This window comes from Lepisosteus platostomus, chromosome 21 (genome assembly GCF_059453375.1).
Source record: "Lepisosteus platostomus isolate fLepPlt1 chromosome 21, fLepPlt1.hap1, whole genome shotgun sequence".
NCBI lineage: Eukaryota > Metazoa > Chordata > Actinopteri > Semionotiformes > Lepisosteidae > Lepisosteus > Lepisosteus platostomus.
Genome location: NC_142631.1, coordinates 12,899,986 through 14,053,418, shown reverse-complemented (window position 1 = coordinate 14,053,418; position 1,153,433 = coordinate 12,899,986). Strand labels below are relative to the sequence as shown.

General features: G+C 37.2%; 3 protein-coding genes and 1 long non-coding RNA gene across 5 annotated transcripts; 2 read left to right on the top strand and 2 right to left on the bottom strand.

Annotated features, from left to right (window-relative positions):
* The first annotated feature begins 183,139 nt into the window (after nt 1–183,139).
* LOC148644055 (pappalysin-1-like) lies at nt 183,140–395,249 on the top strand. Its single transcript, XM_088614558.1, has 22 exons — nt 183,140–184,326; nt 201,109–202,177; nt 219,473–219,618; nt 220,138–220,431; nt 223,025–223,217; nt 223,948–224,069; nt 237,544–238,042; nt 258,846–258,974; nt 259,234–259,325; nt 277,000–277,196; nt 304,688–304,801; nt 305,769–305,904; nt 306,157–306,370; nt 318,059–318,227; nt 333,420–333,603; nt 334,645–334,852; nt 338,774–338,942; nt 341,153–341,300; nt 342,433–342,542; nt 348,768–348,839; nt 350,541–350,639; nt 386,279–395,249. The coding sequence occupies exons 1-22, from the start codon at nt 183,933–183,935 to the stop codon at nt 386,381–386,383; spliced, it is 4,863 nt and encodes a 1,620-aa protein (XP_088470684.1). The 5' UTR covers nt 183,140–183,932; the 3' UTR covers nt 386,384–395,249.
* LOC148644054 (uncharacterized) lies at nt 380,999–412,406 on the bottom strand. Its single transcript, XR_015928786.1, has 3 exons — nt 412,184–412,406; nt 387,181–387,318; nt 380,999–381,317 (listed from the first exon to the last, which is right to left on the bottom strand). It is a non-coding gene; the product is annotated as an uncharacterized LOC148644054 (long non-coding RNA).
* Nucleotides 412,407–417,971: 5,565 nt separating this feature from the next.
* astn2 (astrotactin 2) lies at nt 417,972–1,067,102 on the bottom strand. Of its 2 annotated transcripts, XM_088614565.1 has the most exons (23): nt 1,066,658–1,067,102; nt 963,112–963,299; nt 911,823–912,201; nt 849,991–850,140; nt 812,923–813,027; nt 790,503–790,649; nt 781,351–781,518; nt 737,071–737,155; nt 734,926–735,000; nt 728,674–728,811; nt 681,482–681,632; nt 649,725–649,891; nt 646,332–646,520; nt 605,366–605,490; nt 604,090–604,194; nt 600,773–600,952; nt 577,686–577,951; nt 562,319–562,452; nt 560,455–560,603; nt 497,678–497,819; nt 455,510–455,610; nt 452,888–453,071; nt 417,972–418,807 (listed from the first exon to the last, which is right to left on the bottom strand). In XM_088614565.1, the coding sequence occupies exons 1-23, from the start codon at nt 1,067,085–1,067,087 to the stop codon at nt 418,570–418,572; spliced, it is 3,996 nt and encodes a 1,331-aa protein (XP_088470691.1). In that variant the 5' UTR covers nt 1,067,088–1,067,102; the 3' UTR covers nt 417,972–418,569. The 2 variants fall into 2 exon arrangements, with proteins under 2 accessions (XP_088470691.1, XP_088470692.1); XM_088614566.1 differs by lacking the exon at nt 849,991–850,140.
* trim32 (tripartite motif containing 32) lies at nt 589,538–595,742 on the top strand. The gene is made up of 2 exons (XM_088614567.1): nt 589,538–590,060; nt 591,596–595,742. Exons 1-2 carry the CDS (start codon nt 589,958–589,960, stop codon nt 593,554–593,556), a joined length of 2,064 nt encoding a protein of 687 aa, XP_088470693.1. The 5' UTR covers nt 589,538–589,957; the 3' UTR covers nt 593,557–595,742.
* Nucleotides 1,067,103–1,153,433: the final 86,331 nt, after the last annotated feature.

Below are 1,153,433 nucleotides of genomic sequence, written 5' to 3'. Positions count from 1 at the left end.
TTTCCCTTAGAGTTCACCATTGGGTAACTTGTTTTTGAAGCAAGTTGTTTTAGAGATTTTGTTACCTGAGAGGAGAGGTTATAAGCTAAGGGTTATAAAGCTTTCTTTATGAGCAAGGGTGTTTGAACTGTATCAGAATATGTGAAATCTAGGAAACGTGTGGAAAAGGTAGATAATTGCAGGATCTGGTTAAATGAACTGAAAGTGAACCTCTATGTTACAATTGCTTTGCAGGCCTTTCCTATTTTGCTGGACCCAGCCTGTGTGGATTTCTTTTTGTCATCATTTTTCAGAAAAAAAAATGTATTTGACAAAATAAGCCCTAAAACGTTAGTAAAATTGGATTTTCGCTACACATTTTTTTAGCATAACCACTTCCACATGTGTAATCTACAGTTTGACCTTTCACATTTTAGAGCAGTGAAAAACCTGAAAACGAGCAAGTCTGCTGCTTCTGAAACACACGAACATCACGTTCTTAAGTCTGAAAGTATTTTCTTATTTGACAATTCTGTTAGGTCACCCTGTGTGGCAAGACTGTTTTGATTTTCAATTATTGCTGTGTTCTGCCACAATAATCTTGCTAACTTTTTTTAAAATTATTTTCTACCTCACATTAGACAGCAAGTCCTTAAGGACCCTGGTAAACTCTTTTCACATTGGTGTGATTCTCATTCTACCTGGATTGGACCCTACCCGGGTTATGACCTGCTATCATGTGGTTTGGCTAAGCACTTTCAGGCTGTGATTTGAAAAAACAGGGTTGACCTAGGGTCACAGAGGCAGAAACAGAACAAAGATGCAAGACGCCAAAAAGAGGACTTTATCTGCTTATTTTTTCAGGCAGTCTCTGTGGTGATCTGACATCCTGTGAAATCTTACTTTGTCTGATCTCACCCACATATTTTGGATGGCTGTTTACTGGCGCCTTAATTCCAGTTTTTCTGTACAAAATCATTGGCTATCAAGAGCAGATATTAATGACTTAATTTTAGATAATTCCTCTAGCTATATGGCTCATCTTACCTTTTTTGGTTTAGACAGTAACGTAGCAGGAAGGCACGGTGCATAGTGGTTAGCATTCCTGTCTCACAGCACTTCAATTCCAGTCCTGCGGTGCTATCTGTGTGGAGTCTGGATATTCTGGATATAATGTAGACATTTTGGCTAAATAATGAACACTTAAGGTTTTATAAAATGTTTCCTACTTCCTCCATTATAAAGCATTTTTTTCTGTTCTCTACCTGCTCTGCTGTCTAGTTGGCTGCTGGAGCATAACAGCTGCTGAGTGTCACCCAGGTAGGTGCTACACTTCAGCTGCAGATCAGTTGGTTCCCCCGCCCATATACAAGAGCTTTGGGATTAAAATGTAAAACCGGTTAATTAAAATGTTGGTTGGTTCCATCCCTGAATTTCCAGCTTCGGGTAGCTTCCTTCATGGGGTCAAGCAGGAGATAGTCCAACAGTGCAAGGTTTGCACTGTGAGATGGGAGTTAACAGTTCAGAAGGAAGTTCCTCAGTAATCTGCACTGTAAACCCTTGTAAGCATTTGGTGGTATTCACAGCCAAAGCTGTGGATATGTAAGGGGCTTATGTAAAAAAAGCCATATACACTGTGAAGTTGAAGTGTATATGATGAATAATTGACTTATTGACCTATCCTTGTGTCGGTTTCTGGTTTAGTAGTCACTTGGTTAGCCTGCAGTTATCACAGTTAACACACTGTCAAATGCAACTATAATATGGGGTAGTATGTACTGTACATGTGTTAACCATTTCCAACAAGCTGTAAAAATGAGACCATTCTTTGAAAATTCACACAAACAGGATCCATACAAATGTAATGAGAAACTGCTTAATTCACTGCCTGCAAATGTATCAAAGCAAAGATTTTCCATGTGCAAGAGCAACACCCAGATCTAATTTATGACCTTGCTTCTGAACCAGCCAGGAAAGGCATGAGGAAAGTTAGTGTGCCACAAGTGCTATGTGTGTTGTATACCCCCCTGCACGAATCAATTTCCACTGACACTCTCCAGCCAAGCCCTACATTAAAGCACAGGTAGAGAAACTGCACTTCATGGCATTCTAATTCCTAATTCGCCTTGACGTCGAATCAATCATTCAAAAGAGCTGATGGACAGAACATAACTGTGACCCAGGTGTTACTAATTCGCGGTTGTTACGCACAGGAATGCTGCAGAAAGTCCCTGCTGTCTTAACCAAACTTTGCAATGTTATGTTTCATTTTCAAGTTCCCAAGGCTTCACAGAAGGGAATGCTATTCATGTGACATACTGGGGTTACAGCTGGTAATTGCCGTCAGCTAAACTAAACAACAGAAACGGACTTGGAGTCACCAGCAGGTTGAGAACAACAATCATGATTCTAAGGGGAAAGTCAAATTTCACATGTTGCAGAACTTGAACTTGGGAGAAAGTTGTTTCCTTTTTTATGCTCATTTTAAACACTATTCAGCTCGTACTTGTAGCTCTCTCTCCCAAGTGGAGGTTTGAGAGTAGCGTACATAGAGGTTGTTTTGTCATCCTAAATCAATCTTTGTGGTTCGTAGGACCTTCTCATACTGCCAGGAGTTTTACGATGTTTATCCATCCTTGTGTTTTTGTAGGTCTTCTTTAAACTGCCCGGTGTAGCACCCCTCACCTCCAGTGTTAGATTTGAGCCAGTTTAACGTTTGATCCACATGTGAGGGAAAATACATCTAAGTATCTTGGGACCTCATAAGCCAAGTCAATTAATCTTTTCTGCCAGCAGCCCCTGTTTTATTTCCTGCTACCTACCACCAGTAATGTTGTCAGGCCTCAGACAGGAGTGGGCCATTGGTGGCTTCATTGTGTCCAATTGAACACCACTGAGTTTTTCTCTAAAGCTACAGGCCTCTTTCTCTTTGAAAACGTCTGGAAGCATCTTTCACCAAAAGGCACTAGTTCATTAATTCATATAACACATTTTCAATGAATATGTTCACTTGTATTCCTGGAGTGCCAAGTTATAATAATATTAGATTACAAATAAGACATGGCCTTTTGAGCATTGTTTTGTGGTAACTGGTACTGTAGTTTATTGATCTGCATTGATCTCCATGATGGCTTTTTCAAGTTTTCCAGAGATCCATCTTCAGAAGCTTGCTCCAGATACTAAGCATTCTTCATGTAAAAAAAAAAAAGATTCCTGTTCTCATTCCCACTGTACATTTAGCTGTTAAAAATAAAACAAGCCACGTAGCTGACCTTGTGAATACCTTTCAGGATTTTGTATACTTGTATGAAGAGGGATAAGTGGCACAGACTGGACGCTGCCCCAGTTAATCAAAGCCCGTCTTTTATATTTGTATCCAGAGAGAAAAAGAACTGTGATTCCCAGGAATCCACTGTAAACGTAAACATCATTGACGAATATTATTAAGACTATGGAGGACTGACTCATGACACAGAGATTGTACAGTGCGTGCCATGGCTGAGCTCTCAGACAAAGCCCAGCGCCTATAAATAGGTGCTTTAATAGTGCTATAGTAATGCCATTGATCACCATATCATCATACCTGGAATATTCCTTTACTGAAAGAGTATGTCAGTTGATTGCTTTTTGCAGCACTTTTAGGATTCCATGAATTCTTTCCATTTTTAGCCCAATTTGAGTCATGGCTATACGGATTTGCTTCAGCTGTCCACCCAAGGATCATCAGGCAGCTATTGGCAGAGACAAAGTGTGGTCAACCCTGTATCAGGACAGGCAGAATCCAGCAGACTTTACTGGTCATCTGGAAGTTACAAATTTCTAATTACAGTACCAGCAAAGGAAAATGAGTTACCAATCAATCTATCAAATATACTGTAGTAGTAACTACTTTTCTAATATGAAATTGAACAAATTGTGTGATCAGAATGCAATTGTTTTTTCAAAGTACATTTATTAAGGGGATGTAATAAAAGCATGTTTTTAGCTCTCTAGGACATAGTTACACCTTTCTAAGACTAAGCTGGTAATTTAGTTTCACAAAAGCTCGTTTGGGAGCTGATGTTTGTATGTCATACCCAAAAGACTGCCACTTAGGGTGGATTCCTATCAACTTGGATTACTGATTAACCCACTGTTCCATCATCAGTTACTGCTAATAATTGGATATTAGCCCAACACACACATGCAAAAATGGGTATACAAATCTTACAGGTGTACCACAATCCTAAGGTTTACACCTCTTAGAAATGTAAACACCAACTGAAAATCACCTTCCTTGTGTATTTTCATCTAATTACTTTTTTCCTAATGTTTGCATTAGATTTATTTAGGTGCACAATTATTGTATCTTAACAAGACTCATACAGTAGTCTGTTGATTGGCCTCTTTGCGGAATAATAGTGGTTCTTATGATTAATAAATATATCATATTTAATATGCATTTAAATGGAAACTGCAACACTTTTTATGTTTTGGGGTTAAAAAGAATTAGCATTGACAAGTGCATTTCAAACTATAATACAGGTAAAATGTACAGATTACCCTGTAAACCTATAATTTACATCACAAAATCAATTAAATTTCCAGATGTGCGCAGTACCATATTGCTGTCATTGTCAATGATTCAAGACAATTGCATGGAATAAACCTATTACTTGTTCCTTTGCAGCCTAGGCATGCTGACGCAGCTACACACCTGAATTATTTCATATTTCTGCTTTTTGTGGGACTAGGAAACTTGTAGATGGAGCAAAGTACTGGTAAATCTTAGAGGAAAACCTGCTTCAGCCCTGAAACTGGGTCATAACTTCACCTTTCAGCAAGACAATGACCCCGAGCACAAGGTCAAAGCTATACAAGAGCAACTCAGGCATGAGAATGGTAACGTACTTGACTGACACAAAATCCTGACTTGAATGTTATTGAGAATCTGTAGAAGAATGTGAGATCTGCTGTCCATATGTGACTCCCAAGCAACCTGAGAGAGCTTGAGCAAATGTCCCAAGAAGAACGAGCAAAAATTGCACCAAGCTGATGTGCAAAGTTGTTAGAGCCTTACCAAAAAATATTGGGGCTATAATTGCTTCAAAGGTGCTTCCATCAAGTATTGACACCATGGGTCAGGATACTCTTGCGACCAACATTTCAGTATTTTCACTTTAGTTTTTACTGATACTGTATGTAGCTTATCTTACACTTAAAAGTCTTGCATTTGAGCTTTCACTTCCAAGTGATTTTCCTTTAAGCCATTCTCTGGATTGACAGTTTTGGATTGAACACCGATTTTCTGTTGTGCACTTTGTTTTTCTGCCATCTGCAGAGTCCTTTTTATTTTAACCTGTTTTTTTTATCATCAGGCAATTGCAATTCAACTGACCTCAAAAGAAGAACCAAAATGCATCAGGAATTAAAAAAATGAAAAGTAATACAAAATGTGGTCGTTCCTTTTTAGTTGAAAGCTATATGGTACTCTGGCTCCTCTAACAAAGGGCTCTGCTCAAAGGGCTGATTGGACATTTCTATTTTGAGATTACAGGTTCAGATCTTGGCTATATATTTTGATCCTGAGTTGTGTCTGGGTGAGTTTGAAAGTTTTTCTCACTTTGCTTTATAGCAATGACTTCACTTGACTTGTATATTCCTTGTGTATACTTTGAGGTATCACCTCTCTTTGAAGTTCACTGAGGTCTGCTCTTGCAACCACGCTAGCCATAGTTATGGGCAACCAGACTTGACCAACATTTTTTTGCCCCTGCTGGGATATTAGTTGCTTATGTTGCTCCATTGCCACAACAAGGAGGATGCAAACTTGAAGTCTGTGTATCTCAGAACACTTACATAGAAAGAGAAATGAATGATGGTACAGTACATACAGTATCAGTTTTGGAAAGAAAAAAAATACAAAGACTTACAGATTTGCAAGAAATGGGAATGGTGTAACCAAAGATTTTTTCCAGAGATGTTTAGCAGAATGTTTGACTCTGACCTGTTCTGACTTTAAGAAGTTGACAGAAGCGAAAAAGCCTTTGTCTCCTACCTTTCTTCCTCATGACCTTTTTCAGTTTATCATGAATCTGCTTAGCTATCAATGAGAGTCTTTTCATTGATTTTGTTTCATCATAAAAGATAAAAAAATACAACGCATGTTGGAAGGGGTCTTCCAGTATGAAAGTAGCATATGGCACAGACTAAAGAGAATGTCAGTAAGTACTAATTTGTGAGGACTGGAAAAGCACAGTTTGTGCCAAAAGGGCTTTGCAGGGCTAAGAGACTGCAATGCTACAAATAGGGAGTTGTCTATTCTCATTGACGTTCATCAGAAACCTCAGGGGTAAATGCATACTGTAGCTGAAACAAGAGAAACTCAAAGGACTTTAATTCCACATTCATCATTTCTTAACAGTTTAATCCTACAATGCTAATCAGGAACAGTGAGTTAGAAATGTGCACTGACTGACTGGATTCATCAAGTATATCTGTTGCCATAATCACTCAACTGTCTGTTACTTTGAGTTGGAAAAAATGTTTTTATTAGGCAAGAATCTGGACAGAACGCTCTCAAAATAATAGTTTAAGAGAAAATGTTCAGTTCACAAATTAGTGAATTTCGGAAGACCTAACAAGCTTATTTGCCAATTCTAACTTTTTCAAGTTTTGAAAGGTCTGTGTATTTTCATTTTTGGTGCTCCCAGAGATTGCAGAATAAACTCTAGCAACTGACCTTTGAATTGTACACTCCCTAGCCCTTTACAGATCAGCAATATTAAGAGCCCCCACTTACATGTTGAGACTCTGAGAGCTGCAGGAACAGTTTTAATGGGATGTTACATGTATTCCCTACAACATGTGCATGCTACAGTAATCTTGTTCTTCTAGTATGATAGCTAATATTTGAGGTCGTGATGCAGATAATTGTGCACAGAATTGAACTGCTTGTTCCACTGTTTTTCAAAAGTATTGACATTTTAGGATTGTTCTGGCCAAGGAAAGAACAATCTTAATTTCAACCACACTTCATCTGTCACTGAAAAAGTGTATTTGTTTGAATGATAAACCGTACGAATCCATCCTGCTCAAACGTAATTGAGTACGGTGACACAATGAGGGGATGAATTTGTGTCCGGGTTTATTCAGATCCTGTGAATTTTAGCACCCTGCTTCCTTGAGTAAATAACTGGAATCTTCAGCACTCCAATCAAAAACCTCCAATCAGGGATCAAAATCTTCCCCTCCAAAACAACAGGTCATGTTTCCAAAAAGTCTATAGTTGTTTCAAAAACACATTCCTCCCTCTTCTTTTGGTAGATTAAAATTCACCTCTCAGGTTCTGTCAGGTGGACTTTTACTCATTGTTTCAGCTCACATAAACAACTTGAGCTTGGATTCATTAAGGATTTGTGATCTTGTAGTTTTCAGACACTTTTCATCCCCATTTTCCTTAGCTGTCTGCTAGGAATCTACAATATCTGCCCTCTACTATGCTTTCTCCCACATTGCCACAACATTCTTAATAATCTACTGTATTCATTTATTATTAAAAGTCTGAATGTGACAAAAATGAGAAATACCTTGATTATTTTATTTACTTCTTGTATTTAGCTTTTTACTCAGAAATAATTAGTTTCATTCTGTAAGCATTTCTGTGAGACAAAATGACTAGGATAGAGCTATCCCAGTAATAAAAATGATTACACTTAATTACACATAATCACAATTCCATGCAGATTCTGTTTAGTGCTTTGCATAATTAGTTTACCAATTCTATTGATGTCCTGTTTTGTTGAATTACAAACAATATGTACTGTATATACATTTTTTATGAGAAATATTTTTCAAATCTAAGTTTAAATGTTTTGCCTGACCTAAATAGTGTTTGGGTCCACTTCTTAACGACTTCTTAATTTTCAAATGGATAAACTTTTTAACACCCTTCTCTTGATCTGTGCCTTTCAATAAATTTGTCCCTGAGTAGGTTTGAAAGCTCCTTGGTCTTCACTGTTGATTCTTTCCTTGAAATTCACTCCCAGACTGAGGGACCTTACATTGTACAGTATGTATTCTGAAATCATGCAAATCACTATTATAGCACACAGATCCCATTCATCTAATTGTGTAACTTGTCAAATTTAATTTATACTTCTCAACCAATCTAGTTTGTAAGAGAGAAGGAGGTGAATACTTCCGCAACTGACGTGTTTCAGTGGAGTTTTTACCGATGTTTATTTTGTTTTCATCCATATAAGAATTTGACTTGAACATTCAAGTTTTGATTAAAAATGTTAACATTTTGATTAAAAAAGTTAAAAATGAACTCATCTGTGGGGTTCCTGTAAGGCTTCAATAGGTGGCAGCCATGTTTGCTCTTCTGTGGGCCAAGAGTAGGCCCTGAGCCAAAATGGCTGCTGACAGTCCAGTAATTGAGCCCAGGTGTGGGTAATGGAAATCAAGGTTCACCTGAAGGATATAAACCCTCTAAAGCAAAGCATGGAGAGAGTGGGAAGAACACACAGAGCTAGAGTCTTAAGTTTGACATGAAACGTATACTGTACGGACCACATTAGAATTGTGTTGTGGTCTGTGGGGAGGACAGGACATAGCCTGCCACATAGTAAGCAGGGTAAACTGACCTACAGTACAGGCAGGTCTCCAAACAAAGATAGGATTTGTTTTTCTTTTGTTTTGAGTTTGAACTGAGCAACTTTATGGAATAAAAAAGGATGTAAGACTCTGAAGCAGGGCTCTTGTTGTGGAAAAGAGCCTGGTTTTGTACAGCCACAAGACGACCATCTGACAGCCTGCTCCAACAATTTGAGGTCAGCCAAATGGTTAACTTCCCAAGTGGAGATATACTTTTAAGCATAATGATTTCATTATCAGTGGTTGTAATGGAATTTATAATTTGAGGTTTTTAAGATTTAAACCTAGACAAACTTTTAGACCTAGAGAAAGGGAACCTTTTATATTCCTTCCTGGAACTTGTGCTGTATCCACCCAGGGGTATTTTCTCGAGTGTATTTTCACAACAATCTGGACTGCCATGAGCAGATGCAGGCAAGCCCAGGCCTCTGGAACATCTCTGCTGTTTGTCAGAGTGTTCTGAGTTCTATTGAAACTGAAGGCTTTGTTATAAAATGGCAGTAGGCAGTAAAGTGCAAGTTCTCTCCTGCGAGAGAGCCGTACATGGTTAAACACATTAAAACAGGGATCAGAGAAGGTAATAGTGAATGGTAAGGAGAAGGCCAAAATGTTGAGCAAAACTGGCAGGGCCAGGGGTGTTCCCAGTAATGATTTATTAAAAATCACACAGACTTCAGAGGCGGCTACCTCTGCTGTGTCGCCATGGTGATTCTGGGTAAGCAGTTCTAAGCAGTTGTGGGTGGTAAACACAAATTATGAAACACAGCTCTACCACAATAAAAGCACACATCCAAGAAGTCTCTTCAGACTAATTGGTCATTAAAGTTTTACAGCAGCAGTTGTAAATCTATTTGTACAGCTAAGAGGAAGGCTTACACACCTTATATATCATTCCTCTTTATGAAGACTCAACAGGTTTGTCCTGACCTGCCCTCTGGGACAAGCCGTCCTTTAGATTATATCCTTACTCTCACCTTCTCTAACCCCTGAACTGTAAATCTCATCTATCCCAGACAGTCTTTTTTATGTGTTATGAAAGACCCAAGCAGAAACTTAATTTTTAATTATTTCTTTTAAAATCATCGTTTTAGAAAAACACTTGCCAGTTGATGTTTTTAAAGACAATAAAGACTGGTAAAAAGCATATATAAAACAGCATTGTTGTTTCAATGTTCATTCTTTGGTAAAGAAAATGTTTTATGTATTTTATATTAGTATTAGACTTTAATATTGTAATATTGTTTTCTTTTTACTGACAAAGACTTGTCATCTGTAGTCCTATGGATTTTGAAATGGTAGCAGAACCTTTTTATGTACAGAATTCATGGTTCCTTCAGTTATGGGAAGTCACCCAGGTCCTGAGGCAGCAAAGCATCCCCACACCATCATACTACCACCACCATGTTTGACTGTTGGTCTGATGTTCTTACTATGGAATGCTGTGTTTGCTTTACGCCAGACATAATGGGACCTATGTCGTCCAAAAAGTTCCACTTTTGACTCATCTGTCCATAGAACATCCTCCCTAATGGCTTGGGGATCATCCAGGCGCTTCTTGGCAAATGAGAGACCAGCATTTATGTTCTTCTTGGTTAGCAGTGGTTTCCGTCTTGCTACTCTCCCATGAAGCCCATTTTTGCCCAGTCTCTTTCTGATTGTGGAGTCATGAACACTGACCTTAGCTGAGGCAAGAGAAGTCTGCAGTTCTCTGGATGTTTTTTTTTATCCCTTGTGACTTCCTGAATGATTTTACTGCTGCGGCCTTGGAGAACTTTTGGCAGGTCGGCCGCTCCTGGGAAGATTCACTACGGTTCCAAGTCTTGTCCATTTGGAGATTATGGATCTCACTGTGGTTTGGTGGAGACCCAGAGCCTTACAAATGGCTTTGTAACCCTTTCCAGACTGACAGATATCAACAGCTTTTCTCTTCAGGACTTTCCTTTGATCGTGGCATAATGCGCTTGTTGAATCTTTATGCTGGCAACTTGACTCTGACGGAAAGGGACAGAATAAGTTAGGTTTATATTGAGCAGGGCTGGCTGTCACGGTAAAAGTATTCATGTGAGGTTGTCTAATGGAGTCTTAGCTCTGTCAAAGGTCTCCTTTCCAATTTAATTAACATAATAAAAACTATTTTAACATAATAATGTTATAGGCTTTGTGTTTTGTCAAAAAAAAAATTCAATGCGAGACAGTTGATGAAAATTAATCTGTTCCTCTTCAGAATTTACAAGCAACAAAATTGTGCTGAAAACTTCTCTAAGGCTACTATTAGCTACATATATTTGCGTCTCTGAACATAAAATATATACTGTTTACAGTCATGTGTATCTCTTATTGAGTGAAATCTCATCACTGGTTTACAAATTCACCATGTTCTGCTGTTTTGTATGAGAGCATTGTATTATTTCTGGTGGATTTGATTGTTTTTTCTTTTGTATTGTATGTGTATGTGTATGTGTATTGTATTGGTACATAAAAATATTACATGGCAGTTAAAATATCACCTATCAGTAGCACCTATAAAAAAAAGATAAAATGAGCAAAAGTAAGTATAGACCAATAAGTCTTGCTTTTGTTATGCCTATTGTTATGGAAACAATTGGAATTGAACTCGAGGATCTATGGCATTCTATGGCAGTAGGATTCTAGGAGGTATGGGTTTTGATAAGATAGGTGTTGCTTGACAGCATTCTTTGAACAAGCATAGCACATGGTATAGTCCTTTTAAAGTTTCAGAAAGGTTTCTCTTTAAAAATTTAATTTTTAAATTACAAGCATTTGGCATTCAAAGTAGTACAAGTTTTTTGATTGAGAACTGCTCAACTTGCAGGAAACCTAGAGTAAGGGTAAATGGAAAGTAATTAGGAGTTCCACAAGGACCTGTATTAGGACCACTTCTCTTGTTAATTTGTATCGGAGATGTACTGTAGATTTTGGTATCATTATGTAAACTAGTCAGTTTGTGATGCAAGAACTGGAGAGTTATCAAACTGTACTGTCGATGCTGCAAAGGAAATATAATAAGACATAACACAAATCAGAACAAACATGAGACAGATTAGCTTAAATGTACAGTAGATAGGTACAAATTGCATGTAAAAACATAGGAAACACCAAAGAGGCTGTATATGAAAAAGGTGTTTATGTTGACATATCATTTTCATCATGTAGACAATTTTAGAATAATGATTCAGAGTTTTATCAGGGAATGATGTATTTAAATTGTATAATGCATTCAGAACACCTTATTTAGAATATATTGTTCTATTTGAGTCACCGCCTTACAAAACATATATTGCAGCTCTAGAATCTGTTTAGAGATGAGTGATCACATATATTACTGGGCTTGAAGGAATTAAATTTTCCTTCAAATGAAATAGCTGCCAGGATTGAGGGGAGTCAATTCTGACCGAATTCACCAAAGAGCGAAATGACTCTGTTGTTTGTAACCTTTCTTCTGTTCTTGTAAACGTTTCCTCTAGTGAATTAGATATGACAATTTCAATGAATAATACTTCAGAAGTGTCTCCAACTTGATATTTTTACCAATATTGAATGACTAGGTGGAACATTTGCCAGAATTTTTTACAATACTGAATATGTTGTCTTTGGCAGTCTGAACCTAGGAAATTATTTTAACAAATCAGCCTGCCATTACCAACTGATTAAGTCATAATTTTGCGCATTATGAAATTAATAAAATGCAATACTATTTAATGCTTTTTACATAATTAGGAAGAGGAAAATGTTTAAATCTTTAAAGGCACAGCAATATATATCAGAAGACCATAACCTAATATGACTTCTCAAGCCAAATGTAGCTCTTCTGTAGCTGTATGATTTCATTCTAAATTCTCAGTATAGAATTAGAAAGCGAGTGGTTATTGTAATTGAATTATATACTTCCAAGAGTTGCATTTTAATAAAAAGGTCTTACTGGTGTCCACAAATGTTTTTGGGAATCGTTAAAGAGAGCTTCATAAGGTTTTCATTTTGTATATTTGGAACATCTGGTAACATTTCAGATTAGGGGCTGCAAATGGCTTTTAGAAATGCTTTATAAATGAAATCTATTTATTATAAATTATAATATATAATGAAATAATGACATGTTATTAATTTGAGTGACATTAATGAGATAACCAACCTCAACTGTAGATTAACTGAGATATAAAGTAACAAATCTGCTCAGAACCTGAACAATGCACCTGACCATAACCCTAGGGTCAGAGTGTACATTGTCTTGTAATTATTTATAGCAGAGTGTTAATAGGTTATTTATAGACTGTTTATCAGATCTAGCGTGGACATTTCTGCTCTTTTGAGTACAAAAACAACAGTTAATCTATTTCACAATTGTTTGATAAATATTGGCCCTAGTACTGATAGGATTTAATTTGCTAACTATCCAATAATTGTGAATTTCATCTTACCTGGTTCTGTTTTGCATAATTATAGAAATGTCAGCTCACTGCCCATGTCTTCTTTAATATTTCCTTTCAAAGAGTGGACATTCCCAAAGACGGGAAATCTGTGACTATGTTTTCCCTTTAAATAGAGGAAAATACAGTTAGATCTTACTTGTCACAGGTCTACTGTATATGCATTGTATCCTGTCTGCCCAGGGTTTTAACAAGAATTAGGAAGCAACCGTTTAATCTTTTTTAAGAACAGCAGCATGTTATTAGATACGCAGTCAGATTTTCATTTAGAGCAGAGTTGCATCAGTACAAAACACTAATCATTAACATTTTAATGATATTAGACCCGTCATTGACAAGAAATAAATATGCTTTGATCTGTAAAATTGATCAGTGTCATGTGACACCATTCAATACTATAAATAGGCTGTGTTACAGAGGGACTCTCTTGCATGATTTTTAATTATATTTGAAATAAAATGTCTAGTGTGTGAAAGTGGCAACGTCTTTTTCTTGACCCTCCTTACTGTAAATAAGGGGTCTCACATGTATCTATAGTAGGTCCAACGTAGGTATCTATCAATGTACTGTAAATATTGTCTTATGCAACTGTTGTGCTCATAAATATGGTTTATACAGTATTCTGTAAGTCCCTCTTTATTTATCTTCCTTGTCTAATTTACAGTTGAGTGTTGAGATAAGCAAGCCTTTTTTGATTTAAAATTCTTTGATAATTGTAACTAAATTGATGGTTTTAAATTGTAAAAGGTTCAGTGATACAGTATGTGTTTTGGGGAAATTGGTATCCTACAACTTCACAAATTAACATTTGGAACAAGTTACAGGACATGCAATAAGTACCTTAGGATTGTGTTTGGTAACGCCTTAACATTTACCTCACATTAAGAATTTGCAAAACAACATGAAATATAGTTTAGGTATTTTTAGCTCAATGAGGCCTGTTTCACATATCCTACAGGTACAGAACACTTTAGTTCTGACACTTGCCCTTCTTATCTTTGATTATGGGGGATATATTTATAGAATGGCCTCAAACTGCGCTCTGGAGTAAACTGTTGTTTCATACAGTACGTCTGAGCAATAACAGGTTTGTAACAGGTGCTGCTTAAAATATACACTGCCGAGACCTTTTCTTATTGTTTGACTTCATTTTAACACAATTTTCACAAATTAGGTACTGTATATCTCATTGGTACTTAATCATGGACAGGTCTCTGCTTGGATCAAGGCTCATATCTCATATTATCTCTTATAAACTTTATGCTGTATATAACCACGTCTCAAGTTTACGTGTAACATATGTAGACTCGCTGGACCTAAGATTTCTTCAGTCTTTTACTTTTTTCAGTTTGAAGCAACTAATGACAAGAATATGCAACAGCACAAATTTAGGTTCTCTACTGAAAATGTGTGGTCTTAGAAGCAGGATAGCCTCCTTTTTTATGTTGTATTTTAGACCTTGTCAAGACTTTTGATCAGGTCATTATTGAAAATGATAATTTGTTTCCCACTTATATTGTGGGGTAAATTATGTGTAAAATAAAGGTTGAAAACTAGATCTTATTAGCATTTTTCACTTTTTATGCGGAAACAATTATTTGGTCATCTACTAAAAGCTTAACTATGTTTTAAGTTAATTGTGATAGAGTTGTGTTTTTCAAAATCACAATGGTCCTTTATCTTTGTGGATGTGCAAGGATGTTAATGACAAAGAACTTTTGACAATTTGTAAATAGGTTTTAAATGGTAAAAATATAATGGATTAGTATTCATTTTGACCAATTACATATCCTTTTTAAATACTGTATGTATGGAATTTTTCATGGTAATCATCGATAATCGTAGACAGTCTAGGGCCCATAACAAAACTAATGTAATCCATTGGTTAGAAAGAAGAAGCATCTAACAAACCAAAAAGTTATACAGTGCATAGCTTAACTTCCTTACATAGTAGTCTTGTGCATTAGTTTCATACGAATCCTGTTAGCATTTTAGACAATATAGAAAGAGCTCCTAGGAGCAGTGCATAAAATCTGGAACTTTCTGTACAGTTTGTTCAGACCTGAGTGAATATTTTAAAGTCTGCGACCATCAGGAGGATGATGTAAGCTGCACCCCTACAGGCACTACAAGAGCCAGAGTGTCTCAGTGAATTTCTTCATGTTATTTCCTTCCACAAAGGGGGTTAGTGAAAGCTGACTCTCCAAGCCGCCTTTATCATCATCCCAGTGCAATAACAGCCAAATAAACCAAAAGGTCTTCATTCTGAGGAGATATTGGATTAGGCTTCTCGGGGGGTATATCAGCCAACATATGCACACTGTCTCCTCAGAGGTATAAAAAAAGGCCTGAAGGCTCTCTGAATATTACTGCAAACAAGTGTTTTTAAAAATATTTATCAGTTTTTAAATTAGAGCACAATATTGGTGGCCTACATCTAAGTACCTCGTTTCAACCAGCAAAATATTTCATTTTCTGGACATTTATATTTTTGGCTGACACCATCCTCAGGCTGATCTGTTTGGACATGGGCCTGTATCATTTGAAAAAAAATTGGTGTGTGCTTGGAGTCACGTCCCTGTTAAATATTTTAAGAACCAAACAATTTCATATTTCTTTCATTACTGTGGAGGGTGCCTACAGGCTGCAAATTGATTTAGAGGTGCCTACATCTTTAAAATATGCTGCGTTTTTAATTAGGATGAGAGACAACAAATTAAAATCTACTGTACATGATCACTGCTGATGTGGTTGTACGACATGATTAAAGATTCTCCAAAAAAATCTGCAGCATTTTCTTTTAAATGTTGAGAGAATTAGAAATTACTCTATAACAGGCATAGAGGCCTTTGTTTTTTGGAATTGGTGAAAAACTGTGCCCACGTAATAATATCTGTATTTCTAATAGTTTTGATAGGGAAGCTCTAGAGCTGGTTCCCTAAAGTTGCAATCTTGTTCTTATTTTCCCTTTGGCAGGGAAACATTTCCTCGGCCTCAAAGAAACCACCCAAAGAGGCCAAAAGTAGATGTTCAAATTCTCAGGGCAAGTCATATCATACTGTATGGTAAGGATTTATTTAGCAGCTCTCCCAGTATGTTGTGACTAGATAGACAGAACTTCTGCTGGTGCACCTTTCCTCGCAGGTCAGACATTTCTGATAAACAACCAATTTAAGCCCCAATTTGAACCCTAAGATGGCAGATGCTTCTTGTTTGGGATTTAGTCAATTTAGACATTATTAAGAGGGTGCTAACAAAAACATCCTTTGAAGCACCGCAGAGTGAAGGCTGGCTTTCTTTCTCTGAATGTAGTCCTGCACATCGGATAAATAGAATTTCTATATTATATCGAGTTTAGAAAAATATTTAGATGAGCAAACTGTTAAGGAGTGAAACCCAAAACAGGTTTCTCTGGGAACAAGTAGAAAAAAAACACTGCTGTAGATAACATCAGAGTATGTAACCATTTAGAAATAGGCATTTGTTTAAAAATAGTTTTGTTACAACATGCTTATGTGTGAATTTAAATATTATGGAAAATAAGTACATGTATTGTGTGTATAATGACAGTCTCTTACGCAGATTTACTGAAAATAAGATACCGATCTTGAAATTCAGAGCCCGTTAATTGGCTTCCTGTACTACAGGAGCTGGGTCTCTGTTTCTGTGTAAGCCTCTCCAGATCTCCCTGTAAAACAACTGCGTAATTTGTAAAATCCAACCATGCGCTGTTCTGGTTTGTTACTGTTTTTTTATTCTTCTTTTTTTGGCGGATGCCTTAAAGGTGATTTACTGGTGTTAGAGTAAGAAAATTACAATGTATTGCAAATCCACTAATGCAATTACAGTATAATAATGTTGCTCAGCAGTATGTCACTGTTAACCAGATGCTGTGAGCTGCTACATTTAACTAAGGATTTAACTAAGGATTGCGGTTTGCATGTGATCTCATGATCAAGGACGTTTCTTTATTGTCCGACTTTGATGAACACAGTTCCCCTTATAAACCTCACTGAGAGAAGACTCTGTCTGCTGTAGCAGTTGTAGAAATGTGGAAATCCATCTTATACTTTCTGTCAGCAAATTACATATGTGGCGAATGAAGCAAAAATTCTAATGAATATCTGTTAAGCATTACTCCAGTGAGCTTCTGTGTTTTGTAAGGGAAGGAAAGGATGTTGTTTATATTGAATAGTTTATCTAATTTCTGGAGGACAGATCTAACAAAGATCTTAACTAATGAGAGGACAAGAAAATGAAATGAACTGTAGAGAAAGAGCACCATGCTATACAGTACATGTTAAGTGAAGGCACCAGAAAAAGCCTGAAAGTAGATATGAGTAGGCCAATTATAGGAGCCTTTGAACTATAGCAAATGTTACATTTATAAAATGCATTTATTTGTAACCTGTAACTTAGTAGCTGTGTGTCAAGAGAGTGTTAATAACCTGGTAGATTCCCTTCTTGTTATAAATTGCAAGTTAGCCTCAATTAAGCAGATGTCTGATTATTTGTAATGTCTCACATTTGTGTGTAATCCATTTAAAGTATAACGTCATTTACATCCACTAACATAAAGTGTTACCTTTTACTTTTAATTTATCGTACTTGCCTTTGGAAATTATTTAGGCCTCAACCTTTACATACATTATTTTTCTACTGTGGCACATGACAGATTCACACATGTTCAGTGTAGCTTTGGTGAAGAAGCTGAATTAATGAGCAATATATTTGTTGTATAAAATAATTTGTTATTAAAACAAATACTGTATTTAGTCCGTTTTGTAAGTGTAAAAATGAGGTCTTTTCAAAGGCATTTTAAAATTTTGTTTAAATAGTGAGACAGGAGCAACTGATCGCATTGTAAATTCCGCTGTGGTTAAGTCAGGAAGTGGCTGCTCTTCACTGTTTAAAGATGTAAATACTCTTAAACACCCTGGTGAAAGAAAAACTGTCACTTTTTTGGTGTTTTCCCAGAGAAAGTCTATGACTCACACAAAGCTAAATACAGCAGCTTGCTTTGGGGATTTAAGTGATAGATTGAATCTTTGACTGCCATCGCCTGAAATAAGTATAGTAGTACTTTCTTAGAAACCCTATCATGGAAAATTACAGGAATTGCATATTCTTCCATTACTTCAAATATTGAACTGTAATTTCTTTACGGTAAGAAGGCATTTTTCATGGTGTTTTTTGTCATCAATCGAGTTTGTTCCATGTGTTGACTTTCAAACAATTCACATACAGAACGAGATCCACTTCATGTCAAAATGTACGTATAGTGCAATAGGGGAGTAACGCAAACAGCTTTTAAAGTGAAAGTTAATTGCAGTTAATGTGTTATAAAAACCACTGTAAATCTCTTAAATAGGTAATTTGCAATTAGAGTCTTCGGTGTATGTATGTCTTGCAGTGGGTTGGCATCCCATTATCAATGGTTGTACCCATTACTGTATTGCTTTCCTACACACCTTAACCCTGTATTGGCCTATGCCATGATTGAAAGTGGATAAATGGATGAATGGAATTCATTGGCATCATTTAAAAACGAATGGCAAAAATAGCATTAGGCAACCATGCACAAAAAGATTGAAGACTATGTTTGACAGTTGTCATCAAAGAGGCGTTTTGCGTGTTAAACTGAAACTTCAAACACATAGTCGGGGTCAACATGATATGTCAGTAACATGTGACACGATGAATGCTTGGTACCTGTTTTGGACTCATTGAAAATCCTGTAATCAGTGGGATTCCCACATTAACACAGCGCTTGCCACTTTAGACTCACCCCATTTCTGTCAGTCCGGAGAAGCTTCCTCCACTCCTAAGTTTCTTCTTTGCATCAGTGCTTCATTGCCAGAAACAGAGGTCAGCAAGTAGGCACGCACATTAAAGTGCAGCCTTCTGAACTTTCAGCAACACCGCATAACCTTTAACTTGCTTATTAAGATCCTTTCTAGATACAGGGAGCACAACGGATCTTTGAAAAGCCTACTATTTTTTTGAAATACTAGACACCTGCTTCATGAGTAACCCAGTGTTCTGCCCATGGGCAAGGGCCACTTCAAGCGTTACTATGGTCCTGCTTTACTTTGTTTCCATTTGTTTAAGTTACCCAATAGCCTTGAGTCAGATTCAAACATAACACATTTGCATGGCAAATAAAGTGGAAAAATAAGGCCTGCCTTTCACTGGATAAACCTGGATCTGCCCCTACGTGCTCGGAAGGACAGGTGGTCCTTTCTGCTTACGGCTCTTTTGAAACCAAACCCTATTTCACTGGATTTCTGCCACAGCGTATTGTATAGTGCGCCCAAAGCTATACTTTTCAGTGTGAATGAACAATGGGAGTCAGGTATGAAAATCGCAAGCTTGTCGTTTAGTTACGAACTTTTTCGGGGGCAGTGATTCATGAATTCTCTGAGTTCGGGTCTCCTGGATCCCAGTAGCAAGTCTCCGTATGTTAAAGAAGGTAAAAAGTGAGAATCCTTAAACTGTGTGAGGAAATGTGATATATATGTATAAAAGCTTAAAAGGTTTTTCAATGCTGATTTGAACGGAGTACATTTCCTTGGCATTTAATCTATCAACTTTACCCGATGAACTCCGTATTGAAACTGCTTTTTTGAAGATATTTGTGTTAGCTGAAAAGAGGTGTGAGGTACCTGATAAGTTATTGTTTTCCCAAAATATAAGGAACACAGGCCTCAGATTTCCATGCTTTCATAATGCAAAATCTTTATTTAGTCAATTTAAATGGTTATATACAGTATGGTATTATTTGGCCAACATTATAAGAAGCAATGCCTTGCAGCTTTTGGTACCTTGGTTAAATTTTGGAATTTCCTATGTAAAGTTGGCATATTCTCCCTGTATTCATGTGGATTTTTTCTTTTTCCTGTGTGTCCTGGTTTTCTCCCATCTTCCAACAGCATTCGGGTTAATCAGGGTCCCTAAATTGTCCCTGTGTAAATGTGCTTGTGTGTGCTTCCTGTGAAGGGACTGCTGTTGCAGTCAAAAGGGACACGTGGCTTGTTGATAATGGATTGTTCTGTTTATTCACAATGATTTGGTAATGAACCTCTTCCATAACAATATATATTCCCTCACCACAAAAAATACCTAAAAAACATGGTGCCAGGTCTGAATCAGGTACTGTAAGTCTGTGTGAGCACAGCTGTTTTTTCAAAGTTAATACCAGAGCTGTCAGCTCCATTTATTGATAATGGAACTCACACCCTTCGTATCAGCGTGTCACTGTTTTACATTTTAAGGGTTTCCCTAACAGAAGATTAAAACTAAATTGGCAACAATAGTAAGGTGTGCTTCTGAAAAGGTCTTGAAATGTGTCAATAAGCCAGTTTAAACAGATGTTTGGGCTTAAGGTGAGTAGATTGGGTTTATAGTCTGCAGAACTCAGACATTTTCCCAAAATGAATCTCAATTATAAGTTTTAATGTATTTTTTTTCAAGGCTCATACCATGTGTTTCCTATAAAGCGTAATATGTTCCACTGAAATAAATCACCTTGTGAAAGGGTAGGATGTGTTCAAATAAATTGAGGGTAACATTCCGCATTCTGAGAAATGACCAGTTTGTAGATTTAACTCTGCTGTAATTGCAGACGTTTGCTGTATGAAGGAACAGCTTTGGGCATGATTGTTTGGTAGATGACCTTTGAGGAAAAAACTGAGTGATTGAAGCTGGGATGCTGTTCAAGGTGGTTTTTTTTCCACGACAAGGCCTTACTGTAACAGTTGTAGAATTTGCAGTCTAGATGTTTAATCGTTTATTAAAGTCCGCTCTTCTGCCAGTGATAACAATTGTCAGTGAGGGACGTAAGTATTATTCTGACAATGGCATTTTCCAGAAACATTTCAATTTGGATTTGTAAAAGTGCTTGTTCTGTACAGGTACATCTCTTTATTTTTAGCAGGTGAAAAATAGTCATTAACATACTACTGTATATTTTCTTGACACTTTAAAGGTCTTCGTCCTGAACTTTTACTCATATTTTTCTATTATGCTCTTGCAGTCAGATAATTCAGTAATTTGATTGCCATTTCTGTTTATTTTCTACCTATCCGATTCTGTACATATCCCTGCTAAGCCTTTTGGAGGGCTTTGTACACCTTCAGAGTCAATTCACTTGAAAGGACAGATCTTGTTCCAGTGCAGAGAGTTTATAAAATTTGTGCATGAAGACAGACAGACTTTCACGGAACCAAACAGCCATTCTTTATTTCAATTTGGACAATACATTTTACGTTTTCTTAATTCTCTTCTTAGGACAAATGAGAAGCTGGGGTTTTTACTGCTATGAGATTTTCTTCGCAATAGCATTTTGTTTCTTTTGGCTGATACATACAGTACCGTACGTAAAAAAAAAAAATGTCACCATTCTGACTTCCATAGTTAATGTTTCCAAAGAAATATTCACAGCTTCCTGTGCTCACAAGGGATCACTGTTATAAACTTTACTATAAAAATTCGGAATAGTTACAGGTCTGTAAAAGGATTTTAATTCTTAAATAAACATAAAAATTTAGCAAGTGAGTGATGTGATGAGCTCACTGCCTCACAGTTCAGGTGTCCACCTTTTATTTTAGTCTTGGGCATCTATCTGTGGGGAGTTTGCATAATTTAGAGAGAATTTATGTCTTACTTCAGTGGAGTTAGATATGAATGGTTAATATTGTAATAAATATTTTTAAAAATGAAAATGCCAAATGTTATATGTACTGTATACTCACCCATTTGGAAATGTCCATTATTAAGCATCTCAGTTTTATCACCATCAGCCTCGTACTAATGTAGAGGGGATGAGGACTGGTGTGCTCACCTCTTCATCATGCACTTGGAAGGGCCATCTGCCATCTTTCATGATTCCGGCTCCACAGTGCTGCCATCAAGTGGTGACAGGATGTCACTACAATTGCATGCCCCCCACCTCTGGGATGGGAGGTGCAAGCCATTTCTGTACCAGCGTAGCAGCCTGATAGCAGAAACAGCTTGACAGAGAATGTGGGATAGGCTTCATACGTACATAAATATTTCTGTACACTCTTTATATTTTTACTTCAGTTTTATTTTCATTTTTGTGTGAGTGTAAGAAAACAGGCATACCAGACAGAAGACTACTCTTAGACCCTGTGTTATTGGTAAATTATTTAACATAACACACATCTGATTTAAGCTTTGCCATCTTTTCTGTTTGTGTTGTTTATCTTGGGGTATTCTTTTGTGTTGATGAACTGGGGTGAGAATGACAGGAATGTGGATTCCAGACTGACCAGTCAGTTGGCAATCTGACCACACAACTACACACAGGGAGCCAGTTGGTGGTCTTCATTTTGAGAAGCCAAATGTTAATGAATAGAAAAGACTCAAAGATGTAGCTAAATGATAGAGTGATTTGTCTTTATCATATTACAAAAGAAAGAGGGTACAAGTCCAAGGATTTCAGTAAACACTATTGAACTGAGTGCGTCCAAGGATCTAAAACACATTTGGTAAATTTTTTAAGGAAACAGTAAAGACTTTCATTGTGTAACATTTTAACGTACCCCAGATTCTAAAAGGTGAGCACTCCTATGAAATCAAAGTGGTGGACATTTCAAGCTTGTTGCCTTACTTTGAGTTACTGCTGTATGAGCCAGTTCTTATTGCTGATAACTGCAGCTTTTACACCCTACTCACACTTGCAGGCTGACCTTGTCTTGATGGCTTATTTTAGGTTGATTTTTCAAATCTTCTTCACGTTGTGTTTTCACTGAGCTGGCTCTTCGTGAATGTGGGTTGGATCTAACTGTGAAGCCAATTATATTAAAATGCCTTGCTGGGTGAATCCATATCGATTTATAACTTTTCCTTGAATGTCCTAATGGTAACATAGCTGAAAATACAATGACAATTAAATAAGGGTTCTGTTTTTTTCATATCCTCGATGAGTGATTGTCTCACTGCCATGGGGTAACTGCTTTTAGACGCATGTCTTGTTTGTAAGATGTCCATTACAGTTTACAGAGTTTGGTTAGAATGGTGGAATATCACCCATGTTCAAGCCTTGGGGTAACTTAATACTGGTTAGTTGTAAATATAGAGCCACAAAGATTTGCAGTGTCTTAGATTTTATTCCAGAAATCCATTATGAAAAAGGAAAAGAGACCGTCTGCCACCTTAGGTCAGTCATTGAAATTCAAGTGAATTTGCTGCATTAACCACTAGCTTCTTCATTGTTATTTCTACAGTATTTCCTATTTCCTTTTAATTTAGCTTCATCACATCAATGCAGATTACTTAGTCCTTTGCATTATCCATCCATCCATTTTGTAACCTCATCATCCAACTCAGGGTCCCCGGGGAGCCAAAGTCCACTCACACCAGGGCCAGTTTTCCTGGGGGGGGTGGGAGGGAACCGGAGTACCTGGAGGAAACCCTTGTGAACATGGGGTGAACATACAGTACAAACTCCATACAGATAACACCCGAGGTCTGGAATTGAACCCAGGGCATCAGTGCTGCGAAGAAGCAGTGCTGACCACTGCACCAGGAACTTGTACCAGGAATGGATTTGAGCTTGAAAATTACAAAAGGGATCAAGAGTGTCTGAAACAATGAGCGCAGCCATGGTGCAGAAGATGATTCCTTAGGACCTTTTGAGGAATCTCAGGAAGTGTTCTATGTAGACAAGCCAGAGGGCCAGAATGGCATTCTTTTTTTCATGTTTAAATTACAATTTTAAATGATAAACGTTTTTCTATATTTAATTTAATGTATTTGCCATGGTAGAGACAGGAATGCGCATACATTTAAAAAAAAAATTAAGGCGGTTCTCTCAATTTGTTCTTTCGCAAAAGCAAACAAAGCGTAACAAAACAAAAACAAGATTTAAAAATTATTTTGTTTACTCCCCTCACTTTACTTTTGGAAGCTTCTGGAGTCAAATATATTCCCTTTTTACTTGTGTTTTTATTTGAATGCCAGCCGTTTACTCTAATATGAAAATAAGTCATTCTGATGGGAGTTCATTTCTCACCAGTGCAGCAAATTAACGTCTATTTTGTTTTCAATGGTTTCCTTTGCCTCAGTGGTATGTAGGCTTGGGAAGCAATCAAGCTGTTTTTTCTATAAAATGCATTTTTACAACATTCCACAAATCCCAAGTCCTAACAACAATAATCATGTTTCATAAGTCCTTCAAAGATTGGCCCCATAGCATGAGTTGCAGCAATTTATCTTTCCAAAAGTCATGACTACCGAAAGGCTTCATCCCCATTCATCTTCCTTATTTATTCTGTATGTTGCATATATATTGTAATGTGACTCTTGGGATTTGTAAAGTTCTGCTTTCTTATGTTTTTTTAGTCTGGGCTCCTGTGGGATATATAGTGACAAGATTTTTCAAGAAGGCAGGTGGCGGGGACCAATGGAGAGGTGACAGATTACTTCTGAGACTTCCAAAACGTGGGCAAAGTGTCATTTTTTGACAAGACAACATTTTTGGTGAATGAATTTGAGAAGTGTGTTTCACTTCTTTGGCCTTGTTTCAGTTGTGTTGTCATTACTAGTTGTAATGAATGTCGTGTATTGAGAAACCTTAAGCCTTAAAGTCTAACTAAAAGTTAGTTAGTCTAACTAAAAGTTAGACTTTTTAATTCTGCTATATTTTTCTACTATACAACAGACTGTAGTACTATTAACACATGTTTACTACAGTATGTCTGATGTTATGTAACATTTGTGTTAGGAGCATGCTAATTCTAAAGATCTGACCTAGGCTCGAAGAAATGCCTTATTGTCTCTTAACCTGAAGGACTAGTCTGGAAAAATCCTGTAACCTGAAACCAGAAATACTAGTACAAGTGCTAATTTTGCTAAATCTTCTTATTTCCCATAGTGCTTGTTATGCATACTTTAATTCCTTGTTAAATCAGAGAACTAATGCTGAAATAATATAAATTAGGGATAATCACAAGTAATGTTTTAGAAATTTTCCAGCAAAACAATTGCTAAATTAGTTATGGTAATAAATAAAACCTAACATTGGAGTGAAACTTAAGTCCTGTTCTGTCAGTGGGGTTGACAGAGAAATTCATTCTGTGCAATGTCAAAAACATCACTTCAAACTCAATATTTATCTCTAATCCCTGATTTGGTTTGTTACTATTGTTGCAAATATGGGTTACAAAAATAAAGAATATCACAGAATGACAGGGCGGATAAATCAAATAAAATAATCATAACTGCCAACTTGTACAGAGCTTTCCAAGAATACGCCCAACTGGTTAGAAGAAGTAGAGGCACCTGAGTTCGTTTTTTTTTCTGTCACAGCTTTGGAGAAGAGAGTAATAATTCAGGCGCTCTGAGTTCAACAAATATTTATTAACAATAAAGTACACACACTAAACTACACACAACATAAACATGCAACACACAAGTTACACTATGTTTTTAACTAAGGCAACTTTTATACAAGAAATGAAGACTTCCAACAACAACAGAATGGTGAGCTTTCCGAATGGATGGTCAGGATAAGGAGTTCTCGCCTTCTTCCTTTTGGCCTCTTGTCCTTTTTCTGTCTGTTTCTGCCTGTACTTGCGTGTTCGATGCTGTGTACCTAGACTGTTGATGACAGTATTAATCATTTACCAAGAACTTAGGTAAACAATTTCTTTTCATCACAGAATCTGGCACCCCTATATCTCAGCAAACATCTTCTTGCTCTGAAGCCAGGTGTTAACCATTGTATCTACATTCCTAGTCACAATAGTTGTAACTAATAAAATGCATCGCACAATGGCAAAGTTGCAACAATAGAGGCACAGAATGTTGAAATATTTTGTCCTCAAAAAAAAAAACAGCATATCGCCCGGTTCATTAAGGTGATTCATTTTGTGAAATGTATTTACTGCAACAAAGCATCTTTCTTGTGAAAACTGGTAACAAATGAAGGCGTTCAAGCATGACGTTACACACATTCCATGAGAAAAGTCAACTCAGTTTTATTCAGTGCAACATGAATTTAAGAAGATGTATCCAGCCACCATCAATTAATAACAAGAACATATCTGTCTGTCACATATTTATGCTATATTTACCTGATAATGATATTATACAAAAGATTTAGGTGTCCACCAATATGGAATATCCCGGCAAATTTTTGTGATAAAGGCAAAACAGAAACAACATTGTGCACTTGAAGGTATTACAATACAAATAATAGTGCCAATGATGAGGCACAGACAAGACACTAGATGAATTGTTCAAGCCTATGTTTTGGATAGGGAGAGATTTGGTCAAAGGTCTTTCAAAATTTTCATAAATGGCCATCCGGGCCCGTGTTAATTTGCCAAATTTATTTCAATGTGAATGTGTAAGGGGAGACGTGTTACAGTGAGAGATCACTTTTGTTTCTTCTTAGTGTCTCAATCATTAAGGGCACTTGCTTTAAAAAGCCAAACTGGGCACAAATTTATGGATTCAATTATCTCAGAAAAAAAGAAAGCAAAGATGGAAAGCAAAAAGCTGTCCTAAATACTGGTAGCAGATAAAAAATAGAGTCCTGACTAGGACATGTGCCTAAGAAAGGATAAGGCAGACACTCTGCTGCCTGCATGGTGTGCCAAGATTTTCATTCAATTGAAAAATAGCTTGTAATACCACTCTCTAACTGAATGAAAATCACCTTGAATTAAGCCCAGTAGTAACCTGAAGAGACAGGCTCGGATAGTAAATTGTATCAGTTGTTTCAGTCTATCAAAACAGTTTTTTTTTCCACAAAACAATCGTTTTTCCTTCAAATTGTTTTTCGGTTTCCTTTGTAGCAATACTTAATGGTTGCATTAAAGAAGGGGTTTATAGTAGTGTATTTGTGTTACAGCCTTTGGTAGTATTTTCAGCTAACCTTTTACGTACAGTATAATTCTCTGCTGAAGTTTATCTGTAGGCTATTAATCTTACTTTCAGCAAAGGCCACTGATTGGATAAGGGGAAGGATCAGTTTAGTTCACGTTTCACATTTGTTTTATGTTCATTGATGAAACCGTTGAGCGTAACAATGGCAATAACCCAGAGCCAGTCAGGTTTTCTTCTTAAGATAATAAAGCTTAATTAAAAATGTTTATTTTTCCAATGCTTTTTACTCTAATTCTTGCTCACTTAAATGCGATCTATTTAGGATCTTGCATAATGACAGCTTGGTACTTAGGTTGTGGATATGATTTTCAAAACCGCTGTGTGTTAAATGATCATTTCACATAATTCAGTTATGAATGAGAGTTTCAGGAAAGGGTGAATGTGAGCTGGGTAAAGAACAACATCATAAGCAGGATATATGCTCATAATGTCTATTGAGACACATTTTTAGCTCTAATTTAACACATGGACCTTGCATAAATAAACTACACACACATCTATCTGTATGTGTCTGTTTAATCTTGAAATTCTTCTTGCACTGCCCCAGTGAGGAGGCACAGGAAGAAATACAGTCGGGCCCCCTTGGCAGGTTTAATTATATTCTGAATGTTGAATATCTGCCAGAGCGGAAGGGGTAACTCATCAATGTGTCTGGCCAGCATGGTGAGTCATGACCATTTTCCCCATTAATAAAAACACAAATGAAGAAACAACCCTGATTCCCATTGGACTGGGATCATTCGGGAAAGTAAAGAGGAATTAGTAGGGGAAAAGCATATTCTGGCAATCAAAAAACAAGGGGAAACCACTTCCACCACTGGGAACTAATTGCCAAGAAAGCTGAAGAAGAAATCATCTCGGATAAACACACCACTGTCTTTATCGTTTACTGAATGGTGTGAATTAAACCAAAAATGATTTTATATCATACAGTGTGAGCTATACCTGTGTCTCCTTCTCTGGTTTTCTTTTTATTCACAGAGCCCTCGATGCCAGCTCTAAATTTCCAAAACAAGAGATACAGTAGGAGACTTTCAGTGAAAGCACTTCAAATGTGAGAATAGTAACAATGTCGAATGAATCCATCTTTAGAATTCCATTACCCAACAGATGAGCAGTTTGTCTTTTTTCTTTCCAGCTGGCCCTTCTTACATTCTGGATGGGTGTGTCCGTAAGCACACTGAATCTTTTAACAAATGCAAGCGTATTCAGAAAGAGATCAGCCTAATTCCTATTATTGTAACTGAGTCATGAATTCGTCTACAGTTCTTTGCTCAGACTTTAAGTACCCACATTTGAAAATATTTAAACTTTAAGAAAGTGAATTTTACTGCTTTGTTTTTTTAAAGAGACATACTGCAGTTCATGATTATTATTTTTTTCTTGTGCTTTATGTTTGAAGTAAAAAGGATGGTATGCTCCCATTATTTATCCCATTACCTGAAGGTTAACACCTGAAGAAGGCTCCGCGGCCGAAACTTTGTTTTCTTTCTTCTCTTTTCGGCATGGAATAAACCTATTACTTGTTCCTTTGCATTTCTAATTAAGGCCCTCTATTTTGCACAACTTAGTTTTATTACTGGTATTTCACTCCTGCAGCTCCAAAATGCTGCTATAACAGGGACTCTCTATCTGGGTCCTGCTAGTTTTTGTTCCATCAGAGCACTCGATTAAGTAAAGCAACCCTGAATAGACTTAAAAATAGATTAGATTTGAACTTTTTAATTGCTTTCAGTTCTAAACATGAAGACGATTCCTTTCCATTATTCCATTTCTTAACTGAAAACGCCCAGCCTTTAAGTAGAAAACAAAACTTTTCTACTCAAACGTATTTCAAGGTTCCAACTGACCTTAATTATTGGTTCATTGAAGGATTCATTTGATTAAAGACCTCTGCTGCAACGAAAACTAATAGGTAAGTGTGTTTGTGTGTAGGTAACTAAACTTGCAGGAAAGGCCCCTGGAAAGTCTTGATTGTCATTAAGTGTATATTTGTCTGAGGTTCATTGATGCAAACTGAGTAACAATTGCAATAACTCCAAGCCAGACAGAGTTTCTTAAGAAAGCTTCAGGTCAGAATGGTGACAAAGTTAACATTGCTACTTCCCAGCACTGAGGCCTGGGTTTAATTCCAGGCCTGGGGTGTTATCTGCATGGTGTTTGTATGTTCTCCCTGTCTTCACATTGATTTCCTCTGGTTGCTCTGGTTTCCTCCCACAGACCAAAGACATACTAGTAGATGAATTGGCTTCTGGTAAAATTGACCCTGGTGTGAGTGTGTGTGTCTGCCCTGCAATGGATTGACATCCCACCCAGGGTGTACCCTGCCTTGTACCCGTTGCTTGCTGGGATAGGCTCCGACTCCCCCATGCCCCTGAATTGAAAGAAGCGGTTGGCAGCTGGATGTACAAAGCTGAATTAATTTTTTTTAATTTCGAAACCTTTTTTTAACTGTAATTCTTGCTCACTTAAAAGCTATTGATTTAGGCTCTTGCATAGTGACAGTTTGGCACTGATGTAGTAGGCCTGAGTTTTGAAACTGTGCTGTGTTTCCAATGGTCATTTAAAGTTATTACATTTTTAATCATTACAAAAATTAGAGTTATTTTTGTAGAATAATTAATTAATAATAATAATAATAATTGCTTACACTTATATAGCGCTTTTCTGGACACTCCACTCAAAGCGCTTTACAGGTAATGGGGTCTCCCCTCCACCACCACCAATGTGCAGCATCCACCTGGATGATGCGACGGCAGCCATAGTGCGCCAGAGCACTCACCACACATCAGATATCAGTGGGGAGGAGAGCAGAGAGTAATGAAGCCAATTCATAGATTAGACAGAAAGGGATGCCTGTGAAGACCAGGATTAACCACTGTTGTAAAGGAGTGAGGTGGCGGCTTTATAGGTAGAGTACTGCCTTCTTGTTCAATGTAGTTGTCTGTTTGGACGATAACTAAAAACTTGAGTAAAAATTGTTTTCCTAGATGTTATGGGCAATGACTACTATGTGACTACATCGCAAGTTAAATGTGCAACTTTTGACAAAAACACTTGGCAAATGTCATTGAACAGTATGTCTTGACCAACTAAGTGACAGTATCAGTGACAAATCCAGCCACACTCTTAAAAATCCATCTCAAATGTATTCAAGCATTTCACTGGGTCTTGTGCCACTGATGAAAAAATTGAAGGCTGACAAACCTTCTGCTAATACAACTGTCAGAGGTGCCTGATAGTTTAATTATGCAACTAATGCATAATTAGGTCCCATAGTGATCATGTATATCTGTAGATCTATCACAAACTACAGATACACAGATGTTTCAAGGGTATATTTGTTTTTTTGGGACAAATATTCCTTTTACTGCTCACTTGCTCTTGGGGCCTCCTCCCATCTATATTTTGTTGTTTAGAAATGTACATAGCTTGCAGTTATATTTTTGTTTGACAAGACAATGTAGGCACATACAGATATTTCTGTTAAGTTGTATGTAACAATACAGTATATGGTGTTCAAATCTTTCCTTACCCATGCACTTGTTTCCAGTGGATTCTTCTTATCGATGCCATACATTTAGTTGTCATTTCATTGTATATGTTTTTGTAGTGTTATACAGGTATGTTGTGCTAAATTAGGTGTGTTCATCAATATCCAGTACACCAGTACACCAAAAAGACGTGTAATGTCAATGTGTTCCTATAGATGGAGCTCTGCGTAACATATAATGGTGTTTGAGTTTTATGGTCAATAAGAAAATTGAGCTAAGCGCTTGTTGACATGATTGATGACTCGCTTGTACAAAAATAATTTGGGGGACGAAATGGAAACAGTTGGAGTGACCTTTCTTTCTGCTTTAATTTGGAAAGGGAGCCTATCTTGGTTTTCTCAAAAACACCCACAGACAGTTATTTTAAGTATCTTCAATAGTATTTTCTACAGCCCCCCCCCCCCCCCCCCCCCACTGTATTCAGGAAAGTGAAAGCCCAGAAGGAGTAAAATTAAGTTTTCTGGAACAGAAAAAGAGATTATTTTCAATTTAATTACTTTTTATATCAAACATTGTCTTTGTTTATTGTGGCCAGTACCTTGTGTTTGCTGTGGAAAGTTTCTGGGTTATCAAGCTTTCACAGCACAGCCCTTTTGTTTTTACCTGGAGCAAAAATGCATTAATATGAAATTGTGTCGATGCTGAGATTATTTTGGACACCTCGCTTTTGAAATGCCAGCTTAGAAAAGCTTTCCTGTAACCTTAACTGAACCTAGAGGACTCAGGCAAAGCATTTTTATGAACCACGTGGATATTTGCTTAAAGCTGTATAACCAGAACTGATACTTTAATACAATATTCTTATAGTTTAAATGATCTTGATCATTATATTCAGAAATGTAAATTTCCTGATGTGCGTGGTTGCAAAGAAACTTTCTGTTTCACTGCCTGGAGATGGGATTTTCTTGCACCTCCATTATTTGACCAGACACAGGAAGAGCTGAATCCTAAGATCAGAGACAATGTGTTTCTTGTCTCATGCATAATCAGAATTGACAAAAAAGAAGTAGCAGATATCATCCCGAAGTGTTGATTGATTAAGAAAGTCACAAAGAACATCTGAAGATCTACAGGCCTCTCTGACTGTGGCTTATATCAATGTCCATGCCTCATCCGTCAGGAAAAGACAGAATGGGAAGAATTAAAAGGAAGGGTAGTTGGGAAGAAACTTTTATTTTCCCAAAACAACGCCATCCATCTCAGGTCTGTCAAAAAGCACCTGAATGATCCACAAAACTACTAGAAGAATGGTTTCTAGACAGACGTCAAAAGTTGAACTTTTTGGCCATAATGAGAAACATGCTGTTAGTTCAAAGAAACCCTCACATGTCACCAACTTCCAGCAGTTCTGTAAGGAAGAATGGGGCAATACTCCTAAAAGAATTTTAGGAATTATGTATTGCAGTTTTAGTTTCAGTCATCTCTGCTGCAACATAACAAAGATGTCTGGCTTTCGAATAACGTCTAGCGTGCTTTCTCCTTAATTATGCTTAGAATGTGCTGCCAAGATGTGTGGGATCTTAGCAGGAGATCTGAAGAACTTTACTACTGTTCTGGTGATATTTCATTTCTTGCAAAAAAGTCAGTCTCTTCTGTTTTTATGTTTGTGTGTTAATACTGTATGACCATCCATCTGGCTCTTTAAAAGTGATTCTCAGTTAAAAAGTTAGAAGTGAACAAATGTTTACATACTATTTTACTGATAATTGTTTTTTTTAGGTTTGGATGAAATTCCGTTGATTCCTCTTCCCCGTACTCTGTTTTTGTTTATGCCTATACTAAATTATAATTCTACATTGAAAATAGATGGCATCGCTAGAAATAAAAGGAAATGGTCTTTACACAAGGATGTGTATAGTATTTTCAGATTGCTTTCTTTTCTTTCTGGAGGTTTTTGTCTCGTGGTGAAGATTATGAATTTTATTGCATCTGAACTAGAATGTGCTCCCTTTTTTCTACTGCTATCGGGCATAAATTATTTTCTACAATAGATCATAATCGTGATGTGCCACCATATGTTTTAAGTGTACATCTTATATTTCTTTTCAAAAAGATCAAAAGATGGTTCTAAGGATATACTGTACAAGTCGGGTTTTTATATTTGGCCATTATTCATAATAAACATGCCTGCATAAATATTATGTGCATGCTCAGGATGTAGAATAAGACCAGCGTAATATATCTTGTAAAGATACAGAATGTAGTTGAAAAACATAAATCACATTTCTAGTGAGAAGGTGTATCATAATCTCCTTCCTGAAGAATCTGGGATATGTTTTAAACCAGGGTTATGTTGCACTGTGGTTAGCACAGAGAATATTAGAATCTAGGGTCTAAGGTGCCTTCTTTTGCCTTCTAACAAGATTGCCATTGATTTTACTGAGCAGTACACTGTCCATCGTTCACCACTACCATACACACTTCCATCCTTTTATCATTAAATGATAGATCTCTGCCCTGCTGTGACTCTGTGATTTATGACATTCATTCATATTCAGATTTATTTATAGAGAACCAAAACCGCATTCAGTAAACAGTCTACATGTGCAGTTCTTTACCGAACATAAACATGCTTGGAACCATATTGTCCTTGCCAGGCTGGTACTGGGCATATGAGCATAAAGTGGGTAGCCCTAAGGTCATTTACAGAGATGTAACCAAAGAAAAAACTAAACATGCTTAATTATTTTATGTCTTGTGTACTGTAGTACACTTTTCTTTGTTCCTTGCTACAGATGGATTTTTATTGACTAAACCAAATGAAGTCACCATACAATAATTATACCTCAAGTTTACAGACCTTTAAGGGTTTTTTAAGCAGAATCATGTTGTATGGTTTCCTTTCCTTGATTTCTGATCTCAGTGTAGCTTCTTTTTAATGTATATCTCTCTGATAGTCTTGTCTATCTGATGGCATACACTATCCCTATCCTGAGAAATAAAAAAGACATCTTTAAACTCCACCACAAGGAACTTGTATGCAGTGCAGCACTTTCAGAATGCCTTCGAATTTAAGGTGAGCATTTATATGTTGTATTTTTCAATGTGAAAAATGCAGTGCATTGCTAGGACTCCACATCCAACCTGTATACTGTTTTAGAATTAAATGCGGTTGTTGTAAAGTTTGCACCTCTAATGTGATGTAGCTTTAGTGTAACTCCCCTGCTTCTTGTGGTTCTTAAGTAGATGCTGGGCAGAGGCAGCAATTTAAAAAGCTTCCAAAATATATTATGTGATCATTTTCTTGTGTTGTTCCACTTGGGGTGTGCCAGGATCAAACAATAACATTATTCTTTCATTGTGGCTCAGTTAGTGCAGGTAAACTGAGCATGCGCTTGTACTGGCTGAAGGTATACCCTGGTGTGAAATTAATGTCAGCTCAAATGCCTGTAAATGCCTGGATAACACTGCGATTTCCCCTTTGTCAGGCAAAAGATCCAGAACACATAACTATTTTGTTACACAATTCGTTTTTTTTTTCCTCTGGCATCCTGTTATCAAAATACAGGCTACACAGCCTAAGCTGCTTTCCTCTTATGAAGAAATGAAGATATAAATGTAATAAAGAAATGGCATGTTATTAGAAAAGACACAGCAGGCTGTTTGTGTTTCTAACCCACATGGTTCCAAACCACATTTTGTTTTCTAAATGCTGCATGCTTTTTCTCATTTTAATATGCGGTAATTCAGATGACAACTTTAATTAATTCATCAGGCTGCAGTGGATTGCAGTACACATTTTGCAGTACTGTACAGACCTTTTTTCATATTTTAAAATTCAAAACGTTATTGAAACGTTATTTGCTGATGTCTTGCTGATGCTAAAATGCATTGGGCTTTTGCATTGGAAGGTTCTAAAGGTTCATTTATTGTCTTGAAAGTAAACTGCCATTATAGGTAATGGCTATATAAACTGATAATAATATCACCCATGCGCAGAATATTCATGAAAGGCTCCCCAGTGACATGCCCAGTAAAAGCTGTTTCTCAGAATGCAGATCGAGCCCTGTGGTCCTGGTGTGACCATGCCTGGGATTGTCTAAGTGGCTGTCCAATACTGGCAAACCAACTCCAAGGTTTGGTGGGCAGGTCAAGTCCGCCAAGGCTGCCTCAGCTTTCAGAGCAGCTGAGACTCCTGGGATTAAACAAACGTCTGCAGTCTTGTCAGTGAGAGACTCTTTTCCTAACTTCTTCAAATCTGCAGTGCTACTGACAGGTGAATGTGTCAGGAGAATGTGGCTAACCACATGGGGACTAGACATTATACATTGACTGGACATGCCCAAAACTTTTTTTATGTTTCTTTAGCTCTCTGGGTATACATGTATTTGGCAGTTGTCTTTGTAGCCAAAATTGTAGCCAAGGGACTGTTAAAGGCCTGGTTTGAGGTGACACCCCTGGGAGTAACACATTGGTGATAGTGCCCTGAGTGAAGAAGAATCTCCATACTACTGCAACTCCAGGCTGTTAATAAAGGCTGACAATGAGACCAGGCCATTATCCAAGCTGAGCTCCATTCTTCTGTTCTGGCTTCAGCATTAGGGAACATCTGTTCTTTAAGCTTTTAAGCCCTCCTCCAGCTGTTTCCACCTTTGTGGAAGCTTAGCAATTTTGTTGGAATTACACATAGGCCTACTTGTATCTCGGTGCTTTTTGATTTCCTTTTACTTTATGAGTGAAGCTGAAATGAAACTCTTCATCAAGAACCTCCTCAGCCCTTATCCTCAAGATGTCCCCCAGACGTTTTGTCCTGAAAAATCAAGGGTTAATGTAATGAAGAGAGAATCCTTCATTACATTATACATGGAAAGGCCAAGGGCGCTGTTGATCACAAATCCCTGTTATTATGTGCAGTTAAGTGGTTATGTTACACTTGAACTTGGTCACTGAAACTGAGGCCCAAATCTGGAAGTGGTCTTAAAAAGTGTTTTCCTAAATAAAACATACCACAGATGCTAAATAAACCATTTTCTGTTCCTTTTATTGTTTTAGTGTTAATGGTTAGTTCTTCTACACAACTGTTAGTTAGGTTTTGAGAGGCTGTACTGCGTACAAGAGGCTTCGGAGTAAAACTGTATGCCAACAGCACACTGAAAGTGTTCAAAAAGAAACAAACACATAAGATAATCAACCATGGAGTTATAAATGATACATTTTATAATTGTTTCAGACAGCTTCAACTTCACATAGTGTATTATTATAAATAATGTTATTAATGATACTAAACTTGATTTTAAAAGGCACCTTTAAAAGTGGCTTTTCAAAGCTCTTTAAAGAATAACAACAATAAAAATTAGAGGAGACAGTAGATGGGGTTACAGAATATGGTAGGAACAAAGGGGTAAATAACAGAACCAGTTAAGTAAAGGTCCTTCTAAAGAAGAAGATTTGGAGTCTGCAATATGTACAGTATAGATCTGAATGTTATTTGGTGTCACAACACTGTCATCAACATTTCAACCACATTCAGTCATTTTTTGGATGTGGAACTGAATTGCGTTTTAATGTGCGTTGGTTTAAAACACAGTGTCTTCAGTTCACAGATGCCATATACACAAATGACATTTGACTAGTTCCATATTTTCCCGTTTGGCAGCTAGCCTGTCTCATTAGAGAATCTGACAAAGCAACACTAACAGCAGTAAGGCTCAGCTACCTCCAAGGAGCTGTCCTTAAAATAATATGCATAATATTTCATATTTTCATAGTGGTACTACGAGTTAATCATTGGGTGTCCATACTAACTGTTCTTAGAAAAACAGTATTACTCACCAAATTGTCACATCAAATATTGTTTCACTGAATGAATACCATAAGATGGTATTGCTGATGTAAGAGTGCATCCAAAAATTGCAATGTGGAATAGATCTTTATACATTTTTTATAATAAAAATATTATAAACGTAATATAAATTATATCTAAATTAATGTTTGTGTCATTAAAAGCCTGTCAAAATAAGTAGTGGTCACAGTTCATCTTTGAAATGGCATTAATGTATTTAATGTAATATTATTAATCGATACAGTATTTGACAATATCTTCTAGGTGTGAGTACTTTTTCTGTAAATCTGTAGATGCAGTAGCTATAGATTTTTTGTCAGTTAATTGCAGTTGAATAAACAGCATAATGTGTTCAGTTCCGGTTCTGTTCATTGACTAAATTGAGACTGTTCTTCACAGTGTTGCTTCTGCTTGTTGGAGGGATTAAAAAAGAGCACTGCTCCCTTTAGATGCTGGGGTGTTTGAATGCAAGACCAATGTAATCCTTCCATGAAGAGCTGTGCTGTTTGTCAACCTGCATAACTCCCCACACATTCTAAAGATCATATTGCTAACATCAGTTTAAATCTGTTCTCGAACAGTCTTGTCTTCAGCATTTGCTACTTCCAAGGATCTTGTTTGTGATTCCTTTTTGGCTACACCAGATGCTGCCTGAAGAATGTGCTGATTAAAATAGTGACATCTCTTTTCTCTGGCGTTTGAATGACTGTGACAGAAATTAGCATTGTGCTCAGTGTGTGAAACTGCTCTGAAGGGATGGATATGCAATGTTACTGTCTAGGGGGGCATTAGTAGACTTGGGACCGTAGCCAAAGTTCTTCAAGCAACTGTGTTTTGTTTATTGTGTAACGAAATGCGATTTGAATTAGTTGACTGTGCTGAGGTATTAAGGAAGACTCTTAACACTGTGTGTAATCTTGAATGTAGGGCAAATGTATTACCCATTCATGCTTAAAGGCAGAAATCCTTAAATATTGCATCTTTTGGATTGCATTTTTAATGACAAATATAGATTGTTTGTACTCTACCATTTCCGTGTCTTCCGATCTGTCTCCAAGGAATTTCCCTTGATGAAAGGGAAACTTGACTAGTAAAAGAAAGTAGCCAAACAGAGATATGTAGCGTATTGTTGAATATTCAGATGTGTCCAGTGTATGTATTTTTTGGTCGGAATTCCCATCTCAGCTGTGAAGCATAGAACTACAGGAAGTGTTCATGCTACTTCTTACAAAAACTGCTGACAGCTGACAGCTAAGCTGGCAAAGGACAGTTACACTTTGTAATTTGCCCCTTATGGGTCCAAGGGTGGGAAAGTGAGGGCTTTCCTCTTGAAACACTGCTCTGATGCACTGTAGACCTAAGGAAAGGTGGAAGAGTGGATGTCAGGATCTCCAGCTCTTCAAGCACTGAGCAGGTATTTTACTCATGACTAACTGAAACTGTGTTCATAGGACACAGGTAGAATGTTTTCTTCTAGCCATTCTTCATTCCTAGCATAGGTTTAGCATTTTACAGAGAAGAGAGATGGCTTTTGCTTGCTCTTAGGTGCCTGAGGCAAGCCCTGGGTGTTCACTGTTGCACAGGAAGTTGAGGGTAGCCCTGTGGACTAAGCCCACCCAAGCCTAGTGGTGCTCAAGCGGTTGCTCAGGGAGTTCCTGTCACAGCTGGCTAACTGGTCTAGGTTTCAGCCAGTGATGTCTACTCTACAGGACTCAGTCTGCACTCTGAGTGTCTTGTTGATTAAGTCTCGGGACTCTATTAAGAACAATTATACATGACTTGTTCATTCAGTGAAATTTCATCCTTCATCTTAGAGTGTCTACTATTTTAGCCTTTCTTTCCCTGGAAGCTGCAAGTAAGCATGGGTTTCACAGTTTCATCTCTGCAGACTGAGTCCACTTTTGTTTCATGTTGCGGAGTAGTAATCCGAATAATGTAACAAAGATGTTCAGTTAATCAGTTAAGACTTCTGCTTTTGAACTTCATTATCTAATATAGCCTAATAACCAGTGCTGCAGGGAGTATCATATATTACAGATACATAAAAGCTAAAATTAATCTGTTAAAGCAACTTATTGTAATGACCTCATATTAGTTCAGTCTCCAGCTTTACATTTGTTTCTTCAAAGAAAACATAGTTTAGATATTACCAGTTGTCTCTTTTTAATAGACAGCTGACTATTTGATCATTTGCTATTGCTCAGGACAGCTGATAAGTTTGGAAGAGAGTGAATGAACTGTTGTAGGAGACCAGGTCCACATGACCCCCTCATTAAGTCAGCTATAGCCACCTGCCTAGAAGCAATGATTAGCAGATACCTTGTTTTTAACTATGAGTGTGCCTTATGTTTGGCAAGCTGCAAATATTAGCTTGCATTATGCCTAGTTTATTTTTGTGCAATTTCTAAATGAATGTGGAAGAAGTACGGTTTTTAAGCTGTACAAATGCAGATCAATTCATACTTGAAATACTATTGTGGTCTACTTATTGCCGAAACTATATGTAAACAATTTAGTTTTCAGTTCATTTTAAAATCTTAATTTAAAGGAGAACATACAGTGTTGTACGCACTTAAAGTAATTATCCTTTTTCTCAAATACTGTTACCCTTGGAGCTTCAAAAACTGAAGTATGTGTATATGAATCTAGTCAAATAGTTTAAAAATAAAACTGGCTACTGTGTGTGACATGGTGGTACAAGGGATCAAGATGCCAGCTTCTGCTAATCTGTCTTAGGCAGTTGCCCTACCTGCTGTCATCACATGAGTCAGATGAGCAATAGTGATTGGTCAGGTGATATTGACCAGAAAGCACATAATATCCTGGGAACTACACTCTATCCCAAGCTCGCACAGGGAGAGAAGTCTCAGGGAGTTTACTGCAAAGGAGGCTGAGTGCAATGAGCTAAAGTGAACTAGCAAGCTAGCGAAAGGAAAGAATGTTTGTTATGGAAGTGGACGTAGATTGCGATTTGGAATTGCTTATTAGATTTGTTTTTTCATTTGCCTGGAAGTGAGCATGTTAGCAGCCCAGTTCTAGGACAGAGATGTCAGGTAACAAGAGTCTAGATATCATGCCACCACGGTTATTATTTTCAGTTTTAAATCTGCCCAATTTGGAATTGCAAGCAATCTCCTCAGCTTAATATTACAACCCTTGTGCTGTACAGGGACAGAATCTGATTTTGTTTCTAATATAATTAGCAAAATAGGCCAGCATGCAGTTGAAATTTAAAAACAAAATCTACAAAAGAAATTCACACAACCTTAGATCAAGACTGGGCAAACATCTGACAGATAATATTCAATATAGACTAGTGGGGGTAGTAAGTAGTGCAGTGGTTAACATTGCTGCCTCATAGCACTGGTGCTCTGGATATGTTCTCCCTGTTTTTGCTTCGATTTTCTCCAGGTTCTCCAGTTTCCTCCCACAGACTGAAAACATACTGGTAGGTTAATTGGCTTCTGAGAACACTGGCCCTGTTTTGAATGTGTGCATCCTGTGTGAGCCCTTTGATTGACTGGTGTCCATTCCAGGGTGTATCCTGCTCCCATCACAACCCTGTATTGGAAATGAAGTGAAATGAGAAAAAAGAAGGACAATATACAGTAAATGGGAGAGCTTGAAGAGGCCACTTGGTAGAAAGATTGGCATTTATATAGTCACCTCATTTTCATTTTCCTGTCACTGTGAGGAAGCAACACAAAAGGCAAACCAAATATTAGGATATATAGTTTAAAGTACAGAATTCAAATTAAGTGATGGCATGTTAAAGTTATACAATAAACTGGTAAGACCACATTCTGAATGTTGTATCTTGGTGATCTAGTATGTCCACAAAATAGATATTGATGCTCTGGAATTCTTTCAGAAAAGAGCATCAGGATTGGTTTCCTGGCTGAAGAGAATGCCCTATGTTAACTGGAAGCATTGAACCTTTTTGATTCTGACCAGAGATGACTAAAAAAGATTCAGAATCTTCAAAGGCAGAAAATCAACCCACTGGATGTCTTCATATCAATAAGGAAACACAAACCAGACCCAAGTGCAAGCTGTGGGGAAATGCATTTAAAATTGAGAACACAGAATGATGTGGGAGTTAGGAACAAGCTGTCCAGCCATGATGATGAAGTTGATACCCTGGTTTCTTTCAAGCAGTATCAGTTATCCACTAAAAAACCCAATGAGCTTGAAAGACTGAGTAACCCCCTCTTTTTGTAACCATTTTATATTCTTAAAGATTTCCTATGCTTTAGGATTTTGGAATCATGAAGTTTGGGACTACCTGTATCACACCCTTTGTCGAAGATTAGTGCACAAGGAACATGGGAATATTCATCTTTCAAAAACTTTGTGATGCATTTCTGCTTTGCTGAACTGTAAACAAAGCCATTTTGTTCAGGTACCAAAGCATATCCTTTTTTCAGTAATTAATGTAAACATGTAGCTGATTAGAGTAGTGCCTTAATTGTCCTTAACCAGGCACAATTGAAAAACCACTAGAGATCTTAAAATCCCTCTAGACATGTTATGAATATATGTCAAATGTTATCATGATTTATCCAATACATGGTGGTTCAATACTATGTTAGGTTTACAGTTCAGCTGAAGGTACCACATTGACAGAATTTTCTGCTGGAATTTGTTAGAAATGTGTTTGAAATGTAATTTAAGTGCATGGCAGATGCTCAGTTTGCACATCGGCGACAGATGATGAAATGCTATAATATACAGAATACAGTTCTATAGGTACCATTTGAAATGTTAATGGTATCCCGGACGAACCCTAAACGTTTGGCCAGCAGCGATATCACTCTGCAGCTCACAACTGGCAGCCCCACTGAAGCCAAGCAGGTGTGAGCCTGGTCAGTACCTGGATGGGAGACCTCCTGGGAAAAACTAAAATTGCTGCTGGAAGAGGTGTTAGTGGGGCCAGCAGGGGGCACTAATGCCCCAGTATAGTGATGGGGACACTATACTGTAAACAGGCGCCGTCCTTCATATGAGACGTAAAACCGAGGTCTGGACTCTCTGTGGTCATTAAAAATCCCAGGGCATTTCACAAAAAGAGTAGGGGTTTAACCCCGGCGTGCTGACCAAATTTCCCATTGGCCCTTACCAGTCCTGGCCTCCTAACAGTCCCTGTCTGTGAATTGGCTTCATCGCTCTGCTCTCCTCTTCACTGATAGCTGATGTGTGGTGAGTGTTCTGGCGCACTATTGCTGTCGTTGCATCATCCAGGTGGGGCTGCACATTGGTGGTGGTGGAAGGGAGTCCCCATTACCTGTAAAGCACTTTGAGTGTAGTGTCCAGAAAAGCACTATCTAAGTGTAAGCAATTATTATTATCATTATTATTATTAATAATAATTATTATTAATCCACTTTCAGGATGATGATTTTACTTATTTTTTTACTTCAAGATCATAGATAAATTGACTTCAAGATCATAGATATAGAGCATCTGTGATCTTAGAGCTTCCAGGGGCTCAGATGGGCACTCAGCCTCAGACAGGCAGATAATGTAAAGGTGATGTCTTACATAATGAAATCCTTGATTCATAACAGCAGTTTTCTGTGAAATTCACACTACACGCAACCAATTGTCATTTATCATATAATAATAATAAACCTTATTTTATATAGTGCCTTTAAAGGTGGCTTCTCAAAGTGCTTTACAGAATGACAACAATACTTAAAAAGAATACACAAGACAAACCACAATTACAATATACAGAGGAGACCGTGGATGGTGGTACTAAGAAAAGCAGAGGGGTGAAGAATGAAACCAGTTGAGTAAAGGTTCATCTAACGAAGAGGGTTTTGAGTCTGGATTTGAAGGAGTTTAGAGAAAGTGACTCTCTGATATCCTTGGGCAGAGAGTTCCAGAGCTTGGGGGCATAATAGGAGAAGGCCCTGTCACCTAGACCAAAATACATCTTAAATGCATTCAGCGTAATGGAAGGAATAGAGTAATAAAAGAAAATCACCAGTCAAATTATTATCTAAAAAATAATCAGGATTGTATTGAGAACAACAGACAGTGATATAATACTAAACATGAATGAAAGAATGATAAAATTGCGTGCAAGTTTAATAACTAGAAATTAGTTCTATTTCATTGAAGAACATAATCAGGAAAGATCCTCTAAATCTAAGTCACCTGTTACTTTTTTCTCTGAGACCAATACATATTCAAATGAAACAATACTAACTGGTAATTCCTTCTGACTTTATTGCACAACCAATAAGGCTGTCCAAGAAATCCTAAATGCTGACCAACAATGCACGAACAACTCAACAATCCAGGAAGGCAACATTCTTGTTTCCTAAGGCTTACTTTGGATGCTCAATCTTAATGCAAACTGACGTTTACAACATGTCAGTCATATACCAAATTGTCTAACACTAAATTCCTGGACTTCCATTACATCCTTTTCTGCTCTCTTAAAGTTGCTTTTTAAGTAAATATTAGGGCTCTGCTGCCATTGTTGTTCATTTTTATATATTTGGAAACAACAAAAAAAGTCCTAAACAAATGCAGCATTTGTTTTTTGTAAGTGTTTTTTTATAGTAATATCAGCCATTCTTTTTCTCTTAAATGTATTTATTTATTTTTTTCAAGTGGGGCCCCTGCTTCTCTGTTAGGCCCCCTGGGTATGGGGCTAGACAAACAAGCCTTCTGGCATGCACCCTGACAGCAGACAGATTAAAGACAGGGCTTCTTTCAATATGAATGCAAGCAAAATCTCTCCCCACTGCCTTTCGCTGTGCCTCTTGATCTGGGTTTGATGTGGATAGAAGTTCAGCTCAGGACACTCTGTCTGGCACACACTTTGCAATCTGTAAACGTGAAACCTATAGCTAGAGTGAGGATACTGAGTTTCCCAGTGTACTGCATTTATTTTTTCTGCTTTTCGAATTTTTTTGGCAGTGAGTGGGAAGTAAATGCACTAGGAGGTGAACAGCACATGTGTAAAACCTTAAAATCAGAGTTTATAGTTCATAGAATACTGGCAGTTACTCCTTGCAGTCATTTTGTGTAATTCCCTATGCTGGCTGTTTCCCGCTTGTAGTTTGGAGTTGAAAATTTTACTGTCTGAATAATGAATTTCTCATATGTAAATAAAGTAAAAACTATGTCTGTTTAAAAGTAGCTCAGGTTAGTCTCCGTGAAAAGTAGGCTTCAGATTTTGCCAACAGAGGTGAATTTTCATTCTTTGCTGTAAAGGTATATGTTAAAACAGACTATTTTAAAAGTGAGATTGTTCTCCCAAAATGGGAGGATTTTTAGAAACAACGTCTACACAACTTATTAGAATTACAATTTCCAGAACACCCTAAAAACTAAAACCTTTTTTATAGAAATTTGGATAAAAGTTGGGTGGATTGAAAAGTCAGGTGTTCTGTTTCAGTTGGTTTGGGTTTTTAAAGACAATATCAAGGTGAAAATCGTCTTAACGTTTTACAAGGTGCTCAACTATGATTCCCTGGTCACAGGTCTTAAAATTGTTCATAACGAGATGTTGAAAAAATGTTATTAAGTTGTTTTTGAAGGTGAGGGAGAAAAAAAGCTGAAGGTTTGGGGAAGAAAAACAGTCTCTTCTGGTAATTGAACCAACATTCTAGAAAAAACTCAGGCAGAAAGCAGCTCAGGCCATGAAAAATCTCTAAGTCCTACTATACATCTACATTAATATAATTTAACATTTCAAAATGTATTTCAACCAATGAACAGTTTTTGTAGCATGCATATATTTCAGCAGACAAACACAGTAATGTAGGGAAAGTTATCTTCATGGTTTATATGGACACAACATTAAACATCACAAATAGTAATACAGGTATAATGTGCAGTAAAATGTGTTTTTCATAGATTGCTTTTACTGTTCTTTTTCTCAAAACTTTTGTCCTACATGAAAATCAGTTCTTCTACAGTACTGGTCATGGTACTCTACATATGACTACTCGTAAAAAAACTGAACCCTACAGTTCATAACAAAAGTGCTTTAAAATCATTAATAAATTCTTATATACTGTGTTTTGGTGACACCGCAGTAAGGAAAAGCTCTTGTAAATGAGGTACACTGTATGCTAATCAAATCTGTACTTCTCAGATGTGTTTTCAAACAGCACTGCAGGACACGGTCTAATAAATTAAATGCCATAGCCCACTCGATACAGACTGTAGTGCTGTGTCTTCACTGGGAAGTGAAGTCACCTTGTAGAGGCACTTTAAACCACATGTCCCATTACATCACCTAAACAAATCCCTACAGATGACATCAGTCTCGTGTTATTTAGCTTAAGGATTGGTGTGGCAGACTTCCTTTCACATTGTACTAAATAACTTGTTGCAATTATAAAGAAATATGATCTGTGGTTACTTTATACAGTACCAGTATAAGATTTTAACATATACCAATGAGATTATTTCCTAGATTTTTTTTTAACTCATTACGTACAATTAGTCAATACAGTTTAGGTTCTGCTTGCCACTTTTTACACAACACAAAATCCAGAATCATGGAATGGAAATCAAGAGTTGTAGGTGAATGGAATGAACTGCAAAAATCATGTTGAGTGTGGTAGGTGACTAGGGGTATTTAACAAATGCCTTGATGAAAGCTCTTAGATCAGTGAGCAAGCTACTGATTTAGGAGAGTAGGTGATGCCACCAGCATCTTCTCATCTGTGGCTTTCTTATGCTCCTCAAGCATCACATAAATCAAGGTTTTTATTTTTTTTTATTTTGAGTGATTGATGCAGTCACTGTGCAACCTAATGCAATGTTAGTTCTGTGTTCTGTCTGTCATTCATATCCACTGCACTTGGATTCTGGTACCAAATATTGCTATAGTATTCGCTAATTGGCTCAAATGGACCTATAGAAATGTGTTCTGCTGGAAGAGCTTTAATATTTAATGCAATTTTTGTACTGGATTACAAAACGGTTCAGAGTAGGACTAATTACAAGACCAACACATACAGTACATTACACTGTAGGCGCTGTGTTTTAATATGATTTGGAATTGTTCAGATATCCACAACCTCTGGACTTGTCTGTACAATGGGGAAACTAATTGGTATACATTTCAGACCAGACCCTTGCCTGTGCTTGATGAATGATGATAATTCAATTGATTTTAGCAGTGTAGCAGTGAAAAAAAACCAATAACAATTCTATAACAATGTGAGAGACTGATAAACTTACAATGAATGTATACCTCAGGTTATTACTGCTAGAGGGGATTCCACACCGTACGGAATCATGAAGTGCACTAAGTTTTTTTAAAAAAGGCTTCTAAATGCTGGCTGATTTTTTTGTGTAATAATGACAGAGTTAAATTTGTGTGTGTTACAGTATTTGTCACATAAGGTTAGGTTGGTCTACTGTTAGAACTTGTGAGGATTAAGAGAAGGTCAGATATGTCTTAATATATAAAACCATAAAATCTTAAGAAGGTGTACTTTATTTTTCATATCACTGTAGATTATTACAGGCTCCCACAACCTCTATGAAGAAGCGTTTCCTGGTCTCAGATTTTAAGTGCGCTTTTTTCCAGTTGTGTCCGCAGTTCATATTGCTATGTCTGCCTCCACAGTGTGGTACATTACTACAGTAATTAGATTCTCCTTCATTTGAACTAAATGACCCTTCCCTAGATCTTTCTTCACAAGCTTCAGCTATTTGCTTGAGTAGACAATCTGGAATAACCAAATAGCATCCAAGCAGAAAGTGTCTGAGATTTAAATAGGACACAATTTGCAAAGTGGAAAGATAACTTAGGAGAATCATAGAAAACAGAACAGTGCATTATGTCTGTTAACGTTTTAAAGATAAGTGTTTTTTTCTTGTGGGTTTCTGTTCATGTATCATTTACAATTAGGGAGGTGGATTACTTTTCTGAAATGTTGTTTGTACTTGAAAAGTCTACACTCTTTGCCATGCAAATGCAACATTAATAGAACTTCAGTGATCTCCTGCTTGAATCCACTTTTAATGAGATAAACCCTTGAATTGTCTTAAGCATTTCTGCAGACTAATGTAAGAATCCTTATTTGCAATTTAAACATTTTTTATCTAAATCACTAGGGGGTTGTTTTTTTTTCCTTTTCAAAAAATGTATGGCAAGCTTATATAGTCCAAAATATTCAAACAAATAAAAGCTGAAACCTCGTTTGGTGTTAGGTAACATGTACCAGCTGAATTCATTTTATTTTTGCAAACAAGTATACAGAATGGTCAGTACCTCTTATAATTTACACTTGCACCATTTAGAGCATCCTCACCGGGTTTACAGTGTGGTACGGCAACACCCCTTCTCAAGAGAGAAAGGCACTGCAGAGAATGCTGAATGTGGCCCAGAAGAATCACTGGCCGTGGTCTCAAAGAGATTAAACAGCTCTATGAGGACCACTGCCGTGGAAGAATTCTGTCCATCACAGAGGACAGTCACCACCCCGGGCATGAGCTCTTCACCCCACTGCCCTCAGGCAAGAGATACAAGAGTTTACGGACACTCACCACTAGATTCTTCAATAGCTTCTGCCCACAAGCAGTGCGATTGGGGAACACATTTGGCCATGCCCCTCGGACCACACCTACACCACCTACCTCATTATAATTTCTTATTTATTGTGCGTCTGCAGTCATTATTTACATTCAGACTGTTTACTTGTTGAATTGTACATTGTCTACTGTTTGTACATTATCTTGATGCACTGACTGCACTTCGTGTTTTTACACTTTTTTAACAATTGAGAGACTTTCTGTAAGTAAGAATTCCATTGTACCAGTACATGTACCGGTTACATATGGCAATAAAGTTCAAGGTCACATGTGGAAATGGTAAAAACAAATCTCTTAAGCCACTTTTCTGTTGGTTAAAACCTCATTATACTGTACATTTTATACTATTATGATTTCAAATCAGGCTTAATTGTAATTTGGTAAAAAGAAGCACAGAAGAGCAGATTAGGTGATAACTTCATATTAAACGTAATTTGGAACATAACGTTAAGTGCTGACAAGTATTCTTAACAAAGCTATTTCTTTAGCACTCGATTCCACTAGTTACAGTACTTAGCAGTTATGATGTTTTTGGTGGAAGTCAGACTGTGAAATGAAGTTTTTTTATGAACGTTTGGGAGAAATGACCAAATTCCCCTTCACCTCTGCTGCTCTAACTTGTAAATTCCCAGGATATCCTGAATTACTCTCTCTAATCACTCTCATGTTTTGTTTTCTTTTGTACTGGCTAAGTACTAACTAAACATTTTCTGGCCATTGCTTTATTTCCTATATTTTTTTTTACTATGGATCTTCAGTTTTGCAGCTCCGACACTGAGAGTTTCCTTGGAATCACATATCTAAAGACTGATGAATGACGATATTAACATAAGGATCTAAATGTCATATATTTTTAGAGTACTATTACCGTAGTCCTCTTTCTTTGTAAACATCTGCGGTATCATGCGGTACGTGCAACATGGTTTACCGCAGCATCCCTCGCGCCTTTTGATTGGCTGGATCTGTACCTGAATTTTCAAATAAGAATAACTCCTTTTCTGATTGGGTGTTGTCATTCCCTGTGTAATTGAGAGTGCAGAGTTTAAAATGTGAGTGTTGTGTTGGGGTGTGAAGGTCTCTCATCCTAAACCAGTGAAATTGTTTTCTGCTCTTTTATTTTAAACAATGAGCATTTACACCCGAAGGGTCAAAATAAAAAAAAACCTAACCAGGTCTGGGAAATGTCTTTGAAATGCAAACTGAACCATGTGCCCCTTCAATAAAAATCTCTACTCGCAAACAGTGGTAACCAACTTCCCGTAAAAAATATTGCACTTTGGAAACACCTTCATAAAAGGGGCTTACTTTTAGTGTGGCTGTCAATTGCTTTGTTTTTCAACTGAGCTTTACTCCTATGATGTTATTAACGCAGCGCACAGTGAATCCAACAAGGGAGAACAAAAGTCTTTTGTTGCTGCAGCCGATTAATGGCACCAGCCCCAATTTAAAAAACAGCACTTCTTTATACTTTAGAACATCTCTTTTCATCAAATCGTACACTTCAGGACAATGCTAGACATTGTGTAAAATACTGACATGTTTGTGCCACACACAATAGGTTCCCTGAAACGTTTGGTTGCACTTGATTTATAAATACTAAGGTTTAAGTATTCAATGAACAAATAAAGACTTCTTAGGAAACATTCTCAGGGTAAAAGGCTGGCAGCTTTACTTTAATATGAATATCACAGTAAATGTATCAATTAATTTATCTTTTGATTTTAAACATTGCTGGTGCTTTCTTCATTAGAACAGCCTAGGTTATGGACTAACCTAGCTTAGTCTGTAATTGTTTTGATTTAAAGAAAGACGCTATAAAATGCAACACTGAAAGTGTATTTTTATGTGATGCTACTTATTTCAAATCAGAATCCCGTGTTAACAATTTCTTCTCGATTACAGTGTCAGAGAAAAACATTTGGAAAATGACAGTGCTAGAGTGCTATTATTCCTAGAAATGAACAATGTGAGAGCTTTCATGTTTTAATATAGTTTCTTAATTTTCTGGGAATAGTTGGGAAATGTCGAGCAATATGATCGTTCTGGTTACATGCTTCAACATGGATGAAAATGTTACAGCACTGATTGGTGCTGTACTTACATGTACATCTATTCACTCCTCCAGTATGTGAAAGCCAATTGTTCCTGGTAATGGCTATTATTCAAAATTTAATCATATGAAATTAAACTATGATTAAATTAAAGAGTCTGTGAAAGACATCTGTGGGGAGTGCCATCTCAGCTCTGTCTGGGATAGGGAGCGTATTCAAATTAAAGAAGAGTATTGCATAATCCTTTAAACAACCTTAAATTTGAAAGAATTGCAATTAAAGAATGAAAGTTTTTGTATTTTTTTTCTATAGGCTTTCTTTTTAAAATATTGATTGTGGTGCTCCTTTGCTTTTCATGTCAGATAGTCATAGTCAGCAGATACAGTATATACAGAATTCTAAACTGTACCACTGATTTAAGCTTTCTTTTTTAGAAGGCAGTGTCTAGCAGCAACGCGCAAATAAAATACACTTGCTTTCAGAGTCTCTTCTGATTGGCTGATTCCAGTATCCATCCACACAATTGATAGGAAACCACTTACTCCTGGTACAGTGAGTTCTGTACAAGAGCCTAGCTTGGCAGAAACAGGGCGCAATGTGAAACTACGTCTTGGACAGGACAGGATGTTCTTTTCAGAGAGGGCACACACAATTTAGAGGTTCCAATTAACAAGTGCAGCATTTCCTTAGAAAGTGGGAACTAAAGCAGATTTGTGGAGAGCATGCAAACTCCACACAGCAGGCCGGAATCACACCCAGGGCGCAAGAGTTGCGAGGCAGCAAAGCTAAATGTCTCCTCTCCTTGCCATCCCCAAAGGCAGTACGTTTCCTGGAAATAATACTCGAAGCAGAAACCAGATGTATTTGGGGAAGCATGTTTCTTTGTTTCTGGAGACTGAAACAACAAGAGTAAACAAGGTAGAGGGTCTTGAAACATGTTTTCATGTTTTGGCTGGGCTTAATTTAATATAGAAAGTGATTTTTGCAGAGCTGTCTGATTTGAAAGGCTTTTAAAAATTAAGAACCTAGTCTCTTGTTTCCTGGGAGTGTGTTTGAGGTCTCTATCTTCATGGCTTTTGAAGTTCTGCTCAGTCATCTTGTTCACAGATGAAATCTCATTTGACTAGTACATGGTATATACGTACAGTATATTATGGAGATGGCAAACTACAAACCACTGACAAATCCTGTTAACTTTACCATTCATGAAAGCCTACCTTTTGGCCTTTTGTTTTATATAAAGATTGTGTGTTGTATGTTAGCATTTGATATTATTAGTTGAGAAATTGCATAAATTAATAACATTCCCACAGGTGTTTTAATTGTAAGTGGCTTACTATCATGTTTTCCAAAGATTCAAAGTGCAGTATTAAAAATGAAGTATTAATTATACTGTATTTTTTAGGCTACAAGCACACTGTGTAGATGTGTCCATTATATTTTCCTTGTTAGATGTTTATAGATTTGCAAAACTACAAAAATATTGGCTCCAAGTGGTCTCACTTCATCCACGTTTGTCTGCTCTTTACCAAAAAGGATTTTTTTGCAAGTCCTGCACAACACTTAAGACATGGAAAGCTCCTTGGCAGGAATATTTCAAGTATTTTTATAGGAATCTCGTTTGTGTAAAAAAGGTCTCCGCACTGAAATCTAAGCCTTGCAAGTTCGTGCTGTGAACCCATTCGCACATCAGTGGAGTGCCTTTTTATAATAGGCATTAATGTGAAAACCAGATGAGGTGAAATCAAAAGTTTTAAAAAAAATGTACTATAAAAAAGGTCTTTCCAGCTCTTGACCAACCTGGCCAAGAGTTGCAGGAGAAGGAGAGAGGTGTTTCTGGGGGAGGCCTTCACAGCTGGAGCTGACTGAAATAAAATTTTATTGTAGTATACAAGTGACAAACAACAGAGCATGGTTTCTGTCTAAGCTTTACAAATATGTATGCAGTGTGTCAGGAAGACGTATATACAAAAAACACAGAGATGACCTAACCGCAGAATAGGTAAACTTTTAAGCATTTACACGACTTAAGTGTGATTTATTACTGTGCATGGCTTTTCACAAAGTGACCAATGCATTTGTGTTTCTTGTTAGTACACCTCAGTAAAAGCTTTTCTTTTGCTTGCTTTTTAGTCCAAGAGCATCTTTACAGATATCAGATACATGGTCCTTTGAGCTGTAAAAAGTGTGTCATTTTGATGCGCTGCTTGGTGTTTTTGTGCTGGTGCCCATAGTTCGCAGTGAAAAGGTTGATTGAAATATTGGTGGCTAAAAATAAGTCTGGCTCAAGCCTACTGAGCTAAACAACAGAAAATTCCACTAAATGTCTAATTTTACTGTCTCTTGGGGTGGGAATGTTGAGCAGTTGCCGCGTTGTAGTACAGTAGTTGCGTTGTGTTTAGACGTCAAGCAGCATCGTTTTCATTATTTAAAATATCCTAGGTAGCTTTCAAGCCATGTTTCTTTCTTGATTTGTGCTCCTTAAACACTAAAGAACACTGTCAATCACTATGAAATTCAAATTCACCTCAGACACTGACTCTTTTTCTTGACTGTTTCAGACCGTTATCCTGAATAACAATAAGCAATGCACTATTTAATTGGGAGTGGTCATAAAGAATGATGTATAGAAGCAGATTTTAGAAACAACTCTTTGGCATGTGTACTGTATTTACAAATGAATTTTGAGGTAAATATTTGGGCAACACACAGTATGAAAGTAGCAATAAGACATATAGTAAACAAGGCACAAAAGTCATGTATTCTCACCCACAAACTATTTCTTTAAGACCACTTTCAATACGGTATGGTAAAACTGGAAAGCTGTCAGAAGAGAGGCACAATTTAATTGAATCTGTCTGAAAATCTTGTCCGCAGCTGAAATGCTAAAATAGGATATTTTCTAGAATATTAAGGAAAAAAGAAACCAGGGCCGGATAGGGGCAAATATGCTGGCATTTCACATAAATCACTGAATGTTTATTCATCTGTCTGTTGAAAATCTTGATGCTGTAAGGCCACAATCCCAAAAGGATACTTAAGTGAAACCATAGCTCTAAAACTGTCCCTTTTTCCAAGAGGTGCCCCACGATTTTAAGGCTTCTTTCCAGAATCCCAGTGGGAGGTCCTGTGGAATCCCAGTTTTAATATTCCTTTAGAGTTTAACCAATGGAATCAAAATTGTATATAAGGGCTGGTAACATATGCATAGGAATATGAGTCCATTTTACATGCCTGAACCTTATGGAGTAATATTGGAATAAATCTTAATAAAACACAGATGCTGCTGCCTTCCTTCAACAATCTTTCCCCTTTTAGGGGTTACATTCATTAATTCCCAAAGCCCTTTGAAAGCACACATAGACATACACTGGGTAGAAGGAAATATTTAAAAGATCAAGTGAAAACAATATCTAATAAATCTAAGAATAAATGATTATGTTTGGCAGGTAGACTACTGAGCAGCTGCATCTTTCTGTAAAACAAATTTTGTCATTTAAGATTCTCATTTCATCTGTTTTATGGATCTGCAATCCTCTTATTATTTTTCCATATTGCTTTTTTTCAGGACATTCTTGCTTTTCATGTATTTCTACTATTTCACACAGGAAGTTGATCTTGCTGTGCTCTGTGCCAACATATTTTTACAGACAGTAAAAGCTGACTGATAACCAGAAAAACAAGTCATATTACTGTAGGTTCATGATTGGCTTAGATTAATACAGAAAATGACAAAATAATGGTATTCCATCAATTAGTCAATCTCAATTTAGTCAGATAGTAGTATTAAGACAGGCCTGAAACAGTGAGGGTGCTCTTTGAGAAAATGTAGTGTTTGTGTGTTTTTGAAAATGGGTGTCCAGTCTATTCTAGGAGCAGTTGTCTCTCAGCCCTGCCTTTTTAACCATGAATACCATTAACAAGACAAGCAGCTTTCTGATAGTGGATGCCTGGATGGTCAAGTTATTGATAAAAAATCCCTACAACAAATTATTATTATGTTGCAGTTATATTCAGACAGAAACTCAAAACATTGTTTGATAGGACACATGCAATACACGTAATAGACGTCAATTGAAAGAAAAAAAAGTCCAGTGGACTTTTTCATAATCAACGTTTAACTGCAGGCTCCAAGTACTGTACCTTACAGGGGAGTAAGCCCCAAGTGAAGAAACTTCGACAATATTGTAGGCTCACACAGAGTGTTAACTTTTGTTAGACAAGTTAATCTTTTGATGCACCTTTATTCTTCTTAAAACTAAATTTTAAAATGCTGCCGTGCATACTGTACACATATTGAGCTATAACCTGCATTGAAAAACAAATTGTCAAGAAAGAATTGACGTCTCTGGGTCTTCACACCTAAACATCTAGCTCTTCTACAGCTGATTCATTGAATCTCTTCTACTTCTTCCTACTTTTCAGTATGGAAGTAACCTCTACTGGGTCTCTGTGCTGTTGAAAAGTCAAGATTTCAGTCGGCTTGTTCAGGTTCAGATGATGGAGATCCTTGTCTCAACCACACTGCGCAGGGAATGAGCTGCTGCCCTCAGACACCGGATAGATTGGGAGAACACAGTTGGTGTAGTGATAAATTAAAAATCAAGAAGAGGCTTCCAATGGTTAGTCTACCTCTGGCTACTGGTGATAGAGGACAGTTGCTCTTTCATGCAGTCTCACTAGAGGGGGAAAACTAAAGTGAGTGACCAACCATAGCCTGTGAAGTTTGGAGCTTTCAGAAATGTTGTTGTGTTTGAAGATTCTCAGTGAGAAACTACATTTTGAAAAGTAATTTTGGGGTTTGGAGAGAGAATGAGTTTTAAAAAGAGGATTTTGAAGGAAACCTTAGTCATGGAGAGAGCCTATAATTGTCAGGTCAAAAAGTAACCTATCTGCCTAATGTGTAAAGAAAGTAAATCGAAGACGTACGGGTAATAGCTTAAAAGATCACTTGCTACGACAGCCCCACTCCCACTTGTGTCACAATGTCTTCTTCATCTTTATCTCAGAATTCAATATCTAAGATCCTCACATGACCTGGTTACATGATATAACTGCAAATACAAAACCTGGTTAGGACGTGAAGGCTTATTATGATATAATAATAACCTCCATTTTTCTACATCAATATGCTCTAGAGAGAACAAACCTTCAGTTAAATGGTAGCTCCCCCACCACCTCAAAAACATTATGGCTCATATTTAACAAGCAGAAAATTGTTATGTTTTTATGTAACTTCATGTATGTGATAACAACTGGGTATGTGTATTACCATAATGTGCAAGAAATAAGACGCACCAAATATTTAATTTTGTAGTCAGTTCAGCAATCATTTCCATTAAGACTGCAGTATGGGACAAAAAATAAATTCAGTCCTGCATCAACCCTAGAAAATGCAGCTCTTGGCAAAATATACTCACTTCATGACCTTTCTGATTGCATTTTAGAAGTGTATGTCCTAGTAAAAAGAAATATTTAAAAGGTTGATAAATAGGATGACTGAATATTTCCCAAGAACAACGTGAAACAATGCAAATCTAGAGATCTGTCCAGATCCATATAATTATGGGGGGATCCCAAATTAAAGAGCACAGCTTGTCAGGCAGTGTTCTTTAACTATATCATTATACTACATTCCCATTTCACCAAATTAATTTGTTTATGAATTCTGCTCAGCCACTATAACTCCAGTACAGTTAATTAAGTCCTACGCCTGGGGAAAGGAGGAGAGCAATTACTATCACCTGTAAAACAAAATTGCGACCAAAACCAGTTGATGAAAGACACAACAAGAGCAACAGGTTGCTGGCTTGGATGTTCCCAGTCAGGCAGACCCAGTCAGGTCCAAGGCCCCCATTGAAAATCCAGGACAGGGTCAATAATAAGCAACCAACTATAGAGGACACCAGAATGTACAGACACTGTGGAGCACAGACAAGGTGCAACTGCATATGTACAAAGTGGAGCATTACAAGCATAATATTCTGGGACATAAACTGGACATTGAGAACTGAATTACATGAGCATAGTCCAAAGTCCATAGTCCCCTCTTAGTCTTCTTTGTCTAAGACAAAGGTTCAGTTCTTTTAGCATGTCAGTATAAAATTCCTTTAAGCCCAAGATCTGTATTTCTTAAATAAAATTGTCCTTCTTTAAGTGCACTAAACTGCACCATTTCATTTTTAAATGAAATGTAAAGGAAAGACGGACTTATTCTAAATGGTTTGGGATTTACAGTAGATACATATTACACTCATGTAATGTGGACGTTTGCTTTAAATTAAGTAAATGAAGCACAATTGCTGCTGTCCGTGGTTCTGAAATTAAATGAGTGAAAGTATGTAAATGATGTCTTTGACAATGTGTTTGCTTACCTCATTAACTCTCATATGAACATGTCTTGGTAATTTATTTTTCTATTAGTGCATAAAGTTGCTTCATCTGCTTTGTGCTCTGTTCTCATTATTGTTGCTTGACCAACATATTTTTGTGGCTTATTTACTGCTATTGAGGGAGACAGCAAGAATGGCACCACAGTGTGAGCTGCAGATACTACTGATTTAAACTGTGTAGTTGAATCTTAGCAGGACTGTACTATTGCCTATATAATATATAGCGTGTGGGGTGTTTAGTGCTGTCTGAGGGCGCTAAAAACAGTGTGTCTGTTTCTGAAGATCTTCGTAGGAAATGTATCTTTTTTGTGAGTCAGTTTAAATCTAAAATAGAACAATTTCCCTCTGTCCCCTGAAATCAGTGATGACCTCCTATGTTTCCACCTAAGAACCCCAAAAAATTAAGTCAGATCGTACTACAGAAGTACTGTAGTGAGCAATAAGGATTTGACTGTGTCGGCAGCACATCTTGCCTCTAACGCATTGACCTCTGGCACAATGGATTCCATTAGTAGAGAGCTCCATATAAATAATATCAAGATAAGACAGGATGCAGAGAGGACAGGTGGGAGGACGATGGAGGCTCTCAGTGCCAACATCTTTCTAACCAAGGTGTTAGAAGCCAACTAGGAATCTAGAATACAGTAAGTCTTGATTTTCACTGTGCTATTTTTTTTCTTGAATATAACTAAGCTCTATATGTGTTACAGTAACAAAGGGTTATTGGACAGCACTCCGAAGTGAAGTTCACAGGTCAAGCCTTGGACAATGAATCCTCTGTAATGATCAAGAATAACATTAAGATTGACATTATGATCATTACTCATTTCAGCCAATACCCTGGCTCGATGGACAGACTTCTGTCCTAAATGGCCTCCACTTAGTGTGTCCTTTCTAATGTTCTTTTCTAATGGATGGACCACAAAACATTACGGTACACGTTGGAGAGGACTTCTACTGTATAGCAGAACTGCATATCTACTTTGATGTAGCAGCAAATTGTGGTAGGACAAATGTATCATTTTCTCCACCAACTAAACTGACAGGAAACTCTTGTTCTTTGTTTTCTGTCAAGGTTCGGCTTGGATTGGCATCTTCCTGTCTCTCAGACAGTCGCCAGTGTTATGACCCAAACACTTACTGGGTCTGTGTTGCCCTCCTTTTACACTGCTCCCTCTGGAGTTAGTTTTACTCCCTAACTTTGGAGTACAGTATATGTACAGTCTTTAGGGTCAGCTCTACATTATCTATTTTTAATTCCAGTATTAAATAATGTTTGTCTTCTAATGTCTTCTGTCTTCTGTCTGATATCTTTTTGTCTTCAGTATTTTACATTTCTTTTTAATTGGTCTGTACAAGTACATTGAGCCCCTTACTCTATGTACAGTATAGGGCACAATAAACTTTTTATCTGACCTTTGTAGTAGTTATGGAGTTAGCTTAACAGCACATTCAGAGGGCAGGGCATTCCACATAGTGTCCCCTGTCACCACTGGTTTAGATTCTCTTTAGTCCAAAGTGGTGATTCCCACCTTCATCAGCAAGAAGCAACTAAGGAATGAGGACACAGCATGCCAAACAGATTATGAAAAATCAGGAGATAAGGAACAGGACAATCAAGCATGAAATAATGTACATATTTAAAGAGTGGGTTAAGAATTTGCTTGTAGGCATGCACTATCTTTTTATAATGACATTTCCCTGACCTTGGCTGACAGTGACAAGAACTCCAGCACAAGAACCGTGTACACTGAAACAGTTGTATAACAAGTATCTGTTTAACAGAAGTTGTATAACATCTATAACAACTGTTTTGATGGATGTCCAATCGTAAAAGAAGTTGATGGGTTACCAAGTTTTTTGCAGGACACTCCTCATGATTTGTGCTGAAATCTTTGTCTGTTGGTATTACACCTGAGGGTAAGAGTGTTCTTAAGTCAGGGGGGAAGTGGACAGCAGCTCCAGAACCTTTTAGGCCACTCAGCAATGCAGCTGGTATATAGAAAACTAATGTAGTGAAACAAAATACAAAAAACATTAAACAGATCCTAGATATTAAACATGCTGCAGAGGTTTATAAGACAAGAATAACAGAGGAGAAGAGCCTGACCATAGATGAACACAGCCTGTCCTTTTTCTGGGATATTGCTTGGACAGTGTAATAGAACGAAAAGGCAAGAGGTCACATCGGCTAAGTATGTAACTGTATATTTACTTACAGATACATAACTGGTACAAATTAGATTGATCTGGCTTGAGTCTGATATTCTCTTAAGGAGGGCTTAAAGATTGATGGGTTGGCGTAGGCAATAAGAGTGTGCTTAGGATAACGGCAGGTATGTGATCATTTTAAGAAACAAAAAAGGAATCAGTTCAGGCAGTATCTTGTTTTAAATCACAACATCAGGATTGTAAAGTAAAAAAAATGCGTGGATCCAACACACGCTTCCAAGCCTCATGAATGTGTGGTGGCATTCTGTCTTCCTGATTTGGAGCATTGATCAAGGTGACCTTCAGACCTTTTGTCCGTGTCCGTGACACGCAGTGTTATCTCCGAGGGTTAGCTCTGTGGTTAGCACGTTTGGCATTTGCTGAAAACACATGTATCTCTCTGTTTTGTGTCATGTGAATGGGGAGGCCCCCTTTGCTGTGTGGTGCCCCTGCACTCCTTCTGCTTGAGTGTGCACAGATGGAGAATAGCCAGGTTTTCCCCTGTGAAAATCTGGCAGCCCAGGCAAGCGTGTGACCTTGAATGCCATCACTGTCTAATCCTCATTATGCAGTCTCTGCGTGAACACATGCATTAATACCCCTTTAAGAGCTTTAATAAGGCTAATTTAGCATAGATCCTGTTAAAAGTCATATGTTTAACATTTTTCAGGGATATTTTGCAGTATTGTATGCGGCTGGCTTTTTAAAAAAAGGGTTAATATTTCACTTTTTTTCTCTTTACACAGGGGGCTTGATAGCATTTCTCATCTGCATTAAATTATCTAAGTTTTAGTTAAATATTTCTTCTCGTAGAAGTTATTTTAATGAGTTACTGCTAATATTAATTAGAAAAATGCAATAATTGGGTAACTAGCTACAGATGCTTTGATTTATACTTGTACAGTGTCTTAAAGTGGGTAGGATTTAAAAAAATAAAGTTCATCTCCTGCTACCCAAAGACGTGCACACAAACACACACACACACAACCCAACACTCATTTTTCCAGAAGGCTTTTCAATACTGTCTTTGATGTAATGATCTGGAGAAGCCTACTTTTTCAGACCTTTTCTGGCAGTGATTTCAGACATGTTCAGACATGCTGAGACATGTTTAGAAGATTAGCTCTATTAAAGTAGTCAAAGCTGTTAGCTTTTTAGCTCTTAGTTGCTGCTTCACGGTGCAACCATTTTATAAGAAGCAGAGGGCAGTGTGGCTGTAAAAATGTTTTACTACAGATGTCAAAATTTTTCAGAGACAGCTGCCCTGTTATTTTTATTATGATAATGACTATGACCGTTATAATAATCAGTGATAATGATTATAGTTCAGCAAACTAGAACTGTGTGCTAAAAAAGATACAGACTCCAATAAAGTGTCTTTGTGAACACTGTAAATGTGGTGAGTTTACACAAACTGTGCTTTAAAAGAAAACGGTCTCTTTTGCAGAAAATGACAACAACTATAATGTCAAGGTTAAGTTATTGACTGCAAATACCTATGACAGTACATCAGTTAAAAGTAGTGCAGCACCATAGCAAAGTTATACTTTTAATCAGGTGTGAAAAAGAAACAAATGCAAAGATATACAAACTATTTTCAAATATAGAAACCAGGTTTAAGACAAATGCATAGTGATTTTAACTTGTGGATTATATTCAAATTAGATAAACCTATGTTTAATGATGTTATCATAATGGTAAGTGGCTGTATTAACTTGACACTCTTTATGGCTGTGAAGTGGATTATATACTGATTTTATTGTTTGTATTATGTCAGTCTTGAAAGGCCCTTTGTATCTACCTCAAAACCAAAAATCTCTGAACCTCCCAAAAGACCAATGACAAATAGAAATCCTGAAACTCGCTGCTGCATCTGAGTTATCAATGGGAACATCTTTTTTTTACTTTCTGAGCTCTTCGACTATAATAGTAACTGTACTACTGGTTCAAGTGAAATTGAGTGATGTTAAACTGCTCAGAATCGTGCACACACAAGCCTACACCTTTAAATAAGGAATGGAGACAATCATATTCCCCACTCCCCTGTGGTGAGTTGACTAACAGAGACATCTCAAAGTATGCAATTCTGTTTAGAAACCATAAATCAAATCATGGGTACATTTGACCATATTGGTTATTAATACCTTAAGATTTGATTATGATCTTTTTTTAAAGAAATGTAAACAATTAACCTTCCAAGGAACACATGTAGAATTTCTCATAGGTTAGAAATAATGTAAACTGCTAATAACTGCAAATAAGTGGTCTTACAAATCTCTCTTATACAGTAGGCAGCACAGTGACAAGGACTCAGCTGCCCATCTGGATCTTCCCAGTGGATGTCAGGAACCTTTTTAAGAGTAGTGCATTGTCAACAGCAGCAGCAAAAAGAACAGAAACAAGGTGGGTGTGTTGTGTTATCCCTTCGTATGATCATGTGTGTATAGTGCTGTCAGAAGGCATTAAGGAAAAGGCATCCCTGCTATATGTAATTGTTAATTTCATCATGAATAATTATTGTAGACATATTAAAATAAACAGTTAAAGCACCCCATATCTGGTTAACCCCTCAACAGGAGCCAAGTCACTTCTGTATCCCAGATTTTTAAGATGGTGGTTTTATATACAGTGACATTCAAGAAACCACTGAAATCCTTTAACCTCAAATCCTTCCAATTAATCAAAATGACCAAGTTGTTGAGATGGATTTTAGAATACCAAGCTCTTTAAAATAAATTAAGTTGAAAAGTCAGTGTTTGGAAATCTGAAAATCTATTTCCACTGTATAACACTCCCTGGGGAATTTCTCGGACACACAATTTTCCACAGAAGTCCATGTCTCCCATGGAATCTATTAAATATGTGAGGAAAAATTATTTTAAGGCCAGAACAACAACATGTGAGTTATATAAGAAATTAGTAATATATAGTATCTAACTGATCTTGCAGGAGACAATCCATGTCCTTGGAATTCCTCTGTGAGTGATGTAATCTGATTCATGTCATATAAGTTTACATAAAATTAAAGTAAGAACATAAGAAAGCTTGCAAATGAGAGGAGGATTTTTGGCACATCTAGATCATTCTAGTAATTAATTGGTTCTTAGAAATTAATTGGTCTTTCAGGCACTTCTTGACGGAAGCCCTTTTCTAGACTCTCAGCAGGACCAATAAAATACAAATCCAAAATGTTACAGGCTGGCAAATAATAAAATGGTTTTTAAAACAGCTCTGTATATTTGAGAAGGGCAAAAGATTGACTGCCCATATATTTGCAAATGCCAAGTGCCGCACGTCCTTTTATTTATCTTCCTGTCCTGGAAGTGAGCATTCCATGTTAGTGAATGCACCCCTAACGGAGCCAGTAATTACTGCTTTGGACTATGATTAGAGCATCATTTTTTCATTCCGCAGTGACTCTCTGTTGCTAGTCTGGTTAAGCAAAAGAGAGAACGGGTTTGGCCTGGAAGCCAGATGCTAACAGATTTTGAGTCTCCGATGAGCAGCACAAAGGCCCGCTTGGCTCGCTAGCGTAGTGAGGGTTAACGTCTTTCCTGTTTTATCTGTCACCCCTTGTTTATTTTGACTTGGGCTAGTCAGGAGCAGCTTGGGCAGTGCAGCGCAGAGATGTGTGGGATTTCTTCTGGGCCACAAACGGGGAGATTCTTTGAAAGAAGTGGGCCTCACGCTCAGCATGTTGAGCGTACAGGTTGGCCAAAAATTTAAGTAGCATATGGTACAGCCGGAAAAAAAAAAACAGCAGTGAGTAAGTTTAGACAGATGTGGTACAGAGGGAGGTGGGAGTCTTTCCCCTCGGTGAGGCTACTTCCCAGGAAAGGCCAATCAGATATCCTGGCCCCTTCTCCGTACCTCAGTCACCAATCTGCGCCCCTCCGGCACTTCTGGCCCCAACTGTACAAAATCACAAGGCTCCTAGGTTACAGACACGTCTTTCTGTTACTTCAAAGCGCACCCTCTTCTTTAAAAAAAAAGGAGAAGTAAAAGGTGTATATATAGAACTGCTATTGCTGTTAAGGCTGACCATTTGGTCATGTAGATTTTTGATTTAATGATGAGTATGGTTGCAGTGTACTTGCACAGGGTTTAAAACAGCTACAGTAGACGTTATTTATGTGGCCTACCAAATGGGACCATATGCTGAGGAAATTTATTAAATTTACGTATTGATATCTGAAGCCACAACGCATATTCAAAATCAAAACCTTTTGCAAGTCTGTAAGAAGATGAAAAAAAGAGAGACATAAAAAATATGGATGGATGCAGAGGACAGAATTGAGAGGGGCTTCACTTCAGCCACCTACTTGAAGAGGAAAGAGGCCTCTTGTAGAGAAATGTGGAGAGAATTCCAGACAGAGTGCCATTCGGGTTTGTTCACAATTTTTCTGGGAAATAAAAATTAATCTTCTGTCTCTTATCAAAATATGTAGAGGGAATACAAATGCTGAGACGCCAGAAATGAATTCTCTTTTCTTTCCCTTTTCCCCCCTAATTTATTATGAAGTCATGATAAAGTCAATTGGTAATAAAACCTAGCAGGTGTAGGAAAGAGTTGACAAGCTCTCATTTTAAATGTAAATGAGGAATCAATACAATATTTCTTATATTACATCATTTGATGTGAGTCTGAATGGTCTGATATGGTCTGAAAAGCAGACACAGTAGTATATGAAAATGTTCTGTACAGATATGACAAGCATCACAAGAAAAAGACAGTCTCTACTCCTAGCCAGTTTTAGAAAGCTTAGTACCTCTTAATACTTCTTAATAATAATTACCGTGGAATTATATTTGATTTAGAGAATCAAATCTAAAAGTAAGTAATGATAGCAAAAACTCATTACTAAATAATTTCCTGGTTAGCTCCATATTTTAACATGTTTTCTTAAGATACACTGTGATTTTATTAATACCATTTCTTAAGTATCACAATTAACAACATCATAACATCATAAGGAGGATGAATGAGATGTTGGCTCTAGATGGGAGGATAAAAAAGCCACAGTCTGGGTAAAAGGCTGAATACACTGTCAATCCCAGCACAGTCCAGAAAATTACATAACCGTGTAAGCACAGGACACAAAACTGTCTCTTCAGCTCTACAGTTATGTCTAAAAGTATAAGGAGTTTCAGAAAGACTGTTAGGATTAAGGTTTAGATGTTTGCAATCAATAAACTGCAGTATATAATGAAAACAGAAGCATGATAGTGTAATTGTTATAGTAGACAAAGGGAATAGCTATATAAATAAGAATCAAAATGCATACCCTGCTGCAATCAGTGAGTCTAAACCCCAATATACACATCACGTGTTTTGTTGCTGTATAATTTCACATAATCTACAAGCTGGAAGAAATAAAATGAGCTAACAAGTGCATTCTGATGACCTCTGAAAAATGACATGTCTGAATACTTGTTTGACATCAGCCAGGCACTAACACTTACATTTTAGGGGTTGCAAATACCATTTATTAATATTTCAGAAATGAAATGTATTACTCCACCATTAAAAGACATATGAAAATGTGTAACTTGACATAAATATTATAATAACCAACCCCTGCTTTAGATTAATTACATATGTATAACACCATAGTTTACACACACCCCTAACCCTGACCCTATGATTAGCTTGATCCATATATAATAATTTTTAGAAGTATTATAACTGATTTATTATCCACTAATTGTAATTTTGCAAAACTAAACTGATTTGTGACCACACTGTACATATTTCACCTCCTAGGAACTTGATGTTGAATCTGCTCTGTTTATATAAAGCACGATACATTGTCTGGACTTAGTCAGTCGGTTCTTTTTCTCTTTTTCCCCTTTGGGGAGGAGTTTTCAAAGTGTCAAATGTACTGCTCAGTGCTGAAAAAGCACCTGTCTAGAGACATTTAGGCATCTCAATATTTAGATCTTGGTTGATATAAGCGTCATATAGGAGTGATTATAAATATAATGGAATAAACCTTTTGTGTTTTTACATTTTTAAACAGTGCTGAGCTAAAGTGTGGCTGAGCTAAATGTTTGCTAAGTGTATAATGTGTATAATTTTTGTTGGACTACAGTGGGGGCAAATTTCAATCAACTTAATTGACATGGCAATAAAGTATTGAATCTTGAATCTAATTTAATGGCTTGAGTTTTCTGTGAGGAAATCTCACAGAGATTCTACTCTGGATCAGCAATTTGTCGTCCGTTATTGGAACAAAAGGACTGATCAGTGCATATAGAAACTGGATAGGTCTGTACTGACATTGACTCATAGCAGGTATCAGTCTGCTAAGGGTCATATCAACCAGTTCTAATAACATAAATGTCAGTAACAAAGGAACATACTGTATGTTCCTGTTCTTTCTGATTGAGATCTGATTCTGATGATTTTGAAAACCAATACTCATTTTTTTGGCTCATACTCTTATCCATATAGTTGTACTGTTGCACCGGTTTGTATACATTTTTTACATCAGGGCATTATAGTGGATCAAAATGAACAAATTACCTTGCTCAAGGGTACTTCTGCACTATCACACCCAGGATCTGAACCCCTAACCTTCCAGTACAGAGCCCTAACCACTCCTTCACACAGCTGACACATTTTTCACATGGCTGTAAAGAATATACAGTACAGTGGAGACTGCTGTAATGGAAGCAATCAGTCGTAAATGATCCAGTGTTTCCTTGATTAATAGAGGCAATGAGTCACTAACAAGTAATTAATGTGATTCTAGCTTTAAGCTTACTATCCCTGGAGCAAAAAAAAAAAGTTTGGGAGAGGAGACATTTGACCCATTTACAGTACCTTGTTATTATGGAAAAATGATTTGACTAAAATTTTGAAGAATTACAATCTCATTACACAGAGAACATGAGACTCCCAAAAGTCAAAAGGGGTAAACCAGTCAAATGCTCATAATTGCTATTTGCTAGAACAGGTACGTGCCAAAGGTTACCTCAGATTGCAGACAGAAAAGCTGTGTTCATGGTACTAGGTTCAAATTGAGCGAGGTTCAGGGGAGCTAGTGGACATTGACATCAGGGTCCGGGAAGAGACTAGAAAGAAATCTCCATGACACCTGATTTTACTTTTGAACTTAAAGAGGGTGATTTTGTATTTCAGCTCAATGAATAAAACACCCCATGTGTGCTTTGGAATTCCAAAACTAGTGGACTTTTTCTACTATGGAGAAAAGAGTGAAAAGTGGGCCAAACACACTTTTTTTTTAAATTGGCCATTAATACTCCTTTATACTTGTTGTGATTTGGAAGAGCCATTTTCAGTCACCTGGAAATCAGTCATTTTCTTTAGTGCCACGATTCTTCATGCGCTTAAGCCTCACAGCTTATACAACAGCTCCAGCAGCAAATCGGAGTGATGCAGCTCTCTCACTGACCCTGGGCAGTCAAGAGTTTGCTGCTGTGTGACAGGCTGAGGATACCCTAGTCGACTCTAGTTAACCCATCCTCTCTGGCTCTTGGCCAGAGAACAGTATGCTACAGCTTGGGGAGTCCTGGGCCCAGTTTGCTGTGTGCATTCAAACAATTACTCTGTCGCAGTTACCCTGTAAATACTCATTAGTGATGCGTATGGATAAAATAATCACATTGCCACTGAACTAATTCCGCCCTTAGGGATTAGTACAATAGTACAATACATCACTGATATTAGAGATGTTATTCAGAAAAACATTGGTGGTGCGAAGGATCTGTGGCTGGAAGGTTGCCGGTTCGAATCCCGCGGCCAGCAGAGATATCCTACTCTGTTGGGCCCCTGAGCAAGGCCCTTAACCCCAAATAATGAAACAAAACAAATGAAAATAGCAGCCAAAATGTTTTAATGTAGAATTTACTTTCTAGCTGACCCCAGGACAATCTGGGACTAAGGCTGTGAAAAAGAAGAAGAAGTAGAATTTACTTACTAAATTATAACAGGTCACTTGCCTTATACCATACCAAACATCATTTGAACACAAACATAATGGTAATACTTTATTTTAAACCTTATACTGAACTTTCTATATCCTTGGTTAATAGTACCACATTTGTTAAACAAAATATAAATACTGAAGCATTGTGCAAACATATATACAGTAACAAAGAATGCATTTTCTCGTAGACCTCGAAAAGAACACTTGACAATATACCAAACCTGTAGTTCTTGCTCAATCCAAGTAAAATGACTAATTTTTGTACAATGTAGACTGGAAAGCCTGAAAAACCTACATTTTGCATTTTATGCATTTCTTATCTTTGTGGGTAATGATATTCCAAGACAAATTACTTTGTTACACAGCACTACGTAGAAAAATCTAACCCTGAAATTATAATGCAGATGAGTATGGAAATGTATTGATCACCTGTCTTTATGTAAAAAAGAAAGATTTCCGTACCCCAGTGCTTCCACTAGGTGGCGGCCATACCCTTAATTTGGCTTCCTTTTTGGGTCTCAGTAAATGTTTCATTTCGTAATCTATCGATAAACTGTGTTATGTAACTTCTGGTAACTTCTTGCAGCAACTGATGTTCTGTAGATGGCAAAAAAACAGGAAAAAAAGCTAGATCTCTTACTTTGTGGTGTCTTGCAGCAACACATTAGAGATGCAAAGATAAGCATATTTATTGACTCAGGATGTTCTGCCAAGGAAGAAATATGATCTCATAGTAATGACCTTTCATACATTTAACGTTTAATAATAGCTCCAGACATTAATGGCTACCTACCATATCTGAATTATTTACATACACACTGTATGGATATGTTTGCGGATAGGCTGGAAAGCTGTGGAGTACATTTGCTGGTTTTTAAAAAGAAATGCTGTGAGCATTGTTGTGTTTCTCATACTGTAGCGCAAAGTGTAACAATCAGATTTCTTTATATCAAATGACATCCTCATTAGTTCATTTCCAGTATCACAGGAACATGGAAGTCTATTGTAACAGCAAATCAAGATATGACATTCTTAAACTCCATTCAACGTCTCTTGAATTTGACTACTAGAAAATGGGACAAAATTAATTTAATACATGGGCTTGATAGAATAAAATAGATATATTATTTTGACTCATGCATTTCTCTCTGTTGTGTAATCATATATTGTACTGGGAAAGCAAAAGTATGTTTAAGATGTGTGGTTCTGGACTCTGAATTATGCAAGGCAGCAGGGCACTTACAGTACACATTGTATGGATGTTATCCATAATGTTCTGTAGATATCACTGAATTGCAATAGATAAAGCAGGAAGTGGGTTTACTGGCATAGTTGGTAGGGCTTAAGTGTACCTCCATGCGTCCAATGGAACTCATGCCCTGTCATAGAAGAGCAGTGATGCCCCAACTCTCTTTCCATTTTTCCAGTATACTATCAAAGCAAACTGGCTCATTATCTCTCATCAGTGCCAGATTTCCCATTAGGCACTGCAGGCACAGTACCTAGGGCCTACAAAATTTTTAGGGCCTACGAAGGAGGGAAACACTAGTGACTAACGAAAAACGAGCTGAAGCAACATGCTTGTGATCGACTCTTGGTGCTCCAATATTATCTAGGGGCTGTTCTAGAAACAAGAAGTATGGAAGTAATGGTCACTCAATTTGCTCCATCAATAACGTGGTTTAGCATTAGAATAGTTTAAGGTGCATCTTGTCAATTGACGTAATTCAGTTGACATTTACCCCTCTTTTTGCGCATTTCGGAGTGAAAGTGCCCAGGGCCTACGAACACCAAAATCTGGCCCTGGTTCCCATAACTAAACAGCCTTCCAGAGAGCTCTCCGAGGCTGCAAGTGGGCATTAGTCACCCAGAAGAATCTGTATGTTTTGGACAGAAGTTCCAGCTCCTTTGTTCCAGAATTACAGTCCTCAACCTGATATAAAGATGCCACAGATAAACAGTGCCACACCCACACATACCCAGTGTTTGGAAACTGGAAACACCCTGATTCATCAGGAAAAATGCGTGTTCTGAAAGACTGGTGGATATGGTAGAACATGTGTTGCTCATTGTAGTCACTAGCTGTCATTGCAGTTGGGTTACAGGAGGTGTGATGTTTTCTTGCCTCTGTTTCACTGTAACCCGTACAGGGGAAAAGATGGGTCTGATGACTGGAGGGTCTTGTGAACATGTTTACCCACAATCTGAGTCACTGTCATGATTGGCCTTTGGCTTTTCTTGATGGTTGAGCTTTCCAGCTGTGTATACATTAGTCAGTCTTCTTTCATTGTCATTGTCCATTCTTCTTAATGACGCTTCTTTACCCAACCTTACCTGTTTTTACAGCTAACAATCACATGGTTATCATTTACCTGGAATGGATAGGATTATTTAGGGAGTTTGCTATACAGTATGTGTTATTAATCCATACTGTATATGGGTCACATAATTCAATGGACCAATTTGGAAAACACTATGCACAATAAACACAATAAGGTTTCATGGATCTGTTCTGCAGACAACAAAGCAAAACTAAATAAACATTGTCTTGTTGTCTTGATAAAATATGACATAATGAAATAATTCATAGAACATTTCTGTAGTAAACAGGAAGATTGTCTATAACACATGACTATTATAACAGAAAAATTGGATAAACTAATATATAAAGTTTGTTCTGAAAATATTTGACAGGTAAAACTGGTCTTTGTTAGACACCTAGCTTATGAGTGAGATCTGTAATTGCAACAGTCTTATGCTGCTTTTTGAAAAAATATGTTTTTGCATCTCCAGCCCTACTCCTGGAGAACACTGGTCCAGTAGGTTTAATAGGTAATCACCAATTTCTAAAGACTTAATTGTGTTCAGCTGCAGGTGATTAGTTAAATTATGTAATTTAGAAATTGTTTGGAAGCAAATGTCAGCTATTAAGGACCACTGTTCCCTTAATTGAGCACATTACATGCATGATTGATCTTTAACATACAAGATTCTCCAACTTTATAAACAGGTGATTCAGGGTGACCAAGAAGACACCTTGGACTGGGGCGGTCCAGGACCAGGGTTGGATCAGAGAGATTCCCACAGACGTTTTTAGAAAAGGTAGAGACTGAGTATTAAAAGTGTCACGGAGCTTGTAAATAAAGCAACGCCCCATTTTCATTTGAGAGGTCTTCCTGTGTCTGCAGGAAGATGGCGTCTAAAGAGCTGAGCCAGCTGTTACCCTGGCACCCCAAATTTGTAGAAATGCCTGGGCACTTGGCAAAATGCCCAGCTGCTCCAAGCAGATGCCAAAGTAGGTTCAAATTTGAAGTAATTGTGCATCTGCCCAGCCACTTAATCAGCTGCCCACAGCCATGTTTGTATTCAGTCTTTACTCTGAAAGACATAGGGCTCCAAATGAGCAAATCATCAGAAATATGCATACCCCTGATGTAACAAGAACACAAGACATTGAATAAGAGATTGGTTATGTCCCATGGTGTTATTTGTGGCATAGAAAAGTGAAGCTAAGACATTCATGGCTTCTTTGAAATAAGGAAGGGAATTGTTGTGCATCTTGCGATCCAGGAGCCCTTGTTAAGATAAAGGTAATCATGAATGCCAAAACCTCCCAAGACATTTTCACCAGTGACCTGAATGCTTATTTTCCCCCTGCCAAGAAGCTGAAGCTTGGCCAAAAATGGACATCCAGCATGGCATGTCTAACAATCCAAAATATACATTGAAATAAAGAAAGAAATTGATTGCACAATGGATGCACACAAAACAAATGTTCTTGACTGGTCAACTCAATCTCTACACCTCTATCCAATCGAGACTGGATTGTGATTCTAACCCAAGATGACAGTTCATTCTGGTGGAATGGTCATAAATACCCCATCAGAAGTCTTTGTAATCTGTGCCAGAGGGGTCTGAAGATCCCTTAGTTCTCTGAAGCTAAACATTTCTAACAGATAATGACTTTGCATTGTGTAATTGCAGAGTCCAATTTAGATGCTATTTTTGGATGGTCCTGTGTGTCTCCTGATACACTATCCAGTACTCAACATTTTCTTCTAAATACAAATGAAAAATTCCTTTATAATTGGTAGAGTTAATAAACCTAGAGGATAGTGCTGAGATACAGGAGAGAAGCAGGTGATACTCCTGACGTGCGAATTGCGAATCTCACTTTTTGACGTGTTAAAATCAATCGAAAATGCATGTTTAAAAGCATAGCATCAGACTTTGGCCATTAGTTAGATTTGCTTCCTTCCTCTGCCACAATGTGAATATTTTTTTTTTATTGTTGTGCATTTAGTATACTTTATATTAGTTTATTTCATAACAGCAAAACTTATTACTAATGAGAGAAGGCCATTTGGCTCATATATCTTGTAAGGTTTTTCCATAGCTAATTAGTCCAAACATCTCATCCAGTCATTTCTTGAAAATAGCCAGGGTTGTGGCTTTGATAGTATGCCTGGGTAGTTTGTTCCACATTTCCACATTGTTTAAAATGTTTCTCCTCGTCTCATTTCAATACAGGGAATCACATCTTACACACGTCCTGTGGTTTGTATTCCACTGTTAATTATGAAGAAGTCTATTGGGTTGACTTTGTCAATGCTTTGAGGTTTTTGAATGCTTGAATCAGGTCCCCTGATAATTTCCTCTTTTGAACACTGAAAAAATTCAGTTCTTTCAGCCTGTCAGTGAAGGACATTCCTCAAGCCCAGGAATATATCTGGTTGCCCTTCTCTGGATGGAATCCAGAGCAGCCATATCTTTTTAGTAATGTGGTGACCAAAATCGTGCACTATATTGTAAATGAGGTCTCACTTGTATTATAATACATCCCTTTATGGTAATCTTACAACTTTAGCCATATTGTTAAACTATGCCTGCTTTTCATTGCATCTACACATTGGGATTCTTCAAGTCAGGTCCTGAGTTGAATCATAAATTTGAAATATTTTGGCATGCAATACTCTGCGCTTATCTACCAGTTGTTTACAAAGTCTTGAATAATGCCTAAATCTTTTTACATTTGCTTTGCCCACTTCTATGTTGGTAAAATTTACAGTACTCAACTAGTTTGCCTGCACAGCAAACCCCATTTTAAAATTTACCCCTTATCTGTCCTCTATTTTATATCTAATAACCACGTGCAATTTGTAAAATTAACACCTCTTGATAAACTTATCAAATGCCTCTGAAATCTAATATGCTGTATCATAAGTACTGTTTGTATCCAATACTGCTGTTTCTTCAAAGAACTCAGCAAGTTAAACAAAACCTTTTCTTAATTCATATCGAGTATCCCGTAGAATTCTGCTACCCTACAGATGATGCTCTACTTTACTTCTGATTATTTTTCCATAACTTTACATAAAATAGAAAAGTCTTATTGTTCAGTAATTTTCACCCTATTTATGGATGAGTTCTGTGTTAGCAATTTCCCAATCAATAGATATCATGTCTCTCTTAAGTGACTGCTGTAAGTTTTGTTTAACGGCCTTGACAAGCATCTCTTTAACAGTACATTTAACAGTATATTATTGGGCCCTGGAGGTTTGTTTTTCTTAAGTGACTTTAGTACTGGATAACTTTTGTTTCTTCTTTGTTAATATTATTTAAAGAACTTCAGCCTTGCTCAGTCTAGTTCTTACTTGGCAAACACCAGAGGGAAATATTAATTTAATATATGAGCTATTTCTCCTTTCATCATCTAAAAGCTTGGCATCTTTATCTCTTAGACACTTTACTTAATCTTTCACTGTTCCTTTACATTTATAATATAGAAAACGTGTACATTTTAGCCTCCATTTATGAATGTTTGCAAATTATTGTATTACTTTTCTTTAAATGGGCTCTCTTCTTTTTTCATGAAATGTTTTCTTTAATAAAATGAGTTCTGTAATGCTTTCTTTTGCTCTGTATTTTGCTTAATTGATTTATTAAACCATTTGTTTAATAGTTTATTAAAAACAGCCATTGATCTGAAGTACAGTAATATGCAATTATACTGTACATTAGTATCATTTGTTTCACTTTAATTAACAGAACTTAAAATAATACCAAGGACGGTTTACAATTAAATTGCTTATTAAATTACTACAAAAAAATAAATAAAACATCATTCTACAGAACAAAAGACTGCTTAAACAATCACAAATACAGAAGCCTACAAGTTAGCCCTGTACTAGAAATGAGTACTGTACTAGAAATGCAGTAGCCAAAAGCCAAAAGCATAAGGAATACAAAAATGCACTACAGGAGACTGCAACACCCAAAATAAACAAAATAAGCGTGGAGTATGATTCTTATTTTTAACTAAAAAGTGGTAAGCAGAAGATGGATGTGGATTAACAACTCACAGCAACTCGGATATGCTGGTTTAATGTCAAATGTGGTATTGATCTATCCTAACAGTTAAATTATTTTTCTCAAATGTTTGTGTTAAAATGGCTGTGCTCAGTGGGTGGGGAGGACAAAGTCTTAAGACTGCCTTCCTTATATACAGTAGTCCAGAGCTAGGTCTCCATTTGTGGGTCAAACACTAAAGAAACAATTAGCGATTCCTAATTGGACTCTCTAACTAGTTGGTATAAAATGAAAAATACAAATGGTCTGGAAAATGTATGGAGATTTCTTTTAGCCAATATGTCATGCCTCATATTTTTAAGACAGTCATTGTGCTGTGATGAAACAGCTTGTTTCAGGGGGTTCTAGAGATGAAGCTAGAAGTGTGTCCATATCCCTGGGATTTGAGAGAACAAGGAGTATTAACAAATGAGAAATATTAATGACAGATACCCTTGTCAGGCCTGCTCCAACAACCAGCCAGCACAAGGGAGTTCCCCTGTATGGAGACTTTTCTGGGGGAAACGAGGGAGGGAGGGTGTAAACATTGTTTTTTAGGATATCTCCTGGCAGGAGCTGATGCCAGACTCTCACCACTAGAGTCGGTGCCTTTATTTCCTCACAGAAGCTGTCCTTGCACCGGCTTGTACAGATCACAAACTAGACAGTTACTCCAGTCCCAAATCTGAGTTCTTCATGAACCCCGGGCTGGGCATGTGACCTCCACAATATCAACACGACACAAATTGAGATAACAGACTGGGTTTCATTCCAGCTGAGCTCTTTGGTGATTGCAATAGATGTTCACTTAATTCAGCTACTTTAACTAAATCAGGTGATGATTTCAAGAAAATGTTAAAAGAGTTTTCCGTAATCCCAATTTCTGCTACACTGTGGCTCAGAAACATATAGATATATTCAGCCATTGAAATGGAATAAAGAGGTCAGGCAGCCCTACGTAAACCTGGTTAGAAAGGTCTCTTGGACAAATTAGCTGATATCACTATTAGCTTTAACGAGACACATCCATTAGTAAAACACATAGCCTCCTCAGCCCCCAGAGACCAGTAATAAAAAGTATCTGATTGATATTTAGACACCTCTTTATTATTGCAGGAACAACAATACTCATTTATACCCTTAGCCAAGCTTATTAGTGATTCTGCAGGGTTAGCTTTTACAATATTGTAGGCCGAGGAAAAATAATTGCTACCTACAATATACTTACAGTAAATGAGGAAGACTGAAATGAGGTGAGATTTTAAGAAACTCTGCAGATGTAAGGTTACAGTAGACAAAATGAATTATAAAAAGGACCAATCGAAAGAAGGTTAGAAAAGAAAAAAAAAGGTATCACAGAGTGGTTAAGTGTAAGGTGTTCAGGGGGACTTATTTGTAAAATAAAAAAAAAACACTTTACAGCAATTCACATGTGTGTTAAACACATACAGTATCATACTGTTGCAATCTGTCTTTGGTATGAGCATGATACCAAAGTACTGGGCATGATTTTCTGCACTTCTATATTTTAATAAAATAATAGCATTCAGTCCAACACATAGTCCTGGTTGGTTTAACCACACTGGCTCCCTTCAACAAATATTTTAGTGTGGTTTTAACATCATATGATCAGTTGGAAGTGTGAGCACTTATATTTGTACAGTAAATTAAAAGTAAGAAATGGAAAGATAAATGAAGCCTGGTGTCCAGCAATTAATTTGAAATTAGTTCTGACTTGAGTAGATGTTTAACATTCAAGTGCCAAGATATGACAAAAAAGTTGGATATGTTAACTTGCATAGCAAAACACTTTGATTCTTGTAATATTTAACCAGTATTAATGAAGACTGCCTTCGTCGTTTGGACAATTTTGGTGCATAGATTCTTTACAATTTTTGGGTGATATGCTATTAAACCACTATTACATAGCTTTGTGGTGGTGCATTTATACCTATTGGTAATATATAAAAATAAACAATGATTAAAAATAATAAACCATTTTAATGCACAGCCTGATAAAACCATGATTTGTTTATGACTTAAATTTCTTAAAAACTTGAAATTGTATCATCATACCATTGAACTCGGTTATCTAATTGTAGATATTTAAAATTTAGAGACTGATTGGAACCAGTGAATCACAGGTTTGGTGCTGGAATTTAAAATAAAGTTCCTTTACAATAAAAACAACCCCAGTTCAAACCATTAAAACCAAGGTGACTCAATGTCAGAAACCTGGATGGTTGTTTTCTAGATCTGACTCCAAATCACATTGCCAGCTGAGTTGATTCCCAAAGAGAAAGTCACTGAAATTTCCCCAGGCCTATTAAAAGATGTTCTTCTGCATTGCCCTAACCTCACTATTTTTTGTGCACCTCTTCTAGGTGTCTGTGCCACAGTACAATCAAATTCAGATACAGCAGCGTGCTGAAGGACTCCCCTTTGCAAAGGCTGCATTGCAAACAATTGCCCAAATACCTGATCCGAACGTTTTCAAAGTATCACACAATGCGCGGTGACAAAGTGCAGCTGTAACACTGGTGAAACTGACCAGTGTTTAAATGTATGATTCATGGTGCATAGGGACTTCTCAATCATTATTCCTTTCCTTGTACAGAACATCTTTATTTTTCAACACGCCGTTGTCAATTTCACTTACTTTCCTTGGTTTTGAGATGAGTACGTAGCCTGAGTTCCGTAAGAACGGAGTGAAACCACAGAAGTGAAAACAAAAAACATTTCGTGTTAGAAGGATTTGGAGGATAGAATTTGTACATTTTTTTGGTAAATTGCTGACTGTCTTTAGTTCATATTCTATCCTTTATTCTGAACAGCTTGCACTCTCTTTCAGAGCTTTCAATAAACTACTTCCCCTCAAATAAGCTTAACACTATAAAAAGTGACTCACTCTAAAAACAAAAAAAGGGAAAAAAGCTTCATTTAGGAGCAAACTGTGATTGGGACTCATTAAACTGTACTGTCTTTGGAGACGTTTATCCCATGAGTGGTTTCTGATCGTTTGCTTCTGTCTGCCCTTTCTTATAATCTGTTGTTGTATTGTTTCTGTCTTGGAAGCTGAGGTCTTGATTAATTACCTTTAGTTTTCTTTTGTGCACAATTATTTTTTTCAGCTTTGCTCTCCAATAGCATTATGTATTTACAAGTTCAGGAATTACAACTGTTCACCATCCTGTATTTCATTAGAGTTGCTACTTCTTTCCAGAATCCCACAGGAGCATTATGAAAATTATCTGGGGGCCATTGGACGTCATTTGAACCCTTGATTATGGCCAACAAAAGTGGAAAGTTTACTGAAGTAGCAGAAACATCTGATAGTACTGATTCAATATTTCTTTCTGATGCATAAACTATTAAAACCAGGCACATGAATCATAATATAGTCCTTTTTACTTTCTTTTTTATGTGCTGTAGAATCACCTCTTTTCTTTTCTTCAGAGTATGTGCCATTCTTTCCTAGTGCTGTCTAACGTCATTTTGTTTGATGATTCTGGAAAACAGAAGGGATTTGGTTTTTTAATAATATGTGAATTGTTTTTAGATCCTTAGCTTGTTCCAATGTGAAATTAAAATAGTACATTTTTTATGTTCTGATTTGGCTTTCTCTGGGCAGTATGGTACATTTCCAGGTTAAAGTACAAGTGTGGAGAACTTTACATTTTTTACGTTTTTTAAAGAGCAATTTCAAACACATGCTCATTCTGCACTGTTTTAAAGCTGTTTGGAATGAGAGTAGCTTACTGTAACAAACATAATGGATTGCATGATATAGACTTTTTTAAATGACAGAACATCCTTGTTAAATAACCTGTATAGATTAGCCCCAGCACTGCATGTCAAGTGAAGACAGTTTACAATAGATATACAGTACAGTCTTGCAAAGTGTCAATAGGCTTAGCCCATTAATACACCTCCTCCTTTTTGGATTCAGACACTTTCTCCCAAAACAAACTGAAATATTTATAAGCTGGATTCTTAGTCCAATACATTATGTAAGTTGAGCACTTTGTAGGATTTTGTTTCCTGAATTTTTTCTCTTCGTGCGTCATAGACCATGGATAAGTTAAGGCTAAGAAAGGTTTGTATTATCATATAGAGATATAAAATGTCTGAATATTAAATGCATTAGTCACAGATCAGTTGAGCCCTGTTGTATACCTACAGAAGGTCTTGCATACAACTACGCATTCTGGCAGGAAATTCAGTGGGATTTCTACACAGTCCTGAAGGTTTTTAATCTTTGTTCTTGTTCAGACCTTGATCAAGTACTTGTTTCATGGTTAAACCATGCCAAAGACTGCAGTGAGAACGTCTAGAAAAGACTATTATCCCTTCTCATAATAGCTAAGCATTGCTTAGGTAGGAAAGCAGAAACATCTTAAAGATTGCGTTGGTATTAAGCGTGTCCCAGTGGTTACTAGTTGGTGGAGCCTTATTGTGCCTGGAGTTGAGTCCACTAGTGCATCCTTGACTTTTGTTATGCCAGCGGCCCCTGGGAGTAACTGCGTGCCTGTGTGCTTGAAGTGTCATCTTGGAGACACCTTGCGCCTCATGGTGGTGTTAACTGCACTGTAAGACACTGTGGCACAGGCAGCCTGTCAGATGGTTTGTGGATGTAGACTGTTTGTTTGTGGAAAGTGTTGAAAGTCTTCATTGTTCCACTGTGGGTACAGGGGCTCAAAATAATGTGATGATTCATCAACAATTGCAGATTACAGATTGGAAGGGATATAAAACAATTGGCGATTCAAAATGTTGGAAAGCAAAAACACATTGAAAGGATATTTGGGTTTGTTTAGCTTTTTTTGTAAAATAAACCGCAATCACGGTGCTGTGTGTGTATCTGTACAGTAAATATATAATTTGGGACAAATGCTGCTTTGGAGAGTAGCTGTCATAGTCTGTTGTTTTGGTCAATATCAAGAGAAAAAGAAAAATAAATAATTAGGACAAGTAACAAACTGAAAGAAGAAGCCCTCCAGCCTACAACAGGAAAAATAAGACTAGGAAAAGGATCACCTGCACATGGATTAGGAACTTCTGAAATATGAGCAGGAGATTCTTATTTTAATAAACAGTGAAACAACTGTTTATTAGTTTCATAAATAAGTATAAATATGGGGTTAATAAAGTTCTGGCTTACTTTACATCTGGCTTTAGCCATTTTTCTTGCCTCTGCCAGTTATTTGACTAATGTCTTGTACCTAAATTGGCTTTTGCAAAAAATTGGCTTTTTAAAATTAAGGACCCCGACTAGCTCTGTTGGTAGAGCATGAGACTCATAATCTCAGGGTAGTGGGTTCGTGTCTCATGTCGGGCGCCAGGTCCTCCATGTTGGAGGCTGGGCACAAGGCTAAGAACCCTGTCCTGGAAAAAACGAATGTTATGGAAACGGCAACAGGATGATACTCCCCCTACATGCCGGAAGGCAAAATGGGCAAACAATCCACATCCATCGTTTTAAAATTTAGCATCCCCAGAATCAAGTGCTTGCATCCTCCACCACATGTACCCTAGGCAAGTGAATATACAGTGCTTTGCAAAAGTATTCTGACTTCTGAATAGTTTTCTATTGCATTAAGAACTTTTAGTCATGACACTTTAAGTGTTCTTACAGATTTCTAATCAGCTTAGGTCTTTTTTGTGTAAAGCACTAGAAAGACAACTGAAAGGAGCCTCTCTGATAAGCAGCGTATCTCAACTCTGTAACACAGACCATGGCATTGTAAAATGAAACCATTCTCAAAGTTCCCTATTGATGGCTTCTTTCAGACTGGTACCATTGATCAGAGGTCATGACACTGAAATGATGACCAGTCAATGAACAATAGCCGTGTATTTTTAGGAAACCATAGTTCAGAAGACTGCTAACTTACTTGGAGACCTGTCTTCAGTAACAGCCAGGTGAAGCTCCTCTTCTCCTACTGTACCCTGGCTAACCCCTGGCTCACAGCCAGCCATCTGAAGGAGATTGGACCACTGCACCAAACCCAGTGTCTTCACAGGGAAGTTCAGATTTCTTGAAGAAATATTTGGCCAAATGTTCTTCAGGGATAAAGGTTCTGTATTCACATTTTAATTGTTGAACTAATATTCCAGACATCTTTGATAAAGTTTAATTCACAATATTAAATTAACATTTGCTTATTTTTGTGAAAGTGAATGAAATTAAGTATTTTAGCAGCCATGAAAGCATTCTTGCATTTTACTGTTCCAATTTCAAATTGTTTCAGTAAATTAAAAACCCTCACACAACTGCATACCCAACCTACTCCTCACATTCATAGCAAAAAACAAGAAAGAAGTAAATAGATAATATGAAATTAAAATGAAAAAGTAATGACTGTATAAGTATTCAAACCCTTTACTGTTTCAAACCTAAATTGCTCAAAATTACCTCAGCAAGACAAGCAATGAGATGAGTGGCCTCCATCTGTGTGCAATAACAATGGCACTGATAATAACACAATAAATACACCTGTGTCTATAAGATCCCTCAGTCAGGTAATGAACCTCAAGCAAGAATTCAACCTTGAACACCAAGAAGCTTTCAAAACAGCTCAGAGGACTCTCCTGAAATCGAGAGTACCTTAAGAATATGTGAAGACCTTTGAGTGACCCACTCAATGATTCTAGTCCTGACTCGATTCCTATTGAGTATCTGTGGAAAGATTTGAAAACTGCTTTTAATAATCGATCCCCAAGCAGCTTGAGAGAACTGGAGCAATTCCGCCAATAAGAATGGGCAAAAATTGCAAGTTATTAGGCAGAGATGGTAGAGACTAACTGAAAAAGAATTGTGGTTGCGATCGCTGCCAAAGGTGCTTGCACCAGAAATGTGATTTTACAGAATCTGAATACTTATGCAGTGAACATATTTCAGTTTTGTCACTTTAGTTTATGCTGACAAGAAAAACAGGAAAGAAGTAAATAGATAATATGAAATTAAAATGAAAAAGTAATGACTATATAAGCATTCAAACCCTTTGCTGTTGCAAACCTAAATTGCACACATTTGCCACAGCCAAACAATTAGATGAGTGTCTGTAATGAGTTATTTACTGTAACTTATATCACCCTTAGATGTCTTAAGTTTCATCTTTCAGGTCTTGACTAAAATATTTTGTTTAAAAAGTGTGTCTGCATCATTTTGAAATTTCACAAAATGGAATTCCATAACAAAGGTCTGAATACTTGTGCAAGTGGTACTGTGCTACTTTACATTTTTTTTCTGGTTTGGAAATATACTCTCTATATTTTACTGTAAGTAATGGAGCATGTGTTTTCTTTAATCTAACAGCCCGCTCCAACCTGTTGAAAACACCAGAAAGTATTCTTTATATTCTTTTCAAAAGTTGAATACATGTCATTTGCAACAGGACAAAAAGAGGAGATCCCACAGAATTAGCAAGAAACCCAACTCGCGTTTGATTAACAGTTTAGTTTAAGGCTAATTTAACTAGGTGCACAGACTGTACTGTGCGTGTTAATCTTCAGCCTTTCAAAGTTAAAAAATGGACTTACTGTAATTGTAGAATAAACTAAATACAGTCCTCTAATTGATCATGATTAATTTGGCCCTGTGTTTATAATGAATGGCCCTTTGACATACGTGTTTGTTTTTGGAATATAGTATAATTTTAATGGAACTGATTTTTTTCCACATAGATGAAACTGGCATGTCAAAAGGTCTAAGGGTTTTCCTTACACAGCAGTGCTAAAACATGGGTCGCACAGTGGCCCAGAGATTAGCATTGCTGACTCACACTGCTGGGGCTCTGGATTTAATTGCCAGAAGGCTATCTGCGTGGAGTTTGGATGTTCTCCCTTGATCTCCTGGGTTCCCTCTGGGTCTTCCCATCCCGTCCCATGGTCCAAAGGTTAAATGGCTTTGTGTCCCATGGTCCAAAGGTTAAATGGCTTTGTGTCCCGCAATGGATTGGCGCCCTGTCTTAGGTGTGTCTTGCCTTGTGCCTGCTGTTTGCCAGAATAAGCTCTGGGTCCCCTGTGACCCTGTATTGGATAAAGTGCTTAGAAAAAGGGTGGATGGATGGAAGGAACAGGGTTGAAAGCTATTCTGAATGTTAAATTGCAGAAATCAAGACTAAAACTTTTTACTAAAACCTGAAACTGAACTCTTTCTTAACTTTAACATGATCATTGTAGATGGGAATGCGCTGTTACTTTACTCACCAACCTAACACTGTTCTCCTCTTTAACATTGGTATCTCAATAATGCATTGTAAAAATCTCTGTCTTTTAGCTGCAGCGCAGGTACAGCCAAGTTAGAAATTGTTGTATTACCACATGCAGCGAGAACCCCTCACAAATGGTGGGGGTTTGGCTAGTGGGACCACCCTCTGCTTCTCCCCCTTGTTCACGCTAATTTAATTTGGGGCCCCTTCTCCGAATATTCTGCCAGGTGGGCTAAATTGTGTTTAAGCTTTGTGAGTGAATAACAGTTCACAGGGGAGTGAACTGGTACCACTGTGCTTATTTTTGCTTATAACATGAGCCAGATTTCTACGCAGGTTCTAAAGGCAAGGTGACTTTAACAGAACCACCATTATGTCCCTGGAAAAGCAGACTGTGGGCCATGTTTGTGAGGCACAGGGGGAGGAATGTCCCGTTGACATCCACCCACTGCCACTGAACCCTGCTTTTTTGCAGGGTCTTTTGGAAATGTATTTCTTGTCTTCTCAATTCTAAAAATTCAAAAGTTGGTTTCGTATTTGCTTACCCTATTCTGTTGTACAACCTACCCCTCTCCTGGCATTTTGGAATTTGTTTTGAAGTTACTGTCCAAACAGGTAACCTAATAAATAAAGGTTAATAAATAAAGGGACATTTGTTCCCTTTCTTTCAGAAAGGGAAGTCTTGCCATACAGACTCCAGAGTGGAAAAAAAAAAAATTCTCTTCCCCTGAAAAATTACATAGTCAGAACACTTCTACGTGGCTACACAACATAGCATTGCCACAACACAACAATGTAGTAAAGTTTCACGCTGGCTGAAGCCTTGGTTCCCTCATTTTTTCCTAATTTTACAAGGATTCATTGCTCTCCACAAGAATAGTTTCTGGGTGGGAGGTACGTGGAATTTTTTAACAAGAAAAAAAATTATTTACAAGTTCCCATGTTTTTTAAACTTTTGTGTCTCTCAAGGATTTTATTTCTCTCTTGGAAATACTGTAAGTGAAAATATTGTGTAACTAGGGGCAGCCAGAGGAACACAGTTTAAAGTCAAAGACAATAAAGACGATGTGTCACTAACAAAGAGACAGTATGAAACTCAAAATCATACAGTACAGGAATGGAAATTTCTTACACAGATGATTGAAGGGAATTGCATTTGTTTGATTATGCACTGAGAGGTATACAGTACTTGGTGGAAGATTACATTTGGAACTTTGTTACAAATACGTGAAATCCTGAAGGTTATTAACAAAATCAAGCAATGGAACAAACTACCCTGCCACTGCTGAGGACAATTACCCGTGGTCCTTCTAGAAATGGCTGGTTAAGATCCCTTAGTCAGTAAACTACTAGAAACCAAATGAAAGGTGAGATCGAATACCATCCTTTCATTTGTAATTTTAACTTTGTTTATAAATCATGACCATCCATCTATTTTCTAACTGCTTCTTCCAATTCAGGCACGGTGGAGCAGATCCTAGCCCCACAAGCCAGGAATAGTAAAGCAGCATACACCATTGACAGGATGCCAGTCCATCTCAGGGCACACAAATATAGACCGCACAAGCTCACACCTAGGTTCCCACACCTAACCTACCGTTATGTCTTTGGAAAGTGACAACAAACCGGAGCACATGAATGCCACATGAGGAGAACATACAAACTCCACACAGACAGCACCCCACGTCCAGAATTGAACCTAGGGCCCCAGCACTGTGAGGCAGCAATACCAACCCCTGGGCCACTGTGTCACCTGATTCACGATCATTGTGGCCTAATTCGATTACTTTATTGGCCATATACAATTTCTTGTATTAGGAATTTGTCTTTTCACATACCCCAGCTTGCTCTCCAAGAGACACACGGACAGGGAGAGAAGCTTGGGGTCAGAGCGCAGGGTCAGCAATTTCTACAGCACCCCTGGAGCAGCTGGGGTTAAGGGCCTTGCTCAGGGGCCCAACGGAGTAGGATTCCTCTTCCGGCCACGGGATACGACCCAGCAACCTTCCAGCCACAGGCACAGATTCTTAGCCACAGAGCCACTGCACCACCCCATTCATTGTAATGAATTCTAGTGAAACACTTTCCTGCGCTCTACTTTTAATAAATTCGTCTAGTGCACAAACATGGTGGTTTTTCAGTCCTGACATGGAGCTGAATTTCTCTGGACACTTCTGCCATCTAATCAGCAAAGTTCTGAATGAAAGCATTTTGGTACGGTACATAAAATTTATCAGTGGTGATACCATAAGACAGAAGCTTTGTGCTTTCCCTTTTCGACTTAATTTTGTGCTATGAAAGCCACATTAAAACAAAATTACTATTGTAAGGAATTCCACTCATTCACGTTGCAGTGCAATAAAATTAAATTCATATGTTTTGGTTTAGAATCGTAGAGTGATCTTTGTGCTAAGCATTCCATTGTGTTTTACATCGAAAGCAACTGAAAATCTTGCAACCACCATTTTGACCATTTTAACGGTTTTTTCATTCCAAAACAGTTTTAAAAATATGTGACTGAGATACTGTTCAGAATATTAACTTGAAAGTAATGAAAGCAAAGCGTAAGAGAGAAATAGGAGCTCAGGTTTTTTCTGTGTATAGTTTATCTGCTCCTACTTGACAAATGTTCCTATGATACTGAACTGTAGGTCAGCTACGTACAGGAGATACAGTATGTAAGCAAACTGGATGTATGGAACTATGGAAGAAGCAAGGTTGACTTGATAAATATTCATTGACATACCTTAACAGTTGTTTATAGTCTCAAATTTAGTAATGTTATTTAATGGAGTTGTTGTGCTTAAGAGTTGATATAATGGGAATAAACAGTGAGGAAATAAAAAGATTGACAAATTATGTGTAGTAGATTTGGGCCTGTTTTATTCTTGACAGTACCTGTTGTGAATCATGTTCTAACCTTTACCTATATGTATATTGATTCTTTTAAGATTTTCTGCTATCTCATTTTCGGTATCTTATTGTTATCATTTAGGAACAAAGAAATGTTTTCTTTGCTAGATGTGTTGATTGGTGTGTTCTTTCACTAACACACCAGAATAAGTCATTCCTACTGCTGAATATGCCTTATTATCATATTAAGAATATAATATTATTAAGAATATTAATAAAAATAACCAGACCAATACATTATCAGGGTTGTGTATCATCTGGTTATGTTACAACCACTTCTAGCAGTGCAAAAAAAACCCAGTTGAAGCCATTGTTTTTGGATCCAAATGGCATGTTATTGTATTTTTACTATATGAGCAAGGAGGATTTGGGGATGTTAGCCCACTACGATTTGCACATATTTTGCAGTTGTTAAAGGTCAGTGATTTGATAGGAGTGTACTGTACCAAAAAAAGACATCTCTCAGCAAAGTGTTTACTCTCTGTGTCTATCTTGTCAGATGTACACTTGAAAGGATGTTATTAGAGGGAGCGCTGTCATCTCTTACCGATAACATCCCATGCTTGTGGTTATTCACCCAGAAAAATAAATTTGCAACAGTTTAAACTGGTAATTTAGGTGGTTGCATGTTTCTTTAATGAACTGCCAAGTAGCAATTGTGAAGAACTACAGATTAAAAAAAGAAGAAAATTATCCTAATTATCATTCTGAAAAAATGGTCCAAAAAACAGTCCTTTGTGTCAGCATTATATTTCTGTACCTTAACCAGCAGTTTCATCAATCAAGCAATTTTTATTTTATAGATGGCTCTTTCATGGTGAGCAGCGCCTAACAGTGCTTTCAAGTGCATCATGTTGCAATCCAAAGAGTGGACTGAAGAAGCAGGTATGTGCTCTATTTATGTGCTGGCTGCTGGCATTCGCATGTTCTGAGAAAGAAGCTGTTGCACTCTCCCAACTTCCTCAGTTACTATACACGTATGAACAATTCAGACTTCAAGACATTTTCACAGCCCATTTTATTTGCTTGCTGTGACATCTCATAATACGGTGTACTTTGTATAATATTGTGATCTTCTTGTCACAACACTTTTAATGTTTGACAAGAAAATCACAACACATTAGCTCCAGGTAGAAACATCAATTAATGTAAAGAAAGGGATTCCCCTACATTTCATTGTAAGATCTTTCAAATGGCAGCCAGTCATGGACTGTGTGTCCCTGCATTTATTTTCTAGCAACTCCTGGATTACCACTCTCAGCAAACATCATGTCACAGTCATGTCATGTCAAAAAAGTCCAAATGGCAGATACCACTATCACGTGCAAGAGTATGGCAGTGCAGTGAAAGAGAGAACACATTAAAAGTAAAATCCTCTTGTTGTTGGTCCAGGTGTGACATTAAGTGTGAAAAAACCCTTATTCTTTTTTGCTTTTGAGATGGAACATCGTTCTTGTTTTATAAGTGGAGAAAATGATGCATCGCAGCAAATCTGGTGCAAAAAAAAAACCTAAGATTGTCAGCTGGGAGACTCTGAAGGCTTTTTGCTAGTTTCAGAACCGTTGTGGTATTTTTTTCTTTTGTAGAAACTGGTTCTTGCTTCAGCCTGAAGTAAACAGCATGATAAACAAGGGCCAAAACCCTAAAAAATCTCTGTCTTCCTTGTGTGGTCTGTTTTAAAATAAAACTGTCTGGTGGATATTTATGGAATGTTGCTGACTTTAGAACAACCAACAAAAAAACATAATTTTGCTGATTATTTTCTGGGACTGCTTGAAAAGTGGCCATCCTAAAACCTTCAAGATATTAGTGTATTTCTGCTTTAGGAAAGGGCAGCGTAGTTTGAATGTGTTATACAATAACAGGTGAGTAACAGTTTTGGTGACTGAAGAGTGTTTATATTATATTCTAGTAAAACAGGAGACTTATGACAATTTGAGTATATTAAAGAAACACCTTTAAGATGTTTGTTAAAAAAAAAGATCTTTGAATACTTTGTACCATAACTTTTTATCTTCAGAACAATTTCTTATATTTATCATAAATACTGTATAAAGGAAGTTGTGTGTTTCTTGTCCTCGCATAGATGATGTTTCTAGCCTTCTCCATTAAGGTGGACAATGCTACAACTAATAGTTTTCCAAATATTAGACAAAACATTTTTTTTTATTCCACTAAGCACTTGGATTTCTACCTACTGCAATTGGATGCCCTCTTAGAATATCTTGATGTACTGTTTGTGGAGGAGTCAAAATTTGCCTATTAAAAAAATATTGGTGCTTCTGAAGTTAAGAGCTAAATTAAGAGAAATTACAAATCAATGTTTTAACTACTGAGCTGCTGTATACTCTATACAGTGCTGTGCCCAGTGAAATCCAAGATAATATAAAATATGTGTTTTGATAGAGGGGCATGGCAATTTTTTACTCTTAAATTAACTGCTTTAGCTAGTGATAAATAATCTGCATAAACTGAAACAGCAATCCTCTGCTCAAAACCATCAAAATAGCTTCCAAATCTTGCTCCATGGAAATTCATACACTTGTACTTTGTCTTATGTATGTAGCTGAACCCTTACATGCACTTAGAACTAGTTTGCCTACCTTTTATAATTTATAATTTATAATTAAATCTCATGTATAAAATCTTTAAGAGATTATCAAGATGCCCTGAAAGCTGAAAACTAGGTTTGGGTCATGTACAGTAGATTTGGATTTGGGAAGATATGCTTTGAGGCAAAAATGTAGTGCTATTATGCAATAGATTTAATCAGTCTAATGACATACGATGCTCACCACACCTGTTATGAGCTTGTCCACTAATCCTAGTGCAACAATGTGAAAGATGAAAGCCCTCATCTTGTCGGTCTCAAACACACTTATTGCAAGTGATAACAAACGAAATGGTTAACATTACTCCAAATGTGATGCTTAAATCCCTGTTCATATTTAATGCACTGTCATGTTAGTGGTACAGTACATGTATGTCATATTACAGTACATACTGTACTCTGTCACCTGTCGTTGTGTAGCTGTTTGGGAAGTGGGGTGGGCAAAAATGAAGTACATTTCAATTTAGGCTACATTGTTTCTGTTCACTTTAGAATTGCTATCTCACTGCAGTGCTATAATCAAAACTAAGGTATTCATGTGATTTTATTCAGCTCTTAATGTTAAAGCCAACAGGTCTGTTATTAGGGAGATATTTATTGTTTTTAAGACATTTGTAGGAGATCGAGTGTTGTTTATCTTAACATTTAATCAAAATTGAATGTACAAAGTTAACTAAGATGCAATATCATCTCCCAGCATTCATTAACAGTTTTCTTTGAGACTGACATGGTTTATTTTTCCCATAGTGTAACAAACTGTTAGATTAAAGATAAAAAACTAAATTCATGAAAGGGATGTTTTTGTTACTCCTTAAAGGAAATAATGGAAACACCAAGTTTTCAAGACCATGTAATTCATCTCACCTTAAAACCTGGGCTAAAAAAATGATGATATATATACATAAATTTCATATCAGAAAAATCAGACTTCTTCAATCTAAACAAACACTGAAAGACTGGAAGGCAACAGCATTTTTTTCATTAAGTGAATTAAGTTGTTTTACTTCTGTATTCATGGCATGTACTGTTATTTTTCTGTTGAGATTTTATTATTTTCCTACTGTACATAGCGTGCAAGTTCCTATTCTCCTTTTGGCACCAGGTGAGAGACATACATGCTCTTTCAGGGAGGTGTCAGAATTCATGTAAGCACATAGGTGTCATGACTATTCATCAAGACTATTTTAATTTAAATTTGGCTGAATATTTAACATTCCCTGGATACGGGGACACATCATTTAGTTTATTTTGAGCATCAAGGAATATCATATGTAACAGCAGATGCACTGTCATTTAATTAAAAAAGACACAACGTAGTTTTATCAACAGGCAGTCTGCATCTAGTAGCATGTGTGAACACCTTTGGCAGCAATGCAAACTGTTCATCTGTAAGTTATGCTTTGCGCCAGGTTGCAGATGCTGTACTGAGGGATGGTGTCCCATTACTCTCAGACAGCCTGTTGAATCGTGTGCCTTTTGATCATCCCACTTCACCAACAAATGATTAAACGATCTCAGATCTAAAGAGTAAGGGATCCATAGTAAAACTCACATTTTCATCTCACAGAATAGTGGTTATTCTATGGACTAAACAGTAAACTCTCTGCTTACCTCTGGCTTTTCCTGTTTACAACTGTTTTTTTGCAATATATGCCAGGGACTTGTGCAATATATTTACAGTGCCTTGCGAAAGTATTCGGCCCCCTTGAACTTTTCAACCTTTTGCCACATTTCAGGCTTCAAACATAAAGATATAAATTTTTTATTTTATATGAAGAATCACCAACAAGTGGGACACAATTGTGAAGTGGAACGAAATCTATTGGATTTTTGAAACTTTTTTAACTAATAAAAAAATGAAAAGTGGGGCGTGCAAAATTATTCGGCCCCTTTACTTTCAGTGCAGCAAACTCACTCCAGAAGTTCAGCGAGGATCTCTGAATGATCCAATGTTGTCCTAAATGACTGATGGTGATAAATAGAATCCACCTGTGTGTAATCAAGTCTCTGTATAAATGCACCTGCTCTGTGATAGTCTCAAGGTTCTGTTGAAAGCACAGAGAGCATCATGAAGACCAAGGAACACACCAGGCAGGTCCGTAATACTGTTGTGGAGAAGTTTAAAGCCGGATTTGGATACAAAAAGATTTCCCAAGCTTCAAACATCCCAAGGAGCACTGTGCAAGCGATCATCTTGAAATGGAAGGAGTATCAGACCACTGCAAATCTACCAAGACCTGGCCGTCCCTCTAAACTTTCAGCTCAGACAAGGAGAAGACTGATCAGAGATGCAGCCAAGAGGCCCATGATCACTCTGGATGAACTGCAGAGAACTACAGCTGAGGTGGGAGAGTCTGTCCATAGGACAACAATCAGTCTTACACTGCACAAATCTGGCCTTTATGGAAGAGTGGCAAGAAGAAAGCCATTTCTCAAAGATATCCATAAAAAGTCTCGTCTAAAGTTTGCCACAAGCCACCTGGGAGACACCCCAAACATGTGGAAGAAGGTGCTCTGGTCAGATGAAACCAAAATCGAACTTTTTGGCCACAATGCAAAACGATATGTTTGGCGTAAAAGCAACACAGCTCATCACCCTCAACACACCATCCCCACTGTCAAACATGGTGGTGGCAGCATCATGGTTTGGGCCTGCTTTTCTTCAGCAGGGACAGGGAAGATGGTTAAAATTGAGGGGAAGATGGATGCAGCCAAATACAGGACCATTCTGGATGAAAACCTGTTGGAGTCTGCAAAAGACCTGAAACTGGGACGGAGATTTATCTTCCAACAAGACAATGATCCCAAACATACAGCAAAATCTACAAAGGAATGGTTCACAAATAAACGTATCCAGGTGTTTGAATGGCCAAGTCAAAGTCCAGACCTGAATCCAATCGAGAATCTGTGGAAAGAGCTGAAAACTGCTGTTCACAAACGCTCTCCATCCAACCTCACTGAGCTCGAGCTGTTTTGCAAGGAAGAATGGGCAAGAATTTCAGTCTCTCGATGTGCAAAACTGATAGAGACATACCCCAAGCGACTTGCAGCTGTAATCGCAGCAAAAGGTGGCTCTACAAAGTATTAACGCAAGGGGGCCGAATAATTTTGCACGCCCCACTTTTCATTTTTTTATTAGTTAAAAAAGTTTCAAAAATCCAATAGATTTCGTTCCACTTCACAATTGTGTCCCACTTGTTGGTGATTCTTCACATAAAATAAAAAATTTATATCTTTATGTTTGAAGCCTGAAATGTGGCAAAAGGTTGAAAAGTTCAAGGGGGCCGAATGCTTTCGCAAGGCACTGTATATTTATAATGTGCAATATGACTTTTTGTGTACTGTTCTGGTTTGTTCTTTGTATATTTTGTACTGTGAGGAACTCTTTTTAGTGCACTTCTCACTGACTGTACTGATTGTATTGTACTGTATGTATTGTATTGTTGTATTATTGTATCATTTTGTTACACTGTGCTGTGTTGACAGTGCTAAGCTGCTGTTTCACTGCAATTTCCCTCACGGGAGCAATAAAGTATCTATCTGTTACAAAAATATTATGAACTTTAATGGAACTGAGGTCCCAGGTCTGAATCAAGTAGTGCTCTGCAATCATATTGTCATCTAACATTAGTTATTTTTTGTAGTGACAGGACATTCACACCCAGATCATCACACCTGGATTTTCTCATCAGCTAATCTGTTGTACACACGAATTAGCATGAGGTTCTGTGCATTGAGTCACACTTGCTGATGTTCATCAGTGTCCTATCTGCACTCTCAGAAATGAGGTAAATGAGTATTTATGTGCCACTCAAGGTCACTTGTGTTGATTGCGGTTTGTCGTTAGGGATTAATGAATCAGTATGATATCATATACTGTATACTGTATATATAATCAATATCCTAAAAACATTTTCTATAATAATATAATAATAATAATAATAATAATAATAATAATAATAATAATAATAATGCCTATTATTGTTATGCATGGTAAATAATCAGTAATAAAAATTCTTCATTGCGTAGAGAGATAGAAAGCAACAATGCAGATTTAATATAAAGGACACATTTTTGTATTTGGGTTGCATTTGATTTATTGTGCGGCTTCTTGATATCAAATTTAAAAAGAACTGCAGTTTACTTTTATAGAGTGCAAGTAAGCAAGTCCAAAAAGAAACCTAAACTGTGGCATAACTACATGCCCAGCAGTTGCAATGCCTGAGCTTTACTTGCAATGTGATATTTTAGAAAATGGCACACAAAGCATTAGCATATAATTTTAAAAATAGTTTGTGATCCACTTGACCTTTGCAAGCCTCTAAATGTTTTGTCAGCCTGCTTAAATGTAATATGCCTAATGTGATAACCTTAGTTCCAAGTGGTTTCAGTTTCCTTGCCAGCCTTAAAAAAAATTTAAATGGAAACAATTCATTTTTAAAAAGCTGCACCTCATTGTAAGGGCGGCAGAAACTATTTCCAGGAAAAATTCTGCATTGCGTACGGGGATGTTCCTGCATTGGCAAGCGTGTAGTGGCTGACAGAGTCCTGTGCATGCAACAGTAAAGCTAGTGGCAAGGAGAACGTCACAAAAGCGCTGAAAAATCAGTTTATCTCTTCATCTGACCTTTACAGAAAGCAAGTCGAGCGCTCTTAGAGAAATAAAAATGGGTGTCTTTCAACTGCCAAGTAACATTTGTTGTTACTGTTTGCAAAGCTGAGGGCATTGATTAAGAATCAGGGCACATGTTGGGAATTACTGTTAGGTCAAAGCAGACCTCAAGGGCGAGACAGCAGACATTGGAATACAGGACAGAGGGGTCAGGCCTGCAATGCAAGTGTAATACAATAAACTTTATTATTGTACAGTATTACCCTGGAGGAGGGGGAAGCTCTCAGTCGTTGACTCCCAGAGGTTTCCTGACAGTTTAATGAGGTTTTCCCTCCCCCCTGTGCTGTGCAGCTTATTCTACGTGTGGTACTCTCTTGGTTGACATCCTACCCCCAGAGGGAGCTCCAATTCATTCCTGTTCCTAGTTTCGTGTGATTATTCATGTCCTTCCGGTGTGTCTGGTTTCCGTTTCCTATTTAGTCCCTGTGTCTCCAGTGTTGCAGGCTCAGCATTAGGGTACGGATGTCATGAGGCCCCTCTAGCACCAGGTCACCCCACATTTGTGTCCTGAGGGCATAGGCCTCATCCCCGACATCGCCTGACCCCTGATCCCGGAGCAAACCTCTGTGTTTGTCCCGTTTTTGCCACTATGTATAGGGTCTCTTCTGCTCTTTTGTTCATTCCATGGCTGGCCTTTCTGGCATCCGTGACAGAAATATGATGGAAAGGTTAAGGGTAACTATGGTGACAGGAACACGTGCTAGGAAAACCTGGGTTCTGGAGAAAAAAAAACAACACTCTAGACATTCAGCTGCAAAGATCAGAGACATGACATCCAAACGAATAAATCTGAATCTGTGAGCAAGAGTGCAGGGAATTTGTAAGATTGTCAAGTTATATGAAGGCAGACAGACATGGAGATTTGAAAGAGCAGATAGGAAATAGTGGAGTCATGCTGGGACCGAGAGGGCTATGATTGTGCACTTGGTGGACTTTGGAGATGACAACAAGCAACAAAGGAACAGGAGCTGATTTAAAGCAGATGCAACGAAAACCTGATTGAGCCAAGTGTTTGAGCCAAAAGCATTTTGATTTTGATCCTTCTCTTTGAAACCTTGATTGTGTCTCATGTACATGACATAAAATCTATAAACTATTATACATCATAATATTTTTCTAAAAACAGAATTTGAATGGAGAGCAGCCTGCGGCTTAGAAATATTTGTAATACATAGTTTACAATACTTTTTAGGCATTTCATTACCCATGGATGAAGTATGTTTATATCACCTATTTACTTCAGTATAAAAACCATTATGACATTTTTGGAGAAGTTAAAAAAATCATGAACAATTTTCAGCACTCACTTAACCAGTGTCCCGATCACATTGGTTAAGTGTAGAACTACTGTATGTAATGTTTTTAGATGTACTTCCTCACCGTCTTTAGCCTATTTATGATACCATGCAGTTTTAAATTCTCCTTTACACTGTTCCATTGAATCACCTATCTCTGTTTATACAAAGCCAATTAAATAAAAGACAATAATATAAGTCAACAAAAACTGTTACCTAACCCATTGCTTTTCATCTTTTAGAAAATGCACACATTAAAAACAGGAATTTAAAGGTTGCTCTCTCCATCAAAGATATTTCCCGTTTGAATGTGTTCAGAATTATTGACTACATTACCATACAAACCACATCCTGTAATGTTTCTGTGCAGTGTCTGCCCTGGGAAGCATTGCAGGAATAGGTTTTCTAAACACATACAGTACATTCACATTTTTTATATGCCAGTTTTACATACTATCAAAATGTACGTTATCATTGATAATACAGTGCAATGTGCTTTTTTTCCCCCCAAGTATTCTTTGTCATATATTGATGGTGAAAGCTGCAAGATCTCCTGGAAATTTTAATGAAATACAATTAAAGAGAAAACATTGATTTTTATTCAAGTGCATTAGGCGACTTCAGAGTAAATTTGATGGAGGATGTGGTATGCTGGCATTTTGCTTTAAACTTTTATAATCGATTTATTACCCGTTTTCAGAAATGGCAGCTGAAGATTCTGTATGCACTCAAATTAGGCAGTGTTGCGATGACAGATAGCCGGTCCACATCCTCATTCAATTATCATATTAACCAAAATCAAAGAAATTTCAATTTCACTTGTAATTCTCTGAAGTAGAAGATAAAGGTTCAATATGAAACAGTACCAGATATTTAAACTCAATGATGATTTCCTGAAATACACTCATTTTTGTATTTGTGGGCGGCTATTGTAAATGTGTGCAGTGATTTTTGTGTATCGGGAGTTTATATTTTACGTCAAGAGCACTATGATAGTTCTGTGCAAAAAGCTAAGTAGATATTCTGTAAAACATCTTGTAAAATGGTCCATGTTTTATTGTAGGCACTGTACAGTATTTGATAATCTCTCATCTTGTTTTCGTTCCACTTAATGTTGAAAAGCTGAGGCTTGTGTTTCATCTGGGACAAATCTTAATTTCTGAAGGTACCAGATTCTGAAGGTGTCTTCCTGAGTTTACAGTAAATGCTAGTTTATATTTTCAGGTATTTTTTAATTAAGATTTTCGTGGGCTCCCTAGTCGCTGAATAAATAAACATACTAATTGCAACAATCTTTAATTACAGTTAGCATCTGATAATTCAGTTTAGATGGTATTGTAAAGGTGGAGCAGAATAGTGCCAATATTTTATAAAAGGTATTGAATATGTCAGCAAAGATAGAAAATGTTGGCTGAATGTCAAACTTAATTGTTTTGAGATATGTATTGTATTTATAATGTCAGAATTGTATTGATTTAACGGGAAAGGACATATTTACTAAATTTATTTTGTGTCGTATGCCAAGTTATCTTTCAGTTATAATAAAAGGATAATCAATTACTTATCATTCCCAAAACACCTGAAGCATTGATCCTGTTCTGTGGTTTTAATGGCTCCAATTAATGTCAAAGCTGAAATGCTCCTACAGCCAGAGTAGTTGCAATTGGTAGCCTTCAACAAGGCCAGGCAAACATCCCTACTGCTGACTTTTGATGCTTTCAGCTTGCTATTTTTTATTAACATGTAATAATTTCATTAATTTGGTTTCTGGCATGAACTGAAATGGTCAGAAGAGCGGTGAATAAATAAATTTTTGATTCTGGTATTTAATCCAATTCAATCCAGGGTAGAGCTTCAAGATCAACAATCATACACAGACCTTGGAAAACAAGTGGAAATAATGTATAAGATAGCATTCCATACAGAAAAAAAGCAGACATTTCTTTACACAGAGTCAAGAGACAATGTCTGGAAAGAGTTCACCAGCCACTCTGTTGAGATCTAAGTCTATATGCTTCTAATATTACATCCATCTGTTTTCTAACTGCTTCTTCAAACTCAGGGTCACAGGGAAGCTGGAGCCTATCCCAACAAGAAGCAGGCACACGGCAGGGTACACTCTGGATGGGACACTAATCCATTGCATAGAACACACAAACACAGACACAGACACGCAGACACTCCCACCAGGGCCAATTAACCTGCCAGTATGTCTTTGGAAACTGCAGCACCCAGAGGAAACCCATGCAAACACAGGGAGAACATACAAACTCTGTGCAGTTAGCACCCCAGGGATTGAACTAAATGCATCAGTGCTGTGAGGCAGCAGTGCCATTACTTTATCATTATAGTACTTTAATCATTTAGCGTCATTTCTTGAGAACTGGATTGAATGCATTCTTAGATCATTAAGTTATTAGGAATTGAAGTCTGGGGCTATGAAGCTATTTTGTTTTCCTATTGTTGTTTTTTTTGTAAGATGGATACATCTATAAACTAAAGAGGAAGAAAATGAGAGGTGGCAGGACAAAATTAAAAACTACTCAAATGAACTTGCACATGCTATGCCTAAATAAATTTTGCTTACCTTATCAGATGATGTTCATTCAGAAATGACAGTTTGCATGTGTTAAAGTATTTCCAGAAACTTAGCACTGTTCACAACAGTTCAGCAACAACATTAGGGTTGTATTGAATTTTTGTTGAGGGCCCACATTTTTCACATTCATTCATCCGTTCTACTGACCACTCACTAGGGGTGTACTTCACTGGGATTCTTCTATGTATTCCAATTTTTGGAAAGTTCTCTGTATTGTTATTTCAATATGGGATTGGATATTCATTTATACCATGAGGTACAGTAGTTAAGATGACTAAATGACAATTTCCTTTCTTACATTGTGATTCCCAGACTTGCCAAGCTTCCCCAGTTGAACCCTTTGATGCAACAAATCAAAGGTCATATCTGTTTCGGGCTAATCGTAAGACCAATTTGTTCAGCAAGAGTGAAGGAATTTCCTTTCCTTCGTTTATCCATTAAGATCAACTACATGAACTTTTTGTAATTCTGCCCCACACCTCTGAAGCTGCAACATTCATTCTGGCCTCCTGAGCTGACAAACTCGTAAACTGGCAGCCAGAAGCGATCAGCTGGATGTAATGTTTTTCTTTAAACCTAAAAGGTGAAACTGCCAGTTCAAATGGCTGTAGTAATAGGAGCACCTCAGACAATTCAGATCCTCAATGGTAATGACTAAAATACCGGCTTCAGTTTGTCACCCGTACTGTAGGTTGACAAAACAACCACCTCTGGTCTCAAATGAGCTACAAGGCGATACACTACATCCTGAACTAGATTGTGAAGATTTTCTGCAGGTAGCAGTTAATAATAATAATAATCCTTACACTCATATTGCACTTCTCTGGACACTCTACTCAAACGTCTTTACAGACAATGGGGACTACCCTCCAACACCATCAATGTGTAGCTCTACCTGGAAGATATGACAGCAGCCAAAGTGCGCCAGCATGCTCACCACACCTCAGCTCTCAGTGGGGAAGAGAATAGAGTAATGAAGCCACATCATAAATGGGGATTAGTAGTAGGCCATGACTGGTAAAGTCCAGGGAGAAATTTGGCCAGCTCACCAGGGTAAACACCCCTACACTTTTCGGGAAACACCCAGGGATTTTTAATGACCACAGACAGTCAGGACCTAAGTTTTATATCTAATCAGAAGGATGGCACCTTTTTACAATATAGTTTCCCCATGGTCATACTAGAGTATTAGGACACACACAGACTGCAGGGCCCCCTACTGACCACATTGGGGCATCTTCCAGAAGCAACCTTAGTTTTCCTGGGGGAGTCACACCTGTTCAGCTTCAGTGGGTTGCCAGTTGTGAGTTGCAGGATAATACAGCTACTTTTGTTTCTGCATTAAAATTTCTAGCTCATTTCTAAACCAGTGCTTCTCCTTGCACCACCCTGTGTAGCCTGCTAAAGTCACGCTCACCAGATTAGATTCGATACTAGAATGATTTACTCATTCCCACCGCCTTGTCTCTAACTTTCAATAAAAGCTTTGCTTTTCAAATGTTCACCACATTGTGAATGTACTTTTGAACTCAACACAATACATTTTGGGAGTTTGAAAGTGGGTATGGTGATTGGCAGTGCATCACTATGATCAGAGAAGGCTGGTACACATTCACATTTCCCTCTTTTATGTTTTAAAGTTGGACACTGTATACGGATGATTGATACTCTATATCATTCACAGAGAAATTTGTAGCCCTAATCAAGTTTGGCTGGCTATGTTAGGCTGATGTTTGTTTGTGTGGTATATAATGCAGATCTGTATATCCAACAACAGCTTTGCTTCCTCTCAGAAAGCTTCTTGTGCAGCCTAAATCAATTATGAGAAACCCCTTCTCTTTTACAGCAAGGAAAATAAGCATCAGTTACTGGAGTTATTAATTTATTACTGGAAGCCCCAGTTATCATCTCTGTATTAGATAAGAAGCCTTCCTCAATAATGCAGTGCTCAACATAAAAAATGATTTTAAAGAACGTATATTTTCTCGTATTAAGCTTTTTCTGCAATGATTTGTTTTACAGCATTTGTTAAATATTGATAATGGGCTTTTCGTTATACTGTAACAGTGCTTACATTAAAATTTGCTTTATCATTTAACCTTACAAGTACAGTGAAAAATAGTATTATGGTACTGAAAGATAATTTATCATTTTCGACTGATAGTACTTCAAGAACAATCATAGCACTTACAGTATATCTTAGGTACTGTCACATGTTTAGCAAACTATCACACGTATTCTCCTTTTGGTATACACCATGCATAAAATAAAACTGTAGGAAGTTTCCAAATGGTAAAGATATTGATGCATTTCTTTGAAAGAGCTCCCTGTGCATTTCCCTGAATCATTGACACTGTTAGATGGGATTGATACTGGCAGTGCCAACTGAGGAACTACCGGTCAAATAAGCTTCAGTGGTGCCAGTAGCATGAGTCATACACTGAATGATCTGAGTAGCTTAAGGGCATATCAAGCCTGATGTTGAGAACAGACTTGTCTTCCCTGACTGCCAAATCAGTTTAGTCAGGAGGAAAGGCCATCGTGGTTGCATGTTACAAAAAGGCACACTACCCATAGTTACTACTTCTACACTTTTCAAGCAGAGATTCTCCATAAATGATAATTTCTTTCTCAGGAACCCTCACCTCATTGAATTCCACAGTGAAAATTACCTAAACAAATTTAAATAAGCCATCACATTTGCTGTAACCTTAAACAAGATTGAATATCCTGCCATCTTATGGAAACAAGGCTTCGAATGCAATTCCATGACGGTCTCTTAGGAAACAGTATCCAACAAGTCACCAGCATGCCATCAAGCTTCTTCTGGACTAGAGAGCAGTCTCTCATTACTCTCAACAGACTTTTTCCTGAGGCCCACTCACAGGATGACCAGTGGCAAGGAAGTCTGTACCAGTTTACCTTCAGAACCATATTAGTTGAAAGGTCACCTGGCAAGTTACAATGGTAGCAGCTTGAAAAATCTGCCTGGTACCTCGGGGGCAACCTCTAGGCCCTGGGAGACAATGGACCTCAAAGCCTTGTCTCAGAAGATGCAGACCCAATTCTCTCTCCAATTGATAACACATATCGTCAATGCATCATTAAGGCCTGGAATTTATCTCTCATCCCACACATTTACAGTTATTATCCCTTTGTTATAAAAGCTTTCTCATTAACGGTTGGTCAGTATCTTACCATTTTTGTCATAGATTCTAGAATAAGCTGTTTCTGCTCAGTTAAAAGCTCACTTAAAAGTAAGACGTATAAACCATTTCAATCTAGGTCCAAATAGATGCATAGCAGAGGCATCATTCTTTTTAGGCTGATGACTGCTAAGCCTGATTTTTATCCTTTTATCCTTTATTGTCTTCTTCCCCTCCCACATACAGTAGGTTAGAGTAGGTTGTTAGTATTATTGGAAGGGCTTTGTTGTGATTTAAATCTAATCTATCTGATAGAAAATAATTTGTTTAAATAGGGCATAGTTTCTAATCTTCATAGTGGCTCTAAGAACTTTAATATGGACCTAGCAAAGTCCATATGCTCAACAACTTGAAGTAATAGGTACATTTACCATGGCTGTCCGGTACAGTACTCATTTGCTGATCTCCTCTGTTTTGCTTTGCCTACCTTTTCCCCACCCTATATTTAAACTGGGCTCTTAGTATTGTTTTATGAACAAAGTACTTGCACAGAGGTGTTCTGAGGCATATACTGACTGTTAACACCCTGGCATGTGGATTGATTCCGACCATCTCAGTGAAACAGTGAAGCTGTAAAAACAGCAAGTTGCTCCAAACATTGCAAAATAAACACCATGTGTTGTCATCTGTATCTGCAGCTGCTTTATTATTTGAGAAATCCAAATGTCCCTGTTACTTATTGTGACATAAGAACTTTTTTTAACACCCGGTCCCTAAATTGGAAGACTGAAACATTAAGGTATTTCAGCATTGAAAGCTGTGTTGAATGTAACAATGTCACATATGTAAAGAAACTCCATTCTGATGGTCACAGTGGTAGTTTGGCTACATTCTATAGGAAGGACTTACTTATTAAGGATCTATCTGTTTATTCTGTCACCTCTTTTGAATATCTTATTCATAAATTCTGGCCCCACTGCATTGCTGATTTTACTAGGCTAAAGGCCTCCTATGTCCTGCCATGTGTTTTTATCTGCATATGATTATTAATCTATTTCATACTGCTTAGAACTTACTCAACTGGTAAGTTTTACAACCCACATTTGCTGTGAGACCCTTGATTTGGTCTGTGTTTCTGGCCAGATGATAATGATATTCAGGAAATTTAACTATATATTTTTTATCTTAAAGCTGTGTTATTTGATGTTTGTATCCTAAAAGTAAGATGCATTACTTTTACACTAGATATTTGAAATCTGTGAACTCCTCTGATTTTTCTAATGCTATTCTTAGTTCTCCCCTTGTTCAGGATTGGACATATTCAACTGGCCAGCAGTTTGAAGACTGTGTTGATTAGTACTCGGGGTAAATGAGCTCCCCTTAAGACATGCTTGCTTTCCTTTAAGCTCTACTCATTGACTTCACAGCATCTGGATTGCTTGAGTAAAAAACAGGCTTTGAGATTCACATGCAGGGATATAATGAACATCTCATGCTTCTGCCAGATCTTCTTATATCTCAGATCTAATCAGCTCTGGGCTACAAAACCATAAAGTGCTTTTTCTGTTACTAACAATCTCATGATTATGATTATGATTAATCTACTTTGTACTGCTTTCAGCTTCCTCAACTGATAAGTTTTCCAACCCACATTTGCTGTGATTTGGTCTTTAACTTTTATAGACTGTTCATTTTCCACCCTGATCTTTGTTTTTTGCATTTCTTTCAGTTCACGATTGATGTTATAACTCTACATTTATCTGAAGAAAGATTTAACCTTGTCCCTGATTCTAATAATTATTTCTTAGCAACTTGTCGGGTGTTGGAATCAGACATTCTTCTGTCTTCCATAGAGATGGAAGATTATATGTGACTATGGAAGGTGGAGACTGAAGAACATTCAAGTAATTTTTTTGCTAGAGAAACATAAACTAGATGTAATCATTTCTATAAGAGCACATTCTACAAATGAATTCAACCAAGTGTGATTTAATGGTGTCTTAGTCTTCAACCAACTAAGGAAAATAGATTTTTTGGCTGCAGTTAGACCCACAAACATAAATATTGTGCCTGAAGATTGATAGTTACTTGGAAATTGTCAGACTTCAACATTGTTTTAGAACATTTCCAAAAATGTATTGTTTTTGATCGACTGTCTTTAAAAATAGTCAAAATAAAGTAGTAGTGTCTTGCCTTCTCAAACCCAAACAAGAAGGTTTACAGATTTCAGCTGCACTTCTATACTTTTATCATCTTCTTTCATCAGCTGTTTTCATCAAAAATGTGATTCTTTTTTTTTTATTTGGTCAATAGCTGTCAACATGTTTCTTAAAAAATATTTTCCCGTGATTGGAAAGTCATGCACAAATCTGTGTTTGTTCTCAGTACGTGGTGGAGCCTGGGTCTTTCAACAAATGGTTACTGGATTCATTTCAAAGCATTATGTTCTGCAGCAAAATGTGTTCCATATTTTCTGAAAATGGACATGCATAATTTAAAAAAATAAAAATAGACAAAAGGAGTGAGAAAACTGTTGAGTTGTGAGGATCTTGAGCTGCTCATAAGGGACAGTGTTACCGCCTGTGGACTGCCAGGAGGCTCAGTGGTAGCTCTCTTACAGTTTCTCCATCATGACCTGAGCTCCCCTTCCCTTTGGTCCTGGGCCCCTCTCACACGAAACTCCTGGCTCGAGCCAGACTGCATTGTGGTTTTGTGTTGACTAATGTCCAGTGCGGCGTTGTACTAGAGCTCACCAAATTCATGAACTTTACATTTCAAAGATCAAAATTAAAATACTCCGAAGACTTTTGTACGTATTCATTAACTTCAAAGCCACCACCGATATTATTTGCAACAAAAATACTATTTGGAAAAAGAACTAAAATAATTGCATTAGGCCAGGAACAAAAATTAAATTGTATTACTTTTCTCATTGGGTACAAATGTCTCCTCACATTGCTCCATTTCAGTAATCCTACTGGTGTGATTACTGTGTTTCTAAAAGGGAAACTGTTTATTTGAATTGAGTGCAATTCTAGAGGTCCCATATGGAACTGGTATATCCTTCATTTTCATGTGGTCTGTTTGATTTGAGAACTGTGGGGCTGTCTATAGGTGAGGGCGTATTTTGGGGTATTTGCAGTTTTCTATAGGTATAGTTTCAAGGCCAGGGGAACACTAATTTTGTATAAATTGGCCAAAAGCCATGAAGCTGTCTTCTTGAAGTAGCAGAAACAGCCAAACTCTGTCCTACACCTAAAAGGACTGCTTGTTCATTACCTTTGCGCATGGATCCTATAAATATAAACCACTTTAGCTCTAGAAGAATCCCTTTGAGTCTCATACACCTAACATTAAAAATACCATTCAGCCCAGTCTCAAAGTCCTTGGCCCAGTTTCCATTCAAAATAAAGGATTCAGCCTCTTAAAAAAACAAGTCGGGGAAAAACACAAAGCCTTGTTTCCCAGTTCCATGTTTCTGTTCTGTTTGTTTGACCCATAGGAATGTCTCCAGAGTAACAACCTTTACTTAAAGGGTTTCCACAGACTAAAAAGGTACCTTAACCATTTCTGACACTGGCATGGAAAATGCCTATGGCCTATAAGAAAAGGCCTTGCAAATGAACAAGTCCTGAGTCATATTTTTTTTCCAATTTTACAAATACAGCCTTTTGCTATAAACACACATTTCTAATGGTAAAAGGGGTTGTGTTTTCCATGTTTCTATGGTCGTCTGGGGCCCAAATTTAAGTTTTGTTAAACATTAACAGTTTGAATTTTACTAAGAAATGAAACATTAACAGTTTTTAATGCTACCTTAAAATAAGTAATACAAGCTTTGCAGCGAAGCAGATGCCCAGTAAATGTGCACTCCTGGGGTTTTCCACAAAAAATATATTGAGCTATTCGCTGAACCTTTAACTTGCTATGAAAAAACAGGTAAAATGTATGTGGACATATTTTTAAATTTGTGTTATATGAGGAAAGTAAGTCTGGTTAGATATGAAAATACAAAATGTTTTTATTTCCCTTTCAGTCCTGTCAATATGTTATGACATTTGCTTAAATATAATTCATATGAATTACTGTAGTCTCATACGTTATATCTCTGTCTCTAGTTATGTAACCTGCTTTTGATTGCAAAGGATTATTCAATTTCCAAAAATCAAATTGAAATTACATCACCAAGATAATACAAATTCACTTTTTAAGCTTCTCTATTGGTCATGAAAACACATAGAATGCCACAAATGAGAGGACAATATTTGATCCTTCATGCTTATTTGGTTGCAAGTGCTTGGTTCTGACTCCACCCTTCTTCTTTAATTAGTCATGATATCTCATTGCAATTTTTGTTGAAATGGTATCCCATGAAGGCCAGATGCAAAGAAAGCTGCAAACGTAGTAACTATTTTAAACAAATGAGGGCTATGATGATCATCTAGAATTGCCTTTCAAGCAGAGTGGAGTCTTTACATTTTCGTGAAGTGGGGTACCCAAGCTTTCGCACAACAATAGGGTAAGCAGCCCCAAGGTGGTGGAGTGTCATGTCAAGACCATTTGGTTAGTTTCAACTGGTTCCAGGAAACTGCTGTGCCAGATCTCTATTCTGGAAGGACGTAGAGCTGTTTAGACATGCTGAAGGTTCCTGTCCCATACATGCAATGGTACAGTATATGCCCTGGTGGAGCACAGCAAGCGTAGCTTATAAAGCATGGTTGTCAATAGGGTGGGGATCATGGCCACAGATTTGAGCTTAACACTTTGTAACACTTTAAGAAGAGAAAGGCCTCTATTCTCTCAGGTTCTTCAAGTCCTGGTCAACTTCATCATATGAGAAGTGGCCATAAATAATTTCTCCTTCATGAGCTACGTAAACTTTACCTGTTTTAAAGAAACCTTCCTAATTTTAAAAATATGAAAGCAAAAGACTTCCCCCCACCTCAGATCCCACCACCAGAGTGGCCAAGGACCAGCGAGCCATTTAGATAGTTAAGGAGCTTAATATCTCATTAGTGAATGGGGACCATTACTGTCCCTGTGCACTTGGAAAATAGTTGGGGGTTTAAGGAAAAGCCTGAATGGTGAGATGCAAATCTTGTAGGTATGACCTTCAATCAGGAAGAGGAGGTTGCAACAGTAATGTTCTGTACTGGGATCATAAAAGTACACATCCTTCAAATCTGTAAATGCAAATCAATCCCTGCCTTGGTTTGTCTAGAGCAGCGGGTGCATCATCAGCATGTAGAACTTCAATATATTCAGAGAGGCAGTGAGCCATCTTGGTGACTAGTAAATAAATGAAATAGAAATGCCCTGCCATTTTTAAAAGATCAGTTGGGCGGAATACTGTACACTACAGCAAAAACTTGGGTGTCTGGTGGTTGATAACAATCAGGAGCATGTAACAACAAAGTGAGAAATGATAGGTTGAGCAGCCCTTGGGATTCTGCTCTGGAGAAGGAAGTGGTTTAACAGAGACAGAGAATAGAGGATGTAAATCCCTTTAGGGGATAACTTGATAACTTGCAGCCTTGGACTAAAGCTGCTTCGGATGCAGAAAATCTACATCTGCTTCTTACACTATAACGAAAATCTCTGCCCTGTGGTGTTACAGTCCTTGGTTGGAGTGTTTTTTTTTTCTAATTGCTTTCTCCTCTTTTCCCAGGTGTTGCCAATTAATTAATTAAGTAGAAGAAGTGGGAGCATTTAAAAGGGCAAGACGAGACTGCAAACAGGGGGAGGGGGCGGCTGAGAGATCAGATACGTGAGGGGAATGGAGATAATTGAGCGGTGTGTGGCTTTTGGGATGGGGAAAGACATGTTGTATGTATTTTTGTTTTGGTTTGGTTAGTCAGTTAGTTTTCCCAGGAGAATCCGATCTTTTGGGTGTTCTTTTTATGTTGCGGCTTTTGGTCAAAACCTAGATATATTATTTTAAGGTCGTAACAGTGGGATGCAACAGGTTCAAAAAGCTGGGTTCTCCCAGGAACTCTCAACCTTAAGGAAGACAGGGTGGCAGGTGAGACTGCAAGGGTTTATTTGTATCCATTCTTACTGTTAAGAAGTATTCCATATAGACTTGACATTGCTATATTAAACAGCTTGCCTTGATGACCAGGAGACCCTATTAGTAGTTAAGTCAACTTAAGTTTCTTGGCAAAGCGAATCTGTGACAATTGTTCCTGGGCAATAATACCGCAAAACTTTCAACTATCTGACCTTGAAAGCATTTCACGGCTTTCCTTTAATCCATTCTGGCTTTTACACCATCAGCTTTATAGCAGCTTTGAAAAAATATGCAAATACTTTACGTCAAAATGAAATAATTGCATCATTGAAGTCATCAGAGCTGTATAAAGTTTCTTTGAGCTCTCAGTAATCTGCTGGGAGCTGGATCTAAACATCCCTATCGAGGCAGAGGACGGGAAAAAACCTTGTCATGTCTTGTGTGGGCTGTGGAAAGGGATGTGTTAAATCAGAGAAAAGAAATAAGCAAATGCAAAACACAAGATCACCTGTATTCCTGGAAAAAAGCAAAAGAGAGAGAGGGGGTGCGGAAGGGAATCTTATCAATGATTTGGAGCCATTTAACTCTTTTTTAGTTGGAGTTCAGATACTCTGACCTTTGAAAGGTTTTATTCTCATACTGTTTATCCCTGTCTGGTTTTGCAATTCTATCTGTTGTCTGTTTTTTATAACTGAAGTCTGTCTCCAGTCTAAGCAGTCTATGATCAAAAATGCTGATTCACTTGAAGGTCAGATATATCATTTCACATTTGGTGTTTTCCAGCTTGATGGACATTTGATTTTATTTGATTAGAATCCAAGGAGGCTGATGTACATTAGCAAATTAAAGTTTGATTGGCCACCAAGATGACATTGCATAATACTGGCAACTGTATACCGTGGCTTTTACTTGGAGGGGAGTGGAATTTCTTGTGTTATCCAAGCAGCATTCTCTCACCTACACCACCTGAAGAGCTTTGTTTTTTAGTTTTGTTATGTACTTCACCTTTGCAACATTATCACAAAGCATACTTAACATTTGTTCATCCAAATGTCAGCTTGTTAAAGCTAAACGTTAATAATGCCCCATGTGTAAATAGTTCACTGGTATATGTGTCCTATCTCTGTTGTTAAAATGTCTGAATGCTATATACTGTACACTCTCCTTTGTTTTAGATTTAGTGTGTAGCAGGCTGTCTTAAGAAAAGGCTACAACCTTCCACTAGAGGCCTCTATATAGCCTCTAATTATCTGTAAATAGCCACACTAGGGGTGAAAGAAAGGCAGGTTTCTAAAATAAATGGAAGCATTGAAGTGGGATGCAAATTTTTAGAACGTTAAATCAGTGTTAAAGCAAAACTACTTTTGGGTTAGACAAAGTCCTCAACCAGTGGTTGTACCCTGTGTTTGCCTACGGATGTAAAACTGGGCCTCAAGAATGATTAAAAAACTAAAAGCAATATAAATTAACATTGGTAAAAAGTGGCTGGATATGCTGAACAGTAAAAAAAAATCTAGATCAAGAAGATTGTGCCTTGGATCCCAAGGGATGAGAGAAGATCAATTGGAAGACCTCATGCATAATGGGGAGATGAAATTAAAATGTTGTTAGCAGTTAAGATGGGATAGCCTTGTGTTTAAGCAACACTGTCTTTAGTCTTGAAATGACACCAGTTCTTCACTGTCTTAATCATCGATCACCTTGTAAGCTTGAATCATTTTAACACCTTCTTCATCTGTTGATGATTAAACATCTACAGTATGTCTAATGTCCTGGTTTGGAGCCTGGGAAACTGATGTTGTGTACCACAACTTAAGACAGAGCAAATCTTAGTCCTGGTCTTCCTGACACTAGTGCCTCTGGGTTTTCATTTATTGGACCTTTCAGACAGTTGGGTAAGCTTCAGCTCTTAAGCCATAAGAATTTTTAACTTAGCTATTGAAATGCATAATTCAGTTGAGATCTGTATGCGTTTTAATTTAAATCTTGTATTAACTAGATAAATAAATTGAGACCAAATACCATGTAAAGTGATAACCTGGAGAGTGAACCTATTTATAGAGCACAATTGCTAGCACAATCTGAGCCATAACCTTGCACAAGGGTAAAATAGCAGTGTCACACACATGATTTGAAACCATGACCCTCTGTAGTCCAAGGCCCTGAATACTAATCTGTACTGCTGCCTGTTTGTGGTTCTGTTGGGACCTAATTTAACATTTTCAGCTAATTTAAATAAATATTTGCTCATTTATGTTTTCAATTCAATAACTGTGAACTCAGTTGTACAAGAACAGGAGACACTTAAGTCATATAGTATACTGTGGATTTGAAACTTTACAGCAATAATATTAATAGTTAATTAACTTGACATGTTCAGGCTAAACTAGCTGTTATGCACTTTAAACCTTTTTTAAACGTCTCTTTGCATTTGTCTGTTTACAATGATTAATTTTCCTCTTAGCTCTTCTACATAAGTACTTACCTGAAAGGGAAGTTTTGGTGAGAAACTGGGGCAGTGTTCATTTCTGGTACCTCTTGAAATTGTCACTGGTCTGAACTGGAAAAATAAAAACGATGCACGTTTTTAGATGTATTTGACAGCTATCACTTGTAGTTCTTTTTTCTTCCTTTATTGTATCATTGTCTCTTAAGTGACAGAAGGCTCTGCTATTAAAACAGTTTGGCAGCAGACTCTGTACTTTCTAAATATAAGACTTGTTGGCACCAGGCAACTTTTCAGAACTTGTTTCTTTTACTTATCACTCGCCTTAAAATAAGGGGACATAGTACTTTGTTCGTAATTATCTGTTGGCAGAGATTCTGGAGGTGATGTCAGCCGCCACAACAACTTTGAGAAACTGTGTGTGAGGTACACAGAATGCATCATAGTAATATATCAAGCCTTTGCAAGGCTATTATAGAAATTATAGGTTCTGTTTTAAAAACTAACAAATAAATTATTTACTAATTGAATTAGAAACCTTCTTAGTTAAATTACACCTCTTTTTTGTGGAAGTAGTTTCTCTTGTTTATTAATGGTACAGGTAACAGGGAGGTTAGGTGCAATATTAGAGACCATCAATCTTCAAGACCTCTTTGGACATTATACTTTATTTGGGAGAGCAATGGAAACTAAATTGCCCATGCCGTTGAAAATGGTCAAGTGAAATAAGCGATCACTTGCCCATACAAGCTTTTGATAAGGACAGTGGGTTGAGTGCAGCTCTCCTTGCCATTGTAGAGTTCATCCCCAGTGGAGCATGGGCTCCACGTATGCACCCCACCACACTCTAGACAGTGGATACCTCCACCATGCCAAAAAAATGGGTCTTTTACTGGGGCAAAGCTTTATACCATATACAGTAGATTTCAGAGGGGGGTGAAGTCACTTCTATAGCTGGCTTAGTGCATTAACCCTTTTATTAAAGCATTAGTAATATTGTTTTTGTTTTTTATGCATGCACTTTATTTTATGGGCAGTAGAAATGTGCATATTTCTAGAGCATTTTTAAAATATATCTTATCTAAATTGAACAATTAAAAATGTAATGTTTCCAAAGACTTCTGTTGATTATGAATCGTTCCCAGTTGTTGTCTTACATTGTGATTCTGCATTATTCATTTACAGTGAACTGAATTGAATATTATAGAAAGATGGTCTTCTATCTCTAAGTGAAGATTGGGCTTCTGTTTCATAGTAAAGTTGAAAAGGATATCCCACATATAGTGTGAGGTCACTGTGACAGTTTAATAAGTGAGAAGCCCAGAAACAATATACTAGATTTTCAATAACAAGAACCAGAGACGGACTTTAAAAGCTAAGTTCTATGAGCAAGCAGTGTTTGACTTGTGAAGTTAAATAATATCTGGTTATTCAAGCATGTCTACATTGAGTTTAAAATACCGAGCCAGAAGTATTAGTAGTAAAAGTAATCAAAGAATAAATAGACGTCTTTTATGTAGTGCAGGAAAATAAAAAGGATTGCTGTTAATGCTGGTCTTCATCCAGTTATGTAGTCCTGTTGGGTTCCTTGTACCATGTGTATATTTACTTAATAAAATAAACATTCTGCTGTCGTAATTATTTTGGCACATTTTATGTCAGATTTGGTATGCCATTAAAGGTGTTTGAAGAGCACATAAAAACAGTTTCAGATGAGTGTTTGTTTGGCGATTTTAGTCTTGGTGTGTTTGGAAATGAATGCACATGAAACCTGTGGGGTTTACCCAGCTTAACCCTGGCAGCCCTCCAGATGATGTCATTTCAAGGATGTTGTGGATTAAAGGTGATCAATTTTTAATGATTTGGTAGAAACTGGATTTTCTGTCTCATTGGGTTTAAATAAGTTATAGCAACTGGTGTTCTGAATTTAATTATTTTTTTCTAAAGCCATATTTTCTCAATAATACAAAAACTGGAAATTGTGTTAAAAAAACAAACAGTTGGCAAACTGTAAGTGCTCTCCAAAAACATTGCCTGGGCAATCTCAGGGGTTAACTGTAGCCAGGATTACCCTACTGATGAAGCACAATTGACGTGGTGTCACTCGTGTTAGTGTCACGAACACGGACTGAAATCCGTGTCAGATCTTGTAGAAGACCCTATGCGATGCGGTAAGAGCTGGAGAAAACAGGAACCTGTCTTGGGAGCACAGGACAGAATTCAAGTCCATTGCAAGGTGTGTGGACAAATGCAGAGGAGCTACAGACATACAGACACCAATTAATCTAATCTGGATGTTTGCGGGAGGTGAGAGGAAATCAGAATTTCTTTGCTTTATTTTAAAAACATTTAAAATAACTTCACTGTTAGGAGTGGAATTATCCCATTGTCTACTGCCTCAACTCTTTACTGGATCACATTTGAAGCTTTTCATTTACTTGAATGATATTAATGACACCTTCAACCCGATAGACTTCTTGAAGATCAACCGTGTAATGATGAAAGTAGGGTCTTTTTTTAAAGCCACCTATTTGAGTGTAAATGAGACATACCTGTCTAAACTGATTAGTTGGGATCCAATTGAGATTCCACAGAGGGAAAAGAGCAAATATGATTCATTTTATGGGTAATCGGCCACACCCCAGGATCAGTAATGTCTTTGTGACAATAAATTAAAGTTCTTAAAAATTAAAAATCCCTCAGATTTGAATGTATAGACTCTAGATAGCACGGGTGAAGTCTTAGACAGGTTTGTAGTCTCTGCTTTAAAAAAGTTTATAACTAGTGAATGATAATTAGTGAAAGAAATGTACAGAGGGATTTTGCAGCTCAGTCACTTGGGTAGAACATTCAAGAAGTTACTTTATAAGGCTGAGTTATGCCTGACCAGGTTGTCTCTGTATAAACGGGACAAGATTGTGATTATTATAATAGAGAGGCATAGAGTAATTAAGAGGAATTTTCCCATTTCTGACTTCCATAGATTGACTGAAGATGGAAAAACATGATCTAAAAACGTGGAAAGAGAATTAAAGTGCCCGTGCCGCTGAAAGTCTCTGTGGGATGGACAGCAGACTATTCAGGCTGCTCCAAAAGGGAACTACTTGTTCATCGTGGAGCCTGGAGGGATCCAGTCCACAGCACACAAAGACTCCCCACTCAAGTACCCACATTTTAGGCTGACATACCTAATATTCCAAAGGACAGACAGTACCAGCACATACCAAAGAATATACTGTAAGTGGACAATAAGAGAGAGAACATTTAACAGAAACAGGAAGATATGTCTTCAAAAAAAGGGGACTTGAGAGTCTGGCGCAAACTACCCATTCTGTTCTTGAAACTGGTATTTCAGGAAACATTTGGGCAAGAATCAACCGTGTACTAATATTTAAATAAGCTAAAATGGCCTCTATTCTTTGTAACCTTTTACTATGATCTGAATTACATGTTTAGCTTTTTGTCTTTCCAGTTGCAGAGAAAATGTATTTATTTACTGTTAGAAGAAGAAAGCCGGTAAGAACCCATCCTTTACCTGAGACCTGAGGCAATTAGTATCCTGCTACACAGCTTGCTAGCTCTCAGTGGGTATCTAATTTTCATTCTCTTCAAATTCAAGTGGTTAAGAAGAAATATATGTCTAGTTACAGATTACTTGCCAGAACAGATATTTGTCATTGAGAAAAATAGAAAAAAAATAAAGGAGGCCACCAGCGGTTTTGTTGCTGTGCAAGCCGGCTCATCAATTGTTAGTCCTTGGAAATGTCAGGCAATGACAAGCCAGTCAGCTGAAAAGGAGGTGTTTTCTGTTTGTCTCTCCTGTTGTCAGTCAGATGCTCTGATGAAAAGGCAGCTTGATTGATCAGGTAGGAATTATTGATCCGGACTGCTGCTGCAGTGCGATCTCTTATCCTTGATAGACATACACCTCTTAATAATGCCACATAGACCTTTCAGACTGGGGGATGTGATCTGTAGGAAACACTTGGGAGTTAATATGACAGCTTTAGGCTCAAGTCCTGTCTTTCAAAGACTTACTCTACATTAGGTCCTGACCACTGTAGCAAACTCCCAAGCACTGCCAGTCTCATGCTGTACTCATTATCATTCCAGATTATAGCAATGTGCAATAGATTGACTTTTCTGCAAAATCTACACTTCCTAGGATGGTGCTATGCAGAAACCTTGATCTTCAGTGGTCATAAGCTGGCATATCATTTTTTAAGTTAATTGAAGCTTCATGAGAGTGCACTTTTATCTCTGAAATTAAAGTAGTAAAAGAGTTGCACTAAGGAAATTAAGAAAACCATTCTATACTAGTGGTTTAGAGTCATCAGGACTTTGGTTAACACAAAAACACCTATATTCTTGTTAGTTACAAGGTTGTTTATTAAAACTGCTTTCCTGGTCAAGGAGTATTAAGTAAGGCAAACTTAATGACAGACATACTGTAGCCTGAAATGGCTGTAATCCATCTGTTTTCATAGCTGGACTGATTGTTATCAAATTGCTGGTTCAAGGGCCACCAGTGAAAGATTGTGAAAGTGCAGTTGGTATGGTGTTAGAGGGATCGTTTTATTTATTTTCTGAGCTGTTTGAAGCAATCTCTGTGTTTTTGTCTGAATATTTAAAGAGCAGTTTAGGTCCATGGCGCAATTGTGTGGGAAATACATAGACTTCATTAGAGGATGGCCAGATTGTGGCCTGAATAGTGCTAATATAATAATAATAATAATAATAATAAACTTTATTTTATATAGAGCCTTTAAAGGTGGCTTCTCAAAGCGCTTTACAGGATGACAATAACAATAAATAAGAAGACTTCAACAATAAATAGGAAGATTTCACAAGATAAGACACAAATTACAATTACAACAATAACAATAGAGGAGACCGTGGAAGGTGGTACTAAGAAGAGCAGAGGGGTGAAGAATGGAACCAGTTAAGTAAAGGCTTTTCTGAAGAAGGTTTTGAGTCTGGATTTGAAGGAGTTAGAAGGTGACTCTCGGATATCCTTGGGCAAAGAGTTCCAGAGCTTGGGGGCATAGCAGGAGAAGGCCCTGTCGCCCATACATTGTAGATGGGCTTGGGGGACAGTAAGGAGGGCAGAATTTGAAGAGCAGAGGTTGCGAGGTGGGGAGTAGGGCGATAAAAGTTCAGACAGGTATTGAGTTGCCAAGCCATGTAAAGCCTTATAGGTGAGCATGAGGTGAGCTATGGTGGATGCTGCACATTGGTGGTGGTGGAGGGGATCCCCATTACCTGTAAAGTGCTTTGAGTGGAGTGTCCAGAAAAGCGCTATATAAGTGTAAGAAATTATTATTATTATTATTATTATTATTATTATTATTATTATTATTATTATTATTATTATTATTATTATTATTATAACAAGTCAGAAACATTAGGTAAAGTGTTTTACTTTATGGCATCATTTAAAATTAAATTTACAGTACAAATTTAAACCTGAGAAAGTGGTAATGTATAACCAGTTGGTAAACACTCAAATGTCATGTATTTTAGATGGTGATATATTAGGATTAGAAAACATTTTACTTTTTTCTAATTAAATTCAGCCTTTATATCCATATATAAAATTAAAGCTTGTTAATTTTGCAACTGTCACATACAGCTGTTTCACTCTTCATATTTTTTCATGGTTTAAACTGAAGAAAAGTTAATGGTGTCATGCCCTGAAGAGTGGGTCAATAATGCCAACAATATATTTAATGTCGTTAAGCTTAATTTATTCTAATATCAATATTTCTTCCAGAGTAAGAAGCTGACTTCTCTTTGAGGCAAAGAATGTCTGCCAAAACATTGGATGCTATGAGTTATGTCTCAGTAAGATTGCTTAGTGATTAAGAATTTAGATTTCAGTGGCTCAACCTATACAGGTCTAACCAACAACCGGGAAACACAATAATCATAAATATTTCAAATATTAATCAAACAAACAATTAATCATAAATCAACCCTCCTTTACAATTGCTTCTGTTATCCTGATTGCATCCTCCAAAAAGTATCGTAATTGCACTAATCATCAGAATCTTTAAGGTTATCAAATATGTTCCAGAGGTTATACTTAAGAAACTGAAACTTAAGGTCTACTAATGAAGCTTAAACATAAAGGTGAAGCTATTGCTTATTCCTCTGGTTGATGCTGTACAGAAGTGCTATACATGAAAATCAATGGTTTCTTACCATACTGTATTTGCCATCTAAAAATCTTTTCTTACAGCTAAAAGAAGCGATTGTTGTAAACAATCTTAGTTGCTGTAATGACATCTAATGTTGATGGAATTTCAAGTGGTATTTGTAAATACTCTAAAAATAAAATAATACAGCATTAATATATTTTTTCTAAATGTGATTATAGCTAACCTCTACTGTATAAATTACATGTTAATAACAAAACTCTTATCTCCAATCTTGACCACCTACCAACAGTACCTTAGATTAGTCTTTTTAATATCTGTTTATCATTAACATCATGACAATAGTTTATTTATAAGTAGTTTTAATTGAGACCTGAAGTACAGTATGACTGATATATGATACTTCTTAAACAGATTTTATAAATTTCAATTGTTGATTATAAACATCTATATTGGAAAGTGTACCCTCTGACATAAATTGCATGCCCTTTTCTTATGATGTTCCAATCTGAACTTTACCTGAAAAGCATGTCTGACTAATTGCATTAATTTAGAGGAACCCAGAACTTTAGAAGTAATTATCAGTTATTATTTATAAATTTAGCAGTTGTATTTAGTGTGGCAGTTGACACAGCTCAACCATTTTGAATAGCATTTAAAAACACGATGATTAAGCACAATTCTAAATTGTAGAAATTACTAAGCAAAGGGATCAGCGCTTTTTGGAAATTATTTTTCTTCGCAGATTCTTAGAATTGAAAGTCAGTGTAATTCTTAATTAGATTTGCCCTTCAGATGACCTGAGTGAAATCTGGCACTTTGGGATTTTAAAAGGAGTTTCTCAGCAGATAGATATTCATATCAAAGTTTACAACATGACTCAGTTGCTCTTACGTTTACAATGTGGATGGCTATAACTGTTCATATTGGAGGAAATTTCCACTGCACAATTCCTCTCTATTATGATGGATATCTATCAAGTGTTCCTGTTATTTGATAACAGGATGATAACCTTGCTTCAGATCCATGTTGTCTCTGCATTATTTTTTCTGATTTAGAAATGGTCTCCATCCCCCAGTGGTAATCTTTCTTGTCTGCCACCCTAATGATGAAAGATCACAGAGAAAGGGTGGTTTCGGCAGTCAGAGGAACCTGTTTCCTTCTGGGAGGATGTGAAATAACAGCTCTTATAACACGACCGCCTTTTTGAAGCCCCAGTATAAGTACATACCAAAATAAAGATAAGATCCCATATTTGGAATGGATAATGATTTCTGTCTGGTGCTCTGACTTTTCCCCAGTTAATTTGTGACATGTGGCGTTATATATAATAAGCAGACATTTATAAAGTTATTATAGTTTAAGCTTTTAAAATAATAATTTCCTATTGATCGCGTAGAGTGTGGATACATGGCATTCAGTGTATTTGGTTACAAGTAGTACTTAGCCATGGAATTAATTAAAGCTTATCTAGCATATTCTACAGGTACAGGCTGTATGCCACCTTGGTTGAATTAGCCATTACCTCCTGAGAAATTCTTTGACTGCTATAGGCGCCAGTTTTCTTCTCAAAGTCACGGGTTTGACTGATGTAAAATCATTTTTAAAGGTCTGGTTCCAGGCTTGGCAACCCACCACCCGCTGCTCCAAAACTGAAAACAGACACTTTATTTCGCCTTCCAAAATATAGCAATAATTGCGTGTCATGCACAAACCTGCTATGATAAACACACAATTATATTTTCTACCATACTATGCACATATATATACAGTACTCAATAACTGCAGTTCGGCTAATAGCAGCTAATTGTTTGACCATGCTTTTGATTGTATTCATACTATAGTACTCCCTGTAGAGAGAAAAATAATTCCATTTTGAAACCTGGAAGAATGCTGGAGCTGGTGAAGTCTACATAATGTAGGTGGAGAGGTTAAACATGCATCCTACCTTTAGCAGGTACAGTATAAGCGTCTATCAAGAAATAAAGACATGGGTGAATTGTTCATTACTGTCCCGCAGAGGATAGCTCTGTTTAATTGGAAGATGCACTTACAGTAATAGCTGGGGTGGAAGTGAACTTTAAAGTTGTTAATTCAAGCCAAGTAGGCATAACACAGATCTGTCATAACAGGGTTTGACTTGACTGATATAGTCATGGTTCAGCAAATGACTGTCCGACCTGTGGTTGCTTTCCTATGGCAAGAAATATTCTGGGCCACAAAAAAAAACAACTTCTGGGATAGTTTGCAATTTAGCTCTCCAAGATATTAAAAGAAATATAAGCCTTACCAGCACAGTAATACATTGTTTTGATAATTTGTTTTCACAGTTCAACATATTTCACACCAAAATATTCAAACCATATGAAAGGATGGGAATAAAATTACTTTTACTGACAGGTTAATCAAAGCAGTTTCTAGGAGCACCAAAACTACAGAACCATTTGGCAATTAGTAAATAATAAAAATGTACTCTAATTATTGCAGGAAAGAGAATCCAACTTTTGCTTCTGTAAGATGACCTTGTATTTTTGCAGAAGAAGGCCTAGAAGTAGGACATTGTGAAAAACTGTGCACGATTTTGTATGACTTAAAGCACCTGTTATTCACTATTGAAGTGGTATAACACAAAAGAGGCAAGTAGTAAAGATTACCTCCCTGAAATGTCAAATTTTGCATTTTATCAACAATTCCCGTACCACCCCAGACCTTTGGCTGGAGGGTAAGCTGACAAAACCATTTGAAAAGTCAAACAGTATGACCTTGAGTGCTCCCTCAGTATTTTGTGAGCTCATTCTGCCCTCTCACCTGGTGGATGGTGGTGTCCCTGCTGCTTTTGAACAAAACAGAAGTGTTAGAAATTTGAAAAGTGAGCTGTTATCTTTTCCAAACTGGGTCAGTGGTTTTAGTTCAAAAACATCACGTTGACCTAAACACAGCTCCCATTGTGGAAAAAAATGGTTATTGTATGAAACATGACATCTGCTTAGTGGTATAGCATATTATTGTTACAGGGAATACTCATACTATTCCTATATACTGTAGGTAATATTAAAGCCATTGAGAATTGTGAACTATTTAACCCATAGGGGCCAGTCAACGGGGTCAAACCTACTGTAGATGTTTCACACAAGCCACTTTTCGAGTGGTTCTATTATGTCTAATAGATGTTCTATGCATATACCCACCATTTGGACAATTTGTCACGTGGGCTGAACTTGAACATGGGTTGGTGTAAGAGGTCAGTTGAAATTGGATTAAGACCAGAACACTGGAGTAGATGCTCCCCAACCGCATACGCTCAGTGCCATCCCTTGAGGTGACATGAGCTGCAGTCTGAGAAAGATGCCCAAAGAAGGGAATGAAATAGCAAGCTACGAGTGCGGAGGCCCAGCTTGGTAAATCTGTCCTCTCTTTCCTCTGCCAGAATTGAAGGTGAAAGATACTGTAAGAACTTGCTTCCTACAGAGTGAAAGTCCAGGAATTTGAGTCCTTTGAAGACTTTATTTAAGTAAATGTAGGGACGAGGGTTGTAGTGGGTTTTTTTTATATTGGAGGAATTATTATTATTTACAAATACCTAATTTGGAAATAGTACTTTGTGCGGTTGTTAGTTTTTATTTAAGTGTTGTATGTAGTGCTTTGCCTTTTTGTGCCTTCTCATTCCAATGTCATCACACTATGCCAGGGGAAAAGAAAGCATGCGATATGCTTGGGCGGTTCTTATTCCTGAGTGCAGGGGGCATTTAATTTGGTATTTTAATATGTGATTGGGATTATATTTTATTTTTACATCAATACCACAAGCCCTGTACAATAAAAACAGAAACTGAGTATCATGTAATGAGCACTTCTGTTTCAGATGAAGATGGTAACATAGCTCTTTTATCCCACAAAACCTACTGTCTCCAAAACACTGCAGGAAACTATAAAGTCAATATAAATAACAGTCTGGAATGATGCATTCTTTTTTCCTGTTTCTCTCTTTGGCCTGAAGCTGATTTTCTGTGTTAGTGGTCAGTCACTGTTTTGTAACATAAAATTGCTCATCTTAAGAAGGTTCATTCCTCAATAACTTTAAGGTTAACTTTTTTAATTCAGACCAAACTCCAGGTGTTTTGCCTTCCCCAGCTCAGGCCAGAACAGTCTCTATACTCATATTCAATTGGTAGGTCGATGGTACCAGCTTTTCTAAGAAGATTGAATTAAACCACATGATTCGTGATGTTTTGCTTTCCTTCACCACTACAAAGACCTTAAATGGTGTCATCAGGGCTGAATTCTTGGTTTGGTTAGCGCCCCCTGTTGCTTGGGAACACTGACTTCAAATGAGAAAGATTCCCCAGTCAAATACTCTATTAAAAGGAAAAATGGTGGCAATTGGCAGGGTTTAAAGATAATCATAAGGCAGGTGTCATGATCGTAATCCCTCCTCTTAAGGGCGCTCCAGCTCTTTCACATTTTGCTAATTACGTGCACCTGCTCCCAATCCTTCCCTTCCTTATTTAAGTCTGGTGCTTCCGCTACTCTGGGCTCTGGATTGGAAGAAAGACACCCAAAGGCCTGCCTACCATCAAGTCGCTCTACGTCCGCAGCTTGAGGGCATAGGTCTCCTATCGGCGCCCTGACCCAGCTGAGTCCGGGGCTCAGAGCGCCTGGCCTAGTCATCCCGTTTTTATTCCCTGCTCCTGCACCGGATCCCATTCCGGTTTTTAACCTCATCTTGTTTGTCTCGTTTGGATCACCCGGATTTGGACTTTTGGACTTCGCCCCGGATTTCCCCCCTGGACTACTTGGACTAGTTCGCCTTGGTCACGCCCCCTGAGCACCAGATCACCATCGCCACACACCCCTGTCTGTCAACCTGCCCTGCTCCTCGTCATCTCCTCCCCGTCGTCCTTTTCCACTTACATCTGGATTATACTGTCTGCATAGGGTCCAGAACTATGCTTCACTTGAGCCTGGACCGGCTCCCATTACAGTCAGTTCATTAGTCCTAGAGGACAGTACATATGAAGCCATATGTTCAAGAACAGATCAGACATTTTCCTTGTTCAGCTTCTGACAGTGGGGATTGCTGTCTGAACAAAACAAATTCCCTGGTGTGTTTAATTGCAATATTTTTTGTAGAATATTTTTAGGAGGACTGAAGAAAGACCTCTGGGACCAAACAACAACAGCACTTGTTCTGCTCTGCCTTGACATTTTGTTCTTGTCATTTCATCGAACAGTTTAGCAGAGCCTCCTCTCATTAAAAGCGAAGGACTGAAATATTCATTGGTCTGATTCTTTTTTTTTACTGGACCTGAAAAATACTTTGTAGAACTGAGGTACGAGAAACATCAGGTAATGCATCTAAGAAAACAAAACAACTTTTCAGGGAATATCAAGCACTTACAACTCAAAAACTACAGCAAGTGCATGTTTTTGTTAGGTCAATTGCTGAATAAAAACCTTCTGAATGAATGATGCAGAGGCGATGTACGCTAAATGACAACCCTGTCTCCATCTCAGAATTCCCAACCTCATTGGGATGATTACATCCCTTTGCCTTACGCCTTACATGTATGGAAATGTGAAATGGGTTATTTCTCTGATGGAGAAGTGAAAAAAAACATGAAAGAAAAGGAATAAAAGTTTCAAAAGCAGCCCAAGCTTTCCACCATCTGAGTTGCAACCCTAATTCCTATGTTGTTCTATACGCATCCATTAATCATAAAGGTAAACCAGCCGTGTACTGCTGGAAAATCAAACAAGATTACTAGCTCAGTAAAGGGCAAGCCCCAAGGGCAGCTGGTATATGGCAAGAAGAGACCCACCCTCCCTCCTTCAAGCTGTTCCATGCCAGATGACATAATGGCAGGCACTGCGTCAGGGGTGGAATCAGGAAAGCGTAAAAAATACAATCCACAGTCCAGCATCATTTTATGGATGGGTACGTCTGGCTGGCCAGTGTCTACAACTCAAACACGTTACACTTTTACCTTCCGTCAAGCACACACAAATGCATTTGTAGTCAAATAGCAAGTGTGAAGGGGCAACTAGTGTTCCTTACTGTCAGAAGGCCACAACGCAGTGCAGGAGCAACAGCCTGCACTGAGATTTATTGTTCGCTCTGATTTCTTTTAGGCACTTCCAAGATATTTCTACCTGTTGTAACACATATTTTGTGCTTTGTAAATATTCCCATAGGTAATTGGTTTCAGACTTATTAAAAGTTTCCGTTTTCTTTTTATCACTTTCCAAATGCCCTGTCTTCTCTGTCACAGGCATTCTGATTGTCTGTTATTGTTTTTCCGAAGGTTGTCTGGTAATCTTCACTTCATAATGTAGTTTACATTGCCTATGAACATCTTCCTTTAGCAAATGTTTTTAGAACTGTGTTTTATGTTTCATTCGTTATCAGAAAGCCACTCAGTCCTGGTGAAGGAAGAAACTGGAGTATTTAAAGAAAAGTACAAAAATATATTGCATGGCTTGTTCACACTGTCAACTTGTGGCAAGTTTATTCTGCCATCTGTATGGTTTGCATTTGGAGACCCCAGATTCCAACTGTCTCAACCCACACTCCCCACACAAGCAGTGGACAAGTCTTTAGAATAAAAGTCCTTCTCTTCAGTTTGGGCAGTTTGAACACTGTTTAGAGGCCTGGGCAATTACATCATTTTAGTGCTTGGACCATTTACATAGAGGAAGCAAACTATAGCTCGAGTGTTGATCAATTTCTTGAGCGGTTCTTCCTGGTAGGCCAGCTTCATGCAAACCTAACGATGCTTTTAGGGATTGACTAGAGGTACTTCTAAAACACTGGCGTTACCAAACAGGTGCAGTAGTTTACTGAAAGTACAACTAGCCTGTCTTGTTAAAATAGTGTAGTGAGCAGAAAGGTGTGCTCTTTTTGTTTTGTCTGGAAATGCTAGACTGTAATACTGAACATATTTTAAATATTTTAATGAACTAATAACATCTACCATATTTTGGTAATGTTACATTGGCAATTCTGTTTGGAGTCTTCCAAAAGTGTGTGTTCATTTAACTTAAATTAATTCAGTGTTGATAATGTCTGTTCAGAAAAAACACAGTTGAGTTTCAAGAGCAATCATCATAATTGTTTCATAGAGTAAAAATAAACACACTGATGTCTTGTAAATTATACATCTGAGAAGGCTGCCAGTTTTAGAAGTCTCAATGTTTGAAACACAGAGTGCTGTCAGAACTGGAGGTGAAGAAATGCACCATTGAGATGTCTTTTACTGAATTTTCACTAGAGAGTTTGATATTAAGGAGTGTTAAGCAGAAGAAGGCTTACAACTGAGATTACAATTTAGTAATCTTAGTATGGTTAAAATCAGCATAAACGATTCTGATATAGACATAGGCATTTCATGACATATCATTAAAAAATAAATTTTGTTAATGCCAGGATCACTTTTCTTAAACCAAAATGACTCTAGATGAAGCTTTAACACAGAATACGGCAAGGGCCATGCATAGATTCTCCTTCATAATAAGCTCACAATAAATCCTCTTTAAGTATGATTAGTACATGGCATTTTTGGAATGACACATTGGAACTCCATTCATGTAGGTCTTCATACTTCAAAGCACCAGGGAATGCTTTTGCAAAAATATCCTGCATAGGGTATTTCCATCTTTGTAGAAATTTAAAATACGTTGTCAGAATTGAGTTTTCATATATGGCGTGTTCTAACACAGCAACACACCCACACAGGCATTTATATTCAGCTATAATCTAAACAGAACCAAGTACAGCATATCTTCAGTTTATTGATTATGAAAAGCTTCCAGTGAATTGCATGCAAAGAGTAAGCAAAAGGGCATCTACTACAGAACACAAATTTAAATGAATATTTATTATCTAAAATAGTTTTTTACTTCATCCCCTGAGGAGTATTAAACCATTTTAGAAATGAGCTTAAGAGCCGACAACATTTATTATTAGTAGTAGTATTGGCAACAACAATATCTCTTTTCAGTCTTTTCATGTTTTTCAGCCAAATTCTTTCCATATTTTCTTTGCTTTATTTTTTCAGCTTTTGTAACACCTGAAGAGCTCACATCACCTTTTGGTGAGCTGATGTTAAAGCAAGGAGAATGTTCAATGATAAAAACCAATATATATGCGAAATCTCAAGGGAAGGGACATGTTTTGTAGTAAACTTACTTAGTACAACAAAATACAAGTAAAAGTACACATTTTGTTATTGTGAAAATTAACCAAATCTAAACAACATTTTTTCATGGGTTGCTGAATTATAGCAGATCAGAGATTTAAGTTGCGTTATTATAACTGTACCATTTTTAATTATTTTTGGTTGCTAATGCTAAAAAATTCCCAAACATTAGTTGTGCTGAATTGACATTTATACAAAGACTCCCTTATAAATAGACCTATTTTGTTTTAAAATAAATACATACAGTAAATGCAAGACTATAAAAAATGTCTGTGTAATGTTAAAATGTGTATTATATGTAATACACATTTGTAATAGTACAAATAATATTATATAATCTACTTAACATAGTGTTAATGAATATATGATTACACTATTATAATATTATGGGATGTAGGGCTGATTTGAAGTACATTTACAGTAAATCTGATCCACTATAGTAGACGAGTCTGACACTCATGATGTGTCTAATGTATATATTGGGTCTGAATAGACTTCACCTCATTATTGCAGCATGAACAGAAAAAAAATCTTAATTCCCAAATATATAAATGAAGTAAACCAATAAAGCAAATTCAAATCCACTTGCAAACAAACTCAAGTTTCAAATCAAACTACAGTTGAATAGTGTAAACAGCTAATATACTGATACATAGTTAAGTAAAATTAACCAAACCACAAAATTGGAGTGTCCTTTCTATTCTTGCTTTGTTATTTTTAGGTCAAATAACAGCTTTTTGTAATCCGAACCAAATGACTCCTTTCTTCATGTACATACAGTATGAGAGTATGTGAGTATTTGCAGAGTATAACCATCCTTTGAATTTCTGCAGACTGTTCAGTCTCTGATTTGGTCTTCATGTTAAAATCATGAGGGTCAGGTGTATATTACAGTATATAGTCCAGTAATACATACAGTATAATATCACAACCAATAATCTATCTAAGTTTTAAAATAGATATTGCTTCATTAAATTGTGCAAAGCTGCAGACCTTGAGAACTACAGTTATCGATAGGTCATAATTAAGATGTGTAATCTAGTATACTTTTCTAGATGTCTTCCTTTTTGATAAATGGCTTATTTTTGCAAGATCAAGAGTTGAGTAAATGTTATTTTTGTATATTTTTTTATTATTTTATTTTTTTATTTTTAAATGATGAAGTCCAGTCTTTAACTTGGAATAGCCTACTGGCATGTGGGTTCAGGATGTAGAGGAGGTGAAGAAAGGTCGTTATTGTGATGTTTTTTACTGAATTTTCTCTAGAGAACTTGATATTAAGGAGTGTTAGGCAGAATAAAAATTACAACTGACATTGCAATTGAGTAAACTCAGTAAATGCTCATAAAGGGGTGGAGCAAGAAAGGGCAGTGACTTTAAACTGACTACTACTATTATACAGTAGTAGTACTATTATTACTACTACTATTACAACAATTATTATTATTGTTGTTGTGTAAATAACATCTTTGCCTCCAGGGGTATTATTTTCACAAACCAAGCCGTGTGATTTGTAAATGTAAATACTTAAATCCAGGCTTAAGTCTAATGATCAGTTTTCAGTTTTTCAGTTTTTACATCATCTCAATTGTTATTTCGTATGCCACTAAGTTTCATTCTTTGTGAATTTGCGGACATTATTTAGACTTTCTTGACCTGCAGCTTCGTCTGGGTCCTGTTTGCTGTCGAGAGAACACAGGACGTCTGCTTAAAAATACACTTTCTCTGAATTCATTAGGTCTCCCCTCCTCCTTCATCTTTTTTCACAGATGACAGCTTGCTACAAGAAAACAACAATTTCTCACTAAAATGAGAGTCAACCTGACCTGTGTCACCAATCGATCGGGAATTATTGATTCAGTATGTCTGAGGAAATCATTTGATTCATTAAAAGCTTTTGTTGCTTAGGCAACAGTGGACAATTGAAGTGGTAACCTGAGAGCTGTGTGGCAGTATTCTCTTTCTATTCTTCCTTTTGGGTGTCTGATGGTCAATTATGTCTGTGTGAGGCAGACAGCACAGCATTTCAATTTGATCTAGTTTTGATAAAGTCTTAAATAAAGTGAATTCTGCATTACTGTTGGTTTCAAAGACTTCAGGTGTGTCCCATAACAGGTCTGATTGTATGTTGATTTGCTTTATTTTATTTTGTTAATTGATACCTACCTCTGTCCTGTACTGTACAGCACAGAAGTCTTATTACACCAGATCATTCTTATTTTGCATCTTACTATGTCTTTAATACTTGCATTGTAAGCTGCTGGTCATTGGTTTAAATATTCATCAGGAATTTCTGCAGCTTTTGAAATCTCCCTAGCATTTTTCCAATTCCTAGTTTCCTACTACAAGAGTGATCAAAGATAAACCAAACCAAAGACAGACCAATCCGGCACTATGGACTAGGAGCACTAGAAACTGTGCCTGCATTTTTGTAGCTCTGATTAGACCAATCAATTAGATCTATTTCTGCTGCTATAAAAGACCAGTTTTATAATCAAAATCTAGCAACGGTGCCAAGAGAGAACAGGGAATAACCCTATTTAGAAAAATAGAAAAAGAAGAAGAGACCTATTTCCAACGCTTCCCAGCATTGCTAAAACATGTGGAAAGACACACTCACAGTGCCCCCTGGACAGAGAAGACATACAGTAGGGTGGCTAGAAACTACCTTCATAAGTATCATGCAATGAGGTCAAATGCACTCTATGAAAAACATGTTAGTGGGCAATTCAGCTATTCAATTCAGTTACTAGTATGTAGGGAGCAGAATTCATATGATTCCAAATATTAACCAAGGAAGTAGTACCATGTGCAACATTCAAGTTCCTATTTCAAATAGACTGTTTGGTTTGAATGAGTTCTGTATTGAAAGAACTAGAGGGATCCATTCCTTTGTTTTGCCCCTATTGTCAAAATGGTTATACATTGGAATTGTAAACAACATCATCCCCTTTTTTCTAGGGGATACTATAGACAAACGTTAGAGAAAGAAACGGTAAGCAAAAAAGAAAGAGAAGCCAGGAAGCCTGTAATGTGATTGCAAGTTCTAGAACAAATAAGGAAACTCTTCGTTAAAATGTATTGCTAGAATGTGAACCAATTTGTTTTCTTCAGTGTGAAAAAGAAAAGGGATTGTAAGGAGTATAAAAAAGAGTTCTTCTAAGAAGTTTATTACTATGGAAAATAAGAAAAGGGGAGTGTCATGTCCTCTGTGATTGTAAAAATCTTTCAACTGAACACCAAATTTTGCATAATTGTGAGGTCAAAATGCAGTCTACAATGTTTTAAGAGAGAAGCCCACAGTAAATTAAATCTTGATGGCTATATGGAAAGACGAGACAAGATCTTGTTCAAGCGGATCCCAAAATATAGGCAGTCAGGAGTAAATCAAACTGATGTTGTCTACAAAATTAAGGATTTAAAAAAAATAATAAAATTTAAAGTTGGGTAAAGTTAAACACAGTTATTTAATACAGCAGAATACAGAATACTGGTGCTTGGAAAAGCTGTGTCCTATCTCCATGGCTCTTTTCCCTTTTCACAAACAACCTCACATCTCGGGATGACTCTTTCAAGATTTTCAAATGTGCAGATGAGACTACCATTGTTTCCCACTACCGTACAAACTCTGAATTTGCGTTGAACTCTGAATTCCATTGTATAATTTATGCTGCTACATGGAAAGTTGTTTACATATGTATGTGACGGTGTTTGTCTGTCTTCTTTCCTATTTAAATTTGTACTTTATATGTTGTATGTAGGTCTCATCTGTCTTCTTGCTGTACCGATAGCTGTGTGAATCTGTGGGTTTGTAATAGACCAAGGATAAGAGTCGTGGATGGTAACAGATAAACTTATGTCTAGAAACAGAAAAGTAGTGTAAGATATGTTAACTGTATATTTGAGGGACGGGTGAGAGTTAGTGGATTGATGCGGGAAGTGCTCTAACTGGTCATTAGAGCATGTAGCAGCACCGACGCAGTCATCGATGTATCGCTTGTAGAGGTCAGGGACAAAGCCAGTATAGGAAGCAAAGAAGCATTGTTCTACCCAGCCAACAAAAATATTGGCATAGCTAGATCCCATCCTGGTGCCCATGGCGACTCCACTAACCTGCTGATAAAAAAGGTTATTAATTGAGTGTGAGAACCAATTCCGCAAGACGCACTAGAGTGTGGGTGGGTGGATCAAGCACTGTGTGTTTGTCTAGCATGATTGAGGACTGTAAGACCGTCATTGTGGGGAATGATGGTGTAGAGAGACATGATATCTATGGTAAAAATGTAGCATTTTAGACACTGAAATTGGAAACCATTGAAAAATTGGAGGGTATGGTTAGTATCCTTGATATATGAAGGAACCATTTCAACCAGAGGTCTCATAAGGCTGTCGAGAAAAGCAGAGATGAGTGTGGTTGGACAGTTGCGTGCTGAGACAGTGGGGCGTCCAGGGGTGTTCGGTTTGTGGGTTTTGGGAAGGAGAAAGAATTGGGATACCTGGGGATGTTTGACGATGAGTCGGTTCGCCTCCTGGGGGAGCTCCTAGTTGCTGATAAGAAGAGAGATAGTGGATACCACTTCCTTCTGGTAGTCAGTAGTAGGGTCCTGTTGGAGAGGACAGTAGGCAGAAGTATCGGTTAATTCTCTGGAGGCTTCCTTGATGTACAGGTCTTTTTGCCACACCGCATCAGCTCCTCCTTTGTCTGCTGGTTTGATGACAGTATCATCCCTGTTGCGGAGTGATTGGAGTGCCTGAGTTTCTCCTTGGGTGAGGTTAGACCTCTGTTTCCTGGGTATGGAAAGGGTACTGGAAACTTGAATGTTGCATTGGTTTATAAAGTAATCAACTAGTGGAAAATAGCCAGCAGGGGGAGTCCAAGAGCTCTGTTTAGGATTGATATTGTTAATCATCAGCAAATTTATATACATATGGTGTATGATATTTAACTGTATTCATGATTCCAAACATACAGAATATAATCCAGAATCGATCATAAGTATTACCAAACATGGCAATCAAACACATTCTTGGCATCTGATAAAAGAGTGCCATTTAATTACTATGGTTTCTGTGGATCTAATGTAGAAGAGATGACAAACCAGGATACAAGATTTCATTTACTAAAGCCTTTTTGTATGTGGTGAGCTACTTCGTACGTGTATTCATTCATAGAACTTTAGCCAACAGATTGGCGCCCAAGCAAAGCAGTGAAACTAACTTGCACAAAGAGCGAAATTGTGTTTAATAATAGAGATCTTAAAGCAGTGTTAACATTCGTCCAAGCCTCTTAATGGGCATGCATAAAATGTTAAGCAAATGAGAGCCTAATTGGTGCCAAAATAAAGTGAATAAAATTCTGGAAGGGTGCCAACAATGCTGGGAGTTTTACCCTTTGTCATGTCCTGCAACGCCTCCTTTAGCTCAAACAAGGATAGAGATGTCTCCAGCACAGCTCCATCTGGAGGAAGAAAGACCAAATAAATAGTTTGTGGAAACCTCCTGCGTGTTCCCAGATCAAATCAAATGGCTGAACTGTATAATCTAGAGTAACAAAGGGGAAATGAGGAGTTTGTGAGTGCAGGTTCTAACAGGAATAGTCTATGTGTCAATCTAACGGCAGGGACATCTGCAAAATGATCATTGCTGTGGAGTGTTAAACTAATAAATTGCAGGAGCAATCTGGGAGCTCACCACCTCCATGCTAGTTTCACAAGCTGCACTTGCTTTTAATTTAAGTTCTCCAGCAAATCAGCAAATGTGGCGGGTGCAGAAAAAAATAATTATTTCATTTTCTTAACAAACAGGAGAGTCTAACTTAATCCACATTCCTGACATCTCAGAAGCATGAGGGGTATACTGTACTGTAACATAAAACATAAAAAAGGAAGAGCTGACGAGAGCATCTTATCTCCAGGCCACTGTTCTGGCACCTGATTCCTTTTTTTTATTTTGAACAAATTTTAATTAGCATGGACGAGACACACTACTGCACCTTGTCCACAGAAAACACACACTAAGCTCTTTTTTGGGTGTAGAAAAATTATACGAATTGGATGACATTAAAAAAAAGACTTTATTACTTGAATATGAACAATTTACAGTGTTAAACTGCTCTAAGTGAACATACTGTAGGTACCCTTATGCCAAAATGAAATCTTATATAAATTGTCCAAATAAATCTACTTGACATATCAAGACATGTTTTCTTTACCTTTATAACTACACTTATATTTCTGATTAAACTTCTTGAAAATAATCATCTTATTTGATCTTGGAATAATTAGTAGAACCTCGCCACAATTTGCAAAGACCTGACAAATGCCCTTGAGCTTCTTAGTTTTTTTTTATGTCTTAAATGTCAGATTCTAGAGACAAAGGTGTATTGCTGGAAAATCATAAAGACGTCTAATTAGATTTTCTTGGTTGTCAGGCTGGAAAATATACGGCATGCTGCCAATCTTGAAAAGTACATTAAGTTCTTTTTGTAAAAAAACACATTGGGGCACTAAGGGGAAAACACACATGCTTGTCAGATTGTAGGTTTGCTGATCTGGGGTGTTATCATGTGGTATGTTTACTTGATTATATTGTTTACAATATTGCAGAATATTAAAAAGACACAACTGTGGTGTTGATCTGTTTATTTTCTTTTTAATTGTTTTATTAATGCATCATATGGGCAAAGATTTACAAATGCCACACAAGTTTTTTGATCCCCTTTCATTGTGATCAGCTTGATTTGAAGTTGTAACTGCACTACTGAGCCCAGTATACAATAGCAACCAGTGAGAGTTCTGGCATTGATTCTAGTGAGTTTTCCCTCTCAGGTTGACTCTCAGCAATGCCGAGCAATGCTGAGGCAAGACAGCATTCAAGGCTGGGGTCAGCTCTGGGGAATCAGGCTGATGCAAGGTGCAATCTTGACTCACCTCAGCCAATTCTCAGTGTTTGGAATATGGGTTTTTAGGACATCCACCCAGTTTTCAGCTCACGCATTCATCATTCACCCAGACTTCAAGACACGCCTGTGATTTATGATTCAAAAAGAACAATGCTTACTGATTGCTGCCGTACCAAGAAAATGGTGAACATATGATGTAAATTAACCTGGTTGTAGTGGAGGCAGTTGCTGTGCAAAATAAAGGTGTTTTCTGTGGTAAAGAAGCATATCAGAGTGTAAAAACCCTTATAATGCAGGACTGCTGGTATAAAAATCTGGAATGAAAGCATAGATTTTCTAAGCTTTAGTTTTGCTACATAGGTCGGATTTCGGCCATTGGGTTCCAAGAACAATAATCTGTATGAAATATCACTTTTCTCCCCTTTTTGTGCGTGTAATTTGATTTATGTGCCCCTCACTCCCACAATTAATGTTTACAAAGGGTATTTCCAAAATGATGACAGAGGATCATTTCTGTGCTCTCCCCCACCTTCAGTGTACTGTATGGGAATCCTCATTTAACACAACAATGATCTTGATTTAAAACTGAATGTCTCCTCCTGACATTCAGGAGTTCTTCCAGCTTCCCTGCATGAATCGGAATTAACCTTTTAATTTGATCCCTTAAAGATTATTTCAGAAGAACTGGCCTGGCTCAAAGGAAGAGGAATGGAGGAAACTCTACAATATAGACATTCTAATATAGAATATGTTGTGGTGTTGACTAACACTGTGTTCTTTTATTCAATATAAATAATATTACTGTGTGCTTTTGTTCATTTTTATTAACAAAGCTGCAGTACAAAATGTGATATTCAATGTGGGCAAAGCTGTCCTCTATGTATACTGTATACTGACTGTCTCCTCCTCTGGTTTCCTGTAAAATGCAAATAATGTTTGTCTCTTTGAAACATTTGTTGGGATTCACATGTATTCTTTAGATTTTTCTCTTTATCCTTTGAAACAAAGAAATTATCTCAGGAAGTAATAATTAGTAGAATTGTTGCCGATTATAAACATCTGCTTTCGAATAGTGCATTATTTACATTGCTAAATATAATCGGATAAGCATTGGTAAAGGATAGTGGGTTAAAGACATGAGCAGTAACATGAATAGATAGAATATAAATCACTTATATTTACTCTTCCGTTCCTTAAAAATGAGTGCTTTCTACGTTTGCAGCTTTGAAAGATAGTTAGCGTCCCATTTCTGTGCTAGGCAAATGAAAATCCTCTGATTTTCCAGGTGTCATTACCTTGCTTTCTTGGGAGTTTGCTTTTAAAAATTCATACGATGACATTAAAAAATCCTGACCTCAGTAACACTTAAGAAGCTGCTGATCCGCACAATGTTAAATTGGGAAAAAGAGCTGACAACAGAGGTAGTGACAAGTACTTATTAAGTGTGTCAGCCCACACGAAGACACAGCCCACCACCCAAGAGAGACCGCTGCATAAAAGATGGGAGAGTTCTTGCATAAAAGATCGTTATAAAAAAAACTACAAAGCTGTTAGGAAATAATATGTATGGAGAAATTATTGTTTCACCTTAAATTGTTAAGGTGAGTCTGCTGCAGCTACGTAGTGTTGTGCAGCATAGACGTCACATGACAAAGATATTTGAGAGAGGTCAGGACTCTTATTTTTGCATTGTTCATTTTTCTTTAACCTATTTTCTGTCTCTTTGATTTGCTGATCTTTCTGTTTGTCTTTCTACCAGCGTGGAGCAATGAATAGGACTGTAGATTCTTCATTGGAGGGTTTAGGGTTCAGATTCCTGATGGGGACATTGTTATCATGCCCTTGAGCAAGGTACTTCATGCAGATTGCACCAGTACAATGACCTACTGTATAATTTAGCCACCAGGATGCTGTTGTAAATGTGAATTTGTATCCATCTTACTTCTCTATTATTAGTTCATTTTAGCTTTGTGTTCAAATTGAACTCCTATTGACTGAGGGGAGTCCAGTAAAAATGTCTAGTTAATGCATAGTATTTTTTTATACTGAAAGGCTTTCAAGTGATAGTAAGCCATGCTACAGACCTTGCTGGTTTAGTTGCTAAAAAGATTATAATTCAGTTATCACAATGTGCCATTTTCTGCAAATGTCCAGGTAATTCATTTCAACAACATGGCTGGGTATCTTTTTCCACACATCCCAACTGTTTTCAGTCCAAAATGCTTATCCACTGACTTCTCACATCTGTTCTGAGGCCTTTCTTTTGCTATTAGACTGTGTACTCCTTTCAGGTGAAATGATCAATATCTTTGTTCCATATTTTGATGGATGTATCCTGCTGCCTCATAATTTAATGTTCAAGTCAGAATACTTAAATCCTACACTTTTTTTCAGTTTACAGTACAGTATATAATTAATATACTGTATATTATTATATTTAGCAGAAAGTAAGTGCAGGAGAGTTTCACATAGTCCCTCATCTCGACACTGTCTTTCTTGAAGGCCAGTTAAAGCAAACATTGCTTTCCTGAGGTAGTCGCCTGCCTTTTTCACGCTGACACACCCCATGTGATTTGGATGAGCCAACTCTGAAATGTTCAACCTCCATTTTAATAAGTAGATTCTCTTTTGCATCCTTAAAGTAAGTTGCCTCATTCTGAGTAAAAACAGCATGCAAAAGTTTTCTCCCGTATGAAACGGTCTCAATTTCATGCATGATCATCAAAGTGTTTCCATAGATGAGCACAGTTAATGATACATTTACATAAGCAAATACATGACATTGATTTTTTTTAGGACCATGGCTTCACCAGTTTCAGCCCTGGTTATCGGGACAAGCCATTCACTGAAAAATGCACAAACCAGAAATCATTGAGAGCATAAAGCATTGAGAGCTCCTGCAGGTGTTTTGCACGCATGGCCACTTTAAACGTTAAAAAAGAGAAAAAAAATAGTGTTGCAGTATTGCGAGACACGTTGAAAGAGAAAGTGTACCTTTCCCGCTGTTAACCTAGCAGATTGTAAATTGCTACCAGATTTCTTTTAAATGATGTGACTATTTGCACTCCTCAGCTAGAAGAAACAATGCTTTTTTTTTCTCCTTCGATTTGGGTCAAATAAGGCTGAACCGTGTGCTGAGGTGGGTCACTGACAACCCAGGTCAATTCTATTCTGGCTGCATTCACACTACAGAAAATTCAGGCCCAGGAGGCTGCTACTTGGCTTTGATTGCCAGTGTGAAAGGTACAGTATATTACATTCTCTTGAGCCTGGGTGGAGACCGCCAAATTCAACTCATTTGTAATGATAATGTAGACCTTAAACTAGGATCTGAAACCTTGAGTGACTTCACAATGGTTTCCATTGTAATGCTTTATAGATCATAAGTGGCTTAATCAAAACAAGGAGACAACTGTTCTTTATCTTAACCTGAATGAAAGTAGTACTTCTTTTGTTGAAATATTTCAAAGTGAAATTGTATTTCCTGTGAAACTGAGTAGTTATACCTTTCTGAGTTGAAATACTGTACATACAGTATAGCTAATCACAACAAGTAAATGATCAATGTTGAAATATAATTCCAATTGCATTAATTGGCTCCATTAAGCACAAGAAAGTTTCTAATGAGCATACAAATGAAACAATTCCTTTAGAAAGTTCCTTGTGCAACAGTGTTGAACAAATGAATACATTCCCATCATTTAAGAAAGTTTAGCACTGCTCAGTCTGTGTTGTAATTGTAACTGCATTTTAAAATTAGTACCACACTGTATGAAATGGTCACATCGGGATTGGTGAGCTTTGAAGATATTTAATCTACACCATCAGTAAGTAGTGATGTAGTCCAACTTCATAACAGCCAACTAATTTTTACTTTGTTGATTTATGCTTTATATTTAAAATTGTTTCTTGTTGTTTGAGAGTCAACCACAACAGTTCTTTTGTAAGTTGGCATCAGTGTCTCCACATTAATGACATTGCAATGAGTCATAATTTCTTAAAATAAATTACACACACAGGAGCAAATCAAATAATACTACTTGGTTTAAAAATAATTATTCTTTGAGTTTATATTATATTTTTATTGAGAGTGACCAAAAGCACATTTTACACTGAGAATTCTAATACAATGTTCAGTAGTTGGTTCCAGTTCTTATTTGTTTCATTTTTAATGGCTATCAGTCATACTTAGATAGGAGTGGACCTACTTCATCGAAAACTGAAATCCATCACCCAGCTACTGTATGTACCGGTCTCCCAGTACTAAACAGAAACAGTTCTGCTTGTTTCTGAGACCTGGCAAAAACAGGCTACAAAGTGCTTTGGCTACATAGAAAAAAAAAATGAATTCGAACTTCTCCATTTTATTTTTAAAAAATCACAGATATTTTTACAGCCCAATTTGTTTCAGACCTAATTGCGGTTTTACTTTATACATTTTGAAGCAGTTTAATTTAGATGTAATCAACACAGCATCTTATAATAAAGCAGCACTTATTACAAGAAGTATTTCTTATTTTTTAAAAATAACCTACAGTATAATTGAACTACAACAATAAACATTATTAGTATTAGCAAAGTTCACCATGTACTGTAGCAGATAGGAGCTTTAAATATACTGAGTGTATGCTATTCCAGCTATTGAGAATAACGTTCTGATTAACATGCATTTTAAATAGGGATTGTTTACATGGAAAACAATATTAAAACATTATTATAATAAATCATGCTAGTTTGTCTGTTTTATTATAGGTATTCTCAGTTTAAGTTTTGGATTTGTATCTGTATTTTTATTGATTTATTTACTGTTTTAACATCAGTTACCCAATGAGTAAAAAAAATCTAAAAGTTTAATTGCTAGAGGTAAGGTGTTTAGCAAAGCTGTGATCCTATGCTACAAAACAGACTGCATAAAAATTCAGTGGGTAAGACTACATGCAGAGCTCAGTACCACTGAGCAGGTGACAAAAGTGACATCACCCTTTGAAACCTAGCCAATGTACAGTAGAATTCTGCAGAGCTAGAAGGACATTACCCAAAAGTAGGGCAGAGCTAAGTGCATTATGCATCTTTATGCCATAGAAGTGACTTGTGTTTGAAAGGCACTGTCTATGAAAATATTGATTGATTGTCTTTTAACTGACCCAGACGCTCAGTCAGAACAGGTAAGTTACAGGAACTAAATGCATGAAAGCTGCAGCTTTGAACAATGGGACAATTCTACTAGTTCTTCTAAATTTGTGCTTACTGTTAAATAATACACATTTGCTAACACAGTGGGGTGTTCCAGCCTCAAGCATCTATCCACAGTTCTTTTAAAGAGATTGCTGTGTATTTAACCACAATAAAAACTTGTCCAGATGTCCTTATCTGAACCCCTATCTATTTTATCTTTGTCTATTGTTTGAGTTAAAAAAAAAGTTGAAATGCAATATCGGGGCTTTCCACAATGGCCTTTGTATTTTACAAGAACAACTTCTTAACACATGCTTAATAGTTTTGCTAATTGATAGTTGTTTTGACTAAAGATCTCTTTTGTACAGTTCTTCTTTTGTTTTTATACTGATTTAGCAAAGGATGAAAAATGCAACCAAAATGTTTAGAGAAATAACAACACTCAAATAGAGTTGTATCTTGTGTAGCTGAAAATCTTTTATTTCAACCCAAATATATGTCTTAAGTTTATTTTTTTAGGAACTTGCACACAGATTCCCTTTTCCACATGTGTGCTGTTCTGTTGATAGTTCATCTCATCCCTACTAAACATACTGTACCCCAGGACTAAAAATCGCAAAGATATTATATACTCAGTGCCCTCCATTTATTTATACCCTGATGAGATGGGAACATGGATTGGATAACATGTTTTGCTTAAAACAATTCTAAAAATGTTATGCTGTAATGATAATAGCATTGCACAAAGCAATATTAATAGCAATACAAAACAAAGATATTATAATATCGTCATAATTAATCAGTTGAATAACACAAAACAACAGTCAGACATTCACTCCTTAAAATACATCTCAACAAAAACAAATCAATAACATTCTGTTCTTTGGAAGTGGAATGGAACTACATAGACACCTGCCAATGTTCCATGTCTCTCTGGGGTGAATCACATTGAAATATATAAGGAGGCAACAAATTGAAAATCACAAAAAAGGCAACTAGAAGTTGTCAGGGTACATCTGAATTTATAATTGGAGCCCTGATTATTGATCATAAGAAATCTGAAGTTTTTCAAGCTCATATTAAGAAAACATACACACTGTGACCAGTGGTCTATTATATTTTGAATTCCAGTGGGGGATTCAGTCACGCTATTGATCAGTGTGTTTTGCCTCAGCCTCTGCCTTCTGCCTGGAGGGCTTTGCTGAGGGCAGCTATGTCAATGTTTTGTTTCAAGAGCTCGCAAGATACAATAGCTTTTCTGTGGCGGGGTCTTTTGCTGTATGGCTCTTCCATTAGGGTACAGTATCTATTCCAGGGTGCAAGGTTAATTTTTATTTTCTTCATCTTCTGAATGTAGGTGGGGAGCCCTGCTGGATGAGGTTATCCAGCCAGGAGTTTAGAGACAGGGCTATGTTTGGGACACCTTTCCCAGTCTTTTCCCCAAAACTAGGGGTTAGCAGAGGGTTTCCTAAAAGAGGACTGCTAAGTCATGTTTGTACAGTAGCTACAAAAACAAAAACCTCTCCCATCCTGTTTCTGGGTTATTAACAACCTTCTTGCAAGCAGCACCTGTGTGCAGGCTTGTGGCTAAGGAATTTCAGTGGCACTTCGCCTGTCCCTGTCACCACTAACCTATCTCCACAGGGGTTTGCAGGGAGATTGGCTTGTGGAACAAAAAGTCAGCATGAGGGTAAATTACCTGTAGGGCACTAGTGCAATATAGATCATTTAAACTAGAGGGTTTTGGTTATTGTTTCCATAACTGTGCGTGTAATGGAAATAAGACATATTGCTCTGTTATTACTTGATACATTATCAGTTTTCCAATCAATTTGCATTACTCATGTCTTGAAGAACGACTGGAAGAGTTGTGTTAATGAATAGCATCAGGCCCTGGAGATACAGTATACAGTACTTATTTTAATCTTTAATGTCAAGTACTTCTAGTGTGAGTAACACTTCTGTCTCTTCTATGTTAAAATGATTTAATATGGAACTCTCTTTTCTTAGGCTGTGACATATGGTGCACCTGACTGAAATGGTCATACAACACACCAGCCATGTCGATTGCAGTGTCAAATTTTCCTGTGATATTGCGAAATTATTTCCTGAGATGTTTTATGCCAACCGGTCTTGATTCTTCTGCTGTTGTAGTACGTAAAATCAGTTTAATTTATTTTAGTCTCCACAGCAATATATTTTTTCTATCTTTTTCTTGGACTTTCCAATATACTTTTTCTGCCACGGCTTCCAATTTCGTTATAAGGTGTTAGGTTTAAAATATTCTGCCGTGGTTAGCATTGCTGTCTCCTGGGGCTTGGGCCCTGGGTTGCTTTCTGCATCGAGTTTGTATTTAGGATTTCAGCAAGTGCTCTGGTGTCCTCCAGCTGTACAAGGACATGCTAGTGGGTTAATTGGAAAATTGGCCCTGGTGTGAGTGTGTGCATGTTATTGTTTGTCCGTGTTTGCCCTGTGATGTACAGGTGTTCAGTCCAAGGTGTATCCCATGTTGCTCCTGTTTCTTGCTGGGATAGGCTCTGGCTACACCTGTGACTGTGTATTGGATAAAGTGGTTAGAAAATGGATGGGTTGATGTCTTGTTCTAGCATGTTTTGCTTTCTTTCTGCTTATGGTTTTATTCATTGATGTATGAAGCCATTTTGGGCCACTCTCTAGCTTTTGGATGAAGCTATCCCATGTTTCAAACAGAATGGCTTTAAACTGTGGACCCCAATTAATACTGTCCCATTCTTCTTCTTGTAAGTGCTCATTCCTTGATTTTCTGCTTTCCATTTAAAGCATTTACTTTGGACTGTATCCATTCAGTCCTGACTCCCATAAAGTGCGTGGTTTAGGACCCTGTGTGGACGGTATAATCCGGAAGAGACTGGAGAAGGACAACAGGGAAAACACAGCTGGAACAGGACGGGATGACAGACAGGAGGGTGGTGACGGCAGTGATCTGGTGCTCAGGGGGCATGGCAAAGGCGAACTAGTCCAAGGGTAGTCCAATTGGGGAAAAAACAGGGTGCAGTCCAAAATCCAATACCGGGAGATCCAAAGCCAAAGACGAACACAGGGAACAGGAAACCAGGAACACAGAAGATAAAACCATAATGGAGCCAGGCGCTCCGAGGCCCCAGACTCAGTTGGTCAGGACGCATGTCTGAAGCCTATGCCGTCTTCCAGGAAAGACCCGCTGGTAGGCGGGCTCCTGGGCGTCCATATCCCAATGCTGAGCGCTGAGCTTCGGAGGCACGGGATTTTAAATAATAAAAGGAAATTAAGGAAACTAAAATACAAAATGGTCAGAGCGCCGTCTAGAGGAGGGATGATGATCGTGGCAGTATTTGTACACTCACTAAATATACTTAAATGCATAACACATAATCACAGTTTCTAAAAATAAACTTTATATAGTGCCTTTCATGCCAAAAGCAGGTCAAAGAGATTATTGGAAATACAGTGAGGAATAAAAAATAAACATCAAAAAGGGGATAAATAACATTTAACTATTTTGTTTGTTTAAAACTTAAAAAAAGAATAAAAACAACATTAGCGTTAAAAGACAATTTTCAGATTACTTCGAAAAATAGCATAAGCAAGAGAAGTCTTGATGTAGAAGCAGTGAACCATCTCTAATATCACATGGCAGCATATTCCACTGGTTCCACTGCATTATAACAAAACACAGCCTCTCTTGTTTTGTACTTCATTCTTTGCATACAGATTAGACCACTTTGAGCTGACCTTAGTGAGTGGACAGGCTAATCTAAAATCTCAGTGAAATTATCATGGGGCTTTCCAGTCTGCTCTTCATATGTCAGTAATAGAATTTTAGAATCGGTCCTATAATTGCTGGAAGCCAGTGCATTGATGCCGACACAGGAGTGATAAGTGAGCTTTTCTTTGTTTTTGTACACAGCTGCATTCTGCACAGCCTGTAGACCTGGCAGAGCAAGACATGCAATAACAGAAAACAGAGCATTACAACAGAATTGGTGTGATCTAATGCCGAAATTGATTTTCGTAGTGTTTCTCAGATAATAAAAGGGTACATTAGTAATTTGTTTAACGTTAGATTCAAAACCTAAGGTTAAATACATGACTGTTGAATGCAAAGTTGATGTAGTTGCTAAATGGTTACTTCACCTTTTGTTATCCTTAATCTATAATGATTGTCTGGAAAGACTAGGTCAAGAAAGGCATCCTATAGTAAATGATGTGACAAACCAGGTAAGAAAACAGTCATATGCATTAATTCCTTTCCACACTGTAGAGCACCGAGAAAAAGCCCTGGTTTACTGTTCTTAGGAATCATGGAGAATGCCATGTCTTGGACATTTATCAGAACTTCAGACAGGATGGGTCTCTCTGATTGAAGGCACCATTCTCTAATAATATGCTAGAGCAGTCTGTACTATGCTGAAAAGAGAAGAAAAGAAACAACGTTTCAGCTATGGAGCCTTCTTCTGGGCTCCACAGCTGGAACGTTGTGTATCTTTTCTTCTCCTTTCAGCATGGAATTAACCTTTACTTGTTCCTTTGCAGCCTACACATGCTGACGCAGCTACCTACTTGAACTACTTCAGTCTATACTATACTGTATGTGTGTGTACTGTACTAATACATGTGCATATAGGTATTAAACAGACGTTACAAGCTGAATTTGTTTTTAATAACATAGGAAAAACAAATTGGTCTCTGATAACTCCTTGGCAAGATTTAATAGATGAAAATCCTTTCAGGAGTACTTGAACTCTTTCAGAAAATCCTATTTAAGATTTACCATTTGGATTTCAGGACTTGCCTGTATTAAAAAACTGTCTAGTCATTTACATTTACAGATGTAAATCATGGGCAAAACATGCAGATTCCCTCCTTCATTGATGGTTATCATTGAGAAGCTGAATACAGTAAACATTGAAAGGAATTTCCCTTTTCTTTTGAAATGAAACTGTACATGTTTTGGGTTAATTGATGCTTGGAGCCAGGAAGATTATACTTTGGATCTCTGCTTTAAAGCTTTTACTCCAGGCTTTTGGAAAAAAAATGGAAGCATTGCTGTCAAAGAAGTATAGTTTATTCATTGTCATGAAGGAAATTGAGAGACACTAGTGATGTGCAGAAGAATTTGAAGGTGGGAATTTAACTACTTTTTTTGTCTCCAGATGAGTCAAGAAATTACTAACCTTTTGTCAGAATATGCAGATCAGACTTTGATTTGACTTGCATCCCTCAAATATGCTGGCACCCCATCTTGATCTCTGTGTTTAGCAGTGAACACCTGAGGGCAAGCTGTACATTTACAGATCTGCCAAATTATATGATCTTGATTTTTTTAAAATCTTTTAAAATGCTTTTGAATCACCATTCCTTGAAGTTAAAGCCCCCCAAATGCCTTTAATATTATCAAAATATTATAAATCACACATTACAAGTATAAAAATAAAAACAGTATATAAAACAACAAAAAGACATAACTACATTCAGTAAGACCTCTAGAATTGCAAAATCAGAGGACCTGCATGGAACAGAACATAAATTTCTTCATAATCTGTTGTTGATTGGTCTATTTCACCTCATACTTGACATTTCTGCTCTGCCTCTTTATAATTGGAAAGCTTTCTTAATCAGTATTTGTGAAGCTAATGCAGACATTACTATCACATGACTGGGAACAATAAAATGCCCTTATGCTGAGATTGACAATTATTTGAAAAAGACAAGCTTTTAGAATGTAGTTATCAAGTCTTTATCATATGCAAGGCGTAAAGTGAAAGAAAATATTCCTTCAAGGTAAAGCTTAAGTGAATTCATTTCTTATAAAAGTGATAACCCTACCTCATTAATAAATTTCCTTGGACTGCCATAAGAATAATATAAAAATACACTCTACAGTAAACATTTTTTGGGCTGAGTTAGCATTCAAAGGACATTTTAAATAAATTCATCAATATATCATGCAGTTTATGTATTGTGAGATTATATTCTGCTGGTATTGCAGTTGCATTCTAGTATTTGATTTCACAGAGAAGATTAAATGCAGGCTCTACAGAGGAGTGCAGGACTTTACAATATGCTTAACAGTTTAACTCCTTCATGTTGTCACAGGAAAAACATGTGGTCTGTAAACTGCCAAAGAATCTCTATGTAATGGATTGGGCTGTTGTACATGATTAGAGCCCATCTTGATCTCTCCCCTGATTGGACCAATTGGTCAGGAAAAACCAAAGGAGATGGCTCTCCATTGGTTAGGTTGAGGAAAAAAGCAAGTGTCGTTGATGGCTCATGTCATGTTTCACTCTCTTATCATGAGAATTTACTGTAAAAGTGTTTTGCTGTATGAGTCAGCAGGAGAGTTTTTGTCATTGTATCTTAAGACAACAAATCCTCCTTGCTGTCTGCATTTTCACTTTTGCAATAGATGCTCTGAACTGAGCAGTAATGCTCAAATAAAATGATAACATTACTTCTAAGAAAACAGTTAATTGCCTAGCACTTTCTTCCATTTCAGTCTGGCAATTGCCAGCTCCACTGCTCTGTCAAAAATTGTTTTATTCTAATAAATCAGGGGAGAAAAAGCAGTCACTGAGCAAAAACAGTCATGTCTTGTTGGATCTGGTAGTTTTCCCCAAGGTTAAAATCAGAGTATGAAGTGAATTCCCAGCCAATCTACTGAAGAACCAGAAAGACTTTTGGAAATTATAACCTTTATTGGATTAAGGAAGTTCCACCTTAACCATCAGTAATTCATATAATTGTTGCTGCTTCACAGCTTCAGAGACAACAAATAATTAAGGGAGCTCTGGACTTCCTCTCTTCTTCAGGCTTGACAAGGTGGACAATACCACTCCAGCATGAAGTTCCTTGTGTACAGTGTAATCAAAAGCTTACAGGAAGGTAGGTTATCATGAATGTTTTTGATGATAGTTACATGGCAGAACCTTGCTTAATGACTGCAATTGCTAAAATCATAAAATAACACTGAGACATACCACATATACTGTATGACTTAATGGACCATGCAATCAATGGAACAGCCTTTACTGTTTTGTTAGTAAGCCTAAAAAACATTACATTATGTATTTGTTGTGGGAACAATTAGGGTAAATACCAGATATCAGTATCATGAACAAACAAAACAGCAGTTTCAATTTTGTTTTACTTTGTGTGGTTTAATATGACACCTCAGTTGTGGTGTCATTAGAACAGTAGTAAATGGTACAGTAACTGCAAATGATCTTATTCTTGATCCCCCTTGTTATGCAGGATTAATAAAAGGATCCATTTGGCTCTCAGATTCACTATATTGCAGGTATATTTACACCCAAACTAAAGAGTTTCCAGTGAATCAATCCCTTGAATAATAATTTGATTTGGAAAACAAAAATTATCAACAATTATCAATACTTAAAAACCAAAGATACCAAGAATGGCTATATTATAGATTGCCTAAAACAAACTATCTGTTTCAGAAACCAATAATTTTTCTGTGTGTCCAGTTTACTTGGGGATGACTGTGAGTTCTTCCATGGGCAGCACAGCAATGTCAGAGCTTTCTCCACAACAGAGCATTGTACAAGTGTGAAAAGCTGGTTGTTGGCCACAAGCGTCACAAAGATGAGACCTTTTCCTGATTCATAGCACTCAACAGCTGCTGTGGTTATAGATTGCCTTCCATATCTCTGAACATCTCCAGTCTCTGGGAAAACATTCCAACATTCCCAAAATCTTGAGATTGTGTCTTGGTGGATAGTAGACTCTCTCTTCATGAGGTTGTGGCAAATCATTGATATTTAGGAAGTTGCGGCCATACTTTAAATATCGCCATCCCTTTTTTAGAACTTAAGTTAATGCATGGCAGGCCTTTTATACTACTCGCAAGGAGGAACTGGTGTTTTCTAAACTTTGAAAAGGTAAACATAGTGTTCTTTGCTGTGACTGCATTTATGTTTTAATATTGTCTTCATGTTAGTTTATTCTAACTCAGACCACCCTCATTTCCTGAAAGAGATATCCAAATTTAACTAGTAGTTTTCCACCACAGTGCAGTGTGTTTTCAAGCACATTAAGAAAATTGAACAGATAAAACAATTAAATTTTATGATGGTCTACACCCTGTTATTGCTTCCTGTGATCATTTTAGAATATTACCTCACCTTGCTGATTCAGCTGGTCTTTGTGCTTTTTCAGGGTGTTTTTTCCTTGTTCTTTTTAGATCAGATATTTCTGAATCTAAAGTTACAAGGTCCAACCTATACATGCTCAGAAAGCGGAGCAAAAGTTGCACTTTTAACTTTAAAAGGTTTTTTTCCTCAAAGTGCAGATTAGAGAAATACAAAGTTCAGTCTCTACAGATGATGGTAAACTGGTGATAATACTCCATATGTAGCTAATGTAATCCATGTAATTCTCGTATATAGTCTTGTGTTAGGGGGATTGGCTTGGAAAAACTGTTGAGACTATTGATGCTGCAGAGAAGTATTTCAAAGTTTAAATTAGTACATTTTCTTTAACCCACATGAGGGGAAATAAAAGATTTCATTTACTTCATAAACACTCATGACGTCATCTTTTTCCTGTTTGCAAGAATAGGATCTTTTTTGTTTATTTGATTTTAAACAAGCTTCTGAGCTTGTTACTGATAACATCAAATCCCTCCTGTGGTAATGGAATATCCTGTAAGGAAAGCCTGAGTGAAAGGCACTTGGCAAAGAGAAAAACTGAAGAAAAAAAACTGCTAAGAAATTATGGTGGGGCTATTATACATCACACACAGCACACGTTATGTGGCATTTGTAGAAAGTGCGTACTTGATTACAATTCAGCCTTTGTGATTTTTCAAAGATCTGTGAATACTCAATGTGTGCATGTCATGTCTAAGGGTCTATCACTGAGATATGTGTTTGCTGATAGAAATCCCTCACTTTGTGTTACTTTTGAGATGTTGTACAATGAAAAAGAGTTGGTTTTACTGTGAGCTGTCACAATCATAGTGATTTTTAATTCCAATAGTAATAACTGTTTTATGTGCTATTTTTTTCATAATTGTCATTGATCCTTCACCGTTTTATTGTTTGCCCCAGATGTTAATTTACAGAAGCAGTTTGTAAGGTATTGTAGCAGGTGACCATGGTCTTATTACTATGCTTATACTTTGCTTTTTCTTCTTTGTGCTATGGTCTCCAACAGTATGTATTGCATATGTGTCCAAGCACCTCTATGCTGTATTTTTTGTTTATTGAGCTTTAACACACTTTTAATTACTTTCTATGCAACACTTGAGATTACTTTCCTTCCAGAAATAACGAAGTCAGCATTCTCTCAGCAGTATATTTTAAAAAATGAAATTGTGCTCCCTTACTGTTTTACTGTACATAGAGGGAAAGGAAGTAATGGAAAGATTTGGAAAAAATAAGTTGTAGAATCTTTAGCACTGGGCTAATCATGTTAACTATGCTATTAACAGTTACTCAACAACTGTCTCCTTCCAGTCTGTAAGCTAACAGGCTAATAGAGTTGTAAGTTACAGTACTAGATTAGAATAATAGATCCCTTTGTATATACTGAAGACCTTAGGTTTGTGCTGGATGCAACAAGTTAGACCACAAAATGAATTTTGAGAAAGTAAAGAAGTATTTTACAAAAGAAGTGGAACTACTGGCACTCCCAAATCCAACATCTTCAGATTATCCTCCCCCCCCCCCCCCCAGAAAAAAAAAAAACAAATGTTCCTAATGATCACCTTCCAAGTTCAACAACAAATGCATTCAACCAATGCAAAACTTGGCTTTCACTCTGAGTTACTGGCTTCAGCACTTGGAGAGTATTTTGTGCCACAGCACTGTATTTATAATGTGACGTCCAAAAAAAACTTTGTATCTCAGATTTCTTTTTTTATTCAAAATCTAGCTTCTCTTTGCACTGCAGAACGAATACCACGTCGTGTAAAATTATTTTCCTCTTACAAGGGCTCACCATCACAGATGTCTTAATATCTTCCACGTTTTGTTTTTTTTCCCTTGACAGTAATATTCAACACAAATAGGATCGTATGCAGCTGGAGAGAGTGCTCTCAATTGTGATTAGTTTTCAACTAAGCCAAACAATATCAACTGACACTGGCAAAATTTAAAAAAGCCAAGCTTCTTCAGTACAGCATGCGTAAGGAATGTACTTCATGTCACTTGTGTAAAATGCTCCCAATCACATACTGTATAGTGGAACTGCTGTGTTTTTAAATCATACATTTTTACATATTTATATGATACCCTAATTAATAATGATCTGTTATTGTCATGTAGGGAAATATTGCTTCTTGAAAAGGTATTTCTTTCTTTTTGCTCTCTCTGGTTGTTCCAAGAGATGGCAGTAAGTAGCTGTACTATCAACCCAAACCTACAGTGCACATCCAGGTAATGAAATATCAAGTGGATCCCCAACTCAGTGCCAAGGTTTTTAAAAAGGAAGAGGTGTCTCATAACAGTTTATCAGTCACAGAGATCAGGAATCTGTAAAACAATAGTCACAAACTAGAATAAATCTTAAGTGTATCTGAGTTTGTTAGAAGTATTTTCTGTGAAAATGTATAGAGGTCATGGAATTGGATTGCTAGTATTACAAATCTTTCACATTTTTTGCTCAAAGCATTTCTTCTCAAACCTGATCTCTCACCAAGAACACGTTTCACAGAAGAACAGCTGACATCACAGCGTGGTTCACAGCAGAGGTCATGCTTGCCATCACCAAAAGACAACTTCAGAGCGACAAGAGCCATGAAAATTCATAAGCTGTTAGTGATAACGGGAAGTAACGTAACAGTGATTTGCCACTGTTTTCTATAACAAACAGCCACTGCCATTTGTATGAATCGTATGAGGTTTGTTGCTCATACTGTACTGTATGTCTACTGTACAGTATATCCTAGTCTATTTACCCTGAGTAAAAGAAAGCAGATTTGTGCATGAGACAAATTAGTTTTTTCACATTATATGGAATTTTGTGTCCTATTTTTTAGGTCCTGCTAGTTTTTAAAATTAATTAATTAATATACTTTCCTAATTTTGTTCTTTTTTTACTTCTAAAAGGAATTCTTTGGTAAGCTATTGTATGTACAGTAAATGTTTGAGTATTGTAGCTTACTGAAGAAGTGAAAAAAATACAAATTAGATTTTGTTTTCTCCCTTTGTCACATGAGCAATCTGTGGAACAGGTAGAGGTTAAAGGGCTACACAGAAGAATAGCTAAGATGGAAAAGGTTTAGCCTTATTCCCAGCACAGAATGTATTCTTTTAGCCTTGTGTTTTGCTGATCTCAGGTCTGAGGCATTTTACTGCATCAGCACAAGATATCACTGCAGTGCCTTCCCTTTCAAGTTGAATGCCACAAAGTAACTGCAGTCTTGTCAAGCTGAGAAGGGATTCAATCTTCTGTGAATCATTTTTAGGTTCAGATGACACTTTGATTGAAGTACCCCTGTCTTGAAAAATCCAGATGTTGAAACAGCTGAGGGCTGTTATGTGTCCTCTTGCTGAGCTATCGATGGTTTCTTCATCTCACGTGCTGTGGATGCATGTGTGGTCGGAACAGAGCCCACAAGAGACTGTTCCATATGATCCAACTCTCTCGTCTCTTTCTTGACCTTCCCCTTCGGGGTACACCAGCCAGTCCCCCTGAGGAGTGTGTTTTCCTAATTGAATTTATCGGACTTAACCTGGGCAATAAATCCAAAGAGAACAAAAGCTCAGCTGACTGCTGATATATAGACGGGCCCTCGTGTTTTTAATGTCAAATAAACCCAGAAGACAATTTGATCTTCCGTGAGCAATCTTTGAGTTTGCAATTCTGTTTGACTAATGTGTTTCTCAGTGCTAAAAATCCAGATGTGCGAACTGCTACTGGATTCCCTCTGCCTGGCCTCTGTAGTGAGTTTCTGAAGACAAGTCCTTACATGGTGACGCCACGTGGCACAACTCACTACAATCTTTGCTAGCATAGTCATCCAAATACGTTCATTCTGCCTTTGATGTAGGTAAATGTAATGACTTCCAGGGAAGCTTGTTAATATGCTCACTACTTTACGTTTGAACATATAGAGAAAACCAATTTTCCGTCTAATTTAATTGTGATACCATTGATAATATATGGGAGCCATAGAAGGAGTCATTTTCTTGTATTTATAAATGTAAATGTATGAGTAATTCGAAATGAACGTGCATGCAACTGAAATGACTTATAACTTTGTCTTTAATGAAGATGGGGCCATTTGGGAAATTAATGACATACTCCGAACCACACTGATGTTATTATATTATTAGAATAAATGAGTATTATTGTAAGTACTTATTATAAGCACTGTATCCATAGGGGTCATTTTCAAAAGTACACAAGGTACACTAGTTGTCCAGACACAATTTATAATAGTGCAATGCCACACATGTACTGGACTCAATAACTTTGGAAAGAGTCTTAGAGGCCTTAAATCAGGAAAACTGATTATTGAAACTCTATTGCTGAATTAAGTCAAAGATGGTACCCAAATTAGTTCACAGACAGGTAGGGAGGCAGGAAAGCACTGGTAGGTATAATAAGGAATCTGTAGAAACAGGGTTATGCCCTCTGATGTCTTTCTAGATAAAGAGTCCCTGAATGGTCATAGTAGTATCATAGTTGGACAAAGGAAACAATGGAACAATTAGATCCACACTTCTCTGACACTGTCCTGGAAGCTTTCAGACAGTCTTCTTCCTATTTCATCAGTGTGACTGGTGGGGCGTATTTTGAAAGAAATACATTGCATTTCTATTAAAAAAATGAAGCGCCCCACCCCTTCGTTTTGGTGAAACAGAAACTTTCTGCAGGGCACTTTTTTTGTAACGACACTATGTATTTCTGGCTGGAAGTAACCAGCTATTTCATTTCCCCCGGAACTTGTTGCCCACGTTTAAATTTTTAGCCCTCTTCTCACCTTCCTCCTCTAGAATTTCACATTATTTCGTCTTCCACACCATTTTGCCTCATCCTTCTGCCCTCTTCTTCTGACGGTGAGTTTGTTTTTTATCTTGAAGGGTGTAACTGATATCTCAGTTAGGTGCTCCATTGCATACAGTACTAACACCTAACACTATGCCCTTTGAAGTATTTTCATGAATTCATTTAACTTCTGCCTGAACTGAACGCTCTTTTGGATGGTTAGTGTCACTGCTACAAAGGAACAAGTTAAGGTTTATTCCATGCTGAAAAGAGAAGAAAAGAAACACAGCGTTTCTTCTCTTTTTTTTAACTGGTGTTACTGCTGTTCCTCTTCCATCTTCTCTGTCTCTCTGGGATGTTGGGTATCCACTGATGTTGTTTTTGTCTCCACATCTCACCATGTTTCAGTTACTCCAATTAGATTATAATTGCATGCTAATGCAGTAGATTCTAAGTCTTGCATTTTGTTCTTAATACTCCCAGCATTAAGGTACTGTACAGTATATACATTTAATTACGTACTCCTTCTGTGCTCCGTTTTTTCTCTTCTTCTTCATTTTCCTTGCAGACCTTACTGTATATGAATGAATATAATGTAAATACATTGAAACTCTCTCCTTCACAATGTTTTTTGAAAACATAAATGTGTAACATAAGCTACCAGAAAATAATATACTCTTATGTGTATGTTCTCTCTATGATACATAACGTGCCCTGCTAAAGTTTGGGACAGTGAAGTCTAAACTGGGATTTTCACTATGAACTCTAAAAATAATAATTTCTCAGGAAAAAGTAACATGACAATTTAGAACAACTCCTACAATATGTATTTTATTTTAAAAAGTTAATTATATTTCACTTTGTTGTGTCAAGTTAACAAATTAATAGTGTTGAAGGAGCAAATGTATTGGTATAACTAACAGCTCCGATTCATTCATAAAAAGATTTGTATACATTCCATCAACCTGCCTTACTTCAATGTTTGGAGTCTGTGATTGGAGTCAAAATGAAAACCACAGAACTTTTTTTAAAAGAAAAGCAGACAATTATGTAGCTAAATGAATAACTCTATCAGGACTGTAGCACACAAATTGGGCATACTGAAGTTATCAATTTGGAATATAGAAAAATGAAACAAAAGGTATAATTACCAATCAACCAGGAATAGGTTGACCGAGGAAAACATTTGCGTTGAATGACAACAATATTATCAGAGCTGTCAAGAAAAATACAAAAACAACTGTCATTTGCAAACAATTGTGCAAGGTATAAAAGTCCACAATTTGTAAAAAACTTGAGACATCAGAAATACAGAAGCTGTGTTGCAGGTCTCATCAGCACCAAGAGTAGGAAAGCTAGCTTAGAATTCACTTGAAACTGCAACCTTTACCAGGGTTTTGGAAATATTGAAGTATGGAGAAAGAAAGGCACTACAGATGCTCTAAAGTATGCCACCTCATCTCTGAAACATGGTGGAGGTAATGTCATAGGCTGGGTATATAACTACTAATGGAAGCAGCAAAATGAATTCTGAGGTTTTCAGAAACATATTGCCTGCTTATGCAGAAGAAGCTGCTTTCCTACGTATTGGATGGTGCTACACCACCTAAAGCTTGACAGTGAACCCCAGCATGACCAATGGAAACACGTGTTTGGAGTTCATGAAGAGAGAAAAAAGTGGAAAAAATGAAGTTAAATTCAATTGCGTATGTACATTACGTGTTGAAGAGTAAAGTCAGAACATCCCAAGAAAAGGCGGGAACTCAAATTGGTTCCAGCAAATTCTTGGCAAAGCATCTCAATTGATTCTGATGAGTTCAGTGGGTCACAGACGTGATGCAGTTATTGCCTCACAGGGACATACTGTGCAACCCAATACAGTCTTTAACATTCTGGAGATGACTTAAAAATGTCTCAGTGTTTATGGTCACTTGAAATTAGTGTTGAACACATAGTATGCTTTTTGTCCTAAAATATTCACACGTAAGCAAGGGATTACCCCCAGAAAAAGGTATATTTTGTTGTACTTATCATTCATATTAATCTCATGATCACAAATTCACATTGACTTTGCATTGTATGCAGTCCCACATTTGTCTGAAACTTACAAACTATTTTTCAATAGCTACACTGCTAGGTATGACAGAAGGCTAAATGTGGAGTAGTCCTGCCAGCTGCCTCATTTGCAAAATCTTTGGAACAGTGGTAACTGAATATTCTGCATCAACTGTACAATGTAAAAGAAAGATCAATATTGATTTTACATTAGTGAGAAAGGGTGAACTTGCAGTTTTGGATGGACTTTAGGTATTTTGCAGTGGTATGTCTCTTCAAATATTTGAAGATTTCACTAAGTAATCATAAACTTCTATTGTAAGTATTCAGAGGATGAGAGGAGCCAAGTCATGATCCTGTGGAGGCTGTTCATTATCAATTTTGTTGAGTTTCTCCAGGGAGTAGCCAGCTTTAGGAAACAGGAGATTGTTGGTAAAAAAACAACAACAATGTTCTCTCGTTCTGTAAGGCTTTTATCACGTTTGCAAATTTCATACAGTGAAATATCATCAAAAGTGAGCTTTTACATCCATTCATATTTTGTCTAAATAAGTAAAGGTTCAAGGAAAAAGGTGAGCGTTATCTCACAGAGCACCTACATTTGTATAGATATCTTTCCCCAGATCTGTGTATAAGCCACATTCAGGCATGAGTCATGTTTTTTGCTGCAAAAAAGTATTACATATCATGGTAAAAAAACTGCACAGAATAGTGATGAAGAAAACTATAGAGAATGGTGAACTTAATCACCACTGCTCCTATGATATTGGCTTCCCAGAATTACATTACATACTAACTTGGTAGTTAAAGGACATGATGTGGCAGAAACTCAGATTAGTTGGTCTCACACCTTGGTTCTTTAAAGAGTCTAGTCTCTCAGATTTTATAGTTCTTTTCAATAAGTGGTTAAGGACATTATCGGGGACCTTAGAGCACAAGTGGTGGATGAACATCCTGTGGGTTGTTGTGGAAGAAGTGTGCCAAAGGATCCAATTTCTATTTGATGTCTGGGCAGAATTGGCAGACCCTGTCTGCACTTCCTTATTTTCCCCATGTACTGTACGTTCAGGGTTAGTCACTGTGATCTGAGATATAAAGACACAACTGGAGATTCCAGGGTGGATGGGTAAATAATACCTTAATAATTGGCGATTCTGAAATTATATGAAAAGCTCTTATGGCAATTTCTCATGACTAGAAAGCAAACGTGCCTAAGGAGGCTGCTAATTTTGCTTTGCATAGTTCAGCTAAGGAAGACTGCTTGGTACAGTACTATATAATCACATTTTAAACAATGTGATGGGCCTGATATACATGTTGTAAAATACACTGTTCTGGGTGTTGGTATTTCTTAACCCTGCAGTCTTATTGAATTTTTCTGATATTAGTTCTAGTGATAATAGTACAAGTAGACACAAAGGAAAGGACATTCTCATATAGATTGTTTGACCACTAATAGCTAATCGATTCCAAGATCTCTCTCCGTTATTTCTTGAATTAATCCAGGATGTCAGCCTTAGCAACGTGGTTGTGTTGCTTGTTCCATACTTCCAAAATTGTTTGTATTGTTTAGACCCCATTCTCTGTTTTAATTACACTTGTATCTTCTGGCTTATGCTTCACAGTTGACTCTGAAAAAGTCCCATTTGCTTAATTTTGTTGACGCCTTTGAAGGTCTTGAATACTTGAATCAGGTCCCCTCTTAGTCTTCTCTGTTCAAAACTAAAAAGGTTAATTTAATCTGTAAGTGAAAGGCAGTCCTTTGAGCCCAGGAATGTGTCTGGTTGCTCCCGCCTGGACTGATTCCAGTGCAGCAATATCTTTTTTTGTAACTTGATGACCAAAATTGTACACAATATTCTAAATGAGGTAACATATTTAATATGCATGCAATTGTAACATAACATCATAAACTCCACACTTCTACTTATTTACTCTGTCATTCTGTTGCCTCTTTATGGCATCCTGACGGTGTCTAGAAGATTTAACTGATGATATTAATGAGAAAATTAATATTCATATTCCATAATTCAGAGTTGTTCTTCTCTTTGTATTCGAGTGAATGTTTCTGTCAGTGGAGTTCTGGACAGGGGCCTCCTGTTGGAACTGTTGGCTCAGTCTGTTTATTATTGAAATGAGCAAAAGAATTGAGTTGTTAATAAACCCTTCTATTATTTGTTGAATAGAACATGTTTAATTTGCACATTCATGTCAGCTCACACAATTACGTGTGATGTTGAAGATTTGTATGTGTTGGACTAGGTGTTTACCATAGACTTGCTGACAACTAGTTACGTTAGCTAGCTTTATAAGCCTTCCGCTTAACTTGGCCAGGGTCAGATCTGCCTTAGCTCACCACTGAATTCAACCCGCCAGGCTCATTTAGTTCCAGTTTGTTTCCTGTCTTACAGTACCAGACAAGTCAGCAACTTTGGCACAAAATGGTGCCGTTACATAAAGAAGAACGCGTTCAAGATCCTGTCAGGCATTGTGCCTGATTATTTGAAAGGTGTAGTTATCTCTCACCTTTCATGAACAAAAACAAAACAACTTTGAAAGTTTTGTTTCAGTGCAAAGTTTCAAAATAGAAGCCATTGAATCCACGAATTATATTTATGGTAAAAAAAAACACTACGCTTATTTTATGTCCTCTTTGTCTTCTGTAGGTTAAGGGTGTCATTGTTATAATATTTTTTAGAAAGTTAGGAATTTTGCTATGGAGAAAAAAGCTTTGAAAACCTACTTGTATGTCTTCAAACGTAGAATCTTATAATACAGTAAACTCAATATTGGGCAGAAAAGTTGTTAAACAGTTGAACAGCATAGGGAAATATAGAAGCCATAGATTTAAATGTTTTTTATAGTGACATTGGAACCCACAAGGCTAAAGTAGTTGAAGATAAATGCATTGATATGTAGCTTAACCGAGACAAATTACCACTCAAACAACTGTGTTATCTGCACTAAAACATCCTATGGCAGGAATCAGGGGAGGGTCCGTTAATCTTAAAAGGTTTATTATACACCTCTCTATTAAAAAGTGAACCTTACTCCCCACAGTGCAACAGAACAACTAAGAGTCATGTCCATCCCTGTTTTTATTGAACTTGTGTAAAACTACATACACCAAAATTAAAATATTGATTCTTAATTGGGCTTATCATACGGCATGTTCTTTGGTGCTGTAGTGAAATAAAAGATGAACACATTATAATACATTATCTGCAGAGTAGATATAGTGTCAAAAGCATATGATATTGATGATAAGTGTGTAATAAAATTACCCAAAGTCTGATAGAAAATGTCTAAATATTACATTATTTAGGAGCAGAATCCTTTGACTACTTTTGATTGACCTTGCTTTGATTTCTGGAGGTTAAGACCGGGCTGAATGGCTTACATAATATTAACAGCTCTGCTGGCCTGCGATATCTCAATAACAAGCTTCCCTATAGTGGCAGAGTCTGCAACATCGCTCAAACCAGTTGTGAGGGCCTTGACGCCTACAATCAGATGGGATCCTTGCTTTATGTTTTGCTGATCTCTAGGGTTCAGAAAGACCATAACGGAGTTTACACACCTGTTAAAAAGGCTAACAGCTTTTACTGGGCTCAAGGGAAGACACTCAAAGAATTGGAGCCTTTAAATGCTGAGTAACATCTTTCAGAAAGCTTTAGTGGATTTCCTCCCTCACACTGAGCAAGCAACCAGGTTTTGTATCTAAATCTTCACTTCCCTTCCCCCACCCCTCCTCCATGCCACACACTTTATTAAACTAAAAAGTAAAACTCGTTATGACCTATAAAACACCTTTTAAATCAATTGGAAGGAACGGGATGCTGACCCTCCACTTTACCACACAAGTAAATCAAGTAAATTAGGTCGTAAGTTTTAAACCAAATGGGATTATTTGATTTGGCTCTCTGTCACACAGAGACTTAGGTGGCAGGGACTTGAAAGGCAAAGGTTCCCTGACACAAGAGAATGAATGAGAGTGACAGCCAGACACTTTCTCCCAGTAGGCCTCTTCTGTTTTCCTGCAAATCACTTTTTAGGTGTATAACAGCTGACAGGTTGAATGTGTGTACAAAATGCAGGCTGATACTTTAAGGGCATCGTTTCAAATTTCTGTTTTCATGGTTGGAAAGACAATACTTTAGTTTTGTTTGGTTTCTTATAGCCTATTGGGTATCGATTGTCATATGATAGTTTCATTATAGATTTAAGATTACTGTGCTGAGGCACTCTGTACTGTACAAGAGTGAACACTTTCAGTTGACACCAATGGCTTGATGAGATCTTTTTGCTAGTATAAATAGCTGGAGCCTATTTAATCTTACAGATAAAATCCTGTTAACTATACATCTTTATTAGGTGCCCTTGTACAAATCGCAGACACTGAAATAATCACAACAACAAAAAATACAACTCATGTAGACGAAATGCTTCTAGAATTGATCCACAGCGTGGTGGTGCAAGCCACTGATGGTCTGCACATTCTGTACTCCCTTTCTTTCCAACAAATTGATGAGGAAAACATTCAAACATTTGCAATAGAAAGATGCCTGTCAAAACGTTTGGCCACTCCAGGCACTGTTTTTGAGCTCTATGTAGTTCTTTATTGCTATGTTTGTGTTTAAGAATAAAATAAAACAAGTGCAGGAAATAGCTTAATCAAACAATATGAGAAAACGGATGGAAGGCAACCAAGACTTGGCCATTCTTATAGTATGACAGGGTGTCACGCGTTTGAGAAGGTGCTGAATCTACTACATAAAATTATTGAGAGAAAAACTTGGGGTTAATACATCTTAAATACCAGCTTCCTAAAGGGAAAAAGGAAAATGGGGTAACCTTGACATTAATACATTATATTTAAGCATTCCCCAAAACAATACGAAGGCTAAAAAATATTGCTGATGTCTCACTTTCTTAGAATTTGTTCATGCAATCCATATTGCTTGTGTACTTCATCTGTATTTTTTTTTCCTTTATCATGTACAAATTTGAAAATTTTGCAACAAAAAAGGCTACCTTTCCCTGAGGGAGAATTTGTGTCATGATATGTCACCACAGTGTTGTGTAGAGTTACAGTTAGGTAAGAATGACACGACACACAGTCGATGCAAGTTTCTGGAAACAATGAAACTGAGATGTAGGTAAGATGAATAATTGTCTTGTGTGGGTTGGTAGCCATTAGAATTAAATGAAGGCTTGGCAGTATACACTGTGGTCCTCAAAGTCAAATGCTGATCGGTTTTGCACTAAAGCACTGTCATGATACAGTAAGAGAGAGTTTGCTTTAAAGGAATAGTAAAGCTTTTAAACTCATGCTAATTATCAATATTTACTCAATCACAGTGTTTGCAGTCACTCATATTAAATATTTTAGCCCTCAAATGTGCAGATTGTACTCATCTTTGAATTCAAAATTTCAAAGAAACACAAACACTCCTCTTCTTTTTAAGTGAGATACTGTTGAAGCCAATCGTGGCTGATAACTAAGGCAGTGCATTTTTTACAATCTGTTTTTTTTTATCCTATAATTCAATCCACTGCCCTCGAGGCACTAAGACAGCTTGAATCATGTCACTTAATGGGTAATCATTAAACCTTTAATTGTTCTGGTTAAATCACTTCCCTTTACTGCACTGTATTTAATTAGCAGATTAAGATTTCTGTAGTTATCTATGGATATGTATTCACCCTTTACTTTCTTGTGAATTCCTGCAATTAAACAGTAGAACATTTTAATGGGTATTTTGTGTGTTTCTGTTTAACAGAATTATTATTATTTTAAAATATTTCTATTAATGAATTGTTACTGAAACAATTTGTAAATAACTGTAGTCAAATATACAGTATATAAACAATTATATTGTTATGGTAGAGAAGACCTTTAATAATAAAATCACTATCATCAACATGGATGTCATCATCAATTTCAATACCAGGGTAAGTTTCTGGCACTGATCCCTGAACATAATATTTCATAATAAACTGCAATCAGGGCATCTAATAGATTATTTGACACATTATGTGATTTCTTAGATTTAATTATGAACTCCATTGAGAGCACATAAGTGTTACATACAGTATGTTTGCATAGACATCTTCTTACATGTAAGATAAAGTCACTTTATTGACCATACACAATTTCTTGTATTAGAAACTTGCCTTTTCACATTGCCCAACTTGCTCTCCATGAGAGACACAGACAGGGAGAGAAGCTTGGGGTCAGAGCGCAAGGTCGGCCATTTATACAGCACCCCTGGAGCCGGTGGGGTTAAGGGCCTTGCTTAGGGGCCCAGCGAAGTAGGATTCCTCTGCCGGCTGCAGGATATTAACTGGCAACCTTCCAGCCACAGGTGCAGATCCTTAGTCACAGAGCCACCGCTCCGCCCCTCCGCCCCATCATATTGTAGTATCATATGTAGTATTGACATTTAGTTTAACCATGTTCTGTCTGTGTTTGACAAATTCTGTCAAAATGTGTCCATTTGTAGAACTTAACTTTAACTTTGACAAATTTGTTAGCAAGTGATATGTTCAAAAGAAGGGAACAAATCGGTTGACTAAAATTTATTAATATATATTTTGTCAACGATTTCATGGAAAGTTTTACTACAACAGTTATCATCCTCTCTTCCAATCTCATTATATCTCAGAAACAAGACAAGGCTGGATTTGTCAGCGTTGGCATGTGAGAAAGGAAACCATGTTGCTGCTGTCAGTAGTGTTAGTGGACCAGTAGGTGGCAGTCTTATCTTGGACCAGATTTTTGAAAACTGTTGCCCAAGTATGGAGTAGGAGGTGCTGTCCTTTCATTTGGATAAGATGTTAAACAGAGCTCCTGCTTGATCATTAATGATCCATTGGCACTGTTTGTAAGAGTAGGGTTGTTAATCCTAGTGTCCTGGCTTGATTCAACTCTGTTCCTGTACTATGTGTTCCCCCTTAATTTCATCTAATTATTATTGTTTTCATTAAAACTGCTGCTATGCTGCCAGGTGGAAACCGCACTTGTTTCTACAAGAGACTCAGCGGGGGATAAAGTCAATCTCCTATGTGTGAATTATTCTAGAGTAAAAAAAAACTTTATCAATCTAACTAATTATTACTGTTGCTGTTTATCGTGATATCCATTAGGACTTGGTATGCATTTATTAATTCTGCAATTTATTATAGGCCTGTTGGGTGTAAGGCTTTCAATCCACTGGATCAGACCCACTACCCCATTACTCACACTAGGGGACCCTATTGTTCACAGTGGACAGGAGACTGTCAGTCACCTGCAGTTTTGTGACCTTAGGGTAGTGTATGACCCCCTTTCAGCCCCCCAAATGCTGTCAGCACAACAGAGATAAAATGATGTTAACTTTACTGCATCAGAAGGGGTAAGTACTGTACATACAGTAAAAAAAAACATAAACTAGAAAGGAATGATTACACACAAAAAAAGATGTGAATGATGTCCATTTTGGGAACTATGCCTTCATTCTTCTTCTCCTCAGGCAAACAGTAGCCCCCTTATCCAGGTTCCTGTCAGGACCCTGGAACTATTGGGGAAACAAGCAACTCGGGGGGGATCCTACATCCAATCCAGACAATTCACCATCAACAGAAACAAAAAAAAGAACAATTTCAGATTCTGCTTAAAGTCTCTGTACTTGAATTGTCTGAGAGTACACCAAATGCTTTTACAGCTATTACAGTCCTCACCCTGTATAAGCCAATAATCAGCAGCTTCTCTCATTCTTCCTGTGCCAAGGACTGCTGTCCAGCACTCCTTCAGTCTCTCCCACACTCTAAACCCAGACACTCATCTGTATGCAGGGGGAAGCCAGAGCTCACCCCCTGCCAGACATCTTCTCATGGTGTTCTGGGTTTCGGCTTTCAAGGGCTGGATTTAGCCTCCCTCTGTCAGTCAGCTCTACTCCGGTCGCCCGGCTCCAAACCCAGCGCTCCGCTCCAGACGCCGACACAGGCTGACCACTCTCGCTGGCTCCGGAAGGCTCCACACAGTAGGGGGGCTCCCAACTGCTCCTTCCTTACTCTTGGCTCTCTGGAGGGCTACAGCAGACTATCTCTCCCTCTCACGGAAGCCTAAAAAACCTCTCAGTGCGGAAACTGTATGCCGTATGTATTCCAAGTCCACACATGCAGTTAGTTAACTTTCTCCGCAGCTTATTCCATCCCTGGACAGGCCATTGCCCCATGACCACACAAATTGCCCCATGACCAAACTGTGGTTAGCCAGAATTAAAAGCATCATATGTTTCAAATAGCTGTGAAATGGGCAATTTTCTTTTTTATTTGTGAAGTTAGAATCTCTTGTTTTTTTTTATTATGCTGTATAGTCGTCCAGTTTGGAATAGCCAGTTGTACCTTGGAACAGAGTGACTACCTCTGCATCCCAATGGGGAGAATGAGGAAATTCAGACAGGATAGCTATTCGTTTTCTGGCACTTAGTGTTGTACAGGTGGTTTAATGATCGGAGGACTGGCACATCTATCACTGAAATCATACAAGCCCGCAGGTACAGAAGAGGTCATAGGAGTCACTGTGTGACCAGAAGTTAAGAGAGTTATACTCCCCCTTGATGGCACTGTGCAGTTTGTACATGGCTGTTTGGAGAATCATGGTCAAATCCAGATAGTGGCATGATCCGTGCTTGACCTCTAGATGTCTGCACCGTGAGTACCACTGTTGGTTGAGCCACTGCAGAGCCCTTCATTAGGGAAAGAGTATTTTCTAATAAGACAGTTCAATAGGTTGACCAGATGATTATTTTTTGGATGAGTGAAACCTGAATGCCTACAAAGACCTCTAGAAGATTAATTGCAATGTTTAAAAAACAGGGAATGAAAATGCACAACCCTACCAATAACATAATACAGTTTGCTTGGTACATTTTCATCAGCACAGTTGATGTCTTAAAACATGCTTTTGGTGATTATTCATCTATTGGAATATTTTGTCATATTTATACTCTTTTCATTAAATTTTATAAGTACAGAAGTAATCCTGTACAATTAAAAAGACTTCTGTAGACTTCATTACCATATGGACATGAGGTCCAAGCTGTGAGTGATCTGTTCTAGTGGTGGGAGTTTTGCTGTTATGCATGCTCCTCGTTCTGTTGATAGTGCTGTTGTTTGTGTTAGAATTGTTAAAGACCCTGTGTGAAAATAAAGTAGTGGTCCCTCTACCTTTACGTGGGGTTCTGTAGAGTTGGGGGGGACTAGAAACCCAATGTTGACCCTCGGTGGAAACAGTGGTAAATTATTCCTCCGGGTATAAGTGCCACTGGGTAATCTAGAAAATAACTCCTGATTTTTGCATTAATTCATAATTATGCTGAAATTTGTAATGCTAGTGTAAACACTTCTTAACTGCTGCATTGTTATCAGGATACAGGAAGGATGATGAAGACCTTTTTCCTGGATGCCAGAAAGGCACAGCCAGGGACAGAACTGCATAAGAAGTAGTGATCAGTCCTGTGCCTGGGTGTGAGAGTGTGGTGAGATGTGGGAATTGGTGAGCAGAAGGCACCTTGAGGAGGAAGAGTCAGGACCAAAGAGCAGGGTAACAGTGGCAGTGGTATGTGGGACTTTATATGCCAGGAGCCAGAGCAGAGATATTTCATTTTTTGTATAGTATGTGATGTCACAGCACATGGAAATCCAGCTGATCTTTGACCAGATGGAAGATGCTGATGTCCTAGTTGCATTCTCTTCATTTCTACTGCTCCCGGTTAATTGTGAAGGCAGGGGTTTCCCTAGTGACGGCAGTGAGAAAGGTCATGATGACCATCTGGGTCAATGAGGCTGTAAATGGGCTAAGAAAGAAAAGAGTTGGCATGGAAAGCTCTGTTTCAGTCTAGTCTTCAAACCACTTCAGGCTTCAGACAACAAATGTTAAGCTGGTACAAATACCAATACAATCTGTGGAAGAAGACTTGTCAGTGTGCTGTCCAGAGGGGGATGTGATTCCAGACTGGAGTATTCTGTATCGCTTTTTTAAGAGATGGTAGTTAGCCAGGAAGCTCCAGATGTACAGTATAACTGGCAGCAGGTGTGTCTCATGAACAGCAAGACAGGAAGGTGGTCTGATCATTCCCCAGTGGCTGTGGTGTAGTGTACAGCCTGGGCAGTTGTCACAGTCATCATCCCTCCTCTAGAGGGCGTTCCTGGACGGCTTCCTGGTTTCCCCTTTCAGCTACATCAACATATTTGCCATATTTTGACTTATTTGCCTGCGCCCCATCCCCCAAGCACCGGAACACTGCAGCCACGCCTCCCTGTCAGTCATCCCGTCCTGATCCTGTCGTCTTTCTCTGTTGCCCTTCTCCAGTCTCTTCCAGATTTTACCATCTGCTTAGGGTCCTAAATACGCACTACACGGGATTCTGGACCGGCTCCCGTGACAGCAGTGACTGCTCCTGGAGCATGGCCTCTGGGCATTGAAGGACATCAGATGTCATATTGGGCATCGTGATTTTCTTCTCCCAAAATTGTTTTCAACTTTCAGGTCCAAGTTAAGAAAGCATAACTAAATAAAAATCCCTTTTTTAACAATGGAATGCTGTTTGTATGATTTGATTTGATACCAAAATAATGAAATTCATGCTGTTCAATTAATAAAAATATAATTTAGTTTACAAAATGTTTTGTAAGTGCCATAATTCAGTGCCGAATTCAGATTTGGTTTGAACAATCTACAGTGAAATTTTGAATATTGTTGACAGATCCTCATATAACCCGATGAAAGTTTAAACGATGAAAAGCTTACTTTGGTATTCTTCCTGTGGGTTTCTTAGTGTTTACAGTATTTTGAGTAGGGCATGATATTAGCTCCTGCCAGCAGTGACTTTCCAATTTCATCTTTTTTCTGGATGTCACTATTCCTCAGTTTCATTGCAGACTGACTCCTGAGCTAAACTGTGCACAAATAGTAAAGAACACTTTGGGAATCAAATTAAACACTGTTGCTTGTTTAAATACACACATTTGCGGAACTCTAATTCTCTTTTTGTATGCCATCAAAATGTTTTCGTTTTTGTAATTAGCACACAATTTAAGAAATAGGTAAGCTGGTGTGTGAAGTTTTCTCATTGTCGTTGGTTCTGACAGGCTGAAAATAATCTGAAAGAAGGAACAATCTCAACTGCAACAATTAACACATTTTCCAAATTCCAGTTTTATGTGATGTGTGTCAGATTCAAAGATATCAAAGGAAAAATCCATAAATAACACTACTGCGAGGATAGCTTAAACACACATCAATCGCAGACGGGCAGAAGCATAGATCTCTAATTTGGGATTTTTGAAACGTCTTATTGACTTATTGTTTCTGACTTTTCGGCCAGGATGTATAATTGTTTGACTGATTGATTGATTGATTGACTGACCGACTGATTGAATGAGAAAAATATTGCTTTTTACATATACAGTTTAATTGACATAACAGAATCTGAAATTCCCCTGTGAAAATTAATCTAATTCCTAGTTGATGAGGACTGAAAACTCCATACACCTTACTTATACAGTACATGTATATACTGTTAGTGTGGGTCTACATTTGGATTAAAAATTGTGGAAATGTGAGCCTCTGAAATGGCTCATCTGGGAAAGGTGCTCACTGAGTGTAGCTGGAATGTAGCTGGCCATGTCACTAACTGAGTGTGACTTGGATTTCCCAAGAGCACAACTGGCTGAGGACTTTCAAGGATAGGCCAGCCAAACTCTCTTGGCAACACAATGATCCCTGCAGCCTCCCAGGAACTAGCAGGTTAGGGGGCCAGCCTCTCCTGCAGTCAATCCTGAATCTGTGGTACTTGGTTGATTTGTGACAAGACAAGTGTTGTGAAGATGGGCCTATAAGAGGAGTTTTTACTACACTTCCTCTCTCCGATGTGGGCGGCAGTGGTTAACATTGCTGCCACACAGTGTTGTGGCCTTGGGTTTCTAGGCTTAACTCTGGACCAGGAGTGCTGTCTGCATGGAGTTTATATGTTGTCCCTGTTAATGTGAGTTTGCACAGGGTGCTCCAGTATCTTTCCACGGTTCTAAGACACGCTGTGAGATTAATTGGCTTCTGAGAAAACTGGCCCTGGTGTGAGTGTGTGAGTTTGTCTGTATGTTCCCAGTAAAGGACCGGCATCCCATCCAACGTATATCCCTTTTTTCTTCTGTTGCTTGCCAGGATCAGCTCCGGCTTCTCCCCAACCCTGAATTGGATGAAGTGGTTAGAAAATGGATCTACTATTATTTGGGTGGTCTCATACTGCAAATGTTTCTTTAATAAAATGTGAAATAAGTAAATTCACAGTAGATAAATCCCATAGATTACTTATAAAACTTCACAGAAATATGGCTTTCTTAATTATATTAATGCTAAGCTCTATACAATTAACTAATTAAGTCTGAGTAGCTCAGACATACCTACTATAAAAATTAGAGCCACTTGCAGCATTTTTAAAATGACTTTAAACAAACCTTTTCACTATTTTTGAATTGTTTTTGTTGCTTCTACAGTATTTGCTTACGGTTGCATTTTCTTTTCTGTGAATGTGACTAGTTTATTAACTGTACTGGAATCTGTGCCATCAATATAAATTGGTAAGAGCAGTGGTTCTAGTTAGATCCCTGTGGTACTCCACTTATTATACCACTACAGTTTGAGCTTTTACACCTTATATTGTATGTATAACGGAAGCCTGTCCAGGCTCCCGTGAAGCGTAGTTTAGGACCCTGTGCAGACGGTATAATCCGGAAGTAAGTGGAGAAGGACAACAGGGAAAACACGATGAGGATCAGGACGGGATGACAGACAGGGGGGCGTGATCCGGTGCTCAGAGGGCATGGTGCAGGCAAACAAGTCCAAAGAGTCCAAGGGGGAAATCCAGGGCACAGTCCAGGGTCCAGATACTGGGAGACCCATCCGAGGCAGACAAAGTTAACAGGGAACAGGGAGTTAAAAACAAGATAACGAGGCCAAGCGCTCCGAGCCCTGGTCTCAGATGGTCAGGACGCCGTGGCGAAGCCTATGCTGTCGGGTCTCTCCTGGACTCGCTGGTAGGCGGGCTTCCGGGCGTCCATCTTCCAATGCTGAGCCAGGCATAGCGGGAGCACCCAGCTTAAATAACAACAGGCAAAACCGGGGTCAGGTGCAATAAACTAAAATACAAAAGGGTTGGAGTGCCCTTAGGAGAAGGGATGACGATCGTGACAGTGTGCTGCTTCCCATCAATTATCCAGTTCTTAATCCATTTACATGGATTAGCCTTGAATTAATGGGTAATGTGAAACATTATGTAATGCCTTCTGAAAATGGTTAGCACTTTATTTAGTATATATCATCGTGTATTCTGCACCTTGAAATCCTGCCAGGTGTATGTAACACTTAATACTTAATATGTTAAATATTTTAAATGTTGCATATGTTTATTTTCTCTCTTTGTGATCAAAATGGGTCCACACTATAGTCTTAGTTTCTTTTCGTGACAGTAAAGGCAGTTTTTATGTGTACACCAGTTAAAGTTCCAGCTAAAACTGCAGATGAGATCCACTTCATAGTTTTGTGACGCCACATCATATATCAGGACTATATTTCAAAAGGTCTGCTTCCAGTGCACTGTTGAGCGCATTAACAATCTCCATATGGACATACCTATTGACTAGACTAAGGCCAGCACGTGGCAGGATAAATAGGCTATACCAGTGCAGGCAATGAACTGCCATCTTCCACAGCTCAGAGATTTATTTCCATTTGATGATGTGCAAATCACTCCTAAGCAGAGAGACATTCTTACTTCTGGGAGTTTTAATAGATAGTAAAACTAAGACAAAATCTTTATATATATGAATGGAAAGCTTCCAATTCAATGCTTGTATTCTTAAATACTGTATAGTCAAGTAAGCTTACTTGGCAACTTGTTGATGTAGCTGAAAGTGAGACCCTTGAAAAAGAATCCCCCAACCATTTTACTTGGAAAGAGGCATCTGCAAAATCTATAATGCTTAGTTTTGCTGTGGAACATGGCCTTGAGATGGTATCTTTCCATTGTAGTGGCACTATAGCTGTGGCTGTACAGTATATGCTACTTGTTTTGGCTATTGAGGGTTATGTCCATATTGAAAAGGAAAACATCTGTCAATATTCATGTGCTGATTTTTCATTTAATTAGAGATTCCACAACATGGTGTTATCTGTGTTAGATTTACAACACAGCTCTGCATTAAGTTTTCTTTTGATGAAAAAATACACCTTGGATGTAAGCATGACTATGCTGCAGCACTAACAAATGGTTAACAGTTTTCCACAAAAAAGAGAAAATGTTCAGAACCAGTTAGAGCCAATTTCATTTGAAAAATTTCAAACCACAGTTTTTCCAACAATGGTGACAGGCCTTCTGGTTGGAATCCAGGCTTTTCCCTGTCCTACAGGGTCTGACAACTAACAAATGCTGCAGCTTGCTGGACCAGTGTGTCAGCAGCTATCACTGATGAAGAAAGCTGTAATAAAGGCTTCCTAACCCTTGAAGGTGATTCAAAGACAGTTAGTCTTTGAATCAGTAAGACACAGCTGTCACATATAGTAGAAATATCCAAGTAAAACAAGTTTGAGTCAATGCAGGTGAGCTGATGAACTGTTGTGAAACAGGCGAGCAGATTTGTTTTTTTGTTCATCTACAGTAGTTTGAAGGATATCATACAGCTATATCTATTACTGCCAGTGTCGAAAGAACATCTTGTTTTCTGAATCTGCTCAACAAGCTTATGAATATTTCTATGAAAGTTGGAATCACTTTGGGGAGAGCACTCTGTTCTTGCATGCTGCATATATTTGGGAACTGGCAGCTGATTCCAAAGCTATTACTCCAGTGACAGCAAGACTAGCTGCATATTTTAACTTTTCTTATGAAGGAATTTCTTAACTTTTCATTTGCTGGAATTTCTACTTATTTAACTGTGCCATTCTTTGGGCTTTTCAAAAAGTAGTTGAAAACAATATACACAACATAACTAGTAACTGTGATCAGAGAGGATAATCCATTCCCAGCAAATAGCGTGGTCAACACTTCTATACAAATTTCAGATTTTTAGTAGAAATCAGTTTCTTGAGACCTGTAATTCTCCAGCCATTCACTCTGGCAATAATTATGGATAATCCCAAAAAGTTTTCCCAAGGAATTTCTTTGCTCACAGAACTTTGTTGGCCATGTTAACAATTCCTTTGATAGACAAATCATTACAAACAAGCATATCCAGTATTTTCAGTGAAATTTCTTCAAATAAAGGGTCAAAACAGCATACATGTATAAATGCCATTGCCACTGTCAAGGTATAATGTAAAGGGCTTGGTTAAAACCAGCATAGCTATTGCATTGATGCACTGTGGTATGAGTGTCTTGTTATAGCTGTGGCTTCATAATGACTAAAACATTAAACACTTGAATCAGGGCTATATGTTGTTATGGTGGTTAGTACTGCTGTCTCACAGCAGTGCACTAAAACATTGTACAAACATTTATTTGCACAAACTCTTGAAGTTTTGAAGAGCAACGTGACTAAAGCCTGTGTTCGATATAAAGATTGGAACCAGTTGTTTAGAGATTGGCTGTTCTCTCTTTGTTCACAGATGTTTTCTCTGTTTTCCATTTCTTTTCTACCTCCTAAAGACATGCTTGTTATGTTATTTGATATTTCTAAATTGTGCCTGTGTGTGTCCTGTGATAGACGTAGGCTTTTGCCATGACTCTTAGCAGGATTAAGCAATTTTCCAATCATAGGTGGCAGGATGGGCTTGTACAATCATGGAACATCCTTATAAAATGTGGACCTGTCTGGACTGTGGCTGCTAAAGACAGTATGTGCTGAACTAGAACCACAGTAAAAAGAGTTTCTGCTTCAGTTATCTTCTGAGAAAAATAATTTGTTGCATTCCAAAATTTTATTTCGGCAGCAATTTATCCTCAATCAGCAGTTCTTTGATTGTGTCCAATACCCTTGTTCCTTATGGATATAATCTGTACAACAACCTGCACAAAACATTCCTGTCACGATTGTAGTCCCTCCTCCTTAAGGGCACTCCGGCTCTTTCACTTCGGACCTGATTTTGTGCACCTGCCCCTTATTCCAGCCTCCTTCCTGCCCCCTTTAAAAGCCAGACACCCACTCAGTTTGGGGCTCTGCACTGATTCCCATATCGTGCGAGCCCGGGACCTGTAATCACCTGGCTCCGTTATGTTTTTAAGTTTCTGTTCCTGTTTCCCCTGCCGGTTCCGACCCAGTTCCTCTTTTTAACCTGTCTGTTCTCGGATGGACCGCCCAGTTTTGGACTTTGCCTGTTATTTGGATTCCCCGTCTGGATTACCTCTGGATTGTTTGCCCTGGACTCACCCCCCTGGACACCTGCGCACTTTGGACACGCCCCCCCCGTATTCTTTCCCGATACCTGCATGACTTTTTCCTAGTGTTTCCTCACTCCACCCTGGATTGTGTCATCCGCATAGGGTCTGGAAAGAACTGTTCCGTTACAATTCCCTTATATGAGCATTTGACTTTTCTAGTTGCATATTTTGTATAGCACATTTGGTCAAAGTTGTTTGTCTATTTTTAAAATGTAAACAGAAAACATATATAACAAAACAAAAAAGATATATTTTAGAATTCTCTCTTTCGATTCATTGGCTACCTTTCTGTAAGAGAATGCAAAGAGCTTTTTCAGAGTTGTTTGTCAACTGAACGCAAAATGTGACTGGATATAGTGAAAGTAATTTATTTGTATCACAAAAGCATTTGAGTATGATTGATGTGACTCCCCTCACAACAACAATTGAACAAAGTATTTCAGAGTTTAACAAAATAAAACAACTCTCTAGTATCCAGCCAGCGGTTCCCTAGAGTTTAAACTAACCCTATTAACTTTAATACACTACTTTAGTCTGGGTTAAACCCAAAGAATTCCCAGAAATGCACTTAAGACTTCATTTAAAAAAAACAAACAATTGTTGTGAAAGAACATTGAAATATAAAAAATAAAGAATTTTCACTTCAAAATCTCTCTCTCCTGCTTAATCCCCTTTCATAATTGTGCGCATTGAACCAATTTTCTGTATTCCTGTTACTATGTACAGATTGCTGAAGCTCAATGCTTTATATCCTAAAGCAATATCTAATGAGTCCAGAGAAATGTGAATTTTATAGTAGTTTCTACATGTGTTTCATGTCTTTTGCCACCTAACCTATTTTGTTAAATCTCATGTTTTAGTGCATAGTTCAGGGTGAACATGCAAATGTGTTTATCCATAATTAATCCATAATGAAACAGTGTTTCAGTGAAATGTTTGTAGTAACGTTTGTGGTGGTATGCACTTTTGGTAACACTCTGGACATTCAGAGCCATGGTGTGTGTTGAGAACTTCAGAAAAAAGACAGGAGTGATGTGGAGATCATCACAAAACCACTTTTGTGAGACATACTGTACATTTATTGCACAAACTCTTGAAGTTTTGAAGAGCTGTGTGAATAAAGTGATTCAAAGCAAAAACATATGGACATTTGAATGGTAACAGAAGAGATTCAGCCTATCCAATCTGTTTGGTAATTAGTAGCTTATTGATCCAAGGATCCAACCATTTCTTGAAAGAAGCCAGGGTATCCCTGCTCAGCCTGAGCCACATAGCTGGGTAGCTTTGCTTAAATGGTCCCTTTTGTTGCTGGTTTTAAAGACACTTCCACATAGTGGAAGACACGTGACCTACTGTATGCTTAAAAATTGGTAAGGAGAGTGGCCAAGAAGAGAAAACATTTTCAACTGAAGCCAACCTATTCTATAGTGCCTTTACTATGGCTGTATTTTAGAAAAGCATCTTTAGCTCAGGAACATTAAAGCTTCAAAAGATGCTGAGCCAATTAGCTTCAAGGAAGACACACAAAAAGACACACAGACTCAAGCAGACTTGATGAATGCTCTACTTAAGCAGGAAAAGCTGTGTTTCGTAACATTTTATGCTTTTTGTCAAAGATCCTTAATTTCGTGGCTGGCATATTCTCATTGGAAACTAAAGTGCAAGCAGATGAGCCAGACAAAATATATATGGGCATTGTGCTTGTGCTGCTCTATTAATTAAAGGCTTAACCATCTGTACTCAATGGTAGTGAAACTCTGATTGTCTCAGGGGAAACACTAGCTACTTAATTTCTACTAACCTTTATATGAGTGTAATGAAGTGTTTAGGGTTTAATATTGTAGCTTTGCTTTTATTGACTTAAGTAACAGTTCCTTCAAATGAGGCACTGGCAATATATATACATATATTAATCTGAATGGTTACACCCTCTTTGGAGACAGATAAATGTAAGTTTAAAAAGACTCATCTTCACGTTAGAGTCTGCAAATGCTCTGTGTTCTGGCGTGTTTGAGATAAAAGTAATCTGCAGTGTTGCACTTAGTAAATAGAGGAACTCGGTGTTAACAGTTCATCCATACAATTTGATGAATGTATTTTCCTAATGAGCAAAAAGTCTGGCATAGTGGACAGGTATGAGTCAGGCCCATTGAGTACATGTGTAATTGTCATAAATCTTTGTACTCCAAGTGCTGACATATGAGTATCATTAAATAATGGGTTCCTTTTGCTATAAAGCATCAGGAATCATTGGCGTCATTAGGATTTCCTGACATGGGGCACAGCACTCAACATTCTTCCATATGCCAAGATTTTCATTTACACATATCACATACTGCAGCACAGTGATTACAATTGCTAGAATGAGGTAAAGCAGAAAACATATACCCCTCTCTTCAGACAAAGATCTTAATCAGCTTCACGGTTGCCATGATAAACCTGTGAACGTTTTATTACAGGTTTGTGGCAGCACCTTACTGACTGGGAATGCAGGCATCTTAAAATTTGCTGGACCATGCCATTCATTATATGGTCCTTAAGGTGGTAAAGAAATGAATGGAGGAAACAGCCCTGGTTCGATTCAAGTGTTCTGCATTGGTGGGTGGATCATATCAAATAGAGAGGAAATCTGTGCCCTAGTTGTGCTTTGAGCCTTTGTGCACAAAAGTCAATAATCTGAAACTGCGCTTGTCACAGCTATTCATTTGTCTGCGTCCAGCAGTGAAATTCTGTTGGTCTAAAACATTTTCCTGTAGATTTAGATGCCGAGTTTAAAACGATTACTCATGAAATAGGTCATTTATAACACGGCCCATAAATGCGGATCATGCTTTCTTCTAAAACACTCCATTATTCATAAAGGCTTATGAAAAACAGATATATACAAAGAGATGTATTGTATTAAAAAAGAACGGCGTTGCAGTGTCATGTGGATTTGGAGAAAAAGTCAGGGACAGCTCCTGCTAATGTATGGAAATAATCTTTACTGTGCCACCTCTCACTAATATCACTCTTCTAGTGCCAAGTGTCAGGTGTTTGTAAATAAATGAAAAATCTTTATATTTATCTTCCCTCTGTATTTTTTGCCTGATGAAGTATATTGTCATATTGTGGAAATACAGTATACTGTATTTTCTTTTTCCTTTCTGTTATACTTCCTCTTTGATTTTGAGTATTATTTGTTTAATACTTATTGTCATTGTCTCCACTGGGTTGGATTTCTCAATTGGTTATTTCTAGACAACTTTCTAAAGTCTTACAGTATATGAATCTCACAAAGGGTCCTGTCTCTTAGTTTGGTTGCTATACAGTATGTCAATACTTTTATTGCTGTTTGATTTCAGCTGTGAATCGTGTGGATTGGACTATCCAGTTTATAAAGGTTCTTCATCACATGAAGATCCAAGCATTTGCTCCTGTTGAAAAATTAATAATAATAATAATAATAATAATAATAATAACGTTGTTTTCTTTATTAGCCCTATACAATTTCTTGCATTAGGAATTCATCTTTTCGCATACCCCAGCTTTTTCTCCAAGGAGACACAGACACACAGACAGGGAGAGAAGCTTGGGGTCAGAGCACAGGGTCTGCCATTGTACGGCGCCCCTGGAGCAGTTGGGGTTAAGGGCCTTGCTCAGGGGCCCAACGGAGTAGGATTCCTCTGCCGGCCGTGGGATTTGAACCGGCAACCTTCCAGTCACAGACGCAGATCCTTAGCCACAGAGCCACTGATTTGAAGCCATTGTGTATGCCTGGAGCTCTGTGGCTTTCTCTGCTGCTAGTTTTCTTAAAACACATTCACCATGCAGTGTAGTGTTTAATTATTCTCCTTGATGAAGATTCAAGCAATTTCTCAACTTACCTCATTTGGAAATTTCAAAGCCAATACGTGATACTGGCCTCCCTTTAGGTTTAGATAGGAGGACTGTGGTGAGGAGAAAGTCCTAATTTAGCAATGCTGAGTGGGTCAAAGTAAACTAATTTGGGTGAGGATATGCCTTATTCAATCATTTTGTGTCAACTATATATTTATATACAGTATATACTATATATCTGCATTTTACAGCGAAAGAACCATCCATCACACTTAGACATACAGTAGCTGGATAAAAACCATAAGAGGATGAATTCTAAAACACTTGATTCCACTTCACATTCTGAGAGGATTATTGATAGCTCAAAATTACTATTACAGTTTGTTGTACAATTCTGTATCTGATACCTTTGTCGCAGAATCACAACTTTGTGTCTAATCGGGTCTGAGTCAACCGCAGGTGCTTCTTGTCAATAATTTCCTGGAGTGCTTTTTTTTTTGTTTGTTAGTAGCTTTAAGGTATACAGTCATTACCTTTGCATAAGACAACAGTTTTTCTAACTTTTATCACTTTTTGTCATTCGTTTTCAGGAGGTAACAAGGATTAACAAGGAGGTGACGTCTTCTGAAATAATCTACAGGGATGCAGTATATAACAACTTCTCATGAAATCAAACAAGATAATTGGTTAGCACTGAAAAACGAATGACTAGTAGTAAATTAAATCCTGCATTTTTTTCCCTCTTGATTCCTGTAAGCAATATCAGAACGCTTATTTTATACGCTGTTTATTCCAGTGGAGCCAGCCTCTGCCTCTTCACAGGGTGCAGATTGGAGTATAAACAAAGAGCCATTAACAGGTCCACTTTATGGTGGTCTGCGTGACCACAAGCAGCTTTATGTCTGAGATAGTCCACAGCTCCACAACAGTGTTGATTCCAGTGTTGAATCTGTAATCTGTCATCTGCCAAATACTATGAGAATTGTAGATCAACTACTTAGGTGTATATCAGAAATGAGGTACATTCTGGGCCATTGTAACCCTGATACTGTAGATTGATTGATTTGTTTGAAGATTTATGAGATAATATATTGCTGGTTTCCTCCCTTTCTGTAGATCTGGCATGACCTTCCTGGTGACTTACCTAATGCAGGTGGTATCACTAGATCAGAGCGATAAATTCTTTGGCTTGCTCCCTAAGCCACATGGTACTGATAAAATGCAGTTAAATTGCATACATCTGAGACGGCACCTCTATCTGTTTAATACCAGCAACTATTTTTGCAGAACTTTTGAAAGCAGACACACCTACTTTCTGTATGGGATTTAAGAAATCTAGAATTTAAGAAAAGGTGCATATGAGTGGAGACTATATGGGCCATCCAGCCCATTTAATTGTTTAAAGCTTAATCTAGCTGCTTCTTAAAGGAACCCAGAGTTTGGGCTTCAAACACTTGGATGGGGTGGTTGTTTGAGTGACCAGCAACATTTTATAACATTTTATAATGTTATATAGATTGTATAATGTTTATAATGTATAATGTCCTATCTCTGTTCTAACTAAAATTCCCTTTTAGTTTTCTAATTGTAATCCCATATCACTGTTTTGATGCTGAGTCTATTGAAGTCCCCAGGGATGACCCTAAATATGCTTTAGGCTTCTGAATACAGTATGTGAATATCATCTCAACCTCTTTTGTTCTAGGCTGAATAGATGTAGTTCCTTTTCCCCATACAGTATGTATACTGCATGACAATACCTGATACCAAAAGTTATTCTTAGTGCTCTGAACTCTTTCTAAGGCTGTAATATCCTCTTCTGTTATGATTACCAACACTGGGCACCCATATGATATGTACAGTGTATGGTCCTACTTATTGTGTGGATCACTTTGCTCTTGTCAACGTGAATCTTCATTTACCACTTGTCAATGATTTTGTCTTTGTCCTTTTGTAATTCCTTCGCTGCTGTTTCTGCCTCTGACACTCCTTGTTCTCATAACATCCAGAAATTTAACTATTTTTGCTAACAATGCCAGAAACTTAATTGTTTGAATTAAATGGAATGTTAGGCCCTATCACACAATCTGTAGAGTGGTCTCTTCTTTCTTCTTTCTTTATTGATTATGCATTAAATCATTAAGGCCATCATTTCCAGGGACTTATTAGTTTTATGAAAAAATCATGTTGAACCCCTTTTAATATAGTCTTCTTCTACTATCTCTGTATCCATTCACTTCTGATTCCCTCTTAGTCTGCTCTTCTAAACATATAAATCTTACTTTTTAACACAACTTAAACAAATATTGATATTATGGTCACTATTGTGGTTCTACTGTATAATAGCTATCCTTTTTATTTGTCCTGGGGTTTAGAAAAGACTAGATTCATTCAAGAATGTCCCCTAGTTGTTGCTTTTACAAACTGGAAAACAATTAATCACTATTTTAACCATATCAATATCAGCCTGTGTATTTCCCATTGCAATATCACAGTTTATGTGTGAGAAGTTGAAATCCCCCATTAAAACAATGTTACCTTTACTAATACCTTCTTGATCTCTTTATATAGAGAGCTGTTATGCCCTGTTGATAGATACTGGGAGGTGCAATGCAGTAATTCTGTGTTGAAATCCTTGTCTGCTTCTATGTGTCTGAAAGGGCCTCAAATACCCCATAAGCTTAAATTCGTCTTTGATGGAGTTTTTGGGGTGCAGTAATTTAGGGCGGGATTAGTTCACTTTGTCTTCTGCATGTCTGCTAGCATAGATGCCAACTCTTAGTTTGCCGATTGAAGACTCCATGTTTTATAGGGTAAGACTTCAAAGATGAGGTGACTGGCTAACAGTGTCATCCTAAAAACTGTATTCCATTGGTGGAGCACATTTCCATAGCTGTCTATGGAAACTAAACTTGTAAGTGGAATTACATGTAAATATAAATAACTTTTTTCATAGTTGTTCAACAAAACGTGTATTTTAAGCCTAAATGTAGTCATTTAATGGTATATTGAACACACCATTTTAGCACACATAATTGTTAAGACACACATAATTATCCTTTCTGAAAACCTTATATAAAAAATAAATAAAGTGCCTCTCACAAAAACTGTAACTGTCCTTTACGTGAAGAAAACAAAATTAAAATGTGATATTTTACAAATATGGTGTGCTGTCCTCTTCAGAAATGCTGCTCACACGCATATTTGTGTATTTATTTTTCTGTCTGTGTTTTTAAAGTATTTGAATAATGCAAAATTCTGGAGAGATACAAACCAGTACATTAAGGCAATTGTCAGTTTTGATTAGATTAACACTAGGAGTGGGTTGTGAGAGATCCCTTCATCTTGTCTCCAGTGATTTGCAAAGTTTAATTTCTTTAATGTGCTTCCTGTCCTGCATTCAGCAATGGGCTTCCTATTGGAAGTGCTGAATAAGTTTGTGACTCATACTGTAGGCAGGAGGTAAAAAATCAGCTTTCGATATTGTGCTGTTAAAAAGTGCGTGGGATCCGGTCTATCTTTCAGATCAATCTTTTCAGGATCTGTGCTGACGGAAATAACATGCACTTCGTTAGATCATCCTATATCTGCAACACTAAGCATTTGATGGATGGAAACCTTTATTAACTTTCAATAAAAATGCTAAATTTCTGAAGTCAAAATAACTGTACATGAAGTATATCTTAGATCTATCTCTGTCTTGATTCTTGATTATGGTCAAAATTTGATCTGTTCTAGACAGTACTATTATTGTAGTTGTTACTTTTAATAAATAAAACTAGAAATATGTATTTCTGTATTAACGTATGGAGTTAATGCAGTATTACATATACTATATAATAATTTAATGGTATTCAATCTCTTGTTGTATTCAGTTTACATGCATGTATATACAGTATCATTGCTTTTCAGCAAATGAACACCGAAACGGACAAAGTTAAACATGTCAGAATTAAGAGTGTATACATGTTTTATCAGAAAATTATTTATAACACAACCTGGAGTGTATCCCAAAGGCACAGGATGCAAGACAGGGCTTTCTCACACACACTCACAGGGGCAATTCAGAGTCAACAGTCTTTCTTTTCTTTACCTTTCAGCACAGAATGACCCTTTCCTGCCTACTGGAACGGCTAATCTAGGGAATTATGTCTTTGGAAATTGGGAGAAAGAGCCTAAGGCAGCAATGGGGAGAAAATACAGACTCCATTGGACTTGTATTTCCGGGTTATTTTTACACACAAGGCCGTAGGGCCTGTAGAAATTTGTGTAAAATTGCATTGGACCTGTTTCAGCTGTCTAATTATGTCAGTACATGTCATCATTCAGTTCACGTTGTGGCAAGTCTATGGTAGAGAATAGTGATCACATAAGGAAGGGGGAGCTTTTTGCACCATACATTGGTGGTCTGCATCGGGACTACAGTATATGCAAATGAAAACAAAAGCTGTCTTGTGAGCCCCAGCATGAAAAGGTTCTTCTCTGGACTACAAGTTGACTTACTGTACTGTATATACAATATGTACCACACATGGTTGGTTCACATCTGAAGTGTGTCCTCAACCAGTTAAATCTGGGGTTCCCTAGGAAGCATTGCACAACTGGACAAATCCCACAGCAATCGTGCTGCCCATTGAATTCTCAGCTCGATATGTAACAATGACCTTAGCATTTTCTAGATGCCTGTGTGCTGTGTGTTAGAGCTGCATCACTCCACACTTGATGTTAACTCAGCTGCAGGCACTGTTAGAGCCCTGATAGAAAAAATAGTTGTTCATCACTTTCTGGAGAAGGGATTAACGCCTAGCACTATTGAAAGTAGGAAGAAAACAAGAAGTGAAATCTCTGAAAAATTCACTTCCAATACAGTACTATCTAGGAGCCAATATAATTCTGTTACAACAACAAAAAATCCTTAAAACAAAACTGTCTTTGAAGGTTGTGCTGACCATCAGGGAGAAATGTTTCTCTAAACTGAACAGTGCAATTAGTAATGCAGGCATATTTGTTTATGCTTCTAATGTGAAGTTCCACCTGGACACATTTAAATTGATTTTTTTTTAATTATTACTTAAAAACTTAGTACTTAGTTTATCTTTATTAGTGACACTTATAGGTCCTTGTGACCCTGCTGAGAATGATTTTCACTGATCTTTAGAGACAGACCATAGACAATGTCATGACATTGTAGGAGGCCAACATGACGTTTAATCCAGGTACTGTATATCTGCAAATTGGGTATTTCCAGGAATGAAAGTAACCTTCTCTTTTGTAATGAATCCAGACAGTTCAAAAGCAAATGTCAAATGTCAAAAGCAAAAGTTGATAAATTGTGTTCATTCTGAAGGATTTCATTTCAGTTGCTAATGAAGCAAAATCACATAACCATCTACAAAATCCCATTTGCAACAAAGGAAATGCACAGTGTAGATGCATTTCAGACGAGACAAAAACAGCAAGTATGTGGTTTTTTTTTACTACCCTTTGGATAAAAGAGAGTGATTAAACCAACAACTCTCTTGCAGAGGTTTTGTACAAGTAATCTAGCTTTATTGGGTAAAGAAATGGGCGCATCACCCACTTGCTGATTAAAAGATGTGTCTTTTTAAGTGCTTGCCAAAGTGGATGGTGTCAGACCTAGTCCTGCCAGCTTGCTCTCCAGCCTCCTGAACACGTCATTGTTCAGTCCCTGAAATATGAATTAGCTGAAGTCTTCATAACCAAATCAACATCATTTATTTCTGCCCCCCCCAAATAAATGCATCAGTGTTCTGGGGTAGTGACTCATATGAAGAAGCTAAGGTCACCAAATTAGTTTAATGCTTTAATTAATTTTTATTTTTTTGGCCATTGTTGATGAAAAAGATTGCAGTGATTCAGCTCAGGGGGGGTCATTTTGGAAAGTTAAAACGATGTTTAAAATAAAGTTATATGCATAGAAAAATGTACCCTTTAAAAACTGTGGCTTCAAGTAAAGCTACATTATAATATTATTAGAAAATACAGTTATTTTTTCTTTTTCTGTGCTTGTTAGTGAAGGACTGTGGAATGTTCCTCTTTTCTTGTATCACTTCAAACAGTTCATCCATGTCGTCTGGCTTTTCACATTAAACCTGGAATTCTTCTCCCAGATTTCCAACTCTTTAGACATCCTTTCTCCTCTTCCATAACTTCCTTTTGTCCTCCTTGCCCACCCCTTTATCTCTTATTCCTGCTCTTCATCTTCATTCGCCCCCATGCCTGAAGAAGGCCTCCCAGCAGAAATGTTTCATTTTATTTTCAAGAAATTCTACTTTTCAGTGCTGAATTAACCCCGGCTTATTCCTTTGTAGACTGCACTATATCACAGGGCTCTCTCTGGGCCCAGTTTTGGGTTGATGTCAAATTGAGCCAGTCCACAATCAAAAAGGATGACATAAAAAGGTCCTAATTTCTTTCTGCGACAGCAGGCTTGGGTACACAAGAAAACACAATACACTAGTTCCCTACAAAAAGTGTTTATTTTTCTTAAATATATCTTTCCTTAAAAATGATACTATCGTTGTATCATCCCCGGCATCCTGGCCACATTTCCCAATGGCCCTTACCAATCATGGCCTCCTAATAGTCCCCATCTATGAATTGGCTTTGTTACTCTGCTCTCCTCCCCACTGCTATCTGATGTGTGGTGAGTGTTCTGGCGCAATATGGCTGCCGTCGCATCATCCAGGTGGATGCTGCACATGGGTGGTGGTGGAGGGGAGTCCCCATTACCTGTAAAGCGCTTTGAGTGGAGTGTCCAGAAAAGCGCTATATAAGTGTAAGCAATTATTATTATTACTAATTATTATTAATTATTGTAAGTTTTGGGTAATTTGGACTGGTGTTACTATAGGGATGGGGAGACCAGCTCCCCTCCAGTCCAGAAGAGGGCACTGTAGAAACAGGCTGACAGCCATCCGGTGGCTGTTTCCCAGGGTGTAAACTTGGCCCTGATGCTGAATGTGGTTTTGACTGTTAAACCAGGTTTGTGAAACTAATGAGTAGCTGCAGCTACCAAACAATTTGTTATTCACCTACCTATCTAATTTCCATCTTCCCTAACATGATACTCCCAGCCTACTGCCATGATGTATGCTATAAACAAAAAGGTAAGTACTAATTCAGTTAGTTTTTTTTCCCTTTGTTTTATGGGCCTGCCACACACTGCAGGCTGTGGAATGGGCCCCATCACACACATTAATGCAAAAATGCACTGATCACTTTTCTTATCATCCGTGCAATCACGTAAGGGCTAGATGTCCATATCATTACTCTATGAAGGTCATGGCATTTCTACCTCAGCCTCCGACTTTCAGTACATTGACTGTTCCTGTTATGCTGAAAGATGTTTCTCTTCTCTACAAGATGTGCTCCTGAGGAATAGGCATGGTAAATCAGGTACCTTCAATTTTATGCAAATCCTTGACACCCTTGGCTGAGATACAGCTCCGCACTTGTATTGATCCACCACTGTGCTTTACTGTAGCTGTCATACCTTGATTGTTATACTGCTCTCCAGTCAGCCTCAAACAAACTACCATTGATAAATGTCAAACAGCTCAGACTTGAACTTGTCTGAACAGAACATTTTCTTCCAGGTTGATAACCTAAGTGTTTCTTACAGTATCTGTTGCCCCTTTCAGTCTTTGCTTTGTAGCCCGTTCTCAACAAACATTTCTGAGCAGCTACTCAGCCTTGAGATGATTTTTTCCTCGAATGTGTATCTTACTGATCTTGAAGAAACATTAGCAACTGTCCTCTGAGGAGTTTTACATCACTTTTGGATTTTGTTTGGATTTTCTTTCTCAACCAGTTCCCCTGTTGGCAGTACCAGTTCCTTCAGGGTCTCGTATGTGTCACTGGGTGAGACGTGACTTAAGGCTGCAATCTGTCAATAATAACCTTCGTCTTTAGCAAAATCTTTGACTTTAGTTTTATTCATTAACATTATATAACATTATTTGATTTCTCTTTGTCACATGTGAGTTTCCATCCAGAAGTCAACATGTTAACTACACACTTTAAACTACCAAATTACTGTACATCACTTCATGTAGTTATATAGGCCTTGTGGTCATTTGGCATAGTTCAATTGTAAAGCAAACAGTCCCACTGTTACATGATACCATAATTCTGCTAAATACATTATTGTACTACAAATATTCTATCAATTCTGTCTGCTTTATATTATATAGTACCTTTACCCTCTGTTAAATATTTTTGATACTGTAGAGAAGGAGTAAATACACAATAGAGCATGGGCATTTTTGTGATCAGGTTTTGACCACACACGTATTGTATGAGAAACCAATACTAAGTATTACGGCACACTTGGTAGCTTAATTATTCAGCTGCTCGCTACAGATATCAATTCTACTTGAGTTAAATTCTGACAGTTTTCTCAATTCCATGGTGCACCAACAACTGTTTTCAGATAAACAGAGGTACAAAACTGATTTGTACAACTACAACTAGATGGGCAGCATGTCCTCTCATTTCTAACTGTTCTTAAGGCTTGAGGGTTCTTTTCAATACACCATCCCAAACATGACAAATTTATACCTTCTTAATTGTATTAAAATTTGCTTGCCTGTATCTTTTATGTATGTGCTTATAATTAAAATAGCTGGCTTGTGTCTGTGGCATTAGTATGTAAAACATTGGCAAATATGGATACAGGTCTTCCACTTACACTAAGGTTTTAATAAACATGCCTTTTTGAATTAACAAAACATTTTCTTTATTTATTAGTGGAACAAATATGACCGATTAAGACAAAATGCATCGATGGATTCTGGACATTTGTCTCTCGGAATAAATCAAAACTCTTCCACATAAGTAGATATCATATGATATGGGATTAGGAGGATAAGCCCATGCAGGAGAGATCATCCCAATCTTTCCAAGCCCTGCCTCTGTGCTCTGATTTTCTGGTTGCCAATCCCTCTAGATTGTCCCGGACACTGCAGATATTAAAGTTTAATCTTCCATCTCCTCTCATGAGCATCTCAGCAGAAAAAAAATCTGTGGGAACAGCAAAAATTTAAAATTAATGTGGCAACTCTTACTAGATTTTTCCCTACTTGCATTGAACATAGAATAGTTAACAGTAACAATGTGTATTGAATTCTGCAATTAATATATTCTCATTTACAGAATATTTGTTTCATTATAATGTTTATGTAGCTGAACATGTGCACAGACCCTCAGCCTGCCGCCTTAGTCTACCTGTGACTGGGTGAACTGAGAAAAGTGCTTTATCATTGGAAGCAGAGTGGATAAAGGGTTAGAAAAGTGTTAAATTAGTTGTTTGTAAAAGGGAATTTAACTGGTGTACTACTCAAAGTACTAAAAACAATTGTTTTTCATTCTTAAAGTCTAGCAGTGAGAAGACCCCCCACCCCTTTTGCTAGGTCCATTTGTCGTTTAACTTTAAAGTCTGAATATGTTCTTATTAATATAGAAAACGTTTGGACGTGTCAATCAAGCCACTCCATTGAAACAGGACAGAATAGCAGTTGACATGTTATACCCATAACAGTCCTGGCTGTGTGATGAAAAATGTTGAAAGATTTACAGTTTAAAAGATTGACTGATTTAAAATGTACTGTAAAGTGTGTCTAGATCTGATACAGCTGAACAGCTAGTTTATCAAAGCTTAGGCCCCCATGTACTTCGTGAATTAGTTTCACATGGGTTAAATAAACAAACTGTATTACTGAGGAACTCACCTGGCTTGAGTTTATTTATACATTCATTTCAGAGACATACTAACACAGAAAAATATTTCTGTCAAACTGGAACTAACTACACTGTATTCTCCTCTTCTATTTATTTGTCTAATTATTGTAATTATCAATCTACCAGAGAAATCATGGGACTCTTTATGCTTGATTATACAGTAATTCTACTCTAGGTTGGTTTTACCATCAGGTTCATCAGTGGTATAAAGGACATCATTTTCCTTCACAATTAGATGATATTTTGTAACTAGCCCATTGTTGATAAGCTGAATAATTAATTATGCTTTCAGTTCCACTTCAATGCAGGGGCTTGTTTCATATCCTTGAGGACTTTGAGTGTAAACGGGGTGGTCAGGCTCTTTGAATTTGAGTAGGAATTTAACAGTATTTAGTGTAAAATAAAAATTGGTGGAAAGTATTCAGAATTAATGTAATGGTGGCAGTCAGCCCACAAAGAGGGACACCACTAGAATCCCCATGTTGAAGAACCACTGTAGCCCCATCAGGCACCTGTCATATTAATACAATAGGCTCCTTTATTTTTCTTGGCGGTATTTTGTGTAAGCGTAAATGGTCATTCTGAGGATGTAGGCAGGTCTGATGAGGAATCGAACCCTGCTTGCTGGCTTCCAGCGCAAGAGCATCATCATCAAGAGGTCTGGACCCTTTCAGCAATGAGGTAATTTACCTGCCTTAGAAAACTGGTGTTCTATTCCCTGTTAGCCCTGCTTATTACTATATTTAAGGTTTTATTGTAATATTGCCTTTAGTGTTGTGAGCAAGGAGCACTATTAATTTAAATATTGGTGCTCAGAGTTTCGTACGTATGTTCCATGCACAGCTGGAAAGTGGCAGGTGTCTCCATGTTGCAGAGGGGGAGGTACTGTTTATTAGTAGTTAAATCTTGTCAAGACCAGTACCACAGGTAACAGTGTGGTCTAGAGCTAAGGGTGAAAACCTCTTGTGATTGTGATAGAGGGTGATTCAGCTAGAACTGGGCACCTTTATTGCAGCTGGGGAAAAAAGACATGGCAAGGCAGTACATAGAGATCAGGATAGTCATCTGTCTGCACTGTGTATGTCTGGCAAGCTACCAGGTGGACTTTTTTTTTCCAGTGAGCTCTTCATGAGTAAAACCATACATCCTTTAGTGCGGCATCAGTCAATGCATGGATTACCAGGGAACACACTGCCTGATTTCTGCCAAAGCAACCTTGCCAAGTGAAGTTATGGAAGCAGAAGGATAGTTAGCGTGTTTAATAGTAAGGGTTGGGACCTTGAATGTCATAACAGTAATGGCGAAGAAGCTGATCTGTGTCAAGACTGGCACCTGACTTTTCAAAGGGGATTGTATTCACTGGTGAGCCAGTAGATGGATGCTATATCTTTCTGTGATCTATGCCACATAGAAAGGAGACGTAGATGAGGCCACAGATCAATCTTATCAAACAGAAATAAGTAGAAACCATTAGTTCATGGAGGATAAGACCATGTCCAAGTGTTGAAGAGCTCAGAACTACTCTGATAAGCAAAAACGGGCCAATAAAAACAGCCAGAGCGGGAAAAGCTCCAGTCAAGTTTCACCGACTGTGTTGAATCTTTGCCTCCTGCCTGTGCCGAAAAGACTCCGGCGTGGAAAAGCCTCGGCTCTTTTGAGTAGTCTGCTGCTCTTCCATCAGCTGACCTTCTGTATGTAGTAGCCAGTGTGGAAATCCATGTTGCCTTCAATTGTGACCCTCCAACTGATCCCGGTGAGATATCTGAGGTACAGAAGGCACCAGGGTCTGTAATCTCACTGCAGAAATACAGAGTATAACAAATGGCAGCCGTGATGATCTAGCCCCTTTCCTGGGTGTGCTCTGAGCAGCGGTTTCTACTGTATTAACCACTCAGAAGCCCCCCTCAATGCATTTTAATTGAGTTTTTAAAAAAGACATAAATTAATATTTGATTTCCCAGAGGCATATGCACTATCTATAATGCTAGTCTGAGGTAACTTGTATCAGTCTCCTTTCCCCACTTCTGCTCAATTTGACCATTCTCAGGAATCATGGAATAGACCATATTAGTCCATTCCCACTCTTTTGGATTGAACAGGTCACTTGTTTTATGAGCTCTAATATTTTGCTAGGGCAGTGTACAATATATTATGGTATATAGCCCACAGCTGTCATTTTATTTTCCCAAGCATTGCTGTCAGATTATTGCTTGCTCTTCATATGTTTCCTCGACTGCTCTGAGAAAAATAAACCCTTTCGGTGCACTAAGAATAAGAATTACAAGGAGGAAGCATTGTCAGTACTTTTCCCAAATACAGTCAATCTACATCCTGTGTGAAAGACAGTAATGCTGAGTATGTTTGCTTTTGGCAGTGCTGGAAATGCCTGGGAAATGTTCTGCACTCAGTATATTTACAAATGTACCTTCTGTGAAAACAAGTTGAATGATGTTGATCTTCAGACTTTTTTTTTCCAGTCTTTGTTGCTTTTGCCACATCAACACCCAAACACGCAGATAGGCTTTACTTTGTGATTTTTGAGAAAGATAAATGTGTTAAGAGCTTGTGCAACAGGTAGCATGTGCTAAATCTTTTATTATAACAAAGTAACAATAAAAGCATTCCAGAATGTTACCTTTGAGAGTTTTTTTTCTCTTAATCAGTCTATTTCAGAGTTCCCCAAAAATGTATAGTGTTTTGCAGATATCTAGAAGGAAATTAGCACATTATTTAACATCTACATTTGTATGCCGGTAATAATCAATATGCAACTTCTATTTGAATACACTAAAGATTTAGTCTGGAAAAATCAGCCGGTAACTGTCTTAAAATCAAAGAAACTACGCTACTAAGAAAAAAGTGTGCTTTGAGTGTGTTATGATGTTAGTTTTAAATTCCCTTTCTATGTATGAAGTATTTACTGGGGGTAGATGATGTAAACTGTTCCAATGTAAAGTTTTCAGATGGTAATCAGTATATAAAAATATATGGTTTATTCAATGGTGAAAAGAGAAGAAAGAAAACACAACGTTTTGGCCGTGGAGCCTTCTTCAGGTGTGTCTATGTATTCAGGTGTGTATATGTATATTTGTATGGGAAGCATTATCAGCCTGACCTAAATATCTGATGGCTAAGCAGTGGAAAACATTAATATAGTACTGACATGTAATTCTTCTTATTATTATATACAATGTTGCTTTGAATGTGTAGGTCAATGAGATTCCCTGATGAGCTACTAGGAACCTAACAAACTAGTTGGGGTGAATGGCCTCCTCTAATTTGTAGCCTTTTTTTATATTTACATACATTAGAAATCGTCACAACCACACTAATCACAACCGACCTACAGTAAGTACTGTACAACACTGAATATTACCTTGAAATCGAACTTTAAACAGTATCCCAAGAAATCGGTCAAAGGCAAATGAAAAGCCAGAAAAATAAGCCAGCTTTTTTTTTTTTAGTAGCTAGAAAATATAACAAGAAAAACACAACACCCTACATAAGCTGCTCTAAAAAAAGAGCATGGAGTTTTCAACACCATTCAGAACAACACCTCGATTCTCCCATCTTTAAAGGTTCATGTGCTGCATTTTCCATATTGGCTTCTGTGACATCTGTGCACATTTTTTGCACGTCTGCTACTTTAGCATAATTATGCTTATTTTAGCCACTGCTAACTTCAGACATCTGTGAAGAGTTTCCAGCGTATCACCTTGAGTGACAAGGTTCGAACATGTTAGAATCCCCTTCTGCACTACACACATTTGTAAATGTGTCTTTTTTTTGCTCTTTCTGTCCCTGTTGATTTGTGCATTGGTAATGTTTAGTTTCCGTAGCCTTCCATATAACATTGATAAAGAACATTGATCGAGTATAAACACCATATGTTTTAGACTGTAGATAGTGTGTTAAAATTGTATTCTTCATTGACCAAGTGATAAAAGTGTCATATTGGGAAGTCTAACACAACAACACAAAAGTAAGCTTTTTTTCCTGGCCAAAATGTCATAATTTTGCTTTATTTGGCAGTTGCTACTCATGGATGTCTGCAGACGTATTGTTGAAACTGTTATGGTGGTCTGTTACCTGTATCACTTGTATTCATTCAGAGGCTACAGGGGAGATCAGAGAGCAGATGGCATTGTGGAGTTCCCTACAAGTTAATATTTATTACTACAAGTACTGCTACTACTGTTGCTACACACACTGTTGCTAGAAACACAATGACTAATGCTACTGTCACTAATGCTAAAGCTACAAAGAGCGGTACTATGAAGACTGCAGTTGATCCTGGTACTCCTGCTGCTGCTAGTATTGTCACTGCCACAACTACAACTACGTCTTTTACTACTGAGCATGCTGCTGACACCTGTGCTGCCTCTTCCAAGGCTGAAACAACAGCTACTGCTGTATGTCCTGTACTCCGCGTTACTGCTGCTTTATATCTCTTGCTTCATTCCACAGTATACAGTGTATTGCATTTGATTGTTGGGTTTTGGTTTTTAAAGGAAAGTGAAATGTCAGTAAAATGTTGCCATTGTAAAATGAATTCCGTATACAGAAGCAGTGTCGGTAAGATGCCTGCAATAAGGCCGTTGTAATCTTGGAGCCTAACTTAACTATATGTTATTGCAAGGAACACACGTTCAGCCTCAGGTGGGAGGGAAAACTGCATTTGCAATGAATTTTGGAGATGAATGAATTCATGCACACACGAATGCTACCAAACCAGGTTGCTGCTGTAACTGGTGTAGGTGGACCAGTAGATGGTGCTCTTCCCAGTTCTGACATTTCCAAACCAATATCCCAGTGTGATTATACAGTATATGTCTGTATATATGGTGATATAACACACTTTGACTTTGAGAGGTGCTGTCCTTCAAATAAGATGTCACGAAATATCCTAAATCAAGGCCAGTTTGAGTATTAGACCTGCTGTCCTGGCCAATATCCCCTCAGGGTTTTACACAATCCAGTCTTCCTAAAGCTATTGCTTAGTTCAATTTGTGCGGATAGTTCTCGCTGATCTGCCTGATTCCTTGTGTATTGTAGGAGGGCTGCTGGTGTATAATAGCTACCATATATTTTCAAGGAAGTGGCCCACCTACCTACAGTATATGTTTTTGATACTTAAGCATCCGTTTTATAAATGTAAGATAATACTATTATGTAAGATAATATTATTACCTCACTAATAAATAGGAACTTAGATCTTTACCTACACTCTGTCTAAATATGTGTGCGCCTGTGTGCATGTAACGCCTACTGTATGTAGCAGTTTAGATGTTTGAGGTGTTTATTATTAGTCATTTTTGTTTTTCAAGTTCCAGACCTGTGAAAAAACATAATCAACGTTGTTAAAATAAAGCAGAAATGCAGCGTTATAACATTTACCTGCAGCGATCATCAAGTTTGACACGTTTTTTTTTCCTTTTCCTCAAAAACACATCAGTATCGCAACATCAACGTTACTAGCACGTTGTTGATGAAAGTAATACAGTAGAGAGAACGAGTTAATAATACTAATGTGTTGGTTATTTGGATGTTGACATTATTCTTTTGAATACGTAGAATATTTAAGATGTTAAAAATAGCGTTGTGGCTGTCTTTGTCATTTCCAAAGTTTAGAAGTCTATTTCACGTACCCCTTGAATTTGCATGACATAACTTAAAAAGAGTTTATCCCAAAACTACAATGAGAGAAAGAGCATTCAAGTTTATACTGGCAAGCACATACAGAAAACAAGTTTTCGGTACTGTACAAATGCTTTTGGTAGATCAATTTTGTAATACCTGGCAACCCGGTCCAACGTGAGCTTTGGTCTGGGTGTCTGTGAAACTGTTCGCTTTGTAACCGCTAGAGGGCTCTTCGCGGCTCTTCAGAAAATAACCAAAAACACCGTCCCGACTCAGAAACGTACAGAGAAAGAAAACAGCCGTCAGGGTTACCTGTGATTTCCCATTCAGCCAAGAAACCCAAACGGTCTAAACTTCAAAATGCCTTGCTAGAATCTACAAAGACATCCAAAAGCAATCTGCTTCAAAAGCTGGCGCCCTACAGAGCTCTCGAAGTGTTTTCTGTTTGAGGTAGTTTAATGAAGATTGTCGATGCTGAAACTGCTCTTGCATTACTGCAAGATAATTTTGTGCATTTCAACTTTTAATCTCAGAATCAACTTTAGGAAATACATCCCGGCTTGTAAAATGTGGCTCATCTGGGTTTTTTTTTCAGTGATCTTTTTTTTTTAAATGTATTTTAATGTTTTACGATGTGGAAGAGAAAAAAGCTCTGACAAATGTAAAGAGTGTTCTAGGTGCTGCAAGTAAATCTATAAGGGTTTTGAAAAAAAAACTGGAAAGGAAATTATTCTGAGCTCTCTCCAAACTGATTGATTACTTTCTTAGTCATCCCTCTAGTTTAATGGGATCCATTCAATTGAGAAGGTGGAGCACTTGCATGAATTAACATATTCCTTTTCCCCCTCAATCTGTGTTCAAGTGTCTTACTTTTTGCTTAAAGAAGGGGCAAGGAGAGGGGGTCGTGGCTTACATTATAAAGGAAAAAATAACAGCATCGCCTTCTTGGTTTGTGTAGAATCAGTGTCTTGACAAGCTGTTATAAAATCTGAAGGAAGACCGGTGAAGACCTCAAGAAGCTTTTTGTTTTGGAAATCAGATTTTGAAGAGACTTATTTATTTATTTCCCTTTTTTTTTTCTTCTTGAAAATGAAACTTTGGACTTTTCTCCTCTTGCTTTCCTGGCTTTTGATTTTCATCCTTTTTTCAGGATCCGAGTGCGGGACAGTTCCGAGAAAGGGAAGGTCTAAAAGAGACTTGGTGCGCTTAAGGGAAGCTAGCAGTACTTTCCCAGGGGCATGTGCCACCCGCTTGCCTCGGGGCAAGCGGTCCGTGCCCGGGATGGATCGGCGATCGCCTCGCCAGCACCGTCGCTCCTCCCAGGCGGAGGACAGCTCTCCTGGACGGGGAAAGGCTGTTTATTTTACCGGGAGAGGAGATCAGCTGCGACTAAAGCCGGGTGTGGAGGTGCCCAGAGGAAATTTTACCCTAGAAATGTGGATCAAACCAGAGGGAGGTCAGCGATCCCCTACTGTAATTGCAGGTATGTGCTGTTCGAGTGCCGTGAAAAGCACCATTTAAAAAAAAATGTGATTTATTCCCGTTTTTATGAGTGAATGAATGGGTTTAACCCCAAAGTGCCAGCGAGGTTGTAATCCTTAAAGTAGTTTCGGCAAATGAAGTCTTGTTTGAACTTTTGTTTTCATTTTTTACATTTACATTCAAGGCAGCAAACTATTAAATGATATCCTAGTTTCCGTTAAGTTCCCGTGTTTTTGCAGTCACTCTAATAGAGTGGTGCGGTATTAATTGAAAACATGCCATGTTGTCAACTTAAAACAATATTGTAGTAGTGGCGGTTTTTAAGGTGAAGGCTGCATTTGCGAAACCGTCTTTTGACATCGTTAAGACAGATGTTGCCAAAACAAAATACTTTGCATTAGGAAGAACATGTCTGCAGTTAGTTAGAAGTTAGAGAACTTCCTAAAATAATAGTAATTTTATCTGGCAGGTACATGCTTAAGAATTACGTCAAGGTCTTTTCAACACATCGAATTTGTATATTATGATAATGGATGAGCTTTATGAAATAAAATAAAAAACATGGGGTTTATATTGTTGGTCAAATTATATAACCAATTATCGTGACCGGTGACTAGTGACTGCTGCTGTTGGTACGCTGTAGTATTTCGAAACATTACAGTACCTCATATTTTCTATGTCTATAGTACCTGTAGGACCAGTCTCTTGATTCGGTGGTCCGTTAAATTAAGAGGATACGCATTTATCCATTTGTCTTTCATTCTGCACATAATCATTTGAGTAAATGTGTTTGTCATGAAGCATCTTTGAACGGCTGATAGACTGTTAATACCAAAAAGCTTGGGGACCACAAATTGTCCAAGTCTTTTGGAAACAATGGCGATACGCTTGTTAGGAGCAGAGTGCAAAGTGATGCTTTCGTCAAGAGTGAAGGCAAATCTTTACCCTGGATGGGATGATCTCTAAAACAAAAGGCACAGATTTAAGTTATCGACTTTCCTGTTTCACAGCTGCATCTCTGGAAACGTTAAGAGCTGTTCAGAATGCGTTTAGACAAGAAAAGAGGATTGACACCCCGTGTTGTTGTTGTGGGACTATTGTTGAAACCCGTGCTTTTTACCTGTGGCGTTATTCGTCTGCTGGATGATTCATTGCTTTTCTGAACATATTAAGGTGAGCTGCAAGTATTGCTGTTGACTACGCGACGAAATATTCCATGGAGACATGCCATATAACCTACAGTACATCTATATTCGCATCCATTAAAACCATCATCTTTGTTGTGGTTTGTGAGGCAGCCTACAGTTGCAAGTCTATGTTGCAATGTGTAGATGTAGTCAATATAAAATCACGTATTTGTGTGGAGGGTATAGAATGCTCTGTGCTGATGTGCCAAGGTAAGCGAGTCTTCTGGATACTCTAAGCGGAGGCGCTGGTTCAGTGACTTTGCCCTGCTCGCCTTAACTCCGAGCGAGTGTTTTGCTCGCTGAGGCATTGCAAAGTCTTAACGCGACGGCACCGCCTCCGAATTAAAAGCTGTAACTGCTACAGATCCCCCGCAAACAACTTGACAGCGTAGTATTTAAAGGGACTGGAGCTAAACCCTAGTTGTTTTCCAAAGGGATCTCTCATTACGGTGCGATTGAATGGGTGGGCTGCCACGAATTCCGCCGCTCCTCTAATTGATTTCAGATTACGAGAGCATCTCAGTGCGTTTTTTTTTTTTAAAGAACTGTTAGGGAAGGAAGTTTGGTGTTGTGCACCACCGCGAAGATGTGCCGGTTATCTCTACTTTTACGTGCATTGTTACAATATAATCACATAATTGTGAATTGTTTAATTTGAATGAACACACCAGTAATTGGCTTCTCCAAAACAATTTGCACGTTTATACACGTTTCTTTTAATACATCCAGTGGAAACGACTTTATTTATAAGGAGGTGTTTTACCCGTTTTAGAAAGCTGTTTAAAATGCGCAAAGTAATGATTTCTCCAGTTCATGGGTTCGGTTACTTAAGCGAGCGTTCTTCAAAATAATTTAAAGTGGTCTACAATTTTGCGAGCGCTCTTTTACTGTCTGTGGCTACGGTTCCGCGTAGCGTTGAAGTGGTGGAAACGGACAGGGCGTCTTTAAGAGAAGTTATATGAATGATCAGTAAGTGGGGCTTGGAGTAAAAGGGCGTGTCGTTTTGGTTTTTAAAGAGTGAAAGTTATTTGGTTTTCCCTTTTGATCCCTCCGGCTGCCAACAGAGAGCGTAATGCTCATTTAGCAGACACTGCATGTTGTAGACTCCGCATTTAGGGATCCTCTCAGAACTCTGACTGTCCAAAAGAGTTGAAAATCCTCTGTAGTCGTGCGTCACATCTCCAGCTCGTATGACAACCCAAATCTCGGGCGGTCGAGAAAATAAAAATAATACATTTAATTTGTTTTTACCGTGTGGTGTTTTAGACAGTTCTGGATTTTTTGTAAACATTTTGGTTGTTGATGGGGAATATCTAAAAACAACAACAACAACACGCAGTTGTAAGAATCCACGTTTAATGAAATGTGGTCTTTTTACTCGTTGTGAAGCAAAATGAATGGAACAGATGACAAATGCTTAGCAGGATATTTTATAGAAGTCAACTTCCGCGAACGTGTTTTTGTTATTTTGGGGGAACCCAAAGGGTAATATTTGTGGAAGAGGCTGCGGAGGTTCGCAGAGGCTGGACGGTATTTACTGGATTGCTGGCAGATGTGGTTACATCATCCTTAAATGTTATTTCTAACAGCCTGACAAGATCGGCTCCCGACACGCTGTTTGTCACCTTTATACCCTTTTCAACGTAAAATAAACATAACGTTCATTTTGTTTAGCTTTATCTGCTTGTAAAAGCGAAGGCAATGTGCTGGAAGATGGGCAATGCACCAGTGTACTGTATGTAATTTTGTCATTTGAAAGACGCGATATTTTTTTTAGTTGTTTTGAGTATGTAGTGCTCCATTAGAAGTGCGATGCTGAGTAAAGATAAACGATCAAGATTTTTACTTTTGGTCAGGGAGTGTAATTTCCCCACATCCCCGATTATCGTGCGGATGTTTTCAGCTGTTAGAGAGCGGGTTTGTTATTACGTAGAGAAATTATTGGGATTCTTTGCCAACAGTAACAGGGTTTTCTCAGGTCAAACGCTCCGTCGCACTAAATTTGTAAAAAAAAAAATGCTAGAAGTATCTTTATTAAAACGGCATCTTTTACTAATTGTGCGTAGGCAACGACTTTCGTCACCGTGAGGGAATAACTTTGAGTTTGTTGTGACAGTCTGGCGTGCTCATCTGTTGTTGTAAGGCTTATTGTCTTCTATTTGACAGCTGCCCTACCCACTACATCGCAGAAAGGGCAGTGCGTGTACAATTCCTTGAACAAATCAGTTTTACGAAATCGGTAGCTACAGTACATATCAGTACATCTTAACGCTGACCTGTCTTTGTTTTCAAATGTTATCAGAAGTGTAAGTCTCAAAGGTGAGGCTGCAGCATCCTGAAAGCATTACAGTCTATAGCTGAAAGCACTGTGCAGCCGTTGCACACAGCAAAACCACATAATATAAAGCAATATCCTTGTACACATATGGATTACTTTAGTGGAATTCCTCAAAATGTCAAAGGTTATTGGGTTGAGAAGGGCTCCCCAAGTCACACTGAACTGAAAATAATATTTTGCCTTTTGCAAAAATGAAAACAAAGCCTAAAAGATGAGGATTAGCTTCTGATGGAGCTTGGCCCGATGACTTCACCTAATTGTTACTCCATATGTCATAGATACTGTATAGATACTACTTCTAAGGTTTCTTCTATTTTTTTCCACATACCCAGCCTCTTGGGCCTAGACCTTTAGCGTATGAAAAGGGGGTAACAGTGCAATTATATTGTATGAGCATTATTACTGTGCAAAAGTGATTAAATGGAAATGGACAATGGTGAAGTGAGGTCCTGTTGACTCTTACACATGTGGTCTTAGTTCAGAATACAAAGGTATTGTCCCCTGTTCCTTGGATACATTTCAGTACAAGTCACAGAGTTCGTAAGTGAATGGAAACAGCTGTCAGTCTGTGAGCTGCCTCTCTCGTTGGAAGTGGAGCCACAGAGGCAGTCTGGTCACTCTTTAGTTAACTGACACAGGTAATTACAGTATAAATGTTAACACCTTTACTAATGGCATTAAATCTTACTGCTTAAAAATGCTAGTGAACATAAAACACGCCTATAAAAAAACATACCTAGAAGGAACATTTGACAACATCCTTTCATTGCAAGGCAAAACATGTTTTCTGGGCCTAAACTGTCTGGCACACCTCATCTTGGTTATGTGGAAATAACTTTCTGCACTGCAAGGTAGTAAACAGGTAAGTAGTCACTGCGTATTTCCATCTGTTTTGCTGTCATATTTTACTCTGAGACATTCACAACATACACCATGTCACACAAAACGCATTTTTCTGAGATATGCAGTCGTTCATAAAGAAAAGCACAGGTTGAAAAATCATTTTGATTAGTATGAGATTTTCTGTTTCGTTTCTCTTGTTCTTTTTAAAATCTCCTGCTCTGGAAATCTGGGAGTGAGCAATGTGAACACTTTAATCCAAAGTGCGCTCTTCCCAGACCAATGTGATAGTTTGCATATTGCTTAAAACATACTGTACATAACATTGGCAGAGGAGTAATGTAGTTCCCAGGTGTCTGACAGGAGAGGGTCAGTGCTACCCCTTAAGCTGAGGATACCTTCTCCAGTTCAGGTCTGTTCAACCCTGCAGTGATCACTGTCAGAATATTACGCAAACCAGGCTAAGACCAGCAACATTTAGACAGTTCTGGAGGATGAAGACAAATTCATTCAATGTAATGATTAAATGTTCAATTTAATCCTATCTATTTCAACCACCCGATGGCACTTTATTTTGTCACCACAAGCTTCTGCTCTTACAGCCTCTTTCATTTGAGTCCAAAAGACTGAACAAAAACTGTCATTTTGTTTGTAGAAGAGCATTATCAAACTAATGTAACGTCTCTGCTTTCTTCCCTGTAGAATGAATGTGGTTGCAAGTCATTATGAAACACGTAGGTTTTCTCCACTGTATCCACCTGCACTCCTGTGCAGTTTTTATTAGCAGTCAGAATTCCTCTCCCCTCTCCAAAATCACTTATAGCCCCAGGATCCTCTGTACATAAGCTTTCCCTGTTTCCCTGTAATTGACTAAGCATTTTTTCAGGCCTTTTACTGTGCTGAGGAGGGATAAGCCTGTACACAATGTTCTAGTTAACAATGGAATTTATTAAGATTTATTGGTAGTAATTCCTCTTATGTTAACCTTGCACATGTTCTTCCCTTTTGGGGGGGGGAGGGGGGGGGGATCTGATATAGAGGCATTCAGTCATAATCCCACAGGTTCACAGCACTGGTTCTTTAGTCAAGTACATACACCAAACTTCTGAACCTACTGTATGGTTCCTCTTGCACAGAAGAGGAATAGGGTTATAGCAGCCCATCATGAGTTGACTAAAACTACAGTAACTCATCTCTTAAGGATCCAAACCCAGCTCTTCTTTCCTGTTTGTGTGCTATCAATCGAGGACTCGGTGAATTCTGTTTCAGATGAAACCACTTCTCTTACAACACCTGATTGTAATACAAAAGCCAGAAAGGTAGATGTAATCTCTCTGTACCCAGGTCTCATTTTTGCAATATTTTCATTTGCAAGCTCTGTATCTAGTTTTCTGTCTGAGGCATGTGTTTGTTCCACAGACATTTTTCTTCACTGTTGTTTTAAGCAAGAAAGCTACAGTAATAAAAAAAAACAGCCGCAGGATTTAAATGTGAAAGTAGTAATTGTAAATTATGCTCTCAGCTCTCCAGGGTTGGAAATCATTTTTCTTAATAGACCACACGATGATTAACTGGGGATAACTGCAAACTACTGTATTATTTACAGTTGACCAAACTCACAATACTTTGATAAAGTTCTTTATAGTTCAGTTTATTATTTGTCAGTGGTTTCACATATTCAAATTTTAATTGTCCAATCATGATTTAGATAAACCAATCCAAAACCATTGCTAACTGAGATCTGCAAAACTGCTTCTGTGTGTTAACTTAAATATATTTCATTAAACGCCTCATGTTGTTCCCCCATATATCCTTTTTTTTTAACTTGCTGCTGAATGCTGGCTACTGTATCTATGATGTTTATACAATCCTAAAAGTCACTCTGGGCTTGTGAATTAAATTGTATACGATTTTCTTGGTTCATATTGTGCTGAGATAATGTAATCGGTAACCAGGCGAGAGTAAGATGAAAAACAAAAAGAGAAGAATAGGTTCATGTCTAGTGAAGGAGTTGCTTTTCCTGACTGTGCTTTGACGTTTGTAATCGTTTGTTTGACATTTGACGTTTATAATTATATAAGGAATCATTTTTGAAATGGCTGTTAAAAATAAATCCTAGCTAAACTGAGTAAATTTTCCATAGCATAGGTTTTTATATTGTAGGTGTAAAAAAAGTTTTCTAATATTGATTAAAAATCTGTAGTTTTTTAGACTACTTTTTAAATATGAAAACCTCTTTAAAGTAAGAAATTACTTTTATGCCTCTATCCCTGTAGATATTGAGGTATAGATGATCCTGTTGCTGCTAGATGATGGAGTCATAGATATTAAAAGAAAATGACAATGACTGTATTATTGCTGCATGGTGCCGCTGTACTCTGCCCTCTAGAGCTTACTTTTGTGATGGGTTTGCTGTCAGACAGCACAGCATCTCTGGTAAGGTGGGATTTTACAACTTTGCACTGTGGGTCTGAAACCTAATCCCTGTTGTGGATGAAGAAGACAAAAAGTTGGGAACTCCTGTAATCTTTGCAGGCCTAATCTAGCATAATATTTATCGGTTTGCAATTCACCACTCGGCGGTCCCATTCGAGGATATTGCGAATTGTAATTTGCGTGACTATATGGCACAATTTGTTTTTATAGAAACTGGCAAGGTTTCTGCAGCCTGGTATGGTCTGCCGATCTCCGAGGAGCGGTTGCTAGTATCTCTCTCGTATCTGGTTAGTCTGCTGTGTTTGTGCAGAATCCTCACCCAAACTCTGGTACCAAATGTACGATGCACCTTATTGTACTGTTAGAACTAAACTAACCAATTTCACCCCAGAGAGCGCTCAGGGGTTGAAAAGGGCTGAAAAATTGGAAGTTTAAGTGTATCATCTTTTGAACTTACAGTGTATTTTTCTCCTCAGTCTCAGAATGCACTGCCCTTCTGATAAAATGGGGAAAAAAACAGTCCCCGATGGTTTCAATGTGCAATCACCCCTTCTTTTTCTACCTCTCAAAGGCTAGGAATTAATGTGATGCAAGACACCAGTAATCCTTTTGTTATACCTCTTAAGAAATGAAAATGAGAAAACAAGTTCCATTCATTTGTTCCTTCTTTTGTTTATCTGTTCATTAGGACTTGTATTAAACTGACAGCTTGTTCTAATATTCCAGCGTTTACAGCAGTAAATTGTTTAACACCTGGAAAACACGTGGCCAAAAGAATTTCATTGAGCTGCCGACAGTTTGGATTTCTCAGGTTACAGAAGCCATAGTGAAAGATGCACATATTCTAGTAGTATCAAAGTGTATTCAGTTCCAACAGGTATACACTAGATAATTTCACAGAAGAACTGGAGGCAGAATCCGTACGTTTAGCTATGATGAAATTCAGGACCTTGAACAGCGCTAAGGGAATGAATTTATGACCCTGAGTCGAAACAGAAAGATGCAAAATCATTGTTTGAAAGAGACCAAAATTCAGGAAGGGCTTTGAGCTTTTATACTGAGCTTTTCCCATCTGAGCAAGGCAGCAGTGAAAGAATATTTGTATGTGATTGTGCAAAACCCCCCCATCTTTTACTACTTTTTAATTCCCCTCCTTTTACTTTTCCCTCCTGGAAGCCAGCCTACTTGACCAGCTAATGAACTGGCTTTAATTTCTACACTAAAGCAACATTATTTTGCATAGCTGCATTGAAGGAATCTCTTGTCATAGCTAATAAAATTTACTTAACCTAAATCTGTCAACCTTGATTACTTCTGCCTGGCAGATTAAAGCATCCTATATGCTTCTTTTAAATATTTGACCCTTTGAACACTTTTTTTTTCTTTCCAGTGATACTGAACTAATGCAGAAGTCTCAAATGAAAAGGCAGATTGGCCTGTTGTCTCCCATTTGGATGCTTATGTTCACGCATTTGCTTTCTGACCTAAATTCAGATATTGTATGTGGAAAGACTCTTATTTCAATTCTCCACACTGTGGATCCAGTAGATCCACTGTGTGTGTGTGTGTGTGTGTGTGTGTGTGTGTGTGTGTGTGTTTTTTCTTTCTGGTTACACTGACAACTGAGAATGTATTTGATACTGATGTATTGTAAAAGCTATAGTAACCTGAAGATCTTTGACCTTAAAACAAAAAAAAAAACAGAGGCAGATTTCCTTTCTATGTGCTGCTGTTAGTTCTGGCACTCAGCTGTTCATGTCTTCGGGAAGCATGACTCCAAGATGTTTTACATTAGAACAAGCTGGAAGCTGTAGTGGTTAACATGGAAGGAATTTAAGCTTCATCTATATATTTTATACAAAGTGTCTTCCTAATCCCATACCTGTGAGTTCTAGGGAGTTTCTCATAACTTCAAAGAAAGAGCACTGCTGGATTTGATCAGTAGGTTAGCTGAACTACATCAAGTGGGTTGTTTGAAGCTGTTTCCCTATATCTGTGTCGGACTGCGTTACTAAAAGTGATTTTCAAGTGAATGGTCCCAAACAAAACAGTCTTTAACATAAGCAATCTGCAACTTTCAAATGAGCCACACATAGAGACAGATATATACAAATAACTATGTTCCAGTAGAAGAAATTCTCAGTTCTTATTAAAAATCACACCAACAACAATTTTTTTACTTTGCACATTTGGTATTGTATCTTTATTGATTATCTTTTAATCTCAGCTCAGCTACTATGTATATTGGGTATTAGAAGCTATATGGCTCAATTAAATAAATGACTTTAAAATCACATAATGTGCCAAAATTCGAAGTCTAGACTGTCACAAAGTGTTTTGAAATAGGTTGACTCTGAATTCTTAATTACTCAAAAGACATTTTTCTTAACAGCAGGATGTTTGTGTCCAAGTACTAAATTAACTTTGTTGATGTGATTTCACAACTCCTGAAGATGTATCCCTTATGTGGAAAAAGAAAATCTGCTCATTTCTGTTCTGCACATGTTAATAAACAGGTTTTTTTCCCTGTAACAATGTTTAGATGTTTTCAGCGGTGATAAAATTCAGTTGCAAATTATGAGTCTGATTTGGCCACCTTGAGTAAACTGTTTCAATAATGACGATAGTTCACTCGTGCTTTTACAGGAGGCTGAAATAGGTTTTCTGCTTTTCAAAAGCAGCCTCTTTATGCTGTTGTGCCATGTCACACTGATTTCCACACTAAATGATGGTCTTTTCTGCCTTCACAAACCTTGCAATAGAGTGGGCTTATAGCACAGTTCAAGCGTTTTCTTTTCTGCTTCTAGCATTGTCAACGTAGGGTTCCCCCATCATAAACCCACTTCTCACGTCTGTGTGAAAAAGGATTCCTCACACAGCTGATGTTGTGTGTACTTGCGGTCACTCTTAGTGCTGTTTGCCAATTTTCTGGGGAATCCCATCTTGTTTAAAAGAGAGAAGCTACTGGTAACACTAGCCTGACAACTTAGAATCACTGGCAAAATAAACTATCCTTTGCTTTTAGTGCTTTCGCTTTTATTGTGTTATTTGCAGTCAATTATAGAGACGGTTATGTTATTACTAAGAGAAGCCTAAAGAAATAAACCTAAAAACAAATGAGTGAATATAAGCCAATTTCATATATGCTCAAACTTTAGCAAGTGTGTTTGTAGTTAGGTACTGTATAATCTTTACTGCAGAAGGAAGAAGTTTTATGGAAGAAGTAGGGGTGTAACCCCGGCGTCCTGGCCAAATTTCCCATTGGCCTTTACCAATCATGGCCTCCTAATAATCCCCCTCTATGAATTGGCTTCATTACTCTGCTCTCCTCCCCACTGATAGCTGATGTGTGGTGAGCGTTCTGGCGCACTATGGCTGCCGTCGCATCGCCCAGGTGGATGCTGCACATTGGTGGTGGTGGAGGGGATCCCCATTACCTGTAAAGCGCTTTGAGTGGAGTGTCCAGAAAAGCGCTATATAAGCGTAAGCAATTATTATTATTATTATTATTATTATTATTATTATTATTGTTATTATTATTATATTTGCCAAGGTATCTAGTACAATACCTTGGATTTGTACATTTCTAAAGCACTTTTCAATACTTAAGGCTCTGCCAGGACATTTGGAAGACAACATTGTCACTGACTGACTGGAAAAGAGCTGTGTTCATACCGATCCTGAAGAAAGGTGATCCGACTAACTATGGAAATTATCACACAATCGCTTTGATCTCAGATGCTGGCAAGGCTCTACTCAAGATCAAGGTGCAGTGGAGAACACAACCGTACTTGGAACCAGAATTGCCTGAAGTGCAAGCAGGATTCAGAAAAGGGTGAAGAATGAGAGATATCATTGCGGATGGGAGATGGATCCTTGATAAGACAAAAGAATATCAAAAGGATATCTACTGTACATGCGTTTCATTGACTACAGCAAGGCCTTTGACTGCGTAAATCATGAAGAACTCTGGGCTACATTAAGAAGCATGGGTATACCAGAACACCTGATAGTTCTCATACACAATGAGAACATTTATAGGAGGGAATACACTTCATCCAATAATACAGTGCAGCACTCACACAGGTGATGCATTTATGTGCCAGAGGCCACAGGAGGATAGGTGATAAATTACTTTACTTCTTGAATTAAGAAGGAAATTTAGAGAGGGCAGATTATTGGAACCCAAAGTGAAATTTAACAAGGACGCTAAATGATTACCTACATTTCCATTGGGTTTTTAATGACTAAGTAGGCAGGCCCTCAATTCAACATCTAATCTGAAGGATGGCAGATGTTATAGCAATGTACAGACTGGGACATTGTTTTTTTTTAATTGGTGGTCCAGGGGGTGGGTACCATGGTGGCCCAGTGATAGAAATGCTGCCTTGCAGCATTGCAGCCCTGGCCTGAATTCTCGGGGAGCTGTCTGCATGGACACATTTAATATTGTTGTACCAGTTCTCACGCTTGTGTGGGTTTGGCCTGGGCGCTCCAGTTTCCTTTCACAGACCGAAGCCATACTGGTAGGTTAATTGGCTACTTGGAAAATTGGCCATATCCCCATTGTTGCTTGCCAGATTAGCCTCCAGCTCCCCTGCGACCCTGTATTGGATAAAGCAGTTAGAAATGCCATGAGCACCACCTACTGGTCCACTAGCACCACTACAGAAACCTGTGTTTTCTTCGAGGTTTCCCCTCCCAGTACTGATCTTACCCAGCCTTACCAACTTTTAACTAACCTTTATAATAGTGTTCTGAAGTGCTTAGAGATGCTGCTTTTACAGGTGCTACTGTATATAAAATACAGTGTATTATTATTATTTATTGTTATAACTGGGCTCTCTGTGTCAGAAGATATCACTTTACATTATCAAAGATGGTAGATATTATTGAAATATACTTCCCTTAGCTGATTTCCTCATTTAAAACATGTTATTCCATTCAGAAACTTCATTTGCTTGCTCCTTTATGATTATCGGTGTTTTTGAATGACATTGCCATTATTTTCTGCATATTTTCTCTATTTCATTATGCATCAGTCACACTCTGCTCTAAGATAACCTATCTGGGTTGTTCTCAGATCAGGTTCTTGTCTATGTTGTATTTGTTGTCCTTGTTGGGGAGAAGAGGTTTACTGCAGAATTCGTAGTTTCATAGGAATGTGACAGGGTAGACAATGTAAAAGTTGCTGCTGTGGCTTTTTTCTAATGACACAGAGTCAAATCTGTGACAAGAACATGTAAAAAAGACGGATCCGGATAAATGCATGCTGGTGCAAGGAATCTTATTTTTGAACCGTAATAGTAATGTAATCATTCTTAACAGTGTTTATGCAAAGCACCTAAGCTATTTTTGTCATTCTTCACTTCGAGGCTTATTTAGTCTAGGGTGATTAAATGTGTTACATTTCTTGAGCTGGGCAGAATGATGACAGGTGTTTACACGATGGGTTGTAAGGCATTTCAGTGTACCTCCCACTTGAGCAGACTGTTTGCCAAACAAATACGTTTTTCCATCAAACAAAAGGGAACCAGAATGGAAGGGAAACGGTCTCTGTTTGCAACTCTGGCTTCATGTTTTCAGGAGTGAACTGCAGCTGATCGGAACCCAGCAATACTTGTCTTGTGGGAATAAAAAAGCTCTCTAGAAAGAGATGTGTTAGAAGAATTTCATTTTGTCGGTGGTATCCATTGCAAGCATCGTAATAATTTTATTGAGATTTTATGTAGTTTTATGTTAATTACAGCTGACGTAGATCACTGGGCATCATAATACAGGAGTATAATATAATTATATGTACATTGTTATGTGAAGCAGCCTGGAGCAGGTTCTATATGGAGCTTGCATATTTACTTGTGCCCTAATAGTTATTTGCCAGATATTGACGTTTCCGCATATTGCAAAGGAGCTTTGGTAGCTCAGACGGCAAGGGCATAGAGCTCCTGACTGGAAGGTCCCGGGTTCGATCCCAGGTAGGGGCAAACGATGGAGCTCTAATTCTTTCCAGATGGCTCCCATGTCCATTCAGCCTGCTTTCCAAATGAGTACCGGGGGTTAATCCTTCTGGGGGGTAATAGGCCGGCCAGAGCATGATGCTGACCACATCACCTCCACCTCCAGTGTCGGATGGTCCCTCACCAAGCCCTTACCCCCCATTCCCCCATGGGGACCTATGTACATACCCATAGTGCAAAACCACGCTGTCTAGGTTAGTTGCCATCTTTAAATTTCTCCTGCATGTGTGTTCTGCCTGGGTCTATCCTGCCTTCTGCTTTTTGCTTGCCAAAAAGGCTAACAGTGACTGTATCTGGCCAACAATGACTGTATCCGATTAAGTGGTTATAGAAAATGGATGAATGGATTGTGCGAAGAGTAAAACGATTGATGTAATTGGAAGACTAGGTGTTTGATACGATTCAGTTGTGAATCAAATTGGGATATTGCTATTGTCCTTATAAGTGGGCAAACTGAGTAAGGGCTGTGCATGCTCTTCTCCAACATGCTCATCTTCTCTCTAGTCACAACCTTACGTGCTGCAAACTGCTACAGGAGTGCGTGGAATGGGTCAATTGGCATTGAACTGATGGGTAATGCCATCATCTAACACAACCAACCCAAGTCTAGAGTTTACTGGTCTAAATCCAGACTATGCTGCTGCTGACTTTAGTTAGGTTCTAACCTAAGACAATTCCCAATTTCATGAGCACTGGTCTCCTCAGTGGGTTGAGGTCAGCTGGAGAAGCACCTGATGGATCATCTTGGGACAGCTGATTGTGCTGTGTGCACACCATAGAATGTGGGGGTTAGAGAAGCAAGTTTTTGTGATGTAGGCGCATTTTAATATTACCTTCCAGGAGAGTGCTGGAATTAATGCCATGAACTGGAAGGAATAGCATGTGGTGTTTCTCACAGTGATGGCTATAGAACAGAAAGAAATGTGTGTTGTTTTAGATTCTTTGATTGCAGATTTAACTGATGGCTTGACCCCTCCGTTGTCAGCTGTACCGTTGTTTGTCCGCACTGCTGACGCTGCTGCTCTGTGCTTGAGCAGCGTGCTTGACTCTACTTTAGTCGTTCTAAACCACACAGCTGCATAAATGGTTACCAGCATTGCAGTGGTAAAAAAAAATGTTGCAGAATAGTTTCTAAAGTGCTAAACAGAACTTTAAAACTGTTTCGTATCTGTTTACTTTAAACGTTTTCGTTGTTTTAGAATTGCCGATAAGTTTTGCTGTAGTCATCTGATTGGGAAGAGCCAACTGTGTTTTTCCCATCTCAGCTAGCGGCTATGAAACCTGCGTCCTCACACAGGGGTACATGAGAAAGTATAGGCAGATGTCTTTAACCCTCTCACCTTTAAGCCACTCATTCGTTTGCACTTAACAGGCATTGCAGCTCCATGCCAGAGGTCAGCATTGAAAGAGAAGCATATTAAGGAGCACTGAAGGGTAACAAAGCCTAGGAAGCTGCAGGGGTTGCCATGTCACTGATAGCCAAGAGATCCCTTTGTACACTGCTCCCCCCCTACACTCAGTAACGCTCAGCCAGTTATATGCCGTGAGCTGGGGAATCCCAGTCACAGTCAGCTAATAACATGACACAGGCTCATGATCATGGAGTTCATGATTTGTGCATTGTATGAGTGATAGAAAGCAATGTATAAAAAGAGCAATGAAAAATGCTGGCAAGAGCACAAGGGGTAAAATATCATTCAAAAACAGGCTCAATTTAAAGTGGGGGCAGTTCTGTCACTATTGAGCAAGTCTGATTGTTCACAGCATTTTGGGTGCAAACGCAGCACTTCGGAAAGGAGTAGCAGCCTGCGTCTATCCCTTGATGAGACCAACTGTAACTACACACACCCCTTTCCCCCCTGGACACCTGCCCTTTACCAGCTATAAATCACTCTACTATCTCACTTCATGGAAACCTCTGAATGCATTCTCTATTTGCGTGCTCCTCCATAGGCTGATGGAGTTCAGCCCACTGCAGGCCAGCCACTCAGTCCACACGGCCTTTTGAAAGCTGCTCAATGCTTTTAAAGATAACACAGTGCAGCACTCGTTTTTTTTAAGTGTTTACTATACACATTTGTGTATTATATAAGAGTGTGTGGTTCAGCTCTTGGATGTTTTATTTTGTTTCCTTGGTCATGCTGAGGGCGGTAGAATGTAGAAGGCTCTCACTCTTTCTCTGTGTCCAGTTATTACCCAGAAAGATCCCTTCAGAAGTAAAAACACATTACCTTCCTGATCTTAACATATGCTTTCCAAGCGAAACAGGAAAAGGGGATTTCGGAGCCCCTAGCAAAATAAGTTTTGCAGAAAAGTACCATTTCTGATTTTTAAGTTCCCCACTGGTGAGGTGCATTTCAAGAAAATAGACTGAATGTTCATGTAACCTTTGGTCTGTTGGTACAAGACCACACTGTTAGAGGTTGATTGTTAGCAGATGCCTCACTGTAGCTCTCTGAAGGCAGAGAGAAGATCCCTGTTAGTGAATGTGCTGAAGAAGAGGCCTCACATTTAACATAACTACGTCAAGGGCAGATTTGACCATTTTGTTTGCATGAGATCAAAAATGTTTCCATCCTGATAGCTTTCTATCCACATGTGAAATGAAGTGCCTGCTGTTATTGGTTGTACACTTGATGTACTTTTAAATTATTTTTTAGACTGGAAAGTCTTTGCACCAATGGTGTGAAGCTACAATCTGTGTTATTATAACTGATTACATTTATGTCAGAATCCTCCCTAAAGGGTCCAACAGCTTTGATGATGTTGTTAAGCATCTATTTAGAGTTCAATGCACAGTGAAATAAATATAAGGTGAATAATTTGTCACGATATGACTATGAAGTACGTACTGTATAACACTCTACTTCTGGGGGAGATATTTTTGGTATATTTTGGAGAAACAGAGGTGCACATATAATACAAATATTGTATATGCAATATATATTAATGAAAGCCTAAACAACATAAACATTTTAGATTATATGTCATAAAAAGGGTTTTGTTGTCTCCATAAAAAGACATTGCATGAACTATTGCTAAAGTTATGATGTGATTTTTATAGTTACTCAAATTCATTTGTCTTTTGTTGTTATTCTTTGATTATGTTTGATGCTGAACCCATCAGTTAGTGAGAAGGTTTATAGGTAAAATCAATCCATTGTTAAAGAACGTCACACATTATGTGTAGCTGTTACAATCAGACACTGTGTACTACAGCAAAACTTGTAGTATGCGCCATCACATTATCAGAAAAAACATGATTTGTGTGGGCAATTATTGTATTTACCCGCTATATGTAAAGAATGTCTAAAATAGTTAATTAAAAAAAAGTTTGTTCTGCACAACATGTTACTTCTTTTTAAAGTCTGAGTTTAACATCCAGACCTTAATGAAAGGCAAACATGATAGAGTGGTCCAGTACTGTGGTGATACTATTGCAAAAATCATCACCATATTATCCAAAAGATGTTGGAATCTTCCTGAAGACAGGAAAACAAAAAACTAAGAATCAAATCTGTGCAAGAGTGTCACTGCAGTCTCATAGAAGCATTTTCAGACTTTATTATTTTAAAAATATAAATGATATTAACACGACTGCTTTAGTAAAAAAAATTGGAAAAGAAGCAGGTCATATCTGGCTAGAAAGTGAGTTACTATAATCTTTAAATGAAGCACAAACACAAGAAAAGAAAATCGGAGACTTAAATGCTCAGCTCAATTACCCTCCCCATGAGCTTTTCCAACGTAGTTCTCTAAGCCAGCAAGGATAATAACTTCTGAATTGATCCTTACAGGGGAATAGCAGTTTCAGATACAATCATGAACCCTGGATGAAGTGAAGCCCAGTGCCGAGAAATTACTAAGGGACTAGACTTGCTTGATAGCAGTTAAGCTGACAAAATCGTCAAAAATGCAATTTTCCTGTCTTGTTCACTAACACTTGTGTTTTATTTTGGATGCAGGTCTATACGACAAATGCTTCTATGCCTCCAGTGACCGAGGATGGCTCCTTGGAATAAAAGCCATCAGAGAGCAGGGGAACAGAGATCCACGTTTCTTCTTTTCTATGAAGACAGATCGAGCCCACAAGGTGACTTCCATAACCTCTAACCAGAGATACATGCCAAACCAGTGGACTCACGTTGCAGTGACTTTCAATGGCCTGTACATGAAGCTCTTTGTCAATGGGGCCCAAGTGGCTGTGAGTCGTGAGCAGTCTGGGGAAATCTTCAGCCCCCTGACAAAGAAGTGCAAAGTGCTCATGATCGGGGGCAATGCCTTAAACCATAACTATCGGGGCTACGTGGAGCACTTCATCTTGTGGAAGAGGGCTCGCACCCAGCAGGAGATTATGCATGACATGAAGAGTCATAGCCGAGAGCAACTGGATGACCTGTCACACCTGGTTATTCACGAAAACTTTGAGAACGCATCGAGGAAGTGGCTGACTGTCAAGGATGGCTCTTTCCCACAGGCAGAAGTGAGCCGAGTCAGCGGAGGAATGCTGGACACTGTCCTCGAGCCCCCTGTCTGTGGCCAGACCGTCTGCGACAATGTGGATGTCATCACCAGCTACAACAAATACTGGACCTTCCGGAAGAGGAAGGTAGTCCGTTACCGTGTGGTGAACGTCTATGATGATGAACACAGAAAGCCCACTGTCAGTGAAGAGCAGATCCGTCTGCAGCACCGGCGCCTGAATGACGCCTTCAACGTGTACAATATCAGCTGGGAGCTCTCCGTCCTCAATGTCAGGAACTCCTCCCTGAGGCATCGCCTCATTTTGGCCAACTGCGACATCAGCAAAGTTGGCGATGAGGAATGTGACCCAGAATGCGACCATACCCTGACTGGGCTTGATGCTGGTGATTGCAAAAAGCAGAAGACCCATTGTCCAGAGCATAGGCAGGGAAATGGGGTTTGCAATCCAGAGTGCAACGTGGACAGTCATAACTACGACAATGGAGATTGCTGCAACCCCAACATCACGGACGTCACCAAGACATGCTTTGATCCTACATCACCACTCAGGTAAATTGTCAAAGATTTAGTTGTTTGTATTGATTGTGTTGACTTTTGTTGATGTCTGTATTTGTCTGGTTACAGACCAGACCCAGACTTTTTGTATGTGGAATATGGCATTGGTGTAGCAAGACGAGAAACTAGAAATAATTATTGTAACAGTAGAGCTGAAACAATTGATTATTCTTATATTTACAAGTTTAAAAGCCCTGAAACTAAGCAGAGCAGATTAAGTGAATTACAGAGGATTACCCTAACAGGGATTTACTAAAGAGTATGCACTAGTTTCAGAATGTGGTGGATGGCTCTCTGAACCAGGGGCACCATTAAAGGCTGACAATGACAATTGCTTGACTTTAATTGTACAATTGTAATTGAATGGAATGTGGTTTGTAAGGGGTTGGTGTATGTAAGGTGTTTTTTAGGTTCAATAAATGCTGGTAGACTATAGAAGTGTTGGAAATATTAAGGTCTGTAAGGCAGAGTCAAGCAGACCAAACGCGTGCTGATAGTGGTAACCCTACAAATTACAAAGTTTGTGGTGAATTTATACAAAGTACTGTCAAGGTACTGTATGAGGGAAGCGTGGAACAGTGGGTAGGTCTCTGGTCTAACTGGAAGGATGTGGGTTTAAGTCTCTGCTGCAGATTTGCTGTTCTACTGTACACTGAATAAGATTCTTCACCTCAATTGCTCCTGTCCACCCTACTGTATAAATGGGAACCAGTATTGCTTAGGGTAATTCCTGCAATGGACTGGCATTCCATCCAATGTTTTTCCTGGACATCATCTCTGTCATCTACTTGACCGGCCAGAAAACCAGGATAAGATTTTTTTCTTCATCTTTGTGCATCACCCCGAATGTTAAAACATCTCATGCCTGAAAAAAAGGGAAAGGGAAACCAGGATTATATGGTATTCTGCAAAAAAAATCCCATTAAACTATCTTATGGAATACCACCTGATAAACTGTGTAAAAAAATAGAATAATTTCTGGCAACACCCATATGTCTCCAGGATTTGATTGCAACCGGTACTTCTACAAGAAATTACTGTTGCAGTTTTCTTTGGGATGTAACTCTTAGACTTTCCTGTTGGTTCATTTAGTTATTGCTTATTCTGTTATTGATTTTGTTTGCATGACATACTGATCATTGAAAAATCACCTAGCACTCAGCAGCTCCAAACTTTTTTTCTCTACACAAACATTTCTTGGCACAATATCCTGTGCATGATGCTCTAGTATGTTTGCCCATTGATAAAGATCAAGGTTTGACTTGATTTTCTGATTGATTAATACACCTGACTAATCATTAAATTGGACTGGTTAGATAGTCCAACAGGGACTGGTGGCTGTTTTGAAAACAATAAGCTTTCTATACCTCAACATGTTAGTTTTATCAAATAATTTCTGACAGAACATTAAACTTTATAGGAATGGAACCAAGAATTGCATGGTTACAACTGAGCAGAAAGAGCTAGAAGAATCACATTGATGCCTTCCTTAAAGACTGATAAATAGCTTCAGATTTCTTATCAATATCCATCCTGCTACTTCAAAAAACTAAAAATGTCTTTTATTTTGGCCCAAGTGTAGTCATTCATAATTCAAGATAAAAGCATCCTAATGTCCTTTGAATGATGTAAGAAATACAGTATCAGCCAGTATTTTAAAATTTATTTTGTATTTCTATAAATATGTTAAATTGCTCTTTTCTACAGTATATTTAAAAGTTGATTTCCACTTTCTGACTCTGTCTACAAAGTTCAGTTTAGATTTACTCAAGTGCAAAAGAAGAAAAACAGTTTAGAATCAGGATATCAGAACATTAACATAGAATTGTAGAATTGTAAAAAGTGTGGTATTATTTTTAACTGATGATATTCCAAAATGCATTTTATTTAGTGCTATTTGTGAAGATTAAGGACTATATTGTCTGTAAAATCCTGTTTTACAAGCTAAGCAAGTCTATACTTCTTGATTTTAAGCCTATAATAGATCCAGTTATCTGGCACTGACCGAGAGTTGAGTTCCACCTCTGAGCCTGTGTGATTTCTTGTTTGATGCCTTTGGATTGCATCCTTTGGATGAAGGCTTCACTCTGGCAATCGTACAAGCGTATTCAAAACCCACAGCGCCAAAGCAGAAACAAACTACTCTCTTGGTAGCTGAAAGGGGGGAAAAAGAGAGATCTTTCCCTGCAAATTTCTTAAATATTTTTTCCTTTTTTAGATTTATTTCGTGCTTATAAAAGTGGATTGATAGAAAGTGAGTGAGAATGGAAACCTGGAGCCCCCAGACAGCTGAGGAAGGCAATTAAAGTTCAGCACAGGGTTTGCAATGTGATGGCTTAGTGTGAGCACATTGTAAAGTGCTTTGACAAAGGGAGCTATCCAAAAAATATTCTGGGGGAGTAAAATGTGCCATGCACTTTTCTGCTTCTGTCCTGTGTCTTTTCTGCATACTCATCTCTTTAAAAATTGAAAAAGAATGTCTTGTATCATTGGCAAACATGGAGCAAGCAGCTGGAAATAAAGGAATCCTTTCTGCAGAAATGTAGGGAAGGACTGTTTTTTTTATCTTTACTATGTACGAATGACCATAAAATGAGAAGACACTAAACTTGATTAAACAGGATTCCAGTCTGGGGGATGGGCACGTGTCTATCCAGGAACAATGCATCACACCATCAAAGTTTGAGTGTAGAATTTTGTTTGTGTGCTCTAGTGACCCAACTTTCATTACAGTAGGTTTCGATGTATTGCCCATAAGAAAATGAACAAACACACCTAGTGTAGGTTAATAACAACAGCCAGAAGAGATCTATTCAAACGAATGAATGAATAAAAAGATACAATTAATTGGTTCACAAATGCTATGTACACCTTTTCAATCATCTTTTGTTAACAATCACAGTTTGTTTTTCAGTATTTAGATTAAATCAGTTCCTGTCGGTTTTCTGTGTGTTTACAATTCCCTCTCATGACGCAACATGAAAAGTCCAGCTAGGGAAATAGATCATGCTATATCCAGGTCCTCAAAGAAAACTGCTTAACACTTCTTTCAGGAATTTTTAATTCCACGTTAAAAAGGGAACCTGTAATAGGTCATAAAAGATAATTATTCTAGCATTGTTCAAAAGCACCAGAACTCTGTGATGGTAATATTGCAATGATAATGCATAGAAGTAAGGAGACCCACCAAGGTTCTGTTGGAAAATTAAAAAAAAAAAAAACTATTGAGATTTGATTTGAGGTGAATTTGTTTTTTATGCTGTTACTTTGGTCAAAATGGCCGTACAAGTGATGTTTTACATTTCTCTTCACCACAGACTTGCTCTCTGTTTTCTGGTCTCCTATTAGACTGTCAGTCAAGTCTGGCTTGACTGACAGTGATGTGTTGACTTAATATGCCCTACATTAGACATTTCCAGCCTTTGCCCTTGGTGTCTGCTGAAATCTAACAAGCTTTCTATAACTGGACAAATGTATTTCTTCTACATACCCTCAGGCTGTTAATGATCTGAAATGAAGCCACTTCACTATATCTGAAAGTGGCTGTAGTCTCATGTTCTAAAGAAGTGTTGCCTATTCCTGTCTTTTGCAAGAGGAACCCACTGAATGAAGGTTAACAATTGTACTTTAGAATTAAGTAACAGAGGATAGCACAAACAAGCTCAGTAGAGTTTATATCCACTTATCCAGGCCTGGCAGAAGTGTGATACTCTGTTCAGTACAATTTGAACACTAGATTGGCACATTTTCTGCAGCACAAGTTCAATAAAAAAAAGAGAAAATGTATTTATGAAAGATGCATTTGTAGAGGCTAGAGGGTCAACACATCACATGGTCATGTATTGTATGGAAATTTTTGTGAGCGTGTGTGGTCTGTCCTTGACTGACCCATGCAGTAGCATTCAGTTAACCTCCTTGCTGGGACTGTGTTGAGATTGTACAGCAGGAATGGACTGCACCTGCCCTGACTGGGATTGTGGTCTCATCCACAAAATGTGTGAGTGGATTTGAGGTCATGCGGAAGGTTAGCAAATTGTGAACTACTAATTTCTGTATTACATCATTGATAGCTTTGCAAAGAAACTGGTCCTTTCCAGCATTGGACATCTGTTTATACTTACCCACAGTGCAAGTCTTGACATATTCTACAGCCACAGTAAGTAATTGTATTCAAGTAGTTTGTGTCTAAAAAACAAAAAATATGAATAATGTAGCAACACTATGATCATTCAGTTAAACTGACATTGAGCTCTTAGCTGTTGAAAGTCTGTAATGATGATCACTGCCGAGATGTTTGCTAGCTGTAAAATATGCCTTTGCAGCCTCCAGCCCTGTATGTAAGTAAGCAGTGTATAACTGCAGGTGCTTTGGAAGGGTAGGCTAAGGGGAGACCGAAGGAGAGGATATCCATAATTAAATGAAAGACAGATCTTTAAATTGCTGAGTTTTGTTCTCCAATACATGCTGTGCTTCATGTAAAATGATACTGACAAGCGCATGAGAGGAGACTTCATTATTTTGCAGAGATTCTCTAGCTATTCAAGGAAATATAGTAGATTGATGGATAATAACTTCTCTGGGTGGTGCTTTGGGATATGTTATTGCTTCTGTTGTCTTACTGTTGTATTTGGAAACATGGTGACCAGACTCTTACTGTGCATGTTAGCGTTGCTGTTTTTGACAATACTGTGAAATTACTTCCGATGGATTTGTGTAATCAGGTGAACCTTCATGAAAGGTTTCCCGTTTCAGCAAAAACAAGGAGGAAACAATTCTTCTTTAGAAAAGCAAAGTGCAGCAACATAGTGCCCCCTGCAGGGCTGTAGCAAGAATGTACCCATATGATACCAGAAAACCAATAGAGGAATGTGAGCCTTCTAATAGGATAGGAACAGCAGTAACAGCTTTTCTTATGATGGGTTTATATGTTATCGTGATTTGCTACTTATTTCTCTACTGACAACTTGTATGCATTTCTGTTAAAATGTCATATAGCTGCTTGTGTCGTTCTTAGTATTTCGAAGAATAATATTTTCCTTTCTGCACAAATGTGAAATTTGAAATGTGTGTGATTAGTAAATGTAGATGCAAAAGAAATCTGTTCTTAAATTATTATTGGCAGCAGATATAAATCTTTTACTGTACAGTAATGCTATCTGCAGTTAGCTCAAATACAATAATCATAATAATAATGCAGATTGAAATTATTGGAAGAATTCCACGCTTGGTCATGGAGTAAGTACACTATAATCAAGGTAATTATTCTTCTGGGTTTTAACATTAATGGCACACAGGGGAAGACTATTCATAAAAATTTCCCCTTAAAAAAAGTCTAGCAACTGAAAATGAAATATTTAAGCTTGCTTTTTAGAGTTTGCTACACTTCAGGTTTAGTGAAGAGCATACAAAAAGGAGACCGGTTATCGTTAGGCCTGTTGACAATGTGCACCTGAGAATGTCTTATAGTCCTGCTGGGACACTTTCTGACATTTGGTCTAGGGTCTGTGGTAGAAAAAATAATACAGAAGATTTAGTGTTAGGATGATTTTTTGGGGGCACACTGCAACCAAAAACACCATTTTACACGTGACCCAAGTAAACTGAAACCCAGGCAATTACATTTCATGATTTGGGGTCATGGGGGAGCGAGCCAGAGCCCATTCCGGAAAGCACAGGAGTAAGGCAAGGTACACACTGGATGGGATGCCAGTCCATCGCAGGGCAGACAAATACAGACACAAATATGCACAGATGCACTCACACCAGAGCTGATTTTCCGAGAAGCCAATTAACCTACCAGTATGTTTCTGGACTGTGGGGAAACTGAAACATCTGGAGGAAAAGCAGATATACACGAGAAACGCATACAAACTCCATGCAGGTAGCACCTCCATTCTACATTTTGGAATTGAATTGAATTGAATAGGGTCCCGGCACTGCAAGGCAGCAGTGCTAACCACTGAAACACTGTGCCATGGCAGGGGAGTACATAAGGCAAATGGCAACTCTCACTTTCCTACAGTAAGTGTATTGATCCAAATGGGTCCAAGTTTTTTTTAAGCATCCCACAGGATTAACAAGCAAGGTATAGACAGCCAACTACGTAATACAGCACCTACAAAAATGGGCAGTTTCCAAAAGGTCATGACTTCGGCCTCTGATTGCTCTCAGTCTGGCAAGAGAAAGTCATAAATGTCTTCCTCTCCCATCTACTTAACACTGATTACAAGTATTCACAGTTGTCATTTGGGAGCCATTGTTACTGCTGTCTGTCATTCTGAGTTTCAGCTCCAGGCTATTTCTAATTGCAGACCTGGCATGGTAGATTACATTTGGAAATTAATTATTGGCACTGGTGTGAGGCTATATATTTAAACTTCAAACCTGACAGATGAGGAATGGGTTTATGTGAGTGTGTGAATGAATGACTGAGCGAACCAATATATGTGTCAGTTCTGAAGATCAGCTCTCCAGCTGTATGATTACTTGCATTTGATTATGGTACGTCTGGAGTGCATTGCCGGAGGCTGCATAACAAACATTATTTTACATTCCTTGTTGATTGCGGAATCCTGCACAAACAAAAAGCTACAGCATTGAGAACAATGACTTTATAAGAAAGGGGAGTTTATTTTGTTAGCCCAGAGCCTGTTACCACTTAGCAAGCTAAAGTATCTGTCAGGCTTGGAGCTTTGGTTATATTCAAATAGTCTCTAATCTCTATCAGTGGTTTGGATTTAATGCTAAGAACTTGTGTACATGCACGTTTGTTTTGCGCACATTCTCTTGGTCCTGCTTTAGTTTGAATGCTTTGCTGTTCGCCAGTAGGTTTTTGCTGTGAGCATCTCTCCTGAAACATTTAGAATTAAATGAGTTGTCTTGGTTTGAATATAACACAATATATGTTTTATTCTTATTTAAGGAATGTCAGGATTTATTGTATTCAGGTATACAGTAAAAATGTTCAGTATTCCTATATTTAAAAACACCTGATGCAATTTTGATCTCAAACCATTTGATAAAGTTAAATTTTTGTATAAGTAACATGGATACAATCTAGTCTGTGTATGCATTGTTAATAATTCCTGTCTGAATACCAGGAGACTGATTTCATGAGTTCATTGTTCTGGTTAAGGAATATATTGGAATTTTTTTTATTATTGAAAGATACAGATGAAAGACTTTCAGTTTCAAATACCGCATCATCAAAAACTGATGTTGATTATGAATCTGCGGTAACTACTGGCTTACAACTGGTCCCTTAGAGTGAAAAAAAAAATCTAAAATTGGGACTCTTTAATTTTTCTGTTGCTATAAACAAATAACTTTCCAAATGTGGTAAGATTCTGTTCATAAGACTCCAAAGCTTGCAATAAGTCTATTGCAATATATATATATATTATTTTCTATGTTCCATGCTGTGCATTTAATCTTCTTTTCCTGTATTCTTATTCCACCAGGACATGTCAATATATCTTCTGCACAAAATCCCATGCAAGCTCTTCCTCTTTCCTTACTAGTGTTTTCATAAAGGGCTCTTCAGTTGGGTACTTTACAGCCCATAGCCTGCTTCTAAGACTCTGACCTCGTAAACTTGACGATGTTAATGGATTTACCTAATGGAGGATTTCAGTACAAACCTGCTTTTAGCACCTCTCTTTCAACAGTTCGACAGCCTTGTAAAAACACCTGCTACCTGTGGCTCCACATGCTCGTGCTTTAAAAATATCACATGATAACAAGAAAAGGCCTAAAGGTCAAGCCAAAGAAATCTACCTACCAAAATGTACTTTTTCCCAAACTCTTGCAACTCTTTTATGTAGTTACTGTGATAAAAAGGAATTATGACCTTGCAACACTATGTGAATGGTTTACTTGCATTTGTTAACTGCAATTTATCACCACCTTACTTTGTCAATTGTTTTCAAACTTTGTCCCTCAAGCAGAAAATAGTCAGTTTCATGCTGTGCTTTCCCATCTTTAATAGCTAAATTCAGAAAGATTTGCAGTTAATAAAAAGCCTTTAATTTAAATTTATTTAATCACCAATGACTCTGATACAAAACTAAAACCAGCCAAAGTTCAGACATTGAAATCCAGTATTGGCCGATGATTCTGCAGTAATGTGCCTTGATATAAATGGATATTCAGATAATTTTCAGACATATGAGAAAATGGGACTAGGCTTAGCATTCAGAATACCACCATTCTCCATCACCAAGTTCCGAATGCACACACCCCAGTGCCCTCAGTTTAGATTCCTAAAGACTGTTTGAAGAATAGAGAGCACTTCCCGTACTTTGGGTGTAGTCTTTCAAAAAAGTTTGATATAAAAAACAATCCAGCATTACCTTAAATCTGCAAGTGCAGCCTTATGGACACTTGAGTAAGCAGGTGTTTGAGGTTCGCAGCATTAAAACTGAAATCAGACTGATGGTTTACAGTGCTGTCTTCATTAACAGCACACTTAAAAGGATTATAGACTCATTGCCAATGCTGTGTGCAGAGATTTAAACATATCAAGTGGGTGAACAAAGACACCAACAGTATTTTTCTCTTACAAGTAGGTACCACAAGTATTGAAGCTATCATCTACCATGAGTGTGTTGGTTTGATCATGTTATCTGAATGCTTGACTCCAATCTCCCAGAAAAGGTCTTCTTCTCCTAGCAAGGTCAAGGGAATTGAACCAGAGGCCTTTCAATGACATGGTAAAAACAAACATGAAGAAATTCAACATTGATGTCAGCTCCCGGCAGATTGTAGCCCTTGGAGATGGAGGAGGAAGAAAGAGCCCAGCTCGTATAGGTCCAAAGATGTAACTCTGAGTCAGCAAAGAAGGAGCATTAAAGAGGGCTCACCATGACCAGATTGCTCAGTTCATACACAGATATTGAGGAGGCAACACCTCTTCAACCTGCCAGAGAGTTGGCCTTATCACTCACCTCCAGGTTAATGGGAGCCAGCTCTCAATCATTCAATCATGAAGGACAGCAAACAAAATCACTTGGAGTGCAGAAAGTGAAGTTATAACAACACATCAAAGCCTGTTACAGTAGGAACGGATTGAAATTCCAAACCATAATTCCAAACCAGGCATTGCTGTGCCATCTTGCCTTTATCATAGAAGTATCATGTTCTGGCTCTGGCGGTTTTCAGAAAATGTTAGAAATGTAATTCAAAGGTGATCAGGCCAACAGCTCACTGGATGATCGTAGCTTGTCTGATTTATTCAAAATGTTCCTCTGCTTTTTTTTTTAGATTAAACAGACTTCAACCAATTTTCCAGAGAAAATTATACCCTTATACCTCTTTGATCTTTTCCATGATTTCCACCTTTACACTTATTTGATTATTTTGGTAAAAATAAGAGGAAATTGTACTCTGCAGCAACATTCTTTGAAAAGTCCCTTGTAAGTGATTTAATGCAAAATCTATATTTTTCTTTCTACATTACTTTAAACTGTTGTGGGCAGTTGTTAGGTCTCTGGACTCTTAACTGGCAGATTAAGAGTGGGTTCAAGTTCCTGCTATAGTTCTATGGTGTTGTTGTGCCTTTGATAAGGTACTGTACAATTGTTCCAGTCCATGCAGAAAAGCCTAGAAATTGGAATAATCTCTGCCATTAATTAAATTTGATACCTAGATTCACAGGTTAAGATGCTTTTTTGTTTTGCTTCACCATTACATCTGTTAAATATGTCAATCCTGTAAAGTCAGGCTCCTGCACTCTCTCTGCACTGAGCCTGTCAGAGGGGGATAATTTGTAAGCAAAGGCAAAAGCTACAAAGTACAATATGGGTACACTTCACTGAGCAGACTCACCAGTGGAAATGTTTAGGGGGGGATTTATAGTTAATCATGGCATGAGAGAAAGGCAGGACAAGATATTTGTAATCCTCTGGGAGCGTATCTCTATTATTCTGAGAGAGAGGGAATTAGGAAAAAAGGGTAAATCAAATTTGACAGTAACCTCTTTTTCTCAATCACTAGAGTACTATCAGGGCAATAGCTACAACTTTTTCCAGGGGCTCGTTCAGAGAAGAGACGCAGTAGTGGGATTCCAGCGAATAATGGCTAGAGAATAACAGTTCTCACAGAGACGGTGACAGAATCAGAGAATAACCACTGTGGCCACAGCATTACAGGGGTCTCTCTTAATGAAAGAGCATAGCCGTGCCAACATGCTGCACAGCGCTTCCCACACAGCAGTGCAGTGTACTAATATGCACTAAATATAAATGCATCAACAGGCCAATTAGACCACTCCGTGCTCACCCACATGAAACAAATTGCCAGTGATGTGTGCATTTATGATGATTAAATGAAGTTCTTGGTGCTCGTGGAAATAGTAGAACTGTTATGAATTGAGACATTACAGAGGCTCCTGAGTGGTTCTCCTCGTAAAAGCTTCTATGTGGACTATGGGATTGCAGGTTCTAGTATAGGTCTTGAGACCTCTCAGGGAATAGTGTGGCTGTGCCGTGGTTTCACTGCCTGCAAGCAAGACGAGCTCAGTGAGAACTGCTACCAGTCTAAACTGCTGTTTGCGCTCTTCCACTGTCAAGGAAACGCGTGTCTTGCCGAAGCATGTTGTCATTGTCTTGAGAGAGGGAGTTTGGCTTGGCAAGTTATTCACAATTCAAAATTGATTAGTATAAAAGAGGAAAAACAAAACAAAAACTTGCAACTCAAGATCTAACAAAAATAATGATACATAAAGCAAAACATATTTACTGCATTTTTTTTACAATAGGCACTCAACAGTTTAAGGATTAGCAACATAAGTAATCAGTCCTTAATGTCATTTTGTTATCTGGATAACTACACACAAAAATATTGATGCAAAACATATAATATATAACGTCGTCTGTTTTCATTCTAGATTTGTGTCCACAGTTGACGTCTGGTCTGTTTTTGCAACTGAGCCACTGGATCAGGCTTAATTGAACTCAGATTAGGTGGCTTTGACCTACAGTTATGCTGCTTCTTATTAAACCAGATCCTGTTTGAAAACAGCAGCTTTCTGCCTGGTCCATAGCTGACTTATTCATCTTTCCATTAAACCCTCTGACCCTTTTTCCCCTTTTGCACTGCCAAATATTTTCATAGGAAATAATGAAATTCCTGAAATTATTAGGAGGGGAACCTTTTATCATCTGTTCTTCATAGGCTTGGCTTCAGACTGAGCTTCACAGTTTCCATAGGATGACCTCCTCTGTGTCTCAATAATACCTCCCTCGTTTAATGAGCTCTTGCTTGAAACGTTCTAGTGAAAATGCCATCATTGTCTTAATACCATCACAAAGATCCCACAGCTTAAAGCGGTTTCAATCTTTTTAACAAAACATTTCACAGAGCTCTCAGTCTCTAGCACAGTGGGTTTCGGGATGGGTATGGTCTCAAAGTTCTTGGCCAAGATCAATATCAGACTGGATTTTTTTTTTCTCGGTTGTAAATGTAGGGGTCCTAGTGATACTATCCCAGTAGATGTATCTGTTTCCTTTTATAGCAATGTCATTGTCAATATTGAACTAAAGGAGAAAATAATATTTAAAACAGTTTTGGATCAAATGTGTGGATAAAACAAAATGATCCCTCGTTATATGTCTGACCAAGATACTTTTCTTCACACTAACGTCATCAAGATATTGTTATGCGACCTATAAATTCCTTGCATTTGAATACATTTTTTTTTGGCTCGGTGGCTTTTGTCTAGAAAGAGTCCTCTTTCTTGCACTCGTTGTAGCTGGTGGGGAACATGAGCAGTGATGACTCTCATCAGATTTTACCTTTACATCCTTGCAAAGATGAGCTCTAAGCATAGTTCAAGCCCTGAAGGCCAGCGGCGCTGTAGCATTAACAGTCAAGTATTTGTTTAAAATGTCACTTATTATGTTAAAATTATTTGGCGCACTATGGCGGCCGTCGCATCTTCCAGGTGGATGCTGCACATTGGTGGTGGAGGGGATCCCCATTACCTGTAAAGCGCTTTGAGTTGAGTTTCCAGAAAAGCGCTGTATTAGTGTAAAAAATATTATTATTTGGAATATCAAGATATATGTGAGTGATAGGTTAGAGTTAAAATTGCTTAATGTTTGTGTATACAGTATGTAGAGTACTATCCTTGGATAGCTACAATTGAAGTCTAACGTATGCCCCCACCCCAATCAGTTCCATTCATTTTTATGGGGAAACTCCCCCACTTGAAGTCACAAAGTTAATGGTCTTACAGTCCCCAGTACCTTACTGTATATTTAAGTTGTTCTTATCGAGGAAAAGTCTCCTATATACAGTATGGCTTTTCATCATACAGTAAGTCTCAACCTTCTGGTTCCTAACCCTGATATATGATATACAGTATAGTGTATATATATAGAGAGAGAGAAATGACCATCTGTACTGGCTTACTAATTGATACAACTGTACATAAGCAGTCAAAGCACATTGGACATGAAATGTGAAATAACGTATTCTGGGTCATTTGTTTGCATAAGACCATCTTTCTACTCTCCATAGCACATATTTGCTATCACTTTGTTACAGAATGTCTTGCTGCTGTTTCTGTGAATCATGCAGTCTAATAGTCCTCAGTTCAGCTGAACTGTACAGTACTTAATTGAACCTTTTATTGAACTACGCATTTAATTAGAACTATTTTATTGATATATTTAAACAATAAAAATGTCAGTTCTCCATATTATTGCGAGACCTTTTAGGTTTATTACTAGCCTTTACAAGGGACTCTAGAACTTTTAAATTTTAGGCATCTGAAAATTATGACAAATATCTAATTAGGTAGGCAATTAGTTCAATTAAGGTTTAAGTAAATAACAGTAAATAAATCAACTGGAATGAAAACCATCAGATTAGGTCTCAAAGCCCAAAGCTAGCAAACCCTGGTTTAGAGAAGTTCTAAAAGAGAAACATTATTTAATGTAAAGGAACAAGTAAAAGGTTTATTCCATGCTGAAAAAAAGAAGAAGAAAGAAAACACAAAAGAGCAGTAGGAAATACTGGTAATCCCATGCCATTTACTTTAGGTACTATAGCAGTGCTGGTGTGTTTGGATTCCACACTCTGGACAGCTGCCTGGCCAACAGATGTTTTTTTCAAAGGAAAAGAAGGGGGGGATGGTGGTGTGTCTTTATTTTTTGTTTGAGCAACTTTTAAGAGGAGAAGGGGTTAAAAACGGGGGGGGGAGGGCTGTGAAGGGAAGCTAATTGGGTTGAAGTTGTCCTCCCAGGGGTTCTGAGCACAAGAGGCATGAACAAAAAGCTATTGTAATGAGACAACATCTAAATAAGTAACCTTAAAGCTTGCCATCCATAAATCTCAAAAGGAGCACCTTTAAGTTTTATGGAGTGTTTTAGGAGCATGCAGTCACTAGGAACAATGGGATTTAATATTAATTAACTTTTACTTATAGAGCACAGAGGGTGGTGGAATTAAAGAGATGTCTGATTCTGGCTTTTGCACATATAAAGTCAAAGCTAGACTACAGACTATCTAAAGACGTATCATCATACAGTTCCTCCCATACCCTAGTGTTGTGCAATAGCAAGAGGTAATTATTAATTTCAAGGTTGTACAGTGTTAATTACATTCTCAAACAGCTCTCCAATGCAAAGATTAAAGTAACATTTTAACTCTCAGTTCATGTTCTTTGTCTATTACCTCTTAAGGGCTAAACCCCTAATTTGATATTTTTGTAGAAAAACTCCTGCCTTTGCCCTATTATGATAAACATATCTCTACAACAATATCTAAACGCAACAGGCTGTGTTTGCAACTCATGTTAATATTTGTACAATAAACACTTGAGGTACTGCAAGTCAGCCTATCTTCTTGTGAAGAATTGCACTTCTACTGCACTTTATAGTCTTCTGAGGAGGTGACCACAGACCTTTGGCCTGGAGTGCAGGCAGCACAAATTAAAGCCTCAAACCTGAATTCTAGGAAGCTCAGCACTTCCATGACGTTTCCATTTTATTCTTTTGGTGAGGATTGAATCCTGTTTAATACATTCCCATGTAATCACCCTAAGTGTCTTCTGTACATTTATTATTACTTTATCTGTGGATGATTCAGATAGCACCACTGTTGTGTCCCTTTCCTCCAGTGGGAACTTGAGAGTGGCTTGAATGCTGTATTAATGGGAAAAACCAGGTCAGAACAAGCCATCCATTAAATATTACACATTTTAAGAACATGGGTTCTTAATGCACTATCCACAGAGAACTCACTGGAAGTCCAGCTTTTGATCAATAATTGAATAATAAATTTCTGCTGTTTCAAGAAAAGCAATGTAAAGATAGTATACAACTTACCAACCCAGGAGTCCTTTTAATATGCATCTTCTGCTGATTTGAACAATGGTCGCACAATACCAGCATTGAATTCTGGATGCGGATGTTATGGTGTCGATTGTGAAGCTGGTTTTCAAGCAAGATCTTAATACCTGGCATGTACCATACAAGTGTGGTCTTGTGGTTTCAGTGTGGCACCTGAGAAATAAATATAAGCATATGAGTTTCATCTTTGCCAGGAGAGGTATAGAATAAGACTACAGGTTACAAATCTAAGAAGGATGTTTTTACCATCTTCTTAATGTGATTGCTAGTAGGATATTGATCCAAGGACCTGTTTCTTGAAGGTACCAAGAGATTCCTCTCCATAAATCTGGAGAAAAAACTGAGTAAATTCTTTAATTACAACCCTTGGTGTAAACAAGTACTGTACCTCCTCTTTATTCTACAGCAGACATACTGTATGTACTTTATTAGTCTTACAACTCTGTGGTCTACTTACAGTATTGTTTCATGGAAAAGAATGGCATAAAAGCATTTTCCTATAGCAGGACAGTTCAGACGGTTTTGGTGTAATGATACTGTAAGTAGACAAATGTTTTGAAGTTATTTATATTAAAAAGCCAATATCATAAGGGTATCTTTTTCTCTTCTTTTGCTATTTGTTACCCTTTTTATATTTATACTTTATGCTGTTCTGCTAAAGAGTAAAGCAGTCAACCTCGGAGCTGGCACTGTAAAAAATGAAGAAAAAACAATTTATAACTATAAATCATACATAATTTCCAACAGTCATATCTGTAGCACCGTCTGATTTTATAAAAGGAGAGATGCACCTGCTGTTGTTACAAATTCATAATAAAATAGCTCAGGATGACTCAAGAGCCCTTGATCTGAACTATGCAACTGCCTTAGTATGAGTTTCGTAACACAAACAGATGTTTTGATCCATTTTAAAGATAGTAAATTATGAAATAGGGCATTAAAATGCACATTCATTTTGTCCAAAGATTTTGTCTCTACTTCAGTCGTACCAAAACGGAAAGCTCTGATTTAGGAATGTTACAGTGAAATTTGGTTTTTTGGCGGAAAGAGTATTCTTTAACAGTAGTTATATTTTCTGGACGGCAAAATGCTTCAGACGAGCATTTTCAGAGCAGCATGTGGCCAAGGAGAAAGATTTCTTCTGAACTACTGTATGATGAATGTTCTGTGAAGGTAAAAGGGTAGTCCTTAGACAATGTCTGGGTTATGTGGCATACCAAAGACAAAATTGTTTAATATGGAACTGAATCTTTGAATTGGAATAATTAGCATACTAGAAGGCAGCAGTTTGAAGGTACTGTACTTGATGACACACAACATTCCTAGCCAGATAAGGGCAATGACCTTCCACAAACAAGTCTTTACTTCAGAAGGCAACTCAAATTTCATCTGCAGTAAGTCTTCCTGTATAACTGTGACCTTAGCACTGGTGCAGGACCATGCTTACTCTGTTCTCCTCGGTCACGGGCCATTACGTCAGCACTGTTTCACAAAGGATGAGTGACAATTTCACAGCTGTAGCGTGTAAACAAGAGGGAAAAGAAGTCGCAGAGAAAGGTGACAGATTTTGATTAAGATCAAGTTATTCATTCCAAAATGCTTTCCCTGAAAGTGAAACAGACTGCAATAAAGTGTGAATGAAACTTTATGAACTGGTTGGTAAAAAGGAAGATTACCCTGTGTCTGGAAAATGCTCACGCATCTCTTCCAGCCTCTCTTAGAAAGAACGTTTTTATTTAATTATTTAATTTGAAAGAAACCTGTGTGAATTTGACGTTTGAAGTGAAAGGCACATAATTCATTTTTTTTTCTACCGATATATAAATTTGATCTTAATTTTAATATGAAGATGGCAATCAAGCTGGCGACAATATAAACGTGGAAAGCAATTGCAATAACTGTCTGTCACTACTTTCTAGGGAGTAAAAAAGTGGAGAAAATTGTGCCCTGGAGCAATATGCTTTGAACGTTGTCTTCTGCGTGTTTCTGATTATGAGATGATGATGCCATTCATCTTCCTATTATATTCAGTATGCCGTCATGCTAGTTTCCATTTTGTTCTTAATAAACTGCAGTTGTAGCTCTATATTGCGAGCAGTGTTACACCAGCAGTATCTCTCAGTCATAAAATTGGTGCAGCAAAAACGTAAACTCTAGGTGAGTGTGGGGAAAAAAAACGTGAATTACAACCAGTGAAATGAATCTACCATGATTGTTTACTACTGCAATGCAGAGACTGATAAAAGCAATTTTGTTGATTGCGATTAAATCCTGCCTACAGATCCACTTTAAACAGTAAGCTGCATGCCATTAGTATGATAGCTCTTGTAGCTCATTGTAAAAAAGGAGGCAATGTTTGGATTTTCCTTACACCAGTCCTATAAATTAAGAGTTGTTGATCGTAACGTAAATTCAAGAACTTAATTTGGGCCTCATAATGCCAACATTCATATAGTACCAACTTTCTGTGCCTTTAGGACTTTGGGAGAGGAGTTGTGAAACAGTTTCCATATGCTCTACAGAATTTGCCCTGTCCAGAATTTTATGGGTGACTTTCCAGTCAGGGTAAATAGCGTGAGGCCATGTGCCCCACTGCCCTGTGGCTGTTGTAAAACACACTGCCAATGTGGTCAGGCTCCTTGCTGGAGACTGAACATTTGCATCTAATTCATTATGAAAATGTTTCACTTTCATGTGTAGAGGTTTAATTGAGTAGTTTAGCATGTGGACAGAATGTGCCAAGACTACTGATTTCCTCCCTGGGGATATGTAAACTCTGCATTAGAAGGGGGAGAGAGGGAAACTGTTTTTTTGTCTATTGCAAATATAGCACTGGGCAGGAACCATTTACATTGTATAATGACACAGTTGCCCTAGACTGACCCATTATGGTATGTGCATGCTGCCCATGTAATGGATTTTGTCTCTACTCTAGGGCCTACTTGGATGTGAAGGAGCTAAAAGAAATATTAAATCTGGATGGCTCCACCCATCTGAATATCTTCTTTGCCAACTCCTCTGATGAAGATCTGGCTGGAGTTGCCACTTGGCCTTGGGATAAAGAGGCGTTAACACATTTAGGTAACAAATTCGGAGCATTTGTTTTGTTGTTCGTTTTTTTTTTTGGTTTGCATGCTGAACAATTGTAGTATACCCCTCCACATCCTCCAAATGTCAGAAGCTAAATACTGAAATATAAATTGACCACAACTTGAAACATTTTTGTGGATAATAGTATCTGTTTATTTTAGAACTATGCTGCTCTGAAAAGCACTGTCAACTTTGTTTTGGGAATAACAAGTATTTTGAGCTATAATTGTGCGTGATATGTTCACACTGGATGGCCTGCTACCAAAGTATTGATTGCACCTTTAAAAGGGTTTAAGATTCCTATGCAAAAATGCCAGGTGTATGTTCATTTCATTGTTATTCTGATTGTTTGATGAATTACTTCAGAGGGTGTGACCTTGTACTTTTACCCTGTGACTACCCATCACTAGAGTGATGTTGATGCTGGTTTTCTTATTGAGCTTTTTGTGATTGGTTGATACATGTTTTGGATGAGAAGGTAAATGTGTTCTCTATGCACTGTCATTGTAGGGGGAATTGTGCTGAATCCTTCATTCTATGGTACTTTTGGCCACACCAACACTATGATCCATGAGATTGGACACAGCCTGGGACTTTACCATGTTTTCCGGGGCATTTCTGAGATCGAGTCCTGCAACGACCCCTGCCTGGAGGTGGAACCGTCCTTAGAGATGGGGGACCTCTGTGCCGATACCAACCCCACCCCCAAATACAAGCACTGCCATGACCCCGAGCCAGGCAACGAAACCTGTGGCTCCAAACACTTCACAAACACCCCCTTCAACAACTACATGAGCTACGCTGGTGAGTGAAGACCGCTCTGAATCTCAGTCTAATCCTTGTGTGTGATCCGAGCCACTTGAGGATTGAACAATTAGTCATGTTAGCCATGTCAACGGGTTTCCCTGGTTTAATCTCCCAGAAGAGACAGGAGAGAGTGAAAGCTTTTCAGAGAAACTGACACGTTTTGAAATCCTTAACTCTAATAAATCTTATTCCGGACACAAAAGCAAAATATACTTTGAAAACACAAAAATATTTCACTGAACAGTATGTATCCTGAATAAAGTACTGTACGTCATAAATAATAATCCTTACGGTTTGTTTTTTAGTCAGTGTTGAATTTATAACAGCCAGTTTTTCTTTCTTTATAAAGGAGTTAGTGTAAGCAGGCAGTTGACAGCCCCAGTTAAGGGGCTCTCCTGCTTGTTCACACAGATAAATGCATTTTGTCTGAGCATCTTCAGAAATGCTTTTTTTAAACGTGGTCCAATTCAGACAGTGTTATGTCATTTGAAAGGAAAAGCATATTGTTCCTGGGACTTCCCCCTTGTAGGGTGAACCACTGTGAATAAGTAACTCACATTTTCGAAAGATCCCCCTCAAGAGCATCCCATTCTCTTCAACACTCTCTCACACACGCAAGCAATTTTATTTTCACCTCCCTTTTCATAAATACACTTTTCAAACATGATGGGGCTTTAATTATGCCATAACAGTGCTGTGTTTTAGGTAAAATGTGAAACAGAACAGTGTATAAAAAGGAAGATAAAAAGAAAGATTTACAGTAAGACCACCATGATCTTGGGTGAGTTATCTGTTTTATTGGAATTCCATGAATAGCAAGGGGGTGTTTGGCACTACTTCTTACAGTATAGAGAATAGCTGAGGCTGAGGGTGGCATTTGGTACTTCTAGATTGTTTTTAATGTCAATGCAAATGAACATTGAACATAAGTACTGTGTTTCAGTATACTTTATTCTTCTCAGTTCGGGATACCCAGTGCAAAAGCCCTCTGCTGCCATTGGCACAGGAAGATCGAAGATGAGTTAATAACCTTTTGGGTGGTTCAGTGGTGACCACTCTCGTTTCTGGAGGGTCTTATTTCTGCAGCTTCTATAGGAATTCTGATTCATCTACTGCCACAGTCCTGGTGCATAACATTTTGACTAATTACGCCCAACTAGTGAATTCATTTATTTGGTTAGGGTTGGTATAACACTACCTTTGAGGCTCTTCAGGGCAGACATGGATTAGATGCTTCATCAGGTCCTGCTTCCATCTGGTGAAAACTTGAGACAGACAATGCAAGTGATCACAGGCAAAGAAAAACCTGGTGGGGCAAGCAGACCGGCTGTCTGTAGCTTCAGAAGATACATGTCCAATAAGCATCCCTGTGGCTCACGAGGAGAATCATTTGCAGTTGAGGAAATTTCTAAGGCCAGCAGCCACTGTCTTTAAATCCATATCCAAGACTGATATCAAGGTGTAGGCCCTGCCTTGAAGTAAAAAAAAAGTCTAAGACATAAGCTGTAAACCACTCCAACAAAAAGTGTACTATATTAATTTTAGATCTGTCTCAAACTGAAGTTATACTATAGTACATTTTGCATAATAAATTCTAGGTTTTGCATTCTGTGGACAATTTGTAATTACAAATGAAAGGCAAGTAAGGCAATTGTGAAACTTTTGTTTTGCAGCTCAAGTCTCACCTCAGACCCAGTACTAAGAAAGCAATTCTAAAACTCCTAAAAGAATCCTTTACATTACAGTACCTTTTAAAACTGCAGAGGCATAAGCCTTTTGATAAGACTTTGCAGTGCGAGAATTAATTGTCCAAGCATGCACATTGAAAGTTAAACTCATGGCTCAGACAGAGGTACATAATATTACGCAAATATTAATACTCACCTGAAATGTCCCTGTTCCGTCTTTGGGCCCTTCATGGAAAAATAGTAGCAGTGGTGTGTGAAGGAGATGACATTGTCATGGGAAAGGAGTTTGTTGTTACTTGTTATTGCTGTTCTCATGTGATTTCGTAAGAATCTGATCTTCCAAGAACCCAAGGTGAAGCACTGGCTGAATGTCACCTCTGTACATATCGGCTTGGTTCAGCAGAAAAGCTCCAGCTCTGTGCTCCAGACTACACTTGGTGATACAAGTTATTTAGGAGTCGAGTTGGAGTGTAGCAGTTTGTGCTGAAACCCTAATTACTTCTAGCACTATATCAAGGAAATCAGACACCGGTGATCAATTCTGATTCCTTGCATACTGTATGCTAAGCCTCAAACTCTTTTTATCCTATTTCTTACATTAATCCTGTGTAATAAATTTTGTTGCAGAGCTGCATGTTTTATTAAGTGCCATCAATAACAAGGGCTTTCCTGTCATATTTCGCATATTATAAGTGATTCTGACACCTGTGAAAGTTATTTACCATAGATTGTCTGCCTCATTGAATAACATATCCAACCCCTACCTTGCCTAATTATCAAGTAGGAGGGTGTGGCGTGCGTTGAGGTCAACAGAGGTACAACATGACCTGCCCTATCTTTCACGCATCATCTTTCTCACTGTCTTGTTGATGTTTCTTCTCTTGTTTTTCTTCACCCCCAAGATGATGACTGTACTGATTCCTTCACGCTCAATCAAGTTGCAAGAATGCACTGCTACTTGGATCTTATCTACCAGTCCTGGCAGCCAGACAGCAAGCCTGCTCCTGTCCCTCTGGCGCCCCAAGTGGTAGACCAGACAGCTGATGCCCTCACACTCGAATGGTTCTCTCCCGTCAACGGGCACTTTTACGACAGGTGAAAATTTAGAAGCTTAGGCCCTTTGAGAATCCTGAAGAATTTCCAGTTTTCACTAACAGGTCCCTTTGTTTTTCCTGTTTCGTAAATATTTTTTTAAGGAGCACAGGTGTGCATTTTGGGATGGGCAATGGAATATGAGATATGATTAACATTTTTTTTTAAAATATACTGTACTGTGTCTTGTAAAAAAAAAAAGAAGCACTTGTTCTAATCCTTAGCTACATAATTAAAATAAAGGTACTTTTTTTTATCCTCCCTCCCACCAAAAACATGTACATTTGAAATACAGGGTCTGTTTCTTGTCAGGAACAGCATATGTCCGGAGCTGACATAATCAGCAATGCTGGCTGAAACGTGTCAGTCGACAATGACCAAATAAAGAGGGTTATTCACTGATTTCTGCAGTGATTTCATCCTCGTTCCCATTCTTTGTATTAATAGTTATGCTGTCATAAACTCCCCTGCAGAAAGGGAGTTGGTGATAGACACGGACTCAGATAACCAGCCTTATTCTTTAGGAATATATGGGAGAAGTACTATAATAGAAACCATGATATTAATATCCCCAATACCCTTATTTGGAAACAAATCCTTGCCCATTTTCCCAGATTAATGGGATATGAATTTCCCTGTGCCAAACAGTTAATGGAAGCCCCCTGTTATATGAAAACATGTATTTATGACAGGAATATAAGTTGGTAACGGTCTGATCTGTTGGTTCTACTAGAGAAGGGGGATCGGTGTGTGATAAGTGCCAGGAAGGTGGGGTTCTGATCCAGTATGCATCAAACGCCTCCTCTCCTCGCCCCTGTGCCCCTTCTGGACACTGGAGCCCCCGTGAGGCTGAAGGTAAGAGAAGCAGCTATAAGTGATGCTCATGCCCGTCGGTTATGCCTTTCTGTGTTCATTTATGATGCCTTCATCTTTTGGAGGTATTTTTATTTTGTTTCCCTGTGAGATTGTGCTGTTGTCTTTAAAAAATGTTGGGGTTTTTTCGACGGACACGTCAGGAAATGAAGTTTATCAGTGCTAATGAAGGGTGGCACTGTGGTGCGTTGATTAGCACTGCTGCCTTACAGTTCTGCGACCGCGGGTTCAATTCCTTGGGCACTGTATGTGGACACTATTCTTCCTGTGTTCTTCTGTGGGTTTGCTCCCACTTTCAGACAACATACTAGAGGGGTTAATTGGCTTCTGGGAAAATCAAGCCTGGTTTGAATGTGTTTGTGTCTGGATGTGTCCTGCAATGAACTGGCATGCCACCCAGGGTGTATCCTGTCTTGTGCCCGTTGCTTGCTGGAGTGGGCATCGGTTTCCGCGGGACCCTAAATTAGAAGAAGTGGTTCGAAAATGGACGGATGTCGTAATGAAAAAGAAAATCACATTCATTTAACGGGGCGTTACAGACTTTTTGGTGTGTGGTTTTTGTATTGTTTCTGTTCAACAGACAGCGAGGATAGGAAAGAATTGTCTCCACATCAATTTATTACAATTGAATGACAAAATATAAACAAACTTAGCTTGTTGCTGTTTAATTATGTGCCGCAGAAGTAATGGCTCCACACTTGCAGCACAAACATTTACATTATGATTAAATTTCACAAAGTTTACTCCTCTGTTAAAAGGGACATGTTTACAAAGCCAAATTAGATTCATTCCTAAAATAGGATGTATTTAATGCCTATTCCATTTTGGCACGCAGACTCGCCAATGTACAACAAACACCAGGCAGGAGATGGAAGGATTTGTTAGATAAAGAGTCCAGATTACTGTGGTGTGCTGTATTTTGGGACAACTGCAGACACCGGATTAATAACAGATTATTAATTATTTATTAATTATTATTAATTGCCTCTTTCTAATAATGCATTAGGACCTCTCAATACTGCCCATAGGAGCCTATTCTGTGTGTGTAAGACTATGTGTCCACCATTATTTCTGCTCTTTGCATCCTTCTTATGTGCATACTTTTCTTGCATACTGTTTTCTGAAGGGTTACACTCAGAACAGTTCTTGATCTTCTTGTGACTTGAATCACTTCTTGTGACTGTGACTTACTTGGCAAAGCAGAATAGTCCCAGACCAGTTTCTTTGGCAGAATGATCACAGTCCAGTCTTCCCATCACACTCTGGATTTGAAAGACCAAGTCCAGGTCCCAGCATGGGAAGTCTCATGTATAAAGCCTTGGTGTCAGTGTCTACCTGCTGCCAAACCAATGGAAGAGACCAAAAAAGAGAAGGCCTGGATATAGAGAGCCCAACTACCTGCCTGAGAAGAACGGGCCACGTTTTAGAACTCAAAAGTGGAGAATTTTAGTCATCGGACTGCTGTAAAGCTTGACCTCTCCTGGGTTTATTTTTAAGGAATAAGCATTAATGGCCCCATAAAGGTCCATAGGGCTTTGTACATATGCATTTAAAAAACCATCAAAACTTTTCTCATAATCAGTCTGACTCAGTTTTTCCCTTCAGTGTCGGCATCACTCTCTCTTTGAACCCTGCAACTTTCCTCTCAATATTTCATTCCCAGCCCTCTTGACTGTTCTCGTCTTCACAATACTGGAGAACATGGGGTCCCCTTTGGACTCCTTACCATAAAAGTACAATGAAGGAAACCTGCCTGAGATGCCAAGCTTGGCTGAGAGATGCACAGTGACCACATTGCATTTCCAGGACTGGCACAATCCTCTGAACAGCATCTGATCAGACATACAGAGATATGCAAAAATGTAAAGCAACACAGTGACAAATATGTTACACATAATAATCTTAGCCCCCTGTTTGTACTGTATTTCACTATTGGGGTTTTGTTACTAATATGCAATTAGTCTACAGCAGAGGCTGACTATTATGGTGATTATGTCATCCTTTTAGTACTTTATTAATCCATTTGACTTGACAAATTGTTATGAGAAGCACTTGCAGCCCCTAAGATCACTGTAAAGGAACACCAAGTAGAAATCTGATAAACCATTCCGGTATGCTTCCACACTTTACGGTACACTACAGTTCAGCTCTGTCCTGCAAGTATGTCAAGAAGTAACACAGATCAAGAAGTTATCATCTGACATTGTGTACTAACAAGAGTTAAAATCTGTTAATTAATTGTGTAATGAAGGAAAGTGAGAGCATGCTGGATAGAACATTTCACCTAATGGTATCCGCAACAAGAAAACTCTCTGTGTGAGAGTAGAAGAGCTAGTGATACATGCCTGGGCTTGTCACGCCTGTCTTGTAAGCTGATGCTGTTTTTCACCGCCCGGAATTCCCCATTATCAATTGGCCTCTTGTACTCTTCATTACTGGGCACAAATTCACAGCGGAGGCCTCTGCCTGCTTGACATACTTATTTCAGCTTATCAGTTTTGTGAGCTACTGTTGGCTGTCCCCATATTTTTCCATCTGGCTCCAGTCTCCAGTTTGTTCTGGAGGTAAAAGTATATGATAATCAGAAACAATTTAGGAATCTCCTTTCTGCGTTCTTGGAGGTTTTTTCTTAAATCTCCTTTCTAGCTAACCCTGTATAGTATGTTTAAACACCAATACCAATATACCAATTGAATTCACTTCTACAGAATTTACCATTTTTAGAGCATATTTTATTTTGCTGTTTTAGCTAAATGTCTTTTTGCCAGGTGAGATTTGGAACACCTTTATGAGATGTAAACTGTCAAGCATTTTAGCCTTTGAAAAAAGAAGTAAGAACACCTTGTATGTGTTATATATTAGGCACACGAGCCATACTCCCAAGATGTGACACCGTCCACCATGTTTCTAGTACCCAGAACAAGGGAAATGTATAGATTTCTTAATTGGATATGATTTGTTTGTCTGAGCAGTTTAGACGGAACCTAACCAGCTGAGCAAGAGTGTAGCCCATGGTGAGCGCGTGTCAAATTGAATTTTTTGCCTGCAATGTTTTGTTCTTTTCTCTTTGTACTTTTGGAGTACAAAAAATTAAGGTACATTTTCGTTACATTTAAGGACACAAAATGCTGATATTTCTATTTTAAAACTTCATATGAGTGCAAGGAGGTTTATCTGTAAGAACAGAGCAACACATTCTGTTTTATTTCCACACATGAACATTTTTTTTTACAGTTGTTAAAAACAAATTATGAACAGTGTATTTTAACTTGAAAACATTGTATTTTACATCTGGGAAACGAGTTTCCATTTTATTTAGACGAATGAAAATTATTGTTGTATTAATTAGCTATTGTATAGCAAAGCACGGCAAAATGTGTTGTGTATTTTCTCAGGGAGTTGACAAGGATGAAAACAATATACACACTACAGTTCATATCAGATGTGCAAACCAAAAAAAAAACACAAAACAATCCGTGACTTCTTTTTCAAGTTCTGGGACAAACATTAGGATATCATCTAGATTACTAATACCTCACAATGTCTTACCATTAATATCAAATACCACTTAAACACCAGCTAGATTATAATCAGTATTTCATTTATGCTTTGTGATGGGTTCTTATACATAAAAAAAATAATTTTGATTCTGCTTTTAAAGATGCAGATGTGTGCTCTTTTCAAGACAAGTGTAAATTCAAGAGTTTGCTTCATGTAAAGTCGCAGAAAAGTCAAAAACCTAATTGAATACCAGAATCTGTACTTGCAGCTGATGGTTGACAGTTGTGATCAGTATTCATGGGATGCATTACAACAGGTCCCACTGCATCGGTGCCTGTATTAACAATACATGGGCTATCAACAGGTGGTGAAGGAATTTCCTTAACATGTTTTTCAAATTTAAGCAGTGTTGGCCTGACTGGCAAAACCATACATTTGCGATGCACGTGGTTCTAAAGTCATATGCTTTTGCCTTTTACCTTAACAGTTTTCATCCTCGCTTACAATTCTATTAATTTAACCTGTCTGTTAAAATGTATCAGACTGCCCATAACTTTGAAGAAGTCAGTACTTCATATAAGATGAAAGGAACTTTGTTGGTATTCCAGCAGGTATGGATCCAAACCTAATGCCCGACATCTTTGTGATGTTAATAAAAGTTACCATTATTTCCTTCAGGAAGACAAAGGAAGCTGCTGGTCATGTGAAGGGTGCAGACAGGCTTTAAGGAGAATTGTCAATGCCATATATAATACAGTTAAGAGAAGCCAGGCTTCCCATTGAAAAAGAATTTTAATTAAAAACCAAACAAAAAAAACATGAATGCAAGTCCAGAAAACTGCCTTACTTCCATTTTCCTAGTGCTGTGTGGGAAATAATATTTAACCCAACTCAAAAAAATGTTTGTTCATTGTTGCTCCACTTAAATTAAATTAAATTGCTGGTGAGTCGATCTTTCTAAGAATGGTACAAGACTACAGTCATTATGCAGCATAAGAGCTATTATGGATTTTAAGATTAGGGACTACTGTATGAACAGCAATTCTGAGGATTGCAAATCACCTGTTTCTAATAATCTATATTTAGGAAAGTAACCATTTATAAATTCGACCTCAATGACACAACTCTTGACTCTGATGTTTATCACTATAAGCCAAGGAAGGGGACCAGCACAACTCATTTTGAATACAACCGTAGAGCAGATCCACATTACTAGAATATTAGTGTCTCAGGTATTGACTGAGAAGAAGAGAAAGACATTCTGGAGGAGAAGGGACAGGTTTCTCTGCTCAGTCAGAATGCAGCATGTTTCCTGTAAAGGCAAACACTTCAAACAAAAACAAAACCAACGGTCATTTCTTCTTTCTGTAATTAAATTGCATTATTGTCATAGTTTCCAAAATTCCTGAAGCACTCTAAAGGGCATGACAAGCATGAAAGGCATACTGTAGCGAGACCAATACAAACCAGCAGCTTAGGAAATAGACATCAAAAAGCTAGGAATGTAATGTGTCAGAATGAGATCCTATGTTTTTAATTTTGTTGCTTTATATTCAACCCTTCAGTGATTTCGTAGACCTGTTTATTGTTGTGGTCACAGATTTTTACAGTTAAGTACAGTCTTAACCTAACCAAGCTGGTGAATACGTTCTCAAAATTTTCTTCTTAAAAAAAAAAAGATTTGTGTCTTTTATGCTGTAAGGCGAGCAATGTTACCACATACAGTTTTCTTCCTGAGGCCAATAAAAGACAATAACCAGAAAACAACTGGTTGGTAAAGACCTACTGAGGAAATTGTAAAAGATAACGTGTGTTGAAACAACATGTTAGATTCTTATTTTTTTCTATTTCATTAGAAAACAAATGAAAACAGTTGGGTATCATCATTTGTTAATCAGGTTGGCTCGTACTGTGCACACTTTTCTTTGAAAGTTGTGGTTGTCACACCATTTACCTTATTACCCGCTGCAAATCCAACTGTGGCCTACAATTGGTCTAATATCGACTGAAAAAATGGTGGGTCTAACATTGATACCACTGAAAACTCAGAAATGGCCAGCACGTTTAAAGGGTTTTTCTGTTGTACAGATGGCAAAGGATGCTACAGTATGGACACTCCAATTTGGGTATTGAGCAGTGGTAATTTTACATACATACATGGCTTCTTTACTGGCTGGGTGGCTTTCTAGCCCAAGTTAAATTTGATTCTCTGGTAGGTTGTTCTGAAAAAGTAGCTTCTTGCTTAACAGAGCATTTGTATATGAATAAAAAAAAAATCCATGTGTTTGTGAATTTTTCAGAGATCCTAATTCCAAACCTAGTTAGCAGGGCTGATTACAATGACCCCTTGGCTTGTTTTGAGTAGCTACTCTGAAAACTTGTCAGCATTTTGACTTTCTCTCTGTGATCTCCTGTGAGGTCTCCTGCAATGAGCAATGTTTGGGGCTTTGTCTGCAGAGCTCATTTTTGCATTGTGCTGTAATACACAAGTACTCCAAATCAATCAGTATTCCTGGAAATGCTTTTGTATGGCATATTAGGAAACAGTGGGATCAAAATGGATACACTATATAACTACGTTTTTTGAAAAGCGGTTTTTGGAATGTTTGTATCTCAATAATAGAAAGTGGGATTATGAAGATGCATTCACAGATGATGCTATAACATAAAAACCTTCTGAGGATTTAACTACATCTATAGTGTTTAGATTTAATATCAATATGCTGTTTGTGGTTACTTGTATATATAGTAAGTACTTCCATATTGGAACATCTTGTTGGTGTAGTTTCTGTCCTGGTTTCCATTGTGTTAAGCACACATAGAGAATACAAGGCAACCCCCTGGATGGGGTGAAGCAGTCTTCTTAAAGTCTTCAGTGAGAACTTGAACCCATAGCCAGTCTTGTGTGCAGAGACTTACCTGCTATGGTACACTGCGCCCTTGTTTAGTATTTCCTGTTACTGTAATTATGACAGTGAAATTAATTTAGCTCTATTCAAAACACAGAAATCAAATTTAGCAGCCCTTATTAGCACTCAGGATCAGGTAATAGCAACTTAGACCAGGGATACAGGTCTGAAGACAGTATATCATACTGTACAAGGATACCTTTCAGGTTTATGGTGTCTTTAAAAGCAAGGAGTTCCTGTGAAGTTTGTGAATAAATCTTCATTACCTGTCAACATTTCACAATTTTTAGAGCCATCTAATTGTCAGAGTTCCTCTTTGTTTAAAGTCAGTTATTTCTTACAATATACAATTTTATACAATGTTACAATATTTGTATTACATTGTATGGATATGTATGTGTTTGTTGAGTGTGTTAATGCTTGTGTGGCAGATGTTTTTAAGAACCTTTAAACCCAGTCATTAATTTCCAGCTCTGTCTATATATATATACAGTATAAATATGCACACATGCAGATGAATGCATGTATGTAAAGAAAAAAAAAGTTTAAAAGATTTAAATTGGGTTTGCTGCTCAGTAGTCGTTCTCTTTTAAATCATGGGAGCAAATTGCAGAGTATAATATTACAGGAATTCCTTCAGATCTTCTGAATTATGTCCAAACAATGTACAGTACATGCATACTGTTCACAAGACTGGGAATATTAGTTTGGGAAAGCCTGAGATCTTGTTGCAGAGCCAGAAAGGTCAAAAAGCAGACTCAAAATAAAAAGCAGTGGAATATTTTGGAAGAAAATATGCAGAAACCCCAAGTGAGATGATGGGGGAATGGAGCAATGCTGTCAGTGTCACACGATTCCTCTTGGTGATATAATTAATATATGTTCCTATATTGTAGCATTTACTAAAATCCTTGAACCTGTGCTGAGAACCTATCACTGCGTGATAACAGCACAAATCACACTGAAGTATCAAATTAAACTTCTCAGCTATTGCAGTTGGAAAGAAATGCAATATATAATAGGAGTAGGTTTCAAATGAGGAGCTTTGCCTTTTATAGTCACTATATGCTTTATGCAAGTTTTATCTTATTATGCTGATGGAAGGAATATGAAATCCCCTATTGCTTGAACAGTAAAGGCACGACTGAAAACTTTTACTGTTTTGTAATTAAGTCAAGTCGTTTGTTAAAATTTTGCTTTTTTTAATTTTCATCAACTCGCGACCTCTGGTCTGGTTTTTCAACTAATATCGCCTTCAACCCTGGTTTCCCATCTCTGCAGAGTGACCCACATCTATTTCAGTCCTGAAAAATGCAGAGAATTACCTGGGGACCAAAGAAAGTGAACTGTGGACAAACCCATTCACTTTTCTTGTTTTATATTTGTCAAAAAACAGAATGGAAAAAAAACAATTCTGGATTCCATCAAAGGACCCTGGTTTCTGTAGTTTGGGGTATGTGGGCATTTACTGTATTTGTGAATGAGGATGGAGGGTGCAATGCACCGTTCGTCTTGGTTTATATTTGCATGCCGGAGCTGTATAGTTTGTAAGTATTGTATATCTGGTTTAATCTCTCCTCTGGCTAGCTTATGATGACCCAGGCTCAGCAAAAGACTGCTTCTGGGCCTCCCAGAGAGAGCCCTGTGTGGTACACATGCTATTGCAACAGGGATAGCAGTGGTGTAAGCCTGGCTCTGCTCATCTCTCCTCTTGGATCCTACACAGAGTGTTTGCGTAGGAGTGAGGGGCCTCCTAATGGGATAGAAAGCAGCAGAGATTAAACAGTGATAGTATAGCACTCGGAACGCAGCAAAAAGAAAACGGGTGACCTCTTCAGCATTCACGGCGTCTCATTATTTGAGGAGGCCACGTAACTGCTGAAAAACAGAGCGTTCGCTTTTAGTTTTACACAGTCCAATGGCGAGCAAGGGAGCAAAGGAGCAGCACAGCGCAAGAAGACAAGGTTATCCCAGGGAAATAGGGCAAAGTTGGGTAGAGTAACTCGCTTTCAGTGCAGTCAATGTTCAGGAGTGTATAATGAAAGGTAAACTATGCCAGGCTGAGAGAGTGATCTTAAGCAAATGTTTACAACTGAATGCCTCCCCTTCAAATCTCCCCCCCACCCCCCACACCCCCCTCCCCACACACACCCACAGACACACGCACACACTTGGCACAGCTAGCTGTTGTGTTTTTACTCAACAGTCATTTTTACATGCAGGCAAGTGGTTTTTGTTTGGTCACATTTTTCGGTGTTTAACACTGTTGTTATTTTTGCCTGCTCTATGAATGAGTGCGAGTGCGTGTGCGTGTGTGTGGGTTTGTGTGTGTGTTGCACGCATTGTGGCACAAGTCAGCACTTTCCAGTAAGTGGACTGCATGCCTGGACATATTCCCTCCTGTTTTGGTTGACTTAGAGAGACTAGAATAGAGCCCTCTAAGAGTAAAAAAAAACCCAGAATGGCATTATCCCTGCATAGCTCTTTGTGGTAAAGACATACTTAGTTAATTTTAAATATTCAGATGAGTCCAATTAACTTGATTCTCATCTCTAGTGTTTTCATAGAGAGAGGACTTTCCTAGAGAGGCCGGTATCTCTATAGGGATTATCTAATAGACAGAAATGGCAATATTTCGTTTTCTTCTTAAAATGTAAATTACCAGGTTCATAAACTCCCCCTAAAGACTATGAAGCAACAAAAATTGAATGCACAAAAGGACGGTACTGTTTATCAAAGGCAAACTGTTTTTTTAATGAAATGTTCCAATGAAGCTTCGTTTATTTATTAGTTTTGCCACTAACTAGCATAGACATTCTATAAAACTATAAGGCAAACTGGTTCCCCTGTTGCTAGATTACTTTTGTAAAATGAAGAATACAGTAGGTATATATTACATACTGTACTCCCCAGTATTTTGGTCTGTAAAGTCCGTGCACTACTTAGGTAATAAAGTAAGTGCCTGTCTTTTTATAAAGTTTGTTTATTCCTCAACCATTATGTTTTCCTTAGGGTGGCAGTCATTCCCTTTACCCACCACAACAACAGTGCTTTTAATACTCAACTTCTGTTTATTCACTGTGCGGCTGGGTTGTTTCTAACCATTAAAACGAATGCCCAGATGGAGCCTTGTCATAACCAAAGATGACATTCGCAAAAAGTGAGATCTTGCTCTGCGAGCTAAAATTTCAGTGCATTAGCAAAAGTAACTTATTTTAAACTGAATATTTTTGCATGCTACTTGCTACAGCAATTTCTTTTCTGGCTTTGGATTGGGAAATCCATCAATAAAAGGGGTTTTAAATAAACACCCTACTTATGTGTTCTGTATGTTATCACGAAGATTATAAATTAGATTATGGTAAAATTACATTCATGTTGGACATGGCTGGTACACATTCATGCTTACATATTCATTATTTAGTGCCAAACCACCACTGGGTTAGACTGCATTTGCCAAAATCAAGTGTTTTTTTTTCTGAAGGATTTGTGAATACAACCTTTATTTTCATTTGTTACTACACCATTTGGCAGGAGCTTAAGAAAAAAAGATGAACGACAACAACATACCGTTCTTGTGTCCAATTACTAATGTTACAAAACATTACTAGAGAACAAAAATACACTGATGGATAGAACAACAAAAGACAAACACAATGAAAAATCTGAAGACAAAAAAGGTGTCAAGCAGCCGAGAGTATCATTTACAGTACATGGTTACGTATCCCTGGCCACACACGTATGGTAATAAATGTGCTGAGATAATGTGAGCTGGAAACTTAATTCAGTGCTCAATTGATTAAACATTGAATTTTTGTGAGCAGCCCAGAAATGAGGTTAGCAAATGTGTTTTGTGGTTGCCAGTTTGGAATTGTACAAAAGAAAATCGCAAGAACACAGTGTCAACCAGACTCTGGCACCTCTGAGCACTTGATGAATGTTAAGTACGTCACCGTGAATAATGTGGGTTTCTGCCGACCCAAATATGGCAGGACTGTACTGTTTGGGGTCTAATTGCCCCTCTGACTTGAAAGCCTTGTGCAGGGGCCTCCCGGGAACTTTAAAATATGCGCCACTATGCTCTGGCTTTTAACATGTGAGCGGCTCTTTAGATCTCCTGCACTCCGACAACGGAGCCCTCTATGAGGGCTCATTCACTGAGGGAACCACATGCATGAAAAATGTATGCTTTTCCTTGTGGAACAAGGATGACATTTATTAAAGCTTCAAAAAGAGCAATTGCAGCAGTTTCCCCTGGCGTACATCACGATTGGAAAGGATCTCCATCTCTCTGGGCCTCTTAGGTCTCCCTGGTAGCCCCCCTGCTCCCCTCTGCCCCCCACCTCCTCCTCTCCCCTCACCCTCCCCTCCCCAATCACACGCACACTGACCTACCAGGAACTTTAGAAAGAATGGCTTGGGATCTGGCCAAAAATAAGAAAATGACCACATCATTTTTTGGAAATGACATTGATTGTGCTTTTAAATGACCTTTTTTTATTAATGTTTCTTCTATTGCAAATAAACCCTGGGCGTCAAAGAGTTCTTACATTCATGTCTCCATCCCAGGACGTGTAGTTCTGCAGGCCTTCATATTATTGCTTATTTGGCTGAAACTTTTATTCAAAGTGACTTACATTTGTACCCAATTATGCAGCTGGGTATTTTACTAGAGTAACCTGAGGAAACTGGACTTCAGGGGTATAACACACAGTATTGAACCCCCAACCCTCCCTTTTAAAGCCCTAACCAATTCTGACCACTGCTACCTTTAGCGAATCTTATGACTTAAGTCTTGCTCAAAATATGTTTTTTTTTCTGGAGGTTGTTTTGTGATTGCTGTCACTGTTTTGTTTTTTATACGCATGATGAAATGTTTTTTCAGTTAACTAATTGGACAACTTCACAGAGCTATTGCTATAATGTAATCTGAAATAGCACCCCTCCTGTTGAATGCTGGGCCTCTTTCGAAAAGGAGTGCCCAGCTAGCTGTGGTTTTGCTTCCATTCAGACCTAACCAAAAGCAACAAACTCATTTCATCTTGTGGCTTCACCAGGGAACAAGTACATTGCTGAATTTACTTTGCCTGTGGTGCCATCTCACTTAAAAATCCCACTGAAATTCAGCAGTTTTGTAATTCATCTCACCTGCCTTAATTTTTGAGATACAGTACAATACAAATACAGTGTACTCTTATGTAGTATTTGTCACACCTTGGCATGCTTTTGCTAAAATTAATTCAAGGTGTATTCGGAAGCAAAATCCAGTTACACTTCATTACAAATGGAACATCTAAAACATACATTTTCCATTGCCTATAAAACAATCTAGTGTTCTGAAGTTTCTGATGTTAGTTGGGACAGTTTCAAAAATTGGAAGACTAGAAGCTGAAAGGCCTGTGAAAAACTAGATTTCTTGCCAGATTTATGGGGTTCCTGGGTCCTACTGTACTTTCTCAGATCTCACTGAACAATCTGGTACATATACAATATAACAAGCAGATAGATGGGTCCTGACCCATGAAGGCCTTTATATGTTATACTGTAGCTCAGGGTTTAGCAACTTTAGGCCTGGACTGGAAACAGCATAACGCTAATTGGATTGAGATATGACATGTTCAGACTAATAAGTGGAAAGCTGCTGTCAGCATCAGTTGATCTAGGTCAGGAGTTGAGCTAGGAAGGTAAACTCTGCTCCCGAGCACTGTGTTTGTTTCTAGTTATAATTCCATCTCAGACGTTGATGACTTCATTCAATCAATTCAGGGGATAGGAAGTCAGATCAGCTGTGTTTTCCAGGTTTTAATCAGATGCTAATTGAAAGGCGTCTCTAAAAACTGCAGAAAGCTGGCACTTTAGATTCCTTGATAATGCACAAGCAACCGATGCACAAACCTTAGTACTGGAGTGATGGTGATGTCTTTGCAACTTGGCGGCAGCATTTTGAAAAGGCTGGATCTTGTTTGTCATTTTAGTTCAAAAACAATAATAACAAAAGTTCAAATTAAATTTTACCATATAGTTGTTGGATATAGTGATATATAGATATGGATATATATAGATATCTAGTTATGGATATACAGTTGTGTGCTACAGATACTACTTATAGATTTACAGTATGTCTAACTTACAAGCTATAGAAAGGGCAAGCTTCTTTCAGAAATGAAGACACCTAAGACAGCAGCTAGGCGATGAAAACACTGCATGGACAGAACGGGATTTTGAAATCATTTGTAGGGAACTCTCCGAAATTTTGCTGTCGAAATACAAAAGCCAAAAATGCATCCTTAAGTCAAGGAAGCCTTTTTTTAACTCCTTTTTGGTTCATCCCCATACTGCAGGATGTTTATTTTGCTTCAGTGTTCTGGTGCGTTTTTTTGCTTTGGCATACTGCATTTTTTCAGCTACATGTGTTTACCTTTATTATATAAACTAGGATACAGTTTGTTTTTAAACTGGTGTCTACTGCCAATGTCGGAAAGAAGAGGAACCTGAATCAGAGGTGCTCAGGACATGTAAAAGCCATCCAGTTGTCTGATGATGTTTCTCATATTCAGGTGGGGGGAAACAGTCCTCCTCCTTCATTAAACAGACAGGTTTCATTTTGATCAGACAGCAGAGTATTTCTCATCTTCATGGGAAACCTGTATGTTTTTCTTAATCGTCCTCCACTGGCCCCTGTTGTGCTTCTGTGCCCTTGCCTGTAGGAAGTGCTGAGACATGCCGTTACGCTTTGCTCCTTATGGGATGAAGTAGCTGCAGTGCGCAGTATCAGGCTCACACCTTTCTGAACCACCCCGGTATATAATCATATATCCATTTTGTGTAATTGGCTGAACTTTCATTCTCAGCGGTAATTGATGTTTTCTTAATACCCGTACTTGTATTCCGTGCTTCCTTTTGTTTTCCTGTGGTCTCTTACGTGCAGAAACCTGCATTATATGGAGTTTTTTTGTTATCAGATGGCATTCCAGGGGCATTGTTTCAATGCTGTTTCCAGAGAACCCTTCACTGTTTGACATTGGGGTCCCCTGTGTTTCCCTTAGGCCCCCCGGATGTAGAGCAGGCTTGCGAGCCGAGCGTCCGGACCTGGAGCCCCAACTCAGGGATGGAGTCCAGCAGCGTTGGGCCTCCCTGCCCCCTTCAGGGCTGCATGCTCCAGCTGGAGTTCCTCTACCCACTGGTGCCCGACTCTATCACCTTCTGGGTGACCTTCTTCTCCTTTGAGGAGACAGCCCCGCCCGCCATCCACAACATCGTGCTCCTGACGACAAGCGGCAACAACATGTCCCTGGGGCCCAGCAGCGCCTTCTGCGACATCCCCCTGACCATCAAGCTCAACATCCAGGAGGAGGTGTACGGCGTGCAGGTCTTCACCTCCGAGCAGCACCTGGAGATCGATGCCACCCTGCTCACATCCAAGCCCGAGAGCCCTCCCTGCGGGCAGTGCCGGCCGCTGAGATACAAGCTGCTGCGCGAGCCCCCGTTCTCTCACGCATCGCAAGGAGTGATCGTCTCGGACCCCAGCCGGAGATATGTGGACCGGTGAGTACCGCCCACACTCTGGCACACAGCCTCCGAATAGCTGGGGTTCGTTAATTACTGTATGTTGTGCTTGTTCTGAGCGTCTTCGATTAGCAGGAAGGGGGGGAAACGAAACTCATAAAGAAATGTTTAAACTGCAAGCAGAGCCTCTTACGTTAATATGCTGAAAGATTTGTGAGAATACAAACATTTTTCTTTTCTACTTTGGGTGAAACCCCGTTGCAGCAGGAGAATTCTCAGTGCGGCCATTCTTTTTCTCCCTCATTCTTTACTTTTGTCATCGTCTCTATCAACTCTGAAGATCTAAACATCACTCTTGCCCTCTCCTGAGCAGGAAGCAGTTAATACTGCCAGGGAGCGACACACACACAAACAATCAGTATAGTATTGTTTTAATTATACTGCATACTCTCAAGCTTGGATGTGACAAGAAACAGTTGCTGGTAACAATGTGGAGTTATATTCCTGAGAGACCACATTAATCTAAGCAAAATGTTCACCAACAAGTGGTTTGCAGTTATCATATTTTCAGCCCTGTGTATTATTTGAGGTAAAAAAAATAGCAACAAATGAGTTACAGATTTTGTGTTTTCATAATACATTTAGTGAAATGTTCACATTCCTTTTAAATAAGGTACTGCGTTAGTCCTTATCGTGTTGTAATTTCAGACGTAAACCCCCTCAAAAACAGTTTAGTTAAAAAAAACCTCTTTTTTAAAATACACATTTTTTCCATATTGAATAAACTGGCACGTGTACAAGTTCTGAACTGGGTCATACTGGAAATATACCCCCCCCCCCCCGCCCCCCAACTCCTTCAACTGCGGCAGAAAATCTTATTTTTCTTTCAGGAAGAGTTCTGTTTCTCCAATAAACTTTTTAATCTCAGTGGCATGGATCCAAGGAAAATAAATTTAAGGATGCCACAGCAGCAGACTGATCGAACTGATATGACTGTCACTTTAGGAGGCTGTAAAATGGGAGGCTGCCAATGAGCCAGTAAGATTTTTTAAAGCTACTGTACTAATCTTTTATATGTAATCTTTTTTATTTAATTTAGAAGGCTACTTCTCTTTTATTTGATATGAACTGGTAGGAATTCGCTTTGTAACAAAGGACTGCAAAAGGAATCTGATATCTGAATTTGGGTGTAATCACAACTCTTGCAACTTAAAAATCATGCGTTATTCGACCAAATTGTGTCCAACTGGGTATCGTGACTCGACAGATCATGAGAGAAAGTTAAATTAGTTAATTTCAGTCATGAGTAATGTCAAAGTAATGATTCTTTTTTAATGTATATTTCTTGTGTGGAACAATGTATCACAGAGGATATTTTTTTCTTGAGTCACTCTTAGGATCTACATACTGTATAGATAGCTGGTGGATGTCAGACAGAGGAATTAAATAAACTGTGAAGTGTGGTAATTGACACATATAAAAAGAAACATGACCAATGACTTGTATATATATACACCTATATATATAAAACTGGAGGTTCCACCACAGTACAAAAACAACATCTGCACCTCTGAAAAAAATTGGCATCAAAAGAAATAAACAATGAGTAGAGGACTAAATTTCACCGCTGTTGGTTTAAATTTTTTTTAGAAAGCACCTGTTAATATGGCAATCTTTGCAAACTGAGCTCAAGACACACAGTCACACGCACTAAGACCGTGTGTGGAAAAATTAACAGGCTTCAGATTCCTCTCCGAATTTCAGCTGCACGTGGATGTGCTTTTGTTTTCTGAGGCTGAAATGCTAGTTAAACTTTAAAAGAGAAAAGCCACAATAATTATTACAGTTTTCCGACAAGCTGTTTAAGATGTTTCTTATTACTTTTGGAACCTTCAGCCTATTAGGAGCATGGTTGTGGCCCCAAGATCAAACATTAAAAGTGTTTATAAAAAACATTGCTCATTTTGGGATTTTTGCAGATTAGTATCCTTCCTTAATATACATTCTGTGAGTGTGGTCATGATGCAAAAAATATGCAATAACCAGTTATCAAGCCTGTGCTAAATGTCCAGTAGAGTAGGTTTACTCTATTGAATGGCCCAGTATTTGCTTTAATGGACTTCACTAATCTTTAAATCTCAGTTTGAGCTTTGAATAGGCATGGCTTTATCCATCTGGGTGAAGAATCCTTTAGAGATAGTATGCCACATGTGCCATAGGTAGTCAATTTGGACAAATTGATTACTAGTTGAGATGGTCAGCATCAGGCTGTTAAAACTTGTAACCTTATTTATAGTATTCAGGAGACTGGGCTCAATCTTTAATATGTTCAGTATTTTAGCTCTGTTCACATTATTTGCAGAAAGCGAGATGACATAGATATGTTTTATGCCCTTCTCCTGATCAGTGCTTTTCAGTTACTTTATCCCTGACTTGCTTTGGAAGCTCTTTAGTCTACATGGATGAGCCTCTGCAAGAAATTCACTGCCTGACCGAGAAACCTCACAGAGACAGGTATTTTAATTCAGAAATAAAGGAAAACACTAGTATTGCATACAGACAGAAGCCACTCAAATAATGTTGTGGCTTGGTAAGGTAATTTTGTATACCTACAGTATTTTAATTTAGGTTTGCCATGGCAAAAATGTTTGAATACATACTTTATACAATCAGGAGTTTTCTTTCATATTGTCTACTTCCTTCTTTATTTATTTTACTTTGAACAAATATTAATTGCTACTTCAAAATGGCATGACTGCAAGATTTAAAGCAAAAAATTTGAAAACTGTGCAAGTTCTGAATACTTTTACTTTTGCAAAGCACTATATATAGGCTAAATATCTGCCATCAGAGACAAAATGAGTTTTGGAGAAAGATATAAATTCTGGAAAAACTGACATATACCATCAAAACAGATTTCATTTTTTTCCTACAGCAGAAAATGAGTGTCCTGTGCTTATTCTATAACGTCAGGAGTTATTTTAAAACCAGAGCTTTGTTCTTAAGGTTGAGAATATAAATTGCCTTTTTTGATTTTCTCATCACCTAATGAACCAGTTAATTTGATTTTACCAATCCAATATTTAAAGATAGATTCTCAGCCTTGAGTGGAATGCTTACATTTGTTTATGAAAACAGCCACACAGCAGTGATGAATGATGTGCCAGTCAAGCAATTATTGAGAAACAACAGGATCATTTAGAGCGAAAGAGAAAGGGATTGAGTGATTGCAGTGAACACAAACTATAAACTACACCTGAGCAATACTCCTGAGGATGAATGCTCGTAATGTGATACATTGCCAAATCCCAGAAAATATGATGCCGATTTTTGATTTTGCCGATTTTGGAATGTGCCCCGAATGTGTCTGATGCAAACTTTCTCCTGTAGCTTGTTCATTCATTTTTAAGCTTCTGCTATTTTCCCTTTGAGAAGTCTAGCCAACAATTTTAAATATATGGTACTCTATAGACTAATGACAGTGCTGGCTTTGCCAGCAGTTAAAATAAAGAATCTTCATTGCTTTGTTACTTTTGAACGCAAGGCAGATTGAAGGAGCTCCAACACCACATTAATATGAACCTGCCCGGCTCCTCACAGCTGTTTTCAATACAGCTGGAGAGCTGAACAGCAGCAGTCTCTGTGTCATGAAGGACCCGCACGTCTCTTTCAATTAGCAGTCAGTATGATTTTTACTGGGAACGTTACTGTTAAGAGGTGCCAGGGTAGCCAATGTACTGTATAAAAGTCTGCATGTAGCAGGCTGGTAGTGTAAACCAGTGAGGATTATGAATTGTGCCACAGGTGCATAACACAGATAGAGAAGACCTCCAGTATTGTTCAGGTTACTGCCTTCATACATATTTAGATAGTTTCTTCATTTTCATCTTTAAAAATGTTACATTTCTGTGAATTTGTTTTTCGAAAGTAATGATACTTTGCATAAATCAACCTTTTTCCAGTTGAACAAGCTGACATTTAACTCTACGATACAGTGCTCACAAAGGTATAGCACCTTCAGGTATATCATATTAAAACCTTGGAACAAAAAGAACAACAAAAAAAAAACTATCACCTGGCTCACATCCTTGTTGGTGGCACAGATTGGCAAACCACCGGGATCTCTGACAAAAATGATTTGATTATAATACAATCAACGTAAACGAGAACCGCTAGACTGTTCAGCTAACAACAGCTAAAAGTAAAATTCAGGCATGGTAAAGTACATGTCATTATTGCCAAAACGGCAGAAAACTATGACCTCTAATTATGGTGGAGTGTACACTGTTACTTCCCTGGCAATGGACTGCAGAAATGACTGCACATATTGACAATGGTCACCTTTACTTCCAGTCACAGGCTATGCTGTTTTATACTTACAGCATCATCGCCTGTTGACCTGCATGAAAGCCAGTATTGTACTGTTTGATTCTTCCATCTTTCTAAAACATCTCCCCAAAATGGCTTGAAGTGACGACACAGCACCTCTTGTTTCCCATAAAGATCTACCTGGACACCTACCACACACAGGCTGCCATCCTTTAAAAGGCACTTTAATGCTGATGTGAAACAACCACCACGTTTTGGGGTGAGAGAGTGTTTGTGCAGAGTCCCCACGGTGTGCCAGGGAAGCCCATCAACAACTGTTTAGAATTATTTTTTTTATTTTAGAATTATGCAGTAGTTGTTTTTGTTTTTTTCTCTGTGGGTGAAGTAGTCTTACATTCCAAAAAAAAAACGTTTTATAAGATGACTTGTTGGCCATATACAATTTCTTGTATTAGGAATTTGGCTTTTCGCATACACCAGCTTGCTCTCCATGAGACACACAAACAGGGAGAGAAGCTTGGGGTCAGAGCGCCGGGTCAGCTATTATTACAGCACTCCTGGAGCTGTTGGGGTTAGGGTTAGGATATAATATATAGGATTGGATATAATTAGGTTAAGGGCCTTGCTCAGGGGCCCGACGGAGTAGGATTCCTCTACCGGCCGCGAGATACGACCCAGCAACCTTCCAGCCACAGGCGCAGATCCTGAGCCACAGAGCCCCCGCTCCACCCCTTCAAGTGTTTCTTTTGAAAGAACAAATGCCTCCCTGAAGCCATGGGTTTAACAAACAGAATTACCTAATTCATTTTTAGTTGATAAGGCTAGTTTGGGGTTTAAAAGCATCATGAGAATATTTCTAATTTTGACCCTGGCAATGCAGTGCAGACTGAAAGATTGCTTTGATTTGTTTTTAATTTGTTAAAGCATGAAAGTGAATGAGCAGACAAAATCAGGGCTTGACCTCAAAATGTCTTACAGGACTTAATGTACTTCCATTACTTATTCCTGGCTAGCCTTGCCTTTAGAATCCCAACAATGTGGAAATAAATAACGTTATAATTTCTAAAGCATAATCATTAGGCAGTAGTTCTTTTTTTGTGGTAGAGTCTTTTTGACTCTGCATTTTGGTGGGGTTTTATTTTCTTCATGAGCAGGGGATTACTGTATGTTTACTTCTGCATTTTTCTGAAAAGGAATACCTTCACCCCAGGTGAGAACAAACCAGAAACAGTTCAAGTAGGTAGCTGCATCATCATGTGTAGGCTGAGTGAAGGTTTTTGCCGTGCTGAAAAATAAAAAAGAAACAACGTTTCAGCATGGAATAAACCTTTACTTCTTCCTTGACAAACCAGAAACGTATAGCTAATGAAGCATGTTCTGTCAGAATTTGTGTTGTCTTTGCTTTTCAATTACCGGGTCTAACTTTGCTTCACCAGGCTGCTTCTAAAGTCTGTGATGGTTTTATGTATCATTTCATATGAATGCTTGTAAGAGCTCTGAGGAGATTTAATGAAATTTTATAACCCACGAAGAGACTGAAAAAAGGGTTAAATTTATCCATTTAAAAGTTGGCTAATGTAAAAAAGACTCTTTAAATAAAACTTCTCAGAAGAGCAGGAAGCCCGGGCACCTGACCTCTCCCTGTTGGAGATGGAGTCGGAGGCCCTTGAGTTGGGTTAATTAAAAATGTGCGTGAAAGCTGAACACTACCTTGCTGACCACAGCCTTAATTAAACAAGAACAGATTTACCTTTCCTGGAAACAGAAGCAGCAAGGGTCCTCCAGACATGCTGTAGTCTCCTGTTTAAACATGTGATTATCTGCCATGCCATTTATACATTGGTATAATCTTATAAAATCTAGAACGTTCATTACTGGAAAACATAAACAGACAAATTCAATCTCAGATTGTGTTTCCAAAGGTCTGCAACATTTCCATCATCAGCTGAGCCCCCAATGTGACGGTCGTAGATTTCCTTGCAGTTTCTTTCTTATGTATTAACTTTAAACAGAAACAGACCACTTGTCATTGATTCTCGCAAAAAGAGAGCATAGATCACTTTCACAAGTTTCTTATAAGATTGCTGCACAGATTTTTACTACAAGAGGAATATTCCCTTCCAGTAATACTTGAAGAAGGTCTTGCATTATTTCTACTGTCTTATTGACTTATTGTCTTCTGTATTTCACCAATTATATCTATATCATTAATTTCATTGTTGAATATTTTTCTTAATCTGCTGTCTGATTGCACCAAGCTACAGTTTATGACCAACGTGACTCTCAGACCAGTGAAGACTTCCACATCCACTGCCTTGTAACAGTTGTGGAGAGTCACTGTCAGGTCTGGCTGCCTCCAGCATGCATCCCGGCTAGTACGAAGATGCCATTTACAGATAGTTATCACTTTGGAATTTGCATTTGATCTAGTAATAGGTAACATCTGTCATCAACTGTAAGTTACTTACAATTGACAGTAAAGGGTCCCAGCCGTGACTTCTTCTTGTGTCTGATACAGTAAAGGAAGACACTCTTTCAAGCCGCAGCACATTATTTTAAGTTTACCCTGTCAATCTGCCTTGCCAAGTTCAAACTCCCCCAAGTCTGAATTCCACCATCATCTTGGAGACAGAAGTTATCCAGAAGGTCCATTCACTGCCCCTTTCATATGGCTTCTGCTCAAAATACTCCGAATAACATTATCAGGTTCTCACACAAGTTTGCTATGCAAATAAATCATAAATGTTTATTTTTACAAGACTTCGATTTTGGAAAATCATTTAAAAACATACAGTAATTCTCAAATTGCAACATTGGATGATGTAGATTAGAATCACAGATCAGATGTTGATATAGGTATGTAGCAACCAAATCAAGTCTGTAGATGATACCAACATTGGACAACTAACAAATTCTGTAGAAGGTGCAAAAGCAATTTAAAAGCATCAAGGCAGGCCTGGGCAAACACCTCATAGATTACACTTAATGTAGGCAATGAAGGGTCTTACATGTATAACACACCGACAAAATGGGAAGCACTGAGTTTGAAGAGGCTATGAGAAAGACTTACTGTGGTGTTTTATTGACTATAGTAAATTTTTTATTGATATAGTAAAATGAATACAATTTAACTTAAGGGATGTAATGTTAAAACTGTGACATGTGCTAGTCATCATCATTTAGAATATTATGTACAATTTTGGTCACATTTGGTCCCAAAAAGATATTGCTGCTCTGGAATAAGTTCAGAGAAGAGTAACCAAAGACATTCTTGGACTCAATGGAGTGCCAAAAAGCAACAGGCTAAAATAAATGAACCTTTTTAGTAGTGGACAGAAAAACTATGAGGAGACCTGCTTAAAGTAGGACTGTAAGAACACCATTTAATCAGATTTAATGGTGGTCCCTCAGTCACAGATGTGACATCCATATTGGTGTTGTCTGCTAGATGGTGACTATTTTCTTTACTTTTTTATGTATTTTTATGTCTTTTCCACTTCATGCTTCATCCTTTTCCATGCCACAGCTTAAAACTAGTTTCAAGGCATTTCTATATTTTCACAGCGACTTTCCCATTTTAAACACTTATATTCCTTATCACTTTCACTGTCTTTTGAACAAAAAAAAATGGAAACAGTCCAAAAGTGTTCTGCATATGACCACAGAACCTCTCCTGGTGTTAGTTTAGTTCTTGCCAATTCTACATAAACACTTTTGTCTTCAAACCCTGTCATTTTGACAAACTGCTGTCCTTCATCCTCTCATGTTTTGTCTCCTCCCTGAGCCTCTGGAGACAGAACTGCCCATAGGTGGTTTGGCAAAGTTAGCAATAACAGCTTTACTCTGTCCTACTCTGCAAACTGATAGACAACCCTAGTCTGTTACACCTTATTTAAATGCTCAACATAGATTCTTCTTTTTATAATCTACTTTCTAGCTTTAATTTTGTCTCTATATCTACCAGTAGTAGTTGCATCTACAGAGGTCACCATCAGTTGCAACATTTCTTGGAGATCAGTCTAATCTGCGTGTATTTAAACTGCTGATCAGCATAGCTACATTCTTAACCATCAAACACCATCACAGTCTCAAATCAAATCTGTATCTGTATTTGAGGTAGAGGGAATCATTGAGCTTCAACCAGCTACCATGACTACCTAAATTTCCTTAGTTCACTTTCACATTTCTGTTGCTCATATTCATGTTAACAAGCTACATTCTGTTAGTGCCATGCAGGTGTTGGCCTATAAACTTTGCATGTCTTTCCGCAAATATAATTTCTTAATAATAACAACAAATAAATAATTTATTTCACTTCTCTGGACATGCTAGTCAAAGCTCTGTACAGGTAATGGCGACTCCCCTTCACCAATGTGTAGCTCCCACCTTGATGATGCAACAGCAGCCTAAGTTCGCCAGTATACTCACCACACACCAGCTATCAGTGGGGAGGATAAACAGAGTTATGAAGCCAATGCATAGATTGGGACTATTTGGAGGCTATAATTGGTAATGGCCAGGGGGGATTTAGCTAGGACCAGAGGTAACACCCCTACTCTTTTCGAGAAATGGTCTGGGATTTTTAATTACCATGGAGAGTCAAGACCTTGGTTTTACATCTCATCCGAAGGACAACACCTTTTTTTTTAAAGTAAAGAGTCCCCAACCCCAACCTAAAATGGGGCATTAAGACCCACTTAGACAGCAGAGTGAACTGCTGGTCACACTAACACCTCTTCCAGCAGCAACCTTAGCTTTCTCAGGAGGTCTCCCATCCAGGTACTGGCCAGGCTCACACCTGCTGAGCTTAGCTTCAACATTAGCTTCTTCATTTTCTCTCTTTCATTTCTCAGGTGGACAGTATGGCTGATTAATTGTTTTACCGTTCTGGATTTGTCCTCTATTCCTTGGTTAATTGATAGTTATATCATGATTGTCTTATATTGAAGTAAGATTCCCATTTTAAAGCTTTTATTCTTTTAACCTTTTGACGTTCTGTTTCATGCGTGTTTACTTTAGTATCAGCACAGTCATAAGGCAATACATCTGATACTTATTATAAAACCAGTCAAAGAAATACATTCTTCCATTATCCTATTTTGTTTAGTTAAGGATTTACTTTTTCACCTGCTGTAACAGGACCAAATAGATCCAAACATTTAAAATTTTCCTGTTCTGTTTGTGTCAGATTTGCCATACTTGCTTTGTGTATATATCCCTGTGGGAGTTCATTCAATAATCCTTCATTTTCTTATTGGCACTGGTTCAGTCTTTGTGTACTTAAGGAAAATATGTATTACATTTGGTTGCTTCTGTACATGACTAGAATGGGAAATACTTCCACAAAATAATGATAAATGTTTGATGATTTGATGGAAAAAAAATTGATGTCTTCTTGAAATAGTGAGATAGTACTTAGTATGTCTAACTGAATTCTTCACACACTGGTTTGCAGAGCTCAGTAGGACAAACCTGGCTCTGCGTGCACTCTGTTCCCAATGAGTAGCATGAAAAACAGCGACAGTGTATTAACTTTAAACACAGGTTTCAGAAATGAGGAAATGCATAATCTGATCTCCATTGCAAAAACAGGAGCTTAAGTGTGTGATGGATGGCCTGTATGCTCTCTTGTCAAAAGAGATGAAGTGCTTCAGAACACTTTGCAGAGCTAGGTCATGTGGTTGGAATGACTGTTCTGAAGATGTGAAGAAGGCATAAAGAGAACACGGATTGTAGGATATCTGCAACAAATCATTGCCACTCCATTTGGTACAGTTGGCTTAATAGGACAAAATGACTTGGCTCAGTTTGAGAGCAGACAGAAGTGAGCTGTATATGATGTAGGTCTGACTGTTATAACATTAGTGTTCAGCTATTGTCAATCATCAATTTATCAAACCCAAGAACAGTTGCTGGTCTTTTTCTCTACACACATACCTTAGATTTCCATAACTGGTTGTATACATTTTCTCATACAGTATCAATACACATTTTATATATATATATTAATATTTAGTATCTTGTGGCATGTACATCCTGTTCTTTGTAGGATTCACATATATCTCTTAGTCCATCATTACATGCACAAAATAATCATGTTTTGAATACTGACCAACTTATATTCATAAACTTTTATTTGTACAATGTTTTGTACCATTAAACAGCATATGGTATCATCTGAAATCGACTTTGGAATATATACATAAATGCACAGAATGTAACAGAGCTTCCAGTTCTGATGGAAGGGAGAGGGGTATATTTTCTTAAGACTTGTCTGGTATCTGGTATATCTGGTATCTATGAAAGTGCTTCTTGAGTTACAGTGATTAATGGTGTCATGACATTTTTCAATCTGATAAGCACCTTCTTTCCTGAGAATCCCACATATTTGGTCAGGAAGTACTTTAAGGCTCCATAGGGAATGCATTGAAATTAAAACACACAATTTTCTACCTTGCTCTTTAGACTTTTTTCATTTGTGTACTAATTGTCTGTTTCAAAACACCTGTATCAAGGCCCATTGACAATTGGCAAAATAAATATCAGCACAGCTGTTACAGCCTTCAAGAACAGCTTTTGGAAGAGCTCACAAAGTACTGAAGCAAGCTGAAGTGAACACTTTCACATCTAATTGGGCACTGAGTGGGTACACCGTATAAAATCCCATCTGACATCATCCCATGCTGTGTTAGTGGTTGGAGGCGAAAAGCTAAGACCAACTAAAATTGTTTCCATCTTAGAAAAAGGACATGAAGTTCCAATGGGAAATGTTTTGGTTGGGTTAAAAAAAATCCGTTTTGTTTAAAAGCAAAATCAGTGACATGCAGCGCTCACTTTGAAAGTACAGGCTGCCACAGAATATCTCTTTATACAGTATATAGATGCACACAAAGCTATTGGTACTTTTAACTGTTGCAGCTAGGGGACGTAAACAGAGAGATTTTCTCTATTTTTTTTTCATCTGGAATGCCTCATTTACTAAAATATTGATGGATTTTGTGAAAACCTTGTTTTCACTGTCTTATTTTAAGATCCGTATACATGTGATTGTTGGAGATGTATTGATCTATGAATTAAATTAATAGTGATCTTTGACCAATGTAGACTTCAGCCTCGCACTCCAACTACTGTATATGGGTGTCTAGATCCACCACCACAAAAAAAAATGGTATAGAATAAAATTCTAGATTCTATTCTTTAAAGGAGTACCACAAGAGTCTGTTTTAGTGCCACTACTATTCAAGGTTAATTATCAATTATACAGATTCTTACACGTACACTCAATAAACTAGTGACATAAGCATTTGATCTCAAAAGAGGAGGATTAGCACACATTGGTTTAAAAATCCAAAGAGACTTAGCACAAATTCAACACTGGGCAAGAATTGCATAGTATTGCATACATGTCATAAAAATCTGCACTGTACCTATAAGTTGGCAAAACACTGAGCTTGAAGAAATCATTATAAACAGCACAGAAGCTATTAGAAAGGCAAACAATGTTAGCAGATATAATTGAACATAATTTGAATCTATAGCAAGATATATTTTCTTAAAATTGAGCTATCCACTAGTGGAGCACTAAGCCTGTTACAAAAGCTGCCATCACCCCCTTCAAACCTTGAAACCTGTACTGTGTAGAACCCAATGTCTTCTTCTGAATCAATCAACTAAGAGGAAATGCATTAAAAACTGCAAACAGGGGGCACTTTATTAGCGAAAGGGTCTGGATTAAGCTGCCCAATCATGTTGTTGAAGCTAATGGAATCCCTGGATCAGTTAGCTAATACCTATACTTGTTAATATCAGCCTATTAAGTACAAGAGGCTAATTGCCTCTCATTTCTGACTCTTGTTCTTAAATATGGAACATAGACAGAATTTCGAATTCTCTCTGTGCTATATTTGAGGAGATGTTAAATGTGTTTTCTAATTAGAACTATTGCCTATGCTCTCGTCAAGATAAGTGACCTGAGTCTAAATGCGTTCTGTTTTTTGTTATTTAACAGATATAATTTATTTCATTTTGTGTGTTATTCACATCAAAAATAAATATACATTTCATTTACTTTTCTTACAGCTATGGAATACCGAGATACTGTAGCTGTAAGATCTACACCTTATAATTTAGAAGAGCAGTCATTCCCCTCTTAACCTTCAATACTTTTTGTTTTGTTACAAGGAATTGACAGGTAGTATTGATGGACATCTCTACATTGCGAGAGCCGTTGCCTTTGTATCTAATGCTGACCATTTTACTGTAGAATAACTTTTTTTGTAGGTTGTCTTTTTTTCTATATTACTATATGGAAGTAGCCAACTTAAGGCTCCCAATGCACTCTAATAATATGGACATTCATGACAGATCCGATCTTGTATAGGAACCACTAAATAATTGTGCGTTACAGAGTCCTGTTAAAATCAACTTGATGTCTATGCAAAGGTTGCACTGTTATCCAGCTGAAACACGACAAGGTGTTCATCCATCTGATTTCATGGATGGTTCAGGTTCATCCCTGACCCCGAATTCAGGGTTGCAGGGTAGATGGAGCCTATGCTAGCAAGCAGTGGACACATGGCAGGTCTATCACAGGGCACCCCAGGTCTGGAATTGAACCCAGGGCCCCAGAGTATTTAAACGTTTCACTAAGACATTTTCACTATAATAATAAAACAGTACAAACAACACCGTGTTGAATTCAGATGTGGATCTGTTAATGCATTTTCTGCAACAGCTTAATTGATATGAAACGTTAGGAAAACCAGGCACTTACTTTTCCTTCCTGTTCAAACAAGACATCTCAATCTGCTCTTAAAGATTCCTGGTTTACCCACATGAGGAATATTTACATACTACCAGTAATGCAATCTAGGACTCTGTTTTTATTAAACGCGTATTACAGAGCCAAACTTGCCAGCCCAGGGTACATGTCAGAGGTTTAGGAGCTAACAACGTGTGGCAGCACTTCTGAATTGAGCAACCCATCCCCTGAAAAAGTGTCAAAATGCCAGATGAAAAAGCTGCATAAACGATTTGGAAGGTTTGTGTAAGAGTGTCTTGTTTCAAGAATCAGTTATCTTGAGTAGCTCACTGCGACCACAGGACTGTGCTCCACGTGTCACAGTCAATCAGTGTTACATCTGCTTAGTTATTCCTTCTGTTCTACACCATGATTATGAGCAATGCGACTGTTTACTTTTTTCATATTTTTCCTTTTGGTGAGATGAAGTGTCCCTTGGTATGTTCTGTTGGAGGCAGAGATGTTATTTAGCTACACCTACCAGTTAATTATTCCATATAATTCCCTGGTTTTGGAGAGATCAAGCTCAATTAGTTTAAGAGCAAATGTCTTTGTTTCTGCCTGCTATGGTGTACTTTACCGCACAGAGACAAATGCCATTTCTGGAGAAGGATTGTGCAGGGTTGCTGTTAAGTGCCAAACCCACAAATGTCTCACGTGACAATATGAGCCCAACTTGCTCACCTTGTAGCTCAACAAAGGAAGATGTTAGATGATCTGCAGTATTACAAGCGTTGTTGTATTTAATCATCATTTAATCTATAGATTGTTCTGAATGAAACATAACCAAGTCCCTTTACAATTTTCTCCACTTCAGAAATTCAGAATTGCTTACTGTACTTAATGCTTCAGCCTGTATTTTCTCGTGCTTCCTGGCAAAATAATACATTGAAATTATCTTAATGTATGATCTTAGAAAACAGGACGAAAATAGTTGTTTTTTTTTTAAGTTAGGATGAGAGAGTATAATGCATACAGTATTTGCAGGTACGGGATCATTTTTTCCTCCTTTTTATGTTTATATTACAGTAATACATGCTTTGGAAATGTCAAAAAAGAAAAAACCACAAAGGATAATAGACTGAGGATATAGAAGTAGGTGACATTTTCAAGTAATTTCTATACAGGTGCATAGTTCACATGGCCAAATCAAAACAGTCTTGACTTGGAAATGTCACCTGCCAGCTATCTTGTTTTAAGTTCTTTGTAAAGATAAAAAGAAATCGGGAAAAATGGCTTATATGGGAGCAGATAAGTCTGAAGATCAAGATCATTGAGTATTGAGACGTCATACTGTAGATAGTTTAGATACTTGTGAGCACCCGACAACAAAGAAACTGATGGGTGATAGGATGGATAGCTGCTCTGTCTGTCTGGATAGCTGCTCTGAGACCGAATATTTTAATTAGTCTTTTAATCGGATAAAAATATTTTTACATTTGGTCAGAAGACTGGAGTTTTCCAAGCATCAGCGTGCCTGTAGACCCATACAGAAGAACTACTGCAGGAGGCTAGGGTTTCTGCTGTGCATGTAGAAATGGTTTTGCAACCAGAAAAGCAGTAAAACCCAACTGTGTGGCCCTTTGTGGTTGAAAAATATTCCAGTGGTTTCAAATGAGATCATTCTGGGACAAGGTTGTAAGCCCAGTCCACGCACTTGCATGAGGACTGCAATATGCGTGATTTTACCCCCTTTGTTGTGGAGGTCAATAAAACACCAAGAATGGCACCCTTAAAAGAACCCATGGAATAAAAAAAACAAGTCTAAAATAAATGAACAAACAAAATCCCATATTTGAGGAAGAGTTACAAAGCCTTCAGTTTTATAAATCCCTAAAATAAAATGGATATCGCTCTGTTTTATGTTGTCTTTTGAGATGTTTTAGTCACAATTCAGCCAAAAGATAGTGATCTGTGGGGAAAATACATTTTTTTAAAAACCCCAAGTAAAATAAGGCATTTATATATAATATATCTGGTACGATTCTTGCTATGACACGCCTATCTCCTCATCATACAATGCACAAAAATTAGCCAAAGGCCTATTATCTGTGTCAGACTAAACAGCCTTTTATTAATGCTAACTAAAGGATTAAGCCATATTAATTTATCAAAAGTCACTACCCCTGAGGTAGTCCCATCTGTTTTCAATCATATGATTCCCTGTTGGAGAGAGAAACAAACGTATTTGGTTTGGCTGATGCGTTTTTGATATATAATGAATAATAGGAAACATTCTGTTGTCACTCTGCTCTTTCTTGTGCTTTTATATGTATTTGTGTGTTGGACTAGAACCACGGTAGTTCATTGGGTAACAGTTTTGTGAAATCCAACATTTCAGGTTTAACGTGTTTTCAAGGGAAGTGTGAGAGATAACAGAAAAATATTTAAGGACAGTTCTAATTTAATCACTTTGAGAAAAATACACCCAGCATCTCTGTGTATTTTGTATTTTGCTCCCATGTGCATGAAATAAAAACGTTTTAACTTCTGAGATGGACTCCTTGTTAGTTGACAAAAGTCCTGGAGTGATTTACAGTATAGTGCTGACACATACTGTAGTGCACAACTTAATAATTTCTGACACATTTCAAGTGCTGGGATAATTATGGGCAAAAATAAAATGATCCACTTAAATTGGTCAAGGAAAGTTCAGTTAACCACCATTTCTTCAGTTTAGGGTCAGTTTCTTCAGTTTATTTCTTTGAATATATCACACAGATATGTAAAATGAAAATGTCTGTGCTGATGGATGCTACAGTTCCAGTCTGAGGGGCTGGTACTGTGGGAGGTGGACAAATAGAGATGAGCTGTTTGAAAGAGGATCTGCAGGCATTTGCAAAGAACATTCTTCAACCACTTGCTAACAGTCGTAGTAGAAATCCACTCATGTCCTGCATATCTGTAGCATACCAGTGAGTGCTGCAAATAACTGGAACAGGACCATAGAATGGAATTCATACAGTGAATGTGATGCCAAGTTATTGGTCTGAAGCTCAATAACCTTTTTTCATTACTGTATTCTAGGACATTTCCTCACCCAGGCGCCAGTTATCTGTACAGCTTTCTGGTGAAACTTAAGCTTGTATGATAAAAAATGGAGATCGAGTTTAAACATGACTATGACATCCCTTTGTGCCATCAATTACATGCAATATCAAATAGATGAGATGCAAGGATTTCCATCTCTTTCCTTCATGTGTCACAGAAAGACTCTGCCAAGGATGTGTCCCTTACCTTGATCTTGCCTTAGTTCCTGAGAAGTTAAGTGTCCTTTGACGAGTCTCTATCTACTGCTCAGGGAGCGAATTTTGTAATTCAGACTTCTTTGCATCTCGTAGTCAGTTCTGAGGGATAGCCCATTTCCTTTTATTGTTTTGGTGGTATTTACTCTCTATTTGATAGGTTTTAACAGTTGCTGTTAAAGAAGCCGCAACACGGTTTTACTGGTTGGATCAAAAAGCGTTTGAAATTGAGGAGAGGCTGTTAAACCGCGGTTGTGCGAGTCCTGTCAAGTTAAGATGCTTAGCAGTTGCTGGGGTGGCACAGCTACTTACTGTAAGTCAGTTGGAACCAATCTGTGAATGAGATGTATATTATTCAGATAATGTAGCTGGCCTGCTCATGTGCTACTGACAGAAAAGGTTTACAGATGAGACGCAAATTGTGATTTTAATGGTGCCTTCGCAGTCTTTACCTAGAGTAAGACAGTCCTGTTTTTGGTATCTTTTCATTTTCTTTTTTTAATCTAGTTTGGCATCTTATAGTGCGCAAGCACAAATACTTTAGCAAAACTAAATAAAATGAACTCCGCGTAAAAAAGCTCTATCCTAAGAGAATGCTGTTGTATTTAATTTATTTACTCAGTCATTCATCCAAATCCAGTGTTTTATAAATCCAAGTATGTTTTGGCATAACCTTTTGGCCAGCCATTCTATATGTAATCATCATGTCATATCAAAAACGCGTTTGAAATATGCAGCACTTATAGGCCTCGAGTGTACAGTAAGATAGATTCAAAACGCGGTGTTCAAGAAAGAAACAGATTTGGAACATGCAGAGGAACACTATTTTCATCAAATCATTGTTGAGTAAAATGTAAAATAGCATTAAAAGTGTCATATAAAGGTGCTATCATGAGGTAGAGATGTGTACTTACCACAGTGCTGTATTGTAGGAGTCTTTCATGGCTAAATAAGTCATTTCATTTTTGTTTAAACCAATGTTACTATATATTTTTTCAAAAACGGAAATGCTACAGTGACAGCATTGTTCTGTTCGCTGCATTAATTACAACACAACAAGAACAGGAAAAGTATTAATGATAATAGTGTCATATTCTCCTTTTATGTTTCCCTATAATGTTGCCCATTATTAACATCTGACATCTTTTCATCTCTCTTTCTCTGCTATTCTCGCCTATGATGATACCATTGAAGATTTCCATCCCATGAGCTGCTTTTCCAAGTCTAGCTTTTTTTATATACAGCAAAGCAAAAAATCTCTTCGCAGGATGATGTTTGATTGAAACCAGGAGTTCCTGTGCCTCTGACTGTCATCGAGTTCACATACTGTCTGGGTCATACAGTCTCGTTATAATTCTCAATCGTACACTCAGGGTTTTTTGTTCATTCTGGTCACTCTTTTTTGCACTTTCCCAGATCATCCATGGCAAAAATAGTTTTTATTTGATTAAACAGCATCAAATCGTTTAATGGTGTCCTAGTCCTTGCACCAATGTAACTTGGTTTCTTTTTTCATACTGAAAAGGAAATCTAGTCCTAAGGTGGACTCCATTTATGGGAATTAGTCTGCTTAACATATCAGATATAAAGGTAATGGGCAAGCTATACAGATTGTGCAGATTATTTTACTTCCTAAGGGAAAGAGTGGTTCCTGACTTTTGGGTCCATCAGTCGATCGCAAGCTGTTCCCCTCCTATCAGGCCTAAAACATAAAAGATCTATATTCTGAACAGTTAAGTGCTTAAATCCCAGTCAGTTCCTGTGGGGATTTTAGCACATGTTGGTAGTCCTTGGTGGTAGAGTTTCCTGAGGCATTATACTGTATGAAGTGAGAAAGAGAGAAAAAAGAAAGACATTTTCATTTGGAGAGCTTCCCAGTTTGAGATATTCCTGTAGGTCTGTTATTGGTCTTGATTAGGGGACCTGAATGGATATCTACATGGAATTTTGCTCCGGTGAGGAAGAGTCCTAATAGTGGATCTGAGCCATGTACACCATTTAAAAGTTTAGCAAGTTTCTACAGTATGACAGACATGGCTATATAGCATTATACAACACTGGCTCAATTATATTCAAGGCAATTTGCTAAGTCAAAATGAATACTTTTTGGTACTTTTTCTTGAAATCATCATAAAATTATTTTGTGAAACCAATATTAGTTCAAAATGCCTTGTCCTGTGTTACGCTAATCAGTCATCTCCAGTGTTTCATAAGCTTATTTTTTTAACAATCAACTGTAAACTGACATCCTTCCAATATGGTTTTTCCAGGTAAAAAAATTGATTGGTTTGGCAGTTTTTGAAAACTGTAAAGGGTACCGTAGTCTCTTTTTCAGAATTTATGGGAAAAAGAAATAATTATTTCTACCTTAGGAAGCAAAGGCATGCAATACTTCCCTAGTTTTAATACTCAAACCCCCTTTTCATAGTCAGATGGTAAAAATACACTTTCCAGTTGTAAATCTTAAAACACGTTTTCAAGGCCTGGCTTAATGTTTTGTGTTTTTATTGGAACAGTGCAACAACTGTGTTTTTAAATGTGTGCCTGGACAAACAGAAACAAATTGATGTACTTTAAAACGTGGTGTTTAGCATTCATTTTGGGGACTAATTTTATTTATGTTGCCACTTATTAAATGTTATTGCTTCCTTGTGCAAGATCCAGAAACAAGTAATAAGTTACTGGTGGATGTTGCACCTCACTATAACTCTATGAACCCAGAGTATTCATGCAGCCTTCTCCTGGAGGAAAAAGGTCTTGCAGAAGCAGGTTTTTGCGAATGGTGTCACAAAAGGTTCCCATTCGTTGTTCAGACAGAAAAGGTTTTAAGGCCCACAATAATCAACAAGATTATATAGACAGATAACGTAATTAAGAAAAAGACCTAGGAACAATTTGACAAAACTGTAGCCATGAGTGGAAAGAGCTTGGAGGTCTCCAGCTGAGATGAAATATATAACTTTAAGACAATCTGTGCACCATTTCTGACTCCTCCAATTTAGGTTTGCTTCAGATTCTCTGTTAACTGGTCAGAAGGATCAACCTTGATGCGAATTTCTTTCAGATGATAAATAAAAGAAAAGATACGAATTTAAACCCATTTCCTCCTACAGTGAATTACAGTTCTCCTTTGTAACCAAGGCTGGTTGCCAGACCCTATTCTTTCTTTTGTGTGTGATTGAATCAGTTATGATTATGTTCACTCACGTTCAAAACAGTTAAAGACACTCAGCACTGGACAGATGTTCCTCACCTGTGAACGTAGGAGATCACGAAGAGTTTTCCCTTCATGAACAGTGCAGAGTTGAAGTAAACTGGTCTCTCCTTATCTGATCTTTACAAATAACCTGCATTTAGGTGACTATTAATCCAGTCATTTGTTTTAGATTAATTTGCTTTTCTTATAAAAGGCAGCTGGGAGGAGGGTAGAAGTGTTCCTGAAGGAATTAAAGATTTTGTAGAGTACAATTAGTAACAGCCGGAACTAATAACAGACTTCTTCCTAGAAAGCACGGTTTTAGGCTACAACATTCCACAGCTCAACACAGCCTCTGGCCTCTCATCCAGACTTGCACTCTGCTGTTGTGTGCTCTGACACTCATCCCTGTTGTGTTGTTATCCTATTGGAAGACTCAGACACAGCTGAAACAACTGAACTCTGTCTTTGAAAACACAGGATGGGGCTTATGAACCTGCTGTTGTTCTCTGATGTGGGCACCAGGCCAGTGTTGTTGGTACTCGGGGGGGGCAGCAGCAGTCTAGTCTTTCTGTTCTCTTCATTGGCCTGGCACTTCTTTCTGTGAGACACATGGGATTCACTGATGTATAAACTTCATGTGGAAGTAATTATTTTGACATCTCTCTTAGTCATTAGCAGTTTGTTTTCTTTTTATATTATTTTTGTATCAGCTTGTATTATTGCCTGCATCTCCACAATGAAGACAGGGATGTGAGAGGAGTGTACCCACATAAAAATAAAACTGTCTATGTTGTTATTAATTAATGTTTGTGATAAGAAAATCTTCCATCTTCGATCCAATCTTCCATATTCTGCAGAAGATCTCAATTAGAGGACTGCAGTGTGAATTTCTGTTAATGTGCACCAAAATCAACTAACTCAGCGTCCAAAGGCAATATAGACTCCACAGTTGGCGGTGATACAACTGTGATGATAATATGGTGAAGATTGCATGGATAACATTCTCACTATTCCTTTAGTTTAACAGGGTCCACAATGCAAAGTGGAAAACATTAGCTTTAATGGCCATGGCTTGAGTATTCCCTGGCTGTGTCTGATCTTTAAAAAGAAAGGACCAAAAACGTCCAGCAACAGCAACAGTTACCAAAAACACACACATGGAGGAATTCTTGACGAACATGTGGAAAGCATTTCAATTAGAAATAGTGGTATGATTGCACATCAGAACTATGTATAAATGCTCTAATTGTGTGGACACTTGTGTTTCAGGGATGTGGAGTCTGGATCAGTGTACACGTATCAAGTGCTGTCTGTTTCGAGGACAGCGGAGAGCAAGCCCTCCCCAGCACTCACCCATCAGCTGGGTTCAGCCTACTGTGGAGACGGGCACATCCAGAGGTAAATTGACAGCACTGCCATGCTTCAGTTTCATATTCATTTGGAAGGCGTTGCGTCTTCAAAAGCGTCACAAAACGTTATAGCTTTTCATGGGGATAGTTTCAGGAAATAAACCAGGGAAGTAATTGCTGGGGCTTGAAACTAAGCTTTTGTCCCATAAAATAGACGTTTGGTAGATAGAATAGATAGAATATTTCGTTTTCCTTAGTAATTTTATAGGATATGCAGTGCAGGCTAATTGTTCTTCATTGTATTTCAGGCACATGGGCGAAGAGTGTGACGACACGAACTCTGTAAATGGGGATGGCTGCAACAGCAAGTGTAAAAAGGAGCTCTTTTTCAACTGTGTCGGTATGTCACTCCCTACTGCTCTTAAGTTTTAGTGTGGATTTAGATGCGTACGGCTGTGACTATTTCACTACAGTAGATCGGAAAGGAGAACGATCTATAGAGGCTTCCGATTCGGCTTCACATATATTCATAGTACGCCACCATGCACAACTGCTTTACCCTTACCAATGTGGCTTAGCCATTCTGTGACCAATGAAATGTGTATACTTTTCATCTTAGGTATATGAATATTAATGTAGCTCAGGTGGGTAGCTGCGTCAGCATGCGTAGGCTGCAAAGGAGCAAGTAATAGGTTTATTCCATGCTGAAAAAAAGAAGAAAGAATATACAACATTTCGGCCATGGAGCCTTCTTCAGGTGTGCCTTCTTCACACACCTGAAGAAGGCTCCACGGCCAAAACGTTATGTTTTCTTTATTCTTTTTTTCAGCATGGAATAAACCTATTACTTGTTCCTATGAATATTAATTACCTCTTGTTAATTTATCCGAGAATTCATAATGGTTTTAAAACACACCAGTGATTCTGGCAAGATCCGTATGAAATGGATACCAGCCATGAAACTGCAGCTATACCATGCTGATGAGCTCTAATAAGGGCAGAACAGCCATCCATCCAGTCCAGTGTTCCGCTTTGACTTATGTAGAATAAGAAGTCTCTGTAGAAGGTTGTGTTTGTGCAAACGTTAGAGCCAATTAATTTTCCTCTTTCTCATGATTCAGAAAAACGCCTGCTCTTAAAACACACCGTAACCCTGAATTACATTTCATGTCACATAGAAGCCAGATTCAGAAAAGACAGTATTTTAATATTCTGACTGTGCCCAGCACAATTTTGTTAAAAATGTTCTGGCTAAAATTATGCTTTAAAGTAATTTCCTATATTAGAAAGGTATATAGAAAGAGGCTGGTGGGGTGATCCAGCCTAGAGCTTAAGTGAAACATACTTGCTTGATTCTCAGAGGTAAAATGCAAGTGCCCTTGAATAAATGATTAGTTTAGGGTCTAAAGTAAAATGTTTGGAACAAAAGGAGAAGTCCCTGAGGGTCAGGCTTTGGAAACATTATTTGGCTTTTTTGTGTGAGCAGAGGAGAAGCCTCAGGTATTGGCAGGAGCTTCTGTGAATGTAGACTGCATCATACTGACAGCCATGATATTCTTTCTAATATCCGTTGTGGTGTTTTGATAACATTGTTAATAGGTGAGACAGATTCCTGTAGCTCCCCTTAAAGTTATAGCCAAAGACAGTGCAATCATGGTTCATCAGATTCACACTATTTCAGTTATATGCTATTGCTAGCTTGTTGGGCAGCTATCCTGCACTTCCACCCCTGTGCTTCAGGATATTGCTGGACATGGGGGTTGAAGAAAGAGCTTTTGGTCCCCGTGAGTATAATTAATTCCAGGAATTTGATATATGAAAGTGATCTAAACTTTTTTTACTTAGATTATTTTAAGTATGGGATTCCACTTGGTTTTCATCATTATTGTTAATAATGTACAGTACATAGAAGTGTTATTGTTAGAAGAGCCACCCCTTTCAGGTTACTAGTTAACTTTGAAATGCATTCCCTAAGTGGTGGTGGGGTAGAATTGGGGTTACTGGGCCAAGACTGTGTCAACTTTCCATAAACAGCAATTCCTGTGATATCTTCTAACCAGTGACATCAATCAAAGACCTGTCACTTTTCCTATCAGGCTCAGGGGTCGGGTGTCAGAAAAGCATGTTTTCAAATTTCATTGTGTCTTGAGCACGTGCAGGAGTCGATGCCAGAACTGTGTATAATGTATATATATAGTTTTTACATAAATTATAAAAAATATGAGTGCCACCTCTGTTTCTCCACAGTCAAACAACAAAGCCACATATTATACAGTACCAAAAGCAAAATGTACCTATTTTAATTTGACTAGTTCCTAATCAATGTAGCTAATATTTTGACAATAAAAAGTAATTGTAACATTTAAATATTTTTTTAAGAATGAAAGGAACTGTGTAGTCCTATTTGAGGACAGAATCACACTTTAATATTTTGTGAAAACTAGATGATTTGAGTTGCTCAAAGAATCGGAAAGCAACTAGAAACCATATCATTGTTTTATGAGGTTTCTATCACATTACTATTGATTTTTTTTCTTTATCAGAGGTATCAGTGTAATTGTTTACCATTTAGTAATTTCGGTTGCTTGTAAGACTTAGAACAATAAAAAAACTGGATTTTTTTTAGGAAAGAAACCAGCTTCTTTTTCCTTCAATAGTTCAGTTGAGAATATTAGCATAGTTCTCCATTTTCCTGTTAGCTTCATTATTTAAATCATTTTTTATTTTCTTCAAGAACAGCAATGTAGAACAAGGAGCAGGACCAGAAAATAGGAGATGTAAGAATCTTAGCCTTTGAAGCTAAGTTCATGAATGAATATTCTAATAGCTGAATGCTTGTTTTCTTCCGACCTCAGACACCTGTGGAAACCTCCAGTCTTTTGATGATTTGTCATCAAAGTCCCATATGGCTCTAATTGGCAGCAATTTCATTGAGCAAATCAGAACACATTCTATAAAGGAACTTATAACTGAATGATTTCGGCCTTGAGAGAAGCAAAGAACGCTGAATAAATTAAATGCTTATATTCTGTCTCCCCTTTGAAAACATCTTCAATGAGGATTCTCAGGTCACTCCTTTTCTTAGGAAATCTTAAATCCTAGAGTTCTTTGCAGGCCGATTTCTCTGGCCTCCAACTACAGAAAGGAGGGGTGACGAGGGGTCACACTCGTCTGGCAGAACCGACACTGCTGCCGGAATGCAGACTGCAGTTTGGCTTGGACTAATTTCACTCAGTGCTGTGGTCACCTGCCCCAGAACACAGAGCGACTCATTATCCTAAACTTGAGCTACTTAAAGGGATTCCAAATTCATCTTAATGCAGTTCTTAAACACTTCAAACAAGAGTGCTGTACGTTTTTCACTTGTCAGAAAATATATGCGCAGAAATTCAGAACACTCATTGATTTGATGCATGTGGCTAAAAAAACAAAGCATTTCAATTTTAAAACGTCGTATTAGCTGGATTATGTGTGTTCGCATTATGCACGATGGTCATGCACTTGCTCTGTTTTAGCAAGGAAGCTAGTACATGAGTGAAGAACGACTAGGAAGCCCTCAAGTTTAAACTGTGTACAGTTATTCTATGGTGAAAACTACACCATGAATTTCTCTGTTCATGGTGCACTTCTACTGCAGAAAGTAAGGACGGTTTGTGAACTTTACTCTCCAGATGACCTGTTGTATGTGGTGAGATCACTATGACATAAACCAAGGGGAAGAAACATACAGCACCTTATCTCATCACTTTTCTTGAGGGAGATATGGATGGGATGGGATGGGGAATCTTTATTGAGCACTTTCTAAAACTGTCAAGCAGTAAACACAGAATCTCAGATTGTTCTGTTTTTTGTGTTAGAAATAACTGTATATTATTTTACATATTTTGGATAATATATACAATAATTTATAACATGTTTAATATTTTATATTGTTACATTTTACCTTTATATTTACGTTTTACTTTCAAATACTTGTTGATACTTGTTTCAGTCCAAAAATAGTAGTTAAAAGAACAATTCTTTCAACATTTACGTTGTGTAGAATAGATCTTCTACTTTTCTAGTAGAATATGAGGGGAGTTCTTAAATATTTTCTACTTTAAAAAAACACTGAAAACATAAAATGACAAAAGATCAGATTTTCATGGATTGAGTGCCTTCTTCAAAATTCACTTGGATTAACACTGAAAAAAACCCATCTGGTATTTAAACATGAGCAAAAATCAGGAAAGCCTATACTCATTACTTTTAAGCTTATCTCATTCAGCCCTGTGTTCTTCTGTTTAGTCATGCAGTACACTGTCTTAAGCTAATGCACATTGTCAAAAAAGCAGAAATAATTATGTTCCAAGAATGTTATAGTGTTCATTGTTTTTACTGGCACCCTAACATTTTAAGTTGTTGCATGCAATAACAATCTTTAGGCACTGTTGAAAGTTTTTCATTTTTTAAAATTCTGATGAAAAGCTGTCCTGACTTTTTCCTGTTATTTTCTTATAACTCGTATTTATCATTAGCATTGATTTAGTTTCCCTGGCATGTACGGGTATGAGCATCTTTTTTTTTTTTGTAGTAACCACACTTCAAAAATCAGAAGCTTACGAAAATCCCAAACTTGTTTGGAAACATCTTGAAAAATTTAGCGGATAATGAAGAAATGTGCTTTCCAATCTTTTTTTTTCCTCCCATTGTGAAGAAAAACATTTTATTGTTGTGGCTTTTTCGAAAGCTGTCATGGGTCTTGGGCAGCAGGAGGTTTCGTGCATTAATCGGCTACGTTGTATATTCCATAAGACACAGTGGAAAGGGAATGGTGAGTGATATAGTATATGAAAATGTGTCAAGCTCCTAGACAGTACGATACAAGAGACATTGTGTCCTAACTAGAGGGCGATGGAGAGACTAGGTCCTGTTCTGCCAATTTCAGCTTTAGTAGGCCACTGGTGATCAGATCCGAAAGAGATTTTTTTTATCCTGGCTGCTCCCCTGCAAGAGGACCCAGCATGTTCACCCATTAAAATTAATTCCAGATCCCTGCAGAGCCCCTCATTAAATAACATAGAAGCTAGACTGTAGTAAAAGCACTGTAAAAAGCGATGTCATTCACCACATAGCACAGTTTTGCTTTTAGATATTGAGCAAAGCAAACTGCTGCCCTCTTTTATTTAAGAGATCTCGAATTTCCACAGTTATGGAAATCTTGCAAAGAATTGTGCTTATCGCTTTTGAAGTTGTTCACATTTGCTCAAAGCCCAAATTTGATTAAATAAATGTTTCTTTTTGAGGCACAGAAAAAAGAATGAAATAGAAGAAATTAAATTAAACTAAAATGATTTTGCCAGTGCAAACATTTCCAGTAATTCATTCATATAAGCTCCTGACAGATTATATCAGAGCAGGCCTGTTTACTCTACCTTGTCTATCTGGTACCTGACTTAGTCTCCTACAGTTAGCTGTGTGCTATTTCATTGACATGACATTGACACGTTCAGTGCTTGCACTGTATATCTGAATCTCGGCAGAAAACCATAATCAAATGCAGGATTTTTAACAGGTGATTGCTGAATAGTTTGAAGTTCTGTTTTATTTAATTAGGACTTCTCTCTCTCACTGTTTAGATGTTTTGCCCTCTTGGAGCATTTCCTTGCAGTTATAGTTAAGTAAAATTGTGAACACTAAAACTTTAAAAACTGAACTTTGAAAACTAGGGAAGTATGGAACAAAAAAAAAGTTGAAAGCTTTGCTACCATAGGCTAGATGTATGTTTTTTAAATAAGTGCATGTCTGGCCCTGCACTGCATAAACAGTAGTATACTGTAACTGCACAGACAACAGAACTGGCTGCACAAGGATTGTATGAATAAAATCATATGGAAGAGAACACTACTGTTTATTTTCTGTTCTACAGAATGCAGTGGACACTTGATAAGTTTGAGAATGGTCATAATTTTTATTTTAAATGTCAAGTAAATATGAGATAGACAGACCTCAAAGATATAGAGCATCACATTTAATTTCTTCCAACCTAAAATGTCTTGCATGGGGATTCAGCTTAACATATTTCCACCTTGTCATCAGAATCATTCACGTCACCCTGTGAAATCAAGCGAGGCGAAAGCTCTACCTGTTCTGAATAAACATAAAAGATTATCTCATAGATTCTGTGGCGGTTTATTAACGTTCTTCTGCTGTGCTTTTTTACTCCTCAGTAGGGATCTTAGAGAACACGTCTCTGAATATAGATGCATTCTTTTTGTATAATCTGTATAACGCAATGATAGGTCAAGTTTTTCTTTCACAAAGCTGACTTCTCACAAAAGGATTCTACCATCCCGTCTCAGACTTCATGATTTAGAAGGAATGTGACAGCAAAACCATCATTTAAAATTCATGTCCTCTAGTCCGGGCTAGGTTCGTATGCATATGGCCTACTACAATCCTACTGTGAACATAATTGCCCAAGTGCTGGGGTCAGGTGGCTTGGAATAAGGGTAGTTATCTTTGGTATACTGCACAGCCGCAGACCTTGTGACTTGTCGGGCACCTGCACCAATGGAGGCCTCTGTGCAGGTCTCAGAACCTGCCCTGTCCATTCCCGTGTGTCAAAGTGGAACAGAGCCCACCTTTCTTGCACACTCCCCTACTGTCAGAAGAAAGGCAAAGCATCTCCTGTTCAGTCTTGACAGAATTTGTCTGGAGCTAAAGCTCTTTCACAAGCAGGGTTGATAAGACGTGTGAATTTTCACATCGCCTTGTGTCTGTTTGAGCTGCTAGCTCTCTGTAGACCTGCTGACAATTTGACTAAATGATATTACACATCTGAAGCCTTTCACCCTATTTTAAGATCCTTTGCAAAACTGGTACATCCTTTAAATTCTGCATTTATGTAATTTGAATTTAACTATTTAAGCTGGCTGAGAACCTATTCAAGTTCACAATGACCTACAGTAGAGCAGAAATGTACTGTATTACAGCACAGAAAGAAAACCTTTTATAATTTATATTACTTAGAAGTACGTGATAGTATTAACTTAATCAAGAATCAAGCAGAAATGATTTTAACATAGTACACCCTCAGATACAAAGATGGATAGTTTCATCTTAATCTGCAGATGATTCATTTTATTCATTCATTATTCAAAAAGTCATTAGCAGCAAATTCAAATGACTTGCAGCCAAAAACAGTAGGTGCTCCTGGAAGGTTCAATTTGCTAAAAATACTGAAATTATAAAATGGCACAGAAAACTGCAATAAATTACAAGAATACAAAGGTGTTTTTCCAAGTAAATTAACTTAATCAGTGGAGCATTTGTCTTATATGCAGAGAAGGCTAATCAATCACCAAAGAAAGATCACACTGATGAGTGCCACAGGGATCATCAGTGATAAATCTTATGGCAGAATGATAGAAGACACCAAGCTGTGGTAAATTTCAGTGGCCACTCTGTAAGAAACGTACAGTAACCATGAAAATATCTGGCCCAGTAGCTAACTGATCAAGTTATTTCATAAAAGAAGGTAGGGTATCACTTTAAAACAAGTGACCCAACCATGTTGTAGAGAGTCCTATCCTTAGATTTAAAAAAAAAGTTTTCACTTTTGTCTTTTGTTTCCCTGTTGGTTCTCAATAGGTCACGTGGGTGACATAGATAAGCAATGTCTTATTTTATACCATATACCTTAAATGGATAATATTCCAATCAAGGTCTGGTCTGAGCAGTGGATTGTACCAGTTTTAACTGGTCTTAATTTAAACAATTTAAACTATATACTAATATTCCATTTGTCATTTCATTATTAGTTAATAGCCTGTGTACTGTATTTAATCTTATTTAACAGATGTAATGAATGCTACTTCCAGATCCACAAACTGTAGCCCCGAACCAGTGTATCATCCAATTTAAGAGTGTGTATTTCAGTGATCTGTCACCAATTGCTTGCAGAACCCCTCCGGGCTCCTAAAAATATACCGATGGTCCCCTTTCGGAGAAGTCTGCTCAATCCCAGAAGTCCTTCACAGAGATTAGTCCCTAAAAGATCCAGTTCCTCTTCTGACATGTTAGAACTCAGTCCTCTATTGCACAGACAGAAATTCGTGACCAACTCTCAAACTCTCCATTTCTCTTCCTTGCCATTATAAACTCAGTCATTCCCTGGCACTCAACCATGCTCTCCCACCCATAGCCAGTCTTCCCTTGACTGACAGAGCCTGTCCAATCCCTACTCTGGGACCCCTGGCACATTCAGTCAGGCTCACCCTTCCATGGCAAGTCTCCCCTGCACTGGAAGATTCCTCATCTCTTCCAAGACCTACTGGCACACTTTACCTTCTGGTGTATCCAGTTTCTAACTATAAACTCTAACCTCCTACACTATAAAGACTATAGAGAATACAAACTAATCCAGGAATACAGTATACACTAGAGAAACTGAACTTTACTAAATCCCATGCCTAACAAAGTCCTTACAAGTCTTTATCTCTTTCCAATTTACCAAACCTGTACTGGACATAAGGCTGCTGGCTAGATGTTAAAGCATAGGAATTAAACACTCCTGCCTTACTTAAAATCTCTACGATTCAGAAATCATGCATTCAACCTGAACTACAGGAGCTTAGATCCAGCCCCCCTGCCCTTTCTGCCTGACTGCTGCTGCTCCAGAGGAATGTCCAATTCAGCACAGGGCCAATCAGCTGAACCCATTTCTGCCTGTGGAATTCCATTCCAGAGAAGTCCAATCAGTCAATCAAGGCAGGTGTGTCCATTTACTGCAGAGACGGAAGAGGCTTTAACAAAGTCTCAGTATGTTCCATCACAATTGGCACTTTGGACCTACAGGCCTTGAAGATTTGTTTATCTTTTTCAAATCGAATGCTGTTTAATATAGAAATTTGTCTTTTCTCACCTCAAGGTATGTAGTCAATATTTTCTGTAGTAAATACCAGGGTAACAAATTGACTTAATTTTGCTTTGCCTTTCACATGTTAATATTTCCCATTGTGAACTTTCTCTTGCAGGTGTAATACTGAAATAATTTTATATATAATACTGAATGTTTGTTGCAATATTTAATTTAATTTAATTTAAGTGTTTTATTTGTCCTTGTTAATCATTTTACTGTGTTAAGTTATGTTATAATTATAAATTCTTCTATATGGCATAACCCAGCATAGAGAATACAGACATTTAAAATTGTCTGGATCACCTTACCTCATAATTAGCTCAAGCAGTTTTTGCAAATAAATAGATGTTCCAACTTTGTATTAAGTACAAAAAACATGATTGTTACTAATGGAGCAGTTCAAGTAATGTTTTATTAAATAACTTACATTTTATTTTATCTGAGGCTCAAAACAGACAAAATGCACAGAAGATCTGTTTAATTTTGGAAAAAAAAATAAACTACAGATTGGTCATTACCAGTTAAGTATCCAGTAAGTGTAATCAGTACAGAGATGGCCTGTTGCTTGAACAATAGTATTAAATTAAGTGGAGAAAACATGGAAATAAAAATATTAGGGCCAAGAATGGAATCTTGTGGAACTTTCTTGTGGAATCTTTCATAGCTGTCTAAGAAAGGAGTTTTTTTTTAGTCATACCTGTAAGTATCAAAAACCATTGATAAATATTTAGATAGCTGCACAAAAGGAATGCTGCTGAGGGATGTTAAAAATCCTTAAATAGTATTAGAGTCTTTTAAGGCTGCTGTGATGCATCCAAGAACAAATGCCAAACAAACAAAATATAATTATCTAGAAAAAAGCATAAATGGTAGTTAACATTTCTTTTCATGATCTTAGAAAGGCAGGACAAAACGGATATAGGTGTATAGCACATACAGTAGATAGGATCTGACTGATCACCCCATTTGAAAACAGGAAGAGCAAAGGCAGACTTGCAGTCTGCTGGTATTTCAGCTGTTTTAAAAGAGATGAAATAAGTCCTGCAGGTCAACTGAGCAGATATTGAATGAGCAGTGCATTTTTCATAAAATGGATCAGTTTCATTCCGACCATCAGATTAATATTATTATTGTCAATATTGCAAATAGTCCTTTGGTCAGATTGTACTTTGATTTAATAATGGGCTGTATAGCAAAAAAAAGAAACAGTTAATTTATTTTGAATTCCTTCCCTAAAACAGATTGCCAAGAGTTTTCACTGCTATGCAACTCCAAATTGTCTGTCATCTGCTTTTTCTTTGCTGACAAGGGACAATGTTGTGGATGATGACATACAGTAGGCTGTTTATTTATACACATCTGATTATAAAATTGTTATGCCATTTTTTTTCTTATACAAGCCTCACATACTACGTGGAAGGCATTTATAGAGGTAGTAGCTACAGTAAATAGAAATTTAATTGATGTTATGTTGAGTATGAAGTTAGAAGGCGTTCTTTGGTCCTTGAGTGTTACTTTCTATCCCATTCTACACAGAACTGTTCATCACCGTCAATAAATCCAATTAATGTGGTTCATCTTCAGCAATATACTGAAAGCACTGTCCTTTTTTTTTAAGAATTCTAAAACGAAGCTTGAAACCATCTGATTGCCCGTGCAAATGCCTGATTTACAGTACATCAAGAGCTGTGGGTATCTGGAATGATAGCGAGGTGGCCCAGTTGATCTCCTTTCTGTCGGTCTTCTTTAATTCTTATGTTCTAAGCTTTACAAAAGACAGAATCAAATCGAGAGAGTTTGCCCGTGGGACAATCCTGCTGTCTTGTTAAATAAAACCAGACAAGAGCTTGGAAGACGCTAGGAAAGGGGAAGACAAGAAGAGCAGTTGAAATGCAGCAGAAATGCCACCATGAGAGCCTGCAGACATTGTAAAACATAATGGAGGCCATTTATGAAGCCACCAGAATATCATAGCATAGCTGCTACCTCTTTTAAGTACTCAGGGCAGTGCTTTATTGCATAGCTTCAGGAAATATTGTGGTTCCAAAAATAATGGTTAAACAAAACTAGGAGAATTCCGTGCCTGCTCCACCCCCTTTTTCCAGTTTTCCTTATGCCTGTTCCCTGTGTAGTGATCTGCTCTGGCTATAAATATGCTGAAGTAGCTTTAATGTTCATGGGAGTGAAATCATTAACAAAAACACAGTGCTAGCCAGTGGAACTACAAGAATGTCAACATCTAGGCGTAAAACAAATACAATACACAGAAATGGAAATTAAGAAGTGGATGTGCCTGTTGCACACTCTTGATCGGGAATGCAAGCCACGTGCTCTTTTGGAAGATTAATTAGTTATCAATTTTTTTAATCTTTGTTCACATTATTGTAGTGAAATCATGCTAGAGGAAGCCTCACTCAGAGTGATGTGATGTAGGCCTATGTTTATCTCTGAAGAGGTGTCACTCTTGAAGAAGGCTCCAACTGAAATGTTGTTGAGAGTGATATTAACCTCTGCAGGTTGCTTTTTTTTGTTAGTTCTGCCAGAATTGAGGTCATTCCATCAGCTTCTTCATCTGTGGTATTTTTATTTTGTTCCTATAAAGGAGAGGGAGGAGAAAATTAGCTGAAGAAGATGAAAATAAATGTAAAATTAGATACTTGCACGCTAATGGGGATGATGTCTTTAGGAAAGATCAAATGGGAGAGCAGAAATGATTCACGATCCAACTTGCACAGCAAAGTTAATTTTAGGCCGTTTTTCAAATTATGTAAAAAAAAGAGAGTACCGTGTCTAAAAAAAGGTTGCAGTATAATTTTGTCTTGCACAGAATCCTGTGAGAAATGAATTACTGTATTGTTCATTGTTGAAGGCTGCTGTAATTAATGTCTTTACATGAGACTTGCTCATCATGACATATCATTTACATCATCTGCCTAGATCTCACATCTCTACTTTGCTACCAGTGTGATTCTTTCAAGTGTTTGTTTACTGCAAGCAATGTTCCCTAGAGATCTGCTTGACAGACACATTGGCCAATTTAGGCAGTACGCTTACTAAGGAGCTAATTACACATTACCTATATACCTCTGCTAATCCATCAGTTTTAGCAAATTGCTGTACAGAAGACACAGAAAAGGTTATTAAGTTGAAATGCACCTTACAGATTTTCACATGCCAGTGTTTGGTATTTTTAAACTTTAGACCAGAAATACTGTCTTCCTAATTCTTTTGCCATGTTTCTGACTAAAATAATTCTTAACACATTAAGAATCTGATGTGGCGCACCTTTGTAACTATAAGATAAATATCCAGATGGCTTCACTTCTGATTGACAGGTGTTTAATAGGAAATTTTAATCCTGTTTGGCCTTTGACACAGCACGACATAAGATTTCTTAAAATCTTCAAATTGGAAATTATGAATCCTCATTAGAGGTGTGTGCCATATGTAATAGAACTAAAACAGAAGTGTGTTTAGATCTGAGACCTGGAGGGAATTTGTTACACCAAGCAGGTGTTGTGTCTTGAACAAGCTACAGTACTTGCCATGATCTTGATACCCAGAAGGGACTGGATGAGATCTTCCATTTACCTAACCTTAGCTACTAGAAACCAAATAAGCTAGATGGGCAAAATGACCTCATTTTTACTCTCAGATAGGTGAGCCATGTCTTAACCTGATCAAAAAGGTTATGATGTGTTTTTTTTTCCACACTTGCATTGAAACATTTCTTGTGTATTAAAAAGTCTACCATATACTAATTCAGTTTACTGTTATGATACTTAATAATAACATTGCCTGTGGTCTTAAAGGAGTTGTACCAAAGTACAATGAACAACAACAGTATCTTGCTTAGAGTAATCACTTGGTTGAAAGGAAAGTCAACGGATTTCCCAGACAGAAGTATTTTAGAGTCTTCGAAAGTTATTGGTGGGAAATACACAATTGTGACATTAATTTAAAATTATTTGTACAACATTATACACACCTCAGAGGGCAAAAGTGTGTATATACAGGTATACAAATTTCAGTCTAAGGAACTGTCTTTGTGTGGTCATTAGTTGAATTTCTGGCTTTCTGTTGAGTGATTTTTGTCCCAAAGAATCACAAAGTGCTTTACATATAGGAGAAACCCACTCTTCATCCACCACTGAAGCATAGCACACACCTGTGTGACAGCAGGTATTATGCTTGTGTAGAGCAGCTACTCATTCATATAATTTACAGAAGTGAGAAAGTACTTCACTAAAGTGAATTAAGAGGGGACATCGGGGAGGCCAGATGATGTAAGTCCATAGTGGAAATTAGCAAGGGCACTGGGGTTACAACCCCTGATCTTCCAAACTTTGCTGTGGAATCTTTAATAACCACGTAGACAAGACCTTGGTTTCACATTTCATTCAATGTCACTAATCACTATTTTGTTACCAATGATGCCAGTCACTATTTTGGTGTTTTGGCTTCTGAGATTGTGGACCAAAAGGAAGAGTGCTACAGTTCCTGCAGTCTACGAATACCACTTAGCACAGCAACCTTGTTTTGCTTGGGGATCTCCCATCCCAAGTTGAGGTCCAACCTTGTTTAGCTTCTGAGACCTGACCAGATCAGGCTACATAATGGTAGTGTTATTGCCAGTATGATTTGTAAACAAAAACTCAGTAAATGAATACTTTTTCATTTTTCATTGGGTAAACTGAGCTCATATACAATAAAAACCTGTCAGTCTGATAGTAATTTTACAGCTTCCACTATGTTATTGTCTGATTTGTCCATTTTCATTAACTATTGAAGACTGAGAAAAGGTCTTAAATATTGCAAAATGTACATTAGATTTGTATATTGTAATTTAAAATATACATTATTTTCTTTTAGTGGAATTTGTAAACATGCGGTCAGATTATCTTCCAAAATATGATTGTATTGTATTGGATCCTCCAAAAGTGTACATATGAGTCGTAGTATTTTGTAGTGCTACAATTCTTTCCCAATTGTAGAAAACAGGACCAATGTTTTTGAAGGGCTGGGTCTGCTATGGGAGTCAAGAACAACAATAACAGGATTTGTTTCTGAGTGTGAGCTATTTCCAGTCCCACATGTCTTCTACTTGGATGCATCAGTGAGTTCTAAATGACTGAAAGGCTGAGCTATGTTTAGTGTTTTTCAGTCTTATTGCCTGTTGGGGCTGGCAGTGCTGTCACATGCTTGGCCCAGAGGGATGTGTCTTTTCCTCAGTCACTTAATGTACCAGCAATTGAAGCAAAAAGGAGATGCAGCTCTTCACGTGTTTCAACACACTCTGCCTCTCTGCTCCTCCACTGTGCTCTCCTACTCGGAGCTGGGGGAGCTGACTGTGACAGTTACGTTATCCGTGTGCAGTATTTGTAAAATAAATTCCCCGCTTGCTTTATCGTCTTTGCACACAAGCGATTAATTTAGCGGTGTGAGAACAAATTGGAACAGATGCAGCTGTGATGACACTGGGATCTTCGAAATAACACCTGGTGCAGGTGATGATGGCTGACGGCATTTTCTTAATTTGATCTAGACTTGCCTGTGACAAATGAGTTAAGCCTCTGGCCTCAGGAAGGCAGGTTTTAGAATTTGAAAGTGGAGAAGTACTTCCTAAAGCACAGAAAGGCCATCCTTTTCAGCTGGGAGCTGTTTTCTATCAGTCCTTTCGGGAAGACACCTTCAGATCTGATTTCTTATCTAATGACTAAACCGGTCCCACTTCCTAAAGTCTCACCAGACCAGAATTCAACATGATAGGATTTAGTTTGTGTGTTCCATCGCTATTTAGAATTGCTAGTTCTTCTGTACTTCTCAGTAACCCACACCAGGCTTCTTATCAGCTTAAAGAAACAAATCCCCTGTGAATTTTGCCCCCTTTTGTCACATTGACTTAATACATAAACACTAACAAGGAGGTGAATCTTGAAGAGATTACTTCATAAATTAATAGAAAATAGTCAAATATCGAATCTCCAAGCTGCTGTGCAAACATTGAAGGATTAATCGTTGGTAATAGTTTGGTTAACTCCATGTACTGGGCCAGCTGTTGATTCTGATTGTCATAACCTGTGTTCTCCACCCTCAACGTGAAAACAATACCAAAATATCTCAACACGAGACACAACAGCTGCTTGCAAGCAGCTTCTTTGGTAGTCATCTAGACACAAACTGTTTTTGCTGGGTTCATATTGACATTGGATGAATACCTAAGCAAACACGCACGGACACAAATAGAGCCCGCTTTTTGGCTTTTCTTTTTGTTTGCTATCTTGAGTTTTTTTTTTTTGCAAGACACGCAATTTAATAATGAAGTGTCAATCACCACGAGGTGTTTAAAAACAGGAAGGCAGGAGGAGAGCGACTCATCAGCATTCCAGGCTCAGAAAGAGCCTCGTTCTTCCTTTGATTTAAACCAGATTGTCGGGCTCGGAGGATGCACCCTGTTTTTACACCAGTGGGTAGGTATCAGTGCATTACACAGGGGGAAAAGACTGCCGTCTCTGATAAGTTGACATCCTGCTAACATGTTTCCTGCATGTCCTCTGGAGTTCATGGGTTCTTTTGCTTTTGGGGGAGATGCGTCCACTTTCTCAGCAGGTGACGGCATTGTTAGATTAAAAAAAAACACACTGCTGCCTGGCAGCTTCTTCCTTGGAAGCTGACTGACTGTCAATGTGTGTATATATAGCTGACACCTCGGGATCCAGGAGCTCGGCAGTAGGAAAAAATAAAGCTGTTCTTGCTTCGCACTGTGCTTCTGGAATGGCATTGTTTTGCTTTACTGTTCTCTACCGTGCGATTGCAAAGTCATGCACTTTCGTTTCTTATTTTTTCAAGAAAAAGAATCAAAACACTTCATTATCATACAGTAGGTGATTTACAGAATTCCATTTCAAGCGTTTTTCGCTTTTCATTTCTTCGTGGACAAATCTCTTTGGCTTCAAATGACTTAGTGGAATGATGGAAAGTTTACCCACATCCATTTAGGTCTCTAGCCTTTGTAGAAGCAGATACGTTCTGTCATCATAAAGAATGAGTTGTTGAATAGATACAGCTCTAGAATACCTGTTTATATAAATGACAAAAACAATTTGTGTGCTGTTTAAAATCAATTTTAACAAGACTCATTTCCTGAATTCCCTTTTTGCTGACAGTTTTGTTTCTTTTTAGGGGTCAGTGTTTTTCATAGGCACAGAAGGGATATTTGGTCACCTGTCATTTGTTGGGTGGTATTTGCAGAATAAAAAATGAAAAGGAGAATTGCAAACCAAATTAATTTGTTGATGGACAATACATGTCTGGATTTTTTTTTATCCCCCATGTTGTTGTTTTTTTTTTGCCTGTTTATCATGCTGCTTGGCAACTCTTTAGATAAGCACATCACCGGAAACAGGGTTTATCGATATATTTTTTTTTTCTTTGCTGTATGTCAAAAATAGCCCTTTTCTTCATACATACAATCCTAAAGTGAAGGAAGCTAATTGAACCCACCGTTCTCAAAAGTAGCATTGTCAAGGAATGTTTCTGCTTTGACCTGGTTGAACTTTCTTTGGCATTTAAAATAGCTGCAGCTCCACTGCTTCTCCCTTCTCTTCACATACATTCCCTCCCCAAATTAACATTTACTTATGTACTTTTAGCATTGTATATCGGTGTTGTAAGCTCAAACCTGCAGTTTGTATTTCCAGTTGTTTTTTTACCTGCGTGCTAATTGTATCAAATCCTATCATTCATTTATGCATCAATAGACACAAGTGTCTTGCATAAACAATCCATATCCTGATTTAACCCTTTAAATTGATACTGTGGACTATGATATTTACTGTATTTGGTGCAAATGTTATTGTAAAGCTTTGAAGTAAATAATAACTTTAGCTCTGTAGATCTCCCAATATAGTAAGCTGGTTCAGCAAAACACTGTATTGTAAAAAAAAAAAAGGATGTGAATGGTTAGGACCATTAAACAACAGATGTTACAGATAAAATCTTTAAAGGCTTTAACATTGTGTTGAAAGGCTGCGCCCTCTGGAATAGCGTATGCTGAAGCTAGTGCCTGCCACTGAATACTGACTGCAAATTGATAATACAGACATTTACACACAAAGGAGACAGACTTTTTATTCAATGCTGGAACAGCCACTCGAAGACCATCAATGAAGTTTGATATGTTTTAGGAAAGCGGGGCAAAACACCATGCAGTGTGTCTAGAACAATTTCGGCTTTTGCTCTTTGTCATGTAACCCATATTTGGCTCAAAAATGCTTTTTTTTGTCATTTATTTCTGGTCCTGGTAAGAGTGAAAATAACTATGGGCAATTCATTTCAGGATTGTTCGAAGTATAGTTTATGCCGAGTGCATGTTTTTTCTTCTTTGAGAAAAGATACAATGAACTGTAATCACATTTTTAATGGGTTTTATTTATTTCAGCTTTTTATTCCTCCTTCAAACTGCTTTCTTGAAAGATTCCTATCCTCAGATCTCTATTTACAGTACTTTATCTTTACTACAACTAAAATCTTGAATGGCAGTTTTATATTGTAATTACAGTTATTCACATCAAACAGTTTTTCTGAATTAACCTTAAATTGTATGTCCGGCATGGCTGATAAAAGGGTTTGATCCCTGACAGAATTTCTTATACAATTTATCTCATGGATTCTGTAAATGAAGGCTTCAGAATTACCTGGAAGTTAGTTACCTGTTTGTAATGAAATATTTTGAGTAGATCCTGTTTACTGTAGTCCAGCAGAGACTGATGTTTCCGTCTTTAAGTTCCAGCTGCTCTGACACAGAACACGAAGAGGTGTTTCACTCAGAATAGGCTTCTACTGTAGCTGTTACCAGTGTAGAAATTATCGTTCATGTGTCCGCAGCCTAAGTTAGTGTTTGCAATGAGTCTAAGCTCCTGCCTAGCTTCCTCTGTACGTCTGCTCCCTAGGTCAGAGGTACCCAAATTACTGCACTTCTGACTAATCGTGCTTTGTCACAGCTTCATAACTCATGGAGTTTTTTTTATAGTGTCTATGATTTCAAATTGGACAAATGAAAAAGTCATCTCTTGGTTTTGTCAGAAGGTAGTGCTTACTGCCACATGTGTGCCTTGTGTAACTCACTCCCAGCAAGGTCTGAAAGTGTTGTTTTTCTCTTGTTTCCCCACAGACGAGCCCAGCCTGTGCTATTACTATGATGGAGATGGGGTCTGCGAGGACTTTGAGAGAGAAAAAAGCGTGCAGGATTGTGGGCTCTACACTCCCAGCGGATTCCTGGATCAGTGGGCCACAGCTGTGGAAGTCTCCCATGAGGAAACCATGCATTGCCCAGCAGATGTAGTTGTGGGCTACCCAGCGGCAACCAAAGTAAGATCCAGAGTGCATGTTTTTTTTATCTTGGCCTCAGTAATTTCTTCTGCTATTTTCCTATTTATTATATATCTTAGGTAGTTGTCAGGTCCATACTTTCTCATGTGCTTTTCAAGCCCATTGTTTATCATTTGCACTGTGACCTCTGTGTGTCCAATTTGTGTGAAAACGATAACATTCTGCCATGTCTCCAAAAGTATCAAAGAGCTAATGAGTGCAGATGAGTTCTTTATTAGCCTTACTTAGGAAAAGTTGGGTACCAGCTCAGCACATTGTTTAATGCTTTGTGAATGTGACTCAAACCAAGACCATAAAATTTGTTAAGATATGTTTCTCTCTGGGGTCTGTCTGTCTGGCTTGGGAAGCATGCAGCATGGACATCTGTGGTTTACATAATAGCACATTCTTGTTTTGTCATATTGGACATCACTTCTGAATATTGGATCCTCAGTTCTGCTGACTTTAGTCCTGACTTGATCCTGCAATTCTCTGAGCACTGTAATTTCTCTTTCAAAGAAATGTGGAATTGCAATAAATAATAAGAGAACGCATAAAAACCTCTATGTGCAGGTGCATAATTCAAAACGTATAAAATTATTTCCTTTTCACAGCTTGATTTCCAAGCAACATGCAATAACGCTAGCAATCTGGACACATTTGGATTAAATATTTAAATCACTCTCATCTTTTCTCGTTAAATTCCACAGTTTTAGAATATAACCAAGGCGGTAAATATGCTGGAGACTAATGTGTCTACATGTTACAACTATACAATTTAATATTTATACAGAAGAAATCAAATCATTTTTCACTGTTGCAGTCACATCAAATGATCAAAGTCACAATGCTTCATATAGTAACTTAAAAAAGTCAAAAAGCCTATGTTGAATATGTAGGCAATATTTAGAGGTATGATTAAAGAAAATGTAAGATATCTGTGCCAAATGTATACACTATGCCACCTATTCATTTCACCTTACGTATACTTTGCAATTTGATTTTTTTATTATTTCATAGTTTTTCTAACCCCGCTGTCTCCAGGCGCCTTATGGATTCTATTCCTGAAAGCCACTTGGGCACTTAAATTGAGTACATCACTGAATTAATCATGCACTACCAGCTTCTATGGCATTACAACAGCTGCTTGGTTTAAAATGCAAAACTTGGTAGGCTATAGTAAAAAAAAAAACAGAACATTTGATGTATGTGATTAGATTTCTTTACCAGGAGGAGTGAAGTTTCTTTGCTATAGCTGAAGAACGAAATGTACGGCCGAAATGTATCAAAATAGGATTTGTCTTCCTTTTAATTTAATATTTTTAAATCAAATACCATCAGAAGTATCCAACTAATTTGGTTAAAAATACTGATAATGGCTGCTGATAGATTTAGTTCTGTCAAATACAACACAATTGTGCATGTGTTTCTGCGGGCTGACTCTTATTCTGTTCACCTAACGCACATAAACAACAGGGCACTAAAATCTCAATATGTTTAGACAAGAGGAGTAAAACAAAAGATAAAAAGTGATAGTCGGCGATGAATTTAAAAAAAAATCTGAAAAGTTCTGTGCGTGTTTACAAAACGGGAAATACCACATGGGCAGGGGGATCAAGGCCTGAAAGGAATTATTTGTTGCGTTTTTTTTGTAAGTACAGTTCTTTACATGTGGACCAGATGTCGACAAGAGAAACATGCTCAGTATTTAGTCGCCTGACACAGGATGACCTTGTGTTGATTATGAGGCAGTGAAAGCAGTGTCAAAGACCGTAGCGGTATTGCAGGTGACAGCCAGGCCTCCAGTCTGTGATAGGCAGCACTTCTACAAAGCTATGAAATATGTAGGAGAAATGTTTTCCCCACTTGCAGTGACGAGACCTGTAAGCCATAGCAGGCTTATCTGTAGGGAAAGGCTTTTTTACAGTATTAAGAAGGATAATGTAGAGGCAGATGTTTCTTCTGTTCTTGATGTTGTTCACAAAGGCTGTCTGAAAGAGTAGAAGAACCAGGTATTCAACAGTCTGACTGGCACAGACTGACCATAGAACAGATTAGTAGGTTTAACCATTAGCCTTCTTTTTAACTTACTTTAACTTAGTCCCATTTGAAATAGTAACATAGATGGTCATTTCTGTAAGAGCTCAGCATTAAAACTTTACTCATGAATTAAGATGGGTTGCAAATTGAAATGATATACTGTAGCCACTAAGAAATGGCAAAATATTAAAATATAGGCCTTCATTACACATTTAAACATCTAAAGTGGACTACGAGTTCAAAGAAGTACCCATAATGCTCTCTGTTGGAAAATATATGTTAAGGACTGAAAATTAAATGTAGTGCACTGTGGCATTTAATTAAACTTTTAAAAATGTGAGTTTCAGTGCATTATGATTTGGATTTTAAACACAAGTTATTTTGTTTCACATTATGTTTGTATAAATAACAACATATTTTAGCAGTTCACTTCTCATACAATTACAAAATACTGCTACATTTTACTCATGAAGAAGTCTCTTTCCACATTTTACTGTGGTCCTTTATTAATGTTACAAGCAACAGCTTCACACAGAGTACAGACCTGAAAATAGCAACGACTGACGCAAGGTATCAATGGGAATTTTTAAATTGTAAGAGCAACTGACCATGCAGATAATACCAATATACAGAATATATAAGGTCAACTGTAACTAGAATTGCGTTTTTTGTTTCTTATTATTAACCCTGAAGCTTGAGTTTGTGTTTGATTAAATGAAGAGTTTGTTAATAGTTGTTTTTTTTCCCTAATGTGGTGCTTACAAAATGCAAAAAACAAGCACCTAGCTGGAGATGTGTTTTGTCAAAAAGCATCTCCAGTTTGATATATTGATAATAATATGTTAAGGTGTTTTATAAAACATCAGCAGTGTTTAATAAAAATGCAATAAATAAAGAGGTAAGGTTTTATTTAGGTTATTTTAATATGTGAGAGCTCAAATGATTGTGGCAACTTCAATTGAGATGAGCTGAGACCTCAGGTTTTGGTTTGGGCAATGTGAAAGGAGGAGTGAATGAGTGGTCTTTCTATAATGGCATGTCCCAGAACTTTCAGTCTATTAATAGCTATTTCATTGGTTTTAATTACATAACCAGAAAACATGAACATGAACCTTCTACCTTTCTTTCACCCCATTTTCTGCAAATATTTCAGCTCCAGTTCCAGTTAATGGGAAGCAGGTGGTATTCATGCCTGTGACAACATCCTTGATGGTTTGTGATTGATGGCCACTGTGCATTCCCGACATTGAACTGCCAGGTTACTTCACCTGGCCGGATTTAGAGAATGGTGATCTGGCAGGACTTGGAGAAAGAGTGACATTGTGCTGTCATTTCCCTCTGCAAATGGAAAATGTGGGGCTTTGTTAGGCTGTCACGTTACATAGGCATGCATCTGGTGAGGATGACTGCATGGAAAAAATCAGATAATTATAGAAAATACATGGAATAGCTGAAACAGGGGAGACTGACCAGGCAGTTCGTTGTGCCTCAGCTTATACAGAGTTCTGTGTAAATGTTATCATGTCGTGCCCCAGGGTGAAAGGTTTCTGTTACATGATACAGCCTTGTCGTAAATCTAGCACCATAAACAGCCAGACTCAATTATCATGACTGGGCATTTTATTCAGACCGACTTAGTTCTCTGATGTAGAGATTTACTGCTCTCTAGGAGTGGACGAGGGGTGCTTTTCAACCAGAGACATTTGAGGACAAGATATCAAAACATGTCAGGGGGCTTATTGGAAAGCCGGAGCTCTTTTCGAAACCGCTACAGTTGGTATTTTGTGAGTGAGTGGCTGGGGGGCAAATCTTGAACTACTACCAAATGACATGAGACGTGTGATGATATTTCTCAAGATCAATGAGCAATTGTGCCTTCTGCCTCTTGATTTGCTTCCCACCTCCTTCAGGTTTTTCAGATTGGGCAACCTGCGTGTATTCTGTCAATCAAACGGGACGTGTTTCAGTTTGGGAATGTGGTAGTCGGCTAGCTGGCTTCAAAAACACTACTTCTGTTCCTTTGATGTTCTTTCACTTTGTATGTTATTGGTAGCTGTGACAGCACCGGATGTTAAAGCCACAGGGATGTTAGTAGCTCAGTATCCCAATAAATTGCGTTCAGGAGCTCAGGGAGAATATTGTGAGAGCTTCTGCCGACATCTGTTTTTAATGATAAACTGGGGTGTGGATATGATTTTTCATTTTCGTGCTTGTGAGAAAACGGTCGCAGACGCCTCATGTCCTGCATTGGGTCTGTGATGTAGGAATTATGCGTGTTCTGTGGATAGATATATTGTATCCAGTTTTTAAGGGGTTTCTTCTGCTGTGGACTGAAGTCTGTCTTCTCTTTCTCCCATTTACCAAAATCCATTATATTTGAAATGAAAGGATTGTTTTGGATTTCTCAAAAGAATATTTTGGCTTACCAAAGGCAGTGTCACAGAGAAATCGGTTTATGAGAATACATTGGTCCTTGGCAAATTATTTTAAGCAGGTGATTCATAAAGCCTCCTTTCAAAGAATAAGTGTAAATGCTAACAGGCTTTTTTTCGTTTGAGAAATGTCTTATTTACTGTTGCTAAACGCTTTTAAGTTTAAATGTTTAACATTGAACAGAATCATACCACAGTGATCATAGTACAGTAATAATTAATTTTTATTATAGGCAATACAGTTACAGTAGATGTACAGTACAGTAATTGTAGCACAGTGAACTGGAAAACATTTAACATTTTGGATTGTGACTTTTTCTGTTGATGAAGAATTCCCTTTTCTTAACAAGCATTGAGGAGACAAACAGAACAGTAACTATCTCTATGGACTACATCCTGTCTTGTTTATTGTCTGATTTAAATGTGAGAGTGATGTTAGTTTGAAAGTAAATTCCACTTTCGTTGGCAGTCCAGATATCTTCTTGAAGTCGCATCTCTTTTAAATGCATTGCTTTTTCTTACCCTACCGTGAGCATCTCTGTCTTTAGCTGCATTTTCCTGTAACTAACCCCTCACGTTTTTAAAGCAGGCATTCCTGCGCTGGCCTTTAAGTCACTCATATCCAGGCCACCGCCAGTTCCTCTGTTTTCTGCAACAGCACAGTCCACTGAGGAGGCATTTCGTTCTGGTGTTTGTGATCTCCTTTATAAGTGCTGCCTTGAGTGCCTGCCTGCATTCTTTTTCTGTCTCCTTCGATTTTCATTATGCTTCCTCTGGCTGTGGAGTCTTGGGCAACATAGGCAGTGGAATGTGCAGTTTCTCAGCTGCATCTATTCAACTGGTCTTGGAGAGATTCAAGAAAGCTGCATTTCTGCAGGGAGTATCTTGTTTTTAACCATCATGTTTACTTTCACATGAATAGGATAATGTTTTTCCAATATGCAGATTATACTGTACATACTAGGAGCCAAATAAGATGAGGTACATGCATGAGCAGACCCATAACAGCTTCATTGGCTTACTTTGTGACATTGAACTTATTTGAATATCACTGTATACAGTAGTGAGGGTAAGCCAAATGTTTTAAGAAGGGTATTTAAACCAAGGTATGGGAATGGTTTTATCCCAGTACTTTTGTTTACTATGCGAGCTCAAAAATGCACTGGTTTGTTCTTATATCAGTGATTCTAATAGCAAAGACAGTACTTCATTTCAATACATTTATTTTCTCAGTAAGGCTTCCTTATTCCTTATTTTAGATTGACTCAGTTGTACCAAAATGACTTCACTTTACATTTCTCACGCTGAGAAGAAAATTTACCGACATAAAGCTATCCCAGTGTTTACTTTCCAAAGAACATTTTTTTAATGGTAGCCTGCTTTAAAAATTCTGATTTGTAGGGATGGGGAAAAAAAGAACCATGTATATTTACAAAATAGTGTCATTAAATTTAGTTGCATTTTTTATGGGTTATTCAGTATTTCTCCTGTAATTTACTGCATTTGAAAATAATACTGCTAATTAATTTGCAGTACCATAAAATATTGCTCTTTAAAATACACCATTCCAAGCAATATGTACTATGATGAGTAATTTATTCATTTTTAAATATAACAGGATTAACACAAAGTTCATGTCAGGAGAGCATTTTGCCATGGTGGCCTGGCACTAAACATTGTAATTGTTTATGTGCCTGTAATAAATCTGAATGATCTGAATTAAAAATATTAGATGGCACCCTTTTCTGTGTATATTAATAAATCATTGTATTTACATTAACTGCTTTGAGTGAAATTCAAAGTTTTCAAATTTGCAGAGGTTATTCCTGGGTCAAAATGTTTTCAACGGTATAGAGCTCCTTCTAAGAATCCCATGCTAAGACCATTTTACACTTGCAGTATGAACCTTGGAAGTGGTGCCTCAGAGGTTAAAAATCACAGTATTTCAAGAACAAGTCTTTTACTGTACCCAAACGATTTAAATGTATTGCATGTTATCTCTGATGCATCTTTTTTTTTAATGTTACCTAAGTTTTGAATTAAATTGTTATTCTTGATCACTTTCAATAGCAAGGGCATTGACAGGACAACTGGCAATTTAACAAGTGCTGATTTAAGCTGCTACTGGGCACTCGGTCTCCTTGGCTGAAATAGCTGTGAAGCGGTTAAGAGGAGAGGGCAGTGTTTCTTCCTAGCTGAGGTAATGAAGTGGCCATGCAGGTGTGTACTGTATGCGATAGCCACCCTGCGATAGCCACACTCTGACATAACTTTATTGCCTCTGCAAACACTCACAGCTGTAAATCTGTGCAAACATTTCAGCCCTTTATTTTTACTCTGATGTTCAAGGTTAAAGCGGTTTCAAGGCTACATTCTCAAAGCACTCATTTGTGAGTGTCCATCTTGCACAAGCTGCTTTTTTCTCTTTCTACCGAGATGGGAGGAGAGGAGGCTTAAAAACATAATCTGCGTATAATATTTCTTGACGTGATTCCTTGTGAATCCCTTTTTGATTAAAACTTTCTGGTCTTTTCTAAACTTGTTTTTACTCAATGTCACCTAGAAGTTGTCTTTTTGTCAATTTCAGAATTTCACCAGGCCTGTGTGGTGTAGTTTAATGTTGTGACAACCCAAAGCCCATTACAAGCCCTCACGTTTCAAAGAATCCCCCAGAAGTAATGTTTCTACCCTTGTTTACTTATGGTAATGCTGGCCTTTCCTTTAATGGATCCCTGAAAGGCGGGCTTGTTCCAGTGTTTCTGTGACTGCTGAAAGACGGGGGGGCCCCATCTACGTGCGGCGCGTGCTTGAATAGCTGGGACAAGTCCTTCCATCTTGGTCAAGCTGTGCTTCAGACCCTGACACACCCAGGGCTTTTGGGTGTTGAGCGGCCGTGGATATCGATCCTGTAGTGACAGGTCCCTGAGAAATTAAACTTAAACTTCACTCGGTGGAGGTGGCTTCCCAGAATTCTCTCACCCTTTCAGTTAGAAGATGGGTGGAATCTCTATAAGTGAAGATTATTCTTCTCCAAAACATACCAAACTGCAATCTGTCAACATGCAAGTAGTCCTATGGCTCTGTCTCTCCCTGGTCAAAGTATTGTAGTTTTTATGTTTCAGTGTTTTGCGTTCCTTTTCAGCCCTGTACCAGGATATTGTGATATATTTGCCAGGAATGTTAGTCTTTATATTTGACTAAATTATTAAGAGGGACAAACATTGTGTAGCTGTAGTATCACTGTAGTTTCTCTACTGTACATATTTGAAATAACAGACCAGTTAAGTGTAATGGACATGTTCTTGGTTAGATATATACATTGTTTACTCCATATTTATATGTTTGTTTTGTTTGTTTCTTGCATACAGCATTCATACATTCATCTCAGCAAGATCTTTCTCAGGACTTATCCTACTGCATTACCTGAGCTCTAAAATAGTTCACCTACTTTAAGCAAAGCACATGCCTAGTGTGTATTATAATTAATCACAGTAGGAGTTTAGGAGACTGGAAATTTTCTGTGCTGAAATTATATCATCACTGTAGGGTAATTAATATCCTTCTTTTGGTTCTACAATGTGTTTTCCATATGTGTTCCATGAAATATTCACCATGCCTGCTACCATTATAGACAAATTATGTATTAAAGTCTGTATCTTTGTGGTTTGTATTTTCTGAAGCCTGGCACATTCCACATTAACAATTCATTTTGCCAACATATGTATTTCAGGAACTTGAAATATTTTGTTTCTGTTGACTGTCCAAACAAAAGCGCAGCACAAAAATGAAGCTCTCACAAGGAAGTTCTGGTCCACTGGCAGTAGCTGGACAGTCCATTTTCTGTATGGCATGTCCCAGATAAATCATTTGCGAATGTTACGCTTCTAATAATGTTTGTGAGTAAAATTTAAATGTCAAAAATTCCATTTAAAAATTAAATTCTGCTGTTGTGTGGTGGTGCAGTGGTTAGCATTGTTGCCTCGTAGAGCTTGGGCCCTGTGTTCAATGGGATGTTCTCCCACAGTCCTAAAACATACTGGTAGGGTAATTGGCTTCTAGGAAAATGGCCCTTGTGTGGGTGTGTGTGTGTGTCTGTCTGCTCTGCAGTGGACTGGCGTCCTGTCCAGGGTGTAACCCGCCTTGCACCCATTGCTTGCCAGGATAGTCTCTGGCTCTCCCACAACCCTGAATTGGATGAAGCGGTTAGAGAATGTGTGGATAAGTAGTTCAAGTAGGGAGCTGTGTCCGCATGCGTAGGCTGCAAAAGGAACAATTAAAAGGTTTATTTCATGCTGAAAAGAGGAGAAAAGAAACACAACGTTTTGGCTGTGGAGCCTTCTTTGCATGTGGAGACCCTAAGAAGGCTCTGCAGCTGAAACGTTGTTTCTTTTCTTCTCTTTTCAGCGTGGAATAAACCTTTACTTGTTCCTTTGCAGCCTCCGCATGCTGATACAGCTACAAACCTGAACTACTTTTATCATTTGTCAATCACCCACTTTGACTTAACTGTATTATTGTAATTAAATAATGGAATAAAAAAAAATAAATGTTATTTTTGTATGATTCAGGGAACTAAGTAGCTCAGTCTGGAAAGGAAAGTAGTTTTCATCGGCTGAATAACTGAGCAGGACTGTACAAATACTGTACCTGGGCCTACTGACTGAAGCTCAAAATACATTTAATCCTCCCGGTTTTCTGCAGCTTGTACACTGTGTTGTCTAAATCACTCTTAAGCTTTTTCATACCACATCCTACATGAAAACTGAAAAACCTACATTTAAACCTGTATTGTAGCCCATATTATTTTGCATTCAGAGCTGCACAATCCTTACTCCTTCAATGAGCTTCTCTGCCTGTTGTGCTGTAGGAATATTATAAAGTCTTTGCAAGGCTCTTAAAATGTTGTGACCTCAGTCGCCCCTATGCAAAACCGAATTCCCTCACTTTCTCTTTGCCATGCTTGCTATGTGTGTGACACTTTGTTTTGAATGTGGTATACCACTGCATATGCTTTATAAAAGGATAGCTAGTTATTATCACAGACAACATCTCCCCTTCTCTACATTCTCAACATTTTTCTGCTGCCTCTCAAACCAGATTTAATTGTACAGCATGCCATGTCTTCTCTTCTGTTATTGTCAGTAAATCAATTATAACAGGTTGTTCTCTGGTCATTGGAATAATATAGTCATGTGATACAAATAGCGCTTCATGGGTCCTGTGGTCACAGAGATTACTGCCTTTTCTGAACCTACTGCTAAAGAAAAGTATAATGTACAGTTGCCCTGCCAAGCCCTTAATCGGGTAAAAATTATGTAACGCATCATGCAAGCCTTGTACTCAAGAAGAAAAATATACATACAAGCACTGTATGTAACAGCTGATGTGTCTGTGGTCACCTTTTTGTAAACCAAGTAGCAATTACCCAACCCAGAAAGACACTCCATTCATCTACCCTTTCGGATTTGCAGGATTGTTGCGTGATTTGGGGCTAATTTTGGTCATTTACCAATCCCCACATAGGCTGAGATGGGCTAAGTATATGTAAAACAATTACACACACTATTTTGCTCTGTAATTGTGATATAAACATTTTGTGGTTGGAATATGGTATTTGACAGAGAACTTGAAGGGTAATCAGAGGGTTTTTTGAAGACCAGTTTAAAAAAAAAAACTGGTTAGCAGCATTGCGTATTTTTAAAAGGCTTGAAAAATTATATCTTTATAGCAGTTTTAGCTGTCAATTGCCTTTCCATTAATTTTTCTTCAAAGGCCTTTTTCTCTGAAGTGCATTGATTTAGAGGGCTAAAAGAAAGCATTAAGACAGGATAAGTTATGTGGATGATTTTGGCAGTTCAGCCCCAACAAATCAATCTTTCTGCATTTTAATGTACTAATTGGCTGTACAGCCGTTCCAGAAGGGCATACTTGTGCTGTTTTTATTAAAAACACACAGTTTCTTAACTTCGGCAGAAGGAAATTGTACTCTTTAGTTTAAATACAGATAGAATATTGATATAATTAATGACTAAACACAGGGATACCAGACAGCACTGTCAGTGGAGCTCCTAAGTAGTTCAGATTGGTTCTGTTACTCTCAATGATTGTAAATCTGTGTGTTTGCAAAGGTTTTGGTAAAAGATACCCTACATATCAGTCGGTGGAATTGTGCATTTGTATTAAAGGCTTACATGGTAGGAAGCACTTCAGATAACAAATGTTCAGTGTCTATTGAAATTCTATAATCTGTAAAGAGAACACATTTAAGTAGAAAGGACCCAGTCCTGTTTCTGTAAAGTTGAGTCTCATCTGATTATACACTTTACAACAACAAAACAAAGACTATATATTACCTGAAACTACACATACAGTATATAATTAACATTATATATACAGTGGAACGTATTTGTGTATAACGTCATTATAATGAAGAGGATATTAAACTTTATGAAACAGGATGTAAATCACACACTTTTTCAAGGACTAAATTATAGTTCAGTAGGTGTTGATTTATTGCTTTTAATTTCAGGTTAAGAAACAGTGTAGGAGGTGGTTCTGAGATCACATTTTTACAATTTCAGTTTTAAAAACCACACTTTCAGGATATTAACTAAGATGTGAATGGTTTTCCAATTTAAAAATAACTTTTGAAGAAGGAGAGGAAGACTAAATGTGACTCAGTGGCATTACAGGAAGACTAAGAGCTAATGTACACAGGGTCAGTTATGTGAACAGGATTCCCAAATTGACTTTGATGTGCTAGTGGCAGTGGACAGGCTAAAAGCCCCGTACAAACTAACTGAGTAGGTAAAGAAAGAAAAATATTTCTAAGCTGAAGGTAAACATACTTAGAAAAAGAAGCATTAAAATGTAGTAATGAATGAGTCGCAAATGGCACATTCCTTTTCATTCTTTGAAGTATAAATAAAGTAATTCAGCTGCAATAATTAATTTAAAAGGCTTGATATCAAGATTACATACTGCATAGTTTGGTTGTAGATTACAGTAGTTGTGTCATCTAGGGACTTTAAGTCACCACTACAACAGCTGAATATATATGTCATGGTAGTAATCGCAGACAGAGCAGATAACCATGTAAGCACCTCCTTACAAATTGCAAATAATTATTAGCACATGATGCCTGCTGCAGCTTTAAATAAAAAGGATATGCAGACACTTTATTTGGAAGTCCATTGCAAACTAAATTATCCTAAAGAGTGTCATTTCAGAGATTTTGGCCATTGAAGGAGTTACTGGCAGGCAAAGTGCATTGCAAAATAAGTTATGCTGGTGAAAACATGGAAACAATCACCAACTCTTTTGTCACCAGTCCCAGTAGCAATGGGTCTCACAAACAAAGACCGATACAGTAACCATTTTTTAAAGTCCAAAAAAAAGTTTTTTTTTTTTTTAGCATTATTCAATAAAAGTTTTGTCCTCGTTGACCTACCAGTCTATGACGTTACTCCTAAGGAACATTGAAGTGGAAGAATTACATTAAATAAAGTTTTGCTGTGATTGTTTCTGATTTGTGTACCTTTGCTGTTGTGGGGAAACAGCTGGTTGTGGGTCAGGTGCCTTGTTAAGATATTAATAACAGGTGCCACATGCAACTGGCAGGGAACTTTTTCTCTTCGACTTTTTTGGAAAACATGAAGAACCCCCAAAAAAGAAAAAAAAAACAACAACTCCGGGCATTTGCCAATGTAAAAATATTTTTAGTTTCGTTGAACAATTTTAAGAAATGTGATTTTTTTTTTCTTGAGACGTGCATTGTTTGTTTAAGAGGATTTGAAGTTTTGTATCAATCGGTTACTTTAACGGACTCTTGTCGTGACGTTCATACGGGATAGAGTAACCCCTTCCTGCTTTTATTCCTATCACAAGAAAGAAAAAAAGCCACAGTACCTGGTCTGACCTGCAGATTTTCTCAAATTGGCAGATCTCAGGAAGGTACTACTAAAGACAATGTTTGTACTAGATTACAAAGGTTAAGTGGGATCTGTGCAAAACCTTAGCATCACATTCTCAGGGAGCTCAGTTTGGAGGCTGTCTCTTCCTCCTCCCTACCTTACAGAAAGACCAGAGTTACATAACAGAAGCTCTGGCTGCAAGGTGTGACAAACAATTTCAACCATCTAAAGGCTTAGAAAGGTGCTACCAGATGTGTCAGGCTGCAGCACTTGGGCCAGGGAGCCTAGTGACGCGTGAGGAGTGAAATTTGGCTTCACAAATATGCCACAAATGTCTTACAGATGGTAAGGCTTCTAGCTAAATGGATTTCTCATTTATTTTAACTTTTAAAAAGTACAAACAGCTGTTTGTTTAATGTATTAAAGAACATAAATAAACAAATATTTAAACTGTTGCCAATTAAAAACGTTTTCCAGAGCAATGTTGATCTCTCAGTTCTACCCGCTAGCACTGTAGTATTAACTGGCAGAAATAAGCTTGCTTGCTCCTAACGTTTGGCTTTTCTGTATCCACAGGACATACTGTACAAAGTCAAACAGGCTAGTAATGGAAGGGAATGTCCTCAGATCACAATATAGTTTTAAATAGTCATAATCTGTCTTCTCCAGCTAGGCACTCTACCATCAAATATTTAGAATTGGCATTGTTTTTTTTTTTCTGGAGTGTTATTAGAACCTCATCAGTACCCATATTCATGAAGAGAACGGAACTAAAAAGACACGGTTTTTCTTCAGTGATCGCAATCCGTCTGATTTCTTAAAGTTTTTAAAGTATTATCAGAATGATAGAAACAAACCCAAATGTCTGGGTTGAAGTGATAAGGGGGGGTGGTTTATTCTGCAAGTCAGGAGCTGTGGAAGCATTATGGAGAAGAAAAGCTTTGGAAATACTTGCTTCCAAGAAACTTTTACTGTAGTTTCTGACCTGACTTCAATCTGGCTTGGTCTTCATCTGAAGCAGAAAATGCTGTGGTAAAGCAGATTAACAAGTGAGGCAATTATTATTATTTAATGATTTAGAAAGATAATTATAGGAGCCTTGTTACGTAGGTTGGCTCATTTGTAGCATTTCAATGGAACCAATAGCCTGATTGTGCATTTTGAACCAGCATTAAACATTTCTCAGTCATGTGCCAAATGAAGGCTTCTCACGGATTCTGGAGCATGAGACACAGAGCCTGAAGGCGGCTGATTTTGAAAAGATCTGCTTTGTGCGTTGCTCTCCATGATGCGCCAATTCAGTCGCCAAGCAAGGCAATGCGGGAGGCCAGAAGCCACAGTCCTATTAGCTGTGTTCTCCGGCACAACAAGTCGATTGGCATTTTACTGTGTTTACTTTTATCTTAAGTGGCACTTACAAACAAACGTGTGTTTGCAGAGCGGCTTGCCAGTGTTCTAGATGAATGTAATTACCAGATGGTCTGAATTACATCTCAATAGTAAATTGCAGGCTCCCCGATTACAGTGTTTTAGTAGTGAGTGCTTCAGGTAATTTGCTTGTAATTAACTTAAAAACATTTTTGAATTCAGCAGCGAATGAGGTACGGAGGGTTTTTGAACATGAGAAACTGGTATTCTTTCATGCTCCCAGATGAACCTTAAGTGAAAAATTGCTCCAGTGGTATTACACAATAGGAAGTTTGCAATCTTCTAGGCTAGTATTTTTACTGTATGTTTCTACTAAGGCAGTAAACCACCTCTTCAGACTAAAAAAAGTCATCAAATGTTTTTTCTTTCTGTAACGTACTCCTTCAGTCTCCAACATTAAATTTTGCTCTTCCCACCTTTTCCGAAGCTTCATTGTCACCTCTCCAGCACTGTTTCCACTCTCTTTAAGCTTTATAAAAAAACTGTTGACAAGCAACAATTAACTGGATTCCAAATTATTTTTAATATAATTTGCATGTTGTACAGATTCACAATGTCTTGGTCTTTCTCCGTCTTAAAATAGTTTTCCAAAATCTCAATAAAGTGTCGATTTTCATGACCTCAGTACTATTGTAACTGATTGAACAGGTCCAATGGAGTGCCGATTTATTAAATCTAATGCTTATGTGTTTAGATTTGTGTGTCTTTTTAAATATTTCTGTTATCAGTATGTCATCTGTGATGAAAGCTGAAGGAATCAAAGATTTTGGGGGTTTCAAATAATAAAAAAAATAAGAACAAATAAAAGAAATCAGTGGTAGTAATAATTTTTAGACCATGGCATGCTTAAAAAGTTCAGTGCAATCCATCTGTTAGGGCAACAGACCACAATTTTCATATAATATCATAATATGCTCTATGGTGAAGAGCCCCCAGCATTTTTTTCATAACCATTAATTGTATTAATTCTGCCTCCTTTTTGGAGTGCCAATAATGGGGGCACCCTTACAAAATGGAGTGCCTATAAAAGTAGATCATTAAAAGAGAATACATTATAGACGAGGTCATATCGCACGCCAAGCTGTATCTATAAATCCTGAGTCGGCTTCGAATCGCAACACACCACACATTCACACTAAGAATGCTCTTTTTCACAATCATCCAAAACAGCAGGATAGGAGTCCTTCCGAAACACTTCATCATTTATAATGTGTTGTTTAAACAGGATGTGCTGCTGAGCTTTATCCTGCCCTGGCTTTTAAACCAATTCCTCTCTGATGACAACTGCGTTTTATTCTGTTCTGTCTGAATCAAAAAGAAAATCTAAGCGCAAGTGTTTGCACTTACCTTGTTTAGCCCATTCAAAGGTAACAATCCAGTAGATAATCTTTTGCCACACTTCCTTTAATCCGGCCTGCTCCCTCTGTTAGACCACATAATCCATGCTTTAGGATAACATGCCTGAAGAAGGTCCTTAGAGTGATACTGTGTTTCATTAGAAAGCTACACATTAGCTTCATTCCTAATGCAACACAGCACTGACTCTGAAGCCTGACAGGGTCTGCAGAGCTTTGTTACATGAAGCAAAGAGCTGGAATCTCTCTCTTAGATGTACTTCATTGATTTACAGATGAGCCAATGAAGGTTTTATTGGTCACTAAATGAGATTTTCTGGGTTTCTGTTCTTTTTACAAACACTTTCACACTTAATTGTGCGAACGTTTACCGTATTAATTGCAGCCAAGCATTGTCCAAAACCCGTTTCTTAAGATTTCAGACCATTTTTCTTTCACTTTTGAGTTTTTGCAGATTGTGAGGTGAAAAAATAATTTAGTGTTATGCTAGCATGGGGTTACTGTTAACGTCTAAGATGTAGAGATTAGACTTATTTTGCTTTTCTTCATATTTTATGAAGCGGGTACTGTTGTACACCTTTGTGGTAGGAAAGTCTTTATTTAGACTGACCTGGGGCCTAATGATTGTCATCTGAACAGTCATTTTGTGGAATTTGCATTCTGTGTTAAGATTTAAATATATTTGTGCCTGGTATGTCGCAACATTTACGGTAACATAGGAGGCTGCTCATGTCTGGGTTTAAGGTACAGTATAAAGGCATTCAGAAATGCCAGTGTTTGAAAATTGAGAGAATGCGTGTACATTGGTGTCTCTACTCAGTTCTGAGGAGGGCCTTTTTGTAATTATCTTCTTTCAGAAGAACACTGTATTCTGCTGTGATTTCTTCATGTCTACAAAGTTTTTAGAATTTGTAGCTCACTGAATTCGATTTTCTGCTCGTCTGTTTGTTTTTATCAGCATTTAAAACTATGCAAATATTTCCTTCAAGCAGCATAGTTCTTCTGAGGCTAAAATATCCTTTTCATGATATGGTGAATAAATAGTAATAAATACACTATATTTAATCCTAAATTGCTGTATTAGTGCATTGTAAAGCCTTCATTTTATTTTTTTTTGCTGTAAAACTAAAACTTCTGTTACCCAGGCCCCTCTCATGTGTAGATTCCTGTAGTTCAGTATTACTCATACAATATACTGTATACAGTACTGTACATCCTGCTTTTTATTTCAGTCTGCTTGCCCTAGAAGGGGTTGAGGCAATGTTGCACTTTATTATGGCAATTTAATATTCAAGAATCTGCCCAAAACATTATTTTATTTTTTTTGTAATACATTTGTTGCTGTTTTATGTGTTTACCCCTCCTGCTGTTTTGTAGCATCTGTGAATTTCATTCGTTTCACAGTCAGAATCTACTTTAAATTATTGGTACTGTATACAGTAGATCAGTTAGAGGAATGGACCTAAAACAGATCCCTGTGGTACCTCATTGTTTATAAATTCCTGATTAGAGGCTACTCTGCCTTAAATAACTTCCAGGTTTTAATCAGTTTATGATCCATATACTGTACATTACCTTGGAGTCCAGTGATTTTTATTTTTAAAATTAACCTTTTATGTGATCTTATCAAAAGCTTTCTGAAATTGAAAGGTGGCATATACTGTATATATTGTATTCTAATGTCACCAGCTATACTTTTTGCTCATTTAATGAAGTTAAACACTTCACCTTTATTAATGTGTTGGCTGTCCCTTGTTTTGCAAGTCTTTTTCTTATTTAACTTTATAGTATAACATACCAGAATCAGAAGTAGGACTGTTTGGTCTGTAGTTTCCTGGTCCAGTTTTGTGGTTTGTTTTGGTGGTAATTAAATCAATTACATTTCTCCAATCTTCTGGAATAGTACAGGACAAATATCATCAGGCCCTGACAATTATTAATTTTATGCTAACCTGCCTGCCACGGGCTAATTCCAGGTTTTAAAATGAACAACAATAAAATAAATTCCATGGATTAATCATATGTTTTAAGAATACAAATACACATAGAAAAATGGATCTCCCAGAAAAAAACATGGCTCATTTTAAAACTCTTTGAGCTTTAAAAAAAAATTGTAGTCATAAACCACTCCTAGACAGGTGTTTGAAAATATTATTTGCAAGAAATTAAAATAATGCTTAACATATGCAGTGATGAATTAGAAGCCATGGCAACCAACATGTCTGCCACATGTCTGTACAGCATTTACAGAATTTTCCAATCTGTAGTTTCATACAGTATTTTCTAAGCATCATATAATACTTATTTCAGAGTTGTTTAGCTCCAATCATGTAGATATTTTAATGTTATTTCTGTGTTTTTGATTTCTTATTTAATTTATACGGAGGAGTACATTGTATATAATGTATAGAGTTCTAAGAAAACTAGCAATTTCATGAGGCAAAATCAGTCCGGGATGCCCCTGATCAATTAATGAATGATAGAAATTGAATCAGATGCCTAAGAGACCATGATATCATCAATCATCATTACAGGACATAAAATGAAGAGACCAAAAATAGAACCATGAGGAACTTTCCCTAGTTATCAGTAGCTGGCATGGCCTGCAGAAATAATTATACAAAGGCATGGCTTCGGCTGTATATATTAGGTTTATACAGCTCTGCACAAGGCAAGGACATCATCTATCAAACCATCCCTGGTTATTTTAGTAGGTTAAGAAAGGAAAAAACAAATGCAATATTTTGCCCAGGTTAAGGGAATCTGAAGAGCAATTAATAATAAATAAGGAAAAAGTCATTATGTGACTTGTTATTGAACAACTATGGTGACCTTCATTCACCAACTCGGACCATGACTAAATATGATTGCAGCTGCTTGGCGCAAAATATGAACATACTGTATAAAGAGATCTAATACTGTGAAGTTAGCTGCAAACCATGGCTTTCTTGCCAGAAAAAGAAAACAGCTGGTAAGAAACATGTTGAACTCAAGTGAGCCAAAATGCAAATCTCAAAGGCAGCAGGATCTTTAAGATTTGTTCCAGTTTCCAAGTGCTGCAACCTAATTGACAAATTATCACCTTAATTGGAAATGTGATATGTTTTAAGGTCTTTGTTGAAATATGTAGTTGATTCAAGAAGCAATTCTCCTGAAGCTCTCCTCAATGAAATCTGAAGGATTTTAATTTTGTCCAATGAAATAATTAGACCAATTAATTTACGAAATGTGCAACAAGCCTCAGAAGAAATTGCACTTTATTTTATTTTACATTAAATGGAATTCAAAACAGACTGCAGTCACTTTAGAGACCGAAAGCTCCTCCCTCTGATTCTCAAAGTTGCAGTCCAAGGGCGGTTTTCCATTGAGAAATTAAAACAAATTTAAAATAAAGATTTCTACTGCTGATAATGTACAGTATTTGTGCCTGAAGTAGACTTTCCTAGGGATCACTTTAAAACATAGCATTACCTTCCCATTAAAAATGGGAAAACTGCCTCGAGAAGAAAAAGCAAATTACTTTACAAGTAAAATACTCCGATTTGGAGAACATATCAAAGCACATCGCAAGGCATCTACAAGGTTGTGATTTACAACATCATTCCTGCCGTCTTCCATGTCAATGCATGTTTTGATGACAGGTTGTGGTTCTTAAAGATTTATTTAGCATGATTTGTTTTACTGGCTTACTTTTGTGTTAAACCTAGCAAGACATTCAGTTGTGGTTATGTTTGAATGTTATTTTAACACTCATTCAATGTGTTATCCATCATGATTGAACAGTGTCTAGGGATGAAGGCATTGCTTCAGCCCTGCGTGAGATGATGAGAATGCTCAAGGCTGCCAGGTTCATTTTTTGATCGCTGATTTTTCACAAATGCTGTATTCCTGGAACCCTTTGTCCTTAATTTTGTATTCCTTTATTTTAGTGGTTAGGTCAATTGAGAAAATAATTCTAATTTACAGTGATGACCTGGAGACCCATACAGTATAAAGCAGGGCAGCAATCTGATTTAAAGGTATTTTCTCAGTACTACAAAAGCAGATTCCCACCTGGGGTTTTACACCAGGTCTCTAACTATTACTACACACTGCAGCCTTTTTTTTTAATTTTCAGCGGCCTACAATCACTTAGAGCAACATGTGATACAATATGTTTAAAGTATGTTGATTTCAAATTGCAGAAGCTTCCAAAAAAAGTTGATTCGCTTCTTAAAACAAGTATAAAACATACAGTAGCACATTTATGTGTCAGTGTATCATTCATTGAAATGTTGTTATTGATTCACAGATATTCTTTTGCATTTCCTAAATTGATTTGTATCAAAATGCCACTGTTTCAATACTCCTTTCATGCCTAATATCAGTGGACATGAACAGAAGTTTGAGATATGATCAAATTCCAGTCTTGCCCACTGCACTCTCCTGTATACCCTCCTGTTATAAATATATTTTTCTTTATGAGAACCTCCACATATTTCTCACACTCCTAACCAACTGTCTTTGGAGTTCTGTGAGCTTCATCCCTGTGAACAGGCTGCTACTCCCTCAGCCAGTTGAGCTGCAATGAACAAACTTCAAATACAGTACTTCTTTTTTGCCGTCTTGCATATGGAGGCATTAAGACTCCATACAGTCTTTACATCACATTTATTAAGATTTAATCAAACTACCGAGTATGCTTTGGTACATGCAGGACAAAACAGAACCTCACACAAACTACTGAACTGAAACACTGAACAAGATATCTGTGTCTCTAGCTACAGATCTACCAAGTATCCACACATAAATGAGGAGAGAGTGTTGGTTTTTACATAAATTTGTGAATTGGTGTAATTGCTTTTATTCTTATGAATTTTGCTTGTCTTTTTATTTTTATTGTCTAAAAAGTGTACTGTTAAAGATTGTGTGTGTGTGAGTAATTTAAGAAAGGAGGTTAAAATGACAAAATCAAATCAATATTGTATCAGGCCCTGACACCACTTTGGTATGCAAGGAAATTATAAATGTTATCAATTTCACACCCCTTCTTGTTGGGGAAACATTAAATATCACATAGGACATGTTTTATTCTCCAGCCCAGCTTGGTAATACATTCACATACCAGGTGACAAGAAACATAACCAAAACAAGAAGATAACCAGTTATGTACAACAATACATACAATGTTCCTTACTGTCTACATACATAGATAATAGAACTTTCCCTATAACAGAAGCACATATACAGTGAAGAGAAAAGGGGAACTTGTATCTTATTCTATTAAAAAAATTGTATTCCGGGCTAAATTACTCCCTAAACCAGATGCTTGTTTTGTGATGAATGATGTTGTTCAAAAGTCTTAGTTGCTTCAGGGATCTGATAAAAAAAAAAACCTTTCAAACAACTTCCATTGTTTTAATTTACAGAATAGGCTTTTGTGGAGTGAAATGGAAATATCGTGCGTGAGTCGTCCCAGCATGTAGAAGTACATTATCTCTCCGTTTCTATTAATCTTCCTACCTGGACAGGGCAGGTTACCATGCTCTAAAATCACAAGTTAATTCCTGGATCTAAACTATGCTCTTGGGGATACTAAGTAAGCAGCTCGGGCAAATGTTAAGTCTGCTACACAGAAAGAAGTGTCTTTTGTTCAGTCTCCTTGTCTGAAGAATAAACATTCTTCTTTAATTTTGAGGAGACCATCCTCCCCTGCTGGGTGAGTAGAGTATTATGCTAATATCATTAGTTATTTTCCCCCATTTTTGTTTTTCCTGAACATTTGCATTTTGATGGGTTACAAAGGGACCCCTGCTTTTCAGAAGGCTTGGCTCCTGTGAAGTAGACAGCCTGTCCACCTGTGGTGAGGAGACGCATGGAGCTGATTTTGCTGCTACTTGTGATGCTGCTGATCTGTTCCACTGCTTGTTAGGTTGCGCCAGTGGTTAGTACAGTAGCTCTGCAATGGCAAATCTATGTGCTTGGAGAGCGTCTCTGGTCTGGTTCTGAGTTAACAGTAGCTTATGGTTGCATTCCTAAACTGGTTTTGATCTGAGTGTGTTCCTGTGTGAGTTGTGTGGTGTGCTAAAGGACAGTATGTGTGCTTAGTTGTTATCCTTCCCTGAGTCTTCTGCTAGAAATGAGCCTTTTGCTTGAAGAAACAAAATAACCAGACGTCTGTTTGCATAAGGCACATTTTGATACAGTACCTGCACTGTAATTCCTTATATAGCTCAATCTGTCCTTATTAGTAAACAACATGAAACTGACAGTCACAGCTAGTACCATGCTGCCTGTAGTGTAAGATCAAAATAATATTTAGATTGGAATATGCATTACTTCTTTGATACAAACCAATGACAGCATGTAGCATGCATTCTCTTTTATTTCTGATCCAACTGGGCTCTGAAAAGGAATAGATTAAATGGTTTCAGTGTGTGTCTGTGTCAGCAGGTGTGAATGTGTGCATCTTATTAATTGTCATTAATTCTTAATTAAATACTTTTCAATGAGAGTTTTTTACAGAATATCTCACCGTGCTGGCACCAAGTTATCGCACATTTTATAGCTTTAAATTCTTGTTATTCAACGGTATTGGTGGTAGCCCTGACACATCTTTGGGAACGGCTCAAGAAAAGGGTAGGACATTGAAAACTGCTTGAAAGCATTTAAGTGGATGAAATGGAACTTTAGAACTTAGATCCATCTGCTTTTATCCGTCTGTCTTCGATGGCAAACAAAAACACTAAAAAAGCTTGAGCCTATGGATTATTTAACTACTGGAATTTCATGAATACAAAGTATATTTTAGAAGTTAAAATTAAACATTTCTTATCTGACCAATTTTATATTTCTCTCTTGCCTCCATCCCTTGTTTAAATATACCACTTGCAGCTTCTAGTAATGGGCAATTTCCATTACTGTTTGCTTCCCAGCTTTTCCGTGTGTTTGAACAACAAATTTACACTCATCCGAGATAACCGAAGAGTAAACTTAATTAAAGGGGACATCTGGTGAAAACAAAATATTAAATGCAAATAATCCTAAACTCCAGTTCAGACATATTAGCTCACTGTACAATACCTACTATATATAAGATCACTTTATTAGCCATATACAATTTCTTGCATTAGGAATTCGTCTTTTCGCATACCCCAGCTTGCTCTCCATGAGGCACAGACACACACACAGAGAGAGAAGCTTAGGGTCAGAGCGCAGGGTCAGCCATTGTACAGCGCCCCTGGAACAGTTGGGGTTAAAGGCCTTGCTCAGGGATCCAACAGAGTAGGATTCCTCTGCCGGCCACGGGATTTGAACCGGCAACCTTCCGGCCACAGGCACAGATCCTTAGCCACAGTGCCACCACTCTGCCCATGTTCAATTATGTCATAAAATCCCACTCAAAATGTCTTCTCAGAGTAGTCTCCTAAGCCAGTAAGGATGCTTTTATCTTTGACTGCAATACAGTATAGCTATACTGACTAATCTCACACATTCCAAATGCAGAGACTGAGAACCCACTTAAAGTTTAATGTGGAAACACCAGCCATGGGCTATGAAGTGCCGAGGGCAGAAGTTAAGTTAAGATTTGTAAATATTCGTTAATTCTTCATCGTCGGATGTTTACTACTGTATATAGCACAGAGAAAAACTCAGTGGAACTTTAGTATAATTATGGGAATTATAATGTCTTACCATGATTCCCTTGTTTAATTGAAACCTCCTTTCTTAAATAACCATCAAAGTTTACCAATTAAGTGTTTATTAAGACACAGTGGTTTATGAAGTAGAAAATTAATAATGAAGAATCAATCTATGTAAAATAATAAGTAACCTCCTAGTTACTTAGCACAATTACATGGATAATTAGAATCAGGTGGTGAAATTATTGGATAATAAGTAAACAAGGACAGAGTTTGGCAACCCTATCCTTAATTATGGGGAGAAACTTTCTGGGTTTGGTATTAACCACAGAGATGGAAACAAATATTCAAGAACTCAGTGACAGTTCCCAGGACTGGTCATCCTGATGAGACCTCTCCAAGAGCAAACTGAAATACCCTCCTGGAAGTCAAGAAACCCAGAGTCACATTAAGGATCTGTAGGCCACTCTTGCTGCAGCTAATATCATAGTTTTCATGCACCAGTCAGGAAAAGACTAAGAGGTAATGTTTTTCATGGGAGGATAACAAGGAAGAAACCATTACTCTCTGCATTGCTGCCTGTCTCACGTTTATCAAAGAACATGTGGGCAATCAACAAGACAACTGCAAGAATTGTCTTTGGGCACATGAGTCAACGTTTTTGGTTACAATGAGAAATATGTTGTGTGGTGAAAGCCAAACACTGCTACTGATAAACTGAAGAACAACATCCCAAATGCTAAGTATCTTGGTGGGAGTATTGTGTTTTGAGAATGGTATGGTGTCTTGGACTGTACAGTAGATGGCTTACCATCATTGACAGAATCACAAACGTGATGTTGTATCAGAAAATTCTTCCAATTCTGTTCTGGACATCAATTTGTCAGTTGAAGTTGAGAAAGTGGATAATGCAGCAAGACAACAATCCTAAACATGCAACAGATTTATAAAAGAATGTCTGTAGAACCAAAAAAAGCAAGCTGTTCATACTCTACAAGGAACCCATTCAAATGTCACCAACATGAAGTCGTTCTATATGGAATAATAGGCCAATGCAAGAGACAGTAACGGGAAACGTCTAGTTGAAGTCATTGCTGCTCAAGGAGCTATGAACTGTTACTAAATCTAAGGGTTCAAATATTTATTCACTTGAGGGTATTTACTGTTGGATCCGTTTATTAATTAACTAATGTATGTGTATATTATGTTACTGTATTACATGTTTAATCAGGTTACCTTCGTGTTTTATTAAGACATTTCTGAAGATCTAAATGCATTTGAGTTTTTTTTATATATATATAAGACCCTAGGAGGAAATATGGACCAAACATGTTCTGATGTAGACTCAAATTCAACCACAAGTCAACTTTTCCACACATCAGAATGCAAGCAGCAGAAATCTGTTTTTTTTGTGTGTGAAGGTTTTTAGTATCTTGGAGAACCCCTCAGTGCTTTGGACATTATACAATTGTTTAGTATTATTTGTACATTATATACAGTGTACAAGTGGAAAGTTTTGTTACTGTACTTAGTATCTTAAGACTAATATTTTAAAATATGGGTATCGGTAAAGAAATATAAACCTTGTAGAGTACTCAGTGGGTTGTCAACTTCAACATGTGTGCAAACCTAGTAAGTGTTGATATTTTGCCTGGTATGCCTGATTCAAACACGGAGAGGACTACGAGGATTGGCAGTGTAGCACTACTGAGATGTTTTGAAGTACACAGTGAATATACAATGACCTAATATGTTCTGAACTGCAGTTTGAGATAGTTTGTTTGATTTTTGTTTTTTGCCGGATTTCCCGTTCAATTTTCTTCTTTCTTCTCGTGCCACAGACTCAAGTCAGCTAAAGGCAATTATAAACCCAAATGCATAAGTGCTATTTCACAATCACTCAGTGAGTTTCTTTGTTTTGATTGAACTTTCTTTTGAGGTAAGGATTAAAATGTGCTTTTAACAAAACACAAAATAAGAAATAAATTGATGGAATCGGGGGTCCCTAATGAGCTTACATCTGTTTGCTGCGGGTAAATGGCTTGATTCACAGACTTCTTGGACAAGATCAAAAAGTGGTCCCAAACTTCTTACTTCCAGTCTTTCACTGCATAAATGGACAATCTCTCACCATGTGCAACATATCAACACACAATTCTGTTTTCCCTAGCAACCCCGTGCTGGAATTACATAACACAGGGAATTACCATATGGCTTTACTTTAGGAGGATTGAAGAAAACAGTTGGATTTTCTATATGGAAGTGTAAAAATACTCTTTCCATGAACTGTTCATAAAAATAAACTGCCAAATGAAGAATGAACTATTTTCATGACATAAATAGTTTCAGATTCACTTACAATCTTTTAACATGTCCTTTTTAGACACTAGAAAAGTAGAATTTGTGATTGTTTTCTTGTACAGTTCAGTTTTCCATGAAAAGATCAATGTCCATTGCTAGATAAGAATACAATTATAGCAAGTGAGTACAGAACCACCAGACAAAGGGAATAATCTTGTGGTCTGGCTAAGATTTGTTAATGACAGAGCTCCCTGATCCATGCAGACTGAAGTTTGTCTTGGTGGTTTAGTAGACTTGAAAATGGGGCTATTAGCAACATGACCTTGTGAGGTTCATGAGCCAGGTGAAAGGTCAGCATTCACCAGGTTGCTGTGCTTCATATCAGTGCTCTCCAGCTGATGGGGGTTGGTAAAGCTGTCATTGTAGGAAGCCTCTGAGGGGATTCTACATGTTGTTGTCATAGAGTGAACATGAAGAAATGTCATCAGTTAAAGATTCTAGCAGCACAGCTGATTTAAGATTATTTCTGTCATCCCGAATAAACTCAACAAGATCAACCCAGTGGCTTATGTTCAGTCTAGAAACCATAATCAGAAACAATTGTGTATTTTATTATGAAACAACACAATTATGGACTGGAAAGTTTTAAAAAAAAAAGTGAATTTCTACAGAAAACAAAGTGAACCATGTTTCCATTTCTGGAGAAATGGTCAAATGAAAACCTTGGATTATCTTAGTTATAGGTACGCAAACCTCAAAAGTGGAATAATTTTGGAAAATGATGCTTGTGATTATAAAATAAATATACGTTTTGAGGGCATCCAAGCAAGTCTCAAGAGACTTATTGTTTCAGTGTGAATATTGTTCAAGTAAACGTACAAGAAGCTAGAATGATACCTACTGTACCAGTTTCAAGATCAAACAATTTTTGAACATTTTTTTTAATTGAGTGACATGGGCTTAACAACAAAGAAAAAGAAAAGACAGTTTGGCTCACTCAGCTATTCCATTGATATTATTATTTGAGCAAACAATAATAGCAGGTGTAGGTGTGTAAAGTATAAAACCTAACACCTTTTCAGATGCGCATTCTTCCAGATTTTAATTCATTCTTTGTAGTGGTGAATAAGAAATATTTTTAAAATGTTTTCAAACATGCAGGTTAGGCCACCGGATCAGGAATGCAGAACATCTTTTCTGTTCTAGTAAACGTGTCTAGTATGAAGCTCCCATTTTTTCCCAGTCTTTGAATAATTTCAAAACTGTTGACAAACAGAATTCTTTACAATTAGAATCCGCTTCTGATCAATACCCGAAAACCTATGAATTGGAAATGGAAAAACAGATCCTAGATATTGAACTTACAAAGTCATAGCATACAGATTTGTGTTTCATTCAAAGACGGGATGTTTTCACTCCCTGTTTTCTAGAAAAGAGCTACAATCTTGAGCTCACAACTGCAGAGAATCCAAACAGCCTTCTTCCATTTACATCTTCTTAAAGCAAAAGCCAAGTGTTTTGCGCACATCAATCAGCTGAGCTTCCCTCATTTCTGCTGAACCTGAAAGTGCACATGCTTTGGGCGATAGCCTCCTACAAATTCCTTGCTTTCTGCGGCTGTTTGGTGATGTTTGAGGTGCTATCCTTGGGGAGAGACGTGAAAACCTCAGTCTGCCATCTGCTGCACAGATGTGGATCACTGCAGTACACTTGTCACACAGGAGGGCACCATCCCCATCACATTCCCACAATACACAGCAAGCTCCCAGCCCCTAGCACCTCAGCCTGGCAACAGGCCTACTGCAGACATACCCCCCGCGAGTCAAACACAACCCCGTCTCAATCAATCAATCAAAGTTTATTTATCAAATGCACAACAATACAGCGTGCAGCAGTAGTTGCTGGTAATGAAATGTCTTTTCTGCGAGCTCACTGAGAGGGGGCAAAAATCACAAAATGAAAGTTACAAAATAGTTACATAATACTTAATAGTGCAATAGAAATGTGAATAAAATAAACTCAGACAGAGATTAAGATAAATAGAGATGCGATGTGTCCAGGGTGTGTGCAATATATTCCGTCCAAGTAGTGCAGTATGCGGAATACAATGAAAACTGTATGTCCATGTACCCATTACGGGTGATTTGCTGAAGGAACTGCAGCTTGGCTATTTAGCAGTCTTAATGCCTGGAGTTAGAAGCTGTTCTGTAATCTGTTAGTCTTTGAATGAATGCTTCGATACCATTTACCGGACGGTAGGAGAGAAAACAGCTTGTGACTGGGGTCCGTGTGAAAGGGCTTGGACTTCTAGCTGAGAAATGTTCAGGTCTTATCGTGGTCATGGTGCCATATTTTCAGGCCATCCATGTAATGCCCTTGTGCTTTGGGTTGTCTTTCCAGACTTGTCAGTCAAAGGTGTTTGACCTGTCGGATGGAGTTTCCCAATATGCTTGGTTTCCTTGCCGGGAAGCACAGCACCAACAGCCTTCCTGGAATCCACAGTTTTGGCTCAAGGTAAGAGCGTCCACAGAGTGACCAGTATCCACACGGGTTAACATCTCTAACCCTAACTCCAAACTACTTGGTGTAAGTTATCCACATAATACGACTTGCAAACTCTGTAAGGGCTTTTTAAGTGGCTCAACCAATAAACGAGGATGTTGAGCATTATGGTCATGCCACTAGCCAGCATGTGACAGATCATAATTGAAAGAGCACAGTCAATGTAGGGCTTTGACTCGTCGGAGTAGTATTGTTTCAGCTTTCTGGCAACATACCAATAAATTCATCAATCAATCAGCCAACCAATCTTCTGTATATAAATAACTATCCGCCTAAGATGGGCAACTTTTTAGTAATAACGGTAAAAAAAAACCCAACAGAATGTATTTTTAAAATCGACCAATGACTAATTTTTCAATGGTCTATGAGAAGAAACATGTTATCTCAGACTAAAGAAATATGTTTAAAATTGAAAGGTACAGGGGAAAGGAAAAGAATCTCATCTTCCACTTAGTAACGGTAGATTTTTCAAGGGTTTAAGTGAGATCTGATGCCTTAAAATCAACTTAAAGGGATATTGTCCCCATGACAACCTGTGATACCAAGTTACTGCTGGTGGTTGGCTATTCTCAGATATCCATAACTTACAAATTTTCTGAAAGCGTGGGCCATGGATTTGCAGTGATTTTTCAAGATCTTCCAAGTTTTCTGAGCTTTTGAGGGTAAATCAGTGAAAATATATAGTAACAATAATAATTTTCATTAAAAAAATAAAGCAGATGACCCTGTATATTGTCCTTGTGATGTGAAACTGCCTGCCTCTTGCCTTTGTAGAACATGCCACTAGAAGTACAGACAGACATACAACCTGTTTTTTTTCTTTTCCTTTTAAGATGTAGCCCTGAAGGTGGTATCCTGTAGAAACCACCTGCTTTAGGCCGACGTCCCTGATTTTGTTTCATTATGCTCTTTCACATAGGCGTACTTTTCTCACCCAATGGTAGCTGCTGCTGTTATAATTCACTTGGCTGCGGATGGCACGGACTATGTTGAGCAAAACCAAGTCAATATTACTGTGCTTCTGGTGGACACTAAAGAAGACAGGCATCACCTAGGTAAGTTTTTATCTTCAGTTCTATCATTTAATGCATGCTGATTAAGTGCTTAGAAAAAAATCATGTCAGCCAATTTGTAAACACAGAGAAAATCTCTGTTAAAATAGTTAAAACGAACCAAATTTTTACATACCTCTTGACCGGAAACTTTAATTCTAGTTTTTCACGTTCCCTCAAGGGCTGATGAACCAGAAAGCTACAAATTTTAAAATGTAACCTGCACATACTCGGTGCGTCTGTGTTCCTCAACAGGGGATTGGAGACTGAGCTGCAGAAACAACCCCCTTGTTATCCCTGTCACCCACGACCTCAGTCTGCCCTTTTACCACACGAAAGCCATATTGGTGAAGTTCCGGTCCATCTACGTGGCTATATCTGGGGTGGGCCTCCGTTCCTTCCAGTACTTCGACCCCATCACCATCAGTGGCTGTCAGAGCGATGAGATCTACAACCCTATGGGACAAAGGTGAGTTTTGGGAGAACAGCCTTCCTGTCTGGGGTCTTGCCTTTGTCTGAATAACCTCCCTGAGGTCCCTCGATGTCATTTCATCTGCCCTGAGGTTCATGCCATGATCCCATCCTTCTTTCACCAAAAATGCATTACCAGACTGTAAAGACGAATGACACGTTGGCCGTGGTACGTTTTCTGCATTCTCGGTTTTCTCAGGCTTAGTCCGTGTATTTTCTTTGCATTGCTGTTGTGTCCGTGGATTTTATATCACACCTCACCACGCTTCTCTGTGCTTCACTGTGTTTTTCCCATGATTTCACTGTGGCAGCATAGAATTAGCAAGTACTTTTGGAGGGTTCATGTGTCTCCCCCGATGGAACCAGCAAACAGCTGTATGACATGATGTGGTACAGTATGTGTCCTGAACTTCTTAAACTCCCAGCTCTTGATGATTTTAGTTTGCACAAGGTGTTAAGGGAGCCTTCTGTGATCATCTTGCTTGGATTGACATCTGGCCTCTCGAGGCCCTTATTGTGGCCTTCTCTTAGGTTTTTTTAAACTCTGGGGAAAAATAAGTGCATATATTTCAAAGCAGGTATTCTTCCAGCATTTATACAGTCCTTTTGGACAGCTACAGTAGAGAGAATAAGCAGACACCTGGTTATATATTATCAGTCCCGTTAATGACTATTAGTTGCATCTAGGGGGATCTATCTAAGTTTAAAATATCAATCCAGTACAAGAACATTTTTTTACTTTTTGCATTGTGGGTGGACAATATGGGGCCACCCCACACAGAAAGGGTCAATGAAGCTATTGTACAGATTTGGTGTGAAAAGATTACTTATAGTCTGGAAGGTAAAATCAATCAATTTAAACAAGTATGGGGCCCTCTAGACACCTATCTTAATGGGACCAAAATTAGAAAAGGCACAGAGGGCGTATAAAGTATAAAGGAAAAATAAGAGGAAAGAAAAATGTATTAATTAAAAAATAAAGATGGCCTCCAAAGTTGGGTGATGGAGGGGAGAAAAGATAGGAAAGCAGGTATTGATGAAGAGAAAGTGAGGTCAGGGAATGACGGGCTCAACAGTGCAGTACAGTATCCACAAAAGCGGTAGAACTGTATACCGTGTCCGAGTTCCCTTTGAAGCTATCCTGCTTCAAACAAATCAGTCTGATTCATGTCTTGTAAGAGCTTCTTGCCCCAGGCAGAGCGCAGTAGTATTCAAGAAATAATATTAATAATAATGATAATTGAAGTGTCATTACTCTAAATAGTTTTCTGCAAATACCGTATTTGGCACTGAGGAGTATTTAGTATCGGGTTTCGGATTAAAGCCTGGAGAAGGAAGCCAAGCCAAATCCCTGTTTCAGCACTGGACGGAACAGCATCAGAGGGGAGCCAAACTGCTTTCAAGGGATCTCTGGTATTTCACAATGACCAACTGTTGTTTTTTTTTCTTTATTCATTTTTTTTTCTTTTTAGCTTTTTTTGAACCATTTGTTTCCAGTTCTGTTCATTTTCCACTTGCCTTCAGAGTTGCATTTCATACATATTGTTTTTCTGGTAGCACAGACTTAGAATTATGATATGTACTGTACAGTATGCAGATTATGATAAACACAGAGAGGGAAAGACAGCAATATACTCCGACTGACACAGTCGAGTACTCACATTTGTTAAACAATGCATGCTGTATAAATCGGTCAATTGCTAACCATGGTTTAGAACATGGAAGAATAATTAAAGGAAGAATTTAGTGTAAAGTGAATGAGAGTTTTTTACTTGCAGTTTTTAGCATTACTGTATGTCTTAATTAGGAAGGAACTAACTAGCTCTGAATTTCTTATTTGAGGAATAAGCAAAGATCATTCAATATGCCATTTGATTCCGTTAAGATGCTTTTGCACATAAATAAGCAATAGATTTTGAAACACTCCGTAAACTTACATTTTAGATTGCAACAATTTATTTGTCATGTATTGTAGGGCATCATTAAGAAGTAGTAAAAGCAAAGTCAGTTTTGTCATCCTCCAGCTATACATGAAAAAGAATGCCTTAAGATTGAACTAATGCAATAACTGACCATTCAATTCACCTACTAAAATTAAAGTTGAAAATGTCTCATTTTTAATTTCTTATAGTGGAAGTATTTTCCTTCTAAACAATCTGTATATCTCTCATGTATTCCAACAGCAAATTCAAGTAACCAAAAGAGATCCAAAATCCTCACACTATGGTTTGTCCCTGGACAGTTTAGCAACATTAAAAGTATTTCTGAGCGCTACGGAGAAAGTGGAACAGAGGCAAAAAAAAAAACATTTTGGAAACCGTCAGTTTATTGTTCCTTCTCTGCTGTGCTTTTGTGACATTTGTAAATGGTCTTTCTTGTATTTTCCTGTGCAGTGGCAGCGCTCCATAACAAAACTGCCATTTTCAAACCCTGAACTTTTTTTTTTTCTTCAAAAATGGATCTGAATTTCGGCAGAAGTTCCCGATTTTTGAAGCCGTGCGTGATCTGGCATTCTCCGAGCAGGCAGGCCAGACTTTCACCTGAGATTCTTTGCTGACGAGCACAGTAGGGGTTTATGCTGTTTCCTTCATGCCCTTTTTTTTGCCTCCTGCTCCCACATCTTCTGGAAGAGGCCCCACAGCCAGGCTTGTGAATAGAAAATCAGCTGCAGGCCTGACAAATGTGTGTGCCAATAATCTGTCTCCTGTAATTCTTCTCCGCAGCTCAGCAAAACACCAAGTCCCTGATCCCCAAAGTTGTTAACAACGTAGCTATTAACATAATCCAGTTTCATGTTCCACTTTTGGTAATAGTTTTTTTTTCTTTCCTTGTAGAGGAGGATATTTGGGTGCATTACGGTATTTTTTGGTGCACATATGGAACACATTTAATGCTCTTTGGTCCGGTTTCTGCTGTTCAGATCCCAGATCTGCTTCCAGACCTGTCCATCTGTGTAGGGTCATGACTGAGTAAGGGAATGGTCCATGCTGGACATCTCAGTAATGCAGGGGGGGCAGAGCTTATCTTAGTGATGGAAACTAGGAAAGATACAGTATGTCACTGCACTACCTACTGTAAGTATCTTTGCGAGTTGTATAGAAGAAGCCCAGTAGTGTCAGTTAGGCAATCATTTCAAAATGATTACGTCTTGTGCCTTGGGATTTAGAGATTGTAAAGCATCTCCTGCTGTGGTAATTTTGATTATTATGAAGATTTTCTAGTGAATTATGAAAGCTTAGTTCATTCATATTCAGTTTCAGTTTTTAAATGCATATTTAATTGCAAGAAATAAGTGTTGCTTAAAACTAATGAGAGAATTCCCTTGCCTTTTGCAAATACTAGGCAATGTTAGCACCTTATATCACCTATGATGATTAATATGAAGGAGAACATTCACATCCAAAACATGTTCTGTTAACTGTCATCCTGAAATCTCAATGTAGATCTGTATCGTGCAAAAATATTAAATTTCAAAGGTAGAAAAGCCTCCATGTTTGAAAAGAAACCCTGCCATAACATGGTGGCAGCAAGATAGTTGTGTAATATTTAGTAACATCCCTCTAGAGCTCCTAACAATCAGATAATGGGCGGCTGTCATTTCAATGCATCTCATTATGCTACCCTCAGATAACGTCAAAATCAAAATGTGCATGGAGCTCTGTTTCTGCAAGATCTTTTGCACTCTTCTCCCTGTTGGTAAAAGGGATCAGTCAGAAGAAAAGGGATTTGAAGATTTCTGTGAGCAGAAATGTAATCGGGATATCTTGGAGGCAGGACTACCATAATATAAAGGCAGACATAAAGTAGAATTGTGTTCTGGCTGATTGATAGAGTGCAGGCTTGTATTAAGGTGAGACGTTGTTGGATTAATATTAAAGGAAAAATGATAAACCCATATAGACAACACTTTTTTGTACAAAGTGATAACCTTCTGTAACACAAACCAAACTAATGACATGCAAATTAGAGTTCTGTTGTAAGATAACGCAGGACATCACTAATTACTCATTATCACAATTCATTTCATGTTGAAATGATCATGTGATTAATAAAACTATTTTACATTTACAGATTTTTCTCAGTCTGTACCATTAACTACTGTAGTTTTAAATGGGAGCCAAGTGTTTTTGAACAGAGAAAATATGAAAAGATGGAGGTACAATGGTCAAATGTGAATAAAATACAATGTTGGGGAACGTGTTTTTCCAGAGGAACAAATGTATGACATGGCAGGCTTGTACTCTTACTGGAATAAGTATTTCACCAATATCATAACCTTCTAGAGGTTTATATTATTTTAATGTGGTAGACATTTAAAGGGCAGTACAGAAGGGTGAAATCAGCACTGTGTAGTATCAAGATTATGGACTAGCAAAGTCAATGCATGGAATTGCACAGTAACTCTTTAGATTTACTACGGTGATATTTCTAGAAAAAAGCAGTTACGACCATCTTTCCATTATCCTCTGTCTACGAACTTATTAGCAAATAGCGTTCTGGAAATCATAATCTTTAAGCATTGTCATTGTCACTATCTTCGTCATAATGGCAATAAAATTCTTTACATGAACACTGATTTGCATAATAACTAGGTGCAAGACTTGCACCAAGAAGATAATGCAGTGAAGCAGAAGATGCCTCAATAAATGGTAAATAACATAACAGGATGTGGCAGTGTTAACAACTGCATGTGTTGGGGAGAGAATATATTAATCGTGAAACTAAAAATAGCCTTAGACGGAAAGTTTTATCAAGTTCAAAACAACACTTGGGTCCACAAATCTTGTTTGTGTACTATGAAGGACTCATGAAATGTCTGTGAAATTAGTGCATGTAATTGAAATTTAACCATTCAATCTTCAGGTGTTTCTATTATCAGTTTGTAAAATTGTAAGTTTGCAAGAAGGGTCTCTTGTGGTTTCCATTGTTTGAAGAGAAAAGTCTTAAAATCTTCTCCAGACTGAATATTATGAGCTGCAGAGTTGTACAATATACAATTTAGAAGTACTTGCCTCACATTAATTCTCTCATACATTATTCTAATTGTAATCTCACTTTTTAATATATAATTATATTATAATTATAATATTATAATTATAGCATGGAAGTGAAACTTAGTCAGACTGTTGTAAAATATAGGCCCTGGGCTCTTTAGCTTTCCAAGACCATAAAAACGATTCACTCACTGTTAGTAATGTAAAGCTTGGCGAGACTACACCACACATTGTAGTCTGCAATTCAATATTACAGTTCCTTTCATTCATAAAATATCCACATATTGCTTCAATCTGAATAGCCTTATGTTTACTTGGCTTTTTTCCTTGATGATTCAATGGTTTAAATTGTTGTTGTTCAACTCCATCTGGCCTGGAAGACGTTAATTATTTTCAACAGTTTATGCACAAACACTACAAAAGGCAAAGTACAAATTAAAATGTGAAAATCCAAAATTTCAGGACCGCACACTGCATTTTATTAAGTAGCATGAGCTGATGAGAGACATCAACTTTACTTAAAGGTTGATTAAGGAAAATCACAGGAAGAGCTATACTAGGTATAGTCTGCTAGGTAGGGGGAATAATCAGTGGTAGGAACATCTTGTAACAGCAATGCAGTTAATGATCAAGATTAACTCTGCCTTTTACGGATAAACATTCATTGGTTTGACTGGACTAAGATCCAGTTCTTGTTTGTTTTTAGTTGCCATTGCTTTGGTGAAAGTCTTGGAATACTGAAACTGATCTAAGCTTTTAAAAACAAACAAAGGGGCTGGAAGATGGAGTGTAAGTGTTCAGGCAAAGCCCTGGACAGAATGAAACTAGGGACTCTCTTTGGTTCACACATCAAAGGGTCTAAGCTAAATGCATAATTCATATTAAACAACTGAAAGCAACAAAACATTACACATCTGAACTCTGACGAATACTGAAGAAATGTCGACTGGTTGAATATCACCTTGGCAAATGCATCAGACATTATTTTGCTGTTGATAGTACTGAATTATCAGTGAGGAATCTTGGTGTCAGTATTGACCTAAGCCTGTCTAAGTCATCTTTGCACTATTATAAAGGTTATAATTTTTTCATCTTTGTAATATTGAATATACTTCTACATGTCATTCCCAGTTAATAAACGATTTTGTCTCTTCCAGGCTTGATTTATGTAATGCAGTGCTCACTGAAGAATCAAACATTTCTTAACATGTCGCAGAATGTTCAAAACTCAGATGCTCACAATGTATCTAAATCTAAAATGCTCATTTCACCTGTTTTGTATCCTTGCACTGAAATGCACTGGATTTTAAAATAATGAAATGTTAACTCAATATACTATTAGTCCTCTTTGGACTCTGGACTTCTTTCACTACTTCAGCAATTCTGCAAAGACCGGGAGACCATGCTTTCTTTTCTGTTGGTCTATGTCTGTAGAAATTTATCTTCCAGTAATCTCAAATCTTACAAGTCAGTCAACATTTTCATATCCAATCTTAAAACTTACTTTTATACTGACATACCGTTTTAAATTATGCAAACCTATTTCTTTTGTTTGTTTTATTATACAGTGATGTACCATGAAAAGCACTAGATACAATTGTTATTATACTATTAGAAACACTTATAGAACTATGCACAGCAACTAAGAGAGTAACATCTAAGAACAGAGAATAATGCATGCTTCAAAATATTTGAAATACTACAAATGTGAAGACAAAATCTTGTGCCTACTGCACTATAAAGGTTTCTGACTATCTGGCTTTTATAAAGGAATGAAGCACCTCCCAGCCCCATTACTGCAGGGAGAGCAAGGCATTCAGCCACATTCTCATGTCTGGTCAATCATTCAGTCAAACCATAACTACTTTCGAGGGATCTTTCAATGTGTGGCTCAGACATGTGAAATTTCCAAGCTGTGGTGCAGTCTGGTCTGAACATTTTATACAATTTGTAGAGACTCTGGAAGTTGTTTCTAGAGGATAAAATACTTGTATTCCTCCTTGTGCCACACAAAATAAAACATCTATGATGAGACCGTGAGTAACCAAACTCTTCAGAAGATGGATTGTCATGGTACACCATCTCACCTTTAAAATAAAATTGCTTATAGTACTGTACTGTATATCTGTTAGCTTCTTTTACATTCCATACCTCTTTCACAAGGAATGTGTATTAGATCAGTGGACTAATTAACTGAGATGGATCTTAATATGTTAGACCCTATCTTTACTAGACAGAAGAAAGCCCACATGTTCTTTTGAGGTCCCACGTATTTAGGCAGTGAAAGCAGGGGACTGCAGACTGTAATGACTCACTAGTATGTTGACCCTTTATTATAAGGTAGGAATAGAAGCTTATTCTTTAGATTGGTCCTGACACATTCATGCTGTTTGATATCGGTGCTAAACTACGATGTACTGTACAATGCCTCCTGACCCAGATATATGCTGATAAAAACATCTTAAAGCAGTATAAAACTATTTTTGCTGACAGTGTGATAACTGAGGGCAGCACAGCTATGACATTGCAGCAGTCCAAAGATGATTTTCATTTAAAATTCCCTTCTATTGTGTGATTTTAATTTCTTGCCTCCCTTTGGCCAGCTGTTCCTCCTCACCTTGGTCCAGAAACATCCCCCAGCCTCTTTCCCATTTGTCTTTTCACATCCTGAAACCCTTTGTGTAAATATTATTTCTTGTAGCTTTTGCTCGTTTCTTTCAAGACTTCAGAAACTTCAGTTGTTTATTACATTTTGTCTAAACAGATTGAAACATTCACAGAATTTGACAAGCAAACAGATTTCATTTTTTAAACTAGTATTATCCATCTCATTTTGGAGCTGAGTGACCTCGTGGTATTTCCTAGAAATACTGCTAAATCTCTGTTACCTGGAGCTTTAAAACGTCCAACCCGTCATCTGTTTCTTGTCTTGAAACACAGTTATAATGTTTAAACCCTGTTTTGTGCCTGGAACTACACTAAATTCTCCTAATATGTGAAAGCTAAGTTGTTCAACGCTGTACTGAGGACAGTGGGAAAACAAATGACTAATAACCTTCTGCAGCTAGTATTCAACAGAAAAAAACACAAGGCATTTTATCAAGTTTCTTAAATGCATGATAAGTATAATTGTATGTAATATTACATACATACTCTCATTGAGAGCAACACGGGTTAATAGATATATCCAAATAAGATGTTTGCTGTAAACCAGAAGCAGTGCTTTTATTAATTTTTTACCCTGTTATACAGTGGGGCATGTTTCCTGGAGTGAGCAATTTTGCTCAAGGGTACAACAACAATGCCCTACCCCACTTGGAAGTTGAAGCCATAACCTTCCAGCCCCAAGCACTGACCACTCCTCCCATAGTAGTGGATAAGATTGCGTCTTTTGCTGTAATATTTCCCCCTCAGTGTAAACACTTCAGGACAGTATTAGCTCCTAGTATGTTTTGTTTTGATTAATGCTGTAGCTGTCTAAAACACTTATCAAAAAAGAACAAAACATTTAGTCCGTCTTGGTCTTTCATTAGAGGTTTAAGTATTCTCCTTCATCACCTAGTTTAATCTGTAGACATTTTATTGAAACTGATAAAGGAGTGGGGACCACCATATGACCAACTTGTAATCCAGACTTGGCCTGTGTATGGCTACGCAGTGAAAAGATCTGTCATCTTGTACACACACACAAACCAGCCTTAGTTTCTTAGTTTTCCCTTGCCCTGCCCAATACAACTTTATTAAAAAACGTATCTGTACAATAGCCATTGAACAATATTTATGTTGGCAACACAAGAGAAAGAAAAAGAACGAAAATAGCACAGAAAAGCCTTTCTTGGAACTGAATGAAGTCAGGCGGTCACTATTTTATACCAGCTATTTTGGTTCCCAGAAACATTTTATCCAGAGATTAATGTAAATTGTATAGTACTTAACTATAATATACAGTATTATTACATACATATTTATATACCAGTTGCTTCCAGAGTTCGCAGCCATAAATAAGGCTAAGACACATGAAACCTTTTAATCCCAATTTCAAGGTAAGAGCAGGTGAGAGGTGTAACACAGCAACAAGCCTTTGGAGTCTCTTGTCAACAGCTCTCAGAACTGAGTACTTATCCACAATTATTTCATGCTGCTTTTTTTTACCCATGTCTCTGTCACACATCATACCGTTTTGTCTCTAACAATTGTATCCTTCTGCTTTTCATGTACAGTATATGTCCAAACAAAGCAGGACTACCCTTTCCATATGCTATTCTTGGTATACTGTATGTGTAAAGATATAGCAGATCTGGGAAAATCTGGTCCTGCAGTGCTATTGCATCTGCAGGTTTTCAGTCCAACTCGCCTCTTAATTACTCAAATCAGGTTATTATTGGCTTAATGAAACACATTCAAGCAATTATCTCACAATTTGTCAGATGCTCCTGTTTTTGTCAGTTTGTTCATATACAGTATGTTATACTGTATGTATTTACTAAAAACAGTACACTATATGACAAATGTGTTTAACAAGTAACATTATCTACAGTGTGAAGATTGAAGGTAATGGTGTTAAGTTTGAAGATATTAACAGGTATGGATAGGACAGTTTGATTATAGCATGAAAAACAGATGTGTAAAATGAAAAGGAGAGCTGAAATGGAATGAAATGCATTACAGAAATTAAAAGAGAGGAATTAAATTCCTGAAAGGAAAACTACCACTATGTGGTAAGAAGGTGTTCAGCCAAAGCATGTTTCCTGTGCTCACATGCAGATGTGAAAACTGGACTCCGATTGCAACAGTGGTTCAAGAGCTACAAGTGACACAAATAAGCATGGAATACCAAATGCTAGAATAGCACTTCCTAAATAGAAATAGGCAAGATTTTCTGATTTAAAGGACACAGATCTTGACACATTAAAAAAACAAACAGATCAGCGATTCATCGATTATACACATTCTGAACTACATACAAAGAGAAAAGATTAGACTAGAGATAGCTACAGTTTAGAGCACATTGTATTCATTTTATAATAATTATATCTGTCTCAAAAATCAGTCCCCTCTCAGTGTCTAAATCACAAAAAATGCCATCCATTAGGGCCAAATGCAGGGGTGCTTATCCAGACTGACTGTGTGTGTAGAAACATTTTGGTCTTGGAATTAACTGAAAAAAAAAGATCAATAGGCAACAAGATTCCACTTTCTCAAATAGAATTTCAGGTCCTCCGTACCTGATTGTTAAATACGGTGTAGCATTGAGCAGGTATACATAAATTTGTCTATAAAGAGTAGGAGAGATCATTAGAAATAGCGCTAGCTACTGTAAGTTAGCCAGCATTGTACAGCATGATTATTGTCGTAAGCAATACAGTATGTGATTCATTCATCTCTGCGTCTGCTGAAGGCAACTTTAGTGGCTTAGGAGTCTTCACTTAGTAGTTGCAATATGAAGTTGCATAATTAGTACTAGTGACATTATTAAGATGTTTTGGACAAATTATCATTATATTTTATGTTAATATGCTGAACTGCAATTTGGTATTAACTACAGTTTAATCATTTTTGTTTCAAACCAGCTTTTCCCTTTACATTCCCATGCTGGAACACTTAAATATAAAGGCTTACTAATTGAAAAGTAGACATTAAATAAACAGGCCATAGCTTGCGGCAGTAATCTATTAGATTTGTTATGCCCAAGTTCCCAGGTGTTATGTTTGATGTTGAGAGGAATTGATCAATGAACTGACCTTTTCCTGGAAGAGGAATGCTGTCATAGGCAAATTTGGTAGTCACAGTAGTCATGACTCAAATAACACACTTGTGTCACTGTAGGACTTTGCGAAAACAGCATGAATTCCAGTGGATTCTGACAGGTACATTATTTCTTCTTGCGGGGAAGGCGTTCCAATCCTAAATCCTGTGAACACAAAGTCTGCTGGTTTTCATACCATCTGGACTTTCAGATGATCCCTTGAGCCCCTAAATGAACTAATAAAGTGAATGATTACATCTTTTTGTTCTCGAGTTTTTGCAACTGGCAGCTGTCTAGTTACACGTTTGCATCGGTAAATCTAAAACGTGTCCCAGACGCCGAGATGAAAACAGTTGAAAAAATGTACTTTTAAAACATTGTGAGTTAAATCTGGGTTTCAATTAAATAATCAAGACCTCAGCTGGAGCAGAAACTGGGATCAAGAAGTTCTGGATTTTGATGCCCTGAACTTAAAGCTTGGATTGGGCAACAAGACAAGACAGTTTAATATTCAACCATCAATACAGTACAGTATATGCAACAGTCTTAATAATTCTAAAATGACCAATTATGTAATATTATCACTGAAAGCATTTTAGACACTATATTGATATAAACCTGCTGACGGAATTAGTGAAATGTTGACTGTTGAATTTTAAGAAATGGTTTATTTCTAGTATAGTGAACTCAATGAGCTACTGTAGATACAACTGTGAAGACAGAGGAAGCATGCAAGATAATTTCCCTAATCTCAGCACACCCCTTTTCTCCTTTTTTTCTTCAGAAATAATTGCAGTTACTCTTAGAAATGTCCAATTTTAATGCCACCTAATAGTGTCCTATATTTTTCAACCACTTAGATACTTTTTTTTGTCTAAAAAATGCCTCTTTTCAACCACTTAGATACTTTTTTTTTGTCTAAAAAATGCCTCTTTTTTTTTTCCAGTTGTGTTCATTATGTCTGTGAAGCCTTTGACTGCCAAGAACCCCTTATCAGAAATGCAGAGCTCAACTGCAGCAGCCCAAGTTACATCAATGGAGCCCGCTGCACAGTGACCTGTAACCGTGGATACGTGCTGCAGATCCACAGAGATGATGACATCATAAAGACCCAGGTATGACTGCTTCTTCTCCTCCATTTTCTACTCCCTTCCCTTGAGGGTCTGGCAAAACAACAGCTATGCGATTTTATTAGCTTTTAATGGGCACAGAGTTACAGTATCCTTTTTCACTTGAAGATTGCTTGAAGACTACAAACGCAACATCCTTACTATACATGACTGATTCAACTTTATTTTTTTCATTTGGACTCAATTCATTTCAACCTCTCTTTCACCCACCCAATGTCTAGTTTGAACTAGTGAATTCTTAATCGGTTTGGCTCATTGCCACAACCTTCATAAAGGACAGATAAAGTCAAAAAGTGTATTGTCAGGTTAAACACTTGGTCTCTGCACTTTGAGCCCCTCCAAAAAAAGAGATACATTTGTCACAAATAAATTCAGCTGTGCTCGGGCCCCGCCGGACTAGAGAATCAGCCCAAAAGGTACCCCCAAATGGAGCTCTTCCATAGGGTGTCAGAACGGAAGCTCTTGGGATATGGCTTCACTTGTCGAATCTCGTACGAATGGACCCGCCCTGCCTTCAAAATCAGAAGCCTTTATTGTTGAACAGCCCGGGAGCCCCAGATTTTCTCGCATGACCAGGCCAAAACAAAAAAACAGGCAAACTGCTACCACAGGCACACCCTTCATACAGACACAGCCAGGCTCCTTCACTTCTATGCTCTGCACAAAACATACCCCACTCTTCCAGATCCTCAAACGCACATAAAAGGTAACACCATATGAGCACCCCCTACTCTTGAATGCTCATACTCACACTTGCATAACAAACACGCTAACAGAAAGGCCTAAGAAGGCAGCAGTTAAGTTTTATTGCACTCACGGGCTGTGTTAACCAAGCTGTGAGGGAATAAATTAATGTTATACAATAATTGGGGGTGATCTGAGGTATTGGCTTGGGTTTGTGCTTGTTTAATGTCTCTTTTGCTTACTGGTTTCCTAGTGTGTACAGAAGTCTCATGGGAATGACTGTAGCCCACACATTTGTGTTTGTCATTAATAGAGCACCACCTAAGTCACTTTTACACAGTGGTTGCTGTGGAAAATATGGCAGCAGTTAATGACCTTTTACAACACAAATAAACTGAGCCCTGTGTGAAATAACAGTTGATCCTGTGCAGGGCAGAATTAAGAAAAGCTTCTGCATCTCATCCTACAGTACCAGGCTTTCTTTTTCATAAAATTCTTATGGTTTATGCTTTGTTGAGCACTTTTCACAGTGAATAACATCATCAGGTTAACACCAGAGTCAACTTTTCAGTTATGAACCCCATTAGAGACAGCCACAAAAGGCAGATAAAGTTCTTGGGGGGGGAGGAAGAAAAATGCAGTGCCCCAGGGAGGTTATCCAAGGTCAGCAACTACCAAGTATGTTAAAAAATAACCATTAATTATACATAAATGAAAAGCACGGATCTGTATGTTTTTAAGGCTCATTTCAGCTGAAAAATTGGAGTCCTTTTAATGTGTAAAGAAAGCATCAGCGTCAGGAGGGATGTAATTTTTTAAGGGCTATTTGACATCTAAACATTTTTCCACCCTTGTGCTGCCTGCCTCTCTCCTGGGGCCCAATTTGTGGTTGAGATACGGATCAGAAACGTACATGTCTCCTGTCATTTACCGAACCACAGACTGTGCACATTGACAGACATTGGCATGGACAAATAACCGAACCCTCAATGGCCTGAAAGATGCCTATACCTTTCTTATAGATGTGCCATTAACTCGGGGCATGTCCATTCCCATGTGCCATTGCATGGCTTCAATAAAATAAGCACAGATGTCATTTTTCTTGTGGTGGTGCTGCTTTGAACTCGGCGAAGGCCACATAAAAATGACTTTGAAACAATGCCCTCAGGTGCACATGATGGAACCCATCAAAATTCAGACTAAACATTTTTTTTTTCAGTTCTGATGCACATAAATGCTTTCATACATTGATATGCTGATTAAGTTGTCATGTACTCAATATAACTGATGGTTCTTGTCTCTTCTAATGAGGATAACATGCTTGTATGGAAAAGAAATGATGTTAAATTTAATATTGCGTGGTCTTTTGGCTGTCTCGACAGAAGCTTATTCATCTTACTATCAAGTCGTCATAAATGTAATCCATTCAATGCTTAAAGAGCAGGCAAATTTTATGTACAGGACATGTTTTTGCAGTTTCACATCAAGAATAACATGCGCTTGGAAAGCCGTGTCATTTCTGCTTGTCACAGAAGCGGTCGAAAACAATTCCCGTTTAACCTGGGAATGCTTACTGTTGTACCTCATGTATATGAAAGACAGAACATGGTGTTCCTTTAGATTTTTTTTCCAAATAGCGGAGTGACAATATTCTACTGTTGTTAAAGCCAATGCTACTTTGCACGGGACAATATTATTGTATATACAGTATAATGCAGTATATAAATATAGTTGAGGGCATTGTTCACAAATTAACTATTGCATTTAAACGTAATGATTTTCTCTTACAAACGCAATACTATCTCGTATAAACGAGATATGTTTGTTTGTTTTTTCCCAGTGGCATAAATAAGCTTCCATATGTCTTATTGTATCACACAGTGGGATATTTTATTTCTAGGGAAGGGCTTAATAACATATCGAACGCAAAAAGTTTACAAGCGAGAGGAGCCGATTGAACCCATGTTGCCCATTTGGCAGTTAGTAATGACCTGATTCAAGGATCTCATCCAGCTGTTTTTTTAAAAGAAACTAGGATATCGACTCCAATGGCTCCCACAACACTTTGTGTAAAGACGTTCTTCGTGTTCTTGGTGAAATTACACTTCTTGTGGTAACTTCAATCTCGCCTATTTTGTTTCCAATACTCCTAGAATTTAGATGCAAGCACTCAGTTACCCGGCATAGGACGGACAGACAAATGGCACATCTAAACAACGTTAGCCAGGAGAGATATTTCCGTGTCAGTCTAAAAAATAAGAAATATAAAATACGATCTATTTTAAAGTAACTTCCCATATACAATATATATATATACTTTATATACAGTATGTGTGTGTGCTAGATAAAGATCTTGTTTTTTGTATCACAGCATTATAAATTCTTGAAGTTAGAAACCAATATATTATTGAATGCAGTTCTAAAACAAAAAATACAATAATTAATTAAATTATTTATATATAGAGATAATGAATTACCATTAATTTATAATTAATCATAAAATATTGAATTAGAGAACACCCAGTAAGAAATTACGATTATTACCCCCAAATAGTTTTGATTTGAGCACTGTCATTATAAAAAAGTGTTTTATGAATGGCTTTGCTTACATTTCATAAAAACCTGTAGACTGTGGACACAGCGTAATGCTGTAAAAACAAATACCAGCCACTGTGCAACTATACAGTATGTACATTTAGTATTGATGGGCACAGGTAATATATACTCTTATTTTACGCAGTTTTTTTGCAGATTTGTCTCTTGCGTGTCTTACATGTAACTTCTAGTGCTAGCCACTTCTGAAAAAGCATCCATAAAAACAGAATAACTATTTATCTCGAGGGAGGGACAAAAAACTGTTTTCTGAAGCAAGCACAAAGGATTTTCTGTTTTTGTTTTGTGTTAGCCAATGTTTTAAAATGTGGATTCCTTCAGGAGCTGTAAATCTCTCACCTACTGCTGATAGAGCGACAAGCTGAGAAAGCCCTGACAATGGCAGGCAATGCTCTCTGTATCTCCTTGGCTGATCTGGGCTCATGTAGCTTGTAAGAGCTTTGGAGTTTGGGTCAGTTAGATGGGGACGGTGAGGGAGATCTACTTCTCCACATCCCAGCCAGTGAGAGTTCAGGAACCCAGTCAGGAAACCTAGAATGGTCGACCAATGCTCAGTCTCCCTCTAATAAAAAGAGAAACTTTGACATGGAGAACATCAAAATGGCCCCAAATGAGAAGCCATTCAACTCATTGAGCTAATTTGGTTCTATTTTTTTTTTACAGTATAATAGCTAATAGTGGCTGTTCTGGCAAAGCCCCAAAGTATGACATCCTCTTGTAACCCCTCCTGGAAAGGGGAAATTTACATCCTATAATCACTTGGATTACCATGACGACCGACCTAGGAGGGGAGGGCATCAGCAGAATCTGCGCATCATCAATTATAATTAATGTACCACACACCAGGTGCCTGCAGGGGGACAACCAGTGGGCCTGGGATTCCCTGTAGTTTATTTACTCCAACTGTTCCTCTCATCCTTTCCAGTTGGCCATCTGTTATTACACTGTATTGTTAACCGCCATTCTGCGGCAAAGTGTTGTAAAAGGTGCTGTACTAGACTGGGTGATTTGGTGATTCAGTGATGGAGTGATTAATTTGATTGATTGATCAGTTAATGAAACTCAACATGTATGTTGTAAGGAGGGGCAAGAAAGCTGGAGCACCTCGCGAAAGCCCATGTGAATATGGGGGAAACATGCAAACTCCACCCAGGCCGGTTACCACAACCTGAAGTTAATCCTAGGTGCTGCGAGGCACTAGCCTTCTGCACTATGCAGCCTTGCTGCACCTAAAGGGGCCTCCACGACAACACTTACTATGGGGCCTGGCTCCAGTTTGGCAAAAACTAATTGTTTTTCATGACTGTACCCTGAGTTGTGCTTGATCATTGAGATGCAGTAGGAGTAGAAACTCATCTCTTAAATCTGCTTTTAGCTCCATATTGCTTTCAATTCCATATTACATGAGAGAGCTCTACTAAGATGGGTCAGTATATCTGTTTGATCATTTGATCAGAGTGTATTCTTGGTTCAAGCAGGGGTGGTAAGGAATTCGTCAGTGCCTATTCCTGTACAGAAAATTCTATATATATATACACTGTATATCGGGGAACATCCAGTATACGGTCTTTAATAGAGACTTGCATTTTTCAAGTTGATATACACAGGTAACCAAAGTGTAGTTGACAGAGTTTTTAAATAGCAGTTGATAACAATGAACTAAACATCATAATGGTTAATTTTTCTTTGAAATTACTTACGAAGTGAATATTTTTAGGTCTAGACAAGCATGGTTATAGTACTGTCCCAAACTTTATTTTAAAGTTTTTATTAGGATGAACACATTCAGGGCAAAGGGTTAAACCTGCCTCTCTGCTGTAATGTACTGTAGAACAAAGCTGCTGTCCAACATAAACTTCATTCAGCATTGTCTTCCCAAACACTGGGCCAAAGAAAAAATGTTCTAGATAAGTGTCTCGCTTCTTTATAATCCTCTGTTTCCTTTGCATTATCATGTCTGTGTGGATTCTAGGACTCTGGCTGGCTGGCTGGGGTTTGTTTTTGCCAAGGTGTTATTGAAAACAGTCCATGTCCCGAAGTCACTGCGAGGTAGAATATGGTTCGTACAGGGGGTGAGGAAGAGAATTGTACAAAGGCATCTGTGTTCAATTAGAGGCACAGTAGCCACTGCTAGTTAAAAATGCTGTTGAAGTGGAATGGGCAGCTGTAAATTTTTAAAAGAAAGAAACTCCTTGCACGCAGTGTCTCCCCCAGTAAGAAGGCTGTCCCCTAGCAAAACGAGCAGTTAAAGGCTGCCTCTTCTGCAAAAAAAGGGAGGAGCACAACATCAAAAGCGTTCAGTCCTGGGATGGGAAACCTCTAAAGAAAACCAGGTTGCTGTCGTAAGAGGTGTTGGGTGAGTCAGTAGGTTCAACTTTTCCCTCAGTCAGAATTTCCAGACACCAATGTGCCTCAATATGGTGACCTGGCTAAATGCTTCCACAATCTTGTCTCCCTAAAGTTCCCCCTTACTTCAGTAAGTGAAGAAATTTGTCAGTTCTCTCCCTGATCTGCTGTGTAATGTCTGCTGGAACATAACGGCATCTTAAATAATTAATTAAATTATTATGTATTAATTACTAATGATTATGAATTAAAGCTCAATTGTTAAACCAACAACATTTATGCTTTGCCTACTGTTGTTGTTATCCAAGCATAGTTAATGGCTTGTGTCTTAAATTAATCTTTTTTTAACCTATACACACAATACAAAGTTTAGGTGACACAAGCTTGGGCTGAAGATGACAAAAGCAGTTGTTAATCGACATAAGAACATGCCTTTACTGCCTTCTTACTGAAATGTAAACTTCCCTATTCCTGTTTGGTCAGCGCTTACTGTGTGTTAACATGGGGGCTGTTTACTGCAGTGCTAAGTTCACCTTGTGCTCTTTTTCTAGAACTGCTCAGTGAGTGAATACAAACTCTGGTAAAAAAAAACAAAAAACTCTAACTTCAAAATATTATGCGAGTGAGAGAGATAGGTGTGAGAGTGGGTGGGGAGGAAGGAGGAAAGATGGAGAAATGAATATATCTGTCTTACATTTTGCATCAAGTTAATCTAATAACAAGAAATGTATTTCTTTAAAAGGAAGACCATCAAAAAGTCTATTAATGTTTTATAGGACACAATAAAAAGATACAAATGTACTGGCATTCTCATTGTAGTCAATATTTTTCTAATTATTGCATTTTAACAATGATTAGAAAAAATATGATTGCAAAACTACAGATCATCCATTGTATAGGCATGGAGATGGCATTATTATGAAACACATTACATTATAGAGACAAAAAAGGAGATCAACCTTGAAGTTATTTTGTTATCAAAAGCAAGTTGGAATTCACAAAGAACTGGTTGTTTCAATCTTATTTCAATCATGATTTACATGATTGTTTTCTATGTATAAAATAAGTTGGAGCCTGTATACAGAGCAAATTCTTAATCACAGTGGAACCTCCTGGGTGTTATCTAATATCTGTCAAAGATAAAAGTTTGCACAAGGTCACTGCTCACTTGTGAGGTAATGCGATAATCTGTGAGACTCAAAAGCGCTGTAGTGCCATTAACAAGTGGGGAAACCGTTAGAGAGGAATGAAATGAAGCCATTGACATTAATTCATTTATTCAAAGCTGCAGAAGAATGTCAAATTATGGAGAAATAATGGAGCAGTAATAACGTTGGGGTACCTATAAGCCCCCTAGCAACACAGAGCCAATGCTTTTATAGGCAAGGTGGTTTTCATGTGGGGGTGGGGCGGCCACTGGGGTATTAGCAACTGCTGGGAGGTGGGGGTGTCTGTTGGGAGAAAATCTATTGGCAGAGTGCGGTGTGAACCCTCCTAGACATGTTAATAAAACGTAATGTAATACACTAATTAAAGCCTGCATGTGGTAATGTTAAAAGTTGAGAATTACACTTCTGCCTGCTGAACAGGAAACATAATAAATTAGCCCTGTTGTCACTATCAGATCTTCTAATCTCTCATTCCCACATCTTTATTTCTCCCCTGGAAATGCAATTACAGTATTCTGAAAATATATTTAGGATGCGTTGAATAGTAGCTATTTTTTCAGTTTTTCAGTTTTCTTCAAGGGATTTTCAACCAACCCCCCCCCCCCCCTTATTAAAGAATATTTCTTATCTTTTTTATTCTCTGTAACTGTTAACACTTTTGAATTATAAGCTGCTTGACAAAAGTCTTGCATTTCAAGAAGGGTGACTTGCTTGTCCAATCTGTAGGCTATGAGCTGCTCCTATAGAACATTTGTTTTCTTGACAAAAGCCATCAAACATGGAATAGAAAGGTGGATAAGATTGGTTTGTTTTTTTAGATTCTATGCCAACACACGTCTTTCATCATCAGATCATCAGATAATCAGTACATTTCTCTTTAGAATTTCTAATCCTGGCATCCTAACATTATTTAGTGCTAATATATTAAAGGGTATCATTAACACTGCTGTCAGACATTTGAGGTTAATGATGTTTTCATCCCCGACTAAAAGATTCAATGAGTGATACAGACCTAGTACAGTATGTCATTAATTTTAGAACATGAGCTTCCTGGCTCTGTACAACAGGTATTTGTATCAACAGTGATTTATCTGAGAGCTTCGCCATATACTTATTGTTGTTCTTTAACCACAATGCACATTGTTTGGCAGTCCTTTCAAAACACTTGTGGCCATTTCTTGGGCAGCCTTATAGGTGGATTCAGAGGTGAGGTCATTCATTGCTTTTGGGTGCTGTTATTGAAAACACTCCATCTAATTCTTAGAAGGGATTCCTCATGAGTAGAATTTTGTTGTATGTATATCCAGTACATATATTTTCAGCTGACCTGCTAAAGTTAAAAAAATACATTCCTTGGTAATTCACTATTTAAAGCTTTTCCTTTGACTTCACTTCAATATGTGCAGTGGAAGGCTGTATTAAAAAGGCAAAAGCAGGTTTGTATCAAAGTCTTCTATTTCAGACACAACTGGCGTGTTATGCTGAGTAACATCTTACATTTTTGAGGGTAGGATTTTGAGAGCAATTTTTCATGAATATCTGTGATGTCATTACTTGAGAATCTATGCTATCACTGTCAGTGTTAAATGTGCTTTCCTATGTTATATCTCAAAAACACTATATCAGTGAAACCCTCCTTCCAAGCAAACACATCTACCCCCTGCTATTTGGATTCTTACTGTAACAATATATCAAGGGGGTGACAGACATAGATCTGCAGAAGCTATTAAAATTTCTTTGTCTCTCTCTTGTATTTCTGTTTTTCGTGTAGAACGGTAGGAATAAGGCAGAAAGTCATCAAGCTGCTTTTGAAATAGTCTGAGCATAGAGTGGCTGAAGGAATCCCATGTGATTCTGCCAGTGACAAACAAAATGCTTCCCATAGGTGCACAGCTCGCACAGTTCAGTAATAATTGCCTCAGCACTGAAGGTTCATCTCTACCTGATGGAGCTGGGCTGGTGTCCTTGTGGGAGCAGGGGACTGAGATTGATGTTTGTTTCAGCATTATTTATTATCCTGTGTGGTATTCTCCACAACACCAAAGGCGGGCAGACAAATTCCACTAACAGAGATGCTCAAAACCAGCTGGGCAGCGCCCTCTGTTTGTAGGCCAGTGACTTTCAAGCTTTGCTTGCTGTTGATAAATTACATTTCAACATGTAACACCCTTATTTAGGATAAGCCAACTGGTTTCTTGGCAGTAGGGAGACTGTAAATTGTAACTGGATCTGATTATGGCTACAGGATTTGAAATCTGTGTTTGTTATTATTACAAATAAATCTGAAGGTTCCCAGAAATACAGAACTCAGCAGCAAAGGGTTAAAATGTGTACTTATTTAAAGGAATGACATTCCTCTTTTTCACTAATTGGTGAATATACACTCACCTGTGTCTTTTGAGTTGGTACCCCCTAACAATTGAATCACAAAAGCTATTTCTTTTTAAAACCTAAAAACAGCAATGGAAATTTGACAAATTGGGTAATAAAAAGTAAAGTTTTCAGAATGTTGGACTCTTTGTGATTTGCCTTTGTCGACGTTTCACTGGACCTAACAGCTTCTACCGTTCTAAACTTCCATCAGTCCCTCCATTGTCTAACTGCTTTATACAGCATGAGGCCACAGGCGGGGCTGGAGCCTATCACAGCAAGTGACAAGCACAAGGTGGGATACACCCTGGACAGGATGACCGTCTATTACATGGCACACACAGACACGCACACACTCATACCAGGACCAGATGTTCCCATTAGACAATTATCCTACCAGTATGTTTTTAAACTGTGGGAGGAAACCCACAAGAAAACAGGAAGAACATACAGACTCCATGCAGATAGCACCCCAGGACCAAAACTCAACCCTGTTTTAGACTACTACCGTATATTTAAAATTTAATAGAAATAATGTTGGATATAAAATTGTTTTGAGAATGATCTTGTTTTTGAAGTAAGAGATTCCCTGTATTTATAAATATACTGAAGACAATGGGCCATTGTGGAGGATGGCAAGCTTCAATTATTGCACATATCTACATCATAAATTAGGAAGAAGGTGCCATCAAAAATAAGGAAGAAAATAACTGTTTCACTTGCAATTTCTACATTGTGTGTTATTACAAGCTTTATTTCACATATTCAACCACAGATTCTGTGCTGCGGAGTGAATTCATTCCTTTGCCAGTGAATTGTACATTTCAAGCATCTGTGTTTCACCAAAGCCCTGAGATTGGCATGTTATCTGGAACTACAATGGGGCACACTCTTCTTAATACACAGTGGGTCCCTGTAGAGATATCAGTTAACCCAGAATGCACTAAGTGTAGTGTAAGGAAACAGAAGGATAAATTCAGTCTCAGTATGTCTTCATCAATAGAAAGGAAATCCCCTCGAAAGATGACTGAGTCCACATGTGTTTGTTCACAATGCTATCCTTAATTAACGTCACATACTGTATGCTTTTTTTTTTGTGGTATGTGTATGTTGGGGGGCAGCCATCAGGATCTACTTCCCCAGCTTAGGACAGGGATTGCAAATGACATTTTACTTTTTGATCAAAAACACCCTGTGGACTCGCCAATTTTCTCACAGTGCTCTTTGACATCCAGTTCAGATCTGCACTGGGTTTAGCAGACGGAATAAATAACCTGAAAATATTGAAAATGTGAACCCTTTGGAAAAAAAGGTGGTAGGAATAAAAGTTACAATTAAAATATTAATGTGATAGTTTATAACGGCAATAATGAACTATTATTTTGACCCCATGGGCTTACCCCAGTCAGCATATCCATCTCGCCAGCAGCCTTATATCCCTGCAACTCACCCCTGACAACCCACTGAAGCTCAGCAGGTGTGAGCCTGGTTACTACCTGCATGGGAGAACTCCTGGAGAAAACTAAGGTTGCTGCTGGAAGAAATGTTAGTGGGGCCAGTAGGGGGCGTTCACCCTGCAGTCTGTGTGGGTCCTAACGCCCCAGTATAGTGAAGGGGACACTATACTGTAAAAAGGCGCCATCCTTTGGTTGAGATGTGAAACTGAGTTCCTGACTCCCTGTGGTCATTACAAATCCCAGGGTGTTTCTTGAAAAAAGTAGGGGTATTACTCTGGCATCCTGGCTAAATTTTTCATTGGCCTTTACCAATCATAGCCTCCTAATAATCCCCATCTATGAATTAGCTACATCACTCTGATGAGTGTTCTGGCACACTATGGCTGCTGTTGCATCATCCAGGTGGATGCTGCACATTCGTGGTGATGGAGGAGAGTCCCCATTACCTGTAAAGCGCTTTGAGTACAGTTTCAGAAAAGAACTATATACTGTAAGTGTACGGAATTGTTATTATTATTTTATTATTATTATATCCAGGGAACAGCTTAGAATTGTTAGGATTTTATGGTCATTCTAGCAGGTGATGATATACTACTGGTACAACTTTGCAAAAAAGAACTCAACAGTTGATTGAGCTGATCTAAAAAGACCAAAATACAAAGCTGTGCAGAAATTAATACCACACAATCTTGAAGCATGGGGAATTCAGTATGATTTCACTATCCCTGACTCCGTTCTGTCTCGCGGATCTGAAAACAAGTGAAGGAGCACCAGTGCAGCTAGCCTTCACTGCCCAGTGAGGAAGGTTTTCCGAGAGCACACCAGCTGGTCAAAATGGGTTAGCCATGTCTCTTCATTGTGGGCTGGTGGCATTTTTTCCTGCTATAAATAGGTGCGGTTTTCCAATTAATCTAGGGCAACGCTACTCCAAAAGCTGGCGGGGGCAGCAGGAAAAATGAAGAGCGGTCTGTGGTAAAGAGATTGGCTTCTGTCTGTGGTCAGCAAGCATGGTTTCCGTGCGGCAGAGCTGGGGGCAGAATGTCTGCCCACCAAAGTATCTTTTCATCACAGCTACCTTGACAATAAGTGGAAGGCAGTAATTGGTAATCAAGTCCTTGGCTTGCAAAGTAGGGCAAACTGAGTTGACTTTTCACTTGTAGAAGTTCTCTGCTGAGCCCCTTGGAGGAGAATGTAAAATGGCACCTATGCTTGGTGAAGAAAAGACAAAATACAGCATTCAGACTCATTTTTAAAGCAGGACTGAGAACTTCAAAAACACTGTCCATTTCACATGCAGGGTGTCTGGGCCTCACTTGGTAATCTGTAAATTTTTCCTGTAACTTGGCAGATTTCTGGAAATGAATGCGTTTCATTGTTTTTTTCTGTAATTAAAAAAACAACAAATTAACAAGCTTTTCTGCACCATATTCAGTCTTCTGCATAATTTTGCTGGTATGGTTATTGTTTACTCATCTGGAAGACGGCATTATCCATGAGTAAAATTCAATATTTGCCCTTCAGAAACCTGCATTACATTGATGAACAACTTCTTAAAAGAAGCAACATTTCCATTTTTATTTGGAACATATCAGTAATTTAAAGCAAGTATTTAGTCAGTAGATTTTAAAATACTTCTACTGATCAGAGGGAATACACCCCATTAGCGTGTTTTGCGGACAGTTGAAAAGTGAAGAACATTAGAAAAGTATAACTGGATAATGCCTTCTAGAATCCGAAGGACGTATCCTGCTATCCTTTGCCTTTCAACTATATTAGGAATACAATTAGTTTTGTATTTAAAATTTAGTTTTCATAGTTATGATTGGGGAAATATGAGTTTCCCCAAGCAAATATCTTTGAAACTTTTGACATCAAACCAAGACGACGAGAATAAAGAAAAATGAAGTTAGGGATAATTTATCAATCTGTTTTATATTTCTTCTACTATTGTATTTTGCTCATGACACTAAGAAGTGTGAGCAATCACAAATGGTTCATTTGATGCAGTGCATTCAGACCAAGTGAATGCCTTGGTTACACCTTGCATATTTTTTCAATTTTTCTGAACAAATCCATATCTTAAAAATAAGATGTAAAGTAAACCCCAAAAAACAACTAAAAGTGGAACTAGTCTGAATCCCTTTTTGTATTCTGTTTCCTGTTGTTTTGCAGAATTGTGTTGGGAGTCCTTTTCCTAGGAAGGCACAGCACATCAGATAAGGATTCCATACATGTGGAATTTATCCCGGTTTAAAATTTATCTATGCCGAAAGGTTTCTTCCTCTGTTTTGAATATGCTCTGATCTGAGCTGCATCCAGCTCATATTGGAAATAAGTGCTTATACAAAAAAAAATTCAAACATGAGTAACTTTGAAAAATACACACTGATCAGAAACGGGGAAAAAAAAATCTTTTTTTACTTTTTAATTTCCTCTTGTAAACATTAGTCATCACAATTTCAAGCTATTTCTGTAAATTGTTGAGTGGCGACAGCATTTCAATTTCATCTGGAATGTTTCCTCGGCCCCTGTGTTCAGGAAAAATTCAAAAATGATTTTTCGTACCTATTAATATACCTGCCTATAAGGGTTATGGTATTTCGTAAACAATGGTTTTCGGTTTCTGTATGTTTCAGATTCTCAAGTCTCAAGATTTGTTATTTCGTGGTTGTACCTACCCACTCCAAAAGAGGACAATGATATTGGGTCAGAGTAGCCAAAACCGGCAGTGCTCTTGAGTAAAGGACAAGACCTGTCCATGCTATGTTTGGCAGGTGATATACAATCTGAATTAGAGGCTTGTGCCACACCAGATCAAAGCGGAAATGTCTAAAAGTAGGTTTTAGAGCTGACAAATTGGGTAATATCTACCCAAGCACATATATCAGAAGCTTTTAATTATATACAGTATAGGAGGATTTTGTGAGGGTTCAGCCATTATACTGTCAATGAATGGAAGCCTAGCATCTGTTATCGTGTGCAGAACAATGCATTTCTGTGAATGGAAAAGCTTTGCAGTGTTTCATTGTAACACAAGCTATTGGTACTGCACCGACTTTTTTTTACATAATGTATCTCATTTAGCGTCATCTATTGTTTCCCACTTTCTACTTCCTTTGTGGGTTTGTTATTTGGAGACGATCACCTGTAGGATCATGCCAGTGCAAGAACAAAAAACGAATCATACAAAAATATTGGATTATAGCGTAAATTAATCCATTCCTGGAAGCAGACAATTAGGAAGAGATTTGCTGATGTAAAAACATGTCAAGCAGATACAATTACATGCATAAGCCTTTTTTTTTCCTTTTTAACTTGCGTGATCTTACAAAGCTATTCTTTGAACATAAAAAAAGTTTACATAGCAGAATGTAATGCCACAACAAAGAAACAGACTGACAAAGTGAGAGCAGTGTGTTAGGCACATAGAGTTTCTTTTTCACTTGTTGACTATGTTCTGTGATTGTTTATCTCATAATAACAAGGCAAGCTGTTTGCATTTGATGTTAGACTGAAAACGTGATGTACAGTATGTAATGAATTCTTCCAAAAATTTACCATATTTGTATTGTGCAAAGGACGTCAATTTTAGCAGGAATAATGGCCACCTGAAAGACACTTGTAACTGTAAATACGAGATGTCTACAACTAGAACTTCACTGCAAGTTTTTAATGGTGGTCTTTGAATGAGGAAGGAGGAACAACTGGCATTCTTATGAACTAATACACAAAATACATTTAAATTTTATTACTGGAGTTTTGTTTAGTACCTAAAAATGAAGACAATTATTTATAATTGACTCATTAGAAAAGAACAAGTGTAGAATGGTGACTTTATAATTAGTACACTGTAGATTTATAATTCAGTAAATTTGAGACATCATTGGAAGGTAGTAAAATGCTTTTTGCAGGAGAGTGTATTTCTCTGCAATGGGGAGCCACAAACAATTGAACAATTTTTTTTGACTGTCAGTATTACCTAGCAAGTTAAACTGGGATCTGTAATGTTATCTTTTTGATTTTATCTAACAAGTGGGAGATTTGTCAAGCCTAACAACAGCACTTTCATTGTGGTCTACAGTTCCGTGGGTTGAAATACAGCTGTTATGTGACTCAGAAATATGATAAAGTCATCCGAAACAATGCAGTATTTGCAAGATGGTTTTCGATTTTACATTCCCATTGAAACGGAGTTGGTTGAACTATAGTCTTACAGATCCTCTCAGAAATGCTATGGCATGTTCTCTGATGTCCAGTTTTCCCATTAAGGAGGAAAAAATAAAATAATAACCACATCACAAGTATGACTCTCTTACATTAATTTGTTTTTCAGTCCATTAGAATTCTCAGCAAATCTCCTCTTGACAAGCATTTCCTATGTGCATCAGAGAACCCATTTAATGTGTTGTAGGAGGAGGTTGCAGAACATTGGAGCTCTACCATCCATATTACACAATGTTTTCACGCTGCACAGAGCTGTTCGTGGAGAAGGAGTCAGCTGTCTAAGCCCTGTGTCTGTGTGCATTCCTGCTTTGCAGTCAGATTCCACTGCTACAATCACCTGCGCAGATGGCAAGTGGAACAAGCAAGTGAGCTGTGAGCCAGTGGACTGTGGCAAGCCAGACAAATACCATGTTCACCCAGCCATCTTTCACTTCCCTGAGGGTACTACATATGGCAAGAAATGCACATTCCAGTGTAAGGAGCCAGCTCAGCTAGTAGGTAAGAAAATAACTACTCAACGGAAGCATGCTGTATGTTAGAATACTTTATCAAGCTGTTTCTTAGGGGTGACAAAATGCAATAAAATGCTGTCCTGAATTTTTAGCAATTGTTTCATTTATATGAAGTTTTTAGAATATTATTAACTATACTCACAACACAGCGTGGAAACATAAATGCTGTTGAATAGTTATGATGTTTGATGTTTACTTATCGTATACCATGGTTAATGTGAGCCTACTCATATTTGTAAATAAGTGCATATTACCACTTTCCAAATGTCATTATCAACTACCAGTATTAATTCAGAAAGTCAAAATGTAAAGGGTACAGTATGTGTCTCACAATGAGACACAAACAAGAAACACATTAACTTAAAGGACTCTAAACAGTGAAAACCCAGCCACCTCTGGCACGCATAGGGTGGTTTATACTGTACAGATCCTGACTTATGATTCCAGAAGCTAAGCAAGGCTTCTGACCAGTACTAGAATGGGTGTCTGAATGTCAAAAGAAAAAAAGTTGCTACTTGTACAGGTGTGGCACTTTTCTCACCTGAGGATTACAAACTCTTCTCCCATTGTGCAGAGTGCTCTGTACAGTGTCTGTAGGCGGTGCCATCCTTCAGATGAGCCGTTAAACTGTGATCCCGATATTTTGATTGTTAAAGATCCCATGGCACTGTTTGTAAACGTAGAAATTCGAACCATAGTGTCCTGGCTAAATTCCAAAACGTTACAGTGTCGCCTCTTTAAAGTTCCCTCTTAAATGGCTAGTTCCCACTTCTTTACCTGATCTGCTGGTGAACAATGTTAGCAGCGTCTCACCCAAGTGGGTACTGCGCTTCAGTGATTGATGAAGTGGATCCCCTCCTACATGGGCTATAAAATGTCTATAAAGTGCTTTGGGACACTTTGGAATGAAGAGCTCTTTAGAGATGCAATTATTACTATTGAATGTAGTTATTGTGCTTTGTTAATGAGGACCATGTGTGAGCGGGCCAACTCTGTGGTTTTATTGCCTTTTTTTTTTTTTTTTCAGGGATGAATAACACTTTGACCTGCATGGAGGATGGTCTGTGGTCTTTCCCCGAAGCCCTGTGTGAGCTGCGCTGTCCGGCTCCTCCACCAGTGCCCAACGCTGTCCTGCAGACCAAGCGCTGCAATGCCACCGGACTGAAGGTTGGCTCGTTTTGCAAGTACAAGTGCAAGCCTGGCTACCACGTCCCCAACACTGACAAACCCAAAAGGTAAAGACCATGTTTGCTGCTGCCTACGGTTCAGAAAAGTGACATTTGCTGTAAAAGAGTAGTAATCCGTGTTTTTTTTCCCAGTAATTTTGCTTCTCAAGCTTTGACAGTAGATCCTGATCACCCTTGACGGTTGTCACAGTGAACCCTGTCCTAATACTCATGGTCACTTGAAATCAAGTGAACCAGACAAATCTGTTGCACACAAAGTATTATTTAGTTCAGGTTTCAAGAGAGTCTCTCGTAAAGTCTGAGGAAGATCATTCCACAACACTGTAACAGCAACAGAGAAGGCATGGTCACAAAAAGTCCATGATATAGTCCTGGGTACAGTGAGAGGAGGACCAGTCTCAACTGAACAGAGCCTATGGAGGGGGAGTGTAAACATGGAAGAGTTCAAAACTGTATTGTTTCAGAGCCTTGAAAGTCAGTAACAAGATCTTGTATTGAATATGTGATTTCACGGGCAACCAATGTAGAGACTCAAGTGTACTGTAGGAGTGATATGCTGCCAGGCTCTGGCGTGGGTAAGTAGTCCAGCTGCAGAGTTTTGAACATATTGCAACCTGTTGAGAAGAGAGTTAATGATCAGATGTATACATGGAATTATCCAGAAGTAAAATACCAAAGTAAAAGTTTACTGTGAATTGTCATTCACATTCATCTCGTGATCTCATAAATAGAAACTGCTTGACTGAAACTTTTTTGTTTGGCCGTCCTAATATTTTTAGGAAGGATTGAGTGCACATGCAGTACATAAAGTATATATAATACAATAGATGTTCATTAAAGTAAAAATATTGCTGACATATTTGTACATGTATATAACCCCACATTCAAACATCCAATCCACCCTTAATGTTTTCTACTCTCCTCATTACATATTCAGTCATGTTTTTCTTTCCATTTGCTTCCTATAGATTTGTATTATTCGAACACTTCTGTTTAACATTCGTTGTGTGCAGAACTGTTTTCCCTAAGGGTTGTGCTGAGAATTGCCCTTCTTGTGATGACTTTTTAAAATGCAAATACAAGACAGTAATGTGCTTTCTGCCATTATCAAAACCACTTAACAAGGAAATATCAATGAACTCGCGCTCAAATGTTTTGCCTACCATCGTCACTAGTGTTGCTAGCAAGTTCCAGGATTTAAGTTGTTGGCTTTGTCTTGTTGCTGTTCAATCCATATCCACCCTTCTACAACCCATCTCCCAGAAATAATACACAGTAGGAAAAATCAGCTTGCTGTACAATAAAAATGAACATTTCATAAGCTTCACTGTGAAGTTTCATATTCTATGATTAAACATTTTCACAGGCACTTGGCAGTGGTTCCCCTGAAGGTCTGTGTAAACTGATACTAGCTCAAACAATTGCAGAATATGTCATTTTCTAATTTAGTGTTTATTTCCAGCTGATTAATAAGTTGTGTCTTTTTTTTTTCAATCAAGTCCCTTCTCAAAAGATGGAAAAACAGATTGGTTTCATTCTTTTCAACCAGACAAAGTTATAAGGGTAGGGCACCAGCCTCCTGCTGTTAGGGATCCAAAAAGAGTGAAATCCAATTGTGTAAGTGTTTAATAAAGGCCTAAACCACTGCCACGTTTCCTAAGAATTAAAAGAGAAGAAATAAAACTCCTTTCTGTAGCTTGTAAAGAATGATCATATGTCTGCTGCTGAACTGGTGCAATGCCGGGCTTACCACAGACTATAGCACAAGCTGTCGTCACATCATCAATTCTCACCAGAACAATGAGGGTCAACAGGAGCGAGTCAAAGGAGTGCCCCCCTAAATGGAAAAGGAAGGAAAAATCTCTTACAGCCAAAACTCTAAGCATTCAGTTACACTGTTAACGAGTCTGTCATCTTGCTTTACTTCTGTATTTGCCAATATTAACCATTACCCAAAAGTTCTGCCAGTTGTTTCTTGGGTAATGCTTTAGAATAACTGACACTACCTCCAAAGCAGCACTCTTTTTAATAAATTGTCCTCTGTCAAGGTAAGAACTCTTAATCCAAGTAACACCTGTAGTAGAGATGTTATCACATCAAAGGTGTGAAGAACAGAAATCTAACATCAGTTTTTAGGGAAACTAAGAGTTTCCTAGACAATGGAATTCACCTCACCCTGTAAATTCCACAGTTACTTTCATCTTTTGAGATTGTCCCCCTTTGACGAAACATGACTCTTTCAGTTATTTGAAGTAGTGCCTATGCCTGTGTTATTACTCTTTGAAGACTTATATTCAATTCAGGGGCATGAAAGCAGGTTTTGATTTCATACCAGAGTCACCCAGTAGCATGTTGCAATATGCGCAGGTGAAGGCAGGGTTGAAAACCATCACCAACTTCCTTGTAGAAGGGTTGTGTACAAATGAAATAAAGTAGACTCTGGCCTTCCTCACAAACCAGTTTGCAATGGCATGACATAGGACAACACTCTGAGGTAGTGAAGCAAATGTTGTATCTGTAAAAAGACAATAGTCAGGGTCTTCGAGTCAGGGAACCGGACTTCTAAGATTATTCAGAAAAGGGATTGTGTCTATTGTAATCAGTCAAAGTTCAGGCTGCGGAATCCTCTGTGGTGTGATTCATTCTTGTCACAAAATATCTGAGGCTCTTACAGTCTATGTACTATATGGAAAAAGAACAGGACTTGAATATAGTAAAATTCAGTGGTGATGAAGTCTTTGCGGTAAGCCTTTGCTAGGTGAAGTCCTGACTCAGTAACACTGCCTTATAGTCACTCAGGCAGACAATGTGTTATTTGCATCCTGTGAAAAGCATTGGGTCAGGGAAGCCTTATAAAGTGTTTGGGAAGGTCAGAACACTGCTAGAAAAACATTTTCTTGCTTCCATGACCTGAGATCATTTCAACAGAAATGACTTGTGATAATAAATTACACAGAAAGTGAAACAAAACACTAAATGCACGTCAGGCTTTCTGTACTTCACTTGAGTTCTGAAGATGTGTAGAAGTTTATGTGTAGGGTATGAAATATATCAGGCATGTAATGATAACCTGCAAAGCAGGAACAGCTCCCCAGATTTCTTTCATATACTCAAAAATAACTTTTCCAAAGATTTTCTTATTCTGTGAGCACATATAGGATTGATATTGAATTCAGAGGCATTTTTTCACCTGATAATTATTAAGAGTAAATATCACCCCACTATAATAGAACCCACATGCTGCCTCAAGGATATTTGTGGTGTGTTTGTACTTAGCAAGTTTGTGATTTGAGTTTTTGGAGATTGGTAAATCAGTGCTGTTGTAGGACTTTTTTAGAATGGTAGACCACAAGCTTCTAGTCTATGATCCTTTGATTAAAGTGTTGAGGTGTCACCATAAATCTTTGCTGAAGGTCTGTGCACTAGAAAATACTTCACTATCCCTATTAAAACAAAAAAAGTCATTAAAACTGCTAAGTACTGTTCTGTCTTTTGGCAGCTGGAATTGTCAAGTAAAATGCACTCTTGATTAATTAATTGCTTGCATTTTTGCATGAATCCCAAAGGACATCAAAGCACTTTACATATAGGAAGGTCCCCATTTCATCTTCTACTAGCATGCAATATGTACCTGAGCAACACATAGCAGTCATTCTGCATCAGCAACCATATCAGCCACCCTATCAAGTGGAAAATTGAGAAAGTACTTCATTAATTGAATTAAGAGGGAAATTGAGGAAAAACAGAATGTATAAACTGGGGATTTAACAACACTCCTATTCTTACAAATAGTGCCATGGAACCTTTAATGTTCAGGTAGTCAGCTGAATGTCTCATCTGAGGGAAAGCATCTCCTACAGATCCATGTGGTCCAATTGTTTTAAGTTTTCTAGTCCAAAGAGAAAGGCGAGGGTCACCTCCAGGTTCACCAACATGCCTGAAATCCGAGCTGCCTTTTTTGTTTCTTAGGAGGGCATTTAAGAGGCAGTGTACAGAGGACGGGAGCTGGCAGGAAGGTTCCTGTGAGCCAGTGACGTGCGAGCCCCCTCCTCCCATATTCCACGGTGTCTATCAGTGTACAAATGGGTTCAAGTTCAACAGTGACTGCTGGATCAACTGCAATGGAGCCAACCATACTGTAAGTCAGCACCCTCAGCATTGCAGACGTCCAGAGCTTTTGTGATTGTTACATTATTTAGCTTTTCTTTGCCAGCTTTCAGTTAAATCACAGCTTTATATACAGTATCGTCGCATTTATTTTAGAACAGAGAGGAAAAAGGGTATAAAGAACACATGACCTAAGACCTATGTAATATTTATATGTGTACCTCTATAGATTTTCATTTTCATTCTGCATTTGGGAAACTTACAATAATACAATAAGTCCATTGCCCACAATAATCCAGTGCCTGTGTCCGACAGCTCCACCTATAGTTCCCACATACCACGCATCTGTCAAACAAGCAGACTGTCGTCAATCCCATCACAAGATTTTCTCCTACCTGCTTTACCTCACAGCTGGAAGCTCTTTAGCCTGCTGAAAAAGAGAAGTGGCATGCCAAGCATGCTGCCAACAGCGTTTCTTTGGTGGAAAAGGAAGATGTCATTTTAATTTGATTGTAAAAAAAAACCTGCTTTAATCAAGCAACCAGCAGTAATACTGCAAACCTGCCGAGATGACAGCTGAGAGTTATACTGAAACTCAGTGCTGCCCTTTCATAGCTTTCTATCATAGCTTTGTTTTTAATGGTAACAGAAACTAACCCAAAGCATCTGTTACTGTTTAACTCTGAGGTTAAAAAAATCATTCTGTGACCGAAAAGGGCACAAGATAGAAAAGACCTCATTTTTTGTTTCCTCTTGTGACACGGACCACCATCTGAATACTTAGATGTGTCCATTTACAAGCAGACAGGCACTTAAATTCAGCTCACAGTTTCAAATCATAAAACGCACTTCTTTTTAACAAATGATTTACAAAAGCATGAATGTTCCAAATTAGTCTCTTAATTTCTCATCTCTGTTTTCCCCCAACACAGACCACTTTAGTTCATCGACTGGATTTTTTTGCAGCTGTAAGGAATAGTAATCCTTGCAATGCAACAAGTGTTTCGGCTGTTTGGCCACAAATGATCATTGTATGACTAATGTGGTTTGGTGTGGAAACAAGTGTCTAAGGATTAAACAAGCAGTGTGGATTGAATTTCCCTCTGTATTCAGCATTTTGATTAAAAAGCTCAATAAATTTTCAATTAAGGCTAGTGCGTCTTAGCCTTTGTTTTTGACTGATTTGTCAGTAGTTCATGTTTTACCCTGCAGGAGTTTTATATAGTAAGTCACCTGTAATCACGTTTTTTTAAACATTAGGAACACTTGTACGTAAATGATCAATTAAGCAAGTAATTAAGGAAGCTGGATGTGGAAGTCTGAATGATCTTCTGAGTTTTGTCCTAACAGCATTGTTCTCTGCATTTCTTAATTAAAAAAACATATCTGTTTAACTGATCAAAATTAATTAAATTGTTCTAGACCTTGGAAATTAATGAATGAATGGCTCCATATAAAACTTACTGAACAATTACAGTTAAGTATAATATAATGATTTTGCATTATATATGGTTTTTATGCAAAAAGAAAATTCCTTCTTATGTGAACATAACAAGGTTTTCTAACATTAGTAGCACTTTCCTGTGTCTAATTAGGAATCTGTTTCCTTTGGGAAATTTTGTTACTGAAAATGGATTCATGGATCATCAGCCCACCAGTAGTCTTACAGTGTATTAAAACAAATATAACAATCTGCAGTAGTACAGTATGTTGTACTATGAGTGTTCCTGGCAGACAGTCAATGCACCCATGACATCATAAGCTTAATGGCTGAAGTCCCTAGCACTTGCGCAATTAAGAGGGACCCTTGGCTGTAGCCTCTGATTAATAGAGATTTTCCTGCATTAGGACACCAGAGCAAATTAACTTTCTAAATAAAATTAAATATTGCATAGCTTTGAAGTGGCTGCTGTCAAGCACCTAAATTATACGTACCAGGCTGACCCAATTAAAACTGTGCTTAATAGGGCCTCCATTTTTTAATTGATTAAAACGTTTTCAGGGGTGGCATTTCATCATTTGGTGTTGCCAACCGCAGTGACCAAATGTGTGGATGTGATCTTCCATGAATCTTCAGCAGTCATTTCCAAAGGAGAGTATTGGTGTAATGTAGATAAATCGATAGACCTTTATATGGTCAGTTAGAACTCATAATAGTTCAAAAAGGGAAGAAGGAGACTGTATCACAGTTTGCTTTGCACAGTAATGGTGTAATAATGTGTCTCTTGGGAATTAATTTAGGGGCCACCTACCAGTGTGATCCGCTGCAGGAAAGATGGCAATTGGACGGGCTCGTTCCGGGTCTGCCCACAAGTGAAGGGACAGTGTGCATTACCCCAGAATCTCAGCCCCAGCATCAGAGCTAGCTGCAAGAAAGGATACAGTATAGGTGGGTATGGAGAGTTCTTTTACTTGTATATTTTAGCTCAAGGTATGAGTACAGAACATTTTTACTTGGAAGGCCAAGAGTCCGTTTTGCTCATCTAATCTCAGTTAAGGTAGTTCCAAGGGGAAGGTCACCTACAGCATTGTTGTCTTGCCCTCCTCTTCATTTGTTCGTGAGAAATTCATTCCTCAGAACAGTTTAGGTGCAGGAACGAGCTCACCTCCCCAAGCACTGATCCCACCTGACCTGCATAGATCTTTGAGAAAAGGTAATGACAGGAAAAGGGGTGTGGCTGCCCACACTAATGCATGAGGTCTCATGAGATGGGCTGTTTTGATAGCATTGCTGCAGGTGTGTCTGTGCTTACTTGGAAGATCTTATCAACAATCATGTGTTTTAACTAAGGGTGTTGATTTGAAATGCAAAGCTTTCCTCCAGTGGGAATTTAAGGTAGTGCAACTTTGGTCCTGACTGAGAAAAGTCTGCAACCTGCTCAGAAATGCATGGCATGACCTACAGGTTATAGGTACAGTATAGTAGGTACAGTATAATCTGACTCCTGTACAGCATAATGTAAGTGTTGTCTAATGACTAAAGATAAAGGGGTCTAGGTGAGAATGGAATGTAGATATTCTTGAATAAAATCATTGAATAATAACAAAATGGAAGGCAGGACCTGAGGAGGTTAAACAATTTTCACATTTTCAAAAATGTTAATGTTCAGGGTAAGTAGTGGAGTAATTAAGTATACTACAGTACAACAGCTTGACGGTAAGTTGGCCTTTTCCACAAACACGACTATAAGAAACGATACCAGTTAAAACTGGTCATTGAGTATGTAGTTGATTGGTTTGCTAGGAATGTAATGGTCAAAGCATCTCCTTTGTTGAAGGGTCTCAGGCAATCTATTTCAGCAAATATGACTGACTATTATATATACCATAACCAGCCGTGCAAATTCACTTGTCAGATGTACTGTAATTGGGAATTGTAATGAACTAAAAAAGAAAACTTTTTATCTCTGATTAGAGCAGAATTGATCACTACTCAATTCTCAGATGTGTTTATTTGTAGTTCCATTGTAGGCTTTTCTACCCACCTTGAGATTCGCTGTATTTTCTCCCTTATCACTCAGGGGCAGAGTGCGAGTTGTCCTGCAAAGACAGGAACAGCAATGTAATCATCTTGCCACGCAATATGACAGCGGACACAGTGGAACACTGGAGAAACCCGCCTAAAGTCAAGGTGCGTTAGTGTCCTTTGGATTATTCATTTGATTTTTAAAGGCACTACGAAATGAGAAAGAATATAAAAACGACCCATTCCATTTTATCAATCTGACACTAGTAGTTCTGCAAAGCAGAAGAAAATATGTTATCCAGCAAAAACTGCGATTTGAATGTAAGGATTCTCAGAATGTAAATGAAAGTATGGCATGCCAATATGCTTCCATGTTAATAGCAATTTCAACAGCAATAGTAGAGAACTGCTACTTACATTTCATTGTATTAAGTGACTTTGGTGTGATGTTCCAAATGAATCATATTTAATTTTTAAAATTATTAAAATTTTGTTTTCCTTCTGGGATAATACTTTTTGGAATTTTCTGCAAATACCAAATTTTGTAAACGTTTTAAAAATCCTTTTTGCCTAGCCAGTTTGAGCACCCGGAGCTAATGCAAACAAATCATAAATAGAACGTTTTGTTGGTCTCCATCAAATTCTCTACTATTGTTGACAACCTCTACATTGAACCAATTAAAAGCATGGTGGAATTGTGTGCGTCTCCACATGTGGCCAACAAAAAAATATTTTAGGTGGATTCTAAATCTATTTGGTATACTCCTTCAGCAATACACAATTGCCCAATTTTTGCCCAATTGCCTCTGGTCTGAAATAAAAATGAACCACCCTTTCCTAGAGTTGAAACACCACCAGCCTGTGGTAGCTGCACATTTGGCACCTGCACTGAATGTGTATAGGATTGGCCCTGGTATAGGTAAAAACAAAACGTAAAAGCTGAAAAATACCACAATAAGAGTCCACAAGAAAAAGTGTACATACATCCTGTTGATATATTATAATACTATATGTCTAACAGGAGTAATTGAAGACATGCATAGTTCCTCTTCCAATGTGAATATTGCCATAACAGTTATGCTTCAGTCCTGAGCTCTTCAGACTCTTGAAAAAGCTGTGAGGAGGTGTGTCTGTGGAGCTCCAGCCAAGCGGGTAGAGCAGACATTCATTAGCATCAAAGTCAATTAATTCATCACTGCTACCAGTCTTCAGAATTACAAAATTGTTTTTGGCCTGAGCTGACTGGTACCCATTCTTTCACTGATGATGAATTTGTGCTGTAGCCTTTGGAGTTAAACATTCTGTATCTTAATTCAAATAACAAATTTATTGAAGTGCACATACAATGATGAGTCATTTATAGGCTAGGAGAAAAAATTAAATTACTTCACTGTAACCAACTCTTTTTTTTTCTTTACTTTTGTGCAGAAAACATTACATAAACCTGATTGATTACATACAGTATACAACTTCCAATTTCATTTAAGAAAGACATGCCACTCAATAATGTGTGCTCCATGAACAAGCAAGAAAAGACTTGGGTATCAGAAATGCATTTGACCTTGTTATGACTGCCAGTGAAAATAAACTTTGATACGATATGTATATTATTTATTAAGTAATTTTGATCAAAAAATGAAAAAATGATCAATAGTAAGCTGAGAAGTTAAAATGGTCCAGCAGTTTTAGCCGAGCTGAAATCAATAGTGCTTCAGTGTCTCCAGCTTCTAGCATTTTGCCAACTGGTGTCAATCGATGGATCTGTTTGGACAAATATTAGAACTACAATCCCACAGCACCAGTTTCTTACAGGTTAACGTAACCCCCTGTCCCACCCACCATACGTATCTTGTACTCCGACGAGAGCTCAGCACTGTAAGAGACCCATGCAGTGTGGTTTAATTATGACGCAGTTTAAAAATAATTGAAAAGAGACAAACATGGCACCACATTTATCTGGGGTTACATTTTACTTCGTAATGTAAATTCCCAGTAATATCATTTAAGTGTCTACAAAAACGTTCAAAACAAGACTAAAAAATGTTGTTTTAAATGTGGTCTACAGTAATAAATATACACCTACTTCTGGATGACTATTATATTTTCCCTTTGAAATGGAGCTGCACCTCACTTCATCCACTCCTAGTTGATTACAGGCGTTGCCCTATTGCTGACAGCATTGGACCACAACCCAGTTCCCAGCAATCGAAGCCATGCTGTGGCAATTGTTACTCACTGGTTTTATTGTTAAAATACAATCAGGACCTGGAATTACGATTACGAACTCGGATTTCTGTAAAGTGGGCTTTTATTATCAGCAGTGGAAAAAGTCTATAATCCTCATTTACGGACCCTGGCAGCTTCTGAATTCGAACCGTTATTGTTTTCTCACACAGCAGATGAGGGCTGAGTCACGGGGCAACTCCTTTTCAAGGATACGCTTAATAAGACACACTTATATGGCTCTGAATTTGTTTTAAGCTTACCTCACACCCCTCCCTTTGTACTGCAAAAGTCCATGTTTGTTGCATTAGATAGGTTCCTGTTTGCGTATGTATTGCTGGCAGTAGCTACCACAGACACCACTGCAATATGATTCAGACTTATGATATCTGGGGAAAGTAAAGGATGAGCAATTATCCTGAATTTGTTTCCTGTATTCTCAGTCTTGGAGAAGTTTTGTCTTAACCGATTGACAAAATCCAAAGAGATAGGCCGGATCAGAAACAGCAACTGATATAATTTACTTTTTAAATGTACTATTATCAACAGTGCTAGAGTATGGGACTGTAAATTATTTAGACAAGGTCAGAGTTCAAATGTCATGTTTTTTTTTCCTCCGCCTCTCTCACACTTTGAATGCACGTCAGAAGCAGAGGTGGCAATTCATTACATTTGTAACGTGCATTTCTCTCTTGTCGCTGTGGGTGCTAACTGAATTTAAATTATTACTTTGTTTGACTTTTACCGCAAGTCCTTTGTGTCGGCCTCAAATAATTTCTCAGGTAATCGTTTTCTAACTTTTTGCTGACTGAACTGTATCAAGAAATACCTCCGTTTGCAAAAGTGAGCACTTTGGCAGTATTTGGACACCTGAGACACGGAATGTTTGCAGAGGTCAGGCAGGCCCAGTCTAATGAGGATATTTTATCCCTTAGCATGTTATTTCAGTTGACGGCACAGCCAGTGCAAGGAGAGCCTGGCTCATTGCATGTAGTGAATCACACTGAGGACAAATGTGTCTTTTACCAGCCCATGCTAATTAAGACATACTGTATCTATGAGCTGCATAAGTAAGTGTGCTTCATTCAGCTACAATCTAAAGTACTGTCATGTTGCAGATGTGTGAAAAGAGCATAAACCCCAGTTTAAATTAAGTGTATGATTAGCCATGATCAGAAGTGGCATTATCAAAAGGATGTGGCTCGGAAATTTTTGATAACGCAAACGAATGATGAAACCTACCTTTGTTAAATTCGGTAAGCCAATGATGCGTTAAAGGGCGATCTTGATAAAATTAGCTTTCAAATCTAAAGTCTTATAGCAGACACTGATATATAATTTGGGGAGTATTTGCTTCATTCTTTGCTTTTTATTGGATATTATTTATTGGATCTGGCCATTTTGTGGTACGGTCCCAGATTTGTTAACAATGAGAAATCTGAACTGAATTGAGGTGGTAATGGAGTGACTGTTAACAAGTATTAGTTGAAATATGGAGGAAGGTTCTTGAGGTGCAGTGTGAGCTCTTTAGGCTTTAGTGCTTAAGGTTCTGTGCCCCAGATAAAAGGGTAATGTATTTAAATGCTCTTAAGATATAGCTGTTGTGTCTTTGTGCGCAGTTCTTTTGTCAAATTACTCTAGTGCATGTTCTAATATGTAAATGAACATCCACGTAATCACTGTAAATTATAATTGCTCCTCAAGTTATAATATTGAGTTATGTATTGAATGTGTTACATTTTGCTGCTCTGGTTAGCTTTTGATTAAATTGTAAGTGGATTTTTTTGTATTCAGTTTTGGAATCACCAGACCCTAGCATAGCTTTCAGAAAGAACTTGCTTTCGTAGAAGCGATTTTCTTAAATTAATTGCTAAAGAAATATTTTAGGCATTATCGCAAACCATATGAGGAACGTATCCATGATTTGCCTCTCAACGGTAGTATATAGAAATAAGAGCGTTAGTCAGGGTAGTTATATTATCAGAAGTCATCATAATTTGATTCCCAGGAAGGTGTTTGCGGAAATATCCAGGCAGTTATGGCTGTCGTTGTTAAGAACATTTTCACCGTATCCCTGACCCTAATACACACATACACACACCTCTCCCTGTGTGCTTCCACACACACAACCGAGGTGCAGGTGGAGTAGCCTGAGCCTGACTAAGGGTGGAAAATCTGAAACTGTCGGAAAGAAAAACAGTCTGATACAGATAGTATAAAAGTCTTTTTAATAAATGTCAGGTAAACCTCAAAAAGCACTGAACTTTACAGGAACTATAAAAACAAGCTGGGGCTCCCCACCAGACGGTTTAAATTAGCCCTCATGTAAACATGGGGCAGGCAGCGGTGCGACACTGAACACTAATTGTGTATGGATGTCCTGAGCAGGGGGCTCGGCAGCTCTCTTCCACGACTCGACAGCCAAGACGTAAGAAGTTCTTGGAAATATAGTGTTTATGCTTTTCATTTCATGGCCTTATGGATTTCTGATCCCCATCATTATAGTCTCTCTGAAAAGTCTACCTGTGTACCAGGGCACATTGAGAGAGCTGTAGTGCCTTCTCTCTGGGACCGTTAAAGGTTGTAGCATTTAATATGAGACCTATTTCGGACTTCCGAAGAATACTTTTTTAACCTTAAAAAAGATAGTGTAGGCTGCACGTCACTTTGAAAAATACGTCCCAGAGCAGTTACTTCACTAGATATCAATGTGTTGTACTACAGGAACCAGCAGCTAACCGCATGTTTTTCAAACCTATTTCCACTGGGGCAAAATTTGCTCTGCTTTGTATCTCCAGCCAATTCTCAAAAAATGTGTGCGAGAAAAAAAAAATTCTGTTTCATACTAGTATTGTCCACGTTAGAAAGGACACCTTTAAACTTTCCAGCAGCTGGAGAGCAAACACAAGCGTTGAAGACTACCATATAAATATTTTTGAGGAGGATAGGCACATAGATTGTTCACAGGTTTCGTTTTGAACTACTGCCAGAGTTTTGTGGCAGTAAAAACAATGAAGTACTATCATTAGCACTGTTACAGCAGGAGACCCAAGCTGTCCAATATGTTAATATCACATAGGAGTGAATGTACTGAGCTACAAAATATAGAAAAATAAGAATCATCTGTATAAGAATTTCCGCATGGAATTTCGAGAAATCAGCACAGTACACAATGTGTAGGTTCACTCTGGCTACGGGTTTGTGGTTTTTCAGAAGTAAAATCAAAAGTATCCTCTGATTGGTTCGCTCTGTGCCAGGGGGTCTTTCTTCCAAAACTTCTGAATGAATGTCTCACCGAGAGATGTAGAACAGGTTTGTGCTCCATCGCTCTAACATGATTTCCAAACATCCGGAACTGTGAAAGTCCTGAACAGTTACGCGACCTGTTACCTGCGCGTCCCAGCAGTAATGGTCGTGTCCTGCTGATTTCACTCGCTGGCCTGGACTCCCTCACGCCAGCTGTACAGCCACATCACCAGGAAGAGAGGCAGCATGTGTGAGATGGAGCTTAACAGAAACATGCCCAGTGCCCTCCAGCCTTCTCACAAGTGGCTCTGATGAAATCTTTAAAAAAAAATCTAATTGAGACTTTGGACTGGCCTCTTTTTTTTGTTGTTGTTGAAGCCCTCACCACCCCACAAAGCTTTTTAGTCACGCAATGTGTTGAATTAAAAAGATACATGAAAAATACCACTTCCCATCTAAAGAATGCAAAGTCAAAGGTAAAGTTGAAGGTATGTATTTGTACAAGGAGATTATCACAAAGCTGAAGTTATGTAGAGTACAGGTTTTGATTTTTTTTTTTCGATCATATGAAGGCACAACAATGCTTTGGCAAAGGAATAAAGAGACGAAGCCAGTGAAAGTTTATAATGTTTTGTGAACATTCCTTTCATCCTGTGTTTGCTGTGACTCCCCTTCCAGAGGATGGCCCGTGTGACTTTGTTTATATCTTTGTGGGCTCAACTAGAAATAACATGATAGGGCACACAGAGAGAGGAAAAAATGAAATATTTTCCTTGCGGATTCTTCTTGGATTACCTTTAACACTTGGGACAGGATCCCAACTTCACAGGAGACCTTTGTTTGTAATATTTGTTGTATGTGTGTGGGTTTTTCGGGGGATTTTTAATGTTCTGATTTTTTTTTGTTCTCCTCTCCTACCAGAGTATTGTCTGCACAATGGGACTGAAGTGGTATCCACACCCCGAGGCACTTCATTGTATCAAAGGCTGTGAGGTAAGGCTGGCCTGCTGTGGCATTAACTTTATATGAGATCAAAATGCCTCCTACTTTAAGAGAGGGGAAAAAAGGAATCCAGTGTTAGTGATTTTCATTTTTTTTTGAGTGACACTGTTATAAATGTACAAGGAGGCAGTGAAGTCTGACTTCTGGAATTTAAGCTGGTTTTAGATGGTGTATTCCCTTCAGTGTTTACTTACTGAGAGGCCTAGTTCGGTCAGGATCTCTGCAGGTAGCATAGAGTACGACAGGTAGGCTGACGCCAAACGGGCACAAGTCGCTTTGCGGCAAAACAGATCGCATCCCAAGACTCAAAAGGCAGAGCAGGGAGAATTTTAAAGTGCACAGCAGCTACAGTAAAAATAAGGGGGAATGTTTTTTTTTTCTTCAAAAAACTGTGGGAGTAGGGCTGTGCCATGTTGCTGAAGCTGATACTCTGGTTTATTTTAAGAAATGGCTGGATGAGTTCCTTGTACCAGTTGGAACCTAATGGCCTCATCTCATTTGTAATCTTTATTGTGGTCATGTTCTTAAGCTGTGGTGAAATCTTATATTTTCTGTACATTGTGTAATCAGGAGGACATTCTGAGGATCAGGAGGTGGTTTATCTAGTGTTCCGTTCTTTCATTTCATTCCCTATTGGCAGCTGATTGTTTTCTTAGTCTAGTTTTGCAGACTTCTGTGAAATAATTCAGTAATTCTATATTTACCTTCTTATAATAACTAGTCAGTAATAATAGTTAACTTTAATCACTAGTTTCTTCATATTATTATTTTTCAGAAACAAAATCTTTTATACACATTTAAAGTACTGGAACTGAAGAATATTCCAGTAAAAAAAAAAGTAAAATATGTTTGATAAATTATCTTAACCAGTACAGTGCATATTCCATAAGTCAATCCTGGCCTTTCACTTTATTTGGACTTATTGACCCCAGAGTGAAATTTAATTGTGGAAGCACTATAAGAGATAGAAATCAAGAAACAGAAGTAAACTGGAAAACTCTTAAATGAAAAGGGGCTCATTTTATTGTGTTGTATTTTCAAGAGAAAAAAAAAATCTTTCTTACATGCTGGCCACAGGATCCAGAATGAAATTGTTCTCATTTTTCCTCAGCCAAATCCTGATTCTGGAAGGATTTTCTCAGTCCATTTTAGGTCATGATGATGGTGGTTTGAGCCAGTAAAACTCTGCAAGTGCGTTGGGCATTCTCTTGTGTGTTTGCCTAAATGGAAATGGACAGTTCCTGTCAAGGACACACATACAATGAACTAGCCATTAGTTTCCTCTTAAGAAGAAGCCTCTTTGACCCCCCATAGCACCTGTTCAATTTCTCCAGGACAAGAAAGGGAACAGACCTGCTTTTACATACATTGCTGTATAATCTGTGTGCAAAAATTATGTTCCTGTATGTATGTACTCTTGCACTATTGAAGACTCACACAAGCATCTTTATTTTTTTGTGATCTCACTGATAGCTGTTGCTTTTAATGAGAACAAAAAGTGAAAACCAGGACAAGTACAGAGTATACCTAATAAAATCGTTTTGCTTATGTTTTTACTCACCTCTCGGCAATCGAAGAGGATCGGTATTTTTGCGTGCTGAGCGACAGGCACGAATAGTTGTACAGGTCCTCAATTAGGCCATCGGGTTCGAAAGCTGTCATCATCTCTTGTTTTGGTCTTTCGTCCCACAGCCCTTCATGGGTGACAACTACTGTGATGCCGTCAATAACCGAGCGTTCTGCAACTATGATGGCGGTGACTGCTGCCACTCCACCGTGAAGACTAAAAAGGTAGACTAAACATCTTTCTTTTCTACACGAAAATATGCATCTGCTTTCCCTTTCTCTGTCTTCCGTTGTCTATATTCCCCGTCTCCCTGTTCTATATAACATGTATGCAGCTTTCCTCGTTTTATCCATTATTGAAAAACGAGTCGGACTAGTGGCACGGAGCCCGAGAGCAGACATGAACAACAGGCAACATGAAAGGCAAGGGGATATGGAACAGCAATAAAATTGATATATACTGCTGTAACTCCTATTTTCTTTCTGAAAGTAAAATGTCCTCTTTAACCTGGAAACCCACAAAACAAGGGAGATATTATTCGGTTCTGTACAGAGTGTGCATCTGGTTCTGTGGATATCTTGGCCAAGGTCTTGCATCCTTTTATTGCAGGAAATTTATCGGTTTCATGAATTTGAGCTTCTTCCCGTTTTTTTAAGAATGATTATAGTTGCATCATAACAAGATAGTACCTGCTTTGTCAGATGGTGATTTTCAATGGAAGAGAGAGAACCATCCCTTTCCTCTTGTTCCTCTTGTCCGCTCTACAAAGCCGTGAAGTGTTGTCATTTTCCAAGCCCTGTTGGTACCCTGTTGGAAAAGGTATGCATTTCATAAGCAGAACGTTTAGCCTCAGGAGAGGGCCCCAGTGAAAAACTATACTGGCAGGTTTAAAATGGCAAAACACCTACAGTATTATTAGCTGAGACTCCCAAAGCGTTTGATGAAAATCTGATGCTCTGACTTTCTTTTCTGAGGATTTGTCTTCTTTTTTGTGCTTCCAGATAATTTTGCTCAGGTATTCCACATTTAAAAAAAACAACATACTAATTGCACATATGAAATACTGTTATGTAGGCTGTAGATGGGACGTGGGACGTGTAGTTGCCAGATTACTCTTAAGGTGGAGAGTTTTTTTTTTCAGACTGAATTTATAGACATTTTAAGTTAAAGGCCTTCTCATACCATTTTTTTCTTGCATTATTTTTATTAATGAAATTCTTGTTCTTTATCACTAAAGGCATTGTACTGCATGCTGGCTTTTGTGTGAGCTGTATGTTTGGAGCCGCTTTGTGGAATACTTACACCACACTCCATTTACTCATTGACTATTTTTGGAGAGCCTAGAGCCCCTTTCTACATGTTTTTTTCTCCTTAATTAGGTCTCATGACATGAGCTCACGGAACCCAGTGTGTATTTATGATGATTTTAATAAAGCAAAACTAACCATTTCATCAAAAGCTCTGCAAAAAAAAGTCCAGAGAGAACAATGGAAATAGTCTTAATTGCGCAGTGTTTTATTAGGTTTGCCATACTGCAGCTGCTGTATTGGCAGGACACGATCAAGCTAAAAGCTGTAATATTTTATAAAAATTAGCAGTTTTATGACAGTGTCAAAGCTTGTTGCACAGCCCTTAGATCAAGGAGAGATTGCAAAAACATTTTAGAGCCGGTGTAACCATTAGCAGCTCCTGTTCCAGGACAGCTACAGACAGGCTATCCTTGGAACTGTGGGTATCAGTGAAATTCTGCACTGGTCATACATTCTATAGTTATGTGGAACAAACAGAGAAAACGGCTAGAAACACTTAGTGATTCCTACTGCTTGGTTTTTATTTGCATTTTGGTTCTGTTTTTTTTTTAAGTTGTTGGAAGTCTTTAAGTCTCCCCATTTTTGAAATTCTAACATGAGCCTGTTTGCTTTGGAAAATTGCAGCTTTATAGCCGGGATCACATTTTTATACATTTTTCCTTGTTTGTTTTTTTTAAGAGAGGGGGATATTGGAGTATCACTTCCCTTTATTTCATAACTAGGATCTACCAAAAATACTCATGCTGACCTCCGTTCACCCCTCACTCACAGCAGATCTGTTTTCAATGGCTTTGACTCCTTCCGTTTTTTTGGAATTCTGCTGCTAAGTAGATTTATTGTTCCTGTTTTCTGGTAAGCTTTTCTTAAAAGTCTTAAAAGAAACTCCTGAATGAGAAGTTGCGATGCCACGCACTGAGTCTTTGAATTGCATACTTCACACCAGCATCATGTAAAAGAAGATCGAAACATGGAATAATTAAATGTGTTGCCCTTTTCATGTTCATTCTTCCCTTGGAAGAGGTTTCTTCACCTGGTGAGAGATAAAAAAAAAACTTAAAGATCCTTGCAGATGGCCGTTTTACAGGTCCGACTTAATCATCGGCAAAGGGTGTTTTAATAAAATGAATTAATGTGAACTAATGGTGCAATTTGGAATGATTTATACCCAGAGAAATCAGTGCGGAACTCTCCCCTATCAATCTAAATGAAGCTCATCCTAGTTATCCCATTCCAAGCCATCCAGTCTGATTTACTGTACATACAGTATAAAACAGCAGGCATAAGAAGTCTAATACCAAATGGGATTGCTGCATGCTGCTTTGCTCTCCTGTCCATGACCTCCATTGTCATCAGCAGGGGAATGTTGTTATGCTGACATCACAGCTACTAGCTTCTGCTCCTGATCAGCAGTGAAGTGTGCAAGTATAGCTGACAAGTGCTTAAGCATCTGAGGAAGGAACAATTATAGTCCTGCTGTGCCCATGCTGTCCCCACAATCTCTGAATAAATAGCTTCTTCCTCCTCCCGGCAGCAAGCACAGATTCAAACCCAAACGCGAAAGAACATCCCTGAGCTAAGTTAAGCATGCTGGTGTAGCGGAGCTAGTTCAGATACGGTGACGTCATTGCCCTCACTGCGCGTACCAGGGACCTCAGCTGCCTGGGCTGAGGGAGGTCTCCTTTAGCTCACTCAGCTGGTTCCCTGTTGCGTTACGCCGGCGACCCGGGTTCGTGCCCCAGGTGTTGCGGGACGGAACGGGGTGGCGGAGGGCACGAGCCCGCGCGGAACTGCGATGGTCACACCAGATCTACCGGTAGAATATTGAAGCGACATGACTTGTCAGAGCAGGAGGTCAGCACGTTGCAAACAAGAGGTCCTGGGTGCCTGAGCTCATGTGTTTGCAAAGGCATTTGCATTCTCTGTCTGACGAGTGGATACTGTAGATTCTCTGTAGGACCCTTTATTTAACCAGATAAGTCAATGGAGATTTTCTGATTTCAATTTCTTATTTACAACCCGTCGACGGTCTATCAGAATTGATGCACAGAAAACAATGCAGTGGAAATAAACAACACTTAGTAAAATGTAAGTGACATAACAGTTAATGGTATAACAGGATGATGATAGCAAGTGTGCATGTCAGACAGAAAGGGTCTCAGATATATATTTATATTTAGTATATAGAGAAGTGGAAGTGCCTTCACATGCAAAGGTGGGTGGTTTCAGTTTCCTCTGCAGACTGTTTCTGTCACTGGCAGTCGTAGCTCGAAATGCCGTTTGTTCAAAGATGGTGGATGTTCCTGGGAGTTTCAAAACAATTCCATCTATCCATTTTTCTAACCACTTTAAGCAATACAGGGTCCTGGGGGAGCCAGAGCCTATCCAGGAAAGCAACGAGTCAGGATACATCATGGACAAGGGCGCTAGTCCATCTCAGTGCACACACAGACACACACTCACACCAGGGCCAGTTGTTCCAGAAGCCAGTTAATCTACAGAATCCAGATCAATTAATAATACCACAAATTGTATCAACCTTCTCTGTACTAAATATGTGCTTTCTACAGTGTATAACACCCCCCCCCCCCAAGGTATATCCCTTATACACGAATGGGACACACGAGGACTATACAGACTTTCCTCCTAGACTCACAATGTAAGAACCAGCTGTAGGTAATTCCATTTCTTCCACAATGCTTTACTGTGATATGATCACTTATTGGCGGCATGATGAGGCTCTTATGTATAACAGTACAAGCTGACAGGTGCTCAGCATGGAAGAAGACATGATGTTGAGTGAGAAGTATGATTCCATCCCATCAAACTCCAGCTAGGATGAATGCATTATGCATCATCTCTTAGGTAATCTTATCAAAAGCCCATTGACCGATGATATGCCTAAGACTTCAGCCTTTAACATCTGGACTAGCTCTGGTCTGCATTCCAAACAAATGCCTTTACTGGTTGAATCTCTGAGGAGCACCTGAACTAGACCTTGATTTGATATGATTTTATTCAAATTTGACAAATCATAGTAAATGCTGAAGAGTTCTAAATATATTCTGATGGGAAAGATAAACATAATTTATAATGAGGAAGGTGTCTAGATTGCCATTTATTATATAAAAGAAAGGATGTACATCTCTCAGGAAGAATGTATCTTTCCTGCACACATGATGATATACCCAAATGTGATTAAAATGAATATCATACAGATTAAATATCTGAATTCTGGCATAACGAATTTGTTCCTGAATGAGTATACAATTCTGATTAGGGAAAATATGGTATGTAGACGAGGAACAAAATAAATCTGGATAGTTGATTTGTCAGTTGCTTTAACAAAACATCACTTGTAGTGCGAGGGAGCTTTCTGACAGCTTCGTTGGATGTTTGTATCCTGTTATCCTGATGCACCTGTCATGGAATTGCAAGCCTGACACCTGGAACCTCCTTACGTGTTCCTCCTGTCACTACAACTGAGCTTCTGCACAGAATGCTTGTCAGACTAGCTCCTTCGACCACTTTTATCTCCTGCATTGTCTGAAGAGACCTCTGAGAAAGAGACAAAATACAATTATACAAACAAAAGAGCTTTTCAACCAAGGTGAGTGAATTACAAGCAACAGGGAGACAGCACTGAAAGCCAGTCCCCTTTTCAGCACTCTTTACAGTCAGCACATTTCTGACTTACTGTAGATTCATTATAGAAAAAGGGAACATTTTTGCTTACGCCAGTAGAAGAATGAGTGATTCACCATAATGCCAACGCATTCAAATAAGTTAATGTTGGACAGAGACCCAAACGCACTGTAGTGACATGTACGTTAGGCTTGTATCGCACTCTCCAGTACTGCTAAGGATATCAAAGTGCTTACCAATAATTCCTAAGCTGAATTACAATGCGTAGCCACTGGCATATACTGTGGCTTCCATTCAGTGTAAACCTATCCTCGCTGTTGGGTGGTATGAGCACTGAAAGATGCCATATACAGATAGAGCAAAAGAGACAACATTTCTGTTGTGGAACAAAGGATATGCCTGAGAGCCCTGACCGAAAGATTACAAAACTCTGCAAGGGATTTGAGAAATTTGACCCTCTCTTTTGCATTAAATTCACATGAGAAACAAGTAGCAGAGGGCTTCAGTGCAAACTGAGCACTGCTCTTTTGCATTGATTATGCTATATTCAGTGTGGGAGTCCAGTCCTGCTGTGGGATCTCGAGGGCACACAAAAAGAGCAATGCATCATTACCTACTATTTACTGCTTGACTAACATGGGCCAATGAGCCTCTTCTTACGTGTCACTTCTTTCGTGTTCTATAGTTTTTACCTCAGCGTGCTGCTGTTATTTTCACATTGCCTTCAAAGAAATGGGCTGAACGGTTTTTGGACAACAAAGGGTGAACGTAAATGTGAAATCATACTGCACTCCAAATGATTGAGATGATGCTAGGAAACGTAGCTGTCTGTTCGGGTTGTGTGGCTCGCCAGCGGGCCTGCGGTACAGTTGGTGGCCACTAAGAGGTTAAGATATTCCAGCTCTTTACTGTCTGTGCTGGCGGGGAGAAAGGGGGCTGCTCCAGGTTTTGTGTAACCAAGAAGACCGTCAACATTTTCTTTGGCGCTCACAAAGATCCCGTCGGAATACACAACATGTTGTGAAACATCTTGTAACTGCATTTGACTGACTGTTAAAAATTAAATACGGTCATAAATCATATATGAACACATAAACCAGGGGCCATTAGTCCTTTCACACCGCAGGATTACCTAAGCAAATAATAAAACAAAATTGAACATCCTCCCACTTGCCAGCGCACTGTGCCTGTCTCGTACAGAGGGCTGGGATAGCAAATGTTTGTGATATTCATTGCTATCTAAGGGGGTAACTCTGCCTAGAGAATTGGGGTGGTAGTGGTGGATTAATAAGCCTCAAAAGAGAATCTGAATAAACACAGTAATTGCAATTAGCTACTGAAATGGCAAGTCTCTATTGTTTTCCTTTCCGTGGCTGGAATCCAGATACCCAGCATGAGTGTGCAATAATAAAGCTCAGTAAATAGCTGTAAAATAGACCCTGAATCCAGTTTATCCGTTTAAGTGGAAAAGAGCTAATTCGGAAAGGATGGCAGAGAAGGGGGTTCCTACTGGAAAATGAGCAAACGGAGATGGAACAGAGCCAGGTGAGAAAGGACTAACCTCCAAGCTGATATCTGCAGACTCCTAGCCCGTGCTCAGCCCTGTTGTGCCAGAAAGCAGCATGTCTCCACTCAGGCTAGTGCAGAGCTGGCACATTGATACCTGAAGCACACAGCCTTCAAATAAGATCAGAGCACTGGGGGTGTCGTTTTAAAAAGTCCTACTGTATGCTTCGGCGATGGTGATTGAATTGCATGTCAGTGTTTCCCGAACTGCTTGTCCATAACACAGAATAGGCTGTCTGCCACGTCTTATCAAAGTCACGGTAATTTTTTCCAAAACTCGAGAATCTGAGCTGTCTGAATTCTCTAGAGCAATTAGCCAACATGTTAGTTCATTCTCAACGACAGTGACATATAAAGGAATTCCACATTGCTGTGGTTCTTTAGTTCTAAACTTTAGTGGTTTCGGTCACATACAGTATATACATCTTTAAAGTGAGCATTCTTTTTCAGTTATTCAGTATTGTGTTACAGGGGCGCTGTAAATTGCAAATGATTGGTGTTTAAATCATCTTGCAACTCATTTATCTTGGACATTTCCCTAAGGTGTGATTTGCATCATTTTAGTCTGGGAAAAATGAAATATTTTCAAAATAAATAACCACTTTATAATAGAGTTTTTAAAACTGTCTCGGGAATAGTTTTAAATTTATTTTACACATACTTCCCAGTGATATTTTTCAGAGGAACTCACTATGTGTTTCTCGTGTTTTGTTTTGTTTTTTTGTTGTAAAATACCTACATTTGACCTCTAGGGACATTTAAAATTCCTGATTGCTGAGCTGGCAGTTCTTGATGTATAGGGGGCCTTGGACAAAGCACACATTGTGTGACCCCTAAATTCCCTACCCTGGACATCAAACTCAACTCTATTGTATCTTTTTTTTCAGTAAGGGCCAGTTCAGGATACAAGAAAGTTGAAAGGGAAACAGTTGTGTGAAAAGTCAATTAGAGCAGAAATAGAGAAGGTCTCTGCAGAGAGCTGGACAATATCAAAGGTTCATGATTTCACCCAGGCATTGAAATGTTTTGTCTGCTTTTTCTAATCTACCTGCCCTCTTAATTAATCAACCGTATAAAATGGAAAATCCCTCCTGATCTTTTTAAGACTCCATATACAGTATTTAGGTACTCTGATGGGATACCTTCATCAGCTTCCAATGGCCTCGTCAGTTCTCAGGCTCTCTGGGATCTCTCCAGTGCACAAATGTATCTGAAGAATTCCTTTTTTTTATTCCTTCCACCTTAGCAGGATACAGATTTCTGGTCTGGTTCATGAACAATGCAGAAAATACTGATGTTAAAGAGCTAACCATGGTTCTTACTCAATAAGGGTGTAAACAAAATTCTGTCACTCATGCCAAATGTTTTTGGTCTGTGAAATAGTTACAGAAATGATTTGGCAAAAAACAACATGCTAGTGGCTTATTGAACTGTGTGTTACATAATGCTTTTTTAATCACTAAACAGTCACTTGGACATTCTCTTTGCATAACAGTGTAAATGTATTCAAATACCTGGTACTTCATGAAATTAAATCATGAAAAACACAAGAAAGAGCAAAGAGTTGGAATGGTCTCGGTGTAGAAAGAAGAAGAATACTGTGAAGATCAGAGACATCTTAAGGTGAAAAATCAGTTTTCAATTTTAATATTTGAAGGCTTCTTCATTTTTTTTAACCATACTGTGCAGTCAATTGGAACAATCCAATGTGCTTTAGTGATGCAGTACTCCTGTTTTCTCCAGGTACTGATTTAGATAAAAGATAGCTTAATAACTAGAAGAATGTGAAGAGGTCAGGGCCGCTTTTAAACAATTCTGTTTTAAGATTTTGAAAAGCAGAATTCTCAAAGTGAACCCCATTTGTTTCATATACAAGAAATGTTGTCTAGTATGTGAACAAATTCCATTACTAGGAACGTACAACGGAGGATTCAAACTGTGGCAGTGCACACTTCCAGTATTGTCATCGATGTGTCATGAGTTGCACAGACTCAAAATCGGCATCTGCACATGATCCCTAGTTATTAATCTTTAGTGTGGGAGTCCAGCTCAAGCTTATTTCCTCTTCATGCCAGAACTTGAGGCAAAAATGTTACAGAGGATGCATGAAGGGATATTAAATGGTAAATCAGTGAAATGTTTTGAAATTGGATGTGGACTGTATAAATATGTGTTTAATCCATTTAATCAGTCTTCCTGTGCTTGTGGCAGAGATTTAAGCTGATTATTTAAAACAAAAATAGCTGTATGATCCCGACAAAGGTGGGAGACACAGGGTCATTCTTTTGTTTGCTTATGAAAACCAGAAAGACTTCTTTTATAGGAGCTTAGCAGAGCTAGTTCAGTTCAGCAATGCTTTTCCTAGCACCCTGGCTTGGGATGAGAAGGCAAGGCCTGTACTAGTCACTATGAAAGGAATATATACGTTTTTTCCTTATGAGTTGCTCTCTGACCTGCCTGTGACCTCTGTTAGAAGGCTTGTGTTTGTTGACCTAACATCAAATCACTGGAAGGTGAAAGTAGGGTCTCCAGTCAGAAGATATTACAGCAGCCGAGCTAAAATTCTCTTCATCTTCATTACCGCAGTTTACAGTATATTTTCTCATGATTTGGCTTTAATCAATAATTATCCTGACTTTCTGTGTTTCTCCCTACATTTTGCTATTTACAATACTAAGCAATGATTATTTCCAAAATATCACAGTTTCTGAAAATACTTCTCAAAGGTATTTGCCAAGGTACAGTATATGTATGAAAAAGCACTATCACTTTATTCAGAACACCAATGCCCCTTGATAATGTGTTGTATACTCATGATGCAACACTAAGATGCACTCCCTTCATGTTTTTTGTGCTAAAACTTTGAGATGTCTTTGCAGAGACTACGTCTGCATTGATATTTAGTTAGCATGTCAATTAATGACTTAAGCAGATGAAACTGCAAGTGAACCGTGCTGAACACACACATAAAAATAAATGCCGAAATGAAGTAACAGGAAAAGATAAAATTCTTAGGTACTCTTTAAAATTGACTCATAAAACAAATTGAACACTAAGCAGAAGTAGTCTAGTAGCAAGTATTGTGACATTGATATTGTTTACTATGTTACAGAAACCTTGGCTGTGATAGTCATTCCTGGATAAGTTTTTGAAGGTGGGGACTTTTTCAGCAGAAATAAAAAAATAAAGCAGACACAACAAATTTAATTTCTTACTCTGTTTTTCAGTCAGCTGTGAAGATTTCAGTCTTCAGGGGAGTCGGGTTTGATGTTTAGTCTCAAATTAACATGAAGAATAAATAAAAAGAAACTAATGCAAAGTGTGCCAAACCTTGACACCACTGTCCTTTCACAAGGGGGTGGTGATGGAAAATGATGGGCTTGTTCTGTTGCTGTCTCTCCTTATTTGTTCATTTGAAAAGGCTTACACTTTGCCCTTGAGGCACCCCAGCTACAATATTGTCAATCTTCCACACTTTCTGTCTGTTGCTCCTTTTCCCTCTCTCTCATCTTCATCACTTTCCCATCCATCTTTGTATCTCTCATCTTCTTCCTCTGTTGCTCTTTGTCTTTCATCTCCCTTCCCCTATTGCTTTCTTTCTTACCTGCCTCCCTCTCTTTCTCTTCTCAGCTTTCTCTCCTGTTCTTTTATAGAGTAAGGCATACAGATAGACATGATTCAGATAATATTAAATACAAGAATAATAATTCAATAAAGAACCATCTCCTGTCTTGTGTTCTGCATGCACATTTTCCATGCTCTAGGGTTGTTACAGTTTACATTTCAGACTTTTTCTCTTGGTGACTCTTTGTGATGGACGTATACGTATACAGTATCTGAGTGCAAATGCCTTGATAAAGAAGCAGATTTTTTCAGTATTACTAGATGTCTAATTCTCCTCAAACTCACATCCCTTTCCAAACCTCCCCTGTTACTGTTCTGTTAATCACATCACTGCTATGACCTTTCTGTTTCATCAAAGTTTTGCTTACATTGGTTGACGCAAAGATGTGAAAAAACACAATTTTTCTGTTTAAAAGTGGAATTGACATTGTAAGAGTTGAGCTTAGCCCATTGCACAAGAACAATGAAATATGGCATTACTCCCACTCTGCTTAGGGGAGAAAAGGATATACTGTAGGCTGCAAGATGTCGAGGAGGAAATGTAAGATAAACATCACTTTTGCAGATACTGAAGCTTCGATGTCACACAAAACTCTTTCCAGTGCTGTAACAAAAAAGTAACAGTTCTAGATATGTCTTTATAATATCAGTCAAAATCAAAAGTGCATTCCTGACACAGCTTAAAGGAGAATTACAGACAGATAACACTGGCTTCCTGCCAGGGTCTCGTATGAAAACTCTTCTGTTACTTCAGGGTCACATCTCTTTAAAAATGTGCAAATAAAGGTTTTCATCTTGATGCAAGACAGGGACTGCATCAAAGTAGTGTACAGATACTAAAATATCGCTGTGAGTCAGAAGGGTAACTGTGAGCTTCTGCAAAGAGCAGTTCCATTATCTTGATGGGCAGGAGAACAAAGTACTTACTCACCTCGGGTCATGTAAGAGCAGATGATTCAAATGAATGTTTTCAGCATATTAATATCAACCAGCATGCTCTGTTTTCATAAAGGTTTTTAAAATCTTTATTAATGCCTCCTGTTTCTGAAGAGTCATTGATGGTTTTGGTGAAAAAAAGGCATTGAAAACAGACAATTACATAAGTCAAAACAGAGGATGTCAGTAATCAAATGTTTAATACGGACTGCTTTTATTTTAACTTTTTAAAATTGTCTGATCATTTCTAACTCCAGTATTGCCTAATCTATATTTTTTATCTATAATTCTATTTTTTTGTTGTTTCACCTGATTATTTCAACATATTATCACATATGGACATGAAAGTCCATGATGAATATCCAATATGAAAGATAATTGATTTTCTACGAGTCGTGCAAAGTCACATATCAATTTACTGAAACAAAAATGTTTGCTGGAAGTCGTCGAAACAATAATTGGAAGTTGTTGTTTTCAAACTACTCATTTGCACAGTTCAAGACCAAAACCAAGTTTTTATCTGAAAATGTAAATTGTGTAGTTGCTTTAGCAGCTGGCAGCAAACACTGCCTAAATGTTACATTGCATTGCATCACTTGCAAACTCTGTAATTTTGTGAGGAATGTCCTGATTTATATTTCACTCGATTCAAAGAATTTGCGGACTTTAAGTTCAGCCGACTTTATTGTGCATAAAAGAAAGCTTTGGTTCTCAAGACAGGTGCTACACAGTGCATGTTGTTAAAATAAAACACACACACATTTTCCACATTCTTCAAACCCCACTTCAGTTCTGTTCTGTAATGTGGAGGATAAATGTGAGCTTGCTGTTAGTTCTGCACACGGCTGGTCAAGCATGATCATTACCTGACTGGTTTGCAAAATATTATTACATATTTTTCACTTGTATAATTTAGTATGGCTTCTATATGCCAATGAACATTTGCAGCCCAACTGTGCAGGCCAGTGATTCAATTGTTGCTTGTTGCTGTCTGTTAAGTAATTTTACGAGTTATATTTTACTGGAGTCTTTTGCTTCAGGTAATTGACTGACAGGTTTACAAAATTTGAGTTTTCTTTTTAAAGTTTTATACAGTATTTGTCTTTTGAATAAGAATTCAGTATTTTCAGCTCGCAATGTAAAAAAACCCATTTCTTACTGTGCTCGGTATGGTCTTTAAACAGCTAATCTGTATTTGATATTAAACTAATGTGATGCAAAAGAAAGTGTGGAGGGTAGGGCAGTTGATTTATTTTTCTATTGGCAGCTGCATTGAAATATGGAAGAGGATTCTCAGAAGTATTTTAAATCCCATAATAAATAAATGATAAATAGGCAGCTGGAGGGCCCTATTGACAGGAAGACAACTAAAAGGCCACTTAGAGGCATAAAAAGAAATGTCTCCTAGCATCTACTAGCACAGCAGTTTCAAAATCTTAAATGTAAATGACTTGCTAAGAGCTAGACAAAGGGCGAATCTACTGAATCTACTGGGAATTACACTCCAGCACTGTTCTGCAGCTCAGTGGAATTCTGTAATCAGGATGTGACATGAGACCATGGACACATACTGTAAGATGTCTTTCATAAACCATTTGTTTTTTACTTATTTAAAACAATTTGTAACTCCTAGGGTCAGTGCTTCGGTTTCGACAGAATAACACCACTGGCAATTGTGTGTTTTCCATCATACAGGACAATCTCTAGCCTTCCCTCTCTATAAGTAATGGTTTTGGTGAAATAAACTGCATGTGGCATTTGTCGACAGGAATCAAACCTCAGACATAGCGGCAAATCGGTGGAAACAGCAATTGTTTGTTTTTATAACCTATGAGTGAAAACCTTCTAAACTGCAAAACAATGTTTGACTGTTCTGTCAAGGTTTTTTCTGCTTACGCTGTTGGAAATTATAATTATAAACTGTAGCTGTGAATAACCTCGTAAGGGAAGAATTTGTAGCAGAAGTCATTTATAAGTAAAGCACTTATTATAGAACTTAAGAAGGTATCAGAGCTTTGAAGGAGTCTGGATTATTTTATATTGAAAAATCTTAAACTACACAGTACTGATGAGGTTCAGAAAGGAATTGTTACTTTGTTTTCCTTTACAGATATATAATATTAATTTGGGCATGGTCCTAATGGTACTTAAAACTGTTAAAACACACACACATAAGAATCACCATATCTTAGAACACAAGAACAAGGTTTATAAATCCAAAGATCCCATCCAGCCATTCCTAAATGTATCCTAGGACATCTGTTTCAGCAACATAGCAAGGTCATTTGTTTCCAAGTTCCACATCTCTTTGTGTAAACTGTCTTTTGTTCTCTGTCTTAAGGGCTTTTTCTTTTAATTTGCATTTATACACCCTGGTCCACGTTTCACTGTTGAATTTCTTCCTTGTTGTGAACGGCACCATCACATTTCAGTGACTCCCCTTTTCCATTTCAACTATTTAAATTCCACAACACCCTGAAGAAGGAAAACCACAGACCTCCTAGGGGGTGGTGGGCCTACTAGGCTGTGGTCCTTGTGATTTGGTCCTTACCTTTCAGAAAGAGTGGACAGGAAGTACCTGAAAAACCATGAGACTTTGCAAGCATTTAGTCTAGTACTGGAGACAGCTATTTTAAGGGTGCCCTTAAGCTCCATGTAATATTCATTTGGAATATAAGATAGCTCATTCTGCCCCTTGTACTCCACCCTTCTCTTGGGATCTGGCACCCTTATGTCTGTGGAAATGTATTTGTTTCACATCTAGGCGCTATGTAGCCTTCCCCAGCACAGCCTCAGCCCCAGAATGCAACCCTCCCTCTTACAGCAGGCCAAGACACACCTCTCTGTGAGAGACGGGTACCCTATCTCCCCCTTCTGATTCTTGTCCATCTCTAAATCTAATGACCCAGCCATGAGACTTCCCTTTCCCCTTTGGCGCTTATTTAACTGGACTACTCCCACCCAGGAGAGGCCCTATTGGTTTTACCTCTTGATTTATTACTGTGAAAACTTCAGCATGTTTGTATGTGTTTACCCTCACTGTTCAGCTTTGGTATGTTGTTGTTTTTTTCCCCACAAGTCAGAAAGGCCTTCTCGCCTTTGTGAACCAGTCATCCCTCAAGCAGTAAGAGTGGTGGATTGTGTGCAGTCGATTTTTGGCCAGTCAGGTCATCGCCCTGTTCTCCCTCTCAAGACATGAGCTGGAGAGTGGCTCACACAGCAGGACCCGAGAGCCCTGCCAAGCGATTACATCATTGCCGTCTATGAGCGGCACAGACACATGAACGTTATAAAGAAACCACTTCATGTCATCATATCGTGATTATGTTCCATCCAGCTGTCACTCCAGTTGTGCACAAGTTCTGTGCAGTTGTGGAAACAGATGGTGATCATTCAGTTTGGGGTTTGGTTCAGCTCAGACAAGTGAAATACCTTGCAGAAGATTAAGTCTCGCAGGCACACCCTAAACATTTAGTGCGCAGACATACAGAGATTTCTTCCAGAGGTTACTCCCATGAGGGAAACAACTGACTATCCGCTAACTCTTCTCAGTAAAGATGCACTTTCGTATTTAACACGTCCGCTTTTTAATGTCTTTCATACTGGGAACCACGGGCCTTCTGATAGAGACAAGGATCAGGTCAAACCCTGAAGCTTCTTTTTTTAGTTTGCAAGAAGCTTTTTCCTTCTACCCAAATAAAACCTGCTTTCTGGTACTGGGTTTTGTAATTTGTAATTGGGCAGATGAGTGAATGTTTTGACTGAGTGCCATTCAGAGTTCAGTTTGACACCAATGAATGAATATGTTGTCATTGATTTGACACAACCTCCGTAAACCAAATCAAAAATCATAAATCAAAACTGACAAAAAAGACATCAAAGGATGTCTTGGGGCGGGATTAGTTTTCCCATTACATTACACAACTTGCCATTACTCAAGATACATTGGGGACTAGAAGTGTAGAGGAATACCTGTCTGTTATATATGCAAGTAAAGGTAAAATTATTACACACAGAAGCAAGACTAAGTAGTTGTAAAGACATCACAGCCATTTAAATACATCTTCAGTATCAAACTAAACACTAACATTAGAAAAACCTGGTGAAAAATAAACCTTTTTTGTTGTGGTATATAATTTAATTATATTAATATAATTGAATAATTGTTCTTAACAATTTTATACCTCTTTTAAAATTAGTGTATTGCGTTTTCAGTGGATAAAATACTTAAAATAACAGACACAATATTTATCTTAAATTTGGGAATAGTATATCTTTCTTGCCACTGTTAGTGTATCTCTGTGTCCCCTAGTCTGTACACATGAACCAACACACCAACATCCAGACAGTCCCTCCTGGCAGCTGTTGAAGTCCATATTTGAGCTGGTCCTTTTAAAGCAATTGCTCTGTAAATAACGCAGAGTTAAGAAAGATTTTGAAAATTACACTTAAAATAACCAATCATAATGTGATTCATCGGGTGCCAAAAACAACAAGAAAATGTTCTTGATGTTTCATGCTCATGGATGAGCTGTAAACTTTGAAAAAACATTGTATAATAGAAAACAAACTGTAAAAAACAAGCGCTGTATCCTTGTTCTGTCATGGGCTCGTCCAAAGGTCCAACTTATCTTGTGGCCTTTGTTTTACGGCAATTTTTCCAGTTAACTGTGGATTACATATCAAATACAATAAGTAAATAATTTGGTGGTTAGTCCTGCTGCCTCAAACCTCTGGCATCCCGGGTTCGACCCTGGACTGGGACAGCTTCTGTGTGGACTTTCTGTGTTCTCTTTGTGCCTGCACAGTTTTTCTTTGGCTTTTTCTCACCACCCGATCACATGCTTGCTTCTCTAATTGTTGTCTCTAAATTGCCCTTATGTGTGTGTTTGTGTGCTTTGCTGCATCGGCGTCCTATCCAGGATGTACAGGTAGCACCCAGTGATTCCAGAAAAGGCTCTGAATTATTGAGAGCCTCACCAGGAATGAGTGAATTTCCGGTAAGAGATGGAAATGATCCACTTCTGTCCTCTGTAGTCGGACAATCCATATTCCCTTCTTTCTTAAAATTGGTTGTGTTCCTCTTATGTTATGTGATGACCAATTCGTCTTGTTGTTCCTTTGCTTTCTGTTGGAAAAGCGTGTTCTTGGAGAAGGTAGACCATACTTCTGCATAATTGTATTGGGGTGAACGTCCGCTTTTGTCTTGCGGAACGAGCTGAGCACAAATAGAAAGAGCTGTCATGAGGTCAGCATGACCTGTTCTATAGGAATTACAGCTAATTTCAAGAACTGATAAATATTTTTGCTCACTTGTCCATTATCTGCTCATTTGCAGTTTGGGGTTTTGCTTTTGCAAAGAGCTTTGTTTTTTTTGTACTTACTTTTTTTAATTTAGTACCTTCTGAAGGCTCAATACATTCACATTATAGATTAAACACCTCCTTCGAATATCTTGCATGTGTAAAGGGTAGTCACCAACTGGACAATATATAATGGAAATGGACTTCAGACATGCATTGTTTTTTTTTCCCAAACATCTCCACATCAGACTTTGGCATTTTAAGTACCGCTACTCCCATAAAATGAGTTTCACGGACACATTTTTGGTTTCTGCTATCTCCAATCAAAACTAACATGAAACAGAACAAATAAGAAAAAACAAAAACCAGGACATTAAGAACAACTCACTGTTATTATCTGAGTCTGGTCATACCATGACAGGATGGTAAGGTTGTGGCAGTGGAAAAAACAAAAAACAGAATGAGCGTTCTACAGTATTTACAATAGTCAAATTTGAGCCTTTTTATCTAAGGCTTGTTGCTCAGGCCACACAGGCAGAATTTTTTCCCCTTTGTGTGTTTTCCCCGTTGTGAGATGCTATGGTGATGCTGTCTGATATATTAATACTATGTGATCAAAGTTCCCAAAATTACAAACAGGGGAAAATTTAAAGCAGAGAGTCGTCCTTGGGATGAGATACTAGCAAGGGTGATGTTATAGGGTGATCATATAGATTTGGAACAAGACAGTTTTGTGAGGGGAAAAGAAAGGTGTGAAGTTGCAGTTCAGCTATAAAAGATGTAAAACCCGCAGTGCTGTCTAGGGTAATGAATTTCAAAGCTGTTTGGTCTTGTACTAAATCACTCACATATTGCCTATTCCTGATTTGCACTATGTGTAAACCTTAATAAAACAACGTGTCATCCCTTTAACCTGGGTACCAGAGGACGCCATCAATTTGCCCTAATCCCGGAAACAAACATACAGAAAAAACTGTATGTAGAGTCTACTATATAGATAGAATCTATATTCTATCTTATTCCCACTCCTTTAGAAAATGCACTACAATTTATTAAATGTGTTTGAGTCTCCTTTCACTACCAGCAGGTTAAATGCTCTTTCCTGTAAATACTAAGAAATGTTCAGCATCGCAACATTCTTTTTAATAATTATTCTTTTTTTATCCAGCTGAATCTGTTTCCTGAAATGTTTCTAGTTTTTTTTTAACAAAAGTACATTTACACACTTGTTGAAAGTCACTAATGGATATGAGAATATTTAATTTAGCACTTTGATTTTATACTGTATATCAAGAGAAAATAAAAATGATCATTGCCGTTTCTCCTTCTTAGATAAGGAAAAGGAAGCTAAGATGGAATACATTAGTGTATGTGTTGGGGAGCAAAAATAAATTCAAGTGACACAGAAGAGTTTCACTGCAAGCTTTGGTGTGTTTTTCCATGATAGCCCTGAAGAGCTCTGTGTTGAAATGTCTCATATTGGTGATGAGCGACTTGACTTGATTTTCGCTCAGCTGTTGCCTAATTCCGCCTGTCACAGTGAAACACTGAAACAAATGCATTAGTAGTGTTCCAGAGATTAAATCAGGGGGAAAAAAAACAACATGGTTGAAGCACGCAAAAGCAATGACTTCTTGCTTTAACAATTAAGAAGGAAGCAAAAGCATTTTCCTCCTCCACAGTTTGTTTTAGTTTCTTATCTGGGTTTTGATTGAGTGTTTTGAAGTTATGGATGAATGGCCATGTACTGTATTATTCTTTTGCTTTACTTTGAACAAGCAGAGCAGACTGCACGTAGGGTTGTGATGGGATCCTCTTTAATAACTTAAAGCTGTTGGCAAGCTGGAGAGTACAAAGTCCTATTAGCTCCACAAAGGACTCCTTCACAGATGTTTTCAAGGAATTCCTTTTCGTTGAAAGGCAATGAGATGCAATTTTGTTTGTTTGCTTTTGAATGGAAAACGCTTGCTGTTTCTGTGTCACACAGAGAGTCAAAAAGACAAGTGAAAAAGCTTGCAAAACGTTAGGGAGTGGAGAAAGAAAAGGCAAGGAAGATAAATGTGCAGCGATGCCCTGTTTCTCCAAGAACCGGTAAACAAATGGATGGTGTACATAGCGGGATGTTCTACGCCGAAGTCCTTGCTTGCCTTGTGTGGGATCGGAATTCCATCCACACCCTGCTCCAGGATGTACTTGTTACCACTGCACATAAAAGGGCACATTCCAAGGTGCAGTTTGTGGTTTTTAGACACCTCAGACCGAGACTAGAATACACTTGCCCTGTTGTCTCCCTCAGAGGAAAGCCCAGCCCTCTGTGTTTTTCAGGAGGTATCCCTGGTAAAGTGGAGTGAAATTGGGCAGGCCAAATTCTTCCCAGTGCAAGGCTGCCCAAGCCAACCCACACCTCATCTCCACCCCGGTTTCAACATGAGCTGGTTAGAAGGACCCCCTTGCACAGGGCTGCTGTATGGTTGTATTTTTTCCGCATGAGTCATTCTAAACAGGAAAGGAAGCACACACCACTCACAGAGTAGCTAGGAACAGCCCAGGGGCAGCGACAATACCAGCCTTTATATGGTGACAGGGTTGTGACCCCATGACCCCTGGAGGAGATCCCCAGAGTATTGCAGTTCACCTCCATTCCTCTTCAAGCACAAACACACCACCTGCAAACCTATTTTGTTCATTTTTTCTTGTCATCGTTTCTGTGTGGAAAACAGGGCTCCTCAGAATGTTTGCCAAGCTGTGGTTATTTTTTCATCTTTCCATTAAGTAAATTTCAAGTAAATGTTGCTCTAAGTAATGTAAACCCATTAAGAAACATCCTAATTATTTTAACAATAACTTTTTTATGTTGAACATCAGCATGGTTTTATGGGTCTCCTCAGCTGTTCCGACTTCACTGCTTCTTTAGTGTGTGCAAACGCATTACTGTATTAACTTCTGAGTGAAACTTGCCCTAATGAATTTACTAAATGACTGCTTTTTTACGAGGCAGGCTTGGGAGTTTTGTGACGTGGCTACCGCAAAAGGAATGACATATGCATGCACATAAAACTTTTCTAATTTACAAGGAAACAGGAAAGCAGCGTTTAAAATTGCAATGTGTTGTAAGCAGTCTTGACAATGTGCCTCAGACTGAAGTAAAATGTTTTTAAAAAAAATCGAACTAAACCTTGGATTCCTCCATGACTGCAAGGAGGACACTCTGACACACCTCCATATTGAAGCTTGTTCTTGTTTAGGTTTTCAGTCATGACTCAGTCTCAATAACTCTTGGCATTACCTGTTAAACCTTCTGTAACTGGGCAAAATGGTTGAACTGTAGATGCTCATATATTCTGGAAAAAAAGTGATAACAATGGATCATTCATGTTTATTTTAGATTTGGAACATGACTACCTTTGTTAGGAATTTTAATCCTAGTCTTTATATTGCTTTTACTTGGGTTTTTTTTAATTCCAGAATCAGTTGTTGGTGTCTTTTCTTCAAATGTATACACAACAGTATATAAGGTTTGATGTTACTGCCTGCTTGGGTACAAAGAAGGTGATGGTGTCCAAATATTGGGGGCCATTACTGGCTCAAACAACAAAGTAGGCTTGCTCAGATCACATTGTGCCCAGCAGTCCAGACATCACTGGATTTAATCTGATTTTGACCAGAATTGTCCATCAGTGATGCACTTTTAGCAGAGTGACATCAGGCATGGTAAGGCTTGGGTTGTTTGGAGGGAGTCCTCAGCTTTCTGCACAGAAATGATCCCTGAAGGGTGCCTGTGAGCTTGAAGAATCCATAGTCACTGTGAACTTCCATGAACTCAAAATGTGCAATATGTGAATGGTTCTGAGAAGTCTATATTTTGTAGGAAAGCATGCACAGACCAAGAGTCCTAAGGGTAAAGAGTAGCTGCTTAACACTTGCACTTTTAAGCAAATTGGAAGAAATAAGGAAAAAAGATACTATTTATAACAATATAAAAATGCACCTGTTTGTTTTTCCCAAACCACGCAAAAAAAAAAACCTTGATATGTAATCTGAAGTGTTTTTCTTTACAAATTGAAGAAGCAGTTAGCTAAAATAGATCATATGTGTTTATTCATTATTAAGGTCTTCTATTGCTTCATGAATCCTGTCATGCTCGCCTATCTTGTCAACTAGGTTTGACTTGATTCAAAGCTCACTTCTGTTTCCTTTTCATGGAAAGGGTCAGCACTGGCTTGAGTGCAGACCCTCGCCATGTCGGGCTGATGAACTCATTGTATGATTCGGGACCAGGAAAACGACTGAATAAAGCAATGCGAGGATGCCCTCAGGCAGAGTTCAGTACACATTAAACGTGGGAAGAACAGTAAAAAAAGTAAGAAAACAAAACGTACTGTGTACTAGCACACAAGAGAATTAAACTGAGCATCATGTCACAACAGGGAGATTGAATTTGTCATCGATTTTCTATACCTTTTGTTCAGTTCAGAAGAAGAATCATAAATTGATAGACTTTCAGCTTGCCAGATGTTGTGAAAATATCAGTCAGGAAACCGTTTTATTTTTTACTTTGCACTCATATACAGTATACGAGCTCTCCCCTGCCTCGCCTCTCCTATGGTAACAGCCTGGACCCAATACTTTGCCAACAGTTTCCCTAAAGGGAGCCTCAGTGAGTGAAAACTGTGTGGAAACAGCGCCCTCACTCTCCCTTATCCTCGTTTTCTCTCAAGTACCATTCTCATCTCACAGACAGGGTGCAGGGCTTGAGCCTACCTATTGCACAAGAGCAATACCTGTGGTGAGAGGTAGGAGAGGCCTTCCTTGGCTTATACTGAAGAGCCTGTGTCACTGGGCTGCGTCATTCCCCCAGAGCACGTTAGCATCTGTTACCCCGGAATTTTGGACTGTTTCCCTCCGTTTTAATAAAGACTGAACATGCTTTAGAGAGTCCATTCAGCTATAGGATTCATTCGGAAGGGTTCACAATTTGATTATCTCATCAGGTCAATATTTAATGCTCTGTGATCAAATTATTATACTCCAACTGTCTTGGAGAAGAGAACTGCACCTAAATTTGCTTAGTAAATTTCTGTTCCGCTTAAGTACATAAGCTTTTGTTTTGCCCTTCAAAGTTTGGATGGGCGAGCATTCACAGTACTGTTTATTTTGGTATTTTGTAAAATTGACATTCTTGTTCTGCTTTTTCTAAAAAAAGAATAAGTCTTTGTATTCTAAAACCTTTTGTTTTCTTAACCTTTTTGCCCACTTTTTTCATTGATGCATAACCTAGATTGCGAGTACTACAGAACCGGCAACGTGTTTGATTCAGTTCAATACTCTTTGAGTGAGAGACACTTGGGAACAATGGGCTGATTCTAGAATTACCGAGGCATACAACCCCTGTCATACGATAGAAAGCTTACCTTTTAGCTGTGACTAGGGTGGTTGTGAATGGTAGATGAAGTGAATCTCTAAGTATATGCAAGGCATTTTGGAATCCTTTGGGACAAGAATACTAAAAATATGCAAGCTATTACAGTTATCATCATTACTGATTAGAACAAAACCATGGTTACAAATAAGAGGAGGGTATTCTGCCCATCTTGACTGTTTTGTTGTTAGTAGTTAATAGATACAAAGATCTCATCCAGTCATTTCTTGAAAAAGGCCAGTGTACTGATTTTAACAACATGGCTGAGTAGCTTGCTCTCTGTTTGTAAAAATGACTTCCACAATTGACCTTGTCAGTGCCTCTGTGGATTTTGAAAACTTGTGTCAGGTTCCCTTTGTATGTTTAAAACTAAATGATTTAGTTCCTTTAGTCTGTCTGTGTAGGACATTCCCTTCAGCCCCCAAATATGTACTGGTTTGATCTCTTCTCTGAACTGATTTTAGAGCAGCAGTAGCTTTTTTGTAACCTGATGACCAAAGGTTTACACACGGTATTGTAAATATAAATTTTCTATTATACCATTTTAACATCATTATTTAAATTCTGAACTTTGACTGTAAATCCTAATGTTCTTTTGCCTTTTTTGATTACCCACACTTGTCTAGAAGATGGAACTGATGTTTCTGTACTTAATGTATTTGCTACCTGCATTTAGAGTAAATCAATTACATTCAACATCAAGATCAGAACCTACATCTTCAACCTATACATACATCTAAAACCGACTTCAATCAAAGTGGCTTAGACTGCTAGCCCATGGTGTCACAGTGGTATCATTGCATGTAATTTCCAGCAAGCCCTGAACCCTTTATGGTGCTTCAGTAATACCTATTTAAAAATAATGCATTGTTTTCAGTTTTAAACAGTTGACAATGTCACTTTTGTTCATGAATAAAAGTTTTTCATGGCAGCGTCACATTTTTAAAAACCTAAAAGAAAAAACAGTACGTAATGCTTTAAAATGGTCTAATTTAAAGTGGGAGCTTGCAGGGTTTTCCAGTCCTCCTTCTGTAATGGAATTAAGGTTAAAAAAATACATTTGTTCTCACTGAAGCCCTGTTTGAGATTTGATTTGTGGAAAGTGTGGAATGTTTCTCAGATTAAATCAACCATGTGATTAGATTGAAAGAAATGTGGCACTATTTTAATTAAGAGAGTGCACGCTGTGTACTGTAGTTTTCCAGTACTTAGGTAACGTTGCAGGTCCTCTTGAACTGATCAGATCTGTGGAAATGGAACCAGCTGTTCTTCCACTGTTAAAGAATTGTCTTTGCTCAACACCATCCCTCAATGTTCTGCCTCGCTTATCACTTCAGCAGGAGCCTCCCAAGATCTATGCAGAACTACTTTACCTTCCTTAGGTTACTCGATTTAAATCTTCCACATCTACACAGTATTTCCTGAGAGAATTCCTGCTTAGATGCAGGAAAAAATGCGATTGGGAACAAGCAAAAAAACAGACTTCTACTCTTAAAAAAAAAAAAAGATCCGCTTTAACAAAACTAAACAGATGTGTTTGTTACAAGACAAGGCACAGCAGTTCACACTACTAACTCATATCCATCACTGGTGCACCTTCTTCTTTAAAGTCTGTATGTTGTACCTGTTTTCACCATGTGTTCAGATTTCACCCTAAAGGCACACTAACGAGCTTTCCAGGGGAGACGTTTTTGTTTCTTTTGTAGCTTCAGATATTGTAAATGATTCATTCGCACTTTCCAAAATGAACAGCTTCCTGAACTGCAGTGTTCAGGTGCCTGTAATGGTGTCTGCATTTGGGTTGTATGGGGCTATCATGCCAACAAGAGCAGGTTCTCTGAGATCACAAATGTAAAATTCATTTGACTGATACATACAGAACAGAAAAGATGGGAGTTGGTACAGTACATAACAAAAGTTACAAATGAGAGAAGGTGAGTTATCCATCCTAGTTTGTTTGGCAAAGTTAAGTTGTTAACAGTTTTCTAGATACAAAAAGCACTTGAAAGTCACTTGATTCTCAAGTTGTCCAAAAAAGCCTGTTTGAATTCTCTGTTTTTTCTTCCCCTGTTGACTTTACATGGAGTGGAGTGAGTTCTCTTGAACTAGGAACTGACAGGCTTTGTTGCACTCCCTCCCTTTTGATTTAATTGGGGTCAGAAAACATGTTCCTTTATACTGCTGTCACAGTCTCACTGTCAGGCCATCTATAACGGGACATCTCAGCTGCATGAACAGTACAGACTCTAGGATTTGTGTTGCACCCTCATCAATTGACATTGGTTTCTTGTTATCACTGTGGACAGGGATCATAAGAGAGGTGGAATTACTATCTGCATCTCCACAGTGAAACAAGACTGTTTTACGTCAATTATTAATTGGTAACCAAATGCATTATTTTTACTCGGATCCTCTGGGCCATGGCAGTGAAGAAACAGCATTCCATATGATTGAGACACTATTGGACATTCCCTATCAAAACGTGCACACTATGCCGGATCCCACTGGAAAGTGATTGAATTACCCTCTTGTGGTCTAGCAATTGTTTCTAACACCTTCTTTTTGGAAGATTTGAACCAAGAACAAGTCATAAACTTCAGGAAAGAACGATGACAGTTTCCTCAGAACTTGGAAGATAGTCTAATTGAACCTCTCCAGTTCAGAGGGGACACAACATTTTGAAATCCTCAGAGGGCTTATAAAAGTACAGTGTTTTTGTGTTTATCACTACCTTTTCATAGATAAGTTGCAGATCAGCATTCAGAGAACATGAGGCTGATTTTTTAGACTGTATTTAGATGTATTTGACCAGTGAAGATATTATTTGCATTCATGTAGAATTGTGTCCTATTATTTACAGAAGTTGCCAATCTATTTGGGAAAAATGAATATTTTATTTAGACATAAATGAAAACTAGAAGTAAATAATTAGCTGCTTATAATAGCATAGGACCTTCTGGTGCAGCATCTTGTGCTGTAAGTTGTGATTTCTATTTTTTCTTATGCATGTCAGGCAGTATTATTGCTTAGACAGACATCCAGCTTCAAAAGTCTCAATTAAAGCTTATTATTTGAAATCAGTCTGGGTGTACTGAGGAGTATGTTTTGGAAGATAAACTGAGAAATCTGTAATTAAATGATTTCCAATAAATCATAGAAAATCTTTTTTTTTTTACTGAAAACCTTGGAAAACTAGAGTTCAGTTTCTTCGACCTGCTTAAAATTAATATTCTTGTTCAATATTTGTATAGTTTCTGCCTTGTTTTCTATAGATCTTCTGAATTTGAATCTGAATTTTGTAGACATTCAATATGATCAGGAATCATTGAAATGAAATACAACTGTAGCGATTTTAATATGTAAGTCACAAAACTCAGTGTGTATTGGAACCCTTATAGATTTAATTTGTGGAAACCTGCTTCTTGCTTGCTGTAGTGTTGTTTAGAGGCCGTAAATTGCTTTGTTCTAATGATCTCTTTGATCAAAATGGCCAACTCCCATATTCTTGATTTTTAAAAAGCTCATACTCATTTTTACAAGTCCAACATCTCTTGATGTTCCTCTTAATGTGAATTATTGCCTTATAAAAATATTCTGTTAAGGACAATATAATATCCAGCGCTTTAGTTCATCGCTAGTTAAATCTTATTTTGATTCCATTCTGTGAGGGTAAGGTAATGGAAAGGCTCTTGTGTTAAGTGATTGCATCCCTTTCAAGAACTTTAATAGACAGCGTTAGGTTCTGACTTTAAAATGTCTAGCACATGTTGTAAAACACATTGTGGTGCTCTGTGAATATACTCTGGCTTCATGGGTTTTCCACAAGACACACCCTTTTTCAGTACTTTCCATTAAGAGAGAAAAAGCCATTCATCAAATAGCGCTCAAAGGTCTGGATGGTTTGTCATGTTGACATCAATCTGCTTACTGGCTCCTGTACACCTTTAATCTCTGAAGCTACAGTTCAAAATGGGTTAAACAAAGGCAGAGAGGCTGTTTCAAATTGCTGGGGCATTTAAACTGTTCACATGTTATGTTTGGGATCACGTATGCAGCCCTCGTTTGTCATTGCTGACTTCATTAACAAAACGAATGGATGCATTTTTTAAAACATGTTTGGAAACAGAAATGAAATGAGCTGCTTTCACCCTACAAATTCACAGGAATTTTGCCATTTTCTCTCACATGTCATAGATGTTTGGGAAGCTTTAAAAATGAAACGCGTTTTCAATTTTGTCTGCCTTTGCATATGTAGTAGTTAGGTGTCATTTAAAGAAGAGTTTCTGCAGATAATAAATTCTAATTAATTTCACAGACGGTTTCATTTAATTCAGATATAGTTTAGACGGTTCTTATGATTTCCTAGAAGTGTAAATTAAATGCTCTCTTTCACATTTCTTCATGGTGTTGATTAAAAGTTCTTGTGTGTGTACTATACTGTATGTATACATACACGCATATGTGTATTTGGACACCAATATTGTATATGTTTTAGGTAAGTACTGTGTTTGTTATTCACATTGTATATAGTATCATATATATTTATACATTTCATATAAAACAACCTGCATTATGCTCTGTATTGCTAAAAGAATTCATACAAACTGAGTCTTGCATGAGCACTTTTATTTCACAGAACGTCTAATGTGATGTTCAGAAAGGGTTTAGGTTGATTTCAGTGCTGCTTTCCTCTTCTGAGTGTATGTGTCTTGCACCATTGACCTAGATGTGTCACACAGTCACAGGCACAATTATGTTGTTAAGGGATCTGACCCACAGAGGAAGTTGGTTCATTGCACAACTGTTGTAGGTAGAAAGCACAGGGCCCCCTCAGAAGGAGTCTTATACGATTAGGTGCTGTATCATTTTTGAATTTCCTTCCTGCCCCTGCTTTCTAGTTCACTGCCATCTATATGATATTTTGTATTTCAAGGCATTTCCTCAGAGCCAGGGTTTCAGAGCGCAAGCTCACTTGTGCACGTACGGAGCTGTCACCCACTTGCTGAAAAGCACATTTGGAAATGATTCTCATATAAGGATTTTTAATCTGTTGCAGAGAAATGCAAAACTGTGTTTTCATTATGGCGAAATTTCAAGAAGTGGCCAAAAACACATCTGGCCTTATGTGCATTACACACAACCCGGAATTCAGATGTGCCAGTTGTGTGTACTTTTTGTCTGCAAGTGTTTGCAGCAATCCAGACAGTACACTAATTATTACAGTACTATATAATTGTAGCATTGAATATCTACATAAGAGTGATCTTCTCACCTCAAAGCCCAGCTACGTCATATGGTATCCAGAAGCATTTTTTAAAATCTAAATCAGGTTTTCAATGTATAGTAGATGCTGGAGAGTCGGTATGTCTGTAAGTCTCATTACAAGTCAGCTCTTAATGGTTTAAATTATCTCATTATTGACCTAACTGGGCTAATTTAACAGATTTTCCTCAGCTCTGGCTGATCCATTCAAGAGATCTCAAAAACAGGACAGGACGGAATTGAATGGACATTAATATTCAAGTAGAAATAAAAATAGAGGCTAGTGTTTTTTGAGAAATAAGGACCATTGTGTGATAGCCTTGAATAAACAGGTTTCATGGCCTAATTCTGGTAATTCCAGTCTTTAAATCTGCTTAGTGTTGCTCCACATAGGTTTTTCCATAAGGAATAGTGGCAAGTAATTTCAGATTTATCACACAAGTATGATGATAAATACAGCAGTCAGTATACAGCAGTGATATACAGCAGTCAGTGAATGTACATACTTATACAGTATACTGTATGTGTAAAGGTAGCAAGCTTTGAGGTTTCAATGGTCTCCATCTTTTTCGTTTTACATAATTAGGCACATACAGCAGCTGTAGTGTTACCACCATGCATTCAGGTAGTCTTGGCTGGAATGTCTACTGGAAAATATTTCCATCTGCAAAATGAATGATCCCATGAATGTACATATTAACTGAGGCCAGTGGCAAAGGTTATACAGTGATGATTGTCAACAGCTGACAACAAGAGAAGTAGTAGTCCCAGAAGGGCTGATATGTCATCTATTGGAGATTGACTGACTATCCCCCATGGTTAAGCAGGTGTGAGAAATGACGTTCTACACATTTCAGACTGAAAAGCACAAAGAGTTTACCCACATAATACTGTAAAAATACATGTGTATGTGATCGGTTTCCATCACTAGCAAATGCAGAGTTTTAGGAGGCTTATTTTATTTTTTATTCTTCTGTTTTGCTTCTACAGTAGTGTACAGTATCAGAAGGAATCCTAGGAAATGATTTAACCATCAACTAGAAATTAAATATGAAGTACGGGTGTCAGGATTCGTCTTTATGCTTGGCAGTAGTCAAGTTGCTGTCAAATTTGGGAGATAAGATAAAGATCACTTTATTGGCCATATACAATTTCTTGTATTAGCAATTTGTCTTTTCGCATACTCCAACTTCCTCTCCACGAGACACACAGGCACACGGACAGGGAGAGAAGCTTGGGGTCAGAGTGCAGGGTCAGCCATTTATACGCCGCCCCTGGTGCAGTTGGAGTTAAGGGCCTTGCTCAGGGGCCCAGCGGAGTAGGATTCCCTTGTCGGCCGCGGAATACGAACCGGCAACCTTCCAGCCACAGGCGCAGATCTTGAGCCACAGAGCCACCGCACGTGATCCCAAATTGTGTGCACTGGGAAAACCAGAGGCAGCTTGTGCTGTGGTTTAGGTAGTTGCATTTGTTTTAACTTAAAACCCCAGCCTCACACTTGCACCGCTTAATGTCGTGCAGATTGCAATCCATCTGTGCATGTTATAACCAACAGATGCCTGCAGAAAGGCATCTGCACTCTGTGGAGCCAGGTAGTGCCTTGTCATCAGGCAGATGCTTACACTGAAGGTCAGGTATGACACATATCAAATTACACTCTATGTAACCCTCTACTTTAGGCTTAGGCTTAGATTCTAGACTTTGAACATGCTCTTCATACGGGAGAGGACTTCTTCCTTTTCTTCTTTATTTGAGAAAACACAGAAACAAAAAGCCAAATAGTGAATTGACTAGCTTTATAGTTATAGTAAAAGAAATATCTGTTCAACAAGAGAAAAAATCATCACCTTTTCAGTTTATTCCAAAATAAAGGTGGAATAAAGTTCCACAGCTTTGTTCAAGTGCTAAAATAGACTTTATAGAGGACTTATTTAATAACTTTAAAGACACATGTGCCTAAGCTGCCCTTGTGGCCTGCAGTGTTTATAGCTACAATCCCGTATGCCTAATGACATGTTTAGCAATTCAAATAGTTTCCACTAACCAAAGTAATAAAAGGGGGTTAAGTGGTATGTGAGGAATATGTAGAAAGCAAGGAGAAGATGCAATTCTTCCTTTGAAAATGCAGCTAAAGAATAATAACAAAACAAGCTTTGCTTACAAAAGTGCGGATGAAAGTGTGAGATTCCTTTCATTCAGTTCTTGTGACTCAGCCTTTACCAGGAATAAGTAGCTTTCTGGTAATGGATGGATGAACTCCCTTATGATTTGCCTTTTTAAATCAGGCTTTGTAAATAAAAGCAGTACAAGGTCAAATCAGAAACACAGGATGTAGTAAGTATGGCCCATTAAGTGCTTTCTGAAAGCTGGTTATTCAACTGTAGACGTTTCTTTGCATGGGTGTAATATTATTTTGGATAACGATCAGGAGTAAAGCTAACGCTTTTCAAACAGAGGCCTTTCTAAATCCAGAATTAAGTATAGGTGGTGTCACAAAGGGTTAATGAGCGTATGTCTGATCCCCCTGGGTGTGGCCGGCCTCAGTTCCCAGGGCTGTTGGGTGGCCACCTTCAGAGAGCTCCGATCAGGACCAGATGTGGCAGCTGAGTCTAGCAGCCCATAGGTCAAGGTCAATGAATCTTTGTCAATACCACCACCACCACCTTTGTAATACGCTGAGCTGAAAGACATTGCAAAACATGCCCAGCAGCATTCTACTTGAAAAGAAATTTCATTTTTAGTTTACTCTTTACTTTGGTGCTGTCAGTTTGTGATAGCTCGTTGTACCTTCTAAAACATCTGCGTAGTTTTATGAATTTTTATACAGCTTTAAATTGTTTTTTTTTTTGTTTATATTTGGTTTATGTGTAGGGTGTAATTGTTCTTATCAAATGTGGGGACCTCATCTCATTTAGAGTTCAGGAGGAAGTTGCCATTTTGGCTCCCTATAGAAGTATTTTGGAGCCAAGATGTCTGCCTGGCTTGTTAGAGAAATTTTGAACTCACCCAGTATCACTTGTCCTGGTGAGGGTGGTGGCAAACCGGAGACTGAAGCTAACAATTCATCCTGATCGATTTGTATTTGTAGTATAAAAAGTAGCAAAAGAATTTACTGATGTCTGGATACCACCAAAATTATATTAGATTTTAGTAACACCTCACAATGAGTCAATATAAGTTGATGTGATCAGGTTTTGAAGATCCTGGTTAATGGTAATTAAAGCCTTCTGAGTAACACATTTGGTTTCTTTTCAGCCAAGCTGTATTAATAGCTGTCAGTAGTACAATAGTAGTAATTACTAGCAGCATCTTTGAGTAAGTTATCAAAGTACTTAACACACACATGTATGTGTTCAATATTGTTCTTTGAAGATTTACTCTTTTCTTTCCAAAGGCTGATGTGTGATTACCTTAATGCTTTGTAAATACCTCTGAAAGACTGTGTACTCCGTAAAACACGATGGACCAAGATCAAGGTAGTGGAAATCCAAAACAATTATCATCATGAATTACCAATATGAAACTGTTAATTGAAGCAACAGCACGTTTTAATCAAGGGATTGAAAGCAACAGTATTAAGTGTGCTTCATTCTTTCCATCCTCACAAGTTTTCAAACGACAGTTCAGATGTCTGCTGCCTGTGCTCTCACGTTGTCAGCTTACGTTCTTTTTGGGCGGTTTCCTTGGGTGTCTGTCCGTCTGACGTTACTGGCGGCTGCAGGGAGAACGCCCTTTTCCAAACCTCGATGCGATGGAGACGCCTGTATCTTGGACTCTGTCCAGCAGTCTCCAGGACACCACCCTTCAGGAGCGCAAGATGACATCTTGAGAGTCACGGCGCTGCACATGAGTTTGAAGACACGACAGGATGTGAGCAATGAAATTTAAGATTGCAGAGATGTTACTTAACCAGTTGCAGCACCACCTGATGATGCATAGTGCAATCCTTTTTAGGAACCGTAGCGATTTTTCACTATATATCTATTTTCCCCTCCTTCGGAAAAAAAGAGGGGATTGTTGAATTCTCAATAGTGTTGTTTAAAACTGAAGATTCAAGTGTCTATCTTATTTAAGAAATCTCTGAACACTGCTAGGACTGCGTTCACATTAAACTGAATGAATCTACCTGAGAAATTTGTAGGATTTAAACTATAATTCTCATTAAATCATGACTCCTAGAAAAAAACAAAACCTTAAAATATCATGTTTTCTCCCCCAAGCCAATTATTTTCATATTACACATGTAATGATCTTGTGATTGAATGCCAAAGTTGGTATTCAAATTGTCACAATTGAATCCTTAGAGATTCCTGGATTAATATTCAGGACGCAACATGCAAAAGACATTGAATTAAGACAAGTCTTGGAGATTGCACATTGATAAAACCAGTATTCAGATACCATTATTTTGAAATCCATTAAAAAAACAAGTTAAGACCCTCTCAGCTTTGCTTTTAGATTCAGCTCCTCCTCATGTTTCCCATTATGTTGTACAGTAGGTACACAGCGCCCCTATAGGCTGGTGTGAGTTGGCTGTCAGGATAATGCCTGTTTCCATTTTCTTCTGTTCACTGAATCTCAGGAGTCCACCAGCATGAGCTCATGGTCTCCCCTCTTACATCTCTTTCTCTCTCCCATTGTGTTTCCATGGTGCTCAATGTTCCACACAAGTTACTCCTTCCCTTGTGACAGCTTTCTAACAACCTGAGATAGTAAAATGTTGTCTATTCTCCATCTTCCTCTGAACAAGTAAGGCACCATCTGGTTAAACAATGAGGCTGTGGAAAGGAGTAAATAAATAGGTTTATATGAAACACTTATCCAAGTGTGAAAACATAGACTAGATTAAAAAGAAGGCATTCCAAAACACTGAGAGAAGTCAGACCTACTGTAAATAAGAAGGGGTGTCTAAGAGTGCAACTGTGATAGATACGTTAAGTTACCCGTATAAACATTTGTCCTGGCAAAAGATGAGTGTCTGAGAATGAAGTGCTTGCTTCTTGTACCGTCTGCTAATCTATTCATTTCTTTTTACTGTGTGCTACAACATTGTCCTTTAATCGGTAATATCTGAGAAGGTTGACTGTGTCTTTTTATGGCCTTTTTAATTAAAATCTCGATCATCTGTGATCATTTTTTTGGCAGATATCATTAACCCGAGAAATATTTCTAAAATGAGATTTATAAAAAATAAACAATGAGCAAAAATGCAGAATATTGTATGGCAGTTTCTCTGCATTCCACAGCACACTGGTGCTTCATGTAACGGCATATTGAAAATCTAGTCAAAACGTACAAGTTAAATTCTTCTCATTAGTGTAGTTTGTTTTGCTTTGCTTTGAAATTAATGTTATTTCTTGCAATATTTAAAATTGTTTGTTCTGCGGCAGGACATTTAAAATGTGCCACAAGATAGAACGTTTGGGAAACACTGGTGTAGTGCAATATACAGTAAATAAAAATGTGGTGGAATAATAATTATAATATATTATTGCATTTGGATGAACCATTCAATTCTGCATATTCACGGATAGGACTTAATTAAAAATAAACTGAAAATGGTGGATTAGGTTACAAAATGGTAACGGGCATTGATTTTTAGATCATGCAAGAACATTTTACATTTTGAAATGTTGAATATTTAAAAAAATAAGGCTACTTTCCTTTCAGGAAAATAATTAGTCTCTTTAGTCCCATTAGGAACGAAAAAACAAAAAACACAAGACCTGCATAGCTGGAGATTAAGTTCAGAGCACAGTTTTAAAGAATCACTTAGCACATGATGTTTCCTAATGCACATTCTCCTGCAGCCTGGGCCAAAGTCCATAACAGATTCGCAGTGACTTAAACTGATCTTTCTCTCTCTGTGTGGTGCATTCACAGGACACATCTGTTCACCTTCTGAACTGCTTCTTCCAGCTCCTGACCAGCCCTAGCCTTGTTTGGAGACTGATCTCTGACTATATAGGTTTCCAGATTTGCTTAAAGCACAGAAGTGGATCGTTTAAAAGAGAATAAAATTGTCCTTTATCCTTTAAATGCCCTTCTCCAGTTTTACCTGCCTCTTAAACATAAGAGGGAACCTCTAATCTAAAGAGGCAGGCAGGCAAAAAGCTTAGTGTTTATGTTTCTAAAACCTAGAGCCACTCAGATACATTATTTATTTAAAATGCTGCTGCTCACTGGCATAGCCCCATGAGAGTCAGTATCTCATGTTTGTGAAGGACAGAGGGTTCACTCACATTAAAACATTACATCATTCAGACCCTCTATGCATCAGAATAGCTCATGCAGAAGTGAAACTTCCCCAGGACAGACACATTGTGCAAAGGTTTTACTTTTCAGCAAGGTACTTTGTCCTGATTGCTCCAGCGCAGATTATACTGTACATGGGTGACAGCAGTGCTGGGAAGAGCCTGTGATGGAAGGTTGGGGAGTTATGTACCCTTAATATGCCAAATCCTACAGAAATCTGAGTACAATCGAACCTGATGAGGCATTTAGCTTGATTATGGGCTTTTGCTTTATATGTGTTCTGCAGAGCAGCGCAGTGGCACTGTGATTAGCATTGCTGCCTTGTAGTGGCGAGACCCTTGGCTCAGTTCCAGACATGGGGTTCTATCTACTGTATATGGAGTTTTATGTTTTCCCCATGTTTGTGAGGGTTTCTTCTGATTTCCTGCCACAGTCCACAGACATATTGGTAGGATAATTCTGGGAAAATCGGCTCTAGGTGTTAGTGTGTCTGTCTGTATCTCTGCCCTGCAATGGACTGGCGTCCAACCCCTAGTGTACCCTGCCTTGTGCCCATTGCTTGCTGGGCTAGGCTCTGGCTCCATTACGACCCAGGTTCGAAAATGGAAGAATGGATGTGATCTGCAATAGCTATAGTTTTTGTGTTACTTGTGTATCAAGCATGTTTGTAGTGTTGTTGACAAAGATATATAATGGCACTGTTGTGTTGTTGTTACAGGTACAGGTATATAATGTTACTCTGAAATGTATGTCTACATAAACATTCTACGAAAGGGAGGGCTCACTATAATCATATATCAAAGTAGAGGAGCAGAGTTTCAGAACTTCACAGAATGTTGTTTTTTTATAGATAGAAATCTGAGAACATCATCTCCTCTGTGTAGAAGTTTTTCACAGAAAAAATTGTGAAATAGTTCAAATTGGTACATCTACTCTTCTGGTAGTGCAACTCAAAGAATCAAAGTCATACATATTCTACTGAATACAATGAAGTGGTACAGTTGTAGAAAATAAATAGGTTCTCATTTCTTTTGGAATATAGCCAACAGATAAAAATAACGGTGTCTTTCCTGCAAAGGGTGCCTCAAAACAAAAAGTAGAAAGAAGAGAAAGCAGTTAGAAAGAAGGAAAGCATGTCTGAATGCATCACATAGTTCACAGGTGAAACAGACGTCCTGGAGAAGCATGGCCTTACATGAACTTGTCTTCGTTTTGCATAGTTGGCCAAGGAGGCAAAGCTCACACCTTATAAAAGGGCCAATGTGTTGTTTCTGGCAAACAAACACACTAAAGAGGGGGGAAAAAAAAACAGTTCACGAGTAGTGGAAGTCTTCTAATAAAAGACGGGAGAAATCACTGAGGGAACAGGGAAATGATGTCGAGCCAGAGCTCCTTAGAGAGATGAATGAGTCTGTTTACAGCTGGGAAAATCCCGCATAGCAGCTGTAAAGCACAGGGAGGGAAAGCCTTCATGTTTGCATTAGGCAGCTAAGTTCTTCACAGTTTACAGTACTCAATGCATTGACAGCAGCTTCAAGAGGCCACTTGTATATTGCTTTCCTCTTGTCTTGAAGGGAGTTCTGTTGTGCTTTAGTCATGACTAACCCAGACTTGTTTACAGTTTGCTGGACATGCTAGCGTGCGTTTACACAAGAAGGAAGGGATCTGTATACGTTTACAATGCTTTGTTTTTATTGACAGCAGAGCTTTTACAAATAAATGCTGTCGAGCCCTTTGTACCAAAGTGTTGACCCATTAGCTGTTTAAAGAAGGTTTTCTGTAAGGTACGCTTTTGAAATTAGATATTCCAGATGTTGCATTAAGGCAAAATCCCCAGGCAAAAAGGGTTATTTCTTCGTACATTCTGATGCATTTAACAAGGTGGCAGTCATGTAAAGTTTAATAGGTAACTATCATCAAAGGTGGTAGAGCACAGGGAAGCACTAATGGCTTTGCAAGACAGGCATGGCACCATGATGTTGGATTCACTGAGAAAAAAAGCTGAACAAAGATCCCTGAGTAAGAACTGGAAATCCATCTCTGTCACTGTTACGTAGGGATGCAGTAAAAAGACTAAGAGCCTATTAAAAGGCAGACTATTATTCCACTTTTGAATGGATGCATATCAAATGAACTCATTCCTGTTTTCCCTAATGCTCTCTGTGGGTTGCACGTGGCAAAGTGCAGAAAGGTGAGCTTTTGCCACAGGCTAGTGTCATCTTGATGAGAACGACACAACTGCACAGGAAATGGAGATGGGTTTTTTTCATTACTGTAACTGTGCTAGCCCCCTTTATCCCTCTCATGTTACAGAGTTTGCTCCTTACAGTTAGCATCCTTTGCTTTTCAAGAGGGAGAAAAATTGACCCCCCTACCCCCCTTTTGTCATTGTGTGGTTTTATACTTAACCGAGAGACCCAGGAAAACTGGGAGGAACATTGCTGTGGCTTTACAGCTTATAGACCACGGCGAACTCACACTGCACTGATCAACAATGCACATGGGCTCTTGACACCATGTCTTGATATTTTCTGTTGGTCTTCCAGGTGATCCCCTTTCCCATGTCCTGTGACGTTCGAGAAGACTGCGCGTGTCTGGACCCCAATGCACAGGAGAACAGCAAAGGAGCCTGGCTGCATTCCCATGGCTGAGTGAGCGACACAGGGCGGACCTCAGCTGAAGGCAGATTGGGAGAGCCAAACATTCCTTTCTACATTGCTGCTTACAGGAGGACCTCTCCACTCATACCACACCCTCACCCCTCCGCTGGTCTGCCTTTCTCCTTCTCATCAGGAAAGAACAAAAGGACTTAAGTGGGTATGAACAAAAGAGAAAAAAAACAAACGAATGAAAAAGACTTTAATGAATGAAGCAAACAATACAAAGCCTGGATAGCATGTTGTCGCCTAGTTTTGAGCCCTCTTCTAGTAGCCATTGTCGGCTGTGCTATAATCTCTTATTTTAAGACGGATGAAAGGAAAGAAAGCATCACGAAAGATGACAACCTTTGTGCCCCATCCGAAAGCGGTTGTTTATCGGTATTCTGGTTTTCGATAGGACAAAGGCGGGATAAATCAGCAAACGACCCAATAAGGAAAAGAGAGCCGCAGGCCAAACCGAAAGGGGGTTTCAGAATCTGCTGCTGAACTCCTCGCTTTTACAAAGTTTAGAATCCACTGTGACTCCGCAGGGGTCACCTTAGCTTCCTGTGCCCTCTGTCTGTGTAGGGTGGGAATAGGTTTTGTTAACGAGGAGAGACAGGGCTGACAGGGAATGGTCAGATTTCGTTGAAAGCGGATGAAGCCTTTGTTGATGGCTGGGCGTGACCAAAACCCACACGCGAGTGGACGAAAAAAAAAAAATCCGTTAACCGAACCGGCACTAGATGTAATTCAGCACAAGAAGATTGTAGGGGAGCTGCTTTGGGTGATTTTGTTCAGCCTCTTACCTCTTAAGGACTTTGCCTTGACCCTTGGCCTTGCATGGGGCCCACCAACAGGGATGGAAGTCAGGGGTGTGAGCCCGTGGGGTCAGAGGGCACCTTTGCTGGCACTGGAAAGCTGACTCACGGTCTGGTCTGGCTGAGCTGAAAAAAACAGAAACCACACACACACACAAAAAAAGGAAAGGTATCATAATAGTCAAGAATGAGAATAAGAAATGGATAAAAGGCTACAAAAGTGAATTATAGGGGTTGTAAAAGAGAAATAGCTGTGTAAGCATGGCTGCTGCTACTGCTGCTACCTTTGCTGCTATCTGCCATATGACCAACTCTTCTGACTTTACAGGTCGTTTTAGGACAGGGTGACGACAACGCCAGACTGCAGAACGATCTGCCTTAAAGCTTACCTCTAACCTCTCATATGCACACACAGTGTGTATGTAAATAATACAAAAGTATTGGCACCCTTCACTTGAGACAGTTATTCCTTTATATGAAACTACTAACATTTATTGAAGACATCTTCTCAAAGTTTATTGAACACTGATTCACCTGCTTCAACAGCTGTATAGCGTCAAAGAGAATTAACCAAGTTCAAACAAGGGGTGTGTGGCATTGTGACGTTGTGGCTTGCTCTATTTGAAGCTTTTTATTCATCTGGAGCCTTTTCTTCTGCTGAATAGAATGAAGTGTTCACTAAACTTTGAAAATCGATAATTGATGGATGAGTGTAGTTCAATAATATACTGTATATACTTAAAAAGAGTTCCCTCTTGAGTTCCTCTCAAGTATTGAGTTAGCCATAAAACAATGGCCCCAAAACCATGTTCCCAGTGAACACACTGAAAGAGTACGGCAATACAGTCACTACAACTCTGGTGACAAATGCGAAATTTTTGAAAAATAGAGCAGTTTTTAAACCTGAAACATATTAACAAGATGGCTTTGAGGGTATCATTTTGAAAACAGAACAGAAGATTGTTTTATTGTCACAACTTCAAATTCAATAACTCAACTTTTTGACTGTAGAAAGGTGCCTCAGAGGGAATTTCAGTGATCGTAGGGGACTCATAAAAGATAACAGATGCAGTGTTCTGGAAGTAGTGTGTGTGGGGGGGAGCTATATCATCCCTTTTAGAATGGGCTACTGGATCTTCATATTCCACGGTTACTTTGGTTAATGGCAGCCAAAGTCATATATGAATCCAAACTCATATTTTACAGTGCTGGACTCTCACTGATAACTGCATTGTGGACCTTCACCTCAGCATTTGAGTTTTCTCATCTCATTTATCAGTGTTATTCTGTTTGTATCTCTATTTTGTATAATTGCTGTTATTATTGTTTCTATTTTTTTAGTTTAATCACATTGCATATCCAAAAACCATTGTTTCTTTGGTGCTAAAATTGGTTTCATCTTTTTTTTTTTGTCTGCGTATTCGTTGTGACCTCAAGAATGTAATTGCAACGCACACCAGTAACCTCTTCAATGTAGATAGTGTAATATAAACTTTACGCGCTGATTCTGGCTTCGTTTTTGTTTCGGCACACCCCCACTTGTTAATGAGTGGTTCATTGGGGAAAGGCAGCAGATTCTCTCAACAGTGTCTGTGTATGTCAGCAAAGGTTTCCTTTACAGCCTGGGGCAATTCATACTGCCTATGATCTCTCCTCTCATTCATGCTTGTATGAAGTGACTGTGAATTTCAGACAAGTTGTATCCAGTCACTCTTGTACTTGGCTCAATAATGCACTGCATCTTGTTGTCATGTAATGAATCTATTAATATAGCTCCTGCTTCAACAATGCCTTGACGTTTTAGAACCACATCCCTCAAAGTTGTGGGGAATCAATTCACAATATCTGAAAGCCATCCTTCTAACCCTCTGCAGTGTTGAAAGGGTCCTTATGTGCATTATGGTACCATACATGCTGTTTAGAGAATGTGTCAGGCAGCAAATTCTTACATGGCATCTATTGCTCAGTTAACAATACTTCTCTTCATCTTTCTCGACTTTGACTTCCCTTCCATTTCTGCATTGAAAATCAAAAGTGTGCAAATGAGGCGATGACAACATCCAGCAGTGAGGAGACTATATCATTGCAGCGGACAGAACCTGCACCTTTGATAGAAGAAGGAAGATACAGTTGTGTGGAAAAAGCAGAGCCACCAACCTGTAGCACAGTAGCACATAGCAACACAGCTTCCCAATGGCAGTTCTGAGTTTTTCCTTTGACTTATCCTACATTTCCCGTGTTTCTGGCTGAATTTTCATGTTATTATGTTATGCATCAGCCCCATTATCTTTATTATGCTAGGCTTAACATGCGTTCACTTTGGTTAAGCAGAAACACTCCTATTCCTCGTTTCAGCCCCCAAATTATGCACTGTAGCAAGTCTGAAATGTCATCAAAAAGCATCTATGCATTGTTCACAGGCTACTGTAGTGTCAGCAAATGTGATCTTTCCCTTTGCCTGTACTCCATCCTTTGGCGTTGAGCAATTGCTCTGCGGACGTCTGGCAAGTGTGAATGCTTTTTAGGGTACTTCATTGCTGGTAGATGCAAGGTATGCAGTTTTTTTTTTTTTTAGGAATCGCAGGATGATTAAGAGGTTTCTGAAAAACAGCCGTCTCTTATATTATTCACATAGAGCCTCGAGACTCTCTCCCACCACATTCATTCTTGTAAAGAACCTGTTGGACTGCTCAACACAGAACCATTGATCAGCTTTTTACATTGTGGAGCTTTGCTGCCTAGCATACTTTAGAAGTTAGTTGAGTATTATTTTTTTTATGTGCTCAAAGGTCTCCCACCCTGTTTGCAGAGCTATACTTGTAGTTAATTGCAGCACCACAGCTGTATGCACTTTGAGACCACCAGAAACTAATTCTTTCAACAGTGACACTTCTTGGGCTGTTACAAACCTTCCACAAGCTTCAAACAGGACAATTTCAAGTATTGCTGGCCTCTTCCGACCTCTCTTCCTCTCTTCTCTATAATCTGGTTATAACTGTCGGTTCTTGTAGGTTTTTACCTGTGTTATTAAGAAAACTTCTTGCTGCAACATATTATCATTGAAAACAAGGCTGTGCAGGAGATGCATAGACCAGTGAGAGAATCTATAAGAAATGCTTCATAAATAATATAAAGAAAGCAAAAAATAATACAAAATATAGAGAGTAGGCAGAAAACTTGTGGTTTTCTATAGGTGTAAAAGACATTTTGTAATGTCAGTTTTGTGCATAGTATTAGGTCCAGACAGAAGAAATGAGGTGAAATGTGTTTTCAGAAGTGTTTTTTTGTTATAAACTGTACTTATATTTAATCAGTATTTGTAATGACCTCAGTTACTGCACTTGTTTTCTTTGTACAGTCATAAAAAATGAAAAAAAAATTCTTTACAAAAAGCTGCTATAGTCAGACAGGTAATTTTAAAACGAAAAAACAGTTTTATATATTTTTTTTCACTTATTTTTTTTCTTTTGATGTTGCTTTTATTTCCCTAAGCTTTGCACTCGTAAAATATAGTTTAGAGAGAAAAAACCAATCAAACTTGGAGAAAAAAGTAGTGCCTCCCCCCCACCTCAATAAAAGAAAGAAGAAACAATCAGATGGGAATAGCTGCTTTTTTCAAATGAAAGCCAGCAAAACGAGGACATGTAGACTGAAAATGGATGGCTAGATGAAAAGACAACATACAACAAATGCATTATCTCTTTGGGTAAAAATTCAAATCTGAAACGGAGTACTTCCCAAACAAAAAATCTCTTTCATGCATGATTCTCACACTGTGTAAAACTGGTAGGTCAAGAGCTTTGGCAAATAATTGCAAATAACTTATTTTTTTTTATTTAGCTCTGAAAATAATGTATTATGTGATAGTTAATCCATATGTGCTTTTTTGTTAATATTGTCAAATTATATGTAATTGTATGCAAAACTATTGCTGCTTTCTACTCGAGTATTAATGGGGAGGGAGTACATAAACTATAACCATTATACAGTACCAGCTGCATTACATTGGAACAGAAGCATTCAAAAGGCATTCTCATTTTTAATAATGAAAGGACTCTGGGACAACAGCCACACAACCAACCTGCTCTTTCTTTAAGTGATGGAAATCAAATTCTTTTTTTAGTGTTTTAAGAGACAGCAAATACAGGATTCCTTCATGAATGCGCATGAAGAAGTGTTAATTCTGGACCAGTCTGCTAACAAGCTCTTTGTTTTCCTCTTGGTGTCCAGTCTTTTCAAGGATCCCTGTTCTTTAACTTGTCTGCAAATCTACAAACCAAAACTGTGATCTGTCAGAGTGGAAATGTACTCACTATGTGACTGCTCTTGTGAAACACAACACATTGTACTTTGTTGATCAGAATGCTTTTTTTAATGATTAGCATTATTGTTGATGTTGTTGTTATTATTTTTATCCTACTTGGGGCACCTTACAGAAGCCATGAAAAACAAATTAAAATCAAATGAAGTTCTGATTAAATGTTTTAAAAAATGTAACAGTCTACTGTATCACCACAGTATCCTTTTTGCTGTACCTCATGCCTGTAATTTGTGCTGCTTCTGTTTTTAGCTATTTTAGTAATTTAAGTCTCCTAGCAATATATAATGGTGTAAATAGTAGAATTATTTATTGAGAATGTCATCCTTTTTGTTGTTTTTTTTTATTTATATTTACACAATGTTCATCTAAGTTATTTTTACAATGCCTTTGTTAACAGACTTACTTGGTGTGAGAGCATTTCAGAACCATCCTTTCTGTTTCTCTTTGGACATATCTCCCTCACTTTTTCTTCTCATAAATTCCAGGTCTAACCTTACTGCAAAAAATGGGATTTTTAACATTAGAACATAATGTTTTGCCACTGTTGTGTACTGCTCTTTCCTAAAATGAAGTTTAAAAGCACTCAGCCCCCTCATCTTATGGAGGCCTAATGGAATGTAGCAGTATCTGTTTGTTTTAGATTAGTAAAGAAATATATCTTTTAGAACTTGTATTTGAGTGTAACCATCATTTCTTTACTTATTTAGCCATATAAAGCTTTTCCACATATGTAAAAAATACAGTATCTGATATATACACAGGCTACATCAGAACATATGTCAGCATCTATGCAAAAACAGTAATTCATAAAAAATGCTGTGCAATTTATTTCAAGAAAATCAGTTCAAAAAATTACATTGGTTTGGTCTTGATAGAATCGCTCAATATAAACCCTAAGTTTCTTGTAAATTTATGTTAAAAGTACATGAGAATGATACTTTAAACGCAAAGTTTGTGACGGAACTAATTTCTATTTACACATGACACAGTTTGTGTAATAGTAAGTGCCGTGAGAGTGTACATGTCTTCCCGATTAGGAAGTTTCTCAATTTCTGCAGATTGCAAAGAGGTAGGGGCACTTGTATCTCTTCTGTTGTTGATCAGTGTTCATGGATTGTTAATATTGTTCCTGATGGAGTTTCCCATTTTTTTACTCTGTCCAAAAAGGTCTTCGGTGTTCTGTGTTTACAGATGTCTTCTGGATAGACTTGTCTCCCACAGAGGCCTTGTGGATATTTGTCCACACATCTTAATATCCCTAACCCAAGTCCATTTTATAGCTCTGTGTTTTGTTTCCAGCTCTGTAGATCTGCATAGTCTCACTGAATAGGTAACAATTATTGCTACATGCTTTTCCATTAGTGTTAAACTAATGGTACTCAAAATGTAGGTCTTTTTGGTGAAATAAAAGGTCATGAACAATTGTATTAGGACTACATTTAAAACTAGTGGTCTGAGAAATTATAATTGTATTTCAAGGCAGTTATTGTTCTGATGCCATTAGGTGTTATGCTTTTAAAACAGATTTAGATTTGAATTAACTTTTCATAACCTGATAATTATCTTAACAAGTATTTAGGAATTAAAGTTCCCCTAGGAGGGTCTGTCTTATTATGTCTTGTGAGTTTTACCATTTAAACAGGGCTGTCAAATAAAATCAGATGGGTGATATTCTAAAATATAGTTTCCAAGCTAGGAATCAGTCCGTTTCAGTGCCCAAATTCAGTCTCTTTCAGTTGTGAAACGGTGTTCCTCTGCTTAATTGCAAAAGCTGGATTTATCTTACCGTAGTGTTAGCTTAATAGTTGCAGAGTCTCAGAGTGCTTGTCAAGTTTTGGAGACCTTCTGAAGCAGCCGAAATCAAAAGAATAAAGGAGTTTGGAGGTCTCACCTTTGCCCTCTGAGGAATGCAATTGGGCATCACTAAACTAATTTAACTAAACTGGGCTTTCCTTGAGGGAAACCCAGAAGAGGAAGGACATAATTACTAGGCTTTTCCCCTCATGGTTTGGATTCAGTGACATTGGAGGAGTCACCTGTTCTGTGAAAAAAAAGAGATGCTACCAATCTGTTTAACTGGTTGCCTAATTTGACTTTCATACGACATACTAGTCCTAGCGCCAATTTAGATGTTTTCAGTTTCTAATGTGTCAAGATCTTTGCAATATACGAGTATTCGATTTGCTTGAGATACGAAATCCGAATGTAACAGCATAAACATATATACATTCAAAATTAGAGTAGAAAAGGGAGACAGGATAATGCTTATTTGTAAGTTATTGTACAATTACAGATTTTCCCAAATCAGACCATTGATTTTAATTTCCTTCATTTCTGTCCATTCAAGCAAAAAATTATTTCAATCTACTCGCTGCTCAGAAAGTTCTTATCTTGGATGAGCTGTGGCAGTAAAGATAAAAAGGTACTCTGAAGGAGCAATGGCTTCTCACAACAATGGCAAAATATTGAAATTCCACAGAACAGAAAGTTTAAAATATGCTTTTTGAATGTATTGTCTCTTGTGTTTTTCCTAAGAATGTTACTTCACACTACCAGTCAATACAATTAAATCTATCAAATAAGACTAAACAAGCTTAGTAAAATGTAACAGTTTATGTGGTCTCAAAGGTTTTGCCTCTCAGTTTTTATTTTAAAAAATGAAAGTGCAGTCACATATGTTTTGCTTGGATTAGCACAAAAACACAAATTAAAAATAATTACAACAGTTCAGTGTAACTTGTCTTTCAAAATAACAGCAAAATTGGAGAAGCTCTGTTTATCACTGGAATAAAAAAATCACTGGTAATTCTGGTAATTTATTCAGAAATAAATATTTTCATGTTCAACATTTTACTGTACATGGGTCACCAACATAATAATAAGAATTTAACTTAAATTGTTTCTCATTACATTAAAATAGTTTAAAAGTATCAAATTAGTCATCTTAATTCAATATAGTTATATTTTGTCGAAAATCACAGAGGCCTTTTGTTTACGATTTAATGGATCTCTCATCAGAACTGATGCATCCATTGTTCGTGATATTTCAAGCCATTAAAGGCATTTCCCATTTAAAAAAAAAGAAGTTTCCTTAACAGAAAGGTAAGATTTTTATTGTATTGAAAAGTGTCAACACTTTATTGTTACTGAAAAAAGTTACCTCCCCCGGACGTGTTGGTAGAATGTTCTAGAATCTTTGTGCTGTCCCGTTTTGCTTTTGTGCTGTTAACAGTAACTGTTATATTTTGCTTTTTTAAAATGGTCTTTCCCCCTTTTGCTTTGTGAAACTGCACTGAATGTACACAACCCAGGCCTCAACTCCCTCCAAGCACCACATCCCCCTTATAACACAAGTTTCCAGTCCTGGAATATTCCTGCTTTTTGATTGGGCAGGGGGTTAGATCTGTCCTTTACACTGTTAAGGTATTCACACGCACTGTTTAAACTTGTGGAATCCACTCTGTTCAATCCATACCCACAATGCACTGTGTTGGGCACTTACCACAATCGTGTTTTGTGTTTGTATTTTTACTTTTACTTTATTATTTTTATTATTATGTTGTTTTATTATTTTCACAGCTGCATATGTTATTTTTGGTGCTCTGGTTTTTCACAAAACAGACATCTGGTGTACTGTATATTTTCTTAGGTTCCTCAAAATGATTAGCAAAAGGAATAAAATGTTACTTTTCCTGTTATGTATTGTTTAGAAATAAAACACTGGTTAAGTAAAAGTAAGTGAGCAGTTTGTCATTGACTTTTCAGTTTTCTCGTGGGACCACACTGATTTTCCTTCCTCTCTTTCCTAGTAGACTGAGGAAATTACATCTGATCCTTTTAGCAATCTAGATATGGTAAGGTTATTTTATTGTGTACTGTGGGAATGAAGCAGACAGTCACTTGCCCTCCAAATGTTTAAAGTCTAAATGGTGTCCATCTTTTACAATTGTCGAGTGCATTAAATTTAAAAAAGTTGCTTTAGACTAGGCGGTTTCTTAGGGGAAAACCTCATACAGGAATCTGAAGAACATATTTCCTCTAGAAAAAGCATTTTAACCATGCAGCACCAGAACACACTACCTCTTGAATGTCCTGGGAACTGCCCCACAGGTATACACACTTGTACCATCAAGGACTCCGTAAGCAACAAAAAAAAAAGAGAAACGTCTGTTTATTTTCTACAACCGAAACATGGACCCTCCTAGAAGACCAAATAGTCACTGTTGATTGATAAAACATTCTGTTCAGCAGAAATGTTAGCTGTTAATGTGACTAGACTTCACTCAGCTCTACAGTATGTTCATGTGATGCACTGTACTTACTGAGCAACGTGGCCTGTGGTGAAACCAGCCAGATAAGAACACTATGTCAATCAAAACAGAATCCAGGGGGCTTCTAGAGAGAAAAGCACCTGCCTTCAGGATGTGAAAAGGTGTGACATGATGCCCGAGACGTACTGTATATGGTTTTAGGTTGAAGCCACAAGCTGCCATTATTAATGTACTACACAGGGAACCAGTTGTGGTGGACTTTGCATATAGGTGGGGAGTCCTTTCTCAGGCTTCTTTGCAACAATCTGTACATTGTTTTGTATTTTCAGCTCCACTTTCTATGCTTTTACATGTGACATGGAAGTGCCAGCAGGCCACAGTAACTTAACGCTGATTCCATCAGAACTAACTCTGCAAAGGTATAGTGTAGTGCAATTTCATTTCTTAAATATTAGAGTACTCTTGCATTGAATTATCAATGCTTTGTTTTATTTATTTTTTTTATCAGATTGAAACACACTGGAAAAATATAAGATGCTTATCATTTCATATAATTAATTATGAGACTCACTTTGTTGGTCAAATTAGCCAGTCAGAGACTCTGAGAAAAGGAAAAGTCAGCCTGTGTCAAGAAAAAAAAACAATTGCCTAAACATATTCGTTGACTTCGGAAATGTAACCCCCCTGTTGATGAGGCCAAGGAAGAACTTAAAGGCCTTATACTGTATGTTAAAATGAAGATTTGTTTTTGGAGTAATAAGACCTGTTAAATGTTACTTTGAGGTGTCCTTGGCATGCTAGAAATTGAGCTACTGAGTTCTCGAGCAGATGTAATGTTCCGTGACTGGAAAGAAACTCTGACACTGTAAATGTAATAATATTTACTGTGGAAAGAGCAAGCAAAAAAAAAAAGTACATTTTCCAAGAGATAGAGCAAGGGGCTTGGACACAAAATAATGGAACCGATTGTACTTTAAGCTCAATACAAAACCAACTATTTTCACCAAGAATAATTTGATCCATTTTAAGTTACTACAGAAAGCTAAAAAAGTCTGAGATAATCACTATTACTTAAAGATCTTTAGTTACCTTCTCAAGATTGGCTAAATTTATATTCTAAATGTATACAAGGTTAGAGTGCAGAACTGTTTTAGCATCCAGCACCAAATGACTTGGCAACAAAATGTTATTTTTTCTTCATATTTTGCAGTGTAGGATTAAACTGCTCTACTTGTTCCGGCATTATTTGTGGTAAAGGTAATTTATCAATACTTCTTTATATACTGTATTAATCTCAACCTCAGTTTGTTGCTAAGAATATACTTTATTAGAATTCCCACCTAACAAAGGAGTATTACTTAAGTGGTATTATAATTTGGAAATTATAGTTCAGTAATGCCAATTCAACACCATAGAGTAGTTTCAAATATTCAAGCATTAACAACATCCAAGAATCAGCTGCATTGTGAATGTTTATTTAAGAAATATTTTAGCTCAAACCCCACTGAGAGAGAGGAGTTTACCAAGTGGTAACTGCAAAGTGGAGATGGGGTTGAAGGAAGGTGCATGAGAAATTCGGAAAAGAGTTGTTTCCATCAGATGGATATTGCTAATTTTGGTAATGATTATGATTAGGAAACGTTGGGTGAGTCTAACGTATCATTATCCCTCCTGAACTCCAGTTAATAACTTCCATTTTGCCCATTTCATTTACCCTTATACAGAGTTTGAGTAGAAAAACTATGCAACTCATTTCAAAGACTAACATGACAATAAACTGTAACGTGCATTTAATTGTGCTATTTACTGCGCTCTGTACATCAAACGTACAATTTTAAAAACATGAAACACTGAGTTTTTTTTTTACAGTATTAGTTTGAGAATGAAAGACAAATGCAGCCATGCCAGAGACTTAGACATCTGAAAAATAAGGTAAGGAATGCTAGTGTGTGCATGTCTGTGTCTGTATCAGTGTGTGCCCCACGATGGGCTGGCATCCTGTCCAGGGTGTATCCTGCCTTGTGCCCATTGCTTGCTTGGTGCTCAGGGTCATAGGGGTGCCAGGATAAGCCACAAGTTCAACAATTGGTTCTGGAAAGTCGATACAGTATATGAGGGCACTGATGTTCCAGGTCCCAAACTGTAACACTCAATCGTGTTTTTTGAATGTAGCAAGATAATCGCTCTGGACACAGCTATGCAGCCAATAGAAATGAACAGAGTGGACACTGTGCGGCGTTTTGCATATTTTTGTTTGTTGTGTCTCTCAGGATCAAACGATGGCCCGTATTGTTTTGTGTTGTTTTAAGCTGCAAATGTTAACGTGAGGAGAAAAACAGCATTTTATAATGAACCCTAAGAATCAGGCCCTATGTTTCCTATTTTTAGAAGTAATGTTATGACATCAAACACGTGCTGCTATTGCTCCTTATTGTAATACTAAGTGAAATGACAAACAGGACTAAAAAGTTAATCCATTCAACTAATTACCATTGTTCTGCTGCATAATGGAAAATGTTTACAGTACGTATTTACTGATTTTCCAATTGATTACAAAAAAATTATAAAGGAATACTAATACATGGAGCAGCACAGTGGTACAGTGGTTAGCGTTGCAGCCTTCCTCCCACAGTCGAAAAACATACTATATGGTAGATTAATTGGCTTCTGAGAAAATTGGCCCTGTTGTGAATGTGTACATCCTGTGTGTCACTGGCATCCCTTCCAGGGTGTGTCCTGCCTTGCAACCCAGCGCATGCAGGGATAGGCCCCGGATCTCATCACAACCCTGTCTTGGATAAAATGGCTTGAGATGGATCGATGTATTTATAGTAAACAAAGTTGGTGAGCCAGGGCTAATCTCCACACCCTGCATAACAGACATTAAAAACTTAGAAAATGCGAACCAAATTCGAATTCACATGACACAGAGAAAAAAAACGTACTGAATATCTAAAACATATTCCACTAGTTTTAGTGTAATGTGCCTGGCTGAGGAAACAACAACCGGCCCACGAAGACAGGGCTGATAGGCCCGCTTTTCATAAGGAATGAGCCAGGGAGCAGCTGTAACAGTAAAGTTAGGGTAGAAGGAGGAGGGAAAGACAGCAGCACAAAAGGCGTTCTTTAGAAGGCAGTATATATTTATGAGTAGCAGGGCAGAAGTGGGAGAGATTCGACATTTGGCCTTAAAAACACCATTTGTTGCAATATTAATACATCTCAGTATATATTATGGCATGTTGATATTAATATTAATAAACCTGTTTCTTTACAGTGGAGCTGGAGTTCTATTACAATATGTCAGGTTTGGAAAGAGCCTAATTATAGGAGCTTAATAAGTATAAGTAATGTGTATGAACAACTGACACAAAGAGCTTTTAAAGGGGTAGAAGATACTGTTGATTACAAAGGTGGAGGGGTGCCAAAACAAAACTGTACTTCACAATGTTCCTTTCTGCTTCTTAATTTTGGCAGTACACTCCCTTCATAAGTTTTGTATAATTTAAATGTCAACGTTGTGCTGTACCAGCATTAAGAATACTGGATTGGATTTCTGCCCAGCCCTGAACTAGTGGTGCATGCAAGACTCCAGCAGTTCTAAGGGTTAAGACAGAAAGCTGAAACTGTAAAAGAAGTGCCAGGTCATATATTCCTAAAGAGGCTGAGAGCTTAGGATGCAGAAAGAGACTTAAATAATGAACTGTGCAAGTTCATCACCATTCAAGTTCTTTTTTTCCATGAACACATCTCTGCTACTTCTCTATTTGCCCGTCTTTAAGTCTTTTAATCAAATAACAGTGATGGAATGGGCAGTATAAAAAGGTTAGAAATAGCCATACAGTATTTGATATTAACTTCAAAACATATCTATATAATAGTAGATCTTGTTTCGAATAGTAGAACAATTGGTGTTCATTCTCTGACATCATCATAGTTTAAATGAGTGTCCAGTGTCTAATTTTTACATCTCTGACATGCACAGAAAGCAGTAGTCCAGCTTCATAGAAGATGTATCTACACCTGTATCAATAAAGACATACTGCTTATAAAAGGAGAAGGAAAACACCTCCCAGATTTGGTTGGGTTTTCTCTTTTCTTTTCAAATGTAACCTCGTTCTGTATTGTATGTTTTACCCTTTCACTTTAAATTTAGTTTTATAGAATTGACGTCTAATTTCTCAGGTTCATAGAACTCATCACATATTGCTCGTGGCCAAATGATTGACTTTTTTGCCTCTGTTATGTTTCCTTTTATTATATCTACAATTGCTTATTGTTTTTTTCCACCACTTTTTTTATTATTGTTCTTCCTGAGAGAAAAATGAATCCCTTACTGACAAATGCTTCTGTAACCATTTTTATTACTGAGGTTAGCCTTGCTTTAGAGGAAGACGTCACAGATAATCATGTTTTCAGCTTTCAATTAGCTTAACGACATCCAGATTTATTCTGCTAATTGAAATTGATCACATATTTGAAGTAAGTTGACCAAGACTGCTCAACACAGGAAATCAATACAAGAAATCAAAGCATCTGGTCTGTGTTTGAATTAAATTATCTGCAGTCAACTTCAACTGTGAAAAACAATCTGTACAACTAAAAAGAAGAAAGTTTTATGGAGATCCATTACCCATTAATTAAAGCTGGTTCTTGTCAAACTGTTCAGTGTTCTGTCACTGTTACCTGGTACATTGTGTCCTTTTGAAGATAAGGAATTGTAAATAAAATTGTAAAAGTATGAACATCAAAGTGGATTTTTTTTAATCTGTTACAGAACGCATTCAGTACTGAAGTTCTTGTAAGCCCTTACAAGTGGTTAATTTATTTAATCCTAATGTCACAGGTTCAACAAATCCTTTCAGTGTAATCTGTGGGGTCTAATTTTCCTTGCTGATTATGATGATTAGTGATATTGCAGTATCTGAAGGGATTCAGATTGTTCTGTTTCACATTTTGGGAACTGCAATGGACAGAAACATTATGCAAAGCACTTTTCTGAAGAGCACATAAATTAGGATGCAACTTGCAGATGTAAAGAGGATGGAATTTGTGTTTTCACATCTCGCAGTGCATTTTTTCAGGACAAAGGTGGTAAGCAGAGCCCCAGCACTTTGAGCTTCTGACAGACGTTTTGGAGGAAGGTTAGATCCAAATCTCCAACACTTCCTCTCGCCTACAAATACACTGCAGGTCTTCTCTACAGGACGTCCCTTCACATATCTCTCTTGTACCCCTCCTGCCTCCTCACCTACAACCTTGCAGCTACTCCTTAGCTTATAACTTGGAATAGTGAGGTGTTTTGGGCAACCTTATACTCACGGCTAGACTTCCATTCTCTCAGTTAGCTGAGTTCTACATATTTCATTCCTCTTTTGCATTCCTCACCAGACTACTAAATTACCTTTACTGCAGCTACATCAGTGGTTGCCAGTCTTGGTCCCAATGGGATCTACACTTCAGTGATGGATGACACTGGCCTCTCCCTATATAAATATATCTTGTTTGATCCTCTGGGATGAAAAGATCTATGTAAATGCAATTCATTATTTGCAATACAAATACACATTGCGATCCTATAAAGAGAAGATGCAACATGAAGTTGCAAGGAAGAAGCAATGTACAGTACAGTGTGCAGTAAAAGAACAGATTTCTGTGTAGCAAGCTCTTGTACTCATACAGTATTGATGTGATGCACTAATACTTAACACTTATACTTCAAAAGAAAATGTGGTTGTAGTTGTCCGGTCTGAACACAGCAGATACCATACCTGAGATTGTTTTGATCTGTATTACAACAAATTAAGACAGCTGCTTTCGAGATTTACTCTCGTGGTAAGCGTTCATCTTGTGTCTTCCTTTAGACCAGGGTCAAAGCACATTGTGGGCTATTTTGAGATGAAGATACCAGTGAATGTAGCAAGAGAAAGGTAAGGTAAGGTGAATGTTGAAAGGACACAGCTTACTGTGGGGATACTGTGAAGAGGCTCCATGAACTAGATGGAAACTTTGACCTACACTGAATTTGCATGTGTTTCAAAACAGGTATGCTTGAAAATTAAAACGAGGTCTTCCCGTTTGCACACTGGATTGTATTATTCTTAACTTGAAAACAAATTTGTGCTCCAGAGCCAGCTCAAGAAGAAGAAAGGTTGACTTCTGCTTGAGTTGTGCAAAACATCCTATACACGTCCATCAAATCCTCTGCTGTTTGTCCTAAAATGAGAGTTTGTGTATTGTGAAAACTGCTAGAGCATAGAAGAAGGTCAAAAAGTCCATATGCTATCGAGTTTTAAATATTATATTATTTTGTATCATTTGGTTTGGATTTTTTTTTCTTCTAAATTCATTGCAGCCTACAAACTGTGGACAACATAGTGTAAAAGATGGTAATTCATTTTAGCAAATGAGTACAAATGGGTGGTGATGTTTTGAAGATCTGGAAGTAACAAAAAAGTGAGGTGGGTGCTTGATGAGATACTGTCTGATGAAATGTTTTTTGGCTCTTATTATCGGAACATAACCACACTATAAAAATATTCAGCATTCTGTCAAAACATTTTTCCAAAAGACATAATAAGAACACAAGTGTTCATGATGACTCTAACCTCAACCGTAGTCCTAACCCAAGCTCTGACACTAACTCTAATCTTATAGAAATAATTCTATATATAACTATAAATAACTTGAATTCTACCCTTAGAAAAATCTATCTTTAGCATATCTCTCTTTCCTTTAAAAATTGTTACAGTATGTGTTGCTGAGGATAATGAAATGCCTGATTTCTCTTTGGAAACATTACCCATTAGAAGTACAGTATGATGAATTCATGTAAAATGCCAAGAGACCAAGATTAACCAAGCACAAACAAAAGGAGCAGCAATGAAAAACTGAGCACATACACCAAGAAAGAAAAGAATATGAATATCGGAGAATCCTTCCAAATTAACTCAAGACTTACTGGAAGAGACTTCTGCCAAATCAAATAGGTGGGGAGTACACATTGGTGGTGGAGGGGTGTCCCCATTACCTGTGGAGAGCTTTGAGTGGAGTGTCCAGAAAAGTGCTATATAAGGTAAGGAATTATTATAATATTAAATGTCTGTGGTGGGCGGTGAACTGCTTTAAAACAAGTAATAACTCAGTTTTGTTTTCTCCTCAGTCAGTGGGTAATAGAGAAATATGACTGTGTTTCTCAGGTAAAGAATTACTGGCTTACAGAAGGACAGCTTCTTACTTGTGCTGCTAATGTTAAAGGAACTGTCTGAGCTGCCGAACAACCTGAAAAGCTGTATCTCTGTATGCGTTTAAACCTGAAATCACTGCACACGATCCTGTTATCTCTCTCTGCCTGTCTCCTCATTTCATAGATCTGCCGTTCGTCTCACAGATGCTGTCATGTGTGCAGGGAAGCTTGGGGGCATTGTGCTGTTAATTCTTGTTGCAGCTTGTAGTCAGGTGCAGATCTCGAAGTAGACTTGAGACATTGTCTTGGGCAGGAATTCCTAAAATCTTCACAAATCTAGACATGTAAGTGTTCTCTACAAGTTCTCATTGACTTTTCCCCTGTTTCACACCCAGGTCACTGCAGCCATGGGTATCAGGGTGTAACTGGTGTCGCTAACGCACCTGCTTGCTGTTTTCATTTAATTTTTATTTCATTTCTGAGACCTGAGGACTGCAGAAGTTATTGTCGTCTTAACAGCATGAATAGCTTCACTGCTCACTGCTCTGGCTGCTCAGAGGAAGAGGCCGGTTTCCTTGTGTATCATTAATAATGATGCCTTCTACGCACAACTTACTTAAGATCAACACAGTGCATTTCACATTCCACTTCCTCTGTATTTTTCTTTATTCAGCACAATGAAAACAAATTTTGTCATTCTATTACCTACTCATTGTTCCATTTAATTGATGATTTTAACATTTACCTTCAGATTCTGAGCTACTAAATGTGTCTGATATGGCCCCTCCACTGCAATTTCAAATGCAATTTCACAAGCCCTGCAATCCACTAAAAATTCCTTCACACTTAACAATACAAAGAATGTTTGGCCCGATGACTTTATTCTTATTAAGTATTGCATCTAACCCCTCTGCTGTTCAGTTCAGCTGACAGGGAAAGGAATCCAAGCAGTTAGTAATGTACAGTACACACAAGCTTTTATAACCAGTTCCCACAAAAATAACTTTTCATACCGCATCAGGTACACAATAGCAGGAATACATCCTAATTTTTCATCATCTACCAAATGTTCCCCACACACACATCTAAATGGCCCAGTTGCACAACAGGTTAGCATCTTGTATGGCAGTATGCACATCCCCTCCCCAGCATCCCTGCAGTCAGCTGTGCGCACAGCTGATCATTCTGCCTTAATAACACACAATTATTTTCTGCTCCTCTTAAATGAAACTCAAAGGTGATAACACAACTAATGGAAAATGGCCTTTAATGATGACATATAGTGGAGAAACAAAAGCCTATGATATTGGCATTTGTTGCTAATATGTACTCTCTCTGCTGTAATGCAATTCAAGTTTTCTCTAGGTTTCAATAAGGCATCTTTTAATGTCTACAGTGTTTCATTCCTCTGACCATTTCAGATTTACTACAGGGGTAAAATATAACTCTAAAGGTACCTAGGAATGAGTAGAATAACAGGAATACAAGTTTGTATATATCTATATATCTATGTACATATATCTATCAAGACCAACTTATACAGTATAAGCAATGGTGTTCTAGTAACATATATTTTCTCACTACTGTCTACCTCAAAATGCCTGTATTAATTCAGCTGCAGTAGTTCCTGCTAATATTCTTCAGGGATCTATCTACACCTTCAGTGGCTCAATGTGAGGGAGATACCAGTGACTGTAAGATGGATTGCTCCTAACACCATATTTTGCAATACACATGACTAGGATTGCGGTGGGTTTGATGTTTTCAGCACTTCCCTAACCAACCTACTTCAAACTGTTCTTTATCAAACTGTGACTGGCAACGCTTAAAAGCGACAGAAAAAATGGTACTAAACTAATATACTGACCTTCCCTTAAAACTGGTAGAACATAATGCATCAACACAAATCAGAACAGGGTCCACAAAATAGTGAATTGACAATACCTGAAAAGTTATATTGCAGGTAACATACTATCAATCTCTAAACGGGCCCAGAGAAAAACCCACGACTAATTACATGACAACGTCGTGTTCAATCCAGAGCCCCAAGACACCAAGCAACTGCAGTGACAGTGATGGAAAGAATGATTTAGGAATCTTCAGTCGGCTACTAACGTTAAAATATAACTGAAAACTTTAGTCCAATCTCCAAAATGTGTAATAAGATCAGGTTTGATCAGGAATTGTTCAATAGGCCAAATGAGCCAACTTTAGTGCCGATCTCCTTGGGAAAACAAAGACCATAAATCCAGTTATGCAGTTGCCTCCAATAACAGGAGAAGGGTTGAGGGGTTCTTCAATAAATTGAATGAACGGCAATATGAGATTATGAAATTGTTTTGCATGTGGATTTCTGTAATTACTTAGGGTTTCATTCCTATGACTTCTAACTTCTTTCTATTATCTCTTGGTGTTTATGATGGATATCCAAATTTATAAAACCTTATCTTTGTTCAACAGTGATGCACTAAGAGACTCTTGATTTTAATACAGCCATAACATTATTAAAAAGTTACACGTTTGCTCATCAAATAAATTGTGAAAAGCATCTGCACAGAAGAGGCACAGCACAAACACTATGGTTTTTACATTGACTGAACACACCACAGAGAATACCGCAAACATTATTCTGGGCTTCTCCATTCCCTACTTGCTACTTTATCTACTGATCAGAAGGAACACTCTTCCAGGTTAGGGAGAGAGTTAAGGGAAGCAGTTACAATGAATTATGAGTGGATATTAATTGGCTCTTTATCCAATTAGAATGCTACAGAAGATGGAACTTTCTCATGATTACTCATTATGCTAGAAGAAACCAGAAGGTGATGTAACTTCTGCATTCAAGCCCCTTAACAGAAGTTTAAATTTAAATAAATCTTGCAAGAAACATAATCTGTTTTAATGTTGGGATATTCTAAGTCTTTAAACAGTCTCCAGTCCTGTCTGTTTCCTCTGACTCTGTAGGCTTTGAATACAACAAATCCTGACTTACCAGCAAGTAAGCAGTTAGATACATACTAGAAGCCAGTAGCAAACTTCATCAAAATAAGTTCAAAATACCGACACGTGTTTATTGAGACAGATATCACCTAGTCTTCAACATCACATATTCGCCCACTCCCCAGAAATTAGCACAGTAATCTTGAGTAAAAAACATGAGGTACAGTAGATGAGACCTCTTGCCATCTTTTCTATCAGATGAGAATAAAAAAATATTAAAAAGGTCACTATGATTATGCAAATGAGGTACATTGCACTAAGAACCAGACTGTTACCAGTGATGGGATTATAATTAAATATCTTTGTTTTTTTTTAAATTAATGGTTGTCCGTGAAATACACAGCTCCAATTTACTAAATGCTTCATCATGTGAACTACATAGCACCTATTACATGACTGTATTAAATGACTGTATTTCAAACTAGATTGTTTATTAGCCTCTGTTTAATTAACTCAATTCTTTTAGCAGTTGCCAAAAAAGTACACCTCACACTTCAATAAGACTAGTGGCAAAACAACTCAGCCAGATAGGTTAGTATATGTGAATCAATCAAGGAATATTACATTTTACATCTTTCCTAATGTGGTAAAAGATTATTACCGTCTTGTACAATAGATCATTTATTAAAACATGTGTGCTCTTTAATGTCAGTTTAAAGATCTAATTTCAATCTCATATCTGATTTTCATTTTCTATCCAATTTTTGTTTGTAATCCCTGAGTAATACCCTATAGCTCACTCTCCTATATATTTATACATATGGGTATACTGTAAATAGTCAATGTACAGTATATGCAGATTATGTACACAATTGAATACAGTAAGATATTAAGGTTAAATAAAGTACTGACCACCCATTGTGAAATTCACAGTAAAACCATGGGATTCCTGGCCTGGTTAACAGAAGTTATGAAGCCACCACATCTTCAAGTAATCAACTCACACTTTTTCTTTCAAGAGCAGTCATGACATGTTCATTAAAATCGTGTAAGGTGTAATCCTGTTTGAGAGAGCAAAGCACTGTGCTGCTGTCCTGCTATGCTTTGCTGAGCTGATCCAAAGCATTGACTTTGGTCAGCATTTGTGCAACTGGACCACAGATGGTTATTCTGAGATGCAACGGCTCCCTAGATCACCGAAAACAGCTCCTCCTCAAAGGAAGTGTGTTTGGAACATTTTCCCACCAGTATAGAATGAGAAGATTTCACTACACAATGGGGCTAGACCAATAAAGCAGAACCTGTACAGAAATCCAAGTTATTAGATGGGTTAAAAGCCACATGAACAAGGAGTCCTAATGAGAATCAAGCACCCTGAAGTCTGTGTCAAATCTTCTTGAGGATTAATATTTTATGAGGGACATCTTAAAATCTAAATCTTTATTGTTGTTAATAAAAATACATAAGAGATGCAGCTTATGTGTAGAGTTCTATCAAGTTAGTTAAACAAGACCTTCCATTTCTAAATCCATGCAAGTTAGTTCTTAAAAAGACATTGTTCTTTAAATGTTGTTCTCATTTTACTCTCACTTTTGCTTTCAAAAGTGTGGCCTACTGTTAAGTTTCCTTGTTTAGTTTTGCCCCCTCCTCACCAACCCCCTTATGAATTGGAGCTACAGTTGCAATTATTTGATTTGTGGGATTGCATAAACTCAGCCTCTGACTACTAAGAACCCCCTGTGTGTATTTCTCCTGTCATGAACGAATAACCTGCCTTTCCTGAATAAATCCATAATTACATCAAAACTGCACTTAATCTGTATTTTGACCCAGGCTTCTGAGGTGGGAGGTCAGCCTGTACTGTATTTTGCCATGCATTGCACACGGATGGGTCAGGAGGTCCCCCTAATTTAAGGTAATAGCATTTTAGTAAAGAATGAAAGGTCTGACAGAGACAAATGATCCCAGACTCTCTGCAAGCTGAATTTTAATCCAATTAGCAGCACAGGAGGCGATTAAAAGTGCATTACCGGCCCATGTGTCAGTAACATGTCAATCAAAAAGTATTTAAAAAAGGAAGTTCTGATCTCATCTCTGGCTCCATCTAGGAAAGAGAAAACTAATCCAGTTTTGGCAAACAAGAAAAAGATCTTTTTGTTTACAAATGTGCCTCATATCCTACAGAGTATAATTTTGTCTTGTCAGATTCATATGGATCTGTGGCAAGGTACATATGGACTATGAAATACTGTTCAACATACATGGCAAATCGGACAAGGAGTAGCATCTTCAGTGGGAACAGGATGACCTTCGTTTGGCATTGAATAGCCTAACATTCGTTGTATGAAGATCAAGTGATCTACACAGGTCAAATTACATATCCAGCAAATGAATGCAGAGCCAATGCCAGACACCTTCATGCACCAAGATTTATCAGATTATGGTCATCCATCCTTCACAATCAATGCCTTGTGTGCAGAAGCTCTTCCACAAAACTCTTTTACATACAACAATTTCTTTAAGGTTGTGAATGTGCCAGCCACAGCTGCAGCATGTCCACAATTGTCTTGGGTGATGGAGCTAACAGCATCTTTCCATCTGCACACCTTCCTGCATCTCTAATTTACATTTACATATGGTTTCTTCTTCTGACACGAGTGACTGCTTCCTACTGTATATGAAATTACCCAAGGATGACTTGAATACATCCAGGAGGTCTGAAATATCACACCATTAGGAAGCTCTTTGGGAGAACACATTTCTAGTTTGCTTTCAAATGCCTCTGATCATTCCGTGTCCTCAGCAGTAATATCTACAAGAACATTACACAAATGGATATTTTTTCTCCTCTTCCTTAATACTGAAACTCTAAGGAGCAAAATAAAGCTATAGTTAAATTCAAGCAGCTTGCAAAAATATACTTTGAGGACTTTTTAACTGTAAATGCATCAAACTAGACATTTTCAAGTCCTGCACTTATTCAGTCAGAGATACACATTTTCTCTGTTAATTTCTGTGTGACCAATTATACTAAATATGGCACTGTACATATATTGCATCTTGTCTTAAGAGAAGGCATTCTCATTTTTTCCACCGTGGAAAACTGTCAATAGTCCTCCTCAGTGATCCAAAGTATATTTGAATAAGGGAAGAAAGAACAAAATTCAACAGATCAAAAGGGCAAGATAGTGGTTGCCTTACTAACGTGCTTGTCCCCAAATGCACTGCATCATTAACCAACATGGCCCACAAAGACAGGCTCTCTCTGGTGTTCCTGGAATGGGCTCGTGCACTGAATACTGCATAACCACAGGGAAGAACAGCTCCAGATGCAACCTTGGCTCCACCTTACACTATTTTATTCTGACAGGCAGCAGATGTGCAATAGTTTTAAAAGTCTCTCAGACTTCCAGCTCTCAAGAAAACAGTTGTTCTCTGTCAATGTCCCCCAGAGAAACATATTTGGAATATTTTAGCCGCTTATTCTCTTATTTTATCAACATAATGCAAACAGTTAATATTACGGGGCTAGTGTAGAAAGACATTATTGATGATAGTGGGCATTAACTCATTATGACCATATCTAAGTTATTCTAAATGCTTGGTGTCATTTATTTCAATATAAAAAGACTTTTTTTAGCACAAACTAACAAGTGAACTAACACTTTAAAATCATATTGATGAAAGCTGGAAAAAGGGTCAAGAAAAACCTTAACAAATATCATTAATGTATACACAGAAGTGTATATTTTAATGCCTTTTTTAATACAACTAAACTTTTGAGTGGTATTTTTGGTCAATAAAACATCCTCGAATTGGCATGAAAAGGACAGAAATTATCTTCACGTTTGTATATGTGGAAATCATTTTTAGAACATTGGAAAATTCAAGCAGGAGAGTTGCATATTCCCAAACACTTCCTTTCCTGGGTGATTCTGTGTGACATGTCTTCATCTGCATTGTTAATGTCACGTGTGTTACAAGATTAACAACTTAGGTTTGTCACTCTCTTTCGGAAAAGGCTTGATAGGGTTTGAAAAGCACTGAAGGGAAACTGACATATCCTGTTCTGTGTTTTCTGGGGCAAACTGAATTGCTATCATGCTGTCTGGTGTTACAGACCACCAGGCATAAATAATAAAGTACACAATCATAAAAAACGCACTGCTCTTCACAAATGAGAAAATACCAGATAGAACGCATTGTAATGTTTTCTGACTGGAAACAACAGAATGTAGTAACTTATTCCCTCCACAATCACAGCACAGACAAATTTGTCTCCCCAGCTTTGCTCCAGCTACCATTAAATGGAAATGAGATCACTGACTGGGAGAGACGCCATCGTTAAGAGTGACATTAAGAGAAAGAACAATTGCAGTCTGAGCTGCAGTAAATCGTGACATTTATCATAACATTGCGTCACTCAGAGAAGCCTTACAAAGGCTTCCGACGGTAGTTCATCACGACGTGTCCTGCGTCATCAATCACGTTTATGGTCTCTGCCTTTGTGGAGCATTTGTTTTGTTTAGCACTACTTTGTGTGAAAAATTAATGCTCTCCGAGAACATAGAAAAAAAAAAGCGTCACTGCAAGAGAATCACTGAAGAGAATCTGTTCTCGAGAAGCACAAGGTTGCCGGTCAGGGTTCGCTTAAGGACAACAATACCACTACTTGCAGACTTTTATAACCTTATTATTTTAGGGACTGTAATGCACATAAGCCACGCACCGATTGTGATTTGGGATCCTGAAATGATTTGCTGGGTAACAAGTGAGAAGTGTGTCTTTTTACATTGTTTTCACGTTTCCCCAAAATAAACGGAAGTCCAATATAAATGTCTGAATTCCAATGATTGCATTTCACCTTTTACTGCAAGTGCGTATGCTTTATACTCTTGGACAGGCCGGCCAACTCCCCAGGCACTTGTGCTCTATATTAGTATCAATCGCAAGGGGGGAAAAACCACACATATGGATTAATGGATAAATAACGTTAGTGCAAAACAGGACGCGAACAGAGGTGTGTAGTCTGTGCTTAGGGAATATTAAGAAGAGCTTAATACCATTAGGGAAAAAATATTTCAAGTGCTGTTCATAACGTACCAAAAGTGTTTTTGTGGGATTAACCTCTACCTGTGTGTGTGGATTTTTTTGTAACATCATTTTTTTTTTAAATAAAGGTTTTAAACTTGAGGGAAAAATGTACGAAATGCATGCGTGATATAGAAAATGTATTTTACTTAATAAAACTTAAATTAACCCTGACAGTCTATACGGACGACGTTTACTGGATCCAAAGGAGGGGAAAGGGGTCTGATTGTAAAAACAAAAATGCGCATGTTGCCTAAACGCCCCAGTCATTTAGTGTTGTTCTTAAATCAGCATTGCACAATAGGCTACTCAGTCTTTTGAAATTTGTTAAAGGCGGCTGTTGGTTAACTTGTTTCGTGCCAAACTGCCTGCTCCTCTTCAAGCAGATGCAATTTTGTATAATGAACTGTATCTGTGCAATTTTCTGCTTTTGTTTTGATAAGTCTTCCAGGAATAAGCATTTCTTTCCCATTGTCTAACAAATCATTTTCAAGTGTGCCCAGACATTTGCTTCCCCCCAAACGAGGAAGAGCTCACAGGAATATACAGTAACTTCACCGAGTCATTCTGGACGAGCAGCGTCTTTCGCCTTGTACTGCCTCCATCACTCCCACGCACTTTTCTCTATTAAAATACCACCCCACGTATAGACTTTAACCTTTGCTGTTTGCGACCAAAAATGCTTTCTCCACCGCAAACACACAAAAAAATCATAGAATAAATTCTCCTGTCACACTTTTTTTTTGAAAAAAAGAGCGATGCTTTGCGTGCGTTAAGGTATCTGGATAGCCTATTATTGATCGTGTTTTTGGTGGCATTTTGATTTATTGATAATGATACACCTTTAACCACATAACCGAAAGACTAGGTGGCCTCCTTTTACTTTGTAATCTTGTCACCTTGCTTATTTTATGTACTGCAAGGCTATTGTGATATTTCGGGGTTAGAAAGAATCCGCATTGATGGGTGCCAACTACAATGAAAGTAAAACGTGCACAGTAACAACTGCAATTTGCAGCACACAATGGACGACATTTCCAGGTATGCGCCACGCCAACCGAACTTCCGGTGACAAGAACGGACCTTATTACATTGTTAACAAGAAGGCTTGTGAATCTCTTTCACTCCGATAGAAATATTGCCCCCGGCGTCGAGAAGGATTTGCAGACAAATGCAACTTACCTGTAACCTCCGTATGCAGTTCACGTTGGAAAATTCCCGCGGTGAAATGTCCGCTGCACAACCTGTATTATTCGCTCGTAATCGTAATTACAACGTGCCGGAAGGGCCGATTTTGGGTTACAGTTCTCGCGAACTGTTGCTCTGGCCTGTGACGAGCTTGTGACATAACGGAGACCGCGCAGTACTTTCACGGAGTTTACGATTTTGTGCCTCATTCGGAATTAAAAGAAACATTTTGCGGTACTGTCAATTAATTTATGTTGTTACCGAGATTTAATAACCAATTCGTGAGAAACTGAGACTGCAGTTCCACATTGCGCTATAATGAAACCTGCTGAATAATATTGACAGTGCACAGGTGATGATGTAATTTAAACCTACTGAATTGCATGCATGGTGAAAATTAAGACAGAGAATCCCAAACGGGAGCTAAGAATCAAGAGAACAATGTCCTTGTGCCATCAGTAGTGTCCCTGGGATGGGACTGCTGTCTGAACTCTCACAGCAAGCTCACTCCTCTCTACAGTTTATATATATGGGGGGGGTTCAAATTCAACTTCAAATCTATGTGACTAGCACACCCACCTTTAATTAATAAGGGCCCAGTGAGCCTGCAATCCCGCCTTTTCTGCATTCTCCAACACTGCTTGGGAAAAAGGCGAATTGCTGCAGAATATTGGAGCAACACTTCAGGTGGACTTACCAGCAGTGGGGTCAGGTTCTCCTCATTGATGAATCAAGGTTTTGTGGGCTGTAGACTGTGAATGCAGAATGGAAATGTAGAATAACACACACTAATTGTACTGTACAGCTGAGCAACATATGGGGAGGTCCAAGTCTGATGATCTGACTAGGAATGTCATGTTCAGTGGTTCTCAGTGGCTGCATTAACACATATTCTTGCATTCCTAGCCAACAACAATGTGGTACAAAAAATGAAAGTTTACGACTAAGTTTGAAAATACTCTTTCCAGATTCATGAAAATAAAACACTAAGATTTGTATCTCTATTTATTATACACAATAGCAGTAGGTACAGTATCTCATCTTTTCTAAAAATTTTAGTGAAAGAATTGGGCTGTATTGAAATTACTGTGAACTGGTTCAGCATTCTGCCGTAAATTCATTTTTTTTTAATAGAAAGTATTTCCATAACAGTCATGTCAAATAGTTTACCATAACTGAATGGTTTTCTAAATATTTTTTTTATTTCTTTAAATAGTCATGCAGCCAAGAATGTATTAAATAAAATCTCCTAATGTTCACTGTTGTTTTTATGGCTTTTGCATCATATGTCTTTGATTTTTCAGTTATCGTGGAATGCATGTTATAATGCCTTTGCAATGCCTTTGTTTCATTTAATCAATTTCTTTTTTTACAAATTGCACATCCTGGATTTTTCACCGATTCAAGTGGTTTGATATGTCATTCTATTTAGAAATTTAGAAAAAAAAAATCTTCCTTCCATGTTCTACCTTTTTAGGAGCAGATGAATCATTTTGAGTGCTACTACTGTAAAATCAGCATCATGCTATGGGGAATAATAAAAAACAAAAACAAATGTCATACACCCATTAAGCTTTGACCAAAAAACTCTATCCCAAAACCAGCGACAGCATTAAATTGACCAATAGCCACTAGAAAAGAAGTCATGTGATGTGCAGCCAATTAACTTACCATGTGGATGGAAAGCAAATATGCTATTTGTTTACATCTACTGTACATTTTTTATGTACCATAGTGCATGTAAAGGATTGTAACCTACATTTCATTAATGACATTTAACAAAAGTACAACACCACTTTGTCCAGACACCATTGTGGGCATGAAAACATAGCTTGTAGCCACATTTGTGAAAAGATGTTATTTTATAAAGGCTATTTTATGTGCCTATTGGCTCATATTAGTATATATACTAGACCGTTTTTCATAAATAAAATATAGGTATATGACATGGATTAGTGGTTGCGAATAGTTTGTCAATATATCTGAGAATATACAGAATGTGGACTTTAAATATACTGTACTTAACAGGTCATTTCCATATCCAAGCTCATAAGGTCAAAGCTTATCCTGGTTTCTGTGGATGACAGTTTTCAAAACCCCGTCAGTAGAATGCCAGGCATTCACAGGGAGTTCCCACAGTATTGCTGGTGCCAGCTCATGGACTGGAGCAACCAGTCTGCAGTATGGATTGGAACCTACAACCAATTAAAATGTAGCAATCTGGATTTCTTGTCCATACCAACACATTAGTCTGGTATTATCCCTACAAAACATCCTATATTGAAGTGTTCATAACACTAACATGCAGGGGTTCCCAAACACACTCCAGGAATGCGTTTTAACAACTTGCTTCAGGTTTTAAAGTGCTGTTGTTTTAAAGCGGGAATCTCCAACTCTCTTCCTGTAGAGACCCACTCCATCAGGTTCTGGAAGTCACCATGAAATTTCTAAAGATAGGCAAGAACTCGATAGCGTTCAATTAAACAGGTGATGCTTAAAGCAATTTAGAGATCATTTAAGACTATCTAGGAGTGGATTAGGGTTGTCCATGGTTGGAGATCACTATCCTATGCATAAGTAGATAGCCATTTGCCTCACTAAATAATTCAATTAAATAATCAAATTGGCACAGTCTCAGTCCTCAGGTATCATATCTCAAATACATTCCTGAGCCCCACAAAAGTCATAGCCTTATTATAATTACTTTTCAAGCCCACACTTGTTTCACCATTCAAATTCATGCATAAGGGCGTCTCAAGGCCTTTGTATTGGTTTAACCTTGGGCTCCTTGTAGATCTTTGCAGGTGGCCAAATACCTTGTGGTGATGTAACTTGTCTGTATACTTGTCTGTGAAGTAGAGTTTTCTTTAAGGTCTTCTTATGTACGGTACCTTTAAGGGTGCACAAAGCGTCCCTTTGTTTCATAGGAAGAGGTAACAGTTGCTGTGTCCATATCATTTACTTATAAGAGCATAGTACAGGTCTGCTACTACAACAAGACAGGATGGGCAGTTTTGGTATTGGTTTATTCGGCTTGATAAGGCTATCCTTAACAATGCATGTGATTTACATAGTCTTTTAATCCAGGGTGTTCTAACCAATTTTTTTTTAATTTTAAAGTGGTCTGTTTATAATTCCTTTGATATTAAGGTCACTGGCAGTAGTCCTAATATCCCAACTGTGTATCATGTTAAGAATTTTCACAATGGGAAAAGATATGTAAATATTAACTTCAATAAGTTTCTTGTCAGCTGGCCAGATCACACACAAAAAAATATGAAGAGAAAAGAAACATGAAGGTATTGCCTTTTGTACAGTACTTTGTTAATCTTGGATCCTAGGAAACCTGGCATTGCAAGTGCTCATTTGGAAAGTGCTCAAGCTCTGGTCAAACAACCATAAGTGTACTGAGACATTATGTTCACATATAGCTACAGTATTCCTCAGTATCATATTATGAGTCCCATAACTTAAGCATGTTTCATGTTTCAGCATAAAAAAACTTAATTAGTATGTTTGTAAAAATAAAAATGCATGTAAAAAAAAAAACAGAGGCAAAACCAGACGAGGTGAAACCAATCTCTTAACCCAAGCTCTTAAACTTCTTGAACTAATCTCCTAACATCTTAGAAATCTTAAATCAACTTCAACCAACTTTCATCTGTTTTCTGCTAAGCTTTACTAGCCTGATATTATCTGCCCAGTGTTTCTTCCAAACCCAAAGTGTTTAGGCCCTGGAGTTTGTTACTTCTTAATTGCTTGGGATGTTTTTTTTTAGCCCAGGTTTATTTAATTAAGCAAAATTAGGAACTGTAACAAGTTATTTAGAAGCTGGCAGGGGGAGAGCAAGAGCACTTCTCAAAAAAACCCAATGCCTGCAGAATATCATGGGTTTTACAGTCTCACATGTTCTCACTGTCAGTGTTCAGCAGAGTAATTTTCAAACACTATGAGTGAATCTTTCTTTTTTTGAGCCTTATCTTCTCTTTCCTTCTCATTTTTACAGTGGCATTATGGTGAGCAATACATGTCATGCTTGTGGCAGCGTATACAGAAGTACTACCAGGTATTTGAACCCAGAAAAAGAAAAAAAAGTCAGCTCAGCTTCTTTCTTCCAGGCTTTAACCAAAGTAGAAATGACACGCCAATGTTTGAGCTTAAGTTGTCTTGGAAAATTGGCACGGTGTAAATTTAGGCTTAAATGTCTTGGATGCACACACTTTCTGAACCATCTTGAAATATGCCTGGCAGGATTATTGCTTAAAGTCCGCCATAATGCTGTTCTCCTGCAGAGGAAGTCTGCAGTTTGAGGTACTTTACTTGTGTGCCAAAGGCAGACTTAATATGTAATAATTGGAAGAAATCTCAACTGGATGTCATATAAGATCAGTAGTTCAACTCCAAGAGTCTAGGTCCACCAATACTGGATGTCCCAAAACAATATACCACAAGATGTGTACTTGCAATTTAATTATTTTTCAAAATCAATCACATCTTTTACTTCTTAAACAAGAAGAAATTGGGCAGAGAATCAGTGAATGTACTGTAAATATTCAATTCTTGATGACAAGTCCTGCACCAGTCTCTAATTCACAGCATAATTCCATTAGATAAAAGATACACATGCCCACCTGGTGCTTGTGGTAATTAAATATAGAGTTTGCTATTGACCTGAGCAAATAGAGAGGTTTGAAACATCTTCTTGTAGCTTTGCTCTCTTATTGAGTTCTGTACAAGCCAGGTAACCAAACTAATATGAACTTTTTCACAGAAATCACATTTTGAACAATATTTTGGAGAAATCATCCAATTCTATAAATTTAAATTAGCAATAAAACTAAAGGATCAGAAATGGACTATCTAGATTTGTATTTTGAATGTAAAAAGAGGCAGTAGGACGTCCTTCAATTACAAGAGAGGAGCTTCAGTGCAACTTCAGCTCTCGATTTTGGATCCTCCTGAATCACTGACAGTTACCTAGACCCGTCAACACAAGCAGATTCACTTTTTAAACTTTTTTCTTATAAGCAGTGTTACCTAAAATAGGGCACACCTAGACACAAACACACACGCACTCATACAAGGCTTGTTTTCCCAAAAGCCAATGAACCTACAGGTACCAATATGTCTTTGGACTGGGAGGCAACCAGACCACCCAGGGAAAACACAGGGTTAACATACAGCATTCTGGGTCCATAATGGAACCCAGGGCCCTACTGATCACGGCACCAGAGTTCCACCCAAACTGAATTCAATAATTCAGAAATCATCTGACATGGTAACTCTGAAGCATCCAAGAAAAACAACTTACCTTTTTTGACTTCAATCTCTTCAGAAAGTTAGGATTTACTGTATGAGTCACCTATAAGCTCTTCTGGATTGTGGCTATCTAGCTACAGGACCCCTGCTTTCATCCATACTGTACCTTCACTCATCAAAAGATTAGGTATTCCCAGCACACAGTGTGTGAGCCCTTCACAGAAAAAGCAGGAACAGCTTGAACCACTCCTTTTGATTTTTGTGTACACCCGATCTATTCTCCAAACAGGTTCACCTTCAGATGGAGCTGTAAGAAGGGCAATGGTCTGGGATTGGACTGCAAATTGCTGTGGTTCATATGATATTTAGCAGAATTATTATCTTTCTATTGCTTTGGCCAGGGAGGGTGATGGGAGCCTTTCAGATTCATCAAGCCACTTACAGAGTTTATGAATTATCCTATATTGTTCCTAATATTTTGCCCAGTTTATAATGTGTTACAAAAACAAACATGAGACAAAAGGAAACAGAAACCATGGTCTTTACTTAACCTCTTGGACTGCTGGGTATCCAGATGTTAAACTTACAAGAGATGAACCACCACCAAATAACACATTGACCACTTCATATACCAGCAGAAACATTCTGTACATTACTTTGGACATAAGTGTCCTCTCTGCTGCTCTAGGTTCAAGTGTGAATATTTCAAAAGAAAGAGTGCTGTAACTGATTTCCCCAGGTTAAACTTCATCAGCTTCTTCTCAGTTAGTCATTATTTTTTTGTTCTTTATGGACATAAAGGAGAAGCACCGTTATGATGTCATTACACACAAAAGTCTTAATTTCAGCACCCACATCCCACTGCCTCACACCCATTTTAGGAAATCATTTACATGCTCTGAACTCACACCTGTAGCTCTTTACTTATAGGCCAATAAGTTAAAAAATAATTAAAGTTAATATTCCAGTTCTCCATTAGAAAGTCTTTAGTCTTCCAAAGTTGTTTTTTTTTGACAATTCTGCCTTTCATTTGTAAATCTTCTTTTTTTCTCACTTTTTTTTTTGGTAGAAAACAGTCCCGCATAAATGAAGACCTGTCTGTACAGCAAAGGCGGCTTCTCTCATCGCAGTTTAAAGTCTCCATATGTGTTCCGAGGTATTGACATCAGTTTTTCTATGCAGGTAACTTTTGTATCCTGTAAAGAGCTGTGCCAGACCATATTAATCGGCCGAATCTCCTCGCTCCGACAGAAGATATAGGGCACTGTGTCTGTCCGGCTCTGGATGTAGGCACTGTGGAGCAGAGCGGTACAGTATCTGCTGATTCTGTCCACTCTCCTGAGAATCAGGTGGGCTTTTCTGGAAAAGAAAAGAGCAAAATATCATAAAAATACTCTAAATCTGATCACCAAAGCCTTAAAAAAGCTCCTCCTTGCTGCATTTCCTCTACAGTTATTACTGGTTTTGGAAACGTAATGTTCATTTCATCACACACATATGAGCAAATACTGTATACTGATGTTTCCCAGTAATGTTTCCCACTATAATTACTTGAACTGTCCCTCGGGGCCCCCCTTACTCCCCCCAGAAAAGAATAACAAAAAAGCTCATTGACTGCAATCCTGAAAAAAAAATGGTATGGAATAAAAGCTGTTTGGGACATTACTGGCTCTCACTGTCAAACTGTTTAGTTTATTGTACTTTTAATCAAAGCAATGTCATAGAAGTTTTTCTTTTTTTTTCTTGTTCGGGGGCCAATTCCTTAAAAAATATGAAAAGAAAATATGAGAAGCTATAACTATGAGGGTTACTTTTGGAAACTGTTACAATGCCTCAACAAACCCTATTGTTTTTCAATAAAAACAACTTTCCTGGGTTTGTGTTATCACTTTTTTCTCGAGAAATTAATGGATATTTTATTCTATCAGCTGGGGGAATGAAGTGAACTTTTCTTTGCTTTCATTCAGTCTCATTATACACCATCCCAGGTTAGACTGTGTTAAGAGCATGCGATCGCTTACATTAATATTCCCTTATTTCTCTTTGTGTTTCAAACCAAAATGTCCCCTTCACGCCATTCCTTGCATTTATAAATTACATTTTTGTATGACTAATTTCCAAATCGATACAAAATGCTATGCAAAGCTATCTGGCCTTCACGTTTAAAAATAAAACATTTCTGTCCTGCAGTCTTTTGTTTAAAAAAATAATACATGAACTAACAAAGCGGCGTGGAATCTCACTGAAATAACACAGCCTTGTGGAACTCTGCTGAAAGTATGAGAAACTGCTGATTGAATTAAATTCATGGTGCCTTATTGCAGTCTGCAAAAGCCTCTACATGTTTAATAATGTTCGACTTTACACTCCTATCAGGAAGTGAGGATGAATAGTATTAAATGCGTATCGGAAGTTAATAAAGAATATTTTCTATGATTTCAAGTTCAGGTGCATTTAGTAACAAATTTACTGCAATCTAAAAATACTGTGGGAGCTGTGTGCTACAGTATGGTAAATAACACTCTTAAAAACGCCATGCATTCAGGCTTCAGCTCAAAGACGTCAGCCTGGGAATCATTATGAATTCTCTGTGCACGTTATTTTAGTGTTGACTTTCCGTCTCAAAACTGTGATGGAATACAAGCGTTCCACACCTCTTTTAATGTAAAAACAAGTGCCATTTCGATAAACTCCAACACTGGAGTGAGAAAAATAGGCATTAAAAAGTTTACAGCCCCACAGAGGCCTATGAAATTCAGACAAAATTGTGCAGAAAAGCTTTCCCATGTCAGAGTTACAGTAATAAACGTATATGATATGAGCTCCCCCTCTGTGCCTTTTTGATTAAGACCCTCGTGAATTGAGATGTGGCCAAGCTAGGAAGAGAGGGTCGTCTGCTCTTGGTGTGGAACAAGATCCAACTCATTTTCTGTACTGGGCAGGCAAGGGTTTTAACTCACACCTTTTCCTTTGCAGATACTGTATAGTTATGAACAGAACGGGAGCCGCAGTTTATATATTGCATGTCTAAGTGCCTCTACCTGAACACACTGGAGCTTAGGAGCTTTATTTCACAACGGGATGAGCACAAGTAAGAGGATTTTCCAAGATGATACGTGATTTCCATTGGGAAAAAACCCCACACAAACATACAAATGAAATGAGAAAAGCTTCAAGAAATACTGTATTTTCAATCAGTGTTTTCTATTGAATACACAATGATGAAAGATAACCAATTCTTTACAGGGTGCTTATAAATTAGACGAACTACTCAAGCAGCTCTAATGTGAAAAGCTGTGCACCTTGGAGAAATTAAATCTGCCTCACATTGGAAATGGAACAAGTGGAACATGTTGCCAAGAACAATAATGGTACAGTACAGTACAGTGAAAAACACTGGTAACTCACAGAGGGTCGGCAGTGTCTTTTTAGGATATAAAATCTGCTGAATACCAGTGATGTTTGCAACCTCTAATGCTTGGTTTTTGTTCACAGGAATATATTCCCAATTGTCCCATTAGTATGTGTGACAAATTCCATTCTGCGTAGTCTTCAAGGTCTAGCTGTTTAAAGAATTAGCTTCATAAGTGCACTGTATCTCTCAATTAAGATTCTACCTTTATATATCAATATAATGCACAGTATATGTAAATGTATATATTGCTGCAGATTGCTGTTGTGTGTGTTAAAGTGGTGGTGAGTTAACAACTTGTATGCACCAATGTAGCGGACAGAAAGGTCTGTTATACTGTAGGAGGTGTCAGTAACCAATGGCTAGTGTTTGCAAACAGTTAAAAGATCTTTATTGGTGTTTGCTATGAATCTTGGAATTGTTTGTACTTTTCTATGTACTGTATGTTTTTGTGCTTCTAAAATGTCATAGCTGTCCTAGGGGTTAAACAGCGTACTGTCTGAACAGGTAGTTCCATAAAACCTGGGTTTTTGTTTTGATTGTATGAAGAACTCACCACACCATGAAGACCTGGAACCTTCCTAATCCTGTGGATTTTTTTGTTTGTGCCAGGTGTTTAATGGGCCAAGATCCATCCTGTAGGATCATCTTCAACTTTATAAAGTTTAAATATTAGTCAATCTTGACACCATCTTATGTACAAGCAGGCTCCAAAAGTTAAATAATAAACCACCCTCTAGGTCAGAAAAAAACGAATAAAGTTATGTGGCTTCTTCAATTACCATTGAACAGATTAGCTACATAGATGAGATTTTGAAATGCATGTACATATTAAACAAAGTTTAGAATAACACAATACAAAAAAGATTAACATTTACAAATTACCCTGTGTATTTGGAACAGGTTCCAGAGTACAAAACGTACATTAAAACTTCACACTCTTAATTACTCACCATGGCAAGCCCTAATCCACTCTATATTTGGAACGAAATAAGACTTTGTCATAAAGTAATTATTCCTCCACAGGGAAACCCACACTCTAGACAGGTGGCAGAAGAAAACAGTCATTTGTCCTTCTAAGAGAGAGCAACCACATATAAAGAAGAATGACAAACCTTGCTAAGAGGAGTTAACAAGGGACATCAATCACATCTCCTTTGTTTAAATTAAATCTGAGTCCCTGAAGAGTCAGATACCTGAAAGGTTTATGTTCATTAATGAGGACTCTAAGTGGAGAAAACTGTCTGGCGTGATAAATCATTCTGTTGATATACAGTATCTGTTAATGAGATATGCTGCCCCCCCAATCCAATTTGAAGATTTGATTTTGGAACTGCTTCTCTCAACAGATATCTCAATGAGATATAAAAGTGCATCAAAACAGTCCATCAGTTCCAAGCACACTAGTACTGGGGTGGAACACCTCTTGATGATGAAGGAAACTAAAATAACCAATAACATTATTAATATTATAAGGTTACAGTGATCAGTGCCTAACTTTATAGGATATAGCGATACATGATGAAATAATCTTGTGCTCCAGTATATTTTAGCTAAATGTCCTTTGGTTTTATAAAAAAAAATGAAACCACCTATTCAAAATTTGGTACTGTAAATACAGTAGCATACAGTATATCATAATTATCTTTTTCTGGCATACTTTCATAAAGTTCTTTTTGTGATATGAAACTCCAGTTTTAAGCGTTGAAGATTTTTTCTAAATTACTGGCTTGTTAAGGCATTTTGACTAATATAAAGCCATTTTAGCAAAATGGAAATTGAAAAAGAAATGAGTCAGTTGTGAATATTTTCCCCCCATGTGTTTAGTTTTCAATGTGATCTGGGTCATGCCCAAGATAAAAGTCACAACTCAACCTCAAGACAGCATGACAGAATTTTGTATAGTTTGGCAAGTATGAGCAGTCATGCTTTTCAAATGTTAAGGATTAATGTCTAAAGAACATTCAGATTAGAGGAGAGAAAGCTATATAAAAACCTTAATGGCTCCTGGTGGAAACTGCCTGTTTATAGCCAATGTCACTGTCACTGTTTATGAACACTAATAAAAAACAAAAAATTTAGATGAAAAATACAAGAAAGAAAATGTTCTGGTGGTCAAAATCAGTGTTTAAAAAATGTATTTATTTTTTCTTTGTCTTAGTAGTAATAGTAATAGTAATAGTAATAGTAATAGTAATAGTAATAGTAACAGTTTTGTTACTGTTAATAATGCCCTGTCATCTAATGAGTGACATGTTTAGCTCATTTCTTTATTACAAATAGGAGATCTAGAGTAGCATTCAAACATCTATCTTTGCGACATTTGAGAAAGCAAGATTACATTCAGTCTTCACAGAATGCCCAGTCTAGAATAAAACCCATACTGTACCCATAGAGCTGAAAGGCACTGGTGCTTACCAACACACCAGCAGTTTACAAAATTAGCTATTCCAGACAGTTAAATGCAGAGCTACATGAACACACGAAATTGTAATTTTTTGTAAATAATCCCCAATCCGATTATTTGTACATGTATAGAATGCTTGTTCATTTCAGGAAGCATTCGTTTACAAATTATAATAAATTGACTATTATTGAATACAGGAAACATTTTTTTTCCCCCACAAATAGTTTTAAACCATGTAGAACAGAACACTGGATTTTTCTTTCAATTCATATTTTTTATTTATTCTAATGAATAAAGCAATACAGTACATGGATCATGCTCCACCTGGACCACATTATGCTAGGATGACTAAAATAAAGTACTCTAATATGGGAAACTATCATCTCAAAATTTGGGATGCGAACTACACCCAAAGACATACTGTGCACACACCACACAGCAAAGTTACTGCTATCCACAGACAGGTAAATGGATTAATGTCATGAAAATTCATTTCCATACAGGTGTGCGAGCCATAACACAAAAAGTCAGACTGTGTACTGGCTACTACTCAAGCCTAAAGATCTTACTACATTTCAGCATTAAAGTACTACTATTACGAGTAACAAAGCTACATTGTTTGCAAATGTTTTTTTTCTTATGAATCATTAATCCTTTTCATTACTCCACATTTCAAAACACATCAATATTAAAGACATTAAGAGGTACCACAGAATTCATCTGCCTTGACTTTCAAGTATGACACGCAAAGAGAAATGATCTTGTTTAAGCTTTCATTTTTACTTACTCCACACAACCCCCCATTTAAAAAAACAAAACATTGGTGTGATGCTTTTAGTAACTGACTATATTTTATACTAGTCCCTTAGTACTGACGACAGAAAGTGGATAGATGATCCCAACGTTAAGAGGGTATGGAGGCATCGAACAGCAATGGACAGTAAGCTTTAGTAAGTAGATGTAAAAAAAGATTTTTCAGAGCATTGTGGGTTTAAGCCCCCAATATGGACATTGCTCTTTTCTCCAACTGCTCCAATCCATCTATCTGTGTGCCAGCATTGCTAAAGGATTAATCTGCAGAGGGCTAGTGTCCCATTCAGGAGATCCATGTACAGTACTTCCATTTAGCCTAATGCTACACAAATGGAGATGACGTCTGACCCTATGAGTCAGGATGCATATGAAGGTCCTAGTTGCATGCATAATAAATTTACACTTCTAAAGAAGACGTATTTTCAGTATTATATTTAATACCACTAAACGTCTGAGTGGAAACAAAACTGTTAAATTATTGAACACTTTATTAAATTAAGAAAATAAGAAAGGTCTGCAGATTAGTTGAGGGGCACATTTTCTATTTTGCACGTTTTGCTAGTTTGGTAGATAAGGTGCTAAGTGAATCTTAAACTGCTTAACCATTTGTTAAAGGAACCCTGAGTTCAGAAGCCATTGATGTAATTCTTCCAGTAGTCACTCAAGATAGGGGAAATGCTCAGGGACTGGGGGCATTGCCAATGATGTATCTATGTAAAAACCATCTGAGAAACCTGAATCAAGTAACTATAGACCAATTAGTCTGACTTCTATTGCACAGTAATGTTATGGAAACAATTGTAAGAATTAAACTACAGGATCCCCTATATGAAAATAATATCATAGGAAATAGTCAGCATGGAGAAAAAGAGCATGGAGAAAAGATATGTCTTGTTAACAAACTTGTCAAGCAAAAACAGTAATGGATACACACAGGGCATGTGAGACCGTACTGTATATTTAGATTTTCAGAAGTATTTTGATAAAGTTCCTCAGAAATCAATAATTTTCAAATTGCAAGTGGTAGGCATTCGGAGAATTGTAAGAATATCGATTGAGAATTGGTTACGAATTAGTTATTAACTAGAAAACAGAGGATACAGAATAGAAGGGAATAGTTCTATGGCCGAACTATATTAAAACTGTCCTGGGTGAGAGTGTGTTTTTGTCTGTGGGTCTGCCTGTGATGGACTGGTGTCCTGTCCAGGGTGTACCCTGCCCTGTGCCCGCTGTTTGCCAGCTCCAGCTCCCCTGCGACACTGAATTGGAAGAAGCTGTTAGAAAATAGATGGATTTTTTGCTGCGGACCCAAGAATTCTGCTGACTTTTTATTGATGGAGAAAAGAATAGAAAAATCTACACGCTGTAAACAACTACCCTGAATCTCAAAAGCATCCATTGAAATAAGCATAGTATATATTTATACTGACAGTGTGGATCACTTTGCACTTATCGGTGTTTGAATTTCATTTGCCAAGTGTCAGCCCAACCTATTATTTTGAAATCTTTTTGTAACTCCATTGCTGCTGTTTTTGTGTCTATCAGTTCCCCAGTTTTAATATTCTTAGCAAGTTTGACCATTTTGCTAACTATACCACAGTCTACATTATTAATATAGAACAGGAAGAGCAATGGGCTTAAAATGGATCACTGTGGCATACCACTTCTTTCCAGTTAGAGGACCCCCTAGGGTACATATTTCCTGTCTGTTAACCAGTTATCAATCCATGTACTGTACATACTGTTCTTAAGGCTTTAATTTTGAGAATCAGCCTTTTATAAGGGAGCATCACAAACATTTCCTGGAAACCTAAATATATCATTTCATAGGCTTAATTTTGTCTACTGTCCTTGTTGCTTGCTCGAAGAATTATAGCATGTTGTTTTGACAAGACCTTCCCTTTCTTTTCACCATTATTCTTCTAATTTAGCTGTAACCACCAGTTATCTAACTTCACCAGTAATAGATGTGAAACTAATTGGTCTGTATGTTCAGTTCTGACCCCCTTTATGTAGACTGGTGTTACATTTACAGATTTCCAAATTGTGGGTCCTGCTCCCATTCTTAGTGGGATGTGAAATATTCTTGCTTAGGGGCTATGAATAACATCCCTTAAGTTAACATTTCCTTATGTGTGACTGGAGAAATACTACCAGACCTTGGTGATTTATTTGTCTTTAACCATCCTAGCCCCATTAGAACTTCAGTATCAGTTATGCTAACAATAGAACCCAATACCGCTGGAGTTTGATATCTTACTGTACATGGGGCAAGTTATTGATGCATTCTATTGGAAACATGTGTGAAATGTTCATTGGTATGCTAACTATATTTTACCATTAATTATAAACTCAATTAGAGCATCCTGCGTACTTGGTTGGGTTGCAAACTGTGTTAAAAATCAATCATTAAGCATGTAGTTCAGGTGGGTAGCTGCATCAGTATGCGTAGGCTCCAAAGGAACAAGTAATAGGTTTATTCCATGCTGAAAAGAGAAGAAAGAAAACGCAACATTGTGAGGCTCACACCTGAAGAAGGCTCCACGGCTGAAACGTTGTGTTTTCTTTCTTCTCTTTTCAGCATGGAATAAACCTATTACTTGTTCCTTTGCAATCATTAAGCATTTCAACCACCAAATATCAGCTTATATATTCCCTGTCTCAATACCTTAATTAATGTGTTGAGAGTTTACTCCTAGCAAATATAAAATCACAATTACTACACACTTTCCTGATGTCATCGAACAGTAAGCTACTTCCGCCCAACTCTAACGGTGGTACACAGCTTACATCTGTTGGTAAGCCCTTTGAATTTCTGTTTTCCAATTTAAACCAGATAGAATCTAAAGTGCCTGTACCCTTGTGCTTCAGTTATCTAACTTGCAGGTTACGTTTGATATAGAGCCTCACAACACCAGCTCTTCTGTTTTGTCTTTCTGAAAATGTTAGAACCAATTAATTTTATATTTGTCCCCATCAACCCCACTGTTCCATGTTTCAGTTACTTCTTTGATGTCAAAGTCCCCCACGGTTAACTCAATAGTTTGGTCAAATTATAATATCAATGAAACGAGACGATGAATATAAAGAGATAATCCATTGAATACTTTGGCGTTAACTCACCTGGCTGAGGGAATGACAGCTCTGGCCGAAGAAAAGCCCTGTCATAACCCCATCACATAGAAGGACTGAACTAGGGAGAAAAGTGAAAGTTGGGGTGGAGGAAGGGGCGGCAGGGTGCCAGTAAAAATGCACTCAGAACAGAAATGTGACATTCAAATTTTAAAAGGCACTTAACATTTGTCTTTTCATGGCAGCATCTTCCTCTAGACCTAGCTATTGTGAAACAAACAACAGCCACAAACACACCAGTGACTGAGCCAGGCATGGTGCTTTAAACAGGCCTCTCAAAGTGCTTTAAATACAACTTTCAGGGAAGCAAATAATCATCCATGATCTCACTGTACATACAGTCTTGTTTGGAGTGGTACAGTACATGGCTTTCATTCAGTGTAAGTACATGCAGTTGCACACTAGGATCTGAGCATGGGGCAAGATAAAAGACAAAATAAGAGGTGACAGAGACAGTAGGAAATATTTTAACAACAGCCAATAATAGTCTCCTTTACATCACGGTTAGAAAGAATGAAACTAGAATTTGAACCGTTTGAACACAAGAAATGTTACAAACAGGAGGAGGCCATCTGACCCATTATATTGAGTTGCTAGCAGATCCAAGATGCCATCAGACTATTCCCACAAGAATCCCACAGAGCAAGCCCCAGCTGTCTTGACTAGGAAGTTTGTTCTTGATTTCTGATTTAAAACAGATTATCAAAATAAATGAGAAAACACGGTACACACACTTTACTCCCTTGAAAGAAAGCACCTAGTGAAGACATGTTTCCAAAAGACATGTTGAACTTAAATTAATTCCTTGTTTTGGATCTCCCCATATCCCTCACTTCAGTGGGGGCAATGCTGTCTTCCAAGAAATGAGAACAGGATCTTTAATGTCCATGAAAGCAGACAGACCTTGGCGAGTGTGTACTATTCGGAAGCTAGCAGAAAGCAGAATTGAAACATGAGAATTTGAAAGGTAAACAAGAAAATGTTTAACACTGTTGCTCTAAAATATCTCTTCCAAATATAGTTTATACAGTGTATCTTTCATACGTAAATTTCTAAATATTTGAATGTACTTTATATAAATTAGTGTAAAAATAGATAAGTAGATTGTTCCCCAGGTGATGACAGAATGTGAAATAATCTTATTATAGGTGTATATAGAGAAATTGCTGCCTGAAGCATGGCCACTCAACAAAAGATGAATCTAACTGTGATGTATGTCCTAGGAGGTGAACATCCCCTACCGATGCTAGCGGCATTGTAGCAGCAGTGTCAAATGGTCATTTATTTCCAAGTGTACAATGTGATGATATATCACCCCATAAAACTAAAAAAAGAAAACCACAGAGCACGGGTCTCACTGAAGCCTAAAGTTCCTACAGAAACATCTGGACTATGTACACCATGCACTACTGTAATTACTGGTACACAGTATGTCTTTCTGCAACTGTTTGCATGGTGATTTAAAATTAGTCAGACTCAGCTTGTCTTTGTGTGCCAAAGCAAGGTTGTTTTTTACTAACATATAAGGTGCATGACAGGGTTGGCAGGGGCACAGACTGCAGCTCAGCTTTGATTAAATACACTTCTGGGGCCAACTACAGCACCCTTCAAAATTATTCACCTCATGGCAGTAATATCACATTTTGATGAATTACCAGCTATGTGTATGTATACACAATATATACATATAATTTTCAAATTAGCTTTTTGAATCTGAACTGTAATGAGCAGACTAAACATTGTTATATGCTGAGGAGGTTGAATGCAAGCAAAGCCTTGCAAAAAGGATATCTAAAGTTTTTGATTACTAAACCTGCTGCTACAATTTCTGGGCTCTACCAGTTTTGCATAGCAGAATGGTGTCATTTTGTTCATTCCTCCTGACAAACTCTTGAGTTCTGTTAAGGTAACTGGAGATAGTAAATCAAGTGCAATTGTCAAGCCTTGCCATAACTTTTCAAATGAATTCAGGTCAGGAGAGGACTGACTGGCCCAGCAAGAACATTCACTCTCTTCCTGTAAAACTAAGTCAGTGTAGCTTCAGACTTCTGAAAGTCATTTCTTTAGGTCATCGTCCAGCTGAGATTTCTTGACATGTGACTTTTTGACCCGGTTACAGACTCAAGTCAACTGTTTTCCCAAGAACTTTGATCCATCCATTGCCCCCTAAATGCTGACGAGCTTCCCAGATAATGATGCTGTAAGGCATCCCACATGATGACGCCTGAGTTGTTTCGCGCCAGAAGTAACACTTAGCATTTCTTTAGCTTTTCTGCTACATACGGTGTCTGCATGTTATATTAATGCATATGAGATTCCCAACATGCTTTTATTAGCAATGGCTTTTTCTGTGCCATTCAACCTGCCCGGACAAGACTGTGTAGGGAAATGAAATATTCATGATGTATGAACACAGACAGCCACTTCACACTTAGAATTCTGCAAAACTTTCAAAGTCACAATTGGTTTCTCAGTGGCATCAATAACCCGTTTCATGATCACTCAGTTGTTTAGTTTGGAAAGCTGACATGAAATATGAGACACACTATTTAATGATTATCAGTAACTTTCTTGTAACCTTCTTCTGAAACAGCATGTGCCTCTCTTCCTCTTTATCCCTGTTTATTGCAAAGGCTCCTTGGTCTTCATGGTTGGTCTGTCATATCACTATGTGAAATGTGGCTTGAAATTCAATATCTGAGGGCACTCGCAGAGACACATTTATTTTGTAGTAATGTGTAGGAATTCTCAAATAGCTGGTGTGTGGCAAACAAGGACATACATGAAATTGGATTACAAATAGGCTAATTCTACGTGGCTCTGTCAGTACAGGTGCTTTCTCAAGCACAAGTTGAGCTCTGTGACTGCACGTTCAAGCCTGGGTCATGTCACTAGCCGATGACCTGGAATCCCTAAGTGATGGCACGCAATTCTCTGGGTTCCCCTGGAGGTGGGATTATCTGACCAGGGAACACTTAGTTCACAGTGGCCTGTCTAATTCATCTTTATGAAGCTTCCTGGCATATGGTTGCAGACAGCTATTTCACTGTAACTTAGAACTGGCAACCCACTGAAGCCCAGCTGTTGTGAGTCTCGCCAGTACCTGAAGATCCAAAGATGATCAGCCAGGTATGTTCCCAGCCTCAAAGGAATGTCCTACTCTGACAGGTTAAAAGAACTAAATCTTTTTAATTCTCTAACAGAGAAGATTACAGTCTTCTGTAGTCTTTGAGTATTTATTTGAGTATTTAAAATCCTCCACAGCAAATGAAAGGAAATGAGTGGACTCAAACAGCAATTCAGACTCAGTCAGGAAAAGAGGACCATGGCACACAGCAATTTCAATTACAGCTGAAAACACAAAAGGAAGCACCTTTTCACAAAAAAATGCTTAATGAGATTCCTGGGTCAATAAAGAAATGGCAGCCAACAGGCAAGATGAGCAACTACACCTGACACAAGAATAGCAACTGTAAAAATAACATCAGTTCCTAGCACTACAACATAACAACATGCAGGAGGACCTACATTTCATGTGTTAGGAAAACATAACGTGCATTAATAACGCACAGAAATTTTATGAAGATTGCACTTAAATAAGGGTATCGTCCAGTATGCTCAATGTAACTGTGGAGCGGTCACAGTTTGCATGAAGTAATGCTGAGTGATCACATTTCACTTGGCCAGAAAGCTCCCTTTTAAAAAGCATCTCTGGTAGGGCTGCGTTATAAATTACAGCAACAAGGCTGGCCCTGCCAATGGTGGATCGTAAATTAATATTTTGTCTTTCATCCAAACGGTTCCCAATGGATTTTCTCAAGATCTTGGTGACTACCTTTTCAAATGCGGAAAATGGAATCTACCTTAAGACGAACCCTCTCCGAATTTATGGTATTATTTATGGCCACAGCACAAGCACGGGGGAGCTGAGAACCGTTCCTGGCAAAGAGATGGAAAAAAATGGAAGTGTAACACAAGAGCACAAGTTGCTGTCAACTTGGACGGCCAACCAATTTCAGGTACAACTTGCTCTGGAAAAAATACCATTTGTTAACGGGGACCTCTCCTGACAATAATTTAAAAATATGTAGAATGTTTAACAAAAGAAATATCTAATGTTTTGAAGTAGCTCATTTCAATTTCTTTTCTTGTGTGTGATTTATATTTTGTTTTCGATCACTCAGGTTAGAAGCACAAGATAAACTTGTCTGTGAATCACAGACCTCTACACACGGAGAACCGAAATTCTGTAAGTTTCTAGGCTTTCAGGAAAGATATTTATGATTTCATACCATAAAACTAGTATAAAATGTTGTGGCATAAAGACTAACTGTGCAATATGTAATGTTTTTAAAAATGTACATTCTTATTTTCCAGCTGGCCTTGTGTTAGTATTAGTATTAGAACTCTACAGGGAGTATTGCCAGGAAAATTAAGGAATTTAAATGTCTTAAGCATTTTTTCTATGATTGGTTAACAAAAGGACAATGTGTGTTGAACTGCAAAGAATGTAAATACAGTAGTTTGTGTGTTTTTCACCTGAGTTCAGATACCCAGCATTGTGCAGGTGATAGCAATAAGTCAATTTAGAGGAAGACTGGTTGTGGTTGAGGAGCTACAGTTATTCACTGCTGTCTATTCGTATATTACATATGGCCCTCCTGCATATTTTCAATTAAAAAGGATGATTAGTCAGTCTCTTTTTAACATCGGTTTATACTGAAACTTGAGTAAAAAATAAGATGCTTGACAAATAAACAAAGCAAATCTACAGAGAAGTAAAAGTTTTTTTTTTAAAGAATTGGTCTCTATCCATATACTGTATATATGTATATACAGTATACAATTCTGTGCTACATTCACCCAATGCTGGACTGATGATAGGTTGATAAAAAAACAAAAAACAATCTTGTTTTGGGGGGTTATCTGGAAAAGTGTAGGAAATTCATTATTAGATATATTCATTCATGTAGTGCCTGTTGTAGAGTTTCTTACCGGTCTTTAGAACCTTACCTCTCTGAAATGAATGTGATACATTTATGTTTCTCAACATCAAATGGGACAAAAATGAGAAACAGGTTTCTGAGGAAATTAGGAGGCTCTTACTGTTCATCATTTGTTTGTTGGAAACAGAATAAGAAAGAAGGACTGAATGACCCCCTCATCTAATTTTTTTAATCTCCTATATTCTGATACAAATACCTAAAGAAGATACCTTGTATATTCTAAACACAAATGAAAGCAACAATCATTTACAGTAGCATCTTCATGGTACTGGACATGAAGCAAAAACAATACTAAGGCAGCCTGCAGGCTGTGGTGTCTACTGGTTCCATGCCTGACAGTAGCAAGTGCCATCCCTCATTCTCAAAATATTCATAAGCAGCACATCTAAAAAAAAAACAGGAAAAAACAAAACACACCCTCTCACACAGAGAAACATATGGAGATGAACATAAACAGGATGAAAGGGCAATAAAACCAATTAAGAGTTTGTGTGTTTACAACTGCTGCCTTTCCAAGTGTAACCAGCTATTTTCAAAGCCATCTGTAATCTGGTGACACAGACTGCGGTGAGGCCATATATGAACTGTCAAAAGTCAAGCCTAGGTTATTACCAGTCTTCAAGCATGTCATCTTTTGCTTGCAGGTCTAATAGCAGCAAAAAAAAATCTATTTTGCAAGGCTTGGGTGGAAACAGAGATATAATTACATCGTACGTGGTGGCATTTATTTGCAGCAATTGTTCCTATGGCAAAATGTCCAGTTAGATTATACTTTGCTAGAACAAGAACTGTGATAGCATGGACAGATTTGCTTTCTCTTCTTCAAACGTTGGTCAATTTTCCCTTTTTTGAGTGAGCTCCCTGATTTTCTATTTTTGCGAGCTGTTGTTTTGTAAAAGGTCATGTCTATCGGAGCTAACATTCACGCGCTCACCAAAGAGGTGGTACTGCTAACTCCCAGTTTGGCACTCACAATACAGTTGACTGTAAGAGACAGTTCAGACCATCTACTTGACACCCCATAATGCGTCTAATATAGAGCAAAATGGATTGCTTTATGTAGTTTTTAATCTTATGTTAAAAAATGAAATTTGCATATTCAGTACATACCAGACTAATGCATCTGTTCCACATAAAAGCACTTTTCAAAATTACGGGATTGACAAAGATGCAAAAGTTTCTCTGTGACTCATCAACATACTAAAACATAAAGATGTTTTAGGGACGTATGTATTCTTTGAGCAGTGCCTTTGATAAGACCTTGATTGATTATCTATAAGAAAGTGAATAAGTAATACTTTAGCAAACATACAGTATTACATGTAGATAAGGAAGTCTCAGTAGCTCAAGTGGCTTTAGTGTGGTGTAGATACTGCCAATGCTCAAATGATCTATTCCCTATGACAAAGTTGAGCACTGCACCACATCAGTTCTTATAAGAGTGACTCTGGTGCCTCTCTCACTTTCTGGGTTTGGGATCATACTGTATATGATCACTTTATTTTCAATTTATTGGCCATATACAATTTCTTGTATTAAGAATTTGTCTTTTCACATACCCCAACTTACTCTCCATGAGACACACAGGCAGGAGAGAAGTTTAGGGTCAGAGCGCAGGGTCAGCCATATATACGGCGCCCCTGGAGCAGTTGGGGTTAAAGCCTTGCTCAGGGGCCCAACAGAGTAGGATTCCTCTGCTGGCCACGGGATACGAACCAGCAACCTTTCAGCTACAGGAGCAGATCCTTAGCCACAGACCCACTGCACTCACATACTGCATTTACTGTATGTACTGTTGGTAAGAGAAAATTGAATTTGCTTCTTTTTAAAAAATTATGATAATTATGTTAGAAGGGTCTACGATATACGTTTTCTATTCTTAAAATATTGAATTATAGTATATTTGTTTGCTTTGATCATGGGTATTGCTTTTGTTGTATTCTACGCTTTATTTATAGAGACCACATGACTGTATTAATCATGACTTTTTGAGACAGGACTTAATTTCACATTTCCTGCCAAAAATAAGACACTATTTTACAATAACTGACTGCTGTTACTAATTTGTTAGAAAGCATTATTTTGAGTGTGCAGTTATACTGAAAAGCTGGTATTACAATATTATACAGCTCAATATTATTGTCAGATTAGCAAAGCTAGACTGCTGAAACTACACATTCATATATTTCAAATGTTAAAATCTCCTCCAGGTGAACCAAAAGTCATATGGCCACCCCAACGCTATGTTTTGTGACCTTATTTTAATTCTTTTTATTTTTACTTCAACATGATAAAGAAAAATGATGCCAGTTTACACATCTTTTTCAACAGGAATCGGGGACCCTGAAATTGATTATGTGTGGTGAGGTTAAGTAATCACTGACTCTATCTGACATAAAGACTAACTGAACACAAAAAATACGACAATACAAAGGAATATAGGAATATTCATACAGTATAGGTGGGTAGCTGCGTCAGCACGCGTAGGCTGCAAAGGAACAAGTTTATGCAAAGGAATAGGTTTATTCCATGCTGAAAAGAGAAGAAAGAAAACACAATGTTTTGGCCATGGAGTCTTGGGGCCCACTGGGGTCCTCTTTTCTGACCGCCCCATCATCTCATATCGCCGACCACCTAATCTGCATAACCTTCTTGTTTACAGCTCCCTTGACCACCCTCAGCAACCATCCACACCAGGCACTTTCCCTTGCAACAGAGCTCACTGTATCACCTGCAAGTACACATCTAACACCACACTCATTCAAGGCCCCTCAGGACAATTCCAGATCACTTAGATGACCTCCAGCAACCTTATTTACTGTATCTCTTGCAGTAAATGCCAAGCCATCTACATTGGAGAAACAGGAAGGAGACTTGGAGACTGCTTAAGAGAACATGTTAGGGCTGTGAAAATTTAAGATTTCTCCACGCCCATTGTTTCTCATTTCACCTCTGACGGCCATGATCACACTAATCTCTCTGTCGGTGTTCTCAAAGATGGTTTGCCTAACCCATACATCAGAAAGGCTACAAAAACTAAAATTATCCTGCAGCTAGGATTACACCTTTCCCCTTCTCTCAACGACAGACTAAATTCTCTCCTCTAAATTCTCTCTATTCACTGTAAGTTTAATTTCACCTCTTTTCACCTATCCTGAATTCACACCTCCTGATTGGCCACTCTTTCTGTCCCCTGCTCCTGCCTCTCGTTCCTCCTCTCTCCCAGCTTTTGTTCTCCAGCTACATTACCTATGCGTACTGCCCTGTCTTTCTCACACCTGAAGAAGGCTCCACAGCCGAAACGTTCTGTTTTCTTTCTTCTCTTTTCAGCATGAAATAAACCTATTACATGTTCCTTTACATATAGTATCTACATAGGACATACCTAGGATATACTGTATATACACATACAAACACATAAATATACTGTATACATACAGTAGGAATACAGTATTTACAAATCAGTCAAGATTTTTTCTTGTCTTGCTTAGTCAGTGGCTAGTAGCTAGTAATCCAGAATCAGGTTGTTTTTTCAAGGGATCCTACCGAATCTGCTTCAACAGCCATAACTAAGCAATTCATGTGAAAAGAAAAACAATTCTTTTGACTGAACAGCAAAGGTTTTCTATGCTTTCAAGGGCCACATTGCCTTACGGAAAGCAGAACAAAGTGTGAACATGCTAGGCTGGTGTATGTCACACGCAAACATTACCTGGATGTCAAGCCTGCTACCAATGGTAAATCAAAGTACTGTAAATCCATTCCCATGGGGCTGTCTGCCTTCACACATGCAGACTGTGGATTGTACTTACCTGTATATGGAGAGGACCGACTGAGAAGTGGGAGTTGTGCAGTGCAATGAGTCTAAGTACTGTAGACAGCCTGATGTCACTTGGATGTCTCTTTTAACAAGTGAGGAGACAGAGAGGGTGGGTATTTGAGTTCATGCTGTTCATTCAGTCTGAAGAAGGAGAAGAAATTATTCTCTTTGGTGAAAACTAGACTGTTTCTTAATGCCAGACTTGTAACCTTTGTGCAATGCTCATGTAATATGGCTCATTCAGTGGATCAGTTACAATGATCTCCAAGGATCTCCAAAACTGTTGAATTCTCTCACGAATGCAGGCTTTTACTCTGTGATGCAGGGCTTGGAAGACAACTGACGGACCTTGACTGAATATTGGCTGGGAACAAGCTTTGCCCAGCTCACTCATGCTTTTGTCTTGAATTTCAAAATACCAAGCGTTTTTCAATTTGGAAAGGACCACGTACAATATATATTCCTCTGAAATGTGCCTTGTTAAAGCTATTTTTTTTCACATGTTTTATGAGCTCCAGAGTACCTGCAGTAGGATACAGAACTGAGGCAGATCTTATTGACAACATTTCAAACCCACCTAAGCCCTGAATGCAACAGCCACAGCTGTGTGGCAAAGTGAAGATGGTAAATCATGGCATGTCAACCTCAGCAATCTCAATCACATCTGACTTAGGACATGAACCAGAACTACAGGGCTCAACCAGCACACTGAAACAGTGCCCATTCCAGTTGAACAACTAGAAAGAACTATTTCAAAGTAGGTTATACTTATGGTAAAATAACTTAAGAAAGAACAAATATTTATTTCTTGAAATCAACTGCATCATGTCCCCAGAGCTTATGCAAACCTTTCTTATAAAACAAAAACTGAAACTACCAGTTGTTCCAGCCTCTAATGTTTTTCATTTTATTGTCAATGTCACTGCTTAGCCAGCCTTTATTGCAGAAGTACCCCTCTCCTTCCATCACACCTATTCTGTCATCTTTCTGATGCTTCAACCTTTATAACAATCAAGCCTGTTCTGACAATAAGTGAGGCACTGTACATGGGTGGTCCAATTCTGGATGGGTAGATGAGTTTCCTGAAGTCGAATGTCATGGTCAATTTAACTAAACCTAATGGATGTTTTCACCATTTATTATCAACCAACAAAATATGACATACTTTCATAGACATTCACTGGAAAACACAGGACAACAACAACAACCCCAGGGGAACCTGTTATTGGCCCTTTATTAGGGAATGTCATATTTGGCTATGCTTCAGGTGTGCTTCACAAACAGTGCTACAGTATTCACTGTAAAACTGGCTCACGAAAAGGTCCTTAGCTCTGCGGCTTGAGTGCTAACCAGTGCTCAAACCACAGAATGGCTTTTGAAGAGTGAGGCAGGTTTTGCTAAGAAGAAAAAGAAAGAGTATTTTATGTCATGTGCATAATGTAGCACTTACTGTAATAACAAAGTTATAATTTTAATGATTAATAGGAACATGTTGATCCTACTGTATGTATGATCTTTTTGAGAAATTACAGTAATATATACCGTATATATATTTTGACCAGGACACGTGTGGTGAACAAATATGAGGGATACAGTATGAAGTTTTAAGATCTATAAGAAAACTTGAAAAATTAGTGAAACATTCCTTGTTAAAGTGGCTTGGGCAAAGCTGACGGACAACTAGAAACACAAACAAAGAGTAAAGTCTAGGAAAGTCATGAAGTCTAGGAACAAGAAAAAAAGGAACCCTCCCTCCCATCATACTATGGTCTCTCCTCACTTCTTCCTGTACCCACAACAACTGTACTCCTACACCACCACATACACGACAACTGAATGTAAGCCGAAATTGTACTTAAAACTGTACTAGTCTTACTTTTTATTAATGCCGTATTATTTTTGCACTGTTCGCCAAATTACCTTTGTACTGCTTTTGTCCTGTTTGTATACTTTTACTCTGTTTGCGTATTTGCACAGTTTTTGACAATTTTGCACTGGCACCATACTGTTGTTTACACTGTTACTGTTATTGTATTTCTGTCTATTGTCTTGTCTGCTGTTCTCTTTATATACTGCACCTGAGAGACTAATGAGCAACACTTTTCACTATAGTATGCACCCGTGTAAGTATAAGGACAAATAAAGTTGCATTTTTTCACTGCTTTTGAATGACAGGATTGCCTGAATTAGGCTGCCCTGAAGTCTTTGCTCTTCAAGAATTAAATTTCCACTTCTTTTAGACTGGCAATGTTATTCATTCCTTTAAGCCCAGGGATCTGTTCATTGATTGTTTGGACTGATTCAAGATATGCAACATCTGACCATAGTTTTCATGTGGTCATCCCAATTGTCCACAAGATTTTAAACCGAAGCATTTTGCAAATTTAAGGTTATTTATTTATGTGTTTCATATCTTATATGCATAGTTTATTTTTATAGTTTTTATTTTTTACTTCCACAGTGTTTGTTACTCCTCTTATTTTGTTATCATTTGTGAACACAGCATAGTTTACTCTGCTACTGTATAACTTCACCGATGTTAGACTGATATGATTTTGAATGAGAATCTCTCTGTGGTGCTCCATTCATTACATGTCTCCAATTGTTTGCCCCTTACATATGCTCTCTGATTTCTATCCATTAACCATTATCAACCCAAATGCAATACCCTGGATGCCTATGGTCCTCAACTTAAGAAATTAATATTTTGCAGGCACTTTATCAAAATTCTTCTATAGAATTCAAGGAATGGCATTCATACGGTCTGTTCCTATCCATTACTGCTGTTGTTTTGCTTAAAGACCTCATAGCACCTTCTTGAAACAATAAACAGTTTTTTCTAAACTCCTACTGACTATTTCCTTGAATCCTATTACCATACAAGTTATCAGTTATATCTAAATATTCCCTAGTTTTATATGTGACAGGACATGCTCAGTTCACCTTTATCACCTTTTTGTAGATGGGTGCTACATAACAATAACATAACAATTTTCTATTGAATAAGTATTAGTTTTGTCTTGAATGATAGTTTGCCAAGGGTAACATTCCTTATTTACTTTAGTATAATTGGTCACATATCCTAAGGATTTTTACTGATCTAAAATGCTTCTAGTATTTGTAACAGAACTACCTCTTCTCGACTAATACTATTATTTAATATTGTTGTTTTCTTATCCCGGGCCATGGTACCAGTTTTTTTCCATAGTAAACACCTGAGTGACATATGACATATAATACAGTAGGTCAGCTGCTCCCCTTTCATTTTGTAAACACTGCCAATGCCTCTGAGATAATCCATTAATACTGTTGTTTTTCTATGCTATTATATTATTTCGAATGCAGAGAATGATCTACTTCCAATATTGTTTTTGACCAGTTCTAGCAATTCATTTTACTCCTTCCTCTAAATGGCTTTTGTACTTTTCAAAACATTCCATAAAGTGCTTTCTTTCTATCAGATTTATTAAACCATTTGGATCACTGCATTCTAGACTTTGATTTACTTACTTTTGTAATGGAGCTTACTGTGCATAATATTTAAAAAATATTGCCATCCATTCTCTATTAATTTTAGATCCATCCTATACCATTTAACTTCTCTTAAATTCAGCCTCATTCCACTATATTATGTTTTCCTGAAATTATAGTTGTTTTGGACTATACTTGTATATGTTCCCCATTATAATTTCAGCTCCCTAATAGTTCTCTGGTCATTGTTTTCCTCAATCTGTTTCACTGTTTCCCAATCCTGCTCCAGAACTCTATTTTGTTTTTTGTACAATCTGAGGTCACACTTAGTTAAATTAATTGACCCCGCTTAAGTTAATCAGTTCCTCGAATTGGTTGCAAAATATGATCTTTTATGTGCATTATTTCCAAGAACTGTATCTGACTGATATCCGTTTCCACATAAATCCAACAAGAATTTAAACACATGGTTTAAATTCTTGCTTTCCCTTAGTTTTTTAAACAATTCATTACTGATTATAAAATAAAGACAGACAGAAACATCAGGTGGGAGTGACAGTGTGGAAATCACACATATTAGAAATGTTATTTATAGTGATGCATAGACAGGAAAGGGTTTTGAAAGCTGGCAACTGGCACAGGGTTCAAGCTGTTTTCCAACAATTTAAGAACTAAATCTGTTCAATAAAAGTAACTGGTTTAAGTGTTTCACCAAGTTACTTAATGATAGAATAAAAATCAGAAGACCCTTTGGGTTTGGGAAATACAGTACTGCTCTGTGTTGATGATTTTAAACCACAAGATCAATACAAGCATTCTCTCTAGGACAGGGTTTCTTAGCTCTGATTCCCAATAAAATAAATCCTATCGTTAGGTCAATGAGGGGTTGTATTATGTTACTGTGGCACCTGTGTGTTGTGTAATTAGCGGTGCAGAAATAATGAGGCATAACCTTTACTGAAAACATAGTGATAACATTCTCCTCCCTTTCATTCCTTTGCTGTTTGTGACCGTCACGGTTCTGCCGGCTTGTGCCCTCACCGCTCCACCCCGCCAGTTCATCCCGCAACACCTGTGGCACAAACCCAGGTCTCTAGCGTAACGTAACATGGAACCAGCCGAATGAGCTAAAGGAGAGGGCGCAGGGAGGGCAATGACGTCACTGTGCCCAAACTAGCTCCGCTACATGTTGTCCTCTCTGTGTTCCCAGCAGCAACCCTAGTGGGTGTTCTAAAGCATATAAAACAGCAAGTGGACCAGTTTTAGGAGTCTCTGTTCTAGTATGTGACCTGGCAAAGTAGTAAAGGAACAGATATAAATCAAGTGTAACATTTTAGAGTTAGTACAGATGTGGCATCAGTGATTGTCACCCCCCACCCCCCAATATAAATGAGGAAAATAAAAATCTCCCATGATAACCATTTCTTCCTTTTTATATCCATTCTTGATTTTATTAGTTAAGACTATATTATAATTTGCATTAGAGTGATGGTGATCTGTATGATAATCCTACCACCATGCTTTCTTCATCTGGTCACGTTTGTAAAAATACATGAAGAAAGCATATTATTTTTCATCTAGGTTAATCTGTTATATGTTTCTTTATATTTTTTGATGTACAGTTCTGTACCTCTAGAAATTTGAAGTGGTACTTTCTAATTTCTTGCATGATGTACCTCACACTCTAGACAATAAGGTGCGGACATTGAATTGTTTTTTGGATGATATTAGCTACCTTGATTCCAGGGAGACAACATCATTTTGTTGACTTGGAGTCTGATTTTCCCTTGCTCTGGAGCATAGTAGATGGGTTTGGCAATGAAATATAAGGTGGCAGTATCAGAAAATATGCCTGTATTGCTCTTTTTCAATACCATGGGTCCACCCCCTTGATTTCAGTTTCCATTTCTTTGTGTTCTGTTAGTTTGTGCACATCCTGTTTATCACAATCATTACCTCCATGTGCTTAGTACAACGTTAATCATTTTGTTTGTCCTTAAAATCATTAGTGGCAAATCTATTTACAATCTAAATCTGCCATTCAAAACCCAGTACCGGTAACATTTATTTAAATCTCACAACAGATTACATAATATCAGACAAGCATCAATACTAAATCAACTGCACTTTATCATTTAGCTCTAAGAGCCAATGCAAAAAGATGCCTGATTGCAGCTCAGTCTGTCTTTTAGCAGAAAACAATAAAATCCAATATTGATGTCCTTCAACCTTTTGATATACAGTACTGACCAATGCTCCTATGTGATTAGAAAGTGTGGTATACTGTATACTATATATTTTCTCATTAAAGTTAAAGTACAGATTAAAACAACAACAACTGGAATGGGTAATCAAACTTACAAAACAAATTGCAAATTCAATTTGAAAATCCACTTTTTTCACTTGAAGAAACCTACTCGGCAAAAATGAGGGTGAGCCAGGTCTTCTCCTCATGGGATTTCGTTGGCAAAATGTTAGCCTAGGAAGGGAAGTTCAATTCATAATAAAAAAAGAAAGACAACAATAAAGACAACAGCTTTTTTAGGAGGGTGAGTGGTAACAGGCATTCAATCTGGGCCAATCATGATAATTAATAAATTATATCAATCTGGTTTAAATAGTAACAGGAAAAGTCAGTTTGATCTAATGGAAGAACACTGAACAGTATAAGGCAGTCATGATAAAAAAAAGCCAAAAGAGCAGTTAAGCACAGTGACACAGAGGTCAAATAAAGTCAATGGCTTTGTAACAACATTAAATGCACTAGATACCCATCTTGCAGCACAGCAGCACTAATGTGCCTTTGAATTCAAAGAAAATCTTTCTAAGAAATGCAAGGAGTTGATGGTGCAGTGGAAATACTGTACAGTAGCTACTCTAATGCCATGGCTTCTGCACTCAAGGTTAAAGACATATCAGTGGAAGGAATCAGGCTGGAGAGGTTACGAGAAATGCAAACTCACCATTTTCAACATGGTGTTACCTTTCCCAGGTTACGGACGATTTATTTCTGCAGGTTTGACATCATGGCTTCCACAGTTATTATGCGAGCTGATTATATCTTTTGGCCAAACAGATTTTTACAAAACAGAATCTTCTGTGTGTAAAGCATCAGAATGTCCAGTATGGTTTCTTAGGTGTGCTTAATGTTCCATATGGTAACTCGTACGCAATGCTTCATAATGATCGTCAGCACAGCCTTCCCTCTGAAAAAGCATTTCAATTCATTTCATGAACAAAAGTAGAATAAGAAAACCTTCTTTTCTGAGGAAACAAATTATAAGAAAGCAGGGCTTTTTGCTTGTGGAATTATAAGTAATTATATTGTTATGAAAAAAACTATTTTACTGACTTCCACCACCTATGTACAGTATTATGCTTCTTGCTTACTAGCTTGTAACAGAGGTGTTGCAAGACATACTATGCACTAAGAGGTAAGTGTTGTTAGAGGTTTCTAATAATCTTTCTGTTGCTTTAACGAGACAAGACAATATTACAGGACAGTTCTTGACCGCTGAGGCTTGTTTCCCTTACTCCTTTGTCATTCTGCCTTTCACTCACCTCAAGATCAGCCTTCTAATCATCATCGTTAGAATAGAGAAATCTCAAGTACAGTCGTTTCCCCCCTTTGGTGCTCTAGAGAGCCTCTTTGATTCTAACCTTTTATGCTTTCTTGCCACAGGCCAGGCTTGGTTGTTTTAAGATGATTCTAACTGTTTCCTTCCACTCTTATTTATTTAAACCTCCTCAGTCACTTAAACCATGTTCTGTGTGTTATGTTCCTTGGGATTCGCGGACTCTTATCTCTGCAACCTCGCATGCTCCATTAAATCTCTGCACTGTCATATTGACCTGGATTCCATTTTTTTTTAACTCTTACGTTTTCTATTTTAAAAAAGAACGCAACAAGAATCAACAAGAACAAAAAAGCATAAAGAGCAGTTAAAGATGTTTGAATCATTTTCAACTGCTGATGCTCGCAATAATAAATAATTAAATAAAGGCAAAAACAAAACTGAAGATATGCATTTATAATACTGGTCTCTACATCATAACCAGTCTAACTGTTAACTGAATCAAAAACACAAGGGAGGGAGGGAAAGTCTGAGTGATTCACACATTAGTGTAGCAACAGTGTGTCTTTAGCAGAAGTGCTCCATGGCCTGTATAGGCAATGCAATTTGTTAATTCTGGCTGTATAGCATTCCAGATGTATACTGTCTCGAACAGCAACCTGCGTGTTGTTGAGCTGATGAAGGTTTTCCGATCCTTCTCCAAAGACCAGGGCAGCTTCACAGACTACTTGTCCAGAATTTCACACCTCAAACCTTCCTTTCATTCATCACTCAAAATCAGTCTACTCAAACAGTCCTTCAAACCTCCCTATTTCTACTACCAATTAAACTCATGGACAGCCATTCCTTCTGACCCATAGAATACTCTTCAACAAACTGAGAGCGTGTGGGCTTGCCTCTGGTTATTAGCCCACTTCCACAAAGCCAGCATTAGCACTGTAAACTTTCTGGGCATTCCTTCAATTGGCGTTCTTCACTGCTCATCGAGGAGGTCACTTTGCTTAATCATTAAGTTCTTCTCCTCTGAAGTAACAGATTTCACATCAGATCTGAGCCCAGTACATTTTAAAGACTTTTACCAGTTTTCTTCCTGTAGACCTTCCTTTCCCTCTCATACATTCGATCTGCTTGGCATATGCTCGTTCATATTCTCTCTTTAGTTTCATATCTTTAGAAGTATGCGTCACTGTTATGGTGTTGCTTTAATTTCTTTTTTCTTCTCCTTACTCATGCAAACTACCCCAATAAAACTTGATATTGCAATCATGCCTCTTCTCCGCCTTCATTTGGATTTGATTGAACTTCTGAAATGGAGTTTTACACAACAGTTTGGGAAGGGGTCAAACGCTAATATCTCCCACTTCCACCTACTGTACTTACAGATGGCACTCCCTGGTTCACCCTTTGTTAAATGGCTGGTCATTCTGGAAATCAGATTTCCAGGAAAATGGTAAAGAATTATTTTTGCCAATACAACCAAAACATGTATTTTTTAAAAGGATCTGAGAATAACATGCATACATATTAATTTTAATTAATGTAAATGTATGAATGAAAAATGACACTAGAGTTTCATCTTTCATTGCTGAGAAATTTAAGTCAGATTTAAATATAGATACATATAGCACTTTCTCCAATTTTATTAAATGTGTCAGTATAGCAAGTTAGAAATGATCACACTTCAGTATTTATTTGCAATTTGATAGCAAACTATTCTGGGAGGTGAAATCATATTCCATAAACTTTGATTAAAAAAGACTGTTTCCAACAATTTTTTAATTTAGAATGACTTCCTAGGTAGTGTGTGATTACCAGGGTCCATGTGGGTTATTCCCCTTTCTCTAGGTGGGCTCTGCTTGATGTCTCATGCAAGCGGCCCTGGCAAGGGGCCCTACTCAGCAATAACACACGCTGATCAACAGCTTCTCTTGTCAATTGACGTGGATTTTGAATCCATCTGTTGCAATGCTTTCATTGTAACAGATAGATGCAAGAGTTTCTAATGAACAGTATTTACAGATTCTTGTGATATTAGGTGGCACATATTAATGACTGCTATTATTTAGACAATAAATAAATGTGCACTGAGCAGCTTAATAAACACGTGCTGTACATGGGGGCATGGGGAATGAGTTTCCAAGGACACTTACAGTACAATACATCTCTGAGGGCACTAAAATCACTTCAGTCTACCAGAGAACAACTACAGCATATGTGTGTCAAACTTCATTGCTCCACTGTGAGGTTTCCACAGTGTCTGTGCAGAAACACACACTTCACGCCCTGCTTAGCAATAATGTGGTCACATGTTATTGCTACTGCTAAAATCAGAATACTAACAAACTACTGCAACTGCTCATTACATCGAGTGTTGTGTGTGGGAAAACAGAACATTAAAACAAATTGCAAAGTCAATAGAAAAACACAGCGACTCAAAATTCACCATCGTATCTCATGGGTATTCATATCAGTGAACAGAGGAAATCTCAAGACTGAAGAAATGGAAAAGAATTAATAAAAAAAAATAAACCTTTTTGGTGCAGTTGCTGGTGGCACACATTATCTGTATTTTTATACAATAGGTCAGTTTGCAATTTATGTAGAGGTGCCTGTTCTCTTGCTCGTGTGCATAGCTACATGTGCAATTGATGGCACCAGGACACTATAAAAAACCCAATACAGAGCTTTCCTTTCAAAAGAAAACCATGCTTCTTCTTTTGTGGAAGCTTGTGAGAGAAAAGGAAATGAACGAATCCTCCTGTCAACTTGACTAAATCTGCAGTTGCATTTTGATACACGGGACTGGACTGGCTCGTGCCTGCAGTATAAGCCACAATATGCTGGAATGAGGTAGTGGCATGAACTTTTAGTACAGCGGAGACACTTAATGCTACAGGCAAATAGTCTGGTCTCCACATGTCTCCTTTCAGATCAACACAAAGCTGTTGGCAGATGTTGGTGATTGTTTCTCTTTTGAGGTGAAATTTCTGCATATATTGTGCAGCTGAGAGGCTCAGAAAAGTCAAAAGGCTTCTAAATATTGTAACTGGGTGGTATGAGGAGACTAGATGGTGCTTAGTGCCATTGCTGTACTACCCAGAAACCTTTAGGGAATGACATCTGTTTCTAGTCGGCCCTGGATCCCCCTTCCCACAGAGCCAGTTCATACATTGTTTGGAAAAATACAGTAGGCACTCCTCACAGTCTAAGAGGACTGCTACAGTACCTACAATTCAACAACATCTCCCCTGGGGGGTTTAGGTGGACCACTTTAAACAACTCCGATAACCAAGGAGGTTCAAATACTCCTGTCTGGGACCTACGACCCTTCTTTCATTACAAATGATACCCAAATGAGATGGCTCATTGTGACCAATACTGACTTTGCATCTGCTCAGCCCATATCTGTGGACACTTAAATTCCACATTGCCTATCCGCAGAGTCGTTCATGCTATGAGAGCTATCACTGGCTAAACGGTGTCCATCACTTATAAAGGATCACATATTAAACAACTCAGGCATTACCTGTGCTTTTGTACTCATTGGAAAGGTTACTGAGTTCTCTGGTCTCTCGTTAAACCTGTCACTGGCACTAAAGATTTAAAGTGTGGTCCTAGCTCTGTTGCAATTCGTAGGTGTGCGAGTTATCAACCGCCAGGACCATTAGCTTCTTCTGAGTCAGTCCCTCTCAGGCATTCTTTCTCGCCTCCAGCTGTTACTGTAGCACCTAGCCAGTTCTGGCTTAGCTGTCAAATGGGTGTGACCCTATTGCACGCCTGCCAACTAAAGCTGTTGACAATGTTGGTGTTCCTTTACTGCATTAACTACTACCCTTCCAGCTATTCTGTGAAATCTGTTTGCCCACATGTACAGTAAACCTGATTGTATTTTGCGAACTGTCTCCCAATGCTTTGGGAACTTGCTACATGGGATCATAATCTCATATTCTTACACTTGCAGGTCTCATGTTAACAATAATTGTTATCCACATTTATTTAGCATATTCATCCATATCTCACTATACCCATTGGTGACCAGTGCTGCAATGTGTTAGTGACAAGGAGAAAGTCGTTGTTTGTCCCTGTGACAGAGACAAATGTCCTTATGCCAGATCAGATGTCAGGAGGGCAGAGGTCAGACTAGTGGATCTTTTTGCTCAAGATCATTTTGAGCTTCTCAGGACAAAGAAACATGATGGAGAGTGAGATACTGTACTGTAAGTGCTTCATGGTTAGCTAACCTGATGCATGCAGCACTGCGCTGACCCAGTCAGAATTCAATTAGGGTCAATCATGGACTCAGAGCCCACACAGCACCACTCCCAAGACAACAAACTCTTGCTACATCAAAAGACCAGCTCTCCTGTCCTGGAGAAATTCTACACTGTCTAGGTTTTCAAAGCGGCCGACATCTCTTTCCGAACAGGTAAGTGTCACTGAGCTCTGTTACACTTTGAAGGTTCTTTCTGTCAGACACCATATTGACACTAGATTTAAACAATCATATTATAGCTGAAGTACAAGGACAATGTGTAATCTGCTCTAAAAGCCTGGCAAAAATGCAGGGATATTTTGAAAACTGCTGAAGCAACATATAGAAAGATCCAAAAATGAAAATGCCAACTTAATAAAAATATCCAGAAATTATGGTGAAACCGAGAAGGTTTATCCAGTTAGGGTGACTCATTTATAGCCACATTGCATCTTTGAGTAATGTTCAAAGCACATGATGACAAAAGTGGGATGCTCTGAAATATCCAGATTAACGCAGTTCATTTCAAAGGTGTCTCATAATATCCAAATCTTTAAATTATCAGAATTAAAAAATGACACAGAAACAATTCTCAGGTCCAATGTCCTTTTTGGCAATGAGAATTGTTCAAGGTGATGGTGTATGAAGTTTAGTTTTCCCAATGAACTGTGTTATGTACTGACACTGACTGCTGCATTTCCTATTTTGTAACACAGGTACAGTAAATAGGGCTTAAGACACCATTTTTTATATTCTAATAAAATCAGAAAACGAAAATGAACCCCCCTCTAAACTCATTTAAATAAAGATTAGTATCACTGTTTAGATCTCAACATATTTTACTGCTGTGATTTAACTTCACACAGAACTACACAGGTTTTATGTCAGCTATAGAATAACCATTACCTCACTTTTGTGGGCTGCAGCTATGTTTATCAATGTCATTGAAAGCATACTGTTGTTGCATTACATTGCAAAACCCTGAGGTTAACAGAATTCACGTGCAGCACACATTTCACTCACACATTTAAATCATTAACTAAAACTCTAACAAAAGTAAAAAATGCTCGCACTGCATCTGAACTATTTCACAATAGTGGCCCAATATTTCTTGCTCATGAAAGCAGAGACAGCTGAGCTGCCCAGAGGAAATTGAATGAAACAGTCTATCGTGTTCCTCAGTTTTACGAGTGGGTGAGGCGAAGAAACCATGTCATGTGACCTTGAATGGGTCAAGCAATACGATGAGTGGCTGGAACTGGAAGGACTATGTTTCCTGTATCTTTGACCTCTGTTCTTGCCACAGCACCACAAGGCCTTTAGATTGTGCCCTAAAAAGATGTCTAATCTTTAATTTGCACATAATCCTAATTATATAGAATAATTCGCACATTTGACTTCAGGTCGTAAAATTTACACACACAGAACAGTTAGGGCTTGTGTGCACACTGTACCTTTGCCAGCACGAGGTCTGTAGGTCAAGTTGTTCATATCAAATGACAAACGTGGTTTGGCTCTCGTATTTTAAAGGGGCGATAAATGTTACAGAAAACGTAATGCCAAAATGAGCGCACAAAAATAGAAAAAAATAATCCCCAAAACATACATGGAAATACTAGGATAAAAGTGGGTTTCTGAATGTGTCGAGAAAAATGAATTGGACTGTCAGTGTGAAATAGGGAAGAATATGATGTACTATATCTTTACATCCAGATGCTATAGTGCACTACTTAACCTGAAAATGATTAGCAGTCAAATCTTCAGAAACATTATCAGTGTAACACTAAAGAATAGATAGAACTCCTGAAATAAGGGAGTTTAAAGAGATTAAGAAAGAGTTAAATTAATGGAGCAGACATTCCATATAATCCATCATCTACAGCTGTACTTGAGAATTCAGTGGCTCTCTTTAAATCACCAAGGTGAACGGCATTCAGTAGCATTATCACCATATTGTACAGCTTGTTGATGAGACTTCTTACAAAACAATTATTGTAGATTCTAATAGATCAGTCAACTTAAAAACGTGATTCAATAGCCAAATAAACAGCAATAATTTTCTGTCATCTTCTATTGTAAAGTCGGCTCGAATACTGAGGCTTTGGCTGAAGTTCAGAAACATAAGCAAGGAGATAATAAAGATGAAACAGCATAATGTCACTTTATTCACAGGGGATGTGGATGAACCTTTAGTTATTTACACTTTTCTCATGCCCTCTACAAACAAGCCAGTTCAAAGCCAACAAACAGCCGAGAATTGTAAATACCTGCTTCTCACACCACAAATACACAGTTTATAGTATATATTTCTACTGCTTCTTTGTGGACAATGGGTTGTATGTTATGGGCTAATGACCAATGAAGTGATTTACAGTTGAGCTGAGAGCCAAAAAAGTAAGAGGCAAATTATTACTGGGTTAAGGTTCATAGATTTTCCACCCAAGTTGTAAGCTCTTATTTTTGGCCCCCAGATAAAATTAATCTGGTATCGTTTATACTAAATTATTCCCTTCGCTGCTTTCATCTAAGGGTTGGAAATTTATGCTGGAGGTGATAAGATTAATTCCCGGGTCTTTCATAATAGTGAAAAAGGACGCCTCCACTGAGTCGAGAAAGCAAATAGCCTTCCACTTGAGGTTAATGTCTAAACAACACAGCGAGCAATTAATCTTACAATTGCACAGCAACATCTAAACGGTAGTGTTAAACGAGGTGACAGGAGGAAAACATAAAGCACAATCTTGTCTCCTCAAACGGTGTGGTTAATCTGATTCATGCCACTGTGTGTAATTTGAAAAGCCCTATTTATTTGCAGAACTCTCTATTGTGTAGCTATCACCAAAGAAGATCTGATGAATTCATAAAATGTAAATTGAATTGCAACCAGTAATAATCTCTGCGGTGTTTCATTGCCACAGCACACTCACTGACCAAAGTATTTATCAGGAGTCCTCTCTGTGAGCCGTAAAAACAACATGAGAAAGGTATAGCAAGCACAGTTGTGTTAGCGTGTTGGTGTGTAGGAGGGTATACAGTATACAGTATGTGGGAGGGTGAACTATAGGGTCCACCAGTTCCATCCATGATTGAGAGTTTGATTTCTCTGTCCACAAAACCTATGAAAAGATTGATGTCTGCCTCACCTTGCTCATGTCAGCTATGTATTACCTGCCACTGCAAGATCTATTTGGTTAAAGGCAGCTAATATTTGGGGAGTCAAAATAATAGGTAGTACACACTAACATACAAATGGAAACCACTCACATTTGAAGGAAAGAATATTGATCTTACTTCAGTTACATTTCACTTTCAGGTACAATCTGCTTCACCCAAAATCTACCAAATAAGACAAATACATGCAGTATTTGATTTCTATCAGTGTGAAAATAAGACCTTTGAACTTCAATTAATAATACCTCATTACAATTTTGTTTTTCTTGACTAAGTAATCAATTGAACCTGATGGATACACTTTTCAAACCTTTGCAACAGGTCCCCAGGTTGTTCTTTAAATTTCTAAACATTCACACTGGTGTTTAGTGAAAAATCACTGGAAGCCCCCACCCAAAAAGATGGTCAAAAGCGTGATGAGAAGCGAGCGGTGAGGAATTAAACAAACAGGTTTTCACATCTGTTTTCTCATCAACAACACGGTGCAACTCACAAAACTGACATTTCATATGTGTTTTGGCTGGCTCTTTGTTCACCTGGATATTGGCAATTGTTCACATTGATCTAAAGGAACACTGTGTACCCCAGCCTGTATTTTTTATGATAAACACTAGTCAAAACACTGGCAGTGATGGTTTCCTATAACTTTAGATTTCATTATGCTTTACTGAAGTAAAACTCAACTCAAGTTCCCAAAGGGGGCATTGTCTTACTCTTAGTATAAGGAAGGTTCAAGCCTTAGTTCTGAAGGCAGTATTTCATTCGCTTTAAGAATGATTTACACATAAAGGTCTTTGTGATAAGATCCTATTTCAGACATGTAATTACAGCATTTCAAAGAGGGTGGTGACAATTCTTTTTATTTTTATTTTCTTTTAAGCTGAGAGATCTAAGTTTCCATTTCCGTACGGTAACAACAGCCCCTGCCAGTTCATTGTCCCAAACAAAGCCAAGAGCACTTAAGTCTCAGCTCTTAAATAGCCAGGACTCAATGCAAGCCAAACTATTGTGGTCTGATCCAACCTGTATTGTTAAACAAGGTTAGTGCTTCCAGGTAATAACAGTGGAGGCTTTGTGCACTGTATACTAACAGCCTCTTTTCATCACATCAGAAAGATGCCGACTAAACATTTACCACATGTATCTGGGCCAGCATCAGATACATCTGTGCATCAGCACTCATTTTTTAATTCCATTGAGAACAGGATGTAACACAGCAAATGGTCAGTTTGATACATTGTAGGGCATGTGTGGTGAGGTGGGTAAAAGAATTTCAGGAAGTTACAGGTGGGCAAATTGTAAAGCATTTACAGCATTTAAACCTTTGGTTTTATATTCAAATTATATTTTAAGTCTGGATTTAAAAAAACTTGACTCCTCAATCATCTCAGTGTGCTAACCAAAGTACAGTTTCTGGTACTGTCCACTACAGTTGCACTCAGAGTGCTACAACACATCTATCAGTGCTATGTATTACATCTCCATGATTAATATTCTGACAGCACTTTAATTTCTCTCAAAGGAGGCTGTCCATTTATTCAAGATATCTTTCATTGCTTTTACTATTGGGATCATATGATCTGGCACCTCCCAGAAGAATAATTAAAAAAATATATATTATTCTCTTGTTATAGCTTTTGTCTCTGACTGGAAAAAAACAGCATGATATCACTGGGAAGACACATGCCAAAGCACTTCCCAGATTTTATAAATTGTTTTTGTAATCGAGCACAACAGAGCAGTACACCATGACCCAACTTTTATTGCTGTTAACCACACAAGTGGCCACAGATGCTGGATTAAGGAGCCTGATTATCAATGTTTGACCCATGATCTCACAGATAATATTTTTATTAGGACATACTTAAGGAATTAAGCATTTTGATTAACTTTCTTAAACTAGGGATGAATGAACCTCTAAGCACAGAAAATGGGTACTTTTTCTGGGTGAAGAGAGCTACTGATATCCTCATCATTAGCAGTCTTAATTAGAAACTGTTCAGAAGTCTTTAAGACAAGAGACATCGATGCAAAAAATGTTGTGATATTGCTTAAGACTGAAAGAAATCAGCTGCAGAGAACGCAAAACGGTTCTACTCGAGGTGACAAGCTATTTTCCTGGATTCCATCATCAAACCATAATCTTGGTGACACCCATGCTATGACTTTTGGACTGTTAAGGTTTGTGTCCTCTTGCATAAATTAAAATACCAAGGACCTTCTTTTAAATAAAATAAATGCTAACACGAAAAAAATGGAAATTGAACTTATTTTATCTAAACTCAGCTAAAGCACTGTTTTGCACAGTATATACAGTATTTCATAACAGCAGGGGATTCTTCTCTTTAAAGACCAGGAGGGTTTGTGATGTAGACGTTACCTGGGCCCCAGCTCATCTTCACTGCGCCAGACGAAATCCCCAAATTTCTCATAGTGGGAGTTGTAATGATACTGGACCCGGTACAGCATGGAGGGGGAGATCTCCATCAAGGTGTTATAGGCAGTCTGCTGCTCCTTCCCACTGGTGTAGCCATTGTAGAGGTTGTACACTTTGTCGGCAATCTCTGTGAAGCAAGCACCAAAGAGCAGAGCATCACTCTCTCTCCTCTACATGAAGAGAAGCTCTGTTGGCTCTATTGCGCTAACAGTTAGTGTTGCTTAGAAGTAGTAGCAATACTAATGAGACTTAGCATTGCTAACACTAAGTTCAGACCATCATTGCAAGGCCCAACAATTTCTGAAGGTAAATTCTGGACCTAACTTGCAGCTGTAAATCTCATAATTAGACATTGAATCTACAGCTGCAACCTCATTTCAAATCAGAATATTCTCGAGATGTACAGTATGTCATTTCTATGCCCAATAAAACACTGTGAATGGGTTTCTTATTAAAATATTGTAAATGTTGTGTCCTCACTGAAAGCAAGAGCCTAAATTATGATCGGATACACGAAAGAAATTTATTTTCAGTTTATGCTTGTATAATACTTGGCTTTTGAGCTACAGGGCAGACAAGCCAAGACATTTATTCACAGTTAAATGCACTCTCTGAGCATTTTTTTCCTACAAGTTCCTTACTTTGGCCCAAAGTAATGCCTTGATAAAGCAGAGTTAGACTCTGGGGTCAAGCTTTTTTGTGGCCTCCCTGGCACATCATTGTGTGGTCTCAGAGCTGCAATACTGGCTCCAAGGAAAGGAGTCGGGCATTTTACAGGGATTGTCAAGTGGTCACCTTATTTAATGGTTTCATTGCCGTTTCATGAACTGGCCCAGGAAATCTCAGGAAGACCTGGCATCCCAGCATCTCTTTCCTCCTTTCCCATTCAACCCAGTTGTTTGGTCATAAATGTTCTCAGTTCATAATCAGAATCAGTGTTATTCCCACAAAACCAACAATCCTTTAACAGATAACCTTTCAGGGTTGCTGCATACAGTAACAAATCAGAACACCCTGAAATAATTCATACATTACTTTTAAATGCAGAGCTTCAGGTTTCAAAATGAGGGTGGGACATGCGGGTTTCGAGATCTACTGACATGCATATTTGTTATTATTTCAAAATCCTTTTAACATTGAGGACGCAGTTATGGTGTCTGTTACACTATTTCATTCTTGAGCCTGTGCAACCACATTATCAAAACAATTAGATTCTAACAATTCCCCCCATCAATCTGCCTAAGGTAAAAAGGTCAGTAAAATTTTTCATATAAAATGTAGCACAGTTTTTTGCATATCTGTTTTTGACAGATACTGCTTTTCCTCAGTACTGTAAATGATAGAATTGTCTTATTTAGTTGTTGTATGTTTGTGGACAATCTTTTCATAACAGCTAAGGCCACTGAAATCATTGCCTCAGCAAGCATGCCCTACTGAGAGATTATAGGGCAATTTTGAAACTTGTTTATTTTGTGACTACTGATCATCGACATTCCTGTATGTAAGTGTTCTTCTTGAACATCACAGCAAAGCATACATAGATAAATTAATTATAGCAGAGAATAGCTAAGTATTGATGTATTGTTTATACAAATACTGTTGTTTTTTGTAAAGTAAAAGTTCAGATTGATCTTCCATTTGTTTCACTACAGTATTTATTATGTAAAAACTTTCAAAGCTTTTTACCCTCGTATACAATTTCCTCCCTTCATATATTTTTTTTCTTTTACACATACGTTTCACAAATGTTTAAGCTTAAACAAAGCTGTTGTTCCTTTGCAATTCTTCGTTGTCTCATTTGATTGGTCTGTAAAGGTTTCTCCAATGTTTTCCAGAAAACAGAACACAAAGCACTCCGTTATGGTACATACCCACACTGATCATACCAAAATAAAAATTCACAGAGACAAAAACTGGAATGAGAAAGTTGCAACAATATGTCCTGTAGTGTTCCATGAGAAAACGCAACTAAAGGAACAACATTTATTCTGGAATAGAGTGAAAACATTATTACAATGCAGAGACATTAAAAAAGTTACAGTATTTGCATTTTTTAAATGAGTGTTACAATTAACTTTTTACAAATCGGTTAAGATTCTTGGACAGAATCTACGGACCTGCATAGTCAAAATCATATTGAAAAAGACTATATAAACTGTTTGTGCTGCAGGCTCTAAATAAACACATTGTGCACAGCTCTGCCATGGTTTCCAGGCAACAGCTTTACTCTCAATGACACTGCCCTTATCCTATAGTATTTTGGTACAAGCCTTATTTCAAGTAGGTACAGTAGCTGCGTCAGCATGCGTACTGTAGGCTACAAAGGAACAAGTAAAGGTTACTTCACCTGAAGAAGGCTCCACCAATGAAACATTGTGTTTCTATTCTTCTCTTTTCAGCATCGAATAAACCTTTACATGTTCCTTCAAATCCTAATTTGGCAAATTGCCCTCAACAAATTGCAATTTCACTGTCTGTCACAGTAAAGCTGGTAGCGGGACTTCAGAAGGGCACCACTGGTCCTTGTTGTGGTGGGGGGGTGAGGGCAGGTAATGTCTCTCATACCTTCAGCCTTGTTGTCGTCCACTATGGGGCACGATGTCCTCACAGAGACGTAGCTTGACTCAGATCGCCTCCCTCGGCTGTCCACCGCAAACAGAGTGAACCTGCCCCAGAGAAGAAAGGAGAGAATGATGCAGAAGCTGGTGAAGTTGAATCACACTGGAGCCTGTGGCGTAGCTGGTGCTCACACTGTGAGGGCAGACCAAAAGAAAGTTATGTACATCTCCTCTGCCAGTCCTACGACCTGAGGATCCTCAAAATTACTGTTCTTGATTACAGGTACATCCCAACAGAGAGGCTGGAAAAAATATAGTTCTGCTCACTGATGAAGAGTCAAAATAGAGTGCATTCCAGATTCACTTCCATTAAAGATGTTATAAACATTCCTCTCTCTCCTGCCACAAACAGGAAGGGCAGACTTATACAAATGCAAGGACTACTACTATTCTTATTCATATTCGGATTCGGATACGTATTCGTATTATGTGCTTGAAAGAATAAGTAGCTGCAACTTAAGGGTAATAAGAGTGCAGAAAAACTAAAAGACTTAAAGCAGAATGTTCAATGAGGAAGAGGACTCAGGACATATTTTCATTTCCTTTAGATAACCTACAGATTTCAATGTACTGTATTTCACATCGACAGAGCCACTAAATGCCACCTGCTCAGCAGATATAGCACTTTCCTTAATAAAACTGTTATTTTTTGCAAGCTAGTAAATTCCCCCAAAGAACCTTTTGCCTTTTCCAATCAGGCAGTGGCCTGAGCTGTTGACTCACAGCCAGTCTGTGTAACTGAGTCTCTGCCCAGCTGCAGCTACAGCATCCTTCACTCAAACAGCAGTACTCTGTAAGGACAAGGTCACATCGCCTTTGTCTGTGCAATCCAATAGTTTCATAAACACAGATATTCAAAATAGCTTGCTTCAGGACTTTAGTAAAATGGTGTATTAAAAACGGTCAATCAAAGCAGTCACCCGGGGGGATGAGGTGTAAGTGAAATAAGAAAAATAAAACCCGTTCAAGAATTGAAATTCTGTGACATTTTACAATATTCTTGCTTGCTTACAAAAGGCACTGGGTCTCATATTTCTGATATTCGTGCGCCCGAGCTAGCTGGAATGCAATTCACATTTAAAAATACCTATAATTCACAGCAGGCATGTATTGGGAATTCAGAAGGATTCCATTACTTTCCAAAAAATTCTCCTGGCACGATATCAAAGCACTAAAACCATTTACCCAAATAACTGCTTGAATGGGACTTTCTTTCTGTAATGACAGTGATTTGTGAAAAAAAAGTAGTCCTACCCCATACTTTGTCTTAGACCACCCAGTCCCCAAAGTTAAGAATTTAAATTGTGAGCTCCAGTCATAACAATGAAAAGACACCCTGTCTCTATGTAAAGAACTTCTAGGAATTTGTGTCCCAACAATCAGCAATTGGTTACTGTGAAGCTTTCCATAAGCTGAATGGCCGCCTCTTATTTGTGGTCCTCCTTATGTTCTTATATTCAAAATAAAAATAATCTCTTGCACTGAATTCCTGGTATTTGTGTCTGTGGGATGTCTGTTGAAGCAAGTGAAGAGAAACACTACACTAGCAATGCAGGTTGTAGTTACTGTAGATGTGATTTCTGCAGGCATACTGATGTCCTGGAGTCTTCACAACAGATGTATGTCCTGTTTTTTTACATTTTCTTTTCAGAGTCCTGATCCTGATTGAATACCACCATTGAATAAACAATTTATATAGCAACTTGCTGTAGCCTGTGGATTTATTTTCGAGTACTTTTTACTCCACTCATTCATGGTTTTATACTGAACTTTACTCCCGCTATAAAGCTGGGCTTATATGGTGATCATTCTTTCTATTATTACATCTTACTAGGTTCTAAAGTTCATCTTATGTCTTGTAGGCATATCCAATTTACAAGAGACACAAGCACAGTTTTATTATAAAATGTTATTAGATGGAATATATAAGCCCATAAAGACCTGGAGCTTAGTCTAATCAGATCATCAAGGAAAATGACTTTGAAGGCTGGGAGTGGAGAACCTACAGCTCAACATGACTGCTTGGGTACAACTTGGGCTGAAATTATCTTGCTCATGAAGTACTTATGCTTGATTTGTGTTACGGACAGGGTCTGCGGTCCGGGTTCGGGTTTTGTTGTAGACCCTATGCAATGCAGTAAGAGCTGGAGAAAACGGGAGGCGTGGTAGGTTTAATGGTGCACAAAATAACTGACAGCCCATGAGACAGTGAGCGGGGGAGACAAAGAATGGCATCCAAATCCGAGCAGGTCCAAAGGCAGGTCAGGACACAGTCCATGAGTCCATTAACAATTAATCCGTCTTCTGACGCGACAAGGTTAAAATCCCCGGAAAAGGGGGAAAACAGGAACACGCGCAAAACATAGAGGTCCTAGGATGATGGGGCGAGTTCCTCCAGACCCCGGGCTCAGGAAATGGGAGGTGTTAAGGATGAGGCTTGTGCCCTCAGGAGACAGATGTAGGGTATCCTGGTGCTAGGCAGGCCTTGCAACATCCATACCCTAATGTTGATCCTCGAGGACTGGAGGGGCTAGACTTTAAATAGCGGTAGGCATAACAGTCATGGAACTAATGACAGGAGTAGTGGAGCGCCCTCTAGGCGAGGAATGTCGGCCGTGACAGTTTAGAAGGGAACCTCACAGGTTCTCCTATAATCAGCTTTCAGAGGAAGCTGGAATTAATTTCTGTGGGATGCTTGCCTCCTTCCTAATGTTTCCTGACTAAATACAACGAAATCCAGAGATCAGATGAACTCAGTCTCTCATCGGCTCATCAGGGGGTTTGAAAGTCACCAAAAAACGTCTGCATTATGATCCATGTTTGCTGTCAGGGAATAGAAGCAGCACTCTGAAATGGTTGGATCTAACCCCTAGATGTTTAAGGACATAATGCAGACGTTTTCTTACAGACAACCACACCAGCCTACAATCACACTGAAATGGACTGACAACATGTGCACAGGGAACCTCAAATTCAAGGAGAGTGGTATGAATGTCCATGCATCCTGTAACAACATTGTCATTTTTGTGCAATCATGTACAGTGAGCATATTTGAAGTGGCCACACAATGCCTGTAAAAGCCATGCACAGGACATGACTGTGGAGAAAGACAGCAAGCATTTGGCTGAAATTAAATGACGATTCAATCTGGTTTATATTCAATCACTGCTGAGAATTTTTATAGGTCCCTATTTAATAATTTAATTTGATTAGTTTCTTTATCTACAGAAGTTCGAGTACAGTAGGTAACAGCATCAACATGTGTAGGCTTTTCTTTTCAGCATAGAATAAACCTTTACCTGTTCTTCTCTATCTATACTGTACGTGCACTTCAATATCACTGTATTTAAAGGTGATATTGTGCACTCAGCTGTCTCGCCGAGTCCCATAGGAGAGCCAGCTATAAGGTCATACCTTTAAATGCAGGCTGTGCATGTCCCACTTGCACAGAATACAGATTTGTGCTTCTTTAGTCTAAAGATTTAAACATGTTCCTCTAATACCAAAGTTACCGTGTATTAACTGCAAACTGGATCCCACAAGGAGGCACACAGTAAACCTCCAGGAAAGACAGAAGTTGTGGTTGGAAATTAAATTCCTTCCTGACCCCTGACTGCAAAGAATTTCAAAGACTTTGATGAAGGCCTTTGCCTTCATAGTAAGAGGACAGAAATACTATGATAATCACTGCAGCCTCAAGTATGAAGCCATCACTTTGTTATTTCAGCAATAGGCAATAGAGAAACTAAAACTGTCCTGACTTCTGACATTGAACAGCAAAGCTTGAACCAACTGCTGTGCAACATAACAGCAGGACTGACGCAGACTCCCATCAGAGCCCAGATAGCTCTGCCAATCATAAACACAATGTCAAACCCTTCATTAGCCCTAAACAGATAAGAGTTTTAGGGATATTTCTTTCTTTGAAAATGAAAGCCTTGAAACCAGTTAACTGCTGTAGTCATGTTGGCAGTAATTAAAAGAGTGTTTGCTTTTTTTTTTTTAAACTTCAGCAATCAAACGAGGTCACCCACACGTAGTTACAATTTCACGGCTAAAACCTTTCTTTTCACTCCATCTTCTCAATACTGCACAGAATTTAAAAAATAATAAATATAACACATTGGACACTTACTTATGAAATGATGTAATTATGAAAATGATGAAAAGAGACTTTTCCCTTAACACAGTTTCTATTTTAGACAAGAAACTAAATTGGCCATGAACTACCCATGGACAATTGAGGATGTTTCCACAAATTCCAGTCAGAGTTTTATTTTTCTCTGTTGTCTCTTGAACTACAGATGGTTAACTGCTGTCTCTGCACTATTCTACTTCTTTAAAAGAGCAGACCCACAGTGGCCTAGAGGTACAGACACCTGTAGTAACTCAGGAAAACAGTGTGAACAGTAAAAAGAGATCTTTGTGAGATCACAGAACAGAGAAAGAAGAGCTGCGTGCTTAAAATCAGAAAGAGGTTCTTATGTGAAAAATATTGTCACAATCGTCTAAATTAATATACACTAAACAAGATTCGTGTTTACCTTGGTGATGTTCCAAAGTTTGGTATGCTTGATCTCCTTCACATCAGGTGAAGTCTCATATTTTGATTTCTGTTTCAGTCTAGAGCTGTGTGTGTGTTGTTTTTACTACAGCACAATAATTTGTCTCTTTCCACTCCTCGGTCCTCTGAGGGTTAACTCAACAGGCGCTCAGGCATTTGGGCTGGACGAGAATAACAGTTCATTAAGCCCACTTTAATGTATGATAAATGTGGCGGGCAATGGCCATGAAGGGTTCCCAACATTATCTCTGGATTATTAAGTGGGATATCACATGGAAAAAAGGTCACATGTTATAGTTAATGTGACCCTGTTTTTCAGTTTCAAGATATGTCATGTTACTGCGGTCCAACTTTTGCTAAAAACATGCTGAAGATTCCTCAGGTTTCTATTTCAAGTGCATGACAATACAAATATACAGAACTTTCTCTTACAATAACAAGGCAACTCTCATTCCTAATCAGAGGGGTAGAATGTCTGTTACAGTTCCTACCAATATGAACAACAAATATATATTTTTTTTATAATTTGAATCGAATAATGGAACTGTTCAATAGAATATAATTTGTCATGGCTCTTTCAGTGTAATCCCTGAAATATATTGTAAGATGAAAACCTCAGAAAACAATATATGCATTTAAACAATGGCTTGTGACTAAAAAGACAGTGACTAAAAAGTGATTTTAAGCTATTTTCATTTTAAGACTGCAAGCAATACGTACTGAGAGGCATTCAAAATAAAATATTTTTTAGTTACAATTAACCCTTGTTGTGTTTTTAAATTTTTCTCAATATTAATAAATACACTAATAAAAGTGATCACATTACCTTAAGACAAATAACAGAATAACAGCCTAAATAAAAGTCTTAACTTTAAGTGATTATATCGTTGTACTTTGTGCACAGTGAAAATGTCTAAGATAAACAAGGGTATATATAGATGCAGCCATGCAGAATGTGGTATCAGTCGATATACCATGTTAAGCATCGCAGTATCCAGGCCAGCAGTGCATCAAGGCTGGACTGCACTACTCTAAAACTGCAAGGTGGCACATTCAATTCTTTATGCCAGGTGTGTGCGGTTGTCAGACAAATTAGTACAGTATTAAATGTTTATTTAATTTATTTAACCCATTAGTGCTTTCCTGCCCTAATCATACTGTATTCACAGCATTCTGTCTCAACAATGTAATCACTGTATTGAATTAAATTGTTTGTCGCTAGTATTCATGCAGTATGGTTAGCACAGGAAAGCACAAAAGGGTTAATAAACATTTGGTACTGTACCGATCTCCTGACAATCACACACAGCTGCGGTACTTTAAGGATTCACTGCCTGGCAAATTGCAGTATTAACAGTTTCAGTTGTTTCAATTAATTTATAGTTGCCCTCAGAAAATTAATTGTTTTCTGAGAACTTCTGTGAAACCAGGCATATTAAAAAACAATGTCAGAACCAGGCTCCATTCATGGCATGTCATACCCTTTGCAGAAAAAAACAACAACTGTACAGGCATGTTATTTTATTTTAAAATGGTACCTAGGTGATATATATTTTTTGCATTTATACAACATATAAAATGTGTTATATTTTCAAGAAATATGATTATTAGGCTAGGAAGAAAACGTTGTATGAAATTATATTTCAGTAACATCTAATGCAACACAAATGCCAACTATCAATCTTCTTTGAGCAGTGAAGGGTTGAATTCGGCATGTTCAACAAAACCGTAGTACACCCCAGTGCATCATTTAATTGTAATTCTTCCATCCATTTTTGTAATGGCTTTATGCAATACAGAGCCTATCCCAGCAAGCAACAGGCACAAGTCCATGACAAAGCATACACAGACACATACACTCACATCATGGCCAGTTTTCCTAGAAACCAATTAACCTACCAGTATGTCTTTTGACTGTGGGAGAAAACTGAACACCCACAGAACCAACATGAAGTCTAGGAGAACTTACAAACTCTTCACAGATGGCACCCAGGAATTGAACCCAGGGCCCCAGTGCTGTGATGTAGCAAACCATCCATAGCTTTCATTCATTTCATCAAAACCTTTATCCGTCTAATAATAAACAGGATGGGTAGAAAAAAGAGGAAAATATTGGGCCCAATTTGCGTGCTTGGGTTTTACAAGCTCAATGAACAAGAAATTCCATCAAGTTGGCCTTAAATGTTCCCACAGAGTCAGCTTCAACAGCATAGCTAGGAAACATGCATTCACTGAGATATTAATGGGGTATAATCCACCCAACCTATCTTGCTTGTAAACTCAAAGCCAAAACAATCAAACCTCTTGTTTTATCCTGTTACTCTGTACAACCTGACTCTGAGTGGAATTAAATCTCATATTGTGTTTTCACCAGTTTTAGGACCAGTTGCATATACAGTAAAACAGAAAGGAGTTGCTGTGCCTTAACAAAATCATATGATAATGATAATTCTACCTTGTGTCACAGAAACAAGAGTACATGAGATAGTAATGTAGGCATTTGCAACACAATACAGAACAAGAGCATTTAATAGGAGGAGGATAATCAAATGAGAATAGAATGGTGAGACTAAATACATGGAGGGAAATCTTCAGTCAGAGCGATCCCTTAAAACAAGAAATGAGCTGAGTGTATGAATGCAACTACACAAAAATGCCGCTATACCTTACTTCAAGGAAATAAATCACTATTTGGTTTCTGCCACGCAGTTAAAATCAACAAACAACAAAACGCCAACCAAATCTCCAAACTGCACGGGTCTTATAAACTTGACAAAGACTCTGGTAGATACTTTCATCTGGCATTATCTGAATTAAGAGTAATTACTGGCAGCTGAAATGTAAGTAGTTGATGGCTATTATTCTGTGACTAGCTATTCAACGGGGGCTCTCTTAAACACAAACACAATTATATCCTTGGAAACTAAATATCAACAAAACAAACAAGACACAAAAGCAGTAGTATTTAAGGATTGTGGTGTTCCTCTCTCTAACAAGATTCACTTCATATCTTTCTGGATGTAAAAGAAATGCAATTATACCAGGAAAAAAGTACAAATAATGTTAAAAATTATGAAAAGTAAACTTTCTCAGGGGCCTTTTAAAAAACAAACAAAATGTTCTTTGTTCCCAGAAAACATATCAGTTTATCAGCATAATTTAAATACTTTTTAAGGGTGTAATTTCCAGTTAAAGTGATGCAGTACTAAAAAATGTGATTAATCTTACCTAAACTATACATTCCTTTTCAGATTTAAATGTGATGTTGATGTTATATTGTTAGTGGGAGTTTCTGATATATTTTAAACACATACAGTACACATGGCCTATCAAGAGACATTGCCAGAAAACACTACAGTTAGCATTCTTTGATTTGTACAGTTTAAATAATCTCAAAGCACATGCAATTTACGGTCAAAAGATAAAATTAAAATCCTCGTTCACAGCACATTTTTACAGTTTTATCCAGTTATGGCCAATAATATCCACCGTAAAGCAGGATTCCAGGATCTTTAACAACTCAATTATTCAAGACTTGAGAAGAAGAACAGCAAATTTATCAAAAGGATCATTAGAGTTAGCCAACACTGGCCTAAATAATCGGCATAACATTTCTGTTAATGGCTGGCTTGTCCAAAAGGGGCCAAAGAGGATAAGTGAGGTCAGGCTTAAATCTTACTTGCCATTTTTTAAAGTCATTACTTACTGTAATTATCTGACTGCTAAATCCAAGAGTTTAAAAACTCATAAGTTATAGATAACTTGAAACTATATGGGACTCTATTTATCCAGGACTGAACCTGCCCTACATAGTGTGTAGTCATAATCTTAAAGACACCCTCTGAGTTCCAAGGTGTTACTAAAGATGTAAACATCAGTTGTACACTTAGTGAATTCTAGCAGAGTTATCTCCATCAAGAACTACTTGTCCCAGACAGAAAATCTAATTCACATAGAAAAAGCACCACCAGTTCCACGAGCAAGTGCTGTCTTAGATCAAGTAGTGAATGTCTGTGTGTGGAGATTTCTAGAACAACATTCAGCAGATCATCTGTTCTCTTCTGTAGGCACTGTTAAGTTGGGACACTGGGCTTATCAATCTGTAACAGAGGTTTTGTAATCAGGTGAGCTCCCGATACAAACAGAAGTCAACTGGGGGGTGCTATACTTTAAAATAGGCACCTTCCTTCAGGTGAGTCATTAATAATCCCAGGGTGTTTCTCCAAAAGTGTCAGGGATGTTATGCCAGTGTCCTGATATTCTGTTCCCCTTCCTGAATTGATATGTAACGTGTGGTGAATTCCCATTATCTGTAAATCACTTTGTCCAGAAAAGGACTGTTAAATTCTTCTTCTTATTATTATTATTATTATTGTTATACTATATGTGTAACTATGTAGTACATAAGTCAAAGTAAAGCTGCTACTTTCTGACAATGATGGTGGATCTGAATTTGCAGAAAACATTTATTTTTATTCTCCACTTTAACACATTACTGTTAAAAATATTTTTCTATCAAAATATGGAAAAATGACATTTTGTGGTGGGCTCACTTAGTCCTCTGATTGATATGGTCAATGGTTTGAACCTCTGCTATTTCTCACATCATGGCTGTATGGCTAATGAAACATCTCGGTGCTTTATATCCAACTATACTATTCTCTTCCCCACATGTCCGGATGGTGCCAGGGCTGGGCACCATCTGAGTTGGATGCTGTATCACTGCCATGGATCCAAGAGGGACATCATGGATATAGCTATCGTTTAGGAGGATTTTGCTGGTCCACAGAGACCTGCATGGAGTACTGACATACAGAATTATGGATGGATGAATACCTTTATTAATGTTTTCGTTTTTCTATTGTATAGTGTTAGCATACCCACAGGGGTTGGGCAGCCAGTTGACCTTGGACCCCTAGAGTTTTTTTTTCTCCGTACTTAGGAGTTTTGGGTTCCTCTCCTCCATTGTCTTCTGCTCTTTTCTGTTCTGTATTCACAACATGTATGGTCACTTGCTTTGTTAAGCGCCTTAAGGCAACCTTGTTGTGAAAGGTACTTTATAAAAATAAATTGAATTGAATTGAATTCTATGCCGTTGGAAAAAAAGGAGGCAAAATCATTAGAAGCTGATCTCCCTGGATCTAATTCATCAGATTCACAGCAGGTGTGAAACACGAGCAGGACCGTTCCGAAGCCTTTTTTGTGTGTTTGTTTTTCAGCTCAACTTGCAGTGCCATCTAGTGTCTGTCAACCGATTCAGATCAATCAAAAGAACCCCAAGTTCTCATATCTAACAGACATTTCTAAATAGAAATGCCCACGTTTTTCCCAGGTATTAACTTGAAAAAAGAAAAAAAATGTATTTACAGGTCCGTATACACTGTACTAGCTTATCTGTAACAATTTAAAACTGCTGTAGGCACTCACTGAATCCATGTACAGGAGTGAATATTCAGACAGAAGATGAGTTTTGCCACAGCTGTTCCAAATTAGGGAGCACTGCGGTTTTTAAACCTGTGAACAGATCTGGATATTCTAACATCACATACAAAAATCAATTTTGTATATGCTGTTGATAAAATAAATAAGGATTATGTATTACATTTTTTCTAAAAGAGAAGCTAACAATGTATTGAGCATTATGCCAACACAGAGCTTGTCAAGAAGCCATGCCTACAACTTTGACAGGTATCAGTCCATAGCAGGGCACAAAAAACATGCATGTGCACAGAGGGACAGTTTAGAAACACCATGTAACCTAGCCAGTATGTCTGTGGAGGGTGGGAATAAACTTGTATGGAAAATCAATATGGACTTCAAATAGAAGGTACCTTGAACCCAGGACCCAAGAGGTGTGAACTTGTCACCCCTGAAAGTACGTGAATTTCTTCATGAGATCTTGGGATCTTACGGAGTTGGTTTTTGCCTGTTTTTGTAAATGCTAAATCTAAATCATGCTCCTGCATGTTCTGGATCACTTTCAGCTCAAATCTCATTTAAGCTAGGAGTTTGTTTTTTATTACTCAGAAAAACAAAGCAATGTATGGCAAACGTGGCCCAATAAAGGACAAATAGCGAATGGAGCATATATATCCCAAAGAGAAAAGCACATTTAGTAAAATGCAGTTCCAATACACTTATCACGCCCAGATGCACAAATGGTGAACCATTATTTCAAATGATGAGGACTCATTTTGATAAAAACAAATAAATTGGTACTGGAACACAGCAGCAGCCACTCAACCGAATCAGTACTAATAACACCAGCAACTGAGTGGTTATACAGTACATCATGCGTCAAACATTATACTGTACATACAGTATATATTGTTGCCTAGATGTATGTAGTAATGAAAAAATGCTAACAGCTCTGCAAATGGTGTATCTTTCTTGGCCATGACATACGCCAGCAGCCATATCACCCTGCAACTCACAACTGGCAACCCACTGAAGCTAAGCAGGTGTGAGCCTGGTCAGTACCTGGATGGAGACCTCCTGGGAAAAACTAAGGTTGCTGCTGGAAGAGGTGTTAGTGGGGCCAGCAGGGGGCGCTCACCCTGCGGTCCATGTGGGTCCTAATGCCCCAGTATAGTGACAGGGACACTATACTGTAAACTGGCGCCGTCCTTCGGATGAGACGTAAAACCGAGGTCCTGACTCTCTGTGGTCATTAAAAATCCCAGGGCGCTTCTCGAAAAGAGTAGGGGTGTAACCCCGGTGTCCTGGCCAACATTTCCAATTGGCCCTTACTAATCATGGCCTCCTAATAATCCCCCTCTATGAATTGGCTACATTACTCTGCTCTCCTCCCCACTGATAGCTGATGTGTGGTGAGCGTTCTGGCGCACTATGGCTGCCGTCGCATCATCCAGGTGGATGCTGCACATTGGTGGTGGTGGAAGGGAGTCCCCATTACCTGTAAAGCGCTTTGAGTGAAGTGTCCAGAAAAGCGCTATATAAGTGTAAGCAATTATTATTATTATTATTATTATTATTATTCTCGGTTTCACTCTCACTGACTTTAGTATAATGTCAGAGATACAGTAAGGAGCTTAACTGTAGAGGCTATTTTCAGTTTTCCAAAACTAGAAGGTGCAATTTGGGCAAACGTAATACTATTTTTACCACACTACAACCAGACTTCTAATACACAAACCTACAGTACCACCTATTCCCTTCTAAGACTCAATACAACACTAATGTGCTGCATCATTCACTGCCTTTTAGTCCTTATTATAGGATTAAGTGGAATATACGTACAGTACTATAGGCACGAGCCAGCCCCAGCAGTGTTTAATGTAGCCACCACTGGTGTTTAGTGTACAAGGCTTAAGGTTTAGTGTAACCAATAATTTTGTACTTTACATTTTTATTTTATTCTTTATACCTTTCTGTTATTATTTCTCTTTCATATAGTCTTACAGTATATACCTTTCTGCATATACTGTATATAAAGTGTTTTAGTCAGATGCATTTTGGTGGTGAAGCCTCAGAGCTCTTCTTAATTGAAACAAACATATGGGTCACAGTCCTAAAATTGTAAATCACTTCATATCTATGACTGTAGGTCAACTGTACTTTTCTTACACTGACTTTTGTACTTCAAAGTCCAACCCTCTGACTTCAACATTTGATTCACTTTATTATATACTGTACATACCCTATTTTTTACCAATAGTCAGCTACTACTATAAAGATTGGAATTAATTGCCCATGATTACCCAGTATGGAGATACAAAGTATACCTTCTTTGTACAAAGACACCTGAAGAAGGCCACGGCCGAAACATGTTTTTCTATCTTCTGTTTTTCAGCATGGAATAAACCTATTACTTGTTCCTTTGCAGCCTAAGCATGCTGACGCAGCTACCCACCTGAACTACAAAGTATATCATGCTGTGTATAATTAATAAAATACTTATTCACCATATCTTAACAGTGTTTTCAGCTATCAAATTGGGACCTAATCGGGCAATCAGTTATTCTACAGTAGAAGTTTTAATTTTAGAGGCTGTGTTTCATCAAGCACAAAGTATTATCACAGCAATGTGTGATGCGCACATTAGAAACAGCTTTGTTTTTTCATTAGATTGATTCACCTGGTATAGTGATTACCTGGACAGAAGCAGAATGAGGTACAAGAACAAAACAGTGGCTGGGTGTCCATCTTGGTATACCCAAGGCTGGTGGCATGTTGACTGTTAATGGCAGTAGTCCCAGAGAGTTATAAATGAAGTTTGGAGCTAAGTGAGCAAGCATTTTAACAGCAGGTTTAGTGTTACAGGAAAGGCACTGACAAGGGAGAAAAATAAATGGTGGTCTAGCATCCACTTTGAATCAGTCACACACCCATTTTCACAGATATTAATTTTAGTGATACTAGTATGATACTTACAAAGTTTGGAGTTAATTGGCCAAACCGTTTTAGAGCAGGAATGGTTTTCATCACAGGCCACTTTTCTTGATTATGATGTGTTACAGGTGAAAAATCAAGATACAGTAGCAGCAATTCAGATACAAATATTACACAGCTTTGGCTGTTCCTGAAGTCTGCCAAGTTTCAGTGTGGCAGTGCATGAGAATTTCGAAAAAGCCTATGTCAGATTGCCATCTTGTTAAAAGCAGGATCCAAATTTTTGTCACAAATCGAATAGTCTGTCTGTTCCTACTACAAATTTCTAAGGCTATCTGGTTTCTTAACACCAGGAGTTTCAAAAGGGGGAAAAATGCTTCTGGTTTCAAGAAGGTTTCCAGTCACTCCCTGGAAGCCTAATTATAATAAATGGAAAACAATTTATGAAGGCTTACCAAAGCAAACTTGCATGACATTTTCACATTTTTTCCATTGACTTAATACTTATGCATTCACTTTTTTTGTCATGTCTTACAGTGGTACAGGTTTCACAAATCCTTTCTGTGATTTACTTTGCAATTAATGTGATTTCACAGTGCTTTACTACACTTTTACTGGTTTTACTATGGTACACCACAGGAACAAGATACCTCTCCCAATCCCTTATCCTTTCACATGATTCACAGCAAAGCACTTCTGCCATTCCTTTAATTTTTTTTTCTGCCAGTCACTACTTGGTTATCGCACCACTTTTCAGGAGGCTGGCATTTTTAACCCTGTTGCCCAGGCTAAATTCCACTGTCTTGCACAATCTGGCCTCCCTAAAGTTCCCTCTTGATTCACCTGGTGATGCAATTTTTCATTTCTCTACCTGGCTGTGTAGTTTGGCTGATGATAAATAATGGCCACACAGGTTAGTGCTGCTCATTAACAGTGGATGAAGTGGGTCTGCTTCCTGCTGCATACTGTATATAAAGTACTTTGGATTGAAAATGAAATGATTAATAATACAAAATAAAGTGTAGCGAAAAGGAAATGAAAAAGGTGGTAAAATGACAGAGAAATAAAGAAGAAAAAGCAGAAAGAAAAGGGAAGAGTGGATAGTTAATGCGAAATAGAAACACAAGTTAGAAAGTCAGATATAAAGGTAACAACAGAAAACAAAAACAAATGTGGACCAGAAAGTTGAATATTCACTATTCTAACAATAGGCAATGTGTGAAATGACTGAGGAATTATTTGGTTTTGGCAAGTTAAAATCCTAAAGAAAAATTAAGACCAGGATCACTTGAGAAGAAATACTCAGATATGCTTCTTTCTTGGAAAACTTCAGGCACAGAGTTACAGTATTGCCAGAGCCAGGCAACATTTCTTCAGAGAAATGTGTGCATCGTGTCTGTGAGACCAGTGTGTACCGATCCAATTTGTTACAAAGAACCCATCTCCAACCACAAAACCAAATGAATGTATTTAATGAAAAACATTGGTTATAAGCTCCCTAATTTATAATAATTAAGAACTTAACTGGTTTCCAGCAAGCAAAAACAAAGAAAAACTACAGTATACGCAGTTCATTGTTGTTCAGTCCATTAGGATATACATTTTTTTTCATGGTTCAGTACAATTTTCAGTGACTGAGAATACCTGAAGAGATATTGTTTCTAACATGTTGTTAATGAGTAAAAGAGTTTATACTGTAGCTTACAATAGCTCTATGCCTATGCTGGTTACTTTTTATTTCTCTCCGAAACATTATTGAAGTTTTCATGTCAACCTAATTATTTTATATTTGAAAAGGAGTAAGGGCTGGAGACACATAATAACCTTCTATTTCAAATCTGCCAATTAGCATATACAGTATATCAGAGTATCATTCCTGCTTGTCATACAATCATCTTATTAATGTAACGTGCACAAAATCTAATTTCTTTACAAAAAACAACAATAAATTTCCATGAAATACAAGATTAAGGGCTGTACTAATAAAGTATATGAAACAAAGTTGCTTCACAACTACAGTATAAAACTACCCTGCTCCATGAGAACCAAAAAACTCAAAGAAGCTGTAAAGTAGCAGTGAAATCTGAAATTCTCTATACCTCATGTTTGCAGACAGGCTGCTATCAATGTCTGTAAACAACATATCACAAAAACTAAGGGAATGAAGAATTATTTTCTGAAAAGTTTCTAGTCTGAAAACCTAAACAATGCACAGCAAAATATTCCCCTATTGGGATTTTACATTCTGAATGAAATTACACTTTCCAGCTTCCTGAGCAGTGTGTTGTAATTTACTAGCCATTTCTTTTTCATTATCTACAGGTTTTCCATTTTTGTCCTAGATACATTTAATTCTTAATGTTTATTTATTTTTTGTAGTATTGAAAGAAGATCGTATTCATTACTTTAACCTCCACTGCTGTATTTTTTCCATTTCTCTCTTGATTTTTCAAATACCCTTTTTTACCTGTGCCTAGAATTTATTGTATTCGTTTTCTCTGGATCTTACTGTCTTTTAATAATTTCATAAATTCCCTTCTTCCCCTTTTCAGTTTTCCTAATTGATTTGATTAACTATGTAAGATACTGTTTTTTTAGCTTTCCTTTCTTATACTGTACCCACTCTTGGCATAAATCTGCTTCATGCAGAATCTAAGTTGTTACCATCCATTGTCTATTGATTGATTGATTGGTTATGTGTCTTGCATATTTGTCCCATTTTAAGATCAGTCTCATTCCTTCAAAATCTGCTTTCCTGAAATTGTCATTCTTGTTTAAAATGAATTTATGTGAACTCAATCTGTACAGATTATAGTCATACCATAAAGTGTATTTCATACTCGATTATGATCACATTCCCAATTTGTTCTCTCTCTTCTGTTTGCCTTTTTTGTCTTATTTGAAAATGTGAGATAAAGCATTTCCTTTTGTAGGTTCTCGGACACAGTAACAAAGCATTCATAAACCACCTATATCATTCTGACTTCTGCTGCTGGCATTCCTATTGATCTATGCTTATAAAATTGCAGTCTCCCAACTCCTTATTTTTCATAATTTCATGATGCAGTGCTGAAGTATAATAAACATCTGTATTGGGTTATGTATAGTATACTCCTATTAGTATAGCATTATAAGGTTTATTGATGAGTCAGACCCATAATTCTCAATATTACCAACATAATAAAAGCAAGGGCACAGAACAGACGTCACTATCATAACTCTGTATGGATACACATCCTTGATTCTAAGACCAGAAGATAACAACATAAGGCATGGGAAGGAGATCACAAAGTCATCATTTTGTTGAAAAAGTTTTTCACATTTTATTTTGCTGCAGTATCACTTCAGTGTTATTGTTTAGAGACGTGTAGAGGAGTGTCACTTCTCTCTGCCTTATGTGTCACAGTGTTTCACTTTAAAATGACCACTAAACACATCACAGAGGAACTGAGTTAAAAAGGCAATGAATTAAAGTGTACCCAGCAGCGTATCATGACGACTAAAATTAGTGGACAGCTATCACCATTTCTAAAAAGCTTATTTACTTTTAATTTCTGTCATATCACCAAATTAAAATGATAATATCCACTACAAATATTATTAGTGTAGCAGCAACGGGCTCTCTTATAAAGGAATGCTGAATTCAGACTTCAGGAAGAGCCAGTTTAGCACCTCTTACAAAGTCATACCAAGCGGCAAAAAAAAATCTACTTGAGCTGGTGTGTGGTGAGTGTTCTGGCGTACTATGGCTGCCGTCGCATCATCCAGGTGGTGGATGCTACACATTGGTGGTGGTGGAGGGGAGTCCCCATTACCTGTAAAGCGCTTTGAGTGGAGTGTCCAGAAAAGCGCTATATAAGTGTAAGCATTATTATTATTATTATTATTATTATTATTATTATTATTATTATTATTATCTATGGGATTGTGCTTGGTGTGTCCCATCCAGTGTGCAAATCCTGCTTTGAGCCTAGGAGGCTCCTGTGATAGACACTGCGGTCCTGCAACGCTTACCAGGGACAAGTGATTCTCTGATAATGGCTGTTTGGAAGATGCAGTGTAAATCTACTTCTGTGTATTCCTGAATACACACTGTACTTATGTCCACAACCTTCCCAAGATGTCTGAATAATAATAATAAAAAAGATTATAACACAGCCAAACTATAAACGTACTGTATCACCTCTCTCATCCCCTCACTCCATCTGCCTGATTCTTTCTACTGCCTACTGTACTTCCACCCCACTCTCAAATTTCTCCACCTCTCAATGTATAAATAATAAATAGAGCATGAATCTAGAATTGTACAGAAACACTAGAATGACGCGGTAGCCTACAGTACATAACTGAAATAGCTGTGGCAATATCCTGAGTTTAGTTTGTTAATGTCATGGCAGCCCTCTCCCAGCTTCTCACACACACACACTGTTCATCTCTATTTCCTTCATATTTATCTTGGATTCTTTCCTCAGACTACAGTATAAAGCCTGCAGACCACATAGATATGTAAAATGAGGTTTTACTTTGAAGAAGTTGATTAAACCGTTATACTAATTAAATTTCCCCAACTCTAGCGGGACATTTTTCTTAGTTTCAAAACCTAGTCTGAGCAAAAATGGTTAAGATTAATCTAGTCTATTGTATTTCTTTAGTATAAATTGTGGACAATCTCCTGTAGGTACAGTATATGAATATTTCTGCAGAAAATACACACTTGATATCTCCTGGTTATCCCATCATACTATTGTATTCCAAAATGTTTACTCAAACAGCGACATGGCAGAAATATTTTCTGAGTTTCAAGCAGTAGCAGTGGAGTTCCCACTAGACTGCCTAAATCCATCTTTGAGCGAGACAACAATATACTGTACATCAACACGATTCATTAATTTCTGACATTTCCGATTTTCTGGAAAGTACCAGAATTTAATTGATTAGCAATTAAGAAGCTACATGATTCCAGCTAGTTATTTCAAATGAGTTTAAAGCCTCTGATTTTCCTCTTCATAAAACGACTATGATTTCCTTTTAGTTGTAAATTTGATGGAAGCGTGCTTGTGTGTTCCAACAAGCTTTGCTTCTTGTGTGGCCAATGATCAATGCATGCAACAAGCCGGAAAACGTCTTCATCTAGCAATAATACCAAACCGGACAAAAGCTAATTTTTGGTTAAGGCCTTCATTTGAAACTGACTTTAGCGCGCCTTTTTAAATGAGGGCTGCTGTAGGGAATCTGTGCTCGATTATCCAACATGTCAGATTAAAAAGCCACCCCCTGTAACAAATATTTATTTTGGCAGCCCTCTCCTACTGCAATACGATAATATTAATTACTCTATCATTAACGTGATCATGTTTGAGACATCCTCCTAAATGAGAACCACATTGTCCCGGTTCGTTGAATGAGTCGTAAACAAAAAATATGCCCCGCTGGAGGCCCAAGCCGGTGTCACGAAGCAAAAGGGCATCCTCTCTGCCACAGGAATTCACCCCTTGTGTTGCGGGCACTGGCCGCACAGCATTATCTAAAATCTCTAGACGGCTTTGTAATTATGCCAGCGCTGCCAAAACAAACACTTGGTTCAAGGCCGACACACGGAAAGCCCTGTGTAGTATTTTCATACTAATGTTTCAAGCCTTTGAAAACAATATATTCTCAGGCACAATGGCTGGTTCTGTTAAGCTGCCACCACAGCCAACATTGTGTCAATCTGAGGCACTGTACTCACACTGAACTCCGGATTGCAGGCGAACAGATTTAAGGTTGGGGGGTGTGATCCAACCAGGCCTCAGGGAACCATGAAAAAGCAGTTGAAACAATGCGGTATAGAAAATGTAACATACCAATACAAATTAGGCCATACAATTGATCCATTAAATTAAAAACAGCAACAGAACAATTCTGAAACGGAACAAGGTGAACTTTACTCTCTAATTCTAGACAGGAATGACAGGAAGAAGCCTTTTATACCTGGCTGGCCTAACAAAGAACATTCAATTCACCTGGTCTGAAAAGCCCACATCAGATTCTTTATACTTATAGTTACAAATCCTATAGAATTTTGGAACCACAGCTTTTTTACTGAATGACCATGTTTTTCCCACAGTGTTGTCTGGCCCATTGCTGGTGGACTGATTGTAATCAGTCATAAACAGGAATCTTACTAATGCCTCACACAGGAACATTCTGTCTGTCTTTACATTAAAAAAAGGCTGATTCTCTTTTTCTCGTCTCGTATTGTCCGTGCGGTTTTTCCGTCCCAAAGAATGCATGCACACTCAACACATCTGTCACTTTTAAAACTTAAATATAGCCATACAAATAAAAAAGAACTGCAAGCTACACTGATCAGAACAATACAAGTGTAGGACAGAAAAAACAACAGAATAACTAAAATTAGTAACCATTAAAAGAGAGGGACAATAAGTACAGATTTCTTTTTCTGCATGGCCACTGCGCTTATATAGCAGGTCATTCAAATGGCTGACTTCGTCTCTGCTGGTCTTACAAACCACATCGTTATACCACTGACTGATTGTTTTGTTTGTAACTTGGCCCATTTTGTACATTGTTCACATTTTTGGTTAGATCTTGTTATTTATAAAATATGCTTGGCATTCCCGAACCTCAAAGAAGCAGCAAAAATCCATACAGCTTCTGCTATTTTCTCTGTCCATTCAACAATACCATATATATCACATTTGTTAAAAACTGGGAGGTAGTGTTACAATCCAGACAATTAAAGGGGTTTTCAGGCAATTTAGAAAGTGGAGTTTGGGCTTTCAAAAATTTCTGTCAACCCCTTGCAGTTATGGTTGGTTAAATAGATGGCATGATTAAAGGTACTGTACATCTGGCATTGCACTGCCATTATAAATAAAAAAAGCTCTTCTACCAAAATCAAACCAAAACAATGTTCCATTCTTCGTCTCCTATGACATTTTTGTTTTTCTAAAGGAAATTGAAATCATCAGTTATTTTCTTTTTATTATCCTTGTTTGGAACATGAAACTCGTATTCAACCAGGTTCACCAATCCAGTCTGTTCAGAAGCATGATGAGGATGAGGACTGTGCTTTACTTCAATAACTGCTCCTTTGAGTCTCCCACCCACCCAGTAGGTGCAGTTTCGCATAGATTCTGATCTTTTTGAGATCAGGGTAGTAACACTGTTGTCATTTTAATAATGGGGTATAACTTCTCATAACTTTACTAAATAAAACCTGAGATTGTCATCTAGAGTATTTCATATACATTCTTTATGACACTGAATTGAGGGTCAAGTAAACAGAACAGCCACTGAACTGGGTAAACCGGGAATATAATAAGCAGTTCCAAATATAACTAAATGCGAATGGTTAGCATAGCAGACAAAACGAGAAACTCTAATTGTCATTCATTCGCTTAGAGGCTTTATAGTAAACAAAATGGGCTCATTGTATTACATGATGTGGATTTTGAAACAGATCAAAGAACATGGACTTCATAGACAGACTTCCTTAGCTACAGAGCACAACCGAGAGCTGCATGCTGGCTCACCTTACACAATCCAGCCAGGAAGCCTCTACCTGGAAATTTTGAAACTATATCACTGCTTTCCGTTGGAATGATGTTGGTGATCTGAGCAGGATTTGACCAAGCTTGGTCTGGGGAGATCTGTACACTAAGTGTAGCAAGTGTTGCAGTTTATCAAGGAACCAGAATCAGGAGAAAATGTCTCTTTCATGCTGCAGTTTCAAAACCTTACAACACCCAATAGCTCAGACCTTAACGCTAATTTAGATTCCAAAGTTAGCCTTATTTGGGTTTTTTTTGTGGGGGTTGCAGGTGGAGTTGGCAAAACAAATGAAAAAATGAAAACAAAAAAAAAGAAACTTGAAATTTCTGTGTCACTTCTAAAATTCAGACACACACATATAGTTCATTCAAGAGCCGTTATCGAATTTACACAATTTTGGTTTTGTCTTTCTTAAATTCTCCATTCTCACTGCTGCCTTAGGACTGGTCTTTTGTCATTCCTATGGTCTCTTCTATGCTCTCGGATACTCCACCATCACCCACCCACCCCACCCAGTGCCCTGCCCTGCTTGCCTGTTAGGAAGAGCCAGCTGCCAGCCAGCTTCAGGATGGAACATTTCTGATGTTTTCTGATGTAATCAAATGTATAACATAAAAAACAGATACAAATAATGTCAGAAAATAATTGACCATTTTATCCATGCTGCAAGAATTATTAGAAATATATATACGATATATATCAAACTATACCACATGAACCTACGCCTGGATTAAAGTGAAATTTACAAAATTACAAATTCAGTGCTTAATAGTGGATTTCCATTGAGTAAAGAAATTAAACCTTTGGCAATCAAGTATCTGGGACTGTAGTTAGCAATTGGCGACTGGGGTGAAGATCTGATATAATCTGGCCCTAGTCAGAGTAGACTTGCGAATTATTCCAGTGAAGCTTGTGAATTTTAATCACTGTTTAAATCTGTCATCGCGAGACAAAATGATTCAATTCCAAGTCGAGCTGAAATTTCTGAATGAATCATATCACCTCAGAGAACCAATCTTATTCAGGGATGGGTCACTCAAAAAGTTTTCTGTGTATTTGATGTTAGCATTCAGTTTTGTATAGGGAACTGTAAAAGTGGTAATTGGACATCAGATGTATTTCTAGTTGTTAATATTTGAATACATGTATACAGTGGATTTTTTTATTTGTTGCAATTTCTACAATAAGTTAAGATTTAGTGCCATCAGTAGTTTTACTGGCCATGCTAGAAGTGCCCATATGATCAGAATGAGTTCTACAGTAGTTAAATGGAAAAACACAGTAGTACAGATTTTTATTACATACTGTATATTTAGTAAGATTAAGGCTGGAGATAGATCTGGGCTATGGTTAAGAGCAGGGGTCATGAACCGCTTAAGACATGTAGGGGTTTGGTATTCAGTAAGAATCTAATTGGAACCGGTGGCCTTTATTTGAAAGGGTTACTTTTTTAACACATAGAATTTCGTGAAATACTTCATTTCATGCAATCAAGTGTATCAAGTTCTGATTTTTACTAATAGTAAAATGCTATATAGATTCTATATAGAAATCCGTAAACATGAGACAACAGCATGACCCCAAACAAATGTCTGGGAAACCAATATACTGTTTCAGTCAAAACAGAAGGCGGCTCTAAAACACACTGAGCGCTCCAAAGTTTATTTCCAAAAGTCTTTGTTTTATATCATATAAAACAGGTACATATAACCATTGCGACCAATGGCATATCACAATCCAGAAACCAGCCAGAGTGACCAAATAACAGAAGACAGAGTCTTGTTGGTGAGTGTACTGCCCTTCTGCCAGTAAATGTGTACAGACTGTCATTCTCAAGAGCTCTGGGATTAATTGGCCTTGATAAAAATCACTTGGGTGAACAAAGAGAAACAGCGGTTTGACTTGCCAATGAAAATGTCAAAACAAAGGGTAACACATTGCCAGAACACTAAAACCTACTTCTTGCTTCTCGGGAAGACTCCCTGACTTTCTTTGGTTGACTGTGTGCATTCTTGTGTGCCTTTCTTAATATCTTACTAAACTAACTGTCATTCTCCCGAAACTTTCTTGCAAAATTCAAACATTTGTATAAAATAAAAATGATGTTTTTTTAAAAATAACCCAATGACAGGTGTTGTACTGCCATTAATGACATGTGCAACTCAGGAATGGACCTTCTATTTAACACCAGCCTCTCAAAAAAGTAGAAAACAATAGAAACAAACAAACTCTGAATTACTGACCTCATACAATTAATGTTTTTTCTAGTACTACTAGTTTTACTTAATGATAACTGGTACTGCTTGCATTAATCCATAAATCCAAAATGCATTCGTGGATAATTAGAGATGTCACTTAACTATGTAAAAGGCCAGACTTGTACATAACTGTTAATCACACCAAACATCTAACATCAAATGTGAGCAGAAGGTTATCACATTTTGCATTATACATGTTATTTTTGCTAATGGTGATTTTGGTGAAAATGATTTTGGTGATAATGGTGAAAAATAATCCACCACTAGGAGGTGGGGTAAAGCTATTAGGAAGTTAAATTCAGAGTTGTCTAGTTGTGCATCTCATTATATCTTAATTCCAGAAAAACACTGTGTTCTCAAAGAGCATCTCAAAGCTGAGTGAGACATCATGCCTGCTGTTTCAACAGGTTGAAAGGAAGAGAAGCAATAGTAATTTATTTACATCTCTGGGAACCTGCTCAAAAACGTTCTTTTTGCTAAATTTGCATTAGTGTGCAAAATGACCTAAGCTTAAAGAATAGCGTCAAGAAAAATGCTGAATGGAAGTTCTTAACTGAATTTAGGGAGCGATAACAACAGACAAGCCAATCTCACCCAGCTGTTTGAATCGCAATCTGACGTGTACTGTACTGCATATTACTCTTGCACATACAGTACATCTACTCGCATTTTTTAATATTCATCCTGCCTCCACCCCATCTCCACATTTGCAGCTAGCCCTTAGTTAACTTTCCTCTCTGAATAGGGGGCTGAGCCTTCTCACCCCACAGCCAGGACCTATAGTACCTCTTAAGCAAGTAGGTTTTGCCAAAACTTGATACTTAAACACTCAAAAAACATCCGCAAAGCATCATATTCCTTGATGTTGTTGTGAATCGTGAACAGCAAAAATACAACAAAGGTAAATTATGAGTTAAAAACCACGGAGATGCACAACTCATTTAATTGTAGAAGAAAAAAAAATGATGATACTAATCATCGTGAACAGCATCCATTATCAGAAAGCCTCTTTTACCTAGTAAGGCCAACCTGGAGCCTATCCTCGAATTCGGGTGCAATGCAGGACCACACCATGTGAGAGATAGTCGTTTACCTAGCCAATGAATGTCTTTGGAGGGTGGGAGCAAACTCCTGAGGAGGTCCACACAGACAGGGAGAGTGTGTGCAGACTCCACAGATCAGACACCCTAGGCCACAACTGAACCCAGAATTCAAGATCTGTGAGGCATGCTAATAGCGTTAACCCCCACACTGCCCCCCCATCAAGACATCTTCTTTCAAAAACGAACAAAACAAACAGTAACCAAACCCCCATACTGTAGATGGAAGGAAACACTGCCTTTTTAAATCTCTCCTCTTTGGAGTCCAGTACTGAAAAAGCAGCCCGGTAGGTCAAAACAGAGCATTTTGCCACACAGCTCAGCTCAGACTTTGTGCTGCAAAACAGCGACAACAAGTCTTGAACGCTTGCCTTTTCCTTTCGTAATAGGAAACATGGCTCAGTTTTAATTGAGTTTTGAATGATCTACAAAAATGAGAGCCATTCTGGAAGTATTTCTGGCATCTCCTGAAGAAAAGATGGCAACACATCACTCTGAAGGCCTTGGCAGCTGTTTCCAGGCCTTGGGGCCAGATCACTTGAGTGATATATAAAAGCAGACTTAAGGAAAGTAGTTACTAAGCGATTAAAGCATTTTTGTTCCATTTAAATGGAGGTTTACATTCTGCTGACAGGGACTTTAAACTTAACATTCCAAATGATAATAATATCCCACATTATCATGATGTTATTTTTTTTGTGTGTGTGTGTGTGCTACAGGTGTTTTTCCTCAATGTGTTTGAAAACCCGAATGGCAATAAACAAACTCTCACATGACTACGTTCATGTCATATCATGCATGACCTTGTATGGATTCTCCTGTAGGAAATTACTACATCTCTGCTCATTACTGAATTGCAAGGGATTACACATACTGTATATAACTAAAGTCCCAAATTTATAGTAGTACGCAAAACATACTACAGTGTATCATGCGGAACCAAAGGAGTATAGGTTATTAATTTATTATTTTAATACGATTTTCAGAAAAAAAAAACATTTTATTGTGCTCTTTTCTGTTGACTAACATACAGTACGAATCAGTAATCTGAGAATATTTTCCATTTAAGCAGTTAAGACACTAATGCCTGAAAATACTGTATACCTCTTCTACAATTCTGGCTTTCAGTACTTCTTTAAATTAAATATTCCTAAATTACTTGGTGTAATATACTCAATATTAAATTATTGTAGAATGTACCAAGTTATGGGAGGAATATTTTTATTCGTAATGTGATTGTCAATGTTTTCATGTTTGTCATTATATGTTATGATTCTATTTTTGTGAGTATGATTCCATATAATTATAGCTGTTTTGTTTTGAGATAATCAAAGATCAGCTTGATTGGATGGGAAACATCTGGATCTGGATCCATAAAAATAGAGTAATGCAAGATATTAGCCTTGGAAATAACAGTCATAAAACACATAAGAGTATAAAGCCTAGGTAAAGAATCAATGGCAAAAACATTTTGGACAGTAATAGAGTTCTAATAGAGGTTTTGCAGCATGGAGGCCAGGATTCAGTGAGTTAATTGTAGAATTGTGTGCTTAACCCCAAGAACATAACTGCATCCTGGTAAATGATTTACTACTATGCAAAGAGAAAAGGACCCCAAAACAAATGGGGAAGCAAACATGAAATAATCTGAACACAGTCTCATTACAAGTAAAGAAACCATAGTATTCACTCTATTTATCAGATACGTTTCCATTGATTCTGCTCAGCTGAGTAAGAAATACTGTAGATTCACCTCTATGCTGTAGAATCACCCTGGATTGGAAATACCATCCCTGGAAAAGTCCATAGTGGACATCAATCCTGCTATATCAAAGGAATGGTTCTCCAACATGGGGACAGATAATGAACTTGGAGATCCCAGTGGAAGAACATTACAGTAGCATGCCTATGTGTACAGTACATGACTCATTCATTTCTGTCACATTTGCAGTACCTGTCCTGTTAGGATGAGTTTTTATTTAATCTGTAATTGCTATCCTTGTGGAATTTGGTCTTTGTGAATTTATCACAGGCTTTTCATGTTTTTACCACGGTTGTTCTATAGTTTTGCTGTGGGTGTTTATGATTTTAACATGTCTAAACTGTGCTTTATTTCACTCCACCATGCGAAAACCACAATATATCATGATAAAAGGGTCTCGGTTGATATTGCCATTGTCTGGTCAAGCCATTTTAAAAACAAAGGAAACCACAGGAGAAGCTACAGTAAAACAGAGCTTGTTCATTTTAGGATGATCAAGTTAACTAAAGTGAGCCCTTCTACATCATTTGGAAACCACTAAATTATGAAGGTTCTTTATAGATCAGGTGGCTCATCAGGAAACACAAATGGTTTTGTTTTGCTGTTCATTTTGCGTTCTGTGTCTCAGAATTTGATAAAACATGAAGTTAAACTATAGACTGAGCTACTAGTGTCTTTTAAATGTCTGGGGAGATGAAAGAGACACAGAAACAGCTGGTCTGGGTTTACTATAAAGGTACACCAGGACTAAAAGAGAAAAACAATGCAGTTAAAGTTTTTGGAAAGTCATGCATGTCTGATAACTTACAGACAAGAATTTCAGCTCTTAAAAAATAATATGTCAATGATTTAATTTAAGAACAGAGGTTTTTACTTATGAGGGTTAACAGAGCTGATCTTTTCCTGGCATTAGGCTAAAAAATGAAATTAATGCAGTATGAAGTTTTTTTGTTGCGTGTTAAATTCTTTGGACTTGTGTTAAAGAACATCTTCTCTAATAGGTCTGGGCAACCAAACACTGATAGTATATACACTTGGCAGTATTTTTATTTTTTTCCCCTAGTAGCTGAACAAACATCAAACATTTCTTTTTCATATTATTTAATGCTCAAATACCAATGGTAATTCTTGTTGTATCATAAAATGAAAATGTCTTCTGTTCTGAAGCAGCAGTTAATGCGTTTTTGTTGCATCTTAGCTAATAGTGTGGTGGTTAGCCTAAATCCAATGTCAGATCTGAGCCAGAACAAAAAAAAAAAAACATGTATTTTAAGCACATTTTATTAAAATGATGTTATACATCAGTATTTTAAGAACTACTGCCTTCCACTTAACAATGCTTCATTTTTGTGTTGAAACTCCTATCTTTACTATTGATGGAGACAGAGGACAGTGTAATTTTTTCCTACGTGGTGATAGAAAGATCGCCAGAAGGCAAACCCTACCATAAGGCAGCAGCACAAGTGATCATTTGAACGGGTTGAAGGCAAAACAACTATTTCTGAGAATGCAAGATAGCAGAGTTAATTGACTGCTTGTTAAAAATGCAATCAGACAATTATTTTCTTCCGGGACATAGCAGTTAAGATTGCTCTGCTCCTGTCTATAGGTAACCTTTTAATTCTCTTGGAGTTATGTGGAAAGAAACTAAGACTGCTATTTTTTTATATTAACATTTAGGAGTATTATTACAGTATATACACATTTAAACAGAGCAAAATGTCTTATTTTAAGAGTTTTCTAAATCTGCATATTGTGTGTACATTATATATCTCAAATTGAGCTGATACCTTACAATTTATTTGTCTCAGTTTGATGAAAAAATATCTCTGATTATATAACTGAAGGAAAACATACCCTAGTAACTACATCCAGGATATCCAGTGACTTAAAGATGAGACAATCCTCTACACTGTAGCAGTATTCAGGGCTGAAGTAACTGTACTTTTGCGTGTTTTTAAACAAATCTGCACATTGAAATGCATCGTTTGGATGTGTTGGCATGCAATAAGCATTCCAGTTCAGGTTTAGGCTAAAGCTGAGAATCAGGCCAGGATGGGAAGACCACACTTCCGTGTTCACACCAGACTGGGGTGATTCTACCCTGAGCAGCAGAGCAGTGCTGCTGAAAGTATGAAGTGAGCTACACTCCAGAACTCTCTGCCATGACCCCAGCCAGGACATACAGTAGTACTGCAGGGGTCACCGTGTTGGCACTGCAAAAATATGTTGACTATTAAGGGGGAAACAGAACACCCCTTTTGGTGGCATTATGGCCTACTGTAGGAGCACTGGAAAGGTGGCTTGTATGGACATACAGTCTGTTAGAATTAATGGAGTTCTCCTGGCCCATAGACGAGAATCGATCCAAAATCAATTGGGGTAGCTGGGAAATCATGAGACATTGGCTACAGGTCTGAAGTACCAAACCGAAAGTAGTGAACAATACCACACCCACTGATTAGTGGTGAGCCGGTGACACACTCTACCAAGAAAGGAGAAACTGTGTATCCACAAAAACCTCATTCATGAAACATTAGGGAAGGAGAGTTTGTAAAAAGAGGAGTTTATAAACTTATTCAGTAGCTAACTTATCTGAGGATTGGGACCTGCTCTCTTATGAAGGAAGTGAAGGCATCAGTTAGGATAATATGGTTCAGTAGATTGTTCCACATTCCCACAACCATTTGTGTAAAGAAGTGTCATTCACAGTTTTAATTTAAAAAAATGCAGTAACTGAAAAAAAAACTTTTTGTAACAGAGACCAAAGAGAGACTACTTAAGTCTACATTTACTAATGCAATACTACGAAGAACATTTTTGTGATATGCACATCAACTAGAAACTGTGTCTCCAGCAAAAAAAAAATCGTTTCAGTCACAATGATGTGAACCAGATGCATATCTCCATTAAATGCTAATTTAAGCTTAAGGATGATCAGATACAATTGCATACCTTGATACCTTGGGCATACTTTGATTGCTCCCTGGGGTTCAAGAAGGTAAAGTGTTTTCCCAGAAGTACATGAAAGGTTTACTGCACACATTGTGTCTAGGGAAGGGGGTAGCCATTAAAAAAAAAAACAGCCCCCACAAATAGACAGATAGCACCATGCTGGAATGGAAATATTTGGCTGGCAACCTTGGAAAAAGCTAAAGTAAACCAAAAACCTACTGGAAAAATTATCTAGCTGAGATAACGGAGACTAGAATTGCTCTGTAAAAAGTTTGCCCACAGACGTAATACTTTACGTAAATTGAAGATTATCAAAAAGGAACAAGGTTAAAACAGCAGGGTTCAACCCGATAAAGGTGCTGGGGTTTCTTACACTTGCACAGATATTGTTCTCCTTATGTCGCGCCTCCTTTCCCACAGTTGTGTAGCACTCTAGGTCTGATCTTCACAAAATGTACAGTAACACACTGGGGTGCAAAGATTCTATTTTAAGAATAAGGAAGCAAAATGGACCCAATAACTGCTGACACTAATAATTTCCCGGTTGGCATTTCATATTTCAGGGGAGTGAACAGGAGATAAGATTACATTCTGAAATAAAGGGCATCTCGGTTCAGTTGAAAGGGTAGAATGTTTTTGGGAAGTGTTTTGTTCAGTACCGACAGGTGTTAAATATATATTGATTAAATATAAACTGCAGACAAAAACTCTGAATTGTTTCCCAAAATGTAAAATTTGTGAATAAGGTGCACATACAAGATTTAGTTTTTAATAAAAAAAGAAATGTTGCTGGGGATGATGTCCCAGAGCTTTTCTAAAAAGAAATTAAACCTGGACAAAAAGCAGGTCAAGGGGGCACAGGAAGTTATTAGAATGACAAAATAAAGTCTGTAAGGCATAATTTGGCAATGGCAATGAGATTCTGGAAAAGCTGTTAACCCAGATATCTGTTTGGTTATTTTTCTTTTTTGCTCCTTTGAATACCGATAGTATATCTTGTCTTTTGCTTCATTTTAGCTTATACTAAATAGAATATGTATGTGTGAAAAAAGACTTTTTACAATATTTTGTTTCTGCTGTAGGATACTAAAATAAGAGTAGTCTAAAAAAGATGATCTCATACGCTTGATTTGCGAAAGACAATATTAAACACAGTGAAGCTTCCTTTTAAGTATTCATAATGCTATATTTAGGTCAGTACCTCCAGTACTGAATGCCTATTTATATCTTCTTGAAAGGAATGGTGCCACAAAGACATGAAAAACCAGGCAGTTAAGTAAAGCACATAAGAAAAGCATGTTAAAGGAATATTATGACATGAGATGCATTCAAGCTCAAGAAGAAGAACAGAAACATGAACATTGCCTTGTCTGTTCTGATAGATTCTCAACAAGCTTAAGCAACTGAAACTGCGGTACTGCCTCAGGACAAGTGGGGATACACAATAATTTCATTTGGGGGGCTTTTTTCAGACCAAAATCATTTTTAAAAAACTGAATCGTAAAATTAAGAACCCTTTGGAAAAAAATATTATAAAGCACAGTGAGTTCCTAAAGATAAGGATCACTTTAGTTCAGTTTTTTTTTCACCTCTTTAACTTTGTCACAACATGTTCAGATAAAAGAGATAACACTGCAATCCCAGGAAGGATGACAGATTTTACTAGTTCACTGAAATATAATCCTGGGAGATGTTATGGTGTAGGTCTCAGAGGTCTGATTGATAGTTTGAGAGCTCCTCTTTAAACTGCTTTACATAAATGATTCCAACAGTGGTGATCTATGGCTTCATAAACCCTTGCCTGGCACGCTTAACCTTTGGAGAACTTTTGCATTGAAGTTTGACAGGATAGCCAAGAAGCCAGAACAAAGTGATCACGTGACAGCAGTAACAGTTCTGGAATAATAATTTTATTGGATACCCCTTAAAAGTGTTTCTTCCGGGAAGATCTCTGGAAGACGAACACTGTTTTAATGCTGCAAACCCTCAGAGTGACGAAGTACAGTATTTTCACACAGGAGATTGCAATCACTATTAGAATTATGATTAACAAATGATTTATTCCATGATTCCATGATTTATACCATGATGATTTTAGTGCATGTCTCTGGGCCAAAGCAAGGTATTTCAAGATTTGAGGAAACGTAACTGATGCTCTAGAATACAATGTAGTGACTCCTATTTTTGGAGGGTTAGCCATTCAAACACACTGCAGAGAATACTGTATTACAGTATGTGTATTAACTTCGGTAAAGCACAAAGGAATACAATTCACAACTCACAGCTGGTCGACTTTCCTCAGGTGCTTGACTTGAATTGTTAGGTTGCCTCTTTGTTCTTGTGAGTCAGTTCAAGACTGAAAGAGTATAACCGTGATAACTGAAAAGTTAGGACTCAGTTTCTGTAAGTTCCTCTCTAGGGACCTGGCAGAAGAATAAGAGACATCTTCCGTTGTTCTCTTCCCTGACAAAGCCAGTCAAGCGTAGCCAGAGGAAGTCCACTAATCACTGTCCAGCATGAGCATTTGAAAAACAAAACAAAACATATCGCTTCTTTTGATCTCATTCATTCACAGTCATTACTTTTCCCACTGCTAAATCCAACACCAAATTCAACAACAATTCATCAGTTAACCACTTCCACTCTGGTAAGCCAAAAATGTAAGCCTAATACAAACCATCTGCATAAAAAAACAACCAAAAAACAACAACAACAAAAAAAACCATCAGCATCAATTATAAAATAATAACCACAGGATCTTTTAAGATGTAGCATGCCCCACAAGAGCTTGATCTTATTAGTTTACACTGGGGGACATCTCTGTGCTTTAGTTGGTTTTAAAGTATAATTAAAGCAGCATTACCTGGATTTTTAGGTTGTGGCAATTAACAAGTTAAAGAATAAATCTTAGTAGAGTAGATATGAAATACCACTTATGCTAAGGGAATTTATGGAAATCGAGTCACAGTGAAGGAGCACATGAGATACTATTTTCTTCCTGTATGATAAATGAGAGCCTCTGTAGTAGGATGGGATAAAACACACCACTATTTATTACCAAGCCAAAAAAGAGGCTCAAGGAAAGGTCAAACACACTAAGATGTTCCACTGATTAATCTGCTACCCAGGACTGCCAGGAAAGTGCTGATTTTCAAGAAGCAGGTGCTGTGCAGGTGATTGTCTCTGTCACGTTCTCTGTTAGAGAGACAGATCGCCCTAACTGGGGTTAAAGTAGTGAGATCTTGCCTGGAATGTTCAGTGTTAAAGCAGATCAGTCCACAAATCCGTTGGCTGCAGTATGAATGACTGGACTTGAATCAGGCCCTTTACAAGAGAACTGCACAATCTGCACAAAACAGCCACCAGATACCACAACAGCATGGAAACGTCTTGTAAATGGGCTGCAGATGACCATAGTGAACATTAGCACAACACAGATTTTTCCAGCCTAAAATCAGGTCATATCTTGATTGAACAGAGATCAAGGCATGGGCACCCAGGAGAGTGCATAAAGTCAAGCTGTTTAATAATGACACCTAAAATTCTCACATCTCACATTCTGTCCTGGCATTTTGACCCCAAAATGAATTGTTCTCATATAAAACTCCCTTATTTGAGATTCCTTTCAATTCTAAAGCATAGTATAGTATCATTCCAAAAATGATTGCTTACAGTTTAATATGTTTTTTTTTTAAACTCCTGCATATAATCTCTAGAGGTTTTGGTTAAAATCCTTCATCAGAACACTGAAAGGTCATGGTGTGCCAGAGAGTCTCCTTTTTGAATATACCTTTGAGCACGGAGATTATTCATTAAAATGTAGAAGGCACACTGTACCCTCACACTACCTATACCCGATCCGTCCAACAGAACAGCCAAGGAAGGAAAAAAACGGTTACCAATGCCAACATGAGGGCAACAATGACTATGAAAAAGTTGCAGAGATCAAAAGCTAAGAAGGGAGAACATGTCCGTGGGTCATATTAATAGGTCAACAACGTCATCACTCCATAAAGCTGGGCTGTATGTTTTGAAATGTCAAAATCCACATGCAGCTTTTAAGAAAAAAAAGCATTTAAATAATACTGCAAACATGTGGCAAAAGGTTTTGTGGTCAGATGAGACAAAATCAAAACTATTTGGTCTGAATATCTATTGGCTCTGACTAGTCAAAGTATCACGTCTGGCACAAATCCAGCCAACACCATGCCTGCTCTCAACCATGGTGGCAGGAGGATTAAATTATGGGGCTGCTTTTCATCTGCAGGGACTGGGAACCTTTTCAAGGGAAAAAAGCATGGAGCAACTTATAGGCAAATGTTAGAGAGATCCCACTTCAGTCTGCTGGAGACTTAATATCGGAGTGTAAATTCACCTCAAAACAGGACAAAGATCTAAAATACAAGGTTAGAACTACACTGGAGTGACTTAACAAGAAAAACGTGAATATCCTTCAGGGGCTCTGTCATCTGTGATTTCAAGTCAAGACAAAATCTCTGGCAAGACTTGAAAATTTCTGTGCCTTGATTCAATGCTCCCAGCTAACTTGAAAGTGATTAAGCAAGTCTGCATAATGGAAAGGGTGGAAACTGTGCCAACCCACTGTACAAAGCTGGTAAAACCTTAATGAAAAAGACTCACAGCTGTAATTGATGTCAATGGTGCTTCCACCACATATTAACTCAAACAAGTGCACACTTATGCAATCAACATTTTTTTTTTTAGTATTTTCTTACCTTTGTAGTTTTTGTTAACATTTAACTTCTTTCACGCATATGTGTTGAGTTTGAACATTCAAATATTCATTTTTAAGTCATCTGCAAGTCAATTAAATGGGACATCAGTGGAAGGGGGTGAATACTTTTGCAAGACACTATATACTGTATATACATATGCATATATATTGATATGTTAGAGAAGCATGCTTTGCTATGTGTCCTCAGCTGAAGGAAGTTTATAATCTAACAAGTCACAGATGTGGACGGTTCTATAAGCGCAGGTAGGATACTTCCCAGCAGGAAGAACAAAACCAGCTGTTAGTCCCAGGTTAACTTCAGGGCTGAGAAGATGTAAGATCAGGTCTCCCATTTAATATGCATGATAGTGAGCAGTTGACCTGGTACAGCAGAGTGAGTGAGGTGCCAGTGTCTGTAGATTAACGTGTCCGCCTACCATGTGCTGAAGCATGGCAGAATAATAAATGTACTGTATATTGGCAGGTGGATACTTCCCAGCATGTATGTGAGAAGACAACGAGGTATGGGCATGGGGAGTATGCTCCAGACGCTGTATGTGTGAGTTCAGTAGAGACAACAACCGTGGACATTTAACAGAGTGCTGGAAGCTGTGACTAATGTGTAAAAGATGTCAGGCGAGCAGAAGTGCGGTAAAGGGGCCCTCACCCTGGCAAAACAAGGTATTGAGTAGTGGAAAAAGGGACATATTTGGCTGGCAACGTGGTAGCTGTGAGTAAAGGCAGTGGTGGCTGGGCACGAGAGAGAGATGCACTGGCAGCTGCAAGTCACAGCTTGGGCCACGAGGATGAGGCATTGGGAGGATGTGAGTGTGAGATCGAGGCACTGGAGAGAGAGTTGTGGGGCCCAGCCAGGTGATATATCATAGAGATGTCAGTGGCTGGAAACAGAACTGGAAGTCGGAGGGCTGACGGGTAGAAAGTGAGGGAGACAGTATCCATGGAGAGAGAGCAACATCAGGGAGAGGGAGGCTCCGGGAGTAGGACTGGACTCCAGATTTGGAGACTCCTAGACAGAAGACAGACATCAAGGAGCAGGGACTCTCCTAGTAAAGGGTAGTTGAGAGTAGTGGAAGGTTCCTGAAAAGCAGTAAGGATAGAAGAATGTGCAATGACTAAGGGACTCGGAGACCGAGTGTCCATGAGCCGAGTAACTAAGTGAGTGAAATAGCTTTAATGGAGTGAGAAAAAACAAACGTGGTTATTACACCTCGTAAGTGTACACCTTGCACCTAGTTACACCAATGAGGGGGCGCGAGTGAACACTACTCTCGGAGGAGAAAACGTGATAGGGGCAAACCTGCACGAAACGTTCCCCAATAGACTGTAATTGCATGTCAGTCACTGTGGACTTGCCTGGATCACACCTTTAAGTGAAGGTAGGCTCTGTGGCCTCACAATACGCATTACATGTACAGTACACATCAGCCATCTTATCAGGCTGAATCATATTTGCAATCTGAGGTTCTGATCTTTCCATTCCCTAAAATGAATGCATATGTGTCTTTGGGGGGAGATACACTGTATAAGATAAGATATGATTAAAATACTTCATAGACATTGTCAGTAAATTTTCCAATATAACAAAACGCTTATCCAAAATATATGAATATATGTTCCTGCACGGTCTTTGAAGACCAAGCCAGTTAGTGTGTGTTCCTCTGTCCCCAGTGAGCTGGGCTCTCTCCAGACTATGCTTGTAAGCCCTTCTGTTTGTTTTTGTCATTGTTCACAGTGAAGTGGAATGGCTTATGAAAGGGGTGGAGAGGTGGAGCTGAGCTGATTCCCAGAGGCTCTGACTACGAACGTAATACTGGTGGGGAGGGGGGTTGTATTACTCAATAAAACTTTTATAAGTGTAAATAACATTTTCTCCATCATCCCCACAGGAGCAGAGTGACTAAAGTCTACCAAGCTGATGCCCTTCTCTTTTTAATGAAATGAAGAAGTAAAATTAAATGCTTCAGAAAACTGGATTCCTTTGTATATTCCATTTTCACCTGTAAAGCCAATAGTTATGATTTTAAATTGCATTGCTCCTTTTGCATAGTATTTTGCTGATGTTTTTGCCATTTAAACATATATACTGTAGAAATAAAAAGAGTACAATTCAGTGCTATTTAAAACATCCTGTAGTTAAAGTTTCTTTTGAATCACAAGAGTAAACAAATGTTCCTCTGAAGGCTGGGATTTAAAGAATTCCACCCACAAAGTTAAATAATAAAGTTATAAATATATACCGTATTATCATTAGTTAAAACATCTTATAACACTTTGTCAGAGTTTTGCTGATGAATTCTGCATAATCATATGGACATAAATGACAATAGTTTCTTAAGTGAAAATTAAATAAAACTGAGTGTTGACTAATGTACTGGAATTAATTACAGGGGTCAGTGAGACTGTCTGTGGTTCATGAGTGTGGCCATAAGGAGGAAGAGAAAAGCCAGGGGATTACAGTACTTTCATTGATGGCAATGTGTTTGAAGGCAGTTTGACTTGGAAACAGAAAAACGTAATGTTTTTCAGTGGTTCCCCTTAAATTTCAAAACATAACGGTAAATATGTGACTATACATCATAATTCCACAAATAAAGGAGTAAATTTGGACCAGGATTTCTGTTTTCTGAAACAGAAACAGGAAACTAAACAGTAGTCTAGCCATTCCACCAAGTTGATGACCCCGATAAAAGGCATGATGCTGAAGCAAGGAAAACAGAATTTATTTCATTCTACTTGTATATCTGATATCTCTCTAAGAATAAGAATGAAATTTCCAGTACACGGTGGTGGCTTAACTTACAAGTCAATAGCTTTTAAAACCTGAAATAGATAAACATTTGTTTAATGGGATTTTGTTCTCCTCCCAAAGTAATTGTTTTTGCGTGTCACATCCAAAAACCACCAAGGGGCAAAGCCATTACTGAGCCTGAGGGAGAAGCGATCTATGTATTTAGGATTCAAGATCACCTGCTCATAGTATGCAGTCCAGTTCCCGCATCTTATAAAACAGCATGTTTAAAATTGAAAAAGTACCGTAGCCAATCATAGGTTTTCCTCAAGGCTAGAAAAAAATATTATATTTGGTGTGACCTTTCTAATGCCAACTCTTTGTACTGTAACTCCTCTGAGTTACAACACCCCTGTGCTAGTACTGGAGAGATGAAGCATGTATAGACTGGTAGGCCAACCACACCATCAGCCCTACACTGTTCTAAGTCATAAAACTGAACACTCACAGGCACCTGCCAGACCATGGGATCAGTGTTTCACAGTGGCTGGTGTTATAATGGATTATACCCTGTGTTTAATAGCAGGCTAAATGTCTTCTGTTCTGTGAGGCATTTACTGTTGCCATAAACCCTGTTGGAAGAGGCTAATGCTTTCCTGTGGCATATCAGAGATGTGGGTATACAAACATGTTTTACAAACTTACAGTTGGTTAGTCACGCTGCTCTGCGCTCTAATAGTTTTCTTGCACATTAAGCAAATGACTGGAGAATGATATCCTATCAGATGAAGGTGGAAGGTGACCTGTTGCTCAGTGTTGCTATAGAACACCATAATAGATCATAGCCTAAAAAATGTTTCCTCTGTTTCTCATTGAATATGTAGTATCCTCTATACCTAGATCAATCAATTCATCCTCTTTGCTCTACAAAATGATCACAAGCTTGATGAAACTTTATCCCCCAAGAAAATATTAATTATATTGTTGCATACTAGGTTATTTAAAATGCCTATAATAACTACTGACCCATCTCTTAGAAAGGAACTATCACCACTCCAGACACAAGTATGTCTGGGACAGGATAGAAGACTATTGAGATGTTTGCACAGCTGCAGTGGAATGTTGAGTGGAGACCAGCTGGCTGAACCATGTATCAGAAAGGAAATTTCCATAAGATGTCCAGCAGCCCGTTTCACCTTATTGTATACTTAAAATGCAAGGAATGGGGTATCAGAAGAAGACACAAGAAAAGGTGAGTTATGACCTACTGTATAACACAGCAGTTCAACTTGAACTTGATAAAATGAAATCAGGTGTTTAGCACAGAAGGAAAATGAAGTAAACTTAGGGAAAGGGTCTATGTTTTAAAGAGCTACTGTATCTGACCTTTTAGATCTAACAGAAAATGTAAGACTCTGATTTTATACTACTCACTACTACTACTGTCCACTACTCAATATATTGACTATTATATTATACTATTAGTATAAGAATAGTGCTCACTCCTATTTTAATAGTGGTCTTTAATTTTTGGAGTGTGTCTGACGTTTTGCGTATATGCCTATTTGAATAATAAACATCTTTTAAACTATTCCCAGTTCGTGATTCCACCACCAGCTAGATCACTGGAGATTAAGGAAAAGTATATTTTACTCTATATTTCCTGAACAGAAGGGGTGTTGTAATTTAGCGTTTATAAACTGTTTGTACATACAGTAAGGTGGCGTCTGGACTGACCTGATTATTTCGTATATAATTTCGTACTGTAAAATGGATGTTTTGATTTAACTATTAGCCAGCTACAGTACCTCTTTTGTCAATCAACCCTAATTTCCTTTGTGACGATTTATTAATCTATAAGTACAGAATGCCTGGGAGAAATGACCCTGCTTTCTCCACCTACAAGTACTGAGCCACTGCTTAAGCCTAAATCCTGCTTGATTGGAGAATGAAATCACCAGTTAACATGTGAGGTTCCCCAAAGGTTTTGTTACCATTAATGTTGTTACCATTGTTGCTATTATTACCTGTGCCGGGTAGTCACACAAGTCTATTTTGTTTCTTAACCATTAATTCCTAAAAAAACAAAAAATATGTTGAGTTTGTACATTCAAAAGTAGTCTAAATAGGACAAGGTAACTAGGTCATACATACTAAGTCTGGTGTCATACAGTACATTGCAATTCTTATTAAACTTTCTACAATAGTAGAGCTGTACTGTGCAGTGGATGGCTCCCATATTGTATCCTATAATTGCTTGGCTAAATGTTCGGGCAAAGCCAATGAAACAATCAGGGTCAAACAAAACAGGCTGAGGATATTTGTCAGACTAAAAAGGCAAGAGATTTCAATTCTCCAGAAAGCTGTCGATATGCGATGCTGTGCTCGATTTCCTTTGCAAATCCCCAAAGGAGGAGTCTGTACCGATACGAAAATACGAAATGTTTCAAATTAGAAATGCCGTGACATTCAGAATTAAAAGCCAATGTACTTCAGTGAGTTGGATGCTCAGTGGGTAAGATTTACAGTCAAGTGGCTGACACATCAGGAGGCAGTTAAATTCTCAATACAAAAAATCTGCTCGAAATTTATGACAATGATAATAACAATAAAAATGATGCCGTGAGGCATGTGTAAGCATTACTTAAATAATGGTTTTATATATACCATATAAAACCTTGGAAACATTAGACATCCCCATTTTTTTCATAGTGGGCAGTTATACTAAAGTTCAACAAAGTATTCAGACTACTTTTTGAATTTAGAAAATCCTTAGAAATACTGCCTGAAAACCTCTTAATTAAACATTGTCGAGGGTGTTATACAGTTTAGAAGGTGCTACTGTGCCAAGACTATGTTCAGGTCACCCAGCAATTCTGATGGAGCATGAGAAATGTGACACAGCTGGGGCAAGGCTGAAAAAACCTGTCCATGAGGTCTGTGATTCCTTTTGTACAGCTTCTGTATTACAGAGGGTTTGGCATGAATACGGGTGCTTCACTGGCACGGGCAAATGAAAGCCACTTGCGACACCTCTGACTGAAGCGTGAAGGGTTGTTTAGGCTCTGTGAGTGGAAGATGCTTAAACCCCTGCCAATGTCAAAGGTGAGCACATGTTTGGAAACAACTGAAGAACCTAAAAATACTTTGCTTCTGCAGAAGACAAAACACTGGAAGGTCACCACACTTGCACAGAACTCCAGTCTCTACTCCATCTACTGTAGCACTGCTGGACAGGAACATTCAGAGCCAAGAAATGTACTGTAAGTCTGCAAACCTGTCAACGTTAGAATGAGAATGGTAGAAATGAACAGATGATGCTGTCTTCAAGTCCTACAATGACATTGTTATAACTGAAGTTCAAGCTTATTGTTTGAAACGGTTTGCAAAAAATCTTATGGTGGTCCATCCCTTATGTAATAGGAATGGGAAAAGTAATTGAGCAGAAAGTAATGTGAACTCCTGATCTTGCCTTGGGATTCACTAGGGGCTCTGTGCCCCCAAGGGGGGAAAAAAAACATGAGCTGAGCCCCAGCCAATCCCTGTTGAGCAGACAGAAAGAGTCCCACCTCAGCTTTACCCTCTTGGGTACAATGGCTTGGAAGACTTCACAGTCCTACTATCACGCTGTAGAACTTCTGGAAAGTTCTACAACACTGCGATAGGTACAGTATAAAGGAATATAGCATATTGCCTATTGCAACTGTGTTGTTTTATTTTTTCTGCTGTCACTTGTAAACCATGCTTTTCATGTCTCCTGACAAAAATAAGAGCCACACAATTTTTTTTTATTTGGGTATTCTCAAAGAGTTTGAAGACAGAATCTGAAGAACACATAATAAGACACTATCTCACCATCCAGCTGGAAGATGGAACTGAATGTCTTTCCAGCAAGTAATGTTTGAAGCATCCTTTGAAAGTCACATAACATAACATGCTCGTAAATCCAGGGCTGTACTGTTTCAAACTCCTTTGGCCTTTTGAGATGCATATTATTAACGAACGATTTGATGATTTATATCATCACAAAAAAATGCCAGATTTGTCACTTCTGTTGATATTGAGGCCAAAATAAAAAAAAAGAATCGCTGCGCTTGATGCAAACATGTTTTCAATTATTACAAGTGAAATGTTATTAAACAAAAAAAATGCTTGAAGCGGTATCACAAACTCCTACATGTTTTAAATTTTGGCTTCCGAGGCTCAAATTCTGTTTCTTATAGTACTGTTTTCCTTGCACATTTCTCTGGTCTTGGCTATTTCAAATAACAGACTCACAGCCTGAGGTGTTAGACAAGCACTTAGCTCAAGTTCAACTGGGGTAAACAGAACACATCGAGAAGACCCTGCCTTTTCTTCTGGAGTCCAGCATCAGCTGCCTTTTATGGGTTTTTATGAAGTGCTGGTGTGTCTATGCAGGAAGCGATCCATTGTTTTCAGCTGTATAGTCTGCCGTGCATTGTACCACACCAATAAAAGCACGCCATGGGCCTTACTAGGCTAGCCAACAGCTTTCATTGGCATTTAGTTTGCTAGTTCCATTACATTCTGTACAGTGCACAAGAGGGTGTTTGGTAATGTGTGGTCCTCAGTAGTAATGCAAGAATAGAGCTCAAGGAATGATAATTTCTTTGTCAGTGATTATAAGCATAAATCTGATTCCTTGTGTTAAAACATTTTTTTTTTCTGGCAGACCTGCAGTGAATTATTTTCAGAGCAAATATGTACAAATATGTACATCACTCAAGTTCCAAAACCAGGAAAATCTATCACGATGTGAGAAGGAGATGATGCATTAGCATTCCTTCTTTTCTGTATGTGAAGTATTTTGCGCTTTTGAACAGATTGCAACATAGCTTTTTGAAAAGCATTCCAGTATTTTTTGTAAAATTGGTAAAAAAATCTGCTTAATGAGTATTTAGCATTGCTAAATGGCTAACTGTACACTGAAATCAAGTTAATCACTATCTGAGAGACATGTTCCAGAGTCAGTGTGGTAACATAGCCAGTTCTACACCAGAGACATTCCCCACATTTAGTTATATAAGGCCATGAAATCTGATTTTTGAATTACATTTTAAACAGCAAACTTATTTTTGTGCACACATCTATTATTTTGCAGTTGTGACATTTACAATACAAAATCTAAACAAAAAGGCAGTTTTTATTAAGTTGTAATCAGTAATCCACAAACCCTTACAGTTAGATTAATACAATTATTGTGCTCATGTCAAAATCGAAGTCTGTTCCTCTACTGTCTAGACCATTGATCAAACTGCAGTCTTTCAGTCTCTCTCTTTTCAATCTGCATCTTTGTTCCAAATGCCATTGTTACACCTCTGAACATGGTACATAATCACAAAATGATCGGTTCTCATCTGTCCTTGTTTTGTAAAGTAAAAAGAAAGAAAAAATATATTTTTTAAAATGGCACTGCATCTCCTTCTACACAAAAACTCCAGAAGACAGGTCTCTTGGATTCTCTTCCGTCCATCACTATGATGATTCGCATTTCATACTTTTGAGCTGTAGTTCATGGACAAAAAAATAATGGCTTTTTTTAAATGATATCTACCAGGTCGATGGGTTATGGTTTTGTTTTTTACAAAATGAAAACTCTATCGGACAAGTAGGACCACTCTGGAGTTGAACCAGAAACAACAAGAATGACACACAGAGCCTAACGAGAGAGACAAAACAAGACCTCATTTGATGAGAAAAATTTGCCATAGCCATGCCTTGCAATCTCTGCATATTGCAGAAGAAATGTCCTTAAATGAAGAAAAAAAACAACTATTATTTATTATGGTCAAGTTACTGAATTATAGAAAATTGAACTGTTTATGACCATCTCAGCACAGGCTGTAACCTCAAAACTCTTCAAATTGATTTATTTGAAGGAGCCCATCTTTGTTCACATCTGTGAACATCATATCCAGATATAATTTTGCATATACTGTCATTTTATTTTTTTTACTTAAAAAAAAATAGATGATGTATAACCTTTTTTTTCCTGCATTGGACTTCCAAAAAATCTCTCCAATCTCCATCTGGCAAATTCCCGAGAGCTCAGCATGACTTACTTGTATAGGCTATCGGGTTCCAGGCACTTGAAGACCAAGGAGTAGATGGTGGAGTGGATGTGATCCCCATGTCGCTTTCCAGCTACCACGCAGGACGAGCCCAATCCCGACAGCAGGTCGTCAGCAAAGCTCATCACCTCCCCTAGCGAAAAGGAAAAAGACATCAGAATGCACTGTCAGAATGCACACTGTGTGATCACTGTCCAAGGGATGGAAAATTCCAGAGGTACTGTTCTTCTGACTGTCAGAGTCACCCCTGTAGGTTTTCAATACTGAATTAGCGCTACAAAATGCGTAATACATCCTTTATACAAACATTTTTCAGTATACTGTAAGTAGGTACAGTAGCTGCAAAGGAACAAGGAAAGGTTTATTCCATGCTGAAAAGAAGAGACACAACATTTCGGCTGTGGAGCCTTCTTCAGGTGACACATGGAGTTTTTCAATATACTGTATATGTTTGCATTTTCCAACGTTTTCACACTTTTATACAAAGCCTTTCAAGTGCAAATGATATGGGCTTGTTCTCTGAGGACTGTATTGAACTGTATGTGTATAGGTAAAGGTGACTTTTACTGTAACCTCAACCTTTGTAAATGTCCGTCAAAGAAGGAAATTCACAACTACAGGGGAGTAAAATGCGTATATCTTCAATGACCAGTAAGTTGTTTATATTCAAATTTTGAACCACTTTCTACCAATCACTTTTGTAGTATATATCCTTCCAATTCATTATTGGAAAGAATCAACAATTTAATTACTAGCTACACTTAATACTACCAACCCTGTTTAATTTAGAGAGTATTACATTCACCAATATGCCCACCTGTCAAAGTGGAGCCTTACAGGAGAGAGAGTGCCAATTGGGGAAATGCCACATCTCCCACTCTATGCTTACAGGTGCCCAGGCAATTCCAGAAGTCATTTTTTCACGGAGTGATTCCTGTTTGACCAAAGCTCACCCAGCATTTGTGGCAATTGGCTCACAGTATACTGCCACTAGAGGAATCCTGGTCACAGCTGGCCAGTGACATGTCCTACAGTAGATTGAATCAGTAGCTTCTGGGTGCTAAAGTTTGGCCAGTGAGAAAGTTTACTCTTTGAGCCCCTTGTTAGTCCTATGAAGAATGTGTCTGTAAGCCTCCCCCCCAAAAAAAAAATCCATTCCAAACCAGCAGCTAGATGCTCAGATTGATACCACAAATATTGATTTGTACTGGAAATATTGTGAATCAGTGTTTGTTACAAGCACTGTTAACCTTTTTGATGCCAGGGACTGACTGACAGTCTGTTTAAAATGTCACGGTTCACTTGGTCCATTAATAAAAGGTCTGGACTGTTTTCATCTGTCTGTTTTTTTTCTGTTACATGAGCTCATATAACCTTTGAGCTATAAGGTCCACATGTAAATGTTAAACATAAAATAACAGTGCACACAATGGCAATCCATAAAAAGCTGAACAGTCTGAAACACTACTCTACCTTTTTTGGTAAGAAACAACGAGAAGGCTAATTGCCTGATCATCTTACATAAAGTGCTGGCACAATCTTATCAGTTCATGACTTATGTTCTTGCACAGAGCTTTACAGCCAGATAACAGTTTGATTTATCCATTGTTTTTTTTTAAATTGTTTGACCACCTAGATAGACAGACATGATTTGTGATTCTATTGACTTGCTAAGCATTAGATTGCACATCACATACCTGCCAAAAGACACTAACATATACCTTTAAAGAAAAAAACAACAACAACAATAAAATGTTGCAATAATAATGATTAAATTATGGGGATGTACATTTCATGATATTACTCAATCTAACAAAAAAGAAAACATGTTTAGCAGTTAGTTTTAGCCAATCTTTAATTCTACCTTAACCCAAAAAGATGAATAGGGTCTTGAAGGCAAATGCAATGCAGACAATCATTTAAGATGTATTATAATAATATGGAATAATTTATTACTAAGAAACAACCAACAGAGAGGACCAACCAGTGCAGAGAGACGTTCTTCCTTGACCAAACCTATTTTATCTGACCTTATTAGGTTGTCAGATGCCCTCACAGAAACTGTCATTCTCCTGATTTGCAATACAGTGCACTGCATGTTACATCAGAGCCAGAAAACACATACAGTAGCAGGAGGATTACTACTCTGTATTTCACAATTTATACTTTTTCATGAAAATCTGGATAAAACTGAAGACGTTATGGCCATACTGTATATACAAAATGTGTCAGATAGGGATGGGGGAGGGTTTTTGCTTTCATTCCATTCCCCAGCTGAGCTAAGGGAGCAGAACATTCCCTTACTCACTCACGAGTCGCGAGTGTGATTTTGTGAAATTTCACTACAGCGTGATCACATTGAAAAAAAAAACAGAAAACGGTTGCCAGGTTTTCCTTCTTAATTTTTTATAATCAAGTCCGACATGGACCAGCAGAGAGGCAGCCATAGAGAGGTCAAAACTATCTGAGCTCCAAAAGCCTCAGCCAAGTCTAACATTTTTTTTTTTACAGTTACATTTCTAGGAAACACCTCAGGCAGGCCAGGGTAAAAGCCCTTCAAGACTTGCAGATCAATCTGTATGATGGAAAACCCTGGAGATCTGCCCCAAACCTCAACATGTCAGACAAGCCACTCAATTAAATGGATACAAGGGATAACAATCAGCCATTTTAAAAACCATGTATTTAAAGTTAATGTACTACATCTGACCAGTGCTCTATGTGATAGAAATAAAATAAGTGCATGTTTATTGAAATGTTGGGATTCTGGACCTTAAACTATTCAAATGTGCCCTTTTGGAGCTTACTTTTAATCCTTAGATCACCTGCCTTTTTAAGCCACAGGTATTCCCCATTCTCATTTTCTCATAATCTGTGGCTGTTATATACTGTGTATACAGTATATTAGTCTTGAATTCTCCCTACACCACATTCAGTTTTTAGCTCCTCTAAATGTAGATTTGTCCAGAGTCTTCCCCAATAAAGAAAAACTGCATTCTGATGTCAATGAATAGCGATAGAAAAAAGACCATGTTCAAGTAGGTAGCTGTGTCAGTATGCATAGGCTGCAAAGGAGCAATTAAAAGGTTTATTCCAAAATGAAAAGAGAAGAAACTAAACGAAACACATGTTTTCAGCATGGACTAAACCTTTACTTGTTACTTTGGAGAAAAAAAGACCAAAGCCCTTGCTGTAATCTGGATATAAACAAATTATCGTTGATAGTGAACTGCAGTGTTTAGTTTTATACTCCTCATCTAAAATTGCACACAGGTACATAAATATACAGAAGTTCTGGCTTTATTTGAGGAATTCCTTTACACTTTTTATAATTTGTATTTTTCTTTTCTTGGCATTATTTTTAACAAGCACATAAAAAGCTTTTATTTTAAAGTATAAAACGGTGCTTTTTTCATCTGGAAACTGTTTTACTTGAATTCATTATCAGATAATCTTTTCATCCACCTAAGTTTAGCTAAAGGCAGTGCTCTCATTCCATAGCAGATATTCTCAACTTTATGTTTCCAAGTGCAGTGCTACACATCAGCTTTTGCAGATTAAGATCTATATTTACTGCATTAAAAGTGGAGTGAAACAATTCTTCTTCTCGTGAAATGCTGTATTGCATTAGTATCTCATTTCTTAGTTGAACTTGTACACTCTTGTGAAATGCAAAACACAGTTGTAAAATATCAGTCAACCCAGCTTACAGGAAAAACATACTGTATTAAACAGTCCCTGTACTCACTGGAGTTCCTACGAAGAGCTGTCAAAATAGTTTAAAGAATCACGCGGTTTTGGATTTGCTGGGAGACGTAAAGGAGAACTTAGCTTCAGCTTACTTTTCATAGGCCAAGATGTAAACAGAGGGAATATGTGTGCGAAGGGAGGAAAAACAAAGAAAAAGATTCTGACATGAATAATTTGATGTTTTCCTAGAAAGAGGGGTCTGTGAAAGAAACGCTTCCCCACACACATTCCTTTTCCATTATAAAGCCCAAGACATTTATCACAATAACAAGGTTTGTTTAATGTTGGACTGAATTTCTCTCGCTTTCTAGTAATGGAGCATTTCAAAGAAGCCACGGAGATGTGAGTCGTGAGAGGTTTGCTTGCAGGTTCTGAATGACGTGCTTGTGAGTGGCAAGGGCTGCCTCAGTTTTGCCCCTGTCCTGATCATTTACAAAAGACAAAAGGTGCTGACAATGGTACAGTTGCATTTCGGAAATATACCAGGAGGAGTCCCTGAATGTGGCTCAGTTCACATTAGTTTACCAAAGGCCAGGAAGAAATAAACAGTTTAAACTAATATTTTGTGAAACCTGCAGAAGAAAATAATGATCTGAACTTGAGAGAAACTATCCACCCTATCATTATCAGTAATCAGCCGATGCTGGATAAGGGTTACACTTTCTATCCCGTGAGTAAGTGGGACAACACCAGGACAGGACATACATAAACAGATAGGGGACATTTAGGGACACACATTAATCTAGTCAGCATGTCTTGAGAAGTGGGAGGAAACCAGAGTATGCAGGGAAAACCCACATGGACACAGACAGAACATGCTCCACACATAAGGTGGAATCAAAGCCAGGAACCAAGAGGTTCGAGGCAGAAGCATTACTTATACTGTTATCATGCTGTCCATGGTAGAAGGTATTTCACTAGAGTTCAATATCTTCATAACAATGTGGCTGAACTGAGACACCACTGTATGTTTCCTTATGATTATGTTCTAATAACAAAGGAAATTAACTAATTTCTTCATTCTAAAGCTCCCCCCGGTCAGTGCAGCATTTCATTTGATCTCTTCTGTCTTTAAACCATGTCTGCATTTAAACTTGCACACTGCATGGCACAGATTTTATAACGTTTGAGAGGGGAGTTGTGTCAGAGGGAGTTGGCTTCAAAGGTTCAAGTTTAATACCAAGCTGAAAAATAGAAAGAAGAAACACAATGTTTGGGCTGTTGAGCTGTCTACTTGCAAGTTTGTTTTTCTTTCTGCATCAGTTCCTCTTTCTGCTTTTCAGCATGGAACTGTCTCTTATTTGTACATGTGTTATGAGTGTTGATAACTTGATAAGTTTACTTTTCTTAAGATCATGGAGAAGGTCTTTTATGAAGCTGTAGTGTGTGACCATTAATTATGCACCTCTTTAAATGCCCTAGAGCAGATATGTATAATGGGCCCTGAATAAAGTTGGTGTTTAGTAATTTAAGCCTTTTCAGTCGAATGAAATAAGTGTGGCTTTTCACCGGTATGGTATTCTGTGATGTGCGCATTATCCTAAAGGCAGTCATGAAAGCAGTGATTGTCCTTCTCTTTAAATACTGTAAATGGAAACCTAAGTGTTAAAATATTTGCAGAACAGCAGACCTTGAATTACTCTATACCTACTTTGCATTTTCACAAGTATATTCTAAATTCCCACAGCTGTAAATAATAATTAAAACATCAGAATGAAATCCATATAAGGAGCTGTGTTAAAGTGGCCCCTGAGTATAGTTAAAACATAAGTACTTGTATTTATGAAATCAGATGCTTTCGTTCCTTGCATGCTGAATACTTGCTGTTTACACCACACTTCCTGTAGTTCCCTGGCCATTGTAAAATACCAAACAGAGGTTGACTTGTGGCAAAAATATTATGTGCAAGCCTTTGCCAAATACCAAAACTCAACCGACAATTAAGAAAATACTACAGCAGAAATCTACAAGGGGATGTTTTTACTTCTTTTCTTATTTTTATGGTTTCACTGTGCTGCCCATCAGTGAGCACAACCCAGAGAGCCGGCTCTGGTTTTAATAAAGTTAAAACTATACTCCCCAGAAAAGGCATTTCTCCTTAATTAGCTAGATCTCGGTGATACTCCTTCTCAAGTCTACCCTTTATACTGATTTAAATTTAATAGAGGCCCCCCAATAAAAACAAATCACTCTTGAGTTAAGTCACTTAAGAGACCATCTGTTGTGTTGAAATGTACATAAATGTAAGGTTGAAAAAATTATTATTTTTTTTTCGTAATGAAGCTGACTTGTCAGGAAACGTTCATTTGGGATGAATGACTCCAACCCACCAGATATACATTGGGGCGACTTTTTTTTTCTGACTTGAAATCCAGAATTTTCCAAGTGTCCACATGAAAATACAGTGAAACACAATGAAAATCAATTTGAGCACACAAAATTGAGTACTAGAGCAATTCCATACCAGAAGACATTTAACATACAGGTAGGAGCAGAGTGATTTGTACAGTACATAAAGAACAACTGTACATTTGTTTATGTGGAAAACAGTTCAGGACAGAAACACACAAACCACAGAAAATATATCTGGCATAATATCATACATACTGGCATCAAAAGTAAGGCTTCACCTGGGAATTTTGATATTTCATTGACATTCTCCCTCATACAGTATATTGGTATAAAACTATTATCCTTTGTAATATAATTTAAATCTCTTTTATCGTCAGAGGTAAACAGACCAATTTGGGAACTAACTGATAGGAGATATCAGTTCATAGTATGAAATAGAGAAGTTGAGGAATGCGTAGTAAATATAGATCCATGGAAGAAAATAAAATCTGAAAATGAAATCTGTGATTGTTTCTCACAAAGCTATTTTACAAGAGATGTGGAGTGCATATTACTGTCAGCTAGTAGGAAGTAAGGTACTGGAGCTTTGGTATTTCAAAGCAGAAATACAGTAACTAAAAAGAAAACAGACATGCTGATAACAGCCATCAGATCTCTTCATATCTCTTCAAAGGCTGATATTATCAAGTGAGCTTGATGGATGCACAGCCAGTGTGATGACTCATATTAGGGTCCAAATGAAGAAACTGTCATTCCTAGTGAGGAAAAAAACTCAGGGAAAAAAATAACATCTTCGTTCAAAACAAAAAGGAAACTGAATGGATAGTTTGATTTAATAATGTTTAAAAGATAGCTTTTATTCAGCTGACCAGACAGTCAACACCCAGGTCAATCACATACAGTCAATCATCTGCAGCCCTAGATCTGTAGGAGTCACTGCACCGCAAATGAGCAGGACCTTTCTTTAAGTCTTCACCCACTGACCTATCGGCTCCTTAAATTCCCAGATACTGCTTAAAGACACATTTAAATAATCAATACAAACATCTGATGGTGACAGAGTATTAGTGCAAAGGGATTCTGAGGGTACTGTATATGCAATTTTAATTGGTAAGAAAGGGAGCTATTTTCATGAAGCACTATTGACAGCCAAACATTATCTTTTGCACGTTTGTGGTCAATACAAATACACATAAATCAGAAATCTCCCATTTTATATGCAAGTCTATATATATACAGATTATCCCATAATGATGACTGCTAATGTACTGTAAGATCTTTTTGTTCTGCCTTGACTGTTTGCTTACCCATTTCTATTTATAACACATACACTGTACTACTGTATACTGTATGTACTCTAAACATTTTTTTATAAACTTTTGTGACATGTTTACATTCAGAATGTATACATTGTCCAGAAATGACTAGTACAGTCAAGATGCACAATAATAAGAATGTCAGCACAGATGCATACACATTCATGGTGAAATTGCATGACCCATCTCTGGAAAACCTTCATCAAGATTTAATTTAATTTGCTGTTTTTCATAGCAGACAAAGTACATACAATTAATTGTGCTGGACTACCAATGCTATAAGCTGGACAATATCAATATTGTCCAAAATACTGTATTTACAATAATTTAAGTCATTGCAAAATAATTAAATGAATGTATTAGTAAAAGTAATATAATTAATTTAATTTGGAAACACATAATCTATAATCAGATTTCATTAAAATCTGCATACTTTTTCAGAATTCCCAGTATTGTGTACTAGGACTGTAACAGACTGAGTGGTTTGGGGGAAATCCCAAAGTACAAAGATACTATAAGTCCCAAGTATTGCAAGCTTGTAAAAGCTTATTGCTTGATATTGTGACACAATTTTGTGACACCCCCCAAAACCGATTACTAATCTAATCAAATCTGTATTTGTTTCAGTAATTTTATGTCTTTCTGGTTCCATGTCCTTCTATGAGTCTCTGTAGCAGTTCCTAAAGTAATTCCTAAATCAAGTTGAAAAATAATTGCAGTTGGGGATAAGGGCCTTGCTCAGGGGCCCAACGGAGTAGGATTCCTCTGCCGGCCACGGGATACAAACCAGCAACCTTTCAGCTACAGGCGCAGACCCTTAGCCACAGAGCTGCATTGTATTGTATCTTGTATTGCGCCTTGAAAGTACCGCGATATCACCTCATTTTGGCAGCCAATCAACATGGAGCACACCGGTAAAAGAGGAGGAGAACCGCACCGCACAAAAGTAAACAAACGACAAACATGAAACGACAAACACAAAACATCAAACAGATATCTGTGCTGGCTCCAAAGTTTGATGAGCCTCTCCTCTATCTGCACAGCCCCAAAACACTCGCTTTCCATCTTTACTTGCAGCCACATTGTACGCAGTGTACTTCCGGTTGAGCGCTCATTGGCTGATGACTGTCGCAGACACAAGAGCCCACCCCTACGACTTGTGACTCACTACGAGAAAATCAGACCCATTTGATTTTATCTTAGTGAGTTGCAGAGAGTCATAGGAGCTATGAGCTATGAAGAGCACTATGACTGAGTCACTGGGGGTGTCACACTATACAACTGCACTGCGAATCTCTATGACTCACTGCGATTTTCTTACGATTATGTAAATGAAGGCTACGACTGAAAATCCTAGGAAAAGTCCTGTAGTGTGATGGTGGCTTTAGGTGATGGAGAAGTCTTAGATTTTAGATAAAGTTTGTGACACTGGGAAGAGTAAACACTTCTAACTTGAAAGCAGAGAGGATGTTTGCTGAGGTCTGGGAGGGTGGGATCCCTTGAGCAGAAACAACTGTAAAGTTTATCTTAGTATACCTAGGCAAGTTGTGGATTTATGATTGCCAAGGAGCAGTACAGACACACATTAAGAGCAAAGAAGGAGAGGAAGGAAGAAACAAGAAGCGGAAAAGAGTGGAGCCCGCAGGAGTTAGGACTTGAAGCTTGCACCAAGCGAGAGCCCCTACTTCATGATCATCCAAATTCAACCTGACTGGAGCTAAGTACTTGAACCTTGTTAGAGAAAGCGTGCTTTTCTGTGTTTCTTAGGGAACTTGGGTTTCCTGGGTAAAAGATATCTCAGTTAGAAACATGGAATTATAGGGATATAGGCTCCCATATATTTTGGGACATCCGGGATGCAGAGAGAGAGGTTTAACTGTAGTTTGCATTGTATTTAGTTCAAAGGCAGCTCATCTCTTATGTGGCCTCTGTAGGCATATTAAGAGTTTAATGCTTAGTAGCAGTCTGGGGTTTTCTGCTTGACCAGAATTTTAGGCCTCTGAAACGCTTGGTTGTAAATACTGTACATAGAGTAACTTGTGCATTGTATGTTGAGTTGTGTGCAGTGTAGTCTTGTCATTGCAATAAATATTTGTTTAACCAAGTGTGCCTGGATTATTACTCCTCTCAACAAAGCTGTGCAAGAGAATAAAGAATTCCCGTGCTTCTATTTATACAGTACCAGCTGCTTGGGTATATTGCTAGAAAACACTTACAAGTTGGGGGTTATGATTAATTATTTCACTTATTAACTAAACCGTTCAGTCAAATACTTATTTTCACCATTTTCGTAACCCTCCTAATTTGTAACAATAATATGGTGTTATTAGATCATGGGCTACCGGAAGCAGGTATCAGAGAAACGTTCTGTTACTATTTAGATATGAAAATTCAATATTGAACCATTCAGTACATGATCTCTTGTTCACAATGACACACTGTACAAATGACATACTGTATGTAACTAGACTATCAAACCAATATACTGTATAAATAATATAGCCTTTAGTGCTGATTTATCCAACATTTTTTGTGGAAGTATGCATACTTGAAAACAAAATATAAATTGTTCATTAGCATCATACAGCTGACAGAAAATGCTTTTTAATGTTAAAATGAGTCACATTTGCACGTTCAAAGCTAATTCTACGTAAGAAAGGACGTGATGTGCAAGACAAATGACAGTTCAGTCCTCTACGTCGCCTCCAAACACAGAACAGATCTTTAATATGTGACCACAGAAATCTATCAGCAAGCAAGAAAATGAAGCATGTTTATGGGGCAATGGGAGACACAATGTGGAGAGGAGTAGGATACAGGCCTCTATACACTCATTATTGACAATATTTTGAAGAACAGGAGGCCGTGGTATGGGGGAGTAAGTCTGTAAGCTGAGAATGAAAGTGACAGCAACAGATCAGTCACAGTATGAGCTAGACTGAAGTTGATCTTTTCAAAACAAGACACCACACTCTATTATAAAAGAGCCAAGCAAATGTATAGTAATCTATTATCTGATCAAAACTTTCACTGGGAGAAGAAAAATCCTTCGTATTCATTTTCTTCTTCAATGTATTGTATATTGACTGCCCCCACCCTCACCCCTAAAATAAAATCCAGGATAGGAAGTCTAGTCTCCTTCATGAACAATAATCCTGCTGTCATCCTGAAGACCAAAGTCAACTAGGCCTTTTTCCCAGCAGAAATCTCTCTTATCTCCTAACACCTTGTTCTTTTCTGCAACTTTTCTTCCCATCCCAATTTCCCTCGTGGGTGTCAATTTGAAAGAAATCAGACATCTGGCAGAGAACACGTTGCCTTCGGGGAAGTTCGAGCACACAAAGAGGCGAGAATTAAAAAAATAAATAATTGAGGCTCATTTGCACGGCCTTATATTGTTATTGAAATGTATCTTCAAAGTTCCTGATTGTGACAAAAATAAAGACCCTTGGCAGGTGGACTTTGGTTAACAGAGTTAACTGCCTGATGTCTGTCATATCTCCCAGCTTGACCATTGTTTGTCTGCCAGCATCACTCAAATCAGATTACAGAGTCGCCTCACTTTTATGCCATGCTCTCCGTTGTGAAGGAATACTTTTTACTAAAGCACTCAGAAAGGAAGAAACAATTTTGTATGCTCTTGCGGCTCTTTTTTCCCCGGCACATCTCTGAACATCCAGCTTGAAAAAGAAGGCAGTTCAGCTTATCCTGGCCATGCTGCCCATTGCCGGCTTTCATCAGCCTGGAGGTTTCTTTTATGAACCCTGTTCCTGGCTTGAAAGATGAAAACAAAAAGTCCATTATAATCGGAGAGCAGGCTTACAAACTGGCGGAATTGCTGGGTGCTCGAGAAGAGTGCCTGTCAAAGGTCTACCGTGAACTGCAACGGGAGTCACTTTGACATAGAAACAGGTGGTGATAAATGTACTTTCCCATGCTTGATGGGCACAGAAAGGAAACATTATTTCCACTATCACAAACGCTTATTAAGGTTGTGCTGCATAGAGCTTTATTCATATGTGGTATCACACAGACCTTTTTACGTTCTTTTATTGAGCCAAAATGGCTCATTGTCAATGGAAAGTTAAGGTTGGGTGATGGATATAATTTTATAAAGGTGATTTGTGACATGGAGCATTGGAACCTGGAATTCCCTATTCCCTGTCTCTGCAATTTCACACAATTTAACCACCAGCCAAACTCCAGCATAGCCAAGGCAATAAGACAACACAGATCTGCAGTATCTCGACTGAGCCAACCTGCACTGGATAAAGGGCATCTCATGCAAGAAAGAAGGCTTTCTTTGTATTATTAGACATGTTTTGGAGATAATGCATTGAGTCTTGATTTCTCCTGCTGGTGCTTGCAGGTAAACCAAGAAATCAATTTAATATGGGCATTAACTGCTCTGACATTTGATAGGTTACTGTGAGATGTTTAAAGGGTTTCCTGTAAGCAGCCCTGTGTTTAACAATTATGTGACTCACTTGCCTCTTGGGAATATATTTCTTCATTTCGGTATTCCGATTATTATTAACACTTCTCTGTGTCCTGCTTTAAAAAGCTTTCTCTACAGCCTGTGCTTCATTACGACCAGAGGTTGAGAATCTTATCAAGTCTTAGGAAGACTCATAGCACAGAACACCTAGGGACAGTGTCTAGTTTGTTACTACCTTATATCCTTTAGGAATAAAAGGATGTGGAGCATTTCCACTACTTTGGACAAAAGGGACATTCTTAAAGGGCATGTCATTCTCTTATTCTTTCGCAGGACCAATTTGTTTGCACATACTGTATCACTGGAACAGCTGAGTTAAAGAAAAAAACATCTACATACAATACAAAATACAATATGCACACTGCATTGGACAGATGTAAAGTTACAGATGGTAAAATCCACTATCAATTACAATACAATGAAATGAACATTTGGCAAGCCTTTTTAAATGTGAGGACTGTTATATACAGTACCGTTATCCACGATAAGGAGAAATAACAGAAACAAAGTTAGAGCTCAACAAAAATAAAAAGCAGAGAATTATAATATCTGTTTTTATTTTAATTTATATAGCAGGCAGTAATCACTGTATTTTCCTACTGGTTCCTTCCATTTTCCCTCAGACTGTTCACTACCCCTTGATTCTACCCATTCTCCATCTCAAAATCCCTAATCATGTTCCGGAGCCTCCTCAACATGCACCTATTTACTGCTTTTCAACCTCTGTAAATTGCCATGTTAAGGGGTGTCTCCTGAGCAAATAAACAACTCAACATAAGGTAGCCGACACCTAAATCTTACATTTGAAAACCGAGTTCTAAAACATCAAAAATATCAAAACAAACAAAGGCCTGAGTCCAAAATGTTCAAGCAATTCAACAAAAGTCAAATGTAAAAATCCTAGTCAGTAAAGGCAGAGAGTACACAGAGTCCTGTTAATCCAGACATCAGCAGTTTGAGTCTGGGCTGTGTCATGAACTAATTACAACCTGGACTCCCTTCACAACAGTGGGAAAATGGTGGATGACTCTCACTGTACATATTTCAGAGCAAAGAGCAGACAGTTCTTATCCCTCCTGGGCTGTTTATAGTGGTTATGCCAAGATGGTTAGCAATTGATGAAGGGTATAGGAGGATAAGAAGACAAATCATTTTCAATTCCATTTAACGAAATATTACAAATGTATCAGTCAGTATAGTTGCAAATAAGATGTCTGTTGGCAAAACAAGGTATAATTAAAAAGAACAAATACTTCAAAGTCAGACATGCAACTTATTCAATAAGTCAGTCCTGGCCTCCAAGGAGACTGTGTCTGAGACAGCTGTGCTACAGTAAAATCGGGACAGCCAGGAACACCAACATATTAATCATACTTTGAACTTGTGGTGCGATGAGCAGGAATACTCCTGAGAGCAACATTAAATCAGTGCAAATACATCATTGTATTTGAACGAACAGCATAGTGGAAAAGAAAATCCTTTTAAACTGTGGGTGAAAAAAGGTTAGAGAATTTTAACAAAACAATTAGATTAAATGTGATAGGGAAGTGTATTAGTGACACACTGGAAGCTTCTTAATGGACTGTTCTAATCGGCCCAGCTTTTTGTTTGCCTTGTACAAGTCCTGGTAATCAGCAGGTTTTTCTTTTCACAGTTTACAACATTGCATCACCTCAATAGCTACAGTAATGTGCATGAAAAATACTTTCTATTTTACCAATCAAACTTAAGGCTGCTGTTGATGTGCAATCTTTAGCATAGTGTATATACTGTCCTGGTACAGTTATACTGTAAAAGATTTAATTACCAAACTATTCCAGAGTAGCCTACAGTATATTACAATATATATGCCCTGCTGTAAAAGGAAACAATGGCATAACCTCACTGTAAGAATAATATGATTACAGCAAGCTTCCTATTTTTTTTAGCAACACCTGGTGTTTCTTCTCAGGCATTGTTCAGATGAGTGAAACTGATTCCATGAATTACCCGACACAAGGTTTTGGCATTGTTTTTTTGACTGCATAAAATCACCCATGAATCTGTTATTGTAAATGATAACTTAATCTCAAGGAACAAATCTGGTTAAAAAAAGAAAATGAAGAGCTTACTAAATTCTCCCCTCTCCCATAAGTTTTATTTTCATGTATGTTTAGATGTGCACCTTCCAACTGATATTTTGAATCAGGATTTGATTTTGACTGTGTCTTCTTCTGACACTATATAATTTAGATCAGTACATTTTATTTAGTCACCCAGTTACACTAGGCATATACACTGTTTAATACTTGTTAGCAACTACTGGTGGTTATAACATTCTCTCTTATGAAAGCCTGACTTTGACTTTTACACTTTGGTTTTACTATAGATTTGTGGTTCTGAACAGCATTTTGAAGACATTGTTAATCACAGCAAAGCCGAGAGTAAGACCTAATTAATAATGCAAAATCTCTGTGACAAACTTAATAAAATTACATTATAGTGGAAGGTTTCTATAGGTTTTTATAGAGCTCCTTTTGTTTTAAGGGTTATATGTGATCAGTCATTAACAATGGTACAGTTTCAATTTTGCTATAAAAAATAGATTTTGCTAAGTTTCCATGCATGGAGAGTATTAGACACGACAGACACTATCTGTGTTTTATCTGGAGAATAGCTGCCCTATAAAATACCATCTAAAATAGGTATGTACTACACACACAGCAACAGTAGGAGACTCTGTCCCAAAACAGCCAGACATGTTTCATACATATAATGTAATCTCCTTTATCCTTACATGTCAAGCATTTTCAGATAAACGGGCCAAGTAATTTGGATAAGACTTCTTTCGAGTTTTAATATTCATTAATCAAAAGTGTTTTCAAATTCTTTACGAAAATATTTATTGAGCAAGCATCTGTGAGTCACCTTTGATCAGTCAGAGAGTACTGGGTGGTCTCTCAGTGTGACACTCTGCAGTGCCTTTCTCTAGTGACCACCAATCTCCAATCCCATAGACTCACAGAATGACATCATTGACAAATGACACTTTAAAGGTCTTCCTCATTAATAATCCAAAGCTGTGCTCACTCCTGTTTAAAAAAAGCAAGCAAAACAAATATAATGATACACAAAAAACCACAGCTCTCAATTGTAATGGATTAACGCTAATAGTTCAATCATACTGTATATCAAACACAATCACAGAAAATGTGAACTGCATGTTTTTTTTATATGACATGTGCTACAAAGCTACAAATTAGTATTGCGTATGACTTCCCTGTGCTTTACAAATCCTGTCAATACTGACCCTCGGACTTGATCAACCTCTGGCATGCTCCGCCCCTCCTGTGCAGCTGCTGCCAGTTGGAGGAAAAATGGCTGTTTGGGGAGGTCTCCAGTATGTGGCACTGGTGAGCTGGTCTCAAAGATGTTCTGTTGGACTCAGGTTAGGAGAAGAAACAGGCTGCGGCAGGATATTGAAGCTGTTTTCTTTTCTGTTTTCTGAACATTGTGATAGTCAGCACTGGATTCGCCATAGCATCTTTACACAGCTTGTATTCTATTAGGCCTGCCAAGGGCATAGCTGGAGCATCTTTGGACGGAACATTCCAAAGCTTTCTGTATTAGAATGTCAGGTGTTATCTGTCTCCCAGAAGACGAAGATTTCACCTCTGACCAGTCAGCTTCACCCCTGATTTGCTTCTGAACATACAATGTAGACAGATGTAGCAATTCTGCTGAAGGGCTTCCTGAAAGTTCTCAAGCTCTCTGCAAATGATTACGCAGATAGATCAGATGTATGTAATGGCCCTGGTTGGGAAGCCATTTTGTCTTTCAGAATGTGGCTTGTCCCTCAGAGAGCTGGTTTACTGGTTTCTATGCACAAATCTGATGACTGTTGAAGCATAACATCTTATTTTCTAGGGAACTTCTGTCATACATAGGTCACCTTCAAACATGCAGATAGCAACGACATGATCTTCATTACTCAACCAGTATTGGTCATATACAGTATTTCATTGTTTTTGAATGAAATAAATCCAGCTGCTCCTAATGGGTTTTTATACTGCTTCTTTATCAACTTAAATTGTCTGCATCAAATACCAAACACTGAGTACTTTGAGTGTTTTTCAAAATACCTGAGCTGTGTATTTTGTAATCACAAGGAAGAATACTGTACCACTCAACCAATCAACAAACATCTGCTCCCTATTAAAAATGTAAATGCATGTACTGTATACAAACAGTAAGCTAGTGATGTAAAATGTAGACTGAATCTTTTGTGCTCCACTGCAAAAAAAAAATGGAAAAGGATTTCTATAGTGGCTTACTTCGGAATGTTCAACATCACTTTCCTTCATCAAAACTGTGTTTGTGGTCAAGTTCTGTGAGAGCACTTACTGGAGTAAAAAAACAGATGTGTAGTATGATGTTTATAACTGTTAAATAGTTTACATATAAGCACTTTGTGTGGAGTGTCTAGAAAAGCACTATAGAAGTGTAAGGAATTATTCTTATTATCATCATCATCATCATCATCATCATCAACAACATACAGTATACTGTATGTCTGCAATCCTTAAAAGTCACCTAAATTTTATATAATTATTTATATTCTGATGAATGTGGTTGTAGATTGATTTTCCAAAATAAACTCTTGCCTTACAGTTTCGCAGTTGATCAAAAGAACAATTATACAACATTCCCTTAGAGGTTGGTTTTCCCAGGAGAACATTTGAAACTGAAACTACAGAACCTGAGCACTGATAGCATTAAATCATGTTTGTTTAGACATGGAGAGACACAGGTTTGTTTAAATCATTCCATATGCAAATGTCTGGATAAAAATCTAGAAATATTTGGCTGAAATTTGTTTTTGCCAACTCACTTTAAAAAGGCAGCACTGAGCTTTTATGAAACATGCAATCTTCAAAAAAAGCTGAGGACAGATAAACTCTTTCAGTCTTGAAAAAATGGGGTAGGTTTAACTCGGTATTTTTAACACCTCCACGGAACCCACAGTTTACTTACTGTTGCTGTTTCAAGAAGAATAGAGCTCATTAATGGTTATGAAGTCATTTCTTTGTTCAGGAGAGTGATCTCGCATTCTTGCATGCCTGGTTAGCCTACTCAGCCACACCAACCAGGGAAATACACTGTCCATAAATGTATCATAGACCACAGCTGAAATGAGGATGCTACAGTACATGTTTCCATCACTGTCATTAAATGTTCTATATTTAGTGTAGTGTATACTTTATACTGCCAACACCAGCCACATAATCACATATGTGATTTAGTAGTTCAGTCAAATTCTGATAACAATGAAACAAACCAATGAAAATAAAGGGATAACATAGTTAATACTTTGGTGATAACTTGCCAGGCTCAGGTAATTACAGCACTGGCCAACCTCCCTCACAAGGAATGAACGAGGGAGCCAGTTGCAAGAATGCAGCAGGGATGAGGGAGTGGGGATAGAAAAGATGCGGAACCAGTTGTGGGCAACCAGTGAATATTTATAGGTGTAAAGGTAAAATGACCTCTTCCCAAACGTGTATTAAATAACCCCATGAACAAATCTCTGGTAGAGCTAGGTAACTAATGACATCTAGGACATAAAAAGGGCACACTGTGACTTAGAAATACTGTACCAAGCTGGTCCACATGAACAACTAATATAATTGGTAAAACTTTACAGAACTCAATCTCTTAACTGCCTCTGGCCTGCATTCTGACACATTGACCCGAGAGACAAAAGATTTAATCAAGTAAACAGAAACATCCATCTTCTACTAGCTTTTATTGCAATACAGTGCCGACAGGTTCACCAACGGTAGCGTGTAATAAAAAATATAGTCTAGACACCACCTACTGGCTGGAAAGGTCACTGAAAATTGTCATGTGAAAAGCTGCATTAATTCCTGTAAGCCTAAAGACAATGGGTAACTATCAAAAGCCTGAGATGTTGCAGACTAATATAAACAATATCAAAACTGTGTATCATCCAGATATTCCAGTGAAATGTCTTAATGCTTATTGTATACTGTAAGGAACGAAAGGATAAACAGAACGATTAAAGTTGTTTACATTTTTAAAGTTTAAGTGCACGTTTACTAAAATTCATCAGCAGATATTCTTTTATAGCGTCATTAGAACACCTCATATTTTCATGAAATAGTGCAGACCTAGAAATCTTTTTCAGACAGCCTTGCGGTGGTCTAAATGTGAATTGCACAATTCTATAAACATCCATATTATGACGTCACCTTATGGCTGGCCTTGGAACTGCAGCAAAGAGATTTTGAGTATTTAGTTGACATTCTGACAGTCTTTCAATGTTATAGAGCAAGCTATCTTTAACATTTTTAAGGAGATCCCCATTCTTAGGTAAGAACTATAGATATTCTATAAATATGTTAAACAACAGTGTATCATTTGAAATTTTTCTCCGAGAAGCCCAATTTAGTTAACTGACCTAAACAAATTTAGTTAATCTCAACTGCTACGTGATCAAGTACTGGCAAGAATGATGATGTTTTTGTACACAGCTCAACTGAGTACAATGTGTGGACCTATTCAATCGCTGCAATCATCCAGAAAGGTGATTTTATGTTTCATGGGAACGAAGATGGATGGTATAGTGATTAGCGCTACAGCGCTATGATTCCTCACAGCTTTTGATTCCTGGATTTGATGACATTCTGAAGCAACTTCTGCATGGAGTTTGAATTTTCTCCCAGTGACTATATTGCTTTTGGTCCATGTCACACTTTTTCCTGTGTACTGTATGTTTGAATTGCCCCATTCTCCATGGCTCCTCTATGGTCTGATGTGCCATCCAGGATGGGAATGGTCTCCTGCATGCCTTGTACTAATACTTGAGGTATGAAGGCTGCAGGCTGTCACTGCAGTCACCAGGACAGGTGGCCTTCTACAATGGATTGACCGGAATGAAAATCTTTAGGTCTATTCATTTTCACTGACCTAGAATATGAAAAGTGCACAAAAGATGTCAGATGTTGTCTTCGCATCAATATGACCTGTTAAGTACACGGAGCAATAGTGTCTTCATCCGTTAGTTTTAATCTGTTTTAGTACCATACTCTGAGTGTAAGATAAGCTATGTCCCTTAGGATTTCAAGTTCAAATCCTAAGTGTGCTAAGATTCTACGCTTTATTCAGGATGTTTACCTGGAATGAAAGATGCTATGAAATATGTAATAGTCCAATAGGTAAAAGTGATATATTTTCTGCTTTCTGCTTACTTTTTTATTACTAGCACATCAGAATTTATTAAGGTATTGTTTAATATAGTGTAGACAACATTATATTCACAAAGATAGAAAAGACAAATAAAATACAAACTGGATTTATTTAAATAGTTCACTTGCCTCAAAGCTTTTTGTACTCATGTTCATTGTCAAGGGGGTGCCGTTCATTCAGACAGCTGTTCGCAGTGTTACCTTAGGGGAAGGAGACACCTCTCTCTAACCAAGTACAGTATCACACAAAGCTTTCAAAAAGACAAAGTGTCAGATACAGTATGTAAACTCCACAGACAGATAGGCAACCGATACTGATACCTTTTCACTAATAAGGTAACTGTATGAACCAGAGTACTGCTAAAATGCACTAATCTTCTGCTGTCTTTGAAAACAGTCTAAGTAACAAAAGGCTTTAAACGAGGGTTTCGAATTAGATTATTTTGTTTTTTTTTCTGGCAGTTGCTCAGGAATGGTAAAAATGCACCCAACAGGCCAGGCTTCAGCTGCTTCACTGATGCCAAATGAAGAGAAAGAGGGAGAGAGGAAAAAAGCAAAAATGCCATTTAAACTCTTTAAAGTTTTATGTTTTTGGATGTGGTCGAGACATCCAAAGAATGCCTTTGTGTGTTTTGATAATCAGAATAAATCAAACATCTGAAGCGTGACTCTGCTGCAATATGGCCTGCTCATCGAAGGTTATCCATCTCTAAAAGGGTACAGTATGTCTGCTTTTTTTTTTTGTGAGAGAAAGCACCCCTACTGTACATGATGTTCGTTTCGAAATGGTGGAGATTTTTTTCCCCTTGACTACAAGTCGGTAAACAAAAGCAGTCCTTCTGCTGTTTGCTATAACAGTGATGACAGTGCTGTATTTTCACAGCTCTGCTAGAAACACCTCAGCGCTAATCGGGTTGCCCCTTCTGAACTGCTGGAAATTACTAGATCACTGTAAATCACTCACTACCTTTGTGGAATACTTGTAACACTATACTTTGTTCTCTGTAAGGATGTTACCTTTCCATTGCGCTGTACTGGCAGCATCATCCTCCATTTTTGATAAACGCATTCGTCAGAACATTTCCCCCAGAACTGTGTTTATTTAGCTTCTTTTCCAACGCTAGCAAAGGTTGACACAGACAAAGGCTTTCCCTCTTTCCTCTTTTTTATCTTAGAAAAATGAGCTCATCCTGTCCGCCTGCTATAGAATGGTTCTGGGATGCAGTACAGTGGACGATTTCACTCACAACAGAAATGTCGAATGCAAGTGAAACCGTGACTCACAAACACACTCTCGTGTTTAAATTCATACTACTGACTCACATCCTCATGTAATGCCACAAGAGGAGTGAATGGAAATAAAAATTGGTCTACCCTAATGAATGCAATTATTTAATAGCTGACCATCTGGTTACAGCTTATTCTCCTCAGCATGCTAATGAAATACAGTTCTTGTACTGACATGTTATCTGTCGACCCATTGATCATACTTATTTATTGCTCCCTTTATGCCTGTTTGAAGTGTTCCATGTAATTATCACACAATTGAATGAACCTGAAGGAAACCGTCCTTAACGTATAAGCAAGCTAATTTGATTTATGGCCCATTTGACAATCAATAAAAAGGACTGGTAATGACTCTGCTCGCAATTTGACAAAAACCTGCAAAGGTCTGCTCCTAAAGAAAGGTACAGTAAATGGTTTGAAGACGCTTGGCTGTGAGGCAAGAACAAAAACATCACAGGACAAAGACATTGTGATATCATGCATTTCTCCTTTAGACCTCTTCCCCCCTGCTTCTACAGTACCTGCCTCTATAGATGGACAGAGGCTGGAAAGACTGACTGCATGCCATGCTCACCTCCTATCACCCCTTTAGGTAACACCTGGCTTAGGCCAAGCCTCACTGTGCTGCCCACTGCACAGGAAACACTAGCATTTCTGGAGAGTCCCTGCCTTCATTTGCACAGCAAGATTCAAAATAGCTCAAGCACAGCCACCACATTCTTGATTTCACCCCCAGCTCTTTTGCTGTACCAGTGAAAGGGGTGTTCAACTGGTGTCAGCCAGGACAGGAAAAGGATGTCACTGGCGCTGATCGCTGATTTTTTTTTTAGATTCCCTGTTATATTAGAAGTAGCCAACACACACACACATGTGGACACATAGTTTGATTTTGGGATGTCTGCCAAAATCCTCATAGATTCCTGCAAATACCCTGAAGAACTCCTTCAGGGAACTGAGAGAGGAAAAATAAAGGATTCCTGGATACTTGCAGGAATCTGAAGGGGTTCTGGCCTCAGAATTCTGCAAGATTTCAGGATGTTGACAAAGGAAAACAACAGAATGATGCCAGGTCTGTCTTACCCAAACAGGACAAAAATAGACTGAACTTCTTCAGTCTTGAAGAGAGGAGACTATAGGGAGGTGTGAAATAATTAAAACAAATTAAAGTAGTGCAGAGGACTACTTTAATACCAACCACGAAACTAGGACACACACAGAAATTAAAATAATGCATATTATATGTTGGAAATCAGGATGCGTAACTCTACACAAAGTGAGGTGGAGATCTGGAACAAAAACTGTATTGTTAAATCTGATGGTACTGTATGAGATCCTTCAGGAAATATTGATATACTGTATATACTGTAAGTGGCATGTGGTGCAGCTTCAGGTAAGTCATGTCTGAACAGTTGATACAAGCTAAAAACATTAACATGCTGTATAACATACATGGAAGAAAACACCCTTACTCACGTTACTTGCAGATGTAATCGATTTGTCAATCTGCATTCACAAATTGCATCATAATTGAAAATCAAACATATTACAAAAGCCGTTCTGACATTTTAGTTTGTGAAGTAACTTTTTTCGGTTGACATGAGTACTCTTTCAGCTATTAGCTATTCTGCTAATCACGACTGAGATTATTAAGTACAGTAGGCAGTTTGAATTTGTAGACATCAAGCTGTTCTGCAAATCTACTGTACTACCTGTTGTGATATTTTCCCTCGGGATGACTTCAGTTGTGTTACTCGCGGGTGTGGCTGAAATCACAAAATGTTTAACAGTAGAGTATTGGAAGTGCTGATTACTGGTTTTATGCCAGCAGCCATATCACCCTGCAACTCACAACTGGCAACTCACTAAAGCTAAGCAGGTGTGAGCCTGGTCAGTACCTGGATGGGAGACCTCTTGGGAAAAAACAAGGTTGCTGCTGGAAGAGGTGTTAGTGGGGCCAGCAGGGGGCGCTCACCCTGTGGTCTGTGTGGGTCCTAATGCCCCAGTATAGTGATGGGGACACTATACTGTAAACAGGCGCCGTCCTTCGGATGAGACGTAAAACCGAGGTCCTGACTCTCTGTGGTCATTAAAAATCCCAGGGCGCTTCTCGAAAAGAGTAGTGGTGTAACCAAATTTCTCATTGGCCCTTACCAATCATGGCCTCCTAATAATTCCCCTCTATGAATTGGCTACATTACTCTGCTCTCCTCCCCACTGATAGGTGATGTGTGGTGAGTGTTCTGGCGCACTATGGCTGCTGTCGCATCATCCAGGTGGGGCTGCACATTGGTTGGTGGTGGAGGGGAGTCCCCATTACCTGTAAAGCGCTTTGAGTGGAGTGTCCAGAAAAGCGCTATATAAGTGTAAGCTATTATTATCATTATTATTATTACTGAAGCAATGCAGCAGGAGAATCAGTAATACAACAGCAGCATGAACCAGGTTACTGTTCCAATGCAACATACAGTAAATCACAAATAAACGACTTTTAGAAAATTAACTAAATTCCATATGATGGAATGATATGTTACTATAACATTTTAGGATTTTCCTGGCAACGATTTGCATGACTTACACATCCTGCCTGTACACAGTAGTTCCACATTGTAGTGCAGTCCACTTTTCCGTGTCCCTTCAAAGCTTCCAATATTCACAGGTTAAATTACTTTAATCTGTCAGCGCCACCTTTTGAGCTCAAGAATGCATCTCATGCTGCAATATCTTTCTTGTATCACACCCTCCATTACAGCTCACAATATGCTACAACCTTTACCTGTGAATTGCACACTTTTAGCACTGATTTAAATTAAATATAAAATTACATTTAAATTATAAACATTGCTTGCCTTTTTTATTGTTTCCCCACACTGTCAGCATAAAATAAGCATCCTCCTCAAGCACAGAGTTCAGATTCATAGTATTTTCTATCTGCATGAAACATCCTGAACTTGTTTACAAAAATTGTCATCTGCCAGGAGTTTGCCCTTTCCTGAATTATTACTATATTCTTTTAAATTTTATTCACAACGCTTACAGTGTGTGCTACTCCTCCTAATGTGGTATCATAATTTTGAGAATTTTGCCAGCTGCACCAGAATCAAATTCATTAAATTAATTTGAGAAAAGCAGTGATCCTATACAGTAGATCCCTGTAGTACTACACAACAAAGCAACATAAAAAAGAAACAGCAAAAACAGGGGAAATTCAAACATCTAGGAGGGAGTGAACAATAAGACAATCCCTACATCATTCATCATCTAAAAGAAAACTGAAACACTGTAAACAAATATGGATTCTGTCAGGAAACATTAGAGCAAACATGCGCATCATACCAGACTGCACTACTTAATTGGTTCCACACCTAACACTGTGTTCTACAGCACTTTAACTGGATACTGACAGCACATTGATGTGTAATATGGTTGAGATCCTCTTATTCATCTTCATGCTTCAGACTTCTCAAAAAAATCTCAGTTTTTAACAGCCAGCACAAAACAGACACAGAGGAACCCCAACATCTCTTTGTACGACGGCAACAACAATAACAGAAGAATTATGTGTTATAATGCCTTACTGTACTTCTGCATATTTTACCAGTCTTTTCTAAAAAAATCCCTACTTAAGATCAGATCAGATCTTTATTAGCCATATACAATCTCTTGTATTAAGAATTTGTCTTTTTGCATACCCCAACTTGCTCTGCATAAGACACACAGACAGGGAGAAAAACTGGGTGTCAGAGAGCAGGGTCAGCCATTTCTATGGCGCCCTTGGAGCAGTTGGGGTTAAGGGCCTTGCTCAGGGGCCTAACGGAGTAGGATTCCCCCTGCCGGCCGCAGGATACGAACCGGCAACCTTCCAGCCACAGGCGCAGATCCTTAGCTACAGAGCCACCGCAACACCCCAAATAAGGGTACTTTTTGCTACCCTTATTTTTACCATGGTATAACAAACAAAATGTTTATGAGGGATTTTAATTCTTACTTCATTTTAATAAAAGCTTGAAGTAAAACTTAAAGTTCAGAACAAGTATTTAATCCTAATGATTACATTTCTTTCAAGGGAAAAACAGTGATTTAAGTCCAGTTTTGTAGCAAAGGTTCACATGGGTAAAGCAGGTACTGTACCAAGCAGCTGGACTGCTGCTTGGTACATGCGCATTTGAAACACAACAAAGCTTTTTGGTAAGACACAGAAACAAATGTCTTATGAACCACAGCTTGGAGAGACCTCCACCATCAGTCACTGTAAACAGTTAGGAAACAAAAGTTTCTGTGTTGCAGAAGCCTTTGAAATCAGATGAAGTTTTGATTAAGAATGACACCTCAGGGAAATACAGCCTCGCTTTAGGGATACCATGAACATATGAAATTGACTGAAATCAGTCAAAGGAAGCCAAAGTTCCTTGAGTCATTCTATTTTTTTAAGCATCTGATTCTAATTTGCTTCTTTGGTGAATAGCAGAAAAAAAAACAACATTTCAATTCCAAGGAGTCTTCAATTGAACGGCACAGATAATCTTGTTCTATTTTCTAGGTTCTGTATATATAGCTCATAATTTGTACGAGTATGGTCTACGAGACAACATTTAAGAATATTTAACATTAATCATTACTTAATGAAATCATAGAACTAAATAATTAGTAGATAATGCACATGATTTTACTGTTTTTTTAACTGGGCAAAAACAAGAAAAACAAGAATAATTTTAAATAGACATTACATGATACAAAAATACAGAAAAATGCAGAACCCTCAACATAAGCCATTTCTGTCTCGCTTATTTTGCAGAGCAGTAGTTAACTTTTTTTCCCATTGTAGAATTGAAGAACAGCAGATCTCCAGAATAAAGCATGTCAGATCAAAGCCTACCCGTAATATGCATCATCACTTCCAAGATTTCAATGTAGATGAGAATTTCTTGTGCAGCACCGACGCAGAGAATAAGCTCTGCTATTATAGATAATTTTATCAAGGTTACTCAGGAAAAGGAAATAGTTTTTCAATGTTAAACATGTATTTTCCTCCATTAGTCAATACGCAAAATCTTTTCATTTGACATGAAAGAGAAAACCTACTGGTAAACATCAGGTGACTATCAGTAGAGCTAAGCAGAGCTGATGGTGGCAAAATACTCAACAGATTTTCCCATATGGGTCAAGCAATTTTACACAGAAGGAGCTGGGGGCACTATCAGTATTTGTTTTACTTTTGTCTGTATTTACTTTTGTCTAATGAGACCACAAAAAATAGATTACATTCAATTCACAAATAAGTTCCTATTTAACACAACATTACCTGCCTGCTTCCTGTGCAAACAATTAGCACTACACAAACTAGTTACTCCATTATTGGTATCAAACTTTCTGGGAAAGATTAAATGAGCAGAAATTCCCAGTGAGACACATAAATTATCCTACTATGTAATGCTACTTAGTCGTACTCTGAGAATGTTTGAACATGTACTGTATGTTTTTTATGCAATGTGCAAACCAAACAGCAGCTACTTATTTCAATTTGATAAAAACACGCTTTATTTCTTTTGTATTTCTATATAAATAAAGGAATTTCAAGACCCCCTTCCCATCCTCTCTGAAATTAATAATGTAAAATACAGCCCTCTGAATCTAAAAAACTTACAGTGCACTGTTTATTTAGATAGATTTTGCCAGGCATCTGGAATGCTTTCCTGCTGAAACAACAGGAAAAGAAGCTGTATAATTGTATCCATACAGGAGACATTTTTCTTATGGGAGATTTGGCATCATTTGGCATAATTCTACAGTATATCAGTCGTCTCTGTGTTAAATTATGCAATTCTACATTGAGCAGAAATAACAGAGTTCAATGTGTCCTGATTCAGTATGTTACTCCTGTATACAGCCTTTTTTTACCCCAGTCAACTGAAACTGAAATGACTTCGGACTGCACTGTGGCACAGTGGTTAGCACTGCGGCCTTGTAGTGCTGGGTCCTGGGTTAAGTTCCTGGGGTGCTATCTGTGTGGAGTTTGTATGTTCTCCCTGTGTTTCCTCAGGGTGCTCCAGCTTCCTCCCACAGTTAAAGACATGCGGGTAGGTTAATTGGTTTCTGTGAAGACTTGTTCTGGTGTGAGGGTGTGTGTGATTGTACAGTGCCCTGTGCATGACTGGCATCCCATTAAGGATGTACTGTGCCCTGGCTTGATCCCATTGCTTGCCAGGATAGGCTTCAGCTCCCCTGCGACCCTGTATTGTATAAAAAGATTTGAAAATGATTGAATTATCTGACTTCGATTTTTTTTGGGAATGCCTACATTGATTCCTTCAGGTGATCTGTTGTATAGTGGGGTTGTTTAAACTAAATAGCTGTCATGCATCAAAGGTCATGACGTCAGTGCTGCTCAAATTCCTTTAGAGGTAGATAAGAACATGTACAGTAGGTTACAAATGAGGAGAGGCCATTTGACTGGTCTAGCCTGTTTGGTAGTTAGTAGCTAAGTGTTCCAAGGGTCTCTTCCAACATTTTTTAAAAAGATTCCAGGGTTTTGGTTACAACAGCATGAATGGGCATCTTGTTCCACACGAACACAATACTTTGGGTAAAGAAGTGGCTCTTTGGGCACAGTGAAGGTGATGTACTGTAAATGCCACAAAAGAACCTCTTAAGTGTCTCTTAGATTTTAGATTAAGTTTGCAGACACTTGGCAGAGTAAACACTTCTAACTTCAAAGCAGAGAGGATGTTTGCTGAGGTCTGGGGGGTCCCCAGTGTCATTTTAATAAATATCTGTCCAACCATGTGTGCCTGGATTATTACTCCTCTCGACAAAGCTGTGCCAGAGAATAAAGAATTCACATGCCTCTAATTATACCAGCCACTCTGGTATATTGCTAGAAAACACTTACAAGTTGGGGATTATAATAATAATTGCTAACACTTATATAGCGCTTTTCTGGACACTCCACTCAAAGCACTTTACAGGTAATGGGGACTCCCCTCCACCACCACCAATGTGCAGCATCCACCTGGATGATTGATTATGATTGATTATTTCACTTATTGACTAAACCGCTCAGTCAATCCCTGATTTTCACTATTTTCGTAACCCTCCATTTGTAACAATATGAAAAGGAAGGGAAAGGAAAAAAATATTGTCCTGCATTAATAATGAGTATTTTTTTAAAACTATACAAGCTTCACGACAAATCGTCAACAGTAATTGAGCCCACATTTAGTTAGAGACCAGAAGAAAAGAAACCATATAAAAAAAGACATAAATCCGGTAGATACTTGGCACTTTTATAAACGTCTTGTACAGTACGTGCACACAATCTTAATAGTCTTAGTAACTTGTTTCAATCTCTAGAGCAACAGCTGAGTGTTCACCACTGTTTGATTTGGCTGTAGATATAGATTTGGCTGAATATTCATATCAAACATGCCTGGAAACCAATTCATATATCATCACCTTCATAATAACAATAAGCAAAAGAAATTTAAGTCCCACTTTTTTGTAACCTGAAATGTGTTTCTTTTTCTTTTACAGACAGGAATAAACAATTCAACTCAAAGGCTTGAAGGCTTCAAGTGCCATTGTTAAAAGTGATTTCCTTCATGAGCCCATGTGACAGATTTGAGCTTCAAATTTTTTTTTAATGTCTAAAGAGATTTGGGTCCTTTGGCTTGTATGTGTATGACCTGTAAGTCCAGGAATTGACTTGGGAGCCCTCTTTTTTTCAGTTTTACTAGTGTATTACAGGTACTGTATATACCTTTTTTTCCATTTGAAGTCCTTTCAATGTAGCCTTTACATAATGTATCCAAACAACAAGTTAGCTTTTTCTATCACTTCTTAATACTACAGTATCTTCAAAAACGATATTTGCATATCTAAACATAATTCAGGGATGGAAAAGCTTGAACCTCTTGGTAATATTGGCTGAAAATATTTTAATATGATTTTTATAGAGTGACCTCCAGCTTTGTTTATACCTACTGTGTGATGAAACAGGAACAAAAAAAACATGATACAGCAGAATATGTTAAGGACTGAATAATGTGTCTCACTTAAAAATATCTAATAATGTACTATAATCATACTAGCATTATAGTACTAGCATACTAGCAAAATAAATTGGATTCTTGATAACAAGGGGCCAAATTTATTCAGTTGCCAAAGTGTTCCTTTAAATAAAATTCAACAAAAACAAATCTACAGTAACATTCTGCTCTTTAGAGTAACTATATTCTGTCCACTGAAGGTTTCCTGACTTCCTGGGGGAATAAAAGAGTATTAGGTAATACTATGACATTGAGTAGTAGCATGCATTATCATGGTTATGGTCAGACAGATCCATATGATCACTGACCTCCATGAATTGCGAGATGGCTATTGAAGGCCAAGTGAATATGTCACTTTCTGCTGTAGTGTCCATTATATCTAAAGTTACTGGTGCAATGACCATAATGCCAAGAAGAGGACAGAGGTGGATCTTACCACCATGAGCTGTGAAACACGTGGTTTATGAGGCAGCCATACATCTAAAGGCAGCTGTTGGAGATCTTCAATAGAGGCTGACATCTTCAGGACATAAAGTGCCCAAAACCACCATCTGAAGACACCTGCTTGAATTTCACATTCAAGCCTAGGTTGCAAAGAAGAAGCCTCTTCTTAGGGAAGACCCCAAAAAGATAAAACACCCATTGAAGGATCGATTTTGTTTTGGGGTTCCTCTGCATCTACTGGTACTGGAGACATTGTCAAAATTGTCAAGGGGAAATCATGAACTCCAATATGTACTAGGACATTCTGGTTAGGCATCTACTATAGATCTTGCTGTCAGGAAGCTCACACCTGGCTGAAAATGGGCATTCCAGCATGCCAATCATCCAAAGTATACATTTGAAATGACAAAGGAATAGTTAACTGCACACAACAAAAATGTTGTAGACCGGGCATCTCAATCTACAGACCCCAAACCAGTTGAAGATATGTGTTTCTAACTCAAGATTAAAGTTTACTAACAGAAACCAAAGGGGCTGAAGAACATGGAGAAATATTCATAAAATTTCCTTCTGAAGTTCATAAACGTCATAGTACACTAAAGGAGGTATATAGTCAGTGGAATCCCTGACAGAGGATGATTTACAAAATACTAAATACTGGGGTGTGGAAAAAAATTGACCATGTCTTTCTAGATGTTCATGCATTATTTATGACAAATATGACATTTTCTGTGCAATGGAGTTGAAATTACTGCTTAATTTGTTGAGAATTAGACATAAGGAACATTATCTAATCTGTAAATCGTTCTTATTTGATGATTAATGTTCCTCAGGGGAATGAATAAATCTGTAGAATACCTCTGGATATCTAAGATATCAATTAAATAAATGTACAGTAATTGAGTTAGAACTGCAGCATTCGGTATGAAAATAAAACCAATAAATATGACCCTAACACGTAAAATAGGTGTTGTTGTAATAGAAGCAAAATAATGAAGATTGAAAATATGACTTGTAGCTCAAAAGTGCAATAAGAAGAATAAATGGAGATCTGTAATACCGAAAGGTTCGGCAGTGATGATGGACCAGCCTTTCTGTCCCATCATAACTGGAATGGGACAGTGGCACCGAAGAGTCTTTGCATATGGTTAAGTAATGAAGTACTGTATAGAGGCCTCCTTCTTCAACAGGTCCTTAAGGATGATTTAAAACAATATCACGTGCGTCTCTGCAAGGTTTGTGGAAATTAGAGCACCTGGAAACAATCCTCATGAAGTCAGACAGAACAAGGAAATATCACACTGATCCAGATGCTGAAGGCCAGGTTAACCCCAGGACACTGGAGCTGTGAGACAGCCGTGCCATCCAACACACCAAATTGCTCCCAGTGGGACAATCTAACACAGTCAATGAACTCAGCTGTGACTGCTCCTTTCCCTTTAACCTGAACAACACCACTCTAAGCTGGTCTCAGTCTTCGCTTACCAAGTAACACGGGGCACAGTTTGTCTAAAACAATACTGAGATCCTTGGAGAATAACATTACAGCACTGAAATCTACCCAGACGTTGATATCCTTGCATTGCTCTGACTTGTGAGTTAGAACAACACTTCTTTGCCTATTTGTTGTTTCAATGTGTTTTGACAAGTTGAGTAATGTCTTTTGTTTTATAAATGCTCATAGACAGTTGCTGGTTTTGTTAAATACAGGTTTGGAAAGGTTCAGGAATGTTTAATTTTATCCCGTTCATCAAAACATACAATAAAAACAAACAGGCATTATTTCATTATGAGCATTCCTTGAATTCTGTGTTTGCCAAACCATTTCAGTGAAGATACAATTTATTTTGTTTGTTTGGTACTATTGAGATGAGTATGAAATGAAACCTCACAATGCAAAGCTTTTACAAACAATTCTGGTTTTCTCTCTTTTATCTAAATGGAAAAAATACTGTCACTGTGCCATAATTATGAAAAAGAAACATTAATATATTTGTCAGAACATTTAAATAAATGGTCTGAACTGCACGTATCACAATTTGCTGTGCAATTATTAATAGGTCCATTCCCCATCACATGTCTTCAATGTTTGAATTTCAATGGAGAGAAAGACACATGCCACAGATGAAAACTTTTAATGTCAGAGCTCAGAACACAAACTCGCAACACGAAAAAATACAAAAAGCAAAAAAAAAACAGTACCTCACTGTTAAAGAACAATGGCTGCTCACAGAAACATATGTTGTTTCTCCTCTGTTTTCACATTTTAATGAAATACAACCACTGAAAATATTTGTCTGGTAAACATGATAAATATTTTGCTAGGCGCAGAACATTTCATATTGAGAATTTGTCAGCCTTGTAAATAAAGGTTTCAGGAAAGGAACATAACAGGATTCTAAATGTTTGACCACATTCAAGATATTAAGCTGCTCTGGCATTCAAAACTATATCTGTTATTAATTTGGGTTCATACTGTATACTGTATACAGGATCTTATTACTGTATATGCATTATAATGGGAGTTGGGTGTGGGTTTATGTACTGTATATCATACTGTATATTCTAATCACAGATAAGAAGACCCAAGTGGTTCATGTGCGTTGAGTATGACACTAACAGCTCCAGGGTATCTCCATTTCTGTCAGGTTCAATAAGGGAGGAGACCTGGGTTCTCCACCTTGAAATCTGACTTAGAATAGAGTAATTCTGAATTCTCTCTCTCCAGTGATCAGTACTGTGTCTGAGAATGAACACGAATAAGATTTTTAGAAATACAACCCCAACTCTTATAACACTGCTGTGCTGACACCGCCGTCATTGGGAAGAGGAGAAAGCCTATTTATAGAGGTGACATCATTGCTGAGTCACTGCAGTGTGATGAAGGAACAAACGCCTCCAAATTTCATGTCAGTCACACTGACACACTATAAGCTCATCGCCTGTGATCACCTTTAACTTTCCAGGCACATCGGCAATCAGTTTATACCAAATCTGCAGAAAGGATATACAAGTCAGGTAAATCAAAGGGCAATGATTTTAATCAGTCTGTCAAAGAGCAACAGGTGAAAACCTGAAGGCTAGCAGGCTTTCTAATATTGTTTGCACTTTTCATAGACGCTGGGCAAAAAACTGTACATGACCATAAAGTCACTCTGTATCCCTGAAGACGGGATCCCTGGGTGAAAATCGAGAAACAGTCCATTTTTTTTTCTTCAGGAAAATATTCACAATGGAAACAAAGAGCTCTTCAAGGAGCATTTAAAATTGAAACAATCTAAGGAATTCAACTCACTTTATTACATAATGGCATCAGCAGACATAGAAACTTATTATCTGTGGAAAAATGAATATAGTACAATTGCAGACAGCTTTGCAAAATCAATAGAATAAGAATTAGATGTCCTTGATCTATAACTGATATAAATGAAGCCTAAAAGCGGTATGGTATTATCATTCATATGGTTTTGATATGTATGCCATTATCCATGTGTCGTTTCACAAATATATCCTCTAGAAATCTTACAAACAGCCGAAGTTGTCCCAAGAAAACTCAGGAAAACTTTGATCAAATGTTATCAGCCACCATTTTACATATTGTGGGCAAGAATGAAGTGATTACACCAGAGTTCTGCTACCGCTACAGGTCATAACACTTGGAGAAAGAAGCACCAAATCTGTTCAAATTTGGAACTAAAAAGAAGTTCCAAATCTGTTGGACTATAGTTATAGTATATAGTTATAACTAGTTTAGTTATATTTAAATTATATAACTGTTCCTTTTAGTGTGTTATCTGCTCTTATATCCTTCATCTAGTATTAGAGGCACCATTTGTCATTATTTGACAGCACACAAACAGTATTAATAAAACATGTCCTTGACCATCCCATGACAGTCAAAAGAAATCAACACGCAACATTTCTTTTATACGGTTAGCCGCGAATTCTTATTAAAATGGGATTATTTTAAGTTTAGACACCTAAACTAAACATAAGCAGTTGCATTATCTTCCTAGCCCAGGTTGTGACTTTGTTTTAATTTGCCCCAAGTAAGAAAGCAGAAAGGAAGCCCAGACATTCTACACATAAGCCTGCCCTGCATGAAACGAGATTACATGTTTAAACTCCGCTACATGGGTTTCGTGGCTAAAACAGACAACAGCCTTCTTTTTTGAATTTTAGAATTAGAAGCATACGAAGTGTTGTGGCAGAGAGGGGGGTGTTGAACAGTTTGCAAAGTACAATCTAAGTGCAAATATATTCTACAATGACCAATGAACCATAATCCTGAACTCTAGGGAAAATTCGGGTGTGCTTCCCTCCATGGATTGATTAAATGGGGTGGAATAAAGCAATGCGGTCATATATATTTCCAGTTCTCGTTTTGCATGTGTGAAGCAGGAGAAAGTGACGTTAAGCATGCATATTCTAAATTGGAAGATAAATGAAAGAAAAAACACTGCTGTTCCTTCCATAGATTTGTACAGTAGAATCTAAAGTTAGTAAACACTTTGAAAGCTCAACTTTCTTTTCATTACTCTGATGTTTTATTCAAAGGATATACAGTAAATATTGTCAATACTCATGGAAGATTGGAATAATATTGAAGACTAAGAAAGAAAAGCATCTGTGTGTACATATATAATATAAACAATATAAAAACCACATGTATATATATATATAGTATATACAGGTGTACTGTTTTTGTTTGCTGTAAAGCATATTAAGAAATAAATGGTCCTGTGTAAAACTGTTGGCATGAAATGTACAGTAATTTTTTGCAAATAGCAGAGGTAACTACTTAATTCTCTCCCAAATGACTACTCACAATACAAAATATGCACCATATTGTAAGGTTGGCATTTTGACCCTGAACAGTTTTTTTTTTTAGAAGTGCACAGAACTTTGTAAAGGATGCTGTTCATGCTAGTGACCAACCTGCTTATACTGGCCTATACAGTACAGCAGATCTCATTGGCGCCCCCCAGTGGCTCACCGACTGTCACTGCAGTTCTGAAACAGACATTCCTCCATTCTGTATTTAAGGAGAGCATTTACAGTATGAAACTTGTCAAATTTACAAGTGCTGCCTCAGTTAAGAAACCATATTCACAGTTTTCAATTTTGATGAACAGTGGGGCTTCAATCACTTTTTTATGCCCAAACCTTATCATAAAAGTAGTTGACATTCAGAAATGCGAACGTGAACAAGAACTATTGAGTAATGGCTGTGCATTTGTGGCTTTATGGACAGGTAAGTGTTGTACTTGCCGTGCTTTGTGCTGACTACAAATTTTATTTCAGAACATTCTAAAGTTCACACATCAGGGCCCGACTGAGCCAACCCCACTCAGCTGTTTCCACTTCATTTGTACTGGGAACAAATCTCCTTAGATGAATTCCTGATCTTCCCACCCTTGAAAAGGACAATCAAACCTGACCTGCATATTTTTGTGAGGTTGGGGAAAAGTTTGGCACACCAAACACTGTGAGAACACACAAAATCCACACAGACACCTCAAGCTAGAATTGAATCCAGAATAAGAGCTGTGAAGAAACAGCCTTAACCATCAAATTGCACTGCTCTAAATTTCTCTGTGGCTTTAAAGATGCTCTGCTGCATGGCAGCATTTTTATCAGCAATCCATGTATGACTTTAACCTGAAAACTGTAATATTTCATCTTACCCTGTTGTGGGGTTGTCGTGCCTCATACTGTATGTTCAAGTTTCTTTTTCTTGGAATTTACCACACCTGCTTCCAGAGGTTTATACAGTACATAGCGATTTCCACTACTTTACATGTATATAGCGTCACAATCACAAAAAGTGAAATTTCTGTATCTAAACTGCACACGTACAGTAGGTGAGTTATACTTCTGCTGCATAAAGTAAGGTATATGTTACCTTCAATATCAAATGACTTAAGCACAATAAGCATATCTATCTTGCTTTGTCTTCCTAGCAACTGCTGACTGTAATTTTCTAAATATTTAAATTGAGTGCAATATAGTTCACATGACCTAACACCTAATGCATTATTAAGTTGGGATCTATGCATTAGTCATGACAACTGGAAGAATGCAAAAGAAAATTCTGTTGAGCAATATACTTCTTTACTTAAGGGGAAATCTCAGCATTTCACAGAGTAAAAGATGGATCCCTCAGAGAACTATATCCAGTACAGTCTTCATGAGCCTTTCAGGTAACATCTACACTCATAAGAAAATGAATGCTTTTCGCGCCAGTTGGAAGATGGTCAATCATTTTATATTTGTAAATGGAATCCAGCAGAGGTCTATAATCCCAAAGCAATGACCAACAGATGCACTGTAGTACTGTATATACATCAGTTCAGAAAATATGATTCTATCGCAGAATAAAACACATGGAAGTGACAGGCTGAAAAATATTCAGGGACCTTGGGAATGGAACTCTATAGATATACAGCATAAACTATATATATATAATAAAATAAAGGTTGAACTGTGCATACATTTAAATGTTGTTGTTTTTCTTTTTTTAATCATGAATATGCACATCTGTCTCTGGCTTCATACAGTATATTCCATCTATGTCCCTGATATACTTCACTGCATTTAACTTTGGCAACACTGAAGTTAACCATTTTAAAGGGCACACTGCACACAGGGGTCCCACACTGTACAAGGAAAACCCACAGAATGTTTCTCTGCTGTTTTCAGTAGGTATTTCCTCAGACTATTACAGACATGATGGGTGGCTATTGATTCAGGTTAGTCTTAAGCACTCTTACCTTTCAGGTCAAGGCTAGGGAATATTAGGGGATCCAGGTAAACCATGAATGTTATTTGAAAGCATTAGGTCAGGGGTTTTTGACACTCTATAAGAAATCTTCTCTTATTAAGGATTCTGTAGTTAAACAAAATACATATAGCAATGCTACTGTATCTACATCTTTACTATAGGTAAATCTACATGATTACTATAGGTAATGCTACTATTAATTATAAAAATATTAAAAGCTGAACTAGAGATCAAGTGTTTCACCATGAGTAATACCAGAGCTGATCCACTGTATGAGAGTTACTGTAGCTTTATTTGCTACAAGACCCTTTTGTTAAAAACCTTGCATAAGATTGTTAAATCGTGCTCTTTCATAATCCATAATAGTTTCATGACCCTCAATTAAAAATGAATTTCTGAGAAAATTTCTTTTTGTGTAAATAAAAGGTTTTGTTTCAAGCAATTTGGACATTGACTCCCCACAATCACTGCAAAGGCATTATTTTAAAATTGCTGTCCACTGAAAACATCATTCAGTGAGAATCATTTACTTTTTTCAATTATCACAAATTACATAAATGACTGGATAACTCCTGCAGTAACGTGTTGAGTTTATAATCCTTGTGAAAGCTTATTTAATGGTATAATAACTGATTTGAACTGAGGAATTGCCTGCTGACTGAGGAGAATACTGTGTTTGCTCTGCGCTGCCTAAGCAACTTTGTATCTGCTGGCAGTTACAGCATAGTATATTTCCATATTACACTGTAGCTTTTCTAATGTGATTTCTAATTCACATTTGCCATCAGTAATGTATTTTTTGGAAATAGCTGAAAAATCCTGATGAGTAAACAAAATGATACAATAATTGCATCTGTTACCTGACAGGTCTAGGGATCGATTCTTGCCTGGGCTGTCCTCTGTGTGAAATCTGCAGGTTCTCCTCATGTTGTTTCCTCTCACAGTCCGAAAACTAGGGTAACTGGAATGCCTAAAGTGTCCCCTGTGTGTGCCCTGTATTCGACTGGCATCACGTCCAGGGTTAAGTCCTAACTAGGCGCATTGTGGCTCTGTATTGGACTAAGTGGTTACTGAAAATGAATGGATCAGTATTAGTAATGAATTTATGTTTTTGCTTGGCAAATATCCTCATCCAGGGCCAATTACAATATCTAAATGTTTATATTATATGTATATACAAGTTCAAGTTCATTTGTCAGTCCTGCCATATACAAGTATACAGGGGAGAGAGATATCGTTCTCCGGGTCTATGACGCGAATACAGAGAGACACTGAAAAGACAATGCTATAGACAATGTAGACAAAGTACAGGGGTACTTTACAGGGTACAATAAAGTGCAATGTGCAAAGGAAAACGATTGTGGAAGCACAATATAATAATATACTAAACATCAAAAGATACAAAACAAGCTACAGTATGTATATATTCTTTTCGAAAAATCAACAGTTTAGGATATTGATAAAATCTTTTGGAATCATTTTTATGAATTGATCATGCATGCCGACCATGATGCACTGTTCTGTAAGCACTAAATCATTTCACTAGTGAGAGATCAGAGTGGGAAAACTTGACCATCAACAAAAGAAAAATGGAAAGTAATCAATATTCTCCACTTATCAAGAGACACAAGACCTTAGTGTCACTGGCATGTTGGAAGCCGGGATACGACAGGAGAAGAATCTCAGGGGGACTCGGCCACAGGTGTTCTTCAGAAATGAATCCAAATTTTGCGGAGGCCATTGTTATGGCCATCAGCAAGAGTGGTGCAGAAAAATGTGCTGTTAGCCTCTGACCCTCTGGGCAGACATGTCTAGTAGCTCCAGAACTCCACTTCTAGTGATTGTTGGCAACATGACTGAATAGCATAGCTATTAGACACCGAGTCAGCCCAGAGAATCACTTGCTGCCCTTTCTTTGGACTGAAATGACAACATTCAAACCGGACTACAGACCTTCACAGGAGTGGCTGAAGTGGTGGTGACAGAGATCTCTTGCCTTGGGAAGAGAAAGGGGGAAAGAAGGGTTGGAAGTCCAAATTAGGAAACCAGTCAGCAACTGACATGTAGGAAGTGCAGGAGAAGCACAACCTAACCACGGGGTGCCTTAAGGTTGTGGAAGAGAAGTTCAACCTATGGTGAGAGTTCCTGAAGAGTAGGAAAGTTAAGCCAAAGTAACCATTGAACGACCATGACCAGGGAGTTAGTTAAAAACTACCTGATTACTAATTTCAGTGAAGTATAGTAGGTATGGCTTTGAGCAGAGCTGTAGCACTAAATGTGTGGTAAACGTCCACAGCAGTGTGAGAAAAATCCCAGGAGCTATGGAAGCAGTATCTTAAGGAGATGCAGGATGGTGGTCAGAGACAGAGCTTTTTTCATTTAAAAAATGGGTCCATTCCACCACAGCAGGGACGTGGACAGGAATGAGTGGGACTTCGAATTGGACGAGCATAGAGGGTAAACAGACAGACTGGTGGAGTCTGGTGAATGAGGAGAAGCAGAGAGGTTGTAGGGGATAAAAGGAAAGATGAGGAACTGGCAATAAACTAGTTAAGATAGTGGAAGACAACAACTACAGTTTTGAAACTTGATAGATCATAGCTATAGAGAGCTAAGGGAAGGACCAGAATAATAGCATATTTGGTGGAACAATCTAGAGCAAATGTTGTTTTATGTACTCAGGGTGTTCCACATCGTTCTGTATTTTTGACTATTTATTATTTATATTTTGTCTTTGGTGAGGTTATTCACTGCCTCGGGTTTCATGTGGCACTTGGATTCAGAATGCCATTACTACAATTTCTAACCTACACAAGTGTTTGTCAGATATTAAAATATGCATGTAAGAGAACATTTTAAGCTAATCTGTCTCAAACTATTCTCATAGGCTCCCAACATTAGCTTCTCACAGTTGGTTACTTCAATATACTTGCTGGCAGTGCTAAAATCCAAACTTTGATGGGAATTAGAAACCCCAGTGTCACTTTTGACCTTGTGTAGTCATTCACACGCCTGCTGCAAGAACATATTTTTTCCATGTGCATAACATTGCTAGGTTAAGATGCATTTCCTGTCTATACGATACATGACATAATAGTGATACAAACCTTTAATTATTCCTTATTTACTGGAGTATCTGAAGTTTCTGATAAGGTTCAATATGTCCAAAATTATTCATTTCTTGTACAAACAAAATGTACTCTACATTAGTTGAATTTGCACTATCCTCTGTAAAGTGTACTGTTGTACTGTTTCCTGTTCACATACAGTATAAGGCACTGACAGGTTGTCCTTCAAATTAAGGGCTTTATAGCCATGAGTATAATCCAATTCTTCATCTGAGAGCTGATGAATCAGTCTATTTCACTCTGCTTTCTGGACAGCAGTCTCTTGTGCAGTTCATCTGTGAAGCTCACTGCCCCAAACCATTAGGGCCTCTGTAACTGTTAACATTCTTAATACTTACTAAGAGACTTAAAATGTTTTACTGGTGCAGAATTGAATGTATAATTTAGTTGCACGTTTGGGTTTAATCTGTCATTTTGCTCTGCTTTTCCGTTTTCTGTTGTTTTTACTTCTGTTATGCTTCACACTTATGCTACTGTACGACTCTTTGAGGTTCCTGAAGCACAAATACATTGTTATTATTACAGCACTAAAGAAGGTTTTCTGTGGAGGCAAGATTGAGTCTGTTGGGTTTTTTTTTTACATTCATCCATGTCCTAACCACTTTATTGAATACAGAGGCGTGAGGGAGCTGAAGCCTATTCCGACAAGCAATGGGCATAAAGTGGTCCATCGCAGGGCACACGAAAACACACCACACCTTGGCCAATTTTGCCAGAATACAATTTACCCACCAGTATGTCTTTGTATGGGGGGAGGACACTGGAGCACCTGGAGGAAACTCACACCCAAACAGAGGGAGAACGTACAGACTTCATGCAGATGGCACCAGGAATTGAAAACAGAGCCCTGATGCTGCAAAGCAGCAAGGCTAGCCACTGCACCACCATCCTGTGCAGTTTTTCACATTTAAATTACATTTTAACAACAGCAGACAGCTTACATAACAACATCCAGATTCAAAATAAACGCCTTTTTAAGTATTAGTCATTGGTGCTATCTGTACATTTTTTTACCCAAACTGCTTTGAATGCTGTTCAAGAACTGTGCTTCTCCTTGCGATGCTCAGGTCTGAGTCAAACCACCACAAACACTGAGACTTAGTGCCCTGTACTGTATGGCACAACTCCACATTTGTTTTCTGTAATAATAATGCATGTAGACATTGTTTTCCCATCCCAAACCTTTAAATTTTTGGAGGCCCCACCACAAAATAAATTCTCATTGCCAGCTCTCACTGCATGAGTTACTTTTATAGCTTGCGGTTCAGACTGTATATATCTGGTTAGTCAATAAAGATATCAGGGGAACCCAAGTAGCTGAGCCAGCTTACATTTTTTATGCTTCTTTTATTGCATTTTAGAGTTAAGTGTGCAAACGAAAAATGCAAAAATGTTTTCTATCAGAGTTTCAGTATCTATCCCCTGGCCCTACATGTGCGATTCGCAAATTTCTGGGTCAAGAACTAGCTAGCACTATCACTAGCTTTTGTCAAGTCTTCTTAAATGATTTTTCGAATACAATGGCCACAGTACTTTCTAGCATAAATGACATAATATGTGCACAGTGTGAAGTTTACTTTTGAACTTCGTTCTTTACTTGCTCTTCACACAGTTTGTATTACTAATCTAAACCCCAATAATGTCAAAAAATACATTAATAACAACAGCAATAATGATAATTTGGTAATATCATTTGGACTTTTGTCTTTGGCATCTCCTTTTCATTGGGTTGTTTAGGCTTTTGCTTATATTCTCTTTAGTTCAGGTGTTTTTTTTGCAGAAAGCTGTCTGCAGTGTTTCCTTGAAAACTGTCTTTAAAATACCTCACTGAGACTGCAGGCAGTAGTCAACAAATTCTTCAGGTTTACAGCCTACCACACTACTTTTACTCAACACTTTATTTGGAGGGATGCCTACCTAGTTTCCCTAATAACGTTCCAAGTCAAGTCAGTTAAAAACGGCTTCTGATCTTAATCCTGCTGGAGCTGCCAACATTCTAAGTTGGACTGGGGGTTTAGTTTTTGTAGTTGTTTTGGACAGACACCTTAATTTTGCCACTCATCATTTCAAACCTGCAAATAGGAACATCTAATTAGAATCTATTGTTATGGGACATTTGTGGCACCTGAAGTCATGAAAGAAATGCTGATCAACTGAATACAGTTAGACAAGCCATCCCTGGCCCTGTTGGGTTTTCAGAAAGGCTAGGTTGTACATAATTAACTTTGTTTTTTAATCCGTTGATCACTGTGTTTGAACAAGGCAGAACGTAGTGTGCCTCTGAGGTGAATGATACAAAAAACAGAAACAAGAGGCTCTCAAACATGAACGACACATTGGCGAAAGGAACATTCTGTGCTGTATTTACAGTTGGAAACGGAGTAGTGTTGTAATAGGAAACATTTGTAACACATTGGAGGGAAATGAAAACACAAAACGTGAAACAAGGGGCAGCCTGAAGTGCCCCTGGGCTATCTACCTCCTGTGTGAGTAAAATATGATACACTATTGTTTTAATAATTAGACAGTGCCAAGACTGAACAAACTAGACCTCACAGAAGCCTCATTATAAAAAATGTAAAATCCTGAAGTGGAGGCTGGAGGTGACAACCATAAGGGGAAGAGGAGGCCCTTCTGTCTTGGGAGTTCGGCATCGGAGACACATTACAATCCAAAACACACGTCCTCCTTGCCCATGACTTAATGCAAAAACACTAGAACTCCTCATTTTCCTTGTTAACAGTGATGAAGAAAAATAACCGAGCTCTCTCCAGACCAATCACCAATATAAATCAAGCACAATGGAAGCCCATTTACGTATTAAGCCATTCTCAGCTTAGGCACGTGTCATAGTCAAAGAAATATGTATGATATCTTATAGTACCTTTAAGTTCCATGTTAGAATCAGAAGGGAAACAAATCAGATCGCCTCCTCTGAAGAAACAGGTGACCAGCAGTGCAGAGTGGTTATTAAGAGATACATTATGAAATACTTCAGAAACCCTAGAGATGGTTCATTTAATCAGGCTAAACCACGTGGCTGTCATTCACTCAAAGTTCAAACCACACAGCTTGTATTGCACATTTCTCCTGGGTTAGTTTTTCTTTAATCAATGGGTGATGCCTTCGGAACATACAAACAGTATAATTGAAACAGAAATGCTTCATTCAAAAGACTCTTGCCAGGCTGTAGCAAATAAAGCACAACTCACACCATAAACATAAAACCTCACAATGTACAACATCAAATAAACAATTCCAATAGATGCAACTGACACAGCCCCACAGACAGCTGTTCAGCTGCTGTTCATCAATACAAACAAAACAGAAATTATGCAAGTTTAAAACATTTACACTTTGATCACTTTCCAATTATCCCAATGATTAATCTCTGTTTTAAAAACACTCTGTACATTTTTACAAGTTTAAATTATTAGATGCTCATAAATTAGTATTAAAATTCGGAAAAAAAACAACAGTTCCCATTTGATATCTTTATAGAATTTTATCAAGTATTTTTCAAGTGCAGTGATTATACTGTACATTGTGAAGGTAATGCAGGGAAGAGTTTAATAATTTTCCACAGAGGGTTTAGCTGTTGTTACAGTAAGTGGACTAAACGAAGGACTAACTTTCTTCATCTGGAACATATAGAATCCCTTCTATAATTCTGCAAGATCACATACTGTATGATCTTGAATTACATTTTTAAATAACTTTTCATTTTCTTTTTATTTTCCTGGATGCTGCCACATGAACGGAAATAGAACCCTACATCAACATTCACCAACATGTTGTTTTTGTAAAGATACTGGTCTTTCATGGTCTACTGCCCAAAACCGATACCATGTGTCTGAAATTCCTGATAATAACCCCAACCACAAAGAAATAACAAACTCGTTTAGACATTAATGCTGACCCTTCTGTGGCCAATATGGTGGCATGACGTTCCTCTACAACATTTTTTTGCCAACACTTTTCATCTCACTTAAGCTTAAAACAGGTGGCATGGGGGCACAGCAGTAGCATTGCTGTCTTGCAGAGCCCTGGGTTCAGTTCTGGAAGTGCTACTGTACATCATGGAGTTTGTTCTCTCCATTTTCACATGGGTTTCCTCGGAGTGCTCCTGTTCCCTCCCACTGTCCAAAGGCATCCTGGTAGGTCAACTGGTTTCTGGGAAAAGTGGCTTTGATGTGAGTCCACGTGCATCTACTGTACGTTTGTGTCTGTGTGTGCCCTGCGATGGACTGGCATCCCATCTAGAGTGTATCCTGCATTGCTTGTTGGGATAGGTCCCCGCTGTGCCAAGACCCTATACTGGATGAAGAGGCTAGAAAATGAATGGATGGATGGATGGATAAGCTTAGAAATAAAATGCAGCCCTATTTCTCTAAATTATATTTCTTTGACTTATTTCTATTTACATGTAGTTTTGCTTCAACATATAGAATTACTGATTATATATTTTTTTGTTTATATTCCTTCAGTTTGAAATTGTGAAGTGTTTATGACTTGGTCTTATGGCTGCAACCACAGCACAGCGCAGGGAAAATGGAATCTGTGGATACATCTGCTTCCCTAAGCCTCTGGTGTCTGACACACTGCAAGCTCTACAGGACATTGCCTTGATTAGTGGCTCATACACAGACCAGACCTGAAGGTGCACAACTTAGTGTTTGAACCAGTGACATATGGAAAGACCCAGAGACCCAGTATCAAAATGTTCAAAACATGATATCGGACAAATACTACTGACTTCTGTCTCTCAAAGAAGTAAAGATCTTGAAACAGAATAAACCTTACCAGACGATTATTCTGTTTCAGTAAAGTAATGTAGTCTGAAACATTTCCTGTTTAATTGTCTTTTGTAATTGTTTTTACTTTTCTCTTAAATTTAAACAATTATCATGTATAGCAGCTACAATAAAGATGTGAATTGTACCTTCAGTGTGGAAAATGAAAAATACATTGTGGAAAAAGTATTTTTAAGGGCGTAATTGTAGTATAAAAATGATGCGATGGTAAGCATTTAAAATTATAGAAAGATATAGTTAGATCTTTAAGCTGCACTCTGGTTCCAATTTTTTTTTTCTCCATTTCCAACACGTCAAGATTCTCAGTACAAACGATGTAATACTTTTAAAGGGCAATGTCAATTAGCTTCCGAGAGCATAATGTGTCTTAAAACGTAAAACAGAGATGCGCAGAGACGTCCAGCCAGCACACAGTTCTCTGCTCCGAATTACAATGAGCAATTTGTTATTCTGATATCACCACATCCATTTCATTGATTGCATGGCACAATCACCATTATCGCTATAACCTAGGGATTTGAACTGTAGCCAAAACTCAAGCTTTATTGATTAAAAGCTTCCTTATGGAGAATGCTGTCTGACCTGATCTATGTTGTTCAGTTCCTTTTGGAGGAAAATATATGCCACTTAGCTACAGGCCACAACAGGGCGATTTCCACACTGATCAGACAGAAGTGCATTGTGGGGTTGTGAAGGTGTGCTCCTTTGCCTTTGAACCTACCGTTACTGTACTGTTTCTGTATGTGAAACCATTCTCAGTTAGCCTGTGTCCAAAAAGTGTTTTGCACTAATACAGCAGCACTGACATATTTATTATCTGAAGGCTGCAAATGTGAGCGTAAGCCAAAAACTTAACTAAGGACAGCATGCGCATATGAAATATCAATAAAAAACTGTAGTGTATGTGTTACAGCTTATTTCAGTATTTGCAAATTCCTGTTAATTCCTAATGAATGCAGGCTGGTCTTATTCAGTTTATCACAGTTGATCATTGCATTAATTTTATGAGTCTTGTTACATCCTTTGTGGATATAGCAGCCTATTATAGGCTTTCAGGATTATTATACTACTCTACACATTTATCATAATTTATAAGCTATTGAAACTGACCTACCAGTATTCACAGGACTGTATGTTTATGTGTGTCTTAAATGACGAATGAATGTTTAACAGTTCATAGTGTGATAGTATGTACTGTGCATTTGAATGAATTTCACAGTACTGTATAGTAATGAATCTCACCAATGCCTTACCACCGTTGAAATGAAAGTAATGTCTTTTTAGACCATGTATAGTGTCGTACCTATATTGTGCTATATATCACACATTCACTGTGTGAGTTTATGGTATTGATAATTTTAAAGAAGCTACAATACCTTTATTTTAGTTGCCTGTTTTTGGCTATTATCAACATACTGTATTCTTTACATGTATGTTACAGATTTTACGGAAAGCACTTCGGGAAAGACACTCACTCTATAGGAACGAAGGTGAAGAAATGTTACAAGGAAGCGTGACACGTCCTTCCACATGACATGCTCGAAGGTTTTTTTTTTCCACTCCATGGTTGAGCTCATTATTTAAAGGTCAGCATGATTAATGAGAGGTCTCATGATTAAGGAGAGGTGAACATGCCAGGTTGCGGGGTGTGTGGCTGCAGGTCACCACAGGCAGGGATGTCATTCAGTTCTACAGAGATCATGTCACTGCGATCTTGATCATTTCCTACATTCGTAATAGATACATGTGTTAACATAGTGGGGAGTCAGAGACTTGACACTTCTTGAAAGGTGTGTTTGTGCAACTGAAATATCATGATGCTTAATTGTTCTCTTTCTGAACCATCTTGTTGAGGCTTCAGGTTTAACGCAAGAATTACAATGTAACATTTTTGTCCCAGTGACATGTGTTCATAAACACAGTATTACATACAATGCATTTTTATGCTGTTTTTAACTTCAATGGTAATTAATCACATGTCTTATCTCATTTAAAATGAAACCTTCACTGTAAAGCTTTGCATTTTTAAGATGAATACACCTGGCAGTGAATGATCAATCATTTTTTCTGCCTTTAATTAGAAAGATTTGAACTGCATGACCCAAAATGTCATACTCCTTGACATATACATACTGTATGTCGGATGAAAATGGAGCCTTGTGGGCTGAACTGAACGGATTAATTTTTAAACCTTGCAGATCTATGACATACATAAAACAGGCAGGGCTGATCCTGTTCCTTGTCTGTTTCAATGAGGTCTTGCAATATTTTGTAAAGGAAAATAAAAACGTAAAGATTTCAGACTGAATTGTGTTTTACATGTCCTGTCACATTTACAGTCAGTATTTTCTGACACAGGTAAAAATGATTCGCTTTAGTCTTTGATAGACTACACTGAGCCCCATAGACAGGAGTGATGTAAATCTATAATGTTCTGTGTGTTAATGAGTATCTTTTGCTAAAGCAAAAACTGCCTAGCTTTCTCAAAAATGCAGCTCTCTTGGAAAGTGGAAAGTGATACTGCTTTTTCACCTCAGAAAGCACGATGCGACACCAGAGCACAGGCCGACACATGCACGGCACTAAAAGAAAACGCAACCTGACTGTCACTGCAGCAAACACTACATGTGGGAAAAATAAATGTAAACTGGCTACTGTTGTATAGAACAAAATAAAATCAAATGGACAAAAAGGCTTCATTCATTATAGATAGCTTGACATTATTTCCTTTTAGCATGTCAGTGTCTGTGTGTGTGACAGACTGAACAGTGGAGATCTGGAGGATTGGCAGGAATCCTGCACTTCACTCTGCTAATGGTGAGGAAGCAAGAATCCTTTTTAAGCAATGAGGTCATCTTTTATTAAAAAAAAAACAGTGGAAGCAGGCCATATGGATCTGTTATCTCAAATCATCCTCAAGGACACAGTTTATCTCATTTTAATTGAATTGTTTAATTTGATTGTTTGATGTGAGCTTATCATGAATCGGATAACCCAATGCGAGGGCTCCTAAGTTGTAATGTCAACACAGGGCAGTAATGAGACAAAAGATAACAAGTGTCTATAATTGGGAAGCGAATAACACTGTCTGTTCCCCAGATGGCTGAGACAAACCGTGGAGACATGAGACTGAAATGTCACGGAAAACAAAATGTCTAATCCCATCTACAGCTTGAAGCTACGTGACATCACTGGCTTCCAGCTTCCATCACAATGTGAAAAATGTCCCAGACTAGTAAGAGACAAGTTTATTTCATCATAAAATATGAAAGACCTTTTCTTATTAATAGCAAGTCACCGGCATTCTTTACCTCCATCCAATCAGAGAAGCGTCCTGCAAATACTGGATGGACATTATTTTCAATATAATACAATGGTTCACAGCAAGCAAAAACAAAACAGCTACTGAATAAAAGCAGAAATGTAGTTAACTAATAATGCATTTTCTTTTTTATAGCTCAGACGTTGCATTAATATATTCTCAGGGATTCTGAAACTCGAAGAACGTGCTATCCAGAGCCTTCTATTTTACAAAAACAGGAAAAAGGCCACATTCTGCCCAAAGTGTTTAAAGGTGTAGAAGTCATGATAAGAAAAATAGCAACCTTTGGAGAAATGGGTAGTCACTTACCAGCTGTGAAACAACAACAAAGAACATTTCACATTGTATATTGTGCAAATAAAGGGTCAAAAGATATCTTATTAATGATCAATTTACTGTCAACCGCCTGCAGATCCTCAGAATTGAGCTTTAATATGAATACTACTGTGCATCTATCATAGGTATTAACATTCAATAAAACCATAACTGATAGCAAATTGATCCTTAATATGATATTTATTAGGGTGGAACAGTGGTTAGCACTGCTGCCTAACAGTGCTGAGGCCCTGGGTTCAATGCCTAGGGTGCTATCTGAGAGGAGTTTGCATGTTCTCCCCATGTTCACACAGATTTTCCGCCACAGTCCAAAGACATACTGGTACGTTAATTGGCGTCTCTGAAAACTGGCTCTGCTGTGAGCGTGTGTCCTGCAAATGACTAAATCCTTTTCAGGGTGTATCCTGCATGCACTTGTAGGTACCAACTTCTCCATAACCCTGTTTTGGATAAGCATGGATGGATGATATGAATACAACTTAATGTAAATCTTCAGCAAAAATGACATCTCAATTTCATGAGATCCTCGGCAATTTGCTTTTAGCTGTATATTGTTGGTCTGTAAAGTTTTATCATTGTGTTTTTTCCTCTGTTGCTGCACAATTATTTCTGGAAGAAAACAAATCACGTTCATCAACAAGGCCAGATTTGAGGCCAGATCACTGCCCAGAGATGCTCCCTCAAGGCAGTGCTGTTTGTCACACTATCTGTTTTAAAATTTAGAATATTAATGCCCGCCATGATTAGTTGTATTCATGCACTTTTAATCTTAATGAAACTACATTACCATTTATTGCTCCGATCTCCCCTCAGTCCCTAAAGGAGAGTTAACACTTGGAGGAGTTTTGCAGCTATCAGTGACTGATGTACTGCTGTGTATGTACTGCTGGGACCAGGCACAGCCCACCTATTGCATACATTTACTGCACTAGACATACAGTATCTGGCCTACAGGATCAACTTGCACTTGCAGAAAAGTGCCTTAAACAGGAGAGCATCAAACCTACACCCTTTCTTTTATAGTCACTGCCAGAAGATGTTTTCTGTTGGTAGATCACGGTTTCCTTAAGGTTTGAAATGAGGCGAACATGCATGAAGCTACAGGAAGAATCAGGAAAAAGCTATCTTGTGGAAATTTTGAGAAGGAACAAAGTGTACAGTGAAGTCTACATGACCAGTTTGAGAAAAAGGTAAAAATAAGAAGACGCAATGAGATCAGCCACATTAATTGGGCATTAAACTGCTTATCTAATAAATGTAAGATTACATGCTGTCGTTAAGTATTGTTTTTTTAAGAGTCTGCATTCACTTCCTTTTAATATGCTGGAGGTCTATCTTTAACAGATGTTTTGTCTCACTACTTAAATGGTGTGACATAAACCCTTAGCAATGTGGATACAAAATATAACGTAAGCACTCCAGATTAAACAAGAAACTGTAAAAAAAACAATTCAAACTGGGCAAACTAAACAAAATGTATGTTTCATGGGCTAAGCTCATCCGATTCAAGGTACTGGGAAAGGCTGAGCATGTGGTCCTGGATGTCCCATCATAACTGATGACTTTACAGAAGTACCATAGCAGATTAGGTTTAAGGGAGAAGTATGTGACCTCCCAAAAGATATAACTGTTGGTCCATATGCATCCTAGGTCAACACTGAAAACAACAACAGATCATTACCATCTACTCATCTCAGCCTTTGTAGAGCACACATGGAATATTCTGACATATTTCATCAGATGCAGAGTTTGCTTTTTGGCTGAGTGACCCATATATCCATGGACTCCACTGAATAGCTATCAGAATTAAATCTACAATATACTGTATATGCAGCTGTGAACACTGCTCAAGCTAGACCTTCCTTCATTTAGTGGGTTCTCTCTGTTATTCTGGTAGGGTAAACAAATCCAGCATTGTTACCATCATGCTCTCAATTAACTATACTGCAGTCTTTTGGATGTGGATAGAATTTACAAAGGTGGGTTTGTTTTACAATGCAAATGCAGCAAATGGTATTTGTTTTGCATAATGTTAGAAATCCAAGAAAGACTGTAATTTGCCAAACACGTCTGACAAACATTACTGTTGCCTCATTTCTTTGGTCTGAACAGAAACATGATTGAAATCCGAGATATTCTTCTTGACTTTTGAGTTAGTGTGCATTACGAAAGACCAAAAATATTCAACAAACTTCTCTTTCAGTACAAGAGTGCGGGTTCTGGTAAGACGTTGTTTACATGGGGCCGAGCACTCCATTACCAACTGCATGGAAGCTGTTATTACTCTTCAGTAGGTCTGAGCCTCACTGTTGAAAACTGGTTTGGAAGTTAGATAGGTGGTTTTGGTACAAGACTGGTGAGCAGGATTTCAACAAGTGCAAAACCATGGGAAAGGAATGAAAGGAGGCAGACAGATGGTTCTGCTGTATGTTTGGCACGAAAAGGAGCACAAAAACGCGCTGTGCAGAAAATGTGGTGAATTATAAGATTAGGTAAGCTATCAGCTATGTTTATGCTAGTGTATTATTGATCCCAGATCTCAATTTACTCTTGTTTAAGTACCCTGGCAATCGTATCCAAAGAACATGGCTTACTAACATGTTCCATACACCACTCTCTTTGTCTTTCTTCCTCTGTCTGAACTGGCCTGGAAAGGATTTCACTATCATGACCCCTGAAGGATTTATAAACACAGTGGTGCAAAAATAAAACCAATCTAATCTGAATTCAGCCCCCCCCCCCCCTCCTTAATTTTTACTGGAAAGGGTTCAGCATTCTTAAAGCCTACCACACCACAATCCATGTAATTAACTAGGCTACACTTTGTCCCCTTAAAGTTCCTATGACCAGAACTAAATACATTGTTTTCTGGTCTATGCTGAGTTTCAAAAAAGCTTTAAAATTAGTTTCTGATACTGTGCTATTTCGGAAAGAGATCCATAAACTGACTCCAAGCTTTAAAGCCCCCTTTTAATGCAGTTTTATATTTCCACTTCAGTTTTATTTTTCCAATTGGAATAATCACCACTGACTACTCCAACATATGACCTACATATGTAAAAATGTATATCTATATAAACAATATACCCAGAATAAATTAAACAGGTACAACCACAGTATATCTCCCCCAAAAATCTACCACTGGTATTCAAGTTCTGGAATGTCCTCAATGTCTCACTGAAATAGAGATTGGTATTAACTGTTGTCAATTTATCTCACACCACAAGAAGCTTTCATGAAAACAAAAGCTAAATATTTTATCTGGGAATGGCATGAGAGACTTACAGTATATGTAAAGTCATCCTCTTATATGTAAAGTCATCCTCTTTCCATATTATAAAGCACAAAACTACAATAATTATCCTGTATATACAAACTCCATCATGATGGCTATAATTACTGCATTTTGTTAAATTACTGTATAACCAATTGCATTTTGTTGTATTCTACAGATTTTTGTTATACCACACTACAATAACGTTTACAAAATACCTACTTTTACAGGTCTGTAGTTGGTGAATAAACAATAAATCAGAAGTGATGAAGCCATCACATAAAGTCATTTATTTAAAGTGATTCATCATGATGTATGAGGAAAAAGTTATTCATGCTACTTTGTTAACCAACACAAGCCTTGCACTAACAGTGATGCAGGATCTGTTTTTAATAGATAAGCAATTTTAAAAATGTCTTTTTCAGCTAGGGCACTTGGATCTTTTACTGGATATCACAGCTGAGTTCCAGCCTAACCTGTTGTTAATGTTCTCAAGTCTCATGTGTTTCACAGGCAACTGCACAGGCAGAATCTGGGAAAGAAACCACTCTGTTCCCTCTTGAAACCTGCTAACCATCCGCCCCAAGACTCAGCAAAACTAATAGAGGTTTCATTCCTACCCAAACCAAGGAGTGTTGTGAACAGGAGATATTTACTGGTTGCCTCAATAACCTTTTAACACATCAAAGCAAACATTTGTAACTTTGACATCATGGAATGACAACTGATGAAACGCAAAAGTTCTCTTTGAAGTGGAACCAGTTAAAATATTGCTGCTGCCTCTGATAATCTGCAAGCAATTATTTTGTTTTGATGAAGAAAAAAAAACTTTTTGGAGCATAATGTTTGTCTTTTATTTATTGGCGTAATATGAATATACATGTATGGAATAGAACCTGGCATCAACATCCTTTACTTCTTGCACAGGTAGACAAATGTGAAATGGTTGTTGTATCCTCACTGAACCTACAGTATGTCCTGGTGTACTATATTCCCTAGACTGAAATATCGGAGAATGCAGCAGGATGGTACAGTGCCTTAAATGTGCACTGTGTTGCTACTCAGCTGAGGATTGTAAGTATGCACACATGTTCTTTGTCATTAGAAACACATTGCAAAAACCGATAACATTCTATTAAGCAAACGTGGATGAATTATGGGGTGAAATATAAGCGCCGTACCTTGCTGTACCTTTCCCATGGTGTTCAAATTTGTAAAATGACAACATGATGCATATTGTTTTTTTAACCTCCAATCAAATCCTTACATCTCAAACTGTTTTCAAAGTGAAATAAGTTACAGTAAATGTAAGCAACAACTGAAGAAAAAAATGAAATATTTTGATTTTATAATTATCCAGACCCATGGACTCAATATACAGTGGACACTGCAAGTCTGCAGGGGGCACCACCTTGGTGCAACCTTTTCTTCTTAGCAGATTTGCTCAAACTGTCTCAAGTTGCTAGGGGATCACTAAAGGACACATTTTCCCCGTCTTTCCACAGATTCTCAATAAAGGATTCAAGAAAGGACTTTAACTGAAAACTTACATTTACTTTCGTATTCTTAAGCCACTTCACTGTAGCTTTTACCCTGTGCTTTGGTTAACTGTCCTACTAAAATGTGAATTTTTGTCCCCAGTTCTAGGCCTGAAGCAGGTTTTCCTCTAGGATTTGCCAGTATTTCGCTCAACTGATGTTGCAATTAGTCTTGACAAGCTTCCCAGTCCCTGCTGATGAGAAGCAGAACTATAACATTATCCTGCCACCACCACGTTGACAGTAGGAATGGTGTTGATCGAATGATGGACTATATGTTGGGTTTGCATCAGCTGTGACACTTTGCATTTAGATCAAAAAGCTTCAGTTTTGCCATGCTTGCAGCATCACTTTGGTGCTTTATTGCAAACCCCATGAGGAATTAGAGATGTTTTTTTCTCAGTTCCATATAAACCCCCTTTGTAAAGTGACCAGGATATTGTTCACCCATGGTCTCTTCCTCCCATTTCAATCACTGAACTCTGAACCTTTTTCAAAGTTGCTGTTAGCCTCACAGTGGTGTTCCTAATCAGTTTCCTCCTTCCCAAGTTTCTGTTTGGGTGCCTAGATGCCTTCCACTTCATAATTGACTTCTTGCTCAGAGATCTCACGGGTATTGTTGAAATGCTTTATATCCTTCCCCTGACAACTTTATACCACTATTTCCGTCATTTGTTTTAAAATTTTAATGGTCTTCATGGTTGAATCTTTGCTCGGAATTCATTACGTTATTAAGAGACCTTACAGAGATGTGCATTTTTTCTGAAATCATTTTTAAACCACTAAGATGGCACACAGACATTGTCCACTCAACTACGTACAGTATGTGGGGTTTGCTAAGGCAATTTTGTGCACCTAAATTAATGAAGGGCTTGTCACAAGAGTGTGAATACTTATGCAATAATTTTCTATTTTAATTTTAGATTATCTGCTTACTATACATCCTTCTTTTTGTTTTTTGTTTTTTGCTTTGAAGATAATTGCTTTGTATGCAGTAGGCTGTGTACATAACACATTAATTGTTACCTCAAAGTGTAATGACTGTAAGCTTTAAAGCAACAAAATGTGAAGAACCTACATACCTTAGCAAGGCACTGTATATTGTTGTCTGATACTCATTTTCAGTTATTCCGGTATCTTTATTTACTACAATGATTTGAGCTCCAGTACCAAGCTGACAGATGTACGATGGGAGAACTACTGAGTCATCACTGTACTGTGCTGGTGGACAACACTGAACTCACTCTCATGCCTTATTGTTAAAAAATAATTTTAATTTTGGTCTATAAACACTCCCAAAATTTCCATACCTGTTTTATAACCCATGGTGCATTAGACTGTAGTATTAAAAAAATCATAAATAAGCAAAAGAATCAGTGTCAGACCCCCCAGTGGAAATTCATTCACTGGCAATTCAGGCCAATGTATCGGTGTATCCAAACATCCCTCTAAAGGCACTCATTACCTATGCACTACATTTCTAGAGCCATGCAAAGCAGAGACAATTTTGGTATTTATGAATCTAGAAATTTACTCTAGAAATCTAGAAAGAATCTATAAAGTTATTTTTCACTAAACCGAAAGGTAGAAATTAGGCCTTAGTTTGTTAAAGAGTGCAACCGTGTACAACAAATGAAGATAATGGACCCTGTGAGGTCAATAAGATAATGGAGGTATTGCAGAAATATAGTAGAAGCCAAGCATCAGTTTTGTTTGGCTTCACTAGCATTGTTATGTTTGTATCTGAAACCACTATTTTATGATCTGCGACATTTTTTGAGCTGAATATTTCTTTATAAATGAATGTGCCTATGGAAAAATAATACTAGACTGTGATTCAGAGTCCCTGCTAGTGGCTGGATGCCCCATTTTATCTCTAACACCAAATTCTTCAGCTTTTGTATGTACAAAACAAATACAACCATCTGTACTTTCCCTACCAGTTTACTTGAGATGATCAATATTAGAAAGAACATGTAGGCTGAGCTTACCTCAGGAGAATGCATATCTCCAGTCCTCTAAAAGCACTGTAAAGCTTGTGCTATAAGCTATAAGCTCAGATGAAGGTACACAGTTTCCGACACAAAGCTTAGGCATCTATTGATTTGATATCAGTTCCACATTGAGGGCTTACCTCTGAAATATTCATGATGTTCTTTTGTGGTTTCATCATGTCCCTTTCTAAGCCTGTCTGTTATTGACCTGGTTGATAGAAGGTTTCAAATAAAATGAGTTCCACAGCTTGTGTTTGTGAACTCTAGTGCTTTAAATCTGCAGCCCTGGTATGAGACTATACCTACTGTATGTATGAATGGGCTAGCATAGACCTGAACTGTTGAGGAGAGGACTCTTGTTTGGAAAAAAAAAGGGGCAACAAAGTGCATTGTGGAATTTATAATTAAAAAAGGTTCACAAATAATGATGTTACACACATCTTTAAGAATCACTGTCATTTAGTTTCTCATTATCTAGATACCATACCACAATGGTCACTATAAAAGTTGCAATTGTAGTGCTAAGCCAGACTATGTTTTTCATTCTTATGTTTTAAGAATGTAGTGAAAATTATTTTAAGTTCCTTGGAGAAAACCAGTAGCCAGAAGACAGAGAGGAAAAAAAAGAGAAAAGTCACGATTATAGAAGTTTGTTAAAAGGAAATGCAACTTGTATTCCTTAGAGAAAGCAATGTTTTTATAAGATAAATTAAAACAATGAACATCCCTGCAGAAAGACTTTGCCCTGAGTGAATCTGTTGTGGTCTCTTGTGAAACTGTGTTCTAGAGAGAAATGTAAACAATAGAATGGACAGAGAGAGGAAAATAAAAAAAGAGGGATTTTCCTTCTTCCAGCTGTTCCAGCAACAAATGTTACCCACGTTAGTCAGTGGCACTAGCTTTATCCTGCACACATACCAGTACACTCCTTGAGGAGAGAAAATTAATCTTCTTAATCTAAGCAGACCCTTGTAACTCCATAAACAAAGCAAAGTGCAACATTCCTGCACAGTTAATATTTAAAAAAATATTATTATACTTAGCTGAAATGTTTGTGTAAATCCAAGTGTTCTGTACCTCTGCAGAGCTCAATGTTCCTCACAAGGCAATTCCAAACATTAATAAGATGATATGCTGTGCCCTGTTCTTTTCAAAAGCTGATATATGCATATACAAGGCTATATCTATAACCCCTTCCAGTGAAAATTAGGACAACAAAACAAGGCGCTGTCTGGCTATTTTAATTAGGCTTTTTTGTTTATTCAGATTCTCCTCTGTTGTTTCTTAGTCAGGAGGGAGATACATATCTGCTAACTATTCACACTCCTTTGGGACCTCAACATTTGCAGCTGAGTCCTATAAATTTTAGGTTAACTGAGAGTCAAGGAGTAACTTCAGAAGAAGATACTGTAACTAATTCCTAAGTCAGCATGCTCACTGTCATCTGCATCTTTATACTAAGCTTCTAAGTTATACTACATGTTCCACAGCCTGATCCTGGCACATCTAAAAGCTAAGAGTCCCTAAACCCAACGTGTCCCAGTTTGGGGCTTTAAAGGACCAGTCAGGTTGCATCCTGTAGCTAGTCATCCAATGTGCTATTTCTTATTTGTTCAAAATTTGTTTTATTGTAAAAGGCTACATTTAGGATCTCTGCGCTCTATAAATTGGAAATATCCCAAAATGTGGAAGAAGCAAAAGGGTGACAGGACTTAATGCCCGAGATGTAAAATCTATGAAAACTGAATATGAAAAAATAAACTCCAATAAAAAGTATGTTTTTAAAGTAGGTTACTGGAACAGACAATGCATTCTGATTACAGCAGACAAACGATACCTGTAGTAAGACCTTAGTGACTGTCTGCGAAGCCAGTTAGACCGCAGGCATATAAATCTGAGGGATTTATATACTGACATCCAGGCTGGTGTCCAACCACATCAAAGGAAGAAGAGATTTGTGTGCTGTCCCTGGCCTCACCTGAAATATTTGCAAGTACACAGGGAACTGTTCAGAAAGATTGCATTTTTTTTAATTTCAGGATAGATCCAAAGTAACAAAAAAAACTCACATTACTGATTCATCCAAATATAAATCAACATCACCAATTTGGGGCACAAAGCTCAGTGACTTTACAGACAGCTGAGGTGACTGAGAGGGGCAGCCAGTGTGGAAATGTTTCCAGAGCCTGTTACAAGCACTGACAGTCACTTGCATTGTGCATTGACTGAACTGATGACTTTTCAAATAAGACATGTAGTGACAAAAAAAAAGAGGCATCATTCCTCCCCAGAATCTGCTTCGGTTGCTGCTGACTACAAACCAGCAGTAAGGAGAGCAGTCTCAAGAAGAAAGACCACAATATCCGTTTTGAAGGGTATTAACGGTATTCATGTACTGTACGTTTTCAGTAATGTCAAACTAAAAAAAATGACATAACCGTACCTAATTGTACACTGCACTTTTAGAAGTCCCTTAGAGTAAAAGAAAAAAGTGAATTTTAAGTCATTTGGCTTGCTTTACCAAAACCTTGCTCTGAGTTAGGCTGCCAAAATCTTTAAGTACTGTACATACAAACAGTTACAAATGAAAAGAGACTATTCATGTTCATCTGGGGTGTCAGTAGCTAATTGATCCAAGGACTTCATCCAGCTGCTTCTTAAAAGAAGGCAGGGTATCCCCTTTAACAACATGGCTGGGTACTCTCACAACCCTTAAGATAAACAAGTGTCCTCTCTTCTCCATTTTAAATGCACTTCCACATACAGTACAGTAGTCTGCACTTGTGGACTCTGGTTTGTGTCGTGCTATTTATTAAGAGAACCTCTGTATTGATATTGTCAAAGTCTTTGGGGAAAGAATCTCTCTTTCACAGTCCATCCAGTCATATGTATAACCTGCTACTCTGTTGTTGTCACTGGCTTGCTTTCTTGAGCATGTACACATTCCTAAATTACTGTATAATTATTGTTTATATTACACGTCACAAGTTCTGTTATATACAGCAATATGAGCCAGTTTTTTCTCATTTTCCATGTGAGTTGGAGCCATTAGGCACTGTATTAAGTTAAGAAAATCCAACAGAGCAATAAAGTCCTTAGGGAGAGTGGCAGTAGATAAGAATGTCAAAATCTCAAGGTAGCTGTGGCCAAGAGTGTGCGTGAACACATGTTCGTAATTCATAGCAACTGTAAATGGGTTATTGTGAACAACAGTAAACTCATGAAATTCAAATGAAAAACAATCATGACAAGCTCATGACAGGAAAGCTTTAGCTGAAGGAGTAGGAACATGCCACCATCTTGACGCCTATATCAGGTAAAAAGGAAGATCGAGGGATGATGACCTCATTTAAATAGAAGGCACAATACAGTCCAGCCCTGTTTCTGTCAAGCGCATTGCACCTACTGTAAGTTTGCATTTCTTTATCATTTCTTTTTGAATTCATATAAGGGGAACTCTTTTTTTATTTTCGTTTCAAGAATAAAGAGATAATATGAAAACGTGCTGGCTATCTGACCCACTCTCTGCAAGAGGCAAGACAAATCTTTTTTTGTGTGATCTGTAAAATTACAGTCTAGATTAAAGTTCAGCATCTGATTACCCTGCATAGACATCCACATACACTATTTCATATGCTGTTCAGCCACACAAAAAGCAATGCCAGTTTTTTGTACTAATAAGGTTTAAGATATGAGGCCCTCACTACCTCTTAAGCACAATGAAATGAATATCCCCTTCATTTTTTTCAAAGAAAGGACCACTCTAGTTTCAGAGATACTGTGCAATTATGAAAGACAGCAGCCGGCAAAACTCAAATCCCTAATGCCAGTTCTAACGCTGGGGTTAGAAAACACTGAACTGTGCTGCAGCGACAGATCTATTCAGACAGAATACAAGTGAGACAAAATCAGTGTTATCCCCTCCCCACCGTGGCGCAGTGCGCAAGTGTGGTCTGGAGTCCGGCTGTCTTTGGCCAGACCGTGCGAATTATTGTTTGTGCTGGAGTCCTCAATCACCCCTGCTGTGCCTGGTGACTAACTCTCATTACTTCCATTGCGCCTTTTTCGACCGCCTATCACAGGAGCTCTGACTCATTCGCCCTCGCAGGTGAGTGTGTGGTGTCGGTCCCGTCTAATTACCAATTGTAACAGGCAACTCAACACCCCCGTCATTCAGAGTCTCCAACTGACTCCTGCTAATACAATCCACATGCTTAACCTTTCTTTCAAATTAGCACACAGATAAGGTTTAATAAGACTGCACAACCTCATCAGGGCTGTTCTGCGCTGTGTCAACTCAAATGACCAGCTCTCTTAGTGAACTTAGGTTTACCCAGTTTACTGGGGATGGGGGGGGAGAGTATCATTTAGGTTTCAGATGTTGGGCAGACCTTGCTTTGCCCTCTTTTGTTTACCACCACCTTGATCGCTGTTCCTTCAATTTGTATTACTGTTATCAGAAATATTAGCTAAGGTAGCATCATTAACAGTAATAACAATGGTCACAATGGATTGGAAAATCTTCGGATACTGGTTATATAATTCCTGTTTATAAGTGGAATGATGCTACAAATTCAGAGACAATAAACAATGAACTAATTCATTACATCATGCCATTTTTTCCCTGAACTTGGGCCATACACCAGAAACTGGCCAACTGCAGACAGGATCTCTGTACAGCAGTTCTTTGTTCCCCAACATATCAAGTGTTTCCCAAAAAGCACAGTAGATGGTAGCAGCAGCTATTCACAAGCACATAAACATCAGAAAACTGAGTGCAAACAATGTTCTAAGAACATAAACTCAACATTTGTCACCACACAGCTGTGACATCTCCGGTTTAGCTTTGAAAACAAACGTCATATTGTCATATTGGTACAGTTTGGTGGTCCGTTTAAGTAGAGGGTTCACGGTATTCTTATTGGTCTTATGAGGTTAAGCTGTTTGTACACTTTTCCTATTTCTTATCATTCCATGCCTCTGACTGTTTTTAAAGTTGCATTACTTATTACTAGCTCCCTTACCAACACAACTGTTGAACAAATTTATTACTGAGAAATGTTTAAATTATTTCTCTTTACTGGAAGATTCAGAGAAACCCAGTGTTTCCAGAAGAGGGGTGAGATTATTTGGACAATGGTAGCCGTACGTTGACCTATTATAATGCTTCTCTGAGAACATTGTCTGCTGTTTGAATCAGTTGAAAGTCTGGTGCTCAACCTGACTCGTAATTGTGACTGTATACAAGTCACCAAAGCAGAATTCTGTACAACTGGAAAGTATCAGTCACTTTTGTTTTTCAGTGTATGGATTTATGAGGGTTTTAATGCAAGGAGATTTTAATATTCACGTTGTGGCTCTACATTCTTCTTTTCTGGATGGAAATTTGCACTCCCCTGGATTTTGCAACGTTTTAATCAGCTTGAAAAATCACTCTTGAAAAAGAATACATATTTGACCTTGTTATCACCTGTGACATGCCAGTCTTAAGCCACAATATTATTGAATAGCACTTCCTTGATCAGTTATTGCTTTTTTTTATACCTGGAGGTTCCAGCACTATATACTGTATATATAACCCTAAGTGTATGATTATGTTTTTCATCGGTTGTAGAGATTTTAGTTTTTTCAAACCATTTTATGTTTTCCAGTCAGCTGCTATTAAACAACAAAGGATTAAGAACTTCATTATGCTTTACAATTCCACCTGGTAATTTAGAATTTAGTTTAGTTCTGGAAAAATACTAGAGAAGTTTCAGATATACAGCTACTGTATGTCACATACTGTATATACTGTATGTTATATGGAAACTATGTTTGCAGTGTTCTGCTGCTCCAAGGTTGTGGACCAATCTCCGAACCTAAATTAAAAGTAAATCTCCCAAGTCAGTCAGCATATTCAAATCCTATCTTAAAACACACTTTGTTCTTGACTTTTAAAAACCTTGTATTGTGTATACCCGTCTCTGTCTTGAGCTGATGAATCATGAGAGGTGTTAAAAACACAACCAAGTTTTACACAGCCACCACCAAAATTACACCCAAGGTTTCAGGTTGATGCTGGGAGTGTCACACAGCTGTAATCTTTTGCCATTCCTTGTTTTCTTTTCGATGTTCTGACCGGCGAAACGAGCAACAGGAAATGGAAAATGTGGCATACAGGGAACGATGACATCAATGCTAGAAAACCTACATTAGCCTCATCATATTACGTGTCTTTCCAGGTGACACAAGACATTCAAAGACAGTGATTGTGACAGAAGAAGCAAGCATTGTCACTGTCAACATTGAGAAGACAAACCTTAATGAAGCTCATTTTCCAGGGACAACCAACCGTTTACAGTGAACAACAAACCACTGCAAGAGGTGGGAGCACTCACCTTTTCAGCAGCAAGGAGTCAACAGGTGGTGACTGCGGGAGGAAGGTGAAAATGTGAATCAGCAAAACAAACCAGGCCTATGCCTTCAAACTACCTGGAGGCAAACAAACTGAGTTAAGAGTCTTCAAAAGTAACGACCTCACTGTGCAGCTGTATTGCTCTGATTGCTGGGTAACAACAGCTTCCATTGCCAAAAGGTCGGAAACATCCTAAACCAAATTCCAAACAGCATGGAAAACATGAATTATTTGGCCCTAAAAGAAGAATCCATACATAGAGTGCAAATATGGCACTGTAGGTCAGTTCAGGCCATTAAAGATCACTGGGGCGTGTATAGAATCCCATCCAATGGAATATGGAAGCTAGCCCACTGATGGGCACAGCAGGGCAAGAAAAAAGAAGCACACCAAAGAAAGATCTCAAAAGCATTGGCCTGACTTTGGAAAACAGCGCCAAGGGAGGTGGCTAAACAGCAACTGTAGAACTTCCTTAATGTTACTTCGGACATCACAAGCACAGAGAGGATGGACTGAATAGGCTAAAGAACTAAATCGCTTTAGACATGAACAGAGAAGAGCACAACAGACCCTGACTCCAAAGACAGTGACATATTCAACCCAAGTTCCACAATCAATGAACATGAGCCAGAGGATAAAAACAGAAACTAAGGGAAAGTGATAGTGAAACTACTTCACACAAAGGACTGTGGGAGTCTTAGACAAGCTAGTCGGCCATGATGTTGAAGGCAGTACCCTGGGTTCTTTCAAGAAACTGAATCAGCTGAATCAAACCTTCAGATAAATTACAAAACACAAAGTAGATGGGCTAATCGGCCCCCTTTTGTTGGCACGATTTCCTGCATTAGTCTTTATGTTCTTGTATAATTCGTAAACCATGTAACACTACATTGTGTATTCAATAATAAAAAAAGAAATAAAAATATAAACAAAAAAATTAAAGCAACAATAGGAATAATACAAAACAACGTTATGGTTTCATTTCTTTTTGTAACGTAAACAAACTAAAAGTGTAACACAGACTTTCTGGCGTGTATAAACATGGCTTTTCTTCTTTATGCCTATGGTTTTCGTGCTTTGCTTCCTCAAAGGGACCGGAAAAGCTACAGGTCAAAAGTATCTGAACCAAATTATTTGAGAAATATATACATGCAAATTTTATATTTGGTACTTTTGTCAATGCTGATCACCTAAGTAAGTTTTACAGTCCTGGATGTTCCTGTAGTCTCCATATCTGATGATCCCTGGGACACTGAGCTTTTCTACCACTTCAAGATTCCACACAAACTGGGAGAAATATTCCACTTCCAGCAGACCAAAGCTCTGATATTTATGTAAAGGGATCTTATATACCTGTAAACACAGCTATAATGGATCCATTAACTATCAGAAAACTACTCATCTCTGCTAAATATCACAGTAATGGGAAACCTACCCTGAAAGCACAGGGTGCAATATGGAACTGTATGCTGGATGGGACTCCAGGAGACATGCATGCAAAAGGCAATGCAGAGACATCAGTTACTATAGCCAGCATGTCCTTGGAAGGTGGGAGGAAACTAGATACCTGGGAAAACCCTTATGAAAACGAGAAAAACATATACAGTAAACTCCACACACAAGACATCCTAGTTTGACATCAAACCTTGGACCTGAGAGCTGTGAGGCAGCAGACCTAAGATCATACTACCTGTCACAAAATATATCATTTGTTTTAATAATACAATGTAAGACTGAAAAGGCCATAACATCCAACAAAATTTGGTGCTGTTATCACAGTAGATAACACAGCACACCATCTATAGTACTACTGAAGGTACAGTATGGAATAAAAATGCAAGAGCAGAAGTCATGACTGCTGTGTGAGTAACTTCACCTTCCAAAGCATAGTGAGAGAAAGTGAGGAGGAAATAAAGAAGGAACGGTCAAATTCAGAGGATAAGGCTTTGACAGACGTATTCTGAAAGACGACATAATATCAGCATCCTGTAAAATAAACCCATTTTCCCTCGGTTAAGATCAGCAGTGTCCAAGACCTCGTATTTTTATTCTTTTTACTGTGGATCCTCTAAATACAGTGCACTGCGGTAGTTCCAGAAAGTGGCTTCAATATCCCTGCTGCAGCCACCTTTTCTCCGAGAGGAGGACTGCACTCTGTTCCAGTGGAGACCCAAGACACAGTGTGCCACAACTGCAGCACACACTTGCACAACTCTTACATCAGCCCTCTTTTGAGGGAGCCTACCTGTGTATATTTCGGCCTCCATAGGATCCTCTACCCTCTTGTGCTGGATGATGTAGTCTGAGATCTTGCATCCAATCACTGGCTCAATGTCCACCCATTCCAGAGCCACCATCGTGCTGGAGGGCTCCAGACTGGCAGCAAGACGAAGCCTGAAGAGCAAATGAAAACAACCACTGGCTTTAACTTCCAAGCCGAGGAAGACTTAACATGCCACACACATCTAGGTGACATCTTGTGCATGCTTTACCTTAAAAGACAGAGTTTGGCATCCATTATCAGAAAGCCACATATCCTGCAGAGGTTCATAGCAAAAGGTTGTCCTGGAAACATAACGCACATTGTGTGTGTGACATTGTTCTCCCTCTGGATTGGAGACCAGTCCATCCCAAGACCACAGAGTAAGAGATAACTTATAATAACCAGTCACACCTTACCACCACATCTCAAGGAAACATTTTGTGTGTGTTTTACTATTATTTTAAAAGCAAAGAGAAGACAAAACTGTGTTACAAAAAAACAGATAATGCTTCAGAGTCAGTTTTTTTTCTTTGACACCTTGAAGGACCGTGCCCAAGTCCAATGATGCAATGTGAAAAATGCAGTGCTTAATAAGCACCTATTTGAATTCTCCTGATTCATAGCACAGATGGCTTTTGATATTCATTTGTATTAGATTCCATTATTGCGACATAAATACATGGAGAAATTGAGAGTTGTGGATGCTTTCACAATCTATGTTTATACAAACTGACTTATATTATGGTGTAACAAGCAACGGGGAGCATTTAATAAAGAACATTTAATAATAAAATGTTATTTAATGAACACCTAAATAAAATAATAGTTAAAATGCTCTACTCTTCTTTTGCTTAGGCATACCTAAGCTATCACACTTCAACATAGACACATGCATAATACAATTATATCTGTCAGTGTGGTACACATTTCAGATTTGCAGTCTGTGCAAGGGTAATAAGCAGTTCTCAAATGTCTTTGTATAATTCTTTTTCCATAATGGCTTTGTCAATGACCATGTATATGATGACTTACTGACTCAGATCACTTCTGTCATGTTTTTAAAATAATTTTGCGAAGTGGATGGTTATTACAGGGTACGCCTTGACAACCATGGACCACGTTCAAGCTGGTATAAGAAAACACTGCATCAAACTAACTACTGAGTCATAGGACAAAAACAGCCAAACAAAGTATCCATACCAAATCCAATGTGCATCAACGACTGATACACTAAACATAAGCCCAGGACCTGCCTCAGCTAACATATGCTGAAACCCTATAGAGTTACAATGGGGTTTGCTGTGAATATCATGTGACTCATTTTCCTGGAGAGTTGGACCAGATGTCAGTTCAGGTTTGAGACCAGCGTGAAGGAAACGACTCTATGTCATCCTCCAGCTCCCGCTGCTAAAAGCAGCAAACTCTCCAGAAAGGGGTGAATCAAGTGGCATCTCCTTAAAAATATTTTCAGCAGTGCAGCATGAAGGTTTTTATAACCCTCAGTGAACTAAGGAATCTCACTGGCGTTCAGGAGAGCAAAGTTGCGTTTTCCTTAGAGAGGTTTAGAACGAATCAAATCACATGGACTGAAGGGTGAAACTGAATAAACTGACAATGTATTTTAATTTCCAATTTTAAAATTTTCAAGCTTTGGAGGCATACTGTATATCCACAGTATTTATTACTGAAATATGTTAATACTCCATGTTGTTTTGGTAGGGGCTTCCCACACTTCACATACGTCTTAATAGTTTACACTCATTTCACTTCACTTTACTGCACCATACTCTGCTTTTACCATGGCATACCGCAATAAAGTCTGTCAAGGGATGTGCTGTGTACATACACAGGCTGGAGCAGTGGGCTGCAGTTGGGTAGTCCATCTTTGCTGAAGGCACTCAGGTCACAGCGACACCAGTTCTCAATGACATCTCCCTTCCCTGCACACCAGTAGGAGCTCATTGTGGCACTTTTGAAAGCCTGCAGACAGAAAAGGTGAGATAATAGATAATGACCCCCTGTGGATAACCCCTCAGCTCCTCACCATCATCTCCTTAACTAATCAGGATTTCTTGAATTACATCCGAGGAAAGTGTTTTTTTTTAATGCACTGACAGAATGTCTCAGAACCGATGAAAGGTCTCTTGCATATTCCACGTCGGTTTGTCGGATATGGTACAATTTCTTAAAGTGGACATTTCCCCGTACAGGACAGGTGTAAGTTTAATTACAATGTGTCCATTCGAAAAAAAACTAGGAAAATGTAATGCTCACATTCAAAAAGTCTGCTTACTGTACTTTCTTTTTTCAACATAAAAATCCCCACAGTAAGAAAAGTTTGATACCATTATAGAAATTGCCCCGGGTATACATGTTTGTGTTTGTGTGTGCTCTGCGATTTGTCTCATCCAAGGTGTATTCTGATTTGTACCTGTTGCTTGTCTGATAGGCTCCTGTTCCCCTGCAACCGTGAATTGGATAAACCGGTTAGAAAATGGATGATACCATGCACAGTAAGTATTTCAGATTTAACCTAATCGCATCCCCAGGGGACCAGTTTTGTTCTCAGCTGAAAATATTTCTGAATTTATCACTGTTGTCAGGAGTCCAATCTGTTTATTGAACATACTGTATTACTTCACCTTTTATGACACTTTCTTTTAGTACTGTATATCAGCAACAACAAATCCAAACAATCAATCACCTTTTGGCATCTTGTTATAAAAACATTACTGTCCTTATATTAGGAAAAGGCAGACATTTGATCAGAGAGGTTTTGAGGCAGCTGGATATTTTACTTTTCTTTTCTCAACATGCATTGATATGAATAATAGTGGTATTAATCAGTCATACTAAAATTAGCTACAGCTGAAGATTCATTTAAGGGTTTTGCAGCAAGGGTATACTTGCTATTTTATAAAAGAGACTTTTTAAGTGGGGATTGTTGGGGGACACAGTAGTGTGGAGATTTCCAGTGCTGTCTAACAGTTCCAGGGTCCTGATTTCAGGCTCAGGTACCCATACAGTATGTGTAAAGGTTGCATGTTCTCTACTGGTTTGCCTGGTGCTCAGGTTTGCCCCTACAGACCTGTGAGTTAAGTAGAATTGCTTCTCTAAATTGTCTGTTGGGTCTATTTGCATGAAGAAGGGATTTTGGCTCCCCACTTCATTTTCTTACCATGAGCAGAGTGGCAGCAGTGTCTCTCTACCCTGCACCTTTTCCAAAGGGTATGACAATATGCAGAGGAAATTGATGAAGTCTGTAATACTGCAGCATTCAGCTCATGGACTGCTGTTTGGTAATTTTTTTTTAATGTTTGTGATTTTGTATTAGGATCAAGGCATTAAAATGTGATGTGAACAGTTTCTGTCTTGTATTTTTACATTCAAGTGGCCTGAATAGTATCGAAACCATGCAACATATCTGGATGCAATATTGACCTTTTCATATAAAGTAAAAGAAACAGCTTTCCAGAGGATATAACCATTACAGAATGCAAATATGTCCATTTGCCATCCATGAATGTTTTCCCATTAGGTCAATTACAACCTAATCATCTGCTAAGAGAATGCACGTGAAAGTTCAATCAGAGCCGCTGCAATGAAAAGCCAGAGTTGGGTAACCTCAGCTCTGACTCACACTGAGTCCGGAGTAGTTTTGATCTCTCCCTCCCAGCTCCACGGGGAAACACTCAAAGAGCAAGCAGATGACAACACAAAACACAGGGCAACCACTGACAAGCACCAGAGACCAATTTGAAACAATCATCCTGTGCAGTAGAGGCCTGCACACTATAAACCAGGCAGCTTGTGCTCCTTTTAACCTCTTCAACAAGTAATATATTCAGTTATAAAGCACAGTTGCATGTCTTCATTGTGTCAGAAGTTTTTCTCATTGTGTTTTTGGCTTGATAGCAAATGCAGCGTCTTAAAATATTTTTCAAAAACTGTATGTCAGGAAACTTGTGAAGAAGGCTCCACGGCCGAAACGTTGTTTTCTTCTCTTTTCAGCATGGAATAAACCTATTACTTGTTCCTTTGCAACTTGTAAAGAAGATGAGGACCACAGTCACCAAACAAAAAAAACATTACATCAGAAAGGCCCCCTGAAACTGATTCAAGGGGAAAAATCTTGAAGCTTCAACACATTCTAGAGAAGGTTTATTACTCTGCTCATACTCAGTTAGAACAACAAATGAGAAGACCTAAGATAACTCTTATTTAGCTTACAATTGCCAAAGAAATGTAAGTGAATCACATAGATAAAATGTCAGAGACCTAATTAGGACAACTGATGACAGGCATAGGCCATTTTAATTCAAATCGCATGTTGATGCTTTTTCATCTGAATCTTTTTAAATGAAAAATGTGTGGTAAATTAAAGAAAACTTGAGTGTACAGTAGTGGAAAAATTTACAGTCTAAAAAAAAACACTCAGAAATGAGGCCCGTTTTAAAAAAAGCCTGTACCCCCCCCCCCCCCTCCTAAAGGATTATAAAACTGACTGCAAAACAAGGACTTAATTGAAGCTGGATATGTCAAAACTGTTGTGTTAATCCAGCCCATATTTTACAACAATCCTACAGGACTGGAACTAGAGAACAAGTTTAAGACACTCAACCACAGATGTGCCCAAGTCTCTCTGATTGGTGAACATAATGGGTAAATAAATACCCACAAATTTTGCCCACTGTATTCAAAGCAATAGTCAAGTAACAGGTCTCTATTGTTGTCTGCTTCAAAGGTCTGCAATAGGTCACTGAAGCAAACATTACTCTTGAGACAGTGGGCTCCTGTTTTTAAAACAGCTCAAGGATGCTTAGTGTCCTAAACCTTCAGAGGTCTTCGCTCTGTAGCATCTACAGTCTCTACAGTCAAGTTCAGCTATTATTTAAAATAGTCCCAATGGAGCTTTTGCTGTAGGTGTTGGTGCTAAATAGTTTTCTTCAGAAATGACTAGCACAAGCCTCTTTCCACACCTACATGTGCTCATTACTAGAGATTCGCATTTCACCTAGAGACAGGTATAGAGTACCTGGGTATACTGGCTCATCTGAGTTCTCTGATTAATAGTTGACCAAGACGAGCATATAGGAGCATTCTTTGCTCTTATATGATAAGCAGTCAAAATAATCCAGCATCCAGCTCTTGAAAGGCTGCCCAGGCAGGTATTGTAAAATACTAACTTAAAACCCTTCTTAAAGTACTGTTTTGAAGATTATGTTCTCTGGTATACAGTACTTTCCTTTCTGGGACAAAAAAATCGAATTGATCAGAATGCAGAGCATTGAGAATCTTAGCTATTTTCCTTAAGCAAGATGGGAATCCTGCACAATGATGACATCTTAGAGCTTTGAAAAAAGGAAAAAGTATGGATGAGAGGCAAAAAAGATTTATGAAAGTGTATGAATCTGAAACAATTAACAGACCATTAAACTTTATGGGTCAGAAGGGATTGCGGAATATTTTAAGCATAAAAAGCTGACTGACAGATGGCACTGACAAAAAGAGACTGCCCAATGCCTGAAAACATCAGGTAGATTGCGTAACTAAAATTAAAACAATAAATCTGGAGAGAAAAAAGAGAAGTACTGTAAATTGAGCTGAATATGGCAAAATATTAAGGAGAAAATATAGTGTAATAATATCTGGACTTGTACAGTAACTTGAAGGTTTTGGGTCCAAATACTGGCTAGTCCATTGCTTTTTTTAAGCATTTAAGCAACATGTGTCACTCGGATTGCTTCAGTAAAATGGGTACAAATACATAAAAGCAACATCTCAGGCAATAAATTACAAAAAATATTATTAAGAGATGCGGTTAATTAAATATGAGGAAATGGAAATCTGACTCAAAGAATACTATCCTCTAAATTACTTTATTCTGCTTCCAATGTTTATTTCTAAAATTGGTGAATAATTATAATGACATGTGACCCTAAAATGTTCTTTACTTGATTAGGACTGTTTTAAAGACATAATTTAACAATTTAATAATTTTTTTTGTCTCTGTGTCCCGTGGTTCTAATTACTACAGCAAAATGTAAAACTCATAATTACAATATATGCAGAATACTTAGCACATACGATGCGATACCTACTATCACACATCTACTTCTGCTGCAGTTTCTTTAAGAACCATAAGGAACCACTACGGCAAAGTTCTCTTCATCCAATGCCAGCTGGCAACAACAACAAAATCGGTGAGCAACAATGATACAGATAATGCAGTAATAAAAGGAACATGGTTGGATGTATGCAAGGTACAGTTTGTCAGAACGTGGCATGTTACTGCATTACTCTCTGAATATCAGCTATGCAGGAGTTCCTCTCGATCCTTTAACTTTCAACCACTTTATCCAGTTATACCAGCTGTAAAAGCTCTGTCCTAAAAGGAGAAAGATAGAGATCCCCCACATGACTGAACTGATAGCCTGACCAGCACAAGCTGAAAACGCACCCTTCACACATACAGTATGCCATGATCCCTCCCACCCCCACATACCACATCCAAACTACCCTGTCCCAAGCTTCTTCTTCCACTACAGAAATCACCCAGGAACCTGTGTTTGTACAGTCCCATTCACCTTACAACAACACTGGAAAACCATTTGGTCCTTTCCTTCACTGCACAATCATAGGGGATGAAGGAGAGTAAGGGAATCAGTGAATTGATATGATATACCTGTAGCAACTGTCATCTCAAAGGATCCCTAAGAAATTCACAAAGTTGATTGACCACTGAAACATAGCCCCAACCTGGCTGATACAAGGCAGCCATGAACATCAGCAACACCACTACACAGCAGATTAGATAAGATCACTTCATTAGTCAGCCATTTATATGGCGCCCCTGGAGCAGTTGGGGTTAAGGGCCTTGCTCAGGGGCCCAATGGAGTAGGATTCCTCTGCCGGCTACGGGATTTGAACCGGCAACCTTCCAGCCACAGGAGCAGTGCCACCGTGACACCTCTCCACCCACAGCCTCTCCACCCAAAGTGAGACTTTGTTTCACCAGCTGAATTAAGTTGGGACTTTATGTAGGCTCCATTTTGCAGGACCAGAATAAAGTTTACTTAGGACACAAGGTTTACCACTCCTTGCAGTCGGGACTTTGGTTAAATGTCTCATTTAAAGGATGGAACCTCTTACAACACGGTGTCCCCAGTCATCAGAAGGAGGCACAGACTTTTGGAATCTCTGGGGCAGATGGCACCAAGAGTTCCACCTGCAAGAGCATTTACACAGTTTGCAGTAGCAATCTGGTTTTCCTTGGAGGTCTCCAGTCTCAGCACTGGCCACGTTCCCCTAAGGCTTGCTTAGCTTCTGATATCTGGTGAGATCAAGCTAAAGGGTAGATCAAATGGGAAAACTGGGAATGGAATTTAGGGATTAGTGAGAGTGTTTTATTGGGTACATTTGTGATCTTGAGTATTGTTTTGTGCAAAGTAGATTTTTCTATATCTAAATCCAGGTTCTGTCTTCAGTAGGTTTTCTCCTTTAGAGTAACTGTATTGGTCAGCGGCTGTTGCCAGTGTCTTTGCAGAGAGTACCAGGAACAGTGCTTCTTACTGAGCTATTATGGAATGTCATACACTCCAGCACCTGATGTGCAGACCCAGACCTCTTTCCTTTGGTTGCCTGAGGTCCATGCAGCTGAAGTTCCCAAGCCGCACTTGTGCAGTTGACCTCAGCTAATGATACCAGGTAGTGTTAATGACACTGACAGTCTTCCATGGGAACTAGCATGACCCCTTGCTCCATACATTCAGTAATTAGGTTCCATTGTAAGCCAGCTAAGTGATTAAAAAGGCCACCAGCTTCCCATGTGTTTCCCCAAACTCATTACATACACCCAAACTAATTTTCTTTCCCATTTTCATAATGACTCAATGAAGACATGTACTGAAATTGAGCTTTCTACAACCATTTGCAATATTTTAACAACTTATTAATATCTATTAAGTATACCCTTTTTAATATAATGACTTTCCTGCAAGAAACTGGCAAATAAATTACATTAATTGGGCTTTCCGGGCCATGTGGTTGATTGTTGGCTAAACATTGAAACTACCCAGCCCCCATGCTGTTATCAAGTTATAGGAAGCCAACAATCAGAAAACACAACAGGAAACCTAGTGCATGCCACAGCTCAAAAGCGTAGATAGACAGAGGAAATCATGTCTAATGGTCAAGAATGAAGATTTTTTTTTTACATTTCTAAGAAATTTCAAATCTTATGTCTCTGTTTGAAGTCTAAGAGAAGTCATGCAGAAACAAGGCCCTGTCTGGGACTGCTCTCCTGCAATAGAACTGTAGTCACTCACGCGTTCAGTCTATAGCTTGTAATCTACACAGAAAACACATCCATTTCGAGTATTTAAATATTGAAAGCAGCAAGTGTATTGTGTCTTGAAGGAGGTGCAAATTGTTCACAAACATATCTATTGAACCTATACACTACTTTCCTCAAAGCATTTATGGAGTGGAAAACCATATGTGTTAATTTACAGTATGTGAGGTACAGTAACTGGTTTAGGAGCTGATAAAAGCTCTGAATTCTGTTTGGTTCCCTCTAGCCTTTTTGGAAATATTTACCCCCCTCCAACTATAAACTTTAGGGGGTTCCCCTGGCTATGTTACAGGCACCTCTTATACATAAACATACTTTGCTATGAATTATAAATTCTAACGCATAATGCATGCATTCCTGAAGATCAAAGACTACTGTATTAGTAAATTATCTTATGTTTAGCACTAACAGAAGGAATCACAAAACACCCCTAATTTTGCTTACATTACTACATTTATCTTGGGTACTTCAAAACAAAATGGTCAGGTCTGCGGTAAAGCAGCAAGATTCTACAAAAAAAACGTTTGCTTTTTCTGTAAGGTCAATATTGTGTAATCCATTCCCTATGAAATGACTCAGTGCATTACATCAATTTTTTTTAAATCTGATCTACTCTTAGGATAATGTGTCATATAGTGATTTAATACAAAGCATGCTGTACCGTCCTTATCAAATACACAGTGAGACACACACCTGCACGTCAGAATACAGTATATAACAATTCCAACTATATCATAAGAATATATAGCAATGTTTAAACTGAAAAAGCATACTTTCCTTGCTCTAAACAATCTTAATTTTGTTAAATAATTGATAACGTCCATTACTCCCAGTTCAACTTCAAATGAAGAGGGGACTCAAGCTAAATTTATCATATTTAGATTATGCATTTGTTATTCTGCGTTTTAAAGACATATAATTTTATTCTGTTATCAGAAAGTAATTGAATATTTAAGAAATGCTAGGATTTGTCAACAAAATGATACTTTTTGACAGTTCTTGTCCAACGCAGAAGAACAGGTGGCCACTTCATCTCCATTTTAAAGCTATTCGTTTTCGTTTTAGATTTTTTGCCTTTGATAAGCTACAGTAAATATGATTTACAGGCTCAGTCTAGTTTCCTTAGAGGTGAAGAAGAATGTTCACCAGCTCTGAAGGCTATCTGAGATCAGAGGCTGACAAGTTATGGGAGAAAGAACTGATTCACACTGACTTGGAAGTCTAAGATAGCAAGATGTACCAGTAAGAACATTGAAGTTCATTGATATCTATCTAGCATTTCTCATGGGCACTGAACTACACTTACTTTTTATCTCCTGAAGTAAAGGTTAGTGTAAAACATGCTGTAGTCCAACTGAGGGTTCAATTCATTCAAGCAGATTGCTGTTTACTATCAACCTGAATCATAAAGAGCCAACAGCTTTATCACAGCCCTTGGAACGTTTTTTTTCTTATTGGAAACTGTAATGAACAGAAACATCTTTAGTGTTAGCTTTTCCTTTACATTTATCCAAAACTAGTTGACCTTCATCTAAATGTATTTGGCAATGTGTTTAACTTCTTAACAGGATTAAACAGTTCTTTTACACAGTACACAGCCAAAATATGCAAAATGGCATTCGTTATCAGACTTACTGTACATGGTAAACAGAGAAATGCCTCTTTGTTCCATTTGGAATTTTCTCCATAAAGGTGTTGCTTCTAGAAAACTCACATTACAGGTTACTGGTTTTGTAGTTCACCTGCAGGTAATATGGCAATGAGATGGCTGAATCCCTTTGGGAACTTAAGACAACTACAGCATTTTGTCAAAAAAGGTATTAGCAGTTGATTGTGTGACCTCTTTTGGCCAAAAAATTAACCATAGCTTCAGAGAATCCACTCTGAAAGCTTGACATAAATGCTTAATTGGTTAGAGCTGGGCTCAACATGTGCCTGTAGTTGGAGCAAAAATATAAACTGCAGAAAAGCTGCAATAATAAAATGTCTAATTGGGAAAAATCTGTTGTAATTCTGTCACTACAATAAATCAGGGCTCCAGAGAAATGCTCCTTTACATTGGCTTTTGGGACAGATGTAATCCACAGACAAAAATAATAGAAAACAACTCACTCCAGAGTTACTGGCTTTGTTCTAAAAAGTGGTGTCATGTTTGCTCTTTAAAAAAGACAGGCCCGATTTCTTAAACTGCATTGTTCTAAATGCCACCTAATAAATTAATTATGGGATTAAACAGGGGCTTACTTAAGGGAGGACGCTGAACAGATGACAGTGTTCAATTACTGATGTTACACAATGCTCATCCCAATTACCTAAGCAAACTGGAGAACAATGACAGGCATCACAAAAACAAGACATCACTCTCCATTAGGCTAGCATTTAATTTAAAACAAACAAATCTTATTATGTGGAATGAGTCAACCTGTGGTTCACTTCCTTTTGTGCCAAAGGGTATATTTATGAAAGCAAAGCAGACAATAAATGTAGATTTTGTCCTGAAGCAGCCACAGTGCAAGATATATGGTGTTATGAATCATAAGCAACACATCCAATTTCTTCAAAGGTCTGCTACAATTTAATCAGAGGTCGTTGAAGCAGAACGCGACCTGTTGGCAAAACTGTCTTTCAAATTATTTATTTAAGCACAGCATTTGCTTCCAAGGTCATATAAAATCCACAAAAGTTTTTAATGGCTATCCATTTTCCAAGTGAAATCCACATTATTTTTAAATCTTGAAATACATAAAGTGTGGCTTGATAACTTGAATGGTCAATGTGCTGCCGTGTGCATGTTTTTAAGGCCCAATTTAAAATCAATTCTAATGAGGTAAAGCATTTACTGTAAGTGACGTAGACTGAGATACAGAACAGGATTTAAGAGATGCTGAATAATTTTAGGAATGGGAATAGTAGCTGTATTATTTTGCTCCTAATAGTATAAAAATTAAAAAACTAATTTTGAGAATAAAATATTTAATATTCATTAAAACAGTTTGATGTCACCTGTAGCAATGCATTTTTCCAGACATGACTGACTCATTAGTGTCAACTCTGACAACTCATATGACATGATGTCATTGTTGTCAGACAATTAAGAGAAACATAAGAAAAGTTACAGATGGTAGGAGACAGACAAGTCAGTCTTTCTCATCTGATTTTAACTAGCTGATGATACTTGAATCTCATCATGACTCTTCTTCAGTACTGCGAGATATGAATGACTCATCTTCTAAAATAGGCTTGGCAGTTTATTCCTCTATTATTTGACTAGATGAGTGCCTCCTCCTTGAAGCAAAGGGGCTTAGTTTCAAAAAGTACTATATTGGCATAAAAGTACACAGACATCCATCAGGGGATATTTGGCTCTCTTAAAAAATGAAGACACTGGTATGTATCTCTGCCCTACTCCTGGTCTCTGATAAATTTGAAAAGGTCTGGAAGGTTGATTTAATCTTTTCTATTGAAAATTGTCATTAAATTTCCCCCAATAGTCTCCATGGTTTCAGGATAAAATGAAGTCAAAAACTGGCTTTGGAAATCTATCAAACAGAAAACAAGGCACATCGAATAAGGTTTAAAAACATCTATTGCACAATGACATTTCCTGTGATTCAGAAGACATCATGCAAATGACACTGCTCTGAACAAGGGGGAAAGGGCAGTGAATATGATGTTTGTGTTATCCAGAATTTGCTGTATGGGATTGAGTTTCATATCAGAAGTTATCTGAGCCCCCTGTGGAACAGACAGACCAGGAGTGCTCAGAAATGTTTAATCCATCAGGATTGAGGGGCCTTATGGGACAAAGCCTTACAGTTATAAAGATGTCAATGATTTGTAAAAAGCCTTTGCCCAATGATGAAAACAGGATAAATTTGTAACATGAGCAACCCTGGCAGGATTTTTTTATTAACGTTAAGATCTCTGGCCTTCTGTATGGTGCTTACAGGCAATAGACAGAGACTTCCAGTGGGTAATGTGATACTTGTCGGCTTCCATAACAGGCCTATTGAGGGGCGCTGAATGTGGGGGGAAGGAAAAATGAAGTGGATGTGAACATGAAACCGACAAATACTGTTAGCTTATTACATACCCTCCCTACTATACAAATACAAACCATTGTTATTATTCGTTATTTTATCTCTAAAATGTAAAAAAAAATGTTCTTCAATGGTGTACAGTAATGCAACTGTGGTCCTACATAGTTTGAGATTTACTGCTCACGGTGTGAGAGAAGTCCTTGGATAAAAGGACTACAAGGGTCGAGTGAATTACAGGCCGATCTGTCTGCTATGCTAATGGAATTTGGCTCCTTCAGAACCCAAAGCCAGGAGAGCACTGGTTCACTCCTCAGGTCGCTCACTTCAATAATAAGCTAATAAACCTCACTACCTTTGTAGCAGTACTTCCTGTGACCCAAAACTCCTTGTTCCCAGATGACTAAGAATGAAAGGCACTTTCATTTATCAACACACTTTCTAATCTGCCTGGGAGATATGAATGAGGGTCATGGTATATCTAGAGATACCTGAACAGCATCAGAGAGCATTATCGGCCATTCTTGAGAGGGGGTGCTTGAGCATGCATATTTAAAAGGTGAGCATGTGGAGGAATCCCCAGCTGTGACTGCATGCTCATGGCATCTGGGCCCTTTCATTAAAAAACAGGGGAGTCTGATTTTCCAAGAGCTGGTACAGTGCCATTCATTACTACCTGTAGCAACTTCTATCTTCTAAAGATTACAGAACCATTCAAATGCAGTTATGTAACCATTCCTGATGGATTAAATGATACTCCCATCATGGACGTTACATCTTCACCCATCAGTTTTTAATCACCTGGCATTTCATAATTAATAACTACAGAATTTGTAATAACCATGTACAGTAGTTATGACCCCGGTGTAAGATCTCATCTGAAAGATGGTACCTCCTATAGCAGTGTCCCCCGTCAGCATTGGAGTGCAAATTCTGGCCAAGAGGAAAGAGCGCCACCTACTGTTTTATCAGCAGCACTAACAACAGCCACCTAGTTTTCCTTGGTGGTCTCTCATCCTAGTTTTCACCAGGCCCTGCATGGTTTCTGAGATTTGATGAGATCAGACTACGAAACTAGATGTTTTCTGTAAGCACTGAAACAAAAGAAAGATCATTTGAACTGCTGTGTAAAACTGGACAGCTGCAATTTTTTTAAACCTGCCATTGTATTGAAATTCATAACTAGAACTGGTATAATCTTGGTGTTTTAAGAACACGTTTTCAATAAAAAGCCCATCTCCTGTTTGGCTTTAAGTCCAGTTGTAGCCTGACAGCTGTGTTAATTTCATCTGGGTTTTCAAAATTTAAAATATTATTAATCAATGTCACAGTACAAAAGGCTTTTTCTATCACCCTTGGGAGGATGTAATTAAATACAAATGGTTTTACAGCCACTTGCCTGGGATAAAATAATACCATTTGTTAAGCAGGAGCTTAGAGGATGATAAACATGTCAAATCTCACATAACTCTTGAGACAAGAATTCCTTTAAACCAGCAGCAGTTTATACGCAAGTTATTTGCTTTTTAATACAATTTCATAAACAAAGGATGCAAAAGAATGGCTAAACAGGAAGACTAAAAAGGTCGACCTTTTTAGAATATGACAAACTTGTTTTTTGTTCTCACTTGCTGTTATGGAATGAGTCATGCCATCCTGGATAGTACTGGATTCCTTAAAATTAATTGAAATTCTACAGCATTTGACGTAGAGCATTACATTTCAGAAGATCTGTTACAAATTGGGAATGACATGTAAAAGCAAATGCACAAAATGCCCTTTAATTCAGATGCCATCTCAGTGGGGTGGACACTACTGTGTAGTCACTGGCATTTAACATGAATGCCCTCACAGCTGTCCCACTATCAATCATTTCTAGTATAGTATCTTAAAAAGACTTAAGTGCTGGCTGAAGGATTCAAGGAAAATCAGGCACCAGGTGCACCTGGAAGTGATGGTCACAGTGATCACATAATCACAGTGTATGATGCATGATGAGGCTGTTATAATATCATTTCCCTGCACTCCCATTAGCTTATGAACTTCCCATGCAGTGGTCTGGCCTTTTGACATAGTGGGCTTGCTCGTTGTTTGACAGTCACGCACAGATAACTGATAGATGGCAATCTGAGTCAGGGGTCCTGACACACACTATAGCAGTGTGTGGACATGTGTTTCTGTAAAAAGACTTGGATTTAAGATTGCAAGAAAAAATTGGACATTTATCATTTCAAGAATTCCCTTGCAAAAGAAACAAAAAATGACTGCAGTTGGGATCAAGTAAAAATGACTCAAAGTCAATTTTCCTTCTGATTAAACGACTCCTGAAACTGGAGGGCATGTAAAAGTAAATACCTTCAGCATATTCCAAAAAGTATTTAGTGTTTTCTACTCAATTTATTTAAATCACTATCCTCACCTTTTATTATTCAGTTTAGAACAACTTATACAATTCCATCTCTGAGACAGTGTTATGCTGAGGCAGACACTTTTTAACTATACGTAAATCTTTTTGTTTTTATGATGGGTTATTGATAAAGCCTGTGTGTATGATTTCTACACACAAAAGAGTGGGTGTACAGTGGTACCATGGAATACATTATGGTTGTTCTGCGTTGGTACAAAATACAGGGCTACCTCACTGTAGAATCCCCAAATAATTGAATAACACTCTCTACACACTTACTAAAAAGATCTTCCTCAACCTCATATGTGTCAAGAGACCTAAACCCAGAGCACAAAGATATTAGATGCATTAAGGGTATAAAATGAAAACAAAAGGGGAAAAAAGCATTTGAAAATGATGCTTTGAAAATGCAACAGTCTATCACCAGCAGTGTGAGCAGAACAAAACGTATTATTTCGCAAAAAACAGTGGAAGAACACATAACTTATTTTCTGCTGATGAAGGATAAGCGTTAGCGTCTAGACTCCTTTGGTGATTCTGGATTACGGCTGTACTGTACCTCTGCTCTGTCCAAGCGATTGCCAAATCACCTGTGCCATCTACAGGAACAAGCTTTAACTGCACAGGAAAGCCAGGCTTGATAAAGTTTTGACAAAAAAAGTGCAAGTGCCTGCCAATAAAAATGATTGTGGGAGTACAACCGACTACTGCTTGTAAAAGCTATAAAAAGGTTATAAAATATTTTTTTTTCATTGATTCTCTTTGAGTGCATAGTATTAAGGTTGTTATTTGGTGCAAACATCTGAAACAGTAATTACATACTGTATATCAAATGTTTTTTTTCAACACAAAGTCCATTACTCAAATGACAAGTCACAGAACCACCAAACATACCACAAACATTGTTTCTCCCCCATGCAAAAATAACTGAATTGGATGCTTTGTGACAAATCAGTGCAGTGGGTTTTGTGATCTGAAAAATTCTGTCACAATTCCAAATTGGTGATTTTTAATGTCTGGGATCTGGGCACGGACGTTTTAAAATTAATTATGTTTAAAAAAGGTTTATCATTATGTTGCCATCTTTCACAGTGGTAATATTCACTGTTTCTTAAGGTGATTGCATTTAAATTACATGTCATGATTAGCAGCAAAACTAGATCCAGTGGATACGTGTGCAAACTTTGAAGGGCATTTAAAGCTGGGAATAGGAGCCTCTGTAGACAAAGGTTTGTGGAAGTATGGAACAAGATACCCAGTCATGTTGTTGAAAATGATACCCTGGCTTCTTTGGAGAAATGGCTGGATGAGATCCCTGGATTAATTAACTGCAACTACCAAATGAGCAAGAGGGGCAGAACTGCCTCTTCTCATTTCTAACTGTCCTTAAGTCAATGTTTATGATGTACAACACAAAAATCGTTTTTGGATAATCAAACTCCAAGAAAAAGTCTTATTTCTGACTGACATCAAGTGTACATATTAAGAGAGTCGAGCAGAAATATAAATGTCTTAGAGAACAACTATAAGTACATAGAAATAGTAAAATGTAATGCAAAAATATAAAGGGCCCTGATTTTAAAGTCATGCACCATTTAGGAGATGGGTGTTCGTATTCTCAAGCACTGGGTGACAGCTCAGGTTAAACCACAGGTGACAGTGAGGTCATGCTGTAATTGCACTGAAACAGAATGCTGTGGTTTAGCCGTACCTCTTTCAGAACACCTTCTAAATAAACTAGAATGAATAACAGAAACCTGCACTTCCGTTTTGTATAAAAAATATATCACAAGAAGGTCATTTTAATTTTTGGGACTAGGACAACAAGTAAGATGCATCAAGCAGCAATCAATCAAGGCAGTGTTACTGTATGCCTTTTGGAGAACAGCTCCTATATCTTGGGTTTTTGATATCAACTGAGCACTAAGTTACCCTTAGCTGAACTTGTAACTTTGCTCAAGACATTTAACAGCAAGACAACAATTTCAAGAAACACTGTTATTACTGTATTAAAGTACCTTGAAATATGTAATTGCAGCAGCTCCTGGGAGTAAGTAAAATGTTCTACTTCAGTTTTAAGTATTGGGTCAGACAGCAGAACATGGAGGTTAATGAAGAGCTTGACTGCAACACCAGCTATTCTGAATTTGCTGGATGTTCTGCCCTCTCTAAAGGAGGGTACGTCATTACACAGCAGGACATCCAACATAATACACAACAAAATATGCAATTATATGGAGGGAATTTCGTAATGAAAGGGGGCCCAGTCAGAAGGCATCCTGCCTGGGCCATGCCTGGGAAACAAAATGGCCCTAGATCATGGCTTAGCTCTTGTAATGTCTTCTAGACACTGCAACTTAGCCAAAATAATCGGTAACTCTCAAAGGAGAAAACAGAGGAAGTACAGTGACCCTACCTCTTTGGTGGCATTGTCCTGGATGAGAGTGTAGAGGGGCGCCACGCGGCTGATCTCCAGGAGCACAGGCATGGGGCTGACCTGCTCTTTGCCCTGGCGGCGACACAGGTGGCACGTGGACGGGCATCTGCCCTTCTCCTCGCAGTGAATCTCCACGCCGGAGACTAACTGGTCATCGGACAGCATCTGCGCCGTGAGCAGTCCCGACAGGTAGGTGATGAAAGGCATGGACTTCAGCTCTCTCCTGCTGCCCAGTTCGGTAGTCTCTGACAACACAAGGAGGCAAGGCCAGTGAGCTACAGAGTAGTGGCGATGCAGCAATTAAGGACGGAAAATGGGAACAAGGGGCCTCAATGGACCTCTTGCCCATGTAGACTCCTTCTGCTTTTTCTTTACAGATCCAGTGTTCACATTAACAACACCTTGCCTTTCATAACATAGAGTGGTCTTACTCTGCATTATCATCTGTATCTGCATTACTGACAAGGTCAGCCTCCCTTGTATAAATGTCTGTGCGGTCCAATGTGTGCCCAACATTTTGTTGCACTTGTATCAGCTTTAATCTTTTTAACAAGAGGTACAAATATAACCATTCTATTATGGTAAAGGATCACAGAGGTTGGTTTGAGCATAGTAGAGCTGATTACAAACCACCATTTCTCAATCAGGGGAAGGATTTAGACAGAAAATAATTTAAAGCTTGCAAACTCTGTAGAGATCACAACAAAGTGGAACCATCCTGAGTAAACTGCAGGTTACACTTTAGTATGCTGAAAGTATTTTTAATTATCAGCATAACATAAAACAATGAAGATGACCATATGTGTTAAAAGGGACTGACGTCATTCCATAAATCCTAATAAATAAAACATTAAGCATACAGTTTATTCCAAACTATAACCACTCATGGAGTGAAACATGGAGTGATTAAAGTATTCGATATATATGTTTGTCCTCAATTGAGCAGACATTGACACATTAAGAGCTCTGTTTGTGTTGAATAGTAGAACAATGTTGCTATGAATGCACTGGACTCAGTCATGTACATTCACAATTTTCCATCATGTGTTTCTTATAATCTACCAAAACCAAATGTTTCACCTCAGGTCACTGTATTATAGTATTATATGTTCTGTAACACTGCATATGTTATCCAAACTGAAAAATGCCCTCAACATCTCGCTTCAAGCAATCAACCTCAGAGCCTCTCAGAACCAGTGAAATAACTCTGCTAATTGGTAACAGCTTCAGCAAAATTTCAAAGGATCCGCATTTGCTGGATAATCTCCTCTAACTGAGAATACTTCATCACACAGTGGGGCATCCAACACGATATTCCATACGCAATTACATGGAGGGAACTTGATAATGAAAGATGGAAATGTTTGACAGAACAAAAGAAGATTTATGACCTAAATATTAGCACAAGGGGACAGTTCACTTGATGGAGCGGTCACAAAAATATCAGGCCTCGGGCTCTTTCAAAGACTTCAGAGATAGTAGTTGCAGCTTTGTTGATTCCAAAAACCAATGTCAATTCTTCCTCATCAAGCTATTAACATGGAGACACATGGTGTATCAGACATACATCATCTGAGCAAGTAAAAAATTCCTCTGAACCAAAATGTTCAAGGTTCTTAAACTCTTTAATAGTTTGCTTCCACCCCTTCAAACAAAACAAGCTGTTTTTAATTTAAAAAAATGATTATGATGTATTATCAAAATAATCAGAATATATCACAGCGTGTTTGTCTTTAATTCCACCACAGAAAAGGAGGTGGGTATAAAACCCTGAAATACAATAGAGAGAATTGAATAGGTTTGATACATGGCAGCATGACAATGTTTTCCAGTCAGAGATGTTTTTTTTCTACACTGTGAAGTCAGAAAAAATTATCTGCCTTCGTCAGTCTGTCTATCAATGGTTTGTAACTCTGACAGATGTCGTAATTCCTGCGTTAAAAATGTGTCTGAATGGCGTTAACTTCAAAAAGGTTTATATAAAGAACATCATGGACACACCCATGAAAAGACATCCACCAGTTCAATAATTTAATCACTAGATAAAAAAAAAATCAACAGTCAGTGGTTTGTTACTTGCTCAGAACAGTAATAAGGCAATAAAAACATCCATATCCAGTTAAAACAAATCCCAGAAGACTAAAAAATATGCTGACAACATATGCAGCCTTTCAAAAATAAGTGAAGCAATTATTTCTGCAACTGCTCTCAGTTTTGGTTATCACACTACATGGAACCTATTCTGTAGATGTTATACAAAAGAGAGGAACCAGACCAATAACTGGTCCTAATCAGGCATTTAAGTGCAAATGATTTTCATTCACCCAGAACTTTGAAGATTATTTAGCAATGCAAAGACTATGAAATTAAATTTCAGTTTTGTAGCATGCAGGGTCACATATTAAGTAAATTCTCTGTGAAAACGTCTTTAATAATCTCGAACCAAGAAGCTAAATGCCCCCCTCTCATTTATAAACTTTCTTAGAATATTTTAACTGCAGATTGGTTGACACATACTGTAAGCAGCAGTCCTGATTCATCTTGTCTACCTGTCGCCAAGAGACGAAACACAAATCTGAACTGGTGGGGGTGGAGGGAGACAGGGCATGAAGTGGGGATTGTGGAAAAGAAGAGAGAGCAGGAAAGAGGGGGGGAGACAGAAAGCGACCAAGGAGGAGTATATCAGAAGGAACTAGATGAGGAGGATCTGTAGGAAGCCAATTGCTTTCCATGGAGCATGAAGAGATAGAGATAGCAGAGCTGATTGCTCGAGCTGAAGCAACCCTACCCTAGCCTGGAAAGCCTGGAGCTTGGAGGCCTGGAGGAGGAAAATAGTAGTTGTGTTGCTTAGTCCAGCTGTGCTAGAAGAGTAAGTGTGAGATCTGCAAGGAATTTGAAGGAACGACAGTCAGAAATAGAGAAGTTATCTCTATTTTTGGAAATAGAGAATTTGGAAGGTAAGGTCTATCGTTCATATGCATAGGAGAGCAGACACTGGAGAGATTCAAGATTGAGCTCCTTCTGAACCTCTTTTTAACCACTCCTTCATGTGTCCGATGCCTTTTCTAAAGATTTTAAATTTCTTATTTTATTTTAGGGGGGATAAGGTGGATAATGTACATTTTCAGATTGGTGGAAGGTCCCGTTCTTTCATTTTTGCTGCACCAAAATATGAAGAAAAACACATTTTGTTTTTTCTGGCAACCAACAATTGATCAAAAACTTAATTTCACATCCACATTGGTATCTTGTACCTCAGACAAGTGTGTTACTAACGCTTAGTCAAGAACCATAAACTTGATAGGTCAAAGTCAAAGGCGATGACAATCCTAAGTAAATGTGTGATTAACTCCTAAGCCAGAGAATTTACACTTTTTCAGATAGACATAAATCATATTACAAAACTGATTACAGCCTTGACTGTTTAGCTTCTTCTCTCTGTTGTATACAGAGCCGATACACTGTCCAGGTTCACTATCAGGTCACCATGACAATTTTTGCAGATGTGCACTGAGATTTGAGTCTTGTCTTGTCCTCTGCTGGCATTTGAATATCACACTATTACAAAATGAGGCATCTGTAAATATTTGAAACAATCAGGTATAATTTTAAATGAAACAGGAGGATTTGTTTCCTTAATGACCCCTTCGTTCTAAGTAACTTAGCCAAGGGCTTCCTCTTGTTTTCTGAGGCTGAAATTGGAAATCAGTTATTTAGGCAATTTAACATATTAAATAATATTTAATTCTTACCTCTAAACCTATAATTATATTGCATATATAATCTTTTGGCACAGTTTATTTCAATGCCATGGGCACGTTTGCTTTGTGGAGAGTCTCAGGGCTGCTAATCAAATACCATATACAGTACAAGTGCTATAGAATCTTCTGAAATGACTTTGGGTTCAAAGTGATATGCAATCTGTTTTTGGGGGAGGGCTCATTCTCAGTCAGGTAAACTAAGACTTAAAGCAATACCAGTAATAAATACAGTTATTGTATATTCTACTCAATTCTTGCTGTCCTTAAGATCAAAGTGCATCATTTTATATGTCTGCTTAGCTTGCCTGTTAAGCATAATATGAGCCCTTACAAATTCATGCTCCTTTAGCTAATACACTCACAGAAATAGCTGTTGACACACGGTGCTGAATTTCTACTGCAGCCTGAAAAATAATACAGTGTTCGTTTCACACAGGTTCTTCTTACCATCACAAAGTGCTTTCTCAAATAGATATGAAAAAATCTTGTTTTTTCCCCCGAAGGCAGTACTCCACTTTATGCAACACTTAATGTTGAAAATATCTTTTTAGTTGTTTTTATTTTATTTCCATGTACGTTCTTAAGTGAGAACAGAAATTGTTGTTTTTACAGTCATAAGCATAAGAGCTTAGGTTAAAATAAGGAACTAGTCAATAAATGTGATATTCAAGTAAACTATAAACAAAAATTAAGAGATAAACATAGTGAAATTTCAAGAAATATGTTATCCTATTTTAATAGTATTTCAACCATTTCGTTGTGGAAGTCTCTCACTTCTTTTTCTCAGCCCATTAACCTTATCGACACTGCTGGGCTTTCAGAATCAATAGCTGAACTTAAGAACATACTGTGCGAAAGGTTACAAACGAGATGAGATCTTTCGGCCCGTTTAGCCTCTTTGGTAGTTAGGAAGCTAACTGATGCATGGATTTCATCCAGCTGCTTCTTGAAGGAATCTAGGGCATCAGCTTCAACAACATGGCTTGGCTAGCTTGTTCCATACTCCCACAAAGCTTGGGGTCTAGAAGTGCCTTCCTGCTATCAATTTTAAATGCACTGCCATGTAATTTCAATTTGTGTTTCACTCTTCATTCTGCTGGGTTGATTTTGTCAAAGCCTTTGTGAAAAAGGTTATGGTCTTTCCTCATGCTTACTCTGCAGGGGTATGACTGATGTCCGACTTCAAAATCATTCTCCCTGCATATCATGGAAATATCAAGGGCACAAGAGTGCTTTCAGCAAGATTACAGAGCCAGCTGTAGAACTTTAGAACTAGAAGGGTTACAAATGGAAGGAAGCTATTCAGCTTAACTCAGTACACTCACTTTAGCACACACAAGTCCCTTACGTATCGTACAATGTGGCAATTTAGCTAAACTAGTAAATAAACTTGTGTGACCTTTTTGTACGGTAGAAGCACATACGACCCAAGCTATACATCTATTAAAATTACATTTTAATGGCAAAATCTACAGGACAGAGAAAATCAGTTTAGAGCCAATAAATACAATTGGGAAACTTGTTAATGATGAGTGTTTATAGCCCAGCCAGAAATTATTTTCAAGCGCCATTTTATTCTGTGGAACAATCTCAACTGAAATGCCCCTCTGCAATGTCAAGAAGCCTTCGAATCATTCACATATTCCTTGTAGAAGCCTTAACGCACCAAAGTTTTGTTAGGATAGTTCTCGAACAAGAACAAAATCCAGCAATTAGTACTGCTCTTCAACTTACATGAAAGCACCCAATAAAAGCAGGGCTTTTGTTTGTTGTTTTACTTTGCCAAAACAAACCCACAACAGCTCTCATCTGCATGCATTAACATGAGCTCAGTTTTTTGGGAAAAAGAAATAAACCCCCTCTAATTTGAATGTCCTTGAGAGAGAAGATGATGGAGAAAGCTAAGCCCAATCTGTCTACCTGTCAGATAAAAAGACAAGCATTATATGCGATCAAAGCGTGCACAACTCCTGATCAGTTCCCAACTTCCTAATCTTTCAAAACAACACACAAAGCCTAGGGAATACTATTCTCTTCATCAGCCCTGAAAGGGTGCAGATATTAATGAAGAATTGTGCAGAAAAAAAATGAGGAACAGTGATTAAACATTTTTAAAGTATAATCAATAATCTCAGATTCCTTTTTATATGTTAAAAATTACATTTTAAAATGATTTTAAATCTTTGTCCCCCTCTTTTCCAATACCATTTATTAATTCTGCTTATCACAATTATCAGTACACCCCAACATATACTGTAACATTCTGAAAGAGAAATGTGACAAGCTCAATGGGCAGGAAATATGTTAACCAGGGATTTGTCCGTTCTTTTGAGCACTTGAAATTGTGCATGTTGTGGCAAACTAAACCTGCAGATTTCCAAACTGCTACAGTATATTATTTCAGAACACAGAAGCTTCATTTGGTAGAGCAATATTACTCTTAAATTCCTAGGAGAGATAAAGACTACACAGATACTGTAAGTACTGTACTGTACATTACCCCAATAAGTCAAGTGTTCATTAGACTTTTTGGCTCTGTAGCAGAAAATTCCCCAAACCCCTTTAGAGTTTTGTGATCAGAAGCCCTCTGCAGTTATTATAAAGTTGGAACAGGAGAGCAATTAATTTAACTCTCTCGTCATCAACCTTGTCTGTGTGAATTCACCCAAAGTAGCAAATATGAATTTACTAAGTATTTTGAAGCCATAATAAAGATATCAATATAATTGGAATGTAATGTAATTTCTTAACCTCAGTTTAATCCATTGTATGTGTTCCATACTGGCTCCCAGACTTTAAAGCTTTCTAAAGAAACTTAAAGACATTTTGCATCTCTATTAGCAAGACAACAGTGTTCATGTGGTTGCAGAGCACTGACTAGATCAGATTCATCAACTTAAAGTTCATCTGTAAAGATGGAAACCGCATTGAATTCAGATATTGAAAAGTCCTTAGGCTCACAGCATCATATTCTTGGTAACACAAGCGTGGCATTTAGACTCAATGTGTGGAGATGATCTAGTATCATATTCCATCAAGAGTTGTTATTATTCTTATTATTGCTTTGGAAATTCCTTCTGTTCAGAACATTTCTGAAATACAATCTGAATTTCTTCTATCAGCATAAACAGATGGCCTGGATCACATTGCTTATTAATTTTCCGCAGACAGTACATTTTTCAAACGCCAACAAATCAAAACAGAAAACTTGGGAAGACAGGGTGAAAGACAGTACCAGAGACTTTCATATCACCAGAAAATACAAAAATAATTGCAAGCACTACAAGTACTGCTCAACTTGCACCCAGAAGAAGATTTCAATTTTTAATTCACTGCATTAAAAAGGATATGCATATTTTCAAAAGTAAAGCATACCAAGAAAACACCTCAAGGACAACTGCTTAAACACTTCCTATCACACTATAACTTTCAGCATGCCTTTAGAGCAATACAGACACAGTGCATACTGTTCCATGCGCTATTCATTCTTCAGTATTACTAGTACAAAGATACTATGCATTTTCCCACCATGGTAAAGCTTAAGATTCTTCAATGTAAAGAAAATAAAATAAAACTGATAAACTTCTGTATTTCCTGTAGTATTATATTCATTTCTCTAGCTTTAACATTGTATAGTTCTACAGTTCCTCAAAACATTGTAATAACATTGCAAACCTGCTTAGTTTTTTGCTTATTGCACATACACATGTACAATTCTTAAAATAATTATCAACAAAGAGAGCAATAAGAGAGTTGATGTGTGTTTTCAGTTGCTTAATTATTCTTATTGTTCCCTCTGAGTTCTCTCTCTTTGTTCCTCCAGAATTAAACGTTCCTCTCCTCCAAAGTAGCTTTTTTTAAAAACTTTCTCTCTTAACCTTGGCCAGCTTAAGCAGTGACCAGAGTTCTGATGTAAAAGTTCTGATGATATAATCAAAACATTTGGCAGAAACCACATTGTGCAAAATAGCTCAGAAAAGCTCAGGTTAAGTTGTGTGGGAATGCTTCAGTGTTGAGTCAAGTCTTATCAGGACTAAAAGGGAAACTCTGATCTTTTTGAAATGGAGCATATTAAAAGGCATCTGAAATGAAACTTGCATCGGAGGTTCTTACGCAGTGCTAGCCTGACGGAAAAACACGATGTTCTGTTCTAAATATGGAAGCAATAAAAATAAATGGCTTCATCCAGAAAACCCTCATATTTCATAAGTTTTCTTCATTATTCCTGCTTGTAACAAAAATTAAATCCAATATCCATTTGCTTGGGAATGAGGCTCCCAGATAGCTGAAATAAATCCAAAATGTAATGTTTGACCAAGAATGACACGAGATATTTAGTACTAAACATCATTCCAATGTTTCTTCTGCAGTAGGCTATGTTTTGGGAGGGGTAGAGAGGTGTAGGGGCAGGTGCTTTTAAGGGATTTTTTAAAACCTTCACTTTTGTCTAAAAGAATTTTAAAAAATGTACCTGGGGTAGAACTAGCTCTTCTGCTTGAGAAAAAGACTAATGTATCTACTGTATGTTGACACCTCAGTTTCATTTTTTAGATAATGCGGGCAATGCAAATGGGAAACATAATGTTAGGATATATAATATAATTATATATAGAAAGTGTAGAATTTAAAGTTCAATTATGTTAAAAATTGCACAATATTGATCACTATGTTACCAAAATCATCTTGCTGCTCTGGAATAAGTATACAGTATAGAAGAGAGACCGGTTACATTCTCAGGCTCGAAGAGAGCAATAAGGAATGCCCTCTTCTGATATGCCCAAAACTTTTTTTTTTCAGTTTCGGATAGACAAAGGACACAAGTGGATTCATCTGAACGCTTCAAAATCCTCAAAAACACTGACAAAGTCAACACTTTGGGCTTCTTCAACAGTAAAAATATGAACCAAAGGGAAAACATTAGAAACTATGGGGATGTACTTTTGCACAAACATTGTTGTAGTAGTACAGAATAAACTACCCAGTAATTCTGTCAAATCTAATACCTTGGCTTCTTTAAAGAAGAGGCTGGATGAGATCTTTGGATTACTTAGCTAATATTGACCAAACTAGAGAGGCCCCCTATGGCCCCCTCTAATTTGTAATCTTACTGTATGTTGGTATGTCCTTGTTTTCTATGCATATTGTATCTTTCTAGCAAGGTCTAGCTGTAAACCCATCTTGAAAAGCGTACAGATAGAAAGACCTTTGTAATAACTCTCTTCCTTTATATACTATATGTTATTCTTGGTGTATCTATACATTTTGGAGATTCATAATTTTGTATAATTTTTACCAGAAAGATTTTTTTTTCAGGTAATACCTGAAATGTAAATCCAAGTAGGAAATCCCATTAGGTCCTTATAAATGACTCTTGACGTCTACAGTCTGTAGTAAACCTCATTTTGCAACTCTGGAATGTGCTCAGAATCAGTGGTCGCCAAAATTGTGTTCCTTAGAAAAAACATTGATGATGCCCTCTACATTTCTGCTTTCAATTTCAAATGACGCATATAGAAATACTGCTCGCCCACCTCCAAAGTTTCTGTTAGCCCTGAAAGAGTTTTGAGTACCTTATAAATGGGATTACATTTCATTTAGCATACAGTTTGTACTTTTCTTTGAGAATACTCTTTCATTTTCCATTTTAAAAAGTGGCATTTAATGTGAATCAAACAGAATGAGGTACAGTAATATTCATAATTCAACTGAAACAGCTTTATTTCCTAATAGTAACTCTTGGTATGAAAAAAAAGTTTCCTATTTTCACAGCTGTTGACCTCTGAGGGCACAGTCCAGCTGAATTTTACCAAAACAGTAGGACTGTATGCAAGGATCCATTAACTCCAGGGCAAACAGATTATTGAAAAAAAAGATAATGACCAAGGAGTAGGATATTTGTCTGGGTTACAGCCCAGCAAATCCAACAAAGCCAAGTAGGTCAATTTCAGAAAGTCTGTCTAATTTCATAACTTAATTTGTCTGAAACATTAAAACGTTTCAGCTGGAGCATAAACTTCAGGATGTTTTTGAATCCTCTCTACCAATCGAGAAGCAGGGATTCACTACTATACTCTATATGCTACTCACACATGCTGACCAGCACAACTTTCTGTGAAAGAGAGAAAAAGCAAAGTAAAAAACGCAGAACACAGATTGTAATCAGTTAGCTATAATCCCGACGTGTATGGTAAACACAAGCCAGATACCCTACAAGGAAAATGAGTAAACTGATAAGTGAGATATTTGGTAAGGTCAAGTTAAAAGGGAACGGGATTTTATTATTTTCGATAATTTCAATAAATATTGAGCATGTTTTTGTTTTTACATAAACCTCCAATTAAAGCCCTGTTTCTCCCCAATAAAGCTTGTGCCAGCATTGAATTGGGCGCCGTCTGCTTATGACTGATAAATGCCCTTTCCACAGCTATCCTGGCTTATTCATGCTCAGAAGCCCATGCTTCTTCTAAAGGGCATCTGGCAAGACTGAAGGAGAGACGCAGCTCTCACAGACTCCTCTGCAATCTCCCGGGCCCCCTACAGGTCACAGATTGTGCAAGTGTCACAACCCCGAAGAAATAAGGCACTATATCTCGGGGGGGAAAAGCAGCACAAATGCTACTTTCAATGGCACTGACCAGCAAACCATCATTATTTGTGCTGTTTGCAGTGGTGCCAAGTTAACAGAGCTGTTACAGTCAGCTAATCGAGTATCCTGGACTAGAACTAAAGATGTCTGGACTGTAGGTCTCAGGATGCAATCTAAGCAGTCATTTTTATAATAAAGATTAATAATACATTTAGTTTTATATGGTACTTTTTTAGTACATTTTACTGGCTGCGTTACTCAGAAGCTACACATGCTGTCATTTTAAATGCACTGTTTTTGCTCAGATGAACTCATCTGGATGATATGGTATTCAGTAATTCTCATGAATTCATGAGCAGGATCTACACCAATGGACAACAAATCCCATACACAGCCTTTGTCACCTAACCCAAAGCATTTTTTCAACTTCATTAGACATAAATCTTGTATTATAACCTGAAAGTACACACTGCTACATGGGAATGATCAGTTTGATGACTGAATACAATACAATCACGTGCTCAAAACGCACCAGTTCCACAAAAACAAGGCAAATACACTAAATAATTCCTTTTAACACGCATACAAATCAATGCAAAAATTTGTATACTACCAATAGGTCCCACATTACAATTGTACAGCTTGCCGTTATGTCTAAAAAGCTAAAAATCCGCGATTTGCTATGTTAAGTACTCCTATCAATTCGTTCCAACAGACGCTAATATCTCAATCTCTTATTACGGCTGCAAGACTGTATGCTACCAAAATATGTGCTTCTACCGCCATCTAGTGACAACACGTTATATTGGCTTTAAAATACCTAAAAACGTACTGTACTTTGAATTCAAAATACACGGGGCAACCTCAAAATGTCAATGATATCCCACCATTGCTTAATTTCCTTCAACGGACGAATTACCTTTCTCTTAAACCCATGCATTACCTTCGGAATACCTGTACGAGTCTGTCCTCAAACTCTTCCCACAAACAAACCGCTGTTAGGTGTCATGGCTAAATTCCACTCTGGACCTTCTGTCTGAGGTTTTCCTTAATTTAATTAATTACAGCTGAGGGGAGGCCATTCTGTGTTCCTACAGTTCAACCCGTTGGGTAAGAAAGTGCTTCCTATCCTCGGAAATGCACTTACATGCTACAGTACAGTACGTATTTTACTTCTCGGGTTTTCACCGTTCGTTCTGAAAAGTCCACCGGGTTGAGTTTGTTAACGCCTTTGGGGATTTTGAACACCTATAAGATCCATTTGTATTTGCAGAATGCAGCACAAATGAGCCAGGTGGTTGCTGCACTTCAGTGGTGAATAAAATCGGTCTCATCCTACATATGAAGTATTTCAGGATTCTTTGGGATGAAAAGCGTTATTCTGTACTAATGCAAATAAAATGAATACGGTAAGTCGTCACCTCATCAAGAAAAAAAGACTTGCAAAACTCTGAAACTCTCTCTTTTGTTTTCCTTTTCCAGCTGAGCTGCAAGTTACTTAAACACCAGCCTGAACCAGCTGCACCTGTTTACGAGCTGGAAGAGGTCGAGAACGGTCTGACACTGGAAAATGACCCTTGTGAATTTAAGGTAAGTAATCGAGAACTCAGCTAGAACAAAACAAAAAAAAAAACAGACAACCGAAGGAAGAGATGTGCTCTGGACATACTTATATATGAAACATCTAAAAGCAATGTCAAGTAAATTCTCGGTGTGAGGGAAAAACAGAAAGTCTGGGACCCGAGGAATTCCTCACAAGGAACTTCAAATCCCAGGAAGTCGCACTGTGACTGCTGTTGACAATTGCTCTCTCCTGCTTCATTGATGCTTGACGCCGCCAATCGTCTTGAGAAACGGGTCGCACTGCGTACGGAGAGGCCAATGAAATACCTCTGAAGGAGGGAATGAAGTTTCAGGAGACGTCACAGCCCGAGCCGCAGTCTTGCCTTGCACAACCGGGAGCGGGGTTTTCGGCCTGGGGATCTGACATTGGCACGAAAAGTGCAGGTAAGAGCACAACCAGCTCCCCAGCTGTGTAGCATCTCCATTTCGTTAATGCAACCCGCTTTGCGGAAGCAGACGGGGTATGTGTGTTTTCTGTGCTGTAAAGATGATACTGCCGTCAGAGGCCTCCTAAGCAAGGTGTCGCTTACTGCTTCTTGGCACAGAAGGCACACGATTCCAGTTACTGTACGATTAAGTCGAAACATCGTTTCATGCAAATAACTCGCTAGTTTATCGGTAAATTAACACAGGCCTGGATTCGCCGCTGTTTGCACTAGAATTGCTGTTTTGTCGCTAGTGGACGTCATGGTTTTATTTGCACCATCAACACCTTTGGTTTCGTATTTATCTTACTTTGTTTTGTTTTGTTTTGTTTTTTGCGTGCGACTACCCCTTTCTACAGATCCGTGCACTATCCCTAAATCCTCTTCTTAAATGACAATATTAGACGTTAATATACTTTAAAACGGAATGCTCCAGAATTGCTTAAAATATCCGCAGCTTTTGAGCGATTCATCCCGCCTATTGCGTCTTTCTTTAAAGACATTTAACTGATATAGCCATTGATATGCTTTTTCGTTGGTGCAGTCGCTGTACCCTCATTATCACAAAATCATTCTGGTTGGCATTTTTCAGCAGCGTAATTTAAAGGGGCACTGCAGGCAGTCAGGGTGGTGCAGACAGTCACTAGACTAAGCACCTACCCTCTTGCTAATATAGCTGCAGTCCAGCCTAGAAGAGTCTGAAGTATTCAGGTTTACGGCCTTTCGATTAAAGTGCTGTCCACTGCAGTAGTCGCACCGCGCAAATACAGACTGGTCTGGACCAAGGTACGAAACATAAGAAAGGATATGAAGGAGGAGGCAATTCGGTACATGTAGCCCGTTTAGTTGTTGGTAGTTGCTATCATTCCTGCAGTCTCCACTTTGCATGAGCACTAGGTACTTTGGAATTTTAAAAAAGCTGAGAAAGTATGGGGCTTGAGAGCGATTTTTACAATGTAAGTCAGTTCTTTGAGCCTGAATTTACCCATCTCATTTTGAATAGTGGTTGATTTAAGTATTTAAAATCTGCGAAGGCAGAGCAGAATCAACCTTGCAGATTTCTTTAGAATCTACAGAGGCTATGAGCAGGGAGCTATTGTACGTGCGGGTGCGTTTAAGACAGAATGGGGAATCATTCTTTTTACAAAGGGATGTGGGAATGTGGAACAAGCTGCTCAAGCAAACAATCTGTTTTTTTCTTTTGCAAGAAAAGGCTGTAGGAAATCTTTGGATAATTTAGCTACAGAAAAACGAAACAAGCGAAATGGGCCTCCTCTTGTGTAAACCATGCTTAATGCTACTCTTAGGAACATTACAAAACGCATCAGTTCATTATACAGAAGTGCATCGTAGTCTCCTTCCAAGTTTAAAAGATACAAATGCATTACCAAAACAGGACGATTTATTCCACAGTGCAGTGCATTTATTATTGAGTTCCATCAGATCACAGATGGGGAAATAATGCTTTATCTCATTTGCTCCTCTCCTCGCCAGGTGGAATTGGCTACAGGATCATGGCCTCGGCAGCCACTTTGGACCCAGACGTGGTGAGAGAGGTCTTGGAATGCCCCATCTGCCTGGAGACCTTCAACCGGGAGCAGCTGCGCCCCAAACTCCTGCAGTGCGGGCACACGGTTTGCAGGCTCTGCCTGGAGAAGCTGCTGGCGAGCACCATCAACGGGGTGCGCTGCCCCTTCTGCAGCAAAGTCTCCCGCATGAGCAGCATCTCCCAGCTGGCGGACAACTTGACCGTGCTGAAAATCATCGACTGCGCCAGCTCCGGCTCGGCGACCAGCCTGATGTGCAAAGGCTGCAAGAACCGGCTGCCCAGGCAGTACTGCAAGGACTGCGGCCTGGTGCTCTGCGATGCCTGTAAAGCAGAAGGGCACCAGCACCAAGGGCACATAGTCCTGACTGTCCGCTCAGCTGCAGAGCAGCGGAGGAAAGAGGTGGGCGCCAAGCTCGCCATCTTGCGGGAGACGATGGGAAATATCCAGAAGAAAAAGGCCATGATCGACGGCATCTCGAAGTCCCTGCGGCTGAAATACAAGGCCGTGCAGCAGGAGTACGCCAAAGCGGAGCTCAGGCTCCAGGAGGAGCTGACGAAGTCCCGCAAGGCCTTCGCCTCCTCGCTGAGCGAAATCGAAAAGCTCAACACCCAGATCCTGGAGGAGCACACCTACCTGCTGAACATCGCCGAGGTCCAGGTGGTGTCCCGCTGCGACTATCTCACGATGAAGATCAAGCAGGCCGACATCGCTCTGCTGGAGGAGGCCGGCGACGACGAGGAGCTGGACTTGAAAAGCAACCTGCCCGCGCTTTTGAAGCTGCAGGATCCGGAGCTGGCGAAGGTCGAACGTTCGGAGCCTCTGGACGTGGGGCAGGTGGTGAGCAAGCAGTGTACCGTCGACACAGACGAAGGCTCCCATGACATAGCTGCGCTGTCGCTGGATGTGTACCGTGACGTCGACATGGCGACGGAGGAGGCTGCCTGTGCGTCGCCTAGCATCAAACCCAAGCCAGTGGAAGCGGCGGCTGCTGGATCCCACCTGTGTCAGTTCATTAAGAAAATGGGCTGCAAGGGGAACCTGCCAGGAATGTTCAACCTCCCGGTGAGCATATGTGCCACCATGCAGGGAGAGGTGCTGGTGGCTGACCGGGGGAATTACAGGATTCAGATCTTCAACCGCAAGGGCTTCCAAAAGGAAATACGCCGGAACCCCAGTAGCATTGACAATTTCGTCCTCAGCTTTCTAGGTGCGGAGCTTCCCAATCTTATCCCGCTGTCGATAGCCATCACACCTCAGGGCTTAATTGGAGTGACGGACAACTATGATAATTCAGTGAAGGTGTATACAATCGACGGGCACTGCATTGCCTGCCACAAGAACCAGCTGATCAAGCCCTGGGGGATCGCCGCCATGCCCTCAGGACAGTTTGTAGTGTCGGATGTAGAGGGGGGAAAACTGTGGTGTCTCGCGGTAGACCGGAATGTTGGGGTGGTGAACTATAACCGGCTGTGTTCGGCTGTGCGCCCGAAGTTTGTCACGTGCGACACCAGCGGGACGGTGTATTTCACTCAGGGGCTGGGGCTCAACATCGAGAACCGGCACAACGAGCACCACCTGGAAGGAGGCTTCTCCATTGGGTCGGTGGGCACTGACGGGCAGCTGGGCAAACAGCTCAGCCACTTCTTTTCCGAGACGGAGGATTTCCGTTGCATAACCGGAATGTGCGTTGATTCCAATGGGGACCTCCTGGTGGCAGACAGCGGCCGGAAGGAAGTCCTGCAGTTCCCCAAGGATGGGGGTTTCAACATTCTTATACGGGAAGGGCTTACGTGCCCAGTGGGCGTTGCCGTGACTCCAAAAGGGCAGCTGTTGGTGCTGGACTGCTGGGACCACTGTGTGAAGGTGTACAACTACTTGCAGAGAAGGCGTTCATCAACCTGTTAGAATCGCAGTCACTTCGGTCCGCTTCCTCATGGGAATTCATAGCGATAGGAGACGCGTTTGCAATTCAGGCACCTCTGCTGCTTTTCGGTAGCACAGCAAGCAATACAAATGGGTGTTTTTTTGAGAAAACAGGTTTGTTATATTTAAAAACCTAATTTTTACATCCATCGGTCCCATTTTAATGGCTCATTTCCAATGAGATTACTGTTAAGATAGATTCATTCTTTGTCAAATCAGCCATAACGATTTTGCTTATACCGTGTGTAAAAGAAGATTTAAATTTGAAGATTTGCTGAAATACCTCCTTTTATTGGAGTAGGCAGGGAGCGATACTTTAAAAACCTTTAGGGTTGTCATTGAGGATCAAAAAGGGATATGTAGAAAGTGAGAATCATTATGAATATATATGTAATGGTATCCAGGCAGATCTGCTCTAAAAGTCATAACAAATAACTACAACTGCTTCTGGTGTAGCTAGGGGCCTTACAATTGAAATAAATACCCAATTGACAATCTCTAAGTGATTTTGTACATGCTTGCCTAAAGTAGAGGAAATAACACTATAAAATTATCATAATGCACAATATTAGGAGTTAGACTTGAGTTTAAACCAAACGAAACATAAATAAATACTGTATATAACAACAAAATCATAAATGGTGAATAATTTGTTTATGCAAGTGGTTTGTCACAGGGATACAGTGGTCCTCATATTTTCATTCTGGAAGATATTCTGAAAGATTTGAAGCAAGTGTTCTTATCATAGGATCACAAACTCTTCCTAATCCAATAATCCATGCACTAGGGCCAACAGTTATCATGTATAGCAGCAATTATAAAGCCTGGTTTCCAGGCAGCATTGTGGAGCATGATGGCAAAAATCGAGATGTTTTACCTACTGACAACTCTATCCTTCAGTTCATTCCTATGGTCAATGCAGACAGATATTGTATAAAAGATATTAGGCTATATGTTTTTACCATCGATCAAGGAATGGAAGGCGGGATTGGTTTGATGAAACACTGGCCGAGATGCAATGATACACAAACCCTTTAGCAAAATCACCTTCTGGCAAAGCTCAAGCTGAGTTGACACAGAATGACCATTTTGTTTGGGAGGTGTTCTGTGACATCTAAATTAAAATATCAGCTAACGGTTAGATTTGATTTGCTGCACATTGACATGCACACATTACTGTAGATCCTCAATGTAGCACCCCCTATTTAAAAAAAAAATGTATGATTCAAATTGTCTTTATAACAATATTACATTTGGAATAAAGCCATTCCACAACTACTTGAGTGAAATACAGGGAACTTTATTATCAGCTCTTCAGTAAAATAATTGAGCTGCCATTTCATTTTTTGATGAATGGCTTCTCTCGTGCTGTATGTGCTCTAAATAAACAAAAATCCTTTAATTTCCTAGTGAAAAAAATAATTATTTATTATCAAGAGCCAAGGATTATAAAATATAGTATTAATACATTTGTCTCTGAGTGATTCTTTTTTAAAATATATTTTATGACTGTTAAAATGGAGTGATTCATTTTTTTTATACAGTATGAAACCATAAATATAACACACTTTATAACTGTATATCGTCTGTATAGTGAGCTTTATGATGACCACATACCATACCAACACCTTAGTCATTTGTACAATAGGATTTACTTTGAACATGGTGATTGATGTTAAGTGTCATTGTGTTTACGTATAGTCTCCGAATAGAGGAAGATACTGCATAAAGACTAACAATGAGAATTCACTTAGTGATTTTTACTTGGTTTGCTTGGTAAATTGTAAAATCTGTTTCATTTAAATATACTGTAGGTTTTCAGGCTCCTGTATAAAATACAAGGTAAAAGTTCACTCACCTTTACTGGTAATTTATTCTACAGTATGTGTGTTATTGAACTTGGGTATGCCTTTGGAGTCTTCTAATATAAAACATATTTTCTAAGTTGTTTTGTTAGCCAAAGTGTCTGAAAACCCTGTGTTATATTTATTCTGATCACAAAAGTTATCAATCACTGTCAATTACCTGTTGTTTTACGTGTAAATGTTATCTTGCCATAAGGCATTGCTATTATGTTACTGCAGTCAATGTTCTGTGTAACATGATTCCATTCACTTGTTTGTATTAATAAATACCTACTGAGTGCAATAAATCTTAAACTGCAGAAACCGGAGTACGAAAACATTTCTGAAAACAATGTGCTGTTCAAGGTGCCATAAAAATAGGTCTCATAGTGAAACTAGCCCTGTACCCTTTTTCAAGTTGGGTTCTCTTTAAAAATATTTCCAGATGCATACCTACAGTGTGGTTGAATAAATAAAGTAATTCTACACAGTTCCTCGGTGGTTACCTTCCGAATACATTTCTGCAGTGTGTTTTGAGTAATCCTAGGCCTTGATTTGTTAATTAACAAAGTAATACTTTTAATACGTTAGTATAATGGTTGGTGCTATGAATAGGTAGACAGCAGTACTTTAATTCAATGAATGTTTCACACCTCATACCAGAGACACTGTAGCTTCGTCATACACAGAAAATGTCATGGAATATAAAATCATTTTTGATTTGTGTTTGAAATAAATTTTCAATGCTTTCTATTGTAAATTAAATATACTTTACAACTGTTTTGTAAGTGCTGCAGAGTTAAGAACAAATGTCCTCAAATGACCCTTTACTGAAGGTCTTTTTGCATTGAATTTCATTGGATATTCCAGGTGGTGAGCTCAACTGCAGATCTGTTATATGCCTCACAATTGGAATAATTGCCTAACTTTACTAATAACTTTCAGAGCCTTATTATAATGCTTTGTAGAATGCCCATGTACTGTAGACGCATATTAGTCACAATATGAATTTATTAGATTTTGGTGTCATGTTCTGAAGAAATGAAGAAATTTAGGAGCACATGCACATAACAGATTTACATATAAGCTACCAATTAATCTTAAAGTAAAAGAGTAACTGTGTTGCTACAGTGTAAATGTGTCTGCACCTGGTTCTGTTAAAGCAAGGCCAAAAGCAAGTATTGTTGCTCTAATCTGTTGGAGTATTTGGTGACAATATCCACATTTTCAATAACTAATTTTGTAATAATTTTCAACATTATAATAATGATGTCCTTATACTTAACATAGTAACTTAAATATAGAGATACCATTAACTTTTCAACCTAAGTGTTATATACTATTCAAAGTAAAAGATTTTAACTTTTACCAAATTATATATTCAAATATGGCCTTTCATGGTAGATATTTTCTGAGTAAAAGCATGTAAAGAAAGATGGAAATTCAAAGGAGTCTTTACTATAAAATAATTCCATTACAGTATGTTAAAGCCAATCAGATACAGCTTCAAACGTTCAGCAAGAGATATCTGAAACACAAAGGATAATGCAGAATGTCTCTGAAAAAGTCATTCAAAAGTACTGGACTGGCTACACGGGACCTGAATCCTACTGACCTGTTATGGGTGGAGTTTTGAAAGGTCACAGCTACTGAAAATACCAAGCAATCTGAAACCATACAATTGCTTGTATGGAAAAATGTAGACCATAATTCAGGAGGATAATGATAACTGAGAGTTACCTAAGACCCTGACTTCCAGAAAATAAGCCATAATAAAGGATCAAGAAAGTGATTCACAGAATACAGTACATACTGTACTAGCAAATCTTCCAAATCACAACCATAAATACCAACATAAAATATGTGATATTACAGGAACCAAAGTTGGTGAGACCGTGAAAATGCCTTTGTTTTTGTTTTTCCCAGGCATTGTTAATGTAATGTATTTACTCTGTTTTTTATACAGTTTTTTTTTCTTCAAATTCCATACAAGAATCTGATTTCATTTTTTTTTACCCCGTCACCAAAGCTTTGTTGTTTTTGCAAGACATTAAAACTGTCTTATCCCTGTGAAATCTCTTGAAGGAGCTTGAGATTCACAGTAAATCCCAAACTGCATAGGAAATGAGCTATGGCAAATAAAAAATTAAAAAGTGCTATGTTGCATTACCTCCTTGTAGCCCAATCGCGTTGGAGGCTCAAGGGATGGGAACTGACCAAGAAAGTCAGATCTCAGCTTTAAGTGGTGATGGTCAGCAAGTAGTAGGTTTTCTTCCCAATGGACTTTACAGACTAATGCCACAGTATAGCAAAAGGGGATACCATGCTGAAAGAGCAGTGTCAGGACAGTTCAAGTTGCATGGTCATTAAAGACGTCATGGCATTCTTCAAAAGAGTAGGGGTTTAACTCTCCTGTCCTGGCCTAATTCCATGCTGGGTTGGCATTATCTGGCCTATCTAAAGTTATCCTTTAATGCACTGCTGAGGCCTCTTCTCATTTCTCTGTCTATTGTGTAGTGCGGCAGCAGTGCTCTTTTTAAACTACTAGGCAAAACAATGAAATCACCGCAGTCATGGGCAGATGGCTGGTCTATAAAGCATGTAATCCTGGAGATTTAGTAAATATGAAAGAACTGTGCCCAATAATAGATCAAAAACCAGTAGTAAAAATATGTATATACTGTATGTACTGTACTACAGTGTATATATATTCATACCAAGGGGTGGTTAGAGTAAGTAATAATGCAGGAGGTTAAACAGTGCTATTTATGTTTGTAATAATCTGAAAATTATTGTAGTAAATGTGACTGATGTTGATCTATACACACATCATTTTCTGCATTAATCATAAAAAAAACAAGGCAGAAGATATCAAGAAGAGCATGCCAACAATGATGACTGAATGGTAAATTTGTGAATGTGACAGCCAAATTACAAGCTTTCAGACTGAACGGCAACAAACTATAAAACTCAGTTATGATTAGTTCAGAAAGCGTGAGGAACTTTCCCCCCAGTCTCTCCCCCCCCCCCCCACCAGCCCCAGGGTTTGGCAGATGCTGCTTACCTGGATCATTGTCTCAAAATGTATCAATCTTGGCTGTGAGAAAATCAATCTCTGCTAGCTTTCTGTCAAAGCGAGTGAGATAGTTGTGTTCCATGCACTACTGATAATAACTGTTAAAAAAAAAGCTGATCTCACCCTGAACAAAGTATTAACAGTCATGCACATCCATAATAATTTTATGCCACAATTACAAGCTGTAGACAAGTGATTGCTTTATGTACGTTTCTTAGAGTTGAATCCATATTTTAAATAGGACAGTTTATAATGTACTACCCTAGTATACTGTTCATACAGCATTATTTACTGCACCAGATGAATCACCCACAGTGAGAGCAGACAATGTACTCTCAACCACACAGCAATCATGCTCTTATTGTTCTTTCGCAGTATTTCTGAAGGGTGCAATCTTGACAAGAAAAAAAATGTCTTTGTTTAATGTGTATCTGAATCATCATAAAACTATTTCAAACTAGAATAGTTACCATGATAAAGTTAGCACCCAATCTCACTCTTACAGAGCTACAGGAGTGTGCCACCCAATTCTCAATGACTTAATTAAACTATTTGATTTAACTGGCCTAAACTGCCATTACTTTAATTCAGTTCATGATAGGTACAGTATTAAGAACGTCACGTGTGCTCTATACCCTGTGGGGCTGAGGTTCTGCAATATGAGTAGACAGGAGAAGCTGGCACAGGGATCATCAAGAAGCAGCTGCACATAATAGTGGGATCAATCAGCTGCTATCAGTCCAGAAAGGAAAGATTAACTGTCCACCTTCCTTTAGTTAGTAATCCTTCTCTGTTTCATGTTCTTAAGGGTGTTACAAGTTGGGTTGTAGAACTGCCAAAGTCCTTTGGATCAGGTCCGGAAAAAAATATCGATTTACTCTATACTCATCCCTGCCCACAAAACTCAACACTAGAGTGCAGAATCACAGTGCAAATGTTTTTATCCTCTGCTCTCATTTTTGTTGTTACAGTATTACAGCACTGCAAATGCAGATTGTGTCTCCTGCTTAGATGCATGAAATTGTTTACTTCTTCAGTGCTGTAACTGCTACTCAGTCTAGCACAGAAATAAAGAATCTTTGTGTTCTTTCTGATTACAATCTGCCTTTTGAAGCAATTACTTGTGATACCACTAGAGTGTATTATTTTACCAGCATAAAATCAACCTCATTTTTTCTTATCTCTCTCAGATGGATGTAGAATAGCTAAGAAAAGCTGGTGTTCATAAATAAAATAATTCAAGCAGCCTGCATGTTAACTACATGCAAGTCTGACAACATTTTCTGGATGTAAATGAAGTCTTAGCATCTCTGCATTGTCATCCTAACATTTACTACTGAACAGACTACTTTTGCAATCCTCTTTTACAATCTACTACTCTGTTTAGTCTTACAGTATATCTCTGGCTTGTAATGATTTACAGATAGTAAATGGTGATTTTTCAGTGTTCATACATTGTGGGAAAAACCAGAAAGCACTTTTAAATTTAAACTGGATGTCTGTTACTTCAGATTGAATTGTATCATGCTTTTATCATGTGTTATTAGTATGGTGTTTTTTTATCAGTTATTAGTTGTTTTCCATCCATCCATTTTCAAACTGCTTTTTTCAGGGTCACAGGGAAACCGGAGTCTATTCAGGCTAGCAACAGGAGCAAGGCAGGGTACACCCTGGGTGAGACACCAGTCCATCGCAAGGTGGACAACAGAAACAAACACTGGGACACAGACTCACACCAGGGCCAGTTTTTCCCAAAGCCACTTAACCTACCAGCATGTCTTTTCACTGTGGGAGGAAACCGGAGCACCCGGAGGAAACACACACAAACATTTGTACGGGGAGAACATACAAACTCCACTGAAGTGAACTGAACACAGGCATCCAGCACTGTGAGGCAGCAATGCTAACAACTGGGCTATATTACTCGTTTCATCTCTTCTAATTCTTTTGGGGTGATTATTAAAAGTGCACTATAAAATAATGATGATGGTAATCCAAGGATAAGCCTAAGGAACCGTATCTTCTGGCTCATACCTGACAAAAAAAAATGATATGACACCAAGACTATTATGGATTTTAGTCCTGACTCGGCTTTCTAAAAGTGTGGTAGAATGTCACATATTGTAGACAAACCAAAAGCGTTTTACCAACAGGAAGCTCATACTACTGTGTTTGTCTCTTCAACACCCAGTGGCAGATTTAACATGTTTGGAGTACTGCAGGACTGACTATAATGATACAGTATAATGCTACAGTGTAGACTCTCGCTCACCCTTACCTTTTTGGTACTGTAGCCAGAGCTGCTGCTGCACCTTCTTGCTGGGGAAGTAGATGGCACAGGTGAGTTCAGAGCCGTAGAGAGCTTCTGCAATGTAGTGGCTGCCGTACTGCTGGAGAAAGGACAGCAGTTCCTCTCGTGTGCTCTCCGTGTTCAGCATCTTCAATATCTTAGAGAAGTCTGGTAGGGGACAAACAAACCAGCTTATAAGACAAGCACATGAAAACATTTCCTCCTTGGCAAGACAGCCCTTTCGCACAGTGCCCTCTCACGTCTGTATAACAGAAATGATTGATAAAGAAATAAAAGTGAGCACCTTAACATGGTAGGCCGCTGCAAGCAAACGAGAGGAGCCAAGCACCCGTTGTTGATGAGTTTGCTACCTGGTGTGAACAAAACTCCCTCAAGCTAAATGCGTCCAAGACCAAAGATATTGTATAATAATAGCAGCCATATCACCCTGCAACTCACAACTGGCAGCCCACTGAAGCTAAGCAGGTGTGAGCCTGGTCAGTACCTGGATGGGAGACCTCCTGGGAAAAACTAAGGTTGCTGCTGGAAGAGGTGTTAGTGGGGCCAGCAGGGGGTGCTCACCCTGTGGTCCATGTGGGTCCTAATGCCCCAGTATAGTGATGGGGACACTATACTGTAAACAGGTGCCGTCCTTCGGATGAGACGTAAAACCGAGGTCCTGACTCTCTGTGGTCATTAAAAATCCCAGGGCGCTTCTCGAAAAGAGTAGGGGTGTAACCCCGGTGTCCTGGCCAAATTTCCAATTGGCCCTTACCAATCATGGCCTCCTAATAATCCCCTTCTATGAATTGGCTACATTACTCTGCTCTCCTCCCCACTGATAGCTGATGTGTGGTGAGCGTTCTGGCGCACTATGGCTGCCGTCGCATCATCCAGGTGGATGCTGCACATTGGTGGTGGTGGAGGGGAGTCCCCATTACCTGTAAAGCGCTTTGAGTGGAGTGTCCAGAAAAGCGCTATATAAGTGTAAGCAATTATTATTATTATTATTATAATTGACTTCAGGAAAAAACCCCACCCCCACCCTAACCTAAATCAGGGGCAATTCAGTGGAGCTGGTAGAACAAGACATGTACTTGTGGACTGTTGTGGACTCCAAGCTTAATTTCGAAGCCAATAGTGACTTGATCCTCAAAAAGGGATAACAGTGTCTTTTTTTCTTCTGGAAGCTTAAGCATTTTAAGTTCGACGATTCCTTGTTGATTTTGTTCTATCGGCCCTTCCTCGAATCAGTTCTAACTTTTTCCCCGATCTGCTGGTTTGGCAGCCTGAATCTGAGAGGCAAGAACAAACTGCGCAGCCTGGTGAAAATATGTCAGCAGATTTTCCAGCCCTCTCCACCATCTATCTTCACACGTTTTGTGTAAAGTAAAATCCTTTTGTAACAATCCTTCACACCCCTTGTTAAATGATTTCCAGTTACTCCTATCAGAATGCACAAGTTACTCCACAACTCCAAAACCAACAGATTTAAGTTCTCATTCATACTAGTAGCCACATCCTTACTTAACACTCTATACAAATATGTTTGTATATTGTTGTTAATGTTATGTTCTTTTTTCTGTCCAGCTGTACACCAACACTGCTGCTGTAAAACTAATTGTCCCCTCGGGGATAATAAAGACTCTTTCTCTCACCTACTACTGTATATAAATATGAAAACCATTTATGAACTTTTCAGTCTGAAATTCCTAATCTGCCATTCAAAACATGTCAGTCACATAAAAAACATGAACATCTGAGGCATGCAATAATGTTGAATCTCCTCACAGTGGTGGAACACACACACATCAGGAAAGTTTACTATTGTGGCCTTAGGAGATAATTCTTGGCTTATATTTACCTAATTATGGACAGCAGAAAAACAGATATTTGAGAGATTTTGCTAACTTTCAGTAGCAACATTTATTTCGGTACAACACAACAATTTGCATTTCAGTATTTAAAGCTACAGATATTATTCATCTAAGGCCACACAAGTAATGTGCTTTCCTCATTTAGTTTTAAAGGGGAACTGTGTTGATTAGCATCTGTGCCTCTATTTGTATAGATTTGTATTTGTGTCAGGTCTGTTTTTTTAACAATTTAGTTTTTACTGTAAAACAACACACTGTAAAACGATGCATAAACATATTTATGATTATGAATTTTAACAATGTGCAATCTCCCCAAAAACAATTCCAACTCCATTTTTCAAACATGTTCAGACAGTAACAACACTAAAAGCACTTTCATAAAAGATTGTAGTGTTTTAAGGCTTTATAAAAACAATCAATACAAATAATTTAGTGATGAGCATTTCCCCCCCACAAAACATCAGAGATTTCACAGTAACATTGCTGAATTAGTCCTGATTAGTTAGAGTAAAATCTAAACGTGCAATAGAACCTCTGTTATTAGGTAAACTTAATTAAGATTCCATTTTATTTCTGCTTTACTCAACTTTTGTCTTGATGGAGGCTTCAAGTTAATCAAATTTGTCACCTCCTCCTTATTTTATGAATGCAATAAGTCATTAGTAACAGGTTTTGTAAAAATTGCTCCCCTGATATTACCATATATTACATTCTTCCCACAAATCAATATGTGGTGCTGAAGGAACAGCTCCAGGAAAAAAAATGCATGCTTAATGTTAGAAATAAAAATGTATCCAGGGGCAGGAAGATGTTCACCAGCTTCCTGCACTACTACAGGTTATAGGTTTTGACTTTATATTTCTAAAGCATGGTCATAAGCAGTATTATTAAAATGCCACAAAATAAAAAATCTGCTTCATCCAGCTACAGTGCCTTTAGAAAGTTGACACACCCTTTCCAAGTAATACATTTAGTGGCCTAACAGCCCAAAATCAAGACACATTCAATCAGAATTTATTTGACCTTTATTTTCACACTGCAACACACAACCTCCAAGTGAAAAACAAATACTCAGACATTCGGAGAGGTAATTACCAGGAAAATTAGTTGGAAATGTGTCTGTGTAAATAACAAACCCTTCTATTCCAAATGACTGGTGCTTTTTCCCTGCAGGATAATTCAATACCCATGCTAAAGTGTTACATATATCAAAGCAGCTGTATTTTTAAATTTTAGAACGCCTTAAAACTGGTTTACACTGTTTATGTCATAATAAATGTATTACCAAGTGCCATATTCAGAAGGACTCTGTTTGGCATCTACCAAAACTTTGGAAAGTTAGAATGCTTCATGATATTGCACCACTCTTCTAGTACCTACAGTAGTTTGAAGCTGATAAAGCCTGAAGCTCTGTAAGGGTTACTGTACCTGTGGACAGTGTGATTGCACTGAGCTTCACCTTGTACAGGTTACTGCGGACCCTCCATTGCTGTACCATGGGGTAACCCATCGCCTCATTGTACTTTGCATCTCCTGCAATTTCAACACAGAAAAACACAAGTTGTCCAACAGATCTGGATACCAGGAGATGTCAACTGTCTGGGTAAAAAGCAACATATTCCACTTTAAAATTACCCTTCGATTATTCAAATCTTGCCATGTCAGACTTGTAATTTATATCATTTCCTTGAGAATCCCCCTATTAAAATAATCATTTTTCGAAACGGTAAAATAACAAGCTGAAAGTCTCATATAACAAACAGAACGTGTATTTGGATAAATGCCAAACTCAAAGTCACTAGTGCCCCCTCCCTCAATCTCTGCATAACCAAAAGAGTCTGTGCTCAATTCTGTATGCAAAAAACATTTGACAAGCAGAAGATGACTCAGTCAGTGTTCCTTTCACTTTCAAGTGACTGAAACTCCTCTGTCGTTTTCTTGAAGTCTAAACACCTTCCATAACTCCCCCAGAAAACATACAAAAATAACTGAATGAATGTCTGTCTTCTCTGAAGCAATAATAATGAATTATGTGAGGATCCCTCATTTTAACCAAAGCTCACAAGTTATGTTAGACCTCCTGCCTGGCTTATTACTATACAGTAACACTTTTCAATAAGTGGCTACATTCATCCTATAAATTAGACATGAAATAATGCATAATTGCTTGCAGGATTACCTTGAAATGCAAATAAGTCACAATGTGTTCAAGTTAAGCATTATCTATATCAATTCCTTTAGTTGTCTTTAGTTATGAACGGGGACCTATTGAGAAGTTACCTAAAATGCAAGTGCTTCAGTGAATTCAACCAGCCAACAGAATGTAGTATAGCTTTTTAAAATCTAACATATTCTTATGAAATAAGAGAACTGTACTGGATAGATTTTCTTGTAAACGAAAGCTATATCAACTTAAATTGCTCACATGACCACAGAGTTAGATGTCTGGGACTGAAGACATCTTCAGTTTGAAGACATGTTCTTTGAATAAACGCATCACTCATCCCTTGAATAATTTCATTGTACAGGAAGTAAGGTGAATTGAAATTAATTATTAATTCAGGAATTGACAAAATACTGAACTACTGTAGATTACGGTATGTGCATCTTGACGTTAAAAATAAAGGAAACAGAAACAGATATAAAGACTACAGTAGGTAGCCTGAAATCCTAGTTTCGGGCTTCAATATTCTCCTTAGCCCACCTGTCAGCAGCTGAAGATTGGGCAGTGGCTCGGAGAGAATCCCCCGACACTGTTCTTCCACAGGCAGGGGGATCACCATCAGTCCATCCGCCAGCTGGGGAAAGTCCTTGATGAAGTTGTTATCTCTGGAACACACACAGGACACCAGACATGACTGTACAGTAAGTGCAGTTTCACAGCAGTTATCAGCCGAAAGAAATGAACTGTTGCTAAATATTGTCGTGAGGTATTTCCAAATACATTTATTACATCTTTATTACACTAGACGTGTAAATTGAGAACAAATTCTAAAGGTGACCTAGAGTAGCGTTTATACGGCAGTAGATTGTGCAAGGAATTTCCATTTTTCACGGAAAAAGTGAGAGAAGTACCTTGCCCCAAATGTACAACAGCAGCATTCCACCCAAAAGCATAGTAGTCTATAGTACAAAGTCCTACACATTATTCCATACTACTGCCCTGAAACTGAGTTTTTACGTATTTTCTGTACCTGTCTAATTTTTCTAAAATGTCTAGAAGGTTTTGCCTAAGGCCCATCTCATTGTGATGATGATTGTTTTAAGTTCTCTTCTGATGGTAAAAGAAACGCAACATTTTCTGGAATGAGAATACTATAGTTATAGCCTATGTATTTTCACAAAAAGTTGTCAATTTGTTTTAACCCCTCTGACCAGCAATACAATACTTGTGCAGTGAGGCATTGCAACTTGCCAATCACACAAAAGTTCGTTAGGTGCACTTTTACCCAACGAGGTCCAGGTGGAACAAGGCCTGATCAGGTCATCTTTAAAAAGGCCTTAATTCAGAGCTTAGGTCACTGCAAGAAAAAGGCCACACTAGTCAGTTTTCTGTGCATTCCATAATGCCTTGAATGTCACCAGAAGCAAGGGAGAGGGCCATTGAGAAAGTTTCGGCAGACCGGCAGGACAGATGACCATCCAAGATCTGGTCTCCCTTGTGTGACCACACCAGAGCAGGACTGACACATCAGACTGGTCCATCTGAGAGATCGTTTCAGATCTGCCACCCATACTGCTTCTGAAACTGCCAGCAGACACAATGCCCACATCAGTGACAGGACAATGAGGCTCCATGCTGCTGCCCTTTGAGCAAGGCAACAGGTCAGAGGCCCTCTGCTCACAGCTCCTAGATGTCACACTGACTGGCTTGGGCCAGACAGAGGCTGCGATGGACTCGTCAGCAGTGGCATCAGGTCCTCTTCACGGATTAGTGACTCTTCAGCCTGTTCCACGCAGACGGGAGGGCCAGAGTGTGGAGGAGGAGGTGTTGCGTTTCTTTTTTCCATCAGTATATATGAGATAATGAATAGAACATCATCTAGTTGCTACTTTTTATATGGTTGTAACTTTCTATGTGCTCACACTCTGTGATCTCTTCCATTCTCATTCCATTACACCAATTCTTGATAAAGGTCCACATTGATGTAAAAATGATGTAAAAAAGCTTTTTGCATCGCATTACAGATTGCTACTCCAGAATAGCTAAAGACAATACACCTTTTGTAGTAAATATAACTTATGATGATAACCTGTTATTTTAATTTCAGCTGTGTAGAACTGTTCCCTTGACAGCCCAGAACTAAAATATATACAATACAAAATATTCAAGTAAAAGCCCCTGGCTTTACAATCACAAAACTGCTTATTCCCAAGCCTACATAGGGAGGAGGAAGGTAAAATGGAATAAAGCTACTTAAATTACAGTCAGGCAAGTAGTCCCTAAAGGGCTACGGTTCTGCTGTGCAAGGCACAGGAGCTGTAAATAAAAACAGACATACATTCTCCCAGGATTCAACACAAATCTAAATCATTCCTTTCTATGTAATGTCAATGTTAAAGTGCTTAAAGCAAAATAGAAGCAGATCACACCTCTTTCAAACAGTAAACAGTATTATTTTTTGATTAAAGCATTAACTCCTACATTATAAAACTGAAAACATCAGACAAAAAAAAGATGGGTTATGTCTTTATTTTTATCTTCTCCTTTCTTCACTCTTTTTCAAATGCTTTATATAAACAACGAATTACTATGCACAAAGGACAATAAGTACAGTATCTTGACCGACCATCACAGGCAAAACTGATTCCTTAGGATCTCTCAAGAAATGGATGAATGAGGTCCTATATTCAATAAATTATTACTAATAGCAATTTTGTTTGCAAATAAAATAATAAATGATTACAGTAATTGCACATTATTATAGTTATTTTATTTTCAATCTTAAAAAGCTTTCAATATTGGAGGGGATCCACACTGTCCACAACTGATGTGCTGCCCCCAAGTGGATGAGCAGCCAATCTGCCCCAGCAGCTCCCCACTGCGTTTTAGATAGATAAAAATAAATTGATAAATTAAAGAGGAAAGGAAGACACATTTACAGATTGAAAGTTATCCAGAAAGGTGGTGTAACAGTACCTATCAACAGCAGCATGGATTCTTTAATAATCAAATAATCAAGACCTCAATAAATATCTCATCTGAAGGATGTCATTTCCTACAGCAGTGTCAAATGAGAAGATTGGATTAGAAATTCTGGTCCACAGGGAATAGTGTCACCTCCTGGTCCACTGGAACCACTTACTGCACAACAGTAACCAAGTTTTTCTTGAAGGTCTCACATCCCAGGACTGACCATGTACAGCCTTGGATGGTTTCTGAGATCTGAAGTCAAGGTGGTAACACTCAAGTGAGTGTGATGGACGGAAAAGTCTCCTCTTATGTTCTAATGTGGGTACATGAACAATGTCTTTTTCAATGATCACCAAAGCTAAAGCAGACATCATTTGATTCATCTGTTGACTGACTTATAGTCAGATGACTAAAGGCTTATTGTCAGGATAATGAAAACGTTTTTAATGGAATCAGACACCCTGCTCCAGTGTTGCACAACACATCTAAAACAACAGGGGCTGAGTCAATTATTCCTTCTGTTTGCATCTCATTAAGAAGAGGTGAAGTTTGAGACAGTTTTGATTCACATCCTAGATGCATGACTTCTCTGAGGTCAGAAAAGAAAGCTCTGCGGTTTTTGTTAGTAGGGGTGAAATAACCTGCAGCAGGTGGAACAATGTTCTTTTTATCCTTTGTCTGGGATAAGCTTTCAGTGCTGTGGGCTCAGCCTAGTGAATTTTTTGCTCTGTTGGTAATGTTTATCCTGTTCTGTATGAGTGCAAACCATTAAGATGAAGGATTACACTGCTGGAAAAAATGAAGAGTTATTTATAATCTTTGGACTAGAGAAGTCATCTACCGGAAAGGAAACAATAGTAGCTTGGAAAAGTATGCATTTCTAGTTCATAAGAACAACAGGTTTACTGTTCAGTGCTTTCATTTATAACACAGAGTTTGAGATCTACCCTCTCTGGAGCTTTTAGATATAGACTACTCTGTTGCACTGTGCAAAAACTAACGTCAAATGGATTTTCACTGAAGCCTGAGGACATTTTATTGGATTTCAATGAAACACTGCCTAATATTTCATTAATGATACTGGCTTTCCCCAAGCACTGGTAATTTTTACACTGATTACTGCTCATACATCTGTTTAGACTCTGTATCTCTAATAGCAAACCCCTTTTGAATCTCAAATATATACAAAAAGATGCCTCTTTGTCCCTTTAGCAAGCAACCCACTCCAAAATGTAAGTATATCAGGGTCCAGATTTTGCTCTGCTAAGCCACTGTTATGAAGATTTTTGTTTTTTTCTAGGTTGTTCAGGAAATGAAGCTCTGTCATTTCTGAAAAAGAGCACTGCTTCATACCTGTTTATTGATTAGACAGCTGGTCAACAGGATTTTGTTGGCAAAGGAAGGGCAATCCTAAAACAATGTTAAAGGCAATCACAGCTACTTTGCTGGAAGCTTGAATGGGAAATTCAAGGGCAGAGGGGAAATATAGAAAGAGATTACTCTCCCACACACAAAAAAATATTGATTATTAAATTTAATAAGAGGACCCATTTGAAAATCCTGTAAAGGCCCCAGTTTGAGTTATACAGTAAGTGCTTATAGATCTCCCATGAAATTAAGAGTCTATCATTGTCACCTAGAGGCTTTTTACATTAACTCATTTTCTAGGTTAACATGGTACCAAAATTAATCGAAAAGTAGGTAAATACAATGTTGATTTATTTCCATAACATCAAGGCAATATGAAATGACAACTGAAAATAACAGCACCTTGTGCACACAAGATATTCTGCATTTTGGGCTATTGATTTTTTTTTACAGAGTTCCTCTTTCAAAGATGAGGTTACAAGATTAAAGCCTTAAATTTCTCAACAGCAGAAAGGATTACGAGGAATTTAAAATAATTTACTGCATATGCTATTTTAGAAAACTCCACTGAATTTGAATTGTAAGGATAAAAGGTGTCAAAGCTTTAAAATAATGTATTATACTCTACTCATGTGATTTGACGTTAGCCCATTCGAAGTAATTTGTTAAAGACAATAAGTTAATATAGAATTTTACTTCTCCTACACACAGTACATGTACCAAAGTTGTCACATTTCATCCATTTCACCCTTATTGAACTAGTGACTTGCATACAGAGTGCACTGATTAATCAGAGTTTTACAGATTAACAGGAGGTTAACAGGTTAAACAGGAGGAGACCCTTCGACAAATATTAGATATAATTTTAACTATGGTAATCCAAGGATACAGGATTACAAGCCAGAGCCAGATTTTAATTGCAATGAGACTGGCATGTTTTGGAAGGTAGTGGTGAGTTGAACTGACATCTCTAAGGAGGAGAAATCAGTTCCAGGTTTTAAAACGGGAAATGATAGGTTAAATCCATACACATGTTTGAATGCTTTGGATGATAGTTTGGTGCAACCAATGATCTCTCATTTGCTTTGAAAAGCCAGAATAAGAGCCTACTACCAGTGTTGAGAGCTACCTCTAGTCAAAGAATTTGGCCTTCAAGTTTCTCCTTATCTTGGATAATGCGCTAGGCCACCCCAAAGTTCTCAGACCAACCCATCCCAACGCTGAAATTGCGTATTTGCCCAAGATTGCCACCTCATTTATGCAGCATCTTGATCAAGGTACATCTCTACTTTCAGAAGCTATTACACTCTGACAGTGGGGTTTTGTTTTGGGGAACTAAGCCACCTCATATAACCACACACTTTTTTACATACTCCACACACAGCTACGGGTTTTCCACACAGGTCTGAGCTCCCCTTTTAAGTTAGTAGCAGTGGTAAGCACCTCCTCTTTGTCATTTCGTTTGGCCAGTCACACTTTCACTGTCTTTCTTTTTATTGGCATGCTGACATAGAAACAACCAAACCTACTACTCAGTTGCTCCATCCCCTCTGGAACTGCTGCTGGAATTCGCCCCTTCTAGTGTCTTCATTTTTCCCTTTCTTGGGTACTTGCCACAACACATCCTTGCATGGGTCTGATTCCTCTGCTCACGCACTTTATTACTCGTTGCAACACATGCTTGAGATGGTCTGACTCCCTTGAATCGACTAGGACCATTCACTCACTGGCCCTTACCAAGGAAATGGCTTCACACAGAAGTCCAGTTGTGTATTTAATCACATTACACTCTCTCACAATACCTTCTACAATTTTGCCTCTTGGAAGCAAATTAAAAAGACACCTTCACAAGTTTAACATTGCCAACTGCTTTGTAACTATTAAGGTGCACTGACCATTTGCTCTGACGTGGTCAACAACTTCCAAGGCTTCTCCAACTCAAAGAACTAGCATGGTTTGGTGACAAGGAGGACCTGGACGATGTTGTCCTCAGTTTACAGCTACTCTAATCTGTTAATGGCATTAAGTTGGAAAACAAATTCATCCATCATATTTTTGAGGTGCACCAGCACTTTGAGGTGCACCGATTGAAATTCAGCAGAAAGATTGAAAGTGCCATAGCGCTTTACATGAATGGGTACAGAGGTGTTCAAGATATCTAAACAGCCAAAGACTACAGCTTTCTTTAACAAGCCTGCTTCTGACTTTGCCTCTGTTGAAAACTAAACACCTCTTATGACCCTTAACCAGGACATTCAGCACAACTACCTCATCGATTCTCTCATAATCATCACAGACACAGCGTGTGTAACATTGTACATTAATAATAATATTGTTACATCTGTACATTAATACCTTATGTTGTTATGTACAAAGCTGTTTTTTACACAATTTTGATTACAGAGAATTAAGTCAACATTGGTAACCTCTGGCCAGCTCAGCAGCCTTTGCTCTGCCAAGTGAAATCAAGCTCCAGCTGCTCAGAGTCCCTAACAGGCAGACCTGTTCAGGCTCATTTTACCTCAAATTCTGGTGCTGCAGCTTATATTGTCATCCCAGTGCCACCAAGTTTAAACTTATTTGGATACGCAGCTCTCTTTATACCAATCTCATGGATTAAAATGCATCGTTGCAAACTTCCAGTTTACAAAAAACAATCACCTGGCATTTTCTTAAAATGTTGTCATATCCAGTGACTCTTAATCTTATTCCAGAAGTTCAGCACATTCAGATACTGACCGCAAACCACTTCTCTTGAAACAGACATAATTGCTCACATACTGTTCAAATAATATATAAAACAAAATGTTGCTGTCAAATACAAATTGTGATGTGAAATATACAGTACATGGACCTGAAGGGCAGATACAGTACTTTCTCTTTTCCTCACGAATGGCCATACTGCACATTAATTAAATTATTTTTTGTAGTCTGTATTAATTCTGTAGTGATGCTGGAACCATATGCTGATTGCTAGAAAACAAGACTGACAGCAAATACTATACTATATCATGTGTATGGTGAACTATAATGACAAAAAAGAATGGATAAAAACTGTAAACGCTAGCAGGAATGTGGTACATGTAGGAATCTGCTCTTACACAGTAAACAGAACTAATGGAGACTAGTTTTGAAAAAGAATATATGAACATTAGAAAAGTTACAAACAAGAAGAGGCCATTTGGTCCATCAAGGTCATTTTGTTGCTAGTAGCGACATTATGAGAGGATCTCTTCCACCTATTTTTTAATGAGCTACAGTAGGGTTTCATCTTTAGTAACAATGCTGCTATCTTCTTCCAGACTCTCGCCACCTTTTTATAAAATTTCCTCAATAGTTCTCACGATTATCACCTGGTTCATGTTTCAGTGCCGATTCTGAAGAAGTCCAATGGACTGACTTTTTCAATGCCTTTGAGGATTTTGAGCCTCTCAGAGTCTTCTCTATTCAAGTCTGAAAATATATTTTAGCTTGTTAGAGTTGGGTATTCCTTTAAACTAGGGACTATATCTTTCTGCTCTTCTCTTTTATTTATTCTCTTATTTTCTATTACTCTTTTCTATTTCTAACTGTTGCTTCTTCTGCCTCACGTGTAACAGAGGTAGGGTCTAATAGTCTTAAATTCAAAATCTGGTTTTGTCATTTAATGGTTGAGTGCTACAGTATATTAGCACTTTACCAATCGACGGGTATTGACATTATCTTAACTGCATTATCTGACCTCTCACTAACCCAGATCACATACAGTATCTGCATTCAACAGACTTCAAAGGTTGATGTATGTCGGACACAGGCTGTAATGTAGCATGAAACAGAAATGTAAAAATGTAATAAGTGTGACAGTGGAGCACACCTCCCACTGCACTTCCTACTCCGCGGTACGTGGGAATGCGCGGCTACAGCGCCTGAGGCTCAGACGGGGCTCAGACGGGGTTCAAGCTCTGAACCAGCGTAGTAGTGAAATAGCTACGATAGTATTATTTTTTCTCTTTAATGAAAAACCCAACGTCGTATATAACGAAGGAGAATCGCTTTAAGACACGACTACCCACCGCCACAGCGCTCGCTCCCTGGTTAAGAAGAAGAAGAAGAAGCGCTCTGCCGGTGCTCAGTACACGTAAACCCGACACTATTATATATATATATGTACACACACAAATATAGCTAGTTTTCTTTGTCCCCATTGTATGTTAATTGAAGAATATTTATTTTATTTAATATAATGCATTTCATGTTAAGGCGTTTCAGCATCTACAATTTAATAAGCATTGATCCAAAGGAAATAATACACTGGCATATATAAACGTATAAAAGCATACCATGTGAAAAATAATTTAAAAGGATGTTTTGTTAAAAAGAAGGTTAAAATAATATTTTATGCCTCAAGTGGAGCAGTCCACAGTTTTGATGGAGACCCGTGAAAGCCTTATTGCCCAAAGCACAGAGCTTCATGAAAGGGATGTACAATATAGCAAACCAGAATCCAAAAAATGGTGAAGTCAGGATGAAGTATAATAGTTAAGCTGTCTCTGAGGCAGCAAAAAGCCAGATTACTTTAGGCTCTATAAGCCTGAAGAAGGATTTCATTATCCTTTATTTAAAATCAATCCTAAACTTTACTGGATGCCAATACACAAACAGTGGCCAAATCAAGAGTGATGTACTTGCCGGACTTAGATCTAGTTAGATTTCTAGCATATGAGTACACAGAAGAATTATGTGAGTATACTCAGAGGCAGCAAGAAACAGTGCATTACAGCAATCTGGTCAAAAGTAAAAAGGGTTTGAACCAGTTTCTCACCTGTCGGGACAAGATAGGGACTTAAACAGGCAATATTTTGCATGTGAAAAAGGACACTCTAGTAATACTACACAGATATTTTTCATTTAACCAGTTCACACTACCCCCCATTGTTATGTTTAAATCACATGCAGGTTGTATGCAGGCCCCAACAGCGACATCTTTATGTTGTCTCTACTGAATTGTTTGATACTGTAAATCAATATTTGAATCATCATAAGAATAAAATTTATTACCAGGATTATGGATTATCTGAAACAAAAAAGACCCAGCCTTAGCCTTGTGGGTCACCAGAAATAGCTAAAAAGACCTTTCAGAGGCTGTACTGTATGTCCAATTTTCTCAAATTAGTATCAATTAATAAAATAAGAACCAAACCTAGTAAAACCAGCTTCAGAAAGATCAAGATAGTTTCCTAATCAATTTAGGAGGATTGCATGGTTAATGGTGCCGGGGTCAGTGCTAAGACTCAATAAAACAAGAATAAATAACTCATCCGAGTCTAAAACCATAAGGAGATCTTTAGCCGCCTTCAGCAGGGCTATTTCAGACATTGTATGAAACTTATCTGAAAGGGTTCAGAGAGCTCCTCATTTGACATTTGACAGCAGTGTTACCGTCATGCAGCCTGATCGCATCACTACTCAGAGGCTAAGCGATGCTAGGCCTTGTTAAAAGTGGAAAAGAAGATCACTGGGCCTGTCAACAGAGGGATCAGATTATGTCTGCTTTAGATTAGCAGGATTGAAAAAGACATTATATGAGAACTTCAGAATCTAAAAAGGTTAAAAAAAATAAGAGAAGGTTATCATGTTCACTGGACTGTTACCACCCTATAGCCTGATCACATCAGCTCTCAGAAGCTAAGCAAGGCTGAATCTGGTCAATATTGAAATAGGAGACTATTAATTAAATTAATTCTGGACAAATAGGTGGCATTCTTGCTATCAAATAGGACATGTTGCTAAAGGTGGTAGCCTTTAGATTAGATGCTAAACTGGTGTCCTGACTACTTGTGCATTAAAAATCACACAGCACAGTTTGTAAGAGCAGGTGGCCCCAGTGTCTAAGCTAAATTCTATTAGCTGATCTTGGGTTTTTACAGCCTGGCCCCGTTAATTCAACTGATGAATCAACTTTTCCACCCTATGCGCCAATCAGTGGAGCTGCTGATTTCCAATGACTGCTCTACAGTAATGTACATCACCATATTCAGTAGGTGTTGCACTTCAAGGGTGGGTGAGAAATGTCTCCCTTCCTGTGTGTGAAATGCATCATCTGAGATGAAAAACAAAATTATCATTAGTAGTTGTATTAGATGATACAGTAATTGTGTTTTTACCACGCACTCTAGAAAGTTGGCTAAAAACATTCTAAGCTAGCCTCTAATTAGACCGGATCTCAGGGTATAGATTTGTTTTTATTCATACAATATTGGAGCACAATGATTCATTTAGATCAACTAAGGGGTCTGCGTTTGCTGATTGTTTAATTTTTGAGAGCTTCGATCAGCAACAGCAGACTGTTTAAATAAGCATACTCATTTTTTAATAAGGCCCTTAGAAACAGGCTTGTTGTGACAAAATTGATGCATGGAAGTACATTTTCAGTGCAATAACAAGGTTTAAATCAATTATATAAAATTTCACGATGAATCAATAAATGATATATGCATTTTTTTCTAGAAGCATTTGTGCAAATGCCTTTAACTTAAATTTCAGATATAAATGCACTGTTAGACACCCTAGAATCATTTTGCAAAATAGTCCAAAAGGTTTTACTTTTCACAGATACTGCACTATTGCCCAACACAAAAACAAGCAAAAACCCAACACACAAAACTGATTTTCATTGTGATTATAAAACACAATGAACCTGCCCTCTCATAATTTCAACCTGTAATTCCACATAGGGTTTCAGCATAGTCACTTCAGCCTGGTGTGCTAGTGTTCACTGCCTGCCGAAGCAATCCATTTTAATTTACAAGGTCCGAAATATATCTGGAGATGAACTGTTGAGAGGTGTAATAATTTTAGCTTGCCTCGAACCTGTGCCTGCAGTCAGGTCACTGCCAGCCAATCCATCAAATCCATTTTCTCCAGACCTCAGTGGACAGAAACAATTTGCAAAGAATCCGGGATAAATTGCTGCCTATTTCCCCCTTCAGCTCTTCATTAAATAAGGTAATGATACATAGGGGGGTAATTGATGCATCTTGAGTGAAGTTTTGTCTACAAGATACTGTCTTAGTGGTAGGTAGGAGTACAGCCATTATCAATCTTGATTAAGTCAAATTAATCTTGTCCAGATGGGCATACCAAAACATTGATTATGATAGCCCACTTTTAATCTCAGAAACAAAAACTAAAAAGCAATCAAGCTTTGACTAACAAGTCTTTAAAATATGAGGTTTACTTCATCATATCTTTTAACAGTTAAACATTAATTGTAACTATATCTTTTAATGTTGATAAGCATTCTGTCAGTGAACAGCAATTTTGTTAATATTTCTGGTATTATTTCAGTAATTAATTCCCGTTTTACACCTCTAAATATGACTGCCTGTTGGTATGCAAATCAACCTATTGCTGCAATACTGCAGTGGCCTGGGAGAGATAAACAATAAACTTAATCTCAGAGATTGAAAATCTGTTCCACAATATTTATTTTTTGTTTTGCACTTGGATCCTGGAACAGGAACAGCAGAGTTTATGTATGTGTCAGAGGGCACAAACCAGGTTATTTAAAACTATTGTTGTCAGATGTCTAGACTTATGTTTCAATTACTTCTCTGTCTAGCTTTCTAAATTATAAGGTATTTTAGTTATTTAGTTTATTCTAAATTTAATGTACATTACGTTTTTTTTTAATCAGTTGTATTTTGTAAATCATTTTTTGGTGGGGCTGTATTCCCTAAACATATTCTCCAAAAGATGAAAATATATATCTATATATCTATCAAATATCTATCATAATCAGGGTTGCCAGGTTTACCAAATAATTTTATACTGAGGCTTTTAGATAATATTTTGATCTCGAATTTTACTTGTAGAAATCTGGGAATCTTATGTCATTACCCTATCAATTTCTCCAAAGCATAAATTCAGCTAAATAAAGTGGGTTTCATAAAAAAAACCTCAATAATTTTCCTTGTGGAAAGAAAATGCTTTTGAACTTTATTTTGCAACCCACATATTACATACTGTAGCACTGTCACCATCTTCTGATCTCAGTACATAAGGGCTGTGTCTGGTCAATACTGGTATAGGTATCTCTAAGGAAACACGTCGTACTGCTGAAAGTGGTGTTAGTGGACCAGAAGGTGTCACTCTTTGCTTACACCAGAATTTCAAAATCAGTTCTGCAGAATAGTGACTGGGAACACTATGCTGTAGGAAGTATCATCGTTTGAAATTTTCAGCTTGGGTCCTGACGACTTGGTAAATAAAAATCATGAATGACACTTTTTAAAAGAGTAGGAGTGTTAACAACAGTGTCCTGGCTAAATGGCACTATGTAAAATCCATTCTTCCTAAAGTTCCCTCTTAATTCAAGAGGTAAAGCGATTTTTCACTTTTCTGCAGAAGGTCTCTCCTTTCCTTCTGACCTGTTGTTTAGTGGTCTTGGAAATTCAAGATAGAACCGAATAAAGGCCAAACTACAGTATGTCTTATAAATATGCACTAATTACCAAACCCACAGAAATATCTTACAAAATAATACCTTACCATACACATAAATACCATTTATGTAAAAATGTTCTAACCATATACAGCATGTTCAAGAAACAGATATAAATTGCATAATAAATTAATTGGCTCTATGGAGAGATGGAACATTTTTCATTTGTTGGTCAGTTTTTCATGCACATGTATCATCATTTATCATTTTCAGGGCTGCCAGGTGACAGTTTGCCATGAGTCCTCCCATTCATGTCCTTATTTTCCCTGTTAATTGACCATGTGTAGACTGCCCACTTGAGAATAAATGAATGACATTTGTCCACTTTGCTCACAAAGAAACTAGGATGTTCAGATCCCATGTTAACCAGTATTCACAGCTAGAGGGCTCTCTCACGATGCTTCAGCCAGGAAGAATCAGAATCAGAATCAGAATCAGAATCAGAATAAAAATAAGAATAAGAATAAGAAAAAGAAAAAGAAAAAGAGAATAAACAAATAATATCCCCTGGTAATAGCTGTATTGCTATGTTATAACCACAGAATTCAGACTGAGAGTCCCAAATTCAGTGACATACTGTACACACTGGCTCAATACTGCTAAATCTATCCTTGTCTGTTCCACTTGCAAAAGCATTGCATTGGCCTGAGTGAGGTTTTCTCGACATTACATTGGCTCATTTCAAATTGATTGCTGACAGGCGTGCCTATTTGATAATTCCATTTATCTACCAGTCTTTAGACTTTTTAGTGCTTTTCCATCAGTGCATCTGCATCGAATCAATGTTGTCTGCTGTACACTTTCCACAAATTCACTCTTTAAAAAATGACCTGTATTACTTGACAGTTACCACACAGCTAAGAGGGGTTGTTATTTAAACTTTTAAAGCTTTATTGCTCAAGCTGAGCTCAACTGTTAGCAGAGGTTTAAGAGAGACCTGGTGTGCTAATAACAATTAAAAATGTTTCCCCAAACAAAGTGTACATTCATTATACTGCACATCAACAGTCATGCACTGATCTCTAGAGTCATGTTTAGCTTCCAATTGAAAATAGGGAGAAAAATATAATTGAACACAAGGATTTACTGGAACAGAAAATCATCCCTCACTTTTAGAGTTGCAATTATGAAATTTTACTCTCGGTTCTGTCACTTAATTTACTACTGTTGGATTAAGATGCTAGTGGAGCAAATTTGCATTATTTTCTCACAAAGTAATATGACATATTACTACAGTATATAATATGCAGAACATTTAACTGGTAAATACAAATGCTCATGATGTCAGAATTTTAAAATCAATATTTAACGGGAGCAAATTGATGTTTAGCTGACAGTTAACCGACATCTGGGATTCATTTTTCACACAACGCCTGCTACAGGGTTCTCATCTAAAGTATTTAAACTAAGGAAATGAATCCTGACATGCTGCTCCAACATTAAAATCACTGCCCACTCAGTCCATTGGGTTTCCTTCACAGGTAATAAGTGAAAATGCTTCACATTTTCTGAACAGTGCAGTGCAAAATTTCAGCAGATAACTGTACTGATTCAAGGGAATTCTAACAAAAGAGAAGAGGTCTTCCCAGCCTCTGTAGAGACAGCCTACACAAATAAAAAACCTAAATTAAAAAGAGCAATTATAAATGCTTCTCGTGTGGAAATAGTGGCAATGGAGTGTAGAATAGACAAGCTGTCTGCACTTTGTATGAACCTACAAATGAGATCCAACACATAGCTGAACAAACATACTCAGAAAGTATGTTTCTGTTTACATTTTGTTGCAGTACAAACACTGAAAGCAGTAATAGTTACCTTGAATATAATACTGTGTCACTATTAGCTTCTTATATCCTTAGGCTACGATGCTGCCATACATAATTCAGCACAGTATTACAGTCTTAAAAAAATGTATTTCTTTCGAAAGCAAGAGCCTGAACCTTCTTATTACATTTCGTCTGACTCCTGAGACTGTATCTATTTACTTTTCCCCACACTTTGCATGAAAATTAAAAGTCAAAGCAGGTGTATTTTTACTTGCACTGCCTTAAGCTCTAAACACAAGAATACACTGTATTTTCTCTAAGCTTGGCAGCAAGTGCATATTAAAGATTAGTGAGTAATTTTTTGCTACTTAAAGCTGCAGCAATTTTTGGTGTAACAAAAAGAAAATGGACTGTTCAGCTTCTAAATGTAAACCTTTTAGGTTTAACATACAGGAGATTAAACAGAGAAATTTAATCCCGAATATGCTTTGTATTTCTTGACCACATTTTATGGGTATTATACTGTTTTGAGGAGCACGCTGTAGTTTTGTAACCAATGACTATGAAGAGCGATAGCTTTAAATTAAGACAACAAAATGAGCTCTGAATCACGAACACAATTTACAGAAGTGAACAAGTGTGAAAGTGAAAATACAGAAAATACAAAGCCCCTTCTGTGTTGAAAACCATAAATCCATCAGTCAATAACCAGCTGGAAGGAGATAGCCCAACAAATGGCGAGACTTCATTTTGGGATGAATGGATTGTGAATTTCAGTCAGACACTGTGTTTAAAGACAAGCTGAATTATTATAGTCTACCACATGGCAAGAGCTAAAATCTGTGACTTCAGTCTTAACAGTCTTAAAAGGAACCGTCTTAATGCTTGATAACCTCAGCATTCGATTCATGTGAAGACTTGCTCTCTAATTGATTAGACCCATGGATTAAAGGTTCCGTATGACAATCCTTTAACCCAGGGGTTTCAAATCCTTTTCCTAGAGTGCCAGTGAATTTGGAGGTTTTCTTAGTCTCTTTAAAGGAGTAGCACCTGAAAATAAGCCGGTAACCATCTGAGCTGGAATGAAAACACAGAGACACATCAGCAGCCCAGAATAGGATTGGACATCCCAGCTACAGTTTGTTGCCAACACCTGCTATTGAAGTCACCACTCTGCAGAAGCTCTCTCTCCCTGTTAAAATGCTAGTCTCTGTAATACTGAACAGCAGTGACACAGAGAGATATTTTTATTTTGAATCCAAATAGAAAAGTAAGCACTGCCATTTGCTTCTGGGAGTGATCAAAACAGGAAGCCTTTTTTTAAACCTGTCTGAACCAATGAAGGAAAAATGAATATTCACAATGTCTGAGCCTGAAATATTAAATATCCCTACTAACAAAATAGGAGGTTTCTAATTTTGACACAACTCATATTTAATTTATAAAGAAGATGTAATATAACGGAATATAAGGAAAATAAAAACCTAATTTAAATAATAATTCCATCATAATATAAAACTAATTGCATCTGTAAGTCAAAAATGGGAACAAATGTCTTAAACATCTTTAATAAGGTTTGATTTATGTTCACTCCTAGCATGCACTTTCACACCTATTTTCTTAAAAGTACATTAAAATCAAATGTCCTCTAAGGAGACCGGCACTTGTTTAGCCTTTTAGAAGTGTAATGTTTGGAACTAAAGGCATTTTCTTTTAATTTCTGGGTCATCTTTTCATTCACTGCCAATTAGTGCCAGACCACTGCTGTCTTCCCTGAGGGAGCTGAATAGACAATGTGAGTCTAGATGTTACTGCACTTCTGGTAGCAGTTTTCAAATGTGGCTCTCTGTCTGCCACAGAGCAACCAACCTACTGTAAATGCAGTCCAGGATTATGTGAACTCTGCTTGTACCAGGAGGTTGTATTTTTCTAAGCTGTTCTGCAAGTGGTGGGTCAATTTGGCATAGCCATTTAGAAAGCCCTGATTCATTTTGTGGCCTCAATGTATCCAAATATGAAACTACTGCATATTATATAACCATAGGTTTTGTTTTTTTCTCTTTGCACTTCTTTTATCTTTTTCAAGACCGACAGCAATACATTACCTACTGTACAGCACATTTGCCATCTGTTCCCAATCAAAGGCCTTACAATCGGGGGAAAAACACAAAACCTGGCACAACCTTGTTAGTACTGTTTTTACGTCAATATTCATTTAAAAGTAAATGTATTTTCCACCCAAATTACTGATTTGTAAATGTGATGCTTCCAGAAATGCACTCACAGTTGTAAAAGATCACCTCAAAAACATCTAAAACGTAAAATCCCTACAAAGAAAGTACGTTTCTGGTTTAATAGTCCACTCTGCAGCGTATACTATACTTAATGAAGACAAACCTTAAGGCAGATACAGTAGTTTGTAGTGGGAATCAAATCAGACAGCCTTATGTGACAGTATGACCAAGACTTCTAGGAAATGTGCTAGTTAACAGGCTATACACAAACTGAGCTAGTCAGTATCATTGAAGCACTGTCACTTCAGCCCAGACAGCATTCTGACAGCTCTTACAACCTCAGCCTGTCTTGTAGGTTTTCTGTCTGAAATGATGCAAAGTTATCTGATCTGTAATTGTGATCCTCTCAAGAAAGGAAACGGCCTGCTTAATCACATCTCACCAAGCGCCTCAGGCTGTGTCTCCGAGACGCTTTGATTGGAAACATCTGAAATGTTATCGCTTCGACACTCTGAAACTGGTGAATTCCAATGCTGAAGGTCCCAGTGAGAAAAATAAACAAATGAATACATTTACCTGCAAATGGACAAGGAAGCATGAAAATGGCATATGCAGCAATACAGACACACCCTTTTATTCACATCATGATGCAGACTTCAGAAGTGATAATGGAACACAAGGTTTTGTTGGTGAGAATTAAATTTGTAATATTACATGTCAGTAAAAGGCTCAGGAAAGGAGAAAATAGATACCTCATTACTTTTAGACAAGACTGCTAGATCCTGTCTCATACTGTGCTCTGAAAAGCAGTGCAAGCCCTACCTATAACTATCACCGATTGCAGTTTATTATACCTATAACCCCTTGTTACTGTATAGGTAAAAACATAACTTGTTGCCATGTGAAAGTACTTTCCTTGTTACAAAGTAAATGCAATCTGCAGTAGATTACTAGATATAGATCTTTTGAAATCCACTACAATGTACTGATAACCGATTAAGGATGTAGATGCAGCTCTTTTTACCACTAAAGTACAGCTCCAACATTGTCTGTTTTCCATTTATCTCTATGTACAAGCCAAAAGCTTTGTTTCAGAAAGGGAAAGCAACTAGAGAGTATCCCTTTCTTTATGTACAGGACATTACCATAAGGACTACAGGATATAATTCTTCAGTGTCACTCTAAAAACATATTACTAGTGGAAAGCTGATACAACGAAGCTATCAGCTATCAGCTATCAAAACATAGTAAAATATTGTAATAATAAATTAATGGCAAATACTTTGGAAAATCATGGTGTCATACTGATAATTCTAAAATAAAATTTCTTGAATTGGCAGTTGCAGAGTGTAAACAGCTAATCAGAGGGAACATGCTTCATCTGATGCACAGTATATATTACTAAATGAGGAAATGTAAAACTGACATTCACAAATTATGTAGATGCACAAATAACAGTAAATGGAAATCAGAAACATGTAATTGCTAGAAGCTAGTGTTTTTCTGGAGCTTTATTCAACAGCTTTTATGTCTTTAAGCCTAGGTTTTATCCACATTATGACTTACAAGTACAATGTTTTAGAATTAAATATGGAGCTTAAAGCTGAGAGCAAATCAAAAATGAATTCTCTTTTCCAGCTTTTTCCAACTGGTAAACAGGGTGAAGAGAAGCACAAATCACAGAACAGAATAAAATAAAAGATCCTGAAATTCTGAATATTAGTTAGAGTCAGAAGAACACTGGGGCATTTCTTCTTTGTTGCACTGTTCCACACAATCATAGCGTTGTTTTAAAACAAAACAGTTGCTTTATTTTAAACATAATAAATATACAGGCATGTTCCATTAAGAAGATGATGCTGTTAGCAATAACATGCTTATTTAAACATAGCAAAGTGTTGAACTGTGCACCAGGAAGCTGGAAGAGGACAAACCAGTTTGAGTAATATTATCACAAGCTCACAGGTACTAAACCACAGGAGTAGGGACCGATGAACACTGATCAGGGGAATCTGCCATATTTTCCCAATCCTGTTTTAGCGGTGCTTGGCTAAGTATTCATTAAGAGCTCTCAACCACACTTCACTAAAGGCACAGACTGGCTCTGTACCAACAATTCCAATCTCCAATCTGAACTTCAGGAGTAACTTGTTCAATATGTACAAAGTTATTCCCTAAGAAAGGCATGCACATTCGATCAACATTCCAAGACATTGCCTTCTGCCATCTGAGGGAGTAGAATATTTAATCACTACTTGTCACCTATCCAACACCCTCCTGGCTAGGCTTTAGGCCTATAGCACACGTTCATATAGGGTACATCTTTGAATGTATTTTTATTAAACTGATTGTAAGTGGTGTGCATTTCAAGCTCAAGTTTATTTGTCATTCCAGCCATATACAAGTATATAGAGGAGCAAGATATCGTTCTCCAGGTCTACGGTGCGAATACAGACAAGACACTGACAAGAAAATGCTAACACAGACATTTTCTGACAGGGTACAGGGTAAGAAGGACATTTTTACAAGGAACGTTGAGTGCCTTGCCGTGCATATACTGTACATCTTTGCATTGCATTCCTGGGAATAATGTGACACAATATGGGGCAGGGTCATAGAGGGAATGTACTTTGGGCCTAGAGTTTTAAGAAGCCACTACCCTCTATGACCCTGTCTCTTTAAAAATGTGTAGTTTCCTATGGGCAGGGGGATAACTACACATCCGAGGATGCCTTGGGTTGGAAATGGCCTGCTCATTTTCTGTCTAGTCTCAGCTGTGAGAGGTTAGCTCCCTTCATGCTGTCTATAAAACACAGGTTAGGGTGTTTTGTTTGAAAAGTCTGGTTTTTGGTGATGCTTATTTTGGACTCTAGAAAGGACAAAGTGAGTAATATTGGAGTTTGGTGTTTATCTTAAGGATTCTATTTGCTTAAAGTACTCTTCTAAAAAAAGGTAGCTTGATTGTTTTTTGAAGATTTTAGGTAAAAGACTTGAGGCCAAAGTACTTTGCTGTTTTTTTCTCTCTGGGAGTACAACCTTGAGCTGCTGGTTGGTTGTGACCTAGCAACCCCTGAACATGTTACAATAGTACTACATGATTAATTGTGTAGCTTATGATAAAGGCTTAAATAAGGGCCGGATCACTTGTTAAACAGTATTTCAGTCTTCAGGTTTAGACAATATGGGCGTGATGCCCAGGAACGGGAGATAAAGGTGTTATTAAGAACGCAGTCATTTAAAGAGGAACAGATTGTGTGAAGAGTGAAGTGGGCAAGCCCCTGTTGTCCGATTGTGCCAATGGGCAACTCTGACATGTTCCTCTGATGTGGAACTGAAGAACAAGGGTGAAGGTGCACAGCCTTCTGCAGAGGAAAAGACGTGCTACTGAAGAGCTTGTTAAATATTGAGGAACAACCAGAAAAGGATATTCCCATGTCTCTTTGATCTAGACAGAAATGCTAGTGTAGAAAAGATGAAGCTAGTGTCAGTTGAGATACGAGAGCTAATGGATTATGGTTTTAATGATTAGTCATTTTTTTCCCATCACTGTAATATTTAAAACCCTTCACTTCTAGAAGTAATGTAATTCAGCTAATGTGTATTTTTCTTGCAATCCCCCCATGTGAATAGCTGATCTTTTTTTTGGCTTCGTAACCGGTTAGTAGCAAGAAAGAGAAGAACTCATGGGAATATCTCCTCGTCTTTTCTACACATGCAGTGGCAAGACCCACGTGTGAGAGTAGCTCAGGAGAATTGGGTACTGTATGTGGCAAAATAGAGCTTCAGAAAGGGACAATTTCGATCATTTGTGAAAATGACATTCAGTACAACGCAAGATGCCCAAGCCCATCTTTGCGTAGAAACCTATATTTCCCATGACAGTTCGTGACATGAGCAGGTGTAGGAGGACTCTGATTTTCACTGTGTACTTCAGGTTAAAGCTTTTATTTTATTTTTTTTAATTTTAAAATGATTGATTTCTAACAATTTGTGCTACCTCACCAATTACATTTAAAATGCAATCTGGGAGGAAGCAGTAAACATTTTTTTTTAAGGACCAGGCACTGCCTATAATAAGTCACCAAACAGATGCATTTATATAGAGCAACTAACAGAATAGGGACACTCTAGGCATCAACATCTATTGCTTACTAAACAAACAGCTCTTTAAGTTAACCTCACAAAAACCTAGAAGTCACATGAAAACAAAGCAAGCACAATATAGTCACAAATAAGGTACTCTCTTATACCATCTGATAATTTGTCTCAATGGAGACCTGCAAGTCACACAGGCTTGATTGAGATGTGAAATGTTCCCTTGGTGAAAGGCTGTTCTTGGCCTCGATAATTGGACATGAGAAGCAACTTATTGTGCCTGGGAGATTATGATGGCTCTAAGACGAATTTAAAATAGCAGACTGAAACATTACAACACATCGGGCACAAGCTTACATCTGTTCAGATTTCAATTAAAGAAATTTTCCTGAAAATATAATTCTGCTAATACCAGTACTTTCTTTACGGAAAAAATGCTTAATGATAAAGGTCCAGTGACAAACAATTAAGTGATAAAACTGCAATCTCACCCCCGAGTCAAAGACGTAATGAGAAATTGCAGTGAGAGCACGTTATGGAGCTCATAACAGACAAATAAGCACTAACTAAGAAATTAAAGTGTTATTAGGCAAGCTTTGGAAAATGAATAATTCATGGTTTAATGAAACAATGTACATGTTTACCTTAGTGGGCTGTTAAACAGATTGCATGTACATCTCAATGAATACTACAACTGCCAAGCGGTGAAATACCCACTCATCTTCATCAGACGTGGCAGTGACTGCTGTAGCAGAAACACCAGGGGTACCGATGAAGACTGATGATAACATAGGATGCATTACCCAAAAAGAGCTTGATTTATCAAGGGCTTCTCACTACATTGTGACATGCTCTGTATAATGTGTAACAAAGCGATAGACTGAGTGAATGGAGGCATGGAAGCAGACACTTTGCTCTTATTCCAGGGACACTTGTAATGTATCTTGGCATTCTGGCACAGAACAGATAACACTGTCATTTTTAAAGACATTCGGAAGACGCCAGCTTCACAACATGAGCAACGCATCCTCCTGTTTCTAGACTGTGTGCGCAGCTGGGAAGGTGGGTGCTGTCTGCTAAGCTTACTGCAGGTGCTTGGAAATGAAATATGTTTGTTTCTCTGAAGAGATAAATACCTCCCCCTTCCACTTCTCTGTGAGGTGGCAATTAATATCAACTGGCACTTAAGATATTCCATCTCGGGGCAGGAGACCTGTTTTAAACCAGTTCAAAGTACACGTGGAACTCCCAGAAAGTGGCCTGAGGGGGGAAACTTTTGAGATAAAAAAAATTGCTTAAGTATCAGAGCAAAACCATCCTCCTAGATCTACTGCAAAATTTAGCAGGGAGTATAAGTACAAGTGTCAGAGTTACTAATGTTGCCAAAGGGAACCTTCATCCAAAACTCCAACCCCAGGCATCTTTTATTTATTCATTGCTTGGTTTGATTTCACAATACGTCTGTTATACTACAATTTAAAGGAGCACCTCTACTTATACACATTTAGATCCTACATAACGCAGCTGGGGGGAACAAGGAAACCACTTGGAACACACAAGACTTGAGAGGTGTGGCCCCTGCATACTGGAGCTTGCACCATCTCCAAAAGAGCAAACTGGCTTTGTTCAGCAAGTTAAAATGGATGAGAGTGAATACCTCATACTGACAGCAATGGTGCATTATTCACAGATGGTAAAGTAATTGCCCATGAGAAGAGAGTGATTCTGTTTACAATGGCTTCCCTTTAGCAAGTCCTTGCTTTTGACCAAAAGTAATGGCTTGTTCATGTCATTTGTCAGCTTTTAAAATGAAATTTAACCTTTCCCTTAACCAACCGTATATATTATCCCTCAACTCACAAGGCTTCTGCTGAGGCAGTAATCTTGTCTCGAATTTCATACACCTGCTGTTGTTAATCTTATTACTCTTTTACTGGTAGGAAAAGATGGTGAGAATGACTTCTCTGAAGAAGCTGATGAAAATGTATCCATTATCAGGCTGAAAAGAGATAGCAAGCATCATCAGAGTCATAGTGAGAGCAAATTTCTGTAGAGCACAGTGCCTGTTTGTAATTCAGAGGGAAAAAAAAGATGAAGGCTGAAAAAAAGGTTGTTTGGAAAGTGGGTGCCAACCGGTGAATGTAAAATCGATTGCTTAAAAATGTGTATTTTGTAAACTATTCATTGTATGAATAAGCAGCCACAGTTAATTGAACAGTCTGTAATGAAAGAAGTAATTTCAAATAAATAATTCGTAGTGCACTGTTTGTATGCAGTAATTTATTTCCTTATTGAATGTAAACTGACACTGTTAGGGAGCAAACTGAGGGTAAAATTCTTAAATCTGATCTGTTTTTTTGCCTTTTTTTTAAAAAAAAACTGTCTTATTATGTAGTCTACTCTTTTCTGATGTCTCATTCCAGAGTTCATTAATGTGCTCAGAAGATGCAGTATTTTACAACTTCACTAGAGGGCACTGACGGTCCAGCTCTCGTCATTGTCAATAGATGTTCCAGTACACTAGGAAAACTGGGTTTACAAAGAAAAAGTACTTAGCATAACAAATATGCACTATTAATAAGTCATGGCATTATAGAAGAATACATATGGTAAATATGATAAAACAGTGTGTTAATATACATACCAACAATAATTAATTTTAACGATCAAATGCCTCCTTTACCTAGAGGAAAGAAACTAATGAGCAACTTGATAAATGACACTTATCAGTCAGTCAGCTATGACTAATGTAATAGACTGCAGTCAGAACTGTTTATCACCATTTTTTCCACACATCAATGCGCCGATAACTTACTGTATTACAGGTTTTTAATTGTCCATTTGGTAATAGCGTAAGTGCACTGAGCCATGATCTTGGACCACAATGGGAAACAATAATATACTGTATGCTGTACAAATGAATAATGATGTGCAGTACAGTATAACACTTTGGTATCAATTCGCATTTTGGAAGGTGTTATCCCACTATCCTCAAAGTGTTTTCTCCCTGAAGGCTCTATAGATGACCCTCTTAGTCTAATACACGTCTTTCCAAATTCTGTCCTACATGAGTACACGCTATTTAAGCACAAAAATAGCCTAAGAACAGGATTCAATTATCTCAATATGACATAATCTGACCAAAGCTGCAGATAATTTAAAGAGACTTACAAAATCTGTTGGATTGTTGCCAGGGACAAGATTAGACAGCTCTTGTTTAATGAAATCTTTTCCGCAAAACATGAAGACGAACCTTTTTTTTTTTTTTAGAAATTGCTGTACAGTATCTCATGTGTCCTGTTTAAAGAAATGAAATATTCTGCAACACATGCATAGTATCACCCGGGCGTCTCCACTTTACAAAAAGACATTACAAGATTGCTTATATCTTAATGGAGAATCTTAATTTTTAGATCACAGTGCTTGTTTGCAAAAGCAAGATTCCCAACCTTTAAATATACACTTCTGACTGTAATTTGTCTCTCAGAAGAGTTTCCAAGAGGAAAAGAATAATGAGCTGCATCTTAGTAGAAGATTGTCATAGTAGCGCAGCTTTGGCAGGAGTTTTGTGTCTAGGGTGTTACTGAGGGGACCGGTGTGAAGACGTTCCCTGCCTCAAGTGTGTCCGACTGGAGAGGTTGGAGATCGGGGGTGCCCAGTTTCTGGCATTTGTGAAATACAACTCCAACCGTGCAAGGGGTTGCCTGAGAAGAACGTTCATACAAACAGGATTTATAATTGCCTGAATCGTGAAGCTCTGAATGTAAACCAAGCACTTTATAACGTCATGGGCACATCTAGATAAAGCAAAAACAAGACTACCAGATCCATTCCAGTGCAGTAAATTAAATAAATGGATCTATCTTTCTATGAAACTTACACACAAAGTTTAGGTTGAGAGGCACCAGAGTCACGCTTAACGAGGCTAGTGTAAGGGGGTAAACAGCTCCCTTCCCTCTGGAGACCAGTAATCAAACCCTGATCATGACAGTCAAATGTCAATCAAACGTACCCAACATGACCCTGGGAAGAGAGATGGGCAAAACTGACACGAAGAAAACCCATGGTGTCATTCAAAGGACACGCAAACTCCACACAGACAGATGCCCGGTCCTGGATCTCAGGTCCTGATACAGTCAAACAATCACAGCATACCTCTATGCCTCACATACTGTACGTACACAATCCTGAATAATGTTTTTGACTGGTTTCTGCGTAGTACAGCAGGCTTTGCTAAACCCACCCATAAATAATAACAGCTCCGCTCTTTTGACGTGATCCAAAGTGTTAGACATTTAACACATTCAAATATTGAAGCACAAAAATTAGAAAAGAAATATGTAGAGAGTGTGATTTTCCTTAGAAGGATCTATAATGCTACCTCATCTGCCTTTATTCATCTCAGAAGTATTCATTAATGTCATTTTTACATCCATCAAGCAGTGAAATAATTGCAGGAAGGTTATTCCCCTTTTATTTTTGCTTTAATATCAACCAAACCTAAAATCACAGTCTCTCAGATTGTCAGCAGCTCCACTGACAATGTCGTGTGCAGGAGCATAAATGAAATTTCCAATATTTTAATCTTAGCAGAATTTAATATTATATCTTAAAATTACCAAAATGAAATGCAGTACTCTTTATCTGATCACTGTGCCTATGCATCTTATATTGAGTTTTCCAGTGCCATTATTAAGCCACGTACAGTACATTTGCCGAATAGAAAGGACCATCTGTATGAAGCTGCCATTCCCTGGGAAAATATCTGCAGTGACTCAAAATGAAGTATGTCAGAGTAAGTGAAAGTGCCGTTGAAGTCTCTCATTGCCAATCCCAATACCTTGTCACTGTTAGCTGTGCTCCATTATCTTACTGCTTATTCCAGTCAGCTGGTCATTATGTCAACAAACCGGGGCTCTATTTCAATGGGACACAGTCTCTTTTACAGGCTACATTTCTAGGGACATGGTTTTCTATGGTAGGGGGGCATAATGCATTTGGCTCAATTAAGTAAAGAATTAGTTCAACTAAGATTGCAAGTGCAATGAAAACCAGAAAACAATACACCCCTAAAGAACTAGAGCTGTGCAGCTCCTTTTAAAGGGGAGATTTCATCCTGCATTTAGTGCGATTATTTTGCCATCTGCAGTATTTACTGCCCCACGCTAGGTGGGGAAAAAAAGAAGTAGCTTCCAATGTTACTTCACGTGTTCATGAAAAAGGTCTTGGCATTGTGAACTAATTGGCAGGTACCGCAGATGTAAGCAATTAGCTCGGGACAGAATAAGTCACAAGGAACAAACGTGGAAATTTGCTCCACCTTTCCTTTGCTTCACAAGTCCCCATAGATAAAACAAAATCCAAATTACATATTAAAAATGACTCTGTTTTGCGTGACTGGGTGGATCTTACTAAATACAGCATGTCCCTCTAAGAGACAAAAGGTGAACATCATTTATCAGACGAAGATCTTGATTAAATCAGCAATTGTAAAGTTGATGTACAGTATGTGGACACATTTTCCAACAGACATCCATTCATTAACAGAAATATGCTCATTCCGGGTAGGAAATGTGAGAACCCTGAGCCCACAAGCACATACAAGGCAGGACTATGCCCTGGACAGGATGTTTTAGTCCATTGCCAGGCACAGGTACATATCTATCCATCATTTAACCTAGCCAGCATCTTTCAGAGGTGGGAGGAAAATGGATCAAAGCCACACAGACATGAGAGAAACAAAGCCAACTCCACACAAAGGCTGCCCCAGGCCAAAGTTAAACTAAGTCCCAGGAGCCTTGATGGAACAGAATTTGTCACTGTGATGCCAGTGTACAACCCATTATGTAGGGATGTAGTGTACCATGTAAGAAAAAGAATGTTACCTGGCTGGGGTCTACTTTGGGATTTGACTCGACTGTAGTCCGTGTGGAACACATTTACATTCCATTCCCTATATTTTTATTTTTTTGCTGTGTGTTGACATTAGTGTCGCTGTGATTTACTGTACAAACCTGCAGGCTCAGCTTTTTCCACATTATGCACTGTACAGTTCTACGGATGACTGATACACATGATTGGGCAGCACCTTATGTGTCAATGATGCAAATTTCACTACTGACATGACTTATTAGGTCAGAGAGGTGCTCTTCTAGCACAAGTGTTAACCATTAAGGTTCTAAAGAGAAAATTACAATCACTTGAAGGATTCGAGATGAGAAGAGGCTATTTGAGTACAGTCCAGAAAGTTACTTACTGTAGCAGTATCCCAGGATTTGAAAGGGTTTGTTCCAGATACACAACTGTCTTTGTGCCTCTTTATTTACAGACCTAAATTTCACCTTAATCCCTATGAAGCTTCTTTCATTCATGTTTGTTAAAGGAAGCTTTGAATCTTTATACTCTAATGAGTATAAAAATAGCAACTAGAAACTGCAAAAAAAAAACAACAACTTTTGCTTTCTCAAACTTTTGTTATCCCATCATGTCATGAAAGACCTGATCCTGTCTTTCAGGGCAAAGACATCTAAGCAAGATAGACTCACACTTGATGTAGAGACCGCTTGTAGTGATTTACTAATTGAATTTAGATTAAAGAAACATCCTTGCCTAACGAAAATGAAATAATAACAAATACTCACCTCAAATCAAATCACAAATCAAAAATGGTTCACTATTGGGTATTAAAAATTAACTGGATGTTCTTTAGGGGAAATAACAGTGAAAGACATTAATATGAGAAAATAAGGTCAAGAGGCTTCCAGAATGCTATATCTGCTTCAGTTCCCACTGAAATCTGATCAACAACTATGAATGATGCGTACAGTACTTACGTTTCTCAAGCAGTAAGAAAAAAAGATTTCATTTAGCCTTAAGAGATCTTGTTATAGGTAGTCATATTGAATTGAAGGTCAACATGCACATTTTACAACAAATCCCTCCATCCCAATAAAGGATGGAATATTTTCACCAAACAAAGAAAAGCTATTCATTTTGTAATAGTGACAATAAAAGTGACATCCCCAAGAACAAAATCCACCTATTGGAAAACGCTGTCATAAGAAACAGTTAATTAGCGGTGTCTTTTTTAGAAAGGAGTACTAAAAGAGAATATCCATGCCAAGAGCTGCAAAAGAAACACATCACCATACTCTAAAAAGCATTTATCACAGCCGAGGTTGAGCCTGACAGAAGAACCTGCGGTCATAAAGTCTTGACTGTCAACCTTAGTTTTTTTTAATTCATTTTACTGACTATATTTTGCAAGGTCATTAATTACTTAATTGATCTCCATCAGGTCTAATAAAATTAATGGGTCACTGGAAAGATTCCAGACAAGTAATGCAATGTTTCACAGTAACTTCTGTGAGCACTGCAGTTGTACACAGTGGCTGGCAGAGTCCAAAGGAAATGGTGATTCTTTACTTGCAATAAGACACGCTAATTAGCACACAGTTACACTTCCCACCTCACTAACCTAAACACAATCTAGTTTCAATTACTTTGAGCTTTATTCAGTGTGAAAATACAACAGACTTGTTTTGCAACATCAGTGTAATGCTGAAATCAAAATAAACAGTATACATTAGTTTTAAGGTTATCTGCCAGTTCGCCTGTTGTTAAATTGAGTTAATTTGGCATTTTTATTTACCTAAGAGCTTTGTTCTATTACTGTGCATTCATAAGACCTATTATATGATGATTCAAAACTGGCCTTGGACTGTACTGGTAAGAGAGTCTCTTTAGACATAAATCTATGTTTTGCAGAATGCACACACCCTCAAGCCAAAAGTGTTTTACTCTTGTTGTTCTGCATATTAATATACTGGAGCTTTGCATTGGCTGCATTTTTTTCTCCTCTCCTGGAAGTTTATCATACACTTCAGACACACCTCTCCTCATCAGACTTCTTTGCTTTCCTGTTATTTCCTGCTCTGAAAAAAAAAATGTCTTCCTCATTTCTAAAATGGTAGCAAAAAACAATGACACAGCAAATTCCCTGCCTTACAAGTCGGGGGGAAAAATAAGGACAGACAGGAAGACTTATGTGATAATTATAAAAAAAATAAAATCACTCTAAATTAAATTCTATAATTCTGCCATGTTTCCAGACACCCACCTCTGTTTTATATATCCCTAGGAAGCATCCCTAGTACAAGATTTTGTACTAGAAACTGGTAGCAGCTGTCAATAAATGAATATGATTCTAATGTGCACAAGCTACATTATAACTTTTTCAATCTGTTGTTTAGTCTGGTGTTGAACTTAGTTTATTTTTCCTCTCCTACAGAAAATGTTAAACACATAACTAATCAATTAGCATACAAATCACTCATGCTCACGTATAAATATAACATTTTAATAGATAAGGTCCAATGCACATTGTAAATACGCACGAGAGTCTATATCTGACATCCCTATTCTTGCTTTCGAAGGGCCCCAACCCAGTGTGTTTTACAGGTAATCAATTAACTTACAAATGTCCAGACTTGGAAAGATGTACTTATGCACTATTGCAGGTATTAAATAAAAAGGAACATACAACTCAGCTTCCAAAGACAAGAACTGAAGAAATCACTGGCTCAAATTATCAATAGCATACAAACGTTTTTATACTTTAGAAATAAACTATTTCAGGAAAGGTACCAAAATGTATTGAATTGAATCTCTCCATTACAAGAGATTCAGACCTTGAATGGTTTCCCTTGGTTTCTTGCAGTGCAGGTAATCACCAACAAGAAGACATTAAACTAATTGTTTATTAAAGGATGGATAAAATCTTTGAAGCACACAACAAATCAATTTTCTTTTTTGCTTTACTAACGACCTATATGATAATTTATTTTCTGACCTTCATGATACCAAGGGGTTATAAATGTCCCCAAAACATTCAGTTTTCTCTTCATTTTATCCACTTATATTTATCTGTTGTCTTTTACTAAGGAAGAGTTTTATGAACTGTTTTAAAAATATTGTGTTTTGTCATTTCAAGCAGCCATTAAACCTGTCTAATCCGAGTACATACAGTTTGATATTTGTTACAGAGTTTAAAAAGAACATCATAAAGATTACAAATGAGAGTAGGACTTTCAGGTTCATTTTAAGTCATCCAGCTGTTTTAAGAAAAAGCCCGGTTATTAGCCTCAATCAGTTGAGGATAGTATGAGGTATGATTCTGTGTTGCAGTACAGCTGGACCTATATACTGTACGAATGCCCTTCAGTTTCATCTTAGTAAGATCAGCCAGCTCAGCTAATGTATACGTGTGGAACACATGAACATAAGAAAGGAATAAGAGACTTCAGGCTAACACTGACAACGATAAGCCCTTGCCCCATATTTGCCTACTGACTAGCTCCAGAGAATGTTTCCATATGGAGGAACGGTCTCCATATATAAGGAAGCCAGAACTTACAATAAGTGACATATAATGTGAAGCACATTAAAAAGAGACATCCATTCATTATCAGAAAGCCACTTATTCCTGGTAAGAGTTGTGGAAAGCCCAAAGCCCAGAAGTATACACATGGCAGATCTAAATCCTGGACAAGTCATTAGACAAGTCCATTGTAATTGTAGAAATAAAATACCGTATCACACCAGCTCACTGATTTAGACTGAACCACTAGTTATAAAAAGTTTGGAGGTAGGTTCGTGAAGTCTCAGTAAAAAAAAAGTTTTCAAATTCAGAGCTCCAGTGCAGTGGAGTGATGAGCAAAACAAGCCTTTTTCTCTTAAACTGTCAATTTTGTAATTTCTATGAAAACCAAAATTCAGATGAAAAATAATAGAAGAGATTTGTTCTGAATAGAGAAAAGAGGAATTTCTCAGTTGAAAGAACAGCAAATACCATATGACAGAGAAGGGGCTTCCAAAAAAAAAAAAACCTCTGATGCCAGTTTTACATCTTCTTGTGCACTCGAAAGAAAAAAAAACAGCTGAAATAAGCATCAGATTTTGAAAAACACCAGCAGATGAGACCCATTCTGAAAACTAGGTCTCTCTGACAATTCCCAGAGGAGGGTTCGTACACCATATCACTTGCTGTGGGCTTAAAAGCCTCTGCCAAGTTTCTGACACTTGCATTTCTGGAAAAGATACTCTACTATAGTATAATGAATGCAGAGGTTGCATTCCTCAGGATGGGCAAGAAAAAGCTTAGGTATGCATGCATTTTTGCTTACATTCATTGTTGTGGAACTCCACAAATATACTTTAAAACTGGAAAAAAAATTGTTCCCTCTGTCTTTGCGAAATGGATTATTACATTAAAAATGATTGAAATAGCATAAAATTCCATACATAAAAAAATGGAGAAACCACCTACACATTGTCACATATACTGTAAAATTCTAAGTACTGTACTATACAATTCTAGGCTGACAGAGAGCTGGTTTAGAAGTTTTTTTGTTCCCATCTAGATTGCGGTTTTGCATAACAAGGAAAAGGCACTGAGTGATATTGATTAATCCAAAAGAAACTCTGCAAATACTGGCACTGGAACAAGTGGGTTTCCAACTGCAGATAAAGCAACAGGTTATTTGAGAAAAGATCTTTCTCTCTAACAGTATGCAGGTGTCCAACACATCTAACAAAAAACTTTTGGATTACCGCACAGGCAAATTAACAGTATTTTTTCTAACAGGCAGTTCCACTTTTCAAATGCACACACATGGCAAAAGATAAGAATTAGAATACAAACAAATGTGAAACAGTCATGGAGACAATACAGCGGTCAATTAGAGAGAACGCAGCTTGTTTTTGCACCTGGCCCACAGTGACTTGCAAAAGTATTCAACACCTTGCAAAATTATCACATTTTTGTTGTTTTAAAGTGTTTATTCTTATATACACAACCTTCTTGGGATATTAAAAAAAACAAACAAAAAGAAAGACATCAAAGGAATAGATAATTCGTATGAATGAAAAATGCAAACGTCATTTGATTATATCAGTATTCAAACCCCTTGCTGTGACAAAATTGAACTCTTTTAGGTGAACAAAATTACTTTAATGAGCCACGTAATTAGTTGTGTTACCTCTGTGTGCAACAGTAGTGGTTCATATGATTTCAGAATAAATACATGTATCTTTGTAAAGTCCCTCAGTCAGTGAATTTCAAGTAGAGATTCAACCACGCAGACCAAGGAACATTCAGAACAACTCAGGGATACAATTAAAATAAATGTACAGAGCAGGAGAATGGTACAGAATATTTCAATGACCCTCAATGTCTCTTTGAGCATGGGGAAGCTGATCATTTAGAAGTGGAAAACACCCAGCTACTGCCTAGACTGGGTTGTCCCTTCAAAGTGTGCAACTGAGCAAAGACGAAACTGGTTAGGAATACTACAGTAAGGCCAATTGAAGGAAATACAGAATTCAGTGGCCGAGGTCCTGACTCTCTGTGGTCATTAAAAATCCCAGGGTCTTTCTCAAAAACAGTAGGGGTGTAACCCCAGTGTCCTGGCCAAATTTCCCATTGGCCCTTACCAATCATGGCCTCCTAATAATCCCCATCTATGAATTGTATTCATTACTCTTCTCTCCTCCCCACTGATAGCTGGTGTGTGGGGAGCGTTCTGGCGCACTATGGCTGCCGTCACATCATCCAGGTGGGGCTGCACATTGGTGGTGGTGGAGGGGATCCCCATTACCTGTAAAGCGCATAGAGTGGAGTGTCCAGAAAAGTGCTATATAAGTGTAAGCAATTATTATTATTATTATTAACTTGCATACTGTACATAACAATAACACTGAAAAAGAACTACAGTACAGTATGTCCAGTAAAATCAGTCTAAAATGAGCACAAGCACAGTGAAACATTACAAAGTATTCAGAGACAAGACAGTATGATGAAAACCTGAGGAAGTTACTGTATGGTGAAATAAAAGCACTGCAAACCTACAGAAAAATGTGTGTGCAGATTTAGCAGAGTAAACTTTCACAAGCGTCTGCATCTCTCACTTTAACACTAGTCTGCACCATGCAAGTTGTGCTGAAACTAGTCCTTCAGAGCTTTGTCTGGTATGAATTATGGAGCCAAGTGTGGTTTAATTGCAAGGTGTTGGACCAGAACTGCCTGGCCTGTTAGTCATCTTGCCCATTGACGCATGCACACCCATCTTTAGGATCTGTCCACAGACTGAGTTCATCTGATCGCCAAACACTACACATTGCTTCATGGCTGATCTGTAATTACCATCCAAGAGATGAACTAAACAATCCCAGTTGTTCTCCTCTCATTACTGCCAACTTCAGCTTAAAGCTAATTAATTCAGCTGGGTGTCAAGGTCTGTTTGTGCAGCATCATTATCCACGGAAAATGGAAATTTACTACTCATTTGTGTGAACACTGAACAAGATGAATATTTTTTTCCATATTTGCAAAGATTTTAGCCACTGGCAGTAACACCAATATTTCAAAAGAAGGCGGCTGTCCACAGCTTAGCAGGCAGATGGAATCCAAATCTTTAGCATATTTATGCATATTAAATTTTAATAAGTTTTGCAATGATCCCAAAATAAACATATATGTGGTCTGAGAGAGAACTAGTAGGATAACGTGTTGCATGCTGCTAAGTTCTTTATTTGGAGATGACATCTGAAAGTATATGTTGTTACAAATAAAAAGGGAAGATGTTTCTTCAATGCATATGAAACCTTTGATTCGTTACGGATACCATTCCCATATTTCCCATATCCATTTAAAGAGATTATCTTAGTACCACAGCATGTAACTGACAAACAAATATTAATATTCTCATCAACTGATGTGCAGGAAGCCTTCTAGAATTTCATTTTAAGAACTGAAAACTGGAGGAAGATGCAGGCGACAGAAGGGAAATTAACCTGCCAACATGTAATCAGTTTTATTGTGCAAGCTTCTGCAAATGACATAAGCACAATCTTGCTGATAGACCCATCAGGAGAAACATGAATTCCCAGAATTGAACACATTTCCATTGTTAGCAATGGTTGCAATTCTGTAAACTCTTCCTACAGTACCTTGCAATGATCCATTAGCTCACGGTTGCTCCAATTTTGCTTTTGCACAGTTAAGAGGCTTGGGTCACAACCTCTCCAACCAAAATGACAACAATGGCATTGAAACTATTACTGTATGATGTTTATTTTTAATCAAAGCCTCAACAGTATTAAAAAAAGGAGTCCTCAGATAAAGAGTGACATTTCTCATCCTAAGTCCAGAAGCTTTCAGAACTAATGCTCTAACACCACGTATTGGCTCTGAATGTCCACTGCATGTTTTATTATTGGTGGTAATGGCTACTTGCAATACTTACTGTAAGTTACTTTTGATTTTATATTTGAACTTTAAGCCTTTACTGAGGGTGATACCTCAGTAGAAAATGTTTAGAATCCCAGCTTTAATAGGTTCTCTTGTACACTCTAGCCTAGGCTTTTTAATTTTCCCACATTAAATTGGTCAACATGGATTTAGTCCAGGTATAACGGTTTAAGCATCAAAAGACAAAGATCACCCTGGGCTGTTCAAAATGCAATATTAGCCACTGTAGAATTTTACAAAATTAAAGACAAAATGTAAGGTCTGCTGCCAATTTTGACTTAAGCAGACTTGTTCAAAATCATTGGAAAAAAAAACTAATAATTAAAGCCTATAAATTACATCCCACACAGTGTGCAATTAAAAAAAAATGAACTACTGAACTATCATTAGACAATCAAAACTTTATGTTTTTAGCTTAAGAAGCCATCTGTGGCTCAAATACCATCTGTTCTCCAGCTCAATGTGAGACCTATGTGGGAGTTAAATTTGAATTTATGGCTAAAGATTCTGCAGGTGTCAGAGAAAGGCTGGTCAGTCAGTACTGAGGAAACGAATGCATATCCTGCTGGAGGGTCTGTGTAAATGCAGCATTGGAGTGCGCATTGATCGGGTGGTGGGAACAGTGTTACTTTCTGCTGGGTGTTCAATGTCACTTTAATGTGTGTATCTACCTGTGGCAAGTTACATCAGTATGTGCATGTCCAACAGGAGTGTTACTGGTACTGTGGTTTGTGCACCACCTGTTGAAGTGTTACTGGGACTGCAAGCCCACTAAGCCCACAGTATTGAGTTCAGGGCTGCTGCTAAACACCTGTGAATTAAATCAATGGTCTTATGATAAATCGTAGGAGAATAGATACCTATATACAGTATTTCATGTGTATCAAAGGGATGATGATTTTTAAATCTACTACTGACTGTAAGAAAATGCTTTCAAATGCCAAGTCATACAATATAAATTGTCCCCAGATGTTTTAGCAGGGACATTTACGGTATGTCTACTCTACACCTTATTGTGAAATAAAATTGCAAAACAAATTGTGACAGATTTTTAAATAACTTAATCCTCATTATCATCTCTTATCCTAGTGAGAAAACTACCCTGGACTGCTTATGGCAAAAAAAAAAAAGGCATTTCTGTTTTTTCTGTCTTTCTGAGGAAGCCTGTCAAGACATAAATTCAGAAATGCAATTACACAAAACATTATCGCAGCTCTGAAGCCAGCTAAAAAATGCTTTTATGTATTAAGCATCCTATAAAAGGAGATAGCAGATTAGTGTGTGTTACTCACTTCTAGTCTTCCGTTTAAATGAAAAAAAAAACAGTTAAGTGAAATGGAAAACATTGATAATTGTTCCAGTTATTTAGTTGTATTGTTTCAGGCTTTTCTCTTTTACCAAGACTGACCCTAATTTTTCTTTGCTTATTTACACATTGAATTATTTTGAATACATAAACATACTGTATATGTACTGTAGTCTAGAAAGTGCTGTCAGCAAGGTTTTCTCTAAAAGGACTATGCAGTATTGAGTCACTTTTCCTGAATATTAAAAACAAAACTGGGAACACCGAAAAAGCATAGGTTCGAGAACATGCATTTGTACGACTCAGTCAAAATGTATCCGTCACTAAATACCATTTTAAGACACCCACCCTAGGGTGAGGTTCAATTACTAATCACTGTTTTTTTTTAAGTCATAACTTTCCAGCATGAATCAAAGACCTAGGCTTTTCAATAGGTACAAATAAGAAAAAATGTCCAGTAGCTATAAACGTCCTTGAAAAACTGAAAAACAGTGAAGCCCAAGATGACCAACACATACACAGCTTGCTGCCAGCTAGACCCATATTTCTTGCACTTTTTGAGGTAAAGCAAGTTTTTAACATTGCCCTGAAACTGGAAAAAATTAATGAGCCCATTGAGTATTAAACCTTTGCTAAATGGATCTGTGCATTTTCTAAGCGTTTTATCTAATTCAAAGTAGCAGGGGATCCAGAGCCTATCCCGACAAGCTTTGCGAAATGGATACATTGTGCTAATTACCAGTCTTATTGTACAGTATAATAATGGTTACCAACTAGCCCCATAACTCAAGAGCTGCAGTTTCAGCGGATTTCATTTCAGAATGTGAAACACAGTCAAGGAATGTCAATGCTTCTATTGTTTAGCAATACACAGCACAGCACTTTATGATCCAGAGTAAAGTAATAGCCTGCAAAAAAGGCATATATTTTTTAGTAATGCATCTTCCTATGCACTGTAATTCCTTATTAAGCTTTTTTTCACAATTCTGCTCATCCTACCCAATTAATAAAAAACAAAAGCCCGTGAGACAATTTTAAAATCATGATGTTCGGCCAGAGCCTTTGCCTTGGCAATAATCAATGTAATCACGGAGTCAGATGACTTCAGCAGTAGCCTCTTGGTTTTCTTCAGCAGGCAAATGTACTGTAAGTGAATCCAATATTTCCTAATCAACATCTTATATTCCACTAGACTTACTGTCATATTGGAAAGAAGACTCTATCAATATTTTAATAAAACTGTACACATTAAGTATAACTACAGTAAGTAGCCCCTTGTCTTTCTTATTGTTTATTTTGTAAAGGCTTTCTCTTTTTCATCTTATTAGTCTTTCTGAAACCATGGACATCACTGGCATTCCCACTTAAAAATCTCCAATTCAGCAAAACCTCATGAGGACTACCACAGATGTTAAAGTATAAAGGTTAAACAAGTAGAAATTTTTGTGCCTTGGCCAACATACCTGAAAATCTTTGTGGCCCATCACCTTAAATCATCAGCTAGACAAAGTGAAGTAGGGATCTCCTTTCACACTCAGAAATCTGTCTAACAGAATAAAAGGTCACAAAGGCAAATGCACCTCCTAATTTTGATAAGGTTGTGACTCAGAAGGGTTTTAATTGAGTACCTTTTATTCTTGTGAAGTATATACAGTAGGTTGTGAGGCTTGGAGTATACCCAGTGTGGAAATTCAATGACCATTTCAAAAAGAATTGGTTACCAAAGAGCAAGGTTTTGAAATACCAGTCTTAATAAAGGTTTTTCAAATGCACTACAGTATATACAGTAGACTGTTCTCTTGTACTCAGGACACAGAAAGGATCAGAGGAATCATAGGCTTTATGAAGCAGAAATGCTTTTCAGTCCATAAGCACAGGCCACTTGAAATAACTTTTGTAAACAAATGTGTATTACAATGCATTTTTTACAATGTATCCTTGCCGTTTTTAGTGGCTCACACTTGGCATCACTGCTACTTTACATTGATGGATGTTGGGGGAGGGGAGATGTGGGCAAATTCACATTCACAGCACTATTGCCTGTTATTTCTAGCTTTTAAAATCCCTGCCATGTCATTGGATGGGGCTCTTCCACTGGTATTGTATAAGAGAATGTTTATGTACTGTAAGAAAGGTGTTTCTTACAGTACAGTGAGCAATGATGGCAGTAGGAACCAGATTTTACCCTGCAATCTCATCTCAAGGCTTACTTAAATGGACTGCTTGTTAATAACCAGAAAACCTCAGATAACACTGTGTGCTTTGCTACAACTGCACTTTAATTATTTTATAACTTTGCTTTCAGGCAAGACAAGCTTGAAGTCAGGAACAAAGTAATATGAAGGCACTAATTGAATTGGTTTATGAGAATGGTTAGAGAGCAGATGACTTTTCGCACTCTTTTTTAATCTCACACAGCTACAGAGATGAATTTGGCTCCAATTATCTCTTAAAAGATCTTTTGATTTTGTGTCCCCAAATAAAAAGAAAATCATATAATTAATATTAAAAAAGAATTTTGTGTAATAATCACAAGGTGTTACAAATGATCGTACTTTCATGAGGTGCTAAAACGCTCATGGTGGCTGTCAAAACCAACTGCTTATCGCAATGAAACACTGGGAAGTGTAACATGTTTAACAATACTTTGAATGCTTAGACACGTCACAATTTACGATGGCATATCTCTTACACTACCCACACTGCAGATCTACATACATATTTATAGATTTCATAGAATTTCCTTTGCCATCTCAGAGCAACAACAGTAAAAGATGGCCTGAAGACTTAATGGACATCATTAAATCTCATACATTATAGCATGACATTTTGAAAGGTGTCCTAATATTATTCCATATGGTGTAGCGTGATGAATCACCCACCCTTCTCATTTTATTATCAAGTCCTTAACGAGAGTAGCTCTCTTGTTTTACAGAAAGAGATCTCTGCTTCTGAGGACATGAAGCTTGTGCCTGGGGAGGATACTGTGATAGATGAATGACACAGCCTGAGGCTACCCCTAAAAACCCTTAAACCCTTCCTGCTAATGATCACAAGACAGATATTACTCACAACCCCCAAGAGGCTGGGCACTAACACTGCACCTAACTCATGTAACAGCACCAAAAGGACTGAACCAGACAACCTAAATATCCTGTCAGATTGCCTCTCATGCCTCTAATGCTTAATCCCATTTCCCCAGCACATATTCAGTTTCTTTCATTGGAAAGAATCAAATAGAATTTTGGAAATTATGGATATTTAAAAAAAAATAGAATATTGATTTACATCAAATGTGTACTTATTTTTCTTGCATGTCAGAAAAGACTTTCTTTTATTCTTACATATGCTTGTAATAAGATGGTTTCCCTACATTGTTCCTGTGACATATTTGTCTTTTTAATATTATCTGATCATTTTAGAATGCTAGCAGGGGCCTTAGTTTTAGCGAAGGTGTTAAGTCAGCACAAAACAATTAAGAGAACAAGGTTTGGACTGCAGACTATAAAACAAACATAAAACGTACAGAAGAATAGCTTAACAGAAAGAACACTCAATCATTAATGGATAATATTTACATTAAGCATACAGTATATGCTTATATGCTATGTAACCAAGCTCAACAAAACGTAGGATGACCCCAGGCACATTCAAATCAAAGAAACATATTTGTGGTCTATTGAAAGCTGATGCTGGATTTGAGGAGTTCTTGTGGATATATAAGGAGTAAATTAAATAGGATTCCAAATCCATTATCAACAAATCTCTCTGGCATCAATGGCTGTAACAGGAGTAAACCTCATATGATTTGTCTATTACTTAAACATCATTGATATCTTGGCTGATGCAATCCTCAATAACTCTGCACAAGTACACTGCATGCATTTTCTGAAGACTTCCTCCAAAAGAAGGCATGAAATCCAAACATTTCTACAGGAAATCAGGCTTTGACAGTTTTAATCCATCCATTTTCTAACTGCATTATTCAACACAGGGTTGCAGGGGAACCGGTGCCTATCCCAGCAAGCAACAGGTAAAGATAGGATACACCCTGGACACAAACACAGACATGCACACCACAGCTAATTTTCTCAAAAGCAAATTAACCTTCCTGTATGTCTTTGGACCGTGGGAGGAAACCAGAGCCCCTGGCGAAAATAGGCAGAACCAAGGAAGAGATCACTTTATTGCCCATATACAACTTCTTGCATTAGGAATTTGTCTTTTTCACATACCCCCAGCTTGCTCTCCATGAGACACACAGGCACACAGCTGGGGAGAGAGAAGCTTGAGGTCAGAGCACAGGGTCAGCCATTTATACAGCACCCCTGGAGCAGCTGAGGTTCAGGGCCTTGCTCAGGGGCCCCACGGAGTAGGATTTCTCTGCTGGCCATGGGATTTGAACCAGCAACCTTCCAGCCACAGGCACAGATCCTTATCCACAGTGCCACCCGGCTCCGCACCTTGACCCATGCAGATAGCCCCCAAGGTCTGAAATTAAGCCCAGGTCCTCACTGTTGCAATGACCAGCAATGCTAACCACTGTGCTGTCCCCTTATTTATTTATTTTTGACACTCCATAGAGCAGGCTATCCATCCAAACTGAGCATGAGACAACAACACCCTGGTCACAAAGCATTCAGATGATAATGCAGACATGTGGCATAAGGTTTTGTTGTTTGGAAAAGTTTGACAAAATCTGTCTGAATGCCAAGCGTTATGTCTGGCACAAACTCAAAAGAGCAAAACATCTAGTCTACACTATCTACAGTATACTGCAAAGCATAGTTGTGGTACCCTTTCATATGAGGGACTGAGAATCTTGTCAAGATTAGGAGGAAAATATAGTATGGACCAATTTATACTGGTCTAGTATAGGCAAATACTAGAGGAAGACTAGATTGAAAATGAACTATTCAGTACGGCAATGGTTCAAGACACAAGGGCCAAGGCTCACTGTGGTGACTTAACAAGAAATGTTTATCCTTGAGTGGCCCAGTCGACATCCTGGCTTGAATCTGTCAGACAATCCGTGGCAACACATGAAAATTGTCACCCGTCATTGATTCCTAACAATCTCGATAGAGCTTTAGCACCATTCGGATGTGCAAAATTGGTATGGAAAACATTCTCAACAGCTTGCAGCTATAGTTACTGACACACGGTAGGTGCTCTCACCATGCATTGACTCAGGGGGTGAACATTTATGCAATCAACATATTGTAGTTTTTGATTTTCCTTTCAGGTTTTCTTCTGAGTAATACCCACTTTCACTCAGAGAAGTGAAACACGTATACGTTATTTGTAATTTAATAAAATGCGACATCATTCAGGAGCAAACACTTTTGCAAAGTACTATATACAGTATATTTGCTTTCCCCAGTGGTAATTTTAGCAGGACACTGAATATGAAAGTGAGCTTCCAGATAAAAAGAATCTAATGCAAATTGTTAGACTTTCCAAATAATACAAATTACACAGCCAATTAAAAAGAGAAATAGGAGGAAAACAAAAAGAATACATACTAAATACAGTAGAAATACCTTTATATAAATCAACTTCAAATGCAAAGACCCACACATTTTTTATTGACTTTTCTTAAGATCCTTCTGGCAAAACATTTTTGACATATATAATTGGTATTTTTCACTAAAAATACGTAAGCACAGTTATGGAAATGGATAATAAACATTTCAAGTATCCTTGGGCGATGCTTAAACTTGTTTTATTTCCTTTTAATTTATATATACTTTCTGCTCTGCTTATTTACTGTTTTTTCCACCAACAGACATATGTTCAAATGGATTCTAGTGGCGATCAGGTATTACTGTATATGGCTCTGTCTACATTTATTTTTCACAGAGAAGTTTTGGAGAAGAAGAACAGAAGAAGCTTGTTTACTCCAGTTTATACTGTACATAGGGTGATTTGAAGGAGTAACGCTCTGTGAAGATAAGGAAAGCTTCAAGAACTTACCGGAATGTCATTTGGAAAACCTGCCCCAGGTTGACTTCCTGGGATTTGTTGTTGTAGCCATGAAGCATCTCTCCAAAAAGTGTGTCATTCAGCTTGGCATCAAGTCTCTGGCACTTGGGCCCATCACAGGCATCAGAGAGTAGATTGCAAGACCTGCCGTCTGGTGCCAGTCTGTATTCCTCAACACACCTGTCAAATAAAGGATGCAAAACCTGATGAAGGTGTTGCTTTGGACTACGAGCAGACTCAGTAATCCCTTTAATGAAGTGCAGCACTCAGGTCTGGGATACTGTTGCCAGCAAACACTCTTTGGCTAATCACAAATTACGACCAACCAAAGTGTAGCAGCAATGTATTCATTGCAGGGTCAGACAGAAATTCCAGTAGGAAAACTGTCTCACAGAGGATAGGAGACTGTTTAACCAACAAAAACGCAGATGTGTGTGGTAGATTAAAATAGCTTTTGTCATCTGAGGACCAGTTAAGGATGTATTTAAAAATAAAACAAAGGAAACAACAACAAATATACAAATAAAAACTGAACTGCCTTCATGCCTGACACATACTGTACTTGTATAATACCCATATACATACAAAAATAAATGCAGTCTAGCTGTGGGATAGATAAATATCTATATCTGACAGTTTTATTGCCCGTGAAAGAGGGCGGGGGGGGCTTGTGTTCCCTGACAGAAAGAATATTATTCTGAAAGCTTTTTCTCAAGGTCATCCAGCCTCAGGTTTGTGTGTGTCTTCTCCTACAAATGCAGTTTAACGTGTCTTAACATAGTGCATCATAATGAAGATTTATACAGGTTTATATTTCTCAAAGTTTTCAGTATACATCCTCAGATTACTGTTAAATCATCTTCAGCTTTTGCTATTTTAAGAAACCAGATTAAAAGCAGCTGATGTTTGTCAACACTCAGACCTACAGGACACACATTGATTTCAATTACTACATTTCTAACGTAGCTCCTCTATGCATACCAGGTACAGTTTGAGAAGGGTCTGAGTGCTGGCAGTGTTTTACCACTTGCTTTGTTATATACAGATTTATTCTTTCTCATAAAATAGGTATTAATTGTGCAATATGTGCAAAATAATGTACAGTAGGTTTAAAAGAGAAAATTTCACAGTAGCTGCTCTGAAGCCTCCCGCAGACAAAGTAAACACTGCTAACTGAAATATCCCCCCCAATTCACACACATCAGACTTGAAACCTTGTTTAAACTTTTCTGGTTTCAATTATCTACAAGATTCTACCCACATTTAATTAGCATTACACAAGTATTTCATCCTCTGGCAGCCTGGAAATTAAAAGTGTGCTGTGGCACTTGTGGTATAGTATTGCAGCTCTACCATTAAATACTAGCTGTAGAAATACAGTGAAACCGTACTAAACCTATGCAATATTCATATTAAAATTCATCCTGAACTCATACTAAGACTCAACACACCAACATTTAAATTAAAGTCTTCTTGATTCCATTTTAATATAGTATCATTTGCTATATCTTTCCACCAAAGTACAGTAATATTATAATGTGCAGTATACTGTATATGGCATTTCATGAGGACCATTGGATGAAGGCATAACACGTCTGCTACCTGCTCCAGAGAAATACAGACAAAAATACTGCCAATAAGCCTGTGTGCAGCTGGTTGGGTAGCCGGGTACTGAACATCTCAATCACTGAATGAGAACTTGAGTGGGCAGTGAGTGGACACTCACAGGTTGAGATGGAAAATTCACCAGATCAGGGCAGTCCAGCAATTGAAAACTGCCAGGATGGCTGTCATACTCCAGATGTTATATAAAGATGCTGAACCATGCCTTCACTGGCCAAAGGTGGAGTAAACCAAGGGGTATATCTATGTTGGCAATAGCTTTTAGGTCCTAGAGCTTCTGACTCACTCCCCAACTTAAATTTAAAGAGGCACTGTATAATGTAAGAGAGGCAATCGGGTTGTGAGTCAGTGAGACTTTCATGGTATAGGAGTCCAGCTGTGCAAATTTCCAGTTGAAAGTGAAGAAGCAGAGGGAATTGAAAAGCTTGAGTAATACCACGGTGATGCATTACCTATACTTAAATTAATATATTTCCCACCTCTTAACTGAGGCTGACCTCTAAAATACATGTATTCCTTCTTCTCTACTGGTGTTAAGGAAGAATGAGTTAGCTATGACTCTTCAAATTATTGCTGTTGCATTACTTTGACAATTTTATACAGTAAATAATAAAACACTAGACATGCATTTTTAAAATAAATCAGTTTTTACATACTTTTGTAACAAACACAAATGTATTTTTACAAAATAATTTTTTCTGTTGACTTGTTCACCCGTTGCAATGTTTTTCCTAATTTAAAAATAAAATCCTGTTTTGACCTTCCTCAAATCCCTATTCACTTGTACCTCTAAAGCATTTCAGGATGAATAACAGAATAATCACTTCATGTTTCTCTACTTGCTACCAGGCAGTTCAATGAAACAGCCTTTACTTATTTGTTTTACAAACTGCTTTTTTATTGTAATAAAGTTTTTTTTTTCTCTTGCAAATAAGATAGAGAGAAAACGGTTGCTTTCTTCTTGCAAATCAGCATTTTGATTACAGGAAAAAATCTAGAAATGATATATGGTTCCACATTACACAACGCATGTTGCTGTGTATGATCAAACTAGGAACAGCGCTAAGTAAAACGCAGTCTGCTTATGAATCTCCATCTGTCAAAGTATCTGTACAGAAACATTTATTCTTAACAGATTTTGCCTTACAGAATTTAAACAAAGGAGATCAACGCTCGCTTCAGAATATAAGCATAATGATTTTAGGAGACTGAAAAGAAAGTCGGGAAAAAAAGGCATCTGTTTGAAATTCAATCAGCTCCTCTTCACGTGTCAGGTTTTAAACAATAATTTTGTCAGTAATCAGAGGCAGGAGGAGGACAGGAGCCCAGCTGAGCGAAGCTGCAGTGTCGACCACAGGGATGCTTCACTGAACAGCATGCTGAGGCCATGAAACAAGCCCTCTGAATGTTGATGATCTTGGGACTTTTTCAGAAGGAGTGTAATTCCAAATGCTTCCAAGTCATTTGCTCAAAATGTGTTTTTTTTTCTTTTGTTGGAAATAAAGATACTATCATACAGTATGTTAGTAGTAGAATGCAGTATATAGTAGTACAATCCCCTATATAGTAGCATATATGTTATACAGTACATAAGAAAACAATGTTTGTGCCTTAAGAAAAATGTAGAGTGTGTTAATAGAGAATATAATTTTCAGACAGCTCATGTCTTAATCTGTAGAATGTACTACACTCTGTGGTGCACTGGTTTCACAAAACATCAGCGATTTTAGTTGTAAATGATCTATATTCCTTCATTCTTACCCACAGAACATGAGAACGTTGTTGGAAGTGGGGTCATCTGGCAGGGGCACCAACTGCTGCAGACATAACTGCTCACAGCCCCCATTGAAGCCATCGGAGCAGTCTGTACCTTTGGTGTAGTCATAGCAACCTGAGCCATCCTTCATTGGCCGGAGACCTGCAGGGCACTGATGGAAGAGGGCACAATTAACACCTGTATCCTTGTGGGGATTAAGTTAATTAACTTAGAAAAGCCTTTGACACATGTTAGTTTTTATGTTTAACCATACTATACATTGTACAATAGATTCGCCTTACAGAGAGCATTTGATCACACTGATATCGACAGTCTTGTAAAGAGGAAAGCTATTCTTATTTCATAATTCAGATATTCCATGCAACAACTGAGATTCACGAATTACAAGGCACAACAAAAAATTATCATTCTATTTTAAGCACTTTAACAGCTCTTGAAATCACAGAAAACAACCTGAATCAGCATCATGATACAGTATAGAGTATCAGGAGTAACACATAATTCACGTGTTTAGGTCTTAATGAGTACTACCACTTAACTATGCATAAGTTATTTATAAGCACTTAACAAGCTGTGTTTCAGTAATAAAATGCTAATACTTCACTTACAGTTTATGCTAAAGGTGTTACTGCTGAAGGAATCACGAAAAAATGCTACCATCAAAATATCAACGCACTTCCTCCAGGACAGCTGCATGTACATTTGAATGAGCAGCACTTACACACCCTCAGGCAGTTAGTTGATTTTAGTTGATTTCACGTGGACAGTCCCATAGATTTCTTCTAAACATTTTAGAAGCCTACAATTATTTAATAATGGAAATCAAGAAGTGTATTTCTTACTTTCTGGGAGTATCATTGGGCTTTAATTGATTAACAACTGTTACAAAGCTGATGTAGAATATCAATCAGAAAAACACAGCTCTTAAGATAAACACTACAAATATGTGAAGTACTCTTTGAGTGATATTCAGAAGTAGAAAGGCCTATTATGCACTATTAGAACTGGCAATAAAGAAAAAAATACACCTGACATGAGAATACCAGAGACCAGATCCTCTGTAATCAGTTTACAGCACAGTTTGCAAGCCAAGTGAAAGCTATTCCCTTTGATGAACAATTGATGAACGAATGGATCAGATTCCTTATACATGCTACTCACTACAAATTCTCAAAAGACAAACTCTTCCACCATCAGGTTACAGGCTGGAAGAGTCTCTTAGGTCAGGACTGTGATTAGCACAACTGGGAGTAGCTCAATGTCAGAGCACCATTCCAGTGGCGTAGCAGAGTATATGTAGTGTAAAAGGCACCCATTAATTGGTCAAGGGGGCAGGGAAACCTGCCGAGTCCAAAATGGCGTACAGTAGGTGTAATGTGACTCCTTGTGAGACTGTGCATGGTTGGCAAGGAAACCAAAGTTTGCCTCGTTTACCTGGGTATGACAGAAACAGCACATCCTAATGCAAGTTACCTAATTAATGTTAGGTAATTTAATAAGCTAGCAGTAAAGGTAACATCAGGAAGGGAATAATATTCTTATCTTAGCAATGGTTGCTTATACTTTGAATAGCTCTTTATACATCATTATAATGATAATTCAGTAGTTGTACAAGTGTGGTAGGTCGAGACAAGATTCTTGTCTGAGCCAAATTATTCAAAGAGCAGTGGGAATGATCAGCCATCCTCTGTCATCTTGTCAAATACAGGAGGAATATTGGTGAAGAGTAAAGGTGTGCCATTCACATAAACAATTTGCATACTGGGAAGTACCTCATGCACTACATACTGTAGGATGTAATCTATATGATCAATTGTCCATGTGGAAAAGTATATATAAATTAAAAAAAACAGAACTCAAAGAAGAATAGAAATCAAATCTCGGTTCCATTAGGTGTCTTAAGTTTACTTATCCACTAATGCTAATTTTGTTTAGGCTAATCATGTGATTTTCTTTCTTAGATATACTGTATGAACATAAAAAAATCCACACCCCTAGGCGATCTGGTGATATTAACTATATTTTGAAAAGAAGGAGGCATCCTGGATAGTCCAGCTCAGTATTTGAGCTCCTTATAAAAAGGACATAGAAATATATTTCAAGAGTATTCTAATATTCTATATAAATAAAAGCTGACAAAAAACTTAAATGCACTTAAAATGTCTATTTATGTCTATGTTTATATTCATGTCTATTTTTATATGGAGATCATTCTATGTTATATTTTTGTGTTTTGGTTTATTTACATATTATTTTATGTGCATTTACCTTGGATTTTCGTATAAACAAGTGTTGCTGTAATTTTTGAAACGTTATTATTAATGGTCAGATGTATGCATTTATTCCAAGACTGTTTCTTTTAAAAATTATGGTTTCCTCTCATGAGGAATAGTCAGCAATTAAGACAGAAGTGTGACACAAATGTATACAGAAATGTTAACATGCTTGACAAGTTCTAATAAAAACAAAAACAGGAGCTTTAGAGTAGAGAGTGCATAAGGCTCATCTTATTAATTTCATTGATTATTTTTAACAGCACCACAACAATGTAGGAGTGTGTTAGTCTTTTCTCTGTCTTGAAATTTACAACTGTTACCACTGAATTCAATGTTATACACTACCTTCTGCGGGTGTATGTCGTATAATATGCCCTAACTCACCCGGACCCTTTAAGAGCTGTCTGGATTCAACACTTCCAGAATTATTCATCCAAACTAGTTTTACACTTTGTTTTCTCTTAGCTCAATGCCTGCAATGGTGTGTTTTTTTGTGCCTAGAGCAACTCAGTCACTGCAAACATGAGGGCTCAGAATGTAAGAAGACAAGGTACATTTATCAAATGTATGTAATATTCAAAACAGATCTTTATAAACCAGGTGTGAGATGCTGTAATAAAGGTGAAGGTTACAGAGAAGCCCCCAGGCTTAGGGCTGACGGTAACTTTGTTGAAACTCTTTAAACATTTTAAAAGAATAATAACACTTTCCTAGTTTGAATATATTATAGGGATAGATCAAAGCTGTCTATAAAGTTATCAGGAAACAAATTAAATGAAATAAACAAAAGTCTCACAAATATACTGTATTCTCTTTTGAAGCAAAACAATACCAAATTAGTATAAAATATCCCATTTTTAACATTATACTATAACTGAAGGTTCTTTATGATCAGATGTGTGTGGTTAAGATAATGACAACATAATCCAGGGAAACAGCTCACAGATCACAAGTCTTTTGCTGTGCACTGATGGAAATGTAGGTAAAATAATGCTTCCAGACAGACTGTTACTTTGTGATTTAGAGGCACATCAAATAGATCAATAAACTGTATCAAACCTATCCACTACAGCACAGTGACCCAGCAGCTGCAGAGGTAGTGTAACAGATGGCTCTCAGAAGGGAGACTTTGCAATCAACATTCTGAAGGATGTTTTTACAAAGCGAGCATGAGCTAAATGAAAAGGTCCTGCATGAGCATTTAAGTGGAGCAATAAATCAGCACCAGTTCTACACTAATGCAACATTGTATAATAGTTTCATTTTAACATTGAATCGTATATATTTTCTTTATATTAAAAGACTATTGACTTGTCCAGTAATCCTACTTCTAAGGTGAATTATATATTACTGTATCTGCAGAGATAGACCATTGTGTATTCACATGTATATTGGAGTTTCATGCCGTGTAAAGAATTTTATGTAGCAGTTCAGGTCAAAGGTCAGTTTCAAAGCACATGTACTGATACAAATGCAGCAGCTCATGCACTCCCACACTTAAGGAGAGCTGATGCATGCACACACACAGAAAGCTGAGAACAGCTGTATTCCACAGTAATCATAATTCATCATCGCAACCATCCAAAACGTGATTTATGATCACATACAGTATTATTATTAATATAATATTGATTTCACAATTTTAATTCCTGTTAAACAAATTCTAAAAGCATGAGTAAGGATCAACATTGGAAAATATATTCCATTCATTCTATTTTCACTGTATTTGGTAAAGGTTGAGGCATTAGTGTGGTGGTCAGCTCTACGGACTCACAGCTCTAGGTTCCTGACAGTGTTGCATCTGTTTGTGTAGACTTTGCAGATCCTTCCAACTTCCAAAAAGACTGGTGAGAATTAATTTGGCTATCCCAAACTGCATCTATTTGAATGGTGGTGTGATGGACTTACTTTGTGTCATGTGCACTTCTATCAACTGCTCCCACCTTGAGCTTTTAAGCTTCAGGGACAAGTTGTGGATCACCTTAACCTTCGCTAGGACAGGTGATAATCACTGGGTGCACCTGATAAATTACTTACTTGGGGAAATTAAAGGGAACCAACAAAGAAAAAGGTGTTGTTTTCAAAGATATTTGTGTACTGAGAATGACAGAATTCCATTACTTCTGCTGGATTTAGCAGTGCGCTACCAATGAATGCTAATCACAATTAACAAGAAAGTGCTTTCTTTAGTCCTGAAATCAGAGTGAATAACATCAACGGTACTCAAACCTCCGCTGCTTATCAGCAGCAGGAAAAATTTCACTGACAGAAACTTCAGCTGGGAATCACATTTAGTTCAGATTGAACTGTTCTAATGGTGCACCTGCTCAGGTTTTCTTTTCTGTAAGCTGACTTGATGAAATATACTTTGAAAACCACGAGGCTGAGGAACATTAAACTAATGTTGAGATAATTAAAGTTTCATGGACTTTTTTTTTATAAATAAAATGCACATATGCACATGGTGTAATAACGTTTTAAAATGAGGTCTGCTAAAGTGTAAAACAACATTCATCATGTATAGAAGGACATACAAGATTGCCATGTTTATAAGCTTGTAGAGGACACCCTTTACAGCGTCTTTTAAACTTCAAAGTTACGGATTTTATGGAGGACAAGTGTCACAGTGGGAGAAAAAACAACTACTTTTTAGTTCAAAATCAAATTACATTTGTACATTTAGATTAACATTAATACATTACATTTATGTACAGGAATATTTGTGCCTTCACTTAACATGAATAAAATGGTAAAACCATTCATATTCGCTCTTAGGGGAACATTTTGTACTTGACAGTGGTTGCAGCGGAAAGTAAGGGGAAGGACTACAGTAGATAGAAACATTTATTAGGATAACACATCTCTCAATGGGACTCATGGCATCAGTGATAAAGGGAGCTAATTAAATCCAATTGCTTTAGCTTCTAACTGCTTTGTTAATGAGGCCACTTTCTTTCAACTTCTTGAGGTGGTGTCTCTTGTAGTGCACACAAACAATCTGCATTTTCATTACTGTTAATCTAATTTTATTTAATTGGGGTTATACACATTTAAGTCTGAAATGCTTTTGTCAACTGAGAAGTGATATGGCCAGAAAAACACAGAATGGTCGAGGTTTATTATTTTGCCATTCAAAATACACCAGTAGTGTAGAATGGTATTAGAATATGTTACTGTTTCTGTAGTCTCATTTTTTGTGCATACACAGCTGAAACTCAGAAATACTAATAGTTGCTGGGAGGTAAACTGCTGATTATGCAAGTCTTTTTTAGTCTTTACTATACTCTCAATGTAGAGAATTTAAAATAATAACAGAGAGGGAACAAATCACGAAGAAAGTGCCCTATCAAATTCTCAACGAACACCTCCACCTTCAGAAAGGATTACAGCTGCAACACATTACAGAATCAATTGCACTAGATAGTCACAGATGTACACAAGTGTGTATGTGGGACCACTCAGCCCAAAAGAATTAATGTAGCCCTACAAGCAATGTAGGTATTGATAAACATCATCTGATTCAATGATTCTGACCATGTCACATGTCATAAGAGAAACAATGGTTACAAATGATTCAGCCCATCTAGTCCTTTTGGTAGTTAGTAATTTGTCTTAATAGAGCTGAGATCCAGGGACTATAAATTCTTGATTATCTCAATTGACATACATTAACCAGCTCTAATTATTGACTCCTACAGTACATTGCACCTGAAGTACAGGGACTACTGAGAGGGGTACTGTGCTGTGGACAACAAAAGAGGTGAAAGAAACCCACTTCCCACACTGTTCAGGTTCCTCCGTGTAAATCCTCCATATGACCAGCAGAAATCTTTAAAAAAGCCTTGCTGAAAACATAGTACGTTCCAGATAGAAGTTAGCACTTAATTAATCATTTTTGTTTTGTTTCCTCTCCTCAGCAAACATTTCTAAGATTTCCTTCCCATGAAACATGTTGTTCATCACATATTGAAACTGTAGCTGTGTGACTACAATGCAATGATGTCTGTGGGGTGATGGCTGATGGCTTGTCTTTAAATTGATGGCATTATAACATGTCACTATAGTAGTGCACTAGGTACTATTTAATTTTTACTCAAAAGCTACAAACCTATGATGCATAATCTGCACAGTATTTCTTTCCATAATCATATCACGTGCTTTGCATCAGCCTTCTTATCCATCACACAGCATACTGGGAGGAAGTTTGGTCTGCTGCTACTTTACAGATCTTAGTAATCATGAGATATACTGCACCATATGTTAGTTCTGTCACAACTTCTAAAGTTTTATTTTCAGTCTTGGAACACTGTGGTAAGACAGTGCAGCAAATTGTATGGGGCTTTAATAGTAGTGTGGAGCAGATTATCTTAATACGACAGAATCCTGTACCAGAACACTTCACACTTTTCCACATGGAACAGTGACACTTTGACACATTTCCAAATTTCACAAAAGTAAAAGACAGCAGGCACATTTCTCAGCTTTCATTTGGAATTATATAGAACAAAAAGATTGACAAAAAAACAAATCTCTAACTCTGCAGTACATTCATCAATAAATGACAGACTTTGCATCAAGGAGAAATAGGGGTATGTAACAATTATTTTAAATTAATAGCTGTACATAATTTTCTGATGTTTTCCTACGTGAGTGCTCACATTCTTTTTGTTTTTGTTTAACTTACATCCTCGTGGTAAAATCAAACTGTAAATACTGTTTTTAATATAAATTTACTTCCTTTCTTAATCTACTTTTGTTTTTATACCTTTATTTAACATTTTAATTTCCAAAGACAGAACTAAGTTGAAAACGCTATGAAAGGTGGTCCTATTTTCCTAACCAGCTTTTTACACCTTACAGGGCTTATTAGCAATGTACTGCCTATCGTCTATAGATGCAGGCTTACCTTTATTTGTGGAAAATTAAGAACAAAATGGCAGTTTTCAAGCTTGACTAAAAGTAACAGAATTTCATTCCACAAAATGACAAGTTTCTTGTGGGAGACTCCATAACCAAGAACAATCTCTGAATATCAAAGTATTTTACCAGATACCTTGTAGGGGCATGATCAGAAACGTATAAGTAAATAAGAACTAGCTCAATAAACAGGAAAACACTAAAATCAATGTTTCATATTCAGGCCTGGTCATGTCAAATAGGTCCCTTGACATTGCATTTCAAGTACAGTGACACTTTATGAAAGATGGTTCTATTTCAGCAGTACTGTAGGTGTCAGATAATTAATGAAAGACAGATGCTTTGTCTTAGTTACATGCATGTGACTAATAACACGTGAGGCAGAGATTAAAGGGGAATGAAACGGAAGAATGTAAAGACAAAACATTGTATTAGCATCAGGAGAATATTATATCGTGAGCGTGGTATGTCTCTGTCTATCTCCATCACCTGGCTGTGGAAATACAAAGTGGAACACTTCCGCACAGAAGACACCTAATTAAACTAAGACACAGTGTAAGTGGACTACATGTTATGAATGCACAGTATAATACAGGTCAAAATCAAATGCCTGCATTAGAAACTGAGAAGTACTTTATTCAACATACAAATACTGAAAAAATTAAACTATTGTATACCGGCATCAGGAATGCTCATCAGCAGGATGCTTTTGTATTTGACACATTTTAATTCATTGCCTCAATAAAGCTGGAAGCTGGGACTTATATAAAATGCAATTTTATACTGAATTAAAATGAAGAGACAAAGAAGCCTATCCAGGGCAATTCTGAAAACTCTTTACTGTGAAAGAACCAGTCTTATTTCCAGCAGGAGGACAAACGTCATTATCAGGAGGTGATATTGATCAGTAAGAACTGATAGGAAGACAATAAGGCAATTGAGAGGATGAATGGACTATAAAAACAATCACTATGCCTTGATTTCCAATGAAATCCAGTCCTAAACACTCCAGATCTAAAGAAAAAGAAAGCTAAGACATTACAAGGATATCTGTCATTGCTTTGCGTTCTGTACTCTTTGAATGTTTCACTCATTTAGAACTTGTGTCCAGCTGAATATACAATGGACAGTACTTATATAGAAATGTATTTTTACCTTTAGGAATTACAGTACATGACATTATGTTCATAGAACCTGTGAAATCAAGAAACAGTATGTAATAACACAATTAAATAGCCAGCCAATTATCTTGAGCGATTTTTTTAAATTTCAGGAACATGCAATAAAAAGCTGCTCTTAAAAGGTTTTAATACAGGAGGAGAGTTAGCAAGTCTACATTCTGTGATCATCTGTCATGCTTTAAATGTCTCTTCTAATTTCACATTGCACAGAACATGTAGAAGGAAAAATAGTTTCACTGAATGTTCTGGACAGTTTGCCATCATCTTTGCTGATGTTGCAGACTCCAGTATTTTCAAGGAATATAGAAAACAACCTACAAATAGATGACTCAGCAGAAACACTGAAACTAGTTTCACAGATGAAAGGATTCCGGCCTGTTTAATTAAAAGCCTTATAGTTAGATCTAACAGAGGGAAATGGAAAATCCTGAAAGATTTCTAAGATCTTTCTTTACAGTCATCAAGCCTATAGAGAAAGCACTTCAATTTAAATACTGCAATACATTTTATGTAATATTACATAATATGTACATTTTCTGATCATTCTGTAATTCCTAAGGACATACCTGACACATTCCTCAATTTGACGTTAACTCTAAACCATTACAAATAATATCCCATTCTATTATAATCTCAATTGAAATAGTGTTTCTGTACATTCCATTCTCTTTAAAGGTTTTCACAATGCTGTTCCTTTCCAATCATAAATTCATTGATGCTTATTAGAAGAACTTCCTATTTTGCTATATCAAAGAAGGCTCCCGCATTAGTTTCAAAGAAATAATTTTAAATGAATGAACAACTGTTAGGAACTCTGACAAGGGAATATGTATTAACAGTCTCAATATTGTTAACTTTTGTGTCCTTTAACTGCAATTAACATGAAACCGAACGTAATTTTGCTTCTCATATAACTGAAGCATATTCCTGTGTTGGAACAGATAAGAGGGCGCAGATATTATTCTTTGATGAGAAACTTCTGTGCCCAGACATGGCTGTATCTTTAATGGTTAGTGCATATAATATTAAGAAACCAGTGATTAATAGTATGAGATTCAGGCAGTGTGCCAAAGTAAAATAACAGAGGAAGGAGATTTGTTTTAAAAATGATTGTGCCAATAAATGCATAACAGCACCACTTCTCCTCAGTTCGTGACTATATGCATTATTGATTCAGAGTTTTTCTTGATTCATTTCTTAATCCAAATAGTTTTACAAGACCTGTGTAGCATTTGAAATAGGATTTTGAATATTTCTGATATTGAGAAAGATGACCAAAAATTGTAATGTTTTTCTTAAAATGTAAAATATACTTTTGAAAAAAAATATATTAGACTTTCTTCTGGGAAATAGACATTTGCACTGCAAAGAAAGCATGAATCTTTCTACTGGACGTGACTATAAGACTATAAAGCCCATCAAATGTTTTTAGAAGGGACTGTAAAATGGTAATGGTGTTATGTAGCTACTTTTTTATTTTATTATGCTATGTTCACTTACTTATTGGTCTTCTATCTACACTTTTACTTTGTCTCCCATATTTGCACCAGTTTTATACAGTGTAGTATATTCAAAATACACAGTGAAGAACCTTGCTTGGGCTTAAGCTTCAAACCCTGGCTTTCACAAACGCAGATGCTTCCAGCAGTGAAAATGAAGGGCCGGCCTTCTTCCAATTGGTAAAATAAATAAGACCTGAGGGGTTGTCTAACAGAAGCACTCGAGTGATAAACACCTGACAAGGGAGGTTATGTGACTTCCCCTTTGAAAGATTGTGCCATCTGAGATCAATAGCTATCGATGTTCCCTCCCTTTGTCAGCCTGCTGTACCGTCTTCAGTAGATCTCAATCAGCTGTATCTATTCATCACAGCATTCCACTGTGCCTTACATTCCCATTGACACTTGGAAAAGAATGAACAATTAACCCCATGCTAGCCCCTTCGGGACCCCTCCAGCTGGGCAGATCTGTTCTATTTCTTGAAAAGGCAATATTATACATTGACATGTAAATTAATTACTGAAATGTTCATAAAGCTACTAGACATAGAACGAACTCACTGAAACGAACACCTACAGTATGGATGATATTATACAAACAGCTCCGTCTTCCATATCTCCTCAAGCTCGCTGTCTGACTCTACTGTTCCAGGACTACAGGGTTCAGAGCTGCCAGCATCTTTTTTTTGTATGTAAAAAGCAGGGGTTGGCACACTTTATGGAACACAGAATTCTTTCTGCATATTGCCAACAACACTATGGCCCCTTCTTGGTGTCCTGAAATTACAACATTTACTTTTTTCGTTTATTTTCGAAGACGGACTAACAGGACCTGTGAAATGGGCCACTTGGGCAGACTCCCCCCAGGACAACGCAACCAGGATAGGACTGGACCGCACACAGCGGAGCACAAAGACATCAGAGCAGACTTGTCCTTGATAGCTCCAATGGCTTAGCCCCAGCACTAAGAGGAGAAGGTTGAGTTAGATAAATATAATGGATAGAAAGCTAACACCCTAATAGGAGAAATAAACTGATAAAATTAGTACTAATGTCTACCGCATTCTGCGGTGCCACAGAAATGTACTGTAAATGCTGTGTGAATCCACTTTGAGGTTCTATGCAGCGTGACAGTGTTTCCTTCTACTCTGACCTCTTCCCCTAGAAAACGAATCACTCTAGTGTCTAATTATTTCATTCTCTTCTTCTTTTCTTCTTTCTTTAAACAGTTCATCCAGAATGCATTTAGCGTTCGACGTCTGAAAAATGGGTAAATTATGTGAATTATTATATACAGTACAGTATCATAGAAAGTACACACACACAAAAAGCATTTGTTTATGCCACATGCTAAAAAGGCTCAAAGATTAAACAATGCTTTAACTGAGGAATAGTATTATAAACTAATACCTTTCTCAGTGTTGCATCTTTTATACTGCCTTTTGTAAGGGACATTTATGAATACGTTGACCTGTTACTGAACTGTGCTGTGGAATATTTGTATAAAATGTGAGGAACATAGTACAACATTCTGAAATGCTGCAGAAAACACAGAAAGAGCATCAAGTGGGTGCTCCTATACTGTATATTCACATGCCTTCAGTGCTGAGACTCCATTCATGAAAGCTCTTTTTACTTCCTTCCTTATTATATTAAATCATGCTCATCAATGCCCCACAATATGCTCTTCATTATGTAAAGTTATCATGCTGCTATGTGTAACAGTAAAAAGATGGGTATGAGCTGGGAATTACGACAGAGCTTGGATAGAATAGAAGCCCCTTCTGATGGGATTCGACACTGTAATGCTGAAGTCTGAAGAAGAGAGAAACTGCATACTACATAGGACCAAGAAGTGGGAGAAGGAATAAAGGAAAAAAAATGCCCATCAAATTCTACAGAGAGGAGCAGATGATCCTGGGTTACATTAAAGTTGAAATTTGTACTGTGAGCCGAGCACATGCATTAAAGCAAGCACTGGAACTGAATCTCAATTAACAAATCATTCTAGTTTGCTGATAAGTGATAGTATAATTTCTCTAGCTTCTAGTTTGAAAGACTTAGGAAGAAACAATTAAGTGCTTAATTGAATATAATTGCTTTGTGACATTTTTAATGAGCTAGTAATGAAATGTCAGCTTGACTTTCATTCCTTATGGCAGTCTTAAAATGTGAATTGTTTCTGGCTGCATCAAAACATATTTCACCAACACTGCAAATACAGATTGTTCTGCGTATGAAAATGCATTAAACTGTTGCTTATCCCTCTTTCACCATAAAAGAAGTTTATATTCTGCCCAGAAGGTGTTCAAACAGCCAACACTTCATATTGGTGTCAGTTACATATCAAATGTAATTCCAACTGAAAATTTCAGACTGGTGTCATCTGAAATTCCACAGGCAATAAGTGATAAAGATAAAAAGGGACTGTGCTATTTTCACTTCATCACCTTATCTTTCACTGAAGACAGAATTCTGTCACCAATGCATGTACAACAATGTTGTGTACATTTATTAAAGTTTAGAACAGCATAAAAGCACATCTTCCTCTGGGAGGTTAAGATATTGAATAAGAAATATTCCACATTGTTAATGCTAAGATAAAGGAATTGAAACCGCAACCTTTGAATGCAAACGTTGTCTCAAACAGCCTGAGCCTATAACATTGGTCTCCACAGGGACCCAGCAACGGAACATTGATACAATTCAGGTTTAATGTGCACTCGGGCAGTGACTAAGCCAAATTGAATTTTTTTTTCTACATGATCTTATCAGCAAATACATAAAATGAACTACAACTGGGACAAGACACTTTCAGTGGCTCTTAGATTAAAATATGATTTTTACATTAAATGAGGTATAGTTTACTCCTTGACCTTTTCACCAACAGTTACGGGAGACTGTTATCTGTCTTAGGGAGGGAGACTTTGAATATGTGCACATTTTTCTTCAGTTAACAGCAGCATATCGAACGGCTCTTCAAAGTGGCAGTCTATCGGTTTCTAAGATCTGCAGGACAAAAGATGCCCTTTCTCATACCGCATTAAAGCTGAAGTGGATTTCTTTTGACTTGATTTTTTTGAAAGTCCCTTTTATGGTTTTTCATTAAAGATGTGAATTTCACAATTGTCACTCGTGAAATGTTTGAAAATGTCTTCCAAAGCAATGCAATGCTACAGTTTTAAGGCAAAGTTCCATGTTCAGCACATGGATTGTGCAGCAAGGAGTTAATGATTTTTAAGACATTTGCAGTACTCACAAAAGCAGCTAGATAAAAGCACTCCAAGGACAAACAAAGAAGCTTTAATCTGCTAAAACTAGTCTTCATTTTAATGTCTGATTTCCAATTTTATCACAAAATAAGGTTGAATAGCTTAATTTCCCTATAGGATGAGAGCATTCATTTTCTAGGGGTTTCATCTCTGCAGGAGACTCCTGCTATACAGTATATACATTATATGTTACACTGCTTGTATTTTTTTAAGCATGTGCTTTTCTGTGTGTTGCTAGCTTTAAATGCTAGCTCCCCACACAAACTCAAAAGGGTACAGTAGCACCACTGTAATACAGACTAGTCTCTCAGTGCCATTATACTGCAGCCATTATCACTGTGCCAAGCAATTTCATACAGCATGTAATCCAAAATCAAAATGCTCTTCATATTCTTTTCAGTCAGTTTCAACCTTTTAAAACAAAAATACAAAAATAATAATTTTGCAGGATGCCTATGAAATGCATACCGATACAAAAAACTGCAGTGCTTTCATTCTCACGGTGTAATGTTTAACATCTTGTCCTATTAAGTAAGGCAAAGCTCTGTTCCACAAATGGCTCAGCCTTTTCTTTCCTATCATTTCCAGCTCATTTGACAGGCATTTTGTCTACTATACAGTATAAACATTTGCCTGTCATTATAATGGGTATTCTGCTCTCTAAACCAGACAACTGTTGCTTCGTAATTAACGTCTGGGGGTATGCAGTCATTAAGCAAGAACTATGTTTGCACACAAGCAAGGGCAACAATATTATTACCAACTTTCCCAGGAAAGAACCACCATACCCAGGGAGACATGCAAGAGCAACCATAAGAAAAAGTGGAAATATGTGAAATGATAAACCAATATTAATGGAACTTCTTACATAGACAGTACAGTGAAACCTGGAAATCTTCAACAAAAGTGTTTTACTAGCACTATGTCTAGAGAAGGTTTTATTTTAATGCTCTGCTTCTGCACTCAGAAAGGTATGATATGCTATCAATATTGAATTAAAAGGCATGATAAGTTATCAATATAACATTGGAAATATATACTGTATATAGAATACAGTGAGCTCTACATTTTGCTTCTGGAGATACATTTCTTAGAGCAGGACACAGGAGAATAACAAAACTAAAATAAATGTAAAAAAGCAGAACATCAATAATGTTATGGCAGTCATGTTTTGTCATAACAAAAGATAAAAGATCCAAAGAAAAGCAATAAAGACAAAGTAATAATAGTAGTGGGACCCAGCTGTCAGTCTTTACAATAACTCTGTTTCCTTAATACAGACTTATTTTGCAACGACAAAGCATTGCAAGTCAAGCACTTGAATCTAAGAGCTGTACCCTAAAGACAAGGCAGTGGAACCGGCTTTCGATGGGACACATTGAAGTCCTCACCATCCATTCTTTCTTCATTAAAGTTTCTCTGTCAGCACATTTATTTTAATTTAATGTTTACAGTGCCACCCTTTTCCTCAATGCACTTGGTGGGACCTTCTTCATTTAGAGCTTGGTTCTGCAGTGTTGCTGTCTTTGGGGTGCTACTTGAACTGCACCATCTGCAGTTGGTACTTAATAGGTCACTCTTCTCATTCACTCTTGATGACATGTGAAAATCTGTGTCACATTCCTCCTGCGAAACTGAGCTACATTTCAAAGCCATGTAATTTGATCCCTGCTAAAGTCCCAAAGCAATCATTTCTTTCAAAATAAGACTACTAAAGGTTGGATTGTCAGCGGAGGAGCTGGGGAAGAATCTTACATGTGAGAGAAGAAATTGAGCGTTTCATAAAACAATCATTTCTCCAAGCAAAAATGCCTTTAAAGGGTGTTCTGTATCATAAACTAGGGAGATTTCCTCTCATCCTTTAAATGTCTTATGTGAATACTACCAGCCTGGGTAAGAAATCGCAGGTTCACAAAACACTGATTTTTTCTTCTTAAAATTCAGTCATCATTTGAATTTTTGTAAGATTTCCTCCTTTTTGTTTGGCAGAAATTAGTTTCAATAAACGTCTCAATAAATAATAAAAAAAATAAGTTTAGCCATTTTCTGAACCTTTATTGCTTTATACTATATACCATAGATGAAACAGTGATTTTGCCAATATGGTCTTTCAAAAACAATGTACTGTATTCTGAGATGGAATACTTTGACAGCTCATCTCTAACACTGTCTCTTTAGTCATCTAACACTAAGGCTTTTACTTTTATTCCTGCACACTGCAAACTTTGTTACACTATCCTATATAAATATAAATAAATCAATTAATATCAATCCAGATTTTTTAAAGTTGTAAATTAGGCTATTTTTTGTGGCAGACACAGACTTTTTGAATCCATATTTGTGATCTAGTGGTTCTGATGGTTTTTGATGGTTTTACAACCACGCTTTGTCTATATTGGAGGTATGCCACCACACATTAGAGTCTGAATGCATGATTTGACAGGCAGTGGTATTTTCATTTTACACTCATAAAACCTGTTTTTTTCCATTTAATTACCCAAAATACAAGCTACTTCAATGTGACTGTCAAAAGTGATGAAGACAGCCAAAGTTATGAAAATATATTATAAAACATTCTAATTTATTTAAATGTATGAAAATTAGTTCTACAGCAGGCAAAACCAATTTTGTGCGATTTTTACAGAGCAGGGACTTCGAACCTTAGAATGAAATGTCTGGGAGAATGAGGAAATTCCCTTGAGATCAGGAAGGCAAAGCTTTCTTCCAGAAGCGTTTCCAATATATGGAAAGCAGATGCAACAGAACAGACATTTGTAAGTTGCTGAAATGTAATGATTTAACACTTAATTTCTACATATGTGCTTGAAATTCTAATGGGGTTTTATATCACAGCAAAGCTGCTTCATAATGTATACAAAAGAGATTCATGATTTTTTTTTAAATTGGCAATTATCAAATAATGTTGGCAGATTTTCTGCTAGCATACATACAGTACACAAAATAAGTTTCCTAATAACGATCGAAAACCTATTCAATGACTTGTTTTGAAATAGAATCAAACCTTTTTTACTTTTACTTGATGTCTAAACCACAAAATTTGCATACTAGAACTGTATTCATGCTGTCATCTCACAGCTCTAGAGCCCAGTGGCCTGCATTTAATACTGGACTGGGGCGCCATTTGTGTGAAGCGTGTATATTCTTCACATGCACTCAGTCGTTCCTTTTCACTTTGGTGCTCTAGTTCCTACACTTCATCCCAAAGACTTGATGACTAGGCTGATCAATATTTATAAATTGTCTAAATTGCCCTGTGACTGACTGGCATCTGATCTAGGGTGAAGTCATGTCTTGTGTCCTATGCTTCTGTGGTTCTGCATGTTTCCAGGTTGCCACAAGTCCTGGCATTGTCATAATGGATGGACTACACCACTGCTCAACATTAAGATATCGCATTGAGTTTCACAAGAGCAACACAAGCATTTTTAACTATGTGTGATGACATCATCAGCCAGCAGCCATATCACCCTGCAACTCACAACTGGCAACCTACTGAAGCTAAGCAGGTGTGAGCCTGGTCAGTACCTGGATAAGAGAAAAACTATGGTTGCTGCTGGAAGAGGTATTTGTGGGGCCAGCAGGGGGCGCTCACCCAGTGGTCCACGTGGGTCCTAATGCCCCAGTATAGTGATGGGGACACTATACTGTAAACAGGTGCCGTCCTTCGGATGAGACGTAAAACCGAGGTCCTGACTCTCTGTGGTCATTATTTCTCGAAAAGAGTAGGGGTGTAACCCCGGCGTCCTGGCCCTTACCAATCATGGCCTCCTAATAATCCCCATCTATGAATTGGCTTCATTACTTTCTGCTCTCCTCCCCACTAATAGCTGATGTGTGGTGAGCGTTCTGGCGCATTATGGCTGCCGTCGCATCATCCAGGTGGATGCTGCACATTGGTGGTGGTGGAGGGGAGACCCCATTACCTGTAAAGCACTTTGAGTGGAGTGTCCAGAAAAGCGCTATATAAGTTTAAGCAATTATTATTATTATTATCTTTGTGTTTCACCTCATTTTATCTTTTCATACTCCTATGACATCATTGACATCAATGATATTTGATATCTTTGATTGATGACTTCTGTCTGCACCTCTTCATTGACCAAATGAATTCCCTCATCCTTACAGTCACATCAATATTATCGTTTCAGTGCAAGAAACTACACAGGAACATACAGTATTATCATTTACTAGTTCAGTCCTTCAGAACACCAAAAGGTGTGAACTTGTTTTCTGCACTTCAGGGATAGATGAACTGACACCAATCATAAATGCACAAGACTATGGGATCCTTCTGGATGAAAGGTGCTATACAAATTCAAGAACTTAATTTGTTTGTAAAATAAATATAAATGTGTCTGTCACCTGCAGAGTGAACAAGAAAGGCAAGACAGATCTAAACAAAAGCTTAATTAACTTTTGATATTTTAAAAATACATCAATATACTGTATATTATAAGGCATTTTCTGCTAGTGGTTTGGCTCAGAAGAGCAGAAGCTCTTTTCAAATATTGTTTAGCTTGGACTGTTCCACAGTATTAGAAAGCAGAATTGTGCTGGACATACGATAGTACTACCTGACCAAAGAAACAGGCTTCGTATGAATCTTGTAAGAAACACTCTTTAGGAATATGGTCTTCTTTTAAAAATATAACACAACTCAAATGCCATAGCAGCTCATGCTTTTAAAATACACTATATGGATCACTAATTAAATAAATCAAAAACAATAAAATAATGAAGAAATTGTGAACTATAGACAGTGCTACTACTGTATATTATGTCTAGGATTAAAAAAAAAAACATTCACGAGAGTTTGGTGATCATTATGAAAATGCCTGTAACCATACCTCTAAGAATTTAAATACATTATCCCATACCAGTCATAAAAGAAAATAAAAGCTTACAGTCCTTAAAGTACTTCACAAATTCCTAGCTTCACATGTACTTCTTTGTATTAGTGAGTGAGTTGGCATTGGGTCTATTCTTTGTTTGGATGACGACTTCTTTTATTATACAGGCTTCCTCCAGGCCATGTCAGACGTCTGTGGGCCTCAAAATCAATACAATGTTTCAACAAGCAATCTGAGATGCTTTGCTCATTGTCTTGAAAATAAAACACAAACTAAACTGAAAAAAAAAGGCTTTTGTGGAAGATGATGACAAAAAAACTGTCGCCTGCAAACTTTCCTCTTCAGCAGCTTTTTATTATTGCTCAGTTCCTCACAGCTAGTGTGCTGATGCTAGCATCAGCCAGCTTTTCTATTATTTTTTAATCAAAAGATACAAGTGGAACAAGCCATGCTGAAGCTGGAATTGTATGAATTAAAGAGCTGAGTCAGAAAGAATATGAATGCAATACATTAAAACTAGGAGATGGAAAAAAAGAAGCTAATATGTTTTGAAATAATTAATTTAGCCTGTTTATAACAAAACAATACCAAACAAAAGAAGAAACAAAAGTAAGGATGCAAGCAGCAGTAGAGATGGGAGACAGGACTGTTGCAGAGTGCTACACGCACAGATAAAAAGTATTGTTTTATTCATCACGGAACTCGGCAGTTGTGATCTTTGGAGAACCTCTGACGGTTAACATGATCAATCACTGCTTGCTGGCTTTTGTTTTTAGACAGACAATCTTGTCCCATCAGCCCCAGTTAATAGGGTCCCAGCAATCTATGGGAAAGCAATGAATCTTTGTGTCAAGGCGAATAACCATACAGACCTTCAGTGTCCCTATCTGTGTGAATGGTAGGCTGGCTCCTCTAACTGTTTGGCTGGGAGGCACAGAGGATGGCATCATGTCCTTACACTCTGGCTGTATTGGCTGAGACATTGCCCCTCAGCTGTGGGAGCTATCTATTGTATTCCAGGCTTTTGACATTCTGCTGTGAGCCTCTTCATGTTTCTTTGCTTACACACGCAACTTTCAAAAGGTAACACAAATGTTACTGGATAATATGGCAGGAAATTGCTGGCTCCAATATTGGACATTTTAATGCATTTTAACTCCTAAAATATATACTGTTCATTGAACTAAAGAATTTATTATTATAATTAACTGAACATTGATAAAATCACAAAGCTGAAAACAAGAATTTTGAAAGAGTAATTAGTCTATAATGAGCATCAAAGTCAAGTACTGTACATCGAAATGCTGGCTTTCTATCCTAAGCCAAAAGCCAGTATGGTATACACATAATTACGGCACCTTGAAAGTTTCTTCTTAGTTAAACAGTAACCTTTTTTTCTTTGCATACGTTGATATACTGTAAATGGGTTTTGGAACTATATCTCAATTTATAGGTGTCAAAATGAACCGATCTTTAACACAACAACAGTGACACTATAATATCCAAAAGTCCCATAATGTCAACTTTGTATATTTATTCTAAAATAAATGTAGAGTTAATTTCAACTGAGTGTCAGGGACTTTTCTTTTCAGGTACCGTATATGACATGAGCAAAATAGGAAAGGTGGTCTTTGGAGGTAACACAAATCTTACACATTTTCACATTATATTCCATATTACTTCCTGCTGTCTTCCAGAAGAAATTAACAAAAAAAATCTAAAGACTGTATACAGTCTGTCCATGGTGTTCCAATTATTACCTGAGTATTAAGCACATTTTATTCAGTGTTTTTGTCTTAATGGGAATTGGAAATAGCAATTTGAATCAGCAACTGAAGCTAAGCTGTAACAAGGGCATTATGAAACATAATAATAACTAATAGACAAGAGATGAGCTCTAGATTAATTTAGAACTAAAATTTGTCTGATAGGTATCGCAGTGTTACAATGGTTAGTATGCAAAGGAACAGGTAAAGGTTTATTCCACGCCGAAAAGAAAAGAGACACAACGTTTTGGCTGTGGAGCCTTCTTCAGGTGTGACATCTGTCACAACAGAAGAAGGCTCCACAGCTGAAACATGGTGTCTCTTTTCTTTTCAGCATGGAATAAACCCGTTACCTTTTCCTTTGCAGCCAACGCATGCTAACGCAGCTCCGTACTTGAACTTCTTCAATGGTTAGTATTGCTATCTTGCAGTATTGGGTCCCTGGGTTCAGTTCCTGGGTGCTGTCTGTGTGGTGTTTTTATGTTCTCCCTGTGTTTGTGTGGGTTCCTTCCAGGTCCTACGGTGTCCTCCCACCGTCTAAAGACATGCTGGTAGAATAACTGGCTTCTGAGAGAAAGTGGTGTGAGTTTGCACATGTTTGTATCTGTCTGGGACTGGTATCCTATCTAGGGTATTTCCTTTCTTGTTCCTATTGCTCGCCGGACTAGACTCGAACTTTCCAGTAACTCCTATATTGGATAAAGCGGTAAGAAAAATAGGTGGATTGAAATTAGTGCCAAGCTTTTACCTAGAGTGCTGGAAAAGGAACAGAAGACTGCTGGAGATTTGCATCTGTCTAAAACAACTCCTTGCAAACACATAACAACCCTTTTTTTACCTCAGCCATGTCAAATATGAGGATACCCATCTGGTTAATTATTAACTAATTAAATTCCTTCTCGGAACCTTCAAGGGTTAAGTAAACAAAAACCTTATTGTCTGTGGTTAGAGACATTATTCTCTGCATGTAAAAATTCAAGACTTGTTTATAGCACAAAAAAAGTCTTTACAGCCTAAATGACTCAGAAGATGTGGTTTATATAAACCAAAGAGGAAAATGATATTTTTGATATGAAATGATATCATCCAACCTTCCCATCTGTAAATTACAAGTTTGGCTGACACAGTACCTCAGTTAATTAAGACAGCTGGGAAGCTAAAGTGAACCACAGTCAGGCATTACCTCAAGCATAGAAAAATGTATCAGTTACTGAAATAAAAGATCTTTTCAGGAGAAATGACGGAAAGAGTGAACATGTGCAGAGGTGGGAAAAAAAGCAAATGGAATATGTATTTTTGAACATCACCTTTCACTCTGATAAAACAAAAGCAGACCTGAGATCTATTTGACTAAGGAAATGAGCAACCTGAGAATTGCCTTTGTGTTTAGCTTTATAAATGTGTTTAGCTAGGCAAAGAATCAAAATGTGGAGCCTAGGAGCTCATTTTCAATGAAATGGCCACAGCATGTATTTTTGGTAACCTTATTTAAGAGAGAGTGTTATAGTGAAAAGGGATGTCAGCAATACAAATAGATGAATGTAAGTCTTAATGTGTGTTTATATTACTGTAAAATATGCGGCTTAGCAGCTTTTAGATCTTATAGACTACCCTTTCAGCTCTTTTGTCACTACTGTACATGTTACATGAAGAATCTGGCACTTTTCCTTTTCTTACATTCTTTTTTTTTATACACATAGAAGCGAATTTAATGTTCTCCCCTCTGAAATCACAGTGTGGTGTGCACAAACCATAACCTAGAACTGCTATCAATAAGACAGCGAATAACTGGCTAAGCACAGTCAGGGTTGGATGAGCTGGAGTCAGCCAGCATAATAATAATAATAATAATAATAATTGCTTACACTTATATAGCGCTTTTTCTGGACACTCCACTCAAAGCGCTTTACAGGTAATGGGGACTCCCCTCCACCAACACCAATGTGCAGCATCCACCTGGATGATGCGACGGCAGCCATAGTGCGCCAGAACGCTCACCACACATCAGCTATCAGTGGGGAGGAGAGCAGAGTAATGTAGCCAATTCATAGAGGGGGATTATTAGGAGGCCATGATTGGCAAGGGCCAATTGGAAATTTGGCCAGGACACCGGGGTTACACCCCTACTCTTTTCGAGAAGCGCCCTGGGATTTTTAATGACCACAGAGAGTCAGGACCTCGGTTTTACGTCTCATCCGAAGGACGGCGCCTGTTTACAGTATAGTGTCCCCGTCACTATACTGGGGCATTAGGACCCACATGGACCGCAGGGTGAGCGCCCCCCACTGGCCCCACTAACACCTCTTCCAGCAGCAACCTTAGTTTTTCCCAGGAGGTCTCCCATCCAGGTACTGACCAGGCTCACGCCTGCTTAGCTTCAGTGGGTTGCCAGTTGTGAGTTGCAGGGTGATATTATTATTATTGTTATTGAAGGACTACAGATATGAACATACAAACAGAAATGGCTGTATGTGCTAGATTAAGAATGCCTGGCAATGTCTTTACACATTCAAGCAGATATCCAAAACAATTTTCACTCATCAATTCATGCCATATATCTCCATGATGATGAAGGTTTTAAAAAAATGGGCCATATCACCATATATTTACAGGCTTTAGATAATTATGAGATTTACTGTAATTTCCCTGCTAGCTGCTGACTAAGATTTCAAAGACATGTCTGTAGAGTAGTAACCTTCTTCTCTTCTCAGCTTTAAGAAAGCCCCAAACCATCATTACCCAAACCCCTCCTGCTGGGGCCCTGCAAGATTCACAGCAGGGATGCCTGTTTCTGGGAAGTGTAAAATAAATTAAACTGCAAAGTGCTTTGTGTACTCATGTAAGAATCGGAGGTAAATTACCTTCAGTCTCATCTGATTCAAAATGGCTCACATACATAAAATTAAAACTTCTAAGCCAAGAAATGAAAGCAAAGACACAAGGCAAATGAAGCAAAAGAAAAATATCAAAATAACCTTAAATAATTCTCATTGGAAAGCCTGCATTATTTCCAGCATCAGCTGAATATGTGGTAAGCTTTAAGCAGGTAAAAGCCATTTTCTCTCATCAAATTGCTTTATGAACCAGATAGCCAATAAGTGCATATCCATATCATTATCCACAGTGACAGGGAGTTGCCATGGTTATACTCGAATAAAAAGGAAGGGACTGTTGTGAGAATATGGTCCCTTTCACAGTGGTGGGACTAACAGGATAGTGCACAATGTTTATGAATCTCTTGGTGCACAGGCTACAATGTGGAATACTGCTTTTATTTTGAAACAAGATTTTGATTTGTTTCGGATCTTATAAATTGTACCTACAATCTTCAGTAGCTAACAAAATACAAATTGCATGCAACAATACAATTAAATTTACACTGTTAAGTTTTCAAGTAAAAATAGGTTCATAGTGAATGGGTAGCCTTACCTCTAAGGGAGTGAGTTACAGTCACCATAGTATTATGCAAAGAGTCTGTGTCTGGCAGTCATGATGGACAAGCATCTTAAATATGGTCCTCTGTGAATATATTTCAATTATTAAGCTCTCAGTCACCCTACAGCACACTGGTGTGGTTATCAAGGGTGTTAGAAGGTTTTAAACAAACAAGACAAAATAAACACAGTTATTATCAAAGAAAGAAAACTGCAAAAAGTAGTCAAATTGCCAGTGGAAAAACATTAGGTGTTGCAATGCTTCGGAATGACACAGCAGAGTTATTTTAAGAACCTTTAATCTTATCACTAAAATCCCTTCTTTTGCAGAGGTTCTCCGTGAAGATAAAGTTTTTTTCTTTCAGTTTCCGACTTCCGATATTAATAATGATCCCGTGTAGTGGTGAAATGTTTTTTTCACACAAAATGTTTTCTAAAACATCCTCCAGCAATTTGAAATGAAAACTTGTTGGGGAGCTTAAAACCCTTCACATTTCTGAATTCATTTGACAGTTGATAAGTTATCTTACAGGCCTCCACCTCTCTCCACAGAGAGATCAATGTGCAGGCCAGCTTTGACAGTGGACAAGGAAAATTGGCTTTCAGAATAAGGCGACACAGGAGCCACAAATTTAACCTTGGAACAAATTGAGTTGCTGGTGCTTTTCAACAATTTGACCGCACACTATCAGTCACAGGGAGGAATTATTTATCATTGGATTTACAATTTAAAATGAAATTGTTCAAGGACCTTTTATGTAAATATGCAGAGAGGGATTGGGAGGAGTTATTAAGAAAGTCTGACAGGCATAATTGAAACTTAAAAAAGGTGAATGTCACTGTGCAAGTCTGCCAGTTGAATTGCCCAGAGGTATACATCCAATTTGAGCTGAACTCCTTGGCACAGGATCTGCACAAACATAAGAGAAACTGTAAAGGGGCATGTGAACCAGCTCTGCATTGTGGGATTTTAGGCTTCATGAGAAAAAAAATCGCTGCGAAGAAAATCCAAAACAATTCACCTCTGTTTTCTTATTTCCTTTGCTGGTGAAAGTGCTGAACCCGAGTGAACAGAGATTTAGTCGGCAGACCATGTAGTTCAGAAAGGGCTATGATCTTATCCAACACATCTGAGGATGTTACACTTACAGTTGCCATTATGTTTCTGTGAAGGTCAAGAGGTGACTATGACATGCAGTTCTAAAGACCACAGCAGCATGGAGAGACGAAGACAAGGAAACCAAGTAGATTGACAGCCTTGAACACATACTGGAAAGCAAACTGGAATGTTGAAAATGAGTGAAGAGTAAGACACATGTCATAAAGATATTTTACTTTTCTGTGTACATGTAACTTAATGTCTAGTTTGTCTGTTGCTTAAGAGTGAATTCACTTATCCAATCTTTAAGCATGATCAATCTTTCTACACCCTTAGTCATACAGTACCAACAAACCTCCATTTAGAGTAGTATGTTCATTTTCAGAGGGACAAACAGTAACTGCACAACAAATGCAAACATATGAAGTGTGGTGTTGAAATCACACAGTGAGCTCTCTTTAGCAAAACAAGAGGGCATGTCTGTAGTCACGTTTTCAAAAGAGATATCCATTAAAACCAAAGCAAAGTTGCTGTAACATAACATGATAAGGAATACGAGTGCAAAAATGAAATACCAAAAATACCTAGACAACATAAAATAAGACCACTGCTCACAGAAAAGAAAGAAAAATGTCTGAAATGAAAAACTGTACATAAAGTTCCTTCTCAAGGTCTTAACCTACTTCTGAAAGACATGAATATAGCTGAGAATAAAACAGCAATAGAGAAATGAAAAGTAGCATGTTTTAAAATGTTAAAAAAAATAATAAGTAGAGATAAGGGCATTCCAATGAGCTTCTATGGTTGATCACTCCTCAAAACATTACTGTATATACTGCACAACATTTTCCAGTAGAGAAAACATTATAGTTCCACACTGTACGAAAAACATATTTTAATGTTTTTTTTAAATGAAAGAAGTACTGTGTCTGTTTGAAGTCACACATAATTATCAACTCCAGGACTTGCCTGTTCAGCCATTTACACACAGGTTATATCAGTATACTGGCCAATTTCCCATGGCACACAATCATACAATCTATCCCAACTACACAAGGATTCAGTCCAAGAGACTGGAGGTGTAAGAGCCAAGTAAACATTCTGTATGTGATGAGCTGATTAGTTTCAACTCAAGCCCTCTCCCAGGCTTCTACCGTCCATACTTTAGAAGATAATGCAACGGCACATCATTCTCAATCAAAATTGCCTCTCTGGAGGACTGTGATGCGAAGAGGTTTATGCAATAGTGTGCCACACGTGACAGTAAGAGCACTGTAACAGCACATGTTGCCACCCTTACGCCTGTCATTTTTGTATCTAATTTTTCAACTGTGCACTGATCAGAAAGTAGCACTTCCTTCTTTTCACTTCTCTCACTCCCCTGCAAAAACAACATCAGGGTATCAGCTGCAGAGACCCTGTGACATTCTCTTTTTAAAGTTCCACATGTCAGTATGACCCTGCTCCACTGAAGCACAATTCCAGCTACTGACTGTCTCCATCATGTTAAGAGGACACAATGCCTATTTCAACTTTCAGACACTGGATACAAAATCTCCAATAATGCACTATGTTGCCTTAAACGTTTTTTTAAAACATTGTTATTTTAGAAATGATTTGCACTTGCCCTTTTCTGCTAGCTCTAGGTTGAAAAAACCAAAAGCCATTAGAAATAGAGTTGAGAGGATTAAACTGCAGACTACAGATAGCATTTACTCTCTGAATTGCACTACTGTGACCTAATATACAAATTACTCTTAAGGAAGTTACCAGCTTGCTTTAAACATCAGAAGAAGGGTGGATAAGATGGTTCAAGGAGTCCTGAAGTGCGGGCTGCATAATTTAGTATCTTTTTTTTCCAAAGAATTAAATGCCACTTTATGAGGTCACTCAATAGTATTCCTACAAACTCCTTGGGGAAAAAATATATCTGATGTAAGCGATGGTTTGCCGCAGTTGTCTACAGTATTTACTGTACCTACATGTTCTAAGAGGTTTAGCAAGTGTTTGCAGGACAGAATTTACTAGGTGCTCTGTTACAGCACTGAGAGCTTCCCTTTCTTGTCTACATTCACAGCGGAACAGGAATTTAGCTTGGCAGGTATAGCTGTTGGAGGTGTGACAAAGGCAGTGCATACCTCCATCCCATGTCATTTGTTGTTCAATGGTCCTGTTTTGGCTTACCTATGTGAATCCACAGTTTGTCCTGGTTTGTTGTGGCTCCATTTTGTATCGAGTTACAGAACGTGGCCGTCTCTTGGCTTAAATAGAGGTTGCTTGTCAATCAAGGGGAGCTGAGGGCGGAGCCTAGGGTATTAAAGCCCAGCACTGAGGGTGGTACGGTTTCTATGTGGGGATTGTTTAATTGTGTTCTGGGCAGTTTCTTTTGTAAGTTAACAGAGGTTAATTTTTCTCCTTTATTCTTTTTCTTCCCATTTCTAAAGTTGGCTACCCTGAAGATCTGTTTATTTTTTTATATAGTGATCTTGTGAAATTAAAAACAAAAACTTGCTAGGTGGTTCACAGGAGGTATGGAGTGTCCACCTTGAGTTATTTCAAGTCAGTCCCAGGGCACAGGTTAAATCTGAACTAAGATACCAAACTTCAGTAAAATATTTCAGGATAAACCAGCTTTATGACAAAAATATCATGGCTTGTAACCAGTTTGCTTCATACATGATGAAAAAATACCAATAAAACAAGTGGTTCTATTTTAAATTAAAAAAGATAAAATTGTTTGAAATTATTAAAATAGTGGCATACACACTGGTATAGGACAGGTGCCTTCTGCCTGTGCAGATCAGACAGGCTGATTTGTCCTGCAGGGCATTCAAAGCGTGTTCTGACTTCAGTGTGAAAACACTCTGCAGTCAGCCATCACCTACACTCCACTCTCAAATGGTCATTGCAATTGAAATTTTGATTCAGCGCTTTAATGCATCCCCACATAAATAGAAGAAAAATAGATCAAATTAAATATTCCAAACGAAATGGAAAAACTATTACCAGACTCTATTATTAAAAATAAAGTATAGATTCGAATGAAAACAGCAGACTACAATCTTCTCATATGGAAATTGCACTAACTGGCACCTCGGGTCAGCTCCTTTATGTTCAGCCTGGAGTGCAGAAGAGATTGTCTCTCTCCTCTGAACTGGAGGGCAGGTACAGGCTGCCACACTATCAAGCTGGGACTTGATTTTATCAAGCCTGGCAAACTGGTCCTGATCTACAAAGGCTCACATTTCCCTGGAGACCACTGACTGCCAAGGTCTGCTACATATCAGCTGGTTGTTTTAGGCTGACACAACAGATTTGCACTGAACCGTTACCCCTCCAGCCTATCACAGCTGAAAATGAAATCCTGGCAAAACCACAGGTTCTATCACAGACGCATTAGTTCACATAGTCCAGATTTCAGCCAGGTGCTTCACAAGACAGAATAGCACAGTTCAATGTCCTGTCATGCTTTGCACGAACTGTGAGACTAATAAAAATATCAGGCTCAGGCTTGTTAATTAAAATAAAACAAAGTTTAATTACTAAATCTTATTTAGATATACTTAATAAAAGGCTTTAGTTTATTGTTCAAAACATTTGGTTTTGATTTTGAATTCAACAGGAACAGTAAGTTCAGTTCAGTCATTACGGACTGTTTATAGCCATAGTATGGGAACTGTTAACATTTTTAACTAGGAACAAGTAAAGGTTTATTCCATGCTGAAAAGAGATGAAAAAAAACAACATTTTGAAGGCTCCACAGCCAAAATGTTAATTTTTTCATCTCTTTTCAGCATGGAATAAACCTTTACTTGTTCCTTTGCAGCCTTTTGCATGCAGACGCATCTCCCTACTTACATTTTTACAGAGAGTTACTCTAAAATGAAGTCTTTGACGCCTTGTTCAAAATCTCATGATAGACAATGTGTTCTGGGTACTGGCTTAATTGATCTAATTAATGTAACAATCACACTTCTTAGCATAGAAGCTAGTGAAACTACCAGAGAGTGACAGGCTCTTACACTGACAAGCTAAAATAACCAAAACTCTTTAGTTTTAAAAAGAGAAGACTATGAAGGAACCTGATACAAGTAATAAAAATCTGTATTGCCATATTTGGCTACTAGGTTCTTATATCACAATATTATTTTGATTAATTGACAAGCTTAAGCAAAGGAGTATTTAAAAATCGACAACTTTAGTACTTCTGAAGCTGGGGTGTTACCAACAGTGGTTCCAATATGTATATATTTCTTTTTGTTAATACTTTTTATCAGCACAAAACAGGACAGAACAGCCAAAGCTATGGACAAATTATCTTCATTTCCACATGAAGATTATATATACAAAAAGTTTCCGGTAATTATTTTTATACTTGTGGGAAATGTAGTGGCTGGAATGCTACCAGATACAACTATGCACACACAAGGACAACTTAGGGAACCCACTAACCCAGGCAGCCACTCTGAACCGTGGGAGGAAACCAGAGAAATTTCACACAGACATAAGGAGAACATGCCCTAGAACTGTGAGTAACAATCTGAAACACCACACCCCTACGCTGTTGGTATTTGCCAAACAATCTAAAAGAAAAGTTCTGCCATATCATTTTCCTTCATCTCACTCACATGTACAGTAGCAATCTGGCCATGGATTACAGTCATAAGACAATGCATGAAAAAAGTATCAAACTGTACATTGGCTTTCACTGAGTTCTGCGCACTGGAAAAAATAGGGCTGAACACATAAGTGGGAAAGTCAAAGATGTGCCGTTTTTATCTCCAATTCAGGAGATGTTCGGTCAAGCATGCAGGCAGGAAGGAAATGTTCAAAAATTGCCTGGAGGAGCACGTTAGAGAGAAATAAGATGCTCTGGTTTGTGACACATCAATTATTCCCCTATTTTTTCTTTTCACAACTTGGTTTAATGTCAAATGCTGTCAAATATCTAAATACTGTAAATAATAGTCAAATATATTTCCAAAAGAAGGTAGCTGACCCAACCATGCTCTCCTCTCTTGTAAACCTAGGAGCATCAGGTGGCTGTACTGTACCTTTCCATCTGTGCTAACTATAAGAGAGCCCGAGATCAAATAACTGCAATAAAGAAGGCTTACTCCAGTATCTTGGGAAATACTTCCCACAAAGTGCTGAAACTCCCATTCAAATCAAATGACCTGTTCAATATCAAATCCGTTTTTATTTTATGACAAGACGGTCTATTGCTAATTTTAGCATTCCAATCATCTCAAAACCCAGTAATAGTAATAGAAGAGACGGATTTATCACATACACAGGTCAATCCCATTGCACTAAGCCAAACACATTTTCCTGACCCGTTCAGTTTACTTACTCAAAGGATTTCCTCTTGGATTTAAACATCTTTGCCCAGAGGCTCTGCAGATCATGCGTGCTATTCAATAAATATAGGGCTGTTCTAAGAGAGACTAGGTGTGTGGGATATTGAGAGCAATCCTTTTTACATCTGAAGTGCTTCTCCTGGAAACAGTCTCTATATGTGTCCAGTGCTCTTTTAGGTAAATTAGAATTTAAGGATAGTTTTATTTATGTCACAAGGTATAGGATACTATCAACCATTTTATATGTAGTTCTTTTTTACAGTGTTTCAGCAACATGAGGTAGTCAAGGTTCTTTCATTGATCATTTTACCTTTAGGATGTAAGCCTAAAATAATCAGATTTTCTTGTAAATAAGGGCTGTAATACAAGACAGCTTCAATTTTATTTGAAACATGATCATGATATTTTACTCATTGACGGTTTTCTAAATTTTATTCCTGAAGGTTATACTGTATAAACAGATTTTATCGACGGAATATATTTTCTTCCCAAAATATATTATGTGGAGAAAAAAAAAATGGAGGTTTGGGAGAATTTGTGTTGCACAATATTGCATCTATATTAAGACTCCTTTGTATTATACTGTTTATATGACAGCTGTATTTTTTTTATTTCTGAGATTATTTTTATACCTCTAAATCAAAAAGGAAGTCTAATAAGATTATCAATCATTTTTCCCTCACTTGCCTATGGCAGAAACAGTTGTTGTGAAAATGTCAGGCTGTGCTCATCCAGTCCTGAGCTAGAAAAATTGAGCTGTCTATCAAAAACAGGATTTCAGTCTCATCAATTTAACTGGTTTACGACTCACACCCGCCTTCTTCTGCTCTACAGCTACTGATCTGCATTCTCTGGGACTATAAATTCCCAATCAAGGGGTATGCATCATTACCGCCTGCCTTTATTTATCTGCCCTGTTCAGATGCAGTCTGGGGTGAAACAGAACAAAGTTTAAATCAGCTTTTTGGAGAAATGCCCAAAAGTCAACAGAATGATTTACATAAGCTGGATTCCTGAGGCCATATCTTAATTCTTGATTTTCCTTTCTGCAGTTTTTCTATGGACTGAAGTTCATTATAGAGGGAGATTCTGAGCCTAAAATACATTGAAAAATTTGTTCTAGGATGAGTTGACCATATTATCGCCTATTCCTACTCATATAGTGTACTAAACTGCAGTCTATTCTTATACTGGGGAAAAATAAAAGAGTGGACTAGGGTAGAATTTAGAAATCGCAACACCCATAAAGGAAAACTCTTAAACTGAGAGAAGAGGGTCATTTTATAGGCATATTGAAAATTAATAACTAGAAATACACTATACTGTACATGGAGTAAAAGTAAAAACTAGAAGCATCTCAGAGTACAGTAGCCGCCTAATGCATTCACAGCGAAATCACAATCCAGGAAAAATAAATATGGCATCACAGGCCTAATCACCGCTGCTGTCAATACTACAGTACATTGCATTATATTACATTACAAGTACAAAAGCTTAATGCATCTACAGCGACGTGCAATTGGAACAACACAGGTCGATACAAGATTCAGGTAATAACCAGGACTCCACAATCCCAATGACCTCTGGCCTGTACATAATCAGCTGTCGGAATCACTTCAGTAGACAATAGAGTACAAATTCACCACAACAGCTAAGGGCACTTCAGGTTCTTCAATCCCAACTCATTTTACACTTATATACCTAGAGATGACTCACTGAAATGAACCTGAAAGTCTAATTGGAAATAGAAACTGGGGTTAGAACTTTTTTTTCAGGATTTATGATTCATGTTTTTACTTGCTTTTCAAAGAAGAGGCAGCAAGACCAAAACCAAATCGAAACTGAAGGTACAGAACATGGAGAGAAAAACCCAAAAGGGCAAGAAGGAAGATAATCACACAGGCTTAGAAGATTATAGGAAGTGTTTGATCATGCTGTTCCAGGTTGTCTACAAAACAAAATGGAACCTGCCTAGTATTAGTATTAAAAATATTTTTACAGGAGGCCATTATTTTCAGCGTCTGAAAAGCGCATCCCAGTATGGTTGTTTCCTGCATTTCACTTACCATACAGCCTGTTGAGTCCACCCTTCGGTCTGCAACGCACTTAAAATTTTTCCTGCATCCCCCGTTGTCTTTGGAGCAGTCCCTCACTGGGCCGAACGAAGCCAGAAGGTCATCCACACTCTCAAAGTATGTGGACATCATGGCCTCTTCCCTGTGAAAACAGACAGAGAGCTGTTCAGATTAATACGAGTTAAAATACCCCTCAATGATACTGGAAACTGTGGAGCATCATTATCAAGTACTGTACAAGTATCCAGAGATCAAACCACACACCACTACCTCCCCCGCACATATGTTTTTAAAACTTACAGTAATTGTAAACGTTCCATCCCTTGTAAAACTTCACAGCAGGAAATTAAAATAAGTAACCTTTGATGGTAAGAAACGTCTGCTTCTGCATCTATTATCGAAATGCATTCTTGTATTAGGAAATGTGATACCAGAAAAATTAATGACCATTAATAGTAAACAGAATGCTGATTTTTTTTCCAGCCAATTAAATGATGGAATACACATGTTAAAGAAATCCACTGCATTTGAAAAGAGGTAGCTAAATCTAACCATTTAATTAATCTATACAGACATCATATTAAGACGAAAAGAGAAACAATATAAAAAAGGGTATTTAATTTTTAACAAAATGGCAGGAAAGGTTAGTATCTGTAAGATACAGAGCTCGATACCGAGCAATGTATGAAACTACAGCATCACACTGAATGCCTGATAGCTAATGCAAACAAAACAGACTACTATTTGGAGCTCACACACCATTCATTAAGGAATGATCAGGATCAGAGTACAGCCTCTGCCAAATGTGAGCAGGTGACTCTTTTATAGGCTACTGACATATCTGACCATGATTCCCATTGAAAAAACTGGCACTGCCAACGGCTGTGTAGGCTCTTATTAAGGGTCTTTTGATATGCGTCTCTACACAGGTGACTGTCTTATTCATGGGGAATTAACCAGCCATTATGATGGTAACAGCAAGTTGTTAAGCTACGCTCAGGAGCATGCCAAATGTGCCAGCTGGGAGGGCAAGCACCACATAGCTTTACCATAGATAGATGTCACACAGACTTTTGGCTTAATAAGAGAAATGTCCCGTAGCGCCCACAGGCTGTGAGTGGTGGGACATCCAGTGGGCTGATTCAGCCAAAGCACATGGGGTCCCCCCCCCCCACTTCCAATGACTCCACACCCCCAGGGAGAGATAAGTGCAGGTTCTCCACATTTTAAAACTAGCAACAATCTTAAGCATGGTGTTTACACAGTACGTGACATTGGAGGCACTTTGTTATTTTTAATAAGGATCGTTAAATTACTATGACCACCTGACAAATTGAGAAACATCTAAAACTACATGAAACTATCATTTTAAATGCCATGCATATTTTCCCTTAATCTAAAGATTATATTAAGAATAACTAAAATGTATCAATATTCATTGCTGATAAAGCATAATACAGTTCACACGTCATAATAGCAAGAACAAGAAGAAGGTTCCTAATCTACATCTCACTGTGATTCTGCAGGGCTGCACATTGCTATAGTGTGTTATGCCTTGTGAATTGGAACTCTGCAATTTTGTGTTTTCCGGCTGGATCCCTTTATTTTCTTTCCAGGCACAGTCAATTCCCAAAAGTGCAGGTTTGCATTACTTTCCAGTGTTTTGCCTTTCAAGGCTCCTCCAGTTCTTACAGCCTCTAAATCCACTCATTACTACTGGGTGCCAAGAAAGCAGCCAGAGAGCTTGTAAGGTTCTGACACCGACGTAAACACCTTGACTCGCGATTCTGCCTGCTGGCACTTAGCCACAATGATGAATGATGCTTCTGTCACAAAGATCAAGTTTCGGCCCACTGCTCGCTTTAAATGGCTTTCATTCTTGTTGTGTGCCAGGAATGATTTGACGTTTAAGCTTTCTTGTTTAAAACAACATTAAAAAAAAAACTATTGTATAAGTAACCTGCACAGGAGAAGTGATCACCAGAGATTTCTGAAAATGCAAGAGAAATATAAATTATCCACAGAGCACAGAAATCTATCCATAATCATCTTTCATATCACAACATTTTGAAATTCTGTTGGCAACATTATTATTCTTTAATTGTTGCTGACACGCATTTATATCTGTTGCAGTGAGGGATGAAGTGACATGATTTTAATGTATTTAATCATTTTCTGGTCTGCTTACAAGTATACTTGACAAGTGACTCATGTTTGGGTCGGTTACTATAGGGAATTCCAAACATGTGAGAGGAACAGATTGCTAAACCTGTTCTATTTTTCTAAAACTTGCAGAATACTCATGTGTAGTTACCGACTAATTATCACAATAATTATGTATGATAATTATGCAGGAAGGATGTTCCAAAGAGAAGGCAGTAGATGTTTTTTACTTACAAATTCTCCTACTGCACCTCAACCTTGTGCAGGTTCTCCTTTCAGCAGAATGCAGTCCTTGAAGGACCAATAAACACAAGCATAACTTGAACAAGGAGAGGCAAGCTTAACAATCACTCCCTGTGTACTTCAATGCCATCTCCTTCTACAAAAGCACAGTTAGATTGAAATACCCAGAAGGCTGTTTCATCCAATATTTATGATGCGCTCTTCACCTCTCCCAAATCATGCACGAGCAGTCTTTTTAATTATATTTCCTCGATTTTTTACATTGTAATATTCTTTCTGCACACATATATATATCTTTATGTGTTATTTTCTGTACATCATTCTAATAGAACACAAATGTATTTTATTTACAAGTTATATTTTTAACATCTTTAACAAACACTTATCTTTGTGACGCAAGGGGAGAGAAAAACTTGCATTCCAACAAAAATCATGATTAAATTAAAGGTCTTTTAGCAAAAGCTCAAAAACCAACCAAATATCTCCTAGTTAATTAAAATATCTAGAGGAATTTCCAACAGTAAAGTCTGATCTTTCAGACTGTAGTCTCCAAATCAAGCCGTAACTCAAAAGCAGTCCTAAAAGACTGTAGAAACTATTGTGCTCACTATGCAAGAAATCTACATTCATTGCCAAGACTGTAAAATTTAAATAGATAACTCGATAGTTCTAAACATCATAATGCCTCAAAAATAAAATTTAGGAAGCATTGATGTATTTTCAGAAACTAAAAAAAAGGATTTGGTGAGCTGGAGAGTAACAAAAAAGGCAAAACTAATTTCTGAATGGGACGACATCCATCACAGGCTACACACCCACAGATTGGAGATAGCAGGTACAGTAATTCACACAGCAGGTTTGTAGAGAGTGGGAGAAACATGGAGCACATGGATAAAATCCACACTGAGAAAAAACATGCAGATTCCACATAGAAGGCTTCTCACAAATCAGAACCCAGAAACTCTGAGACAGCCACATTAATTCCATTCTATCTTTCTTCCCCCCATTAAAGAGGAACTTGCAAATGTATCTACAACTAAATCTGTAAAATATTGTAGTGCTGTACTCAGTATAGTAAAGGTGCCCAATCAGTTCTTATAAAAGACGAAAACCATCATGACTTATTGGTCAGAAGACTCCTAACAAATTGCTCAACTGTGATCCTACAGCCCAGTCCATGTGTGCTGTATTGGTAATCTCATCAGTCACTACATAAGAAGGGGAACTGTAATTAATTATGCGATGAGAAGACAAATGTGATGATTTATTTGTGCAATTCCATACATTGATGCAATTAATGAAAAGTGTTCATCAAAAAGCTTTTCACAGAGTGAATGAGCACAAGAATATTCCCCTGGTGTAATGGATACCAGCATACTGCATGTAACTTATTTTTCACAAACTGCAAGTTAATTGAAGCACATTCAAAAGATTACAATAGATTAATAATTAAAATCATAAAAATTAAATAAAAGATTGATTCTTGAAAGAGGGACTCTGGAATGTCTGCAATGTGCCACAGTGTAGGACTGGAAAAAGCATTTGCAGGCACTAATATTCCCCTGCTAAACACTGACCATTGCAAGAGACATGGATTTGTCAACAAGCATACTAAACAGTGAGGCAACAGTATCTCAGCAGTTGAGATGATTAAGGTATTGCGATGGTATGATTGTTTAATAAGTTACTTTAGAAGAGGCTATATCGACCTCTTCATACTGGAGGACTGAATAACAGGTTAGAGATCAAAGACAAATCTAGACCCTATTTATAGGTTTCCCTTAAGCCATCAATTTGTAAAAGTCTTGAATCACAGGTGTGTTTTGATCAAGTTTATAACCAATTAAGTCAAGAACTGCAAAGAGTGGTCATTGAGAGCTACAGGGTATTGGGATTTGCATTTCAAATTATGTCTAAACTAATTAGTTGAACAAATCACCTACCTCAGTGCCAAAAATGAAATTGTCTCATTTTTAGAAATTCATGATATAAGGACAACTCAAAAAACAACTGAATGAAGCTGTCGAAGATCAGGACTGGTAAGATCTGGAAATATTCCACTGGACTTTGATCTGAAACATGATTTGGAAACCACTAATGATGCATTTTGTTCCATCAGAAAACTTTCTGAAGTGTTGTTCCACTTTTATTGGGTCAGTAGATGGAGATAAGTAAATAATGCAAATTCCTTTGTGCTTTAAAGCAGCTAAGACCTTGGCAGGTTTTCAAAAAAAAAATCAAATTTTACAAATAAGCTAAACTTTCATAAATCTTTAATGCAAAATTTTACATTGGCACTCAATTTTACATTTTAACATAATACAGCACAACAAACAAAACAAAGCCATTTAACATCAGTGTTAACCCAAGGTCCTGGAAACTGATGAATATGGCCGTCACCAGGGACACTCCTGGCTAAGATAATGATTACAATGTACTTTATTTTATGTATGCACCATGGAGAAACAGTATGGGCATTTTGTATGCAACCTCAAGCAACATGAGCCTCACCTCTGTACACAGTAGGGAACGGTACTAAATTCTGTGTAATATCTGCCTGGGGAGATGGAGAGGGTGATTTGGTAATTAATGCACTGTATGAATAATAGATGGTGCTTGGCTGAACACTCCAGTAATGCGACTGTGAGCTGGGAGTCTAATGAAGTTGCTGTCTGATAAAGAGGTCAGGGGTTGGATGTAGAGGACTGACTGCCTCTTCCCCATTGGCATTGACATCAGACAGCAGTTCAAAAGCTTGAATGAAGTGGACATTGAGGCAAATAAAACGTATTCTGCCTGTGGGGACATGACTGTGGAAGGAATGCTTGGCTAAAGCTTAGGAATCGCAGCAGTGGTCTCATTTAAATCGGGACCAATCACATTGTGTTAACGACAGATTCTTCACAGAGAGAATCTGACTACTATCAAGTTTTCTCCTTTGTTTTGAATAAAATCTCTGACTCAAAATCTGTTTAAAAGGTAAACCAGGAATGCAGACAAACCGGCAGAAACAAAAGTTCACCTGGCTTTGAAGTTGATGGAGGACTTGAGATGTCCATGACAACCACTCACCAGGAAAGGAAAACAATTAGATGGATTGCTAGGAAGGCCCATCTTCAGCCTCTACAAAACAGGACAAAATGTGTCTTTCATTCCAACAGACATACTGTAGAATGGGGCTAACACAACAAAATGACTTCAGTCTGTTAGTGTCTAGCAACACAATAACACATCTGAAGGTAAACAAATGTAGCCTCCAATAAAATTCAGGAGTGTCATAGATCTTTAAGAGTTTACAACTCTTGTTTTCAGGGAATAAAAGTATTTAGGAAAATGTTACTTAGCCTTGATAAGAAAAGGTAAAGACAGATATTGATGAATAAGGGACTGTTCCTTCTTGTCTTGTGTGATACAAGTATTAACTCTCTACTAATTATTTCAAATGACGTGTACAGTACTTCATCTTTTGGTACTAAAGAAACAAGGTTAGATTCTAACAGAAAAGAGACTCATGCTTACATGATTCAGGGATTAAAAAATAGGACCTAATAACTGCAGTTGCTGTAGTAACCACAGAAATGTCATGATGTATCAAAACCCTTTTGTACCTCCTCAAAGCCAACATTTTTCAGCGTTTTCTCAATCTTTCATTTATGTACAGCTTACATTTCGTGAGCTATTTCAGGATTTTTCCCTTTTCTATAAGACCATTGAAAGCAGTGATCAATTTAAGTCAATACTTTTTCCACCTACATTTGTTATTGTTACACTGCTCATATCTAATTCATTTTTTCTTATAATTTCAACAGTTTTTCACTTTAAATGTAATTCTTTGTTAAGAAAAGATGCTTCTTTAACATTATGAATCTTTTTTTATATACTTTGGGTTTAAGCAGCATCAGAGAACCCAGATGTTTTTATTTACGTTATGCATTAGTTGAATTTTAATGAAATCTACCTCACAGATTCTGATAAGAATATTATTTACCACAGTCCTTGATCCTTGTTGTCAGGGCTGAGTTTGAGGAAATAAGCAGAGAAAAATATAACAATATCAATATAACACTAAGCTTCAGAGCAGTGCAAAGGCAAAGCTCTCTCACTCCAGACATCCATTCTACTGTATCTCAGAGAAACATGGAGTCCACCATTGATAAGAAATGCCTAATTATCTGTATAAATCTGAACAAACTATGGCATTATGATAATACCTCTGTGTTTATTGTTTCAATGCACAGAGACGTGGCTCCTCAGTCACATGGACATCAACACCTAGAACTAAGCTCTGATATTCATCAACGAGACTAACGTGAAGGGACAACTGAAATAGTGGCAACACAAATAATCCACACAGCTACATAGTACGACATTCTGAACCTCTGCATGATGAGAACAGATTCTCAGGCCCTTTAATAAAAAAAAACAACACTACATGATTATTGTGAGCTATTATGTTTCTTCCCTACAAACAATATGCAATGTAATAGCAGAAGGTGAGCAGCTGCTTTGAATGTCTATCATATTCTTTTAACTTTGACGGATGAGAAATGTAAGGGAATTTAATTTCAAAACGTTGAGACAAAACTAAAACAAATCCCTTGGAGAGATCTATGTACTCAAGCTGAAAATCGCATGTCTTAAAAAATCATCCTTTTGCTCGCAGCTTTTCTTTTTTTTATTATTGTAGATTGAAGTGAATGGACATCATATTCACCTCCGCTATATGTGGATGTATGACAGTGAGTAATCTGAAAGAAAAGCCACGCTAAGCCATGCAGAAATTTAGTCCACTTAAATTCTATTTTAGAGCACTTGTGAAGAGAGCATTTGAATAAAAATGAAATATTATAAAGTTAATGTTTTCGGTACTTGAGCTATCTTCGTGTTTTATAACCCGGGAAACCAGGTGATCGGAAAGCTAAAAAGATCCCTCGGTATGCTGGGCTGCAGGAAGGCTTTGTCAGCGTAATACATGTTGCCATTTAGCACTCACTTTCAAGTTAATGTGCCTCAAAAAGTAAAATCAATAGGCAAAGATGACTGAAGCGTATCATGTATTTCTTCCTCAAGGGAATGTTCTCTTTTTGCCATTTGTAATATCGTGCAGCGGCTTTAGAAAGCTATGGGCTTGACCGCCATTATAGAGTGAATAAGTGGCAATGAGGCATGATAAAGAGCTATTCTGTCATTTTATAGTAAGGACTTACATTTTCAAAGAGTTAGTCCTAAAGTCAGTAGGCTTTCAGAGTGTGAGCACTATGCAACGTACTGTATATAAAGCTGTTTGGAACTATAATGCCCCCTGTGCATACAGTAGGTATGGACAATCCATTAAACCAAAGTGGAATAAACTGTCGAGTTATAAATTCATGGCTGTTGGATGATTTTCACAGATTAAATTAAGTTCACTTAAGTATCCCCTGGGAAAGTGGACTTGAACTCTAGGGAAATTCAGATCTTCAAATCATCTGTGCTGGAAATGCTGTGTTAGAGCTCAAGATGTTCATTTACGACAAACCTATCTAAAGCATAAATAACACATCCAGGTGCTTGTGTATAGATTCTTTGCCCCTAAAACTGAACATATCCTCTTTAGGAGAAACAGAAGCACTTACATTTTCTTTTGCTTGATCTTTTTCTATTCCTTTTTTGAATAGAAACGAGTGGGCAAAGTTGAAAGAAGCATACCTTTCTTGCTTAAACCAGTGAGACACTGGTTTGAGGTTAAATCCGCTTGAGAAATAGATCTCCCAAAGGACAGAGTGCATGATATGAATATCACATACAGCAACACTGCAGTTCCTTAAAAAGAAATTCACTGCACCTGTTCTGGATAGGCAATAAATTAGCCTTTACTATAAACATCTGCGAAATGGCAAGCTGATGAAAACTGCACAAAAGGTTTTAAATTTTAACACTCATCTTTCTTTTGTCCTCATATTTAAGACCATTTAAAATTCTTTTTGAAGCACTGCTTAGAAGAAAACATGAATAGCACAGCAAATGCTGATGGGCAAGGGAGCTTCACAGAGAATAATTGAACACTTTGGATAGTCCTTTTCTCATCTCACAATAAGGAAAATGTACACACCCGGCTTCATTCAAGGTTCTTATGCCATAAGGTTCACATTATACATTTATAATCCTAAGGAAATAGTGCACCTTATAATTATAGAAGCTTCTGTAAATAAACTCCACTGTATCTAAATATATTCAAATGCATATTGTAGTTATTACAGACACTGCAAATGATCTAAAACATTGTAGCTACAGTACCTACTCAAAAAGAAATTCCATGCCTGCAGGAACACTGTCTTTCTGTTCTTTCATGTACAATTCTTTGTTTCTGTGATGAATGGCATTGCTGGTAGATGTGAACAACTCTAGATTTGCAGACAGAACTCCGGGGTCCTCTGAGATTTTTCAAGAAATCCACAGAAAAGCCCAGGGAGTTGTTTTTTTTAATGAGTCAAGATGTTAACAATATGTCTAAAGATATATTTTTTTAATTACATACAATACCAATGTAATGTAGAATCATCAACAGTACTTTATGCATTAACAATCCCTATACCTACTGTATGGATGGTGACAATCACTCATAGATCAATGGTGCCGCAATGTTCTTGTGCTGGGACACTGGCATCTGATTGGATATTGCGTTATTGTTATAAAAAACAAAAAGAAGCCTCTTCCTAATTTACACACCAATCTTAAGGCAAGAGAGGTCCACTGATAAGAATTTGTTGAACAGTGGCAAGCAGTAGGGTGTATGATGCTTCTTTGTTAACATGCACAAATTAACAAAAATTGACACCCAATGTTGTCCTGTCAAGGTACATTTTCCAAAAATAAACAATGAGGAATCTCACACCTGCGTCAACCGTTTTAATCTCTGCAGTGATGAACATGAGATTCAGCTCCAACTGGAGGAGAGGTATGTCCCTCACTCTTGTCATCACAAGCCTCCGCAAACCTGGAAAAATGCAGGGGCTACAGTTGTGCCAGGAACTGAAAGAGCCCTGACAAACTATTCCCAACCATGGGGAATTCCAGTTACAGTCAGCTTGTGACATGACCCAGGTCACACAATGTTGGGATGATGGAGCAAAACCTGCAATTGGAGCAAACTCACTTGGAAGCCCTTGTGTCTGTACTTTTAAAATATAATATACAGTACATACTCTATGAATTGGCTACATTACTCTGCTCTCCTCCCCACTGATAGCTGATGTGTGGTGAGCGTTCTGGCGCACTATGGCTGCCGTCGCATCATCCAGGTGGATGCTGCACATTGGTGGTGGTGGAGGGGAGTCCCCATTACCTGTAAAGCGCTTTGAGTGGAGTGTCCAGAAAAGCGCTACTGTATATAAGTGTAAGCAATTATTATAATTATTATTATTACATATTTAGTTTTTAAAGCATTCTATACAGTACACACACCAGTACCTTTATCAGGCAAACATATATGTTTCTATTCTGTCTATAGGCATTTTCTACTTTCAAATTCTTTTGTTTTTATTGTACAATCACCTTTTGAGATATCATAGTCAAAATAAAGTAAAAGGTAAAATTTTCGGCTGTTGCCTTCTTCAAGAGTTGACACCTGAAGAAGGCTTCACAGCCGAAAAGAGCCTCTTTTCTTTCCTTTACCTATTCCTTTGTAGCCCATGCATGCTGACACAGCTACCTATTTGGATACAGTCAAACCAAACACAGTAACTTCATTGAATTTTCTTTTTAACAAAAGGCTCAAGTCTGTGCCTGGACCAATAATTGCTGTCTTTAAGAGGCCAGAATAGTCCTGATATATAAATCAATTTGGCGCCCTCAAGGGCTGCAAGTTATGGGCTCATATTTCAAATAATTTGAGGACATTATTGGACCATCTTCCTGGGGCTGATCTTTCTGAATTGGGGTATTGTGCCTAATGCTCCTATAGCACTTTAACAGTAATTGAGTGAACATCATATTGTCTCGGTGGAACACCACTGCATCAGGGTCTGATACATACGTTTTACATATTGATGAGGAATGCATAGATAGAAAAATCGCTGAACTGAAAAGCAGTAACCATAGCTGTTTACAGACATTCCCCTGTGTATATCTCATTTAAGAAGTCATTGTTAACGTACATTTTAACCAGGAACTGAAATGAAAAAGGGTAATGTTCATTCATGATGTCTTTTATCTGCAGCATTTTCTTTTGAAAACATGCTGAGCTATATTTACCAATCTTTCCTGTCGGATGGCTCCATCCATAAGCTCCTACAGGTATGACTGTATGGGGCTAAAGATAGCCAAGGAGGCATTGTCGAAAAAATGTTAGGGACATGCTAGATAAAACAGACTTTATGATTAAATGGATTTCAAGTGCAAATGATATTTTTGCCATATCTGCTATACAATAGTCTGTTTTTTATATATATTTTGTCACTTCCCTCCTGTTCCATTTGAAGTAAAGTTCCTACAGGTTCAGACATTAAGCAGGTCCAGATCTTTCAGTCAGGTATAATATCTGCTTTCACAATGGGCAAAGATAATTCTGTCTGATCAGTAGGAGGTCATTCTGCAAATGGGGGATAGGATTCTGTATTAAATGTTTTAAACACAAAGGAAAAGACTCTATACTGTACATAATACATAATGTTGACTCTCTACCTATACAATGACTGTAAATACAATTAAAATGATTTGAGTGTTTTCAATGCTTTGAATAATATGATGAAATGTGTTTAGATCAGAAGTGCTTCAGTGTCTTTTCAACAATAGTTTACCTTAAAGAAAACTGAAAATGAATTGAGAAATACCTTGCAGAGATCAATAGATATATATATATACTGTAGATACTGTAGATGATCAATCAAAGTTGCTAGCTAGTTATAAAACAGTGTTATAATGACATACTGTATCTGCTACAACTGCATGAGCCAATTTAATGTGGCATTTGAAAAACAAGAGTGTTGTGCACCAATTAACATGACTGTGGTGATAAATTCAGAATCCCAGAAGAAGAATTTATAGCTCAAGGTTTACTGCCAGGTTAGTTCAGGGCCATCAAAGTTAATGCCTTTCAATATGCTAAGGCGAGTGGTGTGAAGGAGGAATGCTTTGTCTGCTTCAGTGTTAACACAGAAAAGAAAAGTTTGTTTTTGGAACAAAAAAGATTGAAATGTCTAATATTTTCTTATTTTAAGTTCAACAGTGTTTCCTACATTGTTTACAACCAAAACTTAAAAGGGAAGACTAAGAATAAACAAGGAAAAATAGGTTTCTTCAAAAAGACGTCCTGAAGTCTGTCATTATTTTTTTCACTTTTATCGTTCGAGGTAGTACACGGAGAATAGAAGCTCTTTTACAAATAAGACCTACAGTAGCCAGTCTTACTGTTATATTAACATAATGTGGTTACTTTGTGTTTTATGAACAAGCTGTTGCTATGAAGGGGATATAAATATTTCACATTAGAAAACAGAACTGTTAAAAAATTGTTAATTATATTATATTATATATATTTATTGTCAGTCAAGACAAAAATCGAAGGTTTGGTTAAATACCACGTGTTACTGTACATCTGACACAAACCTAGCATAGTGTCAATCTAAAAGGAAAACTGGCTTCAGACCTAAAACTTGGGAAATAAAATCACCTTTCCAATGGAAAACGATCCAAAGCTACAATTCAGTGGTTTAAAAAGTAAAATTTGAATGTCCTTGAACGGCCTAGTCCTGATTTGAATGCTATTGAATTTGTGGAAAGAATTGAACATGTATCAATTGAAACGTAATTGAAAAAGAGAAGTCTAAGCAATTTGCGTGAGTTTGAGTGAATCTGCCAAGAAAAATTATCAAAAACTACACCAGGCAAGTATAAAAAGTTGGTACTTACACAAAATATTTTGTGACAAAAGTGCTTCCACCACATATTGAGATCATATGTCCGAATACTTATGTAATCAATATATATTTTTTTTTTACTTTCGTTTTAGCTAACATTTATCGTAATTTATCTTACCCTCAAATGTCTTCAGCTGAGCCTCCAGTTTTGAATAAAATATTTAAAAAGATGAGTATACATCATTTTGTAGTCACACAAAATGTAACACCAGAAGAAGGGTCTGAATACTTTTAACAGGAGTTTGGGAGTGTTTTCTTCTAATGCTATAATACTACTCTCAATAAGACACATGGTACATCAATCTGAAAGGGTTTCAAATTTCAAAGCTCCTTGGGAGCAAATTCCCTGTCCTAATTTACTGCATCCACCACCAACTGAATCATTTGTAAAATGTAATTTAAACAATCCCTCCAATATGACACACTTTATTTTCCAAAGATATAATGTCTCAGGCATGCAACAGTGATTTTTTTTTTGCTCAATGAAATGCATACAATCTAAAAATGTAGAACTGACTCTACCCTCTTAATTAGCCTGTGCTGAAATATGAACCCATATTCTATGCATGCTGAATAGAACTGTCAACGAAATTACATTTTTTGATTAAACGCTTTTCAGTTGGGCTGCAAATGGGATTGTGAGTTGTTAATTATTGTCAAAGATCTGCAAGATGTTTGCTAACGAGGCAGTCAATCTCTCCCTGGCACGGTTGGAATATTAATATCATCACTGGGGGTATTGGGGGAAATATGATGCTGAAAAATATGGGTGTTGCAAACAGCTGGCTATTAAACTTGTCACGTCTTAGAGTAGCAATCAAGGTAATAAAATTAAAATATGCTCTGCTAGATAAATTTAACGTTTCTAGGGAATTACAGTAGCATGTCTGGCCAAAACCTGCTAATATTTAACATTTCATATATCCACTGTTTCAAAGTATAAAAAAATTAAACCAGACACCTCTTTTGGCTCATTACTTGTGAATACTGAAGTTTGCAGGCACAACCCTGTAAAAATTGAACATGTTGACCTTGACTGCGTTTTCTGTGGTGAAATATTTACCAACGGTTGTCGACAGAGGTGCATTTTATTGAGTTCGCATTCTGGCTGTGCATGTGAGCATCACCAATCTGTTCAAGATAGGCAATTTAAACCCTACGGAAAAGGTGTGTTTATCAAAATCAATCTATGCAGACAGTACTAACATAACACTATAGTGTCTCCATCGGTATACAAATCCACACACCCAAACAGTAAGTTGGTCAAGTGAACATCAAAAAATATTTCTAAAGCTCTGTTTAACTTTTAAGATGGTATTGTGTCTCAGTGGGGTATGGTTGCTTGTATCTGTTGATGGCAAGTATTTGTTTGTGGTTTTGATTAACTGTGAAATTTAAGTTCTGATCTTGTCAATACAGTAAATAGCAAGACCAACTACCAGATTTTTTGTGCTTGAGAGGGAGCAAAAGAGCAATGTTATTTGAGAGTCCTTTGTATGTTAAAGCTTATTTAAACCATACTGTAACCTCATAAAACTTGTCTTGAATATTTATTTGTTTGAACCAGGTTAAAGGCAGGAATTGGGGAACTTTAACCCTGTAGAAATTCAAAACCAAGTTTTGGATAAAACCATGAAAACATGGTTAACACCTGTGCTCTTGGGAAAAGTACCAGAGGATTGGCATCACAACTGAATGGCAGCACAACTCTTGGTAAGTTAAGATTGCTGCCTACAAGTCCACCAAGCCACTGGCAACAAATTTATTTTTTTCAATGTCTCCCATCCATGCACTAAAAGATGCAACCTTGCTGAGCTTCTGAGTTCTGATGAGTTCTGGCTTCATGGAATTCTAACTACTTTAAAGCAGAAACTGGACACAATTGCATTATTACAAAACATATAAGAACACGTTTTCTTATAAACATTAACTGATATCACCACTGAAAATATCAGCATTTTAATACATATTGTAATGGATTTGGGTTCTTGGACTTGTGCCCTCGCTGCTCCCACCCCTGTTTGTTCCTCACTGCATGGGGGCGAACCCGGGTCTCTGGTGTTGTTCCAACAGGGGTCTTGCCGGTGGAGCTAAAGAAGACCCCTGTTGAGCAATGCCGGAGACCCGGGTTCGTGCCCATGTGGTGAGGGACAAACAGGGACGAGAGCGGTGAGGGCAGAAGCCCGAGAACCTGAATCCATTACATTGGTGTCAGAGCGGGATGGGACTGCCCTTCGCCGGGGATGGCGAATTAAGCGGGGGAGAGTTTTAACAAATATGCCCCTGCGCATAACAGGGATCTATCTTGGCTGCCCTGGATGAGGAAGGTGTTCTTTAGCTCAGCCGACAAGACCCATGTTGAGCGATGCTGCAGACCCTGGTTCGCGCCCATGTGGTGAGGGATGAACTGAGGAAGGAGCAGCTAAGGGCACAAGTCTGAGAACCCGAATCCATTACAGTATTAATGTATTGTACGACTTAATTTAACTATTAATTTAGATGGAGTTCTTAATAACAGGAACAGAGGATATCTTACGACAATAAAATTCAGGGAGCACCTGATCAGTATCAACTGTTGAATTTCTCAAGCATGTGTGAAGTTAGGCAATTATATGTTTAATTAAAATATAGCACTTAATCTATGAAAAAACATTTAAAATGAAAAATCACCTGTCTTCAATATTGTATTGTGTTAGCTTTCTTTGAAATGAGCAAAGGAATCAAGTTGATATTTATTGTGATAAGGGTTTTTACCTTTAAATCTTAACTTTGATTAAGAGGTACTGTATATTTGAAATCACGTACTCAAAATGTGGTATTATATTAACCTTGAAAATTATAAGTTAAAGTTCTATAATTTTTTCACATCTTTAATTTAATGTAGGGATTACACATCAGAGTGAATTACTTTAATTATCTTGTGCAAAATAATGAATATTTGAATTGATATTAAAGTCTTGAACAAGAAATGTAATGTTCATCCTGGAACTAAAATGAATGAATTTAAGCTCTCTACAATTATAACAAAATGCAATTAATAGTTTTACATGCTTCATGTTTTTTTATATACATTTATGCAATTATTTTATGTAAATGAGTAGTTATTCAGGTTGCAAGGTTTTGTATGTGGAACTATACAGAATTAATCTTTTTTAATGGTTTTCATTTTAATTTGCTCTAATAATTTATCTTTTTGAAGCTTTGATACATTTTCTTTGCTGTCAATCCCCTTCACAAACGCCACTGACAAGCAGACCGACAAAACTAGACAGAGAGAAAATTTGAAATAAATATCACAAGTATTAAACCATACAGTACGTCTCTTGCTCCCATTTTTTAGTTAATGATGATGAGCCTACTGTTGGGCTCTCTTTGAAGGCTGAATTAACAGACTAAACAGGTCCCGAAACACCCAAAGATTACTGTATATTTCAGCATTTAGCTTATATCATAAACTGAAAAACATTTCAGAATATACTGTAATTAAAAGAGCCCTGTACTTCGTACAATATTTTATAAGAATATTTATAGAAAATTATATTTTTTATAATGCAAAAAATAGCTGTTGCTGTGATACAAAGCTAAGAGGAAGTAACTTCTGAGAAACATACATTTTTCAGGTACAGAATATGATGTTTAAAGCTGTTATACATTAATTTCTAATTGGTTAAAATACACAGGATAAAGCAACGTTTGTAAAGCAAACAATACTGGCTTAAGAGTTCAGATATATTCACCTACACATTTGATCTTTCATTGCCCTGGTGCTTCAAAGAAAATCCATTTCAAATCTTTAGACCATGAGCTATTCAAAGCTGCTTTTCTGCAGCATTTATTGTGACAGATACCCAGGCAGGTCCTTTCAGAACAAAATCCACTCTCAGTACTTTTTACTGCTGAAAAAGCAGTGTTTAGCAGGTGTACTTTATCTCATTTATTGCATTGGTGGGGTATCATGTTATATACTGTATTTACAATGTGGCCCCACATGTTACACTGTTCAGGTGAAACAAAGACGACCTCACAGTCAGTTCCAAGAAAGGAAACAAACCAGAGCTGTAAAATTCTGAAAATAATAACTTATAAGTGACCATTTTTAAATCTGAAATAAGGTAGCTAGCAGAAATAAAAAGAAAATTACATCAGCTTAAGGGTTTAAAAAAACAAGTATGTTTGTCTTTAATTAGATTTATAAGTAAATTAAAATTGAAATCACAGACATGATTTCATTATCTCTCATACATAAACAATTGGTTGAGACATTATACAGAACAGAGCAGTATAGCTAGACCAGACTATTCTATTATTACAATTATTCCATCCTTCGTTTGGAAGAGAGATTCCATCTACCCCAGATGTAAAGACTATAACAAAAAGGTTTTGTTCAATTTCAAATGCCAAAGATACCCTTAATTAGCCTCATGTGTTGAACTAATTAATTCTTAACCAACAACAGAATCATTTTGAGGCATTTGTACTGTATGAAAACTAAAATCACCAAGGTGATTCCATCATTTTGTAACAGCCATATAGAGCATTATGTATTACAGAAAGAAATGTGTATATATACTGTATATTACATGCATATAGAGTACCTACTATATATTATGTATAAATACAGTATATCATATTACTTAACTCATGTTTCACAGCAACATGTTCTGTGTTTAAATGTACTTATTTTTCTCACAATTCCTTAGGCTTTTTTGTTCGTCATTGATCCTGCCCAGATGAAAAGAAATGATTAGAGGAGAGAATACGCAATCATATTTTCAAATGAGAGAAGTTGACCCCCATTTACATTAATGATCTCAGTCACTCATGTAACTATGTATTTATATGGAATTTTAATGTGGGAGGTTGATGACTTGGAGATCAGAGTTATGATCTACAGCTTCACATAGAAACAGCTCTACAGAAGAAAGCAATTATTTATGCCCTCCTCCTCATGCTTCTATGAAGCTGAGTTTCCATCACAAAAATTGATGTCTGACCTAGTGATTTACTTTTAATGTCTGGATTAAGGATGCTAGCCTTGCTCTTCCTAGCCAGTTTTCTGCAGATCTTACCTTTACATCCTCTGGACCTGTTTGCTCTGTTATTTCAGCCTTTAAAGGAAGCCCACCAGTAGGCTCATCATCATTGACTAAACAATATGGGAGTAATAGACTTTCCTTCTTTTTTCTAGTTAACCCTTGGGACAGCTACTTCTAAATGGCAGTCCCTCTTTCCTTACCTAATTCTACCTGACTGGGAACAATTATATCCTTAGTGACCACTCCCTCATCTTAATAAGGGCTTGCACTTTTTTTCATTACTTATGGTTGCGTCCTCAAATTGGTCAAGGTGCTGGGAAGAGCTGCTACATTGCACAATATCATTCTCACTAAAATAGTGTCCCATCTCCTTCCCAGATTACAGTCCATCTTGTCTGGTTATCAGCTGTTCGAACACGGAAGCCTCTTGTACATGCACTCAAGGATTTCTTGAGCCCACTGGTATACTCTTATCCTATTGACCTTCTGCTGGACTGCAACCAAATGTATAAAAACTTTCATATCATTCTTTGCAGGGGACATTGTGTGTTTTCCTAACAGTCACTGTTACAGATCCTTCCATAGTGATCCATACTTTGCCACCACAAGTGACAAATCAACCCTTACGGTTGCAAGCCCAAGGATATGTTCTACAGCTCTGAACAGTTATATCTTTTCAGGATCTATCTTCTCCCACTCCTTAATACTTCCTTGTAGCTGGGCACTGCCGAAAAGCCAGATGTTTGCCATGGTCTAACTGAACCTTGTTTTCTCTCACAGATCTTCTAATCCTTTGTTATCCAGACTGTGTCTGCTTCTCCTTCAGTTCCATATGATCTGTTTTGTCTGACGTAAAAAAAGCTGAACAATAGACTGGTTTTAGAGGCAAAACAACATGATAATACATGGTTTCCTTTAGGATGCTTTCAACTTTGCTTTCTAGTCTGCTGAAGCCATCTAACAGATATAAACTCTTACCACAGTAAGTAAAAAGTAAGAAAGAAAATCCAACAGTTTACATTGCACATAGAAGATAATTTGATCAAAATGCAAGTCCATTCAAAAGAACTTCTATAGCTTGCATTTAGGTGCATACCATTACTATACAGTTTAAAATGAACTGAAAATGTAATGTTGTGGTGATTTTTAATGTCAAGTAAAATGTTAGGGTCTTAGCTCTTTCAGTATAAATAGTTTATAAAACATCTATTTGCTGAAACACACCATTGACATCTACTTCACATAGCATGTAAAATTATCATTTAAAATAAAAAGCAATTTCATTAACTGTGAAAGGGAAAAAAGAATTTAGCACTTTGCAACAACTCCAGCAAAAGATATTAAAATACCTGTCTTGAGGATATTGAATCTGGGTGAGGGAAAAAAAAGCTTGAAAATGTTTGCACTGCAAAATAAAGACATTGGAACTCAGTAGGGGAGTCAATGGTGATGTGTTTACGAACCAGTTTCATCTTCATCTGAATGGTTTCTGCATCTTTATCATCAATCGCCAAACGAGAAACAAAGAGCATCCTGGGGTGTCTGAGGACACCTGCTGTTGTAAAGTTTGTTTCCACAGCAGTAGAATGACTTATTAAACCAGCCCCTCTTAGTCATTTTCAATCCATCCAAACTGCTGTGCAGCCCTGCCGCTGTGTTCTTGTAAGGTCTGAGTAATTTATGTCCATGATGCTTCATGTAAATGTTCAATATACGTGTCACCCATTTTTAAATACAGTAACATTGCTTCAGCTGCCAAAAGGACAAACTGAAATCAGGTCATATTCAAGCCAAATGCCTCATGCAAAAATTCATTGTTTATTTAAAGATAAACGAAACGTTTGCTTACATACAAATCATGACAGGTTAGATTGTTTCTTAGTGCTTACTAGGGCTGGAACTCTTAAAGTGGTTAGCTAATTTACTTGGGTTAGCAGTGCTGCTCTCTTCACAGTGGATGTTAAATTGGGTTTTAGTGATGTGTACTATTAAAGGACTTTAATTTAGGGGCAAACACATTATCAATAAAGCATTGTTTTCAGGTCAGGAGATCCAATAGTTTGCCAATGTAAAATTAATATCAAGAAAACAACAGCTAGTTCAAAGTTTTTTCCAGTACGTGGTATGCTTTGACAGTACAAAATGTTATTACTCCATTTTTGTATTGACATAGACTTTATTAAATTCTTAATTTAATCGTTTAGAGGGAAAAAAATTCTGAGGACTACTGTATAGTCAAATTAACAAACTTAAAAGAGAATATTTGTACGTACGTATACAATGATTACTGGTGTCACACCTATAATATCCAAGAGGAGAGATTAGACCTTGATATTTTCTGTGATACAGTATCTTAGTTAAAATCTATAAGTTGTTGCAGGTTTACAACTAGTAGGCTAAATTAGTGACGCAGTATTTTATAAGTCCACTGAACCCACAACACCCTTCTGATCTGCAGAGTAATGGGCTAGTGGAGCACTTTGATCTCACTCCGGCCATATGGCTTGCCACTCTGACCACACTCCACCAGCAGGACTGGGACTGTCAACCCTCTGGCCCTGCCGGTGCATCCAACAGCATTGCAGGAGTTCACTGGTTACACTGCAGCAGCCCTCATGTTTGGCAGAGAGCTCTGAGCCCCTCTAGACGTGGCATTAAGTGTGGCATCCAGTGGAAATAATTAGCCAAGTACAGACCCCTACTCTCTGGTGGTCTTCCAGAGAAGGATGGAGAGCCCACCACTTCATGATTGAGATCCGTACTGATGGGGAGGTTCAGCAGAAGAGGTACTGTAACCTAGAGGCTAAGGGGCAGTCCTTTGGACTAGGTAATGAGGTGTGGGTGTACTGTCCCAGCCATAAGAAGGGGCTGTGCCCCAAGTTAGGCCCTTCTTGAGAGAGACCCTGTACTGTGCTGGTGAGATTGTTGGAGGTGGTGTACTGGGTCCACCTGTGCACAAGAAACAGGAGTGATCCACTAGAATCGGTTGCCGACCTGCCAAGCTCGACCAGACCCAACCCAGAAACCTTGAGGGGAGGACGCCAAGGAAGAGGAGTTGAAGCCCCCCAGTGAGGCCATGTAGAGGGGACCACCTGACCAGCACACTGCTGTCAGACCCCAAACCATTCCTAAAAAGATACTCAGGGAGTGCGATTGGCAGTGTAGTGGTCGCCGTTTCCTTGCCAAACATTTGGCAGGGAGACACACTGGGGGTATACTATCTTCAGGAAAGGCAGGGGGATGCTTAAGGAGAGTGGTGCACTTTGTGTGGTGCTAGCTCCAGAACTGCCCAGCAGCTACTTTTTTATTGTCGGTGACAAGTTTGGTTTGGGAATAGCCCTTTCTGTATATCAAAAGTGCATTAAACGTTCTCTTCATACATCACACTGTTAACAGCAATCACCAACACTACAGTTCACAATCATAAAAGGATTCAGAAGTTTAGAGCAAGGACATAATACAGAGATGGAGAAAATGAAAGCAGCCTGGGTATGAGCTATGGCACATCTCACAATGAATGGTGATTGGCTTCAATGCAAGCTGGTTTTCAGACAAATGGGTACTGAAAGCACATTTCATGTTTTTCTAATGGAGATTCATTTTACATATTCACCCAACAGAAAACTTCATTCATATTAAACAATTAGGGAGCCTTGAAAGTTTAAACTTTAGCTTTTTGAGAGGTTATTTTCCATTTCTGTTCTCAGAAGCTGGCTAGACTTAGGTTTTTCACTATGAGAGAAATTGACTGCAAAAAGAAAACAATGGCCGACTGCTTTGAGCAAAGTAGTGTTAGCATGTATGTTTTTACTAAGGGAGTTTACAATACCCCCATCAATATTTTATTACATCATATCATTGCAAAGCATGTTTTGCATTAGGCTTCAAATCAACCACTGAGTAGGAAATAAAATTGGGCAAGAGATACAGTATAAGTGCATGAGTATTAAGAGAATCTACTTTTTTGAAATAAAAATTCTGCAGGCATGCTTTATACTCAGTGTAAAATATGGCTTACGCTGCACAGAACAGTTGCAGTATAAACCCTCCAAATCATAAATCCATCCTGTGCTGATCATCCATGCTGTTCCTCAGTTATTAATGGTCTCTCATTCTAAAAGCTTTCCTGTTCTTCTACAGCTTCAAGACTCTCCTCTCTGAAGATGTGGGCTAAACTACAGAGCGCTGTTGCCCTGACCTTGCCTGTCACCACTGTGATAAAGTGAACCAATATCTCAAGTGACTTCTAAGTTCCTCTAGATACCCATGCGACTCACCCCATTGTTTTAATCCAAGCATTCAAGAGCTGAGATTATAACAGGCACTGTCTATGGCAAAGAGGCACAGAATCTCATTAGAACAAAGGCGCTCTGTGTTGCTTGAGCTGTCAATGTGACAAGAAAACACAACTGCAATATCATCCAATTGTTAAGACTAGGAAGGGACTATGGCACTATAGCTAATTTAAAAGAGAATATTTGTAACTTTAGTATGTGGAAAATTGGCATCTAAGAATGTTAACTTTATTGAAATATTCTTATTAACTAGATAAATTCTACTTATTTTAAAGTACTAAAGCACAGTCTACAAACAGACAGTCAAAAGAAAACATTTAACAAGACTCAAAAACACAGATGGCTCATAGTACCACCTGGCAGAGAGATCATTTCCAAGGAGTCAATAATGAATAATTGTGAGCATTAGCAACCAACTTGGTAAGACATCATTTTCTGCAGAGCAGTCTTTTATGACTAGCCCAGACCTCTCTCTGCTTCCGTGTCAATGTCGGTACTTCTCACTTATCAAACAGATGCTGTGTGTTCATGGAGCCTGACTGGCATTAGTTGTTTATTTATGGTGGTTAACACTAGAGCACATATCCTGACAGCCTGCCCCTGCAGAGCACTAGCCTGGAATGCCAGCAAGGTCAGCTTCCTTCAGCATTAAAAGAACAGTGTTTGTCCCGTCTCATATCTCTTTCATAGCGTCTCACTCACTTCCCAATTGTGAGTATTGTGGATTTATTCTCCTTTGTTTTTGCTCTTCAGATCATGGGTCCCACAACACAGGGTCCATTGCAGGTCTACATCAGTTGCTACAAGTGGGAGTCTGTAGCACTCCTGCCCAGACTATCACAATCGCATCTTAACATTGATCGGTCAGTTGTACAGCAGAATATTCCAAATGCTGTTTATGTCTGCACCACACTCTCTGACATCCTTGTTTTGCAATTAAAGAGGATTTGGATCCACTGTTGGTGACTCCATCCGATAAAGGGTTAAGTTGCTTTTGATGCTCAGTGTACGGTACTGTATGTATACATGATACAGTGTATAAACAGCGATTTGAATGACAAACAGAACTGTATTCTCTGCTGTTGTAATCCAAGATAAAAGAATAATAAAGGTTGTCATTGAAAAATGCAACCTGGACCACAAGTTATTTTTGAAGTGACACACATCCTCCTTTCCATTTGCTGCTGTAGCACACCTTTGCTTTTGTTTTGTATTTATTTTGAATTTCACAACAGACCTCCAATGTCCTTATCTGATTCCAGGGTTCAATTCTGTCCTCAGGCCTGTTTACAGGTTCCCTTTGCGTTTGTGTTTTTTTTTCCAGTTTATTGCCCATTCCAATTACAGCTGTGTTTAACTCCTGGCCTCTTGACCCAGAGGTGGACTGACAACTAGGTTGCCCTGTTTGGGACAGGCTCTGATTTGATGGGACAGTCACCAGTATATGGGTCTTGTAATAATGGATATATGCCCTGCAGATGTGGCATACTACTCCAGTGGATCCCAGCCCTGGTCCTTGAGAGACACTATGTCTGCTGGTTTTCATTTAGATATTTAAAACCCCAACCCTAAAAAATAACTTTATTGACATGCTTACCTGTTTAGGCTCATTTAACTTGTTTATTTGGTCAGCTCCTTAGTGTAAAAATTACCCTTCAGGACACAGAACTTTACACATACTCTCAACTAGCTGTTTAGTAATTTCTGGCTAATGTGCATAAACTAGTTGATCCGTTTATGATGAAGAAACACAGATGGGAATGACACTATCAGTATTTTTTTTTCCTTCCATAGAGGTCTATTTTGTTATGTTTCAGGCAACACACCTGAATGAGGGCGGTTGTGATGCTTCTGAAATTGGTTGATAACAATTGCACATCCCATTTGACCTTTAAAGAAATTTAAAATTTACAAATATGCCCCAAAATAAACAATACTACATTAGTTGTTGTCTTTTTTTTTCTTTTGGTGGCCTCTATACCAATACTGTTGATAAGGTATTTCTTAGTATTTATTTCATATTTCTTTCTGGGTGGAATTATCACTCAGATATTGTATATCTTGTGCTTGTGGTCTGTAGTGCATCGACAAAATGCTGGCCTAGGACTTAAGGTAGGCAAATGTTTATTCTATTCATAAAAAAAGATTAAAATACCACACCTTTAAAATATCGAGTCAAAGGTTACGGGATTAGAATGTGAAAAGGGGGAGGCAATGTTTACACATGCTGTAGAACCATCTTGAGAAAACAATAAGGAACTAGAAAGAGGAGATTTAAATCTGAAAATGGAAAATATCACTGGTGGTCCCTGACAAGTGGCAGGCTCTAAAATCTAACTGCCTGTAATAAACACAGAACTACATTTAAGACATTTACAGTACCCCATTCTACACCTTAAACCAAAGGAATATGACCAAAAATACTGGATTCGATAAATCCTGCTTCATACACTTTCAGAACACTTTTCTTAAATTTCAACGTCAATTCTAGCTTCCCCAAGAAGCTGGTGTTTTACCTCTGACAATACACCTCCAGCACTGGCAAGACAAAAACAGTAATTTATGCTTTTTTAAGTACTCACAGTCAACAATATCAATTAACAAAAGTTAAAATGTGACTTAAAATGGAAAGTACATATCATAAGAGTGGTGGTGCCCAGATAACAAATGGGGATAGTCTTGTAAGGGTAATCAGAATATGCAGCACCCATAGGTGGTTCAGGTGAACTCTACATAAACACAGACACCTTAAACATAGACACCTCATCATATCAGCCAACACTAGCAAGGCTTAAATTGCAAAATAAATAAAAAGTAAAAAGCAGATGCTGATCACTCAGACAGTGACATAAGTGGCATTAGGTTAAACATTTTACTTGATCATAGCATTTTTTCTTTTTACAAAATTACAGATAGAATTGTGTATTCTTTACATTCATACATTTACAGACAAGCGTAGCTGTCATAGTTTAATGCATAGCTTAATGTATAGTTGCCATTCAAGAATATAGACCCACTGTATGATACAGTATACTGTATACTGTACTGTGTAAAACTTTCTTTATTTACTTTTATTTTCTTTATTCTGAGAAACTGATATTAATTGATATACAACTCTAGTGATGCTTAACTGTTCCTATAAATACATGAACACATTATATTATAATAATCATTTGATTAAGGGCCACTTTCTTCTCCACTGTTATTATCTCTGTAATATTTATTCATGAAGCTGTTTGTTCTCACTAGTAGCATCAATTTAAACAAGAATGGCGGATCTCATTAATGGGACATGAACAGCAGTCGTTAATGTAAAATACTGTAGATTGATCACATATTATTTCACAAATCACATTAAAGATAAGATAAAGTCAAATATCAGCAGCTTCATATTGATTATTTTAGTTAGAATTACTAAAAATTTTAAGATGCTTTTTATATACAGTACAAAATGTGATTTGAATTAAGCAATACAATTGGCAATTTTAGCTACTTGTAGCTTCTTGATAGGTCAAATGTTTTTTTTTTGTCTATTTAATGTTTTGTCTCAATCATTCAAAATCTTCAGTTTTGTGTAGTTGTGGAGGGTCAACTTTAACAGAGAGTTTTGGATTCTGAATAGGATCAGAAATGTGACTTGAATGGGCAGCTGACATGGCTAGGTTAAGAAAATAATCTCTGCCTCTTTTATAGTTTTTGCTTCTTGTGTGACCATAATATTGAAAAATACATCTATGCCAGAAAAAGGATTTCCAAGATATGTAACTGATACAAACCAAAAATAATAATAAGAAAAGAGCCCTCTACAAACAGTGTTAAATATCTCAAAATTCAAACACAGAAAAAAGAGTATACCAAACTGTGGGTGCAGGGGGAAAAAAAGATATTAGAATAGCCAAGAGAGAGAAGAGAATAATGCAGAGGTGGCAAAAAAATAATGCAAAACTTTTGTCAGTACTAAAGTGGTAAGAGAACTGCTGTACAAAAAGGTGAAGTAATCAGTTTAGGGAATTAATTGCATAAGAAAGGAAAAGTGATCATGCCAAATGCATATTTCATGCATTAAAACTTGTCAATAACATGTCCTTTGCTATAGAAAAGCCCATCATTATGGGTAATTTTAACATAACTTACACAGAGGTTCTACAGACGTTAAAATGGACTTAAAATAAAGTGTTGGGATCTAAAGGCTTTTCCCAAGTTATATTTAAAGATATAAACTTTACGGGTTATTTACGGGACACTAGCTAAACTGTTTCTGTTATCACTGAGGGCAGGAGACTTCCAAGGTAATGCCTATTTAGATAAAGAACTATTTAATAAACAGAAAACACAAAGTTAACTTAAGGGGCACAATATTTAATTGGGACATGCAGTAAAGGCCACAGATGCTGGAAAAAATATGTTAAATTTAAAACCCAAAACAGTGGTGTCTCAATACCAGCTCTTACTATTACATTGCTCAATGTTCATATGATCACTTGGAATTATTAATGGCCTGCCTTTGTATTACCATGCTTGAAGTCATTCTGGTAACCTCACACTCTCATTAAACCCACTGAGGAGGAGGCTTAATTATGTCCTGGCTCCTTTAGATTTTCCTGGTCTTATTCATCAAAGATATTTGCATTAGGCAATGGAGTATTCCTTTTGTTACTTTCACTTCACTAAGGCTCTTTTAACTGTACATTTCTTCTTTAATAGGTCTTCTCCCACTTCATGCTGGTTGGCCAGAGATGCTTCTCTATACTAAACCCTGGCATACCTGCCACTGGCTTCTCTTTTCATTCCCTGTCTCTTCATCACTCTCGTTCTTGTCTTTATCGTGTGCTTGGACCTCCTATTTACAGCTCTTAAAAAGCAGATTGAGATACTTTGCTCAGTCTAGACTCCTACAGTACCTCTCTCTTCTGTGTTGAAAAGATACATTGCTACCTTACCACGAAATGCTATGCTCCTCCTGCTCAGCCAGCCATTCCCGTTTCCCAGTTGTGCTCCTTTTCTCTACTGGATTTTAATTGGAAACCATGGAACCTATGCAGCCCGCTTCTCAAATCCAGTGAAACACTTCAGTAAAGCATACACTGCATCTTATTCAAGCCACCCCCACTTGTTGAGAACCCCAGGCCTGTTAGCCACCTCAATGTGGCTCTGGAAAGACCCCCCTTCAGATGGGACAGTTACAGGATGTTTTTGTAAGGTATCTTATAGCTGGTCACTCGATTTGTTCACACTATTAAATGTACAGTTATGCACCAAACTCTTTAAAGCCATGTTAGATTTATTACAATTGTGCAGTCAAATATATTGTAGCGTTTTCAAGTTCACACAGGACGAAGGACCAGTGGAGATGGGATAGCAAAACAAGCGACTGCTTTTATTCTCCTATCAAAACCACAAAACCGAATACAGGGTATAGACACACATAAGGGAACCTACGGAATATGTACACAGGTTTAGGGTGGTAACTCGTTAACAGAAGACTATACACTTACAAAGCTAAACAGGACACTTAAACTAATATAACACTATTTACATAAGCAGGGTCAGCTGCTGGTCATCATGCCGACCCTCAGACTCCCCCCAGGTACAACTCCCAGACTGCTTCGCGGTACCCTGAGTGCCTAGGTGCGCTTCCTCCTCACCACCGGGCGAGGGCGCTACAATATCCACAATGTAGCTGAGAGCTTGAAAGAAACAAAAACCAGAAAGCACTAGGTCATCCAGTGTTGGCCTAGACATAAATTGATGCTCTTCCTTCCAGGTGAGCCTTTTTGGTGTGGCTAATTTCACTGAATGCATATCCTAACAGCTCTTTTCCATGTTACGTAATTCTAGTCCCTCCAAGTGCTCTAGACTCAATCAGTCCAGCTGTGTCTCGTTCTTCAGCAATGATCAGGCAGACATCTCAACTCAAAGATATACCACTGGCCCTGGGTTCTCAGCTAAGACAATGACTCCTTAAAGGAGTGACTTCTCACTACACCACAAGTGGCAACTGCATTCATTTGAAATTCAAACAAATCATGAAAAGTGACAGCTGTAGGTAGTGTGCATGCAGTTAAAGTTAAGCACTCATTAAAGAAATAATTCAGTACCTAAATAAACATGTGGCAATTATGTTAATACTTTAAAAAGTACTAAACATACTGCTACTAAGAAGGAAATGTAGAAATACCGCTACAGAAAGACATTTGTATCATGTTATTACTGTAGGCTATATGCAACAATTCACAATAGTACTGTACAATCTTTGTACTGTTGTTGGGTTTTTTACATTCTCCACTTCTACGCAAATCACTATTTTTGCAGGAAGTTTTGCTATTTATGAAGGAAGTTCTTTCACTTAAGCAGTATTTTCTCACTACCTAGAAACATTTTAAGCCCAGCTCAAACTGAAATGGCTATAATTCCATTTTTCACTCAGAATTATTTGGGTTTTCCAACTGAGCTCATCAATCCTCATGCTTTCCCATTGTTCCCATAAACTCACGACAATGGTTATGCCCTCCAAAAGTGACTGGCTGTTAACTGTTCAAAAATACCAGCAGCAGAATCAAGTGCAATAGATCACTGGGAGTAGACAAGACACAGGCAAATCATTATTCACTGGTGTCCTTTATATGAGGTGTGATGCCCTTCCACTCAGAACTGCAAAGCATTCACTGGGGGTATTATTAGGGGGTTCTGCTGGAGCTCAACATTCATTCCTATGCCTTAGAATGAAAAATAGGTTACCCTAAGGAAGATGTAAATAAATAGAAAAAGTCATGGGATTTCTAAAGTATATTTGTTATGTAAATGTATACTGTACGTTTTTAAAAGTTTTCACAATGTTTGATGATCACAGAATGTGCCTGAGACTACAAGCTTGCATAAAAATGAACCAGAAGAACTGAAATGTATTTATTTATGCACTATAAAATTGCAAGAAGACTTTGTTTTTGAAAATGGACTTTCTAAGATATGTATTACCATAAAAATATAGCTTACGGGTATTTGTACCTCTGTACAATAAACAAAACATTGTAACTGTACAGTATACTAAATAAAATATTTGCTTTTAAATAATTCAATGTTAAAAACTAAGAATGACCTAGATTTAAACTTAACCACAAATGGAAAGTCATTATTCAAATCTCAGGTTACATTTTGTATTTTTTCTTTATAGCTAGGATTAGAAAAGCTGCTTTTAGTTTTATCTGCTGAGGGTGGAAATGGATTTAAAGCTTTTACATTTTTAACTCACCACCCCCCCAGAACTGGATTTTCAATTTTTGACTTACTCTCCCAAAACAAGGCTTTTCATACCTAGTTCTCAATATAAGCCTTTTTAGCTTGTAATTTACTTTTTCTTGCAAATATCTGAACAAGTGCAGCAATGTTTATCAAAAAAGCTCATAATTGGCAGATAATGTCCTCTGCTGCTTTTGTCTAACTGGATGATTCTTAAATGTACACTGTGAATTATGTTTAAACTGCCTGTTGACAAGAATTTTCTATGCAGGAAAGGAGAGGTTCTTGGGAAGAATGCAATTTGCAGCAAACTATTATCAATAACTATGACAAATGTAAAGGTTAAGTCTGTCTTGTTAATAGTTTTTTACTTGTGTGCATTATTATATAACAGCTCAATCCAGTGCTGTTCCTTCTTCTAAGAGTATCATTCATGTGTTATGCTAATTAATTATTCACATTAAAAGAGCTATTTCAAAGACTTTTACAAGTTGATGACCAAAAGATTTACTGTGGAAGCAAATTAGCATCACACAATCTTGAAAGGCCACATTCACATACAGTCTTTATGTTCTAAAGTTATTATTTGCCTTTATTCAACCTTAATGGATGCTACAATGCTTTCCCTCTGCACTTCTTGGTAATTAGCTTTGAAAAGTCCTTGCAGAAGACGTTTTGATTATAATTATATAACTGACAGGGAGATATAATAAAATTATGAGAAAATACAATGGAAAACTGCACCACACAAATACTTGGTTTGCAAGAAGAGAATAATACATTAAGAAGAAAATAAAAAGCAAGTCAAACTCTATTCTTTTAATAGTATTTGTTATTTATGATTAATGAGAAGAGCACCAAAGAGCAAAGCAACAGAGTTCCGGCAGTCTCTGGAAAAAGGCTCCACAGCCGAAACATTGCATTTCTTGTCTTCTCTTTTCAGCATGGAATAAACCTTTACTTGTTCCTTTACAAAATTCCACAACCTATTGTAATTTACCCAAGTAAGTTACAGGGTATCTTGGCATTCCAACTCCCATAACCCATACTGTGTCTAATCAAAACATGATTTAAGACAGCAAAATACTGCACTTACGTTTAAAAGGATCACTTTAATAAACTATGTTAGAGGGACAGACAGATACTAGCAATAATAAAACATTTCTTGCACAACTAGGAAGCAGATCTCTATTGCACCTCAGTATCAGCCCAGAGCACTATCCCCGAGCAAGTTACTCTGTCCTAGAAAACCTAAGATTACAGCATCATTCATGAAATGTGCCCTCACCACTAAATATAGATCTTAATTCCGCACCTGTCTAGTGCTCAAAAGGCATCCGTCCAAGTCCAGCTTAGTCACATTTATCCAGACCCCCACTCCCTCTTTTAATAAAACTAACTGGAAACTGTCCCTGGAGGCCCCCAGCTAATTTTATCTGCCCTTGCAAATATGACTTTAAAGTTAATAAAGAAGTAATAGCCATGTGTCTTTGCCCATCCAGATGGTTTAAACTCCTGTTATGCTTTATAGCTTCTTAGCGAGTTCACGCATTAGAGAGCTATGGCCGCACTTCCTTTTCAAATGTTATGAAAATATAAGGATAATATAAAATACTATATATATATAAAATATAATAAATAAATATAATATAAAACATAATACAGTATCCAAAATATAGCTCTGTGTGTAAAGTCCCTCGGCACAGTGTCTAATGACCCCTTAACAGGTAGACGCTACGCATTGGTGGTGGTGGAGGGGAGTCCCCATTACCTGTAAAGCGCTTTGAGTGGAGTGTCCAGAAAAGCGCTAAATAAGTGTAAGCAATTATTATTATTAACACTAAAAAAACAGGAAATGGTGAGGAGCAAGAAAAAACGCCTGGGCCTTTTCTGCAAGATCTACAAAAGCAGTATGACCAAATATTATATCAACAGAGCAATACAGTGGGCTTCACAGCATAGCCAGTTAAGAGTGCACTGCACATTGATGGGGCTGCACTGTTAAAGGCTTGTCATATAATCAGTAAAATATAGTAGGATACTTATAAATCTATACGACCTATTCAAGAAATGGAGCAGTGGTTAGGGCTCTGGATTCCTGTTTAGAGTGGATTCAAATTCTGAGAGGGACTGCTGTTGTACCCTAGGGCAAGGTACTTACTGAAATAGCTCCAGTAAGTGGCCCACTGTTTAAAAGCATATAATAATGCTCCATAATACTTTCCACGTCATCACTGTAAATGAGAATTTGTTCTCAATTGCTTTATCTGGTTAAATAAAGGATTAAAATAAAACTATTCTGTGGAAACTGTGCTCCAGGGAGCACTGAAATGCAGCACACATAAAAATAGGAACATGCTTCCTCGGACAATGACTGTACTAAAAGATTTGAGGAAAAACTCTCATGTTCAATGTTACATTCACCCTAATTTGGATCCAAAAAGACAAGTTTAAACATCTGGATGAGCTCCTCAAATTTCTTAACTACTAAAAAACCAAATGGTTCCAGACCTTACATTATTGTGCTGTTAATGTCTTGATACAGTAGATGCATGGGATCGATAAGTATTGCTGTATGAGTGTGAAGGGGATCAGCCCCTTTATGGTTCAAGAAGGAAAGGTTTCAGGTTTGGTAGCATATCATGCTTCTTTACTCCTACAGCTGAAACATTGCTGATGCCTTGGCTAGATAAATAACTATGCACAAATGGACACAACAGAGAGATTGTGTACGTGTACAGTAGGCATGAACTTAGTTAAAAATTAATAATGCTGTAAATTGATACATCAGTCTGTATAGGAAAGAAAACCAGGCTAGGATGGTTTAGAAATGGTTACTCTAAAATACTGCAGGCATGCGGGGCAGAGCACAAGCATTGGAAAATCATAAAACTCAACAAACCAGCACACAGATTATTCCTCTGAAAAATGTCCTGGGGAGAAATAGAAAACATGTCAAAAACATTATAAATACTCCGTATTCTTAGCTTCTGGGCTGGGTTCCTCTTTATTTACTGAAGTAGCCTTCTAGTAACACACACGATTAATAGGATTTGTCAGAGATTAATGGTCTATGAAACTCATTACCCCAACTAGACGGATATGTATAATTAGGTATGGAGTTATTAGTCAAACTATGCAGGTTGCTTTCCCTTGTGGCTTTTTTGCTTAGTATTCATGAAAAGGGCAAATATAAATGTAGCTGTAATGCACACTGGCCCCTGTATTAATGTAATATAACCATCAGGAATGTCCCACTATTAAAAGATGTTGCAGACGTTAGAGTCTCTTGCGTGATCTCAGCACTGACTTTAAACTGCCTGTTATTAATCTCTTTGGTCTTTTTCCTTAAGGGAGATTAATTACCTCTCAAGGAAACTAAAACTTATAATGCTGCTTTTGACTATTACTAACTTGTTATTGCTTTGCTCTGAAGTTGATGAATGCTGCTCTTCACGATTGTGTTTCTGTAATACTTCTAATACTTGCAAACTTTACTCTCACTTCAAATGTGACAAGCCATTTTCCAATCCATAGTTAGGTTTATTTACAGTGGATGTCCCGAAAAGCTTTTTCTTACATCCATTCAAGCCCATTTCCATCTCGATCCGAACATTAAGACACTTCTAAATACTGGAAGATGCCTCCATTGAAACACACTGAATTATGTAGAAGGTCATACTGTAGTGTAACACAGCTATTTACATGTTGCAAAAAACTGAAAGCCTTTTCTAATACATCTGCTCAGGATAATGGTACAGTACTATCACTACTTTGTCACCATGGCCATCACAATATAAACTGAGACATAATTAAGCATGTAACAAAGTTCTGAAGTATCAGATTATTAATTTTTTATTTGAAAAGCATGCCACAAATATAGCTTGCAAAGCATACAGCATTTCACACATCTCACCATTCAAAGTAAATTGCTATTCATTTAACGTAAAGCTTAAATGAAAAATAAAGAGTGATAAAATGAACTGGTCCTGAATATGTAATGTTCTTGCCGCAAGGTATCAAAAAATCGACTTGAAACCCAATAATGAATTGCTCATTTTTTATTCCCCAAAAATGAATAAGTTGTGGCCCAAGAATGCAATAATCAATTTGCTTCATAACGTTAAGTCAGCCATTTATCATCTATGCTGGCTGTCAGAACCTGGTCTGGTTTATTGGCAGTTTCTTATTGACAGAACAATGCCCTTTGAACACAGTTTCTTCTGCAGAGAGAACCATTGATTGGGAGATTTATGAAGTGCTTAGACAGTGTTGGTCTCTCCTGCAGTAGAGGCAAGTTAAGCTTTACTCCCTGTAGTCTTCCAGCCTCTGATGCAGAATTATGGCTAGTGATGCACAAAGCCAAGCCCCCCACAGGCTGAAGCTCACACACATGTGGAGAGGTGAATCTGTGAACTGCAGCAAGCCAGTCATCCATTGTTTTCCTGTGCATCCCATCAATTCTGTCCAGCATGCAGCAGTATCTAAAAACCTATACTGTAGATGCGGAAATAAGTTTGGCGACATGTATGCAACCTTTTAACTCTATTGTTTATAATAATAATAATTAATAATTGCTTACACTTATATAGTGCTTTTCTGGACACTCCACTCAAAGCGTTTTACAGGTAATGGGGACTCCCCTCCACCACCACCAATGTGCAGCATCCACCTGGATGATGCGAAAGCAGCCATAGTGCGCCAGGACGCTCACCACACATCAGCTATCAGTGGGGAGGAGAGCAGAGTAATGAAGCCAAGATGAGTAATGAAGCCAAGATCATAGATGGGGATTGTTAGGAGGCCATGATTGGTAAGGGCCAATGGGAAATGTGGCCAGGACGCCAGGGTTACAGCCCTACTCTTTTCGAGAAACGCCCTGGGATTTTTAATGACCGCAGAGAGTCAGGACCTCGGTTTTACGTCTCATCCGAAGGACGGTGCCTGTTTTATGGTATAGTGTCCCCGTCATATAATGTTTAATAAAAAAGACCTTTGACTTTGTATTATCCTAATCAAATTGCATTCCTCTTGATTTTATTTTAGTTTAGGGCCATACAAACACTAGCTTTGATGAACTGTAGCCCATTCTCTGGTAACAAAGCAGGTATCCAATCTATGATCCAGAAATTGTTTTCTTACTTTAAACCACGACAGTATGTTTGGTAGAAGGCCATTTTCCCCAATTATGCACATCCTGCTATTAGTAGCACATTGATCCTAGAATCCTCAAAGTTTTTTCTTAAAACAACTTCATTTCTGACAAAAGCAATGCTGGCTTTTTTTCCTGGTTCTCCTATCAAATTTTATTTCAAAAGAAAACATCTATTAGTCAAAATATTCTATGTTAGAACCAGAAAAAAAGAGCTCAGCTTGTTGGTGATAGAATTTCAGCTTAACTTGGTCAGTGATCTTAAATATACAATTTAAATATCTTAATTGGGTGACCCATTTGCTGTATTGTGTTATCACATATTATACCAAAATTTGACTTTAAGATTACAAATTCAATGCCACAGAGTACCTCCCATGAAGTAAATGTACTGCAATCACAAGACATATTTTATCCTGGCAGAAAATAAATCCAATAATTTAATTCTTTGCTAGAAAACAGAGATGTGAAAGTTCTAAATTGTATTTAGACTTTTGCTTTTGTTTTTTAGGGAGCAATTAACTAGCTAGCACCTGACATTTTACAAAGTAGTTCAAGTAGGTAGCTGTGTCAGCATGCGTAGGCTGCAAAGGAACAAGTACAGGTTTATTCTACAGTATGCTGAAAAGAGAAGAAAAGAAACACAACTTCTTGGCTCCACAGCTGAAACATTGTGTTTCTTTTCTTCTCTTTTCAGCATCGCATACAATTTTACAGAGTATATATTTTCACAGACATGGATGCTCACTGTGGTAAATGCACCATTTGCTGTATTTAATTTTTTCTGTACAAGAGACGGAACGCTCATGGTTAAAAGTCGTTCAGCACTAATGCATGCTGGCTAATGAAACTGTGGTGCTGGAATTGCTGCAGAAGACAGAGGAGAGTGAGATTCCTTTCAGCATCAAATTACTATTAAACACCAAATATGATAACGGCTACTGTAACTCCTGTGTCTTCCAAATGTGAACTTGTCAGTAATTAGTGACAAATGGATGGCATGTGTAAGGTCTGGATTAAGCAAGTACTCATTGCAAAGCATTAAATTAGTGTTTGTCCATATTTTGTTATCTATTTATTAATATATAATGTTTATTTTTTAGTAGCACAATTGGCCTTTATATTGATGTACAATGCAAATGCAAGGGTCTAGGTTTGTACAACTAATTATTTACATAAATAGTGTAATTTACATCTTATATAATAAGTTTGTTATTCAAGTACTGTTTTTCCTCTGAATATCATAATATAATACTCAGGTCATATGATTTCACAGAAACTCCATTCACTCAGTTTTATCTGAGTTGAATTAAAACGACTCAATTGTTATTGACATAAATTATAGCAAGATGACTTGCATGTGACAGGATTTGCCCAGTCTATGAGATATTAGCTTCAAGAAGCAATAGGCTCATTCAGATAAACCAGAAAACAGAAAGCCCAGGAAAAAAAAATAATGCTTGTACCTGCAGAATGGCTGTAGCTCACTGTACACATGAAAATGATCTACTCAGTTGGAGACTGGTCAGGGGTAGCTATCACTGTCTTATGTTATCATCTAAATCAAACATCTCTGTGTATCAGAAAAGAAAGCGGTTAAGCCATTTGAACTTGGTAGTCCTAACCAAATATGTTAGGTGTCAAGATGTATGAATACATTTGTGGAGAACTTTATGTGGATAGTCATCATCATCCCAACCAGTGCGGTGGTAGAAGTCAGGATGTGGGAAGGAATCTTCTTAAATATAAGAATGACTTTGTTGAAGCCAATATCGCTGCTTAGTAATATTTTGACATAGTCCTTTTGGCAAACGTTTTTGCATTCTTGCAAGACAGCTGAGAAAATGTCATTTTCCAGCAGGATAATGCATGATTGCGCAGTGCTAGGGTTATATTAACTTCAAGAAGTAATGCCACAGTCTTTTCTCCTAATTTAGATCCGAGGCGAACATCAAGAGGAGAGGATATAACCAAAACATGACAGTTTTGGATGTTGCAGATGACTGCAACTACACAGGAAGAGTTGTGGGATATCTCACGAAAGACTATTCTGAGGCTATACTTAATATCAACAGCCAGGGCTGTGGTAATGCTCAGGAAGTTGATAATCAATACTAACTTTATCATCTTTTAATTCTGGCAGTTTGTGCAGGTTTCACTGTGAAAATGTATCATGATATAGAACACAAGATGTATCGTCGTTTATGTTTGTAATATTGTCATGTGTGTTGTCTTTGTACAGTTTTAAACATTGTTAAATGCCCAAAATGTTTCATATGTGGGTGCATATAATTGACCCAAATATCCCCTTTGGTTGTGTTTTATGGAACCTTTAACCCAAAGGAAGGTACATATTTTCCTACGTACAGTATTACAGCACTCTTTAACTGATTAACAATGCTGCTAAGCAACACTCTAGGCTTGGCTATAAATTACTTCCTATTATTATTTTTCTTAGCATTTAAAAATGTTAGGTTTTGAAATACTTTAAGTACATACAGTAGCACCTGAATGATAATTTGACTCTTCATTGCTTTATATTTTCCCAAGATTATTTCCCCTTTAGATGTTTTTTTTTCTCCATCAATAAAATGTCCAGATATAAGCAGTAAGGTTTATCTAGGTTTTTGGTAAATGGGACACAATTATCAATGCTAGAAAGGAATGATTTTTCAGAAATGTGTTCCTCAGAGCTAATTGAATCCAACCTCTGCTTCTGTCTTGCTTGTTACCCCATGCATAAGCAAGCTAGCATCTTCTGTACGCTCTAAATCATCCTCAATTACTTGTTCTGACGGGGTGAAGAGAGTGGTCGATGTGGCTGTAATCTTTAAAGAGAGGTTATACAGAGAAACATCTCTTTTGAATTATCCAGACATTTTCCCACACAATGTAGACAGATATGAAATACGGGAATCTGAATATAAGATATTGCTGTTTCACAATGCTGTACCATCTAAACAGGCTCCCTATTTAGTATCACATACAATATATAAAATCAAAGCTATCAGCCACAGATAGCTGTATAGTCCTGTATTAAGATACTGTATATTTTCTCATCTCTTAGTTTATGAAACTTGTCAAAGTCAGGCTACACTGCTGTTAAAAGGGTTGGATCCTCAAACCACTCATCACTGTGGTGGAAGTACAGAGATAGAATGACGAGATCCTGCATTACACTTTGCGGTAAAAAAAACAAAAGCAACTCAAATTGTGGCAGAAATTCGGAAGAAGAACCAGAAAAGGGGACAGCTATGGTGGGCAACTTAAAACATGAGGAGGTGCAACAGATGATGCATAATGAAACATATATAAGAGTTTAATAATTTCCCAAATCAGTATCACAAAAACTGTAAGCAAGTGCAAGGGAGTAAACATATATGTTAGTTAGTTAAACTAAAGAATTGATTTAGTTTTTTATATAGAGACTATAGGAATAACATTACATACAATACCATGATTCTAGGGAATGTACAGTATATAATAGTAGATGGTGTATTCCATCTGTTACTGTACTGTATACAGTATGGTCTAGTGTTTGTAAAGCATGGTGATGAAACAGGAGTAAAACAGCAGACCTATCAGTTTCCAGGTAATCAATGTAAAACTATGGAAAAGTACATAAATGCAAGGTCTATTTACCTGCATAAAATTTATTAAGGGTGGATGGTAACATAATTTTTAAAAATGATTTAAGGAATTTCTAGGAATTGCGACATTAGATGCCAATCAACCTTTCATTCATTTAGTAAAACAGAGCAAAATCTCTTTGAGCTTGACAATGCCTGTTGTGCCCAGAAAACTGAATTTAAAAAATTGTTTGTCTGTCAAATATGCTTCGGAACGTCATGCGGTTAACTAAAAATGATAGTGTTTTGTAACCTTAATCTGGAGATACAGCAGCAGCACACTTATAGAGTTCAAACCACTGGTTGTTTTGCTCTGACACATTTCATTCGGTCAAATGCTTTCACATGTCTCTGCAGACTGTGCTCTAATCATCTACTGCTAACGGATGCCTCTAAAGATAATAAATATATTTCTTTTCTGCCCCACAGAGACAGCTGAAGTTATTAATTCTATTCATATTCCAGACATCAGCAGATAGTGTAGTATCAGCTCAGTAACGAGTAAAGACGAGTAACGAGTTTCAGTTTGTGTCTAGTGGGGCAGTTATATAGGTAAACGGATAAAGCTTTTTTGTAAAACTTGAAAATACTCTGCATAATTAAGAGCATTCATTGCATGTGAAACATTATGATTTACCTGACTCAAAATTGTAGTGCCAGTGGGGCTTATAAATACATTAATAAGATGGTACATTTTTATTACACATAAACTCAATTATTCAACACTACAATTGATGCCTTTTATTAAGGTTATTATTTCGTTCATAATCCAGCATCAAATATTGATCCTGCATTAATAAATTCTGAATAATTTATTTTCTCACCTCTAGACTACAATTCAACAATTATCTTTGAGGGTTATTTTGATTAAAGCAATTTCTCTTTTATTATTAGGTTCTTTGCTTCAAATAGCCAATCAGTCATTTCAATTCTTCTCAATCCTTAAACTACTTCAAAAAAAAATTCTGATAACACAAATGTATGTCAGTAAAGGAATTTTAAAAGTTTTTATTTTTTTAATTGGATACTTTTCTTAAACAATACTAAAATGATTACATTTGTGAAATCAGTGCGCACATTTTATGATGCAAAGTGCTTCGATCTGCTAAAAATAAAGACAACTTTATTCTTTGAATTATAATTTCCCTTGGCCAGCAGCCACATCATCCTGCAGCTCTCAACTGGCTACCCACTGAAGCTCAGCAGGGTTGAGCCCGATCAGTACCTGGGTGAGAGACCTCCTGGGAAGCTATGGTTGCTGCTGGAAGTGGTGTTAGTGGGACCAGCAGGGGGCACCCATCCTGTGGTCTAAATGGGTCCTAATACCCTGGTATAGTGGCGTGGACACTATTCTGCAGTGGGCGCCATCTTTCGGATGAGACGATAAAGCGAGTTCCTGACTCTCAGTTGTCATTAAAGATCCGCAGCCATATCTCGATAAGAGTAGGGAGCTATCCCGCTGTGTGGGCCAAATTTCCCCACTTGGCCTTTACAGTGGCCTCCAAATTGTCCCCTTGTATGATTGGCTTGCTCTTGCCCTGTGATGGACTGGTGCCCCATCCAGGGTGTACCCTGCCCTGTGCTCGCTGCTTGCCGGGTAGGCTCTGGCTTCCCGCGACACCGTATGGTATTAAGCGTTTTAGCAAATAACATGACATAATTTCCCTTTAAATACCAAAGTTGATTCCCATAAAGCAAAACAATAGAAAAGTGTCATTTTTAACATTTTGTGATGGTGTGACAGATTTCAAAACGCTGGAAATTCAATTGCTCCCACCAGGAGTCAATTTGCTCGGTCCAGATGTCTTCAGCAGCTGACAGCTGCCTGAGTCAGGAAAATATTAAAATATTTATTTCTGCACAAATAGGCACTGTTAAAATGGACTGAGTTTCCACATGTGTTCAGAGCAATTATTCTGTAATTTGTAAATACATGTGATGACACATGAAATGTTCCTTGGCAGAGATATTACTACTGTACATGGTCATGTCTACAGTTTGTACTGTATAGTACAGGTACATCACCAAAAAGAAACTCATGCCATCTCACAAAAGACCTCTTCAGGTTAAGCAAAGAATGGGAGACATAAGAGCCAATTAAGGTAATCTGTATTTACAACTGAAAAGAGGAAACACTTGTGGCTTGTGGGTGCCTGACATAAGTGAATTAGCCACATTGTTGAAACAGATTCCCAGAAACAGAGTTTTTTTTTAGAAAAAAGGCCGGACCAAAAAATATTTTCTTTCAGTTTACATCCCTGAATCATTCGCAGTAGATTAATTTAATCTCCTGACCAAATTTCCCCTGGAATTCTTCAAGTTTGGTATTATTCCGGGTACAGATATAGTTACCGTCATGAATCACATATTCAACAAATCGAAACTGAAGGAGATAAATTCTCAATTCCTGTCATTTTGGGTGTGGTACATTTATGGTGAGTGTTTAAACCCCCGGCCCTCATTTAATTTCTTTTCACCTATTCATAAATCACACTTTTCCTGTTGTATAGTACATTAAACATAGATACTGCCTGTTTCACCATCAGATTACCACTCCAATTTGTGCATATTTCCTTCAACTTTTAAATCTTTGCATGTCCCCAGATGGCATTTGTCTGCCTCAAAATGAGGTGTTTCAGACACATTTTCTATTTAAATTGGAGTTTCTCGATTTGAACTGTCGCTGAGCTGACCATCTATGCATTCTATAGGTCTAAGTGAAGGGCTCCATTAAGATATGTCACAGAAGAAATTTAGAATTCTTCTCTGAAGTTAAAATAACCGGGTACAAATGTTGTAGAGACATACTGTACACTGAAACAAAATTGTAACATTTTGTAAAAATACACATAACGCTAAAACTAAATAAGCGGTCATACTACTGTACTGATATTCTATGCTTCTCATATGAAAATACATCTGGTGGTGAAGAAAATATTTTTTTTCTGATTTTTAGTTTTATTCATTATAATGATTACATCTAGTACTCTAATATTTCTTAACTTATTATCTGCAAGAGAATGCTATAAATCATCTGTTTCATGGAGAACCGAGGTGAAGTATTCATTGTTGAATGGAAAATAATGTTTCAGTTCATTGTTCACCACTAGGTCTTCAGAACCAGGTGGATGCTGCACATTGGTGGTGGTGGAGGGGATCCCCATTACCTGTAAAGCGCTTTGAGTGGAGTGTCCAGAAAAGCGCTATATAAGTGTAAGCAATTATTATTATTATTATTATTATTATTATTATTATTATTATTAAGCACCTAAGATACGTAAATTGAGAACTACACGTGTGATCACTAGCCACTCCAAAAAGGCCAATTAAAAGCATGTAATGGAAATTTTATCAAGCTTTAACAGCAGCCATTCAAACGTTATTTGAATGAATTTTATCCAAACTGACTTACAATTGCATTTTTAAAATACAATAAAAAATCTGTCTTTTACTGAAACAATCAAACCTTTAACCCACATGGAATTTGAACACATGACCTTAAATTACCTAAGGCCAGAACACTAACCCATTTGCCACACGCTTTTACAGTAACTGAATGATCTGAAAACTTTGCCATTTCGCAAACAGTTATACTGTATGAATGCCACCATAGCACCCTTTGGGGTGTCTCATTGGTACCATGTGGCAAATTGACTACAGTTCGTCCACGACTGCTTTTCTTCCATTCTTCCAGTCAGAATATCTGTGTTTACAATAACTGTAACCACAAGATATTCACTAAATAAAGCAGAGTGGTAACCTTAAATGATGTTTATTTGCATTTGTATTACTGTAAATGCACAGAACTCTGAACTAATTAGACGTAACAAACATTTGTTAGTTACAAGAGTTAATTAGAAGTAACAAGTTTGATCAAGAATGACCCTTAGTTATTCATTTATAGTGGTCACTTCCTCTTTAAGTGATACCTTTAAAACTATTCAATTAATACTAAGTTTCACAACATTAAATACTGTATGTTAACCCCACTTCCCTAAGACCTAGCTTCACCTTGTTTACAATGTTGGAACAGAAAGAAGGTGGCTGTTCAGCAGTGGAAAGAAAAATGACATTTTGAAACACTTTCGAATGTACAGTTTAATAAACTCCACTTGTGTGTTCGTAATAAATGAATTGTAGTTATCTGTGGAGTGGGAAGATCCATCACACTGTGTCGAGTGAGTTAGCTTCTGCATATATACTATTCACGGCCCATTATGTGCTCTGTCTAGTATGAGTGTTCTTCAAAAAAAAAAAAAGCAGAACAAACCACTTGTGCTCACTCTATTCTAGGTCACCGGAATCTTTGGTAAAACAGGTCCACTTATCTGCTTCAGATCGGAAGCTAAATTTAGATAAGCGCTGACTTTAGCAGTCCCACCCTTCTGCAGCATGAGCAGTTTCATTTAATGTGTTCCAAACACCTTCAATAACACTTCAGTTCTGAAGAGCCATAGAATTATGCTGATCTTCCATGCATATCACTAGACTATGAGACAGTGAGCCCTGGCAGATACGGATAACAACATGCTGAGACGGAGATAATATGTTCTGTACCCAGAATGCCAACACATTGCCTTGGCTCTTCCTTTCCCCCTCTTTGTGATCAGCATTTTCTTTTTTGAAAGAAAAGAAGAAAAAAATAAACATAAAAATGGCATCATCACAAGGAACTTCATACAGTATAAAGAGCTCACATAACAATGCCAATACTTCATTCTAACAGACACTTAAGCCCAAGAAAGCAGAGACCTCACCCTATGCTTCTAATGTTCATGAATCTGTACTATTTAAACTGTTAGTTGACTGCTCAAGATGAACTATATCCCTAAACACAATTAGCCAGCAATGTAATATGTTCATAATGGGTTCATTCCACAGTTTAAGGATACTTTTCTCAGTAGTTGTTATTCTCAAATTGAAGTTTTATATTGCATTGCATTAAAAATGTATAGTGTCTCATCATTAGGTAGAATTGAAACAGGGATTAGGATATCAATACAATGTAAAATTGAGTTTGCAATCAGTTAAATCCCAAGGTCCACAGTTCGCAATTCCAGATTTCTCTCACACCTACGGTCTTATAAACTGTTTGTAACTCTAGTGAAACTCTAGAACCAATCCAATCAGCTACACCATATACAGTGGTGTCATGTACAGTATCTAGGGTTTAGGATGTACGTGGCTGTCCTAAACCCTAGATACGTGAAATAAGAAGAATTAGAAAGGGGCTAGTTACCTTTGAGATCCTAAAATCATAGTGACCATTGTTGTTTAATATGTCATCAGATGTGTTAATGCCTTTCCTTGACCAGTTTGGATAAACAGAATATTGGTTTCCTGTCATAAGAAAGTAACTGTATCAAATCAAAAAGGATTAATGGAACTTGAAGAAAATACCCATATGTTGTTCATCACTTTTCAATGTTTTTTAAAAATAAATACAGTGTATCAGATCAGTGAAAAGAAATCTGCATGTACGTATACCTCTGCATAATACATCCATCTACAGTAAGCCTTTGAAAAACTGTAGGAAATTAGCACATTTTGAGAATAATCCAGTTTCCTTCACCCTGACTCATGCCAGCCGATGCATCAATCTTTCTAATTAAGACATGTAATAAGTTGTGTCCTCCATTGTTCCAGAAAATAATTATTTTGAGGTCATTGAATTTCTTGTAACCCTGATATTGCTCATGCTTGCATGAACAAGTGATTGCATTGTGTTTCTGGAATGGCCACAGTGTAGGTCCCACAGGAGGAAGGTCATGAAAAATGAGGTTCATATAATGTAGATACTCAACTTGTCATGGCAAAATAAGAAGCATGGCCTATTTCACTGAAATTATCATCATGAAACAACACATTCACATTCAAGCCTGTCAGTGGGACTAACACAGTGTGAAATTCTTGTGCTATTCATTACGGGTTCATATGTCTAGCTAGGAGATTTTAATGAATGCAAAAATATTTCACTGTTTTTGTCTTTGCACACTGAAATCTTAAAAATCTTAATTCACAAGTAAATCCTGAACCAGTAGAAAGCTACTCAAGCAAAATAATTATGAACATGTTTGAAATTTAATTAAACCATGAGACATTTAAATGTATTTCTGATGTTACTACTGCTCCATGAAACTGTGGTATTATTTGTGACAGCCTTTCTGACCACAACACAATACTTTTTATTTAGTCAGTTAAACAGCTCTCTATGATTAGCAGCTTATTCGCAGTATAGAGGACACTTTATTCAAAACATATTTTTTGGTCTATATTCTGTGGTTATCTAACACAACCTACAGTATTTAACGGCTTAGTTTAGTAATTTTCTTAACTCAAGACTTATGTTATGTGAAATAAAGATGGAATTGTTATATATTCAAATTTTCCTGGGATTGTCTATAATTCCATGTTTTGCAAATGAAGGAAAATGGGAAGGGAGTAATAATAAAAGTCGCCATCTGTATGGAACATCATGAAAAGTGCAAAGGATTAAATCAAGAGAGATAGTCTACATGTAGTATGTAGTTTACTGTAGTATAGTGTTAAATGATTTTGTTGATGTACTGGGCTCTTGTTGCATTTAAATTTGGAGTATTGCCACCCACACTCCTTTGCAAACATAATTGTTAGGAGCATTAGGTCTGTATATTAACTACTTTTAGGCATTTTAATGATCTTGTTTTCATAAGTCAAATATCGAAACTTCAAATTGATTTTGTATTTCAAAGCCTGTAAATAAAGCTTACAAGATTCTATAAGGTCTGTATTCATTTGAAAAAAAAACATCTACAAGCTCTATAACGTGTAGCATCTCCTTAGTTCTTTCTCAACAATTCATCATAATGTGTTACATTTTGTCAACAAATCTAATCAAACTGTTAATAACTCCTGAAAAGAAATAAATAGCTTTCGGTAAAATAATTTGTTGTGGCCACTTTAACACCTTTCACATTACATCTTTTATAAAACTGCCCAGTATTGCTGTATGACAAAAATTTCTATATACCATTAAAAGAAAATTAAAAAAAAATGGTTTTTAAAGGTATGCCACTTAAACATTTTTAAACAAATTTAAAACTTAGAAAAGTCAATTTGTGAAGATTAAACATAATCTAAATACTGAAGTCAGTCTTTTAGTCTCAAATGGCTTTCGGAAAAGCATTACATAATAGAACTACATACCAAGAAGAACTCTATTTGGGAAGAAGAGTCTGTTCTACACTGCATGAGAAGACGATTTTTGAAGGCTGGGCAGAGCAAAACCCGCTGACACCTTTCATTTTGATGGCAGAATTGTAATAACATTCTCAAACGTAATGACAATATATGCAAGAAAGCCAGGACAGGAGTCTACTGCAGTGGTTTCCAACCTGTGGTATCCAGACCACTGGTGGCTAGAAGGGTAATGGCGATAATCCACAGAGATAAAAATAGTAATAATGAACATCATAATGTAAGCATAATATAATCATGTGTATCTCGTCCATATATCAAATTTATCAATAATGGCACGGAACAATATTACATTTCTATTCACATTGTAATTTGCAGACAAACATCCTTGTGTAATATATCATTTTCTAAAATTAAATAGTTGGAAGCTTTTATGTGGTGCCTGTGTGAAGGAATGCTCTTGGGTTTCGCCATGACGTGCTTGGAACACTCTTTTTGAATCCCTAACTGGACCAGAGACTTTTAACTGGCATGTTGAAGAGAAAAAAGTCCGAGAATCTAAAACGATCGTGAGGCATCAATAGACGAAACCCAGCACAACAACAGTAAGGGAAGAGGGTGGAGAACAAACTGTAGTGAAGACCTAAAACTGGGAATACTTAAAACTATCAATTATGTCAAGTTCCATCCTCTGAATTTGGAAACCTTTGCAGCTCTATATGACGAGATTGGCCTAGATCACCATAAACTACTTTCTAACATCAGGAAAATTCTTTCACCTGCAGGAAAAAGAAAAACAGAAGCTACCGTATTATCAAAAAAGTAGAGATTTGGTCACAAAAGAGACTCCAAGTAGTGTGAACCATAGCATCAGAGAGCACCTCCACAATTAAAAAAAAAATCCCAACATACTGTACAGTAAGTACCCAACACAAATTTAACTGGATATGAAATTCATTTGCGAGCCCCAATGATGACATCCTCTCAAGCCCGAATTCAACAAAGCAAAGAAGTCATGCAAAACAATCCTGTGACAGTGCTTTAAAGCCATGCTTTTCCATCAATATTACAGCGAAGTCTGGCTTTAAATTGCTTCTGATTAGCCAGCATTGTCGGACAAGGCAGTAAAGTTTCTAATGCTTGTTTAGTGCTTGTCACACTGAAAACTAAATATTAGTGTAAACTTCATGATGAGCCAGATGTCCAATTGAGTTGAGACGGTCATTGATGGAACATAATGTCGAGAATCTGATGTCTGCAAAACAACATCACCAATCTCATTACTTACTGTAAATTATATTTTTCCTAGTACAGGTAGTATTGGTTGGTATATACTACATGGCTGAGTTCAATCAATCATGAGGACCTGGGATGTCTGCATACTATTCTCATAATTTGACCTGACTGGTCCACTGTCCAAAAAGATGTGAATCTCTGGTTTATAAAATCTCATTTTCAGACCAAGCACTAAAATTCTGTAGTCTTCCAAGGGCACATATAAGTAAATTAATATAGAAATCAGTGCTGGGCAAAGCAATCATATATAACGGCTTCTCTATATCAATGGAGAAAAAAAGACTGTTAAGGGCAATATCAGCTAAATGTAAAACTCAAAAGCCAGGCTTAAACCGAACAGAAAGCAAAAACTGCTAAAATCGTGGATAATAAATCAGTCATTTTTTACAGCGGCTGTAGATTCAAGAGTCATTTTCTCTGCCATGTCATAATTCCACCACAAAAAATCACTGTTGAATCCATGTATTCAGTCAGGCAATGCGAATGTATAGAAACAGACATTTAAGATTACATATGCTGCATAACGGCTGCTTTGTGCATCTGTTAAGCTCAGGATATTTCTCAATACACATTAAGAGAAAATTAGATTTTCATTTTAAATAAATCTTCACTTGCGAAGAACAACTTGTTTTAGGTGTAGACAAAGAAAAGACAGAAACATTATCTAAAAAAATAGAGACACTAAGTAACTAGGTGCTTGCCCTGTTTGGTATAAACTTCGAAACTATGAAACATTTCTGTATCTCAAAATCAACAAAACGTCTTGGTCTGAGGCCTGTGGAGCAATATTTCTACGTAAAAGTGAGCAGAACCAGCAGGAAAATTACTGTGCCTTTAATTAAAGCCCAACATCCAAACTGCTAACAGCTGTTACTTGTTAATAATATGGGGATTTAAAAGAAGACACAATCAGATGACATGATAGGAAGTGATTGTTTGACTAAAGTGTACTGTAAACAGTAATCTACTCAATAAATACATTTATATGTATTTATCGACAATTTGGGATTAGAACTTCCCACAGAACAACTGTAAAACAATTAGGAGTGCTGCAGACTCACCTTACATCACCTGGATCCTCTGTCACTAGCACATCAGTCTTACAGCTGGCCAGGGGGTTGATAGAGAGCTCCACTGGAGGAACTACAAAGCTCTTACTGACAGGAAGCCACAAGCCTTGGCCAAGGCTATATGTTGACCTGAAAGAGCACACAAAGTACACTGGGATTGGAAAGATGTACAGGGTATAAATAACTACGTACAGTTACAGGTGTCTCATCATAAATAGGCATCAGAGTCTCATTTATAGAGTTTATTTTCTAAAAGATGTCAGTTCACATGAAACGGACAATAATTTATAAGGGACCAAATTATAACAGGACAACTCATAGTGACTGGAAGCACAAGGTCTTCCAATGTATTATGGGAATGCTTTTATAAGTAACTTGACTCAACAACATAATACACTCTTAATAAACGCATGTCTGAATTATTGTTTCCAAAGTATTCTTTCAAAATAACTATTATAATTGAATATCAACAATTTAAATAACTAGAAGTTTAAGCAATTCCAGTTTTGTAAATGTCCTTAGAGCTCTCTAGAAAAAATATTATGGAATATTAATGGAATGTGGGGTCTTTGATTATTTTTCTATTTTACAATTATTATAAATTGTATAACTTTGTTTTCTTTTTACTTGTTCTTTATGAAGGTAAAAAATAAATAACTCTAAAATGCCATATGAGAGTTGTGCACATTGTTTGAAACTATGAACATCTTAACTAGTCCAAAAATCATATTATGCAAATAAATAAGTCTGAAATTATCAGTTCCCTACAAATGAAAACAGCTCAAGGACATTTTGCTCTGCAGAATGTAGAATGACACTTTGTTTAAAGCAGAATTCTTTTATGTTCTCATAACTGTACAGACAGAAGATAAAAATACTTTTGAATAGTAAAAAAATGTATACTTGGAAGTTACACTAAGTACAGTACAGTAAGAACATTTTCCCACAGTGTTGGACCTTAAAATGAGAAGGTCAAACTTCTAGTTTTGCAAATTTTAGGATATGACATATTTTACATTAGCAAATATTACCATAACAAAAAAATGGAACAGCATTTGAATAATAAATGAGAAGTTGTGAAGAATAAAAAGAAAATGTTGACTAAGAGTATTTAAACTGCATCTATATGCTGTTTTGTTTGTTCTCTGAAAAGTTGGCACTGCCAGGTTTAGTTACTGACTGTTTAAAGCACATGACTTTAGTACAATATACATATACATTATATATTATATAAAATATAATGAAAATAGTCACTTAGAAGGAAAAGGGAACAATAACAAACTACAGCATAATAATGAAAACTTGCTGTGAAGACATTGATGTCCATAAATATTTCAAAGCTATATGAGCAAACAAATAAGTAATAAGGTCACCAAGCTAAAGCACAGAGCCCAGAAGTCAGTTGTAAAATGCTTTGCTCCCTCTTCCTTTTTTCCTTGATTTGCTGGGGCTTTCTTAGAGTGAACATTTTTACAGCTACCATTTTATAGTATTTCCTGTTTTTCCTATTATTACTTTTAATAATTGACACTGCTGACATTATAGTTAACATCAAGTTATAAAAGCTGTTCAAATACTGTATAGCTGTTACAAAAAAATGCTTTCACTAAAAACTGTAAGTACTCTATTTAAATCTGCTTATTAATAGATTTTTAAAATGCACTGAGTTTCAAGGAAATTGATGCATAATTTAACTTTGTAATAACCTTGTACTTAATGCACTGATACAGTACCGTGAACAATACATAGAAAATTAAAAATCATTTTCATTTCTGTGTCCAATATGAGTTTTTCCTTGCTGTATACCCAGTTTTACAATCATACCTAAACACAATAAGCATGTTTGGATTAGAAAAAAATAATCTTGAAAGAAATCCTAAGAGTATTAATTTTTATATATAGCCCAAAAAAATATATTTTCCAATTAGAAATTTAGACAGCGTTAGTATAAGACTGGGGAGAATATATTATTGGTCTTGCTTTATTTCAAAATTACACAGTAGTGTGTGTGTGTTAGAGATAATTTTGGTTGAATTCAAATGAGATAAACCCCATTACTGACAGGGCCGTTATAATGAAATACACAAGTGTCCTGTGGAGAATGGAGTATTACATTAGGTTTATACTTTCCACAGGAGTTAAGGAGCTCATTGGATTCTGTGTAATAACCACTAGAGGACTGGTGTCTAGCTCTGTCACACTTTAAATGCACCAATATTTTTTCTCCAAAAGAAATGTTTGTAAAAGAACTTAAAGCAGAATGGAAATGTTAGAATGTTAACAAAAAAGACCAAAGGGGATTTTCACTCCTGTGTGGGTATCACTGCATTGCCTGCCAGTATATAATTCTGAAATTCTAAAACTCTGTCGCATTTAAAGCACTGAATGGTATAGGTTCCAACTCTATAACTGAAATGTCTGTCTACTTTTTATCAGCCCGTGCATACATTAAAAAGTCTTAATTCTGGTTTAAGTTGTGTATTCCTGGAATGGACTGCAGATGAAAGGAAGCAAAAAGCTGCTATTTGTTACAGCATCCCCCGATGTTGGAACTCTTTAACCCCTTTCACCAGAGATTCACCCTCAGTTGGAATTTTCTAAATAATTTGAAAACACATTAAAAATAAAATGTGGCATTATCTTACTGAATTATTTTTCATCTTGTAGTTTTGCTTGATTTGCAATCATGTGCATGTTTTCTATTTTTATTACACGTATTAAATGAAGTCCTTTCAAGTGCTTTGCATTGCTTCGGCCTTAAAGACGCCAGCTCAGTATAAAATATTATGGTTGTGTATTAAGTGATATCTGACTAGGTCAGTCCATAAAGCATGAGACTCATAATCTTTGAGCCCCAAGTTAGAGATGTTTCTATCATTATGTCTCATTTTTGGTGTAGCCTGCCTTGCGCGTTTGCTTGCCAAGGTAGGCTCAGGCTTCCCTGTGTCCCTGAATAGAAAGAGGCAGTTAAAAATGGATGGAAGAGGAAGAAGAAGAGGAAGTCAGACTAACAGACAAGCCTGGTAATTTGTGCCCAGAAGAGACCAATTTTATGATTTAGGTAAGAGACATTTGCGTTACAGTTGTGAAAATATTCTTTATTTGTGGTATCTACCAGGCTAAATAAATAACTGAGCTGCATGCTAATGCACTATTTACAGTAGGGAAAAAGCTTTGTTTAGGATCCATTCTAAGGATTACTATCAGGGATGAGGTTTCCAGGTTCTATATAATGCAGGGCCTAGGTACTTACATTTCTTGCAAATAACAAACATGTGTGTATTTGTATCTGTAAATAAATCTTTGTTTTGTTATCATTCCTGCCATGCTTTGTCTATTATTCATTGTAATGTTACTTCACAGTACAGGGAGCAAAGAAAACACCTGCCTATAAATGTCACGACTATTCCCCTATAAGTGTGTGTGGGGTAATATGGATAAAGAATTGTCAGTGCTTTTTTTTAAATAATTTTAATATCTTTGAGATAATCATTTCCTTCTTAGCAGCTTCCTATGTTATTATTACTACTAGTAATATTGTACTCTATATTAGATATGATTGGATATCTATAAAATTGTTCTAGGTATTGATGGGGATCTTGTGTGGTATGTAGAACTACACAAATGTTAAATACATTAATGGGAGTAATATTGTACTGTATGTGCCTCAACATCAGGATTACTGAAGATCCACATGGGAGTGCATCACATGGTGAACAGAAACAGCTCAGGTTACATTCTGAGGAGATGTCTGGCCTTGATCTGCTAGGACCTTGTGAAGCAAGGGCAACTAACCTTCAGTTTATTACTAGAGGCTCACAAAACACCTTCTGCACTAGGTGGGTGGTGTGTGATTCTTGTGAATACCCACTACAGATGTAAAGATTAACATTTTGCCATTTTGCTCAAAGATAGAAAAGGAACAGAGGAATTCATTTTTTTGCAGAGAAAGCCAATCCTTAACAGATATATGAGGCAATACGTCAGGATCATAAGGACAATAACCTTGATGTTTCACAACATTTGGCTGTTGCATTAGAGAGAAATGAGCAATTGGACAGATTTATCTACTATACACAGTGCAGCATCTTCATCTGACCTATCTAATCAGAAATGTGAAAAAGTCTGAAAAACCCATCTGGGCACTGTATTCAAAATGTTAATGTACTTAAATCACTATAAAATAATGAGAATGCAAATGTTTATATGTTTGATTTTCCTTACAAATTCCTTACAAATCTTTTAGTAATATGTAGAGTGAAAAAATATTTCCCTAAACATCTCCATACTAAAACAGTTATGCTATAGTGCCCATGACTTATCAGTTATACAATATATAAACTGGTAGTACTATGGTAAAAATGTACTCTTACTTACTATGCAAAGTACATGTATCTTTTTTCTACATGATACACAGTACAAACATCACACTTTATCTGCATTAAACAAAGCTTAGAAAGTAGGCACACATATTTTCGAATCTAAACCTTACGCCTTCACTATGTGCAATATTAAGGTGTTGGCAGAGTTTTTTTTTTAATATATTTAATATGCTTAAGAAATTAATAGGAATAGATAGCTGTTAGAGGCTCTGTATTCATGATGGATGAGCAAGGAACTGTTCCCTGATTGCTCGAGTAAAGACCTGTTTTTTTTTCCTACATGAAAACTTCAAATTGTCCATCAAATGCAATTGCAAAAAATGTTTACAGAATGTACAGACATCTTCAAGCATGTAGTTACTGCAGTAAAATGTATGTAATTTTGTGAATGTTCCAGTGCTAAGAATTTCTGTACAACTGAAAGTATACTCCTCATATGCTTTCCTATTGCTCTTCATAATTTACCTTCACACTGTAACTTCATCCAAGTGCTTTTCGTGTTTCCATAAATTTCTTTTGTATACATTACTAGGTTGTGTAGTACAGTAATTGCCTGGTTATAAATCTGTCACCTTTTTCCATGGAGAAAAAGCAGTTAAGTACATTAACCTGTCTCAAAAAATAACAAATCTTTAAATAAAGACCTAAAAACAGAATATAGCACTGAGTTATGCTGATAGATTGAATAGCATGTTAAATGTTGATAGTTTATCAAACCATTCAGGATTTAAATAAAAAAGACAAAGACGTGCCAATTTGTGGCAAGCTCGGTAAGAGTTTTGAAATCCCCCTAGAAGCTATACTGTCTCAGAACCAAAACTAGGGCCTGGAACAAAAGAAAAGAAACAAAAATGGACTCTTGTACCAATCAAATAGATACAGTACAAGGCAGAGTTAGCTTGCGGACAGAATGCTGTCATTAGGTTAGATTAACTTTATAGTACACTAAAAGTGGTAATTTGTAATGCCATGAAGTAAAGATGAATACGTGTAACTGCATTGTGAACCAAACCTTTAACTGTCTTGATTGTGTGCAGATATTTTTTTAATGAATTGGTTCTATAATTCAAGCTTTGTCTTTACCATAAAAGAATTGAGCTAAGAATAGAACAGCATGTTTTTTGGTAAATATAATAATATGACCTAAAGTGTAAGATACTGAATGAAAAACGAACTAATAAGGAAAAAAAACAGGAAATCATTGAACCTTCAGAATTACATAGTTAACATTAGTATGAAATGTGATACGCACAAGATCAGTACTTATACAGCATTGGTACTGTGAGCTGCCCTCTCCTTTGTTAATTTTATTTTATATAACTCAATAATGTACATACTTCGAATACTTTCATAAATCATAAACATGATTGAACTTTGTTTTGCACTACATTGTTGCAGTACCTTGCAAAAGTATCCAGTGATGTTCTATTTTATTGAATTACAAATTATGTCCACATATTTTTAAGTGAATATTTTAAGCAAACACTGAATGCTCAAACTGATTACCTTTATGGATCAAAGATGTTAAATGTCACTGCATGTTACAGAGAAAAATCAATGCTGCACTTTAATGGCTGAAGTGGGTCCCCTCATATGTGTGAAGTGCTTTGTCCACATGAACATGACATGTCAAAAAGTATGTCACTGTCAAAGAGAGAGCTAGAAGCTGTCATGATCCTCCCAATAAGAGATCCTGAAGTCTTCACCTGTAAATCACTTTTGGCTATTTACTTGTATGTCTTCAGAAAATTGTGTGCTGAGTAAAATGTACACTATATTTATATAGGGCAGGAAGAAAGTCCTGACATTCAAAAGAGTAAAAAATGTATATATATAGTATATTCACTTCCCACTAACACACCTGAATATCTTCTCTGGCGCCTGCTCTCCTGTCACAAGGTCATAACCTCGCTCTAGGGTTGTATACGGCCAGGGACTGCAACACACAAGGAGTATAGGTTACTTGGAAGATGCATCACTTGAACCTGTCAACAGAAAGAGCATAATAGCATACTACAACGAATATGTAACAAAGTGAAAGGATTCAATGCGCTAACCATACTGTAAACGTATGTAATCATACATAGTATGCGAATTATACTGTAACAGACAAACAATTTTATTATCTACAATGATTACATTGTTGAGAGAGGATGTTGTTACTATGTTGGTATCACAGTTATAAATGGGATGCTACTGTATAACTCTAACACAATCATTGTTTTAATTACATACAGTATACACAAATATTAGAAATTTTGTATAAAAATTAGAAAACTAAATCAGAACCAATTTTACTTTAAATTGTAATGATAAAAATATGCATTGTGTCTTTAAAAACATATAATATTTAAAAGCAAATAAATGTGTAAAAAAGAAAAAGAGGCCAGATTGTTTTTGAGTAGTGATTTGAATGATTTTGTCATGTACTGAAAGCCACATTTTAGCTATACTACTGTACTATATATCAATATATTTAAATTGTTAATTATTTAATTGTTAATTGCAAATTGCTGTAGAGGTTCAGTATGCAGCGCTTGAAATGTTTTTTCCATAATTTTAATGATCACTTGCAAAACAGAGGTGTAACTAATGGCATTTAGAGGAAGACATTTCTTCAAGAATCATGCTAATACTATAGTTAATAAAGATTTAATACTTTACCAAGTTATCTGACAACCACATGCAGCTCAAATCCTTTAAGGATTCACTGCAGAGTAAATTAACAATTTAACAATTTCATTTTTTTTATTATTTTATAGTCACACCATAAAAATCATTGTTATTCTGAGAATTTCTGTGAAACCAGGCATATTATAAAACTAAAGTACGATCCAATCTCCATTCATGACATATAATCACCTTTACAGAAAAAAACAACAACTTTATAGCCACATTCGATTTTAAAATAGTAGCTTGGCTGTGTAGTTTATTTGTTTCTATATTTTCAACAAATATTTATTAGACTAAGAAAAAACATTAAACCACCATTTCAGTAAATATCTAAGGCTACATTAGTGGCACCTACTGATCTTCTAAAAGCAGTGCAGTGTTGAATTTGGCATCCTGTACAGAACCATAGTATACTGCAATGCACTTTCAACCAATACACATTTTGATGAACATTCCAGATGGTTGCACCTTTATATGTTTTCATATCATATGACACATGATGGAATGTGTCTTTTTACTTACTTAACTGCCTAACCACTCCTAAACAGAAAGAAAAATGGATTTCTAATTACCTAAGAAATCTTTACAAACAAAACTTAAATTCATGTCAAAGTAGAAACTTCCTCAAAGATATTGATTTGAGGTGTCCACAAGAAACAACGTACCTGTATGATCAGTTGTGCCATCACACTGACAGTAGTGTGGAGTATTGGATAGGACTTTTATCTGGAAGATTGAGGGTCCACTGCTACTGAGGTTTTGTGCAAGGTGCTTCATTATTTTGACATTAAATTGTACTGGATAAATACATGAACTAATTAAGTTAAAAAAATAGATGTACTCAGTAAACAAGTATGTTTGCTGAATGATGCTTATTTATTTAAGAATATCATTCAAATGCAAAAGGACACCTGGGAAGCGGTGAAGCATTCCAGATGGTGTGTGTATTAGACCAGTTGAATATATCTTATCTACTGTGAGCAAGGCCAGTGCCTTGTGGTGTACAGTATGTTATTAATAACCCAGTGTACGGCAGGAGGGGGTGAGGAATGTTCAAACAAACCTACACTGTGTGTTAGGCCTTTGGATGGGATAATCTGTATTCAGGTCTTCCAGAGTGAATTGTTTGTTCAAAAAACATTATAGAACTACATCATCAAAAATAAATGAATCCACTGATGATCTTATTATTAATTAATTACAATTATACATTTTTCTAAAGCAATCCTTGGGATTTTTTTTTATGATGCCAGTTCACTCTCACTTGGCACTTTATAAAAGAGACATGGGTGTCTCTTTCTAACAGAAAGGTCACAAGGCCTCAAGTGCTTACCCTTCGTTTCGACCCCAATCGCTCCGAACACAGAGGTGTTTGTGCACTGGGTCAGGGGAGTATCCTTCATGACAGCTGCACTCACCTGAAAAGGGAGCAGTGACAAAAATATTCATTAATCTAAAACCCAAAATAAATCGAAAGTGTCTTCTCAGACTGCCTTTCTCATCCATCATAAGGGAGTTCTGCCCAGTAATCATCTCAGAAGCTGCTCACTTTGGCAGCTATTATCTCTCCCCAGACCTCTCCCTTGGTCCTCAGGGCTAATAAACCTCAGTATATTTCCTACCAGACTCCCATTTGTCATCTTTGGCTCTGCATGTGGTGGTAACAGCAACAGCAAACATGAAATTTATAATAGGATTGAGGTGAGGAAATTCCATACATATCATTTTGGTTTCTGGTATGAAACTGATTTGCAGGAAGCTACCCTCCAACAATTCTCCACTAAAAAATCTGAAATCCACTCCTGGACTTAGTCTGTGGAGGTGTCAGGCATGGCGTGAGACTGCATATTAGCAATACTGAACATAAATAACCATTGCCAATGTTCTTCCACAATGTGTTTCAGAAAATGTCTTGATTTCATCATCCTGTCTTCCAGGGAGTCTTCAGTATTTCTTTTGTCCAGCTATGATCATGTTTCTCACACGATCTTTCTCATCTTAATCTTGTAATGATAGCACAAAACTCTTCTTTTTTAGGCTACTCTATGCATATTCAATCCCACACTTCTTTGTGTTGTCTGTTTTTGTGTCAGTTCTGCACATATACATACTATACTGTAAAGGACATAAAAATTCAAAAGCTGTTGCATATTTCCAAATGTTCTCTACTTAAGTAGTCGTTTTAACTGTGCATGCAGATAATAAAGAGAAACTTCAGTGCAATTGCCCACCCGGGTTACATACTCTACAACTGCTTTGATGGGACAGCAGCACCACTACAGATCAAGTGGAGAAATGAAAAACTTTTTCACTAATTGAATTAAAGGGGAATTTTAGGTTTGGGAAGACTGAGCAACCTCACATTAGAATTAGCCGAGACACCAGTGTTAAGAAACCTACACTTAGAAACAATGCGAAGAGATTCAATATCTAAGTAGAAAGGACCTCAGTTTAAGACATACCAAAGAATGACTTCATCAGTCCTCTGCATGGCTAAGTGTCTAAAAACTGGGAGGAACTCTATGTTTGTATTATGAAGCTTAGTAGCCACCATTACATTAAATCACTGTATAACATCAGTTAAGCTCTGTTGCCTCATCCCATCTTTCAGCTCCCTTACACATGTCTTTGACATTACCTCTCCTCACAACTATTCCAGCTTAGCCCTGAATTCATGTGGTATGCGTTTGTGTGTTAGAGTGTATAGTTACTGTATGTATTGAGAGGTACACTGTATTTGTATATAGGTAATAGTACATTTCAAATTTACTCCATAGGGGTGAAATACAATTTCTCTGATGAACTGCCTGGACAAAATGTTGTCATTGTTTAGAATCTCAATTATTGCAGATAAAACATACTATCAGAAGATATACTTATATTAAAAAAGACATTTAAAATAAATACTTCTGGAAAGAAAGAAGACAGTACAATTAGGTAAAAGAAGGAAAAAAAATCTGTAGTGAGTATTGGGAAATTACAAAAATGCATGGGTGGCCTTTTTCTGCAAATGACAGTAACAGTCCACAGTACTTCACAGAGCATTAATGGAATATTCACTTTGCTTAATGCACAGTAATATATATATATATAAAAAGAGTTCTGGGATTTGTTCTTGAAACCCTGTAAAACTGATTTATGATCTGTCAGAAGATATGAGCTGTTCAATTCATAAAACCAAAAAGCTCACTTGCTTACTGGTTGCAAAGGCTACTTCTGTGCCTCTTGAAATGAAGAGATTATTATGTTGATGAATATCCTTGAGCAATGCTTCCTTATATCACAGCAATTTCTCTCTACAGTAGATGGCAAAGTTTAGTTTCATTAAAATAGATTTTTTTTAAAAAACCTGTGGAGTACTCTCTGAAGCTGCAGCATAGCATACTGTACATCAGTTACAATGAGCCACAGGAATTCATAACAATGCTGCAAAACAAATTAACTGCAGATGAAGTCAGAAGTCTCTGACATCAAGTTTTGCTGAGGTATATCACCAGTGCCTTTACAACAAGTACCACAAACTAGGGTTGAAAACTAATGGTTTCATAACCTGTATTCTATACTTCTGTGAGGCGATAGAAACAAAGTACAGTGAACCATATTTAGCCTAAATATTGTAATCCAGAATTAATGCAACTGCTACATCACCAGCAAATCCAACAAGATTTACTATCTTACTTTAGATATTTTTACTCTAACAGCCTTACATGTGTCCTTTCTTCACTTTATTTTTGTTTAATCTGAAATAAATATGAATAATTTACTATTAAGATACTACCATTCCCACCAACAGCCTTTTAAATGTATATCACCGTATTCTAAAGCTGTCATCATATAAACATGAAAAATCTAGTGCACATGTCCATATAGCTATAGTACGTACAGTTTCACATACAAATTAAATAGTTGCAAGGAACTACTATTTGTATTTGATTGCTTTTGCATTAAGATAACAGTTATGTCTATAACATGTTTGATTAGGAAAAATTAGTACACTTTACGCAATATACTGTAGTATATATACATAACTGTTCATTTTCAATTAAAACCTCACCTTTTTGGAAACTGAGTTTTTTTTTCCCCACTCAAAGTCAAATTTATAGTACACAAACAGCTGTTGTTAGGGTAACTAGCGATCTGTTAATGACTCCTAGATTTGTTTTGTAATCCAAATGGTCCTTACTTGATCATCTGATCAAGTACAATCTTCTTAAATTAGAAATAATAGTATTACTGGAACTTCTTTGGCATGATGGAAACCTTATTTAAATGACAGAAAACACTTTGTTCAAATCGGTTGCTGTTTCTCCTCAACAAAGTTGGTCACATTGAATGCTCTTCAACGTTCTGTTCTTGCTCCAGTACTTTTTAGTATACAGTATATGTTACAACTGGGTCACAGTCTTTGCATGTATCGGCATTCATTTATATGCTGACGACACTTACATGTATTTTTGCTCAAAACATGACACTAATTAAACACTATCCACCAGTGTAAATGCGGGTTACACTGCTTAGATTATGTTAAAAACAATTCAACAAAAACGTTAAATCTGATTTCTGTCAAGATAGAAGCTACAGGTATGTGTATTGACTCTTATTAACTCTAGAAATGTGCTTAGATTAGTTATTAAAGTTTTTGGAAAAACTTCAAAACTGGACCCTAGACTCCTAATACTGCTGTTCACCTTTAAGAGCTTAACAGTTTAGCTCCTGACTTTCAATGAACTTCAACCCACCCATAATTTGCACTCTTCTTTTAATTCCCCATAATGAGCTGTGAACACAGGTAGTCTGTGCTTTCTGTTCTGTTGCTCTGACACTGTGGAATGATCTCCTAGCAATATCATGTCTTGCAAGTCAGTCTGCACATCAAACTCTTAAGTCTTAAAACTCATTTTTATACTCTAGCCCTTAATTCTATCTAATTGACTGTATTAATTTATGCGTACCTGTCTCTTTCATTACATAGGTTTTTGTCTTGTGCTGATGTACAATGATAGGTACTATATAAAGGTTATTACTAATTACAAAAATCAAAAGTTATTATTATTTTAAATATCCCATTTGAAAAAGTATGTTAGTAACGTGAAATTGCATTAGTTTATTCTCAATCGATGTGGACAAAAATCATGTTTGTCGATATAACCTGAGATTATTTTATAGCGCTAACTAGGTAGAAAGGAGAAAAAAGAATTCGCTGACAACTGAAGGAAAACTCCTGTAGTATAACAGACCATAAGCAGACAAAAAAGCTTGAGAAAGAGGAGACCATTCAGTCTATCAAACAGTTCTCATTTTTAATGGTTAATTGATCACTAATCCCTTATGGGATCAGGGTGTACAGAAGGGTTAATCATAAAAGTTTCTCAACACAATGATAGTGTTAATACTATTATTTTTAAAAAATCATACCTGACAGGAGAAACATTTTGGTGTGTAACAGGATATACTTTATCAAGCCTTTACTGAGAGTAATGAGAATATTCTTATATGTTGTACTACCACATGGTTTGGGTAATACTGTACATCAGAAAATTATTATGACCTAAAAATGCCAAGTCAGCATATGAAGTCATAGGCAGGGATACTCCATCTCCTGCTACACTGCATAGTGAATGGAGTATTTGTCAGGCTGAGTCTACTGCTATTGACCATCTTTTTCAGCTCTTACAATCTGGCAGGTGTTATAACTCAATTAAAAGGAATGATATATTTCATTATCCAGGCAACTTCCGGGTGTACTCAGTGTCACTCAGCAAACAAACAGCCATACTACAGCTCCGCAACTACACATTAAGCGTTGAATGAATGTGACATGATTTTGAAGAATATTTAGTTCATCACAAACCGTCAAGCTGAACAAATTTAAGTTCTTCTGATTGACAGTAATACAGAAAAAAACAAAAGCATATAAAATAAGGATCTTGCTGAAGCAGCATTTTTGTGACAGTGAATTAAGCAGAAGGACAGACATTTTTGTTTGTGTCTTCATTCTGTTTACAGGGCTGAATTCTTTGTTGAATAATTCAAAGGTGATGCTCCAGGTGTCCTGTGCAAAGTACCTGGGGCAAGCTTTAGGGTTGGTTCTGCTCATCCATCCAATCATGAGGCATATGGCAACATACAGCCTTTCTTGGCCAAAGAAACACTCACTGTTTCTGTCTAATCAACACTGCACTCATATCTCATATCTGTCTAAAAACTAGTAAATACTGTTGAAATAATTAATGCGGAAAAAAAACCAACAGGAAGTGGTGTCACTGAACTCACACAGGTTCTGGTATATACTCCTTGGTTGTACTGCTGAAAGCAAGAGTAGATCTGGCTAATGTGCTCATTCCCACAGTCTCAAGGGTCTGCAGACCATGGGATGAGAATAAAGTGCAATTATGCCTGCAACACACCACTGAACCAAAGGCATAGAATCAATATCACAACTTGTGAGAAAACTACTGCATGCTGAAACATCACCAAGTAAATTAGTGAACTAGATGTTGCATGGGGAACCAGGACTCCAATATGTTTTCATCAGTGTTGTAATCAATACTGGAGTCTGATGAACTGATTATTAGGAGTCTTAATCATGTATTTTTTGTTGTAGTATTTTTGGTATATATGTGGGGCTGTATCTGCTATCTTCATGAAAAAGTAATATGCTACTGTCAGAAGAGGAAAATACAACATCCTGTATTTTGGGATATTTTACACACAAGTTCTTTTATTAATATGAGTGATCACCCTGTGTTTTTTTTGTCTCTGTACTAAACCGTTACAACATAGAACATTTCCTGTAGATCAGTTCTGGGCTACTAATCATTTGGTAACATTCCAGAGACATTTATTCCATAATAATACAATCTGATAACATGTGTTACATGTTAATATCCTGGTCATGTACAGTAATTACTATTCCTTGTAGAATTCCTCTGAACAATTGTTACTGTCAGTACAGTTTCAAAACATATGATTAGCTTTTATTATACAATGTGTAGTCAGTGATTATTTTGTATTATCTTGAGAATAGCTCTTTCCATCACATCAAGTTTATATGTTAATTTACCGTAGGACATTTCCATTACAATCAAATTTAGTAGCTGTAGTAGTTTATCACAAGATGAACAAAGATATTACTATAATAGGATGTTGGTGTGGTATTAATGGTTTTATCACTAATGTCAATATATAAATGCACTGTATTCTGATTTTATATTGTATTTTTTCCTTCTTGGTCATGTCACCTCTGAAAAAGAGATAAAAAATAAAAAGCAAAGATTTTACATAGTCCATACAAATCACGAAATTATTACAGAAAGTTAAGTAAAAAGTGAAAAAATAGTTTCTAAAACAACCTTAACACAGACATATTGTTTATATTCAATGCAGGGCAACACCCAGAAGAATAGCAAACCTATACTACTTTTCTTATTTCTGTAAACACAAATAATTATTGTTTGAATTACTATGAAGGACCAAGGTAATCTGTTTAAGATTTTATTATAAACTAATGAAAAAATATTATACTGACAGGGCAGCCTTCTGTCATTTCCATAAGATAATATAAGAGCCTAATTGGAGTGAAATGAAGACACAGAAAATCTGTGAGGCATCCTTAAGACACATTCTAGGACAAAGCAAAACCTAAGAAAACATTGTATTTTCTGTGTTAACTTTTGTCACATCAAAGGTTTGGAGAGAAGGCTGTATACCACATCAAGATGCTTCTGTTGTTAGTAGCTAAACAATCTGAGGAACCCAGACAAGTCAGCAAGGATCAGAAGGTTCTGGCTCCAACAAAATGGTTAAGCTTGTTCAAGCCTCTCTTCATGCTCTTATCCTAAAACTTTAATATTTAACTGCACTCTAATCATACAGTGACCCTAAGAGAAGTACATACTTCGAAATTTAGATACTGCTTCCTCCATTGCTCTGTCAATAAAAACAACAACTATACTACAAGGACTACTAATAATACATTTTTGTACCATTTCTTAACATCCACTTCTAGTATATAAAAAAACTGCAAGAATTCAAACCAGATAAAATAAGATATAAAGTCAACATATATTTAAATCTTTTTGCTCCGCTCATTGTAAAAAATGAGAAAACTATATAACACAACTATATTATTGCAAGCAAAAATAAAGAGAATGTATCAACAGGGGTAAAATTCTATTTTTGGTCAAGTATTCTACTATTAGAAATGTTGTATTAGATGGTGATCTCAATGAGCATGATTTCAGGAGAAACTGGATAAGAGTCAGGAATACCCCCAAAATGTGGGCTTTATGTGTTCATATGCATGTGCATTCAATGCCAAAGCCAAGAGTTTGAGCAGCATTGGCACTATCTTTCAAACTGTTGTCCTTAAGGCAATTTACGCTATAGTCCGCATTTGACCAATGCAGTACAGATTGCAATATATGGAGAAAAAAAATTCTGCAGATATCACTGAAATAACACCATTCCTAAATATAATTTCTGTCCACAAACACAGCTATGCCATCAAAAATTGTCTACATTTACAGGAATCCTAACCCTAACCCTAGCTTAGGGCTTGCGCGAGGTTAGGGTTAAGACTTCAGAATTTCTTCAAAAACTTCATGCAACCTTCCACTCATTGGAGTGCAAAATATACTTCACTGGAACAAAATATGTGTCTTAAATAGTTAAGCAGGCACACTAAACTAAAGAGAAACTATCAACAAGGGCAAAATTCCATTTTTGGACATGTATTCTACTATTAGAAATGTTGTATTAGATAGTGATCTCAATGGGCGTGGTTTCAGGCTTAACTGAGTAAGAGACAGGAATAGCCCAAAAAGGTGGGCTTTATGTGTTCATATGCATGTGCATTCAATGCCAAAGCCAAGAGTTTGAGCAGCATTAGCACTTTCTTTCAAACTTTTGTCCTTAAGGCAATTTACGCTATAGTCCCCTTAAGACCAATGCAGTGCAAATTGCAATATATGGAGAAAAAAAAAATTCTGCAGATATCACTGAAATAACACCATTCCTAAATATAATTTCTGTCCTAAAACACAGCTATGACATCAAAAATTGTCTACATTTACAGGAATCCTAACCCTAACCCTAGCTTAGGGCTTTCGCAAGGTTAGGGTTAGACTTCAGAATTTCTTCAAAAACTTCATGCAACCTTCCACTCATTGGAGTGCAAAATATACTTCACTGGAACAAACTATGTGTCTTAAATGGTTAAGCAGGCACACTAAACTAAAGAGAAACTATCAACAAGGGCAAAATTCCATTTTTGGACATGTATACTACTATTAGAAATATTGTACTGGATGGTGATCTCAATTAGCATGGTTACAGGCTTAACTTGGGTAAGAGTCAGGTATACCCCCAAAATGTGGGCTTTATGTGTTCATATGCATGTGCATTCAATGCCAAAGCCAAGAGTTTGAGCAGCATTAGCACTTTCTTTCAAACTTTTGTCCTTAAGGCAATTAACGCTATAGTCCCCTTAAGACCAGTGCAGTGCAAATTGCAATATATTGAGAAAAAAAAATTCTGCAGATATCACTGAAATAACACCTTTTCTAACTATAATTTCTGTCGTAAAACACAGCTATGACATCAAAAATTGTCTACATTTACAGGAATCCTAACCCTAACCCTAGCTTAGGGCTTGCGCAAGGTTAGGGTTAGACTTCAGAATGTCTTCAAAAACATCATGCAACCTTCCACTCATTGGAGTGCAAAATATACTTCACTGGAACAATATATGTGTCTTAAATGGTTAAGCAGGCACACTAAAATAAAGAGAAACTATCAACAAGGGCAAAATTCCATTTTTGGACATGTATGCTACTATTAGAAATGTTGTATTAGATAGTGATCTCAATGAGCGTGGTTTCAGGCTTAACTGAGTAAGAGACAGGAATAGCCCCAAAAGGTGAGCTTTATGTGTTCATATGCATGTGCATTCAATGCCAAAGCCAAGAGATTGAGCAGCATTAGCACTTTCTTTCAAACTTTTGTCCTTAAGGCAATTTACGCTATAGTCCCCTTGTGACCAATGCAGTACAGATTGCAATATATGGAGAAAAAAAATTCTGCAGATATCACTGAAATAACACCTTTTCTAAATATAATTTCTGTCCTAAAACACAGCTATGACATCAAAAATTGTCTACATTTACAGGAATCCTAACCCTAACCCTAGCTTAGGGCTTGTGCAACGTTAGGGTTAGACTTCAGAATTTCTTCAAAAACATCATGAAACCTTCCACTCATTGGAGTGCAAAATATACTTCACTGGAACAAACTATGTGTCTTAAATGGTTAAGCAGGCACACTAAACTAAAGAGAAACTATCAAGAAGTGCAAAATTCATTTTTGGACATGTATGCTACTAGCAGAAATATTGTATTGGATGGTGATCTCAATTAGCGTGGTTTCAGGCTTAACTTGAGTAAGAGTTAGGAAATGCCCTAAAATGTGGGCTTTATGTATGCATATGGATGTGCATTCAATGCCAAAGCCAAGAGTTTGAGCAGCATTAGCACTTTATGTCAAACTTTTGTCCTTAAGGCAATTTAGGCTATAGTCCCCTTTTGACCAACGCAGTAGAGATTGCAATATATGGAGAAAAAAAAATTCTGCAGATATCACTGAAATAACACCATTCCTAAATATAATTTCTGTCCTAAAACACAGCTATGACATCAAAAATTGTCTACATTTACAGGAATCCTAACCCTAACCCTAGCTTAGGGCTTGCGCAAGGTTAGGGTTAGACTTCAGAATTTCTTCAAAAACATCATGCAACCTTCCACTCATTGGAGTGCAAAATATACTTCACTGGAACAAACTATGTGTCTTAAATGGTTAAGCAGGCACACTAAAATAAAGAGAAACTATCAACAAGGGCAAAATTCCATTTTTGGACATGTATACTACTATTAGAAATATTGTACTGGATGGTGATCTCAATTAGCATGGTTACAGGCTTAACTTGGGTAAGAGTCAGGTATACCCCCAAAATGTGGGCTTTATGTGTTCATATGCATGTGCATTCAATGCCAAAGCCAAGAGTTTGAGCAGCATTAGCACTTTCTTTCAAACTTTTGTCCTTAAGGCAATTTACGCTATATTCCCCTTAAGACCAATGCAGAACAGATTGCAATATATGGAGAAAAAAAAATTCTGCAGATATCACTGAAATAACACCTTTTCTAAATATAATTTCTGTCCTAAAACACAGCTATGACATCAAAAATTGTCTACATTTACAGGAATCCTAACCCTAACCCTAGCTTAGGGCTTGTGCAAGGTTAGGGTTAGACTTCAGAATTTCTTAAAAACATCATGCAACCTTCCACTCATTGGAGTGCAAAATATACTTCACTGGAACAAACTATGTGTCTTAAATGGTTAAGCAGGCACACTAAACTAAAGAGAATCTATCAACAAGGGTAAAATTCCATTGATAGACATGTATGCTACTATTAGAAATATTGTATTGGATGGTGATCTCAATTAGTGTGGTTACAGGCTTAACTTGGGTAAGAGTCAGGTATACCCCCAAAACGTGGGCTTTATGTGTTCATATGCATGTGCATTCAATGCCAAAGCCAAGAGTTTGAGCAGCATTAGCACTTTCTTTCAAACGTTTTTCCTTAAGGCAATTAACGCTATAGTCCCCTTAAGACCAATGCAGAGCAAATTGCAATATATGGAGAAAAAAAAATTCTGCAGATATCACTGAAATAACACCATTCCTAAATATAATTTCTGTCCTAAAACACAGCTATGACATCAAAAATTGTCTACATTTACAGGAATCCTAACCCTAACCCTAGCTTAGGGCTTGCGCAAGGTTAGGGTTAGACTTCAGAATTTCTTCAAAAACATCATGCAACCTTCCACTCATTGGAGTGCAAAATATACTTCACTGGAACAAACTATGTGTCTTAAATGGTTAAGCAGGCACACTAAACTAAAGAGAATCTATCAACAAGGGTAAAATTCCATTGATAGACATGTATACTACTATTAGAAATATTGTATTGGATGTTGATCTCAATTAGTGTGGTTACAAGCTTAACTTGGGTAAGAGTCAGGTATACCCCCAAAATGTGGGCTTTATGTGTTCATATGCATGTGCATTCAATGCCAAAGCCAAGAGTTTGAGCAGCATTAGCACTTTCTTTCAAACGTTTTTCCTTAAGGCAATTAACGCTATAGTCCTCTTAAGACCAATGCAGAGCAAATTGCAATATATGGAGAAAAAAAAATTCTGCAGATATCACTGAAATAACACCATTCCTAAATATAATTTCTGTCCAAAAACACAGCTATGACATCAAAAATTGTCTACATTTACAGGAATCCTAACCCTAACCCTAGCTTAGGGCTTGCGCAAGGTTAGGGTTAGACTTCAGAATTTCTTCAAAAACATCATGCAACCTTCCACTCATTGGAGTGCAAAATATACTTCACTGGAACAAACTATGTGTCTTAAATGGTTAAGCAGGCACACTAAACTAAAGAGAATCTATCAACAAGGGTAAAATTCCATTGATAGACATGTATACTACTATTAGAAATATTGTATTGGATGGTGATCTCAATTAGTGTGGTTACAGGCTTAACTTGGGTAAGAGTCAGGTATACCCCCAAAATGTGGGCTTTATGTGTTCATATGCATGTGCATTCAATGCCAAAGCCAAGAGTTCGAGCAGCATTAGCACTTTCTTTCAAACTTTTGTCCTTAAGGCAATTAAAGCTATAGTCCCCTTAAGACCAATGCAGTGCAAATTGCAATATATGGAAAAAAAAAAATTCTGCAGATATCACTGAAATAACACCATTCCTAAATATAATTTCTATCCTAAAACACAGCTATGACATCAAAAATTGTCTACATTTACAGGAATCCTAACCCTAACCCTAGCTTAGGGCTTACACAAGGTTAGGGTTAGACTTCAGAATTTCTTCAAAAACGTAATGCAACCTTCCACTCATTGGAGTGCAAAATATACTTCACTGGAACAAAATATGTGTCTTAAATAGTTAAGCAGGCACACTAAACTAAAGAGAAACTATCAAGAAGGGCAAAATTCATTTTTGTACATGTATGCTACTATTAGAAATGTTGTATTAGATAGTGAACTCAATGGGCGTGGTTTCAGGCTTAACTGAGTAAGAGACAGGAATAGACCCAAAAGGTGGGCTTTATGTGTCCATATGCATGTGCATTCAATGCCAAAGCCAAGATTTTGAGCAGCATTAGGACTTTCTTTCAAACTTATGTCCTTAAGGCAATTTACGCTATAGTCCCCTTTTGACCAATGCAGTACAGATTGCTTTATATGGAGAAAAAAAATTCTGCAGATATCACTGAAATAACACCTTTTCTAAATATAATTTCTGTCCTAAAACACAGCCATGACATCAAAAATTGTCTACATTTACAGGAATCCTAACCCTAACCCTAGCTTAGGGCTTGTGCAAGGTTAGGGTTAGACTTCAGAATTTCTTCAAAAACATCATGCAACCTTCCACTCATTGGAGTGCAAAATATACTTCATTGGAACAAACTATGTGTCTTAAATGGTTAAGCAGGCACACTAAACTAAAGAGAATCTATCAACAAGGGTAAAATTCCATTGATAGACATGTATACTACTATTAGAAATATTGTATTGGATGGTGATCTCAATTAGTGTGGTTACAGGCTTAACTTGGGTAAGAGTCAGGTATACCCCCAAAATGTGGGCTTTATGTGTTCATATGCATGTGCATTCAATGCCAAAGCCAAGAGTTTGAGCAGCATTAGCACTTTCTTTCAAACGTTTTTCCTTAAGGCAATTAACGCTATAGTCCCCTTAAGACCAATGCAGAGCAAATTGCAATATATGGAGAAAAAAAAATTCTGCAGATATCACTGAAATAACACCATTCCTAAATATAATTTCTGTCCTAAAACAGAGCTAAGACATCAAAAATTGTCTACATTTACAGGAATCCTAACCCTAACCCTAGCTTAGGGCTTGTGCAAGGTTAGGGTTAGACTTCAGAATTTCTTCAAAAACTTCATACAACCTTCAACTCATTGGAGTGCAAAATATACTTCACTGGAACAAACTATGTGTCTTAAATGGTTAAGCAGGCACACTAAACTAAAGAGAATCTATCAACAAGGGTAAAATTCCATTGATAGACATGTATACTACTATTAAAAATATTGTATTGAATGGTGATCTCAATTAGTGTGGTTAGAGGCTTAACTTGGGTAAGAGTCAGGTATACCCCCAAAATGTGGGCTTTATGTGTTCATATGCATGTGCATTCAATGCCAAAGCCAAGAGTTTGAGCAACATTAGCACTTTCTTTCAAACTTTTGTCCTTAAGGCAATTTACGCTATAGTCCCCTTAAGACCAATGCAGTACAGATTGCAATATATGGAGAAAAAAAATTCTGCAGATATCACTGAAATAACACCTTTTCTAATTATAATTTCTGTCCTAAAACACAGCTATGACATCAAAAATTGTCTACATTTACAGGAATCCTAACCCTAACCCTAGCTTAGGGCTTGTGCAAGGTTAGGGTTAGACTTCAGAATTTCTTCAAAAACATCATGAAACCTTCCACTCATTGCAGTTCAAAATATACTTCACTGGAACAAACTATGTGTCTTAAATGGTTAAGCAGGCACACTAAACTAAAGAGAAACTATCAAGAAGGGCAAAATTCATTTTTGGACATGTATGCTACTAGAAGAAATATTGTATTGGATGGTGATCTTAATTAGCGTGGTTTCAGGCTTAACTTGAGTAAGAGTTAGGAAATGCCCTAAAATGTGGGCTTTATGTATTCATATGGATGTGCATTCAATGCCAAAGCCAAGAGTTTGAGCAGCATTAGCACTTTATGTCAAACTTTTGTCCTTAAGGCAATTGAGGCTATAGTCCCCTTTTGACCAATGCAGTAGAGATTGCAATATATGGAGAAAAAAAAATTCTGCAGATATCACTGAAATAACACATTTTCTAAATATAATTTCTGTCCTAAAACACAGCTATGACATCAAAAATTGTCTACATTTACAGGAATCCTAACCCTAACCCTAGCTTAGGGCTTGCGCAAGGTTAGGGTTAGACTTCAGAATTTCTTCAAAAACTTCATGCAACCTTCCACTCATTGGAGTGCAAAATATACTTCACTGGAACAAACTATGTGTCTTAAATGGTTAAGCAGGCACACTAAACTAAAGAGAAACTATCAAGAAGGGCAAAATTCATTTTTGGACATGTATGCTACTATTAGAAATGTTGTATTAGATAGTGATCTCAATGGGCGTGGTTTCAGGCTTAACTGAGTAAGAGACAGGAATAGACCCAAAAGGTGGGCTTTATGTGTTCATATGCACGTGCATTCAATGCCAAAGCCAAGAGTTTGAGCAGCATTAGCACTTTCTTTCAAACTTTTGTACTTAAGGCAATTTACGCTATAGTCCCCTTTTGACCAATGCAGTACAGATTGCTATATATGGAGAAAAAAAATTCTGCAGATATCACTGAAATAACACCTTTTCTAAATATAATTTCTGTCCTAAAACACAGCTATGACATCAAAAAATTGTCTACATTTACAGGAATCCTAACCCTAACCCTAGCTTAGGGCTTGCGCAAAGTTAGGGTTAGACTTCAGAATTTCTTCAAAAACTTCATGCAACCTTCCACTCATTGGAGTGCAAAATATACTTCACTGGAACAAAATATGTGTCTTAAATAGTTAAGCAGGCACACTAAACTAAAGGGAATCTATCAAGAAGGGCAAAATTCCATTTCCGGACATGTATGCTACTAGCAGAAATGTTGTATTGGATAGTGATCTCAATGAGCGTGGTTTCAGGCTTAACTTGAGTAAGAGTTAGGAAATGCCCTAAAATGTGGGCTTTATGTGTTCATATGGATGTGTATTCAATGCGAAATCCAAGAGTTTGAGCAGCATTAGCACTTTATGTCAAACTTTTGTCCTTAAGGCAATTTAGGCAATAGTCCCCTTAAGACCAATGCAGTGCAAATTGCAATATATGGAGAAAAAAAAATTCTGCAGAGATCACTGAAATAACACCATTCCTAAATGTAATTTCTGTCCTAAAACACAGCTATGACATCAAAAATTGACTACATTTACAGGAATCCTAACCCTAACCCTAGCTTAGGGCTTGCGCAAGGTTAGGGTTAGACTTCAGAATTTCTTCAAAAACTTCATACAACCTTCCACTCATTGGAGTGCAAAATATACTTCACTGGAACAAAATATGTGTCTTAAATAGTTAAGCAGGCACACTAAACTAAAGAGAAACTATCAAGAAGGGCAAAATTCATTTTTGGACATGTATGCTACTATTAGAAATGTTGTATTAGATAGGGATCTCAATGGGCGTGGTTTCAGGCTTAACTGAGCAAAAGACAGGAATAGCCCCAAAAGGTGGGCTTTATGTGTTCATATGCATGTGCATGTGCATTCAATACCAAAGCCAAGAGATTGTGCAGCATTAGCACTTTATGTCAAACTTTTGTCCTTAAGGCAATTTACGCTATAGTCCCCTTTTGACCAATGCAGTACAGATTGCAATATATGGAGAAAAAAAAATTCTGCAGATATCACTGAAATAACACCTTTTCTAAATATAATTTCTGTCCTAAAACACAGCTATGACATCAAAAATTGTCTACATTTACAGGAATCCTAACCCTAACCCTAGCTTAGGGCTTGCGCAAGGTTAGGGTTAGACTTCAGAATTTCTTCAAAAACTTCATGCAACCTTCCACTCATTGGAGTGCAAAATATACTTCAATGGAACAAACTATGTGTCTTAAATGGTTAAGCAGGCACACTAAAGAGAAACTATCAACAAGGGCAAAATTCCATTTTTGGACATGTATACTACTATTAGAAATATTGTACTGGATGGTGATCTCAATTAGCATGGTTACAGGCTTAACTTGGGTAAGAGTCAGGTATACCCCCAAAATGTGGGCTTTATGTGTTCATATGCATGTGCATTCAATGCCAAAGCCAAGAGTTTGAGCAGCATTAGCACTTTCTTTCAAACGTTTTTCCTTAAGGCAATTAACGCTATAGTCCCCTTAAGACCAATGCAGTGCAAATTGCAATATATGGAGAAAAAAAAATTCTGCAGATATCACTGAAATAACACCATTCCTAAATATAATTTCTATCCTAAAACACAGCTATGACATCAAAAATTGTCTACATTTACAGGAATCCTAACCCTAACCCTAGCTTAGGGCTTGTGCAAGGTTAGGGTTAGACTTCAGAATTTCTTCAAAAACATCATGAAACCTTCCACTCATTGCAGTTCAAAATATACTTCACTGGAACAAACTATGTGTCTTAAATGGTTAAGCAGGCACACTAAACTAAAGAGAAACTATCAAGAAGGGCAAAATTCATTTTTGGACATGTATGCTACTAGAAGAAATATTGTATTGGATGGTGATCTTAATTAGCGTGGTTTCAGGCTTAACTTGAGTAAGAGTTAGGAAATGCCCTAAAATGTGGGCTTTATGTATTCATATGGATGTGCATTCAATGCCAAAGCCAAGAGTTTGAGCAGCATTAGCACTTTATGTCAAACTTTTGTCCTTAAGGCAATTGAGGCTATAGTCCCCTTTTGACCAATGCAGTAGAGATTGCAATATATGGAGAAAAAAAAATTCTGCAGATATCACTGAAATAACACATTTTCTAAATATAATTTCTGTCCTAAAACACAGCTATGACATCAAAAATTGTCTACATTTACAGGAATCCTAACCCTAACCCTAGCTTAGGGCTTGCGCAAGGTTAGGGTTAGACTTCAGAATTTCTTCAAAAACTTCATGCAACCTTCCACTCATTGGAGTGCAAAATATACTTCACTGGAACAAACTATGTGTCTTAAATGGTTAAGCAGGCACACTAAACTAAAGAGAAACTATCAAGAAGGGCAAAATTCATTTTTGGACATGTATGCTACTATTAGAAATGTTGTATTAGATAGTGATCTCAATGGGCGTGGTTTCAGGCTTAACTGAGTAAGAGACAGGAATAGACCCAAAAGGTGGGCTTTATGTGTTCATATGCACGTGCATTCAATGCCAAAGCCAAGAGTTTGAGCAGCATTAGCACTTTCTTTCAAACTTTTGTACTTAAGGCAATTTACGCTATAGTCCCCTTTTGACCAATGCAGTACAGATTGCTATATATGGAGAAAAAAAATTCTGCAGATATCACTGAAATAACACCTTTTCTAAATATAATTTCTGTCCTAAAACACAGCTATGACATCAAAAAATTGTCTACATTTACAGGAATCCTAACCCTAACCCTAGCTTAGGGCTTGCGCAAAGTTAGGGTTAGACTTCAGAATTTCTTCAAAAACTTCATGCAACCTTCCACTCATTGGAGTGCAAAATATACTTCACTGGAACAAAATATGTGTCTTAAATAGTTAAGCAGGCACACTAAACTAAAGGGAATCTATCAAGAAGGGCAAAATTCCATTTCCGGACATGTATGCTACTAGCAGAAATGTTGTATTGGATAGTGATCTCAATGAGCGTGGTTTCAGGCTTAACTTGAGTAAGAGTTAGGAAATGCCCTAAAATGTGGGCTTTATGTGTTCATATGGATGTGTATTCAATGCGAAATCCAAGAGTTTGAGCAGCATTAGCACTTTATGTCAAACTTTTGTCCTTAAGGCAATTTAGGCAATAGTCCCCTTAAGACCAATGCAGTGCAAATTGCAATATATGGAGAAAAAAAAATTCTGCAGAGATCACTGAAATAACACCATTCCTAAATGTAATTTCTGTCCTAAAACACAGCTATGACATCAAAAATTGACTACATTTACAGGAATCCTAACCCTAACCCTAGCTTAGGGCTTGCGCAAGGTTAGGGTTAGACTTCAGAATTTCTTCAAAAACTTCATACAACCTTCCACTCATTGGAGTGCAAAATATACTTCACTGGAACAAAATATGTGTCTTAAATAGTTAAGCAGGCACACTAAACTAAAGAGAAACTATCAAGAAGGGCAAAATTCATTTTTGGACATGTATGCTACTATTAGAAATGTTGTATTAGATAGGGATCTCAATGGGCGTGGTTTCAGGCTTAACTGAGCAAAAGACAGGAATAGCCCCAAAAGGTGGGCTTTATGTGTTCATATGCATGTGCATGTGCATTCAATACCAAAGCCAAGAGATTGTGCAGCATTAGCACTTTATGTCAAACTTTTGTCCTTAAGGCAATTTACGCTATAGTCCCCTTTTGACCAATGCAGTACAGATTGCAATATATGGAGAAAAAAAAATTCTGCAGATATCACTGAAATAACACCTTTTCTAAATATAATTTCTGTCCTAAAACACAGCTATGACATCAAAAATTGTCTACATTTACAGGAATCCTAACCCTAACCCTAGCTTAGGGCTTGCGCAAGGTTAGGGTTAGACTTCAGAATTTCTTCAAAAACTTCATGCAACCTTCCACTCATTGGAGTGCAAAATATACTTCAATGGAACAAACTATGTGTCTTAAATGGTTAAGCAGGCACACTAAAGAGAAACTATCAACAAGGGCAAAATTCCATTTTTGGACATGTATACTACTATTAGAAATATTGTACTGGATGGTGATCTCAATTAGCATGGTTACAGGCTTAACTTGGGTAAGAGTCAGGTATACCCCCAAAATGTGGGCTTTATGTGTTCATATGCATGTGCATTCAATGCCAAAGCCAAGAGTTTGAGCAGCATTAGCACTTTCTTTCAAACGTTTTTCCTTAAGGCAATTAACGCTATAGTCCCCTTAAGACCAATGCAGTGCAAATTGCAATATATGGAGAAAAAAAAATTCTGCAGATATCACTGAAATAACACCATTCCTAAATATAATTTCTATCCTAAAACACAGCTATGACATCAAAAATTGTCTACATTTACAGGAATCCTAACCCTAACCCTAGCTTAGGGCTTGCGCAAGGTTAGGGTTAGACTTCAGAATTTCTTCAAAAACTTCATGCAACCTTCCACTCATTGGAGTGCAAAATATACTTCACTGGAACAAACTATGTGTCTTAAATGGTTAAGCAGGCACACTAAACTAAAGAGAAACTATCAACAAGGGCAAAATTCCATTTATGGACATATATACTACTATTAGAAATATTGTACTGGATGGTGATCTCAATTAGCATGGTTACAGGCTTAACTTGGGTAAGAGTCAGGTATGCCCCCAAAATGTGGGCTTTATGTGTTCATATGCATGTGCATTCAATGCCAAAGCCAAGAGTTTGAGCAGCATTAGCACTTTCTTTCAAACTTTTGTCCTTAAGGCAATTTACGCTATACTCCCCTTAAGACCAATGCAGTACAGATTGCAATATATGGAGAAAAAAAATTCTGCAGATATCACTGAAATAACACCTTTTCTAAATATAATTTCTGTCCTAAAACACAGCCATGACATCAAAAATTGTCTACATTTACAGGAATCCTAACCCTAACCCTAGCTTAGGGCTTGTGCAAGGTTAGGGTTAGACTTCAGAATTTCTTCAAAAACATCATGCAACCTTCCACTCATTGGAGTGCAAAATATACTTCACTGGAACAAACTATGTGTCTTAAATGGTTAAGCAGGCACACTAAACTAAAGAGAATCTATCAACAAGGGTAAAATTCCATTGATAGACATGTATACTACTATTAAAAATATTGTATTGAATGGTGATCTCAATTAGTGTGGTTACAGGCTTAACTTGGGTAAGAGTCAGGTATACCCCCAAAATGTGGGCTTTATGTGTTCATATGCATGTGCATTCAATGCCAAAGTCAAGAGTTTGAGCAGCATTAGCACTTTCTTTCAAACGTTTTTCCTTAAGGCAAGTAACGCTATAGTCCCCTATAGACCAATGCAGTGCAAATTGCAATATATGGAGAAAAAAAAAATCTGCAGATATCACTGAAATAACACCATTCCTAAATATAATTTCTGTCCTAAAACACAGCTATGACATCAAAAATTGTCTACATTTACAGGAATCCTAACCCTAACCCTAGCTTAGGGCTTGCGCAAGGTTAGGGTTAGACTTCAGAATTTCTTCAAAAACTTCATGCAACCTTCCACTCATTGGAATGCAAAATATACTTCACTGGAACAAAATATGTGTCTTAAATAGTTAAGCAGGCACACTAAACTAAAGAGAAACTATCAAGAAGGGCAAAATTCATTTTTGGACATGTATGCTACTATTAGAAATGTTGTATTAGATAGTGATCTCAATGAGCGTGGTTTCAGGCTTAACTTGAGTAAGAATTAGGAAATGCCCTAAAATGTGGGCTTTATGTGTTCATATGGATGTGCATTCAATGCGAAATCCAAGAGTTTGAGCAGCATTAGAACTTTATGTCAAACTTTTGTCCTTAAGGCAATTTAGGCTATAGTCCCCTTTTGACCAATGCAGTACAGATTGCTATATATGGAGAAAAAAAATTCTGCAGATATTACTGAAATAACACCTTTTCTAAATATAATTTCTGTCGTAAAACACAGCTATAACATCAAAAATTGTCTACATTTACAGGAATCCTAACCCTAACCCTAGCTTAGGGCTTGCGCAAGGTTAGGGTTAGACTTCAGAATTTCTTCAAAAACTTCATGCAACCTTCCACTCATTGGAGTGCAAAATATACTTCACTGGAACAAAATATGTGTCTTAAATAGTTAAGCAGGCACACTAAACTAAAGAGAAACTATCAAGAAGGGCAAAATTCATTTTTGGACATGTATGCTACTATCAGAAATGTTGTATTAGATAGTGATCTCAATGGGCGTGGTTTCAGGCTTAACTGAGTAAGAGACAGGAATAGCCCCAAAAGGTGGGCTTTATGTGTTCATATGCATGTGCATTCAATGCCAAAGCCAAGAGTTTGAGCAGCATTAGCACTTTCTTTCAAACGTTTTTCCTTAAGGCAAGTAACGCTATAGTCCCCTTAAGACCAATGCAGTGCAAATTGCAATATGTGGAGAAAAAAAAATTCTGCAGATATCACTGAAATAACACCATTCCTAAATATAATTTCTGTCCTAAAACATAGTTATGACATCAAAAATTGTCTACATTTACAGGAATCCTAACCCTAACCCTAGCTTAGGGCTTTCGCAAGGTTAGGGTTAGACTTCAGAATTTCTTCAAAAACGTAATGCAACCTTCCACTCATTGGAGTGCAAAATATACTTCACTGGAACAAAATATGTGTCTTAAATAGTTAAGCAGGCACACTAAACTAAAGAGAAACTATCAAGAAGGGCAAAATTCATTTTTGGACATGTATGCTACTATTAGAAATGTTGTATTAGATAGGGATCTCAATGGGCGTGGTTTCAGGCTTAACTGAGTAAGAGACAGGAATAGCCCAAAAGGTGGGCTTTATGTGTTCATATGCATGTGCATTCAATACCAAAGCCAAGAGATTGAGCAGCATTAGCACTTTATGTCAAACTTTTGTCCTTAAGGCAATTTACGCTATAGTCCCCTTTTGACCAATGCAGTACAGATTGCAATATATGGAGAAAAAAAAATTCTGCAGATATCACTGAAATAACACCTTTTCTAAATATAATTTCTGTCCTAAAACACAGCTATGACATCAAAAATTGTCTACATTTACAGGAATCCTAACCCTAACCCTAGCTTAGGGCTTTCGCAAGGTTAGGGTTAGACTTCAGAATTTCTTCAAAAACTTCATGCAACCTTCCACTCGTTGGAGTGCAAAATATACTTCACTGGAACAAAATATGCGTCTTAAATGGTTAAGCGGGCACACTAAACTAAAGGGAATGTATCAAGAAGGGCAAAATTCCATTTTCGGACATGTATGCTACTAGCAGAAATGTTGTATTGGATAGTGATCTCAATGAGTGTGGTTTCAGGCTTAACTTGAATAAGAGTTAGGAAATGCCCTAAAATGTGGGCTTTATGTGTTCATATGCATGTGCATTCAATGCCAAAGCCAAGAGTTTGAGCAGCATTAGCACTTTCTTTCAAACGTTTTTCCTTAAGGCAAGTAACGCTATAGTCCCCTTAAGACCAATGCAGTGCAAATTGCAATATATGGAGAAAAAAAAATTCTGCAGATATCACTGAAATAACACCATTCCTAAATATAATTTCTGTCCTAAAACATAGTTATGACATCAAAAATTGTCTACATTTACAGGAATCCTAACCCTAACCCTAGCTTAGGGCTTTCGCAAGGTTAGGGTTAGACTTCAGAATTTCTTCCAAAACGTAATGCAACCTTCCACTCATTGGAGTGCAAAATATACTTCACTGGAACAAAATATGTGTCTTAAATAGTTAAGCAGGCACACTAAACTAAAGAGAAACTATTAAGAAGGGCAAAATTCATTTTTGGACATGTATGCTACTATTAGAAATGTTGTATTAGATAGTGATCTCAATGGGCGTGGTTTCAGGCTTAACTGAGTAAGAGACAGGAATAGCCCCAAAAGTTGGGCTTTATGTGTTCATATGCATGTGCATTCAATGCCAAAGCCAAGAGTTTGAGCAGCATTAGCACTTTCTTTCAAACTTTTGTCCTTAAGGCAATTGACGCTATACTCCCCTTTTGACCAATGCAGTACAGATTGCTATATATGGAGAAAAAAAATTCTGCAGATATCACTGAAATAACACCATTCCTAAATATAATTTCTGTCCTAAAACACAGCTATGACATCAAAAATTGTCTACATTTACAGGAATCCTAACCCTAACCCTAGCTTAGGGCTTGCGCAAGGTTAGGGTTAGACTTCAGAATTTCTTTAAAAACTTCATGCAACCTTCCACTCATTGGAGTGCAAAATATACTTCACTAGAACAAAATACACGTCTTAAATGGTTAAGCAGGCACACTAAACTAAAGGGAATCTATCAACAAGGGTAAAATTCCATTGTTAGACATGTATACTACTATTAGAAATATTGTATTGTATAGTGATCTCAATGAGCGTGGTTTCAGGCTTAACTGAGTAAGAGTCAGGAATACTCCCAAAATGTGGGCTTTATGTGTTCATATGCATGTGCATTCAATGCCAAAGTCAAGAGTTTGAGCAGCATTAGCACTTTCTTTCAAACGTTTTTCCTTAAGGCAAGTAACGCTATAGTCCCCTTAAGACCAATGCAGTGCAAATTGCAATATATGGAGAAAAAAAAATTCTGCAGATATCACTGAAATAACACCATTCCTAAATATAATTTCTGTCCTAAAACACAGCTATGACATCAAAAATTGTCTACATTTACAGGAATCCTAACCCTAACCCTAGCTAAGGGCTTTCGCAAGGTTAGGGTTAGACTTCAGAATTTCTTCAAAAACGTAATGCAACCTTCCACTCATTGGAGTGCAAAATATACTTCACTAGAACAAAATACACGTCTTAAATGGTTAAGCAGGCACACTAAACTAAAGGGAATCTATCAAGAAGGGCAAAATTCCATTTTTGGACATGTATGCTACTATTAGAAATGTTGTATTAGATAGTGATCTCAATGGGCGTGGTTTCAGGCTTAACTGAGTAAGAGACTGGAATAGCCCTAAAAGGTGGGCTTTATGTGTTCATATGTATGTGCATTCAATGCCAAAGCCAAGAGTTTGAGCAGCATTAGCACTTTCTTTCAAACTTTTGTCCTTAAGGCAATTTACGCTATAGTCCCCTTTTGACCAATGCAGTACAGACTGCTATATATGGAGAAAAAAAAATTCTGCAGATATCACTGAAATAACACCTTTTCTAAATATAATTTCTGTCTTAAAACACAGCTATGACATCAAAAATTGTCTACATTTACAGGAATCCTAACCCTAACCCTAGTTTAGGGCTTGCGCAAGGTTAGGGTTAGACTTCAGAATTTCTTCAAAAACTTCATGCAACCTTCCACTCATTGGAGTGCAAAATATACTTCACTGGAACAAAATATGTGTCTTAAATAGTTAAGCAGGCACACTAAACTAAAGAGAAACTATCAAGAAGGGGAAAATTCATTTTTGGACATGTATGCTACTATCAGAAATGTTGTATTAGATAGTGATCTCAATGGGCGTGGTTTAAGGCTTAACTGAGTAAGAGACAGGAATAGCCCCAAAAGGTGGGCTTTATGTGTTCATATGCATGTGCATTCAATGCCAAAGCCAAGAGTTTGAGCAGCATTAGCACTTTCTTTCAAACGTTTTTCCTTAAGGCAAGTAACGCTATAGTCCCCTTAAGACCAATGCAGTGCAAATTGCAATATGTGGAGAAAAAAAAATTCTGCAGATATCACTGAAATAACACCATTCCTAAATATAATTTCTGTCCTAAAACATAGTTATGACATCAAAAATTGTCTACATTTACAGGAATCCTAACCCTAACCCTAGCTTAGGGCTTGCGCAAGGTTACGGTTAGACTTCAGAATTTCTTCAAAAACTTCATGCAACCTTCCACTCATTGGAGTGCAAAATATACTTCACTGGAACAAAATATGCGTCTTAAATGGTTAAGCAGGCACACTAAACTAAAGGGAATCTATCAAGAAGGGCAACATTCCATTTTCGTACATGTATGCTACTAGCAGAAATGTTGTATTGGATAGTGATCTCAATGAGTGTGGTTTCAGGCTTAACTTGAGTAAGAGTTAGAAATGCCCTAAAATGTGGGCTTTATGTGTTCATATGCATGTGCATTCAATGCCAAAGCCAAGAGTTTGAACAGCATTAGCACTTTCTTTCAATTGTTTTTCCTTAAGGCAAGTAACGCTATAGTCCCCTTAAGACCAATGCAGTGCAAATTGCAATATATGGAGAAAAAAAAATTCTGCAGATATCACTGAAATAACACCATTCCTAAATATAATTTCTGTCCTAAAACACAGCTATGACATCAAAAATTGTCTACATTTACAGGAATCCTAACCCTAACCCTAGCTTAGGGCTTTCGCAAGGTTAGGGTTAGACTTCAGAATTTCTTCAAAAACTTCATGCAACCTTCCACTCATTGGAGTGCAAAATATACTTCACTAGAACAAAATACACGTCTTAAATGGTTAAGCAGGCACACTAAACTAAAGGGAATCTATCAAGAAGGGCAAAATTCATTTTTGGACATGTATGCTACTATTAGAAATGTTGTATTAGATAGTGATCTCAATGGGCGTGGTTTCAGGCTTAACTGAGTAAGAGACTGGAATAGCCCTAAAAGGTGGGCTTTATGTGTTCATATGTATGTGCATTCAATGCCAAAGCCAAGAGTTTGAGCAGCATTAGCACTTTCTTTCAAACTTTTGTCCTTAAGGCAATTTACGCTATAGTCCCCTTTTGACCAATGCAGTACAGACTGCTATATATGGAGAAAAAAAAATTCTGCAGATATCACTGAAATAACACCTTTTCTAAATATAATTTCTGTCCTAAAACACAGCTATGACATCAAAAATTGTCTACATTTACAGGAATCCTAACCCTAACCCTAGTTTAGGGCTTGCGCAAGGTTAGGGTTAGACTTCAGAATTTCTTCAAAAACTTCATGCAACCTTCCACTCATTGGAATGCAAAATATACTTCACTGGAACAAAATATGTGTCTTAAATAGTTAAGCAGGCATACTAAACTAAAGAGAAACTATCAACAAGGGCAAAATTCATTTTTGGACATGTATGCTACTATTAGAAATGTTGTATTAGATAGTGATCTCAGTGGGCGTGGTTTCAGGCTTAACTGAGTAAGAGACAGGAATAGCCCCAAAAGGTGGGCTTTATGTGTTCATATGCATGTGCATTCAATGCCAAAGCCAAGAGATTGAGCAGCATTAGCACTTTCTTTCAAACTTTTGTCCTTAAGGCAATTTACGCTAAAGTCCCCTTTTGACCAATGCAGTAAAGATTGCTATATATGGAGAAAAAAAATTCTGCAGATATCACTGAAATAACACCATTCCTAAATATAATTTCTGTCCTAAAACATAGCTATGACATCAAAAATTGTCTACATTTACAGGAATCCTAACCCTAACCCTAGCTTAGGGCTTTCGCAAGGTTAGGGTTAGACTTCAGAATTTCTTCAAAAACGTAATGCAACCTTCCACTCATTGGAGTGCAAAATATACTTCACTAGAACAAAATACACGTCTTAAATGGTTAAGCAGGCACACTAAACTAAAGGGAATCTATCAAGAAGGGCAAAATTCCATTTTTGGACATGTATGCTACTATCAGAAATGTTGTATTGGATGGTGATCTCAATGAGCATGTTTACAGGCTTACCTGGGTAAGAGTCAAGAATACCCCCAAAATGTGGCTTTAGGGTGTTAATATGCATGTGCATTCAATGCCAAAGGCACAAGTTTGAACAGTATCATCACTTTCTTTCAAACTCTTGCCTTTAGGACAATTTAGGTAGCTATATATATAAATTCTGCACAATGCTAGGAGACTTTCTGAGCTTCTCCGTTTTCTTGTGCTAATCTGTTACTAAGTCTGTATCCAGATCACAATAGGAAATTGGAGCCTGAACTCTGAGGTAACCTCTGATAGGAAAGCAAGTGTTTGCAAGCCAGATTGAGAGCTCACTCCTCCCTGCCTGTGTGGCAGTGTACTGACACCCCTCCAGCAAATGTGGCCTTTTCCACTCTGTCCTGCCCCCTGTTCTTACAGACGCTGGTTAAAACCTAAAATCTATCAGATATTATTTCACCCTTCTGTTCATACTGTATGTGAACTGTGCCTTTTTTTACTTCCACAGGCTGCACAAAGCCACCTGAATTTCAGACACTCAGGTTTCCAGTATCCACCATGTTGAGGTTGGGCTGAGAATACAGAATTGCCTGTCAACATTCCTAATACTTTAAATAGTTTAAAACTCATAAAAATTAGGCAGCACTGAGCTTGAAGAAGCTTCTCTTGAAAAATAAGTTTAGGTTTTGTTGCATGAACTAAGAAGACTTTCTTAAGTTCTCTTAAGAACTACTTTTTATAAAACTCCCCACATTGTCTTGAGAAAAGACAAAAGACTTCACTGAAAAACATAAAAGAATGTTATGGTATATAGAAGAGATACTATAATGATACTATACTATAAATAAAATAATTTAATACTTTAGTACGATCAGTAAGCCCAGCCAGCGAAATGGGAGAAAATATTAAACATTAATCTATCGGCAACAAGCGAAATTTAAGAATGAGTAGCTGAAAATATCAGTCATGTAGCAGTGTCAAAGTTGTACATTGATCATGCTTGGCATTGGATTCTCACTTTTCAGATAATCCAATGCTCAGTATAAATCAATGGCAGGTTTCTAATTTGTAAGCTATCTTCCTTACACCTCTGCTCTATTTCCCTATTCATGCAGCATATTTTACCTTTTTATAAATTGAAACCTGTTAAACACAATCAAGAAGACATTTACTTTATGAGGCAATCCAGTTAGGCCATTAACAAGATCTGCACAACTAAAACAGCTTGATTACCTCTTGCTCAAGTCCTAATGCTCTTTGTAGTTATTACATCTAATTTCTAGATGAACAAATGATGAATAGTTGATCCTGTAGTTTTTTATTATAAAAATAATGCAGTCACACACAGCAGTCTGCCTGAAAAGGGAAGTTGAGGCTTTAAATTGGAAAGCAAGTGCAATGTGCCCATGCATCTTTTGCTGTAGCTTATAACAGCATTTTGAAAGTAACACTGGATGCCCTTTTACCCAACTGGGAAGTGTGAAATGAATCATGTTATGGAGAAAGTTCTTCCTCTAGGGCAGCAGAATACATCACAGTCTGCCTGCAGTGTGTGAACAGTCAGCCACCTGCTCCAGAAATGATGAGGTACAAAGAACAAAGGTCTGACGCTGAGGTTCAGACTTCAGAAAGTGTCTTTCTATCAATGGCAGAATCAGGTTTGTAGGTACTAAAGAGGGTACATGAGAGTAATTGGGAATTTGTGCACTCTAACTGGGTATGATCTTACAAACCTTACCAGATGATATTGCCCTTTTGCCTCCTTTGAACTTTACTCATGCTGTTTAGAGAAAACTAAAGGAAACATCTTGAACGTCTTGAGTTTAAAAAAAAAATGTGCTGAACCAGGATACTGAATTATATTATGCTGTCAAGGATTAGGTTTAAGGTTTGTAGCTTGTTGAGCGGGATAGAACAGTTTCTTGGATTATTTTTCAATGCTAAACTGGCAGGTCTGTGCCTTGGCTAACAAAGAGTTCTTTCCACACAACCTAGAATAATCATGACCAAAAACACCATTCACAAAAAACATCAAACAGGCAATGTCAGTTCAAAGTTAAAAGTACTCTCCAGAGTTTCACAAGGAACAATACGCAAATTAAATGAAGTTCCGGAAGGGGAGAATACAAGCTTTACTGATTAAAACCAAACTAAAATCACACCCAGTCAGTACTGCATTACACTTTTTTTTCCAGAAACATTCAACAAAACATTTAAAATGTTATCTACTGCATCAAGGGAAACCACTTAGATGTTGTGCAAAAAGGCACATTATGTCTCAGAACTGCACCTATTCCACTATTATAATTCATATCAATACAGAATCACTGAAAATAAAAAATAGAACAATTATAGTCCTATTCTATAAATTAATCCTTACAAAATGAATACTAACAAGATGTTGTTAACCACTGTCCTTTATAAGCTATAGCAAAATGATTTTACATAACAGAGTTGACCTATGTGCCAAAAAACATATTTCAGTTAATGCGGTCATGTTAATGCAGACCCAAGAGAGTCTGCTCAATTTTAGACTGCATTGTGAAGAATCATAAAGGATGACCAGGAAACATCAAGCACACTTTTCATGCAAGTTCTTTAATATTTCATTAAGTGAGTTTATGAGCCAAGTCAATTGAAGATTAATGGATACTGTGGTTCATGGACCAACAACTATTACCATAATGATGTGAAAATATGGTGCTCCTTTTCTGATTTCACAATGACATACTGAGTTGCATTATGAAACATTTTAAGATACTGGATAGAGTAAATCTCTACTGCAAGAGGGGAAACTTTCTTAAAACACCCAACTCTGAAATTCCTCTGAAGAGTTCATGTTTCTTAAAGATAAATATTTGTACAAAGGTTTCCCAATGGATATGTAGCTGATTTTACCTTTGATAAAAAGAAGAAACAAAACAAAAAAGGTAAAGAATGATAACATTCTCAAGACTACTTCTGCACAGTGTTGACATTTTCCTTTCTGACGCCTATTAACAAAGACATAAGATAACCTACTGTAAAACAGCTAAAATTAAGAACACTTACACACAGCATCAGTAGAACAAACATGTTGAGACAGTGAATTTAATATTCATTTTCAATCATCAGCAATATACAGAATTTGTATGAAACAATGGTGACAGGGTGGCTAAGTGGTCAGTATTGCTTCCCTGAGTTCAGTTCTTGGCCTGGCATGCCATCTGTGTGGAGTTTGTATGTTTGTATGTGTGGAGTTTGTATGTTCTCCCTGTGTTTCTGTGGGTTTTCTCTGGGTGCTCTAGTTTCCTTCTGCTGTCGTTACACATACTGGTAGGTTAACTGCTTCCTGAGAAAATTGGCCCTGGTGTGAGTGTTTTTGTGTTTGTCTGGCCTTTGATAAGACTAGTGAGCCAGGACAGGCTCTGGTACTCCTGCAACCTCTAACTGGGAGAAGAGGTTAGAAAATAAACAATTGATGGCATTTGTCAGTTTTATTTATTGGTCACCATGCATGTTTTTCGTACTATTATAGATGAGAAACACCAGCAAAAGGAAACTTAAAATTGAAGTTTTGCAAATTGGCTTAATCACATCTCATATTTGCTTTAAGGCACTTTTAAAATGTTACTGAACATTATGTACAGTCAAATACAGTCAAAAGCCAGCAGCCATATCACCCTGCAACTCACAACTGGCAACCCACTGAAGCTAAGCAGGTGTGAGCCTGGTCAGTACCTGGATGGGAGACCTCCTGGGAAACACTAAGGTTGCTGCTGGAAGAGGTGTTAGTGGGGCCAGCAGGGGGCGCTCACCCTGTGGTCCATGTGGGTCCTAATGCCCCAGTATAGTGATGGGGACACTATACTGTAAACAGGCGCCGTCCTTCGGATGAGACGTAAAACCGAGGTCCTGACTCTCTGTGGTCATTAAAAATCCCAGGGCTCTTCTCGAAAAGAGTAGGGGTGTACCCCGGTGTCCTGGCCAAATTTCCAATTGGCCCTTACTAATCATGGCCTCCTAATAATCCCCCTCTATGAATTGGCTACATTACTCTGCTCTCCTCCCCACTGATAGCTGATGTGTGGTGAGCGTTCTGGCGCACTATGGCTGCCGTCGCATCATCCAGGTGGATGCTGCACATTGGTGGTGGTGGAGGGGAGTCCCCATTACCTGTAAAGCGCTTTGAGTGGAGTGTCCAGAAAAGCGCTATATAAGTGTAAGCAATTATTATTATTAAAAGGTAAATCAATTAAGATCAACATTAAAGTTTAGGAAGCTCTAGTAATAGTCATTACTAAAACATTTGTAAACCACAATATTTAATAATGCACTACATTTTTTCTGGTTAGTTCTTAATGTTTCATGATTAAATTAGCGGGTTGAAAAATTAAATGCACATGCACATTATGGAGTTTTGTTCTATTTCCCCTTTAAATTATTGTTTTATTTACTCATTAAAATTTGGCTTCTCTATACTCTGGAATACTATCACTTCAAAAGAGCTTTAAATCTGTTCTTAGAGGGATCAATCTCTCTGGGTTACGTTTCTCTGCAAAATTTCAAACCATCATTATTGGGCAGATACTTACATAGGGCTATCCTGATATTACTGATATTTCATAATACTTAAATTCCATTACATGATTCATAAATAACCATGAGAACGTGGCTGCAATTTAGTAAAAGAGAAATGCTAGAATTATAATGAGAAACTTTGAAATGAACTTCATAGAACTGTTTTCCTGTGTTGAAAGGGCACCTGCTGGATTTTAGCCTCTGCATTTTTTAAGGGGCCACAACACAGGACACACAAAAGATATTTTAAAGTCAGAGATAACTATTCTTTCAGAACATTTTAGTGGCCGGATTTCACAGTGTAATACATAAATCAAAAGCACTGCCCTCTGAGAAAATAAATAAATAAATCCCAGAGCCTAATGATATAAAGAAATAACTTAGCACAAGATTTATGTCAGTGTCCAGGAAAATCATGTGTTAACACACAATACTGGAACTGAGGAAAGAGCTGGAGTTTTATTTACTCTACAAAAAATGTGCAAAAGTGATTCAGAGAGTTAGGATGTGACACTAAGGAGCACTGGGGAGGTAAGCACTATCTCTACTAATAATCTCACAACATCACCACTCAAGCAAATGGTGACAGGCACTTTTCCACACTTCATGTAATTGAATACTGTCATCTTTTATCAAGGGGATGAAGGAAGTCAGATTCAGCTGGCTCACGGCCAGACTCACTTGCTACCAAGGAGCCGATAAAAATGGTCTATACACAGACCAAGCAGTCAAATCATTACATCATTTACTTCCACGGTAGAACTTTTTGGTTCAGCCACATTAACTTCCTTCATTTCCAAAAGGGAGGAAGAAGTCTTTTAAATGGGCCACTCAAAAGCTGCTTAATTCTATTTAAACTGAAGAGGCTGACATTGAGGATGCGGTGAAAATCTTGAGGTCAAAATGACACTCAAACTGTGTTTAAAATGATAAATACAGATTTCCAGGACAGACTTTTTATTTTCTCTGACACAGATGAGTACTGAGCAGTGATCGCAGATAAGAAACAGTGTCAAATCACTGAACTCATTCTGCAAGTCACTTCAATGACAGAGCCCCGCCAGTGAAATTAATTATTTGAATGCTAGAGGCATTTCTGAAAACAAAATAAGTTATTTTGACTCTGTGCAATAAAACAATAAACATGATTTTAGTATGTATAATTAAGAAAAATTCATAACTTTCAGAAGGCAGTTTTTAGCATTGGAAACTTGGATGCAATGATTTTTAAAACAACAGTTATCACTACAATCATTATCACATAATGACAGTTGTGAAGCTTCGGGAGCAGAAATATTTGTTAAATGGGCCTTGTGCTTTTTTTGTCATCAGATACAAGAATACTTGTTTCTTCACCATGTATAACAGTAATCTTTACATTAGCAATGAAAATAACACTTTTGGGCAGGTAATACATACTTTCAAAGAAATGAAATCACTAAATTAGCATCAGAAGTAAAATATCCTCTTAATGGGGCATACAGTATTAATAAAGTAAGCAATAACTAATACATTTTTCCTTAGAATACAGGGTTCTTCCACTGTATAGTGTTAAATGAAGAATACAAAGAATTCCATGCAAAATCCATGTTCATGAAATAAAGTACAGATAAGAAGCTTCTGAACTGTGAGCTAAATACATCTGAAAATGGTTGAGTACATTGAGTAGAGAAGTGAGAAATGTCTTCACTACTTTTATCCAGATGGAATGTTAGGCAGGTCAGATTGTGAAAGCCCACACAGAGGGGTACAACCCCTCCTTACAAACAAAGGAAAATAAGTTAAGAGCTCTTAGGGAACAGTAGTTAATAGTTCTTTTCTTCTTGGTAATTAAGGAGAGGAATTATAGGTAGGCTTCAGGTGGAATTCAGCCAGGGCATCAGGAATAACACCCTACTGTAACAAACAGTGCTACAGCATGTTTCATGTCAAAGGCTAGTCAGGACAACAAAAAACAGCACCCTCCTGTGGCTTAATCTGAAATTGGTTCAGAGAAAAGTGCCACCTACTGGTCTGCCAATAACACTATCAGCAGCAACATGGTTTTCCATGCAAGACTCCCATCCCAGCATTGACCAAGACCAGATTTGCTTAGTTTCTGGACAGCTAAAGTACAGTAAGTTAGCCTCAAACCTCACAAAACTATCTGGATTAGTATGGAGAAACCTTTTTGTTTTAACAAGGCTGTATCTCTGGTTGGGAAAAGTATTAGATTTATTTTTGCATGCTTAGACAAAGTGTTTTAGTGCATGCTTTAAATCAGGCCCCAGAGTACAATTCATCATGACAATGGTAAATAACTCAGTTTAAGACACCAGAGATGAAGTAAAAGGAAATGTACTGAATTTACTCTCAAGATTAACAAAACTGCTAATGATAGCAGCACAGAACGTCAATCCACTGAATGAGATTAATTCAGATGTTTATTTTTTTAGGTCTGTTGCATAGGATTCCTATGGGCTGTTTTAAGTATAGTATGAGATTCAGACTGCAGAACTGAACACAGATTTTTACTACAGTATGTCTACAACAACCCAACATGCTTTCAATTGGTCTTTGCAGATTTTGATTTTCTTTGAATAAAAGTCTGTTAAAATTGCTACATTTTGATATACATTGTGCCGGTGGAAGGCATGATGGCATCACAGTTAGAACTGCAGCTTCTTACCTTGAGGGCCTCATGTTGATCCCATTATTAGGAAAGTGGGTTTTCCCTTTAATGGGATGGGTTTTCTACAGGTGCTTTGTTTTCTTCCAGTTTTGCTGAACTCATGTGTTTCCCATTGCTGCTTATCAGGATTGGCATTTGACTTTTCTCTAATGGAGGGTATGCTACTGGTAAAGGCCAGTAAAAGTAATTTACTGACAAACTCAAAAATGTAGAAAGCCGGAAAAAAAAAATTCCTACACGTGCAATTTGTAAGTGCAGAAAAATATGTAACATTATGTATTATTTTTTATCAAATGTTTAACTTTCCCGACAAAATACTTGATCCTTTAAATTAACAATGCCAACTTAGTTCAGATTGAACTAAGAATTGGTTTATTCTGGTTTAATTTAAAAAAACTATCTGGCCACCTGGATCTTTGGTCATTGTGACTGCCTGAAGTAAACTGATCAGATGAGGGGATAGTTTATGAAAATGTTTAAAATATTTTAACTTAAAATTTTTAAAGCACACATTGAGAGAGAGGAAATACTGAAGAGGAAAAGGAAACGTGTGGGAACCACAGCCTGTGCTTCAGAATGGGACTTGTTAATTTATACATGTACAGTATGTGTATCTTTCTGTGTAGTAATTCATTACTCTGACCAGGGAAATAAAATTCCTTTTAGAAAGTTTCTTACTCGTGAATAGAATCTTTTTATTACATGAGATAAAAGATCCTGGAAACAGATCTTCATTTTCTGTGTCTGTTGAAAACAGAATTCAGACTTGCAGACCTGTAAATATTTGTAAATAATAGTAGTAAATGCTCTGCGTAGGTGTATCTTTTTGCAAATAAATACTTCTTTGCCCGTAATCCAAGGACATTATAACTTATAAATGTGTTACCAAGCTGTGCCAGACGACTCAAGAAAACAAGTGTGATGTGACACTAAGTATTCCCCGATTAAAGGGGGTGTAATTTTTCTTAAATTGTATAATTTACTTGCATACGGAATTGGTGTCAGCACCGAATATTTGAATTGATTGATACTTTGTGTTTTGGAATATTTTAACATCCCCAGTTAAGTAAATAATTTTTAATCATCATCTCTCTATTCAAGGAATTGTTCAAAGCTTGCCCAATAATGATCTGCACAGTTTTTTCCAAACAGGTAGGTATCTCTATGTGAAATATTTAATACAGCATAATGCTATTTTTCTAGTTTTAAAAAAAAAATTACATAACCTTCCTCCCATAAAAAGAAATAAAATATATGCCATATATCAGATTATTTTAATCAAAGCTCATTAATGAGGGAAGAAATTAAACTAACAGTGACATCAGAAACTTAGTTTGAATCTGTATGATGGGTATGACCTGACAACAAATTCTTTTCCATAACCACTGAAGCACTTTCACTTCCAGTACTTAAACAATATAATTCTCTCACTGCTTTCTGCAATTTGAACTAGGATGTCGTATGTTAAACAAATTTCACTTTAAACTACAAACACAAGTTAAATATATCTGAAAACTGTACAAACAACAGGGAAAATATGACTTCATCTACTCAGCATCGCTTAACAGCTTCCTTAAGAGATCATTCGACACAAAATGAAACAACAGTTTTTGCCAAATCAACAAAACACATTTCCCTCCAGGCAAATATAGAGAAACTCAGAAACATCGCTAATGCAGAGAGACGGCACTGGATCAAAGAATCATATTGTGCTGAAGAAGGCAAGAGGGTTATATAAAGACATTTTTAAGAACAAAATAACCGTGATGTAACAACCTCAAAACACATAATACTAACTGAGCAAACTACAGATTGAACTAGCTGCTGAGAAGTAAAGAAACAAAACTATGACACACACAGGGAAAAAGATTTTGTTCAATGGCTTTTTTCTACGATTAAGCATAAAATCTGTTTCATTTTGACTATTCATTATTACTCCTTTCTAGTGCACATTGACATTATCAAATGTCCTCCCACATACTTGTGTTGACATTTATAATACAATAGGCTAAAATATGATGTTATTTGTGTGTCTTTGTCAGCCTGTAGAACAGCAATGGGAAAAATTACTTAATGTCAGAGACATATGAGAATGTTGGGTTATTAGCTGGAAAGAAATTTAATATAATACAGTGCATATCACAATGAGAGTAAATATAAAGTGCTCTCACCTTTCTTCACAGAAAAAAAAAACATATCTCCTTTTTATTTGGGATGTCCAGGACACACATGACCTGCTGTCTTTTGGATATACTTGAATTGGCTTTTTACCATGATAACAATCAAATGTAAAGTCAAATATACAGGACTCCAGTTGACAAGGTACTTACATCCCAAAGGGTAACTACAGTAGGCATTCAATTTCAGTGTTTCTTAGGTCCTGTGGCTGCCTTGTTAGCAAAAAAGGTTTTGTGTGCAAACATACTTTCCGAGGTTTGTTTCTACTCTTTAATTAAACACATGTTTAAAATGTGATTTAAATAGACTATTTTTAGGCATTTCTCAGAGGTTATCATCTTGAGAAAAGCTCCTTCTTTGTGTGCAGTCAAAGGCTAGAAAAAAGACACATTTCTTAATTACTGGTATCCTGCGACTGACATGTTTTTCTTCATTTTTCATCCTTTCTGGAACCTGAACTCCTTTTATTATGATGAATTCACAAAATGACAAGGATCTCCAAAATGCATTTGCAAAACAGACCAGACTTACTGTATCTTTGCAGATGCACTGCTGACAAATTGATTTGAAAGTGTTTGATCCAAAAGCAATTTGAAGCTGATTTTCAATGAAGTCCTCAAAACGTTTTCAGAAGACAAATTTCCATTCAGTAGTTTTTATGTCTCTCCAAGCCCTTCTTCTATAAATGCACACGACAAAGCATTTTCAAGTTTAGCCAGGCCAGTTCTGGCACACGATGTGAAGTTACTAAAATGAAACCATACGAATAAAAATACCTTTAAGAAAGGGAGTTTTTTTTTCTTTTGATGGGTCCTCTATTGTGTTTGAAGATGCCTTTGCTTGAAAACAGCACAGGCTGTTCTTTTATTTCATACTTTCAAAGCCGTGGAGAAACATCTTAAGGCGACCTCCAATTAGCACCATGAAAATAGGCAGTTTCCCAGCTCTGGCCTTGTCACCTGCAAATCTCCACCTGCTCTTCTATTCACGAGCCCATCATCACACCCCCACAAATAGCGATTAATTAAGCCCTACTGGAAGTTATATCAATATACTGTATAAATGTGATCTTTTGTTTTAAATCCAAACAGGCAATGATATATCCTGGGGATTTTCTTGGTGTCCAATGGGTAAACTGTTAAAAAAATTACCCGTTTAGCAGCTGCCAACACAGAGTGAATGTTTTGATTATGCAAACAAAACATGCAATGGAAGAATTTACCTTTACCCAAACTGCAAACAGAACACAAGAACATAAAAAGGCTATAGATGAGAGAATGCAATTCAGTCCCACGTACTATAGCCTGTTTGATAGTTAATTGATTCTTTGATCTTATCCTACGATTTCATGAAATAAGACAGATTATCAGCTTCACTGACGTAGCTGGGCAGCTTGTTCTAACTCCTCGCATCCCTTTGGGTAAAGAAGTGCATTCTGTTCTTGGTATAAAATGCACTATAGTTTTCTTTTGTGTGCTCTGGTACGTGTTTCACTGTTCATCTGAAAATTCTGAAAAGAAACTGAGAAACTATGAGCAAACTAAATTTGTTTGGTATCTGCTCTGAGGTCTAACGTTTTACCATAAAATATTGTTTACTTCATGTATTGTTCTGGTCTCTGAAATTTTCTGACACAATGTTGTCACATGACTTGAATTAATTTTTTTAACTTTCTTTTCTTTACATTTAGGCATTTTAAGTAATGTTACACAGTAAGTTTGTCTACAAATTGCTTTTTTCAGCTAAATTAATATATTATAACCGGGACTGCAGTTATAACATATTATAATTGTGACTGCAATGAAAATTATTCGTTTCAACATAATTCCTGAATCATTCTAAAACCAAATCATTCTTGATGCAATAGAATATTTACCCTACTACTGATGCACTAAACTTTTTAATTGGCAGTATCTGCTTGGTTATAGATTAAGGGATATTTAACAGGGCAGAGTTTTAATATCAAATGATCCTAGAAAAAAAGAGATTCAGAGAAACATTGATTTCTAACGTTAATCTCACTGTGGCACATGCATGGATACAACAGGCAATATTGGCCATTTTTAACACACCTATATAGAATCAGTACAGCTAAACGAAAAATAATAGATGTTTTCCAAAGCATAACATTAGCAGTCACTTAGAATCAGGCCAAAGAAGAATGCCTAGGTACTTTACTCAGCTTAAAAGAATGTTCTACATTGACACATGAACACAGAAACCAACAGTGGAATTTGATTCAAGTGTTTAAAATCCTCAAATTCAAGTTGAGCCAATGGACTTCTTCAGGAACAACTGTTAAAAACAAACCACTGGAACAAAGACAATGAGAGAATGTGCATTTCTGAATGGGAACAAAAGACAAGCTACCAAACTGTTGTTAAAGATGACACTTTGCAAACCATGAAGAACCCTCTACATCAGATTCTTGGATTGATTATCTGAACATAAATAGTTGTATTCTCTTCAAGTACTGTCTGAGGCTGCCAGAGTGTCATATCACTGGGACAGGATAGAACAGTATTTTGAGCCTCTTATATAATGTATTTGATATAGTGTGAAATGAAACCTAATGTAGTGAACCAAAGAAAGAGCCTCTGAACACCGTCCAACTAGAATTCAACATACAGTACAAAATAGCCAACTATGACATACAGTCACTGTTGATTGCTCTTTTTACTGTCTACCTAACACACACAGTTTAAAAAAAAACTCAACTCTTCATTTTCTAGGAGTGCATGAGATTTCTTTTGCATGACAATGGTCCTTTATATTACAGTAGTTTCTAAATGAAAGTTAATTGAAACATTAGAACATCTGGCAAGTCACTAATTCAACACCATAAAGCTAAATAGAGGGAACAGTTATTTGATAGCTCTCCAAACCATTGACTCCAATACACCATTACTTGTTAATCAGCAAAGGAGTGTACAAAATATTTGCACGATTCGTTAAATACCATAAAAAGAGCTTACACTGAACCATAGCTTAATAAGTGGACCCAATTATTCAAACTACAAAGGTGTCTGCAAAGTGAGAGCATATCAAGTGAAATATGCAGCAGTTGAGTAATAAGTAATATAAGACACAAAGGTGCCAAACAGCCTGTCCTGTAATCTTGTGCTGATATTTAAATTAGGACTGATTTGATACAAACTTTATCATAGTTAATCCTGCCAGAATTTTGCATTAACAACATTAAATATGGAGACTTCCTTTATTTTGTTGAAAAGATTTTTATTATTTATAGAAGTGACATGCACTCTTGTTACTAAGCAGTATATTCAATTCAATTCAATTCAATTCAACTTTACTGGCATTAAACTTACACAGGTGTATAGTATAATGAAAAGTGTTTCTCATTAGTCACTCAGGTGCAGTATATAAATAGGACAGAAGATAAGACAATAGACAGTTACACAATAGCAATAACAGTAACATGTAATAACATAACATAAATAACATGTAATCAAGTAATCAAAACTGCAAAACTCCGCAAACAGAGAAAATTTAACAGGACAAAAACAGTGCAAGGTAATTCTTGGAACAGTGCAAAAAAATAGTATGGTTAAAAGTAGTATGGTTAATTAATAAATATTAAATATTATTATGCCTGTTACAATTTTACTGGGCTATCGAGGGGACAGTACAATTTTGGCTTACATGTGTGTGTGGTGGTGTAGGAGTACAGTGGGAAAAACTAAGGTTGCTGCTGGAAGAGGTGTTAGTGGGGCCAGCAGGGGGCGCTCACCCTGTGGTCCATGTGGGTCCTAATGCCCCAGTAAAGTGATGGGGACACTATACTGTAAACTGGCGCCGTCCTTCGGATGAGACGTAAAACCGAGGTCCTGACTCTCTGTGGTCATTAAAAATCCCAGGGCGCTTCTCGAAAAGAGTAGGGGTGTAACCCCGGTGTCCTGGCCAAAATTTCCAATTGGCCCTTACCAATCATGGCCTCCTAATAATCCCCCTCTATGAATTGGCTACATCACTCTGCTCTCCTCCCCACTGATAGCTGATGTGTGGTGAGCGTTCTGGCGCACTATGGCTGCCGTCGCATCATCCAGGTGGATGCTACACATTGGTGGTGGTGGAGGGGAGTCCCCATTACCTGTAAAGCGCTTTGAGTGGAGTGTCCAGAAAAGCGCTATATAAGTGTAAGCAATTATTATTATTATTATTACAGTGGTTGTGGGTACAGGAGGATGTTAGGAGAGATCATAATAAGGTGGAAGGGAGTGGGGGCGTCACCAACTTGACAGCTCTGGGGAAGAAGCTATTTTGGAGTCTAGTTGTGTGCGACTGGAGTGACCGGAACCTTCTGCCAGATGGTAGGGGAATAAACAAGTTATGACTGGTGTGAGTGGGGTCAGACATAATTTTGGTGGCTTTTTTCAGACTCCTGGTGTTGTATATTTCCTGGATGGATGGTAAGGCACTGCCGATGATGTGTTGGGCAGTTTTGACCACCCTATATCATACTGTATATCATACAGTACACTGTATATAATGAACAATAAAATGACTGACAGAACTAATAAGATGTTTAGATGAAAAGTAGCACTACTTAATTTAAAAGGACAGTGAAAATGAACCTGTTAGAAAAGTCACAGGAAATATATAGGATAAAGCTTTTCATAACAGTAGTACCTGTGCTCTAAGCTATTAAAGACAGATATTAGTTTTGCTTGCTTATTTTTACCTTGTATCCTATTGATTCAACACAGACTTCAAACACCACATCTGTCTGTGGACTTGGAATATATAAGTTTGCTGAATTCCAGCAGGAGTTAATAGTGGCATATTAGCTATAAAATGCTAATAAAGTCAAGAAAACATGAAAAGTTGGAAATGCGGAGGGGCTGTTAGGCTGTTATCTTGCTCATTTGTACTTTAGTATTTGTAAGTCGCCAATGTGATTGTTGTATTGAATTTGTCCCTATTTCCTGCCTGGAGCAATTTGCACTTCTCAATATTAAATTTCATGAAGCAAATACCGCAGAATATATAATTTCCTCTGAGCCTTTTTGATTATCTTTTGCCACAGTTTGTTTTCCACCATCTTCAAATTTTCCAAGTTTGATAACTATACCAGAATACTAATTGCTATGGGTCAATCAGGAACAATGGGCCTAGCAGAACGGATTCTTGGTGTTTATATCCATTGTTTATATCCTCCTAATTAGAGATGCTCCTCTTTTTTGTTTCTCAGTTCTTGTTCATTGTGCATAAATAGCATACCTTGGATTCCTACAGCTATTCATTTGAGGATTAACCTTTTATGAGGGACGTCATCAAATTAGACTGATCATTAACCATTTTCATTATTTAAATTTCACTTTCTGTGTTCTCCATCACAGTATGCTAGTTAGTGTGGAAAATGGCCCCAGTAATCTTGTTACATACATTCTGTTCCTCATTAATCAATAATTATAGAATTACAAAACCTATAACCTTGTTTATTCCTGCATCTGTATTTTTTTTATGTTGTTAATTTTTTCTAACATTTTTATTAGAATGTGTACTTTGTAGCTTGAATTAAACTTTAAAATTTATTGTTTTTTATTAGCATACAGTGTGTAGTCTTGTATACCGTGTTGCATATCATATCGGAACGGGTGTGTTCTTAACATGTTCATATTGGACTGGGATCTTTAAGATAGTCTGGTACAAGCCAATCAACACAGCTGTAAGGTTCAAAATCACCAGTACAATTTAAGTCACAGTGCAGAAGAAAAAAATACCACGACCAAATACCGAAACAAAAACCTTAAGCTCTTCTTTAAGCTTCTACCTATACTTCTCCTTGAAGTCCTTAACTATCACAGCCAAGCAGCTACACTACTTACTGGAAGCTATACAAACAATAAAATCCCTCTCAGACTATTCAAAATAACTTCACACTCACTAGCTCAAGTCTCCTTTATCTCAGGTTGCCAGTCAGTGCTGATCTCTTTGATGAGTAGTGCGTACAGTGGTTCTGCCCGCAGTCCCAGACTGGCACTGAAGGCTTCCTCTGTAACGTTCACTATTACACTTTCATGTAGCTGGGACTGTAACTCACTCAGCTGAGCCCATCTTTGATTCTCAGGTGCTTCTCTATCTTTTTTCTGCTCCTGTGCTGTGATCAGTTGTATTGGCATTAAAGACAACTCCCATTCTGCTTCTGTGTATCTTTCATGGCCATTTCAAACTACTTCTGAAGGTCAGGCATGTCATCTTGGTGCACGCACCTGCTTCTGGTCCACAGTTGCCTGAAATTTCTTGGCTGTTCTGAACCTTACAGGCGGCAATCTTTGTGTCCACATTTATTGGGCGCTGTTCAAGCTTCAGGGCCTCATTCTTGTCTTCCAGCACTTCAGTCTACTTAATACATTCTAGCAGCAGTATATTCCAGCCAATATTTGTATTCTTACTCTCACTCTGGGTTGTGTTCCAATCCACAGTCAGGAACATCTTCCACTCAGCAGACCTATTCTGTATTGGTCTTTTTCTCCTTTTCCTCTCTTCAGAGCTCACTAGGAGCTCAGGCCTCACCATCTTCAGGTCCACACTGCTGTACTGCAGTTCTCCCATTACCGACTGCAACTTCTTTTATCCCTCCTTCTCATAAGGGCAGGCTTGTGCTTAGTGGCCATTTTCCATGACCATCTCTATAAGGATTCCCACTGGAAATATTTCCAAACCATTGCTTGACAAAAGGTGCCTTGTGCCCTCCATTTTCTCCATAATGGAGTCCAGAGATCATTTATTCACTATAAGGCAAAAATGTTTTTTTCCCAAAAAAATTCCCCTTGTAATTTTTCCAAACAGCTAAAAACGAATGTGCCATTCTACAGACCACAACCTATGCTCACGTCCTACGCTATATGACATTCCCTTGAAATGTCGTAACAGTGTCTATGCAGGTCCAGGCCGACAGAAACACCAAACGCACAGTTGTTGGGTTCAAAATCACGGAAAAAAAGTAAAAATAACATAACCCAATAACAAAACAAAAGCCTAAGCTCTTCTTAAGCTTCTGCCTATACTTCTTCTTAAAAGTCCCTAACTATCACAGCTAAGCAGCTTTCCGGCCTGCATGGAAATAATTACATCTCTCCCAGGATGCTTCAAAGCACAACCTCTACAAGTTGAAAACTCACAGATTCCTTTATCTTCAGTCACCAGTCAGTCCTTCCTAACTCTGGTGAGTGGTGTATACAGGGGTTCTGTCCTCAGCCACTCAGACAACACAGCCATCCACTCCCCCATACTGACAATGGAAGCTTCCTGTTCCTGTTTTTTTAAACATTTACCTGACCAACTGGCCTCTGTAACTGGTCATGTGAGAGAGCAGTAGCTAAATCCCCTAGAGGAATCTGGGAAACGTGGTCCTTGTATGGCTGTGCTCTCACAAAATGAGTCAACTACAAAAATGTATGAGTAATAGGTTTATTCCATGCTGAAAAGAGAAGAAAGAAAACACAACATTTTGGCTGTGGAGCCTTCTTCGGGTGTCTCCACGGACTCCACAGCAGAAATGTTGTGTTTTCTTTTTTCTCTTTTCAGCATGGAATAAACCTATTACTCGTTCCTTAGCATGTTGACGCAGCTACTCACTTGAACTACATAAATATATTACCCATAGTAATTTTACTACAGCTAATAATAATTTCTCCAGAAAGTCTTTCATTAGCCCTCAATTCACTGTTGAAGAAAATAATAGTGCTGTTAATTTTTAGCCATAACTACTACCGTAATACAATGTACACATTGTATAAGGATACTTCCATTATTATGTGAATCTTATAATGTAAAATGTCATTCTAATCCTGCAAAGTCTATCTTCAAGTCATTTGAATTCTTCTACATATATTTAAAAGTCATTCCAATTCTGGAAATTTTTAGCTTTACTTAATCAGTCCCTAGCGGAAGAGAATGTGATTATGATGTGAATTAGAAATTTGTTTTAACTATTGTTTCCGTTCAGTGTTATCAAAGCTCTTTTACAACACACTGAGCTACACTTACATCCATAATCTGAAACATTTGGCGCCAATTGAAAGGTATCAAAACAACACAGCTTGCTTTTCTTAATATTCTCACTTTTTCTATGCTGCTTCAAATGTAATTAAAACCCTTAGGGGTGTTTGTTAAAACCAAATGAAAGGATTCACAGGCACAAAGATACTGAACAAATATTATATATGGAAACATGGCTCAGTTTCACCCCAAGAGTTCTCAAAACTACATAAAATGGTTTGGCTTTAAAAGTTATCTGGCTCTGATTTTCAGTAAGCAAATGTGAAGTACTTGTGGAGAAGTGACAATGTGGTTTTGGAAAAAAAAAGCAAAGAGTAAGGAATAATCCCACCCTAAAAGAAAGAAAAAAAAACAATGTTCTGACTGTGAACACAGGTGAATGAGGAAATTACAGAGCAAGTTAAGGAGTGGGAATCTGAGGAAAGGTACAGTACAAAACTGTGGGACAGAAGCAGTCTTTCAAGACTTCTTGAACTGTTGTTCAGTGCTATTCTGCCAGAGGTGTAGGAAAGAATATGAAAGAAAATGTTCTTTGACATCAACCCATAAAATGACTACAAAGCCAAAGTTCGGACACAAAGAAATAATTTCAAAATTCCAGATTATCTGCTTTGATTGAGGGATTCTCAAAATTTCAATTGAGAATTCAATCCTCTTTTTTCCTAACTGGTATCAATGTCTTTATTTCAAAATTAAATTTGAAAAAACTAACAAGGTCTGATACTAAAAATAATACACAAAAAGTCATAGTAGCATGTCTAGGAAAATTAGTAAATTACAAATGCAGGATTCCACATATAATCAAATGTGCAATGATGTATGTAAAAGAGTCTGACTGAGATGCATGGCTTACCTGTCTGCTGGTCACAGAGCTGCTCACAGGGGTCTGTTGTTCTCTGGCCACAGTAGTCTCTTACCCACTGGGACGTAGAGTTCGTCTGGTAATACAACGTCAGTTTGGCAGGATTCAACCAATCAGAAACATCCAAATAGCTTCCCATGCTCACCACAAAGCTGCTTCCTGCATCAACAAGAGGGAGAGAAGAACTGTTATCAGTGGTCCCTTAAACTAGAAGTACAACATCACTTTCCTTTGTCCATGACTATTACCCCAGAAGCAGGATAAAATTCCACTGTAGGCTTGTACAATTTGTACCATTAAGCTCTCACTTAATGCAATTGTCGAAACATTTTCCTGCTCCTGTCATATAATGGCTGCAACTCAGTACTCAGCTAACTGAGTACTGAGTAGTGCACTTCAGAGGTAGATACAGTAGTAGATGGCTGCTAGTAGATGACTGGAAGCATTTGGGATGAAAATCACTATACAAACATAATTAATAAATTCAGCTATAAGTGAGAGTGCAGGTGTGTGTGAACCACATACCCCAGAAACCTATGGAGGAATGGGCTGCAGCACTGTTATAGGAAGACAATTGGTCAGGTTACTGTTTAAAAGGAAGGAAGGCTTCTTGGGGTGGCCAGCAGATGTTTGCCATCTCTGTGTGCCAGGACAGAAGGACTGCCAGTGGACCAAAGGAATTTTGAGTTTTATGAAAATGAACCGAACAATTGGACGATTTTGAGAAGAGTCTTAGTGGAGACTCTTTTGTGCATTGTTTGTTCAAGGCCAGTTAGCAGTTTAGCTGCTAGGCTAAGCTAGAAAAACACTACAAGAAGAAGTTAGTCAGTAGCTCAAAAGGGAGCTCAGACTTTTGTTTGGTGTATGTTTAGTAGTGGTGTTTGTTGTTCTCTGCCCTGGTGTGTTTTAAACCTTACAGCTGTGTGTTTGGTGTGTCTGTTGGCCTGGACCTGTCTATTTTTAAGGTCCTGTTACAACACACTCAGCAGGCAGTCACAATTATTTCACAATACTTAAACTTGAACTTGAACTTTATTGCCATATGTAACCGGTACTGGTACAATGGAATTCTTACTCACAGAAAGTCTCTCGATTGTAAAACAAGTGTAAAAAACAAAACAAAGTGAAAACAGTGCATCAAGACAATATACAAACAAAAAATAGACAATGTGCAAGTAAACATGTAGACAGTTTGAATGTAAACAATACAGAAGTGTAAACAATGACTGGAGATGTGCCATAGATAAGAAATCATAAAGAGGTAGATGGTGATGGTGTAGGTGTGGTCCGAGGGGGATGGCTAAATGTGTTCACCATTCTCACTGCTTGTGGATAGAAGCTATTGAAGAATCTAGTGGTAAGTGTCCGTATGCTCTTATATCTCTTGCCTGAGGGCAGTGGGGTGAAGAGCTCATGCCCGGGGTGGTGACAATACATACAACATACAACTGTAGAAGTTTTTTTTTTTCATTTACTCAAAAGAAATGGTCAGGGATGTTGCAAAGATTAAACATTGACCATCTCAAATAAGATAGTTTTGGTAGATCATGTCCATATTGCCACCAGGTTATACAGTCCTAAAAACAGACAGGAAGAATTTACTGCAGAATATTAATACACTCAGAAAACCGCCATTGATGTAAGGGAAGCAAAAGTAACACAGAGGATTTCCTCAATTTCCTTTGCAAAGCCAAGAAATTTCAAAACACAAATTTATCAAACAAGCTGCATCTAAACTTTGAAGCTTTATACCCAAATTAAATTAAATGAATCAGGAAAATCACATATGGTTTTGCTTTTATTGTCTGTAGTCTAAAATACTATGAATTATTTTTGCAGATGGATAAAATGTAAACTGCATGTGATTACTTAAATATCTGATGTATTGTATTCACTTCACACATATCATGTTTAAGTGATATAATGCAAAGATCTTATGATCTCCTCTCAGATTATAATTTACAATAACCGTTAAAGGACATGTAGAGCAATCAGTCAAATCTATAATGAAACTGAGAATAGAATCTAACAACTAGGTTTACAGCACTTGTCCATCCTAATGTCCTTAATAACATCAGGCAGTGAAGCATTGAGAAGAAGAGGGATAAGTATAAGAGGATTATCACTGTCAGGAAATGAGTTCTCAATCTAAAAATATACAATGTGGAGAAAACATCTCACAATAAAGAGGAATTAAGCATGTAAGGAAAAGGACATCTACCCATTTCTGTAATTAAGAGAGTTTGTAGAGTAACTGAGGTAGGTCAGGGTTTTTGAGTTCAGCCAATGGCACTCTGATTGACATTCTAATGGAAAGGCTCAAGGTTGAGGGAGAAGTAGAGGCTTTTATATGCAGATTCCATTACTTTGAAAGGCACTTCCTGTTTATGGTAAAGGCACCCATTGTGTTTCCCTTTACTTTCTGTAAAGTGATTTTAATCTTCATTGCTGGATTCATTAAAACATGTATTATTTCACAGCTGGCAACTCCCTGGAGGGCTAAGATGAGGAAAACTCTTGAAAGAAGATATCACCTCCCTTACTGATTGCATGCCTTATCACAGCAGTGTTCCACTTTCTAAGTGTTTATTTACAACCATATACCTCCTGTAATAGGCAATAAGCAATCGTGATATCTTCACTTGGGACCAATTTAGAGAAATATATTCATTGCCCTCTGTACGTTGGATTTTTAAATACTATTAGTCAAATTTAAAAAAAATATATTTTAGAAGTTGTGATGTATTTTTTGTTTCTTCAAAGTGAGGATTTGAAACATTTTTGTTCTGGAATTTGAATTTAATCAACTCAACATTTTGCACAACAGAAATTATTAGTGTAATTATTATTATTGCTGTTGGTGTTAATATATTTTTGCTCAGATTCATACAATGTTGAATTGGCTTATGAAACAGAGCAAAAAAAAATACTCCCCTTTAGGTAAGTGACTCTGAATACCTCTCTTTCCATTTATTGAACCTTGACACAGAACTGGCAACTCACAGAAAAACAACCACAGAAAAATCACAGAATCACAGAAAAACCAAAGAGACCTCTTGTAAAATTAGTAGGTGTCAGTAAAGAACACAAGCTAGAGACTATTCTCAGAATCTGAGTGATGTTTTATGGCCATCTGAAAGCCTTTAAAAAATAATAACTGAAAATGATCAAGCTGGAAAGTGTTTCAATTACAGTCATTAAAACAGATTCTCCTTGTGCAGCCACTAGAGTAATTACACACTACAGATAGGGCTCAGAAAAAGGTCTTTGGCAATTAAATGACTTTTAAAAATTTTATATGGATTTTATATTTTGGCAAATTAAATTGCCAGTGAATTAAAGGATTTCAGAAAACATTCCTCTTCATTCGGCGTACATCCAATTTGCGAAGTTTTTAAGAGCAAAAATTATTCAACTGGAGAAATACAGAGAATGACCAGCTGTAGACCATGATGATGTACTACAGAGGACTCCTCAAAGGGAAAACATAATGTTTTTGTTTTCTTATGTCACCCTCCACCCCATGCTCCAATAAAAAAGGAAAAAAATATATCTAAGAAACAAAACCAATGTTTGATTCTCTTTCTAAAGAAATATTTTTATCACAATGAACTTAGGGTGGTCTTCTGATGTAATTATGCTGTTTTGTTTTCAAGCAGTACTGGGTTAGAGAAACTCCATTTAAATACTGTATGTCGATGTCATGTTAATGAAATAGTGGTTGAGCACTTATCAGGTAATCTTGCTGCAAAGGATATGTCAACTCAGCTAAAAACTGAGGTCTTCAGATAAGCTGGCACACATGCCTAATTAGCTCTCACTCAAGTGAAATGCTAGGTAGTTTACTACAAAAAAAATAAGTAACAAGCAAAAGAAACTTTTTTTTCCTTCCCATAATTTAGTGAGTTCCTAACTGCGGTAATCACAGAGCTAGGCGAATGCAGCATGTTGAAGAATAAGGTCTACCTTAGACAGCTGACGGGAAGAATTTGTATAGTGATCCTGTAAAACTTGAGATATGAGGAAAGTGTCTTTTTTCTCAGCTTTTTATTGGAGATGCTCCAGGTTTTTTGTATGAGAGGACACCAAACAATCAAAACTCAGTCATGAAAATGACATCAGGAAGCAAATGAGTGTATCAAAGTGCGTGGCACTGCGGCACATAAAAATCAGCCCAAAGCTCTGAAACAGAATTCCCTACAAGCTGGAGCAGGAAGCGAAACCTAAGGTAACTCAATAGCACCACCCACTGTGATTGGACTCACATTGACACTTAAAATGGGCACTTCTATTCTTTAACAATCTACAGTAATCAATTACACGAAAGACAGCAGTCGAAGGATGATCAACAGCATGTGCAAATACTTTATAAGAAATAGTACAGATTGTGGAGATTGTACTCACAGCCAGCATCTAATTCTTGGTGACGTGAACAGATAAGTATGAACCTACCAGCAGCATAATATACTATAGTTTGTCTTCTATTCATTCATTTTTTCTGACTTTTGATCTCCGTTTTTATCTTGGTTTGCAATCAGGTGTTATGAATTACCTTTTCATTTTTATTTCCCCAGACTTCATTCACAGTACCCCCACAAACAGATGCTCATATCCTGTGCTCAGAGGAAGAGCCCTGCACATCTGGTAAAATGCTGGAATAAGACTGTAAAATACTGTCTCTAGTGGATGAACAGAAATTTTGTATTGGCGTTGCAGTTAAATGTGGTACTCTGCCTTTTTATTGCTTCTAAATTATATGTTTGTTTTGAAACAGTCATCCTTGTTACAGTTTCTTGTCTATTGGAACATTTTAGAATACATATTTGGAAGTAAGAAAGTAAATGGCATTCCAAAGAAAACAATTAACTGCACCACATGGTAAAAGAGAGTTTTTTTTTTTTTAATGTGAAAGCAAAAGAGGACATTTTATTAGCATTGCGGCCATTGCTGACATGCATACTGCCTCAATTCTAACAAAATCATCATATCTTCTTAGATTTTAATGTTTCATGTTATAACTACAGTAGGTGCAGGATGCTTGCTGCAACTCTCACCTGGTTAAACAGTGTTCTGATATTGGATGGACTGATTTACATCCTTTTTAACATGAAAAAAAATGACAATTCATCAGCAGTAATATTCTTGTTCCTAGCAAAGAGCTTAAAGCGTTCTTAAAGCTTCTGTATTCTTTGCAATGCCTTAAAATGCAAAAGGGACAATGTATTTTGACTTGAGGCACTCAGAAATCAAATAGGTAGAATATAAATATGAATCATTTTGTCAATTGAGACAATTCACTAAAGAGATAACTAGCTGGTATAGATCATTTGTACCAAGTTAAAGAATTAATTAATTTATAACTTGGACAACATGGGGATCAGGTTATCTTTTGTTTGCCTTATTTAAGAGATATCCACAATGTCAAGCAGTGGACTGCCCAGAGGTAATTTATCAAATAATCCTAACTGTTAAAAAGTCACAGCAAATTAACCTTTCCTCTGCACAATTTTCCTGGCATATGTGTTCCTTAAATGCATGTTCTCTGAGTGGCAGAAGATAAGAGGTTTTAATTAAATTGTTCCAGTGTTTACAATCATTCAGCCTCCACTATCTCTTACTTGATTATGAGCCTAAAGTCTGGTATCTTGCATCCCTAATGCTTGTACAAGTATGTGGTGCACCAAACTTAAAGATTCATCAGTAAATTTGATCTATCAGATGGCTTATCCTAAAAAATAGTATTAGACTTGTCATATGAAGTAGCACAGGAATTGAGTCTTGCTTGGCTTCCTGACTTAGTTATCCACTCAGAGTACTGAATTTTCAACAGCCATGAGATAACTGGTTCAAATTCAGATTGCAGCAAAAAAGGACTCCAGTTTGGATCTCTTGGGGGGCAGAACGTAATTGTCCCATGGAGAATTCTCAGCTCCCTGTACGCCAGCAGAGCCTGTTGATAGACGGGTTCCTGTGAGCTTGCAGCATTATCAGTGAAAGCTTTGTCTTTTATCTATTTAATATGAGAGTGCAGGGGTCACTGAGAATGATAAGTAAAGAGACATTGCCCTCAAATATTATTGGGACTGCAAAGTCTAAACTGGGATTTTCACTTTGACCTGACAAATACATGATTGATTAATACAATGCTTAATTTTTAATACATATTTAAGATTTGCATTCTACCCTTAACCTAATTAAACAATTGATACTATTAAAGTGTCTTTGTTGTTTTTTCTAAATAATTTTACTAGTGTTGAAATAAAGAAGTCATTGTAAAATCAGAATTTTTTTGAGTTGTTTGAAATAACAGATTGAGACTATGCTATTAACTTTCGATTCCTCATTAACAGAAGGATTATTGTTAATGTGAATACCAAAGCATTCATCCAAAGCAGTGCCTCAGGGGACTTAATCCAATGAAACCTATAATTTTATGAAGACTGGCGTCAATTTCACAGGAAAACTGTATAACATTTTCCCAGTATTTGGGGTTATACCAGAGGGCCTTCAGTGAAAGAGAACTTTTATTCATGTCTAGGACTTCTTGTTCTATGATCTACCAAGAGGTCAGAGTAGAATCGCGTTATACTATATGTTATATAGTATGCACACTTCAGAGGATATTGCATTAAATGTCAGATCATATTTTTGAATGTCAAAAGGATCAGTCTCTGTCTCTGTCACAAATATTTTTAAGATGGCTTATTTTGGGGGTTTATCTTTCCACCAAAACCTTCTGAACTAAACATTGAGCTTTTTGAACGAGTCTTCTAAAAAAAGCAGAGTAACAGCACTACGGAAATACATAATAAGTGGCAGAATGTTAATTTTAATGTTAATCTTACCCCTAAGCAAGAGGTGGTTAAGCCATCTTCTGTTATCTCTTTTCACCAATAAGGACATGTTAAGATGGGAATAACCTCTATTTGAGGTTTTAGAATTATCCCAAGATATATAACTTCTTCAGGTCACCATTTGACAACATGTATTTAATGGTATTGTCTCAAACTTCCCCCAGTTAAGTTTTGTTTTATAAATTGGGATCAGACTCTCAGACCACCATTTCCAAAGGAGGCCAGGACATTTTCACAAACACTCACCCCTCTAGCTGGGTCCATGAGAACTAGAAATGGCTGTGTGCCTGTCTGTCCGGCTACCTCCCAATCCGGTAGGCAATTTATCAATCCAGCTCCCAATTAAACAGCCTTTTAAAGGTTCGACTCTCCACTAGACCAGTCCTCCAACATTGAGCTACTACGAGTCTTCAGGCAATCAGCACAGCATTTGCCTTCCGACTGCTTTAGGATTAAAAATCTTTCAAGCACCATTCCAGAGGAGATTTGCCTCTCCAACCATCATCCTGCTGGCCCCGCTTCCTGATCCTCCAGACACCCTCTGTCCTGCTATCCCGCACTCCTTCTCTTCTACCAGCTCTCTGATTATCCAGCCTGCCTGCTTGCGTTCCCAAAAGACTGCCTCACTGCTTCCTCAGCATTCTGAACACACCTGGAGAATCCCAAAGTCTCGCACTTGGGTTTCAACCCGTCAGCTCACTGCGGCACCCACATTCTAACACTGTGCATGTCTGCTACAGTGGATAATCATGCATTCACAGGAAACGCATTTTTACTACTGTCTATTTTCATCATCGTTCTGAACTTTACATCTACCCTGACCTTATCATTCCTTGCATTTATATAGGTCTTTTCATCCCCAAGCATTTCACAGAGTGAGACCGAATCCATTCACCACCTCGGTGCTGTTCAGCAGGCTTTGCACCAGCAGCCACACTACACAGTGTGTTAGACAGAGAAATGAGAAAATGCTTCACTATACTGAGTCAAGTGGGAGTTAAGGTAGGACCTCAGTTCAAAACGTCATCTGATGAACAGCACATCCTACAGAAGGGTGTCCTTGGTACCGGGAAATTGATTTGGAAGTTCTGGTCCAGACGGATACATGCCACCTACTGGTCTACCAACACCGTTAACAGCACCAACCTAGTTTCATTTTGAAGTCTCCCATCCCTGTGCTGACCTGACCCAACAGGTCCATAACAAATAACTGGAAAATGAATGCCTTTTAAAAAAAGCTATCTTTGTCATTGATTAAACACCTAGAAGTATCACATAAGAGACCATTGGCTCTTTTACAGAAACAGTTAAAATGTAAAGTACAGTACCACCTAAAAACACATAAGATTTGCATATACAGCATATACAATATATTTGTTTATACAGTATAGAGTATCAAACTACATTTTTTTCTGACAAGGTTAAAAGGCAGTAGAAGTGTTTTTTCCCTGGTTATGTCCAGCAGAAAAAAAAGAAATAAATTGTGGGAAACAAGAAAAGACTATTTTAAAAGTGGAAACTATACTGTAAAGAAATCACAAGTATAAAATGAAAAAAAAAAGTTTATTTATCAAGATAAAGAGAAATACTTAACAGTTGAATTCTGACTTTGAGTCAAGCAAATATCTTTTTTCAGGATTAATCCTACTGTCAACATTAATTTGCTTTAATTCAAAATATATCTATGCACACTTCTTTTTATAAGAAGAAAGAGACAGAAATATAATCTTTCTTAAGGGCTGGTAGAAGGTAATTATATAAATCAGTCTCCAGGACGACCAGAATTTTTAACCAGCCTAGTGCTGCTGGTCTATTAAAGACTCATAAAGTCTTCATGTAGTGTAACTTAAATTTTTCTTCAACACTTTTGATCCAAGTGCTCAGGTAGGACCTGCTACACTTTACTTTTTTTTATGATACTGAAGTATGCCTCAGGCTTTAAATTCAGCACATTTCACAGCAATTCAGGTCTCATAATGGATGATGACAGAAATCATAATCATTCACATTAAATGGCTTTAGAATAATTATTATAAACAATATTTAAATCTTTTTCCTACCCAATATAAAGGAAAAATGAACATTTATGTAATTTCGTGTTTTATTTTAATTTGGTCAAAAGATTAAGATCATCATTTAAAGATCAGAAGTCTCAAAATCTGCTCCTGGCAGTTCTTCCCCACCCAGTGCTTTTGGAGCTTAACAAGAACGTTCACAGTGACCTCTGCTTCAGAAGCCGTGTGCTTCTGCGTCCACATGCGAGGAGAGGAGTTGTGAGAAAACTCTTACCATCAGCAATGAAGTGCTCCGGCACATGTAGAGTCACCTTCACAGTGAGAGGACAGGAGAGCTGGCTGCTGTACACTACAGCCAGAATGCAGGTGCTAACTGTGATTAATGTCAGAGTGGCTTTGTTCACTGGACTTCTCGGGGAGCCTGAGAGGAAATGAAAGATAAGAGGGATACAAAGTTAAATCAAGAGTCACCCCAAAAGCAAAACAAATCCAGACAAAAGTCAGGCTTCTCTTTACGGTGCTGTTTCTTTTGTTTCATTGTATTACCTGAATAATATATTCCCCGAGAAATACTTTTTGACATGCGTAGCATGAAATGTGGCTTTTCTCCCATGCTTCCACCCCCTGCCATCAGTGGGGGTGCTAACTGTACAGTGGTGAATTGTCATCTTCTCTGGTATTGGATTCTGGCAGTGTGGTGTCAGTGAGGCACCAAAGAGACACCCCCAAAAACTTAAGTAAATAGTCCGTACTTGAAAGTACTTCATACAGTTTGTAATAGTAGAATTAGACTGGATGGGGTTTTCACATGAAGTTAGTGGTATATAAGCTTGGCCAGCCTCGCATTCCTAATTCTGTTTTGTACTGTATGTGAAATGTGTGTTTAGTAGAGTGACCTAGTACAGTATAAGCAGACTGTCTGAACTGGCATATGTTCAGTAGACATTTGATACGGTAGTTTCTGTAAGTTCTATGTAGACATATGGGTACAAAATGGTACACAATGGATGAATAGATTTTGAATGGACATTTTGTGTGCATACAGTATAATTAAGTTGTGTAAGGAAATGTAAAAAAAAAAAAGAAAAGCCATAGTGCCCTAATATTCTAGGAAGGAAGAACTTACTGTTTTCCTACTTCTTTTTCTCTAGATCCATCTGAATATCCTACTGCTTATAGTCATATGAGCAAAATTCAATTTAATTAGAGCCAATGTACAAAATGATAAGAATGAAACCTCATTTGAATAATAATAACATGCCTTATTAATGTTTAGATATTAGTGCATTGAATGGCTCTTTTAATAAATGATATTTACTGTAAATATACATATTAAAAAACATGTAAGGCAAGTATGAGTAATGTAGTAATTCAGATCAGAAAATCTTACAGACCTTGAGAACTAGATCATGGGTAATAATTTCAAAGTAATTTTACTGATATGAAACGCAGTATATGAGAATAACCACTGTGTATATGATTTTGATATTGATGCTAGTGTATTTCACTACTGCTTTTGTAGTCCAGATATCAACGTTTTATTAAATGGCTGTGATTAAGAATCTCCAAATAGTGGCATGCAATTGATAGAGAACTGATAGGACTTCTCAGTAACCCCATAGACCTGCCAGGTGCTCAAGAGCTTTTAGTGTTACCAGTGAGAACTGCATCACTACTCTACAGTATCTGAAGCTCTCTGCTGCAGGAACTGAAAGGCTTGGACCATGAAATGTTAACTAACATTGCGTATTTCAAAGGAAAATGTGCTGGACTGCAATGTTACAATAGCAAAATTGACAAGGAAAGGGGTGGTTATTGAATGAAGAATAACTAGTCATTAGAAACATAAAGAAACAGCATATCTGAATCTGAAAAGCCCCCACACAGAAACACCGACTGCATTTTCGTATTCATAGTCAATATAATATGGATTATGCAAATAGCTCTACATTTTTTCAGCATCCTCTCAGCATAATCTATATTAGGAAAAGCAGTTAATCTCATTTTCCTTTTGTTGTTTTATTTAGGGTACTTCAAAATAGTGAAAACTGTAATCATTAGGTCTCTGCAGCTCTCACATCTCTCTCGATCCACAGGTTCCCCGAAAAATAATTTGACATTTAAAAAAAGAAATGTAAAACACTTTAAAAAACATGACACACTGACTCACACAAAGGAAACAATAAGATAATACAGTACATGCCCTTCTTTTTAAATAAAATCACACTTAATCACATGTTGTGCATGTCAAAAAGGAAGAGATAGCTATTGAATTTAAAAATATCTTTTAACAGCTGGATTTCCTTAAATGTAATTTCTTGTTTCATATCATGTGCATGGCAGATTATCCCTTTTGTTTCTGCTTCTCACATTGTTCTTTTCTATGCCTGTTAAATGTTTAGAAATAAGTGAGAAAAGAAGTCTTACATTTAAGAAAAGTTAATACTCAATGGAATATTATGTTACAAGATTGTTGTCACATCACAGCGCTGTTCCTGATTTACTTATACAAGAAATGTCATAATTTATGGAAGTGTTAATGCAGCGTCCAAAGAATCATTTACAGTGCTAAGACAATACTATTAAAGACGGCTATACTGTCCTATCTCATTTCCCCTAAAGCACTCTTAAAAGGCTTTTAACAACCATTTTTTTTTCTTAGAATACTTTAGCATCATTAAATACACTCTCTAAAAATGAACAGGAACAGTTCCATTTCTTTTGCACACTTGATGGGGAAAACCCAGTTGTGTATTTCCGTATTTTGGTTCACATTTGCAAACTTCCTGGCCACAACATAGGGAGTGTAAGCAGACTACTCTGACCCACTCACATCTGAACCTCTTTTAACATGTCACAGGCACCACAGTTCCTCACCAAAGGTTCAGTACCAAAAGAAAAGAGGTATGTCTCTCACTGAAAACACCAAAAGCACGCAAGAGAGAGAGAGTTCACAGGGGATGCTAGGAATCAATAGAGTCCTTTCTGAATAATCCTACCTGAGGATCCTCTTGGGATTCCCCATTCCCAACAATTGCCTGAGCACCGGTATTTGGGACATCTCTAATACAATCAGCTTCAACCCAGATTTGAACCAATGGTTAGGAAACTCAATGTGTCGGTTTAGTCTAAATCAAACTTAAAATAAAAAAAACCATGATGTTTCTATTATCATAAAAATAAATCTGCAAGGGTATACAGTAGGTTAAGCAAAGAAAGAATGGATCAATGAAATTGTTGGCTTTATAAGCTTTGGAGTATTCCCTTGTATATTCTTGCAAGGGCAGCCCAAATTTCCCCATTGTTGTTTCTTCTGGTTGAGAGTAACTGCCCTATTTTAATCCAAGCACAATATTATGGGTTTTGCAGAGTGCTTCTGTGTAATTCTACATATACAGAGTATATACACTGTATACAGTACATAGGAAAATCAAGTGCTTTTCAGATTGTCACGTCAACTCTCATTGACTGCCCGAGGAAACAACTTAAAAAGCCTGTGTACATACCCTTTTCTTTACAAGCTCCTGTTGCTTAAGTAGCAGGCAACACAAGAAATTCAAATACAATCATGAGCACTGAAGGTCAGTGTGCAATCAGAAAGGAAACATTCCCTGAAGTAAAAGGGATCACAGCTAGGTGAATTTAATTATTTTACTGTTACTGTATGTTTTATAGCCTGTCGGGTTAAGTCCAGCAGTCTATTCCTTGCGTAGATACACAATTTCCTCCCTTCTAATGAATGCTGTAACCTACAGTATATGTTTATGTAATTTAGTTATTCTGTTTCAATCTTTGCTACACTACTGTATGAATTTCCAAGAAGAATTTGGATGTACTGTACATTTAGGTTGGTCTTACAGGTAAATTTGTTGTGAGATCACACACTGTTGGCAGTAGCTCTGACACGGAGGTTTATGGAATACGATTTATGTACTGGGCAAGGAGGCAAAAGATGCAGGGAAAACAATTCATCCAGAAGCTAAAAGGGGAATAAGAACATACTGTACAGTAATAAGCTCAGCCACTTGATGCTGCAGGAGATGGATGTCCACTATGTGTCTTTGTTAGAGTGAGGTTATTTTAAGGAATCTCCAGATATTTTTTACCCATAGCTAACATAAGACACTAGCTACGTTTCTCTTAGAATCTAAAAGAAATAACACCATATACTTAAAGAGGTCATGAGTTTTCTGCAATATCTAAAGAGCAGAGCTTTACTGGAACAGAAGATCTATAGCTTTTCATTATGTGTTCAGGGACATTTAAGTTGTCTCAGTTTGTTGTCAATATTGTGAATTATGATACTGGGAAACTTAATACATTAAAGATGTAATATGAATTAATTCAGTCTTGGAACAATACAGCATGTCAGCCAATAGGTCTTCTCAATGAAGGACAATGTACTCTCTGAGCTGAACACTCCCTGAGATGGCTCTCACTAAACAATGGCTGTTATCTGATATATTTACTAAATGATGGATGACCATATCATCTCTGAAAAAAATACATGGCAATTCTTTTTAGTTTTTCAGTCAAGTTCACTATATTAAAAATGAGAAAAATTATATGGACTAGCACTATTACAATATATATTATCATAGATAGGTACTATACTTTGCCTGTTATATGAGTATAAGTTAAATTATTTAATAGTAGTACAGTTATACACAGAATGTACAACACTGCTGGGCTTGTCTACTTCAAAAACTTTAAGTGAAATATTCATCCATTGTTTTTATTTTGTGATTCTTCCTGTAGAGCAGAAGGCTTTAGCATGTTAGGTATACAGTACTGTACACATTGACCTGAAGACTGCAATCATAACCGCAGAATCACATTATTAAATTGTTCTTTTCCTGAAAAAAAGCATCCTCTTGCTTCCAAAAAGATCAGAAACTTTCAAGAGGGAGGACTGTGATACCCCCTGTGTGGAGTTTACATGGTCTTCCTGCACTTACATGGGGTTTTGCAAGTTTCTCCACTTTCCATCCACCTTTCAGATATAGCAGATGGGCTAATTGAGGCCTCTAAACTGTGGGTGTCCTGTGATGGACTTCAGTCCTTTGCAGGCTGTAGTCCTGCTTTGGGCCCTACGTTTTTCTTTTGCTCACTTCAGAATCATATCTTTCAGCTAGAATCCTTTAATTTTGAGTGGAATTTCAAAGCCAAAACAAAGTTCTGCAAAACCTTAAGTCCAAATTTTAAATTCTTAAATCTTCCCCATTCCCCCCTTTTTTGAGAAGGTCAGAAAGAGGAGATTGCCAATATTTAGGTATGCAGTACAGTGATGCCATTTCCCCATCATTCTTCGGCCTGTGAATTAGAAATGGAGCTGTGTTGTTTCCTAGCAACAAACCTTAAACCAAAGTCACCACTGAGGAGCAACACAGCCCTCTTTATCAGCAAAAAGGCCACCCTGCCTTCAAGAACAGATTGAAACGAAATATGGGGTATCTTAACCAAACCTTAAAAGTGAAGGAAGAAAAAAAGTGAAAATGTCAACAGTGTTAAGATATATAACACAGAATCCAAATCGCATTTCCTACTACTTTCCAAAAACAGGAATTCTTAGATTTCTTATATCATTAGTGGTGGTGGCCACATGAATGAGCAGTAGTACCAGCGGTGGTTGTAGTAATATTAAAGGGCTTATACTGTACAATACATGGCGGCCAAAGTCTCTGGATAAATGAAATTGCAGATTTGCAAGCTACAAGAACCCTTGAAAGTGGAATGTAGTTTTACTTCTAGCTGCACTATAAATGACTAAATTAAAAGTTTCTCCATACCGGGCCCAAAGGGCATTTTAGTTTAGGAAAGTTGCAGGAAAACATTTTATATTCTTCAAAACTATTTATCTTTGAACTCTGATCTATAGCTGTCATTTTATAGTAAAGATAAGAATGTTACAAATGGGCATCTTTTTCAGTAAATGATAATATTATATATACATTTATAGAGTATGTGGTATATGAGCACAATGAAAGGAACTTGGAAGTAAAGACTTTGCATGTAATTGTGGGTGAGATATCAGATAATGGCATGCACAGACACATTATCACTTGATGAACAACAATTACATGATCTGCGGTGTCACAGAGCATATTTATATCAGTTTTTGGAGAAACTATTTTTCCTGTCTGAGTTTTACTTTGTATTTTTCAACTGCCTTTCTAATGCATTTGTGTAAAGACAATAGCTCTTCTCTGCTCTTCTCTAAAGTCAGCCTATTTTTCTCACCTCTGGGAATCCAAATAATGACAAATGATTGTTACTTTCCATCTATCCATTTTCTTACTGCTTTATCCAATGTAGGCTCACAGGGGAGCCGGAGCATTTGCAAGCAAGGAACTGGAGCAAGGTGGGATACACCCTGGATGAGATGCCAGACCATCACAGGGCATACACAGACACAGACACAGACTATACACACTCACACTAGGTCCAGTTTTCCCAAAAGACAAATAACCTACCAGTATGACTTTGTATTGTGGGAGGAAACTGGAGAACCAGGGGGGAACCTATGTAGACATAGGGAGAAAATACAAACTCCATGCAGATAGTACCTCAATAAATGAATCCAGAGCCCCAGAGCTGTGAGGCAGCAATGCCAACCACTGCAACACAGTGACACCAACTTGTTACCTTTTCACTATATTTTTAATTTAATTATGTACAATGACCACAACTCTCTTTGCAACATCTCCACAACATACAGTTGAGCTTTATCGTTACATACTGTGCCACTGGCAGCAACCAGCCTTAACATCAGCAGAAAAATGCTGTAGATTCTCCACAATGTAAAATACTATTAAAGTAACATATAGAATTAACAAATGTCAATAAAATGCCTTGTCTTGTGTTCAGACAACACCAACACTGGAGATATCTGATATCTGTAAGTTTTTGTATGTGATTGTGTAACATCCATTCTTTTCTTTTCTCTGCAATTAGAAAGAACCAATGAATAATGACTATGATCTTAACTACATTAGTTAAAATAAGTTAATAAAACAAAGTCAACATGAAAAATTAAATAAATGCATGTGAAGTCAACTATTTATTCCAATCACTGGTTATAGCTGCTGGATTAAGTAATCGAAACGATACATCTTCATAAATGTGTGGGTGAGAATGGCCATCAGAATCAGGTCAAGGTTTAGAAGAAATTAACCTTCTTCCTGTGGAAGACTGAGGCTTCTTATCTGATGCTCTTGATTCAGAAATGAACTGCATATCTACTGAAACAGCTTTCAGGCCCTCAGCCTTCCTCTGAGTCATATAGAATAATTACAGCATCTCCATTATTCAAAAGCCTATAAAAAGCCATCAACCTCAACTGTGAGCCCTTTTTGAAAACCTGTGTGTTGGTGAAAATGATTGTTGTTTTTCTGCTACCCAACTTAGAAGAACCTTCAAACCACTGAGTGACTGCCACATAGCCTGTTGATGACTGGATTTCTATGTATTTACTTGATGCCTAAATTAACACACTGGATTAACTGATATTAACACGTTAAGTTGTTTGCCAGTGTGATTGTGGTTATTGAAAACTCCCATCTTGCTTATCATGGCCATATGCATGAAACAGAACATATACATTTGTCTCCTTAGGAACAGCCTGACAATATGAATGGCTTGAAAGAATATACAAATAAATTAGTAGTGCCCCCATATAATTATACATGTATTATGTTTTGTGTAGCATGTTTTGGTAATTTTTATCCATTCTTTCATGCCTGAGCATAATTTTCAGTAGCATCACTGGCTCAATTACCCTGTCCAAAAATACCTACGTTGACCTTTTAAAACTGTCATATTCAATGAAGTATAACGGTTTGGTTAATTACCACTGCTATTAGCCTTGACAAGTTTTTCCAAGGATTTCTTAGCTTTATTACAGCTCTTGGTTTCATGATAGACTGGGATTTTAAATGAGTGTATGAGCCATCATTAAGTAGAATAAATCATAACAACACAATGAAAACATTTCAATAAAGCATCGTTATCATGCAGATATAAGTAACTGATGAGTGATGTTAATGACTGTGGTCTGAACTTCATGACTTAAAATGAGTTATATGCAAATCATTCTAAAATGTGAATAGTAATGCCATATAATATGTCAGCAAAGGATGTATAAATTAAATGGGTGACACCAGGCTACCAGTTGAGTCCCAGGTGGCAGTAAAGACAGTTAACTGAGCACAGGTTGATCTCTATTACCTAAATTAACCTAGTTAGCGTTATCAATCATTTTGCATTCTGCTAGGGGCACTCTAGGGCTCAAATGTGGTAATACTGATAGGGTACATTCCAGGGGCAAACATGGACAATTTCTCAAAGCTCCTCTGTTGATCTGGGAGTTATAGAGATGAGTTGGGTTTTTTAATTACAGTTCTACTGTATATAGTTGGGAGATATAAGACAAAATAATTCATGATTCCCATTATTTCTTAAAAAAGATATTGAGGAAATTCAAAGAAAGGACCAATACAAAACACAATTAAAAGGTGACTTTCAGGCAGCGCTGGTACTGGGGTTTTCTTTGATACTGAAGTCATATGCTTTACATCAAACTGAGAAAATCCCAGCATTGTAATGTGCAGTGTATGCCATTTCATACTTGTACTGTACAGGCTCACAGAGATATTCTGAAAACAGAAGGTACTTCCTACATCCTGAAGGGCTTTGCTCTTCATTACTCATCACCCAAGCTCCAAATGAAGTGCCTGTCTAATTTGCATTATTTATTTAATGTATCAGTTTAAATATTTACTCTGGGAAAGCCTTTCTGACAAGTGTTTAGCTTCACACAGCATGTTTCTGGCTGTCTTTCTTCCCAGTCCTATACTAAAGCTATCAGACAATTAAGTCTGTTGAAACTTGGCTGATAAAAGGCCTACAAGAAACCTAATGGTGCTTGTGGAGGATGAAGTAGGAGCAATGCATTCTGAAGAAACGAAAGTGCACTCACAATTATATTTTCTCAAGCTCTAATACATCATATTTACTGTGGTAAAAGCAGTTAAGAGAAAGGTTAATGATTGTGCCCTGATGATCATAACAACCTTACACTTAACCAGGTTTAATAATAATAATAACAATTCCATACATTTATACAACATAAATTTTTTATTCCAATTGATTCCAAAGGGATTCTATATAGGATGGAGTAGTCATTATTTCCAGAAGCCCTAGAACCTTAGGAAGGACTGAATATGCCCGAATGGATCTAAGCACCATGGGATCTTGTCTCATCATGTCTCATCCACCTGATCCACTAATACTATACCAGTTGTAACCGTACAGTAGACTGAATTTTGCTTGGAAGTTCCAATAACATTACTGACCTGGTCCATCTTTGCTTGGCTTCTGAGATCTGACAAGACCAGGCTGGATATGCTGTTTACATCATGTTCATTAATTCAGTACCAATTTTCATTTTCACAATAGCAAATCCAATGAATTGTCGCAGCTACAGCTTGATATTTTGTTAGTTAAAGTGTTAATTATCCTTACTCCTGTCTCCTAATGATGATATCTTTCTCTCATCCTACTATAAGATTCATAAGCACTCATAAGTGCCGAAGATAAAGGGATAACAACATTAACCCTGATAGATCTCCGACAACTAATATTTCTTCAGGTTATGCCTTCGGAGAATGGCATCCTCACAACTGCGAAGCTTGTCAGCCTATTACCCCGACATCCTGTTTCGCACTTTTCATATTTGTGGCTGTCTTTCAAAAGGCAAGTTGCCTCTTTGTTCTGCCAGAGTTTGTGATCACACCAGTGATTCTATCTGTCAGCTCTACAGGACGAAAAGCGTTCATTCTTTATGCAACATCACACTTCAAGCACAGGAACACAGCTCCCTTGAGCAGAATCATTTCGACAGTGAAGTCAGAGCAGAGAGCAAAGACTTAAAGAATTTAAAGAAGCAGGAAGAAAAGGGGAAAATTAAATAAGAAATAGAAAACTTTGAACCATGCAATTACAGAAACTATTGAGGCATAAAACTCAAAGGCAGGGCACTTAAATGTTGTACTTTGAGTGGTGTGTGAAACAAACCACAAACGGTAACTACAGTAGGTGTTTTGTAAACGTGACTTTTTTTTCTGTTGACTGCTTTAGACACCCATTTCTAATAAAAGATGGATGGTTGGCTCTGTGGCTTTCAGATTTAATTATATGTTCTTTGATGGTTTGAGGAATGTGTCTGACAGTTGTGTGTGCTTACCCACTCCAAGGTGTCAGGTCAGACTAGAAGGGGTATTTCTCTGTAATGTAAAAGAAGCGACTGACAGTTCCCAACACCTGTCTCTTCCGCCAATCCACAAAATATAGACTGCCACACCAAAAAGCATGGCGCAGACATTAACTATTTTGGGGACAACGCAACAATATTACTAAGATATCAAAACTGCTATCAGATTCAACCCATAGAAAAAACAAAATAATCTAGTTGTTTGGAGCCCCACAGTTGTTTGTCAGGTTATTAAACATTTTAAGATAGATTTAATTAAATTATGAGATCATTTAAGACCTGCAGGCTTCACAAAATCAATTAACTATACATGGCGTGTGTGAAAAGTGTGGGTTTCTGTCAGTACAATGCCAGCTAAGAAGTAATTCATTCATATCTTGCAAAGCTGTTGATGGTACAATTTTCATGACCAATGAATATCATTAAAAGATTAATGAGCTTTCTATAACAATGCATAATTTGAAATGCCTGGAAAAAATGGTAAATACTAATGTTTGATAGTGCAAAATTAGCCTTTTCTTTAATAATGGAATTTTATTAGAAAAGGCTTACAAAATATCTGTACATTCTTTTCCATGCAATTAATGCAGTGATACTATGTGTCTCCAGTGGCATTTGGCTACTATGGGGCCTTTTTTGAATCATCAGGTTTTTTTATTTATATAATACTCTTTAACATGGACAGTTCTATTCAACATTGCTAAATTACTATATATACAGAATTAGTGAAAGCGAGTTGTAAATAAACATCCAAAGAAAGTCTGAACACGAATATGAAACCATGCCCTCCAGGGCATTAAAATTAAAAAAATAACACAATTCTATACTGTATTGGCTGGTTTCATATCTTAAAATTAGTGAAAGTCCTGTCCATCTATATTTAAATAACATGAGTTTATAATAATCCAGGATAAGAGCTAATCAGGGTCAATGACATTTTTGGTGAAGGATTCCAGTTCTCTAATTCCTGTCGACATCTTAATCCTCCAACACACCTAAAGAAGGTTCAGCAACTGGAATGCTGTGGTTTTCTTCTTTCGTTCTGGTTTTCAGTGTTTAATTAACCTCTGTTTTTTCCTTCGCATTCTCATACACTGACATACATGTGTAGCTCTCGCCTCAAAAATAGTCGAACTTAAAAAAAAAACATTATTTCCTAATGTATTACAGAGCGCTTAGTTGCCTGAGTAGTAAAAAGCCAGGGGTAATGCAGAATAATAGAGGTCTGGGCTCCCAGGGTGTGGGATTGATTAGATGCTTACATCAAACGTGTTCCGTACATCTTTCTGACTAGGTCTAAGGTCAAGAGACCTAGCAACATCTAACATGCATGGTGTTTTATTTATTAATTTAACTGAAGAACATGCTGCACCCACTGCTTTTAGTTCGATTTTGTATGGATTTCCAAAGCCTACAGCTTTTACCTATTGGGTTGAACACAGGTTACACTACAACAGGACACAGCTAGCATGCTGCTGTCTGCAGACTTCGGAAGCACTGCAGACGCCAGCTGTTGTAAAGTGCAAATGATTATTGGGGAACCCTAGCCAATTAGCTCACAAACAATGTCACTACTGAAATGATTGCAACTGTCCACCTACTTCAAGCTGTTTAAAGATTGTCCATTGCTGCAATTGTAAAGAACTCCTTTCTTTGCACAGTTATTTCAGCTCCTTATCCCCAGCTCCTCCTTACTGTTTTTCTTTCCTTCACACATTCTAAATACTTCTTTCATCAATTTTATGAAGTATGACTGATGTTTGTTTTTGAGATCCATTCAAATTCATGTCATTTGCTTAGATCATAATATGTACATAGATCATAATATGTAAAGACATCAAGCAGACAATAGTCATGAAATGAGATATTGTCGGCTCTTAAATGGCTGCTCTTGCTCAAATCCACAGCTCTCCTTCACAGCACCTCAGTGCAATGCGCGCATTAATGTTCCTCTTCACTGAAGTACTGTCAAATTAGCATGCTACAGGACAATGGAGAAACATGCAAAAGGCAAATGGTTATAAAGAGTAGTGCCTGCCAGGCAGAAGCATCAACTTACTCACTGTCACTTTAACTTACTGACATTGAGACTCGGAGATAAAGTTAATGCTGTGTCATCTTGAATTTTAAATTTAAGAGGGTTGTAGGGAACATAGAAGGGAAAAGCCTAAGAAAAGAAAAGGAGCATTGTGAAGATAGGCAGATTACAATGTTTGAAGGGAAATCACTGTTTAACCTGTGGATTGTAAAGGCTATTGACACCCTGCAGGACAGCTGCTGAAAATGCAACGTTATTCTTTTATAGTTGCATAAGTAACATAAAACTGCATTTTTATCTTTATATATTTAAGATGCATACTTTTGTATGATAAACATTTGCAGTGCATCTCATTCCTTTTTAGTAGTTTCCTAGGATCCATGCTTTCTGTATAGTGGAAATAATCTCTAATTAAAACCCATCTGAAATTTCAATCTGGTGATTATAATGATTCGAGGTAAAATATTTATGAGTGATCTATATGAAGCTGAACCAACACATCTAACACACTGTTGGCATTTGCTCCTCTGTATATTACATAATGGGCAAACTTTCTGTAGAAGACTGACATTACATCGTAACTCTGCAGAGAAAGAATATACGGTAAAATTGTAGAGTGCATCTTTTATGGGCCAAGAAGGGACTAGTACTACACTTCCCATTTGGATATTTACAGCTTATTATAGAGTTCCTGTAGTTAACTGAGCACAGGAGGTATCAATGGGCTCTGCTCAGCGTATATAAAGGTGTATACCAGCACAACACATTGACTTGCCTTGTACTGATACCAGGTTTTTGCTACAGCTTAAAGAAAAAAAATCACTGGATTGGAGAAGGGAAATTATTGATATTAGGTGATTTTGTCTAGTGTTGTTTAGGAAGTTGGAGGTGGTGAGACAGCCACATAACAGACTAGACAGGATCACAAAGTGTATATGCATCTCTCATTATATGAGTACTTACAAGTATTTTGCTAAAATGAGTAATACATATGCATACCTATTTCTGTTATATGAGTAATCTTCTTCTGTCGATACAAGCTCCAAGCATGTAGCTCGTTCCTTCATTTTTATTTTTCACTCCTCTTAGCTGTTGTTGTCTTAACTATATTAACAGAAACTGTATTATACAATTTATGGTGTAGAATAACATTTTGAATGCATAATTTATAAAAAGAATATTGATTCACCCATTTAACATTTAATACAATGAAAGGTTTTATTTTGACCAAGCACACAGTATCAATATCACCAGACAGCTTGATGCTCTATCTTACTGTTACAGTTATGGGTTTTATTTTGTCTTTGACTACCCAAGATTTATTAAATAATTCAACCAGCAATTTTTTGTTTAAGAAGACATTTTGCTTCGTTTGTATAATTTATTTTTCATGTGAACTAGAGAGACCATGCAAATTTTATTTCTCCACATAACTGCATTCTAATACTTTCCAACAGCTAACATCAAAACTAATTGTTGTTAAATTCTACTTGTTGTAACATATACTTAGCAATTTATGGTGCCATAGTATTCAAATCTATCCAAAATGTACCTAAATTCAATTGATTTATGTCCAGTTACAAGCACTTGGAATGAATCAGATACTTTTTTACATGGGGATTTAGTGTCCCTTTTATAAATTTGGAAGTAACTGTGCTCAAATAGTGAGGGATGAGTGTAATTAGCACTCTGTAACAAGGTTTTGTTTTCCAATGGAGGAGTTCAATGGATATGTCTTTGAAAGTCTTTTGTCAAATAAAAATAGTTCATTGAGATAAAAGTTCAAATAAAAGAAGTTCATTGCAAATAAACATCACTTATTTTCTAAATAACTGTCTTATCAACAAATCATCCACAATCTCTTACTTACTGTACACTAGAAGACAAGCCTAGCTGCAGTAACTAGCACCCTAAAATGTCACACTGCATAAAGAAGGAAGAACAATGAATTATAAGAAATGACTAATGTAAAACACCCAACACATTTCACAGCAGTATATTTTGTACTGTATATACACTCTGAATAATGCTACAGATTCTAATGCCTTAACAATAAAAACTAGAAGCTTATTTTGCTTTTACAGACACCATGGTCCAATGTATTAGATCAATGCTGATCTTGCCCATACTGTAGCAGTGTGTTGTTGCCAAGGATACAATGATTAAAAGGTGCACTGATTTCATTAAGGTAATTCTAACCTAGGCACCATATGTGACTTCAAGAAGCACTTCAAATGCTTAAGCCAAAGCTAGCACCTGGTATTTTTTATGCTCTTCAGGGGTTTTTAAAATGCAGTGGAGTAACACGTGTTCCTGCAACTCACTGAAAAACATATCTCAAATGGTGAAGAGCATGAATAGACTGATACAGCTACTGCATCAATCATTATTTTGAAGAAATGGCATGTGGTGCAGTCAGAACAGCGCATTTACAATATGCCCGTAAAGGGAGTGTTCTCCCACATTGTTTCTTAAAGATGAGAGTCACCACAGAAAGGGAATAAAGCTGCTGTCAAACATACTGAATGTTCAGTTCTGATTACAGAGAAATGACCTGACTTCCTTGTCCCCAAGGCGGCTTCTTGCCGAACAGCTAATGGACCACTTGAAAAAGTATGACAGACTTTTCAGTAGAAATTTCAGTTGAAAGACAATTATGTCTTGCAAGGACTTTTTAAAATACTAACAGGACCTATTAAGAACAATTCATTTAAATGAATCCAATGGAATTGCACAGGTTTATGTTGTGAACCTGTATTTTGTGGGACTAAAGGATACTGTACATGGATATGAGGCACTCAGTGTTCCCCCAAAACCAATCAACCTCTCAGTATAATAATAACTCCTTTCACTTATATAGCGCTTTTCTGGACACTCCACTCAAGGTGCTTTACAGGTAATAGGGATCCCCTCCATCACCACCAATGTGCAGCATCTACCTGGATGATCCGGTGGCAGCCATAGTTCACCAGCATGCTCACCACACACCAGCTATCCATGGTGAGGAGAACAGAGTGATAAAGCCAGTTCATAGATGGGGATTATTAGGAGCCCATGATTGGTAAAGGGCAACGGGAAATGTGGCCAGTACTGGGGTAACCCCCCTACTCTTTTTGAGAAACTCCCTGGGATTTTTAGTCATGACCTCAGTTTTACGTCTCATCCGAAGGACAGCATTAGGACCCACACAGACCACTGGGTGAGAGCCCCCTAATAGTCCCACTAACACCTCTTCCAACAGCAGCCTTAGCTTTCCCAGGAGGTCTCCCATCCATGTACTAGATAGACTCACACCTGCTTAGTTTCAGTGGGTTTCCAATTGTGAATTGCTGGGTGACATGGCTGCTGGCTAATGGACTGTGGAATTCCATGGTATTTCTAGCTAGAGCATCTGAAGAAAACTCGCATGAACATGAGGAAAACATACAAACTCTATGCACATAGCACCCCATGTCCAGGAGTGAACCCAGGGCCACAGTTCTGCAATGAAGCAATGCTGACCACTGCACCAAAGGAAAATGAACCCTTGGGAGCCTGCAATTCTGCTCTCCTGTCACTCTTTCCTCATTTGCTGACACAGCCAGGGAAAATAAGGGAGGATTTACTGTAATGCTGTAAATGGATCTTTATGTACTGTATATTCATATAACGGTTAAGAAAAGGTTACTTTTGACCTGCAGAAGGTTCGGGTTATGAACACACTTGTGAAGCTGAACCTTTATGTAACCCAGGGATTGGATATAATGGCCAAGTCCAGCCTTTCTTGGATTCTGAGAATTGACAAGACGAGACTGCAAGCAATTTTCTTTGTTGAATTTTTTCTATTTTCTGCTTTATTTTTTTAATACAATAACCCTTTTTTCTATATTTGTTCGATAAGCAATTATTTTATACTGTCAATACCAATAATGGACACCCAGTTTCAACAAAGCACCGTGTGCACACTAAAAGTAATTGAAGTAATTGAAAGTCATATACATACATAATTATGACATATATTGAGTCATTGAAAATAATATATTATGCATGTTTTTGTTTAATTGAAACAGGTCGAAGAGCCTAGGCAAAGTCCAGCTTCCAACTGCAGACTGTAGACATAGTGAAGTAAAGTGATTAAAAATGAATTAACATTTAATAGTAAAATATCAATTACCCCAAAAACTAATAGATGTAATTTTCAAATGAGCAATTTAAATTAATTCAATACAAAATGGTGAGCCAACGTGCTAATTAAGTCAATATGAATGTGAATGTAATTCCCACTCCTGTTGTTTAAAGGCTGGTAAAATTGATACCTGCCCTTCGTGCTCTAATTGCAATCAATCCTATTCATTTGTCAGCAAATTAAATCACTTGAAGAGAGAGCGAAACAAACAAATGTTACTACAATACCCAAATATAGTCTTTATGCTTCGATTAAAATGCTTACAAATCTTGTCCTTTAATGATGAAAGAGATCAGAAATCTAACATGTAGGTGAATATACTGTATATTAGATTCATTTCATTTTTAATACTAAGGAAAGGCTAATACAGAGATAACTGGTGAAGCAAGGAGTTAACAGACATGCTCCGAACAAAAAACCCCCACACATTTCTGTTCAGAACGATGCTGTGTTGACTCTGATTTTATTTTAAAATGACTCAAACAGAAAGGGATGGAAATCAACCAGTGCACCTTCAACTCTACTACATACTAACCAATCACTCTCAAGTGAACGATAGTAATTTAATAGCAATTAATTGAGAAGATCCCTACCACACTAAAGCATTTTCTGTCTGCTGGTAATGCTGCTCCTTCACAGTTATTGGATTCGATTGTGTTTCTCTTTCCTGCTTAGTTTATTCTTGTAAGCACCCCCATGCCTGGCTGTCTACTCATGGCATTGCAAAAATGGAAATAATGTCCCCAGCAGGCTGCCGATTCCCAGCACCATCACCCTGAGGCTAAATATGAGTCTTTTTGTTGCTCCACTCTCCCTTTGGTAGTGCCTTTGGGTAATTATAGCACAACTACTTCATCAGTCTTTCTTCCTACAAGACACAGTACATGACAGCTTCAGAACAAGAATACATGACTAACCTCAAAGGAAGGGTCAAGAGCTATTACATTTAGACACTGATCAAGATTCACACAAAAAGAAGCAAGTCAGTGTCAGGCAGAAAGATAATGAACTCCGACAATCCAACCCTTTACATCAAAATGAATTATATGTATTAATCAGTGGTCCCAGCTGTTGTACACCACATACTAAATGATTTCACATAATTCAGTCCACATCATTAGTATTTAAAGACGTTAAATCCCAGAAAGAAAAATCAGCCAGCCCTAATTCTAAAAAAGAATTAATCTATCCTTAAAATTGAAACCATATAAAGTGACTTTTGTAGTTAGCTTTCTTTTATTCTCTTTTAGAATCGGCTCCAACATCTCTACTTACACAGTCAAGGGTTCATTTATTCTCCAAATGACATGGTAGGCTAACACTGCAAGGTAGCCTGCTGGATTCAATGACTCACCAAGAAAAAAAAACACTATAGAAACCTTATCAACTGAGAGCATATTTCAGTATGAAATATATGTATTTCACTAACTTTTGCTTTCTTGGCAAAGTTTTTTTTTCTAAATATACATAATATGAGGTTTAACCAGTTAAAGCCAAAATGATTCACTTTCAGACACATTTCTTAGTGAAATCAATAAGACCAACATTCTGTTCTCATGGAAACCCTATGTATCTTACAAAGCTCTGTCACTATGAAGCCACAGTTCAACATTTCTGTGCTTAAAACAGCCATACTGGGGAACATTAATTAAGCTGTAAAACACAACACTTTGTCTTCTGTTCCAGCACTTTGATCAGTGTGGAGAAAACACACAGTTTATAGATAAGAGAAATTATCTATAAGTATTAGAATGTTTCTTTATCACTCACAGATCCAATTATTTTAACCATAAAATATTTTAACCATATTTTAACCTTAAACATTTTTAAGATTAACTAAAATTAAACTGTACAATAATTAAGGCATTTCCTGATCAGGTAATAATTAAGTACAGTGGCATTCAAAAGTATTCACCTCCTTGTACTTTTTTACATTTTATTGTGTTACAATATGGAATCATGGAAGGCATTTATTTGATTTTTTCCCAATGATCAACACACAGTCAAAACAAAATTCTGCAGATCCTCCTTAATTACTAAAATAAAGAAGAATGTATCTGAGTGCAAGCAATCACCCACTTGAGTCAATATCTGGTTGAGGCACCTTTGGCCGAAATTATAGCCATGCATCTTCTTGGATATATCTCTCCAAGCTCTATACATCGAGACACTGCCACTGTCACCCATTCTCCTTTGTAAAATTGATCAAGCTCTCTCAGGTTGGATGGGAACCTTTGTTGAACAGCAATTTTCAGCTTCTGCCACAGATTCTTAATTGGATTGAGGTCCAAGCTTTGACTAGGCCACTCCAGAACAATTACTTTTAATTTTGAAAGTCACTCCACTGGGGTTTTGGCTGTATGTTTTGGGTCACTGTCCTGCTGGAAGATGAATCTCCTCCAAAGGCCCTTGCCAACCACAGCAGATTTTTTTTTGGTCCTGGGATTTCTCTGTGCTTTGCTGCATCCATTTTGCCTTCACAAGTCTTCCAGGCCCCTGACAGAGTAAAGCACCACCATGCTTCAAGGTAGGCATGATACTCTCAAGATGAGCAGTGGTGTTACATTTGCAGCGGATATAGTACTTAACACTGAAGCCTAAAAGGTCAATTGTGGACTCAGAGTCTCCCACAAGCCTTCTGGCAAACTGTAGTCAGGATCTGATGTGAGCTTTTTTATTCCCCCAACTATGGTTTTTGTTTTGACACTCTCAGATTCTCTCTCACTTGCAGCTGAGATTTGTGAATCACCTGGGCAATTGTTGTCATATGCACAATTTCTCCTGTTTCAGCTGTAGAAGACTGTAATTCCTTTAGAGACATCACAGAGCCTCTTTGTGGCCTCCCCGACAAGTGCCCTTCTCATCCAGATACTCAGTTTTTGAGCATATCTAAAAACAAATGGTAGTGCCAGAACCTATTTTACTGTGTCGTACCAAAGGACATGAATACTAATGCAATCAATAATTTTCTTTTTCATATTTATAAGGAATTTGGGAGGATCTGTAGAATTGTATTTTCACATTTACATTATAGAGTGTTTTCTATCAATCAATGGTAAATACTTTTGATAGCCACCGTAGGACATAGTAGCAAAACACCTGCATATAACTGTCACTGTAGAACAGTGCTAACACTGTAAAACAGCAAGGAGAGGACGCATTGACACCAATGCAGATCCAACATGGAGGAACCAAGAAAAAAAAACAGTTTAAGCAAGCTTTATGAAGACTAGCACAAGTGAATGATGTGTTTTCTTTCTAAATGTCAGTAAAAATAAACACTCTAAAATTAGTGTAAGAAAAATAATTTAATCTCCCCCTAAATCAACAACCTGGATCTTAGTTTTGGTCAATAATCATTCAAATAAAGAAACAAGTCATGCAATGTACAATACACCCTTAATTTAATGGACCAACAGAAAGGTAGCTGTATCCATTATTGCCAAATGTCCATTAAATCACAAATGATGTTTTTTCACACTATTATATGAGAAATAATGTTACAAATGGGGGGTTACTAAAATGGTAAAAATCAGGATTTGACCAAGCGATTTACTCAATAATTATTTATAACCCCCAACTTTTAAGTGACTTCTAGCAGTATACCAGAGCGACTGGTATAATTAGAGGCATGTGAATTCTTTGTTCTCCGGCACAGCTTTGTTGAGAGGAGTAATAATCCAGGCACGGTTGGTTAAACAAATATTTATTACAATGACAAAACACAAACTACACTACACATATAATACATACACACAAAGCTACTTTATGTACAGTATTTACAAACAATGCGTTTCACAGGCCTAACATTCTGGTCACCCAGAAAACCCCAGAATGCACCAACCATTAAACTCTTAATGCCTACAGGGGCAACATAAGTGATGAGCTGCCTTCTAACTAAATGCAACCTGCAGTTAAATCGCTCTCTCTGCACCCCAGATACCACAAAATAAATGGGAGCCTATATCCCTTTCCATAAAAATGCACCCTAAGCAGGAAATACTTTTCTAACTGAGGGATCTTTTACCCAAGAAACCCAAGTTCCCTTAAAACACAGAATAGCACGCCCTCTCTAATAAGGTTCAAATACTTAACTCTAGTCAAATTTGATTTGAATGATCACGAAGTAGGGGCTCTCACCCAAATCATCTGGACTCCTCTCTCTTCTCCTTGTTGCCTGCTTCTTGTTTCTTCCTTTCTTTCCTCTTCTCTTAAAGTGATCTTATATTATGTGTGTCTGTACTGCTTCTTGACAATCATTAATCCAAAACTTACCTAGATATACGAAGGTAAACTTAACAATTGTTTTTGCTCAAGGGACCCCCTAGACTTTGAAGTTAGAAGTGTTTACTCTTCCCAGTGTCACAAGCTTTAGCTAAAATCTAAGAGACACTTCTCAGTCACCTAAAGCTATAACAATATATATACACACTACATGCTTTCTGGATCTTTTAACATTTGTAATCAACACAGTCAATGACAACTGTTCCTGAGTCTTTTTTATCATAAACACACAAGATCATTATTTAATGTATCATAAATATATTATATAAAATTCGCTAAAGGATATATAACACAAAAAACACTCATCGCAAGCAACTGCCCTACAGGGTACCATTGATATTCCTGATTTCTAAACCTACTGTACAGTTTGTAGCATTTATCTTTATTTATCTGTATTTGTGTATTTTTGGTGTACAAATTTACTAAATCATACAAAACATTAACAACACTCATCTTACGCAATTTGCCTACCCCTATGTTCCATTCAGGGTTACTTCCATGATAATGACCCATGACTTTATAAACTTAGATTTCTTTACTAGAACTATATGGCACAACTAATAGAAACTGGTGAAACTCTGACAAACACACTCCATCCATCCACACAATATTATTCCTGTTCAAACCTAATAAGTCCCATGAGGAAAAAATCAATTTACAGTATGTTCCTCCTACAGTACGCCCAATACCAATTGCCAGACCCTATGGGAAACCATCGATATTCAAGCTTTTGAGACCTATATTGTTTTTTTATATTTTAATCTCCTTTACTGTGAGGAAAGTCCAGTTTTGATTTTTGATTTTATAAACAGAACTTCCCTGTAGCAGATTTTGTCCATTAAATCCAAAATCCGTAAAAGCAAAGTCCATGAAACCATGTTTACTGTACCATTCTTTTGCAAAATAATATTCGTAAATAATAATTTAATTGAATATTTTTAATAATATTTTGCTTTGTTAAAGCATGGTCTGATTTTGTAAAATAAATGGCAGGCCATAGTGCGTTTTTTTAATCTATTGTGAAAACGGAGGTGGATCATCTGATGAAAAAAGCAAAGAAAATAAGAGAAGGCAGAAGAAAGAATAGGCAAAGTGAAGTTCAAAGTTATATTTCCTAACTCCAGAATACTTTCCAGGAAGCATAATTACTGTCCTTACAGGAGCAAGGTTATCTTCTCCTCTCCCAAAACCAGACTGTTCAAGATAAATTTTCCATATTGATGTTAGTATTAGTGACAAGCTCTAAACGACAGCTACTGTATATAGGAGCCAACATTGTTTATCTCTACTACATGTTGTGTCTGTGAGATATTAAGGTATTTCAATAAATATGGTAACAAGATTTTTCTCACAATTGAATGCACATTTTCCAAGTGGGATTTTCATAGATAAGAGAGTCATAATACCATCAACTGCTTTATCATGACCCCACAGGAGTGTACTACCTAGCCATGGTAACTCCAAATAACAGTTAAAAGATAGATAACTTTCTTATAATGTGGTCAAACATTAAAAGTGTGCAGCATAATTCAAATCTTGCACACAAAGACCATGACACTGTCTGAAATTCATTACCAACTTAGCAACAAACAGACTTTACGTCATATCACGTAAAGAGATATGAGTAGTAGGTGCAGCACTAATGGTGTAATCAGGAAAGACAAGACATACAGAACTTGCTTCTGTGACATGACAGTGCAAGATCAACGATCTTTAAAATGGTACTTGATGCCACCATCAAAGAAAGAAAAGTGGTCAAATCAAAGTCTGAATCCTGGGAATCAATCTAAAAAAAACCCTTGGTTTAGGCAAAGGAGAGGACTTGAAGCATTCGTATCATAACTACAGTAAAGGAACGTCAGGCTTATAGGCAAACATAAGGGCAGAAAATCTTTCAGAAGCAGTGGGAAGTTAAGAAACATAGAGCCTTTTCCCACCTTTACTCCTGCGCCGCCCCCTGTGCTGTTCTGTGTAGAACTTGAGCTGAGTTTCATCATCTGCCTCTGATCCAGAGTCTCCAGTGCGGCCAAACATTGTGCCACCTGCGGAGAGGAGGAGGAGGGGGAGGGGGGTCAGAACACACTGTAGAAAATAGTGTCCAGCGAGACATTGTTACTTCTCTTTAATCCCCTTCTGAAGGTAATAACATCCACTCGAATTAAACAGATCCACCTTTGTAAAACTGAGCAGCACATAACACTGAAAAGAACCAACAGATGTTGCAGAGAAGAGGTGAGATGCAAGCAGAGGAGAGAGGAGACATTGACAAACCCATTAGAGCTGGTAGGAGATGAGAAAATGAGCATGCCTAAAAAGTCTAAAAAAACGCTATATATGAACGTGTTCTAACAATGTTGGATAAAATGAAACATACCTCTTTTATTTAAAAACACATTTGATTAAATATACACTTTAAATCTGGATGCTATTTTGGGTGTAGGGAAAGTTACAGAATCTGGCCAATCTAAACACCAATTACTAAACCTGACACAAGTTAACTGTTTAAAAGTGCCCAAAAGGGTGATGAATACATACAGTGGGTTTTAGACTTCTGAATAGGCACTGAACCCTGGACTGAGATGAGAAATGTTTTTTAGGAGGCACCATGGCTTGATATGAGTCCAGCTCTCCATAGAAGAAGAAATTGGAAGCTCCACGGCTCCACTGACCACTCCATCTCTTTCACTTTGGTGTAGCTTTGTAGATAAAATCCTTCAGCAACAACCTTTTTAATGTGCCCTAACACCAAAGAAATAAAAGACTAGATGCTCTTTCAAGGACTTCACATATAGAACTCAATTACATAAGAATACAGGATTTCAGATTTTATGAGTAACTAGTACCAAATATTGTTAAGCTTTTGAATGCGGAAACTGTTCTTAAAATATGTATTGAATAATCACAAGCTGTTAAATGAATCTCAAACTTTAAAAATTCTTTATAGCCATAAATGATATGCAAACATTCTCACTTTGAACCTCAGAATTAATTACTGCAAAGAACAAACAGTGCCATATGGACAGAATTTTAAAAGCCAGGAGTAGTTTTGAAGTTTTATTTATTTAAAGCATGGTCATTCAGGATTATTGATTCCGTAGGTGCAAAGAGCTGTTTGCTTGATTAACTTGCCTGCCTGAAGCACTCTTCAAAGGAGCTTATAGAGCAAAGAACTTAAAAGGCACAGAGTACAACAAATCACAAAGCAATTACTAATCAGATTGCATGATGCCATTTATGAAAGCAAGCTGTTTGACAAATATGCACAACTGAAGAACCAATGACAATTAAACGTATTGGTAAATATTGTGCACTGTATTCATATATGTTTGTTTTCTGAAGTTTTCTGTTAATTTTCTGCCTCCCATCAATCTTTCCTAAGGCTCATCATTAAGTAACCAAGACTGAAAATAGCTATGCATACTAATACTCATTCACACAGTTATCTCCTTTACAGCTCCTTCTATCACAAACATAAAAAAACATACTTCTTTTCACTTATTTTCTTAGATATTGTCCTTTGCTCAGTGATGAACCTAACCACTGGGGTCTATTTTCATTGACAATCGTGATCCGTTCACAAATCATTGATAGATCCCTCACCTGAGTTACAGCCCTCAGAACATCAGCCCCATGAAGAATTTTCAAATTCCACTTGCCCTTCCCTTTTACCTTTAAAACCTTTTTCTCACCACGGTCATCAATCAAAACCTCTCAATTTTACAACTTAAACGTTGCAACTTGAACTCTTCTTACAGACTCACAATAAATCTTGTATCAACAACCTTCCAACACGCACAACCGTCTTGTCAAAAGTTAATTTCACAGTATCCAGTCACCATCCATGTCAGGCACTTTTCGCTACATCAAAATCAATGCATTTCCTGCATATACAGCATAAAGCCAACAGCACATATAGATCATAAATACAGTATAGTCCCTCTGGCCATTTCATGTTTTTTCAAAAAGTGGCATGCTAGTTCAGCAACCTGATTTCCTGCACTCGCTGTACTGTATAAACTGTAATTTATACAGGGAGATGACAGGCTGACAGCTACAGAAAACATACTGTACCACAGCAAAGAAGATCATTTCAATTGAATAGTTCCTCGATTTTAACTCTCCTCATCATGATTACGCTTATCTTTCTGCCTGGGTCCTATTAAATGAATTCAAAGACTCAGAGAAAATATCAGACAAATACAGAAACCAAATTTATCCTTCAACCTGATTCATAGATTTCCCCACAGCACTCGCTGGTTAGCTAAATCTCATTCTCAGATTATGCAGTGATGAGACCAACTTAAAAAACCAAGGCTTTCCCAATGTGGTCTTCTTTCTTTGGCGGGGGAGATCCTTCATACACCATTGACAAAGCCATTCTACGGGTGTTGCGGAGGCTCTGTGGCTAAGGATCTGCACCTGTGGCTGGAAGGCTTTCGGTTCGTATCCCATGGCTGGAAGAGGAATCCTACTCCGTTGGGCCCCTGAGCTAGGCCCTTAACCCCAACTCCTCCAGGGGCACGGTATATGGCTGACCCTGTGCTCTGACCCCATGCTTCTCCCTGTCTGTGTGTCTGTGTGTCTCATGGAGAGCCAGTTGGGGTATGCATAAAGACAAATTCCTAATACAAGAAATTGTATATGGCCAATAAAGTGATTCCTCTCTCTCTATTTTGAGTTCAATCTTTAAAGTAACTGACAAGAGCATGTAATGTAATGGTAATGGTATAAAAAATGTAATGGTATTAATTGAAGTGTACAGGATAAATTCTGACCCGGCTATAATTCTGTTGAAGTTTTCTACCTGAACTGTTGTGTAGGGGATGCCTGTGTGAAATGTCACCCAGGTGGGTATTACACTTCAGTGATGGATGAAGGGAGTTGCCTTATACTGTATATGTAAAGCACTTTGGGATCTTTTGAAATAAAAAGCACAATTTAAGTACAAGGTAATTCTATTTTTTAATCACTGATGTTGATGTTGGATTGACATTCTAATATATGATTCATAAATATATTATTGTAGGTACCATATATCAAACACTATTGAGAATATAGCATTAAGAAGGTTTTGATGCAAAGTGAAAATAATGAAATACTAATTTTTGTCTGTCATTCAATCTATCCTACAGCATTACATAGTTTGCAGCTTGATATTTGGAAAAAACAAACAAAACGTAATTTATACTTGACAGAGAACAGAATTATTACATTTAAACCTTCCAGTAGAACATACTGTAGCACTGAAATAGTCAGGATTAAACACCTGTATCCAGTGGATGTTAGCAATGTTTCTAAACTGCCAAATAACATGTAAAATAATCAGACCGTACACGTACAAAAAAAAACATAAACAAAGATTAATTTAGGTATTTGCTGCAGTAAGGCATATAAAGGTTTCTCAGCCTAACCAAAATGTCTACTAATGTACTGTACTACCAGGATTCCTAAATAAAAGTCAAGTGATAACTGACTCTGGGCTCACACTGGCAGATCCACTAATCCAATATTTTATTAATTACCTGGATATGTTGTTTATGCAAGTTTGCATCATATCTAAAAAACGATTCCACTGGTCCATGTAATACTTAACTGCACTTCTAAATTCATAGTGAGAATTCACAGAAACTAACAGCTTATCAATGGCAGTAAGCCAGTTAGGTGGAACACTGGTTGTGGTTGGTTGAGCCAGTTGAACAGCCACGTGAGAAACCTTAATGAAATGATTGTGTCTCTAGTTTGTTTATGTAACCTTTTGTATTTTTTAGATTATGATCTTTAAAAAGTCAACATTTTAAAGGGTGATTTAAAGAAAATAATATTAAAGGATTAAAAGTAAGTTATCTTAAGTGAAAAAGAAGTGGAGCCCAAGGCTTCTAGAAATGGTTTGTCTCCACAATCTCATATATAATTAAACACTAATTATTTATTATAATGTATACAGTAGGCCCACATTGCTGGCCTCTAAACAATATTCCTTAAGCCCAATGAAACAAGTGATGTTGGACTAACTTTGCCATCTGCTAGTGGGCTATCTGGGCTGCAGTTTTTAAAGAATACATTTTATATAAATACATTTTAATAAAGAACAATGGTAATGAAACCTAATACATTTTGGTTATTATTGAAAGCAGTTGTCTTTATATATTATATACGGTATAAGTGGTTGACATTTTATGGGTATTTTTCCATTTTCTAACAAGCCTGCAGAGAAGTATATAAGTTAATACACATAAATTGTCCCTAGACCAGTATAATTACAGTGGATATATGTCATAACACATTTTCTCAAAAGGGGATTTCACATAGACAGATACAAAGAACTGTGAAAGTCACAATAATCCACATCCACATTTCATGGAAAATTTCCACACTGATAAGGTCTATGAGCAACCAGATGGATTTGTATGTGTAAAGTACTTCAGTGATGTTCATTGTTAAATCAATGAGCTTAACCTTTCCTCAAGTGTTTTAAAGGGCTTCTTTAATGAATGAAGCAGATTTTTACAGAGACTAGACTCAAGTGTTTCCTAAGCCTCCACATAGTGCATCATTCTTGGAAAGAGCTTTTTAGATCTGCAAATGAAAAAAGAACTCATTCAGAAATTCAAAACATCAACTGGGGCTTTCCAGAAACATGGAGAAAAGCATTCCAATATTCCAGATGTACAATTACATTTTAAGACGTATAATGTACCTCCTCAATCCAAACTTTACCTGGGGACCTCTGAAATAATGTCATTCTGTGGATGTAGAAATACAACATTGTCTTCACCTGAATCCCAACCAAGGAACTCTTTGCAAGCTAATGCTGCTTGATAGTGTATATACTGTATATGTTTGTTTCTATCATGTATCATTCAATTAAAATGCACAGTGATTTTTTTTGGTAGCTTCTAAAAGCTAGTATTGCAATAATGAGATCTGCTTCTTCCTCACAGTGCAGTGTGCAAATAAAGCTCCTGTTATCAATCAGCTTGAACAGGATGCTGCTATAACTTTGATTAGAAAAAGAATACACTTGCTATCATTTCTGATGGGGAAACCAGGAGTCCCTTAGGACTTTGTATTGATGTTATCTTGGTTTATTATCTGGAACTGTCAGCTGTTTCATCTTAATCGATCTTAACAACTCAGTTACTTATTATGTGGTTGTCTCAGACCATTTTTACGTTTTTCCTCAAATACTTATGAGTTTATCCTATAGCTGACACAATACAATTTAAAATGATTTATTCTAGAAGTGTACTCATATTTTTTTTTTGCCTGACTTGCATCTATAGGCAGCCCAGATTCTCAAAATGCTCATCAGGGCAAAGCATGACAATCTCCATGATCACACAGTTACACATAGGATGAGTACATGGTAACATTTAAGAAGATGAAGTACCACTAAGGTTCTTCTAATTTAGCTAATCAATGACTTATGATGATTTTTAATTGATAAAAACAAATCTACAAGATGGAAAGACATTACACATACATTTGTATTCATATTGTGTTAGGTTGCCTTCCAAGTCAAAGGTAGTTGAGTTGTGCCAACCAAACACTTAAACAAGCAAACACAGAAATGATGACTTTCATTTCATTGAACATTCTGTTGATTTTGATATTATTTTGTAATTGAATAATTCAGTAAACATATAAAATAATAATTATATAAATTAAAAAAACATAATAAAAAGCACTCCACAATACATACCTGTACCAGATATTTTGCAATGTTAATTCCCTAGTACTGTTATTATTGGCACTATTAAGAAAAGTATTAACTCTCACCATTAAAAGCACATGATAGATTATATTCTTGCTCATATAACTCTGAAATGGTCAATATTATAACATGTAAAATATCACTTCTACAAAATTCATTTCACATTCAAAAATCCTTAAAGATATGCCTATTTAACAGTAGAAAATACTTTCCCCTTGTCTGCCCTTTGTAGAAAATATCATAGGAGATTAGTTCCTGGTTTGCTTTGTATATGTATATTATATTAATATAAAAATATTATATGTATATGTATATTTTGTATATTCCGCAGTGCATTGTGGACATTATTTTACGTGTTTTTAAAATGTCCATACTGTATATTGTTAAGCCTTGGAAAACTGTCTCTTCTTCAGTATTCTAAATAGGGTTAAGATAAACAAAATGCTTGCTAAATGATAACTTTAATATGGGCAACCTGCAGAGAATGAATAGAATATGGTTGACTAAATGAACTGTAGTTAAAAAGATGCAGGTGCTGTACTGGGAGCCTTTGAATTCCTCCCTGGCATCATTGGATTCTGTCCTATCCTATTGTGTGTAGTATGGAGCCGTTTTACTTGTGTCCATGGTGCTGGGAGAAGGACAGAGAAGGTTCGAGCACTGCCACTGATGCAGTCAAGGGCTTATTGTATGGTGCTTCTACTTAATAATATGCGGGCATTCTTCCATCTTTCATGGTCTGCTGCCTTCCAGACATCAGTTTGGTAGCTCAGGTTGTGTTATGGGCAGCATGTTGAAAATCAGATGCCAGAGAAGTGGCTATCTTGGTTTATGCACTAATTCCATTTTCACACACTCATTCTGCTGTATTTATCTGGGTATTAAGGGTATAAAAATGGACATGGCAAGCACTCAGGTGAAAATTTGATTTCTTTTTTGTTGAGTCACTACAGTTCATTACAAACAATCTGATCGTGTTTTTGAATATTAAACACTGTATCTGTTGATGTAGAACCTGGGATTTTGTAAAAAAAATGTAATGGCTTATCTTTTCCATTACACCTGCAAGAACTTGTGGTAAAATATTAGCAGTTTTAGCACTAAAAATAGTAAGAAAAACGTCTTACAATCACTATAGGCTTTGAGTACTTGGGAGTCCTCACAGAAAGTGAGAATCATGCACTAATAATCCATTAAAAAAACCAAAGAAAACGAAAAAAGAAGGCAAAGACTGTGACAGGCAGATTAGTTAACAGGTACTAGGGTAATCCACAGATATCCTGCTACAACAAGGCATGAAGAAAAGGAGAGTGCAGACAGAAGAGTAAAACTAGTCTTACTTACTATTAGATTATTATTAAACTCCAGCTGATAACAGGCATGAAGCAAATCGGTTACATCAAATTCACACAGGCCTCATTTCCGTATAATGCTTCTTAGGAAAAATTGATATTCCCTACTTGTATTGCAGTTCTTAGTTACATTTAAACTGAATATTATTCAGAAAACAAAACAGTTGAAATGACCAGAAATTGTGAAGAACTGAATTAAGAAGAAATCACCTCCTGCTGGTTCTAACTTATAACTTGGCTAACATGACTGGGTAGTTACAGTATATGGTGGTTACAGTATATTTTAATATAATATAATAACTCAGAAGTTCTTTAGTGGGTGAAATGAAGAGATGTTGCTATCAGATCACTCTACAAATTTAGCAGGTTTTATCTTTTAAAGCCTTTGCCTCCCATCAGGTCATATTTTCAATACCTCACTGTTACAAAACAACAATACAAAAAACAAAACTTATTCTTTATTTGAAACGTGTTTCAGTCAACGCCACTCAATTTCAGATAAACACCTTCAAAGACTTTATAATTTGCATTATTATATTTATATTTTATGTATTATTCGTTTATTTGGATTACAACTGCACAGATTCCATCCTAGAAAAAATACTGTATTGTAAACTGTTGTTTAATTTTTCTAGAATATGCTCAACTGCTCTTTTGTCTACAAAAGTAGAGTTAGGCAGAATTTTTATTCTAATTGTAGTCAACTCATCCATTTACTAGCTGTTGAGATGGTGTAATGAAAAACTGAATAGCAGATATTCTATACAATAGATTAGCATGGGGACATTGCTGTCAGATCCAGTGCAGATAAACTATACAGTACATTTCAGATGTTTGACTCTATATAGTTCAAAAGCTCAATTTGATCTGAAACAATATATTTTTCAGTTGCTTAGTCTTTTTTTGTGCAGAGTCAGCCTTGCTAAAAGTGCCTATATCTATACACATGCCTATGCCTATACACATGACAAAGTGTATAATTTATTGTATTGATGGCATTCCTCCTGAATTTTATCTTTTAGACTTCTTGGGCTCAGTAAGATCCTCCTATATTCCACATCATACATAAGGCAGTTGAGGAAAGTTATTTTTCCAAAGTGATGCTAATACTACCATTATAATCCTATTAATGAAAAAAAAGATTCTGTACTTTGTGCAAGTTGTCATCTCATTTCACTGATTTTCTTGGATATAAAATGTTTCATAAATGCACTTTCACTTCAGTTGGAGATTTATATGACTAAATTACTTCACCACAATCAAATTTTATTTTATTTTAAGAGCATATGGCTTCTGATAACATTTTCTGTATTCTCCTTATTACATTCATGAATACAGACATATAGACACTGTTTCCCCTTGTACCTTTGTAGATTCAGAAAGCTTTAGATTATCCTAAATGGGAATATTCTGTTCTGCTTTCAGGTATCAAGTATTCTGCCAATCTAACTACATCTAGAGGCACTTTCATTGTTTGGCTTATTCTTGGTACTTCTAAGACAGGTTCTCCATCAATGTACTACTTTTCTCATTATCACAGGTAATAATATTGAAGATTATTATTGGATTATGAATGTCTCTTACTCCCTGCCTCATCTGATATTTCAGTAATTATAATGCTCAATCAGGGTATAAATCAAATGATAAAGCTAGCCTTAATCTGACTGTGCCAGTAGTCAAACACTAATACTGATATTTACTTCTTTTTGTAGGCTCACAGTAAACAACTTTAATTACACCTTTAAACAGGCTGATATTCACTAGAATAGATGGACTCATTTCCTTAATTCTCCTCGGGCAAATGTCTCTATAACTAAAATGAATGTGCTTCCTCAATGGAATTATTTGTGGGTTCTTTGATTTGGCTTTTTCTACCCTTTGGTTATTTGGACAGATTACATTCAGGAGTTTCTAAATTCATATGGAAAGGGAAGTAACCTCATCTTAAATTATTCACTCTACAGCATTTTAACTGTCTATTGGAGATCTGGCTTTTCCAAACTTCCAGTTTTATTTTTTATGCCTGTGTCTGTGTCCTATGCCTGTTTAATTCAGACACCTCCGTATCATGCTGGCACTCGCCAAATATACCTGAATATCTGTTGTTTATACTCTTACCTCTTTGATATATGTAGAATCTATTTAACCCCTATCTATTTAAATTTCATGTTAAGCAGACTTAAGAAATCACAGAAGACACTATATGCCCACTCTCTGTTTTCACATTATGATATACTGTAGCACACAAAGGCAATTAATTTTCCTTTGCCGATGTAGCTGCTGGTGTGATGCTTTTTTTTACATTTTTATTTATTTTAGCCTCTAATGCAACATTCTTCCCTGTTTTGGCCCTATCTTGTTTAAGTGCTAATTATTTCTTCAAAATGTGCTTTATATACTTTTTGTTGTAGAGTATAACTATACAGTTTAAAAAATATACTGTATATTTCAAAGCACACCCACATTATGATGACATTTTCTAAGTGGTTGTCTCTTGTTCTTCTTACTCTGTCTTGATTGTTTGAAAACATTTGATCGATACAGGCATTCCCCCTGGTAGGTGCTCTGACAAACAGGAATAAAGCCGTCGGTAGTAAAGTCTAACATTTCAGTTTCAGCGGCAAATATCCCTGACGGTTTTCTAAATCCTTGCAAGAATGATTATACCTTCTTTTTTACACTCTGAATTTGGTAATATACAGTATAGTATACTTTTAACACTATACCTTGTGAATGCTTTGTTTCTCAGAGCCACATTATTTGATTCATTTAGGGTATGTTCCTGCTCCTGAATGCTCTTTTTGATATTTGGTCCTATCCTTTCACTTCTTCCATCTTGTTGTTGGAAACATTTTACTGTTTGTTACATTACTCTCTTTAAACCATGTTTCCATGATTCCAATAGCTGTCTTGGTGAAAATGTAAGAAAGGCAAAGCCCGCAGTGCCTCAAACCATTCTATGTGCCTGAAAGAGTATTTTATGTTAGATTCTGTCGCAGGTGTCTTTTGCTGTTTCATTTTCTGTCCTGGCCCAGCTGCTTATTTTAAGTCATCTGCATTTTAATGAATCAATTAAAAGTCACTCCCCATTTGCTTTTGGCCATTATAATAGCAGAACCCATTCCCCATTACTTAGCGTGATCACAGGGGAAGAGTTCTGACTTGATTGTTTAATGGAACCCCAGAGGCACAGAGCACACTACAACAGGTCTTGTGCCTCTCTCTTGACTGGGGATAAAAAGAGCTCGGTGTCTCTATGGATTGTTCAGAGAATGTGTTTGGAAATGTCACAGTTGTCTAAATGAGAGTATTAAAATGGATATTATTTTCAATGTCCATTGTTGATATGAAAAACAAAGTTATTTTCAGATGGCATACAAAATGAACTAAAGAAATGCATTTTTTTAAGAAGTAGCAGCTACAATATAAGGTTTTATTACACAATGCTTAATCTTTACAGCATGATACCTGGGGCTTTTGTCAACAATTTTCACATCAGTATGTTTGTACAGACATAGTGGTCAAGCAGCCTGTTGTAAAGTACAAAGGCAATTTATATTTTGAAATTATTCATTATCTCACAGCCAGTTACTTCTTCTTGTTTATTTTTTGCCAATATATTTTTAAGATGATTTTTAATTTACTTATCTTCACTAAGTTTCACACCATTTACTTTACACAAAAATGCATTTATATCCCAACTATTTTAAATCTGACTGAATTTTAGAATTGCATATTCCGTTCTTGTTTTCCCTTGTCACAAGGCAGTTTAGCCAAGCTCAAAATGGAAATCTCCTCTATCTTAACTTTCCATTTCTCATATTTGTTTTTTTTTCTGGATGTATAAATAGACTGCTGCACCTCCGCTTTCTTAAATAAGCAATTTTAAAAGTCCTCCACTAAGGGTACCACTGGCACTGAACTCTATAATGTAGAATCTGCAGAGAGAAAGTGCTGACAGCAATAAAGTTTCTCATTAGTGAAGATGATTCACTTCTGTCCTTAACTTGAACCACCAAGAGAGGAGCCTAATGAAGGCTCTATGCTTTAAATGTGATGGTTTCCTACACATTCAGGAGGCAATCTGCTGGCACACATGCTACTGAGAAAATTCATGCCTACTGTACTAAATATTCACCAGTTAAATGTTCCAATTAAAGATTTCCAGAGAAAATCAATGGATGCACAGACATCCTGTGTCTATCATGGAACTACCATGTCCATTTCTCTGTTCCAAACCACTGAACAGAGCTATTAAATTTTCATTATATTAAAAGATCAGCTCAGTCTGACTAGTCTGAGTTCTTAATTCACTTAATTCAATTGACCCCCAGATTGAACTGATTATTTACTAATTAAACCATTGTATTCAGATTTGCAGCCATAGGACATTTTAAAAGTCATTTTAAAGTTACCTAAAATGTTTCTACAAAACTGAGAACTATACTCTTTTAGGCTTTTTAAAAAGTCTAACCAATTGCATTATTAATCCTGTTATCCTGTGTATGGGTTCTATTAAGGAATCAAAGAGTCCAGCTGGCATCAAAACCACCAAATACCTCCTGTGATTACAAGGATGAGCAAACTCTGCTTTATATTGATATTCAGCCCAGTACGACAGTGGCAGTTCAGCTGCAAACGTGTCCTAATTGAAAACGTGAAAAGTGGAGCATGTGGTATTCACTCATGGTGACTGATCGATTGACCAGTATGAGAATGAAAATATATTCCTCTGTTCCATGCGCAGTCAGAAATAATACAAATACATTTATAATAATAATAATAATTTTCTGGACACTCCACTCAAAGTGCATTACAGATAATGGGGGCTCCCCTCTAACACCACCAAGGTGAAACCCATTTGTCATATTCACAAAATACCAACACCGAATGTCAGATCCTGAAAAGTACAAAAGTACAGAGAAATATAAGGCACATGATTAAAGCAGAGGTTAATTCCATGCTGGAAAGTGAAGAACACAAATATCTTTTTCTCCTTTCTTTCTAATTTTCAGTGAGTTGTTCTTTGGGAGCTACCAACCATTCCCACTTAAATCTGCTTACTTCTGTAATGAGAAATTTACCTTAAACTATAGTTTCTTACCATTTTCTTATTCACTGTGCAAATATTCTTCCTAAAAAAAAATAGCATTGAAAAGTAATCCACAATATATTCATTATGTCCAGCCTCATAAATGTATCCTCCATCCACTTAAAGACCATTTAATATAACCATTTTACCATATTCACTGCTTCTCCTGTTTTGAAGCAACAGATAAAAAACATGAACATCTGTGTCCTTAAATGATGCTGTATAAGGTGAGCACAAAGGTGCTGGAGAAATAGTGTGGTTTCATGAAAGTTATGGTGTATGAGTATTTTATACAGGATATACCAAACATTCCTGCTTGTGGATCATTTGTGTTTGTTCTGGTATGAAATTCCTTAACTAAGTCAAGAGTGTCCAATACTGGTATATCCCATTTTCCTATGAATCCCCTGAGAAGTGTTAGCACAGTGCATTTTAAAATTTACAGAAATCACAGAGGACTACAAAAATTATAGGACATACAGTACAAGTAGAAAATTAAGCAATACACTCCTTTAAGCATAGCATTTGACTTAATAGGGAGTAAGATGACAGAGTTGGCACTTAATCTTACTATACAGAATGTGTAGCCTTTTGTCTAATAAAAGATAAAATTACAAAAAATAGAAGCTAAAATGTTGTTTTTTTAAGGTCTGCTTTTAATATTGTGTAATAACATAACGAAGGAAGTATAAAAGGTTCATTGTGTGCAATAAACAACGATAAAACTCTTAAATCATAAGGACCCACACATTCATGTTTCAATTTCCTTCATCAAATCAGTGGAGCCCCTGCTGGGACTCAAATGTGCACACTGTGACTTACTTGATGGACAGAAGTAATTCTCCCATTGGAGTCTCCTGCTGATTACTCTGGCACATCCATTTAAATTTGAAAAGGTTAAGCATGATCTACCCAAAACAGCAGGAGTCATAATTATGTACCGACATCTGTTTCCAAATAGCATCACCTTCAACATGTATCTGTAGCAATCAATTCGGATCTGGAGATACAGAGAACACGTGAGCAGATCTGGGAACTAAGGGTGATAAATGACAAGAAGGCAGGGCTAGCTGGTGGCACAGGCTGAAAGCAATGAAAAATGAGCTTGTTAAGAATGCTCCCTTTCCATGTTTCACCATGAGTTAGTACAAAGCACTCAGCCTTTCAAGCCATGCCAAGGTACAGGTCATGCAATATTTTAAATGCACAATAGCAAATTTCGAGTTAAAGTTAGACTAAATATACTTAATAGAGATGCACTGTGTTTCCTGTATTGCAAAATAAACAGTGCTTATCGAATCTTTTAATGTCTAAGTATTTGAGTGTATAAATATTGCATCAGCTGTGGAGTCTATAAATCCTTACAAATAACATCTTATTAATTGTCTTTCAGAGACACCCTACAATTGAAAACATTTGATTAAAAAAAACAAGAAGTTATAAATTACAGCCTGGGGTAAATCAGTTTAAAATGCAACATTCCATTTAAGTAGACTATTGATGTGAGTCATATTAAAATAAATTAAGCATTGCAGGGATGTCTTTTTTATTTAAGTTTGTGAATTACTTCAAGATTCATCTTCACTACGTCTCTTGGGCCTCCTGTTAATATGTTAATAAATCTATGGGATTTATCTTCAAGAGTTCAAGTAGAAAAATAATGGAAATAGCCTTTTCTGTGAAAAGTTCATACTTGTTTTATGAACAGGTCTACATGTCTACTCAGGGCAGCATGCCATCATTTATGATGCAAGGCTTTAGATTTATGGAGCTCTTTATGATGAAGTGGTATTACTGTACCACATATTCTGTTCAGTACTTTAGGGTACTATTATTACAAAAAAAATGTTGCTGTGCTATGCTTTCATAGGCAGGCTTTGCACAGTCAATGCAAAGACACTGAATCTCTTAACTTCACAGCAATTATTATAATTCCATTTGAAATAAAGGTAGTTTACACAAAAAATGGAAACCAATGTCAAGGATTTTTTTTTTAGTTTCCCTATGTGTGGATTGCACAGCCTGCAACTGAGAAAGTCAAGTCAACTCATGCCTCACTGATTAAGGTGGAAAACACTGTTTCAGGACTGATTTGAAAAGATCAGATCTTCAGATCTGGTGACTAAGAAGGCCATGGCATAGGGATAGGGATCAAACCATCATGCAACCACAAGTGCTCTGAATGGATTTCTCAACCAACCTCCTGGATGGAAACAAATTCTGGAACAACAGGGTGAAGATGAATGAATCCTGGGTGAATGAATGAATTGAATTAACACATGCTGCAGAAATCAATTAAACAGATGGACCAACAGGTTTCAGAAATGTTGTTCATTTTCACACACTTTGATTAAGGCTAAAAGCAAAAAGTTGGATGAATTCTAGCATCTATTTAAAAAACAAACAAAGATTATACATGTATTTAGGTTATGTAGACCATCTTGCTCATTTGGGTTATAGCAGATTGTGCAATTGAAAAATACAAAACAATCTAACAAATCTAGAATTTTAGGACCAGGGTTTGAATATTAAACAAAACCACTTCAGAGAGCCACTTCAAACACAAGAGCCAGCTTTACAATTAGCCTTCTCCATTTGCAAAACGTTCAGCAGATTCAAAGATGAACGATCACCCAAACCTAAAACATTTGAGGCAAATTTCAGAAAAAATATTTGAGTAGTCTGCACATCTCAATTAAATACTGAAAAACATTAACAATGGACATAATTACATATCTGTGTTCACTACCTACAAGGTCTTTTCAAGCCCTTCAGGAAAAAAGTGAATTTCTTCTTTTTTTTCTTGCCTTTTCACTTTCTGATAAATGCCATACAAGCACACTGCTAAATCACTGTGAATCTGACAATGGGTATCATCAAGCAAATGCAGCTGTCAGAAGAACAAAAAATAAAGCTGAGCAGATATATCCCTCTGTTCCAGAAACATAGATAACTGTAACTATAATGCAGCCTTCGATTGCTTGATGGGTGAGTGACTGTGGCAGAAATTTCAATTACACCAGACTGTGATATAGAAGCAGGGTACACATTCAGTAGATCTATTACCTTACTTCCATTATTAGCATGGTACAAAAAATCAGACTTCTTCTAGAGTTACAGTTTTTTATAAGGTTTAAATCAGACTGATTGAAAAGCAGGCTTTATTATTTGTGCATTGTGCTATGCTATATGCAACCTTTTGCTCTGTAGTGCTGCTCTGTAGAGAGATGGGTTTCTGCTGTGCTCTTGATTCTGTTTATAAATCAAGATCTGGAAGGAGTGTTCTTGACAAACAGCAGTAATACAGGAGCTACTGTAGAACTGATGTAATCAGTGTAACATATTCATGTCTTCTAATGACTATCATTGTAAGAACTGAAAGGGAAAGTACAAAACACAGAGATTGAGGAATCACTCATTTCTGACCATCTCCAAGCTATTTTGTCTTTATTTTATTGAATGATCAACTGATTAACAAGCTTCTAAAAAGGCAAGCAATTATGTTTCTCAAGCAGACTAAACACTTTATAAGAAAAGTAAAAAGAATACAAATTATTTAGAAATATGGAAAAAAATATGGATTTAGCATTTGTTTACTAGTCCAAATTTAACTTAAGACTAGTTTCAATCAACATAATACTTTTTTAATCAGTGCATCAGGTTATTTAAAGTAAACATTGGCATTCATCAAAAACATGTTAGCTTTTATATGTTATCATTGACATAGTTGCCTCACAGCTCCAGGGATCTGAGTTTGATTCTGGTTGTAGATACCTGTTATAGGTATACAGTAGGTATAGGTATAGGAGTCTGTATGTTGTTTCCATTTTAGGTAGGTAGGTAAATTTCCTCCCATAATTCAGAGATGTGCAAGTATACTTTTATAAACTACTCTAAATTGTACCTTACAGAATATCCAACCAGAATAAGATTGCTCATCTTCCAAGCACTTTAACCAAACACTAGCAAAGAGAAATTAGTATCTCTCTACACTCTGTTCACAGGGTATGGTGCTAAACAGAGGTCCTTAATCAATTGATAACCGCTCATTATAGGATCAGTTTAAAAAATAAGGTGCTGGATGAATTACAACAGCCACATCATTGAATAGCAAATCTATTCTGAGCACAGAGGAAGATGTAAGATTTTGTTGTTAATTGCAGAAAGATGGTGGGCTAAAATTGTTTTGCAGTTCAGGAATAGGTCAAGTGCAGGTTGTAACTGTTGTAGTAAAGGACGTAGTAAAAGTCTCTTTGCAGATTCTCAGGTGTGACATGACCTTTTAAATTGCTAATTATTGTCCATTTCCGGATCTGTGCTGCAAGAAGCAATCAGCTGTCACCCCTTGTTAATTTCCTCCCAGGCATGTGTATTAATGAAGCTTTTGAGTTGGATTGCGTGAGAATAATAGAATATGGCCCAAAAGCCCAAAAGCTTTTTTGCATTGGATTTAATTGATTTAAACCCTCCACTGAAACTATTATCTCTGGCATTCCACAGGGTCCAGTTCCAGGGACGAGGCTGTTTAATATCAATCAGTTCCTACTGGGTAATTTTATTCACAGACAGGGTCTTAATTCCCACTGCTATACAGGTGACACTGGGTTGCATTTGTCTTTTAAAGGTGATTACTTCAAAAGACTGACATCCTGTCTCAGGGAATTGTAGGGATGCAAACTCATTATACCACTTTAGCTTCGTATAATGAGAATAAGGGACATATGGCAATTGCCAAATTCTGATTAACAAAAAAAAAACTTTTCTTGACACTGGTTGCAAAGAATTGAGGGGTCCTGTTTCAATTAAAACATCATACTAAAGACACCCAACTTCAGACAAATTTGCAGTCACAAACCCTTTCTCATACTCAGGATTGAGTTCCAATGTGTATCATGCTTTTGGCATATCTTGAATTACCAATGAGATTTCTCCTTTGTCTGTTTCATAAACCTTAAGGGTTATACTTCTCTCTGAACTACCTCTTTGTAATGGAACAATATCTACAGGCTTAACAACAAATTGGATCATTATAACAAAAGGGTGATTCAAAAGATGTGTAGCTGGAGCCTACAAAATCAGTGTTTGTTATATGTAACTCAATTCTTGGATCTCCTAGTGTCTTCTGGTTTTTATTTCAGTGCACTTTTAGTTACATAATGTGATTAATTACCTGAAAAATTAAATTACTTTAAGCCAGATTCCACATTGTCTGATAGCTAACTATTTCTAATGAAGTACATGTTTTGAAGAAAACTTTAAGAACAATGCTATAGATAAATAATTAGGTTACAAAAACAGAAGACTTTATGCATACTACTAATTGAGTTTGAGACTCCTTGTGTACAGTATACTTTTCCATTTGTACACTGAACATCCAGGACTGTCTCCCCTTGAGACTGTCTTTAACAGCTCATGAATGACTCTCCTTTTGTGTGCCTTTAAGTTACAATTTCAAAATGTTTTTTTCAGCTATTATATCGTTACTTTTCATTTTACGAATCTTTCTGCTTCTAATGTAACCTTGTTTTATTTCTTGTAAACGGTTTATACGTTTTGTAGGCCAAAAGCACTGGTAATTTATTTTTGTTATTGATTCTAAACCACACAAAATGTATGGAGATGAAATAAAAGCAGAACAATACAAAACGCAAAAGGAAATCCTTCCAATGTTTGACCATGCCAACCACTGGAAAAGAACCCAATCCATCACTGAAACTTGATGTGAAAGGATTTATATTGGGCTAAACAAACAACTCTTTAAGAAACAAATAACTTAAAACCAGAGCTGAGTGTTATCAACAACCATGGTGAACTGTAATTGTATGAAATCGCCTCCGATGGAACAGGTCCCATCACCCACTGATTAAATTCCTGACTGAGAGAAAGGCAACAGCATGGTTTAATACCACAGCATCTCCCAGTATTGATCCCTCCTGCCTCTGAAAATGTCCACTCCCTACACATACTTTTATTTTCCTTTAACAATGTGGCCTAGCTGTTATTTAATAACACGTATAACATTTCATCTTTGCACTGTCCTAGCCAATAAAACCATGCACATTAGCAGATGGAGTGGGACCTGGAGAACAGTTCCTTACAGCTCAATGTCTTATTAATCCTTTCTTTACTGCAATTCCCACACACGGCTGAGATCAGTCCAGCTCCCTGTTAATAAAAGTGACACTTTCTGCAAGACACAGTCGTCACCAAGAAATGCCAAGCAAATCAGCAAAACAGAGATCACCTTTTGCAATGTAAAATGTTTTAATGTATTTTTAGTGTCATTTACAGACTTCTTATATTTCACAGTCAAAGCGACTGCTGCCAGCAGGTGAAAAATAATTTAAATTTAGCCGTCTCCGTCCTGAGTCACATTAAAATATATATTTTTTAAGCTGAAATGTTTTTTCATCAAAAAAGGCAGAAATCAATTTCTCTACAAATTGTGTGAGAAAAGGTCTTTCAGTTGATTCTCATATTTATATCTTGCCCTTTAAAACATCTTAAACACCATAGCATACCTAAACAAGCAGAATTAACACCTCACAGGATAATAATAATTTCCTGCATAATTCAAAGCAAACTATGTTTGTTTTTCTTTTGTTTTGTGGCATCACAGAATAGGATATGTTTACTCTTTTCTTTTCCGTTCAGCGTGGAATAAACATTTACCTGTTCCAATGTATAAAGTTATCTTTTCTTCCACAAAGGAGATTGTAAACTGAATAATTTCAATAAATTGCTTGTCTATAGTGTACCAAGACAGGAGAAGCCTGAATTTGTAAAGAACAGCTGCTTTTTTCTGGTTCTGTTGTACACACCCTTTGACAAGCATGCTTCATTAGGTTGCCACTTGATTCTGAAAGACCGAATTTACAAATTGTTCCACATATAAGGTTGCTGGACATGGGGCCAGTTAAAGGGTATAGAGAAGGTTATTTCAAATGACATAGCTTATGTTTATGCAGAACAATCTATTTCTGAATCTGACCATATTTTGAGGTAGTTCAATATAACTTCAGCTAACTGTATCATATATAGTGTTTTAATTGAAATAGGGGGTGATTACCCTTTAAGATCTTAGGATAAAACTGTTGCAATTGTACTGCATAGCCTCAGTCTTGCAAGATACTTGAGTTCAAATTATATTGGCTGACTTAAAAATGCTAAACAACCATTAAAAAAGCAGGTGGAGTGGGCCTTGAAAAAATACTGCTCCCTGCCATTCACACTACTGGAGCTGAAAAGTGTGATCATGAGTCCAGTCAGTGTGGATCATTGTTCCTCTGGCTTACTTGTGTACTTCTTTAATTATTTAATCATATAAAAACCTGTGCTTTTGACATTGCATATTGTGAACAGGCACCCAAAGGACACAGACCTACTTTTTCCTTTTTGGTCATGAGTAAACTTATAAAAGCTAACTACAGAATACCATGGGAAAATCAGAGCAAGGCATAATAAACCTCAGTAAAATGACCGTACAAATAAGGTAAATAATTAAAACGTATTGTTAAGCATGATGCAAACTTTGTGGAATCAAGACAAAACAAATTAAATGGTACAGGTTTTGAATAATGAGTTTTGAAAAACACAAAAAAGTAATGTGTAAATATACAAGGTCAATTTTCTAACATCATTCTAAATTTCCTATCAGTCCACCTCCAGGGCTGAGATAGGTAAACAACACTGATTTGGACTATTTTAGAAATGCAGGAAAATGGGAAACATGCACTGAGATCTTCATATGAAAGAGTTCCTCATGTTAAAGATTATTTATCACACACAAAGAACGGGTTTGTTTAGTCTTGGCCAGGGAAGACAATGAAGGGACCTGATTGAATTATTGCCAATGCAGTGACAATGTCAACTCTCTACCTCAACCCAATAAACTTTCTAAAAATCAAAAGACACAGAGAATGCAAATGGAAAGTATGGGGTGTCTTTCAAGAAATGGCTGGATGTGATAGTCAAATCAATTAGCTACAGACAACTACACTAGCTGGACAGGGAGAATTAACTTCTTTCATTTGAACCATTATTGTGCTCTTAAGCAAACAAAACACAGAATAGCCTACAAATTACAGAATTACTAAACTGTCTGAAACAATATCAATAGCAATTTATTAAGATCTGTGTACTCCATCACCTGTTTTTAAGTGGACTTCCAATGTGAAGATGCTGTCTAATTGATATTAAAAACAGAATTTCCTACAGGATATGTCCAGGTAAAATGCAATGGTTATATTTCATTTAGTCTGTTTAAGTTCTTAATCATTCAGCCTTGGTCAATAAATGCACAAGTGCTTAAAAATCTGTCTCCTTTTCTCTCCACATTGGCCAAATCACTTGCTAGAATCATCATTCACAGACGAGCTTGCTGCGATGGTAATTATACTAATTTACATTTAGTTAACTCTGCAAATACTCCCCTGACTGATCTTCTGACTTCAAAAAGTCATCAGCATTTTTTCTCAGTTTTTCATTTATCTCCTTTGGGAATAAACAAAAATAACAAGGTTACTTCTAAAGCTCTCTGTTCTGAATGGGCCAAGGTTACACAAGGGTTTCGTTTTCAGATGAATCAGTTGTGTAACTCCATGTTCCATGGCCTGGAAAATGACTGCAGTATTATTGGTAAAATTCACATTCACGTGTGTGGTGCTCTCGGGTTCGCGTGGGTATGCGCCATCGCCGCTGACGCCTCATGTCGGCCCCCCACCGCTGGGGACTCGAACCCGGGCTTCCGGCGTCACTCAACAGGAAACCAGCCAGTTGAGGCTGAGGTCCCTGCTTTTCACAGGGAAGGGCGGTGACGTCACCGCGCTGGTAAGCCGGCTCTCACAACCTGCAATATCAGCCGTATGCGTTATGCTGAATTAAATTCAGCATTCAGTCCATGAATGTGCCTACAGTGGAAGCCTCCCATAAAACCACAAAAAAGGCAAATGAGAATGTGCAAGTTTCCAAAGTTAATGTTTGCAGTAAACGTTGCTAAGACTACAGGTTAATGCAAACTGTGCCAGATCTAATACATATCATGGAATGTGTTATGTCTCAGTATTGATTTTTTGCAAAAAAAAGATAAAATATTTTTAAATCTTACTAGGTTGTGAGCTTAAACTCACAGGGCAGGGGCATAGACTGTACATAATTTACAGAAAATGACTATCAATAAACTTAATCTGTTTGTTTTTAAACAAAAAGCAGATCACTTAACCTTTCAGTATGCTATCAGAAAAGGTTCACTTGTCTGGCATTTGTCCTTGATATGCTTCCTATTGAGCTATCTACTGTTTGATACTAGGGGACAAGCTCTACAACCTTGAGATACAACAGTTGATGAACTATGCACTATCAGACCCTTTATCATCATTCACTTTTTTGTCCCGTAAAATTTACAATTAATAATAAAGCAATTAACGCTACAGTGTAGCATCACTGTAGGATTGTGGATCAAATAGCCAGTGACCCTGACAAGTGCTACTTCATGATGAAATGTCTTGAAATTCCCCCCATGCACTTTTAGAAATATTGTAGTCGTAAGCCAAACTGATAAATAATGGGCCATTTAAAATTGGAGGACTGCAAAACATCGTTCATTCTGAAGTAAGTTAATTATACTGTATATCCATCCATTCTTCTGATAAGGTCACAGTGAGTCACAGCCAAATCTGGCAGACAAAAGGTGTAACCGCACCCTTGTCAGGACATCAGTCAAGAGCATGGTATACAGTTGTATACTGTACATGGTATACAGAAGTACTGAGGCCCCTGCACATTCTCCTGGCCTATAGCTTGCAGTCATGGCAGTTTGAAGGAGCAATTAATTATACACAACCTTCTCCACACAATCAAAGCAAAAAAATAAATAAAATAAAAAGAAACCGATAATTAGTAAAAAAAATAAAAAGCCATGATTGCATAAGTATTTCAACCCTTTGCTCTGGCTAACCTAAATTAATTAGATTAATTAATCGAGGTGCACAAAATTATCCTAATTAGCCACATAATTAGCTGAGTGGCTTCTGTCTGTGTGCAAAAATAGTGCTTCTCATGATTTCAGAATAATAAAAAAAAACACCTGTCTCTGCAAGGTTCCATGGTTAGGTAGGGAATTTCAAGCAAAGACTCCACCACGAAGAATAAGGAGTCCTAAGACTAATTCCTGCCCTTAACTGTGGAAAAACATTTTTTCTAGAGCTAAAAATAATTTTGTAAAATAAACCGGTCCATCGCAACATGCTTTTGTACCTTACATACTGTTGTGCTAAGTGGTTTTCTTAAAATTGATTAAACTTCTGGCTTAAACTTAATGGAGAGTGTTATTCATCCATCCATTCATCCATCCATCACCCCTTCGCTTTTTCCTGGTGAGGGTCATGGTTGCAGCAGTGCCGAGTAGACCAGCCCAGACTTCCCTGTCCCCAGATTCCAGCTTCTCCTGGGGAATCCCCAGGAGATCCTAAGCCAGCCAAGGGATATAATCCCTCCAGTGTGTCCTGGGTCTGGCACAAGGTCTCCGCCCAGTGGGACGTGCCCAGAACAGCTCCAGCGGAAGCCGACCGAGGGGTGGCGGTGGTGGTGGTGGGCTCACCACCTGCAAAACGAAGGGTGAGGGTTGAGTGTGATGCCAGTCTAGTGGCAGGCATAAGTGGCGTTGGGAACGCGGCGTATTTATGGAATGTGCATATAAAATATTAATTTGGCAATCAATTCTAGCAAGTCTATTCATCACGGAGGTCCAGCTAAACTGATTGGAAGAGAATATCAAATAAAAATGATCAGAGAAATTGTACTGATGTACCCAAACACATTTCTGTAGAATAATCTTTGAGAACCAGGATAATGTAAGTGATATGCAACAATCAAACACAATGGAATATTGTCAAAGCACTCTTGAACTTTGCAGATTAATGTTATCTGTTTGAACGCTATCGTTATTATATTGTGTTTCTTACAACAATGCCTTTAAAAGCTTCCCTGAGGCCTAGTGAGTCAAAGAGCCAAACTGTATATTTAGCATAAAATGATATGTTATGCTTAAATTAAGGTCATTTATTGAACAACCATTTTTGTGATGATGAAAGAAGTATAAACGTGCATTGTGGTATATCATGGTCACAGCAGTGCAATGTGTAGCACAGCATAGAGAAAACATGGTAAAAGCATGATAAATGAGTAAGAGGTGTGGTATATCACTGCAAAAATAAGGTAAAGCAAAGTCATGCTTTAAAATTACAGGAAAATAGAAGAAGTGCAATGCTAAAATTAACCTTTGCAAATTTTCATAAGAGCTCATCTAACAATATAGAGAACAAGCACATTTATAACAATGTTACTTATTTTTTTTAAATGTTTAATCTTCGATTTCTTTAAACACAGTCATTCTGGAGAGGTTAGGTAGAACTCTTAGTTGAGACTTGCATTTACTGTATATTGCACCAAAAACTAAATGCTAAACTTTTTTGCAATTACACACGTTGGAAACTGCTTAAGCAAAGAGGATTGAGGCACGCTGGCTGTGCACTGAACCAGAAAATACATTTGCACATGATCAACATGTGCCACTGCCTTCTGTTTATCAGGGGAATTTGAAAGCTGTGTCTTCAGAGCATGACTTCAAAAGGACAACTTAAAAAAAATGAAAGAGCAAAGCCATTCTAATTTAAATTAAGAAAAAAAGAAGCATAACTGAATCTATAAAAGGTGCATAAAGTTTAACAGATCAAAACAAATTTTCTTTATAGAAACGAGCGCAAACTCTATTAATACCGTGAAATGAGAATCTTGAAGCACAAAGAAGCATGTAAGTCAGAACTGAAAGGCAAAAATAGCTCATTGCAGAATGCCCTTTCTCTGTAGTGTTTCTCTGGAATCTTTTGGTTTGTGACCATGGGAAAACTAAAATGAATTTCACTAAGTGATTCAAGAGCTCCACATTTCACATGATTATTTTTTATTCTAAATATTTTAGGACAACATTCATTGTGTTAAAATGAATTGATCAGTGTCACCCATGGTCAATGCACACAAGGGACAAATATAGCTGAAGTTTTTTAACTTTTTATCAGATGTGTTACAGTAATAAAAAGTATTTCAACCAAAGTAGTATCCCAAATTTAGACCATGTTATCCTGAGGTTCTTGTCATTGATTAGTCAATCGATCAATTACTTGTCATTAAGTTGAGTTGAAAGTTGAGTCCCTGAGATCAATTCTGGACCTGCAGGGCCTATCTGTGTGGAGTTTATATGTTCTCCCTTTTTGTTTTGTTTACATCTCCTGTGCATTGTTACAGGTTTGCCTGAGACTACCCAAGACTACTGATTCATTTTTACAGTGGTTTACTTTGACAGTTAAAATTGAACAATAGGTTTGAAAAAAGCAGTGTGTTAATTATGAAAGCAAAGCATGGAGATCTGAAATGTAACATTTTTGTTTCGCATTCCTAGCAATTGCTAAAGAAGCTCCCCAGATTTTGTCAAGATCACAATTCACAAACTTACCCTCAGTCTGAGCTCACTCTGTGGAGGATGGGCATTTCTGCACCTAAAACTCTACTTTGTGCAGCACAGATGTGCAGCGGCACAGTTTGGATTGATAGCAATGGACTGATTCTAAAATTGGAGTTTCAGAGGAAACTTAAATAGACATTATGAAAAGGAAAATAAATCAAATGACAAAATCAGAACTACATTGCATTGTAAGCAAGTTTTATTTAGGATTTTCCTCTCATTGTGCAAAGAAATATTTCCATGAAAAACGCACTGGGGAAAATGCATTAAAATGCCATATGGCTCTTTGAAATCAGTAAAATATTTTGTTCTTTTTGAGCTTGTAACAAAGGTAATACAGGTCATCCACGTTTGGATATGATGTAAACATTCCTGGTTCAAATATATCTAGAACTGTTAGATACCCAATTATGAAGTCAAGAGACTTCGGGAATTATCCAGGTTATCATAATTTAGTTTGAGAATTTAGTTTCCAGCTGTTCCACAGGGTTTCAGTGCAAGATAGATTTGCCATTCTTCAGACAACAGCAAAGGAACTTGAAAGGAAAAAAAAATGCTACATTCGGATGCACACAATTAAGTAACAGCAGGATTCTGTTAAATATGGAAATGACAGAATGTGGAAAAATGGACAACAGACGTTTTGACTGAGAGGGGAATTCTATTCCAGCTTGACGAAGCCAGACAAGAAAAATAACTTTCTAATAGACTTTATATCAACGGGCAGATCTGATCCTACTTTGAGTATTAATAATTCTGGGAACAGATTTTTCATTGCTGAATATCCTGGGAATGTATTTGATAAAACTTCTATGTACCTGTATACTATATATATATTATATATATAATAAGTTTCTTTCAGATGTAAGCCACATTCCCTGTATTAGGAATTGCTACAGTTATTAGTTTTATCAAATCACCAAGATTAATTATAGATTTTAGATTCTGTAAAGTATGTTTGACTTATCAAAGGTGATTTCATAAAATTCTGAAAGTCTGCCTGTCAGTTCTTAAAATTACCATTTTAATTCGGAAAAGGCACTTAGACATGCAAATATATTTTGGAGGAGGACCTGGAGGACTTGGAAAGCAGTTTGGGTACAGATAAAGGCTTTGCTAATAGATAAAGTCTACCTTGAGAGAGGAACAATACAATGACATTTTCTGAACAAAATCCTGTAAAATATTAACCACAGAAATATTGAATTAAGTGTCGTATTAAGAAAAAGATAGCAAGATACTAATGTGAAAACACAATGCATAACCATAGTTTAAAGTATCACCTACATCCAGTAACAAAGGGATCTTAAAGAAAAAATATTCCAGAGTACTAAATTGACTTGAGGAACACTACATGAGATGACTGTGTGAGAGAGCGCCCACCTTTGCTCACTATGTAGCCCAACTGATGGCGCTTTGGACCAAGATAATCATTTGCCAACTGGAAGAACCTGTTGAATTAGACAATTAGGCGCTGTGTGTAATTGTTCACTCCATTTAGGTCATTTATGCACAAATGTGCATAAATGACCTAAATGACCAGCAGCCACATCACTCTGCAACTCACAACTGGTAACCCACTGAAGCTCAGCAGGTGTGAGCCTGGTCAGTACCTGGATGGGAGACCTCCTGGGAAAAACTTAGGTTGCTGCTGGAAGAGGTGTTAGTGGAGCCAGCAGGGGGCGCTCAACCTGCGGTCCATGTGGGTCCTAATGCCCCAGTATAGTGACGGGGACACTATACTGTAAACAGGCGCCGTCCTTCGGATGAGACGTAAAACCGAGGTCCTGACTCTCTGTGGTCATTAAAAATCCCAGGGCGTTTCTCGAAAACAGTAGGGGTGTAACCCTGGCATCCTGGCCAAATTTCCCATTGGCTCTTACCGATCATGGCCTCCTAATAATCCCCATCTATGAATTGGCTACATTATTCTGCTCTCCTCCCCACTGATATCTGATGTGTGGTGAGCGTCCTGGCGCACTATGGCTGCTGTCGCATCATCCAGGTGGGTGCTGCACATTGGTGGTGGTGGAGGGGAGTCCCCATTACCTGTAAAGTGCTTTGAGTGGAGTGTACAGAAAAGCGCTATATAAGTGTAAGCAATTATTATTATTATTATTAAATGTGACAATACATTTTACTTTAGTTCTACTGAAATTATGTAAAGACCCAACTTAGCAGTGACTTTAGCAATGAATTCACTTGTAGATCCAACATTACGCATTTGAAATGGCACTTAAAAAAAAACATTTAGATTACAAAAGTTTCTTATGTCTTAGTTGCACCTTATCTAACGTTTTATCACTGGAACACAAGAAATTGTATAAGGACCTTTAGTGAATTAGACCTTTAAACACACAGACACGGACAAATGTAATTGAGTTAATGGCATTAAGCACTACCCCAGACCAGGAAAGACTTATAAGTACAACATTTGTAAAACTTCCCTCGTTCAGCATTCCCACAATACATGTCCATGCAATGTTCTTTTATAATACAGGACACTCAGTAACACAAGAATGTTCTGCATTGAGAAAAATATGACTTTTGAGGCGATGGTAGAGAAAATTAATTGAAGGTACAGACAAAAGTTGACAAGTCTAAACTCCAGATCTCAAAATGTTTTGTATCTCTGAATGTGGTGCAAAGTGCAGTTTCTCAGATGTACTGTATATGTAGGGCAGCACAGAACAGGCGGTTTTGTGGTTCAGCACCATGGACAGCGGCCATTCTACCCTGGCTCTGCAATTCTTTCAGCACCAACACTCCCAGAGTTGCACCGAGGCTGACAGCTGTGGAGTTTAAAGTCCTACAGAAAGCCCAAAGAATCTATACAGCTACAAAAACACATAAATGACAGAGACAATTAAACTTCACCAACCCCTTCCTTCACCAGTGAGTTTAGTCTCCAAGTCATGCTGTTCTAGAATGCTTCAGCATGCTGAATGTTGTTAATAAAAAGTTTAATGGAGGATTATTCTGGCTTATTGATCTTTAGAACTGCTCACCTTACAGGGCATTAGATTCTACCAAAGGACCCACAAGATGGTCTTCAAACCAAAAATCAATTCTGCACATTTTGGCACAAGTCTGTAGCCCTCATTCACCTAGAATAAGGAATTAATAACATGTCGATTTCCTTTACAAACAAATATTTGACTTACTGTGTCCTTTCATTTCTATATTTATATACATAGTTATCCTCTGGTTTATACCGCCCTTGTAGCTTACTTAAATTCTACTTAATATGAATTGATTTGTTGTCAATTAAAACTAGGCCAGTTACACATAATTAAAACTGATCAGAGGTCACGTTTATCACAAACTCACTGTATTATATTTGAGATCTTCTTTATATACCTAAATATTTCTTAAACTGATACATTGGCCCCAAAGCAGCCCATTTGTCTTTGGGCATATGATAAACTCACAGCCTGGCTTTTACAGTAAATTGATACAAAGTGTCCTACGCTTCAGTTTCATTTCAAATTATACCCCTTATCTGTAGAGCGAAATTACGCAAAAGTATTTTCTATCCATTTACTTTCGAACTGCTTAATCCAATTTAGGGTTGCTGGGGTGCCCAAGCCTATTCTGGCAAGCAATGGGCGCAAGGCAGGATACACTTAGGACCGGACAACAGTCCATCGCAGAGCAGACACACAGACACAGAAGCGCACACATTCAAACCAGGACCAATTTTCTGAGAAGCCACCTACCAGTATGATTGTGGAAGGAAACAGGGACACCCAGCGAAAACATACAAACTGCACACAGCTAGCACCCCAGATCCAAAATTGAACCCAGTAACCCAGTGCACTGTGGTAGCAATGCCAACCACTGTGCTACCATGCTGACCGAAAAGATTATCATTTAGCATATATAAGGTAAAAATCTAATTTCAGAATCTACATATTGACTGTAACAATTATATATTAAGACATTACAATTTCCTTTGGAAAAATAATTATTTTCAATTCGCAAAAGTAGCCTGGCAATGAATATCAAGCTGAGATTCCGGAACAAATTTCTTTCAGTTTTCTGCAGTTGCACTGATATAACCTGCTGAGCTGTTTCTGTTCCTCTTAATAGAAATGACTTAATCTGATCTCATACTTCGGCACAAACTCAGAAGAGTGGTTTGCTAATAAAAAGGAGGAAGTCTTTCTTCTCTTCATTATTTCTCTGAGTAACAACAGAGGTTATTGCTACTATTGCTACCATGAAGACTTCAGCTGAGATGAACAAAATCATTCTAGTGCACATCTGAGAAAATCATCCTGTAGCTGTCACATTCAATAGTGAAATATTTAACAACAGTTCTTCAACCACTCTTCCAACAGATTTCAAAGCAATAATTTGTTGGTATGCCTACAACAACAGATCAACAACGTAGGCCTTACTGCTGCCAATAACACAATTTAATGAAATGGGAAGGGGAGAAATTATCATTCATTACTGCATCAAACTATTTAATTTAAATGAGGACAAAATAAAATCCAGATTTTTTTACAACCCCTTTGTGTAACAAGCTGTTCTCAAATCTAAATTTGCTTCCCTGTAGTATCTACTCCTCTCCTCTGGTTTGTAATCCACTGTTTATTTTGAGGTCATTTTGATGGACCTCATACAAGCTGTTGAGATTTTTATATCAGTTCCCTGAAAATGTTTTGCTTTCAAAACTAAAAAAAAAGTTATTGTACCTAATTAGATTTGGACATTTGTTAAAGCTGAGGAAGCTGAGGAAATATGGTTTAACTTGATAACCAAAGCTTTACACTATAAATGCGCTAGTGCATTGTACACTTTTGAAATAACACTCCTTTGTCAAAGCTCCCTCAGTTTTCTTTGTTCAAGATTGAGAAGACTATTTTGAGCCCGGAAATACAGTATGTTCTGTAGCTCGTACCTGGACTTATCATCCTCAAGAAATATCTTACAACTTGGCAGTTAAAAATGTAGACAATATTGCATATATGATCTTACAAGCACATTATATGTTACATATACATGAAATTCCTTGATTTAAAATATATATTTATTGATAGAATTGTATAGGCTGGTAAGCAGCTTAACTGCTCAGTTGTGCTAAACTGGGACTTAAAGAAGAAGTGAGAAACTTACAAAAGGAACTAAGGCTTTTGTTTTGGTGTTTGTTTGGTTGTGGTCTATTACTTAGATTTCCCCCCACAGTGTAAATAAAAGGGCAGTTTTTTAAAAAACAAAACTAACAGCTGTGTGTTCGGCATTTTCCTTGGCTTGTAACAGCCAATTATAAAAGATCCCATTAAAACACGCCTTAGAAGTTGGGTAAAAACATAAACAATATATAGTTTATGTTTTTGCTTCCTGCATGTAGCATCCCACACTTGTCTACATTAAATGCCATTGGTCATATATTTGCCCAGTCTTCAATTCTATTTTTTTAATGTTGTTTGCATCTTGAGTATTATTTGCTAACCCCCCTATTTTAGTACTATTTGTGTTAATCAAATCACTTCAGCTGGAGGACTCACCCATTACCCCAATCCCTGTCTTTTCTCCCCCTTAGACAGGTCTCGTTTCAAAATCATGCTTTACCTTGTATACCTAAAGACTGTAATTTTAATTACTTAGTTCAGTTTTGCCCCTTTTTATCAAAGGGCACTGTGTTAGCAATATGTATTACCCCTTTGATGGGTGGTTATTGGCAATTCTACAATGTTTATGAATAAGATCTCTTGCTTCCTTAATGCTAACGGGTAGAATACTACAAGGCCCTGGAGATTTGCTTAGCTTAAGTGCTTCTAATACCTGAACTACTTTTCTCTTTTCTATCCTATAAGACCTTAAAATAGAACTTTGTCTTTACTCACCCTGGGGCATGTTGTCACTTTTTTCTCACTTAAACTTGAGTAGGTATATTCATTAAAAATATCTATATTAATATATTTTCCCTTTTTTATCTCTGAAAAATGTCACTGAATTCTTTACTGTTTTTTTACACCACAGGACAAAATAACTAAATAAACACTCCACCGGAAAATGTTAAAGTAGATTAGAATTATGTTACAGTAAGTGCATAATTAAAAAAGTGCCCTCTGCACCTTTGCATGTCATGCCATCATTTTTTTTAAATCAACGATTTACTAATGGTTTATTGTGTAATGATTACACACTCTCAAGGCATTCACTTCAGTGAGCATTTTCTGCAAGAAGCTATTTCCCCTGTTTTGACCACAATGCCTGCTCATATTACAGTTTATGACTTCCTGCTCACTTTCTTCGGTGTCACATGGTCCAGATTCCTGCTCAGATGTGTTTGCCATTTTGCTAATAACCTTCCTGACAGATCAGATACTTGTTTCTTACTCTGCAGCGATGCTTGTGTCTAGAGCACCGGCCATTATTTGCTGTACCAAAAGGCTGCCTTTGGTATACAGTGCATCTTTGCAATGCACCACCAACAGTTTTCATTTTCATCAAAACATTGTAATACATACTGTATGGCCTGGTGTCATTAACAGGAATGGTTGGTGTGCCAATGCGTGTTCTTTCTTTGCACAATAAATGTTGTTTTTATAATGCATGAGATCCTTAGTCTTAAGTAATGTGATTCTTCTTCATTTATTGTTATTCCACGTTCTTAGAAGTCACATTTAAAAATGTGGAAGCCTTTTTTTATTCCTTCTTGGATTTCTTCTAGCAGAAGAAGCATACAAGCAAGTACACAAGTTGATTTCCATATTCAAACAAAGTGTCCAGTTTTCTATATATTTTTTTTTTTTGCATTCAAATGCTTTCAGATCAATGTGGCAAATTTAGTTCTTTTCAGGGGAACAGACACTTGGCTGACTGAATGTGAGAATAAAACCCGTGTTTCTGACTTCTGAAATATGAGGAGCTGTTACTGTTTCATGTAAGAACTAAGTACTGTGTGCATGCTGCCATCAGAAAGGTACTACACACTGTAGATCAATTGGGAATTGCTGACTGGAAGAAAGAAAAAGTACTTTGTTTTTCTTTTTCTATTGTGTCTTTTTATTTGAATCTGCTATGCTGCATAACCTATGTTCTTGTTTAAAGGATCAGATATGTCTTTTCCTCTGTGCCTTCATATTTCTTTCCTGAAGTTCTTTCCTGAAGGTTGCTGAAAGGAATTGGGTGGATAGTGCGATCTTGGGACACTAAGTCCCACGCTGTGCACGACAGCTCGTGCAACATGAGGGAAATGTTCTCATTGCAATTCATCTAGTAGGAATTATAGGTGGTAATCACAAAAGATGAACACTTTGCAGAATTTATAAAAGAATGAAAGAGCATGGCAGATCGCATTACAGAAAAAAATAGCGGTTCTTAATGATACAGTCGTTGAATGATTAAGTTTAAGTCTTAAATAATAAAATGCATTAGTCATTACATAAGTAGAAAAGATTTCAATACCTTATCCATCTAATCTCTTACTCTATGAAAAGGGAGTAGGGGAGAGACTGACTAAGAAATCAAATGATCAGGAAATGAGGTGCACTGTAATGTGGCTAAAACTCAAGTCAGGGAAAACCCACATTAACATAACGAGAACATGCAAACTCCACATCAAGCGAACAAAACAACTTGGCAACATTTTCAACAAATTTGAAAGTGCCTCAAGTGGCTACAGTAAGTACTAACATTGTTTTATTTTCAAACATTTAAAAAAACACCTTGTTATATGGTACACCACTCAGAAATTATCACTTTCTGTAAGTCATTAAATTACTTCGTATAAATATATGTACTCCTTACAGATTAGGACACTTTTATAGTTTATTAATAATTTTCTGTAAATGCTTGTACAGTATAGATCCAGTTTTCCAGGAAACTTACCAAATCTCATCTTTCACTAACAGTCGATCAAAGCAGTCAGTATAGGGTGAAATTAAGTAAACCAAATAAATTCCCTTTTCTAAAAATGGAGACACATGAGAACCTAGAGGGATGATTTCCAATTCAATCATTACAGTTCTACCATTAAAATGTCCACTACATTTGTATTATAGATGACAACTACTGCGTACTGACTCCAGGTGCTTACGTTAGTTTAAAGAGTATATTTTCCAATTCTGTTATACAAAAAAGAAGGAAAACTTCCCACAATTTTACTCCTGGGATACTTCAGATAAAATGCATACTTTCATTCAGTATGCCTCTCTAGATCTTTGTAGACCTAGGACGTATGTCATAAAAAGCATATTATTTCAACTTAATTAAAAATGTCACTGAAAAAGTACTCCCAACATAAAATGTACTTCCTAAGCCTAAGGCAACCATGATACAAATACATGGTACTGTGCAAACTGAAAGGTAGACAATTTAGCATATTTTCCAATTTGTCTATATTTCTGTTTCTTATTTGCACATTTTAAATGCAGGTACTGTAAAAACTAGACAAAGACCTGACCTGTTTCTGTTTCATGTGGACTCTGATCATGTTCATATCACCTTAATCACTTTGGAAATTAAATGAGATGATTGAATTCTAGTTCTGTAACATCTGCATCAGCCCTGTGGACAGGACTGCCTCCTTCTTTCCAAACACCCTCTAATTCTCAAGTGTGAACTACAAAGAAGCTGCCAATTTCACCAAATCCACTCAGTGTACAAGTAGCACCATGCTGTAGCAATTGGCAGACGTTATAATAGTTAATATTGAAGTGTCTTACTTATTTAATAATCGTTCCAGTGTATAGGTTTCTTTTAATAACTGCCAAGAGATAAGACTAGACAAATGCAGAGAAGTTGACTAGATTATCCGTTTTCCTCCATCTTGAGTTCTAGAAAGTTCAGTTCTGAGACTGGTGATTGCCTTCACACAATTGGAAGTCAAAAACAGAACTTTACTGTATCTAACCAACAACTATTTTTTAATCATAGAATCATTTTAACAAAAAAAAGCAAAACTTTGAAAAAAGGAGCCTTCTGTTCAGACTAAATAAAACAACTAATTTTCTCTATCAATATATGAGACACCATACATGCCCTTTCTATCTGTGTAGCTTTCCTAGAATAAGAGAACAAGAGGACAAAATGAGTTCCCATTTCAGCTTTTGAGTCTATTCCCACAGTTTAGGCTTGCCAGTATACTGCTAACCCAGGGATGAGACTAGAGAAGAACAAATGGTCATCCACACCTTCCAATTCTTGTGTCTTGTCTTTTCTGGAGTCTATATTATACTATATATAAAGTTCAGAAAAGGAGGAATTCATTACAATAAATGTTAGACCTCATGAGAGTTTTCTTCAGCTGGCCATTGAAAGTGAGATCAAATCAAGTAAAAGGTTATGACAAGAAAAATAAAAATCATTCTTGCTTTGCTATTCTGGCATGAAATGAGATTTACAATGGAGCCCCAGAGGTTACTGTGGTCCTAAAGACCTGTGGACCTGATAGAAATGAAGGAGGTAAATGAAATAAAATTAAATGTGGGAAATAATGTGTTTCTGCCAACTGTTAGAGACATACCGTACTACTCTGAAGAAACTTGTTCAGTAAATCTCTAGGTTCATGGAGAATGGAAATTGGAGAAACTGATGGACAATTCTGATGCTATAACTTCAAACAAAAGTGAGTTCTTAAGTACATTATTACTAATATAAGAGATACAGGGTAATATTTTTCTTCTATTTGTAGTAAAGATGCCTTTGGCGCACACAGGAATGATTATTTTCTTTCTTATGGGATTTAACAATCATAAAACAGTTTTTTATGTTCACCTTTAATAAAGCATCAAGGTTCTCATGCTTAAGTCAGTTTTATAAAGGAATTCCATTCATATCATAATTAGATACTATGATGGACACATAAGAGAAGCCAACTCACAGCCTTGCGAAAAGCAACTACTATATATCTCTACTGATATTGTTTTCCTATACTTTTAGTAACATTGGCAGCATTAACACAAATTTTGCTGTTTTTTTATTGTAAGGAGTATTTAAACTTATTTAAGTGGCCTCAGATAATTAACCATTAGGTCTGAAGTCTTAGTAGAACCCCTGGATAAATCATCTGTTTTTTTTTTTTATTTTAACGATGAGAAACACTTAAAGATCTAATAAAATCTGCAAAAAAGGGGAGACCATTTGGTCCATCTAACTCATTTGGTTGCTAATTGCTAATTGAGGATCAATTAAGGAACTTTGGTCTCAAAGGGAACTTTGATCCTTAAGCACTGAAAGTGCTACTAAATTGTGTGCCAAATAATGTAAATGATTTTATTTAAAAAATAATCTGTTTAACCCATTACACCTAAACTGATCCAGGTTTTTATAATTTGATGAGTTGATGGCTTCCTTTAAAACCAGCAGAACAGGGCCTCGCGAGGAACAGAGGAGACCTCTGATTCAGGCAGTCCAGGATTAGTAAAAATCTGAGTCTCTGTGGGACAACGTCCTTCCACACAGAAAAGAGAGAAGTCTTTGTTTATGAGACTACAAGCGCAAGCCTAATAACCCTTTTTGTCTTTGACTGCTTGGTCATTATTATTCCATGTCACTATTAAAAAGAGTAGGGGTGTCAGCTGCAGTGTCCTGGCTAAATTCCACCCTGGATTTAAACAATCTGCCAACCAAAATTACCCCCTTAATCCAATTTCTCAAATTTTCACCTGCAGTGCTGTCTAGTTAGGCTGCTGGTACATAATGCTCCACACACCACCCAGGTGGGGGCTGAATTGGGTCCCCTCCTTTATGTCAAATCACTGTGGTATCTATTGGCATGAAAAGCACTACATACACGCAATTATCAAGGCAAAACAGTGACAATACTCAAAAATAATCACAGATTACAGTCTTTCAGAGAGGAGAATACCATTTCCCCTGTAATCAGTACAGAAGAAGAGTTAATTCACATCTCTGCTGCATACAGAACATTCAAGATGACACGAAAGGAAGCAAAAATAATTGCAACAATAAACCAAAGCTACCGCTCATTTACACATTTTGAATTTTAAAGAGCTCTCTGTCAGGAGGCATGTGCTACATTTGAAAAAAGAAATGTATTGTCAAGAAGAGCAGCTGAAAAGTGACAGGAAAGAAAGGCTGGCTGAACTGAAACAACAAAACACAAGATGCTTCCTAGAGTTGTGATTGAAGTTTCTGATTTCCTTGGGGGGTTTGACAAAAATATCACACGATGTGCAGAGTCCAGTTCCAGACGGCTCAAAAGGAAATCAAGCACAAATACATTATAGACAGAAGACATGGTTATGACTGTTAAAAATAAAAAAAGGTGTATGTCTGAAACTTAAAATGCCAAGCTTAGTTGTGTTTGAAGGCTCAAGAAAGTGTTTGAGGAAGCAGCTTGTTTAGGTGATGGTACGACTACTAATCACTAGACAGGAGAGGCTTAGCAGCAATGGTAACTTTGTTAAATTATTGCTTCAGGTTAATGTCACTTACACACTGTAGTCACTGCACACATTTGCAGTTTGTGCATGTGCACAGAATAATTATTTGTATTTTTCCTCAGATTGCTATGTCCTTTCTAATGAGCTGTTCTGAAAAGGCCCCTCAAGGCTGATGTTTTGTATATGTGGTAGGCAATGAACTCAGTGTCTAACAACAGTTCAGAAGCCCACTGATGAAGTACGGTGTAATAAAGTTTGCACAATGAAGAATGCCCGTTTCTCTTTGTCACAGTTGCCCTCAAGAAACTTTGAATTTGTGTTAAAATAGTCAAAATCTAAAATCTAAACAGAAGCAAAAACTAAGCATTATTAACAATGTGCAACGTAGCACCGTAAGTTAAAGAACAATACTTTACCAATAGGTAAATCTGCACATCTTTCAGTTTATGTCTTTGGACAATTTTGTAGCAAACACCTGCTTAATCATTCAACTGATAACAGAATAAGAAAAAACGCAGATGGTCTGCTGCATTAAGGTACTTTATTTCGGTAGGTTAAGAGATGCTCATCTTGATGAGCCCAGCTTTAGATTCCTTCACTGAAAACCCATTCAGGTCCTTTAGGTGACGTTTGTGGGTTTTTTTTCCTTCTTTTTGATTTTGTTTAACACAAGTATAGCCAAGACTATAATTTGTGTATAGGCTAAATTAAAGCTATTAATAATCCTAATGAGAAAACAACCCAGAACAGTTGTCAACTATCATTAATATCAGTAAGAGTGTCAAAATTTGAGCTACTAGATGTTCCATTGTGATTGTTTAAGATGTGTTCTTATTTAAAATAAGGCGGGGGTGGTGATCTTAGCCTGCTGTTAATGATATGAGATGGTCAATGAATATTGCCCAAAGTGTTTCATGCAGGGCTGCTTTCACCTCTCCACTCAAGGTGTGGAAACAGATGGTCCTACCTCGGGAGTGACTCCGTCGTCTCCTCCGGCCCGTGGATGAGCTGCGGGTCACCTGCTGCAGGTGGGCGATCTCGATGGGGGTGTTTGTGCGAAAACTCTCCTTAAACTTCTGCATCAGGGACTCCACCGTTTCTTGTTTGGGGTCAAATGCTACAATATGTCAATGTTTGCACGTTAAAAAAAGATGCCGGCAAATGGAGGAGTTCTACATGTCAATAAAAATACATATAGCTCCTGTAATACCAGAAAAAAAGCAGTTTTAACATTTTAAAAACAAGATTTAAATAGGGTGCAGGACAGCCTGTTCTATATCATCTAGTCTAGACAGAGCCCTGCAGGGTTAGTCTGTTGATGTATACAGTATGTGGTTAGCCTTTATTGTCATGCATCTATCTTTCCCCTTTAATGAGATTTTTTTAAAGCATAACTCAAAAATATTCATTTATTTGCAATTATTTAAATTAATAATACATTGGTACCAGACTAGATGTAGACATAAATATGAATGGAGAGACCTGCCTTTGATTTAAATGACAGAATACAATTCATCCTCTACTAGACTAGAATTAAGAGCAATTTATGGCACAGATATTTTTTGGAATAGTGATTATTATATTACAATGGAAATGAATATCTAAAAACAAATGATACACTACATTTTTACACACTGTTGCTTAATCAGGGAGCTGACTAAAATGGGTTGAAGGCACAAGGAGAGTGCCCACATACCCCTCCCATCCTCCCCTCTTTTTCCTAAGGAACCTCATCGGTAGAAGCTGCCAAGATTTCGAGCTCTAAAGGGCTCAACTCAGTCCTGGTGACTTCCAGTAGGCTCTGCCAGATGCCTGCTCAGTAGGGCATCTTGTAGGAGCACGGTGAATTTACCACACACCAGCTTCCCTCACTGACTGCTGGGATGCATAGCTGAACCTTTCTCACTCTCTGTGGGGTCACTAGCCCAAATCTGCAGTTCAGAAGGAAAGGTCTCACTAAAACCAAAGATTTTAATTTAAAAAAATATATTTGTTTCTAAAAAAACAAGGCGTTGTTCTGGCAGTCAAAGCAAACAGGAACCTGGCAGTCAAAGCAAACAGGAAGCAAGCAATTCATTGCCAGTGACATTTTAATTTAGTGCACTGTTGGGGTGAATGTATCGTAATAATAATTTAATCCATTATCGGATGTGGGGTCGGTGACTATGGGGTGTAGGCTTTAAAATAGGGCACCAGTTGCATATCCCATCTGATGGGCAGTGGAGTTGATAAGCAGGTTGAGTTACCTTTTCCAGTTATCACACTGAGGATACAGCCTTGAACTAGGACCATCCAGATAAGAAGTCATATTATCTAACCAATGAACCATTTATCCTCTATACAACAGGTGCATTTTTAAAAAATCCACTGAAAGCTTTTACATGCATTAATTGAATTAGCTAAGAAAATCAATTAACTTAAGGGCAAGAAATGACAATATCTGGCTTATAGCCACTATAAGCTTCCTGTGTTACTTTACTAAATCCCCATTTTCCACATCTAGCATTTTTAACCTAAGCTTCTTAACTGAACTAAATTTACTAGTGCTGCTATATTGTTTTATAATTTAGGAACTGGAAATTACTTTAAAACCCACTGATAAGTTCCAATATATAGAGCTGTAGCTTTCCTGGGCTGGAGCGTAAATTTACTGGTTGTCAAGAATATTTCAAATGTGAACTCGAATAAAAGATAAAAAAATGGATTACATGTTTAACGTTTCCAACTGTATACTGTAATATAAAGATAGTATATTAATATAGCTGGTAGTGGTAGCTGAAAAAAAAAGGTACACACAACACTATTCCACCTTCTTAATAAACATTCTCTGCATTGAATTCTTTAACTCTATCACTTGTAGTGCTTATTTCTGAAAAATATTTTTTTTATTTTATATATTAATTTCCCATGAACACTTGCAAGGTTCAAATAAAAAAAAACAACATGACTAAGGACATATAAACTAAGGACATATATGGGGGACATATATGATTAAGGCCATATATGGGGTGGAGCAGTGGCTCTGTGGCTAAGGATATGCGCTTGTGGCAAGAAGTTTGCCGGTTCAAATCCTGTAGCCGGCAGAGGAAACCTACTCTGTTGGGCCCCTGAGCAAGGCCCTTAACCCCAACTGCTCCAGGGGCGCTGTACAATGGCAGACCCTGCGCTCTGACCCCAAGCTTTTCTCCCTGTCTGTGTGTCTCATGGAGAGCAAGCTGGGGTATGCGAAAAGATAATTCCTAATGCAAGAAATTGTAAAGGGTTAATAAAGTAATGTTATTAAACCACCAAGACTGGGTGGGACCTACAGGAACCAAGGAAGCAGAACCATTGATTTCTGGGAGATGTAGTTTTTGTGGGTAGTTTCCCCATCGGCCTTCTACTCAGCTTTCTCCAATGTTATTTTGGAATTAACTGTTCCTAACCTGATTAACTTCTTAAATACATGTTCCTTAAATTTGAAATACGTATTTTCCTCTAATGTTTTTGCACATTTTAGAATTCAATAGTATTAATAAATTTAAGTTAATTAGAAATAAACTATTATTGTTGTCAGCTATGTTACTCTCATGTCTGATATATTACCCTCATGTAAACTATGTCGCGTATAGGTTTATTTGTCTAAAATAAAAAGTATTTTAATTTAATCTATTTTATTTGGTTTGCATTACACAAAAAAGAGGAAACTTATCTAATTTGCTCAAATTGATGAAAAGTTTCATTTGTGGAAAAAAGGTAGTGCCACATTGGTTTAAATGTTTTTTTTTGTGGCATTATATTTAATAGATGTTTAATCAAAGTTCCTCTTGAGATAAAAACAAAATTAAAATAAAACTGGGTCAAAATTCATGAGAGTTGTCTGTATTATGTAAATTAACCCATTGTTGTATTTTGTCAATGGATAACAGGACAACAGCAAATCAAACAAGCCTTAAGCCATTTACAAACAATGTCAACAGCATTATGGAGTGTATGACACACCCCCTTAATTCTGAATTTACTCTACTCCCATCTAAGAAACGCTGCTGTGTTCCCCAGGCGTAAACTTTTGAAACCTTGACAGTACTGCTCTGTGATTTATGCAACCCAATTGTGAGCTTTAAATACTGTAAACCTTTCTGAAATTCAGAAGTAAACGAAAGATATGAAACTGCTTGAAGGTCATACACATTCAGGAGTATTAACAAACACTGCAGAAACACAAAAATGAAATTCAAAAGAGATTTTGATAAAATACACATTTGTGCAAACATCTGGTAGAAACACAATACACATTTGTGCAAACATCTGGTAGAAACACCCTTAGGCATATACAGTATATGTTATATACACAAAATACATTGCCTAGCTACCATTTTAAAATGCAATGTGGCTGTACATTGTTTTTTTCAGAAAAGAGGATTACATGCCATGAATGGATCCCGGACCGGACCTCTGTTTTTTTAATATGTCTGTTTTCACAGACATTTTTCAACCCAGAAAAAAAAACAAAAAAGAGGTTGGATAAAAATGAAAGTATTGAGAAGTGATTTGAATGACTTGGTTATGTTCTTCATCAATTTCCCTTCGGGATCAATAAATTCTTATCTATCTTTAGCTTGTATGGCACTTAGTGAAATGTTTTTTGTCCATATATGGACAAAAAACTGCTTGTAAAAAAAAAAGTATGATATATCTACAATGCATTGTGTGAAATAATTTGGGTTTAAAAAGCCAGCAGAATGTCCTGATTTGGGACACAGCACACTCATACCGTGGAGCAAGGAATTGAGAGGGAGAACGGGAGGAAAATGCGAGTTCCACACAGACAGTCACCCAGGAGATCTTCAATGTTTGATAAGAGATTGTGGTTTGTTTCTCCCAAGCTGGCACAACTGTCATTTCATTGACAATTAGTTTTATTTTAGCGGCATAAGGACATAATCAGACTCCACACCGTTTTTTTCTTTTCTTTTCTGGCAACATACTGTATTTGCACTTTGAATTAAATCAAATCTTAGTGGAGTGTTCACTGTCACATGAGGTGATCATAGCTGGATCTGGTGCTGACCTAGTGTTTTGGCTCATTTTGGCTATTTTTCTTTCTCAATGCAAAATACACCTTGGAAATTAAGAGAATGTTGGTACGAAATGTTTGAACTGCCTGCCTGCGCTCAAGATACAACATTTTTCTCACTTCTTTGTTCGAGTTGTCTAGTGCTAAGAAATAATAGACCTCAGATGACCATGTTTCCCATTTTTTCCCCGCCACACAAGTCTTTAAATGCAGGATGTTGCTCATTCAAACCTTTTTAAGGATACACTGAAATAGATGCTAAAAGAGAAAGTGGTTCATATCTTTGGTGATGATTATAAAAACAATAATTATATAAACTACTAAGAAGGAAAAACACCAGCTTTATAAAAAACAATTAAATAAAAATATATTTTTGATTTTATATATTAAAAATAGATATTATATGTAGTTGCTTAATTAGAAAATGTATTTAGAAAAGCAAATAAACGCATACAAAACAAAACAGATCAGATTAAAATAAAAGTTAATTATATTCTGCTGTTCAAAGCAAATACAAATTTAGATTCCATGTGATTCCATTACATATTGTAATTTGATTATAATTGAGTTATTACTTTTGCGTGTTAATTTAATTTAAATAATATAATACAGAGAATCAATAAAAAATTATATTGTAGTATACATATCATTTATTACATTTATTTTATTATTACAGAGAGTGTTCATTATCCCCAATTTGTTGAAGAAAGCATAGCTTGTGCATTGGCTGGGAATCAATGGCAGGAGAGAATTCTACCTATATTTGGAAATTCCTGTCCACCGAAAAGAACTGTCATTTCTTTTCATTCCACTTTTATTTTGTACAAAAGGGAATTAAACAGAAACAGTATTTTTGGTTTATAATATTAAAATATAAGCTTTTAATTTTTGACAGACGTTCTCTATATTTTGTATTACTATCCTGTTATTCCATAGAAAAGAACTGTCATTCCATTTTTATTTTGTACATTGTGAATTTACTGAAAGCTTTATTTTTGGTGTTATGATTTGAGTCTGGAATTGTAATCTTTCAGATGTTTTTCTTTCTCTCCCAGTATAATCTATAAGCATTCATTCTCCATTGTAGTCTATGGACCTTACGTTTCCAGAAAAAAAAAAGAAAGAGCTGTATCTTTAGGGAAGACAACTGCTGAACATATACAATAATTAAATAACCCCCAGATCCAGTAAATACAAAGTAATTCAAATCACTACTCATAAGTTACTTTAATTTGACCTCCTGTGTATTTTTACATGTTTATTTGCTTTATCTTTTCAAAGCCACTATGTATAACATATATTTTTAAAATCAAATTCTAAAACAAAATTATGTGACTTATAATCACTAAGTATACACAATTACTAATAATTCTGTATATAGTACAATTTAGAAAAAACCCCAATGATAATGTTAGTGTTATACAGTGTTGTAACACAGTATCTTATTTGGACTTGTGGTACTGTAGGAAAGTGGTCATCCTGTCTCAACTATACTATGTAATCATTGCATTTAATGAAATTGTCTGTCACTAGTATAGTATTATACAGCGTGCTTAGCACAGGAAAGCACAAAAGGGTTAATTTAACATTGTTCCACTTTCCTGATAACCACACACATCTGCTGTACTTTAAGGATTTATTGCCAGTTTCACAGAATAGTAGAGTTCCACATCAGATTATTAAAAATATATAAATATAATGACATATTTCTGTCTGGGATTCAGCGATGCGTATAGTGGTACAGTATAATGACAGACTCTTTGCCCATTATAGCTGCTTCCGTACTGTATGTCAAAGAAAGATAGTCTGTAAACAAAAATGCTGTCTCTGAAGCAAAAAAGATTCTTAAGAGCTTGAGTCAGAGTTTTAATTAGCTTAACAGTGGAGAACCTTAATCACTGAAGATTACAATAATTAATTAACAATAGCTGGTTCAATAAGTATTGCAATGAAGGCTTATGAAACCAAAAACATCACTTGACCCCTTGTAACTTTAAGGGTAAAGAAGTTTTTAACATCAGTTCCTTACAGTCACTTCACAACAATTTGCTTGATTCCTAATTGCTCTTAATAGATTTATAGATTATACTTCAATCATTTTTTCTTGTATCCAAGGCAGGTAAATTACCTTTTCAGCAAAAGAAAAGTCCTGTGAAAAGACATCTCGACTGCTAACATAGAAATACCAGATGACATGACATGACAATGTGTCACAATAGCTACATTCTTTTTGGCCCGCAGAAATGTGTTACGCAGGTCATCTAAGGCTTGTACATTCTATTCTAGCATGGTTCTACGCCAGGACACTGAACTGTGCGTTTGACAAGGCCAAATATAATAAACCTACAGTATATACGGCTGGGCGATATGCCCAAAAACTTTATCACGATCATATCAGTCGATATCGATAATTATCACGATAAATGTCCAATCATTATTTCTTTCAAGTTTAAAGGCAGATTTTTTCTCCTGAGTGAAAGTTGAAGAAACCAGACAGTTAATTGGTCAATTAAACAACTCTTTGAGCTGGTCGTTGGCAGCACTACATTTGCTTCAGTGTCGCTCATTTTTCCACTCTAACTACAATCCTGTCAGCCACCACTGTGTTGGTTAGCTGCCCGGTCTGCAACACACACGCGCACTTGCGCAGTATTTTGTGCGCATGCGCATATAACGTGCAAAGCATAAACATATATATCGAACATTTATCGAACTTTTGTTAAAATTATATCGAGGAAATTTATATCGCGATAATTATCCTTATCGAATTATCGCCCTGCACTAACAGTATGTGAAAGAATTTCCATTTGACTACAATTACTTTCTTGAATACAGATGCTGCACTATGCTAAACAATCTGTGCAAAATGCATTAATCTGTACATCAACCTATTTTACACTGGTGCTTATGTAACATTGAAACACTCCTCATACTTGTACAAGTATATATAGAATATACAAACATTGCAACAATCAAAGAGAATTGCAGTACATCGAACATACATAACCTCTTGAAATGACAAAAGGATTAGAAAATCACAGGGCACCTGAGAAAAAAAAGCATTACCAAAATGAAAAAGTATATCAACAAAAAGGAACATTTTTATAGTGAAAAAACGTTCAGAATTACTTCTGCTCATGGAGCAGTCAAGCAATTGAATGAACTACTAACCATCTGACAGGCAAGCAGTTAGAAACAAATACAACCTCAAAGTGTTTTATAAATGACAAAAACCTGCACCCGTTATACTTGTCTTTTATTTCTTTTTGATAGAAAATAACCATCCTTGAGAAAAATCTCATGACCGATCTCACCATTACATGCATCATTTAAAATGAAAAAGGATGCATTGACTTGTTCTTTTCATTTTTTCCCCTAAACAATATAACTAGATTTTATATTATAATACAGAACAGTCACATAAAAACAGGCACAAATTATTCCTCCCTTGATTCCATCATCAATTGGTATTATTTTCCTTTTTGGTCTCAATGTATCATGAGTTCCATTAAAGTAATAAATGTATACTTCAGCTCTCAGAAGAGCAATAACACATTTCAAAAGATCTATTTATTCCCACTGCAAGACTAACTAATACTAGAAACTCACTACATTTTATTAAAGTAGAACTGGTATCTGGTCTTCTACTACTGTAAGCTATTAATGTTTTCTTTTTCTCAGAAGGAGACAATTTATAGAGACTTGTGTAATTGTATCAAGTCTTGTTTTTATCAAATTACATTCTTAATTCACTAGCAAATTTACAGGTGGTGTGGAGGAATAAATAACTTCATTCCTGATGTCCACACTTGTCAATGAACAAAACCAATTTAACTTCTTTTCATGTCCTTAATACCGATCAATTTTCAAGTTCAAAATGCAGAGAGGACAAAATGGATGTTCCATCCCAAAGAAATGGCTGTTGTCAGTGTTTCTCGTATTTCTCACAATTATTAAGATACTGTATAAAACAAAAGTGCTCACAGTGGCATTTGAGAGTATGGGCGACGCATCCTCAGTACAAATCCAAGTTAAGCAAAATCAGTAAAAATGTAAGGCCCCCCAAACTTGTTTATCGTATTACCTTAACCATGAAAGTGAAAAGCAAAACAAAATGAAAAATAAAACCGGTGTGTGACTTTCCTGTCTCAAACACCTGCAGCTTCCCAAACACAACTAATGCAATGTCAGATAACAGGTCCTCTTCTTGCTGAAAACTATAAAACGTGCTACTTAAATTGAAGGAAGAGTACAAGTTGCTTTTTATGAATGGACATATATATATAAGATAAGAAGAGAAGAAGAGGTTTTGACTTTCTTCACCCTTCAACACTTCGCACTTCCTGAGTCTCTGCCCCTCTCCCAGTTTCTGTTCTTCTGTGCTATTTAATCTTTGCTGTCTCCCCTGTCTTAATCACAACTGAAGAAGGCTTCACAGCCAAAACGTTGTGTTTTCTCTCTTCTCTTTTCAACATAGAATAAACCTATTACTTGTTTCTTTGCAGACTAGGAATGCTGATGCAGCTACACACCTGAACTGCTAAGAAGAGAATATATGACCTATTGGTTGTTATTGATCTTGACATTGTTATGAGGGTCCCTATAATTCGCTCCAAAGATGTGACTGGGCAGCTTGTTCTGAGCACCTTCAATATTTGTACAAAGACATATTTCCTGCTGATATTCCGAAAATGTATCTCATCAAAGTGTTCATATTGTCTATGTCCTCAGATCCTTGTTCCATTCATTGCTGAGCTTGAAGTACTGTCCAGTATTATTTTAAGTCGACTCTATCATACATAATACTGAATTCTTTTTATCGATCACTCTCATAGTTCCCTCAACTGAAGAAAACATTCTCCACCCCCCCAAGATGTCTGCACATGTTATTCTGTTGCAACTTGCAGTTATTTGTGTTGCTCTTCTCTGAACACGTTCAATTAAAAAGGTATAGTACATTTTTCATGGTGGAAAGCATTGTATGAGTATGTGCACTTGTGTCTTGGCAACCAAGGAAAGCTAAAGGATCGTAGCATGCTCTTGACAGCAGCTAGCGGACAGCGCACTTCTCCATATAGCTGGCAGGCCAGCTGGCTAATGTAATTGAACTGACGTCAGTTGCAAGGACTCCCCCCACACACATAGAATTCACCCATCCTGTAAGTGCTTGAGCCCAGATTTCCAGATGATTGACAAAAGAAAACAGGAACAGTTTATGTGCATTCATTTAGTCTTTAAATGCCTAAGTTGAAGTAGGTAACTGGCTGTTCATTGGCACCACAAATTCAACATCCTTTTTCCCCAAGCAATAAGAACAAAGCCAAGGTTGGATTGTGTAGCAGCAGGTTAAAGCCCCTGTGTAGTGTGCTGTTTGCTTAGTGGTACCACAGTGGAAGGGTAAGTCTCTCACTGGCTCTGAGCCAAGCCTCTGAACTGAGCTCTGAGAGTGTTACAGGCCTCTTCTGCAGTGTCCTGATTGTGCCTGCAGTTGCTCTAACAAGCTAAGCTTCTGCAGATGATCTTTAGATCCTGGGCATCTTGTAAAATGCTCACCACACATTTTAATTTTAAAGAACTGGATTCATTTTCTACGTCTTCTCCTTCAGAGACCAGCGTTAAGTTAGTGGACAAAAGCAAAGATGGCCATGAGTCAAAACAGGATTTACTTTAAAAAACAGATTTTGTGAATAGCAATTGTAGACGAAGGACAAAATTTAAAACAGGACATGTTGTGACACCCTGCTGAAATAAGTAGAAAATCAAGCTCAACTCAGAATGACTGAAGGGGCAAGTCCTCCATTTTACCACTTAACCTTTGAACCACAACAAACTACTGCATTTATTATTAGAGCACTTTGAAATGGCACATGCCTAATGTGCTGTAGAAATTAAAATAAATCTGCTTCTTCGGCACTTATTTGGCAGGTACCCTGTTTTCATGCTGAGGTTACCTATTTATGCCAGTAGCTGGAATTTGTTTCTCAGTGCAAACCAGTCCCCCCAAGATGATCTGAGTAATAATTTGATAGCTTTTAGGAAACTTGTTTGTATAAAAGTTAGATTTGTTTTTCAAAGACAGTGTAAAATATGTACTACTCTGATTAAAAACCATGCAAAATTCCCAATCTGTCTTCTAAAGTCTAAAAACAATTTGTATTCATCTAATTCCCTTCCTACATCTTTTTAGGCTCTCTGGAATTTCAAAATGTCAGTTATTTTCACAACAGTGGAAGCAAAAGATTCAAAAAAGATATTGATCCAGATATAAGCACTAACACTTAAAACTGTTATATTCAAAAATAATAAACGGATCTTTAGACAAATAGTAAACCTGATCAACATAATGGAAATTTTAGCAGGCATTTAAAAATTAGACATCTGTTTCACATGAAACAGACTGCGAAGGGTATGTTGTCTAATAGAAATGTAACTACTAATGTATATCTTCAGAAGCATGTGTTCACACATTGTAAAGCATAAACCAACAAATGCTCTACATAAACTGTGTCAAGGAAAGGTTTATGGGATATTTCGAGAATGATGAAGAAATCTTTTTTTTTTTACATTTGTGATAGTTTTCTTTTGAGCCTTTTGTTTGCTGAGCCTTTTGCCAGTTTAGAATCTGTATATCATTTCAAATAAAAATTCCTATATTACCACAGAGTCACTGTCATTTATTATTTACTTATCAATTTATTGCTGTGGTTGGGCTGGAAGAGACAATCTCCCTTGGAGGTTTGGGCTCTGTGGATATGAGAGCAGTAAATCTTTTATTTACCCCCTGGACACACTATGAAACGTTCTGTGTCTTGATGGAGAAACAGGGAGCTCAAAGTTCATTACCACTAAAGACCTTAATATAGAATAAATGAAATACAAGATGTAGCTTAAATAAGAAGAAATAAAACCTGATCAATAGCTATCAACAGAACCAGTTGCTGTTACTGAGGTTTAAAATGTTACAAAAGGGTTTTTCAAGGTTTACATTTTCATTTGAAAGCTGCTAACGAGAAGCACACACAGGAACAGAAACTGCCTTTTAAAACATTGTACTGTTAAGCTTTATTGTAATAAAGTAATAGGAAGCAATACTATCAACACTGTACAGATCAATTGTACAGGCTCCAGGGACACTTCTGAATGCTAGGGCATAGTCACAGTTTATGAATAAAACCTTAATCAAGGTAAAAGGTTAGCAAGAAACAGTCTAGATGCTGTTAAGACTTCTATTTAAGATGTTGTATTTTTGCTTTGCATTGTAATCTATTTTTTGTGAAGTTTGTGAAGGTGAAACACTACTGAAAGAACCTTTATGGCAATTTAGATTCAAAACGTCACTTCAATGCAAATATTTTCCAGGTCTGGTTTTAACCTCACTGTAAAGAAACATTAAAATAAACTGATACAATAGGGGATATGCATTTAGCTATGAGAGCTCTTGCAATGCTTGCATGCATAGGTGAAATATAATGGCTAGAAAATAACAAAAAACAAGCATTTCATGTCATCTAGGTCCTTCTTATACAGTATATACATTTTAAATGGATGGATAATAAACCACTCAGATTGCAATTTAATAATGTCAAGGATTTCTTTAGACAACTATGACTTTTCTGTGCAGTATGTGTAGTTGTATATAAGCAGATCTTTGTTTCTACAGTTACAAGGACTTTGATTCTTGGAGAACTTGCATTGCGAAAGTATCCAATAAGCACATAGTGAGCAAGAGAGGTTAAGAATTACTAAATACTTTAGAAACTTGAATTGAAGTTGAATGACTTTTTTTTTACTAAGATGGAAGGAGTGACCACATCCATTACACATCTTCCTATACACAGAACTGCCAATGCTGCCAATTGCTCTTCTCTGATTTCCACTTTGAGCTGTATGGCATCCACAGTTGGGCTAGCATTGCAGTTTTGATGTGGCATCAATCTCATTCACATCAATCAAGGCAAGACATAGCAGGCAGTGCCACGTACAAAACCAACAACACCCTACCAAGACCGGGCAGCAGTAGGTGGATTGTATGCCACAGTTTGGGGATTATGACATTGAAGTCTTGAACCATATTTGTCACCACGTCACAGATTAAAGTGCACTTCAAGTTTTCCAATCTAAACTACTTATTTAATATTTAATTTTTCTTATTTGAAGCTGGACATGAGAGCAAGCAAGTTACTTTCAATGCTGTAAATGAATGAGAATGATGGTTAGTCTATGACCTTGAGGCAGCATGCAGCTTCCAGGGCCTCTCACATCTTATTTTCATTTGTATAATCCTAATAAGATACATTATGCATACAGATCTGGACAGTTACTTTTCAGTGGGGGCTTAATACAGTTTGAGGTTTTGTGACAAAGGGACAAATTACATCTAACAAAACAATCCAAAATGGTAAAATAGTATAGCATGGTAAAAATAATATGGAGTTCCTCAAGAGGATATCCTAAGAGTATAGTTTGGTAGACTTTTTGTTATTGTGAGTTTTTAAAATCATACATGCAGTACTCACCCAAGTGTTATTTAACAAACCCCACACTTGCCCAGAGCTTGACTGTCAAGACTAAGACATAAATTAAAAGTGTGAGTTGGGTCTTGCATACACCTGCACAAAATGATCGTAAGGTAGACATAAATATTTCTTCCAGAGAGACGTTGATTTCCCTGCTGTGAATGTCGATAGATTTATTCCAATTTATTTAAATATCACCAGTGGTGTAAATCTACACTGCTGGGAAATTTAAGCTGGTGCCTGGGAGTCTGTGCTTCTGTGTGGAGTCGAAACTAGCCCTGCAATTCCTGAGGATCAAGATAAATAGGATGGCTACATTTAGACATATTTCATTCAAATATATACACACTCACACACCTTTCTCTCCCCTGCTTCTTTCTGAATATAAATACACAGAGTACCTTAATACATGTATAAATTGTAACTGCAGCAAATTCACAAAGTTATTATGAGGAAAATGTATATTTTTACAGCAGATGCATTGACAATTTATTGAAAAAGCTTTAATATAGGCAAAATCATTATGCTGATTAGAATTGGTCATCCACAGGTTGATCATCAATACATTAGTTGGTTGCAAATGCTGTCTTAATAGATTCTACTCTTCTCCTAGAGATTGGACAGGCATGTCCCTGTTCACCAGTCTTAGACACCATTCATTATAGTCCTGGAACAGGGCAGATTCAGGTCTGAACATGAACTAGTTCATAACAATTTATTTTTGGCTAATACTATATCAGAAAATGTTGATACTTGTGTTCCAAAACATATAAAGCAAGACCCAACTGATTATATTTCTACCATGTGACTGGTAAGGGCTGACTTACACTTTCGTTAGTTTTTCATATATGACTAAGGACATTTATGGGGTGGAGCAGTGGCTCTGTGGCTAAGGATCTGCGCTTGTGGCAAGAAGGTTGCCGGTTCAAATCCTGTAGCCGGCAGAGGAATCCTACTCCGTTGGGCCCCTGAGCAAGGCCCTTAACCCTAACTGCTCCAGGGGCGCCGTACAATGGCAGACCTGGCGCTCTGACCCCAAGCTTCTCTCCCTGTCTGTGTGTCTGTGTCTCCATGGAGAAAAGCTGGGGTATGCGAAAAGACGAATTCCTAATACAAGAAATTGTATAGGGCTAATAACGAAACATTGTTATTATTATGTGGGATAGTTTCCTGTAAAGCATGTAAACACGTTTATTTTCATACAACAGCTTCATAGATGTAAATGTATCACTCTGAAAGGAAAGTGCAGCTCCCTTTTAGCTAATAGAGCAAATTAATCAAAAATATCATTTTAAGACTCCCGGAAAAGTTGAAATAATAACTAACAAAACTATAAGCATGTTTCTAAGGATGTAATATACAGTATTTTAATCAGTTAAAATAGATGTATTAAGAGAATTAGCACAAGGCCTAAGGGCTATGGTGATGCCTGATCACACTACTAGCTTTCAAAACAAAACACTGAAGAAATTTGGCAAAGTATCATTCTTGAAATTAAAACTTGGAAGAAACTGATTATAGAGCCATTACTTTAAATATGCAGATGGCTGAATACTGCATAATCAGTTACCCCTCTGTGACAAGTGGTTGTTGAAACAAAAGGTTCTGTATACAACTAAATTCAAAACAAAAGATTGCAGAGAACATAATGGCAGGTACCAACCAGTCACTGCAGATGTTTAATTTGGATGGTATGTTTTATAAGTTAGTTATGTGATGGAAAACAGCATCAGTATTGTGGCCATTGTGGGAGCCATTACAAAACTGCAGTGTGAATCTGCCTAATACTGGGTTACATACTATAATAGATGTGCATGAAATGTACCTGAAGATGACTTCATCAAAGTCTCTCCGACACCTAATTATCTAGTTGTAACAACTTAAATGTCATCTCCAGACTGCTTCAAGTGAGTTTTTTACTTCTATAAACATAAATATCTCGCTTTTCTTCAGTGTACATTTAGGTTAACTTTCCACATCAAATCACCACGTTTCAGCCAAAAAAACCTGAAACTGCTTCAGAGTGAGGAAGATGTCTAACGAGTGAATAATGAAGTTTGACAGCTGGTTAAGGATATTCAAGACCTAAAGGAACAATCAATGAGCAGAAAAACAGTTTGAATACTTTCTAAGATAACAAAAATGGCTGAGATTTACCAGATGTTGAGGTCTGTAGTGATAACACTACCTCACACACTTGCCTCAAAATGAAAAGCAAGCATAGGCTGTAGGATTTTGAAGACAAAGGAAGATTTTGATCTCCTTTCCAAGGCCTTGTTCTCTTGATAAGTGGGACATTTATCTGTAATGATTTTCTACAGATTAAATCACTCCACGACCTGTCACTAATCAATTTTTTCCACTAATGAGGTGGTATTTAGTGCTTCTGTAATAGTCTAAGTGACTGTAGGAAAAACATAGACAATGATGAATCCAAATGGCAATTAAAATATTTAATATCCAACTTCCATATGCTTTTTTTAATTACAAAATTAAACAAATGGCATGGTTTATTTCTTTTGATACTACATAGTTGATTAATAATGGCAGAAAGATCAACATAAATGGGAGACAACAAAACAGCTAGGTGAACAAAAATAGCCTCCGCTCATTTATAAACTTCTGTTCTAATGTAAAAGTCAAATAAAATCAAGACTTTCATCTAGGTTTTGTGCAAAGTGAAGTATATAGAAGCCAAAGCAGAAAAAACACTTTTTTTTATCAATTACTAACTGCTTACACATTTCTATTACTTGAATATAAAGATAAAGGTTATGGTTGCACAAATACATCTGTCTTTTAAAACGTAGATAACCATAAAAATGCTACACAATTACGGATGCACATATAATTTATTATTTAGCCAACAGCATCTTTATATTGAGTCCACAAGTAAAATCAATCTGGACATGGACAGCTGAGGACATAATGTTACAGAGAGACAAAAGTGGGGTGTGCTGCAACAGATATCGGGGACTAAACTAACTTAACTTTAACTTTGTATACAGTGACCAGTGGTTTTGGTGTCTGTTTCTTCCCATGAATCAAAATCTTCAAGGCAGGTGCCAATCAATAAGGATTGAAGGACACACTGTTTGCCACTCATTTACCACACAGTAAGGGATGGTACATTGAGGTGTGTGGTGGTGCTGAACCGTTTTAGACTGGACCCGGGGCAAAGGAGGACAGGAAGTTGACCGTGAAGGAATACAGACTGCACCACTGGACACGGGAGGAGGCCCTGAAAGCAGAAGGGAACTCTGTGTTTCTGTGAGTGTGTCTCTCTTATGGATACTTTGTGTCATGTGTTCTGTGTGCCAGGAAGCAGGGGATAGATATTGTAACTGCTAGATGGATAGACTAATAAAAGGGAGATTATGTAGAATAATATGTCTTGTTTGTGGGTGGCGTAGTGGTTCTGGGAGATATAAAGCAACTGTAGCGAGGAACATGGGTCCTAGCATCCTTAAAATTGTTATGTGGCATAGTTGGCAACAGGTTGAAAAATGTCCTGCTGATTCCTGCGTATTGGGGTCACTTATATCCATACCACCCAATACATATCTGTAACTAAAAAAGATAAGTCAAAATCTTAGGGCAGTAGATTAACAAAGTCAGAAGGTGAGGATAACAGAAGATGATTTTTTTCATGTTTCCACGAAATGTTTGTAACAGCATTTCTTTCACAGAATGAAGTAATGTCTTACAAACTGGACGTGAGGAGGGGGGGTGCCTTTTCAAAGCTTTTACTGTATTTAAAGTCTCACAACTTCTCTGTTTAGGCTTCTCTCACAGTATTTTGCCATTCTTTTATAACACATACCAATCACACTCCCTACTGCTACACAGGTACGTGATGAATAGTCTGCAGGCCACACAATGAAAAATGCTGGACAACATTGCACCTGATGGTGCAATACCTGCAGGTTCTGAATGAGAAAATGTAATTTGACCAACTGCGACTTGATTTCTTTCTTTCCTTATGGAAAAAACCTGAAAACCAAAACTGCACCTTCAATATATGAACCACAGTAGAGGAACAACTGCTCATTTAAAATCATCAGACCATTACATTCGTCCCCTAAATGCTTTCTGAGGACAACATCAGAATGCCAGACAAAGGATTAGAGGATTTTAGATAACAGTTGTTTCAGAGCAGCCTGGATTGCTCCAGGCTATCACTGTTTCTCTGGTTAAAAGATTCTGATGTAAAGCAACTGCTTACCTCATAAATAATTAAAAACAAGACCTTTCTTTCCTTATATAGCCTCCTCTAAAGACACAGTGGATAGGTGAGTTTTAGTGTGCTACAAAAGCACAGAAGATAAAATATACATATTAGCTTGAATAGAATAATTATGATTGTATGAAAATCTACAAATTACATTCAAATGTAACATTTTGTATGTTATCTTATTTTATCAGCTAGCTTTTAACAGAGGTCACGTACTTGAAATGCAACATCATCATCATATCTGAAAGATATGATGAGTTATCTCACACATACTCTTACAGTAGAAGTATCCTTCATTTAACTTGATTATATTTGATTGTTTACTTCAAATATTTATGGGTAGTTCTTTGAATATGAATTTGTACTTCAGCTTAAACAGTTGAACAGTCTGCCGAAGTCAAGGGCAAAGACAGATGTTACAGAATCTAGCCCATTCAAAGATGTCGTCTTGAGTAGACATGATTTGCTGGAAGTTCAAAGACACTTCTTTTCACTAGAACAGGCTGTTACAAAGAAGATGTTTGACATGGCAACCCACGTCATAATTTGATGCGGTGTATTCGTTAAAGGGAAAAAAAACATGACATCTTGACAGAAAAAATATTTTGACTAAACTTCTTTGGTCGTTATTGATTTACTGAGGTTCTTTTACACAGAAAACATGACTTACAGATGTCTAACATAGTGGGGTTTCTCCAGCTCTGCACTGTCTCTAACACTACAAAGAGAAAGATAAAAAAGTGTTTTTCAATTTCTTCATTTTTTCAACTTTCAGTTTGCTTCTGTGGACTGTGGTCATAGATCAAACAGCACAGGACAGAAGTTTAATATATCAGCTAAAATACCACATAATATCAAGAAAACAAAGGCTGATTAGGTCAAATAATGGAAAACATGGAGAGCTGTAATCAATCTTCCCTATCCTCCTGGGCTAACATTTGCATTTCTTAAAGCTAAAGCTATCATGAGAAAAAAAACACACAAATGTAGATACTCAAACAAAATGCATGTCTTCAAGTGGAGGGAATTGAAATTCAGGTGAAAACAAACTAAAAAATTGTAGTCTACCAGCTGTTCATTCACAAGATGGGAAAATACTTCTTACAGGTGAGTAAACAGATGAAAAAAACTAAGAACATTAAATACCTGAGACTTTATGATGAAGGGATTTATAATTAGATTCGTTTGTGGTTTGATTATTTTTCTTTATTTCTATATTTCAAATCTTTCCTGCACACAACAACTCCTCCTTTACATCCAAAGTAACACACAGTGCCACAGGGATCAGTTCTTGGACTTATACTACTCACCCTGTATGTACTCCCCCTCGGTGACATCATCCCCAGACACGTTAACTTCCACTGCTACACTGATGACACACAGCTAAACCAGGGGACATTTCTCCCATTCGTGGACTAACTATGTGTCTAAAATATATTAAAAGCAGCATGTCAATGAACTGTGTAATACTTCAAAAACTTGTACTTGTAAATACTTGTAATACTTCAGATAAATCAGAGGTTCGTATCATAAGGCCAACATATGTCTATGACAAAATGATGCCATCGTCTCTCAACATGGATGGCCCAAGCAGTGGTGCCTAATTTGGGAATAATTTTCAACACAGGCCTTAAATGTGATTTACATTTCAAGCACATGTGCTTTCTTTTCTTCACCACAGAAACATAGCTAAGACACAGCATGCCAAAACAATAGCATATGCTTTTATCACATCGAATCTCAACTACAGTAATGCAGTAGTATCCAGTTGCCAGGATCTCATATACTCTTAAACTCATTCAAAACACTGCCAAAAGGGTTTTTTACAAAGACAATCACATAAATCCAGTCCCTGTCTTCCTCTATGATACCAAACAGATATCAAGTTCTACTACAAACACATCTTTACATGGGATCTGGCCCCCTCATATCTCTATGTCTTTCTTCATTTAAATACCAACAAGGCAACTCTGGTCTCAGAATGCAGGCTACCTCAAAATCTCTAGAAGCATTGAAAATGCAGGCAGTAGAGCTTTTAGTGACAGGGCACCAAAACTGTGCAACAAACTGCCTCACCATGTTAAAGTTGCCCCATCTGCTTCAACCTTTAAATCCAGGCTGAAGATACATCTCATTAGTCTTTCTTGTCCTGAATGTCTGTGAATTTCTTAACTGATGCTGATGCCCTACAGTATGTTGTGCGAGAAGGCTATATTACCATCTACCACTTAAAGTACTGGTGGCCTATACTAATCCACTTTTTCCTGTCATTTCTTCCAACTCCTCTCACTGTCGTCCTATCGGCTGGCACTGAGCTCCCTCCTTCAAATAAAACTTGGGCTACTCCTTCCTCCGCACCAGCGTCAGCTGATATGAATCCCCTAGCTCGACCAGGACATTCCATTAGAAGATCAGAGATCCCTGATTGATTATCCCTCCAGACTGGAACATAGACAGTGCCACTCCCACTGCACATGTGCTTTCACTCACCAGCCCTAGCAGATAAAACACAACCTCTCCCAATATACTGCTATCCAAATACTAAACCAGTAAAGCTGGTGTCTGCAGGGAAGGCAAACCACTGGGCTTTGGACATCCAGATTATTCTTCTCCTTTTGAAGTCTTTTTGTGTTTTTTTCTCTCCTCTGTACCTGATGGCTTCACTATCACACTACGGTACACCACTTTATTGTATTGCAGGGCTATACAAGCCCTGTTTGTATAGTCTGCGTGAATAACAATTGGTTGTGAACGGCAATTCCACAACCAAGAAAATAAAATTGAACTGGAACTCCAAACTGAGTATCAATTTTCTGACTTCGACAATTGGACAATATTCTTTCTTTTAGCCCTCTTAATACTAACAGAGATCTATGATAAAGATAACAAGACTATGCATTATAATATAATTATGTGAAAAGGGAACTTGGAAATGTACTGTAGAAATGTTATACCATTGAAGTCATTGGCTATAATTGAAATATACAGTACTGTATATACTGTACCGAGACATGTCAATTGGACTAGAAACTATTTAAATGCAAAGGTTTAGAAGCTTTTTTGTGTGGGACTCATCAGCTCAAAGGTGGAAAATTGTTATTCCACAGTTATTTCCAAAGTGCCAGTGACAGTGTAATGTGTGATTTGTAAAATATAAGGTAAATTAGATTGTTTGCAGATGCCTTGTTATGAAATCATTAGTTTCAATGAATGGGAGAATGCTTCCACATCACTTTAAATCCTTGTGAAACAGTATTACCTGGTGGTTACAGAAATCACATTTGAAAACACAAAAGCACACATTCAGACATATTTGTCTAAAATGTAATTAGAAATGTGACACCTTGCTCTAACTTCAGCAAAAGGAAACATAATTTTGCCGACTTTTACTTAGAAACCTCTGAAGAAACCTGTTTTCCTCCCCTGGTTTCACAAGGAGTGATCTCATTACTCCATCACCCTTGCCTCACACAGACCTACAGTTCCTGTGATTTGAGCAACATTTCTCTTTATGCTTTTTCATTACTGAGGACCCATTTTCATTACAGAATATCTGTTTCAGGTCTCCTCATGCTTGCAGAGGCGAACAGTTGCTTCTAAGCCCTTTAACTCTCTCCCATGCTTGAAAAGAGCATTACTCATATACCAATAAAACTCAAGAGAAAATGTTACAGACAATCCACAATTTCACTTAATTTTCTTCTGCAGCTTAAAATAATAGGGATTTACACTCGTTGGAACGGGTCTCAGTGTTTCTGGAAAGCTATTGTGAAGCATAAACAGGGAATAAAGAAAGTAACACAAACCTTAGAATTGCATAGAATGTGTCTTTCAGCTACTGACATTACCATACTATTATGGTGTGTAAATACAAGCTGTCATTTTGTGGATAAATCACTACCATTGCAGAATTTTCTTAATATAGAGTATAACATTATACAAGACCTCAAAGAAGCTGTGCTGTTCTAGATTACAATCATATTACATTACATTGGAATAACAGTAGTTTGAAACAAATTAAAACAGGAAACAAGAAATAAAACATTATACACATAGAAAAATGTGTGCCCACAACAGATCAGCGGGGCTTATTTTAATTCCATCAAAGCATTGTAAATGACCTCATTTTCAAACAGCCCTTACACGATTCCATTGAACTTTTTTTCATATATTAAAAGTTAAAAACACAGCTAAAAACACACATAATACCTGATGTCCTCACATAATCTCTGGGATTCTCAAAGTCATACAAAGTGTTCATATACACAGGTGTTTACAGTTTTACAAATATGTTTCAGGACAGGACTGTAGGTGTTACATTTACGACATTCTTTAAGGTGGATTCTTAAATCTGATCTGCTCCCCCTATAATGAGAAGAAACTCCATTACAGGGGGAGCAGCAGAGTCACATGTCCCAAGATTAGATTGAATTAAGTCTTGCTCATGCCAAAGTTATGGATCTTCCCATGGTAATACCCAAGGGTCGAAGCATCGTCGTCAGCTATTACTGTCACTTAGGGAGGTTAAAATCAAAATCATTGGTTAATTTGACTAGTCTGACCTTAGGAAATCCCCATCGGGAAATGGCCTCATTTTTCTCAGCAGCTTCCACTGACAAGATTTAAGTTGGAAGCCAGAGTACACTGACTTGTACGGAAGTATGGTATTCTAAGACCATTTTCTGACTGGTCCCATTTTCTCTTCCTTTAAAGAAAGTTGGCCATCCATCAAAGAAGGTAGAAGTACACATACAGTACGACATTTGTGGTTTATGTCACACTGGGGCAGTTATCTGATTAGTGCGGCAAATGTCCTATATATTCTCCTGTCACTCTGCATGACCTCAGAGTTCATAACAGATCAGCTACTCAAATACCGTTACTGTACTGTGAAATCAACTAAACTCTGAAGTCATGCAGAATGAATATACTGTATCATGGAAGCTAGTACATGAACAGAATAACTCACTGTTGACAAACTCAAACTGCTTACTTGCTAATTGTGTTGATCTAGATTAGTATTTAGATTTTAGATTAGTCAATTGAAGAAAAGTTACTTTACAAACTGAAATGTCAGGAGAACATTAATATTAAGATGTGATAGAAGGATCTGTGAAGAAAATTGACAAATTAATTTAATCTGTGTATTATGAGCAATATTGTTCTTTTTCATGTATATTATTCGGCATGTTTACATTTGTCGCTTGTATCAGTTAAAAATCTTCAATTAAATTCAAGCTTTATTTTCCTCTGGGAGAAATGGGTTTTCCAGTACAGCCCAATACAACAATACAACACAGACAAACACTACCAACAAAGCAGACAGTACAATTGTGTTAATATAATAATAGTAACTTTACATTTACTTTACATTTGCTTTGCTTGAGAGTGATGTTGCAGAAAAGGTGAACAATTTCCTGAGACTTTTACTTTTACATCTGGGTACACAGAGGCATTTTACAGCTGGTAGTAGTAGTATAAATTCATAGTGTAGGGGGTGGACCACACACTCCAAAACACTCTTGGCCTTCTTTACAACACTGTCTTTGTAGACGATATTTAAGTTACCCTGATTTTGTGCTAATTATTTTCATTACTTTTCCCATCATATTACTTTTAAAGGTACCAATGTTGCAAATACAACAAGAGACCCAATGTTAAGTCGCTTTGAATAAATTTCTTGTAGAAAATTATCAAAATAGTTCTACTTTAAAATAGCTGAGTTTCCTGAGAAATAAATACCTTAATTGGCCTTATTTGTAAATAATGTCCCATCTCAGAGTTCTGTCTATAGTCAGTCATAAGTACAGTCATTTCTGCAATTAAGTGTATTTCCATAATGTAAATTGGACATTTTTCCTTAATGCAGGTGCATGTTGGTTATAATGCGAATCAAGGACACTAGTCCCACACACATAGATTAAAAATGGTTGTGCAACACCCTTACAGCAGAAACACAGATTTGAGATACTGGCATATTCTCTCAAACATTGGTGTCAGTCTGTCCAGCCTCCATATGCAACTAAGTTGTGTATTTGTGTTAAGCTACTACTGTATATTTTCATATGAACACAGTTGTCATGCTATAGCAGAAATACGTGCCTTATACAGTACAAACTCACAACTTATACAGTGTGATAGTTAATTACATTAGGTTGGATGGGCATGCATTTTTGTGTAATATCAATGACCAGTTCCTTTGTTTTAAAGAATTTAATTTCAAACAGAACTCATCACACTATTTAGTAAAATCATGTAGAATGCAGAACTCTTACACTATCTGGACCTGCTTCTTTTCTTACATGAATTCTTCTAAACTTCCTATGCACCTCTTCTGTGTCAATTTAAATAAACTCTCTGGATACTGGGAAACCAGCCTTATTATCTTAGGTGGTGCGCCTACAAAACAGGTATAAAGCACATTTAAATCATTTGCCAACTGTTGTCGATATCCTGTATGCCATTTAACAAAGGCATAGTATTATCATTACCTTTCTTATCGATATTGGTCATGTATTTAATACTTGAAATACCTTCCTAGTGTCATCCATAGCCAAATACTAGGGTTTCTTTTATACCAAATACAAATGAAATAGTGACAACCATCCAATTTTTCTGTAAAATCTAAGGGTAGGGAAAATGGATAACATTTTTCTTCAAGCAGAACATAGGTAAACATTTCCCTTTTGTAATCTGGGTGAGACAATAACCTCTCAATTTGTTTGTACCTTTGAAAAAAGCAAAGGTTCCACAATCCTGTAACACCCAAGTCATCACGAGGAAACATCATATGTGGCAGTTAACGATTAGGACAATGTTTTGGCAGCTGCTGCATGCTTCAGACAAAAGTCCTCTTAGAGATCTCTCAAGGGTGCTTGCAGTTTCAAAAGATAGCAAAAAGACAAGAAAATTTCAAGTACCCTGGAGGTTGTTTTATCGCACAGCACTTCTGTAGAGATCACAGTGTCTCTTGGCGACCAGCTCATTCTTAGTACCCCTGGTTTAATCAATAATTACCTCGGAGGGAGTACAAATTGAGGAGAGAATTACAAATGAAGCCATGGGTGTTTAGAAAGACAGTTTTATAGATGTGCACAGAAATCCCCTCAGGTACACAGCTCTATTCACCATCACTGTTAGAAATGGCACATTTTCTTGGAACGCTGATTGCAGAGAGGCAGCCTCTCAAACTGTGCACCGTACAGATTTAAAAGCCACTTTGAGTCAGCACAGGAGTTCTCACTGTTGTTTTCTTCTATAACCATCACAGTACCAGGGAGTTCATAAATAATACAATGAATTTTAATTATTAAACTTTGAAGTAAACTGCTGTGCTTTATGACAAGTGTTTTTAGATTTAAAACACAGAATTTGAGTGTTTCTACTCATGTTGAAAATATGAGGCATACCTGTATACTTTATAATATTATTACACTAACATTTCTGTTATTTCCCAGTAATATAACAAGTTCAATTTCACTGTGGAACAGGTCTAACAAGGTACTCTTTTCATGTGTCTACGTACTAATTCTGTTAAATGTCTGTTGATCATTCCAATATTACTCACTCTTGGTCAGGATCAACCTTTTAAGTCAAATTGAAACTTTTATTGATTCAATTCAGCTCTTGTTTGCATTTGACATTAATGTTTATTCTTTCACAGTAAGTACATTGAAGGCCCTGCACACACTTGATGCATAAAACGCGGCCAGTGTTCTTCATTCTGAGAGCACTTAGTAAAAGTCTTAGCTAGTGTAAGAGGCCTAGAACATGTATGGAGAATCAGCAATTATGACAAGAATTAAGCTATCTAGACCCTTGACACTGGACTAGTGTAGAAGACATTATGGGAGGACAGCAGAAGTTATAATACTCTAGACCAGCTAGTTCTAATGAAAATATGCCTACCTTTTGTTGATACTATTATATTGATCTTCACAATGTTAACTTTTTTTTACACATTTTTTCCAGGTACTGTAGCATCAGGTCGAATAGATTCAGACCCTCAGAAAGATACAGAACCTTAATCTACACATTGTATGGTACCTTGGGTATCCTGATACCCAGGAATATCCAAACTCTAATCCAATTTGAACGGTGAGCCGTTTCCCTTGTTATACAAATCTATATTAGGATTTCAGGTACCCATATTCTTTTGCTTTTGTTGAATACGGTTTACATACACGATAAATTATTTATTCGAAACGTCAAGCCATTCAGTAAAAGATACTGTTAGAACTTGTGCTCATTGAAAAGCCTGATGTCTAACAAAAGATGAATAAGATATTGTGATTCAACATGATCCCTTATAGTTGGACGCTGAGAGTGGATACGTGATCCCAAGTTTAAGAGGGGAAGAGAGAGGAAGGGTGTGGAGGTATTCCAGTTGTGTGTAGAGAACTGTTAAAAGCTGTAAGCAGGTGTGAAAAATAGAGACTGACAATACAGCATGTTGTACCCTATGTCAGTCTGTTGACTAATAAAATATAAACAAAACAGATAATCAAATATTGTATGTTATATTACCAAGCTCCAAAGATTATTTAAAATTCCGCTCTTTGTTTAGCTGAGCTTTGCCTAGTTCTTGAATAATAATATTAATAAAGGGAAATGGAGGTATTTTGCGTGGATCAAGAAGGTCTGTTAGGCATGCCTTGCTCTAAAGAGCTCTATTTCGTTTACTTGAGTGCTGTTCGACTGTGAAATTGAAGTCCTGCTAGACTGTCTACAGGGCACGCTGTCATCGTCCCCAATTTCATAGTTCACACTCTATCTCAGAAAGGGTCAGCTGATGAGAAGAATAACGTGCTTACTGTTCACAGGCTCCTATCTGAGTCTCGCAAGCTTTAGAAACACAGGCCAAGGTTCAGACTAGGTTTACAATTTTACAGCACTTGGGTCCTTCAAAAACATCACATTTAAAACTTTAGTTTGAATAATATTACCAATATTAGGTTGTAGCTCTATCAGAACTGCTATTAAAACTGCTTAGACATAACTACTCTGTAGCATGAGAGAGGGATAGTCACATGAGGATATTAAATGAAGGTGGGGAAGTCTTATATTCGCAGAATGTTAATGAATCTTTCATCAGTATTTCAGAAATGTGAAATAAAGCATTTTTGTTGGACAACAACATAAAGAGAACTTCCTCTTTGGAGCCCTATCTAGTCAACGTGATACTAAGCACATATCAGTTTACTTCACAGGTTCCTCTTTAAGCACAGTCTTTAATCAGAAATTGCAATCTTTCAGTCTCTAAAAAACTTTTTTAACTAATGGTGTGTGGCAGCCACAGCTCTATGACCATGCACAATCTGTAAAAAAGGCTGGAGATGTTACCATCACAGACTCCCTAGTCTCCACAAAGACAAATTAACTGTATCTGCCATATCCCCAGGCTGAAGTACACTCTTAGTAACAACTTAGTAATCATAAACTTCCAATGGCCACCCATTGCCCTTATAGTAAATGTAGTCCCAGAAGCAACTACTGCACAAACAATACCAATACCTGGTCCATGGAAAGGTTACAAAGACCACAATACTTCTTAGATTTTTATCCTAAATATTGTCTCTTTTCCAACCTTACTAATTGACTCTGGCCATAATATACAGTACATTTGTTTTTTAGTATAGTAAAAATACAAGACACATTTAACACAAGCAGCAACTTAGTTTGGCTTACACTGGGCCACGTATTAGAAGCATTAAAGTTAAATCTCATAGAGTGAGTTTAAATCATACACTGAACTGTAGAGAATGTGATATGTTTGATATACTGTAGCTTATATTACTGAAGGTTTTCATTGCTGAAAGAAAAACAAATCTATTTATATTACAAAGACTATAAACGAGAAGAGACCATTCAACGCACTGTGTTGATCTGGTTCTGCTCATGAACAGTCATATGGTCTGTTTTTTCCACTAGAAACAAACCTTCCAAAGGAGAATCATCCTTGAAAAGATTTCCTCTCCCCCCTGAGAGGGATCATTTTTAGTGGTCCATCAAACTTAACCTGCATATTAGGTAACATGGGAGGACACTGGTGCAACTGGCAAAAAAACCCACATTAATATGGGAAGAACAGGCAAACCACCCACACACAGGTACAGGGATGCAGTGTTACTACCACTTGTCCACCAGCTGTAGGACATTTTGTTCCTATTTATTTACATAAAGGTAAAATACCTTGATAGGTAAAAACATAGCTTAAATAGTTAAAAGCATGTTTTACATAATTATTCTATGCAATATAATAAAATACATACTGATTTATTTGTTGCTACTGATACTGTATTACAATGTTACTTTAATTAGTCAAATTTGATTTTTACTTTAAAACATTGTCACACATAAGAAAACATTTTTCTTGATTTGCATCATCTCTTATGTCATTGACATATTAGTATTTATATATCTTGACAGAGCTTTTATCAAGGTGTTCCCTGAATAATCAATAGCTCTAATTAGACTTGTCTCTACTTTTCCTTTTTATAGACATTTGGCTACTATGAAATTAGGTATGCCTTTTTTGTGTCTGCTTTTTTGGCATAAACAAGATGATAGTCAATACCGAACATGATGAAAGAGCAAAGGGAAGTTAATCTTTAAAGGAACAAAAAGCCATATGTTCTGCAGTGATGAAAAGCAATGACTTTATAGATGAAAAATTTAATCAGGTCCAGTCCCTGTACTATGCGTCAGTTGAAAACAAATTAGGTAGAGAAATTCTACAAATACAAATCTTGCAATGCATCAATTTACGGACCATATAAGAAAATGTTATGGAATGGCACTGTACTCCTGACTGTGACATGTATAATCTACAGTGAGATAGAAAAAAAGCAAAAACATCTGGAAAGTTACAAATGGGAGGAGTCCATTCAGCCCATTATTGTTCATTTGTCTGGTAGTAAGTGAACTGAGGATCTTACCCAGTCTGGATTTCTCGAAAGATTCCAGAGCAGCAATATTTTTTAATAACATGTTGACCAAACTTTTACACAATACACTGAGATCTTGTGCTCTGCAAAGTTAAATCATAACATTGTCATAACATTCATTTATTTAAATTCTATATTTTAAACCATATATCTTGCCATTCAAAGAGCTTTTTATTGCTTTCGAACACTGCCTATAAGATGAAAATAATGACTCAAAAATTAGTTTTTTTTTTCAGATGTTACCTCTGAACAACTATGCAGATCCTTTTCATTCTGATTCAAGTTCAGTGTTTCCCGTCTTGTTTCTAACTCACCATTATATCAGCTTTGTTGTGCATAATGTCTACCTATCTAATACTCTTCACTTGTTACATTGTCTGCCAGTTTTCAGATTTGTCGACCTTTTTAAATTTCTTGTTTGCTCCTATTCAGTGTAATGTGAAAAGAAAAAATAGACTACTAACTAAATATACCAGAACTTTGATAAGAATTAGAAAGGGCAGTGGTCCTAGTACAGACCCCATTGGCACTTCACTGTTTCACCTCAGAGCAATGTGGCCTTACCCCTTTCTCTTTTTACTATCCAATAACTTGCTCTTAATCCAAAGACATGACTACTTTGAATACCAATCTCTGCATAAACTTATATGATGAACTCTATAAAAACGCTTCTGAAAATATTAAATATGATATGTGCTTGTGTTATATATTAGATTGTTTCATATTACAGTTTGTTTGTTTGAAGTTGCAATTTTTTGCTTATAAAACTCTTTCAAATTAGTTCAATAAGTTCTGACTTTTGGAAATCTATATTGATTATCCCCTAAAATCAAGTTTTAACACAGATGATTTGCTATTTTATTTCTAATTTACACAACATTATAAGTAACTGAATTAAGGCTTATTTTGAATTAAGACCTATTAGAAATACTCGGTTTGGTTTGGTTTACATTAGCAATTTTTTCAATCTATGGTAATTACCAATCTTGAGTGATTATTGGAAGTGTTTTGACCTTTTATTAACACTTCCTTAAGTGTATATGTCACAGTAAATGCAAACTATCAGCATTTGATGTTTGATTAGTTTGAAATTAAACATTTATCTTAAGTGCTTCTAGTACCTGTAACACTTCTGCCTTGTCTGTTTCATACAGAATTTTTTCTTTGCTGAGCTCAAGGAGTGATGTTAATTTAATCTTTTCTTTATTCATTATTGCATTCTTACACATTCTCACTATTGTAATATCTTATTACTTATGTAATATACTATTTTTATGTCTTTTTATAAATTTTTGTGCTTGTGTTTTTAATGTATCTTTCTGTATCATTTCTCATTTTTCTTTCTCCCTGCAATTTGTAACTGATTTGCTAAACCATTAAGGTAACTGCATTCTAGCTTTACTCAAGGAACAAACATGTTTTGTGCTTCAAGCATAATATATTTGATTCCAACATTCATAGTCAAATTGTTAACATTTGTTGTGGACTCTACCTGTACAACTGTAAACTGTAATTCAAAGCTCCTTAATGGTTCTCTTATGTTTTACATATGCCCTCTTGCTTTTTGATTGACGTAGTCACTTCATCATGTTGGTTCTCTGACAGACTGAGAAAGAGAGCAGCTGTTAGCTATTTCTGGCTACAGTATTTGACTTCCCTGGCGATTTTTCTCAAAGTGTGTGAAGAAAATTAAAATCTTCCAACATAACTACCTTGTCATTGCACACATGCATTTCCTATTTCATTATATAGGACTACACTATAATTTCTAAGTATAGTTGGCCTGTAACATTGTGCCTTTGGAATGTTCTTTTTCATAAACCCGACCCATATAGATTCTTAGACCCTTGATTAATCTGTATTAAGTTTCTGTGCCGGGACTAATTGCCATTTCTGATGTATAGTACACGTCCATTTCCCCTGTCTAGTCAGAATATTGTATATCCACTAATATTGTATTCATCACCATCACTGTCTGTTAGTCATGTTTCACTGATCCCAATTAAACTGTAAGCTCCTGCTAATGTAGTAGCTTCCATTGCTTGTATTTTGCTCCTAATACTCAAGGCAAAGCTAGGGATTTAATTACCTGGTCCTTTGATGATTTTCCCCCGTCCATTCCCTTTATATTTGTCTCCCATAAATTCTTTAAAACTACTCTCATTCTATCCTAGTTTAAAATGTTCAATTTCTTTCTGTAGATACTTACCCCAGGTGCAATTCATTTTATTTGTACAGCTGAGAAAGTGTTTACAGATTAGAATTGACCGTTAAGGAAAAGGTAAAGGTTTATTCCATGCTTAAAAGTAAAAAGAAGAATCACAACAACATTTTCATTCAGCAATGATGAAGGCTGTTCCGTTTGTGCACAAGATGTCTGAAGTGGTTTTCTTTTGAAAATTGTGCTTTTTTTATTGTATTTGTTGAGTTGGGGTCCTTGATGCATATGTTATTTGTAATGCTTCTGAAGGTAGAGTCGTTAACAAATGCTTCGTAATTCTTGGACTTTTTGTGGCACTGACATCATTGTTGTGACTAGTGTGGACTTCGTTATCTCTAAGTGGGATGCCTTGGAAACTCAAGTCTACAGCTTTAATGTCTTTATTGACTGTTTCCTGGAATGGACCAAACTTGTCTAGTAATGTGACTGTAGATGATGATTTATGCAATCTACATGGCTCTTCTAGTTCTGACAAACTAGGATCAGTGCCTTTCTGTTAGCTTCTCTGCGTTGGTACAAAGCAGGGGTGCTATCTGCTATGAATGAGCGATTTGCCAGTTTAGCCATTTCATGGTGTCATCTCAGTTCAATCTCAGGCATTTGCGTTTTAAAAGAGGATCTGACTTGCATTATGTTTTATATGGTTGCATGAACTACACATCTCAGTCCTGAAAACCATGTTTTAGGTGGGTTTGTATAAGGACTAATATTTGCAATCTATACAACATGAAATTAAACATATAGGATCACACTCTGAAGAGATTAGAGATGTGTCAAGTAGTTTATATGCAATCAGCCTATCCACCAACAATTAACAATGGATTGCTCTCTTCATCACACATACAGTAGGCATTCAATGGTTCCTGTAGGGCAACTTTTGTATATCCACTTAATTTTCAAAATTGTTTATTAATTATATTTAAATTCTCTTTATATATATATATCATTATTATGTGTTATCAATGCACAAATTAGTTGCTGAATGTATTTCTTAAAATATTTTATAAAAAAACACCAAATGTGAAAAATACATCTACATTTTGCAGTATGAAAAGTGACACGGGAAAAATCAATAAATTACAATGAATAATGAATACATGAATAATAATTGAAATTAATACATTAGTATCAGGTCTTCCCTTCCTGAGCATTAACTCTGTCCTTGCACCACAGACACACAGAACCATCATCCTCCTGACAGACAGCTGAGTGATGTTCTGACTTCATCTTTTACAGTTGCAGATTGGCTGGCCACTCCTATTGAAGGCACTGATGAACTGTTCCCATAGAGGAACTACTGGACCCAGGACAAAAAGCTGGCTGTTAAAACTACAATATTGTTTTCTTGAAATTGGAACTTTTAATCCCAGTATTGTGTGGTTTTGCAAAGTCCTAATGAAAAATTGAAACATTGGATTGGATTGCAAGGACATAACAAAACTGTTGGCACAAGGGTTTTGTTAATGTATCACCTACAGTAGCAGTGAGGTTGCCCTCAATCTGCACCAAAAGCCTTGTTCTGTAAAAGGACATTTCATTTTCACTGCTCAATTGGTTTACTTGAGCAGTGCAACAATCAGCATAATGCTTACTATGATGTCTCCACATACAGCACACTGTCTGAAAGGTCTGTCAAAAACAGAACACCAGTGAATCAAACACTCCACCAGTCCCTGCATTGGAAGATAACTCCTCCCGATATTCTGATCCACATAAGATGAAGATTTCATTGATCAATGAGATTTAGCAGATAATTTTCATTCTGCTAATAAACTACAGTCCTTCTGCTGATATACAGGTTATTTCTTCTCGGAGTTTCTTGGGCTGTAGCCTCTGCAGTCCATAAAACATCATACAGACGGATCAGAAGGACATGATATGGTCCTGAGCAGCTGGGGTGACACTCTGCCTATGAAGATGTGGCCTAAACCTCACAATGCCAGTTTTCTGGTTTATTTGACTGTTGAACTGAAAAATATAATTCTCTGAGCAAATTCTCTCATGGATAAGTCACCTTCAAATATCGAGAGAGCAACCAGGCAATTCTTCATTACTCAAGCAGGGTATGGTTGTACATGTCACAGTTAATGCATGCAATAAATTGATGCATCTCTGAACAGCAATTTATATATATCCTAAACTATATTTTGGTAATTTTAACTCATGTCCATGGTTATTTTGATATCATATGACCTCAGCTTACTATTCTCCTTGTCCCAAGGAACAGCAATACTCAAGGTACAAATCTCTCTGCTCATGTCGTGAAATAAAAAGCTAGACTCTTTCCATTGTGCATCAGTATAGATCACTAAAAAATTCCTTAAATTAAATTAAATTTAAATTAAATAGAAGATGACAAGTCGTCCTCACTCCCTTTGATGAGGGATGCTGTAGGACATGCATTCTGTTTAGAGTGACTTATTGTACCAGTAGTTTCTCTGAAACGGCCACAATGAATGTATTGGATTAGTTCATTTTAAGCTGCCTACTCAGGAACAAACTGCCGCACTGAAAAGTAAGCTCTTAACCCTTGCTAAAAATACAATAGCTACATCTTGACTTCTAAACAAAATAGAACACATGGAATATACTTCGCTATAGTTATCACAATTTTACAAATATTTAATAATAATGTTATATTGGCAGCATACCACAGTTAGTTTCAAAGCATGAAAGTGCTGTTAGTATTGCAGTAGTGTGTAGAGACTAAATGACTTGCTATTTTGAAGAGTGCTTATTTCATAGCCAAGTCGTAACATAGTTACTTTTGGAACTGTATTTAACATGAACAATGAACTTGTTCATGTAAAAAAAATGGAGAAAAGCGAAATGAGGGAATAAGAGGGAAATGCTCAGTAATTAAAATATTAAATGGAAAAAAACTTTCAATGTCGATGACATCTTCATGCTGTTGTGCTTTAAAAAAAGTCTATAAAATATGTAGGTGGTGTCATCTCATATTCTACTTTAGAACTGCAAAGATTACAAGATTATTGATGCAACCCAGCTGAGGTCATGGACTCTGAGGTATTTGGTCAAGGTTTTGAAAGAGACCCTTTAATTCCAAGCTCATTTAATCTGACATGACTTTAGAGAAATGAGAACCAAACGCGCCAACCTCCTGGCAGCCGAGAGCAACATTATGATTTACACCTAATCAAGTGTGTCAACTAAGCTCTTTGAAAAATTACCGTGAGTTAATTACAAAGATATAGAGAGACACACCTTGCTTTGTTCCTGTTGTGAAGGTCTCTAATAAACTCTGTTGTATGACGGAAGCTAAGCACTCAGGCAGAAAGAAAGCAATCCAGAGATATTTTTATTAAAGGTATATTTTACAACACCTTTGATAGTGCGCATCATGCTTCCCCCTGTTATTTCATTGGACATTCTTAATAACGTTTACCCTGGTAAATTTACTATAGCATTTTCGTCTGTGTAGTTGGATCTTGGTACTATACCTGGACATAAAAAATACTGTGCCACAATAAATCTTTCAAAGGGATGCTTCCTATAGTACAACATAACAAGGCAATCAAAAGTAATGCATTCTCTCCCTCTGTCCTCACGATGCTCGATTCTCCTCCCAAGGTCATCAGTTTGTCATGACCAGGACACGAATGGGTGAGGTTAAAAATAAACCATGCAGGGATCACACGGACATCACATTGGGGCTGGTGGCTCAGGGTTACAGCTCCAGCTGCTTCGTCTTGACCTATCCACAAAGCTAAATTACCTTGAATGCCAGATTTCCCTAATTAACTGTGTGTGCATTCAGGATATTATTGGTGCCTTTTGTTCAAACACAACAGTCAAGCTAAGAGAAACATTTGGTAAATAGTTACCTGGGCATTCAGATTTTCGGTCATTACCATAATCTGAGAGGACACTGCAATAATCACCCTGACAAGATGCACTTGCTGATTCAAAGCAAGCTTCTAGATGGAGTCTAATTTCCTCGATTCCCCTGCCATTATGGGCTGTACAAAAATAAAAACCCACCATCAAAATGAGGGGAACTGCTAGAAACTGCAAAAAGGGGCCAGTGGCAGGACCGTCAGTGTCAGGCTGCCATAATGGACCCTTGGTGACTTGATCTTCCCTCAGTCACATTCTTGAGAAAACTGTTTTTGCTACACTACCCTGAGGAGCACTGAAGCAGGCTGACAGGCTAAAACCCAAGTGCAAGTCTTTGAGCATCTCTGGATAACTCAGAAGAGCCAAGGAAGCAGGAAGACAGGTGACTAGTGCAGAGAGACGAGCACGTAGAGAATTGATAAGTGATCTGCCCTAGACTGACATGGTAGTAAACCAATGCCTGCAGTTGAAAGAGAAACAGAGCGAGTGCTATCACTAGTTCTAGGGAGCTCAATGTCAGAGTGCCGGACTACTGGAGGATTAAGCATTAAATAGGCATATCAATTGATAGATACAGTAGGTAGGTTAGGTCCCCTTTTCAGGACATAAAGGCCCATGGGGGAATGAGGGGCAAGGGCCACCATTTTTCTCAGCCATCCGACACTGGACAATCCGACAATGTCAGAGTGCCGGACTACTGGAGGATTAAGCATTAAATAGGCATATCAATTGATAGATACAGTAGGTAGGTTAGGTCCCCTTTTCAGGACATAAAGGCCCATGGGGGAATGAGGGGCAAGGGCCACCATTTTTCTCAGCCATCCGACACTGGAATCCGACACTGGAGGTTGAGGTGATATGTATCATAAAGCTCCGGCCGGCCTATTACCCCAGAAAGATTAACCCCTGGTACTCATTTGGAATGCAAGCTGAGTGGACCGAGGAGCCGTCTGCAAGGAATCAGAGCAAGCTACATCACTTGCCCCTACCTGGGATTGAACCCGGGACCTTCGGCTCAGGAGCCAGACGCCCTCGCCGTCTGAGCTACCATGGCTCCAGGCAGATCAATCAGGTGCCTGATTATTAGATTAGCTGCCTGACTGTAAAAATCGGAGGTGGAACTGATAAGTGGCCCGAGCGTGTTCTCATGTGGCTGGTGAACAGGTGAATACCCGTGGGAATGCACTGTGTTCCCATGGCGACGTCAGGCTGCTAACTTCTCCCAGCCTGGGTGTGACAGATTTGTCTTCCAGCTCTGGCAAAGTGGGACCAAAATGTAGAGAAGAATCTATGGAAGCTACAGCAAACCCTGAGTGTTTATTTTCAACTTTCCTTACTTCCCTGATGGAATATGTTTGATAGAACACAGGCAGTCTGACCATCTGACATCATTTGCTGAACTGAGCGGTCTTTTTTGTGTTTTTTTACATGCTGTACTGTACAATTCAGCAAATACCCCAAAAGTGAAATTCATGTTTGGGAGTGTGGACATCACCACAAGAGGCTTTTTATTTGTCCCATATATGTGACTTTTAATGCATCTGTTTAGTCTGTTGACAGAAACAGAAGTTAACAAAATCTGAAGCGTTTGCTACTTTCCAGATTAGATGGAGTAACAGTGTCCTTTATTACAATGATGCATGTAAAATGAGACCTAGATCTTTCCTTTTGTTTGTGTGTGTGCAATAATCCCTTGAGTTTTATTTGATTTCAGTTTGTTTTTGTTATGCAGTAATTCACACTAGGAATTGATATCTTTAACTTGTCTCTCTGTTATTATTTCATCCAAAGTGACCCCTTGCATTTCTCCTTATACTGTAATATTCGGTAGGTATTTTTAAAAGGGAGGTTTTTATTTATTTTTACCGTTCACATTTACATGAGGGGCCAGGGTGGGCCATCAGTACTTTTTCTTTGAAGTTTGTCATGCCGGTATTGTGAAATTGACAAGAGGAAGGAACTGGGGAATGGGAATTCCCAGTTTTTATGAGGTGCGACTTTCGGATTTCACTGTTGTTAGGGATAGGGGAGTGGAGATATCTTTTACTGTTACAAAACAAGGTTAAGGATATCATTTTTCTCCATTATTTTCTCTCTCTATGCTTGCCTTGTACCTCCTGTGTATTCGTTTTTTCATTCAAAACATTATTTATTTCTAGTTGACACATGGTTTAGTCTCTGATAACCATGACTAATGTTTGTGTTTTTCTCTAGAATACATACAGGCTAAAGTTTCCTATTGAACATACTAGTTCTTTAGGTTTTCTACATAGAAACACAGCTGTTGCCATGATACGTGATACAGTACATCCCATTGAAGACAAAATTTTTGTAGATTTCCTAATACGTATTACTATGTGGCAGCTAAGAACAAACCAAAGAGCGCTTTAACAGTATAATAAAGGGAATTTTGGATTTCTATCTGATGAATATTTACATAATATACCATAATTGGTATATTTACAAATAGTTTAGTTTGAAAAGAATTGTTTCAGTTTATAATCCTTCAACATTTGGAACAGCTTTTGCTGGAAAACGTTCAAGTTCAATATGATTCTAGGTGCAGATATGAATGCTATCATGATTAATGAACAAATGACAGACAGGAGGAAAAATGCTCACTCTGTGGCATCTAAGGCATTCAGACAAATTACATGTCTGATCTAGTATGGTAGACTTGTGGTCTGTATTTAAACACTCAAGTAAAGATTTTACTTTTTTGCCTCTCAACCTTTTCCTCTGATTTACAACACACAGACACTCCCTATGTCTCCATCCATCTCTATCTCTGTGTCATCTAACCACGCCACTTTTTTAACATGTACAAAAGGATAAATCTTCCTGTGCACATTCCTGGAATTTTAATTTGATTCTATTTCAAAACAAAATGTTTTCAATACAATTTCAAGCTAAATTGGAAGAGTGTTTTTAAGAAAACATGTTAATATGCCTTTGGTAGTCCACAAGTTGTAAAGGGTCACTTGAAAAAATCTGATGTATTTCACATCTACATCTCATTGTAGCAAAAAAAAAAACATGCTAGGTTTTCTGGAAATGATTCAGGATAGAAAGAATTAAATTTGCTGCTTATGCATCACGATGAGTGATCTAAGCAAAAGTATTAATTTAACTGTAGATGGCCAAGCCACGTACAATACTACCCTTGAGACTGCTTTGCAGGTATTCCGGACATTAGATCAGCACATGGGGTACTGCTGTCAGCTCTGAATGTACAGTACCTGAGGAATTTACATTCCTGACAGAGACAGAGAAGGCAGTTCAGGACATGAGTTCCAAAAGTTAATGATCTGGAACTGATAGTATTCCTCCTGAATTTTATATTTTTGCCTTCTTTACTTGAAATTGTGCATACTGCTATTGTGAATTCATTTTGAATGTTAAATCTGCCAAACGTTCATTTACAATGTTAATATTAATATTATGGAATTTTTTTTAAAAAATGCATGCCGTATGTATAAGCTATTATCTGATCTCTGATTTTCTCTCTTGTAAAACAGCATGCTAAGGTGGTATGCTGTATACGGGCCTATATCGCCAAATTTGTTAACAAAAAAAAGACAGGCTTTATAAAATTGAGTCTTGCAACTGATCACGTTAATGGGCCTCTTCCAGATTATATACACAGCTATAGACATAGTCCCTGTGTGTTTATCTTGAGAGGGAATATTTATATTCAGCTCTGGATTGTAATGGTTTAGGTTCAGGTTTCATTCATTTGATTGAAAAAAAAATTCAAGTTTTAACAACATTTAAGCAATGATATTATCAGAGAGCAAGTATCCTTTCCAGTTGATTATTAATGGTAGCCTTTATGGAACCTGTAGCTCAAACTGTCAACCCACTGTTTCCATTCCTGTTTTTGTTAAGAATACTCAGCATTGCATTTTACTCCATGTTAATTATATATATATATATTCTTACAAGTATATGTCATTTACCAATCTATGCCTCAATATCTAACATTTTTGTTAATTCAATGATCTGTAAGGGTCAGCATTACTGCCATTACTGTTTGCAATAGAGAAAACTAGCCTACCTCTGATTATACTCTTGTTTAAACTGTTTCGATGCCTCGAGAAATGTACTCCTCTTTACAAGCAGTTACAATAAACAGCTGCTGAGACATTGTTAAACCACTGACTACAGCAGATGGACACATTTTTAGAATTCTCTTCAGGCTTCTTTCTTCATAATAAGAAAGGAAAGTGCTTCCTTGTTTGATTTATTTTTATTTCAAGGATTCCTCGTCTGTGTCCTTTAGAGTATCATGACTGCATTGTAGGGCTTTAAATTTAAATAGAATTGGAAAAGCAGCAAAACAGCTCTGCAGGAAGCCTGACTTCGCTAAATTTTCAATTTTATTTCAATTCTTTCATTTTGCAATCTCTGTCGGATTGCTTTGATTGTGAACATCCTGTGTTCTGGCATGTAATTCAAAAAGGCCTGGTCTCTCAAGAAAGACTTTAAAAATTAATTTATACAAGTGTTCCCATTAGAAACGAGAGATTGCCTTTTAATTCTATAACTACAAACAGTAACCCCTTCTCAAATGTGGGTTTGTCCAATGCAGATCTGGTTATACATGAAAAGTCAATGGAAAAAATACCTGTCAAACATGAAATATTTAATTATAAGTGCCAATATTCATTCTGCCAAGTAGTATTTACTGCTTTATACAGTACGGGCTCTAGAATGTTTCAGAAATATACACTATAGCTCAAACAAACCTACACCAAGATACCCAATCCTCTCTCTCTGTTTTGTCTGTTATCAACCTTAAGAAGTTCAGTGAAGCTGTTATTGTCTTTTTTGATAATTTTTGTTTTGGTTAATACCATTACACAGCAGTATGAAGTTGAAATGTAGAGCAGAAAACTCTCAAGGTTATAACATTAGTGAAAAAAGTAAACATTCTAGATAGGTAGTGTGGAAGTGAGTTTCCTCAGCTAGTAGGGTTAGTGTTTCATAATTTTGATTTACCATGTACAAATGTCATGTTTATCTTTTTATTGAATAATGTATTTATTATTAGATTAAATTTCATACACAGCTCAGTATAGGTAGAAACATTGATTTTTGTGTAATATATGTAGGTATTAAAGGCTGACTTCACTTCACTCTATTTACATATCCCTATTTATTACTTTAGGCATTAATTGGCTGCCGCCAAGGATTAGCCAACTCCACACTCCTTTTGAGAAATGTAACCCCTGAGTAGGATAATGGTCAGCTGTACTTAATTACAATTTGGCATTTATTAGTAAGATCACCAAGTCTTCATGAAATCTCTGAAGACATCACATTCTCAATAAACTAGTTTCCACAGTCATAAACTCCTCACAGGAAATGTTATCCTTTTGGACAAGTAAATAGATTCAAATTCTGCCACATTTTTAATGAGGATGGCTGTCTCTTGTATCAGAACTTGTAGTTTAAATACAAGCTGCCCGGCTCTTCTTTATTTCTGTATCTAATGTATGTCTCTCATCTGTAATGTTTGCCTGAGGCATCTCCTTAGGAGACTGTGCATAATCTGCTTGATTTCAGGGGAAAAGCAAAGCCTTTCTCTATATTTTTATTCCTGTTAGAAGACCTATACAAACCTTTCGTGGCTATTATTTGAAATAGGGACTTGAATGCTATAGAGGAAAACATCTTCCTGGTTCAATATTAGTCTAGCTTCTGAAAACCAGAATTATCAAGTAAGTCATATTTGCACTGTACTTGAGAACCTGTAGATGATATCACAAGAAACCTGTCCCTAGAACCTCATGTAAAGAGAAATGTGTATACCTTTTTAAGATGTGATAATGTTCTGGAAACAAGTCTCCACTTCTTTGTCCACTGTCTTAAATAAGCATCGGTCCCTGATTGCCCCTTGTACTCTTGATAAATGGTAACTCAGATCGTGGCTTCTCAAAGCAACCGAAAAAAAAGATCTGGTCAGCTGTTCTCTCTGTGGGTAAAAGGATATGGATACTGAACTTTGCTTTCCTTCCCCTCCATATCTTGTCCCTATTTTTTATGCATTGGTTTTGTTATTTCAAAGTACTTTTATTGTAATTGTATGTATTTCTTTAGATAGCCACAGACAGGGGTAATACTGATGTGATCTTTAGTGGTGGTGATATTGTGTTCTTGTTTCATTTTGTTTTTGACACAATTTCATATTAATAGAATATAATATATTTATATATATATAATACAACATGGATCATGTGATGGGCCTTGTCCCATACACTGTATGTGTGAGGTTAATATAATTCTTACCTTTTTGTGAATAGTTTAGTTGGTTGCAGCCACTTAACCTCATTTTGGTTTAACAGTCAAAACCACATTCAGAGGCAAGGCCGGATTTAAAGCCTGGGAAGCAATCGTCGGATGACTGCCGGCTTGTTTCCCATTGTGCCCTCTTGTGGACTGGAGGGGAGATGATCTCCCAGTCCATTTAAAAACACTGGTGTTTTAAAATAATAACTCAGATGTTACCATAAGGTATTAAAATATTGTTATTAAGGGAAATGTGAAATGTAATTGACTTTGGTAATGGATGCTTGTTTTGATGTTTGTGTTTTTATTGAGGCTAATGTGTCTGTTTGGTAGTAGGGTCCTTGTGGGTGTTTAAAAGGCGTGAAGCCTCATGAATAAAAGGCAGAGGTTAAGCTCAGTGGGGGAGTCTTCATTTGGGAGCTAAAGAGGAAGGTGGCTCTGTGGAGATTTAGTTGCCTGCTCTCTGGTGTTATTTGTGTTGCTGTTACTATTTTTTTAAATAAACTGAGGCGTTTTGGACTTTCTGATGGTGGACTGCTTCATTTTTTAAAACTGCTTGGACGTGGTCTCGACAGATTGTACTGTGGGAGGAAGTGCGCGGTCACTTCAAGCAGAATTTAAGATTTAAGATGGATTAAACGGAACTTTAATTTTAAGAAATGTCTTAACCGTAAATTGTCTTTTAACTACATTAAAAGATACCCTAAAAAGTTGGTCATATTCTTCCACAGTGCCATTAAGCTTTATCCAAACCTTGACTCTTAAACAATTTAAAGTTTTGAGAGAATATCTATTGATGGTCCACCATTTTCTGCATTAAAAACAAATTGAATGCAAATCAAAAAAACAATCTATTGCAAGGTGTTGTTTGCTCATTTTTCACAGCTCTCCAATCTATTCAAGACTTTTAATAAAAAATCTATTTCTTACCTCCATTAAGGTTTATGTGCAAGACTGTGTTTGGTTGACAGCAGCATGATTTGTTTGTAAGACACTTTTTTTTCTATTTGCTCCAAAACTCTCTGTTGTTTTTAATGAACTTTTAGCTTCAAAGCACCATTGTGTTTCAATTGCATCTACAAACAAGGGACTACTTACAGCAGTAAAGAATTATGGAATATATACCATATTTTTTCTCATGAAGGTCTTCACAGTTCACTATCTGTAGTTAAAGCAATTAAAGAAACGGCTACTCCGCTACCCAAAGACTGTTCTAACATCTTCTCTAACATCTCCACAGTACCCAATACAGGTCCTATTAACTTGTGACCCATTACAGCATGGTCCAATCAAATATGTGACCATCCATACAGTATACAGTAAATACAGCCCTTTAATGTTTCTCTACTTTGGCAAAAACAAAGACATATACTTACAGCACTTCAATGGATTTTTTTTCCTCTATTTTTTTAAGGGTAAAAATCTGAGCAAGCTCTTATAACCTTTCTTTTGTTCTTATGTAATAAAAGCTACTTTTACTCATGATAAGATTGGTCAAACATCTGCTAAGGTATAAGAAACTTTTTAAACTCAAAGTCTATAACTGGTATATCCTCGCATAATGTCAGGATACAAACAAAAACATTTCAGTAATACAAAACGGAGGCTAATGGATAACAGAAGATAATGTATCAGGCATTAAGCTTAGACAAAAGCATTTCAAATGACCTACAGGTAGGGTTTGATTCCAGGGTAGGTATTTTTAAAAATATTGAATGAATCAGTTAATTATACATTAAAATTATTTTAGTCATTAACATAAACATCACAGGCATAAAATATGCTAAATCTATTTCATTATTTTGCAGGTCACACAAGAGAATCATTCATCTGATGCTTTTGCTTTTGTTCAACGGAGTTAATTGAAAAACAAGAATTCAACTGCAGTAGAATTTTACTGCCATGAAGACACCACATGGGACTCTGGTTTTGGAAATTTGGGGTGCACATGCAGTGGCACACATCCTGAAAAACGTCTGTGAATGACAAAAACTTAAAGGTGCTGCCTTATGTAAAGACACAGTGCTATATGCAGGACAGAATTTATCATTATGGTGGCTCATAGAAAATTTGGACACCTTCAGAATGGGTTTTTGTATTTGTTTTAAAACAGGGAGCAATTAATTGCTACAGCTACATTAAACTGATTAATTGCCTTGATGCATCAAGACAATAAAATTCTAAATTAAAATTTAAAATGCAAAAAAGTAAAAATCCCTATCACAATCTATAACTTTCTTTTTTTACATCCCATGATTTTTTAAAATTATGTACAGCAATTGAAAGCAAATATTTAGTTTTAGTTTCTGAATACTGTCAAATGATAAAATGATTACATAATTAGGAAGAAACATCAATCAAAAATCTTGCGTTTTACTTGTTGATTAGTTTCATTCTCAGGATTAGTTCTTCTGAAGCCTGAAACAAAAACAAAATGTCTTCAACACACGGAGATGGAACTGTGCTTTAACGTCATACGACCAGAACCTGGATTTCCCAAAACAAAGTAGGGATACTGAGCAGGGCCGGGATTAGTTGACCAAGGAAGATTCTTCAAAAAGAGACTCCTGTGGCCTTCTGGGCACCAGTAAGCTTGCAGCGAGTAATGAACAGCTCCTTTGATTGATGCTACAGCATTTACCTTTACCATTATATATATGGACCCACATGAATCTCTGATAACTTCTGAAAATCTGAAAGGGGGTGATTACTTTCTTATTGAACTGTATCTCTCCTGCACTGATGAATGGCTTTGCGGGAATGAAAACGGGGGGCGTGTCCATGGTGCGCTGGTGTTCAGGGGAGGTGTGGCCGAGGCAAACAATCCAGAGCCGAGTCCAAAAGGGGAATCCAAGATGGGGCAAAAGTCCAGAGCCAGGCGATCCATCCAAGACAGACGAGATTAAAACAGGAACCGGGTTGGGACCAGCACGGGAACGGGAACGGGAACAGAAACAGAAACAGAAACTAAAACCTTGACGGGACCAGGTGCTTCCAGGTCCTGAACTCGCCTGGTACGGGAACCAATGCAGAGCCTGGAAGAGAGTGAGCGCCCGGCTTTTATAGGACGAGGGGCAGGAACCAGAGGCAGGTGCAGGGAATGAGTACTGAACACGGAAGGGCTAAAGCGTCCTTAAGAGGAGGGGTTTCCGATCGTGACAGGTACATGTAGGGGTTAAGTCTCTTCCAGGCTTTTCGGGAGAATTTGGTCTTAAAGTCTTCTGATTCAACCTTTGGTGATTACCAACTGGGTCTTTATATAGGCATAAAACTAGTGCTAGTGAGATTCTAAATAAAGGTGATGACAATATTTCTCATTGATTACGAATTCTGGATTCCTTACAGAACATTCTGCGATAAATAGAAACACTTCTGGCTGATCACTTCACAGCACTTGATGTAAGTTTCAACTCTCAAGGTTCATGTACCACATGTTGTAATCATGCAGTGCTGCCACTGCAGTGTAAATCAATGACAATGCAGGGAATTGAATCATTTTGCTTACCCGAATCCAAGCTGTGTCCCAAAGATAAGCAACAGTTAGCTTTTTATTACTGGCTGAGGTCTAACATGAGCTTTGTTTATTTCATGTCTCTAGCTTTTCAGGAGAAGATTATCATTATTATTATTTTCTGTTTGGATCTTATAAAAAGACCCCTACCGCAGAATGATAGCTACCTGGTGCCAACAGAGGTGTATCATGCAGTGAATTGCTTTCACTGAAATGAAATCGGTGCTCACTGTTGCATTGCATTAAGGAGTTACTCCAGCAGCTTTGTGACATTTCCTGAGAAGTCGCTGACTACAGAGAAAGTCAGAAGGGCACTGCTTGTTATTCTGTTTTTTTGAAGTCACGCAGAGGGCATGGTGTTCCTACAAGTGAGCTCTACCAAATAACCTTAAATGAACCAGTTTAGAAGAGCTACAGTTTAGCAGTCATCCCGCTGAAAGAAAACAAACACAAGATGACATTTGACCATGATATCAAGTGTAAATCTCTTGCAGTTTCTCTCAAGACTGCAGTTTTGAGTACTTGTGGAGAGGGTTGCTCGTGCTTTGTCTTTCATTCCAGGCATAGTAAATTATTAAGATAAGAATATCATTTTTTTGTTCATCTAAATTGGAGTTGACATTTAATCATATTTCTTTACTCATTCTTCTGGTTCCCCATTTCAATGAACATAACCAGCATTATTTTTTTCTCTTTCATAGCAAGCCATGGGATTTAGCTTAAGATAAACATCACATACATGATCAGGGAATTCAATCTAACTCCAATAGCATACGAGCTCTGAAAGTACTATGTTATAATGCGAGAGTTTATATAATGTTTAGAGTTTTATATGTTTGTATGTGTATCTATATTTGTATAAGGTACAAAGCTCTTTTTGCAAAATGTATTATTATAAATCTACCTTATTTACATACTTTACTACATACTTTTACGCTCACCCTGCTGTAGCTCAGTGGGCGGTGCTTGATTTATCCTGCTGTGTCACAGTGGGGCATGCTGCAGCTGTAGTGGCCTGTGGCCACACCTCTGCTCTGCTCTGATCACTGTGGAGACAGCTGATGCAGAGCACCTGGCTGGTGTAAGAACCTTCAGAGTGGCAGGTGTTCTCAGGGTATTTAAACCCTGCCTGTCCCTTCACACTGATCTTGCATTGACGTATTCTTCGCTCCAATTCTGAGCCTCATTCCAGCATCCTAGCAGAGTCCTTCCTGTTCCAGGTTTCCAGTTCTCTTGGTCTCCGCCTAGGCTGTGCTGTCTAGGGTTTCATCAGGCTGCTGAGTGTGGACCCTACTTCACACCTGGACCCCAACAGATGACTAACTTGTCCTTTTCTATGGTGTGTTTCCTTACTCTGCCCTGACACAGCCTGCCAGCCTGGTCTCTGGAGAAAACCCCCCAAAACCTTTTCAACCTGGGATCAGACATAACTAATGGATGACCACCCCTAACTAGGAGAATACTGCCTGGCTTTAGTTCCAGACCCCTCAGCCCTGCACTGTGCTCTGGAATGAAGCACGGTTATGGACTTTGGTGGCTCTTCCCCATCCTGCACCAGCCCTGCTTGCACTTTCCATTCCTGAGTTTCCATCCCTCAGTCCATCTTCCTGCATCCCAGCCAACTCCAGCAGGCTATCACCCAGTCCATTTCTCTGCGTGGTCCTTACCTCCGGACCCTGGCCATGGACTTCTGCAAACTGTTCGGCCTCAGGCTGGCTTTCAAAATCAATGAGATAATTATAGTATATTAAACTATGGAAGCTTATCAGTTTTACTATGGAATCAGTATAACTAAGGAATATAGTTTGATAGACAGAAAGATAAAAAGATTGCTTGCACAGCACTCAGCAATAGATTGATGTGTTGTTTTCCTGTTTTCCTATTTCCAAATGTTGTAACACATCAACGTCATGCAGACATGTATACAAAAGCACATCTTGTATATCGCCAACATTCCCTGTAGCCTACAGCTAGGAACTGCATTATCATGAAAGTTTGATTGTCAGTTTATACCCTCACTGCTGCTGTCTTTTCTCCTCAGCAACTCTACCCCACGAATGCTGTTTCTGCCTGAGCTGGGATCATTGGAGCTGAAAACTTATTAATCACATTCCAGGTGCACCCTGTTCGACCACCTTATTCACAAAAATGCCTCTGTTGTTGTATTGGCAGCTTACTATCATTATTTTGATTTTGATTTATTTGAACAGAAACGCTATTGCTGTGAATGTTACTCACGCAGCAGTAATATCTATAAGCTGAAATACATGTGGATCTGAGAATGCAACAAGCCCTCTCCATTGAACACACATAATGAATGTGTCCAAGGTATTATCCCACACTCAGACCTATACAGAGCCCTTGGTTTATATTTAAGGATTTGAGTATATATAGCAGAAAGCAAAATTTTTTTGTATACATTTATGACACCTTTAAAACACTACAGATACAGCAGAAAAAATATCAATTCCTTCACATGTCTGTAGAGCAATATTTCCAACACTGATAGGAAATTTTAGATGTAGCACACTAACAGTACAAGAACCTCTCAAGTGAACATTGTGAACTACTGTATAAGTAACAAGTAATAGGTTTATTCCATGCTGAAAAGAGAAGAAAGAAAACACAACATTTCGGCCGTGGAGCCTTCTTCAGGTGTGAGTGTATACTGTATAAGTATTCATCCTAATTCTAAAAACAGGAAATGTTTTCATTTTATATGCTACAGCAGTGTTTTCCAAATTGTTTGATTGGACTGAGCTGTTGTGTCGTCTCAGAACACCAGAAAGGCCAAAACTATGAAGAGACTATTTGGCCCATCATGTCCTTTTGCTTTTATTTCTCCTTAGTGCCATAGCCACCTTTGGTTGTACTGGAGATAAAGCACCCAAGTATGAATTCAGCTTGAATCCCCAATGTGTCACTAGAATCTCAATCAACTTTTACATGTATGCCTTTAAGAGGTGAAATAAAACTCAAGCACCCAGGAAATCCCTGTTAACTCTGGGAGAACAAGTAACATAGACAGGGAAACTAAGCTGGAACCTACCCCATGCATTCAAAGCAAAAACAAAAATAAACAAGTAAATAGATAATAAGAAATGGTTATGATTCAGTGTGTATTCACACCCTTTCCTGTATGTTTAATCAGTGAAAGCTTAACAATAATGTTGGCTGGAAGATTGTGGTAAGAAGGGGTGACTTCGGTAGTGTGTGTTTATGAAAAGTGTTAAGGTAAAAGCTGGTTAAAGCTGTTCATTTTAGTTATCTGTTAAAAGAAATTTTAAAAAAATATATATGATTTGTTTTCTTGCCCACTGTCTATCCCAGCTGTATTATTCTCCAAAGCAGAGGAAACTCCCAACCCAAGGAGCTGAGTTTTGTTCCTGATCAACATGAAAGCAGACTACTGCTACAGCAGTTCTTTCTGCGAGCATTAACAGAGTTAACCAGGGATATTACCCCTATTAAAAAGGAATATTAAGTGACTATTGCACTACACTGTGGGATGAAGAGGGTCCCAACTTGCTATTCACACAAAACCTTTCAGCATTAAACTAAAAAAAAAAGATTGGAATTAAATTTCATAAGTGCATTCAAAACGAGAATAAAAGATGCTCTGTGTTGTATCATTTGTTCAATGCTTATTTAATTTGTTCAAGGAGAACTGTCAACAAAACCTGCATCAGTGGTTTTGCTTTTCATTTCTGGAGTCTGATGTACTGAATAAGAAACCAGCACTACATTTAATTCATTTTATTTTTGTCTGACAGACATTATGGTCATCTTCACTGAATAGATGGGATTTAGCTAATTGTGGCCAAAGAGTTAACAACAGTCCATTTATATGGGGGTCATTCATTCAGTGTTCAAATGAACAGCATAATCTGAAGACATCATTAACATCAATCAGTTCAGGAGACAATTCTTTACTCTTGCAAATCCAAAAGTCTTGTCAAATCCCAAACAAAGGCATAGAGTGATAAAGGCCATACCGATTCGAGAAATCTATTCATTTTTAATTTTACCAACATGTAGTCTTAATATGGCTCAACCCATAAAGGCACAGGGAAGCTTCAATGTGCAGAAGCCCCGATTTGAACCTGGGCCATGGTATTAACTGACTTTGACAAACATTCCTCAGATGAAGGAATATACTGTATGGTAGCTAACTGATAGGTTTGATGGGGGTCTAATAGAGTCAGTCTAGGGACACTCAAGATGCGTTGCCACAGTAACCTTTGTGTCTTGCCAAGTTTCCAAACACTACATCACTGCTGCAATCAATACTAACTGTCCTGTGATAACACAGAATGCACCTGGAATACAACCACGTATTCATCAGAAAACAAATTTATTTCACTGAGCACCTTTGCGAGAATTATCCTATCTGAAGTGTTAGAATAACACTAAATTATTCTAAATCTCTTTTTTGTTCAAACACAGACTGCCTTTTCAGAAGCATATTACTCCTTTTATTACTGCTAGAGTGGGAGATAGATATGCTGCTGCATAAATCCTTTTATAAGAAGAGAGGCACTGTGATCTGATTAAGTTGACCTTGGTCCCAGAAATGAGTTTAAGACATTTCTGTCCATCAGCAACTTATAGCAGAAAAACCCTTAATAGTTTCAGAAAGCTCAGTTCTGCACAGAAACATGACAGCGACTCTAAAAAGAAGGTCATACCAATGTGGTAAGGTAGTGAAAACCTTATTTTTAACTTATGAATTCCTATTTCTGATTTTAATTTGTACCCTTGAAACAACTGCATTGTGACCTTTAATTTTCTTAAAATTCTGATCTCCAGACCCACAATCTGATACTCATTTGTAATATTACAAATCTTATACATAGTAATAGTAATTATAAAGAGGTAACCATTAATACTGAGTTGATCTACCTAGTCTAAATATATTATTACAAAGGGAGAGCTAGCTTGAAGTTATGTTTCCATGCGTGTACAGTATATACTTGATTTTTCCATCAACAAAATTTTCAATCTTTTGTGACACACCTATACAATGCAGCTACAGCCCAGAGTAGCAGAGCTCAACAACAAAAGGTCAGATCAAGACTCTTGCTCTTTTCAGAGGAGCAGAGGAGAATATTATTTACATCACAGCAGCCTGCCGAGTGTAACCCTGTGAAAACCTGAAAGGACTCCCAGTGTCCATCTAACTAGTCCTTTCAGTAAGATAGTAACTCTACTGTAACTTACTGTTTATACCCTTTTAATTAATAAGACAAAGGTTGAACTATTTATCATCACAAGAACGGACTATCTATCCATTATTAGAAAGCCATTGACTCTTGGCAAGCATTACAGCAATCACCCTGCAGGCGCAGGGCTGTATATAGTACAGCACCCTGGAGAAGGCACACACAAATACACACATACACAAATGGGCAATTTACAGATACCAAGTAACATAACTTGTGAGAGTCATGCACACCCGGTGCAAAACCACCTACAAATGTGACGAACATGTAAACTCAAACTATATGCTCTTGTTCAGGATCAAGTCCGGCACCTACTGTAAGTGCTAGGAGGCAGCAATGGAAATCAGCACACCACACACCGGGTAAATATATAGAACAGTAATGTCATTTAAATGTTTAAGTTTTCTGGATTTGCTAAAAAAGCACATGACAACAAATTTGAGCACACTAAACAGCAAACTCAGAGATTTAGTGACCTGTGATTGAAAAGTCTAAGGCAAGCTATTTAAATGGTAATTGTGAAAACACATACCCCGCCACCATCATTTAAACTGTCAAATATAACATTATCCAAAAGACAACTGTTGCTTATTAATAGATTTTGGTTGTTTTCGCTGCCAGTCATGGACAGATGGAAAAAAAAACATCTTCTGAGTTATTTACTCCTAAGTAGCATATGTGTGGTAAACTACAACAAGAAGACATGAAGAATTAACAATTAACACTCACTGTCACATTCTGCGATTCAAGCTGTCAGGAAGCTTTTTCAATCACCAATGATGCTAAAACACTGCATAGATTCAAAACGGAAGGAACATGCCATCTCACATCCCTTTGTAATTCAATGATTTGTGTCTCATTCCGTTTTGTATTAACACCTGACGTTTTAAAAGGAAGACAAATTTAAAAAGTTCTCCACATCCCAAGCCACAACTTACAACATTACTGGATGATATACCTTTTAATGTACAACCCCAATGTTAAAGTTTCCTTATTTGTTAGCAGAGTATAAAAAATATTGTTAAATACCTACAATAACTGAGGTACTTCAAAGCCTGGGGACTTTTTTTATCAGGACAGGTAGTAGACAAAAAATGGTAGGTAACACCTGGGTTATAGAGGAACACCAAATATATTGAACAGAATCTCTTCCACCTAGGTGCGGTTCATGTGGAAGTTAAAAATAACACCCCAGCATACTAAGGGTCATTTATGAAAATGCTGGACAGGCTTGGTTGCCTGTATGTTATGGCTGGCATGCCTGCAAGAGCAGACCTAAATGACTCTGAATGATAGATGATTATTGGGGTGCGTTTGGCAGGAGCCTGGGTGACCAACACAGCTAAACGTGCTGATCTCTCTTGAGCATAAGTGTTTAAAGTGATGCCAGGATTGGAGTCGGAGGCAAAGGCATTATCAGCAAATGGCTAAAGAGGGAGGATATGCATACTGCAGGATAGTGATATTTGTGCATTTATTTGAGGTGTAAGCAATTTAATTAAAATTTCAGCATGGGACATGAGCAACCGATTTCATCAGAAACAGTCTGCTGAGGACTCCATAGAGGGATGGCATAGTTGTACTGCAGTTCACAAACCACCAATCACATCTGGCATTGGACATAATGCATGTTCGTGAATCGAGTAGTGTAAAGAGCGTAAAGGTCAATACACTACTGAGCAGTGAAAAAATGATATAGTTAGACGAATCATTCTCTACCGTGTTCTTGACAAATGGATGGCATCCTAAAGAACTCTACAACCCCATGTGCTTGTTTCCAACAGCCAAAGGTTCTGGTGGTTCTATAACGTTGTAAGGTGCATTTTATTGGAATGATTTGGGATCGCTCATTTCTGTAAAAGGTAGGGTTAATACTCATCTCTACATTACGGCCTAGAGTGATCCTTTTCAACTTATGTTGCAGTATTTCTTTCTTGCCAGGAGGAGTGTCTTCCAGGGTGGCAATGCCCCCATCTACCGAGCAGCAGATGGTTTGATGGGCATGACACTGATTTTATCCATGTATCGTGGCCTTCTCAGTCACTAGACGTAAACCCAACCAAAAATGTATAGGATATCCTGGGAAGATGCCTAAGAGAGTGTTTTCCACCTCCATCAACCAGAAGTCCAATTGCTAGCAGACTCTATGTCACGGAGCATACAGGCCATGCAGGAGGCATGTGGCAGTCCAATACCTTATTAAGTGACTTACTGTAACCTGACTGGTTGTATTCTTTATCCACTACCTATGTATTCTTAATCTGTTCAATCTCAAAATGTAGATCTGTAGGTGGTTCCAAGGCATCAGTTTTAAAAGTGTTCTTAACCTGTGGAACATCATCCAGAATGATAAAACCAATTTTAAACATCATAAAAATCTCACCCAAATTGGAATTTTCAATTAGAAATTAATAGATTTTTTTTATTACACTGTATTTATAATGATCTGGCCTTATGTAATATACTGTACAGTATATGAACAAGTAATAGGTTTATTCCATGCTGAAAAAAAGAAGAAAGAGAACACAACATTTCGGCCGTGGAGCCTTCTTCAGGTGTGAGAGAGACAGGGCAGTAGGCAAAGGTAAAGTAGCGGGAGAACAAAGGTTGGGAGGGAGGAGGAGTGAGAGGCGGGAGCAGGGGACAATCAAGAGGTGTGAAGTCAGAATGGGTGCAGAGAGGTGTGAAATGAAACTTCCAATGAATGGAGAAAATTTAAAAGAACAGTGGTCTGTCGTTAAGGGAAGGGAGAATGTGTGATCCTAGCTGCAGAATAATTTTAGCTTTGGTGGTCTTTCTATGAGTTCTATGAGTATGAGTTCGGAAAACCGTCTTTGAGAACACAGACGGAGAGATTAGAGTGGTCGTGGCCGTCAGAGGTGAAATGAGAAACAATGGGCTTGGAGAGATCTTTAATCTTCACAGCCCTGATGTGTTCTCTAAAGCGGTCTCCGAGTCTCCTTCCTGTTTCTCCAATGTAGATGGCTGGGCATTTACTGCAAGAGATACAGTAAATAAGGTAGCTGGAGGTACAAGATGCTGTCTGGGTGATCCGGAATTGTCCTGAGGGGCCTTGAATGAGTGTGGTGGTGGCAGGTGATACAGCGAGCTCTGTTGCAAGGGAAAGTACCTGGTGTGGATGGTTGTTGAGGGCGGTCAAGGGAGCTGTAAACAAGGAGGTTACGCAGATTAGGTAGTCGGCGATATGAGATGATAGGGTGATCAGAAAAGAGGGCCCCAATGGAGGGATCATCCTGTAGGATGGAAAAGTTGTGATTAATGGTCCTGGGGATAGGAAGTGTGTTAGGGTGGTAAGGAAGCACCAAAGGAATGCGGTTGTTACGGCGGGAGTTCCTGATCGGGTTGATGGTCCGGGGGGTGTTTTTGGCTCGGGCAAGGGCCCTGTCAATCACACTGCTGGGGTATCCTCTGTTAATGAAAAATGAGTACATTTCGAGGGCTTGGTTCTCGAAGTCGATGTCGTCGCTGCATAATCGTCGTAACCTAAGGAACTGTAAAAAGGAAGAGTTTTTAGTGTGGTTTGGGTGAAATGAGCTGTACAGGAGGTAGCTGTGTGAATCCGTGGGTTTGTAATAAACTGAAGTGTACAGTCGGGGGTAGTTGATAGAGAAGTTGATGTCTAGAAACGGAAGAGTAGTGGAAGATATGTTAACCGTATATTTGAGGGACGGGTGGAAGTTGGTGAAATGGTGCAGGAAGAACTCAAGCTGATCGTTGGAGCATGTGGCGGCACCGACGCAGTCATCAATATATCATTTGTAGAGGTCAGGGATATAGCCAGTGTAGGAGGCGAAGAAGCGTTCTTCTACCCAGCCGACAAAAATATTGGCATAGCTGGGTCCCATTCTGGTGCCCATGGCAACTCCACTGACCTGTTGGTAAAAAAGATTATTGAAAGAGAATGCGTTCAGTGTGAGGACCAATTCTGCAAGGTGTACCAGGGTGTGGGTGTGTGGAAACTGTACAGTCATATACTGTACAGTATATGATTGCTTTAATGGAAAGCTGTTGCATTACAGACTGCTGCTCTTTATGAGTAAATAAATAATCTTGCTATCTTAAATTCACCAGAAAATTCAATCTCTCCACATCTGTGATCACACAATTATGTTTCAGATTACAGTTGTCAGAAATCACTGCAGCATACAGTATAATTTTGCTGGGCATAAGAAGTGCTAGAGAAATGTCAGTTATCATTACTCATATATGCTCTTTAGAAAGGTTTACTTGAATTTCCTTTCAATATTTCAGCAACTGACTGAAAACAATTAAAATTTGACATTAGTTATAGACCATTTACTTTTGTAAATCACAAAACTGCTGCACTGTGATTAAATATTTCTCAGCCAATACATATTAGATGTGAAACAGCTGAATGAATGAGTGAAATTTATATTCATAATAACGCAGAGCACAGAAAAATAATGCCATATCAATAGGTATCTGACAGGTCATGCCTGACTGTCCTGTCAGGTAGTCCTGATTCAAAGATACAGAGAGCCAGAAGAACAGCAGACTCAAACTATACACAATGCAAAGATATTCACACTTGCAGCAACTTAACTACTCAGAAACAGATGTCAAGTTAAAATAGAGCACAGAGCAAACATTAATCACTCTTCCTTTAAAATTGTGCCTAGTATTACAGATTAAAATAACTACATAAGTGGTGCCAAATGTTTCAAGCAATTTAAAAGGAAAACTGATTCAATTTCTATATTTCTTGCAATAATTTTCAAATACATGCTTAAATGTCTTGTTAAAAAATAAGTACAAATGTGAAGTGAGAAAACTCTAAACTGTTCATACTTACATAAAAGAAACACTACATGTATGTAATACATAAATTTAGGTATCATCCAAAATAAGGGTATGGGTGAACAAAAACACAGATTAAAGAAATATTGAAGATTATATTTTTGCCTTTCAATATAAAAATGAAATACAATTATGAAAAAATGCAGTCCTCCCAGTGTCAATGCATAAGCCTGACAAGTTTCTGCACAGAATGATTTTCTGCTACTTTTCTAGCTAAGCTAGTTGCAGTTGTCTTGTGCTGATTTCTTCGTAGGACTGGTCTCACAGATGTTGGGAGCAAAAGTTATTAATTACAAGATGTTATCATTGTTTTTGCAACCTTAGCACTGCGGATTCTTGCACTAACTGTCTGCAAAACTCTTTCAGACTGGCTTTCAAGAGCAGAAAAACTTCATTCAAGGACTTTGGCGATGCTATTGTGTTAAATGAGATCCCCCCCCTCAACTTCATCACACTTCCACCGCTCAATCATTTGGTTTAAGGAATGCAACAACTAGACTTTTCCACACATATTATCTTCAATCAGATCTGTCAAGGGCAAAACCCTATTTATCAGTGAATAAAACACTCCATTACTTTCTCTGCTAATACTTCAGATGTCCTCTTGCCCAAAAAACAAGGTGACTTGATCTTTCAGATATCAACGTTACCTACAGTATGAATGACTTCCAAGTATGCGGATCATTTTCATACGGATATAGATATAGTGATTCTAGTGATGTGAGGACTATTTCTTCCAAGAGATTTTTAGAATGTAGCCTTTGCAATCTGAAAACAATTATGCAGATGGGTAAGACAGATGTGATGCTGACTTAGCAGATGTGGTGACACTCTCCCTTCCAGAATGTGGCCTGTCCTTTCCATAGCCAGTTTTCTTATTTTACTAGACTAGATCACTGAAGCAGGACATATCTTTTTCCAGGAAGTTTCTCTCAGAGACAGGCCCATCTGTCTGCTTTACTACAGTATATTGTATATGTATTGTCATATATTTTGCTTTTCATGCATTAACTAAATTGAATTGGAATCTTTTTGATAATTTATATAGACATTTTCTTATTCTTACAGATTGTTTTATTTCTACTGTGTGATAAGCTGGCATTAAGGACATTTGAAAACATTGACTCAGCTAGCCAAAGTTAGCCTGGATTGAGATTGAGCCCTGTAGTCCATCCATCACCAGTATACCTGATCAAGTCTAGTTTTAAACAAAAGCAACTCCTGATCAGAGAAAAAGTTTTTGGCCTGAGTATTCTTGTCTTGCCAAACAACAGACACCCCTTTAACCTACCAGAAGCATTTGAGCGGGCTCATTAGCATTCTCCAGTTGATTCTCCTGTTGAACTTTCCTATTGCCACTGTGGGAATCATATTGAGTCAAATGGTGACTAGCTATGACAAAGGGGATTTTGAGAGTAAAGGGAAGATTGTGGCTTTCAATTCTAGGTCCTCATCACCTAAATGTCACGGTTTTGTTCCACATTATTATATCATTAAACCTCAGTTTTAACTGACAATTTACTAACTGTGCTTTCCTGAACTGTTTTAAATTCTGCAGCTGTCAGAGATATTCATTTCGCTTACCCAACAATATCCAAAAGTAAAATGTGTTTATTTTAGGAGAGGGACATATTTTAAAAAATCTAATTTAAGGAAATGTAAGCATAGAAATTCAGAAGACATTGAGATAATAAGGAGAATAACTGGGTAGCCTTAGGGCTTTTTCATTCTCCTTGTCCTAGTACAATGTAGCGGTGAGCTGAATGACTAAACTTTCAGCCATTCTAAACTGGGCCATGTAAAACACACCAAATAATTGATGTTTGAGAGGAAGATGATCTGAAAAGTAAAGATTCACTGTACAGATGCACAGCACATCCTGTCAGTCTGGAACAGAAATTTTCCATGCACAATATCACAGCCCTGCCTTCATAACATTTCATACACAAACTGTAAATTATAAATGCACAACAAGGTCATGAGGTAGTCACTTAGGTCAGTGTTCCTTCATTGTACTTTGCGGAGAAAAAAAAATGATGGGTATGTTTTCTATTTGTAGCATACAAATAATGTTATATTAATAGTCAAGCATTAGCATTGAACACTACAGCAAAATTGCAAAGCAGCCAAGAAAAATCATTTTATTACTGCCTCTCAAACAGTCTGAGCAAAGCAAGTTGAGTGCCACTTTTAAAGTTTGTGAAAATACAATTTTTGTCAGAGCCAAGATAGCCAGACAGACTTTGCCGGGAAAAAACGCAAGATGGAGAAGGATACTTTATTAATCATGCCGGGGAATTGAGGGAAAAAAATAGAGATGTGATCAGACTGATTAATAAGGAAATTAGAAGCAAACCCAGAGGTGAGAGTACTGATTTGGCTCAATGCTATCGGTAGAACATCTGTTCATACAATTCAGTCAATGACAAAGTCCCTTTATTACCTGAAATTGCCTATATAAATAGTTTTCCCTTCATTATAGAGTAAAACTACACCCTTTTTACTAAGTCTGATTCACACAAACTATCTTTTTTACCTTGTGAAAAACAGATTTCCCCATGCACTCCGCCTGTGTGCTTTTTGTTTCAGATGGATTAATGCTAAAATAATGCCTTTGTACCCAGTCACGCACACCGATACACGGAAAAGATCCTTAAGATATCAAACATGCAATTTCCTGTCCCGGCATCCCTACTGAGGAATGAGCCACACTGCATTTTTCACCTAACTTTTTAAACCGATTTGACAGCTTAGTCCATCACTTTAAAAAATCCCCAACCTCTGCGAAGCAGAAAAAATAAAATCACAAACCCCACTTTCTCAAACCAAGGTTTCAGTGGAAAGATATGACCACCATGATTGTCATGAGTGCTTACCTCTTTTCAATTTTCAAATCCATAGAGCTTCATTCATGAAAGGGGGGCAAAATGTGCTCTGCATACGCAACCTTACCAAATCTATGTACTAACATTATTGGCTGACAGTAGTGGCACTATCCTAACACACATGGCCGCTAAATTCACTACACCTCAGAGAGCAGTAAGTCTAAGGAAAACTGAAACATGGTGGTATTAACAAGTCAGGACAGTGTGGAGGAATGATGGCTGAAGTGCTGAACACAGAATTTAGAGGACAGCAAAATGAAAAGCAGAACATCAAAGTGCCCCTGACATATGGTGTTTTTGTGTTTTAGTTTGCCTCTTATTGGATTACAAAGTGATTATATTTGTTACATTATGAAAATGTTTTGGTTCGAGAAGATCTTTATGGCCCTTATGGCGCAAGCGTAGTATACACAAGTATTGAATCCCATAGAAAATATAAAGCAAAAGCTATCATATATTCAAAACATTCCAAATATATATATATATCTTAGGTGGGTAGCTGCGCAGCAAGCATAGGCTGCAAAGGAACAAGTAATAGGCTTATTCCGTGCTGAAAAATGAAGAAAAGAAACACAATGTTTCGGCTGTGGAGCCTTCTTTGGGTGTGAGCACATACTGTAATTTCGGATGAACTTCGGTGAACTGTAACCCTAACACCCTCACACCCCAAGAAGGCTCCACAGCCGAAACGTTGCGTTTCCTTTCTTCTCTTTTCAGCATGGAATAAACCTATTACTTGTTCCTTAACAATACAGCATTTTACCCACAATCATATTAATCTGGGCTTTGCCTGTATCTTCTATTACTGGCATATGTTGATTAAACTGGCTTTAATGTGATAGACTGGCCTGAAAAAAATGAAGATATGGATTCTGTAAGTTAATCTTAGCAGTAGTTATACTGGACTTACTGTGGAGTCTAAGACAGCATTCTGTGATCCTGTAAACACAGGGAAAATGTGGGCTGTACCTCTCAACAGAGGTTGGTAGTGAAAGCAGCATCCAGGGCTTACTCAACTGTGCATTATTTAAAGTGCCTTTGTTGTCTGCAAACACTAAACCATTTCCCACATAAGGATTACACATTAACCACACATTAACTGGGCACGTCATTAGTGTAGTGAATACAGTAGAAAAATTTCATTTTCTCATGTGGTGTTGGTTTTCTCCACCACACTGTGATAATGGAAATCTTCTACCCTTTAGTGAATGCAGCCCATAAAGTCAGAAAAGGATCGTGTTCTTCTGTCCTTTCCAGCTACTGGAACAAGCAGTCAATGTTCAAAGTTTTTTTACTGAGGTTTTGTTGGATAAGTAAATTGTAATTCTGTAACTAAGCCAGAGTAACAAAGTGGTGAATAAAATGTATACTTCCATAAATTATCCTTAGAATACCATTTGCAAAGGTGATCATAAACTATAGTCATTCATTAGGCAATCCACATAAAGTAATTGCTTGGTGTATAGTATTTTCTGACTGCTACATGCACTGAAGATGTCTTGTAATTAATCAATGTCATGTTAGTGTTTAAATTAGATGTTAAACAGAAATATAATACAAGCTTCAGAAACATCTTTGTTAGTAATGTCTCCTTTTGAAAACACCTGAAAATGGTAGTGAATTTAACATATGGAAGACAACACCAGTAGAAAAAAATATGTATTTGTTTTTTGTTCCTATTCCAAAGAGAACTGGCAAAATTTGGGGTTTTCAACAAGAACATTGCAGGTTCACAGTAGGACAGATCGGAGATAAAACAGCCAGCATTTCTGTGACTCTGCAGGAGATATAAGTCTTAGTACAGAAAAAATAAAAGAGAACTAAAAATAATTTATATGTACAGTGCACTAACTGCATCTAGAAAAAGGTGTAACTGTCCATAATTGTTATAAATCTGGATTTGGTTAATTGTCCAGTCCAAACTGTCCCTTGTGTTAAGTGTAAGTGTAGGTGTTTGGTGTCCTACTGAGGAAGTATCCTACCTTGTGCTAAGAATGCAATTAGTGAAACTCTAACTTAATGCTGTAGCAACTAGAACAATTGTTATTAAGTGTGTAAGTGCAGAGGAATGGGTATAAAGTATAGAAAGTATAGAATTCTGCCCAAGATATCATTTCTGAAATCCAATGAAATAAGATAGCTGGACCCTGTTTTTTTTGACATCCTGAATATCCAAGCATATTCAGAACCAAGCTATAGCCACAACAAACAAAGTTCTCCCACTTGTCTATATTGCGGCCTGTGCTCAAGAAGACAACTGTGGACAGACTGTTTTTCAACATTGAAGTTCAACAAGATGCTAACTTTTGGCAGAGGTGCCTGAGAGACCGTACTAGCTACTAAGCACGAATCTAGACAATGCTGTCTTCTATCTCTGTCGCTCTGCACCCTGGACACTAGCAGCACAAGCCTCTAAGTCAGACCACAACCCAATCCAACTCAATTCCATCTTCTCATTGGGATGCTTGAACCCATCTAGGACCTTTGGTCAACACATCTTTGAGTATAAAACATCTTTATTCACATTATTATTCTTGACTGTTGAATTTATTCCAAACTCATTTGCATATTTACTTGATTCTGAGTATATGAATGTGATATTTATTATATTAAAGTAATAAAACCTACAAGGTAGACTAAAACACATTACATATAAGTGAAAGGTATAGTTACAGATAGTTTCACAGATATATTCTACTACAGTGTTGTTTTTATGCATGTTATTGGTTTTATATTCTAAAAATTGGTTTAACTGTATATTGTATATATAGATCCATGTGTGAGAATAGAATTTATGTTTGATTCATTCCTTAAAGTATTAGACTATGTGGTTATTGGAAATTGATGCATGGAAAACATTTATCATGTCCATAAGACATAAATGTTCACTGAATATCCCCTTATTATAAGTTCTGTGTTTTGCACAGTCTTTGTTTGAATACATGATCTTATATTGTTTGCACATTAAGCCAAGCAATAAAGAGAAATGATTATATATTATTTTCTCTCCTGTAAAAGTCAGACAGAATTAACCTTACAGAATTTGTTTTAGAACAAAATATGTCATATGCTCTAACACAGTTCCCGACCCTTTATAAATGACATGGAATGTATAAAGACCCTGTCATTTGTATTTCACCTTCTTCCTCTAAAAGAAAACTCAAGAGGCTAATCTCCAGACCAGCCAATTTCCTGTTTATTTAAACCAGAACATTTTATCATCTTAACTGTGTCAAAGGCTCTCTATTCGCTACTGTTTTCCCTAGTTGGTATTCAGAGAAGCTATAAAAATCAGCCCATATATTTGTGGGACCATATTTTCTTTGGTTTGTTCTAAAGAAAGCATTTCCTTTGTTTTAATATTTTGTTTTTCACAAAAAAATACCCTGGCAAATATAATAGAACTCATTAAAGCACAGAAAATAGAATAGCTGGAAAACTGTCCTAGGTTATAATAGTAAAAAGAAAATAGATACATTGAAAAAAGTAATATTATTATATTAAATCAAAACACATTTCATTTGTGTGCCACTGACTTAATGCATTGCACTGCACAGTACACTCTGGTACAGAAAATACAGGCTCCTAAGGTGTTTTGTGCAAGATTTACTTTAAAAATATGAAATATAAATATAGATTAATAATATAATAAAGTTTTTTTTCTTTTCTTTTCAAATTTTTATTTGAATATTTATATACCAAACATACTAACTAACTGAAAGTAGCAGTGACTAGCAGTATTTCCTATCATGATAATTCATTGTGTATTTCCCAGAATATGTAGTGCTGTTTATAACACTGTGTTGTAGGTGTTGGTGTGTAACAGACCAGACATACCCAGACTAAAAACAGCTTCATAAGCACATTTTTTAAGGTGATGGGGTGAAAATCACAATATGTTGTAGACGAATTACAGTCTACAGACTAGTTTAAATACATGTTTTAAGCACAGAACATGATTTGACAACAATCTGTTTGTCTTGTACAGTACTGTATATAAACTATGCTGCCTAAAGGCTTAGCTTCAGGATCATGGATTCTTTGGTATAACAGTTAGGCATTACCCATCACTGAAAGCTTTCTTTATAGAAGTCAGTTCAAATTATTATCTTTAATGTAATCTAACAAGGGAACTCTTGTGGAGTTGAAAAAACATGGCCTCCTTAAAGATAATATTAATACATCTTAATATATCGTAAATAATAATTTTCTCAATATGTATTTTACAATGTTTTGCATGAATTGTACCGTAACTTTAAAATATAGAGTTACTAGATATTTATTGTTCTAGAGAAATCATGTATATTCTATTCAAAGAGATTGATAAGGAAATAGCACAATTTTTTCATTCATTTGCAACTGAGTAAATGATGAAAAGGAATTGGCAAGTCTTTGTTTAATATGAAACAGGTTGATTGGGTTGTTGTTGTTTTTTTTTGCTGCTTTCAAACAGAAGAACCTTTAAATCATTTCTTTGGAATGTGCTCTGTCCCACCATTCACCAAGAAAACAGCCAGTCCACAGATATGAACAATTTATTCTTCTCCTATTGTACTGAATTATTAATCATCAGGAAAACACACACAATTGCAATAAAATGAGAAAGATGTCCTGTTCCAGATGGCAATGTTGTATTTCAGAATCTGTGCTGTTTTAGTTTTCACATGTACAGCCTTTATACAAGTTATACACAGCTGGGAACCTAGCACAAATAAAAAGTTGCAGTTGAAATGCATAATTTAAAAATCTCAGGAACTGTGCTCGCACTGGAATGCTTTCACAAGCTAGCAAACATGCTGTATTAAAACGCAGTTCAAAGATTGTGTTTCTGCTGCCTGACAAAATCTATGCCTATAGCAGTTACCAAAGTGGACATAAATGAAATCTTTGACTATTTTACCCTGAATATCACACCTAACAAGTACAGTGTAGAGACTCAGGGTACTCTGTGGGATAACTTTGTATCTATGTATCTAACTTGCCATAGTATTCCAGAAGCTAGAAGTTTAACTAAACATCAATCTCGTGTGAAAAACAACTTGAGATGTTAAATATGATGAACAGCAATTTTTTTAATGGGCTGCTTTCATGTTTTCACTTGTTTTTCATTACAATCTATAAGTAATGTGCTAGCACTACCCCCCCCCCCCCCATTTTCTGCTGTCTCAGCACAAAAATCAGAGCTTAGGACCTTGGAAGTAAATTTAAAAGTAGGCCAACCTCGTTTCTCCTGCCCGAGCTTGTCTTCCTCTCCCTTTCCCAGGCTCTCCAGAGTTCGAGTCACCTGGCTGCCAAAGTCGTCCTCTCTCTTGCCGTCAGCGGGGTGGTGCTGTTCTTCCTCGTCGCAGTCGTAGTCATCCAGGATGGGCGTCTCGCGGATGGGCATTCCGATGACAGAGTTGTGGGGCTGCAGACGGGAGTTGCGGAAGCTGTCACGGGCCTGGGGCCCCAGCAAAACCGAGGGGATGTAGTGGATCTCGTGGGTGGCCTCAGTGCTGGCGCTTTTCTGGGGGACACGCCGCCTCTTGCACCAGCGTCTCCGGGCGTAGAGAACCATGGTGAAGATGAGAATCAGGAGCAGAAGCGCTATTAGGCCTCCCTGGAGGGACAAGAGGCAAACAAGTTCTGGTTGTCAGTATGGCTACAACCCAGTCGCCCACGCAGTCGTCATATAACTACCAATTTGTATTATATAAGGCCAATTATAGAGCTTCAGTTCAGATTTTTATACCTTTTTCAGAGCTTCAGAAGAACCCCATTATTTCTTAGATAAAGCATCTCTTTCTTCTTTGTACTCTGACTTACTATGTGGTTTGGAAGGATATTTTTTCACACTGTCTGCTGTGATTTGAAACTCCTGAAGAAGCCCCAATTATTGATTTTTCAGGTTCAGTAGATTGATGATGGAATGATTTCAATCCACACAGACTAACCACTCTGAAGCAAGAATAAAATGTAAACAATACCCCATTTTAATTTAAAGAAATATTTTGCTCAAGTTGGATGTAAGGTTCTGGGGATTTAGACAATTTTTCAAGGATTTTGTTTATTGCGATATAATGTTTCAACAGTTATTAACCAATTTTTATACTGTGGTATATAAATGCACCGATAACAATTTTTGTTTATAATATACACTTCAATAACACCCATTTCACTGTTACCTTTATTCTATTACTTTTGTTCCTGATATTTTCTTGTCATTATGCATAATCATTTTTACAAAATGAACCAAATCTCTTGAGTATAATGTTATACTCAGAGATTATAATGTTTATCTCTGAGTTTAATTTTATACTCATTCTACTGAGTATAGTGTAATGTTCTTTGCAGAATTAAGGATCAATCCTGCATATTTTTCTGGGCACATTAATTTTGGATACATTAGACTCAAGCTTTCTCCAGTGCTGCTAGGGGCTAAACCCAGTGTACTTTACCTGTTCATGATAAAGACATGATAAAGATATTCAAGAAGCAAATATTCATTACTTGTCATTATAAAATAAAGTCTTAAACACAACTGAACAGCCTACAGTAAAAAAAAAAGGTATTAGCTTCAGAGCTGGAAAAAGAAATAATCAAAACTTAAGATCTACTGTACATTTTGTTCTTGGTCTGGGGTTAGGTGCTGTATTAAATTCTCTTACAGATCTTCTTGAGTATGAATATGGAAAATGTGGTCGACATGTTTTTATCATGTTACAGTATGTTTCTAATTAAAGAGCTTTTTATCAGAAAACAAAACAGCAAATTTGAGAATAAGACCCGTTCTGAATATAATTTTTCAGGTATAGAATGTACATATGTATAGAGTATATGTATATATTTTATTTGTAATATACAGCACGCTCCAGACATATTCGTAAATGAAAATTTCCCATCAGAATTGATAGAACCCCATAGCATAGTGCAGAAAGCATAGCTATTGTTATCCACGCTAGAGTAAGATTGACAAAACCTTACAAAATGACAAAATTTGTAGACAAATATAACTTGTTTTCTAGACTATGACATATAAATGTTTTTTTCTCTGTGCAATGCTATTAGTATTATAGTATAGTTTAAAATTATTATATTAAACACACATTATCCATTATCCATATTACTCTTATTATACTATATAATCTGGTCGTTTTCAGACGAACATTGGGGTAATTATCTTTTAGTTTTTTTTCCATAATGTTCTTAAAGTTAACTGTTCCTAAACACCACACAGCATTTCCAAATTTATTTCACCTATTGTAATTCATATACAGTGCTACTCTTTATCTGTTTTAATAACCTGGTTTTGTAATGAATGTTCTGGTATACCTTCTCTTTGGTTGCACTGAAGAATTGTTACTGTCACAACAGGTTCAAAATGTATGATTCATTTCTATCACTCAACGTGTAGTCAGTGTTGACTTGAGATTGGATGGGGAATAGCTTTTTGATTCAAGCCATGTTTATATGATAATTTAGTGCATGAGATCTAAAATGCTGTTTGGGGTGCTTTTCTGTGGAACTATGGGCACTGCCCATTTTGTGAGCCCAGCAATCAGGACTCACCAGAAGAGGGTGCTCATATCATCCTCTGATCTCAACCGAAATCGTACAGTAAAGAGTGGGTGTACTTGTAAACTGCCTTCTTAAGAAGATAAAAACATATTTTGCCATAAAAGCAGTTCTTGATACTGCACTGTTTGTGCCTGAGGATGTCTCCAAATCTCTCACAATCCCCTCTAAAAATATAAACAATCATATTATTCTTAAAGACATTCATCAATCCCCGTACTTTATAGCCTAAATATTTGTATCGTCATAGAACACTTTCTTGCAAAGATTCTTCAAAAACAATTATTCCTTAAAGTTCAGCTCTTCTGAAGCTGCTTACAGTTAATTAAGCATATTTCCTCTATGTGGATATACCGTTTTATGCTGGGTGACAGTTTGTTTTAATGGATCGATGAAACAACTTAAAATTAGTTCTAGATTGACAGTTAGTGGCATTCAAGGCAGAGCAGTGTGGCTGATTTGACAAGAGTCACAATACTTTACAATGGGAATTGTAGAATGATATATTGACAATGATAGGCCAAAACGAAGTTCAATTACCCATAACAAACCATTATAATTTAAGAATGACATTTCCAGACCTCTGAAACATACAGAATTAATAGCTTTCCCCTAGAAAAATAAGAAGAATCATTTTAAAAATACTCTACACTACAGGGAGTAGAACGTTTCTGTCACAGATCTGTATGATACTAAAGAGGGTTTGTGTTTAGGGACATAAATCATTTGTGTTCACTTGAGGTGCCTTCAGAGGCCTAGAATGTTTAGACTGTGAAATTCTTAAAGATGAAATTACACTAGTTCATCTTATTTATTCAGCAAAATCAGTCCACTTTATGAAGTAGAAATCTGAAATTAAACCAATAATCTCTCTTTGTTTCACCTGAGTTAACACAAAAGTGATCACGCTGTGTGCTCTCCTGTACTAATCATCAGACTGAAGTCACTGTCAACGTGCTGCAATAACCAAAAACAAAAAAGAGGGAGCATCTCCAGTCAGACCCTGGACAATTTGAAGGCAATGTAATAGCTGAAGTAAAACCAAAAAATATTTAAATCGGTTTGGCCTTCTTAAATCTGTTGCTTAAATTTGTGTTTAGATAGTATCAGTCTTCTTAATAAATATTGTTTGTTTAATAGAATCAGTAGAAAGCAATGCTTATTTTTTTATATTTTTTTTACTCTCATTAAAAAGTTGAAAATACAACAATTAAGTTCAAAAGGCAGTTTAGAGTGCATTATATTTTAGGCTGCAAAAGGAACAAGCAGAAATTAATTCCACTGTGAAAAGAAAAAGAGAATTTATAATCTACAATCGAAACGTAACGTACAGTACTAAGCAGTCCAGAGCTTTCAAGTCCTACAGTACCTCTTTTGCTTACAGAGACCTGCCTTAATCAAGCACTCTGCCTCTTACTGCAATCATACATATTGTTTATCAAAATCTCCTTAAGTACACTATCTATTGTGTAATTCTGTACACTATTTACAATAATCAGTTCTTTGGATTAGAGTATAGTATGTCCCAGGGTCTGAATTACAGAGGAAATATAGGCATAACAACTAACCCTTTTTGCACCTGTTCAGCACTGGCAGTGCCATCTGGACACTGGCAAAGCTAGTTTTCATTGGCACCGTACTTTTGCTTAATGCTACATGATCTTAGCACACAGAATGGTTACTGCAGATTCACATGTGCACAGAATTTAACACCAACTACTATATATTGTCATGCATATGGTAACTGTCCAATGGACACAAGCTCCTGAGGTGAAGATTGTGCCTATCTAGAATGTGTGTGCTGTGAAAACTGCTGTACAGGTGCATTATGAACTGGAGTTGATGGACTTGTGTCATTGGCTGGGTAGGCCACACTCCACTATCTGTGCCAGGACTCACCCTGTGCCCCAGCATGGCATTAAAGTGCCATGTGCTCTGGCAGCTGCTGCCCTGCTGATCAGATGGTACACAAAGCTCTAGTGTGTGCTAATATCAGTCAGGAGCTCATAGTACTCCAAATTAAGCAGCAGAGCTGTAATGGCAGTGTCAGGGTAAAACAAGAGGACATTATGAGTCTGGCTGGCTGCACACAATCACTGGCAGAAAAAAAACTCCTAGTCAGAAGATAGGCCACCTGCTTTAACTCCACAGCAAATGACTCCTGGAAGCAGCAACAAAAGGCATGCAGATTCCCCCATGGGTCCCTATGAGTTTTGACATAAACTACTGCAACAATCTAGACTTCCCACAATCCACAAACCAGAATCCCAAAATATAATTATAATGCCTAGTGGACTAGAGCAAGTAGCATATTTTACTGAAACACGGTCGTGGGAACATTTGGAAGGTTCAACTGCATGGATTTGCATACATTCCTGAGGTATGAAGGTCACCATACTCAACCTTGCAGCAAAAACTGCTACTGAGTCCTGACTTTCTAGTATTTAACATTTGTTTTACTCATTTTGAAAAAAAAATCAAAATACAATTAAAGCTAATGGAAATGAGGGCTAATCTGAACACAAGAACATAATTACAAGCTAACCAATTGTTGTTCTTTAAATAAGAACAATTTCTGAAAATGCAAGTTACCAATAGAATTTAAGCGGCCTCAGCTTTTGCCTTCCTTGTATTTTTTTGTCTGTGGTTAGATCTGCAATTAAGATGAATTGTGCATGAGGGCTGGAATTTCCAGCGCCTGAGACAATATATCAGAAAAACTCCACCTCTTACACCACAAGCCACCTGAAGCACCAATCATGAATTTCTCGTTTAGAGGGAAAAAGAGCCACCATACAGTGCTACTCCAGCAAAACCACTTCCAGCACTGTAGCGAGCCACCCAAGCACTCGCCAGTCCAAGCCAAACCTAACCTCAGAGGTCTGATGTGATTAAGCTTCAGTTTGGGATGCCTCCCCAGCTTTTACTAAACTTAAGGAACATACATGGCTGTGCCCAAACCGTCAACTACAATTGACTCCAGCAGATTCCACTGTTGTGACTCTCTTCTTAGTAAAAAATGAATCACTATGGTGAAAGTTTTACAAGAGAGTGAGCTTCCACTGCCCAAACACTAAAAGGGCTCTATGAACAAAAGAAAGTGCTCTTTGTGGATGGATCAAAGTTTTTAGCAAAGAACTAACAAAACATTGCCATGCCCACCTAAATCTAAATACACTACTAATTTCTCTTCCCCTGTATTCTTTTCACATCTGTCCATTAGCTGCACTACAGCAGCTGCTTGCCTCATTCCAGCTAGTGGAGTCTGTTCACTCAGCAAAACAGGTTAAAGACAAGGCTGTATATCTGAATGCTAACACACTAAACAATTTCATCCTATAAGCGTATTTTAAAACTCAAGGATCATGTGCCCATATTGTTTATGGAAGAAAATGTTAACATCTTAGTACGAATATAGAACTACAGACTTATTTAATTCTAAACTGCAATATGTAAAGTTTTGTCAAACCTTTGGAGAATGGCATGTTTCACAGGCATGTAAAATCTATTACATTGTATTCCTTTCAAAGTAGTAGCAATGGCCCGAGACCTTAGTCCCACGAATCCTAAAGTAGCAGCAGATTAAACATCTTCCTCGGTGTGCTGTGATATAGGAAAGAAGGCTGACATATGTGACTTCACAAGTGTCATGATTGTTGGTGCATGTGGCTCTGGTTTTATCACTGAAAGCAACAGCAAACATGGCTGATGGGCCAATTACGAAAGCCTCAAGGGTATTCAGATATGGGTTGTTGAATGAAAAAATAGGAAATGCAATGTTGGTCTCAGGAAGTTACTGAAGAAGAGGACAGAGAGCAGCTTTCACATTTTGTAAGAAGACATCTCAGTGGCCCCATATTACCACAGACATTTACTGTATATACAGTACAGTTGTTATCTTGCAGCTAAAATCACAACAGAAGGTGGTCTGCTCTACAGTTATCAACATTTATCCTCTGAATACATTGCACTAGAAAATATGCCTTGAAAGAAATGGATTCATCCCTATTTGCTTCCAAGCATGCCATCAACACTGCAACAAAGAAAGCTTAGATCTGGATAACTAAGAGTGCAGTAAAATGTATTAATTGACTCAATTAATTCTGTAATGTGTCAAAAGCACCATGTCACTTAAGGTAAGTAACAATTTTTATTAGAAGTGAAATATTAAAATAAACGCAATTAAAAGTTGAAAGTGAAGCAGGAGTAATTAAGAGGATCAGTTCTATAACCTGACAAAGTACTGTGCACTGTCATCTTTGCGTGTTCATAGAAGATGGCATTTTAATTAGTATATCAGCTTTCATTTATGAGTCTGAAAAAAATAATTGTAGGAAATAATACAACATGTATAGAGTTGAGGTTGTGATATAATAAAACTTATAAATACTGCAATAAATTATAGCGTGGGAAACGTCAGGCCAATAATGCATTCTGCTGAAAATGTACAAATTATTATTTCTTCCAAAACAGCAGAATAGTGAAATTTCAGAGATAAGATTTACAGAAATATTCTGTATGTAGAATGCAGGTGTATACAATTTTAGGGTGCTATGCAAATTAAAGGATGCAATCATAGCAATGAAATTATTTAAATCTCAAATGTATTCAGTAATGAACGGAATAGTGACAGAGGTTGAATTATGGAATACTGACAGAGGTTGAAATATTTTTACATTTTAACTCATTACCATTAATTAAATCCTAGTGCTTTTTTGCATTTTTGTGTGGCAGCACAGAATATATGCTACCCGAATTAATTAAGAGTTTATTAATCTCTAGATGTATTCACCAACTCTTTCAAAGGCTGCTGAATGGGTTTAAGAAAGCAGATAATGATCTGAAACCAGCCCCCATTACTGTAATACTCCTGTAGTGCTGTAAATAGACTGTGATGCTAAGGTCTACTTGCTTGCTATCTGTCTTACTGGAGAATTTAAAGAAACATTTTCCAGTATATTTAACAAATAATTATATTTTTACAGTGGACAGATTTTTGATTTAAAAAGAAAGACGATGCTTCTTTGTGTCACTTGGTGTAAAGCTTTTTAAATTATGTGGTAAACCTTAGTAAAAGAGGAACAGGATCATTCTATATTTTATATTTCATTGCCAGCAACTACTGCTGCACGCTCTATTGTTGTGCATTTGATAAATAAACTTTGATTTGATTTTTTTTTATATAGAGCATTCCTTTATTTTGCCAAGTTTGTTTTAAAAGAGTATGGCAGTTCCATAACATTTAAATAACAGTATGCTCGAGTAAGGTATTCTAGCAATGTGATGGTAACTTGACTACTTAACAACCATAAATAAATAAAAATTCCGACAGGCCCTGTAATTTGTTTTAATCATTTAGACTTAGATAAATATTTAGATAGATAAATGAAAAACTGTAACACTTAACATTTGTATTCTTATTACATACTGGGTAGAATGTTTACAGTTTAATTAATATCAGAAATAATGATTAAGAAAACGAGCAGAATAACAATTATAATAATCTTTTACTCACCATGACCATGGAAAATAGAAACTGAATCAAATGGCAGAAAGTGCATTTCTAAATATGTAAAATATGAATATGAAGCAACACAAAAAGAAGAAAAGGGTTACAGTATATTTTATGATGAATAATTCACGCAAGTATTTCTATGACTGTGGAAAATATTTTGTATCTTTTGAGCTGTTGATAGACATTGTACTTCCATTTTTCACTGCTCTGACTGACTTCCATTTATTTGAAGACGGCAAAGTCCTTAAAATGTGGAGAGTCTTCCACATAAGTAACATACGGATGCCAGCTAACTTTGTCTGTTTTTCTTCTCTTTTACCCTAAAATAGCATTTTTTCTATTTTTATTACACTTACAAACTCCTTTATTCACTCCTTACTTCTATTTTCGGATCTTGCCAGCTATACTGTATGACAGCACAAGAGAGATAAAGTCTTCATACAGGCATCACAATGCCAACAATGGAGCTAAATAACAGAGCCCACTGGGGCCCACTATCAATAATTTATATACAGAATATGATCCCAAAGCACATTCAAATAGGGACCCACTTCATCCACCACTGAAATATACCACCTACATGAAACACATGTGGCAGTCATTAAGTCACAAGCCTCACTTCACAGCAAATTGGGTAGAGTAATAACAGTCTGCTTCACCAAATGAATCAAGGGGGGAAATTTACTGTAGGTAGGCCAGAGTGGAAATACGGACACCAGAATTAACACCACAACGCTTACAAGTAATGTAATGGGGCATTTATGAAACAGGAGAAATCCCTGGCCGACTTTGAACCTAACAAACGTCAGTTGTGTTCCAAATGTGGTGTATTGTCCCTTGGAGAATTCCACTCAGCTAATGCCAGACCTGAGCCAGTGATCATGGGATTCAGCCTTCTCCCTAAATGGAGGATTTTGCTGGGAGCCACTTGGGAGCATCTGTCTGATTGCTCCTTGTGTGTTAACATAGAAAGGTGAAGAACAATTATACTGCCATAAATCTGGCGAGCAACCAAAAGGCGTGATTAAAGACTTCTGTTTTTTTTTTCTTAATAGCTTTTCAAATGTGGTTGGTTTGTTTGTTTGTTTTTTTGTTATTTTTCAGCTGAACCAGAAGAACTCATGTTAGTCTGACAATGGGAACAAATGTTAATCTTACCCCATTAAAGTTCATTTACTTGTGATCTGCGACAGATTAAAGTCAGCAGATTATATCAGCCCTGCCTCCCAAGTGGCACAATGGAAACAGAAAACGTGCTCTTTGAAAAGTCTTTTCGTTCTCCCAATTCAATTAATTTAGATTTTTCAAGATATATACAAATGCAAAGACTGATTTACAAGACAAATTAGTACACCACATTTAAAAGGCTTTATTAAAGGTTGTTCTGCTACTGATAATGTTTGCTACCTTCTCCAGATTATACCCACAACTACAAACACATCTTTCCTCTGTTCTGCTTTCAATGTTGACCACCTTAAGTGGGTATAAATACAGGCAATTCTACACCTTGGGCATTTTGAGTCCATGTTCGTTAATATGGTCAAATTTTGTCAAAGTAGGCCAACTTTTCGGAAAAGTTGTTAACACCTGTCATTTACCTGATCTTTGGAACCACTGGTGCAAACTGTCCATCAATCTGATATTGTTACTTCTATTTCTGTTAACACTCAACATTACATATCCTTATTTGCTGATGGTATATTGTTATGTGCAGACTGTCTACAATTCCCTGCCTCATATGCTAAATATTTTGATGTTTTCAGTACTTTGTCAGGGTATAAGAATAATTGGTCTAAGTCAGCATTAGTGCATTACATTTTGCAATGGTGAAAAGGGGCCTACCTCAGCATATGATTTTGCCGCAGGTCAAAAATTTCAGATAGCTTGGTATTGCAATTTACTCTTCTTTATATGCCATCACAATAAACAACTCTGATAACATTTTTAACAGCTAGATGCTGACTTGAACAGATGGGCACATTTTTCCTCAGGTTTGTGTCTCCATATTAAAAATGAATGTGTTTTATTCACTCAAAATTTATTTCTATGATCCTTGTTTGCGGTCTTTAGGGAATGGGGATAGATTACATGCTGGGATAGATTTCTGACTTCACGTGGAAGAGAAGTAACCACTTTCTGCAGTCTGCAATTCTCTAATCTGCAGCATGAAAGATCTGTTGAGCCTTATTTTTACTTCTTTGCTTTTCAATAATTGTCTGCTTTATCCTGACACATTTTGACATTCACGTGAAGAACACCAGTTTCTTCATTTGGACTTAAAGTTTATTCTAGTATTCTCCTTAGACACTGGAGACTGCATTTTGGACCCATAATTTCATCTTTACAACCATGACTATTTTTACTTTATAAGTAACTCCCCTTTGTCTAACCTATTTTGGGAAGAATAAAGGTATTTATATTCTAGCACATATTTTTACTGTAGTCCTGGAACAGCTGAAGTATGTTTTATTTTTCTGTTAGACAGTTCATATATAGAATAGAGGAAAATAGAAAACCATTTGTTGGGAATATAGGGACAAGTTATATTTTGGAAACTGGTTTCCTCTTTTTTGCCTACTGTAGTAAACAAGGATGCACTCTGTTCTCCCTTAATCCTCTTACTTGGTAATAACATAGCTTGCTTGATGGTGGCTGGACTCACCATGGTTAAAAGGATGTTGGAAGTGCATCAGAAGCCTCTACACTCCCTCTCTCTGGAATTGTTGCATTCCAGGATTAGTCCAGCATTATGGAGCTCTCTACTAATGGGATCCATTGTGCCAGAGGGGCACAGTAGTAGAGGTATGGAGTTCCTGCTGCTTGAAATCAATAACATGTGGCTCACAAAAACTTTGTATTATTTAAGAAATTTCATGAAAAAAGTCAGAATTACAGCATACCCCCAGGCTTAATCATTAGTAGAGCAAGCTTGATACTCAGCATGGTTTGCTGAACTGGATATTAAAATCCTCAGTTCTTATTCTACAATGATTTTACTTTTTTTTTTCCCCAATTCAAAAACTTTTTAACACAAATGCCAATAACCAAACAGGAAGCATCAGGGACGGAAGGTATTAGGGTGACATTATTAAAGGGCTTGATACTCATTACCTTCTTGAACCCCTGGCCCCAAATGGTGCCCTAAAATTAACTCTATAAAAGTCACTTGATGGAAGGGACTGAGTGGCCAAAAGGTTGAGCCCTGCTTTGTTCTTATAAAAGATGTCTCTTTCCAGTGAAATCCAACGGCATTGCACTTGACATAATAATAAAAATCCCTTACACTTATATAGCACTTATCTGGACACTCCACTCAAAGTGAGATTATTGCAAATAGTATTTTTTTTTTATTTTAAGCACAAGTAACTATATAAATTAAGACTTAATAGCTCATATTAATAAAATTTTTACTACAGCCTGATTTGTTTCACAGCCGGGGTAGTCAGGAGCAGAAAATACTTGCAGATGTTCAGTAACAGGGAATATATTAAACTTTTTTGGTTTATTGAAAATGCCATAAACATTTTGCATAGAAACGTCTATGAAGTTGCTTAGTAAGGACACAGTTACAAATGGCACTCCTTACTTAATCCTCTCTTACATGTCAATGTCCATCCTTCCTATCCAGAACATAACAGCACATTACAACCAACTTTATAAATCTTATATACAGTAGCTGCTATTAATTACTGATCAAATGCTTACAGTATGTTGATGCTCCATGCTCAAATGGTACTTTAAAATGGAATACTGTAAGCTGTAAAAAGCAAACACAGATGAAAGCAAACCATACACAAATTAAATGGACAGGTGTTCATAATCACAAAATACTGGCTAGTGATAATCGCAGTAACTTCATCTCTGGTAAATGCAATCAGCTACATTCAAAATGTTCATTAAAAAGCTTTTTAATAAACATATAAATTACTGACAAAAATCCATCACAATAAACCACTTTAAACACCATGATCAGGCAGTTCTTCAGTTAAGAATCAATGCCAAATGCTCTAGAGACTCAATTATGATGATAATTAAATTTGATATAGTCAAGAACTAATCAAATGTTAACTCATATTTATTGAAATATCTGCAGTTGTAGCTTTCTATTTGATTGGATTTTCGTGCATCTTACTATCATCTTGAAATTACTTGTGATTAAATTAAACTAGATGGGATTTATAAGTTATTTTGGGAAAAAAATGTTCTCATACATCTTGAGAGAGAACCAAAATTCACTTACATTTTTGAAAAGGTAAACATGCCATGGAATTGACTTATACCAGCACACTTTTATCTTGAAGAGATCTTTGGTAAAAACAGTTGCAAATGAAATCCTTTTATATATATATACTGTGCGATTATACCTAGTGTACCATTTTGCCACTTTTAAAACAATCCAAAACATAACAGATTTTCTATTAAGCAATTAAGTGTAATTTCCAATAGAATTAATATGAATAGAATCCTGAAGCACATATTCTATGTTTAGGTACCTAATCATTTTGCTTTACAACAGCTACAGAAAGGGAAAGAAATTGCATTTCTTTGCCTTCTGCTTTATAAAGAGCTATACACCTGCTTGCTCCATTCAATTATCCTAACATTATCTGCCTTTTTCTCCAAAAACAATGCATTTATTTTTGTTTAAGAAAAAAACAGTTTAGACTATTTTTGCCTTTGCAATGTGCTTGTTAGCACTATCTCGATCATAAATGCGATCATAAACTAGCATTGATATTTTTTAATAATGTCTCCGGAATACTGTCACTGCAGAGTAACCAAATATAATCACGTCAATTATGCATCACTGCACACTAATTACAATGCAATATTTGTACTGAATGTCTGAGGGTCTCCTGTATTTGCTCATTTGTAAAGAAGCTAACACCATTAAAAACTAAATAAAATCAGATCACTCCTATAACTTACTGATTTAGTCCTTGTAACATTACCTTCAGAGCTAGTATCAGATATAAGTCCTTAGTCATGCTTTTGAGAGGGACGAAAGCACTGTGCCATTGCCCTGCAAACTTGTGCTTTACAGTAGATTGGGCTAATGAACAGGTAACAGACCGCTCTCTGAAGCACAAATGCATCTCTATATATATAGACGTATAAACTAGTTTTGAAAGAGAACCAAGAACATTAGCTGCCAAGAAACAACAAAAAGATATTCAACATCAAAATGTAGGCATAAACCTTTTCGAACACAAGTACAAGGCACCTCCTCATGCCCACCACTCCCAAACATCTCCAGGCTGCAGGCAAGCCTCTGTCTCAACTGCTGGCTTTTCTTAGGACCTACTTGGATGTGCGCACTCAGGAAATGTTTAGGAATGCTAAGCTGTTGAGCAGAACACTTTTTTGGCAGACGCATCTCTTTGGCACCTGGCACCTCAAACCTCATTACAGCCCTTGTCTATCCACTGCAGCGACATGTTTACGAGATTTCTGCCAAGTGTTACATGGCAGCTAGGCAGAAAAGAGTTGTGTTTACTTTCCAGCTGCAGGGAAAATTTTGTCTTCCCTGCTCACATTGCTGCTGAAGTACTCTCATTTCCCGAATCTCCCCCAACTTACTCCAAGCTGTTATTTAATCCGTCGGCTTCTCAGTCCAGTGTATTATTGCTTTTTTTTTTTTTACTTGTGAGAGAGTGAAAGAGCAAATCCTTGTGGGTTTCCATGCAATTTTCCTCTGCAGTTGTAGAAGGCAAAAAATAACATAGCGCCTTTCTCCAAAGGAAAAAAAAAAGAGGCTAAAAAAATACAGGGACTCACCTGACTGCTAATTAGAAATCAGTGACAAAGGATCCTAGGTTTCACCTGCTCCAGCATTCTTAGCCTCCCCCTTTAATAAACTAAGAAAGGAAAATGCTTTTAAACAGCACCTGTCTCCTGATATGGGCTATGAAACAAAACAGAAATCAGAAAATAATTAACTACTTATTATGTCTGATGTATCACATGCTGGTGTATTTCTGAGCGCTGCACAATAATTATCTAATTTGTCTACAGTAATTACTGGTGTTTAATTTATTCATCTTTCTTATTTGTTCATGATTATTCCAATCCTGTTGTTCTAGAGAGTTAAAGTAAAGTTCTCATTCTAGCTGAGCTCAGAAGAATTCATTCTACAGTGTATGCTAGTTAGTCAGCAGGAACAAACATGCTTTACAGAAGACTTGTGTTTATTGACCATTTCAAGTCTTCTGTAAAACCTGCAGGACCAGGGTTGCAAATCCCTGTTAATCTAGCCATATTCAATGATCAAGGTTGGAGGAGCGAGGAATAAATACCACAATTAAAAATACCAAAAAATGCAGCCTACTAGTGACTGAGACAGAGAACACATTTGTCCTGTGTTAATCACAGATCTGCGATCGTGTTTCACCACAGACTACAATAGGCAGATTTCAGAACATGTCAGTCCAAACGCAAACATGTTTAAACATGTTTCTTGGCTTAACCACATCGAGAGAACCGATTTTAGACATTGACATTCTTATTCTGAGATATTTTATTTTATTTCTGAGTATATAATTATATAGCAACATAAAATGTATTAAAGAAAGCCGCACTTTATGTTGACTTTTGTTTCCCTACAGTCATACCTTTTTATCCATTATAAACACAGCTTTTCTGGTTGTCACTTAATAATAAACAAAACAAATTCCATTTAGAAAGTGACTGCAATATTCTTATTAACTTGTATCTTCTTAAATTTGTACTGGAATACAGATCTTTATAATTAGTCATTTAATCTTTTTTGCTCTTCCTGTTGCTTTTGGAAATATTTGCTAAGGAATTATCCTAAAAAGTGTGACTTACATGTCAGGATGATTATAATAATAATAATAATAATAATAATAATAATAATAATAATAATAATAATAATAATTGCTTATACTTATATAGCGCTTTTCTGGACACTGCACTCAAAGCGCTCTACAGGTAATGGGGACTCCCCTCCACCACCACCAATGTGCAGCCCCACCTGGATGATGAGACGGCAGCCATAGTGCGCCAGAACGCTCACCAAACATCAGCTATCAGTGGGGAGGAGAGCAGAGTCATGAAGCCAATTCAAAGAAGGATAAAAAATTGTGACCTTAGAGTTATCTGTAAAGTTTTCAGTCAAACCTTAAGTGTGAACAAAGTCATTTTTTTTCTCTCTGAAAAGAATTACTATTTTTAAAAAGCGTTACTTTTAAATTGCTTAAGTACCATACCAGGTATCAACAACTGTAAGAAGGTTAAAATTCAGGTCCAGTGAATAAAAAAAAAAACTCTAATTCTAAAAATTGATACCGTGCTTGTATGCCTGAATGTATATGGGAAATTACTACACTAATTATTCAATTGTCAGTTTATCTAACTGATAAAATGGTTGACTTTGCTATTATCATTAGTGTTTAGAAATAACAACTGTTTTTAAATTAACATTTGCAGTACTTTAAACAACTTGTTTTGTAAATAAAAAAAAAAAGTGAAATGTTGGCTCACTCAGACATAATTAATTTGTATCTTAAAGAAAAGTGAAAATAATTGCCGCTTTATTCCTTCCATCATGATATCTGTGCACAAATCCAATGAGACTAATTTAATCTCATCAGTGAATTCCCGCTACATTGCTGTTTCAATTGATGTGAACAGACTGAATAACAGGAGGGCAATATTTCCTGCTACACTTACTTTCAGTGCTGTATAGCAGAAATAGGACATCACACCATCATGACAACTACAGACTTTAACGGTCTTACATTTTTTAAAACTATTATCAAAGTTTCCAAAAACACTAAAGTTTGTACAGTGTTGGGAAAAGTTAGACAGTTTTTATAATATGGCATTTATAAACTGAAAGCACCGAAAACAACACAATTCCTTAAAATCCCCAAGCAGAACATTATATTTAGGCCTTAATCCTGCTTAGGTACAAAAGTACAGCATTTGTTATATAAAGCAATCTTCCATGAGCACAGAACTGGCTTACATTCTTTAAGGGATGAAAATAAAATTTGCTTAAGTGATTTGCAGATATAGTTGTTGAAAGAGAATACAGTAAAGCTACTTTCAACAATACAAGCTTAGTTTCTAATACAAAAAGTAGACAAAGAAAATAAGGCTTATACCGTATGTGATGTAGCCAATTTAATGAAAAAAATGATAAAAAAGTACTAGTTGTGACAACCAATTGAAGTGATTTTGATCAAAATTATGCCTCTGGGTATAGCTTTCTGTCTGCAGTTGATTGACTGCTGCTGTCTTGATGTTCAAAACAAGTGGCCGTAGGAGAAAATGAGTTAGTATTGCCCCCTTTGCATTATTATTTTTTCTGAGGTGTCATCTTTGCTGATAAACAAACAAAATGGGATATCGGCTACAAATTACAACATGCATGATCCTTCTTCAATATTTCAGAAAATACCATGCAGTATAAGTGGGATGTGTTTTCAGATAGATTTTAGGGCTAAGACTGGTAAAGCTGGTTCACAACACAGCAATAACCTGAGCTTCTGCCCTTTGTTTTACAGACATACCAGACGATCCATGTAGCAATGATATAATATAGTAAAACAGGGGAAGTTCTCCACTGGATGTCTTTGATTCATCTGGGTGTTTAACTACCTGTAGGCTCTTGTACAATTGCATATGTAAAGCAGAAATGCAAATACAAGTGATGCAATTACATTTCACCTTTGCAATGTTACTAAAAATAATGTAACAATCTGAGGCATACAGCATCCAGCATTGTGTCACATAATGCATATGACTTGTAAAACCTGAAATAGTTCACACTGCTATTAACATGAAATTACCTGACATGCATGATTAAGATCTTTCTACATCATTGGAATGACACTATGAACTACAGACAGAACAAAGACCCTTGATTAACCACAGAATGTCTGTGTAATCCACAGCTCACCTCCATGAGACACAGACAGCAATCATTTCTCCCAACTAGAGTTTGTAAGAAATAAAAGATATACAATTGTCTCAGTTCTTCTCCCATCCACACTATGACAATTATCCAGATGATCAAAAGTTACTTATGGCAGATAGATGCATGTTTTGTATAATTTTCACAGATTATAAAGAGGTGTACATTGTTTATCATCTGAGGAAAAAGGTTCTGCAGATAATGCAAACCTATGCTATATGGGAGCAAACAAAAAAAAAAACAGCAAAAAGAAGTAGAAAGTTTGACTGTGAGTTAATATCATCATCTGACTTTAGCATTCAGTGCTGTTAGGCTTTCTAAAGGGTAAAGTCATTTTGCTTTTCTGTAGGTGTATTGAAGAAGGCTTTGGTTTAGTCACAGGCTTTCTAAAAGTATTCTTTGGTTAACTTTTGCTTGTTTCATCTCAGAGGTACTTTGAAAATACAGTTTCTGTATCTGATCTGTTTAAGAGCATCACAGTAACCCATGATTTACTTCACTTGTTCTACAGTCACAGCACAGCTTTATGGCTCAGGTCACAGCAATCAATTCCCAACCCCACAGCTTGTACATATACAAGTCTCTTGTAATGTGAAACCCATAAAATATGCAGTCCTGTGCTTTAGGGATGATGTGATACAGCTCAGAGCAATTAAAAAGGCTGTCCATTTCGATGCTGTACACAGAACTACACAAGTCTGTATGATTATTTCACCTTCACAGTTTATTCTTAGTTAAATAGTCATCACAATAACTCACCCCTTCATGCCACCTGTTCCATACAATTCTATGATGTTTTTTTTCTATGGAGGTGCTGATGTATCACACAGTAAACACTTACTTTTATATGAAAAGCAGGGCACTGGATTGCGAGAGCAGTCACAAGAAATCACAAAGGATGTGACAAATTACTGAAGTGCAATTGAGTCAGACAAAAGCTCTGGTAGACATTCCTTAATCAAAAGCACCTGTGAGCATTTTCTCACAATGAATACCTATGAATTATGTGCTTTTATTGGTTGATGATTTTCTCAATGGGGGGCTGATTGTCACTTATTCTTGCTTTTGACTTCAACACACAATAAACTTAGGGAAATCAAGTTTTCTAAAGAGTAGGTTGACTGAGGGGCTTGCAATGCCCTCAATTACTTACAAAATCAAACCGATCAAATAGGGCTCCAATTAAATTCAAAATGGCAAGTAAAAACTGAACTAATTAGCATAGTTCACTTACATTAATTTGTCATGGAAATTTTAAATAATCAAATTAACCTAATTGGTGTTCTTTACTCAGGACACTATATGGCAGGAGATGAAATGCGAAGTTCACAGGAAGATTCCAATCATGCTGTTAAGAGAATTATTTCTTTCTCCATTCTTTATAATAATTTTATAACAACACTTCTGCTCATTAAAGGATTTTCTATTTTTAATAAAGGATTTGTAATTGGCTGCTTAACAGTGATAAGCATATGATGGAAGGGATGTTTCATAGTCTTTCAAGATGTAAAATCAGCTCCTAGGAAGACCATTAGAACTACAACGAACACAGAATAAAAAGGTTAAAAGAAAATATGTGCTATAGAAATGTACTGTACATTTTATGCAATGGACAGTTTTCTCAAATGATTTTTTTTTAAGAAGCTGGAAAAATTATTCATTGGAAATATACAAACTTACTAGCAAGAAAGGTCTATTTTGAAAAGTAAATCTAAGTTTTGGATTTAATGAGATGAGGCGGGCACTTTACTTCCTATCATAACCAATATCATAACCATCATTCTGTAGCTCCAAAGGCTGCCATTGCATCTCATCCAATCCCCTTTTCACACCTGGCCCATCTGTCTGAGAGGAGTGGGGCATAGGTGACCCAGGAGTGTGGGTGGACTGGTGCATAGCCAAGAGACTAAATACAACTCAGAGCTCCCCATTCCTGGTGTGTGATAAGTAAATTAAAGTAAGAATTAATTCTTCATGTGTGAAACTGCACAGTTGAGCAGCGTTTATAAATCCCTTAACAATATCACAAATGCTCAAGGACTCACTAGGGATGATACACAAAGGACATGTCAATGACGGAAAGACTGCAGTGTGCCTTCTTGGACACCAGATGCTTGTTTGGTAATGCCTACATCTAATTAGGACTAAAGGCTGTGGAAGTATTAAGCGCCAAGATTTCTAGATTAATTAAGGACTCACAACACAAGGGAATGTTAAGAATGTCGAACGTATGCTCTTGCAGAGGACATTTTCTACCAAACTTGATATAACACTTCATACCAAATGGTCTACAGTGACTGCTGCTTCTGCCATTTCTACTCCTGCTACTAAATATCTGTAACTCTATCACTAGGAAGGATCCCAAAGCTCTTTACATATACTGTAGCAGGAAACCTATATCATCCGCCACTGAAGCATGGCACCTAATCACTTCAGTGCAACACTACCATTTCCCACATAGCAGATCAGAAGAAGTAACTTTTTTCAAGCGTTAAGAGGGTATTACAGATAATAATCCTTTGTGAGATCTTTCCTCAGCTTTTGAAATTTGCCCAATTTCTGATAAACTTGATTATTATTATAAAATATCATTCTATTTATTTATTAAAATAAATAAATATATATATATTATAATAAAATAATAACATTGCAGTTCTCTGACAATTTTACACAAGAATGTTACATACACTGTGAAAGTAATTTTGGACAATGGACAAAAAAAAGTATATTGACTGGTTTAAGTTATACACTTTCACAAGACAGTGTTTCAAACAGGATCAACATTTAATTAAGCTTTGCAGGACACAAACAGACAGACACTGACAAACAGAGGACGGACAATATGGGAAACCTGATTGTTTCAAAGATTTGAATGAAAGTTGTGCAAAATGGAGAAGACACTGTACAATAGCCACTGGATCAGCACAAGCTAACATTCTGAATAGAACTGAATGTACTGTAAGCATTCAGAAAGTCCATTGCATTGTCTGCTCTTAAAGTGAAGTAAGGAAAACTTACAATAAGTTAAATCAATGCCTTCCCTGCCTATTTTTCATCAAACCAACCACCTGTTACTGTGTTGTGCACAAGAGACAGTCAGCCTTTGAAACACTGTAGGGCCAGTATGAGGCAGAGAATTCTACATGCAGATCCTTCAGAAAGCTGTTCAGCTTGCACAATGGAAAGGTCAACACTGTTAATGGAATGATATGTATAGACATGAGGCTTTAAGGCTGCAAGGGATTAATCCTCAAAGTTCCACAGAACTAACTACTTCAATTGATGTGGCAGTGTCATCCATAATGTAGTCTTCTGATTGCAGCATTTCACATCAGCTAATAAGTGGTTGCTGTCAACACAAACAGTACAAATCTTGCCAAGGGCTGCTATCATGCTTTAATGTGGAGCAGCTCTCACCAGATTGCTGTTTCTTTCAGAGGGAGACTTTCACAGAAGGACACAATTCTCATGGGTAGAAAACTTGAGCTACAGCTCCAAAGTAATTATAGCCATTCATTCATTTTCTGAACGCTTTATCTAATACAGGTTTGCGGGGAAGCCAGAGCCGATCTCAGTCATCAACTTGTGAAAAAAGCAGGATATACCCTGGAAGGAACACCAGTCTATCATGGGGCAGACACAGACACAAACACACATACAGTATACTGACACCAAATACATCTTCCCAGAGCCAATTAACCTACCAGTATGTATTTGGACTGTGGGAGGAAACTGGAGCACCTGGAGGAAACACATGCAAACACAGAGAACATACAAACTCCACGCAGACAGTGCTGTGAGGAAACAATGCTAACACTGCTGCCCAAGTAATTCTGTATATTAATATGTTACATTTTTGTTTACGTTTCCTATCTTAACCAAGTTGCATAGCGCCAGTATGCTGTACCAAGAGTACTTTCAAAATCTTTCTCTACATTTTGCTAAATAAAAAATGCATGCTAAGATGCTAACACTCACACTGCAAACTTTCCTACAATTTCTATGAGCTAACATTCATATGTTATTATAGTTGGCACCCATTATAGGTAATCCTGTTCCAATAGCCTGCAAGTAAATCATATTGGGGTTCATAGCTATCTGATGTAATTTTCAACACATAAAACAATATAAAATCTACACAAAGTCCTTAGTACCATCTAGAATGGAATTCGTAATGCTTTACTTAATATTCCTTAATGTAAAACTAGAGAAATATTTAGTCAAATGATATAATAGACACTACTGGATTACAATTTATTTCACTGAGATTGTGAAATGCATTAAAAATATGCATTTTTGAGGATGTTATTTCACACACAAGCATTACAAAAGATCTCTGGATTTAATCAAAACCTAAATACCACTATTATTCTTATTTTAAGAAATTAGAGGTGCTCAGATACATCTGCAATTTCTGGTCATATACTAGTAACCTGAGAAGCTTGCTCTACAATGCATGCCTTTAGGGAAAATACTTTTTTCTTTCCTTGAAAATACCTGAATGACATAAATAATCACAAATATAATAATGGGTTGTTCATTTCTGGACATGCATGAGCAAGATCTTATACAGGCTGCTCATATTTTTACTCATTTGATCAATGTCTATCATGTTAGTTTCTGTCATATTTTTATCCACTGCTGGGTTACAATCAGATAGCCTGGCTTCTCATGTGGTCTTGGCTGTAAATTAAGGCGGAACATGAGAGAAAATGAGCTGGCGAGCCAGCACTGCTGCAGATTAAAATATGACAAAAGCTGATATATTGCACATTAATCAAATAGAAAAAGGAATGATCAGGATCTCAAAAGCTTATAATAAGAACTTGACTGGTTTTCTCTTTGATAATTGTTTAAAGACTCAAATGACCAGGTCTCATTAATATGCTCTGTCACAGTGTCTTAGAAGTTTCTTCCCTGTGGTAAAAATCCATCCATTTTAAACTAGCATATCCTAGTCCTGAGATTGGTTACCAGTCAGAGGAAGCCATTAGGCCCGTCTAGTTCATTTGGTTTTTTGGAGCTAACTGATACAAGAATATCATTCAGATGTCTCCTAAAGAAAGCCAGCATAGCAGGGGATGTATGGTTTCACTAAAGTATTAATAAAGCTATATCTTTGTTTGTTGGATGAAGCTGTTGATCTCACTAGAACGAGAATTGTATTTTGGTGGTAATGACCTCTAAAATAATGTTGTATTATTGTTCTAGTAAGCATTCTTAGGGAATATTTTGCTGCTCTTTTGTTTACTTTTGTGGATGTCTATCAATCTCCACATAAAGTGATCAAGGTAAATAAGACTAAAGCAATATTTAATTACATTGTGTTAAGAGCTGTGTGCTACCAAACCAAAAGTTTCATTCTCTCTTTCTTTCTCTTTCTGCACGAAAGTGGAAATTGTTACATGCCCTGGTCTCTCTTTCACTATATGCTAAATTCTTGTATGACAAATATTTAGTGATGTAGTGCTGGTGTATAGAAAAAAAAAACTATTGTATAGTCAGATACAATAATTGCTACATTTAAAATAGATACCTACAGTATAGTGGATATACAGTATATGGTGTGGTGAAAAAGCCCCTTAATATTTTATGGATTACCATATTTAGACTTATTTGACCTTCACCTAGTTCTCAGCAAGTCCTAATATTAGATAAAAGTAACCACATTATACACATAACTCATATTCTTCTTTGTCAATATTAATTACAAAACAGGCTGCATTCAATATCTACATCAAAAAGTAAGTGCACCCTCAGCTCAACCATTTCAATTAAGAGGGTATGTACAGTGTACCATACCGTTCATTACAGTAGCACGTGGAAAAATAAATATAAAGTGTTCTCAACTGCATGTGTGGTTTGAGAATATATGCTAACTGTGTCACTGTGCTCCAGGTGCACAGAAGAGCTATAGTGGGAAGGTTTGAGTTATTACTCTAAGTCTTCAAATGAGAATACATTCTGCTTCTTAACCATCACCTAGGTGGATGTGAAAGCAGAATTTCTCTGATGCGATTTTAGTTTTTTTCATATTTTGTGTGCTATATGTCATGTCCGCCCTCACTGACAAGCAACGGGGTGTGCAGGCATTGAATTGGCAGCCAGGCACCTCACCATACAAACTGCCTCCCAGCACCAGTTGCCATGGGAACCAATTATCAGGAGACCTGTATCACCTGGAGACAATTCACAATCATGCGTGTTCCAGGTGATTCAGAAGATTACTTGAATGCAACAGAGCTTTGTCTCTGAGCCCTTCATGTCTTGCTCCTGAGTTTCTCTAGCTTCGTTAATCCTGACCTCTGCTTTGTTTTGTTTTTTGTTTGTTCATCTCTCAAATCACCCCCCATTCTGGTTATTTCTGTGTGTTTTCTCAGCTTTGGACCTTGCTCTGCTTTGATCTGTGATTTACCATGCTCCCTGGACCTGAGTCTAGCTTCACTCTGACAGTGCCTCCTGGATTCCCTAGTGTTTTGGACTGGACTTAATGTCTTTAACACCATCTAACGAACCAGCTGGAACTCACTCCCACCTGCCTGACCATGATCTCACACTGTGCTCATTTCCTGGTTGTCTGTCTTGGTACAGCACACCATCTGTCTGCGCACACTGCTGTACTTCTGAATCCCAAGCAGGCTACAGCACTGTGCCGCCTGCGCAGTTTCCTGCGAGTGTTTTCTACCTGTGCATTTCCCCCTCTGAGTGCTGTCTGCAGATTTCCCTGTCTCATATGCCTCTCGCCTAGCATTGGAGCTTACTCAACCTTAGGATCAGCAGCAGGTCATTATACTAGTCAATAAAGAGAGTTCAGATGATCCAGTCATTTGGGCAACTTTAAAATCCTTAAACACAACGCAAAGTGTACATGTTATACCTGGGCACCAGGATGAGTGAACTAATTGGCTATAGTTAGCTTTTTCCAGGCTTCCAGGCACAGGTCTAAGTACTGTGGTATAAATCAATAACAAAAAGTATAATACAGGACTCCTGTGTTTTATGGGCCTATTTTCCAATTATGCTTTGCGTTACCTTTTCTGAAAACTACAAAATTACACTTAACTATGACATCTAGATACAATTATGGACAAAATATGTCAGCCCAGATCTACATTTTATTACAGGCAATGTATCCTTTAGCAAATGTTAACATTTTCTTGGCAAAAATGATTGCTATGCCCCTGTCACCAGGGACTTGAAGTACGACAATCAGGGTTATGTACATGATTATGTGTCATTCATTCCCTTGTGTAAAATATATATTGTCTTCATATATAATTTAAATATTAAGTTAAAGGATGTAGAAAAAGCATGTGGACAGATGGGGTCAAATCACATCAATCATGTCTTTCCAGGAAGCACAGGACACAGGGTCTTAAATCAAACCCAAGACACAAGAGCAGTGATACAGTACAACCATGTTTAATATACTGCCGGTGACAGACCTCATCAAATACAGTATAATTGCATTCACAACTTAAACATAACATATTAAAATGTCTTGTTCTATGCTTATCGGTCTGTTTCTCTGCAATGCTTCCAATATTTGTTTCTCTTGGAAAATATTTACTTTTGCTTCAGAAAATGCGGTGTATGCCTCATTAGACATTTAATTTCTTGTGAACACCTTTGAAACCATTCACCCAATCTGTCTTTATAAGTCTTAGCTGTATATTAAAACTTGACAATCATGCATTGAGACATTTCTGTCTTTTTTTTAATAAATCCACAAAAAAACATCAAAGGCTAGGAATGATATATTAAGCCTTAAGCTGACAACCTGTTTTACAATTCAAACCTTGTTCAAGAGCTTTGAATGACGCATTCATAAATGCACACATATACCAACAGTCTACTTAGGAATGAATCCGACTCATCAATAATAGGAGCTGTGAGCTAGTTGATGGGCTCCTGTTTGAAAGCATGTCATTCAGTGGTGTCTTTCTCTGTGTGACCTATATAGTGTGCGCCAGTTTTCTTCATGAACAGATTGTGCTCCCAGTGTGACTGTGAGAGAGGGTTTCAGAGAAGGGCAGTGTCAGTTCCTCAGAGTATACTCTTTTATGCACATCTGCTCACAGAAGTGAACTACGTTTCCAAAATATCTCCATTGGCCAGCCAGTTTTAGCATGCAGGATGAAAGAGAGAAAGAGCTGCAGTAATCACATACAGTATTCACAATCCTCTTTAAGACATTTTAAAATAAAAAAAATCCAGAAAATTAAATAAATGAATAATAACATTAAAAACAAATGCATTTATTGATTTACACTTTTTCACACATTTTTAAGAATTTTCTCATGTCATTCATGAGAAGACTACATTAATCCAAGACACGGACTAAATCGTCTATGTATTTTTCTTAATGAGTTTTTTTCCAGATCTAGTTTAAATGTACATCATTCTTCTCAATTTGTTATCTGTACTGTACATCGTGCATAATTAAAATGCATTTCTCTATCAAAAGACTTTGTTTCCTGTTATGCAAACAATGTACAGTAGAAAACTGAGATATAGCTGAATCTCCAATTTTAAATACATATTTTCTTGTCCTTACACATGCTTCCTGAGGTGTCATACCTGAACACTCCTGCATTTTTCATGATCATGACACATTGTAGAGTATACAGGAGCCTCAATAGCTTCAATTCTTACAACAATTTCTTTAACCATTGGGGCCTGACAATTCCAGTGTCTTCCCTTAGTCCTCATACTCTAACTTTCAGTTTCTCTCGGCTACAGTTACCTTGGTAACAGTGAACATAGAGGAAGGCAAACTGCCTCAGATACTGTGAGAGACCGTAGGTAATGAAGATGAAAATACAGCTAAACTCTGTAGCCACAATGCATTAGCACAATGATTAGTGGTGGGCTCCAGGCCCATTTAACAAACTATGGCATCTAGCTAACAATCTCTTTACATTTAATTGATATAGATTGATGATTGATTGAACTAATTGTTGTTAGCTCCCAGTTGAAATGGCCAAGGCCTCTAGATGACACAAATGTGCCTTTGCAAAGAGAAGAGGTTCCCAGAAGTTTTAACACATTTACTTTTTTCTTTTCACATGTTCTGTGCACAGTTCCTCATCTTCGTGCATAAGCAAGCTGATTTTAAAGCAGATGTCCTTACTGTAGGAAAATACTGATATCCTTTTCTTAACAGAGTTTCTCACTGACACATCCTGGCCAAATTTCCCATTGGCCCTTACCAATCATGGCCTTCTAATAATTCCCATCTATGAATTGGCTACATTACTCTGCTCTCCTCCCAACTGATATCTGATGTGTGGTGAGCGTTCTGGTGGACTATGGCTGCCGTCGCATCATCCAGGTGGATGCTGCACATTGGTGGTGGTGGAGGGGAGTCCCCATTACCTGTAAAGCGCTTTGAGTGGAGTGTCCAGAAAAGCGCTATATAAGTGTAAGCAATTATTAATTAATTATAATAACATCAAACACAGCTGCACAAAGAAGTAATTGAAACATAAAGAGTGATATTTTATTCTGACCTTTAATAGGGATAACATTTTATAATGAGAAATATATGTTAATATCATGACAAAGTCATTGCAAAGTTTTAGGCGAATTTATAAATATGCATTGGTAAACTGCCACATCCTCTCAGACAACAGTGACATGTTTAGCAGTATAACCATATGTAAAGTATCTAAGTCAGGGTGAAGAATGGAGGGGAATTATGCATTGTCATTTCACTCACAGCTCAAGTATACAGATTGCTATGCTCCAATGCTCAGTCTCACGATTCCCTTGCTAGTGGCTAAAACCCTTCTAAACACAAGTTTCTTACTTTCAAATTTCTTTAAAATAACAACCAAAGATCATTACACATGGAAGTACTATTTTATTCGTTTAAATAAGATGTGTCAAATTAGTATGAAAATTACCCAAAAAACAATCATTCATTTCCTGTTTTGAACATATTCCGTGTGGCTCTTCAAAAAGTATGTCTCTTCCACATAACATCAGATTCCATCATATACGTTGAGATGATTTCTTCTTTTCAATAATGCAGAGGCCTGCCTCTGGTGTTTGATTATTCAGACATCCCTGCAGTTAAAAATCATTTGGTCTGATCAGGTGACATGGGTGTCCAAGCCAAATCTCATGTCATGGATATTCAGGAAAGAACTTTGAGGTCAAATGTTTCAGTTGTTGTTGGTGTCTTAGAGACTCACAGACTACAGACTAGCTGCAGGTTTATTTGTACAGCTGCAATAATATTTCACAAGAAAGAATTTCTCTATTCAAAGCATGGTGACTTGATAATAACTGTTGAGGTGGCTCTTTGGATAAAGCGTTTTGAGGTAGAACTAACCTTAACACACTTCCTTTAGCAGCTTTCTGAAAAAAATCCATGCTTACCAATAAGACCAAAACGAATAAAACAAAAGTTATCCAGTGGGCATTCATAGACAATTTCAGACTCATTTATGTTCGCTTGGTATGAAGCAGAAATGGAAAATCCCTAACAGGACCTTGGAAACAGAAACAGTGAATATTTAAATTTGTTCAGTTATTACATGATGAAGGGAAACAAAAATCTGAGGCACTGTACCCTCACAGCACAGGCATTAGTGTATTTTTTTTTGTCATCTCATCGCGTTTCTTTTCCACTTTTACATTCAGGTGATTTATTTGTTTGCTGTTTCAGCTCTCATTCTTCAGGCTGTTCAAGCCTGAAGTGACAGCTTTGCTTTTGCAGCTGTCTGTCAAGCCTTGCAAATGGAAAGAGCTGAATCGGGAGAAGTAAATTGAGGATCTGAAAGCTGCATCTTGATGCTGTCAATGGAGACACCTTCTGCAGATCATATGGTACCTTTTTACTGAAAAGTCAGGGCCGGTTTGAAGGCTATCTTTAAAAATATCATCTCTTGTACTCAAAATAGCAAAGTGTCCATTACATCACTTTCAACTGTTGAGTAGCATGTAGCCTTCATCCTTATCTGCAAGCTGACTTCCCCTGCAAGGGTTCAGATTCTAACCTATGCTGGTTGTACACAAATCAATAAGGTGTGACCTTTTTTCCCCCTTTTCATTGGTTATAAATGATTGATTTCCTTTTTGCTGAGGTGAGTTGTCTATGTTTAATAATAAATACAGGTATATGCAGTCCAAGAGTAAGACTACACAAAATCACAACAAATTTCATTTGTCAATGATGTCAGTTTTAAACATCATTTAAATAATAATAAATATCAAGCAATATTTCCTCTCACAACTTGAAGTATTCTTTAAAAAAAAAAGTTTTTTCCCACATTGCCAATGATTTTCAGCTTACTGTCAATATGATTGCAGAGGTTTTGCTTGGGTAGACTTTTTAATTATGTTAGATTTTAATGTGGCCACATTTAAATATTCGCACTTCGGCATTAGCTAAACGGTGGAATGCAAAGATTTGGAAGTAAAAATAAAATAATAATAAAAATAAAAATAAAAAATAACCATGCCTACTATTGGAGAAGTTGGTAGCTCATTTGGAAAACTTAAATGTTCTAACGTACCCAGAGATACCAACCACAAACCTCAACTGAGTCCAGGGTTTGATCCTAATTTTAACACTTTCACTTGCATTATCCCTCCCTCTGAATTTACCCTAGCACAGACATTAACCCTAATGCTTATTTATACCCTAAACCTCATACTATCATAACTGTAACTGCAAAACTGTAAGCTCAGTACTAACATAAGCCCCAACCCTAATCCTACCCCTAACCCTGATTCTAGCTGTTAGGGTACCTGGATGTCTTAATCAGCAGATTTTACATTTCAGAATGACAGCGATCTGAGGCATTGAGCCAAATTCTCTCTGAAGATGACCCGCTGTCAGAACTGCCTCACCTTAACCCTGTCAAAGTGTTATGACTGGACCCCTGGCTGCCAAATCCACCAATTTAAAACACACTCAAAGGCTGCTTGTTAGTGAATAATTGGAAAGAAAATGGTGCAGGATGGATGCCAACACTACTAAAAAAAAAAATCTGCACACTGCAGTACTCCAGTACAAATCAAAGAATAGAATAGCCATAGGATGTTCAAAAACTTTCCTATGTGTAATAGCAGTTGAGGCTTTCTCTGATAATTCTGGTTTCGGATCCTGGTTTATCCTGAAACAAGGTTCACACCTTCCCCCTTCTCTCAATGACTGACTCGTTTTCCTTCTAATCCTCTCTAATCATTTGCAGGTTTCGACTTCACACCTCTCTTCACCTCTCTCGACTTCGCACCACCTGAGTACGCACTCTGCCTCCCCCAGCTCCCGCCTCCTCTACACTCCTATTCAATATCAGCTGCCAACTTCCCTGTCTTGCTCACACCTGAAAAGGTTCCACAGCCAAAACGTTGTGTTTCCTTTCTTCTCCTTTCAGCACGGAAAAAACCTTGACTTGTCCCTACACAGAAACATGTTAACAAATAAATATGAGACAATACTAAAAAACCTGAATTATAGTGTATGTTTGGTGAAGGCTATAAGGAGGTTAGAAAATTTAAAATGAAATGGACACAGTGCAATTAGAACAAGCAGAAACTCTCATTGTTGGAAATGTATTAGTTTTCAATTGAATTTCATCTAACTGTGGAACTGACCTTGTAAGACATGCTAATTCAAAACACCAAAACATCTTCACTCATTAGCCATGAATAACTGTACAGTATACAGTTTATGAATGGCCATACAACTTACAACAGGCCTTTTATGATGCGGTCAGCAAAGCAAAAGGCACACATGTCCTTTTTTTTTTCCTTCATGAATTTTGTGTGACTAGAATATTGGTAACAGGCCACTACATAAACAAAGGTGGCCCAAGAGGTCTGAATACATTAAAAACTCACAGTGACTTGAAGAGTGCAGCAAAGGAGTCTATTAATCATGATAACACTGGGGGGGGGGAAGCTACAGTCTGCTATTCCAAGAACAGTGACACTATATTTTCCAAGCACTGCTTTAATAACACCTTTCTGATCCTTTCATCAATGCCAGCAGCCATATCACCCTGCAACTCACAACTGGCAACCCACTGAAGCTAAGCAGGTGTGAGCCTGGTCAGTACCTGGATGGGAGACCTCCTGGGAAAAACTAAGGTTGCTGCTGGAAGAGGTGTTAGTGGGGCCAGCGGGGGGCGCTCACCCTGCGGTCCATGTGGGTCCTAATGCCCCAGTATAGTGACGGGGACACTATACTGTAAACAGGCGCCGTCCTTCGGATGAGACGTAAAACCGAGGTCCTGACTCTCTGTGGTCATTAAAAATCCCAGGGCGCTTCTCGAAAAGAGTAGGGGTGTAACCCCGGTGTCCTGGCCAAATTTCCAATTGGCCCTTACTAATCATGGCCTCCTAATAATCCCCCTCTATGAATTGGCTACATTACTCTGCTCTCCTCCCCACTGATAGCTAATGTGTGGTGAGCGTTCTGGCGCACTATGGCTGCCGTCGCATCATCCAGGTGGATGCTGCACATTGGTGGTGGTGGAGGGGAGTCCCCATTACCTGTAAAGCGCTTTGAGTGGAGTGTCCAGAAAAGCGCTATATAAGTGTAAGCAATTATTATTATTATTATTATAATTATCCAATTAATTAATATTTGCCAAGTGTGTCTATTTACAGTGATTAGAGGCTTGTAAGGGTCTCTAGTGGCAGGCTGGTTTTAATATAAATATTTCCTTATGTCTGAAATGCACAATCCAGATACATACAGTAAATGTGAGGCCCCTGTGCCAAACGCATGCTCCACTGTCATAGGAGGATTTAAATTTCCTTGAGATTCCCAGGGGAAGAACAGCATGGAAGCATAACAGCACAATAAGTCTGTATTTTTTGTTCACTGGGGAAAATAATCATACAAAGCACTAAGTACAAAGTACTACTGATAACGGTCATGACAAATATAACATATCCTTCAGCACTTTGAGAAATGTAACTGATCAGTCAGAAAGATTTCATCATTATAGAAAGAAACCCAGGCATTCCCTTGCTCCAGTCTGCTTCAGCAAGTTTCTCATTGTTGTCATGGAAGTGCTGTTAACTTCCCACAGATAGCAGGCTCCAGGCACAACCAGTCATTAAGAAATAATACAAAAAGGTCTGGTAAAGAAGGTGTTCTGTTTGCTGATACACTTGTTTACGTCTAAGTGAATTTGCCTGGATGGCACCTTTCTGTTAGGTGTGTAAGTGAGGGCCTTTGTAAAGCTTTTATTTTACCGTCAAGACAGGTTGTATGTCCAATGACCTCATATAATAGGCTGAGTTGGTTTTCACACTTGAAAACATTTTAGAAATTATTCAGCCATGAAAGCTAAGCAATTTGCATGTTTAATGAGCTCTGCCTAAAGCAAGCTTCTACCTCTCCATTAAGCAAAGCAGTTCTTTTGAGAAAGGGGTGATCATTGTTTGCTGGACCCATACTTGAGACATCTCCTGAAGCTCAGAGCAGCAATTTCAATCCTCATGGCACCTGAATATTCTGACCCCCCTTCTTTAGAACATTACATTTCATGTTACGCCTCTTGAAATTTGAAACATTTTGTAGAAATACAAAATGTAACCCTCCCAAGATGAATTAGCAGAAACGTATTTACTGAGGCAGTCACTATTAGAAGACCATACCTAATCTGTAGTTCATATTTTCACCCCCCCATTGTACAGTACCTTCTGTGTAGACTTCATACTGTATGCGCCACAGTTTTCAAAGAATATAGCCAGCTTATCCTTGGATAAGAAGAAATTTGGTCTCCTTTGATGTTTCCTGTTCCTGGCCTCAGGAATACAGAAACTTTTTTTTTCTTTTTCCTTCCAGATAGGGGTGTTTCAACCAATTTGGTTCATTCTTAATGAGAAAAATGACACATCTAAAGCAGTGAATTGTGCTTTGAACAACTTGCTATTAATACACAAACATCTTAGGTTTACATTCTATATCTGTCCTTCGCCGTAAGACTTAACAGCATAGCAGTCCTAATTTTAAGGATAATTTAACTTTTTATATGTAAAAACACAGTTTGTTTCAACACTATCCCCAATTTACACATTTTTCAGCTTAATTAAGGAACGGTAATGGTTCAACCAGAATTACTCTAATTTGTTAAGTGGGGAACACAGACCCATGGAGAAATCAACAACAGAAAACATAATTATTTTTTATTACCACTTAAATCCCTCTGTATTCCACATCTAGGTCATAAAATCATGACTCATCATATTAGTTTCTTCTCTTATTTTATGACATTACATATCATAGACGTCCTTGAAAACATCCCTATATGATTAACAACAACATAATCTATATTGCCAAACCGTCCATTCAGTAGGCACAATTAACTTGCTATTAATCATAACCAGCTATCTTCAATCACTTGGCTCCCATGTCAATGGCATGGCCTCACAGTAATGCAGCCTTGTCTGCAGGAAGCCTTGCGCTTTTGGGCTGTGATGCCAAACAATGCTACAGGGTGTAAAATGCTTACTCTGCAAGCTTACACAGTCAAACAATCACACATTAGAGGGAGAAAGGAAAAGTTAGCAGATGTGCTGCTGTGTGTGATCCATGAATATAATAATAGAACATCAAATCTGCAAGTGCAAGGAAACCTCCTTTTATGTTTTTTTTTTCATTGCAGGCTATTAATGCAAGTCCTACATTGCTCAGTGCTGCGGGCAGAATGAATCACTCTCATCTATCAATCTGGAATGTGCCTGGGTGGCAAAACATGTTCCAGGGCTCTTGTGCTAAACCAATAGTAGAGTATTTATAGGTGCAGACTGTTAAAGATCCCTTGTTTTCAAGCATCGGTGTGCTTTTTTTTATTGAGTATTAGTAAGAAAGAATTTTACATTTCTTTATCAAATGCATTGTGAATTACATTGATGTTGGTTTTCATTCTAGGGGTTCATTGTTATTATGATGCTGACAGCAATTACTATTGATGATATTGATGACTGAAGTAAGAGTTATTTTAATCCTAGGAGTATCAATGGTACAGTATGTTGGATAGTACCAGTTTTTGCCTGCTATCTCTTTGTTGCTCTTTGTTGCTATGATAATTTCACTATCTGCTTTTCAAATGGTCTAATTAACCACGGAATTTACAACATCTATTAAAAAGAGTGACTCCCCTTTGGTTTATTTTCTTTCCTCCTATACACTCTCGCTATACAATATAGTACACGTTTTATGATTCTCCATTGCTGCTTCTGGTCAAACTATTATCTGCAATCCTTACCAGAGAAACTGGCAAGGTCATTATTCACACTGATATGTCAGCACTCATTCGAGGAGTTTTGTAGGAGATACAAATCAGCTGTGTAGTGTAATGCGTTAAAAAGGAAGCATTTTGCTTAAAATTAACATTGATTTACCACCATATACCAGTATAAAAAGCTTTTGCAGAAAATATTTTAGTGGAATGGGTTTTGAATATTGTTAAAACACAAGAGACTTGAGCAAAATACTGCAGTGCAATACATACTGTACCTCTGCGAAGAATGAGATAACAGAAGGAGAGATACAGTATGTTCCTTTGTACATGCACATTGCTCTTACTTGAACTTATTTTACTGTTTCAGACTCAGGAACGGAGATCCAGAGCTTTGTTTCTTGATTGGTTCAATGTATATTTTTAACTTTGTTACTTTTTACTAATATTCAGCAACTTTTCTACCATTTACAATGTATGTGTTGTGATGTCTTCACTTGTTTTAATAGCTCTATTTAGCAGGACAAGATTGTAATTACATCCAATATTTAAATGTGATTTGGAAAAGTCTTACATGCTCATGAAATATGTTAAGGGTTCATAACTAATCTCAGATTCAGATTAAATGGTAAGTAATTTGACATTCTTAACAAAAATTTCTATCAAGAACCAAACTTCATAGACTCCTCTAATTGATTTCTATTTCCTTTTGTAAAGGCAGTTTAGAAATTTGTGCAGAATTTGAGAAAATTCTGCTATTTTGTGACAGCGACAGAAACCAGAAACGTGTCATGTTCTATTAAAATATTTATTTTGACTGCATTTTAGCCCAGGTTTAGCATGCTTAACCCCTCAAAAGTGGTTCATCAGCAAAACGGGGAAAAAGGAAGTGACAAAAGTTCTTTAATGATACAAGGATAACCTACTTAATGTTATGTTCTCAGTCTCCTGCTGCCACTTTTCACAGTCACAATAAAGGTCACACAATCTTCCAGTCATGGTTTATTTTTATAGCGTGAAATGGTCTTGAAGACATTTCTACATTCCTAGTAGATTGCAGCCTACATTATTAAATTTCCACTTCACGGCAATACACACGCTCTTGATTAACCAGTTTTAATAATTTACACATCTGCACATTTAACAAGACATTAAAGTCTTTTATTTTCCTGCAAGTCCCTGCACCTCAGATTTCACACTAAGGAGCATGACAGGGAAGCACATTTTATATATACAGTGGCTACCAAAATCCCTGCACAACTTTCTAGAACTTAATGGATTAGAGGTTCAAAATAATACATATAGAAATAATATGTATTAAAAATGTAATCACAAATAAAGCTATAAATGATTGAAAAACATTTCACATGTGAAGTAGTCTCAAGTTCTAAACACATTTTTAGTTTTTTCTTTAACAGCCAACCATGTAAAACTAACATGGCACATGCATTGGCACATGAATGCTATGCATTCACCGAGGTTAACTGGAATGTACAGTTAAAAACGCTAGTTTTAAATGATATGATGTAGAGATACAGTATGTCTTTCCTTTTAGCTGGTATTGCTGTACAGTTTTGATCAGGTTATTAAAGCAGCACTGCTTCTGCATTTTCTTATTGGGCACGTTATTCTTTTGAGTGGGTAATCTTGATAGCGATGATACCTTCTGTAAGATACCAAGGAAAGAACAAGAGGAATTTTCTTTTAGGTTTGCTTCCTTGAAAGGATTAGAAGGTTCTATACCTAGGGAAACAGAACACCTGACTGAAAGATGTCTATATGCTCTACTTGGAAACATCTTCAGTCAGTTTTTCATGTTTTTTAGAAACAAAAACTTGAGATGTTTAAATTGAAAGTTACATCTCCCATGCATGTATATATTGTAACGCCCTCGCCTGGTGGTGAGGAGGAAGCGCCCCTAGGCGCTCATAGTACCGCTGGGCATGCTGGGAGTTGTAGCCAGGGAGATGACCAGCGGCTGACCCTACCTGTGTAAATAAAGTCATAGTAGTTCTAGTGCCCTGTGTAGTCTTATAAGTGTATAGCGTGTTGTTAAGTAATTACCACCCTAAAGATGTGTACTCACAGTCTCCTCATGTGCATGTATATCCTGTGTTTGGTTTTGTGGTTGTAAATGAATAAAGCTATCACTTGGTTTGTCAATCGCGTCTCCACTGGTCCTTTGTTCTGAGAAGAACCTGCAAACACTACATTGGTGGCAGAGTGGGATGGGATAGCCCTTCGCCGAGGACGGCGAGTTAAGCAGGGGAGAGTGTAACGCATACGGCCGACAGACACTGTGTAAGAGCCGGCTTACCAGAGCGGTGACGTCACTGCCCTTCCCTGTAATAGCAGGACCACAGCCGCTGGGCTGTAGGGAGATCTCTCTTTAGCTCACCAGGCTGGGTCCCTGTTGAGTGATGCCGGAGGCCCAGGTTTGCGTCACCGACGGTGCGGGGCCGACCGTAAGCGGAAACGGCAAGGGCGCCCGCCAAAATCCCGAAGCATTACAATATATATATGTGTACTTAACATTTGTATATGCCCTTCCGGTGCTTGAGTTGCTTAACATCTGATGCCTCTACATTTTGTAGTGGTTCAAAATCTATCAGGAACTTTACTGAAGCCTGGGTAATACACAGTATTTCCTGCATTTGCATTGAAAACTATGCATATTTCAGAAGCTCACGCTGCCTTTATATCTGCATTTGTTTATTACATGCTATTATAGTTACTTATGGTTGAAAAACCTAAGTTGAATAGACTATACAAATGAATAGCATTGGGATTTGTGTAGCAATCTGTAACTTGTGTGTCAATGAGCCGGGCCAAGACCCTTGTTACCACTATGTTGCTGCTCTGTGAGCACCAGTCATTGGTGTGTTTCAAATTTCCTACTCCTGTATTGCTTCCACCTTTCATTTCCCTGTCTGTCTCAAGCTTGTGATTTCTGTTCTCCTCGCAAAAAACTGAATAAACTATTCATTGCAGACAAGAAATTGACTTTTCCTCTGTGGCTAATTCCAACGGCTTTAAATGCTTAACCTATTAACTTTTCCTAGACATCTCTGTGACTGTTGTTTTAGTGCATGTATATGTTGATTCTAGTGCAGTACACTTTATATACTGTAATTGCTTTGTGATTTAATTTGTGATTTTTGTCTTGTAGGACACAAAAAGACCCCCACCCCCCTCCAACATCTTCCTTGAAGAAACTGCTAAACAGAGGTAGCAACCTTGCTTTAATGTGGGTTGGCTCAATCTGGGTATAAATGAACAGCCTACAAGGTGCCCTTGATCATCAGTCATTTCCTCTCCATGGGTATCTTGTCCAATATAGTTAGATGTGGAGAGAGACTAAACAGCAACTATAATATGTTCACAAAATGAAGATGTATGGGTAGTTAGGATATACATAATACTGTGCTGTGTGACCGCATATTTGATTTTTTTAAGAGGTCAGTAGAAACATGCTCTTAAGAATCTTAATGTTGAGTATAGGCAGACAGCATGAATGAAAAAAGTGATCACTTTCAAGGAGAAGGTTTCAGATCTTCATTTGCATAAATAAAGAAAATTGTTCTGTCTAGATCAAACTGAATCTGACTTTTCCATGTTTGCTTTTATTTAGAATGCCTCTTTAATATAACATTTTAAACGGTCTCATTGTGAGCTACAGTATGTACTGTACACACTACCATACAGTCAATTCATTCAACAGTTATCAAAGTCACAGCAATACAGAGCTGAAAGAATAGACCCATACATCATGGAAGGGATGACAGTGTGTTGTTGGGCACACATGCATAAAGAGATAATAATAAAACCTAACTAACATATTTTTGGGACTTGGTTTTAAACTGTTAATGACAGCCATGATAAACAGTTTGCACTTATAGGATACAAACACAATGATTAAAAAACAAACATAAAAACTAAGAATATTCATGCAGTCATGATTCCATCAGGCATCTGATACAGGTTCATCTCAATGTATTATACTGAAGAAGCAGAAACACATGCCACTCTTAAATCAATGATGCCGCAACATTATCAAAAAATTCCTGCAGTTGGTACTCTTTCATGCTTTCTCTCTGAGAAACAGACCAGAACAGAAGTCTAGGATTATTAAATTTGAAAGGACCTTATTTTTCCAGTTATGCCAGTGGTGTGCTATAGTTTTGTAAGAGACATAACACAAATAAAGTGTTTCTATTTGAAACTACACTGCTGTCTGTGCTAAGCTGAGGTTTGCATATGTATTTTAGACCTCAACACGTTTTCTTTAATATTAAAATTCTTGATGCAGCTGAAAAAGCCGTCATACATCATTGGACCTCTACGACTAGTGTAGCCAGGCATGCAAAACAGTTGCAGATGAATTTGGCCAGCATTCCCATGTATATGTAATGAGAATCTGCCTTATGCACTGTAGCAGAATTTCACAACAGAGCTCGCAGTAGATATTATCTAGTTTTAAACTGAAACCTTGATCTCCTGGGACATCCACCACATGTCTTGATTCAATGAAATTCAACAAAAGAGCTTAATATTGTCCCCCAGGTGATTAAGCCAGCTGCTGCAAATTCACATAGTGATTCCCTCAATGCACATAACAAAGTGAGTTCCTCAGGTTCACCCTCCACTGTCTGGAGTGTGTTCATAACTCACTAATGTCCGGATTCTATGTCTCTCTAGGTACACACAGATCACAAATTCACCTGTAATTGCCTTTTGTCACTAGAAGATCCTGTCTCCCACCCTGCTCCATTGGCAATATGAAATTCAATAATATACTGTATATGTATATTTTTGGTCCTTTGATATACAGTACCTAACCAAAAATTGCCTGTTTGTATCTGTGCTCTGAATTCAGCCTCCATTTTCCTATCTATACCATAGCACTCCAGCCTCCAGCACACTGTTAAGCTACTGTACCTTGCAAGCACATGCAAGGCTGTTCAAGAAGAAGTCAGTACTTTCTTGTGGATAATGCTTTAATTGTGTGGTAGAATATTCTTGGGTAAATAAACAAACAAGAAATAAAAAATTCTCTAAAGTGAGCTTTTCAAACACTCACAAAGTTCACACTTCAATATAACATTCACAGTTATTTAGCATAGCCTTTTAAACATAAGAAAATTAGGATTTTGGAAATTAGAATCAATTAAAGATCCTCCCCAACCCAGCAGTTTTGTGTGTATACATATTGAAAGGTGAACACATTATTGAAAGGTTAATTCCTCCATCTTCATACATGACCATTGTCACATACAGTATATACTGTAAGAAAATATTCTGGGGGTAAGGGTGGGGCTCTTTGTGATTAGTTTAATTAACAACTGCTGAAAAAGTGATTAGCATTTATTTAACAGAGGTTAAACTAACACTCTATTTAATAACAATCTAACAACACATGGTAAAGCACAGTGATACACTGTGATGTCGCAAGGACCTCTGAAAAATGCAGTCAAGCTAAAAGTCTGACATTACTTTCACTATCAAACAGTGGTTGCTAAAACAGATAAACATTTTGAATTCTACAAATGGATTTTCATGAGTACAAGACATTTCCTGAGCTGACAGACATATGTGATACAGAACATAATGCTTTTATATCTGGTGTTACTGTTTTTTAGAAAGCAAAATCACTGTTTGCAATGTAAAAAAGGCATCCCAAACAGAAACACTGAACGGCATTTTTTGTTGGGAAATCCAACATATTTTAGTTTGAGAGCAAAGAGAAAGCAATTTCCAATGGAGATGCATTCACATTAGCATTATTTTCTTTCTGACACAAAACTACAATGAGATAGATAAAAATCCAGAGAGATAGTATTGATCAATATCATTAGAGAAAATAAAAGCTCAAGATGATGGTGCTGAAATATCAGCAACCCTTAGCTGAGATCAATTTCTAATGGTACGTAGGAATATTTCTAGACCAATAGACAAACTCAAGAGAAAGAGTGTATATGATCGATATGCAGTTACAGAGTCATACATATGGAAACCTCTTCGAAGGGGTGAAGTTACCTGTGACATCTTGTTACTGCATGGATTGTGTACAGAACTTATTTGAAACTTCAAGTCCTCTCAGAATGACAAATTACTGAACCGAATAAAAGCAGAATTGCAACAGATGTCGTCTTAGTAAGTACTGTAGTTGGAATAAAATAAAACCCAAGATATTTATTTCAGCAGGGAAAGCATTGTCTCTTAATTACTGTGCAACATATTGTATATGTTCTGAAGGGCACATTTAATATGGGTGCATGATTAGAGGTTTGACATTTAAAGGCAAACTACTTCTCTAATGGCTTGACGTTCAATTTCATGTGCTTAGAAAACTTCATTTCCCTGATTTTACAGTATGACTGCATTCATACATATGAAAACTGCAGGAGGCACTTGAATATGCCAACTTGCCTGTTACTCTATGCTGTCCAAAAACCACAACAAACATGTTCAGGATTCACAAACAAAACAAACCTCATATGGGTCTGAAAGATTAACACTTGAGATCTGTACTTAACTGCACATTTACTAACACTTCTTAAAATGGCTCCTAAAGAGAGGACACTTAAGGCCTTGTAACTTTAGTTTATCATACAATAGTAAGACCGAAGGCTGAATGCTGGTACTTTAAAGTTGCAGATAAGTAAATTACTTCTATAACCTTTATGTGACACTTAAAGGAACCCAATAAATTCAAGGAGAACCCATAAAAAACAACATAAAAGAATAAGTAGAATAAGTCAAGCTTTTCTTTTCTCTTTATGATTAATAAAATTGAATTAAGACATTGATTTACAGCAAAGGCAACTGCAGTACAGATTAAACATTATGTAAACTTAAACTTTTAGACAGAAATAAACAGATGACAGAACTTAAGAGGTGACAATGTACTCAGTGTTTTTGGAGATCATTGATTTCAGAATTATGGTTTTCCCCAAATGAGCTCCAGAAATCTGCTGCTGACTTAATCAATTTATCAAAGCCAAATAGGATTAAATTGCTTGGGACTAAAAACGCAATAAAAAATGCTTACTTTGACCTTCACAGATTTTTTTTCTTATGAAGCTAGTACAGATTTCAATTTCAGAATCACACGTTTTTCTCCTTCAATTAGTTCCAATGCTTTCAATCTGAGACAACATTTTAATTACTCGCAGATGGGTCCAAAGAGAGATGTTTTAAAACAAGTAAGGCAATCATAGTATAGTAGATCACATTCAACTGCAGCACTGTCACATTTTTTTTTAATTAAGGAACATTTTTATTCCCAAAGAGTTTTAACAAAGAGCAACAACTGTACACTCACTTATAGAGGGTTAGTATAGTAAATGTGTGATGTCATTACTGTTTTCTTATTTACAGTACAATACGGATTTAGTTTGTTTTTCCAATGATTCCCAGAGGTGGCATCATGGTTCATCATAGGCCACCATGTTTGCAGCTACTGTATTTCAATTAGCTTTACTTCACTTTCACTTCAACTTTAAAAGGGGTTGCAGTCTTTGAAGCATTTGTGGGTATCACAGCACTCTGTACATGCAGAATTTTTACAACACATAAAAATGTAATGCATTACATTCAAAATACAGGACTTTTAGATGTTTAAGTTTAGAAATATGACTCTAACAAGCAATTTTCTCACTTGAGTTTATGATACCACATAAACAGCACAACAAGTAAAGAAGTAAAGGCTTAGACCAAACAACCCATATCACTACTGCTTCTCACAGCAAACTTTCAGACATTTAACACTAGCAAGATGAGTGGTGCTGTTCTACACCTACTCAGCAGCAATGCTGCCTCCACTGAAGACACTTAGAGAATGATGGATAATAAAAAAAAACATGATCTTGTATGACAGCTAGGAAATTCTAAAATAACCATAGCTGACTGCATAAAGGGGGTTATACAAAAGTACTGTAAATAGTGTTATTTTTACATCTGGGAAAGCATAATGAACACATAATATAATTTTTCACATTATTAAGAATTACATATTAGCTTAATTTAAAATATAAAACAATCCTAACAGCATGGGGTGAACATGAGACAAATACAGCAAACAGAATTCTACTGTTTGAACAAATTCATTAAGTGCTGTAAAAACATTGCCTTTCTATCACCAGAAGATCAGCTAACATTTTAAATGAACTTTTCAATTGCAAAAAGCTAATTTAACTATCTACTGTATATATGTTTAATTAAAACGAATAGAAAATATACTATGTTCTCTTTTTGTGTCTTAAAATATTGATTGACTATACAAATAAAGCAATTTCCTATTTATATGAATCATAAATTCAGCTTTCAACAATAAAATATGAAGATATGTTATGTAAAATAACAAGAAATTTTAAAGGCCTCCAAGCAAGTTGTTACCCTCCTACTTCAACAGTAAACTAAGTAGAATATAAAATGATACCTAACAAGGTTGGAGTTCACTAGATAAAAATGTTTGTGAAATATTTACCCATAAATTCTGAAGTAATGAAGATTTTAATGTGATGAAATCTTCCAAATTTCAAGTCACTCATTGTACTGGCTCCTAAGAAAGTGGTCATTTGAATCTCATTTCATCATACAGTATGTTAACTGTATTCCCACTATGGCAATATCACATATGAAGGTCATTGTCCAGTTTGTAAAAACTGTTAGCAGTATGGAGCATGTTTCACCAAGCAAATGATGACAAATGACTCATTGTGTGTAAAACATATTGCTTACAAAGAAATGTCATTACCAGTGTTAATTGCATTGGAACTGCAATGATGCTTACTAATTTTGGAGTTAATTGGCTAAACAGTTTTTCAAACAGCAGGTGTTAGGCAACATCTCAACAAAATCTTGGTTTACGCAGGAACTCCATTTTCTTATTCTACTTGTGCTGGGTTTATGCCTTTAAAGCCACCAGTTCAAACAATCCACTTTTTGAACATCAGCTGTTTCTGTGAGAGGCCATATTTTTTAAATATTTTTAGAAATTTCTCATAGTAACTTTTCAGGAGACACTTTAGATTTTGTTTTGGTTGATTGTTTTTTTTTTTAATTCATTTGGTGCACTGGTTCATAGACTTTTTTTTTAAATTTTCAAAAAGACAGGTCAGGATGCCATTTTGGTTGACATAGGGCCCCAATGTCCTAAATCATCAGTCCCAGTACACAGTGGAAGTTTAATAACGAAGACAAATAGATTTTAAAATCAACTGCATTATTATGTCAACAGTTATATAATACTTTGAAATTCACAATCTACCTTCTTTAGACAGAAAAGCACATCAATCACAATGTCAAAAATGTAAGATAGCAAAAACTTATGAAATCCAATATGAAAGGTGCATAGCTTTTAGCTGCTTCTCATAGCTAAAATGATCTGTAAAACTCATGTTGAGTTTTAATTTCACAGCAGGATCTTCAGTTAGAAACCACAACCAGGTTCACAGTGCAGTTCAGAAGCAGTCACCACCACATTACACTGGGAGTTCTGATTAAATAGGAGAAAGCTACAGCAAAAATGATAAGATAAGATTAATCAATGGGAAAACATAAAGATGCAATTGTAATTGTATAGAATTTGAGCAACACATACCATGACTGGTTTAAAGAAATATTAGCAAGAGACAATGCACCACAAGTGTCCATGCTACCAACTGAAATAACTAGAAAATGCCTTTCTCCAGATCTGCAGTGATGGGGACACTATACTGTAAAAAGGCACTGTCCTGACTCTCTGTGACCATTAAAACCCTGGAATCCTAGCCAAAATTTCCCGCTGGCCTTTACCAATCATGGCCTTCTAATAATCCCCATCTATGAATTGGCTTCATCACTCTGTTCTCCTCCCAACTAATAGCTGATGTGTGGGGAGCGTACTGGCACACTATGGCTGCTGTTGCATCATCCAGGTGGATGCTGCACACTGGTGATGGAGGAGTGGAGTCCCCATTACCTGTAAAGCGCTTTGAGTGAAAGTGTCCAGAAAAGCACTATAGGTGTATTTAACTTAGGCAAAAAGTACAAATGCAACTTGTTGCCATCAAGCAGCATGTGGTGAGTGTGATATGGTTCACGTGTGGTACTGCATTTTTTCAGAGCCCCTTATTATTATTATTATTATTATTATTATTATTATTGTTGTTTTTATTATTAATTATTGCTTACACTTATATAGCGCTTTTCTGGACACTCCACTCAAAGCACTTTACAGGTAATGGGGACTCCCCTCCAACACCACCAATGGAAATTCAAAAACACTTCACCGAAGAGTTCAAGTAAGTGTGAAGTGCGAACTCACATACTCTAAACTCTCATTAATGACATCCCACAGATTGTCGGAGTACTAGGGTACTAGTGTTCTATTTATTTGTATTATTATTATTTTATTTTGGTGTGGCAGTACTGGAAATAGACTCATTACAATTGTTTTAATTGTTTTAATTTGAAGTTCAGTGCACACGGACAAAATACACACGTTCTCACTGAAAGAAAGAGAAAGTATGTTCACCAGACTTTTCACCAATTTTAGATTTGATACAGTACATGAAAAAAATAATTCTGAAATGATGTGCAAGTTAAAATGGCCACCTTTAAAAGCCAAAAATAAGAGCCAAAAAAGGAATTATGAAAGATTAGTGTACTGTTTGTTGGCAGCTTGCAGTTTGATTTTAAAAGCATTTAGTATGTCTGTCTTCTACTGATTTCCATATTTCGTATCTCAACTGTTGTTTTTAGTAGAACAATTCCAGTCAACAGAACACATTGGTATTTTGAATGGTTCTGTATCTACAAGTATTGTTACTGTTACTTCTTCCACAGCTAGTACTACCAGTTCAAATTCCTACTTACCTCAAATACTGCAAGACTGCCATCAATGAACTATTAGGATTAAATGTGGATTCACTAATAAAACCACATACTGTATATTCTTTTGCAGACTTTTAGTTCATTGAAATGACCAATATTATGTGTATTCCAGTCCATGCTTCAGTCAGGAAATTGTTCTCTGTTCCCACAACGTTTTTTTAATATGCCAGCACAGTGCCTTTGCACAGCTCAGCCTGAGCCTGATCAGTGAGCTGCTGGGATCCTTTGCTGCAGCAAAGTGGTAAGTGATAGGTATAAACAATTTTGTACACACTGCACTCTTATCCTCCCTGAATAAATGTGAAGACTTTTGTCAGTGTTGGCCTCACTAGTATCCATTTTGATATTTGCTTAGTTGGTTTCAGAAAATGTGGGGTAAGCAGGTCCTTTTGTTTTCTTCTCAATTAACAGCATACATTTTCTGCTACTGCCTTTTCAAACACTGTTGGGGTCTCTCAAACAAGCCAATTATAACTATGTACTGTATTTCCCCAATATTGCAAAGCCCATACAGTGATGTTTACTCCAACTGCAATGACAATTTACATCACTTTTGCTTCAGTTATTAAAGTTACAAAATAGAATACAAGATTTTTCTAAATAAGAACATGATTTATAAATTATGTAATTACACATCATAATTAGGATTGCCAAAGACTGCTAAAGTTGAAGTATAATTACAGAATGATCCCAATTAATTGCTAATTACAGAATTGTGGGTGACAGCATCTGTTAGTCAAGTTGTGGGTGGATGCAAGTTGTCAACAGCAAAAAAACAGGAGGTATCGGGTTGCACTTTGCAGTGTGGTACACTCTGCTTCATTTAAAATACATTCTGCAGGGGTAAATTATGCACCACTGGCAACCTAAAATAGTAAGAATGGACACCTTCAGGCTCTGACCTGGCATATGTGATTCAAAGTGGCCCAAATTGGATCATGCAGTACAAGAACTACAATCAATAACAAAATATCACACACTGCATTGCTGGATTGAACAAAAAGACACTTTAGGATACGTTAGTGGCTCAGATAAGATGGATGACAAAAACTTTGCAAGACTTGGCCTGACGTTGAAATCTGTTCAGTTCTGGAAGCAGCATGGACAGTACATTAAGAAAGAAGAATAATTTTGCTTTCAAAGCAAAGTATCTGTGTACTCTGATGAAGGTAAACATAATTTTGCAAAGTAGCTGAGCAAAGTGCTTCTGTCTGTGCACTACATTACACTTCCCTTAAGCCAAAAACAATCTGTGCTGTGACTTGGGAATAGAGGCTTCTCTACCGTATGTGATAGACTCTTAAGTCAATTAAAATGCTCCACATACAAATATTACACAAGCATCACTACTGTAAGCATTTTAGTAGTTTAGTAGTAAAACATTTCAGGTATAGTCAGATCTCTCATTTGAAATACAAACACTTGGTTTGCAAATGAGAACTTCAGTGATGGGAGATCCTGGCTCACAGCCACATAACATATACAGGAGCATCTGTTTCTTTAATTTAATCCCTTGTACAGTAACTGTCTGCGCATCACTAATAACCACATTGGAGGCCTTCACATTTACAGTGAAAGGCAGAACTTTTAAGCACTTCAAGTCTGTCAATTAAATCTTCCATATTTTATCTGGATATGCTAAACAAGAGTGTATAGAGGAATCAAAATTAAAAAAAAATCTGTGTGCCGTTTACCTGTATTATCTATTGTGTATGATTTGCATGTGTGTTTGGTTTTTAAATATAGAAACTCAAATCTGTTTGTTTTTCTATGTTACTTCTTTACAGAAAATAAATAATAACACAGAAAACACAATTCCATGGTATCTATATACAATAACATACAGTACATGTATATTATATCAATCCATATTCTAACCACTTCATCCAATTCAGGGTCACAGGATAATTGAAATCCTATCCTGGCAAGCAACAGATGCAAGGCAGGGTACCAGTCCATCACAGGGGACACATGCCTATACATAAAGTCACAGACACAGTCATGGACACACTTACACCAGGTTCAATATAGCCAGAAGCCAATTAACATACTAGTATGTCTTTGGACTGTAAGAGGAAACCAGAGCACCTGGCAAAAACCCACGTTAGCAGAAGGAGAACAGAGAAACTATGTATTTAGCATCCCAGGTCCAGAATTCCCCAGGCCCCCAGTGCTGTGAGGCAGCAGTAATAATCATTGCCACCCTATCATTATAACATTTATTTTTTCAAAACAAATCCTAATCCTACAGATTTATATAAATAGGATCCATTATACAGTATCACTCATTCAGCACTAGTGCAGATCAAAATTACAGCTAGTTCAGACTATGTACATCATAATCAAGGAAGCTATGGACATGAGTCTCACTGGAGTTTTCATGCAGATGAGCGTGAACAACAAATCGCAGCCCAAGGTGATCATGAGAAACCATCGCTGAAAACAGCATCTGTTTTCACAATCCCAGCAGAATCAGTGGCTTTGAAGGCAAGGTGATGAAAAGGGGCCTGTTTTGGAAACTTAAATCACGTGGACAGAAACAGTGGGAGCAGACTGTCACATATACTCTGTGAACTACTTAAATAGAAAGTGAAAAGCACCAATCCATTGTAGCTTTATGTACTTGATTCAACATAAATCATTAAATATCAGCAATTCAAATTCCCTTAGTTCCTTCCCTCATGAACATGCCTGTATTCTGCAATAAAACACAAAGCTTCTTCATTAGGCAAGTCAAGCAGTCATTTTTTTTTTAGCTGTGAAAACAGCCTCAGACCTCCAGCCATATCTACAGTACATCCTTTAGTACAAAGAGTTTAAATGCTCAAATTTCACATGCTTATCCATAATATATCGACCATAGCTTCCACTGCAACACATGCACACACCTGTTAAATGCAAAGATCTGTAGACTGAGGATTCTCCACTAATCATGACAGTGTCATATTCTCTTGAGAAGATCTGCTTCGCCTTTCAACATTATGTTAGACAGGATCTCGGTCCTTAGTTTTCCTTTGGGCAAACTATAAGCAAATGTGTCGTTATTTCTTCTTGTAGAAAAATGTAGACTTCCGGATATTCTGTTTCTATTAATAACCTCACCCTGCTGTAATCCAAACAGTGATACAGTAAAACTAGACTGCCTTCCAGAAATCACCTACTGTGTATAAAACTTGATTTCAGTTTCTTTTATCAATGCCAGATTTTAACAAGGACCCACTTTCTCCTCAGTGTAACTGATTTGCCTAGATACTATTATCATGACAGAAATACTAATAACTATGATAAAATATACAAGTAGCGCTGTCCAAATAATTTGGGAACACCACATAATTATCCTTACATTATTAAATGAATAATTGCTTGTTAAATAATTGCCTGGCCAAATTCCCCATTGGCCCTTACCAATCATGGCCTCCTAATAATCCCCATCTATGAATTGGCTTCATTACTCTGCTCTCCTCCCCACTGATAGCTGATGTGTGGTGAGCATTCTGGCGCACTATGGCTGCCGTCGCATCATCCAGGTGGAATGTGCACATTGGTGGTTGTGGAGGGGAGTCCCCATTACCTGTAAAGCGCTTTGAGTGGAGTGTCCAGAAAAAGCGCTATATAATTGTAAGCAATAATAATAATAATAATAATAATAATAATAATAATTATTATTATTATTATTGTTATTATTATTGTTATTATTATTATTATTAAAAGGTGCTACAAAAAGCCACAGAGAAGCATTGAGGATGGTACTACAGAAAGCAAGATATTGTGAAAATCTAGATGAACTCAGCTAGTAAGAAAGTAGTTCAGGTGGGTAGCTGCGTCAGCATGCATAGGCTGCAAAGGAACAAGTAATAGGTTTATTCCATGCTGAAAAAAAGAAGAGAAGAAGAAGAAGAGAAGAGTTTTCTTTCTTCTTTTTTTCACCTTTTTTCACCTAGTAAGAAAATAGTCACCATAAAAGTGTCAGCACAGATCTCCAGTGGATAACAAATCAATGCCTTGTTCACTTTTTAGCATAATAATGACATGGTATTCCATGATATGATCTGGGAGGAATGTGTGTGCTTAATGCTGCATTTTATATTCTTTATTAGTGATTTTTTGTGTCTCAAGAAAGTTGCGGAAACAGAATCAAATCTAAAAGGAGGGCTGGGTTTCTGGCATCTTAATGAAGTAGTTACTCAAGATAAGAGTAATAACCATTGACTAGATGTTTAATGTGGCTTTCAGCCATAAAAATGGTTACAAAACCAAAACAAGTAATTAAAAAGAGCAATAAGTCTAACTTCTGAGAGAAATACTGTTATGAGAACAAGACCAGTGCTGTTGGTCATGGATACTGACGCCAGCTTGCTCATTTGTGAAAGGGAACAGCATGCAAGAAGAAAGCAGATGGAGAAGACCCAGCAGTCTTCTCTGGAAGGAGAGCAATGTATGAGATCTAGAAGCTTGGATTGTTCCTGACGGTCAGACAGAATATTCCAACAGTGCAGTTCTAACTGAAAAGGGCTTTCGGACTACAGCAGGTCTCCTCTCCTGTCTAGCCAAATGCATTGGGCATATGCAGCTGGGAAACCAGAGAGTGGGACAGCTGTATTCTCCCAGCCCTGATGTTGCAGGGTAGGAGGGCAGTTTGTTAGCTCATGTGTGGGTCTGCTGGTGTACCTTGGGTGAAAACCAGAGAGCAGGAGGTACACAGCTGGAAGGAATCTAACTCTGTGGAAGAAGATTACCAGGAGATGCCAGTCCAATTGTTGAAACATCTGGCATATCTCCAATACAGGGACTGAAAGAACTTGGCAGGAATGAGGACGTGTGAGACTTTGAGCTGCTGTGCGTGTAAAATGAGGAAAGAGAATAATGCTTGGAGGCTGTGTTAACTGTGGCTGGAGGCTGAGTGAGTAGTATGAAAGACAAAAAGAAACAGTGGAAGTGAGTTATGAGTGGGATAATCATGTACAGACAGGTCTAAAACAAGCTTATCAAGTGGTGTGAGGCCTGTCTACTATACCAATATAGATAATTTAAGGAATATCGGTATAAACCTCAGTGAGCTGCATGCTGTGCTGTGTATCGGAAAATGGTGCAAAAACAAGGTAAAACCACAACAAAATTGCAAAAATACCATGATACCAAATTCAGCACTTGGGAATTTTTACCAGGGATAAATGTAGAAAGTATATATAATGCATATACCTTAAAACCAGAAACCTTGCAGTAACTCAGAATGTGCAGACAGGTGAATTACACACAAAAGCTATCAAAATAGAGAGAGCAGCAGTGAGCTTGTCACAGAACTGATGGAATTACTACTAATGAGCCTCACTCTGTAAGTACTACCTCAGGCCATGCAGGTAGACAGATTCATGAATGTTTTCGTGATCTTTAACATATTATGTATACATTCAATTACCTATGATTTAACAGCATTTAGGCCAACGTGAAAGTATATAAAATCTACATACTGTCAATCAAAAAAATGTCAGGTCAAGGACAACCTGAAACTATATTTGAGGATGTTGCTGTTCATAGGTGGTTTGGTTAACTGAGCACATATGCCATATACTGTATATACTACATATGGTTAAGGCAGTACATATACTGTATGTGTCATGTAAATAGTGTTTTCAGCATGAATTTTAATGGAATTTAAATGCTCATATCTACTGAACTTTATTGTAATAGATATTATGTGAACAAATGAAATATTTCAACAAAATAACATTTCTTTGGTTGATGCTTTTACTCAGAAGATCTTCCGTTTGTACAGATGGGCATTTTGCTAAAGAAATGTGTCTCAAGTAACTTGCTGAAGAGCACAACAAAAGTGTCCCATCTGGGATCTGAATCGACACCTTTCCAGTTAGTCCAGTGCCACATCTTTCTCCAGTCTTTCATTAGGGAAATTGTACTTCCAAAAAACTCTCTCTTATAATGAGTTTACTGCTATTTAACCTAAACCGACACTTATAAAGACATTTAATCCAGAGTCATTTGAGAGAAACTTCCAAATGGATAACGCCAACAATAACTTAGACAAATGTTTTATTCTCCAAAGAATGTAAAGTATTCAACTGGGTTCCCTCTGAAGAAATTTAGTGCACCTAACTTTTTAACTATTTTAAAATACTACAAAAGACAAAACCTTACTAAATATTCTATTTTCTAATTTAATACATGTTGTTGTTTTAGGAAGTCCAACACAGAACTCAAAAGCAATTCCAAAATGTCCAGAAATAGCCCTTAATCTCAGTAGTGCCACTCAGCGCAGCAAGCAATTACAGTAGGCAATAGCTCACTGCCACAGGCAAAGACCATGCTGGAGCTACAGCAGAGCTGACAAAAAGAATGAATGAACATGATCTCTTCAGAAAATGTCATTAGTGTGCTTGGAAAGTGTCTACATACCAGGCTGGTGAAGGATGAGGTTTGGCACACATGTATGGAGCCTGTTACCCCCTTTACACCAAACTATACCAAATCACAAAGTTGGACAGCTTTGCATGACAGTAAAATACTTGTGCATTTCTTTATTATTCAATTAACAGTTGCAGTGCATCTCTTTTGCAAGATCCTCTCTTCTGTTATCCAGACCTATGTAGTATTATGACAACTGGCATATGTGAAAAAAAAAATCATCTCAGTATCCTTGGGTGTGAAAGGCAGTGTCTGTCGTTTGAGTTCCTCTCCTGTATAATGTTTATAACTGCATGATCTGAAGCTCAGTAAAAACCCTTTCAAGGCTGTGAAAGGGTTTGTCTATATAATGCAAATTGCTTTAAATGATTAATCAAGAAGAGAGCTGTCAGACTAATGGATTCAACATCAGAGCAAGGCTCTTTTCATTTCAATTTGGAGTGCACCAATTAAAGCTTGATAAAGTAAACAATCTCTGTGATATTGTCTTCATTTGGTTTGGAGGGTACAGCCAATCAGTCAGCAGTTCTGACTGCCCTTGCTTAAAAGGTAATCAACAGGAATATCCCCAAGGCTATATGTGTATTAAAACATATTTCAGCTTCTCACAGATGACTACATATTCTGGCCCAAGAGTGCCTGCTGTTATCCAGTAAACTGTAGTTAAAATGAACCACCTTTCGAGCAAATAACATAGAAATACAAAAGTATATACAGTATATGAAAAGATATTCATATGTGTTTGTGATTAATTTGTGATTGCATTATTAACGATGGATGGTATAACCTTGTTGTATCTTTCCTCAAGGGTAAAGCCAAATACACTCGGGGTATTTTTTTTTCTCTTTTGCTTACAAGAAACATTATTCTCTGAGACACAAACACATTTTGACAAATGATACTCAAGCAGCATAAAGACAGACCTTTTCAAAAAGACCTCTAGTCACAGAACAGCCAAGAGAAAATTCAAATATGCGACTGGGCACTTACCATGACAGATATGTGTAGGATGTGCAGCTGCTCATCCATGATCTCTGATGGCTCCCGGATGGTGGGCTCTGTCACCTGGGACAGGTGTTCAGCACTGCTCATTGACACGTGGAAATAGAGGGTGCCATTCTCCAGCCACTGCTGCTTCCAGTGCACCAAAGAAATGTCCGCACTCGTTCCTGACATTTCTGCAATCAAAGAAACAAGTTATTGAATACTTCACCAATACTGGACAATTTCATATCCCATTCTAAAATCCCAATTCAAAACAAATCAAGATAGCAAGGACCATTGTAGTTGTGTTTTCATGTTCATGCCTAAATTACAACACAATAACTGCAACAAAATCAAAGGATGTTAGAATCGAGCTAAAAGATTGGTTACCTTGAAATGTCTCATTGCAACCTACAGTGATTTGTGTCCAATGTTTTTTTTTCTTTTCAGAAGAGACAAACCTTTACAATAACCAGAGTTAAAGTATTTATTATTGAGAAACCCAGAAGTATGAGACACATAAAAAGTGGATATCAGACAAACATAACTAGATTAAAACTCTTCCCTAAATTATTTAACAAAATCTTGCTTTTCTTTAAGATTATACATTACATAGTGAGGAGCAGTCACTAGGGAGTTGGGTATTTTACTGGAAGAGTTGAAAATGTAGGTGGGCACTGCTGTCTGTGCCATGGAGCCAATGAAAGTGCCCACAAAAAGTATTGGGACAGAAAAGATTAAACTTATTTTTGGGTTTACAGTCAAGCATTTTGTTTTTTTTTTATCAAAAGATTAATACGAACAAAAAGTACAATACACATTTTATTTGTGAGTAGTTCCTGGCACACATTTGATCATATTGAACACTTTGTATTCAGTCCAATTATTTCTAGTGACAATATCTGGCATAAACTGAAGTACTGGGACACATCACAATGAGATAAAGTCAGTATTTGGTCGATAATCTTTTTGAGACAATTGCATGAAGTCCATGACCCATTGAGATCACTATCCACATTATGTAATAATTTGAGATGCTCTGCCAATTCTTTGCATCAGCTGTTTTTGAGTTCTTTCCAATTTGGGGGTTTTTCATTCCCCAGTTTATTTCAATAGAATGTGCAATGCAGTCAAGTTAGATTTAAGGTTGTTACTGACTTAGTAACCAAGTCTACTTTTTCTCCAGCATTTTGGTTGCATTGGACTTATGTTTTCTGATCATTGTCATGTTGTATGATTTAGAACCACCCTTCATAAGAAATAAGAAATGTAGAAGTGATGTAAATGTTAAAGTATAAAAGAACTGCAGATGCTCCATTGAAGACCACCTCTTTTTTCAAGCACAGTATACTGTAGGTAATACTTAAAATGAATGTATAATTACTTGAAATGGCAAAGTACAGTATATTCTTGTTCTAATAAGATCAAGTATATGCATGGAATTACCCCAGAAAAACAGACACATTAGAATGTACTTATTCTTATTAATCTTGTTTTCATAAAACTGCTTGACTGTAAACAGTTTTGACTTTGCTGTCTCAGTGCTTCTGGAGGGCATATTACTTCACTGATCTCTACAGGAATATGCCTAGCTTTATAGATGAGCGCAAATTAAAGGCGTTATGGATGAAAGTGCCAAGAATATTAATTAATTATTAATAAAGTAGGCATAAGGAGGTGCAAAGTTTATTTTTAAAATGTACAGCCACAGCCAAGGACAAAAGGTGTGTATCACCCTTTGGCAACTATCAGCAGAGCTTGGTTAGTACAAAGCCTTTGTCCATAGTTGTATGTAGAAACAGATTATGATGTCTTTAGCAGCCTTCTATTGTATACATGTAAACACTGCCGGAAAAGGGCATCACAAAACTATTGCTACAGCACAACATGCAATAGAATTATGAGTGCAGCGATATACAACACCTTTCTGCAAGCTCCTGTGTCACAATTAAATATGGGTAAGTGATAAATTTGCAGGGCAACAGTAAAAGGCTGGTAAAAAAAAATCATCCTTTCACTTTCTGATAGGAATTACCTTATTAAAGGATTAAAGGACTTAAAAAGGCTATTTAAAATTCTGATGAGTCTATAGATATGTGTGGCATTTTTATTATTTCCAATTAACCCAATGGAACATCTCTCCTTTTTTCTTTCTCCTTGTCAATGTGCTCTTTATGGCTGTACTCCTAATCAGGCACATCTTGAAAACGGTGTATTATCTTTAAACAATGAGGCTAATGATCACTCAGCTGCAGTACGGGTGCCATTAAAAAAATAATAAAAGAAAGCTTTTTAAGTCCCCCGTACAATGAAATCTGAGGCTTTAACAGTGTGTCTGACAGTGAAAGGTTTGAAGGTGACACTGCAGTGTTGTGATTATTCCTCCTTAAAAAAAAGCACACATATACAATTTAAAACAAACATAAATGTGAATTCATAAATACCATACAAAGCAAACAATTGCAGAATTTACCACCATTAATCACACTGCAATTCTCTTAGGCCATTGTTTACAATGGGTACTGCAGGCATATTTAGCATCTTTACAGACAGCATTCATTTTATGCCTCTGTGAGAAAAATTAAACCTAACATTTAAGAAATATATAATAAGAACGTAATGTGCTTTTATTCAATGATGCTGTGAAATGGGTTTCAGTCTTAAAAACTCTTGTTCCAGACTTCAAACAACTTTATGATGCATTTGCTTGTTGACACACACAATTATTGTCGCACAGAGATTACAGGCAAATGCTTGCAGGAAATTGAATTTGGGGTAATGTCTTAACAATAAGAATGTTAATTGGTTTTTATCGCTTTTCATGGGAGGAGAACAATATACCATGTTGGACAAAAATGGAGCTACTGAAGTATTTGCTAAAATATATATTAGAAAAAAACGCATTTTACAATGCAGTATAGTAACATGTATTGCTAGATTTACAGAAAGCACTATGCATTTCTTCATTTGCCCATTGTAGAGCCCGCAATGATCATAAACAATAGTAAATCAATGGCAGCAATTGTAAAAAAAAAAAACTTCATTTCCAACCTATAGTAGATTTAAAAGGTGCTTCTACTTCTATGTGACTCTGCAGACTCTTTCCATCACAAATCTTCAGGAGCACATTATACCAAATACTAAATAACCAAGCTATACCCTACTATTGAATTACCCATACATAATGTTTCATTTGTCATCTAATTCACTGGGAAAAAAAATACAATACAGCCTTTTAACTTGGTCTGATTCTCAACATCCACCATTTTCTCATTAAAGAAACATTATTTTCTAACCCTGAATTTTTATTTACATTTCACTCCCTCAGGTAGAGGACTGCTTTATCTTTGTGCTGTAATCATGAATCAACACAAGTCACTTGAAATTCTAAAGATTCCTTTATATATATATTGTATATCTGCAGCACTGCAGCCCAAATGGTAATCACAAATTCATGCAAAAAAAACAGAAAAACAATTTTTAATAAAACATGTTTCTAAAAATGTACATTCTCTGTCAAATTAAAAAGGTCCACAGCATTTCTACAGCTTCTGTAACTTAATTTTGAATGTAATTATCAAATATTTTACATTTAAGATTTAAGGATGTTTGAGCATGGGCTCAAGCCTTCTAAAGTAGTGATAAACGTATCTCTCGATAGGCCCAACAACATATTCAAGAGATATATGACATATGATATACAGGTATGGTTTATATAAATATGATAAAAGTAGATATATTTCTACTGTAATGTTTTAGAAAATGCTGAATAATATTTCAATAGAGAAACTATTACTTCAGGAATTTACGGACTTGATATGATATATTTAAGGAATATATTTTACATTGCACTGCTATTACAAATAATATAGTGCATAATGATACTGAGAATACAGAAATGCTAGCAGTGATTACATTCTTTTCACCAATACCTGAACTGAAACACAGAAAATTAAACTTCACTTCAAAGGCTGATATTTTTATATAAGTGTGGAATACTGCAGTGAAACAGATGGAGAAAGAACTCTGCTTATATTGAACAGCTATCAGCTTCCAGTGCTACTCCTCCAGCACAACAAAAGTGCAATGATTAAAAAAAACATGAAATTCACCCCCCAAAACAAGTTCAATACTAAAAACAAGAGGATTTACTCTTGTCATGTTACTCTTTAGAGCTTTTAGATAACTTTCTTTCTCCAAATGACTTTCTTTCATGGCAGTCAAGATTTTATTAAAAATATGCACTTTAAAAAATGATTGAACAATTTGTGTATTTTGGGATGTTCTGAAACTTCTCATATGCAGTATTGCAATTTGTGAGGATCTGTTTTAACTGATGGACCAATGTCCTGCATCAGCAATGTGTGGAATGACCTCTTATTAGACATATTCTCTAATATTATGACAAGCAAGTGTGTGTATATATAACTGAAAGTGAATTTGTATTTTATTACTGATTTGTGACTAAGATAATTTATTCATTTCTGAAAGGAACAGCTCATTTAAGATTTTTCATCCATTAGCTGATGATTTGTTCTAACAGAGTAGGGACAATTTAAGACACTTTGTATTTTATCTAGTTACACAGTAACTTCCTCAGACTGCATCATAATCTGATTTAAATAAATGTCTGAATGTCACAATAAATGTCACATTTACACTGTCCAAGATGCACTACAACACCAAGAGATATGTGATTCTCTCAGTCATATTCTTGGGCAAAGGCTCTAGGGAGGTAAGAAAATTAAGTTAAAAAAATGCTTTCTCATCTGTCACCTGTCCCTGCATTTAAGCAAATCTTGTACTTGTATGTATTTTACCTAGACATAGGCAATTTCCACTTTTTTATCATATGCTCTTTTTTTTCTGTGTCCATTTATTCTCTTTTCAGTAGGCTGTGCGCACAGAGTAAGTTGTCCTTTCAGTTTGGAAACTTTTCTATGGATCCAATGACTGTATAATTCGAGAAGTGACAGATGCAGGGATATACAGTATTGTGTCACATTGGATAGTGAAACATTCCTTTTTTAGAACAATAAAGGGTAAGACAAGAAACAACAAAAAACAGAAAGAAATTGTAATTCTTAATTTCTGGTGTATGATAAAAACACACATAAACTAAATCTTACAGAAAATATCCAAAGCAATGCAAAGAGAAAAGCCATTAATTCTGCCCAAAATCTGTCGCTTACCATTAGTAAATTGGTTATAAGCTTTGTTTTACTGTATCACATTTACAATGCCTTAAATGTTTTGTGTCTATATCAATTTTGTTTTAAGTCTTTAAGTTTATTTTCACTATCACGAACGTTGCCGTCACAAACGATACCCGTATAGTAATCTTTTTTTTTATTGCACCTCTACAAGTCATTTTCTGCATTTTTCCTAACAAATGGACAGTTGCCTCTAGCTTTTGTCGAGCATTGCATGATTAAATTTATTGCCTGTGAAACGTAGAGCAGCATTCATATGAGAATTGCTTTTATTCACAGCCAGGCAAAGTTGAGATTGAACCAGTGACCTAGAAATAAAGGGCTTTAGATTTTTATTTTGTACTGCACCACCAGCCTCTCATTCAGACCTATTCAATATATTTACACACATCTATCAATGTGGAAAAAGAACCCGTGCCAAAACTGCAATAAAATCTAGAACATGATGCTTTCACTTTTTAGAATGAGCAAATACAAGAGGTAAATAAATATTCAACCTCAGCACCTTCTCAGACAATCTATACATCACTACTTTATCTAATAAAACACATGCATTATTTAAAAGAGCCAGCAAAACAGAGTAAAATGAACAGTAATTTACAACATGAAGAGAAACAGCAGGGCAACATTACTTCCTAAAATGAGCCAATGTAGATGGAACCAAAGGTGCCTAGAAAGGAGGAGGGGTCCATTATACAGTAGCATTAAAAATTAGGGTTTAATTAAAGAGAATAGTTCAAGCACAAAATATAACTTCTCCACCCTTGCAGTCTCTTTCTAGTTTTGAACTTACTCTTTCCCAAATAGACAGCTAGATCTAAATGGAGGTGAGCCCCAAAATAGGATACTGTACGTGGCCATTTTAAGCAAGCTCCAACAACATCCATGATGCATCTGCATTCTCATGCCAGTCAATCAGTCAACAGGCCTCGCAGGAACTACACACCCCAGCTGATCTACACTAACTTTAAGGAGAGGCAATTCCTAACCGTGTTACAGTAAGGCTGGAAACATTAAGCAAGTTCCATGTTACACATCACATGACAAACTGAACAGGTAAACTAAAACATAACAATAGAATTTAAAAATATAGCTTCAAGCCTCTGCATTGCTATCTAAACAATTACTGCAATAAAGACAGCCACTCTTATACTGAATCACCTTTTAGCACTTTTCACACCAATGGTTACATACTTCTGCTACTCAAACTCTTTCCTATTTTAATTCTACAGCCCTGCCATTCTCCTCCTGCTTTTTGTGGAGTTCCTTTGCTTTTGGTTATTTTTCCACAAGTTTTTTTGCCCTCAAAAATAGTTTTACAAGGAGAACTTTCAATGGTCTTAGACGGCATCAAAGCTCAGGTGCCTTTACACTCAGGACAGAATTCATTTTAGAGCTTTTTTTTCACGTCAAACCTAGAATGTGCACAGGATGAACTCACCTATCACAAAAAAAAATGTTTAGACATGTTTACACTTTAAGTACATATATGTAGTAGACAAAAACAATTTGAAACAGTTGTTTAAATGAAGAACACCAAGTAAACTGGAAACAAGGGTTTTCACAAAGGTGTGGTTCATGCATCCAGTAAGCATAAACATCCCAGTATGTTCAAGGTCATGTATTATAATACTGGACAGGCATGGTTGTCTGTTATTAGGCAAGCATGACTGTAAGAGGACACCTCAGTGATTTTGAAAGAGGCAAGATTGTTGGTTTAAGTTGGCTGGCAGGAGCTTCAGTGACCAAGCAGGCTCGACGTGCTGATGATGAGCAAGTGTCTGAGATGATGTTCGAATGGAAATCTGAGGAAAATGCATCATTAGCAAAGGTCAACAGTGTGCAAAAGTGTACTCTCCAGGATTCTGATATCCAAGAATTAATTTTAAGTTCAAGGAAAAACAGATGAGCAACTTTAGAATCTGCAGATTTCAAACTGGGACACAATTTTGCACCTGGAACCTGTTTGTATTACCATCAATGGTTCTATCAGTTATCCTGAAAGTCATTTGATAGCAATTCTTAGCATTATTAAGTGCTTGTCATCAGTTTATGAACCCAGTTAAATTCTCTGTTTCTAGTCTATGAAAGGCTTACACAAATTTTGAGATTTTATAAGAAACTTGTATTTGATTTTTAGCCCTGACCTGGACTTCACCATGTACATTACTGTGCTTTCTCTATACCTTTAAGTGTTTCCAATTAAATTTAAATATTTTCATATGATTTTGACATTTGTGATGTTGAGCAGTTGAAAAATAATGGTGTAAAAGATTTAATGTTTTCATACAGTTATAAAATTTACTTGCATTGGCTATTTTTCTGTATCTTTGATGCAGTACTTTCACAGATATATGTCCTCATATCTGTTCATATCCCATTTATATACTCTTTTGACCTGGTGTTTTAACTTCTTGTACCATAATGAGCCTGTCATAAAATCTCTCTCTGAAGGTTTAACATAGTTTTTAAAGATTAACAATAGCTATAAAACGAACCCTTATTATCTATGAGAGGTTACTGTATTACTGCATTTAGCCAAGAGTGTTGCCATATTGTTAGCCAAGAATGAGTGGATGTCTTAGTTAGAAGTTAGAACTCGTTTTAGAAAAAGAAAGATGTGAAAAAAGGCCAGTGTACACTCTAAAAAGTGAATTAAAAAACATCTCAGAACAATTTTAGATACAGTACACAAGGCAAGGCAAATCTACTACAAACATGCTGAATGTGCTAGTAGGTCTATTGCATCACAGCTAAAACAAGTGTCTACATTTTAACTGGGGCAATCAAGAGCAATAATACTGTAATATAACATTGAGTAGTGTTAAGTATACGTCTGCTTGATTCATCTTTTCAACTAGATTTTTCTCCATAGAAAATGCCTGGTAGATTTTACTCTAGCCACTATGTATGCAACTCGTGTATCAAGTAAGATCTTGGCAGAATTCTGAGCAAAGAACATGAATAGACAGTGAAGAAGTGATTTTTGCATTGCAAAGTGAACAGTTTATTACAATTCCAAGTTAAATCTCCCCTACCTCAATATCCCTCATTGCTGGCTGTGTTAGATCAACAAACACATACAACCCACATAGAATATTTGTTAGATGGTGTATAATCATCAGGTTGTGCACGATGTTAAACACCACATTACACAAAATATATTGCTGCCCTAGAGTAAGTCCAGACAAGAGTGACCAGGAACAGTACTGACGTTAATGGAATTTCCTAATCAGACAGACAAAAACAGATTATTTCACTCATCAATCCATTGTTGTTCATCAGAATCAACAGTGAAGCGGAAACCAGATATCAGAAACAGAAACTAAGATAAAGAGAAACTGAAAGAGGAACCTTGTTACACAAAGGTTTGTGATCTGTGATCAATTATCTACTAGAAAGAAAATTAGATACAGTAGAAGGGCCAAATTAGCTTACTTTATTTGTAACCTACTTATGAGGTCAGTAAAGTGCTACATATTGTCCAAAACATAATCCAGCCACAGTTTCCTGGGTTTTGTTTTTTGCATCTTTACCTTCAATTGTAAAACAGACGTTTAGATAAAAAGTTAAAATAATAGGCAGAATCCTTACACAGAACATCTCCACATTATAGTCTTCACATTTATAACTTATGGTTTGGTGTCAACTGCACAAAATTCTTTCTGCCCCTCCAGGACTGTGTTCTTGCTGTGATTAGAGCACTACAGCCTCTGGCATTGTTTGTAATTCATTAGAACAAACATGATTAACAAGACACTGAGTCAGTACAGGAGTCTTTGGGGTACTGTGTTGCTGTCAGGTACTGATGCTACACAGATTTATTTCTCTGAGTAATGCACTTCCAGATCTGCCTCAACATCTTCAGCACAATGACTTAACAGTGACTATAAGTTGAAACAATTTACAAAACTATTTATTATCCAAAATAACTTATTGAGAACTCTAGAAAGAATTAAGAAGTAACAAATTTATGTTTGACTTCAGTAATAAGCAATATCATTTTTCTTGTTCGGCTTATGTTACCATATCTGTACTATAGTACCTTTATTTATGTGCTTTTGATTCGGTAGTTTGAACAAGACAAAAAAAAGGTATGGACTCAGCACTTCCAGTGGTAAGTTACTGACCACAGGATAGCCAAAACACAATTAGACAGCTGTGATAGAAGCATCATGAAATAAGGATTTGACTGCATCAGCAAAATCACTCACATTTTCCACCATCTCCCTTCACCTCTCCTGGTGTCTTGGACTGGTAGTTATCCTCCATATAAATGACACATGACAGAAGCTACTAATGCACATGCAACAAATGTGGAGGCGCCCAACACAGCCCCAGTATCTCTTTAGCAGTTGTCAGACCTGCCAACGAAAACTATAAAGATCTGTGAGACACCCAGATGAGAGTCATTATCTAGCAAGAGAATGAATTGAGACAGGGAATATCCCTATTACACAGATCATATGGAAAAAAGAAATCAGTTTTTAAAACTTAAACATATCTAGACACTTCCAAAACACCTGTAAAAAACGTATCTTCAACAAACTCTGGACACAACTCAACCCATTTGAGATTTGATATTGTCTAAGAGGGATCAAATACATTCTGTGAACATAAATCAAGTGGGTCATTTGATAATATTTAAAAAGTTACTAATGCTAAGGTTTTGCATGAAGCTTATATTACAAAACTATAAACAGGTTTATAACAATAACATAACATCATCAAGAAAAGAGACCAGAAAGGATAAATGTCCATTAGTAAGAAGGAAATCTTTTCATTTCTGTGCTCTTACCAATGAGACTTTCTTCCCAGGAGCCATATTGTTCACAACATATTTAAAACAGTAGTTGCATCACTTGAGTCTTGTGGAGGCAAGGCACTTTCTAATGAGTTGCCACTGACCTTGGAGTATATTAGTATAATAATTCAGTAACAAAGGTTAGAAAGTATAATCTATACTTTGTGTTTAATTCTTCTTTTGTTTCCTAAATTGTTTTGTAACATTGTAACAGACTGTGGGGATGGTTATGAGTAAGTGATACAAGTAATTAGTGGTTATGGGACTTCAGTGTATTTAGATTTTCAGAAGGGTAGAGATAAATTAACAAAGATAAATTAAATGGTGAAAGCTGAAATTGGAGTGATGTAAGTAATTAACAGAGTACCACAGGGATTTCTAAAAAAGACCACTGCCCATCCCAAATTAAATGAATGACTTAGACTGTGGTACAGTTATTACATTTGTCATGTTTTCAGATGATACAAAAATACAGACAGAACTGTTAGAGCTGTAGAACTGTTACACATGAGTTGTAAGAGGCTACGTACAGTATGAAAAAGTCTTATGTTGACACATTTTTTAAATCTAGATAACATGGGGAAGAAATAAAAAAATAAAAAAATGTTTGAATATGAAGTCAAAGGTGTAGAACTGAAATCAGGGTTTTTTTTATTCAGAATATTGTGCAAAGTTTTATTCACCATGTAATAGAAAACATATTGCACTTACTGCTTGAAAAACTGAATGTTTTTAGCATTGAAGGAAGAAGGCTTAGAGGGGACCTAACACAATTATTCCATAATCGTCACAGGTAATGTAAAAGACAAACATCAGCCTTGTTCAGAATGAACAGTGAAGTACGAGTCAGAGACTACAACTGGAAACTGTTATGCCCAGGTGACCCAGAGGTTGCAGCTCTAAATGTCCACAAACCTGGCGTGTTCCCACTCAGAGTTATATTCCTCACAGTGCCATGAGAACTCGACAGGGGCAGCTGTCTGTGCCACCTGCCCCCACTTAATGGGAATAATCTCAGCAGCTCCAGGTTACTTAAACCCTGCCTGTCCGGTCAGACGCTCTGTCATTGAACTTTCTACTGATTTAGGATAACCAGTCTGACTACCTGATTCCGAACTGGAGCTGCACTACCAGCCAGATCCCTGTCTGCCCCATACTTGCTATGCCTTCACTGCAACCAACCAGACCAATGGCTTCCCTATTCTCCAAACCTGCCTGGCTGTGCAGCTTTGTTGATCCGCTCTGCTAAACTGCACCATGTCTTGCCTGTTGTGTCCAGCTCGGTTGCACCATGCATTCCCATGTTTTTTGGCTCTCCTCTCCCTTCACCAGTACCAAGCAAGTGAACTCCCCATCCTGTCATTCAGATGTGGCACTGTTCCGCTCAGTGCCGTGTTGTAATAGAAACTATGTAGAAGTAGATTTAAAACTGAGTACAGGACGTTGTTCTTTACCCAGAGATTTGTGGGACAATGGAACATGCTACTCAGCCCTGCTGGTGAAACTGATACCACTGCTGTATCAAGAAATAGCTTGATCATTTCCTGATATTAATTAGCCACTAACTATTAAATACTTTTGGTGGGAATGGACTTTTCACTCTTCTTCCTTCTGGCTGAAGATTTAGGAGTATAGAAGCCTGGAAATGTAGTTTTAAAGAACCTAAATTTCTACTTCACAGTCATAAGTATTTAATGAGACTTTTAATACAGAACAATGACAAAATTATTATCCACCCCTTTCATAGGCAAAAAGCAAAAGAGCAGAGCTTAAACACTGCTTGTCAACCAGCGCTCTATAATTAGATGTATTACCACGCTCATAGTATTAGATGTATTTGCTACTAACATCTAGTAGATCAAGTCAAAAGAACCTCCCCTGTCAGCAGCACTTCCATTAGCACAACAATGCTGAAATAGAGCTTCTTTTGCCCAGACAAGCCTTAGGGTGCAGTGACTTTAATTTGAGGTAATGTTAAACCATACTATCATACCTAGGCAATTACAGATTGATTTCAGACCGCAGCATTTAATTACTCTATTGATCAATGATTGATAACAGCCATCTATTATTATTCTTATTTATTGGAGATGAGTTCAGGAGAATGTTTTATACTGTATGTTGCTTGTACATTTTCTTTTTACTGGACCAAGCAATCAATTTAATTTATCTAACAGGAGATAAGATTCAACCTCAAACTTGGGGTGGAGAATCCTGACAACTGCCAAAATTAATTACAAAAATTGATTTTTTTATGGTGTCCATATTAGATTTTATGGATATGTTTAATACAAGTCATAAAAAAGAGAGCTTGCAATTACTTTCTTACACATTATGCTGTCAAAGATGTCCAAGCGGATGATGAGTAGTAAAAAGTTATTTGATAGCTCACATAGCAGTAATGATCCTAATAATTGTGTTTAATATTACTACTCCACTGGCACAACAAATATTGACAGTTTGCTGTTGAGGTTTGAGTCTGGAGGATTCTTGGATCAAGGAAAGTGTGGCGACAGGATATCCCTCCAGCCATAAGCCTACATTTTCAATGCGTTGGTAATGAGTTTTGCAGTTGAATATGAAGCTGCGCTGTACATACGTTCTGGGGAATAATACAATGGTTTATGTGTGTACATTATCCTTCTTATAGAATGAAAGTCTTTTGAATTAGAAAAAAACTGTTTTTTTGTTTTAATATACTTTTGTGGCGCAAGAAATGTATAATGTACCAACCTTTGATCACAGATTTGAACACCCTCATTAATACAAATGCAATAATAAATCAACTTTTAGCTTTAATAAATGTTTAGTATGATTAACATTCCATGTAAATTGTAATGCTAATAAAATAGCAATTCATCATCTTTGCTAGGAACAGAAAATTAAATGTCAAAGTGAAGCATTTTAAATATGTAATTTATACAACTGAGGTTTGTCTGATCATTTTAAATGTTTAAGGTTTGTCCACTCTGATTTTTTGTTCTGCCCTACACAAATTGTGTAGTGAGAGCAAATTACTGTCACCAACAGACTATCAAAACGAATTCAACTCCCCTGCATATTTCTAAGAATAAGCTTTGAAAAGTCTTTTATAAAAGCTACAAATTAATTAAGTTGGCATAAAAAGAAGCAAAACCATATTGTCACAAAGAACTTATAATTTGCCACACTTGTGAAATGACACTAAAATGCAAAGGATAGAAACCTAATCCTTTAAGAGCCCTTTTTTTACATAATTAAAGTAGACTGCGAGTGCTTCAATGCATGTTATTAGGGAAGCTTAGTACTTAGAAAGTCTTAATAATGAACCCCTTAAATGTAATAAAAGTGAATTTGCAAGTACATGTAATTTCTTGGTAAGCCATTTGTAAATATGTGAAAGAACATATGAATTAATCTTTGATCTGTTCAGCCTCCATTGTTTTAAAGGAAGATCAATTAAATATGAAATGGCAAACATGGAAATTTTAAGCATAATGATGCCTTCCGCCAATACAAATCATTCCTACAGTGTTAATAAATACTAATTGAGACCCCAAGGAATGTGAGCCCCGTAGAGTTAGTCTACTAACGAAGATAATGACCAATAAAAAAGTGTATGATCTCTTAGATAATAGGTTTCATAGAAAAGTAAACACATTAATCTGGCCCCCTGACCAGATTTCCAAATTAAAACCACATTAAATCATCTTGCCAATTTAAACAACGTGAAACATCATGACACTACAGCTCATATTTACTCTAAACTGTATAAAAAAACTATAAAAGTCAGTATTAAAATGTCATTCACTCAAAGCAGGTAATCATCGTTGAATGGTTTAGGTTTTAACGAGAATTACACCTTGGTAGCGAAAATTCCATTTATTTCAAGCTCAAATTTTAATTTTGATCATCTTTTACCGCAGAAACATAAGATTATACAATTACTTAACTAGTTCTAGCTAAAAGAAAAACACCATTACAATGCTCCTAGGTTGTGATATCAAAATTGAAAAAAAAAAAAACATCTCTTACTCTTGGGGCTTATGTCCTACCTCATGTGCAGTACAATGTATAAAAATTTCTTTTGAATTTTCATCTCATTTCTATGGAAACCATAATTGTAACCTCCATGGAAACTCAATGTTTACCATAATTGTATCCAATATCAAAGCAATTTAGGTCTAGTTCTGCATCAGCAGCGTCAGTCAGGAGAGTATGTGAAGTCTAATAACAGTCTTTCCCAGCCTCTCTATTTAGGGTCTCTTTTCAAGCACATTTCAGTAATGATACTTCGTTTTCTTTGTTTCTGTATGTTCCAAGTTGCGGTGAATTTTAATTTTCATTACTATAATTTGAATGGAATAAAAGAAGAAAAGGTAATGATGACAACATTGTACGTACTCCGTCAGTGTCCTTTACATTAAGTTGTCTTTTAACTGTGACAGAAAGTCAGTGCCTCTGTCTACTCAGCATACTATTTTATACTATTGTATCTAAGTTATTATTATTATTATGCAGAATGATTACCTACTGTCAGAAAATCAATAATAATAACTTTAAACATTTTGAATAGTGACAATACACAAGCATGCAGCACACAGTGACCTTTGCAGTATTTTGTATTGTGAGTAATCTGAATATACTAAAAAAAAAATGTTGAATTAACATGTGACACAAGTTATTCTCATCTTGGCCAAGTTTTAAAGTGTTTAGGGTGATGTAACGTGTGATTATCTGCAAATCTAACAGAATTGTTTTTCTAAATGCTCACATTGTTTGCATAATGTAAACTGTTCTGTGCTTAATAAAGAATTGTAGCAGTGGCTATTACTGAGGAACAGCAAACTACAGTATATGCATTAACAGACAAATAGAGAGGTCATGAAATGTAATAATGTATTTATCTGTTTCAGGGTTCAAAGGTCTAAGCTCTTTGATTTGCTGTAATCAGTTAATGCCACAAAGCATTAAGAGAGCAAGTTCTGATGTACAGTACCACCCCCACGCTCTGTCAATTTTACTTAAAACTGGAGTTAAAGAAAGAGAAGGACCTGCTGAAACGTCAATATAAATATGACCAAGAAGAGAACAACTGTTGAGTCATTGTTTTTTATTTTTACATTTTTAATGTCAGAACTCTGAAACATGGCTTAAGAACATTTCTCCAAGAAAAGCTTCAGACCTGACAAATTGTCACTTCTATTTTAAAGGCTGACAAAGTATTTTATCATTTGTACAGTAGCTGTATGTTCCATTCTCCAATTACCTATAATGTAATTTATAAAAAAGATCAATAAAGACACTAACATTCTCGCACATAATACTGGTTAAAATTAAATTAACATTATCAATCTCATGTCTTGTGCCTTCATTCACAATTAGATGACTGTTCTAAGCTACTCACTGATTGTTTAGAATTATGTTCTATATGTACATGATTGCTGAGTACAATGGCTTCTGTTTGCCATTGGCATAAACTGATTTAGATCTAATTTAGAGGGATCTCTTCATAACAGTCCTGAATAGCCAAAAGTACTAGCAGCTCTAGTTTAACTTAAAACAGAAAATCACATCATAAATTGGTTTATTCATCTAGTGCTCTACACTACAAATACAGAGTCACATAAACCTTTTGGGTTGCTTTCAAACATATGGCTACATTCACACAGGAAAAACCTGAGGGCTGTCATTTATCAAAGGTCAGTCCCATCAATTTCAAGGTGATCAGGTCAGCCAGGAGTGACACAGAGCAAGCTGACATCCTATGACAGTTAAATAGCTCAGTAACAAGATGGTGTCATCCTTGCTTACCCTGATGAAAGCTGGCAGAGCAAGGGCACTTTACTTGTCATTATACATGCACACTGCCTTCCCAGGGCTCGTGGTGTAGCTTTCTACAGCCTGCACTTCCACTCCATCACAACATTATTAAGTAGAACGGACAGTGCCACTTTAATAATTCATAACTTGTGTATTGGGCGGCTTAATCATCAAGTTCCTAATTGCTCTTCTGACAAGAGTAAAACTATTAACACAAAACAGAATAAAATGTGTGTTAAAAATATTAATTCCCTCTTCCCTCTCCCTCTTGATTAAGATGAATTTTCTATCTAGTATGGGTGTTCTTATACAACAATAATCAGCAAAAAATCATAATAGTAATATATATATATATATATTTCTATATTGAAGATACTAAGATAGGAAAATTAGTTACTGAACAATAAATTATTATATTTTTTTCTAGTTTGGGCCAATATAAAGGCACAAGAAATGCATTTTTTTTTGTTGAATACAAACCAACGTGAATGAATAAGAACAGTAGACAAGCTACTACAGTACGTTGATTGAAAGCGCAAATCTACTGGTGCTAATCCCTGACTAACAGTGGGTCATCAAAATTAGAAGTAGATGTGACACTTTAAATGCTTAAATCAATTAAATAATACAGTTATTTATAGATCTGGTTTAATTAATTATACCCCCAAAAATATTTAACTTAGCAGGGATCACATACAGTAGTCTTAATAGAAACTAGCCAAGGAGCAACCTGACCAACATTTCCTACTGATCTCAACACCATGATGGTATTAACCATTTTTTTTTAAAAAGCAGCCAATTCTGTCAATTGAAACAAAAACTTAGAATGCACATAATTATGTTGCTTTGACTCAACATATGAAGTCCTGAAACGTTTCCTTATGACCTTGGCTATTTCAATTTCCTGTCACGCTGTTGAAGTCAAGACCTCATCTAGCATAGTTTACGAGACTTTCTAAAGAAATGGAAAACAAATGACAGAAATACACATAGTGCTCAATGAAATGATTGGTATGGTAAAACGCATGTAATGGAATAACATGGATGAGATGATGTGACTACGATAAAAACATTGTTTGGTCTCCTACTCAACCTTGTTCCTGACATGTTATGATATGGAAAGATAGGAAAGGTGTCAGTTCCAAAATATCAGCCATGAAAGATGTTAGAAGAGTTCATTTCTGAAAGTTGTTGCAGACATTGATGCCTGTTCTAAAATTCTAGGACTGGACAACTGGTTCACATGACAACATGCTGAATGTTTTCATGTAAAGAGAAACAGAAGGGCTGCAGTGTTATATGAGGAAAGGTCCTTCCAGAATCGAGACATTTTTGACACACAACGGTCCCAGTGATGGAGCTTTGACATTGATGGGTGGAAGTTAAAAAGCTTATCCATGTTCTGAACTTCTCAGAAGCATTCTGTTTTTGCTAAACCCAGACAATATTATTTGTCAGTTAACAGAAGAACATAAAATACTGTTAGTCTACAGTTTAATGTGAACATTGGTTGAGGTTTACCTAGGCAAATGTGTTGTTCCTTAGAAAATAATACAGTTCTGCACCTGCCACAACACACAAATAGTTTTTTTGCAACTCTATAGATATTTTAGGGTCTGGCTGTCCAGCTCATTGCAGAATTGACAAACAACACTTAATCTTTGCCCTCTGACCTTCAACCTCTGTAGCAGATAAGAACAGTTTACAAGCTGGGTTTATCTGGCCTTTTAACCCCACTTATCTCTGTCCCTCAAAATCCTCCTCCTACTTATCAAGATTAAAACAGCTTGTTAGACAACAGAATCAAACACTAGACCAGGCAACACTAAAATAATACTTTTTTTAATAATAAAGAAACAATTATAAAGACAGTTAGAATTGTTTTAGTATCTGCTGCAGAACATTTACTGGATTCTTTTGGATTCCAAATCCCTTTGAAAAACTCTCTATTTTCAATTTCTGGCATGGAAAGAGATTATTTTTAGTACATTTCACTTTTTTACATTTGTGTTAAAGCCTATACATTAGATAAGATAATTAGATAATTACCTTTTGGTGACATATACTGTACAGCAAATACAGTAAAAAATAAAATAGAATAGCTTTTATTGTAAATATCTTACGCGCTGTATTTCCTATAACTTACGCTCCATGCACAGCTAAGATGTAATAGTTTTATCTACTGCATCCTAAGGGGCCTTTAAATGGAAAAGAGCAGTCCAGAGCACTGGCTGGTCCATGAAGCACACAAAGTTAACACAAGCTTCATCTGAACTAGCTATCCAAAGACTCATATGTCCTAATCCAGGTAAACCGTTCACTTATTCCAGACTCTCGCAGGCTGCTTCACAGAATCCTTCAAACTCTGTAATCTTTTTTTCCTCCATCATCTGCCACAAAGAAAGGACATGCATCAAACCAATATATTCAATTTATTTCCAAGCTGGGATTTAAAGACTGAAAAGCGCTATGATTTGAATTCCTGCCCATGAATTTTTAGGGCATTTATAGCTATGATCTAGGGAGAATACCTATTATTGTCTAGTATGAAAGTTCTAAAATGAAATTTGTGCAGCGTTTAATTCCAAATCTCACAGACTTAAGCAATATTTAATGTCTAAATTTCTAATTTCACCCATTTTAAATGTCACACACACAGATGTCGGCTTTTTAACAAAGAGAAGCAATAATGCCTAATATAATTTCCTCTATTGAGAGGAAGGTTTATTTATGGAACAGAAACATTAACCCCTACCAATTAGGAAATGTGCAAAACAAAAAATATATATTTTATTGAATACATAAACTATAAAGTGTTTGGGTCCCATTTGTAAGAAGAAAACATAATTTCAAAAACATTTTGCAGAAGCTAAAGGTAGCACAGTGTTGCAAAAAACTATAGCTGTCTGTTTATGTGTTGATATCTGTAGTGTGCGTTAACTATAGAAGCAATTTCCTACTCTTCATAATTCTCTACATGGAAACCTGAAAGAAATGTATCCTTCTGTAAGAATTATAGCATGATTGAATTATTATAAGGGTTTATTTCTCATACACATCTAGTCCAGGCAGGACAAATCCCTTATAACTCAATAATGAAGCCAGGTTTCATTTTGAATAATGGAAAATGCACCAATGAATCAAGTGTGAAACAGGACTACTTTGTTACAGTTTAACAGATATTTACCATGTAAAAATGAACATGCCATATAACCTCCATCACATCTTGGACCTCACTGAATTCAGCAATCCAAAAATGTTTTGACACTGTCATGGACATTTTTTGACAGTCATCACCACTACAGATTAAGAATATATGCTTCATTATAAATCCCATTTGAAATGTTTTTATCTTTGACATGGTATAGAAACTGTAAATTAACCATAATAGGTAAACACCCAATGATGTACAGCATATGCCATAAATTGTTCTTTACTCTCATATGCCACAGTTAACATCTACTAGAACAATGTGAACAATAGCCCCTTACATAAAGAAGCCAAAAGCTGTAGTTATCATGCCAAAGCATGAATACTATTTAAAATGTATGGCTTCAAACATATTTTTTGCTAAGACTTTTCTTTTTACTCCATATTCATTCACAGTTTTATGTAAACAGTACTGTGTACAAGTAATTATTCTCTTACCATTAATAATGAAAAAATGATAATGCCCATTTGTTACGACCCAGTGTGTACCATAAAATAATGGGTGTCCCATAAAATAAGATACCTGGATTGCACTTAATGTAGAATAAATGCACAGCAAATACCAAGAAATGAAAGAAGTAATACAAATTTACTAGAACGTTCTGTAAATTAGTATTCATTTTTAAAAGATTGCTGTATCTTTAAGTCCTCAAAAAACAAACTGACAAGTCACTTGCAACAAAGTAGGTGGCACTTTTATTTTAAATTCTTCAACTCTTGAACATTTCAGCAATTTTACTAAAACCTCATTTTGTGTTTTTCTGCCCATTACAGCATGTCTTTTCTTTCCATGCTATTCTCCTCTAAATTAATGGTTGCCAATCCATTATACCTGCATACAAGTAAACTTAAAAGCTGTCCCTTTGCAACCACACATTTTACACGGCCTTCCTCTTAGATGCTGTCAGGGGTGAGTGCTTTTACAGTGCTTGGTCAGCAGTACCAAAAAGTGTGAGCTAATGACAGTAATGTGAGTGACCTCTGGCCAGTTAGATTGAAAACTTCCAAAGTGTACTTAAATTTCAACTCATTCTAAACTTCTCATAATGCTGCCAAATTCATGTCTCTTTTCTAACAACAATACTAATAATTTCTCTCGCTGTTCCTTTAACAAATATTTAGATTTACAATGTAAATCTACCAAATGTAAAACCACCAAAAGAGAATAGATAAATAGACCAAAGCATTTAGTGCATCTCCTTCCAGTGATGTCACACTCAGTTTTTATGAGGGAAAAATTAAATATTAACAAAAACTGAAAAGAAAATACTAAACTTCAATAACTTCATTGCATATTCATGCCCCTGAGTCAATACCTGGTGAAAGCACTTTTGGCTGCAATTACAGCTGCAAATCTTTTTGGACAAGTCTCTCCCAACTTTACACACCAGAATGGTAGAATTTTCACCTATTGTTTCAGTAAAATTCAATTGGAACTGGGGATCACTGATGGAACATTGATTGGAAACTTTGTCAAGATTTGTACTGTACATAGTGCAGATTTCTATCCCATTTGAATTGGGATTTTCATTGGGCCACTTAATGACATTCACTTTAGTCTAAATTTGACCTTGTGCATTGTGCTATTTCATTAGTGAAAAAGTACATTTTCATCCCAAAGTCTATATGTTGCTACCATCATACTTGACAGTAGTGCATGTTGGTCACACATAATGTTTCACAAACATTATGAAGATTTTGCAAAAAAGTTGCGATTTTGTCTATCTGACCACAGAACATTTTGCCACATGCTTGTGGCATCATGGAACTTTATTGTTCCAAACTAAAAAATATAATGTATTTACCAATCTGCAGTGTAACCAGCCTTGTGGAGTGACCAAGATACAGTTGACTCATGGACATTTTCTTTACCTCAGCCATTGAACTCTGTAGCTCAAAGTGTCATCCCTAACCATTTTCCTCCTTTTGGAGAGACAACTAGATTCAGCCTGACACCCCAATGTCTGGGTGTTTTCAATAGCTAATGTTCAACTTCACCATGTTTAAAGTGTCTTAAATAAGCATTTTATTCCCTTTTCTTGATCTGTAATTATCTACAGTTTTATGCCTGAGTTGCTTAGAAAAATGTTCAGTCTTCATGGTTGTATTTATCAGTCTACTGTACATGATTGAGAGTCACTGCAGGGAAGTTATTAACTGAAGTTCAGGAGGGATAACAATAACAATAACAACTCAATCTCACACAGCTGATCCTAATTACCATCATTTCAGAAATTAGATACATAAACTGAACTCGAACGCCTCCTTTTGCATTAGTCTCAAACATCCTTCCTTCATATCATCGCCACCTTGCAGCTACTACTCTTCTTGGTTCACTCCTCTATGAATGGAGTTTGAGCCACTCATATACCATGCCAGTCAAGCCTAACTTTTCTCACTAAACATTCCAAACATTCAAAACGCATTCAATTCCTGGATGTTGTCCATAGTGAACTTTCTACAGGACCTTACAAACACAGGTGCATTCATTCTGAAATCATGTGAAACACTATGCACACCGACACTGTGTGACTTGTTAATTAATTTGAGTAACTTAATATACCTGAATTTACTTATGTTTGTCATACCAAAGGTTTGCATACCTATGCACTTAGCATGTTTTAATTTGTCTTTCTAGGTTTTGCTAACAATTAACATTGTCTCACCCATTGAAATATTACTTTTGTGCACTAAGGTTTTGACTAAATCGATCCAGAATAAAAATTACATGATTTGTAATTCAACAAAATGTAACATTATTTAAGGAAGATAACATAATATATAACATTCTGCAAATGTACACTTTACACTGCTTTAAGTACTAGGCTTCACAGACTTTTTTCAGTTTTTAATTCTTTTTTTGATGACTCCACTTCCAGCTTATTCCTTTCACATATTATAAGAGTCTTTGTTCTTGGATCAGACATACATTGTTTAATAAAAAAGAACACTTCATGTATTGAATTCATCTTTGCATAAAATTCTCAGAGAAAAAAACAGTCTTTTACATATGAGTACCGCATGCAAGTGTTGTATCTTTGACAAGATCTAGTGAATAACGTTAAAGGAAAAAGATACTGCTGGGTAAAGATTCATTACTATGCTCAATTCTAGGAATGTGTTATACAGTACTAGAGGATAAATGTAGTTGAAGTTTTTTTAAAAAAAAAATATTGCATGATATTGAGCATAGCAACCTATTTTAGGTCTGACATACAGAAGAAATTATTTATTTCTGAATAGGTTTTGAGAACTGCACCACTATATATTGTAGGCATTTTGCTTCTAATTAAATATGTACTGCTATAATAAAATTAAGCCGGATTAAATCAAATTTTGTTCCAAATTTTGTTTATAAATAATAAAAGAAACAGTCATTCGAAAAATAGGAACAAAACGAAGCAACTCCTCCCTCCTCTTCACATCCCTTCTTACAATGGCAACTCACTCCGAAAAAGGAGAAGAAATAAACAAAAATACCACAACTTTGACAATAGAAGCAAACTGGTCTTTTCTTGAAAGACAGGTCATCAGCTTGAGCACCCCTGCTGGGTACCTATTTGCAGACTAACACACCCCCCTTGTGTAATAAACACATCTCTTTTTTCAGTTCCTCTTCTGCTCTTTTTCTTTAACATCCCCTATGCTCAGGTTCATGTTTCATTTTTGATCTTGAAGAAGCCTATTGGGCTGACTTGGTCAAATTATTACAGTCTTATCAATAAAATCCCCTTGCAGTCTTCTGTATTCAAGCCCAGATTCAGTTATTTTAAAACCCTGCATTAATCCCAGAACTATGGAATGGCAACTCTTCTTTGTACCGATTCCAGAGTTGCAATAGCTTTTTGTAACATGACCACCACAAGTATACACAATATTCTAAATGGTATTTATAGAGTATTAGACATTTTGACGTAACATCCCTTGATTTGCCTCCTATGTGTTTAAATGCCGCATATATTGTATCTTGACATCCTATTGTACTGTTTTGACTTCTTTCTGAAAATGTGGTGTCAACATAAATCTTCTCATAGGTAGGTTTGTCAAGAACAGTACTTCCCATCTTGCATCTATCAAGTTTATGCTATCTACAGGTACAGGCAACATTCCACCCGTTTCAACTGTATGTTAAATATCATTTGACAGGTACTGTATTTGCCCAGTCCTGAATTTTGACCTAAGTTGTTTAAAATGTCCATTTCCATTAAATCTGATTTTCCTGCAAAAACAGCTAGCCATGTCAGAATCCAGATCATTGTTATAAATTAGGAAGGGCAGAAACTGAACACTGTTCTCTGTGATACTTCCCTAAATACAGTACAGTATATCACCCTAGTTTGAGCATCTACCCTTTACATGTATTCAGTTTCTTAATCCAAATACATGCATTACTTTAAATACCCATTGCTCCAATCCAAGATTTCAACTTTTGTGTTGTGCTTACAGTAAATAATTACTCATTAAATACAAATACAATTTTAATAGTTAAACCTGGCCAGTTTTTCAGCCAGGGACTTAATCAAGATCTTGTATGAAATACAAATGCCAAGATTCTCCAGGATGATGGGTGGACCATGTTTGAAGTTATCCCAGTCATTACCTGTAAGGTAATCAAACCAGTCAGGACCCTAAAGAAGAAAAAAATCCAACTAAAAATTAATTATAAAACTGTTGGTAAACTGCCAGGAAAAGTTCAAATTCAGTTACTGACGATTGCTTTTTGTTTTCCAGGGGTTTCTTGCTTATGCAGAAAGGCAACTTTTTATTTGATATTGGGAGTGCTGTCTGTATTTGCCGATCATGTTAAAGTTTTGATTTAATCTGGTATTAAATTTAAATGGTTCTGCACTGCCAAGATATTAATGTTCTGTTGAATTTTTGAAATATTTAAATTAATTTCCTTCCCTCCAATGACAAATGGTCACACCAAGACATGCTACTCCTTATTCTGCACATATATTTAATTCCTTAGTAACCACAGAGGCTGAGCTCAAAGATTCTACTGCCACAGCCCAAGGTGACTTCTGCTTGGCATCACATTATCATTCTTCTGACCTTATCTTGCAACGAAATAAACTTCTCTGCATTATAAATCTAATGAGCAATGGAACCACAATGTAATCCAGTTTAGGCAAAACCCTTCTACAAGGAAATTACCATCATTAAGGAAAACAATGCCATTGTAATTAATGTGTGATTCAATAAATGGTTTGTCTAGTGTTATTCAGGATTAGAGGATGCGAGCCAAAGAGGACTAATATCTTAAATGTGACACATTAACGGGATAAACAATTCCCTTATCTCTAAAGAACATAGATTTTGCAAGACACTCAAATCCCATTAATGAACCTATACTCAAACTAATTATATATCTCCCCTCTCTGTACAGCTTCTTCATGCCAAGCTATGTACAGAAAGCTTTATTACAGACATTAAGAATTACTAATCCACCGTACAGACTCACAAAATTGGACCCTGTCAAACCCTTACTGATAGGATCGTATAAAGGGAGGGGAGGATTGGAGACTTCCTATAATATCTCTCACTTGCTCTTTAGCCTTACTTCAGGAGAGGAAGGAATACTAAATATTAAACAATATTAATGTAATAACAGGATTTCACTGGAAAAAATGGATTACAGAAATGGAATAGATGTTAAAATATTTCATTTAGATAAATGACGAAAAGAGGTCAGCACAGCGGTGGAGTGGTTAGCATTGTTGCCTTGTAAGGCTGGGGCCCTGGATTCAGTTTCTGGTCTGCAATCTGCATTGTGTTTATACAACACCAGAAGATAAATGTAGTTGAAGAGTGTTCAACATGTGTGCCAGTAGATTCACACCACTTCTACACCTCTCAGAAATTCTACAACAAATCAATTCAGGTGTAAAGGCTTTCAGTGCTGTCCTGCCCAATGTATAGATTGGAGCTATCATGCAGTTTCTAAAACCGATGAAAATCAGTTGCTCTCTCTGGGTTAATGAATAGATAGCACTACAGCCTTTCTTCTCTCTCCTCTTTCCACACTGTTTCCATGACTTCCTTGTCATCTCTTTTTTCCTTGTCATTTTTCATCTTTCCTCCCTTTTGTGACGAATATATCTACATACACAACTCTTATTCCATTCTTCATATTGTTTAAAAGCAAGTTCACAAGGCAGCAGTTGCTGTCGTAAATAATTGGCTTTGCCTAATATTCAATTACTAAAGTATTACTTCAGATGCTGCTCATTTAGATGCAGTTTAAGCACTTTCACAGCACATTCTCTGACTCACATAAGGGGAACCTGGCAGTTGAATCAAGATGGAAATGTTCATAAAGATGTGACTATGTGGAAAAGTCTGAAACGAAAATATTGACTTGATTGTAAAACTCGTGCTTTTAAAAAACACAGAAATTTCCTACACACTTCACCCTCATAAAAATGTGCATTGGCAATGTATACCTATAGTAAGAGCCATAGATTAATGTGCACTGCACAATTGCACAGAAAATACTAAAATGTATTTTTTCTAGCTTCTAATACACCATTAGATTACTTCGTTCAAAATATTTTTTATTCCTCCTTTGAACATGGTCTCCTTTGAACAAAAATATTTTTTTTATGTTTATTCTTCTAAAGGGCAGAGGTGGCAGCCCCTCTTGAGTCTCCAGAAGAAACAGAGGATACCTAGTTCAAAGGCAAAGCATCTGCAGGGCTAACAGTTTTTCTTGTTTCGTTCACTTAACTTAGAGATGAAGAGAAGAGACCTGCATGTCTGTCGAAAGGAGTACCTCTGCATATGTACGCAATCATCAGCTTTTATTGGGCTGCAGCTTATTAAAAGCCCACCCAAGATTCTTTCAAGCTTTAGTCTTCATCTTAACACATCTGTTTTTCAGTAAAGTCCATTGCACAAATGTAATGTGCAGAGCATAAGACTTTGTAACCTTTAGGTGTGTTTTTTGCCCCACTGATTATTTCAGTTACTCTACTGATAGATACTGAATGTCTATACATAGTGCTATGTACTGAGAAGTAACGATATTGACATTTGCATCTAAAAACTATGCTTTATTCAATAATTTAAGCAACGGAAATTAAGCAAATTACATAAAAAACTGTAATCAAATATTTCCTTAAAATGGAACCAAAATTGTTTTATACTATGTTAATATAATACAAAAGCTGCACGACGTCAATTTAAACTAGGAAACTGATCCACAGCAGTAAAAAACAATGAATACACTAAAAACAAGCTAACAGTATCTCAGAAGCATTCATAAAAAACATATTTAAAACTAATATAACAGGCCAAAAGAAAAATGACTTTTTTTATGGAGTGACAATGGCTGTCTAAATTGCTGAGACCAAGTCCTTAAATCCAGTGACTCACACAATACCGAAATTCAGATCACTTAAATCAAACTGACACTATCATTACCGCAATATGATAAACAACCATGTGTGACTTATCTGTAAATACTGCAGTCAGTGGTTCTTGACTGAAAACTGTCCCTCTTGGCTCAACATACTTTTGAGAGGACTACTTGAAATGAGATGCTGCATATAAAAGCAGTAAAACAGTCAGATTATACCTTTGACTATGATGTACATTTAATGTTGGGAATAAAGGCTATTTAAGAAGACTAAAAAAATAAATGTGTTTTCACCAACAGGCTATCCTCAAGAGAAGCCTAAATTTCAACTATTCAGATCTAAGCCTTCACTTTTCTAACAGCACAGAAATAAAATCTATTTGTTATCTTGTTTTCCTTTGCAGAGATACAATGTTAGGGAATCCTCAATGTTCTACATTCTTATTCATGAAATTGAATAAAATCCCACACAGTCCATTTGGAGTTCGCATAGCCATAACACTGAAAATTGAATGAATTGTGTTGAATTACAAATGTTTTTTAATTACATTTTAAAATGAACAGATTTTGAAAGTGAATCTTTTTAATCAAAACCTTTACTGGTGAAAGCAGATAAATGTCAGAAAAATCTGCACAGAAACGTCAAAAACGAAAAAAAATGTTCACTTTGGAAAACAAAGATTAAAAAAATGTGAATACCTTTCCAAGGCCCTCAATATATTGACAAAATGGGACATTGGAAGAGGGTGAATACACAATTGCACATAAGACTGCAAACTCTCCTGCACTGTATTTTACCACACAAAGCAACACCAACAGGTGCACTGTATGCAGTCCAGCAGAATCTGATTACATGCAATCGGGCAGCAGAGAAACTGCATAGTGTATCACAGCCTTGAGAGAAACATTTAGTTTCACAAATGTTCTGTATAATAAGTGTCGAAAGAAACAACAGAAACATTCAATAAAAATGACTGGCGCCGTCCAACCATTGCAACCATTCCTGTAGGCACCACGGTGCATGAAGTGTGCAAAACATCAAAAGCATCTGAAAGGATCTTATCCACCTGCTCTGCTACAGTGGCCAAAGATACGCGCCAAGCTAATTAACAATTGGAAGCAAAGAAAAAAAAGTAAAATATCTGTTGATTTTTAAAATTGAGAACAAAAATCTGTACCCTCCTCCTGCTGTCCCTTCCTGGCTGATCTCCACTCGTTGTTTCTCTATTTCTTTCAGAGTAATAAATCAGATATCTAGGCCTAAAAGCAATCTGTTGTGCAATTGTTTGGCTTGTGAATAAAACTAAACACAGCACATAGGCTCCCCATCAGTAACTCCCTTTGAGTTGAAAATCTAAACATATAATATTTTTGTGTCTCAAGTCATTGTTTTGCACTAAAAACATCTTTGTTCTATTAGTTGTTTGCCTATTCTTTTCCATTTTCAGTCTGCATGGAACAGAAAACATGGCCTAGGCACAAAATTTAAATGTAGCTGTTGGGTAATTAAGTTTGTTCTGGGCTTTGCTCACTGGCATCAGTCTACATTCACATAAAAGATCTAACAGCTTAAATACAAAACTGCTTTTGAATTATATACAACAGATAATTATCTCAAAAGAGCCTCCAAGTGGTAACTACAATTACAATGTATCAGTAATGACTATTAAACTGACTCCTTAAAGACGATTTGCTGAACTCAAGCTCACACCATTCAATAATTCTATAAAGAAGCAGGTTAAAAACTAACTGCACAGGAAAATATGTACTTGTCACTTTAAAAACTAAATCAAAACTAACATTTTGGATTCTTGCCGTTGGCTTGAAATGCCATTCATTTTAATGGCAATATAGTGAGATTCGCTCCACAACTTTTCATAATCCTTTACTATTCATTATTTTAAGCAGCGCCTACTATAGATATTGTGTTGACAGGCTTGGATTTGGATGATGTGGTATATGGGATACGTGTTTGAAGCCTTTGCCTTTTTACTATTGACACTGGTTTATCACAACATTCCTAAGAGTTCAACTCAAAATATTATTATACCCATCCTCCAAAACTCTCCTCTCTGGGTATTAACTTATTTCACTTTGCACGCCCAGAGCACTTTAAGCAGAGCTTATGCGCCTGAGTTCAGACACATCTTCCAGTGATAGCACTCCAAGTTCTGCTCACTTATTAAAACCTATAAACTGACTTCAGCCCAATTGTACATCTTCTGGGAGCTCCTTGATAGAATTGGCAAGGGATATACATGTACAGTAGTATGGATTTGAATCAGGGTAATTCTTGGCTATAGAGCATATCCTGCACACTTAAACATTTTACCAGTTAAAAAAATCAGGAGACCTTGATCATGGATATTTTGTCAATATTAGTCTTTCTTTTGTACTCGGAAGACCTTGGTCCTTGAGGACACTCAATATGACAGTCAAAAAATAATGGCACTGTTATTATCCTGTACTGGCTTTCAGATCATTATGTACTGCAAATTGACGTGTAATTAAATAAAGCTGCTGTTTCTTCATCCTGCAGGAGGAAGTAATTTATGAAAGACTGAGAAGAGCAGTGCGATGCTCTGGCAGAGTAATTTATCTAAAATATTGAAATTAATGATATGCATCCGTTTGCAGTTGTTATAGAATATTTAATCTATCAATGCCTCCATTATATGCTAAATGACATTCTAGCTAGTATTTGTTTTGGGAATGGAAAAAAAGTTTAATGGCAAATTAAAGGATCACCCATAAAAATCAAAATAAAGAATGTCTCAAATACTTTTCTTCTTTCATTCAAATATAAATGATATGAATTAAATTATATTTGACAGCAGCAAAGCATTGTGAACTTGATTGACTTCATTAACATGATTAAGAATCTGAAAATATGCCAGAAATCAGTGCTTTCTTAAAGTAATAAAAAGGCTACTAAAAGTGTGTGAATACAAATTCATTTTAAACAAAATAAGGAACATTAATGCACCAGGGCTTTGTACAAAGATGAGCCACAAGAGGTCTGGAATAAAGTTTTATGGAAATAGAGACCACGATTAACCTTTACCAAAGTGATGGAAATGTTAAAAGTGTGGAGAAAATAGGAACCGTTGATGCTCCAAAGAACACCACGTCATCCGTGAAGCAAGGCAGAGTTAAGTTATGCCCTAGCATGCATGGTTACAGTACCTCTGAAAGTGGCTTACTCATCTATACTGATAATGTAATTAATGATGGCAGCAGAGGAAGGAAATCTGTAGTTCACAGAAGCCTTTTGTCTCTCACCATGCACCATGATCATGACCCAAAAAATACAGCCACTGCAAATAGGAGATTCATCAGAAGAAAAACTGGAAACTCTCAGATTAAATAACAGGTTTAATCCAACCAAGAATACTTATTACATGTAGAAGAAAAAAGGTCAGAACACGCCTAGAGAACTCAAAGTGGCTGCAAGTTTGATAAAGTGACTCAAATGATTACACAGTTTGTTGAGTCCAATATGTTGTGAACTTCATGCAGTTACTGCTTCGAAAATACCCAGTATGCAACGAGATATTGACCTTAAAACATTGAAATTAAAACACGTATTTCTGTGCTTATCATTTACATTCCTCACATCATCACAAAAACACATGACTTAGTCATGTAAAGTAAAAACACAGCTTTGACTATGTTCCAATAGTTTTGAAGGGTATTGTACCTTATAATGATAGTGAAACAGATTTCATGCTTGAAACATTGGCCGTGTTTGAGTGTATAAGACACTTACAGTATATAGTAGATGTTAGGATTGCAAAAGGCACTGTATCAGGAGTAGCTTCATACAGAACAAGGATCCAACCTGGCTGAGAACAGAAATAGCAGATTTGTAAGGCTGACTTAGATTTCAGTATATATCTTTAATGGACTCTAATATAGGTAATCACTTTCTGCTGCTTTATTGCACAAAAACTGTACATACCTTCATCCCTTACAGCCTTACAAATGTTATGTTCCCTTTCATTCCCAACAGATTTTGCTCATTATAATTTTAATTACAAATCTTTAAGACTGAATGAACTGTTCCAGATCTGGTAGATTAATGCTTGCAACTGCACATAGAACTAGTCAAACTAAGGAGACAACTGTTCTGCATGAATGGTTGGAAAAAAGTACAGAGGTAAATGTGCTGACATTAATCCCTCTGCCCCCTCTTTTCAAGCTGGAAATGCAGCAGTTGAATTGTGTTAGATTAATATGTTGTGCTGGATACCAAGTACATCTAAAAGCATGCTGCATCTTATTTCCCACTGGAGAAACAAGGGCTTCATTTTTGTTTTAAAAATATTAATTGGAAAATATATTAGAGACGAAGAAAAACTAATCCAATTGAATATGTAGCTATTTTTTGGAGCTAAATACAAGACCAAAAAGGGCTGGAACTCAAATTACAGAACAGGCTTTGTCAGCAAAAATCCATCCTTGCTGGCTCTCAGGTATAACAGCAGAGACCTGATAACTGCACATTCCTGCAAAGAAACAATAAACTTTCAAATGGAGATGTTAAATATGATTAATTTAGAGGAGGCCACATATAATCAGGCAATCTTTAAACTGTCAATTGTTAATATTGATGCACAAAACCATTATTAGAGCACAACAGTCATGTGCAATGGACATAATTTAAGATAAGATCACTTTATTGGCCATATACAATTTCTTGTATTAGGAATTTGTGCTTTCACATACCCCAACTTGCTCTCCATGAGACACACAGGGAGAGAAGCTTTGGGTCAGAGCACAGGGTCGGCCATTTATACATCACCCCTGGAGCAGTTGGGGTTAAGGGCCTTGCTCAGGGGCCCAACGGAGTAGGATTCCTCTGCCGGCCGCGGGATACAAACCGGCAACCTTTCAGATCCTTAGCCACAGAGCCACCAGACCACCTTAAAACATACAGGTGCAGGTTGGAAGTGACCTTAACCTTATTCTGCATTACCTCATGTGTTTCTGCTCTTTCATGTGCGTTGTCCAAATGTATACATTTTTGTATTTTTTGCATCTACCTGCCCTTTTTAAGGTAGGTACTGTAGAGCTCCGTTACATACTTTGTGCAACACTCCTTGCTTGAATTACAATTTTATTATTAAAGTGCTGTAGTGGTCAGCCCTTTTCTTAAGAAAGTGTGTCATGGAGAGAAGAAGAAGCAGGATAGCAGAATTGCAAATTCACTGTCGTTTATTGCCCTTATTAATTAACAGGTGCTGGCTAATCATTGAGATGGATTGAGAGACAGAAAGAGCACAGCACAGACAGGAAGTGGTCTACACCTGCCCTTTTAACAGAGAGAGAGGGCAAAAGGTTAAAGAACAGTCCCAGCAGTCCACTAATGGGGTAGGAACACTACAGTGTTGTATATTACAATGCTCTAATAATATTATAATAGCATAATTTTATTACAGTCATGCAATAATGATAATAATAGTTGTCAGTGGGAACATATAGTATAAGAGTGTGTTCCAACTTACAGTATGTGAATTTCAGTTTATGTAAGGATGTTGAAATATAACCCTTAAGTACCTTCTAAGAATCTACAGTAAATGTGAAAAAATGCCGACCAAAGAATCACATTAAGCATTCTGTTATTATTTTTTTACCCTTTTAACTCAACTACATAAAACAATAAACTCACAGTGGAGCTCCAGTTAAACTATATTTGAAACTTTCTTAAAGACACAACATATATCAATGCGTACACTCCAACAGGCATAACCTGGGGGGTCTACACCCACAGTACATTAGATCCACACGCAGTACACATTCCAATGCAAAGCAAGAAAATGTTAACTGACTTTCCTGAGCATTAACACTATCCCGGCAGGATAAATGCATGCTCCTGATCAGCCTCTTGACAGACTGCTGTGGGATGTTCCACTGCTCATTGTTTTGCTGCAGCCACCTGATACAGTATATGATGGTCAAACATGGCTGGTGCATTGGCAATGCAGTGCAGCAGATGTTCTATTCGATTTAGGTCAGGAGACCATGCTGGACACAATAAAACAGCATTATTCTCTCTTTACGTATATACGCTGTTGTACTTTGTATTTGCCGATCCTCTTTCTTCAGTGTTTGGGGAGTTTGCCTGAGAATATGGATGAATAAAAGATTCTGATTTAAGACTTTTAGGGAGTAGGAGCTAATAAAAAGTGTGGTTGTTTCTATCGTCCCAGAAACATGTCTCATTTTCTTGGCAACCACTGAAGAATCTACTGCAGATACACTAGCACTTACTGTACAAGTCTTTAGCCTGGTGAGGCAGTTTAAAGTGGACTTTAAGCTCAAATTACTGAAATGAAAGACTAAACACAGATGAATGCCATGCATGAAACTCATTCACCCAACAACAATTCTAAAGAATTGGAGGAAGTAGAGGGAAGTCTAGAAGTCCAGCTGAAACTGGTAAAAAACCTGGCTTTCCCCAGTCAACTTTTATCAAGTTCTAGATTTGCCCCAATTGCACTATGACAACATTTAGTCTGTAAAACTGTTCAATAATTATATAATACTCATGTTTAATAACTCTTAATGACTTCCAAAACATAGCTCTCAAAATAGTATTTTTAATGACAAGGGATATGCTTCACATTGGGCTCACCTCACCCAAATATAGTCCTTGGAACATCAACCCCATAAAAAAATCCCCACATCACATTTCACTTCTCCTTCCCTTCCTCTCTAAAACCTTTGCTAATCCCAATTCCAATGAACAAAGAATCTCCATTATCCAGACCCAGTTACTTCATACTGTTGGCCACCTGATTTTTTCATTTAACTTTATACAAAGTGATATGTGTCCAATCATCTCTTCCGATGATGTGGTAATGTGGTAATCCGTTGATGTATAGTGTTAATGCTACAGTCAGTAGAGTACATGACTGTCAGTCAATAAATCAAAACAATACCAAAAACATTAAAAGATTATCCTAAATCAACAGATTTTGTTTTTTGGAAAATTATACACAGATCTGCTTAAACAGTAATATTTTTACTTTCATGCCTGTATATAATTCAAAAATACACATATACATGAGCTGTCTGGTCATTTTACCAAGGAACAGTATCGTTTTTGCAGCACCTGAAGAAAGTGCTGCATTTACATTGACAAAATTGGAAGCCTGGTCAACCGTTTCAATGAATAGTGAGGATCAAAGATCGCCAATATTTATCTTTACCTCTTCCAGCCATGATTACCCTGACCTTTCTGTTTCCTTTCACAGGGCTTCAAAGATGCCTGTACTTGAAAGACATCAGTAGCCAAAGGAATCCTTTAAGTAGGCTTAACCTTTCACCATCACTCAATGATCACCTGTTTTCTTAGATTCCGTTTAAGTACATATTGCTGATTTTCCATTTATGCTTAAATTGGTTGCCCAGATTTCCATCTTTTGTTTCATTTTCTCACCCCTACTTATTCTCATGTCCTTTTCATTAGTCCTGCTTACTCCACCTCTCCAGCCTCATATTCCTGCTCTCCCTTGTTTCCCCTACACAACTATTATAACACATAAAAAAACGTTTTTTTCTCTTTATTTTTCAGCAAGGAATTAAGACTCTTTTTGTTCCCAAGCTAATGCACTTAGAATTCAAAAAGAAAGTAAAGCTCCTCTTTCATACCCCCAAATTAATATTCCGCCTGCAAAACTGTCTTCAATTACAGAAACTGTTAAAAGGAAACATGCTTTACTTTTCAGCACCAAAGCAATCAAAACCATATTCCCATGACAATCTTTTCCGTAAGTCAGACATACATTATTACTGTGATATCTGTTTTATTTGTCAAACAGTTTTATGCAAACATTTGGACACCCCTGACCAAATTACGTTTTATTGATTTTCTAAGTAAAAAAATAAGTTTACACAACGCTGAACAAACTTAAATTTGACATATCTTTGCAAATTTTAATCCACAGTTACTATTTAGTTGCTGAATTTAATGGATTGAAAAAAATAAAACAATAAATGCAGCATGTGCAAAAGTTCAAGCACCCTATAAGTCAGTACTTAGTAACACCCCCTTTGGCAGAAATCAGCCTCCAAACGTTTCTTGTAGCCAGCTACCTATTCTTGCTTTAGGAACTTTTTCCCACTCTTCCTTGCAGAATGCTGCTAGTTCAGAAATACTCTTAGGTTGTCTTGCATGCACTGCATGTGTGAGACCTACCCACAGATTTTCAGTAACATCCATGTCTGGGGACTGTGAAGATCATTCCAAACCTTAATCTTTTATTTCTTGAAGTAGTTCATGGTTGAGTTTGAGGTATGTTTTGGATCATGTTGTAATATCTAACCTCTATTCAGCTTCAGTTTTTTCACTGACTGGGGGACATTAGCTTCCAGGGTTTGCTGATACTTAGTAGAATCCATTCTTCCCTCCGCCCACAAAATATTTCCGAAGCCACTGGCTGCCAAACAACTCCAAAGCATAATAAATCCACCACCATGCTTAACAGTTGGCAAAGTGTAATTTTCTTCAAAAGCTTCTCCTTTTTTTTCTCCAAACATACCTTTGGTGATTGTAGCCAAAGAGCTGAATTACTTCATCAGACCACAGCACTTGGTTCCAAAACACTTCTGGCTTATCTACGTGTTGTGTTGCATACTTCAGACATTGACTTTTGTGATGAGATTTCAGGTAAGGTATCCTTCTGATGATGCTTCCATGCATATCATATTTGTGCCAGTGCACCACTACTCCCATGCCAGCTAAACCTTTTTGAAGGTCCTTTGCAGTGATATGGGGGTTTTGCTTTGCATTCCTGACAAGTGTACGAGCAGTTCTATAGGAGATTTTTCTTAGTTTTCCAGATCTTGTCTTGACTTCAACAGTTCCTCTTAACTTCCATGTCTTAATGACATTTTGGACAGTGGAAATTACAAGCAGGAAGCATTTAGGTATCTTTTTATAGCCTTCCCCTGCTTTGTAAGCGTCAATTATCTTAATTTTCTGATCCTCACTCGGCTGCTTAGAGGAGCCCATGGTTGTTAAGTGTAAGCACAACACCCTGAGAGGTTCGAAGTCAGAGAATTTATTAAGTCCTAACAAGTCAATTAAGTTAAAAAAAAAAAAACACTAGTGGATCAACTGGAAGGGTGCCTGAACTTTTACACAATCCATGTTAACTGCTTTATTTTTTTTCAATTGGTTAAATTTAGCAAATAATTAGCAACTGCATTAATATTTGCAGAAATATGTCAAGTTTATGTTTGTTCACTACAGAGGTTACTTTTCACTTAGAAAATCAACAAAACATGTAATTTGGCCAGGGGTGCCCAAACGTTTGCATACAACTGTACATGTTTCAGAATTTATACTTTACAACAACATACAGTAACAAACAAAAAAACAAGAAAATGATTTGCTTGAATTATTCAGTATTATAAAGGATTTTTAGAAGCAGTGCCATTCTTTTCCAATGCTAGAGGTCAGTATTGTTTTACCCAGACTTGAACTATACCTTAAAAAGTCAGACTGACAAAAAGAAATCATTCTAAAGGCATACTGTACTGTACATTGCACACAAGCCAAAAAGCCAAAATTATGAGATGATCATACATCTAATTTATTTTTACACATTTATAATCTGCAAAAGAATGAGCAAATGGCTCAGAAAACTAAAATGTTTGTTGTTTTATATAGAGCAATTTGGTAAATGAGCATCACTTTCAATAAGAAATTTCCAGGAAACTTCCTGCAATTTCCTTTCTCATTTTCTGCAACATCCTGCTTAACACCAGTATACAAAACAGTACTTCAGCTTTTTTCCATTTAGTGCAAACCTCGAAGATATTTGACTTTTGAAACAGTTCCAGGTATATGACATGGAAACCTCAGTTTAATGGGAACACTCTTGGGTTTCTTTCCTTCAGATGAAAAGCCAAGCTGCTCCACATTTGAGGGGTTTGAAGATAATGGAAGAAAAACTTCAGTTCACTTCTCGCTAATTAAATCAATGCCAATCTCAAGAATAAACAGCCGATTACCAATACTTTAGAGTTCTGAAATGAATTATTCCAATACGAAATGAATCAGAAAAAAAAAACTATTAGTACTGATGTAAAATACAGTTTAAAGTTTGACAAATATTTAAATTCAAAGTTAAAATAAAGACAAAATAGTATAAGCTTCTATTAATGATGCAACTTTATACACACTGCAGCTTGAAAGATATTGCAGACTCACTGTATCACATAACTATCGTTTGACTTAATGGATTTGCTCACTTGATTATGTGTGTGAGGCTCTGGGTGGCTGTGAGATTCCGAAGAGACAGCAAATTGAGTTTCAGGGATCAAACTAAAGGACAATAGATTGCTATTTGGCAATAATGATACAGTGGAATGGGGGATACATTTAGTGGCGGAGGTTGAAACAGGGTGAGAATTCAGTGTGAGGATGAATAAGCCAGGGTTACACAACTTCAGTACTGGCGTCCTTGAGGCTTGCAGAATTTATAGGTTTTCATCCCACCTATGCTGTTAATTACTTAATTAAGCTAATCTGTAGCTTAATTTGATAAGTTTAACATTTTTCAAAGGTCTTTGGCTGTTGATAATTAAAGCATACCTAGAACACCTGCTATATTCTATCCCTAAAGGACTGGAGTTGACATTATCATTTGGAGTTTGAGATGAGATGGAAACCTGTAGGATCACATGACTGGACTTTATGCTGTATAGCTTCAGGAATCCTAGGAGCAGATGAGACAGCAGACTGATTCCCAGGAATGAACCACATGTTATTCCACACATATGTGTCTAATGCAAAGTAGAATACTAGAGAAGAGCTCAAATATTAAAATATTTGAACCATCTATTTATGTCACTTATTTCTTTCCTAACACACAAGTAATAACACAAACCTGATGTGCACAATTGTTCATTAATAAGTATTTGATATACATCACACCAAAAACATTTAAACTGGCAACAAAGGAGCAAGTTATTAAGGAACAAAGTATGTACAAGACTAGTGTGGTTTAACGTTGGCTTTGCACCCAGAACATAAAGCGAAACCTGTATCTGTCAATAGGCCAAGAGATATGATCTAAGATATAAGATGCTTATTCTGCATGTTTATTATAAATGTTTCGCACAGACATTAATACAGGGAAATTATGCTTATTTTTAGATATGAGCAGTTTGTCATGTATCACTAGGTAAGCTCATTGAGACACAGTTATATGGGCGGTGCGCTAAACAGTTTGCTTCACTAATCTTTGCATGAACTTTATGTGATGTATATCCATATATAGACATATTTCTGTATTATTAACTATTAGGGGGAGTGTAACTTTAGCTTGTTGGTTCCACAGTATAAAAGACCATCTTTAGTTACTTATTTTCAAGTCTGGCTCGCAAGAGAGCTAGGCTCCCATATGCATATGTAATAAGGGGCTTCTCCTACACAGACACCTGGACTCTGTCATTTGTATGACAACAGTTACGCACATTTTTTTTTTCAAAACCCAAGTAAATTCTTTACCTTTCTTGCAATTGAGAAGAACAATTGAGTTCTGCTAATTAACAAATACAAAGATTGGTTAAAACCTAATACCAGTGTGTTTAAGCCTAAAGTTAGGAGGACATGCCCATGAAATAAACACAGCTTCAACAGAAACATTCCAAGACAACTACTTGTTTACTGTTCATGTTTTTTTTAATTCATAAACATTAATTTTAAATGTTTACATTCTGCATTTTTACAGTGATTAATTGTGTTTGCACAGCATTAAATGTTAAACATGTAACATGCTCTTCCAAAGTCTTTAAGTTTTTAGTCTGGTAAATTAGGTATATCTTGACATCATGAGGCCATATCAGAAAAAAACAAAACAAAATTAAAATCCTGTTGCTGAGCTTTTGGGTAAAATAAAATGTTAAACAATTACATCGGACCTTGTTTTAGGACAGGAGGTCAAATATTATTTTATGAGCAGAGCAAAAACATCCATATGGTATGTCACTTTCAAAATAAAATAAACATTTTGGAGATAAAGAGCACAGTAAAACTAGTGCGTCCATTTTTTTCTGTAATCCACCACTCTTTTCATTGATGATTGAGCACAGGCACTCTGAGCCACGCTGTCAGTCTGCCGTGTGATGTGTTTGCAGTGTGTGAAATGTTCTGCAGTGTTATTAGCCAATGCTTTTGACACCTGAGCCCCCACTGTCAACCCCTGAGGGCAGTAGAGGAGATAATAAGTTCAAGTACAGCAACATGCTAATGTGACACAGTGTGAGAAGGCCAGGCCTGGGCAGAAGTGCTGACAGAGACAACTATGCCTGAAGCCTGATGATTCAGGAAATCTTGCAGTGCTTGGGAACATTGACTTTAAAAAAAGCTATCATTCAGGAGCAACAATGTATATGCTCTTATTATGACAAGCCCTCCCCCTTTCTTCACCTTTGTGCTAATTTTGTCCCTCTTCACTGTATCTGCTGAGCAGCTCCTGTTTATTTTGAAATGAATGGCTAACAAAGCCCCACATTTTTGCTCTTGTAAGAATCAAGCCAAAAGGTATCGTACTATATCGATTAAACCGGCAATTTTGGTAGCAGCAGGAAAGCCAAAAAGCATCCATACTTGTACAAGGTTATAAGGCAGACACTTAATAAACACCAGCGATATTGTCAATTTAATGTCAATGATGAAAATCACTAATGCAATTATGATGCAATTTGGGCTAGCACTATAGAGTGGGAGAGTTAAAAAAAGATAGATGCACAACTGGCTCTGAGAGGCACAGAAAACAGCTACGATCTTCTCATTAGGAAAATGGGACATGCATCACAAGGTCTCATTCTAGAAGAGCACCCTTAAGAGAACGGTGTTTCCAAATATACTAACAACTTGATTATTTTTGCTTCGGTTGTGCTGCCTGCAAATTATTAATCAAAAACCCAGAAAACTGGATTTTGTAGCATTCATGCCTTTTAACACTTAGGAGATATTTCCTTTTTAGCAGAAAAGAAGCACATGGGATTAATATCTGCTGCTGTTGTGACTCACAGCATATACCACTGGGACTCACTGATCTAATTTTCACCAATTACAGACAGTGGTTCATCAGAGAAACTAAAGAAACTACTCATACTGTGGTTTGTGTTTCAAAACTGCCCCCTGACTACTGCTCATCTTAATCAACCTGAATACTGGTGAATTCTTCACAAATGAACTATACAGCTTTCAAACATATTACAAACTCGGAAATGAAAATTTAAACAGAATTTGTAAAACAGATATCACTGAAATGAATCGATAGAGAAAAACTAATAAAGATTATAGTTATGGAGTTGTGTCAACACCCCTTCACAACTTATAATAATAATAATTGCTTACACTTACATAGCGCTTTTCTGGACACTCGACTCAAAGCGCTTTACAGGTAATGGGGACTCCCCTCCACCACCACCAATGTGCAGCCCCACCTGGATGATGCGACAGCAGCCATAGTGCGCCAGAACACTCACCACACATCAGCTATCAGTGGGGAGGAGAGCAGAGTAATGAAGCCAATTCATAGATGGGGATTATTAGGAGGCCATGATTGGTAAGGGCCAATGGGAAATTAGGCCCAGCAGCAACCTTAGTTTTTCCCAGGAGGTTAGCTTCAGTGGGTTGCCAGTTGTGATTTGCAGGGTGATATGGCTGCTTCATAAAAGACCGCTGTTAGATTTGAATTGCTCACAAATTAAAGCCAATGTTATTACATCACATCGCTTGACAACAGTATGGTATTTTAACTGGTTACAAACACTGAATGGTGACTGAACTACTGTGCAAACAGCATTTCAAAGCGTACTGGTTTTAATGTTTTTCACAGGACCCTATTAAACAAGTTTAGTCCAGTTTCACATACAAATATACACTGATATAAAATATAGAAAATACACAAATAGAGAACAAACCAGTCGAAAAGTAAAAGAAAAGTGAGAAAATATAAGAACTGGTTTCCGGTTACAGTATCTCTCTTCCACTGAGTTTCCTATGCATTGCATATGCCATGGATACACCATGATAGCCAGCAGCTACTTGCCACTAAAGAGTTCTGTGCAGATTGGGTCAACACTTGGAGGCTTTCTCTAGGGAATCAATGTTAGTCTGTTACCATTCTTAAAGTGAGATTCCATGCAACATTTGTGTACATATTCTGGGCAGGAAGGAAAGATGCTATTTATCAGGGCCTGAAACCAGCACACTGGCAGCCAGTCCTGGCTGCTATAACTTTTGTAGGATTATAAACTCAACAACCATGAACAAGACAGCTTGCCAAATGAGTATTAACAGAGTAGCAAGCCTTTAGTTAAAGCAGTTTATGCCATCTGTGTTTTCTTGTCATTTAATTTCTTACGTGTCGTATAAACTGTGATATGGCCTGAGAAGTTCTCTCTTGTTGATTTTTATTAAGTATGCCATTCCAATAGGACACAAAACATGCTGGCTCTGAAAGTGAAGAACATGGTCAGGGTAAACCAGTCCTGACTGGTGACAGGAATCCAAAGAGATCAAGTCAGGGCCAGGTTGTACAGATTTCAAGTTTCTTCTCTTATTTTTCCATGTATTAATATTTCTTAAATAAAGTTCACATACAAGCATTAAAGAGCAATAAGATAAAGAGAACAAAAACAACACCATAAAATTTACAATATTATAAAGATAATACCCTCACACCCAAAGAAGGCTCCACAGCCGTAACGTTGTGTTTTCTTTCTTCTTTTTTAGCGTGGAACAAACCTATTACTTGTTCCTTTGCAGCCTACGCATGCTAACGCAGCTACCCACCTGAACTATATTATAAAGATACACATAAACAGAAATCTCCAGTGTTCTACCACTCTAGTTACAGCACATCCATCTTGACTCTTCACCATAGAGCATAACTCCCCTCCTCCCTTAGTTTGTGGAACGCCTAAAGTGATATGGCCAGCAGCCATGTCACCCTGCAACTCATATCTGGCAGCCCACTGAAGCTCAGCAGGTGTGAGCCTGGATGGAGACCTTCGGAAAAACTAAGGTTGTTGCTGGAAGAGGTATTAGAGGGGCCAGTAGGGGGCACTCACCTTGCAGTCTGTGTGGGTCCTAATGCTCTAGTATAGTGACAGGGACACTCTTCTTCTTCTTCTTTTTCACAGCCTTAGTCCCAGACTGTCCTGGGGTCAGATGCTTTGGTTGCTCTTCTCCACTTGTCTCTATCGAGCACATCTTCCTCACTCACTTCACATACCTCCATATCTTTTCTCACACAATCTATCCATCTCTTTCTAGGCCTGCCTCTTCCCCTGTTACTGGGACACTACACTGACACGGACACTACACTGTAAAAAATGTGCTGTTCTTTGGCTGAGTCCAAGGTCCTGACTCTCTGTGGTCATTAAAAATCTTCTCAAAAAGAGGAGTAGTATTACACCAGCGTGGTGGACAAATTTCCCATTGGCCTTTACCAATCATGGCCTCCTAATAATCCCCATCTATGAATTGGCTTCATCACTCTGTTCTCCTCCCCACTGATAGCTGGTGTGAGGGGAGCATACTGGTGTATGAGTATGCTCTATGACTGCTGTTACATCATCCAGGTGGGTGCTGCACATTGGTGGTGGAGGAATGTCCCAATAATACTAACAATAATAATAAAGAGATTCCACTATAAAACATATTGGGCCCTTAAGCAACAACTACACTGGCAAATACTTAATAAGAGGTGACCATAATTTAAGGAAAAATGCATTCAACAGGGTAGCACACAGGTGTGGTGGGTAGTACCTCTGCCTCCCAGCTTGATGTTTCCCATATTCACATGGGTTTTTGTCCAGTACTCTTACCTCTTAGTTCCACCTCCCAAATGTATGCTGCTTAGGTTGATTGATCTAAATTCTTCCATTTAGATTAGTTTTTTTTGCTTGATCTCATACAATTTGTTGAATTTCTAAAAGCTACAATCAGCAATATAAACGTGAGCAATTAACATCCTCTACCTGCAAATCATTAGCCAAACCAAGCATTTAAAACAGGTCTGCATACAGTATCTGCATTAAACAATGCACACAAGAGAGTTTATTAAAATGTTCTGAATTCTCATCTCTCTTCTATTGTCATCATGAATTGTGTTGAGATCAATAAAGATGAAGTCAGCACTACCATAGAGACAAGTGCCTCTAAAGTGGAGTAGAAAACTGGACACAAGACTGAAGAGAAAGTGGATGTGGTTTTTGTGTGAGACTAATGCTGGCATTCTGAGCAGGTCTGCCCCATCTATGTAGTATATCACATGGCCTCAATGGATGAGATCTGTCAAGTCTCATTAGCAGAATGCTTCATTTCCTGTAGACATTAGCATTCAGTCACACTCCCCCAGTCACTGAATTGCAAACAATACATATAGCTGGTTTTGTTTTATAACAAATGGGTCCGTGGATTGCTTTCACAAACAGAACAAAACTGTATTCATAATTAGGCTATAGGCAAAACAGTTGTACAAGTGATATCCATAAGATTTTATATATTGTTAGGGTTCAGTAAGAATAAAACCCATACTGGTTTTGTTGATTACGTTTACATAGGCAGACTATTTTTAGTCTTCTGCACTGACTGTAATGGGTAATTAGGTGCAATTTCAAAAATGCCTGAAAGGAATAATCTACATATATCTAATATTCCTATAATAATTTGATGAAGAGGATATCAAGAGCACTTATTTTTACAATTATTTTCTAACAATATCTTCACATTTAATGACACTGAAAATCGTGGTTCCAATGATTCTTGCTTTTACGTGTTTCTTTAAGCATTTCTGTATTGCATGTCTCTTGATATATGTTACGTACTAAGGTATTTTCAACCAGGAAGTGAGCCTATTATACTGAAGTGTATGACTACAGATTTTACTCCCTGTACTGTGCTCCAAGAATGAACCATAATCCTCTGTTCCTCATGTAGGATTTAGGACCTTAAATTCTTAATAAAACGTGTGTCCTTTTGGAAATATCTTTGTTCTTTTTCTACTACTATGTTTCAAGGACAAAAAGTGAAAACCCTGTCTGAAGTTTTTTTTTTACATGACCTGCGTGATTCCAAATGTTAAAAAATAGAATAAAAAAGGAATTTTCACTAGAAAAAAAACAGAAAGACTTTCATCCCAAACACACACTGAAAATACTAATGAATCTTATCATAATTATTAAATGAAATAATAATGTATTCCCTGAAGTCAAATTATCTTAATATGTCAATTATTACATTTTGAAATGGTACCACATTTCATTTTAAAAGATAAATGGTACAGGTGGGTACTAAGTGTCCTGATAAAAATCAGGCACTGTTTTGAGTGTTTATTATTATACTTACCACTCACAAATACTGTCTGGTTATAGATCAAAGTGTTCCGTGTCTAAAACATAATGAACATTGTAACAAAAAAACACATTACTAAACTACAGTCTTTCGGTTCTACATCTAGCATTTTATAAATGAAACATGATAATACAAGTTATGGAATTACAACATTATGAAAACAATTAAACAATCGTGGTAGTATTTCTCAGTATTACAAAGGAATCCAGCCAGAAAAGGCCCCATGTTCACACAAGCAAAACCTAATTGAGTACAACTATTAACAGAGCAGTAATTTAGATTTTTATCATAGTACCTAGAACATTGAAATACATTATTTAAATGCTTAAAAGAGGGAAAATTGATCATTTTAAAGAATTCACAGAATCTCTGTTGATAAAGGCATTTATCAGTGGGTTGACGGAGAAGATTTTTAGTTAATATATCCCACTTTCTGGGAACAGCTGTTCACTTACTCGATACTCCTCTGTTTTGTGGCACTCTGGGTATTTGAACTGAAAGCACAGAAAAGTTTACCAAAATATTTTTTTGGTTTTTTCCTTCTAACATATTTCCTTGCAAAATAAGAGGCCTTAATAATGCAGGCAATCTGGAAGATGCAATGTCAAACTGTTCATCTAGTAAATTTATTATGGAATGGGCAGGGCTCTTTGCCCACAAGGAACATAAACACCAAAGTCTCAACAAAACTTCCAAAAACCAATACAAAACAAGTCTAACAGCTGAGTGACCATTAGGAAGTACAGTGGTTTAATGCTCTACCAACCATACAGGATAGATGCCACTGTCAATCAGAAATGAAGAACAGTCTCACAAAATGCTTCTGGGCTTGCATTTCTTGGTGAAAAAAAATGAAAAAGAAAAATAAGAAAAGTATCTGACAAGGTTTACATTCAATCCTCTATAATCTCACAAGCAGCTTAATTGTCCAAAAATAACATCAAGTAATTTCTTAAAGGATACCACAGAATCAGCATTAACCACGACTTGTAATATGGTTAATGGTAAGTGGACTTAAATTTATTGTGTAAAGAAGTGTCTTCTGATTTTGTAATGCTCTTAAGTTTAATTTGTACTGTTTCTTGGCCTTATTTTTGCAGATGTCTAGTGAGTTGACTTGCTCAATCACTTTCAGGATTTTGTATTAACTTCACCTTTAAATAATGTATATATGCAGTTTGATTCCTACTAGCATGAAGACAGAAACATAAATGCAATTCCTAAACACATCCTCCAAATACAGGCAAGAGTACAGAAGAGCTGTCCACTCACAGGGTTACAGAGTGGTGCTGATTCTGGAGCAAGTGTGAACTGAGGGCAGAGAAGCGCTGTCCAGTGCTGAAATTCTCATTTAACTGAAAAGGGACTAAATTGAACAACGATATGCATTACAATGAAAGAACAATAAGGGGGAAAAGAAGAAACATTCCACTAAAAATAATTTGTGATGAACTTCAATTAGGCACAATATCTACAAATTTTGCAGGCCTGTCTGAATATACTGAATATATATATATATCCAGCAATAGGTTTATTCCATGCTGAAAAGAAGAAAGAAAACACAATGTTTCAGCTGTGGAGCCTTCTTCAGTTGTGGGGCTCCGAGGCTGAAACGTTGTGTTTTCTTTCTTCTCTTTTCAGCATGGAATAAACCTATTACTTGTTCCTTTGAAGCCTATGCATGCTGATGCAGCTACCCACCTGAACATATATATATATCTATACATAAAAAAATAAATATACATATAAAATGCATATACGAATCTGAATATTATACTGTTTATAGTTATATGCATATACAGTTATTGTATAACTTACTATATTTGGACAGACCATACTGAAGTATTGAAACAATAGCCAAACAAACAAATATTCACACCACTTGAATTTTATATATTTCTGACCAGGTGAAATTAGTAGCAAGATACTACCTCACTACTACAGCTTTCTGTAATTTAATAAGTGTACATGGCTTTTATCATAATACTATTATTAATCACTCAAAAATAAACATTTTTCTGCAATTTCATTCTTATATTTCATTCTAATATTATTGTCCTAGCTCACTTTCCTACTTAATTTCTTGTTTTAAGCTGGCAAATTCCTCCACTAATTGCACACAGATATCTCTTCCTCAATTTTAACTCACTTAAATCAGTTAATGAGACTAATGAAACACAGCATTAACATCCTAACCTCCCAGAACCTAATCTTTAGATTACTTGATTTATAGATAAAACAACAATCACAAAAAAATCTGCTATTAACACAGTAATATCCTTAGAAATAAGAAAGGCTACAATCAATAGGAGGCCAATCTCCCCATCTACTGCTTGGCTGTTGTTTAGCTATTTGATTCAAGGATATTGTCTTGCTGTTTGTTGAAGGAAGTTGTGAACTGGCTGGGTATTTATTCACAACTCCCACATTTTTGTAAAAAAAAAAAGTGCTTCTTGTCCTCCATTTTAACATCACTTGCCCTTATATTTAATTTGTGTCTTTAGTTCATTTTTAACCACTGATTGTGTTGAACATTCCAGTATCTCATTATTTTGTCATTGTTGAATGGATCATCAGTTAAATTAAAAAAAAAAAACAATTAGTCTTAAATTACGGATATTCATTAATGGGAATGATTACTGATTAAGAAACAGTAATGAAGATTTATGTTTTCAATAGAAAGGGGAAGATTCCCACTCCAAGAATACTCCTGTTTGATTAATTTAGCTCAAAGTATCGTAACATGCACTGAAATTAAAAATGATGCCATTTCTTCTGTACTTCTCATAAAATCCAGTTCCAAAAAAAGCTATCATTTTTAATATGACCAAGAGGAAACATTTTTTACCAAAAATATATTCTCAGTCTAAATCAAGTAGCTGAGGTGTCAAAACGATAACTACCGATTCCATTATCTGGTGTCTTCCAGTTACATATGATTGTAATGATAAAACCTTTTCCCTTCTTTTCTGTGCACTCTCATTCAGGACTTTATCTGAGATGCAGTCCCAATTACAATAGATAACATCTGAATAAGAAATCTATGTGGATACAGCACTCATTCAGCAGGCTTAATAGAATAAGTGCAATAGGTGTTTTGCATATCTACCCACAATCCTAGCTGTATCAATCTATGATATTTACAGTATAACTTATTTCTAAACATATTGACTAATCCAGGGGTGTTCAATCTCAGATCTGTAAAGCTGATGTGTCTGAAGGTTTTCAAGAGCACTTTAAAGCAGCAGCACTTTGAATGAAATCCTGCAGACAGCCACGATTGGACACCACTGGTATAATCTGATGAGTAGCAGCCTTTTGTTCTTTCTCACCATATTTCTCTTTATTAATTCATATTTCAAACTGAGCTATGTGCATTCCATACTGTCACTGGATCTACACCACAATATTTACCTCATTAAAACCCTCAAGCAATTAATGTTATGTCAGTTAATTGATTATTTGAAGTAAATATAGCATAGAGTTATTTCCAGGGAAATAAAATTTGTATTCAGTCATCTAAAAGACAGGCTTATGAGGTTTGCATTTATTTATGCTAAGGCATTAAGAAGGCATGGCTGGTACAGGTTTTAGTGGGGAGCTGCAAAGCTATGGATGGTCTGCACAGGAACAAGAAGAGGTGAATTAAATTATGAAAAAAAGAAAAACAACATACTCTCGTTCAGGTGTGTGGTTTTGGCTTAGTCCAACAAATCAAATCTAATAAAGTTGACTGTAGATGCATTTCGACAATACATACATTTTATTTCCTGTGCTTTGTTTAGACAAACCTACTTAGCCTACTTATTAAAATTTAAACACGCATTCTATCATCTTAATTTGGAAATGGTATGGAGGAGCTAAATGTCTTTTCTATGTAAAAGAAAACACATTTTAGCATATCAATTGCAAAAGGAAATGGCATAGAGAAAAGAAAATAAACCTCAAACCAGGTCAAGGAGTTCCAATTTAGTTATTTAAAACAAAGTGCATGTTATAAGTCAGCAAGTAAAATAGCAACAGCAGCAGCTTAGAATAACTCAAGGGGCTCTCAGATTACCCTGTCTAAAGAAGTGAAGACAGTTTAAATTGAAAGTATTTCTAAAAGGGAGAAAAAATGTAAGATTAGGATAAACAGTGATTTGTGATGAGCTCTAAAAAGAACACAGAATATAAATCCTACTTAATCATATCCGAAAACAAAAACAGATGGTAGTTTTTCTTTTTAGTTTGCTACATTTAACCGTTTATTCATAGAAAAAAAACAGTTGCCATTTCATCAAAATGTAGACACAAATATAGTTATAGAGGTACTTCATTCCATATTGCCAAAACTGCAACCAAAGAAGGTAACTGTCTGTGATTTTTGTAGAACATCTTTCACAGCCTGCCAAGACTAATCACAATAAAGTGTTTTCCTGGTTCACTCACTCCTTAACCACCTTTAAGTTGCAAAACTTAAATACGATTCAACTTCGTGAGTCAAAAGTGAACATTATGAAAGCACTCTTCAGTGCTTTCAGTGACATGTTGCTTAAGACATAACCTTCACATCATCAGTGGCAGATGCTCAGTCACCAAATTATATGTTGGGCAAAACAGCAATCTGTTCAGCACTGATAATCAGAGACGTCACAAAGGCACAGCACAGAGCGATGGAGCACTGGTAACGGCACTGGTGCACATCCAGGGATTAACAATAAAACCAAACAAAACTGTAACTGTAAAGCAAAAGAGTTTACTTTCACTGTCTTGCCATGATTAAAGCATAATTTACCAGGGCCAGCAATCTCGAGATTGCCGCCTTGAAGACTGTACATATCCCAGCAAGCACTGTAATTCCTGTAATTGTAGCTTCATCAAATTCACTAGCTGAGACACAGAGCCCACGCACCAGAACTATTTTTTGAAGAAATGTCAGCACCAATATTAAATAAGCTCTAAACATATAACTACAGTATGTAAACACAAAAATTGTTCTATGTATTGTGACACCTTTGCAAAGAGCCACTTACTGTACCATCTCACCTTCTATCACTTAAGGCTAAAGGCTGCATCTCATGTTCTTTTCCTGTTGCTAGTAGCTTGATTTGACTGTATTACTACTTTTGTATCGCCTCTGGGATTACAGCTTATTCATTTGTTCACTTCAAGGAGGACTAAGCAGAAGTCTTCCTCATTTCCAGCATTGCTTAGCTCTTTCAACACCCATGTCATACTCTTGAAACAAATACCTCCATTGCACGAGTATCATCATTAAAGCAGAGGATCAACTGGAAATATGGAAATAACATACTACAGAAAAGTCGACATGGATTTAGAACAAATACATCTTGTCTGATGAAACTGTAGGAATTCCTTCAACAAGCAATTCAAATAGACACACAAAGAACACATGATTGATATATTTAGATTTTCAGAAGGTTTTGATTAGCTAGATTCTGATTAAAGTAGTACAGTTTTCAGATCCTACCAAATTAGGAGATTTAGCAAACACTGTACAAGGAGCAAATTAAATTACATTATTTAGATAAAATTCAAGCCTGACTTTCAAATGTTGACACGGTTTTGGATGCAGGTAATAACTTGTCACTGCATAAATTACACTGTACAATGGTACAACCAAAGAGCACTTCCTTTTGCACTTAAAAAAACAGGGAAACATCTGAACACTGATATGTTTTGAGGTGGTGCATTTAATAGATTTACCTTTTTAAAAACATCAATATTTGTGTAAAACACATTGCAACAATTTTTCTAAACTATTACATTAACCTAATGTAATGGGGCAACTGTGCCTCTCTGCCACCTGTGACAGTGTGCAAGTTAGAAACCAGCTGGAGAGAGAAAAGGTGCAGGCATTTTTACAAGGAGCAGAAATTTAGATTGGCTGTGTTTCTTTCTCTATAAAAAGATTCAGAACAGGGGTCTAGGAGTCTAATCGTCTAGTTGTGAGGTTAAACTTGTAAAGGGATATGGTTAGATGAAGGAAAAGATTAATATTTCCAATTGTTTAAAGGGAGGTGTGGGTTGGCTTTCCCACAGGATTAAAAAGGATAAAGCAGGGATCTCTTTCTCTGAAGGTTTAGATTAGAAAGGAGAAGTGTGGTGCAGCTCTCCCATCCTTAAAAATTAGTTTCGCAAGGGTTTGCACAAGCAGGTTACGGACCAAGTCAGGATGGAAACATTTTTACACAGGCTATCCAGACAGTCCCGGTCTCGCAGTTCTCCAGTGTTATGACTAAGATTGTGGCAAATAGTGTACAGGTTACTTACAACAGGAGATTCATGTGTATAGATCTTCCACACCACACTACAAGGCTAAGGAGGACATGCCTGACCTAAGCATCCAAATCTTAAAAGGCTCCTGAGTATTGTGTGTCCCTCTGACTCCTGAATATTGGTAGACAGCTGATATGAAGGGATGAATTTGAAACCAGGTGGTCCACAACACTATTTTTTTAAAACACAAACAGAACCACACCAACTCAAAGATTAACAAATCATTAAGTAAGAAAGGAGGTGGGCATGTATTTCTCTTGGTCTGGTACCTAATTCAGGGATTAGTGCTACAGCTTTAAATCCTCAAAATAAAAAGTCTTGTGCTATGGTGAGATTTCAGAAGGCACCCAGGAGCATAAGCAAATCTCATTCCAATAAGCAGAAGATCTGATTTAAATAAGATCCTGAGCTCTCATTGTCATGCTAAAGGAAAAGGTAATAATACATTTTTACACAAAAGTTTAATCTGCGTATACAGTTCTGAAGTTTAATCATGTAATCATGTAATCGGGCTTAGTATTAGGAATTCTTAGTCTCGTGTAAAACTAAAAAGATTACCTCCTTTTAAACAGTATAATGACCAGGCAAATTACCCCTATGGACCAACACAATTACTTTTTTTCACTTAAACAGGTTTTTATCAGGTTTAAGGGGGATATGCTCTATGGCAAAAAAAAGGAACATAGTTTCAGAAAAAAATGTAGACTACTTTTATTTTCCACAGAAAATAAAAACAGAATGGCACGTCTAAGGTTTCGCTTATTGCAACAAAAAAAGCAAACAAGAGGAACATATGTTACATCTTCAGAAGGCAGTGGTAAAATTCGATTTAGCACATCTTCTCTGACAAGTTAGACATAATCAGAATCCCTCTCAGCAGCTGCTGGCCAGAACTTTCATCCAAGCACGCAGGGGAGGTGATGCAAAATCAATACTCAGCTGAAGTGATGTGGGAGGTCACCAGGTCAGCCAGTGAATTCTTTCAGGAGACACATGGAACGCTCCTTTATTATTAATATTACCAAAATACCTAATAAGGTGTGTGAGCATGCTTTCTGTATTAAACTTACAGTGCCTTGCGAAAGTATTCGGCCCCCTTGAACTTTTCAACCTTTTGCCACATTTCAGGCTTCAAACATAAAGATATAATTTTTTTATTTTATGTGAAGAATCACCAACAAGTGGGACACAATTGTGAAGTGGAACGAAATCTATTGGATTTTTGAAACTTTTTTAACCAATAAAAAAATGAAAAGTGGGGCGTGCAAAATTATTCGGCCCCCTTGCGTTAATACTTTGTAGAGCCACCTTTTGCTGCGATTACAGCTGCAAGTCGCTTGGGGTATGTCTCTATCAGTTTTGCACATCGAGAGACTGAAATTCTTGCCCATTCTTCCTTGCAAAACAGCTCGAGCTCAGTGAGGTTGGATGGAGAGTGTTTGTGAACAGCAGTTTTCAGCTCTTTCCACAGATTCTCGATTGGATTCAGGTCTGGACTTTGACTTGGCCATTCAAACACCTGGATACGTTTATTTGTGAACCATTCCTTTGTAGATTTTGCTGTATGTTTGGGATCATTGTCTTGTTGGAAGATAAATCTCCGTCCCAGTTTCAGGTCTTTTGCAGACTCCAACAGGTTTTCATCCAGAATGGTCCTGTATTTGGCTGCATCCATCTTCCCCTCAATTTTAACCATCTTCCCTGTCCCTGCTGAAGAAAAGCAGGCCCAAACCATGATGCTGCCACCACCATGTTTGACAGTGGGGATGGTGTGTTGAGGGTGATGAGCTGTGTTGCTTTACGCCAAACATATCGTTTTGCATTGTGGCCAAAAAGTTCGATTTTGGTTTCATCTGACCAGAGCACCTTCTTCCACATGTTTGGGGTGTCTCCCAGGTGGCTTGTGGCAAACTTTAGACGAGACTTTTTATGGATATCTTTGAGAAATGGCTTTCTTCTTGCCACTCTTCCATAAAGGCCAGATTTGTGCAGTGTAAGACTGATTGTTGTCCTATGGACAGACTCTCCCACCTCAGCTGTAGTTCTCTGCAGTTCATCCAGAGTGATCATGGGCCTCTTGGCTGCATCTCTGATCAGTCTTCTCCTTGTCTGAGCTGAAAGTTTAGAGGGACGGCCAGGTCTTGGTAGATTTGCAGTGGTCTGATACTCCTTCCATTTCAAGATGATCGCTTGCACAGTGCTCCTTGGGATGTTTGAAGCTTGGGAAATCTTTTTGTATCCAAATCCGGCTTTAAACTTCTCCACAACAGTATTACGGGCCTGCCTGGTGTGTTCCTTGGTCTTCATGATGCTCTCTGCGCTTTCAACAGAACCTTGAGACTATCACAGAGCAGGTGCATTTATACAGAGACTTGATTACACACAGGTGGATTCTATTTATCACCATCAGTCATTTAGGACAACATTGGATCATTCAGAGATCCTCGCTGAACTTCTGGAGTGAGTTTGCTGCACTGAAAGTAAAGGGGCCGAATAATTTTGCACGCCCCACTTTTCATTTTTTTATTGGTTAAAAAAGTTTCAAAAATCCAATAGATTTCGTTCCACTTCACAATTGTGTCCCACTTGTTGGTGATTCTTCACATAAAATAAAAAATTTATATCTTTATGTTTGAAGCCTGAAATGTGGCAAAAGGTTGAAAAGTTCAAGGGGGCCGAATACTTTCGCAAGGCACTGTAGATCTCGATAAAAGTGGCAGATGACAGGGAATTTTACCCAAAATGCAATGTTGTTCAAGAGGGGTCTAAATCAAGGAAGTGGGCAGGCTAAGCCAAAGGCAGAGAAGCCAGAGAAGCAACAGAAACTGTTAAAAATACAGAACCAAGAGTATTGCATATGCTTTACAATTTACCTGGGCTGCCACACATTTGGTAATGCTGCGAAAATGAGGAATTGTAGACATCAAAGGAAAAAGTAATAGGTTTATTAAATGCTGAAAAGAGCAGAAAGAAAACACAACGTTTCTGCTGTGAAGCCTTCTCTGGGTGTAATTGTAGACATCAGTTGTGCACTGAAAGCAAATGACATACTACTCTGTTTTCAGTCCAGAATGTTTAAAGGTCCAACAGAGCCTGGAAAATAACTCCTACCCTAATTAAGGTTGGGAACTGCAGTAAAACCAGACCCCTTAAACCTGGTTTTGCATCTGGGTTTGCACCAAAATTGAACTCAAATGTTGACAGATGACACCTTTTAACTGTTTGGAAGCATATCAATAAATTCAATCAATGCATTCAGTAAAACGAAAAATTGTATGTAAAGATTTTGGAGCTCCTCACTAATCCGTCAAATGTTAATGTACTTGAGTGCAAAGATTATTTTCTAAGAGGTCTTATCCAGAGACAGGCTGGTAGAGTGCATTTATCATTATTAGAGTTGGATGAATGACATTTCTAAAACACAAGAGAGACCTATCGTGAAACTGGATAACCATCTAGACAATCACAATGGATCATGGTGTATAGTGGTGTACTGTATAGTCACACAACTATACACTTTAAGATAAACATGATATACTGTATTTAAAATATAGTAATGAATTATAAAGTAATCTGAAACACTACTGTTGTCATAAGAGTAAGCTGTTCAATATTTTCAGAATCCAACTGGTTTCTACATAAATTTACCATCTTGTGTTTGTTTTAATTCACTAATAATAAGATAAGAAGACTCTCTAATCTGACAACCTGACTGTAGTTGACCATAGGAGTTCAATATTGTAGCACGTAAATCTTTTTATTTTTATTTTGCCCATTTAAAAAAATGGAAAAGTGATTGCAGAGCATCTTAATAATCCCATGACTGTAATGGTACTCACATTGACACCCTACGTACATAAGCCCCTGCTTACCCAAACCTTAACAACGATCTCAATTACTGTTTTCCCTTGTGTTAAATATCTTTCAAAAACTCAGTTTTAAATTTTCTCTTTTGGCAGAAAATTTGAAAGTCATTTTTTTGTTCAAAACATAAATTGTTGAACCTACACTGTAAAAAAGATGGGTGCTGATGTATTTATTAGAAGACAGGATATTGGGGCAAAATATAGTTAAATAGCTGCACAGAAGACAGGCGGCAATTTCTGGCAGCTGTAAGCAAATTATGCTGGACTGCAGAAAAATTGATCTCATGAAAAGTGAATATCCAGCTAACAAATATCTACAGGGTTTCAAGCTATATTAATAGTGTTGTGTGCTTGGGGTCTTTACAATCTCTGTAATAATCAGTGCCCCTTATCTTAGAAAGGGAATACCCTCACCAACACCAGTAATCAGTGTGGACCATGTATCAGATGGTAACTTTCCAAGAGATGAGCAAATGTTTATGTGATTTTGTGATATGCTTAGAAAAAACAGACAGCATGAAACAGAGAAATAGCTTTATAATGAACAGAGAAGGAGGACAGAAGAGACAAAAGCAAGCAAGTTACAGCTTAAAAACCTTCCATTCCCACTAGATTCTTCCTTGACAAACCAAAACCCATGGGTTTTCGAGGGCTGAGGGCTACTTAAAACTCAATTTATCCGCTGATTAAATTTAGGCAAAAACAAAATTATCCTCCAGTTTCTAAATATGCCGGGAACAGTATGCTTTCCTTTAGCTGGATGGAGTTTTGTTAAGTAACCAAAGATTACTCCTTAACTTCATTTTGGAAAACAGGATCATCTGTGGCAAATCTGATATTTTATAGAAGCATGTTATTTATCCTAACAAATATGTATATTATATTATTTAGAGGTGTTACTTAGGTAAGAGTTAAGGAATGTGTAGGAGTATGTAAGATGCAGGTTTGGACTTTCAAGAACTTTAAAGTCTTTATATCTTACTTTCTGCATTAGTTTTTGTTATCCAAGGAAGATTAAAAATCCACATGACCTTGTTGGTATTACCTGACTAATGATTAGCAGATTTGTATTTATCCTTTGTAAATGTTTATAGTTAGGTAAATGTCAGGACAGGCTAATAAATAGAACCAGCTACATTAATACTGATGTAGTGACCCTTAGGCAATTTTCACCACACCAGATAAATGACAGAGATACTGTATGCTCATAAATGGACAGGAATTTTCAAACTGGAAGGCCAATTAAAACTGGAAGCTTAGTGACAAAGGTTTCAGAAGCAGTTAACTTGACAGACTGATGCTGTCAAAAAAGACAGCAATTTAATTCTGATTAGAATATAACCACGGCATAACAGACATCCATGTGAAAGCGTTCTTTCAGCTACACAAAATGTAGTTAAAACCTAGAATAATGGACAACGATGCAGGTAACAGGTTCATTTAAATCAATACAAATAATTTGTCATTTCAAAAAAAGGCATTATAGCAATGGCTTGACCATGTAATTGAAAATTATAATATGCACCATCAAATAGGAAATGTGTTTTCATTAGACTTGTGCACAAGTTATACCATGTGTGGATGTGCTATCACTTTATTAAAAGTCTGGCAAGCAATGGGGTCAAGGTAGGATACACTGTGCATGAGACGCCTGTCATTTACAGGGCACAGGCACACACTGACACCGGGGTCAATTTTCCCAAAATCCAATTAACCTACCAGGATGTTTTTGGATGGTGGGAGGAAACCTATGCAAACACTGGGAGAACATACAAACTCCACCCAGGGCCTCAGCACTACTAACCACTGTGCCACTGTGCTGCTTGGGGGCTCTGCTAACAATATGCTAATAGCTCCAAATACGTAAAGCTAAGGAATGTGCTAAGGAGATGCATTCTAATAACCATTACCATTACATTGGAGCATCAGCTCTGCAAATGCAAACTTACAGTAGTTGTGGCTGATATACATTTAACAAGATCAGGCTTGATATTAAAAAAAAAATTGTAAATGAGGCCTCATGTGTCCTACAAGCAGAACAGAAACAATAACTAAGGACAAGTATGTGTAAAGCAGTTAACAGAGCAAAGTGATTAAGAGATTGGGGAAAAACGGATTGGATGCTCTCCTTTTTTAAAACGGATCACAACTCAGTTTTGCAGCTGTGTGAGATACATGTGACAGAGAGAAATTAAACAGAGGATCACACAGGCTCAGGCCAGGCTTGGTCAAACATTACACAAAACAGCTTTTCTTTAGATGACAGCTCCACCAGACAGTGGAAAATGCATGTGTGCCTTGTCCTCTTTTGGAATGTTAAGCATTGCAGATGCCAGAGAAATAAGGATTGAATACAGGGAAGAAGAGCAATGTTAATGAGAGACTTATAAGGCTTGTGATGGACAATCAAGGTGGAAGAACCAGGAGTTTTCAATATAAATTAGTCCCTCTGCAACAGTGTTATGAAAGCCTAGCTCTCAGTTTGAACAACCTTGGACAGAACAGTTTTGAGATAATGGTGGGAACACTGGCACAAGAGGTTTACAAAAGATTATGCAGCCATTTACAGTAGGTATAGATCTGATTAGATGCAATTCATAATTTAAAAACTGCATATGCACCAAGCTAAATAATAGGAGGATTATTATCCTACAAGTAAAGTAGCTACTCATGGCTGTCAGCTGGTGGTACAAAGCAGTCGCTGCTCACAATGTGTTAAATGGAAAACATTATGTAGCACTTCAAAGCCCTAAGGAACCAAAGTATGAGATGAGATTAATGATATTGAATTAGTATTTCCATTTGACACATGACAAATGACCACTTTTAATAGACTTGTGACACTCACCTATTTTGTATCTGTCTCAGAAATGTGACTTAAGGAGGTTGTACTGAGAGGTAAATTATTCATCTAGGCAAATAACGATTGGCATGTTTATATTTAAAAAAGATAAACAGTAATTCATTTTCTGACCAAACTAACAGGGTTGTACATTTTATCTCTCAACTCTTTTAGCAGTTCTAATTAATTCTTAAGATGGATTAGTAATATTATTGCACATTCATGCTAATGCAATTCAGATATGGGATTTTTAGTAAGATATAATAATTACAAGAAGAACAAAATAATATCAAGTTTACAGACATGGAAAGGGCTATTTGTACTTCATTTCAGCATTTTGTGTTGTATAGAGACAAGCATTCACTTTCGCAATGTACAACCATGAAAAACGAATATTATTTTGCTCCATTAAAGCACCTTTAAAATAAAAAAATAACTTATTTTTTTAAGACAATTATAATTCATTAGGTCACTTTGCGAGTCCACATGCTAGGTTTTTCATTGTGTTGAATTGAAAGCCAGGTTCTTAAAAAACTGACATTAGTGTTTTTCATAATTGTGTTGCCTTGGATTAGCTCAAGGCACATGTTCTCAAGCACACTGTATGAAACCCCTAGCTCTAATTTATGGATAGTTTTAATAAACCATTTGGTTCCTGCTCAAAATAATGGATTCCTCAAAGAATATGGTTGTAGTTTTTATTGGATGCTGAGAGCAAAACCGAAGCTTTACACTCATGCCAAAATTTGAACAAGATGGAGCTATTGAATACAGAGTACTACAGAGTACTTAAACAACATAGAGAACGTTTTAGATAAGTCTTCATAACACAGACTTTTCAGAAACTCCAGGTTGTAATGAAATCTTATTTTTCAGAAGTGGTGTAAATGTGTTTTTGTCCAATTGTTCAATGCTTTGTGTAAAGTGCCTAATTTTTCAATGCATTCCCCTATTTTGATGTTGATTGTCAAGTAGTCCATTGCACTGACTGTGTCAATACCAGATTGGTTGTATTAGTTATGTTTATATACTGTTGCAAAGTTACAGTTGTTAATTTCAAAGTACTAATACTTTCAGTAAACAGAAAAGACTGGCGGAAAGGGATTAGATTTGCCATTAAACTAGGAAGAAGCCAGTTCCGCATGTGACAAAGACTTGTAATTTGTTGATGAATTCAACAGAGCATGTCAATAATAAACACAGCATGTGAAGAAAAACCACTCATCTGCAATGTTTTGTTTTAATTATTCCAGAAGGGACAAAGACACTTGAATGGCATAATCCATGCTTCTGCAAACATATCAATATTAATCACTCCTGTCATTTGGATTTATATGAATCAACACACAAAGAGATTTTTCTACCATACCAACATTATTGTGTACCTACAGTGACCATAGTACCATGCTGAATATTAATAATCTGTCATTGCTTTTCTTTTAACCAATAGTTTTATTCTGAATTTATTAAGATAATTTGAGTGATACATTTTCAGGCCACTTCTTTCAGGAATTTGAATGAAAAACACATGCTTAAGGAACATCGTGGCGCATTCAAAATACTTCTTAGTGTAGTTTTCTCAGTGTGGTTTCTGTATTTGGGAAAGTGCACGGATTTCATAAATTGGAAATGAATATTTCAGCTACCTCCCACCTTCTTAATACATACTAGTAAGGTTAATGTGAGGCTAACTGGTGTCTCTAAATGATCCCTAAATGCGTGTGCCGTGTTATGGACTGGTGCTCTGTCCATGATGTAATCTCGTTTTGCTCCACATGCATTTGGGATAGGCTTTGAGTAGTCTCAATACACACTAGGTATGGGTACTAGGTACCTGAAGAAGGCTCCACGGCCGAAATGTTGTGTTTTCTCTCTTCTTTTTTTCAGAATGGAATAAACCTATAACTCACAAGATACAGTATAATGATAATGGGGAAATGGATGGAGATGGATTCCATTTGGTATGAAAATAACATCATGCACAATCTCACAATCTCAGACATATACAAGCAATTCATTAATGAGTTCTACCATTCAGCTGCAAGATGCCATGACTACGATTATGGAGAATTGTCCAACCAGAACCATTTCTTACCATTCAGGTTGTATTTAGGAAGACTGATCATCTTAGTGATAATTTTCATTCTTTTACGATAAGTGCTCCTAAAATAAGACAGGACCAGGATATGCATCACCCATTGTTTGAATTTCCTGCACAATAGCCCATAATGAAGACTTATTCTTGGGTCATCATGTTCAATAACTTTTTGAATGCCTTGGACCATCTCTCCCTAAAGAAGCTGTGAGAAAACTGCGTTTGTTTACTTGTGGACAAGTAACCGCCAGACCTGTTTATACCTGTTACCTGGAATCAATGCATTCCAGGTGATTTCATGTAACAGTCTATACAAAGATGAACTGAATTGTTTCTTATTGCGTAGTTCAGTGATACATTGAACTAATTTATGAATTTGCCATGCATTTCTGTGAAGCCTCACAGAATTATATTACATAACTTACATGTTATAAGTTTACATACAGCAATATTATATAACAATTATCAGTCATATTTTAGATGTTTTTTGTAATTATTGTTTAATAATAGAAATTGAGTAAGAGTGCAAGCTATTAGCTATGGGAAAAAATATTTTGCATGCACTGTAACACTTACAGATGAATTATGTATATATATATTGCATTTTCAGTTGTTTCAAGGTCACTGGATCATTTTTCATTATTATCCCTTTCCCTAGAACAAGTGGTAAAAGACACACCTGGTTTCTCAATAGGGAACCACTGCTACCCCATCCCACACACCCTGTTTGCATTCCTATGGTTACAATGGTTGCCAAGTCAACACACTCATTAGAATGTCTGACATCTTCCCTCAGGATGTGGACTAAGAATTTTACATTTATGTCGTCTGTTGCAACAGGTCTAGACACAATTTAGAGTTCTCCCAGAGAGCACCAGTATTATAATGAGGAAATAGCTGGCACTCATCAGTTTACATACTTGTTTATTTTAATGTCACTGAGGGTCCATTGGCTTTAATCTGAGAGACAACACATACAGGATTCACATTGCTACTGCATTTATTGCAGTAACCTTAAATATGAACTGTCTTTTGCAATGTGACCTATAAGACATGAACCATGTTTACCACAAATGACAATTTGTCACAATTACTTTAAATAAATCCTAAATAGCTTTAGTTTTAATTAAAAAAATGAACCACATCACGCAGAACACAGTTCCTAATATCCTAGAGCAGGAGTCTCAAACAAGCATGGTACCATCTATAGGAACACCACAAAAATGCAATATAAATTTACCTCATTAGACATTCATAAAGGAAAGAGCTTTAAAGAAATGTGTTTCCATATGCATAAAAATTGAATGATTAATTAATAGGGTAGCTCCGCCCCTCTCAGAAACAATAGCAGTAAAAACACCTATTCTACTTCTCCTCTCAAGTGAAACTGGGTTTACAGATGCAGGCATCTTGAATGTGCATTAATCTTGTGTTAACGGTAAGTAAACTGCCCCAGTTTCGGCTGGTGTGCCAAAAACAGCCTTTCCATTGCTCACAACAGATCGATAGATGGCACTAGCTTTGCTTTTTTGAATGGAGCTTGGATCAGACCTTGATCATTTCACGTGCCTGGTTTCACTGAAAAATCCAGAAAAGGAATTTTTGCAGAGTAACTGCAAACTATTTAAAACAACTGAAACTGTTAATATTGCGATTTGCCACTATGCACCAATGAAACATTTTAATTTTATTTTAATGATCGCTTGCCAAACAGTGCTGTAAATGATTGCATCTAGATGATCTAGGCATTGTACAGATGCAGCCATTCAAAATGCGTGTCAGATAATGTGGCAATTTGCAGCTCAATGAACTGTTCTGCATTTTTAAAAAAATAATAATTCTGTTGTCAGTTATTTTGTATAACCTCCAGGCGGCGCAGTGAATGCTTAATGTGGCGTGTGGAAGTATTTCGGCTGTTGCCAGAAAACACCTGGTTGCGTAGAAAGTGGAATACAGTACTACTACCAGATATAGAAATATATTTAGATCCTGAAATTAATATAGTTTTTAATTACTTTAGTTAAGTGATTCCATATTCCCTATTAATGGATTTTAAAAAATAAAGCTTTTTACAACAAGTACAACACCAAGTATTCATTGAAAAAGTTAAACCATTATAGCTTTTCATAAAGTATATAAACTTAATATAATCAGAATGAGCATGTCAAATGTTTTCCAAAATAACCACAGTAAGTGACCAAGCTAAAGACTTTGATGCATAAAATGTTTATGAAGAAGGTAGAATACCATTGTGTATATTTTATTTTTAGTTACCACTACCAATCAAGAGGTGTGAAGTCAGAATGGGTGCAGAGAGGTGTGAAATGAAACTTCCAATGAATGGAGAAAATTTAAAGTTAAGTCGTTAAAAGAAGGGAGAATGTGATCCTAGCTGCAGAATAATTTTGGTTTCTCCTGCTACTTTACCTTTTTAGCTTTTTGTTTGGTTTTTCAGCTTTTTGTGTTATTTTCGGCTCTTGCTAACCTTACACTGGTGCTTTCGGCCCTCTGTAGGGGCGTTGACTTGTTCCCAGTGATTCTGTTGTTCTCGTACAGTATAAACAACAACATATCTGTATCCATTTAGTAGTAAGACACTCAATTGGGCATCACACAGACCCCTGTGCCGTTCTATCCCTTTACTTAACACAATTATTGCAAGTTCAGTACTTTTGTCAATCTTCTCACTACAAGAAACCCTTTTATTGGGAATATGCTTTATTATAAAATAACACAGCATATGCAGATATGCAAATCAGTGTATTTCTGCCTTGCGGAAGTATCACTCCTATCTAACACTCTAAACAACTCTCTAAAACTCTCAGTGGACTAAAAAATAGAAGAGGCTCTGATCCTATTAATTTTAGCCCACTAGAAGCCAGCTGCCTTCAGCCAGATACCCTTTTAGTTACAGTGTCAATTAACAAAATAACTGATTAATAACTGATTAATGTTTGTCTATTAGCTAATAAAAAACATTTAAAAATAACTGTATAAAAGGTTAAATATATACAGTATATACCACTTATGAGTCTCGGTATTCAAATGTAATCATATTATAAAATATATTTGTAACATTTTTGTAATACATGCATCTATATATGTATAAATATATCTTATAATATGACTACATTTGAAAACCGAGATTCATACAGTGAAAATCATCTGGTTCTCCAACAAACTTATGGAGCTTGGCACAGTTAAGTACATTACACTGTTTAATGAGCTATACTGCTGAGTGAAATACATGGTGCTTATAAAGTTAGCTGACCTATCCAAACAACAGAACAGATAAGAGGGTATAAGTAAAATACTTGTCTCAATGTTATTTCCCAAGATTTTTATTTTGGACACCGATGTTAGTGCTCTGTTCTGCATACTTCCATTGTTGACGTGTTCTATGTGGCCCCATTTGTATGTGTTCCAAAACTATTAAAAAGGCCTGTTAACTTTACAAGTACCCTGTATACTCATTACCTGATCCATTACTATTTTATTTAACTTTCTGCATTAAAAAATATATTGCGTTTTGCAAATAGTCTCTGTGAAACTGGAACTGAAATAAAACAGACATTTTTGTATTTGCATTTGGTTTATAAAACATTTTAATAATCACTCACAGCGGGACAGAACTCCAGCTTGTGGTTTCTAGGTTCGATCCTGGCCTGAGATGACTTCTATCTTCTATCATTTACATGATCGCACAATAATTAAGGTGTTTTTTCTCTGTGTGCCAGTTTCCTCTCACCACCCAGAAACCCACACTGAGAAAAGTCAGTTTCGTAATAATGAATGCACATACTCTATATTCAAACAAAGACTTCCTGTAGTATCTCAGCAGCATCTGTTTTGACACACAGAAGTGTAACATTATACATTAGACGAGTTAAACCAGCCAATCTAAGACAATTTGTGTCTCACTGAAGATGTGATTCAAATTAAGTATAAAACGACTATTTTGAAAACACGAAACTGCAGGAAGAATTTTAAAAATCAGACTGCTCCAAAACACCTACGAAAGGTTGATACTGCATGAGGAGATGGTTCTTTCATGAGAGCGTATGGGGTTTGTTTATTCTAAAGCAGTTCTCCCCTCAAAACAGATTGTAGAGAGGAGTTAATCAATACCAAGACTGAGCTATCAAACAGAAATGACAAAAAGGGATATTTGATTGCATCAGACTACCCTGATTTCTTATTTCTATCTAGTATCATAAATGGGTTTAGAATTTGCAACCGAAGGTAGATGAAAGGGCCTTGGAGTCTAATATCTAATGCCTGTAGGTGGACCACTCATCTTTATTGCATCTGTTTACACTAAATGGTGTGGAGGGAGGTTAAAAGATGCACAAATCAGTGGTTAAACATTTCTTTTGGTTTTTATGTGAACGGTATCAAAGGAAAAACTGCTTCACAGGCAGATCTGTCTCCTTGAAAATAAACTGATTTACAACAAATCTCTGTGACTCTTCCGGATTCAGGACTGTGCACGTTGCTGTTGTGTCACAGTACAACAGCTATAGAACTGATGACAGCAAGCAAACAATCTCGAGAAAATGTTGGCTAAGCACAGTGAAGGTGCACATAATAATCTCTGCAAGCTGCAGAATTGTGCATTATGTCGTAAAAGATAGGAAAGTGACAGCAAGCACTGTGAACATTAGCATCCAGCTCAGTGGACAGTGTACAAGGCGGTGTCTTCAGAGTGACACAGTAGACAGAACAAGTAACCTGTAACCAAAAATGTTTTTACAAATTGTTCATGTGTTCTGAATGATAAGGATTTGAAATTGAGTATGGTTAAAAACAGCCATAGTGCATTTATAACTTCTTATAATCAAAACCAAAACTCACAGTGATTCTGGAATAAGAACCAATGGTCTGTAGAAAAAGGAATTAAAAGTTCAATTTCTCCTTAATTATCCATTCATATGTTGCTTGGGTATAAGAATGTTGTACAAAACAACTGGAAAGTTCAGCACTGTGGTCAGCTGAAAGTGTCTCCTTACTTAATTCTTATGGTTAGTTGCTTAGTTGCTTTGTGTTACCAACCACATTGTTGCGGCAGTATCCTGATGCAGACAGCACCAATCTTGTTCTCAGCAGAGTTGAAGTATCATGACCTAAGGACACTTTTTTTTCCTGATTTCATTGTTTGGGAACATTAAAATCCAGCGATAAACTGGATGGGATATTATAATTAAATATAGGAAAAGAGCAAGTAAAACTGCTGTGACTTCTCAAAAATAAGCTTTTGCTGGGCTTCCCTATGATTAACTGTAAACATTTGTTAAAACATACGTTATGGGGTAAAATCATTGTAATTCTAAACACCTCAACAAATTTATCTAACAAATTAGGTAAACATACCTAAAGTTCACAAATTTACATTCTTTATGAGTGAGCTACATTCTCCTTATTGTCTTACTTGAAAGGAAAGCTAAAAAAATAATCCACTCCAATCTTAATAAAACTGTACAGAACAAAGTCATGTCATTCAAAAGAAATGAATTCTTTACTAATCCATTACAGTTACAAAATACTTAAAGAAGGGATTTATTATTTTAATTGAATGTAGTTGGTGAAAAAAGTTAAGAGTTAATGTAATCCATTACAGTTAGATTTACTATTTACATTTCAAAAGTAACCTTCCCCACAATGCTGTATATTCAATATTGAAAAAAAAACAAACATTCTTGTTCTTCTTTACAAGTAAGAGTTGTGATAAACTCAAGGAATAAAACAACAATATAGACATTACTGAAAACTTAAAATACCAAAGTAAACCAAGAATAACACACTGGCAAAATGAATGTGAAAAAAAACCACAATAGAAAATCCACACTGTTTTCCTTCCCTTGTGCAAGTTCTCTACATCCTTTGTATGATGCTCTCAAAAGACCACAAACACAGGAGTCTTTATTTCAGGAGTAAGTATGAAAAAAACAGTTCTTATCCAAAATGAGTTTCCTGACAAATCCCGAATAACTTTCTACTTTCATGAAAAATAGAATAGAGAAATCAAATCTTCCATCAAAAAACCACAACAAGCTTCCAATCCAGAGTAGGATAAACAAAAATTCACATCTTTCCCCGTAACAAATACATAAAAGAAAAGCATTTTTTTCATGAAAAAAGTAAAAACTTATTTTTCTCCACGATTAGGCCCTCTGTATAATAAAGCATATACTATAGCTCAACCAGGCTGAAGGTCGAAAACTGGTGAACAAAGGACATGCTTTTTTTAAAGGGTGGACTGATGTGTCTCTTAAAGAAACATTTCTGAATGAAAGGACAAGTGATCTAAAGCTACAAACCTGTGAAACAAGAATTTTAGAAGATGGTTTAAACTGGAGTTAAAGAACAGGTAACTTGGCCAGGTTTACAGCAGTGCAATTAAGAATAGCTGACAGCATACATATTATTTATGTGTGGCGATTGTCACAATGTAGCCTACAGACTTACCGACACATTTAATCAAACAGTGCTGGTCCATTAAGAAGACGAAGCTTGTTTTTGTCTGACAGAGCTCGGTAGACTTGTCCAATTTGTCTTGTTTGTTTTTTTCCCTATCCTACATTCTGTCCCCAGCCTTTCTCATATCGTAAATGCGAGATTCTCTCAAATGTGATTCTCAAAAAAGACTACGGAGGGTTAACCATCAACCTTGACATGTTGAAGCTGCAAAAGTGAAAGAGATAATAGCTGCATTTATGTTTCCTTTGTTGTACTTGCCTGTTCAAGGTTCTCATGTATAACTCTGGTTTAAAGTAGTTATATCGAAGCATAACTCAAACATAATCAGGATGTGAATCAGGCCCCTGACAGGCCATCAGGGACATTATTGTCAAGTGACAGCCTTTGGAAAACAGACACGGGGCTGCATGTGGTAGCCTTGATGTGTGAAATGTCAGTTCCCCCACCTTCTGCATAAGCTGCTTACTTGCAAACCTCTGATAACTGCAATTGATATTCGCTTTGCTTGAGGCTGCACTTTATAAGGATAAATGATATCCACACAGATAGTATGCTTTTCTAAGTAAGCAAATTATCATGCAGGAAAGAAAATCCCTGAAAAGCATATCAGTTCCATTTTGTTAGAGCACACTTGACTTAAAGTCCTCTCAAGTGATTGCCATTGTTCTGACACTGGCAACGGTCAAATACATTTCGCTCAAATATAGCTATACATACACCAAAGCTATGTGTATGTTTTTAATAAGAGGGGACTTAATACAGATAGTAAAGCGAGACGCAGATCACTCAGTTCAAACTAAACCAAGAACACCGTACCTGTACTCTTAATGAAATGTGAACTTACTATCTGGTTGAACAAGCCAAAAGAACATTTTTTTCTCCGATTTTAAATTAAAGAAAACTAAAAAACATAACATTCTAGGACTAAAGCTGTGTGGTACTGAGGAATAAACACAGACTTATTTTTACCTCTCTAATAAATATTTCAGTTTTACAAAGTGTAAACAACAGAGGTAACTGCACAATCAGCAAGAAAGATCTCAGTCAGTCATTATAATACTGGAGAAATCACTGAAGCAGATGACATTTCCATTATAATTGTTGACGACTCCCAAGAATGTAAGATAGTTATTTCCTTCAGTACAGAACACAATTCAATGTACAGTTCCATGAATACTGTATATTGGAAGACTGGAAGACAGAGGCCAGTGGTCTTGGTGAGCCTTTCTCATCAAACCCATGACTAATTGTTACAACCCCCTGCATCAAGAAGCTTGGAAGAAATGAGGACAGCATACACACTCACCAGACCATGTACACTGGCTAGCCATCTCATTATTTTTTGCCACCACAACCACAATATCTTATACCACAATCAAGCTTGTGTGTTGAAAAGTTAGACAAATCCCTTAATGACAGCACAAAGACTCACAAATGACAGTCCACTGATAGATGTCAACAGCCATACCACCCAGCAACTCACAACTGTAAACCCACTGAAGCTCAGCAGGTGTGAGCCTGGCCAGTATCTGGATGGGAGACCTCCTGGGAACACTAAGGTTGCTGCTGGAAGTGGCGTTAGTCGGGCCAGTAAGGGGTGCTTGCGCTGGGGTCTGTGTGGATCCTAATGTCCCAGTATAGTGACGGGGACACTATAAATGTAAATATGCGCCATCCTTCAGATGAGACATAAAACCGAGGTCCTCACTCTCTGTAGTTATTAAAAATCCTAGGGTGTTTCTCAAAAAGAGTATGGTGTTACCCCAGTGTCCTGGCAAAATTCCCCATTGGCCTTTACCAATCATGGCCTCCTAATAATTCCCATTTAAGAACTGGTTTCATCACTGTTCTCCTCCCCACTGGTAGCTGGTGTGTGGTGAGCGTTCTGGCACACTACTGTATGGTTGCCAATGCATCATCCAGGTGGGGCTGCACATTGGCGGGGATTGGAGGGGATCCTCATTACCTGTAAAATGCTTTGAGTGGAGTGTCAACAAAAGCACTACATATGTGTAATGAATTAATTAAGTAATTAAGATGTGAATGACATCATTGACAATCTCTAAAGTGAGATTATACAATCCTTTTTCTGTCTGATGTTAATTGCCAGTTATCACTTCAGCCTGGTATTTTATATCCTAAATGAACTCTTTATTGGCTTCATAAGATCCATTTCAACTTCTCCTAGCTTTTCAAAGTGCTAGTTCTTTAAAGAGAATCAGAATTCCATGCAGGTCATTTGAGGAGAAGAAAAGACAAAATGATAAGATCTCAAATGAGTTCTGACCCCTAAACCATAAACTGGTAATGAGGCAGAGATATTTTTGCGTTATAATGATTTATTCTAATGAGATTAAGAACAAGAACATACAAGTTCTAACAAAGACAAACTCACAGTACAGTGAAGTATTGAAGGAAATTAGTAAAAGAACAACTGCAAATGCCACTATCATGCAATTTCAGCATCACAATTAGAACATTACATAGAATATGACCATCATTAATTACTACAAACAGCAACAAGTGACGTTCTGGACCAAAATGAAAAATAAAAGAAGACATCAATTAGCATGAGTTCTCATGAGCAAATTAAATATTGGAATTGGATGTTTAGTGCACGCCCTCCTAATCCTGAGATAATATGCTGGTGGACTTAACCGGCTTAGTGCTTGGAAACCTTCACAAGCAATCAGTAATCTTCTGTGATCAGTCTGCCCGTGGGCAATAAGAATGCAAAGCTAAAGGCAGGTGAGAGAAATAATGAATGGTTTAATCAGAGATATAATTACAGGAAGGCATTCCAGATGTTAAGGTAATGCCTGCCAACATCTACAGTATAAATCATGTATGTCAGTTCCACTTAAAAAAAAAGGAGGCACTTCTTGAACTTGAAACAGGGATAAAAACCCAATGATTAGAACATTACCTTAATGAAAGAAGTCATTATCAATGGTGAGTTTTGTTTAGAACAAAAGAAGGAAATATTGGAAGCTTTTGGTACTTTCCGATAAGACCCCTTGTTCCATGTTTTACATATCTGATGGTTATGATAAGAACACAGAAAGCCATATTTTTAATGGAATCTGTTACTCTTTCATCTGTGACTGCTAGCTATATGATAAAATACTAGAAAAACAGAGAAAGAAAAAACACTAAGAGCAGAACACATACGAACAGTAAATTCTTCATTGTTCTGATCATTATTGTTGTTGATGATGACATCATTATCATCATCTTCTAACTCTTCTGGTCTCTGAAGATGAGGATCAGTCAATAATGGAAGTAGGTATCAGTTAGGTAAGACAAAAAAAATAGGAGGCAGTATTTCCCATATAACTAAGTAGCTGTTTCAATCAGTGATTTACCATTTTCCAAAGAGCATAAAATTTAACTTGGCTACTTGTATTTTATTGATGCTGGATCTTTTCTGTAGGAGCAAGAAAGTTTGGCAACTGCGAATGACTAGGTTGTGTGCCAAAGAGTCAGAGGCACGAGCTGTTAAGGTGTCAGTTGCAACCAGACAGGCTGATTGCATCTAACCATCAGTGGAGGAAAAGATGCACTGTTCCTCATCCTCCCCCAAAAATAAAAAGCCGACTTCATTAAATCAAAACATTACACGGTTTTATAGACAAATTTTATAGACAAAAAAAATCCTATAAAACATCCACTTCAAAATTGCCTTTAAGGCTGTGATTTATGGGTTCTGCATCGTGTGGAGGTACCTGGAGGAATTCCAAAAGCCAAACTACATCTTTGAAACTCTCACAAAATCCAGTTCCTCCTTAAAATGGAGCAGGCAGTGGAGATAGAGCTGTGGTAACTGAAAAACATTCAGATAGTAGGACAGGCAAACCCCACCTTCATGGACGTATGCGCCTCAGATCGATGGAGCAACACAAAAGAGAAGCCAAATGATAGAAACTGACCACTTATAATCAAAGAAAATAAATATACAGTTGAACTGATGACAAACACCTGAACGAGGAAGACTGCAGGAACCAGACATTTCTATCAGAGTCCAGACATCAGTCTCTGCAGCTTCAAACAATGCCACTGCCACCAAAAGCTTAAAAAAGAAGCAGATGTCGGAGACTCTATTCCAAGGAACAAGCAAGTGAGAAATGATAATGCCACATGGGGTAATCTTCCCAAACAGAATTATTTTCCCAGAAACACCTATATTCTTCATAACATTCCTTCTGTGTAAGATGGCTATGTAAGAATGGCTGAAAATAAAATGGCAGAGGTGCACCATTACCAGAACAGTATTACCAGTATTACCACCATACTGTATGAATATATACTCTGTTCCAGAGGATATCAGCAAACTGTTGAATTGCTATTGGCCCCAGAGAGAGTTTTACAAGAGTTGAAGGAGAAGGAGACAAGCTGAAGAGGACGACTGTCAAGCCCGAATAGCTACGCAGTGTACTGAGTAACCACTCATGTATATAATATCTTGAGATCTAATCTATAGCTGTGTGAGCCAAGAAGGAATGTACAGTAGAATAAGAAAAAATGAAGAAAGGCAACTGGCAGACAGGTTGAAAATAAACAGCCGTTGCCATCTGGCTGAGACAGAAAGAAGCATAATAAAATAAAGAAAATTATAATAAAAATCAGAAAGAAAATACTTGAAGAACAGTTGAAGATTTAAAATATAAAAACTGTGAACCCTGGGACCAGACAGACTACTTGAATCTGTGAGAAGAGAAGTTTTTTTTAATTAAAAAGAACAGTTTTATCAGTTTTGAGAAGGAAAAATACCAGGATCAGGTTAGCTACTCCAGATCTTTAGACATGGAAACTCATTAAGTTAGAAGCTCAAAATGAACTAGGTTTTATTTTAGTTTAATATTTTAGTTTTGCTTAATTTGTTTATTATAATAAATGTCATTTTAATTGTGTTTGGGTGAGGCTGTTTTGGGTATTTCATTTCTTGGGTGTCCTTTGGATAACCCCTCATGGCATCACATTATGCATCAAGGATCCCGAGTCAACAACAGGATGCTGTCTTCCTGTAGCTGAAGTGATTAATATTTTCTAAGGAGCAGACAGGCACATAGCAAATGCAGATGAAGTGTTGTTTAAGTTGGGACATAATTCATTGGCATAAACAATAGTCATTTATTTCATAACAAATTCAAATACACTGGAAACTTACTAAAAAACAGGACTAGATCATGTTTTTCTCAACAATTTACTACAGTTGTATGTATTCAGAAATCATGTGAACTACTATTATTAAACACAAACAACAAATGACAAAATGAGATGAGTGGCCTTTAAGTTAACTTCATGCTCCAAAATAATTTAGTTTTCCCACAGCAAAGGATTTGAATGCTTATTGAGTCATTTTGTTCCCTTTCTTTTTGCTTTTTGATTTGTGGAGAGTGGAGATAATAATAAGTGGAGAGTAGATTGTGTGTATAAAAATATTAACTGATACTTCAAGGAACCATGACTACAAGCTTTAAAGCTACAAAATGTGAAAACTAAGCAAGAGTCTTGATACTTCTGCACCATATGAGAAATTTTAGATGTTTACATAGCTCCATCATTTTCACTTTCTAGACATTAGTATAAATTGAAATCAAAATGTTACGCTAAAGTTTTATAATGTGCACAGTAAAATCTCACTTATATTAAGTGCAATTTTGCTTCCCAAAATACAAAAAAAGATATTTCTACTCTGGAATCAGTCCAACGAAATGCAACTAGATACAGACTCTGGCAGGTTAAAAGAAAATAATCTTTTTTACAGTCAAGCAGATAAGAAGATAATGCAATAGTGAAACAGAAAACAGAAGACAAAGTGGAATCTGAGGAGAAGTACACATAAACTGGAGAAAAGGAGAAACATATTGACACAAGGACGCCAACAATCTACCTAGCTGTGCTGTTGAAGCTAAAGCTTTTCTCAAGAAATGGCTGGCTGAGATCATCATCCAGCTTATTTTTAACTACTAACGAATGATTAAGATGGACTGACAGGCCTCCTATCATCTGCAAACTGCCTTATGTTTAGTCTTTAACCTAATCCATATCTGAATTGTTGGAATTTAAAAGCTTCAATCTGTAATATTTGGAATATATAAGTAGTTTAATCTGCTTCATAAAGTATATCTGGTCCAATATGCTTTAAAACTGACAACATCTGAACTGGCAGCACGAAAAGGGTTTTAAGAATTCACTATACTGTAAATGATGTGTATCATAGAATACAAATGGAGTTATTCTGATTAAATAAATTACTGATATTGAAAAAACTTAACTTAAAATGCACGTCCTAAGCATTTAAAGGTAACAGGAGTTCACCAAACTGGTGACCAGCTCTCTAACAATTTCATTATGCAAGTCTTCCCCTGTTAAGAATTTCAGTAGAAGCCATCAATTCATTAGTCAGCAGACTTGTTTTTAACAATAGGCTGTAAGCATTAAATTCTGCAAGGGCCAACTGAATACCTTGTCAAGTTCCTACAGGCCAGAATACAAGGTTTAAATACAGAGTTAACTCTTCAGGGACCGGCTGCATGCACTTCAGCAGTAAGTGTAATTTCCTTGACAAAATGCACACAAGAGCAAAATGTATAATGTTGTATAATGTGCAAGAAACTGTCACAGCACCAGACTCCAAAAGCATATGTAGCTTGAGCTGACAAAAAGCTACAGAATGTGAAATACAACAAGCAAAGGGTTCTTCTAGAAAGCATTTGTGTTACTGTTTTTTTGTCAGTTGTCTTTAGTAATGTTTAGATTGTAAACAGATTTAGAACATTCAGAAACCAAATGCAAATGCTTTGATTTATTTTAATTGAGCATAACGTAATCCAAATCTATTAGCTGAAAATGGTTTTCAGTCCAATAATACATTCTTTATAGCACTTCCTTGATCTAGAATTCCGAGAATAAATTATGTAAAGAGTGGAAAAAGTCATTTCATGGACATGAGAAAAAGACACACAAGGTTTCATTCTAGTATGAGCTCTCCTCTCCATCTGTTTACATTTGCAAACCAGGTGAGGAAAAGAAAACGAAATTAAAAAGAAGGACAATATTTTTTTAAATCATTGGAAAATCTTACCCTTAGGACGGCTTGACAGGACACTATAATAATACTGTGTATACGGTAAATATGTCTAATAAATCATTTAAAATTAGCAACTCAGGAAGACTCAAATACAAATAATTAAAAAGTGTAGAACAGGAATGAAGTTTAGGGTTAAAGAATATCATAAAACAAAGCATAAGAAGCAGAATGAATGGTCAAAAAGAAGGTTAATATTTCAAAGAACTACTAACTTACATTTAAACTGAAATGCAGGGAGACTGTGAAGCAGGTGTCTACACAGATTTACCACACCACAACACCTATGATTCATGTCATGCCCTCTGACCAATTTCAATTCTGACACCTTGGCAAAGCTTTTTTTTTGTCTAGAAAACTACATTTGAGTCACTACATTTGTTTCTAATACTACAACATTCCAACAACAAGAGAAATATCGGATGAACAGTAACTGTTGCATTTCTCATGTTTAACTTTATCTCACAAATAATATCAAATAATATAAATGTTGCATAGGTAGCAGTAAATGAGTAATGTGCTGCATTTACAATTGCTAGGGGTAAAACTTTTGATCATGAGACAAAAGACAATTAGCGTCCTTTCTGAACATTTTCTGAAGGAATTAATAGATGTTGCAGAATCAGACTTAAATAACTGAACATCTTTTCAACACATTTACAGATCACTCACTATCTAAGATCTGTCTGTTGGAGTATTCCAGCTAATTATGGACTCTTTTTTTATTTTTATTTTCGACATGAGAACAAGGCAGAAAAAAGCAGTGAACTTAATATTAATAAAATAATCTAAAAGATGACAAAAAAAACTCCTCTAGATCTCACATCAAAAACAAAACATTAACATCTCATTAACATTAACCACTAAAGGCATTTTCAACACACAGTGGACAAATTCCAGAGATTTGGCATACACTCCATGCCAAGACAGCCACTGCTCATAAGAACACAAAAACATTGCAGTACTACAGCCAATCATGTTTACCAAACTGCCAATTCAAAGAAATAAGTAACAGATATTTTATTTTTGAGTACTGGAATCACATCAAATAGGCCCCAACTGTCCTTCACTGGGAAAAGATATTGTCAGCTGCAAACAGGAGATTTGCGCATGTATTAGACCCACAGGGAAATCCTCCTCCTCTTCATCATTGTATTTAGACAATATATAACATGGACAGAAGTAAAGCTTTAAATATTTTCCATCATCTTCATAGTGACAGATTCTGACATCTATTTTTTTTTCTGAAATGCAGAAGTACACACTACCCCTTGTCAACAAAAACAAGTGTCTAATTTCTTTGACAATTAAAAGTGAATTATTGCTAATACTTGAGGCCTGGAAGAGGCCTTAACAATTCTGGGCAACCTACACAGGCAATGGCAAATCTTCAAAAATGAATAATAAATCATTTTAATTGACTTTCTATTATTTACTCTCTTGGCAGTTATTACTGTTATGTTCCCAGTTTCGTATCGCGTCCTCCTAACATCCCTTTTATTGCAAAGTGATCATGTTAAAAGGATGAACATATCTAGAATTTAAAAAATCCCAACACAATCATTCTTCTAAACCTCTGGTCACCTCTCAGCTCTTTTGTAGCAGTAAAAGTAATCAATGTAAGCCGTCCTTTGGTGTCTCAGTTTGGCTAAAGCATTACCAATGGAGAGGCGATTCTAAAACATCCACTGGGATGCCAAAATAGCACACTTAACCGCAAAAATGGTCCTGTATTATCTGTCTGGAATCAAAGCAAGATAATGCCTAACAGAATACAGATGGAATAAATCAGTTGAGTGTTGAAAACATGGGTGTCATCGTAATAAATTCATTGCATTTATAGAGTGCTTTTCATTAGAAAAGCATTTTATAGCTCGAAATAAAGGAGGGTACGCACCACTGAAGTGTAGCATACACATGGGTGCAACCATTATGTGCCAGCAGCCCCACTTCACAGCAGATCGGATTTAGAAATGAAATTACTCTGTCAAATGATTTAAGGGGAACCTTTGGAACGCCAGCTATGCTAGTGGAATTTAACCAGTACATCAGGGATAACACATCTAGTTTTACAATAAGTGCCAAGGGGTTTCTAATGACCCCTAATGAGTCAGGACCTCATCTGGTAACTCGTATAGCGCAGTGACCCCTATCACCATACAGGGTGGTTTGGAAATTCCGTTCCACAGCATAGTATGGGTGCCACCTACTGGTCCCCAACATCCATTAAAGCAGTGACCTAGCTTTCTCTGTCCCAACCCAGTACTGACCAAGCATGTTGTTTAGCTTGAAACATCTGACACGATCAGGCTGATGAAGTGAATGTTGTGGCGCAGAAGGACGAATTGAACAGAGGAGTAAAAGCAACACTTATTTGCCTAAGTGCTTTACTCAACAGTGTTATCTCAAGGCCTACTTGAATGCAATGTAAGCACTCCATATTTGCACTCAGCACTAGACCATAAAGCTGTGGCTCAGTAACCTGGGTTGAAATCTTTAAATCTAACTCTGTGTGCATGGCGTTTGCATGTGCATCCATGTGAACACAGGTGCCTTGGTTTCCTCCCACAGGTTAACTGGAAACTCCAAAACTGCTCCCACGCCTGTATCTGTGAGTGAATGCGAGCCTTACCTGCAATGGTTTTGACTCCAGTTCACCACAACCTTCTAAGGATGAATGAATAAAAACACGACTCGGGAAAAGTGTACTTTTTTAGCTGAAAATAACACTAAACACATGAGGATAATATGCAAGTAATGTTAAAAGTTTAAGGCTTACTTTGACTTTTGCACTTCCCATAAGAAATACCATAAACTGTACTGTGTATTTGACAAAGGCTTCAGCATTGGCGTATTAGTACAGCTGTTGTACTGGGGTCCTTGAGGTAGCCTCAATGGTCAAACATCAGATTATCAAAATAGCAGTATGACCTCTTGACTGGGACTAAAACTCTATTAAAATAATTAAGTCACACATATTAGAACATCAATATTTAACAGTTCTACACAGTGAATAGACTATTCCTAGTGATGTCATTAAGTCTTCATTGTGATAGGCAAGAGGACAAAGCAAGCCTTAAGGAAGGGTAAAAACAACACAGCAGTGAGCACAAGTTAAAGTAAGGAAGTAGCCAGGAAGCAATCACTGGAGGGAATGGGAAAGACTGAACTGACAGTAAATGTCTCTCTTTCTAGAAGATGGGAAGTGAGATTTTGTGCAGGTTATCACACAAGAAAAGACAAGCTCTCCTCACCGTCTCCTTATGAGAGTAGGGTAGTATGTATTTTCTACACAGTTGTACAACACAGTTGTGAAACATTTTGTGTTTTGCAATTGAATATTGCTGTAATAAATATTTTTCTGTCTTAAGCTTGATGTCAGGTTATTACTCCATTCCCGAGCTATACAAGACAATAACAAAATTGTCTGCTGCTATATGCTCAGTTATTTCCTTCCCTTTTTTTAGAACAATATACTGACCTTCAAAGGAAATTCAACAATGTATAATTTTGTTTATTGAATACGTTATCGGCATAATTTTGATTCATTGCTCATTTGTGATTGATCGTATCACATTGAAGTGACTTTGTTACATAAGCTGTAAATCACCTCATTAGTGACACAAGTTGATTGGGCACTAGTGATGAGGTGATGAAATCTGATGAATGTCAAGCGTGGTAAAAATAAAGAATAACATCCAAAAGGGCCGATATGTCACATGAATCAAGAGAAAAACACCTTCATGTCATACAGTACAGTGAAGCCGAGACCAAGTCAGTGCACTGTGTGGGTTCCTCTCACTCGGCAGATTCTAACTTGGCAAGGCATTTAGCTAAACAGTCTGTCAATAAGAGGGCATGATCTGGAAGTCCACAAGTCACGAAACCTTGCCAAGATCGATGGGGAGGGCCAAGTATCTAGGGACTATAGAACTCTACTTGTAGTGACAACAGGGCTCTAGATTATTTAAGTCCTGGGACCCCTTCCTATGAGCTCATCCTATTTTCACAGGCAGTATAGACCCCAGTGGTACTTGTGTAACAATGGCTTGCTTGCAATATGAAAATATGATGGTTATGCTGTGCCCAACTCACTTGATTTGAGACCTATATTGAACATCTGTGGGATGATCTGGCATAATATAACATATCACCGTGCAAATCACAACTGGGACCTCCTAGGAAAGCTAAGGTTGCTGCTGGAAGAGGTGTTAGTGGGGCCAGTAGGGAGCGCTCACCCTGCAGTCTGTGCGGATCCTAATGCCCCACGGCGATGATAAAGGTGTCGTCCTTTGAATGAGACATAAAACCAAGGTCCCGACTCTCCTCACTCAATAAAAATCCCAGTGTATGTCTCGAAAAGAGTAAGTGTCCTGGCCAAATGCCCCTGGGCTTTACCAATCACGGCCTCATAATAATCCCCATTTATGATTTGGCTTAATTACACTTTTCTCCTCCCCAATGACAGCTGATGTGCGTTGAGCCAACTAAAACACTTTGGCTGTCGTATCATCCAGCTGGGTGCTACAAGATTGGTGGTGGCGGAGGGGAGTCCCCATTATCTTTAAAATGCTTTGAGTGGAATGACCAAAAAAGTGTTATATACAGTGGACCCCTTGATAAACATGAAGAAAAAGGTCATCATAAAATAAACCACATAGATAATGACAGATATTTAATACTCATATTTAAGGGGGATACTAGCTTTTTTTTTTCCCAAAACATTTTTTCATCTCAAAGTTCAATTGTAAGCAAGTAATGCTGTTTTACCTGAAAAACATAGGTGCCAAAATTATTGGCACCCTTCAAGATCCCTTCCAATACAATCAAACACATCCGAAAAAATAATATATTTATACTGTACTTGTTTGAGTTCAATTTCGAACTAATGCCTGTACTTCAGTGATTCCTGTTTCCCAAGGGTTTCAAACAATGATGAAACATGTGCAGAAAAACCTTTTGTCATCCATCAGCATGGTAAAGGTCAAGGAACTAACAGAAATGAGGCAAACCATTGGTTATCTTCACAAAGCAAAAAATGGGTACATAAAATAGGTAAAACCTTATAAATACCAATATCGACTGTCAGAGCAATAATTAAAAAATACAACACCACTGGAACAGTGATTAATTTCCCAGGAAGTAGATGAAACTCCATCTTATCCCCACGCACAGTGAGAAGAATGGTGGGTGGCAAAGAAAGATCAAAAAGTTTCAGTGAAAGAAACACAAGGATTGGTTGCAATCTGGGATTATCTCGTCTCAAAAATGACTATTAGATGACACCTCCAGGCCAACAAGTTGCTTGGAAGGGTTGCCAGAAGAAAGCCCTTACTGTTGCAGAGGAACAGATTGAAGTGCCTGGAGTTTGTCAAACACAATTGGAATTTTGACCAGGAACAGGTGCTGTGGTCAGATGAGACCAACATTGAACTTTTTTGCCACAGCCATCACAGGTATGCTTGGCGTAAGAAAGGGGATGTATATACCAAAAAAAGCATCATACCTCCTGTAAAATATGGTGGGAGATCTTTGATGCTCTGGGGCTGCTTTGCTGCCAGTGGTCATGAATAATTGTATAGGATCTCTCCCAGTGTGTTCACCAACCTGATAAAGCATTACAGGAAGACATACTGCCATTATTCCTGCCATGGGAGACTCCACCAAGTACTAAAAACGGGTGCCAATAATTGTGTTTAATTTTGGAAAAAATAATTTATAATGTCATATTTTATTTCTTGGTTGATTCCATTAAATCATTAATTCAGGATCATTAATTCCTTATGTTGGAAATATATTTCAGTGCTTAATGATTAATAATAATAATTCTGAAGTCCACTGCAAGAGTTATTTATTATCAATATGTGGTATCTAGACCTCAGATACAACCAGCATATGCATATCCAGACTGAATGAGAGGAATGGGAGAGAATTCCACAAGACAGCATCTGTTTCAAAGCATGTATCATAGATGGAAAGATTGCATTGCTTCTAGAAGGTGGCTACACTATCAGTTCTTGACTGTTGTTTGGGATTAAGTCTGATGATGAAATGTGTTAATTAGCATAATGAATTTACCTATTTCATGTCTTGTTACATAAAACATGAGTGCATATGCTACCAGAAATTTGACAGGCACAGAAATGTATCTTAATTCTAAACTAGTTTCACACGAATTGAAAGTCTACAGACCACATTAAAAATAGTTTTGTTAACATGCTGTTGCCTCCATCTTTTAGTGGCTCAGAAATAGTAAAAAATTGAATGAGACTATAACTGAGACAGTATTCAAAAACCTCATTACACTACATGAAAGCAGAAGGAATACTAACTGTATGTATCCAAGTCTTATCTATACTTTACACCACATTTCAAGAGAACTTTCACAGTAAACCAAAAAGGCAAAAGGTATAGAAAACAGGAAAAAAAAACACTCGGCAGTTCTAGTAAATAATTCAAGACCTGAGTATTTGAATTTAAAAATAATCCTGCATTACCAACGGGACTGAAATCCATTAACCTGTTATATCTCAAATACTGAAATGCAAAATAATTCATTAGCCAAATAATGATTGGACAGTTCTCCCCTTGGAAACGTAATTCCCCTGACGTGTTTTATTCTTGCCAGGTCTTTAATCATTCCAAACAGTGTTGTTTCTTTTCCTGTATAGGTTAGAGGGATATACAGTATGTAGGGCTGAGGAAGCACTACAAAACTAAGTTCCCTAGGGACCTGAAGTAGATCTAAGCTTTGAAAGTGGGGAAAAAAAATCCAGTTTCAAAAAAGGTATCCTTTCAGAGTTCAAGTATCTCTTTCTAGTTCAGCACTGTTTGTCAACACCTTAGACAGTCAGCTATAAAATGATACAGTACATAATGTGCCCATGAGGCTGAAAGAAAAAGCTGACTAACAGAAGTCACCTTCAAAGGGCTGTCATGTGCTCAAGATCAACTGAAGCCCAGTGCACACAGCCTTTCATTTTCTTCAACTTGTGAAACAGTTTGTAGGGAGGCCTTCTGGGCCCTGAATGTCAAAGACCTGGGCTGCGAACCTGCTAGGACATGTGAGGAATGATCTGTTGGTCTCAACAGGCACACTCTCCTAGGAAGTGAATGGAATGGCAATTGGGGAGTCAGGTGAGGAGAGAGGAACAGTCTTTGACAGCAATTGTTAAGGCCTCTACTTTATGGGCATTCCTCTTCACACTTGCTGGGCTGTCTTGCACATTTTCACAATCTGGCCAAGACACAACAACGCCCATTGAAAAATAGACTTTTGTGTAGTGGTTACAAATTATACCATATTAATGCATAGCAATAAAATATATTAACACTGCAGCGGCCTTAAGGTAGAACAATCTAAGTTCAGGCAATTAACAAGCATTTAATCATTAGTAAGAACCAGCTTATAAGTAAATACATTCTATTAATCTTCCTCTAATATGAGACAATACAAGGGGGTTAGAAATGTAATTTGCAAACAATAAATCACATTACCAAAAGAAACAAAAAGCATAAACTATTAAAACCACTTTGAAACAAATTTAATTTGAAATATGATGAATTTCTCGGACTTGTCAAAAGTCATCAATTACCAAAGTCAAAGTCATTGATACTTATTTTTAATGGGTTTTCTATTAGCTATATTTCACTCAGATTCCAATGTTATTCTAAAATTAATGACTTCTAAGATTTGTATAAAATATTTAGACAACTATATATACAGTATATTAATTCCAGGCAATTGTTGTTATTGCTATTCCACGCTAAAATTAAAATGTACTGATTCCGTTTCAGTTAGATGTATGGTATGACAGATCAGTTTATTTAACTGCATACTATACGGTTTTTGATGTAATTAATTAAAATAAAAGGCTGTGCATGAAATATGATTTAAATATCTGACTTCAGAATCCTAAGACATAACGCCACATTAAACAAAATAATGAGTCTTTTTGTTTAAAATGTGGCTGTTGACCTTACATGTCCCTTTTTTGAATAATAAATTGTGTAATGCCAGTCCTAATTTCTTTGCTTTCACACTGTTCAACACATTTACACATGCTGAACTAAAACATCTTTCAAGGTAGAAGAGTATTTTCTCAATGTCCTTGATGCTCTTTGGATAAAATCATTGTATAACAATAAGGAAAAATAAGTGTGTATTCTCTCTTTAGAATATGAAACGTATGATGCATAATAGGGTAATAATAATAATGTTTTAATATGGCCAAATGCCAAAACATCCAGTTTTACTGTCTTGGGAGCATAAAATTCAGAAAACAATTTTAATCTACTAAATATCATTCTGATTCTTAGGTTTTTCAAGGGCTGATACACATACAGTACACAGCTCTAAGGATTTTTATCATCATGAAACACAAGGATGTAAGACTTTAAATATACTTAAATGAAAGGGAACAGCATCTGGAACATGTATGGCTGAAGTATTGGTCTGACTTGCGAAATGCCAGTTGGGCAATCAATGACAGATTTAAAAAACAAAAGGTCATCTGTTATTGGGGAACAATATTCCTGTGGCCTATTCTAATGACATTTCCCTAAGGATAAATCCACACTTTCACATTAGGCCATATCCTTCAGAAGATGCCACAGAATTAAAGCTATTACTTCCAACACACAGTTCTTGCATTTTAATGTCTGTCAGTATTTATGAAACAATGGAATCAGAAATCTGTTTAGACCACCGATATTCACTCCTGGTCCTGGAGGACTGCCGTGTCTTTCATTTTACCATAGACTCATAATAAATCTTAATGACGTGATTTCAATCAATTGTGCTCTTAATTGGTCTCTTTTCCCCACTATTTCTAGACTTTACTCGTTAAGAATGATAAGTACAGGTATCTATGGAACTTGGTGGACTGCAGCCTTCCATAAACAGAAATTAATAACACTAGTTTAGATGATTCTGCCACCTAGATGTGTAAATCCATGAGAGCTAATTTATATTCAATTGGCTCTTAAAACAGTATAACCCCAAAAGGTGACTTGAAAGATAAATAAATGCATATAAAATACTGTAGACATGTAAGCGTATATGTGCACGGTTAATGCTGCAACATTTCAATAAATAAGGCTTCTTTCCTCAAAGCAGCAGGTCAAACATCAGAGATCCATCTTTTATTATTCTGACAACATCAAAGCAAGCTTTAAAAAGATCACAGGCTACATTTTTTTCCAGTTTGTTTTGTAGCTGTGACCTACTAAAATCAGTCATCAATTGGCAGAATTTAAAAAACCCAAAGCATTATTTTCGATGAACCCAGTTCTGAACAAATAGATCTTAAAATTCTGAACTATTAACTTAGTTCCTATGTGTGTGACAGTCCTGCTTCACAAGTCTGAAATTCCTGGATGGATGTGGATACGACATGAGTATCCTGTGATCTCCTTAATTTCAGGTTCAATACTAAGAGAACATATTGCACATTGATCACTGCAAAGTATCCTAGCAAGAGCAAAAAAGAAAATGTCAAATGCAAATACCTAACATACTATGAGAAATACTCACAACACAGTAAATATACGGTGCAGTCCATAAGTATTTGGAATTTTTGCTGTTGTGGCTCTATACTCCAGCACATTGAAATAAACAATTAAATAAGACAATGACTACGAGGTTAAATTCCCAGCTTTAATTCCCGGGTATTTACGTCTATATTGGGTGAACCATACAGGAATCACAGCCCTTTTTATACATAATCCCCCCATTTCATGGAACAAAAAGTAACTAGACACTAATATAATTTTAAATAAAATTTGGCATATTTTGCAAATCCTTAGCAATTGATGACTGCAACCCACATACATCACCAGACATTGGGTATCTTTCCTGGTGATGCTCTGCCAGGCCTGTAATTCAGTCATTTTAGTTCCTGCTGGTTTTAGCAGTATGTTTGGGGTCATTGTTTTGCTGCATGGTGAAGTGCTGTCCAATGAGTTTTGAAGCATTTGGTTGGATCTGAGCAGATAAGATGCTTCTGTACACTTCAGAATTCCCTGCTGCTGCCGTCTGCAGTCACATCATCAATAAAGACAAGTGAGCCAGTTCCGCAGCCATACATACCCAAGCCATGACACTACCTTCACCATGTTTCACAGATAAGGTGGTATGCTTTGGATCATGAGCAGTTCCATTTTTTCTCCATACTTTTCTCTTTCCATCACTCTGGTACAGGTTAATCTTTGTCTCATCTGATCATAAGACTTTGTATCGGAACTCCAGAGGCTTTTTTATGTACTTTTTAACGAACTGTAACCTGGCCTTTCTCACCAGTGGTTTGTATCTGGTGGTGAACCCTCTGAGATTATGCTGGTATATTCTTCTCTTTATGGGAGTCTTTGACACATCTATGCCTACAACCTGGAGAGTTTTCCTGACCTGTTCAACAGTCAAAAACAGTTTTTTTCTTCATGATTGAAAGTATTCTTCGGTCATCCACTTCTGTGGTCTTCCGTGGTCTACCACGACATTTGCTATTGCTAAGCTCAATATTACGTCCTGGCTTCTTAACAATGTACCAGTTGATTTTGACACGCCTAATCTTTTGGCTATGTCTGTGATCGATTTATTCTGATTTTTTAGCCTCATGATGGCCTGCTTTAATGGCATTAACACTTCTTTGGTCTTCATGTTGAGAGAAAACAGCAACAGACTCCAGATGCAAATTGCTACATCTAGAATCAGCTCTAGATCTTTTGTTAGCTCTCTTGTGCATGAACTAATGATGCAATGACACACAGCTGGCCAAGAAACAACTGAGCAGCCATTTGTCCAATTACTTTTGGCCCCCTAAAATGGGAGGACTATATAAAAAAAGGGCTGTGATTCCTATGTGTTTCACCCAATATAGACGTATAGTAAATACCCTTGAATTAAAGCAGACATTCTGCACTTTAACCTCATAGTTACCGTTTCATTTCAAATACAATGTGCTGGAGTACAGAGCCAAAACAGTAAAAACTGTCACTGTCCAAATACTTACGGACTGCACTGTATGTCCCCGTGATTTAAATTAAAGTTTTTTTCACACAGTACACATGTATGCAATCTGGAAAATGATCAATTATCCAGTTCCTTTGATATAATGCTTTCACACTGAACTGCACACTGACATAAGAAAACTATCTCTGCTCATGCTTAAAATAGGAAATGTGTGGCATATTACCAGATCATAGTATCATTACTCTCATACATTTCAATCCATCAGGGAGCTGTTTCCCAGCTGAAGCTAAACCTTTTTTCTGTCACTTGTTATTCATGTTTTAATGCTGTTCTCAAGAGTCCTTAAAAGGGCTGGTTGCAACAAATACAGTTCTGTGATTTCATGTCTGACGCGTCGCATATCCTGTTCTCTGTGATTGTATTGTGGTGTCTGGTTGGATTGCTTTCCACGCTAACCACTGTATGTAGCTGTTTCGCAGGGTTTTAAAAGAACAACAGACCCAGAGACCCATTTGGCCAGTTTTCCATTCCCAGAAATCTTTAGAAAATATTTCAGATGGAATAGTTTAACATTTTATGTTTCAACCTTGGAAAATAACACCACAATGGACATAAGACAAACTGTGCAAGTTTCCTGCACACATTGTCTAAGCTCTTTCAGAAAAGCCACCAGAGTTCATACAATAACAAAAAGGAAAGGGCTTAAGTAAAAGAAAATCCCTGTTCCTATAGTGAAGCGTGACAGCAGCTCCACCTCTATGTCAGGCGACTTTACTTCCTTAGGGTTGGGAACCTTTGTGTCACTCAAAATACAGCAACTGCCACACTCTCAAAACGAACAGCACAGGTAACATATAATGAAAAATGTCAAACTGCAGGATTGTTAACCCTGGTCCTTAAATCTGACCTGAATCCTACAGATTTTTATAACGTACATTTGGTGCAGAAATAAACATTGCATATCTAATTTATTGTTATGATACCTAATTAAAGGGATACAAAACAGCTGCTATAAAATAAAAGCTTATGGGAATGTTCATTTAGAGTGTGATGAAGACTGGTACGGCCCAAACATTGCCTTTTGAACAGTCTGATAAATATAATAACGCTGAGGAGTTCTGGCAGATTTGTCTGGATATATGATCATGCTGACCTACATACTGTATAAGCTTTGTCATCACTCCTGTACAAATACCACATAAAGCAATAAAACAATGTAGATTAAAAGTCGAGACTAAAATAAAATTCCACGTAAAACTTCTAGTATCACTGTTACTGAGCTGCATCTGTAGATGTTCTTGTCAGCTCTCAAGTCCTTAATGGGGTCTTCGATCATTTTCACCTTCCTTATCTTTAACTGGAGTTCGGCTCTTGGATTTTGGCTGAAAAGTACACCCTTGTTATGAATAATTGCGTGCCTGTAAAATGGTTGTAACAGATTAAACATATTGCTATACTGTTGCGTTTATGAAGGAGCTATGATGGTGGTTGCCTAGCATCTTTCAAGTAAAGTATTACTAACTTATCAGACTGGAGGATGGCAAATGATGAAGTCTGCATTTGACAGACTAACAAAAGGCAGTGTCAGTAACTTCAAACAAGCCTCCGACAAGAACAAGTGTATTGCAATGTTATATCTATGTTAGAAATCCGCAGATAACTTTGCATGTGGGCAACTTAAGCAAAATATATTTTTAATGTAGTGTTTTTATGGATCTTTACCATCACTACGAAGTTGTGAATTTTATGAAGGGTGTTTTTTTTTAATTTGTCTAAAGACATTAAAAGAAACTGCTTTTTCAGGGCAACCAGTCAAATATTTTTAAGGTAATGACAAAGCACTCTTAGCCAGAAAGAAATGAATCTCGCAAATTATAGCCAGATACAGTAGATCTTAACAACCATTACTGATTGGTGTTCTCCATGATGTACAAAAAGATAGTTTTACCTCATTTACAATTCCAGGATGATTCTGTCTCTCATCCTTCTCGTCTCAGAGCTACTTTGGCAGAGTGATGTGTCAAAACTGGCAATGGGGAAGATGCCTATATTGAAAGGGTATTTTAAAATGGAAAGATGGAAACTTTTTTTCCCATTAGCCCGTAGCTCACAGCTGGCTTGGAGAACACTCAACATGTATCATTTTATACAGGGTGCTCGTAAGGTTAAGTGGGTCTACTAAGAAAGTCTGCATCACAAAAACAGAGCACTACAATTTGGTGCAGAAATGTAAAAAGATTTAGCACAGTCTGATTAACACATCAGTGCTGCCAGCAATCATGTCCATTGATACCCTGTATATGGAGAAGGATTTGGTACACACCCACAATGGTGCTTGGTATTCATCCTCAAAATTCATTGTTGCCTGTTAATATCCATGGAAATTTTCTCATTATTATTAATACAGTAGTATGTGTACTAAATGTCATTTCTTTAGATTTTGCACAAGCCAACTAATTACTAATTCGATCAATTGCTGTGTACTTGAAGGAATCAAAAACTGAAGTGAAAAATACTTTTTGTGTTCTACACAAAAAAAAAACACTAGTTTCAGGCAAATGTCATTCTGCAGCAGTGTAACAACCCAGTGTTGTAAATGTGTTTATGTTCTAATACTTCTGTGCACAATTTTGTGATGGCACTCACTAGTAAGCATGTTGCAGGCATTTCACAATCACACAACATTAAAAAAACATTCAAAGGGTAATAGTCTGCAATCTCAGACCTAGCAGAACATTATGCTGTCTGGAGAATGGTCTTATATGACTCTGAAGACTTAGGTAGCTACTGATGATGAAGATTTAGGTATTAACGATGACACCATTTTAATCTTCTATATAATTTGAGGATGCAAACAAAATGTTAGGATCATTTTTAAACTATACAATTTAAATTAAGAGGTGTATGTTAAAATTGTATAATGTATTAAGAAGGCCTCATTTATAATACTGTGTATAATTTTGGTTGTCACATTATAGACAGCATATTAGATCATTCCAGAGAAGATCAAATACATTCCTTAAGAGACTGTCTATACAGAGGATTTTATGATTGGATCCAACATAAGCATTCACAATTGTCAAAGGTAAGACAATGTCAACCCACAAGGTTTTTTTCAGAATGAACAGTGAAACCTACAAGGAAGTGCAGTGCAGCTGAAATAAAAAAGGAACCATTTCTTTACACAAATGTTATTATAGTACAAGCTACTCCGCCATGTTCCCTAGTGTTTTTCAAGAAATAACTGGATGAGATCCTTTTATATATTAACTACTATGTGTTAATACATTAAATGATCATTATGTTCTTCTGAGTAACCATGAAGGAATACCAGGAAGAGATGAGCTGTGTGTTCCACATATACCTTCAAATTCTGCCCATTTTAAGAAGGAATTATGGTTGGAATTTGAAACTAGAAGACTACAAATGAAAGAAAAACAAGACTTTAATTTTGGATTAATAACTACATTGTAATAGAAAGACAAGTAAGGCAAGTAAATTAATATTTATTTATAGCACAAATAATACTACTTAATCAACTTTTTACAGAGCGTACTTATATTATCCTGGGAATAAAAGCATAAATGAATTTGCCACTTGCAGGTCAGTCTCAGTGTTTGGCTCAGTTATAGAACAGTTAATTAAAAATGTGGGATTAAATCTGGACTCTGGGAATGCGTTACTGGTGACACTTCGCCACGACAATCTGAAATAGAAAAAAGCAGCAACAGACCCTATAGGCAGATTTGAAAGTGAACAACACAAATATATAAAAGAAATCTTCCCAAAGTGCTGAAAGCCAATATGAGTCTTTTCAAAATGTGTTTGCCTTCATTGTGTGATGCATTATAAAAACCTGAAGGCTTGCTAATAATTACAATTCATGGATTCTGATGTGCTTCTTTGAGTTTATATATGCATTTAGCTAGCTCTTCCACTTTCTCAGCAAAACGTATGATAACTGATGCCCATTCACTGATCACAACACCTTGTCTGCTGTTAACACATTTGCAGGCAACATATCATGTCAATAAGCACCATCCATCTAATTTAAATGTGACAGGTCTCCTTCCCCTTGCCTGCTCTTTGCCAGAAGGAGAATTATTCCTATCTGCACGCGCAGCTGTTTTTTAAGGTTATTGTGTAGAACTCAATTTATTTGGAACTTCCCATTTTTTGTTTGCCTGCATCCTTCCACTCTACACCCACACTTTAGCATTTCTAATAATTCAACTAAGTCTGCCATGACAGCCTTTACAGCAGGACAGGGGGAAATGAAGACCTAAATACAACCTTCATAATTCAGGGACATACTGTTCCTTTTTAAACAGTATGAGCCATGCAATGGAAGAGCATAGGCACTGAATCACCAGGAGGTAATTCAGATGCACCCGTTATGAATAATGATTCAAACCTGCAGGCAGCTGGCAAGACAATCATGCACCACCGTTTTGAAATCGTCTGAAGAAATGCCACATCCCAGGCTTGGACCACTCATTTCTGGAGTTTAGGACCCATCCAGGACAATTTTCACAAAAGCTTGCAAATATATAACAGGTGTGTTGGAGAAAAGCACATCAAATGTCAGAGCATTCATAATGTCTCCTCTATGTTGGTGGATGTTGCTTTAGGATTTCAACTCATTACTGAAAAGTATATTCTGTACCCATTACATCCAGGTGGATGCTGCACATTAGTGGTGGAGTGTCCAGAAAAGCGCTATATAAGTGTAAGCAATTATTATTAATTATTATTACTGCCGTTATTCATTCAAAGACCTCTAACAAGTTACGTTTCTGTAAGTAAGACCTGCCTCTTCTAAATGTATGTTGAATATGCCCTAGAATATTCTACTTCCACAAAGATAAGCCACTATTTTAGGTCTACTTATTGTTTTCATGACCTTGCTAGTAAAAGACATAAGACCAATTGATATATAATTACTTGGTTTTGTCACCCTTTTTTTTAACAGATCAGCATTAGCAGTTTTCCAGTAAATGGGTGTTACCCCCATTGAGTGCCAGCTAATTTTGTTAATGGTCTATGAATATCTTTTTGCTTAAGTACATTTGTTAGAATATCATAAGACCCTAGAGATTTTTTTTTATCATAAGTGCTTCCAGTATCCATAACACTTCTGTCTCTTCTGTGTTAGTATTATTTAAATAAGATTTTTGTCGAGAATTTTGCTAAGCCTAAGGCATGATGTTGATTTCTTAAATACCTGATTGAAATATTCATTCATATTCAAGTCAGACATTTCCCTTTCATTATCTAACATTTCCATTTTTTATCTCTCAGATGCCTTCCTTCATCCTTTACTGTTATGTTTCTGTCGTAATACTGAAAAAAACATTTTAGCCTACAGTATTTTCAGTATCTTTCGAAAATCTTCTTGTACCTATGCCTGCAGTTCTTGTAACTCCTTTACTGGATATTGTTCTAGCCTTTGATTTCCCTACTCTTGGGGTAAAGTAAATCTGTGCTTCAAGCACAATGTACTGCTGTCATCCATTTTATTTTGATTCCATATTTATTTGACCCATTATTTGTATTTTAAACTTCATTTTAAAAAAATATTTCTAAAATTAAGATCTGAGGACAGAAAGTAAAAATGAGCTTTTTAATATTGCTTAAATGAAGGGTCCAATATTTCACCTTATTCACACCTCAAGAGGAACAACCAAACATAAGAGACAGGTGCACTTCAGGAACAATACGGTGAAAAAGCTGTAGTTAAAATGACTGCCATAATAAATGAGAACAAAATCTCACCTCCATGTCCTCTGTAGACATGCATACACACATTTATTTATGTGAAGGATCAAGACATTAAAATTAATATCAGGTCAGAACCTGTCCCTGAGACCTTAAAGCTAATTCATTAAATGTCCCAGTGAAGCAACCATGCGTCAAGGAATCATGTCATGCTGTACATAAGTGAAATAATATGTCTTGAATTTAGCTGGGAGGTGATGAGGCCTGGGAGGCAGCCAAAGGAAAAAACAATTAAGTCAGTCATATCAGAGTCTATTTAAAATGTGTTTGGTAACTCAAGTTTCTGTGGCCTGGTCATTTAAATTACCATCAAGAGATTGGTGCCAGGTCACTTTAACTTTCAAAAATGAATACAGTGCCCTACAAAGTCCCAATTATTTATTTTTGCTTTTACAGTTGAGTGACTTGTAGTTGTGATCATTTCATTACCACAGATTATACATACATTTGATTAGTGTTGATTCCAAGGATTTAAAGTGACCATAAGTAAAATGACATTCATTTAGAGCACATTTTAGGCAATAACTACATGAATACCCACTGCGTTTGTCAAACCCGTTGTGTATATTATTCGAGATGCTTTGCTCCAGCCACTTTCAGTTCTTGGCTATTCTAAGAGAAATCCTATTTTTTTCTTGTATTGTTAGATTGGGTTTAAATATCATAATTTACTTTGTTAGTCTAAATTTTTCTCCTGACTTGATTTGGCCATATGTTTTGGGCCATTGCGAAATGCCATACCATAATCAGGGAACCATTTTCTTCTACATAAACAGACACAATGCGTCTGAAAAATTATCCTGCTGTCCTTGATATTTTTATATCATTTATGCATTAATTAATTCATTCATTCATTTTAGTGTTCCTAAGGCAAGCTACTACTGGTTGTGTTGAGGGTGTGTGGTCCTCCACTGAGTCTGTAGATTGGGCAGTCCTCGAGGATGGACTGTATAGTTTGCTCAAACCCACAATGAGGAAAATGGAACAATGAGGGTTACACTGATTCCCTACCTGTAGAACTTGGCAAAACATGGACCATGACCAATCCTAGAGCAATTTAGAGTAGACCACTCTTTTCTTGGGAGATGAAAGAAAATGTTGACTTTTACACACTAAAATGTGCTTTGAATGAAATTTGGGTGCTCCTTTGTTAAGTCCAGGGATTCCCATTCTAGATCCTAGGTTGAGCCTCGATCGAAGTCTTGAAGGCAGACGTGTTCTTGGCAGATTAAATATGTCTTCGTGTAGGCACAGGCGATGAGCGTTTTGGACCTTTTAGAGCATTTTGTGGGCAACTGCAAGTCATCGGAAGGACAGGGAGTAGGGCAAGGAATGGAACAACATTCACATCATGGTCCCTGTACTAGCCCAGGCATGCCCAGGGAACCTGATAATTTGGCAAGGACAATAAATTCTAAGAAATGCTTCAGGACTAGAGTCTTGAAGAATGCTGGTCCAAGTCCCATTGCAAAGATGGCAGCAATAAAGATGAGTGAATTGGTTCCAGAAGTAGCCCTGTGCTGAGGCAATGCCATGGTCACACATGAGTTATTCTTTGTAGCAGCTTCTGTTCTTTTATCTCTCCACTCTTTAATTTTACCAAAGCTTTGGTAAGATTTTACCATGCTCTCCACTGTCCAGAATGGGTGCAAACTCCTGGTTAATCTTTACACTTGTGAGCAAATCTGACAGTGGAGATAACGCCATAGCTAAGGCATTCATGGTCATCTCTGAATGTGATTATTACCCACATACAGTACATTTTTTATGTTGGAAACACCCAAAAATAAAACATATAGTGTACTTACCATGCATATTAATGACATGATCAAAAACACAGGTCGCTTGACTGAATTAAAAGTAATTGCTGCCCTAATACTTTTTGAAAGCACAGTATAATTTGACAAATTAGGCTGTAATAGCTTAGCCAATTCCTTCTTAAACCTGATTTAATCCTACCTATAAACAAAGGTACAAGGCTTGAAATTACCAGTAAATCAGCCCACAGTCTTCAGGCTGCAGAATTAATTTATGAAAACATGTCTCTTCAGCGCTAGTAGGCAATGGGAGCTGGAAAACTGCTTATGGGTCATTTTATAGACCATTTCACACAGGCCTAATGACTTAGGTTTCTTAAATCTGGTCAATTAAATGATCAGCAAGGACAAGGGGTCAGGGCACTTTTATTTTACATCCCTGGAAGTAAGTGGTTGTTAAAACTGCGAAGAATTCCACTGGGTAAAAATGCCAGTCACAGATGGCCTAAGACCAGGGCTCCCAATCCTAGTACTGGTATTGAGGTCCACCAGTTGGTTCTTGTTCCAGCTAAGGTCTTGTTTACTTAGATGAAAGCTTGATTAACCTAATAATTAGATGTATTTGCCTTGTTATTAGCTTGTCAACATTTTAGAGGTTTTAGAGGTTCAACATTTTAACTTTAACTTAAATGAAAGTAACTTCAAATCCACAACAAAAAATGGTAGCTCAATTTAGAGTTCAATTTTTACAGTACATAACATGGGGACAAAAACCAGTATCGGCATGGACTTCCTCACTTGGACCACATCCAAAACCACGACTGGGAACCTATGGCCTCTGTCTTCCAAAGAGCTAAAGGCATTTTTCAAATATTTTACAAGATTCTGCTAATAGGAAATGAAGCAGTAACTTACTCGGTAATAATCAGATCAAAGGCATTTGTGAATGTCGTTTAAATAATTTTAATATTGTACTCACACCTATTCACCTCAGATGCTAATCATAGCACCAAAAATATCATACATTTAAGTCTACCAAAGCCACCTGTCTGTGGTTGTCTATAGTGTCAAAGATGACAGATTTGAAGGGGGTTAGAACAATATGAACAGCTAATTATCTGCGTGTAAAACTGTACAAAACTTGGAAAAGATGTGCTGATATGTTACAATGCAAAACTGTCAACATCCCCTGGAGTCTACAACTCCAAAGAACACACTATTGCTGCAATATTCTTTTGTCAGCTTGGAATGTTTATCATTTTGACATACTGTACAGTACTAATAAAGTGTAAAAAACATAGCATCTTCTATTGAAATATTGAAATGTTGCTGCAAGGTTTTACTTAACTTTACCAAACTCCAACCTTCCAGTAATGTTGTAGAAACCTTCTCACAACATTTTGCCATCATACAACTAAACCACAATCTGAATGCAACAAATGAAAGACTTTGTGTTAGCTGGGATTATACAGTCATTGTAGTATTATTCATGTGGATTGCCACTGAAACTGAAACTGAAGTGTAATAAAAAAAAAATCACTGAGGATATTCAGAACATTAAAAATCTTAAGGCAGTTAAAAGCCCAGAAAAAAGAAATGTAAACGTGCTTTTCATTCAACGGCAAAATGTTACCTACAAATCTATTGCATATACCATGGATTGATGACTACAAGCAATTTAGTACCATTAACTTAAATATCATTTTTGAGAAAGATGCTGGATTTCTGGAATGTCTCCTACAAAGGTTTTCTCTCTTTTTGTTCTGAAAATCTTCAGCAGGAAAGTGTTAACACACAGTAAAGATATGTTGCTGTATTTATTTAAGCAACTGTAAACCCTGAAGTAACAATTTACAATAAAATTGAACCGTTACTTTTCCATTATACATCTATTTATTTCCAAACCTATGGATAATATATAAGGACTAAAAGCTATCTCTAACAATTGAAAAGAAATCACAAATTAATCTGTCTTTTTTATTCATATAAATAGTTCAGAAAAAAATGAATCAAAACACACGGCTAGATTAACAACACATACAGTACCACAATTACGACCATTACAAACGGAGAGGAGGAGCTCAATTACTTAACAAGCTGATGCATAAACTCAGCTCTTCTATTATTTTGACAAACCTGAAGAATCTGACATTTTGCTTGCTTCTTCACATTTCATCGAAACCAAAACTGATCCACATCCCAAATTGCATTTAAGTACATGGCAATGACAAGTTCTGCAGCACAAACACTTTGGAGTGCAGTTACTAATTCAGAATAATTTCTACTTCACTGTAACAATAGCACCTTTTTGTCATCACTATTAACAGAAGTGTTTACCTTGACCTAATTTCCAAAAAGGAAAAGCAAATTAGATGGCAACAAATATCTGAAGTGCCTTAAACATTGTATACTGCCAACACGCTCAATCTCAGTTTCCTAAAAACTCAACAAGAAGCAGCAATACAGATTTTCATTAAAAAGTATCACAATGCACTTTCCGAAAGCTTAGACCTGACTCAGTCTTTTCTTGCACAGAGCTTTGTAATGCACGATAAAATGCTCAACCTTGTCTTGAATAATGTATGAATAAAGTTTGAAAGCACAACAAATAAAAGAGTTCCTCCTGGAATTGGCTCCACTTTTCAACTATAAAAGAAATTCCACCGTACCAGACATGTCTGGTTTGGTTGTACACAACACCAGTTAGGGATAGGGAATGCTTCTCTTGTTTGGATTGAAACTGCAATTAGTACAGAATAAAACCATTATAGAATCAATGCTCTTCTCCTAAGATAATTTAAAAAAGGCTTAATTTGTCTTCGCTAATGCACATATACAAAAGTTTCATGAGATTCAATAAGAAGCTACAGTAGGTCAAAGCCATACAGACAAACCCCCCAGTAACTGCTTGTACAGAAGAAAATATTTTTCTTAAGGGTCACAGAATGCAATTTTCTGTTTTGTCCTGGGTGATTACTTCTGTTATCTTTCTCTTGCCACTTCTGAGAACATCTCAATTGTCAAATTATCACTCCGTTTAAAGCCTGACACACAAGATAGGAAAGGCCACCTCTTCCCAAAGATCCAACCAAAAACATTAAAGCTCATTAAGCCTCATGGTGGATCTCGAGGGAAATTAAAAGAGTATCTTCAAATTATCCACTCTGCCTAATCAACGTAATGGAAATGAAGGCCCAGAAGATGACTGATGTAAAAATATTTGATATAACAACCTACACACTCAATCACTTTTAGATTTCAAATAACGTCCATATCAGATACTGTAAGTCTAACTGGAACCCAGTATTTCTAATTGCTTTCAGTTGACAGATTCTGTTGATTAAAACCCCTTTATCATAGTTCATTATATCCATCATTTAAAATCAAGCACAAAAAGTAACACGGCAGGTTGTTATATCATGTTGTATTGATCACCACAGCTATGGTATTGAATTGAGTTTTAATGCGCGGCAGGCTTGCACAAGTTATTCCTCTGAAAACTAGAAAAGTGTAAGCAGGTCATTTGGTTATGACTCTTCATCGAATCCTGCATTAAAGGACAGCCAGCTTCATATTATGGTCCAAGTCCTTATTTCCAGAAGTGATTAAGTGGATTCAAGATTCAGAACACAACACAGAAGAACAGACATGTTCCCACCAGAATAGACAACTGTGCAGCAGACAGTGCTGAGAAGAGTCCAGGGACTGGCTAGATTTTTCAAGTACAACAGAAATTATTAATCTTTCTACGGCTAAAATGTATACTTCTAGTAATTCCTTACACTACTGGCATTGCTATATTATTATCACTATTATAATTACTTCTACCATGAACATTGTTACTGCTAATAACATTTACATTGATTTTAACAGGTTATTGCATTCAAATTTAGATCTCTTATATTTAAGGGAAGAACCAAATGAGCAAAGAAAATGAAATACAGTTGAGGCAAGTCCTCTATTTGCCAAGGGATATTGCTCTTGAACCTCTCCAATCCTGGATTTGCACATTTCAACAATGAACTGGGCTCATAGAAGACTGACACACAGGTTAGCAGTGTTGCATGAGTCGCCCCGGAGCTGGTCAGCTCTGACAGCCAGGCTCCAAGATAGATGTGTGTAAACGGCTTTTTGCTGCATTGCCTTTCCTGCTCTCCATAGAGAAACTCTTTAAACATGAATAATAATAATAATAATAATAATAATAATAATAATAATAATAATAATAATAATAATAATAATTTCTTACACTTATATAGCGCTTTTCTGGACACTCCACTCAAAGCGCTTTACAGGTAATGGGGACTCCCCTCCACCACCACCAGTGTGCAGCCCCACCTGGGTGATGGACAACAGCCATAGTGCGCCAGGACGCTCACCACACATCAGCTATCAGTGGGGAGGAGAGCAGAGTAATGTAGCCAATTCATAGATGGGGATTATTCGGAGGCCATGATTGGTAAAGGCCAATGGGGAAAAATTTGGCCAGGACGCCAGGGTTACACCCCTACTCTTTTTGAGAAACGCCCTGGGATTTTTAATGACCACAGAGTCAGGACCTCAATTTTACGTCTCACCCGAAGGATGGCACCTGTTTACAGTATAGTGTCCCCGTCACTATACTGGGGCATTAGGACACACATGGACCGAAGGGTGAGCGCCCCCTGCTGGCCCCACTAACACCTCTTCCAGCAGCAACCTTAGTTTTTCCAAGGAGGTCTTTCATCACAGTACTGACCAGGCTCACACCTGCTTAGCTTCAGTGGGTTGCCAGTTGTGAGTTGCAGGGTGATATGGCTGCTGTAATGAAGCCATTAAAATAAAACGACAAAATGATTGAAAAGTACACGTCGAACACGTGGCACCACAGGGGAAGTATACCCTACTTGTAGAGTTAACTTTGTTTTTTTTATCGCAGATCTGCCAAATAACACTGTAGAGAGTTCTGCCTCTTATAGGCTATCACACAAAACATAAATGGTACTAGATACTACTAGAAGACGAGACAGGGCTTTCTGCTTTTATTTGCAGAATGACTGAGGGTAACCTTTTAAAAGAGGTCAAGAGCGTGTTCAGTGCACATCGGGAATCTTTCCAAAAACATCATTTTTTATGCATTTCTAATATTTGCTTCGAAGTTCTTACAGGAATAAGATGGACCCACATGCTATAAAAGCAGAGCATGGCCTGATAAATGATTTCAGGTTATTAAATATTTATGTCAACCTCTAAAAAAATGATTTAATAGAACTACTTTTAAATTTCATGAACAGATTCATCTCCTGGGGTATAATACAAGATTTATCTACCTATCACGGGGCAAAGCTCAGGTCAATCTTAAATGCAACTGCTATTGCTCTGAGTGTTGGTTTGCGGAAAACTTCCACACAGAACCAAACACATCACAGCTGCTCAGAAGTTCATTAAACAAATGGTATATGCTTCCATGTTCTACTGTATTTTACCAAACCAGCACATTCATTTAAAAAATCAAAATGCATCAAATACATTAATCCCATGGGGTTTCTCGAAAGTTCTTTTTACCATTGAAATGTAATAAATTATGCTTTATACACGGTCAGTTTGACTAGAAAAATGTATATTTATTGCTAGGGGCACTTTTCAGCTCAGAATTTTCTGTGAAACACTACCTACTGTCACCCTGTTCTCCTTTCTCTTCCACTCGTAATGTGCTATAGGCCTTCTCAACAATAAACTGCATCCGTCCATGCAAATTAGTGACACACAGGGGAGCTTAACAGACCTGTTGCTACAGATGACAGAAGTTCTCTCTCTTGTAGTGTCTCTAGACTGTTAAAAGCTCACTGAAATTAACAAATAAGACCATGAAAAAGAATATGCTACCATAACTATCTAGCTATGTTGATTTCAGCACTCAAGTTTCAATTGACAAGGACGTCAGGGATTTTATACTCACAACAAGTCGTTTGTATTTTTTTTAATTCTTTTTATGAACATAAATGAACTCCATTCTTCAGGCATTTTGTCCAGTATAAATTTTAAAGAGAAAAATAAATAAAAAAGATAATTGAAACATGCAAAAATAAAACAGAGAAAACTTGAGGCTTTCGTCATTTTTAAATCTTACCCACATAATGATGTTCGCTGCCTCGACTTTCACAATGACAGTTATACAGTCAACTGTAAGAAATATTATTTGAATGCTGTCAATTGGGTCATGACTGATAAATGTTTACGATCCCATTAGATGTTGGATCAAATGCATTTGCAAACACTGTTCAGATAGCATCAAGATTCTGTCCAGTCATTATCATTGTGTGAACTATCACATCCTCATTGATTACTATCCATTCAACTAATCTGTTCAACCCTTCTCAACTACTTGTAAACTGTCACCTTCAAAGGGTAAACTGATCACCAATAATTTAATTTTAATTGAGTTAAATGTGTGGTAATCAGTAGGAGTATCATTGTGAAAGTCTCATCCTATTGAACAGGATTGGATGAATCTTAAAACTATTAAACTGTGATTTCCAATGCATTTGAACCTCAATCTGTAGCTGTACCCAGGCTTGTAGAATTATCTGAACAATTCCAGCAAGTTTATCTAGAAAGCAAAGAGAATGGAGCTTTGTTTAGGTTATTATAAATCTTAAGCAAGCTATTTAAACTAAGAGTGCTCACGATACACAGTATCCTACTTACTATTTTATTTCATGGTCACCATTTTGAAAAATGTTTTACTGGGACTCCTCTCTTTCCAGAACAATATGCTTACAGCAAGCTCACCTCCATTTCTAAAGCCCTACAAGGGTCTTAAAATCAGTTTCCTCCTTTATAGCCTTCAAAACAATGACTAAACCTTTTCAATGACTTTTAGTTAATCAACACACCATAGATTGATTCAATGCTTTGGAAGATCAAATCACATACTGTATAACAAAAAACAATACTGATTCTATTGGCAAGAATGAAAATGTCAGCAATAAATGACAGTTCCATGTAATATCATTCACCAAACAATTTCAAAGCTTTCTGTACTGAGGGTTTTAAACTGCACCTCTGTAAAACAATCTGGAAATGCAGCTCTTCACAGTATTCACACCTGGTGAGTTGATAATTTCCTATTTTAAATACTGTCCTGGCCCAGAGCTTTAGCATTGCATCAAGTAAAATACTGGATAAGGAACAAGTAAAGGTTTATTCCATGCTGAAAAGAAAAAAAAAGCACCAAAATGTTTTGGCTGTGGAGCCGTCTTCGGGTGAGACACCAGAAGAAGGCTCGACAGCCAAAACATTGCATTTCCTTTTCTTCTCTTTATAGCATGGAAAAAACCTTTACTTTTTCCTTTGCAACCTACGCATGCTGACGCAGCTACCTACTTAAACTACAACATTGGATAAATTTGATACATTAAGGACCGGCAGCAACAAAGAAAAAAATACATATACCGTAAAGTGCCCAAGACTCTTGAAAATAATAAGTTTTCATTACAAAGTCAGATATCCTTAAACCATCACAAATAAATATAATGGCATGACACAAATGTGGCTTAGGCAAGACTCAGTAGAAGAAAAAGTGTCTGCGCTTCTCCAGTACATTGAGTTATGTTCATAAAAAACAATTTTTTTTCAACTTGGAGAGAATAATTTGGGAGGAGTGTGAAACCCATCTGTGTAAATAGAGCTTTTAAATCCTTTGACTGCAGCAGTTCTGATGTCAGAAACACATAATGAAGCACTGTGCAAATGTGCCTTGGAGAAACACTGACTAATGGGCCTTTACCTAAAGAGGTTTTAATTATACAAATACCTAATTCTATAACCTATCATGTGAAATAGATCACTGGATCAAAGTCTACGCAATGTCCCAAGGAAAAAAATGTTTAAAAAAATGCACTGTATGTAATTTATCTTTTGACTTACCACATTGTAAGCAAATTCTCACAGTTCAGTCAACCAACATTAGAACAGCCTTGATAATAAAGCAGACTGCCACAGAAATACACTTAACAGTTTTTGCAAGCACTATAACCCTTGCAACCTTGCAGTTTGTACAATACACCAGACTCAGAACCATATAACCATGAGAACAGCCAGCTTTTGCGCTACAAAGAGGCCAACACAGGAACAAAAGTCTTAGTAAATACTTGCCTCTCAGTTTAAGTATGTTATTTTATATCTTGTTAGCAAAGTTACACTTTGGAAAGGTTTAGAAATATCATGTCTCCAAAAAACCAAGTGCATTGTTCTACTAAAAGAGGCACACAGAAATCTAATGGTACTCCTGCTTGGCTACTCAGTGCATTTTCTCACTGAGGGATATTTGATGAATTCATCTCACTCACTGACAATACAGCCCATAGCTTGAAGTGATGTTGTTATAAATAACACACCTGAAGACAGCTCCACAGCCAAAATGACTTTTTTTTTCCTTCTTTCTACTTTTCAGTTTTGGAATTAACCTCTTCGTGTTCCTTTGCAGCCTGCTCCTTGACAGATCTCTTCACTCAAACCTCTTAATAATCCTACTATTATTAAAAAGCATTATCCAGGTCAAATACAGGCATTAACTTTACCTTTTAAGCAAGTAACGATCATAGATATGCAATAAGGTAGGTTTTTAAAAAGAAGGAGAAGAATGGTACTAAAAAGTAAAAAGTGTGATGTGATTACTACTCTAGACCTAAGATTTAAAACAGTATAAATCGTAGAAAGCAAAGACACCTAGTCCATTTCCAAAGTATATTTCAGAATCCTTACAAAAACTATAAATTAGAGTGTAAAAGTCCACAAATGCAATACAATCTTGTCTCTATTTTAATGTTTTTCACCACGGTGAGCATTCTGGTTTTGAGTATATTGTTCAGCTTAATATGGCAAAGAAAATAATTTGTTTTAGTTTAGGGTGTGGCTTCAGTTGTGCAGTCATGTGTGTGCAGAAAAGTTACCTAAAACTTACTTTGTAAATGTTCACATGGAAACAGCAAACTAACAAATGTCTGCCATCTCCCACATATTCCTTTAATCCCCCCTATAGTGTATACAACACAGCTAAACCTAAACCTAGATTTAAAACCTTAGCCTTTAATCCTAACCTCATCCTTGATTTTAACTCTTACTGTACCTCACCCTTAGGCCAACCCTAACCTTAAATAACCCCCTTTACCTACCCCAGATGCAATGTCCACTCACAGATGTTATGTTAATTCCACACACGCCATTGGGAGACAGGCACCCTAGACTGCATAGTCAGAACCACTGTACATTGAAAAAGCAGAAAACAGGAGCCTCCAGCTTGCAGACATATGCCATTTGTCAAAACAGAAAATTTACCAGAGTTCCAGGACTTCTGGAGAGATTATATTGATTGGATTTAAATTAGAGCTTTAAGGGCTTGAAAATGTGAACTGTTTTACAATATTTTTAACTTGGTTCCTTACTCTATACAGAAGAGACAAAATACAAATGATTAAAAGATGTTAATGAAAAATAGGTCAAATACATATAATAGGTATAATAAGTAGGTCAAATAAAATTGTCAGTTTGCAAGCAGGGTTGAACTGTTGTTTAAATAAAAACACATGGGTAAAGGAGAAATTAACTCTCCCCAGGTCTCTGGGTAATGCAGTAGAGTTTAATTCAAGCACACGCAAAACCTTACATTAACACACAATATGTTTTGTTTGATCCATCTCCGATTCAGACACATAAAAGATACCAAACAAAATTTGCAATTGGGATTAAAGTCAATCTGGATGGTTCAACCGACTGTCAAATGTTTCATTTGGCTACACAATACAGCACATTCGCACATCTAAAGCTAACTCCTACTGCATTCGTTTAAGAGACAGAGCAAACCCGACAAACCGCGTCATTTTTGCGATAAAAAAAAATTACGGGCGAGAAAAAGCTATCTCTGTGTTTCCTAATGCTTCAATGAGGCACACAAAAAAGGAAAAGCAACCCTAATGCACAGGTGACAGAAAGGAGATAAACCTCTTTTCTTCTACATTTGAATACTGCATTCAGTACTAACAGTAGCGTGAGTTTAACTCATACTTCTGCCTGGCGCTGTAGCTTCTCCACACACAGAGCACGATTATAAATGATGGCTGGCAAATCTGTACGCATAAACCAATTTCAAAAAGCAAAGTAATTCAAAGGTCCTTTTATGCAAGTCTATAATGCAAATATATGACTATAGAAGCACAAATGTTATTCTATTGTTTTTAGAAACAGATTGTGCTATCAGACACAGCAAACCAATAATAAAATGCATTATAAAAGGCATACATTAAGTAAATAACCCTTCTCTATCTAGTTCAGAAATTATTTGAAACCTTTTTGAGTTTGAAAACACATTTCACACCTGGTTGAAAGATATTACTACCATTTTTGGAAACAATCCAATTTTGGAACTTGGTATGGATCAAATCCTGTGTTCTGTGATTGATTAGCAAGGCACTGATCAGCCAAGAGGAACTATGATCCAGGACAGATAACGAGCGTACCACTCACTGTTACACTTGAGAGAAGACTTGATTTGCAATAGTTTAATTGGTTGCCTGATATAAAAACAGAAGGAAACCCAATGACTACTACAAACATTAAAAATTTGATAAAGCAAAACAGAGAACACAATGCAAAAATTGGTACTGGTAAAGCACATTGGCACCCTTTTTTGCACATACTGTACCAGTCTTGGCCAACACTACTGATCTTGGAAACCCACAAGCCAGCAGGTCCTACAGTATAGACGTTTTAGCCTTTAACCTAACCAGGTTGATGAAGAATATTTTGAAGACCCTAACACTCTTGAAACCCATATATGTCAAAACTAGGAACGAAAGTGAGAGTGTCAAAGACAGCTCACCACGATTGGTTTGCACAATAAATGGTCTGATATCTCCCAAGACAATACCTGGTCAACCAGCTGTACTGATTTTCTGTTGGCTATGTCAGTCACCTATAGATTCAAGGAAGACCCTCACCCTCAACCGAGAGGGACAGCCGATAAATGAACAAAGCAGAGACTGCTGTATGTTTTCTGTTCTTCTAAACCTGAAGATTTTATGCATTTACTAAACCTTGACAAATTTCAGCAAAGGACACCCATAACAAATGTCAGGTGTTAAGTACCAGATTATTTAATGCATACCCGCTCCACACACCTGAAAAATTGACATTGAAATTATGTACAATTATAGAAATTATAGAAAAGAAAAAAGGCTATGCTTGCTGTTGTCATTCTTAAGACATTTAACAACACACCAAAAATTCTAAGGTAAAAGGGAACATTGAGCTACAAGAGGAGCATATATTGAATTGCTATACAGTCCTATACAGGACTGGGCTCTAAAGAATAAGCGCCGTAGTCTTTACAGTAAAACAAAATGTGCTTTTTAACTAAGCTATAATAACAAACAATACAGATCTGCACAGAACATTCAACACGAGACACTTTATCTTCATTTCATAGTTAGTGTCCTGCGTTACAGATGCTTTTAAAAATGTTCTCACGAATTTCCCCAAAGGACTTTGAAAGAAAGGCAGAAGAGGCAGCTAACTCTTCAAGACTGGCATTCACGGTTCTTGTTGCCCAAGGTTAACTTACTTGACTCGTGTTTTTAAAGATATATGTCCTATGCCCACACTTAAACGTTCTCCGTTTCACTGGCTCGCTTTAACACAAACCTTGCATCATTACATTAACGGTTTAGGTCACATTTTTCTGATTCTGAAATTCACGTAATCGCCAGTTTGTGGTGCAGAACCTGGCATTGCTTCTTAAAAGCGTTCCACACACAGTATGACAATTAAAAAGCCCGCTTTACAACAATTAATCACTTGCATTTGATATACATTCTATTCATTTAGAGCACTGTTCAGCGGTATAGAGAAATTTCTTAATCATCTTTTACCACTGAGGTGAAAGGGCTGGATTTTGCAAAATACTGTATCACTTATTATTCGCATTGGGAATTCAGTACCCAGATTTAGTTACGTACTAGATACGAAATATGCAACCCCAAAGTTAAAGAAAAAACCCCAATTAAAAATAACTATTTTATTACGTAAAATTTTAAGTTTTTTTGCTGTTGTCTTTTTATATTCGCAGGTTTATTAGTTGCAGTACCATCCTTTCGCTCTGCTTTCACGTGAACCTCCTCAATAACGAGAAACTGCTACTAATTGTAACCGATTCTTCTAACGAAAGGCGACATGCACAACGGGTTTGTTTGTGTTGACAGCATTCTGCACAAATCTGACATATTCCGCAAAGAAAGGGGCGAACTACTTTGTAAAGAGCGCGGGTACAAATTTGAGATATGTGCAATATTTCTTACAGCAGACAGGCTGCTTCACACCGGGAAAGGAAAGGAGTATAGTGCAGTCTAACACAGGTTATGTTACAGAGGTTGGAATAGCTGCTGAAATGTATGACAAAGTGCATGACTCTCGGAAAACCAATCGTAAACACAATCATCTCTAATGCCAAGACGCCGTAATAACAGTTTGTGTCCAGCACGCTACGCATCTAGGCTTACCACAGGACTGCAAACAGCATATGTGAAGTGGAACTTGTAAATACAGTTAAGTGCAGTATGTGCTATATTGTTGTTTCCAGCTTACCTAGTGTAAAGTACGGGAGAGCAGTGTTGTCGAGGTCATCCAAAACGGAAATTCTTCCAGGCAGGTCGGTTCTAACGAAGAGCAGAAGCCGGGACTCCCCTGCTCCTCCCCCGGCCGGACTCCCCGCACCTCCCCCGGTGAAACTGAACTCATTCTCCCGCAGAACGGGCAGGGTGGACACCGTTACCGTTTTTATCTCGCATGGGGACTCCACGTCGTTTGCCCTATCCCTCTCCTCTGCAAGCATCCCAGTTCCCCTGCTTCCTCCTGCCTCACAGGTCCTAGTTAGCAGAAGCCCGAGCAGGAGGAAGGTGTTGAGGCTCAGCACCACTCTCGCAGCCATGCCGATGCCTGTGCGCTCCTCTCCAGCTTTGGATGAGATACATGGAGAGCCTGCGAGCTTATACCACAGCCTCTGCATGGCTGACATGTCTGTCCAGGAGGCGGCAGTGCAGGTAAATTCAGGGAAAGCGAGTAATGGTTTTAATATGCCACTGATAATATTCAGCTGCAGGACTTCGGCAGCAGGTGTCGGGTGCGGACGTCGTGCGTAGACCAATACTAAAAATATAAAGAGTTTGTATACTAGAAAAAGTGAGTTTGTGGGCGTGTGTGGCACGTTTAAAAGAAAAATCGTTAAAAACCATAGAAAAAAAGGTGTCAGGGTGTACGCACAATACAGGTGAGCGCCAAGAACACAGTTACCGCACACACCAATGCGCAAAATTATGAAGTCAAAAAAATATTAGCGATTTGTTAGAAAAATACCTCTTAACATAATTGTGGGGATGGGCTGGAAAGTTTTTTTCTTGACGCATGTAGTTAATCATAATCATGTATTGTATTCCAGAATATATGAAATGACGGTACTGGTTTAAAAGTAACAGAAAATCATTGAGCTGTGTTAGTCACAATAACAGATTTGCAATGCGGTAGCTTCACATTTAATAGTAGCCAGAATTAGGTGTGAATACGTGCTGGCTGTACAGTCAGTATCTGATTTTTTCTGTCTTGTTTAGACTTTTTGAACGGACAAAGCTGTTCTACGTCATGACGACAAAATTACTTTATTAAAACCATATTTTGCCACAGAAAGAGAACGTTTAGACTCAACTGCTTTCAGGATATTTTTCAAATGGGCCTCATTCTCAATAAAAACCTATTGGTTTAAGATGTATAAGCACATTTTACACGGAAATCCTTTAAATAGGGTTAAAGTGTAAATAATGTTGTTTTTACATTTCTGAAAACATCTCAGAAGGTCTTATTCATTTCATGTCCTGTATGTATTCTACTGTAGTTCTTTTATGTGTTTTGGAATTCTGATACAATGATAGAGTATTATAAGCATATACAGGTTTGTAAGTCACATAGTGACATACAGTTCAGGTGGGTAGCAGCGTCAGCATGCGTAGGCTGTAAAGAAGTAATAGGTTTATTCCAAAAAAATATTTTTTTGTTGTTGTTGCACGTGATTGTCCAACCACATATTTTTGTATGATGTATTTATACTGAATTTAATTTTCAAAAACATTCACTGGTTCAGCTTTATTCTGTGGAGGCAGTAAAAAGAGTGATACTGTACATACTGTATAGACAGTATTTCTTTCAGTGAGAACTTGCAATCTTTCTCAACACTCAATAATAATATCAATGCATGGCAAATTATAGTTTTATTTACTAACTTTCAAGAATGTGCAGATGTACTTTATGTATAGAAGGTTAGTGTTGCGGAAACAATAGAAGAGACCTATTAAATTTATGTCTGTACCACAACTGGAAAACAGTCTTAGTGTCAACTGGCACAATTTGAATGCCCTATCTGTTTGAGTTGTTTTGAGTTGAGTAATGTATTTGTCTTCATTTGCACCGTGTAGTGAAAATTCACCAAACATACTGTATAGTAACTACAAATTGTGCTACATAAAATGTTTTTTCATTCATCAGGCTGTTTATAAGGAGCTTTTCTAAAATGTGCATTCAGCACCAAATAATCTTAAAAAAACTCACCAAAATGGTGCTATTGATTTCCCAGCAGGAGGGTTTTAGAGTTAAGCTGAAAACTCAAATAGGTGTTAAACTAGAAAGTGGCCAGTTTTGTAGAATGGGAAAAAAAGAGGAAAGGGTACCTTTACAGACATGGTGTTAAACAGATGTTGCATGAATGAATGTTGGAATTGGAGTGTGTTAAAACGGCAAACACAACTTCCCTGAATGACAAAAACTCTTGACACCTGGGTTTGATGAAATACTGTAGGTACAAAACAGCAATGTGCTGTCATACAAAACACTTAGGGCAGAGAGAACATGAGAAAAATAACTGTTTTCAAGTGGAGTTTAATTTAAGAAAGATAATCATTTCCTTGATTTGTGATATACTGTACTGAGCAACCAATGAAATTAGTGTTTGTATCGTAGTCATAGAAGTTATCAGGGCAATGATGGTTTTTGTAGCAAGTTCCCTGACATTATAATTAACAGACATGATATTGGAATGTTTATTATAAAAATTAACATTTACTGTATCTACAGAGTTTATCAAAAGAGGGTGTACTAGGACATTCAAAGGCTAGTAGTGTGAGTGGCCACCAATGGAAGCAATATAAATTGTGCTTTGTGCAATTTACTGATGCTGTCTTGTGGGATTTTGTCCCATTCATCTTACAGAGCCTGAACAAGCCTGTGCCTATTCACTAGTCTCTGCCCTAAATACCATGCGGTTCCAGTTCATCTCTCAAAAGTTCAGTGGAGATCAAGTCTGGTGATTTATCTTCTACATAATGGCCACATTGTTTTCCTGCAAGAGAGCCAACTGTTACATGACCAGAAATGTTGGCATGGATGTGCCCAAGAAGGACATCAAGTGATGTCCCAGGACTTGATTAATTTCCTACAGTACCTAGACCATCCCCATTTGGACCTTGGCAAGGTGTTGTGAGTCATATTCTCCCAGATGGTTTAGCTGAATTTCATGCTAGATTACAAAGTGCTCACTGAACACCCTAGTCGGAGAGGAAAAATGCAATGACTAGTTCCCACCTATCTGATGGCACAATGGCATTCTTCTTTTGATAAATGGGGTGCATTTCTTTCTTGATTTCACAGTGTTTGGCATTCAGCAGTTTAAATTGCCTTATCATCTGTATCACATCTAATCTTTCACTATTAAAGTGATTGAATGTTGCATAAGCACTTACATTCACTCAAGTGTATCATAGTCATGAATAATCACTTAATTAAAATTTTGCCAAAAACCTTTAATCAATTTTTGTATACCTTATTTTTTATGCATAATTTACATGCATAGTTGTAAGTTTCTTTTGATGTTTTACAAGTAGGTGGAGAATCACTTCATCATCCACTAAGATGCATCTGTGACCTGTGGCAGATACTCTGCACTACTGGTCAGCCAAGAAAATACAGGAGAGAAATAAAATGTATGTTCACAAATTGAACTAATTCACCAATTAATCTAAAAAACATGCTTAGAATTTGAAGTAGTATAGCTCTAGGCAAAGACCTTTCAGTGCATTTCACTCTTCAATTATCAATCTTAACAGTTTGTACAAGAAAGATTAAGTTTATTAAACGTCTTTATTTTTGGGGGATGCCTGATTGTCCATCTATTTTCAGGAACCACTTAATCCATTACAGTGTCTTGGTGAGCTGAAGCCTACCCTTAGTGCTATGGGCACAAAGCAGAAGATATCCTGGACAGGGTATTACTACTTTGCAGGGCACAATATCTGCACATATCTCTAATAAATTAGGCTTAATCTGAAAATAGCAAAAGTATTAATAGTTAAAAAGAGCTGATGTACATGGCACTCTTACAGTATGTTGGAAAATAAAGGTATTTAAACTTACACTGTATATGTACAGTACAGTAGCAGACTGGACTATAAAGAGACTGTATTATCAGTCAGCCTGCCACTAGAGGCCCTCAAGGTGCCTCCAGAGCCTGGAATTAGGATCCCAGGTTGGCCGTTTTCTATTTGGTGGTGATTAGGTAGGTATTCTCACATGGGGCTGGAAGTATGTTTGGAGAAACAAAGGCCTCAAAGTGTTAACTAGTGTCTGGAGTTGTGGCAGGAGACTGGAGAAACTGGTTTAGTCTTTCTGTTGTAAACTATTGAAAACTGCATTAAAGCTTCCTGCTCTATTCATACAGTATATACCACACACATGTACTATCTATCCATTTGTAGAAGTCAATTTATCCTGGTGAGGGACAGAGCAGTATAATTATAAGCAAAGGGGACAAGGCAGGATGCCAGTCCATTGCAGGGACCTAGAATAAGGTAGAAGTTTGCATGGCACTGCCAGTCAAACCCACCCAGCACGACCGGGACCAAACTGGAGTACCCAGCAAAAACCCACACAAACAGCTTGCACATGCAAACTCCACAGAGAAAGATACACGATGCTGTAATCAGACTCATTCCCCTGCATCTGTAAAGCATTTAGACATGTCATTTACACCATAATACCACAATAAAAGCTTAATTGTGAAATCGAATACATACCGCTGGTAGAAATTATTTAACTTTTTTTTTCAGATTCTGATTTTAACTCTGATTTTACTCTGACAAGTGTGGTTTGTATCTTTAGCTATGATGACTAACCATGCAAGATGCTGTATTCAAAACCCATTTGCAATCTGTTGATGGCTTTGAAAATAAGTTCCATTTTAAACAACACATGCAGAACTCGCCATCTGTATTTTCTGGAACAATGCCTCTGCTTTTTGACAAAATTAACAGAAAAATCAGGAAAAGACATATGAAATGCCCTGTGTTCTGTGATCTACAAAATGAAGAAGTAGAGAGTGATTAACTTCTCACCTTGTATTATATGCAATTTAGGAGCCTTTACTTACTTTTAGAAAAAAAATATTTATTGTAATACCTTACAAAAATATTCAGACTCCTTCTATGGTGTTCCATTTCATGCAAATGATGCATACTGTACGCGTATTTTTAAATTTAATATTTTTTTCAAAACCTGAATGCTGAATGAAGACATCTAAGGGTAACATAGGTTACTGTAAATGTCAGCATACAGTATATTAAAAAGATAAAACTAAAATATGCTGATTACTTACAGTATGTATTCAGAACTGTTATCTCAATATTATTGGAAGCATGTTTGGCATCAATTACAGCAGAAATCGTTTTGGGTAAGTCTTTTTCTAAGGTTTTTATTAAAATCACACAGGTGATTTCTTTGCGCAAGTTAGATGTCTACAGCAAATGGAAGCAGGTTTTCTTGAAAGATTTGCCAGTACTTTGCTCTATTTATGTTCCTGTCTGTATTACAAGCTCCCCTGTCCCTACTGATGAAAAGCCTTACTGCTACCACCATGCTTGACTGTTCTGACTGAGTTATGTACTAAGTTTGGTTTGTGCCAGGTACAGTATATCTTTTTTCATATTGACCAAAAAGTTCCCATGATGTCATATCTGACCACAAAACCGTCTGACAAACAACCAATTAACTATTTTGGTGACTGAACCTAGCTATGAAGAGCACACATCCATCGGGCACATTTCTGTAAAAGAAGGCATTTGCTTAGAGACATTTGCTTGTAATACAAATAGCCCAACTACTGTAAACTACAGTATCTGACTTTGTTTTTTTTTTTAAACCAGGAGGACTTCTACAAATCATTAAGTTTGTCTACTGTCTAAAGATTTCTAAGTGAGTTACTACCCAAGTTATTACCCAAGTTTATAGTGGCATGAACAGATTACATACCCCAAAATCTAAGTATTTTTGTGCTTTTTACTTATGTGATGCCACTGGAGCATGGATCTGCTGTGCACCATGCTTCAGCCTATATATGTAGGTAGAGTGTTGAACCAGGAAACGAGAGAGAGAGAAGTAGAAGAACAACTGAATCCAGCCGTGCTGCTGGGGTACGAGCTGCTGTGTTGGATTACAAATGGCCAAGTTGAGACATCAGCTTGTGCTGACAAGCTCTATGCTAAGATACAATCGGCTGTGCTAAGACATCAGCCACTGTGCTGGAAGACAAGTTCCATGCTGAGATACAAGAGCTGTTCTCCAATAAAGCCGCTGTTTTTGATTACAAGTCATTGTACTATGATATAAATCACTGTGCTAGAACAGATCCATTATTGTAAATAGTTTGCACTGTAAATAAAACATACTTTGGGCTTCAGATTTGTGTTGGGGTGTCTGTGACACAGACCCACCTAAGAACTTGTGCCCTTCTTGTGAACTGGACTACTGTACAGTATGTGTTGTTCTCTGTATGATCAACATACTGAAAGAATTTATATACAGTATTTTCATTTGTAAGGAGCTACAGTGGTTCCATGTGAAGTGCTTAACATCTTAGGAGATGTTAGTTGTAGGAGTTGTGTTATGATACTGGATATTGCATGCTCTGTAATTGTTTTGATTTCACTTGGACATTTTTGATGAGACTTTGATTCTGACTGATATTTAAAATCTTAAATAATATGTCTGTTGCTATAAATTAAAAAAGCTCAGAAGCAAAATCCATATCCCAAGGTTTGTTTCTCAATATAGATTTCAAATTTCAATCTCAATCTCTGTCTTTTTGTTTCTCTTGATACAGAAGACTCATTGTAGGTGTCATAGAGGAAGCCATTAGCTGTTAGTAGCCACCCACCCTTCAGGTCTTCAAAACTTTAAGAGTTCTGTTAAGCTCAAACGGTTTCCCAACTGACTCAATGTCAAACCATAAAAACTCCAAAGTGAAGAAGCAGCTGCTAAATTTTATTATTTTAAAGCTCTTCAATGACTTTAAATACACAAGAAAAGTCACATTCTTGATAAAGGAATCAATAAACAGCACTTTCTTTCCTTTTTTTTTACTTTATGAACACTTTTAATGTCTAACTTTATAATGTCTAAGCAAACTAGATAAGAGAATACAATATGTTAAGAAAACAAAAATAAAAAAAAACACTTTGCTCCATGATTCGCCCAAGAAATGTAGAAAGACAGGTTACTGTATATACTGTTACTACATAAAAAACATTTATTAAAGAGAAGTGCTTATAGAAATATGGCTGCAATACAAAGAGAAATTGGTAGTAAAATAGGGTTTAATCAAAATTGTGGAATCGTTACCTATGATAAATAATTTACAGCTATATTAATGCAGCATAAAATGTATTTGTTGCTCGATAATGAAGCTATTGAGTTGGACCAAAAGTGATGCTTAAGTAGGCAAAATCCTCCTAATCGCATCTCAGGGGAATTATGCACATTTCATTATGAAAGGCAGTAGTCGTCAATATAATAATACTTGTAACAATTTTAAGACCAGTAATACTACAGCTAATAGCATGGCACTTGATGCATGGTAAAATGTATTACTTACAATTTAATTTTGCAGTGATATCAACACATGCATAGATAATGATGAATTCTATCATTGTGCAATTGTAAGCGAAGTACAAACCTTATTGGATAAGAACAATATAAATGAAAATGCTTCACAAACTGCAGTCAAAAACCAGAGAAGCAAGGCAAAATAAAACAGAAATGTACTATGTTCAGATGTTAAAAAAACGAAATCTACAAAAAAGCAACAATATACCGTACTTGGTAAAGGAACAACCTTCTCCTCTATATAGGGGGTAGGGGTGGCAGTAGTTCAGTTAAGAATTCTGTTCTTGGCTAATTGAGATGCAGTGCATGACTTTTAAAAGATCTCAGTGTTTCTGATTTCAAAGAGCAGCGAGGTATTCCCTTTTAAATGTTTTTCTCTTTCATTTCTCCATTTTAATTGGTGTTATGCCATTTATTTGAAATAGGTGGCTGAGGGAATTCCATTTGTTTTGTTTTTGATCAATTCAAATACTCTAGGCCTTGGATATGTACCCTGTATTCTTTATTAGGAATTTGTAGGCAATGGTTGGTGTTAAAAACCTTTATTTTCCAGTATAAAATATGTTAACTATGCTCTGTGTTTGGTTAAATAACTGAATTCATGACTGAGATGTAGTCAGGGTCATTTGAAAGTGCTTCTGAGAACTTCCAATCAATACAAGCACACCACTTGATAAGGAAGGTTTTCTTCCAGCCTTCTTTTTCCCAGTCTTGCATCAGCAGTTTAGGCCAAAGATCTAAAATATAAACACTCAGAGGAAATTTTAAAAAGGAATTGCTGATAGCCAAATCTCCTGAACACTCCTAGAACTAGTAACTAATAATTCGCTGACATAAATGATCAATAGTATTTTTCAGTACATCACACATGCATACTGCATCATTGTAGTGCAGAACATTCATATTTTTGCAAGGTGATTTGTAAAGCTATTTAAAGAGCTTTAAGTGTATGCATTTGTGACACAGTGACAGCATGTTGTTAGAAATCACCCATTGAACTTATGGGAATTGTATTTCCTATTGCAAACACAGCACTTCTGAGCTGTCATAGCAAGTTTCTGTAATCAACTCCCCGTGACTGATGTTAACCCATGCATTCTGGCATGCAGTACAATGTGCTATGGGGAAGCATTAAGACAGGGTTAACACTTCTGACTTGTTTCCAATAACAGGAGTCGAACCCAAGCCACCTGTGTGAAAACCGAAATAAAAACCTAACTGCTACACAACATCAAGGCAGATTCTCTGCCCTGGAAGCAGGCAATACCCAGGAACTGCTGCCACAAAGGCCACTTGGTCCCACCTACTGCCTCCTGATGTTGGTATGATACTGTAATTTCTTATCCAATATGGGGCCATCACAGGAGGCTCAGCAACCAATTACCAACACCAATGGAGTTTCCCATTTTTAGTGAAAGAGTTGACTGCCATCTTGATGTAGAGCACAGGATCAAAGATGTACAGGACCTATGAGAGGCCTCCAATATCCCAGTAAACCTTCAATTCGCTACAATAGTCACATAAGGGGTAGGAAGAGAAATCATATTCTCAACATACCACCAGTGGCCAATGTGTGGCCAAGACCATCAAAGAACTACAGTATATGTAGGATACAGTCACAGCCAGATATCTTTTGATCCAATGGCTTACTTTTATGAGTGCAGACATCGACCCCAGGAGACTATAACTGAATAAATCATTGAACTAGAGGCTGTCCTCTAGGGAAGATCCACCAGGGTTGCTTATTCTCAGAAAAGGATTACAAGATTGCCCAGCAGTTAATGAGGGGGTTGTGAGACGTGGAGATCCAGGACCAGATTGCCAGGAAGAAGTCAACAGTAGTGAAGACTGCCTGACTCCACCCCTCACAGAGTTTGACCCTGAAAGCTGCCTTCAAATGCCTTCCCAGCCCAGTGAGTCAACAGCTGCAGAAGGTAAAGAGGGGGCCAATGAAAGATGTAGCTTATTCAGGAGTTGATAACAAACCAATGTAGACTGGTTTTAAGCTCATAAAATTTTCAGGGTATGAGAAGGAGAGACAATTGGAGCATGTCTGCTTGTCCTGTCTCCAAATGTATTAATTGTGTGCTACAACTGTGGTCAAGAAGGTGAACAGTGCAGGAGTGGGAATGCCAGTCAAAGTCAATGCTCCGTCTGAGTAGGCAGAGCCACCAGTATGAGGCTACCAAAAACCGGAAAAAAGGAAAAAGAAAAATGCACCATTTTGCACGGCTGCATCCAGGCTGGACTTACCCTATCTAACGGGGTCCAGCCTGAGAAAAAGAACCAATTGGTACAATGGAATCCAGGCTGGACGTGCCCTTACCACAAGGCCAAAAATCAGAAGAACTCAACCAATACAGTATTGTGAGAGACACACAGTGAGAGAAAAAGAGGCCTTACACTCGCGTCTCAGTCCCATTTGAGACTGGTGCTGGAAGGTTCTCCCCTTGTGGGGGTGTGCTCGCCCCTCTGGGGAGGTGTTCAGTGTGTTCTTATAGGGTCCACACAGCAGCGGCTCATCCTTAATCAGCCAGGGCAGGTATAGTTGCTAAGACAACACTTCACCCTTAATCCAAGGCTCCACCTCCACACTGAACATGCCCCCGCATTATGCCACAAGGGACACTTCTGAAGAAGCTGCAGTAACTCACCTAAGCAAGTATCAGAGAGGAAGGCTGGTGTTAACCCTTTAAACTAAATAAAACCTCTATCGTGGAGCAGTAGGTAGTGGGTGATATTTGTTATCATTTGTATGGTAATTTAATTCCAACATTTTATTACTTTATTTTGAAATCGAATTCACCTTATTATATTTGTCATTTTTAAAGGAGTCACCTGCAAGTTATGTTAAGCATAAATTAGTATCACACAGATCATGGGAACCTAAACCTCTATTAACCACATACTCAAGTATTTGCCAGCTATGGTGTTCTGGGTTTTCAGGAATGTTACTCCAGCAGCTGGTGATGGAATACTGTATTTCTCTAAACCATATGATTCAAAACATGTTTGTTTTTTTCTGTTCACTTTTTCTCGATATTTCTTAACCTGTACGCTTCACTAAACCATGTCATCTTTACAATGTAGCTTAAAAATAATATTTCAAAGCAATTTACACAGCTCTAGCCTCTTCAATCAAAACACAACCTTCATGTCGATATATCATAGTTGACGAGGCAGATACTGTATGTTTAGTATCTGCTTCTTTTCTGCCAACATACAGTAATATTCCTTTTCAGCAATTCCTCTTTTTTCCACCCAACGTAACTGGCTTTGACTTTATGCCCATAGAGCCTACCTCTGTTTAAATGGGAAGGATAGGTTAATTAACTTTCCTCTTTTTGAAATGTTGAAGTAAATATGAAGCATTTCCTCAATTTAACCAGAAAATCACAGGGTCTCTTTATAAGACATTTCCTTTGGTAAAATGACTTTCTCTAATCCTATTTACATTATTTTGCATCAAAATGTCCAGGATATTGATTCTTCACATGTTATTATGATGCTTACATAGACTTTTTCAGCATGTCAAATGGGATCTTATGCCGTGGTTGTTTTGCAACAAATTAAGAAGTACTTTTAGCACAGAATGGTGAAGCTCGTATGAAAAAGGAATGCCATTCTTTCTTTGAAGACTAGAAATGAATGTGTCTGTTTTAGAATTAGCTTCCATTCATAAAGGCAACTTGGAGTCTGAAGGCTATTGTGTGTCTATAAATGTGTAAATATTCCATAATATAAACATTCATGTATAATCAATTATGAACTAAATGGGTCAAAACTGAATAACTCTGGAGGGGCAGTTTTCATAGAAGAAATCTGAAACCATACATTGTGGTCATATTCAGCAACCTGGTACGCACTTGCTGAAGTTTACTTTCTTACTCATTTTAAGGATAAATAAGATAAGATAGTGTAATCAGCCAACAAGCATGGGGTTCAGGGATTCCGAGGGGTTCAGAGTCCCTTTTGATTTGATTTATTTCTCGGCATTATAGTTTAAATTCTTCTAACATGAGGAAACATTTCAATTCAGATTTCAAAACATTCTGTACTTTTCATTACTGATAGGAAAAAAAAGCTTTCTTTTGGGGAAATAGATGTTGTAGGGATATATTTAGTTCACAATGGAGACCATAATATTTCAAATTGTATGGCAGAGAGAATAGTCATGGGAACATTAAGAGATTATTAATGTTAGGTTTAAATAGGTGAATCTCCTGCAGTGTGGAAAACATTTGTTTTATTCACAAACTACGGTGTAGTTATTGCTTAAAACATACAAATTCTAAGAAATGGCACTTCCTTTTATTGCTAGTCCCAGCTGAGTCGTGTATAAAGAGACAGATCAATAGAAAAACAAATGATAGGAGTGCATTGCTGAGCCAGAGCCAAGCAGCAGGGTTTGTTTATTGACAGAGATATTTATTATAATCCACATTTTGTTGTTCTTTGGAGGGTAACAAAAGTCCAAAAGCATTCAATATATCCATGTAGAAATATTTAAAACTTAGTTTTTGTACAGTCCTTTGTTTATTTGGCATAAACAAGCCACAAAAGCTCAATAACTTAACCAGATTACTTTCATTATTTTCCAGGGAGAGGAGATTTTTCTTCCTATGGGAGGAAACACTCCACAGCACATACTGTATATTACAAAGAAGTTGCAGCTTAACTTATTTCTTGATACAGTTGCTGTCAGATGCTTTGATCACATATTCAACATTTCTAACTCAATGGATATCTTCTGAATTAATAGTGACATTTGAACCAAAGGGCTTTTGTACATGAAGGGTTGTGGGTTGTGTCTGGAACAAGCTACCCAGCCGTGTTCTTAAAGCTAATACCCCAGGTTCTTTCAGAAAATGGCTGGATAAAGTCCTTAAAAGGGAGATTTTTCTCCAAGCTACAGTATATGGCCTGAGTAGGTTCTTATCATTGCTTCATTTTCTTGTGTGTTAGGGATTCGGTAAGAGAAACCAAAACCAGTTAATGAACCCACTTGCAGGAGCTGATAAAGTCTAGCTGTGATCCAAAGAAAACAGTAGTCGAAGAAACGAGCCGAGAGTCCAGGGGAAGCCAGAGATCCAAACAGGGAAAGAGTTACCGAAGCCAGACCGTGATCTGAAACCGTAGACAATAGAGCAATCCGAGAGTCCAGGGGAAGCCAGAGATCCAAAACAGGGAGTGAGTACCGAAGCCAAGCCGTGATCCGAAAAACCGTCGTCAAAGGGGGAAAAACCGTAATCCGAAAACCAAGAAAGACACAAAGCGGAAGAAGGTGTAGCGCAACTTGGAAGGTCGAAAGGAAAACCAATACTGAGCGACGAGGTAGGAAAAGACTGGTGTTTAAGTACAAGATGAGACGGGGGTGTGGTGGTGAATAAGTAAACTGATAGGTAGACTGATGAAGTAAGGCTACGCCTTCTTCTGCCTCTTCCGTTGCCGGGAGGCAGGGATCGTAACATTGAGTTTATATCCCCGAAACCATCCAATCTCTCAGCTTTGGAATTTTAAATTGGATGTAATTGCATTATAAGATGTCTGTTGTCCAGGTGATTTACTGGATTTTGCCCGTCGTGACAAGCAGAATAGGCTCCAGTAAATCAACAAAGTTTCAGAAAATGATTTTTTTGATTAAACTTTCTAGTCCAATTTCTTCCAAGTGTGATAAAACGGGAAAATAAATCCTTCTTCTATGTACAAACAAGCAGGCCAAGCCTTTCGCCATCCTCCAATATATGAAATATAAAACAATAATCCTAAAAAAAAAACAATCCTGCCTAAGCATGCTTAACAAAGTAAAAATATACATATAGGTCAGGTGGGTAGCTGCGTCAGTTTGTGTAAACTGCAAATATATAATAAACCTTTACTTGTTCCTTTCCATACTGTATACGTATTGTATATACATATACAGTACAGTAAATAAATTGGAATGATGACTGAACACAAATCCTAAAAAAGGTGCTCTCCTGCAACACTGGTTACTTGAAATAGTGTATTTAGCTAACACCTGCGGCTCACTCAAAGTGTCTTGTGACTAGCAGACTAAAAAAATCAAACTGAAAAAAAAATCCTCCTAACATCTACCATTTATCATCTTAACAATGCCATGCTTATGCTTCTCAATAATTAAATATTTGTGTTCTCAATGTAAAGTAATAAAACAATCATATCCATCCTTATTTTCTACCTGAAGGAATTCTTACAATGTATTAAAATATAAACTAATCAAGCATTTGTGCCTCCGCAGTTTCCATTATGGTGAAAGACTGTCCTTTAAGAGAATAACAGCACTCTGTATTCAGCATAGCATATCCAAGATAAGGCCATCTACACCCTCCTCCAAACTCCAAAAAAACACACCCAAAATATCTACATTTCACCAAGGCAATAAGTTTTACTGTTGATCCTAATTTCCTTTTCAGTGAATTACCTGTCAACTACCTGTACATTTCCCTAAACAATTTTAGAAAAAAAAAACTTGTATGATTTTCTTCCTTTCAGTATTATACCCCCACATACTGTACAGTTACAAATGAATGCAATTGTAGGAACTTAAATATATGTGAGAATGCCACTAGTAGTACATCATCATAGTGTGACATTTCACGTCTGCAAAAGTCTCCACCAAATTGTGATGAATTCTGCACTTTGTTTTATTTTTGTTTTGTTCATTAAATCAATTGAGAAATCATGTTCACCATGGAAATGCTGTGATTAAACCACAATATGGTTGAAATTACCATATGCATGACCTATGAGGACTTCCATCAACGACAGACTACTTTTCTTCTAAATTCTCTCTATTCACTGTAGGTTTCATTTCACACTTCTCTTCACCTATCCTGACTTCACACCACCTGATTGGCCACTCTTTCTGTCCCCTGCTCCCGCCTCCTGATCTTCCTCTCTCCCAGCATTTGTTCTCCTATGCTACACTGCCTTTGCTTACTGCCCTGTCTTTCTCACACCTGAAGAAGGCTCCACGGCTGAAATGGTGTGTTTTCTTTCTTCTCTTTTCAGAATGGAAAACCTAATACTTGTTCCTTTGGAGCCTACGCATGCTGATGCAGCTACCCACCTGAAATACTGCATGTCCCATAGCTGACTACACCACATAACAATATTAAGGTGCTAGGAAACTTCTCCCTGCACAAAATGTCCTACCCCAAGAACCACCAGCACACCCACAGTCCAGCATAAGACATTGTATAACATAATTGCAGTTTATATTCCTCCAGCAACCACAATATGCTATCACAGAATAAAAATAAGTATCCACAAGGGACTCACACAGACCAAACAATTTAAAGCCACAGTCTTTAACCGATAACCGAAAAACTCTCAAGAAACAGCTCTTACAGTACATACCATAAATTCCCTTCCCTCTCTGTCCCTTACCACGTCCTGAATAAAAATCATGCATTCCCCAATCAGCTTAGTCCTATCATCCAGACATACTTTCTTCTTTATGATAATAAAAGAATGCTTTGTCTATAGCATTCTCTTCAGTCAAACACAGAAAAAAGTTCCATTATAACGTATGCACCCCTACCCTGTGTCTGCAAAAAATACAGGGTAAGGGAGAAAAGAGCATCCAAGCCTCAGTTGACCTCTATTGGCAAAAGCTTATAATTATATCCTCTTGCTGGCCAGAACTCTAGGACTTGAATGAGGGGCAGGAGTGTCAGGGTAATCATGAGGGGTTTACTGGAGGAACTGACTATATGCAGATGACCAAGTTTCATGGTGCACTGTCCCTCTTTCCTTTGTCTTTTCTCTCTGTCCCTCTGTTCCGAGTCTGGTTACAGCCTGCACAGCACCCCCACATGTCTACTATGTCACCTCTGACTGTATGGCCATTGATGGGCAAACAGTTCAATCTATGATTATTGTTGCCTGCCATACTTTACATGCTACAGGGCAAAACAAAAAACTCAAAGAGAGAGGAAAACACACTGAATAGAGAAAAAAAACACCACACTGGACAAACACACTGACCATTATATTCATAAACAAGTAACAAAAGTAAACAGTAAACAAAGCCCTACATCCTCTTTTATCACTCCATAACAATTTTTCCACCTTTTCATGAAATGTACTCATAAAAAGACTTGAAAAAACTGCCAACGTGAACATCCATGTCACATATGTTACATTGTGCCTCATTTTAGAGGGTGTTTAGAAGTATAAGCTATTTGCACACTGAATTTTTATTCTCTGAATTTAAAGATATATATTGTGACAAAAAATTGTTGATATGTTTACAGTATATATCACTACTGCAAGTTAGCAGTTTGGTTATGTCAGTTACTCAGACATTGTATTGTATCCACTTCAAAAACTTACGAAATTCACGTTGGATATGTTTTAATAAGATGTTACCCTTGGATGTTTTATGCACATTAAGGTGTCGGAATGTTTCAATATACCAGCATGACAAGTGAACTTTACAGCAATGTTGTATTTTCCTTTTCTGTTGACTGTGATTATACCGTTTCAACATCCTACAATGTTTCTATACCATGATGGAACTTTTTTATATGTTGTTGTTTTTTTTATCTAGTCTCCCCTGAAAATAATCACTCATGTGCCTCCCCAATCAGACTCCCTTCAGAGCCACTTGCCACCGCATTAAAACAAACTAACACTCTGGCCTCATGCCCAGCTTGGTATCCCATGAGGCTGTACTTGCCCAGTCTCTCTTCTCCATATCTATTAATCGTCCAATTATAGTGATCCTATTCATAATCAACAATATAAAACAGTTATAATCTAAAGGCAATTTATAGCAGGATTATATACCAAAAGCCACACCAAAACAGCGCAGTTGACTAATAAACTCAGCTACTGTATAGTGTGTCAGGTAAGTAACACCTCCTCTCAGTAAAAAGCAAATAACCTGGACAGAACTTGTCAGCCAGTATTCATTAATCTATCAGACAATCTGTCCCGCCTTGTGAAAGAAAACAAAGCTGATATCCCCCCCATGGTTGAAGCCCAGGAGTGTACAATCATCTCTGAATTAGATTATTCAGGAATAGTTTCAAAACAGCCATCCTGCTTTGAATATCAATGAGTCCTCAACCCCCCACTACAGGCACATAGTGTGTGCTTTACGTCCCCCAGTGAAATCCATCCCAAAAGAAATTTAATCCCAATAGTTTTCATTGAATTTGCTTAAAATGGTTGGACGAGGATCTATATGCATTTTTTATTAATATCAAAATGATCAATTTTCTGACATCTCACATTTCCCTTTTACATCACGTCCTGCTTGTTATCGTGTCCTTGACCTTACCTTTCTAGGTACACCCCCAAGATACCTGAACACAAGCTGATTCCACCAAAGTCTCCAGAGCATTTGTTTTAGTTATATGATCAACTTAAACCATAACTTTAAAACACTGACTATGGGAGCTAGGGACAAATTATTATATAAGTACTGTCAGTTTTTCCAATTAGAGACCCAAATGATAACCTTAACTCTTTTAATTCATACCCCAAAAGATTACAACGTGCTTTGCGCATACAGTATAGATGTGGACTCACAACAGCCACTTCCATCTGCTTTAAATTTAAAATTAATGTTGAGATCCCCATCCTGATCGATCAGCTGTATCATCTAGTTCTGAAATGAAACCGTTCTTGAATGAACTACAGGTCTGTTCATTCCAGAAGTAGTTTTTATATTTGCACAACCTACAGCTGTCCCAACTTCAGCCTCTCATAGTGCAATGGAAAAAATGGAATCAGTAATCTTACTGCAGTTTCTCCAAGTAAGATTTTCAAGAGCTTTTGCAAACTGTGGGATTTTCCAGAAACATAGTCATACAGGTATCTCAACTTGCTTTCAATTACAAAAATATGACTGTAAATCCCTACATGGCAAGAGAACAAAAGTTCAGTACTCAGAATTACTGTCCTATGTGCCACACACAGCAGAGATGCAATAAATTACTGACATGAATATTAATTAATGTTCATCCAAAATATATACTAACTGAGGTGAGACTGGATTACATGACTTCTCATTCTGCCTTTCAGATACAAAGGCAGCATTAACAGCTAAAGACAGCCTCTTCACCAATATTGGGTCTTATCAGCAGGGCATAGCTACTGTAGTGTTGACCTGTGACATCTGTATAAATGCATCTTACAAAGACAAATAGAGACATACTGCAAAAATTATATGCTCTGGAACAGAAAAGGGAGAGGATATACTGCAGAGATTATGTTAGACTCAAACTTGCAATTACCAAGTAAAGTGAGGAAGTCAAAGGTCAATGTTCTGTATTGACTTCAATTGCATCAATATGGCTACTATTTGCAGCAATTGCAGCATACTAAAATAAATCCCCTTCTAGTGGGGAACATTTATTGGTTTGGAAGAAGAGATGTGATTCAGAAACAGGTGTTATTTCTTTTTTTTAGCTGTGATGAAAGCAATTGCATAGCGAAATGTGTGACTGTTTTCTTTGCAAAAAAATGCAGAAAGACAGTTGAAAATAGTTTCTGGCATGAAGTGAAAGAAAAGGCCATTCTATTTGGACAATAGAGATATATATATATTCAGACACACAGTACACTTGATAATGTAGAGTATAGTGTAGCGATTACACATGAGATTTACAAATGAATGTGTCGAAATAGTTAGAGACAAGCAGATCCTCCTTAAATTTAGCAAATAAAAACAAAAATAAAATCAATGGAGCAATGGTACTTTGTATCCTCACAATATAGGTAGATTGCATTGTAACCCCAAAAAGAATACATGTACTCTTTCAGCTTTAACCTTATGTTTTAAGTACATTAAGTATGTAAACTTTACAGTGTTGTTTGTAATGAGTCATCCTATTAGTTCTGTACATAAGCTCAATTAAAAATAGTAAGATTTAATAAATATATAACTGAGCATATTTTAGTGCATGCTTCAAGAAACAAAGATAAGGTATCATTCCCAGGGAACTAAACATTTTTTCTTTAGTATTACAACAACACTCAAATAAAAACGCATTGTATGCTACAGAAATCAATGTTTCATAACCAGAGGCTGCTGTGTTGTGAAACAGATATCATTGTTTACATACTGTATACAATGCATTTAACTGACACAAAGGGTGGTGATGAATGGAATGCAACATAATTTTGAGTGCAGACTCCACAAGACTGTTAAGGAGAACTATGAGCACTTAATAGCTAAGGGAAAGCTTTTATACAGAATCCCTAGTAAGATATATGAGATTTATTGCAGAGGAAATAGCCTTGACCCCTTTGCAATGGCAGCCACTGAATTCCCAAAATTGAATTTGACAGACAGCAAAGAACAGGCCAGTGGTCTAGACAAAGATGGTTAAACAGTTTTACATTACTTAATGAGACTAGTTTTTAAACTGCCTCTTTTTCTGTCCCCATAGGACATCTGCTTTTGTTTCTTTCACAAAGCATAATGTTTTAACGTTTTATATAAGTCTTGTACTGCACAGGTTTCTCTATCCTGTTTGATCCACGCAATCAACAGAACCACAGTTTTGCAGACTTGTGAGAGCATCCTTCTGCACTAAATAAACTTCTACCCCTGGTGTGCATCACACATGAGAAATCCTGGTCTCCAGCAGTGAGTCACAGAGAGATGTCTCAACAGCCAGCTGTTGTATTGTGAAAAGTTCAGTTATGTGGCTGTCCCCACTTTCTTTGACTTCATGTTAAACATTTATGGTATCCGGTTCCAATGAGAATGGTTTTAACTGTGAAAATTGGTCAAGAAGTACAACTGTGCACATGCATTAAAATGTGTAGCATGTGCACTTCTCCAGTAGAACACAAGGGAGAATATTACACTAATATTACATTAAGCTTTGTCTAAGCCATTTGCATTTGCACCCATTTATGCAGCTGATTATTTTACTGGACTAATGTGGGTGAGATACCTTTCTCAACGGTATAATAGCAGTGTCTCACCTGTAATTTAAGCCCACAACCTTACAGTTATGAGTTCAGAACCCTAACCACTGTCAAGTTAACTCACTGTGTATAAAGCAATGAAGGTACTGGCATCTTCTGCAATATTACCTGTGAGTGAAACAGAGTAAATGGAATATGTAATAGTGAAAAAAACCTTTTAACAGAACGTTTTGGGGAAAGTGATCTTCAGCATGAGAAACTAGAAACAAGGTGAAAATGTAGAAACATGTACGGCCCTACACCATGGCATAATATTGCAAATTTGGGAATCTGCTAAGAATATGGGACAGAGCTGCTGTGATCATACTTAACAATTATCTAGTTGGAGCCCCTTCAGTTAGATGCAGAACTTACTCTACCAAAGGCCACACATAGTGTCTGGCATAATAAAACAGGGCTAGAAATTTCAAAAACTATGTGGCAACAAAAGAAAAAGGAAACAAACATGCACAGTAAACCAGGTGCAACTCGCATGGAAAGAGGTTGTAATTGAAGTGGAAGCAAACATTTGTTTGGAAAGGCTACCCTTTTTAAGAGGCCAGGTTGGTGTAGCATGCCATACTGTATGTAAACAGTAATTGATACTATAAAACAAAATGCTTAAATAGGAGAAATACTGCCTTTTTTTCCAGAAATGGCAACACTACTATAAGACCTTAAAACGTCCTCTTAAGTCCCAGAGCCATATTGTTTAAACGTGATTTTAGTGCATAGTAACTGCAAAAAGGAACAGCAACAAAAAAGAAGTATATGCAGTTGATGGCTTGTCTGGATTTTAATTAGGTCTGCTTGTGTTATTGTTATTGAAGCACTGCATGTGTGACATAGGGTCCATGAAATGGAGGAGCTTCAGGAGAATTTGCTCAAAGCTCATCTATGAGTTCTCTATGCACAAGGAATAGCTACTGAGTAGCCCTAAAATATTGAACTTTGAGAACCCACTCTTTAAACTGTGACTATCCCATTGAGAGGACAGGGCAATAAAGACCTAAACCTCATATAGATACGGGTGCTCTTTTAAAAGTGACTAAACCCATGGGTTGGTGCAAGTTCAAGGTCAAAGGTAGGATCAGTAACTGTGCAATCTTACTCATCTGAACAAGTGGAATTTGAAGAGAACGTCATATTGTACCCTTTGTAGATCAAAAGCTAGTAATATGTCAAATGCAAATCTGAAGTTATGTAGCACATTCTGAATGTGGGAAAATACCACTTGCTAGGGAACCAGCTGCTCTCACTACAATTCATCGCAACGTTCCACCTGGGGCAGCTCATGTTTTCCTAGAACATCCCAGTGAATTCACTCATCACAACAGGCACACATGTGCCAATTGTAGACATTCATACAGCTGGAAAAGTTGATGTGGACACAGTATAGTTACTTGCATCTGAAGTATGATCCAATTAATGCAAGATCCTGCCCTATCTACAGGCTAGACAAACAAAAGTGAGTCAACTGTAGCTTGATTTTAGAGGATAATCTCCACTAGTCAGTGCTGGTCAAGGTCCACTGATTTGATGTTTTAATCCAATACCTGAGCTGCTTGAACAGTAAGAAGAAGGAGAAGGAGTTTAGACAAGCGCACTGTCAAATTGGCTTCTGATTATGGTCATTATAGCCAGAGTAAAGATTAAAGATTAAAAAAGAGGATTCAGTAATACTCTTTAGGAAGACATATGGAAAGAAATGTGAAGAATTGTGTTCATTTTCACTATTTTAATATTGTAATTATTTCACAAATAAGAAAATGAGACTTTTTTGTCATTTTCTTTCTTCTCCTTGAATAGTACGTAGATCATAATTAGCACCAGCTGCTCTTACTAAGTTTTGGTCACTTGTTTATCTGTACTGTAGCTATTTTTTATATACTGTATATATACTGTATGTACTTGGACAGCCTTTGTTAAATCAATAACAATAAGAAACTAGATGAAGTTTATACCAATAATCACACCAATAAACTAATTTGTGATTTTTTTATTTCATATTTAGGGCATCTATTATAATTTTATATCCCTTAACTTCCTCCAGGTTAAGTTTAAATGTGTTTGGTGTCAAACTAATTTTGTTTTTGTTTTGCCTGAGAGCAGATCATAATTTGAACCAGATCACATTTCCTGTACTTTAAATAAGCTATTTCATTACAGTTTCTACTTGTCTGGTTCTTGATCTTTAAATTTAATCAGTAAAATCTAATATTTTGTTACTGTTTTTAGTGCTTATTTTTTAAGTTAGTGGTCAGATGAATAAGAACTATCTTTCAGACTTCTCCAAGTGTAGAGCTTAGTTTACTTGCTTTGCTGGCTGATCTTGGCCACATTTTAAATCTTGAGGTTACCCAAGGACTTTATATAACTTTCTGAGATATCATGAACGATTGAGATATTATGATTTCACACTTCAGAAACTATATGCAGTATTATATATTACACAAAGAAAATTCCATAGAAAAAATTGAAGGAAATGTGCCTTTTATGTTTACTCCAAGAATTGGTCTTTAGAAAGCTTCCAGTAAATATATTACCCAAAAAGTAAATATTCTTTAAAATAATTAACATCCAGTCGAATGTTTAAATTTTAAATATTAATAACAAATGATTTAATATATTTTAGAAATGTACATCAATTCTACAAGTTCTGAAAGCATTATTTGATGTACAATACAACACACACAAGACAATAATAGGAAAATCTGTCTCTCAGCCAAAGCACAAAAAAATCAAGGTCCCCCAAAAAGAGATACAAAAGCATGCACAATTGCAAGATGAGCTGTGCTTGGACATTCTTTGAAATGATTAAAATGTATCTACCAAAGCCAGGACAAAAAAATTTCACTGGCTAATGCAATTCAGGAATGCAATTTTTTCCATATTAAGAATTTGCACAGCATGTCTAATCCACTAGATTGCTGTCAAAGTGCAGTTCTCAAACAGCATTGATCTCAGACAACTTCATACTCCTGAAGGCATATTGTAAAACTATAAACACTTTGGCCTAAACCACAAACAGGGAGGTGCTGCAAACAAGGTCAGTTATTTACCCTTTACATATTGGTAGAAATATAAAAGGAAAAAATCACACAATGTTAAATACTCATTTTCTGTCCATTTAAAACTTCACTTTAAATGTGTGCATCTATATGAAAAACAAGCAACTGAAGAAAAAAAGAAAATGCCTGCAGCTCTGTGGTCAATGAGTGCAGAAACGTCTAGCTACAGAAAATAGTGAAAGAAGGCTCTTAATGTCCCCATGCTGGGCTGCTCAGCTGGAGAAGCAACAGCAGACATAGGCTTGAGACAGAACTGAAAGGTGGGTATACTGAGAGTCCCGAAGGATTCCTGTTAAAGGTGATGTTTCTGTAACCATCGGTGAGCCTACCAATAATAGAAGTGGAAATCTGGTCAAACACAACCCCCTGAGGACTTGGGATTCTGATAAAAAAATCTTTTTTTTTTTTCATGTGCATAAGTCAGGGAGAAATGATTTGGTTTTGATTAGGTATTGGATTCACTACCTTATCAGAGAGTGGTATCCTTCCTGTCTGCCCTGCTACTTTTTTTTTAGAAACAAGGATGACTGCCTGAAATCCTGCTTTCCATCAGCAGTCTCGCATTAATGAGGGATATTCAGAAAGGTCATTCCTTACAAGATATATACGAAATGGATGGAAAAACAAGATTATCAAATGAAGTCTATTTCTCTGACATGGACTCCATGCATTTTTGTCTCATCCAGTTGGAACACTTTCTACAAAATCAAAAGTACATGCTGTTTGTATAGTAGAACCTCATCTATAAAGGGACTCTCTTCTTAAAACCCCACATCTATTAATATTGACAGTCATTGCCAGTTGAAGTCTGTGCTGCCTTGTAGACCTGTTGTGACAGCTGCTCAGAACTGGCCATGAATTATCAGAATGCTTGCCAGCAGGCTGGCCAGAGTTTCCTTAGCCTACTGGGTAACAGTGACTTTGGTGCTCACTGGGCAATTTTGCAAAGTGAGGATCCACATCTCCTGTGCAAATTATGCAAATGTTCTTTTAAGAAACTGCAGAGCTTGTGGTAATATAAAACTACGAATAACTGTGTCCTGTTGCCATGGCAAGTTCATGATCTACTTTAAATTGGCACTTTTAAAGTGGAAAGGTATAAAATACAAAACACAGACATACTGAAGTACAGTTCCCAACATATTGTATGCTGCAACACTGAGACAACTTTCTTTGAAACACATACAATGTTACCAATGCATCTGTTCCTAGATTTATAAAGCCTCTTGGGTAGCTAGCTTTCATTCATACCCTTCTGATTATTTTTATATAATTTAAAATTGTCAGTTACGGTTCCTCTTATACCCATACCCCAAGAGAGGGCACTCTGTTCTTTTAGTCCTATCAACATGCTCAAGCTGGGGTGCTGCTCTTCATCCTTCCCCCCATTCATTTATTATCCATTTTCAGCTCTCAAGTACACAATGTAATGTATCCCTTGCTTTGTTCCAAACAATCTTTCCTGATTTTGCTTTCCTGCAACAAACCACTTAAAAGTGGGGAAAAAAATAAAGAGATGAGATCATAGAGAGAATCATTCAAACTGTCTGGTGAGTTCAGTGCCTGAATTACTGTCATAATTAATTAGCTTTGGTATCTGTTATAAAATCTGTATTGATTTACCATTTATATTATGTCAAATGTAAACACAAAGTGGTAAAAACACAGACAGCAGCCATGCACTTGAAAGGTATTTATGGCTTTATGGTGTCAAGGGAAAAAAATGCTCTACTGAAAATGTATTGTCCACAAAGAATAGAAATAGCATTTAACAATCAAAAACAAAAAGTTTGAAAGTTATTCCACCATCTTCGGCAGTGCCAGGCCTTCGAGAAAGGACTGAAAAGAAAAAAAATGAAACACTACAAATTAGAAATCTTTTTTTCCACTAAAATGATTATGATGTGTGCTTGATTGAATTACTAATCTCCATTAACAAATGAGAGCTTCGCATTTTGTGTTCGCTTTTGTGTTCCCTGCTCACCGGAATAAATTGCAATAATTATATTCTGAAAGTGATATTGTTAATGAATGACTGTCTTGTGAATTAACTGTTGATTGGACATGCACTATTTCTGGATACATTAAAAACTGCATTATCTCTGTGTGAAAGTATTTTACAAATGTTGTTGGCTTCATGCAGTATTCTGAATTTCAATATATCTGAATTTCTAATACCTTTAAAATAATATTTGCTGCTCATAGGATTTATCTTTCTGCATAAAACCTTTCCATATTTTTAAATACAATATCTGATTACAAATTAAAAAATACCCATGTCTGTAATGGTTTCATAATCCAGTATTACCATTCATACATTTTTACTTACTTTAAGTATGGGCAATTTTTACCCAGCAAATTCAAGAGAATGTCATGTCTCATGGCAAAGAAAGAATATGGTTTGTCTTGATCCAAGTTGATAAGAACACTGCTGCAAAGCTGACAAATCTTAGTTAGAAAGCAGCCTGACATGTTGGTGTTTCTGTCTTTGTAGGAATTTCCCACAGACTTTCATTCTATTTTTATTTACTATTTCAAATTCGTCTTAAATACAATTCCACACAGGCTGAGAATAACCTAAAATAATGTTTTGAGCACTTTTAGATTTAAACAAAGATGCTATTTACATGAATAAACATATCATGATTATTTAAATATAATAAAAATAATCTACAGTACGTTGTAAATTAGTTGGGTGGGCTGTTTGTAAGATGTTACTATCTTTGTATGTATACATTTTTTTTTTGATTTTGCCCTACATTGATGATGATAAAGTGTGTCACCAGGTATCTTCCTCTCCTTTTCAGTGATGCCTGTCAATCAAATATCAAAATTCAAATGTGTTAAAACAAAGTCTTCACAATGCTTAATAATGAGATTTACGGCAGAGTGTCAATCACTCTCACTGCGGTACCCTAATCTTTTCCTCCATTTTCTCCACACTGCATCTCTCAGCAAAAGTATTGCCAGCCAACTGGTGCTGCCCTCAGGATTCTCTGCAGCACCTCCCCACAATGTTTCTTACTAGCCTGAAAGAGAATGTCTTAGTTCAAACACATTAAACAGGATCTGCTTCTCAGTGTGGTACCAACATCATAGCGTGGGGTTTTAATCGATATAATTGCTGTGATACTTTTTAAGGATTCTTGACATCATTTCAATTTCACTTTAATGCAGAAAAGTCATATTCTATTATTGAACTGAAGTCAAGTGTGCTGACGCCCAAACCCTGAGATTGCACCCCATGAGAAGCTTTATTAACATTATTTAATAGAAATCTTTTGAAGCTAAGTGACAATTTAAAAACAGCAGTTCGCTGCGTGTACTAAATATCCAATTGATCCACATAGAGTCCTAGTACGGCACATCTAGACCATACACCTCTTTAGCCATAATCCTAAACCCAAACACAGCCATAAACGTAAACTGTAGTTACTAAATAGTAAATGTTCTTTATATGTCCCACAGAACCAGCAGATATGAATAGCCCCATGGTGGTTTTAATTGATCCAAACACACAGAACGTATATTATAGTGTAATTAGATTTTTAGAAGACTTTTGATAAAGGTCCTAATAAAACAATTCTCAAATTATAGGAAATTATAGGCATCCAGGGAGATGCGAGTGTTTGAATTGCAAATTGGTTTTTAAATAGAAAACAGAGGGTAAAGACAAAGGATGAATACTCAGATTGTGATGATGTCATTTATAGAGTCCTTTAGGGATCTAGAGCTAGATTCTGGTATATTTATTAAACAGTTAATAGATAAGTTTCAAGATTCATTACTTTAATACCACATCAACAAAATTGTTTGAAATTGGTCCCAGTGCAGCCCAGATGAAAAACAACAAACGATACAAATACCATATTATACTTACATGTACATACATTTATTATTAAACAAAAGTATTTTTCACTTATTATATTCATAATACTCACAACATTAAATATTTACATATTGAGGTGCCTAATGATCTCTAGATAGGTGCTATTTTGGAACTGAACAGTGCTAAACATGATACTTGCAGACCTCACTCTGAAGACAGAAGTTTTCAAAAAGAGCTGAAAAAAGGAAGGGGTCTATGGAATTTTGCCATTTGCAGACTAAGTTTGCATTTTATACAAAATTAGGAGGATTAGCAAACACTGTAGAAGTATCAAGTGATATTTAAAAATACTTAGCTATAATTAAGGATTGGGAAGATGACATTTAATCTAAAGCTTGCATTAAATGTAGACAAGGTAGAACATTACAAGATAAAAGTAAACTATAAACTGAGCTTGAAGAGGCTACTTATGAAAAAGATTTATGTGTTTATGTTCATACATCATTCACATCTTATAGACAAGGAAGCGAAACAATTAATAAGACACAAAAAATACATATTTAGAAGAATAGGAGTTAAATCAAGGAATGTTATGTTAAAATTTAAAATATTGTGTACTGTACCATTTTGGTCACCACAATACAGAAAAGATATTGATACATTGGAATCAGTCTAGAGAAGAGCTACCAAATACATTCCAGGACTTCAGAGAATGTTCTACACTGCTAGGCTGAAGAAACGAAACAACTTCTCAATCACTTAATACAAATATTCAAAATCATTAAGGGCATTTACAAGGTCAACCTACTGTAGTTCTTCTTCAGAATGGACAGAGAAATATGAACCAGAAAACACAAATGGAAACTATGTGAAAAAGTGGCATTTTACCCCAAAGGGTTTTGGGACTATTTACAGTAACAAGCTACTCAGCCATGTTGTTGATGTTGTAAAACCTTGGCTCCCTTCAAGAAACTACTAAATAAAATCATTAGATCAATTATCTACTACCACTGTTGAGGGCGTTAGTGGTCTGTAATGACCTACCATATTTGGACACCAACCTCTCACTATATCATTTTATATTTTGAAATTCAGAGTATGACAAATTATCAGAAATATGCTGGTAAAATATTGAGATTATAGTAACTTCTAAATGGCGTCAAGGATATATTGTTTGTGACCATCACTACTTGTCGACAGCAATTCTGCTGCATGAGGCGAGTAACTCATTGGAAACTAATTGTGTAAAAGCTATTTAGAATGTACTGATTGTGGTAGTAAACCTGTAACTTCCAGTGTTGATAGAGGTGAAGAATAAGGTCACAAATTGTGTTGGCTGTCAACGCAAGGGAATAGGACCTTGCCCATTCACTTTACTAACACATTATCCAAATAAACAGGGTGAACGGAGCAGCGGAGCAGCAGAGCAGCACTTTTCCATTGAAAAATTTAAATTAATCCGGCAACAAAGCTTGCAAAGAATACTTCACACGTGCATGAATTTGGAACTGACCATATTTTTTCCATATATTTGTTTATGTATATGGGAATATTGAATGCATCTTTTGAAAACACATTTTCATAAGAAAAATGAAAAGTTTAGGACAAACTGTAAGACCTAAAAGAAATCTTACAGATTTATCAAGTAAACATCTATGTCAATTCAAAAGTTTTATGGGGAAGAGTTAGTCATATGTTTCCTTTCCTAAATTTAAGGAGTAATTCTTTGAACCATTTATATTGGAGGTTTTCTTCAGCAATATCTGTACTTTCAGCTATGGTGCTAATCTTGCTCCAAACGTAGTCCTCAGACAAGGGAACCACACTTTCCTCGGCGGTAGAAATAATATAGTCTCCAAATGCTGCAGAACTTCACCTAGCACAGAAACACACAAGGTGATACTCAGAAATGTTAGCTGCATTTAAAATGCACTCTTGGGAAACTGATAGGAAGGTGATTCAGATTCTAACAGCCTTCTGAACGTGTCTGGAGACGAACGATAAGACCAGTTAAAAATCACCAGCGTGTAGAAAAGGTCTTTTTTTCATAGCCTCTGTCTAAAGATACACTTTCAAAGGATGATGGAATATACTTCTAAGATGAGTTTACCAGAGGAAAAAAAGAGCATGAGTGATCCTTCATTTTAAGCCTTCCCTAGGCGTTCTAAAACCCGTCACAGTCTTAAAATACTGCTGTCCTTGCTAAGCTGTCGGCATACTTTGTATTAATGCCCACTGCCTCCTATTGATTATGCAACTCATGCTAAGAAAATATTTACTCACATTGTTCTAATTACACTCTACTGTTTACAACAGGGTACACAATTTCTGTTCAGCAAGACAGATTTGAATAATTCGCCATGACTCACATAACAATTGCACACAAATCACCATCTACTTAGAGCTTACCTTCTGTAAACACGACCCCAGACAAGGTTGCTTAGTCTCTCTATTATAATTTACTTTGGTACTAGAGCAATTAGCTGAGCATATTAGGGTCAACAGAATGCATCAAAGTGATAACATCTGGATTTAAATGCATGAAGAAGTGTTATGCACAGGAGATAGATCATTACTCTGCATCCCCTCCCCCTCTCCCCTACACACCACCACTAGGTTTTTATTTACTCTGAAGCAGGAGGAAATTGTTGGTGTGAGATGCAATGCAGGTATCTTTGACCTCTGGACAAAACCTTTTTCATTTTAATTATGCATCTTAAGCATGTTGACTAGCCTTTACAGGAATCATGTTGATAACCACCATGCTTAAAGTAAAATAATTCCTGTAGTGGTTCATGGCCCATTCACACTTCCAACAAGGGTTTAGATAAACTATATACAGTACCTCTATGTACAGTATACTGTACATATAAAACTGCAATATATACAGTACACAGTACATACAGTACTGTATGTACATATATATACACTACACATATGAAATGTGAGCATGTAATTATCTTATCAGCTTATGATCAGGTGTAAAAGAAGAAAAAAAAACATGGGACATACAGTATCACATAGCATAAAGCTTGACTGACCATGACATGGTTTAATTTAGATACCTAGTGCAGCGGCTTCTTCCTATACATCCCAGTCCAGGACAAGCATTGAAGAGCAAAAAAGTCTTGAAATTAATGGAAATATTTAATAGCACCATTGTGGGCTTCTAATTTACGTCATACTATGACGGTGGAACTTGGGTTACAAAGCACTCTTTCGTAAGTACAGTATGTGACACCCCAATGATGCCTTTAAACAATTTGGTAAAGAACATTAGAATAATGCTTTGAAAATGCAATAATAGTTTGAAAACAAATACATAATTAATTGTAGGGGGAAGAAAAGCTTGATCATTGCAAGTCAAATTATCCCTTTTTGCAGCAGACCATGTAATACGAGTTAATATAATTCATTATTGAGGAAATAATTTGGTAGATTCCACATGATTACTAATGATATTTTAATTTGGAAATCACCTTTTTTCCCCTTTTAACACTGTAGCCAAACTGTGGGATTGTGACAGAGGTGGTAGACTTAATTCATCTGTATCTTCCTGCAATGACAGAATTACATAAGGTATGGTCCCAACCTTTATTTGCAGGGGTATTCTGGAAAAAAAGAGTTTTTAATTAAGGAATAGAGGTATTACCAGTCTTGAGGCTAAACTATGTGTGTTGGTTTAAAATAATCTGTGCTTCCAGTAGCTACAATTGCAGCTGCAAACATTTTTTTGGAGCTTGAGGTGCTTCAGATTGACAGATGGTGGCAATGACAAGGGTGTACAGGGCAGGATATAAATTTTTAATTTACCAGATTACGATCTGAAATCCTGATTGCACTTGGATAGGACATCTATTATTGACCTCTGTCAAACATTGTGGGAGGACCCTGGATTTCCTACAAAAAAAAAGGGTTTATAACATACCCCTGTCTACAGTATTAAAGTTTGCCGCTATTGTCATTTCAGATTCAATCAATTGCCCACAGATTGAACTCAAGATGCCCCTAGACCATGCAAATAAAACATATTTTACATCAAATATAAAAACAGGAATGACAGAAACACTTGGTAGATGACATGATGACATGTACACAATAACAGCTTCCCATGAAGACAGAAAAATATACAACAAGGGGAAAATGTTATAGAATGGGGTACTTATTCACATTTTCTAGACAATGAGTTAGGTAATTATAAATGCAGAAAATCAACTTATTAAAATTTTTAATGTAATATAAGGCCTTATTTAGAACACAGTGAACACTTTTGGTTACCATGTAATAGAAAAAAAAAACATTATTGCAGAAAAACCAGCTGCATTCTAGGGCTTAAGGGAATGTGTTACACTGACATTGATGGAACCAAATCACTTCAGACAATTGGAAGCATGGAAGTGTATTTAAAACTGAGAACAGCAGACATTTCTTTACCCAAAGGGCTTTGGGAATATGGAACAAACTACCCAGCCGTGTTCCTTCTTGAAAAATGTAACTGGATGAGATCCTTGGACCAATTGGCTACCAAATGGCCACATGGGCCAAATAGTTGGCTCTCATTTGTTATCTTTTTTCTTATGAGTCGCTTCTAAATGTGCACATTTGTGCTGCATCATACATTTGGAATATGTGAAAAATGATTCTAATATTTTTACATTTCTTTGTGTTCAATCAGTTTCAGGTACCAAATCAGGTATTGATGGCAATGGTTAAACATTACATCTAGAGAAGATAAAATGCATTTAAAAATCATCCAAATTCGGAAATTGCTTACTTGTTTTAGATAGCATCCTCGAGGTATACAAGCTCTTTTTCTAAATCAATTTGCCATTTGTTACATGATTTAGAGGAATGTTATCGTTTTGCTGTAGAATTAGCATATTAATCTGCATGGTGATTTGCTGTTCATTTTTGTTTTATTTAAAGCAAAAATATGAATGTATGTTAGATCTTAGAAGCTGAGCAAGTTTGGCCCAGTCAGTGCAAAGTGTGATCCAGAACCGCAAAGCTGAGACGATTTGAGGATAATAAGCTGTTACAGCTGTAAGAGTTGTATGCATTTTAGGTGTAATAGTACAAGCTTACCTTGTCTATTAGGAATCAATCAACAGAATAATGAGCAGTCTGCACAAGGAATACTTGAATTGATAAATAAAATGTTACATAAAAGTGCTGAAACATGAACATGAAAGTCTGCCTGGATACGCAAGTAATATTAAGCTAAAGCATATATCAAGGAGAGATCCAAAAACAAGTATCGTGCATTTAGTATACCATTGGTTATATTATCTTGTTAATCGTTCATTTAAAACATGTTCAACATTCAGATACTCACAAGTAAATACTATTACTTAGATTAATTAAACTGAATTCTTGAGATCAGCGATGTTGAATATTGAACTATACTTATCCTCAACCATGGATTCATAACTCCCAAGCAGAAGGATAATACAACAACTGATGGGGTCCGTCGCAGAGTTGTCCAATCCGTGCTCTGCTGGCTTGATGCTCATCCACACCTGTTGCAGCTTGAGACATTAGGGAGGAAGAAAGAGGTCCTGCTGAAGCAACTCCCTGGATTCCTCTCAAGCAAACTGCTAGAACAAGGGCTGTCTGTTATGAGTTGATGGAAGAAGCTGTGTTTGCTGGACAGAAATCCAGATCGTGCTTCATCTCAGGGAAGGCAGAAAGACACGAGTGCTGGTGGAGATAACCAAATGGGATAAGAGCAGCAGAGTAGGGTTTGCACCTCAAAGGTAGATGAAGATTGCGGAGCAGGAATTTCTTCAAGCAGTTGGACTCATCAGAGACTGAGGGCGAGTTGCAGCTAACAGACCAGAGCAGGACAGAAGGCAGGGGTTCGGCACAATTCCACTGGTTTGGTGTACAGCTGGACTGAAGAGGAGATGGATGAATGACAGGGCGCCAGCCTACAGCAGGGTTCAGGAATGGGATAGATACATGGGCTGAGTTCAGACACTGAGATTCCTTCACTGAGATTCCTTCAGCCCGCTTCAATGACAGAGCACCGGCCCATAAGCAGGTGAGGGTTTAAATATCCTGGACAAAAAGGGATGATTATCTGTTAAGTGGGGGTAGGTGGTTGGGACAACCTTCCTGACCTAGTCCTCACAACCCTGGGAGACGTTCATCTCCGTGTGCAAACACGAATGGTTTCCATGGAGACCGACCAAGAGCTGCGTTCTCCGGCCTGCCAGGGCAAAACACTGTCAGGCTATGGATCACTGACATTTTTTGCATACTTATCTGTAGTATTCAGTAGCAACCTCTAATAATATTGGGTTTATCACAGTGGTCCAGCTGAGCGCTAGAGAAAAATCCAAACACTAACAGAGGAATTTACAAAATTATTTTCTGTATTAAATTATTCAAATGATTCCTGTTATGCAGTGTAGACAAAAGTGCAATGGAAACAAGTCAAACCTTTTCAGTACAATTCATCCTGTAACAACTTCAAATACAGCACATATTTTCAGACCATTTTTGAACTGTGTTGATTAGTACATTCTGTTTGAAGTCATAACTTACTGCAGTATACTGCTTGCTACTACTGTATATCTCTTATATTTTGTGTTAATGTAAAAAGTATCATACTTAAGATTTTTCTGTAGTGGTTGACAGAAGACCACAAAAAATACATACAGACGTGAATTTCCGATCATATTGGGTAAATAAAAAAAAATACATAGTTCTACCTACAGTACCTTTTCACTATATTTTTGTGGTTCGCACTGGGGCAATTCACTCATGTCATTGAGCTCCTCAAACCACCAAAAGAACACCAGTGGCACCCAAAATATATATTTTTTTCTTTGAAGTAAATTGATCGAGTGCAATTTGCTTACATATAGTACTCCTTTGTTAAAGGAGAAACATCCTTTCCAATAAAGTATAAAAAAGACCCTTTTCCAAAAGCAAATCAATGCCTAAAAATATTCAGGATATGAACAGCTTTTTTTTAAATACTCACGAATGCTGAAATTGCAAATATCATAGATCATTAATACACAGTTATAAAACTTTAGCTAAGCATGATTTCTTGACAAAATGCACATATTATCCTACTGAAAATGCCATTTAGGTATCTTTCAAATTGTTAATTAACACTCCTGTTATTTGGCAATCCTCTCCAAATACTGAAACTCTTAATACACATTTTCACCACTAATTATTAAGTAAGCAAGTTACCCGACTTGACTGTTGGAATATGACTTAATTAGAGGTTTTGACATTTGTGCAGTCTTCATTGCCTTCTTAGTATCAGCTAATGTGTGACAGACATAAAGATGTGTGCTAACACATAATGATGATATTAAGTTTAATCACACTGCATCAATGTCAGAGATCAGCAAGAGAGTGAGGGTAAGGACGGTATAACCTTTTTGATACATGCATTTGCTTTCTTCTGGCTGCTAATAGCTTGGAAGACCCATAATTATGATTACAGTGTCCAGGTGACCTTACAACTAATCCTGTAGGTCTTGACTGGGCCATTGACTCATTGGCTGCAATGAGAAACCCCACCCTAAACCCTGGAAAAGAGTGGTGATTAATTTGCCTCATTTGGGAATGGCAGAGCTGATCACCTGATTTTAACTCAATCAAGCACCTGCAGGACCTGTAGAGGCACGTGCCAATGTCCATCACTCTCAAATAGGCCCCCTTAATCTGTTAACTGTTTGACAAATGAGGGAATATTCTTGCAGTCTGTGTAGAATTCCTCAGCCCATCAATGTTACACCATTTGCTTTTGTGGGTGCAAGCTGGTGCTGGACTCTTTAAGGTATTGATCATTCAAACAGATGTACAGTAACTGACTTCAATGCGCCATGATTAAAATCAATAATGTTAAAGCAAAAAGATACATCACATGAGGGAATTTTAAGTTTTAATTTATATCTTGAACCTAGGATTGCATTTCAAGAAAGTGTTTCAGCCTTAAACTGTTTTTTTCCTAATATTTGTAAAATTGTAGCTATATATAAATTTGTTAAAAAGAAAACAGATTTTAAGGGAATATGTGAGTAAGTTATTTTGCTGTAGAACTAGTCAAGACAGGATGTCCTTCCAACATGGACTAAATCAACAAAGAAGAAGAAGGTCAAATAAATTTAAATTTCTAAAAGTACCGTGTATTACCATGGTAGCATTTCTTCATGACCGAAAATCCAAGCTAATCGAAAAACCAGAAAATAAAGGTGATCCCGTGTATGCAATGATGTTTTCATAACTTTGTGTGTTTCATTACATTCATTACTATCATGAAAACAGGAATGGCTTAAAGATTGGAGGAAATTGACATCTTGCGATTGTCTGAATCAGAGCTCTTAAACATTATCCTCCAAGATCACCCACTTTTACAATAAACTTCCTTCTCATCAGAAAAAAAATGGTTTTCCCATTCTGTAACTGTGAAAGGCCATGATCGTTAGACTATTTCTTTACACAGAAAGGAAGACAGCCTGCTGAACGCTGCTCCAGGTCTACTGTTTTTCTCTCACTTCAGCAGTCTGAGTCATGCTGGCTGTGCTTCTCAAGCTTTTGCTAAAGATTTATGTGTGGTGATTTTGATATCAAGGCATAACTCAGTACTGCTTTTATAAGAGCCATGCAATCAATAGGTAAAGCTTTTTAATCTCTTCTGATTTAAGAGAAGGTAAAAATTGCCTCTTTGCTTTCGCTGTTCATAAAGACAAAACGGCTAAATTGACAGTAATTTTTAAAAGATGTCGTAATTCATATCCTTAAAGCTTTTAGCCTGGGTTTTGTTCTATGTATTATATCTCATAGCACTCAATCCTGCAATGACATGAATCACCCTGGTGTTCTTCGATATTTTTTTCTAAAGGGGGAAAACACAAGTACTCTACATGTTTCATTTTGAATTTTTTTATTGAGATAAATATTTAGATTCATGTTTTATTAATATTGTCAATAAGATCCTATTTGCATGCATGCATTCGTCTTAGAATGCATTCACACAAACTTGACATTTTTTGTAGGCTTTGATAATATTTGAGTTTCTTCCCAATGACAAACACCAGGATGTGACCAAACAGAAAGAGTGGGTCACCTTGACCCCTCATATGTCACACAGCCGAGGTTTCTTTCACTCCTTGTGTTGTGTCACCCTCTCATGAATATAGGGTCAATAATGGAAGCCTAAAAGAGCACCCCTGAGCATAGTGGGGCCAGACAGACAAAATAAATATATACTTGCCAACAGAGGGAGGCACAGACCACTTTACTACCTTCATACAATTACAATGGAAAATTACTGGGCAGGTTTAGTAACACACATGCACATCACATGTAAAGCTGCATCAAAATTATGTTTTGGTTACTAAGAGTCTCGCTTATTTAAGTCTGCTACATTGCAACTTCCTTTTTTGTCATGTGGCATGTCACTTATTCCTTTAGTGTAATTGTACCTTAAGCAATATGTTTGTAATAGCAATTTAGTAGTGACCAATTTAAAAAGACTAAGGAATGATGCATCTACAAAAGCGGTCATAGAACAACTTACAGTCAAGCATGACAACGGTCCTAAATCTCAAGTGCAACATTCTTGGGCGACACACAGTGGGTCAATGGCAGAGATAGAGACTGAAATGAGAATACTTTAGGAGCAAAATTTCCTTAATCAATCAGTGTCACCTCTTTTCCATCAAAACTTGAAAGCACTTGAATGAATTCATTGTGAGTGTTCAGGCGTTTTTCCTGAATGCTTTCATTCACAATGCAACTTGCCTAATTCCATGCTAATCACAAGACATATTCTCAAAGAAATAGTCATACCTGGCTGAACATCACATTGCATACGCATGTGCAAGAAAGTCATCTTGTAGAAATAAAATAGACCTTACCATTGTTCACACGACTTCAATGACTGTACCTTGCACGTCATTAGAAAAATCAAGGAATCATAGTTTAGAGAAGTGACAGATGCAAATACATCTCCTTGGTTTAAGCCTTTGTCTTTTCTCATCTTGCTTATGCTTATGGAATGTAAAAGATTTATACTATTGTGAGACTGGTTGTGCTCAGTAAGTGATAGGGTTTACATTAAAAATGCATAAGATTGAATTCATCACTAAACATCTATTCAGCTATTCTAGAATGGCTTAGGCTTAGATTCAGTGCCCTGCTTGCAGGGGTGACCAAGAGTTCCTTCAACAAATTGCAATAAGTGTAAACGTTGCAACTAGTGATCACATTACTCCGATTTTTGTAACTCTACACTGGTTTGCAGTCAGGTTTTGTATTGATTTTAAAAGCCTTTATTGTCTTTTAAAGCTGTGGATTTTGATGTACCTGTGTTTGTCAGGTATTTTATGTTTAAATATCTCATTATAGTCTTTCATTTGCCGATTTAATATTTTGATGCTCCCACTACAAAACGTTGCAGAATGAATGACAGGGCCTTGTGCTCTTAAGGTCCTAAATTTTGGAAACTCCCTTTCAAAATAAACATGGCACTCCTGTTACATCCCACCTAAACAGTCATTTGTTCAAAATGGTATTGCCTAACCATTTCCTTTAATTCATTTTTTATTAATAAATTATCTTAATATATTTGTTCTCTATGCACTACTGATCTCCTTACTATTAAAATCCTTCCCAGGTGTGAAAATGAAACATTTCTATGGCATCTGTTTTAAATAATAATTTTCTTTACACAAGAATTCTATAATTCTGTATTATTATAGAGAGGAAAAAAATCTTCTTGAGAGAAAGACACCTGCGTAATAAGGACAAGGTCAACCGTTCTGCACCTCTGCATAATTTCAGCCCGTAAACCCTTTCGATTAGTTCCCAAAGGAGTGTGATTTTTTTTTAAAGTCCTTCAAGTAATGACTTCTAAAATAATAAATGTCTTTATTTTGTGCTCGAAAGGGAAGCTTAAGCAAATCCTGTAAAGAACAGAAAATGTCCACTCATGTTTTTTAAGTGTAGTCGATCATGTTAACTTACTTTAATTTCACACACACTAGAAATACAGATATCATGACATCTTGGGGTTGTGGGTCACCACAGAAAGGCTATATGCACTTTGTCCCCTAGTATAAAAGGGACTGGACAGAATTACTGGAGTTTTGAACTCCTTTTTTGAGTTCTTTAACAATTTATTTTACAGATTCAGTTCTTTTCCCTGTGGCAGAGTGGTAAGAAAAATGCTCTCACTGCAGCTCTTAAATTTGATCTGCAAATGCTGTCTAAAGAGCTGGAGGACTAAATCTATTTTTGACTATGCAAAGCAACATTTAAAATATTTCACATTAGCAGAAGGTTTTCATTTACACCTCGAGGCAGCAGTTCTCACCTTCATAACTCTTTTGGATATTTTTTTTACTTCCAAATTCTTGTTCCAACAGCATCAGAAGAGGATCAAACAAAAGGCCAAAAGCTGTTTTTTTTGCCACACCCTTTTTTAACAAACGCGCACTAGATGACAGCTGCACTTAATTAACTGGGTGTGAATAATCAATTATGGAGCTCCACAAGTCCCTTGCATTTGAAGTGTCAGCCGAACGATTGTGGCCAAGGACTACAAATTGTTGGCATGGCATGGTTAATTTTAGCTATTGGTCAATATCATACTGTTTCTACTACCGTCCACCATATTTTCTGATAATATAACCAAATCTAAAATGGAAAACAAAAAACATACAGGGAAAAAATATTAAATTAACAGGGAATTACACATGATTAAGGATCAAATCATTGCCCAATTTGAATGGTTTAATGAAGATGTCTGGACTGTATCAACATAGACCACAAAGCCACTTGGACACAAGATTTTATAGATTTGGATCTTATAAAAAATTATAGTGGCATTAGGCCATAAATCACTTACACTTACATCATTTTTCAAGGCACCAAACTCCAGCAGTTGTAGGGGGACCATTGATTATTTTATTCTGGAAATGAAAAGAAAAAGTTTTAAGCAGCAAATTCTTCTTCTTGTAAACAATGCTGTTGCAGGACTTTTGAGTAATGAATTATGAACCATGATGCCCCAAAATTAAAGTTATGAATCAAGGTGTGATCGCTAACTTACAATATAATGCACGAACAGCGTGTAGAAAAATGTATTCTGAAACAATGAACTGAATGACTTTGTTGTTTTCAAGGATACCACAATTTGAAAGTGTATGTGATGACATTGTGGGGACAATCTGGCCTAGAGCCTTCTTCGGGTATAACCTGAAGAAGGTTCCACAGCCCAAACATTGTGTCTCTCTTCTTTTCCTTTCAGCATGGAATACACCTTTATCTGTTCCTTTGCAGCCTATATATTCTGACACAGCTACAGTACCTACTTGAACTTATATACATGTCACACATATACAATGTCCCCTTAAATAAATCTTCAGCCAAATTAGTATGCAATAACAAAAACAATTATTCAAATAGAGTGAAAGATTGATTATCCTTTAACCCATTTGAAAATACAATATGATTAGATCTTACTGTTCAAAATTCACTGATGTAAAAGTGCAATTACTGTATTTAGTGCACTGCCATTGTGACATTATTATCAAGTCACTGTGGCCAGCGTTTGGGGTTATGGCTAGATCTGTTGTCATCACATGGCAAGTCAATAAACTCTTTAATAAATCTTTGGCCTCAGATTGCATCATTCTCTGTTGTTTGAACTCTATATCTATCTACTTGAACTGGGTGCATTTCACTGTATAATACAACTCAAAGATCACAAATGAGGCAGCATATCTCTTACAACTATACACTTCCCTGACAGTTAATATGATATAAAACTAGTTGACATAAATTACGATATAAAACAATCAATATGATTGTCATTTATCAAGAATTTGGGGTTTTGCAATCTTGGTCAGTTTCCAAGTCATTATTTTTTTCATTGATATTACCACCATTGATTGTGCTTTATCTCTCCAGAAGACAGTACTAACACGCCCTGTTATGTTTGTAAGACTTATGCAAGTCAAGCTCCTTTCATTTTAATGCATGTGTTTCTTAGCCTCACTGTAATTCACCTGCTTTTCACCCCGTCTTTCTTTTATGCGAGAAGAAACTCTTGCTCCATGTTTCCATTAGTGTTTTGAAGACATGCAAAAGGAACTCTGCAACAAGAATCTGTCTTTCAGCTGTGTCACTTATTAAAGAAAGGGTATTAAATTAAAATTAAAAATACATGCAAAAATTACATCTGGTAAAATCTGTGTCCACTCAGATCACTAGATGATTATTTAAAAAAAATATCTTCTGGATCAGAACACATGCAAAAAAGAGGTGAGGAAACTTTATAGTTTGCATTTTCATTGCTAGCCAGAAAGCGGTTCACAAGTGGCACACACACTCCTGGCACACGGACTGACACTACACTTCAGACTGGAGAAATCTATAAACTTGGCAGCCGTGGCTTGAACTACTATAAAATTTGAGGAATTTGTAGGAAACTACAATTAATGAATTAATGAATAGCTGCTCCACCAGGAGCAAACTAAGTTTCCCCCCACTTACTCTGACAAGTAACGTGACAAGCAGAATGAGTGCAGAGTGAGTAGACTTATAGATAAATTTATAGATAAATATCTTAGATATCCTAAAGCTTATATACTATATATTCCATGCATACAGTACATATCTATTCATGGGTATGAACACTAACCTTTTGGAATTGTTCAGCTTAGGGCCATTCTAGGAAGAACATAAGAAAAAATTCGAATGAAAGGAGGCAATTCTAGACCATCTGAAGCTAATTAATGTGAGCATTTCGTTGAGCTGTTTCTTAAAAGAAGCAAGCGCATCAGCTTCAACAACATCGCTGTTACCTTGTTCCCCATTAATTCAATTGGTGAAGCAATTTTTAACTTGTCTGTCTGATCTACTGTCTAATGTTGCAGCTGGCATGAAATGGCTGCTACTGTACCTGACACTTAATGGGACCAGCACTTCAGTGGTGGATGAAGTAGGTCTCCCCATAAAAATAATTCTTGCTATAATAAAGTTTTTTGAAGAATCAAATTACTCTCAAAGAGGAAAAAGGTACTGTATTCACATGGCTTGCAAAACAAAAAACCAAATAATATCTTAGTATACAATGCAACCAGTACATGGGATCAGAGGTTTTGCTCATTTGCAGTTACATGACATGCCACTTTCTGTAGTCAAGTGCAGAAAGTCAAGGTGCACAGTCACATTTTTGATTGATGTAATTTAGTTTAACAAAATTTTAAGACACTTTACCGCTGTTCTTCCAGATTGCTTGTTCTTTCAAACGAGTGCACTAGCAATCAATTCCTTTCAATGGAAGTTTCAATCTCTACTTAAAGCTCAGGAGTTCTGCCTTTGCACTGCCTACTCCTGTGTACGAATAAGGATCACAGCAGCAAAAACCAAACAAGAACACTCAGGATATGTTCTTGTTAAGATTTATTAAATTTATAAATAACTTCTACTATTCCTTTTCACCCTCAATATTTATCTGACAATCACAGAGATGCAGTATGGTATTAAGAAGGTGCTTCTGCTATTTCAAATGTGTTGCTAAAACGACAGTGGGGAAATAATAAGAAAAAAAGCACAGAAATATTGCATGCAATTGTTACAGGTAGGTGCCTCTAAATGCACAAACTGCTTAGCCAACTCCACCACATAGCAATCTCTCAGAATAACCATTACACCCACAGACCAGCATCAGACACCAGTATTGTTCAAAATAATGTGTCCTTTTTATGTTTCATCATTTAACACTGTAATAGTAACATTTAACCCACCCAGAGCCCAATAACAAAAAACTAACTCAAAGGGACGTACATTCCGGACCAATACACGTACCCCATGGACCCCAGTTACCAAACCCAATGTCTCAAAGGAAAAGTCCAGCACAATTGTTCTCTGGAGCCAGTTCCTATAGATAATCTAGGGTTTCTCTTTATGCTACATCTAAAAAGCTGTGCCGTTTCTGGCATCCTCAGGATTCCTGGTGCCCCACCCTGTTTGTCTCCTAGTCCAGTTTTGCAGTTGAGCTGGAGCCTTCCTCTTCTGCTCTCAGTCCCTAGTGTCTGAATCCTCTTCTGGCTTGAATCACTGAAAACCACTCTGTGTTTTGCCAGCTTCTTCTCTCAAAGACTGCCCAGAGTTCTCCTGACTGGGACTTTTTGAAAACTTTCTTAACCATGTCTCAAAACTCATTCTCATTCTCAGGGGGGTGGGAGTGTTCTTTGATGTCTTGGGTGCTGGTAGAGCTAACTGCTCAGGACTCATTGAGGAATTTACTGTAACCAGATGGCCAGGTATAACAATGCATTGTGTATTCACACCCAGATACCTGTTCCAGGGTCCATGTTTTAGTCTAAGGCTCGGTCAGACTTGTGTGACAATCCCACATGTCATCACTGAACTACAGTATGTGGTAAGCGTGTGGTGGGAGGAAGCTCATAGAACTGGGCACAAACTACAACAACACTTAGATGAAATTTGCTATTCAATGTTACTTATGATCAATACATCCCCAAAGACATTTCATCCAACACCCAGTATTTCACTCTTGACACAATGAGCCGCTGAATTCATTATTTCTGAAAAACATGTATTCTACTCATATGGATGCCATTGTAATTAATCCTTAGTCATCATTAGTAATCCTTAAATAGTAAAGATTAATATTACCAAGAGCTCAATTAATCCTTAAATCACACGTTTTGCAAATCAGTTTAATTCATATATTATTTTTTTGTAAACTGTTTTTATTAATTTAAAACAGAAGAACAAAACATTTCCTCCTTATAATGTTGTTTGTCAAGGACAGTGACTTTGTATGCCCTGTATGTTCAGGATAGCTTGTGAATTTATTAAGTGGAGATTTAGCAGTGGGATTTTCAACCCTAGGCACTGAGACCCAAGGGAATTAATGTAACACTATTCATGTAAATAACATCGCAATCTGGGGCTTTTGTATGTAAAGTACCAAAACGTTCAAGGGGACCCCTGTTATAAGATTCAAATTAGACAGAGTTCCAATTTTCTTTCTAAACTGATACAGAAACCTCCTTTAAAAATACAGTCCTCGCAGTACTCCAGGCAGTGACAGTGAATGTTATCGCCCAGAGATATTATGCCTGTAAACCTTCATTTGCATAGGCAGCAAGCAAAAAATATCTTCAGAACATCTTAACTTGAGAAATTTGCTTTTCCCATCGTCTTGTTCTGCTATTTCTCACTCACTGCAAATTACATTAATTCAGACTGTTGTGGATCTCTGTAGTTGTATCAAATTAATCCTTTTAGCCTTCTTATTAGAGCAGAACATCTAAAAAGACTTGCTGTGGCAGAAGAGGAGATTGTAATGGACAGTGGGCATTAAGTGCTGACAAATTGTATCAATGGTGTACCTCAGATTTCACCCTTACCAGTAGTCATACACTGTTTTTTGCAATCTAGAAAATTCAGGCAGCTCTTAAGAGAAGTTTTGGTGTAATGGGATGTAATTAGCAAGTATTATTGTTTTTTTTTTTCAGATGCAACGATTGTGTGGTGTGGGAATGGAGACATTAGCAGAGTGAATCAGAACTATCAGAATATCTGTGGGACATAGGATGAAACCAGAGCATGCAGAGAAAGTCATATAATCATCAGGACAACATGCAAACTCCACATAAAATGATCCAAAGTAAGCCCTGGATTTTACAGCTGTGAAATAGCCATTCAAACTACCAAGCCTTCCATAAGAATGATAGGTAGACTGAAAGCCACAAAGTTGTTGAAAGTCACAGGTTTATATCATACAAGGAAGATACACAAAATGGCACAAATAGAATATACATATATGTAAAAGGTAGTTGATATAAACCACACCCCACACAAATCCTTGTTTATAGAGCACAGCTTTAAAAAGTTGGTGTATATCAGACTATTTTAATGGCAGCCTTTCTTCTTGCCTGCATTCTGTGTCACATACAGATTTTCTGAGAGGAAGCCACTTTACTGATATTATCTGATATATGATATTGGGATCTTTAGAAATGTCAGAATTTGCCATCCCAGAGTGGAGTTTAGCCAGGACACCAGGAATAATACCTACATTTAGAAATGCTGCCATATGATCTTTAATGACCTTCTACAGTACATACAGTGTCCCCAGTCACCAGACCAGGGCTGTTTGGAACCTTCATCTAACATTGAAGAGAAACACTCATTCTACATAATACTTGCAATTAACATTAAACATTTCCTAGTAAATCCAAATAAGAGGGAAGTGTATGTAGGCCAATTTATGCAATTGTCAGGACATTTGTGTTAATACCCCTGGTCTTACAAATGGGATGTCATCAAATGGGATGTAATGATCCAATGGTCATAACCTCAGTTTAACATTTCATTCTCCTATGGTACACTTTTTCACCATATTGGGGCACTGATGTAGAAAATCCGGTCCATGTGAAAGTGTCACCTCCTGGTCCAGCAACACTACTTGTTGCAGCAGCAACCTCAACCTGGATTTCCTGAAATGTCACCTGTGCCAGTACAGACCTGTTAATGCGATTTACCTTGGTGATGATAAAAGCTCATTTTGAATTGTGCTCAGGTTCTATCATGTCAAAAAGACTAATGACTCTCTTTCAGTTCAAAATGTTTTCTTTTTCTTTTTAAGAATAGAGGAATGTGCTCTTGCCCTCAATTATGTAAACAGCGAACTGCTTCATTTTACCTCTCGAGAGTGGAAATGCTGTCCAGAGCAGTTCTGTAGGTGGTCTTAAGGAGAGAAGACCAGAGCTGACAGAAGCCTATCAGCTCATGTACTGTAGGTGGCCCCTCCAGAGTAAAGCAGAGAATACCAGAATGGAGAGTGTGGGAGGAGTATGATCACATTACCTCTACTTGCTCTCCGTCTGCTCTCTTGTCATGCGTAGGTATTCATTCTTCTGCATCTAAAACAAAGCTAAATTGGCCACAACAGCTCTCTATGTCAGGAGTCAGGACTCATTACATGATCTTTTTTCTATATTTCCCTGGACTATGCCGCTATTACACAAGACAAATCTGAACACATAAAGATTGGTTTTAAGAAACTTGAAAAATCTGGCTATCTGCTATCCAGGATACCATATTGTGTTTGGAATGTGTGTGTTTTTGAGACAACGCAGTGGGAAATTATAGCATTGAAAAGGCTTCAGTGTGTTGCAATGGGCATTGTATTACCATAGTATTCTATTATTTCCAATTGGTTTTTCAGAAAGGATGAATTGTTAATTGTTTCTTTAGAAAGTAGAATCAAACACTGAGAATCACACAGTGTACACACAACTGGATATGAGCCAAATAAAAGAAAATAAAACGCTAGGAAACCTACTTTCATTGTTTCTGAAAATAAACACATCAGTTGTGTGCAATGTGACATAGGCTGCAAATATCTGAAAATGCCACAGAACATGCCATGGGGAAAAATGAAGCCTCGAAACTCTAATTTCAAGCAGCACTCTTCAAAACTCTACAATATAAATTCCCCTGGTGGAGTAATAAAACTGAAAGCATATTTCAAGAACTCAAGTAAACAGCTCTCTACTTTCTCAAATATAATTAAACATACAATATGCACATGAGCTCAGATGTACTGTATTTTTGTTGAAGTGTATATGCTTCAGATGACTCCATGCCTACACTGTAAAGAATATTCTGTGTTGTAATCTATACAGTTTTGGGTTTTCTATGAATCATACAATACCTGTATGTACTTTTTTTAGAAACAGTTAATTCATTTTTATAAAAACTTCTCAGAAAATCCATAAATTATGAGTAAAATCCCTTTAGAATTTCCATAAGGTCATATGCCTTCCATAGCTTTCAGCATGTTTTGTAAATCATGTGAAGAAAAAAATAATTTAAATATTTAAAGAATAATAAAACCTAATATTACATTCTGTGTAGGCAGAAAACGTTTAAAATATGTGGTCGCTTTTTCTTCATTTGCATCTGTGAGCAACCTTTTGGGCTCAAAAAGCCCACTTTCTTCATCATTCTGGAGCAGAGTAAGAGCAGCAAATTATGTTTTAGTAAAATGAAAGAAACTTCATTTTTTCTTACAGGGTCAATGACATTAAGGGTCAAGCCATGCTTTATGGAGTAGGTGAGACACTTGTATAAATTTTATTTTCTAAAATGAGCCAGACATGCTCATCGATATTCAGTCCACATTTTCTACAGTGCTACCTGTCTGATATCAGGAGGGCAGGGATTTTCTTCTGCCTTGTCAAAAGAATATCTCAATAAACCCTTAGCTCTTTTCAATACTTTGTTTTGCTTAAAGAAATAAATGAGTATTTGCCAATTTTCTTATTCTGATAACCAGATGAAAACTGTGTTTCACAGACTTCTTTAAATAAATACAAAAATCATAATTAAATCATGATGTCCTTTCTGATGTTCAGTTTCATGATCTTATGACAAAATCTCTTCTCCTTATTCTAATAAGAAAAACTCTTGTTCAGATAATTCTCTACATACACTGCTTGGGAGCATAACAGCATAACACAGGAATGAATTAGAATGGTTTTGTGCAACAAAATTGAATACAACACTTTGTTCAAGCTGCAGTATGACATACCTGTAAATTGGATTCTATTTGACCGGATACCCTTAAAAATTCTTGGACAATTTTTCACAGAGGATAAAGCACTGCCAGTGTCTTGGCTAAATCCCAGGGAAAAACCCTCCAATCAATGAATTCTTTATGCGAAAACAGCCAGGACTCCAATCCAAACTGGAATTATTCACTGATTTGCATTTACATTTTGAAAACACCACAGGCTGACAACTGTAAAAATGTTTTTAGCGTAGCTGAATGAATTAGCACAAAAGTAAACAAGTGTTTGAGGCTCATTAAAAACAAATTGCTGTTTTCCCTTCGCTTCTAGTGCCCACTTACCATTAAAGCGAAACAAAATAAATTCTCATGGAGATTAAACTGCACTTTAAATTGAATTCAAGGTGATGCCTGGGTTTGGGTGCCATCCACAATGTCAGATTTACCTCAGGGTTATGTGCGGGCTGGGGAATCTTGATTAACCTCAACGTCAGTAAGAATGCTTCTCAAGCCACCATTTTTTTACTAGAGGATTAGCTCAGATAACGAGATTACAGTAAACTAATCGATTAATCTTGAATTATTCATGTTTCCATGTTATTTCTCATTGAGGAAAATGGATGAGCAGGAAATCTAACAGAAGTATTAGATAATAATAATAATAATAATAATAATAATAAAGATGATGATAACCATCATATATAATTATATCATAGATAATGATGCATTCACACTGACCTCCAGAAATAGATTTAATAAGGTGATTAGAACAAAGCATCATTGCCGAGCTCAGTAATCATTCTTCCTTCTTCAACTACTTGCAGAACGTTATAAAATAACTGTAAAAAAGAGAAACAGCTCTTGACTTCTTACATTCTTCAGGTCAGCGCATTGAGCCACTGCTGTCCAGAGGTCTCTGTTCTGTACAGAACACTGCCACCCTCTGTTGTTGAATGATACTGCTAGGAAGCTTAACCCTCGTTTTACACCATAATGTGCTCCTCTGTAATGAACAATTAATGAGTGACAGAATGAATAATAATTGCTAAACCATTTACACATATCTCATATCTTCATCAAGGCCCTGTCTCTACTGACACTTCGTGAAAAGTTTGTACAGAAAATATAACTGAATGCTTGAGTGTCTTATTTAAAATATAATGCTGATTAATAAATAATGATGCATAAAATATGGATACAAATAAATCAATGAAGAACTTCATGCAATTTTTAAACTAAAATATTAGTTTTAGAAGGAAGAACATTGTCTGTTAAGTGCATAGTGTGTACATTGCCAAAACCTTGCTTCCCTGTGGACTATAACAGTAATTCCATATTTGTGAATGTATTTTCTTTCTATAAAAAATTATGTATAACATGATGGTGTTTTTTGTCAATAAGAGATTTACACTTATATTTTAACATATTAATGTTATGAGAGACAGACTGAACAAGAAATCCTTATACTCTGAACACGTGTCCTGTACTATAATAAAGGTAATTAGTAATATTATTATTACATGATATGCCTTATTGTTACAAAACGATGTTAATTAAAATTCTTCAAGAACATTTGCTTGTGATTTAAATTACGTTTGATCGTTAATTAATTAGATTGTATGTCTAAGAGAATAAGTTGAAAAAAACATATTGTTAATTTATCTCTGTTTTTATATTCCAAAATAGTATATTTACTTTTAATTAATGATGGTGTACAAATAGCATGAAATATATTCTATTTTGACAGCTTGCTTGGTTAGCCACATTTCTGATATTAACAAACACTTGTTACAAAGTTAATAAAACAAATGAAAATATTCAATATTTTAATGAAATTTATTTAACCTGAATTACCTTAAGTTTCTTAATTTCTCTTTAAAACATCATATACAGTAGGTGGTCTTTTGGTTGGAAAAACAGTATATTCCTAAACTACTGTAGTGCTGAATATACTCTAAAACATTATCTTGTCAGTAAAGCAAAATCAGGTAGACAAATATTTAAAAAATGGTTTAGATTATTTCTATTCCCATTTATTAAACATTTTACCTATATGAAATGCATGGACGTTTTGTCTGTGAAGGCCAATGTGCTTTTACCTCACTGACCGTTGAAGACACACCTGCAATTTCTGCTCTGCATAATTTTGTGAATCTGGAAATATGTGGATTTTTCCATATGGTTAGAACCTGAAACATTCAAAAATGTAGTATCAGTAAATAGAGTCTTTCCAAATTTAGAACCTTGTGCAATTTCAAGTTCAAGTTTATTGTCATTATACTCATATACAGGTACAGTATATGGTATAACGAAATGCTCTTAGCTAGCTCTCAGACGGTAAGCAGTACAAAAAAAACAACAATACAATTGCATAAGAAAAAGACAGAGTCAACAGGCAATGTGCAAAACAACATCAGATGTGCAAAATCATACATCAACAGAATGAAATAAAGGATAGAAAATTATGGGGAGTGAGCTTCTTGACATAGAGGTAGAGGTAGATTTCAATGTGTTTGTGTTCTGATTCGTAGGTGAGAGAAGCTGGGAGTTTAATAGTTTGATAGTGCGGGGGTAAAAACTGTCTCTGAGTCTGGTAGTCTGGGCCTGAATGCTCTGCTACCGTTTTCCAGATGGTAGAGGGTCAAACAGTCTGTAGCTGGGGTGTGTGGGGTCTTTGATGATGCTTAGAGCTTTCCTCAACCACCGTCCGTCATAAATGTCCTGGATGGATGGGAGAGCAACCTCAGTGATGGACTGGGCAGTTTTCACCACCTGCTGTAGGGCTTTGGGTCAGCAATACTGCAGTTGTCATACCACACTGTGATGCAACTTGTCAGTGTGCTTTCTGTAGTGCATCTGTCAAAGTTAGTGAAGATCTCTTTGACATATCTTAGCAATTTGACATAATAATAAATTTCAATTTGGCAAATATGGTGGTTTATTGAACTCAACAATACTCAACCTTCAGCTAGGTACTGGACTCACATGAACAAAGATGTTTCATGCATTGTTTAAAGCTCTATGGATTTTGGCTCTTGCTGTGTAAAATACCTATTCATTGTCACAACACATACCCATAGTGCTGCTGGCTCTCTGTCCAGCAGTCTAAGGTCAGGAGCACCAAATAAAATGTTCCAACTTCATTTGAATCACTTAGCTCAAAGAGAAGTGCTTATTGAATACAAAGCTCATGCAACAATCAAAATCTTTACATGTAACTGTGATAATAACAAGATAAAAAAATACTAGGGCCAAAAGTAGTAACATTTGATCATTTTTTGTAAAGAAAATAGTTCACATGCTTCATTTTTATATAAAGTTAACATACAAAATGAGTCCATTATTAACATTTTCAATTAGTCAATTTTTCACAAATACACAATCTTGGAAAATATTGAAATATAAGCAAAACAGATAAAATAATTAATATTCTTTGAAAAATTTGAAAGTATTGAATTCAGCTCCAATTCAAGATTTGTGTTAGAAAATGTTTTTCAAATGAATGGATTAGAAGTTTATATCAAGGTAGCATTGACAGTCATACCAGTATTTCCAAATCCATTACATTAATTCCATTTTTAGTATCAACTACAGTGCTTTGATTTTTCCCTCGATACCTGGAAGAACACACGGTGCACTGCAACATGCTATTACAGACAAATACATTACAGATAAAACAAAATGAACAAGCTGCATTTCCACATGGTTTTGTGTATACTTGCCCAAAAGTCAAATCCTATATAAACACTTTAATGCTGCTTAAAAACATTTTATTATGGATCATGTTAAAACCATAATTTTACCTTACTAGATTCCTAATCAATACAGTGTTTGCTTTCATGTTATCTCAGGGAGTTTATTTGCCATTTCATTGCCCAAAATGCAGTATAAAATGAAGATGATGATTACTGGTATGCTTCACCAGTGATATTCTATGCAAATGCTTTTAAAAATTAATGGTTTCAAAAAGCATTTTCTTCAGAAATTAAGTTAGCAAAAGTACAGTATGTTTATATATAAAAAGCATAATGATGGATCTCAAAAAATAATATTAGTTCAAGTCTATGAGAAAATCGCCCATATGGTTTCACAGTCAAAGAAATTGAAAGAAGAGTCTGGTCTCTTTGCATAAAAAGGGTCATGGTTCAAAGGCACATGCAGCTGAATAAAAATATCAGAACAGAAAGACTGAAAAAATATTGTCCAGCAGGCTTAAAATAACACAAAACATTTTTTTTTCAATTCCAAAGGAATTAAATCACTGTTAAAGTTTTATTAAAAAGTTGGTGAAACAATTTAGAAAAACTAGAAGGTGAAAAAGGAATAGGAAATGCTAAATGAATATTTCACACAGTTTTTTTTACAAAGGAATATGCCAATAACATGCCCCAGGTTATGAAAGTAGCTCCATCAGTATTGAGTAATTTTAGCATAACTGATACATTACCAGGACTGGGATGTCTATATACTCATAAATCACCAGGGCCCCACAGCTTTTTCCCAACTGTACTTAAGGAAATGAGGACTGTTATTCATAGGCCTTTAACAAGGATATTTCAACTGTCATGAAGTATGAGAGCTGTGCCCACAGACTGTTGAATTGCAAATGCAAAACCCATTCTTACAACAAATCAGCCTTACTTCTGTTAGTAGTTAAATTATGGAAATAATTGTGTTAAAGTAGAAGAATATTTTTAAATTTTACATTTAACACCTAGCCAACAAGTGTAGAAAATGAAAGTGCATTATTTTAATATTCTATGGTTTCACAAATTAAAGACATATCTGACCTTGACCTAGTACATTTTCTTGTAAAAAAAAAATAGAGGCACACATATTAAATCTCAAATTGCATATCTTTTTCTCCGTTGTTTCTTTCATAATGGTGGTTTCCAATTGTGTGCAGGTGGAGACACATATCAAAATAATATTATTACTTTTGTGTACCTTGCATGTACACTGAAAAGAAATTATTCAAGCGAACATTTGATAATTATATTTTCATTTTTTGCATTTTGTTCTTTGGTCTCTGCTCATGGGTGTGAGCAGCAGGAAATGGGTAATTGAATGGTGTTAGGGGATCATGATGAATGGCCTTCCAGAAGATCGAACTGGCTAGGGAAAGACGGGCCTAGCACTGGCCAGAGTCACATGAAATGAGAATCTAACCTGACTTTGAGGAGGAGTAGATGTCTTCTGCCTCCCTTTCTGCCTGTCACTATAGTGCTCACTGAGAACATGGTAGAGACAGGTCTACCAGAGTCACTGCTCCAAGTCAAGGCAGATCATACAGGTGTCCTGATCAGTTGCTCAGGAGCAATTTGTTTTCACAAGCTATACACCAGTAAATGCTCGAGGTAACAAATGAGACACTGTACAGAGTACAGCACATGGGAAGCCTGCAGAACACCTGCATTCCAGGCCTCCCACCTATTTTGTTTGCTTGCTACTGTAGGTTTAATTACAGAGCACGTGGGGTGTAACAAGTACTGTATATGGAGGGGCCACAGAAATGTGCAGGAGTCACAGGTGTTAAAAGGATATACTGTATGCAGTTCACAGAGACGTCGAGGAACACAGAGACATGGACTGCAAAGAGTGCATAGGAGTAGGGAGACACATGGTGTGTATTGGGATACATGGAAGCACAAAGCACCAGGCCTGTGCATGAAGAAGCATGGGTGAAAGGTGAGGCCTTTGGGTACAATGCTGAGGTGGGGTTTCATGACTTAAGGCCAGCAGCCATATCACACTGCAAGTCACAACTTGCAACCCACTGAAGTTAATTAGGTGTGAGCCTGGTCAGTATCTGGATGAGAGACTGCCTGGGAAAAACTAAGGCTGCTATTGGAAGAGTTGTGAGTGGGGCCAGCAGGGGGCACTTACCCTGCAGTCTGTGTGGGTCTTAACACCCCAGTATAGTGACGGAGACACTGTACTGTAAAAAGGTCTACCCCAGTATCCTGGCCAAATTTCCCATTGGCCTTTACCAATCATGGCCTTCTAATAATCCATATTTATGAATTAATCACATTGTTCTCCTCACCACTGATAGCTAATGTGTGGTGAGCATTCTGGCGCACTATGGCTGGTGTCACATCATCCAGGTGGATGCTGCACATTAGTGGTGGTGGAGGGGATCCCCATTACCTGTAAAGGGCTATGAGTGGACTGTCCAGAAAAGTTATATATAAGTTTAAGGAATTATTATTACTTAAGCACATGGGTTTCCTTGATATTGTACTATATGTTTCCATTTTCTAATGAAACCTTTCCTTCTTCTCAGATGGTATTGCACTGAAACAAGAAGAAAGACATGTTCCACTAGTATCAGAGAAAACATATGAAAAACAAAAGCAGACACAAAATAATAGACAGACGGTGTTTGATCAGAGATCAGAAAAGGAGAAGGAGAGATGAAGCGTATGGTAAAAGTGCTCTCACAGGAGAGATGCCAAACCAAATCAACTCAAAAAATGAACTTCTTAAAAACATGGTTTAACATATTGGCAGCCCGATAGTGCCAAAGCTTACTGAAACAAATGCTCAGCAAAGAAAAGGGGTCTCAGACGAGCTGTAGTGTGTGCGATGCACTCTGAAAAACATTGTATCCTCATAGGACGGGGGTTATAGTATGAACTATATGCTATGCCATTTGTCACAGATGATCATTTCTGATATACAAAATTCAATTTACCTAATGTCCTGTCCAGACGATATTTCATTAGAGGTGTCTAATCTATGAATTTCCCAAGTATTTAATTTCTGCAGTCAAGAAGAGATCCCCAAATCCTTGGTGAGAAAGGATGTGCAACATTGCTGAATGTACAGTACACTTTACCCATACAAAAATGAAAAGAGGTTACAAAGTAGAGAAACACTTTGTAGGGCTGTTTGCAGTATGGCATCAAAGTAAATAGCTGTATCAAAAATATCTACATAATAAATATGAAATTATTTTTTCCCTCTGTGTTGAATTTAAGTTTCAAACAGTGTCTTTAGAATGGACTGTTCTGCCTGTGAGTGGTAAAATGAGGTTTCTGCACTGTCAGCCTACCTTAGCAGTGTAACTGTCTTCTAGTCTAGTTCTGTCTGCTGTGTTGCGTTTTTCAATCAGTTACAATATTTTGAATACTAAGATAAAATCTCTCCATTGTCGGCCATGTTACAATTTAAAGTGATTCAGTTCTTTTAACTCACTTCAGCACTGTAACTGTCAGCCTCAGAATGATTCTGACTGCTCTTTTTTGAACGCTTTCCAGAGACATATTGTAACATATCTGTGTGTGTGGACAGCCCACACCATTTTTACACTAATTTCAATTGAAAAATTGCACAGTCACTCAATGCATGTCAGGTTTATCCAATAATGAAATTCGAATCTTCCTGTTGGAACTCATTTATAAAGGGCATCATGGATTAAAACATTACATATACAGTATAATGAAACATATCTCACTGAACCTTAAAAATTAAAGAATAATATATTATTAAAATTAAGATACAGTATTTTTTAATGGCTGGAAATTATTGGGATTATAATTTTTAAAATGACATCCCCTCTCCTGGAGTATTTACAGTACTTCCTATGATAAACAATCACACAGTACAACCCATATTGAGACTTAGAAAATTATTCATAGACATTTAGAGATTAATATCACAGCAGTTTGTTTATAAGTGTCTCTTACAGTGCATTTTCTCAAAGGCAAAGCAAGTAAGATTTGTCATGTTCTGTGTTTAAGCATGCTTCCATATATGCGATTGTAAATAAACTAACCCCCCAAATTTTCTCGAATGTGAAATTTAATAAATTAATCATTATTAATAACCATGATATAATTTATTACTGTGAAGTAAAATATTTAAATCTTTGTCATATTAAAAATGTTTACTGTACTGTATATCCAAACATGTTGAATTAAGTTTTGAAATTTTAAATTTTTCATCCCCAAGGCTCAGTAGATACAAACATTATTTGAACCATGTACCTTAGGTAAGGCTATGAACTAACTTATGAGAATAATAAATACTCTTGGTTAATACCCTTGCCTGTTTATTGAACTCTCATCTGCTGATTCATTCTATTCTCATTCTTTTATATGGCAGTTAAGAACTTACAGTGATTCAACTAATTTAAAATGCAGGGTGCCAACACTGCTGTCTGTAACTGAATATAAAATATTGATAACTTGTCCTCCTTAGAACCAGAAAATGAGGACTTTTCTTCGCTTGTGGGAGTTTACCTTGACAAATTTATAATTGTCTTTTTGCTTTTATTCACATACCTACTTTTGATCTTATTTCCCATGGTTCTAAAACGTTTTCACTGTTCTACAGTATATGGGACCATGAGAATACTATAATATACCTTAAAGGATGTTTCAAAAGGAGGGTTTGCTGTAGTGCCCTATTGTTTATTCATACTTCAATGTACTAAAGCACTGCAAAGATGTTAAAACTATACAACAAACATAGTGAGGATTTGTTCATATACTGAAAATACAAATATGATTAATATCCCACTGTTAATACTGCCTAGAGGTCTGGATAATGCTCATTTATTTCAAAACACCTTTAGAAATAGTGTTATTCCTCCACATGGCTTAGTACCGTGGTGTCCATTATTTCCCCCATAATTGTAAGGAGTATGTGCTTCCTTCAAGTTTTTCCAGTGTCCTTGCATTTTTTGAAGGTGTTTGTCTAGGTTTTCCAGTCCTTTCCTCAGCTATTGATCCCTTGACCTATTATCAGTAGAATGGAAGCACATTCCCCAAGAAGTCCCAAACAAGCAAAGCTTCTTATAGTACTTATTTGTTTTGTTATGTTTTTCCTGCCTCTCAACAAATTAAATACTTGTTGTACATTTTATTTGTATTCTTTGTTGGTTGTGTTATTTTAACATGAGAAGAAACAGAAATTAAAAAGTCAACTTAACGACACAATGAAATATACTGTAGATCCATCTTTTTAAAATAACTAGTGTAGCCTACGAAAGTCACAGTAAGCCAGACCCAAAACCTGGTATGCACAAAATGCAGTGCAGGTCTGCACCCTGGGGCCAGTTTAACATTCCAACATAATACTCACACAATGACCTACACAAACAAGCTTCAGATTAACTGGTGTCTCTAGACTGTTTCCAGCATGTCACAGAAGGCAACACAGGCCAGAATCAAACCCTTTACCCAAGACACTGAGGAGCCAGTGATAGAGTATCTGCCCTGCATTCATATAAGATAATATCACTTTATTGGCCATATACAATTTTTTGTATTAGGAATTTGTCATTTTTCACATACCCCAACTTGCTCTCCATGAGGCACACAGACAGGGAGAGAAGCTTGGGGTCAGAACACAGAGTCAGCCATTTATATGGCACCAGTCAAGCAGTTGGGGTTAAGGGCCTTGCTTAGGGGCCCAACAGAGTAGGATTCCTCTCCCGGCTGCAGGATATGAACCGGCAACCTTCCAGCCACAGGCTCAGATCCTTAGCCACAGAGCCACTGCACCACCCCCACATGCAGGCCAGGTTGAAAAATGTCAATGTCAGACTTGGTCTAATTAATAGAATTATATTTTATGACAATGTACACCATGGAAGAAGATTTGATACTATGGCATAGAAGAGTTCACTACTGTCAAGGTATTTGCATTATGTGGGATAATGCCTGAGAGCAACTGTGATTGAATCCTAACATGGGCAGAGCAGAGGTGTAGCTATCACACTAGCATGGCCTATAAATGTTTCATGAACATGCCCTATATGGCTTATAATGTGAACCTGTTGTTAAATTATCTTATAGAACTCAGTTGGGATGACAACTGGGGTGGGGTTGGGATAACTGAACAGTTTGTCAAGAAGGTAACAATCTAGGTTCTAACAAGAATGAAAATAATGTGCCCAACTAAAAGACATTGTGATAATGGTTAGAAGTTATGATCTGTGAATATTTAGAAATATAAAAAATGTAAATATAATGCCAATAATATTTGCTATTTTAGTTTTTCTAAGAAATGTTAATTTGTTTAAAGAAAACTCATGGCAACAGTTGGGTTTGAACACCCAACCTCAGGGTTATAAATCAATCACTTAAGCTATCACGCCACCAAGGCAACTCATGTGACAACCACTGAAACAGCCATACACTTATCAATGGAAAGTCTTATACTACTGTTTGTGCAACAGTATATGAATATAGTTAAACCATTATTAATTTATTTAGATATGTGAATGTTTTGTTTAATCCGATAATGAGTGTATTCACAGAAAAGGTTAAAACGATCAATTTTCACAAAGTATATAAACGTACAGTAATATGGTCAGAAGGAGCACATAAAAACGTTTAGAAATAACCTCATGTAAGACTTTGATGCTTAAAATGTTTGGGGAGAAATGGGATACTGGTGTGTATTTTTTCTTTAAAATACCAATACCAGCAATATACAGTTTACATAATATGTTTATGTTTCTAAATTAATATCGTTTATGACCTTCAGATGCGTTATGCTCCTATTCTTTTTATGCTCGTTCAGCTACTAAAATTTCCCTTTAGTGGTAAAATGCCATCTAAATATTCAATACTAAGCAGATTAAAATGTGCAAAGTAAAGAGATTAAATCTTTCCACTACCGACCAATGCACCATGAGAGCCCCTGTTGTGCCCCTGTCGGTCATTTTGGCCAGCCAATCACGGCGCGGTGGTGCACACGTAGTTGCCCGCGGTACGGGTTTGTACCGCGAACTTTGAATGGCTGCATCTGTATTTGACAAGCATCACAAAAGATACTGATGTTATTTGGATCTACTTACATGTGTGAGCAAACATTCAGCTTGATGAACATCAACAAATCACGTCACAGAACAATGGCTGCATCTGTACATTAGGACAGGTTTATATGGGTTTCATACTGCATGGGAAAAACTCTATGGTTTATGAAGGGTAAATTAACAATGTCTCCACATAGGATTTGAATTCTTCACCCACTGGACAGGAGTCCAGAGCCTTAGCCAATTGTTCATGCAGATATCCTAAGTTGAATAATGATTTAACACTTCTTGTTTTCTAGACTGACCTACAGTAAACAAAAATGATGTTTTCATTTGCGTTCCAGTCTGAGATTTATTTTAATAGTTTACCTGATAGAAGCTTTAGCACCTTGACACTTTATCTTCAGTGGTGGATAAAGTGGGTTCCATCCTATACATAAAGTACTTTGGGTTCTTTAGTGATACTATTACATTTATATTTATTCATTTGGTAGATGCCTTTATGTCAAGAAACTTACAATCACATCTGATTAAGATGCAAAAGGTGCATATAATAGTTACATAAAACAACAATAAAACCTGTAAACTCAATGATAATTAAGTGATAGGATGTTATATAGTGTAGCTTAAACAGGAATTAGTAACAAAGTGGGGGTTATTCACAGGTGCAAAATGACGGTGTAAATGAAAAAAAAATAATTTGTCAGCTAAAAAGTTTTTGAGGTAAAGATAAAGAGATCTTTACAAACTGCAGTTCATATGGAGCACTAGGCTGTGACACATAGGGTATCTGTTGTTAGGAATGATGAAAAGTCAAACATAAGAATGTAATACTACATATTACAGATTGAAGTGACAACTAGCTAAAATTCCACTTAGATCGCAAAAACACAGGTGACCCTGATCCCAAAATTTATTCTAGCTATTCTAAGAAAGAAAATAAGGTGGGAAAGAGTATTTGTATTACAAAAACTAAACGTTAAACACAATAGTAACATTTATGCACACAATGAGAATCTGCATGTTATAGTTTTAAGAAAATGAAGAATACATATATATATAGTTGGATTGTAGGCTGACATCCCAAATGAGTCCAAATCAGTGCGAGTCAGGCTATCAACCAATGCTACTGAAAGCTTTGGCTTCAAGTTCCTAATGAATATCATTAGTGGAAGAACACCATACTGCTCAGCTAGGCATGTTTCTTTAATCCGCACAGTGAGCCTCTTCAGGTGGATAAACAGAGACTGTGCATCCAGATTTCATTTAAACAAACTCCTGACCTTCACACAGACTCTGGTACAAAACAGCAAAAAAGGCAATGTCAAAAAGATGCACATCTTCTCAAATCTTAAAGCTGCAGCAACACTACACCCTCATTGAGGCATTATCTCCAGTGTCTGATTATACTTATTAAAAAAAAAGGCAGAAAAAAACTGCACAAGAATCAGACCTGCAGTTTCAAAGTGAATTACAATTCTAACTTTAATGTTATCCTGAAGCCTCGCCGGACAAGGTCACTTCGAGGAGAATTCATTTACTGGAATGGGCCAATGTTTATAAACACCCTAAGACGTATTGACGTCCCTTGTGAAAATTAGTATGGATTATTTTTATCACCCTCTCGGTAAATAATTGCTCAGTGTTATTGTCACTTTCCTGGGGACAACACAGATTACGTGCCAGGAATAACTGGGATGGCCATGAAGTATTTGTTGTGCCTGCAGTATCCCTAGAAGTGTTTAGCCATTGCTGAAGGGATCTGCATCAAATCATTTTACTGGAGATCAAAATTACACATTGACTTAAATTTAAACTATTGGCACTATTACTCCTTATGTACAGCTTTATGATGTTTCTAATCATTTTAATCATTTTGTATACTGGAAGACCGCAAATACATTTGATTGCAATATTCATATGTTGAATTTGTAATGCATCTCAGTACTGTATATAAGCACCCTTACAAGACAAATGTACTATAAGACTCTGTAAGTTTTCCTGTCTCTTAGTAATACTTCTCAAAAGTTTCAGTATTTGCTCTGTAGGTCTCTCTACTACTATGTCTGGGTTCAGTTTGGCACATTTTTCAAAATTTGACCTCTCGAAAGCAAATCACCAGGAAATTTAGTGGAGAATCTAATTAGTGTCACATAAGCTCACAGGTTAAAAACCATGAAATTAAGCATGTGAAATGGTTAATTTCATTATTTCTCTTTCAATTTTAACATTTTTTTTGGTTAGACTGACCTAAACAAAAACGATGTTTTCAACATCAGAATGAGGAAAACAAACATCAGGAGAGACTAGATAACTGACAATCTTACTTTAGGATTTTTCCACTGTAATTTTCTCCAGCTTACATCCTTCAAGTCTAAAACTAGTGCTGTCCCTACCATCATTCATAAATGTTCCTTGCATTAAGCTCGATAGTTTTTGAGAGTTACATCTAATTAGCAATACTATGCAAATGTTGCTTCACTGAGCAAACAGATGAGCCAATGTTTCAGTTTACAGTAAAGTCTAGCATGGCTCAGAATCCAGATCTTCTGGGCAAACACATTTATCTTCATATGAGGCAGCAGATGTCTCATATTTAAGTGGTGGCCAATAAATGTAAGACAATCCAAAAGAAGAATAAAGTATTTGTGAAGTCTAGCCATGCTATATGATATAGGCCTCTACATTGGTGATCTTTACAGGAGAAACAGGTAAAAATATGGGAGAATATTGCATTTACAGTAAAACACCATGTATCTTTGCAACAAAATCAAAGTATATAGTAATATTTTATTTGCAGTGGCATTGTAGTCGCAGTGAAAATGTAAGGAAAGATAAAGATTTGCTATAAGAAATAACTCTTCTTACCTTATTAGTCATCAAACAGCTTTGATTGCTGAAACCTATTGGGAGCGTAGCTATGGTAACTCAGGAAAGAGGTGGGGGTGGGAGTGGGGGTTTGGTATTTTGTGGATCAAACATTGAACAAATGCAAGCACAATTCCCATAGTGGGGACGCTTGTGTGGGGTGCTTTGGGGAACACAAAATTGATTTTTTTTTGCACTGATTAAATCATGTAATCACATTATTAACCTTGAACAAAACAAAATAGTTAAGTAACAGTATGTGTCCCAAACAATGTTTATTTTTCAAGCTTCATGTTTACTCTTGAACGCATTGACACACAGTGGTTGGAGGGCCCTACAGTAAACAGGGGAACTGGAGGTTAATTCTCTCTATTGACTTCACAAATGGTCTGATCTTCTTTAATGAGGTGATATAACCTCCAGCCAATTTTTATTTTTGTAGTGCAGAAGATTGTAAAGGGTACTGACACTCTCTTTATTGCTCCTGGTTTAAGATCAGTACATATAAAATTAGAGTGCACTGAAAAATTACCTCTTTAGAGTATTATTGTACTCATGCTTACTCTAAATACATGAATAATGTGTTTGAAGAAGTGTGGAGATTTGCATTTTGGTGAAAAGCAACAATCCTTTCCAACAAAGACTTAAGTGATACTTGAACTCATTGCATCATAAAATTGACAGAATTAGAATAAAAATATGGCTGCCATATTTAAAGCAAGGTAGAATTTTCATGAATTACGTTTACTTGTTTTCTTAATTTCTTTTCATTTTTTTATAAGCTGGGCGTGCCAGTTTCTATTATAAAATGCCGAGCTGAGTCACATTTAAGCTATGTTTTACTTGAATATGATTAAAAAATAATGTCATAATGTGTTCTTATACAGCACACAACAGGAGGAATCAACATGTATAATCGTTTACAACCATTTGTGCATACAATATTACTTGCACAGAATTTAAAATGATTATTAAATAATTATTCATAATGAGGCATACTTCCAGCTGAAAGTGAAGAGCACAGAACTCAAGGTAGGGTGAAGTAAGTTAAAATGATGGAAGACACCATTAAGGAATTGAGAGATGACAAGTACTTTCTGCAGATAAGAACAAAAGAAAAGTTATAAACAAGAGAACGCCATCATGGGCCCTTCTTCCCTGTTTGGTGATTAGTAGCTTATTGATTCAAGGAACTCAGCCAGTCATTTCTTGAAGGAAGCCAAGATACCACATGGCTGGGTAGCTTGTTCTCACAAACTTTTAAATTAGGTGCACATTCAGTAAAAGTGATCCTGATATACCTATGTGAAATTTTGTTATATTTCTTTTATGCACATTATTTGATCATGACATGTAGCATTTAGATTTATGATAGTTCTTTTTAGCCTCATTGCAAAGGTTACAAAAATGCTGTCAACAGGATTTGTTTTTTGCCAAAATGCTTCATTTCATAAATTTTCCAGCATGGCAATGAATCAAAAGCTGAATATTTTCCAAGCCATCAAAATAAATGCACATTAGCACAAGGTAAAATTTTAGTCATTCATTAAAAAAAAGACTCATATGGCAGGAGGATGAAGCAACATTATTGTAGCAGATTGGGGGTTTAAATTTATACTTGATGACTTAAAATTGACTGCAGTTATACTTCTAGCTGGACTTTAAATGACACGCTTAAAAGTGTTTACCCATTAGAACTCATGTTCTTACAACTTTTAATCTGACTCAGTTTTGAGATATGATGACTGAGCGGTGCACTGCACCATCCAAGTAGCCAAAGGTCTCAGAAAAAAATTATATATTCTCTTATATTAATTCTCTCTACTGACTTCACAAATGGTCTGATCTTCTTTAATGAGGTGATATAACCTCCAGCCAATTTTTATTTTTGTAGTGCAGAAGATTGTAAAGGGTACTGACACTCTCTTTATTGCTCCTGGTTTAAGATCAGTACATATAAAATTAGAGTGCACTGAAAAATTACCTCTTTAGAGTATTATTGTACTCATGCTTACTCTAAATACATGAATAATGTGTTTGAAGAAGTGTGGAGATTTGGAAATAGGAGTAAATTATCACTCATCCTAAACTTCACTTGGGCTCCAAAATCCAGCAATGAAGATAACAATATCTATGTAGTTTGGAAATGTTAACCCTAACCCTAGTTTTGGTTTCAACTGAGCAGTCCTGCAATCTGTCTCTGTAGCCCTTCAGTCCTTCAATCTGTCTAAATTTTGAGATATGATTATTGAGCTGTGCACTGCACCATCCAACTGACAAAAGTCTCTGAAAAATTATCACGTCCTAAAGCTGACTTTGGACCCCAATGCTGAACGTAAAAGAGTGTCTAAGTAATATGACAGTTTATTGACAACTAAAACATGCATTACATGCAACAAGCGTAAAAGAATATATATCTGTGGAACAATCTGTTTGAACACGAATGCTGATTGTTCACTTAGGGATTACAAAGATCAGAATGAATAACTTCAAAGTTAAAATATATATAATTGTGTCAACTGTAACATGTTACAGTCAAGCCCATAGGTTCTATCAGCTGCATTAGCTAATTACATGTATACTCTCAGACTCAAGTAAATATACATTTACTATTGTGAACTAATATTAAAACGTGTCTGCAAGAATCTTTAACTCCCGAGAACGATGTGATTAATGAAGTTATACTCAACAATACTTCGGCCAACGTCCTTGATGAGCTTAAACTTTGCACTGGTTAAAAGCTTGGCTGTGTCTGTGGCAAATACAGGAGAGAGAGCGTTTCCTTGCATTGAGTTCAGACATCTCTGCCAAAGTAGTTTCCTGCTGACTTTAGTATTTAAATACAATCTGTGCACAGTTTGTATTCTTAAGGTCTAACCAAAGTCAGTTCATCCAGGGTATTGCTTGTTCAGTATATGGCCAGATATACTGGATGTTGACAAAAACAGTCAAGTTGGTGACTGGCTGAGATGTTATCGGGGATAGTTCTGGTACCCTCCCTACAGATCCCCAATTGGTGGATCTTCCTTTGGATGATAGTGACTTTACACCTGTGATTATAGGAAGAAACAAGCCTGAAAACATGCTGAAGCCCAAGTGCTATACTGTATATCATTACAACATTCAGTTTGATACAGGTGTATAATGTCTCTTATCAGAAGGGCCTCTTTAGCCACATTCCTGTGCCATTCACATACAGTACCACACCAGGTATAGAAAGATCATTAAATAATTAATTCTGAGTGAAATAATAGACTCTGTTACTACATAATCTTACAGTGCCCTTCAGAATTACATGGACAGTGAAGTCAAACATGTAAGTTATACTTTGCAATGAAATGAAATGAAATGAAATGAAATGTATGTTTATGGCAATGAATTCCAGTTTTTGAAGTGACTACATGTATGAGATACTTTCTATTTAAGGAAATTTAAAAGTCAGTATTGAAGTTTCATATACCTGTTAGGCAATAATCATTTGAGAGACTCAGGATGTTCGTTTTGCAAAAACCTGTATCTATAGGTGGCATTAACAATACAGTTCCCTAATCTTTGTGTAGAAACTGTCTTCATATTTCCCTGCTTATCCAGATATCAGAGCAGACAACGTTATCCTAAAACCCGATTATCAGGAATACAAATATGCAAAAGTGTCTTTAATATTGACATTAACTACAGTAATAGATATTCCTACCTCTATGAATCAACAAGGAGGTCATCTTTGAACTTTCTTATTTAATTTGCACAAACCTTGGTCAAACAAAGAAAAAGGAAGTTGTAGGCAATACCGATCAACTTGAAGTACAAGCCAAACAAATGTATTAATCTCCCTTACAATGATTAAACCTCCTCAATTTGCTGTTAAAGATTTATTGTAAAAAAGGCAGCCTTCCAAAATGAGAATAAAGGCACTAATCGCTCCTGTAAGATTTACAGACAGCCATTTTCACTTTGGGCTCCATCCCAAGAAAACCATTCAGAAGAAAAATAAATATAATTGAGAACAGCTAGCCTTTTCTCGGTCGAAATGAACACTGGAAACATAAAAAAATAAAATTCACATGATACCTGGAGATTTAAAAATCTATTTGGTTCAGAGGATCCTTAGCTCTTACTGTGAATTCCATGTACAGTATGAGAATTATATACTATAAATTGTCTTGTTAACAGCAATACAATTTTGACATACACATCTAGAAATACATATTTAACCAGGAATGCACGCAGAATACATGTTCAGCTTTATTATAGTATGAGATCAATAAACTGGGTGAGGGCACAAACACTTGCAAAATGGATTTCATGTTGCAAGATAAGTGTTCAATTAATATCTCTCTTGAATGTCTTTGAGAGTCCTAAAAACGTACTGTGGCAAGGAGCCAGGTTGTTGGCCAAGATGAGATGGGCCTTGTCTGTGTTGGAGAATCAGGATCTATGTGTTTGAGATGACAGGTTGGTTCTGTTGTTATTGGAGCTACAGTATAACACAGGCAGGACAGCTAAATATCATTGCAGTGGCAGAAAATAATATCTACTGTATGCTCCTTTTGTGTTGCATGTTGTTACTTCTCATATTATCTTCTTATGATATTGCTTTCAAGTGGAGTGTCTTCATATGTCAGATAATACATTGTATAAAACATGCTGAACACACCACCTCAAATGGCACCTCAATGCTGCCAGTGCAACACCCTCTCTTGCTTTGTCATGTTTTCAGTGATCTGTCTTGTTCATTCAGTCCTTTGCCACAATCTTAATTACTGCCCGTTGGCCTCCTCTCAGGGAATGCTGTACAGTTTCCTTCATTCTCCTGGTCTTACCTCGGCTCTATTCACACACATCAGAAGATCATCATATGCTCCACTCTGTCTTCACTAGTCACCAGGCACTGGAGTATCCAAATCTAAGAATGGTGTGTTCTGCAGGTTTTCCCAATTAAGAGGCAGCCACCTTAATTCAAGACCACATCATTGGGCTTATGCTTTGAGTGAAGATGATAGCTTTCTCACAAGGCCACTTCTCAATACCTCATAGGCAGCTTCATTGTTTTTTTTTACATTATGCTGTATATTATACATGGCTTTTACTGTGCCCTCTAAGGGATTGAAGATTTAAACTATGCCAGGAAAATGCACCCCACGCCATAATAGAACCACCAGAATCCTTCACCATGGGAAACACACTCTGTGTAAGCTCAATGTATCTGTATGTATTTTTTGTTAAGTTCACAATCACAGATTGCTGTTCAGAGTACAGTATGTGCCACTGGCAACTGACAGTGGCTACTTTGACTTCATACTCATCTAACAGAGATACAGCACATACAGTAACTAGAAATGATCTGTTTATATGCACGTAGAAGGAGAAGTTATAAGGCATCTCAATCTCCCTTGTTTTATGATGAGAAAAGACTTCATAGCCATAACTCATTGCAAGAGCATGCTCTTAACATACTATACACCCTAACCTCCAAATGGTATTGCTTTGTTGAACTGCAATGTACAGTACAGCTACAGTATGTGAGAAAGAAAGGGAAGTTTTGGTGTTGTGCACAAAGATTAAATTACTGAGTAATAATTTAAAGCAGAAGACAGTTTTTAACTTTTTAGGGAGATACAACCCCTGTATAGTATACCTGCTGATGCTCAAACCTTTGTCGTCATGATGTCAGAATAGAAAGTTCATTCTAAGACGCTATGAAGTTTGAAAATCTTTTTCAACTCTGTTTGCAGGAGGGATTTATTCTTTTACAGTGATGCTCTCCACAGATGGTTATAGTTTACCGCAGTGTGGTCATTTATTTTCTAAACAGAAAGAAACTGAAGAAAAACCTTTGTCTGAAATGTCCTGAAACAATTTTTTGAATCATTTAAACATTGTGTATAACAATTTAATTTTATATGTATTAATAAAGTGGAATAGTTTATATAGAAAGGAACATTAAAAGCTGGAGAAATGAGTACTGGGACTAATAGAATCTGTTGCATTCAAATACCTCTCAGCATACAGCATATTAATCTGTAAATTGCCAGGTCTTGAAACAAACAAATTTGCATTCTGACAGGTTTGAGACAGGGATATTAAGAAAAAAAATCATTAAGCCATGAACATGTTTTTGAGAAGATGTTGAAAATCAGCCGAGATCAAGACGAGCACAAGATCAAAGAATCTCTTCATCATAAGGTAAGAATGAAAAGAAGCAATAACCAGCTATTTTACGTGAGGGACTTATAAATGCACTGCAGTATAAATACTTCAGACTTGGCTTGACTAACACAGAAAACAAATATTAATACACATATCTAATACACTCAAAACACAACTAAATACAAAATACAATCATTAATACAATTAATCTCTCTATTTTTCAATGTGCTTTGAGCAGCTTGGCTCGTAATGCAAAAAGTCCAAAATGACACCTACTGTACTAAAATAATTTAAATGATTTGACTTTTACGTGTGTGTTACAATCAAAATTCAAATTTCAGTCCTGCCAATATAATAGATTATATTCATATATAAATCTGAAGCTGTGAAAAATGAAAAAAGCATGCTATTCTTTTCTAAAATCCTACAATTTCTAAACAGTGTCCTCTTTGAGTTTCTTGAGATTCACAGTTCTGAGGTTTGATGGTCATGACAATCCCTCTTCAACTAGGTGTAATCAACAGCACAGGCTCTTGCCAAATAATTGAAATTACCCCTACACACCACACAATGTACTAATGTACGTTGCCCCTCTCATTCCAATAATCCATCTGTGCGTACCACAGTACACAACAATGGCACCAGTGGCCTCATCCCAAATTTCAAAGTATATATGGAATATAAAAATTTTCTTCTACACCTCCAAGAAAGTGAAATCAGAGGGAGACATTTCCACAATTTAAAGAGGCAAAGGGAAGGAAACCTGATAAATTGGAGTAAAGATAAAAAAGTTTATCTAATGAAGGTTTCAACCCTTCAACCATTTCTTTTTAGACTTGGCATGTAACTCATTGCCAAAAGAGAAAACAATATATTTTTGATGGATTCTTTGCCATCAGCAATATTTGACAAATTTTGATCTATGATACATATTTTTCCTCATGAGTGAGAGGAGTATAAAAATAAAGTCGACTTTATTTTATCATTTTAATTTTTCACACAACACCCTTCTGTTGTGTCCTGGTGAGCCAGAGCTTGCAGGCCTTGATCTCCCTGGAAACCAAGTGCATTGACACAAGGAGTCAAATACCTCCTGGGGCTGAGCTGACTTGATTGGGCCAATTGTCCCAACTGCATACCTCCAATTAACGGGTGCTAATTTCATCAGGACCAACATATATTAACCTTCTACCACTGATCAGGTGCAATTGACCTACTTCCAACCTGGGTAGTGCTCTCAGCATAACCTGTTTCTCAGAAGGACACTCAACTTGAATCCTGCCTGAGAGATTCTCCATCTGTCTTGAGCCCGCTATGCCTGTCAGCACACTGTCTGTTCTGCCAAGCACCAGACCAGTGGCACAGATCCAAACTTCATACCTACAACCCTCTGCCACAGGTCAGCCACCCAGCCTGGATCAGCCTTGACAGCTGTGCTCACCTACTTTCGCCATCATAACACCTCCATGCTCAAGTGAAGAAAGGTCAGGAATCAACAAACTATTCTCGTGTCAATATAATAAAAGGTAAAGGGTCACGGTCTCCCAGGAGTTTATGCAGTATGAATGTTTTATATCTTCATGTTTAGTTTTATCATACCTTTGAAATGTTTCTCCTGACCTCCTCTGGTAATAAGGTTTTACTGAGCTGAGAGAAGAGGACCTACATGTATTTTCAGTGCATGGATTTTGACATCTGGATGACCTCACTGACCCAAGGGAGCTGATGGCAAATGACCACAGTTTGGGAGAGAGCACTAATGTGAGCTCATTTGTCCTGCCACAGGTTAAGTAATGTCTTCTACAAATTAATTTGACAACATAACTCCAATACGTTTAAAGATTTCCTGAATATTGACCCTGTGTTTGTTTGATAAAATAAGGTTAGATTGATGACTCCTAGCTACACTGTCAGTTTGGTTTCAGGTTTAAACTTGTAAATTTCAATCATCTGCTTCCTCAGGTTACCAAAGACTGCTGGAACTATATCACTTAGAAGTACACTTTTGTTTCATGTCCAGACATAAAAATGGCTCAGTACTAGGGATTATTGCAAACGTATAAATGTATCATGATGAAGCAAGCATGCTGATGAATTTTGGAAAACCATACTGAGGAGAATTTTCATCCTCAAAAAAATGATAGGACATTGGAGAAAGCTTGCCAGGCCTGGGGTTTCATCATGGGCTCAGCTTTGAGGGATAAGCAAATACAGTAAGTAAATACAAAAGAACAAAAATAAAAAACAGCTTTAGGAATCAATGAAAATGACTGCAGATTTTATGACTTTCACTCTAAGAAAATGAGTTCAAAACATTGGTTAATAAAACTAAAAATAATTTAAAATAAGCACTGTCATTAAACTTTAGTTTAATTGAACAAAAACTACTGTAACTCCCATCCTCCAAATTCCCTTACACTTTAAATATAGCAAATGACACTGGCTAGGTGGGGGCAAACATTAAACTAATTGGGAATAATTACAGGAGAAATGTAAAACCAATTTAAATTTAAGTGCATGTAGACTGTAGTGACATTTTACTAATGATTGAGTAACTGTCGGAGGTTGAGAACTGGCAACAAAAGTAAAGATTAAAGATTAACATCTCCCAAAATACCATATTTCTTCACAGGATTTACAGACAATCCTTCCAAAAAAGCAAGATTATCTGATATTTTTTCCTGGATTTTAGCCTGCATACTTTATCCAGGCGAGTAAAACCCCTTTGCTTGACCCACCTTCCATTTCACAAGATTGTATATAAAGCTGATGAATGGATTTTTCTACATTCATGAGATCCAGTTTCTATTTAGAAGAGGGCTTTTAAAAAGAATCAGTGCCAGCCTTTATTGGTTTTTACAATGTATCCATGATAATCTACATGACAAGCAGGTTACTCTTTTTAGTATTTGGCTATAATTAGCCCACACACATAACGAACCTAAACACAAAATTGTACCTACTGTAACTCCCTCTGTGGTCCAAAGTACTGTAGGTGGGACTTTAAAGAAATTGCAATGCCACACACATTTCTGAAACAATGCTGGGTAGTTTCATGTGCAGAATGAAATTATAATTTTCCCCAAATCTCCATTGCCTACACTCCAGTAATATACAAATCAGCTAATAGTTGATGCAAAACACGCATAATAACATTAAATAATATAGTTGCAATAAATTTAGCATTTAGTGTCCATTAATAGTAAATGCAATACTTAAAATAAACATGGTTAAGAATCTGAAGAATGATATCTTGAAGGACTAGTGTGTCTTCTAGTTTTATTACATTCTGACTTCATTCGAATCAACTGTTCACTTAATTGATCTGTGTCACAGCTAATTCCAGGTCTTTTTCCAGGCTAATTCCAGTTCATTGACAGTTTCCAGGTACTGAGAGTTATAAAATACTCATTAAATCTGGTAGACTGTGGATTAAGTATAACAGTTCTATACTTTGAGGACTAAAAATCATTCTCACTAAATTTAAATATAGTATACTCAGTGGCTCCTGATTATTGCTGTGTATCTGTTTGAAGAGTGCATGTTCTCCCTGTCTTTTCATGGGATTTTCCTGAGTTGCCCAGATATTTCCTACCCGTCACATTCCGATGTGAATGGCTACTCTAAATTGTGCAATTTTTAAAGTAGGGGGTAAAGTCAACTTCATTGATTATTGTGCAACATACTGTATAAGTGCAACATGTGCTGGCTTTGGCAATACAAGTATTTACTGATAGTTACTGATACACTGAGTAGAATGAATGAATTGCTCTCCTGTGTGACTTTTCTGATATTCTCATAGGGACACTTCTTTCTTTACAGACCGGGGACATGTAATGGAGAAGCCAGCGGTCGAATCAGGATCCTGAGTCTGAGCAAGGAGTCAGCTCCCCCATTAATGAGTGAGGAAAAATAGATCTGCCACAATGGCAAATACTGTATGGGGCAGATGGAAGGATGCAAAAAAAAAAAGCATTAGTGAGTGAAAAAGAATAGTAATATTTATAGGTATGTAGGCAGAAGGGGAAGAGTTTAAGGTTTGACCTTGCCCTCATCTTGTGTTTTAAATTCCATTTACTGTTTAGTCCCTTCAGGTGCCTTTGACAACGGTGTAGTACACATTTGCTGAGTATAATCCAATGGAATACATAGACATTATATACTGTATATATACTGTATATTCTTATACATATATACATATACATATATATTTCATGACACCCCTAGGAATGGCCATCATTTTAGGGCACGAACCAGGTGTGTCCACAGTGCCTGATGTGCCCTTCACTGCCTGTTGGGGAAACTTTTCACTTTTTCTCCAACTTACTGTACATAAATTCTCCTCCAAGAGTGGTGCTATTATCCACACCTCTGTCCTTTCATGGCCTCCTCTGAGATCATTTTTAGCTGATTTCAAATCTGTTTCCCTTGTGAATACTCCGGCTCAACAAACCTCACACCTCTTTTAACATTCACACTCATCCCTTGCGAGAAGTACAGTAGCAATGGAAGACTCCACTCATTTGTTGCCGTTTGGCCACACCTGCTCTAGCACCTTCATTACTTTACCTTACGTGGCCCAACCCACTAACGGCCAAGGCTGCTGCTCTTCAGGAGCCTTCCCTGCACCTTGATGTTGTTTATACCATCTAGGGATTTGAACCGGCATCCTTCCAGTCACAGGCGCAGATCCTTAGCCACAGAGCCACATTATTATTACATCACACGCAAGGAATTTGTCACTCTTAACAGGGCCCTTCTGGGGTACACAACGCCACAAACTTCCCAATCTCCTCCAAGATCGTCATTCACACACTTTTTCCCCTCCTGGGTATTGAGTCTGCAGCCTGGCCATCTGCTTTCACAATGCATACTGTTCATTTTCGACGACAGCAGCTTTGCCTAACATGCAGCCAAACAGTGACCTGTTTTTTCTCTGCCACTGCTTCGGCCCAGCCACTCTCACTGTCATGCCTCAGCATGACTTAGCTGGATACATTAATCTACAGATACCAGGATCTCACTCGTTCCACTGTGCTGGGTCTGCTGCTTACTTCCACGCATGGTAAACAGACCTGATCTTATGTTTTCTGCGCCCTGAAGCTTGCTTGGGACTGATAGCCTGGCCTTTTTCCTTGCAGGGAAGTATTCAGCCTGCTCTTATAAGCATGCCTCCTGCTGAGTCCTCTTAGTTTACAAACTCCCTTCAGCTGCGGTTGTATAGAAAAGCTTCTAAAATGAGAGTTCCACCTTCCTGACAGACACACCTCATATTATAACAGAATTTATGGAAGAAATACGTAGCTAGATTAGTATGAACACATTTTACATATGGCAACTGTAAAAGATACAGAAAGCAAAGTAATATTAGGGTAGTTCATAATCTTTTTGTTGTGTTTTTTGTTGCCTTAATGTAATAGTTAAACACACAAATACTGTATATATTGTAAATAAGTGCGTATTGGAGGGCATAACAGTAATTCATTAAGGTGTGATAAAATAAAAAATGTTAATAAAAGTTATTTTTATGGTCATTATCAACTTATACAGATAATATTAAATGTGTCTCTCCAAATGCCATGGTTGTTTGTTATTTTTAATATGCAGAAATCTTTGTAGACTTTTTATGGAGTCATAGAGGACAGTGGCAGATTAACACTGTCAGATGTCTGTTGCTGTTACACTAGCACATAACATTCTTAATAGCAATTATACTCAGCAGAGAGTGGAAATTAAGGAAGCCCTCCACACAATCACACCTAAAACAAGACAGGATTGGTCATACAGAAGTATCCAATCTTTGAAAGATTCCATTTTTCTTTCCCCAACAAATCGTGAATAATCCCCAAAACACAGCTGTTGAGAAATAATTAGGGAACTGAGGACAGTTCAAAAAGCCTAGCAGATGTATTTCAGTATATCCTTTGTCCTTTGTGAAACACCTCTGAAAGCTCATTATCCACCCACAAAGCCAAAAGAAGGCTCTTCAGGATGTTTACATTGAATTCAACAAAACACAGGCAGTTGCAATTTATGAAGCTTTTGCGGTCAAACAATTGTCTGTCCTTTGCTGTTAGTGAATAGTTTTTTCTTCATTTTCAAAAAACTAGCTGCAGAGTACAGACACTGTCTTATTAAAGATGCCTCTCATTATTATTAGCCTGCAGGAACACAACAGACCGATAGATTAAGTGCCACGTGGCACATTGATTGTGCCTCACACCCTCTCTTGGCACAGAGTAATCTTCTACTGTGCAAATAAAAGGCTACTGTGCCAGAGACTGTCTCAGTGAGGCGTTTCATTATGCTCCTTTGAAAGGCCTGTAGGGGTCACAGTTGGATCACATAGGGAACAGTGGCTGAATAATTTACCAAGGAAATTGAAAATTTCACTGTTAACTTTCTGTTCATCTATACATCTCAATAATCCCCATTGGGAGGCAAACACTGTGACAAAACATGCCAAGTAACACCAATTATCTTAGGACATAATGCCAGAGAACTATTAATTTCAGCTTTCAGTAAAAAAGCCAGATTTGATTCCCTGAATTTCTCTTACTACACTGATGTTTCTTTTTTTTTTGCAGTATTCTTTTTTTGTAGACGGTTGAAACGTATTCTCTTTTTGGGGGAAACTGGTGTTGAAACCTCTTTTTCTGGTTTTAACATTTTTGTCATGTTGGCAAGTGTTTTAGTCTAGAATGTGGGCATTATTTAATTCTTCATTTGAGAATACTCATTGACGTGCAGATTTTGTTTTAAATTGAATTAGCGTTTTTCTTTTCAAATTAGACAAAAACTTGTCTAAAGAGATTGTGAGATCATGTGTTAAGTACTGTCCTATAATATATACTTTTTGTTTGACAAAAAAGCAGATTGTTCTTTTGTTCTTTTACAACAGCAGTTCGTGAGTAGTTTACACTGACAATCCTTGATGTATTTTTTTTTATATAAAATATTGCTTTGTAGTTCAAGTAAATGTAGCATGAATATGCAGAGTAGAGACTCTGGACAGAACAGACTAGAAACCAGCTGGATGGAACATATAAACACTTTTCTGCTCTTTTTTTATTTGGGCATGTCTGGGTTACCATCATAAACCATGTAGCCACAACATAACAAATCCTTCATCCTTGTCCCATAATTATCTGGAAATAATTACAAAATAATCTTGTTAAATTAAACAAATACCAGAATGCCTAGGACCTAGATATAATTATTATTCTACAAATTGAGGTACCCCAGCTGTTGCTTGCTTTCTACATAAAAAGCTTTGAATTTCAGGTGAGAGTGATCCTTTCTGAAGGTTCCAATTAGTGCTGAACTATACAATCACTCACAGTGGTTAGACACACATTCACCAATTTAATTCAAAAATTAAGATCTGGATGCTGAGTAGTTCATATTAACCAAAAATCACAGTACAATTTTAGTCCCATTTTGAATGAACATTATGTGATCTTTAACCTATTTAAATGGTTCCACTAGTTTACATAATTTCTGTCCACTGCTGTATGACATATTTTAGACTACCTGGTGAATTAAGAATCTAATATAATTTAATGTATTAAGCCCAAATTAAAAATAATATATTTAATTTATATATACACGTATTATAAATGTAATGTATACATTTTAATATATGTCTGCCCAATTACTGTACTGTAGTTCAATCACTGCAAGAAATGCCAATCAAGTGCTGTGTTTGGGCAATTGTGGGGAACCAGCCTCACAGCTGGTGAAGAAGAGGAACTATACTAAACAGATAGTACACATACTAAACAAATTATACTAACTATACTTAAGTATAGTATACTACGCATTAATTATACACATAGTATACCAATGTACTAAATTGTACTTTCTGAAAAAAAAGAGGCTGAGATGACCTGGGGTGTGTGAAATGGTCTCTGTGAATATGTTTTCAATATTCATATGATATGATTGGTTGAATGATCCACCCAGCAATGACACTACACTTGATAGAATAAATGCCTTCATTATCCATCTTGAGTCATTATTCTAATCTTAGTTCAGTGCACATCACCTAATATTATTCATTTGACTGTTCAATACAAGACAGTTTGCAGACTTCAAAAGTGTGGAGGAATAGTCAAGAGAAAGGATAAAAACAGAAATCTTATATTTCACAACATACTGTAAGAAAAATACACAAACTTCACACAGAAGACATCTTCATTTACAATTATGGGTCAAGGAAGTTGTACCACAAGGTCCATTGATAGAAAATTGCTTCAGAAAAGGTACAGTAGATGCAGAAACTTCCATTATTTACTTTCAAATTTACTTTTCAGCAAGATATGATATTGCAGCAATTCCTGGTTTTAGTGGAGTAAAATTGAGATCCAAATGATAAATTTGAAAGAATTTAAATTTAAAATGGACTAACATCTGATCATTTTTGTCTTTATTGATTAGATTAAAATAAATAATAAAATTACACATTTTCTTGCTCAGTACTCTCCATTACCTTTATATAAGTGGTAACCAATTGTCATGTGCGGTGTGTTAATACAGTAAATGCTGATTCTATAATTATTTTTTACATTCTTATTTTTCCGTTACATTTTTAAGACACTATTCACGTACTACACCAAAATAAAATCAATAACAAAATAAATAAAAGGTTAACAACTGTTGTCATCATTGTTTCCTGCACTGAGTCACCTTCAGCACTTCAGGTAAAATGACACCCAGGTTATGGTCAAACAAATAAACTTCCTTTATAAATCCCTCACATTTCCAAAGTGAATTATTTCATTTGAGCTTTTAGCCCTGATCGATATCTTACTTAAAACAGAGACTGGAAGACCAATCTACTAATGACATATCCTTCAGAGCACAACAACTTCCCACATTCTGCTAAGAACAACACTTCAAAAGTACATCCCAGATCTGAGTAGCAAGAAGTGCTCTACATTGAGAAAGATATAATGCTTCAGTTTTGGGGGCATTTTTGTTTCCCTGGTGTATAGCACAACCTTAGTACACAGAATTTACTCTTTTACTTCTTAATATTTAATTTGGCATTGTAATAATATAAGAAACAAGGTCATACAAGGAGTATATTATGGATCCAGGATATGGAAATGGTTATACCCCTTATAATCTTGCTGCAATGATATTTGTAGATCTCTGCTAAATCCTGCAGGCTAGAACTACAAATATCATGACACTGTGTGGCAACTGAAGGCCGACCAGCAAATTCACTAAGTTGATGGATCACATCTATTTTCCTTTATCCCTGAAGCCTATGTATTAAAGGTTGCAGAAAACACAGCTTCAGAGAAAATGTAAAACAGCTGTGATCAATTTCTAGGAAGAAAATAATTTTGAAGTAAAGTAAACGACTGTTCCAATCATTTCTGTACTTACTGGTTTACATAGGGATGTTCAGCAATTTTGCCTTGTGATATTTTAAAAGCATCAATGTTCATAAGAACAAATTAGACCGTTAGAAAAATAGCACTTAACTCTATGAATTGCACAGTGTGAGGCTGAATTCAGTCTAGAGGCATGTTGATTTAACTGCAATGAACCAAAAGCAGCATAGTGACTAACTAAAGTTAATATGCAACTCTGTACTAAACAAATTTAGGAAAGTACCAATGATTTTGGCTGCTGAAATTACTTGCTGGCAGTGCAATTGTAAGGAATCTAAAGTAACAGCTGTTACCCTCTGGAGCAGTGGTTCCCAATCCTAGTCCTGGTCCATATGCCTGCTGGTTTGGTTAGGTTACACTCGCATTGGTTATGTTATGTTTAGGGTTTGTTAATGCATAGTGGTTAGCACTACAGTAGGTTCAATTCCAGGGCCAGGGTGCTATGTTCTTTCCAATTGTGCTCTGAGTGCCCTGGTTTCCTTCCACAGTCTGAAGATGTATTGGTATGTTAAATGGTTTCTGGGAAAATTGTGAGTATTTGCATGTTTGTCTGTGTGTACTATGTGATGGACTGATGTTATTCAGGGTGAAGCCTGCTTTGCACACGTTGCTTGCCAGGATTTTCTTACAACTCTGAGTTGGATAAAGTGGTTAGACAATGGATAGATGGATACATTTAGAAAAAAAAAACCTGTATAAAACCTAAATTACTGAAACCTTTTCTTTCCACTTTTTTTATTCATTGGATGTGAATAAATTGCTTATTTTTCTGCTGAATTTTGTTATGTTTGAAACAAATGTTCCCCAAATTTTGAATGTTGCGTTGTTGTATTTACAAAAGTCCACTTGTCCTTTGGCTCACACAGAAAATCAGAATCAACTTTAATTGTCAAGTTAATGCACAAGGAATTTAGTCTGGTGTATTGATACCACAAAACTATTCTACATATACTGTACCATACACACACAAGACAATAGACATCATTAAGATAGTGCATGTACTGTATAACTATGAATTCTGGTTAAGCAGAAAGACATAGGAAAGAAGCTGTTCAAATACTGGGTGATTCTGGTTTTAATAGTGTCTTGCTGAGGGAGGTTTATAAAACCAGTGGTAACCTGGGAAGGAGGGATCATCAGCAATCTTTCCTACCCACTTCTTTTCCCTGGATTTGTACAAATCATCCATGGATGGCCAGCATATTGGACAATTTTAGAGATGATGGAATATTATAATACTTTAAATACTTCTGGACTGATTTTTATAGCAGATTTTAAATAGGAATTTGATAAAGTATGCCTTGATTATGTATTTTAATGTCTAGAGTATTTTAACTCTGGGCAAACCTTCAGGATATGGATAAAGGTAATGTACAATAGTCTGTCAAGAACTGTAGAATGGCAAATAATTGGTATATCTCTAAGAGTACTGCATTCTTAAGTGGAGTGAAGAAAGAATGTCCTCTCTCCCCATACCTGTTCATAATTGCAATGGAAATATTGGCAATGAAGATTAGACTCAGCGAACAAATAAAAGGTCCAGGGATTAATGATCTTAATTTAAAAGTAGCTATATTTGCCAGTGAAACAGACTTTCTTATTAAACCTTAATTGTTTCTACTACTGGATTTAAATGAGGATCGAAATGTTTTTTCAGATTTGCAATGTCTCACACCCAACTAGTGTTGAGTGAGTTCTTTAACAGCCATCCTGTTTACTTCAGTATAATCTGCCTATAATATGGTCGAATGGACAAGTAGACATGCTTGACATTACCATTCCTAAAAAATATGCAACAATTAATACAATATTAAAACCACAGTAAAGCACAAATTTGTTAAATTAATTTTAATAATTCATTAATAGTACCCCCACTTTACATATCTACAGTATGTATGTCTCCCATCTCTATCTAAGGCATATTTAAAACATATTAACAAAGACTTTTTTTTAGAAAATATTTTTACATTTATTTGGAATGATAAACCCAAAAAGATAAAACAAACTCAATTATATAATTATATAGTTCAGTGGTTGTTCAAAAATTAACTTAAAATTAACTTTATTTATTAATTTTTATTAATTAAATTAATAAAGGCTACCTTGATTCCTAAACTATTTGAATAAATTAACATGCGCTAGTCTATTGCTGAAATATTACCACCTGTTTATTGAAAATAACTTGTTTCCCTTTTTGCAGTTACAACCTGTTTATTTTAATGCGATAAGAAAATATCTGTTACTGAATATGTCAGGAATTTTAGAAGAGGTAATGCAAAGCTGGTTACCATTTCAATTTAAACCTCTGAAAGTCTGGCTAATGCTCAGCATCAGATCCTTTGGTTCAACTTAAATATTCCTATAAATAGGAAACAATTTCTGCAGAATTAAACGTGATATTAAATGTGAATTAAAAGTGTTATTTTTATTAAAGATCTTATTGACTAATGGGAACATCATGTCCTATACAACTTTTAAAGAAATGTCAAAAGTCTCTGTACTGTACAACAACAAAATCAGCTTGTGGCAGCAATATCTAAAACATGAAAATTGATCTTGAATAAAGGAAATACTCAACAATAAGTTATTTTACTGCTCTCCTTCCATATATAAAGAATTGCAAAAACAGTTGAAATTAAAATAAATAAAAAGGTCTATTTTATGGAGAAAAAAATCTTGATGCCTGGTTCAATCAAGATACAAAACAATGGGGAATATATTTTAGAAATGCCCATTTTTAATTTTTTTTAGAAATGCCAAGTTTTTAACCGGATATACTGTATAAGATTATTATGGATGTGTCTATTAGAAATGTTCAGTTTAAATAACTACATAAAATCTTACTAACTAGGAAAATACTGTATCTGTGGAGTTTGGAGAGCTTACACTGTGCAGGTTTTACCAAATAGAAGAAGATGCATAGCTATGGAAAGCCTTTATTGGTAAAACAAAATCAATAGATTGTTCTTATGACCAGCTTTTATACTCTTGTCTATAGTATCTGTTTAGTGTTCTCTTTACAATTTGGGGTCTTAATATAGAGTAAAATATCCTATTTGTTCTTATGATTTAATATTGTAATTGTACTGTATGCAGTTTGCTTTTGGATTGGGCATGTGCAGTGCTAAATGAAACAGTTAGAGACAGTCAGAATGCTCTCGATAATGCAATAAAGAATTGGCTGAGAGACACAAAGTTTTCCAGTTGACACAAAAAGTATGCTGCGCTTTCTTTGTAAAACTGGTGATATTCATGTCCCATATAAGGGTGATAGAGATCATAATTCCCAAAAACCTAAAGAACTCCACCACACTCCATGCTACATTTATCACACATCAATGATACCACATTCTTAAGTTTTAATTTATCAGGGCATTGTACATAATGATGTACAATGTCACCGTGCTTACCAGCCAGGTACATAAGGCATTAAATCCACTCTCTGAGCTCAGAATGTGAAAGCATGATGCAGAAACACAATCCAGGCCAATCAACAATTCAGGTCCAAAGTCCGAGTTCAAGCCAGGTAAACCCAAACTACGGTACCACAGAGAATCTAAAAGTTTCGTCCAAAGTCCAGGCCAAACTCTGAGCATATAAAACCAAGATCAGGATAAAGCACAATAAAGGGTGAAACCACAAATCATTTTACTTTTCACCACAACAGAAGACAGTTTGCCTCCACAGAATGCACACAGTCCTCTCTGGAGGCCACGAAAGTGTTCCGGTAGTGAGTGTCTAGCCCTTCCAATCTGTAGAAGCTCCTCCTCAGTACCTGCTGAAAGCTTGACGTCAGAAGGGGGGACATCTTCTGGCCGTGGAGTGGTGGATGTCGAGGATCATCTCTATATGACGACGGTGTTGGGGCACCTCTCTAGTTCTTCCTAATGCACGTTTCTGTACAGGTGGTTAAATCAATGAGGGCTGCCAGACCGGAAGGGAGATCTCTGACGGCCAGTTTGTCTTTCAGTTTCTCACAGTGACTATCTCTAAACAAAGAGTGTCCATTTCCCCTATCCACTCTCTATGACCAAGGTTCTTAAACAAACAGCATATTTAAAAACTGGCATAAGGTTTAGAAGCCTGCATTCCCATGAGCATTACATTAATCCATATAATTTTTAAAAATCTTATTGAACATGTTATTGACTTAAGAACAGGATACAATACTTGAATAGTTAAGCTGTCCTTACACTTGGCTTATATTAATACTTGTACTTTTAGTAAATGTCTTTCATTAAATGTCAGAAATGTCTTTATTCTATATTATAATTTATTACTAGCAAATTAATAACAGTTTCATCTCGATTAGAGATGTTTTTCCTAATTAGGAAAAGAGGTCTTCATTCTTTCAATAGGCATTAAGGATAAGGCAAATAATGGTTATAATATGTAATAAATGAATCCAGTGGGTTGCATTCCCTGTTATTACATACAATAAGCCATACTGCATCAGGCAACATTCTCATTACCAACACCATAACAACAGACCGTCATCAGAACAATACGAGATAAATAGTACATCTGCTTTTTCCCTCTAGGGGACTGAAGACTTCCTGTTAGGTTTATTTAGTACTTTAAAGTGAAAACCTAGATCAATTAATTTGAACCTCTTGTAATTACCTAAATTAATTTACCTGGCAATAATGGAAACTTTTTCATCACAAGAATTGCATGTTTCAGGCTGTTTTCTTGATTCTAATCAACTGGTTAGCCCTTTTTAATTGTTGCAGTTCATTCTGGTTTGATCACATCATTGAAATAACTTTAACACTAATTGACAGAAATCAATACAAATTAAAACACCTGTGCTTCAGCTGAAGTGATAAATTCTCCTCCATCAATAATTGTAACTTCTACCAGAAAAAACAAGTCTAAATTATTCAATAATTGTTTAAAACACCTCTAGCATTTTCTCCAAGGATGTAAAGTTTTACAGGCATTAACATTAATCAGTACATTTCCATAAACGGTATTACTACATTTGAGGCCCCTATAAAAAAGGGAATCACAATTCCTGATTGGTACCTGAGGGTCAACATGCTTTTACGTTTTTTGGTTGCTGGTTGTTTTCTAAAATATTCAAATAAACTTACTATTACTTATGGGTATTTAAAACCAGTTTACTCCATTTCATAATATACTGTATATTGTATTGTTCAGAGCAGAACCAGATTCAGCTTCTTCGTATGAGTTTAAAAAATGTTTTCACTAAGCTACCAAAAAGAGTTATATTTAATTTTCAACTTACTCACTTCCTCGAAATAGAGAAGGTTAAAGATGTACTTCCCTAGCTGGAAAGAAAGACAAAATGTCATACAATTACAGTATTTGTGAATATTAAGCCAAATTCTCTATCCTCACTCATCATACTGACTTTAGTTGTAAAGCTATTTATAGCAACTATATTGTTTTAAGTAGAGCATATACAGTTAATGATAAATCATTAAGCTTCCATGGTGCCTGCTACATTAGAATATAGGATCCACAAAATCAGAAAGCTGTGTGTGCCTCATCCCCTTTCTGCAGAGCAGTCTACTTGGGTTCCCTGTAAATAACTCCAGACACAGGCCACAGAATAAAGAAAGGAACATGTTTTATTTGTCCCTTGACACCAGGAATGAAAATGGTCTGCTACTTGTAAGTTCTATGAACCAGCATGCTAGCTCCAGAATCTGACATTTTCTGCCATTTTCCAACCACACTAAATAGACCAACAGTGTACTAAGGCACCAAACAGTTATTATTTCCTCCCATGGGGACAGATACTATATAGTAGGTCTTAAAAATGTCCCATCAAGGGACAGTATCCAGCATGTAAAACTTTGCTTTTATATTCAAACAGTAACATGGTGTAAAAAAGTCCAATTCTGAATCTTCTAGAGTCATTTGCTTTTGCGTCTTTGTGGTAGTGCTATTAACATATCACCTGTGTGCCATGTTTGACGATTCTCCCTTGGGTGGAATAGAACTGGAGTGTGATTGGGTGCTGTCCAGAACAAATTCCTGATCACAGCTTTACATTAGGATATACATTTTAGTATAATTAAGACATATGCAGGAATTATATTAACTGTATATGCATAATTTATGTTTAAACCTAAGAGAAAAGCATGCAAATCATAAAGGGCTTTTTATTATGACTATACCCTCCTTCTGTGTAAAAGGGCATTTATCACCGCCATCTAGACCTTGCCACAAGAGAAACCCTATCTTCACCCTTAGCAAATTAAAAACAAAAGATGAGAACAGGATCTAAACCCATTTTTTTTATATGTATGACTCCAGTAAATCTCCTGAAGCAGTTTTTACATAGCATATGCATTGTATGTGAAACACCAAAATCAAATGGAAACCTTGTAGCAATGAAGAAAACACAGCAATGCTTCCTAACATGAATGGACAAAAGCACCTCACAATATACCCCTTGGGTGGAAGTGCAGGTCCTATTACAATTAAGGGTATCAATGGCTAATGGGATTAAAAGTTTTAAAGGCAGAAGCATTTCCAGATTTACAAAAACCAACCATGTCAGAAGTAAATTAGTATATTTCCCCTCCTTATCAGGATCATTTGAGAATAAAGGCAATTTGCAGTTTTGCCTTACAATGACATACTGTAAAGTACATACATAATCTTACTTATGTACTAACATTGTTATGTAAAAGAGTGGTAACTGTAAGACATTCTAATATTTAGTCAAAAGGTAATTAATCTAAATCATAGATAGTCCTGACACCTGTTTGAGCACAATTTTGAAAACTTAAAAAATAAAGCACACCCACTGGCCACAGCTGCAAGATTATGCAGTTCCTTTCATTTTCAGTTTGGTTGAGGAAAACGTAGACAGTCGATTAATTAAAGATGTATTACACAAACTGAAAATGATTCAAATTGGAGTCAGTTTTTAAAACCTAATTGTCCAATTCAACCTTCTCCACTGGATCTTAAAGGTGAAGGCAGAAAAGATCAAACTGAAGTTTAAAGGATGACAAATTTGAGGTTTCAAGGGTCATAAAATAAAAAGTGAGGCTGCTTTGTAAGTTAAGAAATACTAATCAAAAATGAAATACTAAAATCAATGAATAAACCCAGAATTTTAGGATACCCTACATACTATAGGAATACTGTGTTAATGCAAACCATTTGTATGTACACTTAATGAAAGGCAAATTATATATCCCACCAATGTATCAAATGTATCCAATTTACCCAATGTACTCAATATATCCAGAGTACCCAATGTACTCAATTAATTCAATGTATCCAAAGTAACTGAACTCAACGTACCTAATGAACTCATACGTTTTGTCAATGGACCCAATGTACCCATTGCACCCAGTGTTTTCAGTATACCCAATGTACTAAATGTACTCAGTGTAACCAATTAAACCAATGTATTTAGTGTACCGCATGTACCCAATGTGTCCAAGCTACTCAGTGTACCCAATGTACCTAATGTACTCAATTTACCCTGTGTCCCAAGTGTACTGAAGGTACCTTATGTACCAAGTGTACCTAAAATACACCCAGTGCACAGTTAGAGCAAAAGACTGTAAGAGGACACGGGGAAGGGTCATCTCTAACAGGTATTTCCGAAACGAAACGATGAAAATGCTAGAGATTGACCTTAGCAAAGAATCAGCTGACCAGTAGATGGAAAGGGTCTACCTTAAGAAACAACGAGACACAGCTGAGACGCATCAGGAACCGGAATATAAGTGGCCCGGAGGCAGTGAACAGGGCGGAAGCCGGTAAGGTGAATGCGTTTTGGAGGAAAAGAGTGGAAAGAGGTGCTTGTTACGGATCGGGCTAAGGAACAACGAACGACTGCAAGGAGAAAGGTTTATGATTTTGGATTACGGACGCTGGTTTAGGATACATCGCGGATTGTCTTTATTACGGACTTTTGGAACTCGGAACGAATCAGGACTAAGGGAACGGATAACGGACTGTATTAGGAAGACAGTTGTTGGAAGAAACGCCACAGATCTGAGGACAGTAAAGTGTGGTGTAAGTACTACCTTCGTTTACATAAACTATCCCCCGGAGACACCACAAGACATTGACTTTGTTTATGTATAAAATCTCCAAATTTGTGGTTATTATCCATGGGTAATAAACTTTCATATACCGACAGTTCACTTCACTTTACTACCACTCCACTTCACTATCTGATCTGTTGAAGGGCTAAAACCGGTGAAAATCAAGCTTCAAATCCCAAATCACAAGTGCATAGAGTGGAGTGGATCTGTCTGCTTTGGCATATTACTGCTACTTTCTCTCTGTCTGACCTACTCACCCCACTCTAACACTGAGCTGTGCCTAAGACTTGTTGCCGAGATACAAGGTTGCAAATGTACTGGGCCATAGCTGCCTTTGAAGAGAGCTCCCTGAGCACACCCCTGGCCTGTGCATCAATGAACGCTTGACAGTCCGCTTGATTAGAAAGGACTGCTTGACTGTTGGCTCTTCAGTTGGTTTTCTTTTGAACTAGACAGCCTCTGTTCCTTGCGGAGACTCAAGTGGCACAGGCACCTATGCCCTGCTTGAGAATAAACACTTAAAATATTTTTTTTTCCTTCAAACTGGAGACACAAAAGCAATCCGTCTTGTCTCTTGAAGCCGGAAACAGAAAATTGACAAGTTGAAGCTGTTAAATGTGACAGGCATGCACAGGGAACATGCTGATTATTGAAAGCTTTTTTTTTTTTTGTTCGTAAAATATATTTGAGGATCTGCTATAGTCATTGAAAAATGTTTTGGAAAAAAAAAAGACTACAGGCATTCCAAAGAGACAGAGTAGGGAGTATGTCATAAAGCAGTAATCCCCAACCCTAGTCTACAAACTGAAAGTGGGCTGAAGCACAGAAAAGAAAAGTGTAGGATGGGGTGAGTCACCCTAGCTGCCAGCTGTTCCATGCCCAGTAGGCTGCCTATTGCAGAAAGAAACTCCAGTCAGGCTGTGGATGGCATCAGCAGCTGGCTGCCTCAAGGTGCATGCCCTACAAGAGGGTCTCCTCCCGAGACCAGCCCAAGCGTACACTGTCAGCTCCATCTTCAGCATAACCGTTTAACCCGACTTCGTTAGGACCAGTTCAAGCCTCATTTCTGTTCGCCCAGCTCCCTTTCAATTAGGGAGCAAAGCTTTCAATCAACACACTAATTAAACACTACATTATAATGAATAAAACTACAAGAGGTTTTTTCTCAGTTACTTTGTTGTCTGTGTCTTTAAAAATAATATCAATGTTCTCATAGTATAGTATATAAACCTTATGTCTGCCTGTTCAAATATTCAGCTTTGAAGAGCTAGACAGGAGCTCTGAGCTGTAAACTCTTATTCTTGCAATACTCTGAAGACTATCTCTCTCTTTCAGCACCAGCCCAACGGTGAAAGTTCCCTGTTTGCCTGCAACCAACTGCCTGTTCCACAAGCCTCACCGTTACTGTCTATCTGCATGTTGTCAGTCTGTTTTCCTGGAGCTCTCATCCAGTCAAGCCCATAATCATCTGTCTCCCAGCTAACCCCGTTCCTGTCAGTCCACCTACCTGATCTTCAGTTAGCATTGTTCTAGTATGCCTCTTCCCCAGGCAGCCCTGTACAAGCCAACCTGTTACCTGGTGACCTGCCACCTGCGAGTTAATAGCCGTGTGGTCCATCTTACGTGCCTAGCTTTCCTTTCATCCTTGACTCTCCTTGGAGAATCCCAAGAACTGGATTTGGAGATCAGCCTGTCAGTTTGACTGTGGCAGAGCTCTGCAGACAGCAGTGATCTAGCAATTATTCCTTGTGAACACTCAATTGATGTTCTGTTAAGGTATTACACATTATCAAGATCATTGCACCTGAAGTGTTACCATTCTTTTAAAGACTTAAAAGCCTTATACTCTTTAATCCTTATACTCCTACTTAGTACATCCGATTTTACTTCTTGTTGTTTAGATCAATATCAAGAACATGGTTTTATTACTTACTACTTTAACAGCAGTAGATTCCTGGAATACTATATGGTGAAGACTATCTTTTTCAGAATACTGCAAGGTACATTTCAGTGCCAGAGAAGTCGGAGAAGTGGATACAAAAAGCCACTCCAAAACAGCTGCTGGAGTCTAATTTCTGGCTTCAGCATACAATAAAATATAGATCTGAAGATTTTGCTCAAGGTCTTAAAGAGTTTAGCAAGTAGTCGCTTACTAAAGGTTATAAAATGAAACGTGTTTGGAATAACTCAAATTCTCAAGAATTATAATTTGAACTTGAACCTTTAGGGAGGCATGGTGGTGCAGTATTAAGCATTGCTGCACTGGGGCCCTGGCTTCAATTCCTGGGGTACAGTACAGCATGTTCTTCCTGTGTTTGCATGGGTTTCCTGCAGGTGCTCCAGTTTCCTCCCACAGTCCAAAGACATACTGTACTTGTAGGTTAATTGGCTTTTGGGAAAAGAGGCCTGGTGTGAGAGCGTGTGTGTGTTTGTGTCTGTGTGTGCCCTGTGTTGGACTGCCGTCCAATCCAGACTGTATTTTGCTTTGTGCCTGTTTGCCGGTATAGGCTTCCTTCCGCTCCTCCTGTGACCTTGTATTGTTTAGAAAGTGGAGGCACAGACGCTGGAGATAGTGTATGCTAATAAATGGAAGCAAGAGTGGACCTTTTATGCGTTCTTTGCTTTTTGGGATATTAGTAAGCCACTGGAAGTGTCATCACTAAATTTAATTAACCTATCCAGTTAATACTTTACGATGTCTTCCCTTGAGTATGCATAAAATGTCAAACTAAAAGCAGCACATTAATATGACTTTCCATTTTATATTGTATTCAGAACATATACTGTACTGTAATAAATGTAATTTCAGACAGTCTTATCAGAAAGAATTTGCATTTCTTTGTGTTCACTAAATACAGGTTAACTACAGTATCCAGGCTGGTTACTTTAAGTGCTTTAGTGACCCTCCCATAGCCAGGTGGACAGCACTGGTTCACAGGGGTATTTGAAACATCTGAGCTTCTGTACCTATTTTAACATTTTTTCCATGTTTGTAGTCTTTGCAGTGCCTGCCATGAATGAGGCTATGTATGTCAAGACTTCTCCAAAAAGACCAGCAGCACAGGGATTCAGCAACTTTGCAGATAAGGATTAAATGTGACAAGGAATCATTTGGCTTGGCAATGGGGCCGTGGTCTTTGGTCTGTGTCTGACCCCTTGTTGGTCTTTCAGTGACCCTCAACCAGCAGACAGACTCTAGGCTGTTATTGACCCTTTACTCCCCTCCTAGATAACTAAAAACAATTCAGATTTACAGTATTAGGGTCTGAATCACCACTTGAGTAGAAAGGAACTGCAGAATGCCAAGTCTCAGCAAGGGACAATATAGAAATTAAACAAGAAATTCCTAAATTATCAATTTCTTTTGACTGCTAAATACTTTTAAAGTTTTTAAGAAAGGTTTTTTTCCCCAAGTTTAAAAGAAATTCAGTGAACGTTTTTGAGAAAGACATTGAAAACAATATTATATTGTATACAGTATATTTAATTAATAAAATGCAGGGCTAATAGATACAGGACTTTGTTTTAAAATGAACATAGCTCCCCATCTCTCTGTTATTTTTTTACGTTGCAGCGATCTACAGCTCTTGATGAAATCACAACAAAATTGATCATTATAAATCCTATCACAATTCAACAAATTGCACAGGTGAGCAGATTCTCCTGGAAAATAACACAACATATAAAACAAATGCAGCCACATACCTGAAGG

What these genes read in the sequence shown, in the direction of transcription:
- astn2 (XM_088614565.1), bottom strand. Translation starts at nt 1,067,087, where the DNA reads ATGTCAGCCATGCAGAGGCTGTGGTATAAGCTCGCAGGCTCTCCATGT. An exon ending in TCCTACACATATCTGTCATG is followed by an intron (nt 912,202 to 963,111) that starts GTAAGTGCCCAG and finishes TTGTCCCTCCAG; the next exon opens with GGAGGCCTAATAGCGCTTCT. An exon ending in GTTTTCCAAATGACATTCCG is followed by an intron (nt 605,491 to 646,331) that starts GTAAGTTCTTGA and finishes TGTGTGTTCCAG; the next exon opens with AGATAACAACTTCATCAAGG.
- LOC148644055 (XM_088614558.1), top strand. Translation starts at nt 183,933, where the DNA reads ATGAAACTTTGGACTTTTCTCCTCTTGCTTTCCTGGCTTTTGATTTTC. An exon ending in ATCCACAGTTTTGGCTCAAG is followed by an intron (nt 304,802 to 305,768) that starts GTAAGAGCGTCC and finishes TCTTTCACATAG; the next exon opens with GCGTACTTTTCTCACCCAAT. An exon ending in GAAACCCGCCTAAAGTCAAG is followed by an intron (nt 342,543 to 348,767) that starts GTGCGTTAGTGT and finishes CTCTCCTACCAG; the next exon opens with AGTATTGTCTGCACAATGGG.
- trim32 (XM_088614567.1), top strand. Translation starts at nt 589,958, where the DNA reads ATGAAGTTTCAGGAGACGTCACAGCCCGAGCCGCAGTCTTGCCTTGCA. An exon ending in CATTGGCACGAAAAGTGCAG is followed by an intron (nt 590,061 to 591,595) that starts GTAAGAGCACAA and finishes TCTCCTCGCCAG; the next exon opens with GTGGAATTGGCTACAGGATC.